The 1,070,055-nt window shown below is 46.0% G+C and overlaps 6 protein-coding genes and 1 long non-coding RNA gene across 20 annotated transcripts; 4 read left to right on the top strand and 3 right to left on the bottom strand.

Moving 5' to 3' along the window:
- Nucleotides 1-488: 488 nt before the first annotated feature.
- TNC (tenascin C) lies at nucleotides 489-90,502 on the bottom strand. 8 transcript variants are annotated; one of them, XM_085239151.1, is made up of 28 exons: nucleotides 90,357-90,502; nucleotides 42,645-43,237; nucleotides 40,422-41,735; nucleotides 38,385-38,648; nucleotides 37,436-37,551; nucleotides 37,179-37,335; nucleotides 36,315-36,584; nucleotides 35,454-35,639; nucleotides 34,841-34,930; nucleotides 34,202-34,465; nucleotides 27,469-27,888; nucleotides 24,466-24,738; nucleotides 22,231-22,503; nucleotides 20,875-21,147; nucleotides 18,429-18,704; nucleotides 16,001-16,273; nucleotides 14,242-14,514; nucleotides 10,007-10,129; nucleotides 8,974-9,117; nucleotides 7,745-7,864; nucleotides 7,270-7,413; nucleotides 6,833-6,963; nucleotides 6,194-6,326; nucleotides 4,940-5,091; nucleotides 4,369-4,465; nucleotides 3,540-3,701; nucleotides 2,829-2,992; nucleotides 489-1,774 (listed from the first exon to the last, which is right to left on the bottom strand). In XM_085239151.1, exons 2-28 carry the CDS (start codon nucleotides 43,105-43,107, stop codon nucleotides 1,664-1,666), a joined length of 6,666 nt encoding a protein of 2,221 aa, XP_085095277.1. In that variant the 5' UTR covers nucleotides 43,108-43,237; nucleotides 90,357-90,502; the 3' UTR covers nucleotides 489-1,663. The 8 variants fall into 8 exon arrangements, with proteins under 8 accessions (XP_085095277.1, XP_019476938.2, XP_019476942.2 ...); XM_019621393.3 differs by lacking the exon at nucleotides 90,357-90,502 and adding an exon at nucleotides 67,443-67,646; XM_019621397.3 differs by lacking the exons at nucleotides 27,469-27,888; nucleotides 90,357-90,502 and adding an exon at nucleotides 67,443-67,646.
- Nucleotides 90,503-193,778: 103,276 nt separating this feature from the next.
- Nucleotides 193,779-213,177, bottom strand: LOC146543115 (uncharacterized). Its single transcript, XR_014887327.1, has 3 exons — nucleotides 212,911-213,177; nucleotides 211,594-211,786; nucleotides 193,779-198,635 (listed from the first exon to the last, which is right to left on the bottom strand). It is a non-coding gene; the product is annotated as an uncharacterized LOC146543115 (long non-coding RNA).
- On the top strand, nucleotides 211,643-571,040 carry PAPPA (pappalysin 1). 4 transcript variants are annotated; one of them, XM_085239622.1, is made up of 29 exons: nucleotides 211,643-211,812; nucleotides 219,403-219,503; nucleotides 220,673-220,844; nucleotides 223,938-224,020; nucleotides 225,818-225,972; nucleotides 237,062-237,168; nucleotides 340,769-340,832; nucleotides 349,566-349,865; nucleotides 422,988-424,056; nucleotides 449,979-450,124; nucleotides 454,302-454,595; nucleotides 458,353-458,545; nucleotides 464,340-464,461; nucleotides 469,792-470,299; nucleotides 484,269-484,397; nucleotides 485,919-486,010; nucleotides 496,934-497,130; nucleotides 515,448-515,561; nucleotides 515,977-516,112; nucleotides 519,989-520,202; nucleotides 528,606-528,774; nucleotides 534,573-534,756; nucleotides 537,514-537,724; nucleotides 538,308-538,479; nucleotides 541,834-541,981; nucleotides 544,828-544,937; nucleotides 551,168-551,239; nucleotides 554,957-555,055; nucleotides 564,988-571,040. In XM_085239622.1, the coding sequence occupies exons 8-29, from the start codon at nucleotides 349,808-349,810 to the stop codon at nucleotides 565,093-565,095; spliced, it is 4,545 nt and encodes a 1,514-aa protein (XP_085095748.1). In that variant the 5' UTR covers nucleotides 211,643-211,812; nucleotides 219,403-219,503; nucleotides 220,673-220,844; nucleotides 223,938-224,020; nucleotides 225,818-225,972; nucleotides 237,062-237,168; nucleotides 340,769-340,832; nucleotides 349,566-349,807; the 3' UTR covers nucleotides 565,096-571,040. The 4 variants fall into 4 exon arrangements, 3 of the variants coding, with proteins under 3 accessions (XP_085095748.1, XP_085095749.1, XP_010719115.2); XM_085239623.1 differs by lacking the exon at nucleotides 340,769-340,832; XR_014887326.1 differs by lacking the exons at nucleotides 211,643-211,812; nucleotides 219,403-219,503; nucleotides 220,673-220,844; ... (3 more) ...; nucleotides 340,769-340,832; nucleotides 349,566-349,865 and adding an exon at nucleotides 397,725-398,648 and having other exon boundaries at nucleotides 564,988-565,164; nucleotides 565,509-571,040.
- A 4,869-nt stretch (nucleotides 571,041-575,909) lies between these two features.
- ASTN2 (astrotactin 2) lies at nucleotides 575,910-837,633 on the bottom strand. Of its 3 annotated transcripts, none has more exons than XM_085239624.1 (23): nucleotides 837,169-837,633; nucleotides 799,735-799,922; nucleotides 780,407-780,791; nucleotides 766,822-766,971; nucleotides 761,296-761,403; nucleotides 749,524-749,670; nucleotides 737,999-738,166; nucleotides 729,651-729,735; nucleotides 729,417-729,491; nucleotides 729,180-729,317; nucleotides 703,027-703,177; nucleotides 694,357-694,523; nucleotides 692,773-692,961; nucleotides 680,227-680,351; nucleotides 680,043-680,147; nucleotides 678,478-678,657; nucleotides 658,891-659,156; nucleotides 648,226-648,359; nucleotides 647,065-647,213; nucleotides 603,385-603,526; nucleotides 584,076-584,176; nucleotides 582,731-582,914; nucleotides 575,910-576,807 (listed from the first exon to the last, which is right to left on the bottom strand). In XM_085239624.1, the coding sequence occupies exons 1-23, from the start codon at nucleotides 837,506-837,508 to the stop codon at nucleotides 576,570-576,572; spliced, it is 3,915 nt and encodes a 1,304-aa protein (XP_085095750.1). In that variant the 5' UTR covers nucleotides 837,509-837,633; the 3' UTR covers nucleotides 575,910-576,569. The 3 variants fall into 3 exon arrangements, with proteins under 3 accessions (XP_085095750.1, XP_085095752.1, XP_085095751.1); XM_085239626.1 differs by lacking the exon at nucleotides 837,169-837,633 and adding an exon at nucleotides 815,005-815,160; XM_085239625.1 differs by lacking the exon at nucleotides 837,169-837,633 and adding an exon at nucleotides 803,795-803,931.
- On the top strand, nucleotides 666,638-673,732 carry TRIM32 (tripartite motif containing 32). Of its 2 annotated transcripts, none has more exons than XM_085239627.1 (2): nucleotides 666,638-666,715; nucleotides 668,980-673,732. In XM_085239627.1, the coding sequence occupies exon 2, from the start codon at nucleotides 669,047-669,049 to the stop codon at nucleotides 670,988-670,990; it is 1,944 nt and encodes a 647-aa protein (XP_085095753.1). In that variant the 5' UTR covers nucleotides 666,638-666,715; nucleotides 668,980-669,046; the 3' UTR covers nucleotides 670,991-673,732. The 2 variants fall into 2 exon arrangements, with proteins under 2 accessions (XP_085095753.1, XP_085095754.1); XM_085239628.1 differs by lacking the exon at nucleotides 666,638-666,715 and adding an exon at nucleotides 668,061-668,146.
- Nucleotides 837,634-901,863: 64,230 nt separating the features above from the next.
- On the top strand, nucleotides 901,864-914,872 carry LOC104913713 (CMP-N-acetylneuraminate-beta-galactosamide-alpha-2,3-sialyltransferase 4). The gene is made up of 11 exons (XM_085239662.1): nucleotides 901,864-901,991; nucleotides 906,698-906,795; nucleotides 908,363-908,417; nucleotides 909,110-909,163; nucleotides 909,866-909,993; nucleotides 910,612-910,675; nucleotides 911,487-911,582; nucleotides 912,117-912,309; nucleotides 912,655-912,783; nucleotides 914,237-914,383; nucleotides 914,765-914,872. Exons 1-11 carry the CDS (start codon nucleotides 901,864-901,866, stop codon nucleotides 914,870-914,872), a joined length of 1,200 nt encoding a protein of 399 aa, XP_085095788.1.
- Nucleotides 914,873-920,379: 5,507 nt separating this feature from the next.
- On the top strand, nucleotides 920,380-926,027 carry TLR4 (toll like receptor 4). Its single transcript, XM_003211211.5, is given in 4 exon segments — nucleotides 920,380-920,675; nucleotides 921,597-921,763; nucleotides 922,754-924,975; nucleotides 924,978-926,027. Coding segments are annotated over 4 exon segments (2,598 nt in total). The 5' UTR covers nucleotides 920,380-920,501; the 3' UTR covers nucleotides 925,013-926,027.
- The last annotated feature ends 144,028 nt before the right edge of the window (nucleotides 926,028-1,070,055 follow it).

The raw sequence follows: 1,070,055 nt of genomic DNA on the forward strand, positions 1-1,070,055 counted from the left end.
GAGCAGGACAGACAGACTCTGTGTGCCATCTGCCGGCAGCCAACCACAGCCGTGTGCTTATGATGGGGGAGGAGAGAGCCAAGAGATGCTGGCATAGGAACCGTGTGATAAGAAGACCCCCAGTGCTTCACTAATTCTGTGAGGGCCTTCTCCTGCTTCCCCAGCTGGGCATTATCCTTTCTCAGACAGTAAACCCCAACATGGAATAACCATTCCCAAGGGTTAACACAGCTGACGCTTTGAAATGGAAGGGCTGCAGTAATATGTGCATATAGGAAGGAGAGAAATTAGAAAGAACCCAATGGTAAAGTGATTCCTTCCCTGCTGAGAATTCCTTCCCTCTTGAGAAAGTGCTGTTCTCATGCACACACATTTTATACCTTGTGAAAACTGCAATACCTGAGCTTACCTTGCTGCTGGCAAGGAAGGGGCCGAAACATTTGCTCTGTTTGAGGAGCACAGTGTTGAAGCAAGGCAGAGAGACTGGATTAAAACAAAAGATCTTTTATTGTCTTCAACTGAAGAGCATGATACAGAGAAACTACACATAGGTTTCATTCATACAAAAAGAGAGCCCTTTATTTACACAAGTGTTCAAAGTCACCAATGGTACCTAACAACAACTCTGTGCTTTCCTTGTTTTCTTTTGTTAGTTATTCCCACCTAGATGGAGCAAGCGTTGGTCAGTAACACTGAGAAAAACGTGTAGAAGCTTTTGGGCAGGAAAAAAAAAAAAAAAAGAAATGTGTTCTAAAAGAAACCAAATCCATAAGGACCTTTCACTGCAAGAAACCCAGCAGAATTCTTACAGCCAACCACTAACAAAAGAAACAGTTTTCAGTACGGGCTCAGCAGCCTGACAATTTTCAGCCTTTTACTTCCCCATGTAAGTACAGATACCCTGGACATGCACCAACTCAACAAGTATGAAAAAAAGGTAGAAATTTATTTAAAAGTAATTGTGCTTTTATTTAAAAAAGAAATTTACAATCAGACACTGTCCTGCTGTGTTCCCAAAAGCATTGTTCTCTTAAAAATGACAAAAATTTAGCTTATTATTATCATTATTATTATTACTTTGTCATTATATTAATAATATTAATTTTTTGCTTAAGTTTAAAAATGTACTGCTTTCCCTCTCCCCCTCCCCTTCCCTTCTTCTTTGTGGTACTTGATATATATATAAAAAAAGGCTTTCCAACGACCAAAGGGTTTCAATTATATCTAATAATAATAATAATGATAATTAATCATACACATTTCTGTGTGTAAAAAATATGGCTGGTTCTAAAACAAACTACCAATATACAAAGCTGTTCTCCCTCCCCTACCCTGGGCCACCCAAGAGATAGTCAGATCGTGGAAGAACTTCATCCCAGAGGCTGAGAAAAGAAAAATGAAGAAAACAGCATACAACCCTTGAGATCGTTGTCTTTGGCGTGAAGGACATCAGTGGTGGGCAGAGCTGGAGCTGCTCTGCTGGAATTGCTGGGACACGTAAGGCTCGTCGTTTGGGCTGTTGTGCCAAGGGTTGTGATGCTTTGGTACGACTACCAGCTCCTCACCCCCATCACCCCAGTGATGCCAGAGATCCCCCCACGCCCCCCGCTCTCTGTCCCTCTCCACGTCGCCCTGCCTGTAGCCCTTTCACCACCCCAAGGCTTTATGCTCGCTTTCGTCTTCCTTCCAGATTTCGAAAGCTGGAGGGTCTCAGCTTCATCTCTGCAAACTGGATGGAGTATTCGTGGCCCTTCCAGTGGAACCAGTTAACACCCTGCCAAGATAAAGATGAAGCGTGAGAAGTCACACATCCACTTCACTTCTTTCTCTGTTGTCAGCCTTTATGTTTGTTTTAGCTTTTAGAATCACAGGATCATGAATATTTGTCGGCATTCAGTCGAGTTAGAGAGCTCTCACAATTTCTTGTAGCATCAGAATAGTTCTCCAAATCATCCTCCGAATAGTTCTGCTTTATTGTGTTCAACATACATCTTCTATACCATTCACTTACAAGGCAGGAATTCCGGTCCCTCTAATCAGTTAACTGGCCTAGCTTCTCCCAAAACACAATGATAAAGGATGAAAGGTTTCTTAAGTGTGATAAGATTAACAATGCATACAAACAGAACCTCATGTTTACCCTTAGATGCAAACAGATCCCATTTGCTCTCTGTCTTACACTCCAGACTCCCAAGGTTTCACAGTGATAGGGTCTATCAAGGAGTCTGATAAACTCTTTGCTGACTCGCTCACAGTTACATCTTACCCCACAAAGGTTGGAAAAGACCTCTAAGATCACCAGCCTCAACCCACCCCCACCATGCCCACTGACCACGTCCCTCAGCACCACATCTCCATGGTTCTGGAACAACTCCATGGATGGTGACTCCCCCACCTCCCTGGGGAGTCTGTGCCAATGCATTGCCACTCTAACTTGGTAACAGAGACACAGCAAATCAAAAGGACTTTGGGAAGCACACGTCTCTGGCTACTAGCACGCACAGCCTGTACAAACAAAGTCATAAGCTGTTTCCCAGAACTGTCACTTTTTGCCTGGCCTTCATGGCAGGAAGAGCATTTTGTTTCACACTTGAAAACTACAGTTGTTCCCTGCAGATTTTTGAGATATCCATGGAAAGTCATACAAAATCATCAATACTTCTCCAGCATTCTTGTTTTGTGAGCAGTTGTCCCTCTCTTTTCCTATTATTCTTTCCTCTGGAGGGAGGGCTTGGCTGATGTGTTTCTGGCTAGCTGAACCACCAGACAGATAACTGCAATTCCTCTCCTTCTGACACATTATAAAAGCCTTCAGACACCATACTCACCTGACTGTGGTTGTTGTCACCATATCTGCCCATCAGATTGACTCGATGACAATTCTTGTACCAGAAAGCACCCTTGTATGACAAAGCACAGTTGGTGATAGCAGAATCATTGTCCTTGTCAAAAGTAGAGAAGGATCTTCCATTATGGTAGGTCATGGAGTCACCTGGATGGAAAGGACAAGAGAAAAAGCAAAGTCAGTGACTTGTGTGGCTTAGATTACATGGGAGTGATCATCCTGCACAAAATGTTTGGGCTGTACCACGCATCTGGCTGTGTATCTAAGCTTCTTCAGCATTGATTTGTTTTACTTTAGAAGTAATTTTTGTTTCAGAAGGCAACTCAAACCACTTTGTTCAAAATTACAAATCATGTCATAACAGAACTCTGCTGCATATTCCACTGAAGAGATGAGACCATACCATGTTATTATTGGCTGCGTAAATGACAGCAGAGTATTGACCAAATGAGATATGTGGCTGCTTAGTATACTTGTTTATATTCTGTCACAAGCATGCCATAAAAAGCGGCACCTAAATAACTAGAGGATTTAGAACGGAAACATAAAAGCCACTGATACATTCATATTTTCAAACACCTGCCATCCAGAGAGAGGGACCCACTGTGATGCTCATCTTCAACATGCACAGGCTGGAAGCTTGACTCAGCTGAGAGGAAATTGCAGAACAGAAGAAATACATATTTCAGCTCACCTGCTGTTCCACTGTAGCCATCCACCCTCAGCCGGTACCGGGTCTTGGCATCTCCAACGCTGAACCTGTCGTACACAGCGTAGGCTGTCTCACCTCTGTCTTTCAAATCCACACGCAGCTCGTACTGCCCCTGAGAGCTGATTTTATGGAGGTTCTCCAGACCTGTGGAAATACGAGAATGATCCATTTGTCCTATAAAGGCTGTCAAACTGGCCTGGACAGATATCCTAGGACAGATACCCCAGGACAATAACACTGGTTAGAAGATAAGCTATTTAAAGCTGTAGGACAATATCAGCACAAAATGAAAAAGAAACAGTTTTAGAGACTATCTCAGCCCTTCAAATCACAGCAGCATGGAGCACCTTGAGAAAAGTAACCAAAGCCAGTGCTTCATGACAGTCACTGTCTTCCATCATGACAGTCACTGTCTTCCATCTATGAGCAAATAAAATGTAGTCCAGCCTCTGCACATTTGCTTTTTACCCCACTTTACTTCATTAATTGTTGTGTTTTTCTTATTAGGGATATCCTAGGAGTACAGCAAGAAGAGCATTTGCAGCTACTTCTCAGGTTCTGACCTCTTACAGAGCACCAGTGAGCATCAGTTTGGTACATTTGGTCATCCAAGAGGTTTGACATTTACGAGGGGGACTGGGTTGGACCTGGAAATCTCAGTCCCCCTGCAGCTTGCTTCTCCTTTGCCTGGACTGTGTTCCCCTTTAAATATCCTTGTCACTTGAGCAGAGGCTTCAGAATGGCACCTTGTCTTTTGGGCTTTCTTTGCTTGTTTGGGCTTTCTAGAATAAGATAAATTCTTGCCACTTACCTATCCAGAATTCATCCTTAGGATCTCCAAATCCGGCCACGTAATTCTTCCAGTTCTTGTAGAAATCTTCCTTTCCATTTTGGCGCCTCAGGAACACCTACAGCCACCGCACACAAGAAGAGTTACAGTCAAACCGCCTTAGACAGAAGGAGTGCTAGCAATGCAGCTTTTGCCAACGCAGAGCTTGGCATTGCTGCTCCCCTGCCCCTATCACCCAGGCAGCAGTCTCATTGCAGTTACTGAATCATACCAGGAACACTCCTTATTTTTTTTAAGTAAGTCTTCTCTATTCCATTCTCAGACTCCCCCAGGTAATACGGTCTTCTGGTTTCTATTCTCTGCATCTTTAAACTCTCCTTCCCATCTAAATTGAGTCAGTCTCCCCTCGTTTCACCTTATTATCTGTTTTTAAGGTATCTAAGATGGTCATTTCAGCTTCTCCTCCATCCACTGATACTCCAGTAACAGAGCTCTATGAGCAGCGCTGAAGGAGAGCAGGGATGGGACCTACCCTTGTTGTTGGCACATGCAGATACATATCAGGGTGCCACGGGCTCCCCTTTTTACTTACAATCCATCCACCTCCATCTTCAGCCATGTCACAGAAGACTTGCAGAGGCTGTGTCCTGTCTCCATTCAGATAAATAGTGTAGAGCCCAGAGGTCACCTCTCCATTCAGGAGAGCTTGGGAGCAATCTTTAGGATAAGGATAAAGAAGACCAGCTGCACAAAAAAAGAAAATAGAAAACAGTCCTTGAGAGATCAGCAATTATAATGAACTTGTTGAATTCAAATGACTCATGGTGATCAATGGCATAATCATGTGCTAAGCCCGGAAACTGGCTCGTAATTGCTATCACACACACACAGAAAATTACAATAAACATAAGATGACGTGCGTTTTTCTTTTGGGTAAGGTTTTGCACATCTGTCTACACTTTTGGGAGCACCATAAATACCATATAACCAAATAACCATATAACATACTCCCTGTTGTGAGGGAAGTACATCTGCCAGCTCATTTAAATAGTGCAACCCCTGTCAGTTAGCCAAATGTCTCTTGAACACACACAGATGAATTCTCCTATTTCTGGTGTCACCCTGCTTTACATAGGGACTGACTGGGAGCAGAATGGGGGCTGTGTGACTTCCAAGAGTCCTTGGGCTGAAGTTGGTACAAGGGCAGATGGAGCAATGGAGATGGTTGAAAGTGCTGCTGGGTCTGTGAAAAGGGAGACAAATGATAGGCAAGGTTTTACAGTTAATACTAAGCAATATTATATTTTTCATGTCATCAAAAGGTGTGTCAATGAGACCAGTGACTGCCAAATATGTCAGCTGAGAAGTACCCTTCAAAGAACCCAACCTACTCTGGAATTCAACTTACCACAGGGCTATCCTATTAGAGCTGGAATGGACATACCATTGTGACAGTACACAACCTGACCTCAGAAAGAGGACAAAAAAAAGCCTGTCCAGAAATTCAGCTCCAAAGACTCCTGTACAGATGTTTGTGTTTGGGTGTGGTTTGCTTCATTTCAATTTAAAAAGCTGATTTGTTCTCACAACTTGCTATGCACCCAGATAAAGATAACTCAAGGGGTCAGTGTGGATTTTAAGATGTGACAGAATTCAGAATTTTGGGAAATTCAGAACATGGGAAAGGCAAGATGTTTCATCAGAAAGAGAAGACTACAGAGATAATGTGGCTGGATATAAAGGAACAAAGGTCATCCTTCCAGTTTGGGGGAAGCAGATGATACTACAGCTTCAGGAGAATGGGACTTTTGCACTTTCATCTGCTTACACACTCTAAGGTCCTTACTTGTGGTGAAAACGGTCTGGATTGTTTTGCTCCTCATAGATCTGCTCAGTGCCTGGAGTTTCACTGTGTATTGAGTGGATGGGCTCAGCTCTGTCAGGGTGTAGGAGGTCGTCTCAGGGTCTAGGATGACTTCCTATGGGGATGATAAACAACACAAGGAAACCACAGTGAGAAAATCATACTAAGTGGAACTGTAACAGTTTCTTTTTGTGGTGATTATGGTTGTATCTTTAACCATTTATACTATTTCATGCAACACTTGCATTCCTCAAAGGTTTTTTTCCTGCTCGCTTTCTTCAGGAGAGTTGTATGGAGGTGAATGTTTCATTTCTGTAAGCTGTGTGGTTTAAAAGCAGGCCAGCACAAAAGTTTACACGATTTGAATATACACACTGCACAGATGACTCTGTGCAGCTCACAAAACAATTGAGCAAGATCATCCTTTAGGACAAATCTGGAAATTTCATTCTCCAGACCTCAAAAAGCTTTTTTTTTGTGTGTGTGTGTTTGTATCTTTAAACCCCTGATTTTCAGCATGATCAGGCAATATGCTTCCCTGAAAATCAGAACCCTTTCTGGCACACCTTTAATGTCCAGTTTTGAGGTACAGCCCTTCAGGTTTAGATACAAGTGCTCTACCTTGACTTTGCCATCAATGGACTCGTAGATCAGGAGGTAATCAGTGACAGGAGCACGTGGAGGCCTCCATGTTATCACAGCTGTTTCTGCCTGGACCTCAGTAGCACTTAAATCTTTTGGAGCATCGAGTCCTGAAGGAGTGAGCAGAGAAATTACAATCACACACTGATACAGTTTAGCATAGAGGTTACAGGAGGGATATGAATACGAGCTAGGAAAGCACATATTCCCTCTGCAGAAATTGAAAATTAAAGGAAAAAAGAAAAAAGTCATCCTAAATTTTATGATTAAAAACACGGTGTGAGTGCTTTCAAAATTGAAGTTTCTAGCAAGAAGCACACATGCTGTCTGAGGTGGTGATAGCAGAGTAAAGTAAGCCTTGTGGGACCAAGGAGGTGACAGCCTGCCTCCTCTCCCAGCAAGCTGGGACACAGCACCTGTAGTGAACTGGGTGGAGAGGGTCTCACTCTTCTGTACATCCTTCACAGCATGGACCCTCAGGGTGTACTCCGTTGCAGGTCGAAGGCCGTTCAGGTCATACTCCACTGTGTTTCCTGATACCATCTGTGTGACTTCTGGCTCTAAGAAGCAAAGACAGAAGAGAGGCAGTCGTTCAGGCATGCCTTGGTATGCTCATCTGCGTGCTCCTCTACGGGATCCTGGGTTAACAGCAGAGCCCTCTCCAAGACTGTTAGCACTCTCTAGTGTTCTTACGAATTATAGCACCTTTTCAAGAAGTTCATGAGTTCAGAAGTACCTTTGTTCATGCCTGAATTAGGAAAGCATTAACTAAACTGGTGTTTTTTAACATGCTTCCAGCAAGGCGTCTCCATCAAGTGGCAACCACCCACTCCCTTTTGGGCCTGTCCTCCTGGAATCACAGCTCCCTGACCCATCACGAACTCTTCTTACCATCCTCAGAAGAGTAGGAGACAACATAATTATCCACAGCTGCAATTGCAGGCTGCCAGGTTGCCAGAGCCTCTGAGTCTGTAATGTTCATCACTACCAGTCCTGATGGGCTGTCCAGAGCTGGAAGAAACGATAACATGATGAAGGAATTTGGCAATTACTATCAGCTCTGTGCAACTCTCTGTTGTAACCATAGAATGTAAAATGTGCAAACATTACTGCTCAATGCAGCAGCTTTTATGGTTCCCTTTGGAATAGTGGAGCTCTGCAGAAAAAACGTCAGTGCCTATAAAGAGACATCAAATGCCTCCACTGGAGACGGGAGGTCAACGCGTGGAAAGATTAAACACTGGGAACAGACATAACTAACTGCATTCTCAGATCAGTTCTGATAACATCAATCTTAACAGCTCTGTCAGAGCTGACATATTTCTCTCAACACCCTCAAGTCTGGACTGCTTCTTGGAGCGAACTCAGGAGACAGAGCTTGGGAAAAATAACTAATGTGACGGCAATTGATAGCCACTCTGACCTTCCAACAGCTCGCCCTGCACTTATAAAAATAAACCAGTGCAACAGCCAGCTAACCATCCAAACATCATGCCTTGCTTCCTTGTGGGACTCTGCTTTGCACCTCCTTTTATGCTCTCCCTATGCTGGGAGAGATGCCTGCCCCCAGTATGGCTGGAACAGGCTATAAATTGCACTTTATTATCCAATCTACATCATCTTGTCCTTGCCACAGTTCTCTGAACACTTGTCAGAGTCCAAAAATAATGAACAAATGAGACTTCATGGTGGCAAAAAAAATTTCCCGTGGGGATATTTAAAGGTATATTGTAGGAAAAAAAGCCAACAGAGAACAAGAGAGAGGATGCTTTTGTGCTTAGGACACAGTTGCGAATTTGGGAGATGTGGAAAACACAACAGAAAGTGGGCTGAACTACCCAGTGAGCTGGTTCTTTGCTCCCACATCAGTAGAATGGTATTTATTAAACTTCCTTTTGTTTCTGTGTATTAGGACTGTAAACACATGGACAGTCTTTGCCCCACTGCAAGGCAGCTCTGCTCTGGGCAGTGTGGGAGCCTGATCAAACCTGCAAGCTCTGCTCTCACCTGAAGTACAAAAACAACACAAAGGAAAGAGGGAACAAGATCAAAGTCCTTCATTCCTGAGTCTGTTCTGTGATGCAGACAATGTATGTAAGAACCTGCTATTTATGTATTACCTGTTTTCAGAATTCCAGAGATGGGTTCACTTTCTTCGAAGCCTTTCACAGAGATGATATTAACATTGTAGTCTACACCTGGGATTAACTTCACCAGCTTTGTCCTTGTCTTGCTTCCATCGACTGTAACAACATTGGGAGTGCCTAGGACAAATGTCAATGTCAATGGATTAATGGCAGTTCTCCATAAATGCTTGAAAGAAGTGTGTTTCAGGTTAAACACATTGTGATCAATGTGAATTCACATGTACAGAAGTTGAAATTTTCCCCACTGTGTCACAACCACTAATGGGACAATAAACTGTGGCCACAGCAGCTGACTCTAAGACAATGGTTTCTATTTCTTTCCTACTGGCATGCCAACAATAAGGAAAAAAATCAGTATCTCTGATATCATAACTTTAAAAAAGAGATGAAAACAGCACTACCTGCATATAAATTCTTACACCTGCAAGGATAGGACTTCCTACTTTAAAACTACTTGGCTTCTTGCAGAGGATGGACAAAGATAAATCAAGTCTGATGATGTTCTCCTTCACCCATCTCATTTTAAACAAAGATATACTGTATATTATTGTAAGTTGTGAAGATTTATGACAGATACTTCTTTCAAATTCTGGGTTTATTCCAGCAGAACACATGGGCAAATGCTTGATCATGATTGTAGGTCATTCCTTTTCTTTTGTGGGATCACTATACATGTACATTTACATTGTCTAGAGACGTAGATCTTTACTTGTCTTATTTAAAAGCACTTCTGTGATCCTGGCACATGCAGTGTTTGCTCAGTAGTTGTTTCCTTCCAGAGATGTCCCTAAGTTATGCTAAAAACGTGCTGAAGTATAAGAAATTGTTTAAGCAGAACACTAAAACAGGGTTATAATACTGAAACAACAGTGGGGATTACTAAGAAATATCACTACCTTTGAGAAGTCTGATAAGCATGGCTTACAGTTGCTGTTCTGAGGGCCATCTCCCAGATACACTTTTCACTCTTCCCCTTTACCATCTCCCTCCATGCCCCCACACTCACCGCCTGTGACGGGGACATAGGAGACCCTGTAGCTCTCCACGCGGCTGCGGGGGGGGGTCCAGCTGACTGTAGCAGAGTTTTCTGTGATGTCTGAGAAAGCAATTCCCTTGGGAGATCCCACAACTGTCGGTGGAGAAGAGAAGACAAACACAGCACAGAGAGAGAAAAGGTCAATAATTTGTTTGCCAGTCCTTGGTGCTGTGACTTGTGTTACCCCTGTGTGCCAGGAGCTGATGCTGTCAATACTCTCCAAAGCAACATGGATGTGGGCAGCACCACTTAATGGTTTTATCACACACTGAGAGCAATAATCTACTCGGTCTTAATTTTCCATTTTCAGTAATATTACAGTACTTTCTAACTTAAAAATACCACAGATGTGTCCACAAGATAACAGAGATTTCAGCGTATGGAGCAACACTTACAGGAGTACTATTTTATTAGCATTGTACTTATCAGTTTTTCTAACCTAGTTTCACTTGGATGATTTTTAGTCTTTCTATTGCGCTTTGGAGCCCTATTTGTGACACACAGCAACCCTCAGCAATGCAGAAATGCCTCTCGTTGAGCACAAACCTTCTACTGTAGGATGCCTAAAAGAGACTCAGGCTCATTTCCCCCCATAGGAACCATCCTCTCAAGCACTGCCTGCCTGTAACTTCCGTTGGCTTAACCCTACAATATTAGGTTTTCTTCTTGGAAACACTGCTAGAGACCATGATTTTTTTTTAGGTACATAGGAAAGGCACTTGTGGTATCACTGCAGCTTTCTGCCATACCCTGTCCAAACCTGAGCATGACATTTGCCTGTATAAAATAAGACTGATAAGCTGGGACACACTCATTGGTACAACCTCGTTGTTTAGCCTTGTAAATGAAGTCTAATGAGTGTTACCAAAATGACCCAATCTGAAGATGCAAACCAACATGTAGCACAATCTGAAACATTCTTCTTTAAAGCTTAAGTAAGTAACTGCAAAACATGATTGTAAGGGTTTCTGGAAGGACACGGTGAAGGGATCTGCCACTTCTAAGTTTACACTCTGCATCTCACTTCCAATTTGCTTTTTTGACTGTAACCAAAACAACGCTGAAATGTGAAAAGAAACAAACAGCCCACACATACTGACTTAGTCATTAGCACAAAGGCGACAGATCCCAAACATAAACCACATAAAGAGTGGTGGAAACAAGCTGTGGGCAAGGGGAAGGTGGCAAAAGAAGGAAAAAAAAGTGACTGTGCTTGGAACAGATTGGAAAGAACGTGTCTGCGGGAAAGAAGTCAAAGAGGGCTGTTTGTTCCATGTGTCCCCAAAGCTCCAGCAGCAATGCACTAAATCAACCGAAAGTCAAGGAAGGAAAAACAACTGAGCCCTCAAGAGAAATGTGAATCATTTCTCACAAGGCATTTTGGGCTTGGGGGGCTTGATCACATGGAAAAGCCAGAGAAAGAAAGAGTAAGAGAAGGAAGAAAGCAAGGTAGGGTTAGCAAAGCTACATGACACCTAAACCAGCTACTCAGTCTAAATTGTGATGGACAACTCCATGGAACACAGCCCTCTTTGGTCCAGCATTCAGGGGTTTCACACACATGAATGCTTCAGCCTTATCCAGAAAATAAGCACCTAAGCATGCCATTAAATTCTGCTGTGCACACTTCCACGGGTGCACACTTCATACATGTTTGCTGTACCAGGTAAATTGCTGCATAGCAAATAACAGTAAGAAAAGCCTTAACTACATAAGAGTCCCACATCCCCATTACCCCAACTGCATCTGCTTTCCTAGGAGCAAACATGGCAAACAAAGCACATGGGACCCTCCTGGCAAGCACCAGTCCTTGAATGAGTACCAGAGAGGTAACAGTGCAGTTCCTCTGAGCACAGGGAAATGAAATAGCAGCAAGTGATACCATCTTGAGCCACCTGAAAGCCAGAATTAAGCAGGCATTAAAAAAAGCAGGCCAGGGTGCTTCTGTTTTTTAATCACAAAAAAACTCCGTGCAGCTGTCGGACAGACACAGATCATTAGCATTATCCTCCAGCACCACTCCTCATTAGCTCTACCTGAGACTGAGGATCGCCTGTGAGGTCCGTGGTACTTGCAGAGCTCTGATTATTGTTGTTTTTTTGTTGGTTTTTTTTTTGTTTGTTTGTTTGCTAAATATGTTCTGTCCTCACTAACAGACTACACAAATATGTTCACTGGCTTTCTTCTACTAAGAATCAGGAAGCATCAGACTATACTTGTCACATATAAAGAGCATTTGGGGATCCTCTCAGATGAAAAATCCCATCAGAATGTGGCAAAACACCATTTAAAGAAGAGGAAATTAGCATCATGAGTCCCACACTTCCTACCAAGGATATTAACTGGCACACAGCCACCAGTCCCCTGCTGAGGGCTGAATTGCATCTCCACAGATATTATACAGAAGAATCTCCAAGAGAGAATCTCCAAGAATCTTCCTCTGAGAGCACCAGTGTGCAAAGTCGTTCATGCCAACTGGATCAGGCACTGCAGCTCTGTGCAATGCTGCCTTACTCTGCGGTGACATTATGGACATTATGGTTAATGTCCTCTCTCACAGTAGAATTGGTGAAAGTAAGGAAGGAAACCACAGAGGAGGACAGTGCACCCAATGGTGAACATGCAAGGTCTTTCCTCCCTCTCCTTCCTTCCAATGGCTGGATGGCTTTGCATGCAGAGATACGAGGTCAGACCTCCAGAGAGGGTTGCTTAGTGATGCTTAAAGCAGATGTCTTCAACTGCACTGATTTACACCAGTAGCAGATCCGATCCCCGATGACTGCATATGTTTATACAAGGGTATGTGCCCATGTAGGGAAGAAGGGAGAAGTGTGAGTGATAAATACAGAGTGGGATTTTCAATTCTTTCAGCTTTCATTTTCATGACCTCATTTCCATGGTAATGTTTGGGTTAGGTTTGCTGCTCTGTTCGCTGGCAGTCTTTGTTCCTAGTGGGATTTTTCTGCTTCCTTTACTAAGACTGAAGACATTCTGACACTTATTTCTTGCTCGCTCATACACTGTTCACAGGCTAGAATAAAGCACACAAACCTGTCAAGCCACCCATTGCAGAGGTAGCAAATGTTACTTAGCCATTAAACTGGATTTCTTATAAATATGCACATGTTTCTCCAAATAGCCAACTCCTAAATAAGAAACTAGTTAGATGCTTTGGTGGCCCCAGTATCTGATGCAGTGTAACATGCAGTTTGAGTTATTTAGCTGGATTTTTGTGGCTCCAACTCTATTATCAATTATCCATGGGCTATTTACAGCTGAAAAACATCTTTGGGGCTATTGGCGCCATGAGGTGACGTGTGCTAAATCTCCCTGAAAGGACCAAATTAGAATGCAGTCATGAGGAAAATGATAACAGTTAGTGGTTTACCATAAATATCCTGCAAATGGGGACGTGCTGCTAATAAGTGCAGTTGACTTCAAGCATCCTTCTCCATTATGAGACAGCCCACATGAAGCCCAGAGAAAGGTGGCCTGTGATGGATGCGTGTAAACACTCAGGTGAGTGGGTATGTGTTTATTCAAGGGCTGTGATGGCAGATAGTAGAGCTGCTCAGAAATGTGCCTTTTCGTGCTAACAACTGCCACCGCAGACACTGAGGTGAGTTGTGAGCTCATGCTATTTTAGGGAAAGCTGCTCCATACTGAGTTACTGTTGGTCCTTTGCTGCAGGTTATAGCTGGACACAAAACCTTTTACATATTTCTGTTGTCTTCCTCTTGCACTGAACTCAACCATCCTCTTCTCATCACCCTCCTCCCAAAATTAGGTTGATCTGAAATCACTGTGTTTTCAAATCAGTAAGCCCCACGTTTTTTAAAGAGAGAATGTGGATCTAAGAGCATTGCTTCATTTTTTCACATTTAAATATTTCAAAATGACATCATCATACTGATGGAGAAAAAAATGAAAAGTTCCACTCAAAAGTGCCCAAATTAAATGCTTCAAATTATGAACCCATTCTTCATTTAAGTTAATCTGAAGAATTCAACCTAAGCCTTAAGAACTTTTTACATGACCAGAATCTGCATATTTTCATGCAAAAACAATATGAACAATCAAAACTTGGGTAGGTGACATGCAGGAGACAATTTGAAGTTCACAGTAACCGCTCAGACCACCTAGGAAAAGGAGAAATGTTAACAGAATTAGGCATGAACACGTTTTTCCTACCACAAAGACAATACCTGTGGTTGCTACTGAGTTTATGGGTTGGGAGCGCCGTCCACTGCTAACTCCATAGAGCTCAATTTCATACTCAGTGCCCTCTTTCAGCCCTGTTATATCGTGGGTGCGCTCATGGCCTGGTACTATGAGTTCCAGTGGATCAGATTTCCTTTTGGTATCCCTGATTTTTAGAACAAAACTGTCGAAAACCCCATCATCTGCAGTCCAGGACAGACGGAAGCCGTCTGGGGTAGCATCTGAAACCAGAAGGTTGTCGACCTCGGGTTCTGCCTCTAAAAAAGGAGAAGATAGCGGTAGGGGAAAAAAAAAGTGATTGTTTGAATCGATTCATTAGTGACCTTCCTGAGGTCTGGCTATAGCATACTGCAAGCATCCAACCACAGTTCAAAGAAAGGGAAAGAATCTGCTGGCTATTGAAAAAAAAAAAAAAAAAAAAAAAAAAAAAGGAACATTAGCATTTTACACATACCAAAGAATATATATGAGGGTGTGTGTGGGTCAAACTTTCCACTCTACCATAAGTCCACTATGTGGAAATACATCGTTTGCCTCTGCCATGCAAAATTACACATGCTGATAGTAAGTTGGAAGTGCATTTGTCCCTTACTTTTCATTGAGTTACCCATCGCATGTGAAACCTTTAGATATGATAAAAACAAGCTCTTGTTATACAGATCTGCAGGCATGCCTGTAACATGGTCAGGTCTCTGTCTGTTAGGAAGACAGCATAGAAGCTTCTTGAAAGAGTCTTTTCCTTCATGCAAAACCCTTATTCCATGCACTTCTGGCCTCTGTGATGCTTCAGATCAGAAGAACCCTTCAGTTTGATGTAAAACAAATGCTGAAGCAGCAATGGGGAATCATGAAAATTCATACATTTAAATGCAATGTGCAAGACCTGCTGTCCTTGGTGAACAAACCCACTCAAGAGGATCCCAGGAGCTGTAAGTTATTAAACAACCACAAAACACCTTCAGCTCAGTATGGTCAAGCATCTCTACCAACAGAAATGCTGTTGGAGTGCTTACTGTCTTAGAGCATCTCCGATGCACTTTTATCTTCCAGAGGAAGATGTTCTTATCTATTTTCTCACAAACCTGCAGTCAGGTTTACTGCTGCATCATCAGCAACATGGAGATGAGACTTGAGGGTTATAGGGCTAGAAAATCAGTCTGCAACAACTTTTCAAGAAAATTATTCAAATGCTGCTGGAAGACAGCAGTCACGATGAGGCTGAGAACACGAGCTAAGGTTTTGTGGAAAGAGACGCCAACGTTATGGTTGGCAGTGACCACACTGTGTTCTGTGTGTGGAACACAGAGAGAGTGAAAGAAACGAGGCCATAGGCAGGAAAACCAGGATGATTTCCTCCTGAAGATCCCGATGGTTGGCAAGTTGGAGAATGCTGAGGTGCCCAGCAGCTGTTAACAAGACGAGCTCCCACATGCAGCTATTTCTCTTGAAAGACTCCAGTTAGAAGTACCTGCATGAACATAGCAGAAATTTTCACCCCTCAACCCACGTCATGCGTCTCTACAGGATCCCTCACAAAGAGAAAAAGGAAACATCAAGTTAAAAGGAATGGAATTTCACTGGTGAACCGATCAACCACGAGGAGTTATGTGTAGCCACGATGCAGAAAGGGATGCAAAAGCCAAGGTTTGTTTTGCAAATGGATTGCATGAAACAACTTCCGTGTGAGAAGGAAAGCAAGAAAGAAAAAAAGTGGAAGAGAACAATTTGTTCACATTAAAATACCTGTAACAGCCACAGTGCTTAGGGGCTTTGTTTGGTGCCCCTTGGCAAAACCATAAAGCATAACCTCATAGCCAATGCCAGTTATAAGGCCTTTAAGCTTCAGTTGCCGCTGGGCTCCCGTAAGGAGGAACTCCTGTGGGTCCAGCAGCTTGCCAGAGTCCACCACGACTACAAGAAAGCTGTCGAAGGCATTCTCCGATGCCATCCACGACACTGTGAACCCGTAAGGGTTAATATCAGAGACAGTTAGGTTTTCCAGTGGGGGCATGGCCTCTAAAAGAAGGGAAGGTGCAAAAACACACACAAAAAAAGAAGCAAAAAGAAAAAAAAAAATTGCAAATTAGAAAATGTCACAGATTTCACCAGATATAAATCACAACTTTTTTCCCCCAAAATATGGTATTAATTGAAGTGTATAGCCCGGATCACAAGACCAGGATTTTCAATGGAGCCTCCAAAAGTTAAATGTTCAATTCTTAATTTTCCTCTAGCGCATCTTAACACCTCATCTCACAAGCTCCTTTGAAATTCCTTCAAAACTCAATGGGTAAGCACATTACTCTTGTTGCACATGCACTAAAAGGCAGATATAACCAAAACTGTTTTAAAACTGTTATGCACAAAGCTTTCATTTCCTTTCAGTTGCCTCCACCACAGCTGCTTTAGGGACAAGTCTCAACTTTGACATTCCTATACAGTTCCTATATCTTACATTCCTGCCTCTCTACCTCACACGAGTATCTCCAGCCTTTTCTTCCGGCAGTGGAGGGTCAGTGATGCCAGGAGGACTGTGAGAAGCAGGACATCCATCAGCCAGGTCACAGCCAGTGAAAGAACTAAACATTTGCAAAATTGCTTTTGAGGGCAAGAGGAGAGAAGCAAGAATTTGCACCGACTGAGGGCAGGGGCTAATGATCACAGAACAGAGCAATAACCTGTTCAAAGAGCTTCACAGGCAGCTGCTAATGTAGCATGTTGACAGCTTAAAGAAATTCCAGTGAGGGGTCTTTTTTTTATTTTTTCTTTTACATCAGCTATAATCAGTTTGTATCCATTTGTCAAAGTTCAGAGCTGTGGACCAATTTCTCAAAACTTTCCCACTGGGTCTCTCAGACTAAAAGGCCAAATTTTCACACGACAGTCAAGCTCACACAAAATCTGATGTGTCAAACAGAGAGATCAGCTGGCTCTGCTACACCCTGGCCATGACACAGCACCCCAGGCATTGCTAGAATTCTCTAAACAATTTGACAAACCACATTGCGTTGGCCTAGGAATTAACTCATCCAGTCTTCCATTGCTCAAATTCCACTCACTTAAGAGGAGAAGTCGTTAAATGCAAAATTTTCTTTGGCTAAGAGTTTTAGGTTTGTTTTTTGACCTTTCACAGCTGATGACATTGACTCTCTGTTTGAGTATCCCTGGAATAGGCGTGGAGTAACACCAGTATATTAAACCCAGGAGGTTTCTGCAAACTGTTGGCACATCCAACTGTGGTGTGGGGTGCCATGTGTTTACCTTGTTGTGGGAAGCTTCCTCTCAAAACACTAATGCCCATGGTTTGTTTTTAAAACGGAAGAGTTTTGGAAGCAAACACTTCCCGACTTGTAACAACATTCATCAGGTGGCAGGTCAAAGCTGGTGCAAAATGCAATCATAAGGGAAGGGATCATGGCCACTGATTTTCTTAGCAAGGTGCTGGCATGGTAAGGGATGTTGCTCCTTCAAGGAGTGCTCCCACCGTGCATTAATGAAGTGAGGAGGAATATGAAAAGGCCTCAATTTCTGCTTTAATCCTATTTAGGCTTCCTTAGCTCTGTGCGATAAACCCTAGCAGTGCACACTGGCCATGTCATACACAGAATGTGAACATTGTAGTATTTATTTGACTATATCAGCATGTGATGTTCACTAATTCCAGATAAAATCTGGCCAAATTATTCATACATAGATTAGTTAATAGATGAGTTCATAGAATGGCCTGGGTTGAAAAGGACCACAATGATCATCTAGTTTCAACCCCCTGCCATGTGCAGGGTCACCAACCACCAGACCAGGCTGCCCAGAGCCACATCCAGCCTGGCCCTGAATGCCTACAGGGATGTATAGGTGTAAGATGTATAGGTGTAGGGATGTATAATGGATGTCAGAAGTACTGACAAATTTCTCCCTTAATCATCGAGAGTTAGAGAAGATGATAACACATGAGAGAAAGACTCCAGAGAGCTCTTGAATGACTTTGAACTATTACTCCTCCTAAAATTTTTTTAAGGTCAACATGCCTGCTGCAACCCATGCTTGCGCTAAGCTTCAAATGAAAGCATCAATGCTGGATACTCAGTGCTTTATCCGCACTTCTATCATGCGGAAATATATATATACATATGTTATCAACTGATAAACATACTCCAAACCTTTCGGCAGGTACCTGTCATGACAAAAGCAGTGAGGGGCTCTGTATGAACACCTGCATCGGTGGTGCCCTTAATGTTAATGTCATAGCCAGTGTAATCTAGCAGGCCTGAGATGTGGGCGCTGCGAGCACCTCCCGACACCGTAAGCTCCTGGGGTTCGTGTGCTGCATAGGAATCTCTAACGTGTATGACAAACTTGGCAAAAGGCCCATCTCTTGTGGTCCACGAGAGGTTGAAGCTGTCGGGGGTGACATTTGTGAGTGTGAGCGTGCCCAGCTGTGGCTCAGCCTCTGAAGGAGAGAGGAACACAGGTGAAGTGAGAGCATTACTTTGGGGTGGGGGGGAAGAATTAGCCATAGGGGGGGTTAGAGAGACTTAAAGCTAAAGCTGAAGGGTTTAGCCCTGTTTTGCAGTGGTTGAGGAAAGGAGCAGCACTGTAACAACTATTTTGTAAGGTTTTGGAAAGAAGCCAGTGAAATTAGTGCTGATTTTTAATTATTTTTCCATTCAGTTTTCTTAAATGCTCAAAATTTTCTTACTGAAATGTGGGCTTGGTTTACTGAAGCATCAACAGCAAATAGCCTCATGGTACAACCATGGAAACTGCAGTAACTCAGCACTGGATATTTAACAGGAATACCCAGACTCACAGCAATTCTGAAGTAGGATTCAAGCAGAAATTAGGATCAAAACAGATGTCCTTGAATACTGACTTCATCTTCTGTTTAGTGTTCTTGTAGATACTCATATTTTTGGACCCAGAAATTTACTGGGGTTTTAGTCCTAGCAGTGATCATCTCAGCACTAATCTCAGGCCAAAACCTCTCTGGACTCAATGGCTAAGGTGTTCCTTGTCCCCTGATTAGGCACAATCAAAGAACATCTAATGGACTGGACAAAAACAACCAAGAAATGCTCTTGCTCTCCCTCTTTCTGACTATTCAGAAACTTGGCCTTCATGCTATAGAAGGGGTACCATTCCTATTTTAATTTATTCCATTTAATGTAAAATCATTCAGGATTTTCATTAGAGCCCAAAAAGGCCACAAACACGACCCTGAAGTCAGGTGGCCTGGGAATCCCATCTGCTCTGAATTTCTCTTGCCAATTGAACCAAGAACACCTTGGGAAAGAATGATACCAGGGAATAACTGTACAAGTGATACATGCTGTGAGAAAAGCAAGAAGGATGTATCAAACTGACCAAGAAGAGTGAAAGAACGGAATCCTTTTGTTATCTAAAACAAGAACTGCTGCAAGATGTTCCAATTTTTACCAGCTGTCCCCAATTGCTTTTAAATAATAGTAGACCTCCCTCAATGGAAAAGTCTTGGAAGAGGTGAATCCAAGTGGCCCCAATTAAGGATACATGCCACTGTCATGCTGCCAATCAATGCCTTCATGGCTGACAGTGAAGACATCACCATGTAAGCATAATACCTCTGAAGATGGGAGGAGATGAGAAAATATCCACAATGCAGATAGGTTTGAGTGGAGAACCCAGTGAGACCGAGCATGGAGCCATCAGCCCCGCATGCAGCTCAGAGGTGACAAAACCGATCCCTTCCAGTCTGGTTCTGACATGGCTGCATTCCTTCACATGCCATTTACATCCAGTCAGGCAGGCTCATGACACCCAGACTCCAAAGAGTACTACATGCAAAACGAATTGGAGTTCTCTCTTCAGGAGAGTCTCGGTGAGCTCTTGGAATCACCATCACCACAGGAAAAGCTCTGACTCACGGTGAAAACCGACAGGTCTCAAGGACTAAAAGATAGCAATAGAAGTAGCAGTGTGGTGGGCTGACCATCAAGAAAGGTTGGACTTCCTATTTAAGCCCAGTTTTCTGCTGGGAATGCTTAAAAATGCCGGGCAGAGAAGAATACCAGAACTAGCAGAAGGTGGCTAGACCACTCCATGCAATTTTGGCTGGTCATTGAGCATGCTGCACAAAACTCCCACAGGAGATTCAAATGTCTTGGATGACATTTGGTTTTAAGAACAAAGAACCAAAATGACATGCAGGTGCCTCTCTGGCTGACAAAGCTACAAAGCCCTCCCACCCACAAGGAAGCAAGTGAGGATGGGATGAACAGGCACATCGCTCAGATCAAGTGAAAAGATATTCTGTGAAAAACATTAACCATCTGGAGCATGTCAGCTATATATACACAGCGCTTGCTGATAAGTGTATATATAATGAAACCAATCATGGTTTACAACTGGCTCCCTTAATGCTGGGGGCACTTTTCCAGCCTTTTCCATTGTCCCAGATATCTCTCTTTCCAAGCACTCACAAGGTCAGTTTATTTCAGCCTCCCCTCATGGTGATCTTCCTATACTTTATCAAAGTATGAAGTATAAGGATGATGAGTTGGAACCACGTTTCAGAGCAGTTTGGTGGACAGAAAAAGAAAGAAGAGAAAAAAGCAAACCTAGAAGTCGAAACAGTGAAATACCTGTGGTTGCCAGTGCTGTCAAGGTCTGACCACCTTGCCCATCAACTACACCATGGAGCTGGACAGTGTAATTAGTGGCAGCTTTGAGGCTGGTGACTACATAGTGCCGGGAGGCCCCTGGCACTATTTGCACCAGAGAGTCCAAAGGGGAGTCAGAGTTTCTGACTTCTAGAATAAAATGGTCAAAGGCATTGTCCTGTGCTTCCCACATGAGCAACATGGAGTCTGAGGTAGCATTTGATACAGTGAGTTTGCTAAGGAGAGGTTCCTCTACTATGGGAAGAAAAACAAATGGAAATGCGTTGCAATTATTAAAACCCAAAGCAATAAAATAAAACAAAAGTTTGAATTCACATGAGCCACAGATCACAAAGACCATCTAGCCATATACTTCCTGATGTTTTCCATACCATAACTTCATTGGTCACTTTGCCATGATTCAATGAGGAGATTCACAATCTACTGATGCTAGAAAATGCAACGCTGCATTATCTTGACCACTGATATTTGATATTAAACGTGACGTAACTGACTACCTAAATCTCCTGCTATGACAAATAGCTATGACAACTTTTCCAGAGATCATGTCAGCAGGCAAAAATTGGTAGAGGTGTTAAATGATCACAACATTGGTTATTATCTGTCTGCTGTGAGAAGCACCTTCTGCTTCTGTAACCTAGTCCTCTCATCCTCTCTTATTCCACTTCCATGCTGTAATTGGCTAAAGCACATGTGACACTTTCATCTCTTTGAGAGCCTTTTTTGGACACACTATCAACATAAAACCTCAGGATGTGCAATGTGCCAACAGCTAAATGCCTACCTATTTCATTTACCAACATCAAATCAAAACTGAAGGCTGAAGCTGAATTCAAGCAATGTATTGGCCTTGTAGGAATCTGCTGACAGACTGAAACCCATTTAGAGAATCAGGATAAAAACTGTACCTATAAATTGGCTTATCTGAAAGAAGGAGTGTGTCCTCAATGCTGCACAGCACATACTGCAAAGCTATCATAATGAATCATCTCCCACTTGCTTCTTGGGAAATTTGTTTTGCTTCTCATCGGTCTTAGAGATTGTCCCTACCCTAATGTTTGAACAAGAGCTAACACGTTATTATGTGAATGAAATTGCATCACATTGTGATTGACTGACTTTGCTGGATGGGACGCTGGCTTAACATTCACAGCTCAAAATGTCTGCGGCAGGTCTTCTTTAGAAGGTGTCAAACAGTGAGGTAGAGAATTTGGCAGTGGGCAGACTGATGGGGTATCTGAGGGCAGGGAAATGGGCACAACCTGCAAGGAAGAGTTAGAAGAAAGGAGAGTTAGCACTGAGGTAGGTTTTATATACCTGTTGTAGCCGCAGCACTTATTGCCTGTGTGCGGAAACCATGAGACATCCCATAGAGGTAGACAATAAAATCAGTGCTGGGGGAAAGCCCTGAGATATGAGCTGTTCTTGAATCGCCTGAGATGTTGAACTCCATGGGCTCCAGCAACCTGTTAGAATCAATAATTTCAATAGTAAAGACGTCAAAGTCCCCATTGGTGGTCGTCCAAGAAAGGTTGAAGCTTTCAGGAGTAATGTCGGAAACGGTTAGCTCACCAACTTCGGGGTGTGCTCCTGAGGAGGGAAACAACATTGGTCAGAAGGGGACAACCCCGTACCCCGACCTGCTCAGATCTGCTTCGCTCTGCTCATGCTGACAGCGCTCCAAGCTGCCCTTGGAGAAAAGGGTTTAAGTAAAAGCTTGCTACAGGCAAAATAGTTCTTAAAAGGGAAGAAATTAAATGACAGCAACTCAAAATGCTAAAAAAGAGGAAAAAGAGATGGGAAAAAAAAAGAAAGGAAAAAAGGAAGGTTAAAAGCTTTAGCTATTTCCTTTTGCAGCCATGCAACTTTGGGGTCTGAGCACGAAAGAAATCCCAAAAGAACATTTCCAAGCACCCCAGGGCATTTGGAGAAGTCAGCTTCCAGTTTTAGGAGAAGTAAAACTGGAGGAAAAGCTGTATCCAGAGGAAAAGGTTGTGTTTTGTTTTAGTTCTTCGAGTTTCCCTTTCAGCTTAAGTTTATGAAAGCTGGCATGAAATTTGGGAGCTGGAGCCAAAATGCAAAGCAGTGATAGCTGCCTTGGGGTTTCTTCCTCTCTGCAGACATCCCTGACGTGCTCCAGGAAGGCTCAGAAAATTCTGACAATTGAAAGTCCCCAGAAGGGAAAATTCTGAAAAGCCGGATGCCGAGGATGACCCAGAAATGGAAGGGAAAACCTCAGCAGGGAATCTTCAGCTGTTTTCATTATGTCAATAAAGGGAGAGCACACTGCGTGTCTGGGCAGGACACCCATGATGTCTGTTTTCTTGTTTGTTCCTCTACAGCTTCTTTTGCCTCGCCACATTTGTCTATTTTCAATGGGCAATCTGCTAGCAGACCCTCAAAGCACAGCGCTCCCAGACTGCAGCCCAAGGCAAGTGCCCTGTGCCACACACATTTCTACTAAAGCCAAGCCACTTAAAGCACTACTGAAATAGGCAAGCTCTGCTGAGTATAATGCTTTCATTTTGTTTTGTTCTTACATGTACTTTTACCCCCTTCTGTGCTGGGCAATATGTGCTTGGGAAAAGCACATATGAGCAAGCTCTGGCTGTCCCACGGTGGCAGGAGGTTGCAAGGTCTGTAAGGAAGCCCAGAGGAATCACCCAAAGGAAGAGCCACTGGTGCCCCTCTACTGCCAATTCGTATCCTGCTCATCACAGAGATCCTAACACCTGAAAGATTCACTGAGCCACACAGCACAGACATTTCTATTTGTTTCTCACAGTAGAAGTTCACAATAAGCAAACCTTTATCCAAAGTGCAGCATCTCACAAGATCAGCCACAAAATGATGTTTGTGGCTCTTGATTAGTCTCACTCAAACTTCTGATGACGTGAGGCTTACCTTCCTTCTTTCAGCTCACTGTTAGGCCACAGTATTTTGGTTAAATGTGGCCTTCTTGCACTGTATCTTTCTCAGAACAATCTGATTGTTTAAACTTCATGTGGCTCAATATATTCTTGGTAGAAATTTACTCGTGTTCTTCTCCATATGAGAACGCATGGAAGGGCCTTGTCCTTGAGTCAGACTATGCCCTCCATGTTGTATTTATGCAGAAGCTGGTGTGTGATTTCAGAAATAGCTTCTGAAAGGCAAAACTCAAACACGCCCTTGGGTTTTGCTTATTTGAGCTACAAATATAATTTCACAAGGCAACCTGGACTTTCCTGAGCATGTGCAACAGCCAGTTGGGTTTTGCAGTTAGCGTCAGCTAGCAGAAAAGTGAATAAAGGGAACAAAACAAGCCATTCTGAGAGGGGTAAAAAGAGCATTCCTGAAAGCAAAATGGCTCCATGGGGGCACTGAGACTCTTATTGGAAAGTCTGATCATGAGACATTTCCAAGCCAGAGATGTTCAGCCAAGCTTTAATGAGTTCAGTGCACCCATGCAAAGCAGCCCGAGTGAACAAGCTCTGTCAAGCAGTTGCAATAGCTCTGGCTCGTGTCCCTGTCTGCAACGAAAGGGAGCCTCTAGGCTGGATGAAAAGATACCTGTTGTGGTTTCAACAGAAAGGGGTTTGGTTCTGTAGCCTCGAATCACACCGTAAAGTGTGATGTTATAAGGTGTGTTGGCCTTGAGGCCTGTAATGTTCACAGAGTGCTGTCTGCCGGGGACTGTCGTGTTCCAGGTCTCTTCTGGATTGTCAGACTCCTGCACCTGAATGACAAAGTTCTCATAGGCCCCGTCGGCTGCTGTCCAGGTGAGCTGGAAACCATCCCAGCCAGTCTCTGACACTGATAAGTTTCCAAGCTCAGGTTCTTTCTCTGAATAAGGACAGAGAGTCAGTCAGTTACTCAGATTACAGACCGGTGGCAACACGGTATTACTTAATGACTTTCAGTTAATGAATTTCATTTGGAAGCAGGTGGCACAGAGATGCACCCCCACGCACATTTACATTCCCAGCTGCCCCAGGTAACTCATAATGTCTCTTCGGAGACTTGGCAAGACAGAACAGTAAGAAAAGAACCATAACAATAAATAATAATCACATTAATGCTGAAAGACTGCTCACAGAAAGCAGTTTATAGACCGTCTTACAGCTGGATGTATTTTGCTAATATTAATTACAACTCCCTATGACGCAAGTATTATCATAACCACTTCAGTGCAGCTATTAAGAATTTGGCATTTGCCATTATGAAGTGACTGTGAATACTGCAGTAATGCCTATTGTAAGGCTAGCAAGGCTCTGAGCTTCTAGTACTTGGGATTCAGATGGTTATGCTTTTAATTGAAAGATGTTACTTATTCTTCCAAACTATTTCTAATCCAAAACAGCAAAGAAGGGAAAATCTCTTTATGTCTGCATGACTTCAATTTAATAGACCTATCTTCATTATATTACATTATTCTGCCACCAAAGCCTTCCCAGAGGCAGAGAAGCTTGGATTTTCAGAGATATTGATATTAATCTAAAATTGAAATCTGCCTTCACTGAAATCAGCATTCTCATATGCCATCACAAGGCTGGCTTAGGAAACTTGAAGCCATCAGAGCTGACTCTCAGCTGTTGTTAAATCTGAAAATTTAGGTCTTTTTCCCAGCAAGAGAAGCAAGTCTTCCAGTGCTGAGACAATACAGCTGATTCCTTAAAATTAGCAGGTTCATGGGAAAATAACACAGTAATATATTTTTTTTCCTACATGGAAAATCTCAGAATCATAGAATATCCTGAGTTGAAGGGGCCCACAAGGATCATTGAGTTCAACTCCTGGACTTGCTACATAGTCAGCCATTGGCACTTCCAACATTTTTAGTGTTCATTTGCATTGTTGACGCATCAGCATTATAATAGGAACAAAGTCTAGCTAAATAACCTCAATGTGCATTCCTGAGCATTTATAAGAAATGATGCACAGAGGGAAATGGATCTGATGTTTCTTTTCTAAACTTCCATCGTAAAGCCTTGCATATATTTTGAGTTGATGCATAAGGGAGTGCTGAAATAAAGGAGATTTAGGCTTAACTTTATTCATATAAATCTCCCCATAACAACATAAAGCCTATTTTGTGACCCTCACATAGATTTACATAGGTAGGTGGAGCTGTATTTTCAGAGCTGTATTTTCAGACAGTTTCATGGATAACAGTCAGTTATCATTAGTGCAATTCACCAAACTAAAGTCAATTACTACTACTACTCAAAGTCTTGATGAGTTTTTCTCATCCTGTCAGAAAGGAAGAGATGGTTCATGAAATAACAGAATGATGTTCAACAAAAGAACACAGGAATCCGGAGAAAGATGTTTAGCTTTATCAGGACAATCACGGAGCTAAAATATGAATCATATCAAGATAGCACCACTTAGCTGAAAGAAGAGAAAATGGAACAGAAAAAGAACTGGTTGTATCAGAAAGAATAATCTTTGTTGTCAATGGAAATAAAATAAACATATCAACTTCAAATGAAAATGAAGCTAAGCAAAAGTTAAAGCAAGGTAAATATTTCAAGTTAAAGCACGATTATAAATATATAAGTAACCATCACAGCATAAAAGCAATTCAGATTTCTCTGAAGAGTGCTCAATTTCATTCCCATCCAAGATGCAGAGCCCCTTTGCCTCCCAGTTATGTCTCATGCATGTCTGAAACAGAAGTGCACTCAACCCCATCATGCTGTCAAGGGGCTGACAGATACTCATATAAACTCATGCACCAAGTTGGATGGTTGAAGACCTCTGTAAACCTCATCCGTTAAGCATTCAACATATATGACAAAACAACCATAGCGTCATCACAAATGATATCAAGGGATGATGTTTCTTAACTTTAAAAAAAAAAAAGATAGAACAAACCATTGAGAGATAAGGCTGCTCTAACTATTTTCTAGATGTGCAATAATAATCTTCGTATTTCTATGTGAATGTCTTACATCACGAATTGCATTTCTTTTGCAGGTGGTCTGCTATGGCCATTAGTCCCCAGATCAGTTCTCCAGGTGTGAACTTTCACAGTGGTACTTTGTTGAACTGAGCTCTGGGGCTACAGCCCAGTTTCCTCTTGAAATTCACATAATAGGGATAACAGGTAGAAGTTTTCAGAAGGGTACACTCCCAATGTGTTGCAATCTTTTTTTTCTCTAACATCACCACTTCCAGGCCAGTGCTGCAAGCTGCAACTTCCTTGTGGTCTTTCTTTTGTGCTTTGAATCACAGTCCCAATAAATCCCTGTAATATCTTGCTATTTTCATGTGCCTTGTAAATAGCAGATGCATCAATGCCTCTCTTTGCATGCAGTTTGAAAAGAGAGAAATGATGCTACGTCACCTTCAAAGCTGCATGGGGCATTGTCCATGCTACATAACTCAAGGCTCTCATTCCATAACAATAAGTTTTATCCCATGCAAACAAACAAAATAAACAACTACAACTAAGAAAGGCATCAATCACAAAGCTTTGCATTTCTGCAGTGGAAAACAGCAGTATGAAAATGAAGTTTTGTATTTCAAAGCAGAAGAGGAACATGTGGCTAATGAATCCATAGAAAATACCTGTAGCAGCTAGAGCTTCCAGGCCCCAAGACAGCTGGCCTTGAGTGCTTCCACGGAGGTTAATCTGGTATTGAGTGCCAGCTGTGAGATTGGTAATTTCTGTTTCTCGTTGGTTTCCCAGCAAAAAGAATTCCTGTGTTCTGTTTAAACTGGACAGGTCTTTCAGAGTGATAAGGAACTGATCAAATACCTCATCCTGTGCTGCCCAAGACAGGGTGAAACTACTGAAAGTCCTGTGGGTTATGTTAAGGTCATGAAGAGCATCAGTGACTTCTGAGATGGGAAGGTCAGTGGGCACCAAAGGCAGAGCATGGGGAGCAGTGCTGGGGTTTGATAAGTGACTTAGCTCTGTGGGAGCAGGACTGGTAGCATTAAATGATGTTGCACTGTCTGGTTCTCCAGATGTTGTGATTAGATGTGCTAAACAAAGGTAAATTACAAGTTAAAATCTCCTGATAATTAACCCCCCAAATACAGCACATGACAGCTAGCACCTGGTACAAAACAGTTTCTGTGCTTTCATTAAAGAGCTCTAAGATCAGAGAAGACAGATGGGTACTTCTACTTTGGAGACTGAATCCAAGCTAGAAGCACAGGCAGCATCACCAAGCATGTGGTTCCCACGCAGAGCCACACTAAGCAGCAGATCTACAACCATTAAGCACAGGGTTCAGCCGACATGCTTTCAGTGGAGAAATGGATGGATTCATCCTCAGTTGATGTAAATCAGACTACTTCAGCTACTTCTAAAGAACTTTGCTAGTTTACATCTCTCAACCATGCCTTTTATCTTGACTACAGCACAGCAGTCATTGCTACTGATCCAAACCTGAATTGGAATGCATGCCAATTATTGCAACAATATCAAATCCAGGCTGAGAAATGAGACAGACAGAAACATGCTAAATATTCTCCTGCCCAAGTAAAAACATGCTTAGAGAAGTGATCCACCTTGATACATGCTGAATTTGGAAGGAAAGGAGGAGACCCTTAACTAAAAGATAAACAAACTAGAGCAATCTTCAGAGAGATCCAAAAGGATGGAAGAGAAGTAGGCTTGGCCTTCAACATGCTGAACAGATCTATGAACACAGCTTTTAGCACAGTCAGCTTCCAAAAACCTGAGAGCTGTACAAAACTGCAAATGCGTTTCTGATCACAGCTGTAAGGCAACAGGCAGGTGATTTTTCTGACACTTCAATTAGCCATGCAGAATTATCTCCTCATTAGTGGAAAACCACATCATTTCACACCTCAGTGACTGCCTAGCTCTCATGCTCCATGGCATTCAATTAAGAGAAAGCAACTCATCTACCACCATCAGTCAGATCAGCAGGAATATGTTCTCAGGATTCAGTTATCTGTCTCCAAATTCATACACGTATCAAAAAAAAGAAGAAAAAAAAAGTTTTCAGAAGAGAAAGATCAATTTAAAAATGTTTTCAAATAAATGCAGAATTTTTAACTTGAAAATATACCCTCAGAACAAGCACAGATGTAAAAACAATATTTCTCATCTCCAAGAAGGAGTGAAGTCTGTGAGGCAAACAGTGACCTGTACTTACATCTATTATATATTACACATACCATATTAATAACACTCTTGACTTAGGTAAAGGCTGTTCCGAATTCCACCAGCATGTGACCTGAACCAGGCCCTACATATGGTCCAGCCTGAAGACAGCAGTGTTGTCAGCACATCAGCATACGTGCCATGAGAGCTGCTGGTAATTCATTTTTTCTTTATAACTGTGCTGTCAGAACTGTTATCTGATCACGGTAGGGTGATGGAGGAAGGTTTCCAGGGAACAAAGCAGGAAGACATGCAGCACGTTCTTTAGGTTTCTTTGACTCGAAGGAATACTCAAAAATACTCAAAAAAATAGTCAAAAAAATGCATAGCAGCAGCTGGACTTTACTGTGAAGTATTTCTGCTGGAGCCATACATAACCAAAGTGAATAGACCAGTGGGGAGGAAAAAGCATCAGTATGTTACACAAATAAGCTCCATGGCATGGATGGTCCCACTGGGGAAGTGCCATGCACATTGAGATGCAAAAGGAGGAAAAAACATGCAAAAATGCAAGGAAAAAAGAAGAAATAAGGCTCTATGTCCTTAAGCTGACATGCTAAGAATTCTTGAGAAAACCATGTGAAACATCATTAAAAATTGGCTTCTTTTTCCTCATTTTTGTTTGACCATCCCCATTGATATCTATCCCAAATTCCCACTAGTGGGTTAATTTTATTGCAAGAGCTTTGACAACCACACAGGAGGTTGTCATGTACGTATTATCCCTATGGTGGCATGTAAATATGTTATCTCTGATAATTACCCTTGTGTTTAATCACTGACTCCACAAATGAATTTATGGATGAGAAAGAATGGTCTACACTCTTCATGCATTATAAACACACATGTTCACAGATGAGTACACATTATGTTATTGTGTAATAGAGGAATATGTGGCTTTTTAGTAACATGCAACAGACAGGAAAATGTAAATGATATGAACACATGGGAAGCACTCTGACGCCATAGATAGTATCAGTGTTCAGTGTTCAGCAGACAGAGTATTAGCTACAGAATGGATAACAGAAAATTTGGATTACAGTCGAACTGTAGATCACGGAGATCAAGTAATTGACAGAGAAAGTAGGGGAGTAGATGGGAAGAAAACAGAGCTGTAGGAGCTCTAGGTGGGTGGATGACAGCCAGATAGGCTGATTCACGGTGGTGAGATGAATGAGTAGCAGATGCCAAAGAGTTGAAAGCTGACAGGAATGCAACTTCATGGACAACAAACATATGCTCTTTCTCAGATTAGAATACTTCCTAGTATCGTTCTCTTAGTAAAATCTTCAGGCTGAATATGGCCAAAATATGTCCACGCTGCTGCTGCTGGCCTTTTGAGGAATTCCACTTGTAATGCTTCACTCAGAAGAATGTTAACGTCCTGCCAGGACATTTCCCCGGTTATTTGGGATGGAGCAAAGAGTATTTTGTATTATTTCTCGCTTCCGTCTTTTGGCTCTCACATTATTTTCCAAAAGAGGCTATCAACAGGTTTCACTGCAGAATCGCTAATCAGCTCAGCCTCACTGCAGGGTATCGCTGCAGTTCCCTGAAAGAGGAATGAAGAACCACGATCCACTACAGTGTTGGTGTTCTTTTAAGAACACTTTGGCTAAACGGCTTTTCCTTCTCTCAACCAGCTGTTTAAACACAGAGAAAGGCACTGAAATATATCAGAATCCAGAAATACTACTGCTGAAAATCTGAGATTCCAGGTTCTCTCAATAGAGGAATCAGCTGAATAAATGGACAACCTTTACTGGTAAATCCATTTTCCTAGGGGTCAGCACTGCGGTTTCCCATCAAACTGTCTCACCTAATCACTCTTCCTAATGTTCCTTTGAGTCTGCATACAAAAGAAGCAGTGCATCTGAGACTAGAGTAAGCCAGGAGGGGAAGAGGGTATGATGCACAACACAGACAGAAGTCTTCAGTAAACAGCATAAATCTTCTTTAAAACATTCAACAGAATGGAAAACTTGCTTCTCCAAGCCATGCTCCTACGTGTAACTCATTTCCAGAGGCAAGGCACTATCACATCCATGATTTGTCAGCAGTTGCTGCACAATCTGGGTCCTTCAGCAGAAGAATGCGAAGTTGGCACTTGGTTTCGCAAATGTGCACTCATTTATTTCCACAGTCTGATGTATTACCATTCCTCCTCCTCCAGGACCCACATTGTGCTATGCAGGCAGGGCTCCAGAAGCAGAAGACGACGGAACAAAGCTGCAGTCTGACTGCTCAGCTTTCTCAGAGCTGGGTTACGTGTTCACTCTGCAGATTAGTTGTCAATCTCACGTAACATTCTCCAGACATGCTGCCAGGCAGGTCCCCTGAGCTAGCAAAATGGCTCACTTTGGTTTCTGAAGTGGTTCTAAACCAAAAACTGAGTGAGATGTGGGAAAGGACCTCATAATTGGAGATACTCTGGTTTGTGGTACCTTAGTTAATAACAGAAAGGAGGTACCTGTTGCAGCCACAGCTCCCAGAGGAGGGAAGTGTTATCCTCCAGCCAGCCCATACACCTTGATTTTATAGGAAGTGTTCACCTCAAGGCCTTCAATCATAGCACTTTTGGGTTCTCTGGGCAGGAGGGTTTCTGCAGGGAGTTCAGTTGCCAATGGCATCTCCTTGTACACCACCACAGTGCCAGTGCAGGCTCCAGAGTTTGCATACCATGAAATACTAAAGATGGGTCTGTAACCCTTCAGCCCATGAGGTCCCTCAGTTCCTCCTCCTGCATCTCTGTATCTACCTGAGCAGCACATCTCCCAGGGGCAGAATGCTTCTCTGAGCCAGCAGTCATTGCCTGCATTAGGGTAAGACTATGTGGAGCTACAAGGAAGAAAACAAGCAAGTGGCAGTGTAAAATATTCAGACTTTCCTTTTCACTATGTAATTTTTAGCATTCCTTGAATGCAGAATCACAGACACCAATATAACTTTGTAACTGGAGCTGCACTTCATCCATAGAAGGAAACAGAAGTGACACAAGGCTGCCATCCTATGGTGTGGAATGTTTCAGGACGCGTGCTTTGATCGAATCTTGTGAGCTCTGAAAGTTTCGACCACTAATGTGCAAAAAGTTGATACACATACAAAGACAACCAGGAGCATGCATGGGAGGAGAGAAGGCACCAACAGAGAATCAGTTCAGGGGCAGAAAGAAGCCTTGCCCCCAGTGACAGATGATTCACTAGCCAGCGAATTCAAATAAGCAACTGGAAACAAAAGCCCTGACACTTCTGGATATCTGCATGCAGAAAGCCTGACTGAACAAGAGGGAACTGAGAGGAAATAATCTCAGGCATCCCAGAGAGTGCAGGGCCTCCCTTGTTCAGTGAGGACAGCACATGCCTTCTAAATAACAGGACTGTTTCCACCAGACAAGAAGAGCTAGTCCAGGCTTAGCTGTGCTGCTGGCACTTTCCACATCAATCATTATTCTCTCTGCTTGGTAGCTCCAAGAACTCTCCTCAGAAGTGCAATGGACCTGAGGTCACCCATAGCTCTACGAGAGACAGCAAAATAACAAGTTTGTTTTGCTTAGCCTGAGGACTTGAGGGCCCCCCAAGTACTGAGAATAAAGCACTTCTCGCTCCCCACACTCATGTGTTTGGATTTGTCCATTCCTAGGCAGGAGGGCCAGGAATGACAGGTTATGTCAACTGCTGCTGTTGCTTCTAAGGAGCTCACTGCAGAGAACTCTTTGTTTACTGGCTGCTCTGAGTGAAGACTTAAAACAAATAAACCATCCAGACGATCTTCTTTAAAAAAATATATACATAATAATCCAAAGAAAAAAGAAGCCATCTTGTGGAACTTTGGAAACGGGCGTTGGAAAGACCAGACTGTGAAATTCCACAGCATGTTGTTTCTGCCTTTTCATCCTCTACACATACTTCTTTTGAGACTGCTCAGTCTTCTGACAGATGGGGAAACAGATCACTTTGGAAAAATCAAAGCCTGCTCAATCATGCCACGTAAACCTTCAGCTTCCCTTTGCATGTGTGTGCTCCAGTGTTCCCTAATTTTTCCCTGCATTGGACACAGGTCTGATTTATGCATCAAATAAGTAATTCACTACTTATGGTTTACTGCAGTTTATACAATGCCATATAACTCATTCCTGCACTGGATTACCTGGCTCTATAAAGCATTCATAGGTGCTGCTGGCACGAATATTGCCTGGGAACATGAAACTGTGGGATTTTTATTTTTATTTTTTTTTCTTTTTTTTTTTTTTTGAAGCCATTTAGGTCTTTACAGTTATTAGTTTGCAAAATCCACAGCTTCTCATGTGTTTACCCCATAGGCAGTCTTTTGGGGGAAAAGGTTAAAAACCTTGACATCTGCTAAGGAGAATAATTCTAGCCCCACTGATTCTTATTCATTGCCTCTGCTCCCTCACAGCACCTGAGGCTGAGCTTCACAAAGTTTAGGCTACAGGCACTTAAAGATTCAGGATTCACTTATGTTCTATGATCCGTACACAGTAAACTTTGTAGAATAAAGTTTCACAGAGAAACCTCATTCAAGGAATGGTCCATTGATTCTAGTTAAGTAGAGTAGTTCATACAAATGGAGAGGGCAGAAATGGACTCCTTTGCAGACAAATATAATAGTCATGTATCCAATGGAAAGAGTGACTGTGACCAGATTTGTGACAATAGCCTTTTGGATGAGAAAACTGAGGAAGGGCAACATCAGAGCCCTGTTGACCCTGCTGAAGCATGATGGGTGGAGGCATGCTGTGAAGAGAACTCATTAGGCAGGAACAAGCAATATTAGAAACATTCTGGTTGCTCTTCCTCCTAGATTTTGGCTGTAGAATATAAAACAAGTTGTAAGACAACATACAAAAAAGCAGCCTCACATCAAACAAACAATGAGGTCTGCATTTCCTGCAGAACAAATAGCTGTGTTCTTTGTGAGCCTTCTCAAAGGGTAAGCAAAGAAATCATTGAGAACATGGAGCTAAACACAACTGTTCCTCAATTAACCTGTCACGCTAGACAGAGCTAAGCCTGCTTTGCAGGCAGTGGATGTTTTTTAGCAGTTCCTCAGAGACGGCTCAGAAAATCAGGTAAAAGTGCACTCAGACCAGACACTGATCAAGGACCTGGTGCATGGTACTCACTGAAAGCTGTTACTCACCAGTCGAACCTTTGACGGTTGTGGGTTTGCTTTTGTATCTGCCTTTCTCTGCCACCAGACTGATGGTGTACTCTGTCCCTGCATCTAATCCTCTCAAGATATAAGAGGTGGTGTCCACAGGGATCTCCACTTCATTCTTCTTTCCAGAGGGGCTAATGTAAGTGAGGCGGTAACGATCAAATTTGGCCACTGGTCTTCTCCAGCGAAGGGACAGGGTGGTTTCAGTGGGGTCACTGACTTCCAAGTCTTTGGGGTTATCAAGATCTATAGGTAAAAAGTAAAGTTTAGGTGTCTCTGAAGTGCCCTGGGTCAAGTTTTCAGACATCTGTAGAGCAGCAACTGTATTGAGTATCTTGTGATAGGACAGATCTGAGTCTCATCTGTCACTCTGAGCATTGGAAGTTATAGAACAGATTGTAGAAGTCCCATTGCGTCATGTAGGTAGTGGAAAAGGAAGTTCTCTTTTATAGACAAAACAGGCTAAATCTAAATTTCTGCCATTTATGTTCACTTCAGCTAGCACAGCATGAAGGAGAGAAAGAATTTAAGCCCTCAGAGCATTTACCCAGGGAAAAGGAGATGTTATGAGAAAAGATTTACTTTTTCCTCCAGAGCAAAAGAGACGGTCAAACTACTCACCAGTGCCAGCATTAATGGTAGCAGGAGCACTTTCCCTGTCCTGTCTCACTGCTGTCACTCCAATGCCATATTCAGTTCCAGGTCTCAAACCTAAGAGATGAGGAATAGACATATAAGTCCCTGACCATGGGAGATGCCTACTGGTATGTTTGTGTAAATAAAGAAGTCTGAATATATGCTCTACTAGATATATGCTAGGTATACACAGACATCCGCATTACATGGGAAAAGTACCATAATCTAACCTTGCAGAACAGTATGGCCATTTGTATACACATGGAAAAGCTGCAAGCTGGCATAAGTAAAACCATCCTTAGTACATTCAGATGCCTCTTGAAATTACAGAGGTCAAACAATCTTCACTAAGACATGACCCAGAACTCAGGCAAGTGACCAGCAGAATTTGGAGACGCGTATGAAAGTCAAATAGCTATTTACCCACCTGTGGGTCTGTAAATAAACATCACCTGCATTTTAATTTAACTACTTCCTCTCACGATATGCAACCTCTACTTACTGCTCTTACATATAGTGATCAAAAAGATTTTTTGGTCCCATGCTCCATGGTGTTGACAGCAGGAGGACATTAGTAACAATTTCTTGATTCCCTTACCTGTGAGTGTAGCTCTGGTTGTTGCTTGGTTGCCCTTTGGCACTGTCAGCTCAGTGTGGTCTCCACCAGAAATGGGAGCAAACTTAATTCGGTAATTATCAATATTCGCATGGCTGTTCTTCCACTCCAAAGTAATGCTGTTGTCTGTCTGTGACACTCGCTTCAGGTTTCGTGGAGCATCCAAGTCTGTAATAAACACATAAGTAAATAAAACCAGACATAAGTAACAGGAATAATTCTCTTATGACAGCAGCCTTTTACAACAGTCCATTTCAGAAGATGAACATGACCCGTGAAGCTGACATTGTTCCCTCTTGTATGATATCACTTAACTACATCAAGCAGATTTTTTTTTAGTATGATGACCCACACATTCATAAAGCATTCCCAGGATGACAAAGAAACAAAGTAATCTTAAAAAAAAAAACATCACAAAAAACATTTGCAGATCTGAAGAAAAGAAAAAAAACAATGTTTGCCAATCTGCTATGGATTTAGGCAAGCAGAAGTAAGGTCTTAGATGGAAGGAGAACCATGGAAGATATTTAGCTCAGCAAACAGACAAGTATCCAGAAGAATTTGATTTGAGAAGTAAAGATTTAGGGTGTGATGAGAAAAAGCTTCTAAGTGATTTAATAATATAATTCCCATTTTCACCAAATATTTAGAGACTTGAAGGGCCTGAATGTTTTGCTGGGCCAGAAGGTATGTAAGGCACAGAAAAACCTTCTCCACTTTCATGTAGGTTCTGTGTTGATGCAGTGACTATCAACTCAAGAAACACAATGCAAACAGCACAGGAAGATTGATGGTGATTACACTAAATGCACCGAAATTTGGATTGTCACCCAGCCTCCTTACCTGTGACAAAGATTTCTTTTGCAGGGTCACTTTCCATGTCCCCTCGCCGAGAGACGAGTGTCACTTCATATTCTGTGTGTGGCCTCAGGTTTCCAATAGAATATTGGTTTTCATCCTCAGAGAGGTCAATGGTAGTCCTGTCCCCTGGAACATCCTTGGGGCCATATGTGAGCTCTATGCCTTCAATTTCAGCCAAGGGTTTGGACCATGTGATCAGAGCTGTGGTGTCTGTGACATCTTTTGCCTCAATCTGGCTAGGGGCATCAAGTTCTGTTTTAATGAGAGGAAAATGTTATTAAAAAAAATTAAATAAACCTCAACAGAAAATTCATAATGCTTACTTGGGCTTTTAATTACTTCAGAACAAAATTAACATGAATGGCTTCTACAAAATGAAGCTTGTCTTCATTTACTCTCTTCCTTACTTGCCAAGTGGGGCCGATTCATCAGAAACAAATTCATTAAATTCATTAACAACTGAGGTTGCCAAAACAAGGACAATCAGAAACTCTGAGTTCTACACAATGGAAACTCTTTCCTAAGCAATTTCTTCATGCCAATATCAGCAGGATGAAAGAAGTTCTAGTTTCTGTGGATGTACCTTTTAGGAAAGAATAAAAGTGCATGCTGGCAGCTACCTTCTAGACAAAAATAAATTTCCTTTCTTCTTTAAACAGGTGATTTGGAAAGCAGTATTTTTTTTCTCATGTCTTTGTCATTAAAAGCTGCAATGCTTTTTTTCTTCTATTTCCCTAAGAATGCACCTTACTGAGTTAAATTTTCTCTTTGTTTTAAAACTCCCCAGGCTACACCAACCAGCAGTTGTTTCATTGGTTGTACTATAGGTATACAGCTTGTGCTTACTTGTGGTTATCACACGGGATAGCCCTGGTCCTCTGGTATTGTTTTTCACTATATGAAGGGATACGTTATACTGTTGTCCTGGTGCCAAGCCTGGCTGCATATATGATGTCTCCGGCCTTTTCAAGCTGCTGGTTATGTCTCCATTATCATCCTTTTTCTGTAACACATGGAACGATCAGTTAATACAAACAAAAAATTCAGGATCTTTCACTTGCATGAGAAGCAAGGCTTTGACACCAGGAACGATGCTTCCTTACCATATTACGAAAGACCAGCTCCCAGCCATCAAAGGAAATGCTCAGAGGATCCCACTCCACCTGGACAGATGTTTCTCTAACAGATTTGAATTTCAGACCTTCTGGAGCAGGCAGATCTGTGACAATAAAAAAAATAAGATAAATACACATGTAACAAGTAATAAATGAGGATGCTGGTGGTGGAACATCTTCCCACAGCTGTAAGTATCTGCCACGCAGGGATCTGCATCTGAGAATCCACAAGGATCATCAGAGATGTTTAACCTCTCTTCACAACTGGTTATTCTGCCTCTGGAGAGACATTCCCCTGACCTATTCTAGATGCTGACAAAGAATAAAACAACTTTGTTTGTACCCTACAAATGCCTATTTTTGCCTTCTTGAAAGAAACCTAGTATGGACATTTGAAGGTAGGTGAAATGAATCCTGCCACAGGTCTCTCTGTAGAAGCACACTGACTGAAGTCAAAGAGCATCTTCTGAGACTGGGATATTAAATTAGACTGTGATGGGCAGAGTACAAAAAGGCAAATGGACTACAGATCAACAGATATGGAGACAGAGTATGTCATGGCAAAGCACACTGAAGATATAAAACAAATGGAAGTTCCATTTTAGTCAAAACTGTTTGAATCCAAATGATTTCATATTGCTCTTCTGTTACTCTTGCTATAATTATATATATTTTTTCAGGGAGCATTACCAGAGTTCAAAAATATACCTTATTAAGAAGGAATTGAGGGTCTTAATTTACGAAGACCCCACAATAATGAACTTTGCTTTTAACATTGACATTGCTATTGAAACAGAACAGAAAAGAAAAGTGGTGAAGGCTGTCTTTGTTGAGAACAGAAGGTGAACTGAAAATAGAAATACAAAAGAAAGAAAACCCCAGCACAAACGTAATACACAACAGACAAATGACTGAATAGAGGGAATATTAAACTCACATGTCGCTACTCTGGCACTGACTGGAATACTTTTCTTGTTTTTAAGGATTGCAAAGACACGGATGAAGTATTCCACACCCGGCTCCAGCTCACGAATAGTGGCAGATGTCTGGTTTCCTGGTACAGTGAACTGCAGATCTAAGCCACCGCTGCTGGTAGGGACATAGGTGACAAGGTACTCATTGACGAGATTCTCATGCTTCCATTCCAGATTTACAGTTTTATCCGTGACATTCGTTACAGTCAGTTCCGTTGGAGGAGACACTAGAGAGGGGAAGAGCAAAACAAAAGTCAGTTCTCAAGGCTCAGAAAATAATGACCTACCCACTTTCCCATTTTCCCAGGAGCAGTTTATGAGAATCACCTAACAAACAGGGAATGGGGAAGCCGTGCCACACAAGTTAGCCACTTGTAGAAAGGAATGTTCAGCTGATGAAGACTACAGATGTTTCCAGAACTGATGGGCCAATTTCTGCTTTCATGCTTGCACATAACCTATGGCTGACTTGTTCCAGCCCCTTCTTTCATGGCTACGACACAAGACTAAGACTACTACAGCTGGGTCCTGAGGGAATCAAACTTCAACTCAACTGCAGCAAAATGTGATTTTACACTGGAAGTCCTGGGGTTTGGATACACAGAATTGCACAGATTTTCCACAGTAAAATAAAACATGATTATTTTTGTAAATACTTTCAATAGATTAGTCCATGTTTGCACGTGCAGGAGCCCAAAATGTGGCTTGGGAACCCTCCAAAAGGAGGAGATGAAAAATGGGAATTACTTTCCAAGGGTATTCATTGTCCTTTACAATGTTCCCAGCCCCAAAGTACTCTTTGATTACTCTACAAAGATCTTAGTTCCAAAATTCCTCCCCTGGGATCTCCTAAAGAAAACTGCCTCCTTTATAGTGTAATGCCTGTCATTATGTAGCTGCCAGCATTTTCTATCCATTTCCATAGAGTCAGTGGTACTGGGAAACTAAACACATGGCTTAATAGCTAAGTTTCCACTCCAGCTGATTCCATTATTTTAACCTAAGCTTTGTCAAATCTAACTGTATAGTGTTCCATATATATAATATATAATATATAAATTGTGTACGTATTTATATACATAACTGTTTTAAGTTAGAAAAATCCATTTGGTCTATTGAAGGATAATAATCAGGGCCTCTGTGATAATTCTGAAAGCTTGCATGGAAATATTTGTGACATCTGGCAATTCTATTGTGATGGCTGTCTCATCCTCAGCTGGGACAGTCATATTTTCTGCACATGCCTCGCCTGCTCTGCCTCCATCAGGGCTCCATCTCAAAGGTCTACCTCCAAAGCAAAATCACAAGGTGCTTGGAGTCTGTCAGTATATAGTCTCAGAGCTATGCCTTTCAGTTTTTTTGGCTCCTACAATAGCAATAGCATTGCAAATGCAAATCCCTTCTTTACTGGTCCAGCATGAGACTGGGAACTAGAATCTATCTGTGAGAAACATTTCATACCTAAGCTCTTTATTCCCCGAATTTATTTTCCACGTTAACTCATTCCTGACAGTCTTTTATTATTTTTTTTTAAAGTAAAAATTCTGTTCATATTCTTTTTATTAATCCAGATGAGTACCTAAGTAAGAAGTTTCTGGATTCACCTCCCTCTTCTCCTTAGCTGTTAGATGCAACTGTTTAGCATCAAGAGGTATCATGGGAAACCAAACAATATCATAACAAATCCCCATGCAGTGCTAGCTCCAGTGAAGGGAAGAAACTTGGAAATGACAAATCAACTTTGTCACCATTATTGGACTTTTGTATTGCTAGCCACTGAAAGTCACCTGCAACCACTACGATACACAGCCATGGAAAGTAAGGGAGGGGAAGTTCTTGCTCTGAGCACACTAGCTCCACTGCTTCAGCTGTTTGGGCTGTCATGAATAAGAGCAGAAACACATAGCCCTGCTATATGAAAAACACCATGGAGCCTCTAAGGTGGACACAGGGAACGGATGACACAGAGGAAAGAGTTCGGAAGGGCCATTGTCACCTACCATCAGAACAGTCGATCCCCATGTAACCTTCCTCACAGACACACCGTCCCTCGACACAGCGGCCCACGTTGTTGCAGTTGTTGGGGCAGGACCGTTCCCGGCAGTCTTCCCCGGTGAAGCCTTCGTGGCACACACAGCGCCCATCGACGCAGCGCCCGCGTTGGTGGCAGTCATTGGGACAAGACAGCTCCCCACAGTCCTCCCCGGTGAAACCGTTGTCACACACGCAGCGTCCCTCCACGCAGCGCCCGCGGTTGTGGCAGTCGTTGGGGCACCGCAGCTCCCCGCAGTCCTCCCCTGTGTACCCCTCGTCGCACACGCACTGCCCATTGACGCAGCGCCCATGGCTGTTGCAGTCGTTGGGGCACCGCAGCTCCCCGCAGTCCTCCCCGATGAATCCCTCATCACACTCACATTGCCCATTGACGCAGCGCCCGCGGTTGTGGCAGTCGTTGGGGCACCGCAGCTCCCCGCAGTCCTCCCCGATGAATCCCTCATCACACACACACTGCCCATTAACACAGCGCCCGCGGTTGTGGCAGTCGTTGGGGCACCGCAGCTCGCTGCAGTCCTCCCCCAGGTACCCCTCGTGGCACACGCAGCGCCCATCCACGCAGCGCCCGCGGTTATTACAGTCCTTCGGGCACCTCTTCTGGCTGCAGTCATCCCCCACGAAGCCCTCGTGGCACACGCACAGGCCGTTCTTGCAGCGCCCGTTGCCATTGCAGTTGTTGGGGCAGGTCAGCTCGCTGCAGTCCTCTCCAGTGTAGCCCTCCTCGCAGAAGCAGGTCCCATTGATGCAGCGCCCGCGGTCGAAGCAGTCGCTGGGGCAGATCAGCTCGCCGCAGTCCTCCCCTGTGTAGCCCTCATCGCAGACGCACTCGTTGTCCACGCAGCGCCCACGGTTGTGGCAGTTGTTGGGGCACAGGGGCTCACTGCAGTCCTCGCCGGTGAAACCCTCGTGGCACACACAGCGTCCGCCCACACAGCGCCCGTGAATGCCACACCCGTGGGGGCAGAGCTCCTCGCCGCAGTCCGGGCCTGTGTAGCCCTCGAAGCAGACGCACACCCCATCCACACACTTGCCTTGGTCGTTGCAGTCAGACGGGCAGGCAGCCTGGCTGCAGTCCTCGCCGGTGAAGCCTTCCTCGCAGATGCATTTGCCCCGCACACAGAGGCCGCGGTTGAGGCAGTTGTGTGGGCAGGCTGGTTCGGAGCAGTTGGGGCCTTTCCAGCCTGGCTCGCACACGCAGCCGCAGATCTCGGTGCTGTAGTTGCCGTGCCCACTGCAATAGGGGGCCGTGTCCAGGCGACCTGCACCAAAGAGTCAGGAAACCCTTAGCTTGGGGGTGTCAGGCCAGCGTGGCACACAGGGACCCGAAAGGAGTCTGCTCCCTATGGGCCATGATTTACAGAATCACCTGCATTTTTTGAATGAAACACTTCCTTTCTCTCCTGAAACTTAGCAGGAATGCTTTAATTCATGCTACTGCCAGGGTGTGAAGGAGCGCCCCTGCAACTGCTTGGTAAAATGAGCATGTTGGATTCCTCTGCTCTTCTCAAAATCCCTCTTCCACTGACTGAGCAGCTTTCCTGACTGCTTCATTAGGGCACGCACCATGAAGCATCATTCACCAATTCACCCAGAACACAAAAAGCCAGGCAGCACGCTGTATCGCCAACAGTGAGACCAGCTCTGTGCTCAGAGAGGACCTAACTACAGACCAACCTGTGTTTTCTCTATCTTATGACCAACCTCTTACTCCAGTTTAAGCAGCAGCAGGAGGGATACTTTCTTTTTTCCTCTTAAATCATTTGTTCTCACTAGTTCTAATCTATTGCCTACATCCCGCTGTATTTTTATTGGTCTCTATTAAAGAAAACTTGGACGTTAAAACAGCTACATTGGCAGCCTGCTCAAAGGGACAACATGTGGAGCCAAAACCTTGGGTTGTGCGAGTTTTAATCTCAACTCCGACACTGTCACCTTGTCCAAGTGCCATACTTGCTCAATGCCACAGCTACAAGACCCAGACAAACATCTGACCCACAGATCTATAAAACTAGAACCGTGAATGAACCAAGCTGGCAAACGCATTGATTACATTTTGAATTTAACAGGTTGACTTTTGTTCTTTCTTGAAACAGATTCGAGTATCTACTCTAAACAAGATCTGCTGCCAGCATGAGAATTTCCCTGCGTGGTTCCCCAGCCTGCCTTACCTTCTGCTGTCTGGGAATTAGGACAGCATCCAGCCCCGCTGGCACACTGCTCCCGGAGGGAGGATACCAGCCCTTCCAGCTCCTCCAGTCTGTTCAGCAGGTCCTTGATGTCTGGGGCTGCCGCACAGCCACAGGCCCGGCGGGGAATGTTGATGCGATGCGTGAAGACGATCTGGTTCCCTTCATTCACCGTATGTTCCTCGTAATTCTTGACGGGCTCAATTTCTGCCTTCAGGTCTGCGTCCCCGCTTGCTGTGTCCAGGTCCACAGAGCAAAGGGAGCCAACAGGCAACTTGATGTTGTAGACGTGGTTAAAAACCACGGGCTGATTTTCCTCTGGTAAGGTCACATTGAGCCCAGTTTCCCGCTTCTGCCGGATGATTCGCTTGATGAGCCCACCGCTGGCATGCTGGTACAGCAAACCTAAGATGGCACAGGCCAAAACCTGGGAAGGAAGTCCCATTGTGGTGTTCAGTTCCTTTTCAAAGCTGATGGAATCTTATATTTGCTTGGCCTTTTTAGTCTGCAGGAGAAATTTGAGAGCCAGTTCAAACTAAGTTGAGTTGAGTTTCCTTTCTTGGCACACTTGTTCCCTGAAAGAAGAAGAACAGTGTTAAGGGATGAACTGCAGCTTCCCCACCCAACAGCAAGCCTGGGACACTCACTAACATCCTTAAGTAAGCTAAAGCTGAAAGTCTCATTTCCTTCATTTGTTATCCCACTGTCTGAATGCTGCATCATTGCTACTAGAAGCATATGAAAAACTCATGATATTGTCAAAAGGCCTATTGGCATTAATGAACCCATTGTAGCCCTCTTGCATCTGCTTTAATTTATTTCAGCTTCTAGGGAATCTTATCTGTGGGGCTTGTAGCCCAATAGTAGACTTTACTATTTTGATAATTTTTCTACTGAGAAACAGAGTGCTCTGAAGAACTCTGCAGATGAGGATCCTGGAGTCAGTGCCTGTCTATCTACTGTCATATCTACTGCCATTTTAGCACAAAAGTAATGAGACACAAAAGATTATCCAAGATGAGGATCCAAGAAGGAAGACAGACTGTAAGAAATATCAATAGAAATACAGGAAATTTGTTGAACTATAGTGTACTATAGCAAACTTCAAAGGGTAAGAGAGCAGGCAGGTGGGCAGAGGAGGAAACAGGTGGGCAGGATAAAAGAAAACATGCACATACATGAAACTGGGAATGGAGGAGAGGGAGAAGGAAGAAAAGGAAATGAAATCCTTTGAAGTTCTTCAAGAGAAAGAGGAAGCTTTTTACCAATAGAGGTGTAAAACGAAGTCTTCTTAGCAACAAATAAGCCTTTTCATTAGGCAGCATTTCACAGTGTCTTATCTTTCATCAGATATAATATGATACCTTGCTTATGGTTGCAAGCACCTGGCTGGGCTATACTAACTCTTCCCGAAACTCACTCTATTCAGGCTGCCTCAACATTTCCTCTTCTTCTCACTCCAAACCCTTTCTTTTCAAATGCCACAAGACATGGGAGATGAAAGACTTTTGTTGACTTCATGCAGAATCAGCCTTTTACCATGTACAGCAAGAACCTACAGCAGCTAATGGATAGACTAAACAAAGCACACCTATTAAATGTCATCTCAACGTTAGTTTTTCTTTCTACTCATTTAAGTAGTTAGGTTGATGACTGGACTTTCCCAATTGTAAGTTTCTTTCTTTGTGCCAGTAACGGAGGAAGCAGCAGTTTATCCTCTAAACACCACAATTTTGATGATAACTCATTTGTTAAATGGGAGACTAGCTTCTTCCACTGCTCTGCTTCCCATAAAATGTATGGGATTGCTTTCCCATACTATCCCAGCTGTTTTGTGAAAAATAACAGTCATACATCACACACTTCACTGAAGTAATTTTTGTGTAGACAATGTTGAGCTCACAAAGAGTGAACTTCGCCCCTTTTTATTGGGGAATAAATCAGCAGTAAACACTCAGCAGTGGAGGCTTTTATCTTGTTGTGGAAAAGCATTCAGCTTTAAGCCATTTCTAGCACTTATCCTATTTGTTCAGATATATCTGAACCTCTGTCTGCACCAGAAGAGATCACAATATAGCTAATAAAGAGTAAGAGAGAAACATGGTCCAAGGCTCATTTGTGACTCAATCTCTAAGAAGGACTGCAGCTCATGAAACACATTCAGGACAATATTTGAAGTGGTATTTAACCTTCAAGCACACCCACTTGGAGTTTGCAAACTGCTTTCCATGCATTGAGATGCCATGTGCTGTAACTTTTTGCCCTAAGACAAGTTTATATATTTGAAATGGGTGCCTAGGCCTCAAGTAGTTATTTAAGGGGCAGATTGCTTGAAAGATGCATCACCTAGCAGAACAAACTAGAGGAAGGTATGCACCTAATTCTTAATGAATTTCTGTGAAAGGTGATCATCAGTTTCCTTACAGCTTTTTTAATTCCCAGCCTAGAGGTACATGAGTCTTGTCCAAACCTAGAAAGTTCATAGTAGTTTTTTCTGCTGACTGCTATGAGTTTATAGATTATTTTATGATGATACAAACTATGGTTTCTGAATACGCCTGGAAAGTGAAAACCCTGCCAATGACAAAAGCTAGACACTTACTTTCACTGTGGATGAAAGCCACATTATCACTTTTACTGGGAATTCATTGCATTAGATTCAGCCAAGTATTTCAGCCTACTGATGATACTGGGAGATGTAATATATCTTGTCTGACACCCTTTTGAAGTTTATGAAGGGTGGTCTGGAAGAAGCATTCCTCAGGGTCTGATCTATGACCTTTGTGTTTTGAAACCAAGTGCCATGTCTGAGCTAATCTGGATCAGGTGCTTCTCATCCGATCTGCCAAGGCCCCAGCACGATAAACTGAGCTCCACTGATAGATCTGAGACCCAAAAAACAAGACACCTTCATGCAATTATTTATGCGTTAGCTGTATTTTTGGCTGGAAGAACAAAGATGACATCCTTCCATTCAAAATCCTTCAAACATGTCTACACAACAGCTCAGGCCATGAGGGACCACCCAGGAAGGCTCTTCTAAAGAAAAATGGAAGCCAAAGCCATTGCCAGGCTCAGTTGTTTCTTTCATTTTTCCCCATCTTCTTCCTTTCAAAGTGGTTTACATGGATTGTATTTAAAAGTTGCAGACATACTACCTCTTGGAGACATCCTTTTCTTTGCAAATGTCAGCTGCTGGATTATTTACAGGCACCCAAGAGTCTGCAAAAGAAGATGACTTCGCAACATGAGTTTGGCCTTGCTGCAGTGTATAAAAAAGGAGCTGAGTGATGCTTGTGGCACATCTCTCAGATATGCTGAGTAATTTGTCTACCCAAGAATGTGTCCTTTTAACAAGCAATTTGTCAAATAAGAAATGTTATTCATCCATTATGAACTGTGCCCCTTTGTGTCTTCCTACCATCTTGACTACAACACAACTGCTTCAAAAATCTCAGCAACGATTTCGTGGCTGGTCTGCAAAACCTTCTGCTTGTCATGAGAAAGAATATATCCTACAAACTCATGTTGTCTCACCTGCCCTTGATAGTGGCTCAGCCACCAGAGCAGTAACAATGAAGGAAGTTTGGAATCTCTGCAAGGAGAGCTGGATTTTAGTGATAACATAAGATACCATTTGGTCTAGATGTTTTCATAGTCTGTGTTATTGTCTGTGCATCACCTCGTTATGTCTAACCTTAAGGATTATAGCCAAGAGAATTATAATATAGACCAGAGGGCATGACATGGGCTCTAGTTCTTAATGCAACAAGAGCAGCACTATTTCCAGGACAACTGTGAGACAGGAGCACTGTGCAGAGCCAGCATCTTGCTCTGGTAGAGGCTGTAGAAATGCCCATCAGTTCAAGTCAAAAGAGAATTAAGACAATGGACATTTTTTCACCCCAGCCATATGCAAAACTTGCCGTCTCCTCCCCTATCCTTTTGTCTTGGCTGGCTCAAAGGATGATGTTCATATTCAGAATTTCTTTGAAGTATGAAAGAAATATAGAGGCTAAAAATTAAGAAGTTAATCACGGCATCTATATAATACCAGCTGGCCCAGAAAGCATGAGGGAAAAAACTCCTGTATAAATCATAAATGTAAATACTAGATATCACTTAAAGAGGGGAAAAAAAAAAAAAAAAAAGAAAGAAAGAAAAGAACTACTCCTAGAAAAACACTCCTTAAAATCATGATCACTAGCAAGTAATACTGTGAATAACATGTGGTGGAAGACGGACAATACAAAGAAAATGAACAATTTTCATTTCCACTACAAACCCTTTCATCTGAGCATCTGAAAGTACAACATACTTTAGCTGTCAAAGACAAGAAAATATTAGGGTTATTTTTTGATTTAGATATCTCCTCTCCCCCACTGACATCATAACTTTGTCAGGACCTTTCAATTTAATTAGAAATTTGTTTCTTAATAGGAAAACATCAGTCAATCTTGAAAAGAAGCCCAGGGAATCCTGAATCCTGGGGAACACTCAGCAAAGGTGGTGTATGAATATTTTCCTTTCCCAGAGACAGATTTGCTGGAAACCAGCAGGTGTGAGAAGCTAAATTAATTTTTGCATAGTTTATAATTCTAATGTACCACTTTGGACTCTCTTGCAAATTCAGGAATGGTAGAGCTGTGAGATTGTTTGTGGGCAAATGGAGTGATAAAGATGCAAATGAGAACCTGGTGTGATTTTAATCAAAACAGATTGCAGCTGCGAAGGGAGAGGTGTTAAAAAATATCTCAGCTGTCCTTCTGAAAGGAGGCAGAAGGCTGATTAGCCTTGCTCAGGCACCCTGTACATGCCACGATTGGGAAATGAAACATAAAGAAGACAGAAGGAAAAAGAAAGAGAGGAAAAAAAGAATACAACTCCTCTCCCAACAGATACTTCCAGCATTACAGCAGGAGGGGATAAAATAATGTCAACATATATTGGATTCCAGCACACCTTGCTAACATTTGGACAGAAGTAGCAATGGGATGGATTCTGACAGAGAGGAAGACCTCAGCTGGAAAAGAGCCATGGCCCTCTGTAGAAAACACAGAAGGGTGTACTCTAGGGTTTGTTAATTGCTAACCTCAAAACAGCTTTCTGTGATTTGTTAATGGAAAAAACTTCACGTCTCAAGAATTTCCACCAGGGTGGGATCCTGCCATCTGTTCCCTGAAGAACGGGCATCCAGCAGTGTCACTGTGTGAGCACTGGCATCATGATAACACCATGCTCTTCTCTTTATTTACTGCCATGCAGACAGAAGAGTCACGCAGGGAATTTGATCAGACCTGGGATGCTCCTTGTGTGCTGACACGGGGAATCTGTGCATTCTCTACAAGGAAGAAAAGCAGTGCTATTACAGAGGATTAATAAATGGAAGCTGACTGCCAGAGTGCTTTTTTTATAAGGAAGGTTTTCAGAAGGTGCAACCTTTTGAAGAAAAAGTGCTAATAATACAGCTTTGCCAACAGCATGTGACTCTGGAGGCTCCAGGCGTCTCCTCAAACAGATGGATTAAGTCTGAAGTAAACTGAAGTGTTCTTAAAGAAAGAGACTGGTGAGGGCTGCAAGTTTTGACACAGTAGGCCAAAGCACGAACAGCTCTGACTTTGCCTTTCACTGCTGTTTCCATGCATTGAAAGCTATAGAAAATCATTTTCTTTCCATTCCCAATTTTACTAGGGCAAAGGAATCAGCAGGGATATTCACTTTAGGTCAAACTACTTTATATCACATCTGAGAGCTGAAATTTGCAATAGTTCTAGCAGCAATTAATCTTTCCAGTAGTAACAGCCAAAGCCAAATAATTACTTTCATTTTTTTCCATTTTTTTCTTTGTTTTTTCTTTTTTTTTTTGCATTGCAGTCAATCCAAGAAGCAGATTTTTAAGGCAGCCAAATCTGGAGTAACTCAGAAAATCCACTGTTTTCTCTGAGGCTTACACAGACAGTGCGTGCAGGGAGAATTTGCAGTTGTTTCAGCAGCAACCAGACACCACAGATACAAATAGGACTTCAGAATGTGAAGCTCCAAAGGGAAATACTCATAATTCAGAAATTTTCTTCAAAGTCTTAAATCAGCTGCATAAACAGAGGAAGGGATCAGGGAAGAAAGAAAGAAGCCAATTCCCTTATTCTCAAACGCTCTGTCAGACAAAATGCAGTGTGATAAATTGCAACCCATCCAGTCTCCAAGTTGCACAGTGGACGTTCAGTAACAGTGAAGAAAGAGAGAAAACATTCTCTGGACATCGGTATGAAGAAAGAGGTTGAAAGGAAACAAGTTTTAAAAGTTTTAAAATATACATAGAGAAGTGCAGCGTCTAAACGTACACAGGTACTTACAGAATCATAGAGTCATAGAATCCAAGAATAGCTTAGATTGGAAGGGACCTCAAAGAGCATTGAGCTCCAGCCCCCAAATGTGGACTTTCTACTATAGAAATGATTCAGTCATGCTGAATAATTTCAGAACGAGGGCCCCATAGTATCCACGTGTGCTGTGGGGTGGCAGAAAATGTTCCAAAAGGTTTAGCAATTAGAGTGGACACATGAAACCTCATTCCTGTACCTTAAGTATGGAAAAGTGAGACACAAAGAGGCCGGCACTGGGCCACCTGGGCTCCTAAAAGCCCTGCATTTAGGACTAAGCATTTTAACCAGGGCAAGACCCGCGGAGCTGAAAACAGGATCCAATTTTGCAGAATCCCATCACGGCAGTTCAAACACCAGTACCTCCCAGAAGGCATTCAGCACCTCCCAACCCTGACCCTAGCACCACGCTTTCTTTTTTCTGCCTTTAGGACTTCTATCCTTTTTAGCTGAGAACACACTGGCAGTTTGTGCTTGATGTGGTTGAGCTTCCACAACTCAGCTTAAATACATCCTGCAGCCATCTGGGTCTCATTTGGAGCTGGCATCGTGCATCCACAAGGAGCCCCATTCTCAGGGCTAAGAACATAAACATGGGCATGCAGAGGTAGGAACCTATTTTCGCAATGAATTCAGGATTGATTTCTGAGCTCTCATAGATTACAGTTGTCACATGAAGCCATTATACGTTCTGGGAGCCTCATCACGCCTCTGTACTTATTAATAGAACAGATTTTAAACTACCATAAATGAAACCTTCACAAAGTCCTGGGGTTCATCTGAATTGCAATCAGATGTATACCTCAGTCTATTTCAAAGAGAAGCAATACAAATGGATACACAGCTGTTTTTTGCCCCATCCAGTCCCTGAGGTCCCACATTAATCACCATTCAGCTAAGCCTGAACTCCTCACTCCAGTTAATTTTTCATCAGCTCTTAGGTTACATTTCTACTTTTGGGAAGCTGTGCAGTTTCTGGTTCATGGATCCTACTGTACGTCATCTTTAAATAAAACCATTTGGATCCATTTTAGCCTCCTCCCATTCTACCTTGGCTGAAAAGCAGCACATAGACAGGACTTTGCCAAGGCTGTTTTAGAAGGAATTTTAATTAATTGCTTTGTGTACAATTTAGAATTTAGCAAAGGCTCATATTTCAAAGGCATCAGCATGACAGTGCCACAAAGAGGGAGGAAAAATAACCCACTGAAGCCAACATCCATAAAAAATGTGAAAGAGCTACGGTAAATTCTGAATGATAAGCATAAAGGGAGCCCCATGAGAGCCTAAATCTTCAGTTGTACAGTGACTATTTTGAGCTAAATTAGCATGATTATTCCATTATAAACTACTTGGTTACAACAGTTCTGTATTCTTAGCCATGGAAAATCTCCCTAGGTCTGTCCTCATTCAGGATCTCAGAGAGAGAACAGACATTTCTGAGCTAAGCTAAACAATGAGGTTGGCTGATTTTCAAAGCAGAGCAGAAGTTCAGAGTTCAGAGGTTGTCTACTTCCAGTATCAGTAACACCTTTGATCAGTTCGGTGTTAGTGAGCAAACCTAGTGAATTAAATGAGAAATGAAGTCAGCTGGCAGAGATACAGCTGGGAGAAAATAGCTGCTGAAAACATGCAATAATTAAAGAGAAGTGAAAAACAGATTATACGATGCGCTGCCTGCAATAACAGGATATTGAGCTCAACGACCAAGAGGTGCCTTCCCGTTTCATTGTCCTAAAGACTTTTTTAATTCATGTTTCTTAAGAATTACCTTGCTGATGATGGGAAAAGCAAAGAAATTCAGCCTGAATATACTGCTTTTGCTGTTCCACCAAGAGCAAAGGATGAGGAACTCAGAGGAAAGGCAGGTATGAGGAAACAGCAGTGCTGAGACGTGTGAGATTGTTGCTAATTTCTTGTTTCCTCAAGTCAATTAACATTCTGATCTCTAATAAATTTATAGGAGATTTGCATCCTAAACAAGGTGTAAATAACTGAAATTAAATAACTAAATAACTTAATTCCTTCGATATCTCTGATTTCTACAAGAGTGATTCTATGTCCTACTATGTTGAAGACTTTCTCTCCTCTCAGTTTTTCTGCCTAAATTCTGTGATGCTTGTACCAGAAGTTGTCTCTTATTGTATTCAGATAATGTATCTACCTCTGTTAGAGGAAGCCAAATGTGTAAAGCAATAGCAGCCAAGTGACTATAGTTCTTAATAGGAGATTTGATAACAGTTGCCTTCTGAATAGGCCACAGATAGACAGCAGATAAGATTAGTGGTGGAATGGGCGTATGAGATGTCTGTTGGATTTTATGCATTCTGGCTAGAGCAGAGCTGCTCTGAGACAGCTACCATGTTGTTTAGGGCTGCTGGATATAAGATACTCCTGTTAAGGCCAAGCTGATGTAATTATTTATAGAATAAACTCAGTGCTTCTGTTGGAACCATTCCAGCGGCCAGCCACAATTGGAGGACATTAACAGACCTGTGTTTGACATTATCAAAAGAAGGTTAGCCCCATATCAATGACCTGTGTTACTGAAGGACGTTTACGTTGTGTGTTCTCCACATCCCCAGAACAAGGAGGAACAGCTCCCAGGCATAGCTACACAAGCCGAATACTAGCTGCAACATGGGAATGCTCCATCTCAAAACAGGGGAATGAATGGAAGGTGGGGGCAATTGCAGCAATGCCCCCAACCCCAACTGGGACTGCCAGCACTGCGTGGAGCAGAAGATGAACCTGCCTCCCCTCCCACACTGCTTGCTGCCCAGGCACAGCTCCTGCAGGATGCACACGGGGTCACTTCCCTGAGTGCTGCCTCCTGTAGGTAACTCTAAAGCCATAAATTCTTGCTGTCATGCTGGAAATACTCTGCTGTTCCTTCAAGAAATGTAAAAAAACATAAAATGACACACTCATTTAATCAAAAAGACAACAGACATCTGGAATGCCTCAAGAACAAGAGTTTGCACCATCTGCTGTCCCACCAACAGGTATCACAAGTCTTCTGCAGGACTCACACTTATGGAATCAGACCCTAAGAGAACTACATCTGCTGAATTCTAGAAGATCACAGCTTCTCTTGGCCTGGGTTAGAGCCTGATGGCTATTTAAACACAGTTGTTTTATAGCCAGTGTTTACACAAGAAGCATCCAACGTGGCATTATGTCATAGTTACATAGAGCCAACCAGACTCAGGAAGAGACCCATACTAAACACAGGAATTAAAAGCTCTTAATGATTCATTTTTGGTACCACTGGACTTAATAAAATTATCCAAGTTCAAACTGAGCGAATGCAATTGCTGAGTGACTTAGATGAGTAATGCAGACTTATTCAATCCACGCTCATAACTTGGTGCCTAATTTCTCATGCAATGTACTGTTAATTGTGCATAATTAGAAACCAACAATGGTTACACCTCAGGCGGTGTTATATGTTGACCTTCTCCCGGGCTCCTGAGTATGGATAATATGACTTCCACCAAACATGCCACCAGTTCATGACTTGGCAGGATGTTGTCGTTTCAGTTCATTTTACCTAAGCAACAGCAGAAATCTTTCCTGCCTTTTCTTGGGTACCACAAGGTCTCTGCTTCTACACCTTGCCCAGCACAAGCGTGCCAGGCTGCACTGCTCCCTGCCTCCTCCTCACCATTCATAGCAGCAATACATGCTATGTCTTTGCACAGAGGTTTCAAAGCACCTTGATAGAAAACATCCACATCCGCCTTGAGAGTGGCTGTAAAGAGGATATTCTAAGAATATTAGTGCTGTCAGATGTTAGTGCTAGAAACCCTGAGAGCGCTGAGGCAATACAATGGTGTCACTTCTTATATTTTGGGGAGGGAGCTACATTCGGCTCCATACGCATTCCCAGAGTCGGCTCTTGGCTGCTGAGCACCCAACAAAACCAGCTCAGACAATGGGAGCTGTGAGCAAAAACCAGACTTGTTTCGTGCCTGCAAACCTGTGCCAGAGCTCGCTGGTTCCAGTAGGGCAATGGCCCAAAGGCCTGGGCCAGCCGGCAGCTTTGGAGTGCACAGCAGGCTGTTTGTGACCAGGAAAATCTGCCTCTTGTGCTGAATTTCCATACACTTCTAATCCCAGTGACTGAGGAAGACATTGGCAAGGCATATGCCCTGCTGAAGGCAGGCGAATAAAACACCTCGCTGCAAGCGGAGCCTAACATTTATTTTGGGTGTGCGATGGAGTCTGAATTCATGTGATAGAGTAATCCTGTCGATGAGGTCATGTGTTCCTCTGAAGGGGCTTCTTTGTACCCTGGGTTAGTTAGCAACGCTTTTTCTGTTATCAAGCATCTGATTAAACTCACAAAAGAAGGGTCTTTAAAAAACAGTCTCAGGCAGAACTGAGAAGCGAACAAATAAATTGTTGTATTGTTTTCTCTTTCTTTTTTCCTTTTCATTTTATCTGACAGGAAAAAGGAGAGGGAAATAAGATGGGGAGGGGGCACAAGAGAAGGATTTCATTGATCTCAAATGACAAAACAAAGGTCTTAGTCTGTTTTTAAATTTTCTAAGCACCCAATCCTGTGGCAACTGATAGTTATGTGCATCCATATGGCATGTTTACTACGAAGGACCACAATGCAGCACCCAAATAAAAAGAGCCTCCCAGAAGCCATCCTATACTACTCAGTGCCACAGAGCCTAGCTTCTGCAGCACTGAAATCCTTGCCAAACCCTGAAGGTAAATTAAAGTGTAGCCCCAATTTATTTGGCTTGAAGACTCAACCCTTTGGGTGAGAATTTTGCCTGGCAGCTCAGCCAACTTTTGTTGTAGTGCCCCTTACCATGTGGTGGCAATACCAACTCAGTTCTGACAATGGGGAATGAGGGAATTATAACTAAATCATCATTAATTTCCTTCACAGGACAGGCATCCAAAGTCACCTTAGATTGGGAAGTCTAAGAACAGAGAAGCTCAAGTTGTTATGCACCGATTGATCTGTAAGCAGCCAAAGATGGTAACAAACTGTAAGAAATTTTAACCTGTTGTTAAATACCTGTGCTTATTAGAATTTTATTCATTCACATTTGTTATTTGGTGGCATCAGTGCTTTGGCTACATTAGAAAAAAGAATTAACTCAGTTCCTCTCCCTGTTATTTGTGGGTTATTTCACTGAGAATTTCCCCCTCCTCCTTCTTGGCAGTCTGAGAAAACAAAGAGCAATATAGAAGTTGACTATATAAAAAGAGCACTAAAAAACCACTGTGACCAAGCAATGACACAGTAAGATATACGGCTGGTTGAAAAACTGTTCACAACACTTATTTGGCCATTGAAAGTTGTCATTTTTCACTCAATTCTGAAAACTCAGCAGGAAGAAAACTAAAATATCAGCATTATTTCAGGAGTTCCTTATCTCACAAGAAATTCCATCCCACCCGTGAGAAACCATTCTGAGGAGGTCATCTTTGAAACCAGTAATTTTTTGCTTTGAACAAAATGGCCTTTTTGAAAGAAAAGCTGCCTCAATTGCATCTATTTCCTTCTAATAAAATACAGAGCAGCCTGGACTTCAATTACTGCATGAAAAGTATTACAGAGGAAAAACTACAGTACTCGTGCTTCCTTCATCCCTGGAAAGGATTAAAAATATGAACCTTATGTTAATTTACAGCTCTAAAGGCAGAAGAACATCCACAGGGAAGTAAGACGTGCCAGTGCCTTTCAGAGCATCATGAGGCACCAAACTGAATTTTCAGGTAGCAAATTATTAAAGATTAGTGGTACAAGGAGCAGAAAGCTTTTTACTGTTGGTGACTTCTTGTATTACTACCTTCCTTTTTCTAATCATTTTTGGAGATGCTGAATCCTTTACTTGCAAGGCAAGGCCTGCTCTTTCTACAACAAACCCTACTGTGACTGATGGTCAGTAACACTTCTCCCCTGCGCCGTCAGGTTTGGCAGGAAAGGATCTTGGTTGAAGATTTGAAAGAAAAAGCTTGAAAGACTGGGAATGGAGAGGAAAGAATTGTGGATGTGGAGGGAGCAGACAGCTCAAATACTCCCATTTCTGTCTTCTAATTTGATTGTGGTGTTCTGGTGTATTAGCCAACTCTACTTTCCCCACAAAGCAGGAAGACCAGGTGGTGAATATGGCCTATGGCACTCCAGTGACTCACAGCAGCTAAAAATATCTGCCTGCATTACTTTTTTAAAAAATATAGATTTTGTCTGAGGCAAAAATGAGGACAAGATCAGTAAGTTGACTGAAGTAATGTCTCGTGTAGTTGATGCTGCAGCTCCTTTAAACCTTAGAGCTGCAAAGCCCAGGAAATTAAAATGTTCCTTCTATAAAGTGGATTCTTTTTTCTTTTTTTCTTATTAACAAATTAAGCTTATTCCCTTTATGATGTAGAAAAGTGAAACTCAATGTTGAGCTGAAAAAGTCAAATAAACGAAAAATTTTTAAAAATTTGTATTTTAGCCATGTATAACAGTGGCTTGTTGGTGTGATTTGGGTCAGGCTATGCAGGTCTGTGATGCTGGGAGATGGGCATAATAAAGACCCTCCTGTATGAAACTCGGGAACACCAACTGCAGATGGACTTATTAGGGAGCTGACTGCTGACTGATGGGAAAATTAGGATGGAAATAAAATCTGAGATGAACAAACCTATAGGGCAGCCAAGGAAAATGTTCACCTGGGCGTGATAGTTTAATGGCACAGTGAGGCAAATGCTGCAACCAGATAGAATTATTGCAAAGTGAAAAATGAACGACTCCCACTGAATGGATTCCCCAGGCCTGGAAAAGTTACTTCCCAACAGCAGTTGAGACAAAACCAAAGGTCAGCCATCTCAGAGCCCTTTGAACCATGACAAGAGAAGAGAAGCTAAATGAGCTGGCTGGATGTGGGGTTCCCACAGCACAAAGGGCTCTCAGCAGAGATTCCAGAAAGTGCTCACAGCTTTGAGATTAATAGTGATGTGGTCTGGAGGTCAGAAAGACTGAAACTCAAACTTCTTGCAATATATATAATCTAATATATAATATATATGCAGTATAAATCATCTAATATGTCTCAATTTATTCACTGGTAAAACCTCATGGGAGAACCTATGTCTCAGTGAACTAAGTATTTCAAGGACCTCATGGTATTGTATTGTTAAATCCTCATTTAAGTCAGAAACTTACCTGGAAAATGCTATTAAATTTCCAGAAATAAAAAATACAAAGAACAAAAAACTGTAGCATTACAATATAAGGAAGAAAAAGAATCTCAGAGATATATCCTTCAAATTGGAGAGGAAAGTCCGACCAAAGATGTGCAGCAAATATACGGATAACTACATGACTGCTTGAAACTCTAGGGTAACAATAAGAAGTTGAATCCTTAATCTGAAGCCAAACCACAGGATGTGCCAAGCCAATTACCAGAATAAGAAGACGAATCCATGGAAATAAATGATAAGGTTAGTAAAAGCCACAGAGAAACACACCAGAATTTGAGAAAAAATCTGTAACTGAGAAGAAGTACCATATATCTACAGAACATCCCTTCATCTCTAACAGTCTTAAGACATTTTATGAAATCATCAGAGGAATCATTCTTGTACACATATATGCAACCTTCCTCCATGATGAGCTGTACCTACCGTAGTGTAGCAACGTCTTCTGCTGTTGCACAACTGAAATGATTCATGCTTTCAGACAGGAAGGAAAGAAGAATTCTACATCCAGCTCAAACCGCAGCAGGAATTTTGTACAAGCCACAGGAAAGAAGCTACTTTTTTATGGGGCAGAATACTCAAATGTGCTATATCTAAACTGAGAAGAGGTAACTATAGGAGTACTGGCACCAACTCACAGAGACTGAGATGAGGCACAAGTTAACAGGGAATTCAGTCTCTTTTTTGTTAAGAGCTCAGACACCTGAGCATCAATTTTTTGAAACAAGAGCTCAAAAAAGAGAAACAAAACAAGCAGGTCAGTGGGGTGCCTTTGAGCTACACTCAGTTTCATGGCAGGGTGCACTGCAATCAGCCAAGTAGAGCAATTCGCTACAAACTTGAGAGAAAAAAAATAAGAAAAAAGAAAGGATTCTACATCGACTAAATCTACTAACTTTTATTTCTCCTATCTGCAAAGCAATCTCTGCTCTCACTGTAGCCTTCATAGCTGAAGAAATCTGCCTCAGGCAGATACAGCCTAGGCAAAAACTATGGATTATAAGCAGCACAACACCAGTGATGGGACCAGTAACAAAGGCAATAGATTCAGAAAAACTGTCTGTGTTCTGAAAACAGAGGCAGAACTGCAGAAATGGGTCATCTCAGAAGGACTCCATGGAAAGGGATGTGTTTGCACCTTCTTTTGCTTTGCTTCCCTCTGAACCCCATGTTTGCACTTAAAGCACAGAAGTAAGATTCACCCTTTAGTCTCTGAAGAGACACGTGCAGCACTGGATTGTTAAATGTGGAACTGAATGTGGTCCATAGCAGAGCTGCCACAGGCACTGAAGGCTAGATTAGTGCCTATTAAAAACAAAATACAAATCCACCATTCATAACTAAAGCAACTTTTGTGCATAATCTCACAGCAGAAATCACTCTCGCCTTCTGAGTATGTACTGTACCTTTTAATGAAGCCTTTCCTAATAGCAAAAGCATTTGCTTGCTCTCTTGGCTTTTTCCTCCCCACGGCAAAGACGTACGTAGAACTGGAAAAGATCTACAGTTTTCTAAACTTGTCTTTGGAAAGTTTCTTTGCCAAGTTACACTTTGTCAGGAGCTCATTATTTTCTTGGTAGACACTGGAGGCTTCACTTTGAATCATTTTGAGGGCTCGCTGATGCAGTTTCAGACTATGAGGTTTGTATGCATGAATCCCAGCAACTCATGCTCATTCCATATACAAAGTTCTCCTTCATTCCCAGACCCTTCTCCACGGTGTTTCTCCCAAAACCACCACAGGTTTTCCACAGCCCATTTCACTGAGTGGTTTTGTGATAAGATGGGAAGAGGAGAAATTCAGGACTTCTGATTTTTTTCCTTACCCCTTTCCCTTCCTGCCTATGTGGTGCCAATCCTCTCTCTGTTCCAAATTTGCATCAAAACCAAGACTGACTGTGAGACAAACTCATACAATTCTATCTTTGTTTAGACTTCGAAGGAGCTGCCCTGATTGACAGTGAGACCTATGCAAGTTGGACCATGTAAAACAGACCCCACCTCCATAGGAAGAAAGAGAGAGACTGGATTTTGCAGGGCAGCGGTAAGAAATCTTATGCCTCCAGACCTCCATAATGAAATCTGTAGAGGTGAAATAAGAAACTATGTTCGCTATAGAATTCAAAGAGAAAGTGAGTGGGGTTTCAGAATGGCACCCCAATGCCAAGCTGAACAAGAGATTCAGAGCAGCAGACACTTCTGGGGGTACAAATGTAGACGGTTTGTCCCTAAAATTCACAAGTGGGGAATCAAACATCAGGTTTTTTCTTACTGATAATGACAGGTAGATGAGTCATGAAAACAACTGATGATATAATATGAAGAGGTGAATAAATGGGTAAGCAGGCAAAGCTATAAAAGCAAAACTCCAAATTCATTATTTACCAAAGATGCTGGTGGAAACTATGCAGCAGAAAATAGGAACTACGAGCCACTGACATACTAAACACACACGTAGCATGCAAGTGAACAAGTGAAACACACTGAGACAGCATTGTTGCTCCTGGTCTCAGATCATTTTTCTTATTGAAGTATCTTGGCACTGTAAATAGTTTCCAGGAAGAAATGCTGGCATTTCCCGTGGTGAGCCAAAAATACACTCCACACACCCGACTTTTCCACATTTCAAGTGAGTTCAGTTGAAGGAATGTCATGTACATAGGCAAGCGAAGTGGAATCACGCTTTAGTGGCTCTGCTGCAACTAAGTAGTAGACAAATAATTTGCATGTGTATTGGTCTGGAATAACAAGAAATGCTTAATGCTAGAGATGACACCGGTCAGCAGGATACCTTCAGAATTCATTGTGCTTATTCACATGCAGTCTGTAATTTCACTTCAATTTAAGCATATACTTATTCAAGCACTGCAAATGCCATCTCTGAAACGCCTCAGAAGTCAGCCCTAAAACTCTGTGTTATTCCTGGCAATCAGAAGTATTATTACGTGCCTCTCGTCATTAGCGGGCTTTGGTCTTCTTAATAGAAGCTATGGAAGCATATTTGTAACTCGTCCTCAGGTTAATTCTTTGTTTTTCAGGCCATTTTCAGTTTGTCCGGGCGGCTTTTCCTCCCCACCAGAGCTCCTCTGTCCTTGGTACTAACGTCCAAGTTGTGTGGGAACGCGCGCATTTCTACAACTCATGCGAGCACCGAAGGAGTTCCTTGAAATCTGACTTCCAGTAACAGCCCCAGGCGAGCTGTCTGCCTGGCCTAGTTCTGTCAGCTGCTGTAGCATCAAGAATCTGCACGTTTGGGAAAGTAGAGTAGGGCAGCAAATTTTAGTAAGACGAAGTATGTGATGAGGAGTGAAGATGGAGTGAAAACAACCACGGCGTGGCAGGATGAATTTCGAATCAGATTCACAGAATATGAAGCAAATGGAATGTGAGGCACTTCGAAACAGAGAGGAGGCTGTTCTCAACTGAGGGTTTTTCTCAGTGCTCTGATTTAAAGCAGAAGCACTTCTATAACGTAGTGGAAAATACAGTCACATACACAGCTCTGAGCAAGGGATGAGTTACAGCAGTGAATAACCCTGGACAAAAATCTGCCCTGCTGCTTCTATGTCAACAAATCAGGCACTGTTACACTAATGGGAGACCTGAGAGACCTCCATGCTCTGACCTCTTTTTCTTAACCCATTGTGACTTGAAACCTGCCTGTGTTAAAGGCTTAGCTGACAGCAATTTGAGCTGTGGAATAAAAGAAAGAATGTGGAGCTCAATTATCCAGCAACAGATCTCCAGTGAAATCAATGCAATCGTGTCACATGAGAATTTGGCTGGCAGTCTCTGAGGTCTGCAAAGCAGAAAACCATGCCCTCAGCAATGCATACTGAACTAAAGCAGACAGGGAATAATGCAATAAAATGCTGCTTTATGCATGAAAAGGGCTCAGATTCTAATTTCCTCTCTGTCACAACTGGTCCTAACCCCGTGTAACTGCATGAGCAACACTTCTGACCTAAATGAGACAGGCCAAATCGGATCAGGCTCAGGCATTCTCTGCAAAGAGAAATTTCTCTACTGTATAATTAAGACAATGACAAGCAGGTAGACTGTATGCATATTCAACATCCCATATCAAAGATAGCAGAACAAACTCTCTCCCCACTGAAACAGTTTGAGTTTTATACAGCAAACTTGACTTTTATTTGCACTGATACCTTCTCTTTATCAGTCTGGCAGGGTGTGTTTACAGGACATTAGGATATAGAACTATAGGGTATGAAAGGCGCATTCATATTTATCAGAATTGCACATTTCTTATATCAAATGTGATGTAATTATATATCTAGAGAGAGAAAAAAACAAATACAATTTAAGGTCTCCTGCATATGTTCTGAGAAACAAAACTTGAACAAATGAGAATCAAACCACAGCATAGAGAGCACTACGTTCATTCTGGACCATTTCCCTTTTCTTACAGAGGAGCATTCACCCGCATGAAAAGTGACAGTGAAGTTATTAGTGATCTAGAAATATATTCACAGCCAAATTTGGAGAGATCCTAACCAAACTAGATATTGTATTTAGGGATGTGGTTTAGTGGTGAAATATTGGTCGTAGGTGGACAGTTTGACCAGATGATCTTGGAAGTCCTTTCCAACTTTGGTGATTCTATGATTCTATGAAGTCAAAGCAAATGAAACTCCTCATCCAAAATAACCTTCCAAGGCACTATCATGGCATTACCATAGCAGAAGCATAGGACTATGAGAACACAGGTGGGAGGACATAGACACTGGGCTAGGCTCCATGTCCACAGATGGGGAAGGCAGGGACAGGCACACATACTGGCTGGTAGACGGCCGTATTTCCTACCTTCTGCCAGTGACCCTCTCAAATCCCAGTGTACTAGTGAGGCAAATAAACAGCATATGAAACAATAGCCTGAGAAGGACAAGAAAAGTACCAATAGTGTCTAATTTATCTGAGAATGGCTCTCTCTCTAGGCCCATCATTCTTTCCATCAAACCTGGAGTTGCAGCGCTTGTGGTGCTGGATCACTGTGATTGCCTTGCTAACCTGTGAAGTGTGCAAACCTATATGCTAATTAACATTTGGCAGTGGAAACATAAATTCCCTGGCTTGTGGATGGTATATCCTCCTATAAACACTTCACTTGGCCACCAATCTGGAAAAATAGATAGGACATTCATAAGGAGCGCTCACCATGGGAAATGCCAGCATTTTTTCCTGGAAACTATTTACATTGCCAAAATACTTCAATAAGAAAAACGATCTGAGACCTTTCCCTTAATATGCATCCTGTTCTCATTTCACTTGTAGCCCACAGTGCGCAGCATTCATTCTGAGTCAGCCTTGAATTACTGCAGTACAAGCAATGCAGAAGGGAAGTACAAGCCACAAGTAAAAGAAAAATATGTGTTACACTGTGTTCACTAAGTGGAATGGATTGCCTATACATCACAGGGTACCTTTATATCTTTCCTGGCATAAACCTTTGTCACACAGCACAGAGAAACCATTTAGGAGGATTCAGTGTATCCAGAAGAAGCTGGTTCTCCAAAGGAACCAGTCAAAACAAAGAACTGGTGCAAAGTGGACACTAAACCCCTTTAGAAAGCCTGACAAACTGACTTCTGACAAAATGAGATCATGCCAGAAAGAAGATAACCACTAAGTCTGGCACAGCCATGCACAACTGCCCCATCCAAATAAAGGCTTTCCATTGAACCAAAGAGATTGCCCACTGCAGACACAGGGTTTTGATGTTCTGGTGCTCCCTGGGATAAAGTACAGACAAATGCTCAAGTACTTAGTTGCAACAAACCCATTGCAGTGGAATTTCCCCAGGCGCCCAATTTCAGACTCCTTTGAAAATCTTGGCCAATATCTGTACACATATAGCCCATGCTGCAGCCCAGCATGGGGAAGAGGCAGACTACTACAATAGACCTTTGTCACATCTATGATTCAAGTAATTGTTTTTGAAACGTATTAAAAAGATTCTGTTCCACCACCCTGTACTTTCTACTCAATTACTAAAAAGAATATATTTTCTAAGCATGAAACAATATCATTTTTGTCAAGGGTTTGGAAACTGAGCGCTTATATGAATTGAAGAAAGCTTCCTTTCTCTTCCCTGTGCAGTTCTGGTTACAGGGAAAGAGCTTTCTGAGTGAGTAATCTTTCTAAGTAGGAAGCAGAGCTCCCCTATTGCTAGGGAAGAATGGACCTCCAGTAGGCTAATATGTGATGGATGACTGAATGCAAACTTGGCAACGTTGTTCTCCGCTCCCCAAAGAATACAAAATGCCACAGGCTATTTGTACACAGGGACTCTCTAGTTGGAAGTTCTTGGCAACATCCCACCTTAGTTTAATTGAATCTGCAGTGGCAAGACAATTAAGGATGTGAATTTGGAGAAATTGCTTACAACAGGATCAACTCAGGATGAATTTATCTTTGGGGACTGACTCATGCAGAAGCGAAACAAAAACAGAAATGGAAGATTATTCTTTTTGACTCCATAAACTGGGCTTCAAAATCTCACATTTGTTTTTGATGAGTGTTTCGTGGGATATAATGTCAGCCCAGATATTAACTGGTATTCTTTAAGTTCAGATGACAAAGTTCAGATAGAGTGACTGAAGCTATAAGGGTTCTTTTCCTGTTTTGTCAGCAACAGGATATGCAGTATGTAGGAGAAAAGAGAAAGGATGCTCACATTAATTCAGTAAAATACATTAAGGCCATGTCTAGTTATAACTGCATGTGCATATGTCACTCTGAAAGTAATGCCTCCTATTTTTTCCATGGAAACTACAACAGATACAAAGAGCACAATAACACTATTCGATAGAGCAAATTCTCAGCTACATAACACTATTTTTTCACGTGGTGACCATGATTATCAGATTTGTGCAAATGAGCTGATTGAGATGCTCTTCATTTTGTGGTGTGAGAGCTGTTCATGGCTATCCAGAATATGGCTCATCTTTCATGCCACTGCTGAAATGCACCCCTCACTGTACTCACATCCACTGTTTGGTCTCATCTGCTGCCATCTGTCACATGGCAACAAAATTTAACAGAATATTGGTGGGTAAAGTTCAGCCTCTGCTGCCATCCTACCAACATCTGCCTCAGACATTGTGAGCCAACGCAATTAAATAGGAGGCATTACTTTCGGAGCAGCCCTCGTACATCATTCCAGCAATGTGTAATGAGCTTGCTCCTATTTGTGAATGTTAAAAAGAGATAATAAGTACTTCAGAATTTGTACTTGCAGCAGAAAGATCCCTATCACATTCCATCTTTCAGTGCCCAAATACTGTCTGCTGAACCAAAAGACATCGCATCAGGCAGAACTCCTTTCTGCCTCCCCTTCCCCAGTCTGCCCACTTCAGTTACGTCATACACTGAAAGATTTCATACGGTTCTGGAAGAATGCCCAGTTTTTAACTTTTCCCACATGTGGAAGGCATTTAACAGATTGGACAGAGGGTCAAAAGCACAAACAGACAGTGAGCACTGAGCCGGGGGACATTTCACACCTGAATAAAACCCAGAGGTCAGTGGAAATAGAGACAGCTCAACTCTGTGTCCCAGGGTTGTCCATTTGATCTTCTTCCCAGTATTCCCATTCCTCAGAGAACTCACCTGTTTCCTCCTTCTTTTCTCTTCACAACACAAAGAATTTTTGGACTGCTAATGGTAATTCTTTGTGGTAGAGAGCATCACTTACAATGTCAACTCACTCTCTGTAATACCATGACAAACTAATGTGCTGTAGCAGTAATAGCATCACCATCAATTTCTACACAGAATCACAGAAACACCAAGGTTGGAAAAGACCTACAAGATCATCCAGTCCAACAATCACAAAACCAACAAGCCACAAACAGCAAATCCACTTTGACACCAAGCAGTTTAACCAATTAAACCACGTACTGTAAACTCAAAACTGAGCTGTACACATCCTTCAATTTCCAGCTGAAGTTCCAGTTTTGGTATTTTCTGCCCAGAACTGAAAGCTACTTGTCCTACAATTCCTTACACTGCTATTGCATATTTCTGCATTTGGATGATGATGACCTGTGGAGGTTATCCTCTTTAGTTTCCTACTTTGCTAACAAGGACATTACATTGGCTACTCACTTAGGACTACAAGGAATAGCTACCACCTGGTGGTTTGTAGCCACTGCAGACACCTGTGGTTTATAGCCATTGGTTTTGATGACAGTGATCAGCCCTTGAGAAGGTTGCACTAAATTCATACCAGAAACTAAATCTGAAAAAGTGCATGGGTGGTAAATCAGAGCATAGTTTTAAAGCCCAGTATCCCAATCTGTCACAGTTCAAAATAAACTTTTTTGCTATTGAGAAGCTGAGGTTTCTGACTTTCTAGTGATATAAATTATACCTTTCTAAGATCAGAGCTTTTCAAGATGCCAGACCTCAAAACAGTCAGTGGCCCCTGAGCTGAGCAGTGCTGTGATGGAATGTCGCCAAGGTTGAATATATTATCACTGACTTCAAACCAGAGTAATTTTTGCTACTCTGAATTTCTGCTGTTTCACTGTACGCCACAGGATTAGGACAGGCAAATGTGTGCTTAATAATGAAGTAGAAACCACCCTCTGCTCTACTATATTGCAAATCCACGTCTAACCCAGGCAGATGACTGGGTTCACTAATGGAAACAGCCTACAGAACGAACACTGCTACTGCCTTACAGATCTGCCAATGTGAGACATCCATTTACACCAACGACATCGTGCAATCCAGTACACTGCACTGCTGCTCAGCACCACTCAAACCCCTTAACACATCCTATAAAGCTAAAGGAACAGACTGAATGATGAAAGGATTGGAGCTTTGGCTCCAAAGCGACCTCACTGCTTCAGATGCACATTTGCTGCTCTGCTTTGCTCTTGGGAATGGAAGGATGAAAAGCTCTCAAGAAGCACACACCTTCCCACCTCATCTCATCATCTTATCAAAAAGGGAAACAATACCCAAGAAAACACTTTGACAGCCTCTTTACAGCAAGTCAGAACATCTTCACTTGTGAATAGTCTTTGGCTTTTTATAGATATTCTTACAAAAAAAGCAGTAATATTAAAAATATGCTATCCCCACCTGAACATTGAACACCTACAGAAATACTGCTCTGGCAGCACAATGGTTTGATTTCTATTAACAGAAACCTCCAGCTAACAGTTACTTGTAGCTCTGTGGAGCGCTTTTTAGTGTGAGTTTAGGGACGCTTCAGTTAAGATCCAGTATCATTAAGCCCCATTATTCCACTGGGAGGACTGGATCTGGCTTGTTTTCTCTTATCATGTATCTAATTCCACAATGCACCTGGATGAGACTTCTGTGGCAGCGTATCAGCTTCCCCTCCAAAGGAAACTCTGATCTGCAGGTTGCCTGCTTTTCAGCAGATCACAGGGCTCTTCTATAGCCTTGAAAACATTAATGGTAGCTACAAGATTAAGGACTGGAACTCAGAAAGAGTTTTCCCTGGGCTGCAAGAAACCGGAGGATAAAAGCAATAAGCAAAAAGCAAAGGGGGCAAATGAATAGCAATTTGCTGAGGATGGAGATGCAATGGGGTCGGTGATGGGGAGGCAAGCACAACACGTGTTGTTGCCCTGCACAACATCTCTCTTTGCTCTGCCCCTTCAGCTGCCCATCCCCTGCTCAGTTCATGCACGCATCCTTTCCCCAGCACAGAGCAGAGGCAGCAACGGAGACTCACTGGAACTCACTGGGTCACTTCAAGTGCATTCAAAACTCAATGCCAGGGAAGGCTGCAGGCAGGCTGTGCCCCTTACTTTGGCTAAACGTTTCATTTGCTCCTAAGCTTCCATTAGCAGTGAGGGAGTAAAAAAAAAAAAAAGAGGGCCCTTAACCCTTTTCTGCCACTCTTCCTAGAATTCAATGCATGACTGCACCCCCCCGCTGCCCATCTCATTCACTGCCTGCGGCACCTGTAAGGCTTCACAGCTCTAAAAGGCAACGCAGAGCCTCACCACAATAACAAACCAAAGACATTGTAACATCATCCATGAAGCATGTAAAATGAATTCCCATTATTTAACTTCTTTTTTGTTTAATTCTTAAAAGAACTAGGTAAAAAACACACACACCAGCCCGATGGGAAGGTTTTTGTCCTGTCTAAACAAGAGCACACAACTCACTGATTTCTGTTCTTTTACATAAAGGACAATTTGATAAACACCTTACTCTGCTTTTTAACTTCATGTCTCCAGTGTGCGATGGAACACATCACAACCATCTGAACACACCATGTTCAGTGTGTGACATGATACAGCTTAGAGCAATTGCCAAAAACTCCCCCAAATAGCCAGAGAGCAAATGAGTTAGAGGAAACTCTGCAAAGGTGATTGAACACAAAGTTTTGAGTAAGTGTCCTTAAGTCTCAGATGGAGCTAGCTGCAATGACTTTCTCCTGGTCAGCCTCTCTATTTTATGCCAAATTGAGCCTAATTGCAGACACAGTCATGCAGAAAAGCTCAGTGCACAAGGCAGCAAGTAGCTGCCGAGGCACACCGTAAAGCAAGTGTCTTCATTTTTCCACAATGATGGAAAATTTCACCCTTCTGCTGCCCAGAACCCACCCATGTCAGCACTTGGAAACAAGCTACAGGCTGAACTCTCTTTTTTGTTTTTGGCTCCCCAGTGCAGACTCAGACAGTGGTGGGCTTTAAAAGAAACTGGAGCCAAGAGGAAGCAGGGAGGAAGGTGAGAAAGGCAAATAGGCGTGCAGACAGCAAACAAAAAAGGGGCCTTTCCCAGGTGGTACAGCAGAGCATAGGAAGAGTCACCTGTGAGGTCTGAGAATCACAAGTGGATTTTGTCTGGTGCACAGTGTGAGAATGATAGACACGTTTACCTTGGTGAGCCAAGATAAAACTCCAAACCCAACTTTCTGCCCAACCTGTCAACTACCAGCACTCAACCAACCCATCTTCCATTCATTCATCGGATCAGCTCAATGCCAATGAAACTTTCCTACGTTGCTATGCCATCAGGGAGCACAGACGAACGAAAGAAGAAACACTCCCTAAAACCCGTGCCTGCTCCAACTGAACAAAGTCACAGCTGCCACGGTCGCAATGGAACGCTATCGCAGACTTGGGTGGGAAAAGAGCTCCTGATTTTGAATTGAGGAAGGAAGCAGGCTTACCGTGTGGGCTGACAGATCAGATCCCGCTGCGAGCAGCCTCCACCAAGCAGAGGTATTGCAGCCAGCTATCAGCTCCCGACTTCCTCGCCGTCCTGTCAAAACTCAGAGAAGTTGTGCCGTCTCATTTGGTGCGCGTGTGCGAAAGGAGCGTTTGACAGAGGGGCACACTGGTCGGATCAGCCAGATTCTGCTGGGTTTATATAGCTGAGCTGCAAATCCTGATCCTTGGCTCACTCCACTGTAATAGGATGCCTGGAGGCATTTTTTTTTTTTTTTTTTTTTTTCAGTTTTGCTTTAAAGGAACAGCCTCTCTCTTTGGCTTAGCTTCTGAAGAAACACATGCTCTTACAGACACACACTGTCATACACACACACACACACACACAAAGAATTTGCATGCAGTTTATGGCTAAAGAAGGAAACCCCTGAACCATTCAAACAAACAACAAAAAAAAAGTCAGCTCAGGGCAAATGACTCAGAAAGAGGAATATTTTCCTTACAGCATCAGCAGAGCGCATTATCAGGAATTTCAAACCCCTATCCCCATTGTTTTAACACTGCAAAAGAGTAGCAAACTGAAATCAGGGGGATCACAAGCACAGGGTTTCCATTCCAGAAAGTCCCTCCGAGTGTGCTGGGGCTGATGGGCAGCAAGTGAGGCTGGCACCGCTCTGTGGGGATGAGCAGAACAGCTCAACACAAGCTGCCGATCTGGCACACATCGGTCTTTCCAGGCTTGTGATCTCTGCATCCCAGCTTCTGCTCTATCTCAACTGGGGGGACAGCAGGGCTGAGCAGCATCCTGGGCTGATTCTCTTAAAAAGAGAGAAAAGCCTACAGAAGCACACGGGAGAGCTTCCCTTTTTTTAAAGGGAGACTATGCAGTTGGGTGTTGGAAAGATCCTCCAAGCACTCCACGAGTCCCTTAGTCATCCCGGAGCTGTGGGTAATGCACTGTGCTGTTCAGAGTATCTCCTGGTTGCCCCCAAATCTCAGCCTCAGGGCAAAGAGTTGTGATCACAGTTAAAGAATTATCATCAGCACTCAACTCCCTTCTATCTGGCACTACTTTTTTTTTTCTTTTGGGGTGGGGGGATAGTTAGAGGGAGAGGAGCTGCAGGGCAAAATACAGAGTTAAGCTCTGTCTTGCCTGTGTTCTAGGAGAAGGGATGAAATTGCTTCACCATTTCAGAAGCAGGACTGATCTAAACCCCTTTAAACATTATCCACCTATCTCAGGAGGCTGTGGGACTGCCCAGTAAGAAAGCAGTGGGGTCCTACTCAGCAACAAGGATGCTCACAAGAATTAAGAGGGACTGTCTGGGCCCTTCTGAGCATTCCCTCTTTCTGAGTATGTCTCCTCCCAGCTGGCTTTCCTCAGCCTCCATGGACTCACATCACTTTTAGGATTTTTTCCTTTTCCTGCTTCACAGGCACAGCACTATCAGGGGAACTTGGCCCATCCTCCATCTTCAGGAAAGGATGGGGAATTCCTGGCCTTGAAATTCTGAATTGCCATTTTAGAATCATTATTATTATTATTATTATCATCACAGAAAACAGAGTTCTTTTGGTAACACGAGTCAGATTTTCTTTGCTGGGGATTTCCTATTTATCAGTGATCCCTGTGTTTATTTTCTGATGTGTAACAATAACACTGAGCTCAATCCCTTCTTCAATGCACAGCACAACTTGCAGTCATTTCTAAACAGATGCTGCAAAACTTGGTGGCGTTTTTACAAATGATTTTTACAACAAACAGATCCCATTTCTCCAAGCAATTACAGAAGTATTCAAGAAATACTGAGATCAAATGCTTCAGTACAATCAGGGATGCATCTCTATCAGCCATTTATGAGCACTCATTTTCAATTTTTGCTTTAATTTTCTGGCATGCTGTGTTTCATAGCAGTCATGCCATAAGAGCAGAAATGAGATCCTACTGGAAAGAGTGTCAGAACTGCTGACTGCTCCCCAGTAAAGGCGTTGGATTCTCTCTGCTGACTTAGAATCATTAAGATTTCTATGATCAACACGTCCAACCCCAACCCATCTCACCATGCCCACTGACCATGTCCTGCAGTGCCACATCTCCACGGCTCTGGAACACCTCTGAGGGACTTCTTACCACTACATCTCTTAAAAGCAGAACTTGTTCTGGACATTTCCATTGATTTCAAAGGCAATAAGGTTACCATATGCAGGCCCCAATAAATACTCAGTGTTTGTCTATTATTCTCCCCAGAATATTCTCACTGTGATCGTGGTGCCAGCCCACTTGTTGTCCCCCAGTTATAAGTCCTAAGAAATTCAATTAAAATTTGTACTCAAGGGTAAAAGCCCAATGTGAGATTTTCCCAATAAAATCTGATGGGGACTGAGAAGCAGTTCCCATACAGTGCACCATTTGCTGTCTCTTACTTCAGAAGTCCTTTCAGATCTATTTGAGAAACACTTTATTTCTCTGTCCACATCCACAAGCCTAAGCAAGGCAGAAAGCTTGTGAGGAAACTACGGGAAGCAATCCGTGGGATTTGTTGTTGTAGTGTTTGCTAACACCAGGTCTTCTGCCAACAGCTATTGAATCAAAATATAAACCAAATTTTTCTCCTATCTTTCTCCACCCACTTACCTGACTTCAAACAACGTGCCCTGATGCGATGAATGAGAGTCAGGTAGGAGTCCAGGCCTGTCCTGGTTTTATCTTTTCTGGCTCACCCACCTTTAAATACACTCTGTGGAAAATACTGAGTGATACATTGAGTCAGAAGCAAATGATAACATGAAAGAAGAGGGAAAACGTATTTTAATCAGAAAGATAGCTTTAGGTTGTGATGTCAAACATGAAGGATTACAACTGAATCATTTGCCCCGTGCTGTTTTCTTTCACTAGATAACTGTCAATATCAGTTGATTTCTATTTTAATAAGAAGGAGAAAGTAAATGAGCATTAAATTTTGTATATGCAGCTGAGTTTATTGTCTTTTACACATGAGCTCACCCTGGAGATGCAATTCACACAGTAAGGATAATTGTAACAGACAAACCTAGGAACAGCTGGACACAGCGTGAAATCAAGGACAGCATGAAAGTACGAAAGAGATCCCAACTAAATATTCTGGCAAATAGTGGATTTCACACTACGTACCTTGGGACAACGTTGTTGTAACACAGGTAATTAGATTTAGTTCAGTTTGAAAACTTGGATTGATCCACCCAGTCTCAGGAATAATTTATTTTGTTTCAGCATATCAGACAGTGTGAAAGCTGCCCTGAAGGCACAGAGATGAGCACATCCTGAGATGCATCTTGCCACGCACGTAGCAAAGCTGATTTCAATAGTGTGCAGATGGGAATGCACTGAGCCACTGGAATATAACTTACGAAACAAATGGCCAGATGATCATGGCTTGGGGCAAGGAAACATTCTCGATTTGGACAAGTTCAGGAGCCAGGAGAAGTAATCAGTGCCTGTAGCTGGAAGGTAGCAAATTTCTTGCAGAAAAATGATGTTAGAGCAGCACCAGGCTCAACAGCAGAGCACAAGAGCACAGCAGAGACAGCCACACCAGATTCAGAAAGGGCAGCCTGAGAAACAGAACTCACCAACTACAGTTTATCTCATGCAATGTTAAGAGAAAGATAAGAGCAGTTTTAAAGAGAGATGTCATATCACAGGGTTGATCCTCTACATTTGCTGTTTGGCATCACTCATTGCTAATACACAAGCTTAACTTCTTTTTCAGATAGCACCTGAATAGCTAAATTCTTGCTTTAAATATCTGATATTCACAACAATTCATGTTGCCTGTATACTAATATCCTCCTTCCTAACTCTCAGATATAATACAGGTTTTCAAAAACATTGCAAACTCTTGACTATTTGTTCAGTGCATATATGTTTAAATGAGAATATTATTTTATATAGTTATTCATAGACCATCCTTTCCCAGTGTAAATAGCAGTATGACTACATTTAATTCAACAATGTTGACAGTGACATTTCTTTGAGGCTGGATTGATTCTGATAATTGCAGCCCATGCTGAATGGCATTGTTTTGATATTAGAAAATGCAAAAGTTTCTCCCTACTCCAAGGGAACTCTGACCTAAGCAGATGAACACAGAATCTGAGGGTGCAGGTTGGCGACTGATTATCGGTACTGAGAGCTCTAGTAAAGTTTGGCTCCATAATGCCCAATAAGATATTAAATATCCTGCCAGTTAGAAAACATACTGCCATGCTCTGAAAGACGACCTTGGTCATGTCCTCACACCTCTTTCTCTGGTCTATGAAACAGATGTTTTTTGCAAGGTAGGCAGCAACACACTCATAATGTACACTACAGAAGAGTTTACTGTTAGTGGTATCCAAAATATTTATAAATAAAATCTAGACAGCTCTATGAAAAAATCAGTCAATTAGAATCAAAGCTTCACTGCAAGAAATAAGGAGTAAATTGAGAAGAAAAACTATCCCAGTGTTTAAGTATTTTCCATCCAAATTTATGGTGCCAGGCTCTGTGGCAAAGTAACTTCTAATCTTCAAAAGTATCTTTGGCATAAATTAAACTTACAGTAGATTTTATTAGAAGTTTGTGAGGCAAAATAAGGTTTTTGCTATGTATCAAGGTAGGAATAGAGAGAAGAATATCCCAATGTGCTGAGGACACATTGAAAGAAAGAAAGAAAACAAAGGTTACTATTTGAGATAGCATAAAGATTTTATCAGCATGTCAGCATTACTTGTAAGCAGTAAAGCCAAAGGTGGCACAGGGAAAACACCTCATCTGCTTGCTAGGAAGGGTTTTATACCTCGTCATGCCAATTTGCATTTCTAACTGCTTGAGCTCATTAGAAAAACTTGACTGTGTGCTTCTATCCATCACAATAAACGTAAATACCCTTCACTATAATTATGTGTTCAAGCTTATTGATGCCAAAATTACAGGTAATGACGTTAAACACACCCCTAAGTATTCTGCAGGAACCATTTTCATGCTGAAGCTTAAGCAACAACAACAACAAAGCAAAATCTGTAGTGCTTATCCATTCTAGCTAAAAAATGTTCAGATGTAACGATAGCTGCTATCAGTACATGTCCTCAAGTGATGAGATTCCTAATGTCAATAAAAGCCTGAAGGGCAGTCAGTTACAGAGCACAGATGTGAGTATGCTTACCCTTACTGTATCCAACCAAAATCTCCCCTTTTAGTCTGAAACCAGGTCCCACTGTCCCATCACAACAGACTCCACTAAAGAGTCTGTCCCCCTCTCTTACTACCCCCCCTTAGACTTAATTCTGATCAGCATAAGCCATGGTGTACTATACCTAAAAAACATTGGAAAAATGATTTCACGAGTTTAAGAGAAATACTGAATCCCAACTGCTCATTTCTTAAAAAAAAAAAAAATAATAATAATAAATATCAAAGCACTTACAAAGAAAAAGAATGAGATGGGACCTTAAATGTCACACAGACTTTCCCTAGGGCACAACAAACTATACCAAAACCAACACAGTTTAGTAAAACTAGCTTGACAATGAATACAGAGCTTCCTGAGGAGAAAATTACAGGAGCAACAAAACTCACTGGCTTTCAAGGTAACCATGCTCAGCCTTTAAAGCAGAAAACTGTCATCACAGCTGTCTTAACGCTAAAAGCAAAACCCAAATGCAAAGGAAAATAGTGCAGAAGGACCTTCAATCACACACCCTTTTGAAATTAAGAAAAAAGCTGCAGTTTAATCCCTTTTATAAACACCTGCATCATTGCTGCCATTCCTGTAAGGTAAGCAAGCATATAGACAAATTACTGTCCTGCTTGTAGGCACTTATGTTTCTGGTATTCAAAGCATATCCTAAAATTGTTCAAAAATGATTAATTACGGTTACAAATTAGCAAATAGGGACACTTAACCTCTCTGTCTTGCTTTTGAGTCTGAGCAGCAGATCATTATGAAGTCAAGAATCTGATTGATGCAGAACCCATCATTTGCTTTGTAACTCTCAGTCTTTGCAGGCAGCTGAAGAGGTGAAAGGTTCACTGAAGGAGTAGGAATGTGAGCCAAACAACAGAGCTGTTCAAACTGCAAAGCTTTTGTACAGAGCAACCAAATCCTTGATACGTGAGCAAGAGCTAACGTGCTCACTTCCAAAGAAGACCTCTGGATGTTGAAATACAGATTCAAGAGCAAAATCCTGGGGGTAGAAGGGGTCTGATAGGTAGGATAGGCACTGCCCATTTTCCCTGTGATCTATGAACAAAGAGAAGTGATGGGAAAAGGAAGTGATGCCAGCTCAGATCCCACCTGTGTGGTGTCGAGGGGGAAGACAAGCTCCTTCTGCTCTCTCCTTGCATTTCACAACACGCTGCACTGTGTCTCTACGTGGGGCAGGGAGTGGTGAGGTCACATCACAAACACAGACCCAAGGAGCAGAGGGAGGCCCCTTCTTGCCTTGCCTTTCCCCCAGCGTTTCCGGTAGGACCCCATACACCTCTGCTCATATCCTGCAGTTGGCTGCTTCTGGGACCAAAGGGAAACCTCAAAGCAGATGGGATTTAGCTTACTTACGTTTTCTGTAGTTAACTCAAATTTCATTAAAGACAGCTGTAATCCCAGACTTCTTCAAATGGGTTAGCTCAGTTCTTACGTAGCTTCTATATCTTTAGAAATCCAGGTTTTAGCTTTAATTTGAACCAAAAAGGAAAGATGGAGTGACTGTCAGGAACATCGAAGACCCAAACTCAACAAAAAATTGCAAGCTTGCAATTGAGCCCTGAATGTTATTAGTGTCCAGTTTACCAGTTTATGGTCAGATTTAAGATCATTGCTCTTTCAGAGCTAGCAAAGACGTAACTTCTACAACAGAATAACCTACATCATTCCATATTGAAATAAAATTACTTGCAACCCATTTATATGGCAGAGCAACAATAGGAATCACTGTTTTTATTCTGAGAACAGTTCTTTCATCCAGATGCTTTTCGAGTGAAGAACTGTAGGACACTATTGTGCAAATATTCTTCCAAAACAAAGTTGATTCAATACACAAGTCTAATTCACAAAAGAATAGACATTTCTTTTCCTGCACTGGCAGTTCCAATCATTTAATAATACCCATGTATTCAGAACAATCAAGACAGAGCAGAAAAGTCTTGTTGCTGCATACGGGGGTAAATTCAATTATTTGGTTATGCCAAATGAATGGCAGTTGCTGTCTATGATAAGGAACACACAGAAGAACACAACTAAGGTGAAGATCTAACCAAGAAAAGAGTTCCTGCTGTAGATCTGTTTTCATCTGTTATCTCCAGAACAGCCCTGATTTTGCTAGAGTACATTCAGGTTTCTCTCATCTAAAATAAGTTTAAGGGCAAATATTTATATTATGAGAGTGTTTTCCTAATGTTATTAGTTTCAACCACATTTATTCTGGCAAAGGCAGCGACTCCCACAAGGTTGACTTATAAAATTGATGCCTGCAGAACAGAGAGAAGATGGATGCAGGACCTATGCAGCTATCAAATTCCAAATATTTTATTTCCTTTTAAAAGCTTTTTACAGACACTATTATGCAATGAGGATTACAAGTACTCATGTAGCAGCCAGTGCTTTGGTATCCCAAAATGATCATGTCCAAGATTGCTCGTTACAGTTAGGAAGTGATTCCATTTTACAAAGCCAACAACTTACTCCGTGTCATGAATTCCAGTCCATTATAGCTGCATTCAGCCCACATCCTCCCTCTGTAGTTTTCCACCACCTCAACACATTAATAGCCACACTGAGAAGTTTCTGTGTCTCACTACCTGTTGGTAACTGATTGAAAAGAAGTGTGGTGGGAAACCCAGAGTTCAATACATCAAGCATCTTGGATTTCCACTTGGCCTTTGGCCAAAGTGCAGAAGCACTTCTGGACTTTACACATATTTCTCTGATGGCATCATGACTCCCCTTTTTCCTTTCCTTTCCTTTTTTTTTTTTTTTTTTTTTTTTTTTTTTTTTTTTTCCTTCCCCCTCCTTCCCTTCTGTCTGCGTTACCGGTGTCTGTTCTCAATTTGCTGTGTAATGAAGTGACACAGGGTTTAGGAACGTCCCCTGGAACAAACCACCAAAGCCTCTCTGCCTCCTGTGACTGGCAGACTCGTGGCTCTGACTTCACAGCACCCGGGACTAACAAGCACAGAGCTACTGCAGCAGCCCTGGCAAGAATAAAGAAAGCAACCAGACTCCATGTGTCCGCCCAGCACTGGGGGGGAAGTGAGTGAGGACAGATTTTCCATTCTATAGCCAGAGGCCCATCTTACGGGAAATTTCAGTCAGTAAAAGCAAAATTTTACTGGAATGTTGCCTTCCTTCAGCTTGCATGGAATTTTTTATTATTATTAAATTTGGAGAAACAGGTGTGAAAAATTCATCTCTTTCCCCATGGGGCTTGTTCATAGACTGCAGCTTGCGTGGACTCTGTGAGATGCAGAAGGGCTTCTGTCTGGCAGCACTACCTGCAGACAAATACCTGTTTCCAATTAGCTGTGGCTGCTCCCCCCCTGCCCACCCCAAGGCAAGCCAGAAAGAAAGCATTTGGCAGTAACAACGGTATTGTCTGCTGAAACCAGCTGCCAAATAACTTCCTTTGCATTCAGAGTATCCCATGACGTAGCTGCAGAAGTGAGCTGGGGCATCTCGCTGCTCTGTGAGCAGCCACAATAAAATAAAATGCTCTCTGTAGGTAGAGGATGCTCAGCCACACCAAGAGATTGCCAAGATGTGGCAGAGACCCTTCTAAGATTGCTCTCCCTTTGGCTCAGGTAGCACAGAGGCTTCATGGAACAAGAACACACCTTCCCTATTTATGCCATCTCCCCACCCACGCTCCCAGACCTCAGGTTCTCAAGATAGAGTTGCAGAGTGAGTACTGATTCTCCTCCTGGAGCAAAGCCTCTGTGCTAATAACTTAAATGCAACATAATCCATGTCAACACTCACACACCAGTGGCTTGACAGGCACTGGTAACCAGACAAGAGCGTGGGCTGGTATAAGCAAGCTTACAGCCTCTGTGATGGAGGTGTCACAGACATACACTGAGTGAAGTTCATTAAGAAGCTCATGAGTACTACTAGGTATGCTCAGGCAACCAGACAATGACAGCAATAAAAATGGGGAGAAATACTCTGCTTTTATTCTGTGGGGCCCTCTGTTGTGAACTGAATATATGTAAAGACACGTTACAATTCAGGAAGGAAAGAACAATGGATTTTACTCCTTTCAGTGGCTGCTTCAGACAGCAGAGCCTGTTTCAGAGATTTGGGAGGTCATAGATCCAGAAAAAAAAAAAGAAAAAATGCAGAGAATAGAAAGCAATTTACATCTTTAGGCTAATCAACACTTGGGGAAGTTTTTAAAGATGATTTGGGAAGTGATCCTTAGCACCAGCACCTGTTCCAACAGTGGTAAAGATGAAGCAGTTAATCCTCAGTAAAATAGGAAAATACCTTTTTAACAGCTACTGGGAGATGAGAGCAAGCAGTTCAGTGACAAGGACAAAGAACATACAAAATGTTCTTAGTTTTTTCACTTAGCCCATGCTCTTTCCAGAAGCTGACTGCAAAGCACACTGTTGGTATAAGATCTACGCTGAAGGGAACAACAGACTGCAGACACTTTGCAAGTTTTTTCTCTGCTAAAAGCAGACCAAGGTCACACCTACATATTTTTCACTGAGAGACTTGCTCCTCCCCTTGCCCTTTTGTTTCTAACCCTGATGCTTACCTAGGTGCAATGCATTCACTTAAGAGAGAATGTATGAGATGTGCTCTGAAGAGGAGACTCGTCTTCTAAATAACAGTGTTTGAAAAACAAGGAGATAATTACAACAGTGTTCACCCAGACACAAGTGGATTCTGGATGCTGACAGACAGGGCTCACTGGGGAGCATTAAGCAGAGTTGCTTGTTCCATAATCAGCCTTTTCAGAGGGAAGTTATGGAAAGGCTGGGCTGCTGTTTCCACCTGCCAACTCTCATTTTCCTGCACAGTCTGATGGAGTTGCTCATGTATCACATTTCTTATTCTGTTTTTTTAACCATTAAATTAAATCTTTCACCCCGCTAGAGAAGAATCTGATGAAAGGCAACTCTATTTCAGAGAGCTGATATATTCACAGTGCCATGGGACTGCCTGACCTCCAGGCTACTGTGGATTTAACGTGGGATGTGAACGTGCAAGCCTTCAAAAACACTGGAGTGGTTTAACTGTGGAGAAAGAGGCTGAGAGGAAGGATAGCACTCAAGAGCAAATCCTTATCCTAAAGGGTGTAAATCCAAAATAGCTTCTTAGAAACAAATGACATTACTCCAAACTTTAGCTGATGCAAGTGAACTCACCTCCTAAATGACAGAATGAAAGACTGGAGGAGGGGAAGTGGTGAATGTTTCAACGTGCTGTAAAAAGCCAACTGTAATAGACTATATTCCATCTGGAAGAAGAAAGCTTCTAAAAGTGGCTGAATGTAACACCAGAAATGCCTAAATGCAGCATACTATATGTTATCAGGAAACACTAGGAGAGACAAAATACATCAATAGAATTTTTTTCCTTGAGAAAGTGAATAGTGTGGTCACTGAAAGGGTGGTTCAGGGAGCCTCGTGACACAGGGACTGCAAATCTCCAATTCCTTCACAGGTTAATAGGTCTACTTGGGCAAAACATCAAAAACATGGACACTTGTACAAAGCTTTCACCAAAAGCCCTCATAGAAATTCGGCTTGGAAATGAGGCTGAGCACAGCATGAGACCTCGGAAGAGCTCTGAGACCTGTAGGGCATAATCTGAATGGTTTCCTCTCCCTGCTAAAGTAAAGCAGCATACGAAAGTTTATAAAAATAACTTTTTTTAATATTTCCATAAGTTAATCAGTGGAAGTTCCTGATCACAAACCCACCTCTAAGGTCAGTTATAACAACTGGGCAAACAGAAGAATTTCCATTCTCCAGGCAAGCAGTTATTAAGGTTGGGAAATGATACAAGCTTTGCCACACAAATCAGAGACCACATACACTGACCACCACCTCAGAAGGACACTTGGCTCTTCCTATGACTTTCCAGTCCCAAATGACCATATCATATCATGATATAACACATCTTTACCAGGTGTAGAGACCTACAGTCAAAAAGGCAATGCTAAAGAGGGAAAGCAGCCTTGGAAATCAGAACAGTCTTTCCTCTAAAATCCTTTCATTTCTCATACCCACAGCAGAAATGGCAGTAGAGGAGCCGGTCCCCAGCACCTTCTGCTCCCCAGCTGGGCACTGACAGTCCATACAGCTTAGCCTGAACTCAGGATGCCTCCAACTGCTCGTAAATATCTTTCCTCCTGCTCCATCAACTACCCCTGCATCGCATGCAGCTTTTAGAAATAGCTGCAAGAGTATCTCTTGAGTATCTCTGTTAAAAAACATGCGGCAGCTTAACTCATGCATACTTCCAGCACAGATAAACTGCAGTCTGTGCAAAGGGGCTGTTTTTGTCCAACTGTCCTTCTCTTTTTAGAATTGGTGCCTTACCCCTTCTAGGTAGGTTTTAAAGCCTCTGATATTTTTTGGACTGAAGCTTTCAAGCTGCTTCCTCCTGTGTAAGTTCCACTAGAGGAGTGCAGTGTATCCTTCTGCATCCCTTCGGTTCCCACCTTCCAGTTCAGAAACATCATTCACATGTTTTGATCTCCCACGTGAGGCTGCTTGGGTCTTTCCCACAACACCTTTCGATACACAAATCTTTTGTGAAGACTTCAGTACTTCCTTGATAAGTGTGCTTTATCCAAAGTCACTTACTATACATGCTGAAGAAAGCAGCTCTGCATTCTCCATCAACATGAAATCCTTCTTAACTTCAGATATTGATTGTTTGCTTCCAGAGCTAAGTTAGGTGTGACCTGAAACATTGCTTCCACCTTTGTAATACAATGCAATAGGAGGAACTGAGTTTAGCTTTCAGAGCCTACTGGAGACTGCAGTTACCTAAACTTTGTCTTGTATTTCATAGTCCTTAGCATTCATGCCCCCAATCTGAACTTCCCTGGAAGTTATACTTACTAAGAATACAATTAGGTCTTTGTTTTGCTATCTAAGCATAGAGAATCATGGAATCACCAAGGTTGGAAAAGACCTCCAAGATAATCCAGTCCAACCACCCACCTGTCACCAATATCTCCCACTAAACCATGTCCCTGGGTATGACATCTAAATGTTTCAGCTGGCAATGAATGAGGATGGAAAGGACAGGTGGATTCTTTGCAAGTTCAGTGCAGCCTTTCACAGCAGCTAAAGAGCCCCAGAGTTATGGCATAAATGATATCCATATGTTCTGTAGGTGCAGTATTTTCCTCAACTTGTAACACAGAATAACAGAAATAGCACATTGTACTTTCTCTAATGACACAACACTGAAGTTTCAAATGTACGTACAAACATTGCTTTGGCTCCCATTCACATCATCTGCCAATACACACAACAGACTTTGCAGCAGATATATTGAATAATCTTCCATTCAGGTTTGCCTTCAATAGCAATAGGGATGGAAGAACCCTTTGAGTTGTTCTTATACCTTGAGAGCTCCAAAGTAGGAAAAATCCCGAATGCTTATTGCTCAATGTTGAGTTAAACAGCACCAAGAAAAGTGATGTCATCAAAGGCACCAATTCTGTTTCTTGGAGACATCTGGATGAAAAGGCAACGCGGGGGACTGATTTCATTTTGTAAGAATCCCAGCCATAAACAGATTAGCAAATTATTGTGACAGACAGTAAGCGTTTTGTGAGAATGTTTACCACGGAATTCCAAAGCCAGGATCCGGCCAAGAACATCATCTCAACCATCATAACGAATGACCAGAGACTTCCAGGAATCACATGCTGTTTGAGAAGGGTGCCGCAAGGCAGGCTGGAAGCGAGGAGATGACTGGGCAAAAGGTGAAGGGGGAAGGCATTCTTTCCCAAGTGATGCTGCAGGGATTAAGGTCGGAAGCCACAGCACAGTAAGCCAACGAGCTGAGCACATCTGGCTGTGTGGAGGTGTTAGCCAGAAGTCTGACAAATGGATTCACGCCTACAAAACGGGTCCCTAAAGTGTCAGGCTAGCACTAAAAGTGAAGAAAGATGTTTGACTGGACCTTTATCTACTTATGAATACTGTGGCACTTCCTCTCTTCTGTAAAGTAATCAGCATATTAGAACAGTACAGGGCAGGATGGAAATACTTGTCTGGATAGTCCCATAAAGGAGAAAGTGTGAGTATTCCATGATACAGATCTTGTTCTTTGTGGTGCAGAAAACCACAATATAAATTTTGAAAAAAGATCAGGCTACATTTGAAAGTTGAACCTGAAAAAAAATCAACTGTGCTTTAGTGCAATTCTTTTCTTTTCCAATATCCTCTTCCTGAAAACCAGACTATATTTTGTGTGGTTACAGATAAGACACAAACAAGGACCAAATAATATAGATGATGTCACATGCAGAATCTGTGATGTAGCCACAAGCCAGATCACTCCGCACGCAGGAGGATGCTTCAGCCAAACCAAATTCTTCATCACTTTGGTATCAGAGATGAAGGGAGACTTTTGTTTGGAATGGATATCTTTGGTTAAAAAAAAAAAAAAAAAAAAAAAAACCTGCTTCAGCTTCCCAAAAAGAAGAGAAGGGAGAAGAGGGGAGAAGAGGCAAAATATGCACCAAAAAACCCTTGCCTTTCCCAACCTTCCAATAAGTTAAAGAATTATTTTTCCTAATGATGCACAGTAACTGTCAGACCCTGAACTTATAGGCATTTACACACTCAACTGACTACGACCCTCTGGGCAGCCAACGTCATGAAATCTGGTTTGTCAGTGTCGTGCTCACTGGGACCAGAAGCACAGGGAAGAATGAAGCTGAGGGATGGAAGAGCCAGCACAGAAGAAACTCACTACTGCTCCATGCATCTGCCTTCAAGAACCAAAGAACTTCCTCTAGGAATTCAATACATCAATACCAATGAAGGAATAGTTCCTAGCTTGAAGGCACCTACAGGTTATAGGCACCTATAACCCTGCACAGATATCTACCTACCTGTCTGGAGTTTCAGAAGGGTATCTAAGGAGGAACAGATGCTTATATAAATTTCATGGGCTCCAGATCTGGCCTCATGAGTCTCAGGCACGTTTGCCCTTTTCATTCGGCCTTATTGATGCTGAGCAACAACACATTCCCCACCAATGATGGCTATGTTCATAAATATTTATAGCAACTGAATGAAAATGTATTTTGTTCCATCCACCCATCCACACTCAAGTGTGTTGGGGCGCCTAAACTGTTCTGCTGCCAAACACAGAGATCCTCACAAAATATAAAGCAATAGGGTTCAACTTTGCACAGAGTTCAGCTGGTTTTCATCAGCTGCAGATCTGGTTTTGCACAGTTTACTTTTAGGCCCTTGTAATACCACCTGTTTCCTTGTTACAGTACCATACATCCACACTACCTGTTTCATCTTCCCTGGTAGATACAGTTTCCCACATTTTCCTTAAGAAGTGCAGAGCACCCCAAGCATTAGATTTGGCTTTTAAACCCAGGGCTCTGTTGGTTTTTTTCCCCCAGAGTTTATTTACAGACTGAAGGAAACTTTGGAATGAGGAGAAGGTTCCCTTCCAGCCCAAATCAATCTACGAAATTGCCTTTTGATGACAGTTTTGGCTTACTGCATTTAACCTCATTTATCCTGAACATAAATGAAATTTCAGCTCATTGGATTTCAGCTTGAAACGTGACCCTTAGTTCTAAAGAACACCAAGAGGAGGCCAGTCCTGGAACGCACTGAACTGAGCACCATTTGCTGCTTGTTTGCAGGGAGGAAAGCTTCACCCCAATATAAGCCATTCATTTTTATGCCTGTTTGTACTCCCAGCTTTCCCTCCTGCATTATGAAGTCATTCAGATGACAGTAACTCCTTGTTACTCCCTATAGTGATAAATTCAGCAGGTGAAAAGTCCTTCAGAGGAAAGCATGCTATAACTTCAGTTTATAATAAATTTTACACCTTTCAGGTTTGCTTTTGGATTCTTTGTTGCTTTTCCTTATTAACTCAAAAAAAAAAAAATCATTTTAAGAGATATTAAATGTGATCAAAATTCAGAAGCATAAGGACAGCCTTGCAATAAATGCCCCAATTACCCCTGCCACAGCAACAAATCATTTAACAGTCTTTGTGCCCGAGTTTCCTCACCAGAAATCCTGTGAGTCCTTTATTTCTTCCAATTTTCAGGGCAAGAACTGCCTGACTTTCTGGGCCCTCTGCACATAACATGATGGTTTAAAGCACTGCTTGCAGCAAGACAAGCACTGAATAAAACAACACAGCTGAAGACAAAATTTGACAGAGGACATTCAGCAGTTAACCCCCAAAAGGCTCAAAATAGAATGAAATTCAGTGTCAAAGCATCAACTACGTAAAACCCAACCACAAGCCTGGAATTTAATGACACGTTCACTTACGCTGTGGTCGGCAGGATTCTACTGACTGGACGCACAGCTCCAGCACATCCCAGCAACAGGTGCTTTTGAATGACTCCTCAATGCCCAGCTGCTGTGAAAAGATTTACAATGCACGCCAAGGTGGATTGAAGTGGGAGGAAGGAGGAGGGAACAAGCTGAATGATCTACTGCAGTATCTCCATCGCTTTCCTATCCCTATTTGGAGAGAATGGGAGTTTTCCACATATCTGCAACGCTGGCGAGGCTGTAGGGCTGAGGTTTACATCAGCAATCTGTGCTCCTTCCTGCTGCCAAACACGAGCTCTGCCCGGTGGGATGCAGGCTGCTGGAAGACCTGCTGAGTTTGTTATTCGCGCGGTAGTGTTTAAAACCACTGCAAAGAAACCCAGAGGATACAAAACAGAGCGACTCCCATCCTGCCAAGATGTGTAAACATGAACAAATATGGGCTCTGCATGGAGAGCATCAAAGTCAGGAAGCACTCAGCCCAGTGCAACACCCCATAGCTGTAAGGGGATGCTTCTCTACACCCGTTCGGACCTCACGGAGGATGAGGGAATCATTGCTTTGATGCCAGCTTGATACACAGCACTGCACAGAGACAAATGAAATGGACGTGCAATTCTCTCAAACCCTATGGATGCCCACGCAGTGCTGCTGTCTGAGCTTGCACTCTCCAGATCCGTTCTTCACGTCTTCCAGCCCTGCTCTGATTTGCACGGAGATGCCAAGGGGTCAGATCTTAATTTCAAAGTAGGATAATCAATTTGATGCCTCGTCTATGGTATGAGGAAGGCCCTCCAGAAAAGCCTGAGCTTGGATTTGTATTTCAAAAGGATATGACATCCTATAGTCTGAGAATGTTGTGCTTCTGTTAAATAGTCTGAGTGTTCCAGGGAAGATTTCAGTGATACAGCACAGCTGATTTTGGTGAAGTCATGCTAAGTAACAAGCTGGCTGTATCTCATTAGTTTGTCATTTTTATCTATCCTTACTATTTCAAGAGATCTGCCCAGGGTTTCCTATATTGCACAGGATCTCCAGGCTATCCTGTGATGACACAATTATCTTTAATCGCAAACCCTCGAGAAAACAGTGTAAGAACATTACACACCAGTCTTCAGCAGCCTTCCTCTCCCCCCACTGAGGCTGAAAACAGCACGGAGATTCTTCTGTGAGGATCATCATTAGCAGAGCAGAGTTCTGTTTCTGTAACAAAACACATGAATCCGCACAGCGAGTCTTCCCACCAGCTGGGAACTGCTCCTCTGCAGAGCTCTTTTTAAGGGTTGAATAGCAGTTACTTTCTAAGGGAAAGGAAAAGCTTCTTTCCTTTAGTTCTCTCTAGAACAAAGTTACTTTTTCTTTTTATTACTATTATTACTTTTTAAATGATGCTAGGATGCTGCATGCTGCAGTTATATTCGGAAATCAGAACTAAATGCTCTGCAGAAGCCCAGACCCTTCTGATGGAAGACTGAAGCCCCCTGCAAGCCCAGAAGTCCTCAGTGGTCAGAGCAATCACTCTGACAACATTTTTCAAAGCCCGGTTAGAACTGGATCTCCTCCCATTTCATCCCAGAAACAGCAGTTACAGAGGCTTGGGTTTCCTTTTCCACTCAGTCTTCCACGAGTGAAGAAAGCTTTCCTCAGAGCATGGCAATGAAGGCACTTTGTGTGCTTATTGTGCTTCTCTAACTCACTGAGCTACAATGAATGATCTGTAAGAGTGCACGAAGCCTGCTTGCCTTCCTGACCCCAGCACCTTCCTCTACAGCCACTGCCACATTGCACCCCCCCTCCCCCCCCCCCAAGGACATGCACTGTCACAGAACCGGTGTCACAAAGTCATCACTGAAAATGAATGGGATCCACATGCGAAAATCACTCTCTTAAATAAAAGAGCTGTAGAGGGAAGGCTTAAATATTCAGTAGGGCTCTCACTCTCAGAGGATATAGCTGCAAAATTTCAGCTGTGTTCTGCAGTATGTTGGTTGTCCTTCACTCACACTTCGTTACCTTGGCCAAGGCTCTAGGGTTAGGTCCACCAACAGACTCTGATGCTCACAAGCTGCTGACTTAAAAGTCCCATTTGATTACTGGAAATGACATCACGGAGGTGAAAATTAATTCCAGAGGATTTTCTTCTCTAATTGAAAGAGCTTTCTGTGTGAAGACCACGAGGAAAGCAGTATTTAGAATAGAAAGGGGAATGGGCTTCAAAGATGTTCTTCAGATGAAAGATACCAAATGAAAGTTTTCTTGGCTGATTAATACCACAGAGGACTTTACCAGGTGCTTGCTAGAGAAATGCTCAGAGATTTTAACCCTGACTGGAAAGACAAACAGGAGTCACAAAATGTACACCCAGAGATGAACAAGAAAAAGATATTCCCAAAAGCCAAAAGAAAGTTACAGCACCTCTGTGATACCCCAAATCCTGCCGTATCATTTTGGACTGCAGGCAAATTCATGTTGTATGCTGAATTCATCCATATTCAGAAAAACAACACACTGTAATTCAACTTCAAATTCATGGAGGGCAAATAAGTACTCAAAGTTCATCAACTTAAGAGTTTTGCTGAGTCAATGCCTATAGCATATGACTATACACCATGTAGTTAAAGGAGGGGTAGAGATACAAGAGCATCATATCTAATTGTAATCTAATTGAAATTATTGCTGGCAAAGGATAACTGTGCCAAAAATGCATCAATAAGAGGTTTTCATAATGTCTCATGGTGAAGGTCACTTTCATCTGATGCTAGTAGCTCTCTTACCATCACCTTGTGCCTGTGAACACCTCGTCATCATCTAAAGATGAACATTTGGTTCTTCTCACCCTATTTTTACATGCTAGCAGAAGTGAAATTATACAAACAAATCTCCTTCCTTGGACAGGAAGGGAATAAAACATTGCCATATAAACTGAAGGCTCCAAATAACATTAACGTGCTCATTGAGTTGCCTGCTCTGGAGGGAGAGCAAATGAAATTTATGATTTTATTAAAGCCTTCTTATGCCATCAGTTTGGTATGACCAAGCTGTATTTCAAATAAGAACCAGGACTTGAGTCTGCCTTGTATCTTACCCTCCCCAAATATATACACCCAGCTCACAACTGTGCTGCTTACAAAACAAGTTGTTCTGGAAGCAGTGGAACAGAATGAATTCTTATTGATTTGTGTCCTTTGCCTCTGAAATTTCCCCTTTGCCATCCCCTGCCACAATACTCCTACCAAGCCTAAGATATCGTGTTCTACTCCTATTTAAGACCTGTGCAGCCTGACTGACCAGTCGGTGTGTGTGTATTCACTCAACAGCTGGCTGCAACCAATTGTGGGGATAACAGCTGAATTTTCATGTCTGTGTAATGTCTGAATTGCCTGTATTTCTATCAGATTTGGTTCTTTTGCTCAGCATAGCTGTTAGATTCACAAACATGTAGAGCTTTTCTAACATCAGGGCTTCCGCTCCTCAAACATCCGACTGGAACCAGACAGGCTGAACAGATAAACTGACAAATATTTCAGTTATATAAGCCCCATTTCAAGAAAAAAAAAAAAAGCTAAGAATAAAGTTTATGAGTTTATAAAAGACAAAAAAAAAAAAAAGGGAAAAAAAAAGGAAAAAAGGAGGAGGTTTGGAATCATTTATCTTCTTGCTGTTTTTCAGCATAGTTGATCTGTTTTAGAGTTAAATCGAGCCCTACTATTTTTAGTCTTTGCCTCATAAAGCTATTTTAAACTGCATGAAACCAGGCTTTGCCTAGAACTTCTACAGGAAGGTAAAGAGCTCAACAGTGTTGTACAACTACACACAAAACCACCACTGCTCTCCTGAACAACATCTGAACCTTCAGATAAACTTAACGATCAAGCAAAGCTGCTCAGATAGGTCTGCACCGCCCAGCCAACTGTAAAGAGATCGTGTTCATCATCAAACATACACATGCACCTGGGCGAGGTATGCACACCAGGGAGAGAGAAGGTTTCTCCATTACTTCCCTTTCTAAATGGGAAGAGCACAGAGAGGAATGCTGCAGAGAGGTTGGAAGTGAGATGCTGACCATTCTGAACAGAGGAAGAGTTGGGGCCTCCAGCCTTGAGGGACAAAGAGTCCACAAGAGCTCTATAAACTAATTGGTTACTTTCTCTTGTTCTGTACTAATGGTTTAAAGGGCACAAGCAACTGAACTGTACATCTCCTCCACCTGCAACACATGCAGGCAGACAGCAAGCCAGCAAATTACATCTGTGACAGCACAGCACTAAACCCAAGCTATTACATGTTTCTCAGCAGCATCTGGGATGCTAATGCCATTTTAACACAGAGCTGCTGTACATCTGACCAGCTGAGAGCTCATGCGATGCAATGTGCAATTGTCTGCTCCTGCCTGTATAGCCAATGTAAGGCTTACCTTAATCCAGTTTAGAAGCAGATGAGCTGAAACTGCAAGAACATGCACAGATGAATGTTCTTAGGAGGATTTAGAGCAAAAAATTTAAAAAAAAAAAAAAAAAAAAGAGAGAGAATAAACTTTAATGGAGTAGTTAATGCCTGCAGACAAATCTTCAGCTAGTTTGCTCACTGTTCTGCCCAGCAGCACAGCAGTAACAATCCCCTTTTCTCTACACTGCAGCTGTAGGATAGGTCACACTGCAAAACTACTTTCAGTAAATCCTTATGAAAGCACCAAGCCCTAGCTACACTAAACTTTGTTTTTTCCCTTTACACAGCAAATTCCACCCCCCTACAGATCCATGACCCAATTCAGTCTCAAAGCATCCAGCAGAAGCACAAAGAAAAAAAACCAATGAGCAATCTGGAACGATGACACTATCTCTCACACAGGACTTAAGCCACTTCATCCTTGATGTGTTATTGTTACTCCCGACAGCTCTCTGCATGTGATTTGTGGCACGCGGCAATGACACGGGCTGTGATTGTTGCTCATGTTGTAGCAACAATTTAAATTCCTGTTAAGAGAGATCAAGGCAACACGACATTTGCAGAGAGCAGGATTAAGTTGCTTTTGTGCGATGCTCCAGAAGGCTTAGGAGTTCTTGACAACTGTTTGGAAAAGAACTACTTTTTTTCTCCTTAAGAACAAATTCTTAAGGAAGAAAGTGTGTTATCTACTTGTACAAAACCAGTAGGGCAGAAACACTGCTGACATTACAGAATTCACAATGAAGGACAGTAATGGGAAGCAGATGCAAACATTTTATGGCTCAGGAGGACAATCCAGACCAACAAGATGGGTACATGTGGCTGGGAACTTCTAAAAATATTTGTCTGACTTGACTTGTTTGCTGATGGAGCTGTCAAAATCTCCAATAATTAGATAGTGGTGGCAATGTCTGGGTGTTGTGATTTCATGGAGACAACTGCTCTGGATAGTGGAGCATCAACTGAATTGCTGCATTCCCTTCTATTAAAAGAGTTTCTAATTCCAAATGTTCCTCAGCTTGTTGCATAGCACATTTAGTTCTTGATTTGGAAGACAGAGCAGTATCTGGATTAAAAGCTGCTCTCACCATATTTTATCATTCCCTTACCTGCACTTCCCACTCACCTGAGAGCTTCTGAGAGGAGTGTGTGTAGACTCAGTGCTCCTTGAGAAAATAGACAGCTTATTGCCTTCACTAAAGACACAAAACACAGAAAAACTAAGGCCTAGATATGTTTAAAGGAGATGAAAGTGGGATGTTGTCACCATTTGGGCATCGTCAGCAGTTTTCAAAAGGCCACTTTGTAGTCCTTGACACTTTCTCCCATAACATTCTCTTGGTATTTAAAGCCCTGTTTCCTCACTTGTCCAGAAGTATAATCATTTTAATAGGACTAAACAACATTTTTCCCTAAATCTAAATAGGGCCCACCTGAAATACACTCTTTTCCCTATACCTCCTGCAAACCAAATTAACTGGCATCCTCAACATCACAGAACCTCTCCTTCCTCAAGCTGACCTCCGCACAAGTGATGCTGGTGACTGTCATTTGTATTCAAAAGCACAGCAGGAAAACACGACAAGTCTCTTCCACAGAGCAGTTCAGTTTGCAGAGATAGGGAAAGCAGTTTGTCTCAAAAATGAAAAAAGGAAAGGTTTAAAACAACCTCACCTAACTCATGCACTGAGAAAGGCCGTAACCATGGGCCACGTTACGACTGAGAGGAACAATCCATATGAAGTCAGTTCATAAAAAAGAATTGAGTGGCTGGTGAATAAAGAGAGGGAGGGCAGTAACTCTGCAGCTCAGCCTTAAAGGCGTTTCAAAAGAAAAAAATGCAGGTGTGCTCTTTATATCAAGCAGCAATTGAAGTGAATTCACATATTTAAAAGCAAAAATTCTCTTAAATGGAATACAATTGCATTTGCTGAAGGAGTTTTCCACTCACGAGGTCATCAGCACAGATAATCCATCTTTACTACAAGTAAAAGTCGCAGTTCAAACCGCTGAGAAGAAATAAGAGTAAGATTATGACAGATTAAACTCCAGTGAAAGACATAAAACTTCACATCTTCCTTGTAGGGTCAGTTTTGCTGATCCAGCTGATGACACTGCTGAGGCTGTAACTATCAGCTTCAATAACGTATCATGGCCACTGCCTCAGTCATGGCCCAATGTCCCCTCAGTGCCCATAAGTGAAAGATCATAGAGGAAAATTGTTACCTTTCAGGTAATGGTCAGCTGTTACAAGAACAAACCGTGCAAAAAAGAAGGGCTGAGAAACAGCATCAGACTGATAGAAAATACGTCTCAAATTTGTCCAGCACATCCTGAATTTTCTACTGGCTTCCTCTTATTTCCTACCTACATCCCTACTTGAAACGAAAAGTTCTTCTAAGAGCTGAGTGTAAATCAGGCATACTTTACATAAGAATTAATCTATTCCTGCAGCAATGATATAATAACAATTAGTAAGACTAACTGTCAGCATAATCAGCTCCTTCAAAGATTTGGGGTGAGCAAACGAGATGCTTCACAGTCCTCAGAGCCAAAACAGATATCCAGGCAGAGAGGAGCACAGTGACTCTTGGTCAGCCTTCCTAACATCTCCAGCAGGATTATTTCATCCAGTAATGTCACGATCTCTATATCCACAGTTCCTCTACCAAAACTGCTGCATAAAGCACTGGGACAGAACAAATTTCCTTATTTCCAAATAAGACTGTACCAACAAAATGAACTGTAGCACCTCGGAGAATCAAAGCATTTTTAGCGTTCAGCAACACACTGAACACCATTCCCTGACTGCCATGAAGCCATTGATGAACCCTGCAGAAAAGATCTTTCCGTTGAACTGTTTTTCCCCCTGCGAAGCAAGAACCCTTGTGAGAAAGCACGTCCAGAGCTCTGTGCCAGACCACCTACCGACCTGTTTAACGTGTGCCAAGAGCCGCAGGATGCCAAGTGGGCCAGTGGGTTTCTCTGCCCAGATGAACTGCTTGTGTCCCAGCAAGGGCAACCAGTTCAACCACGAGACAAAGGAGCGTTTCTTTTCTCCTGCTTTCCTGTTCCACTTTTGTGTCTGCCTGCGAGCCTGTTGTTAAAAGCAAATGATTAATTGGGCACTGGGGAGCTGTTGGTATTTTATTTTTTTTTTTTAAACCAGTGGATTTCTCAGCTCAGATACTGAACGCTTTAAATTTTTTTTATTTTTTATTATTTTTTGCCTTGGAATTGTATGTTAACAGAAATGCATGTGCTTCAGTAAAGATTTACTGGAATTTGCACTTGACACAGCAGACAAAAAGGCGGTGAGCTCTTGTTAATGAGGCAGCAGTCAAGTCCTGCTCCCTAACAGTAGCAAAAATTTGATAAAATTGTTCTCACTGCTCTACAGAAGTGACAAAAAAGTGTACCCCCAGCATAAATGACAGTAGCAGGAGTGCAGGGCAGCTTACACCACCAAGAGGCTGCTGTAGCAACTGAAAGAACCACCAAAATCTGAGATGTCTGGACATGATGTAGGAGAGGAAGGCACAAGAAGCACCACATGAAGGCTCCTTACCAGAGCTGTGTGCTGCTAAAGCTAACCAATGTGCAGGTCAGCCATGCCTCCCTGTTTTCCTTTCCCCATATCCTGGTGTAGGGAAGATTTAAACCCAAAGTCTGTGTGTGCATTTCATGAACAACTTTTTACTGAGCTCTTCTTCAAGTCTGTCTTACTTCATAAGCTACAAGCACTTTGGGATAGAAAGAGAGGCTTCTTGCACACACATATGTGGGAATGATGTTGGAATTCATCATCACCAGGGGTAACAGAGCCTTTTCAAATGTCACTCTAAGCCAGAAACAGTAAAGAACAACCAAAAGCACAGAAGTGAAGTTCTCTGCCTACAGAAATCAATGAGAATTTTGTCCTTGACTTCAGTGGAGCCAGGCTTTCATCCAGTCTATTTGTACTTTAGGTTTCCCGTGGTGAATAAATAGAAATGAAAAGCCAAAGTCCTGGCACCAGTCTTATGAGTCAGGCAATCAAGTATGTGCAGTATGCACTCCTTCAGCAGTGTCAGGCTTTTAGGACCTTGGGTCTAGATATATAGCCATGTGAAACTGTAAAGCTAGACAACATGACTTCTTTAGCAGGAGCAACAACCTCCTGCGTGTTTTCTTTTACAGATGGGAAGTCAGCAGGGTTATCAGCCTCAAAGAAGCTGTGCAGATACAGAGCTGCTGCTGCGATGCATACAGGGCTGTTTGGTATGCTGGCTGAAGAGTGGGTATGAAAAGAACACTGTCAGAGCTTGTGAAAAGCTATGATGTAAACACAACAGTCCACAAAACAAGATTTTACCATTTTATAGCCAGAGACAGCATTTGGTCCCAGTGACAAATTTTCTCTACAGTGTAGATGAAAGATTCTGTCCTTTGTAGACACATACAAGACCAGTGTGTTGAAAACAGTACAGACTATTTCCACAACACATTCTGCAACTGTTAATAATCATCATGCTTTAAAAACACATGTTTGTCACGACACAATTACTAATGACATTCATTAACTCTCAGTCATTTGATGCTACATTGTGATTTACTATTAGGAACATCTGACAAAAAGAAAAATCAAAGAAGTGGAGGCTGTTAGAAAATACCTTCTTCTGAAATCTTTTTCTAGTGTTCCTTATGTTGTTAGCTCTGTCCTTTATCTGACAACATACTGGAGAACTTACAGCATTCCCATTTTCCATAAACATCTGTATTTTCTTATTTTAAACTTGCTCACAGCATGATTCCAATCTATAGATATACTTGCACACATGTACCAAACATCTCATCTTTGCACAAAGTCATTGGTCAATTTGGAAAACGCCTGGAATAAGTTAAAAATTGTAATCAATGAGTAGGGCTAGATGTTTCTAGGATCTGCAGATCCAGGAACATACTTCTACTCTTGCCTTTTATGGCTTATATCTTCTCATATGCAAAAAGCCCCATCCATCAGCTTTGTAAGAAGGGTCAAAGAGGCACCACAGAATAGGTTATACTGGCATCCAACAGTTCTGCTGGAATTTTTTTTTATTTTTTTATTTTTTTTCTGTAGAATCATAGAATGGGTCGGAAGGACAAAAAGCCCATCCAGACCCAACTTCAGCCATGGGCAGGGACAGCCCCCCAGCTCAGGCTGAATCCAGGGCCATCTAAGGCCTTGGGCACATCCAGGGATGGACACCCACAGCTTTGGGCAGCAGTGTGGGGCCTCACCAATCTCTGAGTGAAGAATTTTTTCCTGAGATCTAATCTAAACTTACTCTCTTTTAGTTTAGAGCCGTTACCCTTTGTCCTAAGCTATACTCCTTGATAAAGAGACATTCCCAATCCTTCCTGCAGGCCTCCTTTAAACATTGGAAGCTTGGTTTCTTTGGTGTTTTTCTGTCACCTCCCCAAACACAGACAATTTGGAGATCTGTTCTTTGCAAAACTGCACACCTGTGGGACACAACTGTGCCACCTTGGAGCCACTATATCCAATGCCCACCCTGCACCGAATGCAGCACACATGTGCATCACTCAGCACAGCTTGCAAATACCAGGGAAGGCTGGAGGGACCTTTCCTGGACACCTTTCCTGGCTGCCACCTGGAAATTCCATGTTCTCTGTAACAAGCAACATTATGTGCTGCTTTTACAGCTCCTGGGGCAGATGAGTCAAATCCTGGAGTGGTTCTGTTGTGGGTCACCCCCACCTTTTTCCATAGGGAAGCTGGATCTGCAATTGTTCATAGTCCCTTGTTGTGGTTTCTTAGCAGCATTCCTGAACCATGAACTTGTTGATTCTTCCACACTGCAGCAGAAGAGCCAGTCTAAGTGTCTAGAATCCCCCCTCAACAGGGACAGACAGAGTTCAGCTGGTTTGCATGGAGCTTGAACTCCAGAGAATGGCTAAAGCTCAAAACTGTTGCTGATACTATCACAGCAAGATGCTAACTGCACATTTTCATATAAAGACATCATGACTTACGAGCTTTCTGCACACAATTCCAACAGCTGCTTTTCTGACTTCGTTGATAATAGATACCCTGTAATGAGATATATGGGTGCCTGTGCCCTTTTCCTTCCCTCAGACTCCTTTTAATATCCATTTAATCATGTTTACTGCTTTTTACTTCAATCCAAATGATGATTTCATGCAGTTCAGCTGGCTGCAGCATGACTTTTTCAATAAAAGATATTCCTCAACCAGCCTAAAGGGCTGAACACCACCGAACAGCCACTGAACAGCATGGAACCTGAACAGCTTGGGCACAGAAGACCCCCAGCCAGGCAATAAGCTCATCTTTTCCTTCAAGACATCACATGTGCATAATCTTAAACACTCTCCAAAACTCCAACTCGGGTCTTTATTTCCTTAGGCTGCCTTGATAACTTTAACACTGCAATTGTTTGTTTTGCGATTGCTATGGTGATTACCTAGGCAGGTAATGGATTCAGATGATTAATTTCAGAACGATTAGCCCAAGGTAATGTTAGATTCCTGTCTCAAATTAGTGTTTTTAAATTGTGCTCACCGAGCTTCCAGCTGTGTTGTACCTCCAGCACTTCTCTCGGGTCTCCTAGGCTTCAAGAGGAGCAGTGGATGCCAAATCCTTGGGCAGAGCCAGCTGTTCTGAGGTATCACATCTCCTTCAGCCTTTGGTAAGGTGTTAGGAGGCTAAAAAAGCACAAAAAGTATCTTGGTAAAACATGCTAGTTGGTAATCAGTAAAGTTGACACGTTAATCCTAAATGAATGTGTCCAGGTGTGAAAGACCTGGAACCTGCACTGAATCAGGATCCTAAGAGCATCATTTAAACTGATTTGCTGCACAATCCTCATTTCACCCTTTACCCTATTCAATAAAACATACAAATATATGCATTCAGAAGCAGATTTCAGTCTATTTTAGGTTTCTCCACCATTGGAGTCCCCCACAGTTCCCATTATGAAATATCCTGCTTCTCCAGCATGAGTCCTCTAAGGGCTCAAGGGACCTGCCCCCATCTTTCCTCACTGACACCGCTGCTCACACTTCATTCCTCATCCTCCTAGTGATAAGACAAGGGGGAATGGTTTTAAACCAAGACAGAGGAGGTTTAGGTTGGATATTAGGAGGAAGTTTTTCATGCAGAGGGTGGTGAGGCACTGGAACAGGTTGCCCAAGGAGGCTGTGGATGCCCCATCCCTGCAGGCATTCAAGGTCAGGCTGGATGTGGCTCTGGGCAGCCTGGGCTGCTGGTTGGCGACCTGCACACAGTATGGGGTTGGAACTGGATGAGCACTGTGGTCCTTTTCAACCCAGGCCATTCTGTGATCCTCACTCATGTGCAGCATTTTGCTCTTTCTCTGGTGTGTTTGAACAGGGACACCACCAGCTTCTGTCCATCGTAGACAGTCCTGGCCTCCTGCTACCAAGCCCCACCACCTCCTCCCAGCACACACTTAAATGAATTCAATTCTAAACGGGAAGTTTTTGCTTTTCTTTTTCACCGCTTTTAACATGAATCTGAATCTCTGCTACACATCCATTATCTATTAATGCAAATACCCACGAAGCTTCCAAGTTAGCGTGGTGAGACACCATCCATGCTGCAGATTAGAGACGAGCAGTAACCCAGATTTGAGGCAAATGTGGCATTTGCTGGAGCTTGCAGCCTCTGTTCCATGGGAGCACGGACACCCTGCTGTGACGCAAGGGAAATTAGGACATGTAAGTTCCTGCGTGCCTGCAGACACCTTACAACATCCCATCCCAAATGGTGATGAGTAACGCAGCGCACGTCTCCCACACGGAGCGAGCGCGGCCAGATCTCACCCCGCAGCCGTGAGTCAGCAACCAGGGATGTCCCCAGCTGCAGCACAGGCAGCTCACGCTACCACGAGTTTGACTACTATTTAAGGTCATTCCTCAGCTTCTGCATGGCCCTCAGCCAAATCATACTTGCAGGGCTTCAACCAACTCCTCCTGGGTGAAATTACGCCCTCCACCACTGCACACAGTCACTTCCTCCACATTCCCTGGTGCTCCAAGCTGAGTTCGCCTCTTCCTCCTCCTCCTCCTCGGTCCTGCAGCAGCCTGAGCCACTTCACTCCTAGACATGCAGCTGGAGTAGAGCCCTCTGGGCCATCAAAGTCAGGGAAATCACTCACAAATGCAGCTGGGGCTTCAGTCAGCCCACAAATGGTGAGCGTTGGGTCTCGTTACGAGTTTTTGTTCAGCATTTAAACAATTGTTTTCATGTGAGTGAGCATCCGGTACTAAGTTTGTGGCACCCTGTTTTTGGAATAGCGCAGTCTCTGGTGCCTTCATAAATTCAGGCAGGATTTATGAGTAAGCCTACCTGGGCAAATATGCTAGCTCTGACCCAGATGCACACAACCTAGTGTCTGCATCAAGGTCACATAAGAATACTTCACTTTACAGCAAAAGACCTAAAGCAAACCTTTCGCACCCTTTTACAAGGGTTGAAATAGCTGGAATTTTAATGTCGGCCTCCATCATGTCCCTCTTGTTAAGCACAGTTTGCCATTTATTTAGTGATATCTCAATTGCCAACAAAATTACAGTGCAAAAAAATAAAAATATAAGTAGTACTTAAAGGATAAAACTAGGAAATGTAGAAAGTTTTAGCTGAAAAAGATTAAGAGCACAAGACATAGCTTTATTTACCAATTTATCGCTCTTCCACCTTACATAGAGGCTCCACTTTTGAAATTAATAGTTTAGAGATAAAGGTACTAAAGATACATATTCAGCATTCTCCCCCCATCAGCAGTTCTTTGTGATTTCCTCTCATACCACCTTCTCTCATTTGGAAAATTGCAGTGGCAATCCTACCTTACATGGACGCCACAGAGCCAAATGCTTTCAAGATCTGGAGATACTGCTTTGAGATTGTAAGACCTGATTTCTCAGCAGGCTGAGAAATACAACTTTAAATTCCACTTCTACTTTATTTATACTCTTTCAATTTCATCTACATCAACACTTTGTTTACCCCTAGTCTGTTCATGTCTCTAGCTACAACTGAGGTGAAAACATTCACATTTGGAATGAAAGACTTCAAAGTAAAAAGTAAATAAGGACAGGTTCTTGATCCCATGCCCAGTCAATCTGAGATTATTGAGAAATGCAAACATTCCAATTATCAAAACCACAGAAGAGGTCTCTCATAAGGATTTGCAGGACAAAGCCAGTATGTAGAAAAGCAATCACTGAATTGGATATTAAAAATGGCTAGAACAGAGATGAGGCCTGAAAACAATCCTGTGTTTAATTATGAACTGGAAAGAGATTCTCATCTCCAGAAGGCACCAACACAGGTGAATTCAATCTCACAGAAAACCCAGAACACAACAGATAGTGCTGTGTTTTTCAACCCAAAGTTGACAGCCAACCCATTACAGAGAAGGAGACTTACAGACATACCCTGCTCCATCAGATTCAAATCAAGGATGGAAACCTTTGAGTCAAAGCTCCCACTGCAGTCAGTAATTACCAGCTGCCCACCTCCCAGCTCTCTTTGGAGCCAGCCAGACAGGGAATGCTATGGAGGTAACCAGGTGGAACAGGGACACTCTCACCCAACCTTTTTCCCAAGCAGGCTGAAGCAATCTCCAAGTTCATCTGCTGGATCAGACACACGAGATAAGAAACAGGAACATCTACAGAGTGAAAAACGACTACAGCATAGCCATGAAGCAGTTGCTGGCTTCAGTAGTGTTGTCAGGGATGAACGCATGAGCAGAAGTTTAACCACTGGTGATCGCAGTAGCAAATTTAAGTTGCAAAGCTTTGGTGTAAACCAAGGCAAGTTAGCAGGGAGCTGGGTGAGAACAAAGAATGACTGCAGTGCCTATGAGATGGATTTACCTCTTAGAGCAGCTTAGAGGAGCAGCAGGAGACTCATCTAATTGTCCTACAGCTAATTGTTATCTCCCATCCCACACCTGGAAATGTAAAATCAAGTCCTCTTGGATGTACAAAATCAGCTTTTTCAGGATTGCACAATTAGATGTGTTAAAAGTAGGATTATTCCTTTACTCTTATAACAGTATAAATTTCTGAGTCGTATATGTCCATTAGATATACTTAATTCTTGCTTCACATAAAAGCACAAGCATGAAAAGTGCATCCTAAATGTCATTCAGTGCAGAACAGGTAGAAATGGAACAGAAATTTCTCCTATCTTAAAGCCCCTTCTTTTATGTTGCTCCTCAGACTAGAAAAGAGAAATGAATTGTTATGCTTTTGGTCTTGGTGCCCCCTCACAGACAAGGAAAGCAATGAGCAAATCTGGTGCATGGATATGCAAACTGGATTTTTTATTTATTCTATTTAGTAATATGTAGATTCATTTGTAAATCAATACTGTTCTGCAGCTTCCTCTTACATGCTACTCAAACATCAAATGCAGAAAATTAAATAACTTACCAGGAAGAGGAGATCCTCTTCAACATAGAAGCTCATTGATTGCTGGGTTCATCATGTTTTCTTTTTGCCCTGATGCATGACAAGTATGCTGAGAGCACACAGATGCACTGCATGTGTACTTCAGAAACAAAGCCAAGATACCATTGGCTTAAATTCGAATCAAAAAGAGCTGGACTTTCTCTTACCCCAACCAGCTCTACATTCACCAACCCTGTTTAAATCTAAAAGAAGTTGCACAGATCATGGTTGCTTTCACAGAGGAATAAAAAAACAAGAGCAAAGACTAGATTGGGCACTTCCCCTTGGGTCACCCACCAGTCTTGGTTTTATTGGGAAAGAAGCATTACATTTTAAGCAGCTGATTGACTCACAGCCTGCAACCCATCTCACTCCAGCCCTGCTGCTGCCAGAGGAGCACACAGAGCTCCAAGGCTGAGGCATATGATATTGGCTTCAGTAGTGAGATGTGCTGTACCAACTCGTTAGCAGTGTGAAGAGCTACAGTCTGCAGATCGTATAATAGGGCTCCATCACATCTCTTGAGGGTTGCTGAGAGCTAGCTGGGTTTCTTCTAAACTCCTTGATTTGAAAGGCTGACAAAGAAAAGCTGGTGTATTCTGAGGGAAAAAAAAAAAGCAGCTCTGAAAAAGAGAACAAGTTCAAAACAAGCCTTGTGGAAACCTCAGTGACACCAGAGGCAGCTTCTTGTTGGAAAAATGGAGAGTGCAGCTCTTAGCAGCTCTTACCACCTGCTGGTGCTGTGACACACAGGATAATGAGGCAGAACAAACTACAGGAGGAAATGGAGTGAAGACATGTAGGAAAACATGCATGGCAAGAAGTCGAAAGACAAAGTGGTCCTTATCACTCATAAATTAAACTTGAAGCGTGAGCGGCAGAGCAGAACATGCATTAAGCCAGACTTCTGTCCTCACAAAAATACTGAAAGTCATTTTTTCCGAAGTTTTACTTTACAGGGGCCAGTTATCAAAGTCACTTCTGTGAGCGCTACGCAAAAGCTGCTTTTACCGTGATTTGCAGCTCAGCCTTTCAAGCACACGATGTCTGCCTGGTGGCAGTTCCTCCTACACACAATGGCTCCATTTGAAGTCAGAAAAGTAGAACTCATCATCTTCTTATTCAGTGCTGTTACAGTTCAAGAGTCCATAGCCCATTTAAGCTTATAGCAATTAAATAATAAGCTTGTTTTAGTATAAGAACAATCCTGGAACTTCTTTTTTCACATAGAGGGTGATGAGGCACTGGAACAGGTTGCCCAAGGAGGCTGTGGATGCCCCATCCCTGCAGGCATTCAAGGCCAGGCTGGATGTGGCTCTGGGCAGCCTGGGCTGCTGGTTGGTGACCTGCACACAGCAGGGGTTGGAACTGGATGAGCATCGTGGGTCTTTTCAACCCAGGCCATTCTATGATTCTCAAATACAATTTATTTATTTATTTATTTATTTTACTTACTCACTCCACTGTTTTTCTGAATAAAAGGGATAGCATTTCTTTCTCTTTTTCATATTGTCCCACATGGCTACTAATCCTCCTCCAAATTTGCTTTTACACAAGAATGAAAGCACGGAGGTGCTCTGGCATGCCTAGGTGTTGTACCCTTTTCTCTTAAACAGAATGTTCTTTGTTATAACAGGGAAAAAAAAAAAAAAAAAAGAAAAAAAAAAGAAAAAAGCTTTGTGTTAATCATTCACCCTCACTTCTACTGTTAGTCAATTAGGCACACACTGCTTTTTTTTTTTTTTTTTTTTTTTTTTACCTGGACCCAAGTTTTCAAAACAGAACATCTTCCTTCCCAAATCATGCTTCAGGCACGATGGTTGTGGACTTTCAGGGAAATCTCCAAAGGAGGACAATTCTAACTCACTATAGCCTGTTTGTATGTTTGTTTTAAGACTCTATTCATAAAGTTCTGAGCAGAAAACCTTGATTTATTTCGACTTCCTTTCTGTGAGATGCTGAAGAATTTTTTCTGTTTCATAACAACGGGTGGCAGATCCAAGAATACTGTTGCAACATTGAAAAACATTCTGCAAAATACATCAGAATCTACAAATCACTCCACAGTTATTTTCTGAGACACTCTGCTCATTTCTAGCAATGAAGAGCATGGCTTTGACCCATTCTTCCATATGAGGCATAAAAAAAGGATTTGCAGCAGCAAAATACGTCACTGCAAATTTCTCAGATGGAGTTCTACTCAGTTCTAAAGTCAGGCCAACAAGAAGATGCTTAACACATTACAGCATCAGGGCTAAAACAAGTCAGTGCTGCATCTGCACAGGAGAGAGGCTTATTGCTGCTGGGACATGAATCTCACTGACGTTCAAATCTGAGATTCTAAATTGGGCATTGCAATAAGGTTAACTTGTGTCTAACGTGCACTTTCAAATCAGCAACATTTCAAAATACCAATGAAAAAGAAGTGCAGCATCTTTTATGACAGTAACAGAATTGACTAACGTTGAGTCACCGACACTTTACACTGTCAGATAGTGATAGGACAAGGGTGAATGGCTTTAAACTAAAGGAGGGGAGGCTTAGGTTAGTTGTTAGGAACAAATTTTTTACTCAGGGTGGTGAGGTGCTGGAAAAGTTGCTCAGGGACATTGTGGGTACCCATCACTGAAGGCATTCAAGGCCAGGTTGGATGGGCACTGAGCAGCCTGACCTGGTGGTTGGCAACCAGCCCCTGGCAGGGGAATTGGAACTGGATGATCCTTCCAACCAAAGGCATTATATGATTCTATGAACATGATTTATTTTTTCTTTTTTAAATCCACTTTATTAAAAAAAAAAAAAAAGAAGCATTCAAAAGGGATTTTTTCTCACAGTGTCAGAATGAAACCAGAACATTTTCATTCCATGCAGAAAATGAAACTTAAAGTCCAGGAAATGGCCATAAAAATCCAGGAATGAGTGCCCAGTGTGCTCCCAGGAACAGCACTTCAAGTTACTGCTCCAAGAGTCCCATCTCAGGAAAACACTTTCATCAACAAGACAGTAAGAGCCTTTCTACCAGAACTACACCACTTCCAGATAAGTAATTGAGCACAGGTCCCAATGGTCTGATCTCCTTCCTAAATGGGATTAGTTACTGCAATGCTCCTCTGCAAAAGGAGGACGACTTGAACCTGACTTCATCCACAGTTGACAGCTGGCTAGCCGAGACACTTCCCCTCCCCTAAAACTTCACCACTGATTCCAATTAGGGAGACAAAACTCTTCCAGATAAATTCAATCCCAACCACTCCATTTCCCAGAACAGCTTTGGAAATCTATTGGCACCAACATTTTCAGAAATTCCCAATCATCTACTCAGCCTTTGTTAGCAAAATGACTTTCTGCATGAAGTTGAGCACACAGGTTGTGAGAGAATTCTTGGCAGTGACTCCGAGAAACCCAGGACCAATGCTGCCAACACCATCAGTGGATGAACGGGGGTTCTTGAAGACATTGTTTTTGCTATGAAGGGATGTCAAGCAAAACAAACCACATGGAAATCCCATTTTCAGGAGATCAGAGAACAACTGTCGCCAGTTGCATATCTGAAGACTGATCGGAGCACTGTTTTTTCTTTATCTGCTTTATCCACTTCTCTAGCAGAGCAATAGACAGCATGAGCTTGGCCTGATCTGATGCTACCTGTTTGGCCAGCTGGCTGGCCAGGAGCTGCATGTAGCTGGAAAAATGTACTTGCTACTGTTTTCTGGTGTGCCAACGAGGCTGCAGAGCTGCCAGGAAGAGCGTGAAATCAGGGTTTATTTGGACTTCACCTGGCACAAAAGTTGCTAGAGTTGGAACGGTAAATTGGCACATGCAGTATCTGATTGCATAATATTTATTTCATTAGGAATCCAAGAAAAAAAAAACAGGTAAAAGTAACAGAGAACAGCACTCAGTGCATGACACCTCTGTCCCCACACACATATTTTTGAGCCTAAGTTTTGAGAGCTGCTTGGTGTTATCATCAGTGACATGAACACCTAGCAAATCGTATACAAAGACATTCAAAACACAGCAACTGTGATTGACACATGGAAAATTTCAGAGACCAAATGCTGCAAAATATCTTCATTAGATCAACCCCGCTTCAAACTTTTATCCATTTAGTTTAGTTCCCACAGCCAGCTAATGCATTCTGTGCTCATTTTCCTTGTCTCCTGTTTCAAGCACCCATGGAAGGAAGGTTACTTTCAGCTCCTAGGTCTCCAGTTTATGCCTTCATGAAGGACAAATGTCACACTGACGTTGTGGATCAGATCACCCAGCTTGAGAAATCCAGGAACTCAAAGATTAGTTGCAGCAAGCTTCACGTCTAAAGATTTTTTTTTATTAATTATAATTTGTTTAATTTTATGTTACTATTTTAAAAGATCCAACCCTTATTTGTCAAGCTGTAAACATTTTTAGTGGATTATCGTACTTACAAAACAGAGTTTCTTACCCCTCAAAGTGACATCAACAAACAAAAGCCTATTAGTGCAGCATCTTGCCCTGGGGAGCTACTGCTCTTAATGGTCATTTCATTCAGATCAGCACTTTTCTTCACTTGTTAAGAGACAATGTTTAATAAGGGCCTCATCTTGCTCTCAACAGCAAAGTTGACCCCAATGTCTGAAAGAACTACAAGCTCTGACAGTGGGTGCAATCAGATTTGTTTTGTTTTCTTTTTCTCCATTAGCACAATGACATGAGAACACAATATTTCTCATTCCCTGTGCTGGAAATGTCTCCCCAGCAAAATCCACCATCTAAACATTCTGATTTGTACACAAGCAAGTTCAGACTCTTTACCTGCACTTTAGTAGAAGAAGCAGATGCTTCAATGCAGAATCATCAGCTGCAAAACAAACTGCTAAAAATATAAACGAATTTCTCATTACCCTTTGAGCTTCACCAGACCAACAAAAATGGGGGGACTCAGCAAAGCCAAGCCCTGTGCCATCAATAGCTCAGTCTGCAAACACTTGTACAGATGTTACTGGAGAAGGTTAATGTTGTGAGCCTTGATCCTTATCACAGGAATTGCTAAGCCCTACCTGGGTGCCTCTGACAGATGATGCCTGATCTACAAGAGTCACTGCTTTAGCAAACCAGGATGCAAAACATCATGGCAGATGGCAGAGCATCGTCTCATCCCGCCTCTTGTTCCTTGCTAATTAATGCTGCTGTTTTTCATCTGCTTCTTTTAAAGAGAAGGCTGCAATGACAATGAAAAGCACAATTCTATTCAGCCAACTGAGCAACATGCTTGCAGAGCCTCTCATCATCTGTCTAAAAGCTTTGTTGATGTTTCTCAAAAGGCAGTGGCAGCCACTTTTGAAGATAAGGGAGAAGAGGGAAACACAATCATCACACAGAGCCCATCTCATTGCTCTTCAGCAATTTCCCCACTGTGCTGTAGCCCAGTGTCTCTGGAGGAAGGCTCTGAGGCAGGCAGCACTGTGGGAACCAGTTCATTTCAGTAGCAATGGCTGCAGCCCTGGGTTTGGGCAGGAATGAACCTGGGGAAAGGGGAAGAGAGTGCACTGCATGATCTTTGCACTGCCATCTCTTTAGCTGGTCACTTGCAATCAGAAAACAGCAACCAACCTAAGCACACAAGCGCAGCCATGGAGGAACACAGCAGCTTGCTGCTCTCTGAGCAGACTGAAAAGAAACCACAAATTACCTGCTAAGCCCAAAAATTCTGAAGCGTTTCTCAACTGGAGTGTTTTGGGTTTGTTTGTTTGTTTTTCCTAGAAAGCCATGGGGACAATTAACTGTAGGGACACATATCTCTTTGCTACAAATGGTGAAACCTCTTCAGTTGTCTGATTCCTAGTTTGCTCCACAACTATCCTGGCAAAAAAGCAATGAACAAGGAACAACTGCCCATTTGCCTTTTCCTTCCTGCTCTGCTTAGGTTTAAAACCCAAAAAAAAGGCTAACAAGTCCATCCAGAGATCACAGCTTTGTTATCTCTTGCTTTCCAGAGCAATGGCCTAAAACTCAGCAACCAGAGGGCTTCTGTAGCTGTGCCATGCTGTGTTGGCTTTCTGCTGCAAAACGTGTGTTGGTTTCCCAATCCATTGCCACATCTGGATGTCAGGCAATTCTTCCTCCCCCCACTCCAATAATTAATCCATACACAATGCACAACTTCAAGTCTGCAGTTGCTTTTCCAAAAAACACATTCTATGAGGTGTTTGCTTTAACAACAGTCATCCCTGCAAAAGCTATCAACTATCTGCTGCGATCCTGCTCCCTCCTGAAATATTTTCCTGTTAAATACATTACTGTCTCGCAGGAATTCATTACTTTCCATGCATATACTAGCTGCCTCATACTTTCTGGTCACATTGCTATCAAAAGTGAAACTCAAGGTTAAGCCTAAGCTAGGAAGATCATTACCTATTTGTATAGGCAAGCAGCCTGTTCAGGGACCGACCACACAGAAACACCCCCTCTGACACAGGCTGGAAAACGCAGACAGACTAGAACTGCCTTGTTTCTTTTAAAAATAGCACTGAATAAAGGCTTCCTTCATTTTAGGCAGCTCTCCAGGAAATTGGAGCATTCTGCGATCCGCTCCTCTGGATTACCTGCTCACATCTCCATTTCATTCAGAAAGCTGCCTTGGTTTGTGCAGTGAATTAAATTCCCCTCTTCCCAGCAGGAACAGAAAGTTTGTGGTATCCAAAGATTAACCAAGGGAAGCAAGCAAGCACATATAGAGCCCTCTGTGGTAACACAGCAGTGTTTCACTTAGTCTATGTGAGCAGCCAATCTTTGCCAGCACTGGTTGGTTGACTTTCCACCCTTACATAAGCTACTTTTTGGCAAAAGAGTAGTTTTTTAGAGCAAAATGCAACTCTGTCAAGAAGAGAATCACAGTCCATAACCAACTCATGGGGAGATTATAAAAACCAGCCTAAAATGAAGAGATTGGTCCAAACTTTTCTGTGAATATTCATTGAGATGTATGATAAAATACATTTTTTAACACATCTCAAAATATGCCAGCTTTACCATTTTTATAAGAAATATAATAGAAGACCACTAATTGATTTTTTTCTTTCAACCTCTTGCCAAGAATGTTATGGATATACACAGAAATAGGAAAGACAAGTGCTTTACCAACCCTACACCACCAGTCCTGCTTTAAAACCTTGCCCTACAGCTGAACTAGATAACATCCAAACAGACTGAGGGATTTCCTTTACCCAAGCTCTGAACAGGCCAGACATTGATTAAAAGGACAGAGCACACATCCCCTGTCCTGCCTTCCTGGTGGTGCAGATCTGAAAAGCCAGGCTTTCTTGGGGCACAAAAAGAGCAGGGAAGGTCTGCAAAAGTCAACCCTAATTCTAGGTGGTGGCATCTTAACGAACATCCTGTCATCTCAAGGGGTCATCTGGCAAAGGCCACATACTTGGGTTGGTGCAGAGTTTCTAGAGTCTTGTAAGGAAGAGGAAATATTCTGGAAAGAGGAAAAAATCGGGAATGAGAGCTGAGGAGTTATGAACAGACATCAGTGAGAAGGTGCTATCGAATTTTGAGCGGCAGCCATCATTACTCAGTGGTGGTGAAGCAAAATGATCTGAGAGAAAGGCACAAAGCATGAAAGCAAGCAGCACATCTCTACCCTTAAATCTCAGTAACTTGCATGTAAAATAAAGACTCAAAAAGTCATGCAGTGTAAAACAGGAAGATACATTGGCCTTTTAGCAATTCCACTTGTGCTTAACTTCCTATGGTAGATTAACCCCCAGCAACATCTGCAACTGCACCGTACATCTGGCAAGGAAGTACAACCTTTTGAGGACAAACCTCTTTGACATCAAGAGCAATAACTGACTTGTGATTTAAAATGCTTCACCTCAGCCACTGTCACTGGAGCCAGCCTGGTTATGCCAGCCCTTGAAGATGCACAATCCAAAGTGATCTGAAGGAACAAAAAGAAAGGATATATCAGGTTCTTTACAAAAGTCTACACAAGAGAAACAAACTGCAAACATCTGCCCTGTCTTTACTAAGCACTAAAACAAAGATATCTTTTCTGCCACAGTTCTGTCTCTGCAAATCCTGTTCACTAAAAATCCCTTCTCAAAGCAATGCTGGCCTCAGCTGAAACACTGATTTTTTCCTAGCTGTACAGAATTACAGCAAATTAGAGATGCAACATCTCACTTTCCAGCTTGAGAAGCGAGGACAATTCTCCTTTTCAATCTTGTCCACAATGAAAAATCAGTTTCTACTAAATAGAAAACCAGTAATGCTCATAAATGCCTTTTCCTACAGTTTCTAGGAAACTGAGAACAGGAATTGGAAAGGAAAGAGGTATTTATAAAAATTATGAGTCAACAACATTAATTATTGCATTGCAACATCAGTGCCTCATTAATTAGAAGAAGCATTTGTTCTCATGCAGAACGTTTAACATCCTTTACATCTGACACTGTGAAAGTACAAGAGAAAAAACTCTGACGGTCAAACTCTCAGTACCTCCCTGCTTTTGGGACCCCTCCCCCCCCTCCTTTTTTGTTTGTGTCTTTTTTCCACCTCCCCTCTTTGCTGTCACCCAATCTCTGTCAGTTCCACAACCATACATCAGTAATCTTGAGTCCCCATAGGAATGTTGAGAAGCTCATCCAATAATGACCAAGAGAGACCATTCAATGACAAAAGAGTCAAAAGACAGCCCTCCTTGTGAGGCAGGTCATGTAAATCGTCTCAATTTGAGGAAATAGGGGCATACAGAGGTTAACAGCTTGCCCAGGGCTTCACTGTGAGTCATCCTAAAGCCAGAGGCTGGACCAGGCAGCCCCAGCTCTTGTTCCGTTGCTCTAATCAATTAACCACTTTTCAGGATTCATTCTTCTTTCATGACTGATGAGTCAGCTGCTGTTTAAGAAGGGCGTTAGAGCCCGTTCCATGATGAGAGGCTAATTCCTCCTAGCACATGCTGTGAGTATTACACGACCCCACATTACTGAGATAATCAGTCCATTGTCTCAGGATGTTAATTGAGACAAATGGCGTAATGAGTCATGCTTAGGTGTCTGCTTCTGTGTTTCCCCCTCATTTTCCTGTTCCTGAGATGAATGGCCTTATTCCCAAGAGGTGACTGCTGTTCTTCCTCTGAGCTCTGCTTCTGGGATACTGCGTGCACTCGTGATAACTAATTTGCAAAATATTCTGCTCATGCAGATTTGTTATTTTCAGCGTCTCTGGAGAATTCCTTTTCTGTGCCAAGTATTTTTGAGGTTAAAAGCAAATAAGAACTGAATCAAAAAAAACAGCCCTCTTTACTCCCTCCTCTTTACACTTAAATCGAAAATGAGTTTATAAGCTTTGCCATTTGGGATTTTGGTTAAACTATTTCATCAGCCTGATCAGTCGGATGTTAATCAGGCACATTTCTGTCTGAGCTATGCATGGGGGAGCCAGAGCCCTTCACTCACAGGGTCACAGATGGAGGAGCAGAGAGCAAACAGTGCTACCTAAGTCCTGAGCTTTGGGATTTGCAGGGGGTCTAGGTTCCGCAGAAGCAGCTGCTTGGAAAACACCATCCAAATCATTCCTCCAGAGAGAAAACCCACAGCTTTCAGAGCTGAAAAGATGGGCTGCGAAAGCTTGAGCTAAAACCTTAAGCCAAGATTGTGGCATTCGCTCATTAATGGGTAGCTGTAACTTGGGATCTGCTGCTTTCTCTTTCCTTTTTTAATCCCAGTGGGCTGCAAAGCAGAGCAGCGTTTCCTTCCTGCTCTGCCGTGGCTGAGGTATCCAAGCCCTGCTTCTCGCAGCTGGTGCAGGTTGATGGGGATCAGAGCAGCCCTGTGCCTTACACACACGGAGATCAGTGCTCACCTCCTTGCCTGTAGGCACATCAAGGCCCTCCTTGCAAGCACACACGTGTTCCTGTCTGCATTCCAGGTGAGCTAAGTGTGATCTGGTCTCAGGCTAATCAGCACTTGGGCCACTTTTACACGGTCCCAACACCCCAGGCTTGTTGCCATACCAATGTGGCTGCACAGCTTGTCCACTGACACTCACAGACCGGAGCAGACACTTCTGTACTCACATAAAGTCATGGAGCCAGGCTCTGCATTTCTGCAGGCTGATCTATTCCTCTGTTTCAAAATTTCCCCTGATGGGAGAAAAACTAGTCCTGATATAGATCCCTGCAATCTTCCCTTAAAGGGAAATCTTCTGTAACATAGGCAACCCCATCTATCACCTGAGAACTTTCAGTAGACATGGCTGAATTCAACACTTGCATGTTATCTCTCAGCTTGCACTCAATGGTTAGAAGAAAACAACTGGTTCTTTTAAGTCAAAATGTTGTTTAGTGTTATTTGTAGAAGCTAAACATAATATAAAATCAAAACAATTTTAACACAGTGAAAGACTTACAAAGAATGCCTTTCATTCATTGGAAAATGAAATCTTCTCTAAGAGTTCCAGTGTGAATTAGGCTGAAGTATGCACAAAAAAAAAAGAATGCAACAGAGACTCACTGTAACCATCCGTGGCCACGCTCAGCACCACTAAATTACTGCATATCAGGCACAGCCACAAGTCCAGCAAAAGTTGTTTAAAGGCTTAGCGAAAGGGCACAAGTCTGTGTGTAAATAAATCCCAAAGCAGAGCTAGCAAAATCAAGTCAGTCAAATGTAACGCTAGGAGCAGTACCACAAGATGATGATGAGAAAAATGGTGGGTTTTGGACAAAAAAAGATTGCTAGGCTGGACTTTAACAAGTCACATCTATCACCCACACTTCCACCAGTCCACCTGTACTAGGGCTTTCCATGGGACACCTCAAATACAGAAAGATGACGACAGCCACAGAAGAGACAGCAGATATCCTCACGCAGGGTGCCCATGGAGGCTGCTGAGGTGCAGCTTTACAAGAGGTAAAGCTTGGCTCCGTGTTTCACACTCTCAGTCGAGCCAGGTTAGAGGAAGGCAGCACCATTAGAGGGAAGCAAAGGATTCACTTGCGTGCTCCTATGTAAACAGCAGTTAATGAGGCAGTATGTTATAAATGACCCACTTTTGCACCACTTTTTTTTTCATAGGGATTGTAAGGAGGTGTTAAAAGCCAGATCTAGTTACAAATACTGACCCGAAATAGAGCCCTAAATCTTTAACAAGGTGCTCTCCTCATATCAGACAGAATCTCTCAGATTTGGATAAAGGTAGAAGCTGCCACTGGGGTGTTTCTTAGCTGGCCCCAAAAGCATTGTTTCAGTTATGCCTTTCATAACTGCTTAACAAACAAACCTGTTTGGATTTTTGTTTCCAGCCTAGAAACGCAACACATAACAGTGCAGCCACATTCCAGCAAGATCTGGTTATGAAAGTTGTTTCCTGATAAGCTGTGAAATGCGAATAAGTTATTTGACTGCTGTTACAAAAAAAAGGGTTTCCCCTCTATGCTGGCCTAGTTACAACTGAAAGATAGTTTTATGGTTTGGGTTTTTCTTTTCTAAATCTTTAAACAATTACATGTGAGAAAGCTCAAACATTTATTTTCTTCCCCATCACAGTTCTCTGCAACTTCCATCTGACTCTTCCAGCCTGGCCCTCTTTCAGGGACATAAAGTACCCACAGGATGCTCTACATATCAAGGCATTATGAAGATATTTCACTAACGACGTTATTCAACTGATATTTTTACACAGAAGATGAGAGACTAAAATCAGACTGTTTGCTGTAAGTTTTTCCAACAACCCAATTCCATCTTGTGACACATCTTCATTTTTGTCCATGCAGCCACACATCTCTGGCTGTACTAAGCTAAAGTAAGGTCACGTCAGCACACCAAACTCTGGGACTTATTTGAGCTACTGTATATAGCAAATATATAGTACAACTGACCATTATAATAATTAAGTTAAAAGGTAACGTTCTATTTTGACATCTGGAGTTCAATTAGTGGGAATTAGGAAAAAGGCATCGTAATACTCCGCTCCTTCCTTTAACCATCTTGTCATGCTGAATGGACTACAGTGTCCGCAAGCAGAGCTTTGCTGCAGCATTTTCCAATTTAATTTGCAAACTTCTTGACCACAGGAAGAGACAGGAAATATATCATGCTTTTTTTTATAGCTTTTTGCCCAGTTACAACCTTTAGGACTCTCCCTATCAAACAAGCCCTGTTCAATACAGGGTCACGGTTTAGTGGGCAAGGCGGTGATGGGTTGATGGTTGGACTTGATCATCTTAGAGGTCTTTTCCAACCTTAATGATCTCTCTGCAGCTACCAGAGAGATTCTGCTTCCTTGGAATCCCCTCCGATCCTCTCCTCTGCCTCCTTTTTTCTTTGTCTGTTTTCAATACAAAAGCAATTTTCGAAAACAAAGGGCTCAGTAAGTGAGTCAATAAATTCTGGATTAAGTACAAGCCAGACTGTGCCATACGCTTAATGCGAGCAGATGGAAGATATGTCTGTCTTTTCTATGAGCTCTCAGAAGATGGAGGAGAAGGAGGGGGGAAAAAAAAAAAATAGAAGAGGAAGAGTTTCAGAGGCAGCAAAGCCCTGCTGCTGATCTGTAGAGATCCCATGGGGAAATGTACTCCTAGGGAGAGATGATGAATGGGGGCTGTGCACAAGTTAATTTTCTGGTGTGTGGCTGAGGAGGCAGAGGGGAAAATGCCAGATCATGGCAACAAGAGGAAACGCCAGAAACACAGAAAGGAAAGAAAAGTGCCACAGAAGAGAGAGGGCCCTGTTAGGCACTGACTCCCACAGGGCTCCTCACAGCAGATGCAGCACTTCTTGCCCCGTAGGCACTGTGCTGGGTTGGGTAATGGGAGGTCAGCAGAGGAGCCTGCACAGAGTGCTCTTTGTAGGGACTCCAGCAGGCCTTCCCCAGCTGCTGTGGGAGGCAGAGGGCAGGAGGGAGAAACACCCGCGGGCTGCGAGACAGGGAGGGATAACAGAGAGGTTTCCCTGGGCTGCGGTGGGTTGAGCTGAGGTCTGGTAAAATGAAACGGAGGATTCAAGTTCTAGGCAAAGCAACATTTCCCTGCAGGAGCTCAGACTGCTTACACCATGCCTGTAGCTGTGAGGGGGGCTGGACTGTGCCTCCCAAGTGCCCCCATCTCTGAGGGCTCCTCTGCCTCCTGACCTGCGGTCACGTTGTCCTGAGAAGGGCACATGCAGGTGTGATCACTGTCAGCCTCTCCCAGATGAAATGCTTCATTTTCTTACTATTCCAGAGCTCCGTTCCCCAAAACATATAACTCCATTTCTACTCTGGTTCAATTCCTTCCATATTTTTCAGATCTTATTTCAGAGTGAAACTGAAATATAACAGAGGCCTGAGGGCTCTATTAGACAACTTCAAGTTGAATTTAACAAAAATAAGTAATCCTGCTACAGACCACAGGGAGTTTGTTCAAGAATCCTACACACAGCTTGTTGTGCTTTGGTTTTGCAGCTGTTCAGATCACATTATTTTCAACCCCAACAAATTTTCTAAGACATTTCAACAGTAACAAGTGAGCTCCACTCGTTCTTCCTCCCTTTAAGACTTCTGTGTTCTCCAGTTCATCCCTTCTCCCAGATTAACATCTCTAAATGAAGAGAAATGCTCAGAACCACTGAAAGAAGACAATTTGGAAATAGATGCAGATGTTTCTACACTTGTCCCTCAGATCTCCAATATCACCATCACTTGGAAATGCTCAAAAGTCTTTTACTTTCCAGCAGGATGAAACTGTGCTCTTTGCCTTAAATAAATTACAGATAGATAATAGAGTACTCTCTTGGATGCAGAAGATACAGGTTTGAATATTTTCAGAAAAAAAAAAAAGAGAAAAATGAGCCGGACTCTTGGAGTACAGACTAGGGCAGTCAGTCAGTCCAATAGGAAAAGTAGGAATATCATTTTTACAGCTCTCAGATTTTCTTTACTCAGACCCCAAATGCCAGGAACACAAAATATTTTATTTGCAGTAAAACAAGTTTAATAAGGGATGGTTTCCTTCCAGAGAGAAATGGAAAATATTAAAATACAGTTTGAGTCAACTAGGAACCTGAGAATGGGCCAAGAAGAAACAGCATTTAATTGGCCAGATATCTCATCTATTTAATTCACCTTGTTCCCCATTAAGACACTTTTTTTTTTCTTTTACCTCCAGTCCCATTTCCATCTCTGTACCCCACTCACAGTTCCTTCCTAATTTCCTTTCATTCTGTCAGCTTCTCCCCTACATGGACCAGCCATCTCACCCTGCAGCCATGGGCTGTGTCCTTCCTTCTTACACAGCACTGTTCCATTAAGAACTTGGGGACCCTCGTGGATCTTCCTGCCCAACTGCTACCCTGAAGCAATGCAGCACTCAAGCAGCAGTCCACATTTCACTGGACACCACGGTTTTTTTTTTTTTTGTTTTGTTTTGTTTTTTAACAGGAATGAATGTCTACTTGAACATGTGGCAATTGGAAAGAAGAAATTCGTACTCTGGGAACAGCAAAAGCTGTTTCCTTCACTTTGTAATTAGATCTCCGAGTTGGTCTAATACATGTGCTGCATAAAAAAGGTTTTTTCTTCTTAGCCTCGGACGCTCCAGTTTGAAAAAGCAACTGTCCAATTCCACTAAAAGATATCCATAAGCCCATTCTGTGGCCCAAATCCTTAAGCTTACCAATAAATCAATCCCATGTGATATAAAAAGAGGCCAGCAGAGTTAAACAGTGGCTGCTGTTTACAAGACTGGATATACTTTTTGCAGCTCTGGAATGGGAACGTTATGAGCCGTTTTCAATATGAAAGCAGGAACCATTTGCAGCTTCACCCCTAGCTATGGTCACAGCCATTCCCAAGAAGTCAGATGTTTCAATGCCTGTTATGCTTTGCACCACTGTCTAGGAGTGGAAGCTCCACAGAAGCTGTGAAATGGAAATACAGGTATCAGGGGGCTGTGGGTGTCTCTGCACCTCCTATTCAAAGTGTGGTTAATGACCTCTTCTAAATGCTACAGTGAAGAGTGCCACATGAGTACCTTACTATTTCTGACAGGAGAGGAGCAGTTTCTAAAGTTTTGTCCTATATTTTAGAGGAAAAGCATGCCTCTAAGTTCTGGCCTGAATAAACTCCAAATTTACTGTGAAATACAGAAGATGAAGAAGAAAAATCACACACGCCAGTTCTCCCATTCTGTAAAAATAAGTCTGAGATCCACATGGTCCACATCTTCTCCTGGGCCCTTCTATCCCCAGTGGGAACTAAAACAGATTCCTAAAATACTCCCAGCAGGAAACACACTAGGACATCACTACTCCACTACAGCATCATTGCACCAGAAGTCATACAGTTCTCATGCCTAATTTTGCACTAACAGTTTATTTGTGGGCCATCTTATTTCCATCAGCAGAAGGAAGCCCTTCTGAGTAGCTCTGCCTTCAATTTCTTCATTGGGAAATTCCATTTGAAATTCCCCACTTCCCACCTCAGCAAATTGTTTCTAATGCCCCCGGCAAAGGTTTGTTGCTCTCAGCTGTAGCAATGCAATCTTCCTGCGACTGCACATCAAACTAGGTCTGTGAAGCTATCTGCAATTAACCAAACACACACAGCAGTGCATCAATCCCCACCACTTATCTTTGTGATTCCATTTCCCACCCACATTCAGCCTACTGTGTTATTGTCCAGACCTGATTCAAAGAACCTCCACTCTTAAGAGTTACTCAGCACAAGTGAGGACAAATTTAGCAAGGTGACAGCTCACGGAGCCAGGAACTGTTTTTATCATGAGATATTTTATTAGAATCTTACCAGGAAATTTCTAATTTGAAATGAACATAAACTTCTGAGTCAGCACGAGAGATTTTGTATAGACAAACACCCAGGCTGTAAATACACAGGATAAATAATTATTTATTCCCCATTAAGAGGAAAAAAAAAATTTGAGCACATGTGCTTTGACTATTTAGTAGAAATATTTGAGAGCAGCAACCTCCAACCTCAGATTGGTCATTAGACGAAAGCTGTACCTACCAGCAAACCGACCGCACACAAACAGCACGGTGTCTTGAGACAGATCAGTTCTTACTGCAGAGCACTTGCTGCTGTGTTGGCGATGCTCAGGAAGAAAAGCAGCTCTGGAGACCCTTATTGCCTTTATCAGGAGTTCCTGTGTCCACAGCACTCCACGAGCAAACTTGTTAGGGGTCCACACCAAAAAATTTTCACATGCCTTATTTTTTTATGCCAAAAAGAATAAGATTTCAAGGAAATGCCTCCAGAACACTACACTATGGACGTCAGACAGTGCCTAACATTGTCTGCACCATACACATCTGCACAAGGGTGGATAGTGATAGGACAAGAGGGAATGGTTTTAAACCAAGACAGAGGAGGTTTAGGTTGGATATTAGGAGGAAGTTTTTCACACAGAGGGTGGTGAGGCACTGGAACAGGTTGCCCAAGGAGGCTGTGGATGCCCCAGCCCTGCAGGCATTCAAGGCCGGGCTGGATGTGGCTCTGGGCAGCCTGGGCTGCTGGTTGGTGACCTGCACATAGCAGGGGTTGGAACTGGATGAGCACTGTGGGCCTTTTCAACCCAGGCCATTCTGTGATTCTGTGTTTCACATAAAACCAAGTCAAGATGGGAAGTACCAAGTAATAGAGAGCAAAGCCCAATGCTGTCATGATGTAACACAGTAAACTGATGTGTCAATCATTGGCTAAATAACAGGTTTAGATCAAAATTAACAAGGCAACAGACAAAACATAACTGATCAAGCAGCTTTATTTATACACATATTTTAAAACCTTCATGTAATTTAGTTGTTTCAGAGCTATGGAAACCAGGTGGCAGCCAGGAGAGAAGCTGAGCACTCATTTAATTCACTTTCAGAGCTGAGGGCATAGTGAGGAGCATTCCCTCTGCCCCAGAGAATCGAATCCCATTAGCTCAATATCATGAGGCCACAGAGCAAAACACAGCACAGCCTCAGAAAGCAGCTCTAAGAACCACAGCAAATGAGTGCAAACGATGGCAGGGCGGTTGCCAAAGCAATCTGCACAGTTGTTCTGCTCTGACTTTGGGTGGCAAGAGGACCGGGGTGCTGAGCCACAGCTTGCAGCTTCACACGATGTCAAGGGAAAAGATTAGCTCATCCCCCAGTGATGGACAGGAGCTTGGCCTGTGTTTTTTCACAAACATCACCTTTCCCAAGGGAGAGAGAGTTCAAACCCTTGTCTGTCTCAAGCAATAAGTGTCAATTATCAAATGCAAACTCGCCGCCCCCCAGCCAGCACCTCTCCAGCATGACAAGCAGCTGGAGGGGAACAGCACAATAACCCATTGAGTTCGGGAAAGAGAAAGCTCATTGCCACGGGGCAGCTCAGAGATCTTGCTGGAGCTTAGGAGAGGTAATTAGTGGCCTTGTATAATCTGTTCCCGTCACGTCTGGGTTGTAATGGAAAATGGACCTCCACAGCTCTCCTAAGGAACTTAACATACTGCTGGAGACTCTCTTTACTTTAAACATACGGCATTTTTTGGTGTAATCCTCAATTGCAAATACTGCCTGGAATACTTACAGTATGGGATAACCAATCTGCAAAGCCATTGTTTCTCAAATGCACATAAAATGTGCATTTTATGCCATTTTGCCATTAAGAAGCTGAACAACTTTCAGCCAAGTCAAACGAGGGAGAGGACAAGTGAGGAGCATTTCCTTCACTTACGATGGAGAATTAAACATCACTAAGAATCATGACAACTATTGTACTTAGAATGAAATAAATATGGTTCGTAATATCAGCCTGGATGTTTGGGGTGCTTACTCCAACAGAAAGCATTGCAGACTGATGTGAATAACAAAAAAAAAGAGCCAGTACCACCTCAAGAACACTGCCATCGCAGAGGTTTATAATGAGTATGATAAATTATTATAGTGGCCTGCAGCGTTCCTGCAGAAGCAGCAGCCTGAACTGATTAAATGACAGCTCCCTCTCAAGAGCCTATAAACACACTGGAAGCAACCACATCTTCCCAGCAGCTCAAAGCTCAGCAGACAAGGTAGGCAAAGAAGGGCTGGAAAGGGGAGTAATGATCCAGATTTAATAGATAGGGAACAAAGGGACTGAATTCCTTGTCACACAGCACCTTGTGTTTCAAATCCCTAAACCCATAGAATGAGCAATAAAGACCACCCTTTCACTTGACAGCATATTTGTAATTGCACGCAGCTGAAAGGAGGGGAAGGCTCCCTCACAGAAAGGTATTAATCCTCCTAATTAAGTGGAGCAGTTGGAAAGCAGTTAAGAAAACAAGTGAAAGAGTGAAAGGAAACCAGCTGAATAACAGCAGAAATAAACACTGGACTTCGTGCTAAATATGACACTTCCATCACTCTGAGCCCCCAGGGGAGTGCGTGGCTGGAGACAAACTGGTGTTTCTCAAGGAACATGAAAAGCTTGGGAAGAATGTTAAGCAGCCCAGTTGTAATGGGCCCAGAGAGCCCTGCTGGTGTGAGGTGCCAGGGGGGAGGCCTGAATCATACCCACTGCCAGAGGTAGTTTCAGGCTAATTACCTGGCATGGCATCTTCAGTAGAAATGCCCAAATTCCCAAACTCACATTCAAATAGGCACCTCAGCTGAAGGCAGCTAAAATTTACATCATTTTTGCCCTTTGCTTCTGCATCCTACTCCACAAAGGAGAAAGGAAAGCACTGCATCATACATCTATTGCTGTGAAGAGCAATGGGTGTTCTCTTGGCCTTAGGATACTTTTATAGTTCCATTACTGATGTATTTGCAAATCAGCATTTCTACCAGCAAACCACATGTGTATGACAGACCAGCACTATGGAGATTTCTCCAGCTTGAATGGAAATAAGTATTTTAACAAGCACACCCTATCAGCAATCTCTGAGACTCTTCTTCCGAAGCTCCAGAGCACCTGGAATTTCCCTCCAAGTGATAAGCACCCATGATGCCTCATTGTGAATTTGGGTCTATTTCTCAATGTCAATTTTTGTTTCACATTTTTCCAGGTCATCTTTGCTGCATAGTTGCCATACTTTGTTCTCATATTTCGCATTTTTTCTCTCCTTTCTTTCAAGCTTGGTTAAAAGCTTTACTGTATCACAGATTTCCTTTTACTCTTACAGTACATTAACCCCAGAGCAGCTTTTCTTCACTCCTTGTGGACTCTGCACTTAACACTGAAGGTGTTTTTTTAAAGGTGGCTCTTGTACTGCTGATCAGTGATACAAGCTGCTTACTTATCACCCAACCAATTTCACTTTCTCAGCGACTTGGAAGCTTTTCTGTAGAGAGAAGAAAAGCCTTTAAAGTCCTCCATTCCCAAACTCAAACAATAGAATAAGAAAAGCCCTGTTGCTTCAGCACTGTATAAGCAGCAATTCACAAAATTACAGTAGTGTATGAAGGTCAGTAATGCAGCCAGTCCTCCTCAGCTGGAATTCCTGACACACAGAAGCTATTGTCCATCAGAAATGACTACAGGAGGGTTACTGAAGATTTCTTCCTCTTTCTGAGTAAGCAGGGTCGAACAGGACATCCAAGAAAAGCCCCGAAGTCAACATAACAGAAAGCAATTTTGTTCTTCCAGACCAAATACAGCCACAAGGAAAGGAGGAAAAGGCCTTTTCACCATGTGAAAGCTGAGAGTCGTCAGACACTTCCATTTTATTGCGATGCTATTTCAGCATAAACCTATCCCCTGCATTTCTAGAGAGAAAAAGAAAAAAGCAGCACAGAACTGCCAAAGATCTGAAGTTGAACAAATCCCACACCAAGCAGCTTCCTGAGAAACGGACTTGGGTAAGCTTCTGATTTGATCCTCTGAAGTGATCGGAGTGAGAAAAAGTAGGAAACAAAGTGAAGAAATGTCTGCTCAGCTAAAGCTTTCTTGAGACAAAGACCCATGATGAAGTTAAATCAAAACATATAAACTCAAAAACTTCATTATATGAGTTTTTTCCTTTCAGAAAGTATGGTTTTATATTTGGAACGATATTGCAAAATAGTGTCAAATCACTGTTTTCAAAGCAACAAGCATCTCCCAAACTGGGAGTTAAAAAGGATCTTTTTAGCTTTCTCTATCAGAGCAGAGGGGTCCATTTCCCAAGCAGGGAAAGAAGGCTCAGTACTTTTTGCAACAGCTCAGCCCTACAGTGAAGAGCTGAGATGGTCAGAAAACACTTTGTTTGTTTTTTTTGTTTGTTTGTTTGCACAAGAAAAACAATCTGTAGCTAAAAAGCCACAAAGTGGAATTTTCTGATTCTGTATGCTCACAACTGAAGAAAATGTTTTGAACAGTTGTATTTAGTTAGGACTTTTTTCATAAGCATGGTGTTATACAAAATTGAATGTTTATTTTTCTTCCAGAAAAGCATGAGAAGATCAGATTGTACCACAGCATTAGCAAAAATTTAAGTAGCATCTTCCTAGTGTAATGCCATTTCAGAAAGTAGCACTGCATTCCTCCCAGGAGGGCAGACATTTCAGTATTTATAGGATCAGATGCTAATAGCACAAGATTTGCTTGACCTTCCATTTCTACCAACAGGAGACACAGCTCTATGATATCTCTTCTAGTCTTAATTGTGCGTACTTCCATGTGAGACAACGGTCAGGGCATCCTCTCAGTTCATCTTGTTTGTTTGGAGGCCAGCAGAACAGACTCATCAGCTTCACCGGATCACAGAGCAGAGCCTTATCTACACCCTCAATCCAAAACCAGATGAGGTGCCATGCAATAAAAAGAACTGATGAAGCAACAGTTCTGTAGTAGTTGATTAGACCAGCTCTCCAACTACTCATATTACCACATTCGTACTGAAATGGGTAAGATGGATTCAAGACATCTCAGCTAATTTTACAGCATTGTGCTGATTTTGCACTGATTTAACACAACTGGAACTGAAGACACCAGGAGAGCATAGATTGTTGCATCAGACACGAACAACTCCAAAATAAATCCTCCAATGCTGAGACACTTATTTAAACACAGTGTTTTATCTTAAAATAGAGACAAGTATTACACGTTGTACTGGCAAGACACACAAGATGCTGAGCTAACAATCCTCTGCTGGAAGAGCTTTAGACATGACTGTAAGGATGAAAGATCAACACATAAGGATTGTTTCCTTTCCTTTAAATAATTATTAAGTGTGACTGGCAAGATTTGATGCCTTGTGGCATACTGAATAAACAGCACCTTACAAAATGAAGTGTTGCCTAGGTATGCCTGCTAATGATACTAAAACCCATGTCTGTGTTAACCCCTTCTTTCACAATGGAAGAGGTAGAGAAGCAGTCAGCTTCCTCCTGATACTAATGAGGCATTGATCTACAGCTGAGCCTTTTCTTCAACGGAGATTTCATGCTCATTTTTACTTTTCTCTGCAAGAAGCAGTAGGCTTCTACTGCTAAATTCCTCTGCCTTAGCTATGCTGAGCATGGTCAAACAGACATCAAACAGCAGGGCAGATAAGCAGGTAACAGGCTTTACACGGTTTCTCCCTTCTTCTATCACAGGATGTCTGACCTCTTCTTGCTTTCTTCACTGAGGCTCTTATCAGTGAGACAATCTAAACGCTCTTACAAGCAACAGCAGCCAAAGCTCAGAGTCCTTCCTCCATTTAAAGCAAAGAGTTCGGCTTCAGTACATCTGCAGGGCCTGGGCTTGCATTCAGAGAGGCCCTCAAGCATCTTATTCTACTGAGACCACTGTTCCCTGTAGATTAATGGGAGTTTTTATGAGTTAAATCACAGCTATATATAGAAAATCTCGCTATTTTATTGTTCTTAAATAGCATAATCTTATGAGGCTCTAAGTATGTTTCTCATTAAGAGTGACTTTTGAGTACCAGGAGGTGGTGAATGATGATTTGATTCCTGTTTTATTTTTATAACCATTTCCAATAAACTGTTTGTTACATTTGTTTTAGAGTTTGTTTTATTCAGTATTTAAGTAGCACAGTGTGTGTTGTAGCTTAGATGTCATTTCATGTAAAACCTTCAGAAAGAAATTCATCTATACCCTTCCTACTGTTAATTCTAATCATGAGTAGAATACATTAATCAGTGCCAGAGGCAAAGGAGCCCAGCAGAAAATACCAGCTCCATAATACCCTGCACCTAGAAGATGAGCTCTTCTTTCTCCCAGAACTCTGTATAAGTGGACTTCTACTATGACAGACAGAACATCAAAGGGTTTCAACTGATTATAGCAAGAACAAATCACAACACCTTCTCCCTCCCCCCAGAAGATTAACATAAAGCACCTCGGGATTTGTCTACATGAAAAGCCTCATATAAAATAATTGTAAAAATACTTGCCAGCATTTGTCAAATGCTGTCCTTTGAATAGTTGACATCTCTATTAAAATCTCCCTCGATTAGCATTCCATTCAGCATTTGTAAATGGTAAGTGTCAAGTAGTCACAATAGAGTCCCAGCTGATGCAACTAAAAAAGAATCTAATGCAAATTCCAGTAGGCTTCAGAAGTAGCTTTAAATGACTTTCCTCAGAGCCTAACTTTTTATTTGCTGACAGATGCTTTTGTAGATCCGCAAACTTTAAAGCCAGCAAACAGCAATCACACAACCCAAGATTGCATCAGCAGAACGAGCACAGCAACAACTAATTATATTATTCCTAAATGAAACTTGAGCAGATTTGCCAGCGTCAACAGGTACCACACCATTGTTTCTGGGAGGTTCATCTGCTTGCATAAGCTGTCCCAGTTTTTTCTGGCAAAGAGGAAAAGCTGCTTTCACATTTCACTTACATCAGCACCCGTGAGGAGTAACACCACAAAAACAGAATTAGTTCCAGTTTATATCAAGATTACTGAGGTTGAAGCCCTTGAAATTTCAATTTTCCAGTCAGTGAAATGAAGACAGAAAATGATATTTTCCTGCCATAAGAAGGAATTGGGCTAACACGTTAACAGTTGCTCAGTGTTCAAACACTTCTAGCTCAAACAATGACAATTCACATATACAGTACTTGCCTTAAGTCCACCCTGTGCTTAATGCCAGTGATTTCAGAGAGTTTCACCAGAAGATGTTTGATCAGCCCTTTTTCACTTCAAGCATGCTATTTTCTGCTGCTGCCAAACGCAACACACACAGCTTCCTTTGGTATGCAGCCCAACAGACACAGACCTTTTTACCTGGCAGCAAACCCCATGCCAGTGCCTGGGTCTACCTTCATACATGAAAAACAAGAAGTTTAAAACCACGCAGAACCAAAAATAAATTAAATTTCCCTTTCCACTTGCCAGTCTGCAGGAGAAAAGAACTTTTTGCTTCAGGCCTTTTAATTAAAGCTTCCCCTCCTACAGCTGGACTGCGTTAGCACTGGAGCCATTATATGGTTTGTAATACACCTGCACAGCCAAGAACTACAGACAAGAAATAATAATAATATGTCAAACAACGTTGTGCAAGAAAGATGGTCATTAGTAAGACTTGGGTCAAAGAAGGCCCACAAAGCTAAGCTGTATTCTCTACTGTCAATGCATAGAAGCACTATTAATAAAGCGCAGAAAGGAATTGTATTCCAACAGTCTGGATTCAGAAGTTTAAGGGAAAATCCCATTATGACTTCGGTTAAGTTGGGGGTTGGAGATTCATGATCCTTGAGATTCCTTCCAACCCTGGCCATTCTGTGATTCTGTGAAGTCATACAAGCATATTAAAAACATAATTCTTTAAAAGAGCAGTCTTGAATAGTCTTGAAGAAATCACCCAGCAATGTCTCTGTTTACTACTTTAAAATTCTACCAATGCTTTAGCTTTACCTGTATTTTGGTGTGAAACATTTCTGTCTAGGCAATCAATTGCTCACTGTAATCTGCCTATATTTCAATGAAATCTCAGTTCTGCAAAACTCTACCATTTGACCAATTATCTTCAAGACTCATAATCCAAAGAAGTCTCTGTACAGAGTACACCAACAAGCATCTTTCTGAAGATAAGCCGAGAAAGAGGTCAATAGTCTCTTATTCGTAGCTGCCTAACACTCAGAAGGCTAACCAAAAGGCAACGTACAGGAAACACCTCTAAGCACAAATATGTAATGATACAGTTGCAGGCTATTCCTATATTGTTTAGAAAGTGTGCTTCATCATCCATAGAATTAAGAATTGAGGTTTGCAGATGCTACAGTGAAAGGGAACAGCCAGTAAAAGTATAGCACATAACTGGCAATCTATTGGAGCTAGAACAAGAAGTCATTTTTAGTTTCTTTCCTTGTTAAACAAAAAAAAAAAAAAAAACAAAAAAAAACAAAAAACTTTATTACAATGTTTTATTGAATCTTTATGAAGGAAGTGACATGTGTTGGGGATTATCACTAATGAAAAAAACAAAACTGTTTTAGAAGTCCTGGAACACTAGGAAAGTTTAGACCTAAATAAAGATTCATTTTCACAGCAAGTATTTCTCAAATCTGCTGAAGAGGACAAAAAGAAAATAGCACATTTAATGAAAAATAAGCTCAAACCCACAATTTAAAAAAAAAAAAAAAAGGGGACATGGATGATACCCAGAAGCGAATAACAACTTGAACTAAAGGCTGTAGTGCAGAAGCTGTACACATGAAGCTACCACAAAAAACTTGGGACTGTAGTGCTTTAAAAAGCAGATGGATTGAAAGGGAGATACGTGGAGGAGGGCAGGGATTCTGCAGTGAAGTCCAAAATACTGAGACCAAAACAGCCTCTGCAGCTGCACCTGATGAACTCCAAGAATTAAACAGTATATAGTTGTATTTGTAGCATCAGGCCTTTATGTTACAAAGCACATGAAAAATGGTAATGCATAATTAGCATAACTAACAACAGAATTGTAGCCAATTGTTGAGACATATCTTGCTTAGTAGAACACATTGGCTCCTCCATCCTCAGAACATATCCACACATCAATAAAGCACTTTCTTTACTCGATGCCACCAAACAGTAGGATTTTACCACAAAAAGCTGAGAAACTTTATCTTAAGATGAAACCAAAGTCCCTTCATACTCTTGTACCCCTCATAATCCAACACTTTTGTATATCCCAGTCCTCTTCTACTGATATCCTTTATCCTATTCTAGGACATGCCTGGACTCACAGATACAAAGGATATTCATAATGATAATGAGGGGTTTTTTTTGTTTGTTTTTTGTTTTGCAAAAGAGAGTATTTTTTTAAACAGGGAATTTAAAAATTCTCATAGTCCATTTCAGAAATGCCTGTGAATCTTGATTTAGGAACAGCCTCAGATTATTCCACAACTGTCTGCTTACAGTTCCTCAAAACAGCCAGTGTAGCCCATTTCAGTTCAACAGAAGACAAGCTCTGCATGCTAACATGCACGTGTTAACTTTGTATATTTTATCTCCACAGGTTAATTTTTAAATAAAAATTTAATACCTAAAACTACGTCCTTCCTCCCAACTACCTCCCTTTCCCATAAATAAGCAACCCAGAATTTTTACATGCTCGCTTCCAATGCAAATTGTCAACAGCGGCAACACTTTGACGGGGAAGACGTGAGAAATAGCTTTCACCAGCCACCCAATAGCTTCACACTGCACTTGTTATTACAACACACATCTCAATAAGGAATTGAGTTACATTCCAGGAGGTGGTTAAGCAGAAACTACAGAGGGGATGAGGAGGGGTGGGCTGTGTTGGGCCCCCCGTCCGCTGGGTCCGGCCGGCACCACGCGGGCGCTGTTCCCCACCGCGGTGCTGAAACGTGAGGCTGAAATGGGGTGCGGGACCCGAAATCAGGAAAAGGGAAACCCTCCGTGGGCAGCCAGGGAGTGGTGGCTCCCTTCGGTTCAACTGTGAGATGAGATGACCTCCCAGAGCTGGATCTAGGGCTCCAGCTTATTCTCTGTGTTTTAGATGCAGTTGTGGTCGAGGCTTGGATATGCTTCCATAAAGTTATACCCTGAAATGAGGCAGGATTCTACTTTTTCTGTCCTCTCTAGAAAATGAGAACTGTGAATCAGCATGAAAAGTAAATATCTGATGATGAGAAGCTTCACTTCTGCCTTCCAAACCAAATGGGATCTTGAAATCCCATTTTGTCCCAATTCCGCTCGTGTTTTGAAAGAAGAGAACTAGTCTTGAGCATGTAATACATCCACTATGACAGTTAGCTATGCCAACTTTAACAGAAGACACTTGAAATAAAACATTAAGGGTTATAAGAGCATCTCAACAGGAATAAAACTGTCTCTTGTATTGAGACATTTGTACATGTACCATGGAAAAAAAAAAAAAAGAAAGAAACAGTAACAAGTCAGTCCTTCTTTCAGACTACATTTCATACTGAAACACCAGTTCAATTTATAGAGATGAAACCCTGTTTACCAAAGGTCTTAAGTGAATCTTATCACAAGCACCTAGAGTTTACTCAATATTTTAAAGACAGATAATAAAAAGGCAAATTGGTTTTCATTCCCAGCTGGGACAAATACTCAAAGCTTAGACCAACAGATGCTCGAACAGTAGAACCAAGCAAGCAAAACTCAAAAACAGAGGATGATAAAACTGATCAGAGGGAGAGGAAAAAAAAAAAAAAAAAAAAAAGCTGTAAATCAACAGAAACAGAAATAGACATCAATAAATAGAAATCCTATATTTGCACTGGCTGATAGCCTTAAAAGATGTCCAGTAAATATTTGACGTTCTTTCTACTTTCTAATAACATCCTTCTTAAGTCTGAAGCTTTAAATGTTTCAACGTGAACGTACCTGGGAAGTGGAAACAGGAATGTAGAGAAGACTTAGTTCACACTCATTCTCACAACAGTGCTCGCTGATTAAGAGAACTGAGAATAACTCAGTAATCCTGATCTCCTAAGACTTCAGTCTGGTATACAGCGATGCCAAGTTATGATGTTTACATTTAAATTGCTACAGCTTCATGTCTGCTTTATACCTCCATGAATTTCTATGGCAGAAGACTGCATCTCCACTTCCTTTTCTAAAGTAGCAGATCTGTTTTCTACACATTTTCTGACGATAAGCAGGCTCCAATTCACTACTGTAAAGCAGGAAGGAAAACAGATACATCAAAGTACCTCAAATCTTAAGACGTGCTTACTGGATAACCTACTCCAACAATAACTTCCCAACATGGCCACCACGTAGCCTATAAGAATTAAATGCACTGACTACTGAGAAAGTAGACAGGGATTGAAGAAATTTGCTTATATTCAAGGTGAAATTCTGGCCCAAAGTCACAAGCAAAGATTTTGAATACAGTTCAATCAAATTTCATCCTTTTAATCTCAACACCCTGCATATATGTGAAAGATTTCTTTTTATATCAATTCGAAATAATTAAAGGCCACTCATTCTACAAACAAGAGAATTCCTGGGAGCATTAGCAGGTTAATAATAAAGCTACTGTACGCTGCTCCATTTATGGTTGGATAAAAATGCATAAAAGTTTCCACCGCAAAGCGTGGCTGAGTTTTTCCAAGAAAAAAACAAAACAAAACAAAAAAATCCCACAAGAAAAAAAAAGACTTCTACTACAACAACACAGGAATCAGACATCTACTTCTAGATCCTACACACGTCATCTTTTCAGTAACGTTTAGCAGAGAACAGGGTTTTAGCATGGAAAAGAGCCAGTCAACAGACTGAATAAGCTTCCATATGTTAAGCTCATCCTTCAACAACATACAAAGACTCCAAATGACCTTGTAATTTATGCAGAGAGAAATAAGAGGAGAGAATGAAAATCAAGACAAGGAGGCTCTCTCCTAAAAGATGGGACTTGTCCAAAGCTTACTTAAATCAGTGGGAGCCTTTCCATCCACTTCTTGAGGGTTTGGGCCAGATCCCATATAAAAAGTCCCATAGTCAGACCAAAACACAGAGACTGCAGAGGAAAATATATTAAACCCAGCAAAATTACTGTTTAAAAACACAAAGCATGGCTCCCCCTCCAGACATCGTTCAAATATCTTGTCCCATTTCCTGCATTAAAAAGGCACTCAAATCAATCTTGTGAGCCAAGAAAAAATATAGAGGAACTATACAACATGTTTCTGTAGAAATCCAGCTCAAGGTGAATTACTAGTGCTCAAGTACCACAGGTTCTCCTGAGGAACATATCAACTGTCACCAATGTGCATGGGGTCACAAATCCATCTGCAAATTTCCTACAAGACACTACCAAGGCAATCATTCAAACAAGCAGCACAGGCATTATCCATATACACACATATCACAAGCCTGTTTCCAAATGCCTTTAATATCCTGGGGACGTAGTCTTCTTAAAAATGCCTCTACGGACCAGTGGAGGGAGACTCAACTTGTTCTGCTCATAGCAATCCTTTTATTAAAGAAATAAAAAAATATTTTAAACTTTCAAGCTGGAATGGAAAGTGGGTACCTTTTTAGGCAAACTGCACGTATTTGTGAAACTAAGCAAGCTGTGTATATCAACAGCTAAGTAAGCCACAGTGACTCCCTCTGTGGGAGTTGAAGTCAGGTGAACCAAAAACTTGAACTCAGTTCACCAGCTTAAATTCTCTGGACAGAACTCTAAGCTTCTGGATTTCCAGTACTTGAAGCTATCAGATGTTCAGAAGTTTCAGACAAACGGTCTCACTATGACATCCATGTCTGGCACGTCACACATCCTTCTTTTGGTCCTGTGCAGGCAAATACGAATTCTCCCAAATCATCAGTATGTACATTAACATGTAGTCCATTCTTTAAAGCTAGTGGCTGCCAGCACAACAGTTTTACAGTTTTTTTGTTTGTTTTTGTTTTTTAATATATGAAGAGATGAAAGTAAAGATTAGAGTTCTAATTCAGCAAGACTTTAAAACATTTATCTAATTTAAGTATGCAGTTAATCCAATATAAAGATGGGAACTGGGAATGTGTAAGAGTGCTTTCCTTAATGACATCCAAAAAAGTAGACCAGCACTGGCTGAACAGTAAACCCAAGGAAAAATTTTGATTTTTTTTATTTGTTATTATTTGTACTGTAGTTGGGGGGGGCAGTTCATTCTTTTGTTTTACTTTTTAAACTTTTTGGTTTACCTCTAACAGTGAGACAGTCTACCAGAACGTCAAATATTTGTTGACACAAACATCTGTGCTAAAATGTTTTTCCAGCATTTGAAAGGTTATTAAGTCTACTTACATTAACTAAGCTAAACATGTCAGTAGTGGGAGACAGCCTTGCATATGGAAAAGCACAGAAGACATTTTTTGCTGTTTACCACCAGTGAAAAGTAACACTGAGTTAACTGATGAGCTACCTAAAAACAGAGTCACAAGAACGTATATGTGGGATCTAAATGAAGAAGATTAAGGAAAATACATTTATTCAGTATATATTGACTTCCTCTCAGAAGGAACCACTTTGCTGCTAGGAATAGTAGCAATGTCTGATATGAAATGGTAATCTCAAAGACAAATGGGCAGACAATCTCCATCACAAACTTGTAGAAACAGAAGTAGCCCGTGGTGCTACCGTTATTAGTAATAACAGTATTACTGATCACAAGATTGGCTCCAAACAGAACCATGCTGAGAATTTTGCCTTTGACCTTAAGTCAGCTAAAGCACACTGTGCTTTCTGCAGCTCCATAGGCAAGGTGAAAGTCACCAGCAGTAAACTACAGCACTAGGTCTGGGATTTAAGTGCATTAAAGTCGAGACATCATGGAATCCAGTTGGAGCCATGCCAGACCCTCTGCTCCATCACTCAGCCTCTAATCAGAACCAGTCGAGGAGAATCTGACTGCAAAGCTCTGACTCAAACCTTTGGCATGCACAGAGTAAATAGAAAGTAGCGAATTATTAATTTAAAGAACAACTCTTTGACAGAGGTGATATCTTTGCAAATACAAAGGGATTTCAGAAGGATGTATGTATGTATGCAAGTTTCCCTGTTGCCAAGGAAAGGAGACTCATATGCAGGATGGTAAAGCTCCAGAGCTCAGCACACCTATTTCTTTCCTTGTTTCAATCCTTCCCTCTTTCTTTCTTTCTACTAGTTGTCTATGTCTGAGGCAGTGATTTGCCCTGGTTTTCCATACAAGCAGCCAAGCTCAGTTGCAGTACATACAAAATACCTGGATACTACAGCAAAGCTTGCATTCAAGGACTCAACTCAACGCCAGAAATGAATATTTGGACATGCATCTTGAGGGCTTTGCCTTTTATCATCTACTGTACATCACATGTGAAGTTTTGATTAAATACTGCTTTCTCATCAGTCCTGTTTACTGCAACTATGCTCAAAGCTGCATAGGGAGTGGTCAGGAAATTCTCTGCAGGTCTGCTGCACCCACAACGTGTATAGCTCTCATATTACTTAAGTTCTACCAAGAGAAAGTGTTCTTCAAAATTGGCTGATCTTCTGAACTGGCCTGGGCTTGGTAACAAAGCAGAGATGCACTTGGAAATAAGAGCAGTTTCCTAATGTATGTGAAAAAGGAACAACACAGAACTCTGTTCTCTCTACCCCCAGCAGCGACTTCTGTAGTAAATTAATCACTTTAGAAGAGAGTCAGATCCAAACCAAATTTTGAACTCTCCTCAGTTTTCCCACAGCCCTTGCTCTATTGCTGGAAAAGCACATTTCCCCAAACACCTACGTGCTGCTCCACAACGGTAGATCTCTGCAGCAGCAAATGTTCTTTCTTAATGACCTGATGTTCCACTCTCTCCTTGGCAAGCCTTGCACAGGGCACTCTGCACGCCTGCTTACAGCTGCATATTTTGTGGTACGTCCACCTCCATTGGCAAGTTGATCAGATGGACTTCAAAGACACACAAATGCAAGCACATGCTAATTTGGAATTGCACACATTCAAACATCTGGGATAGGAAAAAGGGGAAGTTACTTAGTGGTCTACAACATCCATGGTGGGAGTATGCCTGGAGAATTTCCTTGAAAAGAAAATAAATTCTGATCCCCTCACCTAATAACAGGAAGCTAAAACCCAAGAATTCAGAAGACAAAATGAAGTTTCCAAGGTTATTGGAATTAAAACTGAATATTGAGAGCTGATAGTGCTGTGAATGTCTCCAGTGTTTTGGTCACTACAGCATACTGTATTCATTCCAGGTGTCTGACGTGGAAACCCTGAAGCTGTTATGAATTCTGTTGCTATGGCATACATACATACATGTGTATACACACTTATATCCTCTGAAATACTTGCTTGTCTGGCAGGCTGGAAAATATAGGACAATAGGGGAATCTTTCTGGATGAGTCACTACAGGGGCTGCTTGGAACCTTCCAGGGCGGTCTGGGTATTTTTCTAGCCTTTAATGTCTTTCAATAAGAAGTGCAGGGTTTGATGTGATCTTAATTCTCTTTCCCTTGGCAGTAATCCACCTTTGTGAGGTATAGTCTGTGGTTTGCAAAAGCAATGGGGGAAGGGTTAAATAAGTTATTCTCAGTAACTCCTGAACCTCTTCCTTTGCTTCCCCCCCCCCCCCCAGCTCTCATCATTTCTTTCCCCACCATTCCTCAAAATACACTTTAATTACTTCATCATTGCCAAACAGAACCACAAAATCTCTCTTGATTATTCTTCCACAATAAAAAAAACAAACAAGTACATATACACTCTGTAATGAGCCCTTCGGGTCTGAAGCTTGCAGTGGTTTAGGACATTCTAAATATAGTACAGGCTGTGGCTGAAAACCCCATGGATTTTATATCTTTTCCAATCTAAGAAATAAAACTTCCGTCAGCCTATATAGCTTCAGTTCACTATAAAACAAGGGAGTGCCTCTCACCTACGGTAACCACTAATGCCTCAGGTGGTGCTAAGTGGTAAAGGTTCAGAACAAACACTTCTGGATGACAGCTTTGTTATTAAGAGGGAACCTGAAGGGCTTTTTGAGCCCACTAAAGACAGCTTTATGAAAAGATGCTCATCTGCTACCTGTGACAAAGACATACATCCCATTCAGCTGCCTTGAAACACAAGGCACTATCTCTGGCTCATGGATTGAACAGATGGCTGGAGGAAGCAACGTCAGAATAAGGCTGCTGAACCTACTAGAGCTCCATCTGTCAGCACTCCAAGAGAACACAAATGTGGACACTTGAACTAACAGCATGTATTACTGAAAATCATATTGGATAGGAACAGCACTGACGTGGTCAGACCAGATTCAGCCTGCTGCATTATCTTCAGCAGGTTGCTGAAATTTCTTCTCTGTTCTGCCTGTCTAGACTATAAAGACATTGTTATTGGGATGCTCATCATGCTAATCTCCATCCTTAAAAGCCTTCTGAGAACAGACGGGGGTTGATAAGACAGCCAGAAGAAAATTATAAAAGCATAAATAATTGGGCTGTTCCTCTTCACTACCTCTTATCAACATTCACTGAGGAGAAATCATCCTATTGATTCGTGGCCCTGTGCCTGGGGAGGAAAAACAGAAAGGACCCCCTGGGCTCCTGATAACCCAGACACTGTTAAATGAAATCACGAGGACAGGCTGAGTTTAAGGTGATTATCAAGAGAAAAATTAGTCTTCGGCACAAGGACAGTGCTCAGAAAATACATGGTAGAGTCTCTGTCCCTGAAGTATTCAGGAGATATGGATGTAGCACTTAGAGATGGGCTTTAGTGGTGGACTTGGTAGCATCAGGTAACATTTGGACCTCAAGATCTTACAGTTCTTTCTCAGTCTAAATGATTCTATGGTTTCAGCTGTGCTCAACCTGTCACATTGCAGCAGTTTCTCCGTCCTGCAATATTTGAAACTGATTCTAGAGCTGATTTCCTGTAGTGCCCTAAAACAAAGGATAAGTACAGACCTAGAAATACTCTTCCAAGGAAATAAGAAGGAGATAATGGACTCATTGCATTAAACTGACTAGCACCAGCTGAGGCCTAGCAACACAAGAGGCAGAAGCAGCAAAGGAGAAAAACACTGATACTTGATCCCTCAAATGAGGGATGGAAATAAGCTTCAGTCAGCAAGTGGCTTCTGCAGTAGCTTTGGAGCAGGCTGACATTAAAAACAAGTCCTAAGTACCACCACTTCCCCAGCAGACCTCTCACTCATGAAGCAATGCAGCCAAGCTGTGCAGCTCCTTGCCCATAGCCGGCTACTGCAATCAACAAGTTTCCATTTCTAGCGCTGGCTTACGGTCAGGCCAAAATGAAAGCAGGATGTATTCCCCCTGCTGCTGAATGTTTTGTCTGCCTGTTCCTTAACCTCACTGATGTAAACTCAGTACTCCCCTGCCTTCTCCCACTCCCTCCAGTGTTTTATTTCTGTTTCAGCCTAATGGCCAGCTTGGATGCGTGTGTTTGTTTTTACTTTGATTTATTGCCAAGTTGTGTCTGAAAATGCAGAAGGGTGATGGAAATGTTTAAAAACATATTAAAAGCTATTAAAACTCATTGCTTTTGCATGTCACATGGGTTGTTTCCTCTTCTGAAGCAAAGCTAATGTTCTTCAGATACTGTTCTCCTTCCTTCTGCATCCCACCTCTCCTTCCACCATGCCTTTAATATAGGTGGTGCTCATCAATGGGATGCTTGAGGTTGCCTAATAGGAAAAAAAAAAAAAAAGAAGCCCTAAAGCATTTCAAATTCTTTCCATTTCCTTGTAGAATACATTAGTATCCAAGATGGGTTTGCATTTGAATATGCTTTAAATACACGTAAAGTCTTTCCCTGCCTTGTAGCTACTTACACCAGATGATACTGGTTTTGTATTTGGTCTCTGCTGGCATCCTTGGTCAACTTGGAGGCTGAGTGTAGCTACAAAAATGGACTTCTAAAGCTGAGGACAGTTCTCTTCAGACTTCAACTAGTCACAGCATGGGAACTGACTCACTGGAGCTGTGTCAGACATACAGACTGCATGTCTTCTGGGATAAAACCCAGTGCCCCAACTGTGACCACATGCCATTTGCAAAAGACAAATGTGAGCCGTTTAAGAAAATAGCCACCCATTACATAAAGGTTTCTTCCAATTTTGGGTGCAGAGTTTTTCATTTCTCTGTACAGCTAAAAACTCAAGCCAAACTCACTACCACAAGGCGAAGCAATTACAAGATGCCAGTGACCAGTGGTCCCCTTTCTGCTGACTGTGGCTCTAACTATAGCACTGCTCCTTCTCATTTGTTATGCATCAGCTTTAGGGATGCAAACTAGTGACAGAATCAAACTGAACTTCTCATATAAGTAATGAACAGAGGAAGTCTGCTCAGAACAAGTAACCCCACAGAAACCTAGCCGATAACTGTTAATTATTCCCTTTGTAAGAACACTAAAAGCTAGAGGGCTACTGTATTCTTCACTGATTTTAATAGCAGTTTTTGTTTTATATCAGTGAAGGGGAAGACAGACTAGGCAGAAGGAAAAGCTGAATCTAAGGTAGAATGACAGAGCTGCAGTTATGGCTGAAGGTCACATATGACAAAGTGCAGCCAAACAACTTCCTATACTTCCTGCATAAAAGACAGTATTAGGTCCAATGTTGTGATGCACATTCAAAGTGAGCAACAAAGGTCTCACTACTGTAGCTCTCCCTTCGTAGCACCGTATTTATACAAAGCAGAAAACACTCCCAAAATACACACTTGACTGTGTATATAGTGCAGCCACTGGAGAGAAGATGGAAGAGCAAGCCATTTCAGAGCCATTAGTCATGCAGTACAATGACAGTGGTTAAACATTACAGAAGTGAAAGTGCACCAAAAGAGGGTCTCAGACTTGAAAAGGCTCCTAAAAGCTAAACAGACCTTGCAAGGATCCCTCTTATTCATTTTTCACCCCAACTGGAGAACAAAAACAACAAAGAATCAACAAAAACCCAACGCAATTAGAATAAACCTAGGCCAGTTTCCAAGAAGTGCACTCTGAGTAAATAATTGGCTGTGAACTCATTCGGGTGCTGAGGAACAACAGTGATTCTTTGGTTCTTGTTGCATTAAGTACTCAGCAGCAGGTGTGAACAGCACATTATTTACTATACAGTTGTGTATACAGCACAGACAGATATCTGCAACAAACAGAAGTGGTGAATCCTGCAAGAGACTGACTGGTATCTCCAAGTCCTGGCTCTCTATTAATCCTTTACTGGGTGTCATTGTTGGTACTAAATATTGCTTTGTTCCAAACAAACTGAACTGAAGCTCTGCCCTCCAGGAATTGTAGCACAAGAGGTCTGGGTTTGAGAAGATGGCAAAGGAGGAAAAAAGGCACTCCTGTTTTGCACAGGCATGTTAAATGCCACCTCAGTAAGAGCAGGCAGCATTAAGGAAGTGCTGGCAGGTTGTTTCTGGAACCAACCCACATGGGCTTTCTAACTGACAGGAACACATTCAGGGCTTTTGCTATCCCTACATATTCTCCCATCCACAACTCCAAGTTCAAGTGTCAAAGCACTGGTTTAAGGTAGATTTGGAGCCAACTACTCTAAGCGCATTAGAAAAGAGATTTGTAATTTCTATATCCATTAAGTCAGAAAATACTTCACACACTTCCTCAGACTGGTGTACTGGATCTAAACTTCAACTCATCTTGCCTAAAAGGAAGCACAGGGCTTACTTGTCTGCATTTAAAGTGTAGAGTTACAGGAGTGGAGAGAAAAAGAGCCACAGATAAAATAATGCAAGAGAATTATCACCCAGTAATGCAGTGATATATGCACTTAATAGCAGCACACGAATATGGCCCAGTAATAAATTCCAGGAGCCCAAAAGAAGAGCTTCCATCAAAAATGGAAGCAGGCACACCCATAAGTCCTGTGGGGCACTAAGAGTTGCACTCAGCAATTGTATTTGAAAATGCAAAGCAGGTCATCTGGTCATTGCCACAAGGTCGCTCAGTCTCTTCCAAGTGTTGGTAGTGCTATTTCACCACTTTCTTACATTATTACTACTACTTCTGGCTGCTTTAGGGATATGTATTGTTAGTGACAAGCACCTATTGTCTTTGAAAAATCAGCATTTTCCCAGTGCAAGTGCACTGCATAGAAGTGCAATGCGGTCGTCCTCAGCAAAACCACCAAAACCAAAGGGCCCCTTTCCTAATGCACACAGCCATGTGCTATGGAACAAAAATACAGTACTCAGAAAAGTTCTTGCACAAGGCCACAGAACAGTTAAGGTTGGAAAAGACCTAGCACTTCCATATCAACTTCACGGCTTAAAGCAAGGTTGCTGAAACCAAGCTGTGAGTGTAGATTGTAAAACAGCTGGAAGCAGGGACTCGGGGCAACAATAGCACTATGGAACACCAGTAACAAGTAAATGGGAAGTAACAGGAAAGCACACTGACAACTGTGCCTTTTAGGCCACTACATGATACAGCTTGAATGCAGACCAAGTGCTGTTCTCTGTTGTTAGGGCGGTGGCTGCCGAGCAGCTGTAGGTGTTTTTCCACAACAATTTAGAGTAGTAACCAAACTCCTCGGAACAAATTCTTCACCTATTCCACTCCTTTTCACAGAGAAATGCTGCACAGATGCACTCTGCCATACCCCATCCCTCCCAAGCCCAGACACGCAAATGCTACGACTCATGAACTGAATCCAAAAGCTGAAACCTTCCTCAGATCCTCACTTTGAAATAACGCCTTCTCTAGTAGCCTTGACTACGCACAAAGGTCCTTTTAATTATTCAGTGTCATTACATTTAAAGCTTACCCTTAGGAAGAAAAACTACTAGACATTAAATGGCTTTTATTGTAGAAGACCAAAAAGATAAAAGACAAGCGTTAAGGCAGGAAATAGGGTTACAAAGTACAGTTTTTCAGCAGAGATGGTGAATAACCTTTGGAAAACATCAAGCCAAAGATCAGTCCCTTGTACCCCAGAAGGCGAGGCCAGGATGTCTCCCTCAGTGTCTACAGATCATGTCAAGAAGTTTAACAGAAGTTGGTGTTCCATAGAGGAATCACAAAGAAACTTATTGCTAGCAGTGCAAGAGGTCAGACAGATGGTATGAGCTCCCTGTAACTCAAGCTGTGCAAAGCGTTTCTTCTGTCATCTTTTCAAGCTCAAGCATTTGCTTCTGCAAAGAGAAGCCCTGACAAGAGTGACAGTGATCCTGACTTAGCAGAGCCGTAGCTTTGTTAATTTGAACAAATATGAGCCCAGCCAAACTGCAGAACTATTTCTTGATGCTCAGTTGTAATTATGGTTTTCCTGATTTGGTCAACTTTAGCAGGCCAGATTAATCCACCCCCTCAGGCTTTGCTAGCCAATTTATGCTTTCTTAATCATCACTATATTCTCTGTGGGCAACTCCCAAAGCCACCCAGTTGTCTGACGGCCCTTCTCTTGCCAGCCGTGACTTAATGACAGCCTTCTCAACAGCAACTCCATTTTAACAGCAATCAGCAATTCTCATATTAGCCTTGCTGACCAGGCTTCTGGCTGTGCCGCTCTGTACACACTGCACAGTTCAGAAGTCCCCTTCAGCATTCCCACAGCTGCCAAAAAAAAAAAATCAGACAGACAGCTTCAAAGTTGAAGAGTGACAATGCGGAAGAGATTTAGTAGTACAGTATATCCAGAGTAAGTAGTATTCTTCTCTGACATCCTAAAAGCCCATAACGAACCTAAAGAGCATTTCCTTGAGCTAAATTTAGATGCTATATAGATAAGTCTGCCTAAAAATTACTTTGAAACTAAAGATATTTTGAGTTGTTCTGAGAGCAAATCCTAGGCAAATGAAAGATGCTAGCTGCAAGCATCCAAGCTGCAGAGCACTCAGGAACGCAGAGCCCTGGTACATCACATTGCTGATGGACTTCTATTGCTGCTAGTTTCAGGGCCCCACACAAGGTACCAGAACTCTGCAATCGTTTGCACAGGTCTTGCAAGTTCTGTTCACTCTGAGCTAACACAAATGCAAAGGACCACCTGGCCCCACACCTCATAGCTTTGTTATGCTGGGATTTGTCAGCATTTGCAGGCCAGCCAAAAGGCAGCACTTGTATAAGCCAAGTTACCGCCAGGTTCATTCTGCCTCAGAACAGTGTCTTTTGAATCCTGCACAGCCAAACTGTCCTAGGTGCGTTTTTTGATCAGCCCCTTGTTTAATTCCTTTTATCCCATGACACTGAGCCCATAGAAAAAGATGTTGCTTATGCATTCACTCAAAGTAGGCAGTGAGAAGCGATTTCTCCTCCCAAAACCACAACTTCTCCACCTCAGAAAAGTATCATTGACACTTGTGCTGTACCTGCTATTAGAATGAACAGCTTTTTGCTTAGAGACAAGGGATACCCTTGGTGGCCTAAGTGTGCACTGCTTAATGAAGTACAGCTGCAGACATTAAACTTGCTTGAAATGCATAAGTTCAGATTCTTGCAATCATAGCAGCACAAGATAACAGCAGTTAATGTGCTCTCGTGTGTAAGCTTACAGCTTAATCATGTCAAAACCCAACTGATTCCAGAACACTAAACTATATACTTCTATATTAGACCATGCCATAAGCATACCTTTTATTACTGATAAGCACAGAGACCTCATTTGGTTTATGGGAGATACGCTTTTAAATTTGGAGTACTGCTGTCATATGGAAAAAAGCCATGACATCTAGTCATGTATAAAAGCATCTCCCTTTATTGCAGCTGACAAATTCTAAGTTTGGAAGAAAAAGGAAGTGTTTTATGCCTAGAGCACAGGAGAAGTTAACACGGAGGTAATAATACCACAGAAGTTCTTATTCAAAGAATAAATATGTCCAGAATATATCAAAACTTTAGCCAAGCATTCAAAGTGTGGGTGACTGCACTTCCAGTCAATCTCACTGGCAGCAAGACTTGAGTCAATCTTCGACACAGACAGTTCTCCATTTTCAGACCAGAAACCTTTAGGCAAGATGGAAACAACAATAGAGGTCTCTATTAGAAGAAGGAAAAAAAAAAAAAAAGCACTTGGCCATCTGCAGATCTAAGGTAGATTTTAAAGCTTCCCCTGCTCAGCAGAGGCAGCCATTTGAGAGGTTAAATCACCAAAGCAAAGACAAGATCCAGTTCTCATCCGAAGACACTTTGAACTCCTACAGAACCTGCTGTTTTAAGTCTGCTCAGAAAAACTGTCTCTAAGCAACAGAAATCTGATTCAGCGACAACAGAATTCCAATGTGAGATTCTGCATCCAGATCACAACAGGATGCCAGCCTTAATCAGTGATAACCCAAACCTGCTCCTACAGAACAAGCAGACAGGCTCAAGCTACGTGGACATGGAGTTAAGGGTATCAAATACATCACATTCCACAGAATAACTAAGAGGGGCTTAAGGACTTCTGACTGATTCAAGGATCAGGTACTTTACTCCCAGATGTACTAAGCTAAATTAGAGCTAGTGCACAGATTTGTGAGAGGAGAGCAGGGCTGAAGAACAGCTCTGTGTATGGAAAAATCCTGTAATGTAGATCATTATTTCCTTCTTCATTCCCTCCCCCCCCCCACCCCTTAAAAAAAAAAAAAAAGATGACTAGGTAGATAGGAAGGATTTGTGGCAATGCAATCATTCATCTCTATGCTCCTACTGCAGCTCCAGGAGGAACAACCACCACTGAGATTTATAACAGCTAATAAATAGGCTATTGCCATGACATGCATAAAGCTGACTACACCATGCAGGACTTGAGGTTTCTCAAAGTAGGCTTAGAAAACCATCCAGAAAAAGGCCCTGACAAGCGACAGTACAGCCACACCTGAAACTTGCTTTTAGAAGCCTTCTACCTTGCGAGGCTTCCAATCGTTTTGTTTCAATGCTTTTTGGAAAGGCACTCCATCACTTTTAGCTTCCCTCATTGGGTAATGGCCAAGGTTTCGAGGACAGTATTGATGGAACAGCAGCTCAAGTGAAAACAAAGTGAGCAAAGACACCCTCACATAGTCTCTGTCCCTCTGGAGCCAAGGTACGTTTCTTCACTGTGACTTTCAACTTCTGAAGCTTCCACTTTATTCACAAGAGCAACATTTCTTTCAAAAATACCCAACTGCTTCTGCCAGCTTCGGCATGTGAGCTCATCCAAGCCCAAGGCTCACCAAGCTGTGCCTTAAAGCTTGCCCACAGAGCAGTTAACCTCCAGCCCACAGTTACTTCAATCATCCCAACTTTTCTATTTCTCCGGTTTTAGGACTGTGTAACTTCCAAGCTGTGCCACCATCAGGATTCCTGCATTTCACATCCAGCTGTACATTGGCCAGTGAAATCTAATCAGCAGAAACAGCCAATCAACTCCTATGAAGTAAAATCAGAAGGAACAAAGGTAACAGAGTGCCACCGTACCTACCCAGAGAATTAGGTTATCAGATCCCACTTCTTCTGGAAGCCCAAAGAGAGAAACAACCAGCACACAACTCATGCAGTCAAAATGATGCCTGAAGGCAATGCAGGAAATTGTCCTGCTTTGATCTTGGGTGTACAGCACACGTTCTTCCCCTCAGGCAAGCCTGTCTAGCTGCCACTGGCATTCATGTTCAGCAGCAATCTGCAGCACCAGGCTTAAGGCTCAGGCATCCCTATGCAACTTGGAGTGCAATCCATCAGGGCAGGGAGCAAAGTCAGGTAAACAAAGATAACTAAATCATTTTTATCAAGGTCTCACTATAGATAAGATGTTTACTGCTCAAGCATTTTGCAGAGTAAAAGCCACATACCACTTGCCAACTATAACAAGAAACAACCCCTCTGGATATGAGAGCAGCCAGGTGTTTATTGGTTGTCTCCTAGATAACCACTTATCCGAACTCTCATACAAGTATCAGAGTGTGACAATTTTTGTTATTACCCTTGTCACCTTGAAAAATGTTGGCCTTAAACACATGAATACTCTTCCTTCAAGAGCCAGTTTGAATCAGGTTCTGATTTACTGCAGCACTGTTCAGCCCTAGTACTAAGGAGTATTCTAATAATAAAAAAACCTCATCAGTTTAGAACATCTTGGCTAGGATGCAAGTCTAATAAGTCAGTTCTCCCAAACTGCAACTGCATGCCTGGCTTCACAGTTATCCCACATGATGCTACAGAAAGAAAAAAGCATCTGAAGGCATCCTTAAAGTACAGCAGATTTGTTAACAGAGGTATCCCCAGGCAAACGGGAACAGCTTCCCTGGTAGGAATGACAGAAGGGACAACTGAGAGCAGTGCTGATTCTCCTGCTGCTTGAGCTCCAAGAGGATGATCCCACACTGCCAGAGAACAACCGTGAGCACCCAGACTGCCACGTCTGAGCAGGCTGCTGGGGCCAGGCATCATGCATGGCTTCCAGCAGCCAGTGCAGGCAAAAGCTGGTCAGTTATGTCTGGCTTCACAAGCTGGAAATATTGTACTATTAGAAAGGAAGTGCTTTTCCTAGTGTTGGGGACAACCGACAGTTTTGAAGGAATGAAAAGTGTTAAGTCAGGACTGGACTGCTTCCACCAGAAGAGCATCTTCTTCCAGAGACCTGAAGGAATAGGAAGAATGTCTCCTATGGACCAGTTAAATGAGGTTATTTAAGAAATGTTCTGTAAACATACACAGTGTTCATACATTAGAACAAAGCATTTAACTGCCCCATTTAACTGGCCTTCTGTTCTGCAGAAAGGAGCTGCTCAGGGCAGCCAAGTGCTAGGAGAGGTTTATGGTGCAATTGACTGGAGAGATGGGAGGGACAGACGTTTTTCCAGACTGCCAAAGAAATAAACCTTTGAGCCAGGCAGAGGAAAACAGTCTTTATTCTTCATCTCTCTTTGAAAAGTTTTACTCACAAAATGGTAAATCCCATCCTCTTCCCTAAACTGGTCTCAAAATGTTCCTGCAGAATTAAGTAGTGGGCTGTGTAGGAGAAATTTGCACTTTTAAGTGCCATCACTGCTTTTCTAACTGTGAGCTCAGAACTCCAGACAAAAAAAAAAGTCTCCAGTCACCCATCATCTCTTCAGCTCACTTTTTCCAGCAAACATGCTGTCATTTGACTGGAACTATATCTGAAAGCATATGTAACCCAAAGAAACAGGAGAGCAGCTCATTCAAGGAAGCAGGAAAAAGAAAACAATCCAAACTTTTGTTACAGGACACCTCTTAGCCTGGAAGGAAAAGAAGGTAGATCTAAAGCTGACATCATGTTTTGGTATAATTTAAAATATAGCCTGAAAAAATCTCAGTTTATTTTTATTTATTTTTACACTGAAGCTTCAGTTCATCCCAGACCATGCAATGCCCTGAACTAAGGAATACCTGCTCCTAATTCCATCTGAAGACATCACAAAGCACTACAAACAGCATCAATGTGACAGGCAGGTTATAACCAGCAAGTCCAGTCCTCAACATTGCATATTTTGCTTTCAGCCTCTTCTTTAAGGAATAAGTGCTACAACCTTAAAGGAGAACTGCAATTCAGCTGGTATTTTGTATTGAGCCATTTCCTCACATCTCAACATTCTTCAGGACTATCTACTGCTAGGCATGCCAGTCCATACTTCAAACGTGCTTTGAGCTTGACCCCATCTCTAAGGGATCGCCCTCGTGACACATCACATGTTGGGGTTTTACCCAGCAGGCAGCTCAGCACCACACAGCCACTCACCCACATACCCAGAATTATTGGTAAAGCAAAGATGATGCACTTCTGGAAGTGGAAAGATCTAAAAGCCTGGCTGTAGCTGGATGATGCAGTCAAATTTCTTCCTAATAGCTTGGTGGATCAGGACAAGGGCACGGGAGAACAGTGTGAAGGGAGAGAGAGAAGCAGCTGAGTAGACAAGGCCTCCATCACTGTCAGGCAACGCTGTTGCACCAGCCATGAAAATCATTCCCTTCAGGAGCAACATTTATTTACAAAATTCTATAAAAGTTAAATTTCAGGAAGTTTCACTTCCATTTTTACCTCTTAAATGTTTCTAGTTTTTATGTTTAACTCTTGCATATCCCTTCCCTCCCTCCTGTTTGCTTTCCCTCCTACTTCCCACATTTTCTTCTCTGCTGGGAAAATAAACAAGAACGAGCAGAGCAGCTCTCTGCTTCGCCAACTTCTTCCAGCAGTCAAGCTTCATGGCAGCAGAAGATGAAAAAGAAAAAAAAAAGCTTTCAAAATCCTTAAAGAAGCCCTTTCCCAAGCCCAGAATCTTGTGCCCCAACACACAACAAGAGACACGCAGCAGGCACTTGGCTCAGCGACCCACACGACTGGCTCTGTGTCCAAGCAAGGCAGTGCCATTTTCCCCTCCACAAACAAAGTCTGCTATAGGAAGCAGAACTGAGCCAGTCTGCAGAAACACAAGAAATTGGGCCTTGGAGAAGTTGACTAGTAGTAAGGTTACACTGAAGAAGGAAATGAAGCATGAGCTGCTTTTCTGATGTGCTCTATAAGCAGGAGCTACGTGCTGCTCCTGTTCCTCAGGACAGGCTGTACTGCACTCCTCTCCACACTGCTCAGCGTGTTATGCCCAAGGTTGCACAAGTATCCTGGAGACCTCAACTGCATTACTGGAGGGAGGAAGGGGGAGGGCAAGATGACTTATGAATGGAGCTATTCACCACATCCCACCAGTGGGCATTCTTTTCAGCTTCAGACAGCCACCAGGCTCTCCAGACCTAACCACAGATGGAGGCTCTGCCAAAAGAGATGCTGAGAAAGGGGAAAAACCTCTTGACTGATTTGTATTTGATCAAAGTAAACTACTGCCAAGATTTGTACCACATAGGGCCATCTGATGCCTCTTTGTTTTGAGTAGCAGATTTTGCTGGTGATAACTAGTTCTGGACTATTTTTGCTCTGTACAAAAAATAAAGCAGCCCACGCCAACCAGAAGCACTTGTAGATAAATGCCAAAACGCATGGCCAACTTTTTCTTTCAAGAAGTACTACTCCAGTCTTGAGAGCTGAAGCCAAGCAAGGTAGAACACTGAAGTCAGGTGGCTTAAAATTTACAGGGTAAGTAAAACTAGAAGTATTTCTTAAAAGCCTGAGATGTTTATCAAAAACACTTTAATTGCAAAATATTTTTGCTTTGGTTTAGAATCGAACCATAAAAACGTTAAATAATTTGTACAGCTTTAGTAAACACCTCATCAAGAGCCACAAAAGCTAACTTGCTTGGGTACCCAGCTCCTTCATGCCTGAGCAACACTCCCAAAAGACATCATTCTCTTCTTAACGGGTCCCTATTTTCCCCAGAAATTCTGTACTTGTCACAAACCAGATACTTTCAAATATTCAGGACCTGAACATCTGCAAGTGCCATGCTAACAACTCATATGAATAAGGACCTTAAGCTGAGAAAATAGAAGCGTGCATTTCTGAAGCAGAATCCTGTGCTGCAGCCCCAACAAAACGCAATCAGGAGTCAGCGATGCAGCATCTGAAGGAACAGGCAAAGACCCTCAGGCCTGGAAGATGCACAGTCCATACTCCTAGATGGGAGATTTTATAACACGGGCTTCAGATAAGAAAATAGAGAATATCAAACTTTTTTTCTCTTAAGAGAATAAAGACTCTAGAAGGTTTATCAGTGATGATGCGGTGGAACAGAAGATTACCCTACAAGCAAACACATGTCCCCATACCAATGGCTTGTCTGAAGCCAGTCAGCACCCAGTGCAGAAGCAAAGGGCTGTTCTGCAACTGAGATCTCAGGAGCTTGAAGTGCTCCGAGCTGATTCCTCTGCTTCCGTGCTCCAGGGCAGGCAGCTTTAATTAGCACAGCCCAGATATACACAGGCCTCTAACTAGAAGGTTCATGACCCAGAACACAAACAGTGTTAACAAATTAGTAATTCCAGTTCAAAAGGCAAGTTGTTTAATGAACTTACACAAGCCTTGAGGCTAGAATTACCATCCAAATATTATTAATCTTAAAAAGGAGGAAGTGAAGAAGGGAAGAGATAGAATTCTGGATAAATTATAGCCAGGACTGTTAGCATAAGAGGTGTGCCTTACCTGATCTTGTGGTTGGACAGTGAGGTAAATGGGGATGTAATGTAGAACTGCTATAAAAAAACTGCTGCTGTTGCAGCTTCATAAAAAGTTTCATACTGCATTACTTTAGGCAGATCACAGCCTTCAAAAATAAGACTTAAGAGTTTGGAATTAATTTAAGATGAATAGTTGGCAGGGGAAATAATTTCAATGGACTTTCAGCTGCCCATCAGAAACACATAGCAATTTGCAAGTGATGTTCACAGAGGAAGAGCCCAAGACAGCAAACCTTACCAAGCTTGTTAGCTTGCATTCCGTCCTGAAATCCTGTTTATTGTCAGGGCCAAATGAACAGAGACATCTAGCTGGGAGGCAGCAGGGTCAACAGAAGCTTAGTGTTGATGGGAAAAGAGTAGAAACACAGGGAAGAACATCGATCTGTCTTCCCTACTGTGCCATTGACCTGCTAGTGAAATAAAGACAAATATTTGTCTTGTTCTTGGTATATTAACCCCTATAAATACTTAAATCCAATTAATGGAAGGGAGCTCCAGTAGCATTTGAAATAATATCCCTCATATCCCAGGCAGCTGTTGGCCAGCACGGCTCTATCCTCATCCTCAGCCAGCCAGCTTGCAGCCAGCCCAACCAGCCCTGACACAGAAGCCATGCAGCCTCAGCAGAGCAGTGCTAAATCTGAAACAGAAAATTACACCTCGGGCAGAGTCAGAGAGTCCTTACATATCAGGCAGAATAGGCAAGATGCCTAGCAAAGATTATTAAAAGTAGGAACAATCTGTTATCATGGGACAAGTAAGACCATTGTAGGAAGAGTAAAGCATTACAGAAAAGCAGACAAGGTCAAACAACTCCTGGGTCTACTGAGTGCATAACTTCAGCATTAGACTTCTTGGATATTTAAGCTTGTCTGTCATCTCAAAGGTAGATGGCAGTTTTAGAGCACGTCTGTTCATAAAAATGATTCTTCCTATTGCTGCCTAGGTCTGTTTGCCTTGTAAGGTAAGGGAAAGCAGAATACATAAGTGAAGCAGATTAATTGCACTTCTGCAAGGAAGTTTCTGAACTGTCCGTACAGAAACTTTTTGTAGGAATGGTGTGGGTAAATTAGTCCCCAAGAAAAGAGTTGGTGGTAAGGCTGCTTTCACAGAGCACTGACACAGGGGAAAAAAAAAGCCGCACACAACAACGGAAACAAAACCACAACACCACAACTTCTCTACATATAAAGAATAAACTTCATTACATAGTCCTCTCCAACAGAAGGCTAAAATGGGCTTCCAGTAAATGGATCTCCTTTTCTTTCCTCTTCCCAGCATCTTCCTCCAAATCTATTCTTACCTTGCTTTACTAAGAATCTTCCTGCCACTTTCAATTCCCAGTACATACTCATCCATCTCACCTTCCTTTTCATCTCCCTGAGAGCTATAGCTTCAGGTCCATAGTGTATTTAATGATCTTTCTGCCAAGGCTGTTAATTAGTCCACCCAGCAGAACTCTTCTGCCTCAGCAAGTTCCATCTCACATCTATTGGCCTTTTTGCTACTAGACTTGCACCAAGCTTGACCTCACAAAGGCAACGCAGGATTACTGAGTTCCATTTGTGCTAATCACTTACCTAGCCTCTATTGATGTAGGGCTTAAAAACTACAGCACTGAACGTACTGCAACTATTAAATTATCTTAACAGTTTTAACAGCAAAAAGCTGATGCAGGCAATAAGCTGCAGACCCCACATCCCACAGGAAGCGCACATGAAGTAAGGATTCAGCATCAAATTACTCAAGTCCCACACTTTCCCCAAGTCACATGTTGTACTGAAACCTTGATGACTGCTCAGGTTTCTAAAATCAGCCACGTGCTCAAATTCGTTCGTAAAAGAAACAAAATATTTCATCCTTCCCATTTCCTCACATGGTACCGAATAACATAAGAACTCCTGTCAGTAAGGCACCAAGCATTTCTTACCAGCAGCCTCACCTCTGCCATGCCAAGCACTTGAACAACCCACACAGGCTGCTCCCAGCACAGGCACCCACAGCCACATCTGTAAAACGGACCCAGACAAGGACAGCTGACAGTGGACAATACACAATTTTAAACACTTGCATCCAATTACAAAAACCTGCAGGGGCCAGCAGCAACTATTAAATCTTTCCCCCCACCCCCAGCCATTATCATGCTGTGCATCTGATCAAAAAGCAAGCAATGTGCCATGCCTGAAATAACGCATGAAGCTGGCAGATTGGAAAATTAAGTTCTCTAAAAAGCTGTATGGAAGCACATGCCATTGTGGGACTCACTCACAAGCCTATATCTCCCAGGACTACAGTTGTTTGGTTTTTTGTTTTTGTTTTGTTTTCTTAAACAAGGACAAAAGCAAATATAATGCTGGCAAGAAGCCCACACAGCTCGTATCTGTCCAAATCATCAGCTTTGTTTCTGATTTAGCTGTGATTTAGGCAACTAGCTTCTCTACCGTACCAAACAAGGTAGAGTTGTTTTAAAAAGTGTTCTGAAAGAGAGGAAATAAGATACCATTTAAAAGCTAGGGCAGTGTGGTCAGACAAGGCTCCTTGGAGATAGATCTACGAAGAAAGAAAAGTACTTGGTGCCTTCAGTGCTCAGTTAAGACAGCAGTGAGAAGAATTCTGTTCTCTTCCCAGAAGTCAGGGATTTTTCCTTTTAGGAAAGAAAAAAAAAAAAGCATTTTTTGTAGCACTTACCCTTGACACGGTGCAAGACCTTTGATCAGTAGCATCACCTTATTTTGTCTCCTTTAGCATTATCAAGCACTGCCTTCTCATCAAACATAGTGTATTTCAGCAGAGGCATACCGGATCACGTGCCCCCTAACAGCACAGGAAAAGGGATGGTACTAACATCTAACAAACCTGCTGCATTTAAGAGTCACCAACAGAAGGAGGGAGTTACAGACAGATGCACTTGATTCAAAGCTCAGACCTCATTTTCAGTGAAAAGATTTGAAGCTCACATTACCACCACTACCCAAAATATCTCAAGAACACCTATCACCAGTCCCCACAAAGCACAGCTCAAGTGCCCTGCTCCCCAGGCCCACTGATTGCACTGCAGCTAGGAACCCATCAGTTTGCTGCCAGAGCCAAGTTACCTATCCCAGCCTCTCCCCAGAATGTTATATCTGAATAACAGAGTTTTAGTGAATGAACAGGACTGGAAGCCTTTATGAAGAGATCAACACAAATCACACAAAAACTGACTGAGCATTGCTGAAACCATTCTTCAGCCCATCCTGTACTATAGCAGTAGCCTGAAACAATATCATTCAGCCAGTTAAAAAAAAAAAAAAACTGGCCAAAAAAAATTTACTATCTGTTTATTTTGTCAGCATTGTAGAAGGAACTTCTTTCCAAGCCTTATTTCTGTAGGAAAAATACAAAAGCACAGTAGGTATCAGAGATTAAGTATCTGCACAAAGATTGCATTGTTGACTGCCTGTGTAGACACTGAAAGTAACTCGTTTATTTAAGGATACATTTTTAAAACTTCCAAATAAAAGATGAGAACTTCCAGTAATAAAGCGGCCTGGCAAAGCAAAAACATTCTTGACAGATTAAAACTGCTTTAATCCACAATACCATTTGACCCTCAAATTAAGCACGGTTAATTTACAACTTGAGGGAACTCCCAAAAGAATAAAAACATCAAGTTTGTTATAACAAGAAGTCACTCCAAAGCTGAAAGAATTAAATGTTTAGAAGATCCCAGAGAAAAAGATCTGTGATACCTCCTGAAGATGATACATGATTCATTTAATAGTTTTATAACTAAAGAATTTGTTCGTCTCCAAACTTTAGTTAATGCTTCATCTACTTCTGTTTTAAGAGCCAATGTGCAGGAATACAGAAATCCATTTCTGGTTCTGAGTTACTCTGGTTTGCACAATATAAAAACAAAACAAACAAAAAAAAACACCAACAAACAAAATCTTGGAGACAACTTCAAACCCCTCTGTTTTCACTTTCCCCCCCAGTCTGTTCTTCAGTTGTTTTCAACTCCTTCTGTCTTCTGCTATGAAGATCTACCTATCCTGAAATTTTACCAGAAATGAAACACTGTTCTCATAATTGGAACCAAGGGGCATCTTCCACGATATCCAAGCCCTAGGAAATAGCACAGCTATGAAAGAAATCAGAGTAGAACCTAGCAGCACCACCTGAGATGAGGTTATCACTGTAGCAGCCTGCAAAAACATGGCATTCTCCAGAGTAGATGCCCACTGCCCAGTTCACCTTCTTAAACTGCAAAGGTATTTCTATAGGCTGCAAGCCTTCAAAGTTTACCCAAGTAACAGGCTCCTTAAATAGTTGTTCGTTTTCATCCAGGCAACTTGCCAAAGAAATGCCACACTGCTTCAGACCTGGGGTTCATCTAGCTAGAGAGAAAACAATACCAAGTTGTACACCACGCGTTACAGTGAAGCATCCTATGCAGATAGTCATGCTATCATGCAGCATCCTATGTAAGGCTGTGGAACTGAAAAGAAAGATCAATGGAGAGAGTTGAGCAGGTAAAAATAAAACCTGCTGTCAGCTTCCTACATTCCCCAAGCCAGGAGCAAACAGATCAAGGATGCCAGAGTTGTTGCACTGTAATCCAGCTGTCATAGCTTCTCCTTCCTACACGTATTGTAGCCACTCAATCTCCCCGCCCCAGGAGTACTGGATTATTGTGACTTCTGTTCAGTGAAACAGGCTGTTTAGAAGAGGATTCATCTTAGTAAGCAATTTTCTTTCTGTAGCTCTGTTTTTCACCTCACTCCTACAGCTCCTTAGAATCCAGTGAAGATGTATGTTCCCATGATGGTCAACCCCTCCTAAGCTACATTACCCTTAATACCAAGAGCTGCAGACTTAAAAGATGAGTCTTCTGTTCTCAAGGTTTTCTATCTAGAGCCAAAAGGAGCAAAATTAAGCAGCTTCTTGTTCTTTCTTATAATTGATGTTTACTTGCTGTGGGTCCACACACATGAGTATTTCATTAAATCATTCAGAGCACCACAAAGCATCACTAATTCCAACTGACATGAGAAGTCATGCATTTCTTATTTATATTAAGGTACACACATCACTTATTTTCAGTTCTTTGGAAAAATAAAAGGAATCAGAACAAGGATCATCAACTAAGCAAACCTGCCAGTAGCATAAATACTTTGCTTCAAGTGCTTCAGAGTGTTTGACTGTGAGATAGAGGCAGCTGCTGCAGCTTTTCACAGCCATCAGAGGGAACAGAAGGTGCCTTCCCAGCCTGGAGATGTTTCACCTGTCAGAAGACAGCTACCTGTGTCTTTTCTTCTCCTTGACCATGTGCAACTGATCAGAAGTCAGTTATGCCTTAATCAAGCCCAAATTTCAGTCAGTGCTGCCTGAAAGGATTTCTGCTATTTATCCCTGTAATAGCCATGCTATTTAGTCTATGCACATGATAGACAAGACCTCTGAGATCTCAGTTTTGACTACACAGTCTTCCAGCGCAGTTCATTTTATTTGTAGACACAGACAGAATTTTTATTAAGGATACATGAAGAAGGTGTGAACTAGCAGGGGCATTTGAGTTACACCAGCAGTGATGCATACTGACAAGTGATAAACTAATTCCATAGTGCCAAGCCTGTCTCCAGTCTGTACATCAGCAATCTTGACAGGCTGTTCATCGCTAATTCAGGAGAGCTGATCATAACATTATTTTCCTTGGCAATGAGATTTTCCAGTAAACTTTTCTTATTTTTGCCAGATTTCAACAAAAGCAATTTACTCTAGGACTATATGATGTTTTCAAATCAGAGAGGGGAAAAAATAATCATCTTTTTAGCTTCAGCTTGCATAAATTCACTCTACTTTCCCTTGTTTTCAGCCCAAGATGTACTTCAAACATTCGATGCCAAGCATTTCCTGGACTTGCAATTAAAATCACACCCTTTCTTTAGCATCCATTCATGGATCTCACCAAAATCCACACCTGTGCCTTTGGAGCTTATAGCTCCCCATGCTGACAATCAAGAAATACAGTGGGATTTGGGGATCTGAGATTTACCAATTGGAAAGTTGAGGAACATAAGCAAAAAGAGAAATGCAAGTAGACAAGCAGTGGTTTGCTACCTAACCATTGCATAGCATCCTTATTCCACGTCATTGCTACTCTCTTCCAGATCAGCTGGACCTGTTGAATACATACCACAGAATACTCCTAGAATAGAATACTTTAGAGTTAGAATCAAGCTCCCAAGGAACAGCTCGTGGCTGAGAACTGGTAATAACAGAATTTAGACACAAGAGATTCCATAAATATGAAATAACAAGTGACAAAATCTTGATCAGGATTGAAGTAGAGAGGCCGGCTGCAGAAGGATACCTCACTCAGTCAGAATCAAGCACCTCATTAACACTTAGAACAGCATACAGCTCAAATTCAGTGCTCCATCTTGAGCCCATGCTCGCTTTTAGTGCAACATTTTGCATCATTAAGCATCCCTAAGACCAGCTTCCATGGAAATATATTCCTTTGATGCAAGTACTTGGAGCATCTGAGGGGCAGATCCCAAGCCGATTTAGTGACTTGGCTTCCTTTAGGCCATCAGATATTCACATTACATCACTTTCTAATGAATACCTCCACATTTCAATACAAAGGATAGAGTCAAACTCAGTCCCAGGTCTGGCATAACCTGAATGATGCTACTTGTGCTCAGATTCAGATGCTGCTGCTGAAGTACTCTGTAGAGACAGATGGTCTTATTCCTAAAAAAAAAAAAAATCTTGGCCATGAAGAATTTAGAGAGGATTCTTCAGAAGCTTGAGCCCCTTGGGAACATTTTAATCAGCTCATACAGGCAATTATAGTTACAAGTGTCCTACTCTCATTTGACTTTGTCCTTTAGAAGCTGAAGGAACTTAGGTCACATCCTAAGAATATTATTAATTCTCATCAGTTCTACAGCCACACCACCACCATCCTTGATTAAATTCAGCAGGGTGAGGAACAGATCTCTGGACATTCTTTTATTACAGCTAATCCCACTTCCCCCTCCCCCCCAGCAAGATGAGATTGAATTATTATTCGCTATAGCAAAGGAACTCCACTTCCTTGTGCTGCATGCAGTGGGGGGTCAGAGCATTGGGATGTTTTAAGAGTCCTAACAATTCCTGAAAGCTGTAACAACAGCTAATGGATCTGCCAGACAGCTTCTTAAAGATGTCACTGGTGTATTTAATGGAAACTCCAGCCCTTCTGTCCCTTCTGTTGTTTTATACATATATTAAAAGTATCATTTCACTCATGGTAAGCATAAAAACACTCCCTCCCCACACACACTTGATTTAGTGCCAGATCTCCAGTGCTTTTTCTAGGGCAATAAATTAAGCATTGATCAGGCCATATTTACATTACCTCCTAAGGAAACATGGGTGTGAAAAAAAAAAAGTGAGGAAATACGGAGTCTGGTACCCTAAGACAGAGCTGTTCTTTCTCTTGTTCAGGAAGAGCACATAAAACACTATTATTCTACTAGCTGTAGGATTATAAATATGTTATTATGGCTGAGCACACTAATTTGTATAAAACACCTGACATGAGACTCCCCCTAAAATCTTAAGCCAATTCCCTTATTACTGAAGTGCAAATACATTCCCTCTGGGCATTTCTGTGAGACTGGGATGAGATGTGTTGAAGCACCAACGGTGCATTTCTTTGTGGGGCTCACTTGAAGTGTGTTCTCTATACACCTGATGCAACAAAATGGAAAACCTGACTGCAAGAGTAAAGCTGCCCTCTCATTTCACTCAGTTATATAGGTAAACATGCAATAGAATCAAAAGAAAAGGCACCTGATCGCACCAGTGAACTGACATTGGCACAACCTGCTCCAGTGGCTACCAAGTCTCCACCATGCATTAAGAAGCTAATTTAATGACACTTCTCTCTTCACTTAAGTTTTTCCACAAAGACATCAGTAAAAAGAACCTCAAGTTTCAAGCAGACACATTACCAGCATACCTCCAGATCCTAATTGGACTGCAGTAGCAGTCATGAAAACTGCAATCCAAAGTCCATTGATTGTAAGATGCTTTCAGAGTTGCATCTTTTCATTAAGATGTTACTTCGCATTCTGACTCCACATCCACAAAGAACAGCCTCTCACTTTGCTCCCCCCCTCTCCACCATTTGCTTATAACATGACTGAAACATTACAGCTGAGCAGAGAACTGCCACTCAGAAACCTACCTAGCAAACCACTCTTAAAGCCTCAGCATTGCATTCAGCAAGCTTGAAGTCTACCACTGATAGAACCCCAAACTCCAGTTTGAATCTCAATTCTTTACTGCATGAATCCAATCTAAACTTGAGAATCTTTATCCCCAGAAAGCCTTAAGAGCTTGGAGGGCTCTACCCATTGCCAAAGATACATAGCACCTTCAGTAAAGGACAGTTTCCTCCATCTCAGAAAAGAAAACATCGGCTAAATGGAAAACCAGAGAAAGGTATTTACCAGAAGTGAGGCTCTTGCCATATCCAGGAACTTTGTTATCTTTTGTGACTACTGTCAATCTGAAAATCCTGCCAGGCTAAAGGAATGGAAAATGGAAATCCTTTCAACACTCACTAATCCAATGTTTATAGTTCAAACCATTCCCTTCAACAACCCTTGATTACTTGCCCTGGGTGGAGTTCAGGAAGTCCTTCCTGTAGAGCAGCAAACTCCCTTCAGCACTCCAGCATCTCAGAGGTGAGTGGTCAGAGCAGATGTAAGCACAACTGCACGTCAATGCAAGCATCATACCAGATGAGAATTACCTCATTTGGGCCAGTAAGAAAACAAGGTTCACCTCAAGATAAGATACTTTGTTCCTGCACTTGAATCTTCCCCAAAAACCAGAACAGCACATATGAATGTTGTTAGGCAAGGGGATATCCAGATGGCTGCAATGTTGCTGAAGTACCCCCTGTATACCTAGGCCTATGTTGTGTAAGAACAGTGAAGTGAAATTAATAATTTACTGTGAAAAGCCAGGCATACGGGACAGAAGTGAAGCCTTTCCACAGTGAAGTCTGAATTTGTATCAGTCTTGTGCTTGCCAAGACCACAGGGCAACGATAGAAAGCAGCTCTCTTCTTCACCAGATGGCATTCTGACACTCATTTTTCAAAAGCTTCATCTACCTGCTACACAAACTCACCAGCTGCCCTCAGCTTCCACTGAAATACAGGTAAGCTGTCATAGCACAGGAACAAAGCTTGATTAATGCTTCTATGAAGAGCTAACCTTATGGCAGGGGATTCTATAGCAGCTGCACAAAACAAAACATGCACTTCTCACTTCAAGAGAAACACTCTGCAAGGCCAGTAAGTTCATTTACATAGTTTTAACTTCACATGGCAACAAAACACTCCAGTTAAGTGTTCACACAGATGTTATTGGCTTCTGAACTGTACCTGATTCTAGCCAGACAACAAATAGATACTGAACATCTGAAGGTAGAATTTGGAGAGTCAAAAGATACACAAGTGAGAACTGTACCTTATAAGCCAGACCAAATTACAGCAAGAAGATTCATATTTTCAAGGAGCACAAAGTAACACAGGAAAGCTCAGATCACATGGAGGATGGCTGCACGTCCAAAAATGGGAAATAAATTCAGTTTTACTAAGATGACAAAGTCCTGATCCTAACCTTTTTGCCTCTGAAACTGTGAACATCACAGCAAGGAAGAGACTAGATAGTGACACGTGAGCTGGTAGATGTAATGACAAGGCAGAAAGTTTGGAACAGACAATTCGCCCTCCTTACATTTTGATAAGCTCATGATTCCTCTTCTCCTTCTAACCAGTTTCAGTTATATGGTCAGGACACCAACAAAACTTATAGCCTTTATAATGCATAACACAAGCAAGCCCTTTTCACCCATCACATCTGTTCAGGGCTGTGAGCACACAGCCAAGAGAATCCAGCACCAGTCACCCATCCAGTACCAGCACGTAGAGGTGGGGAGGAGCAGTCCAGAGCTACATTCACTAGAAATGTAAGGGGCAAGGCAGCAGGCAGAACGAAAGATAGATTATCTAGCCTTGCTGTGCACAAAGCCACTGACACCAGGAAGGGACCTCCCCTTCCTTAGGTCAGAGGATTTTTACTGCATGGAAACAAGCAAAGTGCATCTCAGGATGACATCTTCAGAGAAAGTGGGAAGGAGTCTTCATTTTATTTCTGCTTATATACATTGTTTTTCTTGGTATTCACCCAGGAAATGAAACAAAAATATTGACTTTTTTTCCTCTTAATTGATCTTTTCTCTTGTAGTCCTTGAAAGCTTTTCCACATAGTAACATCACATGCAGGAAGACTGCATGAAGCAGAAGCTGCAGTCCTTCAATTGTATCTTACAAAGGGCTCAATCCTCCACTGCCTGCAGCCAGTTGCCACCGAAAGCAACTCTAGCTTTGCTCCCTTGAACTTGACATATACTGACATAAAATGTGCTTTGTTTTACTGACTTTCCATTTCTTCTTGCTAGTAATTGGCCAAAAGCCTCAATTTCAAAGCCAGACAAGGTTCTGGATGACCAGATCTAGATGTGATGGCCAGCATCCTATTACAAAAAAAAAAAAAAAAACCACACACAAGAAAACCACCCACCCACGCTTTGAGTTATTTTTCCCCACTAGAAGATACATTGAGCATGTTGATTGTAGCATTGGAAAAAAAAAAAACAACCCACATTGTCACCACAAAGCTTCCAAGAACAGATAATTGGAAAATAGGATTAGAAAAAATGAATTTATTTATGCTTAGGATAAACATGAAAGATGCAGACCTACGCTACCTGAAACTCAGTTACTTATTACAGGTCATTACAAAAGTTCGAGAATCCGTGGGGCTTAGGAGGGAACTCGTATTGATTACGGGTCAACAGGGTGGGATGTTTTTTTCCTCCAAATACTGCCTGTACTAAAACATAGTTGTACACAAAACCCTGACAGCTGGAAAACATTAGCAACCTGCAAAATACTGTATCAACTACTGCACTTATCCTTCAGGTTTGCACCAGGCCATCTTGGGTGAGGTGCTGCATTCTTTGAGACAACGAAGTGAATTTCTGATGAATGCTGACAAACCCTGCCTCAGATAAATAGCACAGGTTGTGTGGCAGCTCAGTGAATCACAGCCAGAAGGTAAGCTCACAGCTGCACACTGTCATTTGTGCACATGGCTGGGGGAGGATAGTGATGCACACCAAAGAAACAAAGCAGAGGAGGAAAAAAATGTAAGACATGATGTCAAGCTAACGAAGTGGGGCAAACAGTGATTAAACATGACTGTTACAGAGTTATCTCTAGATCTGTGTCTGTGAGAGGGACAGCAGGACCACCTGAAATGGCAGTCTGCAGCACCAGAACATTAATTCTTTAACTACCAGTGCCTTACATGATGCTACGACATGGAATATCGACAACAACAACAACAACAACAACATCACAAAACCACAATGACGACTCTTTTGCAGGAATAAACCTTAAATGACTGCTCTGAACTTCCTAGTTAAGAAGTTTCTCTAGTCCGAGTAGGCACATTTCAGAAGGCCATCTCACATGAACAAGCATCTTTGCAGGACTTGGTGTTAATTCAGTGACCAGTAATTGCACTACTGCCTCCTGGTGCTCCAGCTTTAAGTTTTTCCTAGGGGCTGCTTGTCATCAGTATACTCAAAAAGAGCTAAGTGGCGTTGCTACCAGTATTAGACTTTCCACCATGCAGCAAATAACTAAACCTATAAAACTGAGATTGTAGGATCAGTTTAGGCTCTTTGCCTTTTTTGCACGTGCAAACCCTCACACTTGGAATAACTATGGCACCATACATGTACCCTTAACTCTGTAGCAGTAAGAGCCTCTCAATAGGGAGAAATGATAGCAGACCTCCCCTCAGCATCTCTTGCAGGCAGGGAATCAAGCCTGTAGCCGAACCCTGCAGCACTGCAGCCAGCAGCATAGAGCATCCCAGCCTTCTCTGAGGACAGCATGGGCAAGCACTGTATTTGGATGAGAATAAGAAACCACAGCCTGAAAAACAATTGCTTCCACCTTCTCATGTTTATATTTAAGAAAATTCAGTTGCACACAGACTTCGTTGTGCCAAAATCCCCAACCGACATAATGAAAGAAACCAAATAAATATAAATCAAAGTAACAGGCCTCCAACTCCCTGTGCTAGCGATACAGGTCCCAAAAGAACACACTGTGCTCTTCCTGCAAAGATTTATAACACACCACAAACACACCTCTTTGTATTAAAAGTCAGGATTTTCCAGAGCACACAAGTGAGCTGTGTGCATCCTTTTCATACAAAGTTGAGCCAGCCTAGTTCTAACACCCAGTAGTGCTGCTGTACATTTTATTCCATTCAACAGCCTAACTTAAAATGAATATATGGAAATTATCATTTCTGCTAGGTTAAAATACCTTTGCTACTGCCTCCTCTCCCACAGTATTGCACACATGCTCCTCAGGCAGGAATCTGAGATGTTTTCAGTGACATTGCCTCTTTTCATCTTCCACCTCAAGACCTAGAGTTACAGCTTCTCCTCTATTCAACTCAGGGAACTCTCACTGCAGACCTAGTGTGAGACCCCGTGAGCAGGCCTACTGCTGTAGCTCTAGGATTGCAACAGATGCAACACAGGGCTGAGAACACAAGTTTGAAACCATGTTCTCAGCTGCTGCAAGTCAGCAGGCCACAAACTACATGTTATCAGGAAACATTCCCAAGTTTGTGTTGTCTAGCTAGACAATTAACATCCTCATTTTATAAGAAGTCTCAGTCTTCACTTGCTTGCATGCAAGGTGCAGCATGAGATAGAAACTCAATATTCAAAGCCAGTCACTTTTTGAGGCAAATTGCCACCTTCCTGTTGTAGGAAAACAGAATAGCAGATAACCCATTTTAAATCCCCCCCAAAAAGAGTGATGGTCTCAATATAATTAAAAAAAAGACAGATTTGCTTACCCATCCCAAAGACCAGGGCCCACCAAATTCTCCAAAAGGCAGAACATCCAGGGAGAAAACCTTCCTGTGTGCCAGCCAGCCCTTAAATGAGGCTTAAGGAGGGGTGCAACCTGGTTCCACCCCTTCCCATTGCACAGGTGAATTGCTTTCACCTGTTCTCCCAGAGCTGGCTGTGTCCCTTCACCAGGTGCTCAATCATTGGTTCAGGCCATGACTTAGCAATTCCCATCCACCTGTGCTCCATTAATATTCAATGCCCGGTGTAACTGAGCAACTTATGTTTTGGTGAAGTCTATTTACAGAACCCCACAAAGCCAGGAATAGTTATTTTATTCTTTGCAGTCTGAGTAACTGTAATAACAAAAGAGAACATTTAATTTCAGTCCATTTACAGCACAGATGCTGCAGTCTGTCACCTCGCATACATGCTGTCATTTAACACTTATGCAGGATGCTTCCAGGCAGAACATTTTGCATCTCCTTTATAGTGTTGTAAAAGCAGCATGAGGATCCCCTCCCCCTGAAATCTCTATTACTATTTTCAGTGCTTAGCACTCGAAGTGATAATCCTCACAGCAGTGAGCATCACTCTCAACTGAAAACAAACATCATTCAGAGCTAGAGACTCACCACAACGTGAATGTGGAAGACTGATTGGCAGCTGCTGTGGCATGAAAGGTTCTGGTCCAGCAGAAAGACCAGAAAAAAAGGAGGCTTCCCCGCTGTAACTACAGAAAAGCAGACAACCCCCATACTTCTGTCAGATAGAAAAAAGACTGGAAAAAATGAATCCAGGTAGACAGACAGCGTTTGCTTTTCCTTCTCTGAATGTTAATGTGACTACACACTGTGACACATAAGTCATCACAGAACTTACACAGCCGAGGGATCAGGACACTAAGTATTTGAAATAAAGTAAGTATAGATGCTTTAAATTCTGCTGTCTTGTTAAATTGTTCCTAAGAACAGATGGAAAGGAGCAAGGGCTCACAGTTGTTTGCTCTGCAAGCTGTTCAAAGAGTTTTGCCTGCAATACTTAAGGAGTATTCTACTGGCTTCTGGTGGAAGTTGATGCTCTCAAAGCAGAGGAGTGACTTCTAGATGTTAACTGTTCAGCTTTAGTGTTGAGTTGTCTTGCATTTAATGAAACTCCATTAGAATGAGCACAGCCAAATTGTTACGCAGTTACAGAACAGCCTGGGAGGGGCATGTTCCGTATCTTGTCTCTGTCAGCTTTCAGGCTATGTTCTTTATTAAAGCATTCAGTCCTCATAAAAGCAAAGTGCATTTGCAAAAAACAGCCCATACTCTCATGTTATTTCACACTCTCAGTGTGATTAGCTGCAAGTGCTAGATTTCCCTTTCATTCCTACATGCAAACAGAATAATTACATTGGAAGCTCCTGTTTCTGAGGCTTAAGGCTCAGTTCTTCCCTTCTGATTAGATGACATCTCCAAATAATAAAATACACATTTTGTCAAAGGCTATTCAACAACCTTTGAGCAGCATTCTACCTGTAGCTTATTTTAGTGAATTTATATATTGAAGGAATGTCCAATTAAGTATGAATTCCATCCATCAGGGATCTGAGAAGATCCAGATTTACAAGCACTCCCCCTGATACTGCTATATCTGGGAACATTACCAACAGCACAATGCTTTCTTGAAAAGCTGTAATTTAAGAGGTGAATTTAGGTGATAATTTTCTCAGAACAAGCACCAGTGTGCTAACCTGAACATATTTCATGATATAGTAACAAGACAAAGCAGACAGTCTGCTATGCCTTCTGTACTTCTTCACAACGCCTCCCCAGGAAAGAAGTGAAATTAAACAATTGGAAAGAGAGAGTTTTAACACAAAACCGGAGCTGCTTGCATCCCAATAACTGGTATGGCTGAAAGCTAATGGACTACTAGGTAAGCACCTGCAAATTCACAGGTTGTTAAAATAAAGTCATGCCTAAGGAGAAGCAATTACAACCTGCTAGACTGATTGTTCCATAGCATTTAAGGTCAGCACAAAGAGAGCAAAATGAAATGCAGAAAGATATTCTTTAAAATTATTTAATTTTAGTATTGCTATGGCTTTAGGGTACCACAAATACTCCCTGAGTCGCAGCATATAAAAACATCTTCCTCTAGAGAGGAAAAATAAAGTATCCTAGAGCTGCTTTGCATGAGCAGTAGCAACAACACAAAACATGCATTACTGTGAGGAACACTAAAAAGCATATTTGACTTCAAAATATTGAAAGACTGCACAATCACTTTAAAAGAGACCCTGAAGACATCTAGAAAATCCACATTTGCTCTACTTTGTCAGGAAATAATAAATATCAGCTACTCCACAGAGCACAGTCAGGAGCAAGAGGAAACAGATCTGGAAAGAAGGCTTCAGCATAGGTGTTATCTATCCAAGAGACAGGGCCAAAACCAGGGCTTGAGACAAACAACAGACATGCATACAAGGAGACCTGCCAAGAGAGCAGCTACCTCCAGTGTAAGTAAGGTCTGTGTGAGAAATAAGGCTAGAGACATGCACCTATAACAGAAGTCTGGGAGGTGTGAAATCCCCTGGTTAACCTTAAACATGGTAACTGGGCCCTGGACAGAGGGTGTGGAGGGGAATTCACAGATGAGGCTGATAAGGGTCATTAAAATCTGATGGTGCACTTAGGGCCTTGAAACGTTCATCACAGTTCAGCCAGTACTTAAGTTCCTGTACAGCACAAAGATACACACAGATGATATAGTTTCAATTGAACACAGGTGTTTCAGATACAGGTAAGTAAAGGAATTTAAAACATCTCTAATTTCCACCTCGCTTTATTTGTTAATGTCACTCTCCAGATATCAAACTATTTGTAGTCAAAAATCCCACCCCAATCACAGTACTCCAGACTTAATGTCATTATGCCACTCTCCATTTCAGCATTTTTTTAAACCTCTCCCTCCTCTCAAAAATAAACTCAGGTTCATTGTAGTAAAGTCACTATTATTTGTGCAGTAATTCTAGTTCATTATCTCAGCCAGCTAGCACTTTCTAGACTGAAAGCAATTCCATGCCTCCAAGTTACTAACAACCTAGCATACAATATAGAGACATACTTCTGCAACTCATGCATTTACTGGATTATATATTTTATAAGAAGCCCAAGAAAATTCCTCTTCAGAAAACGTAGCCCAGGCAAGCCGGAAGGTTAGACACCCAGAATATGAAATGTCAGCCTTCCTCCTGTTTATTAGCTCCTTTTCAGTATTGGAAGGCCACAATGAGGTGTCCCCAGTATGGTCTCTTCTCTAGCCTGAACAAGCCCAGCAACCTCAGCCTTTCTTTGTTGGAGAGGTGCTGCAGCCCCTGCTGAGCATCTTTATGGCCTTCTCAGCTCCATGCCTTTCTTGTGCTGGGGTCTGCTGGCCTGGACACAGTACTGCAGGTGGGAAAAAAAGCAACAATAAATAGCAAGCTGGACTATAAGCAAATTAAAGATTAGAGGATGACTGCTGTGCAACAGTTGTATTAACAAAAAGTGAAAGACCAAAGCAATATTTTTCAGCTCCTATGCTGAGTAGGAAAGGCAAAGGCTGCTATGATTTTGTACCCTGAAAACCTGCCTATCCCACAGTGAACATGTAAATGGAATAACAGACACGGAAACATAATGCATTTATTTTTTTAGCTTCACAGTCAGTGGCAGTCTCTGGCACCTACAGGAGCGCTGTGTTTCAGAAACAAGGATGTTACAAAATCAAAAGCAGGGAAATGTGCGTGGGTCTAATGCACTGCAATTACTGCCAGTCTCAAGCTTCCAAAAAATCATAAGGCTGTTTTTACAAAAAGACTGTGGTTAGTTTCTATTTCGGTACCTCTGCTTTTCACATGCACTCAGACAACACCTTTGATTTTTCTCCCTGATGGACGTAGGTTGGAGAAGTATGAAGGGGGAATTAATGGCAGCTGAAATTATTGCGCCGCTTGTCAGGCTTCAGAGTGGGCCTAATGACTCCCAAACCTGAGACAGCCTGGCTGTTTGCTTAAAAAAAAAAAAAAAAAAAAAAAAAAGCAAGCTCAGTCTGTGTGGAACCAGGAGCTGGGCCTGGCTTAGGCCTACACTCAGATCCCCAGGCTGCTGACGCGTGGCCTGGCCTGGAGAGCATGCAGAAAGCTGTGCCTTGAGAAAATCCCTATATATTCACAGTCCTACTCAGATATACTCATAGTCCCAGTGAGGAGCTACTGCTGCAGGCTGAAGCATCGTAGCAGGCTCTGTTTTCTTCCTATGCATCCACTGCAAGGTGTGTGAGCACAAGGCTGCTGTCCCTATCTGCAGGTGAGTGACATTTCATGGCCAGCTCTGTGTTCATGCTGAGCCCCTTCCCTCAGCCCGAGAGCCAGTGCTTTCCCTCTGGAAAATAATGGGAATCCCTGTGCTCTTAAATCACAGTGTCCTAAATGCACACCTGTCAGAAGAGAGCATAAATCTGACCAGAGTCATTAGAGGTATGAAAGGTAGGAGTGGAATGATTTTTCATATTGATGTCATAACTCAAAAAAGGGGAGAAGAAAAATCTATATGTTTTTTTCAAACAGTGTTCATAAAGATAAGAAAAACAAATAATCTTTTTTTTTTTCTCCTCCAGTTCAAGAGCATTCACTTTGCTTCAATGTAATAATTCTCTTGGACTCAAGTGTTATTGTTTTTAGTTATTTAATCTTTGTATTAAAAAAAAGAAAAAGAAAAAAGCTACAAAGTATCACTTTTGAGAACAGATAGAAAACGTAATTTGCAAAACAAGCCTGGGTGACAATATCACCAACTTCTTTATGCTTTCAAAGGTTTTAACCAAACATTTTGGCCCAAACTACCTGTTAAACTCCAGGTGAGTTGGTGAGGAGCTTCAGCATTCCCTGAAGTCCCTTCTATTTTTTTTAATTTTTTTTTTAAACTGTTGGATCTGCTCAAATTCAGCCATCTTCAAAGGTCATGCCTTTATTTCAGCTCAAACTGTGTAAATGGGAATTTTAAGCTCTAAAAGAATTTTACTCCTAAGTCATTCATGAAAAGGAAAGATAGTGAAAAAAATGAATTTGACTAGCAAATGATAGCAAGAAATAAACAATTCTTCAGTTAGCAAGAAAACTTAACTGAAGAATCATGAATATGTCATTTGTACTGGAAGCTTCCCCATACTACAACTGTGTCAACATTATTACTGTGTTTTTCCCTTGCTAGTTGAGGGACCCTTCATGGTGCTGCCAAGTACCCTAGGCCTAGTCAGATATGCCTCCAAGCCAGATATTGTAGATGGCACTTCTTCCCTTCTGAAGGTTGGCTTGTAAATCTTCTGTGTTTCATAGACTTTAAGTACAGACTGGGTGGCAAAATGGACATGATGCACTACTACCAAACCAACTAAATACACAGTCAAGTTTTTGGACGTGTGAACTGCATTGTGAAGTTTATCTACTTAAGATGCTATTTTTTTTCCTGAGTTCTGTCTACACTGCCAGCTCTTGTGAATTATCACTCATTGAGTGAGCGTTTTGTTGTATAGCTCCAACTGCTGGACTACGGTAATTGAACGTGAATATCTTTTCCTTTTCCCTGAACTTAGCATCATAGAAAATCTTGACTAGTGAGTCCTAATTTTTCAGAACTAAAAGACAAACAATCTAATAATGGAACACAATCTTTGTGATATTTTTAATGCTTGGGCAAGGCAACACTGACTCACTATAGCCATGCCTAATATCTCCAAACATCCCTGACAAGACTATCATCTGGCCAAGATCTGTGTTTAAAAGTTCCAGCTGTTTTTGAGGTATTTCTGTGGGGGAAGTATGTGGCAATAATTGTGTTTCTTCTAACTGAAAAATGGCTGAAGTGATTTTCCTTTCAAATTCCTCAGTAAATGAGCAAAACCAACTGTGGGTAGGAAATAAACAAGACCAATCTGCAACAAAAGCAATGTTTAGGACAAATCTTTCTGCACCTTCAGCTGTAGAGGTAACTAACTCCCTGTATTCTCTAGTAGTAGCTTAAGTAAACAGGTTGTGTTGGGTTTTCATCCCAAAGCTGCATCTGTGGACCAATTATGAAATTCACTGTTCTTTAACAGCAAATTAAGAAGACTTTGCAGAACTTTCATTTGAGCTCTACTCAGATTACTAACACAAGAGTAAAAACCTCTTAGGAAAGAAAAATCCTTTGCAAGAAAATGCAAGAAGATTTTTCTTGCAGATTTGGGCACTTTTATGCAACCTTTATACCACTTTCAGACAGGTCTTGGTAAGATTTTCGTGCAAACAGCAGCCTGAGTCTTGATGTACACTGGCCCCACATAATCTTTGGAACTAGATTCTTGCCTTGCAGAATACCAGATATTTTCTAGATCCTCTGTCATATGACCCCACCTGATCTTTCTGCCCATCAAAATCCATCTAATCTGCATGGTTGTATTGATACTCACCAGAAAAGATGAGGAGAACCTGTGAAACAAGCTGTCCCATTGTGTTCCAGGTAGTCTACATGCTTCTGTTTTCTTTCCTTTCAGCTCAGGGTAAGCTTATATCTCATTCACTCACCTGATAAATTCACAGAAAACATGCAGGAGACAAAGATAAGCGCAATCATTTGTAAATGTTTTTAAAATGCTGTCACATCACAGTATTTTAATTACCACAAATATTTTCACTGATATTTGTAGGTAATTTAGTGAGATACCTTTTGAAACTCCTGCTAGGTTTGATCATCCATGCTTCTGTGTGTCCACTTGGTTTACACTAGCTGTGTATTTTGTGTAAGCTATGCAACTTACGTCACTCAGCCTGAAAGAGGTGCAGTGCACTGCTTAAGCTCTGAAATGTAGGTTTTTGGCACACAAGATGGGAATAACCTCAATTTGTTGTCTAAAAATGAAGTATTTAGTCTGAGTGGAGTGCCTGACTTGTATTACGGTAAATGAAGAAACAATTACTTTAAGAAGGCAATTTGTTATACCTAATGTGCGTGACTTCTTTGGGGAGGCAGTGAGGTTCTCCTTATTGAGTAGAGGGCATTCAAGCAACCATGAAGTGAATCAAAATGCAGATTTCTGACATGATGTATCTGGCGTTAAGAAATACTCAGAGAAGGGAGAGAAAAGGTTTAACTGAGGCTTTTCAAATTTGCAGATAATGATAGGAAGGAATTTTCCATTTCAGAAAGAAGTACAGCAAAGGCCGTTTGCCAGTCAGCTCTTCAAGGTTCATTGATATCACAGAGCTCCACAGCTCACCCTGTGAAGACTGTTAGATGTGCATCTTTTGTGTACATCATTTTTTCAAGAGTCCCAGTGTGCAAATAAAGCAGCTTGGCTCAAGGGACCAGCAGGCAGAAAGCCTACAGCGTGTTTATAGCAACAGTTCTAGTCCTGTGTTTATCTGAAGGGTTCTACTTCTGTTTTAATTACTCCCATTCTTTATAAATAAGTTATATTTATAATAAGGCTCCTTCTACTGTCTAGGTGCTGTGGGTTACTTGATTCTCTGCAAACAAGGCAGTCTGGGAAAAACAGAGAACTTCCTAAGCAATAATATAGATCTATGATCAAATGGTAAACTTGTGCCAGGTCCTGTTGGCTGGACAATGACCCAGAGCCAAATACTTTGCTGTTCCCTAAGGAATCGTAAGTGCTGATGAAGTCTGTAATTTCTGATGGTGTATTTATTTACCCATAAGACATAAAATCTCTAGGCAGCTTTTTCCCATGGCTGATGTGAGATGCAGATGCTCTTACCTAAAGCATCTTCCCTGTGTTTGTGATTTCTTTGTCAGAAATGAATATGCATGCTCAGATGGCCAATAGGCTACACACGTTTGTTCTCAGGGACACACTCAAATGACTATACATGTGTTAGAGATGTGATATATAGCAGTGCTGAGGAAAGTAAAGAGAATCCTCTAATAATTGTTTTGAAGATGAAAGACAAAAATACAGGATTAGAAAAGGGTGAAGTTTAGCAGCATGCCCTCCTTCACAAGGTTTGCTGACCTTAGAGCTTCCACCCGAGCTTTCACAGCACAGGCTCAGCTTGAGTATCTTAAAATATGTTGAGAGGGTTTCAGGTGTCTTTTTGTCCCCCCAAAAACTGTATCTGAAGGATGTATTTTCTTCTGCCACTTCCAAATGCTGTTCCCAATGTCTGCAAGCTGCCAGGATGACTGGGTACAGCCTCACCCTCAGGGCTTTCACTGGCCTCCTGCTCACTGACACAGCTCTTTATTATCCCTACATTAATATAATAACATTGCCTTAAGCAAAGCACTGAAGCTGAATTCAGATATGTGCAGGGTCTGCATGAGGAGCTTCTGCAGCAGGATGACACACAGCCTTTTTTTGAACACGGTGTGGAGCTCCATGTTCAATGCTCCATCTGTGTACCGAGATGCTCTGCTTTGTTTTGCTGCCCCAGGGAGTGGGTGAGGGATTCCCACGGGAGCTTTGCTGGGATGCAGACCGTACCCCATGGCAGTGCTGCCTCAGGGCTGCTCTCATCTTGGGGTGGCTTCACTCCTTGGGCTTGGGCTGCTGTTTCCTCTGGGAGGTGGATAGAGTAGAGCAGGCTCTCTTGGATGGGGAGCGGGGGGAGTTTTTATACATGCCTTGCTCTGTGGTTGTGCTGGGAATGATTCACTGTGTGAAGATGCATTTTTCATCTGATTTTCAACAGCAGTATAATGGAGCTCCCCCCCTTTTCTATGATGCACAGAAAAAAGTAATAAATGGTAATGATGATACTGTAGAAGAAAGGAGGAGATGAGATCTGCTACTTCCTAGTGGGAATTACTGCTGCTTTCATTTTCATGTAAATGGCATCTCTTTTGAAATTGATGAATCCTCTTGTATTTTCATCAGATATTTTGTAGTAGCCAATCCTTATTACTCTGACTGTTCAGACTCTCATTATTGTTAATTACACAGGCTGCTCTGAATGTAATGCTTTCTATGTATTTCCATGGAAACTATAACAGATACAAAGAGCACAACACCACTATTTGATAGGGTAAATTTCAGCTATAAAGCACTGATTTTCAACATGGTCACCACCATTAGCTTGCATTTTCACTGGCACTGAACAAGAGCATACATGCCGCACTTGTAATAATCTGCACCAGTGGAGATGACCCACTGTCACGGTTACCACTGCTGAAAGGCACCACCCACCACCTCCCTGTGCTGACATCCACTGTTTGGTTTCCATCAACGTTCACAAGCGTAAATGAAGGTCAGTGAGTGTCATTTTTTCCTGCATGGGGAAATTCAGTAACGTGCCTTTGCTTCATACACACTTCTATGTCAGACGCAGTTACGTCAGACTGCCCCTCTGCTGCCATCTGTCTCATGGCAACAAAATGTAATGGAATATGGGTGAAAAAGTTCAAACTCTGCTGCTTTACAGACAGACATCTGTGTCTGTCATCATGGACCAACATAATAAAATAGGAGGCATTACTTTTGGAGCAACCCTAATAATTTCTTCCTATATGTATTTTATTAATGTGAGCAGAAATAACACACAAACTTCATTTTTTTTCTGGTACTCATTTATTTTCCTACGCAAAAGCAAGTGCAAATGGATGTGAAACATTGCCTAATCAGTGTATTTGTCTCTCTAAATCGGATGAGATAATCCAGGTGAATCTAATTTCTCCTTATTCAATACTGCTGTATATCGACTGCCTCTAATGCATGGTATAAATCCTCCATTTGGGAAGGTAGGGAAGGTGCAATTCACAGCTGCTGACTGCCAAGCTAAGGTGCACAGAAGGGCAAGCAAAGCACACCTGCCTCCTTCCTTCCATCTGATTGAGAAGCTAAAGTGCACATCACTTTGCAAATCTGAGGATGGGGGAAATGTCTTGCTGAACTAGGCTGGCCTTTCTAATCAGTAAACAGAGGCACGGAGAAGGAAAGCATAGCGCTTTGCAACCTAACCTTGGCTTGGGGCTGTTACCAGGAGCCCAAGAAAGCTGGCCTTAAGCGTGCTTGGGAGAAAAGGTTGGAAAGGACTTCAGTGGTCAGAGTACAGGCACACGGGGGCGGCAGGGGGGAGGTGAATCAGCTGGCTGCTTTGAAGGCAAATGTGCTTTGACTCAGAGGAACTGAAAACGGTTCTTTCATTTCTAGTCAATATATCAACGTTTTGGAAACGGGGAATGGAAACTTAGAAATAAGAAGCAGTGCACAGGGAGCCCAGAGGCACAACTCAGGCTGATGGAGATGAATGTATTTGGGCTACTTGGTTAGTTAAGGTGAATCACAGCATTGCCAGAGCCTGCACAACTGTTTACATTAATCCTCTGTAAATAACGTTCCTTCAGCAGTGTGTATGCACACACATCCCACTTAATAGTCATTTTAAACAGTTGTATTTTAAAGAAACAAAAGCAGATCGTAAGCCTATGAGTGATGCCTGTGAGTGGTTTTAAAGGAAGGAAAGCAGGACTTGATGTGTTTTTCTGTCCCCTCTTTCTCCTCTTCCATGTTGCAAGCTTGGTGTGATGGATGTGCTGCCTAAATGTCACAGGGCTGGCCTGCCCAGTCTTCTTGTGGAGCAGGATGGTGGCCATGTGGTAAGGTCATCTGATTTGAGCAATCTTTCTCATGTAAATTGTTAAGGCTGCTGTGAAATGCCTGTGATTTCCTCACCCCTAAACAAGGTTTCATCTTCTGTTTCCTAATCTTCACTTTTTGGAGGAAGAACGCTCCATTTTCAGAAGAGAAACAAATATGAAGTAGTGAGAAAAAAAAAATTCTGTAGTCAAAATTGAGTCCCTTAACACTTCCTTTCTTCTCTGAAACTTGGTCATATTGGCTTTAGATATCTGTAGTGGTTTTTGACCTTGAGGCTTTTCTCCATTGCCTGAATTTGAAGAGAAAAAAACAGATGCTGCATCACTTCACAGATGCATGTTCTGTGTTCTTTTCTATTTGGGTCTCTTCGTCACTGCGCTCTCATCCAACTTGCTTATAAATTCTGATGTGTTGCGCATCCCTTCTTGCTTTCTCCCTACATCTCTTCCCATTATAGCAAGAAAGCTGTAATGTTTGCTTGCATCATCTGCTTTTTGTAAAGAAAAAGAAATTGGGAAAGACTTAACTGCACTGTTAAACTGGAAGAACTGGAGAGCAGTGTGAGTGATAATGGCACGGATTTGTATCTAAAAACAAAAAATTGTCTTAACCAAACCTCATCTACTGTGGACTTCAAAGTATGTAAAGCAATGAATGTTCAGAAAATAATAGAGCTGGTCTCCCCTGTTAAAGAAGCTTTGACTCCATGCTAAGAATGTGCAAACTCATTCAAATAAGATAAGCACGCTGAGCTTTTATTTCATAATGCTGAGGTTTTGAAGTTGTACTACAGAGCAAGAAGTACTGTGAACAAACATCCTCATGCTACTAGTTTTGGTCTGAGCTTTTATTTGTCTCTGGTTCCTGTCTTCAGATCCTTTTATCTGTGGCTTCCTGCCTCCTGGAGGGCAGGACTTCAGGAATGGCAAAACACTTGAGGAAAGATGAAGGGCAATTGGAGGAACATTGGAGGAGAAAAACAAGAATGATCAAAAGTCGAAAAACAACCATGACCTTTGGTTTTTGACTGAAAGAATGGGTCATTAAATGCGAAGAGGGGAACTCAAAAGGAGACATAATGTTCTTCAAAGGCGTTAGCTGCAAAAGATTAAACTGTTCTCCATGTGCAGTATAAATAAGAATATTAGTGAAAGGCTTAAATCATAGGAAAAGAAATTTTAGGGAATGGTACAAAAATAAAAAGCCCTGAGGAGAAGGAGGCACTGAATTGCCTAGAGGCCTGTGGGCTTGCCATTGCTGGAGGGCTTTAGGAATGCAAGACTCAACATTTCTTGGAAATTACATTAATTAATACCAGTACCAAATCTGTAGGGGAGAAAATCTGATCCTTTCATATCAGTGGGATATTATGAAGAACATCCTTATGTGGGTTTCTTCTCCAGCAGTCCCTTCATAAACAGAAGAATTTAATATAAGTAAAAACATTTTTTACGGCAAAAAGCCCTTTAAAATATTGACATATTTCCTTTTTGCAAAGACAATGTTTTGAATCAGCTTTTGGTGAAAATTGTTTTTTCTTTCCCCTAAAATAGATTATCTTATTCCAAGGGGAAACATGAGTATTTTCTTTCCAGTTCTTTATTCTTACAACAACATTAGATTCTGAATTCTTATACATTTTTTCATGCACGTAAATAAAAGTGTGTTCAACTAAAAGACACAATGGTAGTTCATCTGGTCACATGATGGTCAACTTCACCAGCAAATGCAACCTCAGGCATGATGGAAACTTCACTGTTACAAGCTTCTGTGGTTTAGATCCTTCCGGTATCATTGAGCTACTGACAAAATTCCACAGAGATATCAGTAGAGACATCAGTTGGCTGGGATGGTCTGAAGTCTTCTAGGACTGGGGGTAAAGGAAGAACTCCTTCCTCCAGGGATACGTGGCTATGAGCCAACCTATCTTTTAAACCCTTCTGAGCTGCAATTTACTGATGCATGTGAAGCCTTGCCTCGCAACCCTCTGCTGTAGAGCTGCTTCTTGTCGTGAAGTTACTCATATGCTCGTGCAAAATCAGAGAGTTATTCGAAGCAAAAAAAAGAATGTTGTAGTGTTCTTAATCATGAATGAGGCTAGTCAGAGCAAGCTCTGTTGCGCAGCATGGGAGCATACAAAGAGCAGGATGAAGGCACATAGGCATCTCCCTTTAATGCCCACTCTGGGGGCACTGTTTCTGAACGTTGTCCTTCAGATTATTTTGAGTACTCCTCACTTTGTTGTTGGGACACGTGTGCTGTTTATCCTTGAGTAGAGCCCTAAGCAACAGTTGAGCAAAGGAAAACTGTTCACCCATCTAGAGCGAAGGCGGTGAGCAGCTGGCAGGGCTGCCTTTCCTTCTCTTCTGTTAGCTCCCATGTATCTCAAAGTCCAGATGCAGATTGCTGTGCTTGTTGCACGTCTCTCTGTGGTAGAAGCTGGCTACTGACTTAGCTGCAATGTAAATAAATGATGTTTGCCTGACCAGTGTTTGTTTGGTGACACATTAACTGCAAGGCCTGGATTGGGGCTGGGATCTGGTGCTTGGCATTGAGTCTCTGGTTTTCTCTCCACACTCAGATCAAATATTTAGAATCTAACCAGTTATGAGAAAACAAATCATCTGTGTGATTGTTGTAAAGAAGCTCTCGGGATGTAGCCTTTGGCAAAGCAAGCTGTGTTCATGCAGAACTTGATGAGGTGCTTAGCTTTGGTTAGAGACCTGGGCAATGCCGGAGTCCAAAGTGGGATGTGAGTCCAAATTTTACAAATCATCCTCATTTCTGGGATGGGCAGGAGCAAGATGATGGTGCTAATTATTTCTGACCTTTAGAGAAAAAGGATTTGAAATCTAGCTGTGGAAACAGCATGACATCTGAAAGTGGGCCCACCCTGTCATTGAGACCTTTCCAAAGTCTTGCTGAAATTGATTTTGAAGGCATCAGACCAAGTTGCCTGGCTGCTGGATGATGGGCTTTTAGATATTGCAGTAAACATGAAAGAAGGGCTGGCACATTTCCTGTAAAAATGACTTTGCTTTTTATTCAGATGGTGAACATGAAATCACTTCAATAGGGGGAGTTGCGATGAATGAGGTGCAGCCCTATGCTGGAAAAAGCACAGACACTGAGTGTGACATGATGCTGGAGGAACTAGGTAGTGTGGCTGAAGGACTTTTGGGGTCATGCCTAGCTGCAGACTCTCCAGCAACCATATTGTAATGGCATTCATAAATGCATCAAGATGGGTTTTCTCAAATCAAAAACAAGTCTCACCACTCCTGAAAGCAGGCTGTTTCAAAACCTTATTTTTATGATGATTAAAATCCTACTCATTTCCATCCTCTTCTTATTATTGATCAGCTTATGGCCATTTATTAATGAAAGCTTTGAGCAAGGTGGCTAAACTTTCTCATCAAGATGAAATTCTTCTGCCAGCAGCCTTTATTTTCACTTTCTTCCTTCCCATCACTTATACTCACAAATGCCACTCCAAATATTATGCCACTATGTTATGTTGCCAACTGACATGCAATGCCAGAGAATTGGATTAGTGGGAAACCCCCTTCTTCTTGCTTTTTCATCTGAAAAGCTTTTAACCCTCTCCTAGGACTTAAAATTTGTTTCTGGTTCTTCCTCATTTGCTTTGTCTGTGTTTTCCATGTATTTTTGTAGTCTACTCCAATTCACCCTATCTGGAACATCACAGTTTTTGTCTTTGCCAAACCAATCTTCCGCAGTGCCAAGTCACTTTTCTGTATTCACCTTCCAAAATCTGCTGGGATGGGACATATGCTTCATCTGAGCTGGTCTCCTCTTCTCAGTAAAGATTTTTAGGTTTGCGAGTATTTCTAGAAAGGATTGTTATTTTTTTGCAAAATGTCTTTTACAAAATCTAGCAGATTTTTTCCGAGCTATGTGTTTCACAACTCTAATATTCCTTTGGCACCAAAGGTAGATTTTGTGATGCACTCTGCCAGCATTCACTGCCACGGATTTACTTCTAGAGCCCATGCCCTCTATTAAATTAAGTTAGTTTATTTTCCTCTAGACCCAAGGGAAATTTGTTCTATTGTTCATAGCTTCAAATCTTATTTGTAATCACTGGAATATCATATGGATATCTTATAGTTTTTCTGAATGAAGTGTTTTCTTTTTGGTGATTTTCTTAGAAATGGTGGTGCTTTTTCAGTATTTCTCTGAAATGTTTCTTCCAATATTTGATTGTTTATGCTAAAGTGGGCTTCTGATGAAAGCTTTTATTAATGAGAAATTCCAAACATGATTCCTGCGTGGCAGAAGATTCCTTTTCTTTTGCCTGCACTTTTGATTTTGAGAGAGAGAAAAATTGAAAAGAATGGATGCGATCCATATTGTGAGCACTTTATTGTAAAAGCCCATTTGTTACCACCATATTTGTCACCTCCATGTGAACCTGCATGCAGCAAATCTGCCCTGCTCCACGGCAGGAGGCACGTCTGCGGGAAGGAAAGGGAGAGCACAGCCTGATGCCGTCTGCCCCCACCTCACTGCTATGGTATAGAGAAGTTATGGAATAGAATCATAGCATCACTGAGGTGGAAAAGAATTCTAAGATCATCTAGTCCAACCGTCCACCTACTACTAATATTGCCCACTAAGTGGACAATAAGTATCTAAGTAGCTAAGTAGCTAAGTATCTACTCTTTCTCCCGAGACCATGACTCCACCACTCCCTGGGCAGCCTGTTCCAATGCATTACCACTCTTTCAAAGAAGAAATTCCTTCCAGTATCTAACCTGAACCTCCCCAACACAACTTGAGGCCATTTCCTCTCATCCTATCACTGTTACTTGGGAGCAGAGGCCAACCTTGACCTCACAACCTCCTTTCAGGGAGCTGTAGAGAGCACTGAGCTCTCCCCTGAGCTCCCCTTCCCACGCTAACCCATCCCAGCTCCCTCAGCCGCTCCCCATCACACTTGTGCTCCAGACCCTCACAGCTCCAGGCCCATCTCCGCACCGCTCCAGGGCCTCCGTGTCCGCACTGCAGTGAGGACCCAGCACTGAGCACAGCGCTGAGGTGCGGCCCCACCAGTGCCGTACAGAGGGACGATCCCCTCCTGCTCCTGCTGGCTGCACTGCTGCTGACACGAGGCAGGATGCCGTGGGCCTTCCTGGCCACCTGGGCACACTGCTGGCTCGTCTTCAGCTAACTGTCAATTAACATCCCCAGATCCTTTTCTTTCACCTTTCAGTCTCTCTGCTCCAAGCCTGCTGTGCTGTATGGTGGTGTTGTGACCAAAGTGCAGGACCTGGGACTTGGTCTTGTTGTTCTTAATCCCACAGGCCTCAGGCCATTGATCAGCCTCTCCAGATCCCTCTGTAGGGCCTACCAACCCCCAGGCAGATGCACACTTCCCCCCAGCTTGGTGTCATCTCCAAATTTTCCATAGGGAATGGGCCACAAAGGAGAGGTAGCACAGCCTGATGGCAAAAGCCTACTAGCAGACATTCATGATATTGCAGTACTGCCACCACCTAATATTTGCTGAGGCATACAGCTAGAAATGTGATGCCTTGGCATCCTTGTTTCACTGTTACCATATAATCCGTGTACTGTATTGCAGGGTAACAGGAATCAGGATTGAAAATCTATTAGAGCTCATGAGCAATCATCCTTGGGAGCCCCTCATCTGATGGTTACACTGCTGCAAGATTCAAGAACATACTGTCTCACTTGTTCTGATTCTGGCCTGGGTTGGTTTGTGCAAATATTAACGTTGGCTTTTCCCGTTCTCAGCCTGCCTGCTCATATGGTAAGAGACCACATGCATGAATAATGTAACAGGCATTTCTTTTGGTGGGGTTGGAAAATGCAACTTTCCTAGAGTTAGATCCAGAATTGGCAGAAGTCACTGCTGCCACTTAAAGTTTTTGGACTCAGCAGAAGGAGCAGCAACCCCTTTTCATTAGCAAGCATCTGGAGCAGATAAAAGGCCTGCTGTGGGCACCAGAGAATTGCATTTGATGATGATTACTTCAACATAACAAGGCACTCACATTGTAGAACAAGAGGTTCTCCCTGCGGGAAGAGCAGCTGCTAGGATGCTCTGGATGGTTTGGGCAGCCCTAGGGGCTCCCTGGAGTTGGTTGTATCATAGTGACATGGCAGAAGGAACGTAAGCAAGGGTCCCCTGCAAAGCTGGGAGGGGGGGGGTCACACTGTATTTCTGGGTATTATCCTCACACAAGGGGATTGCCTTGGCCATAGCAATTAAAAACTTTCCTGGTAAAATGAAAACATGGCTGATGAATAATATTTTAATAAAGGTCAAAAAGCATGTGAGTATTATGTTGAGGATTATGGAATGAATCTTAACATATCAACCTAAATTTAATTGAAACCCTCTTTTTACAGGCTGGTTAGAGCTTATTGAAAAAAAAAAAATTAAAACAGCTTTGATTTTGGCCTAAATGTAAAGCTGAAATACTGAAATAGCATGAAAAGACTTTTCTTTTTTTTTTTTAATAATAATTTCTGACCACATGAAAATAGGGAAGTACTACAAATCTTTCAAGAAAGCCTGACTTCATGAGATTTCCACCATCATTTCCAGATTAAACAGATTTGGCCCAGAGTTTAAACTTCTTTAGGCTCATCTGAACCAAACACGTTTTCTGAGATTTATGTCAGTCTGGGCATTACTCCTTATATGAGTCTCACTGCAGATATTTGAAAGCTCTATTTATGGGTAGTATTTAGGGGAACTGTGCAAATCATTCATGATGCAGCCTGAATCTCAAAAACCTGGATTCTGCTTTCAGAAGCACTGGCCAGTTCAGTAAGGGTCTAACCAACTCTGGACAGACTTCTGTGGAAAGGAGGCCAGGTTGGATTTTAACTTTGACTTTAATCAGCTTAGAGGAGAGGGAATCATCAGGGGTGAGTGCTGCTTTGTGATGTCTTGCTGTCCTGCAGGCTGCTTTGATTTCTCGCTGGCTGTCTAAAAGCAGTATCAAATTGCTGCTGATTGTAATCAGAGGTAAGGAAAACCTTTCAGAGTTGAAGCTTAGCTTTGCAGAGTGCTGCTGAGCCTGCTGGGACCATCCTGCGAGAGCGTCTGCAGTCTGCATTCAGGTTTCTCTGCACAGAGACAATCCTTTAGGATTAAGGCTGGTCAGAAAGCTTGTGAGGTGGTCTAGCATGTAGCAATAAGGGGAAGGGAACTCCAGCTGGAATAAGATAGCAGTTCTGCTTGCGGCGGGGTGGTACATCGCTTTGATAGGTTACTATTAACAATTGTGAAGTGCTTCCTTACCACTACCATTAGTAGGACCATTTGTGGATTTTTGCATTTCTCTGAAGAAAAAATCTATTGAATTCATTCCAAGTGTTACAGGAAGATTTTTATTTTTATCTGTTTATTTATTTTGCAGTTACTTGGATCTCTGTGATATAGAGGGTTGGAATCATGATATTTTATCTAGGAATCCGACTTTTACTGGCTACTGCATTTCTGTATACCTGAGCACTGCACAGATTCATTTGGATGTAAATGGACTGAGGACACATGATGTAAAGCACGCATTTACATCCCAGAATGCAAAGTTCAGCATTCAGTTTAGTGTTCAAGCAGTTTTTTGGGCTATAACAAACATTGTGTTTTCTTGCAGCTACTGATGATGTTCTGCTTCCCTTCATGTTACTCTTTACAGGAGTCAGCTGAAACTGGACAGTACATCCTGCTCTTTTTATAGGAAAAGTCAAATAACTAAAAGGCACTAACAATTTAAAACATTTGCATTTTTATAAATCCTTGCAAAATGAAACTGTCCTGAGTCAGAAAAGGCTTTTACCATAGTGCCCATCTTTCCGAAAGTGATAATGCTTACCAGATTGGTATTTTTGGCTTTTGTTTATCTTTAAAAACAAAATAAGGTTTATAAATGAGATTTGGCAAAAATGTTACCCATAGCAAAATCTAATCACTAGATATTTTTGGTATAATGAGATCCATGCTGCTTCTTTCAAAAAGATCTTTGGACTCCCAGTGGGAAGAGAAGGATGTTTACAGCTCTGGACCTTCAAGATTTTAACTTGATTATTTGCAGGCAGCATAGTCTGCTTGCTTATATAACCAAACAACAATTGTGTAATCACCACTGTTAAGTGAAAAGTCACATGATTTGAGTTTTGTTTAAACTCAGCTGGTTCTTGTTTCTGGATGAGTTGCTGCTCTCTTGTATGCAAGACAGGGAATTCAGTAATTTGAAGCAGTATTCCTTTTTTTTTTTTTTTTTTTTTTTTTTTTTTTTTTCATGCTTTATAACTTTGTTGTGGCTCTCAAAATCTCCCAGACTCCCTGGGAAATAGCTTCCAGAATTAGTTATCTGGACTAATGACACACTTCTGTATGCAATTGATCTGGTGTTGATGGTTCAACAAGGGCTTTCCTAGTGACTGTGTTTGCCCTTCTGCAAGCAGCTTCCCACAGATCCCTTTGCAGACTTCAGCTTTTAATGGGCCATAGGCATTTGGTTCTCAAGAACATGGTGGATGTAGTGCAGAGGAGGAGGATTGGAGGCAGCTGTCAGAAGCAAACATATGTATGTGCACATGGAGAAGTAAATTTCCTGGAAAAACAAAATCTGGATGGTGTTGCTTACAGACTGAGAACACAATAGTTCCCACCCTGAGGTCAGAGGATTTGAATAGAGTGCATAGTTAAGCATTCAGACCCTGCAGAATTGTATGCCCATCCTTTGTGCTGTACCAGTTCTTATGTTTGGTAAGATGCTCTTTCAAACTCCAGATCTTTTGGAAAATATAGGGGAAAACGTGTTCTGGGTAAGAAACGGAGTAATAACTAGATTTCCTGTTGCATTCCATTTGACTCTTTGAGCAAGAGTAAAAGTCATCGTTTGGGAGATAATTTGAGACGTGGTGAACACAAGGAGGTGAATTAATTTTGATTTCTTCTCATTGGTTTAAGGGTGAAAACAGAAGTTTAGATGTTTGGAATTCATAAATATTTCCATCATCTGCCCCATGTCTCCTTTTTATTTCTCTCCTAGACCTAGGGTTCTGTTCTTTCTTTTCTGTTGCTTCATTTTTCTCTTCTTCCTACATCCACCATGCTCCTAGTGTCCTGGAAGAGCTCTCTTGTTCCACACACCAACACTGCTGTTCAGTTGCCAGTGAGTCCTCTTGTTTTTCCTGTTCAATTTTGTGCTTTTAGTGGTATTTTTGGCAGTTAGAAAGCATTTTTTTTGAGATAGGTTGCACTATATAAGGAGAGTTGTCTTAATGTGACTCTTCCTAAGACAGGGTTAGCCTGGCAAAGCTGACTGCCATGGATCTCTGCATGGTGGAAGTACCACGTTGTGCAGACACATCCTTTCCTTCCTTATTGACAGTGCACAACAGAACTGAAATACTTTCCAGTTACTGTGCCCTTCTCCATGTGGCTGTTACATTTTTGGAGTGATGACGATAGCTACGTGTTAAGCGTGAACAGAATGTCTAGGCTTCAGCCTTTTGCTATAAGCTGGTTTTGATTTTCCTTAATATAAAGCAAGCAGAGGACGATGGATCATATTGTGCCTGATTACATTTTCTGAGCAAATGGCTTTTTCTTTGCCAGGGTTACCTCACTATAACCACAAAAGAACACTGAATTGGCCAGAGATTGAGCCACAGGTACTGTCTGAGTTCAGCTGTTGATGGGAAAGCCGTTTTCCCTTCTTCCCAAAACTTTTCCTGCAGCAGTGTCCCCAGGGATAACTGTGAGGGCAGGATTACACTGCAAGGATGTATGTCTCGTTCTCTGACAGTTCTCCATGACTTCATCATTTACAGTGTAATAAAGACAAAATCGTATGGTGCAGTTCCTCCTGGAGTGGCAGGGTGCTGCGGCTGCTGCTCTGGGAGGCAGATGTGATCTCTGATTTCAGAAGCCATGTTGAAAAGTGAGAGGACCGCTGAGCATTGTTTGTGCTGAAAGAAGCAAAGTCAGTTTCGAAATGAGGGAAAGCAATAAGTGCAAAAATGATATTTGATGTGTTTGGGGACTGTACCCTTCCTCTGTTCTTTGCTTCTGATGTCTGATGGATGGTATTTAATGGAATAGGGCAGACAAGGTCAAGCTGTATTTAATTCCTTACCTCTGTAAACAAAAACCACATTCCTTGCGGAGCTTCGCGTGATGGGAGGGAAGAGCTGCAGACAGGGGTTTAAGCACTGCACTCTGTTTATTACAAAAATAGAAGAGTGATGGAAAATGTTCTCAAAGGTGATAACCAGTTTCTCCCTGGAAATAAAAGGACAAATAATCAACAGCCTCAGACCGAGAAGACAATATTTGGTGTTGGCATGTCTTTGGACCTGTTGGATCCCCTACATTCAGACTTTGGCTTCTTCTGCCCAGTTTAATCTGTCAGAATAGCTGTATTCTTAGTGTTGCATAGCCAGATACTCATTCTGCACCTACATCACTTTCTTCTTCTTAACCCTTGACTAATTTCTGAATACGGACTCTTTTCATGTAACACTGGAGAAGTGAGAGGGCTGTGAAGGTTGGGCTATCTATTCTTCAGTGCAGGGAGCTTTCCATTATAGAGTTTGCTTGGCTGCTGTGTTCCCTGCAGACACAACCCAGCTGCTTCCCACTTCTCAGCTGATGCAGGCTCTTGATATTTTCACAGTTAGGTAAAGGAATCCAGCAAATCCTTCTCCCTCTTCCCTCCCTTTTCCTCACACACACACGACCGGCAGGAAAATCAGCACTAATGTTTCATCTTTAAAATAGGAAAGGGACGTAGTTTCCCTATGAAGTAGTGGAAACACTGACATCATGTTTGGAACAGCTTTTTTTTTTTTTTCTTCCCCCTTTTCTGTTCTAATTGCACGGAGATTTTAAAGCCAAGGAATAAAATCTCTCTCTCTGGAGTGGGAGAATGTTCCCCATGGGCTACTGTTTGTCCGGGCTCGGGATGACTCATGCTGTTCCTTTTGCAGTTCATTGACAAATTGCTAGAACCAGGAGATGGGAACTTAGATGGCAGGGGAGAGAGCAAGGAGTTCAAGTCAGTTGGTGATAGAAAATGAGGAGGAAATATTATTTATGGAAAGTTCAATGACTGGTTGCTTATTTCTGTATTATATCCTTTCTTTCCACTTTAAAGGAAATGGCTCCTATAGCAAGAATGACTCACTCACCAGATGTTGCCAGCAATGTGGGTTTGCCAGTTACTTATTATGTTAACTTTTTATCACAGCATGGTTCAAGTGCATGGCTCCAGATAAGCCCACAGATGTGAAGGAAGAAGTATACAGCAGGGGCTGGGAAAAAAGTAACAGTCAAACATCAGTATTATGTGCCTGTAGTGAGAAGCAGCTCCTTGATGGCAGACCTGACCTGGAATAGCACTGAGAAGTATGTTCTCTGTGGCAGCATCCACACCAGAAACTGTGTTGACTTCCTTAGGGTTTTGGAGTTCTGTATCTCAGCAATGCAGAGGAAACTCCACCAGGCACAGCAACCTGCCAGGTACATGCTGTCAGCTTGCTCTCTGCTCAATGTTTTTCTTCCTGTAGCACAACCTGTTTGTGATGATGTCTGCTTCCCAGCTCTGCACAGCTCCTCACAGATCCAAACTCAGTCCTGGGGAGAACTTAGCCTTATGCTAGCAGAGGGAAAGGGAGCTGAGAAAGGAGGAGGTTGCAAGAAATGTGAGGAAGAGATTTTTTCCAGTTTCCCTTCTTTCTTCTCTGCCTCAACCTGAAACAAAATGACAGTGAGACATAGGAAAGAGCAGATCAAGGGAACGAGATCCAATTGATGTCTGTCCATTCCAACTGTGAAGAAGTCCAAAAGGAGCCAGAATTCAGCAAAGAGAATAGGGCACCATTCTCTTTGAACCCAGCTGAGTTTGGCTTTTCCTTTGTCTGTCAGGCTTGCAAGTAACACTAGTATTTCCACTGTTTTGAAGACTGCATATTTTAGATTCAGCAGTACTAAGCCTCAACTGGAGATTGGGTGTTACAGCATCCTAGTTAAACCAGTCCCAGTAAAAGTCTTCCAGCAGTGGCTACAAGTTGTTCTGGCTGCTGAGTAATGGTTCAATAACTATCTGAAATAGTGTAAATCCCATGGATATGCTACTGGTATGTATATATCTTTTTTTGGACTCTGTTTCAGACCATTTCTGCTGCAAATGGTACAGAAAGGAGTGCAGTATGTGAGGGCAGTTATATGATTGTAATTAAATATCCTACAGAAAAACACCCAATCATCTTTGAGCCTGCTATGTTCTAGCTTAGATTTTAAGCACATCAGAATCAAGCATAGAACCCATCCCTTTGTTTTAGACAGAGCTTGGAGACATGTAAGCAGTGCACAGATTTAATCCCTTTATCCAGTGCATCCAAAGTTGGGGATTGTTTTTCTTTGAATTGATGGAATGAAATTTGAATGTTATCTGGGCAGTGTCATAGGAAAAGTCTAAGTGAGGGAGTGTAAGTAGTTGGAGCTGATGTTTCCACTTGGGAGTTCGGGGAAGGGATGAAGTGGCCACATGAAGGCTCACTTGAATCTTGAAGGAGAATGTAATGGTTGAGGGACTTTTCATCTACTGATAATCCAGTTTGTAAAGCCATACCAATTCAAAAGGCACCTTTAACATAGAGCTACCTGCCAACCTTTTTTCTTACCCCATCTCCCCATTCCTTTCTTGTCCTTGAATTCTCTCCAGTAATCCCTGAATACGGCTTGGAAATGAAGGCATTTCCCACAGATACCACCTTGGCACAGAAAGATGCAGATTTTGTAACAAAGCCTGATGTGCCAAGCTTGGAGTCTGCAGCTGGGAGCCTTCCTCAGTGCTGCTGTGGGCTAGCCTGGAGTTCTTAATTAAATCTGATAGAACGGTCACTCACAACACTCCTGTTGTGATAGGTGGTATTGCTTATCTGGAAGCAGAATGGGCTTTGCTTTTTTAAGGCAGCATCCTGAGCAACTTCTGCATAAGACGTTTATTGCAAGAACTTACAAAGCTGAGTGCTGTGAGGTGAATGAGACAGGATGAGTCTCTGAGAAAGTTCACGAGGAACGGAAAGTGGGAGAGTTGCCTGCAGATCCTTTCCTTTGCATTCCCTTTCACTGTAGCATTATAAACAATCATTAACATTTTTAGGCTCTTGGTAGTTCTGGGAGGCATTATCCTCACTTTGTGCTTGGATGATCTGTCTGTCCAGAGAGGTGCTGTTTTATGCTGGGAAGCATTTGATCAGGCCAGGTTACCAAAGAAGCGCCTTTGGGAGTTAGCAAAGCTGGCAGCCAATAAAAGGAAACGTTTCATCGTGTGTCTGCAGAAAGTCATACATCTTTTTCTGGTTCCTTATGCTCTTGCACAGAATGTGAGCCCTGCTTAGCACTCGCTCCGAGTTGCTTCACATCACTCTGACAAAACCACTGTGTGCTCTCGCTTGTTTACTACGTTCTTGTTCAATGCTTTTCATTCAATTCTTTTAATTAAACCCATTTTCAATGCAGAGGGACAGATTTGCAGCCAAAGCTTTTTAAGCCATTCTTCTGCTTGGAAGTCAGGGTAATTTTGGTGGTATGACATGGCAGCTGGGAGATTCGACTGCATCGTGAACAGACAGATGTAATTAACTTAGCTGTAAGCCAATTAGTGGTATCCAGGCTGAAAAGCTGAAATGGTGACAGCCACAGTGTCCTATCTGGTGTCCTGAATATATGTTCAACAACTGAAATCATTTTCACTGTGATTTCTTTGCAGTATCTGTGCTGTTTTCACACTTGATAGAGGTATCCTCGAGGTTGCCTATGCTTCTTTATAGAGCAGCATTCTGCACAGCCTCTGCAGAAGATGTTTATTGTGCTCTAGCTGGCAATAGCTTCAACAAGTCCCAGATGATCTGTTACCTGCTTAAACCATGCCCAAATGTTGTGCTCTGTGGCTGCATTCCATCGCACCCTCTCTGCTTGGAATATGCTCCTCTGCCAAAGGTGTAGAGGAAGCAGATGATTCCTATCTGGCTACAGGACACTCACATCACACATTCTGCTGCCAATTTTCCCTTTCTATTGTTAAATGTAAATACAAGAAACTTTCAAGTAAAAAGGCAATGTATAAAATTCTCCTGATGTGTGTGGAGCTAGAGTTTCAAGTATTTTCACCTCATTTTCATTTATTAGACCCACCTAGTATGTCAGGAGTTCTGAAGTCAGGGGAGCTGAGCTCATTTATGCTTGTGAGCATCCGATTCACATTTTCTGGTAGTTAAAACCCCCTATAAGGTTTCTGGAGGGACACTGCCTTGCTTTTTTTCCCCCCTCTACACTGTCTCCTTCTCATGCTCTTTCTTATCCAACTCCTTATCATCCATTTTTTCTCTTCTGATTTTTTTCCCAGTAAGTTCAAAGCAGCCCTTATTTTCAGGATATGTATGTTCCTTCAGTTAACACATTTGGCCCTGCAAGAAAATACTTTTTAACTTTCATCAGACATTTGATGGTTTTTATTAATGAAAGTAGGTTCAACTTGTTGATAACGCCTCTAAAAAATGATGTGACATAATCCCATATCTGAATGCTTTAGACATGCATACCTTTCTTTAGGTGACTTTAGACTCTAACATAACAAATTGCTCTTCTTGGGAAGTTGTAATGCAATGGACTGATAAGGTCCACGGTGGCTTCCTTTTGACTGTTAATGATGTGCTGCTGGTAAGTCATTCGGTGTCAAAGGCCAGTGCTGTCCTAGCAGCTCATCTATCATAGATCCGTGGATTCAGTGAGGAGTTTGACCTCATAGCTTATTTCAGCAAACAACACTGTTACTGCATCTCTCGTGATACAGAAGCATATTGAGCACTCTCAGCTCAATGGAGAGTAGTTTTGGTCTTGCCTTAATTACCCCAGCTGAAATAAAACATGTTCCACCTGCTGTTGGGGCATGGGTCTTATTCTTTTTATACTCCTGGGATGTGTTTCTGCCAACCTAGAAATAAATTTGTCATTTTTCCTAAGTCCAGAGATTGTCTTGATAAAGTCTAAGGATAGCAGGGAGCCTGGCAGCACCAGACTGAAGGGGGTTGGCAGCTCCTAGACAAGGATAAATTAATAAAAGCATAGCATTTAAGAACCTGGAGGCTCCTAAATGTAGACTCTACATTTCATCTACATGAAAAAACTATCCTTAGAAATTAGGTTCTGCACACTTCTAGGGAAAAGAAAAAAAAGATCTCACTTGGTTAAGCTGAACAGGTGGAAAAGTTTTGAAGTTTGCCCTACAGAAAAATTAAACCTAGCTGGATTCTTTCTGCACAAGAGATAATTTGATGCAAACTAAGGGATCGTGAGAATACCCACTGTATCTATGACCTGCCTTGCTCTCTGCGTGCTGCAGGGTATTTTCAAATGCCACTAATAGAAATATCTGACAAAAAAGACCTCTCCATAAAATGATGCACATCCTGGATGTTGACTAATTCGAAAGGATATGCAAATGCTCAGACATTTGTGAGAGAGCTATGACTCTACTCAGTGTATTCCATCGGGAGATTCAGAGAATCTTGACCACATTTTTTTTAAATATAGAAGTCTTTTTTGGAAACCTTAACCTTGCACATCTCATTACAGCTGTACATGGCGTGTGTATTCTCTCTAATGAGAATAAGTGTGTTTCCAGAATACATAAGATTAACAACCTCAACAGATATAATTTATATTAATGGTGAGCCTCATTCTGCTTTCTCTTGCCCTGGGGATACATCAAAAGTTAATTAACTTAACCTGGAAATTAGACTTTCTTGTACTGTACTCATACCTACAGTATGTGAGTGTACTAACCAACTAGACCAGCATCTGTTGTGTGGTATTCTCTATTCCTTTGCCTCTTTCTTCCAAACAAATCAACTCTTACAACATTTAGAGAAAGAAAAAAAAAAAAAAAAACAAAAAAAGAAAACAAAAAAAACCCACCATATTTTATTCCTTTTAACAGATTTTGCTTCAGTGTTTTGTGACATGAAAACACACGAACTGCAGAACAGCAATTTCTGAAGAGTAGCTTTTCTTCTGTCCTTTTCTATTAAACAGCATTTTAAAATACTTTCATTTTCCATCTACTACCTCCTCTGCAGAGCTGTGCTGGGACCCAGAGCAGCACCCAATGGGGTTGCACCACTCAGCCTTGCAGCTTGGGCATGGTGGCAGTTACTCTGAAAAGCTGAGGATGAAGGAGGAGCAATGATGTGTGTTGCCTCCAGCTCCACTCTCATACAGCCGTTTTCTTTGGATTGTGGAAGAGATGTTTCTGCAATATCCTATGTACAGAAACAGCTTTCTGACTGTGGCTTGCAGTCAGTGTCCTCGTGCTGTGCAAGCTTTGTGCGTTGAGGACTGCATGGATTTCACCTCAGCTGGCCATGTGCCCATAAAAACCATTCACTGCCAACACAGACTTGTGTTTAAGGGCTGACACTCTGCCTAAAACCCAAGGATTTGAAACACTGCTGTTTCCAGCTGTTAGTTAAGATATCTGTGATCAGTTGCAAATGTGAGGGCTTTAACAGGAGTTCTGTGATCTGAAGGAAGATCTTGCATCAGTTTCTATTGCAGGTCACAGGCTGAGTTTGTTCATGGAGCAGCCTGTCAGAAAATACACTGCACTGGGGTAAGTGCCTGCTTTGTGCTTGGGGAGTGAGCAGACCAGAGCATGTGAATGTTAACATTTAACATATGCTATGAAAGTCACACCCAAGCTCACCAGATCCCATCTAATAACTAAACACAGCTCAGTACTTCAGACTACAGTACAGCACATCTCCATGGCGGTACCAGTAGTGGTGATTGCCATGGGCCAACTTGGAGCAGGATCACAAAGTCACAGAACTGTAAAGGTTGGAAGGGACCTCTAGAGATCATCAAGTCCAACTCCTCTGCTAAAGCTGGTTCCCTACAATAGGTCCCACAGAAAAGCATCCAGACTGGTCTTGAATATCTCCAGAGAAGGAAACTCCACCACCTCTCTGAGCAGCCTGTTCCAGTGCTCTGTCACTCTGACAGTAAAGAAGTTCTTGCTTTCCTGCAAAGCAGTCTGTCATCCCATTTTCCTTTACATGCCTCCATCCCGTAATATCATTTAATCTTTTTTGCACTATGTATCATAGAATCATAGAATATCCTGCTTTGGAAGGGACCCACAATGGCTCTCCTTGGCATCTGGTGTGCTACGAGTCCCAGACCTAAAGTGATCACTGCAGGCTGCAAATTACTTTTTCCTTGTAAGTGGATGTGAAAGTACTGAGAATAACCAGCAAGAAAAACACCTTGAAAAGGCAACAACAAGATAGGCAATAATAAAAGGATAATTTACAACGACCACCCACTTGTCCTCATTTAGCACCAGCAATAGAGCTTCTGGCATCAGCGCTGCAGTGCTCACAGCCTGGTCTGCACAGAGCCTGGGGGTGTCCACATGCACAGCAGGGCTGATGTTGGCAGGGTTACATTGGTGACAGGGAGCTGCTGAGCAGGGGTCCCTGCAGCCTGATTCACGTCTGCAGTCTCGTGGCTGAGCGAGCGTGACCTGGGTTGTGCTGGGAGCCCTTGCAGGATGCTCGTGCGTCCCCTGGAGAGGATCTTCTCTAACACTAAAATAAGCAGATGTCTTTGTGGTTTCTGATATCATAACTATTCTTTCCTGTGAATGAATACTGCAGTTATTAGTGGGTTTGTAGCCATTCAAAGAGTTCTTTTATTCCCTTCTCTTTTTTCATCCCAGATACATGCTGGTTTTCTAGTATCTATCTTATATGTGTAAAGAATGTTGATCCCCCTGTTAATGCATTAAACTTTTCCTAATGTGTTTTCAGGGCATCACATGAGGTTGTGATGCATCTTTTTGGGGTGATGCTGGTCATGTGTCTCTATTAGGAACTCTGTTGACAGCGATAGGCTGTTGGATGTTCTGGGCATGTTTTTATGTATGAAAGCATTCTACCAGAATAAATGTAGTAGGTTGCCGTGAAGCAGACATGTCAGAAACCCTTCCCTGCAGGCATCTCAGGCATGAAACTTGCTGGTGGGCACACTTGTTTCCTTCTAGGAAACTCTGCTTGAACAGAGAGAGAAATTAGGGCTCTTTTTCCCTTTGACTGAGATACTGGGAGGTGCTACAGGATTGCAGCATGGGGACTGGACACATGGACAAAATCCTAGCTGTTGGGTTTGGAATCCTGAAAGCCTTGCTATGCCACAAGGCTGTAGGTTCAGGATATGCCCTGTATCAGTGTAACTTATGGATTTAAAGCCTGTTCTTTTCTAAATAAATCATGGACAGCTCATTGTTCCAAGTGCCAACAGCCACAGACTGGCTACATTCACACAGTACACCTCAGTTTTGCATTTTGTGTATCACTCTGCCATGCAGTTATTGGGTTTTCTGTGCTTTTTTTCAATTCAAGATGCTGGAAGTTATTTGAGAACTGTGTTGCAGCCCATCAAAATGCTGTTTTCTTAATAAGAGCACAGAGATGCTGAATGCTTGGCGCTGTGCTATGAATGCATACTGGCAGTTCCAGACGGTGCCAACTCTCCTTGAGCAGTGTAAGGTAAGGAAACCTGTATGATACTTTCTTGCCTACATTACCAAATAGGTCCTGGAACTTATTTTTCACAGAGCTGTGTCTGGGTGTTGCCCTGCAGACTGCTTATTGGCATAGGTCAAAACGGTGCCTGAGAGACAGCCAACAGTGGCATGTTGCTGATTGTAGCCATCAGTGCTTGAGCCCGTGCGCATAGCCTGCTTTATTTCTCAGTATGGACGCAGCCTATGGGACGACAGGAGAATTCCTTGAGGCTGGATTTGTGTTATATTTTGGGGTAACTTTGAGGTCTGTGAAGTAAAGCTGGGTATCTGTATGGAATACTGCAGTGGCATGCAAAGATGCTTGCCCACTAGGATGCTTGCCAGTAGGAGGTAGCCAAAGGAGAATAGAATTCCACTTGCATTATTTTTCTTCTCTAGGGCTGAGTGACACAGCTTTACTGAGCTAGCCAGTGTATTGCACTTAGGACGGACATGTGGCATTGTATAAAAATTCCTCGTTACCAGTACCTCGATAAATTTTTCTTCTGTGTTTTCTGAAAATTTGTCTTCTCGGCTGCAGCCTTTCCATTGAGTCACCTTATTCCCATCCCCCTCCAGCCATGCTTTTCACTAGACTGCTCTGCTTTTCAGCGTATGCTTCCTGTCATCAGTTTCTCATGTTTGCCAGTTTGGACCTCTGCTCATACACTCTTACACAAGCAGCAGCCTATAGGAATGCCTGCTGCCCTCACTTGCAGACAGACAGTCCCCTGGAGAGCATCAATAAGCTTCTCAAAATGCTGGGAGGAATATCAAATTCTCATGCTCTTTTTTATGAAGTTGTCTCCTTCTAGAAAGAGAAATAAACACTTCCCTTACAGGCAATGCATTCATTATTTGTGCCTTCTAGAGGCTCCTTCTACTGATACCTGCCTCTGGGACAAACAAATTGTTAATTTTGTATGTGTGTTTTCTAGTCTTTTATTTTCAGGGCAGTGAACATGTTGGCATTTATCCAGTCTACCTCCCATTAGCAGTACCATTATTTTGTTACAGCTCTCTTGAATGCAGTATCTGTTCATTTGTTCACATATTAGATTATAGTAATGTTAAAAATATTCCCTTAACCTTGCTTCTGTCAGGACTCAGAAGAATAATCTGCTTCATGTGTGGTATTTCAGGCAGTTAATTAAATGAAGCATAAGCTATATTATTTACCTAGACTGTCTTTTTGTGGCTGCCAATAATGTTTAATGTTTCAAAATTAAATTGGCCAGAGGAATGGAAGAATGTGCTCAGTGGCTTATTATCCTCTAATAAGACATTCCTTTGCTTCACAAATTCATACTCTTCCCAATTATCCATCGTTTTGCACCACTTCTATGCCAGAAAAGCAATCTGCTGTGTGTTGCAGAAGCAGAGATGAACAGACACCAGCACTGTGGAAGTTCTGATAGTGGTACACCAGCTCTGAGCAGGCAGTCTGTGCCTTCTGGGAAAAAGCAACACTGCTGAGCTTGTACCTTAACACAGAATCCCTCTTCAGTCCTAAACCTGACATGCCTCGAGATGTGATCAAGACTACAGCTGATCTGCTATAAAGCAAATAATAAAGTCATGGTTCTGTCTTTGACAACTACTCTGACCAATTAGAAACAGCTGGGAACTCAGCTGGAACTGTGATTCCATGCAAACCCATCTTCTACAAGAGTATTCCCCATGTTTCATCCAGGTTTAACCCTTCAGAAAAATGTGGAGGATGCAGATTTCTCCCTGCATATCTTGATGTTATAAATGTGAGCAGATTGGTGTTCACTTCTGATTGGTTGATCTCAGAGTAGGACTGTATATTTGCCACCCTTTAAAAATTTGCCTTATTTCAGAGGTCTTCTGCAGCTAAGGAGCCTTTATTCATCTGACAAGTTCGTGTCACATCTTTAGAAAAGGCAAATTTGCCAGCATGGCTTTCAGAAGTTCCAGTGGTCAGTAATGATGTTTTAACATGGATAAAAAAAGGTCAGACTTCATTTCTTTTAATCCCTAAGATTAGAGTTCTTAGAAACAAGTAGGAGACATTCCACTTCACCAGAGCAACAACAAAACAGAGCTGAATGGGAGGGATGCTAGGTAGCAGCCTGGGACCAGTGTTAAATTCCTGATTCAGGCTGTCGCTTGTGCAAGCACGAGCTGCAGATCAGGAATATATTTTGTGATTACCCACCAGGTAGGTTAATACTTCTTACCCTGACAAAAGTACTTTGGGAATAAAAATGCAGTGTTTTAGGCGTAAGTGGAGCACCTTTGGCTCTTGGAATCCAGAATTGAAAAAAAAAAACTATCATTTATTCAGAATATTTGTAAAAAATGAACTTCATTTTGGGGGAAAAAAAAAAAAGCTGTAATAATAGTTAATAATAGTGGCAGTTTTCTAGGTGAGAAGCAGCATGGCAATCCAATCAGAAAGATGTATCTAGATAGCACAGTAAGCACCATCTGGCCCACTTCTGAAGAACCATCAAAAAAATCTACTTGTTATGTACAATATGTTGAGCACAGCCTCAAACCAAAGGGGTCTGTAGAAATGCTGACCTCATTATTTGGCATCCTCCTGGAGTTTTGCTGCAGTAGCCGGTCTCCCAGAACAAGTAAAGTGGGTGCCTTGGCTCACAGTCGTTCCCATCCATGAGACTGCAGCCTCCTCATCTTAGCCTTCAGTTGCAACTCTCTCATCTCAGTCTCTGCGTCTTCAAAAGGAGGGAAGAATTAAAGGGAGACAGCAGGGAGAGGAAATCCGTTTCAATTTAGAAACCATCTGGGCACCAAAAATTCTATTAGAAAAAGATCCAGGAGAAGGGATCTCAAGCTGAAATAAACAGTTTCTTCTTGAATATCCATTTGGAACGTGTCAGTTGAACTGGAGAGCCTTTCGGATTGCTCTGCACTTAAAGCTTGCCAAGGCCGTGGGTGAAAGGGCAGCTTGGGGAAAAGATTGTTTGAGTTTGCTGGCTAACAGCACTTCAGAAATAATTGGTTGTGAAGGATGCATAAGGTCTGACAAGGCCTGCAGACCATCCGTCATCTAATATGTGGAGTCCTTATGTGCACGAGGTCAGGTTAGTAAGCGGAGCCAAGATGAGAGTGTAAAAGTGCTGAATGCGCCTTACTGTCGCGAAAAAACAAACTTCTCCGGGTTAAATGGGTTAACAGAGTGCTCTCTTGAAGGCACATTCAAGTCTGACTGGAACTGGAGTCGTAACAAAAGAACTTGGCCTGTTGCAGGAGTGCTTGTAAACCATCCCATGCTGTCAGGTACTGCAGAATAAACAGTGGACTTCGTGGACAAAAGTCAGATTGAAAGAGCAGACCACTCACCCCTCCCCTCCCCCTGAATTTTTTTAACATTTAATACTTTTTTTAATCCTCTTTTCTAGGTTTTCAAATATAAACCCAATATATTGCATTAATCCAGAACAGCACTTGACGTTTGAAAAGGTCGGCTTACCTAACATGCAGGGTTTCTGCAGACTGCAAGATCCAGAAATTCGCCAGCACTGTAACTTTTCATACTATATCTGTGCTTTTTTCCAATAGAAAGTTTGCTTAGTTGACACTTTCAACAAACAATAAGCAGACATCAGAGCAGAAAGACGGGGCCCGTTCATTTTTAGAAATGAAAGATCAGATGTCATCTCTGGCAGCAAAGCTCACTGAAGAAGTTTCAAATCGCGTGCTGCACTTAACTTGCCCTCAGTAGCACTGACACAACTGTCCACATGTGGTTCTGAACAAGAGTGCTAAAGTGAGTTTGCCTAAAAATCCTTTGTTTTGGTGTAAGGACCAAAACCTTTTTAGCCATGTCGTGGTGTGGCTTCAGGAGGAGGTGTGCAGACACAATGAAAGTGAGAAGGGGCAGCAGCAGCGAGCTTCCGAAAATACACATCGTTGGAAATGCTGTAACCATAGGCAAATCTGCAGGAGTGATTTCTCAAAGTTGCCATAACACTATATGGGCTACACTTTATATTTGCAGCAGTGACATCTTCTCTTTTCCTTATCCTGGAAAATTCTGCCTTTTGTAGTGACACAAGTGGAAAGCCTGTGCTCAGCCAGTGTGAAAACTAAGGGTGAGATAATGATTCCTCTGTATGTGTTCAGTTGTACTGGATTAATCATTACACCGACCCCTTGAAAGTAAGAAATACACTCATGGAGTGCTATAGCAGTAAGGAAAAGTTCCAGCTTGTCAGAGAAGCTGGGGGATGACGAGTGACAGCCAGCATCCTTCCAGTCATCTACAAATTACCTGCTCTGTAAGCCCTGGTTACGAATGTCCCATGTCTGTGGTCTGGCTGTGTTGTTTTAGAAATCAGTGTTAAAATATCTAAATGCTCATCTGGGAGCTTTTAAGAACACGAAATTACATTGAGGTATTTCACTTTGAAGGGAGATTCGTGAGTGGATTACGTGGGTATCATCCTAGACGAGATGACTGGGGAGAGCGGAAAAACATAGTGGGTGTGCTCACTGGTTAAGAATGCTGCTGCTGTCATCTCACATAATTTGTTAATGTTTGGTGTCCTCAAAAAAGCGTAAGAGAATTAGGCATGTAAATTCCATGAGGATTCAGTGGGACTTGGTTACGCTACTTCCATGAGCTGTTTTGTAAACAAAACCCATTGCAGTCACCTTTGCTCTTCAGCACATACTCATCGCTTCTTTTGTCACTGCTGAGGAAGCGTGATCTTGTGCAGATGTGGATAGCTGAATTCTGCTCTGGCATACTGTGAAAGCTTGTGTTGCATTAATGAAATGTATGGTAACATTGATATACTAACCCTGAAAGAACCTTAGGTTATTTTTCACAGTAGCTGTTAAAAGCTTCGCCATGGTGTTCCTTTCATGCTCTGAGCCTCACTTTTCTCACTTTTCTTCACTGCCCCACAAAGCAGCTGTGCTGCAGCAGGAGCAGGCAGGATGCCTCGGAGCCACTGACCATAGGAAGTCCACAGAAGAGGCAGACTGTAACCTGCTTACTAAGCAGAGTAGCTCAGCAACACTACAGCCCACACTCAGCAGGCTCCATGACCTGTCCTGCTCTTGACCTAAACTCTCCAAAACCTGGGTCTGTATTGCCTCAAGGGCTGCAGGCAGCTCGCAGCTGTGCTCTGCTGACCAGCTCTGTTTCAAGCCCTCCAACACAGTGAGCATAACGTGACAGCTCAGTCCCAGGGCTGGGTTTTAAATGGTTCCCTGTGTCCATGGGTATGGCAGAGGCCACAGGTGAGGCTGGTCAGTGCTGTAGAACTGCTGGCCATCAGCTCAGCCACAGCTATGCTGAAGCATGATCCCCACTGATCTGCACCCTGGCCCACAAATTCACTTGCTGGCTTGGCAATATTGCTATGGACCTGTCTGTGATCACTAGGCATGTCTGACCCTGGCTGCCATTAAGGAGCCAAGCACTAACTCACCAATTTGTGCTTGCTTCTGGCTGGGCCTCAGACCTGTGTCATCACTCTGAACTTGATTGAGGCTCTCAGTCGGCCCCGTTATATGCAGATGACACAACTGTGCCCTGAGAACCATGAAAGGATTTGAGGATCTACACCATCATGCTCCTGGACACAAATTAATGAAAGTCTCCATCAGTCTGTAGTAGCAAGGAAGCAGAACTGATGACCCAGCTGATCACTCTCAGATGCATGCTGCTAAAATGCATGTGAACAGGAGACAGATGTATTGAAGATAAAATCTGAATGACCTTGAATATCATAAAGAAAATCCCAGTCAAATAAGGGGACTACCTGTAGTATGCATACCACTGAGAAGTGTACTTTTCAAAGTGTTTTCATAAATCCTTGTGAAACGATAGGGTATTTGGGAATTACTCTCTTTCTTAGATTTTCTTAGAAAGAACAATTCTTAGCAGTGAACTGCTGGGAGCTGTTTTTGCTTTTAGCCTTATTCAGGTTCCTAAGCTGATTAAATGAAGCTTTGGTTAATGTGTGTCATGTCTCAGCACTGTGAGGATGAAGTGTTTCATGAGGTTCAGGAGCCAGAGCAGACTTCTGGTTACATCATAAGGACTCCTTTTACACTTTAAAGGCAGCTCATCTTTGCTTCTCCCTCGTTTCTGCCAGCTGTATCATCTTAAGTCACTCCTACCATGGCCCAAGTTTCAGGAGAGATTTGGGAGTGCAGAATTAAGTGCTGCTGTTGTTCTATATGAGCACTGCATGGAAAGTCTCTGACACTTCAAAAACCAGAAGAGGGGAATGGGGAATGAAAGCTCTAAGCAGAGAGCTGTCACCGCCAGTAAGTAAGGAAACACTGAGGACACCGTTTTACATCTCATCCCCTTCAGCATCTTGATAGATCTTTTCCAATGAAAAAGAGCTGCTGCTCTTCTTTGTATTGTTCTCTTAGATGGAATTGTCCATGGGCTGGACAGTGCAATCAAGGTTAGATTTCCTTTCCTAACCACCAGGCAACAGCTCACCCTCACTTCCCTGTTTGTGTAATCAAAGAACTGTAAATATCTTCAGAGTGGAACAGCCTTAAGTAGAAAGAAAGTAAAAATCCCCTTGTTTCTCCACTGCAGAGCAGCTCCCTCCTGTCTCAGACACTGTCCAAGTGTGAGCACTGCGACTTTCAAACTACGAGAATAGAGAAATGAAATGTGAGGACAGAAGTGAGATTAAAGCCATTAAATTTTCTCCTTTCAGTACAAAATAGATCAAGACTTCATGATTTAGCGTGCAGGAAGGAATGAAACAAACAATAGATTAGAATCTAAAAAACTTCATCTTTTTGTCCTTCCTCCCAAAGGAAGGATTATTTTAGATAAAGCACTTGGCAGAAAGATGTGGCTGAACCTGGGAAGCAGGTCATTATTTAGCTCTAGGTATCTCCCAGATACTGCTTAATGAGTCCACCTTCCTTGTACATTATGAACAAAGCCCAGTGAGCCCAGTTCTGAAAGTTGCTTTGCTGCCCTGGGTGAGTCACAGGACTTTCTGTAAAATAAATCCATTTCTGCTAAACCCATTTTTTACTGAAGAGGTTGTTTATGCCAAACTGGCCTGGTTTTCAAAATCACAACCAAAATGAAAAGAAAAATCATGGAATTATGAGCCTACTCCCAATTCTGTATAAATACTTCACACATGCTTAACATGGATTGTATCTACTTAGAAAATGGGGTGAAACCAACAGCTTATTTTGGAAAGGCCACCAAACAATTGCTGGCTCACTTGAGCATTCAAGTTGTTTCCCTGTAAGAAATTCATTAAAAACATCTCGTATCACTAGTACGTTTCAGTGTGCATGCAGAGCTCTCTAGTTCTACAAGAAGATTCTTGTGAGGCCAAATAAACATAACTACTTTTTCTGTGAAAAACCTGGGATCTGACTTTTCTGTGTACTAATTACTTGAATTGAAAAGAAGCTTGATCTCTGATCCAGTGTTATATCACATACCATTTGTATTTGTCCTGTGTCTGTTTTTTGAGACCTGGTTCTCTCTTTGAACTGGCTTTGTTTGGTGATTTCACTAGGATTATTCCTGATTTATTCTGCTATTTCTAAGGGGACAACCAAGACAGTTGATACTTAGCTATTTAAATAGAGACACTTGGTGAGAGAAGAAAGACATGAATTCATGCTTACAGAAAGATGGAAGCCAATACCCTGTTATGTACTTGTAACAGACCGCATTGCAGTTACCTCACCTGTTAGTTCATCAAAACCACTCAGAACAAATAACCCTGAAATGAGATTATAATGCTTTGCTGTTTTTTGAAATCTTTTTTTTTTTTTTTTTTTCCCCTAAGAAATGTAAAGCTGAAGAAATTCTTTGCTGGAAGACTCATAATCGCTAGAGTGGTTTGCACTGTATGTATTTCCCCAAAATCATTTTCATATGAGAACTGGAATGCATTGCAAAATCCCTCTACTTGCCTTTGGGGATGTTCCAATACTCCTCCAGAAAGTCTAAATTTTGGGGATTTTCTGGGATTATTTGACTTCATCTGGAATGCGCCTCACTTGTACTGCAGACAGAGGAGAAATGAAGTCTGTGTGTTTCTACAGAAGCTGAGACTGCATCTATACACACAGCACTTCCACCAGCACCTCTTTGTTGCAGCAGACGTGCTTGTGCACCAGAGAGGCTTCTTTCTACTCAGATCGTTATCACGATATGGTGTCATGGTTTTGTGATTTTTGGTTTTCGGACATACAGAAAAGGTAATAAAGCACAAAGAAATGCGTTTATAGAATGACCAACTCTCTGTCTCAATAGAGGTGGATCACTGGTCATGGTTTTCCTGCAAAGAAGTATGCCCTTGTCAGAGCTTGATGGAAAAAAAAATTGGGAAAAGGAAAAACGTGTGGCAGGAAAATAAAAGCCATCGTGCTGGGAGGACTAGCGTACAAACGAAACCTTAAAGATCATGAAACCTAGGACAATGTATGTGACAGCTGAGGCAAATCTGTGCTCGAGTGCCAAGAGCTGGGAAACAGACCAGCGTGGGAGATGAATCCAGTCTCTGTGAGCAACATGTAAAGCTATGTAATGCTATGTGCACAGCATCTTAAAATCAGTATACAGAGACTATCCAGGACAAATTAGAAAAGCTTACTAAAAAGTCTTTTTATATGTTTCAAAACTGGCAATTGAAACCACCTGAAATAGAAGGAGGAATATCTTTAAAATGTTGTACCTGAAGGAGTCTCTGGTTCTCAAGGAGAAAAGGTAAATACAGTCACAAAGAAACAATTCTCTTTCTTTGGCTATAGGTCATGTTACAAGACAAATTTTGTCAGTGTTCACATTTCACCGGAATGTTTGCAATTCTTATCACAAAACAAATGTTGTAGAAGCACTGAAATTTTGAAAGCCTTTTATCTGAGCTGTACCTGCTCTTTTTGTCTTCTATTGTAGCAAAAAAAATAACCCTCAGAGCCAATGTTGATCGTCAGAGCAGCAGCACTCCCAAATGACACTGATGGTAACCGCACACAGCAGCAGGCACAGAGTCTGCATTCTGCAGAAGCCTTCAGCTGTACCCTGTGGGAATTTCACCAGCCTTCGAATGTTTCTTGAAACAAGGGGAGTGGGATGTAGCTTGTCACATGCTCTTGTTAGACAGACTGCTTGTCTTGGGAAACAACCAAAGAACTGAGAAAAACAATTCCAAGGGACTTTTGTTTCTCTTATGGAATTGGTTGCACGAAGCCTGGCACAAGTAAGCACTTACTGTTGGTTGTTTTGCCAAGTTTAACATCCTCTTCGTAGATGCACCATGTTTCCAGTGCATTTCTGAGGGGATTCCTTCCTGCTAATCCTTTTAACAATATTTATGCTGGGGAAGCAGCGTCTTTTCCACTCATAGATCCAAATTCACTGCCTGCATAACTCCACAGAAGTCAGTGCAATTAAAGTTACCAGCAAAGAATGCAGGCTCTCCATCCTTCACAAGGCTGAATGAAAGTTGCCTACAAGTAGGAGAGCATATGAGAGAGAGATAGAAGAGCTCACTAAGGACAGAATCAGCTGGACAGACTTGCCCATTTTTTGTCATTGTTAGCAGCATTTGTCCTTCAGACAACAACCCCTTACTAAATAGCATCCCAGTTGTGCCTCCTACCACAGAGGCACTGAGACATGAGCAAATAAAAGTAGGTCACTCAGCTGTCAGAAGCGTGAGAAAATATCTCTGCCAGCATAGAAAATGAGTGTGTTTGCATTCGGGTTTTATACTGGATTTTATTTTTGCATACAAAGCAATGAATTAAAAAGTAATTGACAAGTAATGTGACCAACCAACTTCTTGAGCTTCATTCAGTGTTCTAGAGAGCTTCCTTAATTCTGAGTGAGGGACAGAGCAAAGACATGTTTTCTCTAGGTCTTCAGAGGAGCAGTTCTTTCGGAAAGTACCAATCAAGGAATGGTTCCCAGGAGAGCACTTCTGAAGACTTCTTTGCACTGACATCATGGAAGTTGTCTGGGGATGCAGTAATCAGAAGTCAGAGGGGCTCATTTTCGTAAGGAAGTGCTTTGGAATTCTGATTTTGAGAAGCTAACCAGAGCTGGCTAAGTATGAACATCAATTTTAAATCAGAGTGTTCTCAGAAATAATTAGAACAAATATGCCTGTCTTCCTGCTCTTGACTTAGTTTTTACTGATGACTAATTTAAGATGAGATGCATGTATCTGTGAAAGGCTACAGTTAACTCAAGTGCTTAATGAAAAAAATTTGCTAAACCAAACTATATACAGATGTGTTATGAAGGCATGCCAGGAGACCATGCATGTGTGGGCTCTCTCGTCTCTCAGTTATGCTACAAATAAGGGTGCTCAGATTTACTTCAGCTCCTTATAAACTGTGTGACACGTGTTGGTCTGGGTTCCAAATTCACCTACCAGGTGAAGACAGTAAAACATCTTTACTAAATAGCAGGATAGAGTAAGCTCTTGTATGTCCTAACCATTGAGGTTCAAGCCTCTGCAGAATGATTGAACATGAGGGTTTGATGCTCTCCAGCCCAGCACTGGGCTGTTTCACAAGTTGGAGTTGTTCTCTAACCACTGATTAGTAATAATCTCATATTCTTTGCTTCAAAACCACCCAAGGTGGTGCTCCTTACCCTAGCTTTTATTGAATGAAGAGACTTTCCAAGGATGATTATGCTCTGGGTGCCTGGAGGAAGAATCCTGTCTCATGGTAGCAATGATCCATGAAATAGGATGCAGAGGGGACAGTTCGGGCACAAACAGAGCTCTGCTGCAGAAACCAAGTGCAGGACAGAGCTTTGGCACTGAGATCCCTTTAGTGCAGCTGCTCTTCTGCTTTTCAGAAGGCCATGCATGAAACCGTGCATGAAGTTTCTGATAGCAGTTAAACTGCAACCTCCTGGCTAAAAAAACACTTTGCTGCCCTCACTCTCCTGATGGGCCCTTTTCTTTTCTTTCCACTGTGTCTGAATTGAAAACACAGAACAACTCCTTTGCAATGCATCTGTGAACAGCTGAGATACATTTCCTTGCTCTCCCAAAATGTTAAAGATAGAAGCTTTAGGAGTTGTCCAGGAGATTTAGCTAAACAATTGCTATTAACTTCAATGTCTGTGAGTGTGGCAAAGTCCTGGTCCACCACTACATGTTAATTTCATACAAGAGTATTTGAATTTGTAAGACCAAACTTTCTGAGGCTGGGAAAAATCAGAACTATAGTTCCTGCATATTTGAATTTGGTCTCTCTATATATGTGCATTGTGATACAGTGTCAAAAAAACACAATTTGTTTTCTCCCCATATGACTCAGAGCTGCCCCTGATGAGGATGAGCAACTGCTCTCCTTGTTGTTTAGATCCACCACATGCTTTATTTACTGGACAATATTCAAGTCCATTCTCTGAGTCCTTTTTTCTGGATTTCTTTTTTCCACTTCTTTTTTGCACCCATGACTACAGCATTTTGGCATTTTAAAAGCTCTCTTTTATTCATTTCCATTACACTTGGATATGATGGGACTGATGGGGAAGTGGGGGCACAGCACAGAAGTAACCTCAAGCTTTCAGATCCTTATCAAGACATCCTCAATGCTTGACTTTTCAGAGTATTTCTCAGTGTAGAGCACTATTTTTTGCCAGTTTCTATTGAATTCAGCCACAGCTGTGAACACTTCATGCTTCTGCACATCAGGCTCCTGGGGCTCAGGTCAAACAAGGAACGCATAAGTGGCCACCTGTGAAAAAACTGGATGAAATGATTTAGCTCTGTTTTGTGGTATAGGCTGATACCCCATCCAAGTGTGTATCCAATCACCAGAACTATGAGATCATCTTTTCTTTTCCAGCAAACCCTTCCTCACAACTATTTCTAGAAATGAAGTCGGAGTCTTACAGTTTCTATTGTTATGGAAGTCTAATTCAGGCAGAGCATGGCTGCTTATTTTTTTTAAACACAAACGAAGTAACTTGGAGCAGCACAAGGACAGTGTGTGATTATGGCAGAGCCAGAAGACAGAGCAGCTTAGAAGGAGGTACTGTGGTTAAGCATAGGAAATGTTTCTGATAGCATAGGAAGATGCTCCTTTCTGCTAGGAGTGGCAGAGAGGAAGGGAGGAAAGTCTTCTGAGTTTCACATCCGCTTTGTTAATGTGAGTTTTCTTCCAGCATATCTTTGTTAGAAATACATTACTTCTTCCTAATCTTTCTGAAGGATGGAAACCCAAAAGGGATATGGTGGTTGTCACTTCTGATACTGATACACAAAGGGGGCTGTTATGCCTCCTGCTGTCCTGCTCTGCACTTTTCCTGGGCTCCAGGGACACTCGTGGCAGCTTTGCAGTCTGGCTGAGCTGTTCTTCAGGCTGTATCCTTCGTGCTTCTGTAAAACACTTCAAGGGACTCCACCTCACTACAAGCAACAAGAAAGCTTCCTTTTTTGCATAGGGTTCACTGATGCTTGGAGGCGCAGGGCTCTGGAGCCATTCACTGGGCTTCTGATCATCTTCCCCAAGAGACAGAAAACCAAAGGCCAGCATACACAGCTCTGGCACTTCTCTGCTTCCCTGGCTGTGAGTGCAGCTTTCCCACTACCAAAAGCCACGAGGAGAGATGGAGACGTTTCACCGAGGTCACTGAAACCTCAAAGTGGCACTGAGAAGATTTATAATGACACCAAGTTATTGAAGCCCAGAAAACTGCTCAGAGGAGCCATTTTGTTCATTCCCTCTGTAGCAACTTTAAGAACATCTTGCTCCAGGGCAGCTAGATGCACTGCCGAGGCCTGGCTAGGGAAGAGAAGCAGCTCCCTTTATGTGCTAAGGATTATGGATAAGAAACGTCACTATAAAAGTTTGCATAACCACAACTGCATGTTGTCTATTTTCTCACGGTTTAATCTTTTGAGCTAAATGCAGGACACAGACTGTCAGCAGATGAGCTAAGACAGCTAGTTTTATTTAAGATGGTCGAAAAAGCCTATCCTAAAGACTGTGCTCAGCTACAGCTGTTTTAAGCAGTCAGATCTGTGGCTTCTGCTTCGGCTGTCATCGATGTACCCCAAATATCCCTTCTTCTGCAAAGATGTGACCAGTCCAAAATAAATCTGATGCTTCCTGAGCAAGGCCTGTAGATTCTGGAAGGGTTGTGTTGAGCATCCACTCACTAACAAAATCTTCTCAGCAGTTTGACCTAATACTTGTTTAAGTGTCCATTCCCAAGTGGCTTATGAATGAGTTTTTTCAAGTTTTCTGTCTTATTCTAAGCAGAAAGGAGCCCCATGACTCATCCCAATGTTTACAAAAGCAAAACAACAACAACAGATTAAAAAATAAAAAATAAAAACAGGCAAAAGAAGTAAAAATACTGCAACTACTGACTCTGGTTCTCTGCCTGGAAATCCCTGCTTCCATCTATGTCCTGCCAGCCACGCTGCTTACCTGTACTGCAGAGTGCCGAGGTTACTTTGTCTTCTGTTCTTTGTGGTAGAACCTCTAATCTTGTGACAAACTCACCCCTATTTTCAGTGTTTGGCTCTGCTTCAGTTTTGACTCCTGCCTAGGAAAGCGATGCCCAGTTAGTTTAAGAGAGAGCAGTGGCTATGGAAACTGATTGGAAGGGAAACAGCTGAAGAGTGGGATAGCAGAGCCTGAAGACATCATCTGGGAACCTCTTCCTTGATCTTTGGCTATAAAACTGCCACTCAACAAGCATTGCAATTAGACAAGATCAGGCTAAACACGCTGTGCATTGTTCTAACAATGAAGCAGTTAATGTGTTTAATGGCTTACAAGTTGCTGTGGTTGATTGTCTGACTGATAACTTTAAATCAAAACCAGACATGTTTGCTACAGATCTGCTTTAGCTAAAATAGCAATTAAATTGTGGGCAGACTACAGTGCACAGCTGTTGTTTCCAGCCACATCGCGGGTTCACCTTTGAGTAGCCTCAGACATCCCCTAGTTCAAAGGTAACAACAGCAAACTGAGGAAGGTGCTTTGTTGGCTTTCCACTCAGGTAACCTCAAAGGTGCCAACCTGGTCCTGCAGACCAGAGCTCTGCCTGCTTGCTGAAGGCATAGATGGGCAAGGCTGGGAGGCTGAGTTCCATGCTGACACAACCTCTTCTACAGAACCTAATACAAAGTAATGCTCTTTTCTGAGACATAGGATATTTGGGCTGACATGGACATTTCTGCACAAATAAGGACAATTGTAGACCTTCATGTTATTTTCCTGAAATGCAAAGAAGCTGTTATCAAATACATAGTCTGTGTGGTTACCTACAGGTGAATTATTGTATGTCTTCTCCCTCCTGCAATCCTTTCACCAACAATATATACTTATTGGAGGTAATACTGTAATGCAGAATTTTGTTTTAAAGAATACTTTGCAAGAATGTACACATTTCCAAATCACAGCCATGATGTTTGCACAGCAGCTTTGCTAACCAGGTATTCCAACCACATTCATATGCAAAACATTTCTAGTTTGCTTATGCTTCTATTTGGATGTTCAAAATCTCTAACTTGACAAACGATCAGATCTGTTGGTGAAACCTGTTACTTTTGGATGTTGATCCTAGTTGAAAGATGATGTGGTTTGGAAGAATACCTTCCAGTTTCGATGTAGTAAGGCTGATAATATCAATGACTTAAAAGACTTTCCTATAGAGATCAGAGTTTCATCTCCATATTTCCACATGAAAACAGAGTTAGTGTAGACTTTGGGTTAAGACTTACAGCTTCTGTCCTTTGTGAGCTTTCGGGAAAATGCATGTCTTGGATTTATCTTATTTTCATTCCTTCCCCGCGCCCTTTGTTTTTGTCTCCATTTTTTCCTTCTGCTTAGATTCTAAGTTATTTACATGCAACTATTTGACGGTCACATATATTATACACCTCTTTTGCAGTGAGGCTTGTTCTTAACTGAGTTTCTGGATCCTGCTCAATACAGCCGTAGAGTCGGCAAAGGCAGAGTCTATAAATTCTGAGCTAACTGCTTGAGCAAATGTTTCTGATTCCCCAGAGACCTTGGGAGATATTTGCCTTTTGATTATCTGCAACATTTCTAACTTATTCTGTTTTCATCAGTACCCAAGGATATGAATAGCTGGAATAATTGGAATAAAGCTCATCTCTAGTCAGAACCAAGTCACGGGGAGATATTACCCAATGCATTCCTGTGTGTAGGAGCTTGAATCCATTCCATTATTTTGTCAGCCAATATTTACGGTCTTCTAACCTCTTCCCCATGGCAGTTGGCTAATGTTTTAAAGCAATTACAAGCCTGGGATGATGTTTGTCAGTTGTAGGAGGGAGTAATTAAGTGCTAACATTAAAAACAATTCACTTTCTCTGCCTGAAGGGGTCTGCTGGGAGAAGACCCTTTTCCCTGGGTTAAGTTGTTCCTACAGTGTAACTGCCAGAACTAGTCTGGGTGCAGTTCTGAGATGGAAAGTACCTATTTTGCCCAAATTCTGTCTCTTGTTTTCTTCTCAAGTCTTTCACAGGGGGTCCAGATCTTCCCCATAAATTTCTACCTATCCTTAGATACTCCCTTTTCTGAAATAGCAATCATAACACTGCATTCTGTGGTAAATGTCCAAACAACATCTTAACTCAACCTGTCCCACAACTGACCTTCACCCTTTCTGCTAGGTAGATATCTGTATTCCTAAATCTATGACAAATTTTCAAGTCGGAAAAAAAAACACAGGACCACTTCTGCATATTAGCAGTCATTTGGATAATGTGTTTATGAGAGCCACCTCTGCTTCTGGAAGGCTAGAAAGTGTGTTGGAATCAAGTTATTGCTTTTAATCTGCTAGCTTTTCCCTCTCCCTTTTAAAAAATTAGCTTTTCTTTCTTCCAACTTTTCTTCTCCATAAGCAGGCCCTACTGCATAGTGGAAAGGACATTCTTCATTGTACCTTAAAAAGGGGTAATACTGCCACTATCAGCCCTTGGGAATCAGAAATAGTTTCTCTCTCTCACATCATTGCATCATGCCCCTGGGAAAGAAGCTAAGCATGATTGTAGGGTAGGAAGAGAGGTCTTAAAGAAAAATTACATTGGTTTGAGGTTAAATCCATGCCCTAGCACTGAGTGTCCTTCATAGCAAGCCATCGAATGGAAAGCTCACGCAGCAATCTGGCAGACAGAAGGACCTTGAGGTAGCCTGCGATAAGCAGACCAAAATGTAAGGAAGTGGAGCTGATGGAACCTGGCCGGGAAATACACAATGTAAAAATAACATATGATTTCAATAAGTTCCTTCTCCTAGCCACATTCCTTAAATGCCTGTTTATTCAGCACTATATCCATTGTGTTTTATGCTCCACGTGCCATACGAAACTTATCCTTCAGCCCAACATAATCTTGAAAGGAATAAGCCCCCAGAACACTCTACAGACCCCTAACTTCTGTCTATGGATTAATGGCTTAGCACCAAACCGCAAGGCCAGACCTCCGTGCCTGGCAGTCCTAAGCATGCTGCGATGCTTTGTGTTATCTCTTAGTGCTTCTCTCCGTCCTGTTAAATCATCCCTTTAGCTTCACATCTGGACCCCAGAACACCTCTGGGTGCCTGCCTACATACCACCAAGACACACATTTTTCATTGTTTTATCAAGAACTGCTGGAGCAGACTTAGATGAGGAGGTGATGTTTTACAGTGGAGCTGCCTACAGCTTCACACACTGATGTTTTTTAGCCCGTCCAGTTTTTGCTTGTGATTGATGAATGCTGTAGGGTTGATGCTGTGGATAAAGAACTCCAGTCCTCACTGAAGATTGCAAGCAGGGGAATCCTCGTCTGCCTACAGCTCTGCACCTGCCCTGTTACACACACTTTCTTCCTGCTCATACACGGGAGTGAATTCCCCCAGCAGCCAGTGTGCGTTTCAGGTAGGCAGTAGCATGAACAGGAGATGATATCATGTTTTTCAGTCCTTCATGGAGCTTTTAAATGGCTGGAAGATGTGTTGTGTGAGTAATGAATCGTTAAAGAGGTTCATGTCAGGAGGTCACTGCCGCTGCTGCAGGACGTGCCAGTGACTCAAAGAAGAGGCCAATGGCTCAGTTCTCTGAGAGAGCAGTGACTCATTAACATCTGCCTTTTTCTATTTATACGTGTGAATTCTCTCATTGATCTGCAGATTTTCTTTCCATTCTCTTTTACAGTAAGACTGTTACTATTTTAGACCATACATAGGCAACTTTTTCCACTGCCCTCTTCCCCTTCTCTCTCAGGAAGGACTTGCTGCTGCCTCCCCTTTGTGAGCTCCGCAGCTCTCCAAAACCAGTCTGTCTGGAACCAGAGACATCATGAGATCTTTCAGAGCCAAAGTGCAAGACAGTTTTGCTGAGGCTGATGGAGCGTAGGAATTCTGGAAGAGACAGATCCAAATTGAACAAGAGCTTCTGTAAGATTGCTGTCCTGTCCTATTCCTATGATGTCTTTCTTGGGAAGGAAGTTTCCCATCCTTACTCTCCCCTGGACACGGACATCTGACCCAGCGCACTGCTGATTTTGTCCTTTTGATCAGATCTATCTCTAGCTCCTACTTCTCATAAGTTGGTTGTTTTTCATGTTATTACATCAAAACAATCTCCATCTGATTCAAATTCAAAGCCTGCAATCTTCTGTTTGTGTTCTTAGCTGCTAGCAGGGTGCTGCTGGATTTCTTTAATTATAGTCTTGGGTATATGCAGTTGTACAGTGGCATTTTCTGCTTCCAAGAAATGCTGTGTGTAGGTACTGGCAGCATCTCAAGGTGAGGGTGGCATGCCAGCATTCCTGCTTTTTCTCTGTGTCATTGTGGCACAAAGTGTGGGGACTCTTTCTCAGAAGAACAACTTGGTTTGGGAAGGGATGTGGGACATATTCTTTAGGAGAGCTTCAGAACAAGGCGGTTCGTCTAAACTTGATAATGCTAACGGTTGTCATTAAGTGGGCAAAAAGGGTTTAAAGTATAAAGCCAAAGCTTTACTGACATCTCCCTGATGTATAAATGATCTCAGTCTGCATCCCCAGCACTTTCTGGATACTAAGCTCCATCCAAGTAAACTTTTCCAGACTGTCTCGCATTTCTTCCCTCCTTCTTGTCTTGGTTGACTTTGGCCAGGGTCTCTCTCCAGTCTTGGTTGATTCAAGTCAGACCCAAATCTGAAGCTAGGGCTGTAAATGTTTTCTTAGAGTTGCTTAGCTTTGTGACCGCAGCAGGGAAATTATGACCTCCATTTAAATGATAAGAATCTGAGTAGTCACTTCTAGGTTTGGACACCACAATATAATAAAGGCTTTGGTGGACGGATGAAGGCAGGGGGTGATTATAGAGAAATGGAGTGCTCAACAGCAGTACCAGAAGAGCTTTGGCACATCCCCACCAGTCACTTTCTTCTTTATTCTCACAGTATAAAGAGAAAATTGTTCATTTTTGATCACAGTTTGTGAATCACTGTTGTACTGGATTTTAGTCATCAGTTCTGAGGGTTAACAGCACTGATTTAATGGTAAGGTGTTGCTGGTTTTTATTTCTATTTTTCCCAGAAAGCAAAAAGTATAGTGATTAGGTTTGGGGGAAAAAAAAAAAAAAAAAAAAAAAAAAGTGCTTCTCTGAAACCCAAATAAAATACTTTGCTTGGAATCATTTGCTGACATTTTAGGAAACTGAAAGAACATTCCTGTGTTAAATATTGAATTTTCCTTTCAACCACCTGGTGAATATGATTTCAAACTTCTGTTGGAATTGCATTTCTGCTGATTCTACTACCAATGCAAGTGAAGACTTGGTCCTGTTTTCCCTCTGCTGATCACAGTGTGTTAGCCATGCTTCCCAGTGTTGAAGGGTTTTTGATGGATGCTTTTGTGGGTGTTGTCCCTGGAGCCATTGGATGTCCTTGACTTTTCACAGAGCAGAGTCTTCATTTCTTACATGCCAAAAGGAAGATGCCATAGAGCAGCAATCCCTGTCTGTGCCCTGCTGCTAAAGAGCTGCAGGTTGGTTTGAAATAGAGCACAAGTATTAAACAAATAGGATGAATTTCTTTTGCTTGCCTGCTTTTTCACCACCAATACATAGCAGCGTAAGCTGATAACAAACTATCAGGTTACAGCACTGCTTCAAGCCACAGGCTCAGGGCTGCTTTTTCCTCCCCATCTCCATTCTGAATTTCCCAAAGGAGACCCTACTGCAGGAGTAGGTATGAGACTGCATTGCCATCTGTGAATCAACAGCTTCTGGTGATCTCATAGAAGATGCACAGAAGTGCAAATTAGAGCATTTTTCAAACCTCAGGTTGCTTTAGATTTAGTAATTATGTTTCTACCAGCCACAATGAAGTAAGAGAGATATTTCCATTAAATCCCTCACAGGCAAGGAGCCCTTGGCCCCTGTTTTTCATGCACATCACTTTTTGGTGGGAATAATTGCATTATGGTGTCACCCACAACTGTCTTCTAAATGGAGCTTTTGGAATTTCTTTGTACTGTCCTTAGCTTGAAGCCCAAGATACTCCATTAAAAATTGATGTGATCTGCTGAATGTCAATAGCTTTGCACCCTCAGCTGTTGTAAGTTAACTCAGCTCCATAAAAGCCAGTGGATCTATATTAATCGACATCAGCTGGATTTATGACAGTTTCCATTTCTGCAGCAGCCTACTTTCCCAGAAGCGAGGGGACAAGGCAGTTTCACAGGGTTTGCAGGGCAAGCACAAGGGAAGAAGACAAAAGGTGATTAAGTAAGTTTTAAAAGGTCTTTATGCAAAATGACTTCCTCAGCTGGTACTTTTTATGAGACCTTAATGAAGAGAGACCACACGATGGGATCATCGTATGGTTGCAGAACAGGACCAAGAGGACTGCAGTGTGCAGGCAGTGCATCAATCCCGTGGGGAGAGAAAAGCTGCTTTCTTGCACTGCCTTCTGCCTCCCCCAGCTATACTTCTGATTTCTTTCATCTGTGCTGCAAATTGCTGCCATGTAGAGGACCATTCCTTGTTTTTAAGAAGAGGAAGATGGTAATTGCCACACAGTGCATACTTTTCCTCCATCTGGGAGACAGAATCCCATAATTTCCAGGGAAAAGGAATAACCTGTGGTTCGGACTGCCCTGGCACGTTTTCCTCATACATCATTTTCTGGGCAAGTTACAAAGCTGTTTTAGAGATGTCACTAGGTGATTCAGTTGACTTTCAGAAGCAAGTAAGAGAGAAATGAGGATAGGGCACTGCATAGCCATGTGATGTACAGGCATGTTTTCCAAATGTCTCCCAATGCAATGCTGTGATTGGCTGTTTGTCAGTGAGACTTGAGTCCAGCCATGGTGTTTAGTTGTATCTAAGTCCTGTGGGGATGGAATCCAGGAGCACCAGCTGGCTGCAGGGTGGAGACCTTCAGGAAATGCCTCCATTTATCCCAGTAACACGTGGATGGGGATGCATAGCCTGCTTGTCAGGGTAATTTTTTTACCAAGGCTGAATTAACCTTGAATTAACATTCATATTTGTCTCTAGTTGATAAAGGAAAGCAATGAACACCATCCTCACCATTCAGTCCAGAGCTGTTTTCATTGACTGCTCTTGAGAACTATGCTTGATATTTACCCCACTTACTTACTCCTTGCCAGAGTAGTTACGAGCCACTTGGGAAGGTGTTTGAAATGCCTAAAACCATTTTGTTTGCAGTCTGGCTACAAATTTTCCATGTATACACAGGATGCTGCCTGTACAGCTGAAGCTCTGCAATGGCCTGAGGTTGCTCCTGCTGTACTCTGGACTGCCTGAGGTAGTGCTCACAGCTGGCTCTGCACTGAAGTGAATCAGGAAGGATTTGAAGGATCAGTTTGGGTGACTAGCTGCTGGAGCCAGCAGAGAGGAGCAGATCGAGGTTAGTATTCCAGCTGCTTTCAGTAACGAGGGCCCATCCTTTCCGAGCTAGTTCATTGTGGATATATGCTAAAATCTCTCCCTGACGTTCACCAGTGGAATTGGCACTGTTCACCAACGTGTGAGTTGCAGAAAAGAGCACTCACAGCTTGAACTTGCTTTGTCTGTGTTCTCCCAGATGGTTAAAACATATGGAAGCAGGAGCGAGATGTGCCAAACAGCTGCCACTGCTACACAGATTTTGTGGGTAAAGTTCCTGTCTTCCTAACCTGCAAGCCCAAGGTGCCAGTCATCCTCTCCTACCTGGCTTGTGAAAAGAGAGGATCTTCCCACTGCAATTCCCTTACCTCTGGGGTGAAAAATGGAATATGCCCTTTGAAACTTTTAACAGTACATATGATCTGAAGCAATAAGCAAGCATTGCTTTGTACAGCTAGGAACTTACAGACATTTGAATGGGATAAAAAATAGCATGTTAGACTTAACTAACATCTCTGAATTTCTGTGATGTTCTGGAGCTTAATATCCTTAAACTCAATGAAATGCTTGGTCTTAATGATGTAGGAAGGTCAAAACCTCAGCTCATGACACTCTGCAGGCATCAGTTCCAGCACTCTTTTTGCTCCAGAGCATGGCTATCATTTACTCCAGCGCTCATGAAAAGAGATACACCTGCTTTCCCTGGACTCTTCTCTGTGTCTTGGCACAGACATGAAATACATCTTCCATCCGCTGACTTTGGGTTCAAGTTTGTTTCTCTTCTTCAAGACTTCTATTTCAAACTCACAGAACCAGAGAAATATCTGTTCAACAACAAAATTTTCAGCAAGCGTTCTGACGAAAGAAAGTAAAAGAAATCCCAAAGAAGTTGCCCTATTGGACCCAGCAAGGAACGCTGGATGTAGCCACTTAACCCCCCAGCTCACACTGATATGCACTGCTGTGTTGAAATCAAGACAAACTTCCAAAGGGAATTAATTTATCTGCTGCTCTGAATTACTTGTTTTGCTTTAGGAAATATGACAGCATTATCCAGAAATGTTCTCTTCTGAGTTGATTACAGAGATAAGTTGCTGGAAGGCATCAAACAATTAAAGGGAGAAAGAAGTTTATGCATGGTAAGAAATTATAAACTCTTCAGGTATTGCATGCTTCTGAGAAAGAAGGCAGGCTTTTATGAGGTCTAAACAATTTGAACAAATGGGAATTTGTACAGGAAGGACGTGATGGATGTAGTCGTAGCCTGGTGTAAAGCAGTGGGGCTTTACTGACTTTCTTAGTGCTGGCTGGTTCGTGGAAGCTGAGGCTCCAGTTCAAGGGCGATGGGTGGACAGATTGTGGCAGGTACAGGGATTAGGTCTAGAAAAACAAGCTCGTGTTTATACAAATCTTTTGCCAATACTTTAAATATTTTGAAGAGGAAAAGACGATGCTGGAAAACTCAAGATCTTTTTTTCATTATTTGCTTCTTCTCGGATTTTTCATGTATCCAAATAGGCTGACTGATTCTTACGTATTACATATTATCCTAATTGTACCAGTGGGAAGAACCTGGCTTGCCAGAGATACCTGCAAGAGAGCTAAAAGGTCATCATCAATCAAGTGAACCAGTTGTGGCAAACTGAACGACATGGAAAAAGCATCAAATGAATTTAAAAGCTGTTGGCTCTGATTTTAAGAATATTTTGTACCAGATAGCTTCCCCAGGTAGAGGTCCAAATATACTTGGATCTGAAGTGTTCCTTGATTGTGGCCAAGCTGCCACAATCTTTCTTCCTTTCCATGATCCATCTTCTTTCAGCTAATCTGTACTACTTAGTTTATTGACAGTTCCACCACCTTTGGACTTGAAGTCTGTGGTTAGCATGTGTGCACAGTTTTAACTTCCAGCAAAAGCACTGAGACTTGATAGAATGTGAGAGGAGACACATTTAATAGGATACTTAATTGAGGTCTGTCCCTGTGGCAATGTGAAAACATGATAAAATTTCTCTGTTTCTTTCTGAAATCTTGAGTCATGTCACACTAGCCAGCAAATATTATCTTCTTTCAGTGAGAAAAAAAAAAAAAGTTAAAGGGTTGGTTAAAGGGTAACTTGTTCAGCTAATTGGCAATGAAAACAAAGATAGAACCAAGTTATAAAACTTGGTGGAATCTTACAAATGTGAAGTAAATGTGTAAAATAGGAGGTTATCTATTTGGTAATCTAAAACAGCCTGGCACCTACAGTTTCCTCTCTTCTCTGTGTGGTACCTAGCCTAAGGTTAGAGGTAGCCAAGTGTCACTTGGACTGCCACGGGCATTCTTCTAAAACTCATGACTTGAAATGTCGTATTATATAAAACTGCATTTTGTTATATAGTCTTCCTGGAATTTGGGCTATGAAATGTTGCAAACCGCACTGTGTTTGCACATGATTCAAGTGTCCAGGCTATCTGAAAAACTCATTGAGCTCCCCTCTGCTTGGAAGGTATTAAAGCTCATTTGTCCTATCTCTGCCTGGGAGGTTTTTACTTCTCTGTAAGCTAAGCAGAGGCTGAGACAAATCTCTCCCTAGGGTCTCTCTTTCATTCCTTGCTCCATCCGAACATTTAGCTGATGAAGATGCTCGTCTCTCTTGAGGCCAAGAGAGATGCTGTGGCCATCTGAAAACAGCAGTAGGGTTCTCTGTGCAGGGAAAGTAAATCAAATGGTTACACTGGTAATGTGCCCTTCTGCCCAGGAGCAACTTTACAAATGTCTGCCAATTTAGCCACTCTGTAGTATAATATCATCAAAAATTCAAAGGGTCTGTGAGCAAATGTATTTCATTGCTAGAGGAACATGAACACAAGGTACAGCTCTCTGGTCGCTGGGGTGCCAAGCCAAAATCCATGTTATCCTCCATCACTTCTAGTAATGTTGCAGGCTCAGCCTAACTCACAAGCATGCGCTCTCCACAGTCTGGCAAGGCATAGAACTGCCAAGGACCAATTGGTCTTTGAGTTTGTATCAGCCACAAAATACTTCCAGAAGCCATGAAACATTAATCACATCATTAAAGGCCAAAAGTCATAACCAGATCATAGCATAGGAGACAGCACAAGGGTCCCAGTGCTTCAATGAATTTGTCAAATAAAACCTCCAAGTAACCCTGAGCTGTGGCTATGTCCTGTATCACTGAGGAGAGTAACACCACCTCAGTGCTCCATCCCCAGTAATCTCACGTGGAGTAAAAATTTCCCTCTTGCTTCCAGTTCTGATTGTAGGTGATAATATGGGCAGCTGTATATAACATCAGCTGTAATACATGAACGTGGCTGGGATTACTGGTGCGTCCTCTGTCCAGTAATGTTAGCTCCAGCACAGCAGAAGGTGCAGAAGGGAAATGCTTCCTAGCTGCACTACAGCCTAACATACAGTATGAGAGTGTGAGGTTTGTACTGCAGAAGACTGGTACAGACAGGCAGGTCTCACTCCCTTGTAAGCAAACAGTGTGTAAACTCATTAGAGAACTTGAAGCAGCATCAAAGTTCAGATCTGGACCTGAAACTCCCCTGCCTTTGGTGTGCTTTTAAATCCCTTTTCAAATTTAAATGGTTTAAATTTGGGGCGGATTTTGGCAGCACTTAGAGACCAGACACCTGCTTCTGGTGTTCCTAAGCTCCTTGTTGCAGGGTGACAGCCCATCCCTTAGCTCCGTCAGCACAGCGATTTCAATTCACTCTTCTGGCACTGTAGAAAATGCATTCAAACCCCACCGCAATGATTTGTTCATTTGTTCAATGATTTGCTTCATTCAGTTTTGCAACACTGATTATATTGGTGCCAAGCAGAACCAGCCCTTAAAAACCTTTAAGAAGCTTTTTATTGTAACTGTCAAGTGCCCTCTCTGGAGGTGACCACCAAGCAGCACACATGTTCAGGCTTGGCGAGATGCTCTGAGAAACTGCTCTTGCCTTTCCCCATTCCCCACATTGCCTTTTGTGGGTGGCTATTCAGAGATCTGGGTAGGAGAACAGATAGAATAAATCGTCTGGTGGTAATTGTGCGACCGAACCACTTCTGGGAAATGCTTCATTTCCCTTTCTGTAGGATTTACGTTTGAGATGCCCAGAAGTCCCTCTGTGTCAGGAGTGTCAGGAGCAGTTGGATTTGCAGAGCGCTGTAAATCTTCCTGCCTGTCCTGTCCTGCTCCTGGGAAGGCTCCCCAGCAGAGCTGCCTGGAGCCACTCACTGGGAAATTCCAGCCAGCCCGGGGCACTCCTCAACCAGCACCCCTGCTGCCAGAGCTCACAGGAACGAGGCCAAAACCACCATCTATATTTCACCTCTGCGGATGTGGCATATAATCAGGGGAAAAGAGAGAGGCACACCTTAAATCATACAAGTACCATTTTGTTTTCCCTTCTCCTCTTCCACTCTCCTCCCCTCTCCTCCCTCCAACCCCAGTTCTTTTTTTTTCTTTTTTTTTTTTTTCAGTAGCTGATGGGGGTGGTAAGATTCCAGGGGGCCAAGACAAACTGTTAAACGTTGTGATTTCTAATGGTTCCTCTTGAAAATTGCTGACAGATGCTGGTCCTGAGATCAGAACGGCAGAGGCTGCCAGCATGGGGCTCAGGGCCAGCCATTGATTCCCTTCTTTAATAGTAAAATCTAAATCTATGGTAACTCTCTGGGCAGAGGCTATACGCTACTTTTCTCAAAGTTTCTCTTTGTTCCCTTATCTTCCCTCTTTATTCTCATCCCCTTCTCTGCTTTCCCAGACTTTATTTTCTATTCTCCATTGCATAATTTTTATTCACACATTTTCTGTCTTCTTCTCCCCTTTTTTTCCTTCCCTACTTCTTTTAGCTGTCAACCTACTGGGCCGTATTTTTGCCCAGTTACAAGTTAAAAAAGGAAAAGTGCAGAAATTTGACTGATGCAAAACATTTATCTTCTTGGAACCTCTAATTCCCAAGACAGCCTATCTGTGCCTCGAAATAATAGATGGATGGACCAAAGGGATGGGGGCTCATTTGGTATTAAGGTCAGTTGGGGTCTTGTAGAAGGAGATGGATGAAAGTTGTCAGCTTAGGGAAAGAGTGTGCATTGATTCCAGCCAGACACGTGGCTGTATTTGTGCACACCGTGGCTGAGCTATTGTTGCATCCATAATGTGCCTCAGCATATGGCATAGCAGTCTGTACTCTTTCCTCTCTTAACACCAGCTCCTTATCACAGAATGTGCGTAATTGGAAGTTTTGCAAAGAAAGAGATTGGACAGTTTCAGTTTTGCTGGTGGAACTTGAAAAACAGCCAACGCAGTCCTAAGCCTTGTCATAAGTTTAGGAAACAATAGCAGGCCCCGGGTGGGGGAGGAGGAGAGGTATTTGTCCCTAGAAAGGGTCACAAAATCTGGATGGAATCAGAAACTGCTATTCACTAAGGCATAAGTTTCTGCCAGCCTGCAGAGTTAATCTCCTGTTTGCCTTTCTAGGGATTTCTGTGAATGTGGAAGCTCGAGAAACACAAGGATAAGTATTTGAGAGTGGGATGAGGTTCTTACAAGTAAATACATGAGCACAGCTGGTGACCAAATCTGCTTTCTTCGATTACTTCATTTAAATGTGCTTCAGTGACGAGTTGTGGCCAAGGATACTCACATTGGGCCTTGCAGAAGACATCTTCATTGGCAAGACAGTGCTGCAGTGAGCAGATGATGAGGTAGGCAACGCCATTGCTGTGCTCTGGGGCTTTCTGTGTTCGCTGTGATAGCCCCACAGCCAAATTGGAGACTGGACTAGAAAATCCCAGAAATCGTTTCCAATCAGCACTTCTGTGAGACTGAGATGCCAGCTGTCAAGAGCATCATGTAAACACAGGTAGGTAAGTCTCCTTCTCTGAAAATATTCACTACTGAGATGCTCAGTTGAGGCATATCTGTGTTACACAATAGCCAGTCCTCAAGATAGCATCATGGAGTTGTTCTGGTCCACAAAGTGTGATTCAGTCAAAGCTGTGCTGCTTAATCATCAGTGCAGCAGACAGTGCATGGAAGGCTATTACATCTTTTTTCCTTCCTACAAGGGACTCTGTTATATCCCCTTCAAACTTATCCAATATGTGACTGTCAGAGACTGAGATCTGCTGGAGATGCGAATCCCCAGCTTCTTGGCTGTCAGCATTAATGGTCATGCTTGCAGAGCTTTTTGGTGTCTTATTAGCAGCTGTCATCACCACTGAGGGAATGCCTCTCACTCTGACCAGCAGCCATGGGAGATTAATGTGTATGATCCTAGAGGAATTGTTTCTTCTGGCTGCTGATGTGCCACAATTAGCACCTTCATCTCTAAGCTGGTACTTTGTTCCTTATTTATAAAATTATTGTCAAGGATTTCCTTCCATAGAATTGGGGGAGTGCCAAGAGGCAGTGATGATGGATCCGCTGAACAGAGGCACAGCCTAGGAGCAGTGCAGATATTGCATTGCTCATGTCACCACCTCATTACTGTTGTTGGTTTTTATGGCACCATAAACATTTGGCTGCACCATTTCCCTCCCACTGCAGACAGAGAAACAATGGAGCTACCAGCATCTCCAAGGAGGCACTTACCATGTTTGCAGGTGTGAGTTCAGTGCCTATACAAAGTGTAAACAGCTAAGAGGTTTGTGCACAAGAACCCATACAAGACTATGCATCTTCTCCCGAGAGTGAGGAGTTATAGCAAAATAAAACCTTATCTCCAAAATGGAGCCATACAGCACTAATGCTCTGTCGTGTCAAAGCAAAAGAGGTAGCCTCGCTGTACAGTGCCTCCTGTTGTTGCAGGGTTGTGAAGTAAGGAAACAGATCATCTTCCAGTTGCATCTACATCAGCACTAGTGTGGAAAGCAAGCTATTCTGCATTTTTAACAGGGGATGTCTACAGGCATTCCCTTAACTGGTTAACAGAAGAAATTCATGCAACTGACTCACTGACCTGCATTCATTTTCACTGCAGTCCTCAAACCCTAGGCAGCAGTGGAGAGCCTGCTCAAAGCTGCAGCCGTTTCTGAACTGTGAGCATATCCAGAGACTGTGTCCATTTTGTCACATAAAGCAAGAAAGTGAGAATTATGATTTATGCTTTAGATGAGTAGTGGTTGTTCTTCAGTGTTCTTGTCTGTAGCAGTTATCGGTATGGTGTTGTGCTGTATCTTCTATAGAAGATTTAAGCTATCAGAGACCTCAGTGCAAGCTGTGGCAGTGACAGGTATTTCATTTAGCAACAGAAGGAATTACGTTGCCTTAACCCACAGGCGCCTAACCACAGATGGGCAATTAACGTCAGTAATATGATTTGAGTCTTCCAACACTTAAAAACCCAACTGCTACTCAGAGTAAAAGTACTAGACTTAACTGTAAGAACTGATGAAAAAATATTAGTCAGGTCCTTCAACTCAGTAAAGAACAGCGGTGAAGCAGCACATATATGCAGAGAATCTCATTACACTATTTGATATTCTTGGCACAATATGAGGCATAGCTAATTGTGTTTTTCCTTGCTGAGTGCACTGCCAGATGGCAACAAATAAATAATGTTGAGGAAGGAAAGTATATATGTATATGAGTATATCTTTCTGTAAAATGTCTGTTATAATTGCCATTTATTATTTATAATGTGCTAACACCTAGATCCCATCAGAAATGGCAACTTTGTTGTTTTAGGCACTGTATAACCAGAGTGTCTAATGCAGCTTTTGTGTCCACGTGCAACCGTAAATGAGCAAGAGAGCCTCAAGACCCGAGGTGTGCTTTGAATGGGAGACTGAGTATCACCCGCTTGCCTCAAATGTTAGGGCAGTGGGAATGCTCCTTGTGAGGCACCAGACCGTACGTACCTTCTGTAGAGAGAAGTTTGTGTCTGGCTGTGGGATGCGGGGTATGGATGTGTGCAGCTTCCAGACAGTGCTGTATTTCTTGCAGTGACTGCAGATGACACAAGTTGCAGATCTCCCTCTCAACTTGAATACTCCATATGCAAACAGGAGAATGAAAACATAAGGAGGAAATATAACACTGAAATGTGTTCCCACATCACAAAGATGTATTTTATGTTCCTACTAATCTGGTATTTTGCCAAGAGCTGTGCAGACTTTAGGAAGTCCACCTAGGGAGCACAGAGCACTTAGAGGAGGAGGAGGAGGAGGAAAATAATAGGGTCTTTTCTTTGAAATGTTTTGTTTTCTGCCTGAAGATACTCCCATGCAGAACCAAGCTGTGCTGGGAGAGCATTGAGGAATAAAGAGGTCCAGATTGCATAAATAAGCATGACAGGGCCTTTGCAGAGCCAAATGACTGTGCATGTGGGAAGAACTAAGTGGGGTGAAAAAGAAAGCTATAGGTTAAAACCCAAGAGACTGTCTGTGCTAGAAAATGACTCAGTATTAACAACACTTGTCAAAAATATATCCTTCTCTCCCCCCGTGCAGGATTGAAAACACACTGGCTACCAGAATGGACAGAGCCAGAGTTATTTCAGTACTTATTACAGAAAATCTATGAGACCCCTGGGCAAGAGATTTCTGTGTGAAAAGGTGGGAAAGATTTGGCTTTTCCTACCAAAGCCACCAGCTAAACACCCACGCAGAGGGCAGCAGGAGGATCTGCTGGTATGGCTGCTGGCTCCAGAGCTCCGATGGCTGCCATGCCCTGGGCTGCACACAGCCCCACACAGCGCCATTGGAAGTGGTGGGGGTGAGGCCTACCTGAGCCCCTGCTCCCTGCGGCCATAAGGAGGCCTTGCCACTGAGGTAGAGCCCAAGTGTGTGCTAATTTGTGTCTAGACAGCCCACCCTCACCTTCCCTTGGATGGAAGAGAAAGTGTTGAAATGCAGCTCCTAGGAAACGGTGTTAATGTTGCTTGTACCCTGATTATGTGACTGTATGGCTGCCTCTGCTTGGTGCCCTGCAATAAACTGCATTTCTTTTCCTCCCCAAGGTCCTTTTCATGCACTTTTAGCTCATGTTTCAAGCTTGCAGGCTTGGGTTTCTTTGCTTGGAAGTGCAGGAAGGGCTGAGCAGGTTCGAGACTTGGTCCCATCACACAGCTGGAGCTTTGCCAGCGCTCAGCCCCAGACCTGGGAGCCACATCCTGCAGCTCTGCCTGCCCTGTTAATCACAGCCTTATAAACCTGGTGACATCAAACACCCCGGTGGTTCACACCTGCATCGTGGCGAGGCTATTAAAAACCAAGGGCAGGGGGATGAGAGGAATTTGTCAACTTTTTGGACTGCAGAACAGAACGGGAGGCAGAGTGGTTTAAATGGAGCTTGCAGAAATGCAGCCTGTGTGGTCTGCCGTGGCTTTTGTTGCTGGTGGAATTCTTAAAATTGGAAATAATAAAATTAACAATAAAACACTCAAAGATAACACCTTAAAAGTAAACATAATGAAGTCAGGAAAAGGGTTTTAAATGCAAAATTCTGTTTTTGTTGTTGTTGTTTTGGTTTGGTTTGTTTTTTTTGTGTATGTGTTTTATCAATCCCTCTAAATGGCTATCTGACATATAGCATATGGCTAATAATCTGAAGTTAATTTAGCACATATTTTTAATAGTAAACTAGAATCACACAAACCTCCACAGGTTGTTGGCTTTCTTTTCTAAATGCTATTGCAATGCTTTCAGAGCTAGCTAAGGAGGGATGTTTCAGTAGTCACAGAGTTTGGGAAGGGTCTGTTCACATCAGGTTCATCTCCAGACTTCGTAGGTGATGTCAGTCACTGCTAAGACAATATTTTAGGGATTACCTGTGATTGATTTCCATGAGACAAGCTGCCTAATGCCTTGAAAGAGAGCAAAGTACAGGATGCCAGCTGTAATGTGAGAGCAATGTGAGGAAACCTTTGTGGGTTACCTCTCCCTGGGGACTGCAAACCATCCAACACAGCAGCTTCTTGCTGTGTCTGAGCCCTCAGGTTGGTTATTTCTCTGTTTCACACTGCTGCAAGCAATAGGGTACAAAAGCCTCGCCTTATGTTCTTCTAGAAAGAAAATTTTTGCTCATTTCAGTCTGACTGTGAGGAAGAACATAGGAGCAGGATGAAATGCCTGTGGGGATCACGCCGGCTAGTGCCTGCAGCACGAAGTGCAGCCCTTCCCCAGCAGCTCTTTTATTTTCTTGTTTCTCTTCTTCCAATCCCCCCTACTAACATTTACATGTAATTAGAGAAAATTAACGAGTAAATCATAGGACTTAAAAATGTCTCCAGAGCAGATGGATCCAATATCTGCATTACTCAGGCTGCAGTTGTTTTCCAGTGCTTCGGACAGAGTTCTGAGTGAGCAGCCATGTACTGATGTAGCAATTACATGCAGTGTGTCAAGCGTCAAAGATACACGCCAAGTTAGCCTAGAAAGAGAGAAAATCTTTCAGTTCATCCTCATAGTAGGAAGAAATGGACTGGTGTAGACAGATCTAAACTTTGCCCCCAGACTAAGAATACAACAAAGACAAATGGACAAAGCCCAAACACAATACATTTTTCTATCCCTATGGCTTTTCACATTCCCTGTAAGGAAAAGTATTTTCCCCTCAAATCTGTACAATCAAATTTTTGCCAAAATGATGAGTCCCTCTGGGATGATTCTTGTGAGATTCCTTAGTCTATCAGCTGCTGATCAGTTCTCTGAGCCCCAACACTGCATCCTTAGGGCTTCCAGTTTTATGGCAGGTGGTTAGCATGAACATGATGCTGTGATGCCTATACATATCTGTACAGTAGATTACCTCAGCTATATAATCAGAGTGGCTGAATCCAGAAACCAGTACTTAGATTGAAAAAAACATTATTCAGTTGGGAGAATTCCTTAGTTCCCTTATTTAATTCTTAAATGGGGAAAATTCTCTTCAAGCAGACACCCCAGACCAATGCCATTTACAGCACAGTCTCTTCTGTGCTATGAGGTTGTGGAGAGAAGCACTGAGCGCTTTGGCCAGAACTGATGGAGGCCCAGACCCCTTTCACACATGCTCCCAACATCACTCTTTGCTTCACTGTTTGGACATTTCAAACCAACACTTGGGATTTGCTGCATATTGCATGGCAGCTTGTCTCATACAAGGCACAGCCATTTTTAGCCTCAAGTAGAAGACAAGGGATGAATCAGAAGAAAAAGAAGTGATGTTCAGAGAATAACACCAGGGAATTCTAGATGTGCCAGAGATAAAAATGAGTTTCAGAGACCTCCAGAAGACATTAACAAACACAAGCAACATGACAGCTTTGGACAGCAGAATTTCATTTAATCTTTCAGACAAAATTCAGTTGTCAAAACTCTTCAGCACACATTTTAAAATCTTTATTTGTTACTGGTTTACATTAGGACAACTCGAGTTCACAACAAGAATTAAGGGCATGATGTCTCTCTCGGCTATCTGTAGTGCTGGCATAGAGTTAGGGCAGAGCAGATGAGCCAACCCAAGTATCTATCAGTGTCTCACACAGACAAGAAAAGTAAATACAATTGTTTGTTATACATACAAGGATCAACAGAAGGACAGAAAGGGTTTTTTGGTCCCACTGTATGTCAGTGCTCTAGGACCTGAAAGCTGAAGAAAACCATGTACACGAAAACTTTTACTTCTAACTCATTTGCTCATATAAAGCACACAGCATAAAGCATAAAGTATAAAGCTTAAAGTATAAAGATCTCTCTCCACAAAGCTTGCCTTACTTATGTCTTGTGCCATCACATCTACTGCAAAACCATTCTGCTGCGGCATGTTGTTCTGTGCTGTGGGAAGTGTGAAAACTTGGAAAGTACAAAAGTTGCTTGAAAGCTGAGAAAATGCTTCAGAATAAGAACATAAATTGGTTAAATGTGTTTTATTGGCAAGAGGTGAAGCAAATATGTTACATAAGTACCTTTCTGGGAAAAAAAAACCCATGAGCTTCTCAGTTATCCAGCAACAAAAGAGCAACTAGATCTGGAGCTGAAGAACTTTTGGGGAGAAGCTCTGTTCTGATGGATGTCCTCAGACACAATCAGGATGCCTGGCTGGGAGAGACGCTGTAGACAAATATAAATCATTTAGTTTGGAATAATTAGATGAAAAGTAATGGTTTGGCCAACACAAAATGGCCAGCAGTCCCTCCTGACTGTAATGATCCTGAGCCCCCAAGCATGCAGCATGGCTGCTCACAGCACAAAGAGCTGCCTCATAGCCATGCAGGTGGTAACTGACAGGAAATCCTGAGTATCAATGTCCTTAAGGAGATCAGGACAAATGTCTGTGTTTCAGTGTCTGGAAGAGGAGGTAAACTATCTACAGATCAAGTAGCCAGCTGTGCACCATTATTAACAGCAATTAATGTCCCTTTGATACATCCATACTCCAGTGGATTTTGACAGAACTGTCAGATGAGTGTACACATTGGTTTGCTGCCATGCAGTCTGTGGGGAAACTGAGGGATGGGGAGGCAATGGACTTTTCCAAGACACAACAGCAAGTTCATCTCAGATATGTATGTAGTATGTCTTTGTTCCTGGTAATTGGGTCTTTTTGTAATATTTTCTCACATCTGTCCCTGGCAGAAAAAAAGAATGACGCTGAGAACACAGTAGTCAAAGCTTAATGAGACATCACTGATTAAAGATTTGGGATTTGTTTGCAAATAGTTTGTGAATAACTGAAGTCATTTCTATTTTCTTTGCAGCTTTTCCACGTATCACTCATGTAAATGAAAGCCACCAAATATTCCTGATAGATAAATGAAGTGCCAGTGCCACTCGTCAAATAATATGCAATAAATAATCAGCTCCATATAAATCCATCTTTGTCCCTTTGGCTGAAATCTGCTTTCGTAGCCTTTCCCTTGGCTTCAAGAAATCTTTCTTGCCTGCAGAAGGCTTGGTGGCAGCACGGAGCAGGCAGCAGCATGCAGTCTGGCAGCTACCAAGATCAGGAGATCTGCTACCTCCTGCTGAGAGCTGTGGTTTATTTGCCTTTGAGGATGCGTAGGATCTTCTGGCTTCTCATCTCAGGGAGAAGTACTGTCGTGGGCATGAAGGTTAGAGGTCAGGGAGAAAGCCTCACTACTTTAATGAAACAAACACCCAGCAGTAGGAAAGAGTGAGAAACTGGACAGCTCTGGGAACAGAAGTCACAACATAAAAAATATTGTTATCATTATTATAATTTATTAGTATTTATTTTCCACAGAGGAGAGGAAGGAACACTGTGTGCTGGAAGAGCTATAAACTGTAAAGCTTGCTGGAAGAAAATGGCAGTTTAAAAGCTGTTAGCTGGGTTCTGGGTTGGAGATATGAAAGATCGAGAACTCACGTAAGCCACCGTATTCAGGCTCAGCCCACCTTCTTGACTCCAAACCTAACAGCAGACAGAGGTCCAAACCCACATAAGCGAAGCCACAGATGTTGAAGCACAAATGAAAAGTAAACTGTAATAATTTGCTTTTTCTTTCCAGGCTTCTTCATGTCATCTCGTAGCACTAGGCTCCCAGAGACACTGTATTAGGACATAGATGCATGACTGGAACCAGAGCTCCCACTGAGAGACTGGACAAAGGTATTTACAGTATAGGTATTGACCCTTTTAGGCATCTCCTCTGGCTTTGACCTCGTATTTCTACCCTCAGGTCCCACCAGATGCCCAACCAAAGCGCAGGCATCAATCCTGGAAGATGCAAACTCTCACAGAGTGCAGTTCTTGTGAACTAATCTGAAAACACACACTTGTGAATTTGTGCCAGTGCTGTTGCCCTATGTGATGGGCAATGGGCTGAGGACTGCCAGCAGGAGCATCCCAGCTCCACAGGGAATTTCTCCTGTATTACACTAATCAGCCCATTAATAGTGAATGGTTTTGACTTTACATCCTATAGAATGACACTCACCAAACTTCTTCTCAAAAGATGCTTCTAAGTCTGACAGGCATCACTGGAGCTGTTGTTCTCTTTTAATTTCTTTTTGTAAACTGACTTAAAGCCAATGTCAATATTTATCTGCAACTAGGGAAGTGTTTTGCTGCCAGGAATTTGAACATTTTGTTTTCCTCTAAGTATAATTGGGGCAATTACTAATGAGAATATTTTTAAAATGAATGAGTGGAACATTAGATTTCCCCCAACCCCAGTCTATAGTCATGATACAAATAACTTCACTTGTTTTTAAGTTTTATCTGATGGTTAAGTCGCAGTCTCCAATACAAAATATGACTTTATTTAGACATTCTGGGAATTGCTATCCATCAGACTTTTAGTATCTAATCTTTTTCATCAACATTAAGTCTTGTTGATGAGTGTACTTCTCCTATGTTCTACATTTAGAGTGACAGAAGAGATTTATCTCAGATCATAGAAAAAGTCTAAAAGGGACCATAAGAAATTGCTGAGCCAGCCCTGTGACCAGATCCCTCTAACTAAATTATTGCCTAAAGGCAGCAGTCTGACATGCCTGCTCCCTTAAACCTGCATCCATGGGAAATCTACAGCTTCCCTGTACAAATTATTCACAGGCTTCACAATTCCTGTGCATTCTCTGTAGTCTCGTCAAAACTCCCTCAGTTACACTTTAAACTTATGATTTATTGCCCTTACCACAATGGATACTGTAAACATTTTATCCTCTTCCCTTTTGCAATTACCTTCCACATATTTAAGCACTGTTATCATGTCTTTCCTTAGCCTTTCCACTCCAGACTTAAATAAACCAAGTCCTTTCAATCTCCAATCACAGGTTGCATTTTCTAGAGCTGTGAGCATTCCTCTTGATTTTCTTTGGGCTTCTTCCAACTGATCTTCCAGTCTTTTTGGATGTGTGCTGCTACAAACTGAATCGTTTGCTAACTGGAGCCCCGTGGTGTGAGCAGACTGGCAGGTGATCTGTCAGCTTACACAAAACAATAAGGGTGAGTAAAATGGAAGCAGCTGAGTACATATTGTCAGTTCTTAATACATCCACTATCTGTAAAGTTTCTACTGATTTGTATTGCGTACTGACGTGCCAGCTGACACTAAAGAAGTTTTATGTTCCTTTCCACCTACATTTGGTCAACTTGTACTCTGATTAATTTTCAATAGTGGGAGATGAGATCGTTTCCAAACCTGATCCTTTTAAACCATCCATCATTAATAACCTACGATACCAAATAAAAATGTTCTTTGATGATAGCTCCTGCCTCTGGGGAGGAAGAGGTTGGAAGAGAAGTTGGAGAGAATGAAACATTTTATTAATTACCCCATAGCAACTTAGTGGGAGGCTGGATATTTTCCTAAACTCCCAAACTGTTTTCTGCACACATCCTCCCCCACATTTTTTTCTACTTGGTACATTATTTCCATCTCTCTGCTAAACTCCTGGTGTTGCCAGTTTCCAAGCAAAGATCTAGCACGTTCTCCATTGCTGGTGAAAACAGGGTCATTTCTATGAATCATTCAGGCTGAGAGGAGTTATCACATGCCAAGACATTTGTGATTGATAGACTTTAATGGAAGCTGTGACTTCACATATTTATATGCATAGATCAGCCTCCAGCTGGGAAAGGATTCCCTCTTCCCTATCAGTTCAGCTTGAGATATGATCTCAATCATGCTTTGCTTTCTCATGGAAGACCTCCAAGTAAAGCCTGGATGACTGTGGGAAGCTGTGCTTTAGATGTGATAGTTATCCTCCACCACTTCAGCTCCCAAGCCAAGTCTCTTATTATACAGTTTGCATGTTGACCATATAAACCATCATGTTCATGGTAAAGGATTGAAGCCAAGTTTCTCAACACCAGCATCCTGGATCCCTATAACTGAAATTGTGAAAGTTGCCAGGAAACTAGCAATTTACTCCAGGAGTTATATATCTTTTTAAAACTCAGACCTAATATTGCTAAAATAGTTCCTGATTTGCTTTAAAAGTAGCTGCATTCAAAGAAAAGTTTTTTGCAGCCAGAACTTAATTAGGAAATGACAATTTTTTCTCACATGCTTTTTTAAAGCACACACACAAATGCCTCGTCACATAACAAGCCCCCAAGGTCTGGGATGGTCCAGACAAGAGCAGTTCTGAAGTTCTCTGTTCTTTGCCCTGATGTGTGGTTCAGTGGTTGACGACCCAGCACATAGCAGGGGGGTTGAATCTCGATGATCACTGTGGTCCTTTTCAACCCAGGCGATTCTATGATTCTATGATTCTATGTGTCTCTGGACTGCTGTTGGATGTGAAACTCTTCCCTCCACTTCTCTTTACCAGGTTTACCAGTCACATAAGAAAAGCAAACCATGCTATTGCTTAGTGTTTTGTTTCTTCAGGATTTCTTGACTTCAATGTGAGGTAAAGGATAATCACTACATATCTTTGGATATGGAATTAGCACAGTTTAAAGACCCATTCTTAAAACAGTATATATTAAAGCTGGATTAAATCACTGTTAACTTTAAGAATGTCAAACACTTATATTGGACACTTTAAAGATTTTATCAGAGTGCTTTTCTGGATTAACAACTATTTAAAAAAAACAAACTACTTTGATGCTCTTATTCATTCAAATAGAATGTGAGGTTCAAAAATAACCCCTCAGTAATTCCATATAGGAATCCTGATTGCAGATTGCCAGCATGAGTTCATCAGTGAAATATAAATGCAAAATAACTCACACTTCAAAATTCTCTAAAGATCTAAATTGCTAATGATAGACATTGCAGAGTGGAAGGAACAATCATTAACTGCCTATAATCGCAAATTAAAAGGGTGTTTTTCCAATCCCAGTGAAGGCTGAAAGAACTGCTGGGTTGTGCATTTTTTGTACTCGCTCTACAACCAGGGAAATGTGCTCCTGGTCAGCACTGTGCCTGCAGCATCCAGAAGTTCCAGAAGACTGATTTCATCTCATGGGACCAGGAACCAAAACCATAACGAAGACACTGGCATCCAAATCCAACCCTCAATTCCCCTTACACTAAAAAGGCAGGAACTCACCATTTTGTTTTTGAGATCACACTCCACATGATATCTAGCTCATTATTTGGCTCTCTGGCCTTACTTTTCATTCCAGAATTTTCTGTTATTAGTATAGCATATTTACCTCATTTACTTTGTGGACAATGCATTAGACAAGCTTCGGGAAAACATCTCTGTTCCTCCATTTACTTGCTAAAAAGGACAAAAGTTAATGTTTTCTCCATGCAGGTGGCAATTTACATATAGCTGGAATAACCTCAGTTGCCTTTGTCTCTAAGCTATGTCCATGGTCTTAATATCATGTTGGATGTATGGCTCTGAACTGCTAGGAGCAGCTGCTGTAAGCTCTGGCAGGCCATTCATCGACATCCCTAGGGGTTATCACAGAATCATAGAACACCAATTGGACGTTATCACCAAGGCAGACCATGCTGGGGAAATACCAAGACCCAATTCAGGTAGCAGTGCCTTCTTTATTTGGTGCAAACGTGGTCTCAAGCTCGGAAATCTTTCTGAACCCATTAGAGGTGAAAGTGTTGCAATGATGAAGAAACACCTCCCAAACGTAAGTTTTTCCACCCTGTTACATGGAATTGCACAGGTTCCTCTGCTGTCAACAGGAGCAGCAAAAAGCCCCATTGGAGGCGAAGAAGAACTGAAATCTTCTCTGGAGGATTCTCTGAAAGAGAAACAAGAGAGAAGAATAGGTAGGAATCAGTGTGAGATTCACCCTCCGAGCTCCCCAGTCATCCAGGCTTGAATCACCGCATGTGCAGAAGCAGATTAATTGGAAAGCATTTTTCAATAATTTAAGAATACACTGACCTTGGCCATGTGATCACCCCCAGCAAGTTGCTCACACTACTGATTCAGTCAAGCCAATTCCAGCACGTGACATTACACGTGAGGTGCTTGCTCACTTACATGGTAGGAGATAATGCTAAGAGATGCACTAGCCAGGGGGAACAAAAATAGAGTGTAAATTTACACTGTCACTTCAAGTCTGAGCCTGTTTCTAAATCCTAATGTGCCTTTTCTCCATCTTGTTTATCAGCACTTTGTCTAAGCCTTGGAGCTTTCTTGAGGATCAAGTGCAAGCATGCTCCATGCTTTAGCGTATCCTGAGAGTCCACTTAGGTGAGTGGATGAATGCCCTCAAGTATGTTATCTTCCAGTCTACCAATAGCTATCTCGCAGCATGGTCTTCTCTGTTTTCAGCTCTCCTTTCTTTCCAAATACATTCAATTACTTTTCAACTTTTTGGTTTTTCTTCAAAAAATGAATCAGGGAGAGCTCAACTGAACAGTCATAAAGATCTTAATCTATTTGTGGACTGGGGGCACCTCGTTCTCAGTGAACGTCTCAGGACATCTGGATGTGTTGCTGCCTTTATGTGGGCAGTCAGAATTATAAGATGGTTTTGGAGACCTTGGCCACTATCCAGAAGGATACCTGTCTTTCTCTGTTTTATAGACACACCTTTGTGCTGCTATACAGAAAGAATTTGGTTTTTGATTCTTTGTTGTCTTGTAACAGTACACAGCACAGAACTGCAGTCTCTCCAGCTTCATTTTCTGTGGTGCATCTTTCAGCAAGAGTAATTTTTTGAAAATTGAGGATGCAATTTTCCTGCTTTATGGAATCACACATATCATAAAAGATGGTGTTTCTAACAGCTCTGATACGATTGTTCCATGGCAGTTACGTCTGCATTCACCAAGGGATCTTTGCAGCACCACAAAACACCAGCAGCTAACTGCTCTGTTCGTGACTTAGGTTGGTAAAAAGTTATGCAGAAATAGTGTATCAGCCCCAAGCATATTTCTAGCTAGCTGCTCAAAAGTGCATGTACATTAAACCTGTAGTCTGCAGTACAGGAACTGCTCCCTTCCTTCTGGGAAGTATGCTAGAACCATGCACAAATTCCCTCATAGACAGGAACCAGCTGCATTTTCCTTGAGTATATTACCTCTGAAAGCAGGTGAAATAAAATGGTAGTCAGCATCTTGCACTACTCTGTCCCTTGGCCTTTAGTTTAGTTCTCCCTTCCTTGAATATTAGCATCTTCATACCGAAAGAAGAGATGCTGCCGTCAGTCAACGCAGTCAGAGCAGAAATGAATGAAAGGGTTAAACCTAAATGCAAACAACATTGCCATGCTTGCTGTCTTTACCATTTCTGAATGACTGAGGGTAGGTGGAGGTACATATTTTTCTGTTATTATTGCTATTGTATCATAAGCTTTAGAGAGGAAGGGATTTACATGGCGAGCAAAGCTCCACTTGGGAGCTGGCTCAGAGCAGCTCTAAGAGTGGCTTTCAGACTTTTCAAAAAGTATTATCTCTTTCCCACTGCGAATGACTGATGAAGGAGAAGACAAAATGTTCCCTGTCACACTCACAAACACTGCTTCCTGCACTGTGTTTTGTATTACTGGCGACTCTCAATTTTCCATCTCCTCCACTTGGCACATGTTCTCTGGTTTTCCAGTGCCTAGAGGACCATGTTAGCAAGATCAAGCGAGGAGGAAATTACAAAAATGGCATCCTGTAACATTTCATGCAGGAATGGAATGCTGCTTTACCATGAAGTCATTGTTTTAGTCTATAAAATCTAATGCATTTCAAAAAATAATTTCAGGTACTGAATACCATTTTTAGGTAGATGTATATTCGGCTGATGTGGGCTTAATCCCATTTGGAACAGAATTCCAAGTTTGTTTTACATCTGTGAGAAATGTGCACGCTTGAGAGACATAGGGGCTCTGCTTCACTCTGAGCCATGACAAAGGCTGTCAGGACTCAAAGGCTCTCAGCCTCTTATATTCCTACGGATCTGGGGCCAGCAATGTGCAGTAAGAGCAGTTGACAGGAATTCCAGTTTGTGGGAAGGTGTTCTTGGTATTTTAACTAAATCCTCTTGTTCTTTGAACAGGGAAGTTCCCACATGCCACTTGGCTGAAGCATGGAAACCAGATGTCCGTGCCCAGAATCTCTGTAACCAAAGGGACGAGACAGTGAGGTCAGTAATGAATTCCCACCAGGATTCCAGATGGAATCAGCATGTTTGATCTGCATAGCGCATCCAGGGTGAGTACAGTGAGCACAGCATGCTCATCTCGCCTTGAAGAAATGCTGCTCTTGATCTGCACAAGCACTGTGGGCATTCCTCCACAGTTTCCAGATACTCACACACTATTCTGCTCTACCCCAGACTTATGTAGAAGTCCTGGAGATCTGGCTAGTGCCTGGAAAAATGTTGATACAGAGAAAGCATAGATATCTGGGCTTTCCCAGACCCAGAATAACCTTCAAGCTGCTGCATTTAAGCCACATATCCAAAGTTCCCTGTCTAGTCCTGCTGAAATGTTTCATTCTCTATAAATAGACAGGGCTGACTTCCCTTGCATGGTCTGGCTGGATTGTTATCTCAGTGAGGACAATCAATTCTGAGTGCAATCACATTTGCTCATGTCCTTGATGAGTCTGTCAGTAATTGATGCTGTTTTTGGATTGGTTGTTTATTTATTAGGGAAAAGCTCCCAGTTCATTTCCCCAGGCAGAGAGCCAGACCAGATGACAGATGAAAGTACAAATGCTCTCAAGTGCTACCAGGCCAGAGTCCCACCAGCTCAGCTCCTTCCCTCCTTCTGCTCTTGGCAACACATAGAAGAGCCCTGTACATTGAGAGCACCCCCAGTGATGCCATTCCTTGTGTCTCACCCACTTTTGTGTAGCATTAAGGAGTTCAAAGCCCTCCAGGCACAGGAGAGAATCTGTGACCTACTGGAGGGTTGCCAAGGCTGCTCCCAAATATCTCATCTATGCTTTGAAAACCAGCAGATATTTTCCCACAAAAGACAATTCTTGTTAAGCTGTTGTCTATTATCACTGTTTGACACAATTAGTGGAAGACAGTCAGATGCTGACATGAGTAATGGTGTTCTCAGGATGGGATTGTCAGAAGCAGCTCTGGGAAAAGTTGCCCTACTCCCTAGAGGCAGCCACACTGGTTTCAAAGGGTGGTCTCAGCAATCTGAAGGGTAATTCCTTGCCCTTTTGCAGCTATTCCTTTTGCATAGGCCTTGCTAACTTTTCAATAAGTATATTAAAGCATGTATCCCATGTAAGACAGATTTCATGGGTGAGGAGAAGAGTTTTGCAGGAAGGATGAGGATCTAAGAAAAGTTAATTTTGCAGCCACAGGAAGAGCTTTGTGAAGGAAATAAGAACAGAATAGGGTGTAGGTTTTATTATCCACACATTATATACAGTTATGTACCCCTAAGCACTTATAAAGGCTGTAATAGTAACTCTCCAGCACCTCCAGCACCACTTCACCACTTCTGTGCTTGGTGAGGTCACTAGCAGCCTGTAGAGGCAGAAGAGAAAAGGAGATACAATTTTATTCTTCATTTTGGATGATGCAGAAAGCAGCGATGTGCAAAAGGGATTCTTGGCATGGTGCTTTTTGAAGATGTTTAAGGTAACCAGAGTTGTACTCCATGTGTTTCTTATCAGTTGCCTGAAACATTAGTTGAATCCTTAAAAACCTTGAAACACCACCACACCTACTCACTCCAAGAGCTAAGGGGAAATGTATTCTGCTTCAGTGCCAGCCAAGCTGGAGGAAGGATGCTGTCAGGCTTACCGTACTTTTGTCAACCATGAAACTTTTGTCTACCCTGAACGTTGCCTTCACTAGGAGCAAGTGCCAGGGCTTTGGTGTAAGCTGTTCCTAAATCAATAGTTAGCAGCAATAACAGTTATTTACTGTCACCTGGGTAGCTGGGGTTATTTGTGTACTTGGATCATTTTATTTTTGGGTTCATATATTCCAAACTTAAGTTGGCCCGAAAAAAATGAAGTTTTTTTCATCTCCTTTGCCTTTCATGTTGAAGTGTTAGGAAAACTTGAGAAAGTACTCTGAAGTTTTTCTTTCGAGCAGGGGAAGGATGCATCTGTGGCTCTGAAGAGATGGCAATCTGCCCTGAAGCTCTGCTGCCATCCCAGCTCCTTCCTGCTCACCAGTGGTGTTCACAACCTTGAAACTGAACTGGAATGTCATAGGCTCTGTATAATAAGCACATGCATAGGGGACAAGAAGTTAGAAGCATAAACAGGCAAAGAGCAAGAGGAAAAGCTGTCCTCATCAAAAGGCACAGTCTGGCACGTGTCATGGATGGAGACTGAAGCACTGCACATTTCACTCGTAAGAGGAAGCAGAAAAATATTTACTGATATAAAATTACCATGGTAATTTGAATAATGATGACAGCAACTTAACAGTATTCAGAATGGCTAAATATCCTTGATTATTTGCTATGCAGAGGGCAGGGGGTGCATAGTGAATCTAAGATCAAATCTTCGAGAAGTTTAGCTTTAGCATAGCTTAAAAACAATAAATCTTACTGAGGATCTGTCAGCAAGGCATCACTGCATCCCAGGTGTTAAGTAACCTCAAGGTGTCCCTACTCAAGGGGAGATTCTGGTGCAGTCAGCTGCTTGCAAGGAGAACCTTCAAAGGGGTTTTTAGGCTGCTTGCTATTTATGGGGTAAGATGATTGACTTGTGACCATACGACCCAGAACTGGATCTATTGAGCTGGGTGTCTGCTATCAGTGTGTGGGGTCCTTCAGCACGCAGCTGCCTGTGTACCACACACCAGTGCCTGCTTTGGTGCTGTGGATGTCCAGAAACTGCTGTCATCTTGCAGGGTCATTTCTGTGTGACTAAGCACAGCTTCTTCTAAACAGAATGGGATGAAGTTAAAAGCACATACACCGACCTGCAGAGGGAAAAGAAGATTTTCTAAAGAGCATCTGGGTTTTGCTTTCTTTTGATAGGGATGGATTTGACTCACGTCTTAGTGCAAGCAGAGCAGTGTGGCAAAATCAGTGTATTCAGAAAACCTGGGAAAATGCTGCAACCTAAGTCTGTCTCTGACTATTGCCTCAGTGCCTTGCCCTGGAGGGTGACAAACTGAGTCACTGATATCGGTGACTGCCTGTAGCAGGACATTGTTCCTTCTGCCACTGACACGGGCAGTTCTCCCTCTCTCACACACATTCACTGAATGCAGGCTATTCACTCCATAAGTGCCCCAGCTTCCCGTAGTCCTAGCTTGCCTCTGCTCTGGGGAAACAAGTAGAAGCACAAATCAATACGCATTGAAAGCTTGCCACCTTCTGGACACCGTGCAGCACTTCTGTCTTTCACAAAATCTTTTTTTCAAAGAGGGTGCTCCACTTGGCAATTGAAAGTAGGTACACAAATGCCAGTGTATGTGTATTAACTTCAGGAATGAAAAAAGAGAAAGATGGATGGGGAAGAAATGTGAGTGGTACAGTGCAGCACATTTGTCCATCCTCATTGCTCATTTTGTCCCTTCTTGTCTGTGTAAGTTGCTCAGCTTGTGAAATCATAGAATCATTAAGATTGGGAAAGACCTCTAAGATCATCAAATCTAACCATGGATCCTCCACCCCCACGCCCACTAAACCATGTCCCTACGTGCCATATCCACCCTTTTCTTGCAAACTTGCAGGCATGGTAACTCCACCACTTCCCAGGACAGCCTGTTCCAATGCATTACCACTCCTTCAGAGAAGGAATTCTTCCTAATATACAACCTGAATCCCTCCTGGCACAACTTAAGGCCATTACCTCTCATCCTATCACTAGTTAGCTGGGAGAAGAAGCCAACTGCTACCTCACTACAACCTCCTTTCCATACCAGTACGCATCCATCTGTCCATCCAACAGATGTCTTCTATTTTGCCAACATAAGCCACACATTTGCATACCAGCAGTGTCACACTGGCATTCTGCCTTTTCCCACTGCAAAGCCCTGCACTGCAGAGCCCACACTCCTCTATGCCACACTCTCCTGGCCAGAAGCTCTGAACAGTGCCAATGCCTGTGAGGAATCAAAGTGATCCTCCTGTGCTGTAAGACAAAGCACAGACACAGGCCCATTTTCATTCCTCATCCACCACAGACTGAATTCAGACCCAGAGGATGGATGTCACATACCACACAATTCTCTCAGGTGTGGATTTCATTTCTGGGTAAAATGTACCTGCCCTAGTGATTCAAACTGAGACTTCTGTTCTCATCTTCTAATAAATAAGTACAGTATAATAAACTCTGTGGGGATTGAAGCTGGTACTTGAGCCACAGGTATTATATGCTAGAGGAGATATGTGCTGCTCAGAGCAAGCTGTTTTCGCATACAGACCAGCCCTCAGACATGAACAAAATCTTCTAGCAATGAATAATCATCTAGTCTTTCGAATGATGGGAACCTGCCAGGTTTTAATCTCAAGGCAGAGCAAAACAAAACACAAAGTACAATATTCTTCATTTTCTTTATTTATTGAATCGATTTTTCAGATGAGCCCATGGCCTGTGATGGAAATCTGAACAGATGCTTGTGCAATCTCAGTCTGCAAGCCTCACTGGTGGGACTGAGCAACTAGAGCTCTCTAAATGCCCAGGCCCAGTGCAGCTCTCCAGTCCCATTCTTTCATTGAAATTTTACAGCAGTCACCAGTAAATCAACTCTCAACAGAGGAAAAAAGGTATTCAGACAAAGAGATTTTGTTTCTATTGCTGTATCATATCAGTGATACACCGTGTCCGTGCACTGGGTGCTTACAGGTCTAGGAAGCAGGGACCTGCTCACCAGAGAGACACTACTGACACAGACCACATGAAACCCAAGGCTCAATTTAAACATCGGTATGTATGGCTATTCTTTTTTTTTTTTTATAGGATCTATAAACATGGACATTATTCCAAAATAGGCTCAGGGTTGCATGTGGAAAAGGCTCAACAAACCAAGGAGGTAGTTAATTTTTTGCCAACAGATATTCCTCTTGCTTGCTGGATTATATTAAAGCCAGAAATTGTAAAAAAAAAAAACTGTACATGCTGAGTCTAGCATCTCCAAAATAGCACAGCTAGTCTTTTTCTGCTCTTTATGTGAATGTTTAATGGTTTTAAACCGAGAATGGGGAGGTTTAGGTTGGATATTAGGAGGAAGTTTTTCACACAGAGGGTGGTGAGGAACTGGAACAGGTTGCCCAAGGAGGCTGTGGATGCCCCAGCCCTGCAGGCATTCGAGGCCAGGCTGGATGTGGCTCTGGGCAGCCTGGGCTGCTGGTTGGCGACCCTGATATAGCAGGGGTTGAAAAGAGATGATCATTGTGGTCCTTTTCAACCAAGGCCATTCTATGATTCCACGGTTCTATCTGTAATAACATCCCTAATGTATATGATTCTATTCCGCTGAACATTACAAATGACTAATTTATTTTCTGTTATGCCTGACCTTCCTGACACTCAACCCTCACATGTTAATTTTGTTCCTCCTCTGCCACCCTTCCAGCCTGGTGCAGTGACAGCAACTGCTTTAGCTGTTTGCATTTTGATGTAGCAGAGATGGTGCACTGCTCTGGAGGACAAATAGGTCAGAAGGGTCAGACCTGTGCTGATGCTTGGCTCTGAATTTTGTATAGGCAAAAAAATCAAGTCGTGGGAATACCGTGCCAACACCAACCACATCCTTGTCTTTGAGAAGCAGAAGACAGCTTGCTTGCAGACAGTCCTGTTGTGAGTCCCCAGAGATAGGTCACCCCGCACCACCCTCAGGATGCAGGGAAAGGCACTGATCTTTCATGGCTTCCTGCTGCCTTCAAGTGCCACCTGATGCTAAGTGCATATTTCCTCCTGCTTTTGCCCACACAAGGCATTGCCATTGTCAGCAAGACGAAACATTGCATAGACCACCACCATCACCTCCTCAGTGGGCTCACAGTTTTCTGCCCCTTCCAGGACAGCTCAGCAGCAGTAGAGATTTCTGCTAGCTTCAAAGGCAAATGCTGTTATAGCAGAGGTGATGATTATAACAGGCAAGCGAATGAGTGAAGTTATTTCATTTAAATTGACATCATCATAATTACAACAGTGTGATCAACCTTTTTGACTGTACAGATTGCCTACCAAAACATCACAGACAGATTGAGGGCACATGAGGCAGAACTGGGATTGCTGTGAGGAGGGAGAACTCCAAGGGCAATTTAGAGGAGAGAGGTGGTTTCAGCCTCCGAAAACTGAGCTCCCAGGCAGGATGGCAATTTGAGCATCTCCCTCCATGCTGGGGATTCACATCAGCCAGCAAGCATTACACCATAGGACTGAGATCAGCTGGAGTAAGGGTTCCTGTGATATGGTTACAACTCATCTGAAGCTCATAAAGCAAGCTCAGTTAGGGAGAAGTGTAAAACTGCTGTTACTGTACACTGTTACACCTGGTCTAGGTTCATTTTTATTTTTGGAGTAAGCATGAATTGCATATTTGTCTCCCAGTTATGTTCTCACTCAGATATCACAAAATGGTTACCTGGCTAATAATGCTCAGATAATTGCTGCTACCACCTTTTAGCAGAGTGTGAGAGGTAGGATGCAACCCTAAGCAAAAGATTGCCAACTTGTGGGTTTTATCCCAGGAAACAAGCTTCAGTGCACACAGTGCACGTGCAAGCATTGTAACACCTGGGACAACCTCAGCCCTTCGGTTCAGAGCTTCACCATCTACAGTGGCCTTGCACTGGAGTGTCCCTTTGCCATGTCTGACTGCCACAACACAAGCCTGAAGTTAACCTTGTGCCTAGCACAAACAGGGCCACTCTTTAAACACCAGTCCTGAGAGCACTGCTGTCAGTGCTTCTGCAACCCCACCACTGAGACGACACCAAGACAAAAGAACCTCCTTGCACTTGCAGCACTGCACCAATGCCTACAGCACAACTGGCAGGCACTATCAGTGTCCCAGGTGGGACATAGGAGCTGTCACAGACCATGGCAGAACAACCCTGCTATTCAATCCCTGTGCCCCACCTGAACCCATTAAGTGTTTTGACTGTCTGACTGGGTGCTTTGGGCCAGGTGATGTCCTAGCACATCTCAAAGCATTGTACTGCAGACTGAACATAACATAATAGAAGACTTCTGGTAATTTTCCACTAGCTGCAGAGAAGGCTTTAGTCTATATCCTTGTCGTTTTTCTATGCATCTCCCCAGAAGACACCCTAAAATTACCAACATCAGCCCTGTTAAAAGTACTTTGATTTCTAGTGATATTAGCTGCTGAATTTTGTGACTTGCAGCTAATGCTCTGTACCTGGAACAAATCCTTTCCTTGCTCTCAGGATAAGAAAATAATCTCAAGAGCTTCTTGAATAAGCCCATGCTGTGCAGATTTCAGGCGGAGGCACGCAGAAGAGCTCTTGCAGACGTACTCTGCACAAAACTGCAGACACAGACTTGTTTGAAATAATGTGTGAGTACTTTTGAAGAGGAAGTAACCTATTTAAGCACATTTATATCGCCCATCTTTGACTTTCTCACTGACGTGTGCATCTGCATAGCTTTCTCCGCAGACACCCCACTACCACGGGCTCCCATTTCCCCCAGGAGACCAGGCCTCTCCCTGACATGGCTGCACAGAGACCTGCCTTCTTTTGTGTTCTGCCTCCTCCCTCAGCATGGGTAACCAGGCATCCTGGAGCAAACCCCAGCACTTCAAACCACTGAGTATCTCAAGTTGGAAAGAACCCACAAAGGTTATCAAGGCCAACCCTTGTCATATCACAAAGCAGTTATGGAGACTGTGCTCTGCCCCACACTTCAGAAGCAGCACGATTTCCTCCTTTGAAGGTGTAGGCTTTCCTCCCTTGCCTTCTCTTCTAGCCCTGAGCTGGGCAGCACTGAGCATTACTTAACCCTGCACCCACTCCGTCTTCCTCAGCCCTCCCAGATCGCTCCTGCTCTGCCGGCAGCACCAAGCTCAAAGCCTCCCACATCCTCACAGGGCAAGCAGGTCGCTCACTCCCTGATGGGGTACAAAGCAAACCCTACAGCCAACAGGACCCTCACGCAGCACCCACCTGCAGCAGGCTCGCATTCGATGCCGGCACAGCCCACGTGCGGTGCCTTTTGCTTCTCCCTCGCACTCAGCCCGGCCCCAGCTGCACGCGTCTGTGCGGTACGGACACGGCAGCTCGGAGCCTCGTGCTGCCCTTCAGCCGCGTGCCTGGAGGTGAGGCGGGGCTGCAGGACGCTGCCACGCGGCCCCAGCCTGCTTCTGCTGCTTCTCTGGGGATGTGGGTTCCCCGGGAGGCTCCGGTAAGGGCCTTCGCTTCGTCCTCAGTGCCCGGCGGGTGCCGGGGTGCTGCAGCCCCGCTAGATGGCGGCAGCTCCTTGAAGGTGCGCGGGAATAACCGGAGCGGTGTGAGGGGGGGTTCTTGGGGGGGGGGGGGTGGTTTGCAGAGCTGGTGGAAGTTGAAGACCTCAAATATGGCATTTTTCCTTTAACAAAGGGTGAAAGTGACCGTGATATGCTGTTTGTAGACCCACGCTGAACACTTGGTGAAGGTCAGCTGAGAAACCTAGGGCAAAGCTGGGAAGTAAAGAAACACGAGTTCAGTGGCAGAGAGGAGGGAGGACTGTGATATTAGCTGGGGCAGCTGAATACCCTTCTGATCTGTACCTCTGATATGCAGGAAGCAGCCCTTCTAAATGCAGCAGTGATGCATTTCATGTGAACGTGCATTTCTGAGTGCCCGGTGTGTTAGGTGCAGTGCTGGGAGAAGCCCCAAACTCTCCTATCTTTCATCTGTAGTTACAGATTTACAGGGAAGCTTTCACCAGCTGTGCAGTTTTCATGATGCCTGATGCTTCTATCTGGGTTGTGCTGCCTGGTAGCAGAGCACAGAGTCACCGGGGTGCCTGTGTGAGTAGCACTGAATGGCAGGCATTCCCTGCTTCTTGTTATCATGGTTCCTGTAAAATACAATGTGCTTTATTGCATGTCTGTTACTCTGTTATAGCAACTGCCTTTTGCTGTAACATCTCTCCAGTGTTACACGTAGAAGGCTGCTCACCAGTCCACATACGGGGCAGCACAACCCATAAATGACTTGATGCGCAGAAATGCAAGCCTCAGTCTTCATTTGCTGATCTCCCAGCAGCTTGCTTAGGGTGTCTCTTCAATGAGCCACTTAGCAAATGGTTGAAGTGCTCACCCAGCTGTGCAAGTGAGACTCGTTTGTCCTGAGTTTGCTTTTTGTGGATCCGTCTGGCAAAATAAGGATCTATTCCCAGGAGTGCATGTGTGCCCAGTTCCACTTCTCCTCCGCACCTGAGTGCAGGTGACTGTGATGTGGATTTGAGCCTTTTTCCGAGGTGCCTTTTTCTTCCTGCTTTCCCAGGATCTCATGTAGAGATACTGATTCCCTCTGGTTGCAGGTGCTTGAGAGCCAGCTCCTCCCTGAATGGGAAGGGAACTCATTACCTGTTAACTCTGTGCATAATTAGTGGTCTGACTCATTGGGTGGAAATGCTCCCTTCTGCACAAAGCAGTTCTGTTACTGCACTGTGTCACCATGTACCCAAGTATCTACTTAATGTCAGTGCTAAAATGTTTGCTGCACTTGATATGGCCTTAACTGGGGTATCTGGAGCTTACGTGCAGCTCTTGATTCCCCATGTGCTTGTTCTGAAACACAAGGAGGGCTGAGCAAAGGAAAAGAGGGGTGGTGAGTTTGAGGCCCCTCTTTCCATTTGCTGAAGTCAAATGAGTGGAATTAAATGTGACCTGTCTGAAAGCCAACCTTGTTTCCAAAAAGTGCAAGGGGAGCTGAGATCAGAAGACACATTGCAAACATTGCAGTAGCATAACTTGAGGCAAGTGCAATCATTTACTTGACTAATGAATCCCCTGGGCTGCAAGCAAGAGAGCAAATCTTTCATTCATCTTCTTAATTTAATAAGCAGAGGGGTTGGCCTTAAGGGTAAATGAAATGCATAGTGATCCCATGAATGTTTCAAGAAATTGATGTGCAATAAGATAAGGGAGATTCAGCAAATGACTTGCTTTATTCTGAGAGGCTGTCAGTGGGTTTAGGGGAAAGTGGGAGAAGTTAGAGGCGATAGCTCTGTGTAAGGCTCTCCACTGAGAGGTTCCCTCATAATCTCTCTAATTTGTACAGGCTGGAAAACGTTATTTTTATTGGGATATCATCTAGCAAGCTTAGTATGAAATAAATGCCTGTTGTGCTTGGTGCTGCATGGGAGACAGCCGTTAAAGAGCTCAGCAAACTTGCTGAGCTATGTAGCAGTGAAATACTGAGCTGGGAATGTCATCTGTAGCAAATCACTATTGCACGGGTGTACAGTGAAGCATTGCTCCTTGGAAGGGCTCATGGAAGAGCCAGAAGACACCTGTGCTTGTGGGAGCCAGTGAGACTTCTGCCTTTCATGTTCTTAATAATTTTAGAGGAGAAATCAGCGGTGTGAAACAACAAAATGCTTTAATGGACTGAACAGTGATCGCTGCTTCTACCATCACAATGGTTATTCGTGCAATAACCACAGTAAATTGTATTGCAAAACTGAGGCAGAGAAGAAGTAAGAACTGATGATAAGCTTCTAGCATAAAAATGGGATAAGGATGCTTTTTACACAGCACAGTGAAGTTAGTAGGTTGGAGGGGAAAAAAACAAACCAGAAGGGAATACTTTTTAAACTTCACTTAAACCATAAGCCATATAAAGTGACTTTAGGGAGCCTGGCTAAAGCATAAGGAAGTTGAAAATGGAAATACTTGCTGTTGGCTATTGGGAGGGAGGGGATTTGGGGATTAGATGGTCCATTGCTATCGACTGTAGTTAATTACTTACAATCTTCCAAGGGCCTTTACAAGGAGCACAAAATATAGAGCAGAAAACTGCACTGAATTCTCAAATTTATTACCTTTTGGTATGTCATGATTTTCGGAGTTTATGAAATCAAACTGGATTGCCAGATTTTCTGTTAATGAAGGTAAAATATACAATTATTACCAAGTTCATCTGTTGCATTGGAATATGAAAAAAAATGCTTAGTTAACTCAATCTTATTTGATGGGATGGAAGCTACAGAATGCTGGTGGAAGCTACAAAATTTCATATGTATATGCTATATAGTTTCCTGTTACTAAGATGGCTTACAAAGGGACACTGGTTCTGGCAGGGCTGCTTCAGTACAGCGGTGTTACAGGGTGTAGCAAATTGCTGTCTTTAATTTAGGTAAATACTTGTCGTATACTAAAGTGAGCAACATTGTTTTATTTTAGGGTCCAAGCTGTTGTTCAGAGCACCTCAAAGACTGAAGACCTTGAAAATTGCAGTACCACAGCATTTCTGCTACTACAAGGCCAAATCCCTCAGAAACGCCAAACAGGTACGTGGATCTGTTGGGAGCACACATGTGGGCTCTGTTCACTTGGAAAGAAAGTGAATAGCCATTTCTGTCCTGTCATTCCCCAAGCAGTCAGCAACACATCTGCAAATGCAGGGTTGCATAATGCCTGTAATGTTGCAGTCTGTATTTGGTGATTGTGGATGCAGTATGTTCCCATGTTGGGGCATGGGTTGTCAGTTTCAGGGTGTGGAAAGGTTTATCTCTAACAAAGAAGATCGGACTGAACTGAATTGCTAGTTGCAGTGGAAATGCTAAGTCACAGCTTGAAGCAGTGATTGAGCACCTGGTGGGAAGGCAGGGCCAGCCCAGGGCAGCACAGGTGTATGCAATGCAGCTGAGTGATTAAAAGGGGTGGAGCCAGGACCTTTATTTAAGGTCCTCATTTAAGGGTTGGCAGTCAAGTGTGTTTTGCTGGATATCTCTGTGTGCCTGAGGCCTTCTGAAGGTAAGCAGCTTCTTTTCTTTGTTTCTGCGCCCATGGATGTTGCATTTGATCAAATCCTTATTTGCTTCAGCCTGGGACCTTGGTGCTGTGCTGTCATTGCTGCATTTTGCATCACAGTACGCTAGTGTGAAATGTTCTTTGCATTGTTGTGGCTGTATGAGATCTGTGTTGCAGGGAGCCATGGGGATGAGCATGTGTCTCTGCCAAACAAGGAGTCCCTGTATGCTGCAGCACTCCCTAGGCCTTGCTTGCTGGCTGCCTACTGCTGTTCCATTTTAACTGCTGTCTTCATTTCTTCTTATAACAGGGCTGGTTTTATCAAACAGCTTGGAGTGAAGAGACATGTGGTGTCTGAGCCTGAGGAACACTTTGTTCCTGCTGGAAGGGATAAGCTGTGTAGCTCTGCCCTTCCCTGAACAGATGCACAGAGCTGGTGCAATTTGCTAAAGTAACAAAAGTACCCCTCTTGTGGTTTGGTTGTTTGTCCTGATGGTTTGGTGAGTGGAGCTGGTTGGCACAAGTGTCAGATAAATCACAGGGCTGGAGGTAGGGAATAGCACTGAGACTTCTGCAATACTGCCCAAATGGCTGAATTACAGAGCATGGCCATGATGTGGGATAGGTGAGAGCTCTGCCTCAGTTCAGTCTGCCTGGTGCAAACTAGATGTGCTAGTTCCTGTGTGCAGGTCCTGGGTTAAGGGATTTTGCACATAGGCTCCCTCAGTCTGCCTCTTGGTGGCTGCTTCACTACTCCTTGCTGACTTTTGAGAACTTGAGAGTGTTTTCTGCTAGTGTATTAGAACTATGAGGTTTTTTTTTTTGTCTGTACTGCTAGCTGTCATTTCCTTCCTAAGAATCTGAGCAACATTTAGATCAAGAGATCAAATAGTGGAAAAAAGCTGATCCAGCCCAGTGTTCACCCTCTCGTGTCAGTGCCTAAATAATAGTACAGTTTTGGTGTGAACCTGGTGAGCATTGTGATGTAAGGGGCTGGCGGTCTTGGCTGAGACAGCTGATTTTCAGTTCCTAGTTGGGTGAGCTTAGCCTGCTCCAGACTGGAGATCTGGTGTTGAGGCACTGTCAGGTTTATGAGCTACAGTCTGCCCACTGGTGGGCCCAGTGCTATCAGCAAGCCAGTTGCACGCTCAGGCATTGCACTCTATGCATCTTATTTCCAAGGTTCCTTTCCTGCTATGCAACCTCCCTATGATCAAGGAGCACATGGATGAGTGTTCTGCTGCTGGATATGGCTGGTGACTTGAGCTTGGCTTGAAATGGAAAAGCTGTATCATAGGGATATGCAAGTGCTGTAATATCAGCCATGGCCTGAGCTTGCATGTTCCTGTGTCTCTGAGGGTGGCTGGTGCCAGATGTATCAGAGAAAGATGCCAAAAATTCTTTAGTGTGCTTTTTTAAAATGTCAGATTCTTCACTTCACTGAGTGATGGTATCTTCCATGTCTTCAGTGTGCCTCCATATTAAAAATGGTAGTTCTGTACCTTGTTCCAGAGCTTACTGGGTTTCATCTGGCCAGAGCTCCACATCTCTCTTGTGCTCCTGCCCCAGGAGGTTTGGCCTTAATGCACTTATCTACGTACAAGGAGAAGGGAACATTTTTGTTTTTACAGATGGCGTGGATTTAGGAAATCCAGTCAGCTGGTGTGGGTCTGGAAACCATTCTGCCCTTATTAACACCCTCCAATGATATAAACAGAGAATCCCCAAAGCAAGGAGCAGTCTAAATAAAACTACAGGCCAAACCAGAACATCTGAGGTGTGCCAGATCTTGCCTTAGGGAGAGAGAAGATGAGAAGTGCCAGGAAAAGGAAGATCTTAATTTTGAAGAGAACAGCCCTATGATTAAGGAAAGTTTGTACTCTTGCCTCTACCTCCTGGGAGAGAGGAGAGCTGAGGAAGGGATATCCTAGGGAAAGGGCTTTTCTCTGCCACTGCCTCATCTCTTCTCTTGGAAATGATTGGGGAGATCTAAGCCAGGGATTGTCTTGAGGCAGAGGTTGGAGGCTAGAAAGCCTTTATAGATCTGAGCTTGTATTTGCTGTCTGACTCAGTTTCCTGTCTGTAACACAGAAATAGCAATTACAAATATCCAGCAAATATCTGTGCCAGTGATGGGAGCTATGAGATCTTGTTGTCCTTAACATTTGGACGGAGCTCAGGTGGCTGCAGGTGCACACCATCAGGAGCTGGAGATGTGCCACTTCCATTGGAGGATGTTTCTGCTTGATTCATCCCTACTATGTGCCCTCACTTGGGTCTGTAGTGGAGATCAAGCTGATCTTTAATGGTGTGCTTAGAGTGTTTCTATGTCCTGCTGAATAGGTGGCAAGAGTTCTTCCAGGGTTGATGTCTGATCAAGACTGAGCTGAAGGAGGGACTGGAAAACATTCTGTGATGCAGCTTTGAGATCTGAAATTTTAAAAAGGGGATTTCCTCCTTTTCTTCTTCTGTCTTATCTCTTTCTGCTTTCCTCTTATCTCTCTTCCTTTTTGTTTATTCTTTCTCTGTAAATGCTAGTGTAAGTAAGAAAGATTTTAATATGCTCAGACAGAAGTTGTTCCATGCGTTGCAAATGCACAACGTGTCTTCATTAACTCCCCATGACATTCAAAATAGCTGGAGATAAAAAGACAAACTAAATCTGGGAAGACAAATATGAGTACAGTTTTCCCTTCTTTTCCTCTCGCCCCTGCACAGTGCACCCCCCAGGACATGCATTCAATTACTGAAGATGAATGGAGCAAACAGTGCAGCATTTGGGATGCTCTAAAGAGTGCTGCCTGCTTCTGCCATCAGATGGCCCCACACTTCACAAAATCTGCTCCCTGCACAGGGTCCAGCCTGAGAGATGCTCCATAAGACCTGCAAGCTCTCCTTTCCTTGGAGGGATGGGAGCTTGCAGCAGTCAATGAAGGCTAGCAAAGCACTGAGTGGCCACTGATATTTTTCCGAGAGCACTCTGAAAAGTTCTATTTCCTGTATCTGTGCTTTTTGACCTGATTTGTTTGGAAGGGCAGCCCTTGGGTGTTTAAGGCACTGAGCAGGAGATAGGGCAAGCACTTGCTCTGCTCAGCCCTGCTACGTCGCTGTAAACAAGTGATGAGCTGCTTCCCTGGGCGTGTGGGGACAGGTTGCATGCCGAATTGTTCTGCTCTCAACAAATCTAGATGGCACCATGGAGAGCTGCTGGTTCTGGTTAGCTTTTATTTATCACAGAATATTTTGAGTTAGAGGGGACCCTTAACGGCCATCTGGTGCTACTCCCTGCAGTGCACAGGGACACCCACAGCTCCATCAGTTCTCAGAGCCCCAGCAGCCTGAGCCTGACTGTCTGCAGGGATGGGGCAGCATGTGAGGGCAGTGCAGGTGCAAGGGGTCTCTGAGATCATAGGTGCAGGATCCTAGCCTGTGAACTGAGCACTTTTCAGCAGTGATTAATGCAAGGTCTGTACAAGGCTTCATAATTTCCCCCCACAACTTCGTATGGGGGAGAGCAGTCCCTGTGCCCTGAAGTCTGGGTACCTGGTCACAAACCTGGCTTGCTATGACTCAGAAGATACCCAAAGAGGTGTTCTTTCATGCATTCCCTCTGGTACTTTGACAAACTGGAACTCTTATCAAGCTCTGTCTGGAGTCTCTGATCTCAGCTCCTCTGTAGCTACAGTGCTGGAGTTAGGGTGGGCTTGCGTTACTGTGAGCTGGAGTGCACATCTTCCCAAAGAAGGGAATTGCCATCTCCTTCCATTATACTCTTTTCAGTTCCCTGCGTCTCAGAGCATAGCAGATGATTATCTCACAAAAGCATTCTGCTTTTTTTTCCCTGTGTAGTTCAAATTATCTTTTCCTAAGTGCATTACCTTGCATTTGTCTGCACTGAACTTCATCTGACTTCATGCTGCCCATCCACCTAGCTTTGTTAAATGTAATTGAGATTGAGTTTGGGCTTGGGGGAGGCCTGGGATTGATGTAGCAGAAAAGTAGAGGCCTGTGATTCCAGGACTATTAAAAAAAAAAAAAAAAAAAGCTGTGTGAGCTATTGCAGTTGTTGAGTCCTGTTAAATCCAGTTGTGTTCATGTTGCAGTGAATTAAGTGAACCAGAAAAGAAAAGGCAGAGCAGAATCTCATCTCTGCTATTCCATGCTTAAAACCAGAAAGCTGAATAATCTGTTTCATGCTCCTTCTGAGGTGAGAATCTGGCCCTTGGACAATCTCTAAAAAATGCAACTTTTCTTTTTCCAATAGGAGTGGATTGACAGCAAAATGGGTTCTGTTACCTTTTAAGTCTGAGGACGACCCCTGGGGGCTCACTACAGCCCCAGCAGGATCCAGGGCACAGTTTTCTTATTAAGAATGGTATCTGCTTCCAAGGATGTTAACCAAGTTCATCTACACAAATGAGCTGGTGAATAATCTTACAATTTAGTTGGATTGTTTCATTGTTTAAATTACTCCAAGTAAGTGGATAATCATTAAAAACTTAGCTTCTTATGAGAATAGTGGGGGTAAAGCCACAAACTGCAGTTAAAATAAAGCTGCTGCTTGTGAACAGAATTGCACAGTCCAGTTGAGTGCAAAAGCAAGGGACTGAATTCAACAGCAGTACCTCTCCATGCTCTGCTACTGGAAAAGGCTTTTGTGGTGTAAGGCGACATGCTGTTGAGAAGAATCCAACTCTTCACATGGAGAATTGAACTCCATGCTACGATTAGTGTAGGTCAGACAGGAGATGTGTATTCTATTTTTTTTTTTGGTGAAGAATCAATCAGAAAGAGATGCTGAGTTCAGTTCTTATTATGTTTGGTAGGGGAAGGTATTTCAACAGGAAACACGGGGGGGGGGGGGAAAGAGGGGTTCCCCTTATAGGTACTGCAGCCATGAGTCAGCTCAACTGCTGTAATCAACATGGTGCTGAAACTTGAACAGTTGAGTGTAGAACCAAGAGGAGAACCCCTCTTTAAGCTGCGTGTCTGGCATTTCTCAGCCTTGCAGCTTCCCTATGGAAAATGTTGTGTTGTCTGAAATGGGGGGGAGTTGTTGGTTTGATCAGTTGTGCAGCACCAACTGGAGAGGAAAGGGATGGGAGACTGAGGGTCATTCAAGCTGTAAGAACTCTCCAGCTGTTTTGCAGCAGCAGTCACCCAAATTGTGCAGGAGGTCTCCCTGTGCTGCCTCACCTTTTCCTTCATCAGCACTGAGTGGTTCTGTCCTTCCCACATTGTTCCTTTCAGTGGTTTATTATTGCCTTGGTGGGGTTTTTCCATCTTTTAGTTCCTGTGCCTTGCTCAGTGAATGGCTTCGGTGTCCCTGTGCGCAGCTAGCAGCTTCAGGTAGCATTTAGTGGCAGTTAAAGGAGGCTCTCCTCCCCCACCCTGCCCCTTTGTTGAATGAATCTAAAAAGGGCTTTTATGGGAGGGGGAGTGCAGGGGGAAAATTAAAAGGGCTCATAAAAGTGAATTTTAAGAAAAGCCTAATGAAGGAAATGAACCTCCTGAGAGATCAAAGCTGAACCTGCTGTGCCAGTGTACAGAATTTAGGCTTTTTCTTATGTTTCCACTGGCATGAAAGTACATGCACGAACTTCTTCCAACAGATTTAACTCTTAATTTTCTATGCTGTTGGCACCAGTGGTCTGCTTCTGTTTTGCTCAGTGCTAAGACTTGACTATTTCAGTAGGGATTTGCTTTTTATGTTAGGCCTCCTTTTGCTTTTGTGGAGGCTTGTGCATACCAGAGGTGCATCAGGCCTGACAGTATAGGGGTATAGGGATGCCACTTCTCCTTTTTCAGGGACCAGGTGAGTTCTGCACTCTGCTTTATGGAACTGCAAGGAAACTCCTGCTCTGAGTAGGAGGTATGAAGGCAGTCCCTCTCTGTTTTCTGACTGCCAGCTCTGCTTCTCAAGAGGTAAATAGTATTTGAGGAGGGAATACTGATCACCTGGTCACAGTAAGTTATGGGAATGTTACAAAGTCTTAATTTTAAGTTTTCTTTAAATTGGAAGAAAAAGAAAAGGCTCTCAATGGGTTATGAGGGGGATGGAAATGCTGACTGAGTTGCACGTAGTTCCATTAATCATGGAAAGCGAAGTGAAGGCGCTTAATTTCAACCAATTTTTGTAGGCTAGGCTCCCCGTGCCTGCAGTTTTTCCATTATGCATGTAATCTCCTTTCTGAAAAGGTCTAGGTTTGCTTAGTATCAGTTCTTTGGTTGTTGCGGATTAAAGACTGGATGGTTCAAATTTGTCAGGGGCTGGCTCTGCTCTCCTCTCCTCATCTTGTCACTTGTCACCCTTGCGCAGGTCCCAAGGCTCTTACTTTTAAAGTGTTTCCATGTGTTTGAGAAGAGAATAAAAATGGGGCTGCACAGAGAGCCTTGTGCACTCACAGCTTCCCAGAGTGCTAATGAGGAACACATTGGCAGTAAGTGGCTGAGTAGAGCACTGTAGCAGGAACAACAACTTGCACACTGCCTTATTTATTGCAGGCCTGTTTCTCGGAGAGAGTGGATGTCAGCCTGGATTTGGACTTTCACCTAATCTTCTCTGAAAGTACCTGGAGATATTAAGTGGCCACCTACTCGGCTGCTGGACTTCAGCTTAAAAGCCAGTCCAAAAGGCTGCTTCTATGAAAGCAATCTGAAGGCACAGTGGTGCTGGAGGTCATGGCCTCGGGCTCTGCGTAAAATATTTGGACCTGATATATTCTTTTTAAAGTAAACTAGAGGTGATTTTTCCACAATTAGAGCACTGCTGCTATAAGATTGGTGCATAATCCTTTCTCTTTCCTCCAGGAGGTGATCCCGAAGCTGCTGTAAGAGCATGGTCTCCCCAGAAACTATAGCATAGGAGGAGGAATGGTCCTTGAGTCTGTGTGGAGGAATAAGCCTTCTGGCTTCTGTAGCACTTTGCTTGGGAAGATACGGGGGGAAAAAATAAGTAGGGTTTGGAAGCCATGTTCAGGGATGTTCACCCAGATTCTAGGAACTCTGTGGTCATATCCGTAGCCAGAGTGTGATCTTCATGTTAGCCCATTGCCTTAAATATTATTATTAACATAGGAATAAGACATGGATCAAGAGGAGGATTTACTCTGTGGACTGGTGCCTGTGTTGCATTGCTGTTTTGTCTCTTGGCCTTTCTGAATGCATGGTATTCATAACCCACTCTGTGCCTGTGCTTCACTGTTATGCCCTGTTCTCTAGTATTACTCCCTAATACCGAAAACAATGAAAAGCATTCCTGTCTGCTAAGTCTCTTTTCATGGGAAAAGATTGAGATAACTGATAGATCTTCTGTGGTGCTTCCAGGAATTTATAGCAGTATTGAATTTGGCCCAGTGAACATCGGTACACTTTAAAAAGCCAGTCACTTAATTATTTGTAGAGTTAGTTGCCTGTTGAGATTCACAATTACCCGCATGCATCCTAACAACTTGATTAAAATATCTTTGAAGCATGCTTGCTCTGCTTTTCTCCACTTACCTAGATCTCATCAGACCGAGCTGTGATGGAAAGCACTTTGCCTATTATAACGCTGGCCTGCCAGCAATTAGCTGACAGTTACAGCAACCTAAAAACAATAAATAGTTCTAAAGGGGTCATCCTCAAGGTGAACAGAATAAATTTTTAAAAGGAGTTAAGCTTATTAATAGGCTAACCCAGGTGCTTCAGCAGTGAAAATTGACATTGCTCTAATTTACCCTGGCTGAGAACTTCACCCTCTGCATTAAATTACACAAAGGACTATGAATATTGCAAACTACAGTCAGTCCCTTCCTGCCAAAGGATGAGCTCATGATACCTCACTTGCCTTATGAGGGGTTGCAGTGACCGGACTGGGACCAAAGATGCGAACTATTGCAGCTCCTTCCGACTGCAGTCTGTGGCAGGATTGGTGACTTCTGTTAAACCACTTCTTTATCAGCAGCAATACAGGAACAATGATCCCTGGGTTCCTCCTGGAGGTGCGGGAGTCCCTTACAGTTGGTGTGAGTGGGACGGGGTCTAACTGATTTTGCATTCAGTCTGTCTTATTGTCACAAACATGTGGCTTCCCAAGGGGATGGTGTTTCCCAGTCTACCTGGGAGTCAGTTCAGCCCTGCACAAACCTGCTTATTTCCCTCAGACTTTTTACTGCCTATGCACGGAATGAGGGAGCTGAGGCAAAGCTGTTGCCTCACTCGTGCTGGAAAGCCTCAGTGAAGGAGGAAGCTGGCTCAGATTGAAGCAGATGCTATGTGGGAACAATTACCTGAGAGAAACTCAGGGAGGGAGTGCAAGAGATAATGAAACACCTAGGGATTTGGGAGTCAGCTTTCCAAGGAGCAAAGGGGTTAGCGGTTTAGAGCTGGAGCTTGCAGCTGTGGTGAAAATCGGCTTCCTTTTCTGTTTCCTCCTCCTTCCTCCCCCAGCTCGGGGGCTGGAGCAGCGGCTGACCTTTGGAGCACGAGTCATGCTGCCAGTGCAGAACTTGGGCTGTGGTGGTGCTGTGCTGGACTCACAGATCGCTGAGCTCAGCTGCAGCCCTGCCTGGTGGGTCCTGAGCCCGTGGCCTGTCAGCAGGGGGGCTCGCTGCTGTGTCAGGGTTCTGTCACCAGCTGAACCCACGTGGATGTGAACTTAATGCCCTTGGGCTCCAGGAGAACAAGAGCAGGATGAGTGCCCAGAAATCATCCAGCCGCAGATTCCCTGCAGCCCACGGCTTAGTGAGATCTCCTCCCACTTCACTTTTGCAACCAAGCACTCTTATTCCATCAGCCCATCAGAAAAGGCCAGCTTTGTTTTCAGTTTACCTATGTGGCTTCCAGCTCTGCTGATAGGGGGTTTAGCACATGCTCTGATAGCAGGCTGAGCTGGGAGGACAAGGGGATGAGTAATGCTTGCTGGTTTCTGTACCTGTTGAGCCAGAAGATCAGTGTTAAGGCTGTTCCTTTCTGTTCAGCCTAATAACAAAACTTGTTTTTGTTTGGAGAAATCATCATTGCTGCAAAATGGCTTGCACTGGTCAAAGTTCACAGCAGCACAGGGAACAGCAGTCGCTCAGTGGTGCAAGCAGCAATCTTTGCCTTTATAATGGACTTCAGGCATGAAGAGGCCCATCAGTATGCAGATATCTCCTTTTGAGGGAGAAGCCTGGGTTTTGTGATCTTGGAATGTAAATTTTACGTTAAACTCATCTAGTATGCTGTAAGCCCACATGCAGTGACAATTGCATGGTGTGCAAACCTGTGTGGTTTTCTAACCCACGCTGAGGGGTTTAAGTTGCACTGTTTCAAAACCCGGGTGCAGTTTGGCCCAATTCACACGTGGTTTCTGTTCTGAATCTAAGCATAAAAGTGGTATTGGATGCTGGAGGAGATATGAAATACTACTTTACAATAGAGGAGATTACTCTCATTTTTCTTGAAGACTTGATTAACTGGGGCTATCGCAGGCAATCACCTTGGCTGTGTTGAAAATGTGTCCGGTTAGCAGTTTCTTTGCTGATCCACTCAGTGCTTACTAAAGACTCGAAACATCTCTTTGTTCCTTATTTGTTATTGTTTCACCTGCCTTGAAATGGTAATTGCAAGTGCTTTGATTCATGGATCAGAATGCAATTTAATTTCAATTGTTGTGGGCCCAGAATGATGCTCTGGAAACTTCCACATCAGCAAATCCTCCCAGATCCCCCCCTGCCTCTCCGGCAGCAGCCCTGCATCTGTGATGGGAAGATGCAGGGAAACTTGTCCTTCTTCCAGTGATGGATTTCTGGTGCTCTTGTTCCCCCTCTTGTTGTTTATTTTTTAAGCTTTATTGTTTAACATACTTAGATTACATCCTTGGGCCGATGTGGGACTGAAGGAAGCTGTGCTCTGTACTCACAGCAGCAGAGGATCCTCCTTTCTATTGATTCAGACACTTGTAGTGCTGTCTGGATTTTCTGTGCTTGATAATTTTTCACCCTGTAACAAACCAGCTTTAATGCAGACTGAAACTTGCATTTAAGACAGCGAAATGTTTTGTTTTCACCGTGCTCAGGAGCTGCAAATTAGTGTTGCTGCTGGCATTACCAGCAGGAGATGCAGACTGTGCTGAGGGTTGGGAATATGACTGCCAGAGAATGGCTTCTGTGTTTGTCTGTTAGACCAGCCTGTGTGTAATGCTCTGAAAACAAACCTGGGTGCTCATTGGAGAGGAACAGTTCCTGTTGAAAACAATAGGAGGAACAAGCCTGGAAGGAGCCTTAAGAAGCCACGTAGCTCAGCTCTGCTTCAAGAAGGGCCAGATTTACCTTAGGGTATTCCTGATATATTATTCCTGATACATCTCTCTCATCTGTTCTCCATTTGCAGTGAGGAGTACTTTAACATACTGATTGGAAGGATTTGTCTCTTGAGTATTTACCCCGATCTCCTATGGTTCCAGTCAGTATTGTTACTCCTTGTTGAATCAAGCCAGTGTGCAGAATTGCTTTTGTTCGCTTTTGCCTAGCTGAAGATTGGGGGAGGCACGGGGGGGTGGAATTTGCAGATCTTTTCTAGGTGGGATGCTCCCTGATGGTTCAGCCTTGTCTAATAAAGATCAGCTGAGAGGCATCATCTTCTTACTGATTTCCTCTGAACTCCCTTCAGTTCTGCACTTCCCATAAAACACAGCACCTGTGTGTGGATGCCCCAGAAATACAAGAATTTTATGAAGGTAAATAGATGTTTATTGATGCCTAGCTTTATTTTCCCTTCTTGGAATCCTACAGAAGGCTCACTTTAGCTCTCCTTGGCCAGGCAGATCTGTGGGATGCTATATCCTTACAAAGCTTCCGATACTATTTGAATTCAACAGAAGTGGAAGCTCACATGAGGAAGATCCAGGGGATCCACAGAAGCCTGGAGGTCAGTGACACTCAGTCCTGCCCAGAAAATCAGCTAATCACTTGGGTGCTGAGAAAAGTCTTCCATGTATGTGTGCTGTGGTGCTGCATATGTGGCTGTACCCTGCAGCAGGAGAGCTGATTGGAAGGTCAGGTGCTGCAGAGTGATTAATTTTGAGGCAGCCAAACCAAAGTAATGCTGACACCTCAGCACAAGAGGGTGCAATAGGTTTGCAGTATAACCTAGGCATGAGGTGGGCTGTCCCTTCTGCTGCAACAGTGCCAGCATTGCTAAGGCTTGCCGCACAAGCCTAGCATCCTGTTAATTGGTGGAGTTTGAGCTGTGTGAGTTTGCCTCATTATTTTTGAGTCCTTTTCACTCAGTGACTATTTCCATAATTATGGTAATTAAACTTGCTGGGTTTTTAATTATTATTTTTTTAAATAATCAGAACTGTAGCTGAATTATGAGTGTGCCAAAATGAGTCTGGCAAATCATAATTTTAGTTTGCTGCATTATAAATCAAAAGCAGACTTGATTTCCCAGCTTGCTGGATGTTTTGTTAACCAGATCATTCCAGCTCTCCTGAGGCCTCGTATGCCGAGAGCTGTCCCTGAACGAACAATCAGGCTTTATAAATAGATCTGCAGCCTTAACAAGAGCATCACTGCCAGATGCTGCTGAAATAACTTGGGGACTTGTGCACAGAGGAAACTCCCTCATCTGGGGGCTGCTGGGCTCCCATTCGTTATCCAGGACATCCCCTTGCTTGTGAAATTTCAGAGAAGCTGTTGGGATGCCTACGCTGGGGTCATTCAGGAATGTTCCTGTGTCCCTCAGATGCTGGACTTGCCAGCAGCTCCTCCTTTTAGGCTTGTGCTTGCAACAGAAGTCCAAGATTGGGGTTTGATCTATTGCTTCCACTCCTGTCTTGTACAGAAGCAGCAGTAACTCCTCTGCCTAATTAGTTCTGACCGGAGCGTAGCTGTGCTGTCCCTTAGCATGGCAGTGACTGAGCTGCCTTCTAAGGATCCCTGAATGTTTAGCAACAATTGTGAGGGGTGGTCCAGCCTCCTGTCTGCCCTGATGGATCAATTTCTCCTTCCAAATCCTCTCTCATACTTGCTGCCAGCTCACTTGGCTGAAAGCACTGGCATTTCTTAACAATTTAGGTGGATGGCAGGCAGCATGCTCCAGCTTGGGGCTGAGCAGTGATCTTAAGCCTAGAATGTGTAAGTATCCAGTATGTGATTAACTAAGAAGTACAAAGTGCTGTGAGATCTGTGTCAGGAGTGATGGTGGTGGCCCTTCAGGTACATCTAATGAGGTAATAAGGGTCATCAGTCTTCAGAAGTACCTGAGCTGCTTTGCATTTGGTAAGGAGGCAGAGATCTTTTGGGCTGAATGCGTGAGACCTGCTGGAGGAGATGGAGACGAGGCCAAGTAACCCCCTGTGTTCCCTGTCCTTCAGTGTGGCTTGTTCTGCAGGCTGCCACGTGTAGAGCTGTATGGCTGATGTTGCAAAACGATGGCCTTGCTCACAGATGTGCTTAGGAAGTGAGCGGGGAAGAATGATAGATGAGCTCTGTAGGGTTGGTCAAATCATTTGGGGTCTGTGTCAGTTTACCTAGGAACCAAAGCACAACTGAATGCAGTTCTGTGGCATTACTCAATATCTGAATCTGTCTGTGGTTTCCCACACATGGAGAATGTCACCCCCTGTGTGAGAAAGTACTTGGGACACAATGACTGTGAGCTACATAGAAGTACAATGGATGGAAGCACCACTACTGTGGGAGAGAATTACTTGCTAGCAAAGGATGATGCTCCTGAAATGGCTCATGTGTTGGGTCTCCCATAGCCTACAGCCAGAACGCCTCCAGCTGTGTCTCACCGAGAGCTTAAACGTACAGTGGCTGCAGTGGTAAAAATCTAAAGTTACGTGTTTCCATCTTTAGGCATGGTGATGTATTAGGAATGTGTTGGCCTTGGTCTTTCTGGAGAAGTACAGATTTTGTAGGTTTTTTTTTAGTGATTTTTTTCCTGATTTATCTGAATGCACTTCATATTTTGTATGCTATGTAATTTCTTCTATTTTCTGACTATTTACTAACTGTAGTGTTCAGATTTCTGGGTAAGGGAAAAAGGGAATCATAGGCGGGAGTCATCTCTAAAAAGGGAAGATAACACGCTTTCACATCTGGAGCTGTTTCTCAGAAGTCAAACAGCTGAGGCTACCTGATTCCCAGCATGTGGCATGCTAGGTTGGAAACACTGGAGGTACAGTGTATATCCCAAGTAACTGCTGATCGTGTACCACAGGGAATGCAAACACATCACCCCATGGGTGGAAATGTTTGGCTAAGGAGAACGCTGTTTGCAATCCTTAAATATGTGCAAGAAGTGCCCCCGTGCTCAGCGGTAGCATCTGTACATCTTTGTCTACAGGAAGTTATCAGAGGCTGAGGGAAAAGGAGCAGCTTTCATCTGAAATGAGGTTTATAAATACATACGTATAATGTATTGGAGAAAAAAATCTAAAGAGGGTGAGACCTCATGAGTACCAGTCGGGTGCTGTGATCATTTCTGGGAAGATGCTGTCAACAAAAATGTACACATGCTTGCTTGCTTACTCATAACCACTGCGATCTGTGGAGTGTTCTGCTCGGACAAACAAGAGCAGGAATGGCCAGCTGGGTCACCACAGAGCTCTGAGAGCATCTTGAATTAACAATCAAAACATTCTCTGCTTTAGCTTGATGGCTGTGTGCGCTACTGATGCCTCCATAACAGGCAGTACAGGTCATGAGATTCTCATGGCAGCACTAAGGCAGGTCCTTGGGGTGGGATTCTGTCACCCTGCCTGTTAAGGAGTCTCCTACATGGAATGAAAATAGGTGTGCAACTTCTGTTCTTATGCTTAAAGCATTCACTTCCTCTGCTCCAAATAGGGCTGGAAGCTAGGCCTGTGTGTAATGCAAGTCCACGTTTCACTTGTTCACTTTTACTGCTGTTTACCTACTGCAGTGACCTACTCGAGCATCCTTCAACGAAATGACAATGTAGTACATGGGGAAGAGAAGCTCCAGAGGAGGATCCATGGAAACTTGCGTGGGGAGCTGCTGGAGTTCCCTAAAGGAATTGCCAAGGAGAAGTCAGGCTGGGGAGGACGCTGAACTTCTGGCTGCCACACATTGAATTGCACACTGTTACTAAATGTGCACATCTCTGGTCAGCACTTTTCCCATCAGAAAAATGAGAGCGGAGCAATTTCTTGATTTATTCAGGAATGTATGACAAAGCAGGCTGCTGCTCCGAGCTCTGAAAGCTTTGTTTGTGTGAGCTTTGCAGGGAATGTCTGTGAGTGAGAAATAGGCAGAAATGTGTTGGCAGTTCTTCACTTCTTATTGTTAAGAATTGTATAGTCAGTGAATGTTGTCTCACCCTTCTTCTGACTTTGCCTCAGCCTTCACAGTGCTGGTTTCTTAACTTAATATCTTGAAAGTATAGCTAATTGTGCTCCTTAGTTTTCCAGAATTGGTCCAGGAAATGCAGCCTCTTTCAAATTCTCCTTGTGTTCTACTCTGTCCTTGTCTGCTCATCCTTCAGGCTTGCACTGCTGTCTCTTTGATTTAGATGTGATGCTAAGCCTATCTAGTTAAGTCTGAGCTGGCACTTTGTGAAGGGAAGTAAATACTTGCAGTCACCTGCATCTACTGGATCCAGTTTCCATCTGTCTTGTGTGGAGGACTGTGATGTTTTTACACCATCACACCTCTATTACAAGATGCCCTTTTATACCTCTCTCACAAACAGCTTGCATGGTACTGTGAACAAATTAAAAGGTGGGGCAAACGGGTGCAGCTCTGCAACCACGTGGAGCTATGCTAGGCTATACTTGCCCTGTCTGTTTGCTGTCTGTTGCATTTCATTTGCAATATGGGAAAATCCTCTTTGCATTCAGAGCGGGACAGTGAGCTCTTTCCTTTCTCTTCCAATGGCATCTCTTTGAGGCAGACTGCTCACACTGAGCAGAAGTCTTCAGCAAATCCTCTGCTACGTTACTGTCTGTGCATAAAGCCCAGCTGATGCACCCTACAGATGCAAAGGGTCTCTAGGGATTCCCACCAGACAGCATCTGCACTGTTTTCCTTATGCTGTTCTCTGCATGGCCCATTCCTGTGGCATTTCTGCCCCCACCTTTTGTTTGGGTATGGAGGTCACTCACTGAAAATGGGAAGCCCTGACTGGCTGAGGCTCATCCTGGTGTACTGCTCCAATCTGCCTCTGCAGTCTGCAGCTCAGCCTGTTGTCACTTCTCCCATATACTTTGTCTTGGGAGCAGAGGAGGGTGGCTGGGAAACGGAATTTGTCAATCAATAACCAAGTACTGATTTATAGAGTGAGTAGAGGATGGCGGTAATGGAAGTGTGTTATCCTCTTGATGCTTTGATTAGCTTCCACTGGTTGTTACTTGCTTCAAGCCAGCCACCTCCTTCTTACTACCATTTAACATGGGCCCTGGGCTTTTGCAACCAGATGAAATCCCTGCAGTTTTAGTGCATGTTTTAGTATACAAAATATTCTTAGAATATGTTAAAATGTTAAAAATACACTGCGAATATGAATACAGAGATTCTGCAGCACTTTCCAGAGAATCTCCCTCATTTCTGTAGATTTACTACGTGTCAAGAAACAACTTAAGGGTCATCTCATGCCCTTATGTTTATTTTAAAAAGTGCCAAAGGATAACTTTTTGGCAAATGCTTGCTCAGAGCTGCATGCTTTGTACTTGTTTTGTTTTTTTTTTGTTTTGGGTAATGGTGACTTTCAGCTCAGGCAAGCAATTAAATTGGAACTTCGTTTGGGAAATAAGGTACATCAAGTGTTCTGTATGCAGATAAATAGTTTCTGAAAAGACAAGAAATGTAAGTCTTGAACTAATTGGAAAGTATATGATAAAGATTTAGCTCCCACCTTTTGGCATGCAGATTCTAAAATGTCTGTTAATGGTTCTCAATTAGTCATATGATATCTGGCCACATAGATGTGGCAGCAGAATAGCTGACGGTGGGTAGAGAGAAATGTGCATCCAAGTCATACGAGAGCCTTGCTGAGGTACACACTTCTACCTTGAACTCTTCTTTTTCCCCTGGTGTTTCCAGGGAATGGGTATTCCCTTCCACCTGAGCAGCCAGAAGGAGGAACTGCTTTTTTTTCCTGTTTTGAATGGGAAGTATAACCAGGGACATGGTGAGCTTCTCATGAGCCCTTTGCAGGTTGGGGTTGTGGCGAGCTGGAGGGGAAGAGAAAGGTCTGTGTTCAACAGCATGCGTCTGCTGCAGCCTGTTCACTGACTGAAGCCTGGCAGTGGAGCAAGGACGCAAGCAGCAGGCTGGCTGCAGTGATAAGGTGTTTTTGAATGCATGAGTTGGGTGTATTTTAGTGGTACTGAGCCAAATTCTGTTTTCATTATTGAGCCTGGAATATAACTCCATTTGCTTTAATGGAGCTGTATTTCAGATTTACAGTGTTGATGGAAAGAAGAGGGAAAAGCTTATGCCCAGAATGGTGGGAGGTGGAAAAACTCTGTTCCTTTTCCTACCGCTGTGTTCAGTGAGAAATCAAGATGACAGCAGCTTCTATTCTGCTAGTGCAAATTGAGACAAATTAGAGAATAGATTAACTAATTATTATAATGTCATGGCGGTGATGCTCTAGTTGAAGTTGCAGAAGGCATTCCATTATCAGCTCTATTCTTCACAGTTACCTTTTAATTGGTGATGTATTTGTGTATAAATTAAGGCAAGAAAGCCTCTAGCCTTTTTTGTAGTCATTAAAGAAATGCTTCAGTGGATTTTGGACTTAGAAGGAAAGAGGAACCCTTTACAATGATCAGAACAGACGGTAATGCCTCACAAGGGGAACATTTGTAAGAATGGAAATTCCTTTTTTAGACCTCACAGTGGAATACGAGTTAGATACACATCTGATAAACAGGCTATTTTAAATCTCTGTTTGGGGATATGGGAAAGTGAAATGCACAGCTGGCAAGCTAAATCTCATCATACTTCACTTCTTAGAAATAGACAGTCGCCAAACAAAAGGCTTTATTGCAGTTATTCTAATAACTACTATACATACCTGTATGTGTATGTATATCTCCCTTCAGAGTACAGCTGCAGGAGGAAGCTGTGCAAGAAGATAGTTTGCATTTGCAGTGATTTGGAGGTGGCTGAAATTCCCCACAATTCTCTTCAAAACTTTGATGTGCACTTTATGTGTAAACTGTGTTTCAGCTCCTAATAAACCCCTGTACAGAAGTCTACTTCTAGTGTTGTATTTGAGCTCTGTTATGGCCTCAAAAGATAGAGAAATCTATTAGAAATGTAGCATGTCAGTGCTGTAATCCTGACAGTGACCTGTTCATGTGTTAAAGCTCTTCATCTGTGTTCCCCTCCCAGGGTTTTAAGAATAAAGTCAGGGCAGGTAGGATTTCTGGAACATCATTTGTCTCATGGGGTTGCAGCTTAGGCACTATATTTAATGCTGTGTTGGTTTTTTTTTTTTTTTTTTTTTTTCCAGAACTGTTACTTAGTAGTGAGAGGTGGGTAAATGATTGGAGGGTGGGGGGGAAATCTGGGTGAGATGTGAAATTTCCCTTGCATGTTGGATGTGGCCATAGGCAGCCTGATTTGCTGGGAGAGGGCTGAAAAACAGCAGTATTTCAGGTCCTTTCCACACCATTCTGCGACCTACCTGATGGCAGCTGAGTGGCTTTGGCTGTCCTAGTGATATTCCTCTGGGGTGCTGATTTGGGGAATTACCTTGTGGCAGATGTCCCCGTGGCCTGGAATCAGATTGTAGGAGCTGGGACTCTCGCTTTCCTGAGATTCTGCTCTCTCATTCCATCACACTTGTTTCAACTCAACTGTTCTGACTACTAGGGCAGGCATGGGTCTGGGAGGTTGCTTTGGTAGGACTTTGGAGGACGCAGGTGGGCAGATGGCCTTCTGCAGGCTGCTGTCAGAATGGGCACATGGTTGCAGCATGGCTTGAATCGCTGCTTTCCCATTGAGAAACAACAAAAAAGACTTTCAGCTCCATATATGCTGTACTTGCGCTTAAAAGCACTGAGACCCTTTCCTACTCCTGGGACTTTTGCAATTGCTTCAGTAGGAAGGACTTAATACTTAATTTAAGTATGCAGTTGATGTATGTCATCCAAATCAAAACATCTTGCTAAGAATGTGATTAAATGAAATTCCTCAAGTAAATTCCTGCCATCTGGAATGACTTTTCCATATTTTGTTCTCATTGACTTTTCAGAATTCAACTCAAAATGTATTTTCATTTTTTTTCTTTGCTAATATTTAGTTTTCATCTCCCCTAGACTTCCATAAAAATCTGTAAACCATTTTGGAATAATCATTAGTAGAGAGAGGGGGTGCACCCAGCCAGCTGGTGCCACTTCAACTGGAAGAGAACAGAACAAGCTTGTCAAGTGAACACAGTCCCCACAGAAGGAGATGAAGGAGCCTCTGCCTGGGGTTTGGTTTGCCTGTTCCTCATTTTGAATTATCCTCTTAGGGATAGGCCTGAAGTCTACTTCAGGGTCAGAATGCTTTGTGTGCATGCATTCAGAATGTACAATACAAAGGAACTCTAAATTCGTGGACAACTTCCATCTTTTTAAGTCTTGCATGAAACAAGCTATGCTTGAGACTAAGATTTGGCTAAACAGAGGTGAGAAGGATCGGGAGGGTATGGAGGCACATAACACTGTGCTCATTGCCTTTAGTAACCTATTAAAGCTTACAAATAGGAAGAAATTGTTGTGCAAAGGTTGTGCGAATTTCAAGAATAACCTGAAAGAATACAGCAAATATGCAGAGTGTGGAGTGAACTTTAGCTGAAATGAGCTTGTTTTCAGATTCCCAACCCTCACTGATTCCCAACTCATTGATGCTTGCTTTATTTTTAATAGTCTCTTCCTATCTAAGTTCCTTGGGACAACATGAGATTACAGATTCTCAAGTTGTTTGATGTTCTTTCACTAATTTTGAACAACCCTGCTTGTTTTGTGTTGGATTATTTGAGTGCAAAACAAAAACCCAATAGCACAAATCTGCCCAGTCGTGCTTTGCCTTGCATGCCGGGGTACTGTGTAGAAACACCCAACTTAAAAACCCAACAATCAGTCATTGAGCAGATTGAAAATACGGAGAGATTTGCATTGTAACATAAGCAGCTATTTATTCATTTTTTGTGAGTCATTATTTCTGATGCAAATAATTTACAAAAATAGCAGTGAGGGAAAACTAAATCAGGACAAATGTAAGAATTGAAAAACAGGAATCCAAAATTTATGTTCAGCTGGAACTGTTTGGTGCAGTTTGTAATGGCTCTGAGTTGAGTCAACTTAAACACTTAAGCTACAAAAAGTGAGGAAAAATGGCTTGATTGTGCTCACTCCTGCAGCCCAATGAGCTCTTCCTTGAATTTTAGTCTCGCATTAAACCCGATCCCACTGAAATAGGTAGCAACATCCCATTGCTCTGTGCCTCTCCACATGAAGATGGCCGGTGCCTACAAGATCCTGCTCACAGCATTGATTTAGAAAAATGGTAATTAATTTGTGATGGAGGGAGAAGACACTCCAAGATCTGCATTAACCCCATTTAATATTTTGCAATTATCTGAAGCTGGGGATATTTTGCTTTGGGATCCTACTACAGATGAGGCACACAGGTGTGTACATCCTCATATTGAAGATGTTTTACCCAACACTTGAAGGTTTCTCAGGTGGGAGGGAAGCTGATGTGGTGCTGTAGGGAGGGATGCAGGTGGGTCATAGAGAAATGGTTTCTACCAGGGCTTAGGGACAGCCAACACTGACAGGACATCTTTTGTTACTTGTCTCTTGACTTCTACAACTGATATATTTAAGATAAATTTTCTTTGGAAGTTTTGGCCTATTCTCCTGTTGCTGACCCCAGTGGGAGTAGGGTGAGTGCTTCTAACATTCCTACTCTCAGAGTTCAAGAAACTTCCTTTCTTTTCCCTTGAGCCCTCGCCACAGATCTGTTGTGAAGAAAATGATGAGAAAATGTTCCCTCATCTGACTTCTTGTTAATGGTGGTAGTGCTGGAGCTGTGCTGTCATGCTGTCAGATCCCAGATTGCATTTGCAAGTTTATCTACTAGGAAAACTACTCGAGTCCTATAAATAGAGATAACCAAGAATAATCTGATTAAAAAGTTTTGTTTACTGTTTTGAAGTCTCCCATTCGTGGAAAACATTTAAGGCAGCTGAAGTAATGTTTTTTTCCTGAAATCCTCATTAGGAAAACTCTTCAGGTTTGGGGCAGCCCAGTGGCAGATCTGTTGGTTTGGGAAGATGGGTAAGATGGAACTGCTTTAAAGCAGATTGGAGCCTGTTCTCAGCTGTGTTAGTCACTCTCTCACCTCCCTCTAAATTTCTTGCAAAACTGTTCTTGTGCTGTACCAACGATGTGTAATGAAGGATTTAGTGGAGCAGAATTATTGTTCTCCAGCCAGTCCTGGTATGCAAGTAAACTGGAGCTTGGAAGACACTGGGAGACAACAAATCCAGATAGCACAATGTCCCCCTTCTCTCTCACCTCCCACCTTGAGGTCCTTAATGAAAAATAACATGGGATAGGATCACTGTGGACCATAAGATACTTATTTAAAGCCTTTTTAAAAAAAAAAAAAAAAAAAAAAAGGTACTTGTTTATGTTCCTAAATTTGGATTTAGTTGGCCAATGTTAGGCACTCATCTCTGAAAGCTTTGGCCTCAGTGGACAAGCTGTAGGTTGTTTTTTTTTTTTTTTTTTTAAGCTGCAGACAGATTAAGTGGAATTCTGTTTACCTGCCTGGCAGCCTTGCAGAAATAGGGTGGCAAAGCCACAAAAGGAAAGAAATGTTCCATCTTCTAGAGGGTGACATCATTTGCAAGTCAATGAATGATCTCCCATTTAGGAACTTGCATAAATGGCTGTTAATGCTTGTTTGGCAGACCCTGCCAAATGGGGTCTGGATTAATGTGGTCATTGTCCTAGATTTATTATTCCCTTTTTTAAAGTATACTCTTATATATTCAAATGGAGCAGAGGCAATATTTCAAGTGTGAAGTGCAGCATACTGACTGTAGAGGTCATGTGTCAGGAACTGGAATTACCATCCTCTGCTGCGGTTTTCTTTATTGAAAAAGTCATTGTACTCTGAATGAAGAGTTCCTTTGAGCCTTTAGCTGTTCTTAGACCTTCTCATTATTTCTGAAAGACTTGCACTTACACCTGGACCACGCTGAGCTCCTTAATCAAAGTTCCCTGAAAACTTGGGGAAGTTTTAGTCCAGAATGGGATTTCAGCTCTGTGGCTTCCTCCCTTTCCCGGCTGATGTTATAGTTTATAAGCAGCACAAGTTGTTAGAATTTCCCTGTCAGTTCCTATTATAGGAACCTGATTTTAGTTGATTATAACTCTGCCAGACCTGTACTGCAGGGCTGATGTTTTCCATACTTGATTTTTTTTTTAAAGTTCCAGTTAATGTGGCTCATCTGTCTCTCAGTGCAAAGGAAAGGACTAGAAAAGACGCTGTTTTGCTCGTGTGCTTCTTTTTGAACTAGAAATGTTAGAACTAGGATTAGTTCAGATGGCAGCTCTCTCATTTTATGATACTGCCTTCAGCACGAGCTGGGAGTTGGGCTTATAGCTTGTGTATTGCCTGCTTGCAGGTTTATCCCCTGTGATCCTGAGGGGTACATGCAAGGGGACTGAGCTCTGATAGCACAAACATTGCAGCTGTGGAACATCAGACTTCTACAGTGCTCCACTAAATGGCTTTATTCTTCCTCATTCCCAGTTTTTGCTTGAATTCTGGAGATTCTAGGAGCTGGGGTGGGACTCTTGCTATCTTTTTGATATTAAAATGTAAAATATGAAATCTGGAGTTCTTGTGTTGTTGTTAGTGAAATAATAGACTAGAGCATAGTCAGTATTTTCAGTATTTTGATTCTACAAAATGTACTTAAATTATTGCCTTTGCATAGGCTTTGTGTTGGCTGTGTGCTTTGGTGTTGCTTGAACCTACTTTACATCTCTTTTGACCTGGTAAAAACTTCAGGATAGCACCCAGCTTAGGACAGTTGGAGTGGGTTTGAAGCACATTGTGTTTACTTCTGTTCCTAGGTTATGTTGCTGAATGCAATCTCTCATGAAAATGCAAAGAGGCAATGGAAATAAGAAGGAATTGAACTTATTTGAACTTTCAGGAAAGAACTTAAGCTCCCCTTAATTTATTTAAAATGTGAGTTGACTGCCCAGGTCTGTTCTTATGTAGTTTGGATAAATGTTCTTCTCCTTAATCACAGCACAGATCGGCCACCAGTTCTTTGTATGTAAACTGTGTGCATAAGGGCTTACATTGAGGGTGAACTTGGGGGAATGATGTTCCTGGTCATAAAGCAATTAAACTAATATGTTCTGGAAGAGGATAGAAGGGAAAAGGGATGTCCTTTGGCTGGCAGTTACCATTCCAGCTCTGTACATTATATGAATTGCTGGCTGTGCACCATACAGCTTTTTTTTTTCCTCTGCAGTCATCTCTCTACAATGTTCTTTAAAAGCTGAGAATAATTTGTCTTAGCATATGTACATTTATTTTTATGTAATTGCATGTACCATCATGTTAACTTTGTGAAAAGGTTGCGCCTATTGTACTTAAAAAACCAAAGTGATTATCATTGGTTTGTTTTGTTACACAATTGTTTAAATTATTATAAGTTACCATCATTGTTTCTTGAGTCCAGCTGTGTTTATGGATTAAGATCTACTGACTCAAATATTTACAGTGTTCCAAAAATTATGAGAACATGCAGTGCTGGGGGTTTTCCATATGCTGCTTTATTTCTCCAAAAGAATCCTCCATCACAACTGGAAAAGTACTTCTGGACCAGAGTAGCTTTTGTAAAAGGCTGTCAGGTACCATTTATGTCTGTCTGCTGCTTGGCAGTGTTCAGCAGCACTCCCATGTTTCCACAACAGGCTGGAATTGTTGGCAGTGTTGGGTTCTTTGGAAGGCTCGGTCCAGCTGTAGGCACTGTCTGACCCTTGAGGTCTGCTCAGAGCCTGCGGTAAACGCTCAGATTGCACCCCAAGCTGCTCCAGTTTCAAATATCTTTTTGATGGGGGTTACCTGCCAACTCAAGGAGAGTGTGCATGGGGCTGTCCGTTTATCTGAGCAGGGGCAACTCCCTGGAAATCTGGTGTCCTGTCTAGAGCACATTTGGACCCTTTTTGTCCAAGGCTGGCTAAATTTTGCATCTGCATTTGCACCATTTTGGGCCGAGATGACTTGGAGTGGGGAACTGGGTCTGTTAAGAGAAGCACCCCTGCTTATAGGGGATGAGCAAGGCCCTGTGATCTGGAATGCTGCAATTTGGGAGCACAGCTCTCGCACAGGGAAACTGCTCATTGAAGTCTGCTGGATTTGAGTTTGTACCCGTAAGTCCATGCTTCATGCTTAAGGGACATCCTCAGGCAGGGTCTGAGTCTGCTGCTGTGGAAGCCATAGCCCAATACCAAATGTCAAGGGGATTAGGAGAAACCTTCCCCTCCTGCCTAGCTACTCTACAGCAGCATGCTGCCTGGTTGTGGTGTTTTTCCTTTGCAGCACAGAGTACCAGCGGGTGTTGCATTTGTTGGGCCACTAGACAGTCACCATGGTAATCAGTGTGTTCTGAAGAGGGGAGAGGAAGGGACGTGAGAGGTCCTTGTGCTTTGCTGTAAATAGAGCAGAGTGTTGGAAAAGCCGAATCATCGGGCCTTGTCCTGCACACACGCCCTGCCTGGCTGCTGCTGTCACCCTCTGTCCTGGCTCTTTGGGCTGTGGGTTCCTGCTACTTGTGTTGAGCATAACAGACCTCATGTTATTTTTGGCACCTGCTTTGTGTTTTTTGTTTTGTTTTGGCAATAATGAGTTGGCTGTCGTTCTGATGTCATCCATAAAGCACAAGCTGTTTAAGAACAAATCCATTATGGAAAGCAGGTGTGGTGCCCAGCTACCAAGGCACTGACCAAACATCGGAGTGGAGACCCTGATGGGACTTGGTAGACCTTCTCATGAGTTGTTTTTTTTGTTTCTAGTTCCACAGCAGTGTTTAAATAGAGTATGGGTGACCAGGGTGGTCATTTCTGTATGGCTCTTGTGGGTGCCAGCTCTCTTGCACTAGATCATACAAGCACATCCTCCTATGTTTGGATCTGAGACTCCAAATATTTAATTACTGCAATATAACTTAGTCTTAAGTGCTTTGTGAGAAAACAATCCTTTCTGACCCGTTCATCTGACAGCATTTCAGTCATGAGCAAACCTCTGGGCACAAATGCTCTTAGTGTTGTTGGTAGACAGGCTGCTCTTTGCCTGCCATGGGAACCCCAGCAAATTGGCCTCTGGGTTGCTCCTTGTTTGCAGAGCCTTCTGTCTCTCCTAGAGCTGAGTTGCTTTTGCTTTGTATGTGATTATCTTGAAGTCACTTTACTGGGCCTTGGGTAATGAGTTGTCATCCCCGTGGCCCATGCTCACTGTGAGTGTTGGTGGAGTCAGTGTTCATCCAGTGATGCTTCAGTTGGGATGCTGAATTCTGATTAAAGCTGATTTTATGAGAGCTTTATATCCAAAGCATTTAAAAAGAGCAAGCCCATTGTTATTTCTAGCATTGAAATAAGGTGCCCACTTCTTCATTGTCCAAGGCACTGAGCAAATAAGCATGTACTTGAAGTTTAGGAAGAGTGAAATCCTGTTCTGAAAGAAGGCCTTGTGGTATTTCGTTTCATTAATATCATGGTAAACCCCAGATGTTTTAGTGGGTTTTGAGGGTTTTTAAAATTTTCTATTGCATATATCAGAGTAAAAGTTATTCCCGCATGGATAGGAAATATCACTAATGGAGCTACAGATGCTTTATTTTCCTTTGTACCATGCTGTGAACTCACCTCATTGTGTCTGTCTGCCTGATTATAGAATGAAATACAATCCTCTGTCTCTATTTTTAATCACTTGGTTTGGATAAAAATATTAACCCAAAATATGAAGCCATGTGAGTATGAGAGCAGTATGAAGACAAAGCAAGAAAGCCATCTATTTGCTGCTTTTCTTCCTTCGGCATACGGAGGCACATTTGTACTGAAGCCCTCATATTCTTCCTGAGATGTTTGTTTTCTCTCATTTACATCTAACTTTTTAATCACAAGTGTTTGTGTCTGTGTAGGTGTAAATGCCAATGTAACAATGGAAGGTGGATGCTAAACCTGTTGTGCTGAATTGCTGTGCTCTACTTGGGAATTTCAACTAAGTGTAAGATATTCCAAATATACTGAGCACCCCAGGACTCTTGCTTATTTTTAGTGAGTTTTTGCATCTATGTGATTGAACTTAGGAGCTGATGCCATTATTTTTACTAAGTTTGCTTGGTAGCTTGTGCTCAGAGACCTGTCCAACTTTCTGTAATTGTAGTCATTTGGGATAGCAGCTACATGCCAACTGCAGACTAATATTTTGCTGAACATCTAAAGAGGGCTGATCTGTTTGATGCATGGATGGAGATAACAGCCTGCTGTGTTTTTAAGATATATCTTTAACTACAGAGGTAGAGATACTTGAAATAAGTAGGAAGCAGTGGTTGAGGGGCTGTGGGCTTTGAGCCTTGTCAGCTTGGGTCTGAACCCAAATATGATACTGCAGAGAGTGTTGGTAGGGCTACTTCAAGGGCTGGGCACCATTTTTGGCCTTGGTGCCAGTGCCCTGTGGTGACCATAGATGTGGTCGTTCCATGGAGATGTTTCTCAGGGGCTGAATGTGTGTATACAGCCTGGTGTTTGTTAGCATCTTCATGTTTGCCTTCAATCAGTGCTGTCTTTTTAGTGTGTGGTAATAAATATAAAGACAGTTCTTGTGAAATCTAGGTCTTTCATCTGAGGAATTAGAGATAAATATCAGCTTAACACTCAGTTATCTAGCACACTTATTTTGCTGATCAGAGTACTGAACTTCAGAAAGCTTGCATCGAATTCAACTTGTTCATTAAATCTCTGCTGGAACTGTAGTGTGAGTCAAGTCTGGAAGTAATGGATACAGCAGTTCAGTGATGCTTGCATGAAACTTGTTTGGCTTACCTGGATGATATCAAAGTGTATGCATTTATTAAAAATACAAATATCGTTAACCCCAATGAATGTGAAAGAAACCAGCTTAAAGAAAAAAAAACAAAGCACAGCTATTTATTTTAGAAAATTCACTCAAACCTGGACGCTAATGAGCGTTATTGTGCCAACTGAGCAGACAAGATAAAAGAAGAAAATAACCTATAAATATCCATGATAAGTATTTAAAACTCTGCATTTTTATCAAGTTGTAGTGGATGAACATTTGACCAGCAGTCACAGTGAACATAAGACAGAAATAGCATTCACAGAAGTCTTAGATGATAACACATCACTAGCTTCATTGTATATTTTCTGTTTCATGGTGACTACAGAGGACCAGAGTCCACAAAACAGTCTGTGCTCATACAAAAGGCACCCCTGTATAGCAAATGAACAAAATGTTCTTGGATCAAGCTCCAGTTTTTTTATTTTATTTAATTTTTTTTTTTTAGGCTAGAAAAAGCTATTTGAATGCTCCCACAGCTTTCCTTTTCACCTCTTGTACTGTTGCATCCTCTGACATCATACTGTGCTTCCAAGGAGAAGTTTATGGTGTCACGAAAAGGGCCTCAGAAGTTCAAGACGCTGTGACACTGAGGGAAAGTGTCTGTATGTTTTCAAACATTATGGAAATAGTAAGCATGCTTTCCAAAACTGTCAGAAATATATACTTTGAAAAGATGAATGCCTGTGTGGGATTAACTCCTCATGTTACACATGTACTCTGGAGTGTGTTTTCTCCCGCTGGTCTCCGGAGCCCAGTATCTCAAATGGAATCTGACACACCACACCAGATGCTAAGTGAGGCCTTTCCAAATGGAGGTGTGTGTTTTCTGTGCCGAATGTAATCTTTCCAGACCTAGGCTGTGTAAGTCTGATGGGAGTTGTCCTGCTGTTTTGGAACAATTCACCTGGCTCGGCCACAGCCCATCCTTGGATTTGTTGGTGTTAACAAATGTGTGCGGATGCTCCCCTCCTCCCCCTGCCTCCCATCAGCCCCAGTGCCTCCTTGGTGTGATGCCATAGCTATGGAGCAGTACATATGAGTGTATTTCTAGGAAATGTTATGCAAACTAGCTCCAAAAAGGAGGCAAGCATAGGAAAATGATGCTAATGCTATCCCTGAAGTAGATAAACCTGTTTCATGTGTGTTTTTTGTTTTTGTTTTTGTTTTTTTTTTGTTAACAGGAGGCAATTATATCGTCTGCATGTGCTGTTAACAGACTGGTATCGTGTATTCTTAGCTAACACTGAACAGCTAATTTGTTGCAGATCCCAAGACTCCTCTTATTCAGATCTTAGAAGACATGGTTTACCTGGATATAAAACAAGACATGCTCCCTTAACATTGGCACTCACTAACTCAGTTACACATAGCTTGTCACAGTGAGCATAACCAGTTATGACAGACATCTGGCTGGGAGTGGAGGTGTCCCATACCTTGTTTGGAGGAAGGAGGGCACTGAGCTTGCCTAAACCCATTTAGTTTGAAGAACTGACGTAGTAGATGGCACAACATTGTCAAACTTTCTTTTCAGATTTTGACAGAGGGGGTTAGAGAAGCAAGTGCCCTCTAATTACAATGTGCAGAGTGTCTGGGCTGAGAAAAGAGGAGGAAACATGAATGTGAGGGGTTTTTTTTATTTTTCTTAGGTTTGTGGTTAGGGTTCTCATCACACTGAACAGATGTGTGCTCCAATCTACCCCCAAGAGTTCCCAAAGACTCACCCTCCCAAAGAGCTCCCAAATGTTCACCCGTGTGGAGTACAGTGTAGTGACTGCTGTGTGTGTGGCACTGCTGCTTCTGGCTGTTGGTCTGTCTGGTGGGCTGTCCTCTAGATAAAGTGCTGTTAGCACATCATCTTTTAAGGCATGACTTTCACATGGTGGTGGTGACAGGTAATATATACTTGTTTCCCTGGAAAAAAAAAAATTCTTTTCCGTTAGCAATGACTTGCTGATTGCCTATTTATTTTCACAAATCTTCTCATGTCAAAATATTTTGATAAAAGTCTGGCCTGTATTAAGTAATCAAGAAAATAATTTCTACTTCCAATTTCATTTAATTCTTGACTGTCAAATAATGTAACAAGCTTATTTTTAGATCTCAGGAATATATCTTGAGGTGCTGCAGCGAGTGAGCAGCAGTGCTTTGTGCACAGCAGATGCTGGGGAATGGGGAATGTGTTTGATTTCAAAGCATGGCATATGTTGGGATTGAGAGGGAGAGTGTGAGGAAGGAAGAAATACCTGCAGCGTTGGCTTAACGATCACAAAGTGGCCAATGGCTTTATTAAAGAACAAGTGCCTGCTGCTTGCATCTGCCTCACTAAGTCTGTGGAATAGATCTGCAGTGGCGAGTACTGAGTGGTGCTGCCCTTAGGGTGGTGAGGGTTCTGCTCTGCCTGAACTATTTCTTGTATTTCAAGAAATGTGACTTCTGAGCTTATTGTGCATCTTTGTAGTGTTCCTCAAGTTGTGCAGACAGTCAAGAGCTGAGCTGTAATGGATCCTTTTTTTAAGCTTGATATGCCATTCTGGGGCGCTGCTGCAATACCACTTTGTTCTAACATACAGCAGGAATTTCCTGTATTCATCCCATTGATGCAGAAAACGTTGAAATTGCAGAGAAAAAGGTATGTGGAGAGGGAGTGGGCTAAGGTAGGGCAGGAGAGACAAGTGGAACTGCAGGCTGAGGGGCTGATTTTTCAAGGATGTGGGCTGTTTGAATGAGTCTTGAGGCCGTCCCTAGGCACCTGTCAGTGCTGGAATTCCCATTGGAATACCATGGCAAATTGGGCCGTGGTGGGAGAGCTTGGGGTTGGAAAGGCAGTATGAGACAGATAGGAGACAGGACTGCATGAATAACACCTCAGAAAGCCAAGAGCTCAGGGTGCCTGTTTGCTTTCCATTTGATGGGAGAATGTGAGCAAAAGAAGTGAATCTGCCCAAACTGGAACTCCCATTACAGCTGTAGTGTAATCTCTCAAGGCTGTTTCCTGTGATTCTTTTTCATCCAGAGGCTGAGCATTAAGTGTATATGGAGGTCTGATCTGGGCCGAATGATGCTTTGCTTCATGAGAAAGATGGAGATTCAGGGCTTTTCCCATGTACACAGAGGCTGCTGGGACCCAAGCTAAATGAAGGTGTTTTTCCATTGACTTTGAATCAGGTTGTTGCATCGTACAGCAGAAACTTCCAGCCCCCTCTCAAGGATTTTGGGCTCTCATTCCCCCATGGAAAATTAAAATGAGATTAGAAAAGCTCAGCTTGCTATTCTAAGTGGATTGAATCAGAAGTAGGAACGGGCTTGGGCTTTTGTTAACAATCAATTGAAACTTAATACTGCAATCGCTTTCAGCATCCACAGGGAGGGAAGGCAATATCTCTACAAGAAGACAGTATTGTATATCACACAGCTGAATATTGTGTATGGAATATTTATTGGAAAATGATTTACATTCCCTTAATTTTCCCCTACAAAAATCTGCCCTTTTCTGACTGGAATTGTCTTCTTAACCACATCCCTATTTCTAAAACTGCTAATAGAGCTGATTTAAGTTGTTTATATGAAATGCTTTTTGTGCAGAAAAGGATTGTTCTTAAAGTACATCTGACTAAAATATGCCAAGGTTATTAGCACTTCACATTTTGCAAATGAATTCATATCTTACTTAAAATTTTAATTAAATGTACATGGCTTGCTTTTTTTTTTTTAATAACTTTCTTGAAAAGATCATTCTTTTCTCAATAAAAAAAGACTACATTCACTAAAAAGAAATCCAAGGAAAATTTGAGCTAAATTACCCTTTCCCTCAAAAAGATGCTTGGAGAAATAAAATAGAAAAATAGGTCTCTCTGGGCCTTAGCAAAATGCAAATCTCTCTTAATGGGTAGGTTTTGCTTGGCTCTTAACTACTTGTAGCTGTTCTTGCTTCATCTGGTGTGCATAATCATGGTCTAATTCAAAGCTCTTCTTTTCCTGATGTCCCTTACGTTATTACCTCTGTGCTAATATTTTGGTGTTTGCCAGTTGCATTGAGAGCTCCGTGTCTCCTTCACATGTGTGGCAGTGGCTGTATTTCTGCAGTGTGTATCCCTCTGTCCCCATGCTGTCACTGGGAGTCTGTCCCTGCCAGGGGTGAAAAGCAGGGAGATAAAAGCAGAAAAAGCTCGGAATTTTGAGGGCAGGTATAAGAGCTCCATTTCCACCAAAGAGTTGTTCTGGATTTAACCTGTGCTATACATAAGCAAGGGCTCCCCCAGTTGTACCTTGATATTAGAATTAGCTTGAGTTGAAATCAACCAGAACACTTGCGTTCTGGCAATAGATCACTTTTATGTTGCATGTGGTTCCATTAGGAGAGATTTGATGTTACTGTCAGGGTGGAATTGCTGACTTCAATCTTGTCTGGTTTCCCTCTTTGCACTTTGGCAAGTAGAGGAATAGTTTGCTTTCTGTGTAGTTTTTCATTCAATAACTTAGGCACCTCAGCTACCATCTTAATGTTCTCCAAAAAGCAGAGCTGCTGTGTTCATTTGCTGTAAGGATCCAAAGCTGAGGTATCTGCCTCGTGCAAAAATTAACTTGAATTCCCAGGGAGATTCTAAGTTTGCTTTCCTTGGGTCCCAGGAGTGAGTGCATCTCTGGGAGACTCCAAGAGGTAATGTTACGGTAGGCAGTGTGCTGTGTGAGACATTCTGGTTCTGACAATGATAGTTTTGGTAAATTATTTTGAGAAAATCCATGTGGACTATAATTGTTTTAGAGTTTAATTAAAAAAAATTAAATTGCACTCTGGATTTCCTGTTACATTCTAGGCAGCAGTACTTCTTGACTCTAAACTTGGTGCTCATGTGCCCTCTTATTATCAGTGATGCTGTAAAACACTGGCGAAGTGCCACGCTCCCTGTGATACTTAAGCAGGTTAATTTGGGTGCTCCTTGCATTTATTCCTGATCTTTCAGCAGCTCTATGCTCTGACTTCTCTCTCAAGCAGGGACAGACTATTTTTCTTCATCAGAAAACTCTGCTTTCAGTCAGAAGGTGTCAGCAACTGAGATTTCAGGATCGCAGTCAAATAGTGCTGGGTTACTGATAATGTTGGTGGAATGACCACTCCAAAACTCTGCAAATGTTTGCAGGTACTCCGAGTCTGCCATGAGGGTAGGAATAAGTGCTAACATGCCATGAGATGTGTATGAGGGACTTCTTGATTGAATAAAGGGTAAAGAAAACCAGAAGTCAGATGACAAGTAATTTCTCTAAATGTTTTTGTTTCATAAACCCAAGTGTAATTTTGTGAAGTTTGGATCTGGTACAGAACCCACATCTTCATGAATGCTGTGGAATAGTTTCTTGGACCCAGGCGCATTGGCAGGACCTCTTTTCAAGTTTGTTCAGATCCTGCAGCACTCACCATTTTGTACAGTCTGTTTCGCAGTTGTTATTTGGGAAAGCAACTCACTTCTCAGCAGAGGTGTTGTAGGCCTGTTCTACACCTGTTTCTTTAATACACCTGTTCTTCCAGCATCATCATCAGGTTGGCACACTCTGCACTGATAGATTCTGCTCTTGCTGATGTTAGTTCTGCTGGAAAGGCACTTCCTGACACACTGCAGAAGCTGACCCTACGCTGTGCTTTGACATCAGTGGGCAGAATGGCACATTCCTTCTGCACAGGTAGGATCTATCCTGGAGACAGGCATTCAGCAGGCTTTCACTAGGGATCCTGCTCCTCTGCTTGGTTCTCTTGGCGAGCTGGGAGTGAGGGACAAATCCTGCATGGTACAGCAGTGATCCTCCTGCAGACGCCAAGCAGGTTGGCTCCAGCCCGGCACCTCCCTGGCAGTTGCTTTGCAGGGTTTGAATTCGGCTCATGGAAAATGTGCTGGGGAGTGGAAGAAAAGGAGTTTGGCATTTACGGGACCTTGAAAACAGAATGCTCTTTTTCACAGGAGGATTTTAGGATTGGTTTGGGGGAGGGAAGCAAGGAGCTTGTTGAGAGGTAAAGGGAATATCTCATTAATGATTTACTAATGAGCTGTAAAAGTTCTGACTCTTCATAACTTCTGAGGATGGAAAATGTTTCTTGGAATGCTGCAGCCCCACAAAGGCTGGGGCAGATCCTGGCTGCCTCTGTGTAAGGTCTTTGATAGAGTCTGACTTACCTCTTTACTCCAGTCCCCTAGGCCTTAGAAAAGATTAATCACAGTGTGGTGGGAAGCACATGGAAATAGCAAAGAGATGAGAAATGAGAACGGGAGAGGAGAAAAAAAGCCCCAACATGAAACACTGTTTTCTTTCTGGTAGGGCTCGGGCAGGAATAAATTGCCAGTGATCTCACTTTCGAGCAATGTCAGTTTATTTGCACTGATTCTGAGCTGTGGCCATTGATCAGGGGCTTCTTGCTCAGAGCTTTGTCGTGTTCTCATCCCCATCTTGCAGGGGAAGTCCCCTATAAGGACACAGCTCTGCAGCTTTTACCTACAGTGGCTGCATTGGAAGGTCCACCAGAGCCCTATGCTGTCAATGTAAAGGACATGTGCTGGCCTCTGTCCCTGTCAAAGGGACCCAGACTTAAAGGTAACACCACCCAGGCGGGCACAGCAGACTGTGGTTTTTATGGAAGAAATGACAGATCAGAGCCCAACAAAATAGACAATTAACTGAAACTTGACAACTCTGAAATCAAAGCCCTCAGAGTGTTAAACTGCAAGGGCTTGGGAAGAGTCCAAGAGGGCCGGGGTATGGTAAAGATTTGCTTTTCCTGCAGTTATAATGCTTTCCTCTGTGTTACTTCTCTAGTCTGGAAGAATCTCAGTGTTTTCCTGCAACCAGATCTTGTTTTTTAATTTCTCCAGCAGTAGCTCAGCATAGTGATGTGAATCCTGGTGCTGCTGGACCTGGGTTCAAATCCTGGTTCCGTCCATGACTTGTGTGGTCACTAGTAAGTCACTTTATTCCCTCTGTGCCTCAATTTTCCATCCATGAAATGTGGTTAACAAAGCTTTTCCTCTGTTCGTTGTCAGTACAGCCTACAACTCTTTGGGATAGAGCCATTTCTACTAACAGCATGTTAAGCACCTGGCAGAACAAGGCTGCTGCTTTGTTCAGACCTGGTGGTGTTTTCCAATGAAATATTAAGAATAACACAAGTGGAAACCCCTGCTGGGGTTAGCTCTATGGCTTCCAGCTTGCGAGCAACCTTTGTCAAGTAAGCACAGCACAGGGAGAGGCTGTGACCTCCCCAAAGCCCCACGTGCACCTTTTTTTGCAGTGCCTTTTGCCTGGGGACAGCCCTAATGCCGTAAATCTTGCACAAGGCAGCACTCCCATGTCATTGTGCAGTATAGGAGAGCAGAGGCTTTATGAGGGTGCTCCATATTCACAACCTGTCTTGTAAAGTTGGAAGGTACCCAAGCATCTATCTAAGCGGTGTTAACGCTTTGTATTTTCTCGGTTTTAAAGCTGGAGTGTTTAGTTAAAGTCTGCACAGGTGGTTACATACAATGGCTCCCTCTGCCAAGTTACAAATCTGAAGTTTACTGGAAAGAAAAATCATAAAGTCAGAGTTTATTCATGGTTTTTGCAGGTTGTAAATGTAAGGAAATGAGACCACTCACTTGCACATGGACACAACGTATGGCTCGTGTGACACCTGAAAATGCTGCTCAGTTATAAGTGAGAATCAGAGCAATGGGCAAAAACCTCCTTTTAACATTACAGTTCTACTCTTGGTTTGGGTTTTACAAACCAAGTATGCTCTGAGTGGTGTTGTCACAATGATTGTAGCTTTGCAGACATGGCTGCAGAAAGCAGTTGTTCAAGGAATGTATACATGTGCAGCACTTGAGGGACGTGGTTAGTGAGCATAGTGGGGATGGGTTGATGGTTGGACTTGATGACCTTAAACCTCTTTTCCAACATTAATGGTTCTATGAAAGCCTATTAAGCAGAGAAGCATGGATATTAAAGAAAAATTGTGAAGTTAAGCTCAAATATTTCTGAAAAAGAAAAAAAAAAAAAAAAAACAAAACAAAAGCAAAACAAGGTGTGCATGGGATGTCAGATTGTTGAAAAAGGGTTTTACTTCTGCTCTGAGACATTGGGCACTTTTTAGAGACTGAGCAATAGCTGCTGGGGCTGATGCAAATGCCTGTGGTGCTGGGGCAGAGGGCAGGCAGCATTTGTGGGCAGCTGGGATACTCTTGGATGTGGTCTGAAAATCACTTGTCTGAAATACAGTGCTGCTGTTGACCTGGTACTGGTTTGGATAAGGTTACTCCCCTAGGTTTCCAGACAGAAAACTGTTGGTTTGGTTTCTCTTCTGCATTCCTGCATGATCTTTCGATATAGTAATTTTTTTTTTTCAATATAAATGCACTGATACATCCATGTGAGAGAGTCAGTGCCATATGTGGTTGTCAGGCCTTTGAAACTAAGGCTTAATTTTGAAATCCACTGTGATATATGGCCTGAACATGTTGAAGTCTATGGGAATTTCCTGTAGGTGAAAGAGACGGATTATTTATTTTTTTTAACCCAACTATGTCTTCTGAAGATGCAGCAGTCAGTATCCCTTAATGCCTGGTTGGTGGTGGTGGGTCAGTCCCTGTATACCCAGAGAACAGCTAGGCATATTTTCATGATCCACCTTCATCTTCAGGGCATCAGGTGATCGCTCCCATGCCCCAGTGAAGTTGGTGTGGTTTCAATGTCAGAACCTGCTTAAGCCAACCCAAATGAAATGGCTGTTAGGCAGTCCCCAGATGACATGTGTGCTTCCCCTGGAAGGCTCCCAGGGCTGCTGGTGAGACGGAGCTTCCTGCTGGGAGCAGCTCAGACTGGCCAAAGGGAAAGCACTTAACTTGCCAATACTGTGAAACTTAAAAGACAATAAAAAGACATGCAGTGTCACCTAGGGAGTGAACCAAAGCTTGCTGAAGCCTGTTGAAAGACCTTCTACTGAATTCAACAGGTATTGGACCAGCAATGTGCTGCTGTGACCAGGTTACAACTGTGTCACTGCCAGTGGTGGAGCTTGTTCAGGTTGAGAGCTCGGTGTCTGTCTCAGCAAAGTCAAATGAAAGAAGTGGTCTGAGATTGAACATAGAGCTCATTTCGGAGGCTTTCAGTTTATAGAAGGGATTTATCGCCCCTAGCTGAAATGATTTCTCAGTGTCAAACACCTGCCCTTCCCCACGGCCAGCTCATAAATGACACTGCTCTTAAATATAATGGTTTTAAAGGTACAAAGGGTAAGTTGCAGCTGAAGCAATGTTTAATTTGGCTGTCGTGGCTCAGACAGCTGAGGGGCTGTGGGCATGTTGGTTTGCATTTCAGCTGCAGTTGTGTCCCAGGCCCAGGCCTGGCTCCGAGCACGAACCACAGTGCCCCCGTCCCGGGCCTCGTGCTTTAGGCAGCTCTGTACTTCAGGGAGCATTTAACATATGAAAGAATTTATTCCTGTTTTGAATTTGAGCAGCACTGCAGTGCATTGTACTTCATTACAATGCTTCTGAATTGCTTTCATAATTTCCCCTGTGCCACCACCCAAATGTAATTCTTCTCCTGTGCATGCCCCGCTCTGGCTTAGCACATGCTGTCTGCTGAAGCTTGCCTGCAGGCTGCTCCAGTGTGGAGAATGCTTTACGTTCCCATATCTCTCAGCCAGTCTGAATGAACTGCAGTTCAGCCTTGCATGGGAACCAAGTGTAGGTAGTCCTGCAAGTGAGGAAAACCAATGTGGAGATGAATGTTGTGTAAGATGACAGCGGCAATCCGTGGTAGGAGAAGAAAGCTGTGGAGCCGCCAGCTGCATGGTTCATTTTGCTACTGGGTTTTGTTTGGCCTTGTGCATCATTAACTGGGATTATAAGGAGAAAATCTTCAGATTGACTGAAGCTTGTGCCCACCCTGGCAGAGGCACTGGGCAGCCTTCAGCACTCACATATATACCAGTTTTACTTGCATATTTTATGAGAAGCTTCCCTTGGGGCCCACACATTCTTCTGCTTGAACCTCTGCAAACTGAGGTTGAATGAGAAGACAAATATTCTTTACAGTGAGTATCCTTCTGGTTCTCCTTCCTGGAGCTGAATAGTCCTTCAAGGTGTTAAGCAAATCTGTCAATGAGATTCTTACTCACATCTTCGTCCCAGGCACATATTGGGATTATTGCATTAGAAAGAAGCATTCAGCACAGAGAGACCTCATCCTCTGCTGTGATTTGAGAGAAAACTGGATGCGAAGTTCTCTCTTAATAAATGTGTCCTCATTTATCATCACTTACTGTCTTTGGAAAATGATTGTTTTTCCAAGTGATCCTGCAGCACTGGGAAGACTTCTGCAGTTTTGACTCATTGCGATTATTCCCAAGCATTGTCATCGGTTCTTCCTGTATTTATGTGAAATTGTTCTTAGCCTGTGCTTGGCTCCCGAAGCCGATCGTATTCAGAGGTTCTTTGAATAGGAAAAAAAAATCACATCCTCACCCCCTGCGTATGGTCTCAAATACGATTTGTTTCATCCAATTTCATGCCGCTGAGAGATGCCAAGCTGAAACTTCCACAGATCTCAAGTTTTCCATTTGTCAGGATATCATTAATGGTATAGGTTATATATATGCTGGCTATAATTAGTGGAAACTGGAAAGAATGCAGTATAGATCTCTATACAATTACCGTTAAACCTGCCCCATGCTGTTCTGTTCTCTGGATGCCTGCACATGCTAAGACACAATTCTCTGCTGCCCTGCGTGTCGCAGTCGCATCCATCAGAGCAGAAGTCTGGAGTGCTGCTAAATTGGACAGCGGGTGATTACCCTCACTTCAGTGTAAATGACTGGGATGCAGATTCTTGTCCTGATTTGCAATTTGCTGCGTAAAGACCTTTCAGCTAAAATTTATGCTGCTTGAAAGCTTTGGTGTAAGGGGGAACTGATCTGAGCGTGGCAGGTAGAGCTGCAAGCTCTGCTGTCCTGGAGTGGGGGCAGCTGAGAGTTATTGAGGGGAAAGAAACAGCAGCTTGTCATTAAAATTCAGAGACTGCTTAGGGTTGTGGACACTAGTTGAAAAGGTTTTTATCCCATAACCTTAACCTCCAGTGCGTGTTAAGGTGAGGGCTGCAGATGTCAGATGTAGCAGGATCCCTAAACACGTCATCTGCTGAGGCTGCAGCTCAGGAACTGTGTGGCACTGCACATGAGAGGTGAAGTTTATTTCTCTCAGCTCAGTTTAGGTTGGAACTTGTGTGTATCTGCCTACAGCAGGCATAATGGACGGGCATTAACAATGATGTTCTGTGTGAACTGGGCACAAGACATGAATACAGCACAAGCTGTATTCTCTTTAGCAAACAAGCACTTCATCTGCGCTAGGGCTTGTAATAAAGGCTCCTTTCTCTGATTCTTTCTCCATCCAGATGTTTCTCCATTACCGTGTAGCAGAGAAACATCTTCAATCCTGAGGGCCACCGTCAGAATATTCCATACACTCCTGTCTTAGTGTTGTCTTTTCTATTCATTCTTTTCCAAGTACGTACTGCACTTCTTTTTAGAAAAAGCGTGCAGCTACTTCTAAGAAACTTTCTCCCATACTGCCTGTTTCCCAAGCATGAGAACATTCTACCCTTTCATTTGCTTACCAGACACTGCATGATTTGCAATGGAAACTGGCAAGGGTATTTAAAATAATAAAAATGGTGATCATTGTGGATCTGGGAGATGAGTGCATTTGCTGAGATGTGCAGAGTTTTGGAACACTATGATTGAAGTCTCCAGGAATGTTCACTGAATTTTAATTCTTCAATACCAAACTGGTATGTATGGAGTGAGTGTGGTAGAGGTCAGGGTGGGGTGAGGGATGGAGCAGGGTGGGTTAAATGCAACCCTTAGTACACAGTAAACAAGTTTTTGGTTGCTACGGTTCTGAGAATTATGCTATAATCTTTATTGATCCAACCCCCTGCTATAGGCAGAGCACCTCTCACTAGACCAGGTTGCTCACAGCCCCATCCAGCCTGGCCTCGAGTGCTTCCAGGGAAGGAGCATCCTCAACCTTGGAAACCAGCAGCAACCTGGACTTGAGGTGAGGAGGTTGGCAAGTAGTCCAAGAGAGGCACACTTCCATCACTGCATGGGATGAGGCAATGGCATGTTCACATTCTGTGGATTTTCACTGCATTCCTTTGTGAAGGATTGCCTTAGATTACATTTTACCAAGATGAAGCTAGCAGTGCTCTGCTTACTCTAGCAAGTTGAAGTCAGTGTCTTCTCCTGGCATGGGCTCTTGTGCATCTGTCCCTTTAGACCTTTATGATGGTGCCCAACATTGTCTGTAAATGGAAGCAGCCTTTACACTGCCTGCTCCATTCTATAACGATATGAAGCTGCCACCCAGCTTGGACATCTCTCATTGTTCTGCACTCCCATGGTGTCTCTGAGGCAGGAGGAAGGGTCACAAATGTGGCTCTGAATTGAGGCAGTTTGAGCAGAGTCGAGGTTTTGCTTTGCCAGTATTGCTGGACCTTTTTGGCATTTCTCCCTCAGTCCTTCTTTAAAGTGAGACTAAACCCTCTCTACACACTGGTAGAGCTGTGAAGATGATTTTGGTATCAGTTACGTGGTGTTAAAGCCCCGATCCTTGAAGTACATCAGCATCTTTTTCCTATTTAGAAGCTGCTGAATGAAGCATCTAAACAAATCAGCCTCATGGCTCTGGGCTGGCTTTAGTTGTGAATTTCGAGCCTTTTGTTGTGGCATAACCACGATAGGCTTTTTGGCCAGAGGCCACATTTCTCTTTGAAACATTGTGAAGTGGCACACAGTGCTGTGCCTCCCTGTGTGCTGCCCAAGAGTGGAGCGATGGGGTGCCCAGCTGTTCCCACACAAACCCTTCATTTGGATGAAAGGAGAACGTGGCTGTTAAACGATAGCAGTGAATGGCACTGGAAATACCAGAGACAGATGGATGTTAACGTAACAGCTGCAAACAGCCCCTATGACAGAATAGGGATAAAGACTAATTTATTCTACTTCAATTGTATTGCATTGTTGTTTTCTGAATGGTTTGAGTACTCGATGATCCAATAGCCACATCATTTCCAATTGTAATGTGATGATGCTCAACTGCTAAAGCCCGCAGGTACTACCAGCTGGAGGACTGGCTGCTGGGATCCTGCGTGTGTCCAGATAAGATGTGGAGAAGGGGGGAGAGACCTGAGTGATACAGGATGTCAGTGCCTGTTGAAGTGCAGAAGATTGTTTTCTTTCTATTCAAGTTTGCTCTATTCTTCTGGTTCTGAAGCGTGTCTGGAGAAGAGTGATGAAGGGTCTGGAGCACAGATCTCATTGAGAGTGGCTGAGGGAGCTGGGATGGGTCAATCCAAAGAGGAGGAGGCTCAGGGAAGACCTTGTTGCTCTCTACAACTCTTGAAAGGAGGTTGTGGTGAGATGGGGGCAGGCTCTGCTTCCAGTTAACAGCAATAGGACGAGAAGTGATGGCCTTAAGTTGTGCCAGGTGAGGTTCAGATTGGATATCAGGAAAAATTTCTTCTCAGAAAGAGTGGTAATGCACTGGCACGGGCTGCCCAGGGTAGCAGTGGAATCACTGTCCCTGAAAGTATGAAGGAAGGGTGGAGATGTGGCACTGAGAGATGTGGTGAGTGGGCACGGGGGGTGGGTTGGGGTTGGACTTGGTGATCTTAGCAGTCTTTCCCACCTTAATGATTCTATGATTCTGCATTCCTCTGACACTGAAACTGAGAGCATCGAGAAATGTACAGGCGGAGATCCAGCACAAAGCACTCAGGTGATGGGCAGCCAACGGGGTGCGACTGAGCAGAGCTTTGCAGTGGGGTAGCGGCCATAAAACAGCTGAATGGAAGCTGCGAGTTGAATATCAGGAAAATAGTTCTTCCTAGGAAGGAAGTGCAGGCCCAGGACAGGGTGTCTAGACGGGGCGAGGAGATTCCAGCCAGTGCTGGCAGGAGCCCACAGTGGACTGCAGGCTGGGATCCTCCCTGCCAACACTTTGCTGATAAGGGGTAGGAAGGGAGAAATGCGTCTGCAAAAATGCTTGCTTTAATTCTCAGCTTTGGACAAAATTGGTTGAGGGACAGAAATCACGAACAAAACATTTCTAAAATATGTGGGGAAAAAAATCTGAAAAATGTAATTAGAGAATAATTCCAGATGCTGGATTTTATTTAAGGTTTCTTGGAAAACTGTTCTGCAGCGTCTTACCGTATAGCCTTCCATTTACGTACATGTGGAACCATACAGCAGTGGATCCGTCAGACCTTCTTTGGGGAGAGTTGAGCAGAAATTTGTGGGCTTATTTCCAGGATATTTATGTATAAACAAGAATTGTCTTACGCTTACTCCTTTGGGAAACGGGTAATGCTTTGGGTGCACGGTTCTAAGTTTTACTTAGAACTCATTTCGGTATTTTTTTTCCTGTTTCATAGCAGTTGGCTTGCAGCAACCAAATGCAGTCATCAGCTGAGTGTGGCTGAAATCAAACCTGCCTCTGGTACGTGGTTCTGAATTTTTGCCTGTTAAGGTTACTATAAAAAACGTGGTTAGTTGGTTGAATTTGAAGATGGAGAAAATCTCCTGGGCAAAAATTAAAAACAAATAACTGAAGCCAGAAATAGTTGTTTTGCTTTGAGATCTTCAGGGTTTCCTGAGGTTTCCCTCTTCTCCCTGGAAAGTGTTGGCGTTGAGTTTGCAGCAATGGGGGGTGGCTGCGTTGTTTTCAATGCAGCGGCAGCCTGCTGTGCCACGTGTGTCTTGGGCAAGCAGATCTCCGAGGCAAGAAATATACATCTGTCCAAGTTGGTGCTGTGAAGGAAAAAGGTGATGTTCTCTGCACACAGGTTTCCTAATCTCTTATATCACATCTTCCCAAGTCACAGAACAGGGAATGGGATTTAAGGATTCTAGGAAATGGCAGAGCATCAGTGGAGCCAGAATTTCAGCTGTATCTTCAGTAACTTCTGTCTCCAGTTTCTCTTCCAGGAGATCACATCTCCTAAGGGCATCCTTGTCATGCTTGCTATGGGGAAATTACATTGAAGGTGTTCTGCCAGAAGCCTCATTCTGGGCTGGTTCCAGTTTGCTTCGCTAATGGGTAAACGGTTGGTTTATCTTGGGAGCATAGTCACATCGAGACATTGCTCATAGGAGCGCTAATTCATTTAGTTGCATAGAGGGCTTTTGAGATGATGGCTTCATCGTGAGTCAGTTATTCATTATCACATTCCTCTGATGTTACACAGCAATATTGGAACTGCCATAAGCAAGCAGATGAATGATAACGAGATTAGATGGACCTTGTCTTTGATAATGGCTGACATGCCATGTCTCAGCCTGATGCAAACAACGCTGTGTTGGGCTGGGCTGCTCGTGCCAGGCAGGCAGAAGCCTTTCTCAGCCCCTGCCTGTAGTTGGCTTATATATAGAAACGCGGGAGTGACTTTGCAGCTTGATTTCACTGCCTGGTATGGCAGTATTCCTATTCCTAACCATGTCTAATCATTCCTTTTGAAAATCTTGTTAAGGTATTTTCTTCAATTAGAGCTTGTTTCAGTGAGCTTCACGGATTAATTAGATGTTGCATTAGAAAAATAATTATGCCTTTTAACCATTTTCAGTTATTTACTTCTTTAAATGTTAGTTTTGTGAAGCAAGCTGGCTGGATGCCATTACTCATTTGAGCAAAATCTAACACAGATTAATGAACAAACTTAAAAAGAAGCAGTAAGTCCCCCAGCATTTTGTAATTAAGCAGTTTGATTAAAAACAACTGGAACAACTCTCTGCACTGAGAAGCAAAGTGGAACAGCTCTCAGCATTGAGGCCTCCATAACAACAAATATCAAAACCAGGTCTGAAAGTAATTTAGGTAGCTGGAAATTTTTCTTGGCTACCTGATGGATTCCTAGGAGAGGTTTTTGAAGAGCGGGCCTTCAGGCAGTGTGGATATTATCCTTTAGCCCTCTGCTTTGCAAACACAGTGACAGAGGGATGCAGCTTATCTTTGAAGCAAGAAACTTAAGTGCTGTAACCCTACTTCAACCCTCATCCTGACGTGGTGCAGATGCAGCTCATGAAATTCAAAGGAGGTGACTTAAGGGAGATGAGAACTTGTGCTGTTAGCTTCCGTGCAGTTCCTTCTGCCTTAATGGGATGTCAGTGAGATCAGAAGTGGTCTTTGTAAAATACCTGTGCTGGAGGGGCCTATGGCAATGAGGAACTGTGTGTACCTGTGTTGGATTGAAGCCTGGAGGCTGCTTCTGGGGTAATATTCCAGTGTCAGTTTTTGGGAAGCTGCTCTTATTTACGTTAACTGGCAGGTTGGCACAGGGTATGGTTGGGCATACTTTGAGCATGAGTATCCCATGGCTTATGGTGTTGGTCCCTTTGCATATGCGAACAGTGCTGTAATTGATGTGAACAAGGGCAGCCTGAAAAAACTGACACCACAACTGAAGTGCTGGGGCAGCTCTAAATTTTGCTCACCTCACACCAAGGCCAAGTCAGGTAGGGAAAAAGGCACGCTCTTGTTTCTGTCCCAGCATTGCTTGCCTGAGCTGCATTTCTGTGGAAATGTGCCTGGCTGAGGCCTCAGACATCAATTTTCTTATTCTCTAACTCATTTAGCTCTTCTTTGCTTGGGCAGATCTTGTTTAGAATCAATAGCTCCCCACTATTAGTCTTATTTTGTGTATATTCATTTATTGGTTTTTAAAAATGACATGGAAGAAAGCATAGAAGGTGTGACTTCTTCATTGCAATCTGACACTCAAAATGTAGACTCTTTCTTCTGGCTCTTAGTATTATATCACAAAACTCAGCTAAAACCATTTATGCTCCACCTCGATTTACAGAACAGAGCAGGCTACAAGGAATTGAGTGTTTTAGACCTCAGACATCAAATGCTGCTCAGCTTATTTCTGTCAGCCCTCCCAGATGAATCTTCCCCAACTTTGCATCAGGTCACAAAGTCTTTCAGCTTTGAGTTCTTCTGAGTGACAGCACAAAATGAGTTCCTGGAGGCTCCTGGTGGTGGCTGCTGTCACCTCCTGTCTTGGTGTCATCTCTTCCACTGAAAGTGGCTTGGGTGGCCCCTGCACAGCTGCCAACCTGCAGGGCTGTGTGCCTTTGTCAGTTACTCTTACAGACATGAAAACTCGTTTGAGCTTTGGCCAGGGTTTGAGGGAAGTCTCATCTTTTAGAGGAGCTGGTCTGCAGTTTGCATGCTCTTAATGTCAACTTGCATGGACCCTTTCCCTCTCTTTCTTCATAGTCTTTTTAGAACAACCAGCTCAACATGGGTTGCATGTTCCCTTTTTCATTGAGGCTTAATCTATTGCTTTTTTAAGGTCATTTGGGCTTTCTTCCTTCTCAGCACTGTGGTCTAGGTTTTTTCTGTAGTGCCTGTGGGAGTTGTGTGGGGACGATGGGCTTGGTGACCGAGTGATGAAGGAAGGCTGTGTTCAGCCTGTTTGTGCCATGGAGTGAGTAACTTCTGTGAGCCAACTCAGCCACGTAAAAGTGCTTTTCTGCCAGACAAAAGGGTAACCAGGAAACTGATTTCTGTAGTAAAACAAATATCAGCACGTATACCTCTGTGTTGTATACAGTATATGTGTACTTATACAATGTTGAGGGCTGATGAAGTTGGCTTTGTCTGAGGGAACCCAGCAACCTAAGGCAGGTTTTTTCAGAGGGCAGCTTCCACTACATGTGGCTCCTGAAATGCTGTGTGTGCTATAGAGGGAATGAGGAATAAACGTTCCTAGCAGCAGCACTGCCTGTAGGGGAAATGCATGCCTGCCTCTGTAGCTCTCAGAATGTCTCGACAAGGACCCAGTGAGCATGAGCAGTTAAAGAAGCCCTTGGCATCTAGGTTCAGTGCAGCATCTTAACCAGGCACCGGGCCAGAACTTTTATTGTAGCATCAATTATTGAAATGGGCCAGCACAGCTCTCCCTTCTCAGGAGCCTTTCTCCTCTTGGCAAGGGGAATGGCTTCAGAGTCCAGGGAAGAGAGATGCTTCTGTACCTGCTATTTGGCAGAGGCAGCAAACACATCAAGCACCAAAGAGAAGTCTGTTTTTTTTTCTTTTTTTGCTGTACATTAAATCTGGCTTTCAGCTATGCTGGAGGTTCCTTGTATGTCAGAACGGGTAGTAAAAGATGATGTGATTTTTTTAAAACTCTTTTTCGAGAGTCAAATCGTGCGGTCTGAGACAGAAACATCAACGCAAAAATAAGTTACTTCAAAGTAAGCTAGACGGAGCTGGCAAAGTAGGTTTGTTGCAGTTAATGCAAGTTCTGTTCTTTCCATGCTGAAAGGAAACAAATGTGCTTACAACACAGCTGTGATCCAGGTAGCTTTAGGGTTGATGGATCTGCACCCTAAGTCTGTGCATTAGTGCAGGGTGCACCAAGTGAATCCGAGTCTTTGTATGTGGGCAGGCTTAATCTTTGCAAGTCTTGCTTTGTTGCTTTTAGTACCTAAGCTCACTGAATTAAAGATGCCTTGTGTAGGTTTTCTCTACCTCCTTGTGAAGCAAATCCATGGTTGTTTTTTTTTTTCCCACTCTTCTCTGTAGCATATGCCCATCTGCTGTTTGAGTTCCTTAGAGCAGGGTTTCATCTGCTTAAATTATTGGAAAGCATATGGCAAATAATGGATGTTTACCATGTTTACAAACATCAATGAGCTTCACTTGTTGTAGTCTTCCTTTCTTTCAGTGTTTTTTGCTCTGGATGGGAATAAAAACTGGAAAACTTTCTAAAGCAATGTATTATCACAAAGCTCCAGAAAGGCAGCCCTGAACTCATGGCTCTCAAACCTCCTGTTACATACAGAGGCCTGAGGGGAGCTGAGGCTGACCAGGAATGCTGAGTTCCATCTTTCTTGCATCTTATCTTGGGCTTTGGTGCTGCTGCTTGTGCCCCTGTAGGCTAAGGATCAATGCGTGTGCTCTTACAGGGAGTCTGAGTCTGCGTTTAGGTGAAGGATTACACTGGTGTCCTGAACTGTTTGGGTTGGTACGTGTCCTGGTGCTTTCTTCATAATCTGTTCTTTTTTTTTTTTCCTATGTGATGTTTATGAGTACCCCCTGATACCTTGCAGCTAAATTAGGGCCATTATATGACTTGACTCCTGATCAGACCCCCCTTCACACAGCTCACGTAGAAGTTTATCAGCGTAAGCACAAAATCTGCTCTCTTCTGATGTGATAACAGATGGTGATAATGGGTAATATCAACACTATTTTACTCGTTTATCCAGAAAACATGCTAATGTGAGGCAAAGAGGTGTGATAAATATTACAAGGATTGCCACAAAATTTCTCCCAAAACAGCCTGGTAATATGCTCACCTGCTTGCTAAGCAGATGATGCTGCAAAATCTGTAATGGCTCTGCTCTTAAACATTCCCCTAAGAGTAAACAGCTTCCTGGGTTAAGATAATGATCAATTTAGGCTTTTATTCAGAACTTAAATTTCACCTACATCTCTGCCTGGGCTGCGTCGAAATCCAGGCCCTGCTGAAAGCCTCTGGAGACCTGAATGAAGATCTGAGGACCTGAATCTGAAGCCAGCCAAGAGGCAAAGGGGCTCAGGAGAAATCCAGGCAGCCTCCACGTGTTCTTTAGTGGCTTTTTGCATCTCATATGTTCTTTAGCCAAAAATCTACATCCAAAAATGTAATATCCTCCTCCACTCTTTCCCCTCTTTTTGTCGAGTCCTCCAGCCCTTACATGAACTTTGAGTAATTCCCGTCAAAGTCAGCTGGTTTGCTGAGCGATGTTCAAATCCCCATTGGCTCCGTGTAGCACAGCTTTAAGTCCTGGTAATAAAAGAGATTGGGGAGTCTGCAGAGAATTAGCAAAGCAGAGGCCAACTCCATATCCTGCTCACTGCCTCCTCAGCCCTTTTCTTAAGAAGGAAAGGTGATGTGCTGCCCAGTGTTCCCGAGTCCAGCAGAGACCTTTAAAGCCTGCTGACTCTCAGCTGAAGATCTGCCCCAAGAGTGGCTTTCCTGGAGTTGCGGAGTAAATCCTAAGGGATCCCCATTTTTCCAGCCTCAGTGGGGAGGTTAAGGAAATAAAAGTTGTCAATCTCGAGAAATTCTTTGACAAACTTTGTAGCATCTCTTTGGTGCTCATCTGTCAAGGTAATAGATTATACCAGGACATAAATCCTTCACTGAGAAACAAAGTCACTGTTTTGTATTTACCAGCTCTAAATGCAAGTAGGCAATTTGAACTGATACCCTTATCATGCTGAGCTTGAGCAATGATTCAGACTTCCAAGAAAGATACCACCTAAGAGGTTTTATTGCTCTAAATGGGTTTAAAATTCACTTTTTATCAAAGCATCAGGGTCTCTAAACGTAGACTTAATCAAGATCACTAGGCTATAGCCTAGATTAGTCTGTTTCTAACTCATCTACAAGGGTTTTTTTAAGTGAACCTGGTGCTGCTGAGTAGAATGGGGCAAGCATCTCAGAAACACATTGGCTGCTATAGTTATTTTTCTAGGCCCACTGGAAGCTTGGAGCTCATCAGAATAAGCGATGCAGTTCAGACACGAGAGAGCTTTTCTGATCTTGAACTTTTTAGAGACCTCACTGGGGAGATTTGGAACAAAGGACTTCATTTCAGGTCAATTTATCGATATGTCTGAGCTGAATTACTTATTCTGATGAGCTTCAAGCTGAGGAATTGATGGTGATGTGCATCAGTGTCTGGATCCAATATTTGTGGCTTAAGACCAGCTCATGGAAATACAGGCATTTCTGGAAGATGTCATACCAGGGGATGAGGTTAGGAAGCTGCCAGCTCTAATGCTGTCTTTTCCTTCTCTCTACTAATTGCTTTAGATAATGAGGGAGACGGAAGCACTCACGGTGTTTAAGCCTAGGAGCTGGATCCCAGAAGGGTTGACTCAGCTCTTAGTCTGTGCAAAGCAGATGAGCTTGGTGGTGGTGCAGTGGGGAGAGAAAAAAATTGCTTTCCATCATGAAAAAGCAACATGATTGGACAGCACTTGTAGAAGTGTCATCCTCCACAATTAGTGGGGAAGACAATTCTGTTTGGAAAGATTTGTGTATTTGGAATCTCTAATTTAGAAGCTTTAGCCTAGCAGAAATAACGTGGTAAGATTCACAGTGTAAAACAATCAGCAAAATGAGGAGGGGAAGCTGCTCAGCAGTGCCTCTGGTGGAAGGTGCTGCATGGGACTGTCCTGCATTGTGTTTTGTGTGTGCTGCCCTGATTTATTTGTCTGAAATATTTACATTGACATGATGGACGTGCATTTTCTTGCTTTCATGCTTTTGGTGGCATATGCAGAGCTGTTCCTGGGGTTACTTTGGAGCTGTGATCTCATGGTGAGCAGTGATTTCAGTTGGTGAGCAAATGAGAGGGATAACCTTGTAGAATAAATGTAACTGCATTGAGAAGGTGCTGCTCAGGGAAGGAGAAGATGTTGGGCCATGCTGGTGTGCAGCTGCATCATGCAGGGTGCTGCTTGGCTTTGGGTGGGCAGGGAGTTGGCTTTCCTTCTCCTTGCACCCAGTGTGGTTCAGGTTTGCTGCACCTCTGGGCGTACAGGGCCTGCATGTATGCAACACCAGGATAACAGCTGGATGCAGGGGAATTATTTCAGTAGTGTTTATTGTGATTTCTGACTCTTCTATAGAAAGGTGTTCTAGCAGTTGGCAACGCTGCAGCAGGGAGTTGGAACCAGATCATCTTCAGGGACCCTTCTAACCCAAACCATTCTGTGGTTCTGTGACATTTGTGCTCTTCTAGCTACCATCTTTCTCAACAAGACTGTAGGACAGAGGCAAAGTCCTTTTCCCTATATAATTTTCTTTACAAATATCCCATCCTGGTTGTATTCCCTTTGGCCCTGAGTGCTGATGTCTTGCGTGTGTTTGTTTTTGCTGTTTTCTTTAGGGACTTGCAGGAATGTGTCTATTTTCAATGAGGAAAGGCACCACTGCAACAAGTGTCATATTTGCCCTGTGACTCTTTTCTCTGGAAAAAAAAGAAAAGAAAAAAAAGAAAAAAAAAAAAAAGGCTTTCCAAGGAGAACAGGGATATCATTAGGGGAATCCGCTTGATCTGTCCCTATAGTTCTCGTGTTTTCTTATTCTCTGGGGGAAATTCTCACTCCAGTCCAAACTGGGGATTGACATAGCTATTTGTTATTCTTAGCTACTTTTGACAGAAGCCAGAAATGGTGGTTTCCATTAGTCATTTCCCATGTTGACCATATAAAGGCTATGGCAAAGCATGATGCTGGCCCTCAGCCTATTACCAGTATCCAGGAACCAGGGTGGCGGACTCTCCCCACGGCTGTACATTAAGGGGAATTCCTTCTCATGGGTGAAGGTTCACATTCTTCCTCTGGGGCTTGGGAATCATCCTGTTCTCTTATCCAGAGATTAAACTATGCTAGGCAGCTTCCTCAGTTTTGCCATATCTGAAGCTTCCAGAATTTGACAGGCTTTGTTCAGCCACTGAACTGCAGTATGGCATGGCTTGATGCTGGGGAGTAGCATCAGGTTGGGCATATGGGGTTGAAGAACCAATGTGGTTATTACAAATGCAGACTAATAAGAAACTTCTATAATTTTCTTTTTTCCCCTCTGTTCTAATTGTTTGAATTTCACAGAACTGTGGTTAATTATTTCTCTGTTTTCTTTTTCTCGGTTGCTTTTCAATTTTGCCAGCTGCCTTCATTCTTGTGGCATTGCTGGTACGAGAGGAAGGGCAGGCACTAAAGGCAGCTGAAGAGCTGTAAGTCTTCCAGTCCAAGTCTGCAGACAGAAATGGCATAAGATTGGGATGAATATGCTTGTTTAACTTCTGTAAGCTCAGTGATTACTGTTGTGTTATTGAACCCCAATCTCATTATTACCGTGAAAATTCTGGAGTCCAACATACCATTCCTCTCCTGCCTTACCTTCTGACCAGGTCTGTTTTTCCTTTTGTTTTGCTCTTCTCTATTCTATTTCCTTTTAATGACGTTCTTTACCTAGAACTCTGGCTTGCTTAAAATCTCAGAGCTGCAGACTGTTAGGTTTGCTATATTCCAGGCTTTAGCTGAAGCAGCATGAGAACTGATCAATGTTATAGAAGAGTAAGCACCATTCTGTCAAGCTCATTGCCAACCAGCCCAGACCCAGGTTGTCTCCACGTGAGCCCAGCATGTGCCTGTGCTGCTGGGTTGGCAGTCAGGATAGTTGGGGAAAAAAGGGAACATGAGCTCAATGAAAACACTTCTGAATTTCTGGAAGTGCAAAATGGAAGAAGTGATAAGTATTTTACATTAAAAACAAAAAAAATCGGCAGTTCCAGTTCTGTTAATTTAAGTAATATTTCATGCAGTTAATGTTTATTGCAGAGAGCTAGGGCTTCTGGTACAAATGTTCAGCTGGTAAAAATTAGTGTATTTCCATAGACTAATATATCTGCTCTGACTTATTCCAGCTCAGCACTCAGCTTCCTACAAATAACAAGACCGTGAGGTAGGATGTATGGAAGGAATCAGCCAAGCTGCAGCTTGGCAGAAATCAACTTGCTGTTTTCAAGAACCCTGAATGCTCAGCACTAGAGTCGACCAACACACTCATTGCAAACAGCATTAACAACTTAATGCCTTCGTAGTGGTGAGGTAGTCACAAATCAGGCCCCCTTTGCTTTGGTTGCATTGGTTGTTTTACACTGAGGTAGTATCATTCCTGCTCCCTGACTGGGCAACTGAGGCATTTTAAGCACGAGAATAATTAATAACAAACTGCCCCATTATCTAATGGCAGCTGCAGGTGTTTGACATTTCCGGAAATCGGAATATCAGAATTTATTAACGTCATAGCACTGAGGAACCTCCGTAATGAACAGAACCCCATTGTGCTTGGTGCTGTACCAACTCAAGAAATGGCCCCTGCTCCAAAGCCTTTACAATCCCAGTGCTTTGTAATCCTATTGTTAAAAATTACAATGCGTCGTGCCTTAGAACTGCGTAACAAAATGTTCATGAAGCAGAAACCAAGATGCACTGAGCCACAGTGCCCACTTGAAAGCCATGCATCTGTCTGAAGCACTTGACCTACTTTGTGCAAACGACCTTCAAGGGTACTGTCATGGATATGGATTTGTAGGGTGGGGAAAAAAGATTGCGTTTCTTGTTTGCTTGCTTTCTGCAACCAAAATCATTTTGCAGGCGGTTTTACATTTGAGCTCTGCTTCTCACCTTCATGATATTCACTGAAGAGAATTACTGGCAGTGAACTTTGATGCATCTGTTTAAGTTCAATGCTGTATAAACAGTGATTCCCTTTCATGCGTGCTGTGTCTGTAAGGATGTAGAATGTGCTCATCTTCTCATTTTCATGAGAGTAATTCACACCTTCCAATTTATCCCATTTTTCCTGGCTGTCATTCACTTTGTTTCCTTTATGTTTAACAAGTCACTGTGACTAATAGTTTTGCATTGTTTCTTTTTTTGTTGTTGTTGAGTAGGCATGGGGATTTCAAATTTGCCTTGTGCTGCTCGTTTGCCTTGGGAAAGCTACATGGGTGAATCACATTGCCATCCATCTCTTCCTCTTCAGATCTCATATATCTAATGTTACAGAGTGCACAGAGCTGCTGCTGAAGTGGTGCAGCCTTTGTTGTTACCTCCTCTACACAGAAGCAAATAATCCCAAATAGAAACAAACAAACATGTTAGAAATATTTCTTCTCTCAAAAAAGAAAGAGGAGGGAGAGAAGACTCGCTTATGGTCAGCACAATGTTCTGTAGCTAAAAAGGTTTTTTTGGCCTTTATATTTTTTATGGAAGTATTCGTCACTTAGTTTGTCACTCCAGAGCTTTGTAAAAAGCTCTGAATGTCTTCCAGAGATATGGTAGAGACCAGCAAACTGAGGGTGGAGGCTCCTGAGAGGAATCCATAGCTGGGAAATTCAAAAGCATCCATTAGGAAGGATAGGTGTTCTATTCATTTAATTAAAGATGGTACTTCGAATGATCAAATTGAATGTTTGAAATCTTTTATCTGTCAAGTTTTTGGAAAGAAATGAGAAAATTTAAAGATATTCTCATCTTTCCCATTACTCTGAAGCTAAGTTTTCAATAAGAAAAACTGCCTTTCAAATGCAAGTGTCAGAGTTAACACCTCTTTATAAAAGATAAATGATAATGGAAGAGGAAAACAATTACCATGGTACTTTCAACCATGACGAAAGCCCTGGTGGATGAGGTGGAGTTTCTTAGTGAAAGATCGTAACAGACAATGCATCATAAAACAAACAACCAAGAACGAGGAAAAGCAAAACTGAAGAGAAAATATATCTCCTTTTATTTATATTTCACTTGACTTATTTTCCTGTGGCAGTCGAAATCGATGCTTCTGGTGGAATTAGTGTGTTTGTGACACTCTGTATCTATTGCCATCAGAAATGTACTTTTACAAAGAGATTATGAACCCAGAGCTGTGGACCACCACCCAGAGGAGGATCTCTATCCCCATTGATGGAGAAACCAGGCTGATTTCAGTTCCCAGGTGAGCAGTATGGGCTGCCCATGGGGGACTGAAGGGGCAGCAGCTGTCTGCCCATCACAGCTAGGGCATTCCTCTGTTCCTTAAGCTCCTGAAGAGTGACCCTTATGAAGGTATATTCCTCTGTACCTGTAGGTACGTGGGATCTGACCAATAATGCATTACTCAGATAATGCTTTCTTATCTCATATGTTTCCTAGGAAGATAGATTAGCCTTTGCTTGTAATGCTCTGGGTAGCGTTATTTGCCATAAATGCTAAGTATTGCTCTACCGGAGGCACCTGTGACTCAGTTCTTTAAATAGTTTAAAATAAAAACCTGCGTCACTGACAACAACAAAATTAAAAATCACAAGGGCTTTGTCATCCCCAAGCTTGTAGATGACACATTTGATTTGCCAAAGCTCGGGTAACTAAAAGCAGCGATTGGAAAAGGTCCTAAAATTTATGTGAGAAGAGATCTGAGATTTGGAACTCCGCAATGCTGAGGACTTGTAGCGATGTCTCAGAATGCATGTTTTTCCATGGGGGAAAAAAAGGAAGTTGGGGAGTCACTCTTTGAAAGGGTAGATAACAGCAGGACAAGGGGAAATGGTTTTAAGTTGAAGGAGGGAAGATTTAGGTTGGACATCAGGGGGAAGTTCTTTACTATGAGAGTGGTGAGGTGCTGGAACAGCTGCCCAGAGAGGCTGTGGATGCCCCATCCCTGGAGGTGTTCAAGGCCAGGTTGGATGGGGCTCTGGGCAGCCTGGTCTAGGATTAGATATGGAGGTTGGCAGCCCTGCCTATGGCAGGGGAGTTGGAGCTTCATGATCCTTGGGGTCCCTTCCAACCCAAGACATTTTATAATTCATTCTATGATTCTTTCCCTTTGTTTGCAGCCAGGATTAATTCTGGGTTTTATCTGGCCTCCTTTCTAAACGCAGGGGTATTGCAAACCATGTGAGCATGAAGGGTTTCTAAGGATCCCAAAGCAACAATCAGGGGCTGTCTGCCCCCGACAATCTTGTATGTCGTCCCATCTACTGAGCTTACATCTGGAGGAACAATGTCTTGTGTCCCTTCCCAGCATCGTTAGCCTGGAAGAGTGAATGGGATGGGCTCAGAAGGCAGCTGGTTCTACTTGGGTAGCAAAGCTTTGGTGAACACAGAAGTGTTCCCAGTAATGTTTGCCAGGTACCAAGGCTGCTGAAGCTGCTGTACCATGAGTCTGCTTGTGGGGTTCTCTGCAGCTAGGCTGAGATTTGCGAAGAGGTGAGTAGAGCTGGGTGGCTTCTTTGCTGATCCCCTGCCAGGAATATCTTGTCCTCTGAGCACCTGCAAAGGGCTGCATCCATGTGGTGATTCTGACATGCACTGAGCAGGCACTGCTTGCTGATTTGTGTTGGTTTGATAGAGTTTTGCAATTCTCTGCCTCCCAGTCTCCATTCTTTGCTAACATACCCATTAATACCTAGTGAGTTGTTTTTCTATTTTAATTCCACCGATGAATTGATAAACAGCGGATTCTGCACTCTTTTTCATGAGTTTTCCAAGTGAAGAGATTAGCTCAGCACCCTAATGGGGTATTGATCTGAGCTCTCTGGAATCTGAAATTGCTTGACTTTGTAAAGTTTGCATAGGTAGGATATCTGAACATCAGATACCTGCCAAGCTCGAGACTGGCCTGTTTGATCTGGCTAACTCATAATTAATTGAGCTGTTAATGTGAGTACTTGATAAGAACACCTGGGGCTGTTTGGCACAAAAGGTGCTGAAGATGTGGAGCCTGACAGATGAATGCTCTCCAAATTTAAATCAGGTAGGTCTTAAACAATGATTTATAGCTGGGGAGAGTGGAATGTAAAGTGATGTGATATTTTCCAAGTCAAGCAGTCTGGTCTGTCTTAAGATCAGGATGCAGGATGGCGATGATCTGAGTTGTCTATTAACAGCCTTCATTTCGTCTGGAAGAGGCTTTTGTGTTGTGCTTTTTGTGCTGAGAGTCTCTGTAAGCAGTTTGCTGTGACAAACCACATAATAGTACAGTTGATGGAGGCAACAAATAGAGCAGTAATAATGCATGTAATACCTCAGTATTGATCTTGGGGTACACTTTGACTCGCTGGCAAATTTCACACCCCAGGAAAATTGACTGCAAGCCCTGGAGTGTTTATTCTCTAATGACAGGTAGAGAGAATATGAAGAGCTCTTATTCTTTCTAAGTTGCATCTGCAGAGATCATCAGTCAGGCACTATTAGGGTTTCTATAGCAGCTGTAGCGATGTGCATCGCAACGCAGTCGTGTGTTAACCAGGTAAGTTAGCAGCACCACTCTTCTGCAGCATGAGAAATGGAACTGGGGAGAGGATCAGTTCTCGTTTAAGGCACTGTGTATCACTGGTGAGGCCAAAGCATGCAGAGGCTGGAAACAAATAGCATGGCGTGTTTGACTGGTTGCCTCATTCTCTGCTAATGAAACAACTTTCCAACTGCAAATGCTTTTTTTTGCTTATTGCTTACTGCCTATGGAGTTAACACCCACCATGGGAGTGGATGCAAACAGTGCTGTGTTATCACAAACTTCCTCCTTCCTTCGAAGTCCAGACTTGCTATTGCTGGTTCCTCAGCATCCTGGGCTGCTGTAGCTTAATTTGGCACAAGTCAGAGCTGACTCTGGCCCTTGAACCCAAGCACGTGCTTTATGGGAAGAGAGAGCAGACAGCCTCCACACAGGCTGACTTACTACGTGGGTGGAGGGGAATATACAGCAAAAACATATTATCTTTTATTACATCATTCCCAAATATTTTTAACCTCAGTTGGACTAAGATTGTACCCAGGGCTGATTGAAACACCTGTTTTAACACATTCTTGGCTTGTTTTGCTCCTCAGACTGGAAAATTCCTTTGGGGAATGAATGCATTGCTTGAGGAGGAGGGTGTAGGAAACAGCAGTTGTGCAATGCACACTGAGCACTGCATTCCTTTTCTGCACTGTACGTTGTGTATAGCTCTGTGAAACCTCACTGCAGGTCAGTGTGGACCCTACAGGCTTTACCATTTGCTTTCTGACCGAGCTCCTCACGTGCTGACCCACCAGAAGCATTCATTCACTTGGCAGATCTCCCTTTGCCTCTGATTGCTGTAGGTTTTTTTATCAGTGCCTGCTCACCCTGTTTGGATCCTGTGCTGTCACCCTTCAGACTGGATCTGAACCAACCACTGGCCCATTGTGATGAATATGTTAAAGCAGTGTTTATCTCCTCCAACTTCTCAATCGTTTTTGTGCATACTGCCCATATTGCCATTGCCAAACCAGAGGCATTAAAATTCCACTATAGAGAGTGTTCTTATTTCACACCTGCTTGCTAGATGTGCTCACTGTCAGATGCTTTATGCTAAAGGGGCAGAGACATGGAGTTGGATTTTGGATTTGTGTTCGTACTTAATCCGTAGCAATCTTTTTATTCACTGAAAGACTGACTCTCTCTTATCCTAGGAAAAAATGCTCTCTGAATAGAAGATGGAATGTAGTGTCATAGAATGACTGAGCTTGATGGTAGGTGGGATTGTTGGGATGTTCCTGGTCTGGCCCCTGCCCACAGCAGGGCTGATCCTGTTAGATGGGGTTGCTCAGAGCTTAGCAAAGCTGTGGTTTGGGTGTCTTTGAGGATGGAGATTGCAGTCTCTCTGGCCAGTCTGTTCTGTTACTCACTCTTAGTTTATCCCCTTTGCAGTTTCCCTTACTGCAACCTGTGCGTTTTGTTTTGCTTCTTTGTGCACCTCTGAGAAGCACCACGTTCCATCTTCTCAATATCCTCATCAGGTGGTGGAAGACTTTGAGACTTCATCAGCCTTTTCTTTAGCTCCCCTTTCACCTAGACAGAGCAAACTCAGTGCTCCCCACTCTCTTTGTGCCCTGTGCTGTGAGTGCACGTTGTTACATCTCTGCTGGCCTTGGATTTCCCTCTGGATGTTAGTGCCTGAGTCCCATCTTTTGTTAATCTAAGTGCCTTAAGGCTCTCTTCTGTACTTCCAGTTTTGCTGAAATGAATTTTAGCTCTATTGAGATTATTTTCAGACCATCTCTTGCTTTATGCAGAAGCTACAAGTGGAAATAGTGAGAGGAGTTGAGTATGAAGGCACTCAGGCAGCTGGTTGTTCTCATAGCTCCATGCAAGCATTGTGGTGAAGTGGTCCTAGGCTTGCAGAAGTGCTCTGGGTATTTGCACATAACCAAACACAGCGTTCAAATTTTCTTGTCAAATTCTTATACCCAACATCCCCAACATCTCCTAATCAGACCAGAGCCATACTGAGCTGAGTCCTCTTATTTTCTCAGGCCCAAGTTGGTAGCTGTGTATCCTTCTCAGAGACATCTGGGGGAAAAAAAAATAAAATCTGGAAATAATTCAGACAAGGATGGAAAATATTTTGTTTCTATGTAAAACACTTTCACATGAGTGCTTCCTGTCATCTGAGCCCCTTGCTCTGTTCTCAGCCTTTCACAGTATCATAGAATGGTTGGGTTGGAAGAGACCTTAAAGGTCATAGAGCTCCAAGCTGTGCCATGGACTGGCTGCACCCCCAGCTCAGGCTGCCCAGGGCCCATCCATGGCCTTGGGCACCTCCAGGGATGGGTGCACAGTTCAGCCTTTCAATAACTGGCAGGATCCCACTGAAATCACAGCGCAGAACTCCTACTGGACTTGATTTAGGGGCTTGAATCAGACTCCTATCCATATAACCTTTTTTTCTGGCTCTGCCTCCAAAGAGGAGTAAAAGGTGCTGTTATTTCTGGAAGTGACTTTGGTGGTGCAGAATTGTCTGTTAGGAGCTGAAATACAACTGTCTCTTATTTTAGCTGGAGGCATTTCTATATAAAAGCTGCTTTAACTTGTCACTGTATTGTAAATTTAGTGTGGGGGATTTAATATTGAAGTCTGCCTAGCATTTAGTGTTTGAGCGAAATTACATGAATGTGAAATGGAGGAGTTTAAATATTCAAAGGACACTAAATGAATTAGGTTCCATTCTGCTATTGAAGGAACCACTCTGTTTCTCTCCAGCGTTTTATGCCATACATACATTATGACTTCAGACTAAAGATGCATAATGCATTCAGGCGCTATTTCCAGTTTTTCCTTTTTTTTTTCTTCAGTTCAATGTCTCGCATAAAATCAATTTGTTATTACATGAATTGCTGCAGGACATAAAGCTGTCTGTGTGTGACTAGCCCAATTAATATTTTTTGCACTATATTTTAATCAAACATAATGGCAGGACTGTTAAATATGACTACTCATCAGTATTTTCCAATGGACCTTTTTTTTTTTTTTTGCAATTAAATAATTAGTGCGGTCTCTTCTTGCACTGTTCCACCACCTTCATATTGAAGAGAAACATTCACAGCAGCAGCTGAAAGTCGGAGAAGTGAGAATAGCTGGGAGATGTTTGTTCACTGAAGACACAGATTTTTCCACCAGGTCCTTGGGAAGATGTCTGCCCCATGCACAGCCCTGAACATGGCTATGAGCATTTTGCTTCCATTTCACTGTCTGTCTTGTAAGAGAAGATTGCTAGATATATGCCTCTGGTCACAGCCATCTGATGCATGGTTTGTTTCTTGCAGAAGATATCCTGTTCTATAGGTTGTTCCAATTTACTCCAGTTTGCTGCAGTGTTAAGATTCAGATGGGGATATGGCAAAGCAGAGCACCCAACACCTCAGTTCTTCTCATTTCTGTCTCTTCTCACCCTGAGATGGGCTTGATTTACATAGGCATAAATCTGCTGGCTCTGTGCAAGCAGAGAAATATGAAGGGGGTTGTTGTACCAAGTCAGCTATTCAGCTATTTTTCCATCCCTGTGGGAGCAGAGAGGTTCAGACATAGTAATACATTCTGTAAAAATAATGCTTGTACCTTTTATTGTGCATTATCCAGCTGGGAGCTGATGGTGTGTGGGGCTGCTTGGAGGAATGGCAGAGACAAGTTCCCGGAGACCATCTCAGTAAAAGGTTGTGTTTGTGCTGCCAGCTCTTGCTTGCTGTCCTGAATAACTCGAGTACTAAATCCAGGAGCACGTGTGTAAGTGTGGCCAGCCATAAACTAAAGAAAATCAGTGCTGGAGAGAGCCTTGTCTGCCAAGTGTGCCAGCACTTGTAAGCCGAGAGACTGCCTTGACCAGCTTTGCTATGGTTGGTTGTCACTTAAGTCAAGCAAGTATTAGGTTAAACTTTAAATATTTGTGTATTATTTGCCTGCATGCAGACATGCATACATTGGAGGCTTTTTTCGTTGTTCTTACCTGCAGGTTCCAGCACTGCAATGGCATTGACTAAATATGAGCTGGAAGATTGTGTTGAAAATTGGATTGTTTTGGTATTCTTGCTTTCTCTTTTCTCTTGCCTTCTATTCTTATTTTTACTATTTTAAGACTGGAGTAGGAAGAGATGGAATGGATAACAAAAATATAAGGAGAAAGGAAGGAGCCAATCTCCGACTGAGGAACTGCATTTAAAAAAAATCCAGTTCAACCAAATTCTCAATTTGTCCAATGCCTCAACTTTCCCCTTGAAAACACAAAACAGCTTTGATTTTCCAAGAGATTTGAGGTTGCTGTATTGAAACTTTGAATGAAGATTTCTGAGGAATTCCCTTCTTGTCAGACCCTCTGCTGAAGAGCTCTGGAGTGGGGAACAGCTGAGCAGCGAAGCATTCACCTGCATCACCCCTGCAAGGAGCTCCCCAGGGCTCGTGCTGATCACACGTACTCTGGGTTATCTTTCCAGACCCTTTCTGCTCCTTGTCCCCTGACCAAACGCAATTACAGATCTTGCATTAATTAAAATTAGCGGCCTCCTTACTTTCTCCAGAAGTCCCATCACTGTGTAAGCACGGCCTGAGGGATATTTCTTTTCCTCTCCCAGCAAAGATTGCATAAGGATTGCTAGCACGTGGATCCAGTGCATGGTGTGCGGCAGCCAAATAATCATGGATTTAAGAGTCCCTCAGCACTCATTCACACGCCAGACCGTAACCGCTCTGATTTTCCCCTTTCAGCAGCTGCAATACCCAGGCACAATGGGGTGAGTTAAGGTTAAGGATGTCGTTTCAGCTTTGACTTGGAATGTCCTAGCTTTGGTGGCCCCAAGCCAAATCCTTAACATTATTTTAATGTCGTTTTTCTTCTTCGTTTTATGTTTGCATACGTTTAAAAACAGAGCAGGGGTTACTTATGTCACAGCTGTGCATACTTTCTAAGGCCAATGGATAAATACAGGCTTTATACTCCAAGAGGAAACTTTTTTGTAGGACCCAAGATACAAGTTGGTTAAGAGCTTGGTTGGTGGATGTGACTGGCAACTGGTGCAAAACGCTCTCTCTCCGTTGACTGTGATGGAATTGGGCTGATTTATCTCTGCTGAGGATCTGGCCCTCTGTTCTCTAAGCTCAGAACATTTTTCTGGCTACTTGATGTATATTTTTGTTTGTATAGAATTATCTTTCTCTTCCCACCCATTTCCCCTTCCTGACTTTCCAAATTTAGGATTTCATTTTGCACAGGCTGAACTGATGTCTGACTTTTGGGGAAAAAAAAATAATAATAATAATTCAAGCCAAATAAGTGCTGCATGTTTTACATTGGTACCCAAGTAGCTGAGTGAAGCTTTTCAGTTTGTTTACTGGAATCTTCCCCAATGGCTTGACTTAATTCTTCCTTTTCTGATCAGGATTAATGATGTGGTAAATGATGTTTTAGTCTCCTTTTTTGATATCAAAGCATTGAACTAATGTTTCTAATATGAAGGACAAAAAGTGCATTAGGAGAAACTTTAAAAACAAATTTCTTACCCAAATAGTAGAGAAATGTTATTTTTTGTGAATTACTTTGTGAGTTTTCGTTTGTAACAATGGGGAATTTTAGAAGGAATGTTTTTCTCAGGGTTGTTTTCCCTGGGTTAAAACTTTCAAGTTTTTCTTCTCTCACAAAAAGTCTTTGAAAAATCTGGAAGCCACTTCTACGAAAACAAGGTGGAATTCTGGCAAACGGAGATCACAGTGACCCAACAGCTAAAACTTAATTCTAACCACGTTGTTACTGTGACAAAACCAAGTGATACAAGGCACGTTGCATACCTGGATCAGAATTCAGAGATCAGCGGAATGTTTCCCACTGACCCTAATAAGCTTCGGGTCAAGCCTTGGACTTACAAGATGAAATTTATTTCTTTGGTATCCCTCTGTGCTTCGGGAAGCCATCTCATAAGCTCAGCAGCAGCACGTTGATTCCCCCTTTGTATCACTCTGGTTTCCTGCAGGTCCCTCCGGAGCAGGGCAGGGTTTGCAGGCGATGCTCATTTGCAGATGCACAGCATGAGTTTCCCCCCAGTGCTCTGCGCATGGTTCCCGTCCTGTGGGGCTTGGGGTGATGAAACATTCATGGCTTTGGCCCCTGTGTGCAGCAGTGTGTGCTGTGTGCAGTCACGCTATCCCTGCCATGCCCAGACTTTTCAGGTGAGCTCTGCTGCTCAAGCCAAAGATGTAATTGCAGCATTTATGGTCAGAGTAACACTGATTTGTCTCTCCTGCCAGATGGATTTCAGAAGCGTTCTCTTTGTGTCAGTGCTGCCTTCCTAGGGGAACAAAATTGTTGCATACTTGGTTCTTTAGAAATCTATATCTGTATTCTTATTAAAAATACATGTTCTGTATTTCTGAATGTAGGGAAGGGAATAAGGGAGAAGAGAGTGGCGAGAGGGAGAAAAAGTCCTATTCTGAGCATTGTGAAGGTTTATTCCTTGTGGATGTTTTGTTCACGTTGAATTTTTCTTGATCCAAAAGCAAAGAGCTGAGTGACATGTGCAGTCCTGCCTGCATGCACATGTATGTGACTTAGTGCCCATAGCAGCAGGTTTCTGAGTACGGGGGATATGTGAGGTGAGGCTTCAGAGCACTAACACAGGTTGCCCAGAGAGGTGGCGGGTGCTCCAAACCTGGAGAAGCCCAAGATCAGGCTGGACGGGGCTCTGAGCACCTGACGGAGCTGTGGGTGTCGTTGCAGGGAGTTGGACCAGATGACAGGTCACTTCCAACTCAAATGGTTCTTTTATCTGAACTGCTGCACCTTGTTTAATTTGAGGAGCAGCTGGAGGCCTGAAGGCTGCATAGGCAGGCAGCTGTCATGTGAAGCTGTATTCTAAACTGAGGGCCATACCCACTCTGGGAAGCCAACTGATACCTCACTGCATTTCCATGAGTTATGTATGGTGCTCCTGCTCACCACCCAGTGATTTCTGTCTTGGGGGAGAGCCACAGCTTTCCGTGTCCTGACTCACCAAATTACTTTGGGGGGTATGTGAGACACAGATTTTTATTTTTTTTATTTCTACGCATGTATGCATACTTGTGCCTGTCCTTATAGGACGACTCTCATTGTCTGTGCACTTGTTTCTGTAGATACTTCAATATGTTTAATGGTGACCACAGGTTGTGCAAGGATCTGCATGTGGCATTTGGGACAAAAAATGAGGAGGAGACAGAGCAGGTGAAAGCAAAACAATCCAAAATAAGCATCATGGAACCTTTGCGGAATATAATATTTTCTAGGAGTTGAAGTTGTAGTTCTTCTTCCCAGTGGAAGAATTAAATAGTGTCAATGATTTTCCATAGGAAAAAAAAAAGCCATATTTGGAAAAGTACTTTGTTTCCCCATAAGAAAACTATTCTGAAAAACAATTTCAGCCATCTCTGGTATGATGTGAGCTTCCCTCTGCCATAAGCTATAGAAACCTGAGTATACAGGGAACGAAAAAAGCACATTCAATATTCTCTGAGTGTGTTTGTCAAAAAATAAGCAAAAAGCCATTGAACAAGTGCAGGCAACTTAGTGCCATCCCTGCAGCAGGGCTGGGTACACATCTCTTGCAGGATGCCAATTGCTAGTTTTTATCTTTTGTGAGCCTTGCTCTTCAGGCTGAGTGGAAAAGCCACCCGCGATGTGAAAACGCTGCCATTCAGTAGTGGGATCCAGTATCAACAGTTACAGTACATCTTAATTTAGGATGTGACTTTTGCTGAGTGACTTTTTCCGTGGCACATGGTTTGTGGGGGTGGGAAAGAAAATGTCTCAGGCATCGTCTGGTGAAAGTATTTCTTCTCTTATGCAGGACAAATTCATCCTAATTCACTGAATCCAACAGCAGTTCTTTCTGAAACAGCCACACTTTTGATGGGCACAATTTTAGCTGTTTGAAATTGAAGCTTTGTCCAAAAGCTTGAAGCTGTGCTTGAAAGAAGAACAGAAAGCATGAATTACTTGGCTCGAACTAATAACCCTTCAGTAGAGCATAATAGTAGGGTTGTCTTTTCTTTGGGGTATTGAGCTTCACACAGGCACCTTAGGGAGCAAGAGATGTACCATCTAAAGCCAGTCTCCAGTGTTGCTCTTAGCATAAGGATCCAGAGCCATGGTCACACTGCTACTTCAAGTGGTCACTTCAAATGGAGTCTGATTAGTTGTAGTTCTTAGGGGATGCTGAACTGTGTTGTGAATCAAGTCCAACCCTGAAAAAAATGTTGGGGAAGAATAACATTAATGCTTCATGTTCAGAAAGTAGTCTTCAACAGTAGTAAACAGATGGCATACTTTGGCTATATGTGTGTGTGTGTGTGTGTGTGTGTGTGTGTGTGTGTGTGTATTTATATACATATAAATTTATGTATGTAAACTGGGAGAAAGCACCAATTACGCTGAGCGAGTCAAGTCAACTCTGATCAGATTCATGGCTGTAGAAGGGAGTATTTGATGGCTAAAAAAAAAATAGCACTGACGAATTTGCTGTCCTTATAATCCTGATGAAAACACCACAGTTGTCCAAGTGAGGCAGATGGAGTCTCCCAGTGCTCCATGCACTCCCATCAGCCATTGAGATGTATCAGAGTCAGAAGTTCAGTGGATGGAGAAATGACTCGCTTCTTTTTTTTGACTAACAATAAAGTCCTTCAGCTGAAGTGGAGACAAGTCATATCTGATACCATATTTTTATATCCTTTTTGCTTCTTATAATTTATTTCTTCAGGTTGACATTGCACAGAGAAATATGATGCATTGTTCTGAAATTAAATTTGAATCTGTATCAAGGCAATTTAATCCCACTTGGAGTTGGTGCATAAAGGAGTGAACGTAACCTTCAGTAATTCCCTTGCTCATAGTTGGCTTTTTCTCGTGCACAATAATTTAAAACAAAATCACTTTCTCTTATTAGAGGTTGTAATTTATTACTTTAATGAGACGCATGACGTTTGAAGAGTTGAATTCTCACGTTCCTCTTATCTGTAAGCCTACACCTCAAGGGATGGGGAAAGAACCACGGTGCTGAATTTCTGCCTTATAACATCGCTCAGGATGGAGATGATTGTTCCAGTATCATTAAATCCCAGCTGGGAATATGAACTGCGCTGTGTTTGTTTCCATCCAATGCAAGAGGGTTTAAAATTGCTTTGTACTGAAACAGAAATTGGGAGTGGAATGTGGACCTGCCCCAAACCAAAGAACAGTGACATAATTTTATAGAGTTTCTTCTTCACTGTGCACAGTTTTCTGTTTCAGGATCTTATTTTTCACGTAGATCCTTACGTATACATTTTCCTTGCAAAAACACTATTTGGAAAGAGTTATTTACGAATTTCCTTGGATAACCAGTAGGTTGTAAATGTGTTCTAAACAAGCAAGGATCAGAAAGCCAGAAGTGATCTCTGTGAATGAGTTGTGAGCTTCTGTAGTAGCTGCACAACGTGAGTCCTCTGCTCTGGGACCTGTCCTGGGTGAGGGGTTGCAGGTTTGGGTCTGGTAGGAGGGGAAAATCCAGCACAACCTTCATTCAGTTGTTCCCATGGTTGGTGTCCATGGCACTTATGGTCAATGAGGCATATGTCTATCATGACATATATATATATAATATATATATATGCTCATTTACATAATAAATAGCACTCAAAATATTGATAGTGAGATTCCAAACTAACTATCCCAACATATTCTTCTATGACATTCATAAAATCAACCTCAATTATGTGGTAGGAATACAGAATATGACTGCTAGGCTGTTCTCCCTTCACAAAAGGTGGCTTATTTCCTTTATTCACCACAAAACGTGTAGCTGCTGGTATGATAGCAAAACAATTTAATGTATTAGCATATTTATAAACCAGCATGTGTATCATTTCTGGTTTGAGTCAAATCTATTACTGGTGCTTCACTTCTGCCAAGACTAGCCCAAGGCAGAGCTGTCTCAGCAGATGTTATGTATGTGTCTTCTTTTCAGAAGATGTGCTCTTTGTGATGCGGACTTTCATTTATTATGTATTTATACAGCACTTAGCATCGTGAAAATCCTGATCCCATTGATTTCTAGTACTTGGACAAAAGAAACGTTTTGTAATAACAATTGTTGTCCCTCGCTGCCTTTCAGGCTCTTCCAAATTTAAGCAGACTAGATTCTTAAAGGAGGGCTAATCTGAGAATGAAGTAGAGTTGTTCTGAATCAGATGAACTGGTGTTTCTCAAACGCTTTCAAGACTGTAGAACAATTTGTGAGTAGCCAACAAAAATGCAATGGCCAAATCAAACAGTGATTCATAATTAGAATTAAAGGTCATAAAAACTCTGCATGCATTAATCACAGAGCCTGTTCTTTGAAGTGAGATGTATGCACCGGGGGGACTCAGATTGGTGTGAAAAAGAAGCTTTAGGAAACCATATTTGCAGTGTCTCAGAGCTGCTTACCTTGCAGTAAGAACCTTTCTATACCAGACTTTAAGATACCGGTGAGAAAATTAAATTTTCAGACTAGTACTACAGCTATCTAAATGATTTCTACACTAGGGTTATATCAGGACACTTTTGTTATAAGCTTAACCCAGCTCTCTAGAAATTCTTCATGGGCAAGTTCTGGTACATGAGATAAATGGCAGCTGCTCAGAATGTATGGCTTAGTGACTAATTTGGTTCTTGACTTTAAGTCTGTGAAAAATTCAATGGAAATGCCAGAAAATGAGAATCAAACATGTGAAATGTTTACATTTATGAATATGCTGAAAACAAGTTTTAACTGACTTTGCAGACACTGGACATTTTTCTCTGCAGAAATATAAACCAGAGGGCTTCTTTTCTTGGCCAATTACCCTCTCTACAGATCTCTGTTTCCTTCCACTTCTCCCATTCGTGGTCGTCACAACTCGTTTTGCTTGATCTTGATGTTTAGAATTTAATGTTGATATATCACAAAGAGGGACAATAGTGGGTTAGGTAATAGAGGAATGGATGGATATGACCTGTGAAGTTAAAGGAAATGAATCCGTGGGTACAAAGCTGTGTTTTAAGTGATGGTAGGATCTACTGCTATGGAGGCTGGGAGCCCGGCAGCACTGCTCAGTGCCTCTGAATTGCTGGACTGTTACAGCCACCCATATAACTCTAGGTGTAATATTTAACAAAACAATGTGCCAAGTTTGAGTTGAGTCTCTGGTTATTTGCCTAATAAAAGCAATGGATATATTAATGCTAAGTGGGAAGGAACAGCATACATCAGCAGGCAGTCAGCAAATGCCCTTTCCTAGTAATTGCAGTTATTGAGGATAATGGTCAGATGAAATTACCTAATATTCTTCTTTTTGTGTGTGTGTGAATTCTTTTACCATTCATTGACACATTGTAGGGTTCTTTCAGTAGTGTTTGCTAATGAGCTGTGAGAATGCAAAGGGTGTGAGTGGTTTTTAGTTGACCCCCTTGGCCTGAATTCACATTGTAGAGGTCAGTCATCTGTTTCGTTTCAGGAACTGCTCAATAAGTGTTTTAATAATTCACCGCTGTGAAAAGATCACTGAGTATTTCAGATAAAAACACCTTGTCCTTAAAATGCTCTGGATGCCTCTTTTTGGACAGTATGTGATGGGAGGCATCCAACGCTTGCTAGGGAAAGTAGAGATTTTCATAAGAGGGTTTACATAACCAAAAGACCTTCTTGTACATCTTGAAAATCTCAGCTCAAACATCTGCTGGTGTATGTACATAGCCAGGGGAAAATGTGTGTTGTTTTGCCTAGCTTGCACATGAACCTGAGCCATGGCCAGAGGAGAACTGGAAGAAAGATGTTTGCAGAATGAGCTACAGACCTGGTGGTGGGAACAGGGGTCACTGAGTAGCACGACAGCCTGCCTTCACGGTTTGATGTTGTAGTGGGAGCACACTACTACAGTATTGTTTGAGACTGATCTGATGGTTGGGGTTACCTTGGAAAGCTGTAAAATCAGAATTCTTCCTCTGACTTGCAAGGAGTTTTTACAAATGGTGATTCTTAGTCCCAGCTACATTCCAGAAGACATAAACTTTATTCGTAACATGACTCTTTCATGCAATTTCTAATGGACATGATAAATTTGATCTCTTGTGGTTGTATACGAGGAGCTGTTGTGTTTGACCTTTGCGATGATTACATTTTGATGGCAAAGTGCTAAATAAGTTCCGTTGGGGTCCTTCCGGATAAAAATGCCATGCAAATTTATTCTTTACGTTAGATTTATTTTTACCCCAGCTGACATGACAGTAGAGGAGAAGTGGATCCTCAGGAGATGTAAATTATTGAATGCACGTTCCTATCTGCCAAGAATCTCTCCAGGATGTCTTCAATCGCGCTGTTCAAGTTGTAATCAGACGGGGCATATCTCTGTCTTCCAAGGTCTCTTTGTTAAGCACTTGGTTCTTCATTTACACCATCTTCTGAGCTGGAAGGGTTTCTCTTCTCTGGCCTAAATAGCTTCTTCTTCCTCTGTATTTGAGTTTGCCCTTGTGTGTTGGTACACAGCACTGTTCCTATCCCTGTGCTACTGCAGTGTGCTGTGTCCTATCAACCCTGGTGGTTTTTCAGCTGGGTGCAGGCTGAGACCTCCCTGTGTGGGCAGCCTGGCTGCATCCTACAGCAGGGCTACTGGTGATCCCCATGCATTGAAATGGGAAGAGCCAACTGTCTCGAACTTCCCTGGCTGGTGCAGTTCCGCCCGCAAAACATGCTGTCCCCTAAAATCCTATCCAGGGATGTTTTATGGATAGGCTGCTATCTAACACTATGGGTAACTTGGAGCAAATAAAAATCTGCAAGAATTGGAAGATGAAAGAGGCTGCAAAACTGAGGATCTGAAGTTTATGAAGAGCTCTCCCTCCAAAGAAATGGGCAGAATTGGTTTGGAAAAAATTCAGTAAAAATATTAATGTCTTCATGGACAGGAATAATCTGGATTATAACAAACTTCTCATGAGAAAGGCTTTGTTTTTTTACTGAATATTTTTGTCCAACAACAAAGAATTCTAAATTGTATAATAGCTTGAAGTTAAGCTAGTTTTAGCGAAAGAAACATCAAGTAAAAGTGGTCTAAAGCAAAACAGGGTATTTTTAAACTTGAAAAAGAGAGCATTTGAGCATTTCACTTTTCTCAAACCATTTTTTTTTCTCCGTTTCCTCATTAGCATTTTTATTCATACAAACTTTCTGCAATGTCAGCTCCTTTGTTCGGTTTGGAATAGGGGTGGGAGGAGAGGGAGAATCTTCAGAACCCCGACAACCTTTTTGGCCCAAAGAAATGGCAAGGCAGAAGTCACTCCAGGTGACTAGAAGAAGCAGATAGAGAGTGCCCACTGCCCAGAGTTCTCCGCAAGCTCTCCTGTCCCTTATATCAATACAAAGGGAATTCACTTCTTTCATGCCCCAGTTGCTGTTTTGCGGTTTGTATTTCTCACGACTGCTATTTTATTTGCATTTTAGCTAGATGAAGTTCCATTACAATTAAGTCTTAAGGCTTCCTGAGGAAGTTCCTTCATTCTGAGATCAGAAAAGCTTTGCTCTGCTGAAAAGTTTCTAAGGAAAGGGGAGCCAGCAAAGCAGAGAGCTTGTTAGTAAAAGTGGTTTATACTTTGGATTGATTCCGTTTTCTCTAATGGCTTGATTGTAACAGTTGCACTCTAATTTTTGTACATGGTTGTGCACATTTTAGGCAATGTAAATATATACATTGGCATGCTTATTAGCTCTGCTGTTTAAGTTACGGATATTTGATAGTGTATAATAAAACCAAGTGGTCTTGTATACCATTTGTCATGCTGAGCTTGGACTCATCTCTTTGTACTCCCACTCCACCCTTTCCAACTTCATTATATTCCAAATGCTCCTCCTCGCTTGGAGCAAAATCAATCCCCATTTTGCATTGGGTGGAAGAGGAGAAATGTGTGCTGGGATTTTTCTCAATGCACAGAGCTGCATGCAGACTTAATGCTCGCTTAAACGATAAGCGTGGGGCTACCCCATGGGGGAGCATTGTAAGACAGCTGAGGTCATGGTCACAGCCTCAGCCCCCATGTACTGAACTGCAGGAAGAAGTGGAAATACGAGGGGCCCTTTCCACTCATCAGGAAAGAATACTACTGTGAATGCTGCCTTCCAGAGCCACCATACGCTGCATGCTAAACAGGTCCCTGCTGTTCTGAGAAGCGCTTTTGTTTGATTGTCCCTTCATTTCAGAACGTCGTTTTCCATCCAAACCCAACGTTCCTCTTGCTGAGCCACTTGGCACGTCACAAGTGTATGGTTGGCCTTGACATGGTGGCAGAGGATGCATATTTCTTACTTAGGTGGAAGTCACTTAACGAGGTTTAGTGGGTGGCATTTACAGCCCAGGACCTCGTAGACATTAGGTGTGATTTTCCAATCACACCTGGAGTCTAGATGCTGATTTACTTGGATAGCTGGCTTAGGTGAGATGCCAGTTGTGAATCAAAGGTAGATGAAGCTCTAGTGTGAGTGCTGGGTGCCCCAGAATGATGTCCCACCATGCCCATAGCCCATGCTAACGTGAAGAAAGAAATGCCAGCGAGCACCAGGGCTGTTTGTTATGAGGGCTATCTGTGCTCCTCACCCTTCTTTTCCCACAAAAACCAATGGTTCAGGCAAACCCTTGGAGTTTTACTCTGAAGCTTTTGAAATTATCCTGCCTTGCCAAAAGAAAGGATTTGCTGACAGTCACAATCCTATTGGCAAACTTAGGTGGATTTATGATCTTGGGTGGAAACCAGTTCGAACTGTAATTTTACACGAATCTGATCCCTCTCCTGAGCCAGGCACAGCTTCATGATTCTGGCTGATTTTTCACACTCTGCTTTTGGTGCTTCTGATCAAATCTGAGCTGAAGATAAAACTTTGAGCCTGTAGTTCTGTGGCTCATGCAATAGGTACGGCTCCACTCCCTGCTTCTTGATCTCTCTCAAACTCCAGGTTGCATTTCTGGATGTCTCCCACTTGTTTGCCTTTTCCCCAGAGGAGCCCATCAGGAGTCACACATCCACTCCTGAATATAAACCAAGGAACATGTTTAAAACACATGCTGCTATCTCGTGTTGTTATGAGAACAAAATGATTATTGCTCAAAGCGCTGCAGTAATACCTCCCCTGCTCCTCTTAACTCCTTCCACCACTTACCCCCCACAGGAATCTGATGCCATTTGGGGAGCAGTGGTATTTGGGGTTTGGTTTCTGCCTCTGCTCCAGTGTGAACGTGGAAAATTACTTCAGGGTTGCTTACATGCAGGCAGGCAGAAGAGTTAAGTGGGTGCACTCAAATCCCCCGCAGATTTTCTGCGTGCTGCAGCCACTGTTTGTAAACAGGAATACACATAATAGGTTGAGAAATCAGCTTCAAAACAACAGGCATTGTTTGTGTGCTGAGTAACTCTAGTGATCAATTAGGATCTGGAAAAAAAAAAAACACAACAAACATGTTGTGTCCAGATGAATGTAAAAACTAGAGCCTCTCCTTCCAAAATCTCCAACTGATACCTTTCAAAGTTCTTGAAAGCTTAGCTGACATTTGTTTTCCTCTACTTGATTTAATGTCTGAATGCGTGTTTTTTTTTTTTTTTTTTTTTTTTAGGCAAAGTAATGAGGAATAGCAAAGTAGCAGCATATCAGCTGAAGTCTAAGCTAGTTGCCACTCTGACTCGGGATAAGAATACAATATTGATGATGTTTGTACTGTCCCAACTCAGTGCTGTGAGCTACAGCTGTCCTGTTCTGGGGAGGCAAAAATGGGCTGAGGCTTTATCATGGTGTGAAGGTGAGCACCGGGTCCTGAATGTCTGCAAATCAGCTGAGGTAGGTGGGAATGCATTCACACGAGCCCGCCAGCCTTCATCTCCTTATTCTCTCTAGTTAGAGAGGACAGTTCTCACAATTTTTTGAATACCTGTTACCTTGATGGAATCAAGTCTTGGTCTACAGCCCACTCCCCCATCCTCATGAGCCCTATTTGCCAAGCTGTGTGGGACTTCAGAGCCCCCCAGGGCCAATGACCAGGCAAGGACAGCAGCAGCTTTGCTGTGATCAGGGGAAAATGCTTTGTTCTCTAAATGGGTTTGAGTTGAGTTTGTTTTTTATCATCCTGAAATAACCATTGCTCAGACAATTGTAATTCTTCTGATGGCTTTCTGGAAAGCATTTGGTTTGTTTAGCTGTGCAGTGTTGTGTAAATAAATATGTACGAGCATCAAAGTCAAGGAGGAGGGTGAGTTCTCAATAATTATGTAAATAAATCCACACAGCGCTCTGTGATATCGGCTACCACATGCATTTATACTAATCAGTGTGGACATTACTGACAAGTGAATCCATTCTGTTTCGTTCTTCTGAAGGTTTCAAAATTAATGCTTTATTTTGCTCTGCGTTTCTCTGTAAGGGATGCAGGGGCACTGAGGCTGCCTTATCTCAGCATCCCCTTCAGGTGTCTCTGGGAGGCTGAGGCTAATCAAGCTTTGCATAAATGAGGGTACTCGGCACCAGGAGTGTACTAGCTTGATCCAAAGCTTTTAAAAAAATATACATTGGGAAAAAATAAGTGCACTCATTTGCTGGAATGGCATTTGTTTGTCGGTCTCATCTTGACCTCTTCAGAGAGGTTAAAGGGCGTTCAGTAACTGTGAAGAGCAAAGACTTTTTGTATATATCCCCAGATGAACTTATTCAATGTTCTACTGACAACGTGTGTAATTCAGCCAAGTTGAGTGGCCCTCCACTTTTCTTTATCCAAAGACCTCGTTTATTTGTCCAGGATTTGGCACCCACTCTTAATCACAGAATAAGCGAGAAAAAGCAGTTGCTCTTTCTGCTACTATGATATTTTCCACCTGAACTATTAAGCTGTTGAAGTACATTGTAAGAAGATGGGAAATCTTCCAGTTCAGTGGTGACACAAGCTACCTAAATTATGAAGCTGGACCCTCATTTGGGACTCCCCCAAACCTATGGCTGGTAACTGTCTGCCCTGGCCCTGAGGACATGAATAATGTGACTGTAGGTGAGGAGGATCAGGAATAAGGTGAGGATGTGTTGTTGGAAAGCAGAGAAATGATGAAAATACCAGCAGCAGAGGGCAATGGCCAGGGATTTGCTGGGCAGGAGAACTGATGCGGTGTGCAGAGCCACATTGAGACTACAGCCTCTCTAATTCCTACCTTGTTTGCTGGATTTTACCCTTTTTTCTTTTTCTTTTTTTGTCTTTTCAGCCTTAGGGCACGTTCCAGGTAGCATATGTGATTACTGAATACGTTATAGTATTTGTGAGTGAGTTATTTGCATTATAGTGGGATGACAGGGTAATAAGCATTCAAAGTAGAACAGTGGCGTCGATCCTCATATTTCAGTTTTTAATTGACACTGAATAGTTTCAGAAAGATGGCGTTTTATTTTCAGTTTTCAGTGCGAGAATGATACAGATTCATTTATTCATATTCTTGGCTTTTTTCATTGCTGTGGGTGGGAATCTGTTTCCATTGTATCTTAGAGGTGAACCATTGTGCACTACATGCATTGATAAAATTCGCTGAACCTCTGCTTGTTAAGATGCTCAGTACGAGTTAGCATTGGCAAATTGATTAATTAGATCAATTACTGTGGATTTTTTCTCCTCTGTGCTTGCACAGTTGGCTCCAAATACCAATATTCAAAACTGTACCTCCTGAGTTAGGTGCATAAATGATTACTTGTCTGGGTAAGCATCTCCTCTAGCCAAAACACTACATGTTGTCAACTTGAAGCTATTTGTTCAATTCGTACTGCCTAACAACTGGTTTTGGCAAATACTGTGTTTGCACAGCATAAAACACTGGTAAACTGAAGTGCTTGAGTGTCCACAGAATCTGTTCTTATTGTTGATGAGCAACCAATATTTTTCTTCTACTTGCTGCTTTTCATTAAGCACGTATTATATGTCGATGTAAACAAAGTTCTGATAAAGTGTCCATTGATACAATAATTATGTGCCCTTTACTTACAGTTTAAAGGCAAAGAGGGTGTATTTTATACAGTAAAAAAATCACAACACAATAAAAGAAAGGAAATGCTTTCAGGAAAGTAAGCTAACCTTGGAAGTAAGAGAAAGTATCTGAGAGGTTTGGTCTTAAGGAAAGTTGGGAGACCCTTACGGAGTCTTAAGGCCAGAAGTTCAAGCTATCCCATTCAGCAAGGATAGCAGGAGACTAAATTGGTTTAATCATGAGCTCATCACTGACCTCAAATGCAAGAAAGAAACATGCAAAAAGAGGAAACTAGGTCAGGCTCCCAGGAATGAGAACAGAAGTGTAGCAGGAGCACAGACAAGATCAGAAAGGCCAAAGAACTGAATACAGTGTTTGAGAGCCACTGTTAAATGTGTCTGTTCTGCTATTCAGCAGGGAAGGAGGGAAAGAAAGCTATCAACACACATCAGCAATGAAGATAATTGTTTAATGTCTCTTCTTCATGTGAAGTTCAACACTAATTATGTGATTTGTGTAATTAAGACTAGTTAAAGAGCTGTAAGGTCCCAACCTAGGTATGTAAAAATGAGCTGAGGCCAACTTGGATAATGTAGGTGTTTTCAGATAGGTTGGAATTACAAATTTAATTTAAGAACATTTGAGAAAAGATACTGGTGCTGCAAGCGAGGTTAACTTGCAAAGGAGAGAATCAGAAGCAAGGGAATAAGCTAGCACAGTGAATTTTATGGAAATCAAAGAAAAATGAAGAGTTGAGGGGCTAGAGTACCACCAATTTAACATCAGTTTCTGGAAAAGTACATGAACAAGTGATCTAGCAGCCTTTTAAAGCACCTGCTAAATAACTAGAACAAGGATAACCTGCCAAAATGTTGTCAAAGCCATCTAACTTCCTTCTGCAGCATGGCTGTATGTCTTGTGGATGCAGAAGCAGCAGTGGATTCATGCATCAAGACCTCAGTTTGGGCTTTGGCAGTGTCTCAGTGACAGCATATGCAAGTTATGGAAACATTGTCTTAGCCCATCTGAAATCTTAATTACTTTCAGGAGGGCTATTGTCTCTTTATTAATTAGAGTGGGGAACTAGGAGGCTTACCCTAGGCTTTACCTCCTGGACTTCCTACTTAAAGGCTTCAGTAAGTGCATGCCATAAGGTGGGATAAACCCAGGGCAGAACGTTCTTGCAAGGCATCCTGGCTCCACAGAGTTGGAGCAGAACCATGAGCAGAGATTTCTTCATGCTCAGTCCCACAGGTAATTTCAGCAAGTTTCCTAAGGAAAAGGGAACCCTTCTTTGATTTATTCTTGTTTGCTTTCCTGAGAGCAGATGAAGGAAAGGCACCTCATTAAGTCACACTAATGTGCTTGTATATGTGGTCTGTACTGGCATCTTCTCTGGTGTGTCCTTCCACAGGATGCCAGCAGTAGGGAATGAAGCCATTGTTGGACTGGTGATTTGGGGTGAAATCAATGTGGGAACCCCTCCATCTCATGTCTGCCAATCTGGGACATGAGGTATAATGCACCACAAGGCAGCCCAAAGCAATCACCTGGTTATTCAGTCAATATCAGGCCTAATTGAAAACCAAGCCTAGCAGCCGAAGGACAAGAGGATGATAAATGACAAATATTTGTGAGAAGCCAGCTTGTCCCAGGGAGGGACAGCTGCTCCTAATTTGTCTGAGAGAATCGTATTTTAAAGCTTAAAAATACAATAATTTTTGTGCATAGCAAGGCAGCTACTCCCTACCCAGAAGCATTTAATATTTGTGTGCCTTGGCCTGCCAGCTGTGAGATGGGAAGAATACTTCTCTACTCAATGGGGGACTTTGAAACAGGCTAAATTATTTTGTGTCTGAGATCTTCAGCTGAAAACTGATTATGCACGGCTTTTGGATGCTGAGATCTGCAACAGGTTAACATATAACAATATATATTAAGCCCCATCTTCCACTCCATGAGGAGCTCAGCATAATAGATGCTTCTACGTGGGACAAAGCTTGGTTTGCCTGGGGAAATCATTGGGACTGCTGTTCTTGAAAAGGGGTTGTAAATTATTGGTGGGAAGGAGCCACAATGTTAGAAGAAGTGATGAATGTGCAAGTTGGAGGATACCTGGACACCCCAAAGGTGTTCAGCCAACCCTCTGCATGCTTGCAGAAAATGCTGTGCTGTTGTTGGGTGCATCACAGCTGCTGCAGCTGCTCTGTAGGTATTGTGTGAGAGGTTCACAGGAAATCACGTAGAAGGGATGTGGAGAAAAGCTGCACCTCTCTCCTAGTCTGTGCAGCGTTCTGGCAGTGCACAGGGAGAGGATGCAGTGAAATCAGATTCCAATGGACCTATATAATAAATTTGTTATCCTTATGACACCGCAGATTTGGACTGCAGAAGTCCATGCAGATCAGATGTTAGCTTCAAGAAAATGCAAGCATCTACAGATGACTTCTGTCCCTCTACCTCAGGTATTTCTCTTACAGATGTGGTATTTTCATCCCTAGTCAAATGACCTAGAATTTTATTCTAAATGTGGCCTTTTAAATGTTCTCATTGTTTATAGCCACAAGGTGGCATTGCAGATTAAAGGGAAAACATCCGTTCGGTGAGATAGGAGGAAGGTGGGAGACTGGGAAGAATTGCACAGCCACCCTAACATTGTTTATAGATCCAGGAGATACAAGAAAGCCTTTTTCTGTCCCCTCACTGTCCTCCAGTTTTGGTGGCATGAGCACGACACTTTCTGTCCTGTCATTGTGAAGAGCTTCAAATGATTCAGCATCCACAAATGTGTTCGAGCTGGTCAGAGCTGCTACCTCGCTCTCCTCCAGCCTTCGGGATGTGATGGAGTGTTCAGAGCTGTGAGAAAGGTGATGGTGTCACCTCACAGGTGCTTTTGTTTCAGCTCGGGTGTTCAGATCTTGAAGAAAACTCATTTCTTTCCTTCCTTCCCTGCCCTCCCCCAGCCACGCTGCCTTTGTTTCTGTTCAGACTGAGATTTGGATAAACTTTGGGCACTCTGAAAGGATGGCAGGCAGTAGCAAATGAAGCTAAACCCTCAGAGGCTGGAAGTTAAACAAAGCCCTAAGCATTATTTGTTTACTCGTGAAGTGAAAAGTGAATTGAATCTGCTGTAGGTGGACTTTCCCCAGACTCTAGATTTTGCTGTGATCCAGGGTTCACTCTTATGTTTGGGGTGAGAAGGACATTCAAAGGTGTTTGCTTCTCTGCTGAGTCCAGATGAAGTAATAAGGCATTTAGGAGAGCTGAGTGAATCCTTTCTAGTCCTAACTGTTCTTATCAGTGCTCACTGCCTTTGTGTATACTTTCCATGTAAACCAGGAAAAGTAGCTCTGCTGAAAGCTAGATCTCCCCGACAGTGGAAACAAGAGCTAAATGGAGTGGGGGAGCACTGGGCAGCAAAGGAAAATCTTATCTTTTTTGGAAAGAAAGTGAAAATAGTTTTATTTTTACCTTTCTCCTTTGGAGAAGGAATGAAAGGCAGATTACATAGAAACAGCTCAAAAGCCACTAAAAGTGTTTGTTATGAGTTTTGCAGATAAATGGAAGATAATTCAGTGTTTCCCCAGGAAAGAGAAATACTCTTGTTTTAACTCCTCTGAGAAGGAGGAAAGCAGTGAAAATTCTTCATCAACATTAACGTGTGGTAGTGGAGAGAAGAAACCTTGTGAGGTTTTGCTTGGACTGTTTGAGTCTGGTTGAGAATTTGGACTGGTTGAGAAAGCCAGGGCATGGAAATACTTACAGATACACGTATGCATAGGAGTTTCTTGGTATTTTGGATGTATCTGATTCCTTTTTTGACCTCCTTTTTTTTCATAAACAGTTAAAAATATTCCCAGTGTCTTTCATCCATGCTTGCTTAGCCAGTTGTCCTTGAAGTTGTCCTCATTTTCCATGTTTCCCTGTCTGTGGTCATTGCAAGGCTCTTGCATGGCTCTGCTGGCCCCAGGCTGTGAAACCAGTTTCCCCCATGGTCCAAAACAATGCTGAGCCATCCACAAGTGTGCAAAAATGTTGTCGGTCCAGGATGTATGGGAAACATAGATCTCTATCCAGCTCCTTGTCCTCGCAGGGCACCTCACCCCAAATATCTGCCTGCTCTCATCTCTGTAGGGTAATATGGCTCTGAGTTCAGACTGCCCAGTTTCTTTTCCTGCTTGAGCAGAAACTACCTCTTGTTGTGCATAAAGCATGGTCAGAGTCGGCCTGACGGAGTATATAAACATCAAGTATTTGTTGAATATTGTGAATATTCTGCCTCTGACATGGAAGTAAACAGCTGGCATTTTGATTTATGGGATGAGTGACCATAGCAGAAATAAGTAAGGCTAATGAGAACATCTAATTACGTTAGGATAATTTAGAAAGGGGTATCTGTGTGTGTCTGGGTGCTATGTACCTCTGGGTGTAAGCCAACTACTAAATAATAGGGGTTAGGGTAAAACTGGGAAAAAACTTCCTCTAACCAAGGTTATTTCATAACTGCCTACTGCAGAGTTTCATATTTACCACTGGAGCAGCTGGCGCTGGCTCTACTCATCTGTCAGCAGGGTGCCAGCGGAGATGTATTGCTGTTCTGACCCGAATGGTGAATCCGATGTTCTTGGCATTTTTTTTTTAGTCTCAGAACCTGAAGGAAGACGCGAACCTTTTGAAAAAGAAAAGTTAGATATAAAAAATTCTGCGCAGCGCACATTTCCGGATGAATGTTCAGGCCAGCATTGCTTAGTGCTGAAATCAAAGCTTTGGGGATTCGTGGGCATTTCCAAGGCTGCTGTGATACCATAACCCCTGTGTGTAACTTCATGCTTAACACAGGGTTTTTATTCACCTTGAAATTCTCCTTTGCTCTTCCGTCAGTTCTGCTCTAGAAGAAAAGGGAAAGAAGGAATAATGTACTTTAACAGGAACTCCAGAGACCAGCAGGTACAAATGCAGCCCTCCAGAATAGGGGCTAATATAGTGATGGCTGTTCTGAATACTCCAGAGGAGACGGTCAAAATATTCAGGGCTGTATGAAAGTTTTCTGGGGAAAAAGTGCTGTTAAATATACCATCTGTGTGTAACTTAAGTAGCATGCATCACACTGGAAATACAAAAATTCCTGCATCCTGGATAAAAATATATGTGAGCCTATTTGGTGGATATAGCCAAGTAAAGACTGGATCTCCCTGTGCTTATTGCTGCTGACTACTCAGCACCTTGGGGCAGTCTCAGCCTTGCTAAATTCTTCTTGATTCCTTCATTAATGGGAAAGCTGCACTTCTGCTGAGCACTTGGAGGTCCAGCTCGGTGACACAGAGGTTCAGACATTTATTCTGCTACAGAAGGATGTTGCAAACTAGATTGCTCTTTCTTTCTTACTTCTCGGGAAGGGACTAGGCTATTTCCTTCTGCTCCCCAGCTCAACAAGCTTCATCTGGAGTGGCATTGACTTCAGAAGACTTAATTTGGTCTTCAGATCTTTAATCTCATGACACACTACAAAGCCCAGAGGTGGCTGCCAGCACCTAAGTATGTTTTCAAAGCACAGTGGCTTTAGTAGTGGTGAAGTTGCATGAATTGGACCGCTCTTTGTTGAATGATCCTTTAGAGGAGATTTCATTTTCTCTATGCTGTGCATATGCAGCCCCCACTGACGTGGGAACAGGAAAGGGGTTTAGAGGGAGGAGAGGCTGTTCTCTGTGTGCTTTGAGTAGTAGTGAGTAAGCAAATAGTAATATGTTGTGACCCCCAAAACTCTCAGGGAATTTTATAGAGCCTTGGACTGCCTGTATGGAGGAGCACGTGTGCTTAACTGGGCTTTGCTTGCTCCTCTTGTTCTCCTGTGCTCACCTCCTGTGACCCAGTGTCCCTGCCAGGGCTATGGAAGTGTGGGGAAGCCGTGCTTATTGCAGGAAAACCCCCACAGGTGTTCTGAAGGTGATGCAAAGGAGCTATGAGTCAATGGGAAGAAGTTTGCATTAGTGCTGTTCTTGCTCTTCCTGCTGTGTAGATGTGGAGGAATACACAGATCAACTCTTAAGCTACTATTTCTGTTTACACTAGATTGACTGCAAGGTTAAAGAAGAGCAGCTGTTGTTCTTGATCTCCATAGCATGAAATGAAAAGTCTCACAAGCCCTTCTGATGCCCATTTGAGAAGGAAGATTCATTTCCATGGCTTGAAGTGATACCTGGAGATGTGGGCTTCTCTGCCTGAGGGATGCTGAGCTCCTGTTGACACTTCAGAGATGTCTCTGCTCATGCATTTTGTTCTCCTGTTAAACTCTCATATTATCCACTGTTTCTGAGTTCATGCTCAATGTCTTTGGAGAGCAGAACACATTGTCTTAATGCTCATCTCTTAACCTTCCTATGCAAGATTCAGTTGGCTGGAAAGGCTTTATTCCCATTTGTTGTGGAAATTAGGACAGAATCAGACCAGAGTAGATCCATATGTGCATGGATGCATCTGGCTGTGAGAGCATCCAGGAATGGGATTTAGAGGAGTGTGTAAACAGCCCTCTTTGGGTAGTAGCAGGTTCAGTTAGGGAATCTGAGATTAAGAGGTAGGGAGAAGAGTTACTCTGAGGTTAATATTTATGTTCCATGGGAAAACCTGAAGAAGGGAAAATATTTTGTCTATTTTGGACCAAGTAAGTGTAAGTTTGGAATCTGCCCTAGAAAGGAATTATTCCCATTTTACTTCTACATCTTCTGTCCTGCCCTCATAAATATTGGAGTGAAATGGAAGGAAGTCTGAAGGCTCCTGACAGGCCATGAAAAGCTAACTGAGTGGACAGCACAGAAATCTTGGGGTGATGTCTGAGCTGAAGATTAAAAGCAAGTACTCCTCTGCTCGGCAGCAGTGATCTGAATCAAGATGTGGGCACAGCTGTTCAGGAACATGAATTCTATTGTTTTTTACTCTGTTTTTTACCGTATCGTTTAGTTAGGAAACATAATAATTGCTCTTGTGTACTTGACCGAGTATCTGTATGAGTTAAATATTGCTAATTAGCTTTGTATTTTATATTCTCCTGCTTTAGAGTGCTTTTCTGTGGAAACTTTGGACTCCTTTTTTCTTTCATCCCCTATCTCTCCTCCTTGCTCTATTGTTCACAGCTCATCTGGGATAGGCAGCACCGTGTTGCTCTTTGTAGTCTCGCTGCCCAGGACAATTTTTCATGAGGTAGTCACTACCACAAGCCTTGAAGCCTCCAAATAACTCTATTTGTAACCTAGCTATGTTGTGTCCTCATAACCACCTAGGCCACGAGACACTCAGATATCTCCCTGAGCTGATGGCTACTTGGTGACTGTCATGAGATAGCTGAGTTCACCCTCACAGCTCTGACCATAGGAATACAGAATTGTTCATGCATATGACTAGCTTTTGTGGTTGAGTGGTGCTCTTTCTGGAATGACCAATGCATCAGAAGATGGTTTTCTCTTCCCCCTCTTCCCTCCTACTGACCTTCCCCAACACGTCCTTGACTAAATATGTAGTGCTGCACACGAAAGGAAGGAATTTAGAAGTGTGTGAACTACTTGCAATTAAATGTCATGCAAGCCACATGTGGTTTTGTTGCTCCAAATTCAGCTCAAATAGATGGAAAGGATTACAAAATGAAGGAACAACTTGGGTCAACCTGGACTGTTAGACAAAATATGTTTTCCTTTGGTAGCACCTAGGAGCTTGTGATGCATTTTACCAAATGAAGACAACGTGGAATCCAAGGCAGGGGCTCAGGCAAGGTATAATTGTCCCAGGACTGAAAGTTGGGCAGCATTGCCTTATGAGCCTTACTAGTTCTGCTGCTTGAAATAGTTGCTGCTTGCTTTATTTGGCTTGTGCCACTGCAGAGAAGGGAATGTTTTCCGTGCCTGTGGTGACAGGACAAGAAGGAATGAAGGTTGGAGTCAGAAGTGAGATGATGGCTCAGCCTCACTAATGTGAAATAAGGCAAAGGAAAGGTGGGGGAGTTGTTTATGAGCACAAACATACTGCGTTCTCAGTTATTTACATTTTTTTTCCCTTGATGGAGCTGCAGTGGATGGGATATTCCCATACATGAGATTTTCATTACCCTCCAACTCCTGCTGTTTGGCATGCTCTGCTCAACTCTGGGGAGATTATTATTGCTTCCTGCTTGCCCAGACTAAGAAACTAAGTCTTTGGCATTCCCTTGAACTAAGAGATCAAGTAAATCTCCTCATTAGGATATCTTTCATTGATTTTAATTGAGAAATAATCTATCCTGGTAGAACCATTCAACTTCTTCCGCAAAGTTGAAAGCCAGAAGACTAGAATAAGCCCAACATGGCTCAGTCATGCTGTGCACATGGAAAGATTTGGTGGCATGAGGTGACTGAGGAAGGACGTGTTCCTTTTCCTGAAAAGCCAAGGAGAATTATTTGCTGTCTGTTATCAGAAACATCACTGCCTTCTGCAGTCAGCTGCTGCCAGCTGTGGAAGTCATGTCCCTCCTGCCAGCCACGCATTGTGCTTTTGCATTAGGAAGAGGGGGAACAGCAGAAGGGGGGATCTTAATTGAAAAAATAGGCCTAGGGCTTCAGGGACATAACAAAGTCAGTGGGAGTGTGTGAACAGCAATTTATTTTGTCAGTTCAAGTTACAGTCACTCTGACATGTGAAAATTGCAGATGCCAGTTTCTCAATGTGTCACTGTGACACACAGCATCCCAAATAAATAAATAATGAAACTCTGGACTTGCTTTGCAGAGCCTTGGAAAGTACAAATAAAAGGGGACGTAGGAATCGGTAGATAAACATGAGAGTTTTCTTTGACAGAAGGAGCATGATCAGCTGAGGCCTTTCCCAAGATGCTCTTCATGCCTTTCACTGCTTCTGAAGAGTGGTAGTGTTGTCATCGTAGTCTTCATGTATTTTGTGGCCTCTGCAGAGTCTTTGGCTTTTGAAAATGGAGCCCTTATCTTGAGGCATGAAACAACTTTTGCCTTGAAACGGTTGGAAGGAGTGTGGCTCAAGTGTAGAGACTCAAACAGACATCTTGAGCAACTCATTAAGGCTAGCGTCCAATTAGGACATCGCCTGATAGGCTGCTTACTTTTTAAATGTTACAATTCTGCTCTTCAGCTGTAAGATGGGATTAATGGTGGAATTTGCATCTTCTGTGTTTTCTGACTTTGATGTCTAGCTTAGATATTTTAACAAGGGGCTCTCCTTTCTGGAGAGAAATCTTGTGCATGCAAAGCAAAAAAATTATCTGCAGAGGAGAAGAATAGGACTAAGAGCTGTACATTTAAATTGCAAGGAGGTGTGTGTCCAGAGGCTAAAGAAAGTACCAGAGGCCAATGAGGATGAGAGCTTGTGCCATTATCTGCAGCACGCAGTCTGAGCATGAAAGGGATGGAAAGAAATTCCAGATATTGTCTAGCCAACCTCTTGCTCCAGTGCGATGTCTAAAAGATGGGTGCTAATATTTTGCACAGTATTTCAGGAAGATGAAGGCCAATGCAGACAGAAAGGAATGTTTGTATTCATGACTTTGGAAGAGCTGTTAAGCTGTTGCTTCTTGCCAGCAGGTAGATTGTGTCCAGGAGCGTTCTCACTAACCAGAGTAAGAGGATCCCCCTCCTCTCAGAATAGTGCATTACCTGTGGCTGTGCTGTTTATTCTAATCTAAACTTAAAAGTAGGGGATGGAGTCATGGGAGATCAAAGCCAAACTGTCCTCCTTCTGCAGCCAGGGCCAAAAGTAATTTTGGTCATACAAGTATTGAAGACAGATGTGAAATGATTCACAGAAGGATCAGCTCCTGATGACAGGTGAGCAGGCTTAGTCTGAACACTTTCCAGGATGTGATCTGAAGTTCTTAATTTCTATGGAAAAGTGTCCACTGATAAGCCTGAGGGACAGAATGCCATCCAGAGAGATGCAGACAGGCTTGAGCTTGAGCCCAGGAGAAACTTAAAGTTCAGCAAAGCCAAGTGCAAAGTCTTGCATCTGGGTTATGGCAACTCCCAGTATCAGTACAAACTGGGGGATGAAAAACGGGACATTTAGGCTGCATATAGGAGAAAAGTTTTTTCAAGATAGGGATGGTGAGGTACTGGCACAGGTTGCCCAGAGAGGTGGTGGTGCCCCATCCCTGCAGACAGCCAAGGTCAGGCTGGACAGGGCTCTGAACACTGATGGAGCTGTGGGTGTCCCTGTGCGCTGCACGGAGTGGGACCTGATGGCCTTTAAGGGTCCCTTCCAACTCACGATTCTATGAATTTGCTGACTTTTTATCAGTGCTCTGAGGTGAAGCTGTTCTGCTTTCTCGTGCTGTAGAGAAGGCCTTGTCTGCTTCCGTAGGAGCTGTGCACCAGGAAGGAAACTATGGATAGGGCTACAAAGAAACCTTAGGAGTTTTGCTGTATGTTCTTCATCTACACCTAGACTGCTTATGTGCTTCTGGGTGCATCTCTAGAAGGACCAACTTGAGAGAGCTGATGCCATTACTCAACAACCCACTTCACATGATATGAACTCTGTGCTTGTCTATACTCTTAAAACATGCGTCATTGTGCACTCTTAATTATAAAGAGAGCTAACTGGCAAGGAATGATAATTACATCATTAAGGGACCGAATAGGAATAACTAATTCTGCTGTTAACTGCTCGTGTAACCCTGGCTATGGCACCCAAGATCAGTTCTTTGATCTGAAAGGAAACAACTCTCCTACCTTACCCATCTTATTTTCGTGTATTGCGTAATATCTCTGAGTCTACATAATGTTTTGAAGGGACGTGCAGAAGTTGTGTCTACAGCATGAGAGATGAGGATCTAACCCAGACTGGAATTTGAACTAAAACTATAGGTGTCCTACAATAAGAATATTAATGTCAATAATATTTATAGTAAAAACATTTGCAAAGAATTTGGAAGATGAATCATAACAGAAATAGCTAGAAGAGAAGTCTGCAGTATATAATGGGACCTGGTTAATTCTTTCTGTGTCAGTTTGCAACTCTGACATCTCTCACCAAATATTCTGGCAAGCTCGCAGCACTTTCAAGAAAAGATTTAACAGCCAAGTTACAGTACTGAGATCTCATGTTGCGTTTAGTTTATTATTATTGCAAAATGCACTACCGAACATTTCCTAGTGCATCATGAAATAAAGTGATGTGGAATTAGAAATGAATGTTGTTTGTAGTGTGAATGAGTCTGTGGCTTAGAATCTTTGATATCAGAATCATTGATCTTTTTGTGGTAGAGATGAGTAGCTCCACAAGTTTTTATTAATTTTGATGTTTTGGCACAATTTTGAGAAGGTAAATTTTGGTGAGATTCTTAGTAATCTCTTTCCCAAAATTGTTCAGACAGCTGTGAAATGGTGGTTTTTCACATCTCCTCTCCACTTTCTGGTGTGCTTATTTTTCTTATTCAAGTCCCGACATTTTCAAAGGAAGTCAAACTTTTTCTACCTCTGGTTCCATCTCCCACACCTATTCTCCCATGCTGTTCTCCTATGCAGATTCCAGTTCCCCTGGGCTCTTCCCCATTGATCATAGAATCATAAAATGGTTTTGGTTAGAAGAGACTTTAAGATCATCTAGTTCCAGACTTCTGTTATAGGCAGGGACACCTCTCTCTACATCAGGTTGCTCACAACCCCATCCTTGAGTTCTTCCAGGGAGGGGGCATCCACAATATCGCTTGGCAACCTGTTCCAGTGTCTCACCGCCCTCACAGTAAAGAATTTCTTCATAACATCTAGTCTGAATTTACCCTCTTCTAATTTGAAACCATTTCTCCTCGTCCTCTTGTTCTGTTGCTACCTGCACTTATAAAAAATCCCTCCCCTGCTTTATTGTAGGCCTCCTTCAGGTACTGGAAGGATGCTATAAGGTCATCCTGGAGTGTTCTCTTTAGACTGAATAGCCCCAGCTCTCTCAGTCTTTCCTTGTAGGGAACGTGCTCCAGCCCTCTGATCATCTTTGTGGCCCTTCTCTGAACCTGCTCCACCAGCTCCATGTCCTTCTTGTATTGGGGGCTCCAGAACTGGATGCAGTACTCCAGATGAGGTCTCATGAGAGCAGAGTAGAGGGGCAGAATCACCTCTCTCAACCTGCTGGCCATGTTTCTCTTGATATAACCCAGCATACTGTCAGCCTCCTGGGCTGCAAGCACACATTGCTGGCTCATGTTGAATCTTTTATTAACCAACACCCCCAAATCCTTCTCCCCAGTGCTGCCCTCAAGCCATTCTCCACCCAGTCTGTATTTGTGCTTGGGATTGATGCCAAGGGCAACAAACTCTTCTGCCCGTAGAAATTGCTTTTGTTCCCAGTGCCCCCAGTTTTGTCTCAGGTTATAAACCCATGCAGAGCTATCACAACTGAGGAGCAGTGTCATCATTTTCAAATTCGCAGTGCAAAGCAATAGTATTTTGTGAAATATTTCAGACAGTGCTTTTGTGAAAATTCTTCTGACTGGTCACTGTGTTGCTCCTGGAAATGACCCAGTGCAAAAACTGCTGCACTGGGCAGTAATGGATTAAATATGTCCACTGTGAAGGATTCGTCCATAATTGCATTAGTTTGAGCTTAATTTTATGCCCTGATGGGTGGCACTGAGCCAAAGAGACCACAATACACCTTCCTTTCCAAGGTCCAAGCACCGAAAAGTATCCCTTTACAAGAAGGATGCTTAAGTGCTTTTCTGAATCAAAGCCTGAGTCAGTGCTTTAATGTACTCTCTTCATGCTTGGAAATGGCTTATATTCCTCTGAGCGAATTTCCTTTAAAGAAGCTAAGCCTACTACAGTGTATGAAGAATTCAATGTCACACTGAAAACTTATCCCCCAGATCTGTGTCCGAAGAGATCCTGCCTAATGGATGCTACCTATTACTGCCATACAGCATTCCCCTTTCAAGCACTGAAACACTCTCTTCAGTGAGACAGAGAGACCAGGCAGTGCGTCAAATTTTTGTCTGGTTGCCTGTGGTGTTTTCCATTTAAATTCAAGGTTCTAGAGAAGGTCACTTCAGTGCGGCATCAACAGCACCTCCATAGCCATGATCTCATGCATATATTTGAGTCTGGCTCTAAGGCAGGGCTATGGTAGGGACTCAGACTGCCTGCTGGAAAGTTTGGGCAGCCATCTCATGTAGGAGAGTGATTTAGGGATATGTTCTCTTCGCCGCTGCTGCTTTCAGCACAGTGGACCACATTGTCCTTTCAGAAAGACTGAAGCAGGTGCCTGACCTGCTGGAAATGCTTTATCGTGCTTTGGTTTGAGCTTTGCTGCTGGCTGCCAGTTCCTTGTTGCAGTGCTCGAAGAAGATTCATCCCTTAGTCCTGCTGGGCTATTTTAAGGCTGTGCTTCTAAGTATCTGCTCGAGCCCATATGCTTCAATTAGCTTTTGTCTGGCCTGAGCTGTTTTTGTTATCGCCCTCTTTTTGCTGATAAAGCAGGAGCATTTTTAGAGGCAGTGCTTTATTTTTTTTTTCCTCCTCCCTGCAGGAGCCCTAGGATGGATGGGAATGAACTTTGTCAGGTGCTTAGAATAAAAGGAATTGTCAGGGTACCTGGCACCCTGTTGGTCCTGACAAATCGCTCGGGGGCCTTGTGTCTCAGGTTGCTCGATCTGCAAAGCAAGGCTAATATTTATTTCCATTATATATATTAATAGCACTTAGTAACTTTAAACAAGGTCAGGACTTCAGTGCATTACATACTGTGCTAAGACATGCATACATTAGTTCCTGTCTCATGCCTCCTGTAAAGAAGTGATGTAAGAATGCAGTGCCTGAGAGATGCAAGAAACGATCCATAATGCATGATGTATTCCGAGGCTCTGTCCTGTCACTTTGGCTCATCTGATGGAGTGCACTATGGACAGGAGACAACTTGAGTTGGCCTTTCATAACTCAATTATCCCATTTCTGTGTTAATATCCATGATAATGGTCCATGATTAAAGGGAGACTTAAGTGTCTGTAAAACCTCTGCAGAGTTTTGGTGCTGCCACTGACGATGTAAAACAGAGAGTAAAGCAGCAATGCCAACCATATGTACCTCTACCAAAGCTGACTCAGGTTTTCTCTGAATTTAAGCCTCTCCTTTGCATCATGCTTTAGGTACTGCCTCACTCTCTAGATGATCCCATGCTCCTGATCTTGTAGTTTAGACCAGTAACTCTATGACTTAATACAGTAATACACAATAAATGTGAACCTATGCTATGAATTAATAAATAGGCTCTCTCCAACCACTGTTAATGCATCCCAGATTTAGGGCTGCCTGACAAGCAATGTTCTGCTATTGCCACCATAACTTTGCTTTCTACTTTAAACTTGGAAGTTGTGGTTAAATTAAAGAATAGTTTGGAACCTCTGGTAGTTAAATCACTGCAAGCTCCTATTGTGGATGTGCAGTGACACCACAGTTGCCAATGTCTATAAAAGTGTTTTCTGGTTATTCTGGTGGAAGTGTAGCAGGCAGTGCCTTGTCCTTCTGCAGCCAGGATGGGGAACCATGATGGGCAGAAGTGATTGTTGGGGAAGCACTGCTGAGGTTGTGGAGGTGTGAGTTTGGAACTTACTTCAGATCCACGTTGGGAGATGATGTTTTTAGCTCTAATTTTAAATGAGCACTATTGGTAAATGGTGCTAACTCCTGTCATCACTGTTGTAGTTGAAGGCACTGGTTAAAGTTCAGAAGAGAGCACGTTTGAGTGGGAGCACAAAGGCAGCTGGATGTGCTGTTGTTCACACACGTCCTTTCTGGTGTTAGATCCACTTGGTTCAGGGATGGATTAACGTGCAGCGGCTGCCTGTCTCTGAAATATTAAAGCAGGATTTGCTAGCAATTAAGGAAGAAGGGAAGTATCTTTAACAAAAACTGTAGTATATTATCAGTCTTTATGATTAAGGTGTAGAGATGGACTTGCAAAACCAACTCAGCAGTAAAGCTAAAGCTTTATATTCGTAGGATTGCAGCAAGGCTAGTGATGCATTGATACATAGATGTCAATAGAATGGTGTTTGCTGATCTGAAATGGTTGTAATGGAGACAAATCTGAGTGTATCAGCTCAGAAAATGGAATGAATCTGATACGAGCAACGCTGTATGGAAAGCTGCAGCCTAACCTTGTATGAAAAGATTTATAAAATAATTTAGGAAGTGAATACCTAATTGTGAGATGGTAATCTGTGATGTTATAAAATGTAGAATTAGTCAGAAATCTGTATAAATAACAGTGATGAAAGCAACCTTTTGCTTTCCATTTATATCCTTTTTTATAAGGTAACCTTGCTGTACAAAGTTTGAAAGCAAGGTGCGAATTAAGTGAAAGCAATGGAATAGTACAAGGGTTGTTGGCTTTTCATGCCTTGCAGTCATGCAGGGCAGTACTTGGGGGAAAAAAGGAAAGTGATCCAGAGCCTTCATTCCAAGAAAGAGTCTAGACATTAAGCCATTGCATAAAAAGCTATAGGAAATTCAAGGATTTCCTTACAAGTGCTTGCATCTTTCTTTCCTGGCTTATTCTAGAAGTTGCAAAGAACTCCATTGACTTCTCTGAGATTCGCAGTACCAAATAAATTAGGCTGAAAGTCTCCATGGAAAATAGTCCAAAGGAAAGGACGATTCTTAGATATATTTTCTGTTTCACTATTCTCCATCTCATTCCCTTCTCTGCACTTAATGAAATGTCCTTTGAAATAAGTTAAAATTGCCAAAAAAACTAAGTTAAATTGTTTTTAAAAAAAAAGTTAAATTGCCAACAATTAGTCAAACTGTATTTCATTCTCCATTTTGTGTGAAATAATGCAGCAGGATTAGTAAATATGAGAGTCATATTACTTCCATTGTTGATGCAGTGGACTCAAAAGTCAACTCAAATAGTTCTGCCCATCTCTTCTTAAGTGTTGAAGTAATGACAGTGCCAAGCAACGTGGAAAGAAAACAGAACGTTCTGCAGAACATTTTGAATACTGGGTGCTTTTCAGATCTGGTAGTTGTTTGGATAAGGAAAATCACAGAAATAAGCCACATCTGTGCAGATGGTACCACAGGCTGGTTGGAAGTGATGTACCCGTGGTGGATGTCAAGCAGAGACTGTCCATACCTGTTAGAAATATCATTGGAAAGATAATTTTTTCACTGAGTATTTTGAGTTCTAGGGGTATTGAGTGGGGCTTTTTTCTGATTGTTTGTATTGGCCAATTCCCAGCTGCTTTTTGAAAATGTTTTTTTTCTTTTTTTTTTTCTAACTGTTGCATTTATCATGGTGGATTAGCCAAGTCTGTTGACTCCAGTGCTTTGACTGGAATTATTTTAGCAATGCTGTGCCCTGGACAAAGTGCATTTACTTTTCAACTTCTGCTGTCACTTCCAAGCAATAAGCTACTGAGAGTTTCATTTACAGTCAAACGCTCAGTAGAGTTCCTATCTGCAGCTCTTTCTTGTACATTGGATTTCTGTTTGTTGAAATCAAAGAGAAAGAGGAAGGACCATATCCACCTAATGGCTTCTGGCTACCAGTAAATTGTAGCTATTCCACAAGGAGGTATAAAGCACAGTGGGATGTTTTCAGAGATGTAATAAATCTGGGATTGTCATGAGGAGTGCCAACACCATTTGAGAAAGGGGAACTTGTGGCATTTCCTTTACTCCATCTCGGGCAGAATCTTCACGAAGGCTTGAATACAGGGTCAAATTTTCTGCTCAGCAGGTCTGTCATTTTTTGGAGAAAGGGGCTGGGGCCCACCATCCACAAAGCATTTAGAGTGATGCCTTGCTTTATTTTCACAATCAGTGTTTTGGGGAAGATGAAAAAAAAACCAGCATCCTCCCTTTGGTTGAATGGATTTACCTTTGATGGTACTTTCAAGGCTGCATAGAAGTTTTTGATAGAAAATATTCACCCTAATGTTCAAGGCAAGGAAGAATTTAAGCTGAAGTAAAAGCTCATCATAAAAGTGTTTCCTTAAAAAATTTTCACTATCCCTTCTGTGTCATTACCTTCAGCAAAACGTTCACTAATTTTCTCTCAAATGACTTGTACCAGCCTTTAAGTTCACATGCACCTTTAAAGTAAACACAGCTACTCACTTCAGAAGGGCTTCTTGCTCCTACAAATTAGTTTGTTCTTTCTCTAGTAATTCAGCTTGCTTCCCCTGCAGATGAATGTCACTGCAACCTCTGTGCTTCCATGCTAGAACCTGATCTCGTCATTCACTTCAAAGATGCAATTCACTGCCAAATACCTCACCTTCATCCATCTTAATCTAAACTCAGCAAAATGACCTCTCAAAAAGTACTCTACAGAGGCACTCTTTAATCAACGTCTGTTTAGAGCTTTCCCTGTTAACTTCACACGGGCAGATTGTTTTCCATAATTAGCCACCGATAGGCTCTGATATAACCATCTGACATATAGAATACATATTCATTTATCCCCCTGACTTCTTGAAGGGCCTGAGTAATGCAGAAGAAACACCTAGTGCATTTAATACTAGTCTCGAGAGCTTCAGACTTGTCTAAGAGAGTCACTGAAGCACTTCAGGTAGAACTCTTCTTGTTAAAATGAGAGACTCAGGACTGTGTGACGCTCTTAATGAGCTAAGAGGCTCTATTTAGGAGAGAAATGGAGAGGAACTTGGAGCTCATATCTCCCTATTTTCCTTTGCTAGATGGACTATAAGGGGCAGAAATGATCTTCAGGGATGAAAAAAAGATGATATTAATAGAGGTATTGCTGCAAAGAGTTGATGGTTTTCCGATTACAGTCTGAGCCACTACCTGGGACTTGTGGGTGCTCACTGCTGTGGGCTTTGCTTGATCTCTCTTGTCTTAGGCTATTTGTAGAGATTCTAGTTGGTGTAAACTCTTAAACATACAGTTATTCATATGTAAAATACCCCTTAAGTACTCTCTACTAAACGTGACCTTGATCTCTTGGTGGTGCAGATCCCCAGTGAAAAATAGAAATAGGATAGCTTTATCAGTCAGAAAACTCCCAGCAGTCCCATGCTACTATTTCTCGTGTAACATAACAAAACATATCTATAAACGTGATAGTATTTGCTGGCTTGATTCTGTCCTCTCCTTTCAGTGAAATTAAATAACAGCTGACTCCAGAGGCAGGCTGATTGATTTCAGTGAAACTAATGCTACTGCTCAACAAGAGAAAAGGCAAAAGGAGCGGATGCAGACACCAAGCAGGTTCTGTTATTCCCTTGTTACTGCTGCAGAGCTCTGGTTATTTTGAGAAAGCCTGTTCCTATTTTCTCTTGTACTGTCTCCCCCCGGTCTTTTCGCCATTTCTCAGCCTAATAGAATGGTCTCAGAACTTATCAACTGACTGCCAGGTTTAAAATCTATTTCTGGTATTTTCAGGTTCCTCAAGTGAGTGTTTAGGGCCACCGGATCTCCCAACCATCTTCAATTACAGGAAAAAGAAAACAACTTAAAACTTTTTGGAATTAATTGCAGCCCTAAAAAAAGTAATTGAGAACTAAAAATCTGAAACGTTTTGGAAATTCAGGGCATTCTGCTGCCTCCAGAATCATCATTTTCTATTGTTTTCCAATGGATTACTGCTGAAGGTATCAAAATTTGGAGGCGACTAATACTCTGTCTTTCTTTTGCTATTAGTACACTGTTTTTAACATTTCCAACAGAAGTAAATGCTTAAATCCCATTAAATTTGAGTCTAAATGCTTTAGATTTCCTTACAGATCCTGCTGGTAGGCATCAGATATCAAACAGACAAAACAAAAAAATTAGGCTCAAGCCAGGGTATTTTTCTTTCCCTATGGGGAAAAGGGCATCCATTATGCAATGAATCTTCTTTTATAATGGTTTGGTGGCTTTGACAAAATCCATTTTACTTCATTGTCCTTTTATTTTACATAATGCCCATAAAATGGGAAAACAGAAGATGTTATTGCTGATCAGAACAATTACACTCAAGCTTTCAAACAGAATAACGTTGGGAAAAAGAAAAAAATAAGGCGACCTTTGAGGCCAGAGCAACTTTCTCAGGAAGTGTATTCTGGGTGAAGGGGTTTGATTTGTGCAGCTGTCCCCTGAAGCAGTTTTATTTGTTGCCTTCTGATCAGAAAAATTGAAAGAGGAGCTGCTGGCTTGTTTCCCTTCATGTTGTAATATGCTGTACATTGCAAGATACCAGGATAAATGTTGCAAGACAGGTAAAGCTGTCCCAGAATAGTCCCAGAGGATGTTGGAAATGCTGGTAAAATGAGATTTTATGAAAATTGATATAATTAAGTAAGCTTTTTTTAACGTTAGGCTTGGGAAGGCTTGAAACGGGATCTGCCTGGGAGACCTTGATCTCATATAGAATCATAGAAACATTAAGGTTGGAAAGGACCTCTAAGATCATACAGTCCAACAGTCCACCTACCGCCAATATTGCATGCTAAACCACGTCCATAAACCATGTGGATGACTGGATTCCAGAGAGGATCTGCAGCCAGGTGTAGGGGTATACCCACATGTATAAAGTTATAGAGGAGGCTTAAAGGTCTTTTGTAGCAGAGAAAACTAATAAACCTATAGTTAGTGCATAATAAACTTACAGTTCTGGATTGACCTTGCAGTGCAGTGCCCCAGCTCTGTGCGGTGCAGAGGATGTTTGAGGAGGGATGGCCATGCTGGCTTCTCAGTTCCCACTGATTTTTACCAGGAATCCAACTCCCGTTTCTCTCTCTTCATTGCCTCCTGGTTTCCAATGAAGGAATCACTCTGCTTGCATATGGGCCGCATGGATTCCTGCAGGCCCTGCCCTGGGGATGACCCTCAGGGCTTGGTACAGCAATGGGGACGTGAGGGGACAAGGAACTTCAGCTCTCTTAGCACAGCAAGCTCCAGGACTTTGCACAGGAGATGCTCATAGTTACAGCAGGCTTTGTATAGAAGACAGCTTTGTAGACAGTTATTTCTTTAGAGAGTACTCTTTAATTAATACAGGGGCTCCAGAGGAGGCGCTTCATCTTCCCTCCCGTCCTGCTCCTCACACATCTGTCTGCACACATGAATCACAACCTTGTCCTTGTTCCACACAGGATGGGCACCGGCCCAGCTCTCACAGCCTCCTGCCACCCAGCCCCCCCCCGTTCCCAATCCTTCCTTTCCTCTGATGTCATCCCACTGATACAAACACAAGGCCCAGGCTCAGAAGGCAGAAATGTATTTGGCTTTAACCTTGGGTGAGTTTAGGCCTGCCTGGACATGTCCAGAGCTGAGAGCAGCAGGGGTTCCCTGACAGCCTCTGCTGCCTGCCCTGAGCCGCTGCAACGAGCTCATGCTTCTGAAACCTCAGTATTTATGCAGGCTCTGGGGCTGCGGTCTGCTGCTTGTCCAGCTGCTGATGCTTATCTCCACTTTGCTGGAGAAAAAGCTTTAAATCAAAAGCTTCAGGAGAGCGCTTGTGCTGCTGTCATGCGACTCGTAGTGTCCGAAAGCTGTGTGGGAACAGTGAGGAAGACCAAAGGATACAGAAAGAGCTGAGTGGTACCAAGTGCATCTCTTCAGTGATGAGTAGAAAAGGACGTTTGTCCAGAGCAGCAATGCCCTTAAATAATACTGTTAAACTTCCACATTGAAAAGAAATCCTATTTCCGAGTAACACACTAGAAAAAGAAGGAAAAAAAAAAAAAAACACCACAATATTTCAATTAAATTAAATCACAATGAAAAGCAGAAGACTTTTAGATTGGCTGTCTGGTAGAGCTGCTAATCTGTCTCATGTTCAGTGATCTGCTTCACCCTGCATAGTCTATTCTGCGTATGCTGTTCCAGCCTGACTACATCCCAAAATATTTTGCAGAGTTAATCAAATGCAGCCTGAAATTCAAAGAATAGGAGAACAGTTAAGATGTACATGCGAGAGAGAAATGTATTGCTTTCAGGTACAACTTGGAAATAGATAAAAAAGCCTCAGATCTCTCAGAGCACTTTCTCAGGGCTCCTGTAAGCATATCCAGTAGATGCTGTGGTGCACAGAGGATTGCAGTGATTCCAGGTGTGCTGCAGCTTGTTTTCTCTATCTGAGGTCAGTGAGTTAATAAAGAGGAGACAGAGGGTCTTCCATCATCCCACTGTGTGCAAGCTCAGTAGCTGTATTTCTTCCATGCTGATGGGATGTCTGGAGGGATTAGCAATACTGCCTTTGAAATGAGCAGTGTTTCCACTGCCTTCACTCAAGCAGCATTTGTTAGGAGTTTAGGCTGAGACCTCCAAAAGGAACTAGGCACCGAGATTTCGTGTGGAAGTCTGGATTCTTTTTTCCCAGATGCTTTTCTGACCTTTTTGCAATTCCCTGACACTTTCTATTTCTCAGATTCCACTTCTGTTTTCCTTTCTTGGCCTCCTTTGACCCAGCCTTATCCTCCTTTCCTGATGTTTCCAACCTGCTCCTGAACCATTTATTCTTTCCTCTGATCAGTGTACTTTGGTCTCAGCCTGGGAAGATGTTTTTTTTTGTTGATGTTTTATCAGAAGCACTTGGTGTTGCCCTACTCATCCACCCTGGCATTACCACTCTTAGCTGGAGCTGTTAGAATTTGTGCATAATCCTGTTTTTAAGTAGGAAATCAGGCAGTGGCAAGGCTTCTCTTTCCACCCAGACACAGCTTTCAGAAGTCCTCAGTTCAAATTTCAGCCATTTTTAATCAAGAGCTCATAAAACCCTATGAAACCTACAGGGTTTCTAAGGATCTCTTATTAATGATCACACTTGGGAGAAAGTACCTAACTTTGACTTTGCTTTGTGTACTTTTGTCATCATCTCCCTTTTCTTTCTTTGACATCTGTGGAGAAAATGTATTGGGATGTGATTTGATCAGATGAGAAAGTACCTATTCAGCATATTAGCATTTAAATATACTTTTCAGAATGCTTTTGGTCATCAGCTTATGCACAGATGCACAAGCCTGCGCACGTGGTCTTGAGAATACCAGTTCTGTGATAAACTTTCCTAAAGAAAAGCAGAAGCTTTTACACGTTCATTTATATTATTTAGACTTCTGTTAATTTCCAAGGGAATGTTGTCTTTTTTTAATGGCCTCTGAGCTATATTTGAAGCCAAAGATTATGCATCAGCTCGTGCTTGTGGTATCTGAGTTTCAAGATAATACAGATCTTGCTCTTGCATTACTTTACCCCTCGTAAATCAGTCTCTGAATCAAAACCCCTTAAAAACATAAATGCAAGCATAAAACCAACGAATGGGAGGATAGTTAGCCTGTTACTTAAAAAGGAATGAGCGGAAATAACAAATGATACAGAGAATGAAGTGTTCAATGCCTTTTTTTGGTTGCTTCTCCAAAAAACGGTTGATTGTGATTGTATAATAATGCAGTAAGTTTTAACAAGGGGATCATCTAAAACAGCAAAAGACTGTGCTGGCTAAAATGTAGATAATGTAGATGTTCATGAATTCAGCAGGGCCTGATGAAATCTGCCCTGGAGTACTTTGGGATCTTGCTGAAGCAATCCCAGAGCGATTAGAGATTATCTTTCAGAGTTCACAGATGACCAAGGTAGAGTCAGAGGCCCGGCGAAGGGTAAACACAGAGCCTATTTTTAAATAGGGGGAAATGAGAACCAGGGGGATTATGGAACAGTAAAACCCACTTCAATACCCCAAAAGTTTCTAGAATGAGCTGTTACAAGCACTCAGAGAATAAGAAGTTAATAAGAAACAGCAAATATGGATTTGTCAAGAGCAAATCATGTCAAACCATTACAATTTCTTTGCAGGATAGATGAACGAGTAAATAAAAACCAAGAAGTAGATACGTGTGTTGGTTTTTAGTGTGGCTTTGTATGCTGTCATTTGCGGTGTACTCACAGTTGAAGAAGTAGAGAAACGTGCTCTATTTCAAATTGCTGCAACGTGGGTGTAGGACAAGCTGTAAATTAAGGCTCAAAAAGTAGATAGGGACAGTCTCCTGCCAAGGTGGGAGGGGATGTCAAATGGGGGTCCTGCTAGGGTCTGCCCAGGGCTGGGAAGTGTTCAGTCTTGGAGGGTGATAGAAAGTCCATGCTGGATGGGATTGCAGCGTTGTGGAAAGGAGAAACAGAACTCAAATGGTTTTGATACCTGGATGTTTGAAATTAGCAGCCTGAAATGCCTGGGAAAAAAAAAAACAAGCACAAATGGTAATGGTTGATGAAAGAAATGCAAGTACACTACAGAATGCAAAACAAAAATACTTAACAAGGGAACCAGTATGTACAAATTAAGACAATTAAGCAAGCAGGGCACTTGAAGATTGTAAAAGGAGTACGACAGAAAGCTATAGAAGTGGTTCAGAAATGACAGCACATGCTATGGAGAGCTTTAATGAGACTCGTGGGTAAAAGATGAGGGGTGAAATTTGCTTTTCAGACAACCTTCGTACAGCCTTGGCTGTGCTCCGCTTTGGTTGTGCAGAGAAAGAAAAATCTTGACAAATTGGAGAGAGACTAAAGGAGAGCCATAGGAATGATAAGAGGTTTGGAAAACGCAACCTATGAGGGAAGATTGAAAGAATTGAATTTGTTTAGTCTAGAGGAGGGAAGACTGACGGGATGTGATAACATTCCTCCAATATGTAAAACATTGCTAGAAAGAGAATGGTGATGAATTGTTCTTCATAGCAGCAGTGAGTAGGAGAAAAATAATTGGCATAATTTTCAGCAGAGAAGATTAAGTTAAGATACTCAGCAAAGCTTTCTAGCTTCAAGGATAGTTCAGCGCTAAAAGGAGCTGTGTGGGAAGGTTACTGGATGTGCTTCTTTGGAGGTCTTTCAGAAAAGTTGATCTTCTGTGAGGGATGGTCTGGGAGGGAATATGCTGGGCTGCACTCTGGCCATTAATTTCTTGGTTTGTAATGGTAAGAGCATTTGAAGATAAGGCTGAATAAAATGGCAAATGGATGAGTAGTGGTAGTTTAGCTGCACTGTTTTTCAGAGAGATTAGGCTGTAGTAGCATCTAAATTCTTATAATGAAAGATTTTATTCATCCAGCATTCACACAAAGTGAGGAATGAAGTAGATGAAGTTTCATCGAGACTATTCTAGATCATATTTAAATTGAAATCTCCAGGCTGGGTACCTGTTTAGCTGAAATATCCTTCGTGTTCTGGGAGAGGTGTAGTGCCTGTCTCACCTGTAGTTATTTAGTCTACAGACAGTTGGGAGTAATTGTTCCATATGATCTTAGTCTTCTTGGGCAGTTTGTTGCTGGTTCTCATGGTAAATCACTCTGACTTTTTGATATAAAGGTCCATAGGATTGGGATTCTCAAAGTAGATAAGAGCCACAGGTGTGTACATCTTCCTGAAGCTGATGAACGTTTCATTGCTGAAATAGGGATAATTTGAGGTGTATTTCATTTTCCCCTCTTTCTTTCTAGACTGCAAGTAGAGAGATGTAAATATTATCATATGCTGTTTGCATTTCATGCATGACTGCAGAAATGGGACATAAAGGTAGTTTCATGATATTTGTAAGGACAAAAAACCCAAACGTTTCTACTCTTTCCCCACTAAAATGCCTTCCTGGCATTTCCTCAGGACCAGCCTCTGCTGGCTGCATGGGAAGGCTCTGCCAGGTGGGTCCGGGGCTGCTGTGGCCCAGTGTCATCCCACTTCCAAAATGCTGCTGCCCCTGTGAAGCCCATTGATCTCAGTTCCAGCACACTCACACACAGCAAGGCTGCAGTTGCCACCCAGTGCCCATAAGTCACTTTGGAACAGCAGTGTGAGGTATGCTGGGTATCTTTATGTTGGAAATTAAGTCATTTTGCTAGCAGTCACCCTTGTGTGAAGCTGAGAGATGCAGAACCACAGAGTTGTTAAGATTGGAAAAGACCTCAACACATAGAATCACAGAATCATAGTAGGATGCAGGCAGGTAGCGGAGCGCCGGCTGTGCGGTGTCACTGGCTGTCCCCATGCCTGACCCCCAGCCAGCGCGCAGACCCGACCCTTTCCAGCTGCAGTGACCGCTTCCCAAATTCCAGCCTTAAACCTGGGACTGAACAGAGCAATATCCAGAAGGCTTCTTGTTTGGAAGTGGTGTGTGTGTGGGGGGGTGTTTGTGTGTGTTCAAGTGTGTTGTTTTGCTGCACAGCTGCATCATCCCAGATAAACTGCCCTAGCTAGAGATACAGCCTGCATGGAGCACAAGCCTGCAGCCAGCCCCTCCAAAATCCCACCTTCACTTTGCCTGGTGACAGAGCAGGTTAAAAGCCAAAGCTGCGTGTTGTTTTCCTGCAGCAAATAGATTTTTCTCCAATAAAGATAGCAGGCGAGATAGTCCCCCTGCCCACGCACACTTTTTTTCCTTCCCTTCACAGATCCCTTCCTCTCACCCCTCTGCTATACACACACCATTTCTGCTGCGCTGTGAGTGGGGGAGATTTCTTGAACCAGGGGCCTCCTGCTTAATGCACTGAGGACTCAGCCAGGCCAAAAATGCCTGTAGCATATGGGGAAGGAAAGGGCCAGCAGTGAGCAAGCTTGGACAGATGTGCTAGAGAGGGAGCGTGGTGCTGGTGGGGGTGGAGAACACGCTTCCCCCCCGAGCTCTCCCCCCAGCCGTGTCGGAGGGAGGCCAGTCAGGAAGAGCGGACCCTTTTTAGGACCCCAACAGTTAGGGAGAGCCCCCGAGGCATTTTTGGCCGGGAGGTTGTGCGCACACACGCGCACACACACACGGAACAGTTCAGCAGCAGTCCAATCCCAAGTGACATGGAGCTTTTTCTTAATTCAGAGCATATTTCAGGCTTCGGTTTAAGGGGAGAAAAAAATAAAAAAAACAACAAACCGAGCAACCCATAAACCATAAAGAATCTATTGAAACAATTGTAAGGGGAAAAAATAGAATGTGGCTGCAGCCGGAGCTGTTAGGGAGATGCAGGGGGGAGATGAAAAATAAAAGAAACAATTACCGTTTTTCCCCACAGACCTCAGATCAGCCTGGCAAAATACAGACCTGCGTGGGCTGCCTTCCAACACAGCGGAGGTGTCTGCCCAGAAAGCAGAGCTGTCCTTGGGTGAGCTTATGGCTGAGCTGCTCTCTACCATGGATGCTGCTCTGCCCATTCATTCGCTTGTGCAAGGTAGCGTCTCTCCTGTTTCTCAGTGCTATTTGTCAAGTCGTTTAAAGCTGGATGGTCAGCAGTCTGTTGTTGTGTCAGTTCTTGCTGTGCACTCTCAGCTGGGAATCTGAAGACACATTGGGAGCAAGAGGCTCGCAGGCTTTGCAGTGAGCTGAGGCCATCCGATGAGATCCACTTGCTAAATGCAGAACCAGAGCAAAGTGTTCCAGTGATGTTCAGAGGCTGCCTTGCAGGGCTGGGAACGGGATCCCACCAGCCCCAACCCTCCTGCATCAGATCTCTCTGCAGTGTCGTCTTTCCTTACACATTTCTTCAGTTCTGTGTCCTGTTAGCAAGTAGGAGTTGCACATCTGGGCATTGGCACCCTACACGTGGAGCAGTTGGTCCTTGCCCAGATCTCTTCCAGTCTTTGCTCACAGGGGCAATTTTCCCCCAGAGGCAATTCAGATACATGAAGCTTTTAGCACAGGTCGGTCATTACTGCCAAAGCCCTGCAGTGCAGGACGTGTCTCCTTGGTATTAACATGTTTTTTTGGACCACATTACCTCTGTTTCTTCATGGGCTCACAGCTGATACAAAATGCTGAGAAATTATGTCTGTGTTTGTTGTTTGGGTGTTTTGATTTTTTTTTTAATTTTTATTTTATTTTGTTCTTTAAAACCTGATGTCTGTTGTGATGCACTGAGCTGGATTTGACTGAGTGGTACTCAGGCAGTGATGAACTTACAAAATTACTCCCAGTTTACTGCAGAGCAGGGAGGTGAAAAAAGAGGTGAGGGTGTCTCATAAGAGGAGATCTTTGGCATCAGACCAACAGGAGCAATCAGCATTCAGGAAAAGATGCGTCTGCACTGTAGGAGGCACCCTCTGGTCCTTGAGCACCATGTTCACATGCTGGCTGTGGGTCACGTAAGTGTTGCTTCCACAGGTGACACTGAGTGTTATCTCAGGATTTTGGTCATTATTTTTTTTCTGTCAGGTCAAGAAAAAAGGAAGCAGACAATGAAAGATGAATAGATTTACTATTGAGGACTTGAAATTGAGGTGAAGGAAAGCCTTTGTGCCTTTGACAATGAAGCAACACATTGTCACCCAACACTGATCATCCCCTTACCTCTGCAGCTGTGTTCTCAGCTGTTCCTGGGATTCTTCTCACCATGTTTTTACTGGTTTGCCATTCTGGCTCTGTATCTGATGCTCCTCTAGGATTATCCATAGGCAAATAGGGAGATTTTGCACTGAAAGCAGTAGCAGTTTCCTTGGCTTTAGTGGCAGCCCTTTAGAACTAACACTGATCATTTCATCTAAAATTAGGCAATGGGTCTAATGGCTCTGCTTTAAGAATATTGATTCATCTCTGTAACACCTGAGGCAGTGAGATGCCTGGCAGCCTTGAGGAGTGATTATTGAGATCAAAAGAAGATGGTGTGACAGTGCATCCTTTTCCAGGGAAGACAGGAGAGGCAACCTCCAAACAAAGGTCATTTACTATGGGAGGCTCTCTAGGGAATTTGAAAAGCTGGCAAGTGGGACAGGAAGAAACCAAAGTGAAGAGTAAGAGATGTTTTTTCTTGTCCCTTATAGAATCATAGAATGGCTTAAGTTGGAAGGACCTTAAATATCATCTAGTTCTAATCCCACTGCTGTGGGCTGCCTGCCCCCAGCTCAGGCTGCCCAGGGCCCATCCACAGCCTTGGGCACCTCCATGGATGGGTACCCACAGTTCTGGGCAGCAATGCTGGGGCCTCACCACCCTCTGAGTAAAGAATTTCCTCCTAACACATAACCCAAATCTTCCCTCTTTCAGTTTAAAGTCATTCCCCCATGTCTTTACACTATCAGACCGTATAAAAAGTTGCTCTCCCTCCTGTTTATAAGCTCCTTTCATGCACTGGAATGCCACAAGGAGGTTTCCCCAGAGCCTTCTCCAAGCTGAGCAGCCCAGTCCCTTATTTAGTACAATAGGATGAGTTGTTATTTTTTATATTCTGCATTTCCTCACACCTTTGAGCATTTTATGCTTCTTTTTGTAACTCCTTTTAAACCAAACCTGGACTACCTGCTGGTCCTTGTCAGCTTTAAGTCTCCTTTTTTAAAGTTTCACTTTGTAGTCTTGGTTGGTGCAGGCTGCTTCCCTGTAAGAGCATCTCCATGTTCTCAGCCAAACCTATGTGGGCAGCTCCATGCTTCCTTGGCTTCCTTGCAGAATCCCTCTTGGAGTTCTGTTTTGCTTTGCATCTGTTCCTTGTGTGGCACAAAATCTTACTTTGTCTTAATGAGCACTTGCTGTAAATGCATTTTTTCATGGCAAAAACATGACTTTGGTAAGCAAGAGCTTATGGAAAGGGGCTGCAAGATATCTTTTCCCAAATGCTCTTAGTTTTCACCTATGGTCAGTGGAGGGAATGGTGAGAAGACCAAATAGGTCCAAAATGTTTAGGAAATAGCAAAGGAGTCAAAATCCAATGCCATAGCAAGTTAAGGGATGGCTTAGGGTCCTCTGAGCATGCATGTATCTGGATGTGCTGGTGAAATCAAAGAGCTGTAAGTTCAAGTGAGTATTTACAGGCTCCCAAATTCAGTTAATTTATGACATGTTTAATATGTTTTTACAAATGTTTGCTGTACTCAAGTAGTGACGATGCTTTATTTGGTCAGTAAAATTCCACCCTGCCTGCAGTACGCAAAGACCTGAATGTCACAAGGATGTTCTGTGTCTAAGGAAAAATATTCACTCTGATTTTAAACAGATATTCCAAATTCTTCTTCTTTTTTTTTTTTTTTAATAGAAACTTAAACCTGTCAGTGAAACCACCAGCAGGACTTTCCAATTCTCACTAACATTAAGGGATATTTCTGTTTTTTCTGGTTTCCATTCTTTCTCTTTTCCTTTTATTTTTTTTTTTCACCCTCTTTCTTCAACATAGCAAAATTGGAAATTAGTGCTGGCTTCTGGCCATGGCTGCATCTATGAGGCCATTTAAAGTTATTGCTCTCCGCTCCCTCTGGGCTAGTAGGAATTTCAGCTGTGATCACAACGAAAAAAAAAAGCACAAATGCTAGAAATAATAATTAAAAAATCAGAATATGTAGTTGTCTTTATGTACTTGGAGTCATGGGTGAAAAGTAGCTAATACCACAAGGTGTCTACTCGTGCTGAGATGCTGAGGTTGCTCTGGGAAGGTTCATGCTCAAAGCCGTGGGAGCAGCTGCTCTGTGCTGGGTTTTGGGTTTTTGGGTTCTGTCTGCCCCTACATGAGAGAGGGGGAGCTCCGTGCAGCCAGGAAGGAATTGACAGCTTCATCTGTATTCTAGTTGATAGTTTTGCAGATCGTCTTGTGCAAGATCTGAGCTGAGCGGGTCTTCTGTTGTAGCAGCTTGGCTTGGGCTAGAATTGGGAAGGTGGGCATAAGGTTGGTTTGTATAGGCCCAGCATTTTAGTGAAAGGATTTGCTGTCTTAAAAAATATCCCTTTTTGGCTGCAAACAGGGAGACAAGTCACTGCACACATACACACTGCTAACCTGCCTGCATGTACCAGTGGTTTTCTATGAGGGAATGAAGGGAAACCTTGAGTACATTCAAATTCAGTGAAAAGTTGAAGGACTTTTCAGTCTGCACCAAGAGACTGGGAGAGGGGGAGATGTTCTTTCTTTCTCCAGCACCAAAAATACAAACCATGTCCCACATCCATGAAACAGGTGAAGCAAAACTCTCCAATGAAATGAATCACTGGAATGTTTTTGGTCCTTCAGATGTTTTGCTACCCACAGCAGCTCTGGATTTTGATTCCTTTGAAAATTTCAGCTTTCTTCTCAGCTCTGAAGTGATCCCATTTTGTCACTGGTGGAGCTGTGGTCCTATCTGCTATTCCCTGACCTAAAGGCCCCACAGCTCAGTGATGGCTCAGTAGTGATTTGTGCACTCGTGCTACAGGCGTGTAGCAGATGTGCCTGCTTGTCCCCAAGTTCAGTTTCACATCTTTGGCTAACAGCAAATTGAGACTGTAGTACTTCAGGACCACTTGTCCTACAGCTCCATTCAGTAGCGCATCCATTTCTCAGATTATTTTAAATGGAAGGCCTTGCCATACATTTCCAAATTTAGGAGAATCCTTTAAATTTCCACCCTTGGGTTTCCAGTTTCTCCCCTGGTATTTAGATTCTGCATAAGGAACTCCTTGCTTTCCTGTTTGTTGGGAAGGGTTAAAAAACAAATAGCAGCCTGTGTTCTGGGGTGCCAAACTTTTTTCTTCTGCTCCGTCTCCTTTTGATTTAAAAGCTTTGTTTATCTCTCTGTAAAGTCACTGGCAGGCCATAAAGAGATATATTGCCTTGGTGCAGACAACACAGACTCCGCTCCTGGGAAAGCAATGGGCTGTGAAGCTGAGCGTGTGTGTGTGTGGGCCCGCTTGTAACTCAGGCTGGGTTCTCTTTTGGGAAGCTCCCAATGGACGCGGCCTGCAGCCGCTTTCGGCTCCTTGTAGGAGATGTATGCATGAGTCCAGGAGGTTGGTCAGGCTCTCGCTGCTTTTGATGTTCCCATAAAGCCATCACTCCAAGGCTTGGACTTGTAGTGCTATTGAACTCGGTCATAATACGGTGGATAAAGCACTCCCAACAGTTTTAGGATTTTTATAGAGAAATAATGTCATGTCAGAGCTCAGCCTGACCGGGCACCCCCTGTTTGGGCAGCGTGGGGCAGTGAGAGTCAATGTCAATACTGCGCTCTGCTTTGCAGCCACCACCATCACTTCAACCTGTGTGTATCCCTTTGCTGTGCTGTGCTGTGCTTGCAGGCTGCCCACCCCCCAGCACATCCCTGCCTGCTCCTGCTGGCCTCGAAGGTGGGGAGGTGGAGTGGGTGAATTATTTCTGTCTGGTACTCAGATTGCAGAAGCTGCTTATTTAACTGAGCAGAGGACGCTTGGATTTAATCTTCAATGAAATTGACTCGTAATGTCCTTTTTGCTTATCGCCAGAGGAGGAATCTTCTGAAAAAGAAGGCAGAGCACCAAATGCAGCTGAAGTACTGCCAGCATAAAGGTAATTGATCCTGCAAGAGGAGATAAGGAGCTGCCTCCTTCCTCTTTTAATAGCAAGTCATGCTTTGTGGGAATTCCCTACATGAAATCACAGATTTCCAGAAATCCATGTGTAGGTCTCGAGAATTGGGTTGGAAAGGAGCACATTCCTTTCTTGAAGAGGTTCCTCCACATGGAGGTTTAGCATGAAAACCACAGATCAGTTTCATTCCATGCTTTTCTCTACATGTTAAGTGACACATACTGAGAGGAGGCCCCTGGAGATTAATGCTTTCTACAGATCCAGTTTTATCTTTGGAACTACCAACGTATTGAGAGCATGGGCTCTCTGTCAGCCACTTCTCATCCCCAGAGCATGCACCCACCCAGGATTTGTGCTGGTGGCACAGGAGGAGATCCAGCCTTGCTGCTCTTCTGCAGCTCTGGTTCACTGTGCTTGACAGGCTGCGAATCGCAGCCTCCATCTCAGCTGGTTTGCATGGAGAGAAAATCATTAATACCTTTTTTACAGCAAGGGAAAATCTGAGAATTGCCAGCAAATCTGCAGGAAATTACTTTTCAAGTGACCGATGATATGACCTCTGATTTCCTAATGATCTAGGAAGAGTTCAAGCCCAAGTGCTTGTATATGCGGAATGCCAAATCTGTATATACAAAGCATCATAATTACTGTCATGGAGATTTACAGTGCTTTACAAATCATTAATAATCATAATAATAATATTTACCATAACTCTTTCTGGCAGATTAATTGCAATTTTCTTTGACCATCCTCGAACTACTTCTCTTACAACATCTTTCCCATTGGCACGAAGTACACAAAACACAATATATTGATGGAAAGGGTGGCTTTATTTGCACGAGTTTATTTGAGACAAACTCAGCTATTTGCTATTGAAGTGAAAGAATGAGCATCAATGAATCAGCACATCTTTTAGCACAATGCTGAATACTGGTACATTTCAGTATGTCATTAGTGGGTGACATGCTCCTAAATGGTTTGGGCAGGCAGGTGTGATTCTTGCTGCTCAGTTAAGGTACTGTTCACAGTAATGGGCGTATCTAAGATGCTTGTTTGTACATTCAGGTGTATCTAAGGCAAATACTCATTTGAGTGAGAAGCTTTCATGTCTTTCACACTTGCTTTGGGGTAGAATATCCACAAATGATAAATGTCAAGTTTAGGTTAGACTGACTGTTCTGTAATTGATGGACTGAGCTGATGCACATTCTTTATTCTTCTCTAAATACCATCAAGTTTATGAGCTTTGGAGAAAAGAAAAAAATAAGAAAATGTTTTCCCATTTCCCTTGCTCTCCTACTCCTCACTGTATAACGGTTGGAAGCAATTTTAGATGGGATGGAAAATAAATATAGGCACACAACAATTTTTTTTTAGTTTGAGATTTTGTACACTAGTGTGTTTTCTTGTCTTTTTATAAGACAGAAGTCTTTATGAGGAGGTATTTTACTGTAGAAGCTTTATGAACTTTCCTGCCATTTTTTTGGACAACATGCACTGTTCCTGCCAATGTTATGGGTGTTGGTTCTTTTTATGAATTATTCTATCTAGGTCTGGTTTTACCTATTACTAGAAATCTGGTATTAATAGACCCATATCCCACGGCTGATTCATTCATTTGAAAGAGCAGTTAAATTGTTCTTCATGCGTTTTGACATTGTTCTGTTATCTATTAAAAAAAAAAAAAAAAAAAACACAAGTCAGGGAAAATTAACATTTTGTATTTTAGTTTCATGCCTCCCTTTTGTTTATTCATCCAAAGCACATTTTGGGTGTAAAATGATGATTCCACTTGCTGTGGTCGTACAGACTTGGATGGGAAGAAATCATCTGCTTAATTGTTTGCAGGAATGCTACCCACTGGTCGATGGTTACAAAAAATCTGGCTGGAAGATGCACCACTCACATCTCCAGTTGTGCGCACCGCGAGCTGCAGTGAGTCCAAGCTGCAAAAACATGTAACCTTATATTGAGACAGCGCTTCAAATGTATTCTACAGTAATTTAGTCATTTGTCAGACCAACATGGGCTTTAACTGCATTCAGGGTTGTGGCACGGGGCTCCCCACCGAGGTGCAACAACCTGCGTGCTATGAAGACCTCCTCAGGATGGCAGACAGAAGTCCCAGATGCCCCTAACCTCAGCTTTATGTCTCATCTAATGTTCATCACTGCGAGAAACAATTACAAAGGCTTGTGTGCCATAATGCAAAACATCGAGCTGTGAGTGCCTGCTGACACGGAGGGAAATTGTCGTAGTATTTCTCCCCCACGTGCCTGTCCTTCAATTTAATTTTGTAGTGGGTGTATCATAGAATTTTTTTAGGTTTCTAAAAAAAGACTTAAAGAATCTTTATAAAAGAAAGTGCCAAGCTAAGTAAATGTAAGAATCGCCGCCAGTTCCCCCTTTCATACTGTTAAAACAAATGCAGATTTACAGGCACGTTGATACGAAAGCTGTATGCCAAAGGCCATCAGAACTAAAATCACATCTCAGAACACAACACACGTAAAGTGGCTCTGGTGATTCGCAGGGTTTGATGTCTGGTGACAGAACACAGCTACACGATGCTGTTTAATCTATTTCTAATTCATGTCGTGCTCTGTAGTCTGGGCTGGGGGCTCCCATTGCATGCCCAGCACCAGGCGGTACGTTCTGTGGGTATTCCTTCATTCTCCATTCAGTGTAATTCCAGAGAGGTCATTGCATATGAGCACGTTCTCCTTTCTCTGGTAAATTAGAGGGTTTCCTGTCCTCCAGAGACCATGAGGAGCTTTCTGCAGCACTTCAGGTATGGGAGCCTTCCAGCATAGCCGAACCCTCAGGCTCCTTCCTATTTTCATACTGACACCTATGTCATCAATCCTATTACAGCAAAATTCCTCTAATTGGAAAATTCTGCTGGTGGAAAACCTGTCCTCATCCCCTGAAAGTAAAAAAGGACCGTGGGGCTGTTTTTGTTGCTAGTGAATCATATCTGGTAGGAGTCGTTCCGCCACACCTCCGTGCCGCCCGGCCGCTTGCTTTGGCTGACGCAGGCTGGGAAGCCCAACACGTCGTAATTGCTTCATTGTGGTGCTTCAGGAGGAAAGGAAAATAGCTATTACTGTGTGTGTGCTCCTGGGTTTTTTCCCCTATTGCTGTTGGATGTTTTGGTTACAAAACGCGTCCAGTGCTCTGTTTGTTTTCTTAACTCTCTATTGTGCAGGTGGAAGGCTGAGACTGGGTGTGTGCAGGTGGTGGGGATGGTTCAAGAGAGAAAACACTGGCTTAGGACAATATCTTCATTTATAAAAAGAGAGCAAAACTATTGCTAGTTCTCCTCCCTATCCTTCTGGAAGATAAGATGGCAGCACAGCTCCATTCCTGGAAAGCACACTGCAGCTAAAGGCTCGATGCCTGTGAGCTTTCATCTCATCTTCAGCTTCATAACAGTTAATGGAGATTTGACTTTTAGCATTACTGAGTATTTGTTTACCCATTTGGCTGTAGATGTAAATATGGACTTTAATGGTCATTCTCTGGCTGAGATAAAGCTCCATAAATTCAGGCACTACCTGTAAAGAAGCTGCTCTTCCATAAGGCTATTCTGAGAAAAACGCACAAAAAAAAGCCCAGCTCCAGTAAACTGAGATCAGACCTATTACTGGAGATACCTAGAAATTTATGACTGGAAAAGGTATTAGGTTGTGACCTGCTGTTCTCCTGCTGCTGAGGCTCCAACGGTGATTAGGAAGAAGTGATTTCATTGCCATATGAAGGCTGCTACCCTCATTCCTGTTGCTTTTTTTTTCCTCATTGAGGAGCAGAACGCGGTATTCAGGGCTGAGGGGAAAAAACTCGTGCACATGCACACCAAGCATTATCACTGCCAGCTCCTCGTCTTCAAAGCCCCTGCCTGCAGCTCCCTCTGACTAAGTCCACTTAATTCCCCACCTAAGAGAAAAAAGGAGAGTTCAGAAGTTCAGGGAACTTTCTGCAAACCACACGCCTGTGGTTGTCTGGGCTGCAGGGTGAAGGGTTAGGCTGAATGGATCGGTGTGCTGGCACTGGTCACAGCCCCACAACATTTCCTTTTGAGGCAGCAAATGACCTAAGAGATGGAAAGCATCCCACGTGGCTGGGGGGCTTGGAAATGTCCCCTCACATGTCACCTTGGGAGCTGTGCTGTGTTTGAAAGCCTTGTCCCAAGTGCTGGGAATGTTCAGTGTAAGATTGTGTATTCATGGCCTCGGCAGTCTCATATATAACGCTGTATTGCATCCCCCTTTCCTTCCCACTTGTTAATAGTAGTAGTTTCCTATGAAGCTTAAAGTACATACAACATTTAAAGTTTATAACATTTATAGATCGCCACAGTAGCAGGAGAATCAAGCTGATGAAAGGATTGGGTGGCTGCCCTGAATTAATACGACCATAATTTAATTCATTTCCACTCCTTGCTGCATACAAAATCTTCCCCTCCTCCAGCAGCACCCTTGGGGAGGCAGTGCAGAGGGCTCAGTGCTGGGTGCCGAGCAGGAGGATGGCTGGTGTCCTTATGGGGGGCAGTGGGAGATCTGGGGAAGGGCGTTTGAAGCTTGGGAAGTAAACAGGAGAATCAGAGGTGTGGGTGAAGCGAGGAGTTTTAGAGCAGGCTCTCTGCTGCAATCTGAAAGTGAGATACTTCTTTTTTCCTTGAAAATTTCCATAGCTTGCTCCCAGAGATTATCTTAGAGGCTGGTCTTTTCCATTTATCACCATATAGCTTTTCATCCTTCCTTCTTTGCCCTTGCCATTCCCTGGAGAAACTGTGTTAGGAGAATACTTCTTGTAGTTATATCTCTATATAAAGTGCAGTGAAATGCATTTGATTGCAATTCTTACTTTTTTATTTGTTTGTTTCATCTCCTTCTCCCATCTGTTCTGGTCGTTTCAGCCAAGAAGGAAGGATCATTGAGTGCTCTATAGCTTATCCCTTGGAAGCCCATGGGGTGAGGAGGCAGCTCTGGACCTGCCAGTGCTCAGGGTGAGGAGCTGGAGTGGAGAGCGGCGACTGGAGAGGGAACAAGTCACTGTGGGTTTTCTGATGGGCTTTGTCACTGAGTCCAAGAAAATATTACAGCACAAATCCATGTAGCAGCCAGCTTATACTTCTGACCTTTTCATATTCTCCTCACAAGCTATGTATGACACTGTTTTCTGTGTACAAACTTTGACAGCTCTATTGACTAGAGAGCTATAGAAAGTAATATGACAGCAACAAAATAAGTGATGTCATATTACTTTTCTTAAACGTGAATCCATGCATCCCATGCTAGGGTTTCGGTAGCATCTGAGTGCTCATGAGCTAAGGGATGGGCTTGTTCTAGGATGTGGAAAATTCAGTGAAAAACAAGGCATTAAGGAAAGTAATAGCTGGAGATGGTTGAATGGTGAGCACTGTTCTTCATGGACCTGTCCTGAACTCATGCCCCAGCACAGCTGGAAGACTGGTGTTGTGCTTGGAGTAAGCCTAAAACCAAAGCTGAAGCCACTTGTGCTCGTTAAAGAGCCCAGGGCAGCTCTCACCCTGCTGTGTGAGCCCTGCTCAGACACCCATCGCCACCAGTCTCCTCTGGGTTCACTGCAGCCATTTATATGGGTTACAGCGTAGTTAAGAGGCTCCCTGCATCACTTTCTTCCTCCATTTAGTCTGTGGAGGGGGAGTGCATCTAAATTAAGTTTCTGCTCTAACTTGCTTTCTGAAATGTTTTTATTCCTCTACTAAGTATACAAGAAGTCTGGAGAGATTAGTCTTGTGATTCAGGCCGAGTATCTAAAATTAAGTGATGTTTACGTCCCCATTCTCGAAGCGTGTCCTGCATTCTCATTCAGATGAGACCTGCCCTGTCCCTTCCTCCTAGCTTGCTATGTCATGTTAAAGCATTTCTAAGGTGGCTGCATGGCCTATTGTGATCCTCCGTGCTTCTGTGAATACTCAGATGTGGATGGGGGTGATGAAACTCATTTTATTTGAGGGAACTCGCACCCACAAAATACTGCCTAAAGTAAGAGAAATGTTTGTAAAGCCTTGTGCATGCCAGAGGACAAAGAAATGCACACAGCTGAGAAAAATCATCCTCCCCTTCCCTCAGGTTATGCACATTCTGCAGCCACTACCCTTTGATTTAGGGCTGGATGAAAAGTTAAGTGGATGAGAGCAGAACTGTGATACCTAGAACTGCTCCCAACAAGGTGAGGGCTGGGTGATGGGCTCTGCAGGGACAGATCAATCTGGAGTTCCAGCAGGCAACACACGTGCTGTGTTGGGCAGGGAGCATGGCATGGCATGGGGGCATTGGCCTGCTTGAAAGACAGCTTCTCTGACTCATCAGCCAAAAGCAAAATGAGCTGGATGTATTTAAAGCAAAGCTCTATTTTAAAAATTAATGATCTGCAAGAGAGAGAGGAGAAACGGCTTCTCTGTAATGCAGAAAAAGGCCCTGATGACCACAGCCTGGGTCCCTTTCCAGATGATGTCATCATCCGACTAAATAATAAATTTTTAACGATGTGGAAAAAAAAAAAAAAAGAAAAAGAAGGAAATAAAAAAAAAAAAGAGGGGGACTCTGTTTCAATGAGTAAAAGTAGCTGGTGGCAACAGGGCCTAAGGAAAATATATGGTTGGGTGAGGTTTCTGCCCTGTGTAATTAGATTATCCCAAGTGTAGGAGTGTGCTGCAAAAGGCACATTGAAATGCCTGTAATTGAGTGCTCTGTGTCTTCCCCTGCCACATACCCATGTGGAGTGGAAAACTGGGGAACTTGGAATATATATAAGGCAGAGGGGCATTCTATAAACAGGGTTGCTAATAATAGGCAGTTAAGATTAGAAGGGAAAATATGGGCTCTCATCAGCCCCAAGACCAGGGGATGTTTCCCCTCAAAACTAACAGGCAGAGAACTATTCAGATGGATTTGTGTTTGGCTGACAAATGTATGCAGTGCATTACCAGCAGAGTACCCACAGTGACTCTTTAGTGCAGCCTGAATTACTACAAACACATTCATGTTTAAATGTGCTCAGTTTTGTTTCGTAGCTGCCCTCTGGCAGTGCTGTGTGAGGTGGGTTTGGTGTCGGGGTTGTGGCACCAGTGTGGACTGAAGGATTTGGGTTTTATCACTTCGTGCTTGGGCACAGGCAGCTCTTGGGTGTTCTCCATGGGATTTCGGCTGGAATTTTCATGGAAAAAAATGGAAAAAACGACAAAGCGAACTATAGCTAATAATGGGTGGGATATCAGAATGTATCTGATAGCATTTTATGCTGTATTTTAAGCGATCTGATGTTCGGATCTGATTCTGGGCTTCGGGTCCTGAGCACTGTGTGTTCTTGTACAGATGGATGGTCCTCTCCACGAGGAGCCTCCAAGCTAAGGAGATCGGGTGGCACCAATTCTCATGTGATGGTCAAAGGATCAGTTGTCCAAAAGTACAAAAAAAAAATCATGTCAAAGCTATAGACCAAGACTGTTTCTTGTATCTCAGTCTTGTTTTTTTTTTCTCCCAACCAAAGGTATTAACCCCAACCAAAGGTTTCACGAACCTCAGCTATCTGGACCTCAGACCCTAAAAGAAACAGATGTTTTTCATGAGGTTTGGGGTTTTGTAACAGGAGATTTCCATGGGTTTAATACCCAAATCTACACCTGTTCCTCAAACTATAAGGGATAGATTTATGTCATGCAGTGTAGTGGGCTGATCCTAACACCCTTGTCGTGAGACAGATTTACTGTAGCTGTCAGGACAGATTTGCTGTAAGAAGTCAATACCTCTCAGCCTGCCGGTGCCTTAAGGAGAAAAGGACTGGATGTTTAATCCTGTAAATATTTTATTCTTGCTCTGCTATACAAACCTTGCATGGCCTCTCCCAACCAACTTCTATTATGCTCCAGTTTCTCATGAGTAAAATGGGGACAACATTTTTGAGAGTAGAAGGGATAAGACTGATGAAGAAAGGAAACTTCTGACCAGGAAGATGGAAAAATGTGTCTTTTCTGTGCTTTTGTTAAAATCTTTTTTTTTCTTTTTTTTCCCCCACTATTTTCATTGTTCATTAAATAATCGTCTTAATTTCCTTATTCCTGGTGCAAAGAGATGCAACTTTTTGATGCCCTTCAGCCTCTGAATCTCTTGGACTCTCTCTCTAGTGCTACTACTATTCCCTTAGCAAGGGAAAATTCATCTTGGAAGAATTTGTTGGGTTTGAGGGTGACTTTCACAGAGCCCAGAAGAGCTGCTGGCGTCAGCAAGATTGACTGAGGTCTTTCTGGAGTGGAAAGGGAGAGGAAGAAGGTGTACATTCAGTCTTGACTGTCGAGTGCTCCATGTCCCCTGTGAGAAAAGGAGATGTTGCTGCAGTCACATTTTGGTTTTTCTTTTCTAGGCTCAAATCCCCAGTCACTAATATGTCCCTTGCATTCCCCTATTTTTCAAAATGCTGTGAAGCATATGCTGGTCACTGGATTTTTTGGTGGCTTAGACTCTATCATCCACCTCAGTCTTAACCACAATGCAGATTTCACCAGTCCAGCACACACTTAACAGGCTCTTTTTTGTTATTAGCTCACCTGGATTTTGCCATGGATGGCCAGCTGATGGCTTTGATTGGTGCTGTGTCTTTGTTTTTGGTATGGACTTAATTTCTGCAAGGTACTCGAAGTAAGCATGCACATCTTGTCTTTTTGTACAGAGTCAGTTCAGCAAAGAGATGAGCCATGCGGATAGAAGGACCGAGCTGGCAGCAAAACCTGACTGTATGAGCTGACCCTGTTCGGTGCAAACAGCCCATACTGGTGGGATGGCTGGAGGCACCCCAAGCGTGCTGCACTGGTGCAGTGGGGTTGCATTGCCAGAACGCTGGATGCAGAGCTGGGAGAAAAGCAGAGGAGCTGCCAGAACTGCCCGGATGTACGGTGTGTGCACAGAGGAAACATGAGCCATTGCACCAGCTATTTGGCAGTTGAGGAGTACACCGGGCCTTCTCCAAAACGTGAGTTATACCGTTTCTCAAAACTTGCATGTAGGAAGAAATGACTGGGAGGCCAGCGATTCATTCTGGGTTAATGTAAAGGTACCAGAGGGGCTAATATAAAGGAAGAAAATTGATACTGGCTTTGCAGTGCTTGTGGTGCAAAAATGTGTACGGATGTTTCCAGGGAAAGAGTGGAACAATCCAATGCGATATTAAAAACAAAATATACCCACCCAACAACAAACAAACAGCCATGGGGATGTAGGGGCTGGTAACAGTGTCTGGATATCTGTAAATCAGTGCAGACTGCAGGTATTTGCTTACTGCCGTACGTTCCGTTGGAGCTGAAAGGAAAGAGCCCTTCTGAGATGGCAGATATCATATGAGAAAACGTTGTGTGAGTTGTAGCACTGTGATTATTGTGTCAAACGTACTCTGGTGTGCAGCCATTGGAGTTGCATGGATATGACCCTTTGGGATGAACACTCTGGGGAAATTAAAACTAGCTGTAAAAGCTATATATAGTTGAAAAGGCTATGGTAACATTTTATACAATATAAGCTATGTTCTGTTCTTTACAGAAACCCATATCTGTAAAAAAGCAATTAGAAGTGCTTCCCTGAAAAAAAAAAGAAAAAAAAAAAAAAAAGCAATTGAATGCAGTGAATGAACTGCAGGAATTGTACAGTTTCCAGAAAATGGTGGTAGTGAAGCATTTGTGGGATCCATAAAGTCACCATAAATTCCTAACTGAATATGGATTCACTCTCCAACTCTAAAACCACAAGATTTATTTCCTGCTGGCAGGGGAGGTGCAGCTCGCAGAGCTAGATGTGTCTCAAGGATGCCAGCAGGTGGTGGAAGCTCCAGCGTGTTCCCTATGTGCCGTGTTCCCAACACCACTTTGAGTGGTTATATCCTTCCTGGGTGGGAGGACAGGCTTGGGATTGCGTTGAAGAGCTTTGTGTGCTTTCAATGCCTGTGGTTGTGTACGGGCAGTGAGGTTTACCTGCATGCAATATGTCCTGTTGGAAGAGAAGAGCAACGTGGTGGGTGCAGTGCGGAAGATGTGGTTTGGGCTCAGGTGCTAACTTCAAAGTCCTTGAGCTCTTTTCCGTCTCCATATGCAGTGGGGCTGCTTTCTGAAATCCCATAAACTCTTTTCTCACAGTGAGATTGCATGTGGGTGATTCACATGTTTTGTGGTACTCATCCAAATGGTGCAATAAAGAATGCTTTGCTTCCTTTCCATGAAATTCCCCTTGTCCCCCAGACTGTGGCTGTTGGACATGTGCTTTAGGCAGTAGGTTTTGCTGTGGCCAGTGGCCATTTGTTTTGGTGTGTTTTTGCTCTCTTTGTTCGCCTCGATCTGTTCCTCTGGTCTGCTTCAGCACAGTACGCAGTACTCTTCAGACCCACATCTTTTATTCCCATGCGATGCTGCTCTTACCACTGAGTGTAAGATGCACACCAGCTCAGGCCCCACAACTTAGAGCAGCAGCCTGCAGTTGTGCTGGGAACATGCACAGAGACATTGATTTGGGGTTAGAAAATAGGAAGCTAAGTCACGATGTCAGATAGGACAAAGTAAGGCAGGGCAATAAAGACTGAGAGGAGCTGCACTGAAATGGAGAACTCTGTGGCTGCAGAAACTTGTAATTATTTGGGCTCTGTCAGAGATGAATGGCTGTGTCTTTTTCCAGAGTCATCTGCATAGCTGGGTAAATGTGATTGCATTGATTTAGCGCGTCTTCAAGAGTCTTTTTACAACCACAGGAGCTAGAAATGTCTTTTGTTGTTGTTGCTTTTTTTAATGAAAGCTGACGTTCTGGAGCACAAGTCAGCAGGAAGTGGGGTAAGTTTATTGGCTGTTTTGGTGGGGCCTGGAGGATAATTCTTCCTTTCTCCTGTCTTTTGTCTGCTCAGACTGTAAATTCATTGGAGCGCGGACTGCTTTCTACTGTGTGTCTTTATAGCACTTGCTTCAATGGATCTGCACTCTCAGCTAAATCCCCTAAGGCTTAACAAAATATAAATTAGGATAATGGTATAATATGTTATATGTTAAACGGTTGCGGGAGGTGGTTTATTTACACAAGTTATCACCTTAAAAAATCGACAACAAAAAGTCCTTCTGAACTCCTGGTAAGAGTTTTTTTCTCTGTGACAAAACCTGTGCGTTATCCTATGCTACGGAGAGGAGAGGGCAGCTGGTTGGTGGCTGTGCCCTGCTTTAGGGGAGAGCACATGGGCTGGGTTCAGACCTCCCAACTTCTTGAAGCTGTGTTTGCTGTTACCAATGGGGAATTACTCCCTGCAGTTCCTTTGCACAGACTTCAGTGGTTGTGTTGTGTTGCACAGTTCTGGGGGCAAGGCTTTGTTACCCAAGAGCATCTCCTGGAAGGACCAAAAAACAGTTCTTCCTCCTTCACTCCTTGTGCCAAGGAATCCTCAGTGCACTCCCTCCCCATTTTGTTAAGAGAGAATGTCGTGCTACATTGGACAGATGTGGCAAAGCAGAACAGGCAGAGCTGTGGTATTCCTGATGTGCTGTCATGCTGGTGGGGGATTTGTATCATTTCTTCCTATAGGTGAAAAAAATATGACATGAGTGGCCAGACCATAGGGCCCAGACTGTTGTGCATGTGTAGGAGCTCAGAAAAAGTATGCGGAGATGGGCTGCCCTCAAAATCCAGCACACATTTGCTCATCTGTGTTGTGTGCAAAATGTTGCCTGCTATCCCTGCATTGGTTCTGCCTGCTGTGTGTCCCTGTTGGTGTTTTGCTCAGGGCGGTGCTGAGACCTGTGGGTCTAAGCATTCTGCAAGTCATGGAAACTGGTCTCTAGCTCTTGTTTTTAGTGTAGTTAAGCCCAGCAGCAGCAGAACTTACTTTGCAAAGCTACTTTGAGGGACCTGCTGGCAGTATCACCAAGCCATTTTGAGGCATCTTTGTTTAGAAGCAGTGCTGAGCAGCTTTGAAGTTAGCAAATGGTATTTCCTCGGAAGAGCCCTGTGTGCAGGCTGCTTGGTGCAGTGATGCGATTCACAGCAGTCTTTCTCCATTGTCTTTCTCCTGTTCCTTCGTGAAGCGATGTTGCTTGGACCTCTCATATCCTTACCCTCTCCTTGATATCTCCTGGAGGCCAGCACAGCCCTGCCTCCACTGCAGCGCCATTCCATTCAACAGCTGTATGCCTGCATTTCCCAGGGCCCGCTGCTGTCATGCTTCACCCTGGCTTTCCTTCCTCCAGAGCAGCCAGCACAGCTCAGACCCAAGAGCCCCCCCAGCCCAGCAGTGTGCAAGATGGGCTGAGGGAGACCTGAGGGAGGCAGGAGCAGGCGCTGCTGTCAGCTCTGTGCCAGTGACAGCACCACGACTTTACTCACTGCAGATTAATGTGGGAGAAGGTCCTCGCCGACAACCCCTGCAAAACAGCTCAGCTTCAAGTGGAATTACAGTGGTCCTCTTAGATAAGTGTATTTTTGCCAGCTGATCTACAACAGCACTCCCAGTGGTGGGGAAAGCTGAGACTATTACTGTAAATACAAAAGGGAAGACATACTTGGCATCCCTTTACATTAGAGCTGGCTCAGAAGAACGCCTGCGTAGCTGTTCCGCTGCCAAGATGGATTGTAGTCAGATAGTACACATTGCAAAGGAACCGGAGCACACACTGAGATCTGTTGGCTTTTTTTTTCAACAATAGTTTATTTGTGTTTCAAAGGGATAGTTACAGGAATCCAGATCAATATGCTTGTCCAGAACTGTGCCTTCCTATTTCAGGGCCTGGATGAATAAGAGGTTACTTGAGTTCACATGCATATGGAGGATTGGTGCCGGCGGTAATGCGTCCTCCCAGGCTCCTCATTACTTTTCCCTTTTGAAAGGAAACGTGAAATAGCTGCAGAACTGAAGTCAACATTGTTCTGGTTGCTGAAGTTTTATTCTTTTCCAGCAATGTCTGCATGATATGCTGTTGTTCAGAGCTCTTCATGAACGCCCTACCCAGATCATGTCACAACAGGAGACAGTGGTGGCATTCCAGCATGCTTTATTGGGCCCTGGTTGGACTTTTCTCAGTGCACGTCCTGAGAATTGCACAATCATTAAGGCTGGAAAAGACCATCCAAGATCACTGAGTCCAACCACCAACCCATCCCACCACGCCCATGACCATGTCCCTCAGTGCCACATCTCCACGTTCCTTCGGCACCTCCAGGGACAGTGACTGCAGCACCTCCCTAGGCAGCCCATGCCAGTGTGTTACCACTCATTCTGAGAAGAAATTTTTCCTAACATCCAACCATGCTGGGGTTCAGAAGGAAACAAGCACTTCTAAAACAGAAGGAAGATGGTTTCAATGAATTTTTTAATGTACAACTTCAAAGAGAAGATGTTCAGCGTTTCCCAGCCCCAAATTTTTAAACCATCAGTATTTTTTTCAGGAGTCCAGCAATCTGTTCCTTTTGTTGGGACGAGAAAAATGGTTGAATGAATGGAGTTGCATGGAACTAAAAATCTGTTTTCTGCTTGGTTGTCTTGCAGAAATCTTTTGAAAAGCTAGTTCAGACAACAATTTGTAAGAGCTTGAGAATTAGACTTGTAATTGCTTTGAAAATCTGCTGCTACGTTCTGCATTTTCTCTGCTCTTTCTAAGGGACACAAGCAAAAGAGGATTTTGAATAGATAGAGGTACCCAGATGTTCCGTGTGAGAGTAAGATATTTTCCACTATGGAATCATCAGTCATGATTTAAGCAAGCAATACATTTCTGACATTTTAAGCAAGCATGCACAACTGCTGCACCTGGATTTTTGAGGTTAAAATTGTGTCCATGACTTGAGCATATACGGTATCTTGCTGATGATGAATTATGCTGCTCATACTTTGAATGGTGCCACTGCATTTTTTGTGAAGCGTAGACTCAACAAAGTATATCAGCAGACGGAGCCAGTTTCTTTTGAATTTCAACCTACAACAACTTTCTCAACGCAGACTGGTCTATGTCAATGCAAGGGGCTATCTTGAGGAGTGAGTTCCAATGCAGCAGCACTTCAGAGTTCAAATTCTGGTGTCACTTGGCACATTTTTAACGTCTCTTGCTTTTGTGATGACATCCTGTTACATGAAGAATTTTGGCTGGTGCATGGTGTTCTCCTTTCAACTGTTTTGCATAGCTGAGGAAGACAGCATCCCGTCTAAATCGATGTAGTTTGCAGCAGCGTGTCTGCCCTTTGCTGTGAGAAGGGCTTCTTTAATCTTGGCTCCCTTCTGTCCATTTTTCTCCTTCCCCATGGTTTGTGCATTGCGCAGCATGAGAGGCAGGTGGTCGTTGGGGGTGGCAGTGCTGCAGCAGCAGTGAACAGGAGAAAGGAGCTGTGGTTCATTAGGGATCTCACTCTGAATTGCATTAGAAGGTGAAGACTGTGAAAAAGATGTGTGTTATCTTCTGTGGGCCACTGCTGTTTGGATTTTTTCACCTGAGCTGATGGGATGAAGGGAGCAGGGCAGATTCCTTCTGGACACCCCAACACTATGAGGGGAAGAAACGACTTTGCGGTCTCGAAAGAAGCAAAGCAAGATTTCTGCCTTGAGGAAATGCATGGATGGGGAACCAGGGATGACTGTGGAGTGTATTTGAGGAGACGAACTCCTTGCAGATCCAGGTCCTCTTAGAAAGAAACCTTCCATGTGCTTCTGTCCCTGGAAGTAGGGGACTGGTCCCCCACCGCTGGGATGAGAGGGGCAATGCAAACACTCTGGAAGATGCTTGCTCAATCCTCCCTGACCCCAGCCAGGACTCAGAGTCCCTTGCTGTCCTGAGCATAGTAGAATGCTCTGCACAGACATCGCTCTGCAGATAACTGGCTGGGAAAGGATTTCTTCAGGGCTTATACTCCACCTCCACCCACACTTGCAGTCCCAGAGTCACCAAAGAAAGTTTAAAAATACTCTGCCAAATGTTTGCTCAGTTAAATTGTTGGGCCTTTTTGTATTTAACCCCTGTTTTGATTGCTGATCGTATTCCCATCTTCCCTTGAAAAAGTTTCTCTTCCGGGGGTGATCCATAGGAGCTGGATGTGTAGGAGACTCCTACGGAACCTGCCTTGGCAGCAGTCACCTTGCAAGTACTCCCATGCAATGCTTTTTTCTGCACACTTTTCTGATCTGGGAGGTTTATGTGGCTCTTTTTGATGGGAATCAAATCAGGGTTGGGTTTCAACATCTCTTGAAGAGAGAGAATGCAGGGCACAGACTGCATTGCAGGGAAAATCACCCAGCGCATCACATGCCTGCTCAGTTCTTCGTCTTATTTTGTTCTTAACGTTTTCTGATTCTGTTCAGGAGTAAAATTGCTGGCTGTAAGGTGGAGAAGTTTTATTTATGTGTAATAAGATATCAACTTTGGCTTGTTTTTTTTCTGTTTTGGAAGAACCACTGGGCTTCCACATCTGTTGTACCTGCAGCATGATGCCTGCACCATGTCTGCTTGGGCTCCTGGTTAAAGGCGAGCAGAAGGAGGGCAGGCTGTAGCTCCTGGCTCAGCTTCAGCCACTATACCTCCATGGGCTGAGGAGGTTATGCTCCCAGCCCCCGTGGCACCATTATGTGGAGAGTCATGGCCTGTCCCAGCAGTGGGTCCCCCAACACCGGCACTGGGAATATGCTAACTTTGATGTACAGTCAGCACTTCTTGTAAGAAGTCTGTAGCCCCTTTATTTATCAGGATTTTCAATGTGTGCGTGGCTGGGGAGGAATTAAAGCAACAGATTTATTCCTCCAGGAGGTGGGTTCATCCTGCTTCTGGCAGGGGCAGGCAGTGGGGAGGGCAAGCAGTGTCTGAGCGGGCAGGCAGCACGCTGCCAGCTGCATCCAGATGAGTTTCACCTTAGCAGGTCCGCTCCTCAAAAACCCAAGAGAGCCCCCAAACAAATTACCAATTACATTTTGTGCTTTAATTAAACAGAAAGGTGAGCATACTCTCTAGTTTCTCTGTGAGCCAGTGTTACATAGTCTCCTGAGCGATTACAGACCCAGCAAAGCACTGCAATGCTCACTGCCTTCCTTCACGTATCTATCCTTTACTTCAAAGCCTCCCATGTGAGTGGTGGGTTTGGTGTCCTCCTAACCTGCCCTAGAGAAGCTTTGAGGCTTGGGGATGGTGTGTAGAGCTTTGAGCATCTGTTTAAGTCAAAGTTACCCATACTGTTAATAGCTGGCTGAGAGATGCTCAAAATCCAACAGCATCTGGGCCCTGAGTGTAAGACCTGATATTAAAGCAAGGTTTGTTACCCAAAATTTGTGCCACTGAGGGAAGCATTGGCAAGATGACAGAAGCCCAAAGGTTGTGCTTCATTTGCATGTGTATTTGCATAATTGCAAATGGATGAGATGCACATTAATAATCACACATCTTTATCATTCTCAATAAGTACAGAGAAATTTTCTTGCTCTTGGAGTTCATCAGTAATAAAAACCTGCAGTGTCCTCATTCTGTAAATGCAGGGAATTAGGACACCTTGGGAGGGACGTGTTTTATTATTCTGTTGGATGCGTCTACCCTTAAATCCCTACTCCATAAAATTCAGCTGTGGACTAGCTCTGGGCAAGAAAATTGACTATGAAGGGAAAAGGGCAGCTTGTATACTAGTGGAGATATTTCAAGGAACCTGAAAAAGCTGGCCTCAGGATCCTGCTGAGTTTTGGTGGAAATTCCATGGACACTTGCTTTGTTCAAAGCCTCAGCAAAACCTAATGGGGCATGACCAAGGATGAGTGCTCCTCTTTTGGCATGTTCTGCTGTGCAAGGAGTTGGTGGGACTGGATTAAAGGGCTGTGACTGATGGAGCTGAGTGTTCTAGATGTACAGTCTGATAATGTCCGTCGCGAAGAATTTTCTTCTCCTGTAAACAGAACAGAAAAAGGGTTGAATAGGGAATGCATACCAGAAAAGAAAAAAAAAAAAAAAAAAAAAGTCTTTCTTTGCCAGTTTGCCCTTTTTTAACCTTATCAACTAAATTTCCTCTCCCTCTCAAGCTTACATTTACTATGCAAAGTTGTTCTTTCTGATACCACTCTTCTGCGTTTGCCATGATGGTGTTACCTAATTGCTGAAAATCACAGTGCTTTCAGGATGGAGAACGACAGATTTCTGCAAGGAATGGAATGACGCAGCTATCTGTTGCAGGAGGGACACAAGTGTGATGGTCTCAATTTAATGGCTCAACTGTGTTCCAGCCTGAAAAATCTGGCTTTGCTCAAGTACTTCTACAGTGTTTTTGTTACAGTTGGCCAGAAAATGAGAACTCAATTCAACAAAAAACATTTTTTGAGTTTCTAATGTTTGTTTTCATTTTTTCTCAGATTTAAAACTTTTAACATTTTTCAGGATGGAGGAGGTGAGAAGATGTGCTTACATCCCTCCCAAACCATCACCATCCAGTGGCTTGGATTGAGATGATTCAAATGCAGAGTCCTTCTTTTCTTTACTCAGGCCTTGAATCAAATCCAGGCTCCCACATCTAGCTGGGTACCTCAGTCATCTCAGAGGGCATTCTGGAATGTATTCTTGAAGCGCTTCTTGATTTCCTTCTATAACAGCAGCGTGACTGAAATTTATCACTTCAGTGTTTGGTTCAACAACACAGCTTTTTCTCAGAAAGGCAAATGAAGGCAATAGAGATCATTGCTCTTGTTCCTTCATCTTCTCTGATGGTTGTGCTCTAATTATGGAATATTACCTTAATTGATAAAGTCAAGGGTAGGTTATGTACTTACTGCAGCAGCAGCTCACTCTGATGTCTCTCATGGGATATTGGCTCCAGAATTTTCTCAGTGAAAAAGAAATCTTCATTAATTTGTCCAAGGAAACAACAGCAGTGAAGGAGGGCACAACACATTTGCCACTGCCTGTTTTGCGTGATGGGAGTCCCGTGATTCTGCAGTAAACAACGTGATGTTTCAGCCACCTGCTGATGAACTCATTGCAGGTGATTGCAGTTCTGCTGTGTGGCTGCTGAGGGATCTGGGAAGCTGCTGAGCACTTGCACAGTTTTGTCTACACTTCCATTTCAGACGTCTTCAAATGTTTCTAAACTATGCAAGTAGGAGACTACCTTTTTTTTGTTGTTCTGTGATTCTGAGACTCAGCGGACATTGGGCTGGTTTCTCTAGAGCAGAGATCTCATGTTCTTCTTCAGTAGGTTTTCATTTTACCCTTCAAATAATGTTTTTGCCCTCAGAGTCATTGTAGCTTCTGTGCTTTCTTTGAAACAGTATTGATCATGTAATTAAAGTGTCTTCTGCCCGCCTTGGGAATCTCGCAAGATTGAGACCTAGGCTTTCTTGGCTGGTTTCAGAAACCTCAGTCTGTCCTTCATTTGAATCTCAACTCCCAACCTGATTCTCGCTTTTGCTTACAGATCTTGCTTCCTGTGCTCCTAGGAGTCCTCAGTGATGCAGAAGTCAGTGAGCCCACTAAAATGAGATGGCTGTCAGTCCCGAATTGTGTTAGTTTCAGTCCTTCATTGCAACTCTCTCCTTTCAGTGGTGGTATACCCAGGCCTGGAGGAAGACGAAGAGAATCACTATGCAGATGCATGGAGATGCAGTCCCTTCCAGCAAGGCAGTGGAAATAATTTGAGTACTTTTTATGTAAAGGCATAAATCTGATGGAAGAAATAACGATCATTTACTGTTCAAACCATTATTGGTTCCCTTTAAGTTGGCAGTGAATAATGCCAAAGGTGCTTCATAAAAAAGACACGTTGGAAATATGTCGGGCTAATTGATTAAGTAGTCAATCAGCAGTAGTAATACAAAGTGAGCCAGGAAAAAAGAAACAAGACTGTCAACCATTCAGTCCCTTTTCATTTATGCAGTTTCTTTCAGGGCTGCTATTTCAACGGCCTTCTCAAAATTATCAATGCTTATAAAAACTGTTTGGGATGGGATAGTACAGTTCCAGACACAGCTAAATTATTTTGGGAAATAAAGGGTTTTTAAGAAGTTGTTTTAAGGAGTAAAATACACTCTGTTAACAAGAGGAAGAAAGTAAGAGTGAATGTGAGTACACTCTGGCACAGAGCTTCCCAGCTGAGGAACATAATGCAAAAATCCTATTGGCCAAAAGATTTTGTCCAAGACTTCCAAAGTCCAGCATTACCTATAATCGTGTCCAATCTCTTGCTGATCCAAAAACCAATTTTTAAGCTTAATTCCAGCCAAAATTAAAAACCCATGTCAAAATCTCAGATTGGTGAACAGGGCCTGTTACCACGCATGCCAGAGATCATTTCTTCTGCCACATTCTGGACCAAGTGCAATTTCGTCTAATAAAAACATTTCTGGCAAAGTTGTGCATTAAGAGTTAGTGTAATCGAATCTGGATGTGAGGAAAGCATGCAAATTTGCTTCCAACTCAGCAAGAGTTAGGCAGGATTTAATCCTCCATGTATTTTTATTATGATATAAAAAGCTGTTATATTGGTATGTTTAATACATTTATCAAAAGGAAACTGAGAATCCAAAGTCACTTCCAAATTTCCCACTGATATAGGAATGAGTAGCCGAGACAGTTCCGAAGTGAACTAAGGCAATGGGATTTTGTAATATGGATTTTGCTGCCAGGAGACCAGCATGCAGGTTTGACTTTGAACCAGTTTACACCAGACCTATGCAAACCTTTTCCCTGAGCATTTGCTGTAGCGTGAAGCTGATTTTGTGCTCCCTGCTCTGTTTGTGCACCATTTTCTGTTGACTTTCCACGGATGTTTAAGCAAGCCATAGGATCTCCTGAGAATACGAAGCCAGTCACCAGCCATGCACCAGCACACACCACTTAGAGGCCTAAGAATAGGAGACAGCAGACTTTTCTATTAAATCCTCTTTTTTTTTCCTTTTGAAAATAGCTTGGCTCTCATTTACTCACCTAAATAAGGTCCAGATTTTCAAAAGAGCCAAATAGATTGCATGCTGAACACTTGTGAAAATAGTTTACATTTCATGTCTACGCTTGGGCTGAAAGCTTTCAGAAGGCTGTCGTCGTGTTTCTTGTACAAACCAGTGGCTGGGGACACCCTGGGATTGATTCTGCCGGATGTCCCTGGGGTTTGCAGTGGTGTGACACCACTGAGTGTGAGTGGCTGGGCTGCTGGGACATCCTGCAGGAGCTATAAGAGGAAATATAAGGTGACTCCAGTGCACTATGCTTGTGCTTTGTTCCCTCTCTACAGACATGGCCTTAGGGTCTTTGGCTGGGTTTTTTGAGCTGTTTAATGAATCTTTGGGGCTCAGAAAAAAGCAGTTCAGCTTTTAAGTCCTACAAATAAGATACTTGGAAGGGACCTGATTTTCAGACCTGTCTGTGTTCTCTGAAACATCCCAACTGAAAGCAGAGGCACTCACAGCTGTTGCTCAGGTTCGTTCTCAGCCTGTGTGCTCTGTCTTCTTGGTTTGCTTGTTTGCTATTTCAAAGTCTTGCCTCCTGGGGATTGGTGAGGACAAATGCATTAACACTAAAAAGTGTTTGGGAAGGAAGCTGATAGAGCCTGCAAATCGCATATACAGAGTCTAAAGCCCAATTTTAAGCAGCCTACAGGCATCTGACTATCTTTTTATTCTTTCTTAGTGCCAATTACTTTGGGATGCTGAACAACCAGTCCTGAAGCATGACTATACTACAATATCTTTCATCCTGAAAAATCCTAAAACTAGACATCAGATATTACATAAACCATACAGGGATCATTTTACCCATCTTTAGAAAGCAATCTCTTGTGAGTTTGGAAAGTGTGAGAAAAGCAGTGTTGTGCAGGAAGCACCATTTTTAATCGGGACGCTTTCATCTACACAGAGGAAGTCCCTTGCCAAAAGTTCTCTCATCTCTGACCCCTTATTCAGTGATATAATGTAGTTCCTCCTGGGGTATCAGAGACGCTGAGGTCAGCCTTGCAATGTAGTCTGAATTACGGATATTAAAGAGGATAATTGGCATTTCTACCACCTGGTACAGTTAATAAGACAGCATCCAGATCAACTATCTAGAGCCCTGTAAAATAATCATAAGGAGAATAAAGCTATTTTATAGCAATAAAAGTATAATAAGGTTCTCTAAATAGAGTAACAAAAGTTGAACGAACCCAATATTAAAACACTATATATTATTAGGTTTTTTTTAAAGTCCATAACAAGGAGATCCTTTGGCACACAAGTATAAAATCAAATTTAACAAGCAAGTTAAATAAGCAATTAGGAGTGGGGATTTAAAACTTTCCAGTCTCAGTTGCTCTAATTTAGCACAAGCAGAGATCTGCCTTGTGCATTGCAGGCTGTCTCTAGTGGTGGCCATATCTGAACAACAGTGCTATCGACGAGATGGTCACCTTCTGATAAAGGCTGATTCTCGTGGTAGGTCAAATTCTCCTGAGTGATCCTTTCTTATATGACAGTTTTGTGTCCACATGCTTAGCCAGGGTGTCGGGAGACCAACGTTCAGTTTTCTCTTCTGTTTAGAAGGATTCAGACCCAAGTTTCCTTCTTTCCAAGAAAGATGTCTGCCCAGGGAGCTGATTGCACTGCAGTGGGTGCATTTTTCAGTGCTGGAGTTAGTTTTACTGGTCTCCTAATAAGAACACGAGAGTCATTGGATGAGGAGGAGGAAAAAATCTGGGGCCTTGTAAAAAGTATAAGGCCTCCTACCACTTTGCCAGTGATAGAAGATCTGAGTTCCTGCTGCAACTCTAACCTAGTTGAAGCATTTTTCATGGAACAGCTAAGCAAGCAAGGAAGCAAAACCAGAGGAGTTTGGGGAGTTCAAAGGAACCAAGTGAGGTGCCTTTAGGGTTGGCAGAAGTTTTCAGGTTGCTGTTTTGAGCGTAGGAATCTAAATTATGCCTGTTGATCCAAGTCCCATTTTGGCTTCATCCTGATGCACTCCTAAAAATAATTACCTTTGTCTTAAAAAATGTGTATACACCAAGTGAGAGGCATATTTTCTGTTGGATGAACTCTCCCAGGAAACCATACTATCTTTCTAGCTCAGCCACTGGGATTTTGCTGGCAAATTGCACAGCTTTGTGTGAGGTCCTCGGTGCTGTACAGTGACTGATACTGCTGGTATTCACATTTGCATCAGTGCCATTTGAAAACTCTGGTCACTTACAGCCATAAAGTAGACAAGCATCCTATCTGTTTTTCTAATTGATGAATGTGTTGTGAACTTGCTTGAAATGAGGTGGGATATTTTTTAAGCCATTCTCTTGAAGTGTTGTTACAAGAGGGATTTTGCAAAGCTGGACTGGTGTGCTGCCATCCCTGGCAATTCTTTGTTGATAATGGACTCCATCACCTTTAAAGTCTCTGTTTCTGCAATTATTGGAAATGTCATGGATCGTAGCTGACCAGCAAAGTAAAGACAACCAACTGTTTCGGAGAAGTACAGGGTTTCAGCCACATTCTGTGTTGCCATTTGCTTATAGCATCTGTCTTGCTCAGGAGCATGTCCTGGTTTAACTCTCTGCTCTACGGCAGCAGTGCTGGCCCTGCAATCAGCACTTGACATGTCCCTTTTCATTCTTCCCTGTACGACTGAATATTTCCCTTTAGCCATTTTATTTTTACAAAGAAACTTTTATCCATAGCCACATGTGCAGAACTCTCAAATGGGCTGTTTCAAATCTAGTCAAGGTCATTGAAAAAAGATATTTTTAAAGTGGCTAGGGCTCTTAAAAGTCCTTTTGGATTCCCCAGAAGCAAAAAAGCAGCACTTACTCTGTAAGCCTTGTAGATCAAGGAGTTGAGTATCTTTCAACTTCCTAAAGCCCATGCAGACTTTAAACTGGTATTCCCAGCTCATTCACCAAAAGAAAAGGAGAAAAACGAAATGAACTGAAAGCTTTTGCCTTGAGGTCTGGTGCAACAGGCCTTCTGAAGTCTGGAGTCGGGATTGTTTCAATCTATGTAAATATCGGGAAATTAAATTCCATATGTCCCATGCCAGATGCTCCCAGCTGCTGCTGCTGTGTGGGGAACGGTAAGTAGACAGTTTAGCCCTGTCAGGCGGGGAGAAAAAAAAATAATTTCTTGATAGGATGGGAAGGGAGTGGGTTGCCATCTTGGGGTCAGGGGGTGATGTGTGCAAGTATGTAGCCAGGGAGCTGACAGCCAAATTGCCGGGCAGTCAGTGAGAGTGCTGTGAGAAGCTGCAATGGACAGGTCCCATACAGGGCGTCACAGGACTTGGTGTGAGAGCTTGGCTTTCGTGTGTATTGTTTATTTCGAAGCATATAGAAATTGCATGCATATGGAAAACAGGCTTGAACCATGATTGGCTTGAGTGGGTAAATGTGATTTTGTTGTAGCCTGGGAAAAACAGCCCTGAGAGCACAGACGCAGCGCTGAACCCAGCGGCCACTACTGCGCCCATTGTCAGCAGTGCTGCCTGGGCCGTTCCCCACCCTCATTTATCAGCCTGGCTTCAGACTCTGGGCCAGTCCTTATCTGCATCGTACAGTGGGATTGCTGCTTTATTTGATAGGTTTGTTATTTATATCCCAAGCCTCGCGCTGGAAGGGAAAGATGTAGAACGACGCGACCACAATTTCAAATGACCCGTTCTTAAAAAAGCACACCCGCCCCAATGAAACCAGAGAGTTCGGAATCCTCGTGGAAACTCCAGCTGGCTAAAAATAGGCCGTGCCCCTCACGCTGCCCGTTGTGTCCCACCAGAGGCCCCCCCCAGGGCCCAGCCTACACTCCGTCCTCCCTCCCCTCTTTTATTTTAGCCCTGTGACAAGTGGAACGCTCCCCGACAAGCAGTGCCTTGGCTGGCACCATGGCTGCAGACGCTCAGTAAACAGCAGCTCCTTGGCCGGCTGTGGGACGCAGGAGGCCCGAGGAGTTACTCAGCATTTGCTGTCTGAGGAGACGAGAGTTAACTGTGGAAAAAACCTGCCACTTTATTGTTCTAACCTTTATTTAAATATAGAATCTATAACCCGTTTTTCCGGAGAATGTAAAATAGCAGGTTGTTGGTTTTTTTTGTTTTTTTTTTTTTTCTCTTTTGTCTCACTCACAACGGCCCCGTCCCATTCCTGAGGTATCACATACTTGTTTATTATTTAATGACGGAGGGAGAGTCTAAGGGGAAAAAAACAGCCAACAGCAGCGTGTGGAATAAACCTGTGGGAGGGAGATGGGCAGCGGCTCGTGCCAAGCCCATGGCCCCCAGGGCTTCCCAGCATGCTGCCAACAATGCCCTGCTCCTCCCTCAGCACGGCCAGCAGGGCCCGATGTGGCTGTCCCACTTAAAGAATTATTTGTAAGCTCTGCCAGTGAGGCGTATTATTAGACGTGATATTTTCTAGTGGGATGCCTGGAAAAAGAAAGATGGAGGGGCAAGGCCACATGCGTGAGGCGAGCGCCTTGCAGCTGCCAGTGTGGTGGTGCCTCTTCCTGAAGACTCGACGAAATATTGTACTTATTCTCGAGCAAACCCAAACACATCCATGGGGTAACATTTTGCACAAAGTGAGCTTCTTAAGTTTTTAGACTTTGTGCTGCATTGTTCTTTGAAGTCCCTGTGGAAATCTGGGCCTCGTGTAGTTAATCCTTTACTGATATCCAGGTCTACGTAGGCAAAACAAACAAATTACACGTGAGGAGGCTGCGTCATGGTGGCAAAGGGAGGAGAGCCCTGGACCCCTGTGTACCCAGGCGTGCCAGAGGCTACTCTGGACTTTACATCTCTCACCTTTTCCATATGGTTGGTTTTGTGCCATTCTCTCAGCAAAGAACTTTGATCTGTGAAAGGCATGGCTTTTTTCTCTCATGAAAGACCAAGTTTGGAGGCCTTAAACCACATCAGAGCAGCCAAAGTGTGCGTGTGACTATGTTGACAGAAATTCAATGGATGATCTTACTGCTTGCAAGTCTGTTGCCCTGATGCTTCCCTTCTCTTTCTCTGTCAGGTGTTTTCCTGATATCCTAGGATTTATCCGTTTTTGAATGACTGATGTTTTGATTGTTTTGACTGTGACTAACAGTTGCCCATGCGTCTCCTAGTACATAAAATGAAACAGTAGAACTCAGAAATTATTTTAAAACCATGTTTGGAAGACATAGGAACTGTCAAGTAAATATAAGCTATCTAAAGGTATTAACCAACCCAAAATGGAATGAAGGTAGTGTTTGTGCACATCCATCTCAGCAGAGTGAGACTGAGAAAGGGGAGTTGAGTTTGCTTGCAGATTTTGGTGTTTTTCTCATTTAGTTAAGAGGGAAAGTTGCATATCTTCTGCAAGCCAACCAAATTAGTTGCGGACATGTTCTGAATTTGTAACGGGATTTGTCTTTGTTGAAATAGAAGAAAAAAAAGGTAACATTTTACATCATGTTGGTTATCTGAAGGAGAGACTGTACTGTTCATGGGACATAAGGAAAAGTTAGACAAGTCCTCTCCTCTGACTCTACCCTAGCAGGTTTTCAGAGCCAGCGAGGTAGCTATGAAAGTGATGATCCTTCCTGCCCACCTGGGCTTTTGCGTGGCAGTAACTGTCTTGGTGTAAAATTGTGAAGGATTTTTTCTTTTTAACTTATTTTTGATGGATTGTGTTGAGGCAGTGAGTTCTTCGTGTTGGTATTCATTTATTCATTCACAACTTTCTTTGCCTAGTAAGACACGAAAATCTCTTTGATGCTCCCAGAATAAACGTTCAAACTGTTTCAAATAAAGACCATGGTTGCAGGCTAATCAGTGACTCACCAACGTGTTCTGGTACAAGTTCTTAGCTGAGTCCTAATTTATTTTGGAAATTCATAAAAATGCTAAAACAGAATTATGTACATTTCCATGGGCAATGTACAAACAATAAAGAAAAGCAGAGTGATAAGGATCTAAATTGAACAGAAGGTGCTGAGGTAGGAATAGGTTTGAAAGATTGTCCAAAATCTCTACCTCTGTGTTTCTCTACTGTTATCCATTACAGCATGTAAGGCATTCACAGGAAAAAGTGACTTTTATGGGGAGTCCCTGTGTGGGAGTTGGTCTCATGTGAGCATAAGTTGCTCATAATTAGAGTGTCTTTCTGAGCATGTCCCTAAACACGTGGAGTCCTTTTTTCAACTTTTTTCAACTTCTGTAATAATACGGGGTATGAGTTTCCTTTGAAGTCCTTAGTGAAAGTTCAAGTTGGTTTTTATTTACCGTAATTTATATACCCACCTTTAACCATGGAAAAAGGGCACTTCTACCATGATGTCAAGGGGGGGGGAACCTTCCTCTCAGCTCACCTCCCACAATGTGACCATTATATCAACATATGGCAAACATTTCTCCTATTCTTTGTTTACTCCCAGCAGTAAAAATTCAGTAAAAAGCCAAAGGCCTTCAATAGAGTGAGGAAAACTCAGCTACAACCTTCAGGACAGGAAAAGCAAATACACTTTTAACAAGAAGTTATTGGGACATTGCTAAATATTTCCAAGAAATAAAATAACAAAGGAGCTTGTATCCAAGAGGAGTCACGTATCTTCAGAAAGTATAAGCATAATGGAAAAAAAATCCTAAAGGATTATTACTGAAAGGTTAGCTGAAATTAAAAGCATGTTTATGCAGCCAAAGGAGTTTGGGGGCTTTAATTCATTAGCTCAGGTTTCATCTAGCAGGATTCCGCCCCCGGCACGTGTAATAAGATTAGTTCATTAATCGTTGAGTCCTTAGGAATTAACATACTGGAGGTGCTTTTCTCCCTCTCTGAAAAGTCCCCTTGGATATATAAACACAGCAGCAATTTTGCTGAATGTGGGATCAGGGTTAGTCCTGCCAGGTTTGGCTCGTTGAGAATGACTGAATCCTATAAACAAGTGAACAGTGGAAGAAATGTATTAAGAAAAAAAAGCCCTTGTTTTGTCTTTTGGAGTTGTACTGCAGTATTTGGCTGATTACACACGGAAATCCTCTGTGTTAACTCTTAAATAAAGGAGTGAGGAGAGGAAGAATACAGAGTGGTTTCTTTTACAGGATAATTACCTGGGATCTCTGCTCTACTCTCCATCCCATTAGAAAAGTGAGGATGAAAGGTCCAAAGAGAATGTGAACAGCAGATGAGCTTGTGCTCAATATGGACAGGTGTGCATCCTTGGGCAGAGCGATTGCAGAAGCATCCCTGCCTCCCAGCCAGAGGAGTGCATCGACAGCAATGCGGAAAGAGGGTGTTGGGACTCCCATCCATCCTTCCCTTATCCATAGCCTACACACGAGGTAAGATATGGCCCAATCCTTTTCATTGGCCAAATGGGAAAGAGCCACTTTTGTAAAAAAGTCCTTTAAAAATTGCTTGGGTCATGCGTTCATTTACATTGTGCCATGTTGCTGTGCAATTTAAGCAGATTAAAAGCATGTTTAACGAAGTGCAAGGAAGGAAGTGCCCCGAGCCCAAGTGGCAAAGGGTCAGAAGTGACATGAATGATTAGGTGTGTTGTTGGATATTTTGATATATCGTTGCCTAGTTCTGAGGTTCTTTAAGGATTTTGCAGCAGAAAACCAAAGGCACAAGATTGGGAACTCATGGGAATTTTACCTGCTGGAGGATACTCAATTTTTTGTTTTTATTTTTTTTCTTTTTCTTTTTTGTAATTTCTGAATCTGTTCTTCTGTCTGCAATCATATACAAGGTGTTTTCTAACCAGGGCATGTTTCACTTCTGGAACTATAGGAAAACATTCCTGATGTTGGCAAAGGAGACCAGGGTGGGATGATTTATGACTAGAAGATTAAAAAGAGCTAAATATGGCTGCTTGGTTTATAATGACTAAGTAGGCATATGATAACTATCTTCAAACACATAAATACCAGGGAGAAACAGAAACGTTTAGTTTGAGCCAACAGAGGCAAACCTATAGGCAGAGGCAGGAAAATAAGTAAAACTCAGGCTGAACACTGAGAGAAAATGCTTAGTAGTGAGACCTCTCTAAAAATCTCAAGATACAACAATGCTCCAGTTGTACTCATGTTGTAAAAGTGGCCTAGTGCTACAAATATTGTAAAGAGTGCTGGGGATTTCCCATTTATTACGCCCAGGTGAGATTAAATAATGCAGCAAAAGGCGGCTTGATTCCTTCATTAGCCTCTACGAGGATCTGGAAAGTGAAGGAGCAAATCAGGTAAATCTCTCTCTGCCAATAAGTGGAGGGGGACAAGGACCAAAGGAACTGGAAATTATCCTATTTGGGCTCAAAGTGCCATCTGAATGGTGAATGCTCTTAATGAAACCATGAAACCATGGCTGTTTTAGTAACCCAATATCTCCTTTACTATTTTAGGCGGTAATTGTAACTAATAGAAGGAAATGGATTTATCTTTTGCTCGAATGCATTATTTATCAGAGTTTCAGGATTCATACGGTGCTGTGGTGAGAAACGTTTGATACAGAGAGTCTAAATAGACTAAGGCAGCTATGCTGTGTGCGCTGGTTTCTTGGGTGTAAACCTTAAGTCCAGATCAACATTAAAAAAAAAAGGAATAATTCTGCACTGATGTGGCCAAATGAGACTTCGTGCAGTAGAGGGAGCACAAGATACCAGGTGAGGCTGTAACATGACTGTGGGATATAGAGCCTCTAAAAGTAGAATGGGGGAAAGCAGGGAGATTCCCCAAATAATCCTTTCCAGATCTGCTGAGCTGATGATCAAACACGGCTTAGATTGTGATGATCTGGGGACACTTTGCTTCTTGAGGTGGAATTTTGTTATTTCCTTTGAAGTGAAATCTGTCACCGCGGAATACACCACTGCAGTCTGGGCAGGATGAATCCTGCTGAGCTTTTCCTCTATGCCGTCCCTTTACCAGAGAGGGAGCAGTCTGGGGTTACGAATGGCAGAGTAACATGGGAACAACATAAAATAAATGTGGCTATCAGGACATGTTTATAAGCAAAGGACACTGGGCTATGAAATAGCCACAGCAGCGCGATGGTGGAATCCCATTGTTTAGGCCTTCGTAAAAGCAGTTTGGATAAAATCCTAGAAAATGTCTTTGGAGACAAACCTGCACTGGCAGGAAGATGAGCTGGATGATCTAATGAGACGTTTCCACCTCCAGCCCAGACAGCCCGAGCACAGCTTCCCAGGAGGCAAACCGAAGCCTTGCTGCCTGAATCACCGCAGCCGATGACCAGACCACGGCCCCAGCGCTCAGGACGGGCGTCTCCAGCTCCGCCAGGGCCAGTGGGACCACTGCATCCATAACTCCTCCCTGTGCAAGCAGTCGTTGCACAACCTGGCCCTTCCATTAGGAAGTGAGCCATCCTAACGAACAACTGACCATGAACATCCTAGACGCAATTTCTACACAATTGTTGCTATTTTATCATCGGTTCTTACGTTTTTGCGGCTGTTCCTGCTTTGAAAAAAAAAAAAAAAAGGAGGAAACAAAGTGAGCTCTTTTATGAATTGCTTTTCTTAGTAATTTATGATTAATGGGGTAAATCTTGGAATCCCTACTCAGTTTTCACTTTTTGTAACCCAAGGCTTCTGTTTATTCATGTTTTGTAACAGAACTGTGAAGTATTTCCTTTTAGCCCAAGGCACCTAATCAGGATTAGGCCTGGAGCAGAATATCTTACATTCCTGCGTTCCAAGAGTACCTTGATGTGGAATTATCTTTTGTCAACCACAGACTGAATATTCATTTACACCACTTTTTTTTTTCTTCTTCTTCTTTTTTTAATGTATTTTATGGCCTATTTGATCAACTGATTCTGAATGGATCTATTCTCAGCTCTGCATTTTGTGGATGTGAGTCTTACTAACATTTTAGCTGCAAGTTGATCGTGTTGAAAGTGGGAGAAGAATTTGGTTTGTGAAGCTATCACTCTGTGGGTCTGGGTGCCATTCACTGCAGTGTGGTCTGTGTAGGGGTGTGCTGCTGCATGGCATACAGGTTCTGGGTCTCAGTTCTACAGGAGCTCAGCCTCAAGCAACTCATACTTAGTTCCAGGTTCACGCAGCATCTGCTGTGCAGCAGTGACCGTATCTCCTCCTACCTGTTGGCACTTCATCTTGCTCTGTGGACTGACAAGCACTGCAATCTTTACAAGAAGCTTTGCTTTTTTTCCCAAATCCTGGCTCTTCTGAAACAGCATCTGATTTGCAGCAGCTTGAAGTAACAGTCTGTCCTTGTGTCTCCAGTGGGTGAAGATGAGTGACTTGGAGGGAGACAGAACCAAATGGAGGCGGTGTCTGTCCAGGATGCTGCTTTTACTCAATGCCTCATTATCAAAGCCAAACTGAAATGAAGAGCTTTTTTGCAATTACAATAATAGGCAGCTTTATTTAAGTAAAAATTGCTTTAACTGAAAGTGCCCTGATGTGGGATGAGGTTTTTTCTTGGTTCTGTCTGGTGTTTAGAAAGGTCTCTGTAGCTTTGACTCACCTATTTTAATTTTTAAAAGGTTTATGTCTAGTTACAGCACAGACGTATTATTACACATCAAGGTCTTAGTCATTGTGTTCCCTTGTGTGTGCTTTACTCATTTAGATTTATCTGAGTGGAGGGAGAGAGCCTGGAGGGAGTGGGAAGAGAAGGGTAAGCAGATTGAAGGAAGGGTCCCACTTACCTTTGGGAACAGCTGGCCTTTATTTTTTTTTTTGTTATTATTTTTGTCTGACTGACTAAAGAATGATGCTTCTGTGAAAGAATGAGAAGTCAAGAAAAACACTTTTTTCTAAGGCAACTTTCTGAGTTGTACACTGTACTGGAGAATCCCATTGAGTTGTAATGTCAGATCTCACCTCTCCACATAACTTTTATATTTACAGTACATTATTTGCTTTTATTTTTATACAAAGGGATTACTTGTTCCTTCTTTATTATTATTATTTTTCCTTTTCCGTTAGTGTGGTGTGATGTACTCAGAGAGCTGGACTGTTACAGTAGTGCTTGGCAGACCTTCCTCAAGAACTGAGCAAAACTTTGGCCTTTGCTTTTCCAAAATCAAACTCTGCAGCAGGAGTGTGTAGGTCAGGCTTATCTCCCACCCATCAGCTTGGTTCTGTGGGGTTCAGCCCTCACTCTGCTCTGCTCCATCACTCTTACTCCCCACCCTTCCTGCTCCATCTGTGGTCTGCTGAGCCACACAAGAGAATCAGGACACCCAGACCTCCTCTTGACCCCATGCAGGACTCTGTGTGCAGCGTGAGTCACTTCACCAGGCAAGGAAGTTTGGCCTCGTTTTGCCTGGATATTGGGCAAATTGCATCACCGGGCTCCTGACGGGACAGCTGTGGTCTCTGGGTCTTCCTGGCCTGGTGAGGGAAGCAATGAGCTGGCACAGAGGTGAGGTGATGCTGCCCAGCAGGAATGGCCATTGCAGCCCCCAAGGCAGCCTGGGAATGGTGTGGCTCCCCTTCATTACGTCTTCAGGCAGGGGCTAATTAGTGAGTGTAAAAAAGAGGATTACTAAAGAATGCCAACACGTCAGGAGAACTTCTGTGAGATGAAGCAAGCACATTATGAAGAGGAAAAGGATTGGGTGCGTACAGGGAAAACAGGGAAGGACACGTCTGTAAATTCATACAAAGAAAGGAAGCCAATTACTTCTCAGCCTGTCCTGAACGCAGCTCTGTTTGCTTGTTGTTGCTTTTACCAACAGGGAAGTCAGCCTTTTAAATCTCTCTGGCTGCGCAGGTGGTAGTGTAAGTAGCATAAAACAGAACTTGTCAAATCCAGGAATCTGGCTTGTGGAGAGCAAATCCCAGAATGAGAGGAAAAAAAAAAAAAACCAACAAAAAAACGTCAACCTCAAAACAAAACAAAAACACGATACCTAAACCAGACTTCCACTTCTGGGATCAGATCAAAACAACAAAAAGCCCAGAAAGATTAAACTAAGCTCAGCTCAAATTAGTTTATTGTGTAGCATGTTTCTCGAGGCAGAAGAGTTTACTTTGGAATTAAAGCACACACACAAAACATAGCCCTCAACTGGACGTTCGGCGTGCTAATAGTTTGCAGAGGAGTTCAGGGAAGTTGACTCTAAAAAACAGATGGGTGTCGAGAGGCACCGTTGAGGTCTCCGCATTCCTCTCCGCGTATTGACATGGGGTTGTTGTGCTGAGATGGTCAGAAACTATGCAGCTGTTTGAGTCCTCTGCCGAAATAGTTCTGCACATGTCCAGCCTCGCAGCACCCCTGTTTTGTCTGAATATTGGGCAAATTCCCCTGCTGCCAGCCCTGCTGCAAACAGGAGGCACAGTGGAGGGCCATTGGAATGGCTGGGACCTGCACTGGGGAAGGGTCCATGCCGTGCCCTGGCTGCCCATCTCCAGGAACATCTGCATCCATTGCTTCTCGTGGCTGTGGGGCTGCTGTGTGAGTTTCCTCCCAAAGATGTGTCTGGCTGTGTTGGTAGCGTTCTGTAACATTTTGGCAGGCAGAATCTTCGCCGCAAATAATTATTGCAGAGGTGGCATGAAATTGAAAAATGGATTATGAAAATATTTACTTTTATACTTCGAGTAAGAGCTTTCGTATCGTGTTTGGGAATAGTTCCTGTTTCTTTCCAGCTGGGTTTATGTTTTTGTGCTTGGTGGTTCATTCATCCTCTGAGGTGAAAGAAAGGAGGATTTTTGCTTGAGGTGTCTCCATGGGTCACCCCCAGGTGTCCTTGCTGCACAGGGACAATGTGGGATGCCATGGTAGGAGCAGGTCACTGTGAACCCTGCTGTCCCCCCCAACTGGGCTGCTGTGTTCTCAGAGGGCCTTGGCACTGTGGGGATGACCATCCTGCAAAAAATCACATGAAATAATGGCTCCTGGTGGAAGTGGTAAACCCACTGCCCCAGTGGCCCTCTTCTCCGGTAGCAGAGGGTGCAACCTTCTCTATTACTCCTCACAGTTGGCTAAGGAATGAAGATGTCGCCCAGTCTAAGGTTTCTATTTTATTTACTTATTTTTAAGGCTGCGGTCTTGGCAATAGGAAAATGCCAATGGCTATTTGTGCTAGTGCTGCTAAGCTCCCTTCCATAGCATCACTGGGCTGTCTGCCCTGAGAAGGGCATTTCTTTTCAAGGTCATCTCCCGAGGACCAAGGATTGCTGTCTCCAGACGAGGCATGACGTCTCTCTCCTTCCCTCTTCCAAGCCTGCTCCGCTGGAGGCAGTGCACCAAGAGCTGCCCAGTCTGACTGGGATGGGCATGAACACAAGGACACTGCAGCGAGCAGGAAGAGTGGCTGGGATGGAAAACGGACTGCTCTTTTATTCTGCTTCTACTGCCCTAGCTCCAGGCTGCTCCTTCACCCCATAACATCTTCCAAGATTCGACACTGCTCCATTTGGAGAAGACACAGGTAGGATTACAGGGCTCCCTGGGAGCAATTAAGAGGCCTCCACCAGCTCTGACACCACTTCCTAGCTGCCCACGGCTACAAATCTCCGCACTGCTCCAGCTTCCCCAGGTGGGCAGAGCCTGAGCAGGTGCTGTGCTGCCAGCAGTGGGAAGGTATGTGGGGAGCAGGGCTTTGATGATGAGTTCTTGACAAAAACTGCAGCTTAGTGTCTGAGGACAAGGTGTCAGAGCAGCAAAGTGCTTAAGTAAAGGATAGCCTTCTCTCCTGACTTTATTTTGACGTTTGACCTTTTGGTTAAGGAGTCCAGTCAGTCTAATTTCTCGCAGCGTAAAGACAAGATGCTGAATTTGATTGGTGTCTGACTGTGTAAGGCTGTATTTTTGGGCTGGGGATTCATTAGTTTTGCTGATACTCCAAATAATAGCTGCTATTGCTATATGATTCTGGCTTTGTGTGAACAGCATTCATGCTAGCACAGTGTTTTGGTGGCACTGAATGTATTGTCCAAAGCAACTTGTAAGGTAATGAAAAAACAAGGTGGAAGAATCTGCCTGACTTGATTGTGGCCTCATATGCCCTTGACTCTCTTTGATGTCAACCAAGGTGTGTGGTGGGGCTTCCCTAGCAATAAATCTCGGTGATTTTATGCAGAGTTGCCTTTCAAGAGCAGGGAAAGGCTTGTTTGCTTTAGGTTTTTCTGTGTTGGTGTTATTTTTGTTTTGTTATTGTTTTGTTTTGGTTTTGTGTTTGTTGGTTGTTGGAGTTTTTTGGTGTTTTTTTTTTTTTTTTTTTTTTTTTTTTGCCCTAAGGGTTTAACTCTCTAGAAATAACACATAATCAATAATGTTGTTAGTAGCTGTAGTGGAGATGATTAATCCCACTTTTGCCGATGAGTGGTGGCTGATGAGGATGAATGCATAGTGTTAGGTCCACTTGAAACTGCAGCTGGGATATTGTGCAAATTTAAATTCTAACTCATGTTTTACAAGTTTGTTGTTTTCCCCGTGCTCGGAACAGCCACAAGAAGGGCTCTATTTATTGACTGTTGTGCTCAGTCCCAATGAAATCCTTAGGAATCATAAGAAGTCCATCCAAATGTCGTCCATCAAATGAGAATCAAAACAGTGAGAAACCAAACTTCTGGTTCTTCCTAATAGTGCTGCTGGAGACGTGGCCCCTAACATCAGCCAGAAGCTGGTGGAAACTGGTGAGCTTGAAGCTGTTAATGGGCTTCAGTACGATTACAGGGAGAAAAGATGAAATATTTTTTTCTTCTTTACATATTTGTTTATTGTACATTTGAACCGTCTCCATGCGCCACGTGACATCGGGTTTTAAATTCCTCATTGATTTGAGAAAGGATTTCTGTTTAAAAATCAATGGCTTGGGATGGCTGGTGAGGAACAGGGAAGGAAAGCCCATTTTGTGTTTGTGTAACATTTGCTAGAATTGGTTAAACAGACACACATCAAAATAAATGCTGTAACCTTTCAATAATGTTTAGTCTTCCTGAGAATGAACATACTGTGAGTATGTGTGTTAAGTATACACCATTAATAGTCTCTGTGACATTTGGGCTGGCTCCACAGGGGAAATGAAGGGCATGCACTGAAAATGGTATCAAAAGGGAAAAATAATCACCTCAAGTCACAGAAATAAAACTTACCAGAAGTTGCAAGAATAGAAATAGGCTATTTGGGTTCCCTTGATTGAATTTGATCCCTGTGATGTTGCCATCGGAGGATGAAACTCAGGTCCTTGCAGAGCCCAGATTTCTTCTCTGAAGTTGTCACAGGAATGAGTCCAGAAATCCCTAGGAAGTGTCATAGATGATGGATAATATTGTAAGTTACTGCTGTTGCTTAAAGGCAGTAAATTTTTCTTAAATTCTGGCTCTCTGTCCTTTCTTTTCTGTTTGGAGTGATATAACAGAAAACCTAAGTACCAATGGACAAATTCCTGTACAGCTGGTTCACTATGGCACAGCACTGCCTGCTTCTGCAGGGTCACAGTCTGGTGCCCTGAGATGAACAACTGCAGAGAGGTGAGGCTGGTCTAGATGTCACTGAAGTAATTCCATCAAGGCAGAGCAATTATGATGGAGAAGATGATAAAGCCAGTGAAGTTAGTCCCATTAACATTAACAGCCATGTACACTGAGTTTAAACAGTCTGGTTTTTAATTTTATTTTTTGATCGTTCGTTGTCATTGTGTGTTTGTTTGCTTAGGGACTCGTGCTTCTCTAGCTTCAAAACTCTTCTTTTCCTTTTTCCCTCTGATGGACTCAATGGCACTGGTTAACTATTTAAGTTTATTTCCACTAGGAATTAAGCTGAAGAAGACAATGACTGAACTGAAACTCCTGAGCTGTATCAGGTTTAGCTTAGGCTCCAGAAAGCTTGGTTATTCCCTTTTTATTAACTTTTCTTGTCTCCCTTTATCCCTCAATGATAAAAATGGTTATTATTTCTGGACCGCTGAGCTATGACTATTTAAATTGTTTATTGGTGTATAAAGGCTGATGTGGTTTCATGGTGGATTGTATCACCCTACAATAAACAGTTAGATAAAATGAGATGGGATGCCTCAACCTGGTGGATTAATGGTGAATAATGTGAGTTATAACAGATCAGGAACGGCATTTGATGTCCTGTAGACCCGAGAATTTACTCAGACCTGTCCATGGCTGCCTTTTAAGGCTTTGGATATTGGAGTCTCTAGAGAGAAGTCCCTAAGGATGGCTGCAGAGAGTGCAGCTTCCTCTTTACAGTGGATATACATTCAGTCTTGAGGAAAAAAAAAAAAACAACTGGTGCATTGCCTAGCTCTGGGGTGCAGTTTGGGTGAGTGTAGTTGTCAGAAGTTTATGTAACAACTGCATCAGCTTCTTACATCTTACATTAGCCACAGGGTTTGGTTTGACAATTTTCTGTGGCTCTTAACATAAACCAAGCTGACAGAGAGGTGCTGCAGGTGAAATCAGAGGGCCTTTATGGAATACCTCTGGTAATAGGATGACTGGGGAGTCAAATGCAAATCTATTAATTTTGTATCATCCTTTGCATCAGCCCTGGCCTCAGGGAATGTTCCAGGGTGGACTGGAATAGGCTGAGATGGGAGCAAATCAGGGCAGTGCTCAGACAGACCTCTGTTTGGCTCTGGCTCTGCAGGCAGATTAAACTGGTTTTCCAAAGATTTTATCACCAGTGTGACTCAGCATCATTAAATTTGAAAGCAATAGCAAAATTGGTGATCAGAAGGAGAACTTGGGGGCCATCACTCAAAATGTGATGGCCCATAAGTCAGATGAGTCATGTTCTTGCAAGTCTCTCAGTCAATGCTTTTACACACAGAAGAGGTTTGGAAAAGCTTCTGAACTGGACCCAGCCTTCAGTGGTTTGAGGTTCACCCATTACTATTTTCTGTCTTGCTTAGGCAAGGGTTTAAATTAAAAAAAGAACTTGTTGTGTAAATATTAAACACTTCATTTAAATATTAAACGTTAAAGTTACAGGTTGGTTTTGTGCTTAAGCATGGAAATATGGAACCTAATTTGCAGAAGTGTGGGAGCCAAATCAATTTTGGGACTGGAGTGAGCTCAGCTCCTTGCATTTAGGATGAATGCACTGCTTACAGCTATAACCAAATGTCTGCAATTTCACTTTGTGTCCTGGAATAGTCAATATTTGGAATAAAAGAGAATTTATTTGCAATTGTAGTATTCCCATGGCAGGAAACTGAATTGATATCTGAGCTCATTTGAATAAGTATATAAGAAGACAAAAGCCCTATTCTGTAAAGGCTTTTGTGTACAAACAAAACTTCACATCCTGGGAGTAGCTGCACGAAGCAGCAATCATTATGTATATATTAAGAATGTACATATGTCTTCACAGGGCTGGGGATGTAGATATTCTTCTTCTGACAGCCAGAACAGATTGAAATAGAAGTATGGAAATTGCCAGTACAATATTTGTTTGGGGAAATTTTGGAAAACAAGGAACTATTGTGTAAAACCTTCCTCCTTGTTGAGGCTTGTGGTTTATTCCCCTCCCTCCTCCAACAATTACAGAATTTCTCAAGAGCAACTTAAGAATTGTTGAGTAAAGGTCATTTATCTTGTATAGGATGGCTTTTCACTCAGAAAGATTTGATGCTGGAAATTACCCCAGTACAGTATAGTAGCAGGCTTGCTGATGCTGGGCTTGAATGTGGATGTTTGGATGCTGTTGGCTGGGGAAGGGAAAGGCTTAGAGAAATAATAGCCCGTGTTAATTTCTTACCTCCAAGAGTGCCATGATGGCATCCAAAGACCAATAACACTCCTGCGAATGAAAACAGAAATGACAGCCAAAGAAAATATCCTCCTCATTCATTTAAGATAGCAGCCAGATCTACCCACTCTGGTTAGATTTGCTTGGTAATGAGAGGAAGCTGTGAGTCAGGGACTTGGATAGCATTAGTACCACATATCATCAGCTTTCCTGTAGCCAGGCTGCCATTGCAGTGCAGCTCGGTGTGGTGGTTCCTGAGCATTGCTGCCAGCTGATGATTGCCCAGGCAGCCAGGTGGTGTCAACTTGCTGTGTGTCAAATAAACGTGTTTGTTTTCCTTTGGAGATGGCAAACAAATCTTCCGTTGTTCACCTAGCTCCATCTGTTGCGTTTTTAGGCAGTTTCAGCCCAAGACTGTTTTCCACATCTCTGTTAGTTCTCAGTTACAGGCACTTCTTCAGGCTTGGACTTCAAGATTGCTTTGAGGCTGTGGTTATTTGCTTTGTGTGTCGTGAAGGCTGCCTGCCCAAATGCTGTCACATCTCAGATCAGTGGGCCACGTAGAGTAACTCTCCCTACTCACTGTGCCTTTGTAGAAGTCCTGATGCACCCTTAATAGTCGAAAGGATGGAGATAAGACCAAGTTAGGCTCCTGGTGCCTCTCCAGAAATGATTCCATTTAGCCACCTCTCTGGATATAAAGAAAACCATATAACATTAGCCAGACAAAGTCATGCCCATCACCATCTCAGACTCAGCAAAGTGTCCGAAATGACGGCACAGGAGCTGATGGCTGCAGGGAGCAGAGTTTGGCTGCAGCTGTCTGGCCTGAGCCTATTACGTGGATAAGCAGTCCGCTCCTGTCTCCAGGGCTGTCAATCTGGAACCTTTCACCAGCACTAAATTCACTTTAGAAAAATAAAATAGAGAGACAGAGAGATTAGTCAGACTTCTAAAATGCTTCAAGAAACTTTAATGTTATTATCTAAGCAGAAAGATATCCAGCAATTCCTCAGCTATTTAACATAATAGGCAGTTGCTGACAAACGACGTTATCGAGCACACACTCTTGAGTGAGGAAGAACGATACGATCTTGCTTAAATTGTATTTTAACAAACATGCCTATCTAACAATTAAGCTGGAGCAATTTTACCCTAATAGATGCATTTGCTGCTTAATATAGAAATTTACATGTTCATTTGTAGCCCCCAGAGATCACACAGCTGCCAGATTCTCAGCTGCCACCACCCCATTCCTCCCCTTATGACTTGCTTTCAGCTTTGGCTATGAGCACTTGATCTAACGAGGCACTTTAAAATACAAATCCTACTGTTTTTGTGGCAGTGGAGCTGAGTTCACTGGGCTGTGTTGGAAGAAGGCAGTCTGCCAGCCAGACACCCTTAGATGCTCACCTAAGCTGATTTTAGTCCCTCTGATCGCAAAACTACCCGTTGCCCCTCCGTGCTCATCAGAATCCTACTGCATCATACGCAGCACTACGAAAGCCTGGGAAATGTGATCCTCATCAGTCATTGAGTTGTCCCTCCTTCTGCCTAGTGATACTGGGCCTTATCCTACCCGGAACAAGCTCTGCTGCTGCAGTGTGATGTTTGGGGCCATTCGAGCCCTCAGAAGGAACGGGGCTCTCTGGCAGAAGCTCTGCTGTCCCATCCACGAGGCGTTCCCCAGATAAGGAGCTTACAGAGGGTGGTGGCAACATGCAACTTAGGCGCTGGCAGCATTTTTCCATTCTCCAGTTACTGAGTAGTTCAGCTTGGGACAGACACAAGCCTGATGTAATACGCTGTGTGCTATTTCAAGGAAACAGAGCCCATGTCCTTCAGGTCAGCCCTTGGAAACTTTAGAAGATAAGAAATCCCAGTCTGAATTTATCTAATAGATGAGAGAAACAGGTAGTGCTTCCTTTCTGCTCTGCCAATGGAATATGGATATTTCATCTGAAATCTCAGAAAGAAGGTGCCCGGAGCTCCACATTCCAAGTGCACACATGCTTTTACCACTGAGCTAGCAGAAGGTGGCAGGTAGGAACAAATGCCTGGCTAACAAACAGGTACAATTTTTAGGGAGTTGTGAAATCTGTTATCTGTGCACTAGTAAGACAGAAACCCATGAAACGGTGTGGGTACTTTGCTTTGGGTATTTCCTTTGGGATGAAGAAGCATAGGCTTTTGGCTTATCTTCAGGCATCATCTGCTGTTCAGTGCTGGGGCTGAAAGCTCATCTATTCCAGGCCTTCCCTTTGCCACCTGGATGCAGTTAGCAGGATACTGAGCTAAGTGGAGTCTGGATGGATAAAGAGATTGTTCTTGTGCAGGAACCAGCAACACTATGCCTCTAAATAACTTGTCCAGCACCAGAAAAAAAGCCCAAATTTTCCTATGAAGTGATTTGGCATGAATAATTCCATACACTGTAGACAAACGGGCAAATTCTCCAGTATATGTGACTTTGTGTTTTCTAAGGATTTGGCCCAAAGCTTTTTTTCTCTGACTTGCATACCACTGTGACAGTTTTGTAAAACATTGTCAAAGATAATAGATTGTGGACTATCTTCTATCACGATCAGCTTCCCATATTGTAGCAAGAGGTGTCCAAAAAGCTATTTCCTTCCTCCCACCCATGCTGAGTGATAAACTTCATGCCAGAGGTGCATGTGAGTGTTGGATGGCCAGAGAATCTGTTCCATTTGTTTTCCCATTTGAAACAAAAACACTTTTACTTAACCGTAATCAAGGAGGGAGGCAACACTACTCCACTTGGCAAACAAAATTATATTAAGTGCACTTGCTGGAAAAAAACTTATAGTTTGTTGCTGAAAAAATAAGCTGAGTTTATTGATAGCACAGCACAATCTGACTTGTGTTTCCTGCATGGCAAAGGGAATGGAGAATCCTCCCTCGCTCAGAGCTGACCTCCCTTCTGCAAGGTGAGAACTGCGTTCAGTAGCTCAGTTATCGTCAAGATGGTGGAGCTGGGCAATGAATTAGGGAAATTCCCCTCCTCCCAGAGTGAAGAAATGCATTTTTGGAAATAATTGATGGAGCAGTAGTTAACCCTGGAAGAAGAACTCCAAGCGTTCCAAGGGCAGGGAGAACATCACTGCTTGTTTGGACTTGTGTGATTTGAAGAAATAGTTTCAGTAGTGGCTTTTCCTCAGTTTTCTCTCCAGAGGTGAACCAAAGTGCTGTTGCAGAGATCTGCCCCTGCTAAGTGAATGCTGCATGTGGAGGTCGGCCTTACACAATCACTCAAAGTACCTTGAACCAACATTTAGGCAAATACGGAGGTGTTCATTCACATTTGAGGAGTACGTCTCTAGAAAGCATCTTCCAAACCATACCCACAGAGGGAAAGCAGAGTTTTACATAACCCTCAAGGAGTGGAGGGCTTCAGATGAGACAATGATTTTTGTGCAGCTCAAAATAAAGTCAAAACTCAGTGCTTCTGAATTAAACGGAGATAAAATTGGTCTCAGGACCTCAATGGAGGGAAAATTTGAATCCCATCATTTTGAAAGATTTGGAACTGAAGCATTCAGACTGTCAAAATCTTTGCTTTCTCCTGTTTTCCATGTCTTCTGGCCAAATTTTGCTTAATTTTGTATTGCTTCAAGAGAGAATGTGATTTAGATTTTGTGGCTGAAAAACAAACAAAAAAATGGACATCAAACCTACCTAGAAAGAAATGCCCTCAGATGCAGCTACTTCGCAGTGTGGGCTGAATGAGAAATACCAGCCAAGGTTACAGTTTTCTCATGCTTTCAAGATAAAACCTTCACATTTTCCTCAGTTACTCTTTCAGGCTGAAATTTTCTCTGCTGCTTCATCTCTTATAAGATGTGAGCCAAACTACTCTTCTCCTTCCAGGAACAAATTGGGAGGACATTATGTTGTATTACCCATTAAAAAAAAAACCAAAACAAAACAATCCAAACAACCTCGCAGCTGTTTCAGAATGAAACTCTCAAACTTCCACTTACACAGACTTGACATTGGATGACGGTGGGGACCTCACTCCTGTATTGCTGATGCGCATTTTACTGGAGCTGCATTTGCAGCTCGTGCTCTGTTGCATGGTTTTGGAGCTTTTGCACCTGAGCTACCAATGCATGGCAAAGGAAGAGCCCTCTATGTTGATCTGTCTGTACTCACGTGCAAAAAATAAAGCTTCACTTTCTCTCCAGTTCATTCCTGGAGCCAGGATCTGTGTGTGGAATGAGGCAGAGGTAAGCAGCATGTGATAAGGCAGCACATGATCACAGCGTTCGGGAGGTGGCTCTTAGAATGTGTGCATATGGGGAACAAATTTTGATTGCACAATCAAGCATAATTTAGGGATTTCCTAATCACTGAAATCTTGACTCTGCAACCTTACGGATTTTCTTCCATCTGTGCTGGTGCAATTCATTGCTATAATTGCAACAGATGGCTGCTTAAAAAAAGAACGTAGAAAACATGATAAGGCGAAAAACTGAAATAGTAAAGAAATGGAGTGACTTGGCACATGGGACATCATACACTGTGTGAAGTGTCATGTTCTGATACAACCATACATCTAGCACTCACCTGGCTATAAAATGCAGTAGTCCAAATTCATCTTGGAAAAATCCCTGCTCACTTTTTTGATAGTGTGCAGTGCACAAACTTTCTCCTGGGTAGCGGCAGGTACTAGGAACCACGTGTCACCATTACAGCTCATCCAGCTTCATGGGATGCATCATCATCTCAGCCTGTTTACACAGAGCAGAGACAGAACAAAACTGGTATGAGTGTATCTCTGTCTAGTCTGCTTCGCAGGCTGCGAGGGATAGGTGACACTATTTTGGAGAAAGGACATGTAGCTATATATCTGTAATAGCTGCAGAAGAGTATTACGGTAATGAAGCAAAACAGAGCTGTTTGCAGGATGCTGGTGGGACGGTGACATTGATGCAGCATGCCAGTTCCTGCCCAGTGTCTACAGGAGGGCAGGAGAAAAGCTGTGCCTGGTCTGAGCTGGAGGTAGTGGCAGGTTGAGAGCCAGCAAAGGTATCCAAACAAGCTTTAGTGAAAGACAACATAAGGGAAAACCTGTATGCCTATATTAACTGCCCTGTTTGGCCCTGTGCTGTGATGTAGCATGGTCCTGTGGACTCCATGTTCCTCATGGTTCTTTGGGGGGCTTGGTGTTTCGATGGCAAATTTTTTACTTCTGATTTTTTCGAGGAACATAAATCCGTCGGCTGAAAGGTTTCCAAGCCTGTGCTACTGCAGATTTTGCTGGCAATTTTGGGCAATTTTTTGAGGATCATTAAATAGAGGTAAGACAAACTTTGGGCCACCATTACCCATCTTGATACAGGATGTAGAGCTTTTCTAACTTTCCTTCTTACCTATAGTGCATACCACCACCACAGAGAATAATGCCAGACAACTAACAGTAATACTTTCAGATTTTCTCTCTTAATGCAATCACTTGAATTCATAATTGTCACAGTCTGTGACATCCTTTTAATCTAGTAATGGTATAGCTCTATAACAATATATTTGAAGTGTCAGCATTAGGGAGGGAGAATGAGCTGGATAGCCGGAAAATGCGCTCATCTCTAATGAAATTATTAATATTTTTAAAATAAATTGTTCAGAAGGAGTGTGAGTGAATTATACTGGCTGCAAAGCCAAAGCTTTTCCTCCCCCTAGGGATGTTTTGATCCCTGGTGGAGGTGTGGAAGAAGGGAAGCCAAAGCAGTGACTTAGCTTCTGCCTTCAGCCATCGCTAGAAAAACATCCTGTTACACCTAATATCCTCCTCAGCAATCACTTCATTGGCGAGGGCCCAGAAAACCTTCCCTCTGATGCCAGAGTCCTCCTGCTTAACAATATCAGACACTGTTGACGGCCACGCGTGAGGTGTGGCTCTGACTCACGCTTCGTGTTCCTCCTGCATGTCCACCCCAAAGCACGACTGGCCTTTGGTCACCTGCTCCCACAGCCAAGCTGGGGCCCATTCCAGCATTGCCGTCTGCTGCTGGGTCTGCTCCTGCACTTTTTCTGTTTTGCTTACTTGTGTCACTTCTGGAGGCCTCGATGCACCCTCCCTCTCATCTCTGGTTGAAAAACAAGACCAATGTCACTCAAAGGTGCCCTAATCCATAGCAAGTGTGCAGGCCATGTCGCAGGGCATGGTGAGCACTGGCAGTGCTGCAACCACTCCCTGTGTTGCTCAAGGGCTGCTAAGAGCTTGGTGGATGCAGCAGGAGCTTCCTGTGCTTCCCATCACCTTTCCCCTTTGGGCACTGCCCTTGAAACCTGGGGTGGAGTGCTTCTCCTAATATGCTGATTTTTCTAAATAGGTTAAGAAGCACAGGCGGAAATCAGTAATGCTGGGATTATTTTCAAGCCATGCTTTATTCTTAGTCAAATATAATGGGACTGCAGGAGGCTTTATGATGAGCAGTAAAAAACTCAGCTGAGTGAGGTGGCTTAATGGGCACGGGGACTTTCAAAAATGAATACAGTTTATTTTTCTGTAGCATCTCTTTTTTTTTTTTTTAAGAGAAAAAAAAAAAAAGATCAGGAAGTATTTTATGGAACAGCAGTAAAATAGGCACTGAATGCTTCCAGAAGCTGGATGCTGCTTTGGAAGGAGAAAGGATGAAGTAGAATATAAAGAAGGACAGGTACCATTCACAAGTGGGAAGGATGAGAGATAAGAATGGAAAGTGAGAGTAATGGGAGAAAGAAAATGAACGTGGAGGAGTTGGACAGTAAGAGAGGAGAAGGATGCAATTATAGACAAGGAAGGAGGAAGGGAGGTGAATATTACTTTGGGGGCTAGAAGTATAGGAACAAGTTTTGGCAGGATGGGAAGGGATAGGTTTAGCAAGAAGAGGCTTCTGGGAGGGAAGGGAAGGTGGTGGGGGCTGTAAGTGGAGGGGTGATGGGTGGGTGAGATGTTTGCCTGTCCACGTTGGCGGGCTTCCATGATTCTGGAGGTGATGGCTGTACCTTGGTATGAGATTTCTGGGACATTAAGGAAACCTGGTGCCAACTTTTGGTTCACCTCTCATGCCAGTGAGTAGTCAGGGATTTATAGGCCACTGGTTTCTGCACAGGAGCGTACTTTCCAGGAAAAGCCTGTCTCTGTATGGGCTTGGCATTGAAGGAAAGGTTGCTATGTGTAAGCATCCCGACTTATCTCAGGCAGACTAAGCATCCAGACTCCTCTCATTGGTAAAAGTGCTTGATGCTAGTACTGTCAAAGTCCTTTGTGATTCTAATCATAAATGATATTTATTCTTCTGCCTCTTGCCCTGTGGCAGCAAGCCTCAACCAAAGGCAAGATCGCATTTGAAGTAGGATTTTCACCTAAATTCTAGTCTTCATGTCTTCAAAATTAACTAAGAACACAGCTGCCATAAGCCCATCAAGCACTCAGGTCATGAATGCCTGAACAGAAAGACTTAGCGTGTAGTGGGGTTGGAAGGGCACAGAGATGTGGTACCAGTCGTGCAGCTCCTGCTGCATGGCACCTCCAGCCAAGCACCTCCTGCTCTTATGACAGGAATTTTACAACATTTTTTGAGTCAATATCCAACAAGCAATCAGAAATGACTGCTGAAATCCATTTCCAGAGTACTTCAGTTGCAACCCATGTCAACTCCGGTTAGAAGCCTGTTGTTAACTCCTGCTAATGCTAAACTCATTCCAAAGAACCCATAGGCAGATATGTGGTGAAAGGGAGGTCTGGAGCCATTAACAAGTTGAGGCAAGGAATAATTTTCCTTCCCTTGCATGTAAATGAATTTTATGTGGACACAGTAGTTTGTAAAAACAAAAAACCGAGGATCTTTGTGACTGGAGAAGGAAATAGTGAGAGAAAATATGAAAGAGCCTGAAGGCCGTAGAGCTTTTACTCCTCATTCTGAGTAACTTAGGCTTAATGGTCCCAGGAGAGGGGATAAAGAAGCTACAAGCAACAGAAGTAATTATAGTAAACTGTGTAGAAAATTAGTCTGTGAATGGGGATGCATCACGGACATTTATCAGTGAGTAATCTTCGCTTCTGCTCTGGATGCTTCCAATCTGAGTTTCCTTTTGAGTGACATCCTTGGAAGCCCGGAGCTTTCCTCGGATGGGATGGGAGGCAGAATGGATGGGCAAGGAGTGCCCTTTGTGCAACTCTCAGAAATCAAACTATGGTACAGCAATGGGAATAGCACTGCAAATTGCTGTTCAGTGTCTTTTTACTTGAGATTAACCACTGGAGGAAAAAAATGCAAGAGAGAAGTACTCTGTTCCTCTGACCTGCTTCCTACCCAGGTACGGGTGCGTTGCCTACCAGAGGCATTAAAGCTATAAAAGCTTATTGTCAAATCAATTCTGCTCTTACTGAGGCCTGGGAGACCAGGCGTGTGCCTTGAAAGACTTTAAAACTTGCCCCTCCCTGATGATTTGCAAAGTTTAATTTCTGTAATGGGCTCTGGTGACAGAGGCATTCACTGTTTTTTTTCCAACAGGAATTGCTGAATGTATGAATGAGTCATTCTGTAGGCGGGAGATATAATGGCAGCCTTCGATATCCTGATCTAAGGGTGGGGATGTTGTGTGGGAGGGGAGGAATGGGGTACACTTTAAGTTAAATTATCCACCTTGCTTCCCTGCATCAGGCTGCCCCTCCTTCTTTCAAAGTCCCTTCCTGGCCCAATGTCAGGATGATGCTGAAAGAGGGAAGAGGAAGGCTGAGGGCTCTCCTGTGGGAGATGGAGTTTATAATATATGCATTTGCCTGGAAATGCCATAAGAAATTAATATTTGTTACAGAAACAGCGGGACTGCATTAATATTTAAATATTAAATGAATATTTAATTTGAAAGCTTTGATTTGAAAGTGAATGAGACAGCCATGACATGAACAGTTGTGCTGTTCCTGTTAAGAAATGTTAATGATTTATTGACAATGTCGGTAGCAATAACTTTACACTGTTTCAGTTACATAATGCCTTTGAAATTTTGGTAAAGTGATTACTGAGAACAAAAAGCAGGCTGGCTTCAGCAGCCGTTTTGGGAAAAAGTAGTGTTGGAGAGAAATGCCATTTCCTCCTGGGAGGTTCCCACCCATTCCCCAGGATGCTGGCCAGCCGTGCTCTCCCCAGCACCAGTTGTGTTCATCTCTTGCCCATGGGCTGAACATGGAGCAGCTGAAGAGCTGAGACCCTCAGCCAGCTTCCCTCAGTGCCTCCTGCCGTGGACCTCCAAGATGGACTGCACTCGAGTTTCTTACAGCTTTTCTGGCTGAAGCTGACTTAGGGGTATATGCTAATTATCATGCATTTAGTAATCCTTAACATCAAGAATGTCTTAATCACCAAGTAGGTTTATTCTGTACCCTGAAAAGGGTTATTGAGGCTGTACCCATAGTTTCAGGGAGCTCTATTAGGATTTTACTCCTGGGTGTGGTGGCAGTGAGAGAATAGAGAAAGGCAAACAGGTCTGTTGCCTTACGAGCATCCTGAGTTTAATCTTAAGTTGCAGCTGAAACTGGAAGGCGTTGGCTGAATGTGGCTCTGGTGAACCTGAGCTGGGTGCCGCCAGCCCATAGGTGTTGGTTCTGAAACTTCTCTGCATGTAGTTTTTAAACACCTTGAAAACTTTGAGAGAAAGTTCTCTGGTGAATAAATAGGGATGTGGAATATTCTTGTGACATGATCTGTCATGGGAAATTAATCTAAGAAATAACTAAAAAGGCACTCTGGCATGGTATATTGAGAGCTGTACCATGCAGTAGGTTCCCAATTCCAGAAATGTGTTTCTTCTTAAAGCCAATCTGCACAAAATTGAGAGAAAAATGAACTCTAAATTCACAATGTGACCCAAGCTAAACAAACAATACGTGTTTCCTCTTTTACCCCTTTCTCTTAGTTTTATGCCATTGTTACAATCAGCCTTATTAAGTTATTGGAATAAGGAAAGAAAACAGAAACAACGTAGGATGTGGTTTAAAGTTGTCTTGTTGAGCCTGATGCTCCTTCTCACTTTTTAACTGTGCTCTCCTGATGGCAGTCTTGGTGATTGTATTCATCACCACTGATGGCAAAAGAATTTAGATGTGGAAGGGTGAAGGCTTGAGCTTTCTGTGTGCTTCACCTCTGTTGTGGTCTCTCTGCTACTCCTGGCAGCATTCTGGGGAAGGTTCTGAGGAGTGCAGGCTCATGATGTCTTCCAACAAACCATGCCACAGAAAGCCATCGCAAGCAATCGGATCGACTTAATAACCTTGGCTGGAAAACAGTTGAGTGTGTAAGCATCAACTCTTCATTAAATCCTTTGCTTGCACTGAAATAATTGGAAAAGTAGGCACAAATATGCCTAGATAGCTCTATATTTTGTTGGATTTGCCCCAACTATACAGTGGAGCTCATCACCTCACTCACCTTTAGTGCTGCCCACACTCCCTGTGAAGTAATTGCTGTAGACTCCACATACATCATTTTCTATTAAAACCTGGCAGGACGCTATTTGCTACAAAGCATGCACTGTTTTGGTGCACACGACATTTTAGGAGCTGAAATATTGTGAATACTCCTAACAAAGTTGATTTCATTTGTGGACATAAAGCCGTTCTATTTTTCATTGTAACTGTTCAGTGCTCTTTTCTGAAAACAACTCCAGTCTGATCAAATTAAAATCAGACCAAACTGTTTTATTCTTTTTTTAAAACTGATGCCTGAACGAAAGATTTTGGTATTCTAGAAAGAGTTACTAACATTTCTGGGTGGGTCATATAGCATTTAATAACAACGGGTACCTTTTTGTATAAATATCACGAAGTATGGAATTTAATGAGATTTGTATTGCACTATAGAAATGTACTTTAGAAAATTAAGTTTAAGTCTGTAGGTTTCAAGGTTTTCTATGAATATTATTGAATTTATACAGGGCTTTGCGATTCTATGCCTATTTAGTTTAGGAGAATATTTTCATGTATTATTTGGGTTTTCATTTGATACACTTTTCTTGTTCCTCATTCTTTTTTTAAAGCATTGGTAGCAAAGAAGTGAAAGGAGGCTATTTTTTGCTACCGGATAAATTTTGATATTTCAATTCTAGTTTTTGCCTCCTGAGGAATTCTCTATTTTCCTGAGATTCTTAACCAGGTCATTCCCATATTCACTGGTTGTTACCTGACTGGGCAGCGTATCTGAAGTGCAGCTACCATGGGTCGCACATTTCCACAGTCCTGTCCAGCTCTGCACACAGCTGTCCCTGTGCAGCAGCAAGCAGTTTTAAAAGGAAGATTCATGAAATATCCTCTGCTACAAACAAAGTTATGCTTTTCTCAGATCCAGTTCTCTGCAGCTTTTACAGCTGTCCTGCAACGTTTGCTGTTTTCTATGCTGGTGGACACACAGGGTTTGACACTCAATAGTGAGCAGTGCTGCATCGGAGATCTGCTACCTGTCACTGGAGAGCTGGGTATCGCCTCAAAGAGCAAAGGCAATTTTTGGAAATCCCATTTAACGCATTAACCATGAACTGGGGATGAAGTCAGAACCTTGCTTAGACATTTCGACTGAGAGTTGCCATAGTCAGCTGTAGCCAGTGGTGGGTCTTGGCTGAAAACGTATTTGTACATGAAGGCAGATAGAGATGGATTTCACTAGCTTAAACTTAGCTTTAGTGCAGACGAAAGCAATAGGGGGTGGCTGGGAAAGCACAGGCTGCCACCACCCTCACATATGGCAATTGTTTCCTATAATGCTTGCTATATTGTACTTATGTCCCGCAGTGACATATCACAGAAAGTCAGCTAGGCCAAATTCTTAACCAAAGAAAACACACCCAAAACCCCAAAAACTACAGCTCTTAGTGAGAGCTGTCCTCCAACTTATTTGTGTTTTGTTTGTTGGCTTTCTTTTGCCTTCTGCTTTTTGTCTGCCTGGTTTCTATTTCCACCCTTTCTGTTCTTTCCTTCTCAGTTTTGTTTTCTCTCTTTTTTTTTTTTTTTTTTTTTGAGGAATCTCAGTTGCACCAAGAAGCCTGAAAGGTATGAGTGGAATGTTTTGATTTAATACATCCTTACCCGAACTTTCTTTTGACAAATCAATTCATATCAGTGGATTCTGGTGGCAGAGTGCTGGGGGGGCACAGGAAGGTGAAGGCACCGGGTGCAAGGCAGCTGGGAGAGCTTCGCTCAGTTGCAAGGGGATGACAGAAAGTTGTGAAGCTTCACTTAAGCACATGACTGAAAAGTGCCTATATCTTCCAGGCAGGCTGATAATTGTGTTGCTCTGTGATTTTGAAGACCCACACCTGAGCAAGGAGCAGGTTCCTTTTCTAACTTGGGAGCATTGGAGCCAAGGCGTAATGCTGGGCCCTGGTGCTGTGCTGACACACTGGGCTGCTCACATCAGAGCTGCTGAGGGCTGTGGGCCTGGCTGGGAGGGTTCCCCACTTGGCTCCGTACCCCGTGTGCATGGGACTTCACAGCTGTGTTTTTCAAATGCCATTCAAATGAAAGCAGAAAGGGGAAATCCCGTTTCGCTGGGAATTGCTCTCAGATGCAGAGAGAGAAGTTTTTCTGCTGAATTCTGTCTTTGGCTTTCTTATTGCAGAATGACACACAGCGTCTGTATGCTGATCAATTTGTTTATCATTTGCTCGATTATCTTCTTCAATAGCAAGACACAACAGGTTTCTCTTGTTAATCCTGTTAGTACTGGCAATGAAGCAGAAATTTAGTTTAGGAAAAACATTTAGGTGTGTTGAACTTTCTTGTGGATGATGCCTGCAAATACCAAAACATGGTCTGATATGTTTGGATTTTCTAGATTATTCCTGGGCCACATATTCCCATATGAGTTCTGTTCCTCGTCTCTCCCGACATGTATGTATGTGCCAGCACCTTGCTTTCCTCCTGGCTTTCAGGGCAGTTGCCTGGCTCTTCCAATGAAGTACCACAGCATGCCACTGCAGTGAGCAGTAAGCAGAGCCCCTTCTCTGGCTCCTTGTCCACCGGCAGCAGCATGGCACATAGGGTGAAGGGTGAAGGATGCTTGTGATGGTCTCTTAATGCTTCATGTACAGCTTGATGAAGATGTCAAAGCAAAGCACTGGAATAGTGATGGCATCCATGTATCTTCTGAACAGGTACTCGGGTAGCAGAGGCCCTGCTTTCCTTCCCAAAAAAGCCCCCTTTCCTTTCTGCACCTGTGCCTGTTATTTATCTTATGGAAGAAAAAGCATCAGTAGATCTGAGAGGATTGTTTAGGCTCCACAGCTTGTACAGTACTTGACCTCCTGGCTGAGACTTGCCCATGAGACAGCAACTAATTGCCAGCAACTGTAGCCAGGTTTTGGGTTATGGATACTTGCTGGTTGGATGGACCATATCTTCTGATGTCCCATATGTTTACAAAAGGAGACCCCAGTGAAATAAAGCTGTCTTTTCCTTGTTGCATTTGTTTGACTGTGCAGTGCTGATATTTCTTTGATTCAGTGGGATGGTCCCTACTGAACAAATTGAAAGTGCTCAGGAGTGAGTAGAGCAATGGCCCCGTGCTCTTTTTGTCTGTAGGTCAAAACCCAACCACCAGAATTTGCAAATCACTGCGAGATGCCAGTCTCTTGGCTGCTTGTCTTGTTACCCTTTCCTTCCCAGTTGAGTCCCTCAGATAACTCAACAGAAACTTGTGTTAGTGTAACACTAACAGGATTTTGGGCAGAATACCTGAATTCTTTCACCAGCATTTAAGCCAGCCCCCCAGAATAACAGAGGATACTTGGCTTTTGAATGAGATGGTTTGAAAACCATACAGCACATCTTACATTTGGTAAATCAGGTGTCTCTGTCGGTACTCTCCTAGGTTTTACCTGTCTTTTCAAGGAAAATACTGCTAATACTGCATCTTCATAGCCTCTCAGAAATTTCTCATTGGAAGTACAGAAGCGATAAAAGTAGTGTTCTGCAGTTCTAGGTTTCAGCACCCTGATTTCATCTGAGAATCCTAAATCAGTGGGCAAAGAGCCTTTTACAACAAGCATTCCCCTTACATGAGGGGGAAGGTGAGGCAAAGTGTTTGTGTCCTTGCTGAGCTTCAAACCCCTGTGAGAGGAGGAGGCTTTGGGTGCAGGAGCGATGCCAGGAGGTTTGGGAGGGTGCTGGGAGCTGGGTCCCACTGAGGGTACACAGGGAGCCGCTGGGTCTGGGGACACTTTTGGGACCCAGGAGGTCCTTCCTCCGCTCACATCTCCAGCTATAGGCTGGGATTTTGCTGCCCCCATCAGTCCGCCGGGTTAGGAACCTGCCTCCCTCACCCTGCGATGCTCTCTGGGTGGGGACATGGTCCCACAGACCTGAGTGCGCACCCAGGGACACCCAAGGACATTAGGGATGTGGCTGAAGGTATTGGGGTGCACCTGGCCGTGCTCTGTGGTTGTTGGCTCCTTGCACCCAGCGAGGGTTTCACTCACATGGTCTGACCCCAACACCCAGGTTCTGGCATGCAGGCCGAGCGAAGATGGGCCCGCAGCATTAATTAGAATTTGTGGGGTTTAATTCAAGGAGGAAGGATTTGCCCCATTGTTTAAATCCTCTACAGTGAGAAACATCACTTTTTGCTCTCCCCACAGCGCTGTAGAATAGAGATTATAGCCCAACCCCCGAGAATGTATTTCAAGAATGTGGTGAAAAAAAAATAAAATACAAAGAATATGTAACTTTTCTGGAAATACGATATTTCATGTGGGAAATTTGGAGGATAAAGTAACCGAATTCCAGGCGAACAGGCATCAGTATTGTTAGGTAATACAGCTCTCTGCAGGGCAAAAAAGAGTGGCATGCCAGGTTTAAGTAGGAATTTATAGCCACTGACTGCAAATTACTTTATAAAATTACTGATACCTTTGTAAAGCCATCAATTATGTGTTTAGTCTTGATTGTCATTTATTGCAGTTCTTTCTTTATTGTCCAGGAAACTTTTCTGGATTAAATGTCATATTTCAAATTGACGTGAGGCTGTTTCATTGACGTGAAGTAACAGCATGTGTGTTTCACACATGGGGCAACTCGGGGAACAGCAGTTGAGTCTCCTACCCACTAATAAAGCTAACGTAGTGCTGGTGTTTTGGTTCCTGCTTGACTTAGGGTCGTTAGATGGCATTGTGAAAACACAGGCAATATTAAAGCACTCAGAAACTCGGGGTTTTTGTCAGCATGGAATGCAACGTTTAATTCTTTGTCCTTTTCAAGACACGATGAGAAAGGACAGATAGAGAAAACAGCAAAAAAAAAAAAAAAAAATTGGCAAATTTTCCGAGTCCAAATGAGGTCTTCTGTAAAGTCTTTTCCAGGATTCAGCATATGTGACATTTGTTTTTTGTTGTTTCTTCAGCTATTAGCGTTTGTTTTCCTCGCGAGGGGCAGAGGCCAGGTTCCACGTCACGCCTGTGTCACCGCTGGGCCCTGAGTCCATGGCTCTGTGTGCATGGAGGTGTTGGGCTGTGTGGGATCGGCAGCCCGGAATGCCCAGATCCCCATCGCTTTTGACGCTGCTCTCGGTTCTTTGGGTTTCATTTCTCGCTATTCTGTGGAGGCAGCGTGATTCCTATCATACCACTGTTGATTGCATAAAATATTCCCTGAATCCAACACGTTGCATTAAAATCTGGTGTCTGGGCCCTGTCTGATTCTGAGCAGCGTCGCTGTTGGATTGCGCGTCAGCCATCTCCGACCCAGGCCAAGTTCGGAGAGACTTGATTGGGATGTCGGTGAGGGGTAAAAACCATATAAACCTCCGCTGTGATTGATGGAGTTGTGCGCAGCGAGGACGACGATGTACAAATACTTGCTCAGAATAGTAGGGCCTCAATTCAGCCGCATCTGGCAGACTTTTCAGCTTGCCTTTCAAGAAACATTGCTTTTAATTGACCTTCACATGAGTAATTTGAAGATTCGACGCCGTTCTTGCCGAAGAAGATTTCAAACTGTGGAGTCTCCTGTCAGATGTGTAATTAGTAATTTTACTATACCATGAGTGATTAAACCTGACCCCCAGGGAGCCAAGAATAATGCTGTGTGACTTCCTCGCCTAATTGCTGCAGAACAAATGTGAAAATGTGTACATTGCGGCAAATTGTGTGCTAATTGGCCTTAAAGAAATTCTAAATATGAGGGAGAAATGGGCATGTAATTTCAAACATATTTGCGAGGTTTTGCAGTCAGCTTGCAAATAGGAGGGGGAAAAAAGTCAGAATTTGACAAAACCATTATTTGTTATGATTTATTCACTCAGCTCTAGTCTTGAACCTGGGAGTTATTGGCAGCTTCAGCTAAGATTCCTGCTGAGTATTTCTACTTATAATGACTGCATGCAGCATGTAGCTCAGTGCTATTTTTTTGGCATAATATCATAAATATCTATTTTAATTCTTGTCTCTATATATGTATCTAGGGTTTGGTGCTTTTTTTTTCCCGTTTTCTTGTGAAAATCTCTGTACATGCAGGACAATATCCTGCTCCCTTTACTTAAGAGAATACTCCACTCGAGTTCAACAGGAGGATTATTCTCCTTGGGTAGAAACCCCCCTGCCAGAAGGCCCGTACATCACTTAAGTACTGGCTTAAGCAGAAAATAAATGTCCATCTGTGCAGGGTAGAATTTCATCTGTTGTCAGGGAAGTTAGATCTGACCCATGGACTTAAGGAATCCCAGATTTACTCCCTATTCTTAAAATCACATCACTCTTCTACTCTCTGTTCTTCATCGTTCAGGACTTTATCGGTCTGAACTTTATCGTTCTGGAGTTTATGCACCACTTTTTCTTTACCTTTTTGCAATGTCTTGGAAGTAAAACTGATTGAACTTGTAATTTGTCCTTTAGAAGTAGATTCCATCTCTTCATACTTCCTTCTGTCCACCATACAGGAAGTTGAGATTGGAGCATTTTGCTTGTAGCAGAAACGCTCCTGAAATTGTTACAGGAATTGTAATCCGTTGCATTGGAACATTGAGTATTGTCTCAGTGAAGCTCTTGCTCTTGCCATTGCTGTTTTAAGAGTAGAAGGTCAAATATGTACAAAATGAAATGATGCAATGCCATCAAATTGAAATATTCCAACAGTTGTCTTTGATGATTTCAGCCAAATCGCAATGCCCCAAAGAAACATTCTGATTTTGCAGGATTAACTTTCTCCATGGGAAAAACTGGAAGATGTAGGGCCTGTCCTACCAGCCAAGGCAGAGTTCCCCCGGACACTGGGTTTTCCAATGAGGAAAGGAGTGTCCTGGGCATCACAACTCTTTCTGGTTTAGCTCTTATTTGAAGTTGAACCCGTTCACGTTAACTTTTTGATTTTCAGTATCCCTTATGTGCTGAATTACAATAGTAAAGTGGAGCACACGGGCTCTGCTGAGTGGACGTGTGTGTGTGTAAGTGGCTTTTTTGCATCCCTCTGAGTTCCTCTGAGGGGTGTTTGTGGGAGTTTAGACCGTGGTGTAGTTTGTTTGCTACCTAACAGTTTCCTCTTGATTGGCGAGAGGCTTAATTCCTTTAAGGTCTTGTATTCAAAATCTCATAGAAGTTGCTGGTATTTTTATCTTTATTGGCATTAGAGCTGCACAGAGGGAAGGTCACACGTTTAGAGGGGCTGACCAGCTCTGATTCTTGTTGAGTTCTGTGGATCCTTGTGGCTATGTGCAACATTGCTGAAAATCAGATGCCAGCTATACATTCCTGAGTGTTTGCACATTGGCGAGGAGCTGGAAAACCATCTGCTGGAAGCCTAGAAAATATGCAACAATTCTTCCACATGACAGTATTTACTTTCATTAAGTTTATCAGGTTTATTTCAAGTGCAAGTGGCCATAACAACTTGTACCAATAGGGCAGTCTGCAAAAGCAGTGATGTTACAGTCCCAGGAAAACTCTTGAGAGATTGTCTGTAGGAAAACAAGGAGGGACAGCAATGAAGTTTGACATGGAAGAAGAGGGTGATCAGAATTCCTGGGTTTGAGGCTGAATTTGCTGTAACTCAGCTCCATTCTAGTGGGCTTCATCTGAACGGAGTAGTGGCCAGTAGGTCCAGTGTGCTACTATTTCCACTTATTAAGTACTTAGAAAAATACTTTTTGTTGCCATCAGGGGGAGCTTTTGAGATCTTTCAAGAGTGAAAAAAATATTATTTAAAAAAAAAAAAAAAAAAAAAAAAGGAAAGGAGAAAAAAAAAGAAACGTCCCAGCTCAGAAAGAGATCTTCAAACCAGCAAGCAGCCAGAAGCTTACCTGTGGCTACAACTAAGCCAGGGAAGCCAGGGGAGCTGAATTCCTTAGACTGAATAGCTAGCAATATTGAGAGAGGATTTTTTTACTCAGTTCACCAACAAAATTATAATTTTTTTTTTAATTACTTAAAAAAAAAAAAAAGCCAACCAACCAACAACAACAGGAGTCTTTGGGAGCATTCAAAAGCCAAATCCTGCTCTGTTGCTGCAGCTTCTGGAAGGCAATTGCTCTCCAACAAGCTTCTCTCCTTTTAGCTGCTCATGACTCGATGGGGACCTTTTGATGCAACATTTGGATTAGCTGCACACAACCGCTCTGAGGGGGACCACAAAAGGGGGAGCCTGGCTGATTGCATAACTTTAAGAAAATAATAAGAGGAAAAGAAAGAATTAGAAAAAGAGAGGGAGGGAGTGAAAAAGAGAGAAAGAAAGAAAGCAATTAAAAAAATATCTGAGACTCAAGTTTCAAGACTCTTTATGTGCTGCAGAGGAGCATAAGGTTTACCAGCAAAGTGCAACGGGGAGTCTGAGAGGAGAAATAGCTTTCTCTTTTGCCAAGAAAAAAAAAATAGGAATGTGTGTTTTGGACTGGACTGAGAAAGAAAGCTGGGGAGACTGCAAAAAGGGGGGTGCAGCATTTTTGTCACATTGATCCATTCATCTTGATTGTCTCCTTGGAAAAAAAAAAAATAAATAGGAGAGGAGAAAGTGATAGGGGAAAGAGGAAGAGGAGAAGAGAAGGGAGAAAGAAAGAAAACAGCAAAATTGTTTGAACCTCTGGAGCTATCTGCTTCTTCAAGCTGATTGATTAGTCATGATCCCTGCAGTTTTAATGGGAATCATTCAATTGGGAAGGTGGAGCACCCTAGAGTAGATTAGCATATTCTTGTTTACTCATCTTCTGAGGGGCTTTTTCTCTTTTCTTTCATTTTGTGGAGAAGAAGGGAGGGGGGGAGGTTGGGGGGAAGGAGGGGGTTGTGGCTTATGTTATAAAGGAGGCCAAAAAAATAAATAGATTAGAGCATCTTTTGGGGGGAGGGAAATCAGTGGGTCTGAGTCTTGGAGAAAGCTTGGGGGGTTGCTTTGGGTTTTTTTGTTTTGTTTTGTTCTGTGTTTGTGTGAGTGTGTGTGTGTGTTTTTTTTAAGAAGAAAAAAATAAAGGGAAGAAAATCCAGCAGAGAAAAGAAGAGAGAGGAATTCCAGCTGTGGAGGAATAGAGGAGAAGAAGACAGATAGAGGAGGAAGAACAGAGAAATACATTTCAACCAAGAAGGAGTTTTGATTTATTTTATTTTTATTTGTTTTAAGGGGAAAAAAAATCTATAAGCAGGAAAAAGAAAGAAAGAAAAAGAAAAAAAGAAAAGAAAAAGCAACTGAGAAGGGTTATAAAAAGAGCAAATACCAAGAAGGGTGAACAAGAGAAGAAAGTCAAGGCAAGGAGGAGCCCAAAGCTGGCAGATCGGGAGGATTTGCAGGGGAGAAGGGGGGGGAAGATTGGAAATGCAGCTCTGGAGTTTGCTGCTGCCTCTTGCGCTTCTCTGTACAGCCCTAGCCAGTGGACCCGAATGTGGGATGGACGAGCGCTCCCGCAGGGCGAGAAGGGACACCAGGCACAGCCGCCAGCTCCTCTACACTGCCCCGGGCACCTGTGCCACCAGGTTAGCCCGAGGAAGGCGCTCCACTGCTGGGCTGGAGCCTGGGCATGTCCCCCGCAGGAGGCAACAGCGGGAGGTAGAGGACGGCGAGGAGTCCCTTACTCCGAGCAGGGCGCTCTATTTCAGTGGACAAGGTGATCAGCTGCGGCTGAAGGCAGACATTGAGCTGCCCCGAGATGCCTTCACTTTGCAAGTGTGGCTGAAAGCTGAAGGAGGACAGAGATCTCCGGCTGTCATTGCAGGTAGGTCGCTCGCCGTGCCCGTGGCTGCAGCATCCCTTTTACGTTTCGGGAGCCGGCAGAACAGCCAGCTGTAGGCGTGCGTGTGTATAGGATCCGTGTGTGTGCATTTAAATGTGCGTGTGTGCCTTGCAACGTACGGACGTATGTGAGTGCATGTGTAAACACGCACGGGTGTGTTTATTATACGTATATTCTGTGGAATACTGGAGCTCAGCAAACTCTCTGAAAGTATATGCTGGCAGGAAAAGTTATGTAAACTTTTACATAGGGAAATGGCAGTATCCGGGCTAGTTTCTGTATGTCTGTGTGTATGGATTGAGATGCAGACAGGAGGGAGAGCTCTTACGGTGGGTTTTTAACTCATTTGCAGGTCAGAAAACTGTAAGTAGAGCATTTAAAAGTAGCTTATATGTATGTATGGAAAGAAATGTATGTCCAGCGTGTGGCTGCAGAGAAATGCATGTGTAAGGTCCCTGTACGATTTCCTTAGTTTTATGAGCTCTTTAGCGTACTTTCACTGTTACCTTTTTAGATGCTATGTTAGCATGTGGTTTCCAAAAAGCTATAAAGGAACTTTTGGCTATTGTGAAACCTCAAATGAATCAAATGAGTTTATAAAGTTCCCAACCCCTCGGCACTCAGCTGGGGCTGGGACTCGCGCTGCAGCTAGAGGATGTCAAGTATTTTCGTCTCCCCTTAGAAACGGCAAGTGTAACACAAATGATTGTAAGGTCAAATAGCCCTATAAAACCATTTAGTACTGAAAGCAGCTACCAGGCTGAGCTGTCTGAGCTGAACAATAATGAGGAATATTGCACTTTTCTTGCTGAAATTTTACAAGCCCATCGTGGATTTGGGTCCTTTCCCCCCGCGCTCGCTCCCGCTCCCCCCCCTCCAGCCATCTCCCTCCCTCTCCCCGCTTTAGTGATAAAGTGCAGCAAAGTTGTCGTGAAATCGGATACTTTTTGGAGGGTTACAAACCCTTATAAATGTCGCCACATCCATCTTTGCTCCGAAGGAAGTCATAGAAAATGGAAATGCCCTTAAAAAAAGGAAGCAAGTCAGAAAGAGAAACGGGCCGGGCGGGGAGGGGGGGATGAAGGGGGGGGGTGAAATACATGTTTTACAGCTCTTTTGGCAAGGAGATTCCCTGAAAGCACAAAGTTTCCATGTCCTAGGATGCCTTAAAGAGACAGGGAGGATTTCCCCTTTCCCTTTAACTGGAGGCACTTCCTAGAGCAGGCGGATGCTTTTGCTGGTGGCACCGCCGCCCGCCCCGCTCGCCCGTCCCTGCTGTCCGCTGCCATCTGCTCCGTCCCCGCTGCCCCGTCCCTGACCCGCACCACTGTCGCCTGTTGGTGAAGTTGCTTTGTCCGAAGCAAAACAAAAACTATGATGAACTCAGCAGTGCGTTTCCTTAACTTTCCCCAGTCCCAGCTGCTCTGCTCGCGGTGGGGAGAGGGATGAAGCGTGTGGGGCTGCTGGGATGGGCAGGAGGTGCCAGGCATGGGATGGTCCCCTTTGCTTTCAGTAGGGCAGTCAGACGAGTAATTTCATAGCAGAAGGCATTCTCGTGCTCCACTCTTCTGTTTTCCAGTCTTAACTTAAACCCCCGGCTCAAAGTGCTTCCCTTTCAGCTTAGCGGAGGCAGAATTTGGGTTTGCACAGATCTCATCAGTGGCAGAATACGGTCTGTGTTTTTGTTTGCATTTAATCCGGCACCTAAGACCTCATGTCTGCCTTTGGTGTGAGTATCTGTAATTCATACAATAGGGGACCTAGACAAACACACACCAAGATCATTTGTAGTAAAATACTTTGATTGGCTGGGGGAGGTTGGGTTGTTGCCTGTATAAAACACTTGACCCATTTTATGCACGGAAATAACATTCCGCGGCGAAAAATGAAAAGAAATGCCCCAGTTTAGCACTGTTGAGCTTGCAGCTCTGCTCGGGAGGACTTTGTGATTTTTATTTTATTTTTAAACTCCCCCTTCCCCCCATCACACACTCTTGAAGAGGAGCCAGGTTTGGCTCTGTGTGTAAACACCTGGAAGAGGTCCAAGAGGAACTCACTCGGAGTATCCTCTGCACACCACAGCCTCCCAGACCTGCAGCAAGCTTAGGGAGAGATTACGCTTCCCTCCGTGAGGAAATCAAGGGTTCTGGCTGCCAAAACGTTTGGCTTTCTCATTTTCACTGTTTTGGGATGTGACAGACTCCGGAGCCCTGTTCTGCTGCTGATGTTACATCTGTAGGACCTCGCTGAAAGCCAGAGCTCTTCTGGGTGCTGGGTGGGCAGGGAATGGCTCTTGTTTGCAAACAGTGAGTTTCTGCCCAACTTCTGTCGCAGCTGCAAAGTGGGAAATTGTGTTTGCACAGATCTGAAGGGGAGGGCAGGGCTGGCAGGAGAGCACCTCATTTACAGAGTCCTGCCTGTATCTTCATCTGCTTTCTGCCCCTATCCTCTGCCTGTGCTGACAGCTCTTCTGCAATCCCTCCGTGCCGGCACAAGAGTAGTCACTGCAAGTCATATAGGAGCCACACACCCACACGTGAGCCTATAAGGGAAGCCTGTCTGTTAAAAATTTCATGTAGGACTCGAGTTGTTATCAGCTTCCATGCCTGAGCCCTGATATAAAGGAGCTCCTCTGCTAATCCTGCTACAGGAGTTTCTGTTTCTGTCTGGAGCCAACTCTCCTTACGTCACCCTCTGCTGCAGTATTCAATTTGTTTTCATAAATGGCTAATTTTACAGCGCTGTTAAGTGGGTTCGTCATTGCGCCGGGCCGTGCCCTGTCTCTGATGATAGGCAGTCCTCGGTGCCAGGCTCTGCCAATTTTCACGCTGGTTGGCAGTGATGTTATTGCTGCCCTGTTTGACTTCACTCATATCTGTTCTGGCATTTCTCAGGGAAAACAGTTGGGAAGCTGGAAGTCTGACCCATTGATCCGTGTTACGCAAAACCTCAGCAGTGTTTTGGGAGCTGGGCTGTGCCTCGTTCGCGTGGCTCCCGCCGTGCAGCTCTGGCTCGTGCGTGCTTGGGTCTCTCCCCAGGCCACACTGTTCTTGGACAGACACTCCTTGGAAGTGCACACCTATTGGCACAGTACATCTCTCTTACAGATGCACGCATGGGCACATGGCATTAATCACTCGAGTTTGTGTGCTTTCTGCTATAGTCTTTGAATACATCTCCAGTTGTCAACGAAGGAGTTAAGGTCCGGGCTGTAATCAAGTTAGATAACACGCGTGCCATGCAAAGTAGAACGCTTCAAAGCACCATTGACCTTGCTTCTGTTGTAATCAAAGATACTTCAATTCTACTGTGGAAACGCAACCCCATCCTGAGAAATAGGATCCTCCCGAGTCCCTGTCAGGGTGTTTTCTAGCGTATGACTCAGGAGCAGGAGCTCATGTTTTCGTAGGAAGGAGATGTTGACTCTTTGGTGTCTGGGAGCTGAGAGGAGCGGGATGAATGATCAGCAGCGGGAGCTGGAGTAGGAAGGCGTGCCTTCTCTGAAGAGTGAAAGTTATTTGTGTTTTGTTTTTGTTTTTTTTTTTCCCCTTCCCAGTTTCATTCTCCTCTGTCTCTCTATTCCTCTGCCTGCCAACAGAGAGCATGATCCCAACTTAATAAGGCTTCATATGTAAGGGAGTGCCTATGTTTTCCCAACTTCGGTCCTTGGTGAACATAAAACTGCAGCAGAATCCAAAGAGAAGGAAATGCCAAAATCGGCACAGTGGAACTCACTTAAAGCCACAGCTCTTGCATGTAAGAGACTGAGAAGCATCTATGTTGGAGACCAATCATTGGGCAGTAATAAAGATGTATAACTGACACTGCCTAGGTCTGCTTCCTCCTCAGGGTTTAAAAATATCTGTTTGGAGTTTGGTTTCATTTGGTCGACTTCTGGAGTTTTGGTGTCTTTTGCTGAATTAATACACATCAGGTGGGAGCAGTCAGCTGGGTCTTGTCCTTGAAGCCAATGCTCATAGCAGCTGCTCGGGGAGCTCTTTGACAATGAGCTTACACCGAATTTCACTGGGTAGATGGATAGATGGTAGATGGATAAGGCATCATTTTTTTCTCATCTTCACAGCCTGTTGCCTTTCTATTCCACGGATTTGCTTGTTTTGATCCGTAATGAAGTACTGACATGAAGGACTAGAGAATGATTCAGGCATAAAGCTTGTTGTTAATTAGCTCTGGCGTGCGCCAGGTCCCAGGGGATGGGGTGGCAGGGGCTCAGGGCTGCATGGATGCTCCAGCGTAGTTACAGCCCCCAGCACTGTTCCCAAGGGACACAGGTCACCGTGCATCTCTGCGTTCCGACGATTCCCCACTTCACAGTTACAGCCCTGGGTAAGCAGTGACTGATAGGGACACTGAAAAAATACGGCATGGTTTGTCATTTACTAAATATTTGTGAGCAGTTCATTTCCTCCCTCCTGCAGAAGCCAGGATGGGAGTCAGAAATGGGAACTAAAAAGAGATTTTTCTTTCCTTAAGACTTCCAGTTTCAACCAGTCTCATTCTTTCAACTCGCTACACACTGGAGACAGAACCATACAGTCTGAAGAACATGTTTTATTTCCTTAAAGCGCTTCCTTGCAGGCTGCTCTAATCAATGAAATGGTAGTGAAGAGGGAAGTTTGCCTTTTGACATGTGATGGTCGGGTTAGATTCCTCAGTGACGTGTGGCTGCCTTTTGTAGGCACCAAGCTGTGTCCCAGGCTGAGCTGGCCGTGCTGAGCTTCACTTGAGCCTGATTTACTTCTGGGACGTGCCCAGAAATTCCATGTCAAGGTCTTGCTGAGTGCTGGAGCAGATGTGAAGAGGCCTATTCTGTCTCACCCCAAAGCCTTTCAGCTCTTTTGCAAGAGGGATGTGTGCCTGGGTAACCTGAAGGCAAGAGGACTCTTGGACCAGCAGTGCTCGATGCTGTCAGACCGTGGGGTTAACTGGGTGTGTTTACCTTGGATTTCTGGAGCTCAGGTTGGTCTGAGCAAGAATGCAAAGCCAAAATACAGCATCTATTTTCAAAAATTAGTATTGGGAAAAAAAAAAAAATTAAAATAAAGACTTCCGTGAGGGATGAGCTGAGATGTTCCCATATAGTAGTTTTGCTTCCAATTTTAGCTGTTTTTCAGCTACTCTTTTCTTTTCTCTGAAAGAAATTACAGGAGCACAAGCAGAGAAAGGACCTCCTGGGTTGCCAAATTTAGTCCCCCGCCGTGTCAGGGATGTAACAGTAGATAATTAGTTCAAACATTCACAGAATATCCACTTTGTTGGTTCTGATATAGCACAGGGCACAGAAAATTTCCCAGCACTCTACTGTAAACCAAAGATCTTTAGCAAAGACCTGGAGACTCCGCTATAATGTAAGGCAGGAAGACAGACGGACAGACTGACAACATCTTAAGTACCCAGAAATCCAAGGCATTGATTTAGAAAAGTGTTAACCATGTCAACTATGAGAAAGAATAACATCTTCTGGTGTAAGATACTGGCTTTCTTATTTTTGGAGAGTCACAAACGAATCAGGTGTTTTGACAGTTATGAAACTTCTATTGAAATTTTAGGTTAGAATGTCTGCCAGAGCTGGTCCTTTCCCACAGATGGTCTGTTTTGATTAATTTCCCATTTTCCTGAGAAAAATATTTTATCAACCATTTCCCACCCTTCTCTGATCGTCACCTGTACGGCAGTTCCTATATCCCATCATAGGAGGAGTGAACACATTCGCTTTATTACATTTTTTGCTTCTTCCCCCAATATTCTGAATGTGGATCAAAAAAGTCCTGCTTGATCAAAACCCTCTGCGTTTTTCTCTAAGCTATATCAGCCAGTCTAATGTCATCTTTCCCTTCATTTAACCATTATACATTATGTATTAATCTTTCATTATATATTAATCCTTTTATTTCAAATACAGAAAGGGCACTAGACTTTTCTATTCCCTGGTTCTGGGTATTTGTTAGTGTGTTGTAGGCACAGGGCAGTTGAGTAAGTTGTCCTTTTTTTTCTTTTTCTTTTTGCCCCAAAATGAGACTTCTAAAAATTGTGTTCCTTTCTTCTGATCTTATGTTGCTTTTTGAGCATTTCCCTACCTTATGGTAGCTGGCATCTGACTGGGAATCTTAGTTTTATTTCAGCTTTCTGTGAAGGAGAAATCCTTGGTTGATCTGCTAATTTCTGCTCGTCCCTAACCTCTTTATTTTCTCTGGTGTGAGCACGCATGCACATACACACACAATTTCCAAAGCACCTTTGATTTTTTCCCCAGATCAATACAGCATTTAAACTCCAATGATCAAGGAAAAGCAGCTTGTTTATTTCCCTATGTATCCTGACACAAGTGGCAGATCTTGTAAACTGCTTTGATTTGATGGTAGTGCCTTTTATATAGTTTGCTCTCCCCACAGCCATCCATAAAGTCAAAGCGCTCTTACTCTGAACAAGAGCAGAGCACAATTCTAGAAGGCAAATAAAAAGGAATTAAGAAGAGAATAAGTGAGCATCTTATCCCAGAGTGTTTCTGCTGTCATTCTTCGTCGCAATCTGAGCAATTTGCTTAGTTGGGAACTGCTCAGTGTCCGTAAGGTTGCAGCACCAATGAAGCTGCAGTGTGTATCCATAGTTAAAATGTGAACAAGTGAAAATACAAGTCAGCTTATCCGTTAGTGAGAATGGGGATGGATTCATGTTGCTAGACTTACGCACGCAGCATGGATTTGATCCTAAACCTATCCAAAATCATGAAAAATACCGTTGACCTTGGCTGACTCTGGCTTAGGCTCTGATTTCAGAGTCTTTTGCATCCCTCCTCTACATCCCAGAGCGTTTCATGGTCCTTATGTTATCATCCTTTATTTTGCTGTCCTTTCTTGCTTTGGATACAAAAGAAGAAAAATTGCAAAGCTCTCACGTCAGAGAAATTGGCCAGGGGAAGGGGACATGTTTATTTTAGTTGTTTTTGCTATACTCCAAATCTCACTTTGGCCTTCGTCTCTGTCAACCTTTCTCTCTTTTCTTCAGTGTTGAAACAAGCACTTATTCCAAACACACCGTCTGATTTTCTGTTTTGCTGGGTGATGTGTGTAACTTTCCCGTCCAGTCCCTCCACCCTCTCTTATCACCATTGTAGTCTCTGTTCTTTCTCCACTATCTGATGTCCTCGATTCCTCCATCTTTCCCTTTTTCCTGCTCGGCATTTCTGCTGTTTTCTTCCTCCCTATCAAACCCATGTCATGCTCTCTGTAGTTGTCCTTTTCTGTCCCCATGTGAGGTTGGTGTTCCCTCCTTGCAGACCAAGGGTGGCTCCCATGTTGTTGGCTGCCGTGTTGGTGGCTTCAGCCACACAGCGTTGGAGTGGTGTGGGAACACAGGGTAAGCAGGCTTTGTGTTTGTGTGCTTGGGCAGGCAGATGCTCATGCATATTTTCTGGGAATTATCGGTGTGGTTCTGTTTAATATCTATTGTAGTGGTGCACAAACAAGGAGCGGGCAGTTGTTCTCACAGTGAGGGAGTGAGGGTGAAGTGAAACGGAGACGCATCTGGAACTGGCCTGGTGAGGCAGCATCTGAGAGATATGACATGACACCAGCTCAAGAAAACGAAAGAATTGCAGTGTTGGAGAAGAAAACCAGCCTGTTCTTTGCTGATTAGCTCCTGGGTCTGTTAGACTTTCCTCAAGTCTTCTTTTAGAGTGATGCTTAAGGCCCTCTGATGTGATTTTCCTCCTTTTCCTTATGTAGCTTATTGTTTATTTGCTTTAAATCACTTTCCCATATGGATTTCTCTCCTCTGACCGATCTTCTCCTCCTTCATATGATTCCCCAGAGTCTTCTATTGTCATGGAGCTGGGAGAAGAGCAGGCCTGCTCCCAACGCGGAGCTTCTCTCCTCCCTCCTTCTCTTCCTTGCCTATTCTCTGCTGTTAGTGTTGGAAGCATATTCACAAAGATCATCCATTGGATTGAGGAAAGAGATCTTATCACCGTTGTTTTGTTTGTTTTATTCAAGACAGTGAGGGGAAGAAGTGGAAAGGATGGGCCTTCACTGTTACCAGCGTTACTTCGTTTTGAATATAGGTTCATTTTCTTGTGTCCTAATATATTTTTATGCTGTTGTTTTCCTTATCTTGCAATAAGATTGCAGTTTTGTGGTCCTGGTAACATCCTCAGAACATTCTGCTAATTGTGCTGATACATTTGTCAGGTAGGAGCGAGCACTGCACTTCAGGAAAGCTGAGGAATGGCTCTGATTTGTCTGAGGTGTTGCTGTATGTTTGGGACAGAGATGGAAACTGATTGCAGCAGGCTTGGCTTTTTGTTAACCCCATTTTTAGTGATGGTAGTAGGTGATCTTCAGCCTAAGTTGTTCTGCATGTGGAGTCAACACACCTTAATTCCTGTAGGCTGGCCGCTGTTGCTGTTGATGGTTCTTTGCTTTGCTGTGCTGACAGTGGTTATGAAGCCTTTCACTTACCAACGAGTGACATGAGCTCTTTGGACATGGTAGAAGATGAGACGATCTTGAGTTTATCTCTGATCTAGAGGTGCTGACATAGTTGGAATGAGCAGGAGTTACCGTGTTTCACAAATGCAGCATTGTATGCAGCCCAAAATGGGAGAGAAGAGCATCAAGGAATATCACCATATCAAAGAAGCCCCTCGGTTTAGGATACTTCTTGAGTTTGAATGCTTTCCTACTTCTGATACATCTGCACATTGGTCAGTATGTTGACTCAGGAATGCAAAAAGCCTGGCCCTGGATAGCTGAGACTATTAATTAAGGGCAAAACCAGCTAATTTACCCCACAGTTACATCTGGAGCAGACATGGTTGCAGATGGAGCTTTGCACACACCATGTTAGTGCCCCAGTAACTGCAGCCTGTTTTTGGGAAGGGTTAGCACCCAGTGCACACCCTCATGTCTTAACAGCCTGTGCCTCTGTTGGAACTGCCAGCAGGAAGGCTGTGCCTCGTGTGAGCCACTCAAATTGTATTTTGCTCTGAATTCAGCAGCATCTGTGCTTGTAAAGGCTGAGGTGCTAAGGTTGGAATCTGGAGCCTGCATTACTACTGTCTTTCTTTGCTTCTGCCTTGTGGATAAACCAAGCAGCCTCTCTGTGCTCAAAATAGCACCTTCCACCAGTGATAATTTAATAGGAATTATTTTCAGCACAAACTAGACGAGAATTGGAAGCCTCCTGTGCTGTGCTGTGCTCATGAATGGAGATGTTCAGGGAGAAATGCAGTACCAGGAGAAAAAGCAAATGTTAACTAAATGTATTACGCACACGGTTTTGAAACATGTACTTGGCAGAGGGAAGGGTAAGTAGTACAAGCCAGATTCTGCTGTTGAGCACATCAGTGCAAACTCAGAGTTACTCCTTTGGAGAGGAAATCAGGGGGCTGCAGGCTGGCAATCGTGTTGAGTGTGGGGCTGATACAATTTGTGCAGTGGGGAAAACAAACTAGCTGAGAAGTGGATGTTATGGAGAACAGCCTCCAAGCACCATCGCTTTGTGTAATGGTTATGATGATGCAGTGGGAAATGTTTGTACAATGTGGGGTTGTTTTTATTTCTTGGAGCACTTTCTACGTACACCTAACCTATTCCCTTTAGGCTGTAAAACTAGGCCATATACCACTTTTACAGTGAGTCCTTTGTGTTTCCAGCAACAAACACTTCCCAGCTCTGCTCTCCAGTTCTGTGGCTCTAAACTTCTTCACCCCTTCCCATACTCTTCCATCTCCAGCAATAATATCCCCTCCTCTGTTTATAAACAAACACCCTCGGAGGAAGTTCACAGGAAGACAAGTTAGTTAATGAAAATCAACCGTGCACTCAGGTCCAAGCTGTGGGCTGGAGCCAGCAGGGTTACTGGATGTTTCCTACTCTACATCTGCTTGGAGGAGTTTCGTTGATGAGATGTCAGCCTCTCTATATGCCCTTCTTTTCCCACTGTCCTGAAAAACAGAAAAAATGATGGAGGCAAATTATGGTGTCAGTTTGCTTTAAAGTAATGCCCGGACAGTAGCTGAGAACCCCAAGCAAGGAAACAGGCTTGAATGAACTTGTTTTCACATGCTCTGGAGACAGACAAACAAAAGGTCATTGTCTTGAGGCTTCTTCTGGCTAGTGCTTCTAATGGGGGACCTTGGTGGTCTCAGATGGAAGGTGAGGGAATTACCTTTCTGATTCCGTCCAGGAGGCAGAGGAATCCTCTATAAAGCCTTTCCAGCTCCTCAGGATGCATGGGAAAGTGATGGGATGAAGAAAGGCTCTGTGAGTGAGGAGGCTGCAGCAGTAGGGCTGTGGTTCCTCACTTGCACAGAGATGTGGTAGCCATGCAGCGTTCCTGTCCCCAGGAGTGCATTTGGGAAGTGAGGATGAAGGAGTTTTCCTAGCTATTCTAGGTGTGAAAATTGTGGTCCCACTTTTAATTCTAAGCACCCTGAAAGTTTAGATGTGTTGCAAAAGGTCTCCATTGTTAGCAGAATCTCTGTCCCTTAAACTGTGATGACTTCCAACAGTCTTATCTGTTGCTTTTTGTTGAAAGAGCAGTTCTTATTGCACAAACATTTTCTAGCATGTAATTAATAGCTTTATCTGTAAGACAGTTTCAGTGTGGTCTTTCCACCTCCCCCTCTCAGACAATCAGAAATGGGGATTTTGCACTGCAGCATGGGCAAAGTTTATCAGACATTGCACAATCTCTTTGTCCGTGAACAGATTAAAAAAAGAAGGGAGAAAATAGACCTGATTTATACTGGTGAGCTTCCTCCAGGAATTCCAGGATAACCATCAACAGTTTGTCCCATGAGGAAAGTTGAGTGCTTCATTTTTGCCCTTTGGAGAGCTCTGAATTAATGAAGGATGGAGTACCAGCGTATCTTCTGTTCGTCTTTGAGCTGGGAAAGATTGGAATTCCCCAAAGTCCTCTTGTTAGGGATGCTTTAATCAAACAGACTGTTTACATTCTTTGTCTTACCAGAAGCAGTGCTCAAACTGGGGTGGTCTTCAGCTATATGCCATAATACTAGGGGTTTATTTTATTTTATTTTAAACATCAGCATGCCACCAGTTTTACTGGGAAAATGCCGTATCCAAACACCTGCAGGACAAGACAGAAAGAAGCAGCAGCTGCATCTCACATAGGTGAAATGATCCAGGAAGGGGATCTGTGTTTCTTCTGCAGTTTGCTGTCTGCAGGGCTGAGGCTTCTCAATGAAGGTGGGCCAGGAGCACTTGCACTGAGAGGAAGACACCTCCCAGCAGGAGGAAGGTGAGCACCAAACTCTTCCCTTTGCCTCAAGCACAGAGGGCAGAAAAGCATGGGTATTTTTGCACCATCCGTGTGTTTTCTATCCCACTTGTGATGGCCAGACAGTGAACATCCACTCTGACAGTTTCTGTGCTCTGGTACTTAAGAAAACACTAAATGAAATGGAGGCTATATGTTTCCTGAGAGAGAAGGAGGAAGGAACTGAGATGGAGATAGGTTTTCCTACTATCGCCTGTCTTTCATCACATCTTCCTCAGGGTGAACATCTCTATCAAGAAGTCAACACTTTATTGCACATCTGTATTACTGTAATCAGCCATAAACCTTGAAATGGGATCTAAAATTCTCTTCAGATACAATTGAAAAAAAAACAGACCTGTGGTATCTTCTAGAAGTGATGTATTTCTGCTCCCCATGCTCAGTGCAATGCTGAGAAGTACGCACGTAAACGGGTAATGCGGACAACATTCGTCTGAAGCCAAGCGCTCCAACCAGCTGTTCAGCAGCAATGTGATTTATTGAGAGCTGTCAATGTTTTCCACACATGGTATCCTTTGCACCGATGAGCTTGCAGCCTGGCTTTTATGGGGTTTCTCTGACAGTTGTCAAACACTGGGGACAAGGCAAGCTTGACGAGGCACACGTTTTTATGGGAATGTTATGGGCATTGCAACAAGATGTTCTGGAAGGGAAGGACAGTCTGAGAGTAACTGGCAGAGAGGAAAACAAAGGCAGTTGCAAAAGGCTTCCTTTTTACTGGTGGTTTCAAGAAGAGAACAGCAATTTCCTCCAGCAATAAATTAGATGTTTTGGGAGAAAGAAAGGGTGTTTGGTTAGACAGTGGTGACACTGCTGAGAGATAACTATGCTCCCTCTCCTGCAAATTCAAGTTTCTTGTTTTGTGGCGGAGTAGTTGGGGGGGGCACAGGTTGCTGTGGAGTTTTAGTTCCTGCTCTGCAGCTGCTCTGTGGTGTCCTCAGCTCAGTCCTTGGATCGGTGAGGGTGGGAGATTGGCTCTCAGCAGCTCTCAGAGAGACACTGCATGTGAGGAAGCGGTAATTACACCACTGTAGCTCTTTGGTCGTGTGTGATGCAGTTCATGATGAACGCCACACCACTGTACAAAGAGAAAGAAATGCTTGGCCAAGAGTTCCCATCAGCGAGGGTCACGCTAGGTCCCTGCAGTGTTGTGCAGCTCTAAAATGGGAACTGGGGTTGTAGAATGCTGAAGAGACAAAAAGACAGAAGCAGTTCTTGCTGATCTCAGCTTGTCAATTTGTCTTGACTTGTGTAAGCTTGTATTCGTGAATATCACAGGTATTTGTTTTCCCCCCACTGAAAAACAGAGCTGTTGCCTGAACAGTGACTCTGGCCACGTTCCCTCCTATTCAGCACAATGCAATCTTGGCTCTTTACTAGTTAATATTTTCTGTCAACAACCTGCAAGAAAACATAAAATCAGTGCTGATAAAATTTGCAGATGTTGCAGAGTTCAGGGAGTGGTAAACAATGACCAAAACAGGACTCTCATTTGGGTGTTTTCATAAATTGAGAACATGCAAACAGTATGCATCAGAATAAAGCCAAATGTGAAGTCATACATATAGAAAGACGAGAGGCAGGTCATGCATAAGGGATGGATGGTGGGGGAAAGATCTTTCACCTGGAAGCTAAGCGTGTTGGAGTGACTCTGTGTCAGAACAGATAAAGCGTCTGAATGTGAACTGCCAGTGTGATGCTGTGGCCAAAGGTTTCGAGTCATCATTAGCTGTGTAAACAAGGAAATGCTGAACAGGATCAAGGAGGTTGTGTTATCCTCGTGTTGACAATGGAGAAGCTGCTGCTGAGGCACTTTGTACAGTTCTGATGTCCATCCACAGCTTAAGAAGGATGTTGTATGGGAGAGGATTTAGAGGAAAAAAAAAACAATCATGAGCATGATTATAGGATTTGTAACAAGTCATAAAGCATTTGACTCGAGAAGATTAAGAGGTGAGTTGGTCATCATGATCTTTAAGTATATGTTTAGGGAACATTAATCTGATAATTAGAGTTTGGAAATCTAATAATAGAGGATATGAGTAAATCCAATGAATGAACTAAGCAACTTCAGAATAGAGAGAAAATGCACTGTTTTGGTGAAAGTATTCAGTCATTGAGAAGCCTTTCTGAGTAGAATGGTGGAGTGTCTGTCACCAGGTTCTTTTAAATGAGAATTCAGTGTTTTTTCAAATTCTTATTTAAAGAGGAGTTAATTCAGTCCTCACCCCCTATTGTGTCTGAGTGCTTCTAATGTTGTATCACTCTGGGGTTTTCAGTTATTACTGCAAAAACAGGAACAGCATGAAACTGCGTCAGGAGAAGTTCAGACTGGATATTAGGAAAAGGTTCTTTACCAAGAGGATGGAACAGGCTCCCCAGGGCAGTGGTCATGGCACCAAGCCTGCTGGAGTTCCAGAAGTGTTTGGACAACACTTTCAGACATATGGTTTGATTTTTAGGTAGTCCTGTGTGGAGCCAGGAGTTGATCCTTGTAGGTTCCTTCCAACTTGGGATACTATAAGGTTCTATGATTCCAACTAATTGAAGCAAACAATAGGATGCTGACTTCAAATCCTTTAATATTCCATTGTAACTATGGATTTTTCTTGACTCTGGGCACTTTGTAGGGATTCCTGGGCATTAGTGTGCTTGAACTATCAGGCTTAGTGTAGCGTGATGTTCTTCATCTTATTTAGGTTTTGTCACCTTTAACCAGGAGAGATTGCCTCAAAACATACAAGTGTGTTAGTCTGAAGGCCGGCTCAAAAATAAGACTAAAATCTTCTCTTATTTAAGGTATTGAAGGCTGGATGTGGCTCTGGGCAGCCTGGTCCAGTGGTTGGCAACCCTGCCCACAGCAGAGGAGGTTGAAACTAGATCATCTTTGAGGTCCTTTCCAATCCAGGCCATTGTATTCAGACATGTAACTGTCGGCTTCATTGAGACCAAGATCTTACCTCCAGAATGTGACCTTCGGGGAGTAAATCAAGGTTCCCCACTGCAAACTGGAGCACTGACAAAGTCAGGGCTGTGGACTAACACAGCAGACATCATTTAAAACAAAGAAGTGGATGAGAAAGCAGAAAATAAGCTTGGGGTGACTTTTGCTTGCCATATCCTTGCTGGGTGGTCTGTCTGTCAGTCTCAGGGCAGAACAGCACTCCCTTAAAATAAAGAATGAAGCCCAGTGCTCAAAATGCCCCAGCCTGCTCCCTCAGTCCATGTGCATGTGAGTGTGTATGCACACAGAACGTAGTACATGTACATGCTTTTTGGTTAGTCTTCATTTCTTTGGTTCCAGATTTAACCGAAAGTGGAAGGGCTGAAATAACATAAGAAGGGTTGAACATATGATATTTCCTGCTGCTCAGCTAAACACAAGAATTGCCAACAATCTTCCAAGGTAGCTTGTTTCTTTTACATTTTTTTCTCCCAGTTCTGCAGACTTGAGAAGGTCAATTACTTTTGAGAAGCATTTGACTTTGGCAATGCTCATGGAAAGTGAACTAGAATTATGACCTTTTGGAGGTTTGCCCATCGCTGTCCCATCTCGTCCTTTAAGAATTAAGGGCTGAATGTTAAGCTCTAGCCTTCAATTTAATAGGTGTGAATTTGCGTCTGTACACCTCTAAGATGTTGCTACGTGAGAATTTCTTATTAGATATCCATTTAATTGTGCTCACAGATCAAGGGATCACTGCTATTTGTATCACAGAAATACACACTCAGGTATTTCCAGGAGGAAAATGATGCCCAAACAAGTGACCCCGGATTCAAACTGAGCAGAGAAAACAGAGCAATAAGATCATGTACTAAAGTTAGTGTGTGGTGACTACAGCCTATCTGGAATGCATTCTACAGTAGTTATATCATGTTAGGCAGATTTTTTTCTTTTTTTTTTTTCCTTTTTCAGCAGGATGTTTCCTAGAAAGCAAAAATATCTCTGTGGTTTGTGTATGGGTTTGGAACTTATATGCAAGTATGGAGAGGGGAATTTGAGGCCTGAAATAGTCATGATTAGAGAGGACCCGGATCCCTTTTAAAAGGGACAGCATAACAGAGGCACAGTGAGCTCTGCTCTGCCTGCTGATACTGCACGCTGTTCTGTGTACCACATCTGCAGCTTTTCTGGTAAGGGTGGTAGGTACTTTGGTTGCTTCTATGAGTATAGGAAAGATGCAGTCATATGGGAAAGCCAGATGCGGTAAGACATTTGAGTCTGGATTAGATCTAAGATACTTTTGCAATAAGAGATTTAATTCTCACAGAGGCCAAGATCTCGCATGGTATAAATCAGTGCAAATGCACTGGAACCACTGAGTTCTGTGCTCACAAAGTGTCTGCCCAAGAATGTTCTCAAAATCCAATTAAATAACTAGAACTGTTTCATGTGGAAATGCCCCTCAATTACAAAGACAAGTCTAAGCTATCATGATGTGATTTTTACAGTCTCCTTGCAGGGTGCCCTAGTTTGCATTCATGGAATTTTTGTTTTCATTTTGTTTTTGTAATATTGTGGATATTGGCCATCTGTCTGATCCCGGAAAGGTTGTAAGGTTGTTCCCGCTCCCCAGGTTCTCTTCCCTCTCACTCATTGATCATAATGTTTGATTTAGGTGCCACTAGATTTCCTTCTTTGTTCTCCAGCCCTAACCTGCCCCCTACAAACACACGCATTGTGCAATGGTGTAAAAGCTCTTCTCTCTGCAGCTGGGAGTAGTAACAGCTCAGCTGGTTCCAGCACTGCCCTAAAGCTGCTGTAAAGGTCAGTGACTAGGGAATTCTAAAAAGCAAAACAAGCTGTGTTGTTGTCCCCCTTTCAGTTCTTGCTATGTATTTTGATCAGCACCACAAGCAGTCTCGTTGCACAGACCTCCCCTGATTGCTGCTGCGCTTTGCTGGCTGTGGTGAGGGCTCTGCAGGGCAGCACGTTGGGAGACTTTCCAGCACAGCTCTGGGCTCGGCCACTGCTGCAGCTGATTGACTTGCAGTGCTTGTCAGGCACAAAGCACATTTTGAAAGGAAATGCCATATTGAACTCCCAGTGAGCTGATGGGTATTGTGCACGGTCATCTGATGGCACAGATGTGCCCCTAATAATCCTTCCAGGAGAGCGTTTCCTCCTGGGATGCTCTGGCCATCTGATCTGCTCTGAGGTATGCTGACCTATCTTGACCCAGTTTATGATCAATTCTATCTCCTGTTTTCTGAAAGGAGACCAGAAATACCACTTTATCATTTAGATTGCTTGGAAGTTGTGGTAATTACGTATCTGTCCCTTCCATGGAAGACACTCTCTGTTTGCTCTCAAGCATTAACTCTTACAAATGGGAGGAAAGTCGCTCCACGTTAGCATGCTCAAAAGTAAATTTGTCAATAGAGCTTGATATCTAATCAGTGTTTGGCTAATAGCACAAAGGGGAGGAGGAGACCTGGAAGCAGAGGTAGCGGATGTGCCACTGAGCACGTTGCTGGGAACAGTTCCCTGGCATGCCATTGCATTTATGTCCTTTTTGTAGGTTTTGTGTGATTCCAGTTCATTTGTACATGCACTTGTGAAAGATGGAAAATGTTCACGCACATCTCTTGATATGTACCCATATGCTTTGCAATATGCGCTTACAAAGGGGGAAAAAAAAAAGCTGAATTTCTCTAAAGGTGAACACAGTGCCTGAGCTACAGTGGGATGGTTAATTTGTAACCCAGTTCTGCTGATCAGTGAGTTCAGGTAAGCTTTGAAGCCAAGAAGTTTTCAGGTTGCTTTGAGTTAAGCCAATAAACTGTTGAGGGTTTTCCATTCCCTATCTCTACCTGAAGTTGGGTTTTCATCAACACCTAATTGCTTTATTATCAGTGGGCCACAGCAGTGTGTCTGAAGCTGGCAGCCATCAACCTGATTCTTGTCCAGATCAAACCTGGAGAAAAGTCTTCCACGTTCATGACGTACACCACTGATTCTCTGAAGGAGCGTGGTAATGACTGCACTTGCAGTAGTATCCCAACAGAGACTGCCTGTGCCATCTTAATTACTATTCCCATGAGTGCTCTCATTGTGATCATCTCTAATAACATGGACACATGCTGGTTTTCCAGCTTCAGCCCAAAATATTTGGTTGTTTCTGAGAACAAGGCAGGAGAAATAAATTGTTCTGCAGGTATTAGAAAATTCTTATCCTTATTCTAGAGAACGTTCCTACGCTCCTGAGCTTTATAGAAGAGACTAAAATTTGACCCTTGGGAAGGATGTGCTTTTTCCATCCATCTAAAAGCCTGTGCAAATGTAGTTATTGGATTACAAAGAGCCACAGTTTGTTAACCAAGTACCAGTCGCCACTGGTTCTGCAGCTTTATCGTGAAATGTTTGGGGAGATCTAGATAAGAAGGCACCCTTCCTGCTAATACTTGTTTATGTTGATCCTATATACAGAGCAGCCCTTGCAAAAGCAGCGCGCCGTCCAAGGATGACCCTGTTATGATGCTGCCAGGCCTGGAGCTCACTCCTCTGTGCCACATGGTTATGCAGTGTTGTGTGTTCACTTACACCTCAAAATCCCCCACAATCTAATAATTTCTCACCAACCCCAGCCTACCAGGTCTGTTTGCAGTAAGCTCTTATATACTGTTAGCGGGTATATTCTCACAATGGGCTCAGCCAAGTGTCACTAACATGATTGTCCATGCCAGTAGCTGCTCGGCTGCAGCCTACATGATTTTCTTATCAGAAGGGAAGGATTTATGTAATGTTCATAGCTAACCAGCAACTACAAATTCATGTGTTGCTGGTGCAGCCTTTCTCACCTCCCTGTTTTCAGGCTTCAAGCTATCTTGTTGGGCATATGAGTGTCTGGGAATTTGAAAAATGGTATAGAAAATATGTGTAGTTCAGTGCTAAATGGCAATGATATTAAGACTTTGATACTGAGAAGAGCCTTGTACCAAATTCTCAGGGTTAGATAGGCATAGCTTTATTAGGCTCTGTATTTCTACAGAATGAAGACCTTGCCTTTCATGTCAAAATGAAAGAATTCCATCCTTCTGTCTTGTATCTGAATCCTATTGCATAGCTTGGAAATGTTAATATCTTGTCTGAAATTAGTTGGATTGATAGCAGTGGCAAATATCCCCCTTTTCCTCACTTGGTACATTGCCACCTGAGCAAGTCTCAGGTGGTTTGCTTGAGACATTCCTGGGCTCAGGGGCTGACCTCAGGAGGCCTCTCAGCTGCACTGGAAATGGTATAGATAGAGATGTTGCCTTAAGTACTCTAGATTTTGAATTATTTAACTATCGTGAAAGGAGATCATGGGGGCTGGGAGAGGCATGGCAAAGGAAAGGAGAGATTATTTCTCCCCTTTGTAAAACTGTATTGGGTTCAACATCATACCATGAAATATCCAGTGCAGAACTCAAGAACTGCTCCAGTGGATCTTCGCTGACTTATCCAATTGCATGGAACATGGGGATACTTAACCCAAATCTGTCGGTTTTAATTATTTTCCTCTGGACAGATAAAAGCTTTCTATAGGTTCCTGTAGAATATTTGCTCTTTCAAGCGTTCCTCTGTGCTTTGATACTAAACGATTAAAGCATGCTAAAGAAAAAAACAGCCCCAACCTTTAGCTCCCTGTTCTTGGGCCCCCTGACTGCGGCTTTGATTGTTGACCTAAATTCCCCTTTCATAACTGAGTCCTGTCACCTCTGGTTGTAGTCTCCCAGCAAAACAGGCACAGCCAACTTCCAGAAGTGCAGAGCACCGCTTTCTGCTCCATGCGGCTGGGACGGCTGTGCAGTGCGCCCGAGGTGGTCAGCATCGAAGCAACCTCCTCCTTCCCCTTCCCCCAGCCTCAGCTCCTGGAAAGTAAAGCAAAACAAAGTCTCGATTTTATTCCTTCCCATTGCTCAGCAAAGGGGGGAAACTTTTTTTCTGCGTAGAGAAATAAATTCTTAGGTAATTCTATGGCTGGGCTGATTACCGGGAAGCATGCTGTTAGCAAGATGCAAGAGCTGGCACTGAAGGGGCCGAGGGAGGCCTGGAGTCTGTTATTGATAATGTTAAAACGAATTACAGCAGCTTGCACGGGCTGCTCTGGCCTCTTCTTTCAAACTCTGCCCACAGAGAGCTGCTTATGACTTGCAGCCTCAGCCTCTAGCTGTGAGTTCCCGACTCTGCGGCGGCTCCTGACAGCTCCTGGGAACTGTGTGCTCCTGTTGGCACCGTGAGGATGCAGTGCCCTGTGCCCAAAGCCAGATCTTCCCTTAGAATTCAGCAGACAGTGTTGCTCATTGGCCTCATGCTGCCTCATCCCATCCAGCACACGGGGCTCAACAGCATGGCTGTAAGTTTCCAGTGGGATCCTAAGAACAAACTGAGGTAGAAATCACCATAGAATCATCAAATGGCTTGGACTGGACCTCTAACCCATCCAGTCCCAACCTTCACCATGGGCTGGGATCCCCTCCCCCCAGCTCAGGCTGCCCAGGACCTACCCACAGCCTTGGGCACATCCAGGCATGGGCACCCGCAGCTCTGAGCCTCACTGCCCTCTGAGTAAAGAAATCGCACACTGGCCTTATTTCATGCTTCCTGAATGCGATCAGGTTTGATGAGCAGTTGTATTTGGGAGCAGCTGTGGCTCGGTAGCCAAAGAAGTGACATTTCAATTCAAAAATAAAGGGAGAAACTGTACTACTGGTTTTCCATGTTTGACTGTTGGCACTAGGCCTTCGGGGTTCAGTTTTCCAGCAGTACCCACTATCTCGGTGCCTTGGAATTCGCTTCTCCTACAAGGGACAGGTATCACAGGGCTGGAAGGAGCCCGGTGGGCCTTCCCTGCCCTGGCTGAGCACAGGAACATGGCATCGTGGTGTGTTCGTGCACTCCTCCAGAGCTGTCTGACTCACTGCTTGTGGGGAGGGAAGGTTAACAATGACTCTTACTGGAAAGCTGAACTTGTGCCTCTTCTTTTTTTAATAAAAGATAAATTCAGTTTTAATCCCTTGGGCTTCAGGAACAGGAGCTTTGCAGGGAAAGAAGTCCCTCAGATGAGGGGTTAGCAGGGCTGTCAGTGTTCTCTCAGCTACCGCCCCGTCCCTTTCTAGCAACTCAAGGCAAGCAGAAGTGAGGAAAACTGTTTGCTGCTGTATGAAACTTGTACATATTTTTTTAATCTAATTGCTGTGGGGAAAACAAACATCAGTTTTATTTCGCACCATTTCTTGGCTCAGGAACTTGAGGCGTATTCGCCAAATTGTGGTTTTGCAGTCATTGGATTGAGTCTCATTTACCATGAGGCCTCTTTACACCGCTCTTGGTTTCTTGAGGGACACAAAGTAGCTAAAAATGTCCTCTGCGACGTTATTGTAAAGAATTTTCTGTGTAAATGAGCATCTACACTCTATATGTTTTTCATGTAAATGTTGGTTGCGGTCACAGCTGAATTTTGAAATTCAGTGTGAACCATTGTGAGGGGGTTATTTTGCTCAAAAACAGCCTTGTTTGGGGTAAAAGAGGCCTCTTCATGTTTAAAGTGTTCTTAATTAGTTTAAGAAATAACTCATGGCTATGGAACCTTTTACTAAATTGAAATAAATTGTGAAAACATCAAATTATTCAGTTTTCAGAAGTTCTGGCAATTATCTGACATGTCCCTCTTCCAATGGTTTTGCCCTTATTAGTTGTCACAGAAGAAGTAATAAATTCTTTTATTATGACATCCGAAGTCCCAGCTGAAATGAGTTTCATTGTGCTGGGGACAAAACGGAAAAGTGACACTCCCTTAGCCGGAGGAGTCGTAGTCTGAAGCCAAAAGTAAGTGAAGGAATGGGAAAGTAGGTGCAGCAAACAGGCAAAAGAGGGTCATAAAGAAGTGGTACAGCTCTGCAAGTTATAGGGAGTGTGCGTTTCTCATCCCTATTCTTATTCTTTTTCTTTTCTTTTAAGAATAAAACAAGTCTTTCTGCTGAAGGCATTGGGATCAATCCATCTTTTCATCAAGAGTTGAATGTCTGTAATAGTAAAAGTTTAAAAAAAGAATACTGGATTTGGCATATGGGTTCAGAAATGACCTTTGCCCTAAACTAGAAAATGTAAGGAACTAGAATAGTAGACTGTTTCAGTTCAGCAGCTTTCATACTGGCGTGTTCAGTGGTGTCCCTATTGTCACTGTTTTTTTTCTTTCTCTGCCCTTCTTTGGCTCCCTGTAAATCTCGAATTGGTGGCAGCTGTTTGAGCCAAGCTCAAGACACGTTGCATCACATCAGGGTTTAAGTGCTCAAAGGCAAGGGAGGATTGCTACTATTCTGTAGTATTCCTCCAGCAGCTCCATCTGTTCAGCTGAGGTCAATCACTAGCATCATGCAGCACTTCAGAGAGAAGGGAAGATGTTCTTTAATCCTGGCCAGGAAACTGAATTTCCATTCCATGATAATTTATTCATTCTTTGGGGGAATATTTCCAGCCAGTCGGTACAGAAAGCCCCAAAAACTCAACCCTGGCAGACTGTGTGGTGGATTTCAGGCCCTCCACCTGACAATGGGGATGTGGGACACTTTGAGAACCAGGCACTGGGCTGCAGAGGTGGCAAAGATGGCATTGGGCGCAGTGCAGCGGGCTGACTGCTGGGTCAGAACCCAGCAGGCCTTGGGCCAGGCTGAGACCCACAGCTTCTCAGGGGTGTTTGTTAGGACTAGCCCATTCTGCATCACTTCTCCTGCTTTCACCAGGTTGGTATTTGGTGGCAGGCAAAAGCTCCATTACAAAATGTCTGACTGGTTCAAATGGCCTTATTATAATAAAGTGAGACCGTGGCGTACCTATAAAAAGGTCTCCTTGTTAAGGGAGGCGGCTTTCTTTCATGCTGGGTTCCTTTTATATGATATGCTTTTACTCTTTTTCTTCACTATTTCCCACGCTGGAAACAAAGATATTCAATAACAAAAAGTTATTGAAACAGAATGGACTCCCCTGGGAGTTTAATTTTCCAGAACTGGGTATATTTTGGAACATCCCATCTCTTCACCTTTGAGCCCTAGTTTACATGGATGCCATACCTCCATACAGAGCGCATTCAGATATTTCTTTGGGGCAGAGGGGAAAATCAATAGAAGCCACTGCCAGAAGAAGAGAGTCTCTCTTGTAATGCCCCCTCGCACCCAAGGACAACTGTTTTCATGCTTGCCCAGCTCTCAGGGACCTCTGCCTGCTATACTGGCAGGGCAACTTTTTAATAAAACATCATTTTTGGAACTCTTTTTTATGACTTATTCAGGAGAGGGACTTGACTTGCCAACTGTCTCCTCATTCATTGCAGTATTATCCACCCACTACTGTTGGACAATACCTTCATTTGAGTTTTATAAAAATGCAGACCTTTATGGGCTGTCATACATCTCAAAAATGAGTGCCTTCTAAAAGTATTTATTCCATAAAAAAAAAACTAAAGAAACCCTCAAAAAACAGGAGATCCCTGACTCCAGAAGGTCATCGGTAGCTTTGGCTTTCATATCATGAGTTTCTCAGGTAAACATCCATCCCAGCAAATGTCGGGGGTTTTTTGGCATATTTGTTTTTTCCCTTGCTGTTCCTCCTCCTCTCCTTTCCCGTGATCAGAAGTAGCAGTATAAACTAGAAGCTGGTCTCAGAAAGGTTTTGAACTGAGTGCGCCCTACAGATGAATAAACACATTACCTTCCGAACCCTGGGATCTCTCTTCCAAAGGAAACAGGAAAAGGGGGAGCTCAGAGTCCCTAGCAAAATACCAGCGTGCAGAAAAAAGCCCTGTTTAAATTTTTTTAACTTTCCCATCAGAAGCCTTTTTTGGAGGGGGGGTGGAAAGGGGGGGGAGAAGGGAAGGGTGTGAGGAGAGGGGGGAAGGTGGGTGCTGGGAGAGGGGAGGAAAAATACAGTGAATGCTCCTGTAACCTTTGCTCTGTTGATACTAGACAAGACTGCACTGTTAATGAGTGATTGTTAACAGATGGCTGTTGAGCAACTTAGTCAGAAGCAGAAGATGTTATTTGGTTGTAGTGCTGGGAGGGTTAGGGTGCAGAGGTGAGGTAAGGGGATATTTAGTCTTTTCATGAGGACTGAACTGTCAGAGATTTATGATTTTTGGTTAGGTTTTTGGAAGTGAAGGCTTGGGGGAAGGAGTTTCTGTGTGCTAGTAGTAGGAAGGCCATTGGTGCTGAAGGCTCTAATGATTATTTTTGCAGTCGAAGGGTCTCACCGCAGCCTGTGGCCTTTGAGAACTGAAAGATGGAAATATACATCTTTAACTAGCCAGCCCTCGTGTCCCAGGCTGGGAGGAATGAGGTTCTTTCCATCTCTTGTTGGTGAGGATTTATTGAGAGAACTTAAGGTGTGGAACTGCACTTTGGCACTTTGTGTATGAGATAAATTATCCATGGACACCACTGCATACTGTTTTTGTGCTGTTTTTTTTTTTTTTTTTTTTTTTCATGGATATGAGTTTGAAGGCAGCCTGAAAATGTTACACGTGCTCTCAGCAAAGTTTGGGTATTTGATCATACCAAGATTATTCCAGTCTGTGCAGTAGTTGGATTTCGTATCTACCTGCCTCTGGCCCTTGCTAGTTAAAGGGTTCAGGGGTGTGAGATATGAGTGAGATCGACAAGGATTGCTTCTCAAGAGCATTCTTGTTTTCTGCCGGTGATGTATGGCTTGAATGAAGGGAAGACCAAATGCACAGTACAACTTCCTACTGATAGGAATTTGCAAGCAATGTTTGTCTTCGATCAGAAAAGGGGAATCCCACTCATACATGCCACTGGCAAGTCTTTAATAGCAAATCTTCACATGACCTCCCACAGCTGTGTGCTGGGTGATTTAATGTCTTTCTTGTACACTAACTTTCTAACGTGTATAGATGAGCGTGTGTTTATACATATCTAGGGAGAGATTTATACAATATAAAGACTAATTGCTTTATTTGCTCTGTCATCCTTATTTATCCATATTTCTCTTTTGGGGGCACATAGGACTGTATGACAAATGTTCTTACACCTCCCGTGACCGAGGATGGGTCCTGGGGATTAACACCGTCAGTGACCAGGGGAATAGAGACCCCCGCTATTTCTTCTCTCTGAAGACAGACCGTGCTCGCAAAGTGACCACCATTGCAGCACATCGCAGCTACCTCCCCAACCAGTGGGTTCACCTGGCTGCCACGTACGATGGGCACCTGATGAAACTCTACGTCAATGGTGCCCAGGTAGCCACAAGCGGAGAGCAGGTGGGCAGCATCTTCAGTCTTCTGACATTGAAGTGCAAGGTGCTCATGGTTGGAGGAAATGCCCTGAACCAGAACTATCGGGGTTATGTGGAGCACTTCAGCCTCTGGAGGACAGCCAGGTCTCAGAAGGAGATCTTGTTGGACATGGGCCAGGCAATTCACAGACAAGACATGCCTCTACCTCAGCTAGTTCTTCAAGACAGTTTACTGAATGTGAAAAACACCTGGTCTCCCATGAAGGATGGCAGCAGTCCTCAGAGCAAGTCCAGCTACCATCACGGCTATTTGCTGGATACCAGCCTAGAGCCTCCTCTCTGTGGACAGACAGTCTGTGACAACACGGACATCATTGCCAGCTACAACAAACTCCCCAGCTTCCGCCGTAACAAGATCGTTCGCTACCGTGTGGTAAATCTCTACGATGACAAACACCAGAACCCCACAGTCAGCCAGCAGCAGATAGAGTTCCAGCACCAGCATTTGAATGAGGCTTTCAGCCGCTACAACATCACCTGGGAGCTGGAGGTGCTGGAGGTGAAGAACTCATCCCTTCGGCACCGACTCATCCTGGCCAACTGTGATATCAGCAAGATCGGGGACGAGAACTGCGATCCCGAGTGCAACCACACCTTGACTGGGTACGATGGAGGAGACTGCCGGCATGTACGCCACACGCTCTTCAACAAGAAGAAGCAGAATGGAGTGTGTGACATGGATTGCAATTACGAGAGGTACAACTTCGATGGTGGGGAGTGCTGCAACCCGGAGATAACAGAAGTCACCAAGACGTGCTTTGACCCATATTCTCCATACAGGTAGGCAATTTCTTCAACGAGCTTTTTACATTCATATTAATGAGTATCTGTCTAAGTATTGATCAGCCTGCTGGCTGCTGAACCGTTGTGTTATTGACGTTATGAACTTGGGTGTTTTTAATGCATTTCTTTTTTTCTTGGTATTTGGCTGACATTGCAATTACCTGAGTGCAATCTCAGTAATGGTCTCAACTGCATCTTACCATTGAAATCTTAACAATGTTGGAAGGCCCATTAGTTGTTGGTTCTGAACAGTATGTTGTAGCATTGCCCAGCTCATTTTAACCACAGACTAGATTAGATGCCATAGGAAGCTCATATGGTTTCAGTCACTGTCCCTGGGAACGTTCAAGAAATGTTCAGATATTGTATGAAGGGACATGGTTTAGGGGGGAAACATTGGTGGTAGATGGGTGGTTGGACTGGATGATCTTCGAGATCTTTTCCAACCTCAGTGATTCTATAATTGTATGATTCATGTGTATTTACAGAGTGAAGAGCCCTACAAGGCATGTAACATAAATACTCCTAAGTAGTCTTAAATTTTGTAGGACGCCTTTGAAGGTGGGTAGGTTATTCTATGTTCTTAAAGCTATAAGAGTACAGATTACTGTAAGAACTGCTGTAAGGGGCTGCTGAGTCTATGAGTTATGAGGAGGGAAGTAGGTACTCAGTTCTTGGGAGCGCCGTTGCACGTGGTGGGTGGGTAATTCAGCTCTCCATAAACATATGAAATCAGGAGTACCTTACTACAAATGAGTGAGTAGCTTTCTGTGGATGGATATGAGTTTATAAAACCCTGAGATTCTCAGCTACAGCTTCCTCATGTTGTAGTTTGAAGAGGGGCATTCCTGAGTTACTCACATCAGTCAAGCACCACATAGCTAGAGCTATTCCAGCTGTTTTTTCATCACTTTCAGACAAGAATTAGTATGTTTGGTTAGAAAAAAAGTTTCTTGTTGGTGAGCTAGTGATGTAAATGCACAGGAGGTGGAGGTGAAGGATAAAATTCTGTTGTCTGTATCCCATGTTACTGTTTTTAAGAGCAGTTCATGGAATCATGGTGAAAAGCCTTAAGACAGAACACCCTGTGTCGTCAACACTGAAGTTCAGGTTAAGAAGGAAAGTATGAGCTGTTCTGGAGTTCTTCTAATTATATCAATTCAGGCTATATTTGTAATTTCCTTAGTAGAGAGAAGTTTTTAAACAACATTATCATCTCAATTGGAGCTTAAAATACACATAATTAAGCTGCAAAGAAATGCTTCCATTTCTTTTTTTTTCCCACTCTAGTGAGTTTTTTTTAAAAAAAACATCCGTATAGCTCAGCTTGACTTCAGTCAGTTATCAGTGAACAAGGCTCAAATGGGAAGCTACTTTAAGCACTAATTATTGAAAATATAAAAAGGAAAAATACCAGTCTTTTAATGCTGTTCAACTAGAGAGGAACACAACTGAGCAAATACCATCAAAGGCGTAATGCAAATGTGGTTGTTTTAACAGTGTAGTTCTGAGAACTTGAGGTGTTAGTTATAACAGCTATGACAATTTTTAGAAAAATACATTATTTTTAATCTGATAGTACCCTTTTATCACTTGTACTGCGACCAGCATAAAACCCGTGCAAAATGAAACAAGAAATGCCTTTTAAATTGTAGTTTTCAGATTTAAAGCTGTGCCTTAATGTTATTCTGACTTTCTATTGTTTCTATTCCAAATGAAGTTTCTTTGCTGCACAGATTGTACTTGCACAAGCCCAAGCTAGGAATTTAATTCCAAGATGTTCCGTTACCTTAAGACAGCATACTTGCTTCTCATATCCATTTGTATGTTGTTTTTGGAGACAACCACCTTGCTTGGCTTGTCTGGAAGACTTGTGTGCAGCACCTACTCTCAAGTGACACACATCAGTCATTATTGGAGGCCTTGAAGTTCCTCTTCCACACCATGGAGCTCGTGTAAATCTGTAGTCCATCTGCAGATTTATTTGCAATGTTTAGATTTATTTGGCTTTACCTAGAAGTTGTAATGCAGCACTCACCATTGGCAGTGAGACCAAAGGCAGCAGAAGGCAGCCCTCTCTCTCGAGCCTTTTCCTGCTGGCTGAGCTCCTGCCCACACAGTGCTGGGTGCTCACAGTTGGTGTTCCAGAACACAGCACTTAGAACTGTAGATTTGATCAGTGAGCTTTGTTAAGATTGAACTCTGCTTGGAGTGTTTGAGCTAATGGGTACAGTTTTAGGGCAGTGGCTTTGTTAGCAAAGACTTCATTGACTAGAAGGGTGAAGACTCAAATCCTGTGTTTGGCTGAGGGCAATCAGCACCATCCCCTGAGAGAGATTTTGGTGCCAATTACTGACTCAGTCAGAATATGTGACTTAGTTGGCACCATCTGGGCCCATTTTGCATCACCAGCCCCTCTTGTCAGCACTTTCACTGGCAGCCCTCAGTCCCCTCTAGCGCAGGCCTTGCACTGCATCACTGAGGGCATCTCCGCAGTGCTGAGGCTCTCATCAAACTCCAGGTGTTTCCTCTGCCAGAGTTCAGTCTAACAACAGCAGAAGAAAGAGAAATGAGCCCTTGGTTTAATAAGGCTTCAAATAAAGTAAGATGGAACAGATGAAATGTTACCAATACAGAGTTCCCTGAGCTTTAAGATGTAGAGGCTCTTCAGCCTTCCTTGGTACAGGGGAGTCTTGAGATGCTACTGGGTTTCGTTCTTCCTGCGTGCTCAATGTCAGCAGTTGTAGCCAGCTGTTCACCGTGTGGAGTTTATTCCTGAAATAATTCTGCTCTTTGGAACCAACCAGAAAGTGCTAATGTTTGATTAATGCTGTTATAAACAGGAACCCTCTTCAGTGCCTCTTCATCCCCAAAAGGAGGTGGATTCATTTCCTGTCTCTTTCCTTCTTGTGTCAGTCTCAGTGTGACCATCTCAGCCCCAGCCCTTCCAGCCTCCATCCTGGGATCTCCTAATGTTGCTGTGGATATCTGTACAAAAAACTCTGTGTCTGCCTCTTGATGAGTTGTAACCCCAAATGCTGGAAAAATTCTGAGGCAACTCTAGTCTACATTGTAAGTTGCTTGTGATTTTTTTGGCACCTTGGACTAAGTTCTCAGGTGCTTTGATGGTGTCCTTCAGCCACTGATGTGGTGCAGCTCAAGGGTGGTTTTTTTGTTTTTTTTTGTTTTCTCCCAGCCCCTCCTTTTGGCACCTCTGCAAAATGTTTTCTTCGAAGAGCTGAGATTCTGTGCCATGTTCAGATAGTGGGGATGTTGGTGGAAATTTAATCTGCAAAGACGTTTGCCAGAGGGACAGTTCAGAGGAACAGTGCTGATGGATGGGGCTCTGCTGCTCTGGGAGCTGCAGAGGAGAAAAGCTGTAAACACTGGTACCAACTAGATCATCTCTCCTCTTTATTAGTAGCCTGCAGGGAAAAAAACCCAACATGACTGGTTATCATTATTCACACAACAGGCTCTATCTGAGACATCTGCCTAACTTCTTTTTACTAATTTAATGAGAGTGGGACAGAATGTGTTTAGACCCAGCACAAGGTTTGTAAATACTCTTCAGCTTTTCTTTATTTCTGCAGTTCTGGAAAGATGAGAACATGCTAAGATCATGCAGTCTGTCCCAATACAAAAGGAAGGAGCAAGGATAGACGTAGTTGCCAGAGAGACACATTCCTAGTGTTGTTTGGGATACTGCTGGTTACAAAATAGGGAAGACTGAGCTCATGACACCTACCATGGCTCCTTTTCAAAAAACTTGAAACAAACAGCAAGGGATCATAGGAAATTATCCTCTGTAAGTGCCATTTGATGTGGTGAATTCTTGCACCATACTATGGTTAACTGAACCATTCCTTTTATGTAATATTGGGTTTTCACATCAGGCTTCACCACAGGATTGCATATACAGATAAGAAAGCCTCCCTCTGATGGCTTCTTAGGAAAATACTGATGAAATTCCTGAAACAGTGCAAGCTACTCCCTCGATTCAGACAATGCACTGAATACTTGTTGGAAATCTCTTCCAGAATAACTCACCATGGGGACAGTTTTTCTCAATATCCACATTTGTGCCCTGAAGGCTCCTGTAGACCTTCTGTTCACCTCAAGGAGGGCAGAATACCTGCCTGCAAGCTCAGAGTGACATGGAGCTGAAGAACTGGAGCCTGCTGCCCTGCTGGTCCCAACCCTTTCTCTACCCCTTCCAACTCTTGGCCTGTGCAGCTTGGCCAAGCCCTGCATTGCGTCACACCAGCTCAACTCAGAATTGAGGACATTTCCAGTCATACATGAAACAGACTCTAAATACACATTTGAACCATTTGTAGAAACATCTTCTGTGGAGTTTTGAACTGCAGTAGCTATGGCAGATCCTTGTATGAAGGACACAACAACTGTGCCATAAGGGACACAAGAGAAGCAGGAGGGGTTGGCTCATCCTCAGCCTAGCTCAGGCTCATGCAGGTAGCAAAGTGGCTGCATGTCGGGGTTCTTCCATGGAGTTTCGGAATAAGTCAGCCTCTTAACTGCCTTTCTTTCTTTTCCATTGAAAATCCTTTCACGAGGCTTCTTTGCAAAATACGGTCAGTTTTTTTCGGGGGAAGGAGTCACACGCAGTGCCCTCTTTTAGGAGCTGGGGGAGTTGTAAGAAATACTCCTTGATTCCCAAGAACGAATTAATTTCCACCTAATCCAAAACACTGAAAAGAACAGAAGAAATTCATCAAAGCTGTTCAATTCAAGAAGCTTGAGGACTTAATCCCCTGCCTTGAAGAGGCCATTGTACAGCTCTTGACATCAAGGATTCCTGCACTCAATCAGGTATCAGGCAGAACTGTAGCAAATATCTGAGTTTTTGTCTAAGGATGCAGTGCTAAATGTCCAGGTCTTTCCAAAGGGTTTAGAAGGTGGAGAGATAATGCTCTCAAGGACAAAGTTGCTGTATCTTGGTAGTTTGCACCCAACAGCCAAGTCCCAACAGGAAATCCTCTGCTCTCTCTGTTTATTCTGTCCTCTATTCCAGATGTCAGGGATGTTAATCAGCTGGGAGGAATTGCATCTGTTCCCATGCTAGCAACTGACATTTATAAGTCTACTATTGAATTCTAATATAGTCAGGATTTCATTGCTAAAGAAACTATCCCTATGTATGCAATTGCACGCCCTCAAATCGGTAGGAGTTTGCTCTATTTAGATTGTCCCACAGTCATCTTTTCCAACAGTTTTTTTTCCAGAAGCATTTTTTCCTCAAGACTCATAGGACTCACGGTTTCTTTCATGGACATTATCCATTATGTAAAAAGATCACTGTCTGGTCAAACTGCAGGATGCTTGGAAAGGAGACAGCCTATAAAATCTATGGAGTAAACTATCAGAGATGATGAAGAATCCTTGTAGGAGACAAGAGATGAAAGTCTTATTATACTCTCCAGTGGCAGTGCAGAACCATTTGGCTCTGGAACCCTGGGTGGAAGATTGGAAGGGACCCTGCAGCACTGGCACCGATGCTCTCCATAACCCCTTTACCAGTTGGGGTTCATCCCCCCACACGTTCTGGAATGCAGCAGTCTGGGTAAGGCTGGTTTGTTCCCTTTGCTGGTCAGTGCAGTTGATACTGTCTAACCCATCCAGTTTGGTCATGGCCAAAATGCCTCTTGGAATGCTGTGGAGCTCTGTGTTTATCACCATTTTCTCCCATACCCAATTAGGTACCACCTCTCTTCAGCAGGGTGTGAGTTGCTCCTTGTGTTAGCAGCAACCCAAGCCTTCTGTAAATACAGGAGGTTGCACCTTTCACACCGAAAGATTCAAAGCACAGGTTATTTCTATGCCAAGCTTAACCAGCACTTCCATTTGCAATTCCAATGCTACCTTTCTGAGTTCATTTTTGATAGGAATTTAAATCCATTTCGTGCGAGCAGAAGCTGCCCACTGAGGAAGTACAAAGCAGCCACCTCCACCGTGCTTTGTTTGCATCGAGGAAGAGCACAGTGCCTTTGGCTTTGCCCCTCACGTGCAGTGCTGCATGTGGACAAACAGTACTTGGGCTGTTTGTTTTTCCTAGCAATCCCTTCCCTGTCGCTGCTAGTGGAAATGTACAGAAATCTTTCAGGAGAGAGGATGCTGACTTGTGTTATCCTGGGGGAGTTTGCTCTGTGCAGACGCACTTCAGCCTGCCTAGTGCCTTCATGTAGCAGCTCAGAAGGTTCAGGAGAAGGGGTGAGAAGGAGAAGATGAATTTTCTTTATACAGTCTCAGCTGAAAGTGTTGATGTGAGTGGGGGCATTAATAGTGGCCCAGCAGCTCTGCCTTTGCCCAATATCTGTGAACTTAATGCTGGGGGAGAAAGCCAACCCGATAGCATGATTACTCAGATAATAGCAGTTTCTACGAGTAGGTTATATTTTGGGGAGAATACCCTCATGCCACAGAGGACTTGCCTGCAGCCTCAGTAGATATGATGGCAAGACTGGGAAAAGGGATGCAAGTTCAGAGCAGAATAAAGTGCTGACACTGTGCGAGTGCTGCGATTCGCAGAGCAGCAATGCTCTGACGCACTGTGAGAGCTGCAGCTCAAAAGTGAGACAGGGGGAAGGGCAGCTTGCCTCTTTTTTAAGCCCATCCATAGTGTAAGGACAGAAAGATAAGAAGAGGACAAAAAAAAGGGTTGGACAGTTGGACCAGATGATCTTAGAGGACTTTTCCAACCTTAATGATTTGGTGATGCTGTGATTCTGAGGGTTTACGAGTTTAAATCTTGTCCTTAATTTTTTTTTTCTCCCCAAATTAATCAGTCTATTGTTGTTTAAAAAAAAAAAAAAAGAAAAGTGAGGTCACTTTCAATAAATCATTGCTTGTGATCTTCTTGCGGGCTTTCTGCTTTTAGTTTGCTGGCCTGTTGGAGGATTTCAGAGGTACGAGAAGGAGTGTGTGTGGCAGGGGATTTGCAAGTGTGTGTATGTTTAAATTTGATAGCTGGAGCTGAGTGAAGAGAGGATTAACTAAATGGAAAGGTGAGGGGAAAGAGGAAGGTCTTGGAAAAGACTGAAGGGGAAGGGATGCAGAGGCAGATCTGTAGGCAACAACCCGAAGCACAGTTAGTGTCTACTGGCCCTCATTTGAACTTCTTTGGCACCAGTTCCTGAAGCTTTCAGTCCCCATTTGCCTCCTCCACGTTCCCTCCCTGTCTCCTTCTTCCCCCCATTGCAGGCAGCCCAAACCTTCAGGCTCTCCCTCTGCCTGCCCTGGGGCTGGAGGAAGCCCAAAAAGTGATGTCTCCATTCAGGAGCTGTTCCATTCCTTTTTCAGCCGTCCGCCACAGGGAGAGGTTGTGCACAGAGATTGATGCAGAGAAGGGGATGCCTGCTCTGTTAGCTGTGTGTCAGGACACCCACTGCAGTCATCACACAGAGTGCTCCAGGTTCCTCTGTGTGCACATCTGAGATGAAATGTGTGAGTTGCCAGTAATCATTTCCTTACAGCTCTCAGGAAAGGCAGCGATGCAGGGCCTCAAGACAGGTATTTTAGAATTTTGATACTGTGAAACCAGTTCAATATTTATAACACCTGCTTATGGTGTCATAGAACAGCGTGATGCAGATAGCAGTAGTCGTCATTCATCCATTAGGGCCAGATTTGTGGGCTGGATGTATCCCCATCCACAACCTGGTGGGGTGTCTGTCAAAAACTATTCCCTGTTTGCTGGCTGAAACGCAGTTGTGAGACCCACGTAGAAGAAGATAGGAGCATTTGTTCTGCTGAGGTCAATGAAATCCCATCCTTCGGTTTTATTCTGAATAAATGAGCAATGTTGGAGTTTCTCAGAGTAGCCAAAGTGCAGCTGCGCAGTGTGCACTCAGCCTCAGACCCCAGGTTGGCATAAATTGGCAAAAAAGCGTTTTCAGGTTCACTAGTGAGGAATGGGTAGCTTCACCATCACAGTGCTGATGCTCAGTTTCCAAAAGGCTCAGGGAGAGCTGCACTGAGGAAACTTCTTGGAGTACTTAAATGTTTGGGGTATGAAAGCCTAATAAACCTCCAAAAAGCCAGGAAATTTGGAGTGAAGGCTGAAACTCCATACCTCGTGCACCCTACCGGGACTTTGTATTTCAGAACACGTTATGTTTGTTCGCTGAAATGTCTCCAGTATGAGGCTCTTTAGGGTGGGGTTTCACCTTTAACTCTAAATTTCCTGGCATGTGTGAGTTTGAAGCACACGCTTAACTTCTCCCCGGTGCTGTTTTTCAGTTTTAATTTCCTTTTTCTTTTAAAGGAGGGACCCTGCTAGAAGGACCCCTGCTAGAAAGGGACCTCGCTGAAATCAAGATTGGAGTTTTTGGCCTAATTTGATCTTTCTGAAATTCTTCAAGAGAACGAGGTCCAGCATTTGTTTGTTCCCAGCCATTGTTTTAAAGACTCCTGTGGCCAATCCACCCCGGTGAAAAAAAACTGATAAAATCTGCACCCTGCAGACCAATTATTTGCGAAGGTACCCAGATGTTTGGGTAGTATTGAACAAAGCGTGGAAACATGGGAGCATCTCATGGAAATTCCACCTAGAGAACTGGTCATGGCCATGGATACGTGTGAGCTGTTTGTTGTGAAATACACTATTTCCTTTAATTCAGTAATTGCAGAATAAGCCCACTTGTCGAGTTACATCAGTGATAGCAAAATAGTGGAAATAGCAGTGGTTTGGAATAACAGCAATGGCAATTACCTGCAATGCTTTTAAAAATAATTTTGGCCCCAGACATTGAAAAGATGTGTCATCACTGATTTGTGTGAGGGCAGCTTCAGCAGTGTTGAATTACAGGGCTTGGGAGAATAAAATTCTTTTTGCTTCCTCAAAATTCATCTTTTGAGCTATACTGACAGTAGATAATATGGAATAAATTTGCTTCTCATGCTATGTCCTTGTAGTGTCAATAAATTGAGGACTTCAATGAGAAGCTGTGGTTCTCATTTTCCCCAGCACAAGGCTTCATTTTCATATCATTCCCATCAGCTTTGCAGGAAGAATTTATCTTAGTGAAATATCCCCAGAGAAATTTGAGAAGCACTGAAGTTATGTGGCGTGGGCTTTTTGAGTGCCTGCAGCTCGGGCCAGGTGTGCTGCAGTGCTTGCAGGGCTCCACGATGGCTGTGGCATGGCATGGACTTGGTGTGGCCATCCCTGAGATTCAGCAGTTCTGCAGTACTGTCAAGAGCTTCACTTCATGACTTCATGCAAATGACAACTCAAAGTGCACATGGTGCTTTGTCACCAACCAGCCCACCGTGGTGAGGACCGTACCCTGCCGTGCTGAGATGATGGGAATTCATATAATCACAGGATCATTAAGGTTGGAAAAGACCTCTAAAGTCATCTAGTCCAACCATCCACTCACCGCCAATGCTGCCCACTGACCACGTCCCTCAGTGCCACATCTGCATGTTTCTTGGACACCTCCAGGCCTTCCTGTACTTGTAGGGAGCATATAAACAGGAGGGGGAACAGCTGTTTATGAGGGTTGTTAGTGATAGTACGGGGGGAATGGTTTTAAACCGAGACAGGAGAGGTTTAGGTTAGATATTAGGAGGAAGTTTTTCACACAGAGGGTGGTGAGGCACTGGAACAGGTTGCCCAAGGAGGCTGTGGATGCCCCATCCCTGCAGGCATTCAAGGCCAGGCTGGATGTGGCTCTGGGCAGCCTGGTCTGCTGGTTGGTGACCTGCACATAGCAGGGGTTGGAACTGGATGAGCATTGTGGTCCTTTTCAACCCAGGCCATTCTATGATTCTGTGATTCTATGGTGACTCAACCATCTCCTTGAGCAGCCTGTTCAGTGCCTGATCACTCTTTCAAAGAAATATTTCCTAACATCCAGCCCAGTATCTCCTCTGCTGAGCTGAGTGCTTCCCGATCTGACACATGAAAGCCCTTCCTTGCTCTACTAGGAGGCAATATTCCTCTCCTTCCACACTTTCCGATGTGGCCCCATCGCCATCCTTGTGTGTATTTCCAGCCGTGACTTTGTAATACGGATCACAGCTGGTTGGTTTGAATTTCCCCAGAGTTACCCAGGATGCCGCTGAAAGCACAGGAAGAGCAGAAACGCTTTAATCACTTAAATCAATCAAACAGAAGAAGTAGACTTAGACCTTAAAATGTACCCCGCGACCTTTGGTGCTGGCTGCGATGACGTCTTTGTTCTATTTCTTCAAGTGCGAGAGTTTGCGGGGACTTGGCAGGAGGGTGGAGCGAGGAAGACAAGCCGGGGGGGGGGGGGGGTTGCTGAGTTAAAAAAAGAAAATGTCAGCGAGAAAATGGAAATACCCTGATGCTTCTGCAGCCCGATGCTCAGCCGCTCTCCCCTCTTTGCAGGGAAGGGGCTCCTTTTCCGTTCGCTTGGCTGTGGCCTTATTTAATCAGTTTGCTCTGACGTGGAGCCAAGAAAGGGTTTTGCTGTGCGATGCCGGGTCCTGCGTGCGTTCAGGCAGCCGCAGCTGCTCCCTACCAAGGACTGGCTGTTGACTACCGCCGTATTTTTTTATAGCCACAGAGGGCAACTATTAATAGATGAGATTTACCAAAACACAGCGCTACGCAGCGTGGTGTGGAAGGGAAGAGGGAAACCTGTGTGATTTATGCCAGGAAAATTCCATGTCAAAATTACGCTGAAAGACACAGTACAAGTCAATGTGCCAAGAAGGGGATTTAGGCTGTTACTTGGGCCTTGCCAGCACTTCTGCTCCAATAATGATTTGCCCCATCGCATGAAGCATGTTGCTGAATTATTTCTTCGGCATTCAGCAGCACAAATACTGAGGGCAAAGATAAGGCACGGACCAAAACTATCGACTTCTCTGAGATTTGATTAGGCTATGAGAGAAATACCAAAGGAAGCAGAGGCATTCCTGAGCCTGAAGACATTTCAGTTTGATCAGATGCGGGATTAGGGGTAAAATGCGAAGAATTCTGCGCTGTGTGGTAGGAGCGAGCTGATCAGAGCTTGCCTCTTTGCTTATTGATTCATTTCTAATTTCCATGATAGGATGTAATGAGACTTGTGCCCTTGTCAGGCTCGCAAAGAGTATCTGTGTATCAAAGCCGACAGACTGGGGAGCATTGGGCAGAAGGGAATGAGGTTGTCAATTTAAGCTTCTTTTGCAGTCAGAACTCAGACATTGATTAAATAACATAAAATTCAGAGGATATCAATTAATAGGCCCATTACTGTAACTATCTACACCGTTTCTGTGCTCTTTCCAAAGGCACAAAAGGGAATTATTTGCTTAAAACAGGACTCACAGGTAGCATGTGGGTATCAAAAACCTGAGGCATTTGAAAAGTGTTGCCTTAAGTAGTTTTGTATTTGTTTTTAATTAAAATGAGACAGGGAAAGACTGACTGGTGAGAAACAGTAAGTAAATGAAGAATTAAGGATCTTAGTTTGTTTCAAGTGAGCATCAGAGAGTGAAAATATTTCCAAACAGCCTGAACTGCTTATGTTTGCAAAGCTGGTTGAGAACAATTGCAAAATGGCATTTTTTTCTGTGATCTCCTGATTTCCGTGAGCTTGGCAATGCTCTATTCCTGTGTTCCCTTCCAGCGAGCACAAATGGAGACAAACTAAGAATGTCTGAGGAATATTTAGAATACATAACATAAACTTGTGTTATTCAAAGGACCTTAATATGTCTGCATCTTATATTTCTAGTAAAGGGTTTTTAGTTTACCTTCATGTGTCTGTAAGGACTATGGGCTGCCGATTCCTCCCAAAATGTGTCATTGCAGCTTTCCTTTAGCACTGGCTATTTGTGGCTGTTGCTCAGTTAGTTCCTAGGGGAGCAGTCATGCCATCTGCTTGCAGCACAGACAGACGTGCAACATAGGCACAGATCAGAGAATTAAATCTAAAGTCTTTATAACTGCTGGAAGAAGGTAGGTACTTCCACTACGATCTGGAGCACCTAGGTTAGCAGATGGAAATAGGAATGTAAATGCCATGCACAACTTACATCAGGCTTCCCCATCACACTGCATTCCTTAGCAGTCATTCAATCATTTCTATTTTTACGTGTGTAATATTGTTCCAAGTGTATGTTATGCTTTCTGTCTGGAGTAAGTTACGCATCCCAAGCTCTTTGAAGTCCCAAGAAAGATTGAACTCCAACAGACTTTGGCTTGGATCTCCACATCCAGAGCACGTGCAAGGTCATGAGCCTTCCTGAAATGAAGGGCAGTAGCTAAAAGGGAAGCTCCTACAGAACAGCACTGCACAGAGTAAGTGGAAGAAATGTTTTGGGTAAGGATTGATGGCAACAGTTCACAGCATTATGAAAATTACTTCCCTTTTGCCTCCAGCCTTTTTACCACTGCTGTGTCGGTGCCAAAAACCAGAACTCACTCACTAATTCTTCCAGAATTGATCGGTCATGATAAACTTCCAGACACAGAGTAAAATGCTTCCGTCAGACACATCAGAGTGTTTCTCCCACTTTGCCTGAAGATATTCATGTCGTTTGATTCCCCTCTGCACCCAGTTGGATTCAGAAAAGGGATAGAAGTTCCTGGCTCTCTCCTCATCTGCTCAGAATTCCTCTGACAGTTTTACTTTTCAGGATATATTTATTCACATGTTTTGCCTCCAAATGCCTTGTTTTGCCATGAAAGTTCAGGCTCACCCTTGTCTTGATCAGACACAAAATTCTCTTTTTATTTCTATCTCTGAATGATATCCAAAGAACCTCAAGTTTTTGATACAGAAACCCATCAGTAGGAGATGCTCCAAAAGGTGCTTCCAGGTAGCTTAGCAGGTGCCTTCAGCACACTTTCTGCTGCAGTCAACTGAGTGACCAAGGTGGGATTTCAGACTTTAAAGCTCTCAAGACATGCCTGGACTGGCAACAGAGGAATTGGAAAAGCAAGGAAGTTCTTCATCAGGCCTATAACGAGCAGTGTACCCCAGGGGTAGGTACTGGACCTGGTCTTGTTCAACATCTTCATCACTGGCCTGGATGAAGGGATAGAGTCTTTCCTCTCTACCCTCGGACAGTGCAAAGCTGGGAGGAGTGGCTGACGCACCAGAGGCCGTGCTGCTGTTCTGCAAGACCAGGGCAGACCGGAGAGCTGGGTGGAAAGGAACCTGATGAGGTTCAGCAAGAGCAAGTATGGAGCCCTGCACCTGGGGAGGAAGGACCACATGCATCAGTGCAGCTTGGGGGCTGACCTGCTGGACGGGAGCTGTGTGTCCACATCGGGAGTACTGTGTCCAGTTCTGAGCTGCCCAGTTCAAAAAAGGCAGGGATCTCCCAGAGAGAGTCCAGCGGAGGGCCATGAAGATGGTTAGAGTCCTGGAACATCTCCCTTTTGAGGAAAGCCTGAGAGCCCTGGGGCTGTTCAGCTTGGAGAAGAGAAAGTTGAGAGGGGGTCTCATCTCTGTTTATAAATATCTACAGCACAGGAGTGAGATGGATGGGGTCAGGCTCTTTTCAGTGGTGAGCATCAACAGGACAAGGGGTGATGGGCAAAAACTGGAACACGGAAAGTTCCATACAAACATGAAGAAGTATACTGTGGAGGTGACAGAGTCCTGGAATAGGCTCAGGGAGGTTGTGGAGTCATCTACATGAGATATTCAAGGCATGCCTGGATGCTTTCCTATGCAATTTGCTGTAGGGCATCTACTTTTTGGCAGGGAGTTGCAGGACATTTCATGCTAGCATACATTTATAAACTATAAGTTTGTATGATTTGGAGTCTGTGTGTAGGAATTAATGGACAAAAATTACAACATGCACATTTGCTGGATGCTTTGCAGAGCTAGATTTGTCGTCATCAAGATCTTAAGTCCTCTAGGAGCTGTTAGTGACATGTTACCGATAAATTAGTGCAGGAAACCAGAGTGAACGTTGATTGAGATGTTGAGTTATGTAAGTTAGGTTGCAGGGGTGCCACTGTCATGGAGAAGACTAAAGTCAGACTATGGCCTGCTGACAGTGGTGATACTCATGTCGAAAGTTGGTAAAGAAATCTAGAAATCTGGCACGAAGGAAAATCATTTTTACCCCTCTTGTGTTATCTTTTGACAATGGGTAACAGATCTTTGCATTCATAGCACTTTGTTAGGGGTCTGTATTTGATTCAAGTGGATCCACGGTCCTGTGGTGCCAAAACAGGCAATTTCTGCACTCATGTCTGAAGGCCAAATATATGGGTATGATTTCCTCTAGTTTACTGTTACATGCTGGATCAGTATTGTACCTTTCATAATCTGCCAGTCCAATTTTGTAGGGTCTTGGGAAATGTGTCCTCCGGGGAATGCTTACAATCAGTCTTATGTTTGGGACTGACAGTGCCTGCTTTCTGGTGGACGTGTTAGCAGATCCATATGTGAGACAACAAAAACATCCTCCCATCCATCTAATAACCTTGCCTTTTGATGTATCTGCTGCCCGTGCTTATATAAGGGGTTGAGGACCTTTTGTGCTTGACACATACTTCAGCTCAAGAAATGCCTGCTTGCAGAAGCGCACACGTACAGTGCCTTTTCCTTTACCTCGTGTCTTTGTGGAAGATGCAGGTCCTGCAGGGGTTTAAATAAAACAAAGACTGATAGTTCTTGAGTGCTTGGAAAAGGCACATTTGCATCTTTTCTCCCACTGCTTGTCTCTGCCTCAGCGGAGAGAAATGAGAGGCAAGATTTTGATGTCAGGGAGTTAATTATCTTAGCAATTCCCATTACCGCCACTGCTACCACATGTTCCACCTCCCAACAGCAGTTTCTTGACAAAGTTATCATCTGTGAAGTCCTGTCTCCCACACTTTTCCCTTCTTTCTGTCTTCCTGCTTAGCAAGAATAGAAAATTTAAAAACAAGAAAAAAGAAAAAAGTCAGATTTAGAAAATATACTCTCCACAGCCTGTTCTTTCTCCAGCTCTGAACTGTTTCCATTGCAGATGTGTTGGTGTTTCTGCCAGATCACCTGGCAATTTACTGTGGATTCTGGGAACTTCAAAGCTGTATGTTCTTATGTGAAATTTCTCTTTCAGTGATTGACGTTTTCTCTTCCTTGTAATCTGCTTATTGTTGGGAAAGAACAAGAGTAACCAGATCCAACAGATCTCCTAATACATAGTGATTCCTTGAATCTCACTTAAAAACTGCATCCAGAACATCACTGTTGAAGAGAAAGACTTTTGGGTATGACTCACCAATAGCCCTCACAAAATAGAAGAGAAAACCAACAGACCCAACTGTTAGTTCTTTATTGAAAGAGAAGAAACGTCTCTGGAAGGGTGGAAACTTGAGGCTTTTAGTGTCAGTGCGTAAGGCTTTCTGAGTATCCCTGGAGTGAAGTCTCCATCACCAGTATATTCTTTGCAGTTGTATTTTGGTGTCTCCTACTCTTTCCTGCATCCTGAGATGGAGCTAGAGGAAATTTCAGCTAGTCTCACTTGAGTCAGGTTTTCATTTCTTTCTCAGAAAAGAGGAAAATTGGGATTATCCTAACTCTAAGCCATTGACGATCTGCCCACTGCAGCAGGACCAGCTTTATGCACAGCACTGCCAGAAGGATAAGAAACGAGATTTGCAAGTTCATGAGTTGTAAAAACAAAAACAGAAAAGAAGCGGCATCTCCAAAGAAAAAGTGATGTTTTGCAAGATGCATATTTGGGCTGATTATTTTGGCCCATCATCTCCAGAAGGATCTGTAATAAACTTGCTGGGTCCTTTGTGGTTATATATGGTTTTATTTATTTTTTTGATGATGTCGGCCTGATTCCAAGTTTCTTTTTGTTCCAATAGCAATGTATATCTCACTTTGTGGCACAGGGTTTATGTGCAGGGAGGATTAGTGTCAAAAAGTGAGATGAAAGGAGCAAAGAATTTGATCTTGTTCTTTTTTTATCCTTCATTTTTTACTGCATGTTAATTAGAGAAGATGCTAACGGAGTAGCTAAATGTCCAGGCCCCTTAAAGTCCCAGCTGCACACCCCTGCAGGGACAAAGCAACGTGTCACCCTTCTGAAGGAGCTGGGACTAATTGCGATCTCATTACGAGAACCCTGAGGCTACAGCACAGCGTTCAGCTTCCAAGAAATGACAAATGTCCCCATGATAGGTGGCCCAGCAGGGCTGCTCTAGGCATGTTCCTTGGCTCCTTGCTCTTCCTCACTGCCCGTGTGAATGCATGGAGGGCAGCAGTGGGTGCTGCGGAGCTCAGCATGGAGCAGGATCTGTGTGTAGGTAACCCCACACACAGGCTTTTGGTGTCCGCTAAAGACAGGACCCAGTGAGCATCCCAGTGCTTCAGAAGTGCCCTAGGTCACTCCAACCATGACTCCCAAGGGTCACTGTGGCACTGCTTGTGGCAAGGCTTTAAAGGGGGGCTTCAAACCTCAGAGTGACTAGGATGGGACAAGAGCCACTGGGATGGGACAAGAGAGACAAGGCCAAAGTTGAATATTAACAGTGGAAATTGTTTGGCAATCCTAATGTGGAGAGTTGCTATGAGCTACTCCTATAATTAAAGGAAATTCTGTGTCAAGGCTTCAAGTTTCCTCTTGATCTCTAGCTTCAAGACTGATTAACAGGGGCTCTACCTAACTCTTGACCTGATTCAAGGCAGCGATGACAGGCTGCATTCCTGGTCTCTGGTGCTTTTCATAAAAAATCAGGTTTGTTCTGGTGACGGAAACCAAAATGTCCTTTACTTGAACTATTGTGCAGTGTGCTATGCACGTATCTGCTGGTTGTTCTTGGAAGCTCTTTGGGATGAGAGTTGGTATGTAAATGCCAAATATCATTAGAACGGTGGCTGCTCACTCATTGAAAGCAGAGCCCCGGTTCCACAAGTAAATCTGTTTATGAACTGAATGTGCTACGTCGTCTTCAGAAACAGCCAAAGGATTCAGGAAGGACCGGCTTACTGTAGGGAGCTCTGATTTTCCATCTGCTGGGCGCCGGACCTTTAGAATGTTTTGGAGATTGTAAAATATGAGCAAAAGATTGTAAAATAAGATTGTAAAATATGATTAGTGGCCACCAGCAGAAAACTTGAAGGATCAGTAACACAAACCACCACTTATATAAAAGAAAGATGGTCCGTGTTATCAAGGAACGTAGGATAGAGACTGAGTTTCTAATCCCAACTGTCACACTGAGTGATTATGTTCCTTTGAGCAAATTATTGCATTCCTATACCTCTGTTTTCTTCTTTGCATGACAAGGGAAGTTTTCTTGTCTGCCTATTTCATGGCTTCCTCAGCCGTGGGAGCAGTTCTTGTGGGGAGGCCCAACGCGACGGTTCCTGTCCCACTTTAGGACCACTTAAACCCTTGGATGAGATTTGGAGCAGTGCGGAGGGCTCGTGTCAGGGCTTTGACCAGAGTGGAATTTCTCTCTTATGTTTAGGAAGCATTCTGAGGCCCAGAGGGGAAGCACTGTGGAAGTGCCAAGCAATATAACTGATGGTTAAAATAGCCTCAAGTATATATACCTTCCTATACTGTTTTAAATTCACTATTATACGTGAATGAGGCTTGCTGCAGCCAAAAGGGGTTTTGGAAAAGCGGGAAAGGAAATCTGTTTTAACAACCGGTTCCTGAAAATATCCTTACGCCACTTCTTTCTTTATCGTTTGACTTTTCTCCTTGTTACACTCGTTCAGCTTGTAGAGTCTGGAAAAACATCAGGGTAACCAGGGCAGAGGGAATATCAGATGGAGATGAGGGATGGATAAGAGACAAATTACAGCACATTTCTCATGGGTCATTTGGCTTTAGGCTTGAAAAGGAGAGAGAGAAAATCCCAAAGTAGTAAAAGAAAGAGAAAGAGGCAATCAAAACAAATAAACCTGCCAGTGTTGCTGATTTCAAAGGCCTGTGAAATGTGCATGTACGCTTCATAATGCTTTGCTATTTTAAAGATACGTTTCTTGAGATGTTCCATGCTTTCATCCTACTCACTGTCTCAGAAGTTGATTGTACAGTAAGATCACCATTCTCTTTGCCAAGGCTTTCCTTTTGTTTTCTTTTTTTCTCCCTGCAAGTTGGCTGGCCAGCAGCTCTTTTCCTACTACTGTGGAGTTGGTTAGCTTAATTATTTTTTATGGTTGTTTGAGGAAACGGGGCTTTTTGGTTCTTGCTGCACGAGTGAACTCAAATGTTCCTCTGTTCTTGGATGTAAACCTTGCAAAGGAAGAAGGCTCAGTGATCACATATTTACGGTCTGTAGCACTGCAACTCTGTGTAACCCTATAAAAAAGGTTATATAAAGATGGGGTCTCTGGTATAAGCAGTGGGCAGCACAACCAGGGAGGATGAAAGGGAGAGGGGGGATGAATCATCTTCTGAGCATTAACAGCCACCCCAAACTTTTGCCCAGAGCTCAGACAGAACATGTTTGACATTTGAAAATTTTTGCATCATCTTTTTCCCCATTTTTTTTTTTTTTTTTTTTTTCCCTCGGCCTCTGCTCTTTCTTCTCCTGGCCAGAACCAGCAGCAAAAGTGCCGGGGAAAAAAAAAAAAAGAAAAAAGAATCTGTTTTCACTGTATTTCTGAATCTGAGCCCAGGTTTGCGAAGGATTTGGCAAGGATTTACAAACCTTTGAGAGAATCCGTGTGGAGATCTGAGGAAACCCGCCTCCCTCCTTAAAAAAGCAAGTTGCGTTGGCCAGAAATTGGGCAAAAATTGGTTGTTTCAACTGAGGTTTCCTTTGAGATTTTGGATTTGAACCTGAAGCTGCACTTTGAGAATCAAATGTTGCTCTACTGACTCTAGATTTACTGGAACAAATACATCACTGAGCTGATACTCAGTGCACAGCCCGGAGTGGAGCTGGCTCCAACTGAGAGCTTGTTTGACCCAAGCCAGAGGAGGACCCAGGCCAAAGTGCAGAGCAGTCCAGGTTTCCTCCAACCTGTTGTTGTGGTTCAGCTCGTTAAACAAATTTACACTCGCATTTACAACATCCAGAAGTTACCTATAGGCGATGGTGTGTAATACAGCTGTATTTATTAGTGATCTCCCTGTGAGAAAGGCTGCTACGGTTGAGCAAGGGTGCAGTGTTAGGATGGTATTGGTGTTAGTATTGACTTGGGAATTTAGCATCAAATAATGTCCTTTATGTATGGGCTTGTTTTCCTTGCAGTCCTATGGATTTATAATGCTGAATGTTACAGGAGAAATGTACTTATTTCTAGGATTGTCTTGAAGTGCTGTTTGAAAGCCAGTATTTCAAGGCAAATGAAACAAAACTGATGACTTCACAATTGTAAAAAATCCCTACTTTAGACCAAGGAGCTGCTCTCAGTCTCTGTTCCAGGATAGGGAAAAGCCAGACCCAAATGAGTCCCATATTTAACATAATAATTTTTTTTTTTCCTTTTTCTTCTTTCATGGGGTGTGAAAAGCCTGAGTCACCAGCATAATGGTAGAATTAATTCAGGACATTCTGGGATCACGAAACACCCAGACATCTGTACCACCATACACCCACTCTTTTCATAGAATCATAGAATGGCCTGGGTTGAGAAGGACCACAGTGATCATCTAGTTTCAACCCTTCTGCCATGTGCAGGGTCACCAACCACCCATGGACTTTTATTTTGTACTATGTGTTGCTTAGGGATGATCTTCACTGCAGGACACCTAGACCAGCATTAACCAGCCAACATGGATGCATTCAGTGTCACCACAGTGATACTGTGTGATGGGGTTCTGCACCAGCTACTGAAGTTACCCAAGAAGCTGGGTCTATTTGAGCACTTGTGCAAAGTGTCTTTTCTTGGATTCTAAACCTTATTTTTCCTCTTTTCCATAAACACCCTCTTTCTTGTAATGGCAGATCAGACTTGGGGGCTGAGGAGGACGTTTTGCTGAAGTAGATAAACTGAAATTCTTTCAAAGCTGCCAAGCCTACATGTGCTGACAGTGCTTGCGATTTATGCCTGTGGACATGACCTAGTGGCTGCCTGGTTTGGACGCGGTCAGAGCTGCAGTTAGACACTTGGATGTCAGTGCGGATACAGGCAGTGATCTGGATCTAAACTGGGACCAAAAACCTTTCACTTGTAATGTTCTGGCTCTACTCTATTTCAGGCTCTTTCCCAATCACTGAAAGATTTATACCTTTATCAATAAATTATTGTGACTTTTACTACGCTTACACCAGTGTCTTAAATTAACACTAAACTAAATGTAGATGAGGCACACTTCCTGCTTCACATGATTTATGGCAGTCCGTCTGAAATGAGGAGTAAAATTAAATTTGCCAACAAAGGCAGATCTTTAACATGAGGTCAGACAAAAATTTTATTGCAAGTCGACTGCTAAGGAGGGTTTGTAGCTGTCCTTTTTTGTTCAGGTTTTTGATAGACCTGGAGCACTTTAGACAAAGAAGAAGAAAAACCAGTAGGAGCATTTGTAGGTCTGAAAGCTCTGCTGTGTCAGGATGAAGTTGAATGTAGCAGTGATACAGCACTGATAATCTCTCGGCTTGAGGACTCTGTCTACCTTTAATGACCAGCCTTTAGGAAAGATACAGAATGTAGATGAGAGCATCAAAAATGACCAGAGGTCTTCAAAGTATGACCAGCAGGGACAGACTGAAGAAATAAGGTAGTTTTAATCCCCAAATGAGATAATTTGCAGGGGATATTGTAAGCTTTGAAATAGGTAATAGATTAGTTAAAGCAGAAGGAAATCATCTAACCTCCCTGTCTGTGGGGAATGGCACAAGTGGTCATCACTTCTATTGCAGCAAAAAGCATTCAGGGAGATCTTATGAGAAGCTTCCTGACAGTAAAGGAATCAAAACATGGAATTCTGGCTGCTGAGGCAATTGCAGAGCCGCTGTCATCTGTGGTTATAAGCGTGAGCTAGAAAACCATTTCATAGAATCATAGGGCCATAGAATCATTAAGGTTGGAAAGACCTCTAAGATCATCAAGTGCAATCCAAACCCATCCCACTATGCCCACTGACCTTATTCCTCAGTGCCACATCTCCAGGGTTCTGGAACACCTCCATGGTGACCCCACCACTCCTGGGCAGCCGGTGCCAATACCTCACCATTATCTCATTTATTTGTACATTGGGATGCTCCTGCTCTGGATGGAGGGCTAGCAGTGATGGTCTCTGGACATCTTGTCCAGACTTGTTTTCCTCTGACTCCGTGACATAAGACAAAAGGCAGCTTAGACACTGGCATCTACGCTGCATCTCCAAAAGAAGAGTTCTGTGTCTAACCATCCAGAGGAAAAGCTGAAGTGAGAGTGTGTGTGCCTGCCAATGGACAGCATTTCAGGGTCAGCTTTCAGCACTGTGAAGCCATGCATTTGCCATTAGCTTCAGGAAGAAGATCATTTGTCTCAGAACTATCCTTGTTGTTCACTGCAGATGTTTGAAAATCTCTAGGTATACCCTAACACCTTGGCTCACCAATGCTGAATGGATGAAATGGGCTTTCTCTGTGCCTCCTAAATTGTATGCCACGGCTGGGCTGTCACATGGCTGCACCAAATGAAAGCACAAAGTGTTCTTGGGAAAGAGAGTGATACTCAATCCGTGTAGATCCACCAGATTTACTCTTCCCTGCCATATGCTGAACCCATTTGCTAAGGGACAGGCTATGTCACAAGGCAAAAAGGGAGACTTTTGAGGCTGACTTCCCAAGACAATGCTGGTTTGCTTTCTGTTTTGTTTTGTTTGTTTGTTTGTTTTTGTTTTGGGTGGTGAAATGCAGTGCCTTTTATTCCTAACCAACCATCAGACAGATGGAGACTGTACTCCATAGTGAGCAGATAGCTGAGTTCTTACTCTTTGTTTGTGTGGGGTCTTGCAAATAATACCCTAAGTGCCCTGTTTGTTTTCTTGCTGCAAAGTGACATTTATCTTTGAAGGAAAAAATAACAGAAAACAAAACAAAGACAAATAAAGAATAACTCAGAGCAAACTGTAGAAAACATTTCCTAACAATGAGGGCTGGAGGACTCTGTCTTCCATGCAAAAACAACCACAAGAGCAAAAGCTGCACCTTGGCTGTATTAAGGAAACACGGGCTGCTCTCTGCCTCTGCACCAGGAGGAAAACAGAGCAGTCGGAAGAGCTTCCAACCCTCTTATAAAACCAGATTTAATATGATTGGATCTGATACTTGATATGTCCAGGTGCAGGAGCCCTTGGCAGCTGTGTGTGTAGTTAAGAGCAGGGGTCTGAGGCTGGTGGTGAAGCTGAGGACCCACAGTAGGCAGCTCTGCACAGCAGCCCTGTGGCCAGATGGGCTCTGGGGTGGGGGTCCAAGCAGAGCCCAAACAGAGAGGAAATGGGCTTGGCAGATGAGGCAGGCATGGGGCTAATGGCTCTGTGACGGATGGGGCAGGCTGCAGCGTGCTGAAGACCCATTAGACTGAAACTGGAGCACTGGAGAGGATGCATCTCACTGATTGAGGTCTGGGCTTACTGGGTAAGAGCAGGCTGCTGTACAGCACAGCTTTCAGAGTGGATGAAAAAACAAACAAACCAAAGATTTGCGTTGGACAGATAGTTCAGAGAAAAGACCTGGGTGGGAACGTGCTTGTTGTCTGATAGGATTCAGTGTCCTAAATGGCCTGGAGCAGACCATAGAGTTTCTATGTCTAAAACACATTCCAGGAAAAGAGACTTTTTATGATGCACTAATAGGCTCATTAGGATTTCTTGAGCTAGGCGTGCTCACAGCATCGTATGTTTTTTCCATTACAGGAATTACACGTGTTTTGTTGTGCTTTGGGTTTTGTTTTGTTTTCCACCTAGACTTGCCCTGACAGTTCCCCCCCATTCAGGTTTATATTGGAGGTACCATCTCGAGCCAGTGAATTTGATGAAATATGTTGCTGGCACTCACAGAGAGATGCATAAAGGAAATATTCTAATGACAGTTAGAAAGGCTTTGATCCCCTTCCAAGACTGCACTCATGTCTTTGAAATGCAAGTTTGGCAGTGCTGGAAAGGCTGGGCTCTTTGGCTCTCTTCGGCACAAGCCCATGTGACAGACATTATGTCCTTTATCAGGGGACCCACATAACCTTGAGAAGTGTAAGCAGTGCTCACACATTGCGTTGGGTCAGATAGTCTGGGCTGATAACAAAGCAGCCACAGCAGCAGGGGGGAGTCAGCCCAGTCCAACACAATAACTGAAAGCTGTTGTGACCTGGTAACTGCTGGGTCTGCTGCCTGTGGCTGCGAAGTTGGACATGAACTGCAAAAGTAGTTAATTTATGCCTCCTTGAGTGTAGGAATGTGGTGATGATGGATAGGGATGGGAGGTTATTAGAAACATGGGGAGGAAGGAGAAGATGGAATTCCAGCTCATGTTTTTATCTCTTACACACACACACGTTCCTTTGCATACATACCCTTGGCTGGCTTGCATGTGTGCACAGTCCAAAGCCTTGCTTCCACTCACACCTCCATTCATGCACGCACATGCAGGCACATGTTCACACGCTTGCAAGGGATTTGCCTGAGTTAAATGCTTTAGCATGTTTGCGTGCTGGGGGTTGCAGGGTGCTGTTACAAGGGGGTTTACATTTACTTCCTCCCAAGCATGAGCTGTTTACACTTACTTTTGTGCAGCACCTTTGCTAAAAATCCTCTTAGCATTCCGCTCTTACCCCACTGGAATACATCCTGCTCCTCTGCAGCCTTTCGTTGGCTCACAGAGAAGTTGCGGACAGAGAAATACTATAAAGATAAGTCTGATTGACTTATTACAGTGGATTTACGTAGGGCACGAATTCAGTCTCAGTGATGCACTGACATCACTGGCCAATTAGTTAAATGCTGTCTGCAGTAATAATCCATATACAGAACAGCCCTAGATGGTGAAGCACACAGCCTGCGTGCACCTAACTGAGAGCGTGATTGTGGCCATGCGTCGAGGATATAGATGGGGAATGGATTGTGTAAACAGCAAGAAAAAGGCAGCTGAGAATAAAGAACTATCAGCTTAAATAATTTGAAGCCATTAGAGAAGAATGAGAACAAAGCTGGTAATCTCAGGAGGGGAGTTTGATTATAGTAACTGCTACAGGGATTTGCACAGGCAGTAAAGCATCTGCATCCAGAGTCAACAACTGCAGTCTCAAATACATACAGTGGGCCTTTCCTTCCCACAGTGATACAAAACACAAACATTTTTCTGCTCAGGGGTATGCAGTGCTTCTGTTCCTGTCCTTTACTCTCTTGCCCAGAGTATCACATCACTCCCACGTTCTCTCTTACACTTTTACTCACTGCCTTTTATTGGTGCTATCAGATGTACAGACATGCACATTGTCCCCTCCATACACACACATCTCCCATCACGTTTTCCCACTAATATATTTTCATTTGGAAATGCTCACTAGCTCTCATATGTGATTTCAAACTTAGTGCTTCTGGACACGTTTTACTGTGAGCCCATGTTTGGAAAAGATGTTTTCAAAAGCACAAATAAGATCCTGGAAATAGATTAAGCACAGGCCCAGATCACTGTGCAGATACATGCAGGACAAGCTTGAGGAGCTGAGGGAATGATCTGTGTATTTTAGGAAGATGTGTTGGGAACAGTGGAGAGATGAGGAATGTGTAAAGGGTCACAGTGCTGACCTGTCCTTCAGGATGTCATCCGCATAGATTGGAAGATAAACACTGTATGGAATGGAAACATACCCTTCCATCGGTGTCCCCAAAGAGTACGTCTTCCTCCGTGAGTCAGCGAGGGCCTGGGGACACCCAGCCATGAGCTATTTTGGAGGCAATGACTTCAGCAAGTGGCAGGGGAAGCTATTGTGGAAATAAGAATGTGTTTTCCATTGGGGTGTCCTCCAGGGAAGGACAGAAAGATCCTGGTGCTGAGCCAACTCCCCTGGTTGTTTTATTTTTTCATCCCTCTGGGAGCGAAAGCCTTCTAAGATATGCAAGGAACCCTGCTTACTGAATGGGAGTGCGTTTGGTTTGCGATCCTATGTGGATTTATACATGTCACATACATATAGAAACGGGGTTTAAGCAAGAAGGAACGGACTGCTCAGGACAAGAACGGTGTCCTTCCTAACATGCCGGTCAACCACGTTTGACTCGGTGTGCCCTCCCCTTCCAATGTTCTCACCTGTCATGTGGGGAAAGCAGAACTCACCCATTTTTAGGTCTCGTGTTAGCACTGCACTCAGTATCAAGAGGCGATGTGAGCTGGAGACAAGGAACAGATGGGTTTAATCTTATGCTTCAGCTCTGCTCTGAGTTAGAGCGTGACAGTGCCACTGGCACCAGTGTGGCACCATGGGATGCACTTGGGCTGGCAGTTCCCCCCGAGTTCTGCTATCAACCAAATCTACTTCTTTCAAGAGGTTCCAAAAGGAACCTGGAAATAGCAATTCCCAACCAACCAACCCGTGTCAGGGCTAGGCTGAGTGCATCTCAGCAGGAATAATGCCACTGGTGTTACAGGAGTAATGCTGGGAGCTGGTGCCAGGCTGAAGGCATGGAGCTTGTTGTGGGGGAGAATAGCAGTTTAAAACACCAAACAGCTTAGAGAAAATGTGCAAGGTAACTGCTGATATAGGAAGATTTACTGGCCATAGTACACAGTTAATTACATTCATAATAAAAAGATTCCTATACTTATCTTGGGAATATAGACAGCTTTATGTATTTACCTTGGGTTTTGTAGCCATAGTTAAGAAATGGCTGGAAGTCCTCAGATGAGATTCACTGCATGAATGTGAAGTAATTGAAATTTGGGAGTGAGTTATTAAAATATTTCAGGTGACTGATATGCAGGATATTATAAGATCTTTGCCTGGATTGCAGTACTTCTTCAATACTTTGTTGCTTTTTGTGCCACTTTTAGAAAAAAAAATGGAATTTTTTCTTTTTTTTTTTTTTTTTTACAGAGCATACTTAGATGTCAATGAACTGAAGAACATCCTCAAACTGGATGGATCCACACACCTCAACATCTTCTTTGCCAACTCCTCTGAGGAAGAGCTGGCTGGAGTGGCAACTTGGCCCTGGGACAAGGAGGCCTTGATGCATCTAGGTGAGTGATAAAGATGTTTCTCCTTTGTAAAGCATTCTTTTGAGGCGCTAAGAAGGCAAGACAAATATGCACTAAGCTCTGGTCTGATTTCTTATCATTCCTCTAACATATAGTCAGGGGAAAAAAAGTATTTCATGATTCCCAGATACTGGCTCACAACCAGGAAAATATTAGGTTATAAACCCAAAGCATATTATGGTATTTGTAGATGATGTCAATCTGAAAGTATTTCACCTTTTAAGTGAAGCTACTTTACAGGGCATTTGTTCCATGAGAGCACTTTGCAAAGAGGGTTGGGGGAGATAGGTGAGGGAATGCTAGACAGACATGAATTTTTAACCTTAACCTGTTACGTTATGATCCTGAGTTCATTACTAAGTGAGCATCCAATTAATTTTCCTCACAGATGACATTTTGTTGCTATTTTTTTCCACCACCGAGCAAAAGAGCAAACTGCTGAAAGATTGTATTTCTGATGTTTGTTTGAGTGGAACGGGGAAGAGTTTGCTGCCCTGCAGATGGGCCTGCACACTTCGTAGCAGATACTTTCTCCAGCCTGGCCAGGCCTCCCTAGGCAGATGAAGCCCAGTTTCAGCCATGTTCATTCAGCCTTTATGAAAGGCTATTTCAGCCATTTTTTGTTTCATTATGTAAGCCCACAGTGAGTAAAACAAAGATGGGCAAACATAAGCCCAGAAGAAGACAGCAAATACGGTTTTTATTACTCTGAAGCATACTAAACATACATCCTATAAGAGCTGAACTACAACTTCACTGTACTCAGAACTGCATTACTTCAGACACTGATGTTAACACTTATCTGTAGTGACCCATCTCTGTGACTGAGAGGGACCATGGTCAGACCAAGCAGTAGGAGCTGGCTGTCCTGCTGCAATTACCAGTGTTTCACTATGACATCCAGCTCTGCAGCTGCTCTGGAAGAAGTGTGAGCAAGCTTTCCTCCCCAGGAACCAGCACCGACACACATCCAGACATCACCTCCTTCTGAGCAAGGCTGGAAGTGAAGCCACTTCCACTGACTTGCCTCCAGCCCTATCTCTGTGGGCTCTGGCTGGGAGCACCCAAAACAGAGGGAGATGGGAATGTCTGCTGGTGAACCTTCCCCACTTTTTTTTTTGGCAAAAACTAAGAAATATATTAACCCCAGGCTCCACCGTTCCCTGTGCTGCTGAGATTTCTCTTTTTGCAGTACTACAACCCCATACTCCTTCATCCCCACAGCAGTTCTGGTTGATGTTAGGAAACACCACCCCTAATGTTACTGCTGGAGTGAAATAAGGCTGGCGTTGATCTGCCCCTAAATGAGTATTTTCATAGTTTCCCTTGGTGTTGCCATGGGAGGGAGCAGAGAACAAGGAAAGAGCTCCAGAAGGCAAAGAAGAACCTTCTGCAAAAGGGCTGGGGCTTGCCCAAAGCCCTGATGGGTTCTTCTGTCACTTCATTAAGCTAATTGCTAACATCATGCCTGAGCAAAACAATTTAACTGCAGCTCCTACAGTGTACTGGCAGAATCCATTGACGAAAAAAGAGATCGTACCAAAAAGAAAAAGAAAGAAAGGAAGACATAGCCAACAGTTTAAAGTTAACTTGCAGTGGAAAAAAAGTATAAATAAATAAATAATGGCCATAATTTCCTGTCATAATAGCCCTCCCAGACCTGTGCTTGGTCTGTAAGAATTCATCTTTAATCTTTTTTACTCTCTTCTATAAATCCAATATGTACTTAATAAAAAATATGAAATATGTCCTGTGGTGCAGATCTAAAGGCTGGGATAGAGATTGTCTGGGTGCAGGAGTTTATCTTTTCTGTAAAACTGCAATTGATTTAGATTCTTGACAGCTGTGAAAAATATAAATTTTCAACAAAGGCAAAAATAAAATCTCCCTCTCCAGCTGCCTCAGAGCTGCCCAATGCCAGAACCATTTGGCCAGCCTCTATTATGAAGGCTGGGGAACTTCACCAATACTCCCACCATTTAAAAACAAACTCTGGAAGTACCTTTGAGAAAGAGAACAACCAAACAACGTGCCAAGATTCCTTCTGAGTGTGAATGGATCCAGCTAAATGGAACCCAAGCACTGGAGGGATCAGAATATGTGTTGTATAAAGGGGGAGAGAAGGATGCCAGGAGCATGGTGATGGCAGTAGCTGCATACTTCTGTGCGCACCAGGCTTGTGAACAACAACAAGTGTAAGGACCAGCTCAGGGTTGTGGAAAGGATGTGCAGACTCTGAACGTGCCATAATAGGCACGATGTTGCAGTATGATACGTTTTATTCGCTCTTGAGCGTTTATTCTTAAATTTGCTATTGAGTTATTTGTGCTAAATATGTATTTACGTATGCACATGTGACTCCACTGTGTGCATACATTCACATGTGCCAATGCACAAAGTGAAAGTCTTTTTTCTCTATCTGTGCATATTTCTTTGCAAGACATATAAAGTGGTCCTTCTTCTCTTCAGCACTGATACCACTAAAGCTGGAGCACTGCACTGTATGTGGGCACTGTATTTGGAGGAAAACATGAGACAACTGGGTAAGCCAAAGAAGAATGGTCAGGGAGGTCTAGAAGAAGAATTGAGCTGCATGGGAATGTTGAATGGATTATGGCTATTCTTACTAAAGGAAAAAAGCCTAAAGTTGGGATGATAACAACCGCATAAAAGCTGATGAAAGGAGAGGAGAATCTTCTGTTCCTTGAGGCTGTGTGAGGCAGGACTTCGAGTAATGAACTTAAATTGCCAAAAATTCAGTTCAGATTAGATGTGAGTTAAATCCTTGCACCCAGGAGGATGATGACTGCTGAAGTTGATTGCCAGGGCGGTCACATCATTGGAGGTTGTAAGGACACATCAGTCCTATAGGTATGAGGGATGATATAGATGTAACTGGTCCCATGTTGTTTTGAGAACTTGATTAGATGACTTTTTGAGATCTTCTCAGTCTTATTTCCCTGTAATTCCATGGTTATTACAGCAAAAGTCTCCAAGCAGATGAGAATGAACAGCCTACGGTGCATCAGAACCTGGTGACCTCATCTTCCCTATGCTGCAGTCACTGATAAAACTCCTCCTGCCAAAGTCTTTTCTCTCCTTAATGTCACTGATTTTTAGCGTAACATATCCAAGATTTATTTTCCCACTATTACTTTTACAAAGCGAACTCCTGTTCTCATGGAAGGTAATATATACAAAGAGTTTTAAATAAAAGGCTTGGAAAAGTTGAGGTCAACAAGCTAAATAAAGAAAATATGATGCATATCATAAATCCAAAGGTACATCTAGCTGAACTAAAAATATAATGCTTATGATTAATTCAGTAAATTGTCAAGCCTCACAAATTTACTATTTGCTCATCTACCCATCCCATAATTCACACAACAACAAAAAAATCTCCACTGCTTCTCTTTGCACATGTTTAACAGCCATGCAGTTCTTTCAGAATTATCACGTTCCAGGATTTAATACTTTTTTGACACATTAGACTTATGCATATTCATCAGTGGGCTGTGTAGCTCAGACCAAACGAGGCTCATCTGAGTATATGAGCAGGGTATTTCTCACCGTTACTTCAAAACTGTCTATGTGATCAGAGCACACCCCACAAATGCCTCCCTCTTTCCAGCAGTGAGTGCATTCCACTTTCTTCACCCGGCTATTAGCTTGCAAATATCAGTGCAACCTACTGCAATTTTTAGTGTGTTTAGCTGTGTTATATTTTTACCCTGTGGAATAATGTACTGAGGGCTCCAGGTATGTTTTGTTTGACTCCTGGTGTGAAATGCATTGCTTACGCTTGTCTGGGCAAAATCATTCTGTCTAAGCACATGAAATAATCTGAAATTGCACAGTATGAAATAATTGCATGTAGGATGTTTTTTCTGAGCTAAACACACACAAACCAAATTGAGCATATTCAAGGGAAAGACCAGTTGTCACTGTGGCTTTGGTACTGTGGGACTTTGTCCCATGATTTCTCATCCTTAGGAGTCCCACATTACGGTGAGTTTAGACCATGCTGTGCACGTGATGTGTCCAGCCGTGCAAAGACAGTCTGCGTTATGGAGGATCCAATGAAAAGCTGCTGGATCTTTCCCTCGCTGTTCTGAGGAAGGCAGATAAATGTAGAAGCTCTTTTCTTTTCCCCTTGCAGGTGGCATTGTGCTGAATCCTTCCTTCTATGGCATTCCTGGCCACACGCACACAATGATCCATGAAATTGGGCACAGCCTGGGGCTCTACCACGTCTTCCGGGGGATCTCAGAGATCCTGTCCTGCAGTGATCCATGCATGGAAACAGAGCCCTCCTTCGAGACCGGGGACCTCTGCAGAGACACCAACCCTGCTCCTAAGCACAAGTTGTGTGGGGATCCCGGACCTGGCAATGACACGTGTGGCTTTCACAGTTTCTTAAACACACCGTTCAGTAACTTCATGAGCTATGCAGGTACCAGGGCTTCCTTGGTTTGTTGCTGGGGTCTGTGGTTGGTTGGGAGTAGAGAGCAGCAATATTATCTCTGATTTCTGCAATGGATTTCATGTGGGGCTTTATGCTGGTGTGCATCATGTCTAGATTTAGACCTGACAGGTCTAGGGCCAGTCTTGATGAGACTAAATTTGATGGCCTCAAGAATTCCTTCCACATCTCCCGTTTTTTCCCAAATTTCCCAAACTGTACATAGTTTCACGTGGTGACTGGGGTAGGTCATCACATGGGCAAGGAAAGAAACGAGTCGAGCATTAAGAAAAGAGCACCTAAAAGCTCTTCAGCAAATTTGACAGTATTTGACTGAGAGCTGGATGTCTGATCTAGGAATTCTTCTCTGAAAAACTCAAGTTCAGAGATTGTTTACACTCTCTCCAGGGGACAGCAAATGTCAGATGAATATTGACACCACCAAAGCTGTGGGATGTACCTGTGATAGGCATCTAATGATGCACGGCTCACGCCTCTGTGCAGCCGTTCAAATATCATGTTTGCTGTTTGATTTAGACTCTCTGCTGTTCAGCTACAGACAATCCCATCAGCAGCAGCTCAGTGTGAATGCTCAGGTAGCACCTGGATCAGGAGTGTTCCTGTGGTCAGGGGCTCTCAGCACATTGTGCTGCTTTGTGCTGGGAGTGCCACTTCTTGCTCCACTCCTGGAAGTTCAAGGGGAAGTGAAGGATGCCCTGTTGTTTCTCAGAAGCAGCAGAGGATGCCTGGGGTTGTATTTTCTTATTTCAGGCCTTGGGGTCTAGCAGTGCTGAAGGTCTATGGCACCACGTTAGTAGCATCCACAGCACTTCAAAGGTGACCAATACAAGCAGAGGCACTAAAGGGCACCTTAACAGTACAGGCAGAAACACAGATTGCCCACTCCAAAGGTTATAAGAGTGCTTATTCTGCAATAAAACTGTAGGAAAGCAAAATGTTTAATGTCATCTGGGGCACGGATTGAAATGATTTATAACATAAATGCTTTCATGCCCTTCATGGCACTAGCTAAAAGTGGTGCTTAGTTTCCTTTTTATTTTTCTGTTCATTTAGAGGGTCTTTTCAGGGGCAACATACAAGCACTGAGTCAGGTCCTAAATGTGTTATGCACTTCTGTACATGTGGTAGGGCAGAAAGCCTTTATGTCTCATGCAATCTTCTGACTATTCCACGCAAATACATCAGTAGCACTTTGGATTTACAATATCCCTCCACCAAATCTGCTTGTGGGTACGAGAAGAGGGGTGATGAATGCATGTTTCAAAGCCCTGAGGTCTCATCTTCCAAAGAAAACTTGCCCTGCCAGCCGTGTCAAGAGATGAGACAGAGCACAGCGATATCTATCTGCTGTTGGGAGCTACGTGTGTGCTGGTGTTCTGAGCAGAACCCTTTTTTTTCCTTGAAAAATTAAGTGAAGCAACATGATAGGTATCTCTAGAGCTCATGCATGAATCTGTTTGCTTTTCTGTTGTTGCCAGCAGAATAAAAATCATATCAGGATATTAAATCACTGTGGAAATACCTTTGAAACATGTTGGTTGAGGTCATGCAGCCTTAAACATCGCCTTGCCTTTTTCTCTTGCTGCCTGCATACAATTGTATCACATAGTGTTTGTTTATCTATCATCCGTCTGTCCAGTCACTCCACCTTTTTAGCAAAGCAGCAAACAAAACTTGACTTCTCATCCCCCAAAATACCAACTTACAAAATCTAGAAGATCAAGAAGTGTGAGGGATGCTTTTATTATTTTAAACATCCAACTAGCCGTGGTGCTCCTAGGTAAAAATATAGGTTAATCTTTTAGACCGCTCTCCAGAAAGTCAGCGGGAATTCTACCTCTGAATTCTGTTGGAATAATCATCCCAGCAAAGTGCATTGAATTTCTCTAATTATAATTTCATTTGAGGCTCTTCAGCCCTTCTTGAAATTGAGTGATCAAGTGAAACATCTCTGCCCTCGCCTTCTCCCTCCCCCAGGACACAGCCTGTGCTGCTGTTTAAACAGATTGAAAATGCAGGTCATCTTTCTCCTGTGCCATTGTCTCACTGCTTTGTCCTATATATGTTTTATTGTTCCTTTATGATGGCTATTAAGGGCCTTTTGTCTCCTTCTGGGCTTCCGTGAAGAGTATTTATGGCTTTTACAGCATGCTCAGGGATAGACCATGGGCAGTTATTGAGGATACGTAGAGATGTCATATTAAAGCGGCTTTTTGCATAACCACGGGGATTTGTAAAGACGAGAGTCTGGTGATGCCTGTCAGCCTGCTGTGCCTGTTTGGTCAGGGGAGGGTCCCTGTATCAGGAGGGAGAGGGGAGGATGTGTAATCGGAGGTGTCCTGATCCGATCAGTAGCAGCAGGGCTGCACTTGGGGCTGCAGTCTGAGCAGGATCCCAACCAGAGCCGACTCGTTTTCCTTGTGGTTCAGGGGAGATGCGGTAAGGTTTTAAATTAGCCACCAGATTCACACTTCTCCTCAGAACAGATTTGTATTTTGTGAGTTCCGCAGGGCATGGACTCGAAGACATGAGAGCATCTCGTGATGCTGTTACAATATCAAACTGCCAACTTGCGTGCACGCAGGCAATGCTCCAAACAGCCTTTGGTGACCTGCATCTTCTCCAAGAAGTGTATTATGTGACCTGTGCAAAACCGTCATTGTTTGTATTGTGGCAGCATGCAGAGGTCCCATCTGGGCCTGAGATTTACTGGGAGCTCTGCAGCCATACGTGAAGAAACACTCAGGGCTTTCAAGAGCTATTCATGTGATGGGAAGAGTAGCAGGAAAATGGTTGAAGTGCCAGCACCGAGGTCTTCAGCACAGCTTTTCTGGGTGTTTGCACAACGCAGTTACTCTTTCTGTGATCTGCCCAATGGAGGATTGGTAATTTTCTGCTTCTCCAGGGCATTGCAGTTGTTAAACTGTATGATGTTCAGATAGTACCAGGCGTGTTCTTGTTGCCAAATCATGTTTGTGAAATGCAGACTAAATAAGACATGAGAAATGAATATTTATGGGAAATTATCCAGCAAATTATTTCTCCGTGTTGAATGAAAAAGAAACTTGAAATATCAAAAATGTTTCTGAAAAGTTCAGAAAGAGATGAGAATCATACTGATGGGGGAAGGTTGTGGTACAAATAAAGCTATTCTGCTGCACCAAAAATAACCGTTTTTAATCAGTATAAACTACTTTTTAAAGCTGGTCTTTCAGAATATTTTCATTTGCTCATTAGAAAATATACGAACTTGTAAAAAGTTATTTAACTATTTTTTCAATTCGGATTTCTTTTAATTAAGAAAACTGTCACAGTGCATTGCAGACAGTTTACATGGCTGCCGGTCAGTGCTTTATCCTAACACTCACTATCCTTTGCCCTTCTGTATCCTCTCGGAGATGTTTTCATAGGCACAAAGTTCTTCCAAATCCAGCGGTGCTGCACGGTGCCTTTACCTCCGCCCTGGTCCTGGGATGGCCTCTGGGTGCTTCAAACACATCCCAGTTCAGAGGGATGGAACGTGTATTTATTTATTTGTTTCCCTCTTTAACTTGTTTCCTTCCACCCAACCTCCACAAGTGGTGTCTGCATTGATTTCTTCACAGACCATTAACTTCTGAGGGCTGTGAGATCCCATCCCGTGCCATCCAGGAGCTCCCCTTCAATAGGTTGTAATCCTCCCACTGTCAATCCCATGCAGCTGATGTGCTTTCTGCTTCTGTTTCAGACGATGACTGCACCGACTCCTTCACACCCAACCAAGTGGCCAGGATGCATTGCTACTTGGACCTGGTCTATCAGAGCTGGCAGCCAGCAAAGAAACCGGCTCCTGTCGCCATCGCCCCCCAGATCGTGGCTCGGACCCCCACCTCTGTCACCCTGGAGTGGTTCCCACCCATCGATGGGCACTTCTTTGAAAGGTGACCACGCGCTGCTCGGTTCTCTTGTGCTCAGTTGGGTGGGCAGGGGATTAGTAAGCAGCCTCAACACGAGCTGCACTCAGCCTGGGCTGAGGCTCCTTCCTAAATTGGTTCGTATTGAGAGGATTATTGATCTGTTTGCTGCTCTTTCCTCCTCAGCCTGTAGCACTCTGTTGAGAGTCATTGATTTGCCATATAAAGGGCAAATCTTTTTCCGTATGCCACGGGAGGAATTTTCAATCAGCGGTTCTGGCTTTGTGATTCCTGCTTATTGCTGCTCACAAATACCTGTTGGCTCCAGCTCTGCCCACACATTCCCCCTCCTATTGCATGTTTCCTTTGCAAGGTCATGGGGAATCTTATTCCTCCCCCCGTGGCAGCACAGGGCTATGGGCAGTGGTGGTTCCCAAGTGGAGGAGGTGGCAGCACTCAGCACAGAGCTTGGATGGGCTGCAGGAGAACTTCCTAAATAACTGACCTCACATTGTCATTAGCTCATGTCTGTGCTTGCATTTCCTCTCCCTTTCTTGCTTTAATACTTTACAGAAAACAAACTTTGAGTGTCCTTCAGGACTGGAGCAGTTTGTATTGCAGGAGGCCAAATTTACAGGCGTATTAGCACCCAAAGAGCTGCCTCAGCACTGCTTTGTTCAGTGAGAGCACCTTGAAAGCCACCATCTTCAGCATGGAAGAAACTCCTTCCAGCACTGTAAGGACAGTGTGGCCATTTCAGTGTCCAGCTTGCACTTAATTTGAGTGCTCAGAGATGTTCCCTTTTTATTGCAGGTTAATATGGGGAAGAGGGGAATCAAATTATATTAGAAGTTGATGAAGAAAGACAGGACTCGTGCTGTTTTAATTTCAGTTTTGCAACTGAATCCATTTATTCCCTACGTGTGAAAAGGACTTATGTGAAGTTTTGAGAATTAATTTGGAATTTTTTGGCCCATAATCATTTTTAGGTAAATTAAGTTTCTCCAATTTAATTTAGATTTCAGAAGATACTGTCTGTGCGTTAAATAAATACCATCTGCCTCTTAAAACACACTGGTACAGAGTTAATTGTTATGTAACCAAATATGCCTTTATTACATATTTCTTATAACTCGATCAATATGTTCTTAATAACTCTTAGTTAGTTGCTTCTTAAATGACATACAGCGAATCGCTTGCTAAATCTAAAATTTCATAACAGAGTTAGGCTAACTAGTGATTTTCTAGAAAAAATACCCTTTGGGTTTTGAAATGTGTGTGCCCCGTTTTACTGAAGAGATTTAAAGAGGCAGCTGCAAATGCAAACACGAGGCCAATTCCATTCTGAAATGAGATTCCCACTTCTAATGAATGTGGAGATGTTACTGTGACTGTTTTAAAACTTCACTGACATAGATCAGTGAGCCCACGTAGATCAATGGGTAGATCATGTATAGGTACAATAGATCAGTGGGCATGCCTATGGCAGCCCATACTCCTGATGCATTAATCAAAACGAGTCTGATGGTAGTGTTGTGGTGACAAACTTTGGAAGCTTTCAGTGCCCATGTGTCCAGCACTGCTTTCTTAGGGATGCTTGCCTGTGTCAGCTCCTAAAATGAGGTCACTGTGCAAGACGTGTAGGAGGTAAAATTGGCCAAGTATAATCTTATCTGTGTGTGGGAATACTGTAAATCTTTGCAGATATTTTTACACAAAGTGCACACCATGGCCCACATTTTACTTGCCTCACTTGAATGAATAAACTCATTCACTTCAATGGCACTATTCATGTAAAAAACAGAAGACTGATACTCAACTGCTGAGTGCCTTGGGCCTGGTTTCTAATGCACAGAGGCCCCTTCCATGCTGTTTTGACAGTGTAAAAGGGTCTTAAAAGGATGAATGGCTCTGGCTACATTAGCAAGCATTGTGGCTCAATATAATTAGATCTCTAGTGCAAAACATTTGTTAATGAAGACCTGCCATCAGCACTGCAGGGGTGTCGGGGAGCTTGCTGCAGCCTGGTGCATGGCTGGGACGTTGGTGGAGCTGGGGCACATCAGTGTGGTCCTGAGGCACAGCTTCCTCTCTGTCTGCAGGCTCTTCCCTGCTCAGATGCAACTGTGTCACAGGTGCTTGGTTAGTGCTGTGAGTCTGAGTCATCCCGTGTCACAGAATCACAGAATCATTAAGTTGGAAAAGACCACTGAGGCCACCTAGTCCATCCATCCATGTCTTCACACCTTGGCAAGTGTAGCTGCACAAGCTGAGCAGAATCTGAAGTCTTTCTGACAGACCCTCCTCACCTCGGTACTGCCAGCCATTGATGGACACTGTGTTGCTCCATAGAGTCATTTACTTGCACGTAAATTTGCCCACACGCATTTGGCCCTAAACTCTAGCAGCTGGTTGAGCTCTGGCCATTTCTAATTAACAAATATATAAGAACCCAGCATTTCTTCTTGCAGCTGCTATACATGGGGTTGCAATACTTGTCCTTCTCCATGTTACCTCAAAAAACAAACAAAAAAAACCCCATAAGAATGTTGCATGCACATATAATAATGTGTAATAATAAAATAATAACAGAGCCAACAAAACAAGGGAAAACAAGTGAGAAGAAGAAAACTCTATTCATTTCCTGACTGCATCTGTGAGATGCCTTCATCTGCTGTCGCTAAGCATCCACTCATGCACCTCCTGTTTGATATGCAGAGGCGGGATGTAAACAGTTATTGTCACAGAGTTCTGCAGCTAATTCTGCTTGGACAGAAAACTTTGAACGCCTCTGCTCCTCCAAGTTTTCATTGAGGTGACTGTATTAATTTCCATGCATCTGATGCTATCTTATTCTTAGCAAACGAATATCTTGGCCAGTATGGTTCCCAGGTCTAGATGGCTGGGCTTGACAACTGCTTGCTTGAATCTTGCTGGAAAGCTTCAGTGCCATCAGTGATACAAATTCCAATCAGGTATATTTTAAATTATACCAAGCAGGTATAATTTAGATAGGAAACAGGCATTTGTTACCAAAAGGAATGACAGATTTTTACTGGTTTTGGGTTGCCCCTAAACTGATGCCAGTACTGATGAGAATTGGTTTTCACTGGTATTCTTTATGTTTTGAATCCACTTCGCTGGAATATCATACTGTAGGAAAGAATCCCTCCTGTGCTCTGAACCTCACGAGTTGGAATTTCCCCAGGACCTGCCTTATGAGAAAACAGCAAAGTCTAGATTGTTCATTACCCTTCACTTTCAGGAATCATGTGCCCAGTGTAGAAGGTGTCAGATATGCTATCATTCCTATTTAATGATGTTTTGAACCATTTTATGCTCATTTGGTCTTGATGTTATAGGCTGTGTAAGGTGTAAGGGTCTGGCTTAGATTTTCATAAGCCTCTACATGCAATTCCGTAATTAGTTTTGACATCCATGGCTGTTTGCAGGATTTGTGCTCAAGAAGCTGCAGATGAAAATCTTTAACCTAGGACTCATCCTCTGTGTAACTCCTTTCAGCCAGTGCAGTTACATCAGGGTTGAGTTTGGCTCCCAAACTGGAAAAGTAAAAAGAGAAATTTTGCTCATAGCCTTTCCCACATGATGCTCCTTGTGATTCCTCCTACCTCCAAGTCCTTGCTGGTAAAAGGAAATGTTTGTCCATAAGCCTACAGTTTTTTCCACCATGGCAGCCTGTGATGAAATTGTATAGCTGCTAATTTGAGTAGAAAGCAGTCCTAATTGTGGAAAGTTGGCTTTCAATTCTCTGTCCTCATCCAGGACTGAACAGTAATGCAGGAGTTTCTTTGTAGAGAAACTGAAAGATTATTATTGCAGGGATTTCTCTCCTTACTGTTGGTGGATGTGTCTGAGAAAAAAAAAAAAAAAAAAAACACAGCAAAAAACCTGCACAATAGTAATTATGTATTTTTATTTCTCAGTCCCATTTTTTCCATATTCTTCATTTTTTTTTTCTAAACATATATTATTTGGGCAAGCTGAATTAGGCACTTAAACCATTGCTAAGGAGCCAATTGAGAGATGAAATTAGCAGGTAGTATCATAACAATAATACAAGCGGGTAAAGTGAGACAGAGTGGAGACGTGATTCGCAGTGTGCCCAAATGGAGTCGGTATGTCTGGTACAGAGCGTGCAGGGAAGGGGAGACACCTTTGCTTCCTATTTCTCTGCTCTTCCCCATTGCCACACTTTATTTTCCAAGTGTTTCCAGCAGGTGCATCCCTCCCCACGATGAGCTCGGTCACTTGCTGTCTCTTTGAAGGTGGCAGTGGGCCATACTGAAATGGATACGAGTTTTGCTACTGATTTCATTCCAAGTCCCCCCTGTTGACAATCCCTGCTTCCGCCTAATTAAGCCAACAGAAAGCCGACTTTCACACAGATCCCTGTCAACAAATAGGAGATGCTAAGCCAGAGAGCAGCTGAGCGAGAGTCGTCCCTGGTGCCAAATGGAAACAGAGACAGCCTAGGAGGGCTGGGAGAGCGGCTCCCCTGTCCCAGGCTCCTCTTCTGCCCATGGGTCACAACATGCTTTGCAAAGTGTGCTGAAATAAATCTCACTGTGGGAGATGGTTGAAATTTGCATCACTGATGGTAATAATTGATGGCTTAATCCGCACTTGGGGTGTTTAGAGAGCACACAACATTGCTTGCCTGAAGTTTCTGTCCTTTCCTAAGTGCATTCCTTCACTTAAGATCAAGAATTCTTTCTTCCATTTTGGGTGGCATCATTCCTTAAAGCAGAACAGTGAATTGTGATTAATGAACAAGTTTGGGGGATCAATAACCACATATTCTGGGTCATACGTTGTTCCAAATTGTGTGACTACAAAGGAATGTCAGGGATGAACTGTGTGAGCCACATCCTCTGTTGATATAAATCAATTCAACATTATAGAAGACATTAGAGCTACACCAGCTTAAACCCTCACCTTGTGAATGTGTTTGCACAAATGCTGGTGAAGCAGTGTTTAACTGGGTTTTCCTGTTCAGCAGTTTCTGCTGACAGTGCTTGTAGAGGCAGTAGCTGGTGTTAGGCTTGTTGTCTAGGTGAAGCAATCTGGCACTGGGCAGCAAAGTGCCTTTCTCAGTGCCCTGTCGTGCCATCCCATGGCATGGGGCCAGGAGGGTTTCAGTTCAGAAAGAGCCATCTGCTGGTGCTGAGGCTGTCAGGTACTGAATCCAGTTTTCCCTGTGGAAAGGACTATGGGCATGTTCCTTGCTGTGTAATCACAGCCTGCCCTGCTTCCAGACTTGCAGTGATCTGGGCAGTGATCCACCTCCAAAAGCAGGTCCTTGCACATGGAACTGAGCCGTGTTTCTCTAAGCAGCTCTCTGATGTTTGTAGATCTGGGACTTAATTCTGTCTCTAACCAGTGGTAATCCCAAGGCCTTTAAAGTCCTGAAGATGCTATGAGTTCATGCAATAAACCCATGATGGGAGTAGAAATAGGTCTGATATTTCCTGAGGCCCGTTTCTCTGCTCCAGCCTCTAAATAACACACATTTTCTTTTGATGGATTTGTGAGGGCAAAAAAACCCCAACAACCTTACAGCTGAGAGTAGTTTTTAGATTGCTATCATTTTGTATGGGGTGGGACTCACACTGATGCCATCTTCACAGCCGTTAGCACAAACCTGCCAAGCCACGGCCAGAAAACACTCCTGTCCGTGCTGTAAGAAAAGAGGATTAAGTGGCACTGAATTCTAAATCTTACTGTTTTTAATATAGTTGAATAAGCAGCTCATTCAGCTGTTACTAAGGTGGTGTGTTTTCCTGTTTTCCTGGCCTCCTAGAGAAGTGGGATCAGCATGTGATCTGTGCGTGGAGGGAAGAGTCCTGGTGCAGTATGCCTTCAGCGCCTCGTCCCCGATGCCCTGCGATCCCTCGGGGCACTGGAGCCCACGGGAAGCAGAAGGTAAGCATGGGGCTGGGGCAGAATTGTGGCATGGGAGAGGTCGGGCCAGAGCAAAAGGAGACCATAGAGCAGGTGGGGACCTCTGGGGAAGGGTGGCTGGTTGTACCTGAGAGTAGCAAGAAGAAAACGAGAGGACGGGTGGATGCTCTGCATTCCTGAAGTAATACCCCATTGTGTTTTGGTCCCTGTGTTCTGACTCTGCCCATGAGTTTAATGAATTTCGGGAGCTGAATTTGAACTTCAGAAAGCAGCAGAGTGCCAAGAAACACTGACCATTCACTTCTGCCAGATGAATTCCTCAAGGGAGCAGTTTAGTCATTCTGCTCTGACTCCAAAAATGAAGAATTGCATGTTATTTCTTTGGGCTTGATTTCTGCCTTCACTTATATTGAATTACTAACAGGCTGCACCAGCAGTCACACTGGAATGAGCAGGGTCTGCCTTTTGGGCAAGGACTCTGCAGGTGACTACATCATGTTCAGCCTAGTGCAGGGTGCTCTGCATGCTGTGCTTATGGCTCCTCTAGAGCATGTTGGAGGAAAAATGGTCGGCAGAGACAGTTGTACAATGCCATTAAGTTGCCATCATCAACTCTACCCCATATATAAAAGCACAGAATCAATAAGTTTGGAAAGACCGCAAAGATCACCAAGTCCAACCATCAACCCATCCCCACCATGCCCACTAAACCATTTCCCTCAGTGCCACATCTATCCTTTTCCTGAGCACCTGAACACCTCCAGGTATGGTGACCACCACCTCCCTGGCAGCCTGTTCCAGTGCCTCGCTGCTCTTTCTGAGAATAAATTTTTTCTAATATCCAACCTGATTTTTCCTAATATCCATACCTCCCATTGTGTACATAGTTGGATGTAGTAGAGTATATATGTGATTATACCAGGCAGACGTCAGTAATCACAGTTTACAGTTTGAGAAGAGCAGAATGTTATTTCAGTCTGTCCATCACAAGCTATTCCTTCAGGCACAGCACACTCTGAGCCCAAACGTACGTGAGTTTCATTGAACTCAAAGCTTCACACCTGGAATTTGCTAACTCTTTATACAGATGTCTTCTTATGCTAAGGGCTTCTCTATCCTTCAGTTAGAATACATGGGAGTTAATCTACAAGGAAGAATATCTATTAGTTAATATGGGAATACATTTAATCTTGGCACCAATAGTCCTCTCTAGTCCTCAGATCAGTGTGTGCAATGCATTGTTTCCCTGCTTTGTGATGGCACAAGATGTATAATCAAAGTGTTTCTTGCCCTGTATGCCCAGACCCCAGGTGGGGACCCACTGGGGGCTGCAGTTCACTCCAACCCATAAAAAATTTGGACATCCAGGGCCAAGGCTGCTGAGCCCAACACAGAGTGCACCTGCCCCTTGCTTGGAGGTTGCAGAGGAGCCCCATCCTGGGAAGCAGTGCTCCAGCCACAGGTGTGACCTGATTGTCAAGTAAACAGGATTAGCAAAATTTGGATCGCTTGCAGTTGTAGTGCAGGGTGGAAGACTGAATTTCCACTCTGCCAACTCTTAGAAGACTTTGAAACCTGGTTTTGTTTGGAACAAAATCTGAAACTTTTGAATTTCTCCATGAAGGAAAATTAAAAACAAAAAGTGTTTGAGGCTGGCCAGAATGTTTTATTTAGCTTATGTAATTTCTCTTTCATGAACTTCAGTTAAATTATGACATTTGAAAGTGTCTCCTCTTAGTATATAATCTAGGGCAAAAGCAATTTTTAATATCAAAGTGAAAAATGTTTGAAAGTACAAAAGCTAAATGAATTCTTCCAAAAATGTCAAAACACAATGTTCTATTATTGTTAGAACTTTCTTCCCATTTTCTTTTCCAGAGTAAAATTTTGGCCAAATAAATCCAATTTTGTGAAGTGTTTTGATTTTAAAAGAATTCTGTATTCCATTGAGATGCTCAGTTTCATCAAAATTTCTCCAACAAGCTCTGATTTGAAAAATTCTAGATCTCGCACGTCTTGCCAGCGGCATCATTCCTAGAGAAACTAAGCTTCTCTAAGATTTATTACTCAGCTGCATTTTGCATTTAATTTCCTCTTTGTACAGTGTGTTCCTGCATATTCTTAACTATGAAGGGTGAAGTCTGATCCTTATCTGTCTCATTCAATTGCTGTTTTGCCATTGCTCTGGAAAGAAAATTTGGGAATTCTATCTTTTTACTACATTAACAAGTTGTTTTTGCTTTAGGGTAGAAAATACACCAAGTGTATGGTATTTGTTGCTCTCTAATTTTCTGTCATCGCTACCAGCGTCCCTGACATTCAGGATTTCTACCTGCTTGCATTTGGTCTGAGTTACAGACAGCACAGTTAGGTCATTGTCTGTCATCTTTCATTGTTTATCTGTGGGTTCTCAAGCATGCAAGCATTAAATTAACTTTCTACAAATGTTCATATATGTAAATCTCCACTGGTTGAATGTTCGTGGAAAGTGAGTACAAAAGAGCCATAAGCATGGCCAACATGAACTCGTTTTAAAATCTGAGACGACACGAAAAAGGACTTAAAGTACTCACAGAATCATGGAATCATTAAGGTTGCAAAAGACCACAGAAATCATCAAGTCCAACTGTTGACCACTAACCAACGTCCTATGTCATTACTCATCCAGCTTTGTACCAGCACATCACCTTTCTCAAGTGTCCCAGAAGCAGCTCTGGACCTGGTTGGTCTGACAGCATTTTGCTGAGGTCCCATAGCATCGTTATGCTGCTCAGGTACTCGCGTCGATCAGGACCACTTGTGAGCCATGACTAGAGGTTGCTTTATCTCGATCAAATTGGAAAGGTCAGGGGTGAGTTTCTAGTTGTGACAGCAGCAGGCTCCCTAGAGGCTGCTGGTCCCAACTCACCTCCCTGTGCAAGTGCCTCACTTCTCTGTCTTTGTGGCAGGACAATGAGGGGACGTGGGTCTCTGCTCCCACTTCATAATGAGGGCTTGCACCAACACACCAGGCTGTGCATATAGCACATATTTTGGGTGAAACCCCCCTCCCAACCTCCCATCCCTGTATGACTGTATAACTGGAGATGGGACTTGCCACATCCTCACAAACCCCACATTCACATCTTACTTGTGTTTGGCCAGATGGGAGGCCACACAAAATGTCATTTGACAATCTTGCTCATGTTCTCATAAGCTAAAGGGTTTTTAGAACTTGAGAACACAGGCACACGATTTCCAATCCATCATTTCTTTTTATATATAATTATTTGTAATTTTCATAGTATGCACCCTTGTCTAGAAATCTAGATACATGTAATAAAGTTTTGATGCTGTTCCACAATTAAACAAACATTTCAAGTCTGAGTGTCTAATAATCTTTAAGAAAGGGACTATATTTATTTCAAATTTTTTTTTTTTTAATTTCAAATTTTTTTATTTCAACTTCAGTACTTCATTTTAGTTTTCAGTCCATGCCAGACAATGGTCAAGCTCCCATTCTTGCCAGGCAGAGCTGTTCTTACTCAGTAGGCAGCAATGATCCGCTTTCAGCTCCCTGCAGTGCACACTGAGTTCGACTTAGCTGAACGCAGAGGGTCTCTTCCTGTTCTACCGAAGTATGTAGGTTTATTTTCTACTTAAGTCTTACAGAGATTTTAAACTGGCAGAGGTGGATTTGCAGGAACCCAAAGGGAGGAACATCAAGATATATGCAAGGCTGTGAGCCATTAATCCACTCAATTTTCCTATTGGCAAGATGCTAGCATTAATGCAACACTTTCCAAAGCACATGAGATACTGGGGTTAAAACTCTCCTTCTTAGGGCTGCAGTAAGAGGCTCACTGTGAATGTTGGAACACCATTTGTTGGCCCAGCCAAGCACATGTGGATGGCAGCAAGCACTGTGGGATGATGTGGCTCGAGTGGGGTTCTCTCTGCTCACAGGGATTACAGGGAGTCCTTGTGAGCTTGGCAGAAGGAACGTCTGAGGGTGTTCACTGGAATTCTGGCTTCCTGCATGGTGGATGGATGCTTTGGTCTGCCAGGTGCTGGGGTAGTGGCAGTGCTTTGTGACATGCGAGGAGCAGGGGAGAGCTTTGAGGCAGAACATTGTGTTGGTTTTCTGAGAGGGCTGCTGAGATACAGGGAAATCTTTCTGTGTCTGGGTTCATTTGGTATGAGCAGGAGAACTCCCTGGGCTGTGTATCTTTGGCAGAAAAGGCACATTTCTATCACTTCATTGGATCACAGACAATAAGAATAACCTTCACACGTTGCCCTTTTCTCTTTAAATTAGCAGTGATGTCCCGTTTGTTTGTGCTTGCCCAGTGCTTTATCTCACTTTCTTCCTTGGTTGCCAACAGCTGTGCTCTCCTCTCATTTTCTTCTGCCATCTGCATTTTTCTCCTCTTGTTACCTTTCTTTATTTTTTCTTTTTCCTCTCTTCTTTCCTTTACTTTGTCTTCTCTCTGTTCTGCTTGCTCCCTTTTTGTGTGATCATTTGGGAAGGAAGAGGGAATTTATAGCACTCACTGGATTCTGTTACCAACTGTTCCACCCATCTGACCTCTCTGGATCTTGCAGTCCATGATTCTGTGCCAAATTGTAATGTTACCATAGTATTTGGGATCCTAGCAAGCATTGTGGCTTTCATTAGTCCTTGGTAATACCTCCCATGTAGCTGAACATAGCCACTGGTGAGACATGTAAAAGCACAAGTGCCTGTTGTTTCATCATGACAAGTGCAGAGAGCCAACTCAAACCTGTGCTCCGTGTGCTTCCACAAAAGGGATCTTACACAGTGTACAAGATGAGCCTGTAAAGGGCATAGGAGTGAGCTGAGTATTTTGCTGCCCCACAGCACAATGTGATGACTTCATGGAACCAGCAGAAGCTCTGTCTTTGCTAAAGACAAGAGGAAAAGATGACATTTTAGAGTAACAGAGGTGTAAGAGGAGCACTAGAGTGAAATGAAAGCAAAGTGAGTCTGTTTATCAGATGAAGTACCAAGTGGAAAGGATAGAAAATATCACTGTTTGGCACTGTTTGGCACAGGGGAATGTACCACAAATAGGAGGTGTGGGACCAGACACACTGTGATGGTGTGTGCTGTGTGGTGTCTGCTCCATCTGGGTGCTTTAGGTGGGTTTGTGTCTCACCCAGCCATGAGACACAGGCATTAAACTCCTCCTCTCCATGCTGGCCATGCCTGTTCTGCCCAGACAAGTAGTGAGCTCCCCGCACAGATACGTTCTCCTGCCACCAGTTTCTCTTTCAGTACTGTTGCCAATGATAAGCCGTCTTCTCTGCTTTCTTTTATGCACTTTCTTTGTTTCACTCTTTCTTTCCAGGGCACCCTGACGTTGAACAGCCTTGTAAATCCAGCGTCCGGACGTGGAGCCCCAACTCAGCTGTCAACCAGCACACGGTGCCCCCTGCCTGTCCCGAGCCCCAGGGCTGCTACCTGCAGCTGGAGTTCCGCTACCCCCTGACTCCAGAGTCCCTCACGGTGTGGGTGACATTTGTTTCCCCGGACTGGGACTCCAGTGGAGCGGTGAATGACGTCAAGTTGCTCACTGTCAGTGGGAAGAACATCTCTCTTGGGCCACAAAATGTCTTCTGTGACATCCCTCTGACCATCAAACTGGATGCAGGACAGGTGGGCGAGGAGGTGTACGGCATCCAGATCTACACTCTGGATGAGCACTTGGAAATTGATGCTGCCATGCTGAGCTCCATCCCCCACAGCACACTGTGCACAGACTGCAAACCCATCCAGTACAAAGTGGTTCGAGACCCTCCTTTCCAGTCCGGATCTCCCGTTGTCATCTCGAACCTCAGCAGAAGATTCGTTGACATGTAAGTACTGCTTTGCAGAGACGCCTGCAGATTTTAGCCTCTTCTCAACCTGCTGATGTCTGGTATTGGGCACTGGACTTTTAAACTAGGTAGATGTATCAGTCAGCACCAAGAGAGGGTGTTCTCTTTGTTTCTTTCTGGAATTCAGGAGCAGTACAGTCAGGTGAAATCGCCTGCTGGTCGTGCAGAAACGTGAAATTCCATCCTCCTTTAAGCTCAAAGGATATTGCAAACTAGTAGAGCTTTGATAAGTTAAATGTTTAAGATAACCTGAGGGAGGACCTCAGGAGTATCACGATCACCATTTCCTTAGAAATTTTTTCACAGTAGTATTTTGGTGAAGGAGGCAGCATTGCTTTCAGTGCCAGAGCATCGTAACTTCTAATTAGCTGCTTGAGAAAGAAGGCAGAAAGTAAAATTGCGTGTTCAGGTATGTAAATGCGTTTCAGCTGCTTTCATTTTCTCCTTTCATGTGTTACTGACACAGGCTGTATTGCACAGTAAACACATCATACGTGCCAGTTTGTTGTAGGGAGTGAATTTCATCTTAGCTGCAGTTATGCTCATCTGTGAAGGAATGTATGATCATTGAGGAAAGCTCAACTTCAAAATATTTAATGATTTTGAGGAGATCCATGATCTACCCACAGGCATTCTCCAGAAGCAAGAAAAACATCTTTTGCATAACATGATTCCCTGGAAGTGATTCACTCATCTGTGGGAACAACATGAAGCTCTTTTGAAAATGAACACCAGATAAAAGGAAACCTGCTAAGAAAACTGCACTCTAATTTAGAAAAGATGATCTAATTAGTACAGCTAATATCAAGGAAGCATACATCATTATGGTCTTCTGAAGCATGTTTAAATATAATAAAAATGATTAATTAACAATTCAGTAATCATGAGCTACCATCCCTTTCATGGTGCAATTATACATCTCAGAAGATGCAAATTGTCCCTATGGGTTTAAAAATTTAAGGTAGCTAACAATAGTGAATATAAAAGCAAACCCCTGAACCTCGTGCTGAAAGTTAAGCATGTGCATAAGTGCTTTATTGGGTTGTAGCCTTGTTCCAACAACTGCTGGCACTTCACAGGAGATGAATATTGGCATATTGGAAACGTGGAAAACTGGTGAATTTTCCCATGGTTTTGCTGTGAAAGCATCTTTGCCTGAAACCTGGCCCACTCACACTGGAAAATGGGACTGGTTTGGTTTGAAATATTTGCATACCTTAGCATAAGTTCCCACAGAAGCAGGTCCAGTTTTGAGTTCATAATAAAGCGTGAAAAAAAAAAAAGTCCAAAACATAACTTGTATTCTGACTGCTATTCCCGTGTCTTTTGGTGTAATTTTAGGGGTGACTTCTAGCCTATAGCCATCTGAAGTGGGAAGGTGCTCTCACTGTTCCGTCAGTAGCCAGGGATTAATAACAATTTTCCTGTATGGCACTGAATAAATTACACTGCGTAACACTGCTGTACCTGTCTGCATGTCTCACTTAGTTATAGAGTCAGCTGAAAACCAGGCAAAAAATAGAAGGTTGTCTTTCTGCAGTCAGGAGACAGAAGCAGCTGCTGGCAGAGTCTGGCACAGCAAACCCAACCAAAGCCTTTCATCTGGCTGGCTCTGGGCATAGGGTCTTCCAAGGGTCTGCAGTGAAAATCTAGACAGTGAGCTTTGACTGGGCACTTGGAAAGCTAAAATGAAGCCTTTAGCCACTGGGTGAGGAGTCAAAGATGCATACTGCTTAGCACTTGGAGATGTTTTTTTTTTAATGCAGGGCTTTGGCATGTGTTTGAAATCTTGAAAAGTGATTTTTTCATATCCTAGTACGCATATGTGCATAGCACTGTTTCATACCCTCTGGAGCTGAGGGGTCCTGCAGCTTCACAGCAAAGGGAAGCCGCAGCCCTTGAGCCCTGTGAGCAGGAAGATGTCTCATAAAGTCACGGATAGCGGTGCTGGGCAGCACTCCATATGTACATGGAGGTAAATGCAGTATCTCAGCCCTTCCTCATCTGCGTGTCTCACTCTGTACAGCTGGAATTCAGCATATCTGCGCAACCAGACACTGCAACCCCTTTATCTCTCTGTAATCCCCAAGCCAGTTCCCCCTCCTTTTTATGCTTTTGCATGTTTTCCATATTAAATAAAATGACACCCCCACATGTTCTATGGAAGGTTATTTTGAAGGCAGCCGCCTGTCTTTATTCTTGCCTCCTCTGACCTTGATCTTCACTTTCTCTTTTTCTCCCAAAGAAAATATTTGCTTGCGCTGTTATCTGTGAGCAAGATCCTTTCCCCAGGTGTGGCGATGCTGAAAGAGAAATTAATTTCTCCTACCTTCTTCCCGTCAAAGAGAGGGAACTTCTCTTTAAGTCCTTAATGGATAGTCCTTGCCTAGTCAGCATTGGGTGCTCCACAATGGAGAGGAAATAACTACAGCAGTGGAAACCTTTTATTAAGAAATGCAAAATAATGCCAGACCTTCTGTTCTCAAGCTGAATTTTAATCTCAGCTCTTGGCTCAATTGTTTCTGAGGGACAAGACCTTATCCTTGGACCTCCCAGAAACAAGGCAAGATGCTCTTGCTTCCACCGAGTGCGATTGGCCAGAATTGCTGTAATCTGCAGTACGAAATGAGTCTCGGTGCCTTGGAAGAGAGCAGAAAGCTGAATAAATCAACGGGGAGAAAAAAGGTCGGGCCAGGTGCAGTGCGGAACTGCTGAGTCGTCACGCCGCAGTCAGCGATAAGGGCAGAGCCACATCTGCAGATCTCAAAGTCTCAGCTCACGGTTTAATCCAAAGTTCGGGTTGTGCTCTTACTGTTTTGCTTTTGCTGTTCCCTGGGAATAACCCACGAGATAGTGGGGATGGTGATGGCGGAAATTGTTTTGCCCTCGCTTTGGCCTTGCTGTAGTGCTTTTATGCTCGCATGGATGCTCTCGCAATCATTTGTGGCAACCACTGATGTTTGTAAGAGCTCAGTGAGAGCACTGCCCCCAGTGGAGGTTCTCCTGACGATGTCAGGAGGCAGCTGGACACCAGTCCTTGGGGGGCACCATGGTGGGGAGCAGCCCATGTTCCCCACCGTGCTCCTGCTCTGAACTCACCTCTCCAACATGCCAAGCAAAGAGGTGCTGAGGTTAGTTCTGGAAAGTTGGAATAACTGGGAAAGTTTCTGAGAATTGGAATTTTTTCCAACTTTTCTGCCACGGACTTCATAGGAAACCTCAGAACATGGTGGACTGTATGGAACAGGTCATCTTTGTAACCTTCTTCTTTGTTAACCTGTAGGATTTTTCATGACAAAGACACTGACTGAAATAGCCTTAGAAAGAATCCCAGCATAAAGCCCTGCTACGAGTTTTGATTTTGCAGAGTTGAACATCACTGAGCAGCAAGTATGCTTTCCTGTGATATCTCCATCTGAGTTATTCTCACACTGACTAGTGCTTTAGTACCTAAGTGACACCTAGAGATACTGCATTCATAATTCAAAATAAAAGAAAAAGAGATCAAGAGAGAAACCTGCATTTTCTCATATAGAGAATATATTTTTCTTGTCACACTTAGCTTTTTTCCACCTACTTTCTAAGGCTACGCCTTTTCTGTTCCTTGGAAATAGAGGGGACTGGTTGTCATCTATTGTTTAAGCAACTACAGTATTTCAAAATATTTTGTTAGAGTCAGGAGTTCCATTCAGTGCTAAGCTTACAAGCTCAATTTCACTTGCAGTGTTTTAACTGAGCACCTAAGAGAGTGGGGTCCAGATCTCAGTAGGGCTTCTTGACGTGACTGCGAAGGATTGAGGAATTACATCATTGAGACTGCAGGTATTTGGAGAGGTTGCTGTGGTGCTGTTCATGGTTTCCTAGCACTTTGCAGGCTGTATCTGAAAGAGTTTGTTTCAAAATGTGTGTTATCGATAGCATTTGTGTTTGTTGGTATGCAGTCAGGAAGCCAAGCATGTGATCTGTTAGAAACCCCTGATGATGTGGTGTTGAAGGAGATGGAAAACACTTCTTAGTCTGAATGCATATGAAATACGTTGTAAACTCCTTCGAACACAACAAGCAGAGAGGCTGGAGAATCAGCAGTGGCTGGAGAATCAGAGGTGAGCAGGACTCCTTTGGAAGGCTGCAGTTACACACAGCAAGCCCAGCTCAACAGGGCTCTGAAAAAATACAAATATCACAATGGTGGTATGTAATGTTAAGGCCCTGTTGAATGCAACACTAAAATTTCATGGCAACATCTGTCCTTGTTATGGCATTCCTTCCTTTGCATTCATCTTGAAGATCTATTTCTCTATTTTCTGAAGCTCTACCAGCCAGAGGAATGTATGATCTAAAGCAGCTGAAATGAATTGCCAGATCCATCTGTCACGAAGATAATTAACACCATATTTCCACCCAAACAAGATACAGATCGCTGGGTGGATGTTCTCCTGATACCAAAAACTGAAGCCCATATTATCAACATCTTCTGCTCCCCCTCCTCCACAGTTGCCATGCCAAATCTCTCTTGATATGCCAGGAAATACTGGGGAGTATCTAAGATAGGGCTGAAATGCTAAGAAAGCACTTTACATGCCCAGATTTATCTACAAAAGCTGCTAGGTTTTCTGTATGATATCGGCATGCTACACATCTGGATTCCCAACAGGCTTTAGAACTGTGTCTGGTGTTCCAGATGTCCTTGTGCAACAGCATGAATGCTTACAGCAAGCCTAGAAATGCCTTGCCTTGATGTGTGCAAGGACCTCATGCACTTCTTTGTGAATCTTTCCCACTGATGGTTACCTTCCAATTGAATGAATGAAACCAATTACTTCTTGCCTTCTCATTTGCAGTGAAGAGATTTCTTGATCCTCTTGTATCAACATAAGCACCATTTTGAGACACCCAGTCCCTGTAAATTGTTGATTCCTGCATTCTAACTCCATCCTTCTCTGCACTGACCTATATATGTTGGTCTGTAAACCAATTCCATCTTAACAAACATTTCATCTCTGCAAATAATTAACCTCAAAGTGATAACTGAAGGACAAGTGTACAGTTCACTTCAGTGTTTCTTTCAACCCAACCAACTTCAGCTACCAGAATTAGGTGCAAAACAGTATCATCTCTTGTTGAGTCCGTAAGTATTTGATGCCTTCTATCACCTCTAGCAGTGCCCGAGACCTGTTCCTACTAAAAGCTCTTGCTCTCTAGTCTGCATCTGGCTGATTTCTTTCCCCTGATTACCCAATTAGCCATATTTTTTCTCTCCAGTAATGTATTAAAGAGATCCTTGTCTGTATTTATATGAAAGTTTACTGCTTATCTCCAGCAAAAACACTTTTACCAAACTTCCATGTGAATAGATTCACTTTTAGTCTTTTTTTTTGCTCATTCCTTCACATCTTCTGTACCGTTAATGCAGAGCAGTGTGTGAACAAAGCTATTTCATGCTTTCCCAAGCAGCAAACACCCTTCTATCCCTGTGTCCCACCAGGTTTCTCTTACTGCTGTAGTGTTGAGACTCAGGTACATCTGCTCCTGCATCCTTCTTACACCCATGTGAAGGAAGCTCAGGCTCCCCATGTCCCTGCTGGGCTGTGGCAGCTGGAAGCCACGTCCTGGTGGCTTTCCTTACATCTTCCTCTCTTCATCAGAGGTGCCATGTTATCTCTGCAGATGAATAAAACCTACTTCCTGACCCCACACGCAGAGCAAGACAGCAATTTTTCCCTACCACCCTCTGCCAAATTGCCTTAACCCTGCCTGAGAGAAGAGAAAGAACAATCCGGCGGGCCGTGCCTGTTCAGCAGGCAGCTTTTCTGCTCAGCCTGTGCCGAGATGCTGCTTGGTGCCAGCTGCAGTGATAGATTTGTGGTTCTTTGCTGTTGTGGTTTCTTATGTAATGCTGTAGCTATAGCTGGCACTTGGCAGAACCGTAGCTCCTGTTCTGGCTCAGCTGCATATGATGCAAGAATAAGGTAGGAAGGGCGGGTTCGTCTCTTCGTAGTTCTGTGATGCTGAGCAGCAGCCAGAGTGATTTTTCAGCCTGGGTTTACTCTGAAATGGACATGGCTCTGAGTGACGCCCAGTTGCCTCTGTCAAAGAAATGACTCAAGCATGGGAATAGCCAGAAAACAATGGGTACCCCACTTCAGGAGCAGCACATTGGTTCAGAAGAGAGCAGCCCCGCTCCCACCGGGAACTTCCCACACACTGCTGCTGCACTGCATGGTTGTCCTCAGCATCCCACTGCCCAGACTGCCAGCGTCCCTCAAACAATGAGCCTTCACTGCCATCCTCTTATTAACCGAATAGATACTATTAGAAATGGATATATTTAAACACTCCCAGCCAGGCTGGAATTTGAACTCCCGACCTAGGAGTAGTAGCAGAGTTTTCAGCTGCAGGAAAAGAAAAAATGAAGGTCAAACGAGACTTTTCCTGCTGGGTGAAATAATTTATTGCAGGTGAAACAGACTCAGAGACATGGTAAATTAGGGTGTGCATTATCTCATAATTTCTCTCTGATGTTTGCCTTCCTGTGTGCATCTTTATTTTGAGCTCTCAATAAGATGAGGAGTACCAGAAATCTCCCAGGAATAACAAATGATTTTGTTGTTTTTGGGTGTTTGGTTTTTGTTTTTTTTTTTGCTTGACTGGGGAAAGAAGCATTGGGCAGACACGTGTTATGCAACAATTTAAAAATAACTCTCTTGTAAAAGTTGGAGTGAGCCTCAAATACCGCAGCAGCAGCAGCAAAGTGCTACCTGCCTTTTTATCAGCAGCGTCAGCCAGCACTGATTATTTTTTTCTGCTGCTTTCACCAAAATGTTGGCCCCTTTGTTTCCTGGGCATTTCATTTCAATATGTTTTCCTACAAAATAAATTTAACTCTGTTAAATTTGGAGCTGTCCTCAAGCAGGGAGTAATGCTGTGCTGTCCTGAGTACCTGATCAGAAAGCACAGCAGCAGCCAAAGCAGAAACCCTTTCAGTGCATCGTTGCTCCTCGATGCGAGCCCAAAGTCTTCCACCACTTCCCCCAGAATCGCTCTTTCTGGCCAGGATTTTCTGAAACACATCCTGAAATTGGCATCTCCATGCTGCTGCTGCCATTGCAGCACTTCCCTGTGTCTTGTTGTGAGAGGAAGGCAGAGTGGAAGCAGCAAGTTGTGCCCACTGAGGATGAGTGGATTTGCTGCCTTCAGAGCTCAGTGCAGATCGTTTCCTCACAGCGGTGCAGATCTTTTTTTTTTAGATGTAAGACCAGTTGCAGATGTAATGACAATAGAGGAAATTAGCTCATGATGGGATTTAAGAAAGAGGCTAGTGGAAATATGTTCAGTAATGTTCAGTTATTAAACCATTACAGATCCCACTGGAGACCAGCTAGTAGGATTTCTCATAATCTGAAGTGGCTTAAAGCGAAACACAGAGCCCCTAAGGGGGGAAATGACAAAATGTTCCTCTGGAGGAGTCACCTCCTCTCCTTACACACCCCTATGTGCTCCTCGTGTGGGTCTGCACATCCATCTTTCCTAAATGCACCCATGGATTCAGGCTGCTGCCTCGCCCCACGTCACAGCACTGTGGGCCCAGCACAGCCCCAGTGCCCATCCCTCCCTGCAGAGCCCCAGAGAGGAGCAGTGGAGGAGGTGGAAACTGAGGAAACTGCAAACATCTGTGTGCTTGGGGCCTGGCCGAAGCCTTGTTGAAAATAGACGCAGTTTCCCCGGGCTCCAGGAGCAGTCAGGTCAGGCTCACATGGCTCTGTTTACCCTTTCAGGGGATTTCACAGACACAGGAGGGCATTAAGCTCTGAAAATCAGGTCTTGGCTCTGTTGAAAGGAAATGCTAGAGGTTGGGACTGGATGTGGCGAAGAGTGTTCCTCCTGCTGGCAGAGCCCCATAGTATGGCCTGAGGCAGGATGCTGCCAGGACACCCCAAACCCGGCCACGGTCAGAGCTGTGGGTGCTGCAGGCGCAGCCGGGACATCGTTAGCAGTGTGAGTAATCACACGCTGCTCATCCGGAGGCACGATGCAACAGGCAGAGAGGTTCTTTGGTGACGATGATGGCCTTTTAGCAACCAACCCGCCCCAGCCTGCCGCCAGCCCCGATGCTGTTTTCTCCCTGCTCCCGTGCACCGCAGCGCTGTGTCCTCAGGCGCTGGTTGCTGGCACCGCTCCCTGGGAATGAATAGAGATGCACTGATTCCCTCTGGCTGCAAGTGGGGCTTGCTGTGGGTCAGGGCCCAGAGCTTTCCTTTCTCAGCTCAGGGCTGATTGGAGCAGCAAAGAACCGAGCAAAACAGATTTCCCCCCTCCTGCCCTGCTTCTAATAGCAACCAGGTGCTCCGACACTTAACCTGTGTACCGCCGTGAAATTGCCTGTCTAGTGCAAACACCCGCGTGAGGCCCCGGGCCCCTCGCATTTCCACTGCTCTGGTAATTGTAACCCAATCTCACCTAGATCCTGCATCTCTGTCTTCCACTCTAAGTGTTCATGTGGTTGTTTTTGCTGTTGTTGTTCAACCAAGAAGGTAGAAAATTGACTGTTGATGTTTGATTTATTTTTAAGAGAAGAAAAACCAACAAGAATTATCTTTCAGGCTTGGCTACAAAGTTGTTTTTATATTAAATGTGCTACTGTGATTTAAATTGGTACCAGGGCAAATACTTGGACGATTATATCAAAAAAGTCTGCTGGAATTAATCAGTCTATAGGTTTACTACTTTAAAAAGTTATGATCCTTACATGAAGGACAGAAATCTTTCTTTCTAGAAGGAAAATCTGTCTTGCCAAGTGGGAGATGGTCACCATCTATGGAGATCTTCCATGGCTGTGGAGATGTGGCACTGAGCGAGGTGGTCAGTGAGCATGGTGGGATGGGTTGGGGTTGGTGATCTTAGAGGTCTTTTCCAGCCTTAATGATTCTGTGATTCTAATGGAGAGTTCTCTCTTAAGGCAAATGCTTGACATGCTTAGGGTCCCGAGCAGAGCAAATATGCAGCTTGGAAGATGGGCTGCAGCAGGCTGCTGTGTTTGAAATCTGGGTATGTTACCGAGGTCTCTGAAGCTGTTCCACACTTACACCAGTGTGCACAAGCAACACAGTAATGGACCATTTGGGTTTTGTGATATCTAGGAGAGGTGATGGTAACTTTTGTATGTGGATGGATATTGTGGAGCAAAGAATGTTTTTCTCTTTCTAAAAGATTTTAATTGCCCAACCTTTGACTTCAACCTCTGACTTCAACCACAAACATGTGAAGTCTTTCCAGTACTGTGCACAGTGGTTATGGGAGGTGTCACTGGAAATACCTTCCTGATACAGTCGTGTTGAGTTGGGCACTGAATGGTGAGGCTGGGCTTCAGGCAGCTAAGCCACCCCTAGAACAAAACGTACCCCAGAAGTGTTCACCTGAGGTTCCCTGGTCAGACCACAGTCCAGGCTTAAGCTGTGCTGGGAGCAGGAATCCAGCCTCCAATCCCCACCTTCACATGGAGAAGCTGTCCAAGTTTGCTCCCCAGGTATTTTTTTCTTCTGAGTCAGCTCACTGGTCAGGAGAGAGGCAGAGACTTCTTCTGAGGCCTTTGCACCTGCCATGTCATTGGGCTTATCCAAACAGCCTGAGACTGGGCCGCAGCTGAAAAAACAGCCCAGATTTTTGACGTCCTTTTGTTTACAGAATCTCGCCCCTCCTCTGTCCCAACTGCAGAGCCAGGCAGGAATTCTCTTCATTATCTTCTGCCGTGCTTCTCATGCCATTTTTATTAAAAGAAGAAAAGGAAAAAGCAAGGGGAGTGCATGCGAGAGAGGAAAAGGTAAAAAAGAGAATGATTTTATGTGGACAATGCAAATGGCAACACAGGAAAAAGGAGGGGAGCTGGGGAGCACATCTATCCATGCTGTCCTCAAGTGACCTCTTCCCCTGGGTTTCTCTTTATCAATTGCTTTGGAAGCGCTTGGGGAGCCTGCAAATGTTGACTGTGTTGTAGGGATATGGGGACGTCGCTCATGGACTGGGGCTCGTTCTGGGATGCAGAGCTGTTTGGGAAGTGCTGCCTTTGGGCACAAGACTTGGTGATTATTGAAAGCCAAAGCAAGCTGGGTCCTTTGTCGGGTGCTTGAGGTGCAGGATGTGTCTGCTTCGCTTAACAGTACCTCTGACAGCCATAATTTAACTGGAGATGCCTAAGACCTTGTCATTTTGTCCTTAAATAACAGAAACACTGTCTTCTTTCATTGCTTATAGCCATTTCTGTTTTCATAGGACAGAAAGTGGATAAGCCTTTTGGATATTTTCAGTTTTGTTCAAAACAGGAATTTGTTGTGCTAAAAAAAAAAAAACAAAAAAAAACAATTTCCTGCTATTATTTGTAGCAGGAAAAACAGACATGCTATGGTAGTGGGAAGAGGGAAGCAGGTTGCTGCTTCCCCTTGGTGCTTTCAGGGGCCGTGCCCCTTGTGAGACAGTGGCACAGAGAAGCGGTGGATACTCCATCCCCGGAGACTTCCAGGTTAGGCTAGATGGGGCTCTGAGCACTGATAGAGCTGTAGGTACCCCTGTTCATTACAGGGATTTGGACCAGATGGCCATTAAGGGTCCCTTTCAACTCAGATAATTCTATGGTTCTGTGTCCTCAATCTGCAGCCCAGCCATAGGCATCGAGCAGTTGTGGCTGGGGCACAGCTGGGTACCTGTGAATGTGGTGATCCTTCAAAACCACTTTGGTCTGAGTAGAAAACTGCTTCCTAGTGGTGTTTTTCCCTGTAAGTTGTACAGAAATACCCATTCAGAGAGCAGCAATCCATTGTCCATGGGATGCTTCAAGTTCAACATAACTGCCCCCATACCCAGGAAGACCAGGAGAAGGGAGAGAGGGCTGTACATCTCCAACCCTGGATCTGTTGCTTTCACCAGCAGACAGGCTAGGAACCCCGGTGGCATTCTGCACGGCACGCTCCAATTCCCCCTCTGAGCAGAGCACTTGAGTCATTGCTTTTTAATACGAGTGCCTCCCCACGGGCGGAAGCCGCAGCGATCAATGCGACTCACTCAGTTCTCGAAAAGGTCATTAAAAGACCATAGATATAAATTTAAACGAGTGTTTGTTCACATCCTCAGCGTTAAGGATGCTCTCCTATCTCACCTCCCGACGCGGCACGGTGTGGGACTGGCGGCACTGCAAAGAGCACTGTCACCATCAATGCCACCAGCAGCCAGGGCCCCAATTCTGTTTTTATCCCTGCTTGGAGCAGCCCTTGTCTTGCAGGTGACAGCATGGAGCAGCACTGCTGCCAGTGCCTGACGTCAGCGCTCCCCGACGTGTTCAGGATGCTTCCCGCATACCAGATTTTGCATTCACAGTCAATATAATTAAAGACACCAGAGCTCTCCCCACGTAATAACTTTTCATTTCCAGTTTTCTGTCGTATTCACCCACATACGCATCCATCTCCAATCACCTAATAATTCATAAACACCATATTCTCTCCTGTGCTTAATTTAGTACTGTGTCTTCTTCCATTCTGTTCTGCCAACTTCCCACCCTGTGCATAAACAAATGTGAACTTTGCCTTGATTTTGCTTTGCTTCCATGTGCACACCAGCACACACAAACACTCCCACACATGCAGGCACACTTACAGGGATGCACTTTTGCTGTTGGCTGGATGCCTGTCCATCACCTGCCAGTGGAAATCACGTTGCAAAAATCACAACTTGAAAACTTATGTCGGTGTTTCATGCTTGTGTTTCATGGTTTCAGCACATCAGAAAGCACTGTTGATCTGTTTGTTTTGTAGCTGTTGCAGCTGCCTGGACGGTTCATTGATAGCAAGGCTTTTCTAAGAACTGAACATTTTTGTGGTTGGAAGATATCCGGAGGCAAAATCTAAATTTCTACAAATATCCTTGTTAATCTTAAATATTTTATGAATGGTTTTGAGAAACAATTAGAGAGATAATCGCCCTTTAATATTCAAAGCCTGCCTCTGCTTTTTGTTTCATCAGTGTATATCGGATGCTTCCCATCTTCGTGTTGGATATTAGGAAGAATTTCTTCTCAGGAGTGGTGATGCATTGGCACAGGATGCCCACTTCCACTGACCCTGGAAGTGTTGAGGAAAAGAGTAGATGTAGCACTAAGGGACTTTGGTTAGTGGGCATGGTGAGGGAGGGTTGATAGCTGGACTTTGTGATCCTGGTGTTCTCTCCAACCTCAATGATTCGTTGATCTTAATCAGTGGATTTATCTAGGAGTGAAAACCTCAGTGTTACACATCGGGATGTGTTTGGCCATTGAGGTTATTTCATGTGATTTTTTTCTGGTTGGCTCACGTGACAGCTTTATACAGGGTATTACTAGGGCAGAAGTTGGATAACTTTCACTCTAATTAAACAACCACACTAATATCTAGGTAGGCATCTCCCCAGCAGAGACAAATTGAGATTCATGCTACCTGAGGTCTCTCAAGTTTAGCCAATAGGTACTGCAGGCTGTTGCCAACAGGAATCAATAAGAAAACACTTGTGATATGCTTTGGTTCCACTGAATTTTATCCACAATTTAAAGTGTGGTAGCAAAGAATCAAACCCCTGTGTTGTAAGCACGTGTTTCATTCAGTGGTACTTATACTGAAGGCATGAGAAGCAGCTTTGTTGTAAAATATAATGTGTGGCATTGGACTTAAAGTCGTGCTTGTTAATTTAATGAGTGTTGTAAGGAGATAGTTATGTCACCAACCTGGACCTCAGTCCACCGATGCCTACTCCAGTGGCTTGGTGCTCTATAGAGGATAAATATCTCCCCTGCTCTGTGGCTTTGCAGATCAGCACAATGAGGATAATGGCAATGAGTTTCTTTGTGGAACATCTTAAGTTCTGCTAACATAAAACATGCCATGAAAGACCTAAATATTCACATTAGGTTTATATTTTTCTGTATTATATAAAAAAAGATCTTGTCTTGTTTACAGATTCACAGGATTTAAGCAGTTAAGGCTCTGCATAAATATGGAACAGTCTGGTAATTCTTTTTTGTGACTGTTTAGATGCTAATACCGTGATCCAGACAATGGTTTGGATCCTATTTTTAAAGTGAAGAAAGCTTCCCTTTAACTCTGCTGGTTTAGAACCTGTACACAAAGTAGGTAACATATTTCTCTATCAGAGAAACAGCCCAGTCCAATTCTGTCTGAGATCAATAGATAAATTCCCACTGGCTGCAGCTGCAGTTGGACTGAGCGGTCGAGGAAGCAATCGGTGTTTGCAGAGTTTTGAGTTCCTTATGTGGTCTGTGCCATCAGCTGCAGGTAGTGCTGTCCCTGAGCATGACAGAGCCCATGGCTGCTTCTTTGGGTGCCAGCAGTGCTGTGATAGTTGGTCACAGTGCACAGTTGGGGTCAGTGCTGGTGCAGTGCCACTTGGGCAGCAGGCATAGACCTCAGCAGCAACATACAGGTAGTTCAGCTGTCAAACACAGGAGGTTCAGGTTGGACATTAGGGAAAATTTCTTCTCCAAAAGAGTGATCTGGCATTGGCACAGCTGCCCAGGGAGTGGTGGAGTCACCATCCTTGGAGATGTTCAAGAAACGTGGACATGTGGCACTGAGGTATATAGTTAGTGAGCGTAGTAGGGTTGGATTGAGATTGGACTCAGTGATCTTAGTGGTCTTTTCCAGAACCTTAATGATTCTGTGATTCTATAATCAAGAGCTGCACCTGGATGTGCTCAGAGCTGTGTGTAAGTCAAGTGTGGGCTTACGGGGATCACAAAAAAAAGAAGCAGCCAACCAAAAATTATCCCCATCAAAATGAAAAAAATGTTCTGAGGGCCTGACGGAACCAGGATTTGCTTTCTGTTGGCCAGCCCTCATTGCAGTAGCTCCTTCTCTGCCCTTTGTCATTGCTTTTGATGTGCTGTCACTCAATATTTCCTCTTGTGTTGCAGGGAGCTGAGCGACAGCACCACGTACACATACCAGGTCATCGTTGTTTCCGGGGCAGAGCAGAGTGAGCCCTCCCCAGCACTTGTCTACGTCTCTGGGAGTGGGTACTGTGGAGATGGAGTTATCCAAACGTAAGTCTGGAAAAGCAAACGGATAAATCTGAGCACATCTACCCAGCCACAATCTGAGCACAGAAAGAAAGTGATGACCTCTGATGTCACCTTAGCTTAGATTACCTTTCACCTGCACATAAGCACTCATGTGCTTGATGATTACCAGGATGATGACGTTTAATTGGAATTTAGGCCCTGCTATCCTGGCACCAGTAGATACAGACAGAGATACAGATAGTGGAGTCCAGCGGGATTGGTATGAAGCGCGCTGTGTGCTGTTTGTGCTGTTTGTTACATGTGCATGTGTGTGACATTTCCTATATGGAGCTCTTGTGCTGGAAGAATTCCCACTGTCTTTGATGCTGTCCTTCCACACGAAGCTCCATGTGCCTGGCAGCTGGTGGACAGGGTAGAGCCCCAGGTGGCCTGCTGGGTTCCTGATGCATCCTCTTGTTGGACTCGGGTGCACTTGGAAGCGTTGGACTTGTTGCTGGGGGTTGCACACTTTGAGTAAGCTCCACACTCTCAGCAGCTGCCAGCCCTCAGACCACTGGAAGTGTAAAACAGTTGTTCACAACTGCTTTCAGGTTTGTTCTTTTATTGTGTTGGACTTTAGGGACACCTGCTTCTAAGCTTCGTGGCATAAGATTATTTAATTATGATTACAGAAGTAACAACAAGCAAATGCTTAATCCAGCCAATATTGTTGTCTTGAAATGTTATTGATCAGCAGTCACCAGTACAGCTCTGTCAGGTTATATACCTGGCAGCAAGTATTTGCAGGATGAGGCCAACAGGCAGGAAAATCAAACAGAGCAGCCAATTGACTTATGAATCCAGGCCAGTCTTGGAGAGAGAGGTGGAGAAAGACAGATTAATTTTGCTTTCCATAACTTTTCTCCTACTGTTATGTTTGCACATTCCTCAAACATCACTTGTGGCTTTGCAGCAAGCGTCGAACAATAGCTGAGCTGCCTCACGAGCGAGCAGGAACCAGACTGTGCCACAGTGTGCTTAGTTGTGTCCCCACTTGCAGCTGTGGAGCCTCTTTCTCATCTGGTTTGCACTCTACAAACAAGCAACAGTGTAGGCTGGAGCAAGGCAGGACCCCATCTCTGACACCACCCAGTGCCTGCAGACTGCTGTCACCTGGAATAGCCCCGCTGGGTTTTGTACCTTGTTATTCCCATACTGGGGTCACAGACTGGCCTTTCCAGATTTAATACAAAGGGTTTCAGAGATTCCTGTTCTCTTTCTCCCCACCTGCTGAGCTGCAGCCGCACCAGCTATGAAGGAAGTTGCTCATATCCTCATCACAGAACAGCAAGTGGTATCCACATGTGTAGGAGAGAAGTGGCCAGGCAAGTCTGTGAACCAGGAATGATGAAAGTAGGAGCTGAAGAAAGAAGGGAGAGGAGTGTCCAGGGTTGGAACGCAGTGCCACTCCATAGGATGTCAGGGCTTTGGGGTTCTGCAGCTCATTGGGATGACGCCATTTGCCATCTGACTCATTTTTCTTGTTTGTGCCCTTGCCTGTAGAGACCTGGGGGAAGAATGTGATGACATGAATAAGATCAATGGTGACGGCTGCTCCCTGTTCTGCCTGCAGGAGTTATCCTTTAATTGCATTGGTAAGTCTGGCTCAGTGCCTTTCCACTTACAGTGGGCAACTGCTCTATGCAAGGCGCGAGGAAAAAATCAACAGCATTTTCACCATCTCCAGCTGAAGAGTTGTCATGGAGGAGGGAAAAAAGTTGGAATTTGTAGGTTTGAAAGGCAAACATATCTTCCCAGCTTCTGGCCATTTTGATGGGAAATTGGTTCTGCTGGCTTTGAAACAACCTAGGACTTAGGGCTAAGTCAGCCATTGTGGGATTGATCCAAAGCCCATTGAAGTCAGTGGGTGGCTTTCCACCGCCTTCAATAGGCTTTAGATCTGGCTACGTGAGAAGACATGAACTGATTTTTTTTCTGGTAAACAGGAGGAGGAGTGAAAGGGGAAGGGGCTGAGACCAGAAGCAAGTCCAGCTGAGGTCACACCTCCTTTGAGTTGCAAATCAGTATCTGAAGATCAAAGGTCTGGCTAATCCCCTTTTTGAGAGGTGAAAACTACTTAATCAGATTTCATTTGCAAGCCTGGTTTGCTCTGATTAGCAAAACCTGTAAGCACAATGGCCGGAAGATGCTCGGGCTATCTGGGATAGCAGGGCTGCGGTTGTGAGCTTTACATATTTATTAAACTCTCTAGGAATGCTGGGGGCAGAGAAGGGAAAAGACCAATTCTCACTGAACCTTGTGCTGGGCAGCCCTGCGTTGGGGGATTGCATTTCCCAAACAGGACTTGGAGATCCGGGAAAGGATGAGACATGCAGACCTTCTGAAACCAAAGTTAATGTTTATAAGGGATCAGTCTCTTCTCAAGAGGTTTATGGGATTCCTTATCTGGACTAACCAAGCGAATGCTCTGTCTGTCCCATCTTGTGATCCAGTGCCTTCAGCTCAGGGCATCAGTCCTGAGCAGTTAATATAATGTTGGCAAGACTGAAATTTGCTCTTTTTGGCAATCTGATGATTATCTCTTGTGGCTGGAACAACATATAACGGACCTCACAGGCAACACGTTTCCCTTGGGTGGTAAGCTGGGGACTGCTTGTCTCATCCACCACATTTTTACTTCAGCATCCCACACAGTCATACTTGAGGCCTGATTCGGTGATGTACTTATTTCCATATTTACATATGTAAATAGCTCTATTGAAATTTGAGAATATTTATGGTCAGGGCTAATTGTGACTATTGGTGGTCTTGAAGTGACATTTATGTTTCAAGTAACTTGCTGAATTAGACCTCAAGCACTGAAATATATTAGTCATAATATTTTGAAAGCGAAATAAACACTTATGCAAAAGTTTTGGGTTTTTGGAAAGTCAGGCATGACCTGAGATGGTTCCAGCAAGGGTTGGGGACAGAGCTGTGCACCCTCATAGGTCTCAGTTCCCTGGTCCAGGTCAGTTCTTGGGCCATCGCCCACTTTTGTGTTTGGATATAACCCCGAGTCCACTGTCTTTAGCCAAACAAAAGTCTCCTTTGAGGCTGGTGGGATGTTTTCTTGGAAAATACAGACTGCTTGGGTCCCTGTTTGAGGAGTAGAGGAAAATAAAGCATAATTTATTTCTATGTTTATGAGGCTAATACATGTTATAATCTTGTAGGACAACAACAAATTATTTCAGACTGTTATTTATGCAGCAATATTCTTGTTGCACTGTGCAGCTTTTTAGAGCCCTGGGAATCACAGAATGGAATTGGAAGGGACCTTAAAGCCCATCGAGTTCCAACCCTGCTGATGGTAAACCCCTCCCAGCAGAGCAGGTGCCCAAAGCCCCATCCCTCCTGGCTATAGCACTTTTCTGGGCAGCCTGTCCTTCACTCCTATTCACCAAAGAACACAGTGAGCCTCCCATCACGTACAGAGGCTTTGCAGAATCAGGACTGTAGGATTTGATCTTGTGAATGTTGTGGAAGCTGGAGGGAATCCCTGGAGGTCTCTGGTCCATGCAGGGCCAACTTAAAAGTCGGCTCCAGCCTCAGTGCTGGACCGGTATCTCAGGCTGCCATCCAGCTGTGCTGACATCCCCATGGACAGAGGCAGCCTGTTTGCAGGTGTCCCTCTCTCTCTTTTGGTCCCTTTGCCTTTTAGGATCATGATGTTAACATGTGTTTTTTTTTGTTTTTTTTTATTGCTCTGACTTTCCTTTGAATAAATGGCACGAGACACTTTGCTCCAGTGCCTGTAATAAAATTAGGCTATTTTTTTTATTTCCTTCTTCTTGGTTTTGTTTTCCCTCCTCCTCTCCTCTCTAATCAGATAACAGCAGATCAATCTGCTCTGCTGGGAGGAGGGGCGAGGGGGGAGGGAGGCAGGGACAAAACTGTGTGGTCTTTGCTGTCAGGTTGTCCTGGCCTTCTCTGCACACAAAGCCGACTCAAAGAAAACAGATAAGATTAATAGCATCTTCTCCCTGCAACATGCTGAAGAGCGACAGCGAGATTAATTAATTAATTAATGGGAGCATCTGGCAGCGCTGCTTTATTTTGAAGTTCTGCGGCACGCTCGCCCATCGTCGTGCTGAAATTTATCACCTGTACTCTTTTTGTTTGTTTGTTTTTTCCCCCTTGCAGAGCAGATTTTGCATCTTCTATCTGCCCTGCACAGGGGCCTCACTTTGCCTCTCGGTTCATGGAATAGGAGTGAACCACAGGGACTGACGTACCCCTCTCGTATTCCTGGCTGCTTTGCTTTCACCTTGCTTGTGGTTTCACCCAGGACACCTGGTTTTTGGCATTGCTGAGCAAGCCTGAGCAAAATCCTGTGCAAAACAGGCCCCACTTGGAAGAGTTACGATTTGCAGTTGTGCAAACCCAGAGCCTTTTAGCACTCGATCTGTTCCCACCGGGCTGTTGGGAAATGGGTGTCTAATAAGCAGCTGAGCACCTCGTCCTTGGTGTGCACTCTCCCACAAACATCGTGCACATGCTTCCAGATATATGTGTGTGCACTGAAAAAGAGTGCTGCTTTCATTTGCATTCCTTTTGTTGAGTGTGATGTGCATTATGCATTGATTTAGCTCTCCAGTGCTGAAGAAAGAGAAGGATATAATAGAAAAGATGCAGAGATCAATAAAAAAGAAGGGAGGGGGAGAGAGAGTAATATGAAAAGAGATGAGTAAAGACTGATAGACCTCATTGCAAACCAGCTGGAAAGTGGCTGCAAAACTTCAATCTAGCTGTAAGTTTGCCTGGTAATTTATGGGGTTTTGAACCACATCTTAGTGGGGTTATTATTGCTGCACTTTATCTCCTTTGCTTGGAAGGGCTCCTCACTGAAGCCTTTGTACAGCAGTGTGGGGCAGCACTTCTGCTGCCTTTGGTTGAGGGTGTGGGGTCAGACACACATCTCCATGGGCACTGGGTTGGGACTTGGGGTGCGAAACACCACGAGAAGGCACAGAGTGGAAGAAAACAGAAAAGAAACTTATTTAGCTCTTGAGTTTGCCGCCGATTTCTGGCGTGCTTGCAGCATTAGTCACAGTGGCTGTTCGGAGAGAAGTATGATTTTAATTTGTCAGCGATCCGTTAACACCTTTTCTTTTGCTGCTGCTTGGCCCCAAGAGCTTGTTTGGTCCCTCACAAATCTGGATCTGCCCTCCTCCTCCTGGAGGCCTCTCCCTCCAGCTGTGAGCCCTACCTTTGTGGGAGCTCTGTCCTTTACCTCTCCTATTATCCATAAATTAAGCATAGCACTTTCCCCTAATCTTATTGTTTGGAGGGCTGCATTGCATTCAGGGAAATGATTAATATTCATGAGCTTGCTATCTCCGTTTGGTGCATAATCCTCTGGGGAAATTGCAGTGTTAAATGAGTGACACAAACTTAATTTTATATGTCTTTTCTTTCCTTTCTTTCTTTTTCCTTTTTTTTTTTTTCTTTTTTTCTTTTTTCCCTTTCTGACAGAGAAGTAATGTGCTTAAAACACATTGATGGATGGCCATCCATATTCATTGTGGGCATGCTTTGAGAGCATCCCATTCCCTCCCCTCCTGTCCCCTGCACAGGAGCAGGGCTGTGATGCAGCAGCTAATGGGGATTTCTCCCACACACAGCACTCAGGGCCTGGCGTTACCCCACCGAGGGCTCACAGCAGGGCAGAGCATGGGAGAAGCAGAGTTGTCTAGCAGGAGAAGGCCAGCATCTCATAGTGCATCAATAGGAGTAAGGCACTGAGGAAGCAGCTTGCCACGGATAGAGAAGCTGAGGATCTATAGCAGAATTTCATAGCAGATAGCAATTAATTTACTGACTGGAGCTGTACAGATAGTATTTGTGTGAATCCTTCAGCTCAAGGCAAATACTTTGAAGCTGACTGTTTCCTGCGGCTCATGGGAGTGTGGCTACATGTTCCAAAATGTCTAAGCACTCATTTGGCAAGTTAGTAATAACAACATCGTCATGAAGTCTCTGAAAGTGATTTTCAGACTGTCATCATTAATAGTGCTGTTTTAGCAGGGCCAGCCGAACCGCAGCACACAGGCATCTCAGGCAGCAAAGCACAAAGGACAGTTGCTTTCTTGTGGGGGAGCGTGTGGGCTGGGGTGGCATTTGCCTGCATTTTTCTCTTGGCCAGTGACTCCAGCCCAGCTCAATCCAGCTTTGGAGTCCAGGACACGGCTGCAGCGAGAGCCCAGCGGTGGATTTCTCCTCTGCTTGCTGTGTCCCTCGTGCATTGCACTCCTGGTGGATCAAAGAGGCTTCCGCAGCCGGTCATGCTTCCCTCCCTGGAGCACCCTCCGTGACTCAAGAGCAGCTTGCTGTGCTCTGAGGGTGATGCCGGGCACAAGACCTCCCTTTGCAATAACATCCAACCACACGCACAAACAAGCTGTTTGTTTTCCTTAGTGAGTGGCAGCGATGGTTTTCCTCCTGGGCTCCTTCCCAGGCTCTCAGCAAGCGGCCAGGTGTCAATGGGAGCAGTTGCTGCCTTGTGTGACAGAAATCTCAAGATCCGCAGTTGAACGGGCTCCAAGTGCAGCTAATAACTCTGTGTAAGGAAATACTAAAGTATTACCAGCATTGCTTTTGCAATTTATCCAAACACAAAGAGAGGGAAACAAGGTTGGGTGGAAGAGGATTGCAATTGGGCTAGCTTCAAGATTCAGAACAATCATGGGGTTATTGTGTGTTGTGTCAGAAAAAGGCTGTGAGCTCCATCTGTCTTTGCTTCTTAAGGTATTGTTTTGCTCCCCTAGCATGGAGGGAAGGCCACAGTGGCTCCTGTTGGCTACACACAGAACATATAGGGTCTTCCTACCACTGCCAGCAGCGTAAAATATCCCTTTGCTTAAGTGACAGAGCTCTGTGTTCTTGGAGGTGCATATCAAGTTTCTGAGCTGGGCAATGCGAGGAAGCCAGAACTCTATCTGCAGCGTGTGGATCAATTGCATCATTGCTGCATTCTGTCTGCTCTCCCATCCCAATGTGCTCCATCAAAGACCCAACCCAGGGGCGCATTGCCACAAAGCTGTGCTCAGCCGTCATCGTCATGTCGTGCATAGAGCTGCCTCCTGCAAGGCCCCCGGATGCCCTGCAGTAGATTGCAACACCGGCCTTTACTTCATTTCCAAGGTGTCTGCTTTATTTCACTGAAGGAAAATGTCACCATGTATTGATAGGCGACTTGATTTGGAAAGGTCTGCCTGAGCTCTGTGCAATGGTGTTGTGTCTTTTCCGATCAGAATATCCAGGAAGGAAAATCACTTTTGAATATTTTGCTGCAGCAGGAAATATCTCTGCCTCTGGCTTCTGCAGTGCTAAAGAAGAGATTAGCAGATATCCTGGAAGCAACCACATTGCTCACCCTGCTCCTGCTGCAGCCAAAGGTGAAGCTCTCAGAAATAAATGGGGCAGGTTCTGCGCTCGCTCAGCCTCCAGCCATGTAGATCTGCAGTGGAACTGCTCCTGCTGTTGTGCTCGAAACCTCTGGATACATTTCTCCTCAACTCTGGACACCAGGAGCAATGCTGGAGGTGCCATGAAATGACACAGGTCAGATCCCACTCCTGCAGGAGCTGCTGAATTGCAGTGAGGTCGGAGCGGACATTCCAGGGGTTAACATGTGCAGCTTACTCCGCTCCAACAGTTTGTAACTCTGAGACAATGCTTCTGCATTTTTGTGTCCCCCATTTTTTCCCTTTTTTTTTCCTCTTTTTTTTTTTTTTAACTCGGACGAATAGTTATGTGGCATGAGGCTTGTTATAGTTGGAATGATCCCCAAGTAAACAGCTGAGCTTAAAAATACTTCTTTTTTCATTATTATTATTCTGTCTGGCCTTAAAAAAAAAATAATAGTAGTTATTACACAAAAGAAGACTAAGCTGAAGGCAGTCGGTGCATCCTGGCTGAAAACAGGAAGCCGCCCCAAGTGTCTGTCCCCAGCATGTTGGCCATGCAGCTTTGGACATTAAAAGCCTCATCAGAGGATGTGCCCTCTGCTATGAAGTGGATCTCTTTATCTCTCTTTTTTTTTTAATGAGGTGGAAGGCTGCCTATCACAGATAAGTGTATATCCTGCATGTCTGCTTCCTGATGCGTGCCAGACTTGTTCGTGTCGCTGGAGTCTTTCTGCCCTCGCTTTGAACAGGTGGTGGTGGTGGGGACGAGGCACTGCCCTGTGCCCTACCTGGTGCATCCTTTTGCCTCTGAACCCAGAGAAGTGGGCTGTATAAAATACTGCGTGTTGTACTAAGCTTGAGCACCTTAAGAAGCATGGATAAATGGAGCTCTCATCATTTTTGTGGTGCTACACACAGTAGCCCCACAGTTATTCTGGGTCTTGAAGTCCAATTGCAATAGGCAAGTTATTGGAAACGTACCAGGTTTGCCAATCTGTTTCTCCAACAAATCCCTCTTCATGGATGTCAAAGAAACCTTCACTAAATCAAAGATTTTGTTTTCCCACCGTCCCAAAACAAGGGACTTGTGTTGGATGCCCCAACCCTGCAGACACCCAAGCTCAGGCTGTTGGGGCTCTGAGCACTGATGGAGCTGTGGGTGTTCCTGTGCACAGCAGGGTGCGGGACCAGGTGGCCTTTAAGGATCCCTTTCAACTCAAACCATTCTGTGATTCTGTGACTTAGATTTGGCTCTGACATTTTGGTGCCCTCAGTGAGGGCTTTGTCAGAGAAAAGCAGCTCTGACTGCCTGAATGAGCACACGCTCCCCGAGTTCAGCTCGGTATCCTTGAGCATCTGCTGTCATCCCCCAGAGCTGCTGTCTCCTGCTGCCAGGTGCTACGCCTGCAGATATTTTGCTGTTCTAGGTTTAAGCTGGATTTCTAGGCAACTGCTTTTTAATTTTTTGAAGTCATTTTTCCTTGAGGACAAATCAGATTTACTTCATGTTCTCTTCCCCCATATATTATTTGAATCAGATTCCACTCTAAAGTGAGAGGTCTGTGGTGTTGATGAATGCAGTCCATGGCACAGGTCCTATTTAGCCAACACATCCCCGTGACCTTCATCAGGGCTTTGAGCCTACAGACCTCTGTGGAGACAAAAATTAGATTATATTATCAAGGCCCTGGATGAATTTCATGGAACAGTAGCCAAGAACAGATCGGAAAAGGCATTCTGCACCTCTATGGAAACAAAGATGTTTGCTATTGCCTACTAGAAATACACATCCCGACACTGCCTTCCTGGGCTGTGAGCCTGAAGGACTGTGGAGATTTAACCGAGCAATGTTCAGGCACTGTGGAAAGGGAAAAAGCCTTGGTTGGTTTTGATTTTGTGAGGGCAATCGTGGGAAGAAACAATGTGGTCATTTTCCAATTTGCTTCTGAAAAGATAAAGTCCAACCTCAAAGCTGCTGAGCATGGCAGAGCGCGCTGAGGGTCAGCAGTCTGAGCCGTGAGGAGCTGGGTGCTGTAGGTCAGTGGGACCTCATCCCCTCCTCAGAGGCTGGGAAGGGTTTTGCAGAAGTTCCTGTTTTTGCCACCACTTCCAAGTAGGAAACCAGGAGGAAGGAAACGTGCCCTCTCATCTCACCAGCGCTCCCTTCAAAGCGTGGCTTCAGGATGACGTGTCAGCATGGGGACTTGCGAATCTTCCTTGGAAGAAAAATAAGGTTGTGAAGCTGCTTTCCCTCATCATTTTCGCATCACATCAATGTGAGTGGGCGCTGCAGGCAAGGGACGTGCACTGCAGAGGGGCTGGTGACAGTGTGCTCAGTGAGACTTTGTTAATCATTCAGGCAGGCTCCGTTGAATTCAGACACCGCAGTCTCTCCATTCGGTTCCTCCCTCGGGTGTTGCAGGCTCCGAGCAGACAGATTTATTGGGGTCTTAAGCATAATCAGGAACAAATTAGCCTCTGTTAGGATCACACACTGGCTTGGATCACAGCTATTCAAGGGCTGCCTTCCCATCCATGTGAGCATGAATTAAGTCATCTGATTGGAGTAGGTCTTGAGTATTCTTTTATCCCAAACACATGATCTTATCAGAAGCCCATTACGTTTATCATCGCATTAGGAGGGAACATTTGGAGCCAGTGCAGGACTGTGTTGGCTGTATAAATGTTGTGCTTACTTCAGTGCCTCTCATGAAAAGAAGTCCAAGCTTTGGGGAGGCAGAGGAAGTACACTGTGAAATTCTGGCTGTGTTTGCATCACTGGGGCTGTGGAAAAGGTGTGTGCATGTGTCAGTGTCAATGTCAATATGGACGTGCAGCAGGATGTATTTGGGTGCCACTGTGTCACTGCAAGTGTACATCTGACTACTCATAGGCTGAAAGTTGAGTATTTTTAATACAGTAGGGCTGTCCTTTTTTTTTTCCTTTTTAAAGAAATAAGCCTCTTTTCATTAAATGACAAACTCCAAAAAATAGGTATTTTTGTGTATTTTGGATTTGTTTTTGAGGCTTTTTCATTGCCGACCCCAGCCTTTCCAGAGCTGAGCCTTTCTCAAAGGTGTCTGCTGAGGCCCTCGCTCAATCTGGGACACAGTGCTCTGCAGCACGTGAGCTGCTTTGCTTTGTCCTGCTGTTCTGGGGCATGGCAGAGATCTGTCCTATGCCTTGATATGTCTCTACAGGGCAAGAGATGCAGAAAGATATGGCGAGGGAAGCAAGTCTCCATTATGTGGAGCTCTACCCCTTCCTCAGGCTCACCAGGCACACGCTGAGTCTCTTCCCCCACCTCACTTGTGGCACTAATGCACCCCATGGAAGAATAAGGTGTGACACAGCTGGGGCTCTCAGGGCCCATGAGCAGTTCAGCGTCACATTCCCAGCTGGGTTGGTAGCAGATGATGGGGAGTGGGGCCCTGCTGGCACTGGGGCCCTTGGGCAACATGAGAGGAAGGGCCGCAGGCCATTCCAGAGCTTCTAGGTTGCATTAGAGCCCATCTGTACATAAACCCCAGCCCCCTCCCGCTGTGGTGTAATGGCACACCCCAGGGAGACACTGTCATCCTCTTTCTGCAAAGCACTCACAGCACTGCTCCTCCAAACCCTTCAAGGTGTGTGCTACATGCTCAGTGGCTCCCGGCCACGTGAAGATTTTAAGATGTGACTTGTTAGGTCAAGAAGTTTGGCCACCCCTTGAATATGACCTCAGACAGAGCTGTGCTCACACTGCTGAACAGCTTCCAGGCTCACTTTCGCCAGCTCCGAGTGCTGGCCCAGCAAGTACACACTTCCCCACGCTTACCTCGTATGCAAGTTGGCTGCAGAGGTTGTGATGAAATGAAACCACAGTGACATTGTTCCCTGATAGGCTTCTCCATTCTTTCAAACTCGTAGTCTCTCAAGGACCTGCAGTTTTGCACAGAGGATTGGGAAGAAGGGAGGGGAAAAGGAAAGAAAGTCATTAAATAATTGAATCGCAATAAAATGATTTTTTTTTTTTCCTGGCTCATGATGGTATTTCACTGAGTAAACTATGATGAAAAATAAACAGGGGATTTTGTAGTTTGGAAGTAGCTCAAAATTGAGCAGCCATTGGATTTTCTGACACCTAGCTTGAGATAGTCCAACGCTACCAACAGGGCTGTCCTTGGGGATCGTTTCCATCAGTCCAGCTTGCAGCTCATGGCTGATTTCCTACCATTTTTTCAGCAGGCTTATTTGCCAGACAAAAATACAACAGGCTGTCAGAACTGGATACCTCTGGGGACTGGCAATGATAATACAATACAAAATAGGATACCAACAGGTCAAAGGTTTCCATTTCACAGAGTACTCTAATGACTGAAAGTCATTATTGCTATGCAGTCTGTTTGAAAAGAGTAGATGGATCTTGATTCAGTTTTTAATGGGCCGGTGTTAGAGAAACAACCTCAAAAATTTGGCATCTTTGTTGGTAGTCTCATTAGAGAAGCCACAGAATAAATGGACAAGGATAATAAAGTCTCCTGCTGCTTTTGATCCTTTCAGGTCAGATCTGAGTTACGTTGGTTGAAGCCATGTATGTGGCAAGCTCATCCTCACACTATGCATACTCTGCTCTTTGGACAAACAGATCTGTGTGGCCCTCGGTTGCTGTGGCTGTGATCTTGGCTGTTTTCACCATCTCTAAATTCACAGATGCTGTTGTTGTTGCTTTGCAGATATCTTTTAAGAACAAAAAGGGAAACATTGTAGACCAGACCTCTGCTGGCTTTTTTCCATTCAAGTCAGGGATGGAAACGGATGCCAATACCTGCATTCTCTTCCTATGTGTTTTTGATCTCTACTTTCTTCTGTCCCCATCCTTTTAAAAAGCGATAGACAAAAATAAGCAGAAAATCTCTTACTGTACGGAATGTTTTGAGGGTTTTGCCCAATAACAAAATGAACTGTTCTTGATGAGCTTCCTTAAAATCACCTTCTATTGGCCAACGCTTTGACTTCCCAGTGCTCTGGACCAGCAGATGCACCCCTGGTGTTATCAGATCCTAGCAACTAAGCCATAGACATGTAGCTGTGTTATGACTTTCCCTCTTTGGTTTCTTCTGGCAGATGAACCCAGCAGGTGTTATTTCCACGATGGTGATGGAGTATGTGAGGAATTTGAGCAAATGACCAGCATCAAAGACTGTGGCGTTTACACTCCCAAAGGCTTCCTCGATCAGTGGGCTTCCAACGTCTCTGTCTCCCATCACAGCGACCAGCAGTGCCCAGGCTGGGTGGTCATCGGTCAGCCAGCAGCAACCCAGGTAAGGGAAGCAGACTCTGTTACCTCCCCTTGAAAGTGGTGTCCATCGAGGACATTTATGAATATAACAAGATGGTCAGCATTCGTGTGTGCCCGCTAGCTCACCAAGGAAGATGACAGCCATTGCCCTCTTTCTGAGTAGTGATGGAGCTGAAATTCTGTTCCAGTCACCCATCTGAAAATTGGCTGAAGCTGTGCTCTGTGTGGTTCAGTAAGCTGTGTAGCAGTCACCTCTAGCAAACTATCACCACCCCAAAGACTAGGCAGGCTCTCTGCTGCCAGCACAGGGTTCTATCTTGTGGCAATGAGTTCTGAAGGCTAATGTAGAATAATACAAAAGAGTGTTCTTTCTTTTTTAATAGTTTTGTGTTTTCTGCCTCCCGGTTTCATAAAAGCACCCTATTGTTCTATTCTGAGAAAGGTCCCTTCCATTCCCAAAGCCATTCATTAGCTTTAACCCCTTTCTTACATGTCTCCTTTGTAACATAAATAGCTCCAGTTACCATAACTTTACCTTTTGTCTCCCTGAGAGAATTAGATCGAAATGAGTTCAAAAAGATGTTAGATAAATGCCTAGAAAACAGAGCTGTACACGATGCAGATGCAACAGCCCAGATGCAACCCTCTGATTTAAAAAAGCCGGCATTGCTTGGTTGTTGTTTTTTTTTTTTTTTTGAAAATACAGCAAGAAAAGGATCATCATATACAAGAGCTACTTTGTATATTCTCCCTTCAGCATCCACCATTGTCCCCTGCTAGGCAGAACAGTGAATCAGATGGACTTTGGATTTGATGCAGCCAAGTTGTTCTTGCGGGCTGGCTATCTGGGAGGTGTCCTGGGTGGGCAGTGCAGAGAGGAATGCAATGTCACAGATACAACAAGCAGATTTCTCTGTGAATAGTAAACACTAAGCATTTCCCCTTGGCTTGCAAGAGAAAAAATCTTTATCCAAGAGACTTGGCCTTGTTCACATTGCACAAGTCTGTAACAAATTAATGATCAGATCAGTTCTAAAAGTCCGAAGCATGGTTAGCTGGCACGGTACCAAGACAGAATCTTGAGCCCAGTATTGCCTTTTTATCATGGTCTCATTTATTATTTCACACTGGAAAAGGAACTTTCTTCTGGACCCCTACCAATGCCTTCATCACTTTGTTCTGATTGGAGCTCTGTGGGCTGTAGTACCAAAGTCTGCTGTCTCCAGTTCAGGTGCTGCTGAACGTGCGTGTCCCTGAGCCCTCTGTCCCCATCCCACTGTGATTTTCTGCCCTCATTTTCTCCTCGTGCTCTGGTAGGAATGCAGCCACTGTGCAGTAGGCAGCATATGGTCACGCGGTGGAGAAAACACCACTGTGAACACACACAGCAGAAAGCCCTGCTGTGTCCCTACAGCTCAAGCATGTTTGTTGTACCCAGAAGAGATGAAGTTGTCACAGCCTTGTTAAGAAAAAAACAAGGAAACCAAGCTGTTGTATTTATAGGCAGAGCACTAGCATATCACCACTGGCGGAGTGAATAGGAACATGCCTCCTGTTATTGGCTGGGCCCTGGGGAGATAACAGTGTGCTATTTACTTCCAGCAAAAGGAATTTTTGCTTTAGCTCAGCTGGTTGTATTACACCAGCGCAGGCACATGGGGTTCATTGACCTTTTTAATCATACATGTTGGGAAAGCCTTTGTTTTCGCCAGGAACAAGGCAGACTTGCAGCTTGTGGAGGAGCACCTGACTTGTCGCTCTGGGGAGGTGAGATGGGGCAGCAGGTCATCACTGTTACCTAGCGGAGTGCTTGAGATGAAAATTAACCCAACATCTCCTCTAATCACCGCGTGTAATGATCACTGGTGTGTAAACATGTTTGGCTTCATTATCTGCGCAAGCACTGAGCCTTAGGGGGTTTTGTATTGATGAAAGGAGCACCTTTCTTTACCCAGATATCTTTCAGAGTAGGTTGTGTGCTTGCTGGTGTTGTGCAAACTTTTCATGTTGTTGCTGGGTACTTTCCTGATTAATCAGAGTGGCATTTGTGTTGGCTTCTCATCAGGAATGCCATGAAAGATACGTTTGAGTGCAGTATGCAGTAATGTACAGAATACATAAGCTGCTTGTTTGTTAGCCATCCCCGTTTCTCATAATTACCTGATACTCTCAAAACACTTGAAAGCATTTTAAGGATGTATTTCCCAATTTAAAACGTTTTCTCATCCTTAGCTATCTCGAGACCCATTACTCTGCGTGGCTGTATTTCTGCCTTAGTTTTGCTCAGCCTGTTTCCGAGCTCCACGTTTCTCACTGTGGTGCATCTCAGCCATATCTACTTATTTACTCTTATTTACTCTTGGAGGACTGTTTATGAGCAAAAGCTGGGGTGGACTTTCTTGATATCATAGGGTTCCTTCTGCAGGTTGAACACCCTGTTTGCACAGTTCCTTAAGACATCACCTGTTTCTTGTTCTTTAGGAGCAGGACGTATGCCCTTGCTTGTTGTTTTGAGGTGGATCTTCATTACATGCTCATATGAGGCTGCAGAATGGCATCATTCTAAGGGAGGAGAAAAAAGTTTGCAGAAGATTTGTTTTGAACAACAAAATGCTTACAAATGACACGCTCTTGGCAAACAGATACACATTTGAAAAATGAAAAGGTCAGAGAGCCCCCCTTCAAACAATCACTCTTTCTGCACAAGCCAGGCTGATAGACGGCCACTTCTACTTTCCTGGCAGCCACTCTTCAGTGCAGATTAAGAAATATTCACAGTACTGACAGCATCATATTTAAAGCCAGAGAGGACTAGTCAGCAACATCACACCAGCACAGAAATGCGAGCGCCAGCACAGGGTATTTTTACAGCTTGATTTCTAATCTGACATCCTCCACAGATCCTCAGTACCTGTTATCAGCTGCAGGAGGAATTCAGCAATAAGGGCTGTGCACGCTCCCAGGCCGTTATTTTCCCTCCTGCTCTTGCAGTGAGTTTGTAAACAGCCTCTCCTTGCCCTCCGCCGTGTGTGAAATATTATCGGTGTTGATGGACTGGTTGTGTGGGGTTTTCTGCAGCTCTGTTTATTTCTCAGGGCTTTTCTTGTGCTAAAGATTATTGATGCTAGCATTAAGTCATCAGCTGGTGTACACTGGCAAGGACTACAGAAAGGCAGTAGCTCTGGGCAGATTTATACTAGCTGAAGGACAGATCCAGTCGGCATAAATAGGCAGACAAAGGGCACTCCGACTGATCTGTTTTGTGAATAGCTGCCACTACTGGAAGTCCCCTGGGACTTGTTTCTCCAACCAGTTCCTACCCAGCCAGGGTCAGGCTTCTCACCACCAGCAGGAGGGGGAGGATGTGGCCTTCTTACACCATGTAAAGCACTCCTGAGCCTGGCAAAGCGTGGGCTCAGAAAGCCAGCCATTGGTCTCCATGGTCAATCCCAGCTTTACCACTATCAGTGAAGATCCATCAGTGAGGGCTGCTAATTAGGAATGTGTGGTGTGTGGGCACTGTAACAGGATGGCTGTCCTGTTCTTGCTGTGGCGTTGGTGGACTCAGTCTCCATGCTCCCACTGCACACTGGTTGGAGCGACATGGGAAGAGATGCCATTGCTGCCTTCCTCTTGCTGGTGGCCTCTCCTGCCTCTGGAGAATGGCTTATCTGTAGTTTTCTCTATGGCCTTTATAGCAGAGGAGCATAGGAAGACACTGATGGATCTTTAAGTGGCTTATTGATGACCTTTCTGTACCTGTAACAGCAGCATGTGATCAAGACTTGAAAGTTGGTGCTTACATTGGTGATCCAGAGCAGCAGCCCCCCAGCAGCTTTGTCTTTCATTGTATTTCCTCCCAGATGCACAGAAGCTGTTTAGTTCAAGTCACTATATATATATATATATATATATATATATATATGTATGTATATGTATGTGTATATATATGTATATTTCTTCCTATATCATTGTCAGTACTGGCTTTTCCCTGTGCAGGAAGAACTGCACATCTTAGGCACAGTTAATGAAAAGGGGGCTCTTTCCTGAGGCTGCTGGATGCACAGATCCTGGGATTCATTTTTCTTCCCACACTAACACACCCTGTTCTCCTCCTGGGTACCCCACAGGGGCTGCTGTGAAGTAAGAAGCTGTGGAAGAGGATTCTTATTACATCTTTCCCACAAATAGAGGCCCCCTCCTGCCCCTATTGCAGTTCCCACAATTGCACTTATCTAGACTCACTGCAACAAAGAGTCTTCAGCTGTCCAGAGAAAGATGTCAGGAATTGCAGTATTCCTGAACTTTCCAACAAAAGGAGAAGGCGAGAGCACGAAAATATTTTGAATACTGGAAGAAGTAGCATGGCAGAGCAAAAGCTTCAAGGCTGGTAAGAAAATACTGTGACAAAATTGAAGAAAAAAATGATGAAGTTCTCTGCCACACAGTTTTACTTTGACTAATAAATATAACTCTGAAGATAATTCCCCAAAGATCCGGCAAAGCCAGCAAATAGGGCAATCTTGAAAAGGAGTGGGGAGAGAGGAAACCTGCAACTTTTAATGGAGAAGCCATTCCTTTCCTTTGGGGTGATCTTGCTGAGAAGAGGGAGGGTGTCTGTCTGTCGGCTCTGCAAGTGGCCCTTTTTGAACTTCCCCATTCACAGCCAAGTCCTGTTGCTCTTCAACGGTAAAGGGTTTTATTGTGGTTGGTGGAAGAGAAAAAGATCCCCATTTTTAATAAGATGATTTGCTTCGCAAATGTCTTTGTTATTTATAGCCGAGCCAGGCTTTGAACTGCTGATCTCTGGAGGTTGAGTACAAAATCCCGCTAAGAAAAACCATTAATGGAGGAACCATGAGTGATCAGAGACCAGTTCTGGAAAAAGATGAACTGGACACTGCACAGGCTGTCGCAAGAGGAATGTAGCTTTGCTGTACTTGTCTGAGCACATTTCCAGTGCTGGCTCATGCACCATAGTTCAGAGAATTTCCAAGTCAAAAATTAGTTCAAGGGAGCCCAAAACTGAGTCTTTCTTTCAGCCGTCCCGCAGATACTGCAGAGCCTCCTTCACCAGGAGCTGGGGAAGGGCATCCCTGAGCCCAAAGCTCAGGTGAGTTCAGCAGGAGAACTCTGGGGAACGCACCTGCCTTAAGTTATGGTATATTTCATATCTTTTCAGTGAATACAGATTAATTAAGCCTTTTCACAGCCACATTCTCTGGTTTCCAGTCCATTTAATAGAGTTGAAAATCAGGGAGCAGAAAGTTAAAGCAAGTGTTTGAGTATTGAACCTCGCTTTCCCTAAGAGACATTGCAGGCACTGGGCACTGTTAGGCCCAGGTGTCCCCAGGACCAGGAAGTTCAGGAGATCTTGAAATGGCATTGCTCATATCTTGGATAAAAAGAATACTGCTCAGGGCTGGCTGAGAGCCGTGTCTGTGAGCACAGACCTGAAGGGGGTTCTGGGATCAACACATCCACTGCGTTTTAGTTCTTTCAGCCACTTCACATCATCGTGTTTGTGAATTAACTGGATTTTATCCTCTCAGTTTGGCCTTTTGTTCCCATTACAAAATTACTGGAAAACTGTCCCACCAGCTCCTTGCTCTAATGCTAGAAACCTTGTTTCTCACATATATTACTGGGAAAGCTGCAATCTTTTTTGCCAAACGAGGTGATGTTGTTTGCCTGGGGAGCTCCACTGGTCCTTCTTCACATGTTTGCATTGCTGCTTTGCCTTGTTGGAGGATGTGGTCCATGCAGAGGGTTTGTGCCAGGGTAAGGGATGCTGCAAAGATGTGTGCTCACATCTGTGCTGTGGCTTCTGCTCAGAGATGATCTCAGCTTTCTGAAGAAAGAAAAACAAAAAGAAAAAAATATGATAGCTTGACAAAAGACCCAGTTACAGAGAGATGGCTGAGAAAGAGTGTTACCCTTAAAGGCAATCCAGAGCTGGCTGAAGAGCAGGGGATGCTGCCCATCACCTGGCTGCCTGTTCCTGCTGGGAATCACAGTGGATCCCTCTCAGCCCTGCATCCCATCTTGCAGTGCTCCTGTGCTCATGGCAGTGGTACCAGCAGACCCCATGCCTGATGTCGTAGCCTCTGACTGATTTGTGTAAGGGGAGGACAGAGAGAACACAATGAGATGTCAGAGGAGATTCCAAGCAATTTTGCCAAACACTCAAGGGATTTTTTTTTCTTTCCGCTCCCCTCCCCCACTAGTTTTTAGAATAATTTTTCAAGAGCACATATGCAAGTCATCTAAGGGGAAAGAACAGTGAGTACCAGGGGCTGGTACACTGTGTTCCCTTTGTGTACAGTACAGAAAATAGATAAAAGAAACAAAGGATGATGCAGAGAGCAAAGCAGTGATCAGTACTCTCAGAGAGGTTCGGTCTGACCTTTTCAGAGACGAAGGTCAAACCAAAAATCCTCAGGTGCCGGAAATTGGTGCTGCCTCTTCCCAGGACCAGAAGATGTGTACCATTAACTAAAGGAGAGCAGAATTCCATCCCATTTTGTCGTTGCTAGAGGTGAGGAGAAGAAAGGCAAGAAAGGAATATTGTCCTGGATAATAGTAAAGGATTATGTGCTTCTTTAGGAAGTAACTTACCATTTTATGATCATATCTGCTGTAACCCAGCCGCCCACCCAGATTACATGCTGTAATTGAAAACAGCTCGGACCCCCCGGCATCAGCGAGCTGGAAAGCCGGACCCTGCAACCACAGCGGTGCTCGTTAGCATGCACTGCTCTGAAAGGAGACCCCCCCCCCTCCTCGGCCCTTGCCCCTCAACCTGCCAGTCTCTCTGTCTGCTGCTGCTGCTCACCATCCTTTAGATGCAGAGCATGTCCAGCCATAAGCGTGGGATAGCTCTCCTGCATCCCATCCGGGTTGTTTGTCTTGGGTCCCTCTCCATTCAGAGCAGAATGATTTTGCATAAATGCATCGACACGTCTGCTTTGTTCATGCATGAAGGGTTCTCGGCATTTCTCATCCCACCCCCGCCCTGGCCGTCCTCTCTCTACCCCCCTGGCATGTAGCTTCTCCAGCTTTTGCATGATTTCCCTGTGCAACAGCAAACAAACCTGCCTGAAGGATTGCCAGTCAATCAAGCACAGTTAAATATACCCACTCAATTATTTTGGATGGAATTAAAACATGATTGGAAGGAGAGGACGGAAAAGCGTGCAGGAGTGAAACCATAACGTCCTTTACTATGTAATTTGGTTTCATGTTCTGCATGAAAACATGTAAAATATGTAAACAGAGCTCTCCAAGATTGTAATGTAGCTACAAAGCCACAGATAGACAGGCAGGCAGGGTGCTATTCTTCAGCAGAACGGAATGCCATCCTCAAAACCACACGATCATTTCTTTAAGCCTGAAAGTAAACTTTCTCATGCCAGTAGCAGGGAATTTATTTTTTCTTTTAAATGGAGGATTGTCTGCACTACTTGTTCGGAGTACTGTAGGCATTTTCGCCCACATTGTCATGAGAGGCTTCATATTTTGAATACCACTCAATTTTGGGGTGTTCATCTCAAGATGCCTCTAAAAGGCATGATTTTCAGATGACAGTGCTTATCCAGCCCTGTCCTGAAGGCATGCCATGTTAGAAAGTCCCTCAAGTCAATCCCTGTTTCCCCACCTGACTTTCAAAAATAAAAACCCTAACCACTTAGATAAACTCTTGTGTTGCTTCAAGTTCCTGGAGCATGCTGCCTTAGTTGGAGCCATAATTGCCAAGGAACCCCAAATTAACACTCTTCTTTTGTAAAGATTGCCCATGAAGTTTAAGAATCACCATTTCCTCTGAGGTCTTTTCAGTGGTGAATCTGGTAAGCGGACATGATTCACCCACTTTGTACGTGGCTGTTTCCATGATCAGTGCTGCTACCTATGCCCACATGTATCTGCTCCCCAAGAGAAGCCCTCATTTCAGCAGAACATCAAGGTGCCAGCCGTGCTAGTCACTGCTTATTCTTAGCATTTGGGGCAGAGGTTCTTGTTGTCCCGTGCTTTGGTAATTAACATCACAAGTCCCTCTTCTGACACAGAAGCTGAAGCATGACTTGGGGATAACTTAGTCAAGGTTGCACAGGGGATGCAAGGCAGGTTTGATCCTCTGTGACCTCGTGTGTCCCTGTCACTTGCCCACAGCCCCATCAGCCCTCAGCTGGGCCCCTCTTGTCCTGGTGGAATGGTACTTTTGTGCAGTTTAGCTTCTTAAAAAATAATTATAATGAAAATCCTATGAGGGCAGGCAGCGCGAAATTCCAAGATGTGTTTGGGTGTTTAGCTGGGGAAGTCTTGGTTTAGTATTTCTAAACCAATAGCCTTAGATCTAGCTGCCACTGGATTCCTAATGAGCAAGGTGCTTCTGAAGGGCCTATTTAACCCCTTCTCTTCATCTTTCTCCATCCAAATGTATTTGAAAAGCTGCCTTCTAGCAAAGCAGACCTTTCCCTGAGCCCTGCACGGTGTTCACACTGTGACCTTCACCTACTAGAAGAGGAAGGCCTCGCTGTATGGAAGCTTTCCTTTGTCCTAGTGGTTGTTTCTGGTGGAAAAGTCTGAGACCTGGCAGCTGTGAGTTCCTGACAGGTGATGAGGCTAAGGAAGCTGTGAGCTTCCCACGCAGGTGATGCTTGTCCTTCAGTCACCACGGCAGCTCAGTGAAAGCAACTGCGACACAAGTGGTTTCCTGGTTTGATCTGTTGGAGCTCGGGGTTCCTCCAAGCAACCAGGTCTGCACTGGAGTTAGAGGGAGGTGGTGGGCTTCCCCAGACATCTCCACCCATAGCTCTGCATGGCTGCAGATGTGCGTGGACTGGAGGAAGCAACGGTTCCAGCTCACCCTGAGAAATGTGACTGTGTGGCAGCAGCTCCATTACCTCAGCATTCCCATGAGAAAAGCTCAGGTAAGCAATTGGGAACCCTCTGATTTGCATACCACAGGCCATGCCTTCCGGTATTAAGCAAAGCAAGCTGCATACTGGTTTAATCTCAGCTGGAGCTGAGGAGATAGGTAGGGAACCCAGGGGCTGGCTGGAGGGTAGGTGCAGCCAGCTCCCTGTGCCGACACAGCCTGCAAGCCCTGCTGCAGCCTTCGCCTTGCTGCTACACTTGGAGCCTCTTCCCAATGCATCATCTCCTGAGATGTGACCAATTAAAGCCTGTTGACAGGCCGGAGCAGGCCTCTACCCTTGGGATTGGAGGCATGTGGATGTCTTCATATAGGGGAGGCCAACGACATGGTGTCTGGTCGGGAGCACAGCAAGGGACAGCTGAGCTGAACTGAGAGAGAAAATGAGATGGGGATGGGGGGCTTGGCACCCTCAGTTCTTCTTGCCCGGGGAAGTGCTTTGTTGTGAAGGTTGTGTGTGGTTTGTGCAGTGTGTTTACATGTCCCTAACCCTAAACAAAGCTGAAAAACACAACTTTTAACTCTGGAAACAAAAGTGCTGGAAACCCCTAGTTTTCTGCACATGAGAAAGTTTTGTTCTTTAAACACACAGATGTTTTCAGATGAAAAATCACTCTTTTGACCTTTCCTGTATGCGATCATGTGGTCAGGGCTCACATTAACCACTGCCTGGCTGCTCTCTGTGGCCGCAGGCAAAGCTCAGCAGTGTCCTCATTGCTCCAGTGGCACCTGTCCCACACCTCGTGGCAGCTGCTGCCTAGGTTTTTATTCCTATTTGTCTGTCTTTGTATCAGAAACGCTGCCCGAGTGCTTCTAGGCATCTCTGTGTGCCCATACCCTGAATAGGTGAAGCTGAAGTTTTCTGGGATTTGTTGTTGTGGCTTTTGGGGCTTTGTCCAGCCAGCTGCTTGCTTTCTTCATTGGAGTAAATTTATGGGACCTGCTTTGGGTAGCAAGGAGGGAATACTGTGGAGCAGACTGTAACAAGTTCGGTCCTGCTTTGCCTTGCAGGAGTGCCAAGCTAGCAAAGCTACAATGGATCCAGTGAGTCAAATCCACTAGCACAACAATAAAAAACTACACTGAAGATCCTCCCAGTACGTGGCATGCATTCTGCCTTTAACAGCTTGATTTCTTGGTGCCAGCTGCTCTCAAATGAAATACTCCCATCAAAGGAAAAAAAAAAAAAAAAAGAAAAAAAAAAAAAGCCTTTTGCTGTACTCCTCAGTGGTGAAAATGTATAGGATGGGATTGTTTTCCTTCACCACAGCCCCCCCATGGGCAGCCTTGGCCCGTTGCTCTGTGCAGCCCTTGCTGCAATGGAGTGGGATGGTTCAAGTGAGAGACAGGCAGTTCTGGAACCCGAGCATGCAGCCAACAATAATGTTCTGGCTACTGTATTTGTTTAACCTCACTCTCCAGTGGATGGATATACAGTCTGCTAAAGCACTTATCAGTCTATAATGCCTTCACACGTTGGTGAGCAACAACGTGGAAGTTGTAGACAGAGCTTTTGCTGCAGGTTGGAAGTGTCAATTAACTTTAATGAGACTGATGTTTGCAGAAGTGGAGTATGAGGTCTTGTTTGCTTGCTGTTTCTTCATGCTGTTTGTCCAGCAGGTTGCGTTTGGCTGCTGTTTCTAACAGTGGATGTATTTAGAAGTCAGAATATAATAGGAGAGTGCAATTCAGGGCTAATTCTTAGAATTAATCATTCTAGGTGAAACCCTGGCAGCTCTGGGAGCAAAGTGCTGCTGTTTGAGAGCAGCACCTGCATGTCCTGTTGCTGTGCTGAAGGAAGAGCAAGCTCGTGGTGTAAATAACTAGGAGCACATGGCAGGAAAATGGTTCAGTTACACATTCATGTGCCTCCTATAAGACTGTGTTCTGTGTTGCTGTGCACTGTGAGTTATCATTTGCCTTTGCACCCATTCAGTGTGCATTGCTGAATAGCAAACGAGGCAAGAGCAAGTGCTAATTGCCCCCTTGAGCTCCAAGTGCTAGTATATACTTGTGAGCCTGTGCAAAAGATGAGTTGATCATTAAATCCCCTTCTTTTTCTTGCTCTTTTGCTGTAGTTCCTGGCCCTGGCTCAGGTGATGTGTTTGGAATGATCCTTTGAACTAAGCAGAGATCATCTGGTTAGGGTTTTGTTGTAAAGTTAAAACTCCGTATTGTTTTTTCCACAGGTCCAGCTAGCATCCTCCGTATTTTGATTACACCTGGCTGGATGTCAAAGCCAGTGTGGGTTTGGGAGAGGGCCAGTCAGAATTGATATACAGTTTTTTTCAGGTATACCATGTGTGATTTTGATTTTTAACTCATTTGTTTTAAATGAAGTTTGCTTTGAGTTTGGAGATAACAGAAATTCAAAGGAGAGCTTAAACAGTGCAGGACTGCATGATCTGAACTACATTGCTTATAAGGACTCTTTGGAAGCGAAATAACTACATTTTTTTGGGGAGAGCTGAAGTTAATAACACACGTTGGATACACATGCAATCAGGGCCATCATCTGATGGAAATCCCTGCAGCTCTCGTTTGCTTTCCTGAAATTAAGTCAACTTACATGACAAAATAAAATAGCCCTTGCATCTCCCACTCATTTTTGAATGGGAGCCCTGTGTTACATCCAGTACTCTACTCTGAGAAATTTCCCTTTGGTAATGAACACTATCATTTTTTACTGTATAAGTAGAGGAATTTATCATCCTGTCACACTGCAAGCAAACTACAGATGCCAGCGTTGGTATTTCCACGCACTTAAAGGTCATTTCTCAATTAATAAAATATCCAGCCAGTCCTTCAGCTGAAAATTGTGGTTCTTTGTTAAGCAAACTGTAGTAACAGGCTAATTGAATGCCAGGCCTGCAAGATCCAGACACCATCAGCTGCTCCAGATTCAAATGGGAAGGAGCTGTGCTGAGGCTGGACACAGCAAGTAGCAGTGGGGCTTTATTCCATCCTGCACGAGACACAGTCTGCCTCTCAATCCCACCACCAAATCCTGTTCTTCATTACACAGGTAAAATGGACAGATGAGATTTCCCCTTATTTTTGAGCCAACTGAATCTGGGAGTAATACAGCATCAGTGTGTTACCTCGGGAGTTTTATCAGCTTCCAGTTGATACGGCTTTTCTGTTAATCACCTGCCTGCATGCCTTTGTCCTGGAGAAAAGCAACCACACTACAGTGTGGTTCATCTTTTGCCTTCCCACCTCTAAGTACCCCAACTAAACCAGGCAAAAGCAGACAAAGAGCACAAAATTTAGTTAGACTGCATTTTCAGACTCATTCCTTGCGACTTTAAAAGCACCACTACTCAACAAGTGTATCGCTGCAAACAAATCAGGCGCAGAGGACCAGGAGAGGTTTGGAGAAGCTGCAGTTTATAAATATCAGAAGTCAGGAAGAGTTGCTGTTTAGGATGAGTAGAAGGCAAGAAGGCTACTGAATGAGAGAAGACACAAGTTTCATGATTTTACACTTCTAGTGCGTGCTGCTGAATCTGTTTTGGATTTCTTCCTTGTTTTTACCATTACAGAGTGTTGTAAATCCATGGTTTCTGCACAGAAAAGTATTGCATAGATACTTTTGGATTTGGATAAAATAACTTTGAATGTTTTCCTTAAATTTAGGAGGCCAACATGAAATGACCCAATACTGACTGGAGGTGGAGGAGCAGCCATTGCTGGAGGTGTTGAAGAAAAGGGCAGATGTGGCACTGAGTGGCCAGGGCAGTCACAGGCATGGGGTGATGCTTGGACTAGGTGATATTATTGGTCTTTCCAACCTCAATGATTCTATGTTGGTCAGCCAGGTGTTGACTTGAATCTCCTGACAGGACAAATCTGGAAGAGTGGAAATACCATATCCAGAACACTAGTGAGGAAATTTGTCCTACAATCTGTCTGATTAGAACCTAGAAGAAAACCCTGAGCAAAATTTCTGAAGTCCTGTATCTCAAACTATTTGTGTACAATTTCCATCTGAGCTCTGTAGGCTTTAGAGGTTTGAAATAATCTTAGAAATTGGCTGATTTTTAAGGTGTTTGTTGGAACCCAAATGGTGGCCTTTTTAATGGTCCAGTGCTCCCTAATATGGGCAATTTCTCTTTTTTTTTCTGTAACTCCAACCCAATTCCCAGCCGAAATGAGGAGAGCAGTGCAACAGCTTTCAGAACAGATTGGAGATCTGTGCTGCAGCAGGCAAACTGGGGGTGTCCATGTGGCAATCAAGCTGCCTTGTAATACTGGGCAGTGAGCAGGCAGGAACGTTTCTGATATTTAGCAACCGCACCATCAGTGGGAAAAATTGACCTTAGATCTGCAAGAATAATAGCATGCTAAAGAATAAAACAGCTGGGTAATGGTCAGCTCCCATTTCTGGAGTGAAGAGAGGAGGTTTTCATCTGAAAGGGATGTGTTAAAATGATGCATGTGTCATGGCTGAGATGCTCTGGTATTTGTTGAGTTAAATGTAAATAACATTCTGCTGGGCTGAATGCTAAAAATTATAGGCTAATTAGGGTTCATTAGTACAGTTGAAATCTGTTCTTCAGCTGGATCTTCAAACAGAATGTCCTGTTTGTGCCTCCACAGATCTCCTGTCGGTGTGTGAGTGTTTCCATGTGCTTGTATGGCCTCACTTGGGACATTCTGTGCTCCACAAATAGATGCTACTGTGAGTTTTATCAGTGGATCCTCCTCCTGTTTGTTTTGGGGTTACAGTTTCGCAAATGGGACAAACCCACAACATTGTCTCAGTGCAGAAGTGGCAACAGGAATGGGGAGGGAGAGGCGGCAGTGTGGTGTTTGGGATACGATAGCCACGTCACCCCTTTGCTGTCTGATGGACAAACACTTGAGATGGCCATTCCCAGCCGTACGTAGCCTGTAGACATGGTCTGGAGAAAGCCCTGCCATGGGGAACAGATGGGTTTGGGGAACAGACAGATTTGCTGAGTTCAGGCGCCTGCGGGCATGCAGACAGGCACGTCCGCTTCCAGCACGGATGCCAGCACTGGAGCAGGGCAGCGTCCCAGTTTGAATAGCAGTTTTGCCTGTCTGCATTTAGGATTATTTTGATACAACGACGTGAGAGTTGAGAACTTCCAGTGTCTGCAGAGCCTGCGGTGTCGGGCTGTGCTTGCTCAATGGGAAGGACAGGGCCAGATGTCATTGATGCATGTTTAACCCACTCCTCTGGGAGGCATCTCTTTCACATGTATGCATCTCTTCATAACATCTGAGCACCTTTTTTGTGGTTATCATAGAATCACAGAGTGGCTTAGGTTGGTGTAGACCTTAAAGATCATCTAGTTCCAACCCTCTGCCATGGGTGGGGTTGCCAGCCACTGGGTCAGGCTGCCCAGGGCCCCATCCAGTCTGGCCCTAAATGTCTCCAGAGATGGGGCAATGGCATTTACCTTCAGGATACCTTTGTGATGTGGTGCAGTATCATTCTCACCTTACCAATGTGGGCTGGCGAAGCCCAGTGCCCAAGACCACGTGCCCAGCCCTCAGGAATGATGATCCTTAACATGTGGTGTGCTGGCAATAGATCCCTCCAACACAACATAGCATTTCATGGCAGCAATGCAATGAGAGGTAATGGCCTTAAGTTGTGCCAGAGGAGGTTCAGGTTGGATATTAGGAAAAATTTCCTCTCCAAAAGAGTGGTCTTGAGCAGTCTGCCCATGGAAGAGGTGGAGTGACTGTCCTCAGAGGTGGGAGATGTGGCTCTGAGTGACACGGTCAATGGGCATGGTGAGAGTGGGTTGGGGTTGGACTTGGTCATCTTAGAGGTCTTTTCCAACTTTGAACCTGTGAGGCCAAAGGCAAGCACCATTGCTCTGGTCATGGTGTTGGCTTACAGTGGAACATCCTGCAGTGCTGTCTGCAATCTACCTGTTACTCGTGGGATGGCTAGGCCAATATTCATAAGGCTGCCTTCCAAAATTTGGTCTTCAACAAATTTTCCCACATTACCTGGAGGGAAAAAATGTTATGAGGAAATGAAGCTGGTTGCAATCCTAGATGTTTTTTAGATGTGGCAGTGAACTGAGCGCTTCTGAAATATCACTTTTCCCTTCCTGCTGACACATTCTTTGGTCCCCTTGAGTGAGAGAAGGAAAACAGGAGAGGCGGTTTGAAGAACATGCTGTCCCTGTGATTGACAGGGGGCTGTGTAAATCAGTCAAAGGGAATCCTCCAGGCATTCCCTCTTGTGAGAAGATCCCACAGTGCTCTCTGGCCACGCTCATTCTGTCTTTCGATGTTTGTGTACAAAGTGTGTGGGTGGGAGACGAGCTGGATTAGAACCTCTGAAAGGAACAGACATAAACTTTTTTAATTGAAAGCAGCTTTCTAGGGAGGGGTATGGCATGGGCTTCCAGTAAGTAGACACAAATAGTCCCCAAATACTTTGGAACAGAGACTGGACTCCTATGGTTCTCATTGCTGTGTGGGGCTGAGAACCTGGATAAGCCCCAGTGAGTGAAGTTTTGAGTCTTGCCTGATTCCATCATTCTTCAAAGCAAATACTTTAGTGTGTGGTAACACCCTGAAATGAAAAGTACATCTATCCCTTCTTCCCTCCGCAGCTGTCAGGTGCTTTAACTGCTGTTTTTCATCATTGTTGCAAACAGGAGGATGTTAGAAAATAATTTATTTCTCCTAAGCCTGAATTTGTAGCCATGAGGAGAAGCGATGCTGTCATCCAGGCTATTGAAATGGACTGAGATGCTTTTTTCTAATCTTTTTGTCTCCTAGTGCTCCTTTCTTGTGTGTTTTCTTCCCCCTGCATGCAGCTGTCCCATACCGCTCAACTGTGCCTTAGGAGTGATGGCATGGCAGTAATAGATGCCTTCACGCTGCTGGCATCTTCTAGAGATGCCCTGGAGGCAGAGGTGTGAAGGGCTGTCTGAGCAAGTGGTTCTGACTTTGCTATTGTTCAATGATACTCAGTTGCTTGTTAGAATTGAAAAGGGGATGTGTTTGCCATGAGTAGGTTGTTGGAACCATTTATCTAACCAGGTTGTTATTAAAAATCTCAAGGAATATGTTAGCACCAAGTGGATTTGCTGGATAGCAGCTAGTGTAGGAGAGGCTCTCGAAGTCGCTCCTAATATCACGTCTGTTGGACATTCCCCATACTTGCCAATCATACTCTTCTCATGGAAGAACATTTTATCCCAGCGCTGTTTGGAATCCCTTGACTGAGGAGCAGTGGATCAGCCTCAGCAGGAAGGAGCTGGAATCAGAACACTCTCCCAAGGCTGCACAGCCTCCAACACAGGGCTCTTTATGCTCAGGTTTTTGCTGATAGTCTCAGGCAGAACCAGAAAGTGCTGGAGTTCATACACACGCACACAAATCAAACAAGGCATTTAGAAGTTATCAGAGATTTCCAATCCACCTCAGCAGGGGTTTATTTTGGGTTTGGTTCAAACTTTTGGTGAAGGTTCGGGTGAGTTTTTAATACAGGTTTTCACTCATCCATCAAGTGGCACTTAAAACACACTGAACGTCAGGAATCTTGTTTGTTTCAACCACCTTTTTGGAGCTGTAGAGCTGGAGGAGATATAACAACAAAATCACATAAAAGTAATGAGACCTTTGTTCATGTCAAAGAGCTCTCTGACCATATAAATTGCAGATGTGGGTAAGATAAATTCCCTAGCTGGAGAGGTATTAAAATAAAAAACACGCTCCCAACAAGAGACAGGCTGCTGAAAATGCAAGAAGGGAGAATTGCGAAATGGTACATGTTGAATTGCTGGCCTGGATTTCAAATGCCAAAGATAGTTTATGTAAAGCCTTGCTCTGCTGTAAAATGTAACACTATCCACTGGCTAGCCTCAATGAAGCTTGGTCACAGTTGTTTTAAAAAATAAATAAACTAAAAATCTTCTTCCAGCCCATTAAAGCTGATTTATGTTTTGCCCATAGATTCCTCTGTGCTGGATCTTGAGGGACTCAGATTATAGAAGTGATTACCTCACTCTTGGCCAATCTGGTTTCTCGTTCCCAGGCATCCCAGGCTCTCTTTGTATTGCACTGACTTTGCCTGTTGAGACCAAGAGGTCTCACACAGCTACCAAGCAGGCACAGGACTTTGAAAGATTAAAAGCACCTCCATTAATACCCTCATTATACTTCAAGGTTTTCATTTTGTTTGAATAATCAGGAAAATTGCTTATGGGAATGGCTGTAATGACAGCACGTCACCATCAGGTTGCTCGGTTAATTCTCCAGCCTTGGAAAGAAATCTCATAATGTCCCCCAAAGTACATGGCTTCATTTAGCACCTGATGTGAGTGCCTGTGCCCCAGGCTCCCCACGTCGCACACCCACCAGGCTGCCTGGGCCCCCCGGGTTGCACTCGCAGCTCTGCTGCCAGCACACTGCATGGCCATGAGGAATTGCCTCCCTCCCCATCAGTTACCCAAGTGATGTGGATGTTAGCAGGTACTCTTCTGATGAAAGCATTCTTGGAGTGCAGCTGTTGCCTTTTGGATTGTGCATCTTTCCTTTCTTGTTCTTCCTTGGGGAATGAAGACTATATGAAGGCAGTGGTCATGCATGTTCCCTTTTTTTTTTTTTTTTTTTTTTTTTCAAGCAGTATCACTGCATTTAGGGTAAATCCTACCATTTCTTGCAGCTTTGTTTCTGCATACTGATGGCACTGCAAGACTGTGGTACTTAAATTCAGGCATTCTCTCATTTGGGCTTTTCATCTGTGCCAGCATTTGGGATTCATCTACTCGTTCTTCACTGAAAAGAGGAATAATAATCCCATTGCTGCCTGCCATGGAAAGTACTGTAGATATAAGAAGATGATTCAAATTACAGAAACTAGTTAACAAAAAGAGAAACGAGTTTGCTGAAATTGGGTTGTACAGACAGGACTTTCCTGGCTACGCCTCTTTCCAAGTTTATATGGCCATCTGTGGCTTCCCTGGGGTTACAGCATGCAGGTTTAAATAGGACATTGCTTGAGTACTGTGGAGAGCATCTGCAGACTGTCTGTGCTTGGAGTTGGCATGTTCAGAAGTGGTCGTCACTTCGAGTCCAGAGGGAAGAGCTGCGGTCTGTTTGGGTGGGAGCAGAGCTGGGCTGCACGCTGTCAAGGCCCCTGTTGTACCAAATTAAGAGGGAACTGTTGGCTGCCATCAGGCTGCTGTGAGTCTTTTGCTCCTTTTTATGTTTCAGTTTTTCTCATTGAGGTGGAAGACCTGGAAACTTAACTTTTGAATAATTTCTTGATATTTAGAAATGTCACTGGTGTGTATTATTTTATCCTAGCAGTGCACCTGGACTTTTTTCCCCTGCTTTAAATAGTCACAGTCCTTTCCTGCTGACACCTACATCTGTTTGGATGTTTCTTTTTTCTCCCTCAGACGTGTCGCACGAAGGTGATTGACTTGAATGATGGTGTTTCTCAGTATGCCTGGTATCCCTGCACTGCCAACTTCCAGTACTCCCACATGGCACAGACCATTTTCTGGCTAAAGGTAAGAAGTAAGACTTGTGAACAACAAGCGTCTCTTTGCCTGCTTGTATGAAGTTACTCCAATAGACAGAATACCATGGGATGCCTTCCCAGGGCCAAGCAGCAACTTTCTTTGAAGTATGTTTAGTGGGAAATGGCAAAACAAAGTCTCTGAACACCATCTAGGGAGTCAGTGGTGAAGTCCATTCCTGTGGCAGGTCTAAGGAGTTTCTTAGAGGTTGCAGCTCCAGCTGCAGGGCTTTTTAACTCAAGTTTAAACTAGTTTGTGTAGGAGAGATTGGAAGAGAAGACGTCTCCGTGACCTGGAATGGGAATTGATCTTTTAAATGTTCAGCACTGGCTCTTTGTATTTTTTCAAGTACAGCACATCTGCACTTTTCTCCATTTAAACCTGTGTGGGACTTTTGTTTTCTCAGGCTTATTTTTCCACGCCGATGGTGGCTGCAGCAGTCCTTGTCCACCTGGTAACTGATGGGACCTATTACCTGGATCAGAAGCAGGAGACCATTGGTGTGCAGCTGTTTGACACCAAAGAGCAAAGCCACGATCTGGGTGAGATTGTATTGAATTTAAGACCCTCTTTATTGCTAGCATAATGGAAGCCCCTTCACAAGTTATAACCTGTACTCCTACTTAGTTTTTTCAAGGCCATACAGAAAGAACACTTGCTTAATGCCCCAAGACCTGAGTTTGACTAGAGTCTGTTGAAAGCAGTGGAACGTTTTGCCTAGACATTTCTCCATACTTCTCCATTTTCAGAAGAGTTTAGTTCCCATTTAGTCATTAGAATAAGATCACGTTAGTGCTTCATGCAGAGAACCCCCCCCCGGAGGGACATTTACAGTGATACAGATGAATTGCTGGTAGCAGAGAGAGGGACATTAACCCCATTTTGTGGCAGCTGGAGCAGCAAATGCTTCTGTTTCACAAGGTGTAGTTGGTCGGATTGCCCAGTCAGAAGGGGCTGCATCTAGCCCTGCTCACAGGGAGGTTTCCACAGCTGTTTAATGGTCTGGAAACTGCATCTTCTAAAGCTTCATTGTAATGCCTCCCATAAGCTCTGGAGGGGATCCAGGGATGGCTGCTGAGACAGCTGTGTGAGGGCCATTTGCTGGTGCCATTGTCCAGCGTAGGAAAATCATCATCAAGATGCTTTGATGCCTTACAATGAAAAAGCTTTATTACTCATACAGATTCTTTTCTTCCTGGGGTAACAACCTCTTCATAAGAAACATCAGTTCACCTAGGCCAAAATGTGCCAGGTTTGATGAAGGTCAAGCAGGGCCCACATGGGCTGGATGAGAGATGCATTGCCTCAAGCCTGTGCCTGGCGGAAACTATGGACCTGCTAGTCGTGGTGAAGTCCCTGGATGGACCATTTGTACCTCTACTTCGAGGACAAATACCTGGGAAAGTTGTGTCTCGTGCTCTGATTACATCTGCATTTGAGCTCGAGGACCAAGGAGCTCTCCCTAGCTTCCAGCTCTGTGCGCAGGGTAGGGCTTGTGAAGTTCTTTTCCAGCCTTCCTTTGCCCTTTTATGCACTGGGAAGAAAGCTGACAATGCCATCTTGAAAGCTTTAAGGAAACGCAGACCCCTCCCCCAGCTTTCTGTGCGGCCAGAATTGTGTGGTTTCAACAAGCTCAGACTCCCAAAGAAGAAGGGACACGCACAAGTGAAAGGTGTTGGGTGACTGTCCAACGTAATATGTAATGTTGGTGGGATGTAGAACAAAAAGACAGTGTGTGTGGTGTCTCTTGTCAGAGAACAAAGAGAAATTCAGAGCAATTGTGCAGGTTGAGTCAGAATAGCTCCCAGTTGGCCAGAGCCCTGGATTGGTTTTTATCCTCCATTTGCAAAACAGTGGCACATAGCTCTTTCCCTCTGAGAAATAAATGACGGAGACACAAGCATGCCAACAAATACTTAATGCAATATTTTGTAAAGACACAGATTATAAGAGAAAGAGAACAAGAAAGAGGAGCAAAGAGGAAACTGAGGGTGAGGTTACGAAATCCTGGATGAAGTTGCAACATGGCTTTGGCATGGTTTAAGCCGATGCCTGCAGATCTCCCCGGCTGAGATGCTCCCTTCATCATGGAAAAGCCCCTCTGACCTTTTCAGGGAGGCTCTCCTGGAGCAGAGGAGAGGTGTAGGTAGGTTACCCAGTACTTTTCATTCAGGCACATCTCCCATTGCTGCTTTCACTGAGGTCTCAGTGCAGCACAAAGCCCTTTTCCCCTATGTTTCATCTGATATTTTTGAATTATCATGGCAGCAAGCTGGAAGCTGCAGCGAGATTCAAACTTTGGCATACACTGGATGCAGGATTGACTGTGGACAGTTGGCCAGCCCTAAGCAGTGGCAAATGACAAGTACAGCCTGAAGGTAGAAGCAATGTTTTAAAGCTTGGTCAGTCCTCAGTGCACTAAAGCTCACACCCACGAGCAAAGAGCAGTGTATCCAGAAGTGCTGTTTCCTCTCTGACCAGAACGAGTTTTTTTCCATGTGGACTCCCAGAAAATAATGAGAAACTTCTTTTGAGCTCTGGTAGGAGATGGAGAGGCTGGGATGCCAAACACCAGCATTGTTAATTCAGAGCATTTGTAGATACTGGGGTGCATTACAAGGGCCACTGAGGGCTCAATAGGTGGACACAGAGCTATGGGGGCAAACGTGGACAGCTCTCACTCCCCTGCCATGGGCCCCTGTGCTGTCCTGAGTGATTTTTTTTTTGCTGATGAAGTCAGGTTGATTAAATGAACCTGACTTGTTAAGCCTCTGTTTAAGTTGTTGGGATCAGAAAGCACCAGCAACTGCAACACAGCTCTGAGGTCTGGTTTGTTGTGGACACCACCTGAGTGCAAGGAATGAAACTGAAGTGAATAAACAGCCTCATACCATAAGGTCTTTTTTGGCTTTCCATCAGAGAAGGCAGAAACTTCCAAGGAATTTGGGAACTCAGGATTTCAAGTATTAACTGCACCTGTTTGTAAGTGAGAAACGTGCACCGTTCCACAAGGAGCTGATATCAAAAGACTTGTGGGAGGCAAGTAGACAGGGGGGTTATTTCAGGGTCAGATAAAGACCAAAACAATGAGAGGTTGGCTTTTTTTTTAATTATTTTTTTTATTTTTATTACAGGAAGATTGTTTTAAAGTAGAGGGTAGGAGATGTTTAAAGAGAGTGGTCAGAAGTCTGTCTTAATTCACAGGAAATCACTTTCTAAGGAGAAAAAAATGAAAACTTTTTTCTTTCTTTTTTTTCTTTTTTTTCTTTTTTTTTTTTTTTAAATTCCTCCCCTTTTGAACCAAGAAACCTGAACTGGAAAAAAAAAATAATAATAATAGTGATCCCTGAGCCAGTTAAACATGCAAATAGGATTTGTTTTATTTCAAAGTCGGGAGCGTATCGGGGTAGCCAAAGGGCCTGGGCCAAAGCCGTTGCTGGGGGAGCTCCAGCAATGTGAGTGGAGCCGAAGCCAAGCGGATCCTCGGAGCGGTGCCACGGAGCTGCCGGGGCAGGGCTTTGCTGTCAGCCACCCAGCCTGAGCCTGGAGGAAGGGGTGCTGAGGACAGGAGGCGGCTGTCTGTCCTCTCAGCTGCCCTCAGGTGCGTTGGGCCCGTGGGAAGTCAGATCGGGCTCTGCTGGCAGGTGGGGATTTCATCCTGATGGCCACCTCCTCTGCTGGAATGAGACTGAAAAGTCCCCTCAGCACCTCTTTGGTGCTGCTGAGCACCTCAACCTCTTGAGATGCTTTTATTTTCTTGAGATGCAATTCTTCTCACCTGTGAAATCCTCAGAGGGTCCATCACCCTCGCTCCTCTTTTCAAGACCATCTTTGCCCTTTTTAGGAAAGAGTGAAATATCCCAAGGCTGAAAACCATTAATGAAAAGCAAAACTGAACTTGGCATACAGGTCATGCAAAAAGGAAAAAAAAAAAAAAAAAAAAAAAAAAAAAAAAAAGGAAAAGTTTTATGTTGGGTGCTAATGACATGCACAGCTACAAACAAGCCACTGGTGCACTGCCCATGGTGCACAAAGCCACCCAGCCTGCCGGTCCCATTTGATGCACGGGATAAAGGCTCCAAGTGTCCCCTCCGACTGGTTTCACAATAGCTCAACTCCGCTTCCTCCGTGATGGTTGCTCCTGATTTAACGGAGCACAATAGAAATGTGGCTGTGGTCTAAAGAGAGTCTGCCGCGCTCACAGAGAGAATGGCAGCCTTTCTTCAGCTGTCTGCAGGGATATACTTCTGTGCTAAGCTCTCCGGAGCGATTTGGGAAGCCCCTCCAGGCAGCTTACCATAACTTTTCAGCTCTATAGGGCCATTCCTATGGGTGAAATGCTTCTGAAGTGCTCACGACTTCGGGAAGTGATTGTGCTCGATCTGACCCTTCCTCTGATCTTGTCTCTCCTCTGGCAGGTGTCCACGTCCTGAGCTGCAGGAACAATCCCCTGATTATCCCCGTCATCCATGACCTCAGTCACCCTTTTTATCACACCCAGGCTGTCCTCATTAGCTTCAGCTCCCAGTTTGTGGCCATCTCCGGGGTGGCCCTGCGTTCCTTCCACAACTTCGACCCCATCACCGTCAGCAGCTGCCAGCGAGGACAGACGTACAGCCCGGCAGAGCAGAGGTGAGCCGCCGGCCCGCGCCCTCACCCCCACCCACCGCCCCACACCGGGCGAGGGAGGGCAGGGGGGCACCGAGCCTGAACCCTGCTGACCCCTTTGTGCTGCCGCTGAGAAACTGGCGCTGTTCTTATTGAGCAGGATGGATGGGACATTTAACCCGTATAGGATACCGCTAGTGAATTATTTCCTCTTCCTTTCTCCTCCCTCCTTTATCCTGCGCTTGGAATTGGGGCCAGTTAACACCCCGTGCATCCCCCCGCTTGCAGCCGCTCACACGTCGGCCCGGATCTGGCCGGCTTTGTGCTGCTGAAGTGCTGGGGGGACCTCCCATGGAAGCGTCCGTGCGGGCACAAAGTGATGCCCTGCATCCTGCCTGGTGCTCAGCCCCGCGCTCCCAGCCTTGCGGTGCTCCCACGGCTGCGGCTGTGCCCTCCGCACCCCTCCGGATCCTTCCCGCGTTCTGAAAAGCTCAGTGGGACCCCCCAGGATGAAAGGTTTATGGCTGCCGTTTTATTCTTGTTGTTATTGCAGACACATCAATAGATCACCACCAACCCCTCTCGGTCTCTGCTTTACAGCATCCCACAGAGATGCTGACCTTTGGTGGCCTCTGGTGCGGCAGCTTTGCGGAGCCTTTCAGCGAAGCGGTGAAAAGAAGAGGGGAGAATTTAGCAAAACCCCTGAAAGAATCATTTTTTTTTTCCTGCTGTGAATTCCAAGTTGTGAGCGGTCGTCATAGCATAGCGGCAGCAATAGTAAAACAAGTCGCACATCCCAGCAAAGCTCTGCTCAGCCTCCTAAGCAGGCTGTCAGGTTTTTGATAATGTTCTGGCGTGCTTTTAGGAGCTGCTTTGATTCCAGGAAAGGGGGGAGGGTGAGAAAGGGGAGAGGGAAGGAAAAATAATAATAAAGGGAAAAAAAAAAAAAAAAAAAAAAGAGTATATCTATAGCTAAATCAATCCAGTCAGTGTGTTCTGACCTAGATTCAAGGAGTCTGATCGTTCCGTGCAAGAGGTTGTGTAAATGGAGAGGCCCAAAGACAGCAGTACCGAGTTGTAGATGAAAAGTGCAGTTTGTGCACGTTTGGCCAAAGCCCAATGCAGGAGGGACAGAAAAAGAGGGAGAAGGACCCATGGAAGGTGCAAAGCACAGGGAGTACACGGGGCACAGGATGACATTCCTCCCTCTCGTTTTGCAGTGGGGACTGAACCGTTTGTTCACTTATGAAATTAGAAGTGCTCTGTGTTTAGAAAGTTATTTCCTTATTAAAAAATGCTTTCCCCTTAGGCAAAGCTTCAGAGGGCCTCTGCAGCGCAGCCACGCAGCCTTCAGAAATCTCCTGAAGAAGGATCACCCTCTCTTTGCTGCTTTTTTTTTTTTTTTTTTCCTTTTCCTTGAATTTTTGGTAGTGTTTTGTGTTGCCGGTGCAGCGCACCGTCCCAGCCCTTTGCTCTCTAACACGTCAGCCACAGCCCTTCTTGGTCAGGGGAACATTGCAGGTCTTGCAGGTTGCAGTGCTGGGTTGGACTTTGAGCTGCCCATGTCAGTGAAGGAACCAGAGACTGAAAGAGAGCCCTGATCCAAAGCCAGTTGAATCAGTGGTTTTTTTTTCCACTGATTGCAGTGCTGTAATGGTAGGTATCCATCTGCTCCTGCGGTGGGATCGTTTGGGGTGACGGTGTGTGCTGTCTTCTGTACCGTGAGCTCTAAGCAGTTCCAAGATGTTGTGCTGTGCAGCCAAGAGGCAGGTGAGCATCAAGGCCCTTTGCTCTCTTTCTGCTTCGTTATTTTCCTCAGTAAGAACATAGAGAGGGACTTCTTGTATTCATCTTAACCAGGTTAGGAGCTGGGTACTCCCCTTTTACCACTCATGTTCTTTGCCAGATCTCATCTGAGCATGATCCCATGCAGCCCACACTTCCTACTACCCTTTCCCCACTGGTTGCATTTGCCTGATACAATTTCTTTTTATTTGGTTATTTTTGAAAGGAACTTTTCCTTCTTATGCACAAGCATTGACTTCACCGCTTTCATTTTCCTTAGGTAAACATGGATATTTTTGCCTGCTTTTTGGCTTCTTTCTACAAGAGATATTATTTCTCTCTCTTCAAGGAGAATTATTTTGGTTGGAGAGGATTTATAGGCAGATACAGGCTCTTCTAGGCAAGGGTGCAGACTTTAAATATGTGAGCGAAAAGAAATATATCGGCCCTTAAATGTGAACACCGTTTTTATTATGAGGGTGAGTGGATCTTTCCCATGAGTTAGGGGCAACCTAATAAACGATAATAAAACACATGCTCTTTTTTCCCCCCTCAAAATATGCATTACAGTTTGTATTTTAAAAGAGAAAAAGGAGCTTTAAATGTGAAAATCCCATCCAACTTTATAGGTAACTGTCCTTAGCCATCGTTAGCTCTTTTTGAAAATCCATTGCATCCTCCTGAAAGCGTTTATAGAGGATTTAAGAAAATTCTCTGTACTTTCCAGTTGTGTTTTTCCAGTTGTTGTTGTGTTTTCTGCCACAGCTGACCACAAGCTTTACCCAACTGCTGGAGATGGGCTGTAAAAGCAATGTGCTTTATTTTCACATTGCATCCTCAGACCAGATATGGCGACCAATTAGTTCTCTGGCACTGTCTTTGTACTTATGTGGCTGAAATGATTGCACTTGTATTATTTCCTGTTCAGCCTTGTGGAGATCATATAGGTCAGTGGGCATGGTAGAGATGGATTGATGGTTGGACTAGATGATCTTAGTGGTCCTTTCCAACTTTAATGACTCTATGATTCTGTGACAGTGAAATGAGATGAGCAGAAGCAGTCGTATCGTTCCCCCCAACGTGGTCGTTTGAGCTCCATGGAAACCTGTGCATTGGGGCTGCCTTTGGCAGTGGTTCCTCAGCAGTCAGGACTTTGACTTTGTCACCATGTAAGAAACAAGAGCAGGGGTTGCCTACGCCTGGCAAGGCATTCTCTGCCAAGTGCTGCTTCTCCTGGGCAGCATTCTCCCTTCATCTCACCTGGTCACCAAGGAACAGGAGCCCACTCCATCCTCTTTGCTTTGTCTTGTTCTCTTTTGCTGTCAGCTCCTCCAAGAAGAAATGAAATCTTCAGTAGTTTAGCAAACGCAATTGCCCTTTATAACTGTAGTTATTTTTTTTCCTTCTTATACCAAAAGAACAGGTCTCCTCATCTCTGTTTTTGTTATTTAATGCAGCTTTCTATGTACTGTGTGGGCCGCCTTTCCCCTGCCCCTTCCCCCTGCCCTGTGTTCTGTCATTAAGCACAATCTCTGTCAGCTTGGTTCTGGTGAAATTAATGAATTTCTCACAGAACTGTTAATCATAGGAGCTTTGGTCCGTGACATGTGTTATAATTCAGTGGGTTTTTAACCTTCGCCCCATTTTGGTAATTGGCAGACGGCATCATTTGGCTTTTATTAAAGTGGAACGCGATGCCATTTCTTTGTTTGTGGAGAGCTGGCGGGGCTGTGAGCACACAGGCACCCCGGCCTGCCCCAGTGTGTGGGGCCCTGAGTGCGTTATGGGTTCCATAGGGTCCCTGGGCAGCACAGCTCACAATATGGTGTGCACCAAGCCCATCCCTGGAGCCATTGCCCCATCAAGTGTGGGGACAGGCATGCCCTGCCTCTGCTCCCCCACAGCTCACCTGGGGCTGGATTGAGTGTTTTCAGTAAATCTCAATGTTGTTGTGCATTCCTGACCCCACCTGTTTGCATCCGGGGGTTCCTTGGGGTTGCTTTTGGGGTTGGACTCGGTGGCACTGCAGTGAGATTGCTGAGGGGGTCTGACTGGGGTGTCTGCACTCGTGGGCCAGATGTGATGCAAACAGGACTGCATTGCTCTTCCAATGGCATGATCAGCACAGGCTCACCAGTCCCCATCTTGCTTCAGGATTCAGGTAGATTTCTTTGAGTTTTTGTGTTCGTACAAGGAGATCAATTTGGGTTTTTTTGGAAATCCAAAGAAGATAAGCTCATTGCCACTCTTGCAGTTTGTACCTTTTTCACTTCTGAAGCTGCAGCAAAGAATGTGAAGGCAGCCTTTGCTTCTCCAAATGGCACATCTATCTTTGGATTAGAGAGAGAACTTACTCTTGTCTTCAGAGGGATCTCTCCAGAGAGAGAAGACAAACTTACTGTAACCATAAATCTTTCCAGAAACACCCTCAGAAGGCCACATGGTGTGAGATGTATGTGTGGTGCTACAGAACAAAACCTCAGGATGCTCCAGGTCTGCAGCTGAGGTTGGCCTAGGCTGAGGAACAGGGACTTTGTGAATTGGATGATGGTTGAAGTCTTCTCATACACAAGTGTGTGCTGTATTCCTTTATGCTCACCTATGCATATATGTGTGTCGAAGCTGTCGCTGAGGAAGCAGATAATTAGGGCGCTGTGTTAAGATGAGTTTTTGGAAAAGTGCTTGACCCCAGGGTTAAGGAAAAAAACATTTGGCTGCTGTAAGCTTTTTGAAGGAGGAAGTGCTGGTTTGTTTTTGTGCGAGGAAGGAAGAGTTCCACTTAATTGTTACAATTTTCTATAAACATGTTAAAATACAAATGTTTCTAGGATTGTGTCACCGAGACCCCAATTTAGCAAAGCCTCCAGCTATTTCCTTACATCCCCCTGTAGTCAAATCTATCAGTGGGACTTAACCATGCTTTTGAAGTTAAGCACATATTTAAGTGCCTTGCTGAACTGGGGCCAATATTGGCACAGAGAAATAAAGATTTAGAGGCTAATGACTGAGCTCATTTAGATTAGGGATGGGCAGAATGGATTTGAGTAAAGTAAGAACTGGCTTAGAACTTCAGCTTGCATGTGAAACTAACACAGCTCAGGGCTTTTTACATCACTGAAATGGTTTGTCTTGATCTGTGTTTTTAACATACTGCGGGCAGTGGAAACTACAAAAAATTCTTGCACTCAGCTTGGTGCAAAAATGTTGTTTTAGGAAGTTGTTCGTTCTTAGAGCAAGAAGAGGAACAGGTGAATCATGAGGTGGATCTCGTAAAATACACAACGTAGAGAATAACCCAGGCACCAATGGTTGATTCTTATTTATATTGGAATGCCGAGTGGTCTTTGGGTCACTTTCCTGGCTTTTGTCCAGTACTTTTGCGAGCAATTCCCAGATGCATCTGGGGAGTCAGGATTGACCAGGGATGACTTGGAATAGGCAGTGTTGATGAAGTCACCCAGTTTTGATTGCAAGAAAATGGGTTGAGCTGTCCCATGCTAGGAAGCAACATCAGTTATAGTAGAAGTGATTTAATGCTCGGATACTCTATATTGTTTCTTTCCAGAGTAATTCACAGTTTCTGGAACATGTGATGATTAACCACTGTTAAATGGCAGTACCCAAGCAAGAGCTTCTGTAACCCACAGTTCTGTAATACGGATTTGATGGGTTCTTTGTCTAAGTTTCCTACTTGCAGATATTCTTTTCTACTTTATTCCACATTTGCAGAACTCAATTCAAGATCGTGACTTCAAAATTCATTGGGATTTATGGCTGACAGTAGCTGATACCAAATTGGAACCAGTAGCTAGAGAACCAGAAATATTTAAATTAGAAACATTTGGTGGCAGTGGTTGTTTTTTTGCAAAAAGTGAATGGTTGTATTGTTTGTCACTGAAGTCATTCATATAGAGTTACAGACAGAGAGAGCTGCCCAGATGATCTGCTAACCAAGGCATAATCTGGAGCCTGGGGGGGGTGGCTAAAAATGTTCCCTGGCCAGTTAAAAAGACCACAAGGGGACTTGTAAACAGAAAGAAGAACATCACAATAAGTGTTTCTTAATGCCTTTGTCTGTGGCGTTTCAGTTCTGTAGGACTTTTAAGCCCAGGCTTGCTCATCTGGTGTCCTGATCTGAACTCAAGAAATTAGATTCTTTCTCTCCTTTACATTGGAGGAAATGAAAAGCAATGCCACTTTTTGTGTTGCTCCACGTTTCTCCAGATTTCTCTTTGTGCAAATTGCAGAAGTTTTCTTAGGCTCATCCTTCCTTTGGAAGCCATTCAAGCCTGAATTCAGTTCTACATCGGTGCGTTGAACATTGGTTAACATGAGACATTATATGAAATAGGTCTTCTGTTATTTTATTTCTCCAAGTTTTGTGCAAAAATGTTTTCAGATTATGCATGTTTTGCAATGGGCATGAAGGTTTGCAATATTGTGCTTCTGAGAATGGCTTGGCGGCAATGTTCATTTTTTTCCTCAATGAGTCAACTTCCTTGTCTCTGGAGTCTTGGCATGGAAGGAACTCATATGGCAGCTTCACTGTCTGAAAAATGGAGGGGAATGAAATAATGCTTAGATTTCACATGTAGGTGAACTGGGACATGTAGTGAGGATTCAGTGAGGCATCATTCATCAGTTATGCTCTCTGAGCGTCCGTGTACAGACATTCTTCTAATTAACTGGTTGTATACTCAACTGGTGACTAACCAGCTGCCCTAGGCAGCCTCACGTGCTGCAGTTCACACTCTTGGCTGATTTGTATTGGGCATTTGATTCGTATTGGGCATTGTCTATTCTCACCTTGTTTCCCTGCAGGAGGAGGCCACCTGGGCTCTAGAATGTACCAGCCAGTTGTTCTTCCCCCATCTCATGCACAGCCTTACCCATCGGTGAAAAGTGAAATCAGTGGCAGTTTAAATTTGTAGGTCAGGCAGTGAGTTGCACTGACTGGAAAACATGCATGAAGCCCTTGGTAAAGAGGGATCCTACTGAAGGCAGGGTCATCGTGCTCTGTGATGAGCACCACTTATCAGTCATACTGCTGGCAGACCGCATGCTGTGTGTTGTGTATGAGGATACTGACCTGGCCAGTGCAGAGAGAGAATTCTTCTTCCTCAGCCCCACTGATGTCAGTACTTTGTGCAGGATGAGAAAATAAGGTCTGTTTGAATGTAGGAATTGTGTATAGCCCATCACACTGCAGGGAAGGGCTGCCACTGAACAAGCAACCTTAAATGACAGGCAGCAAGAGCTTCTCATATAGCACTGGTCTGGGAGAGAGAAATGAGCTGTGGAGGTGCATGATGCTGTCATTTCACCTGGCACAGAAGTCAGCAGAGACATGTGCAAATGTGCTTTTCCATTGCTAATGTGGGCATAACAACACCAGCCCAGGTGTCTCACAGGGGTGTTATGAAAATTAATTAGATTATGTCTGCGCAATGCTTTGAACACAGCAAAACATCATGGGCATGCTAAGTCCTGTGCTTAGTGAGGTGGATGGCTTTTTGGTGGCTCTTAACCTGTTTTCTAGGAGATAGGAATATCTGGCTTGCAATCAGTTTCAAGAGATGTGTGTTGATGCATTAATTCCTTCTGTAACTTCTGTGTTTTGGGTACTTCACCCATAAAGTTGGTGAATGATGTTAAGATTTTCCCTCCTCAGAATTTAGCTGTAGTTAATTTAAATTCAGTTTAACTCTCAGTAAAGGCAAATTGCTTTATAGAAATCTTTAACCCCAGAAACTCTGTCACTAATCCAACAGAACATCTTTGCATTTTCTTTAGGATTCTCAATACTTTCATTGCCCTGGAGCTGAGGGACGGTCCCACACTCCATTTCACGCTATGCTAAAATGTTTGACTCAAGTCATCAGAAATAGTTAAAGATCTGATGTCTGCTAGACATCTCCGAGTATACAAGAATAAAACAAAATGCTCTTTTTACAAGTTACGCTGAATGTTAGAATAATTCACTGCAGGGAGAGTGGTGAGTTTCCATCTGGGGAAACATTTTATGGATGGCAGGACAGCAAGCAGAGAGATCTGAAATGACAGCATGCTGCTGAGCTTGATAAGAGCTTATCAACACAGCTACACGACCGATATTTGGTGTTCCCCGTGAAGTGGAATAAAGTGGATGTGTTGATTGCTATCGAGTTTCACAGAGATAAGAGAAACCCTTCCTCACACGTACACACATGCACACTTATCACTGGCAGTATCAGGCACTCCTGAATTCAGCAGAGCCTGTAGCTTGGAAGGGGCACAAGCACTGCTCTTGAAGGGGATTGCTCACATGGGGAGTACAGATGCATGTTGGTACAGCACAGGAAGGCCGTGGTGCTGTTGTTTGTGTTGTTTCTCTCTGAGAGTGTTACAGAACAGAAAGCCGTTCTGCAGACTTGGCAGCCTCTTCCCTTTTGCCACAAGACCCATCATTTGCTCTCGTCATCACCATTCCCACTGCCCCAGTCCTTCAGAAGATGCAGCTAAAGGGTGTGCTGGTTGGTCAGGAGCACTTTGCTGAGTGGGTCCGGCGTGCAGTCATGTCCCCGCAGCCTGGCACACAAGCTTGCTTTTTTTCGAATGAACTAAAGGAACTGAATGCAGATTCCACTTCTTGTCTCCCCACAGCTGTGTCCATTACTCCTGCGAAGCCACAGACTGCCAGAAGCTGGAGATCGACAACGCGTTGCTGGACTGCAGCGGGGGTGGGTGGTACAACGGAGCCCAGTGCAACGTGAGCTGCAGGACGGGCTACATTCTGCAAGTCCAGAGAGATGACGATCTCAGCAAGAGCCAGGTTTGTGCTGCTGGTTTTGTGTGACCCACAAAAGACGGATGAGCAAATGGGTGTGGAGAAGTTGAGAAATAACCCAAAATCTCAGCTCTGCTTTGGGACAGGACCTTATCCAAATAGTTTTTCTCCAAGTAGGAGCCATCTGACTGCATGAAGAGGTTCTGACAGTGAGCAAATCTCAGATGTTGCCCAATTTTAGAGATTTTGGGGAGTTGAAACTAGATGATCATTATGGTCCTTTTCAACCCAGTGATTCTATGATTTTTCAACCCAAAATGTTTAATTGTGTGCATAGGCTTTCTCTGATCTCACTGGCTTTACTCAACCAAATGGAGTTTCTTGGGTTGTTCTTTTGGGGAAGTGGGGTGTTTGTTTCTTACCAGTTTCTAAGTAAAATTTCTCCTTTTGTTCCTAGTGTTGGGGCTAACAATGTCTTAACTCTTTTGCAGCATCTCAGTGCACCTGCTTCCCAGCACACTGAAATGCATATCAGGGGACAGGAAGCATGTAAACCTTTTTGCTTCCAATCAAAGCATAGAAAACTCACCCCAGTGGTTTGGGTTTCATTTGCTGTTCTCTTGTAGTAATCCAATCTCACAAATGCAGCATGACCCAATGCAGAGCGCGGGGCATTCAGAAGAACTGCCAGTCTCCTTAAGCACTGGGAAAATGCACAAATGCATTATTTGGGGAGGTGGGCAAAATGTACATATGGTATATGGGCGTGTGCTTGAAGCAGTGGTCTTGTCATGATGGGGTGGTGGTGGCCTCCATTGGCACCTTCCAGCCTGTTGTGGGACAGCACACACATCTGGGGCTGGGGGCAGGCAGCTGCTCTCGGCAACCTGTCTGTATTTGTGAACTATCGTGTTCTTCACGAGCTCCCAGAGAGGGGAGACAGAGAGGAGGGGAATGAGTCAGCCCTTTCAACTCAATTACAAAACAAATACAGGACCCCGCGAGCTGGGCCTCTTCCATCCTAATTGGCATCAGCACCAGAACCCCAGCTCCAGCTGAGCAGTTTTACAGAACAGAAAACAAGTTCTCAAACGAGCCTGAATGGCTGAACCAGGAAATAGTTGGAAATGATCTGTACATTGAGCACGCAGGAATCCAAAACCAAATAAAACAGCCTAAACGTGTTTCACCAATGCTGTGTTATTTAAATGCAAAAAGTACCTTTTGGGAAGGCTCAGCCAACTGTATTTGGTTTTGCTCTGAGAAGTTTGGTTTCGGAGCCTTGATCAGATTCATATGACAGGAGTGGAGGCTTTTAGCACCCTTAGCTAATGTGATTCTCTGCCTGTTACAACATCCTTCCTCTCACTCTGCTCTACTATTGCACTTTTTGTCTTTTTACCACTGATACAATCTGAGAGCCCTATGGATTTGTTTGCTCTGTGCTGTGCAGGGATGGAGCGAAGCATCTTAAAGATGTCCCTGCTCAGCAGAGCACTATCAGCACATGCTTTGCAAGTGCATATGCTTCAGAGATCTGTCGAATAGGAACAGACAGTTTCTTTCCCCATCATCTTGTTTTATTTCTTTCTGTAAGGTGTTTCAAGCCAGAATTTGTGGAACGTGCATGCAAGAAATGAACTATCAGAGCAACTCCAGAATCTGTGGTTTGGACTCCTTGTATTGTGTTGTATTGAATTGCATGGTGCTCCTGCCACAAATCTTTCCCAGCTTCAGTTCTTCTTCTGATCACAAGCAGTTGGAGATGAGATGGAATACGTGGCTTGTTATCTCTGCTCATGGGACTTCAAGCTTTTCCATAAAGCTGGTGGTTCTTTCACTGTTGTAATTCAGTTGGGTGTGTGTCCTGCTTAGACTGATTGGTGGGACAAGAGCTGTGTTTTTTTCCTGCTTAACTGACAGTGTGGAGGGCTGCACAAGGAGGAGGAAGGAAAGGAGTTTTATACATGCTGATACTTCATTCTTGAGTGGGAAGGAGACAAAGGAGAGGTGCAGTGCCTCAAAGAGCAGTCCAAACATTGGTGGCCCATGACTGCAGCATGCTGATGATGACTGACACACAAGTGAGGACACTCTGGTTTAGCATCTGAACCACATCCATCTTCTGTAATTCACTGAAAGGCAGGAAAAAAAAAAAAAAAAAAAAAAAAAAGATGAACAGAGAATTAAAAGCAAAGTTTTCAAAAGCACCTTGGAGATGGAAGGGCACAAGTCACATTTCAAATCAATCTTTTACTTCTAAAGGTTTTTTGAAAATCATCCTAACAGTTCCTGCACTTTCTGGCCTCTGTGTCTTCTTGAAGCCACCATTTTAAAAAAGCTTGGGGAAAAAAACTTCATTCATCTTTGCTCTCTGAGAAGTTCCTGTTCCCAAACCCTGTAAAACTCCATAAAATCACCAAACCTTAAAAACATCAGCCCCATGCACAGCAGAAACCATTTGGTGCTGTTAAAACGAAACAAAACAAAACCTGAGCTGTTTTCTTTCTCTGAGGCTCTCTCTCATCTTCATTTAGGGATTTCAACAACAACAACAAAACGGGCTGGCATACTGATGGAGGCAAAGCCATCACGTATCTTTTTCACAAAGAAGATCCTGGGATGTTTTCATTTTCCCCCAATGTCCTCCCACCCCCCTGACAACTCCATCGCTCTTTCTTCTTCTCTCTCCCACTTCCCCCTTTGTCTTTCACTGCCTTCCTCCCCCTTGTCCTTCACTGAAAGCCCCGCTCATTCAGTTCCTTGTTGTCATCTCTCCTTGAAGCTACCACCACTGCTGCTCTGGTCAAGAGGTGTTATTTAAAACCCAGCAGCTCCCTAATGTTGTGCAAAGGCATCATCAATCATGCCAGGAAAAGAAAGCAAGGCTCATGTGGGTTCAATTAGAGGCACAGTAGTGGGCAGAAGTGGAAGAATACTTAGAGGGGAGGACACAGCTGTTCATTTTTAAGGAGAGGAAACTTCACACGTGAAGCATCGCTTGAAGAAGGAGCCAGCTGGGATCTCGGGCAGCAGGAAGGAGACATGAATTCTCCCAAGCTCTTAAAAGTCCCAAGAAACAAATCTTCCTGACACTAGATTTGTTTAAATTTGCATCCTCTCCACTGCATTTCAATCTGCATTTTTTTCTTCTTCTTCTTTTCTCCTTCTCTCCTGCCCTCCCTCCTTGCCTAAACCTCTTTTGGAAGGCAGGACGTGAAGGGAAGCGGTTGCTGCGATGCCAGTCAAAGCAGCACAAAGTGCCCAAAGTGACAGCTAATAAACCAGATGAGAAAACCGAGTGCTTTGCGTGGGCTGCTGTGTGCAGGGTGACCTTGTCAGAGCAGACAGGCGAAACAGGCACATGCCTGCTAAGGCGTCAGGTGGGAGATCTGCAAAGGCAGGAGCAGATGCTGCCACAAAGACCCGACGCCGGATCCCAGGGCAGCAGTGCTTGGGCTGTGCTGTATGCAAATACCCCAAGGTGTTTCCTTCTGAGGTCCTGCAGCCAGGTGCTGCCGTGATCCCACCCTCCAGTGGCACGTTTGGGAAGGAGAAGCTGTAAGCCACTGGGTGCCATCTGCAATGCTTTTTGCAGTAGCGTTGTCCTCTGCGCTTAAAATCAAAGCCATCATCGTTGCTGCATGGTGGGAGGCTGGCTCTGTTATGTCCTGCTACATGCACGCACTCCTATCACTTGAAGTTATGCTGCTTAGTGATAGACCTGCTCTAAAATGTTTCATTATTACATCTGACCATCAGCTTCCATCATATAAGTGTGGAATTTCCACACTTTTCATTGGAAAAAGATGAGAAATACAGGTCCTGCCCACATGGGCTCTGCTTCTCTGCGTGGGAATGGCCATACCAGTGTGCCAGGAGGAGGAAAAGGCATATTGGTCTGCAGGAGGTGACTCTTCCAGACTGGTTAGTAGTTTTGTTGGGAAAGTACCATGGAGAAAATGGCAGAGTTGAAAACGTGAAGACTGATCTTTTGTCACATCGAGTTCTAGAAGGCAGAAATAAAGCACAGTGAGGTGTAGCTGTAGCAGGAGATCACTTCAAGGTAGGGTGGCCCCAGGGATGCTGCATTTCCAAAAGGCTGTCATGTTCTGCAGCCTTCAGCTAACAAAGACCATGCCTTCAGAAGTGCTAGCTTGGACAAAACATTCTTGCCCATTTTTTGTAAGGTGTGACTGTTGTGCATAGATATTGCATCTGTTTCCATTTTTGTATTATATTCTGTAATTTGAACTCTTTATTTGGTGTTCTGTAGAGCAGCATCTGATATGCAGTTCTGTCATTGGAGAAACTCCCTTGTGCCCCACACTGTGTTTCAAACAGCAGGTATCAGCTAGAAGGAGCGATGTTTTATTCTCAAACTAGATCACACCAAGACTAAGCAAGGAATTCTTGGAGTGGAAGCTCCATCATTGATAGAGTTTCCCTGTGCTCAGTGTAGAGCTAGCATCCAGCAGAATACAGTCCCAGCCCCTTTTCCTTTATGTTTGGACAGCCCCTTGGGTTTGTGCTTTAACCTCCTGCTGTGCACCTTGAGGTGCCCTGCAGGCACAGTGCTGGAGCACAACTCGATAACAGCATCTGCTAAGGGGGATGCAGGCTTTGCTGTGTCCTGGAGCCGCCCAGCCTGGAACACAAGTGTGGTGCTGCTGCTATGCACGTGCAATATGAAGACATGGGAATATGCTGTCATCTCTTCTCCTGTGGCCATCAGAATTACACAGCAACCTCCTGAAAACACAGACATCTTCAAGTCATCATCTAGCTACAGAATATATATATATATAACAGTGCAAACAATCCACTGGACAATAAAGAATTAAGAGTCACTGGGGAGCAAAATGACTGGAATGAGAACACAGAGTGTCATTTCACCTGAGCATTCCATGAATCCCCAGATGTGCTACTCTAAATGTGTAGAAAAGGCATTTTTTTTCTATCAGCAGTGCTCCCTGTTTAAATAAACTGCATGGTCTAGAAAAGGGGTTTTGTGCCCACTTGGGAAGTGTCCAGTTTCTCAGCTCTGGGACTGCTTTTTCCATTCTGAATGCAACCATATATCAAAGAGAGACAGGTCTGAACTTCTGCTGAAACCATTAGGGTGTTTTTGCAAAAAGGGAATCCAGGTCTCTTTGATGTGTGCTAGAAAAATTTCCCTTCCTTTTATAAAGCCAGATCAATGGCTGGCGGTGCAAATCTCATGCGAGCGTACCAGCCTGAATAAAATATTCCCCAGGGACAAAGGAGTGCTGCTGTACAGCTTGGTCAGATTCCTCGCTGGTATCTTCCCCTTCCACAGTATCTTGTGTTTGTGTTTCTCACATTTCTCTTTCTCCTGTCCCTCTCTTTATTCTGGTATGGGGGGAAGAGTCGTGCTTTCAAAATCATCGCATCTAATCTGTGACCATTTTCCCTTCTTGGTTAGAAGGCAGATGTGTTGTTTATTCTGTTCTCAGGATTTCAGTCTGCTGCGTTGTTGGGTTATTCCTCAAATCCGTAGAAGTGTAGCTTTGATGTAGCTATTGATATTACGGTGGCCTTAGGGAAGTCAGAGCACAGAAACTAACTCTATTCAACATCTCTTGTTGAGAGTTTCTGCCAAGTAAACATATGGGCAGGATGCTCTTGGGTCTGTCCGTTGCAGAATCCTACAGGAACAGTCGGTCTGTCAAGTGTGCATGGCCCTGATGCCCCAAGGCACTCTAGTGACTTTGTTTTACTTTACTTGCGAGACACAAAATCAATGGTTGTTATCAGGCTTTAAACAGCTTTGGTCTCTCCTTTGCTGGCTGTGGTGGCTGTAGTTGTGTCTCTTCTTCCAGACGGAGTCCAGCATCACCATGACCTGCACGGATGGGAAGTGGAGCAAGCAGGTGACCTGTGAGCCCGTGGACTGTGGTGTCCCAGACCAATACCACGTCTACCCAGCCACGTTCAACTGCAGCGAGGGGACCACCTTTGGCAAGAAATGTTCCTTCACGTGCCGACCTCCTGCTCTTCTAAAAGGTAACAGGGGCTATCGAGCTGGGAATGGCTGCACAGCTAGCACAGACTGATGCCAGTAATATATGTTACTTTCGCTGCTTTTTTAGAATTCTTTATGATATTTTAAGTATGAAGAATTATGAGAGTCTAGGGAAGGTTTATTTATATTAGAAGCTAAGTTCCTTTGCATCTCCCTGTTACCTTCCTTTGACCTTTGCTTGATCGTGGCTGGCCGGGCAGGAATGACGCTAAATATTACTTCCATACAACCAAAACACAGAAAAGTCATGGGGATCAATCAAACTGAACTCTCATCTTTTCCCATGTCTTTGCTTTTTTTCTGTGCCTGTCTCCCTCCTATGCCTCCTCCACGTGCTTGGAAAGGAGGGAGAAGACTGAAAAGTTCCACATCCCAGTGGCACAGTCCCCCATCATTGTTGTTCTTGGTCCACCCATCACTTCTCTCTTTTTGCTCACTCGTCTTGCTCTAATTCTGACTTTCTCTTTTCTTCATGTTTGAGAATCTCTGCAAGTTCTCATTCTTAAAAATAACTCTGCTACATCCTCTCTTTTTCTCTCCCATCTTTCCTGCTGCTTTGCTGGTAGCATCCCCATCCTGCTCAGCACCATCCACGCTTTCGTTCACTGTCAGCTCACCTTTCTGATCTGGTCCTAAGGAAACAAGAAAATTTATCACTGTTAATTTGAAAGAACATTAAAGCCAAATAAACATGTCACCTTGCACTGAAGTAATCTTAACTGCTGTTTTTGACTCAGGTACAATTGCTGTATAAGCTCTTTTTGTACACTTGGTGTCACCTCCTCTGCTAGGATTCACTGCACATTCCAGAAGAGGCATGTGAAGTATTCCACGTTTCAGTGAAAGGATATGTTTGTTGATTTCTTTATACATAACCAAATTACTCAATTCTTTTAACTCAGATTTGGGAAGGTAACCACAAGAAGCCAACCCACAGTGAAAGCTAAGGCTCAAGGGGGAGATTTTTATCAAAAATTCCCTTTTTCCATTCACATTCTCAGAGGATCATTTTCACCAAGGAGGTTTTTTTTTAACTGAAAATCCTTGGAGTTCTTTTGAGGGAGAGCACGAAAACAATGTTCATGGATCATAGAATCGTACAGTGGTTTGGGTTGGAAGGGACCTTAAAGATCATCTCATTCCAACCCCCCTGCCATGGGCACAGAAACCTTCCACTAAATGAACTGATGTTAATGATCTTGGAGGAATGTAAAATTACCCCAAGAATCCAAGTGGCTGAGCATCAGAGAGTAGAAGTCATGACCAGAAGGAGCTGGTGACTCTGGCAGGGGTAGCTGCAGGATCCATAACCCACCATGGGTCAGGGAGTACAGCTGTGGGTTTTAGCATCACTTCACTTTTGTCCAGACACTCTGTGAGTTGTAAGTTAATGACACCACTTGGTGTACAGCCATCGGTGATGACTAATAGATATTGCCACTAAACTTCTGGAGAATGGCGTTCAAATGACTCATGCCTAATTCAATCACTGACGTCATGACAGCACCGTCGGTAATGTCACAGCTTATCACATTGCAGTGGTAGTATGATATCACCATGACTGGTCTGCAGAGCTGCTGCATGAGTCAGAGGAGCATGCTCGTGCTCCAGAAAAGAGCTTTCTTCTGTTCAAAATACCTCTGCAATCATCCGCAGCTGGGGAGGGGAGAGAAAAAGCCAGGGCTGATTTAATGAAACTTCTCTTATCTTTGTAGAAAGGGCAGGAGGGCTCCTCCACATAACTTCCTGAGCCCTCCAGAGCCTTTTGTTTTCTTCTTTGAATTCCAGCATCATGCCCAGGCTCTCTTCCTTTCCTCTCAAGGAGGAGGCACTGCTCTGGGGTTTGCAGTTTGTCAGTATTATTTTGGATAACACCAAAGTTGGCTGACTGCTGAAAACACTCCTTGTGGGTTGAGAAGAGTTCCTGCAGCAATGCTCAAGGATTTCAATAGAGTTTTAGGGATTTTTGAAGGGTTAGTGGCTCATAGCTGCGTTTTGTTTCTTAGGAAAAGCTTATTCCTTTTTAACATGGAGTATAAAATAACAAAGAATGTGAAGTGCTCTAAGACAAAGCTACTCTTAGCTTAACCTTCTGAAGTCAAGTAGGTCACAGCAGAGGCAAGGGAACCTATCATACCTTTTACCTGTGAGGTCCTAGCCAGAAAAGCTTCCTAAGGAAAACAAATCTCTAATGAGTATTATGAATCATATTTATCACAGTAGTCCCCGAGGACTGAGAGAACTCAGCTGAGAATGGCTCCTCAACGTGTTGGAGTAGTGACTGTGATGCTAACAAACAGATGCTGCTCCAAAAGGCTCAAAATTGAATCAAAAAGAACTGATTCAGTGTATGGGTAGAAGGCAGAAGAAGAATGAAGAATGTAATGGCACTGAACACTGCCTTAAGGTGGGTGGCTCCGTGGCTTTGGAGAAGAGGGAGCTGATGTACAAAGCAGGCTTTCTTTCAGAGAGCAAAATAAGGAAGAGAAATACAAAGCCAGTGAGGTTTCACCTACCCTATTGCATTTCCTGCAATAAGCACTGTCTGCCTGATGTCTCCTGAAAACAAGAGTCCTTAATGATTTAAAACCATCATGTAGAAAGAAAAGATGCATAGGACAGTTGAATGTGCTGAGCCAACTGAGGTGGCTGTTGATATATATTATGGGTTTAATGACATTTGGGAAATAAAAACACTCCTGCTGATCGTTGTTAACTTTGCTTTTTGTCCTTCTCAGGGAACAACAGCAACTTGACCTGCATGGAGGATGGGCTGTGGTCCTTTCCAGAGGCTCTGTGTGAACTGATGTGTCGAGCACCCTCCATCGTCCCTAATGCAGATCTTCAGACGACACGTTGCCTGGAAGATAAGCACAAAGTGGGCTCGTTTTGCAAGTACAAATGCAAACCAGGTTACCATGTTCCTGGATCCTCCAGAAAAGCAAGAAAGTACGTAAAATAGTACTGCCACACAGTCAGCATGATTCAGAAAGCCACAGGTCAAAAAGATTTCGGGAAGAAAAGATGAGTAATTTATAGCAGGATGCTGTAGGGAACACCACTGAATACTTCCTACATGAAGATAGTTGTGCACTTTCAAGGGGGCATTTGGCACCTTGCTCTGTAAATCTTTGCCAGTGCTCAAAAGCAGACCTTACCTTAGAGGTATTCTTTGATATGCAGACTGGAGAGTCCCCTTTGAAACCGTATGGGAAAGAGTTGCACTGTCGTGTCCTTCTGACTTGGCACAAACCCACTTCAAACCCACCACAGCCCACAAGGCCGGGAAGCAGTTTTTTGGGAGATGTGTTCAAGGCCAAAAGAGGACTTCAGGCTGTGTGTTGGCTTTGCAAATAATCATTATTTTCACTCAGAGACCTCATGATGCAGATTCACAATTTGTTTTCCAGGTGTTAAAAGCTCAAGCACTCTCATCCCCTGCACCTGCTAGCAGAACTCAGAAGCTCTAAAGGCTCTTAGCTGACTCAGCTGCTCACTAAATAGTCTTGTGTTTTTTTTTCTGCATGGGAAGGCGGGCCTTTAAGATCCAGTGCACTCAGGATGGCACGTGGCTGCCGGGTGCTTGTGTGCCTGTTACGTGTGACCCTCCACCTTCCAAGTTCCATGGGCTCTACCAGTGCTCCAATGGCTTCCAGTTCAACAGCGAGTGCAGGATCAAGTGTGAAGATGATGACAGTCAGTCGGTGAGTCGTTCTTATCCTCATCATCTCCGGCCATAAAAGTGAGTTTTTATCTTATGGTCCTTGAGGATTCTGATCTTGGAGGGATCAAGTGCCAAACCTCCCTTGAGATCACTTGAGAACAGAGGCAGAGAGATGGAAAAGGGAAATATGTAATTAAAGTAGAAGAAGAGAGCTACTTCAGAGAGCCTGGAAATATTTTTAAGACTGTAGTAATGGTATTTATTAACTGTTAACAATAGGGGAGTAGCAAGAAATGACTGGCTGGACGAGTAATTGGTTGGAAAATCTGCTCTAGTGGCTCTGTGATGTAGGTAGATGTAATCAAATATGGTTTCTGGTATTACATTAACACAGGAGGAAAGAAGTAATAATGAATGGGTATGAGGTGTGTGCACTCATCCTGTTTGGTCATTCTATTTTACTTTGCTTTTTTTCTCCAGTTTTTTTTCCTGATACTGTTATGTATGTCATATGATGTTTTATAGGGATTGTCCCCGTACAGGTGAACTGTCTAACCTTTCATGGTTGTTTTTTTTTTTGGCTGCAAGGTGTTCATTAATCATTAGGGTCAGATCCTCATCTGGCATAAATCAGCACGTTGCCTTTGATTACCTAGGAACTTTGTTCAATGATGAAGAAGTCTGGCTTTTAATATTGTGTTTGAAATGCTTGGTTTTCCTCACCAGAGTTAATTATAGTTGTGAAATAAGTAATTTCTCCCAGAAGTGCTGCTGCCACTTCATATGCTGAGGGAGAGAAAGTGGGGATGTAGAAGCTGCTGTTCTTATATGCACTGCAGACAGCACAGTACTCTGTCAAAAGCCTTGTAATATCACTCCTGAGGATGTATGAAAAAGGGATCAGCCCTGCTATGATGTCAGTGATCCAAAACCCAACTCTGACACCTGTTCCAAACGTTAAAAGCTACAGCAGAAACAGCAGTGAGGTTTCTGAGGCTGGAAAACTACATTTGTTCCCAGCAAAAGCTGTCCTGCCTACTTCATGGGAATGAGAGGCAGAGCCTAGGGTTGTGTATCAGAACACCCTAAAGAAGTTTGGTTTGGCTGCTGTGAATTTTTGAGACGTAAGAAATGCACAGTTGGGTGCAATTTGGGTGGGGAGCTCTGGGATACAGCACCTTTGTGCATCTCTGCTTTCTCAGACTGACTGCACCAGGGCACTAACGAATGGTATGAGGGCCTTAATGGTTGCTTTGGAAGGAGCTAGACGTGAAGAGAGGCAGGGATTGGAGTTAGGGTTACATCAACAAATGAGCTGTGGAAAGTGAGAGATACAGCTACATCTCTGTTCAGTGTAAGGAAGATTGTAGTGACTGCTGGGATGCAAAAGTACCTTGAGCAAAGAAAGCAGATAACATCCTAAGAAAGGGATTTGCAGAGAAAGGTATTTCCAGATATCCTAGAAAACAGACAACAGAAGATGAGGGAGGACTCCTGGCACAAGCCAGAACCACTTGAGAGGTGTTAATTATTTAAGGATTAAACCCCACTAAGTCTCTCTCAGCTATATAAGGTGATAATGCACATTGCATCCAAGCAAGAAGCCCAGCAGGGATTTTCACAAGAGATTTTGCAGGTCAGGGAATGATGGACAGGATGTTACTATAGCAATGGATATCCTGGGATCTCTGAGCACATAGCAGAAACTACACAGTAGTACTCTAGAGCACAGCCAGCTCTAGGAACGTAAATCAGGTTTCATGGCTCACCTTTAGAAATCATAATTGAACCCTGGCATGCAAACTGTGGTGGAAGTGCAACACACTTGCTAAAACAGCAAATTGTGCTCAATTATCACTTAGTCGTCTCTTCCTGAATTCATCACTGTGCTGAAAGATCATTATTCAGCTCTACAGATGGCATCTGTTAATCACCAGCAGCATAATGGTCATTTAAGCAGGTACCTCCCCCGGCACCCAGAGACAGGGTCTTCCATTTCTGCACATTGCACAAATCAGTGGTCAGATCTAAATTAATTGCACTCTGCAAGACTGGCCTTTAGGTGGGAGTCACCAAACTGGATCACATCCTGAGTCCATCTGCTCCATTATGCTTTCATAAGATTTTCTTATTACATCTAGCAATGGCCAGATGTCTAGAGAAGGGAATGCAGCTCCCATGCAGTAGTCTGCCAATGAGACCACTTTGCATCTCACTAAACATTGTTTTCATCAACGAAGCTGAGCAAAAAAAGCATTAGGGTATCATACACAAGGCTAACACCGAATGCAGTGCAATCTCCCATGTCTATACATGGGACTTGTGCAGATCCCTATGCAACAAGGGCATGGGATGCAGGGAAAAACTCCAAAGGCAAATTCAGCATCCTTGGTGGAATTGGGATCCCAGTATACAGAGCATACTACAGAATCCCCAAAGATATCCACTCTAGTCTCCAGGAGCAGGGTGAGTCGGTTGAAGGCAACAATGCAAGGAGAAGCAGAGATCCTGTCTGGTTCTTGCACTGAGCAGGGTCACTGTGGGAGGCTTGGAGCCCAACCCCAGCACCCTCCCGTTGAATGTCCCCACTGCCCTGTGGCAGTGAGGCTCACAGCTCCTGCAGAACAGCTTGTGCAGAAATCCCCAATGCCACATGGATAGATCCAGCAAAAGATTGCCTGCACATTGCTTTGTTGTTTCTAAAGGGCATGATATTTCTCCCTGGACTTTGGTATTCATTCTCCAGTATTGTACAGAGAATCTTTTCTATAAGAGAAATGTCATATTCCATTCCTTGCCCATTCCCACACCAGAGGATTTGTTTCTCCTTTACACTTGCCTCTGTGCATGTCTGTCTCTGCCTCTTTACTTGCTGTCATTCAAGGCAGCCAAGCTCTAAAGAGCACGTTCTGCCCTGCTAAGCATCCCTCTCGTGTCCCGCTTCCCTTCCTCCTTCAGATGGCCATTGGGGATTCTTTCTTTTTCGAGACAAATATGATGCAACTGTTAGAAAATGGAAGAGGGAAAAGGTTGTCTGCAGTCAACACGAACCTTTCAGCAAGAGGAAAGAGGGCAGATGGGGTGAACGCACCTTTTTTGCAGCTAGAGTGGATCCATTTTAATGTAGAGACCTTGCAAAGACCTTGTAAAGACATAACATTGCATAGAGGAGGCGTGTGTGTGCTTTTGAGTGCAACGCAGCCTTCCTTTTATTTATTATTCAGTAGAGAAGTCCTTCCTTGCCCCCCAGAACTGCCAGTCCCACCGGGGCTCTGCCAGCTCCAGAACTTTGCTCCCAGCTCAGCTCTGCCCGCTTCTCCCCTCTCACTCTGCGCCTGCTGTCCTTGTTGTTGTTTTTGTGACCGTCCTTGTTATCTCCTTGTCTCTTTCCCAGGGCCGTGGAAGCAATGTGATTCACTGCCGGAAGGATGGCACCTGGAGCGGCTCCTTTCATCTCTGCAGGGAGATGCAGGGCCAGTGTGCTCTGCCCACACAGCTCAACAGCCACCTGAAGCTGCAGTGCTCCGGTGGATACGGCATAGGTCTGTGGAGAGTGAGGAAGAGGATGAGAGGGAGGGAGGAAGGAGTCTGCAGTCCTTGGGGTTTGTGCTATGGAGCCATTTACCTGAGTGAGGGGCTGCTGAGGGTGGGAAGCTGCTTTGAGATGATGCTTTGGGCTGCCAGGTATCATGTAATGTGCTGACTTCCTGCTCCTTCCAGCATTCCCAGTTTCATCATGTCCCTTCTTGGCCAGCTGGTCAACCAGCAAGTCAGGCTGCACCAGAGACACATCCAGTCCTCAGAGTAAGGGAAGAGGTTGTATCTACACTTTCTCTGACAGGGAAGCACAGCAGCAGGAGCATTCAGCTCTTCCTAGGGAAATGAGTCCAGCCAAGCATCCCCTTTGGTATGGCTGTTTTTCAGAAGCCCATGTGAGGATGTTTGCCCCTTCCTTCTGCGGTCACTCTTCAAGGAGTTTGGAGTTTTGGGGGATGTTTTGAGCTTGGCTTTGTGTCACCCAGGCATACATTCCATACTGAAAATACACAGTATTATACTTTCAACCCCTGCTGCCCGGGTTGCAAGGGGAGCAGCCCCACGAGACCCCTTCTGCAGCCCCACACCAGCCCCCCCTGCCCGTCCCTTTGAACTTGGAGAAATTTCCTCATTTTGCAGCTCCCTCATTATATCTCAGCCGCGCGAGGGACCACGAGCTGCCTTGTGTTCCCTCCCCGGAGAGGAGAACACGACCTGGATGAGATCATCGCTCTGTAATGATGCCAATTACAGATCGTATATCAAAACAATTCAGACCCGCTCCTCTCCGTAAGTGTAAATAGCGCGGCGGTGAGCAGGCTGCGGCGGCTCTTAATGTGGCGAGGTGTTTTACCCTTGAGATGAGGTTACCTACCAGGGTTTTGCAAAGAGAGAAATTCGGATTTCTGGTCTGGAAGGGGGGAGCAGCTGGGGGCTGGGAGCAGGAGGGCACACAGCTGCCCTCCATCCTCCACCAGCCCCGCTGGCTTGGCCACCAGTGCTATGCCTTGATATAGAGTTTGGTGGCCCTCATCCTGTGGTCCTGCAGCCCTCCTGGAGGTCAGGAGGTGGGTGGGATCCTCATGGAGATGTGAAGAGCAGCTCTCAGAGGGCACAGCAGCCGTTGGCTCTTATCCTCAGCAGATGGAGACATACCACACGCTTTGTTAGGTTTGTCCAGCATCACCTTTTGGGAGCAGGTTGTTGGGATTTTGATGGGGTTTAACCCCACAGGCAGTTCAGCGCCACACAGTCCCTTGCTCTGCCCCAGTGGGATGGGGAAGAGAATCAGAAAGGGAAAAGTACAAGAACTCATGGGTTAACATAAAGACAGCTTACTAGATAAAGCAAAAGCTATGTACATAAGCAAAGCAAAACAAGGAATCCATTCACTGCTTCCTATCAGCAAACACTCGTTCAGACTCTTCCAGGAAAGCAAGGCTTGTCATATGTAGTGATTTATTGGGAAAACAAATGCTGTCATTCCCAGTGTCTTCCCCCCCCCCAACTTCCTCCTCCTTTATCCTGGTTCTGTTGCTGACTATGATGCCATTATGGTATGGGACGACCCTTTGACCAGTCTGGGGCAGCTGTCCTGGCTACGTCCCCCAGCTTCTTGCACACCCCTGGCCTTTCTGCTAGCAGGAGAAGCAGCAAAGTCCTTGGCTGTGTGTAAGCGCTGTTCTGCTGCAACTGAAAACGTTGGTGTGTTTTCACTGCTATTTAATCAAAAATCCGGAATATAGCACCACGTGAGCCTCTAAATAGAAAATTAACTTTATTCCACTTACCCAGCAGTCCATGGAGCTGCTGTCGCATGTGCCAGGAAAGCAAAACAAACCCCAAGTGCTGCCCAGGCCTCCCCGGCTGAGCAAGGTCTGCTTGCTCCCACTGACTCCTCCATGAGGGAGGATGTGAGAAGGCAGAAGCAGGTGGGGAAAATAACAGCATCCAGTCGTGGTCACTATGAATCCCACACACCTTTGGTAATTCCTCAGACACCTAATCTGCCCTTCCAGGCTGAGGTGTGTGTTCAGCCAAAGGTTCAGCTCTCCAAACCATTGCAGAGATTAATTCCTCCCCCAGTGCTGATGGGAGTGCAGAAATCCTAATGACATGTTTGCAGCAGCTGTGCCATTCAGGAGTGATTTTCCAGGGGGGAAATGGTAATGGTCCAACATACTACGGCTTATGGTTGTGTCACCACAGGGCTCTGGGATATTGCTGCAGAGGATCGCAGCATGTTTTAATAAAGAAAGGACAGGATTCCCACTGGGTATGACAGTTAATCAGAGAAAAAGCAGGTTTATGTGTGAAGAAAGCCATCATTACCTCTCTGCATTCTTCTTATCAAGTATGGGACTTAGGTGATAGCTTGCCTGCAGTACCATTGGGCTTGGTCACATCTAAAGGGCTGTTACTGAAGGTCCATAAATCTGACAGATGAAGCGATGGGATTATGTCATGTCACAGGTGAGATGAGTTTGGTAGCCTTACCTTAACCAGCCCCATCACTTGAAAGAGCAGTCAAAATGGAAAAAAAACTCCAAATTTTCTTGATGATCTGCAGGAAAAAACTTGACCCCTTCCTTGGAGTTAATAGCTAGAGAAATACCTACATATGCGGCTCGTACAAAAAGGCCTTGGTGTGTTTGCCACCCCCACAGTCTGCTGAGATGCAGGGTTGTACTCAGCATTTCACGTGTAGCTAGAAGATATGTGATAGTTACGGTTGACTGCTAATTGCAATTTAGGAAAAATGAGCCCTAATCCTGTCCTTCAGCTGGAAGGATGCTGGAAGGGTAAGGAGCTGCATGCTTTGTCCTGTAGCTTTATCATCTTTTTTGTGCAGGCGCAGAGTGTACCACCTCGTGTCTGGACCACAGCCATGAGCCCATTCTGCTGCGTGTGAACGAGACCGTGCAGGACATCCAGCACTGGATGAATCCTCAGAGAGTGAAGGTCAGTGCCTGGCAGTTGTGCTAACTGCATACCTTGCTACATGTTTATGTGCAGTGAACAAACTGTCAGTTAGCCATGAGGGGGAATGTGTGGGAATGGTCTTTTGCCCTTTAGAAAATAATTCCTGGGTTTTGTGGTGCCTTTGCATGTTGTTCTAGCAGCGTGGTACCATTCTCTCCACGTTGTTTTCTCTCTGTGATTTCCCAATGAAAATCCATTCGAGGTAGAGGCCCCCAGTCGTCATGCTCAGATCCACCCAGGATTTCCAAGGGACTGATGCAGGGGTTGCGATTCATTATACAGGAACATGTGATGGAAAATGTGAGAATGGGCACCCGACAGGTTTTATTCTCTTCCTCCTCTTCAGTGTTTCGCACACTTTGGGTGGTAGGGCTGGATTTTTTTGCACTGCTTTTGGCTGACGAAAAAAGCTGATACAGGGGGTATTTCATCTCCTAAAGCAGCAGAGCTGGCTGGGTCCTGCCCGCCCCCCCATTCACCCGCATGTGAGAGCTGCCAGCTCAGCACAGCCCCTTCCAGAGGTCACCACTTCTCCCTCTGCCTGCTGCAGAAGCACAGCAGCGTTAACCACTTGCAGCGTGCTGTCCTGGGTGCCCTCCAACTTATGAGTCAGCCCCCACAGGGGCACACACACCTATACACAGTGCTTTACACACACGCTCAGCCGTGTGCAGGCAGCAAATAGTTGCTTGGTTTCACATTGATATCAGTGGGAGACACACACACATGCTGTGGCTGCGGTTAGGGAGATGCTCTGAAAATCTCTGCTGCTTTGTGTTTCCTTGTTTCACGTGGGGCCGTACAGAGTAATAGAATAAATCCTGGAAAGGGATGAGGAACATAAGTCCACAGAATACAACAAGCTCACAGTGTCCGTCCCCGCTTCCCACTCCCTCCAGGCTGCGAGATTATATTACTGCCTAAGCCCGGGCCTTGCCAAGTTTCTGGCACGGAACATAAAGAAAACCCCTATCTGTATTAGGGGCAATTTCTCACTGGCCCTTTCCCGAGTGCTAGACTTTAAAGTGGTTTTGTAATTCATGGTGAAATAAAGTGACAGCTTCCCTCCCGTTCTGTGCCGTGCGCCTTCGTTTATTGATGCGGGTGCGCAGAGGGAGCTGTAACGAGTTTTATACCTTCAGGTCTCTGGAGGGCTCATTAGGCAGCAGGGAAAACACAGAGTGGTAAAGGGGGAATGAGGGGAGCAAGGGAAGGAGGCAAAATCACAGTTTCCAAGACTACAGTGGTAAATAAGATCTTGTTTGCCGCTTTGGTTGAGGACCTTGCAATTGGATAGTAGATGCAAGTTTGTCCCACTACCACTTTGTAGATAGTGAGATTTAGGCAGGAAAATGTGCTGGATGATGGTGAGGAGGCTTTGGGGGTGTGCGGAGAAAGTGGCTCTGCTCTCACATCTCCTTGGAACGCAGAGCTGTGTCCTGGCAGCCCTGTTGGGTTGTGCAGGGCTTTCTGCTTGTCAAGCAGCAGTTGTGTGCACAGTGCTGAGAGGAGACCCGTAGGGTAGGCAGCCGGTGGGGTGATGCTGGACGGGGGGGTTTGGTAGCTGTGAGACATCCATCTTGTTCTGCTCCCCAGACAGAGGATGTCACCCACAGCGAGCCGTGCCTCGCAGGGAGCGTGCGCTGTGGGAAATGCTGCTGCCAGTGGAGACCCTGGAGAGATGGGATTGGGATGCTTCAGGGGAAGGTCCCCATGGCCATATGCTATATATCATTAATAATATGTGTCTCTATTTACGTTCGCTGACAGCTCGTTGTTGTGCCATGCGAGCGAAGCGCCCAGCTGCTTGCATTTACAGGAGTCTTTGTTGGTCACAAAGTATTTTAGTGATACAAGGGAAGTGCTTTCTGTTACTTAACTTCAGGCACAAATAATGTGCAGATCAGTGCGGTATGAGCAGCAGATAAAGGTAGAACCAGTCTGTGGGACTTGCATTTGAGAGGACATGCGCAGATAAAACACGGGGAGAGCCAGCAAGAAAGAAACACATTTGTGTGTGGCTGCTCAAGCAACAGCTGTTATGGAGGCAAAGTGGGAAGAGGGAACCATCCCTCCTTTGGGAGTTGTTTAGAGCAGAGCTGTGCAAATCACTTGATTTTTCGGTTCGCTGGAAGTTCTGTCAAATTAAAACATGAAAAAAACGTTTTCTCCTAACCAGAGAGATATTTTTGTTGTTGTGATTTTTGGTGAACCAAAAAATTGGAGGAAAACCATGTTGGGTTTGAACATAACGTAGTATTTAACTTCCAACTATTTTTGTGTCGTTTAAGAAAAATGAGTATTTTTATAGCTTTCTGCTTAAAAAAAATTGAAATAAGGTTAGAAATCAAGTGTCTTCTCACAGGAACAAGAACCAAATGTCATCACATTGATGTGTTTTTTCAGAGTTGGTTGAGGCTTTGAGTTGTTTTGCTTGGTCTGAAACTGATTGCTGAAATCAGTGCGAATTTGCAGTGTCTCCCAAATCATTTTCAGCAGGAACAAAAAGCCACCTGCAATCTGCTGTGTGTCTGCTGTTGTGTGGCAGACTGCATTTGGGACAATCATTGCTCTTCCTATGATTTCCCATTTGCTGCCTGTATGCAAGGGGCAACGAGCTGTTGAAGACACCTATAGATAGAGCTGCCAAGGCTGACTACAAGGCAGTGAAGAGAAAAAAGTGAAGTGCCTCAGAAAAACAGCTTGACAGCTCTTTCCCAGTGAGTGCCGACACCTAATTTCCTAGGTTGTCTGAATTTGGGTGCTTTCCTTTACGCCAAATACTGTCTCAATGTGTGGGATAGCCTTAAATGGGTTGGCTGGCAGTGGGGCTTAGTAAGTGGGGATGCTGCCCCAGTAGTGGCAATGCGTTTCCCCCTATCCTTGCACCTGACCACCACAATTTCTGAGACTTCATGTGCTCAGAAGATATCAAAAATGATGTGAGCATCCAGCATCTGTTCTTCAGGTAGTGTTTGTAGTTTTCCTCCTTTTTTCCTTCCAAAGAGTGTCAGGCTTGTTTTGCAGGCTGGGAAACTTAGGGCAGTGTGGGGGCTGAGCCCCAGAAATGTGGGAGCTGCCACCCATCTGCATCCCAGGGAGGCCACAGCCACTATGAGCCACGTCTCCTTGCCCTGTCAGCAGCACTGATCCCCTCACCAGCCCTTATGGTTAATTGCCATGCTCATTTAGTGCCTGAGGAGAGGGTTCGCTGAGACCGGTAGATGCCAGTCCTCATGCTTGGGCTCCAGGGGACACTTGACCCATCTAAGGTGGAGGAGAGCTCTCCAAGGCCTCTCCTGGGGAAACCTAATCCCCTCTGCAGGCCACAAATGGTTGACATCATTGTGTTAGTCCCACAATGGGGAGGGAAGCGCCGTGACCAGAGGCGCTAGGTCTTCCCTCACAAGGAGAAAATGACAGCTTGATTTGCTTTCTTGGCTCTTTGTTACCTACTGTGGGAGCGCATCCCAGCTTCCTCTCTGTTCACAGCAGATGGAGTCACAGCCACCAAACCGCAGCTGGAGCTGAATGGCATTTCTGGAATGGGGACAGACCAGGCGGGAGGGCAGCTGTGCTGCAGGAGCTGATGCACCAGGGCAGCCGGGCCATCAGGCAGCCATGTGTCACCACAGTGACCCAGGGAGGGGTGAGGCCGTACTACATGGGCTTCCTCAGCACCGCCTGGCATGTGAGGCCTTCTGTTCTGTGCGCGCTGACGCCATCTTGATAGTGTTAACAAGGCTCCTGCAGTGCTGCCTGCAGGCCTCCTTCCTTTCCATTCACCTCATTGCCCCACACTGCACTCCTGCACCTTTGGACCTCTTGGCACCACAAGAAGTAGGAGTGATTCACAACTACCCAAATCTTCTCTCATTCCTCAAATTCCTCAGATTTCCAGCCCAGATTCTCCCTTTTCCCGCTCCCCCTCAGCCCAGCAGCAAGCTGAGGGCACACACAGGACTTGTGGTGTGAATCTGGGTTTGGAAAACCAGCAGGGGGACACTGAATAGTGATTGAGGGCATTTCCCAAGTGTACCCTGCTTCCAGCTCAGTGTGTCAGCAGGATTGAACTTAGTTGGAGTAGCTTTAATAGTCTCTGCTAGTAATGAGTCATCCGAAGAGAAGGCAAAGTAACTGGGACTAAGCCATTGGCACGCAGTCCTGTGCAGGACTGTCCATCTGAATCCTTCTGGCACATCCTGGCTGCTGCGGAGAGAAGAGCTGAGTGGTGTTTGTGATGAAAACCTCTGGTTATCTGCTGGGACCTAGCCTTTCCTAGCTGCTGTATGAGTGTCCCACTGACCCAGTGATGGATGTCACACAGGGTCAGCTGGCTCTCCTGCGCTACAGCCTGGGGCTGCACACCCTTTCCTGGAGGTTAGCCAGCCAAAAGTTGTTCTAGCCACTGGGATTCGAGGCAGCCTTGAGCGAGAGCAGAGATCTGTGCTTGAGGAGACTTCACCTTCCACCTCTTCCTCTAAGGGGAATGAAAAAATTCAGTAGCTGCTGGATTTTTAAAACTGGGAAGGCCTGGAAAATAGTGCATCTTCTGCAAGGGATTGGTCTCGCTTGGAAACCTCCTTTCTTAAGAGCCTGTTTCAGGGCTGTTTGGCTCCTTTTGATAGCTCCACATGCTCACACACATCAAGGGGTTGTGTAGATGTTGATGCTTCTTACCAGGAATGTGAGGTGCCGAATGGAAGTGCACATTTTCTCATTGGCTGGCCTCAGATACAGGAGGCATATGGCTGAGTTTTTCTTTTTCAGTTTTTGTTTCAAAGGCTCTTGAAGTGCTTCCCCCTCCCAACCTGTTGACTGGTCTTGTTTATTTTGAAACCTGGAAAAGTTTCCTTTCTTTTCCCTCTGAAGTGCAATAAACAGCAGAGTGGGGAGGAGAAAAAAAAAAAAAAAAATCCCAAACTCTGGCCATTTGTGGCAGGCAACAGGCTGGAAATCTCCAGCTGCTGTCAGGAGCGCATTTGGGGAGCGTCTGACACCACAGGGCCCCCGCACCTTGCAGCCTCCCCGCCTTGCCCCGCTCATACAGACGGGCCCTGTTGTGAGGCAGGTGGGGCAAGCCGGGCTTGACTAATAGTGGAAAATCCGAGAGCATCGGAAAGATAAACAGCCCCAGTCAGATAGTATAAAAGTCCTTTTTCTAGCGCACGCCAGGTAAGCCTCAAATGACAGAAACTGTAAAAACATGCTGAGGTTCCCCTGCAGATGGATTAAATTAGGCCTTGGATAAACAGGGGGAGGGATGGCTTGTACGTCAGGTCTTCCCAAATGTTAATCCCTTCCTTCCCCATGCCTCTGTCCAATCCCAGCCCCTGTCCTTTGATGAGTACCCACGTACTCATGTTGGCCATTGTTTCATCCGTGGAAGGTAACCCAAAATGATCCTCGTCCTGGTGAATGTTGTGGTGTAGGGATGGTTGTCCCATCACCCAGACCTCCATGGTAGTGAACTGCCACCGCCACTGACTGGCCAAGCCTCTTATTCTTTAAAATCTAGGTTTCCATATCTACAGGCAAACAATGAGTGTCCATGTTGTGTCTTTGAGTAGGCTGGTGTCTCATTTTTCTCAAAAACTAAGCACTTCAACTTTTTTCTTACAGAAAACCTATAAATGTAGTACCAAAATTATTATAAAGCTTATACAGTGTAACAGATGATGCTGTCCTTTTTGGGGATTATTTTGAAGGTGTGTGGTGGGAGGTGCTTCTATTTAAGATCTAAAGGATGGTGCAAAAATGTTTCTGAAAGTCCACCTTTAGCTGTTTGCATCTTCAGGAAGCATAGATATGACAGGTAGCAGAACAGAGCAACGCTTTGCAGCACCAAAGAAATCCTTAAATAAATTCCTAAAATGCCTCCCCACTTCCCAGGAGCTGGACAGTGGACCCCTTCCTTTGCCTTTTTCTGCCACGTTCCCCCACCTTGAGTGAAATATTGGACATGACAGTTTAGGGAAAATGTTAAATATTATTTTACTCTCAAATGTTCTGTTATTGCAAGTGTCAAGTCCAACACTTCTTGTAAATACCTGGAGGAGAGCCAGGTCCTGAGAACACAAGAGGTGTTAGGAACTAAACTTCATTGCTTAAGTACAGTAGGGCCATAGGAGCCAGCACACTGACTTTCCGTACACTGATTTCCTTGTCTTAACTTGATGTTTTGTTTTTTTTTTTCTTCTCCCCTCCAGAGCGTTGTCTGCACAGCGGGTCTCAAGTGGTACCCTCACCCTTCCCTGATTCATTGTGTCAAAGGCTGTGAGGTGAGCATTTGCATTCGCTCAGATGGGCCATGCTTACTCCCCTACATGTTATCGTAACAGTCACTGCAGCCATATGGGCTGGAAATGTTTTTCCACTGGGGCAAACAGGCTTTTGCTCTGGCTGTCCTGTCAATGTCCTGTCCTGTCAACAGAGATCTCCTGCACCAGTTCTAACACTTAGTGGTGAAACTAGTGGTTTTTCTAGAACAGATGGTTGGGTGACTCTTGCACGAGCAAAATGATCAAACGGCTCAATATAATTGGCTGACCTTTGGAATTTCCCAGGATGTGGGACTTTCTGGAAGACTGCAAAAAGCTTCAGTGATTTTACTTGTTTCTGACATCTAGAGGACCAGTTCTTTCTGAGGCCAGCTAGACTTTGAACTGTGATGTGGAGATTAAGAAAGCCAGAGGAAGGAATGATGCCATTTGCTGGACAGCTCAGCTGAGCAGTGAGCAAATCATGCTCGCTGTCTTCTGTCTTATTTGCAATAAGCAATTATTTTGAAGAGTGATGTTTCTGTTGGCAGCAATCTTTGTGAAGTCTGAGAACTCTTAAAATATTGCCAGTGCATAAGCGGCGCTGGATCACGTCTCTCTGGTCATACAGTTTCCATCATGCCAGCACTTGAGTGTCTCACCAGGACTGACATGAAGAAGTCAAGCCCTGTGGCATCTCTGTGAGGCCGGGCAGCTTCATGCCCATTTTGGAAATGGAATAACTCACAGGCAGAAGCTTTGGCCGCGTGGACATGCTCTGGAAGAGCTGTCTCTCCAACCCAGATCTCCCGACTTTCTGCAGCACCATCTGCACTCTTGGCACTCAGTAACCCAATTTTACAAGCGCACTGAAGTTATTTGCCCGCAGTGGTAGACCATGGCACAGAGCTGCTAAATCTGACACAAAACACAAGGCCACACTGCTGTGCAGCACGATTTCTCTTGAAGTGAAAGACAGGTTTCCTTCGCATACAAATGTTGAGCCCAAGAGGGTAATAACTCTCCAACAATGTAATACTTTCTGTCTAGTTGTTCCCTAAATGAAAAGCATTCTGCTGTCAGTGCTTTGAATGTCATAAGCCATCTCACGCATTACATTCATGCAGGCTGGCTATATGCCCCTATTCTCCAAAGAGAGCTAAAATAACATCCAGTGGCCATTAAGAAATGCCATTCAGGTGCTGATGCACCATTGGGTATCCATTCTCCTGCTGTTTAAGGATAGTTGTTACTGACGCAAACTTCGCAGTGATGTAATAATTTACCAGCAGCCATTATTACTGACATGCTTTTTCTCCACGTTTTCTTTCCTTCCATCCTTGTTAATTGCCAGATCCCTCTACATCAATAGAAACTTCCTTCTTTTCATCATTCATTCAGCAGTGTCACTGCATCGCAATCTGTCATCATGGGAGGCTTTGCCCAGACAATTGATAATGGCCTCTAGCATCATTTTTAGAGCATGATGCTTCCAGGATCCAAGAATGGGTCAGAGCTTGTTCTCTGGCAGTAGGATTTCAGAAGAAATGTTGTCTTCACCAAACCTTTCTTCATGACTATGGAAACAGGAAATAATAAGCCAGTAGGTCAATAATACTGGGCCATTAGGCTGATACAATCCCTAATGTATTAATATCCTTAGCATTAGGGAGGATTCCCTGAATAGAAGGCTGTAAGCAGGGCATTATTTCACTCTTGGCACTCAGAGCGGTAACCCAGACTGCTGCAATGTGATTTTTTGTCGCTCCCTAGTGGCTGGAATAGAGGTTTATGAGTCAGCCACATACCTGGAGGCAGCTAACTTAGATGTTTTGCTGAAAACTAGTCTCCCCACCCCCTACCTGTATAGTCAGTGGAGAAAACAAAGTTCCTCCAAAAATGTGGGACCGCTAAGATATGCAGGGAGACCTCTACAGTCTTCAGCAGCCAGTCCTCCAAGGCTTCCCAAATGAGGATTTGGGTACCAAATCAGAATAGATGTTGTTTGTCCCATTGTTTTCCTCCATAGAATGATCTTGCTTGCTGTTCCAGTGCAAGTAAAAAGCAAATTCTTCTACAAGTTCTTGTTAGTAATTTTTCAGTGTTCATAGGTGCAGACATAGGCATAGGAAATTAAAGCAAAGCCTTTCTTAACGAGCAGGCACAGCCAGGCAATATAAGGGAAGCACAGAGAAGCCTATCAAGATGTCTTAGGAGGCTGAACAAAATTCATTGTTTTTAATATGACCAGATTGGCATAAAAATCTCTTTCCATCGATTTATAAATCTTTTCCATGTAGCATATTAAATTAATGAAATTGGAAGGGCTTTTTCAAGTCAAGGCCTTTGTCTGTATAAGTGAACCAATCTGTGTGGAAGTCAGTGGAGTTCAGCCAGTCTGAAGGGGTTGGAATCTCACTCTGTAATTCTGCTTTCCTTGTTGGCATTTGCAGTATTTGCTTGTAACTAAAGTAGTGATGCTCAATTAGTCACTTCATGGGAGTCCTGCTCTCACCCAGTATTGCCATTATGGCCTGGAATTCCTATACCCTGATAGAAATATGTAAACTTGCAAAACAGCAGCAGTAAAAGCTTACATCTTCACCAGTCCACGGAGTCTGTCTCAATATGGATAGCCATGGCCATGGCCTTTCAGGTAAGCTCTCACTGCTGCTTCCGTAGGTCTTTATCATCAGGAAAATGTGGGTACTGCAGCTGCTGTGAAATCCTCTCCACCCGCTCTGCAGAGATGACTTCTTGTAGGAGACTCCCTGGTGTATTTTTCTCAGTGCAGAGCAAATGAATTTTCCAAAGAGCAGATAAAATGGGAATGGCCCCATGAGCCTGTGAGTGTAAGAAGTACTATGGAGGTATGACTGTGCTCTGTGCTTAGCATCCCTTTGTCTGAGCTTTCAGAGCTGCCTGGGTTCCTTGTACCTGGCACAGTCACTTCTTAGCATCAGGCACAGTTTGGATTTCCAAGAAAGGCTCTTGTACTTAATGACCAATAAGTCTCTGAGGTGTAAAGAAGATCCAGACCTCAAGCCTTTTCTTCAGAATTGTGATTATTATGCAGGTCCTGTGCAGCGCATAGACCACATTTTCTTTTTCAAGGTGATTTATGAATTTTGCTTAATAGCTCTTCTCAGCGTCCCTCTGAATAATTTCCATTATCCCAGCTCTGAGCAGTGGAGTGGAGGAAGATTAGGTGTCATGGCCAAGATCAGGCGCAGTAAGTGCTAACAGGGGAATGAGTGTGTGTGGACCCCGTACTTAGCTCAGACCACTTCCACTTCTCTTGAGATATGCTTTATACCCTCCTTGCTGACACTTGTTGCATAGTTAGGAGAGCTGTGGTTGAAAGTACAACTATTAAAAGCATGCCAGTTTTGTTGCTATGCATAACCTTCTTCTTATCCCACATAGTTTCAGAAGGTTAGCTTAAAATTGTGAAAAGGTGACACAATTTTAGATGCCTTGATGCTGTCTCTGGGCCTAGTCAAATTAATATTCCTGAAGCATCATCTTATGTGGGATGTGAAAAGCCAACACGGGCTCTAGTGTCCTTCCCTTTTCTGTCTGCTTTGAAGAGAGAGGGGAATAATTATCTCTTCCTTTTCAGGGCAGTTGGTAATGTTATAAACTACATGGCTCTTTCAAGATTTCATCTTCTCCTTCTGATAACTGTTACTGTTAATCCGTGTCCGTGTCCTTAGTCTCTGCTCTTTTATTTTCCAGCCTTTCATGGGAGACAACTACTGTGACTCCATCAACAACCGAGCCTTCTGCAACTATGATGGTGGGGACTGCTGTGCCTCAACAGTCAAGACCAAAAAGGTAGGGATGTCCCTTCCTGTTTTCTTTGGGAATTCCTCAGGGAGAGTTGTTTTGTGTCCAGGGAGATTTTATTTTGACTAGAAGAGGTGATCCAAGGTCCTCAGAAACACCTTGAGTCTATGCATCAGCTCACTGTGGATGCTCGGTTCTTCTTGGTTCATTTTGCAGTTCTTTCTTGATAGGCATGTGCATTTCTCATCACAACCTGCCTTATACCTGCACAAGACATGTCCACTTTCAGGCCATCATTCATTCCTGTTGTAAGTGAACCCTTACTGCTCTGTAGGCAAAGGCTGTCTCCCTCCAGAATGCTGGGGCATGTTCATCAGAAAAGCAGTTGGTCATCCATTTTGCATTTGGTGCTCAGGAGATCTTCCATCAAGCACTCTGAGAAGAGTGTATTTGCCTGTCCTGATATCTGCCCTCAGTGCTCAAAAGGGAAACTGAAAGTTAGGATTCATTAAGAGAAGAACAGAGAGCAAAACAAATGCATCAGTAGGTCTGAACTTTGACCCATTCACACAGTGTATATTTGAATGATGGGATGCATTCCCATAGAGCATTATTAGCACCAAAATATATTTGAATTCAGAACAAGAATAGGCACATTCATGGACGTTTAGCCCATCAGTGGCTATTAATCACAGTGATCTGGATGCAGTTTCTGGCACAGGAATATCTAAATCATGGACTGCTTGAGCAAGGGAAGGATCCCTCTATACATCCCCATATTTTTATGCTTTTTTTAATACTCATTTCTGGCCAGTGTTGCAGAGACAGCAGAGTGATGAAGCTTGTTGTTTGAAGCACTACAGCATTTCATATATTTCTAACCATGATAGATTTTGAACTTTTTTTTCCCAAAGAAAGGAAAGAAAATCATAGCCTCTGGCATGTAAAATTTTTACCTTGTCTTGAGGATTTGAGTGTAGATCAGACTGAAGAAAATCCAGCTATGTTAAGTATCTGATGTACATTAATAAATTTGAAAGCTTGAGAGTAGAGAGGGGAAGCGTGGGTTTAGTGTATGAGATGATGCAATTTACCAGGCTGAGGAAAAAGCTTCTCTACATACAGCAGCTGAGGGACTGAAGTTGTCTTTGTAGAGAGCAGTCCTTTCTAAGGCAGCTGTCGCTGGAGGTTTCTTTTCCTTGGCTCAGTCAAAAACTTCATGGCAGTGCAGTGCTGTGACTGCCTCTGGCCAACCTGGGAATGCTGAGGGATGTGTTTTGTCACACAGAAGGGGTATTTTCCTCGCTGTATGGGAGCTAGGGGAGGAGGTAGTTTTCCTAACCCCAAGAGGCACCATAGGACCAGCAGGGATGTGGTCAGGAGAGGACTGACCCAAACCAGCCCCACTGGGACAGGAACGAAGGGCACAACATCCTGGAAGGGCAGAGACAGGACTGGGGCATGGAGAGTGTGGGGCTGAACTGAGGGGAGGGTTAGGAGTAAGGTTTGGGAGCAGAATTTATTGCTTCCCCGAGCCTTGCCTCTCTCCCTAAACCCACCGATGAACAGAGCACTGGGAAGTGAGAAATCTGCCTTCTCCTTGGACCTTGGCAGGTCAAAACCAAGTCCCAGTTTATTACATTTATCGAGTGAAGAGGGGATAACAGCCCTGCAAGGTAGGCTGGGACACCTGCTGCAGCGGCGGCGCGGCCCTATGAGTTATTTTCCTGTCTGAGAGCTTTGACTGGAGAGCAGATTTTGGGCAAGACTGTTCAAACACAGCCCTGCCTTTGAAGAACTTTATGAGTAGAGCGTTACAGGAGATATTCCAAGGGGAAAAACAATGAAAGGTGTGAGAAAAGGGAGCTGAATAAAAATACCCCGCATACCAAATTCTTCCAGCACAATTTGCCACCTACTTAAACAGGCACAGTTTTAAAATACACATTGGGTGTAAAAGCCAAAAACCTGGAGGAGACACAGGGAGGGGTGAGTCCAGCTCTGCTAATTCCAATACCAGATGAGGATGTATTTTCATACAGTTGTAGAAAGAGCGAGACACATGCAAGCGCCTGCCTTGCTCCTTTTCTTTCAGGGTTACAGACTATGTGGCAGATGTGTCAGTCTTTCAAAGCCCCTGCTAGTTTACCCATAAATGTCTAACATTTATGCAACACCTGTTTTTCTCCCAAAATGTCATAGGACATTTTACAAGCTTTAGATTTATCATCTTTTTGCCGTCGCAGCCATTGCTGAGGTGACACATGGTTCACATTTAACAGAACATAGCAACTCCGCACGTTATTTTAGGAAAGGGCTGAAGATTAGCATTGCATCATGTGAAGATTCAGGAGCTAACAGGCAAGTAAGAGCTGACTTCAGATCTTTAATGTCCGCAAACTGTCAAGACTTAAGTTTCACTGCATTCCCACTCCCCTCCCAAACACACTTTCAGCTGCACACAGTGCTGTGAACTGGGTTGCCTGAAAACACAAAGGTTCAACCCACATTCACTTTGATCCACAGTCCTCTTGGTTAATGTCTGATTCTGCACACTCCTGTTTTATTAGCCTGAAAAAAGGCAGGAGGCTTCCATGTGCCATTCCGTTAGGGCACGTTTTTGCTCTGCATTTGAGCATTAGCAGCAAACGACCTTGTGCATTTCAGCAGAGAGAGGGGAGCAGGGTGGTGTGGCTTATCTGGCCAACCACCGACTAATCAGTGCTGCTGCTTAGATAGGAAATAATGAGTATTTGCCCTGTGCTACTCACAATCAGTTCAGGGAGCTTAAAAGAAATCATTAAAGGCTTCTTTTGAATGCTGCAAATGGCAACAAATAAATTCAGTCATATTCTAGGCATGAATTTGAGGCAATGGCCATCAGCAAGCAGGAAAAAGAGACATTCATCATCAGCTTAATTATTTGTTCTGTGCTAATTGATCAGCATGCCCATGCAGAGGGAGGGAAGCCGAGGCTGTGCAGTGGCACCCATGGCAGCAGGGACAGCCATCTGCAGGGCACAGGGAGCAGCAGGGAGGCACTGGCAGTGGATGTGGCTGCACAGCTTGCCCTGTGCATGACCCGGGAGCAGCTTGGAGAGACAGGAAGGCCATTGCCAGCCAACTTCCAAGAGAGAGGAGGCTTCTGTTGTGTATCTAGAGGGGATAAAGTCTTCCGTGAAGGACAAAACAAAAGCCCGTCTCCTTTTCATCTTCCTCTCCTCCTGACCCAGCGCAGGTTGCCAGCTCCCTTCCGCCTGGCTGCTCCAGGAAGCTGCTTCTCGCTTTGTGTCCTGCCGCAGATAAAAGAAGATATTATTTTTTAAAGCATTAAATATTTGACAGCGCTTAAAGTGGGGAAAATAAATAACCTGGGCATAGCTGTCTGCCCCTGGGCTGGCGGCGGCTGCATGGAGCTCCTGGGGCGTGAGACGTGCCAGGGAGAGCTGATGGCTCTTTCTTTCCGATTAGTTTCAGGAAATCTTCTCTCCAGTCACTGCTCCCCTTCACTTCTCTTTCCCTTCCCTTCTACAAATTTTCCCAGTGCAGGGCTGTCTAGAAAGGCCTCACAGAAATCAGAAACGTTTTTCTTCAGGCTGCTTGCGTACTTTGTTCCAGTCTCAAATAGCAGATTTTCACATTGAAATCCCTGCAGTCTGATCTCTGCAAATTTAAGCGTGGGGAATTTTGCTGCTCTAAATTTACCCCAACCTAAGCCGTTTGAAAGGGCAAACTCATCTGTCTTTCCTCTCTGCCTTTCCTTTTCATCACATAAGGGGTAGAACTACAGCCCCCGTGAGAAAAACCCATGTTGTTCGGTTATCTCTCAGATTTTCCCTCAACCCCTTTGCCCCAGAGCCCTGAGAAAAGAAAAAGGAGAATCAACCTGGCAAAAACTCCCATCTCAAATGCTGCCCCTTCAGCCTCTTGACATTGCTGTCCAACACCTTGGAGAGGAAAACCAGCAAGTGCCTTGGCGGAAAACAAATGAGGACTTGCAGTAGATAGAGAACCGCGTGGGATTCGTCCGAAGCTTTGCTTATCTACGAGATATGCAACTTATCAAAACCTCTTCAGAGAGTTTATGGCCAAGAATTCAAGGCCTAAAGAAAGGAGCTTTGAACTGAAGGGCTGCTGCTGGCTCCAGGAGGGATTTCCCAAGACGGTCCCTGTCTCCCTAGAAAGGGGGGTCTGCCCCCTCCCACCCCTGAGGAAACAGAAATAGTCATTTCTTGAGATTTTGGAAAAATAAGTGCCATCTCTCTGCTCTCTCCGCTACAGAGACCTGTCCTGGGGAGTCACAGGTCTTGTTCCTTTTGCAGAACATGATTTTGAGGCAGTGTGCACAATTAGCAGCCTAAGTGACCACCCCAGCCGAGGAAATTTTGCTTATCCAGAAGAATCGATGGCTGTGACACGGTGCTGCTTGGAACTCCCCAGCCGGGTGTGCTTGTCAGCTCTGTAATTAGCTGGCGAGATACAATGAATGGCGGGTGAGCACGGAGGAAGGCCCGACACAATGAGGAGCGTTGCTTCATGCCCCTGGAAGCGGCTCGGCGCTGCTGCGTGCTTTGAGCATGCTGCTTCACCCAGGCCTTTGGGTGAACTCACTTCCCCAGGAGCTTTTGATCGCAGTGTGAGTGGCTCACTGCTTGCCATGTGAGGAGCGCTTCCAGTCATGGTTGGTTGGGATGGGAGCTTATTTTGGGGCTCAGAGCCGGTTTCATAATCATTCGGGGAGGCTTTCCAGGCGGCGATAAATTAAAAGCAGGGATGGTAGTAGCACATGTTGCCTATCCTGAGAGAACATTCTTGGCTTCAAGGGACGTGGGGCTTCCCACAACATACAGCGTTCCCAGGGGAAGTGCTCGTGGAGGGTGTTTGCTTTGCTATCCGACCTCACTTCATTAGCAAGTGTTACAAAAACCAGCGAACAAACCTTCTCTGCTCCACCGCCAGCTATTTGGCCTCTGGGTGGTCTGGCTGCTATTAAATCTTCGGTGATTATTTAGACTAATTACATTCATGTTTGCACAATCAGTAGCACAAGGGTAGGAAGCACAGCTGATGGCTGAGCAGCTGAGCTCCGTGTGGTTTGGCACGAGGGCTCCTTTGCTTAGCTCAGCCCCGTGAGTGCAGGAGCTTGGTGAGGATGTGGGCGTTCGGCACCCAGCACCCTGTGCCACCAGAGCTTTCCCAAGCATCTCAGCTGGCTTTGGGCCATTCTGGGTCCACCGATGGGGCTGCGTCTGGTTGGGACCCCGTGGACATTGATGAGGGTCATTTGGGTTTAGGTGAGCTGTGTCTTATTACATAGGGCTTGCTGGCTTTGATGGGGAAAAGCCCAGTTTAAAGAGGTGCAAATGAGAGAAATTCAAGCTTCATCTTCACCCATCCCAGACCCCCTCTAGAGGTGGCCTAGGTGTGAACCTGCATACCAGCCCCCAGAGTTAAAAGGGAGCTCTTTCTTTTTTTTTTTTTTTGCTCCATAATCTCCAAACAGCCCTTGTGACCTAAATGACAAAAAGCACTGGGAAGAACATTGCAAGATGCATTTTTGTCCTGCAAGGGCTTTCACAGGGAGCAAAATACTCCCCCGCATTCAAGCTGTGAGGGTCTCAGGGCCATGGCACTCAGCACCACCTGCCACGCTTATCTCAATGCCGCGTTCACTGCAGAGGCTCTGTGTGCAGCGAGGTCTTCATAGCTCCCATTCATCTCGTCTGGGAGATTTTGCAAACACTTCAGAGCTGAAGTCTAACAACAAGTTATTTCCCAACACTTTCCATGCCTCCTCCCCTGCTTCCTCCTGCTTCCAGCCCAGACCCAATGCTGTCCACCCTAGATGGGAGGTGGAGCTGGGTCAGTATGATATGAATGTGTGCTAGGGGTAAGCTGTGACCCTCTGCAGAAGTGTTTCCCACTCCTCCTTGTACCTGTTGGCTGTTTCTTCTGTCAGTGTTCCCACACTGGACTTTCTCAGCAGGAATCTGTCTTGGGATATTACTAGCCTCTTTAGATAGGATTTATGACTCTTGACTCATTTCATGACCTCGGTCCCATTTCTGCACCCCTATGTTTCATGATTGTCTTTGCTCCCATAGTCTGGAATGTGGCATCAAGGGCAAATGCAGCCCTGCTTCCAAAAGCAGTGTGAGTTTTGGCCATAGTCTCATCACCTTGCCTGGGAGAGGATACTTAGGGCTCCTATGCCTTCATAGAGGACACAAGTATCACCTCCAGGAGATGTGTGCATGTGTAGGGGGAGCGTGTAGGTGTGCAGAGCTGTGTTCTTCACTTCTGTCTTTCTCAGATTATTTTAGGTAGCCTGTGGAGACAGCATCCTGCAGTACTTCATCCAGTAATAAGCCAGGCCCTAAGCTTGAATTTCAGCTTTTCTTCCACACTCTATTCATAGATATTAGCCAGGTTTCCTATGTGGGGAGAGACAGGGGAAGGCAGGACTTGGCAGGTGGAAGGAAGAGAACTCAGTTCTTTAATACTGCTTTACAATGGATATATCTCAAAATTTCTGTGCAAATCATGCATGTTGTTCATGAGTTGGGCTTTCCCCAGGCTATTAAAAAAGAAAGGCAGCAGTTAATCTTGGAGTCAGTGTATCTGGGCTCCACACCTAAACAGGCCATCATTCAGAAAAATGCTCAGTGTTTTTTATTTGTAGCAAATCCAGCAGTTTTGTTCATGGATCTGTGCTCCACAGGGCTGTCACAGAACAAGCCCAAGACAAAAGACAGTTCTTGTTCTAAGGCGTTTTATGGTTTCTCTGTGCTGGGCACTTCTGACAGTCCCAGTAGATGCTGTGTGTGGGTTTGATTCCCTAAATACCTCTGGAAATCAGGTCCTTGAGGAAATCAAATGTTTAATTGTTGTAGATGATATTTAAAGTGGAAATCCCACATCACTGTTAAATGTTTGGCAAATTTTGCCCTGTCTAATTTGACTGTGGATGTGCTCACTACCCATAAAAATCTTTGCCTTTTCACATAATAGAAAACTGATCCGTGGAGCTCACTGCCATAGACAAAACTATTCATCTCTCTGGACAATAGCACTGTAAAAATTAAACTGCATACAAAATCTGTAAAGGTCATAAAGTGAATGAGGCTAATCTGATCAGTAAGAAACCCTCTTGCAGTCAGGCTCCCCACTGCTTTGACTGCTGCTGGGCTGTGCAGCTCTGCTTTTGGGCCCTTGGCAGTGCCCCAGAGGGACAGCTTCTGTCTCTTCTGTCCGTGACCGCTGAGGGAAGACCAGAGGGTTTTCAGAGGACAGCACATGGGAAGACACTTCCCTAGTGACTCCTTCCCAGATATTTCCTGCAGTGAATAACAGTCTATTCTCTTACATGGAGCTTTTGTTCAGGTAGGGAGGAGAGGGGATGCAGGAGGTGGAGAACTCCAACGCGACACCAAACTCATGCTGATTTGGGTTCCTCAGGTCACGATTTCAGCACAGCCCACAAAGTTGGGGGAGTGAGAGCCAGCAGTTTGGAGGTACGGTCATGCAGGGCTTTCACTCTTGGCTCTTATTCCTCCAAGTGAAATGTTAGAATTTATGGGATGTCTGTGCCAGTGAGAGATGGTGCAGTCCTGCTTATGCGTGGAGAGAAACAGAGACAAAGAGCAATTAGATGATCATGGCTAATTTCAGCCACTTTACTGAAATGCCTGTGTTTGGCCTTCCTATGTTCAGTGCAAAATGTGTATCCATCTTCTCTATGAGCCTCTTTCTCCACTGAATGCAGGGACACTGAGTTGCCTTTGTTAGGCTGTTACAGACAAACGTGAATCTAGGCCAGGGAGAGGAAGAAGTTTGATCAAGACAAATGAAAGAACCAGGAGCCCAGATCTTGCCTCCAACCAGTAGCTCTGTTGTACAACAGGAAGGATTTTTTAAGTCAAAATCGTTGCCAAATCCAGGCTGAACTGAATGATTCAGGATAAAAAATAAAAGTAAGGGAAAACTCCAGACATATCTGCATGTTTTGTTTGAGCATTTTCTAAGTGAACTAAGCTTTCATTCCAAGACATAAATTTTGCTCTGAATAGCCTTTTTTATTTTTGTGTCTTGTAAGGAAAGGTCGAACCTGAAATGCAGCAGATAATCTAAACCAAAATGTTTCCCTCTCTGCTGAACAAAATAAGTCAATTCCTTTCATGTGTCGTTTTATTCTCTGCAGTATTTTAATTCAGTTGTTAAACAGTCCCTCCCGAACCCCATTGTTTACAGACTTCTCCATTTTCCTATCGAAGAATATTCATAACACTGTGATATGGAACAGTCCTACTGTGGCTGGCTTCTGTTGGATCAAGTGACCCGTAAGCTCCCATTGTTTTCTGCAATTTCTAAAGCTTCTTTAGTATCCGGTTACTTGAATCCATTTGTTTTTAAGCTTTTGGACTCTCTCTCCTTTGCACCCTCCACACTGGCACATGGGTAGATTCAGGTTATTCACTGCTTGGTTCTTCAGCTCGTAAGTCACTGAGGCCATAGGTTGGTGAGGAAGGTCACGTCTTCTGGGAATAGAAGTCAAAAGCAACAGGAGAAGGCTCTCTGAAGCCTGATGTGGTGGTGAGTGTTGGCTATTTAATGTCTGTGTCAGCACATCCCTGCTGTAGGCTCCCCAGTTGTGAAATAAAGACCCACACCCCTCTATCCTGTTCTCATATGTCAGGAGAAAAGCACGCTGTGATGGACGTGCAGGGACACGTATGGAAGGTCTTTGGGAAATGACAGCTGTGTGCTCATGCGCTTGGTCTCATGCATTCCTAGATGTGCTGTTGATGCATAGGGAACGTACCTAGGACGTACCTTCATGGCCTGGAGAAATGCGTTTGTGAAAGAGAGAGCAAACGTGTGGCAGCAAAGCCACGGACAGCAGACATCGGGAACACTGAACAGGTTGTGGCACTGTCTGGGAAGGAGTGTTAAGGAAGGGAATGAGGTCATTCTCAGTCTGTGCAGGTGGGAGAAATTCTTGGGAATTCACTTCAGGACAAGCAAGACACTGTTCCTTTGGCACCCCCTTTTCTTTATGTAAATGTGATGATGCAATATGCCAAAATCAATGTCTGCTAGCCAGGCACTGCAGTCTTCTTACAGCTCCTTCCCACGCTTCTGCAGAGATCACGGTCAGATTTTGTCTGCACATAGCAGCGACTCACTTGTGTTCCTTTGCTGTTTCTCAGTGGCTGTTAGCTGCATCTTTTCCCCTTGAGCTCAGCAGGTATTTAGAGAAGTCTATTTGCCCAGTTGTATTTTCACTGCTACGTAGTGGTTGGTTCAGTTCCTGCCTGGAGGAACTGAAACCCAAAGCACTCGTAATTGAACACACAAAAGCACTTAGACATGGAAACAGGACCCAAGCCATAGGGCCTTACTGCAGTATGGTGCCTTACAGAGGGGAGGTTATGGCCCAGAACCAGGGTTCACCAAATCCCCAGGCGGGAGGTGGGTGGAAATGCTGAGCTGGGAACTGTTGGGCATAATGTTCAGTGAGACTTTGAGCTGGTCATGTGCAATGGGAGTTTGGTAGCTTTGCCATCACTTCATGTCTGCAGGCTTTGGAGGAAGGATAGACCTTTAGAAGAGGCTGGCAGCGTAATGCATTCCAGCTTTTTGGTGACTAACCCAAAAGCCCCCAATACATTTCTCCTTGGACAGCTGTGTCCACATGCCTGACCGAGCAGTTAAAGGAGGATCAGCAACTGACCAGCAACTGCATGAGCTGAGCAGGCTCTTCTTTATCCTTTTCACAGCCTCTCGTATGGCCTCAGTGTGCCACTGAAAAAAATCACTATAGAAAATAATGCAGTTGCAGACTCTAGCTGATCTCTGAAGATATCACTCCAGAGGTTTGTTCTCCACAGCGCTGTACTAGATGATCATTACAGTCCTTTTCAACCCAGGCCATTTTGTGATTCTATGATTCCTTCACATGCCTGTGTTTCCTTCCCCAGGTTACTCCCTTCCCTATGTCCTGTGACCTACAAGGAGAGTGTGCTTGCCGGGACCCCAACGCCCAAGAGCACAATCAGAAAGATCTCCGTGGCTTCAGTCTTGGGTAACGCTGAGCGACGTGGAATGGAGGACCGCACTGCTCAAGGCAGGCTAGGAGAGACACCACATCCCTTTTGGTATCATTTTTAACATTTAGCTGCTCAACTGGATGGCATTTCTGCACCAGAGACCCTTAGAAATCAACCAGTCTGCCTTTAATTTTTGTCCAAGGAGAACTCAAAGTAGGGGTTTATGTATTAACTATATCTTAAATAGCGATGACAAGAAACAACCAAGAGTCAAGTCGAGAAGACATTCATGTATCAAAACAGCATGTTATGCCCACCTAATTTGAACAGTTCATATCTAGATTTAAGGCGAGAAACAAGCTATTTATGTACACATATTTATAGAAATAAGTAGAGAAAGAGAGAAAGAGTGAGAGATTATGATCAACGCAAAAACACTTTCCCCTCTCCAGCACTCACAACTCAGACCATTCGTGGAAGAGGCTGTGCTCTTGGAGGACTCCGGGCTGAGCCTTTTCTGATGCTGAATGCCAAGGTATCTCATGCTCGGGGCACTGATGCTGGGGTGGGGTCTCCGCAGGGCTGTGCCTCTTGGCAAGTGACTTGCCAGGTGCCCAGTCAGCTCGAGACGTGGGACTCATCTGCTCCTCACAAGATTGCTACTTCCAGCCAGAGAGCTCAGCAGGCTGCAGTGACCTTTCTGTACAGCTCCTCCTTCTCCCCCCTACCCTCAAAAAGCAAACAAAAAGCCCCCTTGTCGCCCAGCCGGAAGCCAAAAGGCTGCTGGGATGTTTCTCTGCAGAGGTGGGCGAGTGGTCCCACTGTGGAGCCAGGGAGTGGGGAGTCAGGACTGGCATCGAGGAATGTGGATATTGCTTCTGAGGAGCAGAGAGGGTAACTCGCCCCTGCACTTGTCATTTGAGCATGTCTGCTGCTGCTACTGCTGCTGCTATGTCCCATACAACTAGTTTCCTTACTGTGTCAGGACAGGGTGAAAACAACCCCATGCAACCAAACAGTCTGCCTTAAAGCTTACCTATAACCTGCCTTTCAAACCCTCTGGTCTCTTCCTCAGCATTGGGGCAAGAAAACAGGACACCAGCCAGCCAAAGGAATCTGCTTTTTGGTCTCCACCCACCCAAGGGGTTCTCTAAACCTCCTCCATCCCACTCTTATGGCTGTGTATATTTAACAGCTGCTTCATGCTCTTCTTTTCCTAGGAGAGGGGAAGAGGAGGAAGTATGTACTGTGGGGAGACAGTATTAAAATTTTGGTCATATTTGTCAGTATTAAGCATCCAGGCCTGTAGGTCAGATATCTTTGAATGACTGGGAGCTTAGCTGCTTGTAATCTTCCAGCAGGAAGGGCATTAGCTGCAGCAGCTCTCATAATTCCCTTTCATATAGCTCCATCCTCCTGTTTCAGCCCAGAGGGGCTCACGTTGTGCCAGACTCTTGTGGGGCTCATTTCATTGTAGGGTTCATCATTACATAGAGTCACTGAGATGCCAGTGTATCTTAGTGCTATTGCTGCTGTTAAAACCATCCCACATAAAGCCTAGAGATGTCTTCAGTGTGGCCTGGACTTGTCTCCTGCTGCTTTGGGTTCCTGCTGCAAGGAGCACACATCTGAAAGAGCATCTTCCCAAATGTTAATTCTTCCTGTTCCTTGGGGCTCTCCTGCTTTGTACAATCTACTGGGAAAGGACAAGTTGGAAAGATATTTTCCTTCTCCTGCCTTTTTGAATATTCAGGCACTACAGCAAAGCAGGAATGTTAAGGGGAATCATTTAGCTCGTGGAGATGGATGTAAAGATAGGTAGGAAAACTAGAAATGGAAAATTGACAGTTGTAGGTGCAAAGAGCCAGGCTCTTCTCACCCACCATTGGGGTCATCTCTATGGGAATAACCCAGAGAATAATCTCACAACCTAAAATCTGGAGGCCTGGAGAGCAGATGAGCGTAAGAAGGTGAGGAGCTGTCTGTTGGGAAGCTCTTGGAGAGGGCCTGGCCATGGGAGCCGTGTGGATGGCTCTGTACCCACTTGCAGGGCTATGAGGAAAGGGTGGTGCAGTGGGATCAGGGCTCCTTCTATGGAGCAAAGCTGAATGGCTGCTAGTGTAGAGAGCATTAGCAAAAACTGGTCCCTGGGCAAACTTCCACTTGTGCTTCTTGCCACCTAATTAACAGTGGAAATAAGTAATTGGGAGAAGGTTGCTTCCTTCTCAGTCGTTCATCCTCCTTTCTCCTGGTAATTGGTTCATGTGCCATCCAGCCCATCAGAGGAGCATCCCACAGCACCTCTAAACACCTGCAGGCTGCCAGCACATCAGCACCTGAGGCATCTTGGCAGGAACTCTCCCATCCACACCACCCCAATTTCACCCATGTAGGAAACCCCACTTCAGGCCCTACATGCATCCTGATGGCAGACCAGTTTACAAAACTCCTTTATGAGTTCTGCAGCTCAGCATGGAGGAGATTTTCCATCTGCTTTTCCCAGCTAGGAATTGCCCAAGAGAGACAGGTCTGTGTTAGCGTTACTGCCACTCGCTGCTGTGGGCTCAGGGCCTTTGGAGTCACTCTGTGGCTCAGGGCCAGCCTCTGCTCGCAGCAGTCTGGGGACAACCAGGTCCCTTCCCCGCACGGAGGCTTTCAATGCTGCTATTTGATATTTTTTTTTTTTCCATTTTTGGCACTGTCCATCTCCTCCAGAGGGGCTGAGAGTACCGCGAGCAGAGATGCTGCTCTGAGTCACGTTAACTCATGTTAAGAATGCTACATTTTGATTTTTCAAGGAGATCAGATTGCTTTAAGGGGAACAAGGAGATGGGACTCAAGAGATCTGAGTACCTGACCAACTGGATGGCCTTGCAGCATCTACTGATGTAAGGACCTTGATTGCCTGGTAGAGTCCTGGGGGACGAGCCTTCATGATGGTGATGGACATCCAGTGGGAGATGAGAGGGACACAGGGTGAAACTGAACAAGAAAATTGGGGGAATAGGAGAAGGTGCTCACGCAGATGAAATTTAGCTGCTTATGAAGTCCAGGTCACATCGGTGCCAAGAGCATCTCTGTCACAAACTGTGAGCCAAGGCTGCACCCAAAGGGCCACCAGTGGTCTCCATGGCCAGAGGGAGGGCAAGCTGGAGCAGAAAGCAGTGAATGGTGCGGGATCGGGTGGGAAACTCCTATCAGCTGCTACCCCACTCCCTCCCCACCCTCTCGCAGATGGGCTGAGCTGGTGTCATCCCGCTTTTCTTGCATCTCCTGCTGTCCCCTCCCAGGCTGAGAAAGGAGGATGGCACCAGAGGACTCTTGGAGTCGGGTTCCAGCTACCTCCCTTCCGGTTTCGGTTTCACTTGGTTGTAACTGTCGGTTTGTTCTAGGTTTCACCTGTGTTTAAGAAAAAAAAGAAAAAAAAAAAGAAAAAAGAAAAAAAAAAAAAGAAAAAAAGAGAAAAAGAAAGCCAATAGCCAACAAAAGTTTCTTGCTACAAAGGATTCAAGTGGGAAAAAAAAAAAAAAAATAGGAGAAAACCCACATAATCCAAATCCAAGAAGAGAGAAGAGCAGAGCCTATTTTTGTCAGTTTGAAAGGAAAACACTGATTCTGCCAGCTGAGTAGAGGTAGATACTTAAGTGTAGATTTCCCTAGAAGTACTGTGAGGTTTTATAACATTGTCTGGTTTTGTTTTCCTTGTGCTTTGTGATAAGTCCAGGAACTAAGACTAAGGTATTTTTTTCCCCTGATATACTGTTGTTTGGGGGGAGGGGGGAGTTTATTTTTTTTTCCAGATTATTTTTGTTTTGTTTTGTTTTTTAAGTGAGTATTTGTGCTCATTTTTACATTAACCAACTGTACATAGACATTTAACCAGTATTTCAGTGTGCTCTAATTACTGCACTCAGAAGCACTGCGCAGTCTGAATCCCGAAGAGTTGCAAGAGGTTGGGAATGAGTGGGAGGAGATGGGTGATCCCATCAGCGGTGTGCTGATGTCCCCTTTCTGCACTCCTGCCCCATTAATCCCAATTGAGGCCAAGCTAGAAAACAGGAGGTGTTGCGGTGAGGTCAGGTGAGGCTGGGATGCCCAAGGGTATTTTAGAGCTGGAGATTTGTCCTTTTAATTTTTTTGGATGCCATGGAAATCGCCACCTCTTTGGCCTCATCTTGACCTCCCCTGCTCAATCCATGATGCTTCAGTGACACTCGGTGGTTTGTGTCACTGGGAGGAAACCTGCCCAGCTTAGACACCATTCTCCATACTGTCATGGTTGTGATCTTAGTGGTCCCATGTAAGTCTCAATGGTGCAATGAAGGTGATATCCTTCACGTTTGTTCCCTGCCATCCCATCCTCCAGCTGTGGCCATCTCCCTTGAGTGGGCAGCTGGCCTTGTGTGTTGTGCACCTTGAAGGCCAGGGACCAGTCCTCTTGTCTCTGTTGCTGACCACTGAGGTCAATGGGAGCATGACTGAAGCTCTGGTAACCAAGGCTCCAGCAGGCCCAGGTGGCCTGAGATGTTTTTTCTTGGGGCTATGGCTCATTTGGGCAGTCGGAGTTTGTATTGGGCTGTTCTTGCCACCTGGGGAACGAGTGTTCAAAGCCACTGGTCGTGTCAGCAGGAGCAGAGCAGGGCCTGAGGTTTTGTTTCAGTTTTAGTTTTCCAAGTGGATTTTTTCCCCTTTTCACCTGATCTACACATCCAAGATTCATTAAGAATAGTAATCGCTTCTTTCGAGGCCAGAACCAAGAGCTTGCGTTGGCTTCACGTGACAGACGAGGATCTTGGTGCTACTCGGTGTTGTTAGTCCTGTTAGGTCGAGATGCAGAGCTATGAGTCCGATTTGTCTTTGGTTCCCATTCTGGCTTGGATTGGTCTTTTGTTTTTTCATTTGTTTGGTGAGGCCACAATTCAGCCACCAGTTTCCATCTTCTGAGTGTGAAGAACTAGGGCTTTAATGAAAACATTTCACCAGCAATTAAAGAGGGAATTGGAACCATTGTGGAACTTGCATTGTACGGCCTCTGTAATTACGAACCTGTCTGCAGATGATAGGCTGAATTTTGCTTCCACCAAGTCAACAGGGGTTTTTGTTGTTGTTGTTGTTGTTGTTGACTTCACTGGGAGCAGGATTGAGCCGTACTATATATATAAATATATATATATAAATATATATGATATATATATAATATTATATGTGTAATATTATATATATATATATCAGTGTAATATTTACAAATAAAACTGTGATCTCGTCTAGAGAAAAATGTATTCATATTACCAACTGCTCTTCCATATTTATGTATCATATTGTATCTTTTTATTATTGTTATAATTATTATGATTATTATGGTTATTATTATTATTATTATGGAATCTTTCTTGGCACCTTTTGGAAGCGACGTCAACCAATACTCCAATGAAGTGCTGAGGATCTATTTTCACAAGAATTCTACTGGTCTACTGTATAAAAGAGAAAAGAAAAAAAAAAAAAAAAAAAAAAGAACCAAGCAAAATACAGTTCAACCCTTAATTCTGTACCTCACGCCTGTACGTTTGCTGCTCCGATTTTGGGTTTTATTTTGCGTTCGTTTGTTTTTAACGGATCTAATTTAAGTCTCCAAGCAATATATAAAGATGTAAATAGTAAAGCTTATTTATTAAGATTGTCATCTTTTTTAATTTATATTTACACAGTTGTTCATCTAATTTATTTTTTTTTTCAATACAGTTTTTAACAGTTGTCCTTTTTTGGTTCATGAGGTTTTTTTTAAAGTCATTTTCACAGAATTTCTTTATACAGGTTTTTCTTTTAATAAACAACAACTTCCTCTGGTCTTTCAAGAACAGGTCATGTTTCACTCAAAAAAAAAAGTTTTGTCAGATTCATCAGAAATATTTTGCCATTGTTGATTCCTATACCCTAAAGTTCTATATTATATAAATATATAATACCTTGTATGCTTAAATATTTAACTGTGTGATTTTGTATATATCTTCATACACATGCTCACACACATATGAGGGTTAATGTCCCCAGATGCTGGGAGAACAGAGAATCAGAAACACAAACAATATAAGCTTGTATTAAAGAGTTCTGAACTGGACCGCTTGCTTTTGCCACGTCTTTGCTTTCGGTCGAGCTGGCCCCGAGCATCGCCGGGTATGGGAGGGTGAGCGTGGTCCCACATCTGGATGCACAGCCGTATGGGCTGCCCTGCCCATGTGCTCCCCTGCCTCAGTTTCAGGCAGGGTCTGCAGCACTTACAGTGTTCTGGCAGGGCTGGTAAAGGGAGGCCGCCCCCCCGCAGGCCGTGGTGTGATTCCCTCCCACCCAATGGGTCTGGTTCCGCCATCAGACCCTGAGGCAATGGGATCTGTCCTGAAGAATTCCACTTTGTCTCAATTGGGAAACCTTTTGAGAAACATTCAAGCCCGTAAGCGTGCCTAAATAGTGCTCTCATCACTTGGAAAAGAGCGCTCACACGTAAAGGCTTGCTGACTGCGTTCCGTGTGCGGGGCTGTTGGCCTCAGTGACACCTGGGGCTGTGCCAGGCTGCAGCTCGGTGCTGCCGTGACCTGTCTGCCACCCAGCACATCTAAGGACGCCGTGCTCTGCCCCTGCCCTCTGCTGCTTACCTTCTCCATCAGCTGCACAGCACCGTCATCCAGCAGATGAGTCCCAACAGGAACTCGCCGTGACTCAGGAATATGACCTAAGCGGGGAGGAAGGCTGGAAGCCATCTGCATGCACCCCGGGGCTGAGCGTGCCACATGCAGAACCCTGTGGGCACTGTGGAATGAGGCTCTGTGTCCCATTTAACATCATTTTGCTCAGCAGAGTGATGGATGAGGCTCAGATCCATGCCCACCCCATAGCAGGACCCCGTGGTGCAGATCCCAGCCCACCTCCCAGCTTGGAGCTGCCGCAGCAGGCAGGGGAGGGATGTCTGTGCTGCTGTAGCTGGGAAGTGCGTATCGACTCAGCATTTACAATGTGAATTGATTCAGCATCGACGTCTCCAAACTGGGCCTGTGCACACTGTCAGGATAGGTGCCATTCAGCCCTGACAGTTATTGACTCCCTGATTCTGAAGAGGGTCGTTGTTAACCCAGTTAACTCTCACCCTCATCAATGATTTAACTCCCCAGGGAAGCCCAGACAGGATAGGGAGGCTGGAGAGGACATGGAGCATGTGGGTAGGAGCCTTAATGTTGGCTGTGCTGCACCACTTGCAGGTCCTTTTGCTTTTGTTGCCGTTGGACTATAATGGCAGACAGCTCTGTTTGCCATCCTGATGTATGTGCACTACTGAAAAGCAACACTTTGCCCGCTTTTAGAAATGTGGCAGTAATACTGTCGTGTGTAAAGAGGCTGTGGACTGAACAACAAATGAATTCCACACCGCAGTCTATGGGGCGTTTGGGGGCAATAAACTGAAGGGCAGCAATAAATTATTATTTTTTTTTTTACACTGACATAAGTGAGTCACTAAAAAAGATGTTTTGCATTTCAGCTGTCAAAATCTACTGCAATATATTGAGTGGGGAGAGAGAGTGACAGTGCACGGTGCTTCTATGCCATCCTTGTCAGTGGCCAATGCATTATTAATGGAGTATAAGCACGTTGAACGGGCCTGTCAATAGAACACACTGTAGCTAAAAAGGCCTATAAACGGTGTATTAAACGGTTTGTGTCTATAGCAATACATAAATCAATTAGCTGTGCATTGAAGGATCTATTAAGCATTAATACAGGCTTTAAGACAGGAGCAACCTATGGAGGCAGCTCCTGCTGGGCTGTGCTGCAGCCACTGAGCGATGCTCATCTCCATTCCTCACATGTGCACAACCACACGAGCACAATCAATTGCAGTCTGCGGCCAAAATAACCATTTCTATGGCCAGTTCATGTGTCTGTCTGGAAATCAATCGCTAAAGGGTGGAGAAGGGGAAAAACATACATCAATACCTGCATTGAGAGAGGGCTGAAGGCACTGCTCAAAGAGTGGGCCACCAGCTGATGTTAAAAGAGGTGGAGGGAAAGAAAGCAAGGAATGTCACTTTCTGATCAGCCCCAAGCTGCAATGCCAGCCAGTCCATGCCACCAAGCACTGTGTGGCTGCAGGCACTCGTGTCACCCACCATGGTTCCCGTTGGCTGCCATAAACCAAAGGAGCTGACTGCGTTCACTGCATGTGACAGCAAGGGGAACTGCTCCTGGTTGATACATCTGAGTCGTCGCCTGGCTGAAACCACAGCTCCTCCACCAAGTGTGGCACTGGGAACTGTAGGAATGGGAAAATGCAGCTGTTGGCAACACGAAGCAATTTGGACAAAAGGATGTAGAGACTTCAAGAAAGGCTTCCAGAAACTGGAGTGTAAGGAAAGCTGCTCACCTTTCCCATGTACTGAAGGCACCTGAAGATCAGATGAGCACCCAGCTGTGCATGTTAGCAGATGGTGCCTATGTGTGCGCTCTCTGTGCTGCCCAGTGCACCTCCTTGGGTGCCACGGCCTAAGGCACAGTGCAGGCAGGTGAGCTGTTCCCAGGCCTCTTCCACTCATCCCCTAGCCCAAAAGTTTGCTGATAAAACGCAGCCAAAGGATCCTAAAAACATTACGTTCATGAGAGGCAGTAATGTGTGAAAATAGTTCTGAAGGTCTGGATGATCTTCCAGGTGACTCAGGCCTAGTGAGGACCATCCGTGGTTAAAAGCTTACATAAAATAGTTGTGTTTTTTCTGTTGTTCTCTTTTTTTTTTTTTTTTGTAGATACCAAGTCTTGTCACCTGCTATCCGCAGCCTTCTGATCATTTTACTTGCAGTGAATGTAGAACTGGTGCCAGCAGCCACTCTCACCCCCTTCCTACGAAGATATTACCTACCAGCTTACCTTATGGAAGCTACCCCCTGCCTCCCAGCTGTACATTTATTTTTAAGAAGCATGCAAGCTTCCCATCTTAGCTGGAGCCCACGTCCCTTTGTTAGACTGAAAAAAAAAAAAAAAAAAAGGAAAAAAAACCAGGGCTGGTGTGGATGGGTATGACAGGAGTGTGAGCACATGGAAGGTGCTGGGTGAGCAATGCCTGCAGAGGAAGCCCCTCGTGCTGCTCCTTCCCTCCAATGCACCCAGGAGGATGGCTGCAGTGCACACTGCATGCGGGCACGCATTGCTGAGCTGTGACTGCAACTGTTTATCTTGAAAGCCTGATGGTTACATTCTCCCAAATTTCCAGCTAGAAAACACAGAACCTTCCTTTCAGCCGTGAGCCCAAGCATGTGTAACCTCGACGAATTCCTCGGGTTTGTTTGGCTTGGGTCGGCTGCGCCGGGCAGCATCCGTGGCCACAGTCTGCCTGGGGCTGGCACTGAGATGAGAGCTCAGTGTGCTCCTCGACAGCTGAACGGCTGCCAAATGCTCTCTGCCACTCTGCCCCAGCACATCCGCCTGCTGCATTCCCCCCGTGCTGCCACCAGCATCACCAAGGATGTGAGTGGGCTTTGGAGTGTGGTCCCCACTCCCAGTTCCTACAACACTGCCCTCGTGGCAGTCAGGCATCCCATAATAGCGTTAGTCCTGTAACCACCACAATATCCCCATCTGCTGTGTCATTGGCATCGCAGAAATTGCCAGCAGTGTCACTCAGTGACATCAGGCTGGGACATCAGGCTGGGACATCAGCACATTTGCAATCTGAGGGTTTTTGCTTTGTTTTGCTTCACACAATAGCCAAGCTGTGCAAATAATGCTGCAACACCTCATCTCCGAGTAGAGCTACCCACTTCCAGAGGTGCAAGATTTGGGAGCTGACTCTGGACGAGGCCAGTGGCACTTAGAGGCAGGATGGCATTGAGATGCACTGGGGCTCATCAAACCCAGGCAAGGAAATGCAAGTGTGCATTGGGCTGCAGCAAGCTGAGGTTGTCCCCTCCATCCCCAGGAACACCAAATCAGGAAAAAGGATTTTAGCTAAAAAAAAAAAGGGCCTCTAGGCAACCTGTGGTGCTCTTGCTCCAAAGGCTCCCCTGTGAGCTCCAGCAGGACACTGACCAGGTGCTGGAGGGCTCCCCAACCTGCAGCATCCACGTGGGTCAAGACAAATGAAGAGACAGGACCAAAGGAAAAAAACAAGAGCAATGTGGGAGACACGACCACAATTATCCAAAGCATGCAAAGAGGTTTATCTCGAGAAGGATAAGCCTGGCTGAACTTCCTCCACATCAAATCCTGCACCTTTTTTTGGATTCAAAACATGTCCACTTTGAAACTCACCTCCTGCTTGTTTTCTTTTACTTTAAAGGGTTAAATAACCTGGAAAAAAAACAAACAGAACTGTTTGCTTTGGGCTGACTGAACTGATTCATTCAGCCCACAGTGTTTCCTTTTCTCCCTCCAGCCCCCCTCCAGGTTTGCTGTTTTGCTTTAAGAAAGAAAAAGCAATAGCTTTGGGCTGCTCTGATTTTTGTTGTTTTTTTTCCTCTCACCCTCCTGCACTTACTGGTTTGGCGACCAGACTGAAAAATCCATTACCCACACAGATCCCGGGCCAGCCTAACCCACATCTGACAGTAAAAGAAACCAGATTCTCCATGTCTTTTTAGCCCCTGGCTTCCTTCTTGGGCTTTCCCACATATCTGAAGCTCCCAGAGGAGCTGGGATGGGTGCTGGGCAGGGCCAGGACCCTACACAGAGGCTGCACTTTCCCCTCCTCTCCCAGTGCCTGCTCTCAGGGTCAGCGCCGGTCTCTGGTCATTGGGGTTGGCCATTGGGGAAGTCCTCTCCTCCCGGCTGAAGCAGCGGCGAGACAGCATCAGGAAGAAACACCAAAGGAAGCACGGAGATGGACTTAATATGAACCTTTAATGCACAGAACGAGCTGCCGGGAGCCTTGCGAACGAAGGCACGGAGCCATTCTGCTACTTTGGAGTGGTAAAAAACCCCCAGCGTGTCCACAACGTCCTGGCACCTGCCTGGCATCCACCTCTGGGCCACGCGCTCACAGCTGGGATGCTCCTGGCGTCCTCGGCCAACATGGCACCAAATTCCTGGTCCCACGGCTCTGGGTGGGCAGGGGATCCCCAGGCCCAGCAATTCCCCTGCTCAGGTTCTCACCTCCTGCGGGTATCGCCTCCTCCCAGCGTTTCGGAGTGTGTAGTCCAGGAAATTCAGTAAGAAAAGATTAAAAAGGAGAGACTTTTACGCTGAGTCAAATCAGGTGTTGGGTTTTTGTTGGTTGGTTGGTTTTTGTTGTGGTTTTTGTTTGTTTGTTTGTTTGTTTCCTCTGGAAAAATTAAAAAACGAAAGGAAAGGAAATTAAAGTCCAACTTGCAGATTTTGCGTTTCTCTGCCATTGGTGTGAGAAAGTCCTGCTTGGCCTCGCTGTCCCCTTTCACCCCTCCGAACACCTCCCGTCCCCGAACCCCAGCAGCACTCAGCACATCACGAGTCCTCGACTCCTCGGAGTCCCTCTGCCTCCCACAGCTCCAGGCCGGCACCGTCCCTCACCGCCCCTTGGACTCCCCGTAGGTGTTGCGCAGCATGGAGACCATCTTCTCCTCGCACGTGACTTTGGTGTCCTTTAGGATGCTGTACCACACCATGCCAGGAGGCCGGACCTCCTCGCTGCGGCAGAACAGGTAGGGCATGGTCTCGGTGCGGCTCTGGATGTAGGAGCTGCGGAGCAGTGTTGAGCAGTGGCTGCTGACTTTCTCCAACCTCCGTAGGATCAGGTGTGCCTTCCTGGAGGGAAGAACCAGAAACAGAGGCGGAGGAGTCCCCAGGGCACACCTGGCTTCCATCACTGGTTCTGTCTCATGGCAAGAATCACAGAACCACAGAATGGTTGGGTTGAAAGGGACCTTACAACTCCCCCAGCCCCACTCCACTGCTGTGGGCCGGCAGACCCCCCAGCTCAGGCTGCCCAGGGCCCCATGCGTGGCCTTGGGCGCCTCCAGGGATGGGCACTCACACATCTCTAGGCAGCAGTGCCTCACTGAGCTCTAGTAAGGAATTTCCTGCTCACATCTGACCTAAATCTGCTCTCTTTTAGTTTAAATCCATTCCCTCTTTTGTCCCATCATTATCTGCCCATGTAAAAAGTCCCTCTTCCTCCTGCTTATAAGCTCCCTTTAAGAAGGCTGCAGTAAGGTCTCCCCGGAGCCTTCTCCAGGCTGAACACCCCCAGCTCTCAGTCTGTCTGCATAACAGAGGTGCTCCAACCTCACCTTCTCCGTGGGGCTGCTCTCAGTGAGTTCTTCTCTCAGTCCATACATGTAGCTGGGATTACACCAACTCAAGCACAATACCCTGCACTTGGCTTTGTTGAGCCTCATGAGGTTCAACGGATGAGAACCACGGCCTGAGACATCGCCTTGCCTGTTTTAGGTGGAGAGCAGCTCTGTTTTGTGTCAAAGTTCATAGCACATCCATGCATGGGGCTGGAGGAACCTCAGGCCTGAGCAGCAGAGCAGCTCGGGTGCCCTGAGAACTGTGCCAGGTGGTCACCAGAGTGTCCCATGTTCCACAGCACACCGTGGGGACCCTCACTACTGCCAGCCCACGAGTGCTGCCCTCCCTGCTCTGTTTCCCTAAGTCTCCAGGAGGCAAATGGCTCGAAAGGACTGACACTAGAAGAGCGAGGAGAAAAAGCACAACACATTAAGACAAAACAAAATAAACCCGTTAGAAACCAAGAATCCCCTTGTGGGAGTCTGCAAAGTGCTAAATCAAACAAAGGGAGGGGAAGAGGGTTTACTTCAGTGGTCTGAAAGTCTCAAGATCACAGATTATTTCCTCTCCCTCTGGTGCCACAGGAAAGCTCTGGATTTGGGGTTAGGGGATTTCACAGTTCCTGGAGGAATGTAAATTCCTGATAATGATATGTCAGAGGCAGCGCTGTCAGTCAGTGAGGCATAAACATGGGGATTATTTGATTATGGAAGCTGAGCGGCGTTGCAGCCTGGGCTGTGAGCTCCTAGCGAGGAGCAGCACCAGCAGCACCCAGTATGGGATGTGGGGAAGGAGGGCGGATGAGGCACAAGGGCACATCAGCACCTCCTGATGTGCCACTGATCCCCCAGTTCACACGTGTGAAATTCCACGGTGGCATCAGATGCTCTCAGCAAAGACTCACGGATTAAAGCTCAGCTCAGCAGCAAACCAAGATCCGTAGTGCCTGGTGCTACAATGAGGCCAACAGATCTCCCCCAGTCACACTCACTGCTGGTGGAAGGAACCAAAAGGGATCATTTGTGCCTTGCTGCAATCAGCCTGCCCTGATGCATATGTCCAACCTGCCCTGATGAATATGTCCAACCTGCTCTTTAGTCAAGGGCGGAGCACAGTTTGTTCCCACAAGCAGTCCTTCAGTTTACCCATCTTAATGCTGAGAAACTGTTTCATAACATCTGCTCTTTCTTGAAGGGGAGGTTGGTCTACATTTGTAGAGCCCACACACACCATGTAAGATGGACATTCCTGTAAGCAGATTGTGCTCGGGAGCAGAGCACTGAACCAGACCTGCCTCTCTCTCAATGGGATAACTATCATCTTTCCAGGGCTACAGCTCTATGGTGACCCTTACTTATCATAAATCATCTCCATCGCCAAAAGTATCCCAGCTTATCCCTGCCCATTGGCTTGTGCTGGTGCAGATGTCCATTGGGATGAATGGGATGCACTGACATGGAGAAGTTGTTCACCTGAAGGCCAATTAAGCATCCAAAGGGTTTTCTCCCAAACTGGTTCCTAGTCCAGCTCACCAGGAGGCCTTCCCAGGCTTGCACAAGAAGAGAGCAGCAACAAGTGGATGTGGCCAGTGGTAGGTGACAGTGACGTGCTCCTAATCAGGTTGAGGGGTGAGCACCCCAGCACATGCTCACACACATCTGCTGGCCAAGCTCTTCCCTTTTTCTCCTTCCATCTCACCACCTGTCTCCTCCCCTGCACAGCCCTCTCAGCCCATCTCTCACTTCCCTCCTGCATAACCTGACCATTTCCCTCCATCTCCCTTGGTCTTCTCTACTCTCCCATTTTCACTGCATGTTCCACCACCCCAGGATCACCTGGATTTTGCTAAAAATGACCAGGTTGCCTTCTTTTCCTGATAGACATATGGGTCTCTTGGCCAGACAAACACTCTCATTTGCGAATCACAGAATGGTTTGAGTTGGAAGGAATCTTCAAAGGTCATCTGATCCAACTCCCCTGCAAGGAGCAGGAACATCTACATCTACAGCTCAACAAAGAGCAGTAACCATGCAGACCTACTGGTCTCTCATTTGCTGCAGGCAATGCTTCTTGGGTTGATGGTCTCCACATATGCAGCATCTGCAGTTGTGCTTGGTGCATCAGCCCCAAGAAAAGGATGCAGCACACGATGAGCTGACTCTACAAGGATGCTGAGAAAGCACAGCACCATGGTCCAGGTGACGGGAGGGAGGGAATCAGGTCCCTCACTTTTGGTTTCCGGCACCAAAGCCCCAGTTTTGATGGGTTTCACTGCTTTGAGACTGAGTCACTTATTTTAGTGAGGTAATGAAGTCATGTGTAAATATTAGATTTAGCTTTTGGCTGTCAGCTGTTCCCTCTTAAAAAAAAAATAAGGAGCAAGAGAGACAGAGCGGGTGAGGGGAGGGGTGAGAAAGGGAGAGAAGCTTTCTGGTGAAGGCTGGGTAATAAATTACAGGAGCAGCTCTTGGGCTGCCAATTTAACACCATAAATCAAGCCCTGGGTATTACCCAAGTGCTCCCTGCGGAGGGCTGTCGGGTCAGAACGACCACCTTTTCAAATACTGGAAATGAAATCTTCCTAAATGCTGACCAACCTCATCCCTGCCAGAAACAATAATTTATTGCCTTATTAAAGGGCAGGAATCAAGAGAGGACAGCAGGGGAGCGAGGCGGGGGTCATTTTCACGGCCAGATCCCAGCCCTCCAAAGGATGAAGCAGCCCCTATTTGCTCCCCCATAGCCCAGCTCCACTGCAGGGTGTCCCCACTCTGGGTGTCCCCAGGGACCGGTTCTTGAGTGATGGATTTAGGAGGTCATCACCCACATCATAAATGGTGGAGAGAGGTATTTTGATAGCGATGGCTCCGCACGGCTGCTTCCCTCTTGGTGTGGGGTGAGGGGTGGGGGGGGGTGAGGGGCTGCCAAGGAAGGTGCCAAGCGAGAGGGAGGACGAGCTTCCTCGGTCTGCTGCAGGAGAGGCTGGCTGCCTGTCTGCTCTGTTCCCATATGGGACGATTTTGTCATCGATTCAGATTTTTCCACTCTACTGAGAACTGACCCAGGTCTGTCAGACCCTCATCTGAGAGGATAATGAGTCCGGGACTCCATGGCCTCTTATCACAGCCTCCCATCGGTACATTGCATTCCCCTCGGTACCAGAAGGCAGCTGCTCTGGGGATGCACTGATCTCATGAGGCCGCCCCGGCTGCTGCCTGGGGACCTGCCTGAGGGAAGGAGAGCTGTGAGCCCCACATCCTGACCTTGCTGTTCCTGGTAGCCGCAGGCAGGGGCACAGAAGGAAGATTTTAACCTAATTCTTTCTCCCGCCTCCTCCTAAAAGCCAGGCTCTGTTTGCAGTGGTCACAAGGATTGTCCAAAAATATAGTATGAGAAAATAATAAAGAAATCTCCCTGTTGCCATGTCAGGAAGCGTTCCTGCTGCACCGATCCAAAGGTCTGAACACACAGTAGCATTAAACCTTCACTGCTTTAGACAGATTCCTCTGTTTTGTTGGAACAAATTAACTCTGCGAGACTCATTTGGTGTTTGTAGGAGGAATGGGGGGAGCAGGAAAGGGGTTGTTGTTGCTGAAGGAGACGAGCAGGATGAAGCAAGCCAGGTGCCAAGATGCTGCTGACCACAGAAAGTCCTGGTTTAGGGCCACCTATGAGCTAAGTTTTTAATGTCTCCTTAATGTAAACCGTCTGGTTGGGACATCTGGCTGTCAGCGTGTCTTCTCGCGAGCAGCTGTTTGCAGTAACCTGTGGCTTTCATGGAAACTGGGCTCACGAGGACTCCAGTGTGATGTATTTATTACACGGAGGCAATCAACTTCCCTCTTGTCGCTCAGTTTTATGAGCGAACATTTACTGCGAATCTGAGGCTCATCTGATAAACATTTCAAGGTATGAAAATGAATGTTCCTCTGGGAAGGAGAACAGCCCGTCAATTAAAATCGCGTTACGAGATGGCCTCCCTTGGCAAATCCTCCCTACGTCAGTGCCTCCGCTTCTGTCCCAGCTCCCGGCGATGCTGGGCGGGATGCAGAGCTCTGCTCTTGTCAGTCTGGCATCGACTGCTGCTGCATTTCCCCTTGGCTGCAGGTCACACACTGCTCAAACATGGAGTGGGGGCACATGAGCTCTGCAAGGGATCATCTGCCTGGCGAGGAAGGCAGACAGCAGCCGAATCGACCGCTGGCTCCAGATGTAGCTTGGTCTGGAGTGCAACAATGCGGGCTATTTAAATGTCACCTTGCAACTCTGGCGGCTCAGTGCAGGTATCAGGGTAGCTAACATGCTGCAATACGTTGGATCTCAAGTGACAAGGGAAATAAGAAAGTAGGAAGAGTGTAAGGAGAGGCTGATGGACCCCAGGGGCTCAGACAGAGAAGAGCAGTTGGAAAGGACAAACAAGTCTGCAGTGTCATCGGAGAAGGAGGAAGGCGGTGGGAAGGAAGAGTGGCTCGGCGTCAGGCGCTAATGAGCTATCAAAGAAATTATGACCAAGGTCGTTTCTGTGGGAGGGCAAGCACCGGGCCACCTGGATTTACGTCTGGGAGAGGAGAAGCTGCTGTGAAGTGCTGTCATCCTGGTATTATGGACAGATCCTTGTTCGTGTCCAACAAGCAGACAGGAGTTGAGGAGAAAGAAGGAAATTCTTATTCACGGACAGCCCAACCCCACTCTTCCATCCTTCCCTGCTCCAGTTTGTCAGAGAGCAACAAAGAATCATAGAATGGCTTGGGTTGGAAGGGATCTAGTTCCAGTGGTTGTCAACCACTAAACTCAGCACCAGAACAGACTGCCTAGGGCCCCATCCAAAGTTAGATGAGGATGATTCGAGAGCATGTCTACAAAAGCTTCAAGGCTACTTGAATTCTGTAAGAGACTGTAACTTGTCCACAGGGTTATGACCACTTCCAAACACTCCTTGCATGGTACCAGGGACACCACAGCAATGAAATTAAGGACAATCTTCTTAGTTGAATTATTGTTATGGGAGAGTGAAGATGGAAAAGGGAACTCTGGGAATATTTACAGCTTGTACAGCAACCATATGGCATGGTGAGGATAAAGGTGTGTCAGGTCCAATAGAGGGAGAAATCAACACAAGGGAAAGTCCATGAAAAATACTACCTAGTGGAGTCAGTTTTACCCCTTAGAATTTTGCTTAGTTGTTGATCTCCTCTGATAACATCCAAATGCTGGCTTACACACAGACCACGCACTGTCCCTGATTAAGACCCTCTGGTCTCCCCATGGCATTCCCAGTACCCTGCAGTACCACCCACTTCAGCTTTCTCACAAGCATTTATCAAAGACCAAGCAGGGTCTGGTCAACACCACTGGATGGCGAATAACAGGAGGGGACTTCTCTCAGCTGCGAGGAGGCAGCAGGACTGGGAGGATGCAGGAAAAGGGTGGGTACCTGGGCCCCAGCTCGTCCTCGCTACGCCAGACAAAGTCTCCAAATTTCTCATAGTGGGAGTTGTAGTGGTGCTGGACTCGGAACAGCATGGAAGCAGAGACCTCCATCAGTGTGTTGTAGGCTGTCTGCTGCTCCTTCCCACTGGTGTAGCCATTGTAGAGGTTGTAGATTTTGTCAGCTATCTCTGGAAGAGAGCAGGGACAAGATTTAATGAGCACAGGTGTAGTGGGAATGCTAAGTTAAGCCTGAAACAGCGATTGAGCACCTGGTAGCAAGGCAGGGCCAACCCAGGGGAGCTCAGGTGCATGCAATGCACCTGAGTAATTGGAAGGGGTGGAGGCAGGATCTACTCCTTCTACGACCTCATTTAAGGGTTGGTAGTGGAGGCAAGGGCACCTCTTGCTGTGTATCACTGTCTACTTGAGGCCTGCCAAAGGTAAGTAGTTATTTTCTTTCATTTCTGAGGCTGCTGCACTTGGGCTCATTCTCGTTTGCTGGGGCCAAAGACTTTCCTATACTGCCATTATCGTGGTACTTTCCATTCCATTATAGCAATGCAACAGGGAAAAAGAACAAGCAGAGAGCTCTGAGCAGGGCTGGCAGGAGGTGCTGGGATAGCTGCAAATGAAGCTTGATTTATTGAGCAAGAAGGTGCATGTTTTTGTTGTAGAAAAGAGTATTTTTTAAGAAATGAAAAATGTAGAAAACTGTTTTTCTTTCCTTTTCTCTAAAGCCTCTCATTTGCTCTTGTTTTGGAAGTGCTTATCAATAACACTAAACAAAGCATTAATCAAAACTTTCTTTTGTTTGTTTCCCAAAGTAGAAAGAAAGGAAATAGGTAGCATGCCTTTTCTTTTTTAGACAAGTATTTTTAAACTTAAAAACAGCAAAATGCTTTGGGATGGAGAGAATGAATTTGACTGACTGGTTTCAAAACTGAGGAATGGAACCATGAAAATGGTTGATGTCTCCATTTCAGAGCCAACACAGCTGCTACCGCTGTCTCACTGAAGACCCAGAGTTGGGTCCCAATCAGGGCTACCCCTTACTCTGCAGGCAGAAATCACCCTTTTCCATAGGATGTTTGTTGGCAGGTCCCCAAGGTCATGCAGGGGAACAGACATCATGGCACCGAGCTGCACAGGACCATACAGCCTCCACTACAAGAGGCTTGCAGTTTACCATCCATCCCAGACCCATATCCCCATGCCCAGGGCTCATTTACTGGAGCTTGTGGTCTGGAAGAGAAGACTGGAGAGGGTTGCAGGTGTGCAATGGATACAGGAAAAGCAAAATTAATAGGAAATGGGTTCTCTCTTGGGAGATGAGATGCCTGAAGACTAACCTTCTGCCTTGCTGTCATCTACCAGTGGGCAGGCTGTCCTCAGGGTGACCGTGCTCAGCTCAGAGTGTCTCCCTCGTGTGTCCACCGCATACAGAGTGAACCTGGAAGGCAGGAAGGGAAAGAAACATTTCTTTACCTCTTGGTTGGACACCACCAGATCGTTACGGGAGCTGACTTAATGAGAAGTGAAAAATGTGGCCCTGGCTCCCATCAGTCACTTCTGGCATCTCAAGGGGATGCAAGATGTCTCTGGCTAAGAACAGGAAAGCAAACAGCAAGAGGAGCCATGGGGGTAGGTCACAGCATCCCCATGCACCAAGGGTGGGCTGCATGCAGCTCCATGAGCTGGAGAAGGATGCGCACATCTCTGCATGAGGTGCCATGCACCCATGCAATGCAGTAATACTGCAGTGCTTGCACCTCCCTGCAGTAATTCTGCCCTAAGTGGCATCTGTGCTGACAAGTGACAGCTCGCACACATCCTGCAAAAGGCCCTTGAGGTTGTTTTCTAGATCATTTCCTCACCAGGGTGTGGCTGGTAAAAGGGTGGGAATGATAATTTCACACTTGAAGCTAATGGAGAGCATCCGACAGTAAAATACAGCTTTTGTGCTGGATGGAGCACTGCATAAACAGGCTGTGGCTGCATGGGATGTCCTGCAATGCGAGCTCAGAGCTGTGCTCACAATATCAAAGATCCAAAATGAAAATGCTTCTTTGCAAGGGGGGCAATAATCTTTGCCTACTCTTCCAGAAGGGCTTGGGCTGGGTAAATACCAACCTATCCAGGTATGGAAACTAAAGCTGCCTTTGACACAGGGTGGGAGCTGGGCATGGAGGTCCCTGAAACAACACAGCCTGAAGCTGTGAACTGAAAGGGGATTGAGACCCTGAGGCACGTTTACTTAAGGAGTGGTCCTAACTCTCAGCATCCTCATCAGGGACACCAGTGATGCCTGCCTCCTCCTCACTCCCAATCCCTGTGCTGCTCCCACATCCCACCAGCAGCTGATAAGAGCTGACATCTGCATGGTAGCAATTCCCAGCACAGGACATGCTCTCTCCAAGTAATTAGCATTAGCTCTGTAACAATATTTGCTGACTGAAAGGATGCCAGCAGACTGCCAAGGAACCCACTTGCGCACAGGGACAAAGCTGGGGCAGGCAGGAGATGCAAATGCTGCGCTTGCCCAAGGAGATGCTATTTAATTCTTTGGCATGACATCATTTTCCTTAATTTAGATGGAATGTTGCTCAGAGTGGGAGCATCTCAGGAAGGATGTCCGTGCTGTGCAACTTCACAAGTACCACACACAGGCTGTTCTCCTGCTATAATTAAGGGACAGCAGCAGAGCAATAGGGGAATTTGAATCCAGGTCAAGAGTGTGACTGCAAGGCTCTGCAGAGCTGCCATCTCCACTTCTACTGAACAAGGAGTCTCCTGTAGGCAGATAAGCAGCACAGATTGCTCTCTCTGTGTCCATAAAATAGCAGTAATTAGGGCACGCAATGTCAAGAAGGGCACCCCAGAGGTCCTGCAGCCCAGCCAGCCACCCATCAGCATGCATTGCTCTTCATAGAATAGAATCATTAAGGTTGGAAAAGACCTAAGATAACCAAGTCCAACTTCATCCCACCGTGGTAGTCAGTGCCACATTTCCAAGGTTGTGGAACACCTCCAGGACAGTGACTGCAGCACTCCCTGGGCAACCTGTGCTAATGCATTACCACTTTATGAGAGAAAAACGTTCACTAATACCCAACCTGAACCTCCCCTGGAACAACGTGAGGCCATCGCCTCTCATTCTATTGCTGTTACTGATGCAAAGGTTGAGCCCACCTCACCACAACCTTTCAGGAGTTGCAGAGAATGATACAGTCTCTCCCGAGCCTCCTCTTCTCCAGACTGACCCATCTGAGCTTCCTCAGCTGCTCCCCATTGCACTTCTGCTCCAGCCCCCTCACGGCCTTGTTGTCTGTCTCTGGACACACTCCATAGCCTCAATGCCTTTCTTGTAGTTAGAGGCAAGCCCTTGCAAGCGTAGCAAGCTCTCAGGGGGGCTCAACAGATGGGTTTCTGATGTGAGCTGACCTCTGTCCCCATGCTGGGCCACTGGCTTAGCTGTGCTGGTTGTGTTTTCCTTTGTAAATGGGTGAGCACAGCTAATGTGCAACCTCTGCTCTGCCCGCGGCAGCTTCATCAAGAAGGCTCCATTATCTGCGAGGTAATCAGTGCCAGAGCACTTCCCTTGAAAACAGCAGACTTTGATGAAAACAATGGTAATAGTCAGCAATTAGTGCCCACATCACCTATTCCAGCACCCCTGGGTCAGGAGGGATGTGGCTGCCTGGCAGGGGTCACATTGCATCCCCCATCTGTTGGGGGGAAGGACCCCTTTGGGCTGTGCTTCTGCCCTCTGCCAACACCAACAGAGCAAAGAGTGACAGCATCCATAATGGTCCAGGCTGGGTTAAAAAACTGATCCACACGCAGGGCCTTCGTTTCATCAGATGAGATTGAAGAAAAAAATAATAATGAAAAAGACGTGCTTAAATGGGAAATCATCGGAAGCAAAGTGATTTTGACCCGGTCAAAAGAGAATGCTTTAATTCACATGAAACCAGTCCTCTCAGAGCTCCCAGAAGAATGGCTTTGTGCTCCATTCCCTTTGGTGGTGGTGCAGGTCAGGCTGCACGGGGCTCTGAGCACCTGACTGTTCGGTGCAGGGAGTTGGACTAGATGGTCTTTAAGGTCTCTTCCAACTCAAATGATTTTCTGATTCACTCTCAAGGAGAGCTGTTCTGGAATGGGCACCAACATCTTCAGCTCTGGTGGCAGCTGGCAGCCCCAGCAGCACGCAGCCCTCTGCCCCCTCTCCATTTCCACCCAGCATCTGATCTCAAAGTGCTTTGCCATTAACATCCAAAAGATCGCTCCTGAAGCACTGACAGCTCTGCTTAGTGATGGCAAACAGCTACCTATGGGGTGAAGCATCTCAACCAGGAAAGCCGCAGCAATGTGGGCAGATTGTACAAGTGGGAGATGATCGCTGCCCACCTCCTTCTCAACCATTTGACCACCCAGCCTCTCTGTGGCAGAAAGCTCCCAGAGCAGTTAACAGCCCTGCATAGTGCGCTGTAATTTTTTCCCTTTATTTGTGAAAATGGATAATTAAGGGAAGAGAGAGCACAGATCTGTGGCTCCTGCTCGCTGTGTCCAAGAGATACCCATGGCAGCTGTGGGTGAGGTGGGGACAGGACCATCCATACACAGCATTTTGGATGAGGGCCACGGCAGGCAGCATCTTCTCTGACAACGATGGAGCTGCACCCAACAATGCCAATGGGGCCCTTTGGGAGCCTCTAAGGGAAAATGAGACCAACAAGTGGTTCTGAGTTCCAGGCTGGAATGCCATGAGGCAGCTCTGCCCTGGCACTACCTCCCCCATACCTAGGAGGTTGGTTTGTGCAGCAGTAACATTCCCTGTAATGCTCCTTTGTGTGCTCCCCGTGCTCTCATGTCTTCCCTCCTTTCCACCAGTGCCCCCAGCACGATCATACATGCATGCTGCCTTTGGAACAATACCAAGATATATTCTGCCCAAAGAGGTTCCAAGGAGCATTTCATCACTGGATGCACATACGCTTTTGGCAGAGAGCAGCCCTCCATGCCTGGAAATGCAGCCACCTCAGCAGAGAAATAGCACATCAAGTCCTATAAAATAACACTGCTTAAATGTTTCCTACTACACTGACCAGAAGGAACTTCTAGAGAGAGATAGAAAGCAATTAACATGTGGCCTCGTGAAATGTCAGCAACACCTTCCTTGTAGATACTCCACCCAAAGTTGGCTAAAGCAGGGATTTTATCACTGGGCTCAAGATAGTTCTTGGGGGAAGAAGAGAAGGCAGGGAAGGGGGGGCTTAAAGCTTCAGTTCCTGGAATCCAATGATTGTGGAAGATTGTCAACTGAATTAAAAAAAAAAAAAAAAAAAAAAAAAAAAAAGAACAATATGTTTCTTGCCTTTCTCAATGCAGAGAAAAAAAAAAAAAAAAACACAAAATACAAAATTCTAAAGGCCCAAAACCACAAGGCTGAGAATCAAACTCCAGAACATGTTATTTATTTATAGACAACAACGCTGGCTCATTATTTTTTAACTCCATGTCATGATGCTGACAATGTTTGAGTGCTTTACTCATGATCCTTATTTGTGGGAAGGGAGATAAGGACTTCTGTGCTGACCTTCCTGGGCTTGGCAGTTGATTTCTTCCCATCCTAAGGAGATAACAAACATTTCTGCTGTCCTGTGCAGCTCCACGAGATGCTGAACCACTATGATCTGCCTGGGCTGCAGGGAAAAAGGTCTGAGTCCAATAGCTTCAGTATCTGCCAAACACCCATGCAAAGTGTTCGAGTGCCTACAAGCTGCCGGCTGCACACACGCACAGTGGCTGTGCAAAAACCCAGCTGTGCCACATAAATGGGGAACAGGGCAGGGTGCTGCTCCAGGGCCCAGCACCATGCTGAGATATGGGCTCAGCCTCTCCAAAGCAGTGCAGCCATGACATGCTCTTGCCAATGCTTCACATTTCCTGTTCCAGCTGAAAGAATGTATTTTAGTTCATCATCAACTCAGTGATAAGAGAGAACTTAGAAAGGTAAATGAGAGCAACACCCCTCCGAAGCAAACCATCATAGCATCATTAAGGTTGGAAAAGACCTAAGATCCCCACATCCAACCCCAACCCATCCCACGACATTCACTGACCACATCACTCAGTGCCACATCTCCACAGTTATGGAACACCTCCAGGGATGGTGACCCCACCACTCCCTGGGAAGACCTGTTGCAGTGCATTTCCACTCTTCTGAGGGGGGGAAAAAAAAAAAAAAAAAGTTAGCTAACATCCAATCTGAACCTCCCCCAGCACAAATTAAGGCCTTCACCTCTCATCCTAAAGCAAGCAGACATTGAGAAGTAAGAGCTTGTGTGGAAGGAGTGAATTTCCCTGTCCCTTGCTGGCCCCATTTCACACTGAGAGCTCACACTGTGCCTGTTTGTGCACGTTGGTGAGGTGGGCTCAAACCCCATTGAGCTGACCCCATAGCTTGGGGTCAGAGCAAAGCTTCACAAGACACTGGGTGATCCTTGCTGTATCCTTCCACCAATGCCTCCCAAAGCACAGCTGTCAGATGGAGGGAAGTAAATGTCCCTGCACCGCATGCCTCAGATGTCAGGTGCTTTTTGGAAGCACATAGAACAGCAACCATCAGATGCTGCCAGCAGGTGCCTGGCTCATGCTTTGAGGCTTTACATCATGGATGGAGGCAGAGCAGAGCAAGTCCCATGGAAAGAAGTGCTGCTGTGCTGGACAAAACTGCTGGTGGGGATGAAATGTGGATGAGAAAACAGCTCCCTGGCACTGGAGCAGGACAGCACGCCCAAAGCAGCAGTCCTGACATGAAATAACATTCATGCAGTCAGTGTCACAACCCTGGGGCTTTTGCTCCCATGCTCACACCAAGGGGACATGGTCTTATATTAATTACCATGAAGCTCCACAGGAGACCCTTGGGGGTTGGCACCCAAACACTGTGGATGAGATGATGACAGAAAAAACAGAATCATTGGGAAACTATCATCATAGTAGGAGAGAAGGGAGAGGGGATGTTGGAGATCTGGATTTCTTGGCAGTTGTGTCCTTGCTTTTGTCCTGCTGGCTGTGGAGATGAGAATTAGCAGATGTACTCACAGAAGCAATGCAGCAAAAACTGGCCAGGATCTCCACCACTCCACTGGCAGTTCCAAGGCCTGGGTGAGATGTCCCCTCCACATGGCAAGGTCCCAAACAGCCCCAGCTCACCCAGGAGGGGAATCCCAGTGTCCTTTGGTAGACACTGGTGCTTCTGTCTCTAGCGAAGCACAAGCAGCTTGCATTCATCTGCCAAATGTCAGGTTCCTGTTCTGCTGGGACTCACCCTGAGATGCCATGTAAAGCCCCGGGCACCTCACAGCCTCCTGCCCAGGCTCTACCATGTTACATGCTTGGAGGTAAGCCATCACTCTGAGGTTTTGCTGTTTCTACACACAGACCTGCAGCTGGGCACCTTTCAGCTCATCTGAAAGCATTAGCACAAGAGTTCTGTATGCCAGGTGGGCCTCCAGAAGGGCATTGCTTTGGGCTCCTGTGCCTTGGGCAGTGTTAGGAGCACAGCCCTCCTCCTCCCATCAGGACTGCAGCTCAGGACTAGGCTGCTCAGAAGATGATGTGGAATAAATCAGATTCTTCTTCCCATTGTGCCAGGGAGAAAGGAAAAGAAGAGGCCCTGGACCCCTGACGAGCTCCACAATGGAAATGTTCACAGCTCACCATCCCAGCCACTTAACCTACAAATGCTCTGCAAAGCTTGGCCATGGCCAGCCCTGGGGAGATGGGGGGGAGAGGGAGGTGGTGACCCTTGGCAAATTGGGAAACGTTTCCCCTCCCAACCTCACAGTCCTTCTAAACAAGAACCAGACACTCCACAGCTCGCTACCCCAGGAGTTCCCCTTGGTGGGGCTTGTTCTCATTCTCCTGGGGGCTTGGCTTCCATCTGGACCGCTGGTTGAAATCCAGCCCAGACTGGTAGCGACTTCAAAAGCCAGTGTCATCTGAGGAGTGGTGGGTGGTCTATGTCAAACGAGTTGATGGCTCTCTGTTCTTATATAAGGCACCACAATAGGGTCTCCTGGTTGAGAGCCCGAGAAGAAAGGCGACGGGTCGCACCGACCACCGCTGGTCGGCACGGGGAGGCCGCGTGCTCCCCGCCAGCACAGCCCATCTCCACTGGGTTTGTCCCCCAGCATCGCCTGCCCTAGGCATCAAACAAAGCCAAGCCTGCCAACAATAAAGGCACACAATGGGGCTGGGAGGTGGGGGATGCCTCCGCTCACAAAACCCAAGGCAGATCCAAGCGAGGGGAGGCTGTACCCTGCGCTGCTCTGTCCCCACCGTGCACCCAGCAGAAGGATGCTGGCCAGATCCTGGTCCCCGCCGGCTGGAGGGGACACAGTTCTCACAGCTCCAGTGGGGCCGGGGTGGTGGTGGGTGAGCAAAACAAATAATAAAAACAAAATCCCAGTAAGTACGTTAGAATTCGTTTGAAGTGCAAGGGAGCTTTCAGGGAGGGTTATGTACATCTCCCAGCCCGGCGTGATTTACACATTCCTTGCGAGCAAAGGAATCTTACCCGATTTGAAGTAAAACAGATGTTTCAGGTTTTTCTACACTACCCCCCCACCCCCTTTTAATCATTTCTTTATTGAAATGGTGGCTATGTGGACAAGCAGCCCTGTCAGCGAACTCTGCTACCCCCAGATGGCCTCTGAGGGGCTGGACCCTGCTTCCACAGCACAGAGCCACCTCACTCCTGTGACAGAGCATGCAGTAAGCTGCGTCAGTGAAGTGTCCAGAAGCGATGCTCCAGAGGCATCATCCCTCCTGCAGGCCTCCTCTCCTGCTTTTTGCTGCAGGAGCAAGGATTGCAGCTCCCAGAAGCTGTTCTGAGCTGACACCCTGCTCCTCCATCCTGCCCATGAGCTCAGGTGAGGACTCCAGCACTGCTTCCATCAGCCCCAGCCCAGGGGACTTGCTGTGCATGATGCCCCTATGCCCTAAAACCACAACTCACCCTGACTGTGATTTATTCCAAGAGTTATTTTGGAAGCAAAGCCTGGATTATGCCCAGCATGATCAATGGGAGGGAAGCACAGGAGCTGTGATCCTCTCACTTCTTAAGTGAAACAGCCCAGCATAGGGGATGGAGCTTCTCTCTTGGTTTCAGCACTGTGTCATCTCAGCCAAGTCACTTTTCCCCTATTTTTGTCCCTTTTTTCCACCCAGTAAAATCATCTGGGAAACCAACTTTGTTTTCCCAGGAGGATGCCCAGCACTGAGTGCAATGGGGGCTTCTGAGCATCGGTTAACACTGCGAACTACCAGCACAGCCATGCCCTTAAATTTACACTCATAATAACTCATGGCTGGTAGCAAACCCATCCAGCTCCCCATCTTTTCCTTCTCTCTCTTTTTCTCCCCCCCCCCCTTCCATTTTCCCCTCAAATCCTGTTGTTATTTCTCACTACTTCGTTGGTGGCAGGGTGGGAAGGTTTTTTGTGACACATTCACGTACCATTGGGACTCACTCCCATTCCCGTCTGGTACACGCGATTGCACAAGAGAGAGAAACAAACGGGGATGAGGAAATGCATGTTTATGAGAGGCAGTGCTGTCATCGTGAGTAAGGGACCCCCCACAACAGAGTCGGCTGGGAGCTGCTTGAGAGTTTCCATTCTCTCCTAACACTCCATTCATGCCTCATTTCATACCTCCCCGGGGGCTGCACGACTGGCTGTGGTCCCACTGCATGGCACAGGGCTCTCCCCCCACTTCTGGGGGATTCGCTGCAAGTGGGGAGAAAGAAGCTGTCGTCTCATAAAGATAATGAATTGAGAAAGAGCAGCACCCTTCGCTGTTGCATGAGCTCCTTGTTCCCCTCCTGCAATGGAACAAGCTCTTCCTGCAGCATCCTCTATGCCCACTCCTCACAGTGCAGAATCATCTAGGCTAGAAAAGACCTCCAAGATCACCAAGTCTAACTCATCCCACCATGCCCACTGATGTTACTGCTCAGTGCCGTATCGCCATCATTCCAGTACCTTCAGAGATGGTGACTCCACCACCTCCCTGGGCAGCTCATGCTAATACCTCCCTGCCCACTCCCCTGCTCCTAGCCCTCCCCGTGCATGGCTCTTCATTGGTGCAAGGCTTTGCATTTGCACAGACCTTCCCTACTAAGCATTCTGTTGTCACAGCAACACACAGCTCCTGACCCAACAAGGAATCCTCCACATAATGCTGTAACATGATGGAAAGCACAGCAATGACAGAAGAGCAGCAAAGTCCCAGGCAGCAACAAGTGAGGATTTGTTCAAACTCAACAGCCATATGCACAGAAACAAAGGAAAGAAGCTGCTTACCTTCAGAAGGCCTCAGGCACGCAGGGATCTCCAGCAAAAAAAAAAAAAAACAAAACCAACCAACCAAACAAAAACAAAAAAAAAAGACTGCACCCCCTCACTACCAACCCTGAAAAGAGGTCTGGGAAGGGGTGGATCCTGGCTCCACCCCTTTTAGTCACTCAGCTGCATTGCATACACCTGTGCTGCCCTGGGTTGGCCCTGCCTTCCCACCAGGTGCTCAATCACTGCTTCAAGCTGTGACTTAGCATTTCTTCTACAAACACAAACCATATTACTACCTGATCAGAGACAGTCACCGGTACGTAACCTTGACTGCAGCAATCTAGAGGAGCGAGAGATCCTGTATCAGTGCTATTAATGATTCAGGGACACACATCATTGGTGGATGACACCCCCAGGAATGTCCCCGCATGCCACCAAAATGGCCACCACACAAGGCTGGGACATGTTCCCCTCCCAGCACGTGCTGCAGAGCTCCCAGCAATGTGATTGGATCCCTCTCCCCAAACAGGTGGGTATTAATGAAAACAAAAGCAACTCCCTGTGCGTGCACACTACAACCCACTTGGGTACCCTCCCTTCTGTTTCTATACCCCCTGTGTCTCTACACACCTCAATTTCATTATCTCTGATCTCGAGCTGCCTATTATACGCTTTTTGCCAACATAAATATTTAAACCCTGCACATTGCACAGAAAGGCCCTTGTGGAGTTAATGCTTCATCTCTTGTTTCCTCTTGGAAAACAATCCCATGTACAGCAGGTACAAAGTATGGGTAGAGCTGAAAGCCAGAAGGGGGTCTGCAAGGGCTGGGGGCTGCAGGGTGATTTTACGTGGTGTGGGGTTGTGCTAAGCTATGCGTTCCTGCTACTGGTATGGAAAAGCTCCCAGAAAAGAGGTGCCCCAGTTCTGAGCTGATGGGATGGACAGACACACCACCAGTCCTTGTCACACATTTCCACGCACGTGGGTCCAGGACCGATGGACACCAGGACCCATGAGGACAGAATACTGTGAGTTTTACACGAACCCTAGGGGCTCCCACCAGCCTCCCACATGTTGCCTTGATGGCCATGAAGCAGGTTGAGCCAGTGGACAAGAGACAAGAGTTCTGCTTCTGTCTCAATTTACTTTATGGGCACAAAAGCAGGGAGAGCAGCACTGATGCGACTCTTGGGCAGCAACACAGCCGTACTCTGGTCCAGCTAAGATCACAATTAGGGAAGAAGTTGCAGCTACGGAGACAGCAACTGGCACTGGAGAGCAGTCTGCCTGTGTTGGGACACACCTCAGCCCTTGGCTGTGCACGATGGATGCCCTGGCAGGAAGAGAAATACTGCGCGGGACAGAAGCACAACTTGTGGCAGCCTTAACAGCTTGGAACACTTTCCCTCGTGCCTTTGGGTGACTTCAGTGCTGAGGGGCACTGAAGAAGTGTTCTGGTTCAGGGTGCTCGTTCCTGCCTATCACTGCCTGGGGAGTGTGTGCAAGGCGCATCCCAGCATCCTGGCTCCGCAGCAAGCACAAAGCTGACACAGAAGGGCTGGAAGTCTGTGATGTTGCAATGACGCAAACCAGACAGAAAAAAATAGTATGAAAGCATCCCAGCCCGGCAGCAGGCATTTCTGCTCGGGGTTGTGCAACAAGATTAAAAGCTGAGGCTGTTTCCATAAATACAGGGCAGCAGGAGATGCTCAGAAGGAAGAAGATGATGCCAGGGGTTGGTGTGTACAGATGTCGCTCTACGCACAGCCCTGGGACTTCCCCAGGAGAATTCAAGAGCAGAAAATATGGAAGGAAAGCAATAGGTCCTGATTCAAAGGTTAAACATCCCAGAAGGTCTGCAGCCCAATGGGTCAACGCTAAGCTGCCCAACCAATGGTCTCAGCCATTTAGGCAACCACCCGCCAGCGAAGCCAGCCTTCTTGATCTGGGCACAACTCCTTTGGCAGCAGATCTCCACAGCTCCATCAGCTCATCCAGGGACGAGAGCACCCCTGTCCTCCTATGCCTTCCAGCCGTCACTCCCTGAACAAAGAGCAGTCCTCACCCTCTATGTCTTTTCTTAGAAACATTTAAATTATGACATAAGCTTTGGCTCCAAGGGCTTTCAGTGAAAGCCTGGGTATTTTCTTTCCTCTTTTCATAACAGAAACCATATTGCTGTATAATCAAATTTATCTCAGTCCTGATGAGCAGAGGGAAGTGTGTATGTGTGTGAGATGACCAGCAGTGATGAGGATATGTGTGGCTGGGGACAGTGCTCCTCAAGGCAATATACCTGTCCTTGGCAGTACAAGGTGGCAATGGACTGGAGCGGTAGGCAGCCAGGATCTGCCAAGCTCAGATCACGGGATAGAAAGCCAAGAAGTAGCATCCCTCATGAATCTCATCCTCATCTTCTGCTGCCACAATGGGCTTCCTGCCTTGGGCTAAAAGGGCAGCATCTGATCAATAAGAGAGGAGCAGTTTGCATACAGTGACAGGGAGACCACAATGAATGATGTCACTGAGCCCCAAGGGAGATGTCCTAGTCAAAGTATTTCATCTCCTCAAGCCCTCTGTCAACAGCTATTGAGGCAGCCTTCTGGACACTTAGCAAAGGATACAGCTCATTTTTAACACTTCTCTTCTACAGGTGGAAAAGCTCAGGAAACAGCAGCTATTTCCAGGGTACTCACTGAATTTGAGTGTCTCCACTTTATGCCAACCAACTCCACAAATTCAGCATAAGTCAACAGGAGCTTTGAGGATGATGCTCCCAAATCAGAGGTGCCCAAATTTTGCAAACCTAGTTTCAGCAGTAGGGTTTTGGCTGCTTGAGCACTAATATAGCCTGAGATAGGCAGTGAGGGCTCTGAACCTGTGCAGCAGAGAGATTCCTGTTGTCTTAGCACATACAAGTGAAAGAGCTCCCAAAATGTGGGATCTGCTTTTAAGCAAGAGTTAAGCTGCAGCTGAGGGGTTGCAGGCTATGCCTTATGACATTCCTGCTCCATCATTTGAGCCCAAGGCTAACCAGTCTTGGAAAATACTACATCCTATCACTGCAGAAGGATCTGTGTCAGGCCCGACCAGCCTGGAAATGCCCAGGTGCACTCAGAACCTTCAGTATACCCTGCTAAGGAGCTGAAGAAAGGAAAAGCTAAAGGAGAAAAATACAAACTGGTGTGAAACAATCACCAAACCCAAGGAACAACTCAAAGGCCACTTTCAAAGACCTACTGGGAATGATCCAGTAGGTAATGGCACCCCAAAAGCCTCTACGGTGTGGAAAGAACGATGCACAGGTGGGATACTGAGCCTTATCTTTTCACTTGGATCAGTGTCGTCTTTTATGCTTGACATCTCCAGCCTCTGGGAGCTGATTTAGTCCGGGTACAGCTCTGTCTTCAGATCAGCCCTGTGGGTGCAGTTGTACCCGAACAGCAAGGTCTCAGAGCAGCTTGTCATATCCTTCCTGTTGTGCATTTATGGGTAAAGCTGAGCTGCTTTTTGTTTCTCCTAAGGCTGGAATTAAGCTATAAAAAACTTTGAATTATCTGCAAAGATCAGGCTGAGCTGCTACTGGGCCACTGAGCCCTGGCAGCAGAGGGGAAACTGCAGCTGGCAAAGTGGCACTGTTGCTGTGCAGAAAGGTCATCCTGCTATCAGATTGGCTCTGCTAGGGAAAAAGAAACACACTGAGAGCAAGAACAAAGGAGAGTGTGAGACACCAAATAAGTCTGCAGCGTTTTCACGGGCATGCCTCAACTTCCTTGATGTCAACTCTCAGATCTACAGCCCAGACCACCCAAGGACGTTAAGAAGATGAGGCCCCACTTTTGTGTATGATATACTGCACAGCCTCTGGATAGAGAAACAACTCTCTGAAGAGCTCTCCTGAAGAGAGGGGCTTAGGTGAAGTGTGAGTGAAGGCATCGTGTGGCTCTCCATTCAGCTCCAGCCCAAGGCATACTGCTGCTTCTTGCCTCAGCTTCCCCTGCTAAGAAATGATCAATAAGAACAAAACCACTTGTCCATGTCCTGACTCACTTCTCCTGTACAATATAAGAGAAACATGCACTGCAAGCAGTAAAATCCTTCTGTCCTGGAAGGGAAGTAGGTCCAAACCCCAACACTGCTGTAAGAATCAAATCAACACTGTCCTCAGCTTTCCAGTCTTAAGAAAAAAAGGTGCTCTGCAACATGGAGAACTGAAGACCAAAACAAAGGGCTCCAACACAGCAGCACAATGCAACTTTTGCTAGCTTAGAGGCAAATCAAAGCCAGCAGTATCTGTGCTGCTATTTATATTGCATCTCTTGTACTTGCTCTGCCATTAGTCAATGGGATAAGTCTTGGACCGATCTGTGTTAGTGGCATTAGGTTTCTATACACAGAGAGATAAAAATACTCTCCAAGTCCGTAACTGTAAGGGGTGAGTAAATTCATGATGGGGAAGAGGTGGAACTGCAGAGGTCCATTTGCTTACCAGCAGACCAACAGGCCAAACCGCTCCTCTCCACCCCACTGCCATTTCCAGGAAGAATCCCCCATTCGCACGCTCCCCCAGATGCAATCCCCTACCAACCATCAGGCTGTGGCTCCTCCTCCTCCTCCTTGTTCCTACCACCCGCCCAGAGGACAGATGCAAGTGGGCCTGGACCCAGCCAAGGCTGGAGCTCGGGTGCCAGGAGATTTCAGAACAAAACCACCAAGAATGTTATTTCAATCCGGATGTCCTGAGGAAAGGGTGGGGAGGAGCTGGCCGCAGGAGGCAACAAAGGCTGTTCTGTTTCTCTTTGTGGCACGAGGTGGGAGCAAAAGCAGAGAATTTGGGAAGGATAATTTGGCTTTTCCAACAAAAAGTGAGGAGATGCTCATACCCTTGGCAGGTCACAGGGAGAAGGCTCCACAGAGGTCAGCAGAAAGGCAGCTCCTGATGCCAGATCTGTCCCAGGCAGCTGGACACTGTTAGGAGACGGATGTGAAGGAGGATTGAGGCACAAACCCAACTTTTAGAATGGCAATGGCAAGTGTTGGAACAGACATATTGCAGTAGTTCTTGGAGGCCCTGCTCTGAGTCAACCAGGCTGGGGTGGACACAGACATACAGTCATAGAACCGTCTGAGTTGGAAGGGACCATTAAAGGCCATTTAGTTCAGCTCCTCTGAAATGAACATCTACAGCTCAATCTGGTTGCTCAGAGCCCTGTCCATAGCAAGAGCAGCTTCTAACCTGAGCTCACAGCCCAAGTGAACAGAAAAACAGATGGAGGTGAGTGAGACAAAGGGATCTGCTCACATCACCCCATGAAGCAAATGGCAAAGTTGGGAAAAGCCTCTTGCACCTTGCCTGACATGATGGAAGCAGGAATGTCTTTCACACGGCTTCCATACATGTATGCTTCCACACGGGGTGGTAATAAAAAACGTCAACGTCGGGAACTTCAGCAAGACTCCAGCATGCATGGGATGTCACTGACATTAACAGAAACTGTCTCCTCACTGTGCTGAGCCTCTGTCCTCCCTCTACAGACCATGTGCCGGGGGCCAATCTTCCTCCACTACAGGGATCTGCACAAAGTCCACATGGGCTCAGACTGCTCAGTGATGGATTTACTTCAGCAAAAGCAACCGCACATCCATGCCAACGTGTGGGCAGCCTGGTTCTGAAGTAACCCTTGTCTGCTGAGAAAGAAAGAGCCAGAAGTCAGAGGCTAGGGGAGGATTTAGCAAGCACTTGTTCAACTCCTGACTTGCCTTGCTTGAGTTTCTGCAAGCCAGAAATGCCTAAGAAACTACAGCCATACATTGCTTAACTTCAGGAAGCTGGAAAGCATGTGGAATAGAAGAGGTGGATTCAGTGAAGCAGCACAGCTCCTGTGCACATGAGGGACTCAGCCAAGGGCTGTAACAGATGTGTTTTAACCCATGCCACTGAGCTATTTGGGATCTGTCTCCGATTTCTCCAGCGCTCATTCATGTGTCTTCCTGACGGAAGACCAACAATAACAATTAGTATCATATAAGGAGCGGCAGACTGTTGCCAGCATTAGCAGACACTTGAGCACCAAGGGTTTCCATTCCACTTTTTATCCCAGCTATGCATACGGCAGAGGTCAGTCAACATTAATCAGTCTTGTTCTGAGCCAGCTCCTTCAGTGCGTTCAGCTTTGCTGAATTGCAATCGCTGTCTCTCAGTGCTACAAAGGTTCCCAACATTCAACCACTTTGTCTCCTTCCTTACACCCACCCAAAATAAGTGTTTTCACTGCGTGATGACAGGCTAAGCCCAGCCATGCTGGAGGTGGACTCCAGGCCAACAGGCATCCGTGCTGGCTGAGCAGGGCATGTGGGTCTTGGCCAGGAGCTTTGCGTTGCTGCTCTGAGCTCTAAATCCACTTCCATCCCATTGGAGGGTCTGACCTTCATCCACCTTCCCAACATTTCTGAAACTCACTCTCCCAGATTCCATGGGCTAGTTTGGGATCACTCATGGGAAACCCTATGTGGGCCAGCAAAGGGAAGGTAAATTTGAGCTCCCTGTCAGCGAATGAACACACTTCCTAAGAAAGGCTCTGGGAGGAATCCTGATGACTTCCATATTATTTCCAGTAAATTTTGTGCTGATTCTTGGCACAAACACCGGAAATGAATAGGCTAGGTCAGGAATGTAAATAAAGCGAAACATTGGGATTTAATCTAATCTATAATTATAGTATCTGTGGTGCAGGGAAGAGGTTGGTGCATTTGCACTGCAGCTCCATAGAGAAGCCAGAGGGGGGGTTTATTTCCCTTTTCAAATGTTCCATTTCTGGCTTCCACCTCTTGGTGTATCCCCAGGCACCTGAAACAATCGTGCTGGGTTGGCAGGGCTGCTTTCCAGCAGCCTGTCAGGTACAGCTCAGCAAAGAGGCATCCCGAGGCACCCAGGGGATGGTGAGGTGGGAAGCTGAGATAGCTGAGGTGGACTGGAGGCTCAGGGAGGCTGTGGGATGCACAAGGGAAGCTTCTGTCTCAGCAGCGAAGAGCACCGTTGGGTTGTAGGGTGTTGAGCTATGTAAGGACCGTGAGATATGCAAGGTCAGTCCTCCAGGCTGAATTTAACCTCCATGTGTGGGCATCCACATCAACCATATACCTCAGCCAATGGCTACATGCAGCCTTGCTAAAGTGGACTACTTTCCATCTTCTCAACCCCAGTGTACTACAGGCAGGGGAAAGAAAAGGGCTGACAGGAAACATATGTCCGTCAGTCTGAAACTGCAAAGGACAAAGAAATCAGTTCTCCTTTTGTTAGTGTGTGTTTTGAAATTACAGAAGTCTCAAAAGCAGCGTAATCAATCCGGCTGCTTGTTTGCTTGTTTGTAGAGCATTTTTTTGGATTTGTTTTTCATGTGCAAGCTCGGCTTTGATCTCAGGGTGGTAATATGCCAAACAAGTGGCCAACAGAAGTGAAACTGCCATAGGTACTACAGCAGAAATGGGACAGGACATCAGATGCATTTACAAAGCAGAAGAGACTCCCATGATCTCACAGCCCCCCACCTCAGCGATACCCTCAGACCACTGAACAAGCAAAAGCATTTGCTTTTGAAGAGCTCCAATGCTACAGGATCTGTGTGCTCACCTACCAGCCTGGAGAAAAGCACAGATCCCTGCCGAGCTGCTATAATCAGGATTAATACCAGCTTGGAGCCTTCCAACAAAGCTTTTTTTTTTTTTTTTCCCCCACAAAAACAAATGAAACAAACAGAAGAAATTCAGTTTCAGAAGTGACCCCGTGCCCGTGTTTCTGTTGTTGTTATGTCCACGCGGGCTCAGAACAGAGTGTTAGCCTCACATTTCACTGTTCTGGCTTTCTTCATGCTGTGTCGCAACTGTATGGACATCTGAACAGAGGAATATTTAATGTGTGTACTTATGTATCTGAGAATGCACAGATGCTAAGTAAACACGTGCTGGTTGGCTCTCAGGCTGGAGCAAATGTGTGTGCACTGGATGTGCAAGCATAGTGGGGTTTGCAAACACATTGAGCACAGGAGTGTTGGTCCAGGCAGGTGTCCTTGTGCACACAGCAGCAGATGCTGAGCAAAGGGGGATGCGGTGTGTGTGCACATGTTTTGGATGGCCAAGAAGGCAGGTCTGTGCCCCACACATGCCAGCACATACGTGTGTCTGTACACATGCATGTAAGTGTGAACAGTTCTGAAAACTGGACGCCAAGCCCTGCAGAGTGGACAGAGCCAATTTGTGCATCACCCTGTCCTCTCCCAGCAACTCTGCCCTGTCCCCGCAGAAGCAATAGGGCCAAAGCCCTCTGGTGCCAGGGGACTGATGCCTGCTGGCTCCCCATGCAGAGCTGCTGTCCCTCGCCTTGAGACACCTGCCAGGACACAGGGTATTGCCAAGCCACAGGGATGACACAACCCTGAACAAAGCCTCCCACCCAAGGCTCTCCCAGCCCTCTATAGCCATCAGGATTTAGATCACAGAGCCCCCGAAGAGACGAGTGAGCACAATTATCCCTGCCCAGCAGATGGGGAAGATGATCTGGCAGTGTGGGCTGCCAAGCAGCCAGATCTCCTGGCTCCCAACCCCACACCCCTCCATCCAACCCAGCAGCTCGTCCCGCGCCTGGCGCTTTGGCAGCTGCAATCGCTGATAGCTCACAACCAAGTTTATGGGCAGTTGGGTCATTAGCGAGCTCTGCACTTGTTCCAGGCTTTCCCTGGCACCTTTTCAGAGCGACTCAGTTCCCAGTGATATTAATAATTATATTTATCCATTATAGATATTTAACAAGAAAACATTTAAAATGATGAAATGGAGAGAGGAACCTTCTCCTGGACGCCATCCTACTTGAGAGATACAAAATAAAGACTTTGCCATCTTTGGAGGCTGTCAACATATTTAACTTCGGGGCGGTGGAGGGGGAGGCAAAGGGAAAGTATTAATCAAGATCTTAAAAAGTTCTCGCTGACAGACCATTTGCCAGCTCTTGCTTTAACTGCTTTTGTGGTCCCATAAAAAGTTTCATTACTCACTACAAAATGTGTTTTAATTATTACAGTCGCTCTGACATTAAGCTCTGGGTGTTTCTCTCTTGCTTACTCTGTCTCTCCTTCATTTCCCTGCCTCCTTTTTATTCCTCTTCTTTTTTTCTTTTTTCTCCTCTTCTCTGACTCTCCCAACTCGTGCCATCCCCCACAGGACAGAGGATGCCATGGCTAGAGAACAGTCTGAAGATCTCAGCTCCCCAATGTGAGAGTGACTGAATTCCTTGGCATAGTCCTTCTCATAGACTTCAGCATTATGGGACCTCATGGATAGAATCATTAATAATAGAACCATGGAATGGCTTGAGTTGGAAGGGACCTCAAAGATGATCCAGTTACAACAACCTTGCCAAGGGGTATAGGCAGCAAAACTCCTCAGCACCACAAGGATGCCATGGCTGCAGCAATGAGGACAGGAAAACATGGGTGTGTTCAAATACAACATGCACCTGCTGAGTGTCCATGTCCCGTTCTGGGGGAATAAAAATATAATGGGGAGCATGCTGCTGCGTCTGCCTCATGGCTCTGTTCCGCCTCTTCCACGCCTTCAGGTCCCTGCCTTCAATCCATGTCCATGTGCTCTTCTTTCCCATGGAAACTTACTCCTACTTTCTTGATCAGACACCCTTCAAACTACAGTGAAAGAAAAGTCAATACTTGGATGCTGAAATCATCCCTGTACTTCGTATACGAGTTACTTCATAGATTCAAACAAAAAATCCAGTCTCATGTTCTCATATGTGTTATCTCAGAAGAGCCAAGTGATTAAGAACATCAGCATAGGTGTGACCATGCATCCCTACAGAAGGTAGGATGGTGGGAAAGTGAACTTGGTGCCTCTCCAATCTGGTAAATGTGTCTTAGTGAGACAAACAGCAACTGATGTGAGCAACCCTTCTCACATCCTTGACATCCTGCACTCTCATCTGATCAGGAACATGACCAGTGTGTGCAACATCAGCTTGGTTTGTCCATGTAAGACAAACTCATCGCACCTGGAAGCCCATCACACTGGAAATGTAAGTGGAGTCTCCCACAGGCTCCCAGTGCCTCCGGTGCTGTACTGGCAGATACTGGTTTTCCATTTCACTGGTTGAGCCCAACACCCAAAGCAACAGCCTCACTGTTTGTCCACGGTCTGGTATAACACTGTGCTGACCAAAAAGGATAATAACCATCACGTAATCCCAATGGAGTTCCCCCTTGCCCACAGGACCTCCCCACATGCCTCTCCTTACTTGTAGAGACCGTCTGGTTCCAGGCACTTGAAAATGACTGAGTAGAGGCTGGTTTCAGGGACATCTCCATGGCTCCGACCCGCTGCCACACAGGATGTTGCAAGGCCAGAAAGCAAATCATCTGCAAAGCTTAAAGATTCTCCTGGAGAGCAAAGAGACGAGAAAGACCAAAACATCAATATAGGGGCAAATTATCACTGGACATTGACAAAATAATGCAGGAACATCTCTACAGAGCACAGCTTAAGGGGAAGCAACCACATCCAGCTGGAAGGAATGGCCCCACGTCTATGTGGAGAATGTTGCTTGGGGACAAAGCAAGTAGAAAAGACATTCAGGCCGAGAGCTGTAACTGGGATCCACAGTAGAAACTGTGCCCAGTGCTAAGTCAGAGCTTGGGAAAGTGTTCAACGAGCACAGCAGCAACACATGTGGGACCACCACCAAGGAGGGGCCCATGTCCCTGGGACAGCACAGATACCCACGCTCAGCAGGGCCCTCCTGCCCTGAAAGCACTTCCAGTTCTCAAAAAGGGACATGGCCTTTTTCAAAAATTCCCTGTCACTGTGAAATATGTTTCAGCTATGTGAGATTATCAAGCAAGGAGACGTTTATAGAGCTTGGATGTAATTGCTTTCAATGTGCTGTTTATTTTTTTATTCATTCAGTGGAAATCAGTAGCTTTGCACTCCCTTTCATGTGCTCTCCACTGGCTCCTGGAGCTGATTGCTGCAGAGCTCGGCTCAGCCACACTGAAGGACATTCGCCCCATTACAGGCATTCAAAGAAAAATAATAACAATTAAAAAACCGCTGAAAGATTTTTTTTTTTTTTTTTTTTTTTTTTGTCTTCTGGTTTATAAAGCTTATTAAACGCTTAGATCATGACCCAGCTGAAACTGAAAATGTCCCATTTATTAAGCTCTTTGGACCTGATTATTCACTGCTGTGCAAGCTGGCTCCTCGCACTGAAGATGCTGAGCATTCCATTCCCATTTTGCATCTGTGTAACCGAAAGCTCAAGGTACCCAGCAGTACAAACCCTGAGCAGCTGCCCTGGTTGTGCCCTTGGAGAACCAGAGAGAGGGCGGCTGCAGCTGCCGAGCGGTGCTGGGATCAGCAGAGCTGGGCCCAAGTTGCAGCACTGGGCACTCATGCACGTGTAAATGTCAAAGCACCGCAGCAGAGATTGGAAAATTCCCTTCTCAGCACATTTCTCCCTTTATTCTTCTGTAAGCAAAAGTAAGTGAGGACTACTGAAGTGAAGCACAAGTCTAGTCTCTTGGTATAGACTGTAAGAAATATCCCACTGGTATGCTCAGCCCAGAATGCCTCATTGTGTGGCCCAGGTAGAAGAAAAAAAACCATCCTCCTCAGCCCCCCCAGGCCGTGTTTGAATCGTCTCAAGATACACAATTCAGTAACAAATGTCCCCCTTGGCTAGAGAAAAGAGCAGCAATAAATACTTTTCCTCCCTAAAGGAATCCAAGCCTTAATTATTCATTTTAATGCTCCCAGCACGACTTGTTCTTTCCAAACGTTTTTCAGGCAGCTGTCACCAGGTTCCAGAGTTTACCCTGGCTACCAGAGCTGGGGCTGTACCACAGCCCAGGTCAACTCAGCGGGCAGGTTGGGTTGGCAGCCCGAAAGTCACTGCCTGGAAGTTGCACAGCCTTCAGCAAGTCCCTCAGCGCTGGGGTGATGGTTTAAACAAACAAACAACACTCTACTGCACATCTCCAATTCTCATTTCCATCCCTTCCCGTTATGACATCGGGTTGGACTTGGGAACTCCCTGTCACCAGAAGTCACCGAGGACACTGTCACCATGGATGAATCACTGACACGTAACGAGAAAACAGCGCCGGAGTGTGCTGCTGAACTATGGAAAGACCTTTTGATCCTCTTCAGACCTCAAACAACCGCTCTTTGGATGAGAATGAAACTTCATGGAGGGCAGACAATCCCATGGGTGTCTCTGTGGGCATCCCACGTCTTCCTCTGGAGCACTCAGCCATCTATCCAGCCCCTGGGTCAAGCCTGTCTGGCAGCTCCTACAGCATGACTAAAGATGTCGGTGTTTGTTTCATTTTATTGGGTTTTCATTACAGCACTTTCTTCACTTTCTTTCCTGCTTCCCTTGGACCCTGCTCTTTGCAAGCTGGCTATTTATCTGACCCAGTCACTGCACTGCCCTGGGACCAAAAACCGAGTCAGCCCCTAGATGCAGACCAGGAGCTCATCAGCTGGATATACCTAAGGCAGCACGTGTGTTTGCCAGCCTTGCAAGAGGATGACAGACAATGAACCCTACCAAGTGAAAGTGGACCTGGGGTGCTGCAGCAATAGAGCAGTACCCAGCTGGCTGCACAAAGCCCAGACAAGGGCTCAGCAGGAGGGCACCACGTTGCATTGCTCCGCCACGCTCACGAACAAGACACAGGAAAAAGCAAGAGAGGAGGCTTCACAGGGAGATAACAAAAGGCACAAGTTTAGTGTACGTGCAGAGAGATAAAAAGAGCAAGAAGAGGTACGTGTCTCTGTGAATGCACCACCAGGGCAGGGGCTCAGATGGAAACTAAATATTTAGGCTAATGGGCAGTAATGGCACAAGAAAGTAAATTGGATATGAATAGATGGTCTACTCCTGAGAGGGACAAATAACCTAACTATCTCTTCGGATAGAGTTTGATCATTTTATAAAAGGGATTATACGGATAAGTAGCTTGTGATGGAAAGCAATGGAGCTTCTCTTTCCCGTCTGGACCTGTGTTCTCACACACCCCGCCAGCAAATATAAAGAAGGATTTCAGCCTCCCAGAGCAGCCCTGGAGCGCAGTCCTTCTAGACTGCTGTAGTAGCTTTGCTCGCATTATTAAATTTCAGTAAGAATTCAGAAAGATTCTCTGCAGAGTAAATGATAGCTAAGTAGATCATCTCTGTGGAGGAGGAGATATTTTATTGACCAGACAGACATCTGTGCCCTTCATTAATAGTAATAAATAATTGATGTCACACTAAATAAAGCAATGAGCTGTTACAGATATCAAGGACAAATGACCATCTCCTATGAGGATGCCTCACTTGCGTTCACTTCTCAAAGGCAAGAAAACCAAACCAGAGCTCAGTGCCACTATATTAAGTGCTGCTCACAGAGCCAAAGAAGGTACTTCACACACTGGTTACAGGCAATGGAGAAATAGTGCTCAGCGCTGGGCTAATCATACACCAAATTCATGACAGAATCTCTTCCTTCTCATTTCCCTGCCACTGCCTTCCCAAGACCGGTCAGCCCCAAAGCACCCAGTTCCCCAGGCAGCTTTAGAATACCAATCTCTGCTCTGCTAATGACCCTCAAAAAGATGCAGCTCTCTCCAGGCATTTTCCTTCTCTCCTACACAACTCCTCACTGTGCTTCATCTCTTCTACAGATGGGGCTGTGGAGTTTGGCAAACTTCCTCTCTTCTGTTTTGTAAACATGACTCTTATACTAGCTGTGGTGTCACAGTGAGTCAGTGTTCTCCCCAAAACAGAAGGAAATAACAGCATGCTTGGAACCTGCTGAGCTCTACTGCATGAAGTTTTGCAGTCGAATGGCCCAAAGCTGCTCACACCAAGGCATGTTGTAGGTCAAGCCACAGTGATGGCTCTGGGAGAGACAACAAGGAACCCAAAGGGATGTCTGCTCTGGTGGACAGTAACCCAGCTTCCACCCACTGCAACCTGTGCCAACGGCCAGCAGCCTCGGGCAGCACGTGGGATGAACTGCTCACCAGCCATCCCATTGAAGGCAATGGAATTATAGACTGAGCTCCACCTGACTAAACAAGAGAGCAGGGCCAGAAGCCTTGGTGAGGTTGGAGGAGCAAAAGGGACCTTCAGAGATCCTCCCACACCTCCAGGGAGGTGCTGTGAATCCAAATGGAAGAGCAGAAGAAAGGAGACCTGTGCTGAGATTGACCTCGGAGATTCCTAGAAAGATCATGAAGGGGAAAGCAGAAAGGCACCAACATCTCTGTCTCGACAGCTTCTTTACTAGACTGAATTGAACCAACCCTGCAACGTTACCAGCCACTTTCTTCTGATTGTGGTTTTCTCTCTCTGTCTTTCTGCCTTTTGTTTTTTTTTCAACCTGTTTTCAATTTACTCTTGTGGCATCTCTGACTGTGACCTCATTCTGGTACTTAGGGGAAGAAAAAAAAAAAGAAAAAGAGTGAGTGTCCTTTAGAAAAGAAATGAAAGAAATCATATTTTATTTAGCTTGGTTGGTTTTGAAGCTTTAGCAGAAGAAAGATTAACCTTTTCTGCCTAACTTAATGAAAACAAGGAGAAAGCCTGTATGGATAAATAAATATCTGTGTGGGTATGGAGCAGGCATGATCGTGTTACAGCCCCGGTGGAGCTGTAATAGGGAACAGGCGCGTTCCTGCACAGCGGCTCCCAATTCCCTATCCATTTTCAAGGAAAGAAAAACAGAGTAGAATGTCAGAGGCCCAAGTGGGCATGAACGAGGAAGCCCAGGGAAGGCAGATGGGGCCCTGCGAGGACTTTTGTCCCCGGCTGTGACCTCCAGAGCAAGGCCAGCAAAGCAGATGGAAAAAAAGGCCCTACTCCACTTTGCTCTTGCCAGGTTTTGTTTCCTGAAATGAGGAAACAAATGGCATGCCGAACCCTCCAAATCTGTCATGTTTTGGGGCAGCTCATCACACTCTCTTCTTCCTCCAGGGCTCTGTCCCTGAAGAGAGGAGATGCCAGGAGGTCTGTGAGCAGAAGGCCTGGAGCAGTACTGGAGAGGGGAGAGCGGGGAGCAGGGCTGCTCCTTCCCAGCAGGCCATACCTGGGCTGAATGAGCTCCGGGTCTGGCTCCTGGTAGGGTAAATCAGTGAGAAGTGGTTCATCTTGGAGGCAAAGGTCTGATTTAAATTAGTGTGACATAACTTCAGGCATCAGAGTTGCTCTTATTTACATCAGCAGATGGCCCGTCTTCCGCTTTGGAGAACACTAAAAGCAAAACGTCCCCACTGATGCTGGTGGGTATGTCAAAATCTCCTTCTCTGCAAGGTGTGCCAGATTGTATTTTAGTTATTACTGAAAAATCTTCTGCCCACATTCTGGGAGCACCACACTCGCTTCCTACTGTGTTACATGGAGCATGCCTAAACCCCCACGCCCAAAGATCCAAGAAGTCCCTTCTTTGTGGTGACTTCTCCAATTTCTCTGGCTCAACACAAGTTGTCCACACTGAAATGGAAAAGCGAGTGATTATTTTGTGCAACCTCAGGCACAATTCGTGCCTTACTTGCTAATTTGTACAATGGCACAAATTACAGCACTTCTCCGAATGACTTCACTTTGCCTAAGTTATGAATTTTGGGGAAGTTCCTTCACACATCTGTGCATTACTAGATGCACCAACAATGATGAAAGGTTCTCCTCTGGGCTTCCCAGTTCTTCTGCTGACGCTGCATTTGTAGACGGCTGAATTTAAGGAGCAACATTCTAGCTGAGCTAAGAGCGAAAATTGCATTCTGGTGCCACAGAAATCCCATGAATGGCTTCATTGGTTCTCTCCAAGGCCACAGCTTATTGCGTGAGCAGCAACCACATGGAACTGAAGGATGGGTTGTCTTGCACCATTCTTATCAAGAGCAGCCAGTTGCACAGAAAGAAAATGGTCTTAATTTGGATGAGCTGCAACGTTCTGAAAACATGATGCACAAGGTTAATCATGAGCGTGTTCTTCCTTTAGGGTCATCAGTAGGACTCACTGCTTTTTCACCTGAGCTCTCCACAGACGCTGCTTATCACAGTTCTTTCACAGTCAGTCTCTAAGACCTTGGAAAAACTCCTTCAACTCACATAAAAATGCACTGCCTCCTCCATCTCCCCCAAGGCAGTATGCTTTTGGAGGACAATGAGAATTAATGCATTTCACTCTGTACTGTGAGCCCTCCAGTATTTCTCAGGGTTCACTGGGTTGCTAAGGGTCAACCACAGCCAGACACAAGCAGATTCTGCTATGCTTGGAGCCATCCAGACATAAGCCAGTTCCAATCTCAAAGCCACGTATTCACATTCGCATGGTAGAGAGTCCAAGTGAATGTATGTATTCCCTTGGAGTTAGTTTTGGACTCTGCAACATATTAAAAGTTACTTGATTTCAAGGCAAAGTGGGAACCCATTTGTGCTGGGAGTTGTGCAGACACAAAGAAAAGACATGATGAGCTTTGTCCTCAAATACTTCTTGTCTGGGAGATTTTATCCACCACTTCAGATCTAGTTCCCATCCTCATTCTTGCTTTCCTTTCATTTTTAGCTTCTTTTTAATTAAAGGTTTCTCAACACAGACCAGTGGCCTGGAATCCCCAAGGCCCATGGGCAGCAGTCTGCAGATCATTTAGGGACTAGATGTCCAACAGGAAGTCCATCCACCCTGCTACAGCCCCAGTCACTCCTTTGCTGCATAAACTGGTCTTTCAGATATTTCATAGACAGCAACTAGCCCTGTAGAATAACATCTCAACTCAAGTCAGCACCGTGTCCTGACAGCCAAGAGGGCAAACTACATTTTGGGGTGCATTAGTCTGGAAGGCATGTCCAGTGAGGAGCGAATGAGGACACTTAGGTTGTCCTTAGTCTAACACTTAGGAGGAAAGGAGAGGAGTCCAAGTGGCAACAAAATGGCTCTCTACAACCCCTTGAAGAGGGGAACGGGAAAGAGATGAGATGATGAGATGAAACTGCCTAGTTTAAGTGGCCCTAATGATATTCAGACATTATGTCCTACAAACTTGTCTACCACACAATCGTCCTAACTCGCCTAGTATACTATGGTTTATGCAGAAATTGGGGGATATCTGCCAAACAGGAAGGGCTGCTCCTTCATTTCCAGCTCTGCTGAACAGTTCCTAATCTTTATTTTCAATTCCTTATGACCAAATGCTACAGTAGTTCACACATAACCACAGTGGCTGATTTTGTCTGCTGGAGACGAAGCCTTTAGAGAGGACACACGTGCATACGTGCATGAACACTGACACTCCACCAGCCTCAAATACCAGACTAGCAGGAGGGGTAAGAACATTTCCTGGAAAGAAGTTCAGGGTACAGTTAACCTCTACAAATATGATTATTTTGGGTGATTTGTCAAATCAAATTATTGTAAGGCTATGCTGAAAAGCCATCAGCTGATCTGTGCTTCAATTCATCTTGCACATTTTGGACTTGTGAGTTCAGCAGATTCCTTCCATATCATCACTGTTTCCTATCCTTCCACCCGGTCCCTTCTTACGCTCCTACTGGGAAATGGACCAAACCATGCACCAAAGTTCACTGCCTGAAGTGGCAATCAATTTAAAGAAACTATTCTTCATTTAGTCCCATTTATTCTAAATAGTGGCAACATGCACAGATGCAGATGTTCACAGACAATTAGTGCTAAGACTTTGGACCGGTATATTTAGAAGGGCTCAGCACACAACTGCAGCCAGATCTGCAGCTTGTTAGCCAACGAACACTTACAGAAATTGGTCCTGATGGAGAGACCTGCATGGAAGCAGACCTCTTACTTGGCCCTAATGTTCACTTTTGAACATTTGAGAATGTGGGGGCAGATACTCAGTTCATAAAATCTCCCGTAGCTCCCTTGAAGTCAATGGAACAATAACAATTTACACTAGCTGAGTTTCTGCATCCTGGCTGTGAGCTATTTGGAACAACTATACCATAATGATTATTACAGATATTTCAGATCACTTGTGTGAGATGGATAGGAGAACACCACTGCACAGGAAAATAGAGTTGGTTTGCTATGATTTCCAAAGAATTATGGACCCATATCTTGCAAACATTTACACATGTTTAGTTCTATTCATGTGAGTTGTTCCATTACACCCATGCGCCAGATAAACTAATGTACATGTCTGCAGAACTGAGGTTAAACCTTGTGAAAACACAAGTGAGTTCTAAATATTTTTGTAGATTTGTTCAGTTGCCTCACATTCAGCCTGGAAGGCATGTCATTTTACCGCGCTTCTTTTCATAACTTCCCATTTATCCAAGCAGTATCACAGCAGAAGCCAAACATGATAAAACTCAGGAAGAAGCGATTATCTGACCAAGCTCTGAATCTAGAAAACACCTACCCCTTTGGGTCTAATGTATCCAAGAGCTGACATCTGCTCATGAACAAGGAATTACCTGGGAACCAACGTATATATTCACAAAGACGATGCAAAAAAAGGATGTTACTTTTTAAAGGCAGCAGGTTTGGGGCTAGAACCCAGACATTCAGTCCAGGCTTTTGTCTCTGAAAGACCATTAAACCCTTTCTATGATTAAAGAGAATCCGGGCACTGAGGATGCCTGCCACAAGCACGCAGCAGGGCACTGGCACAGAAGGAAGACTTCTGCTCTGAATTTTAAGTCACAATTCCTAGAAACCAGGACAAATCAATCCTGGCATCCGCAGGAACAGGGAGCTGTTAGTAGCCAGGACAGCTCTGATGGATGACGTCTCCGGGAACCCATCTCACCATAGGTCTGCTCTGGTGGTGGGAAAAATGCTTTGCCTCCTAGATGTCCTTGGCAAAGGCAGGTATTGGGCATGTTCCCCATCCCCAGAAGTGCCGGGTCCGTGGGAGACACGTCATCACCAGCAACTGTGCAACATCTTTCAACTCAGAGGACAAAAGACAGATTCCCTGAATAAGCAGAGAAGGATTAAGCCAAGTGGTAAATGGATTCCAGGGCTTCTCCAGGATCTGTGCTGACGAGGAAAGCCAGTGCCAGGTAGCCAACCCAGAGCTTGTATGGAAAGGTTATCACTTCTCTCTTTTCTTCAAAACTGTAAATAGAACCCAAACAGCCTTTGGGCCATGTTAGGAAGATAAGGTGAATCTCTCCCATCCCTTGCAAAGCCTGAAATAGAAGCCCCACCGCTCCCCATCCTGAGCATCAGGCATAGCATGCTGACATTTAGCAGTAGGGAAAATTACCCAAACAACAAACCATCGCTGTCTCTCTTCCTGCCCTCTCTTCCCCTGATCCGCTGGAAAATATTCATAAAGTGAAGTGGAAAACAAAACAAAACAAAACAAAAAACAACACCCAAACCCCAACAACCAAAAACCCAACCCTCCTTGGGCTGTGGAAACAACATGTAGAGCAGAACAGTGAGTCAGGCTCTGCTAACTGAGCAGTGCTACCAGTCCCGAAGCAGAGATGATTCACCAAAGCAACGAGAGCGAGAAGGTAGAAGAGACCAAAGAAAGGGTGGGGAAAGCAAGTTGCATCCAAAAAGGGGAGGAAATAAGAAATGAAACAGTTCCGGGTGGCATGCACCTTGCTCTTAATCAAACAGCACTCAGCTGGAACTGACTCGGGATGATTCACTTGATAATGGCGAAATTGTTCCCTTGGTGCTCTGTCCAGCCCTTTTTTTAAGAGGAGGATGGAAGAACAGATGTAAAACTTCAATTCATCCTCATCCCCTGCCCTTCTCTCTCTGCTGATGCTCAGTGCAGCCTCCCCTCCCTGCTGCCTCTGCATCCACCGCTCCATTCCCGCACCCATCCCCTGGAACTGCGGCAGCAGTACTCTGTTTTCCCCATAAAAGATGCTTTCAAGGAGATGAGAAAAGCAGGACCTGCTGAGGAGCACGGCATGCCGTGGGGAGGCCCTCCTGGATGCCACTGGCACAGAAAGCACACTGTCACAGAAGACAGGGAGGAGGATGCCTGGGGGGAGACTGCCTGCCAAAATGGTCTCCTGCTATCCTCCCTCCATCCTTCCTCCTCAGCTGTCCCCTCTCCTTTTATCTAAAATTCAATGGCAAAAATCTTGCTCTAAAAAAACCCCACTACATAGATATAAATAAATATTTTAAAAAAGGCAACCCAAAAACCAAAAAACCTCCCTCTCGAGCTCACAATGAGAGCTGTAAAACCTTTTTCAGCTTGGAAAATTCTCCCAGTCAGTTTTTCCTACTGTTTAATCCCCGCTTTGAGTTACACGGAATGAGTAAACACATTTTATAAGGTTCTAATTCATACCTAGCCCATACAGTTTATAACTTAGCATAGTAAAATATACAGAGACACACACTTTTTATACATATATATATACACGCTCACACACACGTGTGTAGAACAGCCTCTGTCCCACTCCTGAGAGCCCCCCAGCAGCAGGTCTGATGGCTCCGACATGTGCTGGGCACTGAAAACAGCCTGGCATGCTCAGGTGTGAACGGGCTGGCCTGGGGAGCTGCTTCCACTCCAGATTCCTACAACCTCCTTTGTAACAAATAATTACTCCGTCTCGTTAAGGAACCAACGGGATTCACCTCTCCGTCCTTGGAGAGCTAAGGAACACCACCATGTGGCATCCCAGGGACAGAAGATGTGGACCCAATGGCTTTGTCACCTGGCTGTCACCTGAAGGCAGGAGATCTTTACTACTGTTGGCTAAAGAGTTCTCTCTAGCATCGCTCTGAAGAAGGCGGCTTCTCTTGAGCTTTTGTGCTCCTAATGAACACAAAACACAGCAGTGTGTGGCAGCTGGGAAGCTCAAAGTCATCCCTGAAACCCTGAGCGTGAAGACAAGATGGCACCACAAATACCTTCCAACAACAGTTTGCTGGCAATGATGGCCACAGTTGGCTGAACCCAGGGGAATAATGCTGTGTCCATTTTTATTTCTCCTTATTCTCCTTATTCTTTCTGCCTGCTGTTGCTGTCAGAACCAAAGCTTCAGTTTTTCAAGTGCAGACTTCGGTTTCAAGACTCAGATTATTCTGGGAGTTTTTCAGCTACGCAGTCCTTCCAAAAGTGTGGAAAAACACTGCGGGTCCTCAAGGTGAGGACCTCAATGAAATCATCAGCGTAATTCAGACCCACCTCAGTCAGTTCACTGATAGCTTGCGTCACACGAAGGCAAAGACAAAAGCCATTGTTCAAGTGAGTGGTTGGAAGCTGCTTCCAGGCACACAAAATGTGAGATGTGGGCTCCGTGCCCCATCATGCTATTCTCTATTTTCCTCCTCCTCTGAGAAAATAAAACGAATGTTTATTTCCTGAAAGTTCTGCTTGGAGAAAGGGCAAAACTCTCCTCTGGGAGCCAAGTGGCTGGAAAGGGATGGCAGAGGCAAATATTTGCTGAATTTGTCAATGAGCTCTTATTCCATTTTTCTTATTAATATTTATTTAGACATAATGCGAGGGGAAACCTGCTCAGACCACAGCAATGTGGGAGATTCTGCTGTTATTCTCCTCATGCCAGCTTCTGTTGGGGAGGGGGAGAGGAGGAAAAACGGAGAAAAAAGGAGAGTGTCAGGGGGCTCGTGCAATTCAGAGAAAGTCACGGGCTTTTGTGTTGACTTAGCAGAAGATCAGATGCCCCAAGAAAGTCAATGCATCTCCGGAACACGTGATGGGGCAAAGAGGTTGAATAGCATGGCCCTCTGCTGATATTCAAGGCACAGGTGTAGCTTTGGGAGAGAAATGATCTCATTATAGATTGTTTTTCTTTTGCAGTAAGGAATCACTAATGACACGGAGACAAGCAGAATAAACTGCAACCCCAGGTTGAGCAAATTGTGTGTGGCAAACCTGATGTATTTCTTCAGTGAGACAGTTCATTCCCCAGACATGAGGAGTATGGTACCATTTAATTTATCTGGGTATCAAGAGGCACCAGCCACGACACAACATGGGTAGTTATTAGCCAAGCTTGAAAAGATGGGAATTAACAGAAGAATTATGCATTGGGTAAGGAACTGAGTAATGGACAGACAAAAACAAGTTCTGCTGAAAAGAGAGTGATGGGAACTGAGTTATAAAGAGTGGAGTTCCTCAATGATCAGCTTTGTAATCAATCTTATTTCTCACTAGGAATACAACAAGGATTTCAGCACCAATGAAGTGGAATATGTTATCAATGCACAACAGATCAGCCAAGAGAAAGTAAAAGATCTTGAGGACTACAGTAATAAAAGTCAAATGAATTTTAATATTTACAAATGCAAATTAGCTTGAAGATGGACATTAGCATAGTTCTTTTGTACTAAGAAGCTCTGCAGAGAGGAAGAGGAGAAACGCCTGGATGAACCGGTTCACTGCAATACAAGTAGCTGTCGCTGGCCAAGAGCTGGAGGAAAGGAAAGTCTTGCATCTATCCAGCAAGGACCTTCCAGTTGAAATAAAGAATCAAATCCTTCGGTAGCAAAAGGCTAAACGTGGTGGCCTACTATGTGCACTGCAGTCAGATGACCACGAAGTCCCCGGGCCCAACCCCACCTCAAAGTGCGGCCAACCTCCAAAGCAGGTTGCTCAAAGCAGCTGAGAATCTCCATGGTCTCTTCCAAGAATGCTAAGAGCTGGTGTACAAATAACCACTGCCTGGTAGCAGAAACCCCATCTGACTGCAGTGATCAAGATGAAAGCCTTGGGTGCAACTCCACATCGCCCCAGCTCTGCTGGCTCCCAGACTAGAGGGCCATGGCTGTAAGCAACATCCCCTGTTGCCCTCCACTGGATAAAGAGAGAATGCCATGCTGCTGTGTCATGTCTGGGGACATCACAACCTAGAAACGTCTCCTCTTTCAGCCCAGGGAATGGTCTGTGCTCTGGGAATAGAGCAGATGAACTCGAGCTCTGTTTTTGCTCTGACTGTCTCTTGTGTAGCAACAGCTGGGGGATGTAGGTTTGCTCAAACCACAGCCAGACGATTGGAAAATAAAAATGATATTCATATATTAATTAACATCTGCTTGTCTAATTACATGATACAATGTGCATGCGATTTTTGTTCCCTTCATATTTTATGCATTGAATGAAAACTAAACAAACGCTGGAAAAGCAACACTGCTACAGCAAATAAACAAATGCTGCCCAAGTTTGCACTTATAACACTTAGTGACACATCAACCTAATTAGCATATAAGGAGGGGGACATGGCTGAACCCTGACGATGAAGATGGCAGTGACACTCAGTTGGGACTGGCATGCTGCCTGATCCAACCTTTCTCATTAAACTGGGTTTCCCTCTACATATATTCTTTAAAAAAAAAAGTCACAATTTGTAAAACTGAGCAGCTCAGGACCCAACTGAGCCAATGAGGGGGCAGGGATTACCAAGTGAATTAGGAGAAGTCAGCACTTGGGCTGCCTGGTGGTAGCACACTATCCCACATCAGCATGTGTGGCTGTCCCCATGGTGGGTGGCACAGATAGGAGAGGAACATCTCATGGCCACCAGGGAGGTGACAAAGGACACTATGCATCCGCAGAGAGACAGCCCTGGGCTCACAGCCTCCTCCCACCACTAACAGTGGAGCAAAGGGACATCCATGGAAGCAGCCCTGCAGGTAGCACGGTGTCGGCAGATGGCCCCATGCACTGCACTGAAAGGCCCAAATGTTCTGCTCCAACACTGCTGCCAAACCTGGACCATTTGGGCTGAAATTTTCCACACTGGGTATCTGCCTCAGGCTGAATTTTTTTTGGAAAGTTTCAGATCAAACAAGTCCAGGCCATTCCAAGAAGGCAGCTTGGGAAAAATACAGTTTTCCTTCTGTAAAAAAAATGCATAAAGAAACTAAACCAACTTACAACTTTGGTTGTGAAGCCTCAGTGTCTCTGTTGTTCAGAGCAGAGACTCAGCATTTGGCTGAGTGCTCGCTGTGTTGAAGATATGGCTTCGTCACCTCTGCAGAGGTTTTATTAGAACGGGCAGTGTTACAAGGCCACAACACTGCAGGCACTCATCAGAGGTACCTTGGCTTTTCTTGGCTGCCCAGAGATGCCCCAGCCTCCCACAACTCCAGCAGCTCCAGCACTGGCCCATGCCACAGACACATTCACCTCATGGGGTGTCCCAGCCAAAAGCAGCCACACAGCTCCATCACTCCCTGCTCAGGAACCAAAACACATCAGGCTCTGTTTCCTGATGAGGTGATTTGGACATGCAAGGGACAAGGTTTAGTGATGGGGCTTAATAAGACATGCTGATGGTTGGACATGATGATCTTGAAGGTCTTTTCCAATCTACATGACTCTATTCAGATGAAGATAATGTTTTAGTGTGTCCAGACCTACTGCTACAGCTAAACTGTCACAGAAACAACCAGCATATATTAAGACTCTTCTACTGTATTCAAGGCCAAAGAGTTACAACTGAAATGTACACGGGACTGAGCTACAGGGAGGAGCATGAGATGCCATCCCAAGCCCACACTTCTATTCAAGCAGTTTTAACTAAACAGGACAAAACTGCAAACCATCAGCACATCTTCCTCAGAGCCTTTGAGCTATCAGTATGTGGTACTATGGGTAACAGCCCATGGTTCAGCTATGGGTACCAAAATATCAGCTAGAGCAAAAAGTTACATGTTCATCTGCTAGCTGATGATCTACACTTTCCTTCACCATAATCTTAACACCTTTTAGTACTGAGAGAAGCTTAAATCTCACTCCCTGTGTTGGGTTGGGACCCTCAGTAGACAGAGATTGCCTTGTATCTCTACCTGCTCTGTGGCTCAACAGATGACCCCAGTCTTCAGGGCTACCATGTGATCCTTTGCCAATAGCAGAAAACGTGTTGGGAGGAAGAACGGAGAGAAACCCTGGAATTTTGCTGTGACCAACATTCCCAAGGAGACAACAGTCATGTGAACCTCCCGAGGATGGCGCAACTGGTTGCATGTCAGGGTTTGGGAAGGGGCAGTGGGAGCTGGCAGGGTGGGCCGCTGCTCAAAGCAAACCACAGAGGACTGCCTTGAAGGATTCCATGCATACCTCCTAGATACGCCGGTGTGGTTACAAAATCCCTGCCTGGCACCCGGGGTGGTGGGGGAAGAAAGAAGAAAGGGAAAAACAAAACCCCAAACAACTGTTCGTGGGACACACAGAGGGCTTCAAGTCCTGAGCTTTAACGAGGCGCCGCAGGCACTGCTGCCTTGGAATTTGGGCTATGCTTGCGGTCCGCGAGGCGACTCGCTGAAGCCTTTGGTCACATTAAGCAACATTACATGATAATGCTGCAGCACTTTCAGGCTGAGGGAGAAGGAAAACAAAACAGATGACTCTGGATGGAAAGGCACTGCTGTAAACCTGGGAGGGAGAAGAACATTCCTTCGGATACTTTTCTTGGCTGGTCGTGTCCTCTCCTCCCCGCCTCCCACCTCTCTCCTTTCCCCCGCTCTTCCTCCTGGGGAATTGGTGACAGCAAATTTTTGTTGTTGTTGTTGTTGTTTTAATAACGGTTCCATATTAAATAGAAAGGAAGAGTGTGAAAGGCCATGCAGAGTGGTGGCAGCTAGACAGCGGAATCTGTAACTGAAGGGTGGAGCGCAAGCGCTGGAGAGGTGCCGGTTATTTATAGGGTATGAGAGAACACAAAAAATGTCTGGCCCCTTTAAGGCCCCTTAATCCAAACAACCAATGGAAAGAAAAAAAAAGAGGGGGAAAGAAAGAGAAGGGAAGAAAAAAAAAAAGAGGAGAAAAGTCATCTCTGCACCCATGATGGGAATGTGGGCTGGAAATTCACTTTGGTCAACATTCGTAGAGCAACCAGGAATCTTTGCACAGCAATCCCTGCAGAAGAGCCTGGGAGATGTTGCTGCTTGTTGCCTGCACTCTCACTTGGGCATGCACAAACAGGAGGGGCCTCCCAAACACAAGGAGATCTCAGGGCAAAGAGGTGCCAAGCAAAACCACTGCAGTTTTGCTCTTTGAACAAAACTCTTGTTTTCTTTCTTTCCAGAAGAGATGCATGAGGTTATGCCTATCTCCTCTAAGCAGTCATAAGGGAATTGCAAAGAAGTCCTGGAGGACGCTCAGCACTTAGGTGATTTAGTGTACAACAAAGTTGATAAGTCATCAGCTTCAGTGAGCGTACACCTGGAACCAGAGGAACTGAAGACAGACAATTCTTTGGATAGAAATGGGTTAGTAAAGAGATTCAAGAGCTCCAGTGGATGACAGTGACACTAAATCCTCAGGTCTTTTCACAACCCCAGCTCTTATTCCCTAGGATCCTGTTGAACCCATGAGCCTTCACTAATAGGTTTCATTCTTCTCTGCCAGTATCGAATAACAAATGTCAGATCTCATATGGGAACCACTAACAACATAAAAATAAGATTTATATGGAAAGATGAAGTTCAAAAGAACAGTTACAAAACACAGAAAGCCTTTGTTTGTACTCAATGACAAACAAATAAAATAAAGTTCAAAACACCCCTGGTCAGGATTGGGCTCACCATTGCTCACGACCTTCTCCCACCATCACTGCAATTTGAAGTGCTAGACACCAGCTAAAATTAATTCACTGAAACAGAGGAAAATGTTTCCCTGATGTGTAAATAAGAAAAGGCTCAACAGCATTAGCTGATCCCAGACTTCAACTGATTGCTTTTGGTTCAAACTCTATGCTAATACTCCCTCTAGCTCTCCTTTCAACAAAGACAAGAGCTCCAAAGTTTTAAACCTGCTCACCTTCCAACCTCGTGAAAAAGACGACAGTGTCATAATGCCAACGTCGTAATGTCAGCTGTCAGTGCTGGATTTATTGTTTTCTTGCTTTTTTTTTTGTTTGTTTTTCTATAGAAAAGCCTAAAGCATCTGAGATCTGGAAAAGTGGAGGAATGGTAACAAGACTTGGCCACAGGAGGGAGAAGCAAATCCTCCAGAGGCGTAAATCACTACAGCTCTTCGGATGGGAGGCTGGACCAGCACCAAGCAGAGCAGCAAGGAAGAGGAGGGCTGAGCCTCTTCCTGCTTGTCCCAGTGTGAATCCAGGAAACCCGCACCCCGGCTCTCCTCCTGCTCTGGACTTCAGCCACCAGTTCATCCTGCTTGGAGAATCTGTCAGCACACCTCAACCATAGAAAACTGGGGCTCGAGCCAAGGCCCTCAAAAGGGAGCAAAGAAAGCATGGGAGACGGAGTCCAAAAGTGTCTTTCCGCTCTAAAGGTGAGCCCTCTGGAACAAGCTGGAGTCGCGTTGGCTCTGCTAGGGGATGGCCTTCCAGGGGCTGTTTGATATGTGGAGTGAATGAAAACGTTACCCCCACATGATGATGTTCCAGCACCTTTCAGCACCAACTTGCCTTTTCCTTTATCTCTTTTTGTTTTAAACGCAGACTCTCGGGAAAGCAACTTAACAGACCAAGCTGCAAAGCAGAGACAGAATAGAATTGTCTTTTCTTTGGCTTCCAATACAAGAATGCAAAGCATTGTCTCTCTGGGAGGAGAATTAAGTATGGGCAAGTGTTTTGGCAAGAGAGCCACAGAGGAGAATGGAAGGCGAGGATGAGGCGGGGGAAGAGGAGGGGAGGGAGAGCTGGGGGTCAGATGCATGGTTTGGTCTTTTATAAATCTTGGATGGGGAAGAGGCACACAGATGGCTTTGTGTTTTAAAATTATTCTAATAAATCAACTCCATAATCATAATCAAAATGCCCTTGTCTCCTTCTTCCCCCTCTTCCGTGTATCACAGCTGAGCAAGGAGGCAGCAGTGTGCATCTGCAGAGGGAACGGTGAACGCTCAGGACAAAAGCTGGCTCTGGGAAATGGCAAAGAGCGGGGTGCGAGTAGGCGTGCAAACATGCATGCAAACGTGTGTGCAAGTGTATATGCACAGGACACGTCCCAAGCACCTCACGACGTCAGCATGAGAGCAAGCAAAAGGCAATGCACAGGGAGGAAGGAACACAAGGGGTCATGAAGCAATGGGTGAATCATTTTCAGGGCAAGGCCGGGCACATCCCTGCAGTCCTGGGACCACTTCTAAGCAGGAACACACAAACATGTATCGGAGAAAGGTCTGAGAGCAAGCCTGCAACCATCCCCAAAGCAGGGAGCTGTGCCGATGGCGGGGGAAGGAATGGGAAGAGGCAAGGTCCCGTCTCTCCCAGGTGGGAGTGGACGTGCCGGGGAGGAATGCAGCGTCCCCGTTCCAGTGCTCAGCTTGGCTGTGAGGAAGGCGCAGCCTCTCCTCCTCCAGCAGGAGCCACTGGGCCTGGGCCGTGGGGGGAGTGGAGGCTCCTGCTGTCCGGGTTTTCCATTCGGAGCTCCACGTGGCACAAAATCCCATCGGTTTCCCTGCCAGAGGGAGCCAGGTGGAGAGAACAATAAAAAGCAGAAGGCGCGGGGCGGGGCGGGATGGTCCAGAGCGGATGCAGAGGATGGAATTAATCAGCTGTCCGGGAGGAATATTAGAGCTCTTCGGCTTGTCGTCAACGCCTTCTCCTCCTTCCCAAAGACAGACACAATGAGAGACCAAGGAACATTTCCTATTGTTACAGGGGATTTGTCCACAAGGTCCAGCCCCATGTGGAAGTCATTACCGGCTGGGAGTGGTAGGTATCTTGCACAGAACATGCGGCGAGATGGGATGGGGGAGGGCAATGGGGAGAAGTGGAGAGACTAGAGATGTTGTCCCTGTCTGCTTGATTTAGGCATCTCGAGGGAGACTGTCACCATAGCAGCCTGGCTCTCAGTCCGCAGATTGCTGTGGGCTGAGGTACGAAGTGTTTTGCTCCATGTCACCCCTTGGGCCAAGCCAGAGCACTCCTACGAGAAGCTATCAAGGGCAGCTCCGCGCCAACAGGAACAGAATTTCACTGCTGCTACCGAACGGGGAAGGGAGGGACAGTTACGTCAAGGTTCTCTCTTCCCTGCCTCCAGCCCTCCCCAGACACAACAACGAAGAGTGGCTGCGGTAACAGATGTCCGAAGCAGGAGGTGAGGAGCGTTCCGCTGCCCACCTGCACGTCCTCCCGCTCCAGCAGAACTTGGCCTTCGAGACCATCCGTGAAAGAACGTCATTATCCGTGGGTGAAAGCCCAGGACTGAGTGATCAGAGGGAGCTGACACCTCCGTGCTCCCGTGGGAAGCAGATCCTCTTAGACACATGTTACATCTAAGCTCGGTCATTTCACACTAAATCATACTTAAAGTCAGCAGCATCTCCAGAAGTGGTGATGTAACGCTCTCCGGACAGACAGCACCATGCTCGGAGGAAAGGGGTACCTTGGAAATCATGGGAAATCAACATCTAGGCAAAACACAGCCCGCTGTGGGACAAAGCTGCCTCTCCAGGCCTCCCAAATTCACTCACAGCTTTCCCAGCCATGGAGAAGCAGATAAAGTCAGTCATAATAATAATCTCTTTAAGCCTAGGTTGGCCATCTGGCCTGACAGAAACCACATCATGCACTGCAAAGGGGACTGAGAGCTGGGGGCCAGGAATGTTTGTCCCAGGGATCTCAAACCATGTTGAACAACCCGCATTCAGGCTGCCAGGAAAGGGAGGTGCCACTTTAACCTGGACGGTGCTTGGGGCACTGATACAACTTCTTTAAATGCTTGCCTTTCTTGAGTTAGGCTCTCCAACACCATTCAACATCCAAATACGCAAGCAAGGAGCAATCCCAGACCTAAAAGTTGTCCCTTGATACCACAACCGATTGCCTTCCACTGTTTTTTCTCTTTCATATGGTTGATTTTTGTCAGGTTTTCACCTCTGAGGACAACTGTCTCCCCAGAGCCTCCTTTGCAGAAGGGATTAAACAGATTTCTTTCTCCAACCCACAGTTTCAGCCCAACCCAACACACCATTACTTGTCTGCATAGAGTTTGGCGCAAAGAGAAACCCTCCCAGAAATCAGTGCCATGATGCTGGGCTGCTCTTTTCAATAAATAAATACATAGAAATGCTGGCTGTGCTTCCATGGAAGACGAACACTGGGAAGATCAACATGCTCAGCTCATCTATCTCTAAGAAATTTCTTCTTAATTGAGCTGGGTGTCCCTCCCTGCAGGACAGCGTTCAGCTGGGCACTTTTACAAGTATGAAGACTGCAGCTTTTTCTTGTAAATGGTGTGAATGTTCTCCTCTATTTATGTCCTACAAGAACTCATTTTTACCAACATTTATGCATCATAACACATTGCTCTGATCCTGCAAAATCCCTACACGGGCACAGCTTTGTGTATGCCTGAGATCTCCCTGGCTTCAGTGAGCTATTCATCTGCAGAAAAATTATTACATAGCAATAGGGTTCAAACAAGAGCCCCCAGATTCATCTGATGTCTGATCACAGTCTAAAATGGAAATAGGGGATGGGAAATATAATAAGACACAATAAAAAAATGTCCTCAAACATTTCAGGTTATTAAAAAATCTCCCTTTGTAAGCTCTGAAACTTTTAAAATCATGAGCATTATGAAGTTAGACTTAAAAGTAGCTCATATTTAATTTAAAATTGCATTGTTCCAATTATATCTACAAAATACACACAACATACACATGTACAAAAGGCATTATTACATTGTAAAATGTATATTTACATTATTTAAATTAAATTTAAAATTGAAGTCATACTAAGACTAAATGCACTTGTTTGCCATATGTCTTGGAGGGACGCGCCACGCTCATTCCTTACGACCAGAGAACACACAAATGAAGAATAAGTATTGAACTTTTGCATCTCTTTTCTCTTTAAACTTTTTTTTTTCCCTTTTGAAGTTCTTAGGCAGCCTTTTTAATGCTATGCACATATTCCCTATGGCGGAACCAAAGATGTTATGAAAGCAGAGGACAGCCCCATGGGGACAGCACATCGCCCTGTCCAGGCGGCGTGAACCACAGAGGTCCAAAGGCACCAGGATGCACAAAGACAGCTCCAGGGCTGCTTGGATGCTCCATGCTGCAACCTCAGTATTTTGCACGTGGGTCTTCTCCTATGACACCAACGAGGCAATGTGGGAAGGGCAGGTGCCAGGACCCCATCGGCACCCGGACACGAGGCCACGCTTCACCCCATGCAAATGCCACTGGGACACAGCCTGTCCCCAGCCCCGAATGTCCCCCAGTTCCCTCCCTTGTGCTCCCCCCGCACACTGAGTTTTCCTCTCTGTTGCCTCTCTCTCTCTTTCACTCTCCTACCACAGCTGGTTAAAATTACGCTGGAATTTTGTTTTTCTGTCAAGTGAATTTGGACCTGGTAAATCCCTCCCAGCCATTCCAGTGGCCTCCCAGCGAACATCGAGGCTGCATGTAATATACATGATTTAAGAAAGGTGCTGCTGGAGCTATTTCCGAGCACGTTCATGATCGAGGGCCTGGGGCAGCCAAAGGGGCTCCTGCGTTTGCAGACACCCAGGGCCCATGAGGGACGGTGGGGTTTTTGCATTCAGATTGGGTGGGAGCAGGAGGGGAGGGATGCAGGCATGTCATGTCAGCTGGAGCGGCTCACCTTGCAAGGACGATGCACGAAATCACAGCAAAACAAAACAGAAACATCCCAGGCTTGGAGAAATCCCAGCGCTTTTGTCTTGAGAGACCACAGGAGCAAACATGAAAACCCTCCGGTGAGCCAAGCCAATGGGGAGCTGTGGTACAGCAGGAGCAGGACACGTTCTTGGCTGACCGGGGAAGCGAAGGTCTTTCATAACCATATAATAATAAATCAAGGGTACTCGTGCACGTAGGCGCACACGTGTACCTGTGCACGTGTTGGGCACAGGACCCCGGTTCCCTCTGTCCTCAGTGGTGTTGGAGCAGCTTTGGATTCAAGGCAGCAGAGCAGAGTGCACAAAGTTTGGCTGGCATTGGGCAGCGGTGGTGGGAAGTGGCCCAAGGACGTGTCCCAGGCACCCCACTGCTCCCCTCTGCTGCTTTGGTGGGGAACCAAAGGCTCCCCAAACTGGTTGCCCACCGCCATTGAAAGTCTTTGGGCCACCCTCATTGAGCTTCAGCAGTTCCCGAAAGACCGGGCTGCAATTATGAGCAGGACTGGTTGGGAATATTAGGTCAAAACCAGTTCTCCAGCAAAACAAATCCCTTTCTGGTTAAAAATAACAGGTTTAGAAGTAGTGTAGAGTTCAATGAAATTTTGGTTCAAGGGAAACAAAGCAAAGCAATGCTTTTGATAGTGTTGAAACTGCCCCATTACAACATTTCTGGAATGGAACAATGCAATTTTAGCCTTCAGAATGAGTTCTTTTAAACAAAAATCACCAACCATTAACAATACTAGGTTTTTAAAGGGTCAGGAAGAGAAACATTTCTCACTTTCACTCAACTAAATTAACCCTAAGCGGATTTTACTGGGGTGCAGGGAAAGGAAATAAGAGGCTATAAGGGGGAGATTTAATTTAAGGAATATTTCAAGTGACTGCAGTAAGGAAAGAAGGGGAACTGTTTCTTTTTGGTGTAATTAAATACACTTAGTGCATATAGATCAGTGCACACAGACACCATCCCACCTCTGGAGGTTTTATCAAGGACATGGCACGTGGTATGGAGGGGATGGGTTGATGGTTGGATTTGGTGTTCATAGTGGTCTTTCCAGCCTTAATGATTCTATGATTCTATGCACCCCTCTTTCTCTCAGAGCAAATACCCAGCCGCCTCCAGGGTTCACTAATTGTGCTGGGCATGTGGACAGCAAGAGCCACCGAGTAAACCAAAGGGCAAAGGAGGATCTAAGGACAAAACACCTCACTTCAGGTCCCACAGAGGGTCGGCAGCAAATCTGCAATCAGGATTAGCTCTATGCATTACGCCAAATATGGGAAGGAATAGGCATTTATAAGGTGATGAGTGAACTAAGAGCTGTCTACACTGAGCTGGGCTGGATGTGAGAACCAGAGAGATGAGAGAGCCTAGATGTGTGTGTCCACATACACACACCCATACCCTTCTCCTGGGTGGGGTGAGCAACCATCAATGAAACTACCCAGAAATGTGATGGGAAAAAAAAAAAGAAAAACAAAGGAAAACAAAGACTGAACCTCGTTACCAGCCTGTGTTTCCTCTCCCTGCCCCAAACACAGCAATAAAAATAGTAAATGAACTTTGAGATATTTTTTTCCTCTTAGTCTAGTATAAGCTTCAGATGATATGAGAGGCTTTTATATATAATCTAGATTTATGGCTTTTTTGTTTTGCAGCTGAAACGCTGGGTTATGAAAGAAAAGGAAGTTGTGTTTTGGTCATAAATAGAAAACATGCAAATAGAAAATCACTTAGATATTAGTTCTGCAAATTTGATCCATGCATTTCTGTATATATACACATATGTGCCTCCACCCAAAGACAGAGAAGTAAACTCTATGCTTGTACATCACATTTCTACAACATACCTATGCATACTAAGATAGAATCCACTTACTGGCTCTATTTGGTTTGACAACCTGCCAGTAAAAAGCCAAAATGTCAGTAAACACGGTGGATGCCGTCACTGTTTTCTCTTTGCAGGTTGGTTTCCCTGGTGTACAAAGGTCAGCTCCAGCTCCAACATAAATTACTGCTGCCTATTTGACTCATAATAACATATCCAAATAATAGCCAACACATGCTGGATGCTTTATGGATGAATAATTCCGATCCCAAAGAACGAGCAATTCAGAGCTCTTAGATGCAGAAAAAGTGGGAGAAAAGTGTCCTTGCTCAGTTAGTACAGAATGAACAACTTGCACAAGGCAGCACAGCGTGTCTGCAGCATGAATGGCCCCGTGACATGGAGAAGGGTGGGTGCATGGAGGCACAACCTCTGCTCAAACCTTGGATGCTTCCCCACCTTTGGGATACTGGGTGGGTGCAACATACGGCTATGCACCCAGCGTAGGGTGATGCTGCTCCTGCAGAGATCCTATATGCAATGTTTTCTACATTCTGCACGCTGTCAGAAAGTTTGAAATCTCCTGTCTGCCCTGCAGGACCTGCTGCCACCGAGCTGCCCTCCATACCTCTTGCACGTGCTGTGCACAGCCCTGCACTGTCCCACAGCCTTGCCTGTGCTCTACGCTCGCTGGCTCCAGCCCGGACATGTAAATAATGACAGACCATTTCCACGGCTTTCCAGCCTATTACACCGCTCTTTGGACCTTGCCTCCAATCCGAACAGCAAACCTGTGTCCCTGCGTGACCCCCCTGGTGCAGCCAAAGCAAACCAACGTGCTATATTTGTTTTCCAAGCCCGGGCCAGGAACGATTCCCGTAAGGCTCAGCCTGGCTTAATGGAGTTGTGTCTGTGCTGTGCCTCTAAGCCTACATTTGGCAGCAGGGCTGCCTGGCTGGGGCGGGACGCAGCCGTGTTTGCTGAAGGTAACTCCAGTGACGGTGGTGGGGAGGGGAGGAAGGAAAAACAAAAGATGAAGGAAAACGAGGAGGAGGAGGGGCAGCCGGAGGGTGCTCCCAATCTTCCCAACGTATCTCGGCTGTTCGGAGACAACACTTGGCTGTACAGCAGGTTTCCAGAGGACAGCTGGGGCTGCAGCCCAGAGCGGGAGCTCCTCGCCCGCCTGCGTCACACCATCGTGCTCACCCCGACAGCCTCTTGCTCAGTGCCCACGGCAGCCAGGATGCTGTTCTTGGCTGTGCCCAAATTGGGCTGGGTGGTGGCTGGGATGCCCCCCAGAGGGGTGGGGTTCTGCTCCCGGGGGTCCTTTTGTGTCCCCGCAGCCATGGCAGCGTGTCACTGCAGTGTGCCCAAGCATGGCAGAGCTCTGCTGTGTGGCCCCACCAACCTTTTCCCCATTAGTCATGGTCTTGAGGTCTTGGCTACCTGCCCTCCTTCCAAAGCACACCCAGCCATCCAGAAAGCACTTTTGGGTCCTTCTTTGTGCAGCCAGGTAGCACAAGTCCTTCCCCACCCCTGCTCCAAAGTGCAATGAACAAAATCCTGCCCTAAGATACACAAGATCCTGAGATTTTTTTCCCATCGTAGCCACTGCACCGTGCTGGTGAAGCCTCTTACCCAGCACCTGTTTCAGCACAAAGGTCTTCAGTTTGTGGTACAATAAGCCCCAGATACCACCAGAAAGCCACAAACGTGGACCCACACAATGATGCCCTCTACACCAGGGCACAGAGGCAGACTGTGCTCAGTGTCTTTTCCCAGCAGGATTTCCCCACTGCCAGCGCTCAGCAGAGGAACATGCAGGTTCCAACGCTTGAATGCACGGTCACAGCCTGCACTTTGTAGGTGACACCAACTAGTTTCACAGCAAGTCCCACTGATTGCAGCAGTGAGGTGCACGGACAGATGGACACTTGCTGCTCTGTGCCTCCCAGGAAAACTTTTTGGAGGATGAGGAGAGCATGGCTACTGGGAAGGTCCTACTGACTGTTGAAATGTGTCCAGAGCAAAACAGAGAAGGAGAAGGAAGGAGACACTGAATCTGCAATGTTTGGCTTGAGCCAGAGCAGAAGCTGAGCTTGCTCAAAGCTTGGAAAGATTTGGCTTGGGAAAAGATTCAACTTATTAGGAAGAGAATGGCCATGAAGTTTGGATCTAGAATTGAAGCGCTATTGATATGTACTGTTTGAATTCCAGGTTTTGCTGGACATGTCAGTGGAGCTGTCCCTGTCCTCTGAGAAAGACTCATAAAGCTCTCATGTGGACCCTGAGCAGTCATGTCCCCGCACCACACCACGTCCCCAGGGAAGGACATGAGCTCCTAGCCATGCCTCTGGGACATGGGGATATCCTGTCATTGTCTGGTGCCAGCAATACCCCAAAGCAGTCAGCATCAAGCCTGCAAAACCTCATCAAGGCTGGCTATGAGCAGGATGTGACATTTCCTCAGTGATAGTCTCCAACAACAGTAAGCAAGCTCCCCCAAAGGAGAAGGGCATCCCAGAGGTCTGGGTGCATCCCCACATTGCAGCTGCCCTGCTCAGGATTTGGGACATGCCCTTTACCACCACTTGGACAACTTCACAGGCAAGCTGGTGGCTCATGGAGCACTTTCTGTGCCCAGCTGCTCAGAATGGTGCCCAGCAGGGAGGTGACCACCAAGCCCTGGCAGGAAAGGCAGGGAGGCAAGAGCTAGCTGAAGGAGCTTTGGTCAGCCCAGCATCTTCCCAGCCTGCCCATGGCATGGAAGAATCCAAACACAGCTTTTTCACTACGAGCTGGGCATTACGTGGCTTTACTCTGGGAGAAGAGCACTTGCTATGAGTGGAGGGCTTTAAGCGTTCCAGAAGGACCTCTTTCTCCCAGACTTCCAAGGATTGGTGGTGGGCAAAGGAGCATCATCAGGACAGGCCTGTAACCAAAGCCCTTATCCCTCAGCAGCACAGGCCAGCAGGAGGAGCCTCCCCAACTTTTAATGCTGAATTTACTGTGTTTTTACTCAAACAAAATCCCTGTTACAACAAAGTGGATATTTTAGTAGCTCTCCCCAGCATGGCACTGGGCAAGCAAAAACAAAGCCCCCACCACCTCTACCTTCTCTGGTCCTGCTGCGGGAATGGGGCAGTGTGGCACCTCCTGTGACCCTTAAAGGATGCTGGGGTGCAGCTCCCCAACCCCAGATGGGCACAGGAGCACAACTGCATCCATACACTGCCAGCTCTGGGGAACGAGGAAGGGACACGTTGAACCCGGAGCCATTCGGCACCGCACAGCCGTGAATGGCAGCGCTGGGGCTGCTGAGTTCAGAGCGACCCAGATGGGGCCCCTTCAGCTTCCCGGCCAAGGCAGGACGCAGCAGCCCAGCTGCTCAGGCTTGGCTTCTCCTTGCATGGCAGCTGGGGGGGGAGAGCCAAGAGTGGGGAGAGACGGGAAGCGCACACGGGGGGCTGCAGGCAGTGCCCCCTCCCCAGGTTGGAAATAAATAAGATAGAAATGAAAAGCGAGTAATTAGAAGGTGAAATCAGGACGTAAAAGGAGCAGAAAATCATCTCAAAGGGTGCTTTTTCTTTTTTTTTAAAGAAGGTTTCACCAAGATTTCTGCTTTACCCCAGGGTGTCCTTTGCAAATCAGGCCTCACTGCAAAGGCTATTGGATACGACTCTGACGTCAGCAGGGAAAAGGTCCCCAGACTCTCATTAGAAAGGGGAAGAAAAAAAAAAATCTTTTTTTTTTTTTTTCCCCTGACTAATTTAACCTTTTCAGAACAACAAACGGGCTGGCGGCTGGAGGAGACCCAAGGAGCAGGGCTGAGCACAGGGCTGGGTTCAGCACCCCTGCTCAGCACTGGGTTGCTTACAATGATGGGTTGCATTTAACCCATCACTGAGCAGTGCAGAGCTGACCTGCACCCCATCCCCAGCACCAAGACTGCAGTCCTGAGTGCTGGGAGGAGATGGATGAAGGGAAGTGGCTGAGAGTACCCAGCAGCAGTGCCTTGGATCCCCACACAGACATCCCATCCTTTACAGGAGATGCTCAGATGTTTCGCTGGAGCCTCACAGGAGGAGCACACAGTTACCTGCAGCCACGTGTGCTGGGAACGGAGCAGCTGTGGGTGCCCCATCCCTGGAGGTGCCCAAGGCCAGGCTGGATGGGGCCCTGGGCAGCCTGATCTGGTGGGGACAACCAGCCCACAGCAGGGAGCTGAAAGTAGATGATTTTTGAGGTTCCTTCAAACCCAACTATTCTATGACTCTATGAAAACAACGGCACTTGGTTTCCAACCTCAATTATTCTATGATTTTATTCTGAGTGGATATTAGGAAAAATGTCTTCTACAAAAGAGTGGCTGGGCATTGGAAGAGGCTATCCAGGGAGTGGTGGAGTCACTATCCCTGGAAGAGTTCAAGAACCAGGTTGATGTGGCACTGCAGGACGTGGTCAGTGGGCATGGTGCGATGGGTTGGGGGTTGGACTTGGTGATCTGAGTGGTCTTTTCCAATCTTAATGATTCTATGATTCATTTAGAGCCCTAGATTGTCATTCTGGGGAACCACAGACATGGAGAGAGGCCCTAAGGTGAAGAAACTTGCAGAGACTGAGCCCAAGCACAATAACAATTTAACTTTCAAGATGGCTCAGGGTCACACCTCAAGGAAATGGTTTTATCCTGAATGTGAAAGACAAGGCTCAGTCTGCAACATGAGGGACAGCAACAACCCATGGCTGCCCATCACTGAGTATTTGGGCCACAAGCAGGCAGCTCACAACCAGAAAAGCTGCTGAGAGCACAGAGCTGCCAATGGAGACGGAGGTGGAAGGGGCTGGACTGCAGTCCTCACTCTGTCTGCCACCCCTTGCTCTGGGTTTGGGATGCACACAGCTCCCTCCAGCCCTCCCATGCACCCTGCATCCCTCTCTCCTCTTTCTACCCTAGTTGCCCCTGCTCAGCTGTGCTGGCAAGTGAGGATGAAGACTTAGCCAGGTCCCACCCTGCTGCATCCCACCCCACCCACCTACTGCAGGGTGGAGGTGGAGGAAGCCAAGAGGCTGCCGGCGCCGAGCTCGGCTGGGTGTGTGCAAGCAAGCTGCGTGCTTCTCCTTCCCATTCTATGCTGGAGCAAAGCCTTGCTGTGTTTTCTGCCTCCCCAGCACCATGACATCGACACTGCAGTGCTGCCACCAATGCTCAGCCCTTCCCTGAGGTGCACGGGGCCCTGCTGGGCTGTGAGGACCTCATGAACACATTCATTTGGGGCCACGGCTAAGCCTAGCTCCGACGGCACCTCGGTTTTACCCTGTAGAGGCACACCGAGAGGCTTTGTGCTGCCAGGGGTAATCCTGGGGGGGTGATAAAGATCTCCTAATCCCCATGGAAATCGAGCCATGTTCCCCACATACCTCTGCTAATTTAATTTCACACAGTGTGAACAGACCTGCCAAGCCTTTATTATTCTTTCTCCTGCAGAAGTTCACTGTGGAGGGCAGCACTGGTGCATCCCCACTCCCCATCCCACTCCCTGCCACCAGCAGCCATGCTCAGGCAGGTTTCACTCTGCTCTCCTTTCCAACCCCTGGGGTGAGCATGGAGGGGCAAAGATGCAATTGCTTAGGAACACTGAGGGCAGGAGGTTATCTCCAAATGGCAGGACCTGTGTATGCTATGTAGTTGCAGTATTCAATAGAAGAAGAGGCAATGGCCTCAAGTTGCACCAGGGGAGGTTCAGGGTGGGTTTTAAGACAAACTTCTCCTAAAGAGTAGTCAGGCACTGGCACAGGCTGCACACGGAGTGGTGGAGTCACTGTCCCTGGAGGTGTTCAAGAAATATGGAGATATGGTACTTAGGGACAAGGTGTAGTGGGCAATATTGTTGGTAGGTGAACAGTTGGACTGGATGATCCTGGAGGTCTTTTCCAACCTTGGTGATTCTCTGATTCTATCATACCATTTATAACTTATCCTGGCCATTTGAAATGCAAAACAAGTTGAAGTGACTTGCTATTCACAATCAATACCTTGGGCTTTTTCTCCTTCTCTTTGCCCTTTTTTTTTTGCTAATTTTCCTGTGAGATTACCCACTAGTTTTCTTTTAAACCTAAAATTACTCTTCTCCATTCTCTACATTAGTTCTACACCAAAGCTATTTGTTTGGGATTAGTTATACTTACCCGGCTGGAGGGGTGCTGGGAGGATTACTTGGAGTTTGCCAAGGGAAAATGGAAAGCACTATCTAAATGCTAAGTGTTACGAGGACAGATGAGCTATTTACTGATCCCAATTGGTAATACTCCCCAACTCCAATTTGGGCTCAGAAATTGAAAGAGCAGAATCCTTTTTCTGGAGAGACAAATAGCGGGAGAAGGCCAAGACAAGGTCAACAAATAAAAGAAATCCTAAGGCATCACTTAAGGTCAAAAAAGGGAGGGCTGGCTTTATTCCCACTATCAGCGAGAGCCGATGACGCTGAAGGACCTGGAGAACAGGTGGGTGCAGGAAGGAAAACCATCCCAAATCCTATCAGTTCCCATCATTTCCTACACGCACTTATCTGGCTTGCCTGGCACCAACACACAGCCTGGCTCCCAGAGATCTGAGCTCCTCTCATTTACACAGATGAGTTTTAGCAACGCAATGTGGCATTCTGCTGTGCCACAGAATTTGACCATTTCATCGTACAGTAGCACCTCAAGGTCCCCAGAGAGGTCAGGGTCTTGTGGTATGAGGTTTTGTACACACACATCAACAGACAACTACTGCTTCAAATGCTATCTCCATCGTCGCCTGCATTGGCTTCATACAGACACAGATGGGAGGATGGACAAAAAGCCCACAAAACCACCAATCAGCCCTCGTTTCCATGAATTCTCCATCACTTACACCCTGTAACCTTCCCCATATGATGCCAGAGGGAGCAATGTGTGAGAGGAGCATGGCCACGGGGTGGAAAGCAGGTTGGGGAAGTTCTGGGGCCAACACAATGAGGGGATGGGGATAATGCAAGGATCCTTGTTTACAAGCCTATTAAATAGGTGATAAAAACTATGATTTAAATTCGTGAGAAGAAACTCAATATAAGCAAGAGGTTAACAGCAATGCTAAGAAGTGGTGCCTGATGCTTTAGGCTTGAATATGGGCTCTTCAGTCCCCATGGGGAGACACCATCCTGGGACAGCCGCGCTGCACGGGGTGCTAAGAGGCAGATAAAGACCACTCGTTTCTGCCCTTCATCTTCATAGAATCACTGAAGTTGGAAAAGACCTCTCAGATCACCAAGTCCAACCCAATCCATCCCACCATACCCACTGACCACATCCCTCAGTGCCACATCTCTGCAGTTCTGGAACACCTGCAGGGATGGTGCTTCCACCACTCCCTGTGCCAACGCTTGAACACTCTCAGACCATGAATCTTTCCTGATATCCAATCTGCACCTCCCCTGGCACAACTTGAAGCCGTCACCTCTCATCCTATCGTTATTCACCTGGGAGAAGAGGCTGAACTCCACCTAGCCACAACCTCCTTTCAGCTCATGGGCTGCACGTCCAAAAAAGCAGCATTCCTTGACCTGTTTCTTTCTCCCACCGGTTGGTTTAAGAAACGATGTCCCTTCTCCTAACAAACCACATCACACTACATATCTCCACGAAGCATAGCTGAGCACAGGAGCACTGCTAAGAGCATCCTCGGCCACAGGCAGAGGAAGGAGAGGAGACAGCACCCTCAGTCCCCCCCATGTCGCCCTGAAGAGACCCAGCTCCTCTGCACTGCTCTTTTCCCCAGCCAAAAGTATTCCATGAATGTGACCCTTGCTTTTGTAATACCTTGGACGTGACAAATGTGGCAGTTTTGATGTTTGGGGGAGGGGGGGGGGGGAAGGAAGCAAGTGAGGGACAAAATAAATAAATAAGCAAACACCTGGCTTCAGAGTGTCAGAGCGTGCTGGGAGGTGGTGCAGCTGATGTGCCCAGAGCTGGGGTGACACACTGGGACACCACAGGATGCCCACAATGCAGACATCACCAGGGAGATGCTGATGTTCCAGAATGGGGCACCATTTCTCTGCAGGTTGTCATGGCAGCAAGATGTGCTCACCTGGCTGGAAATGCACAGAGCAAGGGCTGGGATCAGCCCAGAATTCCCCCTGCAGAGCTGCAGCCCAACTTTGGGCACATCCCTTTGTCCCGCTCTGCTCAGCTCCCCCCAGCTCACACTTCAGCACACACCAGCCCTACCGCACCAACAGACCCCATGAAGCCCAACAGAGGCTCCTGGGAAGTGCACGCTTAATAATTCATGAATGAAGATAAGAATCTTAAGTGAGAAAAGAAAATCTCTCCAGAGATCGGGCTGCTCCAGCTCGTGCTTTGCCAATTGCTCCTACGAGCAGAGAAGGGTGAGCTCCTCTCCTCCCCAGGCTCCGTGAGCATGCAGGATGGCGCTGGTGAGATAATTTGGTGGTCACAGAGGATTGGCTTTTATTTCTGAATTGAAAACTGGCTATTAAACATCATTTAAAGAACAAAATAAAAATAAAACAGCAATTTCTCTTTTTATTCTCTCCCCGCTATCATCATTAACCTTCTTTCTGCACAATATCCCTCTGCCAAGGATCTCCAATGGAGTAATAAAATTTTAGTACGTAAACCTTATCAGTGCTCTGGAAGGGCGTATTCTTCCCATTTCAGACAGGGAAACCAAGGCAGAGAGAACTGAGGTGACCTGCTTAAATCACACTGAGCATCGTTAGCAGCCAGGAACAGATCCCACCAGCACAGAGCCCTTGGGACGCAGCGCCCACCGGTACGTGGCTCTCAGAGGCCAATTAGCTTTTATGGAATCGTTTAAGGAAACGTTTCCTTTCAGAGACTCTGCCTGCTAATTTACTCCCAGGCTTTGGCATCCGTGAGCGACAGCGGATTATTCCTTGTAGGCTGTGTCACAGCACAGCTCAGAGGGGCTTCTCCCTCTCAGCGAGCGGAGCTGTCAGGAAATGCAGAGCACCCCACAACATGCTCCGTGGGTACACAAAGGGGCTCAGGGCTGTTAATTAGATCTGATTGCAGAGGCTTCATCAGAGCAGAGGGCTCTGCACGGAGCTGCAGTGCTCGGAGCTGTGCTTCCCAGCACGCTGCTGCTCCAGGTCTGCTCCCATCCTTGGGGCCGAACCATCCGTCACCTCCATGTCCAACGCTGCCCTCCAGGTCTTGCCTCTGCAGAAGCCAGGAGAGAAGTGTGTGCAGTCAAAGAGGGGAAGGGCAGAAAGGATGGGAGCGGGCGAGCAAAGCACACCCTTGTTTGCTTTCTGCTGAGAAACAGTTAATAGGTTGCAAGGTTTCCACCCTTCCAGGACGGAGCCTTTTCCTCCCCTTTCGAGTGCCCCCTGCCTTCCTCCTCCAGTGCCTGGGAAGCTGTGACTGCTCTACACCGCTGACACCTCGGCTGCTCTGGAAACCCATGAACTGTTTGAGAAAGGTCAGCTGGCAGCCTGCAGCCCGCTCTGCCTGCAGCCCAGCTGGCCTCGGGCAGTGCAGGAGCCCCCTCTGTAGGCAGAGACCCTCACTGACCAGCAGCCCCTGCTGCCTGACCTGCTTTTTGGTGACATCTCTTCTTGCCCACCCTCATCCAAGCCCCTCAACACGGAAGGAGTGGAGTGGGGTTCCAAGCCAAGCAGAGAACAGCTGCTCTGCCACCCACTGGGGCTGCCCCATTCCTGGTGATGTGAATCCAGGCAACGTGCACCCAGGCTGGGCATCCTGCAGGACGGATCTGCCATCAAAATAGCCAGCTTCTTGCCAGCTCGCTGCTGGCAAAATTAAATCAGCATGTCTGCATGACTCCAGACTTCCAGGTCCAGAGCTGTCCTCTTGCCAACCTTTCTAAGCAGCCACCTCCTTTATTCTGAGCTCGGCGATGTGCATGACACAAAGGACACCATCCACTCCAGCTCCATCCTCGCTCCTGCACCTCATACTGTACAGCACCCAGCTGACACCCCCCAGCACTGCCACAGTCCCCCACCCCAGCAAGGCTCCTGCCCAAGTGACCCCATTTCACTGAATCACAGAATCACTGGAGTTAGAAGGGACCTTAAGGGCCATCTGGTCCAACTCCCTGCAGTGAATAGGGACATCCACAGCTCCATCAGTGTTCAGAGCCCCAACAGTCTGACCTTGGCTGTCTCCATGTTTGGATGGTTTCTAGCTGGGACATTCACCAGCTCCTCTGCACAACACCCCAAGACTTGTTATTACTCAGGCAGACAACAGCCCCATGACAAATGGGAGGGAACACTAGGAAGAAAGACACCGAGGATCTAAAGCCAATTTGCAGGCACCCTGAAATAACTTGATTTCTCTGGTGTCCCAGGAGAACTTCTGTTTGAGACGTAACATTACTCATTCCCATTTGGAGAAGTTTCAGCATACAACAAAAATATCTCAGGCTCAGTAATGAGGCAAGAAATCATGCTTACGTAGCTGAGCAAGTAACATCATTCAACTTCCCTGTCCTTGTGGTGGAAGAAAAATGATTGGAGAATAAATTAATCCTAATAAATGTAGGATTCTGATCAGGCACATATAACCAGCCGTGCGTCTGCAGGATGAGCAATTGATGAAGTCACTGCTTCAAAGGTGCCTTGATGCAATTAGTCACTTGTAAAACACGTAGCAGAGGAGAAAATCCTGCTCCTTTTGTGAAGGAGCATGAAAACGCTCCGCGTATCGGAGTGATTAATGGGTTACAGTGCAGCAAAATTAAAGAGAGCCACAATTACAGGCGTTCTCATTAACTATAGGGATGAAAAGCAGAGGGGAGATGAGGAAGAGGATGGACAAGAGGCAGAAGGGCCAGATGAAGGGAAGGCACCAGTGCTGCATTTCTGTGCTGGTTTTTTTTTCCACAGAGATTATTTCCCCTTTGCACAAACCATTGCAGGGGGGAAGGGGCTTCGCACATCAAACCAGTGCCACCAGAAATGAATCAAGCCATTAATCACAAGCATGAGTATCTGTAATTAGAGCTGCCGGGAGTTGCAGGAACAAGAGTCAAAGGCTCTAACAGGATTATGGACAGAACCGGACTGTTTTATGACTAATATTAGCAGATAAAGGGAAAATATTGCGTGCCTGAGGAGAGCAGCTGATGAGAGCTGGGGTGTAGGGAGGAAGGAATTTCCCATCTCCAACCTTAGCTCTGCTGTTGCTCCGCACCGAGGCTCAGCCATCACTGCACCACCACCCTCCTGGTGGGGTACCCCAAAAGGAACAGGTCCAAGATGCAGGATCAGCCTACTGCCGAGAGCCAGAGCAGGGGCAGCGCTGCTGCAGCTCAGGTTGTTCCTAAGAAACTCGGCAGCTGCTCCTGGCTGCAGGACACAGGCAGATGCTGAGCAGCCAACCCTCCAGAGAACACACCTTCATGGCTGCCTGCATCTCAGCTGCACTTGGAACACCCGGGTGACCTTCTTATATCCCCTGCAGTTCACACATTGCTTTCCTGCCCTGTCCCCAACCAGCTCTGGCATTAGGATGCAACAGAGCACGTGGGGCCAGGCAGAGCAGGTGCCAGGAGTGCTCCCCACATCCCAAGGAAGGGAGCATGCAGCTCCCCTCCAGGTCTGGAGTGCCCACTATAAGCATTGCTGCTTCTCTTAGCTCATCTTTGAGGACTTTCAGAAGATCCATAGCTTGAATAAGAATTACAGACTCATTAAGGTTGGAAAAGACCTCTAAGATTACCAAATCTAACTGCCAACCCACCCCACCATGCCCACTGACCATGCCCCTCAGTGCCACACCTACCCTTTTCTTGTAAACCTCCAGGGATGGTGACTCCACCACTTCCCCAGCAGCCTATTCCAATGCTAGATCACTCTTTTAGAGAAGAGTCTTCCTCGTTTCTATAAGCAATAGCTTCATGGCTTTGCCTCGAGGCAAAGAGCCCAGGTGTACTGTCAGACCCCATCCCAGAGCTCTGCTAGAGGAAACTCCATCAACCACAGGGCTGTGAAAGGACCTCAGGTGAAACCAGAACACCAGGGGGCACAATCCTCACGGTTACTGCATGTTGTCCCATCACGGCCCCTAAGGGTGGCCCTCTCCCATCCATGATGCTGGGCTGCAGGCTGCCTCAGCCACAGCAGAATGAGCACACTTATCTGGGCTCAACATGTTCCATCTCCCAAGATGGCACCAAGGTTACCTGAAGGAACTGGAAATTGAGATCTGAAAACAGCCTGAAGCCAAATGCGAGCTTCTGTAGCTTGAGAGGAAAAAAATCACAGTGAGTACTAACTGCACGTGACTTAACACCATTTGCTCTTAGCTGGCTCTTCTGGAACCACAAACAACTCCTGGCCATTACTGCTAACTGCCTCAATCTCCCAGGCTGCACAGTGAAGTCAGTGAGATTTACTGATATCCACAAATGACAGAGAAGATAGAAGAAAGCCAAGCACTGTCTGTGGCTGTGTGGAGCTAGCTGCTCTGAACTCCTGCACGCAGCATCCTTGGGACCAAGCACATGGGTGTGTGCTTGGAGGTGCAGATGCTTCATTAAAACCAGCTAATTGACCCAGCTGCACAGGTCCACGCATCTCTGACTGCAGTTCAGGTTTTCCCAGTGGATGTAGATGCTCTGGTTGGGGAGGGCACCCAAGGATGGCTGCAGGAGCTGAGCTGCACGTAGGCAGGGGATCCAAAACCAGGATCCAAGGAGGTATTTCCGTATTTCCCATCCCAACATCACCCTGTTTCATTCCGATGAGTTATCAAGCAGCCATGAAGAACCTCGAGATTTCACTTCAGCAGTCATAACTGGAAGTTTCCTTTACTGAATTGGTGGCCCTGTCTGCCATTCCCCATTAGCAGGAGAAACACGGGCTGGAAGCAGCACAGCACTCCTGATCAGTACAGCTCTGACACACCAGCTTTGACTGGACCAACACGGCATCCCTCATCACACAGCTCTCACAGAGGACACATAAAAGCACGCACTTAAACACTCACAGCTCTTAATGACTCTCTCTGGAGTGTATCAAACCCTTCACTCCAATCAGCACGACATGGGCTAACGAGGAGAAAGTTTTCACGTGGTCCAAATGGCACAGCTCAGAATATGAAGCTGTCTCTGTCCCAGGGTTCTTCATGCTATGACACCCATTTGCACAGAGACGTTTTCTACTCTGCTAGCAAGCCACAGCAGCAGGTCATCCCTGCCTTCCCCTCCCTATGGCAAAGCAGAGGTCATGGGCCGGGTGTCTGTGAAAGCAGGATTACAGGGGTGGAAGGAGTTCAGAGGCTGTTGCTCCCAGCAAAGACCAAACCAACATGATGCTGTGATAAGACTGCTCCTTGACCCTCCATGCAGCTCCATCAGTGGGAACCCAGCAGGGGAATGCTGTAGAATATCCACTATATCCCTCAAAAACCCCACTAGCCATAGCAGTATTTCCTATTTTGTCTCTATAACCTAATCTGACCTCCTCCGGGGTCTCCAGATTAATATCTGAAAAAGCTCACAAGTCCAATCACCCAATTATGAAGAGGAAAGGTTTATCCTATCTAAACAGCATGAAATGTAACATAGACCCAGCTGCCCTCTCCCTCCTGAGAGCCAGATCTCAATCCCTAGCAAGCTGAACAAACTGGGAAGGGGTCACAAGGGAGATGGGGAGGGTCTCTCCCTACTCCTGTATCATATGAAACCTGCAGGAGGAGAGCTATTTTAATTGGCAAATCCCCCGACTCAAGGTTTAATCCCTCTCCATTTTTGCTCAACTTCTCTCATGCCAAAGCAACACGGGAAAAAGATGAAGTGCTCCACCTGGAGCCACAGCTCAGCAGGAGCAGCCCCCAGCATCTCAGTGAGCAGGGAGGTAGAGGACAGTGGGACTGAGGGCATGCACAGCACACACAGAGATGGCATGACAAAGGCTGGCATCACCGGGTGCCATCTAGCACAGACCCACCTGGGGAATGGTGTGGACTGGAGCAGCCTTGGTACCGATGTGGTAGAGCAGGATCACAGCTCAGAAGGACTGCAATCTCCAAGCCAAAGCTCACTTACTGTCCCTGCCTCTGGGGCAGTCCCCAGAGTCCGTCCTCACCCTTCAGTAGGACTGACAAGCTGTCCCAAGGCAGCCTTTGAGCCTGCTTGTATCCCTTTCCTATCCTGCTTTCTTTCCAGAGAAGTGTGGGGGGATGCTACCTAACTTTTGGGATAGCATTTCAGCTACCTGACAGAACTGAACACACATGGGAGACCTCAACAGCAGCCAGAGGACTGGAAAGCAGATCTGCCATCCCATTCAGGACCTCATCTCAGGCTTTGCTTGGAAAGGGGAACATGCAAAACCTTCAGGAAAATCCCAGCCTGGCAAGGAAAGTCAGTTTGGGTGTAACTCTGAGCCCATCCAAAGGGAAGATCTCTGTGTGGAACAGCAACACACCCAGAGAGGGGCCTCGTTGCATCCATGGGTGCCCACAGCCCCAATTTTCCATGTTTCCCCAGGCTGCACTGCCAAACGTGAGCTCTGCAAACACAGACTGAACCTCCCTCCAAACTTCAGGCACAATTTATTGACTAGATGGGCTTTTCTAATCAATAACGGCTCCTGTGAAAAAGTTCCACTGCAGTGCATTCATGTGCCACAATCAGCCCAACAGTGTCAGCAGCCCTCTCTCATTTGATGCTTTCCAACAAGACGGATTTGTGCCCTTGACTTTTCCAGATCGGGAGAAAGTTTATCCTAGGAGCTCAAGTTACAAACCAGTAAAACACTCCATGCCTGGCCTCATTAACTGCCATTTAAGACACTCAGAGCCTCCTCTGCTAGAAGGGAGCATCCACAGCTGTCCTTTGCATGCAGGGCGAGGTAGCAGACGGCGCACAGCCCTTGGCACACACCGGGCTCTTCAATACGTGCCATGCTCCTGGCACCACCCAGGGAGCCACAGCAGGAGCTGCAGCCAGTTCCAGCTCTCCACCTATGAAACGATTCAGGAGAAAGCAAAGATAGTGCCCAGTTCTGTCCAAAAGGTGTCTGGGTAGATAAAAATAGACGCCTGGAACAACCATATGGAAATGTGAATTAATGAAATATTTCAGCAACTGACTCAACTCTAATTGAGAGCTGAGAACCCTCCACCTCCCTTCTGCTTTCCAGGATACAAAAATGACACTGGTAGGTGGAAATAACTACAGCTGTCCCAGTGGGAGAGAAATCAGTGCTTCACAGTGAGCGCAATGGCCAAAATTAAGCACTAGCTTGGTGTTATTACACAACACATCCCAGGAAGCAGCTTCCAAAAACTTGACCTTCTCTTCAAAGGCTTCTTTTTGAATCAACTTTCCTGTTGCTAACAAGAGAAGTGGATGCAGTGCTCGAGTAAGGTCCTCTGGGATGGAGAACAGCTTTGTTCATGCACTGGTTACTGGGGAGGCAGCAGCAATGACACGTCCATGCAGCAGCCCTGCCCTGGCCAGGCTCCTGCACACAGCCAAAGCTGCTTCATTTCCGACCCCAGCACTACATAAACAACACAATGCTCACCAAGGGGCGGCTGGAGTCTGCCGAGTACCTGCCCAGCCTGGAACCCACGGAGATCTACCACAAGATACAAGCAGGCAGGGACAACTGAGCCCCGAGTACAAGGTTGGTTCAGCCCCCACCCACCATCACATCTTTCTCCACGCCAGTGATGCTCAAGGATGCTTTCTGAATCAAGTCCAATGCACGGGTGACCCCTGAAAGAGCTACAGAAGAACTGCTTCCTGAACCCAGCAGAGCCCTGGCTTCTTGTTCCAGCCTCAGATTGTGCCCCACCAGCTACAGAGCCTGCATCCCCTGGGCCAACACTGAAACCAAAAATTCACCTACAAACACAGCACCTACATCAATACATAGAGCTTGGTCTCAAAAGGTCTTCACAGAGGCAGTCAGTATCATCACCCACACTCCAGATCATCAGCATCTTTAACAACAACTGGTTTAACCACTGAAACGTTAACATCTGCTATATTGTTGGCTTTAATTATAACCCTGGATATTAACACATCTACTGAGCTCAACTCCTACAACCTCATAAAGGCAGCATCATCTCCTTGGTGCCCAGCCTGCATGGAAGTCAGAGCCCTGAGGACTATTTTAAGGCACATAACGTGAGTGCAACTTGGTCATAAGGAGAGCACATGGGCTCCTTCCTGACAGACCCAAGATTTGTTCTGGCCAAATAGGTTTTTCTCCCCTTCCTCCAGCCTGCGGCTGGTTTCCACCTGACTAGCAGCACAGCTTGCACACACAGGGTGGAAGAGATGGTTACCATGGCTGTATCTATCCAGCCCCAGCCATCCAGGCACATCAGAACGATGCCTGAAGAACACTGACAAGCTGTTATAAATAAGACACTCTCGAGCCTCTATTTGGAGAGCAACTTGCAAGTGTGCAAAATGCTATTGCTTCTGGTTTGACCTATTTCACTCTTTTACAGGCATGATACAGAGTCACAGAGTCCTCTGCAGAACAGCGGTGCTCTGGAGAAGCCTGCAGCAGCAGCACAGGCTTTGGATAAGCACATCTTCAGTGTTTGTGGGTCTGAGAGCCTGTCTGAGATCCAAACAGTTCAAGCCTGCATTCTCCTGCTCCAAGGTCGATGTGAGCTCCAACAAGCTTTTTGCAGCCTGTGTTTCTGTTCCCCTCCCTTCTAGGGCTACAAGATGCTCTGGATGAAGGGTCTCCTCCTACAACTGCAATCAATGTGACTTGCAGCAGGAGCCACGGCCCCAGGGGCAATCCCTTTATAGAAAGGCCCCGTTTGTTCTGCTTCCCTTTGCAGGAGCTCCCTCTGGAAGCAGAGGAGCAGGACAGGTCAGCACCACTTGCTGCTGGCACCCTGCTCACAAATCAATCCGCTCCCAAGGGGGAGGTCAGCTTTCATTCAACAGGAGGAAAACTGGTGTAAGAGGGCTGTGAGATGGAGCAAGCACCCTTCGCCCCACTGGGAAAAGCTGCAACCCAGGAGAATACATTGGATAACAGCTCCTCTGTTGAACTGGTCCTCCGACTTCCATGTTGCAGCCATGTGGAGGGGCTGCAGGATCGGTCTCTGAAGGCAGCGCTGGGAGTAGAGGATGCTGACGTGGGCTGTTCTGGTGCTGGGGACCAGAAAGTTTGGGCACAGGGCTCTTTGGGTAGAGGCAGTCAGAGAAATCACAGGAATGGCAGAGGAACATCAAGAAAGGGATCAAAGAGCTCCCCCAGCATCACAGCAGCAACACATGCCCCAAGAGCAGCACAAACTCCACTCTACTCCCACCAATGTCTAAGGGTTTGACCCTTTGCTGTTTGGATGTAGTTTGAGGCAGGATGCACTGGGTGATGCGCACTGACTGGAGATGAGGAGGAGGAGAGCCATGCAGCCAAGCTCTGCCTCCACCAGCTGAGACTCTCACAGAGGGGTTCAAGGCACAGTAAGGAGAATGGTCAGCAACCAGTCCCCCAACCCTAAAAGCAGGGCAGGCAGCCTTCCATCCTACCCACCCCCATGGGGGATACAGCGTCCCATCTACCGGAGCATCCTACATGGAGGGCTCAGCTCTCCCAGGGACCTTCTGAGCGAGGCTCCACAACAAGCACCGATGACACCCAGGCCCTTGCCTGACACAGGCAGGGACAGTCTGGCAACAGCAATCAGGACAGAGAAATAAAAAGTACTTTGCACAGCGGTCACGTTATCCCCTCATCCCTCCCCCTCATCCCCTTCGGAGCTTCTTAACTTCAGAAACCTTCCTCCAGAGGAGTGTTGGAGTGACAGAAAACATTTTCCAAGCCTAATATCAGTTCCAGATGTTCACAGCCATTTCAGTTTGTACCTCACCCTGTAAAACACATTTCTCTCTCTCCCTCTCTCCAGCGCAGCGCCTGCTTCAGCCATGACATCATGTGCTGGCGGCTGGGCCGCGCACACACACGCGCTCGCACCCTCTTCGAGAGCCTCATGTTCAAACAAAGAGCATCACTCAACTACAAAGCCATCACACACATGGAGTTATGAGTAATTTCCACAAGTTTTAATAAACAGTTTGGGATGTAATTGCTCTCTGTCTTCTCCGCTGGCTCCCGAGTGGAGAGCCGTTCTCTCCCCGTGCTCTGGTGTTGAAAGTGTGGTTTGTTTTGTGCACGAGTTCACCTCGGGAACTGCTCCTATTCACATCAGCTGGGCCGAGGGCTGTGCATTTCCAAGCACCAGAAAGAAGCCTCTTTAAAAACCATGTCCAGCCGGGGGGGCGGCTGACCCACACCGGCTCCTGGCTCCTTCCACGCCACTGCAGGAGCAGAGGATGTGCGTTAGACCAGCCCCAAACTCACTGCTCCTGACTTAACTCCAAGAAGAAGAGGAGAAAATATTTTCTGGCTCAAGGGAATGGCTGCGTCCTCCAGTCGCAAAGCAAGGAGAGGCCACGGAGTTTTGCAAGTGGGAAGTTTTTGCAGAGGGCAGAAGGCAGGGCTGGGTACCATCTAGAACTGAAGCTTTCCATGGGGCTGGAGAGCAGGTTGGCACAACCACAGGTCACGATCAGAAGTGGCTGCAACTGTAACAATGCCCAACCATGAACAGCACACATGCTTAGACTCAAAAGATGCAAGGGACCAACCAACAGCATCCTCAAGAGCCTTCTACTTCGTGGGATTCTATCAACCCTGCACTGCCAATGCTCTGCAAACACATGGGTGCACCTCCTAACAACAGAAGCAACTTGTCCCTACCTACCAGCAGCCACAGGACTGGTGGGGGAGGAAGAGCCAGCAATATCCAAACACCCTTAGAGCGTCACATCCTGCAACACCCCTCTCTCAAGGATTCCCCCTTCTGGGGTTGAATTATTTTTATATGTTTTTCTTGCGTGCACTGCCCACATGGGATGGAGACACGATGGCAGTGAGAGGATACTTATGGTGGGGTTTTTGGCCAGGTGAAGCACCAAGCAAAGCCTTTGAAAGCTGCAGCAGCCGGCATCTTAGTAAATACATAAAGGTAAGAAGGAGAATCAAGTCATCTGGCACCAGAGGCCTGCAGGGTAAGAAAGGAATAAAGGAAGGAATGTTGTTTGGTTATAAACAATGCAGAAAAATAAGGGAGAGTTTCAGGATTGGCTTTTCTCTTTAACTGTTAATGGGGTCATTGTGTCCTGAATGGTCCCCCAGAGCGGGGAAAGGGGAGGGCAGCTCTTCACAGTGAATTCAATGGCCTGTCAAACACATGGCAGTCATAAAAAGAAAAAAAATAATAATCTGTGTTTCCTACTCTGGCTGCCAGGCAGAGCTCCAGCCGCTTCAAAGGAGCAACCCCATGTTTCCCTGGTCTGGCCTCACCTGACCGACGTGTGAGCAATCTGGAATCCCCATCCCAAACACAGCAGTTCGGTGGCTTGTTTTCTTTCTCCATTATTGGAATTTGCTCCTCTGAGATGAAGAGCAAACCTTCTTCCAGGCAAGGACTAGAAACACAATGCTGGGGCCATGGCTGCACTGGGCAGCTCTGGGTGCTGGCAGGGAGGTGCGGGAGAAAGCCCCACTTTTAACCAAATGAGGTTTTTAATCACAATTGCCATTGGGCTTTGCTAACTCTCACTTCAACCACAGGTGGAAACCTTCTCCTAATTCTCCCTCACCAGAGATGGGTGGAATTTGGTACTGCCAGCACCTGGGGCCCTTTGCACAAAGGCAGATCTCTGCTTCAGTCAACAACCAGCTGCCCCTGGCCGCTCAAATGAACCTCTTTAATGAGCTGAACCCAAAGTCCTTGAGTGAGAAGCAGTAGGAGGTTTTGCCTGGTTTTCTAAGCAGCAGTAGCAACACTCAAGGCCTCCAGTGATATTTTCTGAAATAAATCATTGATTCACTGAGATCTACCCCATCCTTCACATCCCTCCACCTCGCCCAGCAGCCCCTGAAGCACAGCCGAACCACTGACAAAGCCTTCACAGGGCACAGAGCGCTCAGCCCAGCCCAGAGCTGGAAACTGAGCTCCAGCCCAGGGAAGTTTCGGATTTCCCCGTGCTGCTCAAGTGATCTCTCCAAAAATTGCAGGCTTCACATTGCTTTGCTAGCTGTGCAAGGTAACTTCAAGTGTCTTGTCAAAGGCCAGAACGCAATTCCTGCTCACTGGGAGGGACCAGTGCAGCTCTTCAGCTGCTGCAGGCTGACCTTCCCCTGCACCCACCATCCTGAAGCATTTCATGCTGATCAGATCAAACACCAGCTTCACTGAAGAACTCCAACTCACAGCTCTCCTACCCAAAAAGTGCCTATCAGTTCAGTCCACCACACCGCACTTTTGTTTTCCTCCTTCCCGTCCTACACCCACCTCTGCAGAAGCCTTCAGAAACCTCTCCTAAAGGCTTCAACACCACCCCAACACCTCTCCTCCTTGCACCTTTCTTCACAGTAGCAGCAGCTCTGAGGACACCCAGCATGGCTCAGCACAGCGCATACCTCCACAGGGCACAGAGTCACCCCGCAGCATCACCCACCTGTGTAGAGGTCTGTGTCTGTGTACTCATCCACCTTCTTGTGATGCAGGACGTAGTCGGACACCTTCGTCCCAATGGCAGGCTGCACATCCAGCCACTCCAGGGAGACCACAGTGCTGGAGGGCTCCACACTGGGGGACAGCCGCAGGCTGGGAAGGGCAGAAACCAAAGAACACATCAGCTTCAGCTCCTTCTCCGTGAGGAATTCCCTCTCTAAGCAGCACAAGTCTTGAATTGCCCGCCTTCATGCAGAGGAGCATGCACAAAGAGCACAGAAGCAGCTTGCAGTTGGGTACAGCCTATTTGTGTGGGTATCCTCACCTCCTGGCTCCTAGCAGAGCCTCTGAGGTCTTGTAATCCTACATATCCCATCTGCAGGAGGCTTTGCCTCCTGGGAGAGCTGCTGGAGCTCAGCAGCTCTATGGGGAGCTGAGGACTGACTGCCCAGGAGCAGGAGAGGACCCAGCTTAACTGCAGGCAGCCCAGTGGGGCTGAGTTTACACAAAGAGAAGGTCAGGACTGTGCTATGAGAAGTGGCAGGTGTGGCTGAGAACTTACCCAGCTGCAAAGGAACAAGTTCTGATGGGTGTGAGTAAAAATAAAAGCAAAAGCTGGGCAGTAAAACCCAGCCTGGGTTGGAAACTGTGTGGGTACAGCAGAGCAGCCCCGGGCTCTGTGCTAACACAAAGGCAACTGCCTCCTCTACAATGGGGCAAGCAGCAATACAACACAGGGCTTGGGAAAGTCCAGCTCCACATGTATGAGTGTTTGTTAACTCAGAATGGGAAATGAATCCCCCTTGGAGAACACTGGCTCACTCAGGTGTCCTTGTGGAGCTCTGGAGCCAGTCTTCCTGCTTTCTCAGCTAATTCCCCATCAGCTTGCTCCTGATTTGCTTTTGCTCTGACAAGCCACAATGAATTGCACCATAATTCCATTTCTTTCAGCATTTGAAATCCCCTTCTACGAGCCCTGCTAATCAGGTGATGAAAATCTAGAAGGAAACCTTCCAGGGCCACAGCCAGAGCCAGGATCTCCTACAGGCAGCAGCCAGGCAGCAAGGCGCCCTGGAGCACGGCAACGGGCTCAGTGGCACACGGCAGGAGGTGTCCCTGCATCCCATGGGATGGGGACAGCACTGTGGAGCAGGAGGATACGTACACAGGCTGAGGGAGGGGGCTGCAGTTCGGGAGCCCGTTCTCATCGAAGGCGTTGAGGTCACACCTGCACCAGTCTTCGATCACGTCGCCTTTCCCAGAGCACCAATATGAGCTCATCAGCGCGCCTCTGAAAGCCTGCCGTAAGAACGGAGAGCGTGAGGATGGGGGGATCGCGGCCAGCGGGCTGGCTGTGTGCTGCTGAGTGCTGTGCAGAGTCCAGGTTTGGGAAATACTGGGGGGTTCTCCCTGTTCTATGTGACCCAGTGTGAGTCCCTGCAGCTGCCAGGGCTTTAGTTCTCTCGTAACAGTGATTTGGGTTTACCCATGGGTGCTGACGGGGGGTGTCTGCACAGTGCCCCACACTCATGTCCTCTCGTGAAGGAGGATCGAGCTGCCCCAAGGAACACAAACATGGGCCCCTGGGTGACTTTGTGCCTGGGTACCTTTATGCTGATGTTGCAGGGAAACTTTCCACAACTGTCCATTCCACAACTGCTTCTGACCCAGCGAAGCATGAAGTGATTCCAAAACATTTCTACTATTCGCAGAACCATTAAGGTTGGAAAAGACCCCTGAGATCACCAAGTCCAACCCCAGCCCATCCCACCGTGCCCACCGACAACATCCCTCAGTGCCACATCTCCATGGTTCTGCAACACCTCCATGGACGCTGACTCCACCACTTCCTGGGCAGCCTGTTTAGTGCTTGAATCCTCTTTAGGAGAAGAAATTTTTCCCAATATCCAACCTGAACCCCCTCCCGACACAACTTAAAGCCATTACTTCTCATCCTATCGCTATCACCTGGGAGCAGAGGCCAACCCCACCTCACCACAACCTCCTTTCAGGCATCTATAGAGACCAATGAGGTCTCCTCTGAGTTTCCTTTTCTCCAGACTGACCCACCCCAGTTCACAGCTCCACTCCCATCCCTCTCATATGGTATTATTCCTGCTGCCCTCCTGCATGCCAGCCAGTGCTTGATGCACTGGTATAAGGATATTCACAAGAACAAACTGTGGTATGTAGGATGAAACCCAGCACGCAAAGTCCCACGGGTGCTCCCCCAGCTGCAGCCTTCCCTCAGCACTGCCCCCATCACATCAACCAGCTCCCCAACAGCAGCACCAACCTGCTGCCATCTGGGGCTGAAATGCATTGAAGTCCCTCTAGTTGACCCAGGAGCTCAGCTCACGGTGCAGGACAGGGCTCAGCATCACTGCAGCACCTCCTCCTGTGCACAAACACAGCCGGAGGCACAACAGACTGCGACAACAGCTACCATGAAACGAACATATCTGCAACGCTTTTACTCTCTTGGTGCATTTTGGGGCCATCGTAGCCTCAATGTCCTGCTCGTGCCTGGGCTCAGCCCACACCCCGCAGCCTGAAGATGCCTGGTCCTGCTGAGACTGCTCGCACCCCAGCTCACATCTCCAAGATAAAACCTGCCCTTAGAGCACACAGGGACAGCTGCAGTGCTGTGGCATTTAGCAGAGAGCTGTAGGAAAAAGCTCTGTCCCGGGGACATTAATGAAAAGAGGAGGTATAAATAGAGCCTGACGTCAGGCTGCTATTGTTTGGGGCTGTGTCGCTCTCCCCAAACACAGCAGCACCTTTAGTGAGGTGCCTGCCTCTGCAATCCTTCTGCTTGCAGGCATTTACAGAACAGCACTGTTCCAGAAAGGGGGGGAAGGAAGAAAAAAAAAAAACACTGAAAGAGAAAATGTGACCTGATTTTGTTCTTTAGAATGTAATTATGGCACTGGGTGAGAAAGGGCACCTCAATGTAACAGGAGAGCAGAAAGGACAGAAAAGAGTTTATTGAGCACATGGATAAATGTGGGTGCATGGCTGCAGGGATTGCTGGGGCTGTGCAGGATGGAGCACCACAGCCTCCCTGGGAGAACACAGGCTGCAGAGAAGCCCCACGTCACTGCTGTCACACTGGCCCCAGCCTGCTCCCTCCCTGCCCACTGACCCCACACAACCTGCAGGGGAGAAATCCCACCTCCCCATTCACACCCTTCCACCAAACCCACCAGTCAATGCTGCCCTTCTGTTTTCTATTTTTGTGATGCTAAGCACCATGCTGGATGAGCAATCCGCCGTGCCTGCCTGGCCTTACCCCATGTTAATTAGATCCTGCAGGTACGCAGCCATCATCTGCCTTGTGTCAACCTTCGTGCAAACGAGGTTAGCAGATCGATGCGTCCTTCAATTGTGCTCATTAGGGCAGCACACCTACACGCAGCAGCAGGGCTGCAGCATCCCACTGCCTGAGGTTTGCTATGGGAGAAGCAGGGGCTGATGGACTCACAGAGCCTCCCCCACCAGTCAGAGCAGGGAGTCTGGCTAGAAGGTATGGGACTTTCCTGTGGAGAAGGGTGGGGAAGCAGCAGGAGCAAACAGATGGAGAAAATAGGTAAGGTCATGCAGAATCACAGAACCACTTCAGTTGGAAGGGGCCCTTGAAGGCCATCTGGTCCCACTCACTGCAATGCAGGGAACACGCACAGCTCCATCAGTGCTCAGTGCCCCAACCAGCCTGACCTTGGCTGCCTGCAGGGACCAGGGCACCACCACCACCTCCCTGGGCAGAATGCTCAGTCATGGCTACCACACCAAGGCAGCCAGCAGAGGCAAACCATTGGATTCTGTGAGTAGGAAGGGCTTCCCAGCACCAGCAGTGCCCACTGGAGGTGATGGTGGCCATGCCCCACTCCTGCCTGCTGCTCCCCAGCCCCTCACTGCCCCCCATGCCCTACAGCAATTCTATCTTTCATTTACAAGTATCCAAATTGTATTGTTTCCCTGTGAGTCAGCCCATTTAGTTTATGTCCTTCAGTGCCAGAGGGGAAATTTATGAGATGAGAAACTGGCTTGAAACATTTATTTTCTAGATGACGAGTCATGCCATTAGATATATAGCATTATGAATCATAGGAACAGCATCTAATTTGCTCTTAAAGGTATAATAGGTCTGACTCCCCACACCCATACACACACATATACTGGATTGATAGTTCCCCCGTAGGATGGCTAGTTCATCTGTTTTGACACCAGCAAGACTTACAGGACCATAAAGTCCCATCTTACCATAAGCTAAGCCTATTCATAAAAAAAATATTAAGGAAACGAATGATCAGCTAAGCACATTTATCCCACACTCGATTGCATATGGATCTTTCTCCTGTTGTTATTTGTGCTCAGGGGGAGGCTATTTGGCCCCGTTTTATAGCTCAGATGCTCTGCAGCGAACAGAAGAACATTTCCTCTTTGTCCTCTGTTGGACCTGGCTGATGGAGGGAGAAGCATCGAGTTCTTCCTGACTGTGGGTTTCCTGATGACAACCCCAGAGAGAAAGGCTACAGGACACAGAGGAACACTGCAGAGCAGCACTGGCAGGAATCAGCACGGAGGCTGCTGCTTTTAGGTGGGGCACTGCAAGGGGTGAGCGCTGGTGCTGAGCTGGCTTTGGAGATCCGATCATCTCCATGGCAGACGAGCACCTGGCCCGGCTGCACTGAGTGCCACCCAGGGGGATAAGAGTGTGGGATGCAGGCAGAACGAGACGCTATGATGAGAGGGTGGCTGAAAGAAAAGCTTTCCATACCCTTATGCTGAGGCTTAATGCCGCTCACAGGAGATAAATGCCGCTCCTTAGCGGTCTAGACATCTCTAGGAAGAGGAAAAAAACAAAAACGAGGAGGAAAATGAAGGATTTCCCAGGCCAGAGACTCTTTCCAGGATCACGCAGCTCGCGTCTGAGTGTCTGCTCCAGGTTTGCAGCAAAGGAGGATGAAGTTTCCCCGCTGCTGCTGTTGGCAGCTGATCTCATCTGCGCCGCTCCCACCCTGCTGCCTGTCCCCAGAGAGCAGCATCACCTCATCCCAGGAAGCGTCCGCCAGAAAGGTCAGGGCACTGGCAGGGACCCAGGGCGGGCAGCATCCTGGATTCTGTTATTTATGGGAAGCGAGAGAGCAGCAGAGGACACTGAAACCTGGTGGTGCAGGGAGCATCCCGGCCCAGAGAGCTCCACTTTCACACCTCGGCTCCAGAGCTCCCCGTCAGCACAGTCAGGTGGTTACAATGCCTCCATTCTTCCCCTGGCTAACACGAGTTGGATGTGGGGTAGGGCTGCATCGGGATGCACAAGTGCTGGGCTCTGGCGTGAGGAGGACAATGGCCCATTAACAGATACGAAAATAAAGCAACAACAACAAAATCCAGACCAAAGGAACAAAAATAAATTGCACCTCAACAATTCAAACACTGTCCCCGCTCGCCCTGGCTCCCTTTCAGGTTTGGCAGTGGAAAAAGCAATCACTGGCACCAGCTCCCTGTGCCTTTGAGGCTGTTCTGGGGAAAGGCAGGGTGGGGATCTGTGCTGCCAGGGCACTTCTCCTGCCCTGCCCTTGGAGGGCACTGTCCCCACACAGGGACACGCAGAAAGCTCCTTGCTCAGCACCTGGAGAGACAGCACTGCATTAATCAGCGTGGGCTTCCCACTGCCCTGGTGGTGGGTGGTGACAGCAGGGACAAGGGACATTTCACCACGTGATGTGCTTAGCTTGTCCTGGTAGTTGAGTGCTGGCTGAAGCGCACAGAAGCGCTCCCAGTACATGGCCCCATCACACACCAGCAGCAAGTGCAATGTAACCCTGACCCCGAGATCTGACCAAACACCACCAACAGGAGATATCAAAGCCTGTTATCCGTGCTTTGCACTGCTGCTGAGATAGAACCAACAGAGCAAAGTGTGCCTCCAGTATGAGCATGGAGGAACTGGGACACTGCCCTCCACAGTGCTCTGAAATTGCTGCCACACCATCACCACCACCCATGCTCCCGTTCTGGACAGTTTGCTGTCTCCACTGGGCTGGGTGTGCTGTGTGGAGGCTGTGTCTGCAGATTAATGATGAAATTACACCATTTGCAGATTAAGCAAAGGTCCTAGGGGTCTTCTAAAATCCAAGCTCAACGTCCATTTGTCTCCTTGCATAACAAGCAAGGGGGTTTCAAGCCCATTTCCCATGAGGGGTGGGATTAATCTCTTCTGCCTGCCACCTCTAAGCACTTCTGCAGCTGCTCTGTGTGAGCTGTGGGGCTTCTGTGTTTGTTTCAGAGAGGAGGAAGGAGGGAGAACAGCATGCTCTCCACCTCCCCCTCCTCAGCGTGCTGCTGGACAAGGGCTGCTCCAGGGCAGGAAGAACTGCCTTCACCATCCATGGGGTGAGGCAGGCAGGGAGGTTTTGAGGAGGAGGAAGGCCACCATCCCCTGGCACTATGATGTGTGGTTCTGCTCTCCTCTGGCTTCAGGACATCAGTAGAGGGAAACCATGCAGCCACTGATGTGACTTAAGCTTTCTTCCACAACCCTGCTGTTAAGAATCTCCTTCAACTTCATCTGGATGTGGCAGCGCAGGGATCACTGCTTTACCACAAACTGGTGCCTGCTACAGAGCACAAGAGATATGGGATTAGAGCATCCATCAGCTGAAACATGATGCAGAATCCAGGGACCTCAGGTGCAGTCACTGCCAAGGTCACACCGCCTGAGCATCAGTGTGTAGACTGAAGGGAGTGGTTCTGCAATGGTGCCAGAAACCAACCTGTGTTCATCTGATCTCACCATCCAACAAGGCCCTTCAGAAGGTACCCAGGTTAGTATTTCCTTGGCCCTTGTCTATTTCTGCCTCCCTCCCCAAGAGCTCTGAGCTCCTGGAAGGAGGCAGCTGAGATTGTCCTAGAAAACACTTGCAAAAGGAAAAGTGCCATATGTCCTAGATGGCAGGAGCAGCCTGAGACATCCCCAGCTCCAGCACAACCCAGTGGCTGCACCAGCTCTGACTAATAACGCTGAACCACAGAGGCAAAGAGGGGCACTCCCTCACAGAGGCTCAGTCTGCAAAGCTTTCACTGCACACCAGGAGGAAAAGAGGGGCCGTCATACAACACCCAACCTGGGGCCAACAAGCTGGAAGCAGCCCTTTGGTGCTGGAAGCAGTGCTTGGCCAGGACCAGCTGCTGCAGCAGCACCAGACACTCGTGGAACTGCTCATGCACATTTACACTGCTGGGGGCTGACGAGAGCCTTCGAACAGCACTGCAACCATAAACCAAAACTCCTGCTGAGCATCCACAGCTGGGAGCTTACAGCACAAACAGCCTTGGACAAACATTCCCTGGGCAGCAAAAGGCAAAACCTGACTTCTGGATTTCTTCTAAATTCCAAGTCCTTGCTTTGAGACGAGAAGAAAATAGCCGGTCTCAGAGAGATAGAAATAGTTCTCCAACTTATTTCATATGGGCAAAGCAATATATTTTCACCTAATCTCACTCTTGCAAATGGTCAGTTTTAGTTGAAATCAAACATACACACATACAAAAGTCACAAATCAGCCCAAGGCAGACAGACGCTCCGCCTGGACACATAAACCCAGCACTTAAAACTCTGGCAAGGTCATCAGAAACTGAGAACAAGGCCTGTACGTGTGGTAGCTGCAGATATTAAGGAATGCATAGCTCCCTTTATCGAGGTAGATGAAGACTCCTCCTAAAAACTGCGAGCAAAATTTCTTTACCTATATCTTACCTATATTCTTGCTGCTAAGCCTACAGTGGAAAGTTTCCAGGGAAGATGATAGATGTTGTATCCATGCTATCAGTGGCCTTACCTTCCTCCTGTACACATACATTGTCAGCTATGTATAAGCACACGCAAGGAGAAAGGTCTTCATTGTTTATCTTTTTTTTTTTTAATACTATGAGGGAATTGGGATCTGCTTGCAATCCCCATACAGTCAGCATTTGCTTCATGGATTATTATACACAGAATTGGGGGCAGCAGGCAAGGGAGCAGCTGCTGCATGCAGGGGGTAGAGGGAGGTGGCTGTGCAAGCCATGTCCCCAGTCTGCCACCACAACAGCCACCTCCCTAGACAAAGGAAACTTCCCCTGCCCCAAACTGCATTATCCAAGCGCTCATCCCAGACATTTCCACATCTTGTTTATGCCACAGGCAAATATCACTCCCCTAGTGCCTGGGACCACCCCCAGCCTTCAAACTGATGCTGAAAAAAGATGTTTCACTATCCAGACCTTGTATCGGGTGCTGCTTGCAGCGTACACCCCTTGAGCATGGATTCGCAGGCACAAACCAAGGAAGAAATTTAAATGAATGGCTTTACATCGTGTCAGCACTATAGAGTTGGTGGCCTCCAACTGCACACAGCCTCCCATCCTCTCCTGGGCTTTCTATCTCAGATAGATCTCCATCACTGAGCCCAGTGAGGCTCTACTCATGGCACAGCCCTAGCTAGTAAGGCTCTGGAACTTTGCACAGCAGCTCCTCCTCCAGCAATAGACAGCAGGCAGTGGGCTAGCACAGCCCTCTAGAAGATGGCCAGGGCTTTCTTATTTAGCTGCATCTTCAGGGTTCTGTTTGTCTGTTTGTTTTGTGATTTTTTTTTTTTCCCCAGTGCCTCAGCAAAAGCACAATGCAGGCTGTCCTCCAGCTGCAGCTGATGGGAGCAGCTTTCCAGTGAGCCAGGGCAGGAGGAGGCTGCTGCTGGGGACAGGCAGCTCTGGCTCCCCAGAACGAGGAGAATACCTTCCAGCCACAGCATGGTGGCAGTGCCATTTGGGAGAGGGGCTGGCAGTGAAAACAGAGCTCTGACTCTGAGAAATACCTGCTCTGTTTGCAGAGAGAAAGGAACAACCCTGTCCTTGCTGTGGATACAGCCATGCCAGGTCTCTGGAGCTCTGGAAGGCAGCAAGATAAGGCTGCTGGGAGAACTGGAGGAGCACCAGTGTGGCCATGGCCAGGGAGCAGGGGGACCAGTCCCAAGCAGGCTATGGAGAGCTCCTCAAGTGAAAGTGAAACAAGGAAAAGCAGAAGACAGAAATGGGAAAAGCATGAGGAGAGAAGGAGAAAGGGTGTCTGGGGAATACTCAAAGGACAGAGGAACAGAATTAGGGAAGTCAGGCATGGCTGTATGGAAGAAACAGAGGGGAGTTAACAGATGGAAGAGCAGAAACAAGATCAAGGTGCAGACAAGGAAGGGCAGTCCCTATAAGGGACTTGAGTGCCAGGAAAAGAATGGGAGCTCTTTTGCCCATGGATCTGGGGGGAATGTGGAGGGGAAGTATCATTCTTGGTGGTCACACCTCTATTTGCCAGGATTGTTTCCAGACCTGCAGCCCTCTCTGTCCCACCCACAGCTGCTGCACACTGGCTCACTCCAAGCATCTTAATCAAGTGCAGGCTCAGTGCTAATAAGTGACTTTAAGCAGGTCTGTCATTTCTGGGTTTAGGATTAGGGGGCTGCATAGAGAAGTGGGGGCTTGCAGGGAACAGAGAAAGCGGGAAATAAATCTACAAATGATTAACACTGGAGCTCTCACAGGAGGAAAAGGAGCAGAGCCCCAACGAAGGGTCACCTCCAGCTCTGCTAGTCCCTCCTGGAGTAACAGTGACCTCCTGTGGCTGCGGGCCTGTCCCGAGGGGCTGCTTATCCCTCTGCACTTGTGCTGTGCAGAGCCTGGCAGGACTTTGGGCTCTCCTGACACAGCACATCCCACAGCAAACAGGGGCTTGAGGCCCAGCTACTGTGACCTGAGGGGCAAAAGGAACACCTACAGCACCAGCTCGTAGCATTGCTATTACTGCAATGCAGGCACAGACACACACATTTGTGAAGGCTGAGGGTGGCACAAGGACATCAGCTCTAGCACTACCCTGATGCTGCTCCAAAGCCCGCTCTGTAAATGTTTCCCAATATCCAATCTAAACTCTCCTGGTGCAATCTGAGGCCATTTCCTCTCATCATACCATCACAGAATCATTAAGGCTGGAAAAGACTCCGAAGATCTAGTCCAACCATCCACCTACCACCAACATTACCCACTAAATCATGTCCCTAATTGCTGCATCTACCCTTTCCTTAGACACCTCCAGGGTCAGTGAATCCACCACTTCCATAAGCAGCCTGTTCCAATACATTATCACTCTTTCTGGGAAGAGATTCTTCCTAATATCCAAACCAAACTTCTCCTGGTACAACCTAAGGCCACTGCCTCTCATTCCATTGCTGTTACCCAGGAGCAGCTCCTTGCTACAACTTCCTTTCAGGTATTTGTAGAGATCAGTAAGGTCTCCCGAGCCTGTTCTTCTCTGGACTGAACTATCTCAGTTCCCACAACCACTTTCAATCACATTTGTGCTCCAGACCCCTCACAGATCCATTGCCCATCTTTGGATTCATTCCAGGGCCTCAATACCTGTCTTGCAGAGAGGGGCCCAAAGCTGAATACAGCCCTCCAAGCGTGGCCCTACCAGTCCCAGCACAGAGATATGATCACCTCCCTGTCCTGCTGGCTGCACTGCTGCTGACACAAGTCAGGATGCCCTTGGCCTTCCTGGCCACCTGAGCACTGACCAACACCCCCAGGTCCTTCTCCTCCGTACAGTTTTTTAGACACTGCCCCAAGCCTATAATGATGCATGGGGTTGTCATTACTGAACTGCAGAAGCCAATGCTTGTTCTTGTTGAACCTCATCCCACTGCCCTCAGCCCAGCAATCCAGCCTGACCAGATCCCTCTTAGGGTCTTCATACTCTCAGGCAGATTGAGACTTCCCCTCAGCTTGGTGTCAGCTGCAGACATACTGAGACTTCACTCAACTCTGTTATCTATAACTTCAATGAAGATATTGAACAAGACAGGCCCCACTACTGACCCCTGGAACCAGACACCAGCTGATTGTAACTCCATTCACCAGCATTCTCTGAGGCTGGCCATCCAGCCAGTTTTTTACCCAGAGAAGAGTACCCATGTCCAAGCCACAGGCTGAAGCTTCTCCTGGAGAATGCTGTGGAGACATAGTCAAGGGCTTGCTAGAATCTAAGTAGACTGCATCCACAGCCTTTTCTTCTTCCACCAAGTAGACCACCCCATCACAGTAGTAAATGCCTGTACTGCTATAATTGGATGATAACAGCAGGGCAGCAAAGCCTTCAACTACAGCAAACAAGAACAAGTTCAAATGCAGCAGCCACAGATGCAGAAATGAAGCAAAAGAACAGCTTACCTTCAGAAGGCAGGAATCTCCAGCCAGAGATGCCCTTACCTCCACTGCCAACCCTTAAATGAGCTCTGGGAAGGGATGGATCCTGGCTCCACCCCTTCCAGTCACTCAGCTGCATTGCATACACCTGAGCTTCCCTGAGTTGGCCCTGTCTTCCCACCAAGTGTTCAATCACTGCTTCAGGCTGTGACTTAGCATTTCCACTAGAATGCCCAAGCAGTTGTTGCTTGGGAGAAGAGACATCTCCACCTCAATACAATCTCCATTCAGGCAGTTGTAGAGAGTGATGAGGTCTCCCCTGAGTCTCCTCTTCCCCCTCTGAGCAATCCCAGTTCCCTCAGCTGCTCCCCATAACACTTGCTCTCTAGCCCCATCATTAGCTTCTTTGTGCTTGCCCTAGCACCTCAATGTCTTTCTTGTAGCAAGGGGCGCAAAATTGAACGCTACACTTGAGGTGCAACCTCAACAGAGCCTTGTCGATCAACAGTCGGTCCTTGCTCACTAAGACTAAGGAAGGCAAGCTGAAGAGGTGGTGACTGGAAGGTTCACAGCGGTCCCTCACCAGCTCACTCACCTCCCTGGTGTCGTTGTCCTGGATCAGGGCATACAGGGGCACCACGCGGTTGATCTCCAGCAGGACCGGCGTGGGGCTGAGCTGCTCCTTGCCTGGGCGCCGGCACAAGTGGCACGTGGACGGGCAGCGCCCCTTCTCCTCGCAGTGGATCTCCACACCTGAGATGAGGTGGTCGTCAGAAAGCATCTGCGCTGTCAGCAAGCCCGAGAGATAGGTGATGAATGGCATGGATTTCAATTCCTTCTTGTTCCCCAGCTCAGTTGTTTCTGGTTTAGAAAGAAAATAAACAGCGTTAAACAAATCACAGTGCAGTCCCTTCCCCAAACCCAAACTTCACTGCAGCCAGGGTAAATGCAGCTGCTGAAGGTATGGGCCAGGTGGGAACAGGAAACCAGAAGGGCCAAGGAGAGAAGCAGAAAAACAGGACTCGCAGGTGGGTAGAAAGTGAGAGCATTTCCAGCCAAACACTTCTAGAGTGATGGAACTGACCGTGTTCTCTTTCCTCTTTTTTGTGACTTGTGTCTTCACTTTCTACACTCTGAAATGAAACAAAACCACTCAAGAATGTCTTTCCTGTCAAAGAGAACCTTCTTCAAAGGAGATGGGACAGGGAGCCAAGTGTCCTCGCCCTGCCCTAGCACCAGTTCCCTCCAGTGCCTGCAGTCCTTTGCTCCCTCGTTTGGGTGACACATAAGCCAGGGCACTGAGAACTGAAGCGGGCTGGCAAATGGACTCAGTGTAGGATGAACACCCATGGCAGGGAGGTAAGTGACAGAACAACCTCACTGCAGGGGAACAGGCAGAGTTATTTCTAACACCAAGCTGTGAAAGTGCTGTTTTTGGGAACTATTCAAGACTTTGAAACCCACTACGAAACTTACCAGCGGTCTAAACCACAAGGAAACAAACTCACAGAGCCTGACTTTCCTTGGCCTGAACGCTTGCTAAGGTCCAGGAAAGCATTGCATCTGGAGTACCTGACAAGAGGAGTCAAGATTCCCATCTTGGTGCTGTACACTGCTATTGAAACTTTAATTGTAGAATCTCCTCTTGGGTTGACTCAAGAAGGAGAGCTGACCTTCGTAGCCTGGAGATGGGCCTACAGAAGCCTACCTTCCTCATCCTGTGCCTAAACAGCACACCTAGCACCATGCACCGGACAAGGAGACAGCCACTGCCTTCAGCAACAACTTCCCCATCCCAAGAAGGAGCTGCACAGGAGTGAGCTTTGTCTTAATACCCTTGGCTTGCTCTGACCTGCAGCTGATCTGGCAAGGCACTTTATCAATTAGAAATACAAGCACAGTATTCATTCATTACTCTTGAAGCCCTTCAGGCTAGGGACAGCCCCTCCCCTCCTGTCTGGCTGTCAGAGAACACTCACATGCACAGGATCAAAGCTGCCATGGGAAGAAGGAGCAAATTCCAACCAACTCATCTTCAGTGGAATTAGAGGAGGATAGCTGCTCAGATAAACTAAAACGAAGCTGTGAAGAGGTGTCTCAGTATCTAGGGAGACACTGGTGTACACAGACATGGAAAAAGAGCCTCAGAGCTGGTTCTTGGATAGATTATTTTCTGGGAGATTGGCTCCAGGCAACTTCAAGCTTCATAAGCCATCAAACTGTGCTCAACTGGGTGCCTCACAAAGAGGAAAGCTGTGAGGAGAAGTCATGAGCTTCTTCCTGCTTCTGGATAATGCTAACACTGGTTTTAACACAGCTACTAAACCACATTTAGAAGAAGGAGACAACAATAACTATTCTGGGCTGCAAAGCTGATTCACCAGAGGTCAAGCAGTTATTTCAGAGATCTTCCAGGGGAAGCAATTTTGAGACGCTCTAAGGAAGAACATGATAACAGAAGAGAAAGTGGAATCACTTATCTTTTGATTGGTAATAGGGTATCAGACTTTCCTTCCTGAATTGTTGTCTCGACAGCTACAAAGTGCTGGCACCTATTGGCCGGCCATGTAGGATGGCCAGGCTCCTGGAGCACCACATCTGACTGCTTTAATTAAGGTGTCTAAGCTCCCTGCTCTGTGCTTCACAGCTGGTGTCTTCTCTACTTCCAAGCATGGGGCACACCAGACATTTGAACATGGTGTTTCTGCTCTCAGGTTCCCTGAGAGTACAAATCAGGTGTGTGAACCGGGATGGAGAAGCAGGAAGAGCAGCCTCCCTTTGACCTCCCCAGCTGCCCGCTGCCCCTGGAATGAGCAGAGATAAGGAGCAAAATAACCCTGAGCAAGGAGAGAGTTAACTCCAAGGGAACCCAGCCTGAACATGAGCTCATCCAGTGTGTCCTGCACTTCCAGACCCCTTGTTTGTCCATCCCTCCCAGAAAAAGGTGCTGAGGCCAGCGTGGTGGATGTGGTGGCTTAAAGAGTTCCCCAAAGAGGCTGGCAGGGAGGTGAGGGCTCAATGGAAACCGGTTGGGTAAAGCCATTTCAGGAGCAGCAGTCACCAAATGGAGCTGCATGGTGGAAAAGTAGAGGTCTGCAAAAAAAGGTAGAAAACCAGCAGCTGATCAGGGAGGCTGTGTGCACAGCACAGCTCCCCTCGCAGAACAGCCAGGCTCTCAGCCACAGAAGATTGATCGTGGAGCCAGGTTACTCATGGCAGACTTGTCAGCACTGCAGACTTCATAGCTAAGGTGGAAACGGGTGTCTGCATTTAATCCTCTTTATTGCAGTTGAAGCTCCAGTCACTAAGGGGAAAAGGAGTGCTTTGTAGATTGGGTTCCTGGGGACGTAAGGGGTTACTGCAGCTGAAGTTAGCAGTTCAGTGTGCTGGGAACTAATTCATAGTGCTCCCTTGTACCAAAAGGGCTCTGGGTACAACTCCAAATAAGGAAAATGAAATAGAACATGGCTCAGCAGAAGGAAATAGGCTTCACTGCCAAATCACCAGCTCTCATCCAGACAAGTCTTGGAAGTCATCAGCACTGGAGTGCAATCCTTGGTAGCTTTTGTGGAATGAGCTTTAGGGGCTTAAGTACAGTCCTAACAAAATTAGGTTACTGAAATCTGGGAGATATTTTCCCCTCAAACACATGAGATTATTCCTGGACCTGCCACTGCAACTTAAAGCAAAGAGCTGAAGGGTCCCTGTGCCTCCCTCTCCTGTCCCTCAGAAATGGCTTTGAGGTATCTGCCTGGCTGCCTGCATGCACGGATCCATTCCCCAAAGAGAAACCTGACGGGGGGCTGCAGAAGCCCCACACACCACTGGAGGATTGCTCTGGCTTTTACTGCCTTCTTGCTGACACCCAGCTTGCTGGCTTCTTCTTAGGCTCAAAAACCTACGGCCCAATTCTACTCCTGATGAAGTCAAGGCAAGGTTTGCTGTTGGGTTAGAGAGAATCAGAATCAGATTCCAAAAGATAATGCTAAAATGCCACCCCCAGTTACCAGTGAAGCCAACAGAAATGCTCCTGTTGTCTTCACTGCAAGCTGGGCTAAGTCCTAAGTAATTTTATTCACCTTCATTGCTTAGGTTCACATTGCACAAGCTCCATGCATGACTGGGTGACCTCCTGGAGTGCTCAGATTGCTCTTCCAAAGCCCTATTCCCAGGGACGGGCCTTGCAGGTGACTGTGATGGGTACTGCCCAGACCCAGTCTGCAGGATGGCAAGGCTCTACAGTGCAGGGAAGTGAGGGCAGGGGGATTCCTTATCAGCCCCTGGATCTGAACATGCTTTCACTAATGCTGCTGGCAGCTCAGGGAGTCCTGGCAACATCTGTTTGGAAGCACAGCGCCGCGGATGTGGTTAGACGCATCACGGCAACTTGTGGGATCTATTAGTTTGTTTGCTTGAAATATGTATTTAGAAAAAGAAACAACAGCCGCACAACAAATAAAATAGCCTTCCCCTAAGTGTCAAACCTTGTGTAAAAAAGGAGGATGAGCAGCACGGAGCGTGCAGAGTTCTGATCGCCTGCTCCAGTGCACAGTTCTGCCCCTGTGCTCCATCAGGACTCAGCTGCAGGGGTGGGAAGTGCTCACAGCATTAACAGCAGCACCTCCTAGTGCTTAGACCTGAGGGAAGCACAACAACGCTACTAGAGCAAGAACCAAATACAACACGTAACTCTTTTGTACTGGAGTGTTGCGTTGTCTTGAGAGCTCCCAGGAGGCGCAGGTTTTGCTAGTGGTACAGCACTCTATACTGCACTTTGCCAAAAGATCCCAGGTCATTCCAGAACTGGGCATCACTAGACTTCCCACAAGCAGCATCAGGAAAAGGATGTGGCAGCTCTTCAACAGCAGAAAAGCTCGGAACAAGCTGAAGCTTCCTTGAAGAGAATTTATGGCGCAGATCCTGGTAGGGATACCTCCAGGTTAACCCACTGACACCAACAGGATGCTCTGCCAGGACTAAGCAGGTAGATGGGCTTCGCATTTCCCAACAAGGCTGAGTTATTTCTGCTCCACCTGTCCCTTCCACCTCCCCCTGCCTGTGCAGGCCTTGCTGCCATGGGCAGGGTGCTGGAATTTACAGCTGATGCAGATTCACTGGCACAGGCTGCTGGTTTGTTACTGGATAGAAAAACAACCTGTTTGTCGGCAAATCCATCGAAAGGGAGCTAGAAAGAAAATCAATAGCTGTGTTTGCCTGGGAATTTCTCTTGCAGTGAGATATTGTCATTGCAGGATCCAACGGGTCTGAGAGGAGCTCGGCCAGCTTTATGGCTGCCCAGTGCTAGTGATGGGCATGGCAAGGAGGGTGTGGGTGTGATGCCGGGGGATGCAGCACCGCACTGCTGTATACAAGAAGCACAGCACCAGTCTCTGCTGCCAAGCAGGGCACGCTGTAACGGCTGAACCCCAAGCAGACAGCAGTGCCTGCGTGCACCGTGCACATGCACGGGCTGTGAGGAGCAAGGGATCCCTGAGAAACCACTCCCCATCTTATGGGAGCTGCTCCTCATCTTTTAGGCCATGCAGCCGCCCCCGGCACGGCATCCTGCAGCTTAGGTCTGAACATCAGCACAGTCAGTCCAGCAGGGAAGCAGCACACGAGGGCGGCCCCGCTGCTGCTGGCGAGTGTCCGTGGGAACCCCATGGCGCCGGGCCGCCGTCCCCATCCCCGCGGGACATCGGCGGCCGATGCTCCGCGAGGACCTGCTGCCCTCTGGTGGCACGGAGCAGGACGGCAGGCACCAGCCCTCACCCTCCGGGGAGACCCACGGGTGGGGATCACACCCTGTCACCCCACGGGGAGCTTTCCTGAATGGCAGAGCGTGTTATCGCGGTGGCCGTGACCCCATTCCACCCCACCGCACCCACACGGCCCCACATCACCCCAGCAGTGCTGGCTGCCCACCCAACTTTGGTCCCCATGTCAGCCAGCGTGGCGCAGGCTGCGCCATTCTCCCCATGCACAGGGAGGCTGCAAGCAGCAATCATGGCAAATGACGGCTCGCCTCTTCCACAGATGGAATTTCTTCATGCCACAGTTCTCCACCTGTGCTCCCACAGAGGATGTCCCAAGTCCAGACATTCCTATCAGATACAGTCTGGTTGCTAAATTCCACCTCTGATTACAGCCAGCAGAACCCATCAGGGGGGAGAAGAGAGGCCAGATAGAAAGGTCAGAGAGATGGAGAGAAGGAGGGAAGAGGCAGGAGGAAAATGACTGATTATATGATTAATGAATTTGCTCATTAGTCCTGTGCCAGTGTGATAGAACCACCCTCTTCTACTTCTAGGCATGAGCAGCAGAGGGATGGATCAGAGCAAGCACACGTGCTGTGAGCCAGTTAAAATCTGGAGAGCAAGAAGGTGGTGGCAGGAGCTGCCTCCAAGGTGACTCTACCCTTCCTTGTGCTTGGGAAGGGTTGCAGGGCCCGCCCCAGTGCACAGCGTGCATTTCCATTGCAGCAACCCAGACTGCTAAAGAGAACGATGAAAAGATGGAGGGCTGGGCACAAACGTGACAGATGTTACAGGAGTTCACACAGAAAGCTATGCTACCTTCTCTTTTTATGGTTTATGGAGAGCTTCACAAACAGCATCCTCCACCCTACCTGTGCAGCAATGTCCTTGAGAGACCTGGTGGGAAGAGACAAGCTGCACTTTGCAAGAATCCTGCATAACACTCTCAGGGACACAGTCCCACCAGCTTCCCACCCCAAACCACCCCATGGACAGGGGCTGCTGTTCAGAAAGGCAACCCATCACATCCCACCTGTACTGGGACTGAAGAGTGACCAGCCCACCGGTGGCTCAAGTCCTGACTGGGGAAGCAGTGGTGTTCAGCAGCCTCACTGACAAGCTATTGAAAAGACTGCCAAGCAATTCTGTTTTCCTCTTAGGCACCCAGGTGTTATGTCACATAAAAAGGAGAGTAGTGGCCACAGGTTTTGTTGTAAGCTCTATCTGTTCTCGGCGTGGTATGGCAGAAAAGGAAGAGGAGGGAGGTACCTCAGCAGCATGCCTCCTTTCGCAGTGCTCCATCCTCCAACATGCCTCCTCCACCTCATCCATCTCCACTCTTTTAATCTTGACTCACCAACCGAGCCCCTAAAACACAGCACAGAGCCCGCAGCGCCCATCTCTCACTTCAAGAACAAGGCAAAACATGCTCTCCCCTGGCTGAGGAGAAGCACAGTTCCCCACAAACCTTTCCTTTCCCACTACTGCAGCTGCACCACTCCCAGTCACCGCCCCCAGGACCCAGGCTACTGCAGGAAGGAATGAATGCCAAGCAGGACATGCCTTGTGTGAGTCCTTGAATAAGTGACCGCAGCTGCACACCTATTCACTGGTGGTATTTGTGTGCACTGCCCAATCAACTGATTGCATTTGCCATTCTGCATCTAAAAATAGGCAGTTTTGTGCTGGGAGTCTGCAGGCTGCTTCAAAGCAAAGAAAAACAGATTTGTGGCATGAGGCAACACATGGTGTGCGAGCAAAACCCGATCATGGCACTGGGCTGCCCTGGCATGAGGTGAGACCAAAGGAAGGCTGTGGCCTCATGCCATGTAATAACCATGACACGACAGCAGCCTGCAGCTCCTTCATGGTTGCCTGTACCTCATCATGGCAGCTTGCAGATCCTCATGGCAGCCCTACAGCCTCTCATGGCATCCTGCAGCCCGTCATAAGGTCTTCAGCCCCTCATGGCATCCTGGAGCCCCTCATATGGCCTGCAGCCCCTCATGGCATCCTGGAGCCCCTCATATGGCCTGCAGCCCCTCATGGCATCCTGGAGCCCCTCATATCGCCTTCAGCCCCTCATGGCAGCCTGCAGCTCCCCACAGGGAGAGGAGCAGCACAGAGCTCTGCTCTCTGGTGACAGCAACAGGCCCTGATGGCATGGAGTTCCATCAGAGGAGGGTAAGGTAGGGCTGGGGAAAGGCTCTGCCCCACAGGGAGGTGGGCACAGCCCCAGGGCTGGCTCTCAGAACAGGGTTGGTGCTGTGTGGAGCTGTGGGGTCCCTTCCCACTCGGGGTGTTTTCCACGTTTCCGTCACCGCGGTTCTGTGACTCTAAGACCCGCGTAGGGACCTGAGCACAAAACACTGCATAATAAAATGAGAAGAAAAAAATAAAGGCTTTTACTTTTCTTGACAGAAACATTTCGAGTGCTGTTTAGTTTTGTTGTTGTTGTTGTTTTTTCTTTTTTGACAGAAACACGCGGCACGCCAGCCCGCCCGCACAGTACGGACCCCTCCCGGCGCTGCCGCCCCTTTTCCCGCTGGTTGCGGGGCCGCCCCTCAGGACTCCACCTCCCAGCGCACCGCGCGCCGCGCAGCACACGTGACGGCGGCGCGGGGCATGCCGGGGAGCGGCGCGCGGCCCGGGAGCGGCGAGCAGGTGAGGCGCAGAGCGGGCCCCGCGGCGCGTGGCGCCCCCTGCAGACGGGGCGGAGAGGGGCGGGACGGGCGGCAGCACCCCCAGCACCGCACCGAACGTCGGGGCCGCACCGTCGCCGCTGCGGGCAGCGCGGGCGGGGGGCGGCGCTCCTCCAGCGCTGCGGGGCGGCGCACGGGGCCTGGCCAGGCCTCGGCCTCGCGGGCAGGCGAGACGGGGGTTCCCGTTTTCTGTGCGGGAGGAACGGCTCGACGTGGGGTACGACCGGTGAAGGAGAGCGCTGCAGGGTGACAGCGCTGCTAAAGCATCGCGGCGCTGAGAAGCGCGCTGGCGTGCGATAGGAGGGTTGTGCTGCGATAGGAGGGTTGTGCTGCGATAGGAGGGTTGTGCATGCGATAGGAGGGTTGTGCATGCGATAGGAGGGTTGTGCGTATTAAAAGAACATCACACAAAGCGTCCTTCTAACCGAGCCTGAGTTAAAACCAAAGAAAAGCCCGTGCTCTGTTTCACATTGATGAAAACGCGCGATCTGACGGCAGCTCTCAGTGCAACCCCTCGCCTGGTGCCGCGCCTTCCCCAGCAGCTCCTCCTGCACCGCCAAGGAAAACAACAGTAACGAATCCTGCATCCTATGCTTAATTTGTAGACCTTGTTTTAAAACACCGCTCTCCACCCCTCAGAGCAATGTGTCTGATCTGCACAGCAGTGCCCAGGCTCCTTTCTCCACAGCTGAGGTGCTGCTCAGCAGGAAAGGGAAGGCTGAGAAGTGCCGCGGAGCACCAGTGGTGCCACCTGAGAGCCAGACAGCGGCTGTGCCCCATTTGGGATCAGCTCCCAGCCTGGGACCCCGCCGGTGGAGATCCTGCAGCGCCCATCCCTGCAATGTGGGCTAAAAAGAGCGCATGGCTAATAAATTCAGATCTTTTTTTTTTTTTCTCTGTATGAACATAAAGAACTTTTCTTCGTTACAGCTGTCTCCTTCCACTTGAGCAAATGCTAAACTGAAATGCACTGAACCTTTCTGTCTGAAACGCTCCTGAGGGCGAAGCAGGCAAACGCAGCGGGGAAGCAAGAGTGCTGCGTGCATGCAGCCATTATTGGGAAGAAAGCTTTCTGCTCGCTTCCCTCTGTGACCAGCTCTTCATTTTAAAGACTAACTACTTCCTTCCCCTCCTCTCCCCCTAGAAGAAATGTTTTCTCCCCATTTCTTTTAACAGCTAAGCAATGCAGTAGCAGAGGTATTGAAACTCAGTCTGCTGAATAATAACTTAATGATGTGAACCCTGTTCTGTTCCTTTTGAATGGATGGCTGCTTCAGCAAGGGAGCTGCTGGGATCTGCTCCCTGCTGCGTGGGATGTGAGGATGAAGAAATCTGGACTGAAGTTGAATGGCAACCACGGTGGTACAAAACTGAACCAAAATACAAGAGTGAAGTCAGTGCTATGGAATACAGAGAAATTAAATGTAATTAAGACCTAAGAGTGAACACACTCTTATGCAGTCTGCATTATCAAGCATTTGGAGTTGTCTGGTAGCTCCATTTCTGCTAATACCTGATAGAACACTGCTGCATCGAGCTGTATTTATTTGCATGATGCAGCATGGCAGAGGTTAATGAAGTACACTGGTTTAAAGACATCAGCGCATGTTTCCACTATAAACAGTCAATCACAGACCGAGTGGAAGCTGACAAATCATTCCTTCTAGGATTACCTCCTGGCAAACATATGAAACCTTGAAAATTTATTTTGGCTTTCTAGAAAAGCAGTTTAAACCAACCACATTTATTTTGTTCATGTCTGATGTCTTATCTGAATGCAGGTCTCCAGAGGTGATATATTAATGTCCTAAAGCATTGCACCATCTGGTTCCTCTTTTGATGCGCAACATTTGAACGCTTGGTTTAATCTCTCTGGATTTCAGAGTAAATTATGTAAACTCACAGGCTTGGCAGCAGGAGATGGGCACCATGAGGAGATGATTCAGTCATCAATATATATAGGGCTTCCTTATTGTTGCCATTACGCTTCTTTCAGTTCTACTTATAAATTTTGCAAGTGAATAATTCATTGCACTGGAAGCTGCAAGTTAGTTTTAGGATTTGCCCACTCTGAGATTAGCGATGATAAATCTACCCTTTTCACATGTGGAAGAGCCAACTGGGTTTCTGTTTTCCAGATCTGGGAGATAAATCAGAAATAAACTGCATGTATATGTAACTGCTGTTGATGACATAAATCACATTTTCTTTTTTTTTTCTGGACAGAATTGGAGCACCTTGGAATACATGCAAGTGCCAGATTCTGCACTGCCTAAAGTCGCCTGTGGAAACCATGGCTTCTGCCCCTCAGCTCAACTCGGATGCACTCCGAGAGGTCCTGGAGTGCCCCATTTGCATGGAGTCCTTTACTGAGGAGCACCTGAGACCCAAGCTCTTACACTGTGGGCACACCATCTGCAAACAGTGCTTGGAGAAGCTCCTAGCAACCAGCATTAACGGGATACGCTGCCCTTTTTGCAGCAAAATCACTCGGATCAAAACCTTAGCTCAGCTGACTGACAATCTTACTGTACTGAAGATCATAGACACCACAGGGCTGGGGGAAGTGGTTGGTCTCCTCATGTGCAAAGTCTGTGGGAGAAGGTTGCCAAGACACTTTTGCAAGAGTTGTGGCTTGGTTTTATGTGAGCCGTGCAAGGAGACATCGCACATGCCCCAAGGGCATAATGTCATTGCTATCAAAGAGGCTGCTGAAGAGCGTAGGAGGGAATTTGGGACAAGGCTTGCCAGACTTCGGGAGCTCATGGATGATCTGCAGAAAAGAAAAGCATCTCTGGAAGGTGTTTCTAGTGACCTGCAATCTAGATACAGAGCAGTTCTGCAAGATTACAGCAAAGAAGAGCGCAAGATCCAGGAAGAACTGGCCAGGTCACGCAAGTTCTTCACCACTTCTTTGTCTGAAGTGGAGAAGGTAAATAATCAGGTAATGGAGGAACAAGCTTATCTGCTGAACTTAGCAGAAGTGCAGATATTGTCTCGCTGTGATTATTTCCTTGCCAAAATAAAGCAAGGAGATATAGCTCTCTTGGAGGATGCAGCGGACGAGGAAGAACCAGAACTGACAAATAATCTCCCAGGGGAGCTGATACTTCACGAGGTTGAACTCCTTAAAGTGAGCCATGTGGGACCACTGCAGATTGGGCAGGTGGTGAAGAAACCCCGGACTGTTAACTTGGAAGAATCGCTTATGGAAACTGCAGCATCCTCATCGGCATCATTTAGAGAGCCTGACTTGGTGCAAGAAGAAGCCAGCTGCACGCCAAATTCCTCCCCAGCCAAGCCAAGGATGCCCGAAGCAGCTGCAAGCATCCAGCAGTGTTACTTCATCAAGAAGATGGGCTCCAAGGGCAGCCTGCCGGGGATGTTCAATCTGCCCGTCAGCCTGTACGTCACTCTCCAAGGAGAGGTGCTTGTGGCAGACCGAGGCAATTTTCGAATCCAGGTTTTCACCCGCAAAGGCTTCCTGAAGGAGATCCGCCGGAGCCCGAGCGGAATCGATAGCTTTGTACTGAGCTTCCTTGGAGCAGACTTGCCCAATCTGACTCCCCTTTCTGTCACCATGAATTGCCACGGCCTGATAGGTGTGACCGACAGCTACGATAACTCCGTCAAGGTGTACACCATGGATGGCCACTGCGTGGCATGTCACAGGAGCCAGCTAAGCAAGCCCTGGGGCATCGCAGCTCTGCCCTCTGGGCAGTTTGTGGTGACCGATGTGGAAGGGGGGAAGCTGTGGTGCTTCACCGTGGACCGCGGCGTGGGGGTGGTGAAGTACACCTGCCTGTGTAGTGCAGTGCGCCCCAAGTTTGTCACTTGTGATGCTGAAGGGACCATATACTTCACTCAGGGGCTGGGGCTCAACTTGGAAAACCGGCAGTACGAACACCACTTAGAAGGAGGCTTTTCAATTGGCTCCGTCGGCCCAGACGGGCAGCTGGGACGCCAGATCAGCCATTTCTTCTCTGAGAACGAGGATTTCAGGTGCATTGCTGGGATGTGTGTAGATGCCAGGGGAGACCTCATCGTTGCTGACAGCAGCCGTAAGGAAATCCTGCATTTTCCTAAAGGAGGTGGCTATAATATCTTAATCCGGGAAGGACTCACCTGCCCGGTTGGTATTGCCATTACTCCCAAAGGGCAGCTGTTGGTGCTGGACTGTTGGGATCATTGCATTAAGATCTACAGTTACCATCTGAGAAGATATTCCACCCCTTAAAGGCATTTCTCTGGGGAAAGCCCCTGTCACTAGCAGCAGTTCTTCCAGCCTCGTTGCAATCTGACAGGAACCGGTATCAAACACTGAGAAAACTGCACCACAGCCCAACGGGGTTTGGCACGGAGGCCATCGCATTTTTTGTTCAGGAACAAAATAACTAACGTGATGGTGGTCCGCATTTTCTCTTTTTGAATCTGTACAATAGAGTAGAAGAGCATGAAGGAAGAGATCCTTCTGGAATATTGGTTTTCTGCTAAATGACCAGTCGCTCCTTAACCCTTCTCACCTCCTTATTCTGCATTGACTACGTCTTCAACCACTGTACCTTTCTTTGTGCCATAAACACTGACTGGCTGCCCTAAATCACCTTCCTTTAGGGGACTAGGGATGCAATCCTCTCTCGCCAGGGTACTCGCGAGGAACTCAGTAGCAGTTGTCTGGGCAACTACTACAGAAAGCAATTTCTGATTGCAGCACTGCATAAAACAAAATAGCCCTCTTAAACTGCACGGAGATGGAGCTTTACTTTCAAACTGAGGAGCGAGGGTTTTCTCTCTCCGTTTTTCTGGCATTCAGGAGATTGCCCCTGTCGTGCCATTTGTGAACCATGTCTGTTCAATGTGAAGTGAGTACAGTGCAATCATGGGAGACCGAGCTGAGCCAGAAAACTGCCCTCTGATGGCAGCAGGGTTATTATTACTGCTAAGAATTCCACTGAGGAGGGGGAGAAGGGTGAGGGTTGGAGGAAAAAATCAGGGGAAATCTGTTGATATTCAGAAGTGTGCTGTTATTAAATGTATCTTGGGAACTGTCTTTGGGAGGTGTGTCTGCTACCTTCATCTGGGGGGAGGGAAAGGCTGGGGGAAGAAGACTGGGAGGTGGGAGTAAATGGGATCACACACAACTGTACGTTCACCTGCACCTCACTACCTGCATCCCGGATCTTTGCAAACAGGTTTCCACATGTCTGCACTTTGTATCCCACGATGAGGGTGGGGGGGATTGCTTCATTTTAATTTTTTTAGCACTCGAAAGCACATCCATTGGTGCATTGCCTTTTTCTCCTTGCACAGCAAATCACGACATTCCTCAGCTTTTTTATGGCACCAGCAGGCACCAGAGTTCGTGTTCATCACGGCTTTGGGCCAAATGAAGCACAAAACTGCAGCTGTGTGAACCAAGCCCCCACAGTGCTACTCTCCTCACTGATAAATGTGTACCTCAGTGTGGTGCTGCTTGCCTGGAATAGTTTATTGAAGGAAGGACGCATTCAAATAGGGCACAGTGGTAGCATGTTAATCTGCCACAGATAATAGTTACGCTGCAGTGCATTTATTTGTTGCTATCAACAACATAGTTGCAAATTTGAGGGCATGGCAGACAATATAAAAGCTGATTTTATGGTGGCTGCCGTGCGACAGCAAATTGTTTGCTGCTTGTCCTACAACATGTATGCAACAGGTGATTTTTTTTATGCTCTCATATACTTTTCCCTGGTGAAGCAGGAAAGGAAAACAGCCTTCAGAGCAGCTGCTGCTCCAGCCTGTTGTAGGGCAGCGATAGGGTTTCCAGAAGCAGCTCTGGGAGGAGAATCTTTTGGCAGAATTTGTTTTTTCCCTCTCCCTGTTGTGCTCAGCCGCAGCACAAAGAAGGAACCCAACTGTGTGATGGAGCTGCCCAGTGAGCAGGACAACATCCTGTTCTTCTCACTTAATGCACTGCAGAAAGATCTTCGAGAAGAGGGTAGGAGCTAAGAGAGGATGATTAGCAGGGCAGATGATGGAAGACACTAAAGGAGCCCAAGGGAATTGAACCCCCCTCCCTCCTGCACTGCTCTGTGTATTTGCTGAGGCTGTCGATATGCACACAACTATTTACATTCCCTGCTTCTCTTTCTGGGTGGGAGGGGCAGTTGCCTGAGGTACATAACAGCAATTTGGGGAGCTGATCTCATCTTGCATGTATGTTTTTGGGAGATGACTACTATCACTGGCACCTTCTGCAGTTAATTACACTGTAACTCAAGGCGTTTTTTCCAGTATTATGGTAATGTCAGTTTCTCTCCTACTGATCTCTTTTAAACATCTCTCCTGTTTCTAAGAACTGCTCCAAGCAGGAAGCTACTGTGGACCTGAATAATTGAAGCAATATTATCTATGATAATATGTACCTCTGTCATTTTCTGTTCCAATGGAATTTTTTTTTTTTTGCAATAAACATCACACTACCAGCAAGAACGTTTCCTGGTGTGCTTAAAGGGACATAAAAGCTTGTCCAGCAAATGGGCTGAGCTGTTGTTTACCCCGGTCTGTTACTGGGTATGCAGCTCAAACAAAGCATCTGTCATCTGCTGCTCGCTCAGAGACTCTGGAAAAATAACACTGCTGGGCCATGCATTGGTGGGACAAGGCAGGGCGAGGGCTGCCTGGCTGTGTTTTGTCTGCAGCTCTTCTGGGCTGGGGTTTCAGGAAGGGAAAAAGGAAATCTGTTGTCCTTAGCCCTTTCCCTGCCACAACCCGACCGACTGTGAGGTGATGCTGCAGAGCTGTATTTCTTGCTGTGGTGCCCCCAAGTGTGATGCTGTGATCGTTTGCCAGATGAGGTGAAACAGGGCAATTAAGGTTTGTGATGAAATAGTTTTGCTTCTGCTCTCTACCTGGAGAAAGAACTTGTCTGGTTGTACATACGTGTTCGGTTTTTAAAGATCGTGTAATAAAGGAAAAATTGATCCAATTAACAGTGCATTGCAGACGGCTCGTTTCGTTATTAAAAACGCTTTGTCTTCTCCCTTTGGTGGCAGATTGTGTTTTATGGCTGGTGGGAACGAGCCTCCCTAACACAATGCTGCACGACCCCTCCTGCGCCGTCACAGTGGGGAGGACAGATCTGATCTCTTGGGCAGCTCTCGTGGAACTTCATCCAACACTTCTCCACCCACCCCTTAAACAAAGCCTGGAGTTTCTTCCATCCAACGGCAGTGGTGCTCCTGCACTTTCTGCCTCAGCACTGCATGGCTGTAGGGGCAGCACACTGCCAGGGGAGCTCACTCTGATGCTGATGAACACTGCAACACGTCTGCGTTTACATGGAGCCAAAGGGGAGCAAAGCAGTGTTGCACTCAGCTTTCAAAGACCTCCACGTGTCACCAGCACACGCAGGCTCTCCCCTGCCACGCAGCACAGCTGCTGATCTGGGGAAAGGCTGTTATTACCCGTGTTCATCTCAGATGATACGGAGCAGCTCTTTCAACGATGACGGGCTGCCAGTTTATCAGTTACAGCTTATGTGTGCTGTAACATTTGTTCTGGGCAGCAGCCGACAGCCACGGTTTTGACCAGGGATGAGTGGAAGAGTGCTTCTTAATCAAAGGGGGCAAAACTACAAAAGTAAAACTCCAGCCAGATGCTTTGAGTTGTTTCCATTGTATAGCTTAAATGATTTTTCTGGGTCATTACTCCATGTGAGGATTTTAAGTTATTTCATTTTGCACAACTAATTACTCGCCTGGTAATTTTGGATTACAACGAGCAGTGCATAAGGTCGCTTAGCAGACTGAGTCACAGCAAAGACTTTAGTCTAAACTAAATTTCATGGCAACCAGCTAGATTGTTTTTTCCTCCTCTGAACAAAATGTCAAAATCTGGGGGTTTGAAATAAACATAATGATCTAAAGCACAGGCTGGGAGAGTGTTATAAAGGTAACAGAGTGGTGGTTTGTAGGAGCTTATCTCAAGGATAGGGAAATTCAAAGTGCTTTACTTCTGACCAAGCAGTATAAGGGAAGGCCATTACCACCTTTAATAGGTGCAAAACTCACCTTTCCTTATGCACCTGATTGTGTGTAGGAATTAAAAGCTAAAGGTTCCCATGGACAGTTCATGGCAGTACCAGACCTGAAGGGAGAGGATTCAGACCATGCAGGGACAGGAGGGACCCACAGACCCTGCTCTGAAGGATACGAGTGCTATTCCAGCAGACCCTTAGGCTGCATCCTATGGCTTATGTGTCATGAAGATCCCTGTCTAAACTGCTCAGTTCACAAGAAAGCATGAAATCTGTAACCTCTTACAGGGAAACACATCCAGAGACACACGATCCGAGGGAGATAAGCGAGCAGAGGGTGATGGATGGTCAGGAGGCCTTAGTGAATGTGACAGCAGCTGTCAGCACAGCCCCTCCTGCTTTACTGAGCCATCAGCTGCCAAGAGGGAGCATCTCTCAGACCTTACACAGCAGTGTAACACTTTGGTATTGAAAACCTCTTCATCTCTACCCAAGCACACCCCAGGCACATCAGCCCCGCTCCCAGATCCCCACGGCATGGGAGAGGTGAGCTCTTCCCAGCTGGAGAACAGACATCTCCCACGCTGAGGCTCAGCTCGTCTGCAAGGTGAGAAGGAAAAGAGTTGTCATTCAAATGCCTGACAAGACGAGACCCTCTGCATTACGGCTGATAACGTCTCCATTTTCTCTAAGTGCCAGAGCACTTACAGACATTTGTTCTGCATTTTGTGTATCGCAGTAGGAGCAAGCGAGCAAGGAGAACAACGCTCAGGAAATCCCACTGGGGCTGTCAGACAGTGCTGCTGGAGCAGCTATGTCCTTTTCCTTGCCAAGCTCTGCTCCTCATCCAGCCAGGGAGCAAGCAGTTCTGTGGAACGTGAGTTGGTGAACTCACGCAGCCCCACGGGTGGGCGGAGGAACCCCTCTCTTCTGTGCACTTTGGGATGGTGTCTCTGTGACTGCTCTACCTCCAGTTTCATTGCTGTGTGACATTACTGGGCTTGGCTGTGCCCTCAGAGAACTACAGAACCATAAAATTGGAAAGGACCTTACAGCTCCCAGCACCACCCCTGCCATGGGCTGCCTGCCCCCAGCTCAGCTTGCCCAGGTCCCCATCCACGGCCTTGGGCACCTCCAGGGATGGTACCCACAGCTCTGGGCAGCAGTGCCAGGGCCTCACTGCCCTCTGAATAAGGCATTTCCTCTGAAATCTAACCGACATGTCCCCTCCCAGCCTCTTGCCCAGCCCCAGACTGCTCATAGGGAACAGGAAAGCCCCTACTGTGCAAGCACTGCTCAGCCCCAGCCCGAGCACTGCACTGTCAGCACCCCACATCAGCCAGACTGCAGGCACAGCACGACGGGGCTTCTATGAAGCTGGTTTGCCCCATCCCAGGCAGACCTGGCCCAATCTTAAACAACATGGCCTGGGTTGTCACATTGGCCTCAGCTGCCAAATGAAGATGTTCTCACAACTGGTGAGAACTTAATGAGGTACCGTCAGGACTAAGCACTGCCTTCAATGACAGGAAAAACGGATGCAGACTCCCGTGGCACAGATCAATGGCCAGGTCGATCTGCAGGTCCCTGCTTGGAAGCCCCTCTGCTGAGCCAAAGCACTGCTTGACTGCACAAGAACCCAAGTAAACAGGCCCTGAAAACACGATTTTAATCGCTCAGCATGAGATAAAATTTGGGTTTGGTTTGCTTTGCTCACACAGTTCCTAGAGGAGAGCCTGGGGAGGTGTCTGCATTTGTCTTTGCAGAGGCTGTGTGGGCAGCAGCCCCGGCCTCCCAACCTCTCATGTTTGCAGGATTCACTCCCGCACGCCTTTGGAAGGTGGCAGGCAGCTCCACTGCAGAACAGGACTCTGCCACCCAGGAATCCCCACAAATCGCCCCAAGTAGGGCAGTGTGGTGCCACCCTCCCCATCCCTGTCCCCATCCCTGTCCCCAGGCTGCTCCCACTGCCCCAGGAAGAAGCTTCCTTCCGGTCTGCTTGAATACTGTCCCCATTTCCACAGGTAGAGCAGCCCACAAATGCTGGCAGCACCTGCAGCTCGCTTGTCCCAAGGGCACAAACCTTCTGCCAGCCCCACAAGAGCTGCATCCCTTTCTCCTCCGCATGGCTGCAGAAATGGATGCCCAGATGCTAAGCCATGTCACTGGCCGTGTTTTCCATGAGATCTCAACACACTGATCATGTTCTTTCCTGGCAGCAGCTTCTTCCCAAGGCCCACGAGTTGATTTATGAAGTTGATTACAATATTAAAATAATTCCGTACGATGCTGTGAGCATGCCACAGCATGCATTCTGATCATATTTGGTGCCGTTTCAATTAGCTCAAGCCTCTCCTCTCCCCCTGCTTTGCTCACTAACAAACTGCCCTCACCCTGGCCTTGCTGTGGTATCTATGGGAGATGATATGCACACACACTTGGAGCAGTGCTGGAAGGAGCAGTGGGAGAACGGCAGGACAGAGCTGTTTCTGAGCTGAGAATGCATCCAGAACCATCTAGCTGGGGCTATTTATACAGATCCTCCCTACAACACTGCTAAAATGAGGACAAATCAGGGGAGAAGCTGGGGATCAAATCCATCTGCCATCACTGGCGACCTCTGCCTCTTCACTGGGGTTTCTCCAAGAGAGAGCGCTGGGCTCCTCGTGATGCTCTGCCCATGGAGCAGCATCCCTGGTACCTCTGCAAGAGCCCTGAGCATGCTCAAGCAGCCAATTACAGAACTTGTTCCTTCCACTGCAGCAAAGGCCCCAGAGATGAACCTCACCAATCCTGCTGGCTGCCAAAGCCCCATGTCAGAGACAGAGCCGTGCACAAAGAACAACATCAGTGCCAACACCTAATACCTAACTAACACAGCACAGCCAGAGATTAAACAGTCATATGCAGAACAGGACTGTCCTCCATCCCCCCTGCATCCTTGAGGATCTGGAGCAGGAGCTGCTTGGGATCCTCTCTGCAGAGGGCTGAGCGTGTCTGAGCGCATCACCACATCAGCAGCCATCAGCAGCACACCTCCACAACGCTCCTTCCTGCTAAACGGGGGCATTGCTTTGGCAAACCCCATTTATCACTCTTTAAAAACAAAACAAATGAGTACAGGATGTTACAAACACGCTTACAGGAGTGCTGCGCTGGGAAGACAGAGGGAAAATGAACCAGAAAGCATTGCAGGAGCCAGATTGCATTGACCACAGCAACACACAGGATGGGATGGATGCAATGGAAGAGATGGAAGTGATGGAAGCACCTGTCAGCTCCTGAGCCCTGCAGCGTGCCCTAAGGAGCACTGCAGACATTTTCAAGAGAAAAAACATCAGGAATATCCCGAGCTCCCCAGAGGAGGGAGATGGATTGGCAAATGGAAGGCTACAGCGATAAGGGAGTTTTTATAAACATAACCTAATTGTATTACTTCAAAGTCCTGAAGTTTATTGCCCTGTTTAATGATGTGTCTCGTTATTTATAGTGTAGCACAATGAGTCTGCTATTGATTTAATACACTTCCTTAAAGACTGTCATTGTCACAAGCAATAAAACGAAGCTATTCTCAGACAGCTCAATTATGTCACATCTCCATAAACCCACCCGCACCCCCGGCTCGGGGCACAGCAGCAGGGCTGGGGTTGAAGCAGGCAAAGAGCAATGGAAACACGCGGCGCTCAGGGCACTGCCCTCCTCACCTTTCTGGTACTGGAGCCACAGCTGCTGCTGCACCTTCTTGCTGGGGAAGTGGATGGTGCAGCTGAACTCGGAGCCGTACAGAGCCTCAGCGATGTAGTGGGAGCCAAACTGCTGGATGAAGGAGAGCAGCTCCTCCCGGCTGCTGTCTTTGCTCAGGATCTTCAGGATGTTGGCGAAGCCTGCAGGAGCAAAGCATGGGATGAACAGGGAAACTGCAGCACACAGCTCCCAAGGAGCACGGAGCGTGTTCCCCTTTGCTCTGCTGTGGTTTGCATCGGCTGCTACAATGCACAACCTGTGGCTTAACGGGGCTGTGGCTCTGCCATCCTGCAATGAGTCCTTTCCCCAAATGATTTCTCAAGCAGATTTCCAAGGACGTACATGTGTGTGCACACAAACCCTCCTGCGAGCCAAGGCCATCCTGCGGGATGCAGGGACATGGGGCAGTGCTCTCCCCAGGGGATGTGCATTGTCTTTGCCAGACCACAACCACAGATACAAAGACGGATGTATCACAGAGGGCACAGCAGATCGCCCCCAGCACAAATACCCCGCATGACCATTCATTAGGGTTAGAAAAGCTGGGGACAGCCCAGGGATCCATGGAGTAGGCTGTGGCAGCTTTGCACCGAGGCAATACCTCCTGCAAAGCCATGCAGACAGCTGGGACATGTCACAGAGCAGTAACACCACCCTGACTGCTCTGCAGAGCCCACAGAGGCACTGCTGGAGAGGGCCCTTATTGCTGCTGTGCTTCAATGGTGGAACTGAAAACACACTGCAAGGAAATACGTTGCATCTGTCACCCAAACGAGGTTATCTGCCTGGCTGGTTGATTGAAGGAGAAGGGTGGTGGAAGGAAAAAGCTGGAACAATTCATTGTGAGCTGACCCCAAAGACTTCGTTCAGCTCCAAACAGGCTGCTTCGTTCTGGGGCTGTGCAGCCTGGCTGTGCTAGATCTTCTCTTTTTTTGGGTTGTTGTTGTTCTTTTTTTTTCCCATTTAAAAATAGGTTGATTTCTTAAATAAAAAATGCTGTTTTGAAATGAAACAGCAAAACATTTCAGGTCACAACAAAACGTTTCAGCATTTCTGAAACAAAACGTGTAGTTATAAAAATGTGGCAGTGAAATGTTTTGACGGCTGCAGGATCCTCCCGCCTGCCCCTTCCTCATCTGCCACTCCCTGCACGACAGGACCTGCATTCACAAACAGTTTGGGTCCCTGTAAAACCACAAATGTGCCTTTTGTCATACATGTGTGTACACATGTGCTCGTAGGAATCCCCCCGTGGAGTTGCTCAGCAGCTCATGCTGGCTCTGCCTCCAGCCCTGTGTGCAACCAAGTGCCCACCTCCCTGTCTCAGTTTCCCTTCTACAGAAATGAAGCAGGTCACTTGTGGGCCCAGATGGGGTCCTCATCCCTGGAGGTATGGAAGAGGGACGTGGGTTGCTGACGGGACTCAGCAGGGTAGTCGGATGGCTGGACATGGCGTTGATGGTGGACTTTCCGACCCAAACGGTCCTATGATTCTCTTATCTCCCGTGCACTGAGCATCTCTCACCTGAAGAGAGGGTGATGGAGCTGAGCTTCACGCGGTACAGGTTGCTCCTGACCCGCCAGTGCTGCACCATGGGGTAACCCATCGCCTCGTCATACTTGATGTCTCCTGCAAAGGAACAGCTGGCGCTCAGCCCCCACGGCCAACTCTGGGGACATGCTCTTTGGCCACAGGGGCGGGCTCTTACCAGTGAGGAGCTGGAGGTCGGGCAGGGGCTCAGACAGCACTCCACGGCACTGCTCCTCCACGGGCAGCGGGATGACCAGCAGCCCATCAGCCAGCTGTGGGAAGTCCTTGATGAAGTTGTTCTCCCTGCGGAGAGAAAAAGACAACTGCAAAGCAAGGATGCAGGCTGCGGCCGGGCGGCACGGCCGAGGGACACCTCCAGGTGGGTTCCTGGGAGCAGTCCTAGAAAGGATGGGGTTTTCTCTCTGCCTCATCTGCAGGCTGCGAGCTGATGCTTAACGAGCTCCCCAGGGCTGCAGCTCTCTGCTTACAGCAGAACCGCAGCCAGCCTGGGGTCCTGCCTGCTGCTTTTGGCCTGGATTCCCAAAGTGTGCTGTGGGAGGGATGGCAGGCAGCGTTGAGAGGAAAGCAGCCTAATTTGCTCACGTCTCACCACGTGCAGCTTCGTACTGGTCACCCAGCAGTGCCACGGGCACGGCTCTGCTCCAGGGAGAATGGGGACAAAAAAGTCAATGTACAGGCAGATGCCAGAAAAAGCCAAAGAGCGCAGCTCAGGCTGCAAATTCACTATGTGTGGGATCTTTCCTAACCTTAGCAGGTGTAACATTGTATAATAGGCCCCTAATGAATTGTTTCTAGAACAACTATAGCAGAGAAATTATTTGAAATGGTGAGCAGACAGGGCTGCGAGACGAGCCCCTCCTGGCAAACCCTGCACTTGCGTAGGGAACGCAGGAGGGGAGATGTTCAATATTGATCTTAGAGACAGAATATAGGCCAGGAGGCTCTGCATCCTCCCAGAGCCACAACAAAACGATGAGGTTCCTGCAGAACCAGGTCAGCCCTCAGGCTGGCACTGCCTGCCCTTCCTCTGAGCTGATTTCTCCCATCAGCTCCGGCTTTGGCTCCCACCAGCCCTACCTCCCCCCTCCTGCATCCATCCACACTCAGGGGATGCTCTGACATCCTGCTTGGAGGGACATGTCCATCTCCACGGGTGCTGGTATGACACTGGTGCAGCACCTCCTGGAACTTCCCCACTGCTTCAGGTTGGATGCAGCCAGAACAGCACATAGGGATGTAGAAGGAAAGCAGGGGATGCATCTCCCCACCCCACATCTCAGTGCTTCTAGCACCTGATGGAATCTCAGGAGCTTCCAGTGACTACAGTCACTGCCAGGGAAAAAGTGTTTTATTTGTCTGCAGGGAAAAACCTCTTGCTCACACGTGCGCTCACAAATCTCCCATTGATCACACATGGGATCCCCAGTGGCAGAGCAGTGATTTGCTGTTGTAAGCCCTGAGCAATGCAAATGGAGAACTCCAATCCCAGTGCATTCTCTACACCTGGGAGAGAAGAGATGCTACGTGTGGGACACAGCTCAGCCTGCAGTGTCACAGCGTGTCACCCACAAGTGACAGCAAGAGACAGGCAGCAGAAGTGTGCCCAAGCCCGTGTGCTGCCTCCAGCGTGCACAGGGAGGAGGGGACACCAGGGACACTGTCCCAGTGGGGGCAGGGGCTGTGCTGAGGCAGCAGGAGCAGTGCAAGCAGTGCGAGGCCCATCTGTATGCACAGCTACTGGCCACTGCTGACGTCTCTGCAAAAAGGTATTTACCAAAAAGCCGTGCTCTGCAGTGCTGCTTGCTGTAATGCCATTTGCTTTAACTGCTCTGCAGTCGAAAGGTTGGGGAAAAACAAGGGCCAAGTGCAAGTGGGTCCTGTGCATACAGACATGGGTGTGCACATCCTCACAGCAGTGTTCAAAGCCCAAATTTCAGCAGTGCAAGGGCACTTTTCTGCATCTCCTCCCTCCCTGACCCAAAGCTGCTTCCCTCCCGGGGTGCAGCTCAGCACCACTGCACGCATCCTGCTGTGTGCCACCGCTGTGACCGCGCTGGGTGACTGCAGGCACCGCAGGGCCACCGTGCTGCCATCTCACCCACCGTGCTGGGGAGGGCTGAGGGGGGAACAGCCAAAAGCACTCTCTGGCCGCAGTGAGCCGGGCAGTGTGCTGAGGGCCAGCAGCCGGCAGAGGGCTGCAGCTCCTCTTCCTCTCTTCTTCATTAATAACCCTGCGGTTACCGTCGCCCTCCATGCACAAACCAACAGTTTCTGCACCCACTGGAAGCACGGAGCAGAACCACGATGCTCTGGGCTCTGTCAGAACCACAGGGGAGGGCTGGGGGTACGGTGGGAGGGATGCAGCAGCCTCGTGCTTGTGCCCTCTGGGCCTACAGATGCCCACCAAGCCCTGTATATTCCGGTGGGATCAGGGGAAGAAGCAGCACACTGATCGGCTCCCAGGTCCCTGCAGCATCCTCCTGCCTCTCGTCCTGCCTCCAGCACCTCACACCACTACTGCTCAGGAATGCACACTGACCCAATGCATCAGCTCACAGCACTCCTGCAAGGGAGATGCGCTGGGGCAACTGACAGATCCTGAGTCACTGCAGAGATAAATGTTTCTGCCTCGCTGCCCCAATTCCCCAAGCATGCAGCCCAGCGTGCTTCCCTGCTGCATCTGTGTCCTCCTGCCCTTCTGAAACTGCACACATGCGCTGGGGAATTTTGGGGGGAACCTGACCTTAAACAACAGCCCCAAGATCATGCCATAAATCTGTGATACAGTGCAGTGTAGAGCTGCAGCCCTACAGCACCGTATCACATAGCCAACGGGAAGCCAACAGAGGGACCAAGGGAATCCCACAGGGTCCCACGGATCTGCAGTGTCCCTGGGGGAGCTGAGACTCTCTGCCTGTCTTGGATGTGGTCACGGCCCCCAGGTCCCACAACAGCCACATGCTGAGGAGTTGACAGGGGATGCACACAGTGCATCGTGGTGGATGGGCAAATAAATTCAGGAAGGGGCAAAAAAAAAAAAAAAAGTTATAAATTAAAATGACCCTGCGAGTGATTAGTTGATGCCCTGAAGCATGAGATTTAATTACCCTTATCTAAGCCAGCACAGCTACAAATGTTAATCACATTATCATCCAGGGTGGCTATGTTGAGCACAGCAGTGATGCAAGGACTGTGCTTTTTGCACAGCTCTGCTATGGAAGTTGGGGAGGACACCTTCCCCTGCAACCAGAATTTGTTCATCTTGCTTCCTTCTGGCCTGCAATGGCACACGGAATGGCAGTGGATCTGAGGCTGCTCGATGCCAGCTTCTGAGCCAACGTCCCTTCAGAGAAGAGTTCTGCTGGAGCAGCTGTGAGTTCACCAGATCCCAGCTTGATCCAGGGATGGTCGGAAAGGGCTCCTTGTAACTGCACCAAGTATGATCTATGGAGTTGCTACGAGACAGACACGAGGGTGCCGTGTTTCCACAGCCGCTCTGGGGAAGGTAAGCACGCTGTAAATCTCCCCACATTTCTCCCTGACCTCAGGCACCAGTGATTTATAAACCATGCACAGTGCTGCCCTTACTCCAAATGCAGCTCATTATGCCAGTGAGCCCCCACTCCCATTAATGAGATGGGACACCATGGAGACCAAGGAGGCTTTGCCAGGCCCAGGGGTTTCCTCTAGCTGCCAAACTTGGCCGGTGGGGCTGGAAGAGTGCAGACAACTGTCCTCACACTGCCATCCCTCCTGGCCGCACAGCGTGCACAATAACCACCCAACACCACACACCAGCTGCTTCGCCTCTCAGCACGGGGAGAATTAGCATTTAAATTGAGGTGCTGCAAGGAGGTAAATCACGAAGCACTGGGAATGCAGCACTCCTGGATGCCGGTGGGCACACGTGGTGCTCCTTGTCCTCAGGCACAGTGCTGTGCTCAGCGCCACGTCTGCCTTGCAGCATCCTCTCAGAGCCACAGAACCATCCTCTGGGAGACTGGGACCAGCAAGGGCTGTGGGCAGGCACGTGGGCACCTAGACATAGCAAGCAGCAAATGATGTCCAGATGTGGGACTTGAGGAAGACGAGAACACTGACGTCACTTCACGGTAAGCCAAGCCCTGTGGGTGCATGAGTGCTGCTGTTGGACCACGACATGGATTCTCCACACTGCCCATGCCAAGCAGCATCACATCTCTCCTGCACTGCAGCCACCTGAACCCCATCCTCCTCCTGGTGGCCCCAAACTGTCTGAACACCCAACTGTCCCCTCCTCAGGCCTAGTGATCCCACGATGGGTGACGACACCACAAACCAGCAGCAGCGCCCACCACCATCCCACTGCCAGGCATGGAGAAGTGCAGCAGCACTCTGCACAGCTCCCTGCTGCCCACCACTTCCAAAACTGCAAATCTCACATGCACAACCCCCAGACCCCACCACCAGCACCCACATCCTCACACCCAGCACCACCCATTTGTCACCTCCTATTATCCCCCCCCTCCGCCCACTCTCCCCCTTGCTCCCCATTACACAGCTATTTATTTATTCATTACAACGCATCTCCTGGGGGTGAGCTCTCGCAGCAGGCTGTGGATCTTTCTCCCTCTGGAGCTCCTGTTGGGAACGTGCTGAAACGGCGCGGAGTGGAAACAAATTCGGAAAGTTGCTGTTCCCACAGCAACGCGTTGTGCCTATAGAGCAGGCAGAGCGAAGGTCTACGAAGCTGGATTTATGCCTTAATGATGGAACCGGGGCTGCAAGAACGTTTCCATGCAAAAGCTCTATTTTTCACAACTTTGCAAATATACGGGTGATTCTCATCGGGTTTGAAATTTCCAGTGCTTAACCTTCGCTCGAAGGTGATTTCCTACAAGAGGTTTCAACTGGGGAAAAATTAAAAAAAAAAAAAAGTGTTTGAGCGAGAAGGCGGTGAGGAAAAGTGGACACATCCCCGGCCTGGAGAAAAGCAGCAGAGCGCCTGTCCTGCTGCACAGCAGCCCGGTTGGCAGGGCCTGGAGGTCCCATTGGTGCCACACTCATTGCTACCCTCACTCGATGGGAAGGTCCTGGGGATGTCCAACAGCTGCTGTGGCTGAAGAAGAAGGAGCCCGTTGGCAGAGGGCTGAAGGGAGGATGTTCTGCTCCATGGATCTGCTGCTCCAGGTATTTCCCATGGGATCAGCGGTGGCTCACAGCCGCAGGGCTGACCTTCCTGGCTCCATAGCTCAGCCAGTCGTGGCTCATTGAGTTGGGTGGGAAGGTGTTGTGCAGTCAGACAGACGGACAGACAGCCATCCTGCAGCAGCATGGGGAGGCAGAGCCATCAGCTGGGGTTTGCATGCCTGGCAGCTCCCCTCCTGCCGTTTGGTTTGGGCGCTGTTTGCAATCATCTCCTGAGTGTTGCTCAAGCAGCTCCAAGCCTGCTGCTTTCATTAGGCTTATTTGTAACGAGGCAACAAATAACAGAACTCCCACTGACTTCACAGGAGCCAGGACTGCACACTGGGACTTCCCAAGGAGCCGGCACGAGGCAGGTGCCCAATGCACATGCAGTGCCTGCAGGATTGGGGTCAGAGCCCCCAAAAGGCACAGCCCCAACACTGCTACAGCCTGCCAGGCACCACACGCACTGCCTTCCAAAAAGCTTTTGCCTTTCCAATGTGAATGCAGCCCCAGCTCTCTGCCCAGTGCACACATCCATTTCTATAACAATTGATCTTAAGCATTTTTTTCTCCTAAGCTTCATCATTAACCTTTAAGATGGAGATAAGGCGTAAATGTTTGGAAAGGAATCAGAAGGGCCCCTGGATGTGAGCCAGGAGCTGTGCTGAGCCCGGGCTGCACATCCTATCTCTTCAGCTCTTCTTTTGCCCTAGGGTGACTCGGACTGCTCTTGACTACCATCGCAGTATTACAAACCCTAATGAGGTTTGGAAAATAAGAAACCCACTGCAGCGTGGGAGAAACTAATAGAAATTGTTTTGTCTTCTCTCTATTAGTCATTAGAAGCAGAGGAAAAACAGCCACAGGCAGCGGCAGGGCTGTAATATCACCATGCACTGCATATGTTGGCACTCTGACAAAGGCATTTCAGTGCCGTTCAGTTGCCCGTGTTCCCTCCATGCAACGCCTGCTGTGTGCCAGCACAGATCCATGTGTGGGGCCAGGCCGGGTGCCCACAAGATCCCCATCCCTGTGGGGCAGCCCTGAGTGCAGGATGTGGCCCTAAGCAGTTTCTCCCTGGCTCCACCAGGCAGCTGAGGCCATATGGTTAATGAGCTGAAATTTGCCACTGTGCCTGCAAAGTTGCATCGCTGTATGCAAAGTTAATTACTGAAGCCATGAAACAACGTGCTTCTTGGGTCAGGTTTTGTGCCTCATCTTCCCAGAGCAATGCACGAGGACACAGCACAGCCCTGCACCAGGCTCTGGGAGCACCTCTTCCCTTCTCCCAGCTCCTCCGTGTGCCATCACACCTAATGACAAATGGCAGTGCTGTCACACCTACCAGCTGCTTGCTGCTGCCCTCCGGTAATGCTGCAGCACCGGGGTGCATGCACAGAGCTGTGCTTTGTGCTGCTCTGCATGCAACAGGTGCCTCTACAGCACCTCCAATCCACACTGGGGCAATGAGGTGGCACAAATATCCCGAGCTCCTGTCTCAAGGAAATGGTTATAGAGCTCAGCAGCCCACGGGAGGCTCCATGCACACACATAAGCATTGCTGGAGGCTGGGGATGAGGAGCTGGGTCCACTATGCTGCTGGCAGAAAGCAGGCATGGCTCAGCTTGGCTCAACTCAGATGTCCCCATGCTGCTGCATGCACTGCCTGCAGCCAGGAGCCACAGTGGGCTGATGTAGTCCCTGGTTGGGAAAGCTCCAGTGACGTGCTGGCACTGATGAAGAGTAGAGGTGCAGGTGCAGCAGTGTCCATGGTGCAAGCAGGAGCCTGCTCTGGGACGTGCCTCATTCATGGCTGCCAAGGAGCTGCACACAGTGTGCTGGGAGCCGCAGCTATCACAGCTCAAAGCTGTGCGGCTGCCCCACACCCAGGAGCAGCTGTGTCCTGTGTCAGAGCAGGGAAGAGATGAGTGATTCCTCTCTGCATTGCTGTGAGGCTATAAAGCCAGCAAGGACCCCCTGGGATGCACTGCACTCTATGAATCCGAGCTGTTATTATTGTAAAACCAATCTCCACCCCATCTCTTAAGAAAGCAGATTAAGTATGCAATAACACCAGCTATAATTAGCGTCATAAAAGTCAGCAATGGGAAAGCCAACAGGTCAGCGAGGCCATCTCCAGGGCTGCTCCCCACCACCCTGTGTGAGGGGAGCTCCAGGTGCTGCAGCAGCTCAGGATGGCAGTGCCAGCACCAGGAGGGTGCCCTGGGGTCTATTCCCTCCTGTATGGGTTTGTGCCCCTCCTCTCCCATTCTGACCCTTTCCTCACCCACAACTCCCAGCACACAGCCTTCTTCCAGCCCCTCTGCTGGAGCTGCCCTGGCCATGCTCCCCGTGGGCAGGGCAGCAGGAGGGCTCCTGCCCAATTAGTGCTGCTGGTGGGCGACAGGCTCTGCTCTGCGCTGCGTGATTAGCTGTGAAAATGCAAATCCGAACTTCCTTCGCCGCAGCAGCTAACAAGATAATGAATATTTTCATCGGCTGCAGATAATACAAACATCTGCACAGACACAGACGTGCTGCAGGGCCGAGGGGAGCGGGATGGCAGCAGCTCCCTGGCACCCCTTGGGAGCGGCGGCTCTGATGGCAGCCAGGCATGAGCTGCAGCTCCACCAGCAATGGCCAAACAGCAAACAGGCACCGTGCTGGGTTAAGTTGCTACTGGTATAGAGTGGGACACAGCAGAGCAGCTCAGGGACATGCCCAGAGAGGCAATGCGACGACAGGAGCTGCGTCAGCCGTGCCCACGCTCCCCAAAGTTGATCCGCCCCACTGCTCAAGCCCCATTCCCACCAGGTGCAGAATGAGTCTGAAAACCAGCAGTACACAAGCCACACCTATCGCTGACATCTCAATCAGTATTGTTTAAAAACAATTTACTCCCTCCTGCTCAGCTCCCTGCGTTGTCCATAGGGTATCATTTGCACGAGGCTGGCTTTTGTTTTGCTACAATAATAAAAAAATGCTAACAACCCCGTGTGAAAGCATGTGGCTGCAGACTGCTGGAAACACCAGCTCCGAGCAGCACAATCTGTTCTTCTGCTCTGTGGGATGCAAACTTTGAAATGGAGTGGGGCTGATGCACGCAGGATGCAATAGTAAGCTAACTGATGGGGTGCTGTGCTAATTGCATTAGCCATTTATATCTTGAACTTGACTAAATCTCAGTGCTTATCCTTTTGAGTGCAGACGCACTCAAAATACGTAAGATGTGTCTATGTGCAACCATTACAGGCTTTGAAAAGGGATTGATGGGCACAGGAAAGCAGCTGGGATTTGGCCAGTGGGGCGAGGGGTGGAAAATAAATGAGCCCAATGGGGGTAGCAGTGCCACCACACGTGGCAGCGCACAGTGACAGGCGGGGATGCTCCTGCAGTGGGTCCCAGGCACAGAATCACAGAGCCAGTAAGGATGGAAAAGATCTCTCAGATCCCCAAATCCAGCCCCACCCCATCCCACCATGCCCACTGACACATCCCACAGTGCCACATCTCCATGGTTCTGCAATACCCCCAGGGAAACTGACCCCACCGCTCCCTGTTCCAATCCTGATCACTGCACCCTGGGAGCAGGCAGTGGGGCACAGAACAGAGCACTGCATCCCACCTCAGCCCCGCAAAGCTGCCGAAGCCCTACAGCCCCGCTGCCCGCTCTGGTTGGCACTGCATGGTTCAGCTCCATAGGAGCGAGGCCTGAGGCATTAACTTGCCTTGGAGAGGCATCGTTGCTTCCAACCAGCATGTCTCAGGCTTCAGAGTGTGAACAGGTAATGGAATTGCGGCAACAAATAATAAAAAGAGGAATGAAATGGGAGGCAGCCACTGGAAAAGAGATCTATCCGTTATCCCGGCCTGAAGGGTAATGGGTAAACACAGCTCTCAGGCACTGCCTGGCACACAGCTTGCCAGCACGGGAATAATAAACAGCACAATTATAACTGCTGCACTCCGAGGTTTCGAAGAGGAGAAAAAGAAATCAATAGCGTTAATTTAACTAGTTATACACTTAATGTCTGTGGTGCTGCAGGGCAGCAGGATGGCCTTGCTGGGGCTGCCAGGTGCTCCCAAAGGGCCGTGCCAGCACAGTCCCTGCATGGCCACGGTGCTGTGTGTGCCTGCCTGGTCCCACGGCACCCATGGGTGGGCAGTGGGCGAGCCCTGGGTTGGGGATGTCTCTAAATGCAGCTTCTGTTGCGGCTGCCAGCACACCCTGCTGGTTTATTAAAGGCTGAGAAGTGGAGAGGGGAAGGAGCGACGGATTTAAAATGAACTTGCCAAACCGCCATCAATATTACGACAATTCTCTGCATCGGTTCAACGACTCAGCGTGCTGCCTGGCAGCACACACACATGGGCACCCATCTCTCCACAGCCCCCAGCCAGCCCCTCGTGTCCCTGCCACCTTGGGGCACATTGTGGTTCTCTGTCCCTTCTCCATAGCAGTGAGGAAGTGCAGCTCTGTTTTCCATGCAGGGTTCCTGTAGGCTACAAGGTTGGGTTTGCAGAGGGAATGGAGCTGCAGGAAGCTGCTTGGCATGGGCACAGTTTGGCCCAGCAGCCCTGCATCCCCTACAGCCACCCTTCCTGGCTATGAAAATGTGAAAGCGCTCAGTGTTTAGGATTTTGTTTTGCAGCAAGGGAGCATCGCCACCAATCCTCTCCCCGCTGCAGCCACCAAATGTGTACCCTCCTCCTCCCTGGAGCCATTTCAGTTGCTTCTCTGCCCCATCACCTAGGAACTTCAATGCATCAAAGCTTAGGAGGGCTCAGTGGGTGACCCCCATGGCACGACAGGCGGACAGGAGCTGCTCCTTGCTTTGCAGGGTGATGCTCAGGGGCAAGAGCCAGAAGCTGCAACAGGCAGGGAGCAGGGTGAGGTGCGTGGGCTCCAGCATCCCATTTGCCATGCAGCAATAAGCTGGCAAGCAAAGCTTGCTCCGCGGGTAGTAATTTGGGTTTTCTACATATTAATGGCATAAAAGCAACAGTCTGAAACTGCAAACATCTCTTAAACAAAAATCTCTATTCCCCTGTGGCAAAGAGATGGCACAAAGCAGATAAGGAAGTAACAAACAATCCATTTGGAAAATCGTCCCCCGGTGATTTGGGCACCATGTGGAGTTCAGGCTCTGCCCCGTTGGGAGGCAAAGGGGGGAAAATCGCTCTAATCTCATCTTTAGTGAGTTGGAGCCAGTGCTGAGCTCCCGGCTAAACCCAGAGGTGTGACTGGAATAGATCAGCTCCGATCCCATGTAGTTATAACACTGCACAGCACTTGGCCAAAGAGAAGAAAATGCTAAAAATAGAAAAGGGTGCCCAGAAAATAGAAGTGTTTGCAATAAAACAGCAACAGCAGCAGCGATGTGGAGAACTCCTCCAAGCAGAAACCTCTACTCTTGCTTCTCCAACAAGTCTGCTGAGCAACTCAACCACTACAGACAAAATAACAGCCAGCGGCGCTCCCCCAGCTTGGGATCTGAATCACAGCGATCTGTACAGTCCCATCCAACCCAAGCCATTCTGTGCTTCTATGATCTCTGCAGGCTGTAGGGTGGCCGAGGGACCGCCCAGCCCCGATGGGATGGAAGTGCTGCTGTAACTTGAGAGGCATTGCTCAGGACACTCTGTGAGAGGCACTGCTGCCTCCAGCACAAAGGCTCCCTCCCAGCACCACGCTGACACGCCGGGCGGATCCAGAATATCCTATTTATTAAAGACACTGAAGATGGAGCAACATGGGAAGCAGACACCATTCAGAGGACTGTCACATCTGCATAGCTAAAGGATCTCGGCGGTTATAAATCCCTCTAAAATACTCAGCCCCTTGTTCTGATAGCAGGTTCTTGCTCCTACTTTGCAGAAACAGGCTTTTAATCCCTGGTATTAGGCAGCTTCCTGCTATGTTTCAAATGCACCAAATTAAGGGCTTCTCTAACAGCTGGTGTCTTAATGCTCAGAGAGGTTCTTGAATATCTATGAAAATCAGAGGCAAATTACATCTTTTAGTTAATAATTTCTTCTCCATTAACCTCCTTCTCTTCCCTTGTTAGGAGATGATGTAATGGTGCTCCTACTGCAGAGCCCTCCGGCACGTCGGGCTGTGGAGGGATGCAAGCATGCAAGGAGGCGAGCCCTTCTCATTGCCCCCAGAGTGCTGGAAGACCTTTGGAAGCAAAACCTGTGGCCTCAGAAACAAGGATGAGTCTCCGAGAGCCCTTTCTGACCAGGAAACCTGCATGTTAGAGCCACAGGGCTGGGGTTGGGGTACCCCATCTAAGCTGGGCAGCTCCCTGATTTGGGAAGCTTACGGACCCCTCACACCCGCTCGACCTTTGAGCTCATGCAACATTTCAGCTCTGCAGATCTCTGCTCTGAAGGACCCACAGACCTGCAGCACGAGAGAGGGAGAGAAAACAGAGAGGAGCCTGCAGGGAAAATTGCCTTCGCGTGCTGTCAATTCTCACCTCCAGCAAAGGCTGCAGCTCTGTTGGCTCCCAGCACTCTGCTGGCTGCCGCTTTCTGCACGCCTCGCTGCTGGTGGAGCCCGTAATTCATCTGCCATCCCCGGAGCAAAAGAGCAGAGTTCAGTGTGAATTCGTAGCCAGGAAGACTTTCACACTCAGCAGGGAAAGAAGTACCCAGCAAAGCAGCAAGGCCAGAGGCAGTAAGCACCCACAGCTCAGCTGAAATCACAGGCAGCAACGAGGTCTTGGTGCTTGAATAAGGACAAAAACCTTGGTGCGTTGCAGATGCTGCACAAGAGTGGGGTCTGGGCAGAATACGGGCTGAGTGCTCCCAGCTGAGTCCTTTCCTGACACTGCTCAGCACAAGTGCTGTGAAATTCATAGGTCCACTCAGGTTTGCACCCACTCAAAATGTGTCTACATTCAGTAGAAGTGAAAAAAATCACATGGCAGCACTTCTCTGCTCTCCCGACACCCAGGATCACAGAATCATAAAGGTTCAAAAAGACCTCTGAGATCCCCAAGTCCAACCCCAACCCACACCACCATGGCACTGAGCGTGTCCCTCAGTGCCACATCTCCACCATTCTTGAAGTCTCCCAGGGACAGTGAAAGATGCTGCCTGAGGACACCCCGTGATACACAACACTCATCTCACTTCACTTTGTCAGTGTTGTTTCTTGTTATGCCACTGCCACAGCTTCTCCCAGAATTCACTCCCATAAGGCAATTCTTTTTCATGGCACACGTGATTACATGGCAGAACTCACTGCAAGGTGTGGTGAAGATGGAATATATCAACACTCACGGGACAACAAGGCAGAGAAAAGTCCATCAAAGCACTTGGCCAAAGGGGCATCCCCCAGCACAGGGAAATCCTATGCAGGAAGGATGAACAAACAGGAAAACCATGCAAGCCTGCTGCCCTCATGCTCTCTTCCCCAGATATCTGCTGGCCAATGTGTCAGAGCTGCTGCCCCTGCACCACCAGACCTTGGTCCCATCTGCCCACCTTGATGCTCCCCTGGATGAGAAGCAGAGTGGGGCCGTACCTGAAAGTCATCTGGAACACCTGGCCCTGGTTGACGTGTTGGCTCCTGTTGTTGTAGCCGTGCAGCATCTCCCCAAAGAGTGTGTCGTTGAACTTGGCATCCGACTTCAGGCACTTGGGGCCCTCGCAGATGTCAGACAGCATGAGGCAGGACTTGCCATCAGGGGCCAGCTTGTACTCCTCCACACACCTGCAAGACCACGAGCTGCATCAGAGGGACCCTGACCTCAACCAGACCCTAACCCTGGATCCCTGACCCTGACCTGGATCTCAACCTCAGCCCCTGGGAATCACTCCATGCTGCTGAGCAGAGCTGAGCACACCACTCCTTCCCACAGCCCCCAGTGCCCTCTGGTGCTGCTACAGTGCACCGGTGCTCCCCAGCCAAGAGCAAAGCCAAATCTGGAGCTGCTTCCCCTTTTTCCTCACATCAGTGCCCTCCTGCAAGGACGCAGCTCTTGCGTGGCTGCTCCTGTGTTCCTTGCTCCTGCTGTCAAGCACTGTGTGGGTAAGGCAGGCACTCACCTCCCAGGCACAGCGAGGGAAACTGAGGGGCAGCAGAGATGTGATTCAACTACGGACACCTTGCCTTGAGCAGGGATTGTGCAAAACCAAGGGAAAAGGTCTCTGTCCTTGGGGACAGACGTCTGAAGTGCCAGCTCTGCCCTGGTGCCCGCTGTGGGCTCAGACAGAGGCCCTGTCCTGCACTCAGGCTCCCTGACCCTGCAGAGGCGGTGCTCATATGGCTTTCCAGCCCCCTCTCAGGCATGACGGAGGCAATGTGCTTTCTGTTGGTGACTCAGCTGCTGCTAAACAATAATAATAAAAGAGAAAAATAAAGGGGGGGGGGAAGGGGGAAACAGCCAAACAGCAGCTTTCTGACACAGCCAGCTCCTCCTTGGGGAGCTGTGCTGCACCCACTGATCACCATCACTTTCCCATTCCTCTCTGTGCTTCTGTCCCACTCTCCCATGGAAACTCCTTTCCATGAGACCCTTTTCCCCTTCCTTCACCCCAATCCCTCCCATGAAGACAGGGATGAGGCTGCTGCCAGGTGTTGGCACAGGGATGGATGCACAGCCCCAAGTGGGACGAGATGCTGTGGCTGATGGATGGCAGCTGCTGGAGCCGTGCAGAGGGAAGGCTGCTAAGCACCACGCTGCCTTCAGAGCATCCTGCAGCAGGGGAGATTTTCCTGAGAGCAAACGCTACACCGTGTAGGATTATAGGATCGCGGCCAAAATCAGGGATGAAGCTCTATTTTAAGACAGTCACAAGAGCAGGGGGAAAAAAAAAAAAAAAAAGAAAAAGAAAGAAAGCAATCGAATCCTCCACCTTCTCCCCCTCCCTGCAACACGCGATGTACGATTTCTGAGTACGTTTGCAGTGAGTCACAGATCCAACCGTACCGTCAGCAGAGCGGGGTGCATCTGCTGCCCTGCTGCCATCGCCTGTGTTCGCTTTTCCCTCAGGCAGAGAGCAGGTGCCCGCTGGAAGTGAGCTGTGCAAGGAGCCCTCCTGCTGGGCATCCATCTCCTGAGAGCACCCGCATGAGAAATGGGAGCGTGGTGGCGGGGGGACTCACCCGCAGAACATGAAGATGGTGCTGGAGGAGGGGTCGTGGGGCAGGGGGAGGGTCTGCTGCAGGCAGAGCTGCTCACAGCCGCCGTTGAAGCCGTCTGAGCAGTCGATGCCTTTGGAGTAATCATAGCAGCCGGTGCCATCCTTCATGGGCCGGAGGTCCTCAGGGCACTGTGGGGAGAGGGGACACGGTGATGTTACTCCCAAATCCCCGTGTTCGTGTGATGTGGCCATAACCGCTCTGCGATGGAGGAGCGGGGAGGACAGGGCAGCAGACCCAGTGACCCAGGAGGGCAGAAGGAGTGCTGATTCACACGAGCAGGGACCTGGCTCTGGGTTTTAATTCCAGCTCCCCAGCTGGCTTTCCTTGTCCCAGAAGATAAAAGCCAGCAGGCAGCAAATGCTATCAATAAATTGTCACCCAGATTAAAGTACTCTTCTGTTCCGCTCCCGTTATTTATCCTTTCTCACCAAACGTGCGGGCACACAAACAACAACAAAAAGGCCAGTCCTTGAGAAAATACATAAATCTTGCCAAGGAACAGCTCGCAATTAAAAATGCATTATGGAATTTCTTGAAGATGAGTTAGACTGGAGCTTGTACAGGTAGTGATGAAGGCAGGTTATAAATGGCCTCTGTCAAGCAGAAGAAAGGTTATAAAACCACTATGCTTTGTGCTTAAAAAAGAAAATCAATTTTCCGTGTGAGCAAAACGCTGTACATATTAATAAAAGTTCAGGAGCCCCTGCACCCCGCGTTTGCTGTCATGGGAAGGGGCCGATGGTAGCAATCTGCTGGCACAGGATGTGGGGGAAGTGCTTTGGGGAGAAGGAGGCAGCTCCTGTCCCCTCTGAACACCCGCATCGCTCCCAAAGAGCTGGGAGCAGGAAGCTGTCTGCCTGCATATACGGAATAAATATGAAGGAGGAGAGGATACTCAGAACAATCTGTGCTTTTTCTGCTGAGCTGCCTGGGAAGCAGGATCGAGATAAGTGTGGTTGTGACTCTGTGTACATCATACTTATCTACTGCAGTCTCCCCTGCATCTGCGGCCCCGGGGTACAACGAGAGCTGTGCAAACTGGCAGGGATGCATCTCCACCAGGACACGTGGTACCACGGCAGTGTTCCTGTTCCCAAGCCAGGTGTGTGACCCGGCACTTCCTGGGGTGCCCTCAGGGATGCTGATGGGAGCTGCCAGGAGCTGAAGTCAGCAGGCTGAGCTCTGCAACCTGCCCAGCCCACAGGGCAAAGCGATGGCTCTTTCCCTGGGACTGGGTTAGTGGGTCACGCAGGGCCCTCCCCACCTCACCCTGCTCTGCTCAAGGAGACCCCTTGGGATATCCCTGTTTGGCTTTTAATCACTAGCAATCATGCTTGGCTACTGTTTGCAACTGTGCATCCTAATATGCATTAATTACAGCATGCTAATAGCTCAGCACGAAATGTGCAAACGAAAGCATCCCTGCATCCGTCCCCATCCTGACCATCCAGCAGCTGCTAACGGGGCTCCCTGGGGACAGAAAGCTGCGCTCCTCTTTGGGGACAAGGAAATGGGGACAGCAAGCAAACCAAGCAGGCACAATGCTGGATGAGAACCAGCCCCAGGACTGGGAGTTTTCTCCTGCAGGATATCAGCAGCTCCAGCAGGAAACAGTGGATGGAGAGCAGCTGGCACAAGGAAACTTCCTGCAGGTCTGCCTGTCCACCAAGCAAAGGATTTGCAGTCAGGATACCCTGCTGTTAGAACAGAGAACTCTGGAGCCCATTTGGGTGCCTCTCTGCCTTTGCCCACAGGCTGAGAGAGTCAGAACTACCCAGAAAAACACTGTGTGCACCAACCTGGCCTCCCTGTGCTCCTTACGAAAACAGCACTTGCTCTGTGTGTTCTGGGCTTTTATAAAGGACCATATCTATTATTGCTGACATTGATTTGTCTGGCTTGGGCAGCAGAGAACCAATAATTACTGAGAGTTTTAATCAATCCCACATCAATTCAGCTGCAGTTCAATTTGTGATCTGCCTTGGCAGTGACACAGGATGGGGGGCTGTGTCTGAAAATGATTAGAAAATCAATAAGTAACTCAGCCAATAATTCTGTCTGTGCGCTCAGAGATGACACGTCCCACCCCGTTCCACTGGGGAAGCCAGCATGGAAATTGAATTTTCTGTTGGATCCAGGGAGTCAAAGGGATCCCAGCACCCACCAGCTCCAGGGATTCCCTTGTTACATCAGCATGGCTCATGACACAGGTGCTGAGCACCCTGATCTAGCTGTGTCCCTGTTCATTGCAGGGAGTTGGACCAGATGGCCTTTTAAGGCCTTTCCCAACTCAAATGATTCTATGATTATGATGGAACCAAGGGATCTCACTCCAGCCTGTCAGTCCATGCTTCACGGGGATATGAGCAGCAGAAACCTCGCAGTGGTGCTTGGTCCAGGCTGCAGAAAGGAAAGAGGAGGTGGAGAAAGACTCCAGCTTGCCACTGCCTTGGAAAGCCACAAAGGCATCACTGTGCCAATGCAATTCCAGTGTCCTGCAGATCCACATGAGTCACTACAGGAATCATAGAGCCGTTTAGATCAGAAAAGACCTTTGAGATACACATGCATGAATGCACTGGTTTCTCTCTGATGATGGTTCACTCTCAAAATTGCTCTTGGGATTGGAAAGAAAGCTGAGCTTCTTATTTCCTTGTGCATTCTCAAACAGATAACACAGATCCTGCAGACAGAATGTGACAAAGCCACAAAGCCACAGCCCAGCTCCTGTCAGTGAATTTGGGAAGGCAGAGCTGAGGTCAGCTTGGTGTGTGCTCTGCTGACGGCACGGATGGACATCAGCCCATCGTCTTTGTTTGCACCAGGCAGAGCCTGAGGTCCTGCTCATTGTCACCGCTGTCAGCAAAACGGATTCCAAGCATACACAGGGAGCACAGATGCTGAATAAGAACACACTATTTTTACCTGGTTCTCAGAGCAGTGTGCTTTCTCCCCTTTGAAATGATGTCACCAGGGTGCCACGGAGCGGCAGCGGGTGCAGGAACGTGTGGTTTTGGAGACCCCAAGCTGCTGTACCGCTGGCCTAAACCAAACGGATCCCCCTGACCCACACTGTCACCCCATCAGGACCTCACCATGTGACAGGACATCACTGTGTGACACCGCAGAGCCACCGCCTGCCAACCAGAGCCCCCATCCTCAGCCAAACCAGGGCAGACGCTCTGCGAGGCAGCCCCTTCCCAGCGTAAAGGCAGCCAGCATCCACTGCAATCTGTACAAGACTGTTGCTTAGGAAAACATCTATCTGGATTGTTTGTGTTAGTGAGCAAAGGCCCGTTCTTTTCTTTCTCTTTTACAAAGATCATTAGCAGCGAGACAGGCGATGGGGTCACTGGAAACAAAACGCGTGTCTCATTACCGACGCCATTCCTCCCGAGAGGAGCCAGCTCTGCCCAGCACTGCCTGCTCACAGCTCCGCTCCTCTTCTCTGTTATTTAAAAAAAGAATATTTAATAAAGTGTTTTGGTAAAGAGTAAAGCGTGCTTTTTATTATTCCGCTCTGTTTTCTCAATATTAGCAGCCTTTTTGTCAGGCATTTCTCCCACACGGGCTCCTGCTTCTGCCTGACTTGACATGAGCTGGGGACCCCGCACCCGTGGCATGGAGGTGAGGACCCAGTCCTGCCCTCAGGGGGGTGCTGGGGTCACTGGGAGTTTAATTTGCAATGCCAAACCCAACCACAACATGCTCAGATAGTCAGAGCACCAATGGAACAGATCCTCTATACTGGATGGACAGACAGACAGGCAGTGCACCAAACCACTATCCTGAGGTCACAGCTTTCCCTTCTACCCCCCGGAGCAGTGTGAGGCTCCAGCACTGGGTGTGAAAGAGTCCAAGGGCGCTAATGAACTCACCTTCGTTAGACACATTTTTCCTCAGCACTGAAGAACCTCTCCAGTGGGAAACAAAACCATTAATCCAAGGTACTGCTGAGGCACCAGCAAGTGTCAGTGTTTTAATGAGCTCTGAACTATGCACTGGCATGTATTTTATTTGCTTGTTGGAGTTCAGAAATGATACAAACACATTAAATCCCTTTGTGTCCATATATATATTTAGACAGCTTTGGCTTGCACTGCTTCTGCCTCTCTGGATCTGAAGGCTCTGTGGGGCTCTGTGTGCCCCTTTCTCTCTGGGGCCAGCCTTCCATTCATCACCTCCTTGGGCAGCAATATCCTCATCCCCCCCAGGGCCTCGCTGCAGGGAACATCCTTCCCAAAGGGCAACATTACAACCGTTTGCTGAAATAACAGTCATTCTCTTCCTACTCTTTTCTCCCTGCTTCGTTTTCCATCTCAAGATCATCAGTCATTATCTTAGCTTCAGAAAATCAAACCCATCTGTTTTGCAGGTTCCAAAGCATGTGCAGTGGTAGCTCACATCCTCAGCGTGTCCCCAGGATGCCTTGCCAGCATATTTTGGAGCACACTATCAGCTCCTGCCCACTGGTGCACTTGCTGCCCATGACACAGGGGAGCCTGGCACACCAGAACCCTCTGGGAGACCAGAAATTCAACTACAGATTCATCTGACCTCAGGAAACAGCCGGGGCACAAAGTTAGACACCAAAATCAAGGACTGAAACCAAAAGCAAGGACCCAAACCAAAACCCAGGATCCAAACCAAAGCCCAGGATCCAAGACAAAGCCAAGGACCCAAACCAAGTGTGATGCAACCAGAACACAGAGCAACCCAGTCTGCCGTGGTGCAGAGGGAAGAGGTGCCAACTGGTGACCTCTACAGAATGCCACTGCAAAAGCCAACTAAAAGATGGGATTTTAGCATCTCAGTCACCTCCTTTCAGCACCAAGACCTCCAGCTCACCTCAGTGCCTCCATCTCAATAGCACCAGGGGTCTCTGCTCCCACCCATAATATGCATAAGCAGTAATCTTCTGCTTCAAGGAGCCAGCTAAACTTAAAGGGGATTAGAAGAGAATGGTTTCCTCCTCATCTCCCTTCCCTGCGTGTTGTGCATCTCCACATAATTAGCTAGGTGCCTCCTAAGGCAGGGACGGATGAGTTTTTATTTTTCAATGAACAATTGTCTGTCAGAAAATGCAGATTTGATGAAGCTTAAGTGCTTTATGGGATTCCATCAATTACATCTCAAAATTCACTGGGAAATTAGGAAACCATTTAATTTTGACAAGGTTGAAATGTTTTGGTTTCCACTGCTTTACTTTGTTTTTATTTCAGGTTGAACACTGGGATAATATAACATATGACATAAAACTCCAGATGATAATGCTGGAATGAAACATTTCCCCCTCCTGCATAGGACAGAGATGTTTTGAACCAACACAGTCTGGAATTTGCAGATGTGGGGCATTTCTGCACAGTTTTTTGGGGCTGGAACTCCCAACACCCAGTGTCCCCAAGGGACATCAGTTCTCAACCCCACTCACCTCATTTCCAAATGCTCCCATGCTCTCCTTCGTCCCAGGAAGCCCCAGGATGACTTGGGCTGGCAGCAGGAGAGCAGAGAGCCCACGGTCTTCTCTCACTTCTAATCTCACTTCCCTGTGAATTGGTTACCCTCTTAAATTAAACCATTTCTCTGCAGTGCTTTGCAACAGCTGAGGAGCAGCCCTTCATTTTGGTGTGGAAGGGAGCAAAAGGGGAGGATTAGATCCAGACAGGCTGAGCTCAGGCTTACACGCCTGTGTGGACCGTGCCAAATTCTCTTCTTTCTGTGTCTGAAAAGGCCAGGACAAGCACAGCACAGGTGTCACAGTGTGGGCCACAATGCAACCAAGAAACCATCTCCCTTCTACATAGTGTGGAGCCAAACATTCTCCTAGCTGATGGGTTGACCCCATAGCCATGAAGAAGAGCAGTTTATATTGTGCTTGTAGCCAAATTGCTTAAATTAGAAACACCTTTCTGCTAGCAGGGCTTCAGCCTGAAATGATGCCTGATGAGGCATGGTGCAGGAGCCATGCACACCAACATGGTCACCTTGCTGGGGTGGCAGAGATGAGTAATGGGAGCAGTGGCATCTGTGAGCAAACCCCAGCCAAGTGACAGGTGGGGAAACCTGAGTTTTAGCCACATTGCAGGTGTTCCCTTCATTCCCTCAGGTCCAATTCACAGCTTTTCAACTTAAATTATGAATGAGCAACATGCAAGGGTCAAGCCCTTTCCCTCCTCCTGCATCCTTTCCCCCCCTGGCTAGCAGCTACCCATGTGCTGGAAGGAGGGCTCAGTGATATACATTTCTCTATCAGCAATAAATAACCTGTCTTGTTCCTCCCCTACGGTTCCTCCTGGTTTGCTGTGATCCTGGAAGCTTGCACAGCTGCACTCAAGACCCACTGGGTCTAGAGATGCTCACTGGGGTTTTGTTTTCCTGGGAAGTGATTGTGGCTTCCCCTGACTGACAGCAGCTCTGGGTACAGCAAGGAGAAGTGGGATGTAAACAGACACAGAGTTGGGGGGTTGCTCTGCTATTTTGCAAGGTAGAGCCCAGAGCCAAGGCACCAGTTAACAGTTCCAAACAAAGGTCATAGCAAGGTGGCAACCCATGTTTCTTATAATTAACCAAGCAATAAAAAGCCTCCGATAAGTAAAGAACTGCAGAAAAGCATTATGCACGAATGCCACCTACTGGGTACAAGGAAAAATAACAGAAAAAAAACACGAGAAAGGTGAAAGGAGCCCTGTGGGAAGTGGGCTCAGAGCCTTGGGTCCGTGCACTGAGGCTTTAATGGAACAATGTGCTTGGGTCTCACTCAGAAACCCAAAGAGCCTCAACCAACATCTGCAGGCAACTGCCCCGACACTTACCCACGTCCTCTAAAGGCCAAACGATTGGGTAATGGCAGGGAATGTGCTGCTAAAAGCCCCAAGATAAATGCATCCTCCATCCTTACAGAATTACTGGAAGCTGTGCTAAGGACACGAAGGAACTGGTAACAGATGATGATTATAAATAAAAGGAGTAAGAAATCTTTGAGATTTGTGCTGTTCCCTGGTCGAGCTGCGAGGCTCCAGCTCTGCTGTGTATTAATTGCTTACAAGCCCACATGTATATTTTATGCTCGGTACCTGCCTGGAACATTTGTTGGATTTAGCCTTGATTGATGAACCACTGATTATATACTTCTGTGGTCCTCAGCAAATTAATAAACTGTTGACTGGTAAAGATTAACAACATGTCATTATTTGAGAAACAGTGTCCAGAGTAAAGCTGAGGAAAACCTAGTGCTAAAATTAGCAGGCGAGTGCTCCCTGAACTCTATAAAAAGGGGATAGTTTAATTAAATTACATCCCGATATTGCCCATAGCACTCACCAAATTGGCAAATTGAGTTCACGGCAGTTCAGCTTTAAAACTAACTGACATTCCTGCAAATGTACAACAAATGAGCCCATCCCTCCTGGCACTGGGAGAGATGCTGTCACCAAGTGACTGTGGCCGAGGGGACACGAGGGTGCAGCTGGGTTACCAACCCAGCTCCCATCACCTGCAACCTCATCCCGTGCCATGAGCACAGCCCACAGGGAGCCTGGATGGTGGAACCATTGGTTTACGCTTTTTTTTCCCCCAGGAAATGGCCACGTTTCCTCGCACTGCTGCAATTCCTGGTCTCCTGGGGAGCAGGATGGACCTTGAGGTGATTTCCCCTCCTTCCTGCTGGATGTGTTTTGTTCCCTTTAAAACCAGCCCCACTGAACCATTCCAAAAGCCAGGGGGGCTATTTTCCCTGAGTGACGTGGTTTTCAATTTCTGCCTCTCCATGTGCCGCCGTGGTGAGCGCTGGGCCTGTAATTTATTGACAATTTCTATCTTAATATATCCTGACTTCTAAAAAGAGGCGTCTCTTCCCAGAGGCACAGGGCAATCAGAGCCCCGATTGTTTCTGACAGTGTCTGCGAGGCACATTAGTTTGCAGAGCAAAATAACGGTGAAAAAAAAAAAATAAGGGGGAAAAAGAAAAAATAAAAAGATATGCCAGAAACTGAGCCCCTCCCTGGGAAGGGGTAAGGGCGAGAACAAAAGAAAATAACGATAGGAAAAGAAAGCAGAAAAGGGAGAGGAATAGGAAGGAGGAGACAGCGGGCGCTGCGGGGCCGGGTGCTGCCGGTGACACATCAGGCTGTCGTGCTAAATGGCCTTAACAAGCAATTGGAGAAGGGGATAATGAAAATGCCGCCCCGGAGACGGCACCACTCCAGTCTGACCTTTCCAGGCTGCTGCCGTGTATAAACATCTTCAATAAATAAAGAGACACTTAACTCCTGCCTCGGCGGGGGGACGGGCTGAGCCTGCAGAGCCAGGGCTGGGACAGCAGGTGATGTTCCTTCTGCTACAGGCACAGCGAGCAGCCCCACAGACACCACCCCACCAGGCACAAATTCCACCTCATCCCTTTGGCTTTTCCACAAATCCCCATCCCCAAAGTCCCTAAAGCAAACTTCCCACCTGGGATTCACTGCCAAGAGGGGACGGGGCAGTGAGCACCACACAAATCCACCCCTCTGGGCATCACTGCAGACAGAAGCAGTGCGTGCCCCCCAGCCAATGCAGACAGAAGCAGTGCGTGCCCCCCAGCCAATGCAGACAGAAGCAGTGCGTGCCCCCGGCCCTCCCAGCTGTACGTACCACGCAGCCCGTCGAATCCACCTGGCGATCCGAAACGCACTTGAAGTTGCGGGTGCAGCCGCCGTTGTTGCGGGAGCAGTCCCGGACCGGCCCGAAAGAGGAGAGCAAATCATTGATGGTTTCAAAGTAGGTGGACAGCATCGCTTCTTCCCTTGGAGAGAAAAGGCACCGTTAGAGGCAGCAGGAGGGGCAGGGAGCGGCAGCACGCAGCGTGGCACTGCTGTGTATCATCCACAGAGGTGAAATCATGGCGTTGTCGTGATGAAAACCCACCTAGAGGAAGTTTGCCAAGACAAGGAGGAGTTTATGGTCTTGCTGTATGTTTACATAATTTGCTGTGTAACTTTGACCTCCTTGACCAAAACCAACCTGCTCTGAGTATGCAAAGCACCTACACCACTTTCATGCAAGCAAGAGGCCTTGTTAGCATCACTGGTGTGAATCCGACCCCATACTAACCAACAGTAAATCCACAACAGCGAAGCTCCTGGCTGTGCTACACCTGAGCCAAGCCTCCCAAGCCCTGCGCCTCACCCAGCTCATGGGGATGCCCCTTAGGAATTAAAGCCACACAAACTCAGCTTAGTTTTTCCTGGGACACTCGTGCCAGTGGGGCCAGGGACCCGGGCTCTGTCCCAGGGCTGTGGGCTTCAGCTCCATGCTGCACAGCCCAGGCACAGCTGTGCTCTTCCTTAAGCGAGCACGAAGCACAAACACCAATGAATTCAATGACACCAATGAATTCAAAGACTTGAGGAGCTCCCAGCCCTGCCTCTCCGTGCTGCGCACACAGCAGATTTTGTCTGTGACAAAGCACTCCAGCACTTCTTTCTGCTGGGTTCCGGCAAAGGGAATGCAGATGCTTATTGAGAGCTTTGAGCATCTCCAAGGTATTTTTCATCTTCAAAGCACATTGTATTTGTTAACAGATCGCTGCAATGCACCGTGGGCTCCAGATCCGGTCCCCATCTCACCGGCAGTGCAGACACACAGGAGACAAAGCATTTACCCAAGGTCACAGCACCAGGCAGCGATGGAGACAGACTTGACCTCCGCAGGGTATTTATGAGATCGTTATACACTGAAGGCTGCAAATAAACATTGACCCTTGTGGCTTTAAAGCACCCACGAGGCAGTGCGGGCGGCCACACAGCGCTCTGAGCTTCCCTGCAGCATCCCCCAGCGGCACCTGAAACCCATGCAATGACTCAGTGCCCACTGCCACACTCTGGATTTGGGGTTTCAATGCAAAAACCTGGCAAGAAAACAGCAGAGGAAGAATATTCAGCAACCCTTGAGGATCAGCACCACGTTCCTGTCGGAGGAGGGACTTGCGCCGTCACGCTCACGCACGCAGCCCCACCAACACTGTGCCTTCAAAAAACCATGAGTCAGGCATCGAAAAAAAAATGGTAATGAGATTGGCAGGAAAATGATGAGGTTTTAAAAATAAATCAATCATCAGGAGAGCTCTTTTCTTACTTTGCCTTCTGCTTTCTGAGCCTTTAGGGTGTAACCAAGTTTCTTCCTGAAAACACGAGGGCTCGAAATTATCCAACGACATACCCAACATAATGAAGCCCTACACTGTTTTCAGGTCAGATGTTCAGATTTTGTATTTCCTTGGATTCTAGAAGCTGGGACTCACCACCTGTGCTGCCCACTTTCACCCCAATTAATGTTTCCCAATTAACTTTTCCTTCTCAATGATCATGTTTCCCATATTCCCCCTCTCTTGGCCCATCTCCTAGATTTTGCAGCATATTTGGAGCTCAATCTCCCTCTGTACTTTCTTGGTCATGTTTCAAATGTCTTTAGAGGCCCTTTTCTATTAGCATTCTGTTCCCACTAGAATTTGCAGCTCCTCCAAAGTGAGGCAGTGAGAAAGGCAGAATATATTAGATCAGGGTGCGTATATCGGCAGAGGAAAGAGGGAACAGAAAGGCCGTATTATTCATTAACCAAAAACGCTGCTTGTAAACATAGAGAGATATTTTCTTTTTTAAATAAAAATACAACAACCGTGACAACTCTCCCTCCACCCACCTGGAAAGCTCAGCTCCATCTGGGGCCAGATGCTCAGCCCACATCGATGAGGTGCTTGCATAATGCCAAGCTGGAAGCCCAAACCAACGGCTGCTCGTGCCCTGGGGCAGTGGGAATCTGCTCTCTGACCTGGGGCCTGGCACAGCAGATCCCCATAGGTGAGCCTGAACGAGTCATTACACATCTTAACATATTAGCTGCCCAAGGAGGCAGGGAAACACAGATGGAGGTGATGTTGCAATGTCCCCATTCTCCTCTATCTCCCCCAGCCCCGTCCTTGGTGCTCCTGGGGCTCCTACCTGGATGCTGCAGCTTCCTATAAGGGAAAAGAGTTTTGCACAGATCTCGCATCCCCTACGCTGGAGGCCTGCTGGGAAGAGGACGGGGCTGCTCCCCACCAGCCTGAAGGGGACATCAAGTCCTCTAGAAAAGGGTGCTTAGAGCTGAGTGAGCCCATTCCTGATGCCAGCTTCTCTCCACAAGCACGTTTCTGAGCCATGCATGTTCCTGCTCCAGCTCCCCAGCCCTCCCAAATGGCACACACCAGCCGAACACACTCCCCTCTCCACCACAACCCTCTGATCACACACCATGCCTTGGTAAAACCTGCTCTTCTGACAACTTACTTCACAGTAAGTGGTCCACGTGATGCTCAGCAGCCCTGCTCTCCATCACCACACAGCTCCTGCACCCACCCCGTGCCACTTCCCATCACCTGCATATTGAATCACTTGAAAAAGCTTTTGTCTTCAATCCCGTCGCAGCCCTCCGTCCTTCCCCTTTGTTCCAGGACCTCATTAATGAAGCAGATTCAGCGACAAATATTGCTGTGGGTTATTTATTCATGAAATATCAACACCATGCAATTCTCAAAGCCTCCAAAGTACTCAACTCTGAATAAGCTCCTGAGCATCACAGTGACTCTTCTCTCCAGCTCATTCTGGAAGGGGATTAGTGGGTGTTATTCAACTTAGCTGCCCCTTTTTCGTGCCTGCTAATGGTTAAAGGCTTCAGTGTCTTACAAGGTTAACCATAGCTGAGAAAAACAAGGAACAAAAGGATGCCAGTCGGAACTAAGCTTGTGCTCTGCCATCATGCAAGCTTTGCCCTTTTCCCTTAAATCTCTCATTCCTTCTGCCTTCCTCCCTAGGCATGGGACGTCTCACCTAAGGACAGATTTACTCAGAGCAGTAGCTGAAGTTCCATTTGAGCCAGGGGACCTCATTCCCTTTCATGCAAAACACTCTCTCAGGACCTCATGTGCTCTCAGACCCACTCCCATCCTTTCTGCTCCTTTCCTCCTTCCCCTCACATCTCCTTTCCCTCTGCTAAAGCAGCCATGCTTTTCCTCTGGGGGCTTCCCTGCTCTGAAGCTACAACTGAAGACCCTGAAGCCTCACCCACATCACTTTGTTTCGCAGCTCTGCCCACAGCCCTGTGTTTTCTCTTCTTCTTGCTCAAGCTGAGGAACCAAGGCAACAAGCAATGCGAATTAAAGGTGTTTGCCACTGCTAGGTGGCCAACTTCAGATGCTTGCAGTTATTTTTAGTGCTTGTAGCACTTCAGACACTCACAGACCATTCCAGGCTCAGCTGTTTTCATAAAGAGCCGTGCTGTTAAACACCCAAACTACAACAAATGTGCAATAAGTAATCAACTGCACCCCAACCCAGCCCCGCAGCAGGGACAGCCCCACAGGGGTAGAGCTGAGCTGCACTGGGAAGGCATGCATGGTGCTGCGAGGCCACAGGGCAGCCCCAAAGGCAGTGGCAACCTTTACCTTACGGACTTGCGGTCAAGCAACGTGTAGATGTTGTACAGAGGGACATGGGCTCCTATTAAATATTGGTGATACGGTTGGACTGGATGGTCTTGGAGGTCTTTTCCAGCCTTGGTGGTTCTATGATTTTCTGACTTTGCAGTTTTGAATTTCAAGTGCTGCATTTCCTAATGTGGTGCACGACGTGTGGCTATGGAGCAGATTTATTATTTTATGTAAAGAGATGAGTTTCTCAAATCAGCCTGGCGTACCCACGGGCATTTTTCAGTCGTTCTAACAGTGGTGGGAGGTTTGAAGACAAGCTGTCATCCAGGCTAGGTCCTAAACTGGGAGAACTCCTCCTTACTTGGGTGACACCAGAGACAGCACTCAGCGGAGCTACCTGTCACACAGTGCCGAGGAGCTGCTTACTATCAGTTTTCCTGATAGCACATTTCTTGCGGTAAAGCTATAATAAACACTTGCAAAAAAAAAAAAGAAAAAAGCTCTCCAAAAAACCTTGAGGTTGAAAGTGTGAAGCATTTCCTACCACGCTTCAATAACTTGCTGGAGAGTCAATAAAACCAGCGCTCCATCGGAGTGTTTTGAAGCGCGCCTTGGCAACCAGAAGGACCAGAAATTTAATTAAAGCAAAACAAAACAAACAAACAGCACACAACAAAAGCAAGCTGACAAAGCCCATCCTGCAATGCACATGTCCTGGAGGTGCTGGGCCATGTTGCAGGGCTCAGCCCCTCCACGCCGGGCACACATCCCTGCTGGCTGTGCACCTTCCCCACATTCCTTGTTAGCTTCGCCAGGTGCTAATTACTCCAGGCAGGGATATGACTTTCCCTCTTTTGAAGGTGTCCAACCCTTATGAAACTATTTTCTTCCTTTCCCACAAACACAGAGCCCCAGATCTTGGTGATATTGGAACAATTGCTCCTAAAACCTCAGCTACTGCTCTCAGCTGACTGTTCCAAATTACTGCGGAGCAATCCGCTTTCCTCGGTTGACTGTGTCAGCAGTGAGAGACAGACATACCTAATTTAGTTGCATTAGCTTTTGTTATTAACTACAAGGGCACCACAATTATCCAAGGTGAGCCTGACAATTCCCTTCCCTTCCCTTCCCTTCCCTTCCCTTCCCTTCCCTTCCCTTCCCTTCCCTTCCCTTCCCTTCCCTTCCCTTCCCTTCCCTTCCCTTCCCTTCCCTTCCCTTCCCTTCCCTTCCCTTCCCTTCCCTTCCCTTCCCTTCCCTTCCCTTCCCTCTCCTTCCCTTCCCTCTCCTTCCCTTCCCCTTCATTCTTTGTGCAGCACTATTCCCAATTTCACTTGCGAAGGAAAAAACTTTCCAACACGATTTCTAACAGTTCAAAAAGCTGCAGCACACCAGAAGAAAAGCACAGATTCAACATCTTAAGAAATCAAATGGCAGGAAATGGTCACACTTGGAGCACCAGGACAAGAAAGCTGCAGGCACAAAGAGGAGTGCAGGGGACATCCAAGACCCCCAGCCCTGCAGGACCCCCTACCCCACGCAACAGGCTTCCAAACAGTTCCAAGTGTTATAAATGAAACAATTAGCAGCGGTGGAATCTGCCTGTTTAACATGGAATTGGTAGTAGTAATACATAGTAATTGATAGTAATTGAACACTAATTAACTCACAAAGTAAAATGTTTATCTAGCAAAATGGATCACACTAATGGTGCGGGGTTATCAGTCATGGAAGCAATGCATAATTAAAAAATACATAAATGAAAATTATCAAATGATTTCTCTATGCTAATTAATATTTTTATTAGCTCCGTTTGCCTAGCAATTCCTTCCATCCCATCCCCTCGACAGACTCATTTCAAACTTGTCAACTTGTAAATACATTTCAGGCTGGTATTTCCAACTGAGCCCTGGAGGGGCACTGGTCCCAAACCCAAACCCATACAGCTGCATGGTGGGACCTCCTCCAGCAAAGGGATCCTGCCCTGCTGCCAGAAGGGATGGTGCTGAGCAGTACTGGGGTGCCTGCAGCAGCTCAGAGCTCAGCACTGGGACATCCCAAAATCCACCCCAGGTCCTGCTGAACGCCTGCTGGATTCTTACTGCCCTACAAACAGCTCCTTTGGCAGCTCCCCAGTGCCTTCATTCCTCCTCACTGGAGAGCACACAGCTCCTGCCTTACTCTGCTCTCCATGGCGATTACTCAGCTCCTCACGAGTGCTTATTCTTTGCTCAACACCAGAAAGCAGCAGTATTTCACAACCAATAAAGTGATTAAGTTCTCAATCTCGCCGTTATCATCCCCATTTTACAGATGGGGAGCCAAGACCCAGGAACAGTAACGCAAGAAAATATCCACTACATGCACCAAATTTGTGACATTTAGACTTGATTTTTTCAGAGCACTTAGCATTAAATGACACTTCCTCTACTCGCAGAGTAGCTTTCACTGACTTAGGTGGAAGTTTTTACTGCTCCACATTAATGCAGATCATTCCCAGAGCAGGTTCATTGCCTGTGCTGAACGAGGCAAAGGTGAAAAGCCAGTACAATGGCCATGCCATTAAAGCAGGCTTCATAACGCATCCACACCGAGGGGCTGCCTGGAGGCTGCACAGCGAGCTGACCCTGCCAACTATTCGCTTTGGAGCTCTGCAACCGTAATAGCATTTTTTAAAGGAGAGGTCACGCACAGTTTTACTCTGGGAAGAGAGGAAAGGGAAGGTGTTGCAGGTTAGTTTACATAGGAAAAGAGGGAATTCATCACACACAACTGCTGGATGCAACATTGCTCAGCCCTTCTCCCTCAGCCTGCAGGAGCAGGGACCTTCCTGCTCCACCACCCCCCTCCTCTCTCATCCCAGCACATCCCATTCCCCCCTAGACCCAGCCTGACACTTCTGGGAGCTGCTGTGGGGCAGGGACACAGGCTGTGCTCAGGCAAGGAGAGCACTGCCCACTGCTGCTAAAATTAAACAAGACCTCACTCCGTGTGTAGCAATTTGAGTTATTCGGGAAAGCCTTTAAGCTGGACAAATTAATGAGGGTTTTGGTTGTTGGTTTGTTTTTTTTTGCTTGTAAGAGCTGCACATGTCATACAAACATCTGCCTCCGTCCTCTACAGCAGTTTTGCCTGGAGGAGCAAAAGAAATCTTAGACAAGGAAGCAATCGAGCAAAATCCCAGACAGAAGGCATGAGATGTCTCATCCAAATTATTAAAGGCTGAACACACGAGATGGGTCAGCCCCTCCAACCCCCACCCCAAGTACAGCGACAGCAGCAAGTTTGCAAACCTCAGCCAGAGGATATCTATCACTCAGCCTTCAAAGTTTGCTTAGGCACAATCTCATTGGTTTTTTCCCTTCCATTCTACAGCCTTTGAGAGTATTTGGGGCAAACTGTGTGGTCTAGCAGGTTCTTCTGGATCTGACATTGCAGTGATTTGTGCGGGTCAGTAGGAGAAGCTGGATGTTGTGAGCAGTATCCCATTTGTTCACTTGCACACAGGCACCAGGACAAGCCCACATCCCAGGCTCAGAAGCCCTAATTACAGAACAGCTGTGGGTTTTTCCAAGATACACGTAAAGTGCTTAGATGCAGTGGCGAAAAGCACTTTAGAAATGCCAATAGAATTAGATTAGATAAATAGGAAATGGCCAGGTTGCTAGACCAAACGCTTATCCCCTGATTTTTCACAGTTGCTGAGCACCTGCTGCTCCTATTGATCTCTCGGGAAGTGATGGGGTTGAGCCCTTGGCAAACAGGAACATCCCCCTGCATCTCCTCCTAAACCCAGCACAGTCCCAGGCCCCACTGCGTTCCCTGGTCCTGCTGCAGCTGTCTGTGGTGCTGCCCAGCACCCGTAAGATGCAAAACCACAGCTGTTTGGAGAGCCAAACCAGCAAGCTGCACTTAACAAAACCACTGGGTCACTTACTAGGGGTGCCTCTATGCATAAGTATACATATATGCATAGCTTTGCTGCTATATATAGCACCTTCTATCAGCAAAACTCAATGATTTTGAAAAAGCCAGGTGAGTGTCTGCAGACAGAGGAACTGAGGCACAACTAGGTTATTTAGAGCTTGTTTCCCGAAGCAGTCTTTGAAGTTGGAATCCAATTAATTTTATACCTGGGGAGAGATTTGCATAGGGATTTTCTGCCCATATGGATGGGTTTTTTCAAAGGGCCTTGGCTCTTATCTAAGGCACTCAATGCAGACTGTGTTATGCAAGGTGCCCAGTATTCATTAGCAGCTCCTGGGAGCACAGCCGGGCTTGTCACAAGGTGCAGCACACACTGGGAAGCTGGCTGGTCACCCAACCCTTCCAGAGACTCCACGTCTGTGGATCTGGTCCTTGGAGCACTCCAATCTGTCACTGCCTTTAGTAAGGATCCATCCCGCTGCTGACTGGGTGAGGACACCCAAAGAGCAAACCCTTCCTCCCATGCAGCAACCAGCACTTTCTCCTGGTTTAATTCCCTGAAGAAGTGCAGCACGGGATTGGAGATGCCATCACTGGCATGGGAAACAACTGGCATCAGTGGTTGGGGAGCACCAAGAACTCCCCTGCGCAGCACCCATGCCCCATCAGACCACCATGACTGTAACCCAAAGCTGCCCACACCCTGCCAGAAGGTTCACCTCGTTTGCACCTTCCCCATGAACGCACCACAAGCTCCTTAATCTTCTGACCACTGCAAAAATGAGCACTGTCAGCACATCCCTGCTGCTTAAAAAGCAGCTGTGCCCAGCTTGGGAGCTTTTTGGGTCAAAAGCTGTGTTTAGACCAGTGCACGGAACAACTCTGCTCATTTATTAGTTTTGAACCTCTGCTGACTTGCACTCTTATGAATACCCAAGCAGAGAAGCGAGGTCTCTATGGACAGCAAGCAAGCTTTCTGCCATCAGACACAAAATACAGATCTGGACAGCTTGCAGTGCAGTGCCTGCACACCCCTCTAACCTGGGGAAAGCTGTAAAGTGTGGCCTCCAGACTTCAAAGGAAGATGCAGAGCTTAAGATGTGCACGAAGCCCGCAGATGTGACCACTTCATAACCAAACTGCGCACACCGCAGGCAGTGGGCAGCCCCCAGTGCCCATAACGAGCAGCCCCGCAGGCATCCTCCTGGCTCTGCAGCCCCAGGGGTGATGGCTGCACATTTTTAGCCTTGCCTGCAGCTATATCCTGTAGCAAATGCTGTGTCCGGGGCCAGGTGTGTACTGAAAAAAAAAAAAAGGATAAGCAGCATTTAAAAAAATAAGACGTAAGCTGGCACTGAATTCTGATGCAACCATTTTTGCTCCTGCCTACCCAAATTGGCTGCCATCAGTGCAAATGACAGATGAAAAAAACATTGACTTTCTGCTTGGGTCAATACACAAGATAAACTGAATTGAGTGTTGGAAAAAAGAACATCATCATTCACCTGAGGAGGGGAGAGGGTTAAAGGCAAGGAACTGGAGCAGCCAAGCCCATACCTCAGGTGGGGAGCAGCTGTCCTGTTTCCCATGGGAACCCTGCACAGGAGATTGGGATTTCTTGGGGCCAGGACTCAGGACTCTGCTGTGTGGCTCAGCTGTGGTGCCTTTAGAACAGGGCACCCCAACCCCACACAGCATCACAGAATCCTAGAATGCCATGGGTTGGAAGGAACCTCAAAGACCACCCTGTTCCAGTCCCTGCTGTGGGCAGGTTTGCCAACCCCTAAATCAGCACCAACCAGAGCCCCATCCAACCTGGCCTTGAACACATCCCAGGATAAGTACACAGGGCATCACATACACATGACTGAGCATCATGAAGCCCCACTCAACAGGCAGCACTGTGCTCACACATCATGTCTGGGTTTCCTCGGAGCTCCTCTGGACTCACCCATGTACCAAAGACCTGGAGACATCCTGCCTTTGTCTGTGCATCTCCATGAGATCTCATTCCAAAGTACAACATGAAGAATGCACGCATTTATTAAAGGCAGAATGCCCTGTGCCTGCTGGCAGGTTCCTTACCCAGGTCAGTGATTGAAAGCATCCCACACCAAATGTGTTTCAAAGAGCCCTGCTACAGCAGAGCTTGCATGGGAAGCAAGGGGCTGAGCAGCTAATGGCAGGGGTGCATGGGATGGGAGCATCCCTACCCTGGAGCCATCCTGACCTCAGCCATCAGCTCTGCCAGCAGCCACTGGGAGCGGGGATGCTCAGTGTGAACCACAACTACATGAGGAGATGCTGACACAGGGGATGTGGCCATCAGCACTCCTGCCCGGATGGATCTGTCAAAGCAGATCAGGAGAAACTTGCTGGGCAATCTGCTTTCTGGATGCACATTTTGCAACTGGAGACTGATCACAGCGGAAGAGGAGAAGGGGAGAGAAGAAAGGAAAAGAAAAACCTTTGCGTGCTGCAAGACCACCCTCTTTCTCCCCATCACATTCCACCCACCACCTTTATTTTCATGTCTGTTTTAAAGAAAGGGACTAAATGGAAATTTTTCCACGCTAACCTGAAGCCTGCTTGCAGGGACGTGAGGGGACCACAGGGAATACAGTCTGCTTCCTTCACCAGATATGAGAGAGAGAAACGTAAAATCCAGTGCTGAGGAGGCAACAGCGGGAACCTGCTCAGTACAAAACGGGCGTTTGTACAGCACAAAACACCAGCTAAGGTCGGCAGGGTGAGGAGAGAATACAAAGGAGGCTGTGGGCAGTGAGACTGCAGGCTCTCAGCCAGCGGCTCCAGGCAGGGGCAGCTGTGGGGCTGCGGCACGGCTGGGTGTGCTGGGAAATGCCTCCAGGGAGGGAACCATCCCTGCCGTGCCAGGTGGTGGGAAATGCTCAGCCCTGCAGGTGATGGGATGCTGCACACAGGGACGTGGGGTCCCTGCAGCACACAGAGCCTGGGGGGCTCCTGGGGATGTGTGGCACTCGGTGGTACGCACTGCGTCCCCGGTCACCGGTGATGTTTTGGCCACGGTCATGCAGTGCTGCTGACCCAATGCCTCCCAGACAAATGCCCTTTCAAAATACTGACCAAGATTTTGGTGGCTTAGGGAAAAAACTGATTTGTAGTCAATGAGGAGCATCTCTAGGAATGGCTGCTAATGTGACCCTTGGAAAAAGAGTTGAGCAAGAGATTTTGGAGCTCACCAGAGAGCAAACCCGAGCTTTTACAAGCACGAAAACAGCCTGAATTTGAGGTTTTTTTCTTTGCCTGTTACCATTTTACCGAAACAGGCTTATGGATAGATATTTGTGAAAGGACAGACCAAAGAGAACTTGCCTCTCCAATTTTTCTGTCTCGATGGAAGGAGGAAGGAGCCCAGCAAAGCTGAAACGACCGCCGACCGCCAGCCTGGGGGCGTGGAACTTGCTTCCCTTCACATCACAGGAGCCCCCCTCGGCCTCAGTTCAACTCCAGCGACATCCCCCTCTCTACCCGACGCTCAGCTTAAGAAATGAAGATGACTTTAAATCTCCTAAGGGGCTGCTCTGCCAGAGGAATGAGGAGAGAACGTTCCCCAGAAATAAAGCACAGAGCAGGAGTTGGCGTTTCTGGATTTACTGCCTCTCTGATGCTGAATTACTGCACAACCGCGACCAACTCCAGATATGTCACTGCTCCAGACTGTGAAATGGGGACAACAACAGTTACCTAGCTCCCACGGTGCCGTGCAGTTAATTAATGCTGCTTTGAGTCGTGAAGATGAAAAGCGGTATATAACTGCAAAATAGTGCTTTATTATTATTATGAATGAAGCTTCCACTTGTTCCATTAGAGTGAACCTTAAAGCAGTGCTGTGGCAGATACTGTGAATTGTTCCTAGCGGCTGTACGACTGCTGGCATTCACAGGAGCTGCATTGTGGGCTCGCATGTAAGAGCTTTGAATGAGTCGGGAGAAAAAGAAGAAAGAGAGGTAGTGGGGAGAACAAACAGAGAGAAATTCCATCGTATCTTGTGCTCAGCACCCAGAGACAGTGCGCCCACCTCCCGGAGGCAGGAACAGCAAAAATAACAGGGAGAAAAGCATCTCCTCACCTCCTGCTCTCTGTGCTCCATATACATGGGCTGAGCGCATCACATTGGGTCAGATCAGACCTCCAGGGTCTGGAACAGCAAATTTAGATCGCCAGGCCACTTTGTGACAGCACTGTCTCACTTTGTAAAGGGCTGCAGCACATACAGGAGTGCAGAGAGCTCTGGGCAGAGCCAGGCACCCCCAGCATCCCCAGCACAGCCCACTCAGGCCCAGCTGGTCCCTTGAGCCAGCAGCCCACCCAATGTCAGCACCCAACACCCTGTATGACATCCATCCCACCTGCACTGCTCCCCTCTGCACCGAGCCCAGCTGAAGGACTGGCTGCCCGCAGTGCACAGCGCTGCTCCTCATAGTTACCTTCCATGTTTAATTCAGAGGCTAGTTTAGTTAATCTATTTTTTAATAATTCATCCCTTCCATCTTAATTTTGGTAGTTGTTGAAAATCCCTAATAAAACATTTAAGGGTTCTTTTACTGAAGCAATGGCATGATTTACTTGATGGAAGCCAGTCTTTGATGTCCTGCCTTAATTCCCTCCCTCCTGCTGTGCCTCAGTCCCGTTTATCACCACACTGGAGGTAAGAGATTCTTGTTGAGTTTTGTAGCATCACAACGCCTGGTCAGTATTAATAATTCTGCTACCCCACACGGCTCGGACAAATCATACAGCACATGGGTTTCTTTCTTTTGTCAGTGTGGCTCATGGCATCAGCAGGGAGCGGTGCTGGGACCAGGCAGGGCATGCTGACCACCGAGCGTGAGCGAAATACTGCAGGTGCCAACTCCATTGTTCAAGGAATAGACACCCTTTTATAGCGCTTATATTTCATTCTCTACTGCCGGAATGGAGAAACATGCTGGGTTTTTGCATCCATAATTGGGGAAGAACAGATGGTAGAGGCACAGTTGGAAGTAATACCGCCATTAAAATAATCTATACGGCTCGTAACTCTCCAACACGTGAGAAAGAGCAGAGCCTGCCTTTGCCAGAGTGCCTTGCCCAGCCCTTCCCCAAGCTGCAGAATAGCTGGGAACGTGTTCATGCAGTTGCTGGGTTATCCAGGAGATTGGGTGGTTTTACTGCCAGATGACATGGATCCAGTGGGTCTTTTCTACCCTTCCAGCAAGGCACCATCTTCTACTGCATAACAGAATTACTGTTTTCCCCAAAGCATTCAGCTAAAGGAACCACTTACTTTGCAGTCACCTTAATGATATAAAAAAAAAACCAAACACAAAGTCCCAAGTACTTCAGGTAGGCAGGGGTGTCTCTGAAGTCAGCTTAAACTGGGTGTGATGGAAAAAAAAGATGCTACCAAACCCCACTGACTGATGAAAATTGAAACTTTTCATGGGAACACACAGGCCTGGACCTGACTTCAGCCTATTTCAAAACCCAAGAGCTTCTTTGCAAAATCAGACCAAGAGGAATGTACAGAACAGACCAGGCTGCTAGCTAGTATCTGGAAAGACACGTTCTTATTCTGCATGACTGAGGCCGTGGTTTCAGAAAGCTCTGTGCCCTCCAGAAGCCCCAGCCATGTTTGGTACCTCCTGATGGGTGAGGGTTTATTGAAGAATCAGAGAATCACCTGTGCAAAGCAGGTGTACTGCTTTGAGTTGGTTTGTTTTTCAACACGGACGTACTACAGAAAAGGTCCCACTCCATCAATACAAACTGGAGGACACGTCTGAAGTCTCAGAGGAGCACACTGGAAGGAGCAATCCTTTCCCACACAGACCCAGAGGCCAACATCCTCATCCTGATTTAGTGAGCAGAGAAGGAAAGTGAATCACAGCAGGAACCGTTCTCTGGCAGGGAACCCCAGGCCTCCTACAAACACCTCCCCAGGCAAATGCAATGATTTTCCCGGCCTGAAAGTTCTTTGTTCAGCTTAAAATCTTCACTGCAATCATGCAAGCACCTCCCCACATCCTTATCCCGTGCCCTGAACACACTTGAGCCAGCAGGACATTACCTTGACAGCTGGCTTTGCTTTATGGAGCTGTAAATACATTTTTTAATAGGCTGGCGGCAAGAAAGATGTGTTTCAGACTCAACAACATCCCAAATTAACTGAGATTCATTTCAAAAAGGGTGAAAGGGAGGAGGCAGGGGGAAAACAAGCCTGAAACCCGCAGAACATAAAGCCTTGGTAGCAACTGCCAAAAAGCCCCTGCACAGCTGCTTTCTGGCTCTGCAAAGAGATTAAAACCTGCAGCAACATCAGGCTGAAGGAGGCCACTGCAGGCCGTGCACATGCTCAGAGAGGAGGTTTTTGGTGTTTGTTTTTTCTTCATTCTTAAATTGTGATTTTCCTGGAGAGCAGCCAGCCCACAGCCAGCGTTCTGCTGCCCCATCCCCACACTCAGAGTCCTGCTGCACCCCAGGGGCTTTTAGGGGCAATGCCCCATGTAGGGCTCGCAATGCTCTGCACAACCTCTGGCAGCGTGGGGTGACCCCAGCACAAAGTGCTTCCTGCCTCCATCCCCTCCTCCTCCTCCTCGTCCTCCCTGTGCTGGAGCATTAAGCTTGACGTGCCTTCGTTAGCCCCAGCGCTGCTCTCTGACGCCTAATTTGACTAACCCTTTAGTGACTAATTTAATTACCCCGGCCCACAAACTGACAGACAGCTGTTAAAAATGGTTATTGCATTATTAATATGCTCCAGTAATTTCCCATTAAAACTATACTGTTAATAATTTTTTTCCCTGTATTTCTTCCCTCTTAATTAGTCTATTTAAAACTTTGAAGGAATATTCTCTTTATGGTAAATGGGAGCGTCGAGCAAATTACATTTTTGATTGAATACTTCTGTGATAGGCCAGCAAATAAGACCGTTGAGTTGTTAATTATTGTCAGAGTTTCACACGATGCCTGCTAATGAGGCAGTCAATCTTCTCTGCCACTCCTGGAATATTAATGGAAGCCTTTGGTATTGGTTTTGTCACTGGGAGGAACCAGGAAATCCTTTCTTGGATAGCTCTGGGTGCTGGGAGGCGAGGAAACTGCCAGGTTGGATGGATGATGGAGAAGACCAACGGGGCTTGAAGGCAGGATGAGCTCAGGAAGATCTTGGGCATGCTAACTGGTCAGCTCAGCTTGTACACCCAATGGGTGGGTTGCCATGAATCAGATCACTCCTCTCTCTGTAATAAAGGGCTTTTTTTTCTCCTCGATCTCTGAGGTATTTCCATAGGAGGATGCAGGAAAGTCATTAGGAAAGCAGCCCCAGGTTGGGATTCACACTCAGCTGCAAGGCAGTGAGAGATCATAAAGAACTGTGAGTTGTGCTGGATGGTGAAAGGGCAGGTTTCAGCAACACTGCTCACGCTGTTTGGGGATTGATTAGCACTAATGTCAGGTAGTTCTCATTGGAAGAAGGAGGAGCTGGGAAGCAAAATCTGCTGCTGTCAGGTCTGTAGGACTTGACTTCCCAGCTTGGCTCCTATTGCCTTGTTGATGTTCAGAGCACTGGTCTGATGCCTGACCATGCCAAAGCCACTCCCATCCCAAAAACACCTCTGGCCACATCAGAGGCTGCCCTGATGAAGAAATCCTTACTTTAGAACAGAGGAACTGAGAAGCAGACTTCCCTGGACTGGGCTTCATAATCTCATACACGTGCTCCCTGTGCTGCCAGTGACAGCCAGAAGCAGTGAGACTTTCCAAAAGCTCACAACTGTTCACAAACCAGTGCTCCACCGGGTCAAAATCCCACTGCACACACCTACGTGCATTTAAAGGATGATGCATGTGTCCCTCCCTCAGCCCCTAAAAAGCAAACATGGACACAGAAACTGCTCCACTGCAGCTGGGAAGCTGCTCCATAGTGCAACCTCCTGCATCTACGCGTCCTCCTCCACGTTCTGCTGGCACCTGACCTCCTGGCAAGGTAAAGGGAGCAACCTTTGCCAGCACAGAGCATTTCTAGGGGTGCGAGTGGGGCTCTGCAGGGCAGCTCACCAAGCTCAAACATCATAACTGGAGATATTTCTCAGCACAGGTGAAGTTAACCAAGAGACACATAGGGCACAGTCTTACCTAGCACATCAGTGGAGTAGACACAGCAATGCCTGTGCCCCATTTTTGGGATAAGAGAAAAAAAAGACAACTGCAGACCAAAGGTAACCGATTTCCAAACGCAGATGAGTCTAAACGGATTGTGATTTCAGCTGTAGGCAGAGGACAAAGCAGTGGATTTGTCAGGACTGCGCAGCACAAGGCAGAGCAGAAACGTGCCTTCCCTAAATAGGTCGCACAGCGTTCTGCACTCACTTTTATTTCTGTGGATAAGCTCTGAGGAAGTGGCTGTGTGGGCGCCTGACCCAGGGATGGGCAGAATCCATGAGACTGCAAACAGCTTCACAGATTGCTCCTCTCCCTTCAGCCTGCTTCAGCCCCCCCAGCCCTGCTCCTGCCAGGAAAAGCCAGGCAAGGTGATAGAAACCTCACAAAGGTCAGAAAATCCCAGTGGCTGCAGGCAATGTGCCGGCATACACAAGATGGCACAGATGCCACCGAGGCGCCGGAACTCAGGGATACCCCTCTGCTTATCTGCTACAGCCCACACAGCCAGACCCACACACTACCCCTAAATTATATGGGGCTGATGTGGGATGGCCCTATGTCTGCATGACCAGGTGCTGCAGGTACAGCAGCAAAGATGAGGAGCTCCTGGAAGCATTCTGGGATGCCCCCAGATACCCTGCAAACCCATCCCATGCAGCTGCACAGCCCTGCAGGAATGGCATGGAGGAACAGGACCCCACATCTACCTAGTGCTCTCCAGAGCAGCAAAAAGGCCAGAGAGCCAGAAGGCAAATCTCCTAATTCCTTCAACCTCTGCAAAGCTATAGCTGACAAATCCAAAAGGCTCACAACCAAGACCCCCAGGCTGCTCTCCGGGTCTGCATTTAGTTGAGAAGCTCGTTGAAGAGAGCCAAGAAGCCAGGTTCCATAGCACACCTTGCCATGCCTTCTAGGCTCACATCAGCACAGCACCACATCCTGCCTCACACATCTCCCTTCCCACCAGAAGGAGCATAACCACAGCCTCCACACCTCCCTGCAGGAACAGGGAACATGAGCCACCTCTTCAGAGAGGAAATGGATACCCTGGAATAGCCTACCCATAAGAAACAGGGTCGGCTCAAGGTGTCCACTCCAGCCACTTGGAGCAGGTCTATGAGAGCTCCTTTCCACTGCTGCTAAAACAACAGAGTCCTTCAGCAGGGAGATTCGGACCCAACAGAATGCAACTATCAGATCCTGGGTAGACCATCACCACGGGGCAGGTGGTGAGCAGGAATCCACTGCTTTCCCAGAGGACAGCATCAGTGCACATCAAGAGGAGGAACACCCCTGGGTACCAACACCCAACCACACGGGGACCTCGTGCACCAGGCTCTGCCACCGAGAAACTCAGCTCTGGTGCTAAGAGCCTGCAGTGACACTTCCAATGAGAGTTAATAGCAGATGACAGGCTGTCAGCATGGGCACACACAGAATAAACAGGGGCTGGGTTCAAGAGCCTCGCTGCAGGTTAACTCCATCCCTTTCCACAGGGTTTTCAGGGCACCCCCCTGGGGAGCTGGCACACAGCAGCTGCTCCGCAGCATTTACTCAGGTAGCTGAGCCCTAGCAGATGTCAGAGCCCATTACACACGGATCAGCCCTGCCATAGATGGTTATAAGCAACGTATTTGCCTCTCGGACTCTACAGGTCAAGAAGCTCTTTATTAAACCACCCACCATTTCATCATTAACCCCTTACAAACTAGTATGTTACAGACCAAAGCTGCATCCAATTCCAGAGCAACCACATTTCAGAGCCAACACCTTCAGCTCTGCCCAAGTGTGTCTAATACACACTAATTAGGAAGAAAAGAAAGAAAATGTGGACTGAACTGAATAAAGAGACTTCTTATTGCAAAATCTCAGTGCATATTTACACAGTATCCTGCCTTAATTCTCAGCTTCTTCATTTGTGTCATTTTAAGCCCTGCACAGTAGCAGGGAAGTATTAGCTGGTGTTTAATTGTGTGCTTCTGGGTTAAGGGCTGCTGCAGGGAGAGAGCCCCTATCCACAGGTGGTCGGAGCAGCATGATTAGGATTAGCAGGGACATGGGCAGGCAGTGACATGGGATATGGGCATGGGACATCCCATGGCCCCAAGCTGGGGTGAGAGCTGCCTGAGAACCTCACCAAAGGGACAGCCACAATGGCATTAAGGGCTCTCATTCATACTAATGATATTTACACGGCTCAGATGCATGCAGGTAGAGGGAGCCTCAGTCTACGCTAGGGAAATTGGGCACTGACAGAGAGCTTGACAAGGAACAGGAATGTGGCCCTGCAGGGTACATCCCCTTGCCCCTGCAGTCACTTTGGTGGCTCCTCTGAGTCGGTTGCTCAGGGTTCCCCCGGCTCCTGGAAGGGCACTGCTCAGCCCATCCCAAAGTGTGCAGGTGAGGCAGCAGGACGCTGGCACCAAGTATGCTCCGAGTGACACACGGAGGGCACAGAAAGCTGCAGTGCCCCTGCCTGCACCCTAAGCTACAACAACAGGCTTCTGGTTCAGCCACCAGCACCTCATTATATCAAAAGCACTGGAGGAAATGTCTGGGGCTGAACTGATTAGCACACAGGAATTCTTCAGGCAGTGAAAGCAGGGCAATTCCCAGGATGGGATTATTATTTTGCAAAGCTTCACCTAATTTTCTTGGTTTTATTTTTCCTCCCGCTTGCTCCCCAGCCCTCCTTCCCACCCTCTCCAGCTTTGCAGCGCTTTGATTTTGTCTCTCCAAACAATATTCTGCCTAATGTGATGCAGTGTGGCACTCAGGAAAGCACCACCGCCCACCAGACCCCCGGGCTTTACATGCGTAGCAGCAAGAAAAAGTTGAGGGTGCTTTTCATTCTTGCTTTGTAGCCGGCAGCCAGACCTGGGGAGGCCACAGAACCTGTGTAGGACTTACCATCAGCTACATCACAGACAGAGAAGTCAAACACACAGTGAATAAGCAGATGAAAAAGGGCAACGATGCAGAATCTGGACACAGCGGAGGCAAAGGGCAGAGGGTTTGCAGCTGTGGCACAGCACGGGGAACTCAAGGATTTTCCATGCCAATGGGCAATGCTGGACACAGGACACTGATACAGATGCAACACACATGCTAAGCTTTCTGGGCTTTACATCTGGGAAGTGCTGCACTGTCTCTCCCTATTGGTATCTCAAGAGCAGAGGGCACGACAAAGCACCGTGAGAGCCACAGAGACATCCCGGAGCAAAGCAAAGCCTATGGGGAATGCTGCAGCTGCGGGGCTGCAGTTCTTTACTATGAGAGTGGTGAGGAGCTGGAACAGGCTGGCCAGACAGGTTGTGGATGCCCCGTCCCTGGAGGTGTTCAAGGCCAGGTTGGATGGGGCCCTGGGCAGCCTGGTCTAGGATTAAATGGGGAGGGTGGTGGCCCTGCCTGTGGCAGGCGGGTTGGAGCTTCATGATCCTTGAGGTCCCTTCCAATCTGGGTCATTCTATGATTCCGTGGAGCACTGTGCCCAGCAATCAGGGTCAGTGGAAGCACCCTCCTGGCTACTCAGGAGCTCAACCGACACTAATTAACTTCATTTATCTTGGGATAGTGCAGCCTCTTCGGTTCACCAGCTGCAGCTGTTGTTGCCCTGTAGTTGAAGCTGAATGAGGGTTTTCTCAGGCAGTTCTGTTGGTGAGCACAATTCCTCCATAGACATGTGTGCATCCGCCATCCCTTTAAAAAACTACCAAGAAATCAAATGAACCCAGGGGTTGATTTTCTCCAAAGGTCCTTTCCAAACCTACAAGGGATGGTGTCCTCCCTGAAACACCCCCCAAACAGAAGGACAAGCCTCCCCCGCTCATGTCCACCTCCGTTCCCATTGCCTTCACTGTGAGGTTGTTTCTCATCCTCTGGCAGTTCCGAAGCCCATCGCAGGTTGCTGGCACGCTCCCAGGAACATTTCAGCTCGGATGCATTTTATTAGTTTTGTCCTCTGAATGAAGTGATCCAACAGCAGTCACGGGAGATAAAAACCAGAAAGGAGGAGCAGAAATGGACCACATCGGGCAAGTTTATGGCACCTGAAATCTCATCAGAAGCGGTCGGTTGATGGGGCCAGTTCCTTCCAATTGCATTTTAAAATAGCTAAAGAAAAGGTATTCATCTTTTCCCAATGTCACAGCCTCACACAGGACTGTAGCTGCCACTCACACAGCTGAACTGGAGGGGAGGCATACAGCCAGGTGGGTATGGGCCATCATCCCATCTGCTCCTGCTTCAAAGCACCACAGTGACTTCAGGACAAGTTTGCTCCTGGCAGCCCTGGGAGAGGGAGCACAGGCTCAGATCCTTCCCCAGACACACAGGGGAGCCCTGGCCTCGTGCTGCTACCACTGTTCTCATTCCTCAGCTGTCCTTCTCCTGAACCCACCAATTGGCTTGTGATGAGTGATGTCGGCTGGCTCATCAGGGTTGGTAATAGATAGCAAAGCTGACTGCAATTTCTTTGTGTTTGCTGGGGCTCGAGTGCCTGCCCCACACCAGTTGTGCTGCTGCTTTGTCCATTCCCAGTGACCTGGTGTTCTCCAGAAGCACAGCATCCCTCCCAGCAGCAGCCATGCCCTGTGCTCTGCTCGCAGCCCGGACATCCCCAGCAAGCACCTGTCACTCCTGCTGCAAACATCCAGCATCCCACCCTCCCCAAGCCGTGGTTTTTAACTCATTTCTCCTTCATTTGCAATTGCCAACAAAACGAAGCCTTCTCTTTTGCTGCAACACCAGCTCACAGCCCAGGAGCACTGTGTCCCCAGCTGCCTCCTGCCTGCCCCAGGCTGCCCTGGATGACACGAGCACACCCTTGTGAAACCCCAGGCAGGCTGCACAGCTCGATCACTCACTGCAAAAGAAACAGCAAGGGTACAAGAGGAGGAGAAGGAGGAGAAAGAGGAAAATAGTCTCCCAGCAAAAGCTGGATGCAGCTGCTGCCGGGAGGTGATCGCCCGGTCCTTCTCCCATTTCCCAGTGCCCTGCCCAGGCAGCAGACACTCACAAAGGACAGCTAAGAAAACTCAGATGCAGGGAAAATACATAATTAGAGAAAAATAGCACAGGCAGGCTGGACAAAATGAGAAGCCATGGGGCTGTGCTGCTTTTGAACTTGCAGCTACAAAGCATGCTCCAGCCAATGTTTAATAGGAAACAAAGGCAGGGATGTAAAAACAAATGCTGCCATCAAACAGGGATGGGAGAGCTCCTCTCACTAAAGCAATAATGCCTGACTTAGCAACCTTCCATCTCTCTAAGTGCATACACCCGTGCTGCATTTCAAAGCCACTGCCTGCCCTGCAAATCCCCTATGTCCGGATCCTGCTTGGATGCCAGCAGGATACTGTTGCCCAGGGCTGAGCTGCTCTGATGGACAGACAGACGGACAGACACAAACACACAGCTACCAGCAACTGAAGATCTGCGGTAAGGAGAAGCTGCAAAGCTCGGTGCCAAATCATGCTCTGCGATGGGAGATCCCAGCTACATTAAAGGGAGCCATTCCGGGTGTGAGACAGCGTGTGTATATTTGGCAAGTGTTGAGGGTTTTAATTGTCTCAATAAATACATAAACAAAATCTGTTTGTGCATTTGTTTGCTTTTCCCTCCCGGGCTCTGTGGCACCGTTGATGAGAGGAGCAGCAATCACTCAGCTGCACAACTCATGGCTGCTCCTGGTGCATGCTCTCTGCAATGGATTTGCCCATGAGCTTCGTTCAAATTTACAGGCATTGCCCCTAAGTGGTTTGATCATTTTCTGCGTAGCTTTATAGCGCAGTATGAAGAGCTCAGGAATCACACAAAAAGGGAAATTCAGCATTACTGTAGCAGGGATTATTGCAAAGCCCACAAAGAAGGAGGGCTGAGATATCCTTCTGCCTCCGGGCAGCGCAGATCCCACTGCTGGTGGTGGATCACAGAGATGCACAGAGCACAGTGAGGTCTCTGCATCCTCCCAGTGTGATGGAGGTGCTGATGGGCACGGGTTTGGTTCTGACCTAACCAAGATACTCCCTGGGTGATTCCAGATTGAATTTAATTCTTTTCCCTCATTTCCTCTCTGCTGTTCATTTCCCCGTTGCACCGCTCCTGCGATTCCTCCCTCCTTGTGCTCGCAGCTGTCAGTGGCTGCCACAAAGTTACAGCCCCATTTAGTCATCCCTTTGCCAAATGAGACAGAGCTGACTCCTCCAATCTGCTCGAGGAAATCAAACCGGGAGGCAGCGAGCAGGAAAATCCCACAACAACCAGGACGATGTGGGGTTGACACACGCAGAGCAAAGGCTGGCAGCTGCCTTTCTGAGCAGCATCCGCCCTTTCCCAAAGGAAGGTGAGGCTGGGGGCTGCCTTTATCCCATGTTAAGCACCAGGAGCTGCTTCTCTACCCTTCTGTGAGCTGGTAGCACATTGGGGTGTTAAGAAGCCCAGGCCAGAGCCAAGGGGATTTTGTCTCTGGGGATGCCGATGTCTCTGCAGTGCGCGCAGTAATGGATTGCCCTCCATCCAGAAATGAGTAAGTTGTGCTTGGTGATGGAATGATCAATTTGCTCCATCACGTTAAGCCGTCCATTCATCACAGACACCTGCTGTCAGCCACTCATGGCCGCATCACTGGCACTTGTGGCTGCTGTTATCATCAGGGAAAGAGGTGGGAAGGCAGCAGCCCAGGGTCTCTGCTCCTGCTGAGAAACAGCCCCAAAAGGACTTCACTTGCACAAACATATCCCAAGGCTCGGGAACAGGTGATGCTGCAAGGACAGACAGACCGTGAAGGCAGAGGAAATAGCAGGAGTGAACCCAAGAGAAGCCCTTTTGCACCAAATTGGGTGGTGCTCGAGATAAGCACAGAACCCACCTTGTGCTGGAGCAGAGCACTCAGCAGAACCCTCCTGAGCCTTGGCCGGGTTTGCCTGAAGTAGTGCTCATTTCCCTGTGCTCCCAGGGGCGAGCTGTGAGGCCCAGGTGCCAAGGAGGCAAAATCTGCTGATGCTTAACAAAACTGCTTCCCCTCTCCTGGCTCACTCTCTCTGCCTTTCTCCTCCACTTCTTTCATCCCCCTCCACCGGAGAGCGCAGAGAGACTCACAGCAAGGTGTAAAGTACCCAAATTTCTGGTGCCACACTGGTGTTACTGGTTGATACAGAGGGTCTCAGCCAGGTCAGGCCACATGTCAGGAGCGTGGTGCAGCTCCCAGCCTCAACACAGGCCAGCCCCTGCACCACGGGACGACAGGCTCAGAGCCGGGGAGCATAACCAGCTCAAATGCACTGTGTGCAGCACTGGGAGAAATGAAGATAAAATAATAATAATAACAGTAACAAAAAATCTCACTGATTGTACTTTGGCAAAGAATTCCAAGAGCTAAGGGACTCGCTTGGGAGCAAAACGAAGATGAATTGACAGAGAGTTCAAGAGAATTCATTCTGCCACTGAACACTTGTCTCTCCATCAGGACATCTCAAAGGCTTGTCAAGCGAAGGCAAAGCTTTTATTTGTTTCTATGGTTGCCATAACAATAAAGCTATATGTCATGTCAGGCAGCAGCTGAGGCTCGCTCCTCTGAGTTATACCCGCTCAGGAGAAATGACGAACTTTTCTGCAGAGCTGGTGGCACGGAGGGGCACGGGGTGACACCACCAGCACAGTGACAGCAGGGCAGGAGCCCCTGCATCACCTCCAGGGGACACCTTCAGCACCAGTGCCCCCAGCACCGGTGTCACCCCGCACACCTGGAAAGCCACCAAAGGCTGCTGCTGCAACTCAGCGCTGGGGTGGGAGCAGGAGCTGCGTGTCCTCCTGATATCCACAGAGAGCTGCCCATGGGCTGAGCAGCCCACGCTGAACAAACACAGCAATGTTCCATCCCACAGACAAGTGATACTTCCAGTAGGACCAAAAAGAGTCCCTTTTCCTCGTCTAGTGCACACAGAGAACAGGCAGTAAGCATCCCACCTGCCACCCCTACCTGCAGGGTGGGCTGCAGCCATGGCAGAAGGCTGGAGGAAGTCTCAGCAGGGAACCACACGGAGAACATCTTCTCTGTGAGCCACAGGGAGCCAGCACTGCTCCGGAGATCTGCTGATGGCACAGCCCCACCCGGCCTTTCCGCAGTCCCCAGTGTCTTCATAAAACCACAAGACTGTGTTCAAACCTTTAACCCTCCAAGTTGTAAAGACTTCATCACTTGTTTCCTCCAAGCCAGGCTTTCTGCAATTTTCCTCCATTAAACTCTTCATAAGAAGTGACCCCAGAGTGAAAAGGTGCCAGACTAATGAAAGGTCTGGAGGAATGCAGTATGATTGTTACTAAAGGTACAGAAGAAATACTGGACTGAATTACCATCACGACGTTACAGGACAGCACACGGGACACTGCGGGAGCAGAGACACAGCCGTGCTCCAGCTGCTGTAATACAGCACAGGGCTGATGCTGGTATGGGGACATGAGGGGGTCACACCTAAAAAACCACAGCACACAAGCAGGAGCTGCCAGCACGCAGACAGCAGTGTCACCACGGCTTCAGAGAGCAGGGCTGCATGAGGGCAGAGGGGTGACTCTTGAAGTCCTGTGTGCTGGACAGTATGTGTTCAACTCCAATGGTAGGTCTAGTATTACCAGACTCCATTCAGACACCTGGACCACCAGAACTGCTGCATTACCACTCCCTTGACTTGCTACCAAAGTACATCTCAGTCCAAAGGAGCAAAGCAAAGATGAACAGCTTTATAGTACTATTCTCATTTTGTAAAAGCTCCCAACAGCCTCAATATGAAGACAGGACAGGCAATGCTCACAGGTGCCAAACACCACAATGTCCCTCCTCATGGGCTGCACACCGAGCATCCCGAGCACAGCTGCTCTGCACCAGCACCTCCAGCAGCCCCTGTGCAGCACCTTCTCCACCTCATCCTTCACAGGGTGCTCAGGAACCTGAGCCGCCAGCCTGATCCTCCTTTGAGAAGCATTTAGGTTCTAATGCAGGAATAATAACACCTCAGTTTGGGGTTTTCACTGTATCTGCGAAATGCTCCATAATTCAGCATCAAATATTTATTATTACGTTTATTAAAGTTTTAATAATTTAGCATCTCCTTCACGTAGGATACAAGCGCCGTGAACTCACCTCTTTTATTCTACTTGGGTCACTCCTGATATTTATATCAGGAATTCTCATTTGGGGTTTCATTTTGGAGGGGAGCAGACAACAGCCTTTGTGACAGAAACTGCCCTCCTGCCCCAGCACTTCTCCACCAGGAGCCCTGCCAGGACTCACAGTGATGGGACAGAAAAGTGGAAATCCCACTTGCTCTTTAATATCCCATTGCTCTTAAAAAATGAAAGAATATGGGTTGGGGAGATAGGCATTCCCAGGAACATGATACACAGCACAGACAAGAATTAGCACATCAAGAAATTGTCTTCATTCAATAGGAGAAAGCAGCAAGCAGGAAGGCAGGGAGGACTCGTAGGGAATCCCTGGCACTCTGCGATCACACACTTAATCTTGATTTAAACAAAGAGAGGAAATACACACCAATACCTTACAAATCAAACAGCTAAACCTCTGCAAACCAAGCAGAGGCGGGCAATAACAACATCACCTTCCAGCTGGGGCACAGAAGACAATTGTTTTGCCTTGACTCTCTTTCCAAGCCCCAAACCTTGCCCACCCTCAGCCTTGCTGAATGAGATGTCAAAGGAAGTCTGGCTAAAGCACAAGCTAGTGAGAATGGCAGAGACAGAGAAAAATCTGGGCATCTGCTGAACTCAAGGGAGAAAAATAATCCCTCTAATTGCGTAGTAATTGGACAAACAACACAACCTTTCACCAGACTCTGACCCTGGCTTTTCATGAGGCCCAAAACAGAAAATCAGTTGAGTAGACGTGATATACATCAGCATCTCAAAATGACGATGACATCCTCTGTACCTAGAAATGCACTAACTAAAGCTATGCAAACAAACATTAGATTTAAGCCACTTGAAAATAGCCTTGTCACAGGTCTGACCAGTTCACCTGATGGGACTGTCAGGCTTCAGTTACACAACGTACCTGGCCTAGATCCACAACAACCAAAAGTCACCTGGAAGATAACCACACCAGATCTCTTATTGGAAGAAATTGATCAAACTTATTATATAAATTACTGAATCCTCAGTACCAATTTAAAGACCAGTCTAGCCACTCAAGCACGAGTAAAATGAGAAATCTGCTTCCTACCTGACATCTGCCGGATCTTCCGTCACCAGAACATCTGTCTTGCAGCTGGCAAGAGGATTGATAGAGAGCTCCACGGGGGGCACCACGAAGCTCTTACTGACAGGCAGCCACAGGCCTTGTCCCAGACTATAGGTGGACCTGGAAAGGGGACGAACACATCATATAGGAATACAGAATCCACAGTGAATGGTGGACCTCCAACTCAAATACAGACAAGCAGAATGCTACCCAACCCACCTGAGTATCTTCTCCGGTGCTTGCTCTCCTGTGACCAAGTCGTATCCTCTCTCAAGTGTGGTGTAGGGCCACGGCCTGGGAGATCAAGAGGGAGAGAGAAGCTGTGTCACATCCGCAGCAAGGACAGCAGCACCACCAGGTGCCGGATCTCTGGTGATAATGATGAAAGTCACGAGGAAAGGAGTTGAGCCCAGCATGAAGCCAGCTTGCTGTGCACAGGCAGCTTCCACTCACCCTTCACTGTGTCCCCAGTCAGTGCGCACACACAGGTGGCGATGCATGGGGTCCGGGGCGTAGCCTTCATGACAGCTGCACTCCCCTGCAAGAGACAAGGAAAATGTAAGACCTCCTTGGGCAGAAAGCACCACGTTGGCTGCTCCAATGAAAACGGTGTAGAGCTGTGTCAGCTGGGGAAAGGTTAGGAAAAGGTTCTGCATCAGAGAGCAGTGAGCATGGCACAGCTCCCAGAGCAGTGGGCATAACCCCAAACTGCCAATCGGGGAGCACTGGGACACTGCTCTCAGACACAGGGTTTGGGATGGAGCTGTGTAGAGCCAGGAGCTGGGCTCGGTGATCTTTATGGTTCCCTTCCAGCTCAGGATATTCTATGACTCTATGACTTCTCTGACAAGGTTACATGATGTGTTACTGGAGGTGGAGGCGTGATGCAATGAATTAAGATGTCTGATCCCAACCCATCTGCATCCCTTCAGCTCCCCAGGGCCAGCCAAGCCCTGCCCGATGGCCTCCAAAGAAGCTCAGCATGACACCAGCATCTCTCCAGGACAGCAAACACCCACCCCATAGGTGCAGTCCCCTCTGCAACACCCCCGCTCACTCAGCGCAGAAGAATCAACCTCCCTCCCCTCCTGCCCTCCAGCCTTTGCCATTCCAAGGGGCTCCCACCCCCCGTTACACCCTGCTGACAGCAGGAGCACAGACTTGAGCTTGGCCCAGATCGATCCCGCTTTCAGTATGAATATATAACCCGGAGCAAGAAACAGCAAAATCAAAAGATGAATTGGATTTGCACGTGGAGTTTTCTTACAAGCGTCTGTCGATTACTTCTCCCACTCCCTCTGCCTCGCTTTGTGCTGTTCCTCATCGCTGGGCTTTAAGCCTCAGAGCAGAGCCAGGGGGACCACAAGGAGGGGGGAGGCAGGGAAGGAGAGCCCCCAGCACCAGCAAGGCTGCAGGTGGGCAGGGACTGCGTGCACCTCAGTCCCCAGCTGAGCTCAGCGTGTCTTGCAGGGATTAGAGTAAAGAGCTTTATTGTCAGGAGGGAACGAAACGGGGGTGCAGCCCACGAGATTCTAAGAGATCTCTGGAAAAGGAGAGGTAGGGAAAGAGGGGGGGGGTAGAAAGAAAGAGACAGCTAATGACGTGCTAAAATGCAACGGCACCTTCATGAAATATTCACTGCTTTAAACGCGTCTAATATTAAAGATTAAATGTCCTGGGATTTGTCCTAGCAACTTCCAAGCACTGATTTATGATCTGTCAAAAGCTGCTAACCTCATGATTCATAACGGGAGAGGCAGGAGCATTACTTCTCCAAAGGGATGGAGCTGGGAAGGAGACGGCGTGAGCTCCTGCTCCGGCTCACCATGCCGCAGCCTGCCTGGCCCAGGGCGGTCTCATGACAAGAACTGCGTGTCCTAATGGCTCCATCAGTGAGTTAAAAAAAAAAGAAAAGTTATTTCTTTCCTTGGGTGCTTAGTACGCAAGTTCCCCCAGCCACGACGTGGATCATTAATTCCCGGCGCTTATTACATAACAAATATATGATCTGCAAATGAGAGACATCTCAGAGTGCTTGCAAAGCAGAGCTGGGAGTCTTGGGGCACCGGCTCACTTTCTGAGCCTGCCACAGAAATCAGAGCAAATAAGGGGAAAAAAAACACCCATAGAGGTTGGCATCCAACGGCCCGATCACTGCCTTGGTTATTGATGGCTGCAGGTGCCAGGGCCGTTAACCCCTTTCCCGCAGTATGATGTGTTTATTTTGTCCGCCAGTTTGTTTACAGTTGAGGCAGCTCGGTGTCGGAAGGAGGAACTCTATCAACCTGCAGAAATATTGATTTTATTGACTTCAATCCTAGAGCTTCAACAGCTACAGCCAGCGCTGGAGGCTTTACTGGGAGGTTTATAGGGAGGTTTGTGTTGAGAAGTGAGAGCACCACGCAGCAGGGATGCTGTGCAGGGCCTGAGGCCACCAGCACCCTCTTCCTTCAGCCCCCCTGGATTTCTTCTGCCCTGGGATTTCTTCTGTCCTCAGCCCTGCTGGGTGTGATGCTGAACCAGCTGCTGCCATGGCCTGTGGGGTGAATCAGCATGGGCTCAGTGCGACCGAGGTGGGGGTCCCGGGCCCCTAATTCCTCCTTTGAGCTTGGAGTGTATTTCCTTAAGAGCAGATTTCAACACGCTGCTACAAACTGCCAACACCAAAAGCCCAAACAACAGCACTCTTGTTCAGGACTACAAAACCTTTTGCCTCTGCTGAGGGAGGACAAATGAACTGGGATCTCCAAAGTGCTGTGACAAGCAGCCCATTTCTGCAGACACCGACCCTTGCTGTGCACATGGTACAAACACTGATGCTGAAACCATTTGTCTTCTTTTGAATTCAGAACCCACCAATCAGGCCAGATCAGACTGCCCAGCCATGGCTGATGGCAGGGAGCACAGAGTCTCCAGGGCTGCAGAAGCTGCAGGGTGCATCCAGAGCCCCCAGACACGTCTCACAGCCTCCTCCTGCTGTGCTTTCATGTCCACGGGGCTGGCAGAGAGATGAGCAAGGACAGAGATCAAAGCAGCACCGAGTGGCACGCAGAGCCCTGCCACAATCCAGCACTGCTGCTGCAGCTGGGAAGAGGAGCAGGACCCAGAGCATGGAGGAGGTGGGCAAACCAAGCACACATCTGCCTGGTGGTTGCACACAGGTGGGAGCTTCCTCTGCCTGTTTCCAAGCACAGGGCTCCATATGGTGGCACACTTCATGCTGTGGCAGTACAGGAGCACTCTGCAGCCCAATCAGCATCTCCTGCACCATCAGCTTTTGGTTCAGGGTTGTTCCACAGCTCGTTCATGCCCAAGGAGAGGAGCCTGTCTGAACCCCCACTGTGCTCCTAGGGCAGAGGGAAAGCACACAGTAGCTTGGTGCAAAGACCTACACCAGCCTTCCAGTTGCATCCAGAGCAGCGCAACGAGGACTTCAGCTCTTTTCTACACATCTACATAGGAAGCTAAAAGGTTTCTCCTATTTCACTCATCACACATTTCTGCTCATCTTGAAGCAGAAACATCCCCCAGCCATCTCCTTGCTTACCCTCCACAGAGCAGCACAGCCAGGCTGCATGAGTGCCACGCAGCCAAGCGTTCCTGCGCCAGCGTGCTGGTAATCCTGTTATCCTCGTTAGGGCGAGGTGATCTACTGTGATAATGCTGTGGGATTCCTCTAATCCTCCAGTTGGCACACAGCAGAGGCTCCCAGAGTCCCCGTGCTCCCGGAGAAGCTGCTTTTTGCAGGCAGCAGCACTTTTACTCATGGAGCCAGGGACTGTGCCTCTGCCCTGGGGACCCCAGCACAAGCTCTGGCCCTGTGGGCACCTCTCCCAGAAGCACAACTTGCGCCCTGGGTGCAGGCAGGAGGCTGCAGGGCTCACTCCAGGGCAAAGCTTGGCCCTTCAGTCCCTGCCATCACTCCAATGCTGCACACATTGCTCCCGTCCCTGGCTAGCAGCCACAATGGAGGGGATGAGCAGGCCAGGGACAGGCACAGTGCACATGTGCACAAGGGTTGGCACAGAGTTTCTGATTGATACAGGTGCGGATGAGAGGGAAGCTCAAAAGGCACCTGTACAAAACCCTTCTTTAAATGGGTTGCTGCAACCCTGTGGGATGGCAGAGAAAGAGAATCCGAGAAAATTCAACACAGAAAGGACAAAAATGGTCTTAATGGATCATTAAATTCCTAAATTCAATGGACAAGTGAGGGGTCCTCAGAAAGCAGCTGCTGCAGCCAGGACCGGCCCAGCTGAGGCCGTGACTCCTCAGTAGCTCCCAGCTCTGACAAGTTTCTCTTCCACCCTCATTATCTGCAGCTCCTGGCCTTTGGGGATGGCATTTTCCAAACTCTCTCTGCTTAATCCTGATGAGAAATTCAGTTTCACTAAAAGCTGTTCGGCTCTTGAGGAACAAGAAAGGAAAGCTCTTTCCTATCAGGACAAACTTTCTTTCTCTTTGATTATTTAATTCCTCTCTAAAGGATCACAGCCACCATGAGGCAGGATGACCAGCAGACCCCCAGAGATCTTCCACTGCAGCACATGGGCAGCATCAGGCTGGTACAGACATGAGGGACAGCTCGAAGTGCCTGGGAGCAGAGGCAGACAGTTCAGCTCTGCTGTGAATGCAAAGGGAAAATCTGGAATCAACACTACAAACACCCTCCTCTCCCCCCACTGCAAGTCACTCTCCTTGCCCAGATGCATCAAAGCACTTGAGAGCAAACCTAACTTGTGAGGATTGTGTCTGGGTTTACGCTCGACACAGATATTATTCTCATTATCATTTGCTAAGCCCCTAAGCTGCACTGCTGAGGAAGCTCCCCATGGGCACACGTGCGCAGCTCCTGCAAGGTCCAGAGCAGGCAGCACCCAAGGGTGCTCAGCAATGCCCAACTATCACCTTCTGGCTGACACCACCAAAGTGGGCCAGCAGGGCTGGTGGGATGGGCCAAGCAGGCAAAATGTGCCCAGGAGCACCTCCAGCCACACGCTCCCCTCCCTTCCCTCCTCTCCGCAGCCTCTAGACAGGCTCAGAAATGCCATTACAGGAACATTAGCAGCTGCAGGATTAAACACTCTAATGGCAGAAAATGAGAGTGCAAAGACAGCACAGATAACCTTAACTCAGCCCCCTCGCGGGCATGCATTTTGATTGCTGTTTATGTCTAACACCACAGCCCAAAGCAGTTAGCTTGGGAGTTAACTGCCTCCTGCCCTGCTTGGTGCGCAAGGCAAGCTGCGCCGCCGCATGAAAAGCAATTGCATATTATGTGAGTTTTGACCAAGTTATTAAACTACATACCTTAGAGAGACAGAACCTCATCTTATGAAAGTCAAAGTCAATAAAGACACTAGGATCCTCCAACAGCGAAAACAGCACAAGTTCATGAGAACAAACAAATATTACTTGATGTGCACAAAAGCCACATGATATTAAATTGAACTATTGACGAAAATGGCTGTTTTCATAAACACAAGTACCCCTTCACCAAGGTTGGTCATCTGCTGATTTACATGTCCTGCTCTGCAACCTCCAAACCCCCTTTAACAAGTGCCTTTAAAGAAAGGGTACATTTAATACCATCTGACTTCCATCTGTTTCCCACCCACAAGTGCCCCGTCCTACCAGGCCAGCAGAGCCATCTGCGGCCACAGTGACAAACTCACCCATTTGGAAGATGATGGAAACCTTTTTTTTCTTTTCCCCCTGCCAATTTCTAGAAAAAGACCTTTCACTATCACATCTAATTGGGTTCTTACAAGCATGTGCCTATTGTTTTGTGGGTGCAATCAATTGTGAATGCATAGAAGACAGCTTTAACGGGTAAGTGCCTGATTTATGGATGGGGAAAAAAATCAACGCACTTGCACCTGCTAATCAAGGTAGCGATCCATCTCATTTATGCCACTGCTCTGGCAAGCTTGACAGCACAGAATCAGAGGCTGTTTTTTCCAGCATTTGGCCCTAAGGGACCAATTCTCCAGCAGGTCTCTTAAGTGATGCCCACAGAATGTGCAAGTGAATCAGTTTTGTGCATACAAAGCAGGTAATTGTGCTCACAAATCAGGATTTGCATATGCCACCAAAAAAAGGATGCCCTCATAAATGCACCGGTAAGGGAGGTGAATGAAAAAGCACTCCTTGATTGTAGGAAAAAGCATCTCAGAGCGTGGCATGAATGCCACGTCCATTGGAAAACCCAACTAAGGCGCAGCTCTGAGTGTGTTATCCACACTGTGAGGCTGAGGATAGTCAGGAGAGGCACCCAGCTCACTCAAAGCCACAGATGATATTCTGCTCCTGTGCAGATGTTGGTGCTCTCCCTGAAAAGCTCTGATGAGCTGGTACTTTGCAGAGAGGGCTTGAAATTTGTCAGGGGCAGCAATCATTTAATTAAAGAATGAGTCACACTGTGATGACACAAGGGAAAGCAAATTAAGGTCAGGCAAGCAAGATGTGTTTTGGCATTTCCTAGCGTTTCCGAGCCATGGTTTTCAGGGTGGATTATTATTCATACTGAAGCAGCACTTGTGGCTTTGGTTACGAATCAGCGCATTGCACGGGCAGATATTCCACAAACTCCAACCCAAAAGAGGTCTTCAGCTCAGGGAGGAGTAAGAGGCTGAGCGTCACCAGACCGCATGGTGACTTCTGTCCAAACCTGTGCCAGCAGTCCCTGGCACTGCTGTTGAGGATGAGTCCTCTCATAGAGGTGGAGGAGGTCTGCATACAGCTTGGAGGGAGAAAGCTTTGGGACAAGGCATTCACTGAAGGAGAGAGCTGCCTCCAAGGGGGACCAAAGGCAGAGTGGCTGTAAACACACTGAAGCACCTCAGGGGTTGCCCTGCTGCTCCTCATAAGGGAAACCTTCGGGGCACTTGTGCCCTAGACAGGATAAACCCTGGCCCAGCACCCCTCCTCCCCCATCCAGAGAGGATGGAGGGCAGGGAAACCCCCCGCACCCATTCCTCTACATGCTCACAGCGATGATAAAATCCCTGACCTGGAAAGGTTGAAATCTAGAAAGGATTTATGTCCCCTTGTAAAACCAAAGGCCTCTCTCTCTCGTGGTGATAAAAATAAATCACCCTTAAAAATAGAATGACATTAATAAATATAAATCTAAAAATACATGCAGTGCATCATGGAATTACGATCTGCTCCCAGCCTGGCATGGAAACTTCTCACCAGCTGAAGGCTCATGAACAGCAAGGATTGGAAGCGATGCTGGGGCCTATCTCCTGAGGTGGGAGTCCCATAGGTACTTCCAAAGGATTCACTGTCAGTAGGTAGTTAATTGTTCAGCTCTTGGTAAAGTCTGGAAACTCGTACTTCAAATCCACAGCCCCACCAGCCAGTCCTGCCCTACCCCTGCAATAAAACTGGTATAGACAGGAGAAAGGTTTTGCTTTATCCATGTGCAAACTCCCAGGTTGAAGGGAAAAGAAAAAAGCTGGTATACAGATTTGAGGTAAGGAGCCTGATGGTTCAGTGCATGGCTGTTCTGTCCTCACCTCCATAATAGAGCTGAAGGCACAGGCAGACACACAGACACTGCCCGATGTGCCCAGCATTGGGATCATAGCCTGCCTGAGTTCATCACAAATTTTCTGCCTTGCTTCTCCTGCTTTGAGCAGATCACAGCCCCTTGAACCTGTTTCCTTCCCCCAGGCACATCCAGGACACACCATACTTCAACCAGTATCAGGTAGACTCAATGCTGATGGGTTTTGGTCAGACGGGAAGCAGGAATGGGAACTGTAAAGCAGCTGATGAGGTTAGGATCCAGCACTGTGCTGGAGCCGAGCGAAAGAGCATCATTCCCTTCCCTGCAAATGAGATCTGACATGTCCTGCTTGGGCATGGAGCATCCAGCAAGAGCACAAGCTGCTACAGAGAGCTGGGGATGCAAAGGGAGCAGCAGCTGGGCTGCTGTGGGAGAACAGCCAACACCACACAGGGCCTGCATCAGTGCCAAGGCCAGCACAAGACTGGCAAGCAGAGCACTGGGGCTGCCACCACACACCCTCCCTATGTTTTATGCTGGAGGCAGGAGCTTTTCCTTCTTCCTCCCCTGGGTAGAACTGAACTCATCTTCCCTTATCTCAGAGGTGGCTGAGAGTTGCTGATGCCTGAAGTGATCACGCTGTGCTGGAGCACATGCTCTCACATCACCTCCATCTGCCAGGGGCTGCTACCTCAGCCCTCCTCGGCTGCAGGTGATGCCCAGAGCTACTCAGCATGGGGAACTCAGCCAGAGTGACTATTCTGCTGTGCCTACACCTACCAGTACCTTTGCACAGACAAGACTCGGGGACCAGGAGTATGAAAAGAGAATACTGTCCTGATAAGAAAAATGGATTTAAGGAACCTAGTTTAGTATTTGCTGGAGTCACACACTCACATGTTCCACTCACACAGACCCCCACTGTTCCCTTGTTGCACTTTTGCTGTTTTCTGTGTTCCCAGCTCACTGGAGGTCCCCATGTATTACGCAGGAGAATGGGGCCAGAAGGAAGGTGACGCTTCTCTCCTTGGCCCCACACATGGCTGAGCCACAGCACAGCAGGTTGCAGATCCGTGTGCAGGCAGAGCACACAACAAAAAGCTCATCTGTAGGTTAGAAAAGATGCTTGCTAATGGAGGTCACCACTACGTACCCTGTTGGTACTCAGCACCCTGCCCTGATGCCAGGCATCGGTGAGCCACGCAGGTATTGACATATCCAGAGACAAACCTCCCACACACCTCCAGCCTCTACAAGGTTTCTACTCTCCCAAGGCCTCCCTTACCTGTCTCTTGGTCACACAGCTGTTCACAGGCATCGGTGGTCCTCTGGCCACAGAGATCTCTCACCCAGGGAGACGTGGCATTGATCTGATAATAAAGGGACAGCTTGGCTGGGTTCAGCCAGTCAGAGATGTCCAGGTAGCTCCCCTCACTCACAACGAAGCTGCTGCCTGAGAGTGGAAAAGAAGTGTGTTAGGCAAGTATAAAAAGAAAATGAAAAGCATTTTATGCCAAAAGGTAGCAGTCACAAGAAGGAAAAGAGTTATCTTAAACTGCAGCTTTCCAGGACCTACAAGGAGCCTACAAACAGGAGGGGAGTCAACTCTTTGAAAGGGTATATATTAGCAAGACAAGGGAAAATGGTTTTAAGTTGAAGGAGGGACAATTTAGGTTGGATATCAGAGGGAAGTTCTTTACTATGAGAGTGGTGAGGTGCTGGAACAGCTGCCCAGAGAGGTTGTGGATGCCCCATCCCTGGAGGTGTTCAAGGCCAGGTTGGATGGGACCTAGGGCAACCTGGTCTAGTATTAGTATTATCTAGGTTGGTGGCCCTGTATGTGGCAGGTGGGTTGGAGCTTCATGATCCTTGAGGTCCCTTCCAACTCAAGCCATTCTATGATTCTAAATAAGGTACTGAGGAATCTATACATGAGGCAGCAAAACTTCTGAGTTACTGATCCACTGTTCTCCACAGCACAGCCAGTTTGTTCTTGCTGCTTCAGTACTAAGGAAAGAAACTTTCCCTGCAAAGGCAGAGAACTGCAGCTGCAGACTCTCCTCCCCTCTCTGATAGATCAGTCAATTTGCACTCTTTCATGCCTAGTGCATATGAAAATGCCCAGTGAATGGACAGCCCCTGCCAAGACTCTCCCCTATCCCATGAGTGTCACAAGATGCTGGATTTGATTCCTACATCTCTGCAGGAATGTGGACAAAATGCAGTTATTCTGATCCATAGGATTGGAGCATCACTTTCCCAGCTCATGCAGATGATGTCTGCCAGTCAGCCAGATCCCAGGACCAGGATGGGAGAAGGCAGCAGTCCATAGGGCTGTCTCTGCTTCATGTCTCCCAGCTCAAGGCAAGTGAACTGACCCAATACAACTTCTATCAGAAAAACTTCCCTGCGCTCTCCCCCCTGAGAGTTAGAAGTAAATTCATGCCAAAAAACCTTTTCTTACAAAATCTTACGTTTCTTTATTTTGTGAAGTGCATTTTTCCCCACTAGCATCTGGGAATATGCATCATCTAATTAGCCAAATAGATTTTCAGTTCAGCCCAATCATTTCCTTATCTAACATCTGAGGCCCAGCATCGCTTGGGGGATTTTGCAGGCACAGAGGTCCTCATTAACTCTGATCTTCAATTACATTGATTATAAGACTGCCTCCATAATAGTGCTGCACAGATCAGAGGGGAGCCAAAAAGCCTCTGCCATTAAGTGGTGTTTTGCAAAAGTTACCCAGGTAAAAGCCTCTAAAAACAAGGGAGAAGAAACCTTCAAAGAGGAGGAGTGGGCAAGGTGAACTGCCAGGTAGCCCAGGAGCTAGCAGGCACCCTTCTTTTAAGCACTAGGACTGGAAATAGGAGCAAGCTTTGCAAGCACAATCTGAAGATTCAAATCCTTCTTTGTGATTACTCAAAAATGGCAACTCTATAGATCCAGGGTATATTTTCTTGAAACCTGAAGGCTTGCATCACTTGGAAAAATAATGTCTAAGTGCATTACTAAGTGCTGCAGAAGTTCTCTGCTCAATGAAAGCCAAGGGATTAAAAAAGCAAAACAAAAAATACAAAGCAGCAACCACCCCACAAGAACCTGCTTGAACATACACTCCAAATTTCCTTTGGAATGAGAACTGATGATGCTTTAACAGGAAGGAGTTTGCCTCAACCTCACGCTGTGCCATGTTATCCTCATGGAAGATAAAGAAGCAAAACCTGAAGTCAGGCTTTTGAGTGAACAACCCTATTTCCAGGCATCCTGAGATCACAACACCATACAAATCCAGGCCCTAATTTCACATGAATTCAAATCCTTCACACTTATACAGATTACGCAGATGCATCTCTACATTCATAGCTGAGGGATGAAGCCACTCTGCTGAGCGTACACGCAAATAACACAGAGCTACAGCACACAGTTGCACTGGGGACCAGTGAGGCAGGGGCTGGACGACCAGGCTACAGGAGACATCTCCATCAGCCACAAGGCAACTGCAGAAAGCACTGTAACACCAAGCACAAAGAAGAACCTTAGAGCTGCCTAACTTCTTCTGTTAATTCTTTTCCATCAATATTTAAAGACAGCTTTAAATACCGGTGATAACTATTACTGGCTGTTGGGTTTTGTTTTGTTTTTTACCAAATGGAAATACATCATGAACCTATTGGGAGTGTTTACATCTATTATAGCGTTAGTCTTGGTTGCTTACTTATTTTTATAGCTTCTTAGTAACAAGTGTGGCTGGAGAAACACATAAGTGCATTTGGAGGTTCAGTGACAGACAAGTCCCTCTGTGCCCAAAGACTCAAAAGCAAAACCACCAGCTCTTGATTAAATCCTTAATGAACCCCACTCCTATTTAAAACAGAGCCAGAGTGAAAGCAACAGAAGGAAATCAGACATAAAATAGTCATATAATTGGTTTTCATTAAAGACAAGACTGACTTGAGCCAGCAGTGTTCTGGCACAGGACCTTGGTGGAGGGAATCCAGCAGGTGACAGCAGGGTGACTTCGGAGGTGGGACAGATTGATCAGTTCCAGGTGTAAATTTGTTTGGGAGAAAGAAAAAACAACATAGATTTGGGAAGGAAATTGTGTCTTGTCATATTCTATTCTGTACACAGAAAGATTTGCAAACACAATACAATTGTAACTGAAAGGAAAAAAAAGTGTTCTTGCATTTTCAAGATGAATTAATTTTGATTTCAGTACGTCTTCAAGAGAGATCATCCTCAAAAGTAAAAGAAAAGGAAAAAAAAAAAGTGAAAATGCTTGAATCCGAAATCCCTGAATTCAATGCTTAGTGAAAATAATGGACACTGTTCCACCTCAGACAAGAAAATAAACAAATAAACAATTAAAAAGCAGGGAAATGGAAAGTTCTAGTTAAATGTAAACACTTTCCTTCCTTCCCAGGAGGGGAAGGAGGGGACTGCTTCCAGCCAGGACAATTCTCACATCCCAGCTCAGCTGGGTACCATTTTAAATGCATCCACACACACTTTCCCCATCGTCACTCTCATTGAAAACACAAACAACCTTGATCCTTTCATAGTTTGCTTCAGAAAAAAAAAAGGAACAGGAAAAGGAGTTTTACAAACATTTTGAAAGCTCAAATTCCGAAGATTTCAAAGCCTTTCTACACAAATTTTCTTTTTGTTTTCAAAGAATCCGCACACATAAAACAGTTTTCACAAGACACCAGCGCGCACTTATCAAAAACATCTTGAAAAGCTAAAAAGGGGCAGGCTGAATAGCAAATCCTTTTACAAACCGACAAGAACAAACATTTTCTAAGCAAGTGTCATTTCAAACATGGTTTGCTTGTCAGAAAGACCCACCAGATCTGTCTTGTGTAATGCCTGGTCCGTCAGCAGAGGTAAACAAAAGGGGACAGCAGTGCTGATCAGACACTGCTGCTGTGACGGTGGGGAAGCCCCAGCTCCCAGCTGGAAACACCCTCTGGGAATGGGATTCAGCCAAACCCATAGCTGAAAGCACTCCATGTGCAACACAATCCATAGGCACTATATGACACTCCCAGCTGAAAGCTCAGCAAAATCCTCTTTAAACAGAGACACTGAGGGCCTGGGGTAAAGCAACCAGGGTGAGGTGTCAAGCAGATAACACCAGCATCACCGCCTGGCAACCCTGCTGTAGGCCGCGGCCCTGCAGCTGCACAGCCCTCAGAAGCCAGGCCCTGCTGCAGATCAGCATCACAGCCCTAAGGAGAACCCCACTGTATGGCTACACGGTGCTGGTGCTTCAGGGGATCGCGTTGTTTGGGTTTTTGCATGCGTGTTTTTCCCCCTTTCCTTCTCAAATGTTGATCAAAGCTGGGCCAGCTAAGACAGCAGCAAAAGTTCATGTCTCTCATGCTGAGGTCTCCTTCAAAGTTCAGTGGGACTGCTTAAGCCGTGACAAAAAAGGCTTGAAGTTTTGACATTTCAAAAATCATTTGCCAGAACAAAACAGGATAAAACAGCTCAGAAGAGATATATAACAAGGGAAAAGAACAAAGAGCCCAAAAGGCAGCCAAAAGGGTTTGGTTTTTCCTTTCTCTCTGTTTTTTTTTTTTTGTTTTTTTTTTTTCCGAGGGAAGAGATCAAATATTTTTTTTTTGTGAAGAATTTCTGTTTCTTCTTCCCTCCACTCCTTTTTTCTTCTTTGGTCCATTTGTTGTATCTTAGACAACAAAACTCCTTGTCATCTAAAATTAGTATTTGGTGTTAGAACCCTGCAGGAGGTCATACGACAGGTTGCTAATAATGCATCCATCCCTATACTACCTCACAATTATAATCCTGTTACAGATTCCTATTTTTTTTTTAAAGACCACAGGAAGGATTATCCCCTATAGGTACAAAGCATGATTTGATTTCTTCGGCGACTTTCTTCTTCTTGTAAAACTTGAAAGAATATTTCCCAAAGAGACGACTCCTCCCCTATCAGCTCTTCCTGTTGATCAGCTCTTGCTCTCCCATCTTTGTACTGGGGGATAAAGAAATCTGTTTCTTAATTTTCTTCCCGGAAATTGAACAAAGAGCCAAGCAAACATTCAGTTCCCAGCACACCCATACAGTGAACCAAGCAGTGGTACAGGGCTTGGGGCAGGACTGCACCCACAGACCGACACAGTGCCCAGGTTTCCAGCTCTCTGCTCAGCACAAAGTCTGAGAATTTTGGACTAATTTCATTTCTGCCAAGTCACTTCTATAATTTTTTCTTCTCAATCGAAACGAAGGATAGTATCATAGTGTGTTCAAATCCACCCTAGACGTTCCCTTCTGTTTACCTAACGCTTTCTCTCAAACAACGCCTAAACAGAAAGTTTAGTAAGCCTTTAAAACCACGAAAGCTTCTACGCCTTTCTTGTCTATTTATTTATCTCTCAGCCAAACTGAAGGCAGCTCCCACCACGCAGGGCTCGGCTCCAGGAGGTATTTCTGGCACCTGAGCTGTGTGACACCGTGGGCTGCCCAGCCCATGGCCACGCATTACAAATGCCATCGATCAGCACAGCGTTCACCTTGGTGCAGCAGAAGAAAATTAGTGATACAAATCTGTACGCAATTACAGCAAAAACTAGAAGCCTCTTTCCTGTGGGAAGAGCAGGGTTACATTTTAATTGTTAAATTGTTACTTGCTTAATAATTCTGACAGATTTTTCTCTGAGTTTTCTTGGAAATCAGTCCAGATTTCACCAGGGCTGAACTTCTGTCAAAGAACGCTTGTATTTCATTTCATACAGCAAGCAATCAGTCAGATGCCTTTTCTCAAACCCAAGAGGAACCCAAACGCCCCCATGCAAATGTGCTGTGACCTCACTTCTGCAAGACTCAGGCTGAAGCCCACAACCTAGCAGCTAAGGAACCACCCTGCCTGCTCTGTGGTGATATCAAGACATCATAACTGCCCAGTACCAACACGTTTGTGTCCTCAGCAGGTATCTGGGCAAGCAACAGCTGACAGAGATCAGATATCTGAACACAGCTTTCCCTCAGCACTCCCTATCTCCCACTCCCACGCTCCAGCCAGAGGCTCTTCTTCAGAGACACTCAAGATATGGGACGAGAGTTCAGGGAAATCCTGCCTAAATCTGATCACTCCACCAAGTATCTGATGGACGAGTTATGATAAGCTTTAAGAAACATCAAGTGTGTGTGAATGCAAGAGATTTTTCAGTCAGCACAAAGACCAAACGTCCCCCCTGGCAGAAAACACAGCCAAGACCCAGAACATGCAAAGTCTACGTGCCATAGGGCCACAGTGAGCTACCAGCTGCTCATCACGAGATTAAGCAACACCAATGTCACCACTTGGGAGAATGAGAACACGGCACAGCATGCTCCTGGCTATGCAGCCTCAGAAAATCCTACCTACATTGCTGCATTGCTGCTGCTGCAGGTATCCCATATTTCCTGTACAAAAGCAAGCATGGCCTAAGTCAGGTCCCCAAGCTGACCTCAGTCAGCTCCCCAGGCCCACCACAATGCTGAGACCAGGCAAGGTCTCATCCTGCAAATACAGATGCTAAGATTTGCATCTCTCCTTTCCATGGAAGAGTACAGGCTAGATGGTCAAGGGCAGTACATCCTACTGCACCCTTCCCTTGCTGTCCCTCCCAGATTAGAGGGTAAATGGCATTGGTGCAAGGTCAGTATACACTGGGAGATGCCATCCTCCAGTGATGGACACACTCTGCCTCTCTCAGGATGTCACAATTCCCAGCAGGCCCCTGCAAACAACAGCACCAATCCCCCCTGATTGGATCCTATAGACCCTGCTGAGGACTGAGGAGGAGGCTTTGCCTTCCCCTGCAAACAGAGCTGCCCCAGCACAGGGACGAGCAGAGCTCAGGATCGCAGTCTGTCAGAGGCACGATAAAAACATGATGTACTTCAGCCTACAGAATCTTATTAGTTCCTCATGCAAAGAGTGTTCACGCCGTAAAACCGTCTTGGAATCCCTTTGATCCATGCTGATACAGTTTATAAATTGATGTTAATATTTAGAGTTCATGTCTGGTAACGCTGCAGCCATTTGCTCACATTTTCTTGCCAGCCAAGCAGGCGCGGGAGCGAGAGCAAGCTGTAAGACAGGCAGGAGATGACCCAGTGATTAAGAGCTGATGAAATTAAATGCAGTCTGCAGAGCTGCCCCAACACAGCCACCTCGCCAAAAGATTTTACGTCTGGGGCAGGCAGAGTGAGGTTGGGGCTGGCAGGGGATGCTACTGCTCCTGCCCAAGCACTGACCCACATCTCTGTACAGCATCTCTAAAGCAGAAAGACTCCAGACTGAGCAAATGGTCTGATTTCAAGGCAGTCCATTCCCCCATTGATTTCAGGAGGGCTGGGACCAGCTGGGGAGCATTGCAGGCTGGTTGCTCCTGGGGGATGCTGAGGGATGAAAACCTTTGAGACTGGAGCCTTTCCTCCATCCTTCTGGTGCAAAGTGGGGATGCTTCATTTGCAAATCAGTGAGCATCTCCAGCTTTTCCTTACTGCAAAGCAAAGCCCAGCACTGGGCAATTCCCCACCGCCCACATCTCTCATACTGCTCATTTCTATGCGAGCACATGTGCAGCACGTGCTGAGCCCACACGAGCCAGCACCAGAGGAACCAACCTAATGCCTGGTCACCTCTGAGGGCTGCACAAGATTGAGCAGGCGATGTCAAAAGCAAACAATTTAAAGCAACAAATTTAATTAAAACCAAAATGAGAAGTTGTTGCAAGCCCAACAATTGCAGACTGCAGAGCTCTGTCGATCTTTGGGGAAAATTAGCAGAAGCTGCTAATAGCAGCATCCAATTCCAGTGGCGTCTTGAAGGAAACAGTTGTTCAGGAAAAGAAATAAATAATCTTCAGACAAAACAATTACAGATCAGGTGCGTGACAATCTCACAGTGTCATCATTCAGGCAGGCAGATGCAGATGCACAAGGCTTGGAAAAAAACAGCCACAGGCACAGCTCCCTCCACCTTACCAGCCCCTTACACCCACTGTGGGCTTGGGTTGAGTTTTCACAGTCACAAGTAGCAATGCCCCTTTCTGGTGCTCACCTGGCTTCACCTGCCCCATGAGGGCTGTGCACAGAGGTGCTCGGTTTGCGTTCCTTTCCCTCTCCTTGCAGGAGCTGGAGGAGGACATAGCCACATTCACCCCCAGGCTGGAGCTGCAGCAGCAGCCACTGGTGCTCTCAGCAGAGCTGGCTGCATCACAGCTACACAGGCGGTGCCTCTGCTCTGACCTCCATAAACCACACTGACCTGAGCTGCATGACGTCCCAGAGGCATCGCCACATTTTCTCTGGCACGCGTCTCCAACAAGGAGGGGAGAAGGCTGTAAATGCCCTGAGATGTCTTTGAAGTGACAGAAGGCTGCTTTATGTCCTTTACTTTATTTCCACTTACAACATGAAACCCTACAAGCCCCTGGCTAAATGTAGCTCTTCCTTCCTTCCGTACGCAGCGGTGGACCTCACTTACCTCTCCCACTAAAGTATCCAGATACAAACATCCACCCACACCATATATAACCCCTTTGCAGGCTGTAAAAACGGGAAGCTTTAATTGATACTATATTTCAAAATGCTGTGCAGCAAGGACATACTCTAGGCTAAGTCCTCTAGGGTATCTTTCTCTATCCCTGCTTTCCCTGCAAGCAGCTCCCATTGCTCTCCCTCTCTATTTTTTGAATGATTACTTACAAGAAAAAAGTCCCCATGAATGCACAGAGCTGAGTGGCTAACATATTCCTAAGGGATTTTATTGCTCAGATGGAGGGGCTCTCTTTTCTTTTTCCTCACTTTGATGCTGCTAAATGTTCCTCTAAATAATGCTTTGCATTTCCAAATCCTCATAAAAGCCACCATGAGCCTTCCCATCAATTCAGGTTTGCTCTGAAATGGGCACAGTGCCTGCTGCTGGGTGTGGCCAGAAGATGCTCGAGCTGCTGCCATGGGGGGACACAATCCCCACAGCCTAGAGAAAGAGGAGGAGGATGCTTCAGGATGGAGCAGAGGATGGGGCCCTGGGCAGAATGATCTAGTGACTACCAATCCTGCCCAAAGCAGGGGTTTGGAGCTCAATGATCTTTAAGATCCCCTCTGACCTCAGCCATTCTATGATTCTGTGGATGCTGCAGAAGGGGGCAGATGATGCTCAAGTCATTTTAAAAGGAAAAATAAAAAAAGTGCCCCTATCCTTGCTGGTTTAATGAAACTTCTTGCAGCATGAAAAGCAGGGACAAAGCAAGTGCCTTCCTCAGCCCCACAAAGCAGCGTGTTGCAAGAGGGGACTGACGGGCACAGACGTGTTCCTGAGAGGCCCCCAGTCCCCCCCTGCCAGCACATGGTAGAGTGCTGCAGCTTGTGCCAGGTCCTCGTGTAGTTGGCTACCCTGGAAAATGAAGACAGAGCAGCTGTACAAACCAGGCAATAATTGTTCAGAGGGGAGAGGAGAGGGGGGGAGAACCCATCAAATGAACAAAAGGAGGAAAATGAACCAAGAGAGAGAAATAAGGGCAATAGAGACAGGCTGGTTATTAATGCTGCCGGTGGTAATCTGTTCTCCCAGCCTTTGCTGCCAGTTGGCTCCTGGTCCCAGTCCTTCCCCCCTCCTCTTTCCATTAGCGACTCCAACAGGCTTGGGAGCTCCTTTTCCCATTGCTGCTGCTGGCTGCAGGAAGAGCTTCTCTCCTTGGGGGCTGCAGACATGCTGGGGCCGCTTCCCTCCCTCCTCTCTCTTGGCTTCGGATCCTGGCGCGCCAGAGCTGGCCCGTGTCTATTTCAAGTTTCCTTCAAAGCTGAGTCTTCATCTGTTAGAAGCAGGAAAGCTTTCAGCCTGTCTTTCTTTGGCCTTTCCTGCAGAGGTGCTGGTGGCCTCTTTCTGTGCTGTGAGATTTTCCTTGGCTGCTGGCATCTATTGCAATACTGTCATCAAATGGGAATTAGTGGGCACCCTTCTGTCGTGCAGGAACATCTCCAGAGAATGCACTGCCCCACATGCTCACCTAGCCTGCTCACCATCATGCAAATACAAAGGAGAAGAGCTTAAGGATTCAGACTGCTTAAGAGCACAGCAGAATTATGAGCTGCTAGGTGCAGCAGGCTTCAGGCTGATCCAAGCTCCCAGCCTCGTTGAGGCTGTGCTCCTTCCAGCTCCACGTGGTGATGCCCATGTTCCCAGACCCAAAGCAGCCCTATGCATTTGGAAACGAACCCAAAAAGTCATCTGGGTTTTTAGAGAGGAGCACAGCCCCTGTCTGCCACCAGGATAGGATCTCTGGTGTCGAGCTGCACCCCATCTCTGCAAACACAGCCAGCAATGTTTTCCTGGGTGCCATTACAATTTCCAAACAGGGCTCAGCTCAGTGATGCCTTTAAATGTTTCACAGTATTTTGCTGCCAGTTTGGTGCTGCCTCGGGATTTGTTGTTATTCAAATAGAAGGGACAACTTTAAGAGCTTTTCCCTTCCCAGACGAAGGACTCTGCCACCACATAAAATGATGAGATTTCAGTAGAACTGATGGCCGCTGCAAAATGTCTTCGCTGCTTCTCCGTGAAGAACTTGACTGTTTCTCATAAAAAATATTTTTAAAGTTTTTGCAGTTTGTAATTATATTTTACAGTTTCATTACAAAGCTCATTTTAATTCTTCTCCAAACCGTTTTTACCAGTCCTCCTGCCACTTTCTCTTTAGAAAAGTCATTAAGTCGGAACTGGAGATCATCCCATTTCCCCCAGTTTTGAGGATATTAATCTGTTTTATTGATATTTCACTGTCGTTTCCACTTGAACATTCTCCGTATTTGCATAATTTGCACTGCCACTCCCTTCCTGGTGACAAGCACAGGCTCAGCTTTTCATTTCAATTCTAAGCAGTCGCATTACCTTTTATTTCAGCTTTCGAGCCACAGTGCCTTTCCTGGGCTAGAAGTGCCATCCCAAAAGCATCCTTAAAGGCACAGAAACACGTGGTGAGGCTCAGGCTGGGAAGAGCTCTGCATTACAGTGCAGTGACTTCCTACATATGTATACTAAGTCCAGGAGGAAACCACCTTTAGTAAGGATGAAACCCATTTAAAAAAGACTGTGGAACTCCTTTATGTCATGGGGCATTGCTTTAAGCCCTGCTCCTTCCACCACCACTGCACCTCTTCAGATACACTCCTATCCTCAACATATTCATTCCCTGCCCTCCTTCCTGACCCCAGTATGGGGCTGGGTGCTGTGGGTTTCTGGCAGGGAGAAGCTGTACCCACCTTCAGCACGCCCCGAGCAGCGTGGCAAGTACGGCAGCTGAGCAATTGGAACCGACTGAATAATGGCTTTCGTTGGCTGAAGAAAATGAAATTTGCCCTCGTCTTACTGAAAACTTGCACTTGACGCTCGCTGCACATTATAAAGAAAAGGTCAGCGAAACACAACAAATGCAAGGAGCCCAGTTGGAGAAAGCAATAAATAGTGACAGCAGCCCTTGTCTAATTTTTCAAAGCATCTCTGCCTTGGCTCAAACACTAGCAATTCCACTCTGTGCTGCTGCAAGGGGTTGAGACGAGCAGCTCAGCTGCTGCAGGACAGGAGCTTGTCTGTGCTGCTCCCAGAGCTTATCAGCAAGTCCAGGGGAAAACGGGAACATCCACCAGATATGTACAGTGATAACAATAAAGGTGCAATGTAGAAGAGGCGAGTATAGCTCCATGGTGCGGTCCTCTTGCTGAGTGCATTCTTAAGGAGGTTTTAGGAGAGCTGTGAAAAGGGGTTAAGGGGTAGGGGTGCCCATGGGCTCTCACCATCAGCAATGAAGTGCTCGGGGACATGAAGTGTCACCTTGACAGTCAGCGGACAGGAGAGCTGCGAGCCGCACACCATGGCCAGGATGCAGGAGCTGACGGCAATCAGAGTCAGGGCTGTCTTGTTGACAGGGCTTTTCATCGAACCTGGAAGGCAGAAAGAGAGGTGGGAGCCATGGAAGGGACTGCCTCAGCCCCAAAGCTCCCCAGCTTGCTCTGCTTCCCCCACTGGCAGGACCAGAGCTCCTGGAGCCTTCCAACCCCATCCTTCCCATCACATTCTACCTGTGGTCCTGCAGGACCCACCAGCCAAGATGCAGGCAGTTTTCATCAGCTTGGGGTTATGTGGCAAATTTTATCAAGTCACAAAAACACCCAACCCAAACCCAAGGTCAGCCAGCACCATCACACCATTTCTTCTCCCTTAGCACCAGGAGAAATCTATGCCTGCAGATTTTACACAGCATCAATGAGCATTAATTATTTACACAAACATGTATAAACATTCAGTCATCACACAGGGACTGTGATGAACAACAAAGCAATCTACAGAGCCAGTCACTTTTTACAGGCAGCAGATATTACAAAAAGAAGTTTTATTTCGTCAGTCACAGAAGCTTATGGTATCTTCAGAAAAGCAGCTCACAGAAGGGTTTGCTGCAAGTGCCAGCTTAATACTTCCTGGCACAAAGAGGAGCCTCTGAAGCTGGCACATGGATGGGATGTGCTCACCTGTCCCCAGCTCCAAGGCCATGTGCTGGACATCAAGGCTAGGGGACACCTGCATCAAGAAGCCATCCATGGGGACATTCCTTAACCCCTCACTGATCTGTGTGTACCTGCACACATGGCCAGCTTTGTCTGTTGCTTTGTGTTTTATTCTTTTTTTTTTTTTTAAACCAATGGAATTACAGAATGAGAGAACCAAGTTAGTTGGATAAGATCTCTAACAGATCACCACATTCAATCAGCAAACTGACCTAATACCCATCACTAGCCCATAGCCCTTAGTGCCACGTCCACACATCTCTCAAATAGCCCCAGGGATAAGAACTCACCACAGCCCTGGGCAGTTCATTCCAATGCTTGACCACTCCTTCCATGAAGAAATTCTCTTAATAACCAGTTTAAAACTCCTCAGACTGTTTCCTTGCATCCTAACACTTGCCACTGAGAAAAGAGACCAACACTCACCTCGCTGCCACCTCCTGCCAGCAGCTGTAGAGAACTTTGGTAAAAGCCAGCGAGGAACTCAACATGGTATCACAGAATCACAGAATAACGGAATGGCTTGGGTTGGAAGACCCCAAAGATCACCCAGTTCCATCCCTCTGCTGTGGGGAGGGTTGTCAACCACTAGATCAAGCACCAGGTCAGGCTGCCCAAGGCCCAATCCAACCTGGCCTCCAACAGCAGGTTTGGAGAGTGACAAAGTAACCAGCAGCATTAGGATGACTGAATCAGGTCTGCTACAGCATAGTGGGGCAGACGTGACCCCAGGCAATGCAGGGGAAGGATGTGAGACCAGGTAATGAAGCCACACATAGGAGAGACCCAGCTGTCCCAGGAAATGCTTTTGCTCTGAGCAAGCCAGGAGCACATGAGCCACACTCTGCTGATGGAAGGGACCAGGAGAAATGTTCTCCAGCCAGTGCTACTCACCCACAAGCACAGCCCCAGCATCCTGGCCCCAGGGAAGCACCAACCCGAGATCTGCTCCCTGCTCTCCTGGCCTCGCCACTGCTCAGGATTCAGGCGAGGACGCGTCTTTATCTTTGGAATCTGATCCAGCTCCCTGCCCTCACTCTTTCATCAGGAAAGTGAGATTTAAAAAGCATCTGCTTGAAAATTGAACGGGAAATGCATCCAGCGAGTTAGCACTCGTGTGTTTCACCCTATAATTTGATCAAATCCGCTTAGAGATGCTGGTGCCAGAGCAAGGAACTGGCGCAGCCCAGGGCACAGCCTGTGTTTTCCAGGCAAGCAGCATGCCTCACCAAAGCCTCCCTGCTCCTGGCATTTGCAGGACAGGAGGAGTGGCTGATCTGCTGGAAAACACCCCATATCCCTGTGACAACAGGAGTAGCAAAATGATTATTTATAAAGCATCTTTTACTTCCCTTACGCATGCAGCATCTAAACAGCTTTCCCACTATTTCACAGCTTTATCACCCATCTCTGCCCTTCATCCCTCAACGCCCTTTTTTCCTTCCCAATCTTTATTTGTATCATCAGCATAAATTAGCACCTCCAAACTCATTTCCTCCCAGGACATACAGTGGCTGCCACAGACCCAGCTTTTGGTTGGAGTTATGATACTCATGCAAAAAGAAAAAAAAAAGATGGAAAAAAGCTGCTATCGAGATAATTGGACACAGTCAAGTATACAATAGAACAGAGAACACTGGATTTTACCATTATAAATCACCTTTCAATCCAGGGTCTTAAAGTGCTTTGCAAACATTAAATCGCAAATCCCTTATGAGTTAGGGGAGCATTATCCCCTTCTCACAAAGAGCCTGAACCACAGGTATGTGAGGCAGCCTTCAGCACCCTGCTGCAGAGCAGAGCTGGATTAGGGCCCTAGAGCTTCCCATCCCCACCCCCATCCCCATTCCATTCCCATGGCTGCTTCTCTTCCAGTCACTAAGAGGAAAGGGGCACAGGAGCCTGAGCCAACCAAAAGTCTTTTCCATCCCCATGAGCATGAGCTTGGCTCGAGCAGTTCTCCTCCAGCTGCCCTCCCAGCTCCTCCTCCCCCCCTTGTTTCCATCACTGACTCATTACTGACCCCTAGAACTGCCCACAGTTGGCTTCCACCAACTGAACCGAGACTATGAGACTTCTGCTGGAGGAGCACTGTGCTTTCCAGCTCAGCTCTTTATTGCTCACCAACAGTTTGCTGCCGGCTGTAAGATAGCCTGACGGAAAAGCAGCTCCTTCCCTCGCTCCTTCAGCAGAGGGACACTCCTGTTTTCCATCCCACCACTGATGCTCCAGCACAAGCACTCCTGTGCTCAAACACCCATCTGGAGGTAACCAGCTGAGCGGCAGCCCTCTAGCAACACAAATGTATTCTTAACAACCCACTGCTAACTAAACAAACCTCAATAGGTTCAGCAGGGCTGCACGCTCCGGCTCGAGATGTGAAACAAAATGAATAATTCCTCCCTTGTCCTGGGGGTGGGATCCGACGCGGCTCAGCGCTGCGGGAGAAGCTGTGCTCGGGCACTTCCCTCCTCCCCCTGTGATCTCTGGGCTTCCAGGAAAGTGTTTAAATTGCAGATTTGCAAACGTACTTTCACAGAACAGGCTGCTATCAGCCGTTAGCTACAGGAGAAGGTGTGGAAGGGAATGCACAACCTCCTCAGGTGGAAGATGGGACTCAGGAGCTCCTGAAACCCTCAGTGCACAATCTCAGCCTCAGCTTGTGGTCCAAAAAGCCCAAGATGACAATTGCTGTGCTATGTCTGGGCACAGCTGAGACCGAGCTTGCTCCCTAGATTCCTAGCAAATCCTTGCTATCCTGAGATGCCCTCTCCTTATTTTTAATTAATCAGCTTTCTGCTGTGCCTTGGGTGGTTTTGGTGGAGTTCAGCCTTTCTTTTAGCCTAACTTGCAGGGGGAAAGTAATGGGGGAAGCTCCAGGAGCCCAACACCCAGCAGAGCCCGCACCCAAAGGTGGATGTACCAGGAGGGTGGGCATCCTATCAAATGGAGAGAATCAACCTGCCAGGCTGTGCGAGGGAGAGGTAGGAAAGAAAACTGTGCTGTGCTTGCAAAGCACCCCCTCCCTGAACACTGCGCACCTCCTGCAAGATGAAGATAAATTCAAAGCCACTCTGCAAGCAGCCCCTCCAAATGCACCGTGCCTCCTATGAAATATCATTTGCTCATGCAGTTAATTACTCACTGCTTTGTACACTTTCCCTTGCTCATCTAAAGAACAAGGTGGGGGAAAAGTACAGCGAAACTCCAGGCTCGTTTCTGTCTGATAGTGGCAGCGCTGCTTAAATCCAAGAAAGGAAAAAAAAAAAAAAAAAAAAGGTAAGCTCAGACCACGTATGGATTTACAAGCAACACAAATATCCCGTGCTCTTGGTAATACGATGTTTCTAAATCAGGCTCATAAATACATACTTGGGAGATTAGTCTATAAAAAAAAATAAACTTTAATTACCCCATCTTTATCAGCACACAGCCCATAGTGTTAGCCACATGTGGGTGTTAAACGCCAAGAGCTTCGCAATCTTCCCCGCCCCCCCGTGTTAATAGCATCATACGGCACGCTTCGAGGCTACTCGAATATTAACATGCATTTCTGCCACCCGAGAAAGACAAGGATAGGGGAAACACTGCAAGAGCTGAGACTGCTTAGCAACACACAGCACAGCTGCCAGTATGGGCATGCCAAGCTGAGTGCCAGGAGCCACTGCATCCCAGTGCCCACAGAGTCTGCTGCATCCTGAGAGTCCACTGAATCCTGAGTGCCCACTGCACCCCAGTGTCTGCTGCATCCTGAGTGCCCACTGCATCCCAGTGCCCACTGCATCCCAGTGTCTGCTGCATCCTGAGAGTCCACTGAATCCCAGTGCCCACTGCATCCCAGTGTCTGCTGCATCCTGAGAGTCCACTGAATCACAGTGCCCACTGCACCCCAGTGTCTGCTGCATCCTGAGTGCCCACTGCATCCCAGTGCCCACTGCACCCCAGTGTCTGCTGCATCCTGAGTGCCCACTGCATCCCAGTGCCCACTGCACCCCAGTGTCTGCTGCATCCTGAGTGCCCACTGCATCCCAGTGCCCACTGCACCCCAGTGTCTGCTGCATCCTGAGAGTCCACTGAATCCCAGTGCCCACTGCATCCCAGTGTCTGCTGCATCCTGAGAGTCCACTGAATCCCAGTGCCCACTGCATCCCAGTGTCTGCTGCATCCTGAGTGCCCACTGCATCCCAGTGCCCACTGAATCCCAGTGTCTGCTGCACCCTGAGAGTCCACTGAATCCCAGTGCCCACTGCATCCCAGTGTCTGCTGCATCCTGAGAGTCCACTGAATCCCAGTGCCCACTGCATCCCAGTGTCTGCTGCATCCTGAGAGTCCACTGAATCCCAGTGCCCACTGCATCCCAGTGCCCACTGCATCCCAGTGTCTGCTGCATCCTGAGTGCCCACTGAATCCCAGTGCCCACTGCATCCCAGTGTCTGCTGCATCCTGAGAGTCCACTGAATCCCAGTGCCCACTGCATCCCAGTGCCCACTGCACACCAATGTCTGCTGCACCCTGAGAGTCCACTGAATCCCAGTGCCCACTGCATCCCAGTGTCTGCTGCATCCTGAGTGCCCACTGCATCCCAGTGCCCACTGCACCCCAGTGTCTGCTGCATCCTGAGTGCCCACTGCATCCCAGTGCCCACTGCATCCCAGTGTCTGCTGCATCCTGAGTGCCCCCTGCATCCCAGCACCCACCACATCCCATCCTGGCAGTGCCAGCAGCAGTCCAACTGCAGGCACCTGGGGCACAGAGCTCCGTGCATGGTGTGCCCATGCTGTGCGCTGCTTTTTGCACGTCAGACGAGTTCAGCACTCCTAATGATGCTTCTTTATGTTCCAGCAGAGGCTCATTAATACAGTACAACAGCGTTTCCAGGACAGCCTCACACACAGAAACATCTCAAGGTGTTTTACAAGCGGGAGATCATGTTAAATCAAATCAAATACCAATCAAGATTAGCGGCAGTGCTGGCAGGCTGCTCTCAGCATCCAGCACCCCACACTCCAGTCCCATCACTCTGCCTCCCACCTCCGCCCCACGTTGGGTCCTTCGGGATGCACTTCTTCCCCCAGCCTTCCCTGCAGGGACCGCTCTGCCCCAGTGCCACCATCCAGCAGGGGATGCACATCACTGCAGCAAGGTTCCCAACCAGTGTCAGAAGCAGATGGGGAAGATCAGATGCATCTGAATTTAGAGAGAATTTCATCTTGCTAAGAACACGCTGAATCACATTAATGCTATTAACACTTATGAATTACCCCGCTGGCAATCAGCCAAGTGCAGGAGGCCACAGGAAAAGAAAACCAGGCTTTTAGGGGGAGGGGAGGCAGCGAGGGGAAGTCAAGGCTGGGTGGACGGGACCAGTGAAATCCTGGGCCCAGGGCTGAGCCTGTACCCCAGCTCCTGCTCACCCCAGCAGTGCTGCAGCTGCTGATGTGCTTCTGGAGTGTTAATGCTCCTGTACTGAATAAACACGTTTGTTTCTTATTTCTGCATTTGCTTCGTGTTTATGCAGTTTCCAGCAGCGCTCCCGCTTCGCTCTAAAATGCAGAGCCTGCAGCTTGCAGCAAGACACTGTGAGCTAATTTCTGCTGTGAGGAGAAGGAGGAAGGGGGAAGAGGAGGGCAAAAAGGAGCCCTGCAGGTTGGCACGGACCAGGACAGCAGAGGAGAAAGAGAGAGAAAAGAGAGAAGCGGCTCAGGCTGAGGGCTTGCTGGGTCCCAGCAGGGCTCCCCATGCAGCTCCGTGGGGAAAATTCCTGCAGCCCAGTTTGCTCTTCAGTGCTGCCACTTCTCTTGCATATCTCAGATCACGGACAATTAAAGGCAATGAAGTCAGCTTTGCTTTCATGTTCTCAGTGCAGAATCAGTCGAGATAAAATCACATTAAAGAAGCAGTTACATGCATAACACCAGAGATTGTCTGCACTGGAATTTTCTTTCATGCAAATCAATGGAAACATTTCACTCAGAATTAAGGTCTCATTTTCGTGCTTTGTTTTAAACTCCAGTCCCAGTTCTACACTATTTGAGCACAAACGCAAATCTGAGCAGGAGGCTTCAAGGCAAGGAGGGGGGAAAACAATTTTCAATCCAGCACCACGAAAACATATTTCCTACAGGAAAAAGGAAAAAATAATCAGTATCTACTCAATAGCTCATGTCGTGTCACAGCCCTGGGAGGATTGCTGACAGCAAGCTGAGCTGGGATCACAGTGCACATGGGGTGATGCTCGGCCAAGCTGGGCTGCTTCAACGTCAGGCATGCAAAAAAAAAAAAAAACCCAAACAACCACTTTTCCTTCTCTCCCTATTTCCAAAGGAGACGCACAACACGAGTCCCTGCTCTGCAGGAGCTCCCAATGGGTTGGGGCACGGCTGTGCCTCAGTTTCCTCAAGGCAGAGCTTTCCCACACTGCCCTCCAGCATTCTCATTGCTCCGAGAAGGGATAAATCTCAGCATGGGCAGAGTGAGAAGCAGCTCACCGTGTGCCATCTCCTCTGCCCTGCCGGACTACCTGGGGAGCAGAGCCTTGTTACCATGCGGAGGGCGACAGCGCAGCCATTAGTGAAAATTTGTTACCCGCATGCTTGGAACAAAATTAAATTAAAAGCGCTGCTTTGCTGTCAAGATAAGGGGCCAAGCTGGGGAGATAATTTTTCACTCTCAAACACTCAATTACCGGCCGAGGCTGCATCAGATACCATCAAAAATAAATAAATAAAGGGAGAGGCCCGTGCTGCCCCGGGAGCGGCTGTAACTGCGTTATCTGCGGCACGGTCTGCGGAAGTTCAAGAGCCTGCGGCTGCCGTGCACTGCGACCGCTCTAATTGCCGGCCCCTCGCTTTGCAGCTGCTTCCTGCATTGGGTCTTCTCCCCTGAGCTGCCCCAGCACGGCTTCTGGATGCCACTGAGCAGGGAAGAATGAGGGGCTGAGGGTTTATGTGCTGATGCGAGGCTTGTGCGCTCTCTCTGCAAAATAAGCAATCATGCAAAAAGCAGCACGCTCATTAGCTTGCTGGAAAAGTGGCGTCGACAGCGAAGCCTTGGTAGCTGAGGAGGAGGGAAGTTGCAGCAGCCTGCATCCGTGTCCAGTGTGGAGCTGAGCACGGGGCAGGAGGCACCAAGTGGGGCTGTGTGTGGGGTGGGGATGCACACCAGTGCTCCAGAGGTAAGGATCTGCACCACAATGTGATGCATGTGTTGATGTCCTCTCTCTGGTGTCTGTCCCTGCAGCCAGCAGCACGGCTCTGCTTGCCACAAACCAGCCACGTGTGCACAGGACACCAGCTCTGTCCCATCCACCTGCAGCTCCGTGCTTCCTTCCCTGGGAAATCATCTCTGCTGGAGCTGGGGCACAGTACAAGGCACGGGACACGCTGATAATTCCCTCTCACTGGTGCAAGCATCAAAACACGACATGCTTGCTTTATCACCTTCTGTCTCCTGTTTGATCCCTGACAGGGAATCACTGCACAGAGGGCTGCAATGGCACAGAGCAGGGATGCAAGGCCAGCAGCAGGGTGACACGGTGACACGATGACACGGTGACACGCTGCCCCACCACCACGGCTCAGCCCCACTGGGGCCGGCACGCACTGAGAGCACTACTCAAATTTCATTCTGCATTTCATTTAGTTCCCCATGAAATAATAAGTGTCTGCCGCCTCTGGAGACAGGAGAGGATCAAAGCGAAGCTTCCTTGTATGTAACAGACTCCGAATACCTAATATTCGCTTATAAAAGGCCTTGTTTTAAACACCAAATACAGAGGCAGATCAAAGCTCGGCTCCTCATTTCTCTAACAGCCCTCAGAAGACTTTGCCAGCCAGCAAGGCACACACATGCGTGCGCACACGCGCCTGACACCAATCCAAGGTGCATAATTGGGCTCTGCTAATTTGTGCTAATTTTCCACAGCACCGTGTCTTATGGAAACAGTTGGATGCCTTGTTCAGGAAGACCTCACCCAACGGCAACCCACACCACAGTGCACAATACATCCCACATCCCTGCATCCTGCAATCCCCAAATCCCACGTCCCTGCAGCACCAATGAGCTCCCTGGGGACAGGTAAGTAGCACCCAGCTGACAGCAATGCATAGGAATTCAGTGGGATGTTTCCTCTTGAGCCAGGCTGCAGCTCAAGGCAAAGTGACCCAGGGTGCTCATCCCCTCGGGAGCTGAGCAGCTCACTGCTGGATGCATTTTGCAGTGGGGTTGGAGCAGGAGCTGTGCACTGTGCAGGAAGGGTTTGAGCACCTGGCTCCATTTCTCTGCTTTGATTTTTGCTGCTAACCTTTTCCTCTCAAACTCAGCAGTAGGACCTGGCTGAACGTAACCCGTGCTGCTCTGGAGAAGGGAGGAAGTGAATATGCATCGAAGTCTGATCCCTCCCATGATGGGTAGCTGAGTATGTGGGATAGCATCACTGCAGGGTGCTGGGCACTCCTGGAGACTTCAGTGCTCCTGTATGATTGCCTCAGATGGGGCCCTCCATGCACTGCAGCTGCTGCACCTGCTGCAACTCTCTGAGCTGGGAAGGAGCTGGGGTGCTCCCAGCTTCCCCAGGGCTCAGAGGAACGTAGAGGAGAGGAGGGAGCTCTGGCCACAGGGATGGAGAGCTCAGGAGGGCACAGAGCTGCCGAGAACAAAATCACAGAACTATTAAGATCGGAAAAGACCTCTGAGATCACCAAGTCCAACCCCAAGCCACCCCACCATGCCACTGACCACATTCCTCGGTGCCACATCTCCATGGTTCTGGAACACCTCAAGGGACGGTGATTGCACCACTCCCTGTGCAGCTGTGCCAGTGCATCACTACTCTATCAGAGAAGAAATGTTTCCCAATATTCAACCTGAACCTCCCTTGGCACAACTTGAGGCCACCACCTCTTGTCCAAAAGAACAGCTTGCAGGGAAAACCCAAAACTGGAGAATCCAAAGGAGTTGAGAATGAGGGACAGCATCTGTCCCTACAGTCAGCCTCAGCACTGCTCCTCTGTGCATTCCCACATTGAAAAGTAAATGTCAATGACTGCTGCGGTGGAGATACCAAGCAGGCTGACAGCTCACACAGCTGCACACTTGCCCTCCTTCAGCATTTACCTATGGGAATGTCCCACTCATTTACCTTATCAAGCACACCCCTGGGCCCCATGGAACCTGCAGCTCTTCTTCTGCAGCAGACAAATTAAGCCCACGACCACTTAACCAGCTTGCTTTGGCGCGGCACAAAGTCACAGCCAACCTGCACGGCGCGGAGCGGAAACTTCCCATCACAGCGGCTGGGATCAATGACAGCGTTGGTAATTGAGCTCAGATCTGCAAAAGTGAGGAGAGGAATTTCTCTCCTCGGACCCGATAACTATTTGCAGCATCATCAGTGACACACAACCATCACAGAATCGATAGGGGAACATCACTGTACGAATTAACCGCATCTGACCATGCGTCCTTCTCCATTAGAATTATGATCTTGTCCAATTATGGATCTTTCTGAACCTGTAATTATGAGTTTGGTACTGTGACTTCCCACTAAGCTATTGCTTTCCTTCCACAAGGGAGAGAGAAGTCAATGAAAGGATAATGAAAAATTCCTTTCAAGGACGCAGTGATGGCAAAATTTAGCTAGACAGGAAGGAAAATACAGTGGGGACTTTAGGCAAGACAATTCCCTTGTTTCGCCATTACCAAACACAAACAAAGCTGCTTTCTGCAGCATCACTCAATCCCTAATACAGATCTAACAGCCAGCTCTGCCTCCTGAATTCCCTTCTAACTCAGCCATCAAAGCTGTTCAGGTGAACAACTCTGTATTCAAAGGAAAATAAAGCATTCTTCCTGTTTATCTGTTATCTCCTTGCTGTAAAGGAAGCATAAACAAACAGCCCAAACAAACACACCTCAGATGTCTCTGCAGTAGCTATAGGGAGTTTCAAGAGACTGATGGAGCACTTGGCCCAATGGGAAAGGTGCAGAGGCAGCAGGAAAGCCAGGCTTTATTTGCTTTCCCTTAAAACACATCTTTTCCCCTCGCTTGCACACAATGATCCCCTTCCCAACAAAACAAAGAGAAAACCCAACTTCAGCAACTTTCCCAAAGTACCCGTGGGCTTGCACACAAGCATTGCAGTGTAACTCACAGAACAAAGGACTTTGGAGCATTTCCCCCTCGTGCCACCAAATTTCAGCACTGATCCTGTTGTCACTGTGTGCCACACAACCCATTTCTTCCTTGTTTTAAGAAACAGGCATCAAGAAAACATTTTACTCTTAATCCAACTGCATTAGCACTGCAGTGTAACTCCACCTTGATTTCTCTCCTGGCCTTCCATCCAAAGCTCCTTTTAAACCCAGTGGGAATTCCTGTGGCTCTAAAATACACAGGAAAATATGGAATTCCCACATTTCAGCAGAACGCACACAATACAGCCATGTTGTGCACATTTATTCCAGCACGCAATCATCGAGCTGATCACAGGTGCTGAGGTAATTTCACATTCAAATCAACACACTGCAAGCATTTATCCCAATGCCTCATCACTGAAACAAAAGGAGGTGTGTGCTGTGCTGGGCACAGGCACTGCTCTGCTGTGCTGCTCTCTGCTCGAACACGGAAAGCAAACAGAGGGAGCAGACTCATGGCACAGCTCTGAAACTGCTTCCCAGTGGAGCTTTTCCAGTGGAAGCATCCCCAGCATTCCCCACGGGGAAACGGGGCTTGGAAGCAACCACCTGGCCTGCTGAAACGGACAACTGATACCAGAAACCAACAAACTATGAACTTCAACAGGATCACTGGGTAATGCTATCAGCAGCACCTGCACCTCACAGCATCACAGAAACACTGCATCTCAGGATGCTGTCCCTATACAAACTACTGTTGTCCTTACCTGCAGTCATGCATTACCCAATTACTCAAGTGTGCAGTCAAGGTGCTCAGCCCCTTTTGTCTCTTCTAGCCACGTGCAGCACAAGAGGCTGTTTTATTCTTACCTTTGCTTCGCCTCCTGCTCCGGTACTGCTCGGTGTAAAAGGTGAGCTGGGTTTCATCATCCGCCTCTGAGCCAGAGTTCCCTTTGGCACGACCGAAGCCGATGCCACCTGAAATGACAGAGAAGAAAAGATCAGAGAAGCACAGAATGATTGTGTCAGAAGGGACCTCAAAGCACCCCCAGCCCCAACCCCCGCAGTGGGCTGGTCGCCCCCCACCAGCTCAGGCTGCCCAGGGCCCCATCCATACCTTGGGCACCTCCAGGGATGGGGCACCCGCAGCCCTGGGCAGCTTTTGCCGAGGCCTCACTGCCCTGCGCAGAGCCTTGAGGCCTCCAGAGGTGGCCAGGCACTTTGATCACTTGTGATTCTGCCAATACCTAATTGCCCTCACGCCAACGGCAGCACGAGCAAACGCTCACAGTGATCTTGCTACCACGAGACAATTGCAACGGGTATCACAAGGAAAACCTCCGCACTCGAGAGCTGCTCCTCCCAAAGACACCCACGCAGTGCAGCACAGTGAATCTCAGGGGCTCACTGCTCAGAAGAAATAAAAGAACAGATCACGCACTTAGGAGCATTCAGGACCCCCCATTGCACTGAGGTCTGCCTGCTCCCAGCACACAGTGGGGACGTGGGACTCACAGACACCTCTGTGTGCCACCTCCTCGTGACACGGAGGGAAAGACAGATGAGAAGCAGTGCTGGCAGGAGGCCTGCAATCCTAACGAAGTTTCAAGCAAAGAGGCCCCTGGAGGTTGACAGTGGGCCTTTAAACCGCCATTAAAATATTTTACTGTTTTTAAAAAATCCTTTATTCTAGGCGGCAGCACAGATTGTTGGCAGGGGAACCGAAAACGAAAGTGCTGCCTCCTGCCCTGGGAATTCTCCATCACTGAGATGAGAGGTGGGTGGAAGAGCCTTCAGATCCAGAGCTCCACAGGATGGGCTGGAGCAGAGGCTGGGCTGGGCTGTGCTCAGGGCACGTCCAGCAGCAGCACCGAGGGCTGGAGCCGAGCAGTGCCCAGGGTGGGAGGCGCTGAGGAGAAATGGGAATAAAGGGCTCTGAGGTGATTCACATCGCTGTAAACGCTGCCTGGTGTTTGCTGCTTTACTATCAGGTGTGATTTAGGGCTCTTAAGTGTGACCATTAATTACCTGGTGTTACCGCGATATTTCTATTAGGGTCCTAGAAAGCAGCAGGAGGGCATTAATGCAGCACTGAGCTGACAACAGCACTGATGCCGGTAGCTGTGGGGCTGGGACCCCGCTCAGAGCTGTCCCTCCAGACCCCCAGTCCCAGAATCTGAGGGTCCCTTCCATCTCAGCACACAAGCTGCAAACCGTAGGGCCAGCAGCTAGCCAGCCATGCTGGCAGAGCAGCAGGGACGGCTGCAGCAGTGCTGCCTTACTGCATAAAAGGCACGGAGCAAAACCTCACGTTTTTTTGCAGGGCAGAGGGCCAGGTTCAGTTTGGCCCAGCCTCGTGCCAGCCCACATCCTGGCCCCCAGCTGCCCCGTGTTTGCTTGCTGCCCGCGTCGCCGTGATGGATGGTGCTGACACGTTACATTACTCAGGCTGGATGTCTTCAGAGAGCTGGTGACAGCGATATTGCATTTTCTGATTACCCAGAACCGTGCAGGATGCCAAAGTACAGGAGGTGGGGACCCAGCGCAGTTCCCCAGCCCGTGGTGGAAACGTCTGCTCCAATCCATCAGGGCAGGGATGCTTTTATCCCTCCCAGCTGCTGCGGGCGCTGGGATTCATCTCAGTGATGGTTTTCAGGGTACAGGGATGGAGCAGACCCCGATCACCGCCCCACTCCCAAGGCAGAATGAGGTGCTGTGGGTGGAGATAAGGTGGCACAGACACAGCCCCCCTGCAGCAGTACTGCAGCAGCAGAGCTGTGCTGGCGCAGCGCAACGCCAGCTCCATGGGAGTGCTGCAGCACTGCACTGAAACTTTTAGCAAGTGGGAGCTGACACCACAATTACTTTGCTAAACATACGCCCAAAAAAATAATAATAATAAACCCACAAAACCTACAAGACTGCGATATCTGTTTTAAAGCACAGCAAACAACTCCCAGATCCCACTGCTGGTGTCCCCCAGCACCCACAGATGAAGCCAGCCCCAAAGGATGGCAGAAAGGTGCACACACTGCCCTGCAGCACTTGCCAGTCGTCTCAATAAGGCTCTTGGTGCTAATCCTGTTTGCAGATTGACAAACTCATTAAATCCCCTCAAACAGCCGCAGCTCAGACCTGTGCGGGGCAGGGTGTGCCGATGTGGGGTTTCAGTCTGATGCTCATTTAGGTGGGAGTGAGGGAGGGATCCAAGGCAAATACGTCCCATGATCACACAATTAAAGATCCTATCATTAACAGGTGCATGCACTGCAGCCCAGCTGGGGTTGGGCAGGCCCTGTAACTTGGGGATTTGGGGTGGCCAAGTATATGTGCACAGACTCCAGGGCTCCAGATAGTCTCACAAAGCCCACCTGGTGGCTCAGGAAGGTGGCAATGTCCCCACAGCCCCTCTGCTGTGACTGCACACAAAGACAATGGGTGGGCAAGAGAGGCAGGTTCTCTGGAATTTTGCTTTTAGGACTGCTGTCAGGAGTTGCCAAGACCCCAACCCTCATAGCGTGGCAGCACCGCATTCTGCTTCCATCAGGAGAACCCGACAGGAGCAGGATGTGATGCTGTGACCTGGCTGAGGTGAATGCCCTGAGTGAGCCACAAAAAGTGGGATGGAGGCAGAAGGGAGGAGAGCAGCAATGGGACAGCCTGGCCGAGCTGCAGTTCTGGGGTCTGTAACTTTTGGTCAATTATGGCACAGCGGTGACCTCTAAAATGCATTAAGACACAGCCCTGCTCTACACTAAATCATGCCTCGGATTGAACAGTCCATTAATCACACATTTATTTTAAAAGAGCAAAGCACCTACGGAACTTTCCCACTTACCAAAGCAGAGGAGAACTGCGTGTGAGCACAGGAGTTCTCAGCCACCAGCCTCACTCCAGTGCTGCATTTGGGGATTTTTTATATATGCAAAGATGACTTTTACCAACACACCGATGGCCAGGGTGCTTTTAAGCTCCTGCCCCAGGAGAGGGCACCAGACCCTTCTCAGAGTGTTCCCACCTCCCCAGGGCCACCTCCAGCCCTCCGTGTTGAGCACCCAGCCCAGCTCCTGGTCCTGGAGTGGCCCTGGGGACAGCCTGGCCCTGGGGGGGAGGGGGCATGGGGACAAGCAGCATGGCAATGGGCATGCAGCACAGCGTGTTCCCATCCTGGCAAGCGAAGGGCTCCTACTGCAGCCCCAGCAATGTGGAGCCCACCATCACCTGCAGCCAGGAGCCACCCTCCTGCACCTGCACTCACACCATCCTCCTTCCCTGCATTATTTATAAAGCTTAAATGCACTCCACTCAATAAAAGCGTCTGGGGAGAAAGTTTGTACGAAAAAGGCATTACACTCAACAAAGTTACGTGATACTGTAAATGGAGAAAGTTTGTGCTTTTTTTTTTTTTTTATAAAAGCACATCTTCTCGGCAAAATATGACCTTTCCCAGAGCTGTTAGAAACACTTAGCGCAGAGTCAGATTTAATGACAAGCAATAGGCAGCAGCTTAAATGCACTTAGTGTGGGGACATGTAGCAAGGAAGAGCTTAGCTGAGATTTGCTTTTGTAGGGCGGAGGTTTGGGACTGTTTGTTTTCTGCTGCGGTTTGGTTCGGTCCTCCCTTCTTGCCGTGATGCACTCAGGGACCTTTTGGAGCCTTTCTGCAAAGGAGAAAATCCTTTGGCTGCAAGCAGTTCTTGCAGAGAGAGCCCTCCAGCTGTAGGACTCTGATGAGGTTAAGCATTAATTAAATCGAACCGCAAGAAAATAATTACACACACGCATCCGTCAGGCCAACTTGTCACTACCCAGTAACAAAGTTGGATGCAAACTCCATCAGCAGAACTGTCATGTGGCTGTTAGAGGGAAACAAATGCATCCCAAACGGACAATTTCATTTAGAGGGAGGAAGGAAAAAGAAAAAAAAAGGATTGCAAAGGATTAATGAGGCGAAGGGTTTGTGTTTGCAATTGGATGTAAAATGCAAACATTGTAAGTTGTGATATCATCATTTAACCTTAATGCTCGGGAGCACTCCAACCACTCGCCGCCGCAGGGACAATTAAATGTGGGCTGTAAAACCCACACTCCCAGCACAGAGCAGTGCCCAGGCTCGGCCCTCAGGGCGGAGAAGAACAGGAACAGGAGAAAAAGGAGAGCTTGGGACCATGGGGAGCTCTTTGCTGGAGCTGCCTTGGTTTGCATGCTTTTTTACAGCATGGGTCTCACTCAAACGTGCCCCCTGGAACCTTCTAGAAGATGTTCAAAAGACCTCCTCCTGTCCTGGGGCTTTGGGGACCTTCTAGAGGACGTTCAGAAGGCCTTCTCCTGCACTAAGGACTTTCTGGAGTACATTCAAGAAGACCTCCTTTTGCTCTGGTGTTCTTGGAGAACACCTGGAGGACATTCAGAAGGCCTCCACTTGCCCTGAGGACCATTTGGAGGATGTGTAGAAGATGTCCTCCCACCATAAGGACCTCCTGGGGATCTTCTAGAGGACTTTCAGAAGGCCTCCTCCTGCCTTTGGGCTGTTAAGAACCTTCTGGAGGATGCCCAGAAGACATCTTTCAGCCTTGGGGACCATCTGGAGCACATTCAAAAAGCCTCTTCCTGCCCTGGAGACCATTGGGAGGACATCCTCCCACACCCTGCGGCACAAGTGGACACGGAGCACAGGGTTTGTAGAGAGGAGCACCAGATCAGTGCTCCCCATCAGCTGAGATGGAGGAGACATCCCCCAGGGATGGGTGCTGGGGCACCACGCTGGCAGTGGCTCATGGCTGTGCTCCAGCAGCAGGCATCAAGCCTCTTCCCAGGTTCAGCTGAAAGGATTAATACAGTTGTTCTATTAGTGACCAAAAGCCTCTTGCTTACGCGTGGTTTAAAGCGAAATAAAAACATAAACAACAACAACAACAACAAAGAATTTGGAGCAAGAAATCAGGGAAATTTCAGCAGGCAGTCACTGTGGACCCCAAAGCTTCCCCCCTTGGCCACACTAAAATCCAGCTACATGGATTTGAATAACGACTAGAAAACATACCAAATAATTTAAACCAGTTAAAGAGTCAGAACATTTTCTTCACACTGAGTGAATAATTTATGGACAGAGCTATAAAGAAGAAGAAAAAAAAAAGCCCTCTCCAGGCCTGTATCGCAGCAAAATGTATCCAGAATAAAAGATCACATTTCAGACTCATAAATAAATGAAAAACAAACCCAACAGTAAACAGAAAGCACAGTATTTCCTGCCCAGCTTCCCACAGAGCGCTGGGCAGACGCATCTGCTCACCACCCCAGAAGAAGAGCTCCATCCCCACGCACGGCTCCCTGCTCTGCCGTGCCCTTGTCCATGGCCAACCCCACACCCATGGCCACATCCCAGCACCATCCTACCTCGGGGTCGGCTCCGGCGTTTGCGTCTCCCCACAGAAGTGCTGCGCAGCGCGGGCTGGAGCTGCCCGATCTCGATGGGAGTGTTGGTGCGGAAACTCTCCTTGAACTTCTGCATCAGGGACTCCACCGTCTCCTGAGTCACCTCGGGAGCTGCAACGCCAGCAAAGGGAGAGCAGTTAGAAGGGTTTGGAGGGGAAGAGGTGTGAGGAGCGGCTGAAGTGCCTGGGTTGGTTTGGCCAGGGGAACAGGAGGCTGCGGTGAGGCATCATGGCATCCTGAAGCCCCTCATGGCATCCTGCAGCCCTCATAGCAACCTGCAGCCCCTCATGGCATCCTGCAGCCCTCATGGCATCCTGCAGCCCTCATGGCATCCTGCAGCCCATCACGACATCCTGCAGTCCCTCTTGGCATCCTGCAGCCCTCATAGCAACCTGCAGCCCCTCATGGCATCCTGCAGCCCCTCATGGCATCCTGCAGCCCTCATGGCATCCTGCAGCCCATCACGACATCCTGCAGTCCCTCTTGGCATCCTGCAGCCCTCATAGCAACCTGCAGCCCCTCATGGCATCCTGCAGCCCATCACGACATCCTGCAGTCCCTCTTGGCATCCTGCAGCCCTCATAGCAACCTGCAGCCCCTCATGGCATTCTGCAGCCCATCATGGCATCTTGCAGCCCATCATGGCATCCTCCAGCCCATCATGGCATCCTACAGCTCTTTGTGGAATCTTACAGCCCCTCATGGCATCCTACAGCTCTTCATGGCATCCTACAGCTCTTCGTGGCATCTTACAGCTCTTCGTGGCATCCTACAGCCCATCATGGCATTCTGCAGCCCCTCATGGCATTCTGCAGCCCTTCACAGGGAGCAGAGGGGCAGTGCTGATCTCTGATCTCTGGTGACAGCAACAGAGCCCAAGGGGACAGCATGGAGCTGCACCAGGGGAGGGTCAGGTGAGAGCTGGTTCTGCCCCATCATCCAGTAATGCCAAAAAAATAACTCCAAACAGAACTGCCCTATGAAACCCGTTGCCCGCCCACACAGCAGGCAGAAGCAAAGAATATGTTTGCAAATGGCAAAGTTGAAATTTGGGATCAAAAGGCCTGCCTTCTAGAGGTCACCCAGGTTTAACAAATAGCTTGGCCTCTGTCAGCAACTTGAATAAACTCATTAGTGGAGCGTGACCTCTGCCTCCATCAGAAGAGTCCTAGAGCCTCAGATCAGCTCCCGGAGCTCCCCCTGCCCACAGCACATCTGTGCCCATTCGGGGCCGTAGGGATTCCCTATGCACCACATGCAGAGATGCACCAGTGCAGAACAGGGAGAGGGGCATGCAGGATGGGGAGCTTGTAACCCTACATGAGCTTAAATGAAGGGATGGAAAAGGCTCTGAAACCAACGAGGAAGGAGAGCCCTGACCGTCAGTGCCAGCACAAAGAGCCCCCCGCTCCTCTCCTCCTCCCCAAGTGCTGAGGGTGGGAGGGGAAGGGAGCAGGAAGGGTGTCAAGGCTGGTGGGGAAGACTCCTACCTTACATTCCTGCAGACAGGCAGCAGGGTCTCCCAGCACCCACAGCCGTGCCCTCCCCATCCCAGGATGCTGAAAAAGGTGCTGAAAATCCACCAGGGCCATTGCATAGGGATAGAGCAGAGCAGAGCAGCTGCTGCTCCCTGTCCGTGCAGGAACCCCAGAACCTCAACCTGCAGGCACACGAGGAGGGTGCTGCACAAATCCAGCAGCACAGAGAGGAAAGGATCAAAATCACTGCCCAGTGAGTGCTGGAGATAGGAAATATTTCAGGAGAGCTCTGGAGAGAGGGCAGCATCAGGGACTATGCACACTGCATGCTGCAACTGTTCAGCGCCAGATCCCCCCAGGCATCACAAATCAAAGTCCAACACCCTTCAACAGGAGACTTTTCAAATTCAAGATGTAGGGCAAGCAGCATACGACTCTGCAGTCAGGATCCCCCTCAGACTCATCACTGGGGAATTCAAGAGCATGGAAGGGTCTCACAGGAGCACAGTGCCATGCTGACAGCACACAGCCCATCATCTCTTGTGGGGCTGCATGGGAACAACGGAGCCCATGATCTCACAGGATCATATCAGCATAGAATTATTTGAGTTGGAAGGAACCTTTCAAGGTCATCTGGTCCAAATCCCTTGCAATGACCAGGGATACCTACGGTTGACCAAGTGCTCAGAGCCCTGTCCAGCCTGACCTTGAATGTCTCCGGAGATGGCATCCAACACCTCTCAGGGCAACCTGTGCCAGTGCTTCACTACTCTTATCACAAAAAACTTTTTCTATCTGATTTAAATATTTTCTCCTTCTAGGAGGCAGGGCTGTGCCTCCCTTCATCCCCCAGTCTGTACTGGTAGTGGGGATTGCCATCAGCCAGCATTTGTTGAACCTCATGGGGCTTTCCTGGGCCCACTGCAGGAGCCTGGCTGCATCTCCCTGGGTGTCCTGCCTAGGTCTCTCCTTCAGCAGCTGTGCAGAGGAGCATTAAGCCAACAGACAGCAATCTGTGTGAACCCAGGGCTGTGCAATGCAGCACATGTGCAAGTAAAATGGGGATGGCACCAACCAGAGCTGGGGAGGACGTATTTGCAGTTCCCAAGGAAGAGCAGTGTGGTCACAGCCCTTGTATGTTCCTTGCTTGCCCATGGAGCAGAGAAGCCTCATCTCTATGGGGAGACAGTCAGAGCAATCAGCAGCTGTTGTGATACTACTCAACAGACAGGAATAAGAGAGAAAGCCCAGCAGCTGACCACTCAGCACAGCTCCAGTGCGCCAGTGTAGCCTTGGCTTGCCTGCCCCAAAGCTCTGAGGTTTGGAGCAATGCAAGAAAATGCAATCCCCCATGTCATTGTGGTCTCAGCAAGTGGAGTGTGACCCAGCCAGTAGGGCAGAACCAGGACAAAACCCTCACAGACAAACGGAAGGTAGTCTGGATGAACTGGAGGAGCACCAGGGGTTAGGACTTGGGGAAGACCTTTCAGGAACTGCCAACCACAACCAAAGGGAGGGAAAACACACCCATGTACAGCAGTGTGAGGAGACACAGTGCTCACTGGGGCCGGTAGGATGCTCCTGAGTCTGGGGATGTCCATCACAGGAGACAACACCCAGCTCAAGCCACCTCCCCCAGCTTTTCTACCCACCACACACATACACTGCAAATGGAGACGTCACATCCGGACACAGGCTCGGCATTCATGTCCACAGGGAGATCTTGGTTGCTCACAAAAGGATGAGAACATCACTATGATGGGGCAGTGCAAAGCTTCCATCAGAGCAATGCCCCAGGACTACCCTGGGATATTAATGCTAAACACTGCTCTGCTGCTTTCCATTCCCTACTCCATCCCTATCCCATTTCCCATCTTCACTCCCACTGTCCATCCCCATCTCCATCCCCTCCTCACATTGGCAGCATCAGCCTATTGGGAAGCAGCTTTGCCCACAAGCCGATTGCCCTCTCATTCAGCACAGCCTCACAGATCGCCTTCCCTCCTGCCTTGGTTTCCAAGGTAAAGGAGATGAATTCATCGGAACCATGGAGCTCACATTTTCGTCACCACGTGGGGCGTTCCTGAAGCCAAGCAGAGGTGGTGGTGAGATCCAGCCCAGCCTTGGCACGGCACCACCACTACCTCCATCTCACCCCAACCCAATAATGCCTTGGCAGCACAGAGCCACCCCCCCACCAAGCTCGCAGAGGAAACATGAGGCTCCCAACCTCCAATAGGTTTCCATCCCCGTCAGTGATTTGAGGACACAGCTGAAGGTCGCCGTACCTTTGTAAAGCACATTACGCGTTCCCACTGCACGCCGCCTTCCTGTCCACCCCCATATGCTATTTTGAAAGTGATTTGCTCTCCTTATGGCTCCCCTATTCGTTTGCACATCTCCCACAAAACAATTCCACTCAATAGCCTTTATTTCTCCTTTTTTTTTTTTTTTTGGCTGGCACAAATTGCAGCGGGGAAATACGTTGTTTGGCTTAAAAATTACCAAGAAAAAAAAAGTCATCAACAGAACAGTACGAGCGATGTGGGGATAAAAATCCTTTGCTGCCAGGGTGAGAAGTGGAAGAACTCATTTCAGTGCTTGTGGGACTTCCAGCAAACCAGGAGAGCTGCGTCCTCCTCATCTCAGGCTTTGGGGAGACTGCAAACAGTGCAGTGATTCCTCAGCACTGCCCGTGGTTGGGATGCTCTGTGCAGAGCAGCTCCAGAGCAGCACAGCTGAACGCACCGCGATGCTGCGATCGCAATGTTTCCCAGCAGCACATCAAACTCAATTAGGGATTAAACAGAAACGTCCGGATGCAATTAGAAATTGAGGTTGAAGGTTTTGGTTTTTTTTGCATCCTCATTCATTCTGATTTCTGCATGCATTTCTGCTGGTCCTGTGGCTGCGTGTGCGATGCAGTCTCATCTCAGAGCTAACTCCTCTCCAAGAGCAGCTCCTCCCCTCCCACCAATGCCTCCGCTATTTCCAGTACAGCCCCCACTTCTGCCATGCACAGAGCAAGGTGCTCTCCTGCAATGCTGACTCTGAAATCCCAATGCACCTTTATGGCCATCATGCACTGTGTATGTGTGTGTCAGATCCCTACAACACTTCAATACTGTCATAATTACTCTGTGCAAACCAACTCAAGGCACTGGGCAGCCCGGTCTGGTGGTTGGCAACCCTACCCATAGCAGGGGGGTTGAGACTAAATGATCATCATGGTCCTTTTAAACCCAGACCATTCTATGATTCTATGAACTCTTTGAGTTTCCACACATTTACTTTAATGGTTTGGTGTCAACCTTTTGGAGACTTCTATTCCACAAAGCATTTAAAAAAATCAACCTTCCTACTCTTTTTGGGATAGGCACAAATTTCACAATGCTGAAGTTCTTTGCATGGTGGAAACCCTGCTTTCTCACCAGCTCTACATAACAAGTGTTTGTTGTTTTTCGAAGCATGAAATAAGCAGCAGTGTTTGTTCTGAAGCTGGGATGTGGACTGATTTTCAACAGTGCCACCCTCAAGGTACTGAGCTCCAGGAAGCAGAGAGCTTTACAAGCATAAAATTGGGTAATTATGCCATAGCCTAGTGATGAAGGTGGGAGATTTGTACAACAGCTCTACACTGATTGGAAAGAAAACACAGCCAGATAGCACAGAGTTTTATTTCAGGGGACCGAGCAGCTCCTGTGATGCACACATCTCCTTTTCCCTAATATACATTAACATACATTAATAGATCATTATATCCACTAATAAATCTCCTGCTATAAAAATAGATTTTTTATACGTAAAAAAAAAAACTAATTGTAATTGCAAATTGGAGGGGGAAGGAGGCAGAAGAAGAGATAAAACTTCCACCGAGATGTCTCCTTTGAAGGAAACCGAACAAATGTACTTTCCTCCTTCATATATTCATGAGCTGATGTTTCCCTACCCCACTCCCTGCCACCCTCAGCTCCGGGCTCCGAGCCAGCACTGTCCTTATCTGGTACGAGGCAGGAAGGAGTCCTGATACAATCACAAGTTTTCAGCAGTTCAGCAAATCTGGAGAAAAGTCTCCGCCGGTCGTTAATACAGCCTGGGGAGGGGGGATGTGTGTGGTGATGGGAGCAGTGCTGCCCATCGTGGTCCCACAGTGGGCACGGGGGAGCACCACAGCCCTTTGGGTTTGGAAGCAGCAGTTACCTGCTGGAAAGCTGTGACCCCTACACACGTCTGGAGGTTCATCTCAGTGCTCCTCCTTTGGAAAAGCCAAAGCTGGAGGAGCTCGTAGGAGCCTGTGATGCACAGGAGAGAGGCTGATTTTAAAAACGCCTCGATTGTAGGAAAAAATGCACCCTCTCCCCAGCACCCAATGCCCCGACCCTCCTCATCCTCTCTCCAGTCACGGCGCTCAATCACTTGCCAGCTAATTGCCTCCACTCATGTGTGCAAACTAACCGTTTACTGGGAAATGCCACGGAATGTTAATTTCATTTGGAATTGGGTAATTGCAAAGAGCTCCCATTTTTTTATTTTTATTATACGAAATGAATAAGCGTGGTATTAATAGCATCACTTCCAGCTCCGACCACAATCGCAGCCCCATCGACACAGGCTGTGAGTTATTTGTCACCCCTTCCTTTCCCTGCATTTCTTCCTTCTGCCTTTCCCTTCCCTTCGTCACGCTCCTGACTTTCCATTTTGGTAATTAAGATAATGCAGTATAATTATAAACACATTGTGAAAGATCAAAGCCACGGTCCAACAGCCCCAGCTCTGCCTGCTATAGAACCACCATCTCAGCCTATCCCTCCCCAGGGGTGGCTTCTCCATAGGAAATCCTCAGCTCTTCCTACGGGGCAAAGACTTTTTTCCTAGCACAGCCCTCCCCTGCCATTAACAGAGCGTTCATCCCCTTGGCCCATTTCTCCTCCTGATGGAATCACAGCAAAGAAAAGCCCCTGGCAAACAGGATGCTGCCCCTCCAAGCCTGCTCCAGCTCTCTCTGCCCCAGCACCGAAAGATCCAGGCCACCAGGTGCTCTGCTTCCCACGTCTCCAGCCTAATAAAACCCTTCACTTACCTATTTTACGAGACACCATAACTTTTTAGCTTATGCAACGAGCAGAGAGAGGAGCAGGAAGATGGGCAGACCCTCAGCAGCAGCTAATACTCCTCAAGTTATAAAATAATTGAAAAGTTAAATAAAAACACTCTGGAGGAAGCTTCCCCATTTGGTGCTAATGGGCACACGAAGCAGCCCAGGTTAATGTTGCATGGCAGGAGGGAGAACTGACAGCTCTGAGCACACAGCACTGAACTCCAGCAGCCCTCCTTCCTCCTTCCAGCTCCCTAAATTAATGCAAAACCAAGGACAAAATGAAGCTCATCCCCAGCTGCCCAAGGATGCCACCAGCTCAGCTCCAGGGCAGGAGGCAGGGGAGCGCTGGGGATCTCAGGGCATGGGCAGCAGGCACGGGTGGAAATGTGGCATGGCCATGAAAAGCACGGCTGGTAGGAAGGGGACACGGCAACAGAACCAGGGGCTGCCACTGCAGCTCACCTTCCAAGCCCAGAGCCATTGCTGGGGTGACCACCAGCACACCAAGCACCTGAGCCATGATGGCTGAAGTAGCAGCTGGCAATCCTGCCCTCAGCAGCAGGGTTAGAACTACGTGATCTGAGGTCCTTTCCAATCCAAACCATTCTACGATTCTGAACACCAAGGTGACTAAGTGCCCATGTACTCACATCCTGAGGCTGAGAAAACCCACTGCTCCCAGTATGGGTGATACAAACGAAACAAAGCATCCCAGGGGCTGCCTGAGAGCCCCCAGCACCTATTCATTTCCATCAGAAATGGGAACACTGCATGTTTTCCTCCCTCCTTGCAGCCCTCTTTCCCTGTTCACCCCAATCTCAGGAGCTGAGGGCAGGTTCTCCCATGCCAACACCACGTTACAGATGGAAGAACAGCACTGGGGACAGATTCCAGCTCCCAGCAACGCAGACACAGCACACCATGGGGCAGACCCAGCATGGAAAGCCCTAGAGGGGAGGATGTTCAGGTCTCAAAGACAGTAAAAAGCCACCACATTACTTTTTATGTTTTGCATCAGGCAAGGAAAAAAACAATCTTCTTGAAACTTATCCTGGTCAACAACTGGCCGACAACCCAGCTATGCCTTTAATAATGCAGCACGTTATCAAACATTCATAGTTATGCATAAAGTGATGAACAACGTGAGCCTGGCATTTATAGAAATATAGCTCCTGATGGCTTGTTTTCCTTGGACAGCCAGAACTTCACAGCTCATCTCCTGCGCGCTGGTGATTTCGCCTGGATGAAAAGCACTTTGGACACCTGGGGAATTCAGGGCTCCTGCACACAAAGCTGTCACGACATCTCCAGCAGCACTGAGGGGCTGAGACAGCCCCATAAGACCAACATAACTCCAAGCTGAGTTGACCAAAAGTCACCCAAATTTGGCCCCAGAGGGCCCTTCCCTTTGCACTTGGTAGCCATGGGTTTGGGATGTCACAACGTTGTGATACAGACGTCACGAAGCCACCATCCCTCTGGGATGCTCAGCAAAGTGTTGGAATATTAAAACACCTCTTTTCCTCTTCCATTCCCCACAGTGCCATCAAGAAGCTGATCTTCCATCTGCTCCTCCCCTCCCCTGTCTCATAAAATCAGTCAGTGGGATAGAGCAACAGCAAAGGGAGGGGTGGAAAAACAGCACTGTGTCAGGAATCCCACCCTGGGTGCCTGCTATCACTGGGCTGTCCCATCCCTGAGCACACAGGCACACGGAGCCATGCAGCTCTCCTTGGGGTGAGCCCTGGTGGGAAGAACCCATCTTCGAGGCTGATCCAATCCTAGCGAAAGGATGAACCTGGAACTCCAGCCTGGCAGCCATCCTTAGGGTTCAAAAGGCAATTAATACATTAATTACGACTATGTTTATCTCTCTGGAAAGCAAAGCTTTTCCCTGTCAGGTATACGCATTTTCGAATTAGCGTTAAGATACAGCTGGCATCACTAATAAGCCAAAAGATCCAGTGGCACACCCACTGCCACCTCTGCAACTGGGTCGCCCATTCTCTCCACTTCTCTTCAGCAATCCACTCAAATCAATCGGAATTAAGCACACTGCACTTAAAGACATGCTTAATTGCTCTGATAACAGGAGATGCTGGCTAAGCACGTGACAAAATGCTCTCCTGAATTGCTATCCATTTCTTACCCTGTTGGGTCCCATACATGTTGAGTTTTTCAGAACTGGAATTTGCAGTGTTCGGTTCTTTTTGCAGCCAGGAATGAGCAGAGTGCAGAAAACCTTCTGCACCATGGCCACGCAGCCTGCGTGAATGTACATTTGTCAAAGGTCTCTGTAAATTACGCAAGGAGCTCGCAGGGATTAGATCTGGGAAAAGCTGATCAAATACAGAGAGGGTCACGATCCCATTAGGTCACTGAAAAGAAGACTGAGCCCCAGGACGCATCAGATGCCAGCCTGATGTACCATTCTCTTTTGTTCCCAGCTCCAGCTAATGATAAGCCATCATTTTATTCACTGAAGGCTCAGGAAGCCTCTGGTAGAGCCACGACTCGTGGCCTCACAGCTGCCAGCAGGAGCAAACCTCCAGCCCTCAGCCCTATGGTGGTGGGGTGGGCACCACGGGGCAATCCGCACCATGGAGGACAATGTCTGGTCCTGCCCGTCACAGGGCACCACCTCCAGCTCAGTCCCTGTCTTTACACTCATCTCCAAGACCCCACAGCACTCACCCTGGATTGGGTCTCCATGGATTAAGGAAGGGAAACTTTGGAGATCTATCATGTTACTGCAGCAGGTTAAAAGAAAGGCCACGAGCTGTAGGTTCAGGATGGTGTCATGACCACACCTCTGATCCATCACGGCACTGAGCACCAGCACTGCTGGCAGCCAGCACTGCCCAGATTTCACCAGGAAGGATCTTGGGCTCTCACTGCCTCTGATCCTGGTAGGGCAAAGGCTCCTCCCCGTGGCCCATCACTGGCTTCCCTCCCCACGGAGGGCCCAGGGAATCCAGGACAACCCCACAGCCACACTTGCTGGGCTCTATCCACATTCATTCACTGCTGTTCACTGCAGAGTACTTCATCCACGTGGGGCTGGTTTGGACACGTGGGTTTGGACACATGCTATCCACGAGCTACAAACCCCAAAGAGATTTTCTAATCCACAGAATCATAAATGCCTTGGATTGGAAAAGACCTCGAAGATCACCTGGTTTCAACCTCAAATTGCCAGAGACAACCCCAAAACTGCAGGGAGACCACACAGCTCCCTTTCCATGCCAGCACACAGGCCTCCTTTCAGCTAATTAGAGCTGCCTATTGCCTTCTCTCTCTCTCATATTAATATGTTAATAAAAAAACTACTTTCCCTCTTCCTAAAGTGCCTTAGATTTTTCTTCTGTCTAAATTCATCAGGGCTCTGTGCAATGTCACAAGGTCACTTTGTGCTCCTACTGCAATTCTAATTCTGTCAGTTTTCCATTTTCCAGGCAGTTGGGGGAATTTTTCTTTCTACTTTTTTTTCCCCCCCCAAATCAAAAATGATTTTGCATAACAGCAATAACGTTAATGTCCCCACGCAGTGCATCCAGATTACAGGCTGCAGCTGGGGAGAAATAAACATCTCATCTTTGCCCTGCTGTTTATCAACCCGCTGCAGAGCCTGGTATCAGGTCAGAACCTGTAATTTCATTAACTTTATCACTGCTACACGCCTGTTGCTAGATGTCATTATTCAGCACACTGCTCCCGTGTTTGTTTGCACTGTGCCAGCTGCAGCGCATCGCCTGAGCAGGCAGGGGGACATTTGGTGCTGCGTGTTTGCACTGGGTGCACCCACACATGGCACAGCAGGTATCTGTGCTGCAGATCCACCGGCTGCTCCCCACTCATTCTGCAGGGCTGTAACATCACAGAGTTGTCCATCCAACAGGGAACACAGCACTCCTCTGCGTGGCAAGGGCAACTGAGCCCGCAGCTCACAGCGTGCAGGAATCCCAATGGATGGGAAGCACCAGCACCTGCAAATCAATCACTGCCCGGCACGTGGGAGAAGTGAGCGGCGCAGGCAGGTGAGGGCGAGCCGAGGCACTCCATCTTCATTGCATTTGCCATCCCTGGTAATTAACGTCGGGAACTGACACTTGAAAGAGTCTTTGGTGACAGCCCCAGCAATGATAGCATTTGGAGCTTGCTGACAAGTCCCAGCTGATGTCTTATCACCACGTTACGCACCACACGCAGTTTCTCCCTTGGGCACTGCCAGGCTCACAGGCACAGCTCCGCAGCCAAACCTGCTGCACCCATACAAACGCAGCCCCGGGCCAGGCCCCAGCTGGGACTGCCTTGCCACATCCATCTCAAAGCCACCTGTGAAACTGTGCCTCAACAGCCCTGATTTCCCCCTGAGGATCGCTGGGCACGTGTTATCTGCAACGTCCCACCTGCACATCCCCAGGGAAGCCCAACTGCACCCACTGCCTCCTGGCAGGCAGCACATCCATGGTACGTCTGACACATCCTGAATTTGTGCAGCTCCCAGGCACGTGCAAAGCAGCTGGAAGGCTGAGTACAAAGCACATGAATAGCACCACAGAGAGGTTGGGTTGGAAGAGAATTTAAATATCACCCAGTCCCAACCCCCGCCATGGGCTGCCTGCCCCTCAGCTCAGGCTGCCCAGGGCCCTTCCACAGCCTTGGGTACCTCCAGGGATGGCACCCATGGCTCTGGGCAGCAGTTCCAGGACCTCACCGGCCTCTGAGTAAAACATTTCCTCCCGACATCTCACTTAAATCTCTCTTCAAGTCCAGGTGTAATGCATGATGGTGTCCTGATGGGAGAACTCAGCACTGTATGGATAGCAGCAGGCCTGGGGCAGCCTATCCCAGCCCACAGCCCTGGTTTGGGTCTTCTGCATACAGCACAAGAATTACTTTATTGCCAATTCCTGAAGCCCTGAGATAGTTTAATATTCTGCCCTAGATCTTGTTTACTATTATGTTTTGAAGAGCACTGAAATGCAGTTACTGCTGTCTCCCCCTCTCACACAACTCTAAATAATTTATAGAAAAGCAAAACAAAGAAGAGAATATGAAAGAATAAGAGAGGCAGCTCAGTTACAGTACATGAAGGCCTTCATTTGTTCGCTCTCACCGTGCAGAGGGTTGGGGGAGCACCTCTTAACCCCACGAGCCGATGAGAGCCACAAAGGAGGACGCCAACAGGGATGCTCCGAGCAGTGCGTGAGGACAGCAGGAGGATCCCTGGGTTGTTGGAGCTATGATAACCATCACTGCTGTAACAGCTGTCTGGAAGAGGAAGGTGGAAAGAGCTGTAAGGAGCAGCCTCCAATGCCACGTGTGTGGGGTTGCTTTCTAGGAGCCAGGCTCTGGGGTCCCTGTCCCCATCTCTGCTACCCAATGGGGACAGCACAGCAGCAGGACACGCTCCCAAGGATGGATGCACGATGTGAGCAGAAAGCAGAACCCTCTCCCCGTGCCCATCCCCACTCCTGCTGCAGTCTCTCAGCAATTAGCACCAACACGCTTCGCTTTTGTTTATTCCAACGCATTTCACCACGTTGCAGGTTAACTACATCAAACTGCTTCTAATGATATTTCAATAAGCAGAGGTGGGCGATACACTTTCCCAGAGACAGACTTTAAAAAAGCAGGCAATCAAATGTGCATTAGTCCAGACACGCTGGGGAAAGCGCTACTGTTCTCCAGGCAGGAGCCCGTGGCACACAGCTCCCTGTCTGTCTGTCCTGCTGCACCCAACCCCAGCACCACGCTGCCTTACGTGGGGGGGAAGCCCAAAGGGACCTGAGCTCCAACCCATCCCAGCACCCTAAGAATTCCAGGATCACTGTCTGATGGCTCACAGAATAAAACACAGGGAATGTTTTGGTGCCTCTGGAAAACACAGCGTTGTGGAGCAGCTCTGAGGTGCAGCATTGCTCAGCAGGGCCCCACTGACATGTTCTATGCTGGAATTGATGCACTACCTGACAGCGAGGCAATGAGCATTTCTACCACCTAGAGAATAAAGCCCAGCCTGATTGATGCCCATGTGCCACTGCTCACCTACAGAAAGAAGTCAGCAGGGATCCCACATCCCCAAGCTGCTTGGAAGCCTGGAGCACAGATTGAATAGGAACAAATGCTCATCAGCACTGCTGGAGTAGTGGGACTGACAGTTCTGCCTCGTGCAACACTCTGCACAAACCCAAGGCAAAAGAGAAACTCTCCTTGGTGGGGAAATGCTCCTCCTGCTCCCTGGCCAACTCCTCATTTCTGGGTGCTTCCAGAAGTCAATGAGACAGACAGTGGGATACAGGGCATCCTCAGCAAGTTTGCTGGTGTCACCAAGCGGAGTGGTGTGTAATAGTTGATATAATGGAAGGGATGCCATCCACAGGGACATGGACAGCCTGAAAAGTGACCCTACAGGAACCTAATGAGGCTCAACAAGGCCAAGGGTGAGGTGCTGCACGTGGGCTGGGGCAATCCCAGATACGGGAACTGTTCAGCCTGGAGAAGAGAAGGCTTTGGGGAGACCTCATTGCAGCCTTCAAGCACTTGAAGGGAGCTTATAAACAGGAGGGGGAACGGCTGTTTATGAGGGTGGACAGTGATAGGACAAGGAGGAAGGACTTTAAACTAAAAGAGGAGAGATTTAAGTGAGATGTCAGGAGAAAATGTTTAACTCAGAGGGCGGTGAGACCCCAGCATTGCTGCTCAGAGCTGTGGGTGCCCATCCCTGGAGGTGTGGATGGGCTTTGGCAGCCAGAGCTGGGGAGGTAGCCTGAGCTGAGGGGCAGGGATGGGGCTTGGGGGGGCTGTAAGGTCCCTTCCAACCCAACCGTTCTATGGTTTTATGCAATCAGCTGGAAGATGAAAGCTCAGGACAAAACAGCAGATCCAGGACCCCCTCCTCAGGAAGCCCCACGCAGCTCACTCAGGGCACAGGGTGAGAGGAAGAGCAGGCAGAACAGCCACCCACCTTTCTTCTCGTAGTCAGGCTTCTCCTCCCCGCCCCGGCCCAGGCTCTCCAGCGTCCGCGTCACCTGGCTGCCAAACTCATCCTCCCTGGTGCTGGGTTCTGCCCGCTGCGGCGTCTCCTCCTCCTCCTCATCCTCGTAGTCATCCAGGATGGGGGTCTCACGGATGGGCACGCCGATGACCGAGTTGTGGGCCTGCAGGCGAGAGTTGCGGAAGCTCTCTCGGGCCTGGGGGCCCAGCAGCACCGAGGGGATGTAGTGGATCTCGTGGGTGGCCTCGGTGCTGGCACTCTTCTGCGGGATGCGGCGGCGCTTGTGCCAGCGCCGCTGGGCGTACAGGGCCACTGTGAAGACCAAGAGGAGCAGGAGCAGAGCGATCAGCCCACCCTGTGGGACAGCAAGGAGACACGTCAGCAGACATAGGGATGGGTGAGGAGCAGCATTCACCAGCACTCGCTCTCCTCTTCCACAAAATCCTTTAATCAACACAGCACACCCTGTGCTCCAGGCAGGGTCCTGGAGGAGATCCTTAACACCCCAATGACATCCCCAGCTCAGCTCTGCCCACTCCAGGAACTCTTTCCTCATCCCCTTGGTCCTATCAGGCAATGAACATGGATACCAAGCCAGCTTGCCCTCCACAAGGAGATGGGAAAGGATCTCCCATCCGCATCTCATTACTTAGGAGATAAAAAACTCATTAAAACAACCCAGCGACCAACAAGGGAGCCATAAAGTCTCCGCAGAGACGCAGCATTTTGTGCAAAAAACCATGTACCAAATGGCACCACCCAACGGCCACCCTCCAGGGCACAGAGAACCAAAGCCACTCATCGTTCCCAGAGCCAGCCCTCCTCCTCCCCTGAGAAGTGGAGGATGAGGCCATCCAGCAGCACTGGCAGGCCATGAAGCAGGGCCCCTGCATGGCTCCTCTGGATGCTGCTGCTCTGAGGAGCATCCCACAGCTGCATCCTGCACCCAAATCCTCAGCTCTCCAAAACAACTGTGATCCCATCAATCGTGTCAGAATTATTTAAAGACTACCCTCTTGCTCACATACTTTGCCAGAGTCACCCTCGCAGCAGAGTGCATCCCCCCATGTCAACCCTTTTGGGTGCAACACACCCTATGCCAGATCACAACCTTCAATGCCAAGCTGTCTCTTCCCACACCTCCTAATTAAATGAGACAGCAGCGTGCCCAGGTGGCCAAGAAAGCCAATGGCATCCTGTCAGCAATAGTGCAGCCAGCAGAACAGGGAGGTGATTGTCCCTGTGCATTGACACTGGTGGGACTGCATCTCAAATGCTGTGTTTGGTTTTGGACCTTTTACTACAAGAAGAACAGTGAGGCCCTGGAGTGTCCAGAGAAGGGTAAGAAAGCTGGGGAGGTTCGGGTTGGATATTAGGAAACATTTCATCTCAGAAAGAGTGGTCAGGTATTGGAACAAGCTCTGCAGGGAGGCAGTAGGTTCACCATCCCTAGAAGCGTTCAACACACTTGGAGATGTGTGTATGTGGCACTGAGGGATGTGGTCAGAGTGCATGGTGGGGGTGGGTTGGGGTTGGACATGGTGATCTTAGAAAAGACCTTAGATCTTTTCCAACTTACATGATTCTATGATTCTATCATCAAAATCAGAGATCATTACCTAAAAGCACAAACTTCCTTCATACCAATGTCTCCATGGAAGTGGCCTCCTCACCCATGGGGCAGCCCTGCTTGCTCTGGAGGCTGACACAAACACAGCAGGAGCTGTGCATTCCCCCACCTTGGGCCCCTCCATCTCTCTGCAGCACCAAAGCAATGTTACCCCACGGCACATGAGCAAAGCACATAAATGAGGAGCGGTGTGAGCAATTGATGCTTTGCAGCGTGACACACAGCAGCTGGGGCAGGGCAGGCATCTGTTTGGCACAAAGAATGCCATAGCTGGGAACTTTACAGAGCATGCAAGAGCAGTGTGAAGACGTGCAAATATTTCTTCTGTACACAATACAAAGCACTGCACCGTGCAGAGAGAGGATCATCTGTAAAGAGGCGGCGTGGGAAGTGAGCGTGCTGGGGATGGAGCTCAGGGGATGCAGGGGATGGTGCTGGTGGTGGCATCCTGGGGCAGAATGGGCAGTACTGCAGGAGGATCCTGCTGCACTGCCCTCTGCCTTCTCATCTCTCCACTAACTGACACTAATGGGAGCCTGGCTGGAGGATTTGGGATGACATTGCTTAATTTGACTTTCCCAATTCAGTTTGCACATGGGATGGAGCAGAGCTCTGCCACACTACTTGCAGCCCCACGCTCAGCCTCACGGCCCTGCTGCACGCTGGGTGCCTCTGGGTCAGGTCCACGTGCCCAGGAGCTGTGCCAATCCCTGGCATTCAGCAGCAGCTCAGTTTCATGCTCTCCCCACATCCCTGACCCCGCATCACAGCCGCTTGTTGGAGCGCCGTGCACACGCAGGGAGAGCTTCCCGGGGAAAGAAAAGTCAAACTTAGGAGGCATTCAAACCAGCCTCATTTTAATCTATTTTTCATGTTAAATTATCCAACTGAGGGAACGGGAGAGAGAAAGGGGAAGGAAGGGATAATATGAGAAATGTTTTATTTGACAATGTGTCATTCGGAAACTGATTATTTCTGTCTCAGAGCTTTTTAATATTCCCAAACAATGGCCGAGCCGCGAGGGGATTTGGTATGCTAAGGCTGGATTTATAATACTCTGTTCTGCAGTGATAAGAACATGGGCCTTTAATCCTGTGAGCTGTGAACATGCATATTCTCCTGCGTAATGTCCTTCCTCCCCACTGCTCTCCCCAGAGCCCCGGGTTGCATGCAGCTGTGACCCCCCGGACACTGTGGGGACGTGGACACATCCCAGGTGTACAGCCGTGGAGGTGGGAGCACAGCAAAGAGGGGAATGGGGTTGGTCCTGCTAAGGATGTGGCACGAGGGAGGAGAGGGCATGGGCAGCACTGCAAAACTTTGGGGTCAAACACAGGAATAAGGCTCAGGTGAAGCTGGAAAGCAGCAAGGGTGAGATTTATATGGTAAGCACCAAAGGAAAGCTGCTGGGGGAAGCCACCTGCAGACCCTGCCAAGTCACAGAGTCATTAAGGTTGGAACAGATCTCTAAGATCATCTATCCCAGTCACCAACCCACCCCACCATGCCCACCGACCGCATCCCTCAGTGCCACATCTCCACGTGTGCAGAACACCTCCAGGGATGGTTGACTGCACCACTCTCTGGTTCTGCTTTTATAAACGATGTGGGCTGCAGAACTGCTGACTGCAGGGCAATGAGCTCCCGTGGGACTTACCCACAGTGCTGAGCACCCCTTCAACAGTGAGAGCCCCTCCAAGCACTGCCCCAAACCAACTCTTGATCCCATACAGGGGCTGTGCTGTGAGCCAAGTGATGCCATGCAGTCCTTCCGAGCTCTCCACACTGTGGTTTTTCCTTTCTTCCCTTTCAGGCAGTACAGGTAATTAAACACTAGAACAATTTACCACGGGTTGCAGTGGATTATCCATCACTGCCAATTTTTATTTTTATTTTTTTTAATACCAATGCTGGATGCGTTCAGAAAAGTTATGCTTTACTCCAATGAGAAATAAAAGACTCCAGGGAAGCCCTGAGGTCCAACAAGACCCCACAGCCCCTTCTGGTCCTTCAATCTGTCCCTGAACGTTTTCAAGACCAGGTTGGATGGAGCCCTGGGCAGTCTGCTCTAGTACCAGATCTGGAAGTTGGTGGCCCTGCCTCTGACAGGGGGGTTGGAACTTGAGTCCCTTCCAACCCAAGCCATTCTATGATTCTATGATCTCCTCACTTTGTCCTTCCTATGTTTCATCACGAGTTATGCAGCACCTCATGTCTCATCCAGCCTTTTCACCCCATTCTTGCTCAATGCAGATGCACCAAAGCGAGGAGGATGCTGCAGCACAGACCGACTTCACACCTGGATGCCCAAACCTCTCCTGGCCCAAAGCTGTAATAAAGCAGCTTCAAGGATCAGGTGCAGCAAACACTTGCATCAGGTTTTTTGCTGAGCTGTAATTCGAACTAACAGATTTCTAATTAATTTAACTCAAAGTGATGGCAAACTGCAGGATGGAGACCCTGTGAACATCATTCCACCAGGCAGAGGCTTGTGCTCCATCAGGACCCCCAGTCCCCCCAAACTCAGTGCAAACAGCCTGGGATCAGAAACTCCCTGTCCCACTGGTGCCAGGGGAGGCTCGCTTTGGATATTAGGAAACATTTCTTCTCAGAAAGAGTGGTGATGCACTGGTACAGGCTGCCCAGAGAGTGGTGGGGTCACCACCCCCAGAGGTGTGATCATTGGGCATGGGGAATATTGGTGGTAGATGGACAGCTGGACTGGATGATCTCAGAGGTCTTTCCCCCCCCCAGTGACTCCATGTTTCCATGCACAGGTCAGTGCAGGATCTGGCCCTGGTGTTCCCGCAGCATCGCTCTGTCAGCCCATGCATCTTTGCACGCTGCTTGCTATGCTGTACATAAGCACATTGGGCATAAATCTAATAGCACACACAGTCCTGCAAAGCATCGCAGAGGTACAAGAGATGAGAGTTACAGTTGCTGTGGGAACCATAACTTTAAAATCTCTGACTCTTCCACATTAAAAAAAAGAGTCAGAAAAAAGTCACATTTCCATATAATTTTTTTTTATTTTTTTTTTTTTTCCAAGCCACACTGAATTTTGTTTTGCAGTTCCATTCGGGAACAGAAACAAAAAGAAGGAGTGGAGCTGCCAATCAGCTCAGGCACACGGGGGATGTTCCAGTGCTGGCAGTTGCAATGCTCTCCCCAGCACTGCCCCAATGGCACCGCACGCCTGCGTGCCCCACACCCGGATAACAACTCCAAATGATTCCTAATCCATTTTTATCATGTAAAAAAGGCATTTATTTCCAGCGAGCCAAAAGAGGAGGGCTGTAGGTGATTTTATTAAGCACCTGATTGCCAGCTCTTCCTAACACTTGAGTGCAGATTGCATAAATTGTGGTTTTAATGCGCTCTAAACGGCTCACCTAGCTGGGCTGACCTGCTAACCCGGGGCCTGCCCTCGGAGAGGGAAGATTTTAAAATGCATGAGATCTTGCGTTTCTCTAACGCAGGCAGACTGAGCAAATCGCTGAGAAACACAAAGGCTGGGAGCTCCCCAACCCCAGCCCTTTCCCTGCTGAGTGATGCTCACGTGCTCCTCCCGCCCGGCTCACTGCGACCCGCTTGGTGAATTGCGTTTTAGTCAGATTATAAAGCGGAGGGGAAAAAACCACTTGAGCTAAGGATCAACGGGAAAGCTTTTAAAGGAAGGGCCACCACATCCCCTGTGCTAAGGGGATGTCCGGGGGGGTTTTTCCAGCATTCTGTGTCCTGGGCTGCTGGGTGACCACATGGCGCATCCCAGCCCCTGGCAGAGCAGCTGGATAACGGGCCAGTCAGGATGTGCTGCTTTCTGCTCTTCAGCTGGCCTGTGCTGGCACTCAGCCCACGGCAGGGGTATGGACTGGATGGGCTTTAAGGTTCAGGTTGGATATTAGGAAACATTTCTTCTCTTACAGAGCGATAATGCAGTGGCACAGCTGCCCAGGGAGTGATGGGGTCACTGTCCCTGGAGGTGTTCCAGAACCATGGGGATGTGGCACTGAGGGACGTGGTCAGTAGGAGTGGTGGGGTGGCTTGGGGTTGGATTTGGTGATCTTAGAGGTCGTTTCCAACCTTAATGACTCGGTGATCCCGTGATTCTGATTCCAGCCCAAGCCATTCTGCGATCCTGTGATTTTACTGCACCCAAGCTTCAACTGCTGCTCCCACAGCTTCTGCCCAAGCATGTGCCTTCTCCCCCCGAAAAAACCACACTGCATTGTGGCACCTGATGGAGAATCACAGAATCATAGAATGGCTTGAGTTGGAAGAGACCCCAAGAATCATCAAGTTCCAACTCCCCTGGCACAGGCAGGGCCAAGCAACCTCCGGATCTGGCACTAGACCAGGCTGCCCAGAGCCCCATCCAATTCGGTCTTGAACACCTCCAGGGATGGAACACCCACAGCCTCTCTGTGCAGTCTGTTCCAGCACCTTACCACTCTCTCTGTGAAGAACTTCCCCCAGACATCCAATCCAAACCTTCCCTCCTTGAGCTTCAGAAAAGAGAAACCAGCCCTCACCCCAATGCACCAAGCAGCGCTGGCGTCAGGCACAGCAAGTGGCCCAGAGTGATGCAACAGAGAAGGAGAGATGTGGGCAAGCTCACCCATCCTTTAGGAGCCAGGCAGCAAACCCAGGCTGCTTCCAGCCCCTCTGCATGGCCACCCAAACCTCAGCATCCCCACTGCTCGCAGCTCCTACCACTCACACTGCCACCCCTCCAACCAAACCCCGCACCGCAGTGAGCCCTCGCACAACTCGGATTATTACAGCATCTACCAGCAGAGCATTTGCTAGCAAGTGATGGAATATAATTAAAAGTAAAGAACACTTGTCAGATAAATGAGTACCATGTACCACTGCTGCAAACAGCGCCTTTTTTGTTTTTGTAATAATTGTGTTTATCCACTTCCCACTCATTTACAAAAAAAACGCGGTTAATTCTCGCTGGATCTCACAACCATTAGTGCGAATTAATACCGTTCCCACTGTATATTCTGCATATATTAAAAAAAATTAATCTAATAAGAGATGCACATCTCCGGATGAGGGAACATTAACACAACTCACATTGTGCCTCCAGCTTCCAAGTGCCTGCGAGTGGCACGTTACAACAGCTCTTCTGCTCAATTAGCCAGCCAGCTAGGTGGGGCTGCCAGCTCCTGCACACTCATCCAGAGAAGGTAGCAAAGAAGGGGGAAAAATTCAGCATCATAGAGCAGGGTTGCAGTGGAGGACCTCTTAGGATCACTGCTGTTTGTATCCTGAGAAATCCATCAGCAATGGGGAAGGGGAGCTGGGATGCGCCCTGCACTTGGCCCAGCGCCGTGCCTTGTGTCCCCACTGCCTCCAGGTGCACTGCTTGAGGCACGCTGTCACTTCTCCCCATACATGGGACAAAGCAATGAGACATGGGAGGATTGTGAAGGATTCTGCGGTTTATTTATGGACATTTGAAAACTTACAGAGCTGAGAGCTGATGCTTTTGTGTGCGTAGGGAAAGAAAGAACGAGCTCCCTTCACTGCCCGTGGGGTTTGTTAAAGGTTTATGACTGAGCCAACAGCTGGCAGCTGTTTTGGGAACGATCCAGCCTATTGTGTAAATATGGTCAGGCAGTTTTCTTTAAGTGCAAATATTTCAGCATAATGAGCATCACTCTGAACAGAGGCAGCACAAAGCACTGCTCTGCTCCAAGCACCGCCGCTGCTTTCTTGGGAGCTCAGGCACTGCAGCAGGACACACACCCCACACACAGCACCCACAGCATCTGACTGTGCTCTGCAACTCAGCAAAGGACAAGACAGAAATCACAGCTTCTGCCCACACCTTTCCCCTGTTCCTACATGCCTCTTCCCCCTATGGGATGCTACAGGAGCTGGGCAGGCATCGAGATGCTTGCATTTGCAGACGGGCTGAGCGCTGAGCAGTGATTTGCTCAACAGGTCTGGATTTAGAGCACCATCTGCAAACCTGTTACTATTTCTGAGCCCACAGCAAGCAAACTTGTTCTGCAGCACGGCTTGGAGGAAGGGACCTGGAGGGGCAGCTCAGAGACACCCGTCCCAGCTGTGTCCCTCCTAGTGCCACCTGAGGGGACGCTCACCAGGGCGAGCTGTCACTTGTGCTCCCATGCAGTGCAGAGCAGTCTTTGCATCCAGCTCTAATTACAGCCACGTCCTTGCGATGAGGAGACAGACCTTTAATTAAGGGAAGCTGGGTTTCAGCCTGCCCAGCGCTGCCTGGGCACAGACAGCAGCAGAGTGGGGAGGAGGAGAGGCAGCAGCGTGGCTCGAGGACACGGTGACAGCTCTGTGCCTGCCTGCCTTGTGCTGCCAGCACAGCACTGTGCTGCTACAGCTTTGTCCCCACTGCGCCCAGAATTTGGGGACAGCACAGCAAAACCACCTCATATCCATCCATCACCTCCCCTTGAGCAGCAGGCACACACTGAGCTCCACGCCCAACTCCACGGCGCACACTGCCCTGCACTCCTGGGGAGAATGAGACAATTTGGGGGTTGTGTCGCCCAGCCCTGCTGCAAGCAGGCAGCCAGGCAGAGCTCCAGGCTGCAGCCTCTGAGGAAGTGGCCATTTGAAAAGAGGAAAGGATTCATTTCAATTAAACCTGCTCGACACTATGAATGAAAGCAATTAATTCTCCCCATCTGAAAGCTGATTAGCTGGGATATCTGGGTAAACGGATAATAACAGGCTCGTACCCCCCCTCCCAGCCCCACGTGCATATTGCTGCTGCTGGCCAGTTGGACATGATGTCACCAGTGTGACTGCAGCACCTGTGAAGGAAGGCAGTGCCCATTCAGCCACTGGTGGCACGTGGCAGTGGGTGAAGCAGGATGGGATGCTGTGGTGCCAACCCAGGGCATGCTGAACAATCTCTTTTCTATCATCTGCTCTAAATATTTCAAGGTCTTCCATACCGCTGGTGGATTAACCCCTATTTTGTCACATCTGGCTGCACCAGATGTGTTTGGTGTCGGGTCCCGCACCACAAGGAAGGCAGAGAGGCCCTGCAGGGTGTCCAGAGACAGGCAGCAGAGCTGTGAGGGGTCTGAGCACAGTGCTGTGGGGAGCAGCTGAGGGAACAGACAAGCAACAAGGCCCAGCTGCTCTCTGCCCTGCCCTGCAGCAGGCACGGAGCTGCCCGCACGCCGGTACAATTTCTGTTCTGCAGAAGGGCAATGGGAAGGAGTGGATTTATCATTTTAACATTCCCAGCATCACCTGAGGGCTCCCTTTCCAAAGGACACTTGAGATACAAATCTATGAGATGGCCAAGCAATTGCATCTGGCAATTTACTGTAATAGCCCTGGCGGCACGAGGAGAGGAGAGCCCGTCCCAAGAGCAGCGGCAGGTGAAGCTACACCCTGCTAATGCCCACACAGAGCAGGGCTGGGCTGCACAGGGGCTTTCACACTCAAGGAAAGGAGGAGCACATCCTGCAGCAGCCAGCTGCACGCAGCCCATCCCGTGGGACAAGGACACACACAGACCTGCAGGGAGCACTGGGGCAAAACATTTAGAGGGAGAAGATCTCAATCAATCTCTTCCAACCACCTGCTTATTTAAATCCGTCCAAACAGTGTAAAATTGCACTGAAATAGGAGCGAGCTCGAGCTGCAGTCAGCGTGCTGGGAGGTGATGCTGTTTCTCACTATCAGTGCTGTCCTCCTGGGTCAGCTGCAGCCCAACCCCAAACCTCCATCCACCCGCAGGGCCCGGGCAGCAGTGCAGAACAGGATAGGGGAACATCCATCATCGGTGACAGGGGTTTATTAATCCCGCTCGGGGCACAGGGATGGATTTAATGATGTCTCCATATCCATTCCGCCGCTGAGATGCTATGGGAAAGGAATCCTCATCCAGAAAAGCCCTACGGACATCCATCTCTCATTGGAGCATTTCAATGGGTATTGGTGCCATCGATGGGTTATGCATGGATGTGAGGTTGAAGCACTGAGAAAACAATTTCCACTCTCAAAAACAACCCTTCAGTCCTAAACCAGCAAAACCACGTCAGCATAAACCTGACAAACTTGCTTACAGAAGTGACTTTGAAGCTGGCACTGAGCCCTCTCGGGGTGAAGCTCCATGTGCACCAGGTGCCAAGGCAGGGAGAGCAGAGGCAGCTCTGCAGGACGGGTCAGTGCAGAGAGAGGCATCGACGAGCACAATCAGCCATGGGTTATCCACTGCCTGTCTGAAGGTTTTTGCACTGTCAGGATGTTCTCCAGCACAGATAATCGTTTCAATTTGAAACTCCTCAGAACAAAACCATACAATTAGCAATTCCCTTACCGGTTAGGAAAGGAAGAAAGAAGCCCAAGACACAATTTAAGCCTACGTACAACGGAAGGAGCCCACAGGACAAGGCGCAGTGCTGATGTCAGGGAGCATATGGTGGGCACGCTGGGTGCCGGATAGAGCAGGAAGACCTCAGCATCATCAGCCAGGTCTCCTGCTTGGACAGGGGACAAGGCAACAAGGACATTTTTCTCTGCTACTAAACACTGGCTGCAGGGCCAGTCCTGGGGCTGACCTGGTAATGCTTTCATACCCCAGAGCCCTTCCCCACCACCAGCACCAGGCCACGATGTTGCAAAGCCTTTGTGCACCCACACTCCCTATTTACAGGTGGCAGATGATTGGTCCTTTACAGCTGCTCCAACCAGAGCCCCACATGTTGCTGTAGGATGCATTTCTATTTCTGTGGCCAGACAAATGCCATCTCCCAGCCCATACCGTTGCAGGAGGTTAAGAAGCCATTAGTGCTTTCCCCAGCTGCACACACCTCCTTGTGCACCACTCGGAATGGATAGTAAGGGAAGGGATGGCTGCCAGCACCTCAGCCCAGGCATGGCAGCATGATGATCCATCCCATCCAGTCTGCCCTGTGCAAAGGTCTGCATGGCAGCCCAGAGTGCTAAAGGACATATAAAGAGCTCCTGAAGGTGACATGGTATTGGTTTTTGCATGAGCTGCAATCCTGACCCAGACCCAGAACAGCTGCCTGACACAAGAGCTGTGCCAAAGTGGAAGGGATGGGAAAGGGTTTTCCCATGTTTCCAGATTCCCTCTCTGATATCTCCTTAGCTGAGCAGCAAGTCAGGCCTTCAGCTTGCTGCAGCAAAACCATGCAAGTGGCTGCTCATTCCAGGAGGGGAAACCACAGCCCCAGAACTTTGCAAAGCAGAAAGGAACCCGAAAATACAGGAAAACTCTGGTGCAGTCAGAAAAACAAAACTGCAAAGCTTCTCAGCTTTGGGAATGAGCCGAACATGGAATAAGTTGCACCATGCTGCAACCCCTCACCTGCAAAGCAAATAACATCTGGCTGAGGGGAACACCAGGCTGCATGTGTGCATCTCCTCAAGCTTCAATGCCAATAAGGGCTTATATTACAGCTACAGGGAAGCAACACAGCTATAGGAAGGCTGAAAGAAACAGCCCCAGCCCTGAGACATCCATCTTATAAACCCAAAAAGGTGAAGGTTGCACCAACCCAGCATGAGCTCAGCAGTACCATGACCCCAGGAACCCAGTGAGCAAAGGAGGGAGCGGGAACACCCCAAAAACACAGGGCTCACCCTCCAGGAGAGGAACAGCTCTGGAGATACACAACTCACCAGGCCCCTCTCCATGTTTCAAGCACTGACTCCATCACACTTCCAAATTCCAGCTGCCTAAGCAATTTTTTGCAGATATTTCCTCCTTCTTCACAATCATTTGGCTAATACGATGAGCAGGTTGGGCTCATTTATTTTGGACACTGTTCGTGGGTCATTAGCGGAAAGGCTAATCATTAGGTTGGCAGAGAGTCTGCTTCAGAGCTGGCTGCATGGCACAGAGAGAGGAGAGAGCAGGAGCCTGAGTCCTGAGAAAGATGACAGCAGATGCCTCTGGAAGTGGAATTTTCCTTTGCTGTTTCTTAAGTACCACTGAGAAAGTAGGTAGAATGCTGGTGCCCAAGGCTACCATGCAGAGCTCCTGCTCCCTCCATGCGCCCTGCTGACACTCAGGGCTGCAGGTTCTCCTTCCTCCCTCCAGCAAAGCCACAGGGACCTTTCAGGGCCCTTTCAGGGATGTTTTGGAGCCCCAGGAAGCTTTAAGCACCCCACAGCCCTATGGAGGTTGAGGCACTCCATGGCTTCAGGATGTTCAGGGCATCCCACAGCCCCAAGGAAGCTCTGGGCACCTTGCAGCTCTCGACTGCCTCCGGGCAGCCACACACTTCCCCTCCCACTCTCTCAGCATCGCAGCTGAGGACGTGAAGGCACTTGCCAAGGGAGCATTGTAAAGCCATGAAGGGAGGGGGGAACAGCCAGAGCAGATGCCCAGCATTTGCCTCCTCCTCTCATGGGGGTGCTCCGAAGGTCCCCTTGGTGTCCCCATGCTCTCTGGGTAAAGCCCCTCATGCAGGGGGTGCTGGGGAGGCTCCACTGGGCTCTTTTAGCAGAGAAAAAGAGGAAAATTTGGGATCTAATTTAGAGCTCATATTTCCTAAGCCCTTTCAGACACTGAGGCTATTGGCAGGCAGCGTCCCAGCCCCTGCCAGTCTCAGCAGCTCTACAATGTCCTTTCATTGGCAAGGGCAGCAGTGGAGAAAAAATAACACAGCAAAACAAGGGACATGTGATGGAGAGCTTGGCTGAGGGCTCCCTCCCCTTTGAGGCCCTGCATGCCAAGGAGGGAGAGCACAAAGGATTGAAAAGTGGCCTTTTAAAAAGGGAAAAAGCAAAGAAACAAAGCACACGGCTTGTTTTGCTGAGGGAAACGTGGCCAGCACGAGGCAACGGGGCGAGCATCTCTGAGGGTCTGCATTTCACCCACACCCATTGCAGATCCTGGGTGAGGGACCCCCAACCCAAGCAGTACTCTACGTTAAGGGCAACCCCACACCTCCATAACCAGACCTCAGCCACGAAGCTGAGAGGCACCTTGCAGCTCGTTTACTTGATGCTGTGAAGCCAGATGAGCCTCTGGCACTAATTCCAGCTGTAGGTCGATGTATGTGCAGCTTTCACTTCATTTCTGTTTGTTTTTGGAAGCCTTGCAGCTACCATGCCCTTTGTTTGCAATTTGCAAGCAAGTCTTGTCTTTCCCAACCCCACACACAGGTGACTGTGACCAGCAGCACATCCCCTCCATCAGCTCAGAGATTCCCAAAAGCAGCATGCAGCACCCGGGTCATACAGGGTCCTAAAATGGCACAAGAGACAGCATCCATACGACCGTATGTCCCAAAGTGCACTCAACTCTGACACACTTGTACCCCACCACAGTGCTCTCTGCTTTCTCTGGAGCTCAACCATTCTCCCAGAACTCCCCAGTATTTGCAGAGCAAGCAGCATTTCACCTCGTCAGCTGCTCCATGCTCCCCTGTAGCTCTCTCTGCAATTCCTGCCATCGGCAGGATGGTTTCACCCCAAGTCCTCCAAGCCTGGTGCAACAAGGAAAGCTGGGCTCGGGGTAGTCACAAAATCATTGAATGGTTTGAGTTGGAAGGGACCATTAAAGGCCATCAGGTCCCACTCCCTGCAGTGCACAGGGACACCCACAGCTCCATCAGTGCTCGGAGCCCCAACAGCCTGAGCTTGGCTGTCTGCAGGGATGGGGCAGCACCACCTCTCTGTGCAACCTGTGCAGTGCCTCACCGCCCTTACCATAAAAAGCTTTTTCCTTATATCCAACCTAAATCTCCCCTCTTTTAGTCTGAAATCACGTCCCCTTGTCCCATCACAACAGCCCCTGCTAAAGAGTCAGTCCCCTTCCTTCTTACAGCCCCATCAGATACCAACAGACCGCTCTCAGCTCCCCCCAGAGCCTTCTCTTCTCCAGGCTGAACCAGCACCCGCACCCAGCCCACGCCTCTCCCTTAGAAATCATTATTTTCCTGTGGTTTTAGGTAATTGGATTTTTAGAATAAGCACTATTAGTTTATTTTCTTTGCTGCACGCCACAGAGACCTTGCACAGGCTAAAAAAGAGCTGGGTCCTGCTGTCTGGGGGGATGAGGGGGAGGCAGAGCGGGAGCAGGACAGGTAAAAATAACCACGCATGGCCCATGCTGCTCCCAATTACACCAGTGGGAATTGTGCCCAATTTCCTGCAGCAGATCCAGACATGCACGCACACATTTTTTCCCCTCAAAGAAGTGCTCAGCTATATTAGCAGCCCTGCAACAATCAGAAAAATCACCCATGTATGAGCTTCTTCCTCTGCTTCACATCAGCACGTTTTGGAGCATCCCTTCCCAATGGAACCCAGACTCAGGTTTGGGTTTATTTCCAACCAATCCCAGCTTCCTGGGTGATGCAGGTGCTGACGGCCACTCATCAAATATTTTTCACCCATGGTTTAGCTGCAGTTACTCAAAAAAAGAGCCTGGCAAGATGTTCTACAAATGGTTTATCTGCTCAGACAGTTTCACATCAGCTGAGACGAAAGCGTTGTGGGGAGGATATGGAAAGTGCTGAAGAGGAGAAACATTTCACTCTGACACTTCCCTGAGCACAAAGCGCTCTGCCTTTTCACTCTGCAACGCTGCCGTGTGAAACTAAGTCCGATTTATTTTTAAATGGGAAAAAAAAAGGAGCTCCAAATGAAAGCAAACATCATATTTCTTGGGACAAATAAGACATTGCGTTTCATCCTGTCATTAAGACTTATTCCAGGTTGCAAGATTTGCCAACAAAACATTCCGTCTTTTGTACAAAAATCTCTCCCAAACATCTCAAAGCAATCCTACATCAGGTTTGTCACAGCTCACCTCCACATGAGCTGGCTCCCGATGCTGATAACATTTACCTGATAGAAGCATTTCTAAGCAGCACTGCATATATATCCAAGCAAGGACAACCAGCGAGAGAAGGCAAAGCTGCAAATTACACCGAGTTTGACGAAAAGACAAGACAAGGCACAGCGAGTCCATATGGGGCAGGGATGTGCCTTCCTCTCCTGTACCTGGCTGCCCGGAGAGCTGTGGGTGCCCATTTTCGAGGTGTCCAAGGCCGTGGATGGGGCCCGGGGCAGCCTGAGCTGCTGGGGGGCAGCCAGCCCACAGCGGGGGATGGGGTTCAATGGTCTTCAAGGTCCCTTCCAACTCAAACCACTCTGTGGTTCTATGGTCTGCAAACTCCAAGCACAGCCCATGGCACCCCACTACAAACGCACACTTGATATGTGTGTGATATGTGTGAAGCAGCATGGAGGTGCACGTAGACAGGGTGAGGGCAGATGCACACAGTGCCTTCCCTTCTGCCCACGTTCTGAGCCATGCTCTAACCCTACTCTCGCCACACTTCTCCCAAAATCCCTATGCTTTTCCTCACTTCAGCATCTCCCTCTAAGCTCAAGCACCCTCTGCCTGTAACAACCTAACACGAGCTCATGCTTTTCCCCCTCCAACTATTCTCCTTTTTCAGCATATTGAAGATGGAAAATATCTACGGCAGCAGATGCATCCCACGCATTCAATGCCATCTGCAAGGAGCAGCCCCTCCCATGGCTGCTTTTCCCCTAATATTGACTTGGATTGCCCTAGGGATGACATCAGAAAGTTGGTTCGCTGCTCAGCTTGGATGAACTAAGAGTGTTTATTCATCCTTACTTTATTCTGTGATGCAAATCAAGCACTCCAGTTACATATTTTAACACAGGGGGTTCTGGTTCCCATTTTATCCCATCTCTGCAAAGGTGGAGTGGAGGGGAAAAGACAGAGGCTGCCTCTCCCAGCCCAGAAAAAGTTGGTTCATGGGCAGCAGACACAGCCATAGCCCCACCAGCACCCTCAGACAGCTCAGGACCAGACTACGGATAGGGACAGCATGCAGGACCTCCTAGCAGGACCATCAGAGCTCAGCACGCCCTAAGCTGGGCTGTCCTGACCCCGTAGGGCAGGAAGGGGGGGGGACACAATTCTCATACAGATACACACCGATCCTATTCCTCTTTTCTTCTTATTAAAAATAAAAAAACCCAAACAGCTCATTGGAGATCAATTTAGCTGCTTAATAACTTTCAGATAAGGAAATCTGCTGCTGCAGCAATTTTTTTCCCTACCCTAATTAATTCCTAAACATATCACAAGCTGGAAGTGCATGTTTTATGAATCCGGTTGACCTCCTGGTGCAGAAATGATGACACAGATGTTGTGCCTCCTTCACTACCTCATTACTCATGTTACACCATTCTTCTCCAAATGAGCTGGCTGCCATCAACAAGGCACACTGCAAAGAGCCAGCAAGGCTCCAGCAGCATCCTACGGCCACCAGAGCACTCAGCCCCTACACTGCAACGCATCGTGCAGCCAAACCAAAGCTGGGAGCCCGATGGGAAAGGGGCTCTTCAAGGAAACACAGGCGGTGCAGAGAGGCAGAGTCGTGGCATTCTTGACAGGAAAAGGGGAAAAAGAGAGGTTAAGGATGGATGGGTGATGGCAGAGAAGCAGCTTCAGGAAGGAGGTAGCAGCTCCTGAAACCCCTCCAGCTCCTGGATACAGATGCAGTGTTTCTGAACCTGCAGAGCTGACCCTGGCGATGGGAGGAAGGCATTGGGCTGCACAACCCACTCGGCTCCACTTCAGAGCAGGATGCTCAATCAGAGGGAAGCACTTAAGAGCACACTTTATACCCATCTTAGAAGCTGACAGAGCACAGCACAAGCAGCTGATCATTAGGGACACATCGAGATGCGTAAGATCAAGAAGAAAAAAGGAAACTTGTCTAAATAAGAGCTGAAAAATCTGCTGGGAAACCAAGAAACCAGCAGCTAATTGTCTGCTGCCAGCAGAAAGCAGGAAGTTACAAAATAAAGATCAGCTTGATGATATCTGGTCACCTTTATTCCAGACTATCCCAACAGTCCCTCGCAGGGAGGTGGAAGGAGATGAAGTGAGGCTTTGGTGTGCTACCATCCAGGGAAGGTGAGAGGTGGCCACCCCCATGTGTCACCTACCGTGGGCACCAGCCCTGCACCTCCATCTTGGGGGCACAGCAAAGGGCAACACAGGGCTGCCAAGGAGTTCAGCCGTTCAGGTGGTTCAGTGCAAGGTGAGATGTGCCCATCCTACCAATGCCCACAGCTCTGCATCCTGCAACTGCACACACAGCTGCAGCAACTACTAGAAAATGTGGCTCTGGGCCTGAGCCCACAGCGATGCTCAACAATAACTGAACAGGCATAATATGGTGGAGAAAAATATATCTTATGTTCTGCTAAATTCAGCAATTTACAAGGCTGGAATAATTAGTGGTTTAAAATGTTTTGACACAAGCAGCCCCAATAATCATGATAAATCATATCAGGCATATGCCCAGATCCTCAAAGTGACAGACGACAAACAGAGCAGTGACAAGACGCTCTATCATGCAGGGAATCATTGAGTTAATGGAAGAATTATTGCTTCTGAAATCCACTCCAGTCCTATTGTGGGGAACATTCCAATTTATCAAAGCCAAATGAACATTAATTGCTGCAGCCTGGTAAGTTTTCGAGCTGCTGTGACCTTCATTGAATTTTAATCCAAAACAGATAAGATTTACTTCCACACAAGAGGAAACAACACAATTAAACCCAAATAACAGCTAAGATTATGGGGAAAAAACACAACAGACGTAATGACAAAAATATTGATTCCTTCCTACTTGGCGCTGCACAAAAAATAAAGAGTAAATAAAATCTAGCATTTACATAAATATATTTATATATATATTTCCTTTCCTCCCTTTTCATCTGGGAGACAAATCTTAGTTGCTCAAGCCAAGAGGAAAGGGGTGGCAGACAGTAATGGAGACTGAATTCCCTTTAACTGCAGTAATTAATGTGTTATGTTCCAGTGGGGAAAGATTAAGACAAAACGGTGAGAAAAAAAAGGAAAAAAAAAGGTATTATTGTGCTGTTACAGATGTCCTTGAGCTTGAGCAGAGATGCAGAGAGGGTCACAGCTGCCCCTGGGACATGAGGCAGGATGCAGAGGAATGATGGCACGGCCACGTCAAGTGAATGGCACAAAGCAGGACATGGGAGGGCAGGAGTTGGGCACTCAAGTGGCACACAGCAGTGTGGGCTCTGCAGGATGCAACGACTTGGGGTCGGGATGGAAGGTAATAGTATGGGAAAGCAGCCCAAAGCTCAGGGACACGGATGGCATTTAATCCAAGAAACAAAGACTTCCAAGCAGTTTTACTTTAGCTACACAAATCCGTGTGGTTTTGAGAGAAACCCACAAAAAGCATTTATCTTCTGCTAGTAACTCCAACCTTGGCTTGGGTTCACTCAAAGAAGTAAATGAATCTTCCAAGAGATGGGCAAAGCCTCCTGCTGGTGGGCAGTCCTGGCCCAGGGAGCTCTGCAGGTCCCCAGCACCAGGACGTGGAAAGAAACTAGAATTACAGCTGCAGTGCATGAGGAATGCTGGTTTCCCTCCTGTCCTCACCTCGCTCGTCTAGAAGCTGTCACCCAAAGCCATGGATGCTCCCATGCCACTGGTTTCAGTGCTGCATGGCAAAGCCTCATCTAGCCAACCTCAGCACAGGGTGCCCTGAGACATGCATGCCAAGCAATCCCACATGCCAAGCAGGGCTCAAGCTTTTCACACCCCAATTTGTGTTTCACTGTCTTTATTCTTCATTCTCTGCCTCTCTGCTGTTTTTTTTCAGGCTTATTTTCTAAGTATTCCAGCTCTACTGTTTTCCTCCCCAGTATTCCACCACACTGACACTTGTAGCAGGATGTAAGAAGCCCAATCCATTGAGCTCCTGCCCCTTCTGCCATCCTGCTATCACACTGTGCCTTCCCTCACCCAACAGCCTCAACGCAAAGCCTCTTTCTGCATTCACTTGCACTCAGTGCCCGATCTAAAGCCTCGCTGACAAGGGTTGAGACACCCAGAAAAAAAACACCAGATTTAGGTTATAGAAGCCAAATAGCTGTTTGTTCAAGCAGGAAAAAAAAAAAAAAAAAGTCGTCATGAAGCCACCTCTGCTCTGCCTTCCAAAATGAAAAAACAGACGGCATGGAAATGGCACACAGGCTGTAAAACACGAACAGATGCACCTCGTGCAGAGGGGTGCTGCAGCAGGATTCCCATATGCAATTTGTGCACGCAGTGTGCAGGTACACGGTGCTCTGGGGATCTAGAAACATAACTTCTAGACCACCATCTCGTAAGTTACTGAATTAAGCACCATGAAAGGCACAGAACACATACACAGTATGTTAGTGACAGCCAGAATCTAAGATAAGAAATGTTCAAAGCACTGAGATCACGTTTTCGCTCATCAGACTGATCCTCTGAAACAGGAGGATCGTGCTGCAGACCACAACTTCTCAAGACATGAAATTCAGCTTACAAAAACTCCAAAAAAGAGCAATCAACCCACGATCTTGCCTTTGCATGTACCATTAAGGCCAAGGAGGTCTCCACCAACACCCCGACAGGTGCCAGCAGAGGCTCGAGGACTCCCACATTCCCACTGCCCCACTTTCATTCTCAATCAAGACCAGTCCCACTTTGCCTCCTGGCCCTTTCATACACACCTCTCCCTCCCTGGAGGCACAAGAGGACACACACAAGGGACAAAGACACATCTCCAGCCTTCCTTTACCACCGCTGTCCCCACGCCCTCCCACTCACCATGACGGAGATATGAAGGATGTGCATCTGTTCCTCCACGATCTCGGAAGGCTCCTGGAGGCTGGGAGGAGTGGCCCTGGAGAGCTGCTCGGCGCTGCTCATGGAGACATGGAAGTACAGGGTGCCGTTCTCCAACCACTGCTGCTTCCAGTGCACCAACGAGATGTCTGCCACCGTCCCCGACATCTCTGCAAGGACAAAACATGCAACCCAGGGTCAGTTTGTTCCACGACATCAGGGCTTCACCACCATCTGCGTAAAGAATTTCCTCCTAATATCTAACCATCCCAGGTCTGGGAGCCAGGATAACAGCATCCCAACACGTCCCAGCACAGCAGCATCACCACCCAACACCACCACAGCACCATACCTGACAGATGAGGAGCTGGGACAATTTGGGCACCATGCAACTGAAAGCAAGCGCAGTTCTGTGCTCAGCACTCCCAGCAGCTCCGATCTGCAGCTGCAGCTTCTGGCTTGGCCAAGCAGCAGCAGAACAGGAGTGCTGACAGCTCCACAGCTGCCTATCAAGTTTTCAACAGATCTCTGCAAAGAACCAATTTGTCAGTTTGGCAGCCAAACCAAAACCAAAAAAAAAATAGTACTGCTAGATAAGCCACAATATTTCTCCTTCCACCACCTCTCTTTTTGCGTTTGTTGTTCCATCTGCAATACAAGCAATGGGAAAGAAGTCAGGTTCCCACTGGCAGTCCTCTGAGTCACTGGACGTGGGGTGTCAGCAAGCAGTCACATCATAGGGAACCCAAACTCAATTCCCTTCTGTTTGGGGAGAGCAACCTCACATCCGATTCAATGGGTCGTGACACGCTTCAGAATGATGTTTTCAAGAAGAGTGGAGATGTGGCACCGAGGGACATGATCAGTGGGTATGGTAGGGATGGGTTGAGGTTGGAGTTGGTGATCTTAGAGGTGTTTTCCAACCTTAATGATTCTGTGGTTCTAATGGAGGGAGCAGCCAGAGCATTCTGTATTCCTGAAAGCTACTGGGCAAAAGCACTGCCAGCTCTAGCTTGGAGTGGGAACAACGAAGTGAGGCCAGCTGAGGGTATCCTGAGAGCTCCCAACACCATTTGGGTCAAGGTCCTTCAAGGTGCTGGATCACAGGTAGCCCCACGAGCCACAAGCCCAGGCGCTTCCACTTTTACAGACCCACGTGCCAACCCCCTCTAACCCAAAAACAAAAGTCTATTTTTCAGGAACACTTCTTCCCAACCCTGAAACCAGCACATTGTTCAGCACCAGGCTCCAGCCTTTGAACCACAGATTAAAGCAGAGAAGTCCCCACCGTGCCATGGGACAGCTCCACGGGGCTGCTGCTGTGGGATGGCAACACCCCACTGCTGCTATGGGGCTTCAGTGGGGCTGGGGCAAGGACAAGGTTACCTTGCTGCTGCCAGCCCCTTATTCAGCATCTCGCTAATGACACTGCAGGCACAACGCCGCCAGCTGAACCTCATCGAGGGCTGTGCTCATTAGTGCTGCCTCCCAAGCACAGCGCTGGTCGTTATCCCCAATTTCTGCACACATCTGAGCACTCAAAGGAAAAAAACTAAACAGCTCCAGACCATGCATGGGATCCATAAGAGCCCACGCTCACACTTTGGAGGGGATGCATGAACTCACTGTCATAGCTCTGTCATTGCAATGAGACGTCTCCTAATAATCCCTTCTCTCCTTTAATATAAATAGCTGTTTGCTGGAGCAAAGCAGAACCAAGAGGAGCTGCTCGCAGTCTTTGCCCTGCAAATCAGTCAGTTCTGCGGCTCACACTTCAGGACAGGAGCTGGTGCAGACTGCACAGTAAGGAAAGGAACACGGCCATCTCACCTGCAAAGAGATGAGAGCAGAGGGCCTCTTACAGTGGTAAAAGTAAGAACAAAATGAAGGCAATATCAGGGCTGTTTAACCAATACTTTAAAGCTCAGCACTGACAAGCATCTACCTGTCTAATTAAAATTGCAACAAAGGTCACATCGAGGAGCAGAAGCACTGACTCAGCTTTGGGACAGATAGCACCATCCCTCCTACAGAGACAAGGAGGGAACAGTACAGAAGCATCACAAGAAAGGGTCCTGCTTATTTAAAGCCACGCTAACTCAGCTCAGAGGTGCAGTCACCCACGGCACAGGGCGATCTGTGCTGGGCATGCACACTTCCCACACATCTCTGCAGCTTCCCAAATGGTCACAGGATCACAAGTAGCATCGCCTGGAGCACAGCAGGGACCCAACGTGGTGCTGCCAGGACCCAACCACCACCACTCCCAACGGTGCACTGCACCAGGGCGGCATGGGAAAAGCCCCAGGAGCAGCCAGAATCCTCCAGATTTCTTCCCTTTCCACACACGTTCTTTTGCATGGGGTGTTTAAACGGATCACAGAGAACATTTCTGGGGAGTTCTGAGATTCAGGCAATTTTTTGGATTTTAGCCTAGACTGGAGATAAGCCTGTTTCATGTTCAAAAGGTCTCTTCCAAAAGTAGAAACTTCAATTTAACATTCATTTTGCAATGTTAAGCAAAACCCAGCAGCGAAGCAATTCCTGACGAACGCCGGGTGCCATTTACCATACATTTATAAATATCTGAATGCTCCCCAACCCTGAACCCCACGATGCAAGAAACCTGGCCATCACCACCCCTAGCACTGCCAGAACACCGGGAGCCTTCCAGCAGATTTGCTGCTTGGAGAGAGAAAGAAAAAAAGAAAAAAAAAAAGCAAGAAAAATGTTCTCGAGCCCTTTTAGCTGCTGAACCCTTCAATATCCAAATGCGGGGAAGTTTCTTGGCCTGGAGCACTTGACATGAATATTACACTGCCTGTGTTTCGCCGGACATGCATTGTCACCCCGCTATCTACACGGTAGTTACAGCAGCGATACGCCGTCCATCAGCAGGAATGCAATAGTCTGCAGCAAGATTGCCTGTTATCAGAGCTTTCAAATACTTTTGGAACAAATTAAGGGCATTCCTGCACTAAAATAGAATGAGATACAGCGAGGGTTCGAAATGGGCAGCAATGGAAAAGCACTTGTAGTCTGTAGCTATTCAAGAACTCAAGCTATTCAGCTTTCAAGCCGGTCCTGAAGCAACGGCCACAGCTCTGTGGGTGAAACAAGGAGAACATGGTCAGGCTGACCCACAGATCCAGCCTGCCTGTGTTGGCGACGATGCTGGCTGCCTCTGGGGATAGATTGCATCTGCTAACGATGCTTTGAATTTAAGAAAAAGTACACAGAGCACTTTCTCCTTCCCTGCCCTTCCTCTGGGTCCCATAAGGCTGCAGCTTCATGTTTTCCTTGGACATCAAACCTACCAACCAAAACCCTCCCACTGCTCAGAACCCAAGCAGCTCACGGCAATGGGATAGTCACCCATCCAGGACAGGTGAGGGAGGGATGTGGGACCCCAGCAGGGCTCCTTCCAATCGATTTGGTGATTCCATTTTTCCTCTACAGTCCCCACGCTCAAACATTTTTAAGTCTTCAGCTCTTATTACAATCAAACCTAAAAGCAAGAAGGCCTGAACGCACTTGGTTGGGAACCAAGACGATTCCCATAAAAGCAGATTATGCTGACATGATGAATATAAAATGAAACAGCAGATATTAAAGTTGGAGAATTGTTACTTCGTGCCTCCCGGCTGCCGGGCGCTCTGCCTCCCCTCCTCCTCCTCCTCCCGCGCTGTCTGGCTGATGGCACGAAGCGTGCTGATAGCCTTTTCACCCCTGCCTTCTCCAAGGCAGGCTGCCAGGCTTGAAATATTCAGCAGCTCCCCCCCCGCCAGCCCTTATGCAATGCTTCAGCGTTCATCGGTTATTCGGGAGGTTGCAGCCCTGCCTTATCTGCCACCAAGTTTCACAAAGCGTGTTTTGTATTTAATTGGCTTGTTCTCTGCTAATCCACCGCCACTGCCGACGTTTTGCTTCATCCTTGAAGGTCGTCATTAAAATAACCCACTTTGAGCCCAACCCACAGCCCTCCCCATCCCCAGACCCGCTGGGTGCCCCCACAGAAGCAGAAGGTCCCCAGATCCCTCACCCTGATGCTCAGCACCACTCCTGCCTTCAGCCACGTGCTCTTCCCAGCTCGTGCTCTCCAAAGCCACCGCTCACTGTCCGAGTGCTGCTTTATAGATTCTCTGGTTGCTAGCTACTACCACTTATGCTAATGAACCAAAATTATGCACAAAGTCATAAACAGAGATCTCCCCAGCGCCCTTGCCAGCACACGATTGCTCCCTGCAGAGCAGATTATAGCAGACTTGCTCCAAAACGACTCCAGTAATGGGGCTTCCCCCTGCTCCCCAGGGGACAATTCTGCAGTCAAAAGAGGCCTTCACACTTCTTAGGGTTTGGGTCTTTTGTTAGCAAGGTGGTGTGTTTTTTTTCCTCCTCAATCATTAGCTCACTTCATTATTTCTTCCCCTTTCCCTCTGCTCGATGTTAACATGTTCCTTTCCTTCTAAACCTGCTCCCCTCGCAGTACTCCCCAGGGCAACACACAAACACAGCTGCACGTTGTAAAAAAAAAAAAAAAAAAGGAACAGAGAAGCTCAGAAGTTTAAGAAGGTTGACAAGATCCCTCTGATCATCTCTTTTCAAAGCATGAGATTCTCTGCACCTGCAGGGAACTCCACAGGTGGCTCTGGCACAGCACGTCCCCAGGGCTGGGACTGGGAGCTGCTGTGGATGCACAGGGCAGCAGGGAGCCTTGGTCCTGTAGCCCACGGGGAACAGCCTCAGCACTGTAAAAGTTCGAGTTCAGCATCTCCTCTGCTCTGCCTGATGCTGGATGGACCAAATGGCCAGAGCCCAGCACAAGGCGAGGTGAGCATGGAGGTGGGTTTTGTTGCTTTGGGGCTGTCTAGAAGGAGAAGAATGAGAAGCTGGGTTCATGTATGTTCTGGACAGTGGGCACCTCATGCATAGGCATGGTAGATCGATAGCTCAAAGCTCTGATGGACAGCTGATAGATAACTGACAAACAGCTGACAGTCAGCTGAGCCACCACCAAGGATCCCCCAGCTAGACCCCTCATGACCAGCACACCCCCAGTTTTTAATTGCTGAAGGTCTGCACCCCAGCTTGTGGCCCTCGAGATGTACACCCATTTATCAGTAAAGCTCTCACGCTCCAAACTCGTGGGTACAACAGAAGCACACGTGTGCAAAGGGCTCTCCAACACATTTCACCTTCAGGCCAGAGCTGTGCAACGAACACGTGGCACACACAAGTGGCACAGCCTGGTGTTGCTCTCGCTGTCCCACTAACAGTGGATCTCTTCCAGTTGACATCAGGCACAGTGAACCCAACCAGAACATTGGGATTCTTCTCACTCTCCCACCAAATTAATTCATAAACATTCATGTGTGTACTGTGCTTTTCTTTCTAAAAAGTGCATATTCCAGACAGATGCAATTATGGTGAGGCACAGCAGGAGGCCAGCAGCCTGCATCACCATGCAGACAGAGCTGAGGACCAAGAGATGACATGGGACAAGCGATGAGGACAGAGCCAGCCCTTCCCACCGTGCACCCCAAATTCCTCCTCGTGGCTCTGCAGCCCCCACGTCCCCTCTAACCAAAGGCTGCAGAGGCTGACAGAAGCCACGAGCAGGTATTGATCTGCCTTCACTGACTGCAGATCACAATCAGCCTCCACGCACCTTAAGGAAGCTGTTCTTACAGCTGCTTTGATTGCAATTCAGTCCTTAGTCCATTACCCTTATTTATAATGCCAGGGCTTCAGCGCAGAGCCTCAGGCAGTCTAAAATTATTGCAGGGCCCTTTTGACTTTCAATTCCCTTCCATTCAATTCCATTTTTATTTGTCAGCAGAGACTCCCATTGACCAGCCATGGAAGCCAACTGCACACAGGCAGATGGTGCTGCTAGGTGTTAAACCAGCCCTATGGAGATGGCTGGCACGTGGCTCGGCACAGCAGGGCACTGCTGCTCAGATGGGGAATGCTGAGCCCAGAAGGGAATCAAGGAATCATTAAGGTTGGAAAAGACCACTAACATCACCAAGTCCAACTGCCAACCCATTGCCACCATGCCTGCTAAACCAGTGCCAGATGGCAGGGATGGAGAGATGCTGGAGGCAGCTTCCTCATCCAGTTGGCCAACATGGCCGTCATCCACAAAAAGGCAAAGGAACACAACTTTAAGCATCACAGCTGCTCCCGTGTGCTCTCCAGAGATGGAGGAGGCCTGCAGGAGGGATGGTGTACAGATGTTGAGCTGCAGCCCTAAGCCCTTTTTGCACCCCCACTCCCAATGGAGACACAACAGCATCACAAGGATGCTTTGAGTTCTCACTGAGTGCCATACACAAAGCCAAGCAGATACTGCTGATAAATGGGAATAGCTGATAGTCTGAAGAGGCTTTCGCTATTTCGAAGGCACAAGCACAATTTCCTTTTTGATAACTCAACCACTAACCCCATGAAAGAAAACCAGTGCACGTCTCTCCAACAGGGAAGCCTTCCTGCAGGTAACAAGCACTGCCAGCAGTGCCTCGTGACACTGCAAAGGCTGGGTTATGCGAGACAAAAGGGACATGGAGGCTGGGAGTTCAGCTCTCTGCAAAGAACTGCAGCACCAGGGCAGGATGCTCTGCCCCAAGCCAGGCAGTGCCCGTGGCTGCAGCACACAGTCCATAGGGTTGGGGCAGCTCTGTATCCCCAAACTGTTCCTCCCTGCAAGCTGCCGTGGGAGGGAAGGGCAGCAGGACCTGCTGGGGTGACTCGAAGGGCATCGCAAAGCCAACAGGCTCCTCCACACAGCGGAGCACTGCAGCTGCCTTACAGCATCCACACGTGTGCACAGTGCACCGCTGGAGCAACGGAGCGGCACTCCAGGGGCGAGCATCGCCCAGAGCTTGATTACAACTAGGCAAGATCTTTATAACCTCCATGCATTTTTAAACGTCTCTCTTTGGGAAACATACCTCTTAAAACGATAAGGTAAGATGATAGCTCACGGCGCTGCTCAGGCAGTGAAGCAAAGCAATTTTTACAGCACGGTTCCCCCACGGATCCTCCCCTCCCCGTGAGCGCTGGCACAGCTGGCAGCCAGTGAACTGCAGGAGCTGCCCATGGGCTGACAGTACCGGGACAAGAGAGCAGCAAGCAAGGATGGGATCACCTGGAGCAGCAGGATGAGCAGCCTGGAAAAGTCTGGGTTTGTCCTTGCCCAAAAGGCAAGAAGTATTTGATACAGGGGGGAATGTTTGTCAGAGCTCCTCCATGTACGCTGTGATGGGGATCCCGCTCTAACAGGGTCCTGCCCCTGCTTTCAAGGCAGACTTCAAGCAAGGATTAGGATTAGTTGAACATCCTGGCCCTTCTCTGGGAGATGCTTCTGAGTTCTTGCTCCCTGGATAGCCCCACAGGTGCCCACGTACCAGGAAATACGGTGTCTGCTCACAAATCCCCTGCCAGGAATACATGGGCTTGTGGAAACAGAGCTACGAAAACTGCCACCTCTCCCCGAACTGAGCTTGCTGAGATGAAGCAGACTGAGCTAAAAGAGCTAAAAGCACAGGGCAGCTGGAGGGCTCCGCAAGTGGCATCAGATGACAAGGAGGCATTAGAATCCAAAATAAAGTAAAATAAAAGCAAATGAATTTATTAAGACTTCTCAGAGCCTGTGGGTAAAATAATTTTTCCACGTTTAGAAGTGGATAAATCAAAACAGAGGCGAAGCAATTTGTCAGAGCTTAAAAGCACCTAAGTGGCAGAGACACGTGCAGCCCAGAGCAGCGATGCTCTCACAGTGGGCACAGCACAGTCCCTGCATCCAGCACGGCCCCTGTCTCGCAGCAAGCCTGCTGCAATGAAGGGAGCAGCCCACTCATTGGAAAGGCTGATCCATGTCCCCATTCACATCGGATCCATTTCCCCCATCACTGCACCATTAGATCCATAAGCAGCACGGCTGCATTTCTATATCCCCATCTGCTGCCCTACAAGAGTCCTGGGGAAAGTCCTACATCGCCGCCCCAAAAGGATCACCAATAATAAGAAAAGATCCAGAGCACCTCCAGCCTTGTTCTGCATACACAGAGGTCATGGGAGAGGCAGAGGGGGATGAATCCTTGCAGCCTCATTAGAGGGAAGGAAACTGTTTCTGCAAATAATAATTGATTTCTAAATTTATCCCCTAATTAAATAAGTTCCCTGGATGAATCTGCATGCAGGCTGCAAGGTGATGATTTACAGCCCAGCTTCCTACGGGAACGCATCAACGCATGTTTGCAAATTGTCCCTCTTGCAGCCCCAGAGGGTGACGGTTCCCCCACCCAGCACACAGGAGCTGGGCCCCCTCCTGCCATCTGAACTGAGCTCTCCTTGCACAGGTTTATCAGCTGCACATCAGGGAAATGGGCATTTGTCACCTGCCTCATCACTGGTCTCTGAAGGGATGCTCTGACAGACCCAAGCAGGGCACAGCGGAGCACCCCCCATCTATACAGGAGGGGTTTTTGGTGGGCAGCAGCCACGTATCTACAGCAGAACTGAGATTGTGCTGCCAGAACTCAGCACACAGCAATGGTGAGAATGAGAAACGTTATCTCCAAAACACGCTCTTGCTTCCGACATCAATTCCACGGCCGTTCCTATCTGGTCGCTTTGACTTTTTCCTACAGTCACCATCAGCTAATAAAACCTCAAGAGACGGATCCTGGGATAAAACCAGGCTACAAGCTCCGCAAAAATTAAACACATTTATCACTCTTCTGCCGAGAGCTCTTTTGGAAGCCTGAGCGTGCCGATGCTCTCAGACGAGCATCAAAGGGCTCAGGACGTGAGAACACCGCGTCAGCTCCAACAGGCACCGAGCAGTGCTGGCACATTCAAGCTGGGGCTCATTAAGCACTGCTGCCCAGGATGGCTCTGCCAGCTCAGGGACACTGCTGGGCACACGTGTGAGTAGGTGTGCATCCCAGGGTTTGCTCAGCACACGTCTGTGTGTGCCCTGCGGGACGGTCAGAGCACATCTTTTCTCCTGCTGCCCCAAATACCCTTCCAGACACCCAAGGAGCAACGTGGGACCCACAGCCTGTCCATGTGCAGAGTGCATAGCTGGCTCTGTACACCACCTCCTGCCATCAGCAGCAGCAGCACATCTCACCTCCTCTCCTTACCTCCTGCCCCAGCACCGTTTGGGCTCCTCTGCCCTTTGGTGTCAATGTTTCAGGATGCACAGCCACACATCATCCTTCCCCGCGTCCCACGTGTTGGGTTCCTTCTCTTGCCACCCAGTGCTCACAAGGAGCAGCCAAAAACACAGCCTTTATGGGATCACGGGATCATTAAGGTTGGAAAAGACCTTTAAGATCGCTGAGTCCAACTCCAACTCCCACCATGCCCACTGGCCACAACTCTCAGTGCCACATCTCCACAGTTCTGCAACATCTTTAGGGATGGAGACCCCACTTCACTACCACCTCCTCTCAGGCAGTTGCTATTTGCTGTCCCACAGTGTCTACAGCACAGAATGCTGTAATGCTGTAGCCACACTTCAAAGAAATGCCAAAAGATGGCATTTCCTTCCCTCCCTGCTCCCCAAAAAGTGTTCAAAACTGGAGCATCTCCATGGTATTTTGGATTCATCAACACTTCTGGATGAAAAGTATCTCGTTAAGTGAGTTCTCAATCAAAACTCACAGCCACAGACGGAGCTGGGGCCCTAACCTACTTCTGCACTCAAATATAAAACAATCCATCAGGTGGCTAACTACTTTAGGAACCGCTTCCCTTCACCTCCCCACTTTGGTTCTATGTCACAAATTGCCTCTGAGAGCCTCAGATCTCTTCTAAAAGAAAACAATATTATTCACAGGATTTAAAAAGAAAAAAAGAAAAAAAAAAAAGAGTTGCTGGAAAACGAATTAGTCCTCGTATAGAGATTGTGATATACAGCATCTAAATGAAGCCTGATTTGCAGATCGCAGTGCTAACATCTTCGCATTGCATCAGTAATTTTCTCTTCCAAACATTCCTTTTTTGCTCACCTTGAGCATTTTTAAAGGCAAAGAAATTCCGTCAGGTACCAAAGCAAAGTCAGAATCCAGCTCTCCACTGCTTCCCGACTTGAGCACATTAAAACTCTGTTAAAAGCAGAGCAAGATGAGTCCTTGAGGCCCCATTCCCCAAGGATGCGTGCACATAAAGCAAGGAAAATGTGTGGTTATTAGAGTTTAGCTTTATTGTTTTCATAAAACACACTGAAGATTGTGTTTATGATTCTGGAGAAAATAAAATCCTCTCTCCAATTGTTAAAATAATGAACACGGGATACTCCAGTGACTTCTAAACAATCAAACGCTTTGGACTTGCACAGCACCCTCCACTCCACTCAGATTTCAGGAAAGTCTTTACAGGAATGAAAATAAGCCTGCTTGGGTGGAGGATAAGACCATTAAAAGGCATCCCTTAAGGGACAGCTTTGCCAGTTGGTGTTGGGAACGGCAGGGCTGCCAGATGAACTGCACTGCTCAAGGAACCCCATCACTTCTGCTGCTCTCCCTCCAGCCCGCAGGAAAGACAACCCCAAATGGCATCTCTAAATATTACAGAGGCGACATGAGGCTATGAATTATTGAATGGAGCTGTCTCTTTGATTTAGAGGCACAATGACAGCAGAGGCAGATGGCACAGGGGCTGTGTACCCAGCACAGCTGGGAGCCACCAAGGTCCTTACCCTGCGCCCACTGCCTCCCCACGGCCATCACTGCCTGGCACCACAGCAAGGAGCAAACTGCCTTGGAAGGAGCAGAAGGGAACGCATCTTCCATGCCAGTCCACGCCAGTCCATGTCCCCGCACCCTTCCCCAAAAATCTGGGCTCGACCATGAACTCTTGGACATGGCCAACGGTTTACCTGGGCTGGGAGCAGGGAATGGAAAAAGCCATTGAAGATGCTGAGATGGGGATGCTGAGCTGTTGGCAAAGCCTGGAGTTCAGCTAATTTTGCACACACTTTCTAGAAGGTATTATTGCCAGCTCTAAACCAACCTATTAGTATGAGCCTTTGGGGCTTGTAATAAAAACCAAGATGTTTCTCCCGGAGCCAGGTTAGATAGAAGACATCTGAAAATTAAAGCAGCAACCTAAAAAAAGATTCCAATTCCGTCCTTCCCGTTACATATATTTATTTGCAGGGTCCTTGGAGACAGAGGTCAGCTCTGGAGCACGGAGCCCGAGCTGCATTTATTCTCAGAACCAGCACAGCATGCAAAAGCACCACCTGCCCCTCAGACCCGCCCTGCTGCTGAATGGCCTCATTCCATGGCACACAACAGGGCTGGGCTGGGACTCGTCTGCTTCCAAAGAGCCACCAAATGCAGAACACGCGGCTGGATCTTCTCGTGGAGGCAACACCAGGCATCCAAACTAACGCCACAGTCTCAGGTTCAGGTTGGACATTAGGAAACATTTCTTCTCCAAAAGAGTGGCGATGCAGTGGCACAGCTGCACAGGGAATGATGGGGTCACCATCCCTGGAAGTGTTCCAGAACCATGGGGATGTGGAATATGGGCATGGTGGGATGGTTTGGGGTTGGACTTGGTGATCTTAGAGGACTTTTCCAGCCTTAATGATTCTATGATTCTCTGCACATTGTGCCCCAACAACAATTCCTAAAATCAATGAAAGTGGAGTTCATTTCCAGTCACGCTTTTCTATCACCTGCAAACTTCTGGATGCAAAACAATGCACTGGCTTGGAAGATCTGAACTTTATGAACCAAAATTCTTTCACTTGGAAAAGGCTGAACATCAAGTTTTTCTGCAAGAGATTTGCCACTGTTGGCTGCCCTTCATCATCACATCACACCCAATAGAGCCACGTGTGTTAAGCTGCTCTTTTAAACAGCAGCAATGACAACTGGTGCCTACCCAGGGAAGCATGCAGGAGTCCTGCCATGTCCAGCTCTGCCCTTGCAGCATGCAGCCTCCCCCAGCTCAACTCAGGAATCCTCTATTTGGCTCTGGATATTAATGGAAAGAAATCTCTGGATCCATTTGAAATGAATTATACTCCAGTAATTGCAGCTGCTCTAGGGCAGCATTAGGTCAAACTGCCCTCTTTTTGTGCTGCGTCTCCATCACCAGCTATGATGAATGGGCTCATTTGCAGCAACAGCATTGCTTCCAGCTCCAGGTGGACCCACTTGAGCCACGGGCGCTCAGTACCTCGATGCTGCCCCACCAGCACTGCCTGCCCTGGAACATGCTATGCAAACACAAACCCAGCACGATCCTCCTGGTCATCGTCCTGCAGCCACCTCGTGCCTCCCCAGGTTGCCCTCTGCAGTCAGTGTTTGATTGCTTAAGAAATCTCTGTTACTCTCCACCCAAAAAGGACCTTCCCAGCCCAAAACAGCAATTTTCCCCCTCCCTGCTATTCAAATTCTCTGTTAATTATTAAGATAGGGTGGGATTCAAGGGACTAATTACCATTGTGAAGTTACTCTCGTGAAGGCTGATAAGGGAAGTAATTAGGATGGACAAGCACGGATTACAGAGCTCTAAATCTCTCTCTCTTGTCAAGATAAGGCTGCTGCCCAACCTCAAAACTTGACAAACGAGGCCACTGGCAGTCATGGGACTGACAACAGGGAAATGGAGGTTGCCACATAACCCCGGTACTCCTTCATGCCCCACGTTCCTCCAAGTCAGCACACCGACACCCTTCCCCCTGTGGATGCTGCACTTCTGACTGCTTGGCATCAAATCATAAAGGCTGGAAAATGATCACTGAGTCCAACCCATCCGCACCGTGCCCACTGACACATCCCCCAGCGCCACATCTCCACAGTTCTGAGCACCTCCAGGGACGGTGACCCCAGCACCTCACTGGGCAGCCTGCTCAGTGCCCGACCACTTCTTCGGAGAAGAAATTCTCCATGAGGGTAAAGATAACATTTCATAGAGCCGCGGCGTGGCACTACCTGGAGGATGTGGTAGCTGGAAGTGAGAACCCAGGGCCTGGAAGTCCCAAGAGGACCAACCCCGTGCACATCTCCAGCCACCTCCATCTCAGTTGTTCATCCATAAGGAAGGAGCGGAACCAGGGATATGGACTCACCCACAACTTCAGCAAGGACCATCCTACACGACCTCACATGAACCACCTTAAGCTTCACAACAACCAACACACCACACCTGCACACCCCTCCAGCCCTCTGCAGTTGTGCAACACACTGCCAGAGCCACCCGAATAAACAGCAGCTCCCACTGCCACATCCCCCACATACATCCTACATACCCACAGGTTACTTTCCTCCAACAATTTCAGGCACTCAGCACTAGAGCATTTATAACTAATGCATATTCTAATGTCCCTGTTCACCTGAGACATTCAAAACTTTCCTGGCTCATTTGTCAGATTACTATTTTTTTTATTATTTTAAAATACCTTCTTCCCCTCAGGCCAGTCAAATCAGTCCAGTTAATTTTAATTTCCATGGACATGGAAAGTCATTTCAAGGTCACTTTTTGGTTACTTTCCAGTTTCAAGACTTAAGGATTTTGCAGGATTTGCAATTGAGGCTTCTGATTAGCTGCTACACGTGGAAAGGAAAAGGAACCGGCTGAGGAGAGACAGTGATGAAGCACCCCATTGACACCCAGGTAATTAAGGAGAAACAAACATGTTTGTTGGCTGAAACAAGGGCGAAAATCATGCAAAGCACTTTATTCTAACAAGGACGGAGGAGGAAGAAAAGAAAAAGCAGCAGCTAAGAGGTTTCCATTGGAAGGGCACGCTTTGCTCAAGCCAAAGTCTTTCAAGGCTACTTGCATTTTAGAGGGAAGGCTGACAAGTGCCATATGGAGACTCTTGTCACTTCTCATCAGAAAGACAGCCGAAGAAATAAACCTGCTACATGGCAAAACACAACCTTTGGGATGCCCAAGACAGGCAGACTGACAGAGCCCCATTTTGAAGGGGAACAAAAAAAACCCCAAATATGACCTACGGGCTCAAAACAAAGGCACTATGGATATTTGTCTCCACCCCAGGAAATGAGTTTCTATGGGAAACTGGTGGCAGCCCAGTGACATGGTGCTACCTCCTTCAGGCTCCCAGTTACATCAGGAACCTCAGCACCTCCCTCCCAAAGCAAGCACAGTGCCGGCACGTCAACGCACACCCAAAATGTGTTCATTAAATGCTTTAAATATCACGGCAGCAGACAGTAATACAATCAAGTCTGAGCCACACATCTCCCCGTGTCCGCAGGGACCGTGGGTACAAGCCTGGTTTTGTTTCCTTCCCGGGGAGTGATGGAGATACAGGACGCACAGCTCTGCTCACAGCCGCTCTCCAGGGGCAGCCCATGGCAATCAGTCCGTGTGTGTCACAGGCACTTTTGGTTTCCAGCCCTGCTCGGAGTGCCTGGCACCAATACTCAGACTGCCGAGCAGAGAAACCCGGCCCAATGTGTGCCCCAAGCTCTCACCACACAGCCTCGTCCCTGCAGTTATTTGCTGCCTAAAAAGCACCTCGCTCCAGGCTGGTGCTCCTTTTCCCATGAGCAAACACCTTCTAGAAAACACATGAAGAAGTATCCCTGTGTCCCACGCCCATCGCACTCGTTCGGATGACTCCCCCACACCCGAGCATCTATTTTGCTGGTGAAGCAGCACTAGAAAATCCCTCTACTTGCTTTGGCCAGAATCACAGACCCACTAAGGTTGGAAAAGACCTCTAAGATCACCAAGTCCAACCCCAACCCACCCCACCATGCCCACTGACCACATCCCTCGGTGCCACACCTCCACGTGTGTTGAACACCTTCATGGCTGGTGACCCCACTGCTCCCTGCGCAGCTCTGCCACTGCATCACTGCTCTTTCTGAGAAGAAATGTTTTCTGATAGCCAACTTCAGCCTCCCCTGACACAACTTAAGGCCATCACCTCCCAGCCCTTCATTGGACACGCTCCAGGGCCTCAGTGCCATGCTTGTAACGAGGGGTCCCAAACTGAACACAGTACCTGAGGTGCAGCTTCAACTACGTTGAGACGCAGAAACCCGTTATGACCATAACCCATAACGGCACCGTTACGAGGCCAACAAAGCCCTTACACCACCAGGACTCTCCCAAGATGGAGCTCTCCTTACCGACATCCAATGTCCCATCACCCCGCAGTCCCACCACCACCACTGCCCCAAGGAACATGGGATGAGGGCTGGGAGGAGGGTGAGGAACAGCAGTCCAGGATTGCAGCATCCTTACTTTTAGCTCTATAGACTCAGACTGCTTCGGAGCAGCTTGGGTGCAGCAGCCCAGTGCCACTCAGTCCCCATCCAGCAATAGGTCCACTGCCCTGGTTCTGCAGGGAACCTCGCAAACCCACTACTTGCACACCTCCAGTTGCACTGCTCAGGTCCTGGCAAGATGCTAATCCTGCAATAGCACAGCTGAAGTCAGGGCTATTTTCCTGCTGACTGTGAAATCGGGAGAAAAAGGAGGAAAGAGGAAAAAAAAAAAAAAAAAAAAAAGGAGGAACGTATTGCCACGTACATCTGTCCAAATATAGCACAACCAAAGGCAGATTGGACATCAGGGCACAGCCATGTGATTAAGTCATTTTTCTGTTTGCTGAAAGCATTGAGGGGAAAAAAAAAAAAAAAAACAACCACTTAAAATGTTTTGCTGTCAACTTAATGTTCATTTAACAATTAGTTCAGAAACAAGGAGTGCTTGAGAAGAAAAGCTAGCTCGAAGAAAAGTACCATTAAATCAGCGTTGGACAAAAATACTTTTTAAAAAAATAAGATGTTTGAGTCAGAAAAATCTCTGCACTTTGCGAGAAGAGCACAAAGACAGCTTGGGATGTTACCAGGCAAATGCAGAGAGCTAAAGGGGAAGGCAGCAATTGGCATGGAGGGGGGGGGTCCCTTTTTGGGGAGCCTGGTGCCTGACCCCAGCACACCCCACACTCAGCCCCATAACCACGGGCAACCCCACACGGCTCCCTGCACATAAAGCAACCTGCAGTCAGCTTTCTGCATGGTGTTCAGTGACCATTGTCAGCATCCCCCACCCCACCTTCAGCTACGTGGGATGGACAGAATGACTTCTGGGAGGTGAATGGAGGCTGTGGGGTCACAGCATCCCTCCCTGCACTGCTGCGTGAGCAAAGGCACTGCACACAGAGCACGGGGTGGGGAAGGGGAGCAGCAGGGAGATAAGTGCTCGCTTCTGCACACGGTACAGGAAAGGATTAGATACTTACAAATATTTTATCCGAGCTAAAGTAATTGCACCACTTGTTCTTATGAGTCAGAGCTATTTATTTTCATGCTTCAGGGCATCAGTTGATCACACCAGCTGAGGTCAGGCAGAAATTCCCATTGCTCCTGCAAGTGTTTTGCATATTGCAGGAATGTGTGTTCTCACCAGCACTGCAGCCTGGATGCCCAATCTGGGCTCCTCTTTCCTCACTCCAGGCTCCTTAAACCCTCAATACACCACAGCAACATCACTGTGCTCCCCAGCAATAAAGGAGGTTGTGGCAAAGTGGGGGTCAGCCTCTGCTCCCAGGTAACAGCAATTGGACAAGAGGGGGACAGCTTTGAGTCGTACCAGGAGAGGTTCAGGATGAATACTAGGAAACATTTCTTCTCCAAAAGAGTGATAATGCATTGGCACAGCTGCCCAGGGAGTGGTGGAGTCGCCATTCCAGAGGTGTTCCACAACTGCAGAGATGTGGCACTGAGGGATGCAGTCAGTGGGCACGGTGGGATGGGGCTGGATCTTGGTGGTCTTTTCCAACTTATGATGAGAGCACAGGGATGAGAAGAGGCAGCACATGCCTGGAACGGGCAGCAGGATGCAAGAACACAGCTGGAGGCATTGGAGCAGGGAGAGATGCACCTGGCCCTGCTCCCTCCCAGTGCCCAGCAGCAAGCCTGTGGGCAGCTCCACTAATTCAGGAGCATTTAACAAAGATCTCAGAAAGGAACAGCCACCGATCAGCACCAAACTCTGCTCCCAGCCTGCCTGGATGCTGCCTGCCTGCCACACACCTCGAGCCGTGCCTTGCTGAGCCATGTCAGTGAGCGCAGTGCTGCAGCACTTTAATTAAAGACAATTCCTGTTCCAGTCCCAGGGTTTGACTCACTGCCCCCTCCCCTTCCCACATCCCCTCACTCGGTCATCTCAGAGGGGAAGCCATGCAGATAAGGAGGAGTTGGAACAATTAGGTATAATGATAACACGGATGCTGCTTCCACGCAGATGTCTGAACACTTCTTCAAGGGCAGGAGTGCAAAAACTGCTTGCTCTCTCAGCTTTGACATTTCACACGTCATCAGAAAGCAGCAGGATCGTTTTTCAGGAGCTTGCTTTTGTTTGTTTTGCAGATGAACAATGTCATTCCATCCTCTCCCAAGCTCCGGCACAGCCTCCCCCCCGCTCAATACAGGAAGGTGAAACCCTACAGCTTGAGGCCCCAAAACGCAGCTTTCACCCCCAGATCTGCAGCTCAGCTCACCCTGCAAAGTCACTTCACCTCTCATCCTCCCGCCTGTCACCGGGGATCACATTCTTTTTTCCTGACATGCTTTGTTATTCAAAGATGGAAGATTCTGTAAATGCAGAATTATTATCATCAAATTACAATACTCAGAACATTGCCTCCCTTTGGGATTTGTGCTGCAGGAGGAGAGAGCAGAGCACAGCGCTGGGAGTGGAGATGTGCCACGTTCAGCTCCCTCGGAGGGATGCTGCAGCAGTCTCTCTCCTTCTCAGCTGTCCTGGAAGAGTCTCTCTCTGACAGGTTTTCTGTTGGAGAAGGATTGAACTATATTTGAAAGGTAATTTCGGAGCAAACGGTAACAGAAGTGTCAAAGTTGTCACGGAGAGAGTTTTGGAATTTCCTTTCCATTTCAGGGAGTGGGGTGAAATCAAGACGTTTGGCATCTCATGGCTTTCAGCGTGGGATGGATCCCACACACCTCCCTGCAGGCTGCATCCCCGCATCAGAGCCAGCCCCCAGAAATTCTCACCTATTGGATTCTCTCCTATTTTCAGAAATTAGAATCGTCAGATTGCAGACGAGGCACGGGCAACAGGACACCCGGCCAAGGTTCCTACAGCAGAAGCCATCATGCAGCTCTCCCAGCCCCACGCTGATTGCCAGCATTAATGGGGCATCAAGGCTTCCAGCACCATGCTTTGGGGTACACCTCCCCAGAAAAATGCCAGCACTCACACTGTTGTGGCTTCTTAAAGTCACAGCTCATTGACACACAGCAGGCAGCACAGGAGTGACTGAAGGAGGGCCTGCTCCCATCCCTCAAGCCATCAACCCCAAAAACCATCAGCCAATCCCTGCCTCTCCCCGGGAGCTCTGACAGCAGGTGATGCAAGGCCTTGCACGTAATTGCAGTGGGGAGAGGGAAAAAAAAAAACCCTCACAGTGCTCCGAGTGATGAAGCACCCCAGTCACAAGTCACATTATTGATGTCTCTTCTCTATATATTGTTAAAGTTCGCCTGGGGGTTGGTTGGCGTTGTGTAGCTCAGGGCTGCAGCATGCACAGAAATGAGAGCTATGGGTGAGCCACGTTCCCACAACAGTTTGGGACAGGAATGGGGAGTGGGACTGATTTGACCTTTGAGGGTCCCTTCCAACTCAAACGAGTCTATGATTGCCAAAGACTCTTTATCTTGCCAAGATCACTGCTGGGCATCTCAAACAGACGGGAGAACGCTTAGAAACAAAACTCCCACACCCTTACAAGCTCCAGAGTTAAACCTGCTGGGAATGCCATGCAACTTGCTAGTTGACTCGCATCTAAAAACACCATCAGGGCTTTCCCATGCTCTTTGTGGTGTGTGAGGGCTTCCCCTTCAGACAGGGATGCCATAGGGGTGCCATGGGGAGGGCTCTCACCCTAGCACGGGGGGGGGGGAAGAAGAGCAAGGCAGCAGGCATGGAGCTCCTCCAGAGGGCGAGCAGGGATTAAATATTTATGGATTTTAATGCATTGATTTGTTAAGTCGGGAAACAGTCCTTTTAAGAGTTGCGAGTTGCCTTTCAAGGCAGCTCTTCATCAGGGTGCAGCAGAGAGGAGCTCAGCACAAAGATCCAACGAAGGAAGGAGCAGGGATGGAGCCGGGCGCTTGCAGGGCCATGGAAGAGATTTATGTCTCTTTCTAATTAAGTTTCTTCTGTCAGAGACTTATTTTCAGGCAGTACTTTTGCAGGAGAAAATTAAGTGATGCTGCTAAAGAAGAAACAAACTACAGCATTTGGTGCCATGAAACAAAGATTCCACATCTCTTCCAAAAACAGCACAAGGTGATGGAAGGGAGCTGCTGCCTGTGCTGCATCTCCAGCCCTATCCCAGCCCCAAAAGAACACAACAGTGCAGAATCAGCCAAACGATGCCCAACAAAATCTCTTGGAATCCAGACATGGAAAACAGTATCTCCAAGAAAAATTACCCTTTTAATTCTAATCCAGCCAGCCCAAGGGTACAAACGGAGCGTCCACCCCTTTCCTTCCCCCATTTCTTCAGTGAAAATATACAGCCTGAATGGCAAACAGTGAGGAAAACTTTATTCATTCCTGTCTGGCTGGCAAGCATTGAACAATCCCAACGCTGCCCATACAACATCCCATAGTCCATTGACTCCATTAGCTTACTTATCAATACGAGATTAATTATTGCAACTCACCAGGATATTTAGATATTCCTGGTATGCTCCAGCTGCTGCATTCTGAAGAGCTGAGATGCTCTGCTTTGCTTCACTGTGTTTGCCAGTCCTCGTGGTCACTGCCAGCTTTTAAGACACAACCCAATGTCTCCTCTGGGCTTGCCAACAGAATGGCAAATAAAACCCATTTCAGGAGAACCTGCTGATGCTTCCATTGGAAACCTGTGTGTTTTCCTGCATCAGCAGCCAGGAGCAAAGCTCAGACCCCACAGCACACCCATGTGCTCCAGCCCACCCTGGGGACAGCGAGGGACAGAGCCAAGAGCCTGCTGTCATTTCTTTTTAAGAAATGTCCTTGGACTTTGGGTTGTCACTGCCAAATTTTAACAGAAAAAGAAGGAAGGGGAGGGGGGGAATAAAGAGGAAAGAACACACAAACATGGGGAATACAAACTTGCACACATTTTGTTCCCAAATCCTCCAGATGTGACTCACTTTGCTCTATTGTGACAAACTGAAACGCCTCTGAGGAGTTCATTTCACGTCTCATCCATTCTCTGAATAATGGGAAAATCCCTCTTTGTTTCTCTAAGATATCAGCACACACTACGCACCACGTATACCCAATTCCATTAGACATAATGGAACGAGATTGTCCCAGAAGTTGTTTTCAATTGCTTGAGTGCATCCTTCATTTAGAGAAACAAGGATATATGAGCTCCTCTACCCGGACCAGCTCACAGCTGTGATTGGAAGCTGGATTTGGGGCCATGTGCTTCCTGGTGAGGCTCTGGAATTGGATGAGGGCTGGTTCTTCCCCCACCTGCAAGCCATCCTTGGGGAAACCCCTGTGGGAGCAGCACCATCCATGCATGCAGCTGAGGATGCTGCAGGATGCAACGAGGTGCAGAGGAGATGTTGCAGGGATGCCTGTGCTTCCCCAGCCACTACCCTGTTTCCCAGCTCGGTCAGGGGTCCCCGGGCACACGTGTCATCCTGCAGTCCATAATCACCAGCTGTACAGCAGGAAGGCTGGGGAGCCTGCAGAGACCTCAGTGCCTAACAAAATCCTGCTTATCTGCTGAGGAAAACGGATCCCTGAGGAAAGCACGTTCTAGCTGGCTGCCTGCAATTTACTCTGACTTCTTGGGACAAAGGAAAGTTTGAAAGCCTCGGAGACAAAGCAGCCTTTAGACAGCCGATAACACGGCTGTGAGAGCTGAGCTCATGCTCAGCAGCCCTGCTGGGGCTGGTTGTGGGGAGGAGGATCACAGAGATGGGCTCTACGTTTTGCTTTCCAGCTGACTGCCACTCTCATGCAGCCCTTCTTTCCAAAGAGAGGGGTCACAGCAAAGCAAACAGCCCCTGAAGACTACAGGATGCTCTTCGGCACAGGCTTGCTCGGAGCCTTTGCAGCACAGGTGCTTCATTGCAAAGGAATTTCCACCCAGCCCTTCACACCATGGACCTCAGGCATCTCCTGTTTAACAAGTTGGAGATTTCCCCCTTGGAAAAAAAGCATGCGTGCCGAGTACAGCTAGAGCAACAAAAAAAAAAAACCAAAGCTCAAAGCACAGCACCAAGCTGTTCTTTGTTGAATATTTCTTTTCAGATTTACCACCCCAAACCCTACAGGGAGAAGAAGAGCAGTTCCTGACAGCAGCCAGACCATAGCTAAGCAGAGCAAGGCTGCAAAAAGCTGCAGGCACGGGGCTGCAGGAGAGCAAGGCTGTGTGCAGCCTTAGGGCAGCCCCACATCCCTCTCTACACCCTACTGTGCTGGAATTGCTTCCTGCCCAGCCTTCCCCCACTATGGGCATAGCACAGGGCTCAGCATCACCTCCCCAACACCTCATCCCAGCTATGGGCATGGCACAGGGCTCAGCATCACCTCCCCAGCACCTCATCCCAGCTATGGGCATGGCACGGGGCTCAGCATCACCTCCCCAACACCTCATCCCAGCTATGGGCATGGCACGGGGCTCAGCATCACCTCCCCACTGCCTGCATGTCCCAAATCCTATTCCCAACTCCAATCCAGCCTGCAGATGAATGAGCTAAGGGCCACACTGAATCATACTTTTTCCCTCAAGTTGGCACCCAGCCCTCCTTCTATAGCTTCTCCTGGCTCGGCTTCAACAGCAATAGGTTTTATTATTATGCCTTGCTGCCCTAATTCTCTCCACACTCAATTTTCCATTGACTTGCTGACCCTCAGTGCATCAGCTCACTCTGGGCAGACAGCATTGGTCTCCAGCCCATTGCAGGGACCTCAGCATTTGGAATTGGGGCAGAGGAGCAAAATCATCCCAGGAAGAAGGAGCGGGCTGGGAGGAGCAGGAGGAGCACACTGTAGGCAGCTGCCTGCTGGGCAAAACATGGAGATGGAGAATGGCTCGTGATTACAATCTGGAGGGCTTCTATGCACTGAAAGGGAACTGATTCAATTGTGCCACAACTCCTGAAAGCTGTCAGCAATCAGGCGTGCTCCTAAATGAACAATCATCAGAGGTGGTGAGCACGTGAGAGTGGTGAGCACGGCGAGGTACGGCCATGGGGCTCAGTCTGCAGCTGCGCTTTCCTTCTGGACCAAACAGCAGCACGGCTGGGGAAAGGGGCCAGCACCCAGGGGGACAGGTTTGGCAGTGGGTGCCCCTCAGCTGCAGCACTCACACACCTTCCCAATTCTGAGGGCTGGACATCAACCAACCTACTGCATTGACTCAAAGTACAATTCACTTCCACCTGATGAGCCAGGTCCTTCCCAGTGTCCAGGACACATCACAGCAACATTCCCAACCCAAACACCGCCGGCTCCATCTTCCCCCTTCCATTCACAGAGCTCCCATCAACCCAATCAAAGCTGATTTTTTTTAAGCTCTACAGAACTACCACTTAAAGACAGGCAGACCGGTGAAGCTTGCTGAAATCACTAAAATGCACCATGTGCACGCTATAGGTAGAAGCCATCCCATTATCCAAGGAGATTGTAATTACCTCATTTGCCTATTTAAAGGATACTGTGACAATGTTTAAGTTGGAATGCTTTAGTTATTTGCTAAAAATTATGTGCTAGCAATCAAGTGAGAATTTAAGCTGTAATACAGTCACAGCAATATTGCCAGTAATTTGTGTAACCAATAACAATTACTTGCAATGGATTAGCCAACATGTTTAAATACACTTTTATATACACACACACGTATATAAAGGTATAAACTTTTCTTTCAGTGGTCAGAGCAATTGTTCCTAGAACAGAATAACACTCCTAGAATGGCCAAAGCGCATCAGATCATGAAAGTAACAGCTCTGGTCTAAATAAATAAATAAAACATTAACCCTCACTCTTGATTCTGACCTCTCTAAACTCCAGTTTTCTAAATGGATGCAGAAGGTGATTGTCCCCATCAGCTGAGAGCAACCCAACCCAGCAGGGAGAGCTCACCTCAAGGAGACAAAAGAGCAGCTCTGCCAGAAAGGGGCAACTCAGAACCACAGAAGAGCAGGTGATGGCTGCAGTCACACAGCATGGCCCCATCCAGCAGTGGCCAGCTAATTTCATTTGGGGATTTGTGCTTCATTTTCAGCCTGAATTTAGCTAATTGTCTGCAGGACAGACTCAAAGAGTGGTGACACACTGCAACAGGTTGCCCAAGGAGGTTGTGGATGCCCCATCCCTGCAGGCATTCAAGGTCAGGCTGGATGTGGCTCTGGGCAGCCTGGTCTGGTGATTGGAGAGCCTGCACATAGCAGGGGTTGGAACTGGATGAGCATCGTGGACCTTTTCAACCCAGGCCATTCTATGATTCAACCTGCAAGGCTGGGGGCTTTGCTCTGAGCAGCCTTATTTCCCCTCCATACACAGAGAGGTGGCCAAGTGATGCTATCTTCCACATCAGGGAAAGGCCACAGCTGTGTGCCTGGAGAATGAGCCTCATCCACAGCATGGGAAAGAACAAAACTCCCGGCACAGGGCCAGGCTCAACCACACATTGCACATCCCTTCCCCTGCACACCCATGGACTCAACAGCTAAATATCAGCCTGCAGGAGAGAAAGATGCAGCCGGGGTCAGCCAATGCAGAAGGTAACACAGCACAACCTGAGCAGGTCGGGGCAGCACCGCTTCCATAAGGAACGGCAGAGGAGAGGCACCAGGCAGCCTGATGATACGGGCGGCCAAGGAAAGGCTTCAGAACAGAGGAAGATGATGTAGAGGGTCTAATTTCAACGGATTTTCGGAGGGCTTATGATAAAAGTGCTTCATGAAAGATTAAGGAAAATAAATGGCTGCCCAGTAAGGGGCACAGCCGGGCACGGATTACAGCCGGTTAAGACGGAAGGAAACAAAGAGAGTGCTTGCTAAACCAAGCAGAGGGCAGCAGGGCCATCTGCATTCAGGGGAGGATGGAGCACAGGGTGAGGTGCAACCCGCAGCATCCCAGGGCTTGCTGAGGCTGTGGGAACACTGCAGCCCTCCTGTCCTGTCCCACACCATGCACAACTCTCAGCAATGCGCTTCCCCTTTTGCAGTGTTTCAGGGACCCAAGAGGGTGCCACACCAGCACACCCAATGAGGAGCTGATCATCTACAACTCCCAGAGAAATCCAGGCAGAGATCACCCAGCTTCCCCAGGGTTCTTTGATAAGGGAGCACTGATGGCACCAATCATAACCCACAGGCCCTCCTGCAACCTCTGTCTCACGGCACTCCTCCATTAGCAGCTCCAGCAGCACCCAGCAACTCCATTGCCGTGCACAGGGAAGAAGCAGGGCTGAGCGCATCTTGCTTTCGGTGGGGAGCACTGTGCACAAATAACATCCCAGATAACTCCCCACAAACCAGTGAGGATGAGGGAATTGCACCTCATGCACTGTCCTTGGAACTGTGGTGCCAACTGGAACCCAGACTGCATCCAGCTGGAAAAGCAGGGAGAAACCAGAGGTGGAACACGGGGAGAATCACCAAACCCAACAACCAACCCAGCCCCAGCTTGCCCACTGACCACATCCCCCAGTGCCACATTCTCTGAACGCCTCCAGGGATGGTGAGTGATGCTCCATCCCAACAAGGACGAGATGCATGGCCAGCACTGACCGTCCATGCACACTGCATGGGAAAGCCCCATCAAGTGGGACTTCTCCCCATCGGGGGTTTTTCCTCCAGCACAAATGTATTTAAAAAGAAGATAAAGCATCTCCGGTTTGAGTGAGGTTTTATTCAGAGAAATCTCTGGCTCAGAAATAATTGCCATTTGCTGTAATTGGTGAGATGCAGGAAGGGACTAGATACAAGTGGAGTCTGGTGCAATTTTGGGAGATTTGTTACGCTTAGCTCACTTCTATCAATTTCAGTGGCTCAGACGCTTATGACCTGTTGCTCAGCTTATTGTGAAAATGGCTTTTATTTACTGCACTTCCATTAAAAGATGAAATCCATGCATAGGGCTCACAGGGCAGAAAATCACAGTTTACGTCTCAGCTTATCTCCCTTCAGCGGCCTCGGCTCATTTTCGCCCTGGCTCACTCCCAGCTGCTATAAAAAATAATAACAAAAAGAAAAAAAAGAAAGATTTCTGAGCAGCATTTGGAGTAGCCAAAGGCTACTGCCTGCACCTATGGGATGGGGTGAGCAGAAGGCAAGGCTCCCGCGACCCACAATTTTTGCAGCACTCCCTCTCTCACTTCTCCACAAGACTGCGGCACCAGGCGGTGCACCCAGCCCATGCATCAGCAAGGAAAGCACAAGCAGCACAGATGCAGCTGCTCGCATGCATGCTGCTTTGCAGGGTGGGCCCTGCAGTGACCCCAGGGACAGAAACACTCCTGGGGTCCTGTGCAAGGCAGCTGCGTGCGTCCCCACGCCTCCCATAGCAGAGTTGCTAAGGTTACCCCTCAGCATAGATCAGGAGATGCTGTGCACATGCTGGGGAGGAGGGGAACTTGAAACAATGCAGAGCAGTTTTAGTACAGGAAAAGCAAAGAAGCACCCTAATTACTAATGGGACTGTGCCATCACAGCCAGACCCACCAGCCCCTTGGGGAGCTGCCGCCTTCAGATGGGCAATGGGCATAACACAGGATGCTCAGCCATGTAACATCTCCCCCCACTCACATCTTTCTCTTCTTGCTGTGCACTGAGCAGCACACACTGCTCACTCAGTCAAGGTCACCTTGTAAGCCAGTAGCAAGGGCACAATGCAGAGCCCAGAACCCCTCCAAAGCCCCATTATCCACCAGATAGATCTGCACAAAGCCAAAGCTTCCCTTCCCTCTACCTTCCAACCAACATGCTGCTTTCACATCCTTCAGCCCCCTCGCCCCTCTGCTCTGGGCTGCTGAGACCTCACCTGGAGTACTGCATCCAGATGTGAGGTCCTCAGTACAACAGAGACATGAATCTGCTGAAGCACATCCAGAGGAGCAACGCAGAAGTGCACCAAGGGATGGAACAGCTCCCTATGAGGACAGAGAGCTGGGGCAGTGCAGCATGGGGAGGAGAATGCTGTAGGGAGAGCTGAGAGCAGCCTGTCAGTATCTACAGGGCTGTGAGAAGGAAGGAGACAAACTCTTTAGCAGGGTATGCTGTGACAGGATAAGGGTGAATGGATTAGTTTGGATATAAGAAGAGTTGTTCCACAGTAAGGGCAGTGGCACAGGTTGCCCAGAGAGGTGGCGGATGCTCCATCCCCAGAGACATTCATGGTGAGGCAACAGGGCTCTGAGCACCTTGCAGGTGTCCCTGGTCATGGCAGCAGAATTGGACCAGGTAGCCTTTAAGGGTCCTTTCCAACTTCAAAGACTCTATGATTCCCAGTTCCAACCACGCTGTCAGTGCACTGTCCCACCACCAAGCACTGCTTTGCAAACCAGTCTCTCAATTTCTCCACTCTCCCCTCCTCCAGAAGCCACCAAAGCAATATGTCACCATGCTGGTACACGATTCACTCTCATATATGGGAGCAGCAAGCACAGGGAGCCCAGGGCTGTCCCATCCATCACATCGCAGAGGTTGGAAACAGCGGGAGAACATCAGGACCTGCCCAGGTTCCATTGCCAAGCTTTCTAGGAACAGGATAAGCACTGTTCCTGGATGGTGGAGCTGCTGGGGTGGCACTGAGCTGTTCCACAGAAGTTGAAGAGCAGCAGGAATAAAAAAGCAGCTGCAGCCAAAAATGCAAAGAGATCCCTGGAAATGAAGCGTTTGCCAAGCTTCTCCCTCAAGCTTGGAGGCACCCACTCATCCTCCCCGAGGGCCTGTCAGACTCACATGGCAAAAAATACTCACTGCACACCCACCCGAACCCAAAAGAAAGGACCCTGAAATAAACCTGGAATCCAGGACTGGCAGGAAGACAAAGTTGGGGGTGGAAGAAGAATTTTTGGTGCCTATTTTCTGATGAAGGAACTGCCTGACAGCGCTTCTGCAGCGGGCCAGGGCTCGTGGCCCTTTAAGTAGCACAGCCCCCTCAGACATCATAATAGATGGCTTTTAATTACAGGGCACAGCCTCAGAGGCACTGGGTATCTGAGAGCACACAATGGAAACTGGAGCTTAACAGCAACACGAACCCATCACCCCACGGTGATGCATTTAGGTCAAGGAAAAGAAAATGCCAAGAGGAGGCACAGATGGGTGTCCAGCTGTGCTATCCGACCCATCACACACCACAGATGTCATCTTCTGTCCTGCAGGGTGCACCCAAGGGGATGGCAAGGAGATGTCAGGGGAGGGCTGGGGAAAGGTTGTACCCCAAAGCACAGCTCCCAGGGCAGCAGGCCCAGAGCTCAGGGAACACTGGGACACCGCTCAGACACAGGGACAGGGTTTGGGTGGTGGTGCTGCGTGGAGCTGGGAATTGGTCTCGGTGATCCTTATGGGTTCCTTCCAACTCGGGGTATTCTATGATCAAGCTGCAGGTGTCCCTGCTCACTGCAGAGAGTTGGACTAGATGAGCTTTGAAGGTCCCTTCCAGCTCAAACAATTCTAGGATCCCCAGTGGTCCCTTCCAGTTTGGGGCATTCCATGATTCTATGACCTGCAGCTCAGACAGAGGCAAAGCAGAGACTGTGGAGATGGAGAAGTCTCTAGAGAAGTCTCTGGAGAAGGCTGTGAGCTGCTGGGAACCCCCCATGCTCTGCCCCTCCTGACCTTGCACTCACAGCCAGCCCCTACCCCAGCTAAAGCAGCCCAGGGCTGCAGGAGGCCATTTCCAGCCTCCCCCTTCCACCCACAGCCCAGATGCTGTCCTTTGGCTAATCCATTATGCAGATGCTTGCTAAACAGCTGTGAAAAATTTGTTTGCATTTGTCAGCTTTCAGACCAGCTTGAACCACAATGAGCACAGCTGCTCCCGCCGCTCCTCAGCTCCAGGAGCACCAGCAGCACCACCACATCCTCTTGGGCCACAGACAACAGCCAAAGCCCCCACATGGGCTGTGCCCACCTCTGGGGATGGCCCTGACCCATTCGGGCCAGGGAAGGTTTTGTCAAGAGCTGTCTTTCATGCAAACTTTTTTTTTTTTAAAAAAAAAAAAAAACATGTCAGTTTAAATTTGCTCTAATACTTTTATCTTCAAAACAGTGTCACGATTCCCCTTCAGCATTTTCATAACAATGCTGCCCTTTCTGCTTCTAAATATCTTTTCTAACTTATTGTTCACACACACGCGCACACACACACACACACACACACACACACACCCCTTCAAAGCCCTACACCAAGGAGTTGCAATAAAACTGGAACACGCTGCTCTTTGAGGAACAACTTTTCCTTTCATCTAGCACTAATTAACACAAACATCCCTCCCTGCACACAGACCCTCGGTCAGCACTCAGAATGGCTGGGAGACACAGGATGGATGGAGAAATGGGTGGATGGATGGAGAAATGAAGAACTGGAGCGATGGATGGAGAAGTGGATGGATGTACGGATGGATGGAAAACTGGAGGGATGGATGTGTGGGTGAAGAACTGGGTGCGTGGATGGAGGGATGGAGAACTGAAGGGATGGATGTGTGGATGGGGAACCAGAGGGATAGATGGAAAAATGGATGGATGGGTGGGTAGATGAAGAACTGGAGGGCTGGAAGTGAGGATGGATGAAGAACTGGAGGGCTGGAAGTGAGGATGGATGAAGAACTGGAGGGCTGGAAGTGAGGATGGATGAAGAACTGGAGGGCTGGAAGTGAGGATGGATGAAGAACTGGAGGGCTGGAAGTGAGGATGGATGAACTGTGTGAAGCTGCTGTGCGATCCTCGCAGCTTATACAAGAGGCACAGACCCCCACCACAGCCAAGTGCAAGCAAGCACCACAGCCAAAGACAGCAAACTCCTGAGAGCTGCACAGAATGGACCTGGTGGCCCCAGTGGACCGTGCTCCTGCTGCAGTCCTTCCCTTGGGCACAGACACTGCTCCCTGGGCAGCTCCCCGACCCTGCAAGTATCAGGATGGATTTGCAAGAAGCAGAGCAGGCTGAGCAACACACTCCCAGCTGTCCAAGGGAAGCTGCAGCTCATTCCCCAGTACCCGTGCCCTCCAGCTGCTACAGACAAGGTGAGAAGCACCATTACAAACAGTAAAGCTTTTCTTCCATCCAAGCCTTCCCTCACCCAACAACAGCAAAAGAAGAATATCAACACCTCCTGCTTTGCCCTCAGGTGCCTTCAGAACCGTTTTACAGAGAGGCGATCAGAACAAGCAGTGATAACTGCAATCCCACGTTAACAGGCAACGTTTGCAACTTGTGCCGCAGCCAGGGCATGGACTTCTTCACTTCCCAGCCACCCTAGGGTGAGGAGCTGCTGCCCCATGCCAGCTCCACGTAGGACACAGCAATGTGGGACACCACCCCGCAGGGAGGTGACCAGGAGCTGCTGCAGATGTGCACCATTCCTGCTGCGGGAAGGGAAGGCTCTGCAAACCAAGGGTCTGCTGAAAAATGAGTTTAAAAATCACTCACAGCACACGCACCAAGGCTGTGCAGCAATATGCCAAACAACTTCAAGAGCCAAACGTAGGTCCCCACCAGCAGAGTGGGGGCAGCGGAGGAACACCGAAGGGTTGCTCTGCAGAGGGAGGGCTCTCACCAAGCACAGCTTTCCTGCAGCATCCCCCAAAGCACCCTGCATCCCACTCTGCCCCACGCTCCCCAGCTGGGAGCAGTGCTGCAAACAGGATTTTTTTTCCCTGTTTTGCCTTTCAGAGGCTCACTGAAACAAGCTGTAAAACCCCTCAGGAGGGGCGGGTTTACAACACCCTGCAAAGCAAGCCTGGGCAGCAGAGACCATCCCCCCAGGCATACATATTCTGGGTAAAAACATTCAATTTTGGGATGCCACGGGTATCCCCACACCCTAACTCAGCAAACCCAAACCCTGCCCCGATGCTATACTGTGACCCTCAGCCCCATTCCCACGTGGCACAGCACACAGCGTGCTAAAGGCACAGCCTGCTGTTCGGCAGCACGGCCAGCTGCTGCAAGAGCAGAGCAAAGCCCAGGACGATGCAAGCTGCCGTGCAGCGATCCCCCACGCTGGCTGTGAGCAGCCCCTACAGGCAGCGGCCCCGACCTCCCTCCATGCTGCACACCACGCATCCTCCATCTCCCGTGCACCAGGATGCCCTCAATGGGTACGAGAGAAGGCAAGTTCGGATTTTACAGTTTTATAGCACACATTGGAGGAGCGACACAGGATGGGAAAATGCATCCCATAAACTAACTGCTAAACAACGCAGGCTAAGTGAGCACCACTCGAAACCAAAATAGATTCGAGCTAACTTCAGCTTTCCAAGCATATGCCTCTGATGACGGCTTCTTTTAGTGCCACTTCTCCCACTTGCAATGTGGATTTTTGGGCGCTGCCACCAACGACAGAGCTTTAAATTCCCACCACTGCAGCTTTGGGGATGCCAGGAGCAGGTGCCACCTGGGAAGGGGATGCAGGGTGACAAGACGTGGTCTCAGCCCTCAGTGCTGCCCCCAAAGCAGCCCCACGCCCCACAGCTGAACTCTGCCCTTATGGTCAGGAGCCATTTCTCAGCACTCCAAGTGGATCACCCACCTTCCTGGGGCCACATGGAGGGCACGTTCCCCTGTGAACTCTTCTGCTGCCGACATCCAAAGCTGTTGAAGCCGTGCAAAAATTAATCCCCACCCACTCCTACTGCCCCCAGGAAGAATATTTCTTCACTGCTTTCGCATAACAAACAGCTGCACCGCTCTCCTTTGACTCCCAGGAAACTCGTGTTTAGGGAAAAACAAGCAGAGCGCAGCACTGAGCTGAGACCCACACAGCTCCAGGGGTGAGGCAGGGAGCATTCGTAGCCATCACCAATGGCACTCCGTCACCTGCAGCGCAGCACATCTGCAAAGCTCCTCTGGAACTCCTAGAGATGAAAGGTCTGCTGCAAGACGAATGTGTTACATCTGTGGGCTTTGTTACAGCACACAGCTCCCAGCTCGGCTTTATTGCTGGAACACAAAGTTCAGCCAGAGCCCGGGGGCTGTGTGTGACAAAGCCACCTCGGCATCACCAGGGATGGGGATGCAGCACCCAGTGGGCTCCTTGTGCAGATGAGACCGATGCCACCCACCTCGCAGCCTGCAGGCTGTCTCCCTCCCAAAATGCTGCGAGCAGCTCCTCTGCAGCAACCTTCCTCTTCAGCTTCAGAGCCTCATACCCCAAAGCCCACTGCTGGTCAGGACCAGGGAGCCCTTTGGGAGATGAGAATGAATTGAGACCTATAAATGAGTCTGTGGGTGCAGCTGGAGCCTGCTCTGCCCAGTTTGGATGGGCGAGGGAGGGGAATGCACACCAACCCACCGCCCTCTGCATCGCCTTCTCAACCTCACCCATGAGCACCTCCTCCCAAAGCCCTCCATTTCTCTCCCATGCCTTGGGGAGACACAGAGCACTACTGCAAAGTGACACCAGCAAGAATGCAAAACCTAGGGAGAAACCCCCCAGGCTGCAAGCTTGGCAGGAGGGAGCTTAAACTCCTCCAATTTACACAGCAGAGAGTTACAGGAGACGAGAAAGAACTACGACTAAAGCAGGCACTGCAGCCTCAGACCAGCCTGTCCCACCAAGAGATAAGGAAAGGGAAAAAGAACGTGACCCAAAGCCTCAAAGACAGCAGTACAGCTGACTTCTTGCATCGACGTCCTTGGGGACTGCCAGCCTCCTGCATCTCCCCATCCCACACCACAGGGAGCTGCTACAGCCACAGCCAGGCATTCGCAGCCTCGAGCCCAAATGGGACACAACTGAAGAGAATGAGTGGGGAGAGGTGGTGGTTCTGCAGGCCAGCACCAGATCCTCCATTGGAATCCTTGGACCCACTGCCTATTCGTCTGCCATTTGCTTTGGGGAGGGTCAATTCCCACACTAAGTTTACTTGAAGGTCTTTGCAGCAAGCACAGCACCTCCCCACAGGCACATCCCACCAACACCACAGAAGGAAAGGTCCCAGATCCCAAAACCAGGGGCCGCTGCTCCCCATCCCTACCAGGACAGCTCCTTTGAACATGCCTAGGAGCAGCCCCATCAGCACCGTAATCTTCCTAAACACAGCAGTTACCAGGTGACTGGGAAATCTCTTTTACTGCTGATGCTGCTAATGGAAAATTTCTCCCCTTTCTCCACTGCTTTCAAAGCCAGTCTGGTTTCACGCAGACTTTGTCTTGCACGGAGACAGAGGAGCTGGAGGCACGGAGGGAGGGGTGCAAGACTGGCAGGGAGCTGGTAATGAGAAACAGAGGGACTCGTGCCTCCCCCAAGTACATGTGCCTCCCTCCCTGCCAGCCCCTATCTGCCCCATCTCCTTGCCAGAAAGCTCTGCCCAGCAGTGCAGACGCAGGAAGCCGCGACTGCTGCTCACCCCCTCCGCATACCATTCTGCTTCTTCAATACCATTAAGTGTCTCCATACTGTCTGGACACTGGAAACCTTAATCAAATTAGCCGGGACCCGAGCAGCAGCGCGAGCATTCAATTCTTTTAAGTGGCACCACTTCTTCAGCTGGTTACACACAGGCAGATCCCTGCCCGATGCTGGCACAGCGAGGAGGGCTGGCCGAGGTCACCCACTGCCCAATGCAGGGGGGAAATTCCCAAAACGAGCTGCGCCTTGGGGACAGCATTGTCAATGAAAGGCTTCAACCAAAGCATTTCTATTTCCTCCCCTTTTCCCTCCAGCCCATCTGCCCCCATGCTCCACCAGGCATTTTGCTGCACTGGGAGGTGCTTCTCCAGCCACCTGTGACTGCTAACATATGTGCCAGCAGCATGAGATCAGCCCCTCACTGCTCCCACAGGTGACATCAATCTGTCCCCATCCTGGCTCACACAGACCTGTGCCTGCACTCCTTTCCCTGGCACCAGCACAGCCCCTCAATTCAGGGGGTTGCAGCAGCAGCACCCCATCACTATGGCAGCCCCGAGACTTGTTGGCCAACCATCCCAGCTTCACAGCCATACCCAGGGCTTAGAAAGGCACAGGTAGCGCATTTTGGAGGCAGTTCCCTCCTGCACTGAGCACAGGCTGCCCTGGAGGACACTCAGCCCCCACCCCAGCCCCAGTGTGCACAGAGAAATCTCCTGGAGAAAAGCACATTTCTCCCTGCAGTAACAAAGCTCGCTCCTGACACACCGACATCCCAAACCCCACTGCTGCCGTGGGGAGCAGAGGATCCCAGTGCAGCCTTCCAGCCGCCAGCCCCGCCGCGCAGCGCTGCCTGCTTTGCTATAGTTAATCTTCTGTTGCCACTAGCTGGTCAACACGGGTACTCTTGGAAAGCAGCAATTCCCTGAGTACAGCTTCCAGTACAGCTACAGATTCCAGTTTGAGCTGGGAATTTCTCTCCTGGAGGCGAAACCAAATCCATGCAAGCCCATCTGACCGTGCTGGACGTGCCACGTCTGACTCCGCTTTGGGGTCAGCACTCATCTCAGGGCTGACCCACCCCAACGAACACCTCCGTGCCCACAGCCCTCCGGGTGCTATAGGGCTCGTTCCCCTGCATCCACTGTGGAGGGACCTTGAGCCCAGAACCCCCTCCCAGAGCTCACAGGATAAATGCAACCGCAGCATTCAGTAGCGCTGCAGTGCCACTGCCCTCCCCAGGTTGTCCCCATCCATGCAGATCTGACCTAAACCTCAGGTATTGCAATATAAAAGAAATAAAAAATAGCACTTAACTGACCAAACCTCTGCCCAGCAGGCTGAGCACCTGGAGGGCCTGCCCTCCTTTAAAGCAGCACCAAAAAGCTCCATTCCCAGCAGGGTTCCAGGCAGCCCTCAGTCTCCCCACCTGCTCCACAAAACCCGCAGCTGTTGACAAAAGCAAAGAGCAGCAAAACCCTGCTCACGTCTGCTCAAAAGAAAAAAAAAGAAAGAAAAAAAAAAAAAAGCAGTAAACTCAAACAATCTACAGGGAACTAAGTGCTTTCCATTATTTTAATGCATTCTTATCCCGGAGAAAAAGAGAAGTTCTAAGATGGCTTCGAGAAAAGTTCAGAGAAAAAAAAAAAGAGAAGTGCTGGAGGAGCTGCATGGCTCCAGGATGGAGATACCTGCAGTGGGACGGATGCAGGTGATGCACAGTACCACCCCGATAGCCCCAGCACTGCAGGCAGGGCACGCTGCACCACCAAAGCCATGCAAGTAAGCCATCCTTATGTAAGCCACAATCGGCTAAGAGCAGCAAACGTCTGCCTGCCTGCTTGCCTCTTCCTCCCTCTGTATCTGTGTGCACATTGAGCTCATCCAAACGAGGCGCGGAAGCGAACTGCTCCGCTCCCAAATTGCACTTCAGGCAGAGTGCTGCTATTGTGTGGTGCACGGCACGGACTGCAGCACGGCACACACCTCACACAGCCTCCTCGTGCAGGAACAAAGTCAATGGCACGCTGCGCCATTCGCAGTGTAACACCAGAAGGATGAGAGGTGGGGGGAAAAAAAAATAATACTACCGCAAAGCATCGGTTGTACCCAAGGTTAAGGAAAGGGCAGGAGGCTGTTTCAGGAAAGGGGATGCGCAGCAATTCATAATGCGCTGGTGGCGAAGTTACATTTGTCATCTCCTGCCATCACCGCGCTTTGCTGTGTGATTTTCAAGTAATACAAGCATGGGGAAAAGGAAGAATCATCCTTTGTGCATCCACAGAGGGAACACACGGCTCAGACCTGGAGAGAAAGGCCCCAAGTGCTGCCTGCAGGCACTGCTGCCACAGCTAGAAGGGAACAAAGTTCGGGGCCGCACCGGGCCCCCACCACCCCTTAACAGGGACAGCCCCAGCACAGAGCCACCTCCCACCCAGCAGGGCTCCTGGCTGTGCTTTGCAGCACCCACCGGCTCCAAGCAGCCATTCCCTCCACTCGTCTGCCTGCAAATCCAGAAGTTTTGCACTGCTGCAGATGAGGCTCCGGCTGCAGACCCCCATCCTCCAGCAGCACACAGGGGCTCAGGACCCAGAAGAGGACGGGCCACCTCCTGCAGCCACAGCACTCAAACCAACCCATACCCGTGTCAGGGCAATGTTTTAATGCCTGGAAGAGCTTTGGCCCCGGGATGGAGCAGGGCAGTGCATGGCAGCAGCACTTGGCAGGGACAGCGAGGGCAGTGCCCAGCAGCCACCATGCTGCACATGGACAGGATCACATTTTTAATCCAAATAATTTCACTTCTTCTGAAACCACAATGCCAGCACTGGGTGTGGGTTTTAAGAGAGCTCCTTACCACAGCCTCGCTCACTGAGCTGCCAGCAGCCCGTACTCATGCCTGGGCTCAGAGGCACTGAGGAGCCTCTGTCACGCTGGAAAGCAGTGGGACTTCAGCCCTTACACATCTCCCTCTGTTCCAGCCTAGACACCCAGCAAACACATCCAGCAACACACACACAAATGTCAGAAATTTATCATCAGTGGGAACGACCAAAGAATTCGGCACAGGGAAGTGTTTAAAGCAATCCCAGCTTAGCAATTGCACTGATCTCCCACCAGCAGCACAATTCTCACCTCCAAGAGCCCACTTTGAGGCAGCAGCAGCTCTCCAGTCAGTCCCCAACCACCGCTCAGTTTAGAAGGAGACGGAGCAGCAGGAAAAAAAACACAAAACTTCACCGCCAGCAGTGGAACAGCAAAGCACTGACCCATAGCACAGCTAAGCGTGAGCCTCAGTTGCCACTCCAGGAGACAGGAAGAAACACAACAGATTGGAGATATCAGAGCATCCACCACAATCCACGAGACAGATTGGTGGGAAGGATGAGGGCTTTCCCCTCTCAGGATGGCATCCCACCGAGTGCTCTCAGGCCTACAACAGCCACCCCACTGCCCCATTTAGCTGTACTACACCTGCACGGTCGGGGTCTCACATCCGCAAAGTGACAGCGACAGAAACACAGCCTTGCAAGAAACGCGCCTTGTATTTCAGAGAACGCACATAACCAACACCCCGAGCAAGGAGAAGGGATTTCTCAGACCAAGCCGTGGTCTCTCTACCAGCAGTCAGTCACAGCAATAGGATTTGCAAGACAAGATCACGTCTCAGATCTATCAAGACACATTTCTCTCCTCCAACTTGAGCTGTAACCTACACTGCACGCAGAGGGGTTTCTCTGCCTTCTGATATATTTAGATCACTGCCCAATTCAGCCTGAGTCCCTGAAGAAACCATGCCCTAATCGGGAAATTCAAGGCAGTGAACCACAAAACTTGTTGTTACTTTTAATCACTGTAAGACAAATGTCATTCCTACTGCATCCAGCCTTGGGTTCCCACTTCTATTACTTGAAATAGAGCAGCTGGGTTGTGGGGGATTTCGGCGGTTGCGTCGAAGGGAGGCACATGGCAAAGGCAGGATGGAAAAGGCTCAGTTTGAGAAGTGTCGCCAACTTATTTATTGCAGGGATTTGCTATGAGGCTTCACAGGAGGGGCGATGGAGGGAGCGGGAGGCACAGCCGGGTGATCTCCCACTGCACCTGGAGGACAGCGGTCACTGCACGAGGGGACACGGTGCTCAGCGCCCACACAGAGCAGCTCTGGGCACCCACTGCACGCAGCCCAGCTGTGCCGAGCGGCAGCTCAGACACAAAGTTCAGCAGGGATTACCTTATGTACAGACACCAAAAAGCAAGAAAGCCGGTGGCTAAAGAGATCAGCAGAAGCCGTCGGCGCTCTGGCACAGCACACAGCCAGCACTCCACGCAGAATTCTGAGCAGCTCGCTCGGGCTGAGCGGCGCTGCATATGGCACACAAAGGGCTGAAAGGGACCGGACGAAGCCGGGCACCCCGACCCCGGGCATCGACACCCAAGCACGGCCACACGGCTACCAGTAGCGCAATCCCCCTCCCCACAAAGGCTGAAACAGGGAGAAAGTCTGCAGGCGTTCCGCAACAGAGCCTATCACCGGAGTTGGGCACGAAGCAAGAACGAGCTGAAGAGCACCGAGACGAAGCATTCAGAAATGCGGGTTGCCGAGAAAAGAGATCCCGGCGCCGCGGTGCCTCCCCCGGGGCTGAGCCCGGCGCTGGGCAGGGAGCGCTGACTCGCAGGGTTTGCACGGGCAGCGCTCAGGCCCCGCTGAAATCCCTCCCCACAGAAAATAACAGCGATATTTCTGTAAGAACAGAGAGAGAGCGGAAAGCCGCGAAGCAACGCCGGGTGCCGTTGCGGGCTGCGGGCGCTGCGGGCAGAGCCGGGCCGGGAGCGGCCGCCGCTTACCGAGGGTGAAGAAGGGCAGCTCGGTGTTATCCAGATCGTCCTGCACGGCGACGCGGCCGGGCAGCTCGCTGCGGACGAAGAGCAGCAGACGGGAATCGGCGGCGGCGGGCGGCGGGGCTCCGCTCCAGCTGATGTCGTTTTCGCGGAGCACCGGCAGCGTGGACACGGTGACCGTCTTCACGCGGCACGGACCGGGGGGTTCCCGCGACGCCGCCGCCGCCGCCGCCGCCGCCGCCGCGCCGGGCCCGCCGCCCAGCAGCACCGCCAGCACCAGCAGCGCCGGAGGAACCGGCGACAGCGGGGCCGGAGACGCGGAGCGGCGGCGCGGCGGAGCGGCCATGCCGGGCCGGGCGCGGGAGAACCGCGGCGAAGCGACGCGAGGCGAAGCGGGGAGACGCGAGCGGCGCCGGGCGCACTGAGCCGCCCCAGCCCGCCGCCGCCGCCGCCACCCGGCTCCGCCCCCGGCTCCTCCCCCGCCCCGCCCCGGCCCCGTTCGGATCCAGGCCCGTCGCCCCCCGGTCCCGCTCGCCCGCCGCCCCCCGCAGAGCCGCTCCGTTTCGCCGCGGGCTCCGTTCTCGCCGTCGGCTTTTCTTCGCCTTAAGGTTAACTCGGGCCCCGGTTCCCTCGCTACCTGTAGCAGCCTGCAGGTGGGATCCCGGGCAGCCCGATCGAGAGCTTGGTGACCGTGCCCACGGCAGGCGGTCTGTAAGGCCCCCTGAGCCCTTCCGTGATCTTGTCATTCTCCCTAGCGCTGTGCCACCCCGTCGTGCCCTCCTGCCATCCCGCTCCATCCTCTCCATGCCATCACATCTCTCTCCCGTCACCGCCGCCCTTTGCAGACCATCCTTTTCCTACTTATCCAGCTTTTCCTTTCCATGTCTGCTCACTTTCTGGCAATGGGATGTACATTACTGCATGTACCCACAGGCTTATCCTTCCCTTTAGGCTCAGCCTGGCTGCGATAGCACAGAAGCTCCCTGCGAGCTTTTGCTCGTTATTAGCTGGTTACAGGTGAACAGCCATCTGCAGGTCCCATAGCACACGGAGATGGCTCTCAGTGCTGAGCCTGGAGCAGCCACACCGCTGACTTATAGCAGATTTTTGACATGGTCTTTAACAGCCGGCACTTAAATGGGAGCCAGAGGCCAAAGTGCTGCTGAGGTCTGATCACAGGTGCCCATATCCATCTATCACACATGTGCCCTGATACCTCTGAGAGCTGGATGTGTGCTTACACCAACCAGACGAGCTCCACAGATGTGTGGTTTTGGCTCACGCTCTGCCTTGAGCCACGGCAGAGCCAAGAGGGATGGGAGGTTGGAATTGCAGGGAGGGGATGCTGGAACCACAGGGGTCAGCTGAGAGGCAAACAGACAATTCAATGGGGCTGAGCCCTGCCCCGACACCACGAGCTGCCCACGGGTGGGCAGTGACTCACGGCAATGGGGACAGGCAGCCCACAGCAGTTGTGAGCCAATGACTCACAACAACAATTTCCGAGTGACTGCTAATCTACCTGATTTTATTTGTAGATGTACAGATGAAAGAAGATGTCAAAACCCTAACAAAGAGCGCTTAATGCTCAGGCTTATATTATTTCCACAGCTAATTAAGATCAATTCATCATACGCCTATTGAGGCAAAACAGTCTTCCGAGATACCCAGGTCACTGAATATTAAAACCACAACAAGGGCAGAATGGCAGAGACAAAATGCAGCAAACAAACAGCGGAGCCGTGCCCTGCTTCAGCTCACAGCCCAACGACCGCAGCCCCCATGGAGAGCATCCACGTGTGCACAGGGAGCGTTGGGTTGGGAAATCTGCAACCACGGGAGAAAAGGTTCCCCCACCTATCCTCTTTGTATTATTTTTAAGGGGAAATGGATAGGTTTGGGACTGGCTGAGGCTGCTGTCACTACACACACTGATTTTTTTTTTCCTAGTTTTGAAGATTCTAGGAAAGAGCGAGCAAAGGAACAGCATTGCATAGGCATACAGAATGACACATGGTAAGACAGTCTGTCTAAAAGGAGATGAAGAGCACTTTTATTTTTTATAACTGGAAATCCTGCAAAAAAGAGGAACAATTTCTGTGTAGGGCTGTATCACTGTTACTTAGGTCTTCTTGTAGCCACTCACTGTATACCTGCAGGCATCTCATGCGGAGCAGAGACCTTTCTACACTGCTAGGCAAGGGGAAACCAGGGGAAGGAAAGAGGAAACTTAGGAAGAGGCAAGGAGAAACCAGCAGAAGGGAAGGTGCAACCTAGGGGAAGGAAAGAAGTCAAGGGGAAACCTCAAGGAAGGCCTTGAGATAACATGTGAAGGCAAGATGAAGGCAAGGGCAAACTAGGGGAAGGCAAGGCAAAAGCAAGGGGCAACCTAATGGAAGACCAGGGGAAACCTAGGGGTGGATGGGTGCAACCTAGGAGCAGGCAAAGGGAAACTTATGGGAAGGCAATGGGAAACCTAGGGGAAAGCAATCTAACCCATGGGGTCAGGATGGAGCCCAGTGGGCACTGTGCATTGATGTGCTGGTTTATTCCTTCAGATTTGTGCTTGGTGTCGCTGAATTGAAGAGGGGAATGCATCTTCTGGCTTAATCCAGCTGTTCTCTGCTGTAGCATATGGCACTGGACAATGAATGGAATGGGTTTTAGGGTGCAGAGTTGGAAAGAGAAGAGTGGGAGACGTGAGTTCATACGCTTGCTTTGCTGCTGACTGTCCATCCCTGGGCAAGTCATGAGATAATAGAAAAACGGAGCTGGGAGGGACCTCAGGGGGATGTTCTGTCTGTGCCTCTACCCAGAAACCAGATCAGCACTGTCTGTCTTACGCCCTGTCTTAAATCCTCTGTACACCCATTTTATTTTGCCTTAATGCCCACATCAGTAAAGCACAGTTAGCAGCTAGCTGAGATTTCTGCAAGCTCTCCTGTACAAACATGGGCATGGTAATAAAGGGGAGCTTTCCTCAAGCCACTGCCTTTAAATAGGCACATTCAGCCTAAATGCAGCCCCAGTGTAAGCACACATCTCAGTTTCTTTTTTGCAAAAAAAAAAAAGGATTCCACCTGCTTTTTAGTTCTGAAGAATTGAGATAAACACAAAACTGTTTGAAAGCCACCGGTAATATTTGCAAAGTGAAATATTTCTGTCCTGGTTTATAACGGAGGTAATGGATTTCTATTATCCACCCTGAGCAGCATTCAATAGGAAAGCAAATGCTATGAGCAAAGGAAAACACACCACGGCAAGGAAGTTCCTCCTGCTAGGAAGATGCTGAGGAACACTTACTGAACTTTGCTTGTCTTGCAGGAATTGCTGACAGGCCCCATCTGCCGGGGGTACAGGGGGGAGTGATGGGCTGTCAGGAGGCCGTGGCCCCATTCACACCCAGTGTGCAGCTCAGGGCACACCGGTGCTATTCCCACCCCTCCATCAGCACATGGAGGCTGGCGTCAGCGCCTGCGTATTGCAAAATGCAAGAAAATAATTAGATGTTGCTGTAACAGATATAAAAGGTTGCAGAAATGGTATGTGTGGCAGTCCCAAATGTGGGTTTTCCAGCACAAAAGCATAGACTGAGTGAGCTGGGCGTTCCTCAGCTATTAGCTGCACCGGTGGGATGCTCTCAGTGCAGCAGGCACAGCGTACGTGCCGTGCTACCTCCTGTCTGCACCTGCCCACCTTCCTTCCAGCTTTTCACCCAGGCGGATTTCTTTCAGCAGAAGTTTCAGGCACTGCCTTCTTTCTTATTCCCAAGCTGAGCTCCGGGGTTGGTTTCATCTGTATGATGATATCCCAGGTGGGATTCAGAAACCCGTGATTCTGTTGCTCTGCGAGGAACTTTGTGCAGACATTTTACTGGAAAATGCTTAAAATGCTCAAACTTTCCAGGCATAAAAAGGACGGGGAGGGAGAAATCATTCGAGTTAAAGGGTCACGCATGAAGAACTCTTCGACTTCCAATCCCAGGCGCTGGGTTTCTGGGCACGCAGAACTAATGCATCTTTTATCGGCTGGCACCGGGGAGGTTATCGCAAAGCTATCAATAGCAGCTTTCTGAAGTGGCTTTCAATTGGCTCTATTACCAAGCGATGTGCATACAGCAACAGCCATTAAAATGCACCTTGTATTTACAATATACAGAACATCTTCACTGCTAACACATCACCAATCAGACTGCCAGCAAGCGGAGAAGAAAGTCTGAGCTGTGCTGCAATCACAGGGCTGTGTTTCACTCTGTACGAGTCCTATCAGCATCAATAACCCTGGAGGAAGGTGAGCTGGCGCTCATAACCACAGCACTGGTGCACTCAGTGCTCTTCCTGCCACGTGCTGACATCTTGCAGCCACCAGCTCCACACAGCTCACCCTGCTGCCCCTCTCCAAGCAGCCCCGTGGGCAGAGGGAGGCAGGGGTAGCCTGAGAGAGAGCCTCACAGAGACAACTGGAAGGCAACAAATACTGGAGCCAAGGAAGGTGAGGCTTTTGCTGGAACAGACGACAGCAGGAATGCTGCACACTGTTGTTCCCCTCCCTACCAACCAGCCAGTCCATCACTGCCTGCCCTCAGACACCCGTGAGCAATAGCAGCCTCCGGCGTCGCTCCCCTCCTTCCCAAGATGAAAGAAACTTTAAATGCACGTAACTCTTGCACTCTACTTAATTAATCAGGTTTTGGATTTTTTTTTTTTTTTTTTCATTACAAGTGAAACTTCTTTGATGCATGAAATATTAAGGAGCAGCCAAGGGAGGGGAAGGAGAAGGCTGTGGGAGGAGGGGCCAGGAGTGGCTGCTGCTGCCTGGAGATGGACGGGCAGAGGGACAGAGGCTGCACAGCCAGCAATGAGTCTTTGCACGATGCTCTGTCCAGGCAGACAGACAGTGAGAAAAGGGTTCTCCCTGTGCTTCTTGCCTCTCAGACAACAGTTTTTAATTCCACGTTCCAGCCCTGTGTGCTCATCCAGGTTGGCTCACACAGGCGCTGGAAGGGGACAACGCCTCATTAAACTTTCATGAAAAATAATCTCTGGTTGATTCATTGTTTTTTATCTCGTGATGGCTGTGAGAGAGCGAAGTGAAATGTTTCTTTGGGAAAAAATAAAAATAAAAAGACAGCTCTGTTCCGGAAGAGCCGGCGTGGCTTTTAGTCAGATGAGGCTTTCCCCAAGGATGTGTGAGTAGTTATCTGTGTTACTGGTTGGCAAGTGCCATTCCCACACTGAGCTGTGGAGGAAAGAAAGCAGAAATCTGCACACGTCAGTGTGGATATCTCAGCAGCCCTTGACAGGGCACAGTGAGAACTCACTGCCACGGCGCTGGTGTACGGCAGAGACACTCTGCTCTTAAAGAACACCAACAAAAGCCCTTTGATCCCAAAGCACCACACTGTCAGCCACCTGGCAGGTCTGCCCAGAAGCCCAGAGTAAAATCCCAATGAGCATTTGATAGGGCAAGAAGAAGTGGTTTCAAATTAAAAGAAGGGAGATTTAGACTGGATATTAAAAAGAAGTTTTTTACAATAAGGGCAGTGAGGCACTGGCACAGGTTGCCCAGGGAGATGTTGGTTGCCCCATCCCTGCAAACAGATCAGGGGATGGGGCTCAGAGCACTGATGGAGCTGTGGGTGTCCCTGTTCATTGCAGAGAGTGGCCTTTATGGGTCCATTCCAACTCAATGAGTCTATGATTCTGTGGTGCCAACGGGCAACCCAACGGGCAACCCAACGGAGCCAGCTGCTGGGCAGCCCCAGCCCAACACTACATAGCAGTTTCACCATAAACAAATGGTGATGGTGCAGCCTGCGTTAGCTGTACAAAGGGTAATAAATGAATAAATGGGTTAATTATATCCACCACAGAATTTAATTAGACCATCTCTGTTCACTCCGCTTCAGCCAGAATCTCAATTATAAATCTTTATTTTCAAGGTTTTACAGCTTGGACATAAAAACTTGCTCTGGGCTCAGACATGACACACAAGGTCTGCTGTTCAGGGACTGCTCTAGTTTTTTTTGAACCAATCTTTTTAAAAAAGGTCAGGCTGGGGGACCAGATGGCTGGAGGGGAAGGTAATGAAGACACAGGGCTTTTCTGAAAGAGATGGCTGGCTGAATGCGGGCAGCTTCACAGTGCTGTGCCATTATTACAGTCTGTGGGTGAAACCACGCTCAGCTCACCTGTCCCTGCCAGCTGCAAGCCCTCACTGCCACACGGCCCCAGCACTGCGTTAATTGCCATCCCAGCACCCACTGCAAAGAGCAGGGGCTGCAGGGTGAGGGCAAGGCATCCCCCAGGCACTGTGGGGTAGTGCAGGAGAAACTCACACAGCTGCTCCAGGAATGCGCCCTGGGGCTGCCAGGTGTGTGTGCTCACTGCTTCCCCAGCACCCCGAGCATCACACCTGCCCCTGCCTCATCCTGCTGCACTCTGCTCCCAGGAGAGGCTGCAGAGAGGGCTGGAAAAGTAGAAGGCGAATGAAGAAGTAATGGCACTTTTCAATTGTTGTGATTGTGAAGGTAATTTAGGGCCTGCCTCCTGCTTTCTGGAGCTGACAGTATTGAAATCCGGTACTTCTGTCTCGTTAAACGCACGCTGAAATATTCTGATCATTCCAAAATGTCAATAGTGTTACAGCAAAAACAGAAAACATGTTTACCAGCAGCAGAACCACGCAATCTCAGGTCACATCCTCGTTCAATCTGAGGCATGTTCTTTGTTTCCTCACTGAGTTAATCGGTTGATTTGCTTTCCCTGCCCTATGCCAAAGCCTCCACCTCCCCCTGCATGGAAGCAGTGCTGAGGACCTCACTGCTAATACTCATCCTGGCAAAGCACTTCCTTCATTTTTGCTCCTCTTCCAAAGTTTGGCCACTCTGGCACATCAGCTCCCCCCTCAAGCCCAGTACATCTGCACATAATGTGTCCTAAATACACAGCCACTTCATAAACTAGAACAAATCTATCTGGTAAGTCAGACTCCAGCAGAGCTGAATGCATATTTAACCAGCAGATCACAACAGATTATTGTCTGGTTGGTGCACCACGTAATTTAACCCTTTGGAAACATTGGCACGCATCCGCCAGCCAAATCACTGCTCAGAAGGCGATGATGTATGGGATGAATTACCGGTAATAAAGAAAAAGATGTATGGGATGGATTAATCAAATCATAAATTTCTTAAGTCCCTATGGCAGTCCATAAATCAGTTTTGGCTCTCTGTTCCTGGCCCTCATTCAATGTATGATGTGAAGTGCAGATGACCTACATGTACGGGGATTTTTAGGTGCTCAGTTGGACACACCCTGGGTAAAACAGAGAGAAAACCATTTCTAAAAATGTCACATCCATGCATTTCAAGTTATACCATTGGAAACGTGCTTTTGGGAAGGTAAAGAGTATATGTTCTTGTATTAAGGGTTAAACCAGACCCAGGGTAGAACACGGCTTTGATCAGCTGTAGCTCACTGGGACAGGGCTCGAAGCATAGGAAACTACCCCAGGGCAGCCTAGCAGCCATCCTGAATTTTTAGATTTTTACCCCATTTTTGTGTTTATAGCATTTGGGAGCCCTGCAACAGAACATAGTGCTGAGACTGCAGCAATCAGCACTCACTGCCCTGCTGAGGTTCTGTAGGACCTGCAGCCACGCTCCATCCACGCTGATGGAAGGGAAACACATCACAAGGGGAGCAGAACCTCACACCCTATCATCATTTTCATCAGGAGCTTGGAATCAGCCTGTTATACCAACTCAGCTCAGACTGAGCCTTGCCTTCAGCCCACTTGTTCCCAGCACAATTCCCTACTCTCTGCACCCATTAAACTTGTGCTGGTTTTACGTGCAAGAAGGAAATCTCTGATTAAGCTCCTACCATTCCTAACCCTCCTATGAGCCCTGTCCCTATCAGCAGTCCTTGCCTTGGGATCTCTGCTGCCCCAGTCAAGCCTGCATTAACGAGTGTGCCTTTGTACCAGTTACATGGCCTGGGAAGGTCTCTGCTGCTTCAGTATGAGGTCCAAAAATTAGAGCAGCATGCTCAGAGTGAGCCTGAACATCAATGCGTGTCTACCAGAGGGAGCAGCAGACTTTAGAAGTTCGATTTCTTTTTGACTGTCCACAAGAGACATGAAACAAGGAGATTAAACACCCGGAATAAACACCTATAAATAAAACTGACTATTTAAGCCCACAAAAGCCAGGACATCAGTCACAAAGGCTCCCGCTCGCCTCCAACCCCAGCACAGAAGTGTCTCTGATTTTGTTTACTGCTGCACAGGACAACATCAGAGCATCCACCTCCCTTTGAACCTGGCTGCTGCTCAGCACAGATCCGGCTCCGACACCAATTATCAAAGTGCTACCTTGGCCAAGGGATTGCAGCTGGGGATTATTCTTCCCTTCTTCCTTGTCCTTTCTCCAAAAGAAAGTGAAAATCACCACAAACAAACAAAGAAAACCCCAGCCTGTTTGCTTAAAAAAAAAAACATTGGCAGAGCTGAACCTGAGCCGTAGTGGGAGAGGGTTAAACTCAGCCGCTCTTGATGTGAAGGCAGGCAGAGGGGCTGCAGCAGGAGCTCACAGGCTGCGTGCCTGGCAGCGGATGCCCTCTGTTGGCATCTTGCAGCAATATGATTAGCACCACAAGCTGGCTGCTCCCAGTTCGCTGTCATTTTGCTCTTTCTTTGTCCTGGGCCGTGCGGAACCACCACCAGTGCAGCGCCCTGAGCTGGGAACATGAAGCAAATAATGGCAGCCCCTGCTCTGGTGAGCCCACACCCCGAGTACAGGTGGGAATATTTGCACACCCTTTGCAGCACAGCAATGCAAACATTGTCCACGGGTCTATTCCTGTGTTCCTGTTGTGGCCGGGAGCTCACGGCTCACTTTCTGCAGATGTGTGCCCCCCTGATGGATGCAGCAGCTTCCCACAGTGAGCAGCTCTGCCTGCAGCCCAGGAGGAACCTCGGAGTTACAGATGAGCACAAAGGGAGCAGAAAGCAGGGATGCACAGATGGTGGTCTTGCAACAAGTGTTGATATGATTTTGCAGACTATGGGTTTCTCCTCCAAAACTGATTCCTTCAAGAGCAAATGTTAGGAAAAAAAAAAATATATATATATATATAGATAGATAGATACACACACATACACACTAATTACTTTATATATCTGCTGCAGCCGATATATAAAGCTGCAGCTTAAGAGTTTGTTCTTAAGCATAGACCAACAAGTTGAGAAGCTGCTTCCTTGGGAGCTGCTCCATGCATGGAGCATGGACCCCATGGGTCATAAAGCAAAGTCAGTGTGTGTCTCCTGGCAGACCTAAGGATGAGCACAGCTCAGGGAGCCTGGCCGTGGCACCAGTTTGCTCTTTATCAGCATCCTGGAGATCACTGTGATAGGTACCACAGTGCAAGGAGAAGGACTGTGTATAGAGATGGCTTGCAGAGCTCGCACCACCTCGCACCACTGACCTGCACCTCATGGAGATGCCACCAGCAGCCCCAGGGGTGGTAATGATCCCACCACACTGGAGCAGGGCTGGCTGCTGAAAGGCCCAAGCACCAAGGAGATCTATAGGAACAAAGCAAGTCTGAGGTCCAGCCAGGAGAAGCTGACCCCAAAGGACAGCACATCACAAATAGGGCAGACACAGCCCCCATCAACGTGCCTGAAAGAGTATAGCAACTCATCTAGGCTTAAATACAACCCATCAAGGCTGAGACAGGTGGCACTAATTAGGGCTCATTAGGGCTCTCCTGACCTAACAGCCTTTCCCAGGTGTGGGGGGAGGAACCTGTCAGCAGGTGGGTCTAGAAATGATGACTCCTGTTGCTGGGCTCCGTGTCAGAAAGAGCTAAAAGTAAGCTGTACAAGGAAGGTCTCATCTTCAAAATTGCCTTTCGTAGCAGTTCAAAGAGGCAGTGCTACTATTCACCCTGTTCTCAAAACTTTCCTCAATAGAGAGCAAGCACAACTATGCGTGTGATTGACTTGCGGTTGTTTTATTGCCAAAGAAAGCAAAGAAAACTCTGAACCAAAGGAGATCATAAGCAATAAATGACGATTATTCCAGTTACAGTCTCCTTCGTATGTCTCTCTGAGGAGGCTTTATAACAGAGATTATATGGTAAGAGTGGATTTACGCTTGGAGGGGATCTAAGTGCCTTTTTCCTGCAACAGGCTGGAATCTTGTTTTAATGGTAGATAAAAAACAAGGTGCAGAGAGGGCTCGTCTGTGTGTGTGTGGGGGGAGTCTGTTAAATCCTATTTGGTATATCAGGGATAATCTAAACAGCTGGTAATAAGAAACAGGAATAATCTTGAGTAAACCCTGTGAAGCCAGTGCAAATATTTAAGTCACTTATTCAGAGGGAGCCATAGCAAGATCTGCCTTAAGAAAGACAGATCAAAGGGTACGGAGGTTCTTACAGCTGAATACAATCACACCATCCCGCTCCGTGACCCAGATTCAGACAGGCTCCCAACTTCTGGAAGTCGCATTCGAACTGATCTGGTGTCTGGTGGAGAGGCTGACAACACTGTGAGTTATGGAGGCATTTCAAGACTGCTTAGATCATCTCAAAAACGCAAATAAAACATTGTGGTGGTATCTCATGGCTCTGTCTTCCCTGGCCCACCACCACCTGGCCCACCTCCGGGGGACGCAGAGCTGAGCCCACCTCACCCCTCTGCCCTATGGAAGGGCCAACTGATGGCTGCCATCCCCTCGCCTGGCAGAGGGACCTGTTGAAGTCTGCAGCTCAGGAATATGTCATCTATGGAATGCACTTCTTATTGCCTTTGTTCCGCAATGGGAAACTCTCGGAGCATCTGATGAGTTTCTCTTTTGTTCGCTCAGATTTCTGAGTCACTCTTTTAGTTTCCTCAAGGCTGAAATTCCGCTTCCAATAAGTCCAAAGAGCCTTAGTTTTATGTGCAGAAGCCTCCCGGTTCTCAAAATAGCCTTCTTAATTTAATTAATTCTTAAAGATTGCCTTTAAAACTCGAGCAGTCATTAAAGACGTTATTGTCCTTTTTTTTTTTTTTTTTCTTAATAACCTTTCGTGAGGTGCCTCTTGACAGATAGCTAATTCCCCAATTAATATAAATATTCAATGCTTCAGCTCCCACTGAAGCAGTAACCAACTGCAGCATCATCTGACCTTGCCGTGTTGCACACAAAGCATCTCGCTCAGCACGTAGCAAATGCAACAGGGAAGTTGTTTTGCACAGATGCACAATCCTTGCACCGTGCACCTCAGGAGAAGCTTGTCATTGCCAACAATCAGAGAGCCAACCATGCTTTGCAGCAACAAGAGGAAACACGGGTTGAACAGCAGTGGCGAGCACCTTCCCACATTCCCATCCTTTGTTTTTGATTGAGGTCTTGAAAGTGCTTGTAGAAAAAATCGCTTTCGGTCAGAATAACGTATGGCCTCTCCGGGCTGATTTAAAGCAAATATTTTATCCTACTGGGAAACAATAATGAAAAAAAAAGCCTGATTTTTACCAAATGCCTTATGAATCTCCCTTTTCTCCTAAATTCTCCTAAATTTCATGAGAGGTTTATTTTATTTTATTTTTTTTGCATTAGAACTCGTGTCTGTTCTACACTACCACCCTATACAATATTTTTTTTTCTCTTTGATGAAACGCTCCTGTTTGCTGTTGTGTGTTGACCAAATGGTTTCTGGCTTTACAATCTGTCACTGGTTCTACATTTACAGCTTGCAATTAAGGGCTTTGATTAAATATTTTGCACAAAGCTGCTTGTTCCAATAGCCAATCCTTATATATTTTCCAAAACGGCAAAAAAGATAAGAGTACTGGAAATGAAACAAAGATTGAAGTTATAAAAACGGCCTTTAGAGTCTGGGTAAATGCACACTGTGCTTTATAGCTGGGAATGTTATCACTTTTGATACTCTGGCTTGCCCTTGGGTGGCAGAAAGCAGAGTCTTTCCTGGATTTCTATAAATGAGGCCAAAAGTCTTTGGTAAAGCACATACATACCATGTGCATGCAGGAGATTTTTAAAACAGCTTTTTTTTTTTTTCTTTTAAGGAAACATAGGGTGCCAAAAGCCATTTTTTTCCATCGATGCAGACATGGTGCTCTTCATCCCGTGACCTCCGTGCCCTTCTCTCCCTCTTGCTGGGCTGTGCTCCCCAGGGGTTCTTCCACCACCCTCCATGGAGCAGCACTGTGCACTGTTTCGTGCTCCCTTGACATGAACCAGGCTCTTGGAAGCAGCACAGGGCTGGCACGAGGCCTGCAGAGCACTGAGAGCCTCTCTCTGCTCCTCTTCTGGGCTCCTGCCCACTCAGAATAGCTGTTGCAGGCTCCTACTGCTCTATCAAACTGGGATTCTATAAAGGAAAGGAAAGATAATTTCTCTCCCCCAAGACACTGATCAAGGAGGGCATCCCAGCTGGGCTGAAGGCTTTTCCATGGAGACTGTGGGCCCGTTTGGGGTGGGAAAAAAGGATTTTCCCTGCTAGCTGCTGTCCCTGAGCTGGTGGAGATGTCGCTTTGGGGCTTTCTGCAGGATTGTCATCTCTTGTGCTTCTTCACCTCACGTGGAATCACAGAATCACGAAGGCTGGAAAAGACCCCTAAGATCCACAAGCCCAACCCTAACCCATTCCCACCATGTCCTCTGCATCCCCACCATCCCCACCATCCCCACTGCATCCCTCAGTGCCACATCTCCAGGTTTCCTGAACACCTCAGCACAGTGCTGCACGTCACCCCCTGGTGACACTGCGTGGCACTGAGTGGCACCGTGACCGAGTGCCTCCTCTGACACTCCTCCATCCCCACACCCCAACAAGCAGCAGGAGGCATTTTACAGAATGAAGAAAGTCCAGTTCAGCATTTCCCCAGCCTCTCTGCTATCCCCTCGCAGTGCTGTAGCAGATGCTGGGGGCCATGCAGGGCACTTTCCATTGAGGCAGAGCTAGGGTGTATCCTAAGAATGGCTCGCTTTATTTACACCCACTCAGTCCTCAAATAAATCCGGAAATTTCTTCTTCCAGGGTTCCCTGAGCTGCTTTTCCCAGGCATGGGCTTTGGCTAGAGCCTTCACTCCAATCCAAGTTGCAGGCAGAAAGGAAATTGCCATGAATTTCTCCTTGCAGAACTGGCTCTACAGCAAGCCTTGCCCTACTCAAACAGGTGTTCCATTTTCTTTCTCTTCTAGACTGCTTTTTAGTTTGCAGACAGTTTCTCCCATCCCTCATCCCTGGAGGCATCCAAGCCCAGGTTGGATGGACAGCCTGACCCATGGCAACCCTGCCCATGGCAGGGACACTGGAGCTACATGGTCTTTAATGTCCCTTCCAACCTAAGCCATTCTATGATTCATTACTCCTGTTACTTCCCTTGATCTCTGTCACATTGTTCCACCTCTTCCTTCCCGTGTGATAACCCCTCTGGCCACAGAGCTCCAGTTCAGCATCCCAAGGACTGCACACGTCCTGAATCATTTGCTATTTTTTACAACCTGGATGATGTTTGCTATTTCTGTAGCAGCTTGATATCACTGGCTTACATTCCTTTTGTGGAACAGAGTAAGCCCCAGTTTTCATTCTGTTGAACTAAAGCCCAGCTTGCTTACACAGTCTATCATCCCCAGGCTGCCCCAGCTGAATCTCAACCTCTTATTTTCAGTTCATTTCTCCAATCTGTCATGGAGGTGTTTGAAGAAGGGTCTCCTTGATAAATCCATAATCAGACACTCCTCTCCTTGACACCTTCTAGATACCTGCAAATGGTATATAAGTGTCTTTTTTCAGGATTTTGGGGGATTCAAGTTAAATTTATAGCTCCCCACCCCTGCTCACTTTCCCAATACTTTTCTAAATTATGCATTTTTTGTCCTTTTTCAGTCTTCTGACTCTCCCAGAGATAACCCCTAATGACTCTGAGACTGCCACAGCCAGTTCTGCAAGTATCCATGGCTTCAATTCACCAGGTCTGGAATAATCTTCCCAGAAGGGTTTTCCTCCTTGCTTCTGTCAGTCAGCAGCTGGCTTATCACCAGGAACAGAAGGGATTATATCCCTTGTAAGCATTTTATCCTCTTATCTATGGATGTTCATTATCTGTCTATCACTCTCTGAATCCTCTGGAGCCCTTGCCCTCTGTGGTTGGTTTGTAGCACTGAGTTCCACCAGTCGGCCCCTTCTGCCCATTCAGATTTCAGGTAATCAGAGCCAGGCTCCTCTCACAGTGAAGGATGAGCAGCAACGGTCACGAGGAGTAAGGAGAAATTTTGGCAAGATGTGAAAATCCCAGGACTCTTTCTGGCTGCACAGAGCAGAGATAGGTGGGATGGGATGGGCACAAAAATATCCTATGAGGATACCAAAGGATAAAACCTCATTCTTTAGCTTTTCCTCAGCATTTTCCTTGTGAAGCATAACCAAACCCAGCCAGAGAGGAATATCAGAGCTGTCCATGCTGCCTGAGCTAGAGCCTCTGTGCAGGCTGGAGCATGTCTGTAGCAGCTCCTTTCTAGCACCCCAGGTACACCCACAAAACCACCGGTTTTACCCTTGTCTGAGATGTCTTTGCCTTAGAAACAAGTGCCCGTGTACCTTTCATCTTTAAGAACCTGAAAAAATGGACCAAGATAAGAGTGAGGTTCCGGGTAGGTCTGGGCAGGATGTGCTCATCCATCCAACCAAGTAGTTACAACCTAAATGTCATCATCTCCAATTGAGACAACAGAGAGAGTTCATGACATCTTGTCCTCTCCAAGCACCCCATTGTTGGGTCTCTGGGGGCACACAAAGGGCTCAATGCCTGCTCTTGACCAAACACCCACACTGTGCTTTGCTGTGAGCACCAGGCACTCAGCAGTCCTGGATGACCTGCTGCTCTCCAGACGTCTCTTTCCCATAGAAGGGTTTAACCACAGGCCCCTCTTGGCGCTGCTGCACCACTTCATCAGGGCTTGATGCTCTTCAGGGAGGTTTGTTTTTTGAGCAATTGGCTTTGCTCTAATTAAAAAAAAAAAAAAAAAAAAGAGGGGGGAGAGCGGGGAGAGGGAGAGAGAAAGCAAGAGAGAAAAGAAAAGCACATTTATTTGAAAAACTGCAGCCTGGCTTTCGTTGCTGGAGAAGAGCTCCGTCTCACACAATGGAGCTGCCTTCTCCTCATGTGAACTGCTCTCAGCTTGCTCAACAATAGAAGATCAAAACCCATGTAAGAAGTGATTTCTAAGTATCGGAGCATCTTAATGGGAAATTCTCTAGCAATTGCTTGGCTACTTTTATCTGCAATTAGATATTAAAATTCCAAACCAGAGTATTTTCCAGGTGAAAACGTAAAACGCGACAAAGTCTTGTCACCTAGCTTTGCTGTTTCCCCCCGCCCCATGCATAACATTTGCTTTTTTTTCCCCTTTTATCAGTCTGATCAGGGACCTGATGAGGAACACAAGCGAGAGAAATGCCCACGAAGGGCTGCAGGGAGAGATAATAGGAGGATCTCTGCACTCCAGCATTGCTTGCCTGGCCTCTTATTGACAGAGCCTCCAAGATACTCAAAGATAGCCTTGCTGCAAGTTACATTACCTTGAGATTTATTTCGGTGCCACGGAAAAGTGAGAGGGGTGAGGGCAGGGGGAGGGGGAGCTGGAAATGTTGCTGTGGGTAGAGTGATTATAACCAGAATTTCTTTTTAATGCAAAAATCTTTAGCCCGACAAAGGATCCATCTCTGGGAGAGGTTTTTCACCATCTGATCTCCCACCCCTTTGCATCAGAGCATTGCGGAATGTACTTGGAAGAGTGGTGAGTTCGTTTTAACCGATAGCATTCAGCGCTTTTTACTGTGCTATTCATCCATATGACAAAGCTGAGAGGGGAGCCCATACTTCTTCCTGACTTTTTATTGCTTTTCAGCCCAGTGGGAACCGGTCGACATGAAAAAAAAGTGGTTTAACCGCAAAATATGTTTAAGCTGCTTTTTTTCTTTCTTTCTTTTTTTTCTTTTGGCGTGTCAGACAGAAGGAGGACGGGGAGGCGGAGCGGTGGCAAAACAGTCGCAGCACAGCGATCAGAAAAACAAACCTGAAATCAACCCAAACATCGGCGTGTGTGAGCCTGGAGGGCGGGAGATGGAGAGAGGTGATGGTGGCCTTCAAGTGCTGGGACCTCCGTGCTGTGTGATAAGAGATAAGAGAGAGAATCGCTGCTGTCTGGCTTAGCAGGAGCTGCAGGGAGGCTCTAAGAGAGGCTGGATAAGACCTCTGTGGTCTTCTCCAACCCCAACCCGTCCCACCGTGCCCACTGACTGCATCCCTCAGTGCCACATCTCCACAGTTCTCAAACACCTCCGTGGATGCTGACCCCACCACACCTGGGCAGCTGTGCCAGTGCCCAGCTGCTCTTTTGGAGAAGTGTTTCCAAATATCCAACCCAACCCTCTCTGGGCCAGAATGAAATATCACGTGATTTACTTTGGAAGTAATTTGTTTTTTAATCTATATTCAAACTCCTAAATTTAAATTAGAAAGAAAATTCTAAATTAGAAAGGAAAAGAACCCAATGCTTAGCAGAACTATTGCTGAAGCATGTCACACCAGTAAGAAATAGTAGTGAAACAGCATTTACACAGCCCAAAATGTTCCTTCTTGTGTTGTTTTTTTTTTCTTGAAGCTAACCCTGCTCATTGACCTGCAACACAAGCATTTAATTACCTCTCTGAAAAGTCCACTTTTTATCAAAGAAATAAGAAAAGATCATTTCTAATTTGGGAACGCTGCTCTGTGAAACAAATGGAGTTTTCTCAGCTCTCTGTCAGTGCATCCCTACGAGGTTCCCAGGGCGGCAGTATCACCTCTCCATGCCCCCATACTCAGAAGCTGGCTCAAAGCAATGAGCTCCTTGCACCAAAATCTGCCCCTGGAAGAGATCAGCAGAGGCTTCTCACAACATGCAATGCTCCCAGCTCCAAACAACACGACTTTTCTCCCCAGCTGCACGGTGTGCTGGAGAGTCTTTCAAGAATTTCTTTTGCTCATAACCTCCTCTGATAAAGTGAACCTCTCCAGCTGAGCCCAGTCTGGCTTCAATCTCCCTTGTGCCAGATGAGCATTTTAACTCCTTCCCCACCAGGAACCCAGCCCAGCCCTCCCAATATGCAGGTCAAGGGCTGTGGTCGAGGGCTGCATTTGCTTAGACGGGCTCAAGGCACTTTGTATCAAAACCAAGAAATGACTGGGCTTCTGCCATTCCAACTCCTGTAATTCACAGGTTGCAGCAACATAAGCTGAAGTTGTTAAGAGAAATACTCCTGCTCCAGCTGCACCGATGCCCATCTGGGTGGCGTAGCACAAACTCAGCTCCACCTACATCACCTGAGGTCCTCCCAAGGACTGCAGCACAGCCTGCTGCTGGATGGATGCCATGGAGCATGCTTCTCCGTGGTCACTGTCCTCTGGCTGGCTGGTTGCTCCTGGCTCCAGAGATGGAATGCCAGCTGGGCAATGATGGGACACTGGAGCAGCAATGACTGGAATGGGCTGCCCAGGGAAGTGGTGGAGTCGTCATCCCTGGAGGTATTCAAGAATCGTGGAGATCTGGCACTGAGGGATGTGGTCAGTGGTAGGAGGACAGCTGGACCGGGGGAACTTGGAGGTCTTTTCCAACCTTAATGATTCTACAGTTCTATGGCTGCTGCCTGGTGCTCTGCAAAGGTGTTGGGAATTAATGTAGGGAATGAAGGTCTATCAGCACCACATGGATTCCTCCATCCTTGGGTGGCGAGTGGGCAAGAGTTGACCTGCCAGATCTGTAGGGAAGAACTGCTCACCCAGCTTAAACATGGTCAAAGCAAGCTGTGTAATGCATGCTAGCTGATGAGATGTCAGCTGAGCCTTGGTAGGAAAAATGAATGAGTGTCTTCAGAAAGGCTGGATGGTAGAAGAAATGGTCTCATCCAGATTGACAGTCCACGAGCAGTTCCAGCTGAAAGTCTCACATGCTGAGTTTCTTTTTTGGCAAAAGACCAAGTGATCGTTCCCTGAAGCTGTCTGCAAAAGTGCTATAGGATTTAATGGGAATAGAGTTGATGGAGTTTCAGAGAAAATTAACAGAGCTCATTGAATCTCATTCCAAAGCCCATAGAGTGCAACAGCAAGGGGTGATTTTCTGACAATTCCAAAGGGAATTATAAACTCCTCACAAAGGCTCTTGCTCCTAAACCTCCCATCCTGTGTCCTCTTTTCCCAAATCCTCCTTCCCCCTGGAGAGATCTCAAAACAAGAGGTCATGTCCCAAAAGCCATCTCACTTCAGCTCTAGTTCAGCCATTCCCCACAACTCCTTCCTTTTTCTTGTAGGTCTTTGCAAAGTTCCATGGTGATTGCTTTCTTGAGGTTATGCCATTCTTTCTTCTTCTCCTCCATAGGTCACTGAAATAGGAAGTGACGCTGCCTCTTGCTATCTCCTGGCTTCAGGACTTTGTAGGGACCAGCAGTAAATGCTGAAACAGAGACAGCACACATGGAAAAGAATTTTGACACAGCCTTGGTGCCAGAGATATTTGAATAACCAAAGAGGCTGTTCTGGGGCAGACAGGCTATTTCTGACATAACTTTCTGATGTCTCCATGTCCGTGCTGCTGTCTTCCAATAGCATCCAGGAGAGTTAAGAGATCTCCTCCAAGGTCTTCAGCTGAGATTCATTATTGATTTGTTTATTTTCTACAAACAGCCATCAAAAAGCCTTTGGTTCTCATTAAAGTAGTGCTGTGGCAGCCAAGTTGGTGGGGAGGGGATGAAGCCAGGGCCAGGCTGGGCAGCACTGCTCAGTGTTCCATCCCAGAATTGCAGGAATCCAATTGGGGATATTACCCTGGATGCATGTATGGAGGGAAGGGCTGCTCTGCTCTGAGTGACGCTGGGTGACCTCTCTGGGTGACCTCTCACTGACACCCATAAGCATTGCTCTCTGACTAATGTTACTACAAAGCTGGCCAAGTACAGCAAGATCCTCCTGGAGTTCTTCATCCTTGTGGGGGAAAAATACCAACCTTCCCACCCCCGGGCTGGAGAACAACAGTAAACAAAGAATAAATTGTTCAGAGATCTATTTTGGCTCAGCAACCTGCTCAGAAACTTTCTTCCTAATGCCTTCTCCCCAATGCAGGCAGCGCTGCTCCAGCCTGCTTCCTAATGACCAGCATTAGTTTGCATTAGATGGATTTGTGATGATTTCTTTCTGCCTGGCTGCTAAGCCTGCAAGCAATTCAAATGAAGTTTGCTCCCCGTGCCCCATCTGGCAGCAGCAGATCCCCCATTGCCATGTGCTGCCTTCTCAGCTGCTCTCCCTCTCACGCATCTGACAGTGGCTGATCTGTCTGCATTTTGCAGGCCCACGATGCTGCACAGACACCTGCTGGGTCTCATTGCATCCCAGCCTCAGCCATTTTCCACAGCTCTTTCTTGGATGCACGATGAGGACTTGGTGGAAGTGGGCAGGGGAGAAAGAAATTGGTATTCAAGTGCTCTGCGCCGCGGCTGTTTGCAGCAGCAGGGAGCGACGGGGCTGCAGCTCCCTGCTGGAGTGGAACCTGCAGCAGTAGGGATAGAAGGGAAGATGTGGGGTCCCTGGGGGAATGAGGAGGGGGTGGGGTTGGAAGGAGAGATCCAGCCCCAGACCTGGCCTCCACCTTTCCCATCCAGAGTGAGACAGAAGGGCTCGGAACGGTTCCTGCTTTTTCCTCGAGGGATGCCAACAGCAGAGCTATGGCAGCTCATCACATTTCCCAAGTGGTTAACTTCATGTTGAAGTCCTGACTCAGAAGCTGCTCTGTTCTGGATCTGTTTGCTCACAAGGGGAAATGCCAGGATTCATCCTGCCCACCCACCGAGGTGTCCTGTCACCACCAGGATCCTAACAGAGGTCCAATGGCGCACAGTTCCAACCATCCTTTCTTTTTCTGGCAGTGGAAAGAAAGACACGTGGGTGGGCTAGGACAGAACTGACCTCAGCTTGGTGTCCCCAGTGCCCCTGAGGCAACCCCCAGCTGCTGTCAGATCCATCTGATGGCCAGAGATGGCGTGGGGAGCTGCAAAGAGGTGTCGTAGCTTTCCATTTCCCTCCTCATCCTCAGCGCTGAGCTAACCACATTGCCAGGCACTGAGCAGTGGAGAACTGAGCCTGTTGTTTTTACAGTGAAAATGACTGAAAAGTGCCTGCTGGGTCACATAAACCTGTCAAAAGAACAGCCGGGCTTTCTGCGAGAGGGATAATAGTTAAGGAACCTGAAATTCTGAGAAGAAGGGGTTATGAATCATCAGCAGTATTTACAGTGCAAGCCCCCATTCCTAATTTTTCTATCTGTTTCTCTCTCCTTTTCAGGAGCAGGGGCAGACCCCAGGCAGGCAAATAAGCCATGCCCAAAGCGTGGCTGTGGGGCTGCCCAGGGGGAGCAGAGGGGCCCTGGGACAGAGGAGGCTGCGATGTGGGGGAGGGAATAATGCAGGGATGGGGGAAAGAGTGCAGCATTTTGTGCTGGGCGGGAGCCAATTGGAAATGTAAGAGCAGATCAAACACAGGCGGGTTAATGAGAGTGCCGTTCCCTGGGCCTCTGCAAAGTGGGGAGAGCAGGGACAGGCTGGACGGCAGGCATTGAATGATATTCTGTAATTAGCTGGCAAATAGAATATGATATTTAGTGTAATTGCTCGGAAGAACGTCTCGCAGCCCCGCTGCATGCATTACGCGCTGAGCGCTGCATCCCAGCTGCCACAGCAACTTTGCTTCCCTTTGTTTCCCCTTGCCTGTCATTTCTAATCACATCGTTCCAAAATTTGATTGCATCATCTCTGAGATGTAGTTGCTAGGGTAACACCACACAGTCATTACATGCGTGAGACGAATGCGCAGCCCCCTCGGAGGACCAGGCATTTGGCCACCCCTCTGTACCCTGATCCCTTTGGCTGTCCCTTTCCAACCAGATCTTGCCGTGTAGAAGCTGGTGAGAGGCTGCTCAGTGAGCAGGAGCAACAGGGGAATGGTCACCCAAACGTCTGACAAAAAGACTCCGACAACTGGAGCAACTCAGAATGAGAAGTGGAGCGGCCAGCATGGCCATACTGGCTTGTAAAGCCCAGGGCTGCAGCCCAGAGCAGAGCTCCCTGTGCACCTTCCCTTTGTGGAGGCAGTGACAGAGCAGGCACGTGAGCATCCATACGTGTGGCACAGGTGTGACACTGCTCTGTAAGCAGCAAGGTGATAGCATAACAAATCCATCCTAACACAGGTGGTGGTAGTGGTGACGACATCATGGAAGGGGTTTCAGCAAAGTCTGGTGCAGAGTGCACGTGCATCTGGTAGAGCATCCTGCAGCTCCAGCATCTCCTCTGCTGTGCAATTGGTCCCTGGGCTAGGAGGGGGCAACTGATACGGACAGAGGTGCAGGCTGACATCAAAAGCTTGCTCTCAGCATGCAGCCCATGGGTGGAGATGTGAAGGGAGCATAATTGCTCCTGGGTACATCCTGTGTGCAGCAGGCTTTGCCCACCCCAATGCCCACCAGCATGGCTAATCCCTTCTCTTCCAGTGTGGGCTGCAGTCCTGTCCTGCACACCTCAGCCTTTCAGCATCCCCTCTGCACACAGCAAGGGCCATCTCTGCAGCAGAGCCAACTCCTTTCCTTTCCACCCCACTGCTGCCTGTGGAGCCAGGACAGCCGAGCTCCCAGCCCCCAGCAGTGCGAGGCAGGGAGATGAAAGATATTGTTTTTCAGGTGGAATTGCTTCCAAAATGGTACATTTGCAGTCAAAGTGCTGTTTGGAATGCATATGAACCACTGCCTGCAGCAATAAGAAACAAAGACATTAAAGTTTAGATAGCAGTGTTTTTATTTTTAAGCAAATGAGTCAGTCTCCCCTCCAGCTCTGAGCAGGGGAGAGAGAAACTCGGGCACTGTGAGTTCAGCACGCCTTAACCCCACTGGGATCCTCCTGCAGGGAAAGTTCAGGCAGCCTGCTCAGTGTAATTGTGTCTGGAAAAGGTATTTAAACCAAGGTTGCTGCTTTGATACTGCTGCGGTTGGGTGGATTTTTTTGTTTGTTTCCCTGGATTTTTTTTTTTTTAAGAAGAGATTTGAGGATACTCATTGCTTTCCTTTCCCTTCTTTCCCTTTCCCTTTCCCTTTCCTTTTCCCTTTCCCTTTCCCTTTCCTTTTCCTTTCCCTTTCCTTTTCCTTTTCCTTTTCCCTTTCCCTTTCCCTTTCCCTTTCCCTTTCCCTTTCCCTTTCCCTTCCTCTTGTTGCCTTTCCCTCTCCTGCATCCCTGCCTGGGGAAGGCCAAGGAGCAGCCCGTTCCCCATTCCCTAACCTGAGGGCTGGATTGCAGGTTTTCCACGTGTTAATGAAGGGGTGACCCAGGAAGCCAGCCTGACACGTACCAAGGTATTCTACACCATGGCCCAGTCTGATCCTCAAGCAGTTTCTCTCTCCATCCCGCCTGTTTCCAAGGTTCCTACCCCTGTAGCATCTACAGGATGAAGCATTGGGCTGTTCAGAAGTGCCAGTGCTCTTGCTGTCACCTTGGGCTGCAGGGCAAAAAAAAAAAAACAACAAAACCCAACCTCAAATACGTGGAAAATTACAGAATTACAGTGTTGCCTCTATTTATTCCTTTTTCTATGCCATATGGAAATTTATGTTAATATACAAATGAGAAATGGGCCCCGGAGCACTGGTGAGTTCGCCAATGTGCCACCAGTGGTTGAAATGTTGGCTGTTCTGATGCTTTAGGAGACCAGAGTGAGAGAAACAAATTCTGTCTCCACAAGTTGTCCAGAGACATGGCTTCATTTTTTTTTTTTCAATGCAGTGCCTACTGTTCTCATGAACAAACATCCCAGAGTCCCCCGGCTGCTCCAGAGAAAGCGGGATGCTCAGCCCCATCTCAGTCAGAAAACCAATATTGGCTCATTGTGTGCTTGGGTTTTGAAGGTTTGAAACCACAGCTCAGGTTGGATATTAAGAAAATTTTCTTCTCTGAAAGAGTGGTGATGCAGTGGCACAGCTGCACGGGGAGTGGTGGGGTCACCGTCCCTGGAGGTGCTCATGAACCATAGGGATGTGGCACCAAGGGATGCGGTCAGAGGGCATGGTGGGGACGGACTGGATGATCTTAGAGGTCTTTTCCAACCTTAATGACTGTAATTCTATGTGTTCCTCAATGACACTGAGGTTGTGTGAAAACAGGGGTGGTAGCTGCAGGCAGGAGGGGAAGCCAAGGCACCAGTGTAGGTTATGGCCACCTCCATCTGTTCCTTAAGGCACGAGGTGATAAAGCCTGTTGCCTTTGGAGCATCTGGGGAGATAGGAAATGTCACTGCAAGCTGTGTCCCCATTATCTGAGATGAATGGAGCTGGACTGGACCAAAGGTTCACATCCAAAGCGTCAACTTTTGTGTGTTTTATACACATAAAGACATGTATACACGTATATAAAATATATGTGTCTAACTCACTCATATCCATTTAGCTACAAAAAGCGATCCACTCACAGAATCACATCTCCTCCTCATTTTCTTTGTTTTCTTTTTCTAAGATTCAGCAGCCTTTTTTTTTTTTTTTTTTTTTAATTGCACAGGGAAATTGTTTTTGTTTTTGCTTTAATTATTTCTTAGCACAGCGCTGGGAGGAAAGCTGGGATCTGCAGAAAGCAGGGAGAAGTCTGAGCAAAGTTTTCTTGGAATAAAAAAAAAAACAACTATTCCTTGTGAATTAAAGCTGGAAAAATCTCCCAGCTCTGCAATTTCTCTGCTTGTTAATAATTATTGGAAGTTCAAACCTCTTTGACATAAACATTACCGCTTGTGCTTTGAACATTTATAATGCTTTATATGTGCTAAGTGTTATTATTATTTCAAAAGACTTATGTCTTGAGCAAATTGCCATTTGGATAATTGCATTCTGCTTTGCAAAATCCATCCTGCAGCTTCAGTGGAGTGTGGAATCTCCGCTGCTCCCTGGCCTGCACCAGTTTGCTGTGCTGCGGTGTGTGATTAAACATCTGCTCCTCACTCCCGCTGGGAGCAGGGATGCATTTCAGTGGAAAGGTCAGAGTTGGTGAGGTAATGCCACTCGATAGAGGTTCCTGCAGCAGGGAAAGCAAGAGAGGTGAGGCCATAGTTGATGGAGAAGGGATTTGCTTTTCCATGTGTGCTCACTGCTTTGGAAATACAGGTTAGTGTTGAGTAGAGCTGGCTAAGAGTTTCAGAAGAGCCCCTGGATTTAGCGTGCCCACACACACCCTCATGTTGCCTGATTGCCATCGGTGAAGGGTTGTGAAGCTGTGTGGCTGAGTGTACCCAGGGAGATCAGACTCCTCTCTGTGCTTCTCTTTAAGATACCCAATGAGGTCAACAACAGGATGGCAGTCTGTAGGTTGCTCTGAAAGTAATGCCTCCCATTTATGGAGGAAAACTACAACAGATGCAAAGAGCACATTCTCAGCTGCAAAACAGCTCTTCTCATTCAACATAGTCACTGCCATTAACTGTGCATTTTCACCAGCAAGAACAAGATGAACAAGAGCCTGCATGGTGTGCCCATCAAAATCTGCACCAGCAGAAGCGACCACTGTTTTACAGCTGCTACAGCAATGTTGCTGAAACAACACTGACCTCTCCCTGTGCCAGCATCCACTGTTTGGTCACCACCGGTGTTCAGCAAGAGTAAGTGAATGTCAATGGGTGCCATTTTTTTCTGCAAGGAGGAATTCAGTGACATGTCTTAGCTCCATCTGCACTGCTACTTCAGACGCCGTCACACAGCCCCTCTGCTGCCATCTGTCACACAGCAACAAAATGGAATAGGATATTGGTGGGAAGATCCAACCTCTCCTGCCATCCCAGTGACATCTGCCTGTGATATCATGGGGGCAACATCACAAAATAGGAGGCGTTACTTTTGGAGCGGCAGCACATCCAAGGGATGCCTGAAGTGCCTGCAAGCCAGTGCAGCAGGTGGAAAAGCAGACAGCAAAGCTTCCATCAAGAAAGATTTCTCTCCCCGGGGTTATTTCACTTGTGGTATGAGTGGAAGCAGCACGTCCCCACTTCAGTCGACAGCTCCTGGGAGGCGGCTGCTGCTCAGTGAGTGCTGGGGGATCTTTTCCAGCACAAACCATGGGTGTTTCTCTGAGCTGTGCTGCGAACCCTCGGGTCCCAAACAGGGAGGAGAACGGTGTTGTTTTTGTGCTTTAGTTCTCAGTAGGCTGGGAGTGGGAGCAGGAGCAGGTAGGTGGGAAATGGAATTAGATGTTTGCTTTTTATTTTTACCATCGTCACTTGGGTCCAGAGCTCTGGAGGAGAGATGAGATGCTGCTGATAAAAGCAGGAGAATTGGCCCTCAAGGACTCTGCAGTGGGGCAGGGCTAAGATGAGTCATCAGCCACGGCACTGAATAGGGATATTAACATACTTCTGACTAGCATGTGCTAGCATGAATGCAAACTAGAATGAGTCTGACAAACCTAAGAGTCATTAAGCCTCCTATGCTCCAATGCATTACCAGTCTGCATCACTCGAGAGCTCTGATGTGGCAGATTTCTTCTTCATATGCACAGGGTATTTGCAGACCAACGTATCCAGCATGCATTGGGAGAATATTTTGCAGAGCTAATTGACTCACAGGCAGTGAGCATTACTCCAGCTTGGATTGTTTTTTAGCTGGGGGTGACAGGCGTTCATAACAGGGCTGCGGATGTGTCATAGAATCATAGAATCACTGAGGTTGGAAAAGGCCTCTGAGATCACCTATCCCAACCATCCACCTGCCACCAATATCGCCCACTCATGTCAGTGTGGGAGCACTCTGCATTGCAGTGGGCATCCAACAGCACAGGGGTGCGTGCCTGTGGAACTGATCTGTGCGTTTAGACTTCTGTTGTTGTTACCCCAAGTGGGTGACCAGCCGGAAAAACAGCCACAGTCCTCAGATACACCCCAGTTGAACTCCTCAGGTGGAAACAGATGACAGATCTTGTTATTCCCTATCATAGGTCAGCACCACAATCAACCCATCTTGGGTGCAGGTTACCTGGTGCGCTTCTCAGCTGGTGGATGGCAATGAAAGCCTATGGAATCAGGGATAAATAGGGAAATATGCAAACAGACCCATGCTGAGGCATTGTCTGCTGAGACCTGGCTTGTTGGCCCTTGTTCTGAACGTGCTTCTTCCACAGTTTATGCCTGTAACTAAGAATTCAATTTCTCTGCTTTTAACCACAAACTCGTTTGTTCTTTTTTTCTGAAAGTGTGTGAAACAAAGCAGAAAATGATGATAGAAAAAACCAAGGGGAAGAGTGGAGAAGCCTACTGGCACGGAAGGAAAATCTTCATTTTCCTACCTGTGCTTTTGCTCTCCAGTCTGTGGGGCTAACAGTCCTTCCTGTTCAGCTCAGCGTTTTTGGGGATAGGAAGTGCAAACTCACTATACACACCAAAACCTGCTATTTTATACCTTACTGCCAGCATGGATCTTAATCAACCAGAAAAACTCAAAATGACAAGCAAACAAGAGACAGCTTTGCTATCTGAGGTTCATTAGCTCCCAGTGACCTTTGCAATCTGCAAGAAACCAGAGAGAAATGTTTAGAAAATGGGAGGGCTTTCAAGGCGCTTCGCCTGTAATTTCCTCCCGTTCTGCAGTTCTCCCTCATAATGAGTGGCATCTCTTGATTGTTTTCCCAAGGTCTGCATTCATGTGAGCAAACGTGGAGCTCTGACCCCCCAGGTATAAGGCGAGACTGGGATGCATCCCACAAAGGGGAAAGCAACAAGAGGAACAGAGGTGGCAGATGGACCTCTTCATGGAGCCCTCTCATCTTCAGCTCTGCAATGACCAGAGGAGCATTGCTGGAGTGGAAGGGGCTGTTTTAAATGCGAGTAAAACCAATTGAGGCCTTCTTGTATGTGTGCTCTTCTGTTGGGACCACAGCTGAGGAACCACTGATCGTAGGCAGAGAACAGAGGAAGGCAGACGGAGCATCAGCAAGAGATGAAACGTTCACAGCAGTCAGAAGAAGGGGCCCTAAGGGTGTTTTACTGATGTGTTTTAGTGGAGAAAAAATAAAAAGATTTTTTCAAAGAAGAGCTGTAAGAGGTCACACATGTATTTGCAAGACTGTAGTCCACACTGACAACCTCTGTGAACTCCCTCCACTGAAGAAAGAAAACGAAGAACTTCTGAAAAGAGAGAGAAGCTGGAAGATGGGAGCACAGCCTGGAGAATGGAAACTCCCTTTCCTCATCCCTGGGACCTGTCCTCTCAACTTGAAAGTAGCCCCTGCTGACATCAGTGGGAGCTACTGGGAGTTAATGGGACCCAGTGAGGATGGAACCCATCCTCCTCATGGCTCGGAGATCCACTGGCAGCACAGAAGAAGAGGAGCCCAAGGATGAAGAGTGATGAAGCTGGAAAAGGTCCCCATTACCCAGGAGCAGCTGGGAAGGATAATTTGCCATCTGTGCTAAGTGGTCTCACCCCAGTGCTGTCGGTCACAGCAGAATGCAGAATTGCAAAGAGACTTCATTTTTATTTTGGGGAGGGGAGGTGAGGGAGGGGGGGAAACCATCTGTGGAAGGGCAATGGGCCACTGTGTGGCCTTGGAGAGTCACATCCAGAGGGCTTCGAGCCAGAAAGCACCTGTAACACTGTTCAGCAGAGATGCTGAGAGCAGCATGTGGCTCAGGGTGTGCAGAGCCAGCAGGTACAGGCTGGTGGTGGAAGGGTTTGCAAAGTGGATCAGACTTCTGTTGAGTTAGATGCTGTCTCAGATTCATGCTGGATGGGGTCTCAGGGAACGGAGTCCATTGCATGTTCATCCATCACTGACGTTTGTACAGGCTCTCTTGAATACTCAGTGGATAATTACTTTCAGTTCGGGTAACTCAAACAGGGAGAATAAAGTAGAATCTGCTTTCAGAGTCACTCGGATGTCTTTGTGATGTGACACTCTTTAAAGTTACCCGTAAATTCCTGCAGAAAGCCCTACTGGTCTTTAATTTTTAGGTCCACCATTCAGTGCCTCCCCTTATTAACCTCCCAGCCCGGACAGCAGTGAGCAGAGGATCTTACAGCCTGAAGTTACACACTGCAGAGCACTGGGGGCAGAATCCTGGATGGGGTGTGCCACCTTTTTCTCCCTGTGATCTGACAGCACTGCAGTCCTATAAGAAACCAGACGAGAAGGGTTGATAGGCTCCTTCTCTCCCGGACTGTTAATTCAAATCTGGCTCGAGGCCATTAGTGTTTTCACACTATTACCTTCTAATGGCTTCTTGCTCTTGGCTCAGCTCTGCCTTGGCGAGTCGCAGCTGTGTGCAGTGTCAGCCGTCGCCTCCCAGTTAGCCTCGTGCTGGGAATCTCAGTCAAGATAATGTCTTGTGTCCGTGTTATGAAAATAGCCTGTGTGTGGCAGCTGCTGTTAAATGCTGCTCCTTCCAGCACTCACCCAACAGGTGTTAGGAGCTGTGCTCCTACGGCCATGGATGGGATCAGCTGTTCCAGCAGAAGGTGTGCTTGTAATCCATACCTTCTCACTGTGCTCTCTGGGTCACACAGAGCTGCTGATGGACCTCTGGCAGTTTTTGGTAACGGAGCTGTATTCAAATGCTGGAGAACTGCAATGCAGATGCTTGCAATGTGTTGGCGTTCCACCTGGAGCTACAGTTTTGTCTCTGAAATTCATAGTCTATTAAATGGGAAGGAGTACAGTGCTACGTTTTCACTCTACTTCAAACAGGTATGAATGCAGGGAAATCCCATGGCCCCTTAGACCAGAAGGCAAACTCTATTGCTCCTTTGGCCTTAGGACCCACGTTTCCATGGGGAGAGGTAAACTGACCCAACCATTTCCAGAACCCTCTGCATGAGTATGGATAAGCATCAGTGGTGATGGACTGATGACTGGACTTGATGTTCTCAGTCGCCTTTCCAACCTTAATGGTTCTGTGGTCCTATGGTCAGTGTTTAGACAGAACTCAGTAGTTTTAGGGCATATCTGTAGGACATGTGGATTATGGCTCAGCCCTGCTGTCTCCCTTCTGTGCTTATTCTGAGGATAACACAGGAGGTTTCTATGTGCAGGCCCAGCTAACTGGCATGAAGTGCATTTAAAATTCAAAAACTAAATTGGAAAAAAATAACCCCTAAGAGTTCCATGGAAAATCAATTACCCAGCATGCGAGGGTGATGCTGAGAACACTGCTCCACAAAAAGGGCAAAATTCCTCGCAATTTTTATCTATTCTTCCTGCAATTTCCCTCCCAATTCTATTGATATTTTAAGAGGTAGATGAATTTCTTTCTCTAGTTTTAGATATACTTATTAGGACGGGAGGGTGGAGACACCAAGAGAAAAAAGCCTGTTCAAAAGAATGTATCTAAGGTGATATTACTATGTGAATTACTCATTATATTTTGTTTAGAGCCATTGTTGGCTGGAATGGCTTTGAGACTGAATTGTGCTGCAGTCCAACCTGATTTTACCCACTTTCAGAGCCAGGGATTGAATTAGAACTGGAGAAAAGTAAAGTCTGGATGGAGGAGGGGAACCAGCTGGTGATGTGGGACTCTGTAAATAATTACTTTCTATGCAGAAGCTTTAATCAGACAGATTAGGAAACCACATTAAAAACCATTCTTTACGCTATTAAGCAAAACTGACTCAATGCGTGCACCTCTGGCCAGCTGTGGGGAGAGTGAGGCCATCTTGCTGTCCTCAGTCACATCATTCATGGTGGAAAAGCTTCACAAGTGTTTGGGAAGAGAGAGATGCTGTACAGCTGCTGGAAGCACTGACTCTCCCCTGCTTTCAGCCAGTGCTGCTCTGAGATGGGCTTGAAGCTGTGAGGGAGGAGCAGACAGCTCATCTCCTCACTTCCATGCCCTGATGTCCTTCTGGAGCTGCAGTGATGGAGCAAAGAGTTGTGGCATCTCCACCAACATCTCACTTTCCTCTGACCAGGGCATGCTGGGGGTATGAGGCTTTCACACTCACAGCTGAGGGGTGGGCAAGCTGAGATGAGAATGTATAAAGCTGCTTAGCATCAACATTTGTGTCTTCATTCTGCTGTTCCTAGCTGCAAGGCTTGGGTTTTTGCCTTTGCTCCCTTCTGCACTAAAGGCAATTTCTCTCTCTTCCTCTGCCTCGGCCTCAAGATCAGCTGTACCTTGGTGGCTGCAGAACAGGGTGCTGCTAGCCCAGGATGGAGGTTTGCTGTGTGATCCCACATGGGGTGGCCATGGGGAGCTGCCATCTGAGGGAAGGCAAAAGGGAGGATATTTCCTACCTCCCCTTTCCCTAAATCATCTCTCATCTGAATAAAGTGAGGGAATTAGAAGGGGATTATCTACCAACAGGAGAGGTGTAATTCATTTCTGCCACTGTCCGCGTGTCAGGTTTGATTTTAATTTCAGATAATGTCAAGGTTAGATTAAAGCCCTATCATCTAGGTGGGAAAAGAGACCCATCCTTCCCACCCATCTCACTGAGCCAGCAGGACGGTGACTCCCAGAACTCCCTCCTCTCCCTTTGCATGCATTTACGTGTTTCTAAGGCTTCTGCGTGGGAGCGTGAGACATTCCACCAAACCCAGGACATCCCACCCAATGTAGGACTTTCCACCCAATGAAAGAAATCCCCCACTCAACGTAGGACAACCCACCTAACAAAGGACATCCTGCCCAATGTAGGATAGCCCACCCAAGGTAGGGCATCCCAATCAACTAAAGGACATATCCCAATCAGCACAGGACATTCCCCCAGTGCTGGCCCTGGGCAGAAGAGCCCCTCTGTCCTCCATGTGTCACCCACTCCCAAGATGCTCACATGGTGACAGCGTGCTTCATCTATGGACAAGGAAGAGGGCTGGGAGGAACAGACAGATGTAATTCATGGATACGTGGGAGATGAGGGATGGTGGAAACAGCATACGTAGAGGGCACTGCTGTGCCTGGTCCACAAGTCCCCCTTGTGAGATGTCTGCAGAGTAAGAAAGGGTTATTGACTTGATTCTTCTGGAATCATACCGAAATTAGGAAACTAGCATTTGCATGTCTATGCTTTGGTTTCTTTCCCTGTTAAAGGAGTCTACCAAAGTGGAGCCATTGTGCTGCAAAAAGATGCTCTCGCGTGCACTGAGATCTCTGGGCATGAGGAGTGGAAGTGCCTATCTGTCTTCTTCCCTAAGCGAATGCAGACACAAGGAGTTCCTGCTTCTGCTCATCCAACATTTAAAGCAAAGTGCTTCTGACAAACAAGAGGGAAGGTGGACTTTATTAAAAATAAAGAAATCTCTTGAGATCTGATCAAGCACTGATAACTCCTTCTCGCTTGTACGAGGATTTTGTTCTATTTCTCAGTTATTGCAGAAGGCGGCGATGAAGAAATGCTGCTCTGATACTGACACAGTGCCACCGAGCTGTGTGTGTGCATGGGGATGAGGGATGCTGATGTTTATCACGACAATTAATGTGCTAGTGAGCTCTTTTCATTACAACTGTATTGAATCAGAGACAGAGTCAATCCAAGCAACCAGCTGGGTTTTCCCATTGAAAAAAAAATATATATATTGGAAATGTGATTTAAAAAATAATAAAAAATAAAAGGATGGGCCTGGTGCTCAGTGTGTCCCTTCAGCCCTTTGTTCACTCTCTCCATCGTTCTCAGCTGAGATGTAGCTCTGTTTCATCCTGCCCAGCTGGTGTGAGATTTGCATACCCTGCTGCAGGATTGCAGAGAAACTTGGAATCCAGCTCTACTTTTTTTCTGTGTTCACTCAGCCCTTGCTTCAGCTTGGCTCTGCCGCTTCCCCCCCCCTCTCCCAGAGAAGCAAGTGTGCTGTTGTGGGAGCAGGAAGTCCAGCTTGCCCTGCAGGCAGGAGATGTGGATTGTCTCTGCAGGAGATGAGATCTATGCCTCCAAGCTATGCATAATCCAAGATTTTAGGGATTATCAAGGTCTGACATGACAGGGAGACCTAAAGCCTGGATTTGGGAACAGCAGGGGGTGGTTGCTGGATGCTTCACTGCGCTGGAGAGATGCTGGGTCTGCTTAGGGTGGCACTGCCTGTGTTCATGGACAGCAATGGGTCCAGGCTCACAATAAATCTCTACAAAGCCTTAGTCTCTGTGTATGAATGTGCATATGGACAGATTCCTGTCATATCTCAACTCACACAGCAATGAGTGACACCACACCGCTCAGTGCTGGACTCCACCTGGGCACATACCTCCAAGCTGAGGTCCTGTGATGTGGGCCATGGGGATACAGCAGTCAGAAAGCATTGATGGGCATCCCAGGTGCATCTGGCCACAAGCTGAACGTGGGTCAAGTGCTGGGGACACAACCTGGGCAAGGAGGAGAGCTCAGTATCAATTAGTCCAGTAATGAGGAAAACCCGCTGTGGGACAATACCATATTTCTCATTTTCGGTGTTTGCAAAAATCCCTTGCATGCCAAAAATCTAACAGCTCTCAGAGAGACAAATCCAAACCAAAGCAAACCCCTGCTTTATCTGCACACCCCCTGAACAAAACTGTTCTGTCTCATGAGCAAATCATATGGGGGAAACTGAGGTATGGCCAAGCACCCAACCGCCCCCCCCAGCCTCCATCATCATCAACTGGCACAGCTGTGAGAGCAGCGATACACACAGCAGCACTGGGAAATGTTCCTATTGATCGGAAATGAATAATTATCACCCAGTCCCTGTTCCAGGGCCTTGCGGTGAGCGGAAGAGCGGAAGCACTGAGCGGGATTAATAACTACTTTTCATTACTTTTAATGCAAACTATTGATTTTAAAGTGTTGTAGGGTATGACAGTTTATTACAATAAGACAATAAAACAGACTATATGAAATAATTGAGAATAATCTCTTCCCTTTTCCTGCACGACGCGAGGACATTATGTTCTGTGCATGCGGAGACATTTATGGCAAACTCTATCCAGCAATGGCAGCTTAAGCACTCTATAAAACAGCACTTTGGAGCTGGAGTATTATAAATAATAGGCAATAAAACTGGTAAATGGGGCTTTAATTTGATTTCATTATGTCACAGAATGACAGGAAGGAGGGGCAGAGCAATGCGGGGATGCAGAGCGTGCAGCTCCGGGAACGCTGGATGCAGGGATTGGTGCCAGCAGGATGGGCTGTGCCAAACCCAGCCCAGGAGTGAACTCCATCCTCCTTTTGCACACTTGCTGCCCCAAACTGGCCACCATCCAGCAGCCAAAATGGAGGAGTTGCACTGTCATTGCTTCCCAGCAGGAATGCCCATGGTAGGCGCCTGGGCAGGGCTGAGCTTGGTACATAGGGTCCTTCCCTCTCTCACAGGTCCTGTTCTAATGGATCCCAGAAGTGCCAGAAGGCCCTGGGAGAGAAGAGGTGAAGTTCAGCCTGTGCCTGGAGTGTGAAATGAGGTGGGTCAGGATCTCCATGTCCCAGCGAGTCACACCCAGTTGCTGAGCGCTGGCCTAACTGATGTGAAATTGGAGAGGACTGGAAAAGAGTGAAGGGCCATCGCCTTGCAACACAGCAGGCTTGGGTCTGGCCCCAGATCTGGATCAGGCACTGGGGTGCAGCCTCCACCAAAGCAGCCCTCCATGCCACACATGGAGGATTGCTCCAGACCCACCTGCAGCAGCCCCAGATCCCTGCACAGGTCATTATTATTTCTCGTCATTATTGATGTGAAGATTTTTGGTAGGCAGGAAAAAAATGGGTCAGTAGCACATCTTCACTTTGTTGTCCATTCAAAAACTCAGCTCTCCTCATATTTCTATGTAGAGAGTCTCAGTGTCCCTCGGGCTTTTCCAGCCTCTTGCCTAAGCATACAGTCAGGCAGGACTGCATCACAGGGAGGAGATTACGCACACAGTAGAGCAGAGGAGCCCCACCGGAGCCATTCCAACCTATTAGGATCTGCACTCTACCCAAAATAAACAGTACTGGGGAAAATGCTGCACAAACTTGTCTGCACGTGCTGTGTCAGCAGGGAGGAAGCAGGGGCTGTGGGTTCTTCTGGTCCCACATCTGGATTTCCCTCACCCCCAGCACTGCTCATGAAAAATAACCATTTGGATTCATGTGGGCACTGTGAGAGCTGGTGATAATGAAATACCCCTCACAGATCCTTCTTTGGCTTATTTTATTTTGCTTGTTTTCTTGTTGTATCCAAAGAAGGGTTTCAGTGGGGTATTGACCTCTCTTCACACCCTTTGGACTCATTAGTAAGTCTACCAGGAACAGAAGTGTGAGATGCCCTGACCACGCAAATCCCTACACACACAACTGCATAGAGTTATTTCAATGCAAGGATAAATTGGTTTCGGCTCATGATGGGAAGTTGCTATTTAAGCCCAGAAACAGCTTTCCACACCTTTTTTGCTAGTGCAGCTCTGAGGGTGCACCCAGAGGAAAATGAGAAGTCATCTGTAATCATATGGTTAACAAGAGATATTGATTAAGGAAGAGAGTGGGGATAGGAGAGGTCTGAGCACAAACAAAGCAAAAACCCAGAGAGGGCTTTTGCCAACTGGAAGGTAAAGCAAAGAGAGAGGACATAGCAGGAGATGCTGCCAGAATCTGTATTTGAGAACCAGGCTGTGAAGGCAGTGAGAAGCAGGTGTGATGCTGTCCTGCCTGCCTCAGGAAGAACTTGGGGATGGAAAGCTGGGGCGGTGCGGAGGAAGGGATGGCTCTGCATTTAATGCCTCTCCCTGCATGCTGGCTCCAGGCCACCCAGGCTGAACGCTCACAGTTTGCACTGAAGTGTTGGAGAACCGAAAGGGCCCGAGGCTGTGCTGGCTGGTCCCTGGCATCTTGCATTTCAAATGCCTTCAGAAAGATGGATTTGATGCTTCCTCTTTTATTTATTACATTTAAAGCAGCTTTGCTAGGGGGGAGCCCAAGAGAAGATGCAGATTATTGTCCTGGGGATCCCAGGAGCTGGGCTGCACGTAAAGCAGGAGGCAGCACCCTGCAACACATGCAACAGTCTGTGCTCCTGGGGGGCAGAGAGGGCCGGGGGAAGGTGGGGACCACCTGGCTCAGCAGCACCGAGTCATTTGCTGAGCTCTCCTCCTGACCGCTGGGCAGTTATTATCGATGCCACGCAGCTGTAAATGTTCTCTCTGCAGCTGGGACCCAGGAGCAGAGAGTGCGGCTCAGCTGAGTGTGTTATTGGATTAGCAGCTGATTAGAGCTGTTAAGAGTCCACTCTTGAATAATCAACATGGTGCTTTTTGGCTGCTGTGTAGCGGTGGGAGGAGGAAGGAGGCAGAGCAGCTTGGCTGACTGCTGTTGATTTACAGCTGAGCCCTGGCCTGGTAGTCAGCAAACCCTGTTCAGAGGGGAGATGTGGTTCCCTCCTTCCCCAGGACCGCTGGTGGGATGTGGAGCTGCAAGAGGACGTCCTGTTTCTCTGACTCATGTTTCAGGCTATGGATTTTCTTGCCAGAAGAGTTGAAATCTGCAGTGTCTCAACCACTGTGCAGCCTGTGGTCCATCATGAGCCAGGGTAAGTACACAGTGCACTGGAGACTGTGGCTCTCTGTTTGTGGCACTGAGAAGGAAAGTCAAGTGGAGAATGCCCAGGTCTGTAGGGAGACCATAGAATCACAGAATCATTAAGGTTGGAAAGACCAATAAGATCATCAAGTCCAAGTGTTAACCCATGCCTGTGTGGTCTAGACCATGCCACACAACGTGATGTCAACTCTTATGAGTAAGTGAATCTCTCTGTTGGGCTAACATAGTGGATGGAGACATGGGTGCAATTGGTGTCCTGCTGCTTGCAAAATGGACCCACTAGACAAGGTAAAGAGCAGGGGACTCAGCTGGTGATATGAATAGCAGTGAGATCAAATCTTGCCAGGAGTTTGCAATGGTATATTTCAGTGGAATCCTATTGAGGCAAGGCAAGACAGAGGCCTAAGGATGAAGATGAGTTGGCAAAATGAGATTAGGAGCACTTCACGTGAAGAAGACACAGCATTCCCTTCACTTTGCCTCTCCTTTGTGCTGATACCCAGCAGCAGTGTGCCTGCTGGTATCTCTTTTCCCTCGTTACGGTTTTCCAGGTTGATGTGACCCGTTGTTCAGCCACGATTTCCTACAGCCACCTTGCGGTAGGAGGCATCCTGCTCTGCTTTGATGTGTGTATTTGCTTCCTGAGTTGAGTCCTTCTGGTGCTCTCTGGTCTGGAGAGCACAATTCACCAGCAACCTTTGGATCATGTTTTTCCTTCAGGCATAGTTCTCTGTTTTCCACTGATATCAATGGCATGGCAACTGTGTGAATGTGGGGAGAATTTGATATTACAAGGAATAATGAATCACAAGTGTATCACATGTGGCCTGATATTCAAGGACGCTGAGTGATAAGGGCCAAGGAGATCCCTTGCTCATGCTTTTTCTCTCCCTGTGCATCTGAGATCAGCTTTCTCCTATCAAAGACCTCTAGGGGTCACAGTTGGATTGTACAACAGGTTGTGATCCCATCCTTGGGATAGGAAATCAGAGCACACACTGCCCACCTCCTGCCAAATCAATGTCCAGAAAGCCAGTAGGATGCCAACTGCCCACAGCCCATGGTCACCAACCCCACTCAGAAGTAGGTTCCAACCCCTCCTCTGCCTCCTTCTGCCCCTGAGATCCAGATGATTGTCATAGGATGTACTTCATAACTTCAACACAGTGGATCCAAATGTATTTCAGGCTGGAAAGCCAGAAGTGCACAGAAAGTGTGTGAAAAACAAGGACTTTATCGAGACAGTGCCATTGAGGAGGAGGAGGAAGAGAAGAAATTGGATAATGTGATTTATACATACACAATGCAATCAAGGACGGAGATCGGGACTTCTCACAAAATGCTCATGCTGAAGATTTCCACTTGTGCCCAAGCTTCTTGCTCACGTAAATAGTGGTGGTGATCCATTAAGGTTGATGCAAATGGGCTTTGTTTCCTCTTTGTCTAACCCGATCTAACTCAAAACCAGGCAGTACAAACCTCAAAAAGCAAAATCCAGGTGACACAGATTGAAGAACTTTAGGATATAGGCAGCATTCCAGTGAAGTGAAATGGATGAGGCAGCTCTTCAAAATCTGACCTGGTTTTCTTTGAGATCGTTACTCCTCTCTGCAGCTCACATATGGGATGTGTGTGCCCATCTTGGCCCCCAGGTTCAGCAGAGCCTCCATCAAGAAGTCACAGGAGACATATAGAACCAGACAGCAGTGAGCTCGATGCAAGACCCCTGCCTGGATGGATTCACCCTCCCCATATGAAAGCAGTTCTCTCAGCAGGGTTTTCTGCCACAACTCTACCATTCTCGTCCTTCTACTAGGCAACAGAAAGTCTTCAGATGAACCCAAACCATTTCTGTCATGAGTAGCAGCCTAGAAACAGCATCACCTATCTTCATTTTGTGAGGTCCCTGCAGATGCTCACCCAGAGGAACATCCCAGTTGCTGTCAGAGGTCCTCCATACTGGCACTGCACCAGAAAGCAGGATCTGGCCCTGATGCTCAGTAAGATGGAGCCCTTCCATTACGAGGTAATTAAACTGCCTGTAATTATGCTCTTGACAGTGAAATAAAGGTGGTAAATGATCCTGATGTTCTTCGCTTCCTTCTTCTTCCCAGGACCCCCCCCAGCTGCCCCTCCCTTCTAAATGCTGAATTATTTTACAGTTGATAGTTCCTTAGAATCGCCGACCTTTAAAAGCTGAACACTACATGCCTGTTGAATTTTAATCAATTTATTTTTTTCAACTGGAAATGTCAGACTTCTGTACGGAATTACTTGGTGCCGGCTGATGTGACAAAGACTCAAAGTTCAGCATCTGAAGCCGCGGAGGAGCAGAGAGTTGCGTGCATTAGCACAGATAATTTGCAGGATGTGAAAATGAGAGCAGGAGTGAGGGAGCATATATTTTTCATTAGCTTTGGTTTAGAAGGTGCGAGGACCTGCATTTATTTCATCTGGTGAACTCTGGCCTCATTAAATCCAGACCGTGGCCGGTAATGACTGGAAGTAAGAAGCTGTGGAGGCCACTAAAGGGCAGGAAGTGAACTGAGTTCTTCACGGAGTGAAAGGTGGTGTGTGCATTGACAGTGGAAGTGCACAACGTCTGCTGTGCCCACTTTGCAGTGCCAAGCACAGCAGAGAAGGTGCTGGCTGCCCAAACCATCTGCCAGCCCATGCTGGCGCAATTCCTGAATCTGCATTATATCACCCACTTTAGTCCAGAAGATCAGCAAACATTTCACCTCCATGGGAGCTTTTCTCTGTCCAAACAAGATGACCAACTTCTCAATTGCATTGAGTTTGGCTGCCGCTGTCTGGAGGGATTAAGCATTCCCTAACCAGAATCCATCTGCAAAGAGGGGAGGGTGTTAACTTGGGAACATGTTCCAGCTGCTGGAAGCCCGTGGCACTGAGTATACACCAATGAGGAGCCCTGTAGTCCTTACTGGGATTTGCTGGCCTCCTCTGTAACTTCAGCATCGTGTTTGTGAGCAACAACTACAACCAGGGTAATGCTAGGAGCTGCTCTGCCCTCTTTCCAAGAAGGGAATATCTCTGATGTCATCAGAGGGCATTCTGCTCTGCATCACCTATTCCTGTAGCATCAGTCACATCAGGAATAAGTTATCACCTTGTTTTCTTCTACCAGCAGCCTCCGGTGTTCCCCTGCAGTGCAATAATCTGTTCCAATCTTGGACCATGACACCTTACAAACAACTTTTTGTCCCATTAAAATTTAATTCCTTCTTTGGAATAGAGACTTCTCATCACACAGAACCAGATGGATAAATGTTTGCTAAGGTGACAAGGATTGAGTATATTTAATTTTCCTTCCTTCCCTCTAAGAAACTGGACCCGCTGTTGCCTCCTGGCACAGGTCCATTAAATTCAGTAATGAACCTTGCAAGTGGTAAAATATGTCCTATGCTTCTCCACTGAACTATGATAAGCACGTACCTATGTGCAGCAAGAATAATGTGGAGATTCCACGTAGGTTCAAGGAAAGTTCTGGTGCCTTGGTCTTCCTGGAGTGGAGGTGCACCTCAAATCCAAGTATTCTCCCAATGGCACAAATTACATTTAGTAAGACATGTAACTTTTGAAAACTTGCCATTGGAAAGGGTCATTCTTTGTGCACGGATCTTAAACCCTCTCTGAAGCTTCGCAGTCTCTGTCCAAGACTGAGTTCAAGGAACTTTTGGTCTGGCACAGCAACATAGACCCTTTATTAAGCCCTCATTTCTCTGAAATGGGTTTTAATTGCAAAATTAAAACCATGGGCTGACATCAGTTCTTTCTGGGGGAAATGAGCCAGGTGAGATGAATTCCCAACTGAAGAAGCCCAACAGGAAGATGCAGAACTGAGCCACAGCAGTGGGGAGCACAGGACTGCCACCAAGAGCGTGGGCTGCAGTGTAGACCAGTCTTGGTCTGAAGCAGATTGATGCAAAGAACTGAATTTGTTTGACAAGTCTTAGGTGGCTGTGCTAATTATCATTATATTGACTCATCTGAAGAAATGTGTTTCCTGTACTACTACACTTCTGATATTTCATTGTTTTTTTTCCCCTCAAAAGGATGGAAAATTCCTTTGATTCTTTCGGAGTTCTAAGTTTTGCAAGCATGGGAATCATTCCTGCTGTGTAGCTTCCTTTCTTATTTTTACTTTTTTCAGTTTGGAGGTCCTGCTTCTCAAACTATCCTGTACCATCAGCCCAAAGAGAAAACAGTGAGCGCACGGAAAGCAGCCCAGCCCACACTTACCAACTCATCAGTATTCCCTTTAAAGAAGGCAAATGTTATTATCCTCTTTGCCAAGAGGGAGTGTGAACACATCTGCTGCTCCACCCACCTTCTTGGCACCCCCTCCCAATGCAAACTCCCACAGCTCACCCTCTGTCGCAGCTCAACAGCCCATTACAAATGGCTGTGTTTAAGCAAGGTCTTGCTCTTCATTTGTAGCCCTCTCAGTCACTCGATGGGTTGCTTCCCTGCCCTTTGCAGCCTCCGTTTGTATCAGGTTAAGAAAATGTCAAGCTCATTTGAAAGTTCCTCACCCTTCCTTGCTTTGCTGCAGCCATTAGTGGTCCTCTCCTTGCTGCTGGAAGCTGACATTTACATCACAGGCTGGGGAGGAAATAATAGTAATAAAGCCAGGCTTTGCTAATCAGCAGTTATGACCACCTTCAGAAATGAGCTCAGGTGGCCAAAGCTTATTTTCCTCGTTTCCTCTCTCTCATGTTCCCATCTGTCCCTGCCTGGTTCCCCACCTTCCCATCCATCTCCACTTATTTATTGACTGAGATGGTAAAAGTGCCATTTGATGAAATAAAGGTTAAAAAAAATGACCATAATTTTGGGGACAGCATTGGATTTGTGTAAATATACTCTTCATCAAACATGATCATCCCGCCCAGCTTGTCCCATCCCTCTTGACCCCGATACGAAGATGCTGAAGCCCATCTGTGGAGCTGGCAATGATGAGGACCATTAGTAAAGAAAGCAGGCTCTGCCTGCTGCATTTTGCTGGTCCAAACACAGTGCTGGACCAGAGAAGGGAGCTGGCATTTCCTGCTGCTGGTGAACCTCGTGCACATGGTGCTGTCTGACACGAGGATGGATTAGGTGACCTCTGGGAGTCCTGCTGGTCCCTAACCTCCCATGATTCCACAAGGTTGACATTTAAGGATGAGATCAAGTCTGGAAACCACGGCTTCTGCAAGGTTCTACTAATCACAAGCTTCATTCAGATTTGAAAATGAGTTTTGACCAGGGCTATTGATTTCCCTTCTTGCTTTGTTTTTTCAATGTGCCTGCATATGTGCGTGTTTGCAGTTTTAACCTGAAAGGCTGGAGGGCCCCTCTCCCCCCTCTCTTCCTGACTTCTGTACACCTCCCCTTTGAAGCCCCAGTATGGGACTTCATTAAAAAAAAGCAAACTGCAGCAATCAGGAAGCACGAGGGGAGGAGAAGGAGGAAGAACTGATGAGGACAGCAAGTGTTTGGAAGCTGGAGAAGGGGAGGAGCTGCGGCAGATGTTGCCAGCTGTTGCTCAGCGCGTGGGTGTCACATCAGCCCTCAAACAAACCCACAAATCAAGTAATTGTGCTGTAGCCCTGCTGCTGTCCTTCTCTATTCGAGCTGATACCTCTCCCCAGCCCTCTTTCTGTCCTGCTGTTGGAGTCCTCATTCACCACTGCCTCTTCTGGATGCTCTGCTCAGTGCAGTGTGTGATCACTGCCAGCTGTTAACGAGTGGGAAAAGGGAAGGGAAAGTGTTCTTTATTCATTTGATTGAAGTTCTCTCAACACATGAAATCAATCCTGCCTTTGTCTTTAGCGTATGAAAAACAATCTGGTTTCACAGCTTCTCCTTTCCCTTCTTAAAATTTGGTTTTCCTGGACTGGCACTGCTCTGTCATCAGAAAGGGAATGTTGACATATAACCCTCTTCCTCCATGTGACATTGCTCTCTGTGTGAAGTTGCCCTCTCCTGGCATCCAGAAGGGTTTCTCTGAAGTGTCAGGGTTTCCTGAAGCACTACCAGGCAGAAGCAACGTGACCACAGCATCCTTGCACATCATTCCAAAAATCAAATAGATCCTTTTCCTTTTCCTTCCCCTTCCCTTTTTCCCTTGTCCTTTTTCCCTTTTCCCTTCTCCATTTCCCTTTCTCACGTTTGACCAAAGACTATTCATAATGGTAAAAAGGAATTATCTGTACAGCTAGAAGTAAAAGACCAGTCCATCTAACCTTAAATCTGCCGCTTGTTTAAATTCATTATGCCATCTTTATTCTTCTGATCACCTCATGTTTCTCCCCAGGACCTTCGCCTTAGTCTGTGCCTAATACTTTTGAGACAGAACTGTAATGGAGGAGATGTTATCTGGAGGACTGTCACTTCATTTCAGAAGGTGATCTTTTCACTTTTAATCTCTGCTTCTTCCTCCATGACCCCACTGCCCCAGTGTCTGTTCCCACTCCTTCTCCCAAAAGTCAGAAGAAGAAAATGAAAGCTCTGCTGTCCCTGCAGCAAAAGGTGTTCCCCTGTGCCTGGCAGCTCTCCAGTGACCTTTGCACCACATGCACATTTTTATAGCGTATCAGTAAAAGGATCTTGATGCCAAATGGAAATCCAGCAGCTGCCTGAATTGCTGGAGGGCAAAGAAACCCGTTCAAAGAGTTTTTATTATTACTATTGTTATATTTATTATAATTATATTACGCATTCAAATGAACAACCCAATCAGTTCCAAGCCTCTTTCTTCTGCAAACTCTTTTCAGGAATGATTCCATGCCTGGCTGCAGAGTGGCAGCTTTGGCCTAGGGCAAGCAGGTGCTGCTGCTTGGTCATCTTTGGGTCCCTCTGCTCCCTCTGGGGTTGTCATTCTGGAGGGATGTTGGGGAAAGAAACAAGTGGGGCACCAGAAAGGCTTCTCCTCAGCCTATGCGAGCTCATGGAGTATTTGAGTGCTGCTCTGACTAATATTGGCTTTGCATAATGTGATTAATGTGTGGGTTTTCAGAGCGTGTGACTAGCACTGAACTGGGCTTCAGTGCATGACCACTTTGAGGACTCTATCCGGAGAACCTCAGCTTCATTTCAGTGATCAATATTCCAACCAGAGCAGGGCTAAGCCAACTGCACACCTCTTTCAAAGCCACATGGGCCATACCTCATCTTCATTCTCCTTCGTGGTTCCTTGACCCTTCACCTCTCCAGCAGCAATCAGCCTCCCTGGCCCTGTCATTATCCCTGCTGTAATGATGAAATAATAGCTTGCTGCCTCCAGCCTGCCATCAGGATTGCCCTGAGTGCAGATGGCCTGGTGTGCTATCGAGGTGTGGGGACGTGCCAGGGGATTCATCCACAGTGTCGGTGGTCCAGCTTGGATGTCCTTCCTCAATGGCATTTCTGCAGAGACCTGGGGGGCGGAGATGCAAGCAGTCTGTGCTTCAGAGGCTGTGTGTATATTTTTGATTGTCTTATCATCACTGACTGCAAACTTTGTTACACTGAGTTTGCCTATTACAAGCACTGAGCTTAAAGAGACACCTAGGTGCTGTGCTGAATGCACTGCCTGGAGGATACAAGTGTTCAGAGCATGGAAACACAGAAACACAGAATTGTAGAATCGTTTAAGCTGCAAGGGATCCCTAAAGGCCATCTGGTCCCACTCCATGCAATGCACAGGGACACACACAGCTCCATCAGTGCTCAGAGCCCCAGCAGCCTGACCTTGGCTGTCTGCAAGGACATCCACCATTCTCTGGACAGCACCACATGCTGCCTTCCATTCTGAATTCCTTTCTACAGATTTCAGGGGTTGGACGGACTTTGTTTACACCTAATCCCACCTCTTAGGAGCCAGCGTCCATTGCAAAACTCAGACTAAAGTCCCTGCCCATCCGCCTCTTGTTTGTTTGTTATTTTAATCTTCCTCCTTGGTCTACAGTGTGAAGAGAAAGGGCTGATTGACAGCTTAACTGTTTCAAATCAATAGAAAGAGCACTTGGAGATTAAAGCAATTTAAACAAGGTGTTTATGTGGTTTGGAGCTAAAACTGCACTTGAAGGAAACAAGCGAAGGAGATGAAGGAAGTGGGTCAGCCAGGAGACACATGGAAAGTACATGAGCAGAGTTAAGATTACGACAAGAGGCTGGGATGGCTTTTTCATCAGACAAAGATCACTGCTTTCCATAAAGGAGGTCTAATCTCAAAATTGCTTTAGCCTCCGCCTGATTGTTCCATCGATTTAAAGATGCTGGCCCTGTCCCTCTTTCCATCCCTACGCTCTCTAATCTCTGGCACATCTCTCTCTCTTTCAGTCTGCGATCTCCAGCTGTTGTAACGGGGCTATAGAGACACAGCCCCTCCCAGCCAGGCACTGCCTAAAAGAGGTCCCCTGACCGTGTTTGGTTTGCTGGGCTGGAGGATAGGTGCAAAGGCCCAGCAGCGCTGCAGCTCCTGCCTGGAGCAGATGAAGTAGATCAGGGGCAACTCCGAAGCCATTGCAAAGATCCCATTATATTTTTCATCAATGCAAAGGCCCTGTTCCCTTGCTAAATCACTTGAACTCCTCCCCTCCCCAGGCTTTTAGGTAATTGCTGTAGATGAACGCGACTGCATATCAAGGATAGCTGAGCCAGAGCTATTGATCAAACCAAATGTGCTGTTGGCATGGTTTAGAGGAGCTTTACTGACTTACCCCAGGGGCAGATCAGGTTTTTTAGCTAAATCAAGGTGAGCTGCGTGCTCTTTCTGCTTTACATAGCCCTAATGAGGTGGTAATCCAGCCCCTCCTTCCCTAGATACCCACTGCCCAACGGCTGTAATTTGCCCAGGGACGTCCCAATCTTTTTCCAGTGACCACAGAAAGCATGCAGACCATCGGTTCGTACTAAGTGGTGGAGCTTTGGTTCTTCCCACACTGAGCATCCAGCCCTACATGGATGCAAGTCTGCAGAAGACACACAGATGCACCGAAAAGCAGGAATTGAAGAGAGCAGATGCGTGAAGAAGCTTGGGACAAGAAAATGTGGTCCTTCTGGGGCCACCTCTGGCCAAGTTTACAAGCAGACTGCCATAGTGTCACTACTGACTTCTGTCTGTCTTTGGGGGATAATGTTAGGTCCCAATTCTTCAGCAAGGATTTGAGAGCAGAGCAGGTGGTAAATTACTGTTTACTTTCCATCTCACTGAAACATGCAGTGGGATTCTGCCTCTCTGGCTTCACAAGAAGAGCATCAAGTAGAGACACCTGCTTTGGTGGTGGGGAAACCGAGCGTGCTTCAAAGGCCATGCACATCATTGATGTACCCTGTTTCTAAGTGTTTATTATTTTCTTGGTGATAAGTGTCCAGCTGACAAAGTAATTCACATGGTGCCACAAGAGCTGTCACAGCTCCATGCAATTAGAGTGAGCCTCACAAAGGCACGCTCTGTCTTCCTGGGTGATGCGGTGCTTGCAGCAATGCTGAGCGCCGTTAGGTTCATCAGCTCATTGTGAAACCTTGCAGTTGTCCTGCCCAGTGCACTGGGAACTGCTCCAGCATGTAGCCTATAACGCTCCAGGAATTTCCAGAAGCAGGCGTGTGTCCACATATTTCAATGTGGTACATGATATGAGTGCAATGTGGGACTGGACATGAGTGCAAGAATTCGGGTTTGTCCTACCACACAGATTAGCTGTATTGCTTTGTGTGTCTAACTCTGATCTCCACGACAGGGATCACCATAATTACCTGTCATAGCATTCTTTTCAATGTGTGTTTCTGAAAACTCTGCCTGCTGTTCAACCCATGCCTTTAGAAACAGACAGCTTGCCCTTCAGGGAGGGCCTGGTGGCCTCGTGGGAAGGAGCAGGACTTTGGGTCATGGTTAATTATAAGGAGCTTTGTTTAACAGGGAGGTGAGGGAGCTGAGCAAGGTGTTGGCTGCCGTGCAGAGCCTGGAGATAGCCAGGAACAGACAGAGATTCACAAGCTGTGAAACACAGCCTTAGCACGGCTTATCACAGGAAGATGATGGCCAGCTGAAGCAGTGCCAGCTGGGCTCCTGCCATCAGGGTGCAGCCCAAGCCTGCTGCAGATGGGGTTTGGCTGCGGGCTCTGGGGGGCACACATACAGCCTGTGGGCTTAGAGCACCGGATTGACCTGATAAGGGAATGCTGTAACTGCAGATCTGCTCATCCGTAGTGGCAGGCACTGAGAGCTGCATGGAAGTGCTGTCCAAACTCACCTAGGAGACCAGGAAATGTGGTTCTGGAAAGCACCCTGCTTTTCTTTTTCTGGCAAATGTCTGCCATGCAAGTTACTCAGAGGCTATTTGCAAGGAGATAGTCAACATTTGGGATTAATTTGGTATCAGTAGTTGACTGCTCCCCCTGCAAGGGAATGGGGAGTTTGCTGGGAACAGGGGGAGAAAAGCATCGTGCCTGCAGCTTTTGTTCCTCCTCTCCCCTCTGTGTGTAAATCCTGGGTCTGTTCCATCCCTCCCTGCTCACCTCTGAGCTGGTGAGGGCTGAGCACATACATTATCTGCCAGCTGACAGATACAGCAGTGATGGATTAGCTGAGCTGGAGAAAGGCCACATGGACCCTGGGAAGCTGGTGAGGCAGGTGGGCACAGAGCAGAGGGCTGTGCTTGCTTTCTGCAGACTGAGAACAGACAGCGAGCACAGGGAAGCTGGAAGGAGATGCATATGTGACTGCACAGGTTGGGAGCAGTGTTTCTGAGATGTGTGAGAGCAAAGCAAGGTCAGCTCTGCCACCTCCTTGTGCAGGGTTGGTGGATGCATTTGCATTGCCAGCTACTGCTCGGTGCCAGTTTGCACCAGCTAAGTGCTTCAGCCATGAGTTTTATGCGCTCATGGCATACAAAATGTTTGCATTTCTCTGTCTCCAGCTTCTAGAAAGAGAAAGGATTGTATTGGCACTATAGGAAGGATATCTTCGTCATATGTGCAGAATAAATACTGTGCCTTATTTATTAGGCTTTATTTCTTCTCCGAATTAGAACTTGACTAAAACAAGAATCTATTCCCCAGTTCCACACGCCACACACAAAACAATGCCAATTTAAATTCAGATTAATTCAATTTTTGAAGATAAAGGCAGGTGGAGAAAGCCCTGGTTTCCCATGTGTGGCTAATCCGTAGGAATGCAACAAACCCAACTGTCTCCATTTGGCTGCTGGGAGGAAGGCGTAGCTTGGCACCTGAAGGTGCAGATGAACCACAAAGTGGGGGAGGTGGAGAAACATCACCCAAAAAAGTGTCCCATGGGCTCACAGCGTGCTTGCCACATCCATAACATCCTTTCTGGACCCTGGAGACCCTTCCATTTGGTCCTTTCCTCGTCCAAATATGAGGAGCTGTTAGCACAGATAGTGGGGGCATGGCATTGGGTATCTATTGTCATGGTTCTCCTTGGGCAGAAGAAAACCGTGAAGGAAACTCCGGATTTACAACTAGTCTGACCTCATGGATCTGTGAAAATCTAGAGAATGAACTGACTTACCTGGGGAACTCTGGCTGCTACTGATGCTATTTGCCACCATAGAAAAACAGTTTCCTCTGGCTTCGTTGGTAATCAAGTACCAGAAAAACTGCATTCCTTTCTTTTCACGTGCTTCTGGACAGATTCACCAGAGATGAAGGGATCTGCTGATGGGGAGCAATGTGGCTGCTGCATTTCAGGGTGCGGGCAGAATGTGTTCCCTTAAACATATATGTGGGCTCTCTGATCCTGCAAGGAAACACAGTGTTGTTCAGTAAACTGAACGAGACCATTGATGTGCCTCACTGCACCAGTGCACAGCTGCATACATTATGGAGGCTGCTGGCTGGCAATTCCAAGGCTAATGGCAGTAACCCAGTCTAATACAGCTCCTCAGTAGTGTGAGAGGTGATGGGAGAAGATGAAGAAATTTCTTTCCCAAGCCTGTTCTTTCTCTGCATTCTGAAGTTGGAGATTTCCATTCCCCCATTCACAGATATAATGACATGCTCTTAATGGCTGTAAAATTACTGAGCTCTTTTTTAACTCCAGCAACAGCATATCACTCTCTGACCTCCCGCAGTAGTGAATTACATGAACTGACTACACAGTACATCAGGTGTGGGTTTTTTTTCCTTTTAACCTGTATTAAATTTACCTAACCATTAATCTAATGGAATAACACCATAGTTTTCATATTATGGGATAAGACAAGGAGAGCAAGAAATTGCTTTTCACTATACCTCGTATAATTCTAAAATACTCCTGCCATTAACATTCCTCCCCAGGCTAAGTATCCTCTGAGAATTCTGGCCACATGGGGTAGTCACAGACAAACCCCATTTAGGCCTTCAATAGCCTTTGTTTCCCTTCAATTTTTCAATCTCAATTAAACGTTGACATCTTCCCTGGTGTGAAATGACCCAGAACATACAATGATACAGTCTAAGTATATCCAGGCTAAATTTGGCCAGATCTTTCTGTACAGATGGGAAGCATGGGCAGTGGCTCTTCACCTAATAATTCAAATCCCAATTCCCACAGCTCAAATGTCTTTCTCTTCCCTGAAATGGTAGTGTTGTACTGTGGCTGTCCACTCATGCCTGGCTCTGTAGAGATTATTTTAAAGTCCCTTTTCTGTCATAATATTGATAATCTATTGCCATGGAATCAGGAAAGGTTTTCTTTAGATTGAATACCTTTCTGAAAGCTCTGCCTTCAATTTCAGATTGAATACCTTGTCACAGGCCAAGAGTTCAGGTACCACTATGGATGTTTCACCACTCCATAGAATCAAAACCAGAACTGCCAGCATGTTTTTTAAGGAAAAAATGACCCCATCCCTTTGTTGGAAAGATTGTTGGAAAGACCATCTCTGCTGTCTGCATTTGCTCCTCACCACGTTCTTGGGATGCTGCAATCTTTGCAGACCCCAGCCTCTTATATCCCACCTCTTGATCTTCTACCGTTTGGCCACTGCTCTGCCTCAGATCAACAAGCACAACCAGACCTCAGACAATGAGTTTTGCATCAGGAAAGTCCAGAGGGGTTGCTACAATAATACTATACTACCTCAACTCTATAGAGAATCTAGAAGTGATCTTAAAAGGAGGCAGAGTATCACTAGCAATGTTTTACACACAGCAAGCGCAGGGAAAGGAAGTGATTTATTTGAAGTTGTACCTCAAGGAAGAGGTAGGCTCAGGAAAGGAATTCAGAGTCCATTATGGAGCGTAAGTGGAAACCAAAAGAGTGCTTGCAAGGCTCTCTAGGTAAAAGAAACACCCAGGCTGCTCCAGCAGACCTGGCTGCCAGCCAGCTGGAGAAAGAGAGCACACGTAGGGTCCAGCTGAAATAAATGAAATCCTCTCGTGGGAGTTTCAGACTTAATTGGCTGTTTTAAGACCAAGTAAGCTAACAAAAATCTCTGGCCACATCTCTTTGCTGCAGCTCAGTGGGCTGTGAAGTCCAAACCAAGTCCCATAAGCACTTCTTGAGCTTCCAGAAACCCTTCTTCTTATTTGTGCTTAGAAAAACCTGCCTCTCCTTGCGTGAGATGAGCCCTTCTGCTTTCTGGTATGAACTCACCTTAGTGGCACTGGCAAGGGAAACCATGAAGATAAGATTTGTTCAGGCTGCAAGCCTTCTGTGAAGGTAAATATAAATGTGTTTCTTCAACACTTCCCCTGTTTCTCTACCCTTCACCTCTGCACTGTGAAGCTTTCTAGAGGCCGACACATCTAGTTAGGCTTTTGAGAAGCACTACCATGAAACCCGTTGCTCCCTAGGAGTTAAGAACAATGAACTTAACACATGCCAATGGCTTGCTTCTTTTTGCCCGTATCTCCCGTTTGCTTTTCAGTACCAACATCGCTTTAACTTTTTTTTCTTATTGATTTCTTGTTTCTTTTTCAATCCCCCTTTTCCTTTCTCGCTCTCCCCTCCTTTCCTGAGATAAGACATAACACTGTTTTGCCTGGGCTGTTTGGCAAACTGGACAGGTGGAATAAGTTAGACACAAGGACACTGAGCTGTTTTTAATTAGTAGCATAACTACGGCCTTTGGAGACCTTGGCTGGGGGTCAGGGAGAAGTTGGAAGCACCATGGTGAGTATCTGAAATAGGCGACAATATAGTGAAGATAAGATCCAGAAAACAGCAAGCAGATACGGGATGTCTCTCTGGAGCCACTTGCTCCCACAAACGTGTCAGCCCTTGCTTAATATGGAGCTCAGTGGTCTATATTTGCAAAAGCTGGTGGCAAAAGGGAGAAGAAAGCTCTGAGCATTTCATGGGAAACACAAACTATCCTGACAGAGATGTGCAGAGAGGTAGGAGAATGCACACACAGCGGAGGGCTGTGTAGCACAAGAAGGCACTACAGAACCGACTCAGAGAAAGCAGATATCCAACATGCAGTCCCTTTAGGGATCAGTCTATGCTTCTAGCATAACGATCACTCAAACCGTGTGCTCCTGTCACTAGCCTGGAAGATAACCTCTTACCATCCTCCCTTCTAGTATGTCTTAGCTAAAGGCAAGATGTAACCCTGGTAGTACAGCCGTGTTGTGCTTATGCTGTCCAGTGCTTGGCAAAAAGATGCTGCGTGGCAGCTCCTTGTACAAAAATCTTACTGAAGACAGACATCCAGCTGGCAGTAAGAAAACACCCTTCTTTTTCTTTTCGCCGTTCTTAGGGCTGCAGTTAGTGAATCAAACCTCTTCTGAAGTGTGGAAGGGCAGCCTGCAGAGTTTGGTGATGGAGAGGGCAGAGCAGGGCCCTGCTCCTGCAGTGTGTTTCTAGCAGTTTGTTTTTGGTTTGCTGCTCTGCAAATGCCTTCAGTGTTTTGTTCTTACACTGTTGCTGGAGGTGGCAGACAAGCCAGTGCTGTTATTCTGCCAAGGGAGAGGAATAGAAATAAAAATAATAACCATGTGTCTTCACTTTGGCTTAGAGTCATGGGAGGGAGTACAGATTAAAGGAGGACCTGGGTCCTGGCCTGCCACCAACCCATCTCAATTCAAAGGACTTCCTAACATTTTAAACATCAAATATAATTTCAAGTAGTCTTGACACCTCCCCTGTCAAACAGCCAAGATGACATGAGACAAAGTCCTTCTGCACAGTGCTGAGTTATGTTTTGGAAGTGGGTAATCAGCTGGTGTTCCTCAACTGTTCAAAGCCCCTAATCTGAATGCTTTAGCACTTCTGGATACTGTGCACAGAGTTTGCTTCATCCAGCAATGCAGGCACCTACAGTAGAGTGTTTTGACTTCTGTAGGCATGGGAGAGAAGCAGACAGCTCTGGGGTACAACTCATCCTGTGCTGATGTGTAAAACAGGTGAAATGAATCATGCCCTGGATGTACCTCTTGCTTGGTTCTTTGGGCTGGAAAGTGTGATAAAAGAAGATGAACAGCACAACAGACACCCAAGTGGAAGAGAGGAAGCTCTCAGGGCATCTCAAATAGAACATCCCAAAATAAAGGCAACCAGCAAGGATTATCTGGGAGCCCTTACCCATGTTTGGGTACACCTCCAGCAGTGCTGTTTTGGCCTGGGTTCCAGATCTCCTCCAGCCCATCCCTGCTGGCACCTTGGCAGGCACATTTCTGTCGGCCTCATGATGGAGCCAGAGCAGCGCGAGGAGGTGGCACCGCGTGCCAGAGGACCCTACCTGCCAGGGAAAGGGCGTGAGCATCCGTGCAGCTCACTGTAATTTCTCTAATGGCTTTCTTTGGCTTGATAGATATTGAAGGAAGCTTGTTGCCGGGGCAATTTCCATGGAGAGATAATAAGAGATCATTTTCAAGTGAGCGAAACTTTAATGGCACATTCTGGTAATGAGGCAGCAAAGAGAGTAATGACCGGAGACCTCAGAGTGTGAGCACACCATGAGAAGGGGGAGGACTCACGGCTCACTGCTCACAGCAGACACTGGAGGTCTGATCTTTGTCCTCTTGAAGTCGGACTGCAGTTGTGCTGCTGTCTTCAAGAGGAACAACATTAAGATGTACTTGCCTGTGACAAGGCTGGGAGGCTCCATAGAAATGCTTCAGTCAATTCCTGGGGAAGCAGGAAGGTCCTGGTAGGGCTTGGCACCAAACCCTCCAGCCTCTTCCTCCTGCAGAAGGCAGGCTGGAAGCAAAAGCCTCCACCTTCATAAAGGTATGAAGCTGCTTCATCTCTCTCCATTCCTTGAATTCATCTCTGCAGCCTGGTTTTGGCCTTGCTCTTAAGGTGGTCCCTCAATCTGCTACTTCATAAGGGCAGCCAAATCCAGTTGTTGTTTACCTCCTCTCAAAAGAAGGAAGGTGAAGGGTCTGCTTTCCTCCAGCCTCGTTAACAGTTGTTTCATTAATCACAGCTTTCTCTTCAAAACCAGAGACAATCTGTCCAATTAACATTAAAGCTCTGGCAGTCGCTTGCAACTTTGCAAGCAGCACTTTGACAACCGTCGCTAATAAGTCTAACATTTCAAAAGCTGCTCACAAACAAAACAGCCTGGTCGCACCTTGTTAATACCCTGTGCTGCCTGTTTTCATGAACAGCAGAGCCAACCTTCTCTCTACCCACTTCAATGCTGGTTTTCAGCAGAAAACAGGTCCCAGATTGCTCCTCCTGCCAACCTCTGTCCATCACATCCAGCACTCTGCTGGGTTACCTGGGCAAATCCTTTCTCTTGCAACGTATCCCCAAGAAGGCTTTGACACCAGACCACACCTGAAACCACTCAGTTCCCACAACATAGAGCTGTAGGTCACAAGGAATTAGCACACTGAAGTGAAGGTCCACCACAAAAGATGATTCATAACAGCTTGTAGGGGCTATGCCATGCTGGCAGAGAACTGCAGAAATAGAAAGTTGTGGATAAAAAGTTATCCTGTTAACTACACGCCTCTCAGTCTAACCTTGACTTGAGATTTCAAAGTGAATTTGGAAGGAAAGAACAATTAAATACCCAGAGATAAAGAGGAAATGAGATAAGATGCAACATGGGTTTACGAAATGTAGATTGTGTCAGACGAACACGATAGCTTTGTTTTGATAAGATACCTGCTAGACAAAGGAAATGCTGCTGATCTCCTTTATCTAGACTTCAGTAAGGTATCTGATAGGTGCCATGCGGGAAAGTATTAGTGAAGCTGGAGGAAATGAGGATTAGTAAACTGTAAGGTGAGGTGCAACTCTCTGGAGGGAATTTACTAGAGGAGTGTCTTAGAAAACAGTCTGGGAACTGATCTTCTTTTCTTCTTGCTTATGATCTTGGCAATGAAAGCAGAATCCTGAAGCTGAAATCCCCCAGTGACACAGAACTGGAAGTTTTGTTGATGCAGAGGAAAATGAGAACATGAGTCGGAAAGAACGAAATGACCTTGAGAATAAGAATAATAGAAATGAGATGGAAAACAAAAAGTTTCAGATGACAGGTCACAAATCTGAGGACTTGCAACAGCTTCAGATGTAGTACAGGAGATTATGAGCTGCAAATGATCAAGAAGACCTGCATGGTCTAAGGGAAAGCTGGCTTCAGACACAGAAAGGCAAGTGATATTCTTGGATTTATCTGAAGAGGTATTTCAGCAAATGGTGTCACTACTATGGGCCTTACTTTTCAAGGTCAAGGTAAGCTTAACCTTGCAGCAGCACAGAGAAAGGCTGGAAGATGATGTAGAAGATGGAAAGAGATCAGAGAGAGAAGAGCAGAAGAGTCAGGAACAGCATGTTTGATTTGGTAAAACACAGGTTGATGTAGGAGAAGCTCCAGAGTGGTAAAACCTCAATGATTTTATGGTTCTATGAAAAGAGCTATGTGAGCTGATGGGATTTTGGTCCTGAAGCACCTAGGGCAGGAACATGGTCAGAATTAGGAAAAGAGATTCCACCTGCTTACTGGTGGAAGCTGCAGGAACAGAACGCAAAGTTTTGAGGTCTGAACTCTTCCTCTCACATTTGCAGTGACAAGGACTGGCCTTCCTAACCCTGTCATTTGTGTGTTCCCAGGCAGGACACTGCTCCCTCCAGTCCTTCCTAGTATTCTGGCCAGCTTCCTCATTCCTGATGCTCCTGAAAATCCCTTTGGGCTCCTGCCAGAAATTCAGTGCATCTATGCTGGAAAGTAAAGCTATGATTGTAGCCATATAGCTCTAACGTGGCCAGAGCAGGCAGCAAAATCAGGGAAAACACATTAGCAAATGTAAGAACCTGAGCTATCTGCCCGGGGTCCTGGTGCTATCGTATTTTTATTCTTCTGGGTTATCATTTCTTTCTTCCTAACTTACATCAAAATATGAAATAAACACATCTCCATCTTGCTGTCTAAAGATGCCTAAAGAGGTTAAGCTGCCATTTGGAATCTGGCTTGGTGATACAATTTGCACAGAGCGTGTTTTCCCCTCCTGTCTGTTGCTCCTGTATCAGAGACATGTTAAGCAGCACTTTCTTCTTCTCTTTTGCTTTATATTTGCTTCATTCTCAGGTCTTTTGTGAAACTCGGACAAGTGCTTTGTGACAATCTGACTACGGATTTGAGGACTTTGCTGGGAAGGCTCTTTACCAATGGGTGTGAGCTGGGTTTAAATTTAAAGGAGCGTGAATGCCTTGTCTGGCACAGGGCTACCACATGTGTCATGGCTTTAATTATTGCTGCTTGCCATGCTGGGAGGTGAATGTAAGATGAAGATTGGGGAACAGTCAGATCTGAGCAATCAAGGTGATCCACACCTGGAAGTGGTTGGGAGTGAGAGAGGGGCAGAATTTGGTGATTCTGCAGGTTTTATTTTCATCTTTGGATGTTATGATTATATGTCTGCATTCATGACTGCCCCATCACTATGACAAGCATGCTGGAGCAGCTCAACTTTTTCATGTACACAATCACTTGTATGTTGTCTGCAGCTCCTGACTCACTGGACCCAAATTATTTTCACACACAGCATAGGAGAGAAGCTGGTGGGCAGGATCTGGCCTGAAAGGCAGTGGTCCTCAATCCACCCTCACCATAAATCCTAAGAAATGCTGTAATCCCTATTTGTCAGAACAGGAAACTGAGGCAAAGAGAGTAAAAGCAGCTGCCCCAAACTCAGGGCATAAAGCCATGAAAAATATTTAGGAGTTTTAAGCATCTGATGCTTTATTCAACGTGATGTAAGATTCAACTGCTGAGCCTGAATGATGGGAGTATCCTTCCCCTGCCCTGACCCAGGCGTGCCCAGCCAGCACACAGGTATGTGCTCAGTGACTTACATGTCACCCCCTCCTGTCCTTGCCTCTCTCCTTGTCCTGGCAGCTCAGGAGACCACCCTAGAGCACGTCTGTATGGGGAAGACGAGCTCTGCCAAGGCTGAAGTCCTCTTTTGTTACATATGTAGTGTGTCAGATACAATTTCCCCATCTGTGTTGAACCCCCTCCCCTTCCTGTGGGATCACCATGCTGGAAAGCTTACAGTGAACCTCTAAGTATCAGTATTTGCTTTCTCCAGAAAAGGTCAACGCCCAGCACTTCTGGGCAGTGGCACCATGACCTTTTCAAAGCACAGACAGATGGAAGTGGCTCTGTGGAGAAAGGCCAGGGCAGAAGGGCAGCTGGCAGCCTTTCCAGGAGTCTGTTTTAGTGGCAGAACATAACAGTCTCCCAAACACACACACATTTGCAGCCAGCTCCTCAGCTGTTCTCAGCTGGTTTACAGCCAGCGACTTCAGAGGTGTTGCAGTGCTTGAAGCAGTGTGAAGTCAACCTCCTTCTTCTGCACTGATCCTCGTATCTATAAGATTCTCCTCTAGTTCCTCCCCACCCTATGAGATCATCCAACCCAGCATGCTCCAAGCATCTGGTCAGAGATTCATGCAGGGGGAGTAAGGAATGGAGCCACGTCTGACTTCCTCTGGGCCATCCACATCCGCTGTCCCATGTCCTATGTAATAAAGACAAAAGACGGATTCCAGGGTTCCATCAGCCACATTTTTGGTGTGATTTTGGAGGTCCTGGTTGCAGGATGAGACACAAAACTCTTTGCTAACTATTTGAACTCAGTGAAATGCCTGTCTCACTGCCTCGTTATCTCACTGCCTCACATGTTTAGTGAGAGGTTCATGCCCAAATGCACAGCTAAACTGGGACCCAAATCTGGAGCTATTCCAGAGATGAAGAAAACAGACAAAGCAGATCCAATGCCCCCAAGATAGCACAGTTGGGTAAAATTGCCTTACTGGCCAAATGAGATGAAGCGTGGAGTAAGTTTAATTTCTGTGTTACGTTCTTGTTAATAACAATATCTAATTAAGGCATCTGGCGACAAGTTAATGGACAATAAAGGAAAAAATCAAGCAGGCATTATTGAATTTTTCTTTTAACTCCAGCTCTCTGGGTTTGAATGAATCCATCATTGGAGACAGTGCCTTGTTTGTCTGAATCTGACTTCAGCCCACAAGTGTAAGTTGTAGCTTTATTGTCTAGGTCCTATCCCTTAAAATTAGACTCGTCATTCTCATGAAGATGATTGCTTGAAGGGGAGATTAACCTTTACGATGTGATGATGGAAGTTGTTGTTCATTTCAAGAACCCATGAATATTATCAGGAGCTGGAAGTGATGAAAACTGGACTAAGATTTGGGGACAGAGATGAGAGGAGAAAATACAGTTTGCCTTTGATTGGGCTCTTCTGATCCATTTTTTTCACATCTGATTTCACTGTGGTGCTATTATTAATTTAAGAAATGATTTGAAGGAGTCTAAGTTTTATTTATATGAGTGCACAGCATCTCATGCAGAAAGATCACTATTTCTGTCTAGGAACTTTATGTGATCCTAAATAAAACATGGGTGTTTATCAATAGCATGTTGGTTACTTTTGTTTGTTATGTGCTGCACATCTCCTTTTCTCCTTTTCCTTCTGTCTTGAGAAAGAGACAACCAGGTTGTCCACAAGCTCTTGCAGCAGAAAAGCCCTTTGCCCTTTTCTTCCTGTTATCTTTTAAAATGGAAGACATCAAGGCTGTGCATATCAATATTGCAAGCCCTGGCCCCACGTATTGTGCCTACACCACCCCCCAAAGGTATAACACTGGCCTGAGCAGTCCAACCAAGGTTAGCTCCATGCTGGGGGAAGGAAGCGATGTTTCTAGGACAGCTCAACCATGGCAAATCTTAACCCTCTCCAAAGGTTGTCTGAGCCCAGCAAAGACTAAACAGTTCTGTGTAAAATGACACTGAGTTGTTTTTGAGATCCTCTGTATGTGATTGATCTCCTGTAACAGGACACGTGCAATTAACCAGCAGCTTTGCTATTAATAAATATCTCTGAGTATATGGATAAAATGAATTGGGGTCTCTGCGGATTATTACCTTTCTCTACCTGACACTTCTTTAGATGAATGACATGGAGAAAAAAGAGAATCCTAACAGTATATAATTGAGTGTGTTAGGGTTTATGAAGAGATTCCTACAATAACTGTCATGTTCCACCTGACGGAGTAGCTGTTATGTGAACATGCCAAAGTACCACTTTCCTTGCTGTGATCTTTGTTCACACTTGCTTTCTCTGCCTTAGCTTAAAATCTCCTTTAGCCAATGTCACTGAATGCAACCTGAGTAATGACTTGAGTGGAAAATAAGGATGGGAATAAAGAATGAGACGAACATTTACTGTCAGAGGCCTCAAATTGGGCACCAAAATGAAAGGAGACCCACTGTTCCAGAGGCAGAGAGCTCCTGCTGCTTCCACCAGTGACAGCATCTCTGGAAATCAGGACACATCGATTTATATCCTGCCACTGTGCTAGGCATTGTCAAGCCTCTGCTCCAAAGGGGACAGCTAGAACAGGTGGATGAAGCACCGGAGAGAAATGAAGGCACCAACACAGAAAAAACTGAGAACACCCTGTGCCAAGGGAGAGGGGAAGATTTGCTTTCACACTCATCGAGGCTGTGTTTTGTGTGTCTTTGGCTGCTCCAACCTCCAACAGAGATGTTTGCTGCTATATATTAATAAAATATATTTGTGCTGATGAACTGAACTCCTATTTGGATGTGGCAATGTTTAAAAATAATGCACAGCTCACAAGCAGCCCCGCAGCCTGGGAACAGGGCTAATAAACACAGACACAAGCCCTTCCCCTGGCCTGGCAATGGCTGCAGTTACAGGCAGACTGCTTCCATCTCCCTGTGGACGCACGTCCCAAGATGATTTACAAAAGGACTCACTGCCTTTGCAGCTCTCCTGTCCTTTCACATCCAACAGCAAGGAGGACTCTGCGTGTTCATCCCAACCCTCCCTCCCCTTCATTATCTCTGCTCTCCCTCTTCACCCCAGCCTTTTTTTTTCATTGCTGCCCAGCATCTTTCCATCCTGTTTTCCTTCTCTGACATCCCTTTCTCCCTTTCTTCCTCTTTCACGTGTCTCACACTCAAGCCTCCCACAGCTACAGACCTGCCAGCAGGTCTTGCATGCAATGGGGCTGAGGGATGCACTGTCACTTTCTGCCCCTCCACATCCCTCTGCCTATTCCCCACTGATCTATTGCAGAGGACAGGTAACCTCAGCCAGAAAGACAGATGCCATAATTACATTCCCCTTTCCAGCAGCTTTTCCCCCTTACTTCTTCCTGATGGAAATTGTGGGCAAGAAAAATCTATTATTACTCTCCAAATCATATCAAATATTTATCAGGGTAATTCTCTAGTTATCACCACCGATTGCAAGCCTTAGTCACGTAGTAAATCTTGTTAGTGTCATCTCTGGGAATGTGTCTCGTCTGTCTCTGCAGCCGAGTGCTGCATAAACCATGTTGCCCCAGGGGAACTTGGCTTATGGGAAAGGCAGTGGAGAAGGAGGTGGTGAAGGCGATCAAAGATGGTCACAGACTTCCCAACTCCCCTCGCTCCAAGGATGCAAGATGGGGGCTGATAAGGATGGGGCTAAGAGCAGGCAGGTTGTGTGTGGGAAGGGGACGTCTGCTGGTCTGATGACTCCCTGATTTGTCAGTCTCTGGCAGTAGGGCTATTGGCTCAATCACATGATTATTCTTAGGGGTCCTGTAAGTCAGGGCAACCTTGACATCTCTGCCAGCCACGCCAAGGACTCTCTCCTTCCACCCACTGCAGAAAGCACTAACAAATGCAGCCACTCTAGCTGCGCTTTTTTTGTTGCCGTTGTTGTTGGCACCAAAATGTTTCCAGATTGCACCTATTTTTAAACTCTTTATTGGGTCAGATCTGGACAGCTTGGAGACTTCAGCTCTTCCTTCTTTTTACCCCTGTGCACATAACTTATTGCTGCAAAGGGAAGAAAAGAGCAACAAATTTCCTCTGCCAGAACCAATCAATCTGGCACCTGTCATCAGCGTCACAGCAGCTATAAAATATTTAATTTCTTAATGATGAATTGGCAGATTGTTTAAAAAAGACAACAAGGAAACAAAGAAAAGGAAGCAGACACTCACAATCTGCAGTCACACTCTCTGCCAGGCTGAGACTTTGGAGCTGATAGCAGGAATGTGTTTTTACACCCAAGCTACCTGAGACTACTGTCTATTAATAAAGCTCTACCGGTTGTTTTGGGGATGTTTTTGCTGATATTGTCAGTCACTGAACCCTTGACTTGCTGTCCCAAAGTCCCACCACTGATTCTTGATGAGACTCAGTCTTCAAAGAATCTCTTTTTCGGAAAACAGAAATCAGCTCCTTAATGGCACAGATCTTTCCTTCCTCAGGAGCTGTTGCAGCAGTAAAAGCAAGGGAAAGAAGTGACCAGGCTGAGTCAGAGCACAAATCCATCTAGCCAGGTATTCTGTCTCCAGCAATGGCCAAGAGTGGATGCTTTAGGAAACATACAGGAATAGGTCAATCATAGAGTGCTATTTCTCTAGCAGCCTCCAGCAATCTGCAGTCCAGGGAGATCTTTATGGTTTGTACCTCCAACTGGAATCTTCTTCCACAAACTTGCCTAGTCCTTTTTTAAACTCATGAAAACTTCCAGTATCCACAAAATCTTCACTCAGTCCCACAGTTCTTCTGAATGGATCAGTGTGTCTTATTTTGTTCTCTGCATATCACCTACTAATTTTACTTGATGCTTCCAGTCCTTGCACTAAAGAGACAGTGAAAAATCATCCTCTCCTCAACTCCCATCCTTTGGACATGCTTGGCTCACAAAACAGGGATCAGCACAGGGATGCCTGGAGACTGGAATTACTAAGCCTGATTTCACAGGGCACGTCAGCTGGAGTGTGCCCATGGACACCTTGTGAAGAAAAGTTAAAAGCAGGAGTTCCTCCAAAAACCTGGGGAAATGAAGAGGATGGGAACATTCATACTTCTCAAAGTTTATTATTTTTAAGTCAGTCTCATGATTCGAAGCAGTGATGCTCTGCAGTGGCGTGACCGAACCTACACTGTTCATCTGGGCTGGGGGAGCATGCTGGGAAGTTTGGCAGACGCAGGTGGGTGGCTGGCAACTTGTACAGAGAGCCTTCGTGCTTTCTCCTCTGCCTCTCCTTGCAGTGGGTGGGGAATGAGGGCTCTGACAGACATCCACGGTGGGATCAGCCAGTTGTGGTGGGATAGCAGTGTCTGTTAGATACTGAGTTGCACGAAACGTCTTAGCTAAAAAAGCTCAATTCACCAGATTTCTGGCAGAGCCTTCAAGCTCTGTCTGCTCCTATGATTTGTTTCAGCCCTCCTGCAGACATCCTGTGTAAATACACTGAACAAAAGCTACCACTTGTAAGGCAAGGGCTTAACCTGCTTTCAAGAGGGGTCAGTGCAATTAAGAGCAGCACCCACCACTGCCAGGAGCTGGTTCATGATGGCAAACTGCTGCTTCAGACCTCCCCCATCCCTGTTAGCGTGGGTCTGCTCTAGGGCAAAGTGAGGTTTCCCCCAGCTCCTGTGCAGAGTCTCTGAACCGCAGAAGGATGTTTCGCTATGCACCAAAGCACACTGTGCTCCTAAGGGCTGGTTGCTTTGGCACAGGGATAAGACGAAATCAAAGGCCTCCACTTTTGTGTCAGACAGCTCTTTTCCCCATTAACTCTGGATCTGTCTTCTACAGATGGTGTTTAAAGAGAAGTTTGCTCCATTGATCCTGCCTAATATCTCTTTGAGAGTTTTGAATGGAAAACATGCCGCTTATCTCTAATCAAAGCTGTGTTTTTATCTGCCTCTGGGCCAAAGCGCTGCAACAGGCTTGGCCCTTACATAGAACTTGACTCTGAGCAGATGTGGAGCTGCCTGCCAACTTTTTGGGTATGCAAAGGGTAATTTCCCCACTGGAAAACTGTCCTCAGGGACGAGGGAGCAGAGCAGAGCTGGCAGATCGTTAAGGAAGCTTTACTTAGGGCACAAGAGCTCTCCATCCCCGGGAAAGTCAGGAAAGGAAGACATGAGACTGGCATGACTGAACCAGGACCGGCTGGTGAAACTGTAGAGCAAGAAAGAAATGCACAGGCAGTGGAAGCAGGGACAGGTAACCTGGGAAAGAGACAGGGATGCTGTGAGGCTGTGTAGGGATGGGATCAAGAAAGCCAAGGACCAACTGGAAATGGACTTGGCAAGAGGTGCAAAAAACAGTAAGAAAGGCTTCTACAGGCACATCAACCAGAAAAATAAAATTCAGGAAGGCATACCCTCCATAGTAAGCAATACAAGCAGGTAGTAACAATGGACATGGAGAAGGCAGAAGTACTTAACTTTTTTGCCTCAGTCTTCATTGGCAACTGCTCTTCACACAGCCCTCAAGCAGATGGGTAGAAGGTTGGGGAGTGGGGGAGCAATGTCTGTAAGCAAAGATCAGATTCACGACCACCTGAGGAACCTGAATATCTGAAAGTCTATGAGTCCTGATGAGATGGATCCCAGAGTTCTGAGGAAATTAGGTGATGTAGTCTTCAGGCCCCTCTCAATGACGTTTGATGTCATGGCAGTTAGGTGAACTCCTCAGTATAGGAGAGACTTAAACCTGTTGTAGCATGTTTAGAGAAGGGCCACCAAAATGATCCAAGGGATGGAATACCTCTCTTACAAGGGCAGGCTGAGAGAAATGAGGGGCTGTGCAGCCTGGAGAAGAGGTGGCTCGGGGATGAGCTGAGAGCAGCCTGTCAGTATCTAAGGGGGTGTAAAAAAGAAGGGGACAGACTCTTTAGCTGGTTCTGTTGTGACAGGACAAGCGGAGACAGTTTCAAACTAAAAGAGGGGAGATTTATGTTGAATAGAAGGAAAAAGCTTTTTATGATAAGGGTGGTGAAGCACTGGCACAAGTTGCCCTGAAAGGTGGTGAATTTCCCATCCCTGGAGCCAGCCAAGGTCAGGCTGGATAGGGCTCTCAGCACCAGACTGAACTGTAGGTGTCCCTGTTCATTGCAGGGGAGTTGGACTAGATGACCTTTAAGGGTCCCTTCCAACTCAAATAATTATATGTTTCTATGAATTAGAAACCAGGAATCCAGCAACTCTTAGCTACCTGACTGCAGCACAGTTGTCTGAAGAGGGATCTCTTTCCCATCTACTAAAATAGACACCACCGCCAGCAAAAAAAAAACTGGGAAGAGTGACTCAAAGCGGGGGAAGGAAGAGGGATAGGGCTGATGGGTAGCTTGACACCCACATCAGGAAAGCATCTAAGCAAAACTTCTTGCATCCTACTGTTGTCAATGTGATTTCAAAGCATATGCTTAAGTTGAGAAGGGACCGAGAGAATGGTTAGTCGTAGGAAGCTTTTGGCTCACAGCAGTAGAAGACACGTTGAGGGTGTTCTTGCAGTGGGCAGTCTCAGTACCCTTTCTATCACAGTGCATTTCCATAAAGCTTTAGCAAAGAGCAAGAGGTTAAAGAAACCCTGCCTTTCTTTCCCTTTTGTTCCCCACACTCAGCCCTGGGGAACTGGCCTGAAGGCATCTCTTGCCCTTGACTTCTTGCCAGGCTCCCTAGCTGGAAACCTTCCTCCAGATGGAGCAGGCTAGGAGAGGTAAGGAAATGCAAAGAGGAAAGAATTGAAAACATATGGATATTTCTAATTTTGCTAATGTTATTGATGTCATTTAAACCACCAGCAAAAAAAAAAGTAAGGAAAATATTATGATTCCACTCTAATACTTTTTACATTCATTTGTATTAGCATAAATTTCTTCTCAGTAGAATTTTCTTTCAGAATCTGGATGAGGTAGATTCTTTATTTTATTATTTGATTGAAAAGAACCTACTTTCTCCCAAATACCTTTTTTTTTTTTCATTAAAAAGTAATAACCAAACACGGCCAGTCAAAGCCATGCATTGCAGTGAAAATAGGAAGATACACAAATACACACCCTGAAAAAGCAGCTTCCCAGGAAAGTAAATTCTCTCCCTCATCCACCTCTGTGTGCAAGCTTCATCACTGCCAGGGATTTTATCAAGAATCATAAAGCTCCTCTTTGGGAGCCACCCAAAGCATAGGGTGGAGCATGGCCACCATGGGATTACAGAGCCCGGCCTGCAGCAGGTTGGCATTTTGGGGACGTGCAAGCCTCTGTGACTAACCCAGCCTGGGTGTGAGCTGGCTGGGGAAGGAGGTAGGGATGGCAAGGAGTCAGAAGTCTCCCTTCTGCCCCCAAAGTCCCTTGCAATGCTGGGGTGGGGGGTACAAAGTGAGGCTTTCCCAAGGGAAGCCATGGCCTGCAGGGCCGCATGCTGTGAGGGGAATGGCAGCAGGGCAGCCTGCTGCATGACTGCAAGGAGGATGAAGCAGGGGCTGAGGACCTCTGCCAAGTGGGTTACAGGTGAGCAAACATTCTTTGGGGCTGTGGTTGGCAGGGGGGTGGTACAGCCCCTCGGGGGGGCTCACAATGCCTGGCCAAGGAGCAGGGCTGCACCAAGGGCCGTGTCACACTGCGCCGTGTAACTGCAGGCCTCACTTCCTCCCTCACAGGAAAGATATTCCAGGCCGCAGTTATTACAGCACTATAACCCAGACCTCGCTGGTATGTACCCCATTGCTTATCCTTCCTGCCATCAGACAGCTTCATTTCCCTCTCCTCTGGTGATTTATTTCACTTGTATTGTTGTGAAACCAGGAGCACACCATGCTGCTGCTGGCTCTGTCCCTGCAGTGGAGCTGCTCACAGCGTCTACTTTTCGGCCCCAAACATGCAGGGCTGGACCTGAGTTCAGCTGCTCTTCAAAGCACACGGTGCCATACAAGGCTTTTTTTCCTCAGTCCTTTCCCCCTGCTTCATCTTCCCATGGAGTTAACTGGACAGTCTGCCCCAGGGTATGGTAAGGGCAAGCAGGCTGGCAGGACTCCGGGAGGGGACTTTTGGATGTGCACAATGTCCCCTCTGCTTGTGTCAGCCTGGGCTGCAGGCAGGGACATGTGGGAAAGCACGTGCACAGCCCAGGGCTTCCAGAGCCAGTTTCTGCCCAAGGGCCTGACAGTGCACGTGGATCCTTCTTCCTGCCCTGAATCCTTGAGTTAGCTTATTTTTCCTATGCAGCAGCTTATATTTTTCTTTTCTGAATAAGTTGTGTCTAGGTTAGGCTCCAGGGCCTGCCTGTGTGCCTTGCTGCTTTTCCAAGGTTTGGGAGTAAGAAAGGACAGAGCCGCAGAGGGCAGGATGAATTGCTACAGCTTTGGGCTGGCAGGCTGACATCAGAGCAACTGGAGAAAACAAAAGCTCTGAAGGAGGGTTTCCTTTGGAGCTGTGCCCTGGAGGGAGTAGGGGAATGGGAAAGAGCAAGACAGCAGTAGCAGTGTGGGGAGACAGGAGTCATGCTGGCTGCAGAGGGAAGGCAAATTTGTCTGGCTGCAGAGAGACAAGGCTGCAGCACCCTGAGGTGCCTTTTCCCAGCAAGGAGCCAGTCTGGAGCCAGCTAATGAAACACAGTGATGCCAGTGGCCCCAAGGGCTGCCAGCCATGTGCTCTGTCCTCCCTATGCTGCACATAGTGTAGAGCTCCTCTGTCCCCAGATTTACAGCTGGATGTCCCCTTCCCAGATCTCCCACGGAGGCCATAGACCACGCTGTGCATGCTGCTTGCTGCTGCCATCACTGATTGGGGCACTTTGTAGCTGTCACCATAGGTGCTGTCAAGGCATCGTTATGCCATTTGCTCACATTGTTAATGAGTGCTCTCGCCCATGGATGCGCTTAGCAGCGTGGCACAGTGCCTGCTGACAGGAGCTGAGGACATGCCACAGCTGGAACAGGGCTTCTTCAACAGAGAGGAAGCCCTGCTGGGACATATGCAGAATGGGGAATTTTCCAGGTGAATCAAAGGGCAAAATTCTCATTTTTCACTCCTCGACTCCTTTTCTGGCGAACTCCTTGTTATTCCCCTCTGAGATCTTCGTAGTCTTTTGATGGTCTTGGGAGATGTTGGGCTGATTTCAGGCCAAGGGTGCTGAGACTGCAGAAACATTTTGTCTGGAGTTTTACTCACATTTTCCCATCACACCTCAGCTATATATTATGACCATGCTAGGATTCAGGGGCCTCACTGCAGAAGGGAGCAGGGCACAGATCCTGCCTGCCTTCCTTCTCCCCAACCCTATGCAATTCTCTGTAGGTTTTCTGTTTCATACTTTAATAATGCAAAGCCAGCAGAAGAGTGAAACCCAAGTTGGTGTAGGGTAGTTGTGGCTCCTTTCCTGCCTCTGTGCATGGGTATCTGCAGGGAATGGGAGCCCGTTCAGGGCAGGTGCACTGCACTGATGGGGTGCTCCCTGCAAAATCCCCCACGAATGCATCCGTGTGTCCTTCCAGTCTCTTTTTTCCTTTAGCAAAACGTCACTTTAAGCCACAGCAAGCTGTAATAAAGCTGTGCTGGCTACGGCACCTCTGGTTTCACAGTCTGAGCTACAACACAGCCACCGAGCTGACTTTCTGCAGCAGGGGGAGCAGCTGCACATCGGTGGGCCGGGGAGCATCACGACGTAGGACTGTCCTGAGACACCTCTGGGTGCGGGTGTTCATACGTGGCAGCGGCCACAGGATTTGGCACTCCTGGGTGATCAGTGCTGGGAGCTGAGCACACCCGGGAGTACTGGGGTTTTGCTCACCGTTTCCTCATCCTCTGTGAGTTTTGGCAGCCGGGAGATACTGCAGTGCAGACTTACAGCACACGATGGCACTGCAGGAGCGCATAACTGCCTTAGCCCTCCTCTGCAGCTCAGCTGGGTTTCTTAGCCCTCCGAGGAGGCAAAACTGCAGGTGCAGAGACTTTCCAGGGACGAGGTGCAGAGAGCTCTGAGGGACTTCACAGCCCAGTGCTGTCCCCTGCTAGGGCAAAACTTGGAGTCCAGGCTGCTGCCTGCCTCTACATCACCACGGGAAGACACAATGAATACACAATGCTGCAATGGATGTGACTGATATCTTCCAAAATGCAGTGGATGATGACCCAAACAGACCTTCCCCAGAGAGACCAGCTGTGCTTAGTTAGGTGACCAGACAGGTGGAGAGCTAATCTGGGCTATAGCATTTAAAAGGTGCTAATATGCACCAAATGTGCTCACCTGGGTGCACTGAGTCTTTATAGCTGCCTTGACTTTTGAGCTCATGTAGGTGGAGGGATGGTCTTCAGATATATAATGGTCAGAAGCAAACCCTGGTGCAAGTCTTGCATGATAATGTCCTGCTGGCTGGCTCCTGAGGCTTGGAATAGAGTGAGCACATTTGTTAGTTTGTTGGTTCCTGAAGCTACCAATCTTCCAGCCAAAAAACAGGGAGTGGTGTAGAGAGGAACAGAAAGGCTGTAATGGCATTTCCACAGAGCATGTGCTTTTTCCTGAAATAGTCCTTTAAAAAATACTTGCATGTGACAGTTCTGATATTTAGCTGTTCTTTGCAGACAAGATCTTCCTGCTGAACTGAAGAAGTACACATGCAGCAAGTTCTGCCCAGATCACGAGTATGTGAAACAGTGCAGTCACCTTTATAGAGGTTTCTTGAATTATCAGGTGGATGGCTTTGCTTTTCCTCCTCCTGTTATCCCTCTATGAAAAGAAGTTATCCTCAGGACTTTTCCATAAGTAAGAAGATGTGTACCCAGTATGAAAAGCACAAAATCAGCATCAGAAGAGCAGAAAGCTCTTCCATAAGTGGAGAGGGATGGAGAGGTTTGGTTTCTACAGTTCCAGACCATCTCTCTGGATGGAGCGCTCTTTGCTTGCTATCTCCCTGCTTTAAATGCAGCTGATTGATTTACTTTCTCCTTTTCTGCCTGTTTATTTTAATAGATTTTGGTGGTTTTTTTTGTTTGTTTGTTTGTTTGTTTGTGTTTTTTTGAATCTAAAGGAAAATGTTCCACTTTCTCCACCCACCCCCCTGGAACTAAGTGCTGATGTTTTTTTTTCAGTGGTTATAATTTGATTTCTGCCTCTCCTGCTGGGCTGATGTGAGAGAAACAATATTTAGAGAAGTAGATTTAAAAACAAAAAAAAAAAAAAAAATGGAGCAGGGGAGGTAGAGGCTGAGAGTGGTGTGGGAAGAAGGAAGGAGAATCAACGAGAACGAACTCTCATTTTCTAGGCCGTTTTCTCAAGTTTGCAATCTCGGATGGGCAAAAATCCCAGTATAGCTCAACTAATCAATTGCTCTCTGAAGAATAGAAAATGCCTTGTCTCTTTAGCTATTTTTGTGTTATTCTTGGCCTGCTGCAGTGACTCATTGTAGCTGCTCTGTGCCAATGATTTCAGGTTTGTAGCCTCTTTCAGAGGTAGGGAATTGTGATCATCTCCACTTTGCAAGCGGAGAAACTGAGGCAGTAAATTGGTTCCTTGCCCTTCAGATCGTGGGACATAATCCAGGCGGCGTTTTCGGCAGCGCTCAGCTCTTTACGCTTAGACAAAAGGAGGTTTTCAGTAGCGCTTAGCAGCGATAATACTGAGCAGCAAGTTTTCAAAAGAATTCAGCAGCTCCTCCACTCTTGGAGTGCCTTAAGGAAAAGCTCCTGCTTTTGCTAACAGGAACGGCTGTTTTTCCTTTACCAAAAATTCCTAGGCACGGAATTAAAGATTTCATCATATTTTTTAATAGTTTTTAAAGGGTTAACATCCCTCCTTTTCTTTTTCTCCTCCTTGTTTTTCCTGGTTTCTGGGGACATGGTTAGTGGTTGTTTCTGTGCATATCTGAAGTGAATAGCTTTTCTAAATATTTTTTTTTCTTCCTTTAAAATACATAATCGAGATCGTCTGCTGCAGTTTATATTTCCTGCTGTGGAGACAAACACCTTAATTAGAATGGAAGGGAGGAAAAAAATATCATACAGAAAAATAGAGCAGCTAGGTGAAAAGAAACCTGAAAAGCTTGAAAGAAGCAGAAATGGGCAAATGAAGCCCCTTGGCAGGCAGGAGGCATCTTGCACAAACAAGTGCGTGTACTCACACCAGCTGTGGGGATTGCTTTGCTCCATGCAAGGAAGGAGGCAGAGGTGGAAGCCTGGCTGCACTGAGTAGTGTTGTGTTTCTGTCAGGCAGTGAGAGCTGTTCTCAAACTGCTCAACCTCCTACAGCTCCTGCTCTGTCTGCAGGGCAGATGTGTGGCTTGGTTTCAATAATTCTGTTGGGAGAATAAAGGGGAAAGGGGATTTTCTTTTACTGTCGTACCTGCCTTGGCCATGCCTCTGTCCGTCACTTAAAAGGGAAGGGTTACATTAATCCCTGGTGGTTTCTGCAATTCATTATGGGATGAATTGTACATGCTGGCCCTCCTTTACAAGCCTTGGGGAAATTACAGCAGAAGAAAGCAGCAAGAAATGCCTACATTTACCAGGCTAGTATTAACTAGGGATGTACGAGAGGGATACACATACAAAGTTGTTTCTTAGTCCTTAAGATTGTGTGAATAGGAGAAAAGTCTACCATCTGTATAATTCAGAGCACAATGTGAGCCTGTAGGGAAGTGGGGTAAGAGACCTCTTGCTTTCCTTAGATTTTTTAAGCAGCAGCAGCAGCCTGCGAAGGCATGCATTCAGCCCATTCCCATATCCATAGCAGGTCTGCAGCCAGAGCAGATGAGCTAGCTCTCTCTACGTCCTTGTCTTAATATCTTTATGGGAAACCCTCCCAGTTCCCTTCCCTGAAAGTACATCCACCCAGAAAAACACCCTGCTGTCTCAGCACAGCGTGCTGCTGGGGTTTCCCATTTAAGCCCTGATGCCCTGCAGGTGCTGCCCACGTCAAGGAGGACCATGGAACATCCTTGATGTGGTGTAGGGGAGCAGCAGCTGCCAGCCCTGGAGGGCAGCCTTGCACCAGCTAGCTGGCAACCTGCAGAAGGGTATGCTTGGATGGATTAATCAGCCTTACAAAGTTCTCCTTCCAAGCCATAGAATGGGGGAAAGAGGATGAACTGAGAACATCCCCAAGTACTTCTCTGCTGCCAAGCTGAGATTTGTATCCAGCTCGTTGAGGATAATTAGATGGTCATCATCAGATGGGGAAGCTCAGCACTCACTTTCTGCACCATCCCTCCAAGAGAGAAGCATATTATTCTTGTTTTTCACCAGCCTGAGCCAGTAATTGTCTATGTGAACTGTGGTGCTGTCCCTATATAATTAAGGCTGTCATTCAGACTCATACATCTAAACACTACAAACTCCACAGTTTAGGAGGATCACAGGACTTTAGTGGCAGTCAAAGCAGCACTTTGTGGACTTTCTTTTTTTGTCAGTGGAACAAACTGTGGGGCTTGAGGCTGAAACATCCTTGGGATGGTGGTGGTGAGGTGCTTCCAGTCCTCACTGGACACACAGCTGTGATGCCAGACCCTGTGCAGGTGGTGGGATGAGCTGCACTGATCCTGATCAATGTGCATGTGGGTCTTGTGGGTCACAAGACAGAGCACGAGGGTACCTATGCCATGTGAACAGAGGCATAGCATCGGGAAATCTAGGCTTGTGAGACAAGCAAAAGTACTGCTAAATGAAAGCTCATTAGTCTTGTTTGACTGATGTAATTTGCTGTTTTGCAGGATGTTCATGAAAACAAGCATGAATGCCATAGCTGTAGTCAGAAGACTTTTCCTTGTCCTCTTCCAGTGCAAAAAGCTGCTGTTCTTGCTCTGTGTGGGTAAGAAAACCTCAACACGTGCTAAGCCCTGCTATTTCCCACCAGCACTCATTGCTGTGTCCCTCAACCCCATGGCCTTGCTGGGTTGGGACTGTATGGAGTGAGATGCCCCTCACGCATGTCTTCACTGGAGAGACTCCAATCATGGGTGTGACATAAGGCAGGGAGGGAAAGGACATCATTCCATAAATCCCCCACACACAGCCATGGGTATCACCACAGGCTGAGATGAAGGAACTGTGAATTAAATTCCAAGGCACAGGGATCAGCAGCAGGGACATGGGCACAGTCATAGTGTCTCACTTTCACTTCATGTGTATCTGTCAGCTGTGCTCCCAAATGCTGTGCCCTGTCCAGCAAATGGACCCACCATGTGCAGCTCTGTTTGCAGCAGCTCTGCTCTCCTGTGCGTGGGCCTTGCACTCACATTTGTCACTTGCCTCCAAGAGAGGCATGAGCTGTGCCTGTTTTGGGTGAATTTTTGGAAAACTGAGTCATTCTGGATGTCTCAGGGGAGGGGGGAGAGCAGAAAAGCATCTGAAAGGAGAACTCTCTTCCCCAAGTATGAAAGTTCCTCTGTTGTTTTGCGCTAGTACAACCAGGCGTTGACTCAGTGAATTCTCCCCTATATTAATATTTATAAGTATTTAAAACTCCAGTACAAGGCCTGCCTCCTGTATGCTATATGTGCACAGGGCTGTGGAGGCTGGGGCAGGGTTAATGTGCTTCTGTGATACTCAGACCGAATTCCTGGGGTGAGGGGAATGTCTGGCAGTCACCTTCTGATAAATGCTGCTGTGATCTTAGCAAGATCATGGTCCAGTAGTGGGTGTTTACCTGAGTTGTGTGTATGCATGTAGCAATGCCGAAATAACTGGCTGATGAAAGTCTCTGTGTGATGAGTGTAGGAAGCCTGGGAGAGACCCTGTGTTGCAGTGTCTATATTGAGTGTATGTCACTGCTTGTGTTCTCCCCCCAGAAGAAGGAAAACTAATTCTAATTTCATACCATCTTTGGGAGGCCAGTTGTTTGTCACAGAAAAAAAAAATCACTGCACAAGATGAGACCATTGTCATTTTCATAAAAAGGAAAGAGCTATCACAGTGCACAGTGACATAATGACAATGTTGTGGTACAATATAGGAAGTGCTGAGGAAAGTAAAATTAAAAGTCTTTTATCTACGATCAGAATGGATTCTTTACTAATGGTAAAAAGAAAAAAAGAAAAAACAAATGCTGAAAAATCCTTATCCTTGTGTGCCAGCATGAGCACAGCACATCTTTGTGAAGCCAGCAAGAGCTGGGCACAACAGTGGGCTAGGAGAAGGGTCAGACCTCAGAGCCTGTCCCACATCAGAGACCCACAGGGGTCATGGGGAAATCCTACCCATTCCCCAGGTCTTAGAGCAGTGTCTGTGGTGTTCATTCTCGCCCATTTTGTGCTCTTGTCACGTCAACAGAAGGGTGCAAGTGATGGAGGAGCCTTTCCCTGCTGCATCCACAATCCCAAATTCATGCATGTGGAGCAGGGCATTCAGAGCAAGCCAAGTTTCATTGCCTTCTGCAGGTCTGTGCGTGAAGAGCCTGTACCATGTGATGAACACACTTGGCAGGCATATTGAGTAAGTTACCTCTTCTTTCATTTTCTGACTTTGGTGCTACTTGTGGTCTGTGGTGAGGCACAATTCAGTATGCTGGGAAGCAGATTTATCCTCTCCTCCCAAGGTAAAACCTGGATGAGAAACAATTCCCCAGTAAGATCTCAGTTGTCGGGGCCTTGGAGGACTGTGTTCTGCCTGGCAGTGGCTGGAGAGCAGGGCAGACGGAAAAGTAGCAGGATAAAACAGCATTGGTGAGCCTGGAGATGTCATAGCTAGACCACAGAGATTCCCTGTGTTCATGGTCACTGGCGGGTGTCTTGTGGATGCCTCATGCTGTTCTTTGTCTCCCTCTGTATGGAGGAAAGAGCAATGCTTGCTAATGATATTCTAAAATTCAACCTGTTCAAGGCTCTAAGCAGCTTGACCTAACTTTGGTATTACGTCTCCAGAGATCTGTTTTTCATCTAAATTCATCTGTGTTTCTATTGAATAGAAATGGAACCCTTTACACAGTCTTTGGAGGGGACCTGTTCATGGACGCCAGTGGTCAGGAGCTGGGAGATAGAGCAACATGGTCAGGAGCTCAGAACCCTCCCTTTGTAGACACCTTTTGGAGGCCTCCTGTACTGTCCCTGATTCTCAGGCCACGGCCTCAGGCTTGAGAGCCTTCAGGAAGAGCTAATAAGAAATGAACCTTGTTTCTTTTGCAGGAGGCACGTTGGTGCTTGCCAAAGACGCTTTGTGTGGAGAAAGCCTTTTCTTAGAAGGTTTGTTAGCTGTCTCATTTGCTTGGGGAATTACAGTGAGATGTCAGTGTTTGAGTGGCTACTGTCTGGTGGAAACTGGAAGTTTGGGGTTTATGGGCAGATATGCAAAAAGGAAACAGAGCTGACTCTTGCACAATTGCATCTTGGCACCATACCAAGTGAGTCAAAAGGCCAGCAGGAAGATGCAATGCAGATGTGTGTGCAGAATGTCCTCCAAAGGGCAAGCAAAGAGAAAGAGATGTGCAGCTGAAATGGTTGTGTGCAGTGCTTTGTCATGAGTGTTGTAAGAGTTTGTCGTGGGTGTTATGGGCTCTGTCATAAAGTGAATGAATACATGAAATTGGGAACCTAAATGAAATTCTCCCCTTCTCACCTCTTGTAAATAAACAATGAAACAATGAATAGGCATTCCTCGAACCTGTATGGAGAGAGGAATGACTGAGAAGGGAGAGGAACTGGGAGGTGGGGCAGAACTGGAAGGGAAATGAGATTTTTGCTGTCACTGCTGCTTGAAAGACGACTTAGAAACAGCAGTAGATTTTAAAAATGTGGGACATTTCTGGGAAGTACTTCAGGATAGTTCTGTAGATTTCCAAAGCTCTTCATTATTCAGCCTGCTTCAGCTGTACCAGTCCTGTGTTTGATACTGCTTTAACAGCTCTACTTGTCCATAAACTGCTGTCTGCCTGTATCTCTCATTAGGTTTAAATATCACTGGGAGCCTTTCCTGACCAGCAAATCCATATACTCACTCTTGGACAGGCCTTTTAAACAGGAGCTTGAAGAAGTTCTGTGGCTCCATAAACTTCCTTTTGGGCTGCACAGCTCAGGTATTGAAATACTCTGTCCTAGGTGGTGCCCCACTGTGTGGACCCAGTGGAGCTGGAGAGCCTCTTACGCATGGAGCAGCCTGCAGTGCTGCAGAGGAGATAGAAATACAGCTGAGAAACACACCAAGGGAAATCTGGACTGACTGGATGGGATGCCTTTGTGATATAGTGGTCTTGGAGAAATGGGGACAGTGCTTTAACTCCTGGCTGTAGCTGTGCCAGGAGAGATGGAAAGGGGAAGGCTGACAAATGCTATTGTGGATGGAGCAGGAGGCATTGCAGAAGTTATCAAATGCTAATAGAGAGAAGATATTGGGTGAGTTGGTACCCGATGGCTTTTTCTGTGTGAGGTACTACATACCAGCTTTAGTAGCACTGAAAAGTGCATGCCTTTCATGTGGAAAAAATGCCTAGTTTGGACAGCGTTGGGCAAGTGATGGTTCCAAGAGTGGTGTTTGAACAGGCTGTCCCATGTAAATTGTCCTGGGATTGTATATAGGAATGAAACCTGTATCTTTAGAGCGGAAGAAAGAGGAGGATAGTCTATTGATAGTCGGGGTGAAGGGGGAGGGTCAAAATTTTTCCTTGAAGATGATTCTTCAACTTTTTGTCTTCTAGTTCTCTCTGCTTTTAGCACATTGCAGCTTCTTCCAGAGCAGGATTTGCCTGGATCCTTTGGCCGGTATGAAGTCTGGGCTGGAGATTGAAGCTGGGGGAGCACTTTTGTCAGGGAAGTGATAGCTAGATTGAGAGTCATGGTCTCTGCAGCTATTGGAAGTTCTCTCTCTTGGTGTTTAACTTCACAGTCTTTCTGCCTCTTACTCCTGCCACTCTTCATCTCCTCTCTCAGTAGGTTTCTCTTTCTGTCCCTTTTAAATGTACCCTTTCAAGCAGCCCTCATACTGATGAACTTAAGCTGCTAGCTCCTAGCTCCCTCCCTTTAACTTCTGTCATACCCTGAGTTCTTTTCTCAGTGTTGCCCTGTCCCATCTATTTTCTCTTGCTAACTTCATCCCAAGCATGACAAGCTGGGAGTTGGGTGGATCCCTCAGGTGCACCTGCCCACATTCAGGGGGAGCAGGAACTGAAGTAGCCTGTCTGCAGCAGATGCCTACAAGCACTTTAATTTAGACCCTTTCTGTGACGTTCCTCTCCCTGATACACTGTGTGCCTTCAGCAGAGGTCTGCCCATATAATTACTGCTCTGCTGGGTATCCACACTTGATTTTCTATTTCCTTAGTGCTTGTTCACTCCAGCCAACTAGGGGTCCCACCTCTAGCATGTTGATGATATCCCTTTGCCTTTGTGAATGTATAAGCACATTCCACTGTACTTTCCAAGACAAATACCATCTGGCTAGAAAGAATCCAGAGTACTAGTCAGGGCTTCTCTCCTCTAATATCACCCAAAAAGACCCTCAGGGGATGCTGAACTAACCTGGTGGAGAAATTTGTCAGAGAACTTTATCTCTTTCTGTCTATTATTTTGCCAGTTTATGGTGCCAGAGGTGCATTGTGGTTGGCAATGGCTACTCTGTCCATGGGCAGCACATTGGGAAAATGATTGACTCTCATCATGTTATCATAAGGTACTGAATCGTTACTAAAATATTAATGATTAATCAGAGATTGAAGAATGATAATGTGTATGTGATGTTCTTGTTTGGGAAATATAACATCTAAGATCTAGGTACCCAGGTAATCAAATAATTTTCTTGCAGTTTGTATTCAGGCACAGGCATTGCAGAAGCTACAAACTGTACTCCTCATTCACAAATGTTGTACCTGGGACTGGATAGCCTTCTCCAGTTCAGTGGAGTGGCAGGGAATCTTTGCACTGCAACCTTACATTCAGCTTTGCTCTGACTTAAGCAAATCATTTCATGTACTTTATGTCCCTCTCTGAAAAATAGTGGCTGCCTGCCACTATCATCTGCCTTTTTATTGCAAAGGAGGAACTACTGGGATATCTGATGAGGTGGTCCATATTGTGGAGCTAGGCTGTGAGTGAACTCCTCATGTGAGTTCACAGTCAGTCTTGCATCTGATAGCAACTCTCTACAGTTGGGAACAGGTAATATTGAAATGATACAAATCCAGCCCCTTCTGGCTTTGATTCTCAGATTAAATGATGCTCCAGTAAAAGAGTACAAGAAGGATGTGGGAGAAAGAACCAGCATTCGTCTCTTCTTCCCTGAATCAGCTCTGCCCGATCCTCTGGAAAACAGTGACAACAATACACTGATGGTGTTTGTCCCATTCAAGCCTTTGGATTTTTTATGGCTGAGGGAAGTATTGCTGAAAACAAAGAACAAGGTGAGATGTCTTTAATGATGGATGGTTGAAACCAGGTTATTTGTAGTCGCATACTCAATTGCTCTCATAATCATGTATCTTTCAAATATTTAATGAGCCACACAAGGCACACACGCAAGGCACACCTGAGACCTTATTTGTCACTAATTAGACCCAGTCACACCTAGATTGCAGATGGGTGCATGAGAATGAGTGGAAAAGACCAGGAGATGCTTCATCCCTCCAAACTCTCAGTCCTGAGCATCCAGCAGGGCAACAGGCCACAACTAACTCAGGCTTCTTTATCCTGGCAGGGTTTGGTGATAATGGACACTTCTTGAGTACCTCTCTGCCTTTCTCCTACAGACAAAGGAGGGATTTTGGCGCCAGCCTCCCCAGGAATGGAACTGGAACATCTCTCAGCTACGTATTCTCAATCCATATGTCACCTATGAGGCAACATACAAACTGCTGCAGCTGAATGCATCAAGTGGGGTATGCGATTGTGCTGGAGAGCAAACAGATGACTATCAGTGTTTGTTGTCTTGCCTATTATCTCAGTGCTTCAGTGCCACATAAGGGGAAGGAAAACATATTCGTTAGATCAGCCGGTCCCTTTCCCTAGTAAATGTCATCTTTTACTTTAGCATGGTGTTTTGGGTTTTGAACCCTGTTTCTTCAAAGAAAAGAACACTTTTCCTGCTTGTCACAACAACACAGTGTTATACTAATTCCAGTCTGCCCTTTTATCCCTTTGCCACTTTGAATTCAAGTAACTTTTTAGAGTTGAGTTTCTGGCCGTAGTTCTAGACCTCAGGACACCTGCTTCTCTAGTGATTAGCAGCTTTGTCATCAAGCTCTTTCATACATGTTCCTGTGATTTTCCTGTCTCTAGACCATTACTGATAATTAGCTAGCATATTGAGAGGAATTTTGGTTGGCATTCCTTAAAACATTCAGGTCTTGCAGATCTCTGGCCTGAGGCTGGCTGTTATGCCCACTACTTCGGGAATGCAAATTTCCCCTTCACTGCACAATGGAGGATTACTTCATTAATGAATCTACTTTGTCTTCGGTCCTGACGATCTTTGTGATGGTGCTGTGCAATCTTTAATTAACTTTAAGCCTGCTGGGCACCACCAGGATGTTTATAATCTGCAACAAAAGCAGGAGAAGCTTGAAGGCCTGATGTGGTGAAATAACCTTGTCAAGGTCATGCACTAACTTGGCTGGGGCTGAGATTAGGTGCCAAGTCTCTTGACTGCTGAAGCAGTGCTGTAAAAAAGTACATTTCCCTGCTAAACTGCTTGGAAAGTGTGAAGTGGAGAAATCCAGAGGAGGAGTGCTAAGTGCTCAGCTAAGCTTGAGGGACCAGTTCAGCCACTCACAATGTGGTGGGTGTTCTGCACCATCACAAGGTTGTTAAGGCAAGGTCTCAGCTGGTACATGGCCATGTTAGTTTTATGTGAGCAGAGGGAAGTTTTGTTACACATAGGCCAGTGACAGGAATTTAATGCATGGATGAGAAGTGAGGTTTCACACGAAGGCCCCCAGCAGGGAACACACACAAAGAGGCACACAGAAATGAAAGAGATGTGGGGACTTAGTGCAGGCTTAATTATAGATGTGGTCTTCTTAAAAAGCGTGCTTCCATCCAAAAGCTTTTTCATTTCCATGGAGCTCTACGTTTTATAACTTCAGAGGCTGTACACTCCTGAGTCCCCATCTTCTGCAGCATCTCCTCATATGATGCTCCTTGTTTGAGTTCTGGGAGTGCTATCCAGGCACCTGTTCTGTTTTATTTATGTTTTTTTTTTTGTTTTTTTTTTTCCCTGCATGGAGTGTGAAGGAAGCTACTGGTCCCAGCTGCAAAGGTGTTGCTGATGTCAGTTTTGTAAAAGTATGAGTTTGAAATGCTAAACAGATGTTCTCTCTTTTCCCTTCCCAGAGATATGCCACCACGGGAATCATTGCTTTGAACTTAGCCCTCCATCTGTGCCAAGAGGTCAACATTGCAGGCTTTGGTTACCCTGGCAACCATGACACTACTACACCAATACATTATTACAATACTGGTCTCTCACGGAAAAACGAGGTAGAAAATGCTTTCTCTTCAATCTAAGGTGTTTTCCATAAGGGAATCCACTGGAAAAAGCTGGGCTAAAGGAGCTGTGAGCTTTGGTAGCTATCACCAGTGTTGTGGAAATTAGAATCATAGAATCCTTAGAGTTGGAAGAGATCTTTTTAAAGGTCATTTAGACCAATTCCTCTGTAAGTGCTGGGGTACGTTTTCTTCCCAAAACTGCTTGAAAGCAGATGCTGGCTCCCTCATGGTACCTTTCATCTGTCCTAGTTTGCTGACTAGGGTCCTGTGCAGTGGGGCTGCAAGTTGGGTCAGGCAGGATCAGTGCATTTCAGGGAGAATGAGAGGCATTGTAAGGACTAACCTGTAACTTTGGCTCTCTTGTCCCTGCAGCTCTTTCAGCATAATCTCACAGCTGAGAGGAACTGGCTTCTGAAAATGATTGAGTGGGGAGTGATTGCTGACTTAACCAGCCATACCTTCCAGGCCCAGAACGACTGAGAGGAAGCCATGCTGCTTGCTATCCCCATCCAGACACCTCAGTTGGGCTTTGCCCTTGTTCCATCCTTGTTCCAGGTTGTTTTCAGCATGTCATAGTACATCCTTTCCCAGGTGGAATGGGAGATTAAACCCTGAGATTCAGAGCACTTTCTTCATCCTCCGTTTGCCACTAGCTTTCACCACTGCCTGCTGTAGTGGAGGATGAGGAGTGTTGCACAACACTTCTTCCTTGGGCAATCTCCTGCTTTGTGATCAGCCATCCTGTACTCACTGAGCTATTTGTGAAAAGCACGAGATTTAGATGCCAAGCTGGTCTGCAGGCCCTGAGAAACTCAGGGGTGAAGGTGGTGCAGTGCTTACCCTGAGATTTCAGACTCCTTCATGCACAAATTGGAGCAGAAGAAAGTTACACCTATAGCTTTGGAAAAGGACTAAGTTGAAAATACAGAGTTTTAGTGTCTCAGTAATTGTTGGGAAATGTTAACATCTGCAGTAAACACCAAAAAAATTGTTTCTTTTATTGTTCTGTTAGGGAATAAATGCACTTCTGTTTTCAAGGAGTTGGCACTGTCTTGTGGGAGGGGGATTCCTCATGGGGACAAGTAAGTTACCTTAGTTACCTTAAAATCCCCTCTGAGATCTTATGGTTTTGTGGACCCATGTAGTCCCCTTTATCTTCCTCCCAGCACACTGCTCAGAGCTTTGCATGCCTCCTGCTGATCATTCAGAGAATAGAGCCACCCTGCCAGCTCTGCTTTGTGTGCTGAAGATCTTCCACATTTAAGAAACCTCATTAAAAGCTCCACCTATCTGCAGCTGGCTCGCATCCACATTCTACCTCTGTGGCCACATCTTCTCACTTCAGCTTCCTTCCAGGATGGTGCTACACCATATCGTCCTTTCTTTACTGCTTTCTTCCTGACCTTTTATCATCATGGATTCGCCTCAGGTGATGACTACCTAGAATGTTACTTGGGGAAAGAGTGTGGTGTTGAGCTGATGGTGATATTGGTATAACCCCTTTGTTGCATCCATTTCAGCCAGGTCCTCATTGAAAGGCAGCTCCTCCTGCACAGCTTTTAAGAACAAGCTCTAAGGATGGAATTGGCTTAACTTATATCAGGCTGCATGTGTCTTATGCTGAGTTTTCAGTATTACTACACTCACTACCCATATAACTGCTGACACTTTCTACATCAGGCAAAGCTTCTCTTTTCCCTCCCACTTCCTTCCTTCCCCTCCCTGCTGTGGTCAGGCTTTCAGGGTACTTTCCATGCTATTCAATTCCTGGGTAACTTCCAGTGTTTCAGCCCTCTCTCCTGAAGGCTTTCTCTAACACCTACTCAGATCTCGTGAAGAGTCGATCCCCTTCATGTTGCTCTGGCTGCTTTTCCCTTTCGCTCAGACTGGTTCCTCCTTTAGAGCTGAAATGGTTTTGCCCTGTACCCTGCATGTGATTATGGCCAAAGAAATGCTGACAAATATCTCCCAGAGCTGCCTTGCCCTGGGAGCCTTGTGGAAGAACCGAGGCCTCGCTGCAGCTCAGTTTGAGAAAAGGCACTTGCAGGCTAAAAGGGGATGATCTAATCTTGCACATGCAAACAGAACGGAACTGAACTTGGGAGGGAAAAAAAGCTGCTTAAATAAATTTCTCTTTATGGGCTAAACATTGGCTTTGGGTTATGTTCTGAAAACAAATAAATCTTTACTCTCTACCTAGCACACAATAACCACACAGATTCTGCTGGGTTCCAAAAATATGGTGTTCCTGAGTGTTTACAGATATGCATTTGGATCTGGCTCAAACTGTTCCAGAAGTTATTGCTCTGTATGCAGTGGCAGTGGGCTCTCAACTATATGGAAAATTGTGTTCTTCTGTGTTCTTCTCTTGGTAAAGTAGCATAGAAGTTTGAGTGTCTAAAAGCTGACATGTAAAGCATGCTACCAGCTACCAGGAGATGGCTACTTTTTCTCTCTAGGTAACACACGCAAGAACCTCGCAATGCTTCGTAGGAGCTGCGTTTGCACTTTGTGCTGCAGTCATTGCAACATTTTCCTGTTGTGTAGTGACAAGTCATGGGAGCTAAACCGTAAACACCAGGCTCAGGAGTCTTAGCGCTGGTCACAGTCATCAAAGCTGAGAGCTGCAGTCCTCCACGTCCTACACAGATTTCCTGCCTGGTAGTCTGTATAAATCCCTGGCCTACAGCAGGCTCGTTATTATCAAGAGAACTGAGGGAAAGGAGGTGGAATAAGTAGGATAAAGCAGAGCCATGGTAATACAGAACATATGTAAATGAGGTTACCAGGTACCGTAAGGATGTAATGGAGGGGGAAAGAAAAGGAAAATGAATCCTATTGTTACTCAAGTAGCAAAAGCTAGCATCCTTCTCAGGGCAGCAGGAGGGCACCTGCACTCCTTCCCAGCACAGTGCATTCATGCCAGGCATTGCAAACAGCCCTGTATGGACATTGACAGCGAGTCCCCAGCTCTGCAGTCAAGGGGTGACCACGACAGAAGGGCTGGGAGCTGCTGGGCTGCGTGGTGCCTGCCGGCCTGTCCTCAAGGGACAAGGGAGCTCCCGACCACTGTCATGGCTGCCTGGCAGCACTTGGCAGGTGAGTCTGCATGCCTCCACCATCTGTGTGAAATCCTTCCAACCATTTCAACTGAACATTGACTTGTGTAAAATGTAGGGCTCCTAAATGACCTGACATAGTCCATATGGAGTACCTGCCACAGATAGTGACTGCCTTGACACTGATTAATCACTTCCTTTAGTCGTATATTTGTCCCTGGTTACCTGACACAGTTCTTCCCTAATAGCTTTTGAATAGATCTGGGGTATTCATATGACCTTGGCTTTGGGGAATAGCCCATCTGATGACACACATTACCTACTTCAATGTAGGCTCAGCTGCTTTCGATCAAACTAAGTTGGACAGTAGTTTTTGGTTTTGTATCTTTCCTCTCTGTACACCCAGACCTGTCCTTTTTCTCAGTGGGAAAGACCTTAGCTACACTGGATCATGCTTTGTTTTGGGTGGCCCCATTTGCAGTTGGCTTGGTCTGTGCCACACAGCACGTACAGACCATCTCTGATCCCACCTTCACGTCCTTACCTGACACTTACAGGCACGCAGTCTGTACCACTGATGCCCCTTGCTTTGAGCCCAGCAGTTAAATCACCTGTAACTGGAATCAGTCACTGCTCAGACGGAGAGCGGACAATTTTTCTAAACCCCCAAACTAAAAGCAGATTTACTCTCAGTGTGAACGTAGTTCTTCAGAGGTACAAGATACAGAAGCAAAGGTAAGAGGTATTTCAGGCTGATCTTCCATCACACCCATTCCACGTGGGAAAGCATCACAAGCTGCAGGCACCCAAGCCTGCATGAGGACCCTTTCAGTGACACCCCTTCCCCAGCCTTGGCACAGGGCACATCTCAGTGCTGCCTTTACCCACGGCTGCCCAGGGCTGGCTGCGGGAGGCACTGACTCACTGTTTCCAGGAAGCAAGATATTCTCAGCAAGAGGATCTTATAGAGCCATTTTTGGATTTATTTTTTATTTTTCATTGTGATTTAGATAAATTGTTGTCAATTTGTTTTCTTCTCCCAGCAAATAACCAGTGAAATTCAACATTTTGGATTTGAGATGTTTCCTTTTGCTTTTTCTATCCACTCAGACAACCTTCCCGTTGCAGCCAGATGACTCAGTTGCTGTGCATAAGGAGGGACCATGCCTCAGCTGAACCTCAGTGACTCAGTAACTGTCTAACTGATGTAACGTGCAGTGTGTTTTGTTGGTCCAACTATGTTGTGGCCATCTTGTGCTGGGTTATATCTTCCTTCAGATGACAGAGATTACATATATGCCATGTGCTGCTGCGTTACATGAATGATAATAATCAGGAGAACAGGGCTTACCCTGGCAAGTGTTTTTAGAAACACTGAGATTTTCCGTTAACACCTCCTTCCTAAGAGATCTTTGATGATCCTACCAGAAAATTGCCAGTGCAGTGAGTCGTGTTTTATTTTAGATGTTATTCTTGTCACTTTAAAGGATTCAAAATAATACTTTTGTTTCTTGTGAACTGAAAGAGGAAATTACAGAGGCATTATGCTTTCTACAGTCATTGCACATTGTATGCAAGCTGAAGAATGTGAAGTTAACTGGCACTGACTTTCTAAACTGGTGGCTGGGTTTGATTTGCTAGCTGGTGTGTTTTCTGCTTGTGCCCATTCCTTGCAATTTCTGTACAGTTTGCTCTTGAACCATTGATGGTATGCATTGTGAAGCTGTCCCCTGTGACAGAAGTGGCTCATTTCTTGCATGTCCTTCACATCGTGCTTTCCACTTGACCCCTAAGCGTGGCTGTTGGATGGATTTTGTGATGCTCCCAAACTCTCCAACATCTTCAGCGAGTCTCCATTGAAATGTTAATGTCTACAGCATACTTCAGGCTCATCTTGGCTTTAGATAAAAATTAAAAGTGGATTGCTTCATTCTGCATATTGAATACTAAAAGACACGCTCATTTGTCCTCTCTGCAGACTCATGATGCTCTGCCAATTTCCTTAATCCAGGCACAGAAGCAGTCAGCGATTGTTTCCATTCACTTCTGATTCCATTTGCAAAAGGAAATACCTGCAATCACAAGAGGCTTTTCAGAACAGGGATTTTGTTGAACTTGCCCAATTTCAACAAACTTTTTGCCTGCTGGCTTAAGGGGCTCTATCTGGCTGCATATCGGGGTGTCCCATTTAGCTCCCGTTGTGCTGCCATGTGTTTTTTATCATAGGGATCATCTGTTATTTTAGGATTTCCTCATCTCTCAGTGGCCCTCTGCTGACCTTGTCCCATGTCCATCTCCTCTCCCTGAGATTTTGTAAGTGTTACTGCTCACCTGGTGTAGCAGCTTATATTATTTACTATCAATTTTCAGTTTCATGATTAGCCACCACTCCCTATTCTATCTACTTCTAGACTCATATCCTGCCCTCATTTCCCATTCTTGCCACTGTGTCAGTAATATCCCCCAACCCTACAGCTACGTTCTCAGTAACAACTCTCAGTTATCTACAGAAACACACGAGTAGATACAATAAAGCACTACCATTTATCAAGGTAAATGAAGGCAAGGAGCTTTGTTAGAAAGCTCACAGCTGAATTAAATTAATACTACAAACATTTCCTCCAGAAACAATAGCCATGTCTGTGCTTTGAGTTAAGGATGGCATTGAGTCAGCCCTCAACAAACTCAATTTTGTAGCAAGGCTTTGAATACAGAGCCCAGCCAGTCCTGGTCCAGGGTCAGTGCTGTGTGTTATGGCTGTGAAATCTGGCCTTCTGGAAGCAGGGCTCAGAGTTTCAGAGAAGTTTTCCTTTTTTCACTAATTTAGCCTGATCTAATCTGAGGCAATCAAGTGACATCACACTGGTGCACCATGCATTTCATTTAATTACTTCCTTTTTCTCCTTTTTTTTTTTTTTTTAATGCACAGCACTGCTAGAAGAGGAATTCAGTGCAAGCATGTCTAGAAACTGGGCAGCCACCGCTTTGACTTCCCTTCCTGCCCTGTGCAGCCCACAGTGACGTGCAGTGAGAAGCAGGCGTGGTGAAGCATGCAGTGCTTGGGGAGGGATCCTTTACTCCACATCCCTGAGTGCCACCCATGGTGCTTTCTCCCAGAGATGCCCAGCAGAGCGGCTCCCATTGCACAGACGCTCAGGGTGCTGCTGCGGCTGCTGCTCGTGCTGTCCCTGCTGGCAGGATGCATCCCCAGTCCCTGCCTGGAGGTATGTGATTTCCGAACCACTGCAAAATCCTTTCGCTTCTCCAATGCAACTTTCTCTTCTGCTTGAGGTTTTGCGCATCAAAACTGTCGTGTGTTAGTTTTCCTAGGAAAGCTCTTCTTTCTTCCAAGGCTGTTACCAAGGCGATTGAAATATTTGAAGTAAACACTGGTCTCAGAAGCACCTGAGAACCAGAACAAGCAGCTTTAACCATTCCTTATTGTTAGCTTATATTGCCATAAGGATGATAAGGTACTGGCACAGGTTGCACAGAGAGGTGGTGCTGCCCCATCCCTGCAGACAGCCAAGCTCAGGCTGTTGGGGCTCTGAGCACTGATGGAGCTGTGGGTGTCCCTGTGCACTGCAGGGAGTGGGACCTGATGGCCTTTAAGTGCCCCTTCCAACTCAAACTATTCTATGGTTCTATTCCCTTCAGGAAGAGATCCAAGCCCTGCATAAAACATCTGCAAATTATGCAATTTTTACCTGATTCACGCTGATTTCACCACTGCCCCAAGCCCCAAACAGGCACCAATCAGTTACAAACTTTACTTACTACTTTCAGAAATTTCTGTTCTCTTTGCCGGCTTGTCTGCAATGTCACCCAGCTGAGAGCTGGTCCTGGGCACAGCACACATCCCTGCGTGTTTGTTTTGCTCTCTCAGAGGTTGCTGCTGGGTCACCCTTAGCCCCAGGGAACACCATCCTGTTCAATCAACAATAAATGCAGTTCTCAATGGGGAGTAGGATTGGTCCTATTAGAAACAGGACAAGTGCTCGATATATGAGCTTATTTCCTGAAGTTCAGGGCAGCTCATTTAGAAATGAGCTATAAGATTCATTTAGAAACAAGCTACAAGGTTCTGCTTTCCTGTATAGCTGTATGATTTCCTGACATTTGGTGCTGACTGAGATATGCCACAGGTCATCCCCAGCAAAGCTTTCAGATGCACAGGACAGAACATTTCTGGAGTTCCTGCTGAAATCCCAAACACCACCCTAGACTTGGACCTCAGTTTCAACAATCTGCAATCGCTGAACTCAAATCATTTTTCATCAGTACCTGAACTGCAGCTTCTGGATCTTTCAAGGTAATTAGCCTTTTTATATGGTTATTGGTTTGTCTTCACCATCTGGGCCTCAGTAGTTCCTTATTTTGGAGTCTCGTGGCTCTTGCCTGTTTCCTGTTTCACTCTTGCCTCCATCCCTCTGTCTCTCTGCCCATGCCATGGCAATGACCTGCAGCTTTCAGTCCAGATACTGAGTGCACACTGCCCAGAGCTGAGCCTGTCAGTCTGATCTTGTTGAACGGGATGTGAGGTGGAGGAAGGAAGATGTTCCACTTCTCTCTAAATGAGAAAAATGTCAGACTTTTCACTGTTACAAAAACTCCAAAGTGGAACACGTTGGGTGGACTGTTTTTCTAATCACGAGTAAAATAAAAAATAAAAATGAAGGTGCATTAATTTTTTAAAAGATTGCTTTAAAATATCAACGTATCCTCTTTTCCTTTCTACTCACACATCTGGGGGAGGAGGCTGGGGAGGCCTATTAGCAGATTTGAACAGATATATAGTTTTCATTCGCTTGAGACAACGGTTCCTCTGGATAAATTGTTTCACTCCATCCCATGAAAATTACAGCTCTGAAGTGACTGAGTGGCAGAGTAGGTTGGCTGTAAGGCTCATGAGTTCACTGCAGAATGGATTTGGGCCTCGAATTTTGGGTTTTCTGTCCTTCTGCCTGCATGAGTTCTGACCTTTGCCATGGCTCCAGGTATCTTGCTTTGCAATTGAGCTTCAGATTTGGAGAGGGAGGAAGGGACAGGAGAGAAGTCTCCTGTTATTACATAATTCTTTTTGTTTTGTTAATGGTGCCCCTTATTGGGAAATGAGAGTGTTCACCTGTAGTTTGAGGGGTTGGGTTCAGGGGTACTGGTCAGTGCTATAAAGCCAAACCAAACCTCAGAGTGATGCTGAGCCTGATAACATTGCATCCGTACTTAGTGCAGTAGTGTTAGTGAATGTGGGGTGAAAGGGACACTATTTCATCCACATTTATCCTCTTTTCCTGCTCAACAGGTGCCACATCCATACAATAGAAGATAACACTTTTGTGGATCTTCATAACCTTTCCACCTTAATTTTAACTGCCAATTCCCTCCAGCACCTGGGTCTGGCAGCTTTCTATGGCTTAACGTCGCTGAAAAAACTAGTATTGGTGGAAACCAACATATCTTCTCTGTCTGACCTACCCATCGGACACTTGAATACCCTGCAGGAGCTGAATCTGGGCCATAACAACATTGCTTCATTGAAGCTTCCTAAGTATTTTGCCAACCTAACCTCTCTCAGGCACCTGAGCTTTTCCTCCAATAATATTACATATATCTCCAAAGGGGACCTTGATGCTCTGAGGGAAACAAACAGGCTCAACCTCACACTGGTACTTTCTCTGAACAATATAAAGTACATCCAGTCAGGATCCTTTGCAAAGATTCACCTTGGTGAACTGGTTCTGAGATCCTCTTTTGAGAACTTCAGTGTGATGCACTCTTCTCTTCAGGGCCTGGCAGGTTTACAGGTCAACAGACTAATAGTTGGAGAATTCTCTAACATTCTGAAAATGAAAGCATTTCAGAACGGACTCTTGAGTGGACTGTGTCAGGTACAGATGCAGGAGTTTGTCTTAATGTGTTTCAGAGAGTTTGAGAATGACACAGACACTCTTTTTGACTGCATAAGCAATGTCTCCACTATTAGGTTGGTAGACCTTAATCTTGAAACATTGTCAGAGGTTCCTGTGTTTTCTCAAGTGAAACATCTGGAATGGAAGAAATGTAGGTTTCAGAAATTGCCTGCTGAGAAGCTCTCTCTTTTTAAGGAGTTGAGAGTCCTTCGTATTACCAAAAGCAAAGACCTAAATAGCTTCGAGCAAAATTTTGGGACTCTAACTTACCTGGAGGTCATAGATTTGAGTGAGAATCGTCTCTCCTTCCTTACCTGCTGTTCCCCTAAGTTTCCCAGGTCTCCAAATTTGAAACACTTGAACCTAAGCTTCAATTCTGACATCAGTTTGACTGGAGATTTTGCTAATCTGAGAAACCTGCTATACTTGGACCTTCAACACACAAAGCTAATTCATCATGGCACCTACCCTGTCTTTCTACTCCTTCAGAAACTCATTTACCTTGATATCTCCCACACCAAAACTCATGTTATATCCCATCATATCTTTCATGGCTTGAACTCCTTGCAAGTGCTCAAGATGGCAGGCAACTCCTTTGAGAACAATACGTTGACCAACCACTTTGAAAACGTAAGACGCCTCCGCATCTTGGATATTTCAAGTTGCAAATTAGTATGGGTGGTCCAGAGTACATTTAATGCTCTCTCTGAACTAAAAGAGCTAATCATCAGCAACAACAAGCTATTGACTTTTGATCCTGTAACCTACAAGCCACTCCAAGCCCTTACAGCCCTGGATTTCAGCAACAACCAGCTGACTTTCCTGTCGGACTCAGCCCTGGAAATCCTGCCTGACAGTCTGGTCTTGCTAGATATTTCTCATAACTTGTTTGAATGCTCCTGCATACACTTGAACTTCCTGAAATGGGTCAAGGAAAAGCAGGGTCTACTGCAGAACAAGCATTCGATGATATGCCACACACCTGCCTACATGAAGAATGTGAGCCTGTTAGACTTTGATATGTCCTCTTGCCATCCCAACCCAACCACAGTAGCATGCTCAGTGACTGTGTTACTTGCTGCAGGAGTATTTCTATTCTTCATTTATAAGTACTACTTTCAGCTATACTACTCAGTGGTGCTGCTCAGTGGGTGTAAACACTCTGCAGAAAGGGGAGATACCTATGACGCCTTTGTTATCCATTCCAGCAAAGACCAAGAATGGGTGATGAAAGAGCTGGTGGGACCCTTAGAAGAAGGAAAACCTCCCTTCCAGCTTTGTCTTTACTACAGGGATTTTTTACCAGGGGTACCCATTGTCACTAATATAATCCAAGAAGGTTTTCTGAGTAGCAGAAATGTCATTGCAGTCATCTCAGCTGACTTTCTGGAAAGCAAGTGGTGTAGCTTTGAGTTTGACATTGCTCAGTCCTGGCAGCTTGTTGAAGGGAAGGCTGGAATCATCATGATCGTACTAGGGGAAGTGGATAAGACCTTGCTGAGGCAGAGGCTGGGACTGTCCCGATATCTGAGGAGGAACACTTATCTGGAGTGGAAAGACAAGGAAATAAGCAAGCATATCTTCTGGAGGGAGCTGACATCAGTCCTGCTAGAAGGAAAAAATGGAATCACGAGGAGATAAAACTCATGTAAAGAGAAAGAAACATCATTTCTGTCCCGTCTCCCACCCTGGCCTTGGCTGATGTTTGATGCTCAGAAGCTGGTTCTTCTGTGGCTGTTCAGAGTTGGACAAAGTGAAGAGAGGCAATATAAAAGCACTACAGAAACACCTACTTTGATGATTGCCCTTCCTCCAGGCAGCTATCAAGACTAGGAGTGACAACAGCTCGAAAAACTGCAGGTGCCTGAGCTCTGTGGTTGTCTGTAGCAGTCAGCTGAAGCTGGTCCAGCAATCCATGCAGGGATGAGTGAATAGATTCGAGAATGGATGGGCTGTTCTTACCTCTGAAACTCAGCTTGTGCCCAGGGGCTGTTTGCTTAGGGGGATTTCAGTCTGCCACTTTGAGTGGGCCCTGGGATTTCCAGAGGACAGTGAAGGTACAGAACTATTGCTTCTAAACTCTAAACACGATAGGAAAAGAAACAAGATTGAGGCCTTTAGGTCTGGGTTAGCAAAACTAAAAGTAGCACATCACTACCATGACTAAAAGGACGGAAAGTTTAATGCCATTGAATCACAGTTCAGAGCAATTTATTGATGTGTTGGATATTGAATACTGTTGGAGTATTGCTCTCTATTTACAGAAGGCTTTGGTTGGGATTAATCACTGAATTAGTCTAGTCTTAAACTTGCAAATCCCTCTATAATCGATGCCGTTCTACAGAGGTAAAACAGAAGCAATTGAGTGGTGAATCAGACTTGATATTTTCTCAGAAGAAAGGGCCTGATTCACCTCACTTTTCTAAGCACCAGATAGCAACATCTCTGTGCAAGCCAGCGATAGGTAAGATTGACTTCAGACATTATTTGCAAAAGAGGGAAAGCTAATTTCACAGCTTGTGCTGGAAAAAGCTGCACCACAGTCCCCTCTCTGTGTGTTCTGTCAGTAGTGTAGTGGAAAAACACTAACAAAAACCTCACAGCCCTCTCTAAGGTCTTCTGTGACCCACGAGACAAAGTTTTAATAAAACCAAGCTGGATAATGCATTTGCTTGCCTGGACAGTTTGTTTTGCACCTGCTGAGGATTGCTGCAGTCAGTTCCAAAGTGCAATGCTCCTCACCTCTGCCTTTACCAATGTGCTCTGAGCTCTGCACCTCACAGCACCCCCAGGCCCTCACCCAGGACAGGGGATGGGGATGGGCTATGGGAGGTAGAGCTGGGACACAGGCCCAGCTCTAGGTTCCTTGCGTCAAGAGTTATGGAGGAAAAGCAAATATTAGCCTGGATATCATTAGTTACCTCAGAAAAAGAATGAAGTAAAATGAAATGGGGTGAGAGTTACCACTCCTGAGTTGAGCACTTCTCCATCCTTCTTTGTGTCTCTTCTGCAAACAGTTCAGTGCATACGTATTTCTGGCACGGAGTACAGCATCCTACGATTCTTGATTGTAATTGTAATAATGGGCTTCAGAAACCCTGCAAGTGGTTCTGAGCATCACAATAAGGGTTTAGGCCAGTATTGTTTAACAAGGAATGGTTTGTTGAATATCAAAACAACTTTAGGAGGAGAGCAGGGGTGATGCAGAGAGGAGGCTCCCATCTGTACAAAGTAAGCAGAAGGCAGTCACATAGTATCCTCGTCCTCTTGAAATACACTTGGGGTCTCCACAGCAGAGGCAGATTGGTGAATTGCCCTGGGCTTTTTTGCTGCCCAAGAGAAAGAACAAAAGCCAACATGGCTTTAGGAAAGAGTGAGAGGGGAGAGATTGCGAGGCAGAGACTGGAGCAGAGACCCTTATTCAGAAAACAAGGGAAACAGGTGAGGCTTATCCTCTGTGAGCTCAGTCAACATCATACCTGTTTCCCTTGATACATTTAGATATTTCCCTTGGCCTCAATAATAGTCAGTGCTTAAAAGACACAAGATGATTTATTTTATTGCCAAATCTTCAGCATCAGAAGCAGGATATACTTTCCTGCAAGGCATGATGCTCAGCAGAACAGCATGGCAGAAGACAAGAACAGCCCATGTTGGGGTGCAGTGCCAAGCTGCTGTGTGCTGTGGGTGTCCACCCGTGCACCGCAGGCTCTGCTGGGTGAGATGCTCCCAGCTCTCCTCTCTTCCCAACCCAACCTGCCACCAAAAAGTACTCCATGGTTTATGAGCTGAGGAGAGAAAGGCTGAGAATAGTTGTATTTTCACTATTTACCTGGCAGAGAAAGAGTAGATTTGGCTTTCCTAGAATCATTAAGATTGGAAATGACCTCTAAGTTCCCCAAGTCCAACCTCAGCCCACCCCACCATGTCCATTGACCACATCCACCACTCCCTGGGCACCCTGTGCCAATGCATTACCACTGTTCTGAGATGTGTTTCCTAATACCCAACCTGAACCTCCCCTGGCACAATTTAAGGCCATCACCTCTTGTGCTATCACTGTTACCTGGGAAAAAAGCCAACCCCTCCTTCCCAGAACAATTTTCTTTCCCCAATAAAATAAATTCTCCTCTCAAATCAAAACAGTACTGGGTCAAAGGGAAAATATTGTGGCTCACACACACATACACTTGCCCTTGTTATTGGAAGCAAATCTCCAAAGGAAAACTGAACATTCTCATGTCTTCAGATGTATTGCTGTCGTGGAAATGCTGTCCTAGCTTGAAGCAGTGATTGAGCACCTGGGAAGGCAGGGCCAACCCAAGGGAGCTCAGGTGCACAACCAGAAGGGTTGGAGCCAGGATCCACCCCTTCCCAGACCTCATTTAGGTGTTGGCAGTGGAGACAGTAGAATTCTGCTGGAGATCCCTGTGTACCTAAGGCCTTCCAAAGGTTAGTAGCTTTTTTTCCTTTATTTCTGTGCCCATGGCTGTTGCTTTTGAGCAAGTCCTTGCTTGCTGCAGTCTAGCACCTTGCTGCTCTGCTGTCATTGCAGTGCTTTCCATTGTGTTATAGTTCACTTGGGTTTTTGTTGCTTGGGTTTTGTGGACAGCAGGTAGCTTTGCTATTACTATTTACTCATGTGGGTGAATGTGTGAACAGATCTGTATTCATCTCTCATGTAAGGAGCCAAGCATGTTCCAATTATTAAAGCAACTGTGGCCTAGGTCATAAAAACAGATGGAGATGAAGCTCCAAAGGGCTGCTGCAGCCAAGATAATTTCATCTAATCTGTAACAGGGATGTGCTCTGGTTTCACTACGTGCTTAATCTGACACATGCCAAGCACCAGAATAGATGTAGCTCTCGTTTTACTTGCATTGCAGAGATCAGTGTCTCCGAGGAAGGCCACCATGCCAGCATCATCATGAATATGTAGTTTGCAATGAGGGCTCTGAACAGAGCAAGCCCTCGTTAACACAGTTGTATTTGTGGTCTCTATGCTGCAGCACAGGCATTCTCTAAGAAGGGAAAAGGGCCACTGGTGTTTCTGCTGCCTGGATCTGGGTGGCTGTGGGAGCAGCACTGCATGAGGACTCCCTCAGCCTCCCCAGATATCAGCACAGACTTCTGATGTCAGAAGTAATGATGCAACGAGGAAAAGCAGCTGCTCTCTCTGAGCTGAATGATGTTTGACAGGAACAGGTTGAAACTTTCCAAGAGGAGTGTTTGTCCTTTGGGAGATGCTATTTTGTAGGTGGTTTATGTAATTTAATGAGGTAGGGCAGAGAATCTACAGAACTGAAATAGCCATAGTGGGGTTTCTGGCTCTGCATTGCATGGAGGTGTCATCTTGGAGTAGATACTTCCCATGGAAACAACAGTTTTAAATATGTTCTAGAGAGAATGGAAAAAAAAGGTTGATGTTTCTCCACAACATCACTCTTTCAGTCTCAGGCTGATGTTTTTCACCAGAGCTTTTCATTTTGAGATTTCTTTCAGTTAATATAACCTGCCCAGCCTTTCATAACAAAAGCAAGAAATACAAATGCTTCCACCTACGCAAATTAAAGAGCACCTATTTGCTTTTGTAGAAAGACTTGTGGGTTTTTTTTTTTGTTTGTTTGTTTTTTTCCTGTTTTGTGCCATGCTGGGAGCCTTTAACCAAACAGAAATCCCATTTCCATGACGGAGCTCACCCCAACTCTTTGAATGTTAAACCATCGCCTGGCTGCACCACATGGGTGGGGGGGGGCTGTGAAAAAGCACTGACAGATCCACAGAGTGAATTTCACTCAGTGCCTTTTGCAAAATATCTCAGGTAAGTGATGTCAATACATGCTCATTGCCTGAGCCTGGGAGGGATGGAGCAGGGTGGCAGAAAAGCAATTCCTTCTCCAGTTGTCTGAGCTCATGTTGGGAATTGTGACAAATGACAGCTAATCATGGTTTGAAAAAGAGCCCATCTACCTCTGGTACTGACCCTCAGCTCCAAGGCTGCACAGAGGGTGAAGCCAATGTTACATCAGCCAATGTTATCAGCCAGCCTTGGTCTCCCCGTGCAGAGACAGAAACATTGCAGTAATCAGGGATGTCTCTTAAAAGCTGTGAAAATCATGGAAAAGGAATGGAAGGGATAGGAAAGGGAATCGTGCAGCATCCCAAGGAATGTGGCCGTAGCTCAGTGCTGGAGGTGGTTTGGTCCCAGGGCTTCCAGTACTGATAAGGCAGGTGGGGAACATGTTTTAGCAGCATGCTGGACTTGATGATCACCAGAGGTCCCTTCCAACACCTCTGATTGTGTATATAAAGCACCTGGAAGGCAGAAGTTTTGTGATGAGTCTGTTTTAAGTGCTTTCTTCATGAGTAATAGCAGAAGGAAATGATTTGAAATCAGTATCTTTGAGAAGATGGGTTTAAACCAAGGTTGGAAAAGTCATCCTGAGCCATCCTGCATGAAAATGGGGTTGGACTGTTCCTCTCCATATTTGCCCTGTACAGTTGGTTCCCAGGGGGGCCAGCATGCACCTCCTGCACTAATCCTGTTCCCACCAGCTGGAGAAGAAGAATATATTCACCACATATTTTAAAGTAGCTGGAACTCTGGCCTTGAAGTCCAGAAGTAATATATGTACCTTCATGTGTTCATTAGGGGAACCTTAAACCTGTCCTGCAGTGCTCCCCTGTTTTGCAGTGCTCTCTACAACTTCAGTCTGCAAGAGATTTGAGTTTAGTTAAGACTTTAGCAGTTACCATCACTGGATGTGATTTCAGACAAGCATGACCTGCTCCCTTAACCAGTTTTCTTGCACTGCTTCCCCCTTAAACCTTTATTTTTAGCAAATGAGACATGAACCTGAAAGTGTCTGCACATACCAGCTGCCCAAATCGCATCTGCAGGCACCTCTAGATTTAGCAATGATATTAATATGGCAAGAGATCTAATTGCAGCCTCTGCTCCCAGAGAGCAAAGCCAAGATAGGCTTTTCTCCAGATCTGCTCTCCAACCTTTATCCTTTCTTGTCCCATTCTCTCATCCTTTCCCTCTCCTCTATGTGACTGACACATCCCAAAACACGTGGAAGAAGGAAGGCTGGAAAAAGGGTGTCCTTTTCTAATGTCTTTTAAACAGTCTTTAAATCCTTTGGAGTGCCCAGGCAGGAGGATGAGCAGTAATTCCCCTACTGTCATTTCCTCTGCCAGCTCATTGCTTGGAGGTCCCATTGCTCACTGCTGGAGCAAGCAACCCTACTGACCCCTGCCTTGCTTCCTCTGCTCGTTGGGCTCAAGTGTTCATTACTGCATGTTGGGATGGACTGAAGCATGGAGGGCTGGGTGTAGAGTCTTCTACAGCTCTCTCACTGTGCCAACAGGTGTATGCCTGAAGCCAGACCCTTCCAACCACTTTCCTACCTCTGGTTCTCCTGACAAACACCCTTCCTTGCAGCTGCCTCTTGGCTGTGTTCCCCTGCTCCATGCTTTTCCCCATCCCTCTGGGTTGGTGCCCTCCTGGGGCTCTGGGATATGGAAGGATGAGATGCTGGGATGGAGCTGTAGCCACACCTGGGGAGCTGATTGCCCTCCGTGATAGCTGCTTCTCATGGAAAAAGGGAATGTTTTATAAAAAGCCTCATGAAAGCAAAACAGATCAAGATTTTGGTGTGAGGAGACAGCGAACGAGATAGGAGCATCCTCTTAGATTTGCCTGCCGGAGGTTATTTACCTTCAGGAAACTGCTGAATAAAAGATACAAGAATATAGCAGAAAGTAGTATTATTTGCTCCTTTCAAAGCATGACGGGAGGCAGGAAAGCATTACAAGGGGTATCTTTGAGCCTCGCCAGCCTGGTTTGTCAGGGCCGAGTTTTCACAGAGCTCTCTGGGTGACCCAGTTTCCAAGGCACACTCACATTCACACGCGTACATTGTGAGCCACAATCCACAACTTTAATAACTGTGTGACATACAAAGGAGATTTTGATGCAAAGTGGAGCTGACAGAGAAGTGGAAGGAAGTATCTACTTTTCTGCTTTATTTTTCTGTATCCAGTGCCACGCCAGGGTTGCAGTCAAGGTGGTTTCAACCTTCAGCAGGGTTGATGTTATTGTGGGTTCTGCTTTTAATGACATTTAACAAGAAGTGGTAGCTCAGGGAGGGGGGAAACAAGGGCTTTCTTTTATTTTCAGTAAGAATTTACTAGGGCTGTCAGGATTAAATGCATGAAGTGAATGCATATGGGGCTGCAAAAGGGGCTTAATAGCTTCGCTGCTGGTAACCACAGAACAGCTCTGAGACAGGATTTGCCAGCCCTGTCATGCATCTGATTAAACATCTGTGTATGTGGAGGTGTGGATCTAAGAGTAGGTCACAGTTCTGTGGTCACACTGCTGTGACTTTGCTGTTGTCTGTGGTTTGCTGGCTGTGGGTAAAGTGTGGGTGACGTGAGATGGAGGGCAGCAGTAAACTGTGTGTGCTGTGATGAGGCTGTGGCTGCCTCACTCCATGTGATGAATATTATTTATTCTCCCATGATTTTGGTCTACAGGGTCCTGCAGGCACAGATGCACGCGGGCAGGTTTGCCAGGGCAAGTGCTGATTGGGGGGGATGCTCCAGGTTGGATACCCAGCTGGATGAGCATGGATCCCAAATGCTCCCATCCTTCTCTAGGTGAGGCCTGAGATACACACATCATTCCCTGTTTGATCAGAGAATCATAGAATTGTCTGCATTGGAAGGGACCCCTAAAGGCCATCTGGTCCCACTTCCTGCAGTGAACAGGGATGCTCAGAGTCCCAACAGCCTGACCTTGGCTGTCTGCGAGGTTGGGACATCCACCACCTCTCTGAGCAACCTGTGCCAGTGCCTCTCTGCCCAGGTGACTCCAGGCTGCAGGATCAGTGCAAGCATGCTCTAATCCAAGTTGGTTCCCATGTGTCATCTTCTATGTCCTTAAAGCAAAGCAAAAAGCCGAGTTGCTTTAATAATGCTGGAAAAGGCTAAAAATGAAACATCCTCATAAAGTCTGGGGCATAGAAAATGTCTGTACATCAGAGAGGAAGGAACAACAGGCAGAGCAGCCAACGGGGGTGGATGCTGTGCCAGAAGTACATCCCTTCTCACAACTCCCCCAGGGTTTGTGGCAGGTACAGTCTGTGGAGTGGGGTTTTTGGCTTGGACCTCTATTGGGAAATGTTCTTCAACCATGAATCACAGAATCATACAATGGTTTGGGTTGAGAAGCACCTTAAAGATCATGTAGTTTCAGCCCCCCTGTTCTGGGCAGGGTTGCCAACCACTAGACCAGGATACTCAGAGCCACGTTCAGCCTGGCCTTGAATGCTTAGGCTATGCCGTATACACCTTGCGTGGCCAAACTCAAACTTCTGAAAGCACAGCAATGGAGAAATAGGGAAGGCAGAGTTACCACAGCCCAAGTTGTACGAGCAGGCAGTGAGCATAGCTCAGCAGAGACAGTGCCAGATAAAGAGGAAAACAAAAGGAGAAGATGCCATTGTCTGTGCTGTGCACTGGTGATGCAATTCCCACTTGCACTGCACTCAGCAGATGGCGGACGCGTTGGCTGGATCAGGTTGAGAGACCTTGTCAGAATTCCCCCATTTGTCTCGTGGCGCCCTGACTGCTCTGCCGAGGGGATGCAGATGCTGAGCTCTCCTCCTCCCAGGGGCTGTTGGCTCTGCAGCGAAGGGACCTGGCAGGAGCTGCGTTCAGCTGCTGGCATGGCAGTGATGGAGCCAGCAAGAGGAGCCAAGAAGGGTGCACACCTCCAGCAAGCTGGTGGCAACTGCATGTGCAGAGAAACGTGCTGATTATGACTAATGTGGGGGAAAAAACCTTTTGTTCTACAGCGTGGGGGATTTTTAGCAGACTTGGGTGGGGCTGTGGTGTCAGAACAGGGGAAGCTGCGTGCATCATTGCTGCTCTTTGCATCCGATACCCAAACACAGCATGGGGAAATGACAGCAATATGTGCTCCCCTGACACCCAGAGAACATAGCGATATTGCTGTGAAAATGAGGCTCAACTCTGAACCCTTCCCTCTGCGAGGGAGCTATGATTAGAATCTCATCTCGCTCCGTATTGCGCAGCACCTGCAGAGGAAAATCCCACCCAGCGGCACGGAACTATTTTTAAAGGCCTGTTTCTGTTGGGCTGGGAGATAGAGCTGGTGAGAACCCTGCTGGTGCCACGGATTGCTTTCAAACCCCATGTAGGAATGGAGCTAGACTTGGGGAATGTGGCTTAAAAAGGAAGCGTCGCGATTGCTTTGCCAAGGCTGAATCTCGTGCCAGCTCTCTGCCTGCAGAGCTGAATTTCAACAACTTGTGTGTCTTTTTTTTGGGTTCGCTGTGCTAAAGTCAGTGAGATGCCTCCAGCTGTAGGAAACTCATGTGCAGAGAAAAGAAGGATGCCACAGCAAGCAGGCACAGAAGGCAGCGAGGCTCGAAGAGCTGTGCCCTGGGGATGTGAGATGTGGTGATCTTGAATTTGGGACATTTTGTAGGTGAATGAAGTCTATCACCAAGCCTTGGCAGCACCTGGCAATGGAGAGAAGACATGTACGTGTAGTCAGATTCAAAGCTCTGCTTTCCTTTTGATATGCTGCTCATGGACAGGGCTTTATGCTGTTCAAACATAATTCTCTCCTCTTCTGAATGCAACTAGAGAAGTGCATTACATTTGTCTTAATAAAGCAGGTTGTCTTGCAAGCAGTGGGATAGGAAGCCTGGCTTCCTATGGGGGCTCCCATGTGTGACCATTGGTGTCAGCTAGAGTGGCTAAGCCCATATCACAGCCTGGGAGTGGGGTGGGAAGTAGAACGATAACAGGAAGAAGTGTCAATTTGGGTATATCTTTCCTTATAAAGTCTGTTAGAACTTCATTCCTTTGAGACCTGTATTCTTCTGCCAGCCCTGACTGCAGACCAGCAGGTTTAGAAAGCTGATATGCAATGCCTGTGGGCCAGCTGGTCCAATCACATGAGCCTTGATCCCCTGGGAAATGGGAAAAACAAACAAAAAAAAAAAACAGAGCTGACCTGGAATCTCTGCAAATTATTTGCCTTTATATCCCACAGCCTTTGACTCACATACCTGTGCTTTTCATGGCTGGCATTTGTTAGCAGGGCTCTGTAGCCATGATGGAGATTAGCATAGAACAGGTCTCACTTAGAATATTCCATTGACCATGCAGTTTTCAGATTGAACATGCAGCAGTAAATAGATGTACCCAGCTACAAAACCACTTCCCATTTTGTATAATACAGGCCAACAGAGATTTGAAAAATGTTCCATTTCTGTATAGAAAGACTATTTTTAAAATTGAACAGTAAGTTAGTCCTCTATTGACTTTCAATTTCCATCCTCTTACATTTCCATAGCAACTCTGGCCATTTATGCATTTATCTTTGTATTTAACTTTCCTCTGTCATAGCGTTTCAAGAGGACTCAAGTGCTGTGAAAGGGTTAATCGGCCTCTGGAAATATCTCCCCTTTGTTAAGAATTACTTGGGGAAAAAAAAAAATGTATATTTTAGGCTAAATTGCCAAGTTTGTGGTTTAATGAAAACCGTCTCTGGAATATTTGCCCTGAAGAATCCTTCAGGGTGATAACATGAACAAGTCACAACCTCTCACTCTGCCTTCTATTATTACCATGTTCAAAGTTTTCATATGTTATCTGGACTCGCTGTGATAGCTGTGACAGTCCAATTGCTGGCTATTGGTTGGGCTTCCACTTTTTTTTTTTTCTTGTTTTAAAAATTTGCATGTGTATCTGGGGACAGTGGGAAACCAATTGCATTTTATAGCTTCTTGTGCTTCAGGGCTTGGAGGCGGAGATGTAGAGCTCAATGTGTGCGTGGTGCAGGGTTAGAGTTCCCCTCAAGTAGCTGGAGGGTGTGTGGTGGGAGGTCATGCTACCTACTTTAGGTAGATGCAGTAAGCCCAAGTGGATGCCATGGGCAAAGTGCATTGGTCATGCTGTTGACAGCAGAGAGCCCCAGATGTTCTTGGCTGAGCTTCTTGGAGACCAGCTTGGTCATGAAACCTTGGTAATGTCTGCATGGGGCACTGCAGCAGAAATCCTCTTCAAAGCCCCCACAAGTGCTATTTCCTCTCTATAGGTTTAATGGTTGGAATCTCTGGTGGGGGTTTCATCTTGGCAACCTCTCGACTTTCAGTTTTCATTGTCAATGCTACTTGGTCTCTAATGTCTTCCCATCCCCTCTCTTTGGTAATTAATGTCTTCCCACTCTTCCTCCATCCACAAGGACAGTTGAGTAATCTCACCACTCAAAAGGGGAAGGGTGTCCCTGTCCTCAGGAAAACAGTAGGTGACTCAACTGTGGCACGTAGAAATACGGGATATGTTTCCTCAGATCCTGGTGACCCATCCAAGTGAAGTACAAGGGAGAACATGCTGTTTTGAGAGCCCCTCTCCCTGTGTCTGGGTTCACCTTGGATTCTGAAATCCCACAGCCACTCTGCATCACAGACTTACCTAACTGACCAAGGTGCTGAACTGCCAAAGGCATTTTTAAATTTTTATTTTAATGGGCCTGGGAGTCTAAATCTCATTGACTTTCAAATCGACTGTGCAGATCAATGCACAATGCCCTGACAAGGCAAGATGGTTTCCAACAAAATGTCCTCTTGCACATCAGCCAGCCCTCTTCAATGCTGCTCCAGCACTGTGGAATTCAGCTGTAATCTCCTCCAATCCTGGAATTTGTGATGAGTCCTCGAGCCAGACCTTCAAGTTACTTTGTGAAGAGATATAAGTAAGCATCTGATGGAACTGAAGCCTGACTCCCATTGAAATCTGGTGCCTAACCTGCTTAGATGCATCTGGAAACCGTATTAAAGAACTACCTTGCACCTCTAAGCACCTAAATGCATTTGGAAATGCTTTCTTAGGTAACTCAGGGATGGAAGGCCAAAACATTTCCAGAGGACTTGTACTCCTGTCTCCCCTGCAGTTCCCTCAAGAAATCTCCTTCTGTGTTGTGTTGGTGTCCCACATAACCTTCCTCTTTCATTCCATCTCGTGTTGTTCATCAGTGAAGGACTCTAAATAATTCCTCCCCCTTCCTTACTGTTGACACTTTTCTGAGTATTTGCAGGCCGTTATTAAATCACCTCTTTACTCATCCTTTATCTGAGCTGTACATAATTAGTTCCTTTAATCTTTCCTCATAGGTCAATCCTTCTAAACCCTTAATCATCTTTATCTCTTTTTCCTGGAGACCCTCCAATTTGCTGACACTTTTTTTTTTCCGTTTTATTTTGCATGGAGCAGCACAACACGTGCCACAAACCCTGGGTGCTTTCTGTAGGCTGCTCCCTGGGGCATTGCCCCTACTTGGCATCAGCACTGATGGCACTGGATGGGGAGGGTGAGAAGCAGCACTTCAACTCATGCAGGCCACAGCACCAGGCTGTTTCCCAGCTTTCAGTCATATATCCTTGTGGCTTCCCCCCTGGGGAGCTCCATCCTTCTTGCTATGAAGGATATTGCTGGCTCGCTTCCCAAGCACAGAAACACAGTGCCAACTCCTGTCCAGCTCAGCAATGCAGGACTTTGGCATGTGCAGCCTAGAATAGCATGGCCTGCTTTGCTTTGCTCATAATAATGCTATTTCTGCTTTTTTTTTTTTTTTTTTTTTTGGTATTATATTTGTCCTTAGTCTTTTCCTCTAAGGAACCTTTCTCAGCTGCTATTGCACTCACCTTCACAGTACCCTTGGCTGACTGGGGAAACTGAAGCACTGCAGAGGGCAGAGCCCTGGCTCCCAGCCTTTGTTGGGGATCCTGGCTCGTTTGTTGTCTGAAAGTACATGGCAAGGGCCCACAAGGAGCAGGCTTAGTGGGCAATGCGATGGAGTAGCAACCACTAGGAGTCTGCACTTTGCTTGGCTCTCTTATCCTGAATGAACACTTGCAGTTTTCTCTCCAGGAAGCAAACCTTCATCTTTCTCTCAAGCATGCTCACTGGGGTGCTCCCTATCACGTATTTTGCCTAAAACCAAAAACCACCTTCATCTCCCTTCCTTTTATTAATTATAATTTGCCTCTAGATTAGACCGATTGCAAAGCAAAATAAAGAGGGAGGGGAGGGAGTGGAATGTGTCAGCTCAGCTCTGTTTTGCAGCACTCCCAAGATACCAAACTCCTAAATGTGATTCTCAGAACAGGGAGCTGTGATGACCACCAGCGTTGGGGCACAGTCTCATTTACCAGCAAAACTTTGCAAATCTTGTGTGAGATCATCCTATCTCTTTGGAGAAGGGCTGCAAGGCTGATCTGCTCTGCCCCTGTAAGCAGGGAGGGAACTGGCCTGCCCAGAATGTGCCTGGCTGTGCTGTGGTGTGTGCCTGTGGTTTGTGGTGGCCACGATGTGCTCCAGTTGTGGTGTGAGTGGAGTCAGGCAGCTGCCCTCGGTGGATGTTAAGCAGTTGAGACTGTTAAACGTGCCTGGAGGCACCCACTTGTGCATATTGAGGACGCAGAGCTGTATGCTTACGCAAGGACTCCTGGAAATGATGGGAGATGCTGCTGACAGAGATGTTTTTGCTTGACTGGGATGTTAAATACTTGATCGATGTAGCAAGGGTCACCCTGAGCTCAAGCAATGGGGCAGCGTGACCTTAGGAAGGAGCACAGAGAGGCTATGGCATTGCTGCACAGCAGCAGGCAGGGAGCCCCACCGATGCACTGCTCCACTGAGGGTTTCTGATCCTGTTCCCTAAGCCCAAACCTGCTGACTAAGAGATTTCCAGGCTATTCCCAGTCTAGGAGCCTTGGAGAGGCTCAGGAAGGTTGGCTGGAACTGCTCTACCTGGAGTGTTCTGCATAGACCAGGGCAGGAGAGCACACAGCTCTGCTCCAAAGCACAGTGCAGCACTCTGTGCTCTTCCCACAGCCACGCTGCGTCCTTTCCCCATTTCTGATGCTACGGGGATGAAGGCTGCCTGTGTCGCATCCTTGCCATGGCTTTTATGAAGCCCCATCCACCCATCTCCTGCTGCTCGGAATTACCACAACCACTTCCAGCCCCTCTGAGCTCTGATGTTTCCAGATGGGGCTATTAGACTCCCTAGGAGTGCAACTGTAAATATCTGCAGAAATGCCACGGAGCACTGCAGTGCGGGAGCATCACGAGCACCGGAGCTGCCTTCCCTTTGCACAGTCATCTTTGCTCATGAAAAGAGCTGCACCTCCCATGGGCTCAACATTAGCACTGCTTTGCAGCAGCTCTGTTATCAAGACTCACGCGGGAAGCAAATAAGTGGATGCAATTATTGCATGACAAACCCACTTTGCAGCCAGCCCCATTAGCTGACTTCCTGCACCCCACCAGCACACCCTGTGGTTTCCCTCCTCCCTCATGCTCTCCTCTGGCTGGCGATTGCAGGTCCCTTCTCAGAAAGGGTGAAATCTCAGGCTGTATCAACGTGGTTGCAAAACTCCCAGTGACTTCAAATCTAAACACTGCCACCAGCACTTAAAGAACTCAGCAGGGAGAGCCAGGAGGAGCAGATGCCTCGCTCTGGGAGCCATTTATTTGGAAACATTTAAACTATCTTGTTATGTTTCTCTCACAGTCTCTCTCGCTGAACACTTCCCACACAGCATGCAACCCCAGTCCCTCCCCTGCCCTTCGTGCATTGTGGCACAGAATGGGATGAGTGTGTCCTTCCCTTGATGGCTTCTCCCAGGCTGGAAGTGCAAGCAGCCTTTGTAGCACGTGTTGCTTTCCAGAAGAACCAACACACACTTGTCTTGTCCCTAAATTGCTACCACCTAAAGGCACTTGATGTACCTGCAACTGGGTGGGACCCGACGTGGCTACTGGGATGTGAGTCTGCGTCTCATCTACCTGGAGCTTTACTTGTTATTGAAACTTTTCCTCCAATAAGAACGAATAGATGGAACTGCTCAGAATCAGTACTTTCCTTTTTCTTTCTGCACACTGGGAAACAAGGTTGACATGCTTCATAATTATTCAAAGGACAGATTATTTCTGGTAGAAGGAATACTTTCCCATTCCCTCCAGCCCCTTTTCCCTTTCCTCTTTCCTCTTTTCCTTTTTTTCTTTTTCCTTTTCCCATTTCATTTTCCCTTTCTCCTTTCTTTTTCCTCTTTTCCCTATCCTTTTTTTTGTCCTCTTTCTTTTTTCCTTTCCCTTTTCCCCCTTTTCCTTTTTCCATTTTTCCTTTCCCTCTTCCTTCTTCCTTTCCCCTTCTTCCTTTCCCTTTCCTCTTCCTGCCTTTCTCTCATTCCCAAACCCACCCTGTGCAATTTAAGTGCCTTCAGCATGGAGACAAAGTTTCTAATTTTGGCAGGCAGATGACTTTCCAAAGGGCACAGTGCAAAAACACTGTCAGAAATCTTCAAGGTGTGAATGTTTGTGTGCTATTTGTCAGCAGTGCACTCCCCATATTCAAGATGCCTTTGGTCCCAAATGCACTCTGTCCCTCCCGGAGCTGCATTTCATTACATATCAAGCCAGACATTAGGCAGCAGATGGTTCAGCAGAACAGGCATGGAGGATGTACTTCCCCAAGGGGAATAAGCTTCTCAGACTGATGCTCAGTGGAATAGCATGATGGGCAGAAGTTTCAGACCCATTTAAAAATATATACCAGCATCAGAATTTTATTAGGTGTGCAGTCCTGAGGAGATCTGAGATATGGGCACACCAAATCAGTCCCATGGAGTAGATGGAATTGGAGTGTTTTCTTGCAGGAAGCCCAGAAACTGTGTGTGATGATGCTGAAGCTGTCACTGTCAGCACAGACAGCCCTGGGTTGTGTGGGGCAGGACAAGTGTGTCATCACTGCCACTGCTCTGCTGAGGCTGGTCCTGGGGGAACGTCCTGAAATCAAAGTGACACAGTCTAGCAGCCCAGGTCTGCTGCTTCTGTCTCATGCCTTGGTTTTGTTGGTGTTTATTTCTTTTTTTCCGCCCACCTTGGGGCAGGGAGATGGCAAAGTGCAAAGTTACCTCCTCTGTGTGCAAGTAACTCAGAAAGTCAAACAAGGACTCCCGACTTTGTTCACAGACAAAACTTCTCAAAGTAGCCCCTTTCTAAATCGGCTTCCATACAACAGAGCTGCTGCACAGCTCTGCTTCTTTCGCTTTTGACAGCACAACTCTTAAGTAAAGATAGAAGCAGCGACGGTTTTACAAAAGCCAAAGGCACCGCTGAGTGCCTCAAATGCCTTTGGAGAAGGACAGCAGTGATGTTCCTGCATCCCTCTGCCTCCTGACAGCGACTCCCATCACACACATTCTCAAATGGTGAAGCAGGGAGAAGCTCACAGCCAGGAGATGTGACAGAGCAGCGCGTCCCCTCCTTCTGGGCGCTGCTGTACAAATAGCGGCGGAGAGCAGCGCCGAGCTGCTTGCTGCGGACTCTCAGCTTCACTGAGGGGTCCCTGCGGGGAGCAGCACGTTGGCAGACCCTTGCGAAGGGCCCCAGATTAGCAAACAATGTCTGAGATGGGCTTTAAAGCCAACAGCCCCTTTCAAAAGGCGGCTTTCAAACCTCCGTCTCCCCTGGCGCCGCGGACTGAAGTGAGACACTTTCACACCCTTGAAAAAACGGTTTATTATACATATACAAGAGAAGAAATACAGGATAGAGAATTCTCTTGCCTGTCTTCCTTTTTTTTTTTTTTCTTCCTTTTTCCCCTTTTCTTTATTTACCAAAAGTACCTCCAAGGCTAATGGCATTTTCTTTGGCCGCTGGGAGCGGAGTAAGATTGAAGTCTGAAATATGAAAGCTTTTCTCTGGGTTTTTAACAACTTTGGATCATTCTAGTTAACTCTCAGCCTGAGTTCAAAGCACAACTAGAAACTGCAAAGCTGGTTCTGTTTTTCTATTAGAAATGAGCAATAAATGTTTTCTCATCTCAGAAACGTGGAGGCTTAAAATTCCTCGTCCTGGAAGAAAAGTCAAAATCTCTGAGACTTTTGTGAACTGACAAAAAATAAAAAAAATAAAAAAAAATTGCCTGCAATACCTCATTTTGATGGTATCAAAGTGTTTCATGTGTGACCTCTTTTTCATTTAAAAAAATGTTTTTATTATAATCAGCTTAAATTTCAAAACAAAGTCACTTTGAATAAAAAGTTAAAACAGGTTGTCTTCATCTCAATTTTTTTCCCGACAGAAGAAATTCATCAAACCGGCTCTTTCTGTGAAGCATTTCAATTGAGATGAATCAGCCTTTTTCAAACTGAAATAAATGTCTTAACAAGATATTGCTGCCTGGCTTTTGCTGTTCCAGAAATGGTGAATTTTCTTGTACAAGCCTAAATGATGATGGGCAGCACAGAGGACAGAAGTTTTGGGTAATGTGAGGCTGGGGTTCAAAACAGAATGTACACCTGCAGGAGTTAGATCCAAGATGGATCTAACAAGGATGACAATGACAATGATTGGGAAAAATGTATTTTCAAGGAGAGTAGTGATGCATTGGCACAGCTGCCCAGGGAGAGGTGGAGTCACTGTCCTGGAGATGCTTGAGATAAGGGGAGATGCCACATGGAGAGACATGGTTTGGTGGTATGGTTGTGTTGGGTTGGTGGTTGAACTTGATGATCTCACTGGTCTTTCCATCCTTAATGATTCTATGATTTCAGCTTTCCTAAAATTTGAGAACTTGGAGGTCCTAATCATCCCTAAAATTGAGACTGATGCATTAATGGTGTTCATGAGACCAAATTTTGGAATTCCCAGCTTGCCTGCTCCGTAGAAAATTGGCTGTGTACGGCCTTTGAAATGTTATTTTGGTTCTCACTCTTGGCATGTATAAGTCAAGAAACAACAATGTTGGGGAAACCTTTCAAGTTCTATTTAGACTCTGAACATCTCTGTTATTTCTGTGAGAGCTGTCTGTATGTTGCCCATGCTGGAGGCTTGGCTCAAGGAGCCAGGATCTGAAGGCAGGAAGGAGCACCTTGCTGAACCTCGGTGCTGCTGTGAGTAGTCACGTCTCTGCTTCTTGCTTTCCTTCTGCAATGCCAGAGGCTAACAGGGATGTGCTGGCAAGGTGATGTCTTTGGTGGTTGGAGGATCATAGACGTGTGCTTCCCACCAGCTGATGGTATCTCTGCTTGATTTCCAAATGTCTCTACATGGAGTGCCTTGGCCAGGAGCCGTCCAAGCATTCAGTGCTAGACAGAAAGTTGACTTGATGCTCTAATCTTTGCTTTTCTTCTGACCTTAATTTGCTCCACGATCATGTGCTGCTCATGCAGTCTCCCTTGGGCACAGGCTCTTTAGAAATGCAGTGAGAACAATATTCAGTTGCAGGGGAGAGCTGGAAGAAATATCCCTGCAGTTAACCTATCTGGCCAAACAGTAGCAAAGATGAAGGAGATTTATCACACCTAAACCAAGTGCCCTTTGGATGTACAGCTTAAACTTCTAGTAGGAACTGACTCATTTCTTTATTGTGCTCCTTTTCCAAGTGTTTCTTAGCTCTTGTAAATCACTTCAGCTTTCACCAGTCTGAGCCCAGGCAAGTAGACATCCAGCTGGGCTCCCAGGTGTCTCTTGACCATGCATGACATGTTCTTCTCAACAGCATCTGCAAGAGGAGTTGGATCTGCAGTCAGTGCAGGAATTTTTAGCTTTGGTTGAAATTGTAGATGATTTAGGCGATCTAGGCAGAGTTATTTTGAAAAATGGGGTGAAAGAACCCCAAAAGATTTGATGGAAAATTAGTTTCCTCTTAAGAGAAGTGTTATGTTAGGAATAGCAAGGATGGCGGTGCATGGAGAGACAAGAAAACAGAAAAGAAAGGAAAAAAGAAGACTCTTAAAGAATGAAACCTTAGCATAAGCCACGGAAAAGGCTAATTTCCCAGGATGGATGGATAGTAGGGATGAGGACCCAGGGAGCATGGAAGCTGGTTCTGTATTGTGAGGTTCAGCCCACAGGGCTGACACCCGTGAGAGACCTTAAGCACTTGCCCTCTCCTCACCTCCTCCTTCACCAAAGTTTAAGATTTACCTGGTAATTCCCTTATCAGAAGTTTGTGCTAAGAAAGCTTATCTGGATTTTACAGGTGCCTACTGGCACCAGACCAAGCATGGAGGAAAGCATTTCATTCTTCTTCAGTTGTTAAATGCAAGCAACATAATAAGCCAACAATATTATTCTCATTAATGGGAAGGGACTGCTAATGATGGGAACATATGTGTTTGGCTTTCAAATGAGACTTGCCATCTATCCCTGCTTCTGACCCCCGGTGCAGCTTAGCAGGGCTAAATCGCTTTTTAAAGCTGAACGGAGTGAACCTTAATTGAGGCATTAAGGGCGCGTTCGCTCATCTTGCTGGGACCTGCTGGCTGCGGCTGCTCTGCAGGAGCGCTCGGGAGACAGGAGCACAGCTCACCAGCAGCTGGGTCTGCCAGTAGTGGGTTTTTTGTGTTGTTTTTTTTTTTTTTTGCAGCCCCCCCCCAACCCCCGACAGCGCTCTCTCTCTCTCTTCCCTCCCTTTCCCCCCCCCTTTCAAATGTAATTGAAAGTCATTCTTTTAACTTTATTTATTTATCACTTGATACATTTGAAATTGCAGGCGCCTTCATCTCGGCATTCATTTCCTTGCCCTTTAATGTAGACCAGAGTCAATTCCCCATCCCCTTTAAAGCTGTTTATTAGTTCTGTGGCACTTCCCCCCACCTTTCCCTTACCTAATTTCTCCTCAGCTGTCAGCTGCAGTAGAGCCCAGCAGCCCAGGGACACCCAGGGATACCTGGGCTGTATGAGCAGAGGAGGTAGCATCACCCTGAGCCTACTGGGATGCAGCTGAGGTTCCCTCCCCAAAAAAGGTCCCCACAGTGGCTCTGCCCAGATTGTGCTGCTGGTGAAATCACCAGCACACTGCATGGTGGTGAGTCCTCCTTCCCCTTAAAAAAGTTTTGGGAGAGTGCCTTCCCTGGGCTGGGGGCACTCTGGGTTCTCTCCCCCTCTTGTCACGTAGTGCACCGTCCTCACTGGGTGCCCTTCAGGAAGGGATATTTTTTCTCTAGCTGGCAGTGCCTGCACCCAGAGGACTTCTGCCATACAGGGCAGGCATTGCAGCTGGGAGGCCACCAGCAGAACAGACTGCAACCAACAAAAAAAGGTCATTTGTCATCATCTTCCTTTGTGGAGAAGGACAGGAGCCAGCTCTGCTCCTCTCCCAGCCAGGGGAATGGAGGCTCTTGCCAGGCACAGAGAGCTCAGACAGCCTGCTTTGGGTTTACCTTGCTGGGAGCTGAGCTGCTTTCTTGCCCAGTCACAGAGATGTGGCGATTAAAGAGATCCACTGCATGGCTTGGGGCACAGTGAGGGACCTGGTCACATTGTGAGCTGTCACCACACAGTGCTGGGGCAAGCAGGGTGCACAGGGAGCAATGATAAGGCTCTGTGGGACATTTGCCTAAGGCAGCAAGAAAGAGCCCATGAATCTCCTCTTCCTGATGAAAATTACTCCTGTTTTATATTTTATTTTATTTTTTCTCTCTCTCTCCCCCCCCCCCCAAGCCTCTTCTCATCCCCCTTATCTTCACCTGTAGTTGATAGATTAATGCATGTCTCAAGAAGATAAATGTACTTTCAGATCTTCAAAAAGCAAGGCAGCCTCTGAAACCTGTGCTTACAACCGCTTGTGGCTGGCAATAAGGCAGGCAGGCAGAGAGGCACAACCTTCAGCAGCACCAAGGTCAGGCTGGGATGAAGGTGCTGGGTCCCAGGGGCTGCTCAAGGACCAGAGACTTGTCACCCACCTTCCATGTGGGTTACCTCTGCTCTCCTTAAGGCACTGAATGAGTTTTGAGGTGGAGGAGGGAAGCAAACTCTCCAGGATTCAGCACTGTACACAGAGACCTTGGCTCAGCCCTAAGTCCAGAACCGGGACCCATCAGTTAGGAAAGAAATGTTTAGCTCCCAGTGTGCAGTGCTATGGAGAGCCACACTGCACCAGTTCTTGCACTCCAAGAAGATTGAAAGTCCATAATAAGTCTGTCCTGGCCACCCCTGGACTTTTTGTGCATTAGGACAACAACAAGGGCCTTGTGATTCTACCACTAGTGTTGCAAGCACTTATCTCGGAGCCTTAGCCAACATTAATTCAAAATAATAAATTGATGGAAAGTGCAAAATTTATTCAAAAACTAAATTTTATATATAATTTTATGAATCCCAAGATTGCTTCAAAATATCCATCCTTGTGTTTGCACTTCTGGAGAAAGTTTTCTTCCAGTTTCTTCCCAGCCATCCAGAGACACAGTCAGCATCCCTGGCTGCAAAGAGGATGAGGAGGGGGAGGTAGGTTATGCAGGGTTGGAGGAGAAGGGCTTGTGTGTACAGAGCTTAACTGGTGGCTCCAGGGTGGGAGAAAATGTAATTCTGTTTGAGCAGTTCACAGGCATTTCGAAGCTCATCCTTGTGAATTAGGGGCCGAGTGAAGTCATTAAACCCTAATCAAAAGCAGCTAATCAGGAATCAGTGGGAGATCTTCCAATTAACTGCGGCTGGAGCTGGCGGAGCTGCAGTGCTGGCAGCAGGGGAAGGATGATGGCAGTTAGGGATGAGCAGGAGCCTGGTGTCCTCTGCCACTGGGACCTGCTGCAATGAAGGGGAAGAACCGCTCTAATGCACATTGTTAGCAGAGGTTCACTGCCTCACATATGTTAATATGTTAACATCTGAGAGCCTCCAAATGCTTTATAGATCTCACTACGGTGTGTGAAGGTGCCTGGACTCCTGGACTCCTCCTATACCATTGGTTCATAGAGTCATAGAATCATTAAAGTTGGAAAAGACCTCTGAGATCCCCAAGTCCAACCCACCCCACCATGCCCACTGACCATGTCCCTCAGTGCCACATCTCCGTGGTTCTTGTACACTTCTGGGGATGGTGACTCCACCACTCCCTGGACAGCCCAGTGCCCAACCACTCTTTCTGAGAATAATTTTTTCCTAGTGTCCAACCTGATCCTCCCCTGGCACATTTAAGGCTATTGCCTATCATCCTAACTGGAACATAATCTGACTTTGTGCTCCTTTCTACTTTATGATTTAAAAAATACCTGAAGGATACAGTAGACTCCTTGCACCACTGAAAGCATCTGGGGAAAGAACAGAATTATTCTGGTACTTTGGAAGTTCCCTCACTTCCTGCTCCAGAGAGACGTCTCCCTTCATAAATCTTATTGTATCCATAAAATTCCTTTCTATTCTTTTGCTTCTGCTTGACTCCCTCTAACGTGACTGTTACACTATTGCATTCAGGCTGCACTATAAAAAGACTGAAGTGCATTGTGTTGGATTGAGCACAGCTGTAAATCCTTGCCACGTTGGAGTCAACACAAATTGAATTCTATCATGGCTCTTCTTTGGCAGGTTTGCTGTCTACCTTTTAAATTTGCCAGGGCTGAGATGCAATTTAGCTTAAGTAACTAAACTGAAAATGTGCACAGCATTGTTGTAGAGCATTAGCTGCCAAGGGTCAGGTCTGTAGAAGGAGCATTGCTGTGTTCACAGTGCTACTCAGAAATGCAGATGAATGCAATCAGCAAGTCTGTGTTCAACATTTGAATATGTGTACTTAATATTGAAACCCCAAGGGACATATTTGCTGGAGAGCCCACCCTTTACTAGATATCAAAGTGACAGCAAAGTCTGCTACAATTCCCCAGAGTCTGATATATCGCTACTCGTGTGCTTACCCCTGTTTGTGGCGGTGCTGCAGGGGGAAGCTGTGCTTAGCGAGGTTTTTAATCTAAATTCAGTTGAAGATTTTTAATCCAGGTGACAGTTTAAGCCAATCCTTGCTTTGTTGCATGGCCCCACAACTAAGGACGCTGGCAAAATTGAGAAGGGAGGTAAATGAGAGACAGGAGTGAGAAGCTGCAGGCTGGATCTCTTGTACTGAGGATTTTGCCATGGAGCTGCAGCATGAGAAACCACCGGAGACCAAAATCTTCCTTGCAATCTATGTAATTGGGCACAAACCCACAAACATCCCCACTAAACTGTCCTGTCCTCCTCTAAACACATGGGCAGCAAACCTGCAATTCTGCTGATGGGGATGGGGATTCCCGGTGCTCTCAGGACTTCTTAGGTACCAAGGTCACTTGCCCTGTGTCCTGAATGGCCAAGGCTGATGCAGGGCTCTTAAAACAGTCTCACTGAGTAGTGTGAAAAAGGAGGTTCAGCATCACCAGGGCACATAAGTCCAGGTGTTATCACAAGGACAACATCCTTGAGTTTCCTGATGTCCTGTCCATCTGCTGCTCTCCTCTCCATTTCTGCCTCTGTGACTGCACTGAGCTATTGATTTCTGCCTGGCTCATTTTATAAGTTTGGGGTAGGGGGAGGGATGCCCCAAGGGAAGGTTGGGATAAATTGGCAATTTTTCTCTACCTTGACTTCTACATCCTTTACTTGAGGTCTCCATTGCATCCTTGTCCTTGTGTTGCAATTTTTCTGCCAAATGCTACTTTTACCCTCCTCACAGCTCCCAAAAGAGCTGTTATTTATGGCTGGTGGAACAAAACTGAACGACACAAGCTGGTTCCCAGCCCACAGGAGGATAACCATCAGTGGGGACTTTAAAGAAAGCCTCTTGTTTAATAATGGGATCACCCAGGTTCTCTCCAGGCCCTCTGAGCCTCCCTTTAGATTGCATCAGTGAGAAGTCTACGAGCTTCTTTTCTCTCCACTGGAGAGTGGTGATTTACATCAGATGGCTTCCAGGTTTTCATATTCCTGTTGGTGCAAATCCTTCTTCATTAGTCAGAGTTCTTAATGTTTGGGGAAGGTTCATCACAGTCTGGGAATAATACGTATTATTCTATGAATACTTTTTCCAAAGGACATACACCATCTCTGATTTCCATCTTCTTCCTTCCATATGTAATCGGAATCTTTTTTTTTTGATGAAAATGCAAAACAAAGGGAAGTCACTGAATATGAGAAACAATTCTAGCAAATCTTTCTCTGTTTATTCTCTTTCTTCTATGAGAGAAAGCTCAAAGTGTTGGTGGGTTTTTTTGGGGGGGTTTTTGCAAGGAGGAACAGTAGATATCTCTTCTCTGTACCTCTCAAGGCCAGAACAATGACCCATACTGGATGGAGCAAGGACACTGAGTGTGTGAGCAGCTGACACCTCTTGGATGGTGACATGAGATGTTGGGAATAGAAATGCATTTTGTTAGCAGAGGGAAAAGCCTGTGAGTGCAGACTACAATAACTCACCTGGCCCTGAGCCCCAGGAACCCTTCCCAGCTCTACTTTGCATTTTGCCAATTGTTTCTAGAAATGACTGCTTTTCATGGGCATGTCGGGGTGTGATGAATGGCCGAGGACGTTCTGCGAGGATATCTGTCTCCACTGAGGCTCTGCGAGTCAGCTACCCCATGTCTAGCTGCTACTTTTCTGTCTTAAAAGCCTCAATATTCCCCACTCAGCTCACCTTCCTGCTCTTTCCTGGTCTCCAGATCCATTAGTCTGTCTGGGCTGGTACCCATTAAACTGCTGAACATGGGCTACTCTGAGCAATCTAATCAGTGCTGCAGCTATTAAAGGCAGAAATAATCAGAACGCCAGTCACCAGAGCCGGCAGTCTGGCACTTGGGCAAAGGGAGAAGTTTTGTGAGCAATTGTCCTCGTTTGTGAGGAGCCAATGAGGACAATGTTTGGTTGCTGTGACAGTGGCTATTAATAAGCAGTTTGCTAATGAGAAGCAGAAGTCTGGGCTTTGCAAGGTGCTGGTGTTATCTGTGCGACCTTCCAAACACAGCAAGACAGGGGCAATAAGGGAATATGGCCACCTTGCCATCCCAATGCGAGGAAACCATTGCACAGATGATGTGGTGGGAAGATGCAGGCTGTGACACCAGCATTGCTCTAAGTGTCCTCAGTAAATCCATATGGAATAGGTGTGCAGGGCTCCTAGATGGAGTGTCCCTTGCTGAGCTCTCCTACGAAGGAGCTGCAGGCCACCATGATGAGCTGCAGGCCGCCATGAGAGGCTGCAGGCTGCCATGAGAGGCTACAGGCTGCCATGAGGGGCTACAGGCCGCCATGAGGGGCTACAGGCCGCCATGAGGGGCTACAGGCTGCCATGAGAGGCTACAGGCTGCCATGAGGGGCTACAGGCCGCCATGATGGGCTACAAGCTGCCATGAGGCCTCCCCTCAGCCCCCTCTTCTCCTTGCCAAACAAAGCAAAAGAGACTTCAGCTGCTCTTCACACATAGTGCCCTCCAGACCTGTCACCATTTTTGTAGCCCTCCTTTGGGCACTCTCTAATAGCTTGATGTCTTTTTTGCACCGTGGCACCCATAGTCCTGAAACTCCCAAGCCTCTCTTACTCCTGTTTGGATAAAGATTTATCTCAGCTTAGACCCCACTTTTCCTTAGAGCTGTATAAAAAAAGAGAATCTTAGTTGATGTCTCTGAAGTCCTACAGATCCCAGCTCTGCCTCTGGGTAATGCTCAGAGGTTTGCCTTGATGGTCATCCTAGAAAGCAGTTCTACTACCAGCTCCTGCTCCTGGAAAAAATAATTGCTTTCTCAGTTTAATTTGCTCTCCATTCAGCCCGCAAACTGTGGAAAACTAGCCAAGAGTTTTATTGGCACTTTTAAGTCATAAAAAATAAAATTAAATAAAAAAAAAATTTAAAAAGCAATTCACCCTTTATACTGATATAGCTCAGGCTGGCCAAACTTTTAAGTGTACACTTGGCCTTTATCTGGGAAAGCTTTAAAAGTGTAATAGCAGAGTGTTGAAATGAAGATGTCGGACAGTAGGTGTGCTCCTTGTTTGAAAAGTGCCCAGGTAAGAATTTATTCAGTGGTGACATCCCATCCATCAGAGATGTCGAGGTTTTGTCACAGTTCCCAGTAGAGCATATTGTCACATAAATCAGGAAAGGTGGAGCCAGTCGAGACGTGGGATCCAGATGCACTCACTGTAAAACTACAAGTCTTGTGTTGAAAATTTCTGGTTTCTGCACTTCATGTTAATTTAAAGAGAAAAGAAGACAGTTAATTCTCATTTTGGATAGGAAACCTGCTGAGTGTGTTGAAGCGACTGGAGATTTTTTTCCCCCTCTTTGTTGTGTGTACATGATTTAGTTTTGTCACACTTGGCCTTTGGGATTTATACCAATAAATCCCTATGCACTCTGTGGAAAAACATAACCCTGGAAGCCTGAAGACACGTTTTGTTGGCCTCCCAGATGGTACATGAGCAGCCCTGCTGGGTGGATGGCATCTTTCACAGCATGCAGCCACAGCCCTAAGAGAGTCTTACTAGGAAGGATGCTAATTCCTGCGACTGTTTACTTTTTGTTTTTAAGCACCATTTTTTGTGTGTGTGTGTGTGTGTGTTTTCAGTGTTTTTTCTTAACCCCTAGAGAAAGGGCTGCTTACAGCTAATGGACTGCTAAAAGTCTTCACCTCCGGCCAGAGAAAAGAGCATTCGAGATGTGTGAAGGGTTGTGGGATCAGAGTGCCCAGGGAACCTGGGGCTGCAATTCCAGGTGCTTAAAAACCACCCTTAGAGCAAGAAGTTCTAGGCGGTGACCAGGTTGAATCCAGTATGAAAATCATCTGTTAGTTCAGGAGCCTTAATGAACACTGGAAACCTGCCTTAAAAGGCTCCTGGTTGGTGAGAGGACCCAGACTTTTAATTGGTGCTTGTTCAAGACTTTCTCACTCTTTGGAGGGTTTGCTTTGAATGCATACGAGATGTTGAAATTTGGAACTTTCCTGCGGAACAGAAATTGTCACACTTGCAGATTCAGAACAGCCAAGAGTTTCATCCAGCCCATTTGTAATCCCTTCATTTAGATGGAATGAAGCGTTTCGTTCTGATAAGGTCAAAGCATGAAAAAATGAATATATTAAAATACGTGTCAAAATGAAGGTAATCAAAATGAGTACTGGAGCAAACACTATTGAAATAATTCACTCTGATTTTTTTTTCCCCCTACGATAAATTTCAGCGCTGTGGACATATCCCTATGAAATGTTTTCATGGGAAAACTCTATTTTGCTAGTAGATAGCTACCCTGACCGAAATAATAAGATTTTGATCAACTCTTGGAAAAAAACAGGCTTTGGGAGGGCGATGCTCGAGATCCCCAGCACTACCATCAATCACATCCCCGCCTGCAGACTGGTTGCCTCAGCAAGCCCTGGGAGCACGGCTGCTGCTGCTGTTACTCACAGGACCCTGGTGACCCTCAGCTGAGGGTTCATGCTCAGGGCTGCCTGAGAAACTGAGGTTTAATCCATAACTTTCCTCCAGTGTCTAAAGACCTGCTGGCATCCTTAGAGCCGTAGAGACAGGGCTGTGCTTGCTGTCCTGTCCTCTGCAGAATGAGACGGTCGTTCAAAAGGAGTGAATGCAATTGCAAATGAACACCTGAACATTGATCCAAGCTACCATCATCTCATATTATTTTAATTGCAGGTCTCTCTTTCCCCATTGCACGGCAGTTAATCCTTCTCCATTGAGTCTTCTCCCCTATTATGTGCAAAACGCAAACACTGCATCCTCATCCCATGCTCCCTGGCCCTGGTCCCCCAGCACTGCCACTGTTTCTCTTTCAGTACAGCCTTCTGACAAAGGGGGGAATCTGTAAATCTTGGCTCATAAAGGGAAAGAGATGGAGTTTAACTCACGAAGAGAAGGCAATGGTGGAAAGGTGAAAAAAGTGGATGCCCCCTCCCTGAAAAATAAAGAAATATGGGCAGAAAATGAAAGAGATTTAAAGCAGCTATCAATTGGTGGCTGTTCCAGCTTTAAGAGCTGTTGAAACAACATAATAAAAGGCAATAAATGGGGGATTTATGGCCTACCTGCTGGAAATAGCTCGCTGCATCTACTGCTTGGGGTGAGCGTAGTGTGCTGGACTGGGTGTGGGGTGCTGGGTGCACATGGGGCCAGGTGAGCACCCATGGCCGTGCCTCCAGTTCCCCCCATCCACTCTCCAGACCCCACGTCGATAGGCTGGGTACTTCGTGCTTTAAAGGTGCTGCTTTGTTCAGTTTGAGTTGTTAAGCCCCAGACAACCCTCTGCAATCAATGGCAGTAGGCTGGAATTTTAAGGGCCAGGTATTTACCACTGGAGTTGGACCCTCCAGCTAAATCTTGATGGCAGGTGAAGACATACAGTACTGCCTACGGCAGCATCTAGAAAGGCTTGTAAACTGCTAGTGCATATTTAAATCTCAGGAAAATCACTGGGGGAAAATATATCTACAAAACCACAACCAAACTGGGAAGAAGAAAGTGAGAGACTGAACATGGAGATTTCTAATGCCCTCTTCAGGGCTGAAAGTATCCTTTTAAAGAAAAAATAAACGCAAAACAACTTTCACCCCTGCTCAAAGCCCACAGAGGGGTGGAACTGAAACGCAGCAAGGCAGTGTGTGCTTGGTGCAGGATTTGAGTAACAGTGCAGATTTGGGCTGAGGACTGCTGGCATGGGACAGCTCTCACTCTATAGAGAAGGCACTGTAGGAAGGAGTTCTCTGAGCCTAGCACTGGGCATCTGCCCTCCTAAGAGAAAGCATCCCATTTTTCCCAGTCCTTGTAGCAGAAGTGAGGTGTGCTGGGCCATGCTCTGCCTCATTTCCAAGCCCTGGCATGGAGCCTTCCCCTGTAATTCCTTTTCCCCCCTTTTCCCAGACCCAGTATCCATCTCCTGCTGTCACTCTCACTCTCTGGCCGCACATACATGCTTTTGTTCTGCATGGCGCAGTAAATCTCAGCGGTGACACAAGCAGCTCTGGCATATCTGAAGCTGTTTGTTCTCATAGAGCAAAGTGGGAAGGGATGTGGGAAGGGGACATCACTGCAGTGCAGGAGGCGAGCTGCAGAGTGGCACAGTGCCATAATCCAACGGGGCCAACACACACCAGAGAGACAGATCTGGGACGAGGAGAGAAGGAGTGCACTAATCTCATGTCCCTCCAAATCCCCCATGCAGAACAAAGCCCATCTTGGCGGGGGAGTGGTACTGATAAGCTGAATAAACACCTCACGTTCATCTGCAATAAAAAGCTGGGGGCTTGCACTGCAACCCTTGCATACATACTTGGGGGGAAATATTGTTCTGATTATAAAAGCCCAACCAGAGGGATCACCAGGCATGAAGCTAGGGATCAGCTGAGCCGCTTGGATGCTGATCCACAGCAGAGAGGTAGCAATGGCCTTTTCCTTCCTCCTGCCTCAACTGTAATCCTTGCTTGGCTTTTATATATGGCCGTGGCTGGGAAACTGGTCTTGCTAATGGGAAGGGGCACAAGGACCAGGGGAAGTGATGGCCTCGGTGTGCTTGCAGGAGCATCATCCTCCCTTCCCTTGCCGCTTTCCTCCCTGAATAGATCCTCCAAAACCACAGTGACAGGAAAAAGAAAATTTAAAGTTTTGAGAGCTGCAGGTTTGAAAACTGCCAGGAAAGGGTTTGGATGCTTCAAAAGAAAAACAGCAATTTCCCATCATTGCAGAACCAAGGGTCAGGTCCTCCCCAAGCTATGATGGAAAAAAATTGGAAGAATGATTAAATAATAAACCACAGCTTCTCTCAATTTCTTGTAGGAAATTTTAGGGTTGGCTTTAGAGATTCTAAAGGTTAAAAAAAATCCTTCTTTTTAAGAAACGTAAAGAAATGGTTTGAGTGATTAAAAACTCCCCAGCTCACAAGACTTTCATAAAGAGAATCGGGATTGGCAGCAGTGGTTGAAAATGTGTTTTGGAACTCTCAGAAGGGAGCAGCTGTTCTTGGCCTTGGACATGTCCTGCCTGGTGCAAGCCATGCAGGAGAGGACTGTTCTTGTCCTTCTTACCCAAACTTTTCTCCACTGCGGTTCGTCTTCAGCAAACAATTTTTGGATTTTTTTTTTTCATTTTATTTGCAGAAGCATGGAGTTAATGGGAATTCTGTGAATTTACAAACAATCATTCAGAGGGGAGAATGTGCCCATTTATCTGCTAATACAGTGGTTAAAAAAAGTCTCTCTTTAATTGCATTTGGAATCTATTCTAACGATTTACTCAGGAGAGTGTTAAGATGTCAAGGCTTTTTCATTAGTAATATATTCCCAAACAAAATCTTTGTTAAGATAGGTTAAGGCAGTAAATAGACCATTAATTTACAGGAACGTAATTAGTACCTTGCAGTTATTCATGAAAAAAAGTAGGACTTCTTTTGTCATTACTCAATGGAAAGATTTAAAACAAATGTAGATTCAGCAGGTCAAAAAACACATAGGCCAAAAAGCAACAAAGGTATTGATTAAAGTTTCAGCAATAACTTTAACTCTGCCCCGGTACCAAAACCATCATAACTTATGGCAACAAAACATGTAATTGTTTGAAGGGTTTTTTTATATCTCCTTATGAGAAAGCTTGGTTTCACGTGGTACAGAAATTGAGTTTGAGCCAATTTTAGCTGTTTCATGTGTATTACTGCAACTTGCAAAGCAAAAAGGAATTTTCAGGGGTCAGTAACTGTACTCACAGGATAGTAAGGCTATAAATCATGAGCATTGCTCAACAGGTAAAATATCACAATGTATTAGACAGTGGTTAATGTTCCAGTTATAAATAACTGTGAATTATCAAACTGAAAAAGAAGAAGTAATAAGGTTATCTTGTGCCGTACAAAAGAGTTCAAAGTTCAGCAGCATCATGAGATGAATGTATCACTGCTTACCAGCCCAGACCTTTTCCTGGCAACTGAAGGCAGAACGAATCTCACTTAGAGTCCTTCAAGAGAAGTGACAGAAGCCATTTTCTGTTTTCTTTTAATTAGCTTCCCTTACCTGTTTGTCATTGCTCACAATGCGGAGGTGCTGCACAGGGGTAGCAGATAGATGCAGAGAAAATAGAGAAAACTATTTTATGGGAGATTTGTGAGGGAGTTTCTGTTTTAAATATAAAAAAAATTATTTCCCTTCTCTCCCCTTCCCTTCCTCTCTTCCCTTCCCCTTTTGCTATTGAACAAGACCAAAGCCATGAAGCAGCAACTGGGGAAACTGAGGCAGGGAGCTACATGAGGAGGCAGCATTGGCACTCCAGGGCCATGTCCCTCATGGCTCCAGCACTGTTGTTCACCAGGGTTCCTATTTCACCCTGCTGGGTTGGAAAAAGCCCAGGGTTCTCCAGCCTGTTGAGTGGAGGTTGGTGGAGATGCTGGGATGCAGATCCTGGTTCTGCCTCTGTTGCCTCTGATCTGGAGATGTTGACAGCAGGACAGACTCCTACTGGGACAGGGCTACAGCTTGACCCTGCAGATGGTGAGGATCTCACAAACTCTCCATGTCGTAAAGCTCTGCTGCAGGGTGAAGAATTTTAATAAGGAGTGGAAAAGAAAATAGTGAGAGACAGAGAGAAAAGGGATACATTGCAAAGAACCTGACCTTATTTCCTCAGTGTGTGACTAAATCACACAGCTAAAAATAGGTAAGTGATTTGCTTTGATGCTGTAGGATTTTGCTGATACCACTTTTGTTACACATATAAATATAGAGATTTAATATAATATTTCCCTTACTGCAGTGTCTTGTATTAAGGCAGTGCTGAGAGTTGCCATCCGTCTGCTGCTCTAAGCAGAGAGTTACAAGCAGGGCTTCCTGGTTTCTTGGGGATGGGCATAGTGATGTCCTATGGGTGACAGCAAAGAGGACGATCCCCATATTGGGTCCATTTTGGGGCCACCACTGCTTTGCCCATACCTGCGTGGTTTATTCCCTTTCTGACTGAGCAGGGAGCGTCGGCTCTGCCAGGCGTCTGCAGCTTGAAGTGTACAAATGGAGAGAGCTGTTTGATACTAAACAATTATTCTGTTGCATAAAACTCTCGTATTTGTTTACTGAGGAGCCTATGCTGAACACAAACCCCTAGACAGAACTGTCAGGGAACACGAGAAAAGAGATTGGTTTTATTTAAATTCAGAATGGAGCATCTCACCAATGCTCATCTTTCTTCTTTTATTTCCCTTGTTCTTTCCTTTCCCTCATTCCCTTTCACTTTTCCTCTTCTTTGGCAAATTCCCTGCTTGTACTCAGGGTACAGCTCCTGGTACACTCTAAGAGTATTTATAGAGAGAGGGAAACTGAGGAAATGGCCACACTCAGAGTATTTGGTTTCTCGGGCCCCAGACTTGTCCCTGCTCCTGGCTACCTGGGAGAGCCCACAAGGATGCTGCTGTGCCATTAACTCCCCTCCTACTCTGATTCATCTCATCAGGATCCCAAGCACTGCAAACATCACAGCTGTGAAGAGATGAGCATGCTGCTTTCAGCCTGCAGCTGTGAGTCAGCTACCCAAGGAAGAGCATTGCTTAAACCCAGAGAATGCTTTGTCCGCTGCATCCCTGCACACTGCATTCCTTCCCGCTGCATCCCTGCACACTGCATTCCTTCCCACTGCATCCCTGCCCACTGCATCCCTTCTCACTGCATCCCTGCCTGCTGCCAGCACAATGCCCCCATTTGTGGGACAGAGCATCCCACTGCAGTGCTGAGCATCCACAAAAGCACTAAATTAATTTTCCTAAGAGCCTTTTGGACAAGCAGCTCAAAGCCTTTTATAGACTTTAATTGAAACTCAGAGTTAATGAAGCCTCACTAACATGCCTGCCGGATAAAGGAGTGTTTATTGTCCCCTGTTTTGCAGAGGTTATGCAGAAGGCTGGTGGGGTGTATTGGGTTAGGGTTGCTTTCACCCTCAACACTGATCATAGAACACAAACTGTCTTGTCTTACCAAAAGGAATATTCCCAGGGAGGCGTTCTGAATGTGATGTTTTGCTTATTTTCCCTCAGCTTCCCAAAGAAATCACAAGGAAATTTTGGGGTTGAAATTCACCTTTTAACTCTGGAGATTTTCTTCATGCAAACTGAGCAAAGACTTCTCAAAGTCCCTTGGAAGCAGCAGTGCCCCGAGAAGAGCAGAATCTGCCTTTGGAGGTGCCCAGCCACTTCTCAGCGCTGTCAGCTCAGTGCTGTACCAATGTAAGAAGTGAAGGACTCCCCAGAGCTGCACTGTGAGAGGTTGAGCCCCTGTCCCCCAAACCACCCCTATCTCAGGGCTTTTCCCTCGCTGTCTCTGGAGCTTTGCTTAAAGCCAGCACCGTGTTCCTCAGCCAGCCTGGGATGCAGGTGACTCCAAAATATTGTGAGGTGGGGACAACACATGTCTGCTTCTCTGCTTCATCCTTACTCACGTTGAAGGCTGACCCTTGCCAGGCTCTTGGTGGCTCCATTTTCAACATGGGCACAAACAGAGGACAGCAGTGGGATGCTGGTGGGCCAGGTTAGTGCAACCTGCGGGCTTGGAACTGGGTGTGCCTTGAAGTCCCTCCAACCCAAAGCATTCTGTGATATTGAGATATACTTGAGGGCTGCTCCGAAACTAATGCCTCCTATTTTATGATGTTGGCCCGCAGCATCAGAGGTGGAATGAATGCAGACACTGAATCTTTCAAAAAACATTCCGTTGCATTTTGTTGCTGTGCTACAGATGGCAGCAGAGGGGCGGGCTGAGGAAAACGGTGCCTGGCACGGAAACGTGTATGAAGCAAAGGTATGGAACTGAATTCTTCTATGCAGAAGATACTGCACCCATTGACGTGTTGAAAAACATTACTTTTTTTTAGCCGACAATTTGCCGCGTCATTGTGCTCTTTGTTGCAGTTCCCGCGGAAACAACTAGGAGGCATTACTTTCGGAGCAAAGTTGTCTCTACCCATCGGTACACAGAGAGACAGATTTAGGCGCGGATTTAGGCACGCACAGAGATATATCGGTGCGTATCTCTAGGTACAGCCACGCCAACACGAAGCACAAGGCGAGCAGCGCAGCCGCCCCGCTGCGCGCCCGCTGCCAGCTGGGTGGGTGCATATGCGGAGATCTTCCGCCAGGGGGCGCCACAGCTCCACCGCCGGCGGCCGAAGGCGCGCTCCCGGTTGCGCGCTCCCGGTGCCCGAGGGGCCGATCGGCGCGGATAGCTGAGTTATTTGCGGATGCTTCAGTTAAATCCATCCGTATTCTGCAAAATCACCGCTGTTAGTGTGTTTTTGCTCGTAAAGCATTGAGGCTTCCCAGATGTACCCCCTTCCCTTGGCGCTGTCCCTGTTTGCGCCCTGGCTGTGCGGCATTTTCGCGCTGTGATTGGCGGGGGCAGCGCGGGGTGCGGCGCGTTCGGCTTTCTTTTTATTTATTTTCGCCGTGCTTTTAAGCACTGTTCAATTTTCGACTTCAGAAGGGCTGCGGGGACGCTGCCAGAACCGCTGCAGCAGGAATCGCGCTCCAACTAAATATAGAAATGAAATTCTGGATGAAATACAGGCTCGGGTCCGTTTTGGCAGAAGGCTCAGTGCTCTCCTCGCAGCGTTGGCTCTGCGTGGATTCGAATATTCCCAGGAATAGACACGGATGGCACTTGGGGCCGGCGTTACGAAACAGAGGGTGGGATTGCATCGGTGTGTGGGGAGCAGCAAAGAACAGAGCTCAGACTTTATGTTCTGTGATATTCCCAGGGCTTATTTCATTCCAAAGGAGAATAAAAGTTATTTTTCCTGGAGAAAAAAACACAACCCCCCTCCACCTCCCAAGCAAAAAACCCACACCAGAATAATCTGGAAAGAAATATTTGCATTTAGAATAAAAACGCCATCAATGCTGAAACGTTTGGGCTCTGACGGTTGATGGCTCACCCTGAGATTTCCATTTTGACTTTTGGAGTCTTTTCCAAGGGATGGTGTGGTAAGAGAGGGGAAAAAAAAAAAACAGAGAGAAAAAAAAAAAAGGCCAAAAAATGGCAAAGAAGAACTGTATCATTTTGATATATATATTTTTTAAATAGCAATAAAATGTAAGTGGAATTGTCATCCTCCTGCTAACCACTTTGCATTCATTGAATAGCATCCGCTGCCTGAAAAATCTGCTGCAGAGAAACTTTTGACCCAGCTGTGCTCAGATTTCCATTTGCAAAGTAAAGAGCAGCGTGCATATGCAATCCACAGGTCAGGCTGCATTGTAATTTATAATTTTACTTATAAATTGAGCTATATTTATATGTGAGCATTTGCACATAGACACTCGTATATTTTTATATGGATTTATAGGTTTGTTTTCCAGCTGCTCAGTTGTGATTTAACAGCTCGGATGGCTGCGGCCACCCTGCTGCCCAGCTCCTTCACCTTTGGAAGGCAGCAGCAGAGGAGGAAAGGGGCAGCAGAAGGGGTGCAGGGCTGCGGGGTGCTTTGCTGGGGAAGCCCTTGCTGAGCGTGGCTGCTGCCTGCAGGTGCACGGTGTGTCGGTGCTCAGATGCCATTAGGGAAATCAGCTGTGCTGAGCTGTGCTGATAAGGCCAGGGGCTGCGAGCCTTCCTGGGGTGTTGTGCTTTGAAGGAGTTTTGAGGTGTTGATGCTGCTGGCAGGAGATATGAGGGACCTGGAAAATGAGCCGGCCTGTCCCTAATATCCATAAGGTATGTTTTATTGGGGAAGTTTTTGTGCTTGAGGACTGCAGTAACCACTCGCTGCAGGGTGCAGGTGGATGGGGCCGGGGCTGCCCAGCTCTGAGCCCTGCTTTACAATGCTGCATCTCATGTTGCCTTCCTTAGAATCATAGAATCACAAGGTTGGAAAGGACCGACCAGATCATCTAATCCAACTGTCCTCCTATCACCATTACTACCACTGAGCTACTGAACGAAATCTTGTAGCTCCTCATCCAGATGATCCAGACATCATCATCCTCTGGGGGTTCACACTGTGAGCACCCAACCCTGAGAGTGGAGTGAGGCTGATGAGCACACCAGCATGCTGCTGTTTGTGCAGGTGTTTTGGGATCTTGTTTTGCGCAACTGGTGTGAGCGCACCTGGCAGTGAGGTTTGATGTGATGAGGTCAGGGGTTCTGGGCATCTTGAGCTACTTGTGGGTGTCCCTGTTTGTTGCAGGGAGTTGGACTAGGTCACCTTCAAAGCTCCCTTCCAGCTCAGACGTTCTGTGATTCTGTGTTAGTTGTGCTGAGTTTGCGTGGGCTCAGCCTTTGTGAACCCAAGGCTGCGCCAGGCCATGAGTGGGGCTGTAAGGTTCTGTGTGCTTGTGTGGAGAACCTCTGTGAATGCTTTGAGATGGGTGAGGGGGTTTCTTTTTCTCTGAACGTTCCACTTTTTCCCCTTACAGTGCTGTTAATTTAGGGTGGGCTGATGGGGGCCCTATTGCTGTCACCAGCAGCAGCCTCACCGTGGCAGGGATGGATTGATGACTGGACTTGATGATCTTGGAGGTCTTTTCCAGCCTTAATGATTCTGTAATTCTGTGACTGAATGCGGGTTTCCTGGGACTGCAGCTCCCTCCTCTCCTCAGTTCTTTGCTTTTTCTGCAGTACTTCTGCTTGGAATCACTGTGACCCCTCTGAACTCACCAGGGCTTTGATATTAAGAATGCAGCACCTCACCCATCCCAGAGTTTTCAGTGAGTGGGGGAAAAGGAACCCAAACTGAATGAAACTGCACCAAATGAGGAGAGAGAGGGAGGGCTGAAAGCAGAGGTTGGGGTTTGGGGTCATCTTTGGTATGAAGGTTCCCCACACCAAACAGCCACCGTCAGCTGTGTGCCCAGGTCTGTACTGCTGTGCTGAGCTCCTCCCCAGCCAACAGGATGGTGAAAAATGTGAGGTTCCTAAGCCCAGAGCTCTTAAGGGACTCTGTCTGCTTCCACAGCTTCGTACTGGAAAAGCTTTTTTGGGTCTGGAGTTAAATCTCTGTTAAATGAGAAGAGAGAAAGAGGGAGCGAAATGGCTGAGAAGCTTTGGAGGGAGGTGTTCACCTGGTACAAAAGAGAACCTGCTCCAAATCCTTGGTCTTAATTAGGAGAGGAGGGGAAATGAACCTGAAATTTTCACAGCTCAGCCCATCCTTCTCTATCACCAGTCGAGATGTGACTGCTGCAGTATCCAGTGGGACAGGACCAGTAGCATTGACAACTCTCCCTTAAGAGTTATGAGAAAAATAAAACTATTTAATTATTAATCATGCCAGAAACAAAAGAATATTGTTAATATTGATAGTATTACAGTACATATAGTACATGTTGTATACAGAAGCAACCTGCTCCCAACTCGTCCAAGGCTGCTTCTTGCAGGAATGATGCTGGGATCCCAGGCTGTCCCACCTTGGCTGGTGACATTTTGCTGTCCCTCAGTGGCTCTGAGCTGCTCAGTGCTCCCCTCTGCTCCCAGGAGAGGTAGAAACCCCCCACTGCCCTTTACCTACCTCCAGAGTGGGACAAGAAGCATAATTAACTCAGTTTTGAAAGAGCTGTGAGTTCCCAAGACTACATATGCTCAAGAAGTACAAATCATGATTAATATTGTTATCACTTCTATAAATTCTCACATCCGATTCCTTGGAAAACAAGTTATTAGCAATGTCTGCTTGAGGGGGGGAGGGGTAGAAAGGGCAGGATTGTGGCCTGATTCTCCCCTTTGCTTATGGGTTGTGGCCGTGGGGTTGTGCCCACTCAGCATCAATATGTGGGATGGGAATGGGAGCCCGTGGTGGCTTTTCCCTGCTCTAATGGAGAATTGCTGCTGGGCTGTCCCCAAAGCGTGCAGGAGGCAGGTCGGTATGCACCGTTCTTCCTATTCTCCCATGTTGGCTTGGAAGGTTTAATTCAATCATACCCTTAAATGGAAAATAAAAGTGCAATGAGGAACGCACGGATGTCAGTGAGAAGAGTATTGTCTTCGGTGAGTTTTGATGTGGATCCTGAAAGTGCGAGACAAAGCCCTGTGATTGACACCCCTGTTCTGCACGAGGTGCCTTGGAGGGAACTTTCAGAGCAAAAGGTTTTCTTTGCTGGAGGGGTAGTGGAGAGAGTCCACGTTTCACAGCTTTCTGAGGTTTTTTTCCCTATCCGCTGTGTAAAGATGCGAGACTCTGTGAAGTTTTATTTTCCACCAGGCAGCAGAAAGATGAGGATTTAAGGACACAGCTGTTCTTTCCAGTGCTGGGCTCCATCTCCATGGTGGGAAGCCTCTCCTTGCGGGACCCCTGAGCACTCAACCCCTCCCCAGCCCTCTGTGGGGCTGTGAACCCCAAAAGCAGAGGTGGGATGAGGCCAAGGGGCTGTCCCAAAGGAATCAACCCACTGTAGGTGCAGAACACCCAGCCCCTAGGCTGGGCTCCCTCCTGGGCTGGTTTATCCGTTCCCATTCTCCAGCACTGGGAATCCCATGACCTTCCTCCAGCACCGAGTGCTGGCTCCGAGGGGCAGCAGGGATGCTGTGCCTGCAGCTTACCCTCCTCATTCATCACTGAGAAAACGCTGCCGACAAACAGCGAGATTCATTTTGGTGCCAGCCAACCATAAATTTATTTGCTTGTTAATGCAGCTTCCCCCAGTTCATGTTTTCCCTAACTAGGAGCATCAAAATGTCAACCTGTCCTCAGGGGTATATCAGCCTCTCGAACCGAAGGCATAACGAGATTAGGACCCATGCTGTTCATATGTGCCACCTCTCCCTCACTCATGCACGCTTATTTTTTTATTATCTGCTTATTTTTCTTCCACTGATATGTTTTGCCATCCTCTGTGTTCCTGTCTTCCTCAGTACTCTATGGAACAAATGCAAGCTGACGCGCTGGCAGTGCCGTCCGTGTAGTGTTTGCTTCTCCCCCTGCTCCTCCCAGGCAGTCCCACTGAAAATCATAGAATCATAGAACCATAGAATGGCTTGAGTTGGAAAGGACCTCAAAGATTATTCAGTTCCAACCCCCCTGACCATGGCAGGATTGCCAACCACTAGGTCGGGCACAGCATCATGTTGCTGAGGACCCCATCCAACCTGGCCTTGCGCACCTCCAGGGAGAAAATACCAACAAAGCTGTTCCTTATGAACGTGAAATAAGGCAATGAGCAGCTCAAAATGCAATTAATGTGAAAGCATATGTGAAAGCTGAGTGAAGGACAAGGTGGCTGCAAGGAGTACAGGATGTCTCACCCAGCTGGATGCAGTCTGTGGAGCCCAAGGGGTGCTGAATATAGAAAGGAGAACCTCTGGATAGGACGAGAGGTAATGGCTTCAAGCTGTACCAGGGAGGTTCAGATTGGATATTGGGAATAATTTCTGCTCAGAAAGAGTAGTAATGTATTGGCACGGGATGCCCTGGGAGTGGTGGCATCACCGTCCCTGGAGGTGTTCCAGAACCATGGAAATGAGGGCACTGAGGGATGTGCGTGGTGGGCATGGTGGGATGGGTTGGAGTTGGGGATCTAAGAGTTTTCTGACTTAAATTATTCTATAGTTCTATTCCATAATTCTGTGATGCTTTGGCTGGGGAGAGAGGATCGTGGTCAGGCTGAGAAACACAAACCAAGTCATGTGGAACATCTGTGAAGGTAGAGAAGGAAGCCTCAGTGCTCAGAAGGTATCTCCTTTTTTATGCAAGGTGCTCAGGTTGCTGCCAGCCCCATCCATTGGGGCAGGAGGGGATGGGAGATATGGGTGTTTTGGTGGCCAGAAGGGCACATGGGTGTTACAGAGCTCTCTGTTCTGCCCTGAACCAACCATGCAGCTCCTGCCATTCAAGGAGGAAAGGCAGTGTTTGCTGCTCATCCCCATTCATTTCTAGCTTCTGGTTGACTCGTCCTGAACAGCTGCCTCAGAGGGACAGGAGAACGGTGTGGCTGAGAAGTTGTTAAACTTTTTCTTGAAGTAGAACGTAAAAGCATTCTTCATCCAAGAAATTATTTCCCCGACTTTTTAATAAAATATTTGACCTTTCAGGATGAAGGAATGAAGGTTTATCCCCTCCTCAAAAGAATTTAAGAAATAACTTGAAATTCTTCATGGAAGAAAGTGTCTTCCGTCCTGATCTCATTCGGTCCTATACCCGCAGAGCACCTCATACCATTAATTCTTTGCCTTTCTACGCATGAAATTCACCCATGAAATAAGGGAATGATGAAATTAAGTGTCTTGATAACTCCACTTGGCTCAGTCTGACAAGATGAAGGCATACGGTAGGCACTCTGTATTTTTAAAACCTCTCTGTGCGGTGCAGCTGGGCTCAGACCTGGGGAATACTTCTGTTGCACTCTTACTTCTCCAAGCCCTCCCTGAGCAGCAGCTTTGATGAAATACGACATGTATCACTCTGACTCCTTTTCTGAAAGCCAGATCTTTGCCTTCAAACAACAGCATGGCCTGGGCATTGGTGCAAGAGAACAGGACCAGAGTTTCCCACTGACTGCTCTGAAAACTAAATTTTGGTGTCTGCTCCCCGGGCTGTTACAGCTCCCTTGGCTGGGAGATGTCCAAAGGAAGCTCTACCAGCAATGAGCACCATCGTTCTGGACCAGCCTTGAGCAGTGCCTCTTCCTTCTGTTTCCTCGTGCTTCTCTCTCCAGCACCACTCCTTTCTGATGTATTTCTTCGTCTGACGATACTGCAGACAATGCAACATGAAGTAGCCTTGGCAAAGGGGTCTCGGGCTGGTTTTGGCCACCATGGTGACTTCAGGAGCACCATCTGCCTTTCTTCTGGGTCATAGCTAGAAGCTGGATAAGGAACAAGCATTGAGGGGTAAATGCATTCTGCACTGGGGTTTGGAGAGAGGAGTTAAAACAAAGCAGATGCTGCATCTGAGCTGGGCTTTCCCTGAGTAAATAAATTATAAAATTACTTTAAAGCATCTTTTTAGTTGCATATAAAAGCTAGGAAATGAATGTCTCTCGCATAATTGCTGAGAAGGGCCTAAAACAGCCGTTTCTATTTGCAGTTTCATATTTCAATAAACTTTTATTTATTTCCATTTGAGCGAATGTTCCTGCTCATGAATATTTTGAGCAATTCAGAACACAGTCCAAAACTAATGCTGATTTTCACTTGGGTAATGCCACGTTCCCCTTCAGTCTGCACTGATATTCCTCCTGCAGTGCCCATGGGAAGGCAGCGAGATGACTATAATCAACATCTTCATAAACAATTGCTTTAGCTCAAACACAAAATTAACTTTCTGATAGGTTTTAAGAAAACAAGCGAGCGAGCAAACCAAAATCTCTAACCTCTCATTATCTGAGTAGTACATTTATTTCCTTTTTTTTTTTTTCCTAATGAAAACTGTGTCATTTGTGGCTATAGCTGTACCTTCTGTTTTTAAATTGAACCCAAGTTTTGCAGCTTACTTAACTAAATTAGGAAATGGAGGAAATTGCTTTGCTTACCTTGTTCTTAAAGCTCAAAGCCAGGAAATGAGAAGGTTACCCTGCTCTTTATTTATTTATTTTTTAAATTCGTTGCTGACATAAGGATTTGTTCTTTCAGATATTTTTTTTTTTTAGAGGGAAAGAGTTTGGTCTGGCAAGAAATCAGCTCAGCCGGGGGTGTGAGACAGACCCAGTTTTAGATTCCTGCTGAGAATCACACAGCGATACCTCGCTCCATATCCTGCAAGGTTTCTGCTCCTCTGGCTCCTGCCTGTTTCACCTTGAGAACAGGTACTCTTCAGCTTGAAACACATCTGCAGAAAAAAGACCTCTTTTTGAATATGTTACTTGATAAAATGTAATTACAGAGTAACCTGTGTGATGATTCAGGCTGTGCTATGAAATGTTGGACGCGCAGACTTAGTGTTCCCCTCCACTGAATGCATTTCACATATGAGAATCCCCTTTCATGTCCCTATTTTCCCTTCTGGTTTTAAATCTTTCCTTCTAGGGTTGGGATTTTGCCCTGAATTGGATCTATGAGGCTGAGTATCCCCTCAGAAGGAGACGCTGTCTCAAGGGAATCACTTGGGGACAGATGCAGTCCCCATCTATCACCAGAGCTGCAGTCGCACTATGGAGCAGCTCCTGTTGGCCCAAACCCTTCCCAGGGCTCTGCCCCACTTTCCTCACCAATTAAGCTAATGCACTGCACTTTGCAAGAGAGCAGGATTAGCAGTAAGCCACTGCTTGGTGGAGGCTCAGAAACTGTTGCCTCATGGGATGCATCCCATTGCTGCAAACACTTCTAATGGAGGGTTGCTTTTTTCAAGACCCGTGTTTTATGGTTTAGTGGGCATGGTGGTGATGGGTTGGTGGTTGGACTAGATGATCTGGGTGATGGGTTCGTGGTTGGACTAGATGATCTGAGCGATCTTTTCCAACCTTAACAATTGCATGATTTTGGGAACCCAGATTAAAACGTTCTCAGGAGAATGGGAAAGCAGAGCGAGAAGCTGTGGGGTTATTCTGTGCACTTTGTGTTTTTCCAGGAGCACCAGAGGGCTGCCTCTGCAGGGCTGGGATGGGGCTGCTGGAGCACTCTGGGTCCGTATGTCCACAGGCATCCTGGAGATGCCGCAATATGGAGCAGCTCAGTGTTTGATGGATGTTGTCATTAGCGTGTGTGGCACTTACGGGCTTCCATTCATCCTGAGCAACAGTGATTTATGTGCAGGGCATACATCCAGGTAAAAAGTATTCTAAAAACTGGAGGAGGGGCCCTCACTGAGCTTTAGCTTCTTCCCCTCCTTGCTTTTCAGGGTTCCTGACATCTCTCCTTTCCTCTTCCCATCTCTCCATCCCATGTGCTGCTACAGGTGCTGCACATTAGAGTGGAAAATGCAGGAGGTGAATGGGGTGGGGGTCAGCGACACACAGTGTCCTCCCCGGACCCATTTAGGTTTCAGTTGGGCAAAAAGAAAACTTGAAGCCAACTGTTTCATTGTGGCACTGGGGAGGTTGGCTTAGCCATGTTTATTAGATACGAATAACATTTCGAAGCGTCAAACTGATAAATGTCACACATTCAAAAACAAAGTTTGTATTGAACCCGAGTGCCTTTTCTCACCCATTTTTAGTTCCATTTTAAGAAAAATAGACCATTTTGGTCCTGATTTGGATGGGGAAGCTAATCTCAATCTTTCACAGAACGGGAACTCGGCTTCCTGATGAGCTCTGCCTGTGCATGGACTCCCCAGTCAGCACTTTAATGCCACTCCATTCATTTACACCAGTGTAAATCAGGAGTAATTGTCCTGAAATCAATGTCACTGTGATTGACCGGATTTTCAGAGGAGCTCGGCTCCCAGCTAAGCCCCGGTGCTACGTGGCCAGATGTATTTATGTATTTCTTACAGCATGCATGGATACCTAGCCCCCGTGAAATCGGGTGCTGAGTGACAATATTGAATGCTGATTGCAGCTTGTTGGAAAATGAGGGATGGGAGAAAAAGCAATATTTGCAAAAAGCTTTGAAAAGGAGGTTGTTTTTTTTTTTCTTTCTGTTTTCTTTTTCCTTTCCAAAGCGCTTTCTGTTTTTCTCAGTTGACTTCTGTCCTCTTCCACACTCGCAGCCTGTGTGCACACTTCTTGCATTCTGTTCCTCAGTCTCTCCCTGTGAGATTGCATCTCACCACAGAATGCACCCCAAGAGCTGTGGAGGCTGCAGAACTTGAGAACTTCCCCAGAGGAGTTGTGTTCCCCCTCCTAGGATACCAGGTACCAGTTGACCTCTTTGGGTGGGAGCCATTCTTCCTAGTTCAGGGTTGAAATTCACCGTGAGACTTAGCAGTGTGCTGCTACCTTCAAAATTTTGAGGTTTTCCTCAAACCAGGCTGTTAGAGGTGTCTCTGCACCAGAAACTAGGGCTGAGGCTGGGCACTTGTAATAATAGGTCATGCTCTTTGATCAAGAGAGTTGTGGTTGGGCTCCCCTATGCAGCTCTACCATCAGCATTAGATGCTGAAGTTTTAGACAGGGTGATTTTGAGGGTCTTTTCCAGCCTAGATTATTCTGCTACAGGCTGTGGTGGGAAGGGGACCCAAGCAGTGAGAATATGAGCAGACACCTCTGGGAAACGTGTGGCCCATCATATGAGACATGGAGAGGAAGCCAATGGTCTCCATTGATTTGGCCAACTGCAGACACTGTGCCCTGTGCTTCAAGAAGGCCTTGCTGCTGCCCCACTTGCATGTGATGTGGCACTCCTGTGCTGGCTGCATGGACCAACATCATGCAGAGGGTCTTGGTTTTATGGGCATGGTTGGACTTGATCTTAGTGGTCTTTCCCAACTTCAGTGATTCTGTGATGTGCAGAAGGGCTGCTTGCAGGCCTGAGGGTCTGAGAAACGTGTTAGTTGCTTCTTTGCTCTCCTCCTGGCTATTTTCTCCCTCTCCCTTTCACTTTGGTTTGTCAACGAACAGCACACGCTGGATTTCTGGGGGAGGATGCGCAGGGCACGGGATGCAGGAGCATCCTTGGGAAAGGAGCCCACCGTGCACCAAACAGCATGTTCTCATTTTGATTCACATTGAATATGAAAGGCAAACAGGAACCCAATTAGTGACCTCTGAACTAGCCCCATGTTATCACTGGGAGCACATGCCATCTGCCAGCTCCTCCACCGCCCCACAGTCCCCTCCCTCCTCATTCATCTAAATGAAACAGGTGGTGGAGCTGGCTCCAGGGCTGGAGGCACCACATGGGGACTGAGAGCCCATCTAACAACACAGAGTTGCCTCCCAGCCCCAAAGTCAGCTCCCAGCCCACTGTTTCCTGCAGCCCTTGCATTCATCCTGCTGGGCTCACGCTCTCAGCTTCACAGCCCCTGGAGGGGATTATCCAAACTCACAGGATCTGGGCATTGGTGTGATAAAAGCTGCATGCAAGGGACCAGCTTGACAGCAAATATGCTGCTAGTGTAAATAAGCATGGGAAGGCTTTTTCTCCAGTGCTGACAATGTTTTGGTGTGAATTCTGTCCCAGGGCTGCTTGCAGGGCTGAGGTGGTCTCTCCTCCTGGTGGGACGGTGGCCACAAGGAAGGAAAGTGGAAACATCAGAACTTTGCTGCGATGGGCTGTGTGCTGTCCATGGCCAGGGTCCACGGCCAGAGGTCCTCATGGCCAAGGGGCTCAGCCCCTTCCACGATGGCCAAGGTCTGGCTGAGCCACGCTCCTTCCCGGCAGCCTGGGTAATCGTGTGTTTACAGTAAAATTGACAGATGGGAATTTCAGCGTTTCACAGAGGCAGATGGTATCAGAGGAGGGTGGGAAAAGTCTGGCAAGGAAAAGCCAACTGGCTCTCCTCGTGCCAAAGCTGCAACATATGCCTGCCTTATGCAAAATAGCCCCGTTTTCCACCAGAAAAGTTTAGGGAAGTGGAGCTGTGAATCAAAGCCTGAATCTCATGTCAAATGCTGCACGTGCTGCTGGTCTCCGTCCTTCCCAGCCAGAGAGATGTGTGTGAGCCAGAAAGGTAGGAAAGAAAGTTTACTGGGGCACAGACATCAGTGTCAGCTCCTTTAAAACATCAAAGGAAGATTTATTGGCCACAAATGACCAGGGCTGAGTTGTAAGCTCCCTCTGAATGTGGTTTTCTCCACTGATGCAGCCCGGCTTGCTGCAGGACTCCAGGTTTTCAAGACCTTTCCAGGTATTCAATATCTACTTCAGAGCCCCTTGTATTAAGTTGTCAACAAGGAGGCCAGTAAGTGAGGAGGATTCCACATTTATGAGGAAGAATAGCAGATTTGGGAATTACCAGGCTCCTCAAACGAAAGATAAATCACAGAAAGCAGCAGGTATTTCTCTTTCAGGGAGAACGCAGAAGGCATCCGTGAATAGTTTAAGCCACCAAATCCTTCAGTGAGGGCTCCAGGAGCCTGTTGCAGAAGGAACAGCGAGGAGGATTCATTGAGGGGTTGAGTTCTTCCCGTGGGACTTCTCAGGTCCCTGCCTAAGGCCTGGGATCTGATACCCAGTATGCAGGATGCACCTCTGCATCCCAGGTAGGTGCCTGGGACATGACGCAGGGAGAAAAACGGCTGACCTGAACATGACTCTTCTTCTCATAAAACATAATTAATGACACTGAAATGAGCTACCTGTGCTGGAGCATCCTCTGAGCGAGGAGGCTGAGCCCATTTGTAAGAGACTCTGAGCCTGAAAGGAGCTCAGTGGTCCTGGTTAGCACTGGGGAAGGTTTGGTGGTGAGAGGAGAGGGAGAGTAATGCTGCATGATTGCTCTTCCTTCCTTCCTATTCATACTGGGGTCTTTGGGCAGGAGAGCAGCAGTGATGCAGTGCACTCAGATGCTGCAAACAGCACAGTGCTCCCTGTGGAGTGGCTGAGCACCTGTGTTCTTTCTGAATGTGGGGCACTGGGAGGGAGGAAAAGAGGAAATAGGAGGCGAGAAGGGTAGTTGGAGTGGAGCTGGGAACTCTTCATATCACACTTGACTTACGAGGCCAGAGTCATTTGTGATGAACCTTTGCTGCATTCAGCTCAGGTTAATACTGTTCAATGATGGCTGTATCTCAGTGGCAAGATGGATCTCTCCCAGCCAGGCAACTTCAGCTGAGACGTGTCTCTTTGGATGCTCTCAGCAGCTATAGTGCACAGCAGCTCCAGGCTGGCCAGAGTGCTGAGACACTGCCCAGGTGACCTGAAGAAACAGTGCACAGCTATTTGTCAGGACAGCAGCAACCCTGGATTTGCTGGGGATGCCATGAGGGGCACAGAGGCACAGCCCCCAGTGCCCAGGGCACTTCCCTGCAGGTTCCAAGTCCCCATGCTTCCCTGTTGGCTCCAAGCCCTGCTTTTCCCCTACCCAGCAGTGGATCTGTCCCTCTGTCTCTGATCTGCTGCTATCCATGCTGTTGTCTGTCCTTTCACCTCTTTTTCACCTCTGGATTCTTTTCCCCTCCTTTTTATTCTCCTTCTATTGTCCTTATCTGGTAGGGCCCTATTACCTGCTTTTATCTGCTAAGGCGTCTAATCTCTGACAGCACCTGGTGCTTGACTGGACGTGGCTAGAACACAGCAGCTCTGTGGGTTTTTTTGTATTATGGGTTTTGTTAGTGGTGTTTTTTTTTTTGGTTTTTTTTTGTTTGTTTGGTTGGTTGGTTTTTTTTAGGTGAAGTTTCAAGCTGCCTTTCACCTCTCCGGATCCTGTTTGCTCCTTGCTTCATTCTGAAGCAAGGTGCTTTGGCAGCTCAGTTTGTGCAGGATAAGCTCCCACTCCCCATCTGTCTGCGTGGACCTGACAGCCCTCAGAGCCTGGGTTGGCTGACCAAGGTGCTCAGAGCTGGCTGGCAGCACATTGTATCTGAAGGGAGAGGGGCTGTGGGTAAAGCCTTCCCTGCACTTTCTGAAACCAGGACACAGTCACTGCTGCTCAGTGACCTTGGAGAAAGCGCTTTCCTTTCTCCTTCAGGCTGTCGGTGCTTTGGGAACAAGAACAGTCTCTCATTACAGACGTGCATATAAATATATCATTTAGCACAGTGGTGGGCGTCTTTACTGCTATTACAGTAACAACCTGTCTCCCCCTCATATCTCCATCTGAGAAGAGAAGTGCTTCCCTGTCTCTGGGTATGATTAACAAGATGGGGCGTGCTGCTGGGTTTTGATCAGAGAAAGGGCTCTGTCTTTTTCCTTTGAAAATGAGCTTGGCACTAGTGCCCAATGGCGGGCTGAAGATTGGAGAGTAGTCTGCCCATTTTATCTCAGCCTCTCCTTTAGTAAAAACATCCCTAATGGTTGAGATGGAGGAACTGGGTGCCCTGAGGGACTTCCTGCTCCCTCCCTGTGCCACCAAGTGGTGCCTTGGTTTCCCTGAGCATACCATGATAGCAGTGGTCTATTAGCAAGCTCTCCTGAGACAAAAGGGCTCAGGAATGAGTCTGCCCATCTTGGCTTGACCTTGGGTCTTCGGAGCTGCACCATAGGACCCAAACAACTGCTGCTTTCCTGCTGACCCCCAGGCAAACAGCACAGTGTGGTCCCATTCAATGCTGCAGCTGCAGCAGCTGCCAGGAAACTGGGCAGGAGTAAATCTGCCACTGGCAGAGGTGAGGGGTGCATAAGAGAAGGACACGATTGTTTCTACCCCTAAAGGGAAAAGAGATGGAAAATTGACTTAATGTTTCTGAGCGACTGGAAGCAGAGTTGTGGTGCTGCAAAAGAGAGTGGGGTGAAGAGGAGATGAAAAGGATCTGAAATCTCTTTGATGAATTGTCTGTCCCTGGGCTGAATGGACTCACTTTGGCCAGGCAGGAATGTGCACTGACGCACCCAGGACCAGGAGGGCCACGTTTCAGGAAGGCTGGAAGTGCAAAAGTGCAAGAAGGGGGAAAAAAAAGTGAGCAAAGGCAGCAGGAAGGCAAAAGTCATATTGATCTGTACAAGAAAAACATATTATTTTTGCTTCTCATCCTCCTTTCAGATGATCCTGCATCAAAAAAAAAAAAAAAAAAAAGCCAACCAAAAAATGAAGGGCTGTTTTCCAAGCCTGGCTTTAGAGATCTTTCCAATGATATAGCAGATAAACAGCCGCTTGCTGACAGTGAAGGTGCCAAAGTGATTTTTTGATGATATAAGCTGAGCTGGGAGGGAGAAAGGAGAGGAGGGGTTGCTGAACATGATAAAGCGGGGAGGGAGGTGACAAGCAGAGCTGGAGCCAAGGGCACCAGCCTGATGGGTACATGGCAGCTCAGCACTGGGGCTGGAGGGGAATGGTCAATGCCAGGAGCTGGAACTGGATGAAATAGGGGTTAGGTGTCCAGGATGCTGTGCCTCTGAATTGTGTTATTTAGGAGCTTCATGAGCAGTCATCAGATACCCTTAAAAATAACCAGGACCCCAGTGCATTGCTCTTGGCCTGATGCCCATCAAGTATTGGAAGAAAACTGATTATTTGGCTGGAAGTTCACCCCTGAGGAGGCAAATACTCATCATTATTCATGGCTCTCCTGCTTGTCATCCAGCCAGGCAAGGAACCGCAGCACAAGGTGCTTGGCCAATTGCTCACGGCAGTGGAGGAGAGCCTCAGCAGTGCCTATACCCCATGGGCACTGTGGTAGATGCTTCTCTGCAGAAAAGAGACAGCTCTGATACCACTTCAGGAATAGGAGATGCTTCTAGTGGGGTCTGAATACACATGGCAGCATTTGTGTCTATAGCCATAGTGAGCTGAGTGGTGGAAGGCAGCAGGCTCAAGCAAGGTGGCTCGCCACCAAACCCAGCAGCCCACCAGGAAACCAGTTGCATGATGTCCCAAAGCCAAAGACAATGGCTGCCTTTCATGTCGTGTTTTCAATCGTAGCTTAATCTCAAACAAAGAGGGAAAAGCACCAGAGGAAGGAAGAACTTCCAGCAGGCAGGTGGAGGAAGGTGAATCGATAACCAGCTGAAGCACAAGAGCTGGAGACAGAATCTCAGGAGGAGAAATGTGGTCAAAAGTACATTTATGTCCCAAGATTTAGGGAAGACCTCACAAGGAAGGGGGTTTCTGTGGGTCCTGGGCTCCATCACAAGCCCTGTATTTTCCCAGTTCATCTGGCAATTGACTTCCTCCTCCCTTGCTTCAGCAGTCCCAGCTCTTTGATGGAGCTGAGTGCTTCTTTCCATACAGCACTCTGAGATATTCCCATGAAAGGCTGTGTATAACTGTGAAGTATTATTATTGCACACCTTTTGGAAAGTGCCTTGAGACGTCTTGGAATGATAAGGTGCTATAAGGCAGGGAAGTTGTGCAGAGATAAATTCACTGTGAAATGTGTTTTGCTAGAGACATTTATGTAGCATATCATCTTATCAAGGAACTTTGCCCAAGAAACAAATTCTCATGCCTGTATAAAGAGACTATAATTGAACTGTTGACTCACAGCTTTGGGGAAAGACAGAGCGGGGGAAAATTTCCAGGGCCTCCAGGACCCCAAGGAGGAATATAATTAAGAAAGACATAATTGGAAACCTAAAGCAACCCCATCCACACGGAGTGAGTGCTGAAACAGCAAGGAGAAATAGCTGGGCTGAGCCTGAACTGCAAAGCAGATGGCTGAGGATTTGTAGGTCAGTAGCTCTTGGATCGACGGGGCCAGGATGGGGTCAGAGTGCCATATGGATGAAGGGCAAAAAAGACAGAATGTCTGAGCAAGCTCTGCTCTCTGCTTGCCCCAAGATCACTCAGAAGCAGCACGAACTCTTGAGCAGTTTTTCTCATGTTCTCACCCAGGCTGCTTTGGTGACATCGGGGCCGGGGTAGGACTGGGATAGCTGAGATCACACAGCCAAGAAGAAAGCAACCCGTGAAAGATCTGGAGCAGAAGTCTGATGGGAAGCAGCTGAGGGAGCTGGGATGGGTCAGTCTGGAAAAAAAAGAGGCTCAGGAGAGACGTTATTGCTCTCCACAACTCCTTGAAAGGAGGTTATGGTGAGCTGGGGGTTGGCCTCTGCTCTCAGGTAACTGTGATGGGATGAGTTGTGCCAGGGGAGGTTCAGGTTGGGCATAAGGAGAAATGTCTTCTCCGAAAGAACAGTGATACAGTGGCACAGCTGCCACTAGTGGTGGAGTCACCATCCCTGGAGGTGTTTGGGAACCGTGGAGATGTGGGATGTGGTCAGTGGGCACGGTGGGCTGGGTTGGGGTTGCACTTAGAGATCCGAGAGGACTTTTCCAGCCTTACTGATTCTATGATTCTTTTAATCTCTAACCTCTGATTTATGACCCCTTGATTACAGCATAGCCTTAGGATGGGCAAGTGCCATGCTGAGAACCCCACTGCAGATTGCTCTGACAGGGTTTTTCTTCTTGTTGGTCCCCACATGAGCTGGAGTATCAGCTGCAGCCCCTGCCCTGAGCAGAGGAGGGGGCACAGCAGGCGTAACTCCTGCTCAGAAGTTGAGCCCAACGATCCCATGTTGCTGCAGCTGATCTCTATTTTCCCTAAACTCTACAGACAGCGTCTTCAGAACTTAATTTGATTTTGATTGATTTTTTGAAACTTGAAACACTTCTAAACTAATTTTCAGTATATTACTCTTGTCAACTCTTAAAGATTTTGTCAGTAAGAATTTGCTGAACAGACACAGTAATTTTGTTTCTCATTTTGGCAGATCACCCCTAAAGAGGAAAGTGGGCAGGAGGGGGTGTTATTATAGCTGCAGTTATTAGAATATACATTGCAATTGCCTTGCTCCTATTTGTGGGTCGTTTAAGAGCAATTTCTGAGTGCAACCACTAGGAGCTCAACCAGCACATCTGTGTAAAACCATCTAAATGAAGCCTCACTCTTTGCTTGTTACTCTTTTCCCAGAGTGATTTTTGGCTTTGAGGAATATCCATTTTGGAAGCTGGATTCTGTGATCCTCGAGGTCCACCTCAAAGACATGGTCCAGTATGGGCATGGCCTAAACTTGCGTTCATACCTGAGAAGACTGGGAGGTGATGGATGGGAAGGGATGGGAGGTGTTCTCAGGTAGAGCTGGAGCTGGAGTAGGGATCAGTGAAATCTGGCATTATACATCTCTGCTTTCTGAACCAAGCAGGCAACTGGGGAGAGGAAGAGATGGAGATCTGTGTAAATTCAGCTGCATAGCACTGTGTGGGGCAGCATTAAAGAAAGTCTGTTTTATATGTAACCTCTTCAACCAGAGATGGTATTTTTTAGGGCATAGCAATAGGAAAAGCCTACTGACTTGTTTTCTGGGTGTACACGCAGGACATCCCATTACACATATGAAGCAAATGCACAGCACGGTATCTGATATCCCTCATTTCAGAATCTTCAAGAAAGTCTGCCATGACCTGCATCTCAAGCAGCTCCTTCTTTGCAGCAGCAGCGCCTGGCAGAGAACCACTCCTTGCAGAAACTGTCCTGGAAACTTTTGTTCCATCCACCAGAGGCTTCAGCCCTGCACGTGGACTAAGGAAGGGAGCTACCACTGCCAGTGCCAGCACCTGCCAATGCCAGCACCGTCTGGGGGCTACTGCAAATGTCATCCTCACTGCTGCTAACCAAGTGTGAAATTCAACCAAGCGAGCTGTTTTCCCCTGCGTGGACAACAGCATGAGGAAGAAATCAAGGTGAAATGGGACACCTGGTCTACAGGGAGCAAGAGAAGAGAGGAGAAGGTTTTTGGAAGAGAAACTTCCTGGGTGGTGAAAATCATGAGTAACTGTGATAGCACATGAAATGAGGTGAACTAATGGAAGAACCCAGCTTGCATCCCACCTCTGGCTGCAGGCACTTCCCTAGGAGCACCTGGTGCTAGTGGCTGGTTGTCTGCTCTCTAACCTGGTGACATCTGTTTGCATTTTTGAGGGTCTAGGTTGGTTTTGCTGGGTTAGAGCTGAGCTTGTTGAGCTCCAGAGCTCTGCACAACGAAGACAGAAGCAGGAGATCCAGGACAGTGTGAGGGGGAGTACATCACCATCTCATTTTGACATCTTTGAGCGTTCAGTGCAGCCAAGCTTTCATTCTGAAGCCCTCCCCCGGGAGGACAAAGAGAGACATCACCACACTGCACTGCCACCACTGCGGGGCTGCAAGCTGACAGCTTTCCACCCATGGCCCACCCGTACCACCAGGAGATGCAAAGCATCTCGCTGCTCTCCCTGACAAGATAATTAGGTTTTCTTTAATCTCTTATTTTCCCTTCTTTACCATTTTAGATATGGATGTTCTCCCTTTTTTATGGTCTTAATTGCACAGCAGAACAGGCAAGAGAAACCTGGTGCATCCAGTGACCTCCGTGACTTGGTCTGCATTTGTACATCTGCGTTGTGCCCTATGACCCCTGTAGCCCCCAGCTCATGGGGCATGCACCATGGGGCAAGGCTGCACCTCTTAGGCTGTCTTAGGATGGTGATATTGAAAGTCCATCACTGAGGGAATAACAGTGTTAGGACACAAGCCCCCAGCTCCCTTGCTGGGGTATGTCTGGGTGAGGATGGGAGTACGGACTGTGCTGCAGCAATCCCCTTTTGATGGAGCACTTAATGAAAGTAGAATCCCAGGGCTGTTTATTTCTTCTGGACACCCATGATTCCTCCAGCCTGTTGCTTTCTGAGCTGGTGAATTTAACTTTTCACCTTTGGTCTCGTCTTCTTCTTCCTTCTCTCTCATGGACAGACTTTTCAACTCATCCATTCAAATGTGCCCATTGACTTGGACCATTCTTGCAAGTTCTAGCACAATGTTCTTAAAAATAGTAATAAAAGCACAACCAAAAAGCCTTACAGCATAATAAATGTTTTTCTTTTTTTTTCCTTTTGAAATACCAGAGGAGATGGGGATGAAGCACAGAGAGCAGATGCCCACCACTAGTGCAGGAGGACCTGCTCAGCATTCTGTCTTCACACTTCCATCACTTGCATCTCTCATCAATTATCATCATGGAGCTGGTCGATATTGAAATGAAACTGCCGAGGGATCGATAACAGAATTGCTGAGGAGCCTTCTGAAGGGATGACATTTTTCTCATTTTGTGGGCATGGAGGATGAATAGGAGCCGGGGGAAGGCAGAGGAGAGGTGCATGCTCAGGCATTTGCCACTTCAGAAAACTTTATAGAACATCCAGCCTTAACAGGTTACCCTGTGTATCACTGATGTGCTTGGGGAGATGATTTTTTCTGCTTTCAGAGCATCTTGAAAGCCGTCCAGTGGGGCCTGCTGCTTTCTCAGATTCTAAGAGCTGCCACAACAGCCAGGGCAGATGAAGATGTGTGGACAGGTTAGGTATGATTGGGTTGAGTTAGTTAACACGAGTACCAACGGTGCGTTTGTGCTCGTGCAGTTCAATTGTATCTTTATTGTGTAAATGGTAAAGACACAATGCCTGCCTACAGCAGTGGGTTTCACATCTTGCAGTGTGTTGACTCCCTGCATTTTTCCCCAGGAGAGGCATAGACCCCACACAGCAGATGTCAGCACTGTCACTCCCAGTGGTTCCCACTCACAGATCCATTAGCAAAATAACAGAGGGGCTCCAGGGATTCAGACTCCAGATTGGAAACCTGTCCTGGAAAACTGTCCTACAGACCTACAGGCAAATCCCTTTCCTGTGCAGTCTCTTCACAGAGAGGTGAGTGGGGCTGAGGGCAGCTCCTAAGCAAAGCCCTGCCTCACAGCTGGCCCTATAGGGGTGGCCCCATAGTTTGGCATGAATTAAACCACAGAACTACAAACAGATGCTTCCTATACATGCCCCCCTCAAAGGGAAGTGAAACGTGTGTGGGACATTTTCAAGACAGAGATGGAATTTCTTTTCCTCTACAAAGAGAGCTGTGGATGCCCCATTCCTGGAGGTGTTCAAGGCCAGCTTGGATGGGGTCCTGGGCAGATGGATCTCATGCCTGATTTGGTGTTTAGTACCTGCCTGTGACTGGGGGATTGGAACTGGATTATCTTAGAGGGTCCCTTCCAACCTAAGCTATTCTATGGTTCTATGATTCAGTGATTCAACGATTCTATGATTCAGTGATTCTGTGATTCTATGATGAGATATTTAATTATCTTTATGGGTCAAGAGTGAGACGTTTCCATTTAAAAGCATCATTTAAAATCGTTTTTAAATTAAACATTAGAAGTAAAAGGTACAGATGTGTCAGAAACAAAGGCACAACAGCATCTTTCAGGCAAACAACAGAGAACTGGCCACCACTAGAATTCTGGCCTGCTTCAGCCTTGCTTCCCAAACTGAGTGCAGTGCCAGGCAGTGCTTCTGTCTCAACTCTTTGCAGCTCTCTCCCCATTCACTGTCTCCTAACTTCTCATCAATGACGCTGGGAAATTACAGCCTCAATGCAGTGCTGTTGATCCTTAACCCAAGTGGCTGACCCCCCCCATGCCCTGTGCTGCATGCACTGAGCCTGACCTCTGATCTCCAACACTTAAATACCATTTCCCAGCTCCCCAAGGGGCTCCGTGCTGCTCTGAGCAGGAGCACTGAGTGATGTGCACTCACACTGCTCACCCATACTGAGTGACAGCCCGTGACCCAAATACCTGCTACAACATTAGTCCCTCTCCTGCTGCTTATTACCAGGTGCTCTCAGCAATGGAAGGAAGGGATTTGTTTTAAGCAGGCGGATATTTTCATCCCTGGCATCGCTTCGCTGACCTCCCCAGAGCTGGAGTGGCTCCGAGCTTGGCGTGGCACGAGCTGCTTTGAATCTTCCTCTCCTTGCCCTCCTCCTGCCTGTGCGTCCTACATCCCCACCTGGGGGTTCCTCCAGCATATGCTGCTTCCCAGTGGGAGGCTGGCACAGGAAAATTATTTAAATCTATCTCCTCCAGTGCTTAGTTTCCCATTGTTCTGTCTTTATTTTGCTTCCAAGGGTCCACTTCCTCCCTTTCTTGTTTTGTTTTCTCTTCTCAAGAAATCAGGTGTGTGCGATCATTTGATCTCACCCCTAGGCTGCGTTTGAAGGATATTGTCTATTTTCAGTATCCTTGGTTGTGTTTATGCTCCAGGCTCCAAACCTTTCTCCCTTTGAAAAGAGGGAGCAAATTCCCTTTTGCCTCCCGCCCAACAGAGCCACTGGCTCAGGGACACCTTGTTCTAAGAACCAACCTCCCCCAAATGTGGGTCAGCCAGTTGCAATGTTTCTCCCCACCCTTCTTGCACCATCAGTGATGGTGCATGTGTCCCTGCAGGGCGCATTGCTACTGAGCACGGTGAGATGCTCTGTGGAGCACAGCAAATAAAGCCAGGCTCATGGTGGCCACCAGAAGTTATTTAGAGCAACATGTTGCTCCCAGCCCAAGTCCTTGACAACCTCACTGAAATAGGATGGAGATCCACGACCACAAGCTGTGGGTTGTCCCTTGTGATTCAAAGAGTGAGATAAAACAGGACATCAACAGTGAGGTAAATTCCAGGATATCCAATGCTGCTTTTTAAGGATTATGTGTGGAAATGTCATGCTGTTGGACAACCAGGATCTGCTGTACAGGGATCCAAATTCTATTTCCCAGGTGTGGATGCTGTAGTTGTTCTCCTTCCACTGGGAGAAGCAAGCTTCCTCCCTACCCACACAGAGCACACAGAGTGCTCATTGGGTTCAATTCTCTGTCCTCTGTCCAGGAACACTTAGAGTTGGGTTCCAGTGCCTCCAAGAGTGCCTTGTCCACTGGGTGATGGGTTGACTGGAGACATGGGGGCATTGTTACCATTTTCCATGACATTCTTATTTGCATCATCCCTGAGTGAAGAGTATGAATCCCTTGGGATCACACAGCAGCAAGAAGACCTCATGCCAACTGGTTGTGTGTTAGAGGTTAACCCAACCTCAGTCATCCTCACTGGTGGATTTTGGATCAAACCATTAACCCACAGCCCCAGAAGTAAATTGGCCTCCATCTGCCCTCTGGGACACCTACAAGCCCTAGAGCAAACCTGCTCCCCATACTCCCTCGCCCAGGTCCCACACTCCCTGCAATGACAGGCATCTGCTGCAGCACTTGCAGTGAATCTCAGCCCCTCACATTAATTCTCTCTCACATCTTGAGAGGAGTGTGACAGCAGCAAACCCTCCGAGTGAATCCTAGCCCTATATTAATTCGCTCCCAGGTCCAGCTCTCTGATCTGCTGTCATCTGAAAGTGATACTAATGCCAGGTTTCCATATCCAGCATCCCGCTGTGCCTCCCGCTGCAGTCAGAGTCATGCTGGGAGAGATCAGCTCTGCTTGAGAAGGGTAAACCAAGTACTTGATTTCAAACAGCATCAAATAAGTCAAGAGAATATGTGGCGGGGGAGGAGGGAGGGAGTGAAGGAATGGATGGTTGGGAACACATTCCCTTGAAAGGAGTGAGTGGAGAAGAGCGCAGATGGGCTTATTTCTCCCTCTGATCTCTGTCCATCTTTGCTACCCACACCCTCTCACTGTATTCCTCCAGTTCTCCGTCCCAGTTCTCTCCTGCAAGACTGATTTTCTTGCCCCACTTAAACCAAAGCAGGCTCTTTGCATTCCACAGACAATCTAATAACTCCAGTGCATGCGACCACCCCCATCCTGAGGGATAAGGATGCTGCTGCTTGCAAAGCTTGCTGCATTGCCAGCTGCTGGGCTAGCTTCGGGCTCAATTGCCCACAGTATTGCAAGAAACAGGACTTGGCAAGGAGATGTGCAGTGTGTTCTCCATCAGCACAACGGGCAATGGGTGCTGCCCAGCTCTTTGCCTGCTGACAGCCTCTGACAGCCCAACACATCCTGGTTGTCCTCTTGGTCATGTACAGCACATCCAGGCCAGGAGAGGAAGGTGAGTTCTGATTTAATTTGGCACTGTAAGAAAAGAATGGAGATGCTTCAATATAGACATCATCTTCTCTTCAGAAAGCTCCCTGAATATTTTACTGGCTAGCAATGTTGTAAAACTTTTCTGAAGGTCAGTAAAAATTACTTAAGAAATCCAAGGAAAAACATTCACAACAGGCAACTGTCACTTCTAAGAAGAGCAGAAAGGAGCTTTCAGCAGATCCAAAGTGATTTGTGGTATTGCCTGCTTTGGGCTGCCTTTTGTTTGCTGTTTTCTGCCTTCCCCCCATGTGTTTTATTTATTCTCTGTATCAGACACCTACAGAAACCTAATTTCCAGAGTTCTTTTTTTTTTTTCCCCACCACTTTTGGAGAATCTTGAATGGGTTGGGAAATCTTGGGGTAGGAGCCTCCAAAGCTTCTTGTCATTTCTGCAGAGAGCTCCCAGACCCCCCCCAAGCACTCTGCAGTGCAGGAGCAGAGTTCACAGCAGCGTGGCTCTCCCTTGGCTGCTGCCTTTTGCTGCACCACTCCATTTGCCCTAATGTTCCCTTTTCTAAATGGTAGGAAATCAGTACTTACCAAGTGCTGGCCCGGAATTTATTTGACTTTAATTTCCCTTTATGACCCCGTTTGCTAATCTCTATTGCACAGATAAAGAGAGGTAACCCAGGCACCATTACCTGTGATGTGGAGAATCTTCTGCAGTTCAATTATAATCTTTTTTTTTTTCCCCCCTTGAGCAATAAAATCTCTCTGTCTCTCTCCCTTTCTGTTCCTTAAAGCTCGTTCTCATCATTCTCCCTCTCCTGCTCTCGAGATGAGGTTAGGTACTTCTCTGCTGTCTTCTTGGCTGCTGTGTTTGTGGAAGTCACGACCATCGGTGCTGGAGCAGCAGGCTCAGCAACGTGCACACGTTGTTGAATGCAGTGCTGGAAAAGTGCAGATGGGAGGTGCAGGTGAGACAAGAGAACTGGAGAGAGCAGATTGGCACGTGGGGAGCACTAGGAGTTCTGCACAGACATCTCTTTCTGGATTGTTTTCAACCCCTATTCCTCCAGAAATGCCAGATTGATGAGTAGCAAAGATGGTGCTGAATTGATGATTTCATTTTTTTTTTTCCTGTTGCCTTCAGAGGCATTTTAAGGAAGGCACACGGTCATAATCACGCCGCCCCTTTGAAATGCTGTGCTCATTTGTCTGCAACTCCTTTGAAAGATGAGTAATCCTCAATGCATTTTTCTTGGGCTCCACTTACCCTGGCAAGGAGATCCTTCATGTGTGCCTGTGACCTTTAGGACAGCAGGAGCCTCCATATATCTTCAGTGCATCTGTTGTCTTTGCCATGTGGTGGTTATTTGCAAAGCTTTCGTTTCAAAGTTTTGGCCCAAAAGAAAAAGAATTGACGTCTCCGATTTTCCTTCTTCTAACTCTCTTATTGGGAAGTTTGTGTTGTTTGGTTTTTTCTTCATTTTTTTTTTTCCATACGTTATTTCAATTTGACTTAAATTTATTCCGAAAAGGATGAAAGATGAGCAAACAAAGTGGATCTCTGGGTAGCAGTGAAGTTGTCCTTAAAAAAGTACAGCAAAATGACAGAGTCCTGACTGGTGGATTTTATTAATAATAATGGTCATTCTTAAAATAGGTCATCATTACTTGGAGATGCTAAGTAGGCTTTCCCGGAGCAGAAGCCTCCAAGGTCTGTATTTACAGTGAAAAAAGGTTCCTGCCTATTAGCATAGGCCATTAGGAGTGGGTTATCTCTGGACTCAATCAAGCATGTAACAGCTGAATGGTGACAGACTTAACCCACATCCTCAGATTCAGGCCAAGTTCATGAGAAGTGGATTTGAGTGGCTGGTGCATGCCTCAGTTACATGCTGCGGGTCTGAGCCAAAATCCAGTGGTTGCATGGTTTCGTGGATATCCAAAATGATTCCACGAGGTCCTGTTGCATATGGAAAAAGATGATGAGTGTGCCTTCAGTATCATGTGATTGAGCCCCAACCCATGTCTAATGTAATAGCATCCACGGGCACTAGGAGACATAGGCACTGAGAGTGACCACTTACAGAGCAGGCTGCTGTAGTTTCCCATAGGTATGGCTGGAAAAAAAATCCCTGTGTATTTCAGTGATTGTCATACAAGCCTTCTTCATAAAGCAGCAACTTTTTAGCACAGGCAACACAGAGACCCACGTACTGATCCCCGTCCTCAGGCATTCCATCCAATTTCATTGTAGGATTAACTTCTTAGCCATAAGATTGGCCTATAACATTTACTTTTTCAGCACAACTGTGAGATTTTCTCAGCAAAACAGTGACTTGCTGTGTATTCTCTAGGTATTTTAATGATCCCATCTCCATATCTGTTACAATTTACAACACAGCACAGCTCTGACTGGCATATGGTTGTCAGCTGAGAGAAAACTGTGCAACTAGGAAGCAGATCAATGTTGACATTGTGGGGGCACCTCTGGAAAGAATTAATCGAGTCTGATCTTTGCATACCTTCTCAGTATGGATTTTCATTACATGCAGGGCTGTTTCCACACGGAGAGAGTCCAAGGTGCTCTCCTCAAGGTCAGCCCACAGAAACTGATGAATGCTATATAGACTGCGGGCTCCTTTGGGCACAGACCTCAGGTGTCGTGGTGCTGCAGGAGCATTCCTTGGTGGAGGATCCAGCCTGGGCATGCAAGTTGGAAAGAGCCTTACAATGGTTGTGTTGATGGAGGAGGATTTGGATTTGGACTTGTGAATAAACTCCTAGGAAACTGAATTCAGCCAATCTGAAGCTCGTATTTAGTGGAAGTAGACAAGCAATACCTATTCTCCTTAGCAAAGGGCAGAAGGATGGGACTTTTTGTCCAGGGGGATCTCTAGAGGTATGTAATGGAAGTACACTTCTAATCAGCCGTGGTTCAACTTGAATTCAGGTCCATTGGTGGATCTGAGCACTAATAGCTCTCCTGAGTTGAGACCTAGGCTGCCTTCATCTTAGCAGTTGGCTAACTCAGGCTAGCCATGCTGCATCATGGCTTCTCACCATTTATTTTGGCTGTAGCACAGATATATATGCAAAAGCACGGATGTCTACAGTTCCATTGCTCCTAAAGGTAAAATCAAGCCCTTGATTAGTATTTGTTTTAAGTAGTTAGCTGTAATCTGACATAATGATATGTCCACAGTGAAGCACAGAAGAGTCATATTCCACAGACAGAATTTAAAACACACTAATAGGAAAATGCAAGATGTATCATATTTCACATATGTTGTATTTCAGGACAATGCCAGAATTGTCATTGTGGGTTTGGGATGTAAGCGGTGATCTTATTAATTAATAAAATCAGAGTTATCCAGTAAACTGTTCCTGAATTTGTAATAAATAATTAGTCATCACAACAATTTCTTAATGGGCTATTAAGTGACTTAGGGTAGAATTCTCAGCAGCTAACACGTAAGAATCTAAAACAAAAACCTCTCTTTTCCAAGTAAATGATGGTCTAATTAACATTGAAAAGAACAGCCTGCTTTCCCTGCTTCTTGTATCTTTAAGAAGAGAACAGGCTTATAAAATAGAATCCTATCCAACAGACGCTGATTGCTGCTAGAAACCAATTTTTCAAGAACTGTCATTGAGAGTCATTAATTACCTGCAGGTCCCATTCACTCTGAATCAACAACAAACTTGGTGAGATCTTGGATGGCTTTAATTAATGCACAAATAGGAGATGTAATATGCTTCTTGTTTGAACAATTATTGTCCTAGCACAACCCTTGGGTTGAAGGATTGTGGGGAAAATAAAAATAAATGGGAGGCTGAGGACCTCTGAGCACAACCCACCTGGGGAGGAATACGAGGGTTGGTGTGGGCAGCTCTGATCCCATTCTGAATCCTGAGTCAGGGAAAGCTGCTAGGACTGCACACGTCCTTCACAACATGGAGGCCATTGCAATTGAACAAGGTTCATCTCTCTGCTAGATGAGCTGATATTGAGGCACGTTTCAATTTCAAACCTAATCGGGATGTTTGGAGGTGTTTTTTTCCCCACCTTTTAATTCAACACAAGCTGCTGCTTTTCTTAATTCCTTTCTTTCCTTCTGTTAATGCTTCATTGACATAACTGAAAACCAAATGTGTTGGACCAGTGAGCAGAACAACTGGAAAAATCTCCCTCGTAGAGGCTGAACAAACTGTCCAGGGCTGTGTGCCTACCAACAGCTCTCAGTGGCTATTTATGTTCTCAGCTCAGCCTTAATACAGCTACCTGGCCTTTGGATGGGAGATAGCTTATTTCTGGCCAGCTCAAGCAGATGTAAAGGAATTTGGGTCTTCTGTGTCACTGGTTATGATGGGTGGGGCTTCTTATCTCCCTCTAGCAAGGCATTTACTGCTGTTCCAAGCAGAATTTATTCTGTATTTAATAGGCACAAGCTGCACAGTGGAACGAATGGCAAACACTGAGCAATGCTTAGAATTTAGAAAACATGTACCAGGAGGATGTCGAGTTCATCAGTTGTGCTTTATACCGACACAGCTATTTTGGTCAGGGAAACAGTTGTTTTCTGATTCACATAGTTCCTTTGCCTTCCCAGAGATGTCAAAAGGTGTTGGGTGTTTGCCTTTAATTTCACAAGGACCACACTTTCACTCATGGTTTCACTCAGAAGTGTAATATTATTCTGTTCCAGCAGGATCCTGGATCCTATTTAACTTTCAGACCTTGTCTTAAGCTGCCACATTTTCATGAATATACTGGCACCATCTGAATGCTCACGAATGAGGGATAACATGACTATGCATAGCAGACGAGTCAAAAACCCAGAGCTTTTGCTTATGGTAATTTTTTAGTTATTATTTTTGCACCCTGCCAGCTGTTGATCCTGCTAATGTGCAGCTCAGCAGCCAAGCTTTGTTCCCCCTTGGTTAATGAACTATGCAAGGAACCATTGGCCAGTGGCTGGCTATAAAGCTAATGGTGATGGTCCGTAAAGAAGCAATACCCTAGACCACTAGATTTGGAGACTGGAAGTGCTTTTGTCAAGGATGATGGAGAGGAAAAGGTGATAGAACACTCCTGTTCCTCCTCTGATGTAGTTATACAACTTGGACACGTGCAGAAGTTAAATCTTAAGAGTTATTGCACATGCTGTGGGACTGACAAAGATTTGTGGCCTGGAAAATATACCACTCTTCACCCAGAAGACCTTGCAACCCATCAGAGGTCACCTGCTTCACACGGCAGAGCACAGCCACAGGTACCTGGAGATGCAGGCTGACCAGTCATGGAGATCACCCTCTACCACAGAGTTTGGTTAGCAGCAAGAAGGGGACGTTAGATCTGGGAACCACCTTACTTTCAGACAGCCTGAGGAGCAAGCAGTGTGAGCTGCCCTCACACGGCGTGTAGACATGCCCACTGAGGGGCTTATGACTGTCACTGTGAGTCCATCCCATCTGCTGCAGGGGAGTGTGGTGAGGGGATGGCTGGATGCAAGCCCAGCTGTGTCATTTCCACCGGTGGGGAGCTCCAGCTCTGCAGCAGCCGGTGCCTGGCTGCCAACAGCCTGCCTCATTCTCATTCAAGAGCTGAAACAGGGGTTGCTACCAACTCACTGAGATTGCTGGGGCTTCAGAAAGAGCTGCCTGCTTCCCCAAAGCCCCTTCTCAAACACGTTAGCCCCTTGCTTTGTGGAGCCATCTCTCTCTATCCTCCGTCTCTTGCTTCTACATTTGTTGGCTTTGGGATTTCTTGCAGACCCTCCGCTCCCCCTTCCAAGCACCTCTTGGTTATTAACATGCAGCTCAGGATAGTTCACTTTGCCTAGTACATTATCATTCCTCGTTAGAGACCCCTCCAGGGCCTGTGATATGCCTGCACCGACTTTATAATTACAAAGTCAATTTCTAAACAGACATTTGCAAATAAGTCAATTTAAATACTGAGATTTGCAAACAATAATTAAGCAGTAGCTTCTTTTTTAATATCTATATATATAATTAATGCCCATGGGCTTCTCATTTTACCTTGCGACTGTGTAGCTTGCAATTGTTTGTTGAGCTAAAGCATTCTCAGAAAGCAAATCAAATCATTGATGAGTTTTAAAGCTGTTTGAGGAAATGCCCTACCTCCTTCCATCCCAGCCCCATAAGCAGCTTCTTGTGCAGTTCCCTGTTAACCTAACAGCTGCTGGGAAATAGCATCAGAAGCCTCACACTGCAGCAGCTGAGGCTGGGGCTTTCCAACATAGGGACAGTGACCTGGTCTCCAAGCACTATCCCAACTCACAAGAGTCTGGGCAAGACCCAGAGCTCAGGACCACATGAGCATTAGCAGCACAATGGGAACTGAGCTTTGAGACCTGGGGAAGAAGAGGCCCTCACTGATTTCTAGCTTTCCTTTTGGTGTGAAGCTGCTCATCCATGCACAGAGCTTCCCTTAGCATGCGAAGGCCATAGTTTGGAGGCATCATTGCAGTAGCAAGCTACTCAGATTTTTCACAGCACAGCCCAATCCTGGCCACTCTTCTAAGCCTCCTTCCTCTCAAAGCAGCTGACCCATGGGGCCTTCAGCTTTTTTTTTTTTTTCCCTAAAGATTATTTCTTATTTACTGGCTTTCCTGCTTTTCTTCCAGCCTGCACAACAGCAGCTTTTTGCTTGGTCTTTTCTCCAGCCCACTTGACCCTACACCATAGCTTCCCCTCTCGCACACCCCTGAGCCCCTTCAAGGTGAACCCATGACCCGATGGCACACCTCACACTTCAGCCTTGGGTTCCTGGCCCATCCTCTCCAAGCAATCCCAAAGTACAATAAGTGTATGGTCAGCTGGCCATGCATCCCTTCAGGGGGTTGAGAAGAATGAATCTCCACAGGGCCAGCAGTAGTCAGCAGTAGGATAAAGGCTGAGTGCAAACTCTTTGCACTCGTGTCATGGTGCATTAAAGATGGGTTGCTGTTTCCTGGTTTGCACTCATGCTCAGTAATTTCCGAGGGCTTACTCATTATTTTATGTTGGTTCCACATCTTAGCTCATCAAACTTTAGCCAGCTGGGGCCAAAAATATCTCTGGCACAATCAGTTTGTTCATCCAAACCCAAAAACCTCATTTCCCAGTGCACACAGACATTCACGATCAGCGTATTTGGAGGGAACATAGCCCTCAATCTCATCTTGAGTGACACTGCTGAAAGCAGACTTCCTTGCACCCTAGCACTTTGCATCCAATTGCTATAAATACGAGCAACAATTATACAGCCCTTCTTTTCCCTTTTTATGGGGGAGTGAGGACAATAACTTCAAGTGCTTGCTACTATTCAGCACAAAAAGAAATAACAGAACAACTGTGGCTGTGATGCATTTCAGCAGCGTAACTTCAACGTGCCACTGTTATATTGTTATAAATATCTATCACTTGACAATGCCAATGCTCCTCGGCAGGGATAGGAGTATTAAAAAAAATAATAAAAAATGCCCAAACCCTGAATTGTGGTTGCTATAGCAATTAACAATGGGCGTCCTTCTTCAGGAGCCAGAGATGCTGATGCAGCTAAAACAAATGTTTGTGTACGGCCATGGCAGGGACGGTGACAGATTAGGGAGTGCTGGCCTTGAGCCTCAGTGTAATCCAATTCTAAATAAATCATAAATCTGAGTGCAGACTGGCAAGCCAGAGGGAATACCAATGCAAGGAGGGAGGTGGCAAGGTAGCCTCAGTTTCTGTTGGGAGCAGAAGTGAGGAAGCAGTAGAGGTGGGATGGCTGTGCAAATCCAGATGGAGAGGTTTGTGACCTGGATCTGTGGGCAAAGGACACAGGTAGCCTTCAGCCACAACTTCTCAGTGTTCCCCATGGGGTTCCTTCCCTCCTGTGTCATCCAAGCATCTTTGTCCTTTTTGCTTCAAGACTGGATATAGGCATTAAAGCTGGAGGAAGGAGAAAAGGTGTGAAGGGAGTTCACAGCTTCCTTTTTATCATCAGATGGTGCCCGTGCAATCTATCACCTTTCACTTTGTCCCAGTCTACCCCGCTTCAAGAAACTCTGGGAGTCACTTGAGCCCGGGTTCTAATAAAACCATGGCAAGGTCTACCCATGGGAGCTGTCATACAACAAGGGCAGGCCAACACAGCCTGTGGCCACCATTGGGCTACAGAGAAATCTCTGTCTTGTGGAAAATAAGACAAGCAAAAGGCTATCAGTGATCTGGTTTCTTCCAGCCTGCCCTGGCACGTGGATTCAGCCTTGATATGGAGTGAAAAATGAAAATGAGAACAGTTCAGTCAACAGCATGTCTCAGAAATTAATGAGCCTCTTTGCCTTCAACACCTGATAATTACATCTTTTCAATTAAATGAACTCTCTCCCTGTCCAAGTTCTTATAAATTAACTCAAAGTGATGCATCTTTGTAGCCTGCCAAAGCTTTCTTATACCAAAACCTGTGCAAGCTTCCAAGTCCTCTCAACAATTTGGAGTTGTAGGCCCAGATATAATTGAAGGATTTGGCCCTGGTGTTGTGGCACCCAGCTCTGAGGTTACTGGCTGGAGTGGAGTACATGGCCCTGAGTTTAGTTTTAATTGAAGGAGAACAGAAGACTCTGGAAGATGCCAGGCACTTGGCTGCCAGTATGGGAATGAAGCGCACAGAGGTGTTTCTGAAACCAATCCCTTTTCTTGGGCTTCTCACAGTTAAGTATAGGATTTCCTGAACTCCAATCACAGCTTTCATATGACTGCTTGGTGATTAGAGCCTTCAGCAAGGTGGTGGAGTGACTGACTCTGCTTTCTGGGGGAATTCACACCATTAAAGGCACTGGTTATAGTCAGAGGCACTTGCTAGAGAGAAGATACCTGCCACTGTCCTAAGGTCTATTACCATATTACAGCTTCTGCTTGCACAAGAACTGAGCAACATGGCACAGGGATGCACTGGGATGTCTTCTTGATTTCCAAATGTTTTCTCCCATGTTTAGAGATAGGGAAATAGATGACTTTATGCCTTCTCCATTCAAAGGAGCCTTGAGCTATTTCTAAGGCTTCGTTGCCTTCAGAAAATCCATGCAGAAAATGGAGGCTCCTGATCTAATTTGGTTTGCTATACACACAGGCCTTAGTTGGACAGAGAGGAGATGCAGAGTGTAGGGAGAAGGGGTGCAGACGGAAATCCCTCTGCATCAGGGTGAATGTTACACAAACAGCTATTTCTTTTCCCTTCTATTCCTTTAAGTAACCAAGTGCAACCAAAGCAGCCTAAAGCTGGGTTTTTATAAGCTTGCAATAAATCCAGCCAGCTTTTCTAAAGCACAGCAGGCAGCTGATGCAATCACATCACTCAGCCCAAGCTCATTGGACAGTGGCAAGGAATGCTGAGGATGTATTTTCCTCTTAAACCCACACAAGCCTGTATTCCCACTCGTGCAGATGCGAGCCATTTCAATTAAGGCAATTAGCAGTGACCAAGGGCAACTGCAAAGCTCCAATTAAACCAGCACAAAGGCTAACATGATCTACAGTGTCATGGAGCAGGTTGGAACATGCATCCCCGACAGCCACTATCTGCCAGATTAAAGGGTTTGCAAACTCTCTGTTGTCCCCTCTCAGACCTCCTACAATCTCTGCTCCTTCAATACGCTCAAATACTAATCTCCAGGCTTTGTATCTCCCTATTAATTTGCCCCTTGTCAGCGGCCTTGTGGAAAGATGGAAGCTTTTTCCTTGTCTGTCCCTTTTAAACTGTAGCTTGCAGCCACAGTGCCCAATTCCCCTCCATCTCCTTAGGGAGAGCCTGGGAGCGTGATTTAGGCTTCGGTGACCTTTTCCTAATGTTAGCTGGTGCTGGGCTGTGTGTTTGCTGTTTGCTTTGGCAGGCTGTGATAGAAAGGAATGAAAACAGATTGCAAAGGAACAGCAAGGGAGAAAACTGCTCTCTGTTCAGGCAGTGATTTTCTGCAGGGATGGTTGAGGATGCGCTTGCTTTGGGGGAGCCATGTGGGGAAGGGGGTCCTGCAGAGAGCCACAGTCATTTGGGGGAAGAAGGAAAGAAGAACTGCTCTTTGGGAGTCTACTCTATATTCCTACACCTGTGCAGATTGGGGACACTGTTGGGCACACTTTGTTGGGGACAGGTCTGAGCTTGGGGTTGTTTTGAGACTGAGATGGTGTTTCAGACTCTGCTAGAAAACACCCAAGGTGACTGTCAGTATGCTGAGCTGTTGAGATACGGACTGGAGGAGGGATTCTTGCAGTGATGTCTGAGCTCTGACTGTAACTAATCTCCTGTTCCATAGCTTCAGTCCTCATAGATCGGGCAAGGCTCTTCAGCCCCTTCTGAGTGGCTTGACACGTACACTTAGGCACTGCTCCCACCCATGCTACATAGTGGGCAGCTCTGAAACACTCCAGACAAGAGGTTGCTTGCAGTCTGCAAACCACTTTTAGTTGGAACGTGCTATGAACATGACACTGCATCAGAGTAGGGGCAGAGACTGGCACAGATTGCCTCTTTTAGACTGAGGCTGAAGTGAGACTGTGGAAGGAGGGACTGTTAAAGACAGGGAAGCTTTCTGAGGATGAGGAAAGACTGCCATGGGGGCACATGGGTGTCAGTCAGTGGTTCATCTCCAGCAGGGGTTGGCAGTGGTTTGCAGCGATTACCCTCTAGCAGCTGTTCAATGGCTGGAGCTCAACAGTCAGGTCAGATCCTAAGGCGGTCTCACTTGGTTCCTAGTGGACTCCTACTCATATAGTAAAAGCCACTAGTACAGTGAGTGCTAATTGCTGCCCTCGTTAGCAGTTCCTGCTGAAGAGCCACTTGTTGAACAGGCCCAAAGTTTGAACTCTTCTCCTTGAAGGTGAGTGCTTCAATTAGGGGTTGGCAGACAGGTGTGGGGAACCACTTGCTGCCTTCCCAAAGAATATGTAGAAATTGGAAAGTTTGAGCCTTCATTCTCTAAAAAAGAACATCTTTCAGTTCGGGAATAGTTGTGAAGGGAGAAAATCAGAAGATGTATTTGGTACAGACAAATATCTTTATGTGGCTCTTGCACCTTTTGGCGTGGCTTTAGATTTTTTTTCCATGTTAGCACTGAGGATAAAACCTATGAAATCCCTTTCTTAATTTTTTTGCTTTGTCCCAAGTAACACAGACAAAGAGGCTGTCACAAGCTGCTAGAATGGAAATTAATTCTAAATGCATCATCGTTTATCACTTTTAGAGTAAAAAAAATGAGAAACTACTGAGATGAGAGCAACTGTGGCAGAAACTTCCTGCACAAGAATTACCAGAAGGTTCATGCAAAGAGGTAGCAATATCAAAGTGATAACAATTCCAGACACATATACCAGGGCCCTGCTGCAAATCCACTGCACAGACTGTTGCTTTCAGTGTGGGATTTGTCTCTCTAAGCCTGAACCACCCAAAAGTCAGGCACGGGGGGTACAGAGGTTATCTGCCCTCCATTTCTTGTCAGCAGAGATGTTTAGGGGCAACTCTACATTGGCATGTGGTGTCTGAGAGAGATGAGGAAATCCTCCCGTGAAAGCTGGAAGAGTTGTTCCTACAAAAATGCTTTGACTTGCCACAGCATCAACAACACCAGTAATAACATTGTCAACAAATGAATCTATCCCTGACCAAAATGGGGATCAGTGTGAGAGACATTCAAGTCCAGCCTAGTAACAACAGAACCACAAAACGAGGAGACCAAGCACCCAGAAGCACACATGCAGGGACCAGGAGCAGCACATGGGTCAATTTGTTATGCAGCACATGGCCTCCTGCAGAGCTGATGCTGTGTGGATGGGTATCTCAGCTGATGGGATGGTGTATCTCAGGCAGAGCCAGGAGCCTCATTTCAGCCATCTGATCTAGACTGCCACTCCTGAGGAGCTCCTTACATTGAGCATATGAGACCTTCTTCCTTTACTGACTTGATTACTCTTCCCCCCCCACACACACACAAAGAATGAGTTAAAGGCCCCTCATTCCTCATCCATTCTTTCTATTAGAATCTTATATCATTCCAGTCATCCCCCCTCCTCTACACTCCTCCTTCCCTCACACACATCTACTTGCTCCCTCCAGGAAGCCAGCTAATTATTTCCTGAATACCCTTAGTGTTATTTTGCCTTGAGAACCTCTCCTGCTGGGACTTCTCACTTGCTTATGATTCTCTGTGTGACAAAAGGTTTCTCAGTTTAGCTTTGAATGGGTATTTCTTTAATTTCTACATTTAGTCCTTTCGCCTCATCATCTGCACTTGGGCTGAGAATAGAAACTTCACTTGACATTATCTAAACCATTATCAATTAAATCCCTTCTTAACTGACCTTTTTTTTCCCCCTCAGCTATATAAGTTTTTGTTTTTTTTCCTCTTCTTCCTTTCTGCATACCTTTCCCTTGTAGACAAAGCCCTTTGCCCTTCTGCATTAACTTTGCAAAATTAAACTTTTCTGCTGGTGTTGATTTTTTGTTGTTGTTTGTTTTTTTTTACTTTGAAACCACTGCAATGGTCCAAAAAGAACACAGGATTTCAGCTTATACCACGTCTGAGCGTCAGATGCATCCTCTTGGATCTTGCACAGAGTACTGTTGTGTATGAGAGAGGTTCTCCAGTATGGTGGGGTAAGTGATGCTCAGTCAGCAGCAGAATAGCACTGGTCAACAGATGAGCCTGGGATCCATGGCTTTAAGTCACCTACAGACACCTGTAGGTTGTACAATGTGCAAAAAGGCAAAAATAACCCACAGAACAGAATTGGTTCCTCATATAGAGAAACCAGAGTACAGATTTCCCCAAGGCCACTGTGCTGGAGCAGAGTTTTGAACTCAGCCTCCAGAATGGCAACACACAAGCTTACTCAAATGTTTTCACCTGGCACTTCATGTATACTCTGGGTTCCAGTGGCTACAACTAGAGGATATGTGAAGATGACAGAAAAACAAAGGTATCTCCAGTGTTCTTTCAATTGCCACTGCACTAGTGGAGTCAAGATGATTCCTCTCTTCATATAGAACCATAATAAGAGGGATGTAGCCCTCTGAGCAAGACAAAATGATCCACTGTAGTGGGCACCTCTTTGGTCAGCATGCCTGGGCCAGGCAGACATTGCACTGCAGCTCTACCATAGCACATCCCAGCTTAGAGATCCAGCTCAGCACAGAGCTGGTGGGGGTGGAGAAATGCCAGAGGTAATGGAGTGGGTGATTAAGATGGTAAATGTCTCTAGCAAGATGACTCCAAGGGGGAAATGTTGGTGGTGAAACATCAACACAAACACATAGAAACTAGGATTTATTAAGTCTGACCATTTCAGGATTATTTCCCCCTCCTCTTGCTGGAACAGAACCAGTGCAGAATTATAGTTCTGTGAGTCAAAGACATATAGGGCAGAGCCTTTCGACACACATGTACTTGTCACAACTGGAGGCATGCCAACTTAAAAGCACAAGCTGCTGAAGCTTAACCTAATCATCATAATTCTGCAACAGTTCATAAACTATCAAACACATACAAAGGGGAGTTAAAAAGTACCAGGAATTTATGACTTGACACATTCCTTCATAAGAACTTATCTCCAACTTTGCCAACCCAAAGGACTGGAGAACATGCAGGTAAGCAACTGAAGGCCAAACCTGCAGCTCTCTGGAAGTTTGTCTTTGGGAGGATGCTCAGGAAGCAGCATTAATTGGTTACTGTTTTAGCTCTTTTCATTGTTGGATTGGCTGTTAATTCCAGGCCCGTGGCCATAGCATAACCACTTTTATTGAGCTTTTTTAAAGAAGTCCCAGCAAAAACCTTTTTGTCATTCAGGCAATGAAGGAGACTGCCTCCCAGCTCTGCATCTGGCCTCTGAGCACCCTGAAATCTATCAGTGCTAATTAGGGCCTACTTAAAGGCTCCCAGGCTACTGCTGGTTTGAAATGCAGAGTGGTATGTGAAAGCCCTTCTGCTTGGCTCCTGACAGGAGCAAAAGCAAACAACAGGCCCTGCTGTGACCTCCATTTACAAGACTCATTTACTGCACTGAAGGCATCAACTTCTTGGAAATCAAACAGACAAATTAGTTTTGAACCCCTATCGGTTAAGATGGACTTCTGACTGGGACAGGCTCCTGCCTGGCTGGCTAAATGCTTCCTTAATCTGCACGGCTGTGGAGTTTCTTCAGGTGCTGCTCCCTGGCACCAGGTGGGTGCCAGCAGTCCTGTAACTCAAAATATCACAATTTTCAGCTAGCATGAACCATTTTCTTCAAATAAAAGCAGAATCCTGTGCTCTGCCCCGTTATCACACTGCCCTGCTCTCTATGATACAAGGGCTTTGTCTGGAGATGCTTTAAGCAGTGTGCCCCACAACTCCTTGCATGATTCATAGAGCCCTCTCTTTGAGGGAAGAAGGGTCTCTCATTTATCCTCCTTCTTGTCTCCACAGGACTCCAGGGCCATCTGCCCATTTTCAGTTGTCTACCCCAATTCCTTGCATGCTACACATGAAACCACTTGAGAATCTTTTTCTCCCAAAGTTTAACCTAGCCAAAATTGCTCCTCGCGTAGGTCAGCTATTGGAGAAGAGTGGACTGAGAACTGGGAGCCTTAGCAAGCAAAAATGACAATGTCTTGCCTAGGAATAGCAACACATTTAATTTGTCATCCATGGGATTCTTTGGTCCTTATGGCAGAAATACCACAAAAATACTCCTTCTTCCCTATCGCCATCCACTCTTTACTCTTCATTTCCCTCTTAATCTTCCTGAGACCCAAGTCCCTCATCTCAGTAGGAGATATTTACATTTTCCATTCTGCTGGCATATGGCTCTGTGAGCCTCCTGAAGACTTTCAAGGGGAATCTGAATACACTGAATGCTTCTGATTCTTTCCCCTTGCTCGGCTATATCTAAAAGCCAAACTTAGAGGCCTATCTCAAAGACTTCACTCTGTCTCTGGGTGAAGCATCAATGGAGAACAGCTCTAAACACGTTAAAACATTTACTGTAGCTCAGCCTTTGCCTTGCTTACAAGAGCCTAGGCAGGTCCATGAGAAAAAGCCAAGCATTTAGAGTAAGGAAAGGCAGCTTAATATAGCCACACCTGGCCTGGAAGGGAATTTAGGTATCAGGTGTGTCACAAGAAACCAACAGCTGAATGATAAGTAGAGATGATATTTCTCCTCATTGAAACCCTAGTGTGAATGTTTGAGATACTGTTTGTTGTTCCTACAAGGTTTATAAGCACACAGCACAGTACTCTCCTGCTGAATCATGGCCAGGTGAGAAGCAGCCTGTGATGGTCTTTCCTTCTTGACTTGCTGGCCAGGCATGCCCTGAGAAAGAACAAGGCTCATGGTAAGAGGAAGTCTCAAAGCCAAATCCCACCTAGATGCTATCAGGGTGGGCACGGGGGTCTGAGTGGGTGACATGAAGGAGACAAGGTTGCTGTCAGGCTCCCTGGGAGCACTCTGAGGTCCTGGTTTTTGGTGGTTGGTAGAAGTGGCCTGGAGAGTGGAAATGTTGTTTCTAAGGTTGTATACAAGATAGAAAGAGTGCGGGTTATGGAGGAAAAGCCCTGTGCCACTGAGACCCACTGTAAGCAAGCTGATGAGATGAATTGATTTCATATCTGTGAATAGCATCTTTGTTAATACTGCCAGATGCTTTCTGTAAACCCCACTGACATGGCAGGGAGCTGAGGGGATCCGATTCCCTGACCTGTTCCCAAACTTCTGTTCCCAGCCCTGTTCCCAAAGCCTGGGACACCCCTTGCTCTCGCATCTCTGTCAGAGCAGGAGCAGTGCTGTTGCATGCACGTGGCAGGATTCATTGCACCAAGCAGCTTGCTCTGCTGTGTGCACAAGATGAATTATGACACAGGCCCCAAAGAGCCTCTCACAAGCTGTCCCCTCCTATATCGAGACCCGGCCTAAGCCAGGAGGGAGCGTGAGGGAAGCAGATGGCAGCCTGGCAGAGTGATTAAAGCCCTAGATATCTGTTTTAATGAATTGCCCACCCAGCAAATTAAATATTGCAATAGTCAGTCCTATTCTAGCCGTCAGTAATCTCAGCCTTATTTACAACACTGGGGAAATGCCGTGCTTTTCCCTCTGTCACGTGTTGCTATTGCAGGCAGAATTACAAGCTGGGATGGAGAAGAGACCTGTGGATTTCAGCTGCTGCTCAGAGCAGGAGTGAGCGGGTGCTGTGCTTAGGTGCACCACATTGCAGGATGATGTGGTGAAGGAAATGATTCTTCTGAGTCACTGAGATTTCTGACATAGATGTGTCCTGTGCAGTCCTGAAGATAAGTGCAATTTTTACTCACTTTTTTTCTGCTTTTACATCCCTCTTGCTCCCCTTTTCTCTCCCACCACATTTCTGTACCTCCGGCTATCCCTTTCTATGTGACAGCTGACTTGGGAGTGCGATGTCAAATCTTTCCTTGCTGCCCTGCTTCTCCCTTGTTCCTATGCTCCTTACGGGGATATTGGCAGAGGAGCTGATTTGGATTCACTGTGTTAACAGGACTCCTGTCAGTATATTTTACATCGCTAGACAGGCTTAACAAGATCATGAAGAGCTGGTGACAAGTCCCACTGCATTCCTCACCTGTAGGGTGGAGGCAGTGCTGGAATGCAGTGCTTTCTGTGCCTGTTTGGGCTCTCAAGTGAGAAAGTGATGTGTTGCTTCCACGACCATCCCCTCCTGGTGCTTTCTTTCATTTGGGTTTGGGTTAAGGAAAGCTGTTTCCTGCATTCCTCATCCCTGCTGGGATGGGTGCTGGGAGTGCAGGGAGCCCAATGTCTGTGGGATGGGGAGTCCTGAAGATTCAAGAACTACTGTGCCCTGGTTTTAGGGGGATTGCAAGGCTTCAGTGTCCAACAAAGCTCCAGCTCCAGCTGAAGCTTCCAGGAGTCTTAACAGGATACTGCTAAGAAGGAATCCTTGAACCAGAAATGTGGGGAGAAGCCTTACTTTTGGGCAGTCTGCTGGCAGAGTTCTTGGTCCAGAAGCAGATATCTCTATGAAAAATAGAGCCAAGATTTTCATCTGGAGTTTACCAGAGAGAAATACACCCTATGTTTTGTGCAGCTCATGAAGCACCTTGGATTTGTAGCTCACATAAAAGGACAAGCAAATCCATCCAGGTCCAACTGCCTCTGCTTCCCAGAGAGGTCTGCCCACTCTTGTTGAGCACATCAGGATTTCCAGCTGCCCCAACTCTGCAGGCAAGGGAAGGAAAAGAAGAAAGCCTGTGTTGGAAAGGAAAAGAAACCGTAGCATGGGCTGGAAAAAATCAAAGAGGCCACACAGACACATCCTTCCCTGGGAAGGCTCATTTTCAGAGCAGACCAACCTTCCCAACAAAACATTTGTCAAAGCTTGCCTTTCGTCAGAAACTCCAGGTGCCAACAAAAGTGCTGGGAGCATTTTTTTTTTTTTTTTTTTTTTGGCTGGGAGCAAGCACACAAAGCTTAGATGGTTGTTTGGAGGCCAGCTGTGCTATTTTCCCATTCATTCATAACTGCTGCAAACAGTGAGGCCAGTTGGTGAATGTAGGAGGAACCGGTGCCTGGGTCTGTTCCCTGCACCTCAGCTGCAAGCCTAGGGAAAGTTTGGGAATTTTTCCATGCCATGGTTATTTATATTTGCCACCCCTGGGTTCTGAACTTTTGTGTGCATTGGTAATAATATCCTATTACTAAACTGTAATTTATGTGAGCATCATTTGCATTATTGAACAGCTGTTAGCCTCTCTCAACTGCTTGCCTGCCATATTGCATAGATAATAATATCTAATCCATATTAATTATAAATACACAAATCGTCTCCTAAATAAGGCAAAGTTTTGTGAGCAACACAAACCAATGGGTGCCCGGAAGCATTAGCGTTACGCCTGACACCTCATCCTCTGCCTGTCACGTCGTGAATAAAGAAGAGCCCACAGCAGAAGCTGAGGATGGCACCTGAGCTTTAATAGCCTGCAGCCACTGCCAGAAGCCCTCCGGCTGCGATTTCATCACACCTCACAAGCTAAACTGCACTGGGTCAATGAGCAACCTCAATGGAGAGATCGCTGCAGGAATGGGGCCGCAATTATTATTCGCTACCTGGCTCTCGTCGGCAGCGCGTTGATGCTGGACTAACCCCACCTGGTGGTGCTGATGGGGCTGTTTGGGAAGAAAACACTGATTTCCGCCCTACTTTGGTCTGAGGCCTCCTAAAGCTTTGCCTGCTGGAGGTGGAAGGCTGACATAAGCCCTCACAGTTGGCTGGCTTTCTCTGCTGGCTCGCCTCCTCAGTCCTCTCAGCAAAAGCTCATGTATGCCCTGAGCTTTCGTGATCCAGGCTGAAAATCTCAGCTCTAAAGCAGACCATCCATCAGCATTCTGTGTGTGGTCATCCACTCCCTCCCACGTGCCTGGGGAGGAGCTAGCTGCTGCTCTGCTGTTTTCTGGGGGTGCTCTCTGTCCCCTCCTCGCTCTGCCCACTGGGTTCAGGTGGGGCTGGCACTGCTCCTGGTTCTTCCCAGTGCAATCAATCAGAGAATCAAATCATAGAATGGCCTGGGTTGAAAGTGACCACAATGATCACGTAGTTTCAGCCCCCTGCTATGCGCAGGGTCGCCAGCCAGCAGACCAGGCTGCCCAGAGCAACATCCAGCCTGGCCTTGAATGCCTGCAGGGCTGGGGCATCCACAGCCTCCTTGGGCAACCTGTTCCAGTGGCTGAGAACTTTGCAGGGCGGCTCCTTTTGGAGAGCATGCAAACAGAAAGGTGTCTGAAAAGCAAAAGCAACATAAATGGCAAATCTCTCTGCTTTTTCTGCAGTGTTATAGAGATAATACGATGACTTTACACAGCTTTTTCTCAAGGCGTATTAGTATAAATGCCAGTGAGATCTTATTTGTGGTCAGACCCAATATTCTGGTAAAGTATACAGCACAAATGAGAATCTGATTGGAAAAACAACTTCATCACAATGATATTTAAGCCTGGGATAGCAATTTTTGTTTTCATGATGGCTAAAAATGACCACGTTTGCCCTTCCCCCTGGCAAATTATGATGTCTTCTTCTTAACAGCATTGATTTCCTTTAACATTTCATCCCCAAAAGAAGAGTAATTTCTGGAGAATCAAGGCAGTGAAAGCCCTTAATTGTTTGCAATATGGATGATCACAGGACTCGGGGAACGTTCTTACAGATTTCATTGCATGATAGATGCCCATTCTGGAAGATTTCAAGCAGCATATTATCAAGCAGAAAAGAACCATCACAGACATTTAGACACAGTTTAGCAAAGCTCGTGTCACAGAACCCCAAAGCCACCACTGTGCTGTAGGTAAACGCATTAACAACACAACGCAACCTCAGGTTCTCAAAAAAAATCCTAAAGGTAGGGACAGTAACTGCAGATCAGCTTGGGGGAGTGACATGGCTGGGTTTTTAAAGCCTTCTCATGAAAGTTTTCAGTTAAAAATGACTGTTCTTCCCTCTACCTTGAGCACATGCATTCAAGACACAGAACAGAAGTGATTTGGGAATGAGATATTTCAGAGGGATTGTGCCTCTGAGACCTCGTCCTGAAAACAGACGCACACCTGTGGCTGCTCTTTCCCTTTCCTTTCCTCTCCTTGTAGCAAAAAACAAACAAACAAACTCAGACTCAAATCCCAGCAGCGAGCTGGTGGTCCTATTTGGTGTTTCTGTTGTATTTTTCCTCTTAAAAAGCAATTTGACTCTTCCCTGCTGGGAAGCCAGCAGAGGGAGACAAGCCTCTGAGCTTCATTGCTGCCTGCTCGCTGCTCTCCTTACGTCTTCAGGGTCTTTTTTTTCCCCCTCTACTGCATTATTGTTATTTGCTTTGAAATATTGTTTTTATGAAAAATAGCTATAAATGACCCTCACCTTGCAGTTACAAAGGAGATTAGATTAAAAATGCTGCAGGGAGATTTGGGTGAGTGAACACATGGCAACAATCCTCTGGTGACAGTAACACAAGCAGCAAATTGGGCCCGGGTAGGGGCTGTGAGCACTGCATAGCACACATTCCCTGTCTGACAGTCTCTCCATCACTGTTTGCATCCATATGCGGCCTTGCCAATAGTCTGGGCTCACTGGGCATGCCTCAGGTTTCTCCAGATCTGGTGCAAAAGTGCAAATTAGATCCATAAGATTCCAAGTTTTCATGTGGATACAGCACAGATGGAGCAAGGAGGGGGTGCTGGGGAGAGGCACTTCCAGTAAGCATGCCATGAGTTGGGTAATAGCTACTTATCTGTGGGCTGGGATGTGCTAGAGAGGATACGTGAGGGCTTGCTGCATGTATGTAAATGCAGAAGGGTGGGATGCCCAGATCCCCAGGCAATGCTAAAAGCAATGAGGCCCACATCTCCAGGCTCTGGGTCTTGCAGAGGGAAGTGCTTTGCAGCACACCTAAGAGCTCTCTGGTTGTGGATGGGCTGTGTGCCCAAAAGGGCCATCTCAGAGCATTGCTGAGGGTACCCATCAGCAGCTGGAAGCCCATGCACCTGCGGTGTGCATCAGGACATCCATGCACATCGTCTGCTTGTTCAGGTGATGCTGGTTCAGGGCGTGTGATGGTGGCATTCACAGCTATATGTACAGTCTGTGTGTGTGTTGGGTCTCTTTGAGTTTCTGTGAGCTGGGAAGTAGCAGCTCTCAGCCTGGTTATCACATGTGGATTTTGACTGTGTTGCCTCCAAATTCTCAGCAGAAATGTGAGCAGATAAGGCTGGGGAGCAGTTGGGAGTCCAACAGAACCCAGGGCCAATAAAGGATGAAAGGAACCAAGCGCATGAAACAAGTGTTTTGAAGTCCTTGCAGAAGCAGCCCTTCATGACTCCATCAGAACAAATCTGTCGCCACTGGAGGGAACAGAGAAGTTGCCCTGAATGAGAATAATTCAGGGAATAGCGCAGAGGAAGAGTGAGAATACAGGATGACGGAGAAGACAGTGTTTTACTCTGTGCTGTCACAGCTCTCACTGACCCGTCTCAGCCCTCAGTAGGGTGTTAGATCCAACCCTGCTGGATGGAGTTTCAGGACAGCCAGCCCCAAGCAGGCTGCTGGCAGGTGGCTGAGACCGGCTGGGTCTGGCTGCTTTGAAGGGTGCACATTTGATGAGGTGAACCTGGGCAAATACCTCCTCCATCTTTATCACCTCTTCAGGGATGCTTGCATAGAAGCCTTAGGGCTCCTCTTACCTTGGAGCACTGTATTATCAATTACCCTAATTAGAGTTCTGCACCTGCCTGGCACCATGTATTTTTCACTCATTTTTAACTTTTTCTTGCCAGGCTCCACAGCCTACACTCAGAACCTTTCCTTTAAAGCAAAGCAAAAAAAAGAAAAAGAAAGAAAGAAAGAAAGAAAGAAAGAAAGAAAGAAAGAGCAAGCAAGGTGAATGCCAGTTTGATTGGTGGCAGGCTGCAGATTCTGAAGGCTGTTCTCCATCAGAGCCTGCACAGCAAGGACTCGTGTTTGCATGGGCAGCACGAAGCACAAAGGAGGTGCTCAGGCCTCACCTCGCACATTTAATCACTCCTGTGAATGGGTGTCACTGAGGTCCTGGCAGCCCAGCCCCAGCATGCAGCATCCCCCCGAGGTACCATTGCTGTGTGAGCTGCAAGCGGCACAGAGAGGCAGGTAAGCATAAGCTTCAATCTGTTTTCTCTAAGCGTGCAGCCAGCCAGCTTCAATCACACTGTGTTTGCAGAGAGCTGAAACAAAAGGGGCAGCGCCATTGTCAGAGGGAGCGCGTTTCCAAATGGCTAATGACGATGATCAGACGTTCCACTTATGTACCGTCTCTCTGGCAGCACTCGTCGCATCTTCCTGCCACCTCCTGCCCGTGCGTGGATCTATCCGTGACACGGAAGGACCAGCATGCAGCTCCCAGCTGGGAGCAGAGCAGGGAGCAGCACGGGGCAGGGGAGCAGCTCCAGGAATGCTATTATTGAGTGTTCAGCTTAGAGCTCCTCGCTGCCTTCCAGGACAAGCTCTGCTTAGCCAAAGCACAGCGGTTTTGCTGCAAGCAGGAGCAAAAACACGCCGTGCTAAGCTTACAGAGATGCACAGCGAGGAGGTGTTTGTGTTCAGGCGGATGTGTTTGTGAGTGTGTTTGCCTGTGTGTGTATACAGTTGGAGAGGCTGATGAAGATTACTCTGGAGCATTAGGTTGTTTTCTCTGCTCTAGATTGTAATCATATTTGCTGCACTTTCGGAGGCCCCCAGCTGTTTACTGTGACCCTCCTGGGGCTGCGATGTACCAATGCAGAAATCCAATCCACTGCACAGTGCACGTAAAACTGATGGGGCTGTCCTAAGCACCAGGGCTGAATTTTGGCTAGAAATCCAGAAATCTGCTGGTTTTTTGTTGTGTTTTGGGTTTTTTTTAACACTTTCCTGAGATATTTGAGGCTTCTGATAGGTCGGCTTACAGACAAACCATCTCTAAGTTTAAATTTAGGCCTGAACATCTTGGGAAGCTGCTGGTATTTGCAATGCTGCTGTTGTTGTGGGTATGCATGATGCAGCCCAGGAAAGACACACAGACCTCTGAAAATATCTGTGCAGAAAGAGGTTTTCCACAGAAGCTATAAAACATTCATAACACCTCCATTGTGCTGTAAATCCTTAGCAGGAGTTGATAACAGTGCATGAATTTTTAATGTAACATTTATAAATGGTTATTAAAACTATCCTTAAAGTAAAGTGTCGGTTTATTTTTAATTAACTGTTGCCTATTTAAGCTCCTGATGGCCCCGGGGCAGATCAACAGTCTTAACAAGTTAATATTCCCCATTAACCCTTCAGCTGCTGCCTCCTAACATGCAGAGGATGAAGCTGCATGCACAGCACTGATAATGAGGAAAGTGGTGATTCCTCACTCATTGAAATGCCATCATTGCTTGGAATGGGCTTTCCTAGTGCTCGATTTGAGAAGTTTTTGGAGCTGAGGAGAAAATTACTCCTTGAACACTGAACAGCCACAGCTGGATCGTGGAGTTGGACCATTATTTGATTCCTTCTGGGAGAAAACAAAAGATTTGTATGGCATCGGTAAGAAGTTTCCATTGAATCAATGGATTCCGATTTTTAATTCATTCCTTTCTTTTACAGCAAATAATTTTTTCAGGTTTCAAATTAAATTATTTCTCAGCTTGCTAAGTACATTTTGCTTTTGTTGTTATCACTAAGATTAGACACGGGGCAAGAGATTTTACTGCTATTATCTTTTCTATTATCTGTACTTGTTGATATCATCCATCACAAGGCTCTGTAGTTACTCTTTGAAAATGGAAGTCAATCCAGTGCACTTCTTCAAAGCAGTTTGTTTGGTTCCAGTGAATTATTCCATCCAAAAAAGGTTTACATCACAGTGTTTCGGTCTGCCTCGTGCCCAGCAGGCTATCAGAGGGGGTGGCCAAGAGCAGCACCAAGCCTTGAGGGGGTTCCTCAAATCAAAGGAGACTTGTCTTGCTGCAATGTTCTGGTTGTTTGTGCACTGAAATGATCATTAGGTCACTTAGTAGTGGCAACAAAAGCTGATACTGGAGGATGTTGGAGTTTGGCTGTTGAGTTGGAGTTGCTGAACTCGAATAGTGATGTCCCGACACACTGCTTTGTGTCTGTTTTTTGTCAGGCTCAGTTATACCCAGAGCTCTTTGGGGCAGAGAGCCAAAGTCTTTCTCTAGATGGGAACGCATGAGGCTGAGCTTTGCATTGCTAGTGTCCCTAGAGCCAACAGCAAAAGGTCAGTGCTTCCAGACAGCAGCTCAGAGCTTGCTTCTCTTGGCTTTATCAAGAAGTGCACCTGGATAGCACTGGGGTTAGGTCCCAAAAGCTGAGCATGAGGACACCCCAGCTTCCAGCCCAGAGAAGGCATGCTCTCCCCATCATTGCTCAGCACAACTCCTCCCATCACTGCTCTGCCACCTACCACCACCCATTCCCTCTACCCTACCATGCCTGCTGATTGGAGGCCCCCTAAACAAACACTTGTTATATAAAGTCGTGTTTTATTTTCCTTTCCAGATCCTTTTATTCCTTCTTTCCCAGATGATCAGCCAATGCTTTAGGAAAGAATGAACTTCAGATCTTCTGAGCATGCAAAGCAACAAGGCATCAAGGCAGCAGTGACACAAGCAGCAATATCCTTCGGTAAATGCCGCTCAATGCAGCAGAGCTTCCGAGCGATTAAAGGAGTCTTGCAAATGTCATTGCCCTGACCAAATGAGATAATTTGTATCTTCTGTCACTGGAATCAAATGCTATTTTTTCTTTTTGTAATTAACTTGTGACTGTGGGAAGGTGGGAGTAGGAATGGGGGTTGGGAAGGGAATTTTATGGGTAATCCAGCCGCTGCATGGAAATGATGGTTGGGTAATTGTGTTCTCTAAATGAACTTGACTCGATGGTTGGTGTCAGGTTTTGTTAAGTGCCCTGGGCCAATGGAGACTAATTAGGAATGCATTAAATATTAAAGCTCTCTGACACTGGGGCATTGACGGTGACAGAAGAAAAGAAATCCCGTAACCTAATCTGCACCCAACAGGAGTAATTTATGTTCCCTACTTTTAAAAATGAAAAATCCAATTATTTGGCCTGCTGGAAAAAAAAAAATGTATTTAAAGGAAAAGTTAATTTAGAGAAGAAGAAGTATATATGAAAAAATAACACAGGTGCCATCAACATAGGCTGTGAGTGGCAGCTTCCTGCCATTCTGGCTTTGTGGCTTTCGGTTACAACCATGGAAAGCATTTCCCTGATGCTCTGTTCTCCATTCCAGTGCTGGAGGACAGCAGGGGATGGCTGAGCCCACTCAGGGAGGATTTGGGGTGTTGGTGATGAGGATTCAGGGTGCTGGCGTGGGTTGTGTTGTGTGCTGTAAGGCAGTACATGTGCTGCAGTATGGACGTGCTTACAGGCATGCAAAGCTCTCAGAAATTCTGGCAATTAAAATTTCTTCTGTCTCTCTAAAAGAAACAGGCCCTGAGAGCTCCACCTCCACACTTTGCTGTATGTACCAGTTTCCAGGGCAATTTTGTCTGACCTTTAGTTAAATGTCCTGCTCTACCAGGCAGCTCATTTCTGCTGGCCTGTCTACTTATGCAATCTAATCAAATCTAGAATGGAATATAATCAGCCTCATCTTGTAACAGCAACTTGCACAAATATCTGTCTCCCTGTCTGCCAGCCTGTCTGTACGTCTATCTAATCTCATCTGCCAGCCTCATGCTGTAAGCGGTATTTAGCAGCCAACTGCATTGCTAGGGTGACATTTGGAAGAAATGGCTGTTGGATACCCCACTCCCCAGATCCTCCCAGGGAGGAGGAGCAGAGGGGGAAGAGAGATGTTTACACCCATGCTGCCTGACCTGAGAGTTCATCCCTGCAGCACATGGGTGCCCACGGCACCTGGCCCGATGCAGACACTCATGGCATGTGCCTATCCACACACCTGTGCCTTTCTTTAGTCTTGTTGTCTCTTTTTTTCTTTTCTCCTATTTGCAACCGAAATACAAACAAAAATGCCCCCTCATTTATGAAATTACCAGAAAAACAGTCTAGAATAGAACTTGGTTGCCACGGGTTACTGGATGCTTATCAGCCACTGGTGCAATTTTGCTAACTGCAGCCAACACGGAGAGGTGAAAGGATGGGATGTGTGCCCATCAGAGCTGCCTGCTTGGGTAACCCCTGCTGGAAAATGTAATGGCTGGGACTGCTTTCCACAGGGAGAACTGGAAACCAATTTTACCAGGGACTAGGATTCCTTGTGCTGTGTCCCATTGGGCTTGGGAGCATCTCTAGAATGCTGGGGCTTGCAGCAGCTGGCACTGAATGTAAAGCTGATGTGAAACTTTGCGTTGGGAGTGTGGGTTGGATATCTGAGGTGCCCAGAGAAAGAGCTTTTGGATTTGTTTTCTGATGTTGGGGTTCCTCTGAAAAGGTCACTGTTCCTCCTTCCCCTCCTGTCTGCTATAAACCCATTCCTTTGCCCCATATCATTGATGCTGTGGGTCCCCACATTGCTGTTTCCTCCTTAAGTCTTTCTCAGCCCTGGGAATTTCCCAGCCTCTCGGTCCTGCTGCAGTTTCAGTCTCTTCATCAGCACAGCAAGTACTTTGCTACTACAATAACGAGAGAAAAAGAAGCTAAAAACAATACTTTACATTTCAAATAACTCTTGACACATCCCTTGTCTTTTTCTAACAGAATGACAAGTGACTTTATCTTGAAAGGGAAGGCAGCCTTCTAGAGCTGTCTATATTGTCAAAAAACATAATTTGTAAATTCTCTGATTACCTCTGTCGCTGTTAGACTTTTCCATCCTTTTTCATTCTCTTCTCCCACAAAAGTCTCTTCATGTGCCATTTCCCAAAGTGCTGCACTTACTTTGAATGTTTTCAGCCCAAAATAGGAAAAAAAAAAGCCTGCCCGGAATGAATTAACATGCTGGCATTTCTCTCTCTGGTCCTGCATCTGGATCTCAGATACAAGGTGAGTTAAAGAAATAATGAGACCTTTATAACTTGTTAAAAATAAAAGAAAAAAGAACGTTAATGAGAGAGAATGACAGAGGCCCTGGAAGGAAAATTTGTTCAATGAAAGAATAACTAAAATATTTACTAATGAGAGGCAGAAGAGAAAGTAATTTAAAAGATTTAAAACAGTTGTGTGGTTATTTTATTCATGCCTTTTTCTGTTTTCATTACATGTTTCAATATTTGCCTACCTTTCCAGCAAAAGATTTACCTCAAGTGCGTACAAATTATCTGGCATTTGGCTAAGGACAATATGTCTAATTATGGCTCTAAAGACCTGAAATATTTTCGACTTAAGCTAAAAGTCAAACTCAAAAAAAAAAAAAAAAAAAGTAAAATTAATAATCCTTTTAAAATTCATTCCCATGATCGTTTCTGTACAGAACACCTCAGTGCAAAAGATTAAAAGAAGGAAACAAGAGGAAGAGAGAAACACGGGCTTTGGCACATAGCACTCTGACACTGCAGAGCCAAGCCCTCCATCCCATGCCCATCATGCAACTCAAAATGTTGTTGTAAATAGCTATTTATTATTGCTGTATCTCCTTGTCTCTGCTTCTTCTCAACACAAATAACCAATGAAATTAAATGGAGGTTATTAATTATTTTCCCCCCAAGGGTGCAGAGGAGGAGCAGCTCCTCCAGGGGCTGCCAGCACTCAGCCATCCCAGGGTGCAGGTGTGCTCAGCTCCTGGAGCAGAAAGGCACTGCCAAACAAAGAGCAGATGGCTCCAGCCAACAGCTCATTATTTCTATAATTCTATTTCTATAATTGGTTGCCAGCTGTGATCTCAAGACTTAAAGAAATGGGCAATAGCTATGAAATTCCTTGCAGCATGTGCTGGATTATGGCAGTGTGCTGATTGGGTGCATCCAGCTGGGTGAACTGTACCTTGGGCTCCTCACAGAGATACTCAGATGTCCCAGGTGCTGCTCTGCAGCTTGTGGAGCCAAAACAAGCATTGGGGCCAGCTCAGTCCAGTTACCTGGGGAGGCATTCACGTATGCACTAAATGCAGCCCTACTGTTCCTGTGTTGCTTTTTCCCCACCACCCTATTTCTTCTGTCGTTAAAAAATCAGGGGGCTTTACACCATCTGATAGGGAAAGGACAAGGGGGAACGTCTTTAAACGAAAAGAGAGGAAATTTGGTTTCTATATTAGAAGAAATATTTTAATTGGAGGTTGGTGAGGCTCTGGCCCAGCTGCCCAGAGAGGCTGTGGATGCCCCATCTCTGGAGGCATTCAGGGCAAGGTAGGGATGAGCCCTGGGGAGCCTCGTCTACTGGTTGGCGACCAGCCCATGGCAGGGGGGTTGAAACTGCATGATCTTTAAAGTCCCCTCCAACCTAAGCCATTCTGTGATTCTATGGTTCTGTGATTTCCACAGCTTGTCTTCTTGTCTCACTCTTTCCTTTATTTCACATCATATTGTATCATATTGTATCATATCATGTAATGTCAGGTCTGTATATCATATCATTGTTTTTGCTTTTGGTATATCATTTTATATCACTTTACATAATTTTATATCACTTTCTATCATTTTACATTGTTATATTACTTTATTTTACATTCTATTACTTTATACCTTCATATTTTTATTTTCTGTTGTTTTTATTATTTTCATTGTTCTATTTTTTAGTATTTTATTTCTCTGCCTCCCCTTTTCTTGCATTGCATTTTGTCAGGACCACACCCAGCCCCCTTGAAGCCCAGCTCAGGTGATGACAGCAGTGAGGATGCAGAGCAGAGGCACCAGAACCATGTGGTGTGATTACCACAGGCTCTGGCATCACGTGTGCTGGGCAGCACCTGTTATCTGCCCTCACAGAGCCTGGGTTTCTTCCCTGCCATCCCTATCACAAAGCCTATCTGTTCTCACAGGTAGGATCAGCAGAGCAGGGGGGAAGATTTTATTTCCTGCTGGAAGTATCAGGTTCGATAGGTATTTGCCAGCCCATCTAGGCATGTCTAGTCTGTTTTTTACTTTTTTAGTGACAGCTGCTAAACTGAAATTAATAGTAAATGCAGGCCTGCAAAAATGATTTTACCAGATCGGTTTAAAAGATGCCAAATGATTCTTTTTAATAACATGGGATTAATAAAAAATGGCAAAGGGAATGAGAAGCATTATAGTAGGCATATCCAAAAAAAAAAAAAAAAACAGAGCAGTTCTGCAGCTGATAGCAATATCAGAATGGGTCAGATTCTTTATCCATAACTTCTGATAGAGAGGAGATGCCAAAAGCTCTGCAAAGGCAAAGCCTGGGCACAGCTAGAATTTCCTGCTGGTTTTCATTAGTAGAAGTGTCTCTGTGCTTAGTTTTCAAACAAAACAGTGATGATCCCTTCTATGTATCTGTCCAAAATGGCTCACTACTATGAGCCCACTGAGATCAATATGTGGGAAAAGAGTCTCACTCTAATTCTGAGTTTTGTCAGCTCTTAACTTTCTGACACCATAAAAGGAAAAGCAGAGTTAAAATTGGAATTCCTACCCCAGGTCTTTACTTCAGCTTGCAACAAGAACTTTAATCAGGCATTTGTAAAATAAAAATGCTTCAAAGTGAAAGAAAGCTTTATTCTGGGCATTTCCATTGCAATGATTTCAAACAGAGGGGGAGAGCAGGGGGAAGGAAAAAAAAAGGTCTAAATATTTTGCATGTATTTACTGAATTTCCCAGATATATTTTTTCTGGCGTTAAACACCTGTTTGTCTTTAGTGCTACATTGCTTGCTGGTGTTCCAGTAGAGCCAGCATGTTGCAAAAACGTGGGTAACAGAATTCCAAGGAGCATATCCTAAAATGTCTTGCAGTCCTGTAATGAGTCTGATGCATCATGAATCAAAAGTGCAAGCGGAATTCTTCCCTAGAGAGCCTAGCTGTTCAAGGAGAAGGAATTCACTGTGTGATAAGTAAAATATGTTTAATAGCTTGTTGCACTGTTTTCAAGCAACTCATTTAGAAAATTACAATATTCAAACTGTGTTGCATTTTTAAGCATTCTTATTCTGGCAAACATGATGTATTTCATATTGATTTTTAAAATAAACAAACAAATTTTAACAAATGTAAAATTTCCCTGGGAAAAGTGGCATTTTTCCATGGTGTATTTCCAAATCATCCCCCCCAAAAAAGCGCCTAAATAATTTAATAACACAAGAACTGAAGGTGAAGGAAAAGAAGTGAAGCCTGAATGCTATTTGGCCAAGGCCCAGAATTAGGTGAGGATGGTGAAGATGAGCATGGAGTGATGCAAACCCTCTTAAGTGAGGCTTAATGATTCACAAATGACATGAAATGCATATGTTTAGTCATTTGTATCCTATGTTCAGACAAAGAGGGATTTGAAAAGTGTAGAAAAATAATTATTAGCCTAATAATAAGAAGGACCAAGATGAGTTCTGTGTTACTTGGCATGAATCTGAATGCACAACATGGCAGCTCAATAAAGATCCCTGTGAAGCAGCAATGGGGATGGAAGTGGCTGAGGGTAATGGTGGCTGGGCAACCAAACATCCTAGTATCCCACATCATTATCTTGGAGTTACCTGGATGAGAAGAAGCATAGAAACTCCACTCACCAGCAGACATCTTCTATGCTTTGATTTGTGTATAGAGTTGACATTTTGGTCCTAGCAAAAAGAACTGTACCATATCCCCATTGCAGTGCAGTGGCACGTGGAGCAAGGGCTAAGGACTGTGCTCAGGCACGTGTTCTCTCTCCTTCTCTCCTGCCATGGAATCCCCACAGTTTTTATTTTAAATTAATTTTATGAGGCAAGAAGAAGGTGCTGCCTTCAATTTGTCCTTGTGAACAGCAGATCTTTTCTTGATTGAAGAAATATTTTTATAACCTAAATGTGCAGGTTAAAGTAATTTTTTTGACAGGTAAAATACTTTGCAGTGTCCTATGGTCAATCTCTCCCAGTTCCACCTTCTAATTATGCCCTGCTGCTATCTCTCTGCAATTCCTATCCAACAGGCAAATAAAACTTTGCTCTCTGAATAATGCTTGAGGTGAAAGGGACACTGGTCAGAAGTGGCTTGTCCTGGGCCACAGAAGGAATCTGCTCTTGTGGGATGAAAGGTGAAGGACTAGACCGGTATGACATCAGCATAATACAGCAGCCATGAGATTGGAATATTCCAAATTACTTCAGGCAAGTTCTGAAGTTGTGACATCAACCTCGTCCCCTGCTTGATCCAAGGCAAGCAGGTGGAGGTAAGCCCAAGGTCATCATTTATTTCAGCAAGGAAATGCTAAGCTGAGCTGCAAAATTGTCCAACCCCACTCTGTCTTCCTGACAGCCTTTGATAGGCAAATCTCCCAGCTCTAAAACTAACATGTCAGTGGTGTGGAAGAACACTGTTATCTTCTTATCAGGAGATAAGATGACAACCACAAATACCTTGGCCTGAAATGCTCCGCTATCACCAGGGGTGAGCATCAATGTGATTCACAAATAATCTAATTTAGGTGAATAACAGGATTTGAATGTGGGAGGAAAACGAACGCTCTGCTCAGGTGTGAACAGGACAAATTTCTTACATGAATGCAGTGCTAGGACAGAAAAAGCATACAACCTACTTCTCTATAAGTACATCTGATGTGGTAGAAACAGGGAGGGACTAGGCCAGCAAGCAGGTTACTATGCAACAGATACTTTTATAAAAATTGGGCATTAGTATTCCAAGTCACCAGATCTTTTTTTAACATGCAAAATAATCTCTGCTGCCATGGGTGCTCTGTTTCCCTAAGTAATTCACTCATTCTCTGCTTCAGTCACAGCAGGTGTAACTTCCACAGGGAATTTTCATTGTCAACATATTTAGGGCTGTAATGTTTTTGAGATGGAGAATTTTCTTTTTTCCATGTTTGTGTGTCCCCAGGTAAGCTGGGGAAGCCTTTAGAACCACCACGTAATGAGTACCTGCAGCCATTCGCTCCTCCATCTCTCTCTCCCCAGAGTATTCGGTGTCCTTGTGCCTCTACCCAGATACACTGAAAAGAACAATTTTTCTTGTGACAAGTAAGTCAAAAAGTGTGAGTTTGTGTCTGACAGGTTCAGGGAGAAACTTGCAATGAGGCAATTAGACAAGGAAAGTGCTGATTAGAAGCACTGTCACCCATAGCAAGGCAAGAAACAAATTTTAAGTAGCAGGAGGAAATGGAAGGGAGGTTGGGGGAGGGAGTGAAAAAATAGATGAAATGTTCGATAAAGCAGCAAGTTCTAATAAAAAAATTTTGTGAGTGACAAGGCCTGATGTCAGACTGTAGGCCTTCCAGGCCCTTAGGAGGCAGCTAGGCTTGGTGACCCATGGAAGCAGGTAGACCTGGTGGCTCTGGAGGCAGCCAGGCCTGGTGACCTCCCTTAGGCTGCATGCTGACCTTGGTGGGCTGCTTAAATTTAGCAGCTTTTCATCCCTGCATTGGGCTGCCTGTCAGCAGCGCCTTGGAGAGCTGCCCTCTGTCAACCCAAGCTCCTAGAGATGTGTCTGTCTCCCCTTGGTTAGAAGCCATGTGGCGGCTTCTTCTGCTGGGTGCTCGAGGGCTCCAGTGAGCTTGCACTGTACTCTTGGAGAGTTGCAAAGAAACGTGCTTTGTGCAAATCCACCTGTCTTCAGAGTGGGTGGAAGGAAACCCACCTGCTGCTGTGGCCACCAGCTGCATGCAGGAGGCCATCAGAGAGCAGTGAGCTGAGGGCAAGCAGGCTGCAGGGCAGGCATGCTGCTAAAGGGCAGACACGTTCATTTCCAGGAGGGCTTTTTGTTCTTGCACACCCTGAGCTGATGAGCGAGGAAGCAAATAATGCAGTCTTTTTAAAATATATTTTCTGCACATCAGTCTTTCTGGCAATTTTATGCATCATCGAATAGCTGTAACGTGGGCCTGTTGTAACCATTCCAGGCAATGTACAAAGGGCCGCCGACCACCCTGATCACACAGATGTACAACTGGATCTGCCTCACAGAGCGGTGACAACAAGCAGTAAAACATTAACAAAAACATGGTAATAAGAACATTATAGAACACATTCATCTCTGGGGCTGTCACTGAGCTGGAGAGCCTGCCCAGAGCAGCCCTCAGCAGCCAGTGGCCTTCATGTGAAGGAGATGGCTGGGGAGCAGGCTGCAGCGTGGTTGGGATATTAAGGAACCCCCCCTGGCAAGAAGCACTTGCTCTATGCAGACATTATAGAAGGAAATACAGTGTTTAACTTGCTATACATTGCACAACATCTCATGCTTTTGTTATGAAGCATCCCCAACTGTTGCTAACTACACTCGAAGTGGAACCATGCTACCTGACCCTGAAGGGTGAAGCAGGTGCATACGGAGCTGCACGAGCAGCAAACAACAACACACAGCAGCTGTTTAAGGACAGGAAGTGAGAAAGTGCTCTGCCACTTACGGAATTTAGGTGAACGGACTGTAATTACCCAAATATTTATGGGTTCTCTTTATTGTATGAGTCACTGAGGGCTTGTGAGGGGGCAGACAATTTCCATTTTGTTTAGGGCAGAAATATCCCTGGAGACCAGGCTGATCTATGAAGCTGCCATATCAAACCCTCCTAGGAAAGGAAAAAAAAAAAAAGATAGTGCATTTATTAGTCAGCTCACATTGGACTGTTCTGTGTAGAAAAGGAAAGAACTCAACTGAAAAATGCTTTTAAAACCACAATTCCATAAGCATCTGTCTCATTTTAAGTACGGCTGGGGCCTTTCTGTCTCCTGCAAGAGAAGGAGAGGGTGAATTCAAATGATCTTCAGCTCTGGAGTGCTGAAGGGGAAAAAAAGTCGTTTCCAGACAGCACTGTATCCCTGCAGACAGTGACCAGGCACAAATAAACTCCTCCAGGGCTCTGCATCCCCCAGTGTCTAAGTCCTTTCTCAAATGACTTGCTTTGCTTTCCTTCTGCTGTCCCTGGGGCTGAGATCAAAACTGCATGATTGAACCAGAAAGGAAACTGATTCTTGGACAAATGGAAGGAATGGAGGAAAAGCAGAAGGTGGATTAGTGACATTAGTCCACATCAGTTTCTTTCTGTGTCCTCAAAACTGAGAGATTTCTGACCCACGCAGAAGATTTGGGATGCTTCAATGGGCCCCTGAGGAGACAGGACATAGGGGCTGGAAATGCTCCTTCCCACTCTGTCAGCTCTCAGCATGATGGGCACGTTGGGAGAGGCGCCTATCTCCTGCATTCAGTGGAGCTGGGTCTGCTCTGGAGCATCCCCTGGGTGAGGATCCACTGCCTGGATCTCAAGCTGCTGTCCCCACCATGGCACCAGGGCCAGGGCAAGGGCAGGAGGGGAGGACCAGCACAGCACAGTGCCAGCAAAGCCCCATGTGCATGAAGCGCTGGGCTCTGGCATTGTTGAATCTGAGGATCAACATGAGAGGGAAATGGAGAATAAAGAGCGGTAAATGAGCTGGATTAGAGGAGCTGTTTTACATAGCCCTTCATTTAATCCTTTGCTTTCCTGTCATTGTTTAATTGGTTTAGCTCTTGTACTTTTAATGCTGCCGGCAGAAAGAGCCAACCTCCTCTTTTCCTCCCCTTTTTGTCATTTTCCTTTCCTCTCTTTGCATCGCACGATCTAATCCCATTTCTCTTTCTCTCTCCATTTCTGTCCCTATCCCTTGTTCTCCTTCTCTCCTCCAGCTTCTTTCTCTCTCTCTTCAGGTCCCTTATTACTCAAGCAGCTTTTGTTAGCGCTGTCAACTGCATCAGCGTGTAAGTGAAATTGTACTGTAAGTGAAGTTAAAAGTATTTCTATGGTGGGATATTTAATCATTTGAATCCTTGATAGGAGCAGCTCTTTTTATTTTCACTAGCTATAAATCCAGCCTCTATCTAATCTCTGATCTCGACGAGGAGAGAATTAACCAACAGAGTGTGTGACTAGAAAGGAGAAGGCTGGAGAAAAGGGACCACTTTATCTGAGTGTGGAGTGGAGCAGCATAGGAATAAGGCAAGGAGCATTTTCCAGTCCCTGCCATTCTTCTCTTTGCCTTTCCCTGAATCCAGCTTTGTTCCCCCTCCCCTGACACTCCAGCAGATTGAAAATGCGTTTTTCCATTTGCAGTTCATTCTTTCACCCCTTTAGAGATTAACACTTCCATGATGTGGGGAGGAGATGCATTGCAGCCCACAGAGCATGGGCTCAGGAGCCAGGAATCTCGCATCACCTCCAGCTTGTGTGGGGCTGGACTGGTTCCAGGTGTGGATGAAAGCTGGGGGCTAAACTCCGCTTCAAGGAAACTTCAGACACATTTTGGATCTCAAAGTTGGCCTTCTGTTGGCCTGCTGTGGTGGAAGGCTGCACAGGAGCCAATTCTTATCACCTGAGGCTGCTTAGGGCAGGTAAGAGCCTCACATGTTATCATTGCCCCAAAGCACAGTGCCAGGTACCTTTCTTCAGCCCAGTGCCAGGGTCTCTCTTCTCTATGCAGTAGAGCCATCCATCCTACCACTACAGGCTAAGTCTTTCTCATGTAGAGTGCTGGGTGAAGATATCATACTCAAATCTCTTCTTCAACCTCTTGTTTTGTGCCCAGTTATGTAGGATGTTGACAGCCCTGCAGCTTATTCTCTGCTCAACAATCTCTTCCATGTACCCAGCACATCTCCATCAGCTGAGGAGTATAATGGAGAGTTGAAATGTTTGGCCAGATTTAGGGCATACATTTTTCCTCTCAGATATGCTGATATGGGGAAAGCAAAGCATTCTGCTGAGATGTATTAATTGTGACGAAGCCCTTCACAGATCATTGTCATCTCAAGAAACTTTTCTGCAAGGTTACAGGGACACTGGTTATGAGGAAAATGCACAGACCCATAAGTGAGGGAGGTGTGAAGTTCCAGGTAGAATTGGGATGGGGCCACCAGGAGAAGGCAGCAGCACACAACATAGATCAAGGGGGGATGGATCAGTGGCTGTAAGGGTAAGAATGCTCTACTGGTTGTCCATACACTGCTTAGCTCTTGCCAATGTTTTAAGCTCTTCTTAAATCTGAAAGCCCAAGATCCCCATGCACGGCATTGTAATCTGATTATGCAGAGCATATATATATATCAATATTTACCTGGAGGATGAAAAGTGCTACAGACACTTTACATCATGATGCAATCCCTTGCAAGAAACAGCCAGGCTGCTCTTTCTCCTCCCCTTCCTACCTCCAATTTACCATTTCATCTCTTTTATTTCTGTGGCCTGCTTGTTTGCAAAGTCACCACAGGAAATAAGACTTGCCAAAGAAAAACAGCAACTCTGATGACTTGAGGGTTAGCTTCTCCCCCCTCCTCACTTTCAAGAGGTGTTGGGAGTCACGCACACTGCCAGGCAGTGCTCTGCAAAAGTGGACGATCCGTCACTGTCAGCAAGCGGTGTGGGAGGAAGCAAGGGGGATGCCGAGTTTGCACAGAGTACTCATTGCACAGTGAGATGCACACAGCTGTTCTGCTCCCAATGTAAATACGGACAGCCCCATTCATCACTGGCCTTACTTCCTCAGCACATGTCCAGGGGAGAGGGATGATTTAGTGCCTGCAGCTGGAACAAGCACTATGTTTCTCTAAAACAGCAGCATTTAAAAATTGAGAATGTTCTGCATGTGTGTTTTGTGATTCTGTGGAGAAGGGAGGAGGTGATTTCTGAAGCTGTGGGCTGAGGAAGAGGTGAGGCCTTGCAGGAAACCATTAGCCTTCACTGTTTTGCTCCTCTCACAGGCTCAATTCACTGTGAACTTCACTACGGTAGCACTGGGAATCTTTGGCTGTGGAACAGGGTGAGCCCAGGCTGTTTGCAGTCTGTATGACAGGTGAAATACAGCAGGAGAATTTAACAGATGAACTGGAAGGAAGAATAGGAAGCTCCAATATGAATAGAGTTGATCAATAATCATGGAAGGATCCATCACGTTTGTGAAGTGAGGGACAAAGTCCCATGAAATTAGTTGGGTCAACAATGGTGGACACAAAACTCATCTGTACAGGCTTGCCCTCAAGTTTTCCTCTACCAGTGAAACACTGCTGGGTTCCACCTCAGCCTTCCCTGCCAAGGGTTTTCATTCTCCTAGGAGAGAAGAGATGTAATGGCATCATCCTGAGAGATGGAAATTGTGGAAATTGGGAACATGTTTACTGGGGGCAGACAGGGTCTGTGTGCAGGCTGCAGAGGTACTGGGTGCTCAGTGCTGGGCAGGGCCACAGAGGTGGTGATTTTACTCTTAGGTGGCTGCATCTCCCATTAGTGTCCTGTAACCACAGACAGTAGATGGGGGAATGGAAAGGGGCAGCCCTTATCTCCCTCTGCAGAAGCTCAGATTCCCTCCTGCCACACTCAGCCATCAGTGCTGAGGCTCACTGGCCTTGCTTATGCCTGGCATTTGCTTTAGTCCACCTTGCAGGCACGCTTCCATGCCGGGTGTGTGGTTTGCTCAGTCTGTGCTAATTACGCCCTTGACATATGCAGCAGAACTGCTTGTGTCTGTAACAGCACAGAGGTGAAGGAGGTTAATTAACTCAGAGAAAGGAAGCTGAGTGTCCCTACATAACACCCCCTTCCATATGCATTAGTTTTGAAGCCCGGAGACACTGTTTAACCAAACACAGCCCATGACTTACTAACTTTCTTGTTTCCTCCCTCTCTTCCCTGTGTTACCAGTGCTGCATAGATGGATGGGGTGAAGCTAGTGAAAAGCTCACAGAAACAGCAGCCTCTCCTGGGAAGATACTCCTCATGGACAAGTGATCAGCCTTTCCCCCAGAGTGCAGGTACCAGGCTGCAGAGAACAAGACACAGCATACTATCCTGGCTGCTCCAGCTTATGGCAGCCCTCTCTGCACCCACTGCGATGGGAATCGCTGTACAAGGTGCCCATCTCTCACTTCAAGCCTGCATTCCTCCTCCCCACCACTCTCAGCTTCCATCAGTATTCCTGCAGTGCTGTCCTTCCCTTTTGGCCTACTGGCAAGGAACAAGGAACAAGTCCATCCTGGCATATAACCACCCTGCAGAGCTGTTGCCATCCCCAGCTCCAGCACCCTGCAGACAGACCTTCCTTGGAGCTGTGCATGGTGTATTTTTGGTTGCGGAGTTCATCCTAGAAATGCATCGGTCTGGGGATTCCTACAGCCACGTGGGACCTGATTGGATAATGAAAATCTCATCTGCAGGTAAGAAGCATCACTTTGCCATACAATGCGATCACGTGCACAAATACAACATGGACGTGCCTAGGTTGAGCTGAGTGTGCATTTCTTGGGGACTAAATCTGAGAGAAGGAGCAGCTTGGCAGAGTGGCAACTGCTTGGCAAGCAGGCCCCTGCCTTCTGTTTTCTGTTAACATCCGACCTTGAAGGACTCACTGTCCTTCCTCCTCCTCTTCACCCCTCTCACAGCCCACCTCCCTCCCCCCAGCACACCTTATCTATTACGGCTGTAAATCCTTTGCAGCCAGCCCCGCTGTCTCTCTGTTTGCACAGCACCTTGTGCTGCGGGTCTTACAGGTGCTGCTGGAATATCAACAGCAATACAACTTTAATTATAAACCCTGCCAGGTTTATAACCCTGCCAGGGCAGCACAAGCGTACAGGTTTGTGTCTCAATCAAGAGACTCCACAGGGGCCACCTTCTCGGTGCAGCCCCATTTTAGTGTCTCAATCGGGCAGCTGGTAAGAGAGGCTAGTTATGCTCCTCTCTTTCTGCTGTCAGTAATTATAGGTCTCCCAGGAAAACTGGCCCGAGAGTGGAAATTTCATAAAGGTTTTAAAAGATTTTATTAGAAAGGATTTGGTTCCTGCGCAATTATTAGTTTAACAAGGCACTTTGCTCACCTTCTGCAATAGAACTGTTATTGATCACACTGCAAAAGGAAGACCTAGTGAAAAAGTACAGAGACAGAAGCATACTCTCTGTATAGATGAGAGGTATACCAGTGTGTATTTATACGTAGTCACTGGAAATGACCTGAATGTGTGCACAGATATACCTACCTCTGTATGCACATATATACACACATACCATGGGTGGAAAAAGCTAATAGGTATTGATTATATAGATGTGTCTGTCCTATAGGGATTTATTCATCTTATTCACTGTCAGCAATTGATAACATGGGCTGATAATCTGAGGATAACCTGCAGGCACCAGACAGCCTGAAAATCAACAGGTTTCTACTGCTTGCTGTCCTCTGCAGTTTCAGCCATCTCTGCCTCCCAGAAAGACCAAGTGGCTCAATGTGGGCTTAGGGCTGTGGTCCTGCAGAGAGGGAGGCTTTCATTCATGGTCAGAGGCTGCTGTGAGCCTAGAGGTAGGGAGAGCAGAGTTGCAGAGATTCAGAGGATGAAGTGCTTGAAATCTTCCTGTGACAAATGTCATGTGCAGAAATTATGATTATTCCTTTTCATTTGCAAATTTTGCTGCTGCTTGTGATCCAGAATTTGATCAGAGAGGATTCTGGAAGGAGGGGTTTGGTAGGGCCTGAGAAACAACTGTAAACATCTGACTCCCCTCAGAACCTCTTCTTGCCCTAGCTGCAAATTCCTGCTCTGATCTCCTGACCTGAACTATCCCTTCTATGTGCTTTGCCTGTCCAGCAAGTGCCTGGTGCTCCCAGCTCCTCATCTTTCCCCTCTGGATGGCAGCCTGGTACCAGCAGCCCATTGCAAAGGCTCTGACTCATGGCTGTGCTGAGCACCTGCTTGGTAAAGGCAGGAGGGGATAAAACAACTTAGAAAGGAGGAGATAGAAATCTTTGCTGCTTGCTGATGCTAAACTAGCTCCATTTGCAGAACAGCAGGACTGTGTCCAGGTAGGCTGTATCAGTCCTATGGTCCTTCTCACGTGAAAACTGGAGTAATGGAAAACTATGCTGGTGCAGTGGGGAGGGGATGGCTGCAGCCTCTGCCCGGTCTGATATTCCTGCCCATGTACCCCAGCAGGCAATGCCTCCTGACATGTGGGGATGGAGGCTTTGGCCAGCAAATCCATTGCCACTGGTTCCCATGGCACTGGGCTTTTCCCTTTCACCCGAGCTTCTTTTCCTCCCTGCTCCTGCACACCTCTCCTGCAGCAAGCGACTCAGTCTGTTTACAGAGCAGGAAAGCTAATAGAAACCAGGCAGAATTCAAGCCTCTCTGGGACTGCTTTACACACTGACAAAATCATTCTTTCCTCCCTGCGTTAAATATTCATGGCACTCAGATTTTTTAGATATAAGGTACATTTTGTTTCTAAATGCATTCATCCAAAATAGGCTCCTCAGCACTGAAGTTTTCCACCCACCTTCAGAGAAAAAAATAATAGGGTGTGTGCCCCAAAAGTAATACAGTCTGACTTCATTCCGATCATGTCTCTTTTGGGGGTTGTTTTGATCTGGGAGCAATTTTGCTGTGATATTTATGGCCTGAACTGCTATTTGAACAATGTCAGCTTCTGTGTACACGTGAGTGTGTGTCCCTTGTACAAATAACACATCAACATCTCCATGCTTCCCAGCTTGTAGTTAAACCCATAAAACAAGATGCTTTAACAAAAGCCCCATATATTGCTGCCATTCTGAATATTTGTAATTTTGAGACAATATTTACATAGACTGTTAAGGCTAAGCTCCTGGGCCCACTGACAGATCACAGGCAGCTGAAAGCACGATCTGTGTGCTGCAGTTTAGTACTAAGCAGGGAAAGAAAAAAAGGCCAAAAATACAAGCCAGATGAAAAGAGCAGGATTTTGTACTAACAGACACATAAAGCAAACAGCAGAGAGAGAACCACGTGAAAAATCATTTTATACAAAGCAGTGCTGGAAAATAACTGCATTTGGGCAGGAGCTTCCAAGGAGGTGTTTGCAAGTGGGGCATCATCTGTGCCCATATCCCCACCTTTTTATTGCAAACTAATGGCTAGATTTTTCAAAGACCTCAGCTCCAGAGCTGAGATATGATCAATTCCTCCTTCATGAAAATGTCAATAAAAAACTATCAGAAATTTGATGTTCTGCTCAGATTTGCTGTTGATTGTGGTCTTGTTGTTTGTTTAAAAGCCCGGCAATGTTACAAGTTCATGTTGGTTTCATTCTCTGGAATTGATCTGTGCGTACACAGTGGACAAATTGAGATATTGCAAAAACCTTGGGAAAATGTCCATCCACTGCTCTTCTCTTTTTGAAGAAGAAAGCAGTTTGGAAGTACAGCCGTGGCTCAGGAAAGCTGGCAGCATCACGCGGTGCCAGCCATGTGTTAGGCTGCCCATGTTCTTGTCTCATCCACCCCTCCAGTGCTTCTTATGTGTCAAACAAAGGTGGCATGAGGGCTAGGAGATAATCTCCCATGCTAACAAACGTTTAGGGAAATTCCCATCTCTTGCTCCTTGCAGACTTCTCCTTCTGTGGCTCTGAGCAGAGGGGCTGGTTCCCATGGCAGGAGCCTTGGTCAGTTTACAAAACCAGGAAGAACGATGTGATTTCAGGGTCTGGAAACAGAAACAGAGAGGGAACAGGTGTCAACCTGAGCACCTTCACAACTAGGCTATCCAGGAGCTGGGTCCAAACAAAACATTTAAATAGGGGGAATTTGGTGGTGTCACTGTCTAATGGGGAAGATCCACCAAATTGCAGTGCAGGATCAGTGGGGTATAGAAGGTCATCATGATCCGTACCACAGAAACCACAATCAAATTAGCACTAATTGTAAATTGCAGCTGAGAGACCAAAGACTGAATGGGGCATGAAGACAGTACTCCACGTTCTCCTCAGGGCTCTCAAATCAGCACTGGAATAACTTACATTAAAAAGAGAAAAACTCTCCTCTCCAAGTTCTTACATATTTTAAAATCTGCAAGTCAGTCATATCACACCCCCATGCAGGGAATGGTGTTTCATCAATATTATGCATTTGCAGTGTGGTGGAAAGCCGCAGCCTGAAGTCTCACTGAAGTAGGTGCTGTACGAAGTCATCATTTCTTTCAAAATAAGCTCACAGCCCACACGTATAACAACTGCACCACACATCAGCAGTGTTTCTTTTTTATTTTTCCTGGTTTTCATCAGATTTGGTTGAAAGCAAAATGCTCCCAGTGTGCAAGGCCACAAAAAGTTCCGCAGCTTCCAGTACATCTGACCTCCTCCTTGTAGTCCCCAAGCTTATAAAAGGAGGGAATGACCCCTATTAAAGACACATCATTCCAGAGACAAAAGGCTTTGGAGGACAAGGCAATTTGATTTAAACTTGCTTCCTGTTCAGTGCAGTCCTCATCATTTTCCTGGGTTATTTACTGGCAGTAAACCATCACCCAGTGTTTGACGCCTATCTTCCACGAGGCTCTGAGTCCTGCTGTGATTTCCACCTACACATCCCTTCATTGAAAGCCACTGAGTATTTCCTTTCAGTGGGCTGACATCACTGGCAAAAAAAGTAGATCTTATTTCTACTTTGAGTTTCTCTGGCTCTGTCTCCTAACCCTTTGTTCTCTGTGTATCTTTTTCTGAGACAACAAGGAGGTTGGCCAGTTACCAGTCTGGATTTGCTCCCTGTGACAACTCTCACACACTAAAGTCTACAGTTCCACTTCCTTCATGTTTCAGATCTTCTTCGTAGGAGGCCAAATCCCTTCTAATGTGTACAGCTTTCATGGCCCTCATCCCAGACTATTTGTCTACCTTTCCTCTAATGCCAACTCATCTCAAACATTGGGAAAAGTTGCCCATTTCCTTTCTTCCCTGGTTCTGCAATAGCACTACACTCTCTCTTCCGCTGGATGCCCTGCTGGCACTCTCATGTTATGGAATCTGCCTTTATATAGTAATATAAAACCTGCTAAGCTCCAAGTTACACTCGTGGACATCATTGATGTGTCCATTTCCAGAGGGAAGAGCAGTAGGTCTATTCTAACTTACGGAGATAGCAATGAAACTGGCTTCTGGATGAGGCAGCTTTCACCGTAAGAGGGAGTAGAGACAAAATGAACTCATTACTGCTTTCACCAGTGCCAGGTATTAAAAGAATTTAACTGTTTTAGTGCAATTGGCCTTTTTCGTTATGTATACAGCCTCCATGATGGACGAGTCGTTAAAAAATAAATACAGAAGTAATGATGGTAGCAATCATAGAAAGCAATTTTCAGATATAATAAAGAGTCTCCTGGATGTGTAGCCTGTGCTACGCTATTGATTTCTTCTTTTCTTTATTGCACTTCACTCCTCTCAGTTCACCAAAGCCCCAACCCTGGTGCTGCCTCGCCTGCCCGCCAACAGCTCTGACGAGCAGCCATGAATTATTAACATGCAGGAGCCCTTTAATTGGATGAGCTGCAATTAATAATTTATTGGAGGTGCTTGTAGAGGGAAGGAGGGAGGGAAAATGGGGGAGATGCTGTTGCTGAGAGTTGGGCCTGGGAGCAAGTGAGAAGCGGAGATATTCTAGTGCAGTTCCCAGAGTGATTGCTGGTGCTTGCTTGCAAGAAAACTGGGGAGCAGTTAGCAAAGACCAGCCCAGGAGAATGAGATAGGCTTGGGAAAGCATGACCCAAAACTTGCAGTGCTCTCAGCCTGTGGAATATATGGCACCAGGCCTGGAGCTTGCAACATGAGGAGCTCACAGCAGGGCAGAGCTCCACGATGTGCCCATCTCCTCCTGTGTTCTCAGCCCTGGCACCTCCTTCCTGCCGTGATTGCCCTCCTTGTGAAGGATACTGGAGCACAGAGGAGCAAGCATGAGGGAATGAAACTCTCCCATACCACCGCTCACACAGCTTTCGGGACTCCAACAACAAATGAATACCACTCTGCTGTGTACTTCCTTGCTGGCTTCCAGCTGACAGGCAAGGCCACAGACTATTAATGTTAATTAATATTTACATTACGGTTGTACCTGGAGGGCTCTATCAGATTCAGGTCCCCAGTGCGTGACACATCCTACAAACATATTGAGGATCAGGTCCCCTCTTGTGCTACTTGGTACACAAGCATATACAAAGGCACATTCCTCTGCCTATAAAGAATCCTTTCCTTTGGCTCTTCATAACTTGTATTTTTATGGCTCCAGTAAAGAAGCTTGGAAAGCTATTAAAAAACAATACAACAAAAAACAACATGAAGAAAATAGGAAATGCAAAGCAAGATTGAGTGCACTGGGAGTTGCAGGAATGACAATTTCTTATCAATTTCTTTACTGAGTCCCTAATGTGCAGATAAAACAAGCATAACAGCCCTGGCACACAGAGACCCTTACTGGATGCAAGGCAGGGAGATGTTACTGGGTCATTTAGCCACTTCAGAATACATCATTGCCAAATTATTTGTGACTCTCTCTGCTCTGACCCTAGAAACAGAAATTATATGACCAAAACCTCTCTTCCTGAAACACATCCTTCATAATTTCAGTATGCCCAAAGACCTGAAAATCTGTCACACCATTTGTGGAGGATGAGGCTGTTTGCCCTCTGTGACTCTTCAACACCCTAAATAGGAAGACACACTTTTTGGGAAAGCACACACACAAAGTTTGTCAAATTTGTGCCAGTTTTCCCATGATGAGGAAGTTGTGGGAGCATGCAGAATCAACAGTGCCCATTCCAATTTCACAGGATCATAGAATCACAGAGAGGTTTGGGCTGGAAGGGACCTTGAAGGAGGACCTACCATGGGCAGGGACACACTCACCCACATCAACTTGCTCTGTTCAATGCTTGGATGCTGTGCTTTTCCTCTTGGAAAAAAAAAAAACAAACAGCCAAGCTGGTTTGTGGTGTCAGTTTTCTCTCTCCACATCCACCTGGGACATCTTTCCTCAGCTTTTGCCACACCGCTATTGCTTCATCCAATCTGTGCATCTTCCACCTACTCTCTTGCGTCTTTAATTAACCTATATTGTACCTCTAAGCACAGGCTCAGAGCCAGAGTAATAAGTAATTTGCATAGTCTTGTGAGTGTAGATCTGCTCTAAATCTCAAACCTCCTTCTCCTCCAGGTTTCCTCTGTGAAATAAAGGTAAGCATGGCAACATCTGTATTCTGGCTCAGCTGCTTCCATTAGCAAGTTGGGCAGGTGGGGCCAGGCTTTCACCCTCTCCCATCTGCTACAGGGATGTAACAAGGCTTTGATTCACTGAAGGGCTCATTCTCCAATGAAAAATACCTGAAAGTTAGCGCATCTACCAGGAGCCTTAAAGATAAACAGGGCCTTAAATCCTTTGCTGAACTAAAACGTAAACAAATGCGTGGACCTGCAGGCTCTAAGGATCAGGTCTGGCAGAGAGGTTCGAGGGAGATTAGTTCTTATCTGTCCCAAATGGTCTAAGTAATAATACAGCTTTTATATTATAAGCTGCTCCCAAGAGTAGGCCAGCCAATATTATATGAATTCAAGACATGAGCAATGCCTTGCTCTTTCATTGCCTCTGATTTTCCTGCACCTTCAAATATCATTGCATCAAAAAATATTTTCATTTTATTTGTTCTAGAATTATTGGCCATAAAGATTAACAATTTGGCTGGAAGAGATCCAAGTTCTTTAAAGTTTCCAAATTCTGTGGGGTTTTTTTGTTTGTTTGTTTGCTTGCTTGTTTTTTTAAGGTTTAATCCCACAAACTCCACTGTAGGGAAACTGTAGGACTGAAATTTAAACAAGAGGCTGAGGATAAGGAATATGAGATGGATTTCTCTTACAGAAGTTCAATCTCCATGTGTCTCAGTTTCCCCAACTGTTCAAGAGCCGTCTGAAAATCATCTCCCATCTTCGCAGTGCGAGTCTGAGCCTTAATGAAGAGGTTCCACACTTACAATGAGAGCCACTATATGGCCACTCAGAGCCTTAATGTTGTTATTGGAATACCAGGGGGACCCGTTCAGATCAGAGTATCATCTTAAAAGAGTGTTGTGGAATCCCTCTGCTCCTGCAGGTTAACGGCTGACCTTTTAATGCTACATCTGCACAGTTTGATACAGTGCAAATGTGTTGATCATTTAATATGGTAAACACAGAAAGAGTTTGGTAGAAAATGATGTTCTTTTAGCTGTGACCCAATGTCTATTCCCCTCCCTTCCTTTTTAGCAGTAAGCAGGCCTGGGCTATGCAAGGCTGGGTTAAGGATTCCCCTGAGCCAAAAGTGTGGCCACACAAACACTTTCTCCTGTGTAAAAGCAAATTAAAAAATTCTTGCCTCTGGCTGCCCTCTGGTTGCAGCTCTTCACCCCCTCACCTGTACATTTATCTGGGGGTTATGCTGCAAACCTCTTCACAGAAACGATCCCTGCTTAAAAACTATGAAACCTCTGCCACTCACACTCTGCCTGGTGGTTTCAGAAAGAACCCCTTTGTAAAAAGGACATTGCCAATGCACAGCATGGATCTAAATGCTCTTGTCTGGAGTTCTGCTTGCCCCTTGTTCTGTTCCTGGTTGGGAAATGTGCCCAGACAAAGCAGATCTTCTTGATATTTGTGTGCAGATAGGCAGTGTGCCTCTAGAAGTAAATTTCAGACTGCTCATGCAAAAAGAAGTTCCTGCAGGCATCTGCAAATGAACAGCAGGAGATGAATGCCCCAGGAGTGCCTCCGCTTTGTGGGGTGATATGTAATCCATTACACAGGCTTCTTTCATGGACCTTTTCCCCATCCACATACAGTGTTGATGTTACTCAATAGCTTATGGCTACGAGGGATGCACTGGCTGATAAAAGATGGAGTTTTCCTCCAGGTGATGGTGTATAGGATCTATTCCTCCTCTCATAAGATAGGAGCTATAATGAATGGGTTTGGCATGGCTGATCCATCACTGGGCAGAGTGTGACACTAGCTCTGGGGCAGCACTCAGTCTGATGCAGGGGAGCCTGTGTGTCTCTGGGCCCTGCTGCTGCCCACTGGGACAGCCCTCATCAGTTATATTCAGCTTGGGAATGGGAGATTGCCAGTGCTGTCCACAGCTGAGGCCAAACTGTCCGTGTGACAAGAGCCACAGTCCTCAAATTGCAAGTTCAAGGGGACAGATCTGAATGTCAGGCTGCCCTTTTTCTAAGCAGACCAGAGTCTGAGCTTGGACTGCTCAGAAGTCACATCACTGATTGTAGCAGGTGATGCTTGGGACCTTCTGCATTTTCTTCTTTATGAAACACCAGTTTCTGGGATCAGATGCTATGAGATGGCTGGCTGGCTGGCTGGCAGGAAGGAAGGAAGGAAGGAAGGAAGGAAGGAAGGAAGGAAGAAAGGAAGGAAGGAAGGAAGGAAGGAAGGAAGGAAGGAAGGAAGGAAGGAAGGAAGGAAGGAAGGAAGGAAGGAAGGAAGGAAAGAGAGAGAGATGGATGAATGGAAGGATGGAAGGATGGATGGATGGATGGATGGATGGATGGATGGATGGATGGATGGATGGATGGATGAAACAGCTTGTCCTCAGAGTAGACCTTGGAGTCACTTCTGTCCAAATAAATATATACTCAGACTGACTAAGCAATTCAGTACCAAGGGGATATTGTTTCTTATCATGAACCACCTCTCCTTTTGGAACATCCATAATACATCTGTGCTCCATTACAACTAGAACTGTCTAAGTGGGGTATGAAGAAATATGAAATAATTAGCAAAAAGAAAGAGACAAGGAGGGCAAGACCTTCCAAATAGGTGCCTTTCTCTCTCAGATACTGTAGGCATCATCACAGAAATGGAACGATGGGAAATCTCTCCCATCCCATTGCAAAGAAGTAAAAAGAGATGCTAGATCACAGTAGTCCCCAAAGCAGTTTTAACTGAGCTAAGCCTAAGCCAAGTGTCTTTGCTCTGATCTGAATTTCACATACCTTCGTCCAAACAGCTTGGTTCCCATCCCAGTAGACCCCTTTCAAAAGGAAGCAGTGTGGTCCCAAATCACTCCCTGGAAATGAGGAGGGAATTGTTCATATGCATGCGTATGAAGACGAAGAAGTTTCAGCAGCTCATCGTAATGCTGAATGTGGAAGAGAAAAAAATTCTATTCACTGAAGCTTCAGTAGCAGGAACAGAGTTCATTTCTCTTCAGCCCTGGGGAGTGAATGTATTCTGCTCGCACAGGCGACTTCAGCATCTTTTTTTGTTTTTTATCTTTCCAACGTAGGAGAACAAATTTAACAATGAGATTCTGTTTCTGTTTCCTACATGTGGAATAATTAAATTTGCATCTCACTCTGTAGTTGGATCTGCTGTTTGAAGAGGAATGTATCAATTGGACATGAGCCCAATGTGTTCTGCTCTGCAAATAAGGCAGTTTGCAAAAAAACAAGGTATAATCTCTCACCCAGGCAATAATCACAGGAAAATCATCCCTCACTGACAGCTCTCTTCAGGGCTTGATTCATATTCTTGCTAGTCCAAGAGCATGAGGGAAAGGGAGTAAAAGGAGCAAACTTTTAGCATCTCCTTGTGGCAACCTTCAACAGGAAAGATGTGGGTTCCAGATATGGGACTGAATGTTACTGCTGCAGTCATCAGGCAGAGCTCTGATCTCCTGCAGGCAGGTTTCACAATACAAAATCCCTCACCTGCTGATATAAGACCCTTTCAAAGCCCCTAGAAACCACAGGAAACATTCCCAGTGATTTCGATCGAGTTTGCACGAGGCCAATGGAGATGGATTTTCAGTAGAACTACAGGTCTCCTTATCAGCAGTTTGTTACCTGTATAAGGCCTTGGTGCTCAGCACTGTATGCTGAATCATTCAGAAAAAAACATTTTTGCCATCTTCCATTCGCTGACAGATATTCCTCACTTCCCACGATCATCAGGCTTTTGAGTAACAGTCTCCCTGTCATTTCCTTCCTTCTCCATACATAGTGCAATTCTTCCTTTGCCTTCTCCACACCAGACCCCTTCTGAGGCCATTCTTTTGTCCAGAAGGAGGGAAGGAAAATGTCAGAGCAGGAAGAGAAGACACAAACTGTTGAAAACATTTTGGATCTGGTACTGGCTGGAAATGAATAGAAGTTTAATTCAATCAATCAGAGTCAAACTGCACCTGCCCCGGTTCATCTGAAACTCTTCAGATTAAATATCTTATTCTAAGTGGAAATTAATTGAGTTTGTCGAACGCTTCCTACTGCATTAAACACACTCTAGGTCAGGAAAAGAAGAGAAATAAAGACAATAACAATCTTTTATAATTGAAAGGCTTTTAGCGAAGCCGGCTGAAGCTTTTGATTTTCCTTTCTCTAATGCCCTTCTGTATAAGCATTCATTTGAAATGCATCTCGCTGGAGACAGCTTTGATTTGCCTGTCCCAGGTACACAGACAGACAACTGTAGTGGGCTGCAGGTCCAGCTCAGCCAGCCCAGCAGACTGCTATTGACTGTCAAGTGAGTTTCTCCTTCTGAAGGCAGAAGTCTGTGTTTCTCCAAATGAAAGGATAATGATCTCCCAACCCATCCTGCAGAGCTGGTCATGAACCTTATGAGATGTTCTTCAGGTCAGGTGTCCCTGTTGCTTTCCAGGTTAGCAAGAATCATCTCTTGAATTCTTTAATTAAAAATAAGTCATCTGACAATCTAAACTGGCTGTTCAGATAGGCTGAACCTGGTCGTGGAGCATTCGTAGAGCTCAGCCACTGGCTTACTCCAGGATGCTCTGTTGGGTACAGCCAGCAGGCAGCTGGGACAACAGCCCTTCCCATGGAGCCCCAAAAGGTCCGGAGAATCAGTGTGGATGGAATCACAGACAAGTCCAGAACTGCAACATTGGAGAGCTTCTAAGCTGATGAAAACTAGGAGGAGAACTGGAAGGCTATGAAAAAGATTGAAGGTTTCTGCTCCATTAGTGCTCTGGTGGTGGGGATGGGTCGGCTGTTGGACTTGGTTGTCTTAGAAGTCTTTTCCAACTGTAATGACTCTGTGATTCTGTGACATCTGTTAGAAGTGCCACTCAGGACACCTTCAGGTATATGGAGCAATGGAATGTTGCACTGGCTCTGCATGCATGAAGTCATACATGGAAAGTAATAGTTGTAAATCTCAGGTGGGAGCTCTCTCTCACATAGACTCTCTCACACAGTCCCTTCCTCCCTTGCTCTCGCACTCTCATTCTTCCTCCTCTCTCCTCCCTGCTTTATCTCCCCCGTTCTCTTGCATACCTGAGCTGAATCTAATGAAGATGCATAAAAAATGTTTCCATTCTCTGAAATGCAATCCATCAACACACACTTCATATATATTGTGCAGAAATGAATCCATTTCAGCCAGGAAGGCTGATAAATCAATTTAAGTGGAAGATTTTTGACAGTTTAATTCAAATTAAGTCCACTTTGTTCAATTAGAGGGTAGCTGGAGGGGCGGTGGAGGAAACAAACAGGATTGCTAAAACAAAAACTGCATTTTTTTCTCAGGCTGAAGCCATCTGTGGACCATTTTACTTGAAGCAGGGACAGAAACATACTAATTAAGGCGCAATCAGTGACCAGCAAATTACTTGTTTTTAAAGTCTAATCCTTATTTTGTACAATATCCCTACCTGCTTCTGGGTGAGTGCTGGCAGTGTTTAAAGGAATAGCAAGGAGGAGATGGAAGAGATGGGCAAGGTCCTTCTGCAGTCAGGCTGGTGATTGCTGCAATGCCCCTGCAGGTCTGCTGCAAGCATCAATACCCAGCATTTCCTAGAAGGATATATTGGAATCTTGGAAGATATCGTGGATATCTCTGAAGATATTATTTCCTGGCAAGTATCTTGGGAGAACTGCAGTAAAATGAGCTGTAAAAAAGCCCCTCCCCAGTGCTAGACCACCATGTGTCTCAGAGATGCACTCCCATGGGTCAAACTTTGGTGCAGCTCTTGTTTGGCACAGCTGGTACAGGCGACCACCAGGGAGTGCCAATTCCTTAATTGCCCACACAGATTTTCCTTACACTGCCATAGACGAGCGTGTGACCACAGTTTGTTTGGATATCCCGTCTGTTTTGTGGTATGTTCCTAAAAAACATTGACTTGCTCACAGCCGAGATGCTTGCTGACAGCTTGGATCTGTGAGTTAAGGCTCGTGAGATGTGGACATTCCGCTAACGGGATTCAGTCCAGCCAAGTTACCTCTTGTGTTCCCTACAGCTTGGTGAGTCAGCTCTCAATTCCCAGTGATCTGGGTTAAGACAGATGTCGAATCCCAGATGTTTTAACACCTGAGAAAGCTGTGTTTTACTGATTATTGAGCAATACGTTTAAAAAGTGAATGACAGACCTGGAAAGCAGCATCTGCTTTTTCACTTCCTAACATATTTTCTCAGCCAAACTGAGGTTTTCAAGTTCACAATGCAAAATGAAACTGAATTTCATCCAAGTTTGCAGACTCACTAATGCTTTTCACGTTCAGATTGGCAAAAAAATGCCCAATTCTTTTTTTCAACAGTTTTGCAAATCTGAGTCCGTGTCACCAACAGATGGAAAAACAAAGATTTCACAATTACAAAGATAAAGTAATCCATGGGATTTTGGTGGGTTTTTCTTCCACTATCCTGCTCAGAGGCAGGGAGCAGTGAAGAACCACGCTTTTTCTCCTGACAAATCATCATTCCAAAAAATGGGAATCCTTTGTTCAGGGAGAAGAATCTGAGTCCTGAAAGAACATCCAAAAGCAGACAAAAATTACAAGAGTCTTTACTGAGAAATGGAGTACATGCATCGGCGTTAGCAAGTGTGAAGCAACTTCACTTCCTTGTTACCAGCTGGCAGGTACCCAACTCACCCAGGCCTCAAGAATAGCAAAGCTTTTCATTTGGGCTTCCATAAGGACAAGAGAAGGTGCTTATGGAGGTGAAGATTTTAGTCCAAAAAAAACTACAGCAGCAAGAAGTTTCCCCTGGACAACACCTGCCCTGTGAAACTCCTGAGTCTAACAAACCCCATTGGTGCCTCAGAATGTTGGACAGCAATGCTGTTAAATCTGCTTCTACCAGCTGCCAAGGGAACAAGAGCAGGAGGAAACAAGAGGATGGCCAAATTGTTTGCAGTAAAGCATTTTTCCCCACTTTTTTTTTTTTTTTTTTCCTCCAAAAAATCGATTGTTTGCAAAACAGACCCTGTTTTCTGTGGAACTGTTTTCACTTTTCTCGCCTGCGTGTGTGCGCAGAGGGAAAATAGGTGATCAAAGCAAGGTAATTTAAACCATTTCCCAGAGGGCAAAACAAGCAAACAACTGCTCATATGAATTCCTTGGTAAAGAACTGCTTAAAGAAAGTGAAATACATTGTCATTTGGGCAGCTGGCTTGGTGGTGTCAATAAGACAGCTGAAAGTTGGCGGATAAGAGAGTAACATTCTGGGCAGCCCGGTCTGGTGTTGGCAACCCTGCACACAGCAGAGGGGTTGAAACTAGATGATCATTGTGGTCCTTTTCAACCCAAGCCGTTCTATGATTCTATGAAAAGGAAAAGAGACCTCTGGCACATGGCAGGGTCCATATTTCCCTGTGTATTTGAGCCCAGGCTGGCAGAGCAGCAGGACAGGCTGTACATCACCTGCTGCCATCCCCAGGTCGGAGGGTTTCCTCCTCACCACTGGAGAGGAGCCACTCTCTGGAGCTTCAGTTTCACTTCCAGACCTCTGCAGTACATCCCAGCCTGGGTTTGATACGCTTCTTTCAAATGAATTTATGAGCCTATAAATGGTGAATCATTGTGTATAATAAAGAGCAGAACAGATTTGACTGGTATCCAATTTAATAATTACTTGAGTAACTCAATCATTTTCAGATACATGGTCTCAGTGTCTGCAGACTTTAAGGACCTGATGGGAGCATTGGGCAAACAGCATTTTTTACTGCTCAGTTGCTGAACCCATTCTTCCCAGGCTGCAGACAGTTCAGGCATGTCTAAAAACTTCACAAAGAGTTTGTTCAACTTTGGAGTGTTTGTGTCAACCTGGATGTGGAAAAGCATGCACAAAGGCCATGCATCTGCACTTTCCCATCTTTGGAGCCCTCCCCTCTGGCCAGTTATGAGAAAAGCCTGCTGCTGTACTCTGATAAATAATTCATTTAAAACCCCCACTAATGCCAGCAACTACACAGCCTAGCTCCCAGATGTTTCAAGGTCCACAGTATATCTTGATGGGCACTGGAAATTGTTCTCCTCCAGTTTGCATCCTTATGTTTGTTTTTAACAAGGCTGTGCTGAACTACAGCGTTTGCAGAAGCAAAGCAAGATTCAATGATTTTTTTTTTTTTTTTTGCCCTGTCTCTAAGATGAGCAACATTCAGAGCCCACCAGAGCATCCTTGCTGGACCAGGAGGGCAGTCCATTCAGCACCTGGGGAACCTTCCACTCAGTTAGCGATCTGACTTTATGCTGAGCAAGCAAAGTGGATAATTAGACCCTACGCACAGTCTTTTCAGAACTCTTCCTGCCCTAGAATAAAATAGAGCATCCTGAGGACTCTGTAAATCAAATCCAAGGGAGCAGTGTGCTGTACAGGACTCTAGGCATTAGGAAACACGGCCGTCGCATCCTTTAAACCAGGGACCCATTGAGGTCACTGTGAATCTGACCTCATCTCAGGGAGCAGTGAGAGCTGCCCATCAGCCATCCCCACCACCTGCGTGCACACACACCTCACACCTGCACCACAATTTGCAGTACAAATTCCAGTTTCTCATCATGGGACTGTCGAAATTTGCTCTATCTTGAAATTCATCACCCAGCAATTAGCCTTAGGACAAGACTGGGGATTTGGTTATCTGCAGCAGTTCACAGCCTGCCCAAGGGCATTGCAGGAGAAGGCCAAACTCCCTCGGAAGGCTCAGTTCACTGGCATAGAATTCACACCTGCACTGTGGTCTCTGCCACTGAACGATGGTTATTTAAACACTCTTTTTTTTTTTCCCCAGCAAGTTGACAGAGGTTAAAAACCAAGTCAGTGAAAACAAATGAACCACCATTCTTTCATAGCATCACATTTAGACCGAAAAAACTGCACGGACTTGGGGTGAATATCTCCCTATTTTCAGTCTAAGAGACTGTGAGTCCCTGCTGATGTGACACAAAGTTTTTTCCGTGACTGAAGGAGCCAAAGATCAGCCATCTTGAAACTCAGCCTCAGGTATCAAACCCCTCCGTTCCCAGTGCTCCCTCCTACACCCAGACAATGATGTTAGTGCCCCTATAACTCAGCACCTTCATTTCTCAAGAGGACACATTATCAGTCCTTATTATGCCATGTGTATTAATATTTTAGGTGAATATATTTCAAGGAAGAGCTTTTTCTTTTGGAAAATGTTGTTTTCTGTATCTATCTATGTGTTCTATTGAGCCTCAGTGTGTGATGAATGACCAAGTGTTTCTTATCTGTGCATGGAACTTTCATCTGGAAGAATGAACTGTGATAACAGTATCTACTATCTGCTGTGCATACAATCAGAGAATGCTGTTTTATATCCATGTATTAAATCTCTGATCTTTGGTATCCATAAATTTTCATAAAAATAAAATCAGAAGGAAAAGAACCATGTCCTACTAGTTGTACATGGTATGTTTAACTAAGCATCAGGAAGATTTTTTGGTACACAGACTTAAATTCTCTGCTAGATGTGGGAAAGGCACACGCATAACTTAAAACCTGTAGGTAGTGGCATTGCGACCAGCACTCCAACCCACTGGAAAAAAAATGGCAAAAGTCCTTCTGCCACGAGCTCCTATGAAACCCAAGGACAGAGGGAGCTGCCCATTCATGCATGCATGCTCACTCCAAACTGAGTGCAGATTTTGCGTCCCTGAGGACCGGCCTAGCAAACAAATGGTGAATGTGAACTTTGGATGGTCAGAGCTTCTGCTGACGTGAATTGATGTCCACAGTGTTTCAGGACAGTTGGGGATGCAGCTTGAGAGCTTAGGACTGTTCTGATCCATACAGAGAGCAGTATTGCAGTCTGCCCTGCACCAAAGAGAAATCCATTGGCTTTCAGAGCAACACCACATATGTGTGCAGTATAAATCAGGGTAGGCAGGTGGGTTATCAGGACATGTGCTGAGGTATTTCACCTTGTCAAAGATGCATTGGACACCTGTAGGGCAAGACTTGGTGGGAGGTGGTGATGGGAGAGGTGGGGGAGAGGTGGCTTTCCATAGGGAATATTTTTCACAGAGTAAGGACTTTTGAGAAAATTAATGTGAAACATTAAAAATGTTCCTTTTTAAAAGGAAATCCATTTTTTAGGCACAATGAGACACTTCAGGTGGTGTGGCAGTGTTGAGTAATGCACACTGGAGATATTTAACTTCATCTCATGCCTCACTGTTCCCCAGGGGCACCCATTAATCAGCGTTACTAGGCAGTTTGTCATGTCCTTTTGCTTAAATAATATCCATACCAAAATACAAGTAATGTATGCACCTGGAAGACAGCGGGAGATCTGCCTGTGTCAGGACAGAAGGATCAGTACTGGAGGGCACAGGAAAGCTGAAGGACTTCAGCTGTCCTCCGTGGGATGTGAATGGGTACTGCAGCAGACTGAGTGAGCGTGTGTATCAGAACAGGTGAACCTACCAAGCACCAGCATTGACAAAGGAACTTTATGGACAATAAGGAGGAAGTTGTGAACAATAAACCCATAAATAAGCTCGCTGAAAGATGAGACCACAGCCTGCAGGCTGTGCATTGCACTGCCATGGAGTGCAACTCTTCTGATGGAGACAGAGGGATTTTGGTTGTGTGCGAATGTGCAGGCATGGGGACCTGCAGTCATCTCTCCCTACCTTCCTATTGCCCAAGAAACTGCTTGTGGGAGGACGGCTGCCTTGGCTTTTGGCTCTCATGGCTGGGACCTGGTGACAGGGCCACCCCCTGAAGCTGGCACCAGGAAATTCCCATACCTGAGGATCAGTGGGGAACTGTCCTGTCCCCGACCTGGGGAGCCCAACTTACCAACTTACCCGGCTGATCTTCATCTCGTTGCCATCCTTGCTTGTCAGATTTGGGTTTAATCTGGATGTCTGAAGGTTAAATCACTGCAGGCCTTCCTCAAATGGGTAAATTCCCCTAACTCCCCTCCTCCTCCTCCTGCCAAAAGTTTTCTCTAACTTGTTAAGCATAACACAGACAGCACGGCCTCCCATTCCAGCAGAACTTGCTGGCCTTCTGACGCCCAAAATAACTGGCAGAGCTGTCAAAAATGACCTTCTTTCTATAACATCTCTCTCTTTTTTATTCCCCCCCTCCAGGTAGGGGGTGGGGAGGTTGGAAAACTGTAAAGATCAAGTCACAGCTGCATGCGGTACCTAATTAAACAAGTGTAAGAAAGCAGAGAAAGGTCAGGTTGTCAAAAATCATTGCTGTATCTTTACTGGCTTGTATTTAGAGACTGATAGCAGCAAAGAAAATAACTCAATAACGTGAATGAGACCAGAATAACAAACTGACTCTTGGCACAGTCTGGTTTTGAAACAAAAAGGGCTGAGGCTTCAAGATTTATGTATGTGTATATGTATGGATATGTATGTGTGTATCTCCACGCAGGAGACACAAATCCGAGGGAAACAAGCCCTGGAAATGAAAGGGAAAGTGTTTGCAAAGAGCAAAGTAAGCAGACAACATTAAGGTGAGAAAGGAGATTGAACAGGAGAAGTTCAAACAGGAAATGTGGCAGAAATTAGAGGCTGGAGACACACAGGCTGAAGGAGATAAAAGCGGATGGAGCTGAGAAAATAAATTAAGGAGTGGATAGGAAGGGGAAATGTGTAAATAAATAGAAAATGCATCCACAGAGGAGAAGGAGAGAGCTGTGTAGTCAATGCTGCTGTGGCTGCAGGTGTTGGTGCTGTGTAGATGAGGTGCCTCTGGTAGTGCCTGAGGTCTGTGGGATGTGTAGGTCTGCGGGAGACTCGTAGGAGCTGAAAAGGGAACAAGGAAAGAAAATCTCCCCATGGGAGAGGAACACAGAGCAGAACACGTCTCTCTGCTGTGTAATTCGGTGCTATGGTTCAACAGCAATCTAAACAAGACAACAGAATCAGAGGGGCTTTGGAATGTTTCGTTATTAAGCACATCTCTTCATTTGTTCTGCCAGGGATGAGCTCCAGTGATGTGCTCCAGCTAGTTGCATCTGCCTTCTTGTGGCACCACTTAGCATTTTTATAAAGCCTGCCATGATAGCATCGGTAGGCTGGAAGGAGCTGCATGGGGGTGAAGGGGAGGAGAAGAAGATTTTTCTCTTTTTGATGGCTAAGAATTTTTCCTCCTCTGGTCCTTCACAAGCAACATGGAAAAAGATAAACATGCTGTCTTGCATTTAACAAATTGCATTTAAATGGTGTACCACTGCAAGTATAATTGCAATTTGTTGTAATTTCTCCCCCAAATTCCTCCCTGACACAGTTGATTTATTTTGCAAATCAGTGCATCTGGAGCGTGTGCCGTGTCACATTATGGGCCTTTGATACAGAACCTTTGTTTTATAACAGGGAAAATAATTAGCTTTCGGACAAGCTTGAGCTGTGATGTCAGAAGCTATCCATGGCTGCTGAAAGAAGTTATTAGTGCTGATCTAATGAAGGCTCCCTGGCAAAGCTCTGCCTCTTTACTAATTTGTCTCTCTGGGATTTTAGCAAAATTAAAAAAAGGAGCTAAGTGTTAAAAAAGTATTTACTTATCTATTAAAAATATCTGTGTTTGTACAGTATAAACCTCAGTGATATTTCTGCTAAGATCTACAGAGAGCTGAGAAACAAACCAAACAAAAGGCACTGCTTTGTTCCAGTACAAACAACACTTTCCTCCAAGCAGAGAGAAACATTTGGGCTTTTTTTTTTTTTTTTTTAATTAACTTTTTTTTACCCCCTCCTTCTGCCCATCTCCTCGAATCTCATAGCACTCACTGGCAAGCCTGGGAAGGATCAATTATTAGCAGTATCAGCTTTCCTCCCGGTGTCATCAGCAGAGCCCTCCTTTGGCGTCACTCTGAGGGGGATGGATCCTTTCCCCGCTGTCCCTGAATGACACCAGGAGTAACCTCACTGAACTCAAAGCTGTTGCTCCTGACAAAGTGAGAACAAGCCCAGGGAGAATCAGGCCCCGTCGCCTCCGCTGCAACGCCGAATCCATAAAGCGATTGTACGGCGCAATGGTAAACATTATGGGAAGATATGGAGTGGGATGAATTAAAAGTGCCTGGCTGGATCTATGGAGGGTTTGATTTCACCCAGGAGGAATGAACAAACGCAGATCACTCCGAGTTTTCAATGTCCGAGGCATAATCTAATTTCTCAATGTAGTCAACCAGTTGAAATTTGCAAAATATGGACTCTACTGGGAATCTGGCGGAGCTTGTCTGATTAGCGTGTGCAACTGTTCAGTGGCAGGTTTTTGTGAGCATGTAGTCTCTGCTTCAAACAGAATCATCACCAGCTGGTTATTTTTTACTGTTATTAGGTTAGAAAATATCACTGAGGTATACAACAGTAATCATGAAGCTGTGATGCCAGGAAAAAAATAATCACGTTAAATTGACCTTCATGAATAAAGAGTGAGGTTCCATTTCATCTCATTTCTGTTCATTTTAAAACCAGCATTAGCTTTTCTGGCACATAATTTTTCATTGTTTGCTGAGCATGGCTCGATTAGAATGATTCACTATCTTTAATATTAGTGATTATGGTCCATTTCAATTACACAATGTGTTATAGTTTGTTGTATTACTCTCCTGCCATCCCTGACTTCCTTTGGGCGAGGCAAAAAGAGAGAAAGACTTGGATGCTGAAGGCAACAGCTGGGGAAATGAGCCCCTTTCGTGAACAGAATCCCAGGGGACTCAGCAGTGTCTGTTGTCTGTGTGCAACATTGAGATGAAGAGCTCCAAACCCTGACTAAGTTGCATTTTCCAACCTACCACTTGAGATTCTGCCTGTTTGCCGCTGATCTGTCTTTTCTATGTATTTAAATAGAAAAAGCAAGCAAGTCGATGAATCTAGTGTGCTCTAAGCACACAGTTTGGATTAAGGTAGGATTTAGGAGATTTATGCAAGTGACAGATTAAGGCTTGCTCCATTATGGTGTTGGATGTTTGGCGAATCATGGAGTTCAGAGCAGATCGTGTTGCACACCAAGGGTCGCATCGTAGCTCCAGCAGAAGTTCTCCTCTCAATGCCCAGTTAAACCAGAGAGGATTTGATATTACTGGGGCAGAGGTGCCATACCTCATGCTGCTGCACTCCACCAGTAAATGGCGGGCAATCCATGGGCTGCTCTGACTTGCCCCTTCCAGTGCCCAGATTCAGAGCACTTCTGAGCATTTGTAAAATGGAGTTGGGATTCAAAGAGAAATAATTTTGAAAGCTTGGGCTTTCAAAAGTGCTTTCAACTTGAGTTTGGCCATTAAGCTTCCAGAAATATGGAGCGATGTATGAAGGCAGGATTTGGCAAAGCCACCAGTCGTGTGTTTAGTAGCAGCTCTTTAGCAATAGGGAGAGCTGTATGCTGGAGAAGCTGCAAAATGACCAGAAGTGAATAGCAGATAACCACTCTGTGCTATTAGGTGCTCCTCTGGGGCTCCAGGTGTTGTTGATCTCCTAAGCCCTGAAGTATGAGGTATCTCTGTAGATGCAATTCACATCTTCATGTCCATCATCCATTTGCTATGGAGGTATTTCCAGTCAAAAACAGAATGGGGTCCTCCATGGGATTAAGTCAGTGCAGCTTCACTGGATCTGGTAACTGCAAAAGAGGGAGAAGATTTGGCGTCCTCTTCTGGGGACAGAATCCACTGTGTTTCCAACATCATTACTGAATACACTTTCCTCATTCAAGCATGAGAATTTGAATGACGGGGGAAAGCATGCCCTCTTTGTACAACATCTCTCTTTTCACCTTTTGATTTGGATCCACTTTCTCACTTGCCAAGGAAATTGCATGCATGTGGATGAAAGGAGGAAGGGATTTGACACATTTAATGGACACTTACAGGGGCTGCAAAGCATTTATTAAAGTAGTAAACGAATTAACTAATTATAGGTGACCATTAAATTGTGGCTGCACTCAGAGGAGAAACCCTGCTAAATTAGTTCAGTTTTATTGCACTGATCTGCAGTCTTGACCAAACTCTGTTTCCAAGCCTGTTGAGTAAATCCAGAGTAATTACTCTGACTTGGTGAAATTAGTCTTCTTGTTCATTGGGGTAGCCCAGCCTGGCCACTTCCATGCCTTCAGATCCCAAATGCTTGCCTCCCCAATGAAAACAAGATGTTTCCATGTGGCTGATGAATTTGTGTGCAGAGTTGGAGACAGTTTATCCTTTTAATCAACAACAAAGTTATCAATTAGATTGTAGCTGTAAAAGCTTAATTACTGAGAATGATGAAAGAGTGCACATTCCAGATGGAGAGTGCAGTTCTGGACGTAAGAGAAAAAAAAACAATGATACTTTTAGCTGGGAAATTGTGTCCAAAGTCCAATTAGGGAGAGCTCCTGGAATCAAGTGCATTCAGTGGCTTTCCTTGGATATCACAGGTCATTAGTAAAGACCTCTCATCCAGAGGGGAGATCTTAAACTGCTAAAGATTAGAAAGAGAGATGAAGATGATTTGTTCAGGTGTTTTAGGAAGGTTTGAATCTGGAACTACTAAGACTAAAACAGTGAATTTCTGTACTGCTGAAGCCATAGAATTGCACACAGTGACATCCATAATAAGACACCTTTGATACAGTGGATCTGTATTAGGAAACACAGATCCCTACTTCACTTTCATGGGTTGCAAAAGACATAAGAAGCTATTGTGTATTGTAATGTTAAGGAAATGAAGAAGGAGTTCTGGAATGGAAGGGAGAGATGCTCTTGCAGAACAACTTTTGGAGCTTCACTAGTGTTTGCAACCAGTCTGGCAGAGCCTTGCTCGTGCAGGCAGACTCATGTAGGTGCAGCCCTCACAATGTAAGAGTCTGAGCATATCTATACCACTGGTTCTCCACTGAAAACGAGACAAAACGAGACATTATAGAAGTACACTCTTTAAAACTGTAATAAAAAAAAAAAATCGATAAAGAACATGGCCAGAATGCAAACAGGAAGAACATATCTGAGACAGTGCTTGTGAGCAATGGGGAGAAATGAAAGGAGACAGAGAGATTATGAATGGGAATTAATAAATGTTGGTTTCAAATGAGTTCTTCAGTTCAATAGCAGAAAAGACAAACCTCTGATTCTTAGTAGAAACATCTTGCTATGGTCCTGCATACAACAGAATCCTGGTAAAGCATGTGTAAGTTGTTTCAATGGGGATGAGACAAGTGCTGTTGATGAGCAGTCTGATGTCAACAGAGCTCGTGCTTGGGAGAAGGATATGTGTCTGCCACAACACTCTGAAGTCATCTCCTTGGAGCAGGGCTATCTGTTCAGAAACAAAAATAAAGTGGGGATCATTTGGGGGAGGGAAATGCCCACCGTCTAAGATTTAAATCTATTTTTGCCTTGTGAAGAATATCTTAATTTTCACTTATATTCCATGCCTGTAGCTAAGGGCCATTAAAACTAATAAAAGTAAATCATTTGTGACAGATCTTAGAAAACAGTTTCTGCAATGCACTACACTCTCAAATGCTCATTAGAAATAGTGGTTTTCTTTTCGGAAGAATGCTTGCTGAATGCTTAAAACGTGTTGCTTCCAACTTTTGACAACTAGCACAGGCTATGAGAAGCTTTGAAGCAAATGTTTGACATAAAAAAGATGGTCTGATGCTATATCAAATAAGATTGGGGAAGAAGCATCAAAGCAGAAAGCATTAGGATGAAATGCAGTTGGAGAAAAGAAAATCAACACACTCATTTCTGATTTTACATTTTCTGGCATTGGTATAAACAACTGATTTACATTTGCTGAGGACACTAGATTCAATTCTTAACAAATTAGCATTAAGCAGAGCTTCCTCCCCCAAATCCTTTCCCATAGCATAAAGCAAGGCCAGGAAAATATTTGTTCCTTACACCATACTCATTCCCAGGAAGGAAAGAGCACATTGAGATGGCACCTGTTTTCCTCCTCCAGCCTCCATCTTGACTGAGATGCAGAAAGATGCCTTTTTGATGCAGTCCTGTGGACTGCTCTGGACAAAATCCTTGCTGGAACCCAGCTTGGGTCGAAAATAAAACCAAACATACTGTAAAATAACAAGCTTGTCAAGTATCTTGTTTGGCGTATCTCCTTCGAGGGTTGGTGAAGCGAATGTTTCACTTGTTTTACATGATATTTTTGTTAAGTGCTCTTTGAAGTGTCTTGTACATTGATCTAACTAGAGCAATGTGATCTTAACCTCTGGAACAGAGGTGACCGACTGTCAATAAAAACTGGATTACCTGAAATGCCCATTCATGTGAGCAAGGTTTCACCTGGCATTTCTGCTAATGGGATAGTCAACTCCTTGGAACAGAAAACACGAAAACCAGGTCCTGTCCAAATGTTTTCTCACGGAGGGAGGCATAAGCACAGGATTCACAGCTGCAGTGCTCAGGTGGGCTCCCAGGAGAGGTGCCCCTCAGCTGCCCGTTGCTGGCACTCATTTGCTCAGACACTGCAGCACTTGGATGTGGCTCAGGGGAGGAACTCCAGATGGTCGTTCATTTAGCCACTGCACTTATGCTCTAAAGGAGGATTTAGAGATGATTCCTAAATGTGGGATTGTGAGAAATGGGCAGTAGGGTCATAAATGGAAATGTTAAAAGAACATGCAAGAACGGTTTCACATAAATTCCAGGGAAAGGGTGTCTATATACTAGGCTAGACACAGAATCTAGATAAGCAGCCTTGTGCAACTTCAACTGCAAATGATTTGACCTTGTAGTTTAAGTTATTCTGCTTTGGTTGCTCTGCACACAGCAAGCTCACACAGCCAAGCTCCTTAGAAGTCCTGCATCTCATGTTTCCTGCCCATTTTTTATTCCTTCAGTCTCCCCTTTGGCCCGCAGTCTCTCTCCATCGCTCGATCAGTTTTCATGGTCATTCAAGACGTAGGGGTGATTTGTTCAGGTAAAATGGAAAATTGAAATGGAACGGGTGCTGGATACAACATCATCCGCTTTTTCTATTTTGTCAAAGTGCCGTGGCTGTTCATTTTTTCATGGTCATGAGTTGAAATAAATTAAACTTCCCAGAGGCGAAACTTCTCTAAGATCAAATTGGAATATATTGATTAGGCTCTTTGAGGGCTGATGGATTGGACTCTCATGCTTTATAAACACATTTACCAACACGCTCTCAGAAAGAGTTGCTTAGCACTGGGCAAACTGATCGTGTTTATTTAAAACTGTGACAGTGGCGTACACCTGTAGCCCTCATTCTGGCCAATAAAGTCTCACTTCCTGATTGATGGAGACAAGTTGAGCTGTCTGACTGCCTGACTCCTAGGACTGGTCCCAAAGGTTGCAAGGCTGATGGAGTCCAGCATAATGCATCAACGTCAGTAAAACAACTTAGCATGTCTTTGAGAAGATCTGATCAGCAAGCACCCAGGAGAGAGGATGAAAGCAGTAAACTGGAAGAATTTTTGAGTGCTTATTATGGCAAAGGGGACAGAGAGTCCCAGAACATGGGAGTTTTGAAAGAGCGTGTCTACTAATAGCTTTAGATGCATGACACTGCAGATGAACGAATGCAGTTACCAGCCAAAAATATCCAGACACAAGAGTCCCAGACAGCAAAGCCTGGATGTAATCTCACTCATACGAATAGCTGGGAATGGCATCATGGATGGACATGATTAGAGAGAAATGCAGAGCTGAGAGTTACGTCCCATCAGCCAGGTCTGTGTCATGGGCAATACATGATCCAGAATGACCCCAGCCTGCCTTTCATTTTCTGGTCTCGATCTGCAGCTGTGATTTTGGAAGTGTCTTCGGAATAAGAAATGTAAGAAAAACATAAGGAGAGGTTGGCAGTGAAGGACAAAGATACGGAGGTAAGAACTGTGAACTGGAACTTCACCAGATGGAGATGAGAAATTAGACACTGGATCTGTGGAGACAGCATCAGTAAGTCTAGCAACGTAGGGGGAAGAATTAGTTTTCTAGTTTGAAAGAAAAAAATTGAAGGCTTTTTAACATAAAAATTCAATTAAATGTTATATCGCAAGAAATAGTAAGAAGAATCAAAGAAGAAACCTTTAAATGAAAGGAGGAATCTTGCTCCCATCACTTTCCAAAGGTATCTGTAGCATTTCCAATATCAGTTGCTAATCAGAATCAGAAAGTGTGGGTGGCACTTGAGCGTTTTTCTTCCAGTCCCTCATTGAATCTTCGTGGATTAGACCATGTGGGATGCCAACCTGCTCAGGCATATCTCAGTGACATCTAGCAGGCTGCTTCGTGCCATCGCCCAGAGCAGCGTGGGAGAGAGCGCTAAGGGAACATAAGTCAAAGAGCAGAATTCTGCCTTCAGGTTTCTGCCGACAAACAACTTGATGGGGTGTGTGCTTTCTGACTAGGAATAAGCAACCAGACCAGGGAAATAGTGACGCACATAGTTTCTCTGGGCTCATATTGTGTACCAGGCAGGATTTGTAGGCTGCTTTGGCACATCTCAGCTAACAGCCAGTATATACTGTACAAGAGCACATGGAATTATTCTCCGAATTATCAAGGCACACGGAGTCAATGTGGAAGAGTTTCAGAAGGTCAGCATCTTCTGTGCAGCCTAACAAGGTGTTCTTTACTCTATTATGGTCTGAAGTGCTTCATTTCAGTCTAGCTTGAAATGACTCAAAGCCATACATTTTTCACCAACTGTCTTCAGAGACTGTCTCCCTAAATCATACATTTTGCTCTTTAAAGTTTACACCATCTCCCTTTGAGCCTATTCCCGAGGCTAATAGCTTTGGAGACAACTTCTCAGCCTAACAGACTTTGCTCTTTTATTTCTGTTAGTTGGCCTAAATCTTCCCCTCACTTAATTCAACCCAATTATTTCCAGTGATACCCACTGGAGCACCCTTAACATTTTCTTTTTCCTTTATGGTGCTTTAGCTCTTCAAAGGCTTGCAGACATTTGTCCTAATGGAGAGAGGATAGAGAGTTATCTGACATGTCGGGGAGGAGAGGTTGCTCTGTTCCGATTCCATTACAGCAGGAAACACGCTGGATATCAAAGAGAAATTTATGTAATGTATTCCTGCATTGTTCACAATACAGCATCATGTTTTATGCAAGCAAAAGGAGCATGAGGCGAGAGTGGAAGAAAACCCCATTTAACTGGCAGTGAAATGACAATAAAACAACAAATGGGGAAACTGGCAGGAGATAAACCTTCGTTTTTATGGGCAGCTTCCTCGGCTGATATCATGAGCGGAAGGCCATTGAGCACACTTATGGGTGGTGATGCTGTGAGAGTGCAAAGGCTCTGGGATGGATGTGCCCATGACACACTGCAGATCTGCACCCCATGCTGTATGGATCCCTGGGATCACAGAGATGGCTGTCAGCACCATGGGACAGTGCCATTCATGCAGAGTTCTCAGTAATGACCTGGGCAAGATCCAGAATGGGCCATTATGAGATGGAGAAGTATATACAAACAATATCTTAGGTTTTCTAAATTGCCTGATGTGGCATTTGGTCGCACTGGAAGAAGGATGAATACTGTAAAAATGAGAACTGAATACTCTTTAGACTCCAAGCCATACTTCTCACCTACCCACAGCTGTACTTTTACCCGGCTCAACAATAATTTGCTCATCAGAAAGAGAAAATTGAGATACTTCGAGCAAAAAGGTAAGGTCCACTTGCAGTGTGTTCAAATGGCCACCCCATGTCTGAATAAAGACATTCACTCTCCAGGAATACAATACATTTTGGGGGAGCCTAGGGTTTTGATTACATGATTGATTTCCAAGCCTCCTATGATCTGTGGTGAGACAGTAATAGGATGAAGCAACAGATGCAAAGTCATCACAAACAGCAGGACAGGAAAGGTGATACAGTCACAGGGAGACTTTGATTTGCTCTTTTGGGTCACCAGATCACTCGCTGTTCGTCATGTGCCCAGTCTACTGGGACAACAGCATGTTAGTCCCCTCTGTTAAAAGGCTGTTAATTTGATGGCCTACATAACCAGTATTCGCTTAAATCAAACCCTTGTGAAGCCTTCGCTTTGATGCAGGAGTCTGAAGATTAAGAGAAACTTCCCGAGGCGAGAAGGTGACTCAGTTTAGGGAACCTGCCATGAGATCTAATTCCTTCAATTATTTTTTGTTGCTGAACGAAATACACACACACACACACACAAACATAAATAAGTGAACAGACTTGCAGAGACAAAAGAACATTTCCATTTTGCAGCAATGATCACAATGTAAAAAGGCTCCATCTCCATGGAAACGGCCCTAAGCCTCATCATATCTAATGGTGATTTTCCAAAGAAGCCCTTGAAACATCTTTTGTTTCTTGCTTTGAAGTCAAAAGAAATGGTTGAGTGCCAAGAAGAGGGCTATCAGCTCCACATCTCCAATCAGAGGCCCAGCCTCGCCTCTGCGGGCAGCCCTCCCGCTCCGCGCTCTGCAGACGGCTCACTTAAAATAATTGCAGCGCGCAAGTTAGCAGGGGGAGGAGAGCGAGGGGAAAACAGGAATAAATATATACATGTATATATAGAACCCAGGTGGCTTACGGAGAGAAAAAGTATTCTCAACAAGAGGCAAATGCTGGATTTCCATTCCCCAGCCAGGAGGTTCCATGAAGCGCCGCGACGTTTGCGCGTGGTGGTTGAGATGCGAGTGGTCCTGGTTCCCTGTGCTGGGCCGGCTTATCCCCCACGGAGGGACACTTTGGTGTGCCTGATTTAGGAGTTAATGACCTAGTTAGGAGCTCTTGGGAGGGAGAAAGGGAGGATGGAAGGAAAAGGAGACACCACAGAGCATGCTGAAGAGCCTTGACACTGCTAATGGTGCTTCTTGCTGAGGACTCCCAGGGGTTTTAAGGGATGGGTCACAGCCTGTATTAAAGCTGATGGTGTTTGCAGTCACACTGCTTGGAAAAACATCAGCTTGCAGGGGAAAGAAGAAACTTACAGGTACTTGCCCAACCCCTGCTCGTGGCCCAGGTGCCTTGGTGTCATGGATAGCAAAGCTATTAAATACAGTTCTCCCATCAGTGGGACGTACACTGCATGTACAAAAATAACTGGAATATTTGGCAATGGAAACAGCTCTGCAACACTGAGAATTAAATGCCATGAACTCAACTTCACAGGGCTCAACAAAAATAGAAGTTTACCATAAAAAAGTGACCTATGCTCTACTCTGAAAAGCAACTTCTCAGAAGGTCTGTAATGCCTGAGAGCTGGAGCAGCCCCTGTGCAGAGCAGCGGGACCAGCAGGTCTTAGACCTGACCTCTTGTTTCTCTGTGTCAGGGCTGGGCAAGAATTGTGCTTTCCATGGCTTTGACACCTCTCTGCCAAGCTAAATTTGCCATCGAAGGAGCTGGCTGAACATAGGTGCCCCTTCCAGCCAAAACTGGCCTGAGACTGCCAGCTCCCCTCAACCACTTTTAGATCCACTGACCTGGAGGTGAAAGACTTTCTATGTCATTACCAGACCCTGGAACCTCTGGGTGTCTCTCCTAAGGCTGTGTGCTTTGCATCCTCCCATTGCTACACTCTGTTCCCTTTCCCACCTTGCTCCATTATCTTCAGTTATTTCCTTGCAGAAGTTAATTTTTCTTTACATATTCAAGTGCAAAGGATCCTAACCTGAGGCACTTGTCTCTGTTAACTTCTCCTAAACCAACTCTCAGGAAAGTGAGAACTATTTCTTTCTTTTTAAAATGTTTCTCTTCTCTTGTTTTTTATTTTAGAGAATTCTTTGCAGTAAGACCAGCACTCATAGAGACATCACCATGTATTAAAGTACATATATCTACAGAATATAGGTATACACAGGGTGTTTTTTATTAAACAAGCTATAACATTCTTAAATCCAAATACCCAGTGCCTCTGTTTCTTAATAAAGTACAGAAGAACTTATCTGTTAAATAAATCCCAGTTGATGACTCTTGGCTCAAAACCACAAAGAGTTTTCCATCCAAGAAATGAGGACTTCAATTCTCAGAGCCAGCACTTTAGCAGCGACTCTACGGGGAACAAATGATAATAATAATAGTAATACAGAAATAAAAGATGTCAAGGTGCAGAACAGCAGGGACCTTGCAGACAGTTCCCAGGAAGCTTTCCTTTCAAGAAAAGAACAGATGCATGACGCACTCACATGAAAGCACATGCAGAAACCACTATTTTTCATTAGCTGAACAGGAACATCTCTCACCTGTGACGTGGGATGCAGGGAGAAGGCTTTTGCACTGCTTCCATCCTTGAGATGCAATCTCCCATGTACTGTTCTGAAGCCTTCAAATGCTTGGCAGGCAGTCCCAGCCCTCTCACTTCACAGGGAGAACAGGCTGCCAAGGAAAGGATTCAGAACTGGAGAAACATTAAACAAATACTTTAGGGATCTTTATTTATAGCATTTGTTTCAGTGGTATATGTTTAGATTTTGCACCTGAGCTTTTTGTGGCAGATTAAACTTTGGATGTGCTTGCCCCTTCTTTCTCCACTCCCTCTTCCTCCTCAGTGCTTCAGGTAAGACGTGGGCACCTTCATGTGGTGGTGTCAGTCCCCATGGGTTGTTGGGGGACTTCCATACCCAGCAGGATGGAAAAACTACCCTCAATTTTCCAGAAGCAGCTCAAATCTACAATTTCACCTCAGCACGAGCAAGGACTGAAGAGTCAAAAGGAAGCTGAGACTTATGCTGAGTTGGAAGAACAATTAGGAGAACAATTGGTTGCTGAGGGATGGGAGCAATTGCTACTCTCATTAGTCATCAGAGACTGTACATTGGTCTCCAAACCCGAGAAGCTAGTGCCTGGGAAGCCCAGACCTTTAAACACTTATTATTCCAGGTCCCAAGTTTTTCCTGGTTTCTTATGCATCCCCTGATTTTCTGAGATGGAGGAGGTAGTACTTAATTATGGAGGATTAGCTGGGGCATCTAAACAGTTGTGTCCAGAAGAGCACAGCTATCTGTGGGGTGTTTGCTATTCATATCACATTTACAAAAAGCCCACACAGCAGTAGGGGGAAGATGGACACGAATAGAGAGTATGGGAAAGGAGGAACATAGAAGTCCTAATGTATTTTCAGCTGTTGGGATTTTTTGTTCTATTCACTCTCACCTTGATGTCTCATTTCACCTGCTTGTTGCCACAGGCAATTGGACAGCATGGTTGTGCTCAGCAGGAAACAATGAACGAGAAATTACAATAACAAAGAACGTCAGCAGCTTCCAGGCTCTGATCAACTGTAGGATCCCTGGCAGCCGCCAGCACTCCATCTACACAGGGGGAAGGAGATGCTGCACAAAAGGGGCACATCTTAATGCCCTTGACCAGAGACAAAGTTAGAAACCAATAACTGCTAGGCTTGTTTACCTCGAGATTTACACGACCTGGTTCAATTTTTCAAGCTTCCCATGTTCTTTGGTTGAGCACGAGGCAGGAGGACACGCTACTGCTCTGCAGAGATTTAAGCAGATTTAAGAGAACTGTGGCATTTGGAGCCCAGCTGTGTGTGTGAGATCTCACATGCCCAGCTCTGGAGTTTGGTTGCTCCTGAAGTCGGCAGCATCTTGACATTCATGTCCCCACTTCACCCAGGAAAATAAGCTGCCCTTCTGCAGGCAAAGCTCTGGCTCCAGCAAGCACCCAGAGCACCCAGGAGTGACCAGCTCTGTTTACACGTTGCACGCCCATTTTCTCCACTTTTTTTTCTTTTTCCTCCCCTCCCCCTGTATTTTTCCATTCTGAGAAATGGAAGACAAATAAGCCAGGATCTCTTCCAGTCTTTCATCTTCCTCCATGTGATGATGGTGATAAATGTTTCTGCATCAGCCACCTTAAACTTCACAAGTGATGGAGCACTGCTGGATCCTCCCATGGGAGCCCAGCCTTTTGCCCAGTTGTTTTCTCTTTCCATTTCTTCACTATGGTGGAAAAGTGCTGTCATTGAAGCACATCCTTTCCACATCTGCTTTGATTTCCTGGCACAAACAACTTCCTCTTAATAACCACCATTAGGATGGGAGAGGTCACATGGATTTCTGGTGTGTGAGAAGCTGTTCTTATAAGACCAGGCTGTTTCTGAGATTCTCAACTGCTGTCTTTTCCACTGTTTTGAAATCCTGAAGTGGGCTTACTTCCAGGCAACAACAACATCATGATAACACCAAGAGATAACACCATGCTATTGGGCAGCAGAGCACCACTGCAGTCACTGCAGACGTTTTCCCCTCCTGGCTTCAACACCTCCCTGGACATGCAGGCACTTTCTAGATGCAGCCAGAAGGCCAAGCTGACTTGCAATTGATCTATCTCACTTAGAAAGAAAAAAAAAAAAAGGAGAGAAAATAAAATCAAAAGAAAACCAAGGAGAGCACAGGTACGTGCCACCTCCCAGGGGAATTTGGAGCCTGCTCACTCCGTGGCACCAAGGGTCTGTGTTAGAAGATGGGAGCCTGGGACTGAGTTTTTCTGTTAGAAGTGTGTTAAAGTGACAGCAGGAATGCCTCTAATCACTCATTTGAGCTCTTTAAGACACCTCTGTAGAGATGGATTAGAAGAAGGACCCTTATAATGAACAGGAAGCTATATCCCATTGGAGCAAACTGACACAGTTGGTAGCATGCAGAGGATCACATTGCAGATAGGTTGGTTTTGATCTCTGTAGGGAGTTTGTAAAATTAGACCCACAGGAACCATGATTCATCTGCAAAAGCAAAAGGAACACCTCTGTTACCTAATGTAATATCTGAACTAACTCCCATTGGGAATCTTTCTGATGCTTTTGATGGGGTTCTGCCACTTAGCATTGTATTAATTCAGAAATTGTCCTCTTTGGGATCAGTCCTGCAGCTCTTCCTCAGAGGAGCGTCCCTCAATTCAGGTCATTGGGCCTTTTTTTCATTTCCAAAGTCAGTGCAGGTACAAGAGAAGATCTCTGCACCCTGATCAGCTCAGCAGGGAAGGGGCTGGATTTGCCTATTTCCAAAACATCACAAGCTGTTTCAGGGCTCACTTTGGTCAATTCCTGTTTGTGCCAACGTGCTCTGAGTCAAACTCTAAGACAGGATTTAATCAGACTCAACATGAGCTGCTCAGAATCTGGGCAGCTCAGATGCAGGCTGAGCAGCTGGACTTGTGGCAAAGTGGCAGCAAAGGAGGAGCACTTCTGGGAGCATTCTGATCCGCATTGAACATGTCCTGTTTGGTGTGCGTGCTGGGATGAACCATCTAACTCTCCACTGGCTACAGGAAGAGTCCAACTGCCTTAGACTAAGTACCTAACTTTTAGATGGGCTGAATATGATTAGTTCAATCCCACCTAAATTGTTTTATGTGGCCCCTGACAGTACAGCAGAAAGCGATCGATATCCATAGAGATCTCTGCCAGGAGAAGAACTAATAAATGCAGAATTTGATCCTTTATTATTTCTTTTTCTTCAGAAAGAATACTGCTATTTCTGCAGCTCTAACCACAGCCTAGCTTTAATAAGACATGCTAATGTGTTATGACTTCTGGGAGCTCTAGTGTGAACCCATGTTGATAACAGGCTCAGCCTCAGAAATGATAAATCACGAGGGGGAGAAGAGATATGAAAATTCTTTTCAGCCCTTGCAAATGAAAAGAAGATGTGATTGTAAAATATGTTTGGGATATAGGAATGGGGTTCCTATAATCAATCACTGCAAATAAACCATTTCACTTAGCAGCTGTTCAAAGGCAGACAGGCAGGCTAGGTATATGTCTTCTCCATGTAAAAATGCTTACAGTCTTATATCTGAATTTATCTATCTTAGATATTTTATACAAACTCTCGCTTTATAGCATCTGAGTCCCTAGCAGGCTGCAGAGAGGCTTTAGGTGTAACACCCAAAACAGAAAGTGCTGTTAGTTACAATTTACTGCTTGAGCAAACAGACCTGTTCAAAAGCAAGACACGTGGCAGAACACACAAACCAACCGCAGCACTCCTGCTTCCTAGCCAGCATCCCAGCCAGAGGAGCAGCTTCCCTGTACTGGCTCCCTAGATGGCTTTTCTTATCCTCATAAACTACATTTAGTGTCCTACTTATGGATGCTTTTGATAGGAAATTCTTCAAGGTGGCAAATTTCTCCTAATACTGTGGGATGGTTATTGGCATTTTACTTCCAGTTAATGCCTCCTAATAAATATCTAGCCAAGCCAAACAACCCCAACAACCACAAGAAGGAATAACATTAATTCTGTAGCCCCTGACTTGTAGGTACTGCTGAGTTCTTCACATCCCTGTCCCTGTGCAAGGCAGCAGTAGTCACACTTGTGGCTGATTTCCCACGTTGATCAAACCCACTGGTGGGTAACAGAGATCCCACAGCCTCCCCACTAAAATTAACTTATTTCCATGCTTCCCAGTTTGCTTCCAGGGACACTGGGTGCAAAAAAAACCTTATTGACATCAAGGCGTACCCCACCTGCTGGGTATTCTTTATCCTCAAGCCCTGTTGTCCCACCACAGAGGGAAATGAGATTGACTTTCAAATGATTTGTGCATGACAAATCCATGATGAGCATTTGCTTTGAGCTGACACTGAACTGTGCATTTGACTCACACACCTCAAGGAGGTACCAATCCTGCTCAGGGATAACCAAGCTTGTTCTGCAATGCAAAAACGCATCGTCACATTTTTGTTGTTATTGTTACTGGTTTTGTTTCTTTCTTCCCATAGCTCTGCCTCCTCAGCATATTTCCCCTCCAGATTCACAGGTATAAATGTTGCACGGTTGAACAGGATCAGACCCAGGATGTCTACTGGTGGGAAGAGCTGCCACAACTCCCTTGCACAACACATTCATCCTGCATTGCTCTGCACAACTCAATTCCCTTTTTTTCTCCTTTTGTTGTTTATTAATGGTGGAAGTTCTTGCTTTTGATATTTATAATATAGATACATTTGAGGAAAATATGTATGGTATACTCCTTATAATCCCTGCCATTCACACTCTTAGAATCATACAACAGCTTAAGTTGGAAGGGACCCTAAAACGTGAGAAAGGTTCACTAGAGCCATTTTTATTTTGTGCCAAGGAGTTTTAATCTACAGGTATTTGCCTGGAAAGCTCTCACAGACATTTTGCAGAGTGTCTGTGTTTTTCCTCTGCACATTCCCTCCCCGAGGTATCATCACTTTCTGGCAAGCTTCAGTCTTCTTTATTTGCTTCTAAGTCCTGGGCAGAATCTGTAAAAGCCTGGAGAATTCACTCTTGCTAAAGGGCTGAGGTAGGGTCACTCTGAGAAGTGTAGTTTTTGACAGAATCTCTGCACAACCCATGGGTGAGTGTGGATGCTACAGCACTGCCTGGATGTGATTTCAGCTGTGCTATGGAGCACTTCGGTTGATTGCAAGGTGTAAAACAAAGTCTTATGTGAGCACATCTGAGTTTTCTCCCCTGTTCAAGTTCATCCTCTAGTTTAGCTGCAGCTTCACACCCTGTAACCTCACACTTCACAGCCCTACACTCCAGCTATTACATTTGCTGTGTTTGCTCACATTCAGCACAATCCCTACACCCGGAGATGTGTTGGGAGCACAAAACCATCTGAGCAGCTGCTGCTATGCCCCAACTCTGCCCAGATCCGAGACTGCCGTGCTCACAGCACCATTGGAAAGTACTTTGCAAACATAAGCATCTCAATGTGTTATCTACACATTTACTAGCTGCAAAGCATATGCAAACCAGCTCTGTGAATTACACAATGCAGGCCAGAATGTGATCACAAAACCTGATTAAAGAGGTTGCATGAAAGAAGAATATATTGTATGCAAACAGGAAGAGTAGCTTCCTGCTCATTCCTAATGCTGAAGAGAGATTACTGTTTGACATCTCTGCAGTCTCCTCTGTTCTTTTGTGCCACAAAAAGGGAAATACAGATACATCCTGAAGATATTTATTATTTTTCAAGAGAATCAAAGCTTTTCAAGGCTTCAAGTCCCACCAGAATGGCCTCCAAATTAGCAGGGAACAACAAGAGAATCATCAATGAAACAGAAGGGTGGCAAATTTAAAACTGTTCCGATTTGCATATATACAAAGGCACACAGAACTCAGTGCCAAGGATGTGAGCGAGCAAGATTTGGATAAGAAACAGAGATTTGTGAAAACAGAAAAAGCTCTTCAGCAGCCAGCCTTCCCCACAGACTTCAAAGAGATCCTCTCAAGGGCACAAACCCAATTCTCACCAACTGGGAGCTCTCCCCCCATCTCATAGGGTCCCTCCCTGGGTTGGCTCTGAGGCCTGGCTACCTGCCTCCTGCTGCCAAGGACCCTGGTCGAGGTGTGCAGTCTGGAGGAATGATGCTGCAATGTCCTGGCATGAGCAGGGCTCTGTTCTGCCACGAGCACTCCATGTGCCTCTTCCTTCCCAGCCCTGACAGCTCCAAGCCTTCCTCCCCAGCAGAAATCTCAGCCAGCAAGCTCCACAGCAGACTGATGCTCTGTTATAGAAGCTAAACTTTCTTTGTTTGCAGATCCTGGCCTCTAGCTTTTTTTCTAAGAAACGAGGCTGACTCCCTCCTCTGTGGGACGGCAGAAACCCTCCCCTTCACCAGGCTGGGGCTCACCCCTGCGGTGGGCGGCAGGGCTCGCTCCTTCCCTGTGCTCCATCCCTTGCTGTGGCGCTGAGAAGAGCTGAAAGGCACCGCAGGGGGCCCAGCTATGCACTGCAGGGCTGCAGCTGCACTTTTGTAGAGTAGAGAATACCGTGCAGAGCCAGTTCCTCCCAGCTGCTTCAGACTAAGGCCAGGTTCATCTTACATCTCCTTCTCTTTCACATTCAGGGCTGTAGTAAGACCTTTCTGGCTGCCCTCTTGCTGGGACACAGCAATACTGAGGTGTCTCAGCCCTCTGCAGGCTCCATGCACATCAGGAGCTGCCAAGGGATCTGGACAGTCCTGGGGATGGAAGGAAGCTGGGGAGATGGCAGCTGGCACACCTGAAGACCACTGGGTTGCTTCAGCTTATGCCAGGTGCAACAACACACGGATTTTTCAACCCTGTTGGCAACCCTGCCCATGGCATGGGGGTTGGAACTGGGTGATCTCTGAGGTCCCTTCCAACCCAAGCCATTCTGTGGTACTATGTTATGATTCTGTATATGAGACACAACTCAACAGGAGTGGTTTAAGAGAGAACACAGGCTGCCTTCTTTTCCCTACATTGCACGGTCATATAAAAGCTTATTGGACTCATTTGCAACTTTAAGCACAAACTCCTGAGCGTTTCATGACATCCTCCATGAAAAGCATAAGCGAGCCCAATGCCTGCCATATCTGTGATTTTTTTCCCACATTTACACTAATAACTTAATCTATCTGCTATATTTACAAGGCATCTATCACCTCAATATGCCAGTGCTGCCACTAAATTACCTGTCGCACAAGGCAAGTGTGGAGACAAATGGAGTACCAGATCCCCAGCAAATGGTCTATGGTGTGCACTGAGCTGTGTCAGGTTTGATTTCACCATGCACACCTCTGGCAAGCAATACATGCAGCAGTGCTGGGAGGCTGGAGCCAAGCAGTGCCCCCTGGGGATGGCACCAGGCTCTTCCAGCTGTTCTGCTCCTGCTGCAATGCTTTGGGAGAAGGGAGAGAACATCCTGCTGTTTAAAGTCACCTATTTCTCCACAAGTAGTGCAAATCATATTGCTCCCGTTCCGTTCCCCTTTCTGCTTTCCCCTTACCCCTTTCCCCCTCCCTCCCCCTTCCTTCCCCCCCTTTCCCCTCCCTCCCCTTCCTTCCCTCCCCTTCCTTCCCCCCCTTTCCCCCTCCCCCCTTTCCCCTTCCCTTCCCTTCCCTTCCCTTCCCTTCCCTTCCCTTCCTTCCCTTCCCTTCCCTTCCCTTCCCTTCCCTATTATTTTTCCCTCACAAGATTTTGGCTGCAAGCTGAAAGTCTTTCAAAAACCATTTCCAGGGGACTCAGTCTAGCTCTAGGCCCGCTTCTAAGATTTGCTTTGGGACTCCTTACAGGCAGAGCATAATGGAAGAAGTCTCTGCTGGATCTCACAAACACCACTATTTCAGTGCAGCCAGTCAAAAAGATGATGAAGGAACTGATGCAAGCAGGAGCTGCGGATCTGCAGCCAAAGTCAGGTTCAGTGACCCTTTGAGGCAAAGTGCTTTGTTCATGGTGACCGGTCACTTGTGGGGGATTTCTGGACACCACCTGAAGGAGAGATATCAGAAATGTGCTGTTTTGAAAGCCTATTATTCAAAGTGCATGTGGGTTTTTTGGAGAAAGGGAATGCAGCAGAGTTAAAGCAATAGGCCACTGCCCTGCTCAGTATATCCAGAGATGAGCAGAGCGAGAGGACGGCTTGAGTTTTATATCTTAAATAAATAAACCTTTCTGATCCTTCAGGCAGAATCTACAGTTTTGCAATGTATTCTTGTGAGCTGTTGGTTTACTGTAAATATCCTTTGTTATATTAAATCATCTATCACTACCCCGCGTAGCTAATTTTCTATTCACACTGACACTCGTGGGCAATCTCCTCATGTCCCAGTGTCCCATAAAGCACCCAAGCAGCATTTCTCAGTCATGTCTCATTTGCATTGTCCCAGATGCTGTGGGTGAGCATCTTAGTGAAGAAAAGAAAGATGAAATATTTACTTTTTGTTCTAACATGCCAGCAGTGAGAAAGATATTGATGTGGTGAGGATGGGACATTAAAATCAAAATTATGTTGGGAATAAAAAAGCAAGGCATAAATTAGCACTGTTTGCTTCATCTATGTTTTAAGGGAGTTAGCATTGCTTCGGCACCGTATAACATGCCAAGTGTATTTGGAGGAATCTGCAGCACTGTATTTCAAGAAAGCATTTGAGCCACGATGACATTACTAAAGGCCAGAGCAGAATTAATAAATGGCCACCAGAACGCCTTTGCCAAGGGCTGACTGTGAAAACGCCGTGTGAGGAAGTGGAGAGGAAAAGAGAAAAGCAGATCCTGACATTCTGTCAAGAAGAAAGAATAAAGACCAGGAGGAGAAGAAATGTGATTCATGCTTCTCTTCTGGTGACACCTTTCAGCCACTCGATTTCCCTGTAACACGATTACTACTTGCATTGGTTCCAGGGGATACTTCCCACTGTCTTGAAGACCTTGAACTTGGCTTGACACAAAGATGCTCAGGGCTTTGGGTTGTCTGCATCCATCCTAAATTGCAATCTGGAGAGGATTATCCACATTCTTGGTTAATCATTCAGTCCAACTGAACAAGGCTTTAACACACAAGGCAGCAGTAATGCCTGAGAGTTAATGACACTCTCTGTCTTCCAGCTACGCTTCTTTAACCGTGGTCTAAATCAGCTGCCACCAAGGGCACCATCCTTACTTAATTCTGAGAAACACCGGGACAAAAAGGTGAAAGAAATCTCTTGTGTTGTCAAATCCAGTTCTCTGCCATCTCAGGCAATCACACACATAACCCTGATCTGAAACACATCAAACACCAACTTATAGGCAGCCTGATTTCTGTCCCCTTTCCATTATTTGAAGTTACTCTGCTTGCTCTTATAATACTTCTTATAATGTTTGGTCCTCCTGTGACATTTTATATCCAAGAACTCCTGAGCTAGTAACGTTGCTTAACCTAAATAGCTTTTCACTCTCCTGTATTTTTATACCTTTCCCATTTTATTCTGAGAATGCAATCGCATTTACTTTCTGGTTCACTGCATTCTCTCAATCCTCAATCCCTAGGAGGAAACATAGCGGGCGTAAACGAGAAAGTAATTTTTATTTTTGTAAAAAACATGCATGGCTCCATGAGGGAGACTGAAAAGTCTCCACTTCGCAGTGCTCCTTTCAAGATAATGAAGGTGATGCACTGCCAGGGAGAGAGAAGGATGTGTGCTGGACGTCTATGGTTCATAGGAGGGCTCAGTGCAGACCACACACACGCAGAGATAAAAACTATCCGTGCCCAAAGCTCATCCTGCAGTGCTGAGCAAAAGAGATGCAGTGAGAAAAAAACCCATAAAATCAAACAAATCGTGAAGCATAGGATGGCACAGCAACATCCATACTTAGTATGGCAGGCAGAGGAACGAGCCCTGATCGAAGAGCACTCATTGCTACAGATGCACTCTTTGAAGTTAAAGAGTGGGCTACTGAACTTAATGGACCTACTCACACAAGTTAAGGCTACTGGATGAAACCATCAATTTTCTGTAGGTCACTGGGACCAGACACAAATTCAGAAGGAATGAGAGCTCCAAGTAGAGCTATTGGCACAAAGCCTGTCACTTTTTTTCATTAAAATCAGAACTGATGCCAGAGGGCTGAAAAGTGGCCAGTGCTGTATCCATCTTTAAATAAAGGTGTGAAAGGAGATGAAGGAATTACAGGCTGGCAAGCTTACTTCAATTGCAGAAAAGATAAGAGAAAAACCATTGAAGACAGAGTTACAATGCCTCCAGATGCTTGGGACAAACCAGCATGGTGGCTGTCAGGGTAAATCACTGTGCTTCTCAATCTATTTTAATGCATTTCCAAATGTTAACAAAAATAATAGATACCTCTGAACGAGCAGAGGCGATTTATTTAGGTTTTCAAAAGAATTTTTTTTTTTAGAAAAGCCCTCAAAAGGAGCTATTAAGGAAAGCTTAGTGGGTTACCTTGAGGTGAGAGGTAGAAGTTCTTTCATGGATTGAAAACAAGCTATGACATAAAAATCAAAGAGCTGTAATAAAAAGTCCAATTCTCAGCATGGATAGAGGTTAATAGTGGGAGGTGCTCCAGGGACTGCTCCTAGGACAAGCATTGTTACAGATACGCATCGAGAGCCCGAGGATGGGGTGGTGCAGTGAAGAAGGGCAACATTTGTTCAAAGAACAAAATTTCCTCCCTTTCCCTCTGGTCACTTGGGTCTGGAGGAGACAACAAGAAATTAATTTAAGACAAACCTCGGAGAAGAATATAACGATGGCAGATAAAATCCTGCTGAGGCCACAGCCAGCATCAGATGCAGTGGGAAGAACAATTGGAACTATTCATATACAAATGAATCGTGTCCTCCAGGGGACAAAAAAAGATGTAGGCTGCTGCGGAGAGCTCAGTGTAAGATACAATGCACGGTGGTCATCAAAGACCTGAATGAAATGTAAAGCTGTTTTGAGAGAGAGTATATTTCCTGCCTTGTTTTGCTCTGGAAAACAGGATCATTTGGAGCAGCAACTTAAGGAAAGCACTGCGGGAACAGAAAGCGGGCAAAGGAGGAAAGCAAAAAGGAGGAGAATGTTGAGGATGAGGGAGGCTTGCTTGTCACACATAGGAAGAGTCCACGGCTGGTAGCCATCAGAGAGGCAGGGAAGGCAAAGCAGAGAGCAGTGCTCTTGTTTTTATTTAATGTTGTTTGTTTATGCTTTTATTTTATGCATGCTGAAATCCATTGAACTGCGTGTGAGCGCTTGGAGTTCAACAGAATAAAGGATCTCCGGGTCAGTCAGCTGCTCTGCTTGCTCTTTTCAGCACTAAATGGAGAAAAGGTCACTTCAGGAAATTAGGAAAAAAACAGAGCAAATAAAAGGAAAATTTCTCTCTTTAAACATAACTAACCTGTGCCATTTCCAGCTGCTTGTTTGCTTGGAGGCAAATAACAACAACAGTCTCTTGAGTTTCTCAGAGGAAGGAAGCATGGGCAGCAATGACAAACGCAAACCTCAGAAGGGTGGTAAATAAGGTCTTTTCTTGTAGTGTTGGCTCTGTACCCACAGCACAGAAATGGAGCAATATTTCCCTTAGCTGGGACACAACCAAGTCCAACGTTTTGCACTGGCTGGGTGCGGATGAGCCGAGGCTGCCCAAGGACTGAGAAACAGCTGATCCCTGCCCACAGGGACTCACTGGTGGTGCTGGGGCAATGTAGGGTGAGGCTACCAGCCTCATGGCTGTATGACCTTCCGTTGTAGAAGCCTCAGCTATCCTCTAATTACCCCAAATTTGTCTGTCTGGACCCAGGACAAGCCTCTGAACCATGCAGGGCTGAGACCCACACAGATCCACTGCTGCTAGTTCTGATCCAAACCTCCCCTTATACACCTCAGAACATCAATTTAACATGAGATATTGTCACGAGGAATATATATATCCATGACAGAGTACTTGTTAAGTGAGCTATTAGAATTAAGTTACCAGCCAAGTGATTTAAGGGCCTGTTTCAAAGGCTGTAGGAGACCCCAGTGTGCCAGATGCCCAACGCAGTCAGAGAACAGATCTAGCAGATCTTTTTATTTTAGCTTATTTTTTAAATCTTTGTTTGCTGAAAGCTTTCAAGCTGATTCTGGAGAAAGCACAAATCAATTAACCTGATGCTGATCTCACATCGACTCGTGCAGGTTCGAGGGCAGGATTACACGCACACAAAGCTATCAGAATCAGGCCCAATATATGAAATACAAATCAGTTACCATGGCGAAGCTGCTCCTGTTTATCACATGCTCTGCCAGGGCATAGTATATTGATTGTAGATACTGGTGTAATATGCTTACTAAAACTATAAACACACAAGAGGGCCGATTTCTTTTTTCTCTTTATGGGAGGAAAGCACAGCCACGTGAATCCTCACATGCACAGGGCTGCTGGGATGCTCAGAGATATGGGTGCAGCTTTATGGCTTGCATCAAAACCTGGCCCAGGGGACTGTTCCCTGATTTTGCTGTGGCAGGAATGTGTTTGAGTAATCTCAACTGCTGTCAGTTGAATTCCAGGTGACAGCCCGTTCTCTCCAGCATCACACGCCGGAGATCATGAAAATCTTAGCCAAAATTTGGGACCGTAACAGGAGTCACAATTAAAGTGAGGTACAAATCCCCAAATGATGCCATTTCGTGCAGTTATCTCTGAATACAAACCAGGCGTGGGCTGGACACAGAGATGGGTCAGTAGGCATCTCCTCTTGGCTGCAGCCTGCAGCACAAAGACCCTCCCCAACGGCACAGAGCAAGGCACTGCTGGCACCTGATCTGGCACAGGCTCTCTGGGAAGCAGTTTGGACAGGGATGCCATGGGAAGGAGATAAAACCGAATGTCTCAGCACAGCTCAGTACCCGGGGGCTGGTCATGTCACACAGCCTTTCTCCATGGGATTCCTGGTTCCACCACCTCCTCGTCTCCCCCAGTCTCAGTCTGCTGTAGAGAAAGTCTCCAGAGCTCTGTGTAGCAGGGTGACTGTGCCTGACAGCTGCTATCAAGGTCAGACTTTTCTTGTATTTTCTTGAGAGTAGGGAGAGAGGAAAGGATCAGCAGGGAAATGTCAGCAACCATGTCCAGCTTTGCTTATGTGAGCTGTTATCTCACGATGATAAGCAGGTGGGCTAGGGGGTAAAAAACCTCTCATTTTCAAAGTTAGCATCCTTGTGTCAATCCCTCAGCACCCTCTCCTGTGAACTCGCTGCTGTCAGTTTGGCACATTGCTTTCTGCTTCCCAAGGGCAGCATCCTCCTCAGGGTACACCACATCGTGGGCAGGAGCTCAGAAGTGCTGTTAAATTGGCTCCCCGTGTGATTTTACATTAGGATTCAATATTGGATATTCCTTCCCTTTGACAGGGCAGTTTCTTTAATTCTCTCCTCTCAAACTTTCTGTCTTTACTCTCCACCTCTATTTCTGCTGTAGCTCAGCATCGTTCCCCGGGCACCACCCAGCTCCTGATCACCCTTCCAGCAGGGAAAGTGGGCAAGAGAGTCATCAGCACACAATTATCTGCCTTTATTGATGAATGGCGGATGAATTTCTGCACATTTGTAGCCCGGATCAGAGAAATTCCTCTCTCTTCAACTACTTCCACAAAAATCCTGAAGCTTTTTACAAATATTAAGTGTTGGATTCCTAGCCCAGTCATGATGAGTAATACTTTCTTCAACGTGATTGCACTCAAGTCAATGGCATTACTCATGAAAGAAATGCTATCAACCATAAGTGCAGATATCCCGATACAATTCGTTAATTTTGCTTTACAGCATCTTTGTGAGGCTTAACAGATGGGAATATTGACATTAGAAGTTCATGTGATTGGCTCAAGGTCAGAAAGTGACAGGGCTGGGAGCCTCGCCAAAGCCTTGATTTTCTCTCTCTCGTTTCAGTCATGAGATCAAAGATTTAAAATATAGAAACCAGCAGCACCAGCAACTCGGGAACTCTTCAGCTCGCAAAAAGGAGCTGTCAGCTTGGAGCAGCAGCTCCTTGCATGGCAGCGCAGGCAACTGATCAGAGGATGTGCAGGAAATGGAGAAAATACGTATATATTGAGGAGCTGGGAAGAGGCAGGACAGAAAACCAAGTGCTTCTTTTTCCCCTTTTTTTCAATGCCAGTGCCTGGTGCTTGGGACAACAGTCATGGTACTGCAGCTTTTGTTTCCTAGCTTGTATTTTAGAGCAAATGTTGTTCTTTAAGGCCAATGAAGGAACTGAGGATAGAACCCTGTTTGCACTTACTGGGAGACATCACTCTCTCATCTATGATCCTTTAAGACTGAGAAACAACTCCCAGATGGGCCAAAGCCCTCTTTGAGTCTGCTGGGCAATCTTCCTATTGCAGAGCTCTGCACAAGTCTAAGGCTCCCTTACGATCACATGCAGCTGCTTCCTATGATATCTTCTGGTTCAAGAAGGCATCGCTTTCTCATGCTCACTCCTCCCTCCTCTCACCTTTCCTTCTTCATTTCTTGCTTCTAACAGGATAAAAATCTAATCTCTCAAATAGCACTCTCATTCCACCCCTTGAAGGCTTTCTTGCACACCATTGATACTCCAGCTGTCTCTCCAATTCTGCAAAATGCCTGTATCTTAAAGGTTTTTGAAACTCAATAGCACCTTCTTAAATGCAGCCACTGCTGGGGAGAACAGCCAAAGAATTAGCATCACTTTTCTAATGAGCAATTCGTAGCTGATGAGGCAAAGCAAACAGAGAAGGGACGGTGTTCCCAAGCCCGCAGTGGAGCTGTGGCTGCAGGCTTTGCCCCCAGCTGGATTTCCTGCACATCCCTGGTTCACCAGCCATCTTCAAGCTCTTCATCCTCCCTAGCGAGACATGGAAGATCCTCTGCTTCCACCTTGTGCCAGGCTTTCTGCTCTCCTCCAGTCACACCAGGGCCAGGCTGTCACTTCACTAAGCGGCAGAGAACAGAAGGACCTGAACGTAACTCGGAAAATTCCTCAGTCTGGCATTAATCACCTGCTTGGAGCTGCCAGCAGGCAGTGACATTTTCCAAGTGGCACACAACCAGACATCTGCTGAACGATCCAGCAGCTTGATCCAAGGGCAGGCGGCTGCCGCCTTGTCTCCTCCTTGTAGGAAAGGAAAGGTCAAGGCAGTCCCAGGGAAGTAGGGCTAACATCAGGAAAAAAAGGTTATCTGAGGAGCCAGAGCCCCTGGGCAGCCAGGGGTCATTTGCAGGGAGCCCTGTGTGCACCTCTTGCTGTGTGTGTTTGCGGATCAATGTCACCTCTGAGGCTGTTGTGAGAATGAGACTGAAATAAAGAAATGAAGAAGGATGAAGAGCTTTCCTATATGGGGAATAAGAATATTGCATTTATGAGATGACTCAGACAGCTCCAGCGCTGCCCACCATGGGCTGGGGACAGAATTTACCCGGAGCAGTGACTCCATCCCTGTGCTTACAGTGATGGATTCTGGAATGACCTCTCTGCTGTACTGTCAAATGCAAAATACAAATCTAATCGAAGTATGGATCTCAGCCAGCATAGTAATTCACCTGTTTGTGAGGCTGCCCAGCAAAAATACATTTCTCTGAAATATAATGCTGATCAAAAATAAAATAAGAATAGGCAAATGGATCTTCTATTGGAAAATGCTGATTTATTGAAACCAAACTGTTTAATAGGGATATATTGATTTCTTAAAAAACAATAAAAATGAGGACTTTCACTAAAAGTTATAAGATGGAATACCGGACAAAACAAGAAGCCAAATTTAACTCCTTAGTCCTGTTGAAGCTGATCTTGAAGAATAAGATCTAAATTATAGCATGAAAATGCTGGTTGTTCATTTCCAAACCCAGATGACACCATCACACTCACACACCAGCAAACCTGCGATCACAGCAACTTTTAGCACTTCTGCAGTGTCTTCTGCTGAAGACCTGCCAGGCTTCTTCCCCCAGGAAAAAAAGAACACAGCAATCCTCCATGCCAATCTGCTCAATGGAAAACCTCTCCAGATTTGCTGCACCTCTGAGAAGCCCCTGTAACCTCACTTTTCTTCCTTCAGCAGCTTCTCACTCGTTAATTTTAGTCTTAATCATCTTCAACGCACCTCCTGTCCTGCTTAGCCAACTGCCCATCCCAAATGCTCTTCTGTCTTCCTACATCTCTTCAGTACCTCCCGCTGCTTTATGAGGCTCCTGGTGAGGCACGTGCAGGTCAGGGGGTCCGTGCAGGACAGCATCACAACTGCTGATTGCCAGGGCTGGCTGGAAGGCTTTGGAGGTGCTTTGGAGGTGATGGTGCTGTGCAGGATCCTTAAGACGCAGAGCCTTTCTCATCTTTTCACACAGCGTCTCAGCTGATCTGATGCCCTGCTAAGGACGGCTGCTTCACGCTGCCTTCTGTCTTCCTACCATTCAATCTTAGCTTTGATTTTTCAGAGGGATCTCTTGTTGGTAATTTTTTAATCACTTTCACATACAGATAAAGATCACACCAAATGTCAGCCTGAGCCAAAGGAAACCTTTTATTGGCAGGGTTCGTGGGATTCTATCACTCCTGCTCAGCTGAACTGATCTGATTATATAGGATAGGGCCAAGATTTCTCTTGGCTGTAGTACTTCCAAATCATTCAGCACACCGCTGGGGAAGGCAACGTAAGGAGATAGGATGCAGAGTGTGCCAAATGAAAGCTGTTGTCTCCAGAATGGCCTCAGATGGCTTTAATGAAAAGCCATGTCCCATGGGCTGGATGCAACCCAAGTGATCCCTACAGAAAGGATTCTGTATTTATAGCATACCTGTCTTCCTTAAGAGGCTTTGCAAAATACAGTGAGGTAATGTGGAGTTCTTCGTGTGCAGCCATCTCCAAGGGCAGAAGGGGAATGGAGAGCTGACAGGGACACTGCATCGGAAGCTTGGGCACAAAAGGAAGAGTGACAAGTGTCTTTACCCACTGCAGATTGCATGAGTGGTTTGGGGACCTGGAATGGTATTACAGAAGTTAAAATTTGGCTGCTGCAACAACATTACCAGTGCCTGATCTTGGAATAGCGTAGAGTTTCTTTAGTATTAGAACTGGTCAAGACTTTGGTTTTCTTTCTCATTCTAAAAGGGGAAAAAGGAGAGAGAGGTGACACTTAGAGGAGCTACAGACACATAACAGAGCAACCTCATACTCCTATCCATGAGAAATAGATGAACAAATAAGGACGTATATATATTCAATATACATATATATATGAATCAGAGAGGTGAAAACCTTGGATAGATTTCAGACTCCTGGCTACTCTCCAACAGCACTTTAGAAATACAGTACTAAATGTACATTGGTTTCAGTAACGCAAGCCTAGAATTTCCCCCTGGAGATCCCATCTGCTCCTCACTTCCACAAATACCCAAACTGGAGAACAACGGGGCAGACATCATATTAAATCACTGGTTTTATCATGCCCATTCAGTTTTCCTCTAGATCTGATGATCTGTCAGGGCAGAGCTCTGCATTGTTTGCCTCATCTAAATGCACAACGTGGCACACAGCAATGCAGCCAGCAGAGAGGTGCTGGGCTCATGGCTGCCTGCTGGAGGATGCAAGCCCTGCAAACACTCGGCTGCGGAGTTCCTGGGAGATGACATATTGGAGTGTCTCTCAGTAATAGCTGAGCATCAGCAAAGGCACCAAGTGGGAAGGGAGCGGGAGCTGCTTAGAACTTTGGATGGAAGTTTTATGGAGTAAAAATGAACACATGACAAAGATTTAAAAGTCGGATGTATGCCATGGCCAGGTTCCACAGCAGTCAGAGAAACTGAGGAGGCTGAGGTGAGAGGTGTTGTATGATGCTGAGTGCCTTCGTGCCCCAAATTGTTGCTGAGCTTTTGTAAAGAATTGCACACTATTTTCTGACTGTTACAAGGGATTCCGAAACATTTTCTGAACGTGAGCTGCGTTTAAGCTCCCATAAAAATGCTGCCTAGGTGGCACTGTGCATGGGAGCAAAGGGGAAGGGGTCAGGAAAGGGAAAATCATCGTGTGCACATCCTGGAGAGGCACAGATACCACTGAGCCTTCAAGCCAGCTCTGCACCCAAACCTGCCCAGCAAGACGGGAGGATGACGAGGACAGAAGTGCGTCCTTAGACCCAAAACAGGGAGGGTGGAAAAACCGCTACCAAAGGCCCTTTCGATGCAGCAGAACGCCAGGGGAAGGTCAGAGGATGAGCAGTAGGAACAATCCCTTTCCTGGGCTCAAGGGGGCATTTGTGATCTACAGCAGCTCTGCAGGCAGCGGCTGTGCCGATGGTGACCGCCCGGCTCCGCTCCGCCTGCAGCTCCTGCCAGCGCCGAACCGAATTCATCCCCTGGGCAGTGCTCTACCCGAGGGTAAACGGAGACAAATTCCCCTCTGTGGATGCCTGCAACTCTCACGTTTGTTGCCCAGCCCTCCCCAAGTTCCTCATGGCTCGCAAACAGCTGCAATAAATTGCCCTTGCAGCTTTTGTCCCTTTGCTGATTTGATTCCTTGCCTTGGCTGAGCATCCATCCCAGCTGCCCCGGGAAGCAGTGCAGGTCGGCTGTGCGGTGTGTCCACGAGTGGCAGAGGGCCAGCAGGGCGGGGTTGGTGCAGCCAAGTGGCAATGGGGCAGCTGAGAGAAGAGCTGCAGGCATCCTCCCTTTTCCTTGCAGGATCTGGACCCGACACAGAAGCAATCGGCTCCGCAGCCAGGCTGACAGCAAATTCTGGTTCCCAGTTCAAAGGCATCCACCGCAGCAGCGTCTCCACAGCCATTCTTGGACCGAATCACCTCTGCAGCACAGGTAACAGTCACAAATACCCCCGTTTTACAGGCAGAAAGCTGTGCCATAGAGAGCAACAGTCATTCACACAAGGCTTGGGGCAAAACACTGATTTTAATCCATGCAAAAGCTGTAGACATTCTACCTTCCCCATCTGAGAAGGTATCAGCAGATCCTGCCCTCTTAAGTAGTAAGTAACCAGAAGTAACCACCACCACCCTCCATGGAATGGGATCCAAGACAGGCAGCTGAGCCACATAAATCACAGCAAAGGAGGAACAGATCTCCGAAATCCTGGCAGTCGATGCCCAACACCAATTGCAGTAATGCACTGCTGGACAATTCTTTCCCTGTGCACACAGATGTATTTCCCTTGTCACACCTGTTAGTAAAATCCATAACATTGCCTGAAATGATCCAAAGGCACAGTAACGAGCAATTTAATGTTATGAGAGGTGATGTATAAGAAGAGCACAGAGTGCCTGTGTGCTTCCAGCTGTGCTGCCCGTCCTGCCACACGTTGATGCCTGACCTTGAGCGAGTTGCTTAACTTCCCCGTGCTTTCAATCAAATTTGTCTTGTAAAACCAGGGTAACAGCATTAAACTTATCTACATCAGATGAAGGTTTTGATGCTTAATCAATAAAGATTTGTAAAAAGCTTCGAGATCGTCGAAAGAAAAGAGATGTCCCCAAAATGTTTTGGCACTGGCCAAGGCTGGCAGCTGAGAGCAGTACAAGGTGCCCTGCTGAGATGTCCGTGCTGATGTGAGGCTGGGGGCTGCAGCACGCTGTAAGGAGAGCCACAGTCACGTTATGGGACAGGACCAGCAAAGGTCTGGGGTGGAACTGGCTGTCAAACTGCAAGTGCTTCTGACAGGTTTGGGATCAGCTGCATCTAATTTCAGAGATGGCAAAGAGTGTTTATTTCTGAGTGCACGTTTCACCCCTTCTTTCCTCGCCTCTGCCCCCTCAAGCTGTAGCAATTCGCTGCTGTTTAGTAGGGCGGAAAGAATTATTTCTTTGGCATTATTGTAAACCATCAAAGCTTGATGGAGCACTGGGTGATCAATATAATACAAGGTACATAAGAATGTATTAATATTATGATTACCCAAGCACATTCTGAGAGCTACTCCTAACTTTTTAACTTTGAAAATAACAGGGAACTGAAGAAATGGAAGCACTTTCAGATCTCAAATCTAAGCAGAAAAAACCTCGTGTGCAGAAGGAATAAAAAACCTAATTCTTACGGTGTTTCTTGTCTGAGCAGAATTAGGAGATGCCAGGGGAGATACCATCCTGCTGAGAGCAATTTCAATTCACTCTGAGTTACTCCGTTGAATTTATAGCACGGGTGGATTCTGATAAAATAATCTGAATTAAACTTAATCTTCCAAACCTCCCTTTGAGGTGCACAACACCGTATCTGGATGTCCTCCCTGGAGAGGCTGTGCTGGTTGGGTCAGTTGTTTCCCTTGGGCTCATCTCCAGCCTTAGGAGCTCCAGCCCTGTCAGTCCAAGAACGATTTGCTTCTGCAATTTTTAACTCTAGAATTTTCTTGTAGCTGTAGGAAAACAGGCAGGTGATGTCCTTTCATTCTTCAAACAAATGAGTCCTAGGTCTGTGTAACCTTCCTGACAGCAGCCAAGTAAGCTCTGCACACTTTAATTCCCAAAGATGAGCTGGGGATTCGCATGTTACTTACTGAGGTATTACATGGAATTTTAATAGGCCTTTAACAGGACTCCTGTGAGTTCAACAGCTGATCCAAACAAGATCTCCGTTCCAAGGCCTAATCCCATTATAGCCTGAAAGGTTCTCCTTCAGAGGAATTGTTTTGTCTTCAGGCGGTGCTGAAAAGAAAAAGGCAGGAAGGGATGGATGGAAAGAAAAGAGAATGCGAGACAAGTTTAAAGAAAGAGTTATCTGAAAAGAGGAAAGTGATGCTGACAGGTAGAGAACTCTAAAAAAGAAAAGTATACAGCCTTTTTTTCCTGACTGGTTAGCACTTAATGT

The sequence above is a fragment of the Meleagris gallopavo genome, chromosome 19 (genome assembly GCF_905368555.1).
Source record: "Meleagris gallopavo chromosome 19, MGAL_WU_HG_1.1, whole genome shotgun sequence".
Taxonomy (NCBI): Eukaryota; Metazoa; Chordata; class Aves; order Galliformes; family Phasianidae; genus Meleagris; species Meleagris gallopavo.

Excerpts from the sequence above, each read along its gene's own strand:
- TNC (XM_085239151.1), bottom strand. The coding sequence starts at position 43,107 with ATGGGACTTCCTTCCCAGGTTTTGGCCTGTGCCATCTTAGGTTTGCTG. Across the intron at positions 34,466-34,840 it reads TACCATTAATGCTGGCACTG|ATCTTGATAACCCCAAAGAC; the intron begins GTGAGTAGTTTG and ends TTTTACCTATAG. Across the intron at positions 1,775-2,828 it reads GTGACAACAACCACAGTCAG|GGTGTTAACTGGTTCCACTG; the intron begins GTGAGTATGGTG and ends TTATCTTGGCAG.
- PAPPA (XM_010720813.3), top strand. The coding sequence starts at position 398,252 with ATGCAGCTCTGGAGTTTGCTGCTGCCTCTTGCGCTTCTCTGTACAGCC. Across the intron at positions 484,398-485,918 it reads GGAGATGGAGTTATCCAAAC|AGACCTGGGGGAAGAATGTG; the intron begins GTAAGTCTGGAA and ends CCTTGCCTGTAG. Across the intron at positions 516,113-519,988 it reads AGAGCAAAGCCACGATCTGG|GTGTCCACGTCCTGAGCTGC; the intron begins GTGAGATTGTAT and ends CTCCTCTGGCAG.
- TRIM32 (XM_085239628.1), top strand. The coding sequence starts at position 668,076 with ATGAAGAAATCTGGACTGAAGTTGAATGGCAACCACGGTGGTACAAAA. Across the intron at positions 668,147-668,979 it reads AACCAAAATACAAGAGTGAA|AATTGGAGCACCTTGGAATA; the intron begins GTCAGTGCTATG and ends TTTTCTGGACAG.
- ASTN2 (XM_085239624.1), bottom strand. The coding sequence starts at position 837,508 with ATGGCCGCTCCGCCGCGCCGCCGCTCCGCGTCTCCGGCCCCGCTGTCG. Across the intron at positions 729,736-737,998 it reads GCTGTGTGACCAAGAGACAG|GGGAGTGCAGCTGTCATGAA; the intron begins GTAAGGGAGGCC and ends TGTCTCTTGCAG. Across the intron at positions 678,658-680,042 it reads CTCCATCACCCTCTCTTCAG|GCTTCGCCAACATCCTGAAG; the intron begins GTGAGAGATGCT and ends TTGCTCCTGCAG.
- LOC104913713 (XM_085239662.1), top strand. The coding sequence starts at position 901,864 with ATGGATGCGCTTAGCAGCGTGGCACAGTGCCTGCTGACAGGAGCTGAG. Across the intron at positions 901,992-906,697 it reads CAGAATGGGGAATTTTCCAG|GATGTTCATGAAAACAAGCA; the intron begins GTGAATCAAAGG and ends GCTGTTTTGCAG. Across the intron at positions 909,994-910,611 it reads TTTTGGGCTGCACAGCTCAG|TTCTCTCTGCTTTTAGCACA; the intron begins GTATTGAAATAC and ends TTTGTCTTCTAG.